Here is a 935299-nt window from a genome sequence, read left to right as displayed (position 1 = left end):
CCCGCCCCCAAACACACCATCCTTCTACCCTTGCACTAACACACACCTTGTTTAGCTTCATTCGTGACTTTTATAGGGGGGAGGGAGGGAGCATCCCATCTCTTCCATCACACTGAATGTACTCAAAACTACGGAAGACAGAGTGACCGGGATGGTATTTCATTTATCTTTTGGAAGGAAGAACAGATCTATTAAATGATCCACTAAAACCTTCCTTTGGCATCTCTGAGGCACTTCAAAGTAACAGGAAGAGGTTTTACTCCATCTTCGGGCCACGGGGTTTGGGCTTCGGGCTTAAAGTATAAAAAAATGAGCCTCTTCCTGCCTGTTGCTCTCTTTTCTTCTCTGTCATCTGCTAAGCTCTCTTCCCTTCCTCTCTGACTTTTTAATCTGTCAAGCTACCTCAAACTCTGTAAGGGACTCGGCATAACTTTTTAGCCTCGGAATCACTAGTAATGGTCAGAGGAAAATTAACTATGGTCAGGGGAAGATGAGAGTATGGCGGGGCACGTGGGTGGTTCAGTCGTTAAGCAGCTGCCTTCGGCTCAGGTCATGATCCCAGGGTCCCAGGATCGAAGCCCACATCAGGCTCTCTGCTCAGTGGGAAGCCTGCTTCTCCCTCTCCTGCTCCCCCTGCCTGTATTCCCTCTCTCGCTGTGTCTCCTCTCTCTGTCAAATAAATAAATAAAAATCTTAAAAAAAAAAAAAAAAAGAGAGAGAGAGAAATGATTAGAGTATGACTTTGGTGCCACTCAAAAACACATAGACCGTCCAAACAATAGGTCTGACTCCCAAAAGTATCACTTGGTATTCTTTTTGTTGTTGTTGTTTAATATAGTCAACAAGCAACGTTACGTCAGTTTCACGTGTATAACATAGTGATTCAACAGCTCTACGTTATGCTGTGTGGAGCTCCAGATGTGAGCATACGACAGTCCTCTAGTCCCATTGACTCTGTTCCCAAGGCTGTGCCTTCATTCCCCCTTCTTCACTTCTGTCCTCCCCGTCTGGCAACCCCCAGTTGGTACTTTGTATTTTCAGGTCTGATCTCTTGATATTCTTGGTGCAAGAAAAATGCTGCGCTGGCTGGGAAGGCAGCTCCACGTGTGAAGCTGCTCAGGAAGTTATGTGGTTTAGATTCGGGTCGAATGGAGAAGTTTCTGAAACCTGCTGCTCTGCCTACGTAGTCGTAATTTGGCTGAGGAGATAAATTTGATGGTGTTTGGAAAATGAATAACCGTTTAATTTGAGTGATCTGGAACCAGGGGAGTAAAGCCACGTTGGTGAAGGTGGCACCCAGGGTCAGGCACCTGGAGAGTGCCAGCTCTTGCCCCGTGAACCCATTCATCGCCGGGACCTCATCTGCTCATCCGTAGGCTTCATCCTGAGCCTGGCCTCTAAGGACGTGGCCACACCTCTGCTTTGCGTTGACTCCATGACCCGCCTTCTGGTCAGTTCACTCTCTTGGGCTCCCGCAGGCAAATTAGGGCCTTGGAAACTCAATCAGGAAAAGAAAAGCTGATGTATTAAGACATTCTACTTTCTACTTTTCTCCAACTGATTCCTACCTTTACTATGTTATTTTAGTAAAAGCGGGGAGTTGTATCTGTGGCTTAAAAGATGAGCCCGGGGCAAACTGCTTCTTTCACTCTATTCACAAAGGTCTGTTCTCTGGTTTGTGGCTTCAGCTGCTATTTTCAGAGCCCAGGTGCACTGATGTGTCGCCGGCTCTTTCCTACGCTTCTGAAGCTGGCGTGCAGGTTGATGTGGGGACCTTGGGGAGGTGGTAGAAGAAGCCCTGGCAGTAAGTTTCACGGGTAAAAACACTGCAGCGGTGCGCCGTGGCCAGCTCACGTCATTTCCATAAATTTCTAGGTCCAGGATTGGACATTGTCTCACCTGTAGTCAGTGGAACCCAGTGTGTGACCAAGTCACGGAACAAATAGCCACAGTCAGATCCCGGGCCCCAGCAGCGGGGACCTGAGACACAGAAGCCAGTAGCCTCAACGAAGGCTCGAACTCCGCAGCTTCACCCCAAGGTGAGCCTCCAAATTGCATTCAGCCCTTCATTCCCCACCTTCCTTCCTCGGAGTTTGGATTTCATCATTCAAACTTAAAACACCCGGGGGCACCTGGGTGGCCCAGTCGGTTAAAAGTCCAACTCTTGATTCTGGCTCAGGGCGTGATCTCAGGGTTGTGAGATCAAGCCCCCCATTGGACTCACACGCTGGGTGTGGAGCCTACTTAAGATTCTCTCTCCTTCTCCTTCTGCCCCTCGCCCACAAAATCATAATAAAAATAAAATAACTTACATTCTTGAATTTAAGTCAGATGCTTAAATCCCTGAGCCACCCAGGGTGGTATTTTTTTTTTAAATATTTTATTTATTTATTTGACACAGAGAGAGAAAGAGGGATCACAAGTAGGCAGAGAAGCAGGCAGAGAGAAAGAGGGAAGCAGGCTCCCCGCTGAGCAGAGAACCCGATGCGGGGCTCGATCCCAGGACCCCAGGATCATGACCTGAGCTGAAGGCAGAGGCTTTAACCCACTGAGCCATGCAGGTGCCCCCAGGGTGGTATTTTTTTAAATAAATATATTTCTATATTAATTATATTATATATACATATATATTACATATATAAGTATATATATATATATATAATGAGGGACAGTTGGATGGCACAGTGGGTTAAGCATCCAACTCTTGGTTTTGGCTCAGGTCTTGACCTCAGATTCATAAGGTCGAGCCCCATGTTGGGCTCTGCACTCAGTGCAGAGTCTGCTTGGATTCTCTCGCCGTCTCCATCCGCCTCTCCCCACCCTGTGCTGTCTCTCTCTTTCTCTAAAAAATGAATACATCTTTTAAATAAATAAATACAGTGAAAATGAAAGAATCTTATAAGTTCTAGCTGGATGCCATCACTGCCCAAAGGCTCTGAACCCTAAGAAACCTAGAAACACCACAGCAAACACAGCAGTCACAGCTGTCTTGGAGCTCACATTTGGTGGCAGAAACGCCAAAGAAGCCCATGATACAGGCGGGCAGGTGCCGGGCAGAAGTGGGCCAGGTAGACCGAGGGAGAGGCGGGGAGTGGAGCGGAAAGTGCCCTTGGAGATGGGGGTCTCCTGGAGAAGGGGACTTCCCTCCTGCCTGTCTGTCCTTCTAGGCAGAAGGACTAGCCACCGCACAGGCAGGAGGACTGCAGAGGCCTCCCACGTTCCTCACCCCACAGCATCCGGAGTTGCGTTGCTTGCTCTTGTAGTAAATGTATCTGCCTTCAAACACATTTTGATGAGACTATTACCCAAGTGCACTGTGAACTAAGAAATGAGTAAGAATGATTAACTGTCTCCTCCTGACCCTCATGTCCAGGGTCTGGATTCTTCTCGGTTCATCCAGGAGCTATTAAAATTATGAAGCTTGGGTGCCTGGGTGACTCAGTGGGTTCAGCCTCTGCCTTCGGCTAGGGTCATGATCTGAGGGTTCTGGGATCGAGTCCCACATTGGGCTCTCTGCTCGGTGGGGAGCCTGCTTCCCCCTCCCTCTCTCTGCCTGCCTCTCTGCCTATTTGTGATCTCTCTCCCTCTCTCTGTCAAATAAAAAATTACGAAGCCAGCCCGACTCACAAGAACCTGGCACATAAGCCAGGATTATTGATCTTGACCTTAAGCATGACTGAAAGGCGAGGGGACTCCCCCCAGGAAAGGAAGCTACTTGAGAAACTGAAGATCAGAAGTTCATGGTTAAGAATACACTAGAGCCCAGGAGTCAGGTGGCCTCAAGGTTCCCGGCAAACCGAGGTCCTACACGCGCCCCCCCTCCATGAGCTGCTGCTGAGCGGATCTGCGGGCACGTTAACAGGCATTTGTTTAGACCTTAATACTCTTTAAAAAGCTTTTCATATGATTTAATCCTCACAGCACCCCTGTGAAATCTAAGTGTAATTATCTCTATTTTACAGATGAGGAACTCCGATGTTCGGGGGGGGGGGGGGGGGGATACATGGTTTACCGAGGTCAGACGACAAGTGTTAATTGTAAGGTAATTAGCCTAAGATTAAGGAGGGGTGTTTTGATATAAATGGTATTTGACATAGTGCCTGGGTTTAAACATTCTTGGCTCCAGCCTACTGCGCCTGTGCGCCTGTCTGGAAAATGCTCCACCTGCTCAGAGGTCAGCCCCGCAGCCTGCCATGTGCGGGCAGAGGGAGGAGAAAGGGTACCGGGCCCCCTCTACCCACCCACCCCCAAGGAAAAATAAAACAGCGCAACTCTCAGAAGGGTCCCACGATTATGGAGGGGCCACGAAATCAGCTATGGTGATTGTGTTGGTTTGACAACATGGTACAATTTGCAACATTTTCATGAAAAGAGAGAAACGTAATCCGCCACCTTGACCCTGTGCTCGGGGCCTGTCTGTGAGCCCCCTGGGGCGCAGGGAGAACCTGCGCCTTATCTTCCCGGGAGGGGGCCGGCAGCCGAGGCCGGGTCCTGTTCTGTCTCGCCAGCCAAAATCAGAGGGGCCCAGTAAGGCTCACTGCTCTCGCTGTTGCCCTCTGGAAATTCTTGGTAAGTTTTAACAAAGGGCCCTGCAAATTGCTTAGCCAGTCTTGCTGTTGCTTCCTCCTTGCTCGTTCTTCCTCCCTCTCTCTCCTTTCGTAGGAAGGAGCGGTGTTCTCTTGACTTACTTGACCCTTCCCGCCTGTCTGCGGACCCTCGGCTGCTCTGGGTGGGGCCCTCTTGGCCGGGGCAGGACCCCTTGCCCGCCCTCTGCCCTTCCTGCCTTTCTAAGCTCCTTCTCCATTCTCCTGTCAAGCAGGCTTTCCAGACAGGCCATGCCCAGACCCCTCAGGACTTGCTGCTCCTGCCCTCAGGGCCCTGCGTTTTGTCCATGACTTGTGTCTTCTCCTCACCCAGATTTCAACTCGAATGTCCCCTGACTCGTGAGAGTCCTTCCCTGCTGACACCCTTTACCAGGGTCACTACCACCCCCTAGAGCCCTCTCTCCCGGCCCTCAATCCTACCGCATCATGTGGCTTTATCTTCCTCCTGACATACAGCATCGCTCTTAATGTTTTATTATCTGCCTCCTGCCTCTCTACTATGATACGACCTCTTTGGGGTCAGGATTTTGTCTACTTTGATCACAACTGTGTCCTCAGTACCTACAATGATGTCCAGTACATAGAATGTGCTCAGTGAATATTTCTCAGGTGGGTGGGAACATTGAATGTCACCCAGGAACTGGGTCCCTAGAGCATGTCACCAAAGTGAAGAAAAGTTCGATGCTGTCATTTCATCCAGCAAGGAGTAGTGTGTCTGGAGATGGAAGCCCCGAGGCTGTGGATGGAAGGAAGGTGCCCCCTAAACTTCTCTCAGAAACCAGCCATCCCTGCGAAAGAGTAGCGAGCAAGAGCCACTAAGGGAGCAAGGCTGCCCAGCTCCCAAGACAAGGACCAGTCAGAACGGTTTAAAGGTACAGAAACAGGCACCTGGGTGGCTCACTCGGTTAAGCATCCAACTCTTGGTTAGATGCTCACGGTCCTAAGATCAAGCCCCGCGTGGGGTCCCCTACTCAGCGAGGAGTCTGCCTTAAGATTTCTCTCCCTCTCCCTCTGCTCCTCTCCCCACGCATGTGCATTGTCTCTCCTCTAAAAAATAAATAAATCTGTTTAAAAAACATAAACAGCTGTAGGGAAACTGGCCAACTGGCCCCGTGACACAGAGAAACCAGCACAGCGAATGAACAAACGAGGTGGTCCGCTTTGAATCGCCAGAGGCCACCCATACTTGGATAATTCCCTAATCTGTGTCATAAGCTAAGGCTCTCACTTGAGCCTTGAATTAGTTTATCTAAAGGCCTCCTAGACCTCTCCACTGGAAGGCCTTTGGGCACCCCTAACTCCCAAGTGTCCAGAACAACTCATGAGAGTGCAGACAGAGGGTGAGATGCTGGAGTCACTGTTGGGTCAGTTTTCTGTGCCATCTTGGCCCAGTTACTGGATTCCCCTGACTCTATCTCCGCAACTGTGACTTGGATTTAAGTGAGAGAATACACATGATCTGGCAGCCCTGGTAGCCCCATCACACAAACCAACTCCTCGCAGGGAACAGCGTCAGACGCCAGCTTCAGTGGGCTGTTCTGCTCTTAAAGACTCCTTCGTGTAAGGTACGTGTCATTCTGTGCTGCTTATTTAGTAGTCGTATCAATGCTTTGTCCCTCGGCCTGGAGAGAATAAACGTGTTGTTGTGTGAGTGTGTATGAGATGGTGGCAGGAGCACTAATCTACGTTTCTTCCCTAAGGTCCCAAAGAGCTGTGACGAAGAAGAGGTAAGACCTTCAGGCTTTTAACAAATTTGGGGTATTTGCCCTTAGTCAAGGTCAGCTTCTCCATTAGGTACAGAGCACATTCTCTAAGGCACAGTGTCTCTGGCCTGTGATACCTCGGGGGCCCTGGGAAATGTTTATTTGTTTGTTTTAAAATATTTATTTATTTATCTATTTATGAGGGGAGCGTGCATGGGAGGGGCAGAGGGACAGGGGGAGGTCTCAATCAGACCCACTACGGGGCTCGATCTCACATCCCTGAGATCAGCACCTGAGCTGAACCAAGAGTTGGACCCTTAGCAGACTGTGCCCCTTCGTTTTCATTTATTTTAAAACCAGAAAATAAAAAATTTAACACTAATGGATATACGATTGTGAATGCAGCCTTATGTTTGTTTTTGTATCAACATGTATGTGTGATACAGTTCAGAAAGTTGTTTTTCCTTTCTTTCTTTCTTTTTTTTTTTTTTTTTGGAAGGGAGGAAAGGACCCACGAAAGCAGAAATGCTCAGGACCCATGTACGTCACAATGCAATCTCGCTGGCATCAGCCCCCCAGATGCTGGGGCAGAGCTGGTAGAGCTAAACGTGGGTGACCTCTCACTCCACCTTCCCTCTCTGTCCAACTCACACTGCCTCAGGGAAACATTTGTGGAGAGAAGTGTTGGGTGAAGTATTTAGCATTTATATATGCACATGGGGGGGGGGGTCTAACTGGGCGAGATATCTGTGGGGGAGGAGCTTGGCATGGCAGCGTCCAGGGCCTGAAGTAACAAAATCTAGCCTTTTGCATTTATTCTTACAGAAGTGGTTTCTATTTATATGTTTCTTGCTATAAATGCCATTTTCCCAGAGCACAGAAAAACAGGGCTTCTCAGGGTGGATGTCACAAGCAGGTAACCCTCAGGCAGGGTCTTGGAGAGTGAAGTGTTTTTGTTTTTTAAAGATTTATTTATTTTGGAGAGAGAAAGGGCTTGGGCAAGAGCTGGGGGGAGGGGCAGAGGGAGAGGGAGAATCTCAAGCAGACTCTCCACTGAGTGGGGAGCCCGATGCGGGGCACAGTCCCAAGACCCTGAGATCATGACCTGAGCCAAGATCAAGAGTCAGCCTCTTAACTGACTGAGCCACCCAAGTGCCCTGAAGGCGAAGTTTTTCCTGGTGGATGGGGATGAGGTAATAGTGTCTGATCAAAATAATGGAATTTCACAAAGACCCTTTTACACAAAGGAGCAGCAAGAGGACAACGTTGTGGATGTCCTGCATGGGGCAGGTCTTAGAGTGTTTCCTGAGAATTACAGATGTCTTCCAGTCAGTTCCTCCCAGACAGGTTGTGGGAGCCTCAGATGCCAGGCTGATGAGTTGGGCCTTAATCCTGTGGACAGCAGAGGGCCACTGCAGAAACTGAAAGGAAGACAAAAGAATAATTGCGTGGGCATTCAAGAAAATTACCTCTGGCCCCAAATCATGGAGATGATCACAGGGGATGAAAGGGTGTGTGTGTTTCGGGGGTGGGGGGAGCAGTGATGCAGGGGCAGGGGAGACCAGCGCCAGGGAGGTCAGAAAGAAGATTCCAATAGTTCCAATAAGAGGGAATGAACCAATGCTGTGGAAGTGAGGGCAGAAAGGTTGGAATGGGGCCAGCCACATTTAACCAGTACAAAGGATAGGATTGCCGATGGGTATGAGGTAAGGGAAGTAGGGAGTGAGAGAAACTGAGAATAACCTGGAAGTTTCTGGCTCTAACCATAGGGGGGATGTTGATGCTATAATTAGGGTTTCAATCAAGAGAAAGAGGAAGAGATTTGAGGATATGGAGGGAGAGTAACAAGCCTGTAGTTTGAGCCACCCACAGGCATCTCATGGACATGCCAGGTCCAACAGACAGCTAAAAATTTGTAACTAAGAAATAGGCAGGAGAGGATTTAATGAGGGAATCATCAGCACGAAGGTGGTGGTTGAAGTCACTGCAGGGAATGAGTGAGAATTAGAAAAAATGGGGTTAAGAATCAGAACTGGGGGCAGCTAAGATGGCTCAGTTGGTTAAGCATCTGACGCTTGATTTTCAGCTCAGGTCATCATATCAGGTTGTGAGATAAAACCATGGGCTCCAAGATAGCTATGGAGATCCTCTCTGCCCCTCCCTCTCCATTAAAAAAAAAAAAAAAAGAGGCAAACTAAAATAAAAATATATGCTCTTACAACCCTTTAAAAAAAAAAAAAAGAGGAATCAGAACTAAGGGTTGCCTGGTTGGTTCAGCTGTTTAAGATCTCTTGATCTTAAACAACTGTTTAAGTTGTTTAAGGCTCTTGACCTCAGCTCAGGTCTTGATCTTAGGGTGTTGAGGTCAGGCTTTGCATTGGGGGTGGAGCCTCCTTAAAAAAATAAATAAAGAGCGGCTCCTGGGTGGCTCAGTCGGTTAAGCGTCTGCCTTCAGCTCAGGTCATCATCCCAGGGACCTGGGATTGAGCCCCACCTCCAGCTCCCTGCTCAATGGGGAGCTTGCTTCTCTCTCTCTCTCTCTCTCTCCACCTCGCTTCGGGTGCCCACTCTGTCTCTCAAATAAATAAAATCTTTAAAGAAAAAAAAAAGGGGGGACTCATAATTGCACTCTGAGGAACCTGCCAGCAGACGGGCCCTTGAGGTTGTGATTGGAGCTTGTCCAGGGAGAGGACAGCACAGCCAGAGAAGGCTACCAGTGGTTGTCATCAGCTGGTAGAGATCTGGGGTCTCTTTCCCCACAATTTTCTATATTTTTGAATTCTTTTATCAGTAACTATATACTGGTTTAAAACAACTTTTCACTAACCAAATAAAAGAGGCAGTCCCCAGTAGGTTAAGCGCTGCTGACCAGCGCAGCGTACTGAACACTGAGCAGAGACAGAGACGGTAAACCCCAGGTCATCACACAAACCCCTTCGCCAGCAAAGGCTCCCACTCCCAACCCTCCAACCCCAGAGGACTAGGGCACCATGGCTGCCGCGTTTCCGCCCAGTGACCTCTCTGGCCACAGATGATTGGACGGGGTGTGCATGTGACACTGGCTAAGCCAATCAGAGCCCTTCGCAGGACATTGCCGAGAGACGTCCGCTGAGTATGGCGGCCGGATCCGGGTGGTGTGCGCTGCGGGGCATTCGGCTGCCAGGAAGGCGGAAGGCCAGGCAGCCATTGAGATCCTGGGTGAGCGTGGCCGGCAGAGGCCAAAGAGCCATACAAACAAGAGCCCCGAGGGAGGCCAGGGTTGGGTCACCAGGAACAATGGTAGAGGAGGGTCGGAAAGTGCCAGGGCTCGTAAGACCACCAAGCACCTCGTGAACCCTGCTGATATGGGACGTTCTCTCAATACATTGAGAAGTTGTAGAAGAGTTTTAAGAGAAGGAGTGGCCCCACCTGGATTATATTTGAAAAGATTAACAGACTCAATACAATGAGAAGTTGTAGAAGAGTTTTAAGAGAGGGAGTGGCCCGACCTGGATTATATTTTAAACGATTAACAGAGCTGGAAAATGCATTGTGGGGGTGGGGCAAGGGTAGAGAGCAGTTTGGAAGCCCCTGGGGTGTCCAGGCCACTAAGGGTGGAACCAGATTTTGTGGTAGCCGACAAGGTGGAGGGAGCGTGAATGGAGACAGGACCCTGCCGGGGGGGGGGGGGGGGGGAGGCAAGGAAGGAGAGAATCAGGACCAAAAGGTAAGTAGGTGATGGTGACGCTGTTAATGAGATGGCAAAGAAGGGAAACATCGGGGCTTCCATTTGGACATAATCAGGTTGAAGGCGCTGCTGGCATGTCCGAGGGGAGAGGCTGAGAAGAAGGCAGTGGGGTACATCGGTCTGGAGTTGGGGAGAGATGGGTTATAATGGGTTGGCCCCGGATGCTGGAAATGTGGGTGGCATCAGTCGGCCGCTCGTGCTAAAGCCAGGGGCGTAGATGAGACCACCTGGGAGCTGGGGACGAGGGCCCAACACAGAGGCCTGGGGAGGACAGACAGAGGACGGGGAGAGGGGAAGGAGCAGGAACGTGGGAGGAAAGGACTATGTGTGACCTGGAGTCCAGAGGAGACTGCCCTGGCTGAACCCCCATTGAGGCCAGAGAAAGAGCCTTTAGATTTGGTGATGAAGTTACCCTGACCTTGGACAGTCTGGGTGGAGGTTTAATCTGGATGTTAAATTGGGGCAGGCCTCATCCTTCTGGAATCTGGATTAAAAAATAATTATGAAGGACATTTTCAGTGCAAATGGAGAACTGTGAGAGCGGACCTTATGTTAAATAATATGGTATTAGCATTCAATTTCTTGTAATAACGGTGTGTGGTTAAGTAAGAGTATCCTAGCTCTTAGGAGACACACATTGTAGTATTTGTTGTAGTACTGAGGGGTGAAGAAGCAGGATGCCTGCAACTTCCCAGTGATTCAACAATAGCAATAAAACTAAACATGCCCACCTACATGTATTTATATACATAATTTGTATATACTCATTTATGCATCTATTACCTATGTATAAGTTATGTACTATATATAGGTATGTTATCTATTAGAGAAAAGAAAAGCAAATGTGGCTAGGCCAAGGGTATTTTAATACTTTTCAACATTGCTGCAGGCTTATGTTTTTCCTCGGAAAAAAAAAAAATTGGGAAAAAGGCAACTTAGAAAAAGTGAGCGGCAGGTGAGGAGGAAAGGGAAACCACAGAATTCTGAAGGAGAGAAATGGTATAGGAGCTGGAGCAGAACGTGACGTCAAGGCAGGATTTTAAACACAATTTTTAAAAATGAAAAAACGTTTTTTAAATGAGAACATGTGCATATGTATGTTGAGAGAAATGATCCTATGGGAAGATAAATTGGTGAGGTCAGAACTGGATCAGAGGTGCAGGACAAGGTCTTTGGTTAGGCAGGCGGTGGACAAGGGCCACCAACACACGGAGGGCGGCCTATGGCCCGAGGGGACACTGTTCCATGCTGGGCTGGGCCACGGGGGTCACTGATGGTAGATGTTCCTGTCTGATGCCTTCCATTTTCCTCACCCAAGTAAGATCTGGGGCTGGCAGCTGGCTGACAGGACCCCGAGGGCAAGTGGGAGGTTCAAGCAGATTGGGGCATGGGGCCAAGAAAAAATTGGCAAATGTGTGGTTTTGTGTTTAAGATCTGAATGAATGTTCTTCATTGGCTTAAGGAAGGAGCCAAGAGAGGAGAGATTTAAGTCCTTTCACCTCAGTTTTTCCATCTGTAACAGGAGGGAGTCATACTGGGAGATCTCAAAGGACCCTCCACACTCCAGTGCGCTCAGGGGCCCTTTGTGACAGGCACCTGCTGGGGAGTTTTACTGAAGAGCATGTGTTCACATTGTTTAAGAATTAGAGATAGCTAGTAAAAACTGGACGCTTGCCTAAGAGATTTCTAATTGAGAGTAAAAACTAACATATACAGAGAGACCCTTGAAAGGCAGGCTGTGTAAGGCTTCGGGGCACCCCTGGGGAGTGCGGGGGTGGCCCAGAGGTCCCTGGGGTTCTGAGATGCCTTGACAAGGCACCGTTTGGGTGAACGCAGCACGAAGCCCTTTGAGAGTAAATTCTGCCCTCTCCTGGCTCTCACTGAAGTTGGCATCGCACAGCGTGAAATGAAACAGCAGATTAATGTGATTAACACTGAATAAACCTCTGTGTGCGGGCAAATATAGCATGAAGTGGGTTCGGGAATTTTAAAATATCTATTATTAAAGACAGCCCGCGGGGCCGCGGTGGCCCTGAAGACAAAGCCAGAGGCTGCGCTGGAACTTGATATCCCTGCGGTCCTTTCCCCTACAAGGTGCAGCTGCCGGCTTCTCTGTGAATGCTCTTTCCGGGGCCTCTGGAGGGATCACCACCTGCACCCCATTTTAGAGATGAAGAAACTACGAGCAGTCAACAGTCGGCTTCCAGTATCATTGAGGGCAGAGACAGGGGATGTCCTCACTGGCTCCCTGTTACCAGCTGAGCCCCAGGGGGAGGGAAGGCACCTCTCAAACACCCCCCCCACCCCCCACCTAGAGCTGGCTGGCCAGCCAAGTGCACGGGGAAGTCCATTTCTGGCGGGCTTGCTGGGCGCCGTACTCTGTGCTGAATGCTTTGTGCAGATGGTCTCACTTAGTCTTGATGACAACCCTCGGCGGTTGGTATTATTAACCCCAAGAGGAAGCCAAGGGCAGAGAGGTTAAATAACTTGCCAAAGGCCACCCGGCAGAATCAGGATTCAAGTTCAGATGTGTCTGCCCCGGAGCTTGTGCTCTCAACTGTCCGTCGGCTGCTGTCTCCAGGAGAGCATGGTGCGGACCTTGGAACTCTATAGAGCCCTTCACTCGAAAGCCCTAGCACAGCGCAGAGCTTGACAAGTATCAGTCTGGTTGGGAGAGGGACTGACAGTCTGAACGTGTGAATGAATGAGTGGAGCTGTGAGTGCCTGTCTTGTGGGGCCTTTCTCTTCAAATTGAAGATTTCCCCATAGCTTATGAATGCTCGATCTAATTAAGGCAAAGAGGCATCAGAGAATTGCGGGGCCTTTCCTTTATTAACTGTCAAGCCCAATCTGTAGGCTGTTTATGTGCCAAGGTCAGAGATCAGCCTTTAGCTGCTCTCCTTTGATTCATTCTGCAAAGCCCCAAACATAAAGTTTATTGATGCAAAACTGATTGGCAGGCTGGGGTAACGAGGTGGCAGAGCAGAAGGAGTCCCAGCCACGCTCAGGTCAGTCCTGTTCCTTTGCCATGCGGACTGCCCTTGCTCCAGGTTACTGGGTCCTCGCCGTGTGCGCTACAGTCCAGAGGGGCAGCAAATGTTGTCTGGACCTTGGGCAGTGTTCAGGGAGCCCATCGAGGGGAAGGAGTCCTGACTCCCCGTTTTGTCTAATAATTTGGAAAGGAGAGAGTGAGAGACGGGACTTAGGTGGGGATGGTGGTAAAACTTCACAGACCAAAGGAAATCCTGTGTAAGCCTCCCTGAGACAGGCCTGGGAACCGGAGAGAGGGAGGTCAATTCACATCTGCAGTTTGCAGCCAGCCCATCACTGGGATTACCCCCGTTAGCCCGATGTTCAGCTCTGTCTCTGCGGAGCTCCTGCCAATGTGTCCTCCTCAAAGGAGGTGGGGGGAAGCACGTGCCACTCCACACCTGCCTCTTGCAGAGCGTCCCAGGAGTAAAAACCAAGAGGGAGGCAGTAAGTTCCAGGAGAAGGAGGCAGATCCATGAGTTGCTGAAGCTCCTGCCACTCAAAGCATAGCAAGTTCTCTACTATCATTCCTTTTTTTTTTTTTTTTAAAGATTTTATTTATTTATCTGACAGAGAGAAATCACAAGTAGGCAGAGAGAGAGAGAGGAGGAAGCAGGCTCCCTGCTGAGCAGAGAGCCCGATGCGGGACTCGATCCCAGGACCCCGAGATCATGACCTGAGCCGAAGGCAGCGGCCCAACCCACTGAGCCACCCAGGCGCCCCATATCATTCCTTTTTATCAAGACCAAACTGGATTCTGTCTGATCTGAGCAAAAGCCGTGGCTGCAGTTCATTTTATTTTTTTTTAATATTTTATTTATTTATTTGACAGAGATCACAAGTAGGCAGAGAGGGAGGCAGAGAAAGAGGGGGAAGCAGGCTCCTTGCCGAGCAGAGAGCCTGATGTGGGGCTCCATCCCAGGACCTTGAGATCATGACCTGAGCTGAAAGCAGAGGCTTTAACCCACTGAGTCACCCAGGTGGTCCTGCAGTTCATTTTATTTTATTTTTTAAGATTTTACTTCTTCATTTAACAGAGAGAGAGAGTATGAGCAGGGAGAGCAGCAGGCAGAGTGGGAGGGAGAGCATACTCCCTGCTGAGCCAGGAGCTGGGTGTGGGACTTGATCCCAGGACCCTGGGATCAGGACCTGAGCCAAAGGCAGCCACTTAAACCGAGCCATCCAGGCGTCCCCCTGCAGTTCATTTTAAATGCTCTCTTAGTGTAACTCAGAAATGGTGGTTTTCCACAGCAAACATGCATCTGGATGGAACCCTGGCCCCCTTACAAATTGAACAGTCCATTTAGAAGCAAAATAATGATGATGATGATGATAACGAAATCAAACAAACCAGCCCCCACCCTCTCTTGTTTTATTTCCTTAGGAAACAGTTCAGGTTCAAGGTCTAGTCTGAGGAGGGAATGTCTCCTTTCTTGGCCTGTTTCTGGATAGGCAGGGAGACAAAGTCCCTTTTCCTTTCTCTGTGACAGGGCTGGGCCTAGGCCGCACAGAGTTCCAGGCAGAAATGTCCGCCAGGGAGCAGGGAGGGACCTGGGGCTTCAATGGCTGTGACCCTCCCTCGAAGTCACTAAATGATGAGCAACTGTTACCGTCAGGCATTAGGATAGAAAGGTGATTAAGGAAGGATCCCAGAGTGGCACTGGGCTAGCTCGGTCAGTAATACTCTCATTCTCACGGTCATAAGTTCATGCCCCATGTTGGGTGTAAAGCTTACTTAAAAATTAAAAAAAAAAAAGATCCTGGAGACCCCCCACACTGACCACTAACTATATAGATATATACTATATCTATATAGTATATATCTAGATATATATCTAGTATATATTCTATAGATATATAGTATATATCTAGATCTATATCTATAGTATATATACTATATATAGTATCTATATAGATATCTAGATCTATATCTAGTATCTATATAGATCTATATAGATACAATATATAGTATATATACTATAGATATAGATCTAGATATATACTATAGATATAGATATATAGATATGTATCTAGATATATATCTATATATCTATAGCATATATCTAGATATATCTATATATATGACATAATAAATGCTATATTCACAGCAGGAATAAAGTGTTAGGTGCACAAAGAAGGGGAGTGGGAATGGCTGCGGTGGTTTCTCAGAGCGGTTCCCAGACCAGCAGCACCAGCCTCACCTGGGAAATTAGAAATGCAAATGACAGGCTCCACCACAGACCCACTGAATCAGAAGCTCTGGAGGGGGGGACAGAGTGGTAAGAAGCAGCCCCCAGGTGATTCTAACATAAGCCACAGTCTGGGAATCACGTTGCAGCCAGCCTCTTATTTTTGCAAACAGAGTTTCACTGGGAATAGCCATAGTCTTCACTTACATATCATCTGTGGCTATTTTCCTGCTAGCCCGTAGAGTTAAGTAGTTGCATCAGGGACAGTAGCCTGAAATAGTTCCTGTATCTGGCCTTTTTTCAGAAAAAGTTTGCTGCCTCCCGAGGAGTGGGGGTGAGGAGAGGCTGGTCCCCTGCTCCCTCACCCCTCTCCTGTGGCTGGTGCTGCTGGGGCCTCTGGCCATCACACTTCAGGCTGATGGTGCTGGGACTCAGCTCTAGTTTAGAGACCTCCTGAAAACTGTATAAACAAAGTCAATTTTATGTATCATAAATACATATTGGTCAACACAATTAGGAAGATGGTTTTTTAAAAGTCAAATGAGCAAAAAGAAGAAGTCCTCATTCCAGGAAGCCCCATGTTACTGTCTGACTGTCTGACATCAAGCACTGTGCTTGATGCTTTAGGTATACCCTTCTGGATGGGTATTGTGCCCCCATCTTACAGATGAGGAGGTTGAGGCTCAGAAGGAAAAGTCACCAGAGAGAGTTCAGCGGCATAGAGCTTGAACAGGATCCTGGGGTCAACCTTGCTCCTGGTCAGCTTCCAAAACAATGCCCCCAGTGTCCCTCAGTGGACTAAGGGACACTCCCCAAGAATCTGTTAATGTAACCTACTTTTCATACTTTCTCTAGTGGAAGAGATAAACGAGCAGGTGCTGGAAAACCAAACCCAGGCCTACTTCCTGGGGGTGTTCTTGGGGGTGGGGTGTGCTCCAGGGAGCACAATCAGGGGAGGGAGAGGAGACGGAGGGCCCACGAGGGCACAGAACCACCTCCCCCTGCACCAGCCCCACGGGGCAGCATGCAAATTCTGCATCAGTGCCAGGTGTGAGGCCGGCCTTCAGGCAGTGTGAACACCCGAGGCCTCCCAGGGCCCTTCCCTTTCCTCAAGTATCTGTACAGCAGGCGGCAGGGCCTCTGCCCAGCTCGTGGTTGTCAATGTGGGGGTATGTATAAGGGCACCCCAGGGAAGAAGAACCTCTTGGTCAGGCAAGTCTTGTGTCCATGTGTGAGGAAAGAAGAACCTACCAGGGTGTTTCTGGCTCTGATACAGGAGTGGAATAGATGGCTGGTGAGTAAGATGCCAAGTTTGCAGTCCGACTGGGAAATCTGTTACCATGTGATATCCTGGCAACACTGATGCTAGAGACTGAACATCAGAACAAAAGTAAAATCCTGCCACCCCTTAAGCAGCCTGGGAATTGATACACCATTGTCTTGGTGGCAAAAGCAGCAACTAAGGAAGTTTTTTTTTTTTTTTTTTTTTAAGATTTTATGTATTTATTCATGAGAGACAGAAGGAGAGAAAGAAGCAGAGGGAGAAACAGCCTCCCTGTGGAGCAGGCAGCCCGACTGCAGGACCCAATTCCAGGACTCTGGGTCATGACTGAGCTGAAGACAGACACTTAACCGACTGAGCCACCCAGGTGCCTGGAAATCCCCTCTCCTGTACACAGTTATCTGTTTAGGAAGATTTTAAAAAACATTATTTTTTGTGTTTTTTCAACAAAAAACATTCTTAAACAAAAGAGCCTGGGATGTCTGGGAAAAGCTTAGAAGTTAAAATCTCTGTTTTGAGGAGACTAAAGATAAACAGCTTTCTTTCATCAAACAAATTGGTAACTGTGACCAGACATTTTTATTGTTAATAAAGTATTAAAGAAGTATTTATTTATTTGAGAGAGAGAGAAAGAGGGAGTGCTGTTATGGGATAGGGGAGGACTTCTTCCCATAACCTCAAGATCATGACTTGAGCTGAAATCGAGTCAGATGCTTAATTGACTGAGCCACCCAGGTGCCCCTGACATGCCTTTTTTTTTTTTTTTTTTTAAGATTTTATTTATTTGACAGAGATCACAAGAAGGCAGAGGCAGGCAGAGAGAGAAGAAGGGAAGCAGGCTCCCTGCCAAGCAGAGAGCCCGATGCAGGGCTCAATCCTAGGACCCTGGGATCATGATCTGAGCTGAAAGCAGAGGCTTTAACCCACTGAGCCACCCAGGCGCCCCCTGACATGCCTATTTTAAACAAGCTTCTTTGAACAAAATTAATAAGCATCTAAGCATCTTCTGAGTGTCTTCTACATACTGGCTTTATGCTAGTCTCTCTAGGTTACCACATCCCAGCCTCCCAGCAACTCCGAGGGGCCCCTTTAACAGTTGGGTGGCCAGAGCTCAGTCAGGGGAATGACATTGGACTGGGCCGCACTGACAGGGAGGCAGAGTTTTGAACCAGGTCTTATAACTCTGATTCTTGTATTGCTTTCACAGCATCACATTTACTCTGCACCAAAATCTGGATTAGGGAAAGAACAATGGGAGACCAGGCAAACAATATCTCTATAGTCTGTGGATGGCTTCAAATCAAGAGGGGACCTGGATGGCTCCCTCAGTTAAGTGTCTGACTCTTGGTTTCAGCTCAGGTCATGATATCAGGGGCCCGGGGTGAAGCCCCACATTGGGCCCCATGTTCAGTAGAGCGTCTGCTTAACAATTCTCTCTCTCTTCCTCTGCTCCTCCCCCCACTCACATGTTCTCTCTTTCTCTAAAATAAATAAATCTTTAAAAAATACCAAGATACAAAAGTGTATTTTAGGGTGGCAGTTCTTGGACCAGATGGAACCACGCTGCCATCAGTAATGGACCCCGGGCTACTGGGAAGATTGTATAGGCTGTAGATTGTGTGCAGTTTTCTGGGCCCAGTTGTGATGTCAGCTTCTCTTTCCCTGTTGCAACTATTGTTTTAGGGAGATCTTGCCTTGAAAAATTATTTCATTTTTGCATTTACATGATTTTTTTTCTTCCAAATCTCAAAAAGCTTTATTGTGTTAACAGGTTTCATCCTTAGAGCAAGCTTGGGAGGAGGACAGGTGTTAGCTGTCAGCTTGATATATAACACTTTAGGAAAGTTACTTCAATTTCCTAAAGTCTCATGCTAGTAAATGTTAAAGCAGAACCTAAAACCCGAGGCCTCACCAAGATACCTGCAAAACCCCGAGAAGAAGACTTGGAAGACTCAACAAGTGTAGGCTGAGATCAGCCACCTACAAAGAAGCAGAGTTGGCTAAAAATGGGCGATCCAAATGTCTAAGAAAACGTAAGCCTCTACATTGCTTGTGGTTTCAGAAGAGCTGTGATCTGCCCACCCAGCACCCAAGAGAGAAGTCTAAAAAGCAGGGCTTTGGTGTCATTCTATACCAGGGACAGACCAACACCCTGGCTTTTTAGAAGACAGCGTCCTGTTTCGAGGAATTGGGAACAGCAGCTGAATGTAGCTTACCATGGTGGAGCCAGGAAGTTAGCCCAGTCATCCCCCTGTCTTGTGGAGGAACCTTGTGGTGTTGGTTTGCCTTCCTGAGTAGCTTTTCTGTGAGGAAAGTCAGCTGGTCAAATGTTGCTGCTTGGCGGTCATGTTAAAGTGAATCAACATCATGGGTGTGTACCATTCTCTCCATATTTTGATTACATTCTTCCTGAGTTAGATGAGCTCTGAAGCAAGGGACCTGAAGACCAAGAACCACATTCTAGGTGATGATGAATTTGATAAGAGTCTTACTTAAATAACTACCCAGCCGTCCATGGGTAAACCTTCACAGGAAGTGAAAACTAGCTGGCAGATGGGAAAGATGGGGGAAAATAAATATGGGATCATGAAACAAGACACCAGAACGAGGTGGAGTAAAGTTAGAGTTAATTGAACTAAAGTAAAAGTGTAGGTGGAATCTGGGACAGGCCAGGAGGGGCAGAACAGAGCACTTGGGCCACGTGAAACAGCCTAGACCTAGACCCAGTGGAGCAGGGGTGTAGGGGGTAGGGCGGGGGCACTCTGGACCCAGATGTTCTCTGGGAGAATTATGATTCAGCTGCCTATGAGCTGACTGGGGACCTCATACCTCTTCTCTACTCTCTCCTTCTCATCTGTATGGTGGGCCTTCCTCAAGGTTGAAAGGATTAAATGTGATAATGAACATGATCTCATTCTGGTGCCTGCCCTTAAATGCTCAGTAAGTGCTTTCTGTTATAATCCCTATCCTTTGGGATTAGACATTATACACAGGCTCAAAACTGTTGAAATGCACTACAGCATTAAGTACCCCATTACACCAGAACTTGGCTGCAGTTGTGGCCCACCTGTGTTCTCTGCTCTGTAGCATGTGTCTATCACGCACAGTTTGGAAAGCCCAGAAACACTTTTGATGACATTGGCCTGCAAGTTCAGGGCCCAGCGCATTTTCATTCACTGTTCTCTTTCCCTGGAAGGCTCTACCCCTAGACAGTGACAGGGTTTGCACCTTCATTTCCTTTTAGGCACGTGCTCAGATGGCACTTTATGGGAGGAAAAGCTCTGCTGGATCTACCTGCCTACAGAAAGTATCATCTTAAAAAAACAAAACAAACAAACCAACAAAAAGCATCTACACTACCCCCAGGGCCTAGGGTTCTATTCATGTTTCCTACTTGTTTTCTTCTCATACACTCATTACCCTTGACATACAGTCACATGTTTATTGCGTGTTTTTCCAAGTGGCGGGCACATAAGAGCAAGCATTTGATTTGGGACTGTGCTCTTTTTACTCCTCACTTACTTCAGAAGCCTAGAATGGCTGTCCCTTGAAAGTGGTGAGAGGCTCTTTTCTATCATAGAAGGGTAGCTATTTGCCAGTTGTATCCCATTATCATATATACACAGAAGATAGGATGCACTTCATGGGATGTAAAGACCTGTGGTCAACACCAGTGGGGGTATATGATGGAGTGCATTCCAGGTAGAGGGATAGTAAGTGCAAAGGCCCTGAGGTGGGAGCAGACAGGTTGAAGTGGAGGAGCTGGGGGTAAAGGTAGAAGAGGATAATTCCAAGGTTTCTGATTTAGATAATGAAAAAATGGAATTGACATTTGCTAAAATGAGTCCACTCAGGGGAGGAGCACGCTTGGGCTTGGGGTATGTGAAGTTTTGAGATGCTTGCAGGTTAGAAGCTCCTGCCACAAATCCAGTGGCTTTATATACTTTATCTCCACTGCACAGGTAGGAAAATGGAGGCACTGGAACTTGCGTGTCCTTAGGTTTTAGAACATGTTAGAAGGGCTAGGATTTGAACCTGGATGTTTCTCCAAGGGTCAGTTGCTCTGAGAAGTGTTGGTCCCTGAAGGAAAAGCTGAGAGAGGAGACTTGCCTCAAATTGGAAAAATCAAGAATAATTTGGATGGCTCAGTCAGTTAAGCAGCTGTCTTCAGCTCCTATCATGATCCCATGGTCCTAGGATCGAGTCCCACATTAGGCTCCCTGCTCAGTGGAGAGTCTGCTGCTTCTGCCTCCTCTTCTCCCTCGTCCTTATGTTCTTTCTCTCCCTCTCTCAAATAAAATCATTTTTTTTTTTCCTTTAAGAATAAGTTGGATAAGGAGGGCGCCTGGGTGGCTCAGTGGGTTAAGCCGCTGCCTTCGGCTCAGGTCATGATCTTGGGGTCCCTGGATTGAGCCCCGCATCGGGCTCTCTGCTCAGCAGGGAGCCTGCTTCCCTCTCTCTCTCTCTCTGCCTGCCTCTCTGCCTACTTGTGATCTCTCTCTGTCAAATAAATAAATAAAATCTTTAAAATAAAAAAAAAAGAATAAGTTGGTTAAGGTGAACTCAGAAGGGTCTTTCTGGAGCCAGAATGGTAAGTTTACGGCAAATACAAGGGAGCCTCACATCCCAGGAATGTTGGGGCTGCAATCCCTTTGGCCCTAGCAAGGTTGCCAGTAAGTCCATTTCCACGGCCATCAGGTCATCATTACATGATGCCAAAATAGGGATGAAACTTGGAAAATCTGTTTGAGGTTATTATCCTGGGTTACACTCCCAAAAGTTTTCATATTTTCTAAGATTGGCTTATGTAGAAATCATTCACAAAAATTAACATAAACGGACAAGACTTTCAAGGCCATGATATTCAATATGGTCTGCAGACTAGTAGCAAGAGCATCACCTGGGAGCTGCTGGATGTGCAGAGTCTCAGGCTCCATCCCAGACTTTTAAAGCCAGAACCTGCATTTAGCAAGATGCCCAGGGGTTATATATGTTCCTTACAATTTGAGAAGTCCTTGGCCCAGAGCCGAGGTGGACTGACTTTCTGTAAAGGACCAGATGGAAAGATTTCAGGTTTTACTGGCCTGTCACAATTATTGTTTTATATCTGTGGTGCAAAAGCAGCCACAGACATGTAAAGGATGAGTATGGCTGTGTTCTAATGGAACTTTATTTATGGATGTCAAAATTAGAATTTTATGTAATTTTCATGTGCCATCCTATTCCTCCTCCTATTTTCTTTCAACAGTTTAAAATTGTAAAGCTCATTCTTAGCTCAGAGGCTGTACAGAAAAGGGCTCATCTTCTGACTTGCCTTTAGGGGCTGGCCATTCCCAAGCCTCCTGCACCGCGCTGGGTGATCCTTGTTTCCTCTCGATGGGCCTGGGGCTCCGGCTCCCTTTCCCTCATGACCTGTGTCCCTGTGTCAGAAGGTTGATGACTTAAACCTAATATAAAAAGCCAACATTAGGCCACCTGGCTGGCTCAGTCAGGGGAGCACCTAACTCTTGATCTTGGGGTTGAGTTCCGGCCCCACATAGGGTACAGAGGTTACTAAAAAATTATAAACTTTGAAGACCTATTTTTTTTTAAAACCCAACAGAACTGAGACTTTAAAAATATACGTTTGCCACTTTCCACAAATACCATGTTTGCTGTTCTTTCCAACTTGAAGTTTTCTTCCTGAGCACCACCGATAGGGGGGTTTTAGTAGCTAAGGGAAGAAGGGTCTTGTTACATTGAAGTCCACTTACTCTCTTTTGTTCTATGTTGCATTTCAGCTGCTGAGAAGAAGGAACACACAATGCAGGGAAAAGACATTTATTAAAAAAATAACTTTCAGGGAGGGAGTTGGAAGAGGACATTAGAAATGGGAGGTACTCTCCAGGAGAAGAAGATTGCTCCCCGCTGCCCGTCAGCGCGCTGTGGGGAAGAATGCATGACTTGATAAATAAAGCAATCGGTGTCAAGGGCACTTGCTCAAGAGAAGTTTGTGAAGCAAGTTGGGCGGGAGGAGGCCACGACAAACACAGAGACAGGAGAATGACTGGCAGATTTTGACAAAGGCTGGGATCTGGATTTTAAAAACTTGTCGTGCAGGATCACGGATACCAACCACTTTCTCCTTTTGTTAGGAATGGGGAGAAGAGAGAAAACGTCGACTCAACGCCTACTGTAGGTCAGGCATGGCGACAAGCCATTTCCCATCACTGTTTTCGGTTTTCATTAAAGCAACTCATGGAATTAGGTGTGCTGGCGTTTTCAGACGGGGAACCTGAGAGGTGGAGTCAGGATTGGAAACTTAAGTCTGTCCAGTCACAAATACTTTAGGATTCTACACTGTCCCATCTAGTGCAATTTATAGTGGAAATATTGCCTTCAAGCAATTTCTTATTTATTCATATGATGAGAAACCCACAATTCTTGGGTGTGGGGGAAGAACAGCATAGAGACTGGGCAGGTGACCTGTTTTTCTCTACTCCCCACACCCATCACCCCCCCCCCCCCAACAAATGTAATGCTTTCATTAAGAAGATATCAAGTCATTTTCCTTTTATTTTATCCTGTTTCTGTTATGAGACAAAACATCTAAACAGCTCAGTACACTGGCAGCTGGGCTCCCAAAGTTAAACTGTGTGTCCTTAGACCAGTCTAATGACAAATGTACAGAAATCCTTTGCAGAAATGTGGAGTTTGGGGACCATTCGGGATCTCATTTAATCTGCCAACAGTCCTGGGAGATTTTAACACCATTTTGTGGATAAAGAAACTTGAGGCACAGAGAACTTAAATACCTTGCTTAAGGCTACACAGCTGATAAGGGGCAGAATGGATTAAAATCAAGGATGCTGCCTAGTTAGTTTGTCATCTTAAGCCACCACATTGCAGGCTCCTTTTAGAAAAGGTGCAGTCAGGGGCACCTGGGTGGCTCAGTGGGTTAAAGCCTCTGCCTTTGGCTCAGGTCATGATCCCAGGGTCCTGGGATCAAGCCCTGCATCGAGTACCGCATCAGGCTCTCTGCTCAGCGGGGAGCCTCCTTCTCCCTCTCCCTCTGCCTGCCCCTCTGCCTACTTGTGATCTGTCAAATAAATAAATAAAATCTTAAAAAAAGAAAAGAAAAAGAAAAGGTGCAATCACACTAAGACTGTCAACCTGCTCAGTATCACATGCCAGGATCTTTTTGCTTGCAGATGGTGGATATTATGAAACATTCAAGGAGATGCTGGACAATCATTAGTGTGGTACAGGTCAAAAAGCAAAAGGAGGTTAAACCAGTTTCCCCCAGTGTCTCAGAACACCTTTTCCATGACTACACTCAACCAACCAACCAACCAGCCAACCAATCAAAACCAGAGTGGTGGTTCCAAAATTAAATGGAAAAGTACTGAAAACCTCCATCACCCCTCCCCAACCCAACTGCCATATGCCTATTACATGTTTTGGGCAAGTAGTACTGAATAACAGATTCCACTTCACTTTAACCAAGAGTTTCCCAAGGACCAATGTGTGGCTACTCCCTTGAAAGCATATTAACCTATCAAAGCTTCCAGAGCACACCTTGGGGAACACCAGGACTAGACTAAGGCATGTCCAGCGAGCTCTCCATGGTCTTCCCTGTGACTATGAAAATGAACTTGGAGGAGCTGTCATACGTTCCCCTGGAGACAAGAAGGAGCAGATCATCAACATGCACAACTTCTAGTTGGATCTGTGTTTGAGCCTTCCACAGCTAATGGGAATTGGGGCCTTGCATGGGGCATGTCACCATTTGCCAGTCTATGACAAGCTGTGTCTGACGTAGTTGCCATGTGAGCAAACACATTTTAAACAAACTGATTCATGAACCCAAGGTTCAATCACATTGTGAGAGGAACCATCTGACAAGAGAATTTATTTTGAAATTACCCATCTTTCTCTGGGAAAGGGTAAGGTTCTTTTCCCTTGTTCCCGACACTTGATATCTTCATTTCTACAATGCATATAAATAGAAGCACCCAATCTTTGTGGTAAGCAAATTCATTAAATTCCTACAAGCAATTCCTACTAGGACGAGTGTTAAATCTAGAGTGGGGCTGTGAATAGACCTATGACAATGTAAGTTCTTTGACACAGAGAAAAAACACACTAGGAAAACTGAAACTAAAAATATAACTTTTCCCCGTATTCCACTGATTATTTGAGACAATTACCTCGTAAAATGGAATCATAACCTTTTAGACCTGGAAAGGACTTTGTAAATCTAGTCCAAACCCTTCCTTCGTAGATGAGGTTGGCAAAGCTTGAGAAGGTTGGGTAATAGGTCAATGCAGCTTGTCTGTGGAGCGGCTGGACTGGAACTCAGCTCTGACTCTCTGTCCAGTGCTCCTTCTCTTAAAGTCTTTTCCCTCGGCATTCTGGTGTCTCTTTAAGGGGTTGCTTTCTTTTCATTTCTTTTTTTTCCAAAGATTTTATTTTATTTATTTGACAGAGATCACAAGTAGGCAGAGAGGCAGGCAGAGAGAGGAGGAAGCAGGCTCCCCGCTTGAGCAGAGAGCCTGATTCGGGGCTGGAACCCAGGACCCTGAGACCATGACCTGAGCCCCAGGCAGAGGCTTAACCACTGAGCCACTCAGGTGCCCCAAGGAGTTGCTTTCTTGATCATTCACAGTAACCCAAGAGCTTGCCTCATTTGCTGGTCTTTTGTGTTGGAGGGGAAGGCAAGTCCTGTGTATTCTATCTGCTCCTCAGTTCTCTGGCTCTCCTGACAGCCCTCCACCTTGGCCTTTTTCCTTACTCTCTACCCCCAGTTGGCTCTTCCCCTCCCCCTTGAAACACTGTTATCTTTGGAAATATGTGTGTGCATTTTCCAACCTGGCTGGGATCTGGGGCAAGGTGACTCTTGGTTTAATGGATTTTTTTTTTTTTTTTTCCTACAGTGCCTGAATTGGTCCAAGGGTGTGGAAGGTCGAGTAATGAACAAAAAGTAAACTGCCATCCTCTGCCCTTTTGGCAAGTCTGTGTTCTGTTAATATAACATGAATTAAGAAAAAATAAGAGAAAAGGGCAGAAACTCCATTTGAAGTACTGGCCTACCTCCTGGAAAAGTTCAAGGCTGTTGTTCATTGTCTGAATTTTCCCCTTGTGAATTACTTGTATTCCTTAAATCATCTTCACACACCTGATCAAGGAAGAGATACAGCAAAATACAAAGTTGAGTATTTGCATTGAAGTCAAGTGTTCTGGCTCCTAGAGGTCGGTGGAGAATGTGCTTTTTTTCCTTTTTTTTTCCATTTGGTGCTGGGTGATCAGAGTGGGAGCTTCTCCTATGCAGGAGGCCCTCCTTGCTGCAGGGGTTACCGCGCACAAGAGCTCACCCCTTCCTATTTCTCATTCCTCAGCAGACATTCTGTGAAGGGCAGGCCCGTATTTTCCATTCTAGTACTTACCCGCAGGTCCCGCTAAGTACCCAAGAGGGCCGTGGTTTTGGTGTTTTTTTTTTTGTTTTGTTTTTTTTTTTTTCTTGTCAGAGGTTGAAATAGAACCTCCCCTTTGGGTGCCCGGGTGTCCCTTTGGGGTAGCGCCCCCCCCTTCCAGAGGGCAGCATCCCGGCGGGGGTGGGGGCTCAGCCTTGATCCCAGGGCACCTTTTGTCCCTAGAGGCGCCCTCTGCCAGCCAGGTATGTGGAGGGAAAGTGGCTGTCCGCTTTCCAGGGCGGCTGGTGTGGGTTTGGGGAGCCGGACGGTCCCTTTGGAGAGTGGCGGGGCGTGCGAGAAGCCAACGCGGTGGGCACAGCGAACTCACTAACTGGGCGTCTCCGAGGAAGTTCGGGCGGGGTCCGCCGGCTCACGGGCTTTCTTCCTCTAAGATCAATCCCCGGGTAGAGCGAGCCCCGTTCTCACCCAAACTCGTGGAGACGTGGGACTAGACGGGAGCGGGGTTCGGCGAGGCGGATCTGGGAGCGCCCGGCCCAGGCGGCGAGGCCCCTCCAGCCGGTCCGCGGCCCAGGACGCCGGCTCAACCGCCTCGGCCGGGCCGGTCCCGCGAGCGGGGGCCGGTAGCCCACGGAAGGCGGCGGGGGCTCCCGGACTCCGGCCCTGGTCGGGCTCCGAGCGGCCGGTCGCCGGCGCCGCCCGTGCGTCCGCCCTCAGCCGCCCGGCGAGGCGGCGGCCTCCTCCGCCGACGCGGGGTCCCCTGGTTAACCCCTGCCCGCCAGCCTGGCCGCTGATTGGAGGAGGCGGGGCGCCGGGGCAGCGGGGACCCCCCCACCTTCCTCGTCCCCTCCCCCTCCTCCCCCACTGTCGGCTCTTCCCCCACCCCCCCCAGGACCCCCCCCCCGCCTCCCAGCCGTGCAAATCTCGCGAGGAAACACGCGGTTTCACTAGTGTGTTTACACCGATCACTACTAATCCGGACCGAACCGATCCGGATTAAGGGGCCGGAGGCGGGTCCCGGGCACCAGCGGTTCTGACCCCCCCCCGCCCTCCGCGCCGCACCCGAGTGGCCCCCAGCCGAGCGGGCCCCCACCTCCCGGCCCGGCCTGGGCCCTCCTGCGCCTCCCTTGGCCTTTGTCCGGCGCCAGGAGGCCGGTCCCGCGCCCCCCGCGGCCGCCCGGGCCCGGGCCCGCGTCAGGCGCCTGGCTCTGTACGCGAGCCCGGGGATCTGCGGCCTCCGCGGCCCCCCTCCCCCGCCCGCCCTCTCGTGGAGCCCGGCGCCGGCGGCGGCTGCCCGGGCGGGGGGTTGCGGCGCTCAGGAGAGGCCCCGGCTCCGCCCCGGGCCTGCCCAGGGGGAGAGCAGAGCGGTCCGCGGCCGGGTCGGGTCGGGGCCCCTCCCAGGAGGAGCGTGGAGCGGCGGCGGCGGCAGGTGAGAGGCTGAGCCCCGGGCGGGGGTGGGCGCCGGGCCTGGGGCATTAACCGTCCGGGGGACCCCCTCAGCTGAGAAGGCTGCGGCCCGGGCCCACCCGGGGGCTGGCGCCGGGCCGCAGCTCCTCGGCGCTGAGGCGGGAGGGGCTCCCCGAGGGCTGCGGGTCGCCGAGGGGCCGGGCTGAAGATGGGGGAGGCCCAAGCGGCCCCGGCCTGGGAGTGGGGCCGGCGGCCGCCAGGGCGAAGGGGACGCCCCGGCAGCTGCAGGCCCCGGCAGCCTCCCGGGCGCCCCCGAGAGCCGGCCCGCCCTCCCTCCGTGACAGGTGGGCCTGGAGTTGGGGAAAGTTTGGAGCCGGCGGGAGGCGAGGGGCGCCGGGATCAGGCCCCATCGGTTCTGCTTCCCGGCTGTAGGGAGGGCTGCAGGGAGGATCCCAGTCCAAGGCCCCGCTGGAATGAGACAGAGTGGAGATTTCCTTAACATGAGTTGACATTAAATGGAATAACCGCTGGGGCGTCATTTTCCGGGCCAGGCCTGGGGATGGAGGTTTAGGAAATGTTCCGAGAGACCCTAGGGTTTGAGGGAAGCTGCAACCTCTGCCATTCCGGCCTTGATTAGGGCAGGGCCAGACGCGAGGAAGGCCACTTAGGGGGAAAAGACTCTCTCCCAATCCCCCTTTTCCTTTCTTTCTTTCTTTTTTTTTTTTTTTTAAAGATGCCTTTCTGCCTTTTTCGAGAATTTCTTTATTCCCTCGCTAACCTGCACTTGTTTGTGAGGGTGAAACTTTAATTTGTCACTCTTTCATTCCCCTTTGCCCCAGGCTCTCAATCCAGGAAGGGAAATGAAACTGGAGGACTGGTAGGGGTTGTTACAGTTAATGTGGAGTTGTTAGATTGCAGAGGGGAATGTTTAATTCAGGTTCCCAGTGAACTTTTAAATCATGCCAATCGTTCCGATCGCTGTTTAGTAATATGTTCAAAGGGGGTCTGTGTAATGGTGTATGCTCCTATTCCACTTTTAATACTAGAGAGGTTTCCAGTGGGTTCTGCAAGAGTTCATCTCTTGCAGTGGATGGACATATTTGCTGAAAGTAGCCTGTGCATTTATTGGTCGTGGAAGGAGTTTAAAAATGGTGTCCTTCTGCCCTTCCCTGCTTGGAAGGAGTGCTAAAAGCAGATGTCTGGGGAAACCTACTGCTCCAGGGAGTGGTCAGAAAAAGATTTTCTAAAGGGATGGTTATGGAGCTCTACTAATTTCCTGAGTGAATGCTGGTTGATGGTTTGACCATGGGTTCTCTATTAAATTTAAAATAATTAATTCCTTTTTTCATGAGCTCCTGTGAGCTCTTCAGAGAAAGGACCTATATAATATAATAGGGTTATTTGAAGTTATTTGTAGCTTCTGATTCATGCTACATTATTTTAAAATTATTATAGCGATTCATATTTTTAGTTTAAGAACTAGTTCCTTTGGGTTTGGGAAACAAATATCCAGAAGTACTTAGTTAAATTCAAAGCTTGGTAGGAGGAATTTTTTTTGTTGTTACTTTGCAAGTTAGTCCTTGCTCAACTTTTATGGAGAGTATATGAAGGGTTTGAGGTTTTTTTCTGTTAAAATCAGATCAGAACTAGACAAGGATAAGTAGCCCTTGGAAGAGGACTTCTGAGCCATTTTGAACTTTAAATGTATTGTTCTTTGTATTGCTGTATTTACTTGAGGCTTGCCTGTGTGTGAACATTCAGTGAAATAATTACTGCATTTTATTGTATTTAAAAATTGGTATCTCATGTTTTAGTGTTTATGGTCTTACAACTTACTTTGTCTTTTTCAGTAGAAATGATGGAAGAATTGCATAGCCTGGACCCTCGAAGGCAGGAATTATTAGAGGCCAGGTTTACAGGAGTTGGTGTTAGTAAGGTGAGTAAAATCTGATCATGAACACTGTTCATAGTCTAACTGAAACACATTTAGATATCAGTTAGAGATGAGTTTGGGTGGGCCATATGGATAGATTTGCAGGGGAGATCAGCTCATGGTTCCAGTGAACTTTTCTTAGATCCTACCAGTCATTCCACTAACCTAACAGTGTTGAAGGGATTTTAAGTGAGGGTATATGCTTCTCTTTCCCCTCTATTATGGGAGAGGTTTCCCATGGGTCTTGATATACAACTGATGGGGTTGTATATCTGGATTTTGTGCCATATTTTGCCAAAACTCAGTCATTCAAAAAAAAAAAAAAAAAAAAAGCTGTTAATGGAAAGAAACTGGCATAGATTCATTACAGGTTTTTGTTTTTGTTTTTGGATAGTTATATGCTAGAGTTTTGAAAAATCTGCTTCTGTTAAGTTTGTCAGTTCTCCCAATCTGCAGTTCAACAGACTCTTGGCTGCACCCGCTAGACTGCCTTCTCCTTCCTCCTATTTTTCCTTCTACTTGCTCATTTTTGTACTGGGAGCATAAAGTAAGATCAAGGCCCCATTAATGGGTGGTTAAATTAAGCAGCGTAATGGCTTCCTATGCGTCCTCATGTAGTTCACCCCTCTGCTTTCATAAGATGGTTTTAGTGCAATATATTTATGATTTTAATACAACATGTAACATATATTTGTTATGTTTTATTTAAAAGCTTCACCAGTCCGAGGTTGTTGCATTATTTGGCCTTGAGACTTGGGAATTTTTGATCTTTGCCTTAATGCGATAGATTTCTGTCTGTGCTTTGCAGCAAATCTTACTTCTTATGGGTGACCTAAATGTTAGTCTCAGGCTTTGGTGAGCAGCTTCTTAAAGGAGAAGGTGTTGGCAAGGTTTAGTTGGAAAAACTGGCTGCTTTGAGGGTCTCATAGTTTTAGTGAGCTGGAATAGCTTGGTAATTTTTTTATTCATTCAATAGCTATTGAGTGCCTGCTGTATACTAGGCATTGTGCAGGGTTTCAGAAACGATAGATAGCTCAGTGCCTCCAATCCTCTGATGTGGTGAAAGTGAGAGGGAAATGATACTTTGGTGAGATTTGTATTAGAGCTGTGATAAGGTGCTGTGGGAACACAGGATTTGTTACACATTTGTAGTTATTATTATTTTTAAAGATTTTATTCATCCATTTGATAGAGAGCGAGATCACAAGTAGGCAGAGAGGCAGGCAGAGAGAGGGGAAGCAGGTTCCCCGCTGAGCAGAGAGCCCGATGTGGGGCTCGATCCCAGCAACTTGAGATCATGACCCGAACCAAAGGCAGAGGCGTAACCCACTGAGCCACCCAGGCACCCCACATTTCGTAGTTCTTGGTTTCTTTGGCCACTTTTATTAAATAATTGACTTGTGGTACTTTGCAGTGGCTGTAGTGACTGTTGTTGTATATTAAAGATACATGTATAAACGTGAGTTCTCTGATCTAGGAGAAGTAGCTTTAGCTGGAAGTGAGCAGTATATTTGAGTATAAAATTGATCTCTGATTCAGTTGATTATCTAATAATGACTTTTGATGTGTCTTTTAATTTGGGAATTCAGCAGAAAGTTCATATCCAAATCTGTCTGTTCAAGTGATCACCTATGGAATAAAAGTAAGTTTGTATTCAAATTGTATGTTGTTTAAATTCATTGGGTTTTGTCATTAGTATGCCTTTCTTTTCTTCAGTTTTTAAGGTCATGATAGCTATATGTAGGTATACTTTTTGATGGAGTAGGGCATAAGTGATGGGGATAATGGACATTGTGAATCTTGCTGCCCAGGCCCACGTTAAAGTCATGTAATTAAGGTGTCAGGAAACTTAATCTGCCTGTTTAAAGGAAGTTTTTCCTCTTATAAAAGAAATTTATTTATATCCCACATGTTTTAATGCCCCTGATTGCATGTTATATCGATATTTTTAGTCATAGTAAGTATATTGATGACAGTAAATGTACAAGGACCAAGATTGATTTTTTTTTTTTTTTCCATAGCAAAGAATCTCCAGGGGGTGGGGGGAGCAAGTAAATTTTTCTGTAGCTTGAAGTTAAGAAGAAGAAAAAGAAATCTCCATTTTGTGAGACTTCCTTTGCCTATAAGACATGGTATCAGACCACTGATTTGAAATAGGACTGGGGAGGAGGAGGCCATGCTACTGGGAGAAAAGGTGCTTTGAGAGAAAACTCCTCCTAGTTTTGAATTCCTCATTATGGGTCATAATTTCCCAACGAGGATGTCATTGAATTAATAGTTTTCAGTTTCGCAAAGATCAAGAGAGCTTTTAGCCCTTGCTCTAAATGGGAGAACCGAGTGACTGTCCTGTGATAGTGCCATCTAGTGGGACTGCTGTAGCCCTCAGGGGCTGTCTCTTGAGTTTCTCCTAACTATTCAAACCATTTTCAGGACTTTTTGATGTCCATAGAAGGAAGAAAGTTAGTGCCACTGTGGATTCTTTCCTAATGGACAAGAGTGTTTTAAGTAGCTGTGGTGTTTGAACTTCTGGTTGCTAATAGATCTTCCATCATGTCGCTTCAAGTTTTTTTACACCTGCAAACTAGATCTGCATCACAAAACTCAGGTGAAAACAAAATGGTAAAGCCACCACATTTATCATTTATGTTGCAGTCGCTCTTCACTGATGTCTAGGATTTTAATCCACAAATTAAAAATTTTTTTTGCATATTGCATTTATATGCATTCAGTTTCTGTTAGCGTTTTTAATTCATAATCGGTAAACCAAAAGATTTGTTTTGTGCCTTGGGGTGCACTGCATGGATTTTTTTTTTAAGAGATTGGTGTTTTCTGTCATTAGTGGGAGGAAATTAGCCTAATTAATATCTCCTGAGAAAATACAGCTGGCTTTCCTTCTCTATCTAGTGCCACTTTTTAGGAGGACATGTAACCATCTTCTTAGCATTTTTGAGGTGATGAGGTTAAATTGGGCTGTGAACCTACTTTTTCATTTCTTATTGACCTGGTATATGAGCTAGCCTACTTCTTTCTTTAAGATCTCCTCCCTTAAGTACTGGATAATCCACGTGTAGTTATGTGAAACTGTCTGCCTTGTATTCATGTGTTTTCAGTGAGGACCTATTGCAGTTTCTCTTCCCTACTCTGCTGTTTCTCTCGCTTTTTTAACATTTTATTTTATTTTTTTAAAAGATTTTATTTATTTATTTGACAGAGAGAGATTGCAAATAGGCGGAGAGACAGGCAGAGAGAGGAGGAAGCAAGCTCCCCGCTGAGCAGAGAGCCCGAAGCGGGCCTCAATCCCAGGACCCTGAGACCATGACCCGAGCTGAAGGCAGAGGCTCAACCCACTGAGCCACCCAGGCGCCCTAACATTTTATTTTTTAAAGTAATCTCTCTAATCAACATGGGGCTCGAAGTCACAACCCCAGGATCAAGAGTCGCATGCTCCACTGACTGAGCCAGCCAGGAGCCCCATTTTGACAAAGTACAGGTCATCTCTGTGACTCCAGGGGCTGTGTAAAGTAGGTAGAATTACACCATTGCATGGACTTTGTAGCTAGTTTAGTTTAGTGGATTTTGTTGTTGTTGTTTTTAGGATTTATTTGTTTGTTTAAAGAGCATGTGAGAGTTGGGAATGGGTTGAGGGAGAGAATCTTCAAGCAGACTCCATGCTGTGCGTAGAAACTGATGCGGGTCTGGTTCTCAAGACCCTGAGATCATGACCTGAGCTGAAATCAAGAGTTGGACACTTACTGACAGCCATCCAGGCCCCTGTAGTTTGTTTGTTTAAGTTTGTTTGTTTATTTAAATCTCTACTCAATGTGGAGCTCAAACTCATGACCTTGAGATCAAGAGTCACATCTCTTCTATTGAGCCAGCCAGGCACCCCTGTAGCTAGTTAAGTTTTAATGCTAATATAGTAGCAAATACTTAAGTAGTACTTACTGTGTGCCAGGTATTGTTCCAAGTACAGTAAGAGCAATAAGAAGTGAATTTAAATCTTTTGTAACAGGGATGCTAGTCTTAATAAATTGTGTTGTCTTTTTGTAAGACATACCGATGCCCACTGGTTGAATTACAGACTTAGAAAGGGTTGCATTATGACAACTTGCACTTGCATTATAATTATATAATTTAATGTAAAATTTCCTAACCCTAAGAAATGTAACTGTAAAATATGAGAATTCTTAATTCTCTGAAAACTAAGTTAACTGCCTTGGAAAGACTGTAAGAGGTGAGCCAACAAGGAGATACCTTTAAATGTTTACATATATTTTTTTAATTTTGTAAGCTGGGAGAATTCTTCATTTAGATCCTTGACAAGCATCTTTTAAGTCTTGCTTCACTTTTAAAGAAATTGAAACTAGAAATTTGGACAATGCATTTTGGGTGTGGTTTGTGTGGGACTGGAGCTGTAGTCAGTGGATCTATAACTCAGAAGGCCTGCATCCAAAGACTGGCAACAGAATATACATTTATAGGTTTGAAGTTCAAAGAAAATGTTTAAGGTGTATTTTTTTAGATTCCCCATTGCAGTCTGCTGTTTCGATTGTTATTAGTTTCATTTGTATTGAATAAAAAAGATTAGGTAGTATGTGATGGTATTGAAAAGAACAAAATGAGAAGCCATGAAAGTGGGACAGTCTCTTTTGGCACAATAAAAATCTTCACTTTATAGAGCCTGAAGTAAGACCAAATACTTCTAGTATCACATAGTAGATTTTTGATGTCTTAAAGAAAAATGATCTATTTTTCTACCTTCTGCAAATTTGTGTTAAATGACCACTTTTTTTTTTTTTTTAAGATTTTATTTATTTATTTGACAGAGAGAGATCACAAGCAGGCAGAGAGGCAGGCAGAGAGAGAGGAGGAAGCAGGCTCCCTGCTGAGCAGAGAGCCCGATGCCGGGCTCGATCCCAGGACCCTGGGATCATGACCTGAGCCGAAGGCAGCGGCTTAACCCACTGAGCCACCCAGGCTCCCCCACTTTTTTTTTTTAAATAAAGATTTTCCCTATTTATTTTCAGAGAGAGTGTGCACATGTGAGCAGCGGGAGGGGCTGAGGCAGAGGGAGAGAATCTCAAGCAGAACCCACGCTGAGCAGAGAGCCCCAAATGGGGCTTAATCTCATGACCCCGAGATCGTGACCTGAGCTGAAATCATGCATCATATGTTTAACCAACTGGCCACCCAGGCACCTCATGATCACTTTATTTAAAATTTTTATTTTTATTTTTTCTGATACGTGATCATTTTAAACGATCAAATTTGACTTCTGAAAAGATGTTTAACCAACTTACACTTTTTCTCCTGTCCTTTAGTTAATTGGATCAATTATAAGGTATTATTTATAGGGGCTTCTGGGTGGCTCAGTTAAGTCCCTGATTCTTAATTTCAGCTGAGGTCATGATCTCAGGGTCATGAGATTGAACCCCACATTACGCTCTGCACTAGGTGTGGAGCCTGCTTAAGATTCTCCCTCTCAGGCACCTGGGTGGCTCAGTCAGCTAATAAGCATCTGCCTTCAGCTCAGGTCATGATCCCAGGGTCCTCTGCTAAGAGGGGAATCTGCTTCTCTCTCTCCATCTACCCTGCTCCAACCCCCCCCCCCCCCGCCATGTTTGTGGGCCCTCCTCTCTCTTTAAAAAAAAAAAAAGATTCTCCCTCTGCCCAACTCTTAAAAAAAACGGTGTTAGTTATGGATATCTAGTGTTAGCTATTATACATACCAATCCAGTAATTTAAAAAAATACACGTTTTGGTGTTTTATATTTAATTCATAGTTAGACAGTGCTCAATAAGCATAAATTCTAAGAGATAGTCTGCACTTAACACCATTGAATTTTAAGGCACTGTTAAATTTATTATTATGTTTGGCTTTATGTTGTCTTCACCCTTTCATTAACTTAGTATTTGTTTAATTTTCCTCTCATTTTCACATGTAGTCAAATATCAACTCATGTCTCTACTTTCTCTGAAATTTCTCAAGCAGTTGTCTGTCCTGACTGCTACTTTCTCAGTCCTTCCTCATTCACACTCCTATCCTATATATCTCTCTGTAAACTGTTCCCAGTTAGATTTCTAAAAATAGGGGTGCCTGGGTGGCTTAGTAGGTTAAGTTTCTAACTCTTGGTTTTGGCTCAGGTCATGGTCTCAGGGGTGGTGGGATTGAGCCTCCCCTGGAGCTCTGCACTCAGCTGGGAGTGTGCTTGAGGATTCTCTCCCTTTACGCCTCCCCCCACCCATTCATGCACTCTCTCTAAAATTAAAAAAAAAAAATTAAAAAAAAAAGATTTTTAAAAGTACCAGCATTATTGTTTTACTCTCTTGGTTTAAAGGCTCCCGTTGCCCTGTTGGATAGAACTAAAACTCCTACCCTAATTTTTCAACTTCATTGGTTGTCTTCTCTCCCTCTTCTGTGCTCTGTTCCCATAAACCGTGACTGATCTCCTAACCTGTAATGTTAGCAGACAGGCTCATACTTTCTCCTTTACCTTTCCTCTTTTATTTGCCTGATGAACTTTCAGCTTTTTCTTCAAAGCATAATCTAGATATGTCATCTTTATAGCTTTTCTAGATACCTGCACTATTCTAGTTGCATTATTTTATTGGTACTTGATAACCTCCTTTTATTGTAACATACTATTTGTTTCCCTTATTAGTCTCCTTGGGAACATGTATGATATCTTTATCTCTGTTGAAGTGCTTAACACGTTGTGTACATTGAATAAGTTTTTGTTGAATGGAAAAGAGTATTGAGAAGATGAAAGTAGAGTTAGTTGTCATCCATGTCGGCATGATCTGTTCTGGCTGCTCTAGCTTATCCTTTTACTCCAGTCTAAAAATTTTTGTCCTTCAGTTAGAAGGTTTGGTTCATTTACATTTAATGCAATGACATATTTAGGCTTAAATCTTACTGGTGTCTTTTTATAAGTCTTTCTGAAGCTTTTTTTGTTTTTATTTTGTTTTTGTTTTTTGACAGAGAGATCACAAGTAGGCAGAGAGGCAGGCAGAGAGAAAGGGGGAAGCAGGCTCCCCACCAAGCAGAGAGCCCAATGTGGGGCTCGATCCCAGGATCCTAAGATCATAACCTGAGCCGAAGGCAGAGGCTTATTAACCCACTGAGCCACCCAGGCACCTCTTTTTAAACCTTAAGCCTTTTTTACCTTCTTTTGAAATGATTTTTTTTTTCATTTTTTGATTAGCTTTCTACTGTGAGAGGTAAAGAAATAAGCCCTTAATACTTTTTCTTTCCCTGCTTTCAGATTTTTGTCAGTTATCCTATTATTTATTTTTAACATTCCATTTTTCCATCTTCTGCTTTGAAAGTTTTACTCTTTTACTGGTTACCACAGAAATTACAATATATTATCTGTTGTCAAAGATTAATGTTAATCAGCACCTTTGACCTATTCTTTTTTTTTTTTTTTTTAAAGATTTTATTTATTTATTTGACACAGAGAAAGATCACAAGTAGGCAGAGAGGCAGGCAGAGAGAAATGGAGGAAGCAGGCTCCCTGCTGCTTGGCTCGATCCCAGGACCCTGGGATCCCGAAGGCAGAGGCTTTAACCCACTGAACCACCCAGTCCTATTCTTTGTCAGTACAAGGGGCTTGAAGATTTAATTCCATTATTTCTCTTCCAACTCACATGCTATTGCATATTTAATGACACACATATTTTTAGTTAATAAACTTTATTTTTTAGAACAGTTTTAGGTTCATAGAAAATTGAGCAGATAGTACCAAGTTCTCATATACTTCCTCCCTGCCTCTCTAGATTCTGCCCACTATTTTATTTATTTATTTTTTAAAGTAATCCATACCCACCATGGGCTTGAACTCATAACCCAGAGATTGATTAAAAGTTAATGCTCTATGGCCTGAGCCAGACAGGCATCCCTACTTTTCCCCATTATTAAATCTTACATTAGTGTGGTAGATTTGTTACAACTGATGAACCAATATTGTTATGCTACTATTAACCAAAGTCTATAGTTTAACATTAGGGTTTATACTTTGTGTTGCACAATTCTATGGGTTTTGATAAATTCAAGAAATGTCATGTACCCACTCTTTGTATGTATATTTTTAAGATTCACATTATTATTGACTCTGTTTATGTACTCTGTTATTTTAACCTAATTTACATAGGTAAATCTGTGTTTACCATTTTGTTCTTCATTCCTTTTTGTGTCTCTGACCTTTAATCTGGAACCCTTTTTCTTCTAAGATATTATAAATATATTCCTAACGTATGTCCTTTGAAATTCCTCTAGTGTGGTTCTACCAATGATGTCTGCCCGTTTCATCTGCTTTAAAATAGCTGGTTTTTTTGCTTTATTCTTTTCTTTAAGGTGGGGAGGGGCAGAGGGAGAGGGAGGAAGAGAGAGAGGGCACCATAAGCAAGCTCCACTCTGAGCGGGAAGTACAACCTGGGGCTCCACCTCACAACGCTGAGTTCATGACCTGAGTTGAAATCAAGAGTAGGGCACTTAACCGCCCGAGCCACCCAGGTGCCTCTTTGCTTTATTCTTTAATGGTATTTTTGTTAAGTTGAAAATTTTGGGTTGGCTGTTAACTTTCTTTCAGTACACTGTTCACTGTTGTCTGCTGGCTTCCAGTATATCCTTTTTATTTTTAGTTCCATTGCCGTTCTGTTGAAGGTAATCTGTCTTTGCCCATTTTTGAGATTCTCTGTTTGTCTTTGAATTTTCTGTATTATAAAGTGGGAATGGGTGATATGTCTATGTTGGATTACTTTTTTGCCTTTATTACTTTTCTGTGCTTTATTTACATTTGAATATTATGGGGGGAACCTGAGCATTCACTTAAAAAAATAGATTTTAGGGCACCTGGGTGGCTCAGTGGGTTGAACCTCTGCCTTTGGCTCAGGTCATGATCTCAGGGTCCTGGGATCGATCGAGCCAAGCATCGGGTTCTGTGCTCAGCAGGGAGCCTGCTCCCCCCCCCCCCCCCGCCTGCTTCTCTGCCTACTTGTGATCTCTCTCTGTCAAATAAATAAATAAAATCTTTAAAAAAATAGATTTTAGTTTTTAGAGAGATTTTAGGCTCAGGACAAAATTGGGGGGAATGTGCCTAGATTTCCAATAAACTCTTTGACCCACATATGCATCACCTCCCACAGTGTCAACATCTCCCACGAGAGTGGTACATTTGTCAGAATTGATGAATCTGTTGACACGTCATTATCACTCAGAGTCCGTAGTTTACATTAGGATTCAGTCTTGGTGTGGTACATTCTATGGGTTTCGTCAAATAAGGATCTTACTCTATTAGAGTATCATATACAGTAGTTCTGTTGCCTTAGGAATCCTCTGTGCTCCAGCTGTTTTTTTTTTTTTAAAGATTTTATTTATTTATCAGAGGGGGGTGGGGAGAGCGAGCACAGGCAGACAGAATGGGCAGAGGCAGAGGGAGAAGCAGGCTCCCCGCCGAGCAAGGAGCCCGATGTGGGACTCGATCCCAGGACGCTGGGATCATGACCTGAGCCGAAGGTAGCTGCTCAACCAACTGAGCCACCCAGGCGTCCCTGTGCTCCAGCTGTTTATCCCTCCTTCCCCTAAGTCTTGCCAACTACTGATCTTTTTACTGTCACCACAGTTTTATGGTTTATGGAATGTCATATAGTCAGAATCACACAGTATGTAGCCTTGCAGACTGGCCTCTTTCACTTTGTAATATTTAAGTGTTCTCCATGGCTTTTCATAACTTGGTAGCCCATTTCTTTTTAGCACTGAATAATATTCCATTGTCCAGATGTACCACAGTTTATTATCCAGCCAGCTACTGAGGGATATCTTGGTTGTGTTTAAGTTTTAGCAGTTATGAAGAAACCTCTGTAAACATCCATGTGTAGATTTTTGTGAATGGTTGAAGTTTACTTATTCTGTTGGGATTCTTAAATCTGTGGGTTGCTGGTTTTATTCGGTTCTAGAATATTCTTAGCCATTGTCACCAGCCATTGCTTCTGCCTTATTCTGTCTTCTCCCTCTTGCACTCTGTCTAAACATACTAGACCTTCTTACTGTATTTTCTCTGCCTCCTACTCTGTTTTCTGGATTGCTGGTCTTTATTTCCCAAAGCTAATGCTGGGTAGTTTCTTCTGGCCTACCTTCCCCTTCTTTATTTTTTTTAAATTTGTCTAATCTGCGTAAACCTATCCATTGAGTTTCCATGAAGGCTGGTTTGTTTCTGGGTCACTCTTGTCCTGTAAAGGTAGCTGGACTCCCTTCTTTTAAAATATGGGGTGGATTTCCTAGATTCCGTTCATTGGGAAGGACCTGGGCTTTGACTTCATTCTCTTCCCATCCCTCTAGGCCTCCTACTAAAGTACAGCTCAGTTTTGCAGTTTTACTTTGGAATTAAATCAGCTAATGCCCTCAAATAGAAATAATTTTTTTTTTTTTTTTGAGTGCTGAGCTTACCTTTCTGAGTTTTGTCCTCATGGATTTTGGTACAGTAATTCCTCATTTCACTTTTTTATATGGTCAGTAAAACAAACCTGTTTAACACTTATAAAGTGTGCATTGAAAATGTATGTGCATATAAAGTGCCATAGCGGGTAAGAATCCATACCTAGATTTCTCCCTTGTGAGTTTACACCTCTCATCTGCTTCCTTACTTCCTGTATGTGGTGTTGTCATTGTCATCCCTCCTGGCTATTAGTCACTTGTGCTATTTCTTATTCTCTGTTTACTTTTAGTTAAAAATAAAGACTGAATTGAAATATTCCCTAAAGCTCTTTTTAAGGAGGTAAGGAAAAGGGGAATTTATATTATTAGTGATTTTGTATTTCAGCCCTGAGTCTAGGGATGATTTGGCTTGGTCAGTCTTGTTCTTGTCTACTTTGCCTGGTTCTCAAATTGCTAGGTCCTTCTTGGTGGTAGGTTTCACTTGGCCTTCACTACTACTAGATACGGTAAGGTTGGATAAGCGTAGAATCTGCTTCCTACTGCGTTAGCCATGTTAAATGCTTCTTGGGCTTTTCTCTTTGACTTTTTTTACAGTGCAATTGCCCAGTTTCCCTAACCTAGAAAGAAGCTTTACTTTTTCTAGTCCGAAATATTCCTTCCTTAGACTTTAGACGTACTAAAAATAAAAGCATTCCTGGGTGTTTGGTGACTTTGCCCTACCAGAGGGGTTCACCTTCCCATCTCTCTGTTCTCTTTGGTTCATTTAAGGGTAGTCTTTTGACTTAGTGTGGGGCCATAGAGTTTCTCTCATAGGGTTATTTGTCTTAGCGCCTGCCTGCTCCCCAGTCAGCTTTTTTGCCCTTAAGACTTTCATAAAAAATATTGTTTCATAATTTGGACTGTTCTCTTTTTTTAGTTTTTGGTTTGAGCATAGTTAATAGTGTTATATTAGTTTCAGGTGTATAATACTGCCATTCAACGATTCTCCACATTACTCAGTGCTCATCATGGTTAAGTGTACTTCTTTTTTTCTTTTTAAAGTAAACTCTGCCCCCAACGTAGGGCTCAGACTCCTGACCCCAAAGTCAAGAGTCCAGTGCTGTACCAACTGAGCGAGCCAGGTGGCCCATGATAAGTGTATTCTTCATGGTCTGTTCTTGCTTTCTACCCAAGGAACACTCCTCTGCAGATTAAAGCAGCCTAGAGGATCCGAGGTACCAGTGGGAGCTCTTCTCCCTTTGGTTTATGAGTTTTGCCTGTTTTCCAAGGTTCTTAGCCTTTTTGCTTTCCTAAATTTCTTGGTCATTAAAGTTTACTGTTTTTCTTATTGTGGTAAATGCACAGGGGATTTACCGTTCTCATTATTCTTGAACGTACAGTAAGCCAAGTCTGTGCCCTTTGCTGTGCAGCGCCATTGCCATCTCTCTCAGGAACCTTTCATCTTGCAAAAATGAAACTGTACTTATTGAATATTAACTCTCCAGTTAGCCCTCCCTTCAGTCCCTGGCAACTACTGTTCTGTTTTCTGTTTCTATGAATTTGACTATTTTTTTTTTCTTAAGATTTTATTTATTTATTTGCGATGGATATGGTAAGCATGAGGGGTGGCGGGCTGTGATGGGGGCAGGGGTAGATGGAGAGAGAGAAGAAGACTCCCCGCTGAGCAGAGAGCCTGACACTGGCTGGATCCCAGGACCCTGAAATCATGACCTGAGCCAAGGCAGGCACTTAACCCACTGAGCCACCCAGGCGCCCCTAAATTTAACTACTTCAGAAATCTCATCTAAACAGATTCATATAGTATTTGTGTTTTTGTGGTTGGCTTATTACACAATCACAAAAACATAATCAGCATCGTATCCTCAGGGCTCATCCACGTTGTAGCATATGTCAGAATTTCCTTTTTAAAGCTAAATAGTACTCCATTATATGTACCACATTTTATTTATCCATTTGTCTGTTTTTGGACACTTGGTTGCTTCTTCCTTTTGGCTGCTGTGAATACTTCTGCTGAGAACAAGGGTGCACAGATGTCTGACTGCCTGCTTTCATTTCTTCTGGGTACATAGGCAGAAGTGGAATGGCCGGATCATGTTAAACTTCATTATTTTGTCAGTAATGAGTTTGACCCCCTCAGTCCTTTTAATCAACAAAGAACAGCCAAAAATAGTGATTCTTTTTCTTTCAGTTCACATCCAGCAAAAGCCTTCAAAGTCTTAGCAATTTCATTAACATCTGTAGAAGAGCTAATAATAATACTCAAACTGCAGTTTGTGCAAATGGTACTATTAGTCTGGTAAGTGGAAGAACTAAGTCATGTCGTGTAATTTGGTGAGTTGTATAGGATAGCCTTTTATATTAACTAACTTTATTTTATTTAAAGATTTTATTTTATTTGTCAGCGAGATAGCACAAGCAGAGGGAGTGGCAGGCAGAGGGAGAGGGAGAAGCAGGCTCTCCGCTGAGCAGGGAGCCCGACGTGGGACTCGATCCCAGGACCCTGGGATCATGACCTGAGCCAAAGGCAAACACTTAACTGGCTGAGCCACCCAGGCATCGCTATTTTAACTATTTTAGAACAATAATAGCAAGCTGTCCAAATTTGGTGTCCTAGATTTTATTTTAACCAGTGTTGCTTTAAATATTAAGTCCTATGAAGACTGTTAATGTTGCCCCCGTAAAGATAACAAGATGTTGGTGTCTGTTCTAGTGGACACGACCCATATGCTGATAACTGCTTCTATGAAGAGTAAATATGTGACTTATCACCTAAACTGCTGCCAGAGTTGGTGTTAATTTAGTTCTGTTTTGCCTGACTTCAGAGGAATACTGCGGTTTAATTGTGGAATTAAAATGTAATTTGAAGGGCTGTTGATCTCGGGACATGGTGCCTCCAGTTCAGGATATCTTCTATTAATTAACTCTAATAGATTTAATGTTCAAATTTAGCAGAAGCTACTAGCATCAAACCAAAACTAACTTATCCAGTCTGCATTACATTACCAAGTGACCAGCTAGAACCAAGACACAAAATATTCCGTTAATATTATGGACTGTTTGACCTGCTTGTAGGCTAATCTGGATAAGATGAAGGAGAAGAGACATAATAGCTATATTGAAATTTTAATATTCAAATTTTTCAGCAATTGAGTTCAACCAATTTTTACTCAGTTTGTACTATGTCTAGGCGTTACTGAGGATTTAAAAAAAAAAAAAGTCAGCAAGATGCACTGTATACTCTGGAGGCACTTACAATCAGGCAGACATGAACCCAGATGTGTAGGATGGATATAGAGATGCGAAAGTACTGTGAGCCTAGAAGAAGGGAGTGTAATTTTCTTAGGAGTCAGATTGTGTTGGGAGAAGATGAGACTTTTTCTATGTTGCTCAGAAAGATCATGTAAGATACACTGTAAGCAAACGACTTAAGAAATGTTCTGATAAAATATTATTAGAGAATAAGTCACAGAATGATGATACAGAACTACTTGGTTTTGAAGTTTAACAGAACTGCTTAGGGTCTAGGATAGAGGTTCTTTTTTGAAGAATTAATTACGATTAGGCGATATATTTAATTAATACAAAATTGAAAAGATTTCAGAAATACACCGTGAAACATCTCTTTGACCATGTCCATCTTGTCTCCCTCCCTGAAGACAGCTATTACTAGCAGTTTCTTTTATTTAATATGATATATGTGATACAAATCATATATATTTGATGTATATGTGTGTGTGTGTATACGCACACAAATACTTTGCTATATTAGCCCCCTCCATTTTTAAAAAACACAGTGACAAGTGTATTATATATAGTATTGTATGTTTTGCTTTTTGTGCTTAAAATCTTAGAAATTGTCTTACAGTAAGATATAGAGAGCTTCCTTGTCCTTTTTTCCTAAGGCTGCTTAATATTCCGTTGTGCTGCTGAACCATAATTTAACCAGTTTCCTGTTGATGGACACCTAAATGGAAAACAGGATTTTGTTGATAGAGCAGTGATGTAGTGAATAACCTTATGCATAATGACATTTGAACATGTTCATATGTGTTTACAGGATAACATCCCTAGAAGTGGAATTGCTGGGTCAGAGGATATGAGCATTTGTAATTTTGGTAGTTATAAGCACATTACTCTCCACAGAGAAAAGGAATATATTTTTGTATCTATCCATCAGTCATCAATCCATGTATCAGTGAATGAAAACGTTGGTTTCTTAATGGTTAGTTATGATAAGGGAGTCCATGGACAGGTGTTAGGGTTCTTGATTCTCATAAAATGGTAGGTAAAATTTGTATATACTTATGGATGTATCATAGGTAAAATTTATGTGTATTTATGGGTGTATCTTTTTTGGGAGGTAGGAGTTTCCTGTGGTTTTCATACATACTTAAAAAGTTTTGTGACTCATGATAGGGTTAGAAAATACTATCTAGTAGTTAGTTACCTCCAATTAGAACACATAATTTGTCTTTTACAGAAAGTGTTTGAGCATGTGAGTAGTTATTAAGAGATGTTGTATGGGGAGGTTACTGTGCAGGAGACTTGCCTCTAATTCCCAACCTTTTATTATTCTTCTTCGCTTTACCCCCAGGGAGACCTTGTTTTAAAAGGTATTTTTTTTCCTTTTAAATTGAATTTATTAAGCAATACTTTGTTTCCTTAATTTTATTAATCAGTACTTTTGAAAAGTAAGAGTTTTACTGTAAGGATTTTTTTTTTTTTTTTAAAGATTTTATTTATCTATTTGACAGACAGAGATCACAAGCAGGCAGAGAGACAGGCAGAGAGAGAGGAGGAAGCAGGCTCCCTGCTGAGCAGAGAGCCCGATATGGGACTCGATCCCAAAACCCTGAGATCATGACCTGAGCCAAAGGCAGCAGCTTAACCCACTGAGCCACCCAGGCACCCCTACTGTAAGGATTTTAAGTTCATCTGTATGGAGTTGATAAAATTTTAGCTAATGTCGAGTCAATTTGACATTTCATTTATTTAATAGAGAGTATTTAGTAATGATTTTATTTATTTAACAGAGTGCACATGAGCATGAGGGGAGGGAGATGTGGATTCCCCCCGCCACCCCTAGTAAAGGGCCCCCCGATGCAGGTTGGTCCCAGGACCCTGAAATCATGACTTGAGCTGATGTCAGATGCTCAACTGATTGAGCCACCCAGGCGTCCCTCAGTTAGGCATTTTATTCTTTTATTATTTTTTTATTTAATTAAATTTATTTATGAGAGAGGGAGAGACAGCGAACATAAGTAGGGAGAGGGAGAAGGAGGCTCCCCGCTAAGCAGTGAGCCCGACAAGGGACTCGATCCCAGAACCCTGGGATCATGACCTGAGCCGAAGGCAAACGCTTAACCAGCTGAGCCACCCAGGTGCCCCAGTTTGGCATTTTAAATAAACTGTAGGTAGACAGTTTAGAGACCCTATTGTTTAAGACTTACTGGGGAATCTAAGAAACAGTCCTCTACCAGCTAACTTCCAAGGCTCTTTTGAGTTCTGTGTGTATATGTGTCAATAATATATATTGTGTGGTTTATTTTTATTTTTAAAGATTTTATTTATTTATCTGACAGAGAAGGCACAAGAAGAGGGAGAGGGAGTATGAGAAACAGGCTTCTTGTTCAGGGATCCCAGTGCAGGGCTCCATCCCAGGGTTCTAGGATCATAACCTGAGCAGAAGGCAGACACTTAACCAACTGAGCCACCCAGGCGCACCTGTTCTGTGGCTTAGATGAGGACCCATATTAATTTCTGCTAAAGGACTATTACATATAAACTCTCAGCCATAACAGATTCTGTAGTGCTTTCATGGGTTGGGATAATGGAATTAATTGGTATATACATAGTATTGCAAGTCATAATTCTGTACATCCTAGAGAGAAAACAGCAGCTCCACATAATGAATTAGAAAGTTAAGAGATTTATGGGGCACCTGGGTGGCTCAGTGGGTTAAGCCGCTGCCTTTGGCTCAGGTCATGATCTCAGGGTCCTGGGATTGAGTCCCACATCGGGCTCTCTGCTCAGCAGGGAGCCTGCTTCCCGCTCTCTCTCTCTCTCTCTCTGCCAGTCTCTCTACCTATCTGTGATCTCTCTCTGTCAAATAAATAAATAAAATCTTTAAAAAAAAAAAAAAAGAAAGAAAGTTAAGAGATTTTATTTATTTTTAAGTAGGCTCCATGCCCAATGTAGAATTTATTTATGTATTTACTTTAATGTGGGCTCCATACCCAGTAAGTAGGGCTAGAACTCATGACCCTGAGATCAAGAGTTGGATGCTTTACGAAGTGAGCCACCCATGTGCCCTGAGATTTAATTTATTTAGAGATAGTTGATGGTGTTGTATAAAACTCTCTTTCTTAATACTGTATTGTTATTTGGTGGCTTATTTTGAAAGAGGATTTTTCTTGAGATGATTTGGAATATTTTATGTGGGGAAAAATGAGGTAAACATGTATTTCGTGCTGGATACTGGAGCAAAAATAAAAGAACTTAGCTGTTAATAGAATTCAGGAAAATTTTTAAAAATTGTGACATGTTCTGAAACAGAACTGGTGGAGCATTTGTTATATGGAATTATTTGTGGTAAATAACTTATTTTTATTTTTTAAAAAGATTAATTTATTTGGGAGAGAGCAGGGTAGGAGTGGGGGTGGGGAGCGGAGGAAGGGGAACAAGCAGACTCTGTGCTGAGAACGGATCTGGAGCAGCTCTGGGGGCTTGAGCCGGTGACCCTGAGATCCTGGCCTGAGCTGAAACCAGAGTCAAGTGCTCAACCGACTGAACCACTCAGATGTGTGGTAGATAACTTATTTTAACTAGTTCTCCAAAGTTTTATTTATTTCTGAAACAGAAGCTTAGGAGAAAATTCCTATTATGGTATATATTTGTAGAACTTTTTTTTATTTATTTAAGTAATCTCTGCACCCAGCATAGGGCTCAGACTCACAACCCCGAGATCAAGAGTCACACACTTTTCCAACTGAGCCAGCCAAGTGCTCCCTAGAACTTTTTATAGTGACATTTGCTGTAATGGGATTCTGCTTTTACTACCAAACCTTCGATTGCAATGAGTTAGTTCCTTTTTTCCCTCCTCCTTCCTGCCTGCCTTCCTTTCTTTTTCTTAAACTTTTTATTTATTTGAGAGAGTGAGTGAATAAGAGAGAGAGCATGCGTGGAGGGAGAGGGAAAAGCTGACTCCCCTGCTGAGCAGGGAGCCCAACATGGGGCTGGATCCCAGGACCTTGAGATCATGACCAGAGCCTAAGGTAGATGTTTAGCCATCTGCCACCTACGTTCTCCTACACGTGCTCCTACAGTAATTTCTAAGATCTGGTCTATATGTTACTGATTTCAGATAGTCTTTCCGGTTATTTGAAGGTAGACTGTGATAAGTTAAATACTCCTAAAAAAAATAATGCAACAAAGAAGTAATAACTTATAATCCCTCAGTGGAGATAAAATTCAATATTTAAAGAAAAATACACATCAGTGTTAAGGAAGGTAGAAAGAGAAAAGAAATAAGATGTGACAAATAAGGAAAAAATGAGCAATATGGCAGATTTATATCCAAATATATTGATATTAAATAAACTGTTAATGGTCTAGCACTCCATTTAGAAGGGAGTGTCAGGTTAGGTCAGTGTTATATGACCCATCTGTATGCTGTCTACAAGAAACTCACTTTATTTTTAACCTCTTTGTAATCGAAAGGATGGAAAAAGTTACTATATAAACACTGAGAAGGCTGGAGGGACTATATGTTAGATAAAGGAGATTTCAGAACAAGGGAAATATTACAAGGGATAAGAAGGTATATTTTAATTATGAGAAAAGGATCAGTTCATTGGGAAGACCCAGCAGTCCTGAACGTGTGTGCATCCAGTGATAGAGCAAAGGAAAAACTGATAGCTGAATGGAGCAATAGGCCAATCCATAATTGTGGTTGGAAATTGCAGTGGTCCCTTTCAGTAACTGATTGAAGAAGCAGGCAGACCAATCAGCAAGGATATAAAAGAACTGGACACCACTATCAGTGGACTGTACCTAATTTACATTTATAGACTACTATGCCCACATTCTTTTCAACTGCACAAGTAACATTTATCAAAGTGGACTATATGCTGGACTATAAAATGTGTTTCAACAAATTTTATTTCATTTTACTTTAAGATTTTATTTATTTATTTGACAGACAGATCACGAGTAGGCAGAGAAGGCAGGTAGAGAGAGGCGGGGAGGAGGGCTCCTCACTGAGCAGAGAGCCCCATGGGGGCTCGATCCCAGGACCCTGAGATCATGACCTGAGCCGAAGACAGAGGCTTAACCCACTGAGTCATTCAGGCATCCCCCTTATTTTTGCTTGTTTGTTTCAACAAATTTTAAAGGATTTAACTTATAAGGAGTACTTTAACTACAACAGAATTAAATAATAAATCAAAAAGAAAAAGATATCTGGAAAATTGCTGAATATTTGAAAGTTAAATAACATACTTCTAAGTAAATGCAGATCAAAGAAGAATTCATAAGGGGGGGAAGAATTCACAAGGGAAATTAGAAAATGTTTTGAACTAAATGAAAATGAAAACAAATTTGAAAAACAAATTTTGATATTCAAAATTAGTGGGGTACAGCTAAAGCAGTGTTTTAGAGGGAAACTTAAAGCTTCAAAAGAAAGTTCTGGGGCATCTGCATGGCTCAGTTGGTTAAGCATCTTCTTTTGGCTCAGGTCATGGTCTCAGGGTCCTGGGATTGAGTCCCACATTGGGTTCTCTTTCTCAGTGGGAAGCCTACGCTCCCCTCCCCCGCCTGCCTCTCTGCCTACTTGTGATCTCTCTATCTCTCTGTCAAGTAAATAAATAAATAATATTTTTTTAAAGAGACACTAGGAAAAAATAAAAGTATGGCTCAATATTCCTCATGAATATATACTCAAATTCACTAAAAAGTATTAGCAAATTGAATCTGCAGACACACACATACACACACACACATGTATAAAGGATAATACATCATGACTAATTTGTTTAATCCCAATTGCAAAGGTTGATTTAACGTTAAAGGCAGAGTAATTCACCATATTAATAAAATAAAGCAGAAAAGCCAAATGACCTTGTAACAGATCCATGAAAAGCATTTATTATTATTATTTTTTTAAGATTTAATTTATGTATTTGACAGAGAGAGATCACAAGTAGGCAGAGAGGCAGGCAGTGTGGGTGGGTGGGTGGTGGTGCAGGCTCCCTGCTGAGCAGAGAGCCCGATGCAGGGCTCAATTCTAAAACCCTGAGACCATGACCTGAGCTAAAGGCAGAGGCTTAACCCACTGAGCCACCAGGTGGTGCCGTGAAAAGCATTTAAACAGAGTTTACTGATTTGTGATAAAAGCTGTCAGCTAACTAGGAATAGAAGGGAACTTCCTTAATCTGATAAAAGGCATCTGCGAAGAACCTAGGGTGAACCTCTTGCTTCATGGTAAAGATTGGATGCTTTCAGTCTAATGTCCAGAACAAGTCAAGAGTATTTATTTCACAACTGCTGTTTAACCTGTTCTGAAGATCCAAACTGAAGTATTAAGGCAGATAAAAGGAAAAGCTCACAGATTGGGAAGGAAAAGTAAACCTATGTTTATTTTTTTGTTGTCTTAGAAATGACATGATTGCACATGTAGGAATTTCTACTTCTTTTAAAACACTGTTTTAGCTGCATCCCACAAATTTTGATTAAAAAAGCTACCAGAGTTTAAGATTAGCTAGGCTAGAAGATCAATATATGAAAGTCCATTGTATTTCTGTATACTAGCAATGCACAGTTGGCAGTTGAAATTTGAAAAGCAATACCATTCATAGTAGCATCAAGTAATACAAATATAAAAACATTCCCCAAGAACAGAAGAGTGAGAATATTTGTTAAAATTCCTTGTGTTTTTCCCCCACTTGAATTTATTTAAAAATTTTTCAAATTTATATTCAGTTAATTACCATATACTGTATTATTTATTTGTTTCAGGGGTACAGTCTGTGATTCATCAGTCTTATGTGATAGCCAGGGCTCTTTACAACACATACCCTCCCTGATGTCCATCACCCAGTTACCTCATCTCTCTACCCTCCTCCCCTCCAGCAACCCTCAGTTTTTAAAAATATGAAACACTTCATGAATTTGTGTGTCATCTTTATGTGGGGCCGTGCCAGTCTTCTCTGTATCGTTCCAATTTTAGCATATGTGCTGCCGAAGCGCTAAAATTCCTTGTAATAGAAGTTACCTTGTATATTCTTATTTCATTGATGAGGGCTTTGAAGTACAAAGGATTATAGAACGATCCTTTGCTTAAGTGATCTTTACACCTTCTGTGCGGCTCAAACTCAGAACCCCAAGATCAGGAGTCACATGCCCCACTCACTGAGCCAGCCAGGGCCCCTGGGTTAGCATTTCTTTTCTTTTCTTTTTTAAAATTTTATTTTTATTTATTTGACACAGAGAGATCACAAGTAGGCCGAGGGGCAGACAGAGCGGGGGAAGCAGGCTTCCCACTGAGCAGAGAGCCCGATGCGGGGCTCTATCCCAGGACCCCAAGATCATGACCTGAGCCGAAGGCTTAACCCACTGAGCCACCCAGGCGCCTCTGGTTTAGCATTTCTTTATTTTTTTCTTTCTTTCTTTTTTTTTTTTTTTTATGATTTTATTTATTTATTTATTTGTCAGAGAGAGAGAGAGAATGCGCACAAGCAGGCAGAGGCCAAGAGAAGAGAAGCGGGCTCCCTGCTGAGCAAGGAGCCTGATGCTGGACTTGATCCCAGGACCCTGGGATCATGACCTGAGCAGAAGGCAGAGGCTTAACCCACTGAGCCACCCAGGCGTCCTTGGTTTAGCATTTCTAAATTAAACTCTACATCCAAAGTGGGGCTTGAACTCATGACCCCGAGATAAAGAATCATATGCTCTACCAACTGAGCCAGCCAGGTACCCTGCATTTTTAATTTAGGTAAATGGTTCAAACTCTTTACCTTTTGGTTTTATCTGATACACTGCAACTTGTTGAATAATCTGACCTTTTTGTGGGACAAACCATTTTACTGTAATATAGGCTTGACAGTCTAAAGGGTGATGAAACCGGTTGGCTTGGTCTCTTGAACTGTTGGTGGGAAAGCTAATTGGTGTAGCCATTGTGGAAAAGAGTATGGAGGTTCATCAAAAAATTAAAAATAGAACTACCTGGTGATCCAGGAATCGCACCGCTGGTTATTTATCTGAAAAATACAAAAACAGTAATTCAGAGGGATACATGCACCCCTGTGTTTATTGCAACATTATTTACAATAGCCAAACTATGGAAGCGCCCCAAGTGTCCATCAGTAGACAAATGCATGAGGAAGATGTGATGTCTAGATGTAATGGAATTCAGACATAAAAAAGAATGAAATCTTGCCATTTGCAGCAGCGTAGGTGGAGTTAGAGAATATAATGCTGAGTGAGTTAAGTCAGAGAAAGACAAATACCACATCATTTCACTCATGTGGAATTTAGGAAACAGAACAAATCAGCCAAGGGAAAAAAGAGAGAGAGACAAACCAAGAAACAGATTCTTAACTGGAGAACAAACTGATGGTTATCAGAGGGGAGGGTGGGTGAGGAGGTGGGGGAAATAGAAGATAGAGATTAAAGAGTAGACTTATCATGGGGCGCTTGAGTGGCTTGGTGGGTTAAAGCCTCTGCCTTCGGCTTGGGTCATCATCTCAGGGTCCTGGATGGAGCCCTGCATTGGGCGCTCTGCTCAGCAGGGAGCCTGCTTCCTCCTCTCTCTCTGCCTGCCTCTCTGCCTACTTGTGATCTCTTGTCAACAACAACAAAAAATCTTTAAAAAAAAAAAAAAAGTAGGCTTATCATGATTTTAAAAAGGAGGGGGGCACCTTTGATTGTCCTTCTAGTCATGAGTCCTTTTTACAGAGCTATTGGATAAACATTAAGTTGGGCAAAACTGATAGCAGTGTGGGGAAAAAAAAACAACTGGATGGTTTTGTTGGTTAAAGTTTCCTATTTAAGATGGACCTTGAATATCCTCCTGTACTCCCAGAAAGGGGGAAAGCGGCTAATCTTCATTGAGCACCACCTAATTTCAGGCATTGTTTTCCTCCCTCCCCAATATATGGTATTATTTTATTTAATCCTTGCACTATCTTTTTTATCACGGTTGAGAAGATCAGAGCTCATATATCATGTAGCTTAAGTGATTTGCCTAGTTTAATACACTGGCTCAGTGATTCAGTCCTATACCTGTCTGATTTTAAACCTTTGGTACCAGCTATTCTCAGTAATTTTTCTATTGGTCATACTACTGGCCCCTCCCATTCTTTCCATTCAGGAAATGCAAGTGAGTGAGATTAATTTTTACAGTGCTAACTTTGTTTTTTTTTTTTTTTTTTAAAGATTTTATTTATTTATTTGACACAGAGAGATCACAAGTAGGCAGAGAGGCAGGCAGAGAGAGAGAGGAGGAAGCAGGCTCCCTGCTGAGCAGAGAGCCCGATGCGGGACTCGATCCCAGGACCCTGAGATCATGACCTGAGCCGAAGGCAGAGGCTCAACCCACTGAGCCACCCAGGCGCCCTACAGTGCTAACTTTGAATCTTTTCCTTACTTTAACAGTAAATCGCTTAGGAAAAAATGTCAGGGATATAATTTGTGATACTCCGCACAGCTGTTACGTAGACATTAGTTTTTTTTGGTGTTGTGTTTTAAGTAAGCTCCACACTCAGTGTGGAGCCTAATAGGGAACTCCAATGCATGACCCTGAGATGGAGATCTGAGCTGAGACCAAGAGTTGGACGCTTAACCACCTGAGCCATCCAGATGCCCCAAGACACCAGTTTTAAAGTAGCTTTGATACACTTTAATCCAAGTCATTGTCTATATTTTTTACTTGCTGTGCTTAACTCCGAGCCATGAGCCATCATGTGCCTTAGGAAATAATGTGGTTTAGGGGTATAAGTAACAGTGCTCTAGCTAAGAGTATTTACATGGGTTATACCAAGTGTACCTACCATCTTGATGATAGGTTTGTAGTGTAATTTTTGGAATTGAAATTGGAGGGTGAGCAAATGAGATTGCCATGCCTTAGTGGAAAATCTCTGAACTACCTTTTCCCAGATCAGGTAGGTAGACACTGCAAACAGCTAAGATGTGTATGTAGGAGGTAGAGTCATGGATTGCATAAACTTTAAAATGACTGTGTTAAATTCTAGCTTTTGAAGGGTCAGAGAAGGCATTAGGGTTGTCTGCCTGGCTTTTTTTTTTTTTTTTTGTCTGCCTGGCGTTTTACAGATGAGTAAATTGAGGCTCCAAAAAGAGCAGTTGACTTGCTAAAAGTTGTGCCACAATCAATATAACAATATATTGGGCTCTGCAATAGAAATTTGTTATATTTCCCTATAGGAGATGGCAATAGGTGTGTTCCTTACGGATTAATGATCTCTTCAAAACAGTAAAAGCCAGGAACTTAAACTTAACTGATCCTTGAACAGGGTTATGTACTTCTTCGATATCTGAAATCTGGATTATATATAGTGATCTTTATATTTATGTTCATAAGACCATTTCTTTTCTGTTGTCTTTACTGTGAATGTGCCCCCAGGATTTTCTACAGAACTTCTCCTTTCTGTCTGTAAATACTGGATTTGTAGTTATTATTTTTTAATTTTTTAAAGATTTTATTTATTTATTTGAGAAAGAGAGAGCACAAGCAGGGCAGAGGGAGAGGGAAAGGCAGACTCCCTGCTGCACAGGGAGCCCAGTGTGGGACTTGATCCCAGAACCCTCGGCCGAAGGCAGATGCTTCACCAACTGAGCCACCGAGGTGCCCCTGAACTTGTAGTTTTTAATGTGTAAAGTTCTAAGCATAAGGAGAAAGGCTGAAGCTAAATTGCAAGCTTTACAATGAAATACATAGTAGTCCATATGGTTGTTGCTTCTACACATGTTGAAGCCAAACTCCTTTCCCTTGCATTTAGTTTTTTAATGATTAATTTTTAGTTACTTTTTTTTTTTTTTTTTTTTTGACAGACAGCACAAGTAGGCAGAGAGTCAGGCAGAGAGAGATGGGGAAGCAGGCTCCCCGACAAGCAGAGAGTCCGACGTGGGGCTCGATCCCAGGACCCTGGGACCACAACCTGAGCCGAAGGCAGAGGCTCCAACCCACTGAGCCACCCAGGCACCCCTAATTTTTAGTTACTTAAGGAATGCATGTGTACTTCTGTAATAATGAGAACTGTAATTGCTCTGAGAAGTTCGAGGTGTATCTATCTAGATTTTTTAAATATTGTACTTATCCACTTGCATACATATCTATGCATAGAAAACACATTACTGATTTTGGTGTGTAATTTTTATAGAAATTGAATCATACGGTTATTGTTCTTCAACTTGTTTTTCATGCAACAGGTGATTTTGAGATTACCATTTAGGTGTGGCTGCATGTTCTTTAAACAGTCATCCTATAAACACATCTGTTAAGATAGTGTTTTGTCTCTTATTTAAAGAAATATGAGGGGGTGTGCCCAGGGACTCTTGATCTTAGGGTCATGAGTTCAATGCCCACACTGGGCATGGAACCTACGGGGGTAAAAAAAAGGTGCCTGGGTGGCTCAGTGGGTTCAGTGTCTAGTGATGGTTTCTGCTCAGGTCAGATCATGATCTCACAGTCGTTAGATTGAAGAGTCTGCTTGAAGAGTCTCTCTTCCTCTGCACCTTCTTGCCTGTGCTCTCTCTCTGGAATAAATAAATCTCTTTAAAAATTAAAAAATATGTGAAATGATATAAAGGATTTGAAAATTAGAGGGAGAAAACCTAATCCTTTCAGTTGATGATCGCGAAGCTCCAGAGGGCATGGTTATTACGTATTCTGTCCATCATAGTCGCTTTCTTCTCATGGTTTTAAGTACTTTTGTATCTAGCAGAATTGCACTGGATCTTTTTTTTTTTTTAAGATTTTATTTATTTGACAGAGATCACAGGTAGGCAGAGAGACAGGCAGAGGGTGGGGGAAGCAGGCTCCCTGCTGAGCAGAGAGCCCCCATGTGGGGCTTGATCCCAGGACCCTGAGATCATAACCTGAGCCAAAGACAGAGACCTAATCCACTGAGACACCCAGGCACCCTGGATTTTTTTTCTTTACAGCTTTATGTTCACGCAACATACACTTCATCAATTAAAGTGTACAATTCAGTGGCTTATTGCATTTACAAAATTGTGCAACCATTACCACGATCAATTTGGGGATATTTTATCACCTCAAAGAGAAACATTTACACCTTAAATGTCACGCTCAAAACTCCCATTCCTCTCAGCTCTTGTCAACCAGTCCACTTTTTGTCTCTATAGATTTGCATATTCTGAACATTTCACGTAAATGGAATTACACAGTATGTGGCCTTTTGTGAGTGGCTTCTTTCTTTTAGCATCATTTTCTGTTTTCAAGATTTATTTTGTTATTGCATGTAATCAGTACTTTGTCTTTTCATTGCCGAATAATACTTCACTGTGGGTGTGGATTGCCGTATATTTTTTTTACCCATTCCTTTTTTTTTTAAATTTTTATTTTTTTAAAGATTTTATCTATTTGACAGAGAGATCACAAGGAGACAGGCAAGCAGAGAGAGGGGGAAGCAGGTGAGTCTTGATCCCAGGACCCTGAGATCATGACTTGAGCCGAAGGCAGAGGCTTAACCTGCTGAGCCACTCAGGTGCCCCTTTTTTACCCATTCTTAAGTTTGATTGTTTTTTTTTTTCCCCCATTTTTTGGCTATTATGAATAATGGTGCTGTAAATATTCATGTTTGTATTTCTGGGTGCACATATGTTTTTATTTCTCTTGGCTATATTCCTAGGGGTGGAATTGCTAGATCTTTTGGTGAAGAGGTACTCTGTTAAAGACTGGAGCATGTAAAAACCTAAGAATCTTTCTTTTCAGTCATTAGTTTAACCAGTTTAGGAGCTGCCAGACTTTGCCAGTGTGGCTGCAACATTTTCTATCCCACCAGCTGTGCATGAGAGATGAACTTTCTCCATATTCTTGCTAACATGTTGTTATGTTTTTTTTTTCTTTTTGTTATATGCATCAGATCTGGAGTGAATTATGTAGACTTTTATAAGCAGGTTTCCAGGTTTCTGCTCAGATAATTAAAGGAGTTCTTGTTTTTCTTATTGTTGAGCTTCCTAGTTTTCTGGAAATGGATATTATTAAATTATATGGTTAGGATTTGGCAGGACTAAAATATTACTAAAATCATTAATATTAACTAATTAATAATTCTTGACACTGTATTGTAATATTTTTGTTTCCTTACTACAACACAATTATTGGGATGCCTGGGTGGCTCAGTTGGTTAAGCCGCTGCCTTCGGCTCAGGTCATGATCCCAGCGTCCTGGGATCGAGTCCCACATTGGGCTCCTTGCTCCACAGGGAGCCTGCTTCTCCCTCTGACTCTACCTGCCACTCTGTTTGCCTGTGCTCGCTCTCGCTCCCTCTCTCTCTAACAAATAAATAAATAAAATCTTTAAAAAATAAAATAAAATAAAATAAAACACAATTATTTAAAATAACTTCATTTATTTATTTATTTATTTTTGGTTAAAGGCTGCTGTTGTTGTTTGGACCAGGTGTATTCACTATAGATGTCAGTTAATCTGATTTTTTGTTTGAGAGGTGTTTTTTTTTTTTTTTAATTAAGTTTCTAATTCTACAATATAGTTAATGTACAGTGTTCTATTAATTTCAGGTGTACAGTTAGTGATTCATTAGTTCTATATATTACTCAGTGCTCATCGTAAGTATACACTTAATGAAGATGTTTTATGAGGTGTAATTGACATACAACATTATATTAGTTTCAGATACACAATAGAATCACCCTGCTTTGGTCATAATTGAATGGAAGTAAAAAATGAACTTCATTATACTTATGCCACTCAAGTATGTTTGCTACAGTTATTATTAGAGTTAAGGCAGTTGATTCAATTGAGCAGTTTTTCTGGTTTTCTAGATTAGATAGCTTCACTTAGAATCAAGACTGATTATTACAGTAAAAAAACTACCTCAGTTACTTTGGCTTATAGTTATAAAAGTTGTATTGGAATAGATTGAAATGATGCCGCCAGTTTTTAAATAAATTGATTTTGTTCTTTAAAAATAATTTTCTTGAGAGTGTTGCTGAAGATGATTTTGTAAGTGGGAACGTTCTGGAAGTAATGGGGTTCTTTCAGTTGCTGAGTATGTTTATTCTGATTAAGCATTCTAAAACTGGGGAGATAACCACATCAATGTTCATGACCCACTGTTAGGTGGACCTGAGCTAAGATTCCACTGACCAGCTGACATCTGTAAGCCCCTTTTCCAACTGGTGGACCACAGTGATGATTTGGGTCTTCTGGAATTAGTGCCTGTTCAGAGCGAGAGCCAGTGTCTAGTAATCCTCAAGGAGTCTTTGATTATTTCATTTTCCCCCATGCAGAGTCACCTTGGTAAAAAGGCAGTGGTAGTCCTTTTGGGGAAAGCTTGCAGGGAGAAAGATTAATGGTGTAAATTTTTGGTGGTATAATAGGATCCTTCCTCAAGGAGACCCCTTCATTCACTGATTCTGGGTCTATAAAGTGACGCAAACTTTGGGATTGATTGAGGGCCCCTGGCTCTGTGTTTTTTAATGATTGAAGTTATGCTCTTGTTCACTTGACTTAGACTCTTCTGCTTATACAGATCAGGTAAGAATTTAGTATACTTTCCATCCATTTAACTGATGGGAACACTGACCAACTAGCCAGTGCCCAAGGTCTCTGGGAGTCTGACTCTTCTCATTGCTGCCTTCTATGGTGTGAAAAGGTGGTGTTACTAATGACTAAAAAAAAAAAAAGTATGGAGACCCTTAGTTTTAATTTTTTTTTTAATTTTTTCTTCTAAGTTTCTATTTAAATTCAAGTTAGTTAACGTATAGTGTGGTATTGGTTTCAGGAGTAGAACTTAGCAATTTGTCACTTACATCTAATACCCAGTGCTCATTCAAACAAGTAAACTCCTTAATACCCATCACCCATTTAGCGCATCCCCCACCCCACCCCCATCATCCTCCATTCACCCTCTGCTTGTTCTTTGTGGTTAAGAGTCTCTTGTTGGGAGCAAGAAAGAATGTCTAATGAAAAAAAGACAGTCTCTTCAACAAATGGTGTCAGGAAAATTGGACAGCCACATTCAGAAAAATGAAACTGGACCATTTCCTTAACACCACACACAAAAATATACTCAAAATGGATGAAAGACCTTAATGTGAGACAGGAATCCATCAAAATCCTAGAAGAGAACATAGGCAGCAACCTCTTCGACCTCAGCCGCAGCAACTGCTTCCTAGAACATTGCCAAAGGTAAGGGAAGCAAGGGCAAAAATGAACTATTGGGACTTCAAGATCAAAAGCTTTTGTACAAAAAAGGAAACAGTCGGCAAAACCAAAAGACAGCTGACAGAATGAGAGAAGATATTCACAAATGACATATCTGATAAAGGGCCAGTATCCAAAATCTATAAAGAACTTATCAGACTCAACACCCAAAGAGCAAGTAATCCAGTCAAAGAAATGGGCAGAAGACGTGAACAGACATTTCTGCAAAGAAGACATCCAAATGGCCAACAGACATATGAAAAAGTGCTCAACATCACTGGTATTAGGGAAATATAAATCAAAACCACATTGAGATACCACCTCACACCAGTCAGAATGGCTAAAATTAGCATGTCAGGAAACAACAGATGTTGGCAGGGATATGGAGAAAGAGGAACCCTCCTACACTGCTGGTGGGAATGCAAGCTGGTACAGCCACTCTGGAAAACAGTATGGAGGTTCCTCAAAAAGTTGAAAATAGAGCTGCCCTACGACCCAGCAATCTCACTACTGGGTATTGACCCTAAAGATAACAAATGTAGTGATCCAAAGGGGCACATGCACCCGAATGTTTATTGCAGCAGTGTGGAAACTATGGAAAGAACCTAGATGTCCATCAACAGATGAGTGGATAAAGAAGATGTGATATATTAAAAAAAAAAAAAAAAAAAAAGAAGATGTGATATATATATAAATATATATACATCATATATATATAGGAAGCTGCTAACAAGTGATGGAGCAAATGAGTCGTACTACTTTATCCCTCCCTGGGGGGCCACAGAGCAGACCATGGGCTGCTCAGGGGACATGGAATGGAGTAGGGGTGAAGCCTGTTGCTTGGGCAAGGGAGGGAAGGCAGGGAGGGGGTGGGGAGAGGAAGAAGCGAGAGGTTCTGGGTGAGGGAGGAGAGGGCAATGTGTGGAAAGGGAGTTAGTGAGAGCTGTGGAGAGAGATGGGAGATGCAGAGGGCAGAGAAATCGAGGGGAGCGGTGAACATGTATATATGTATGTATATGTATATGTGGGGGGGGAATACTATGCAGCTATCAAAAACCCAAAATCTTGCCATTTGCGACAATGTGGATGGAACTAGAGGGTATTATGCTGAGTGAAATAAGTCAATCAGAGAAAGACAATTATCATATGATCTCTCTGATATAAGGAATTTGAGAGGCAGGGCGGAGGGTTGTAGGGGATAGGGAGGGGGAAAAAATGAAACAAGATGGGATCAGGTGGGAGACAAACCATAAGAGACTCTTAATCTCATGAAACAAACTGAGGGTTGCTGGGGGGTGGAGGGGTAGGGATAGGGTGGCTGGATTATGGACATTGGGGAGGGTATGTGCTATGGTGAGTGCTTTGAAATGTGTAAGCCTGAAGTTTCACAGACCTGTACCCCTGGGGCAAATAATACATTTTATGTTAATTTAAAAAGAGAGTCTCTTGTGGGGACCCCCAGGTGGCTCAGTCAGTTAAGCATCTGCCTTCAGCTCAGGTCATGATCCTGGGGTCCTGGGATTGAGCCCCACATCTGGCTCCCTTCTCAGTGGGGAATCTGCTTCTCCCGTTTTCTTCTGCTCAGGTCTCATGGTTGCCTCCCTCTCTGTTACTATTTTTCTTTCCCTTCTCCTGTGTTCATCTGTTTTGTTTCTTAAATTCCACATGAGTGAAATCATACGGTATTTGTCTTTCTCTGATTTACTTCACTTAGGATAATACATAATACACTCTGGTTCCATCTACATAGTTGCAAATAGCAAGATTTTGTGTTTTTTTGAGGGCTGAGTAGTATTCGTGTGTGTGTGTGTGTGTGTGTGTGTGTGTGTGTGTACACGTGTATGTGTGTATACACACACCACATCATCTTTATCCATTCATCAGTTGGTGGACACTTGGGTTCTTCCCATAGTTTGGCAGTTGTTGATAATGCTGTTATAAACATTGGGGTGCATGTATCCCTTTGAATCTGTATTTTTGTATCCTTTGGGTAAATACCTAGTAGTGCAACTGCTAGGTGATAGGGTAGCTCTATTTCTGACTTTTTGAAGAACCTCCATACTGTTTTCCAGAGTGGCTGCACCATTTTGCATTCCCACTAACAGTGCAAGAAGGTTCCCCTTTGGTTACCCTTAGTTTTAATTTCCATTAGGTATATAGCCTTTAATGGAGTTTTTTCACCACCTCAGGCAGTTTGACCCTGTCATCAGCTGTGTTCCTCAAGTTTAATTTTTGTCTGCTGTTCTCAATCCTAATTCCTTTTAAGATGCCAATTTAGTCCAAGAAGGAAATGAAACCTTTAAAAACTCAACAAATGTTGACATTTTAAACTTTTACTGGAGGGAAGAGATTAACCTTTGGTCCCACTTCTACAAGTTTTTCTTAGTTTATATGGGCTTTACTCATGACTTAAAAGCTGATTGTCAACATTTGTATCTTAACCTCAATTTTCACGGTTTTATAACTTAAAAACAAAGTTTTTGTTTTTTGTTTTTTGTTTTTTTAGGCTTGTAATTGAAGTACTTTTTAAACCCCCCCCCCAAAAGTACATTTTAAGTTATTAGAAATGTGTTTTATTTTGTTTTTGGAAACTATACTTTTTTTAAAACAAGAAAATTGACTTGTCTGTTTTTTAAACTGTCCATTTGTTTTTTAATTATGAAAAAATGACTAATAGCAAGAGACAGCAAATTGTGGCATAGAAAATGGGGCTTTCACTATTTCGCTTATTACCATACATTGTTTTAAAAAAAAAAAGCTTCTCTTTGAGCTTGAGATGACTCTTTGAATGGACAGCTTCCCCTCCCCACTGACTGGATGTTAGTAAGTGTTCTTCTAAACAGCTATTGTATATCAAATCTCAAGTGACAGACTATCTTACTTAGAAAATAAGTGAAAAATACAGTGTAGTTATTAAACTTACCTAACATGGACAAAGATGTACTACTTAACATATAAGAGTATGAATTTACCATTAGAATTTAAGGTTTCAGAAAAATTTAAAAATACAAGAAGAAATAAATATACTCCAAAACAGAACACTAGGAATTAATCCAGATTTGGAAAATTGGGAAACAACAGGAAAAATTGAGGGAGTAAATTGGATATAACGAAAGATACGTACGAAGTAAGGACCTTCAAAGTGAAAAAACTGGAAATGGATGTGTTACATCCTCTTAATATGAAAGTCTCAGCAGAGTAAATAATTTCACTCAAAGTAGGAATTCATGTTGACAAAATAAGATGTAAAAGTCAGGATAGATTCCTCTAACCAAGGAAGAATCAAAATTATAAAATGATCTTTTCCTCCCTATTCTATTCTTTGAAGTAGGGCAAAAATCTACTCCCTAGTTACTGGTTTTCTATTCTAATCTTTCAAAGAATAGTTAGTTTTCATGTTAAATAATACAATAGAAATAATGAACTCCAGTAACAAAATGTAACAAATACGAGGAATTAAAAGTATAGTCTAATCTCATTTATGAATATATAGATGTTTAAATTCAAATAAAAATACTAGCACGTGGCTAGGAGACAATTCTTTTTTTTTTTTTTTTTTTTTGTATATTTCAGGTAGTTTATCCTAAAAATGCCAGACAAGTTCATCTTTTTTTTTAAGACTTTATTTATTTGACAGAGATTACAAGTAGGCAGAGAGGCAGGCAGAGAGAGGAGGAAGCAGGCTCCCCGCTGAGCAGAGAGCCAGATGCAGGGCTTGTTCCCAGGACCCCGAGACCATGACCTGAGCTGAAGGCAGAGGCTTTAACCTACTGAGCCACCCAGGTATCCCTGGAGATTTTTTTTTAAGATTTTATTTATTTATTTGAGAGAGGGAGCATGAGTAGGGGGAGGAAGAGGGAGAAGCACACTCCCCCGCTGAGCAGGGAGCCCAGTACAGGGCTGGATGTCAGAACCCTGGGACCATGTCCTGAGCAGACGGTAGATGCTTAACCAGCTAAGCCACCCAGGTGCCCCAGAGGGATTGGGCTTTTTTTACTTGGCATAGTTTTCTTGAAGTCCATCCAAGTTGTGTGTATAAATAGTTCATTCCTTTGTATTGCTGTGTAGTATTCCATGGTGTGCCTGTACCACAGTTTGTTTAACCATTTAACCATTGAAGGACCTTTGTTTTCTTTGCAGGTTTTGGCTGTTAGGATTTTGTAAGTTCTTTATAGATTTTGGTTACTAACCCTTTATCGGATATGTCATTTGCAAATATCTTCTCCCCTTCTGCCCATTTCTTAACTGGATTATTTATTTTTGGGGTGTTGAGTTTGATAAGTTCTTGACAGATTTTGAGGTTTTGGCTGTTATGAATAAAATCATTGTGAACATTTTGTGTACAATCTTTTACATGAACATTATTTCTCTGGAACAAGTGTCCAGTAGTATACAGTTCCTGGGATATAGTATGTGCTCAGTACATTTTTAGCTTTAAAAGAAACTGCCAAACTATTTTCCAGTTGGCTGTACCTTTTTTCCATTCTCACCATCAATGTATGAGTGATTCAGTTTTTCTAAGTACTTAGCAGCATTTAGTCTTGTTACTATATTTTATTTTAGTATTCTGATAGGTGTATAAAGGAAATTTAATTGTGGTTTGGATTTGTATTTCCCTGGTGGCTAATGATGTTGAACATCTTTCTCATGCTTATTAGCCTATCTTTATATGTTTGTCAGTGAAATGGCTGTTCATGTCTTTTGTCGGTTTTCTAATTGGATTAAAAATTCATTGAGTTTTGAGTTTTTTATATAGTCTAGTTTTAAGCCCTTTGCCTGATATGTGGTCAGGAAATATTTTCTTTTAGTCTGTGATTTTTCTCTTTGTCCTACAAGGTCTTTTACTGAGTAAAGGTTTTTAATTTTGAGTAGGCTCCATTTATTAACTTCTCCTTTTATAGATCAAGGTTTTAGTGCAAGTCAAAGACCTCTTCACCTAGTCCTGTATTTTGAAGGTTTTCTCCCATTTTTCCCCCTAAACATTTTATGATTTTGTTTTACATTTAAGTTCTTTTTCTTTTTAAGATTTTATTTATTTATCTGAGTAAGTGGGGGGGGCACCCTAGCACACCCGCACATAAGTGGGGGAGGGGCAGAGGACAAGGGAGAAGCAGGCTCCCTGCTGAGCAGGACTCAAACCCAGGGCCCTGGGATCCTGACCTGAGCTGAAGGCAGATGCTTAACTGACTAAGCCACTTTCATGCTTCTACATTTAAGTTCTTGATTCCATTTGAGTGAATTTTTTAAATAAGTTATGAGGTTGTTTTTTTTTTTAAAGATTTTATTTATTTATTTGACAGAAAGAGATCACAAGTAGGCAGGGAGGTAGGCAGAGAGAGAGAGAGGAGGAAACAGGCTCCCTGCTGAGCAGGGACTCCATCCCAGAACCCTGGGAACATGACTTGAGCCGAAGGTAGAGGCTTTAACATACTGAGCCACCCAGGCGCCCTGTAACTTACAAGGTTTAAGTTGAAGTTCATATTTTTGTCTGTGGATGTCTCATTGCTCCAGCACTAATTTGCTGAAAAGTTTATCAAATTGTTTTTGTGCTTTTCTCAAAAATTTGTTGAGCGTATTTGTGTGGGTCTGTTTTTATCAGTTTTGAGAATTAAATGTGCTAATATAGAATACCCAGCCTGTACAAATACTATGTGGGTGTTAAGTATTATTAATGGCAAATAAGTAATAACTCTTAAAAAAGCACTTGGATGAACTCAGTAACCATCTTAACTTTCTAATTTAAAAAATACAGTTTTTTTAAAAAGATTATTTATTAGTGAGAACATGAGAATACATGCACGTGAGCTGGGGGAGGGGCAGAGAGAGAGAGAATCTCATGCAGGCTCTGTACTCGATCCCACAGCCTGGAAATCACGAGCCGGGCCAAAACCAAGAGTCAGACACTTAACCAACTGAGCCACCCACGCGCCCCAGTACAGTTTTTAAAAAGTTTTAATTGTGGTAAAATGCATCTTAATATTTACCATTTTACATTCTAACTAACAGTGCACAAAGGTTCCAATTCGTCCACATCCTTGCTAGCACTCATTACTTTCTGGTTTTTTGTATAATAACCATCCTAATGGGTGCAAGGTGGTATGGTATTTCATTGTAATTTTGATTTGTATTTCCTTAATGACTAGTGATGTTGCATCTCCTCATGTGCTTGTTGCCCTTTTGTGTATCTTTGGAGAAGTGTCTATTTGAGTTCTTTGTCCTTTATTTTTTTTTTTTTAATTAAAAAAAATTTTTTTTTATTTTTAGGTAAATTCTATCCCCAACATGGGGCTAGAACTCATGACCCTAGGATCAAGAATAGCAAGCTCTGCCAGCTGAGCTAGCAGGTGCCCCTGCCCAGTTTTTAATCAGATTGTTTGCTGTGTTCTTACTGATTTATAGGAATTCTTTGTATAATATATTCTGGATATTAACCCCTTATCACAGGATATATGATTTGCAAATACTTTCTCCCATTCTGTGGGTTCCCTCTTTACTCTGTTGATCATGTTCCTTGATGCACAGAGATTTTTAATTTTTGGTGTAGTTCAATTTGTCTGTTTTTCATTGTTGCCTGTGCTGCTGGGGGTCCTCAGTTTTGAGTTAATTTCTGTATGTGGTGTAAGGTAAGGATCCAACTTCATTCATTTGCAACTGGATATCCAGTTTCCCTAATACCATTTGTTGAGAAAACTGTCCTTTTACCATTTAATGGTCTTGGTACCCTTGTTGAAAATCATCTTATGTCAAGTCATTATGCTATGCACCTTAAACTCACACGTAGCTGTGTATCAGTTACATTTCAGTAAAACTGAAAAAAAAAAAACTGCGAAGGAAAACATTGGGGGAGAACCCCATTTGACCATAGATGCAAGGGTTTATTTCTGGGCTTTCAGTCTTATTCCATTTGTCTGTATGTCTGTCTTTATGCCAGTGCCATCTTGTTTTGATTATTACAGTTTTGTAATAAGTTTTGAAATCAGAAAGTGGGAGACCTCCATCCTTGTTCTTTTACAGAATTGTTTTGTGTATCTGAGGTCTTGATACAGCTTTTATTGGCGTAAAGCACTAGCAGAGTTACCTTGAAAAAGAACAAAACAATATTCTTTATGCTGTGTCTGTTGTTTTATTCAGTGCAGTAAAATGTAAAACAAATAAGGTATCATTTGAGGAAAGAAGATACAAACTTGTTTACAAATGCTTTGATTTTGTATCTAGACAACTAAATCAAAAGGAACAAGCTAAAAGATTATTAGAAAGAATAATAAGTCAGTAAAGCGACTGATTTAATGAAATACCTGAAAATGGTATAATTCCTGAATGTCAGCAGTATAAGAAAAATCAGAAAAATTGAGTCCCAGTTATTATAGCTTCAAATATATGCCCTTGTTACAGGGATGAATGGGAGTTAAACTTGATGGTCCATAAGCTTTTTTGCCTTGGGGTTTAATTTACCCATGGGGACAATAATTGAGGCCAAAGGCCTGAACTGGGTCTGTATAAAGCTGGGAATTGGGAAGAGGCAAGCTTTGCCTGTGAACTGAGGACTGGTGAAACTGCCCACTGGTTCAGGACATAAGACAGAAGTGAGCCACTTATATTTGGGTTGTGTCTGTTTAAAGCTACCTGCAGGAAAATGGGGTCCTTGGCTGGCTCACTTGGTAGAACATGTGGCTCTTGATCTCAGGGTCATGAAGTCGAGTCCCATGTTTGGCGTAGAGATTACATTAAAAAGAAAGAAAGAAAAAATCTAAAAGCCACCTGCAAGAAATGGAAAACTTCAGCCTTGTGTGGAAATCTTGGGCAAGGCAACTAATGTATTAATGTGTTTGGAACTGATGAATGTTATAGGACACTTGCAGAGGCAGACATTAAACTGCCTTTGGGACTGCTCTGTAACCCCTGTAATGTGGAAGACTCTCCCAAAGCTGAGCATGAACTCACAAAAAACTTACAAAGCACCTTATTACAGAGATGCATCAAATGGGAACATTAGCAGTTGAGGAACTGATAATAATAGACCAGTTTGTAAAAGCATTTGATTATCTAATATCCAGTCTGTATTCAGTTTCTGCCTTTGTCCTACTAATGTCCTTTATAGCTGTTTGGTTTCGCCTTGTTTTGATACTCAGGGTCTAATCAAAGTTCATTCGTTTAATTTAGTCATACCTTTATCTTCTTTTAACTTAGTCGAGTTTCCCCTGCCATTTTTGTTTTTTAGTGAGAGTGACATTTTTGAAAGATAACTGTTCAGTTTGCCTAAAAACTTTTGGTTAGCTTTCTTTCTTACTAGACAGTAAGCTGTTTTAGAACAGGGAATATTTGTCATTTATCCCTGCTAATTAAATTTAATCTAATGATTTTATGATAATTTAGGATGCCATGCTTCAGAAAGGGACAGTAAAAGGGAGGACTCAGTAATTTTTTTTTTATGATTTTATTTATTTATTTGACAGAGAGATCACAAGTAGGCAGAGAGGCAGGCAGAGAGAGGAGGAAGCAGGCTCCCTGCTGAGCAGAGAGCCCGATGAGGGGCTCAATCCCAGGATCCTGAGATCATGACCTGAGCCAGAGGCAGAGGCCTAACCCACTAAGCCCCCCAGGAGCTCCGAAGACTCAGTAATTCTTAATCCTTTTTTCTTTCTGTTAGACAAACATACCCAAGGAACCCTAAGAATCCCTGGGCCTCTTGCATGACATTTTCAGGTACTTCAGTGTCCAGCACTGTTATGTACACTCTACAGTTTTTCATTATCAGTAATTGCAAGTAAAACACTAAGTTCTTTAGTTCTCTCTTGTCTGTATAGTTAAAATATAGTACATGGTCTTATTACTTTCCAAGGGGAAAAATGCTTTATAATGGTTATAGTAAAGGTAATTCATGAACAGAATATTTTAAAAATTTGGGCATAGAAATTTCAACTTGAACTATTGTAGAATTCTTATGGAAAAACATTCTTCTCTTTCAAAACATCGTAGAACTCTTTATCATTATAGGATTGATACTTTTGTTGAGTTTTACCAGTGGGAATACATGATTTCATTTGATTTCTTCTCCCTACTTTCACTTTATTATTTTTATTTCTTTTTTAAAGATTTTATTTGACAGAGTCCAAGCAGGGGGAATGGCAGAGGGAGAGGGAGAAGAGGGAGCCAGATGTGGGGCTTGATCCCAGGACCTTGAGATCATGACTTGAGTAGAAGGCAGATGCTTAACCAACTGAGCCCCCCAGGAGCCCCACACTTTATTATTTTTCTTTGCAGCTTCACAAGTATCTCACTATGAAGCCGTTACTGTGTGTTAATTATACTTTAAAAGTAGTGCTTTAAGAATATGGTGAAAGGAATACTTAATATACCCTAGTAGGAATTTAAATTGTTTCTGAACTAAACCTAGTAACTGTTGTTTTTTAACAGCTTTATTGAGATATAATTCGTTGACTGTGCCATTTATCCCTTTTAAAATGTGCAGTTCATTTTTTTTTTATTAGCATAGAATGTATTATTTGTTTCAGGGGTATAGTTCTGTGATTCATCAGTCTTACACAATTCACAGCACCCACTATAGCACATACCCTACCCCGTGTCCATCACCCCGCCACCGCATCCCTCTCACCCCCTTCCCCTCCAGCAACCCTCAGTTTATTTCCTGAGATTAAGAGTCTCTTATGGTTTGTCTCTCTCTCTGCTTTTGTCTTGTTTGATTTTTTTTTCCTTCTCTTCCCCTGTGTTCCTCTGCCCTGTTTCTCAAATTCTGCATATCAGTGACCATTGTTTTTTGAGTATATTCATGGATACATGCAACTATCAGCATAGTTTTATAACATTTTTATCATCTCAAAAAAAAAAGCCCACCCCATTTTTTTTTAAGATTTTATTTATTTATTTATTTATTTGACAGAGATTACAAGTAGGCAGAGAAGCAGGCAGAGAGAGAGGAAGGGAAGCAGACCCCCCGCTGAGCAGAGAGCCCGATGCGGGACTCGATCCCAGGACCCTGAGATCATGACCTGAGCCGAAGGCAGCGGCTTAACCCACTGAGCCACCCAGGTGCCCCCATTTTTTTTTTTTTTAAAGATTCTTATTTATTTATTTGACGGAGAGAGAGAGAGACAGTGAGAGAGGGAACACAAGCTAGGGAATGAGAGAGGGAGAAGCAGGCTTCCTGCTGAGCAGAGAGCCTGATGTGGGGCTCGATCCCAGGACCCTGAGATCATGACCCGAGCCGAAGGCAGAGGCTCAGCCCACTGAGCCACTGAGGTGCCCCCCAAACCTCATATTCTTTGCTGTCACCCACATTCCCCTCTCCTCATACCAGACCCTAAGCAATCATTAATTTTCTTTCTGACTTAGCTTTCTCTAGTCTAGATTTTCATAAGAATGGAATCATTAGATATGTGCTCTGTTGTGACTTTTTTTACTTAGCAAATGTTTTCATGGCTCATCTATACTGCAGCATGTATCAGTGTTTGATTTTTTATGGCCAAATAACATTCCATTGTATGAATCTACCACATTTTGTTTATCCATTTATCATTTGGTTATTTGGGTCGTTTCTAGCATTTTGGCTTTTGTGAATAATGCTGCTATACATTCATGTCCAAGTTTTTGTATGTATTCATTTCTCTTCATTGTATACCAAGGATTAGCATTCTGGGTCACACAGTTACTGTGTTTAACTGTTTGAGGAACTGCTTGTTTTTGAAAGCAGCTGCACCATTTTATGTTCCCACCAGCAATAGATGAGGTTCCAGTTTCTACACATTCTTGCCAGCACTTTTTAAAAAATCAAGTATAATTAGCACACTGTTATATTAGTGTATAAGGTAATGATTCAGCAAATCTGTACATTTCTTAGTGCACACTGCTAGCACTTTTTTTTTTTTTTAAGTTTTATTTATTTATTTATTTGACAGACAGAGATCACAAGTAGGCAGAGAGGCAGGCAGAGAGAGGAGGGAGCAGAGAGCCCGCTGTGGGGCTCGATCCCAGGACCATGGGATCATGACCGGCCGAAGGCAGAGGCTTTAACCCACTGAGCCACCCAGGCGCCCCTGCTAGCACTTTCTTACTGTCTTCGTTGATACAGCTATCCTCGTAGGTGTGAGTGATGTGTCTTTTTGGTTCTGATTTGTATTTCCCCATTAGCACATGATGTTGAACTTTTCATGTGGTTATTGACCATTTGTATATAGTTTTCAGAGAACTGTCTGTTCAGATCTTTTGCCCATTTTTAAATTGTTTTTGCTCAGAAGTCAACTGTTAATCTTACTGGGATTCCCTTGTGAATGATGCATTATATTTCTACTTTCAAGATTTCCTCCTGTCTTTGCCTTTGAGCAGTTTTTCTGTGATGTGTCTGTCTGTGGGTCTCTTTTTGTTTATCCTGCTTGGAATTCATTAAGCTGTCTGGATTGAGTAAGTTAATGCTTTTCAATAAATTTGAGAAGTTTTCAGCCATTATTTCTTTGAATTTTTTTTCTGCTCCTTTTCTGCTCTCCTCTCTCTCTGGTACCCCAGTTATGTGCATTTCTCCGAAGCTGTTAGTTTTTTTCTTCAATTTTCTCTCTCTTTTTCAGCTTGCATAATTTCCATTGATCTGTCTTCAGATTTGCTAATTATTTCTTCTGACACCTCATTTCTACTCTTGAGCCTCACTCGTGCATTTAAAAAAAATACAATTATTTATTTGAGAGAGCGAGCGAGCGAGCAAGCACCTGCATGTGCCCATGAGGAGCAGAAGGGGTAGAGGGAAAGGGAGAGAGAATCCCAAGTAGACTCTGTGCTGCGCGCAGAACCCAGTATGGGGCTTGATCTCAGGACCCTGAGATCACAACCTGAGCCAGAATCAAGAGTCCGGTGCCCAACTGGTTGCGCCACCCAGGCACCCCCGTTTTTTATTTCAGTTATTGTGGTTTTTCAACTCCAGAATTCCTTTTTTAAATTATATATAATTTCTGTGTTTTTGTTGATATTCTCTGTTTGATGCAACATTGTCTTTCACACCTTTCTTTACTACTTTAATTATGGTTTCCTTTGGCTCTGTGAACATATTTATAATGGCTGTTTTGAAATATTTTTCTGTTAGACTCCATTAACATCTGGCACCTCTCACGGGCAGTTTCTTTTGCCTGATTTTTTCTTTTCCCTGTTATGTGGGTCATATATTTCTATTTCTTTGCACACCTCGTGATTTTTTGTTGGAAACTGGTCATTTTGGATAATATATTGTACCAACTCCGGGTACTGATTTTTCTTAGCAGTCTTGGACTTGTTACTGCTATTTGCCTGTTTATATGCTTAGTGACTGGATTATTTTAGCATTCTTTTCTTTCTTCCCATCCCTCCAGCATCAACCGTCTGGTGGTGGCTTTAGGGAGACCCAACTTAAAGTTGGTAGTCACCCCGAGATGTCTGGTACTAGTAAGGCTTTCTTTCCCTGACCAGCCCAGCTGTTAGATTCCACTAATTGCCTGGATTGCTATATTGTTTTCAACAGTACCCTGAGGTTTAAATTCCTCTGCAGACTAATCAGATCAAATTGGGGCTCCTTGGAAGGAAGGGTTTCTGAGGTTAGTGTTTGCTATTTGTTCTGACCCCAGGAGGACGTCTCGCAAATGTCTTATTCTTGGGTTCTCTTCTGCAAACTCGCTGGCTTGAGGTCCCGGCTGTATGGTCAGTACCTCCACAGGTCCTCCACTTGCCTTTCACCACAACTTTCACTGTTCTTGAGAATACCCTTAGAGTTCAACTTATCCACGCTTATTTGGGGAATAAAGTCAAATCTTTTGGGAAGACATTTGGTAGCATGTGTTCTTGCCTTTTTTCCTGAGGCAAAATTATCTGAGTCAGGATTCTGGAGCCGGGGATCGGGACAATGGCCGTCTTTTCTGAGTGGCATTCTGGATCTGGGAGCCGAGTGGGTGAGGGGGTGAGGGGTAGGAAGAGGGTGCGAGTGGGGTGCATGCAGCGGCTTGCTTCTCTGGGGTGGAAATACCACCATCTCATGAGCTGGGCAGAATAGCTGTTCGGGCCCTGCTGCTCTTCTCAGTGTGCCACACCTTAGGTATAGCCTCTGTTCCACAAGTGGGGTTTGTTCATGGGAGCCTCTGCTTTTGATATATTTGTCTGGGACTTAGTAGCCGCACCGGGCTGGAGACAGTCCTGCTCCTTGCAGGAAGAAAGCTCTTGGACAGAGAGCTAGGGGAAGAGGGAGCCATGTGTTCTTGGCCACTGCAAGAACTGGAACCTTGCTGAGATGGGAGAGGGGAGAGGGGAGGAGTGAGACTGGTCTCGGTTCCCATACCACAGACTCTGACCTTTCAGTCTGAATTTTCGTAGATTTTATTGAGTGGTGGTTTTCTTCGTTTACTGTTTCCCCTCAGGGACCATTTCCAGAGCTTTGAATGGTTGTTTTTTTTAAATAATTTTTACCAGTTTCACTGAGGAGCAGGGCCAGAGAGGGCCTTGTACTGTGAGGCTAGGAGTCAGTCTCTTGTATTTTGTTTTTTTTTTTTGAACTAGTGGTCATGTCTCCTTGAAATATGACTCAGAAAAGCATTTCCTTCATTACGGTCCCTGACCACTCTTCATAAGAAACCCTTAACATGCTTCTTAACGTATCAACTTTCAGATGATGCCTGTATGATACAGGAGGCCAAGAGAATTGATTTTCCCTGCTTATTTTCCTTAAAAAATGAGTTCCCTGCATGTGGAAGTACTCTAGAAGGGAAAATTTGTGTATGACTATAGAGTTGGTGAAGGAAAATAGTAGTCACTAAAAGAATTTTCTTTTTAAAGATTTTATTCCTTTTTTTAACTTTTTTTTTAAAGATTTTCACCTATTTACTTGACACAGAGAGAACAAATGAACGGAGGAGGGGCAAAGGGGGGAGGAAGAAGCAGACTCAGTGCTGAGCAAGGGAGCCCAACTCTGGGCTTCATCCCGAGATCATAACCAACCTGAAGACAGCCGCTTAACCAACTAAACCACCCAGGGGCCCCTTCAAGATTTAATTCTTAAATAATCTCTACAGCCCTATGGGGCTTGAACCTACAACCCTAAGATCACTGTTGCATGCTCTACACACTGAGTCAAGGGAATTTTGACTTGAGGGCACCGTAGTATAGTTGTTTGAATCTTTTCAAGTTGGCTTGGAGGTGTTACCGTTAATTCTTGATTTCTTTGATCTGACTTACACATCAGAATCAACAGGCTTCTTCCTCAGTTTTGCTGTCATCTTAAATTAGTTTCTTTTGATTCCTTTTTTTTTTTTTTTTTTTTTCCCTTTCCAGGGGCCACTCAATAGTGAGTCTTCCAACCAGAGCTTGTGCAGCGTGGGGTCCTTGAGTGATAAAGAAGTAGAGGTAAGAGGCCACATCCACTGTGAGACTTTACATATTCCCACACTTTCAGTCTGGGTTGAAAGATGGCACTGCATAACTCCAGGACACTCCGATTTAGGACTTGTCTGTGCCTTTTATCTCATTATTTTGTACATACTCTCTGATTTTCATGATGTGAAAATTTTAATAAAATGCTAATTGTGATGTATATGGTATTTAACAGACTCCTGAGAAAAAACAGAATGACCAGCGAAACCGGAAAAGAAAAGCTGAACCATATGAAACTAGCCAAGGTAGTAATAATTTCACACCAATAAAAATACTAAATTCTTATGTACTTAGAATTTTCAGACTCACAGTAAATAATTAGTTCAGATACAGGGATTCCTAACAAAGGAGATTTGTGTACCTTAAGGAATACCAGGCTGTTTATTATAGACTTGCCATTTGATACACACCTGACAAAAGTGTCAGTTCCCTGGGGACTCCTGTTTTCCCTGTCGTAAGTTAACGATCTTCTCACCACAGCTTTTTCTTCAGACTAAGTATGTGTTATACAGAAAAGAGGTTACATTGGCATTTTAACCATATCTTGCATTAGCTCAGCGATTTGTTCATAGTAGGTAACCAGAAATAGTTTTATTTACATGACTGTCCTTTCTCCCTCCTCTTCTTCTCTGGCAATTATTTAGTTGAACGTTGGCACCCAGTGGGATAAATCTCTAAATATTGATGGTTATGATGCCAAATATCCTTATATCTTAAGGAGTGAGTAAATGGTTGCTTCGTCCACCTGCCCCCTCTGAGGAATGGAAGTCACAGTCTTTTTTGCATTTTTCTTGTTTTTTATCTACAGATTATTTTTTACTCTAGGGGAAAATTCTCCCAAAGTGACATGATCACAAAGTATTTTGTGATACAGAATAAACCCTCTAGTTCTTAGGAATTTGTTTTGAATTCTTTGTTCTCTTAATTGAAGGTATGGACGTAAATTAGTTCTGTTTTGATTCACAGTTGTGGCATAGGTTTTGTTAGTATATTATAAAAGAAAGATGAGCAAATCTTAAAGGAAAGCAATCTCAGAAAAAGTCTTCTTTTCTCTGCTTATTAAGTCTTTTCTTAGATGAGGAAACTGTCTCTGTTCTTACAGTACAGGTAATTTCGCTTGTCAAAAGTAAAGCCAACACTCGAACTGATGATAACGTATGCAGTTACTGAATACATAGTGCTTTTTAGTGAATGATGGTTTACGTGTGTTATTGGAAAAACTATACTTACTTTGGTTTCATTTTCAGGGAAAGGCACTCCTAGGGGACATAAAATTAGTGATTACTTTGAGGTAAGTTAAATTTTTGGAAAAAAAACTATAGTGATTTTTAAAAAACTAAATCCTTGCATTCATTTAAGGCTTTAGAAAGCAACATTTTGCCTTTACTGTGCTCTCCTCCCCTTCCTCCCCATCTTCATCAATCTGATGTTGCCCCATCTCTCTCTGTTAAGAGGAAACTACTACTGACTTCCTAAATTTAAATTTTTTTATGATGTGTCTTGTCTGTGATGATATAAAAATTCACAAATGAGGTGATTTTTCTCTTGGCCAGACTAGGTTTCGGGTCTTACAAAGATTGAAGTGGAGTGACTTGGACTCTTCTTTTGTCCTCTTCCCTTTAGTTCAGTGGGTCACGTAGCGAGCTTACCGACCCATCATCGTTAGTGGTTCCTAAAGAAGACACTAACATCCACTGTACCGCTGCATTCCTGCTTTCGGGTATTTTGAGACAAGAAGGGAAAACATTCTTCTCCAATGTCCTTTCAAAACCATGTGTACCTTCAGCTTTCTAGCCATGGTTTCTTTTATATCTTGTACATTTCTGCAGGAGCTCCTTCTTAAAACTTACTGAAAAGATAGCAAAATTTGACTTACATGGCATTTTCTCTTTAGCATAAGATGTATTGACTTATTAAAGGGGCCGTATAATTAAGACCTGTTTGTGTGTTAATCTTTAACTCTCCTTATCTGAAGCATAGTACTGTTTTGAATTATTCATATCCATTTCTCCCTGTTGGCCAGTTTGCTGGGGGAAGCGGGCCAGGAACCAGCCCTGGCAGAAGTGTTCCACCAGTTGCACGATCCTCACCGCAACATTCCTTATCCAATCCCTTACCGGTAAGCATTCACCTGGAGAAATGTGACACCTGTTGTAGGAGATGAGAAGCCCAGGAACACTCAAGCAGTTTCTCGTCCATTAATTACCCAAGGGGAATGAGGCATTAAGAAGAAACATTCATAGTATTACCTGTGAACCACTTAGATTCAAGTCTGTATCCATAAATTTATGTTTTATAAGAGCTAACCCTGTTTCTCAGTATAAGATACCTCTAAGCTTACAGCTCAGGGTCCTGTTGAGGAAATAATTGCCAGTTCAAATATTAGGTTTTTATCCTTGCCAAGCTTACATGTTCCTATAAATGAATTCTGTTTTTCTTTTAAAAAAAAAAAAAAATGGTCAGCTCCTGACATTTGATTGATTTTTCAAGGCTTTTGAGAAGCTAATGTTACACAAATTTGAGATAGGTTTGTTTCCTTTTTTTTTTTCTTTTTTTCTTTTTTTTTAAGATTTTTTATTTTTAAATAATCTCTGTACCCAGTGTGGGGCTTGAAGTCACAACCCTGAGATCAGGAGTCGCAGGCTCTACCACCTGAGCCAGCCAGGCCCCCACCCCACCCCATTTTCCTTCCACTAAGTGAGAATCGAAAGCCCTAAAAAACATTTTAGGCAACTTAGTGGTTCTCAGCTGGGGATTATTTTGCCTCTCAGGGGACATGGGGCAGTGTTGGAGTAATTTTTGATCACATCTAGAGGGTCAGAGGAGGGAACTGTGGGCATCTAGTAAGCAGAGGCCAGAAATGCTGGTCAGCATCTTACAAGGGACACAACAGGCCCCACAACACAGTTACCTGCTTCAGATGTCACTGGTCCCAAAATGGCGACTCCCTGAGCTAGCTAGTGAATATGGGATTTTGTGTCAATTTACTTGAGAGTCTTGGGATAATTTGTTGAGACAGTACAAGATCTTTGTACTCAAGAGTATGTTCTGGCTGCTGATGCCTCAGGTGTTGCTTTGGGATCTTAGGAAAGAGGGGTCTCCCTGAAAACAGTTTTTGTGCTAGGTGTCTCTTTTTAGGAACGTTGTTTGACTCTGCTGCCTCGGCAGAGCTGAGTCATAGTGCTCTTTCCCGTAAGTGATTGGGGCTGCTGCATTAAAGTGGTGAGAATGCATTTCTTCCCTTCTTCTGTCCCAGAAAGTCATGCATTCATTAGGGTGACTGCAGTTACTAAAGCACTTAGAAAAAGGTATTCACCTCAAGAATTTGGCTATTATTTTATCATCCTTGTCATATTTAAACATGTTAGAAATATTTGATGTGTAGAACTGTTTGGTTAGGTTGAGGGTTTTTAGATAACTGACGAGGAGGCTTGTGTCTTTATTTTTCCTTGATATTTATTTATTTATACAATTAAAAAAATATTTTCAGTGATCTGTACACCCAACGTGGGGCTCAAGCTTACAACCCCAGAGATCAAGAGTTGCATTCTCCACTGGCTGAGCCAGCCAGGTGCCCCTCTTTTTCTTAACTTTTAAACCAATGGAAGTGTTTAAAATATTTCAACACAAGAAAGAAATACTACCAACTCCCCACCCCTTATGCTCCCTGCCGGTTATTAGCCCCCTCCCTGCCATTGTGGACAGGCATTATCCTGACGTCTAACAGCATAGATTTTTTTTTTCTGTTTTCGTACTTTGTATGGAAGGAATCATACAGTATGTAATCTTACGTCTGGCTTTCATTCAGCATTCTTCTGTGAGATGCATCTGTATTGTTTTATGTTGTTGTAGACCATTCACTGTCATTGGTGTGTGGTATAATTTTTAATATTTTTATTTAATAACATTTTAATTTTTAGCTATATGGTTAATCTCTTCCCCATCTTCTTCCACTAATGTTAATCCCACGAGAGCAGGGACTTGGCTTTGTTGTTTATTGCTGTTTCCATTTCTCAGTACTTACTATATAAAGGTATAATTATCTTTTTTACTATTTCCTTGACTTGACAAGAAAAGATAATAATATCTTGTTCAATTTTCAATCTCTAACACCCAAAACATTGCTTGGCACAAACGGTAGATGTTCAGAACTGTTAAAAGGAAGATCAGTGGATAAAGAATTACTTTAGCTTCTTTTTTTACCCGAAGTGGTTCTTTTGTATTTTTTGTTGAAAACAAAGAAAGACCTAAAACGTAAGTCTTTTAATGCAGGAGTTTGGTAACCTATACCCTACAGCTCACAAGCTAAGAATGACTTTTAGATTTTTAAAGAGTTGTAGAGACAAAGAAGAATATATCACAGACATGATATTTGGCCTAAAAAGCCTGAGATATTTATCTGGCCCTTCACAAGAAGACATTTCCAGGAAATCATTATAAAGTTAACTCCATGTAATTGTTACTTCGGTCAAGAAGTAGAATATTTCCAGTACCCTAGAAACCTGTTTGCTCTTCTGTGATTACAACTCTCTCCCTCTCTATCCTAGAAACAACTGCTGTTCTAATTTTTGTGATTATAATGAACCATTTCTTAAAATTTGACCTTGTACGCATCCCTAAACAAAATAGTTTCATTTTGTCATTAAGTCAGTTTGTTAATTGTAGCATTTAATCACAGTGTTTACATTTTCTGTATTCTGATTTTGGGCTGTTTGCTCTAGCAATTACTAAGAGAAGCTTATTCATATCTCTCATGGTTGTGGGAGTTGTTTGTTTCTTCCTGTATTTATGTTTTTGTTTGGTGCATTATTAAGTGACTCTCTTTATCTCTTGCAATGCTTTTCACTCTAACTGCATTATATCTGATATTCAGTATATCCAAATTATTGTATGGTATACGTATTTCCATTTTTATACTATCAGCTTTTCATTATTATGTTTTCAATATACCTGAAAAATACATCCTTGAATTTTTTGTTTATTCAGTCTAAAGTAATTTTTTAACTTTCGTATTTATTTGCATTTAATTATCATTATATTGAGTTTAAATTTACCATCTTTTAATGTGTTCCCTACTTATCCTACATATTCTCTGTACCTTTTTCTTTTATTTCTTGCTTTTATTTGGGTTGGGTGATTGGGAGGAGTGGTGGAAATCATTTTGTATCTTCATCCTCCACTAGTAGCTAGGTTCTGTTCCCTGTTTCTTTTAGAAATTGCCACATGTGTCTTCAGTTTGCCCAGGTTTGATGTTAATAGTATCTTTATCCTCCTCTCAAAGGAAGGATGAGGTCAGAACATTAACTCCATTTACTTGCTACTAACTTGGTGTTGGGTGGTGTATATTTGCATTTTGTTTTGTTTTTGTTTTAGCCTCATACAACATTATTATTTCATGCTATCAGTGTTCATTTACCTCTTTCTTTGTATTTCTTTCCTTTTTGCATCTTACACACCTTCCACATAGGGTCACTTTCCCTCTACTTGAAATACTCCTTTAGTATTCTTTTATATGTATCGGCTGGGGACTTATCTCTCTAGGTTTTTCTTTGCTTAAATAACTTTATTTTGCTTTTATTCTTGAAAGATATTTTTGCTGTGTATATTAGTTTGACATTTTTTTTTTCCTCTTAACAACTGGATGTATTATTACCATCTTCTGGCTCCCATTGTTACTATCGAAAAACAATATTCCTTTACTTCTTATTTCTATGAAAGTATCTGGGTTTCTCCCTCCAGCTGCTTTAAAAGTCCCTCTCTGGGGTGCTCTGTAGTTCACTATGATGCGTCCTTTTACTTCTATTGCTTGTGATTTGTTGGGCTGCTTTGTTGGGTCTTATACCAGTTCTGGATAATTATTAGCCATTGTCTCTTCACATATTATTTCTGCCCTGTTCTCTTTTTCTTCTTCCTATAAAATTCCAATTAATTGTGTATTAGACCATCTCACCTCATCACCATGCCTTTTAACTTCTTTTTTCTATTTTCTTTTTATTTCCATATGCTCCATTTTGTATAGTTTCTTGCCTTTCAGTTCCCAGATCTCTGTTTTGTTGTATCTTGTTTGCTGTTAACTCCACTAAATTCTTAATTTTTGTTATTTGATGTTCCCTACTGATATTTTCAAGCTTGTCTTCTCTTACTACGTTTTTGTAATCTAGTAGACTTTGTTTTATAATCTGTTTGATATTTCTGGCACTCGAAGTTTTTATGAACCTGTTTGTTGTCTCTTTTATGGATCTATTTGTTTTTCCTAGCTGTTGCTCCTTGCTTTATTTCTTCTGTGCTTCTTATTTTTTTTTTGACCGTGTGCTGCTCGTTGTTCCTGAAAAATTGTTTGTGAAATTTCTTTGAGATCTAAGACAAAGATGTGTTCCTCCAGGGAAACTTTTTATTTGCTTCTTCCAAGTGCCTAGAGATCTCACCCGTCCAGGACTCCTTTCAACTACTGAATTCATGGCGTACATTTTGTTTGTTTGATTTTGTTTGCTTGTTTCATCCACCCATTCAGTATTGATCTGGATTGTGTTAACATTTCTCAAGGGAGGTCCTGCCTCCTGCATTGCCAAGGCGACTTCCTTGTAGTTCCCTAAGGGTAGGAGGAAGTTTTTCTTCTGGTTTGTATTTTCCCTGAGAGTCTAACCCTTGGGAAGCCCTGAAAGCTTGAAGTGCAAAGGGTTTCCTTTTGAACCCTCTGCCCCCAGTGGATTTTGTTTGGCCTGTGATTATCTGCTTGGCACCATGTGCCCTGGAAACAGAAATTTAAGATGTGCAAGTACCCTTAGGGCAGATCTGACTCTGGTGCTTCATTTATGTGCCTTGTGTTCCTAATTTTCCTTAGATTTTGCCCTAGCAGATCCCTACTATTTTATAACTCTTCAGTGCTCTTAGTATCTTTTTTTCTATTTTTATGATTATTTTCTAAGGGAAGTTTAGTTCAAATATCCTAGCCTGCTGTATTTCCAGAAATACTCAAAAATCTTTCAGCCCTTGGCAAATATTTACTGAGTATTTACATAACAGAATAACTAATTTTAGTATTGCAACTTCAGAGATAACAATCTCCCAAGTAGTGCAGATACTGTTGTGATTGGGTATCAGGAGCACTTTGGATCCTGAATTTAAATAATTGCATTTGATTTGGGTAGGAGTTTTGGTCTCAAGGAGGTGGATTCTGCTTACGGACTAAAAACCTAAATTCCTTTGTTGGGATCATTTTGGTTATTTTATTTTACTTTTCTTTTTTAAAAGATCTTATTTATTTATTTGACAGATCACAAGTAGGCAAAAAAAGAGAGGGGGAAGAAATGCTCTCTGCCTAGCAGAGAGCCCAATGTGGGGCTCGATCCCAAAAGCCTGAGATCATGACCTGAGCCGAAGGCAGAGATTTAACCCACTGAGCCACCCAGGCGCCCCTTTTATTTTCTAAAATGAAAATGTTAAGTGGTTTTTCCTGATGAAGGGATACATGCTGACTATGAATGAAAGTCCAACTCAAAAGTGTTAAAATAGAAAGTCTCCTCCAGAAAAACTATTACTAAGGAGTTTAGTGGGCATAGCATATCCATGTAAATATAATAGATTTCTTCATTTCTTTGTTTATTTAGCAATATCGCGTAAACATTTTTGTGTCCTATTAACAGTGCTGTAATGAATGTTCTTAAAGATTTTTTTTTATTTATTTACTTATTTGACAGAGATCACAAATAGGCAGAGAGGCAGGCAGAGAGAGGGAGTGGGAAGCAGGCTCCCTGCCGAGCAGAGAGCCCGATGTGGGACTCGATCCCAGGACCCTGAGATCATGACCTGAGCCAAAGGCATAGACCCAACCCACTGAGCCACCCAGGTGCCCCTTGTAATGAATGTTCTTCTATATATATCAGTGCTTAGACATTTCTTTTCCTTTGGATGAATTTCCAAACTATAATTCCCTAGTCAGAGTATAGGCTTACTTTAAAACATCATCGTGTAATTGCTAGTGGATTATCAGCAGTTGGTAGGTCCCAGTTTCTGCATACCCTCCTCTAGTATTAAAGTTTAACATTGTAGTCTTTGTCATTGAGACTACTGCCTTGTTTTACCTTTCATTTCTTCATTAGTGTTCTTGAACATCTTTTCTTAAGTTAGTGGCCTTTGGATTTCTCTTAATAATTATTATAGGCTCTTTGCCATTTATTTATTGGATTATTTGTTTTTTTCTTCCTAATGAGTAGGAACACATTATTTTTTAAGATTGTTAACTCATTGTTATTTATATGGTAAACATTTTTGCCTGTTTGTAATATTATCTCTTAATATTATGTTGACTTTTGCCATTTGGGTAAAAAAAATTGGAGTCAAATTTATCAGTGTTTTTCCTTTATGTCTTACTGGTTTTGTGTTATTCTAAGATGTTCCTATATGGTTTGTATTTTTAATGTCATGTTTAAAAAGTCCTTCACCATTAGAATGTCATAAAAGTATTCGTTTATATTTTCTTGTAATTTCTATGTATAAGGACACAATCTACTTTTCCCTTTCTTCTGATACTTAAATATCCTACCATCTTGTTAATAAGTTCCCACTAATCTGAAATACACTTTAATTGCAAATGGTATTTCCGTGTTGGAGGGGTCTGTTTCTGTGCCACTGATTAATTGGTCTGCTCATGTACTGGTATTATACCAATATAGTTGTTGTTTTGTAGTATGTTTTAATAACTGTAGTCAAGTTTCCCTGCTGTTCTTTATCCAAATTTATGTGGCTAATCTTGATTATTTCACCAAGTGAACCTCAGAATTAATGTGTGAAATTCCACAGAAACAATCTCCCAAAAGAAAGTAAGAGTTAACCTCTCTGTTCACTGTACCACCATTACACTCTCTCTTGCAGAAAAAAAGAAAAACAAAAGTAAACAAAAAGCCTTAAGCATTGGTTTTTAGAAAAATTTGACATCTGTAAAATTTGAATGCAGGAGCATAGTGTCACTGTGTAGGTCATGTTTTATGTCTGTCAGGGAAGCTATGGTTTTCCTTTATATGTAACCACCATATTTCTTAAATTTATTTCTAAACTTATTTCTTTTTTATAGATTTTTTAATAATTTGAACCTGTTTTTTCTTCCATTACGTACTCTGATAATAAGAAATTGTTTGTATATGGGGTAGCTATTGATTTTTGTATGTTTGTTTTATATTCAGTCATCTTGCCAAACTCTTATTTATTGATTTTCAGTTGATTTGCTTAGTTTCCTTTGTGAATAGTTATATCATCCAAAAATGACACTTTTCAATTTTTAATATTTTTCAGTATTTATTCCTCATTCCCCCCCCCCTTGTCACATTGGCTAGCACTTCTATAATAATGTTGAGATGATTGTGGTATTAATCCCCTAGTTTTCCTAACTTTGAATGTGTCTCTGGTATGGCACCATTAATTTATGTTGATTTCTGAAAAAATACTCTTATTGTATTAAAGATGGATACTTCTGTGGTTCTTGTTTTTGTTTTTGTTTTTTAAGAGTTGCACGGTAGTGTGCAAATCTTTTTTGGCATCTAAAGGGAAGAATCTTGATTCCCCTTCCCCCAACATTAATGTAATGAATTATATCAGTAGATTTGCTTATAATGAACCATTTTTGCATTTCTGGAATAAACCATACATAATTGTGTTATATTATTCTTTTAGTGTTCAGTGGAACTTGTTTTGCTTTTTTTTTTTTTTTTTTTTTTCATCTAAGTATAGTATGGTGAGGATAGAATTGAGAGTGAAATAAAAGCAGCCTGTAAGTTAGGGGACAAATGTCTTAATCTTCATTTACCTGCAGGATAGAAATAACATTTCTTTTGTAGGTTTGAGGCTATTTTGAAGTTGATTTGTTGAACTCTACAAAGTAAACTGCAAATGCAATTACACAAATATAGAAAAATTAAAATCAATTTTGCAGAATTCGAGTAAAATATTAATTCAGAGTTAGGTAGGTTATAATCCAATGATGCTGTCATTATGTTCTCCACATTTGTTTTCAGAAAAGGTGTTTTTCAAAAATACTCTTGTTTTCCATAACTGTGTTTTTATTTATTGTCTGTTTTGGCAGTTTCAGGTTTTCTTTTTCATGTAATTTGGGTGTTTTCTTTAATGTTTTCCAGCGGCGAGTAGAGCAGCCTCTCTACGGCTTAGATGGCAGTGCTGCGAAGGAAGTGTCGGAAGAGCAGTCCGCTCTGCCCACCCTGATGTCAGTGATGCTGGCAAAGCCTCGGCTTGACACGGAGCAGCTGGCACAGAGGGGAGCTGGCCTCTGCTTCACTTTCGTTTCAGTGAGTACCGGGGCTGCCTTGATGGCCCTGGATCCTTGTTGCCCTGGAGCTCTTCGGTGAAGTTTGAATAATTATTTTCTGACTGTGTGACTTCTAAAGGTAGTGTGATTGTACTCAGTCTCCCTTGGTACAAGGGACTAGGAGAGACTGCTTTCTTCAAGTTTGAGCACCTCGGGGGTACCTGGGTGGCTCAGTCAGTTGGGCATCTGACTCTCGGCTTTGGCTCAGGTCATGATCTCAGGGTGGTGAGATCGAGCCCCATGTTGGGCTTCGCACTCAGCACTGAGTCTGCTTGTCTCTCTTTCTCCCCTGCTTATGGGCTCCCACTCTCTCAGACAAATAAATAACAGTCTTTTTTTTTCTTTTTAAAGAAGCAAATAAGCCTTAAAAAAAGAAAGAAAGAAAGAAAAAAAGCCTGAGCACATTAAGGGAAAGAAAATATGGTTTTAGGTTGACAGGGAAGTAAAAAAGGTACCTATCAAATTCCATTATAGTCAAAGTATGTGTTTAATTACCAAAAAAAAATCTCTGGGGCACCTGGTGGCTCAGTTGGTTGGGCGACTGCCTTTGACTCAGGTCGTGATCCTGGAGTCCTGGGATCAAGTCCTGCAAGGGGCTCCCAGCTCTGCGGGAAGTCTGCTTCTTCCTCTGACCTCTCCTTCTTTTTTTTTTTTTTTTTTTTTTTTTTTAAAGATTTTATTTATTTATTTGACAGAGAGAGAGAGCAAGCACAGGCAGACAGAGTGGCAGGCAGAGTCAGAGGGAGAAGCAGGCTCCCTGCCAAGCAAGGAGCCCGATGCGGGACTCGATCCCAAGACGCTGGGATCATGACCTGAGCCGAAGGCAGCTGCTCAACCAACTGAGCCACCCAGGCGTCCCTGACCTCTCCTTCTCATGCTCTCTCTCTCTCTGTCTCTCGCTTTCTCTCAAATAAGTAAATAAAGTCTTGGGGAAAAAAATCTCCGAACTCTAGGCATCAGTTATTTGAAGCAGTCTTAAGGTCGGTAAAATCTGAGCACGGAAGCAGGCATTCTGTAGCGTTTTCGCCAGTCCCTTCCCCTCTGTGGTATTTGGGTGACCCTTTTGCTTGCCTCCCCTCGCCTCTTCACCGTTAATTTCTCCAGGAATATTTGCTTACCCGTTGGTTTGCTTTCATCTTGCTCCTTTCTCTCTTCTTGAAGAACCAAGAATTTCAGTATTATGAAAATTTGACCCCATCAGTATTTACCAAATTATAATGCAGTTTGACTCAAAAGCTGTAAATTTTATTTATTTATTTATTTATTTATTTATTTGCTTCTGTGTTGACCATGGATGGTATAAAGCAAAAGAAAGCCTCATTGCCCTATTCTTCCATTTTTAGGGGCCTCTTTCAGAGCTGACATCAGCACTGATCCAAACATCTTTCTCTTCTGCTGGTTCATTTTCTCCTCTTATAACCTAAATTTCCTCTTTATTTGCTTTTGTGGATTCTGAGTCATTAATCCACACACAGTTGTATATTCAAAAAGGCCATGAGAACGGTGGATGCCTTAAGGAAAGGAAATAAAAATTACGAAATAATTAGAGAGGGAATCATGTACTATTTGGAATACTTTCTTACAGTTATTACTTTTCCTCAAGAAAGAAATACTACAACTTTTAAACTTAAAGAATTTTTAATTTAATTTTCTTTATTATTATTATTATTATTTTTTAAGATTTTATTTATTTATTTGACAGAGATCAGAAGTAGGCAGAGAGAGAGAGGAGGAAGCAGGCTCCCCGCGGAGCAGACAGCCCGATGCGGGGCTCCATCCCAGGACCCGGGGATCATGACCCGAGCCGAAGGCAGAGGCTCTAACCCACTGAGCCACCCAGGCGCCCCTATTATTATTATTTTTTAAAGATTTTATTTTTCTGTCTGAGAGAGAGAGGGAGAGCAAGAAACAGAGCAGGGCCAGGCAGAGGGAGAAGTAGGCTCTCTGCTGAGCAGGGAGCCCAATGTGGAGCTTTATCCCAGGACCCTGAGTTCATGACCTGAGCTAAAGGCAGACGTTTAACCGAATGAGCCACCCAGGTGTCCCCAGAATTTTTTAATTCTCAAAAGAACACAGAGACTTCTTGTGTGAAGGCGGTATAATTTTATCTGTGGTTGGCAAAAGAAACAACATAAAATGGGAAAACTGACCATTATAATCCTATGCGTGGGCCTGACAGCATTATGCTGTAGTTTGTATGAGAATGTCATGGTTCTCTGTAGTATTGTTCTAGAGAATACGCCTGTCTGTGTGTGTGTTATATATAAATTACATTGTGTGTTTACTATTCACTATTAAATCTCCCTTTTAGATCTAACTTGCTCTGGAGGGGAGTTCCCTTTGTTCACTGCACAAATACGTACTGAATGCCCACTGTGTGACAGGCATATAGTTAAGTACACAGAAGGGGCGCCTGGGTGGCTCAGTCAGTTAAGTGTCTGCCTTCGGCTCAGGTCATGATCTTGGGATCCTGGGATTAAACCTCACGTGGGGTTCCCTGCCCAGCGAGGAGTCTGGTTCTGCTTCTGCCCTTTCCCACCACTTTTGTTCTCTCTCTTCCTCTCTCTCCAATAAATAAATAGCAAAAAAAAAAAAAAGTGCACATATTGATCAGCAAAACTCAGTCCTCTGATGTGAGCGAGCCTTCCATAAAAGGTACGGACGGGCATGCAGGCTCGGGATGGGTGCGCACAGATAACCACCTGCTCTGTCCTACCAGCTAGTACACTCAGACTGTCGGAGGAGGTGCAGATGCTCCACCCAGATTGTTCTCGTGGAGAAGAGAGATGGCAGAAAAGAGTAAGAAAATGATGGTGTCTAAAGAAGGAACAGGGAAGTGTATGAAAAGCAAAGACCTAAATGATTTGGTACCATTCCGAATCTCTCTGCTTCTCTGTAGTTCCAACCAGAATATAAGCTTAGTAATACAGAGAAAGAAGAAAGCAAAAGAGTTAACATTAATGTGTAAGAAATGCTTTGAATCAATAAAGATAAGCAGTTTCCAAATAAATAGGCAAAAGCTATGAGCGGACGGTTTCACAGAGGGGGAAAAAGACAGATGACTAATAACATGAAAAATGCTTAACTTCAACCATGAAGAAATGCAAAATATAACAAGGTAATTCTTTTGACCTGTCAGAGTGTCAGGTGTGGATAAGTTTGACAGTTCTCACTGTAGGGTATAGTTTAGCCATACATGGAAGTTTTACACTGACTCTGAGTTGGCAGTCACTTCAGACAAGTTGGTAATGTATCTGAGTGTTAAATTTACGTATCCTGAGGCCCAGAAACTGCATTCCCATAAAAATTTACAAAGATGTTTATTGTATTGTTTATAATTGCAAAAATTGGAAGCATTTTCCCTTTACCAGTGTTTCAGAGAAGCTTGGAACAAGGGTGTCTGTGACCTCCGCTAACCCGGGAGATCATTCTCAGAACTTAACTGTCCCGTGTGATTCAAAAGCCACAGTTGATGACTCCCTTCTCCAAGCACGTGCCTTTCTCTTGGCTTCCATTCTTTTGGTTCTTCCTCATTTCCCAGACCACTAAATAGTGGAGGGCCCCAGGGCTCAGCCTTCCGACTTTCATCTGCCTTTATTCTCTGTGTAATCTCACTTAGTTCCTTCGCTTTAGTTATCACTCCTATGCAGAACATCTCCCAAGTTTGTATCTCCAGCCCAGAGCCCTGCCCTGAATTCCAAACCTATGTAGTCAGTTGCCATTCGTCTCCTCTTCGTGTCTTTTTTTTCCCCCTAAGATTTTAGTTATTCATGTGGCAGAGAGAGCGGGCGCAAAAGCAAGGGCCTCAGCAGTCCAAGGGAGAGGGAAAGAGAGAGGCGGGCTCCCCGCTGGACAGAGAGCCCAACGTGGGGCTGGATCCCAGGGCCCTGTGATCATGACCTGAGCTGAAGGCAGCCGCTTAACTGATGACCCACCCAGCTGCCCTTCTTTATGTCTAATAAGCATATCAAATCTAATATGTCCAAAACTGAGTTCTTCATTTTGTCTCCCAGCTCCAAACCATTTCTTCCATATCCTACCACATCTCAGTGACTGTCAACTCTCCTTCTAGCTGTTTAAAAACTGTGGAGTCATTCTTGTCTCTTCTCTTTATTTTTTATCCCAATTACAAATCCATCAGCAAATCTTACTGTTAAGAATATGTTCAGAATCCTACCGCTTCTACCCCCTTCTCTACTACTTGAACTAAACCGTGTTCTCCCACTGAAATTATGGTACTAGCCTCCCAGCTGGATTCTTTTCTCCAACCTTAGTTTCCTTTTAATCTGTTCTCAGCAGATGAGAGTGATGCAGTCATGCCTGCTCAAAAGTGCTGAAAATGGCACATTAAAGCCTCGCGTGGGCTGTTCTCCCTGCTGTGCCGTCTCTTACCGCCCTCTCCCTTCCCTGCTGGATTCCATCTACACTGGCTGACTTGCCTCCTCAGATGCTACCTGGCATGTTCTCACCCCAGGGCCTTTGCACTTGGTGTTGTCTGTGCCTTAACATTCTTCTCCCACATAGTAAGTAACCATCTCCTGTGCCCTCAGGTCTCTAGTCTCTGCTTCAGTTTATCCTGTTAGAGAGGCGTACCCTAACTACACTGTAGGAAAGAGCAACTCCTCCCTGCCCACCCTGCATAGTGTCTAGGTTCTGTGTCCTACCTTTTCTCCTTAGTCTTCTCTCCAGCTGACCTGCTATAATTTACTTTTTCGTCTGACTCCTCTCCTCCTGCTGAAATGGAAACTCCATCAGATCAAGGACTTGGCTTTGTTCACTTTTGTATCTCCAGTGCCAGAACAGGATCTATTCTGACAGACACTGGAGGCAGTTCTGTTGCATGAATTGATAAAGGCATCCTTCATATAGGTCTAGTGGAATGCTACACGGTTGACAGAAGACATGAGATAGATCTATATAGTTGGTTTTTTTTTTTTTTTTTTAAAGGATTGTTTATTTATTTATTTATTTGACAGAGATCACAAGTAGGCAAAGAGAGAGGAGAGAGGAGGAAGCAAGTTCCTCACTGAGCAGAGAGCCCGATGCGGGCTTGATCCCAGGACCCTAGGATCATGACTTGAGCCAAAGGCAGAGGCTTTAACCCACTGAGCCACCCAGGCACCCCAGATCTATATAGTTTTTGTTTTTTTTAAGATTCTATTTATTTAAGAGAGAGTGTGTTCCCACAAGGTGGGGGTGGGGAGGGTGGGAGGGTAAGAGATTGATGGAGAAGCAGACTCCCCACTGAGTAGGAAGCCTGATATAGGGCTCAGTCCCAGAACCTGGAGACCATGACCTAAGTGGAGGCAGGTGCTTAACCAACTGAGTTACCCAGGTGCCTCTAGGTATATATAGCTGACCCTTGAACGGCATAGGGGTTGGGGCACCAACACCCCCCCATGCAGTCAAAAATCATGCGTTATAATTTTTGACTCCCTAAAACAACTGCTAATAGCCCGCTGTTGACCAGAAACCTTATTGATAACATAAACAGCTGGTTAGCACTTAATTTGTATGTTATTTGTTTTGTATATGGTATTCTTAAGGTAAGCTAGAGAAAAAAATGTTACTAAGAAAATCATAGGGGAGGGGCGCCTGGGTGGCTCAGTGGGTTAAAGCCTCTGCCTTCAGCTCAGGTCATGATCTCAGTGTCCTGGGATCGAGCCCCGCATCAGGCTCTCTGCTCAGCAGAGAGCCTGCTTCTCTCTCTCTGCCTGCCTGCCTCTCTGCCTACTTGTGATCTGTCTGTCAGATAAATAAATAAAATCTTTAAAAAAGAAAAAAGAAAGTCATAGGGGAGGTCACTTGGGTTGCTGAGCCGGTTAAGCGTCTTCCTTTGGCTCAGGTCATGATCCCAGGGTTCTAGGATTGAGTCCACTATCAGGATCCCTGCTCATCAGGGAGTCTGCTTCTCCCTCTCCCTCTCCCTCTGCCCCTTCCCCCAACTTGTGATCTCTCTCTCTCTTTATTTTTATTTTATAAAAATAAAATCTTAAAAAAAAAAAAAAAAGAAATGGGAGAGGGTTGCCTGGGTGGCTCAGTCAGTTAAGTGTCTGACTTCAGCTCAGGTCATGATCCCGGGGTCTTGGGAGTGAGCTCATCTTCAGGCTCTTCACTTAGCCGGGAATCTGCTCCTCCTCATCTCTCACTCTGCCCCTCCCACAATCCTACTCTGTCTCTCTCAAATAAGTAAAATCTTTAAAAGAAATAAAAAAAAGAAAGAAAGAAGAAAATCATAGGAGAAAATACATATACAGCCCTGTACTTACAAAAATTCCACATATCAGTGGGCCCGTGCAGTTCAAACCCCTGTTACTCCAGGGTCAGCTGTAATATGCTAACAGTGAAAGATGTCTCAGTAGGTATTTGTAAATAAAAATAGCACATGGCAGAATATCAAGAATCTTGAGCAGGCTCCATGCCCCTAACCAACTGAGCCACCCTAGGGCCCCATTTCTGTCTCTTTTAATATATAGGAAATTCTATGTCTTTTTCTTACTGACGTATAATTAACATACAGGAAGTTTGATTTTTTTTTAATTACAAGTTAATTTTCTGAATGATAAAAATAGTACACAAACATGGCCCACAAAAAGTCAATCGATGAGAAGCGTGAAAGGCTTTTCCTTTGCACCCATCAGAGATGTAACCACTGTCCACAGTTTCAGATTTTCTACTGATTTACCATTTTAACTTCAACTTCAAATGATATACCTCTTCCTTAATTAACTTTAAACAAGATCTCTCTGCTCCCCATTATAGGAGATGAGTTTAACATACTCAGATATCACCCAGCTGCTTTCTCATCTTTCAGGTTTTTTTAGTTATTGTCATGTTACATGTGTGTGATACTGGGTTTTTTTATTTTAAGTATATATTCTAACTAATTTTCTGTTTTATAAATTATTCTAGAACTTGGAAACATGTAAAGTGCATTTATAATATTATGGTGGTTTTATTATTAGTCAAAGCATCGGATTCACCAAAAAACCATCCTCATTGTTGATTAGTTTTGAGCCATTGAGACAGTTCCAGTTGTCAGGGTCTTCTGGATCTTCTTCTTCTTCTTCTTCTTCTTTTTTTTTTAATGTCAGGTTTATTCTTTCTCAGTTCTACTCTCAATCTATAAGCCTATGCTTACTTCATTATCACAGTGTTAATTATCGTAGCTTTGTAGTAAAGTTTTGAAATCACGAAGTGTGATTCCTTCAACTTTGTTCTTCAGGATTGTTTTGGCTGTGGGATACCTTGATTTCCATAAGAATTTTAGAATCCGGGCACCTGGACTCAGTGGGTTAAGCCTCTGCCTTTGGCTCAGGTCATGATCTCAGGATCCTGGGATCGAGCCCCACATGGGTCTCTCAGTCCAGTGGGGAGCCTGCTTTCCCTTCTCTCTGCGCCTGCCTCTCTGCCTACTTGTGATCTCTCTGTCAGATTTAAAAAAAAAAAAAGTTTAAGAAAAAAAAAGAATTTTAGGATCAGCTTTCCACTTTCTACAAACAAATCACCTAGGACTTACAGCAGTTATGCTCAATCTCTTGATCAATTTGGGGAGTATTGCCCTCTTAAGTCTTTCATTCCATGGACATGAGATAACTGTCTACTTCTTTAGGTTCCTTTATTTTCTTTTAATAATGTTTGTACTTTTCAGTGTATAGATCTTGCCCTTTTGTTAAAATTATTTCTGAGTATTTATTCTTTTGATACTCTTGCAAATGGAATTTTCTTAATTTTATTTTCAGATTGCCCATTGCTGGAGAATACAGTTAATTTTTATGTATTGGCCTTTTAAAAATTTTTATTTATTTATTTGACAGACAGAGATTACAAGTAGGCAGAGAGGCAGTCAGAGAGGAGGAAGCAGGCTCCCTGCTCAGCAGAGAGCCCGATGCGGGGCTCGATCCCAGGACCCTGGGATCATGACCAGAGCCGAAGTAAGAGGCTTTAACCCACTGAGCCACCCAGGCGCCCTGTATTGGCCTTTTAAAAAAGATTTTGTTTATTCGTTGGATAGAGTGACCACTAGAGAAGGAACACAAGCAGGAGGAGTGGGAGAGGGAAAGCAGGCTTCCGGTTGAGCAGGGAGCCCGATGGGGGACTCCATCCCAGGATCCTGGGATCATGGCCTGAGCTGAAGACAGGTGTTTAGCCACCTTAGCCACCCATGTGCTCCTATGTATTGATGTTACATCCTGCATTCTTGCTGAGTTTGTGTTTTAGTTTTAATAATCTTTTTTAAGGATTTTTATTTATTTATTTGACAGAGATCACAAGTAGGCAGAGAGGCAGACAGAGAGTGAGGAGGAAGCATGCTCCCTGCTAAGCAGAGAGCCTGATGCTGGACTCAATCACAGGACCCTGGGATCATGACCTGAGCCAAAGGCAGAGGCTTTAACCCACTGAGCCACCCAGGCGTCCCAGTTTTAATAATTTTTATATAGGATTTTCTGTATACAGTATCATGTCATTTGCGAGTATAGTTTTACTTCTTCTTTTACAATCTAAATGACTTTTATTTTCTTGATTAATTGCCCTCTAATACAATGTTGAATAGAAGTGGTTCAAGTGGACATCCTGTCTTGTCTTGTTCTTGATCATAGGAGGAAAGCATGTGATCTTTGACACTGTTATGTTAGCTGTATGTTTTTTTCAGAGATGCCTTTTTTGTGGTTGAAAAGGTTCCCTTCTATTCTGAGTTTATTGAGTGTCTTTATCATGAAAGAGTGCTGGATTGGGGAAATACAAATCAAAACCACAATGGGATACCACCTCACACCAGTCAGAACAGCTAAAATTAACAAGTCAGGAAATGACAGATGTTGGCAAGGATGCAGAGAAAGGGGAACCCTCCTACACTGTTGGTGGGAATGCAAGCTGGTGCAGTCACTCTGGAAAACAGTATGGGGAGGTTCCTCAAAGAGTTGAAAATAGAGCTGCCCTACAACCCAGCAGTTGTATTACTAGGGATTTACCCCAAAGACACAAATGTAGTGATCTGAAGGGGCACCTGTACCCCAATGTTTATAGCAGCAATGTCCACAGTAGCCAAACTATGGAAAGAGCCCAGATGTCCATCAATAGATGAATGGATAAAGATGTGACGTACGTGTGTGTGTGTGTGTGTGTGTGTGTGTGTGTGTAGATGTGGGGTTGTAAGTGTGTATGTACATACAAACAATGGAATATTACTCAGCCATCAAAAGAGAAATCTTGCCATTTGCAAGGACATGGTTGGAACTAGAGGGTGTTACGCTGAGCAGAATAAGTCAGAGAAAGACAATTACATGATTTCACTCATGTGGAATTTAAGAAACAAAACCGGGAAGCACAGGGGAAGGGAGGGGGAAAATAAAACAAGATGAAAAAACAAAAATAAAAAAATGAAATCACAGAGGAAGACAAACCATAAGAAAATCTAATCATAGGAATCAAAGTGAGGGTGGCTGGAGGGGAAGGGCGGGTAAGGGCAATGGGGTAACTGGGAGATGGACCTTAAAGAGGGCACATGGTGTCCTGAGCCCATAAGACTGATAAATCACTGAACTCTGCCTCTGAAACTAATAATATACTGTATGTTAATGGAATTAAATTTAAAAAATGGAAGAGTGCTGGATGCATTTTCTGTATCTGTTGAGATGATCATATGGTTATCTTTTTGTTCTTGAAGTCTGTCCACTATTTTTTTCTCCATTAATGCTGCTTGTCCTATAGTAGGCTTTTTGACTCTTAAAATGTGCCTTTTATCTCAGAGAAACTTTTATTTAATTCCTTTTATTTTATTCCTTGATTACTTTTTTCTCTTTGTTCTTTTCCTCTGGAAAGTCTGATAGACTGTTTTGGAGCCTCTGTGTTCATGTTTCTTAACTTTTCTTTCCTGTTTTGTTTGACTTTTTGTTTCATCTTCTGGGAGATTTTCTTGACATTGTCTTCCAGATGACTGATTCTGTTTTCAGCTAGTTCATTTTATTATTTAGCTAATCTGTTCAGTTTTCAATTTTTGATAATCTTATTTTGTTAAGTTTATTTTTCATGTTCTTTGCCATTTTTTCATTTTTATAGCTGTAGCATCCCTTGGCCCTCTTTGAGCGTACTTTTTATTTAAGAATTTTTTTTTTAATTACCTATTTTCTCTTGGATCTTTGTCTTTTCACGTTGGATTTTCCCTTTTGTGCTGTCGGTTTCTTGAAAATGTGTGTTTGGCTTTAGTTGAATGAATTAGGGTGGTTAATAGAGGTCGTTGGCATGGATTTTCCTGTGCAAGTAGGATTGTGCTGCTTCCCAAATGGTGGGCGGGCTGACTGTGAGCTCTGAGTGTCTGGTAAACTGGGCAGAAAGACCAGCTCCTGTACAAGCATCAAGATAAGGAATGGGTAAACTCTTACTCTTTGAAGTACATTCCATTTCTTTCTCCATTAATTCATTTGTAGAAGGCAGGGGTACTGTACTTTCTTTGCTTTTCCCCTCAAGCCACAATATTCACAACAGGAGTCATCCCTCTCCTGGACCCACTTATTTTTCATTTTTAAATATTTACTTTTTTTTTTTTTTCCAGTCTTGTTTAAGACATCTGTTTTTGTGCTTTGTCCTGGAGTCAGAAGTGGTAGTATCCAGGCCTTTCACTATGCAAGGAGGGCATCAAAGGGGACCTTTAGTGGACCTTATACATTTTAAATTTTGCGGTAATTGTCACATGGGTACTCCTGGTTTTTGCAAATGTCTCAGTGTAAAGCTTTTCAGAGCACCCTTGAAAAAACCCAGCCTGTTTCACTGGTGATGTTTTGAGCTATGAATTTCTTTATTTCACTTTTTCTGTCAGTTTGAACCCAGTAACTTCCGAATGTTTCTTAATATTTAAAATGTTTAAATATTTATGATCCATGACTCTCTCTTGTTTCTTAGAGCTATTATGATTTCATCTTTAAAATATCTTTGCATATCAGGGGCGTCTAAGTGGCCCAGTCGATTAAGCATCTCGCTCTTGGTTTCAGTCAGGTCATGATCCTCGGGGTTGTGAGATCCAGCACCACATCGGGCTTTATGCTGGGCTTGGGGCCTGCCTAAGATTCTCTATATGTCCCTCCAAATTCCCCCATCCCTTTCTCCCTCTGTATTTAAAAAAAAAAAAAAAAAATCTTTGCCCATCAGTAGTTCTTTGGGAGATCCAATTTACCATCATGAATTTGAAGCCATCGTAGTTACGTAATAGGAGTAAAGAATACAGACATCTGGGGAGAATGTTTTGCGAGGTAGGGATTGGGCTAAATTTACAGCAACAAGTGGCCTGTTTAGCAAGGCCAGCAACTTCTGTTCTGATTTGGCAGATTGGAAGTTGTCTTTGTTTTCCAGTTTTGCATTTCTAGAGTTTAACCAGGAGCAGGCACAGAGGCACACAGTTAATACTGAATGAGTGTCTCCTGTGGACTTGTCACAATAGTAGGCCCTTATATTACTGTAGTTCTTTTACCGTTTGAAGGCATTATTTTCATTTTTATTTATCATTGGGCTATTTGTACGTGTTTTTACAGAAAGCTTTCAATTGGAAACACCCCAGTGAATTATATTCTAGCACCCCGTTTGCTGGAAGAAAACTTAGAAATGAGCACTTGTAAAAAGGCATTTTAGCAAAGCTTGTGTACCAAAACCTACAAGTTGTAGAAGAGCCTTTTAGTCAGTCACATGATTTTTAAAATTTTTTTTATTTTTATTTTTTTTAAGGGGATGGGGAGAGGATGAGGTGGGGCTCAGTGTCTGGACCTTGAGACACTGATGTGAGCTGAAATCAAGAGTTGGCTGCTTAACCCCAGGTGTCCCAGTCATGTGCTTATTGGCTTTTATTATAATTACAGTTCTAACAATCATATTTATTTAGAAATACACTTTAAAAGGAGAGGATTATAATAGCAATCTAATGATTACTGAAGGAGATGATGCTCCTGTAGTTCAGTATAACACTTGAGGTTCATAATGATGACCCTTATTAACTAGTAAGTAAAAAAAAAAAAGATTTGCTGCATCATAGAGTAAAGGTTTTCAGTTATTTGGACTTAGCTGCACCTGGCTCTCATCACAGCTCTAGCATGTACGGGCTCTGGATACTGTTCAGCCTCTCTGAGACTGGTTTCTCGGTTTTGACATCTTTGATCCCCACATCAGTCTTCTCCCTTCCCCTTGTGTTCCTGTATATATTCTGTCCCAGGAATGATCTGACTGTCTACTCTCCTTGACTCCTTATTTCCTTCGGATCGTAACTCTGAAACTACTTCCCCCAGGAATTCATCCCTGACTCTGGATTAGATTATGTGTCCCGTTGTATACTCTTACAGCACTTATCCCAGTTGGGATTTTGTGTTTATTGTATGATTATTTCTTTCAACAAATTTTTACTGAGTGCTTAATAAATCCCTGGGATTGTGAGCTTTATTAAGCCAGGATGATGACTGGGCATGTGGGTTTTGTCTGTTTTACTTGGTCCTTGTATCCCTAATACCTAACATAGTGCTTAGACACAGGGAGTGAGCAGTTGCTGAATGAATAAATACAAATGGAGATAATACTGCCTACCCTCTTAACAAGGCTGTTGTGAGCCTTCAAAATGATTGTGTGTATGACATGCCTATTAGCTTGCTTGTGGCCTGCTTGGGACAGTATCCCTGATTGTTAATGAGAGCCAGTCAGTCTGCTGTGGCCCTTGAGAATGGTTCTTGGGCATAGAGGTAGCCCTTAATTCATGCTCTCCCATTTACTAGCTCTGTGACCCTGCAGAGGTGCTTAATGTCTCTGATTTGCATTTTCTTTATCTATAAATGGAAATAATAATAGCTACCATATAGGGTTTTGTAAGGATTGGCCTGTGACCATCACAGTGAAACAGCAGACAGTACTTACTCAGTAGGTAGTCCTATGTTAATGAATAAGAGAAATAGTTTAAGGAATATATAGACAGTATCAGAAAATTCACATGTGTGGAAACAATACATTCTCCGAGAGATGGTAGCAGTCATGTATTGCCATTAGCCCATAATCCTCAGAATATCCAATATTTCCCAATTATGTCTGTGATGGGTTGTATCGTGTTATGTTCAGTTTTGTTTTTAAGAGGATGGTGAGGGCAGTTGTGCCTGAGCAGCGCAGTCAAAGTGTTTGATTTCACCTCAGGTCACAATCTTGGGGTCCTGGGATCAAGCCCCACACCAGGTTCCGTGTTCAGCAGGGAGTCCGCTTGTCCCTCTCCCTCTGCCTCCATCCCCTACTCTTATCATTCTCTCTCTCTCAAATAAATAAAATCTTAAAAAAGTAGAAGGACTTTTGGGAGTATGATTATATATTCCTAAATAGTTGAATTATATTAAGACTTAAGGCTCCTTGGGGACCTGGGTTGCTCAGTTGGTTAAGCATTTGCCCTCGTCTCAGGTCATGATCTCAGGTCCAGGGATCAAGCCCCACGTTGGGCTCCCTGCTCAGTGGGAACCCTGCTTCTCCCTCTCCCTCTCCCTCAATTGCTCCCTCTGCTTGTGCTCTCTTGTTCTGTGTCAAATAAAATCTTAAAAAAAAAAAAAAAATTAAGTTTTCTGAATTTTAAAATGTCTTAGAATGCCCTGCCACTTGTGTATGAAAGTTACACTCAGCAAGTGACAGTATTGGAAATCATCCTGGATTTTTGGACCAGTGTGTGCTCATGGATAATGTCTGTGGATTTAGAAGATTATTCTGAAGAGTAGTTCGCAGCTCGTTCTTCCCAGAGTCCCAGGCATCCCCTGTGCATTGGATGCTTTGCCAGCCTTTTCTGACAAAAGCACATTGCCGTAGAAGTGAAAAGGACATGTTATTATGGGAATAACTTTTAATTTTCTCTAATTTACATATTTAAAAATTCACTTGGGAAATTTGATACTTCAGACTATCTACAGGGACATGATCCATGCTATCATGTTAAACCTTGCTTCTCATTTAAATTGTTTCACTTTCATCTTGGCTGCATGGCCCTGACTCCTGACTTCTATCAGAAGGAATTCGTTTTGTTTGCATTCCTACGCATGTTTGTGGAGGGGGATGCCTAGCTGGCTCAGTTGGTGGAACAAGTGCTTCTTGATCCCAGGTTTGTGAGTTCAAGCCCCGCATTGGATATAGAGAATATTTTTTTAAAAAAAAAATCTAAAAAAACGAAACAACAAATGTCTGTGGAGAAAGATGCAAAACTTTCTAGTGATTGGTTGATATACCTTTATTACAGGCTCAGCAAAATAGTCCCTCCTCTACAGGATCTGGCAACACAGAGCATTCCGGCAGCTCCCAAAAACAGATCTCCATCCAGCACAGACAGACCCAGGTAGGTCAGTGGTCAATACACAGAGGAAAAAATGTGCTTAGGAATAAATGCTAACCACATAATACAGTCTGTGAGTCCTCTCTTTGTCTTTCCTTGATTTCTCCGACTTTACCTCATTATTTTTGTGTATTATACTCAGAACTTGCCTTTTGAGTATTAAAGTCTTTTGGAAGGTGCTTTAACTTTTTGAGGTGTTTCTTTACCATTCTAATGTGTTGCAGAGAAATGCTTGTACTGTAGCATGGTATTGAGGAAAGAGCACTTGCTTTGGATACTATCCTATAGGCCTGAATTTGAATTCTGGCTCTGCAACTAACACTGTTTTTTGGGGCCTCAGTTCTTGAATACAAATCATCTGTAGAATGTGGTTGATTCTAGTTCTCTAAGACAATGTATACAAAATGCTTATAAGGGCAGTGCTTAGAATACAATTCAGTGAATGTTAATTCCCTACTTTATGAAAGTAGTTTATTGATTCCTTTTACCTGTTTATTTGACAGGACCTAGTTTGACTCCTTTAACATGTGGCACACCGACATAATTTCCTCCTTAAATAGTTTTCAGAAACTCTTTTTAATTTAGAGAATGTTGTGAACATTCAAAGTTAGTATCTGAAAAGCATAGTGGATACATCCTCCATTCTGTAGTATTGAGCTAGCCAAATAGAACACTGTGTTTGCTTGAAGCCTCCTGGCAGTGTGTTGCCTTCAAGACAAAATGCTTGGCAATCTACGAGAATTTCTTAAATCTTAAGAGCTATACAACCTTCAGGAGTAGATTTTAATTTTATTTGAATGATCAGCTTTTGGACAGTTGAACAGACCGGATTCAGAAAACTTCATTTCTCGCCGTCTGATTGTTCTTTGTTTCCACTAGGTGGCGTGTTAGTTCTTTAGAGATTTGGGTCCTTAACTCCTTTTCTATTCAAAGTTAGTTTCATTTCTAGAGTAGTTTGTTTCTGTACTGCTCAATGCAGTCATTTGAGAATTCGTATATTTGATACCAGAGTTGAAGTGCAGGTGTAGCAAAATGCAAGGTTTAAAGAATGGGTGAGGAAAGCAGATTTAATTTCTTTAGCCATGTGATTCCAGGCTATCTGTATTAGTAAGTGCTTTTTTTCCCCCGGAAGAGTAATGAGAAAAGTATGATGACATGTAATATTTTGAGACTAATCTTAATTTTTTTCTCTTTGTATAGTCTGACCTCACAATAGAAAAAATATCTGCACTAGAAAACAGTAAGAATTCTGACTTAGAAAAGAAGGAGGGAAGAATAGATGATTTGTTAAGAGTAAGTATTAAAATGTGGTAAGAGATTTGATAACAAGCCCTGATACTATGAATATTCGGATTATGCGCATACCGTAATTACTGTCAGCAAATAACAAAGTTAGTAGCATTTGGATATTTTCCTTTAATCTGAGGGAATCTGAGTAGGAAATAGGATCAAACCTGTATTCTAAGCTCTATCTTTAAATTGGAAATCTTATGTTGTAGGATTTTAATATTTAAATATATACTAGAGAAATAGATACATGGAGTAGTGTATTTCATCTGGAACAGTGGGAATCAACATAAAATATTGTTTTTCTGTTCAGAGAAGTTTTGGTAATATTCTTGAATTTTTAAAACTTATTTCACAGGTACTTTTCAGCCCTGCTTTTTGTATTTTAGGTCTTTTATGAATATTTGTCTAAAGGTTTTTGTGCTTACAAGAAAAACTTCAAAAATAACCTAATCTGGAATTTAAAAGATACTTCTAGGAAATACACGATGATATTTTAAAAATATACTTTTAATATGCAACTAGCATACTGACTGACCCATTCCTTAATAAAAACTTGGTTTTTTTATTTTAAAAGGAGTCTGTGCTCTTTATAATACATTTAGAGAGCACCGAGAAATACGACACCCATAATTCTGTTAACTGAGTAGAACATTTGGTACATTTCCTTCAGTAATTTTGAGTCATTGGTAGTATGTGTTGTATATATATACATACATATAAATGTGTATATAAATAAGTCTTACTGATTTATAAGTAAAATTGATTAACAAGTTTATCTTCTGCAGTGATTTACAAAGGTGTAGTTTTGATCATCATTTGTACTAACACAGTTTTCCAGCTGGCTCCATGGGGCCCTGAAGATGTTGTTGGAGGAGCTTCCAGGGCTCCCATGACACACCTGGGTGCAGATTTGCAGTCTTACTGGGCAAGACTGTTTGAAGAAAGTCATATTTATTAATAAAAATAATAAAAGTCACTGTATTTGTGATTATCTCTCTCCAGAAAATTTTACCTGTTTCTGTAATTACCAAATATAGTAAAAAGTACTGTGTTTGACTCGCACTCTATAAAACCTGGAATTGAGCACATATCTAAAACATAAGCCCAGTCTGAGTAACATCTGATGTTTTGATATTATTATTAAATTATTTTAATAGTTTAAATAAGAATAATTCCTATATTACAAGCAGTTTTATGACCTAATTTACAATAATTAGTTACACATGTAAAACTCACTGGCTTTTTTTTTAAATCACAGTTTTTGTCTTCTTACTTTTAGTTGACTAGCATACATTTTAAGTAATTATTTTTCAAGAAGGATATATCAGTGTTAAGTTTTTTATTTCCTTGTAGATCTGAGAATTCTTTCTCTTATCTTCCTGTGTAAAAAGTGTTCCTTTTGTGTCATAACCTGTTAGGCTTCTCCTCTTACCTACAAATTGTAACACACACATATATATATATAGGTATGTGCACCTTTTACTTTTTTTTTTTTTAGTATTTACTATTTCTTTCTGAGAAGACTGTGACCGAAGGAACAAACTGTAGTCTGTTTCTGTGATGATTATAGTACCGTCATCCCGTATTTTTGTATTTCAAAAAATTTCCCAGGGTACATCTACACATAGGTCTCTAAATTTTTATTCTGGAAATGTGCGGTTATGCTTAATTTTTGCCTCTTTCTGTCTTAAGTTGGCCTCTCTTGGTTTCTAGCTTGAATCCCGGATCTCTTCCCTTTATTTCTATCACTTCAAGTCTTACTTAATATGATTGATCTTTTCTGAATCTCATTAAACATTAGTTTATCTTCCTTACATTTTCTGCTGTTTACTCTCTCATGTCAATTTTGATTCTGTTATTTACATTTTTAGTTTACTTTTTCCCCCTATGTAATTCACTTATTCTATGTTGTGCATTCTTTATGGTTTTTGCCTGTGACTTCATAGACTCCACGTCTTTTTGTGTTTTATGGACTATGAGAAGCTGCATTCTAAAATGTTCCTTTGATTCTTCAGGGAGATCGTGTTCATGATTCTCAAGCTGATCACTTTCCTCACTCAGAAGTATCTGTACTTAGGTCTGTTCTTCTGGTTGTTTCCTTTGTTCTACCTTTCCATGAGGAGAGGCACTAAAGTTTAGACTCAGTACTTACCTTCCATCTTTCATTGTTAGCATCTGTGCTTGCTTGGGGTTGCTCTTATTCCTGTTTTTGTTCATTTCATATGGGTGCTGCTTGAATTGCCAAGATTTTAATTAGGTAGATTGTGGGTTTAAAGAGCTCGTAGCCCAATTTCAGTATTGACGGGTTTTTGTCCAGAGAAGCTGCGCTGGACTGAAAAAGGATCATGGGCTCATCTTTCTTCACCTGACTGTGAAGATGGATTATATGAACAACTTGAATCCTGACTTTGTACTGTTTTTGAATTTTAAAAAGACGTCTGCTTTCATTTTCTAGGAAACCGTATGTTCCCTTTACTCACCATTCCCTACCTTCTGCTCCCTTGTTTTCTGAAGGGTGTAGTCTTTGGCTGTAGAACAATACCAAAGGAATGGCGGTGTCAAAAAAGAGGACACTGAAGGCAGCTGCCTTATTTTTTAAGTTGATTAGAATTTGTGTTTCTGATCTGGAATGCAGGGAATGAGTGCTCCTTATGTCTCCTTTTAGGCAGGCATGGGTGGTTCATTGGGGTTTTCCATTTTGGTGAGATGTTGAATAAGGCTGCATCAGGAGGTAGGTAGGTGCTGTTTTAAATCTGAATACAGGGGCGCCTGGGTGGCTCAGTGGGTTAAGCCACTGCCTTCGGCTCAGGTCGTGATCTCAGGGTCCTGGGATCGAGTCCCACATCGGGCTCTCTGCTTAGCGGGGAGCCTGCTTTCTCCTCTCTCTCTCTGCCTGCCTCTCTGCCTACTTGTGATCTCTCTCTGTCAAATAAATAAATAAAATATTAAAAAAAAAAATAAATCTGAATACAAAGTTGGTAGTGCTAGAAAACCACAAAAATTTAGAGTTCTTAAAATTTTATTGTATTTTGGTACACCTGGATGGCTCAGTCGGTTAAGCGTCTGCCTTTGGCTGAGGTCATGATCTCAGGGTCCTGGGATCGAACCCCCCATTAGGCTCTCTGCTCGGTGGGGTTTCTGATTCTCCCTCTCACTTTCCCTCTGTGCTTTCCCTCTCTCTATCAAATAAATAAAATCTTTAAAAAAAATTTTTTTTTATTGTATTTATTTATTTATTTGAGAGAGTAAGTGTGTGCGCCCACGAACAGGGGTTGGGTTGGGGGAGGAAGGGAGGGGAGAAAGAGAATCTTAAGCAGCCTCCATGCCCAGTATGGAGCCTGACACGGGACTTGGTCTCGGGACTCTGCGATCATGACCTGAGCTGAAAGGAGTCAGCCCTCAACTGACTGAGCCACCCAGGTGCCCCTTAAAATTTAATTTAATTTATTTATTTATTTTAAAGTAAGCTCTACACTCAACGTGGGGCTTGAATTCATGGCCCCAAGATCAAGAGTTGTTACATGCTCTGTAGACAGAGCCAGCCAGAACTTAGAGTTCTGAAAAGTTTAAATAAGCTACCAGAGATTGATTCCATACATTTGATTATAGATTTTAAGGGAATCCTCGCCCTCCAAAAGGAGATTGAATTTTAGTGAATATTACATAGTCTTTGCCTTACAGATTCTTTTTCTTTCTTTCTTTTTTTTTTTTTTAAATTTTATTTTTAAGCGATCTCTATACCAACATGGGGCTCAAATTCACAACCCTGAGATGAGGCAGCTCAGGCTCTGCCAACTGAGCCAGCCAGGCACCCTGTGGATTCTTTATTGTGAATTAGTCACATTTATGCAAATGTACTTGTACTTTGCCTTTGATAGAGTGGTCCATAGAAGTTTATACAAAGAAGTGATAGAAATTATACATATGAGTAGAAATTGGAGATGGAAGCTGTTGTACAGTGATCACTTTAAAAATGAAGCTGTAATGTCTCAAAAATTGTGTGTGCTGTAGTAGCTTCCATTTGTGCTTTTTACTGTTTCAGAAACACATCATATGATTGGGAAATACCAGATCTTTTTTTTTTTTTTTTTCACAACTCAAGGACATTATTATAAAGTAGCATTTATTTGCTGAAAGAGCAGAGATCTTTTGTTAATATAAGAATAAGTTTAAAAAAAATTGCAAGTCAGGATTGAACTTGGGTTAGTGGTTCTTCCCTTCTCTGTTATTGCAGGAGGTTTGACTTTTTTCAAACTATTTAGCCCATCATTCTGACCACAGCTAAATTAACTGTGTATTTACATTCTTGCATTCTTGAGAACTAGGGCCTCGTTTTCATCTTGTTTGTTAGTTCTATCTTGTGCGGCCATGGGTGTGTCTGGCTTCTCTGGTAAGAAACATTTATGTAAATTCATGTCCCTTTTTCGTTGGAAACAAGAATAGAAAAACAAAGAATAATTGACCATAAGAACATTTTGTGGTTTTTTTTTTTAATTCTGTAATTTTTTTGTATTTAATTATCCTTTGTAAATATTCTGTGAGTGCTGCTAAAGTATTTCATCACCTTTGAATGTATTTTAAACATCTCAGTTGTAGGTTTCTTACTTTGCGACAGTTTAGGTATATGTGATGTACTGGATTTACTTATAACTGCCTTTTGAGAGGAGTAAAACATGATCAGTAGAAAAACATGCCCACTTGTAGTAACAATTCGTCTTACTTAAATAGGTAAGTTTAGGAAGAGAGACTAAAGGAATGAAGTATTTGTTTTTTAAATCTAATTACCCTTAGCTCTTTGAACGTTAATTTTGCTTTTGATTGAGCAACAAGAAATTATGTTTGGACTCCTTAAAAACTGCTTTTATATTCACCTATCTTCCTTGGAGCTAATTTTAAAAATGTTTCACCCTTGAAGGCCAATTGTGATTTGAGGCGACAAATTGACGAACAGCAAAAGATGCTAGAGAAGTATAAAGAACGATTAAATCGATGTGTGACGATGAGCAAGAAACTCCTTATAGAAAAGGTGAGTGTCATGGTGACCTGAACCCTGCGTCCCTGGGTGCTCAGGGGGTGGCATTGCTGGGGCTCCTTCTCACCTGAGGTGAAAATACTTTGAAGTACGGCTTTTTAGGAGAAGACGTCATACGATTTGACAGAATTCTTTCTTACATGAACATTGGCGCAAGCATCCAGAATGATAACTGGGGGGATTGTTTTTGGTTGTGCCTTGCTTGGCATGTGATGATTGAGCAGGGACCGGTTGGCCGAGTTGAATTAATTTGCAGTGTCGCTCTCCTGCGTTCTTCCGTTCATCCTGTCATTTGGATTGCATATCCTATTACTGTTGCAAATGCTTAGCAGTAGTTACATTTCCATTTTAGAGATGGTATTTGGAGTAACACGTATCTAGTAATGCGATAATTAAGTGCTTTTTTGTGCTTTAATACAAATTAAGTTGACATATACTTGAATGTGACTACTTTAATTGGCTGTTTTTTTTATTATAGTAATTGATTAGTTGTGACTGTAGTAGTTTTTAGTAACTATTTCTTACAAGTTTTTTTAAAAATTATATCTCTAGTACATATTTATTTTCTGTTGAAAAATAGCAGTACTGCTAATGAAATAAATTATTACAGGCTAAAGGTTTCCATCAGATTGTGATTAATCTTGAGAACGCTGTTAAAAAGGCAGGGAACACTGATAAAAGGGAGGTGGGTTATCTTATTGGTGTCAGAGATACTGAGGAGAACGTTGATTCAGCCTCTAATTCATTAATTTTATAGAAAGGAAACCTCTTTTCTTTATTAATACAGAGAATTTATTTAAAGTTTTAGGGTACTTCCTAAAGACCACATAGGGTCAGCCAGTTGTACTAAACTTTGATCACTATAGTGTGGAGTGTAAACACCGTGCCCTGAATTCTCATGGGAGAATACAGTTCTTTTCTATTTGTCCTTTCTCCAAGTCAAAACAAGAGAAGATGGCGTGTAGAGATAAAAGCATGCAAGACCGCTTGAGATTGGGACACTTTACCACCGTTCGACATGGGGCCTCTTTTACTGAACAATGGACAGATGGTTACGCTTTCCAGAACCTTATCAAGTAAGTGAACTGCAGTGATTAAGTTGAAAAGTTGAAGTTGAGGGCGCCTGGGTGGCTCAGTGGGTTAAGCTGCTGCCTTCGGCTCGGGTCATGATCTCAGGGTCCTGGGATCGAGTCCTGCATCGGGCTCTCTGCTCAGCAGGGAGCCTGCTTCCTTCTCTCTCTCTCTCTCTCTCTCTCTGCCTGCCTCTCAGTGTACTTGTAATTTCTCTCTGTCAAATAAATAAATAAAATCTTTAAAAAAAAAAAGAAAAGTTGAAGTTGAAAAGTTGCTTTAAGTTTTCTGTTATTGTAGTCAGTAAAAAGAATAGTTGTGGGGGCACCTGGGTAGCTCAGTCGGTTAAGCATCTGCATTTGGCTCAGGTCATGGTGCTGGAGTCCTGGGATGGAGCCCCACATCAGGCTCTCTGCTCAGCGGGGAGTCTGCTTCTCCCTGTCACTTAGCCTCTGTGCTTTCCCTCTCTCCCTCTCAAATAAATAGATAAATCTTAAAAAAAAAAAAAAAAATTCTAGTTGTGTTAGTCCTCTTTTCATTCAGCTTTAGTCCCTACATGTGTAAAGAAATGTAGGGAATGAGGGGAAGTCCTGGGAAAAAATGACATAAGTCATCAGAGAAATAGTAAATGCGTTCTACATTAAAGTCTACAAGAATCAGAATTGGGGGCGCCCGCGTGGCTTAGGGTGAAATGTCTGCCTTCTGCTTAGGTCATGACAGTAGAGTCCCAGGATTGAGCCCCGCATCAGGCTCCCTCCTCAGCAGGGAGTCTCCTCCTCTCCCTCTCTCTTTGTCTCTCTCTCTCTCTCAAAGTAATAACTAAAATTAAAAAAAAAAAATAGCAATTGCTGAAGTTAAGGAAGAAAAATGTAGAACTTGACTTTAAATTATGTAATGGATTTTCATGAGGAGTCAGTAAGCATATTGATTCTGGGCCCACAGATAAATGAAATGGGCAAGGACCTAAGGAAGAATGTCCTGAGTTAGGTATAAAACAAAATAAAACCCAAGAAGAACATTACAAGATATGCCCCTGAGGCCCTTTAAGGAGACCGTTTCCTGTCATTTGATAGTGGCTCCCTCAAAGGCAGGGGCTAAGCCAGTGGTCAGGCTGGGGGCCAGCCACAGTGTGCGACTGTCAACGATTTGGAATCTTTTTAAAGATTTTATTTATTTGGCACAGAGAGAGAACACAAGTAGGCAGAGAGGCTGGAAGGGTAGGGGGGCGGGGGAAGCAGGCTCCCTACCGAGCAGAGAGCCTGATGGGGGAGCTCGATCCCAGGACCGTGAGATCATGACCTGAGCCAAAGGCTGAGGCTTAACCCACTGAGCCACCCAGGCACCCCAGCAATTTGGAATCTTAAGCATTCTTTCACTTTATCATAACTTTCGTTTGAAACATTGAAGTATTTACTTCAAGGAGAGAATTGACATTTAAGATCCTAATATTTCAACTATGTAAATAGCAAATACTAGCTCTGGACTTAAAAAAATATGTATCTTTAGGTTATAATACCTTTTGGTGTATCTAACTTATTTACCTTTATTCGTTAGATTATTTTCATCTGAGACTAGGGGGAAGCGCATTGTGTTTTTAATCATGGGCTCTTAGACTTTTGATCTGGAGGTCACCGTGAATTGGAGGGTTCCATAGACTGCTTTTCCTTTTTTCCTTCTTGAAGTAACTTACTGAGCAGTGAGTGAGTGGAGAGTGTGGAACTCCTTTAATAGTAATGAAACTTAAAGAAATAACAAATTTGTATCTGAAATAAAGTACAGATATTGATCTTACTAATAATACCTCTGGATTGCACGTTAGCAGTCAGTGTTTTATATGTGCTGCATAACCTCCCTTTGGCTTAGGTATGTCTTTGCCTCACACGAGTACCTTGAGTATGTGTAATTTGGGTGTCGTAAGAGGCTGGCCCTTGAGTCAGAGATGTAGTACCCAGGAAGAAAAACAAAGCCTTTCAAGTTGGGCGAGTGCCAGAGGCTCAGCACGACATCTCTTCCAAGTGCTAAGCAAAGGTTGCTGGCGAGAGCAAAAAGGCACCAGGGTGGTGGAAATGGCTGCTGTACTGTGGCATGACCCCCTGACCAGGTCATGCAGATTGCCCTGAAAGTGGCACACCATCCAGTTTCATTAGAATGGGACCTGAAGATACATCCGCAGTACTGGCCAAAGCCACCTAGTGCTCAGACCAAGTCCCAGATGTGATGGTGCCTCCTGCCAGTCTTTAACAGTGGTTACTTTTTAATGGCGGTCTCTAAAATGTCAGAAGACTTGGACTGAAAATGATAGTGTGCTTGTATAGAGATATAAAATGTAATTACCTTTTTTTTTTTAAAGAAGTGCTCACAGTTTTAGCTGATAGCAGTATTTTATCTTTATACTCTAAGCAAGTCCCTGAGGCCCAGAAGGTTCTGGAAATTACACAGAGTATAAAATGGTGACTTTGCTATAGAGCCATGAGAGCAATTGGGACTGTCTAAATGAGATCCTTAACTAGGGATTGTTCCTCCCAAGTGGATAGCATTTTTTTGTTCATAGTTTTAGGTCCTGTAAATTAAAGAATACCCATCACTTTTCTTGTGAAACTGTTTCTGGCTAGTGTCTACTAATTAGAGGTATTTTATTTTCTAGAGTTTCACTTTAATAAATTAATTCCTTTTCAGTTTTAATGCAGAAGTTGAAATTCTTCCGTTGTAAAGGCTATATTTGATATCTTCATAAATGATTATTCTCTGTGTATAAGTAACTCCATGATAAATAGTTTGGTTAAAATGATGTCTAAAAATAATGTGCATTTGTTTTTTAATACCTCTCTCACTGGCTATGTACAGTATGGTTGGAGTCTGGAATTTAGTTTTCTGTTGAAGGTGCCTGTATTCACTTCTTAGAGTTACTGTAACAAAATACCATAAATTAGGCAGTTTGAAACAGTATAAACTTAATCTCTCACAGTTCAGGTGGGAAACCCAAACCTGAGGTGTTGAAAGACCGTACTTCCTCCAAAGCCTCTAGGGAGGATCATTCTTTGGCATTCTGTGGCTTGGGGGAGCATGGCTTTGATCTCTGCCTCCATCTTCGCACAGTGTTTCCCCTGTGTGTCTCTGTGTCTTCTCTCCCTTTGTATGGACACCAGTGATACTGAATTAAAGGACCTACCCCACTCGGGTCTGACCTCATTTTAACTAATAAGTTCTTCGATGACCCTACCTCCAAAGGTTATAATCTGAAGTCATGGGGATTAGAACTTTAACATGTCTTTTTAGGAGACCTATTTCAGCCTGTAGTGGTGCCTAAGGCTGATTGTCTTGTTTTCTCTTAGAAGTAATAATGGCTTTTTAAATAGGGTTATTTAGATTTGAGAGTGAGATGGGTTTATCAGCTCATCAACACCTCTGTAAAAGATAGAAGTAGTCTTTCCATACGTGGAGTCTAGGGAAGGCCAATAGGTGATGAGTGGCAGTCATTCTCTTAAATTGATGCAGTGCAAGAAATATTTAAGGATCATTCCTGAAAGGCACCGTCATAAGTATTGGAGGTATAAGGCTTGATAAGACATGTTTTTTTTCTAAGAGAAGTTACAGTTTACTGATACAATTCCCAACTTCACTCCCAAAATAAACCCTAAATGAAGTATCACTGATGGAACTATCTTTAGGTTTTTATTTGCAGGTGAAAGTAGCTAAATCCTTTCAGGAACATCAAGAATTAATGTAGGAATCATTTTTCTATATAATCGTGATCCCTGGCGCATCCATTTTCACATTACAGCAAGTGCTCTCGTTCTTAGAATATGTGGTTTATGATTTCCCCAAGTTTTAGCATCATTGTACCCTGTCTTTATGCTTTATATATATGATGGCTATGGGCCCCTTTCTTGGTGGGTCTCCGAAGATCAAATTTTTGGATTCTTGACTAGAACCAAGAGTAAATTAGTTTTATTTTATGCTTGATAAAGGTGACCGCTAAAAATCTCAATCTTCCAAAGCAGCTGGTCTTCAAAGACAAAAATATGTGGCTCTCCACTAGCCCACTGTAGTTTATAGTTTAAACTATGTGTTGTATGGTTATCTCCAGAGAGTTCACTGTGCCTCGCACTGATATCCGTGAAAAGACAGAAAAGGAGCTAAAGATACTGTACCAGTTTTTTGATTGGGAAACTCCTCTTGAGAGACTGTTCTGAGATCCTTGAAGACATTCACTGAGTCAGAGGATGATTTTGATTTTACCTGAGGATTCTAGTCTCAGTCCAGAATTCTTTCAAGCCATATACATGTATTTTGGTTGGGAGGCATATCTTTAGTGATAGTAAAAAGTTCTTTTTCAGACTAACAGAAAACTCTCTGATTTCCGTTCTGTTGTTAAATTGATGTTAGTGACCAGCTCATTCTGATCCCAATGGGATTGTATTATCAGATGAATGGATTTTTAATTTACAGTGCTTGGATTAGGTTAGTCTTGCTTACAGTATTGTTCTTACAGATAATGGGAGCATAAACTATGGGCATCCACCATGGAATATAGTCTTGTTCTTCTGGTTGCCATTCTTCCTAGAAAAATACGTGGAGTCTAGGGAAGGCCAAGAGACCCAGTACTACAGTGTTCAGGGAAGAGGGTTGAAGAGATTTCATTTGAAAATAGGTTAGAAACTTAGATTCCATTATTCTGCAGAAATGAAGGTAGGATCAAGGAAAGGAGGTAGGAGAAACATAGTAAAGAGAGAAGGAGAAGGGAGCTAGCATTTAATTCTCAACTAGGGTAGGTTATTTAAAGATTTTAGTCTTTTAAATGGTTAGTCCCAAATCTTGGTGTATTTTTAATATGTCAGGTCTCCAAATCTTAATATCTGTTAGGCATACATGAAAGAAAGTGGTTTTCTTGTATTGGTATTTTTACTGAGTTCCTGAGTCCTAATTTGCAAATGGGCTTATTATAGAAAATTCTGACTTCTTACTAGGAAATCTTCTAATGGTGGCGGTGGTAGATATCTGAAGAATCTTTATATGTTTTTTATGAATTCATTTTATGTCCCATTCCCTAGGTTTTTATGAGTTGCAAGGCCTCATTATGCTTTCTCTGAATGTATTTGTTTTTGAAAAACTTAGTTTAGGGGCTCCTGGGTGCTCAGTCGGTTAAGGGTCCTGGGATCAGGTCCCACATCAGGCTCCTGGCTCAGTGGGGAGCCTGCTTCTCCTTCCCCCTCTGCAGCTCCCTCTGCATGTACTCTCTTGTTCTCTCTTTCTCTCTCTCTCTCTCTCTGACAAATCAATAAATCTTTTTTAAAAAATGAAAGTAAATTCCACCTTGAGTCGGAAAATAAGGTCATAGTGGAAATTGGATATTGTTCCTACCTACTTTCCTGGTCTGAGAATAATCATGATTTCTGTCTTAAAGCACAGACTCCTACCCAAAAAAATCTTTCTGTCGTCAGTTGTTGCACTCTTCCAACCTAAAGTTAAAATCAATTCTCTACTTGTTTTAAAGTGACTTATTTCTTCTGAAGTCTGTCAGATCTATAGGTACCAAGATACTTGTTTTTTTTACTTTCTTCTGTGCAACATCTTTTGTATCTACAGGCAACAGGAAAGGATAAATTCACAAAGGGAAGAGATAGAAAGACAACGGAAAATGTTAGCAAAGCGGAAACCTCCTGCCATGGGACAGGCCCCTCCAGCAACCAACGAGCAGAAACAGAGGAAAAGCAAGACCAACGGAGCTGAAAATGAAACGTATGTTCTTTATTCACATGAGCTGTGAGATAACCACACTCTCCCCCAAAATACTGATGTCCCGCCCGTTGAGTGCCACTGGACAAAATGAAAAATTATGGGGATTTCTAGAGCATTAGCTTTCTTTTTAGTTACATTAATGGATTTACTCAACAATTTATATATAAAAACCATGGAAAATTAATTTATTTTCTTAGTTCTGATCTTACTTAGGTATTTTCGATTGAGGAGGAGAAATAATGTCACTTAACTTGTCATCATGGTCTTTGGCCACTCTTGTAACAAATGTGATGTCATCATGGTAGTCAAATGATAATAGTTGCTTATGTGCGATTTGGGTTTTCGTATACTAGTACCATCTTGTGGGGATTACCTGTATTATTACTTATTAATTAAACATTACTTATTTAAAATATGTCTTTTGCCTTTATGTTTTTATATCAGTTTTCAAAAACATATTAAGCCATAATCCACCTCAAGTATAATAATATTTGAATTACACCATTGTTAAAAGCCCATGATATCCCATTCCAGTGAGAAAGATGGCTTAACGCCTGTACTCACTTAGTACATATCTGATGTGTTGGGGAGCCTTTTCCTTGACATTCATTTAATAAATCTGTGTTAAGTGCTTACAGTCGGCCCCGTTCTGGAAACTGGGCATACAGAGCCAGAGGATACAGCCCTGGCCTTAGGAGCTTCATGGTTTATTTAGGGGAATTGAACAGATGAATAAACTAATAATTACATTGAGTATAGTGATAAGAATACAGTGAATAAACTTGGGAAACATCTTCATTCTTTAAATATTTTAAAACTAGATTCTAAAATTTAAAATACTTCCCTTCAGAAAGTCCAAGTAGGAGCCCAAATTTAAAAGTTTCTGGGCAAGTGTTGTACACATTAATCTGGTCATTGTCTTCCTTTGCTGTCATTCCTATATTTATTTTGTGGAGGGACTCCCCCTTCAGTATTACTTGAAAATTGTCAGATGCTTGTGCATAGGACCATTGGCTTAGAAGTAATAGAAGGCGTAGGCTGTTTCCTAGCCATAGAACAATAATTAGAATTCAGTCCAGGCCAGTAGTGTGTCAGTAAGCAGTTGCCATCTGGAGTCCTGTGTCAGATCCAAGCTGGAAAGCTTTCAGTCCAGTTTTTAATTAGAGTATCTGTGACTTGGCTCATTCCTTTGGCCAGAAGCCAAAAACATTCCTCTGGAGCCTGAGACTGAGTCACATTATCATTCCTGCTCAATAACCTATTTCAGGCGGGGATTTTTCATTGCTCCCTTCTTTACTGGTGGGATATGGATTAATGGATGTGTAAGTATGTCTGCCACCATGAAGAGATGGGTGTCACAGCCCTAGTGGATACACTTTTTTTTGTTATTCTTTATTGTTTTAGTGAGACCTCAAGACTGTTTTGTGGCCCTGACTGGTTAATAGCATAGCTGTGTCTTCTTTCTCCTGCAGTTTAGGATATATATAAATAGTGTTATCTGAAACTCTGAATATATGTATGTACTTCTAGAGCATGAAGAGAGTGAAGTTGAAGGAGTAAGCTGTCGCTTCTTAAGTGCTCATTCTTAAGATGTAAGGGTGCGATTGGGGTAAATGGAACACAGAATTAGTGCTCACCCATCATGTCAGCCCTTAGGGAGTTGTGTTTAAATACCTTTTCACAATCGATGGAGTATTTCACCTTCTCATTTAATAGGCACAGCAGCTTTGTTAGATAGGGATCATTGTTTGCTACATTTTTAAAAACTAAGTTGATTGTCCAGGGTCACATGGCCAGTGGCCTGAGTGGCACTTTGGACCCTAGACCTGGGACTCCAAATCCTGGACTCTTCCACTATGTCATTCTTCTTACTATTATAGTAGCACCATCTAAGAGTTATCAGAAATAATGAAATCCATTGGCTTATTATTTTCCCTCCAAAAAAAAAAAAAACTAAGCATATAATTTTTCGCAGCCTTTCCCAATGGATTTTCATGAGATTGTATGGACGAGACTCAATTCATAAATAACGTAAAAATATAGCTTATTTACTTATTCTCATTTTTTACAAATTAGTCTTCTGGATTTCTAGTCCTTCATGTCATATCTGATAAATCACAGTTTTCTCCTGTCAAGGGATTGCAAGATAATCTTCTAGTTATTTTAATAGACTGGATATACCTTACAAGATGCCTTGGTATCTCTAATAGGGCACATTATGATTTTAAATAATTTACTGGGATTTCTGCCATTATCTTCCAGGTTAACATTAGCAGAATACCATGAACAAGAAGAAATCTTCAAACTCAGATTAGGTCATCTTAAAAAGGTAAGTGTAATGAGAAAACTGTGTCTGGAGAAATAGTTTACATGTGGTACTGGGGCAGATGGTACGGTTTGACATACCTGCAGAAATCTTGCGTAGTTCTGCTCACTGTCACATCTTGTAATTTTTTTTAAGATTTTATTTATTGATTAGTTTTAATGAGAGAGAGAGGGAACCTCAAGCAGACTCCCTGCTGAACATAGAACCAGACTCCGGGCTCAATCTCAGGATCCTGGGACCATGACCTGAGCCAAAATCAAGAGGCGGAAGCTCAACAGGCTAAGCCCCTCTTGTATTTCTTTTTCTTTTTCTTTTCTTTTCTTTTCTCTTTTCTTTTCTTTCTTTCTTTTTTTAAGATTTTTATTTTTTTATTTGACAGAGAGCAAGAGATCACAAGTAGGCAGAACAGCTTGCAGAGAGAGAGGGGGAAGCAGGCTCCCCGCTGAGCAGAGAGCCTGATGTGGGGCTCGATCCCAGGACTCTGAGATGATGATGAACTGAAGGCAGAGGCTCAACCCACTGAGTCACCCAGGCACCCCTCCCCTCTTGTATTTCTAATGATGGAATGTCTTTCAATTTTTGGTCAACCCTAGCCACCCAATGGGAGCACTTTTTCTGCCAATGATGTACCAATAGATAATTCTGGATATGTCGTAAAACTTCATAAGTAGGGGTGCCTGGGTGATTCATTGGGTTAAGCCTCTGCCTTTGGCACAGGTCATGATCTCAGGGTCCTGGGATCAGTCCCATATCGGGCTCTCTGCTCCGCAGGGAGCATGCTTCCCCCTCTCTCTCTGCTTGCCTCTCTGCCTACTTGTGATTTCTCTGCCAAATAAATAAATAAATAAATAAATAAATGAAATCTTAAAAATAAATAAATAAATAAAACCGGGACACCTGGGTGGCTCAGTAGGTTAAAAAAAACCAGGGCGCCTGGGTGGCTCAGTGGGTTAAACCTCTGCCTTCAGCTCAGGTCATGATCTCAGGGTCCTGGGATCAAGTCCCAGATCGGGTTCTGTTTGGCTGGGAGCCTGCTTCCTCCTCTCTCTCTGCCCGCCTCTCTGCCTACTTGTGATCTCTCTCTCTCTCTCTCTCTCTCTCTCTCTGTGTTAAATAAATAAATAAATTCTTAAAAAAAAAAAGAAAGAAAGAAACAACTTAATAAGTAGTTCTCCTTATGGTAAAAGTTAAATGCATAATACAAGTGGTTCAGATTTGATACGAAAACTCTTAGAATACTTTATATTTTTATTTTAAAAATAATTTGAGAGAAAGAGTTCATGTGCGCATAGATGAGAGAGAGAGCACACGCACATGCATGTGGTGGGGGAGGGGAAAGGAGGGGGAGAAGCAGGATCCCCACTGAGTACGGAGCCTGATGAGGGACTCGATCCCAGGACCCTAGGATCATGTCCTGAGCTGAAGGCAGCCACTTAACCACCTGAGCCACCCAGGTACCCAGAAACTCCCAGGATATTTTAAATCACATGTTAGCTCTTATCTCTTGCCGAAACTGGCTAAGAAGAGAAGGTCTTATACAAGCTATATTGTAACACAATGGCACCCACATAAAAATTGTTATTGACAGTATTCATAGAAGCATCTTGGCTATAGATTGGGCATCTCCTAAGTTTAACAACCCATACATTTTTGGTAGATGCTGCTTACAGTGATGATGGTCAATAAGCATTTAATAAACTGCTGTTGGTGTGTATTTGCTTTTCTTACTGGGTTCTCAAAGATTATTAAATCAGTGGAACTTAAGGCACCAAGCATGATCCATACTTACAAAGCAGAACCAGATAGAGAATCTGATTTTTGTTTAAAAAAAAAATTATGTGCCTGTATATAAATGCAGAGAACATTTCTGGACATTTACACAAGACTTAAAACTGCAGTTACATCTAAGGAATGGGCGTGATTGAGAGGAGGGATCAGGGGAGCAGAAGGCTTTATTTCTTACTTGTACTCCTTTGTATGGTTTGAATTTTATCATTTGCTGTGGGCTTGTTTTTTATGATTAAATTTCTAGTTCTTAAAAAAATCTTTTTCAGTTCAAAACATTTTCCTTTCGTTTTTCAAAAGAGAAATGTCTGCTATTTTTTGAAATGAGATTCTGAAAATGTAGTGTGTCCTGTGTTCTGAGCTGTTTCTTTCCTTTTCACTTTAGGAAGAAGCAGAGATCCAGGCAGAGCTGGAAAGGCTAGAAAGGGTTAGAAATCTACATATCAGGGAACTAAAAAGGATACATAATGAAGATAATTCACAGTAAGCAACGTGGGGGTGTGTTGGGTTGGAGACTGCGGAACACTCTCTGACATGAATGGTCAAGAATGGTGTTTCTGTTTACTATAAATTGGGTGAATGATTCCATGGTGTAATTAGCTCTATTGCAAGATACAGTACAGGTTTGCGAACACAACTATGATTTGCTTTAATTTAAATATATGTAAATATATTAGATTTATATATTACTATCTGTACATGTATTACAGCGTTTTTACCCAAGTAGAGATCACTAAAACAGTACAGCTTCACGTTTATAAGTGGCTGGAATACACTGTGTGTTCAGAGTCTTGCAGAGCTTTGCTAAATGGAAGCATGGGTGACAGTGTGGTGTCATGGGATGGTACTGGGTTAAGATGGCACTGGTTTTGTTTGTTTGTTGGTTTTTAAGATTTTACTTATTTATTTGACAGAGAGATACAGCGAGAGAGGGAACACAAACGGGGAGTGGGAAAGGGAGAAACAGGCTTCCCGCCGAGCAGGGAGCCTGATGGGGGCTCGATCCCAGGAGCCTGGGATCATGATGTGAGCTGAAGGCATTCTTAATACCTGAGCCATCCAGGCACCCCAAGATGGCACTGGTTTTGGAATGACCTTTAGGGGCCACATTTGGGTGTTGGGATTTTAAACAAGACTCTCTCAAGTTCATCACATTAACCGTAGATGAATGCCCACCTTTGTTTATAGGTCATTTAAAGGATTGCAGCAGTAGATTAAAGTGGGAAGTAGCTTCGGTCCATAATCTGTTCCTTCCCATGTTTTTCTGACTCTGAAACATGATTTTTTTGGACGTAGCCGTAGCTTGTGTATTTTTGTTTGGCCAGTGTGTGCTGTGGACTTTTCTTTCTGTGAAAGTTCCCGTGACTGAGCTCTCTGTGTGTCAGGCCTGGTACCACGTGCCCGATGCTGTCAGCTCATCTTGGCAGTAGCGCGGTGCACGTCAGTCAGCCTGACCAGGGCCCTGTAACTGTTTGACTAAACAGCTTCAGAGCTGAGCACTGCACGATCGTATTGCCTTTTCTCTGCAGGCACGTCAGTGTCTCAAAATGAAAATAATTTCAGGATTAATAGTGGGGCTGTTTAAGATCCCGAATTAGGTAGAAATATTTGTGAAGTATTTTTTGCAACTGTCTCTCCTTTCTTTGTCTTACTGTTAGAAAACAGCACAAGGTGGAATCCTCGATGGGTGGGCGGATGGTGACGGTTCTATCATGAAACTGTCTTAAAGAGAGAACATGAGTGCATATAGAACATGGGACTTCCTTAATAATCAGATCCATTTTTAAGGCCATGGGAAATATCTTGGAACTTTTTTGTATAGTTTTGGAATGGTGGGAACAGGTGGCTCTTGAGTACTTTGGAGGAAGTGAGTAGCACGGTGCGAAAATCCCTGGTCTGGCGGAGTCTGCACCCCCTCACCGTACAGCAAGTGGTTAGCGATGGTAGTTGCATGGCTCCCTTTCAGAAAGGGAGGAAGGTCAGCAACGTTCACAGGTCCACTTGTGGCTACGCTGAGCCTAGCAGTTCTGCCTTATGGCTTTACAGCCAGCGCTGTCCATTGTCATTAGGCAGTCTCCTTGAACCGTATAGCTTCCTATTCACAACTCGCTGTATCGGTGTTAGCACCAAGCTATCAGCAGCAGCTGTAATCCTGTGTATAGCGTGTGAGAAATTCTGGGAATTCTGCTAGTATGGAAGGTTGTGGATTCCTTAATCTCAGGATGTTCTGTATTCTCTGTTCCCACAGATTTAAAGATCATCCAACGCTAAATGACAGATACTTGTTGTTACATCTTTTGGGTAGAGGAGGTTTCAGTGAAGTTTACAAGGTAAGTTTCAGGATTGAATTCTTGGTTATTACCAACTTGGAGAACATGAAGAATAGTGGTAATTGTGGGTTAATACTTACTTGTTCGAACTCAGAAACTTTAAGCACCTGTATCTTGAGAAGAACTGCTTTTAGTAAAATTAAGTAACTACGGCAGGATACAGTAGTTTTGCCCTGTTTTCCGGTTTAAAAAATAAAAAGGAAAGAAAAACACTCCTTTCTGGGTAGTGAAATTGTATTGATTTTTATTCTGGTTCTGTACTTCTGCCTCACGTTTGTTAGAAATAAGTATGTGTTACTTTTATTCTTTTTTTTTTTTTTTAAGATTTCATTTATTTATATGACTGAGAGACGGAACACAAGCGAGGGGAGTGGGAGAGAGAAAGCAGGCTTCCCGCCGACTAGGGAGCCCAGTGCGGGGCTTGATCCCAGGACCTTGGGATCATGACCTGAGCTGAAGGCAGATGCTTAATCATCTAAGCCACCCAGGCGCCCCTACTTTTATTCTTAAATTTTTTTTTTAACAAAATAGATGTGTTAAAGTTAATTCTTACTTGAAAACTAGCTTTTTGTTTTTTAACATGTTCTCATCTTCTACGTCCAAGTGTTTAGTAGCTCTGGTATTCAAAGGAGCATCCTGGTTTCAGCCAGGCCAGTGAAGTTCAGACTACCGTGCCTCCAGCTGGTTTGTACTAAGTGAGGAATTCAGCTGGTTTTCAGGATAGCTGCAGATCCAATAACATGTTCACGAGTCACCACCTCCTTTAGCTTCTAGGTGTTTCTGGCACCAGGCTTTTACGTGCAGAATCCGTTTATTAAATGGTCTTTACCGCATGGTCCTGCGAAGTCCCTCTTCATGCGGTTTGGCCTTCACTGTTGGGCTTTATGTTATGCCCTATAAATTTATATATGGGAATTCTTTTGGACAAAATAATTAGTTTTCATTTAAATAAAAACAGTAAAAACTAGTTCTATCTTCCACCTTTTTTTTTTTTTTTTTTAAAGATTGTATTTATTTATTTGAGAGAGCACAAGCAGGGACAGAGGCATTGGAACTCCCCGCTGTACAGGGAGCCCGAAGCAGGGCTTAATCCCATGCCCCCAGGATCATGACCTGAGCTGAAGGCAGACTCACTGAGCCACCCAGGCGCCCTTACCCCAACATTTTTGTTACAAAAAATAACTATATTTTCCAAAACCGTTAGTGCCTCATGTGGGGATGTATGTGTATATTTCTTTTTAATTGAAGTCTAGTTGGCACACGATGTTTTATTATTTTTAGGTGTACAATATAATGATTTGACGGTTTTCCTTTTTTTAATGTTAATTTTTTACTGTGGGGATATATCATAAAATTTGCCATTTTAGCCCTTTTAATTATACAGTTCATTTGCATTAAGTATATTCATAATGTGCAAGTACCTTCACTATCCACTTCCAGAACTAGAATATTATTCTTAATGTACTATTGGGCTTGATTTTCTAGTGTATCATTTTTTTTTTTTTAAAGATTTTATTTATTTATTTGACAGAAATCACAAGTAGATGGAGAGGCAGGCAGAGAGAGAGAGAGGGAAGCAGGCTCCCTGCTGAGCAGAGAGCCCGATGCGGGACTCGATCCCAGGACCCTGAGGTCATGACCTGAGCCGAAGGCAGCGGCTTAACCCACTGAGCCACCCAGGCGCCCTAGTGTATCATGTTTTGTTATCTATTTGTAAGTGGGACTGGCCCATAGTTGTCTTTCATGTATAAGCAGCATTTTCTAGCTTCTGTGCTCTAGTTTTCCAGAATAAGTTGTTCCTATGTATATAACCTCCCCACCACCCCCCACCCAGTGCCCTGGAACGCATGACATAGGATTTATTGGCCCCTTGAAAGTTAGAGCAGACTCAGTCCCATGGGTGCACGTCATTGTACAGGAAAACTTTTTGACCACCTTTTTAGTTCCTTCTGCAAATACTGATTTACGTATATTTTCTCCCCCTTCTCAAATCTTTTTTGATAATTTAATTTTTCTGCAACATCTTCTGCTTCACCTCAAATTTAAAAATATCATCCATACCTTAATGAAACGTTTATTTTTCTATCCCAACTAATAGGTCAGAGAGGTTAGTCAGTGTTTTTTTTCTTCCCTCTAAGAATAAACTTTTTATCTTGTTGATAAAGTCTACTGTGTAATTTGGGTTTTTCTTTTCATTAACTTTTACTTTTAGTCTTTCCTTCCTTTTGCTTCCTTTGTTTTCATTCTTGAATCATAGTTTATTTTTTTATTTTTGATAATTTTATTCAGTTGTAAAAAAAAAAATTTACCATCATTAACCATTTTTTTAAAACAGTTGAGTATTGTTAGGTATGTTTATGTTGTTGTGAAACAGATCTCCAGAACTTTCTCATCTTAGAAAACTGAAACTTAGCCTATTAATCAGTAGTTTGCTCTTGGCCTCCCCCAGTCTCTGCCAGCCACTGTTCTGCTTTCCATTTCTGTGAATTAGACTACTTTCAGATACCTCTATAAGTGAAATCACAGTATTTGTCTTCTTGTGGGTGCCTCAGTTCACGCAGCATAATGTTCTCAGAGTTCATCCATGTTGAAGCATGTGATAGGATTTCCTTCTTTTAAGGGTGAATAATATTCCATTGTATGCACATACTTCCTTTTCTTTATCCATTTATCTGGCAGTGGACATTGGGGTTGCTGCTGCTGCTTGTGTGTCGTAAATAGCGCTGCTTTGAACATGTGTGTGCAGATAGCTCTTGGAGATCTTGCTTTTAATTCTTCTGGCCGTAAACCCAGAAGTAAGACAACTCCATTTTTAAAGCATCAAAATTTATTGTTGGTGCTTCTCAGTTGCTCGTCAGTGATTTCTTCATCCTACTTTTCCCCTAGTGTGTTCCTTAAACCTTTTAACATTCCTGAAATTTAGATGGTTCCTCCAGTGTTGTGTACATTCCGTATAGTTCTTCTTTTGCTTTTCTCCACTCTTCCAGAAGCCCTTCTTAAAATCAGTGGTGGATCACAATGTCTTGGATTCAGATATATGGTGTGGTAGATGGAGAGAAAGACACTTGTAGTATCATTAGTGCTCTCATTAATTCGGTGCTATTTGATCTGGCTTTTGATGGCTTGAAATCATTCTCTGCTGTGAAGCCAAGATGGTGTACAAGCTTGCAGCCGGACTTCAGGGTCTGTAAGAATTTTCATTTCTGTGAAATAAGATAATTCTATTTGAACTGTATGGTTTTTGTATTTTAAAAACTACTAGTTTGAATTTAGTATAAATTGGAAGTTTCTTTTATGAGCAGCTCTCTCTTGCATTTAGTGCTTTCCTAGAGGTAGCATACATTTTAAAAGATCTGTTGAACAGTAATCATCACTATTCATGGACTCTGCCTCTGCCTCTTACCTTCATCTTTTCCTACAGTTGCGGAAACTGACAGATGGTGGTAATAGTGTTGGAACTGAAGTAGTAAGTTTTTCATCTGAACTTTAAAAACTAAGAAAAACTTCATTTCAAAGGAATTCCTCAGTGAATTCTTCTGTATAATAGAAATTTCCTATTGTATTAAAATACTACTCTATCAAATTGTGATTTACACCCAGCATCCTCAAAAACCCACCTGCTTCCCTTCTTCCCTCTATGATACAGAACTACTGCTGGAGGAGGACTTCCAGCAGTGGCGGTCTTTGGGGAAAGTCTGTCCCTTTCTTAGGACATTGCCAGAGGAGTTACCTGGTGTGACGAACTTCAGACATTGTTGGGATCAAAAACGGCTTTTTATTTACCCATCATATATGGGTAGGGCTGTTTTTTGTTTCTGTCCCTGTTTGTGTTTTAATAAACACAGTATAACAAATTATGAGGTTATTTTTCTAAACAAGCACAGTGAAAATGTGTATCTGGAAGGATTATTTCTCACGGAACAGGTAGTGTGTGTCCCAGCATTTCAGAAGTGGCAGGACTTGCTAGGGAAGCATGCCAAGTCCTGGTGTCAGCAGAGGGGTGAGGTACAGCCCCGGGGAGCAGGTCCCAGAGAGGGCAGATGGATGATGTCCACCGAGAAGACTGTTTGGAAGGGACTGGTAAGGCACGGGCTAACTTGCTTTGTGGTGTGTGCTCGGTTGTTTTCTAAGCCCCTTGGTGCCAGTGCGTCTGGAGACTTCTAAATTATCTGATCACAAGTTTTCAGAAGATGGTTGTAACTCTGAAACAAGTACGCGATAATGTTGTCATCCACGGCTGTTTGTATTTAATAATGCATTTTGGGTTTTGAGTACATCCATGTGTTAAATGGAAACCTCAAATCCGTTACTTGCCTATAATTCTTGTTAGCTTTTATCCAGAATATAACATATTCCTTTTCTTTGTAGGCATTTGATCTAACAGAACAAAGATATGTAGCTGTGAAAATTCACCAGTTAAATAAAAACTGGAGAGATGAGAAAAAGGAGAATTACCACAAGTAAGTGACGCTACAGTATCTGATTTGTCAGAATTCAGTAGTGTGGCGGCTGCAATGTGAGCCCCATGTTAACAGCAGTGTGTGCATTGCTGGGGTGGTGTCCTTAGGAGAGTGAGCAACTGTTCCATCTCACTGATGAGCAGACTGAAACTTAACGGAATGCAAGTAATAGTTAAGAAAAGGCTGAGCTGGTATTTAAATCTAGACTTCCCTCAATCCAAAACCCATGCTCTTCAACCTCCCTTTCCATTGTGTGTCTAACATTAGCTACAATAAACAAGCAAAGCCTCAGAAACCATCTTGCTTGTTTGTAGAGAACAGATGATAATGCTTTGGGGATCCTGGGGAGCTTTGGGCGGGACTTTTTCTGGCTGTTTCAATCATTTCATTATGGAGGAGACAGTGGGGGGCACCTGGGGTGCTTCAGCGGTACTTATTTGACTCCTTCAGCTCCTCGGTGCTGCGCTCACCTCCCCGTCAGCTTCCCCTCTCAGAATGCTCCGTGTTCAGCATCTTGCTTACTATACTTGCCTGGCTTCTGAAGGCCACTCGCCATATTTAGGGAGGGGCCGGGGAGAGTGACTGCTTACATGTACAGGTACTTTGCCTGGGCTCAGCGTGCAGGTTTTCGGCTGGCCGGAGAAGGAACTCTGGTGAGGAACAGGGCACTAACTGTAGGGGCTGCTGCCTGCCTTACGCTTCTGTGGCAGCGAGGGCTTGAAGCCAGGACCGTGTGCCTCCGCAGCGCATTTGGCAAGCTGCTCCAGGGGCTCCCGGCTAGGGATCGGGGCTCTGTCTCCCCTTCCTCTGCCGGGCGGAATCATAGAGCAAGAGGAGGGGGTGGTCTCATTTATCTGAGCTCTTGACTGCTCTAGCTCCAGGCTCGTTTCCTCACCAGAGATGGGAATCGTGGTACCCAGGCAACTTCTGGGGAGCCGTCTCTGAAGGGGCCATTTCTGAGCCGACAAACACATGGGGGAAGGGCGTGCGGGGTTCTGGTAACACTGGTGCCTGGGGAGAGATTCCTAAGCACCTCCGCCTTGCTGCGGAAGAGTTTGCTTGACATGAAATCATACTGGTGAATAGAGGCTGCATAGATAAGTGAATTAGCAAAATGTCATTAACTCCTTTGAACTTAAAGAAGGCTTCTATCAAGCACGTAACATTTTAGAGAGTGCTTTAAAAATTTAGTATTAAACTAAAAAGTGTACACTTTGGTGGTGTGATAACATTGTAACATAGGAAAATGCTGCTGTTCTTCTGCACAGTAATGCCTTTGATTGCTGTGTTATTGTGGGAGTGACTTCCAGTCCCATCTGGAATCAAGACATTTATTTGGGTAAAAAAAGAACGAAGAACTCTGAAAGATTGTTTTGCTTAATTTGGGGTTCTTTCCTGAACCTCCTTTCCTATCCTTCCCCGCAAACAAACAGCAAACTGGTTGTTTTACTTTTGCATTATTAAAGCTTTAGTATTACAAGATTTACCTCTCCCAAATAACATATTAAGAACTCCATAGGAAACATTTCCTATAAAGCTATCCACAGAAATAATTATATCTGAAATAGTTTATTTTTATGTATGATAGTCTTATAATTTTTAGGGTAAAATCATTTTGGAAGTCTAAATATATATCCACTTACAAGAGAGTAAAAAACTAACATGTTATTGGATATGTTTCCTCCAGTTTCTAATTAAAGTTTCTGTATTTGTATTGCATTAACCCCTCGGGTGCTAAATTCAAAGTTGAACATGTGAAGGACTTGGCAGGAGCCACTGGCTTACCTGATGAGGCCAGAGAAGCAGCTTAGAGCCTGACATAGTGACCAGAGATAATGCCTGGTTGATGAGGACTTTGAATGACCCTCCCTTTGGTTCTTAATTTTTATATCCTTTAGTTTCCTCTGTTTTCTGTACCTTGACAGAGAAATTGGTCTCTGCTCTGAAATATACAACAAAATCAAGAAGTTTAAACAGACTGGCAAAGAACTATACACTTTTAGCATGCTAGCGTGAGAAATGACTGAAATGGTTATCTGATTGGTCCCTAGCTTTCTAAACTTGGCTTTTGTGAGCAGCATTACCTTAATTTTACTGAATGTGAAATATCACATAGAATCTTGATATTTGAAAAGGACAGGTGTGACGCTGCTTAGGTGGGGTGGGGGTGGGGGTCACAGCTGCGTTTGCGCAGTGTCTGCACGGGGGCTTGGGAGGCCTGGATCTCCAGGATGCAGCCTTTGAAACCTCCAGTCGTGTGTAGCCCAGAGAAGCAACATCACAGAGCTGGGACTCGAGGCCAGATTTCCAGGTCTCAGCATAGTGGGTGTCCTAACAACTGCTCTGCCTAAATACTGGCAAGTCTTTTCTTTTCAGAAAGACATAAAGATGATGAAGTACCAGAAGAAGCAAAAAAAAAAAAAAAAAAAAAGTGGCAGCTTGAAAAATAAGCTTAGGTCAAATACAGTTTCCATCTGGGAAAAACCTGTTTATTACTTTTAGATTCCTTTTCCTCTCTCCTCCTTGCCCTGATTGTTTCCTCAGCTTTTCTTTAGTTGAGTACTTTTTATGTATCCTTGTCATATTGTAATACATGTTTCAGAAAACATCAACTTAGTTTTATTTTACCATACTCTGCAAAGTTTCTCTTTTCTGAGTCTTGCCTTATAAGAAAATGCCCCAAATTAAATGGTGCTAGCTTACTTAAAATTTAAAATTTTTCTGTCACTCTTTGTATATAAGAACGAAATGCTTTAAAAATTATTGGTACTTACACTGAATAAACTTATTCTGTAATTCTTTTAAAATTCAATGAATATGTGAGATTATATGGTTTGTTTTTGTTTCTAATCTTACTAAATGATTTTAAATTGGAAAAGCACTAAAAAAAAAGTTAATATGTTTATGTAAGCTCTCATCCCAAGAAAACTGGGGTTCAGTGATGTTCTTTTTTCTTTTTTTAAAGATTTGTTTATTTGAGGGAACCTGCAGGTGTGCACTCGCACACACCCAGATAGGCACATGCTGGGGGGGGGGGGTCAGAGAGGGAGAGAGAATCCCAAGCAGACTCCTCACTGTGCGTGGAGCCTAGTGTAGGGCTGGATCTCACTCTCCTGAGATCATGATCTGAGCTGAAATCAAGAGTTGGACACTTAACAGAATGAGTCACCCAAGCATCCCGGGTTCCATAATTTTTTATCAGTTTCACATTAGAAGAAGGTAAAGCTGATAGCCTTTTCATATTATAAGGAGAATTTTAAAACAAAAACAAAGCACTGCTAATACCGCCTTATATAATCGGTAATCCTTTCACCCAAGGAGTTTAAGTGCCAAAATTGATCTCCTTGTTGTATCCCCAGGATATAAACATTTATAGATGTGAATTATCAGCTTTTGAGGGAAAAGAAAAATCTCTCTTTATAATTTTTAAAGCTTTGGTATTTGGGTATAAATATTAAACAGGTGAGATAGTGATAGAATGAACTTGAAAGGGATAAAAGGTTGGTAAAAGTCATTCAACAAATATTTGAGCACCTGCTACTTTCTCAGCAGCTTGGTAGACGCCAGTAGTGAAAATAGGGTGAGGAAAGGTACAGGGGCCAGCCAGACCTGAATGCATAGGCAGAAACAAGGAGCAGTGAGAGAACATATAGGCGTATCCTTGAAGAGGTCTGAAAGTCCAAAATACAAAAATACAAAATGTTAATTTTCCACTTTGTTTGCAGGCATGCATGTAGGGAATACCGGATTCACAAAGAACTGGATCATCCCAGGATAGTTAAGCTGTATGATTACTTTTCACTGGACACTGACTCGTAAGTGCCGTGCCATTTTAGCTTAGCAGTTGATACTGGTTTCTTGCAGTGTGTTGACTACTCATGGAGTAGAGTTTCAGTCTGGGTCAAGGAAATGCCCTCCGAGGGAACCGGGTGCATTTATTCCTGGGCAGATGAACCTGCATGAATTCACATTTGGGCCAGCAGTACATCTCTTAGCCACAGGATCCGTGCAGTGGTGTGCTGGTAAATGGTTAACAACCAGCCGGGTGGGGAGGGGAGAGGACGCATTCATAGTATTGGACACGCTCTGTGATAAGGAATTTCCCAGCCAGTCTAGTTTCACACTGAAAAAAATCCAGCTTTATTGAGATATCATTTGAATACCGCATAGTTCACTCTTTTAAAAGTATACAATTCAAGGCTTGTAGTATAGTCACAGATCTGTGCAGTCATCGCCATAGTCATTTTTAGAACATGTTCACTACCTCAGAGAGAAACCCCATATTTTTTGCTGTCACTCCCCTAGTTCCCCCTCCCCCGACCTGGCCCCCAGGTCTAAGCAGCCACTAATCATTTTTTTTGTCTCTGTAGATTTCCTATTCTGGACTTTCATGTGAATGACTCATGGTATATAGACTTTTATGACTGGCTTCTTTCATTTAGCAAGACGTGTTTTCAAGGTTCATCCTTACGGTAGCATGTATCAGTACTTCATTCCGTTTTTGACCAAATATATCCCGTTGTATGAATGTACCACCTTTTGTTTGTCCATTCATCCCACCAGTGGTTTAATAACCAGCTCATGAAATGCCTGAAAATTTAACCATCAGCTCTGGGTAACTGTCACAAGTTGGTGCTAGCTACCTCTGACGCGCACCAGTGAGTGTGGCCTGTACAGGAGTCTGCCCCAGCTGGAGATTCTGGTGAACAGTGACGGGCCTTTCAAGGAAGGACCCGCAGTGTGATTTTATCATACAGCGGGAATGGACGTAGGCCTATGTAGGCAAATGAAGGCATAACCCAGTGCTGCATGGGAAGTAGAGCCTCAGAGGCGTGTAGGAGGTTGGAGGTGGAAAGGATCTCAGTTCAGCTCTCCACTGAATAGATGGAAATTTGTGGACCAGGGAAGTTAGAGGACTTGCCCGAGATCTTTAATACTCTTAGGCATTGTCGTATAATGTTACCTGATATAGGTAAGCTCTGTCACCTTTGGGTTTATCAAGGGGTTTAGAAATACTTGAGCATTTGGGAACGTTTTTCTGTAGGAGTCTGAACGGAGTGAGGAGAATGTACCTTAGAGTCTGGCCAGCAGGTGTTCCTTTTCGCCTTGCAGGGTGATTCTGGGCGTTTTGGCCTATTCCACACAGCAGCTGTCTCCCAGATTGTGTGCCGAGAACAGTCCCACATTTAGAAATGTTTCCAAAAGGGGAGAGACCTTAACTCCCTTTGGAAATGTGAATGACCCCTTCTTCCCACCTGGCCAGGGATGTTCCCTTTCCAGAAGGGTGACCCTTGAACCTGGCATAGTCAGTGTGTGGTTAGCATGGATGGAGTTTAGATGAGTATCTAGGTAGAGAACAGGTCTCCACAGGGTGGCCTTACCTTTTTGCTTTGAATAAATTTCCTGAATACTAGATAGATTGTCATTCCCCCCCACCCCACCGCCACTACCCCTCAAAATATAAGTACAAAAAACATCTCAAAAATAAGTATGACTTTGATTATTTGCAGTTTTGAATCATGTATACACTTTTAACTAATCTGAGGAATTGATTTGGTTGTCTGCTTTTTTGAATTTATTTTGGTCTTCCTATTGTGTGCATGGTGAATTTTCACCATCATTTTATAAAATCTTCTGAGAGTTGTTTGGGTGTTAAAGTGAGATTTTATTTTAAGCTTGCACTTGGGTGCAAGACATAGACCAAGCATGAGAGTCTATGTCTCAGATCAGAGAGTCTATAAATTTTTTATATTTATCCTTAAATGGTGTGCTAACATGCCATAGTGTGTTTCATAAGAAACATAAGCTGGTCAGTTCAGGATCTCATAGGACCATGTTTGTCCACCTTCCATTGCGGAGCTTTTTGAAGGCCTCAAATGGCCTGGGGGCCGTAGTGCTAGTCTCAGTGTGTTTGCTCTCGGCTCTGCTCCTCACCCTTCCCCTGCTCTGCATCTTAGCAGAGTTGACCCTTGTAGGCTTTTTTTCCCCAGGCTCCTGTGTCAGTTGTTGTTCAGCTGGCTTTAGCCACTGCAGAGACAGAGTTGGGGGTGGGGAGAGAGACACACACACAACACACACACACACCCCACCCCACCCCCCCGCTGTGATTCTAGTCTCTCTTGGTGACCCTCAGTTCTGGTTGCACCATCTCCGCCGTCTGGCCCTCTGGCCTTAGGGTGCTGGCGGCTTCCTGTCTAGATGATCTCTGGGTGCCTCACTGGCCAGTGTACCCTCTCAGCTCTTCCATCATCCATGTGATGGGTGCCCTGCATTAAAACCTCTCTGTTTTATTTCCTGACTAGAGCCTGAGTGTTAACACCCACATTGTCACAGCTTAGGATAATTTAAAAGGTCTTCATTGGGGCGCCTGGGTGGCTCAGTGGGTTGAGCCGCTGCCTTCGGCTCAGGTCGTGATCTCAGGGTCCTGGGATCGAGCCCCACGTCGGGCTCTTTGCTCAGCAGGGAGCCTGCTTCCTCCTCTCTCTCTCTCTCTGCCTGCCTCTCTGTCTACTTGTGATCTCTCTCTGTCAAATAAATAAATAAAAAAATCTTTAAAAAAAAAAAAAAAATAAAAATAAAAGGTCTTCATCTCTCAGGTTTACTCAAACAATTCAAGAAGCCTTACTCTGGTTTATAAAAGCCTTGGAAGATAGACACATGACCCTTAGTGCTACAAATGGTATATAGTTTTAGATTTGAGTCTGTATGATGCATTGATGTTAAGTGGAGGAAAAAACTCATACTATGTAATGACACATTTGTTAGAATCACAGATACCGTGCTTTAAAAGATTTTATTTATTTGACAGAGTGCACAAGCAGGGGGAGCAGCAGGCAGAGGGAAGGGGGGAAGCAGGCTCCCTGCAGGGGGGAAGCAGATGTGGGGCTCAATCCTAGGACCCTGGGATCATGACCTGAGCTGAAGGCAGACGCTTAACTGACTGAGCCACCCGGGCACCCCGATACTGTGCTTTTAAAAGTTCTCTTATACCTTGTGTTTAGCAAGGAGACGTTATAGTACAGTATTGTGCCAGACTGACATACGACATGACATGGAACCAATTCGTGGGACCTGGGCAAACCATTCCCTACTGTCAGCACTCGGGTCATATGAAATGTTTGCTTTGAGACTTGTGTACCTGATCACAGTCTGCTCACTTAGAATTGGAGCGCGGCAGGGACATGTGCAGGAGAGCCTTCTGAAAAGATACCTAGCTGCCGTACATTACAGTTCTTGTCAGTCTTCGTATAGTCTGGATGTAAAAGAGGAATGTCCTGGGTGAACTGAGGCACAGCAGATTGCCATATGGAGGCCGGGAAGGCTGTCCACCAGGGCTCTCCTTCCTGTCAGCCACTCAGTAGCTCCTACTGAATAAAGAACAGAACAGTACTTTAAGGAATGAACAACAGAGCAAGTAGCTAATTACCTGGTTTCCGCTGGGGCTGGCTGAAGAAGTCTTAATCTGCTTGTTCTTTCCCACCGTCAAATGTCGGTTTATTTGTCTTTAGGTTTTGTACAGTATTAGAGTACTGTGAGGGCAATGACCTGGACTTCTACCTGAAACAGCACAAATTAATGTCGGAGAAAGAGGCGCGATCCATTATTATGCAGATTGTGAATGCTTTAAAGTACTTAAATGAAATAAAACCTCCCATCATACACTATGACCTCAAACCAGGTATGTCTAACTTTTAGGCGACTGTATTGATGGTTTTTCTCTGGTCTTCGAAGTGACTTGAAATTTTACAAAGTCAGAGAATGTGAGGGAGGCTGGAAGCCTCGTCGCGTCTGGCCCTGCCCGGGCAGGTGTGGGACCAGAGTCCTGGCCCGGCAGTGCTGGGCTGGAGAGGGGGAGTGGGACTAAGGACTCAGGAGAAACAATGCCCTTGCCTTCAGGGCCAGGGCATTTCATGATGTCAGCCCGATTAAGAAAGAACTGCTCTGGCAAGCTCAGCTTTGTTTTTCCCATTACTCACACTATGTAGCCGTTCCTCTGCTCCAAGTCTCTTTGGTAAGTGCCCCCAAATGAACAGAGTTATTTTGCAAGTCCGTCTCCCATTTCATTAAATCCCAGCAGTTTTTCATCTTTTTGTATGGTTACTATGTAAACTTCAGTAAACCTCAGTGAACAGGGGAGGCCAGTTACTTACCCCTGGTTTTTTGTTGTTGTCCTCCTGAGCTGTTCTTCAGAGTCTGCGTATGTTCTCTGTAGACAGCTGGCACCACCAGTGTTCGGAAGATGGTTCCCATTTACTGCCTGGTGGGCACAGTTGTTAACTCTGCTTTCCTCCCCTGGTAGTTATGTATTAAATCTCAGTGTTCAATATTCTTCAATGTTCTAATACAGTTCAAATGACTAAAAAATTCATTACAACAAAGTGATTTTTAAAATGATGGCCATTGTGTGATTGGGTTTTCCATCACTGAATCCAATATGTTTTCCCGGCGTAGGAGCTGTAGGTGGCACTGTGGTACTAGCTTTGATTCCCTTGTATATTTTTGTGTTTTTAATTTTTGGGGTTTTTTTTGGGGGGGGGGGGTCCTGAAACGACTGTTCTAAAACAGGGTGGTTTAGAGATCGTTACTGAAAGTTCATATGAAACTTTCCCACCATTTTTGACCAACTGTCCAAGTGATATTTTACTTTGGCGAGTTACTCTTTTTTTCATCACTGCTCATAGTGGTGGTTTTGGCACATCTAGCAGGTGATTCTTGGAAAATGGAAGTTTGCAGCCAGACGCTGAGGAATCTCCTCCAGCATCCAGAGTCCAGATCATTTTATTCCAGGAATTTAGATGTTGCTAAAGAGTTTGACTTCAGTTGTCCCTTTCTTGTCTGTTATTACCTTGAACTTGTCTCTTCATTAGTCTCTTTTTATTCATGAAAGTTTTCATCTTTTTAGGTAATATTCTTTTAGTAAATGGTACAGCATGTGGAGAGATAAAAATCACAGATTTTGGTCTTTCCAAGATCATGGATGATGATAGCTACAATTCCGTGGACGGCATGGAGCTAACGTCACAGGGTGCTGGTACTTACTGGTAGGTATCTGGGAAATCTGCCAGGTTGGCTGGTGGAGATAAGGCTTTCCTATTCTGAAATACTGGTAATTGATGATTAATGTCTATGTCCATCCTTAGGCAAAAATGCTGTAAACCAAAGTAGACTTTCCTTCTCAGATATTACTGTCTTTCCAGCAGTTTGACTCTCTGTATTTAGTTCATTTTTCTTTCCTTTTTGGAAACCATTGAGAGAGGTTATGTGTAGCCAGGTGTTGGAGTTGTGTGTTTCTTCCTAGGGCTTGCCCCATGGAGTAGGAAGCGAATGAGATTGCTCATATGTATTTAAAGAATGGCCCCAAATTATTTTCAGTATGAGTGAAGCGTGCGTGCGCTCCGTCTCTCTTTTTTTTCCGAGAGAGGGAGAGAGAGAGAATCTGTGCAGAGCCTGAAGCGGGGCTCAGTACCACAACCCTGAGATCACGACCTGAGCTGAAATCAAGAGTTGGACACTTAACCGACTGAGCCACCCAGGCGCCCCATTGCAGGTCTCTTCTTGTGTGTTAACGGGCTAAGGGATCGTCTCTGGAGTTGCCTGAGGATGGTAGACTACCAAGAACTAAGGAGTTGTGAGAGATCAGTATGTAAAGTAACCGCAGAATCCCTTGAAATCTGAACAGGAAAAAAGTGCAGCTTGCCAAGAAATATATCCATCTCCTCACCCATGCTCTAAAAGGTTTTGGGCCACATATCTTCCATCTGTTGTCACTCATCTCCCTGGAGGCACCCCAGCTAGCTCTGTGACCTCCCCTACCTCTGCCTGGTATTCCTTCGGACAGCGAGAACCATAAAAGATAACTGCAGCCCAGGCATTTAACTGTATTGTAAAGCCGTGGCCACAGAGCTTCGTTTTCTCTTCTGAGTGGTAACAGAGCTCCATGTCGGGTATGTGATTCCAGCGTGGAGAAAGCCTCCAGCGGCACCACGGGAGGGGTTACATATACTGTTAAACCCCATGGTCTGTTGCTCAAATCTCTTATGTTTGCGACCGGAGGGCCCTGGGCTTACCAGAATAGTGACTGCCTGGGAATGAGGGTATGGATCGGAAGCAGACAGAGAAGGGGAGTTCGTTCACAACCCGCAAGATGGGCTCTGTCCTCATCAGTCTGATCATGTGTAAGTGACATATGTCAGAGAAACCATCAGATCCTGAGAAAAACATCATGTGCACAAAATTTCTATTTCCATTGCTCCTTATTTTTTGTGGAGATGGTACCTATAGTGAAAATCAGTACCTAAATTAAAACTTGGAGATTCTAGGTTTAAAATAGAAGCTACATTTACAGTGTTTATTTACTATGGTGGTTATTGTGGGTTAGTGTTCCTGTCGCTAAATGACACAAAAATATCTCTTTTTTTTTTTTTTTTTTTTTTTTTAAGATTTTATTTATTTATCAGAGAGAGAGAGGGTGAGAGCAAGCACAAGCAGACAGAATGGCAGGCAGAGGCAGAGGGAGAAGCAGGCTCCCTGCCGAGCAAGGAGCCCGATGCGGGACTTGATCCCAGGACGCTGGGATCATGACCTGAGCCGAAGGCAGCTGCTTAACCAACTGAGCCACCCAGGCGTCCCACAAAAATATCTCTTATTGGGGGTTCTGGAAACAGGTCTATACCTCTGCTATATAAATTCACTAGAACTTAGATTTTGGCTTTTTGTTTTGTAGCTTATTCTTTTTAAAAAGTGAAGCCTTTTAAACACTTAAATTAGTTTTCTCAGGGCGCCTGGGTGGCTCAGTGGGTTAAGCCGCTGCCTTCGGCTCAGGTTATGATCTCAGGGTCCTGGGATCGAGCCCCACATCAGGCTCTCTGCTCAGCAGGGAGCCTGTTTCCCTTCCTTCCTCTCTCTGCCTGCCCCTCTGCCTACTTGTGATCTCTCTCAGTCAAATAAATAAATAAATAAATCTTTTTAAAAAAAATAATTAGTTTTCTCATTGGTACCTATTGCTATATTGGCTAAGCTATTAAAAATTTAGTGGAGGGGACGCCTAGGTGATTCAGTGGGTTAAAGCCTCTGCCTTCGGCTCAGGTCATGCTCCCATGGTCCTGGGATCAAGCCCTCTGCTTGGCAGGGAGCCTGCCTCCCCCACCTCTCTCTGCCTGCCCCTCTGCCTACTTGTGATCTCTGTCAAGTAAATAAATAAAATCTTTAAAAAAAAAAAAAAAAAACTGTTAGAAAGCTCCATATGGAAACTTCTTGACATGGTATATAAAAGATCACCATTTGGTCCCTTCCAAACTAATATAAACTATATTGGGGGGCACCTGGGTGGCTCAGTGGGTTAAAGCCTCTGCCTTTGGCTCAGGTCATGATCCCAGGGTTCTGGGATCTAGCCTTCATCGGGCTCTCTGCTCAGCAGGGAGCCTGCTTCCTCCTCTCTCTACCTGCCTCTCTGCCTACTTGTGATCTGTGTCAAATAAATAAATAAAATCTTAAAAAAAAAATTTAGTGGTTGACCTGTACTCCTGAAACAAATAATACATTATATGTTAATTTTAAAAATGTAAAAAATAAAAAAAAATTAGTGGTTGAAATTTAAACAAAAATTATGTTTGGGAATTTGCTTCAAAGTAATGTTTTTGGTGGGGGGTATACAAACAAAGATTGGCCCCATGTTGATATTTATTACAACTGGGTGATGGTTACTTGGGGATTCATTTTACTGTTCTTTCTACTTTGGATTATATTTGAAGATTGGTTTCATAGTAAAAGGTGAGGTGAAGAGGGAGGCTACTGAGAAAATTTAATTCCGTGGGTTCCTGTGAAGGTTTACAAAGTCTACATGTTGATACAAGCATTGTCTTAATCACCTTCCTCATATGTTATCCCGTTGTGACGTCCGTAGAGATATAAACAGGACAGGAAGACATAACAAATTCTAGGTTGGTTGTTGTAGTATTTGGTAGAGTTCTTCTCCATTGAATCCTTCTTTTAAGATTTTTTTTTCAAGATTTTATTTATTTATTTGTCAGAGAAAGAGGGTGAGTACGCAGAAGCAGGCAGAGTGGCAGGCAGAGGCAGAGAGAGAAGCAAGGCTCCCTGCCAAGCAAGGAGCCCAATGCGGGACTGAATCCCAGGACCCTAGGATCATGACCTGAGCCGAAGACCGTGGCTTAACCCACTGAGCCATTCAGGCGTCCCTAAGATTTTATTTTTACGTAGTCTTGACACCCAGCGTGGGAATCAAATGCATGCCCCTGAGATCACGGGTCACGTGCTCTGTGACACCTGGGTGGCTCAGTTGGTTAAGGGGCCTACTCTTGATCTCAGCTGAGGTCTTGATCTCGAGGTTGTTAGTTCAAGCCCCACACCAGGCTCCACACTTAAACAAACAAACAAAAAAGAAGTCTCATGATCCACTGACTGAGCCAATCAGGCCCCCTGAATACTGCTAAATAAACGACCAGTAAACTAGACCTTGAGAATCTCCTCCATAACAATTTTATCATGATGGAACATGCAACTTGGTTTTTAAACACAGTTGAGGGCAGTAGAACTGTCCTCTCTCTCTTGAAGTCCTCAATAGGGAATTAGAGTACTTATTATTTTCGGTATTATTTGGGTAAAGAGCTAGTTTATTTCTCCATTTACACATGGGAAAACTGAGAGCTAGAAAGTGATTTTCCAGATTTGTACTATCCAATGGCAGTGTCTTTTTTTTTTTTTTTTTTTTTTTTTTTAATTAATGTCTTTTGTACTCTGAGTATTTGGCTAAGTTATTACTTGGTATTTGGGTGAGTTCAACAACTTCTGTCCTTCCCTGCCATCTCCATGAGAGATTAAATACATTAAAATGTATATTAAAATGATCATTTTGTAATCAAGTTTTGTTTGTTATTTACCAAGATCATCTTTAAGTTATGTATGTTGAAGAATCAAGCACCATGAAAAGTCAGGTTCAGGGAGGTTTGAGTGGCATTTGGGAGAGCTGGTTTTTTTATTCTTTTTCCAGCATTTTTTATTTCTTGGCATAACCTCTTCCTAAGTCAGTATGTGTTTTGGCTAACAGTTTTCATTGTGAAACAATAATATAGGTCAGTGGTCTTAATCATCCCAAAATGTCTGTTACAAGTAATAAATAAGAAACAAGAACATGACACTAAACTTCTTTTAAAAAAAACAAAAACAAAAACAAAAAAAAAGCAGAAAAGCCCATCATCAAATATTTTCTGCCTCTCAACTCTTGTGGCCCCCTTCAAGTTGTAAGTTCAGATTTTTATACCAGAATCACAGCAGGGTCTAAAATAAAGAATTTTTCACAGAATTGATTTTACCAGCATGAGATCTGCAGAAATTGATCTGTTATCTTCAGAATGCTGCCTTCCAGCTGCGCCGTGGCTAAGACCCCAGGCAGTGAGTGGAAGCATATTTGTTTGGTTTCCTAAATGCCAAGAGGCACTTACCTTCCACACCATACAATTTGGTGTGGTTGGCTGCCCAGCTAGTCTTTTTCAGAGGCCAGCGGTGGGTGGTAAGGGAAGGAATTCAGATGAGAATTGAGTTGTGCTAACTACTAGTTTGTTTGGCTTTTTCTGCCCTACATGTTAGACTTCCAGTAAGTCCCTGATCACCCTTGACGTGGGAAATGTAAAATACCTTTGTAATATCACCGTTTATTAGAGGTTGTAGTTATTCCCAGTCCAGATTTTGCAAAGAGCCTACTTTAAGAAGGCAGACAGCCAGTCCCCTTGGAGATTTCTTTGGGGTCCTGAATTCATTTGGGACTTTCAAGATAGTTATTTTAGAGACCGTCATCTTTCTTAGCCTACATGAAAGCAAACCCACACCACTTCGAGTTCTGTTTTGATGTGTGCTGCTGCTGCAGCTCTCATAAAAGGGAATGCACGTCTTCTGTGTTCTCTCTCCTTTTGAAACTTTTGACTGGCATGTATATTAGGGTACACCCCTGGAAAAGGGTGCTGGGTGAAGCAGGGACTAGGGGGAATGTTTTCGTCTCTCAGTGAGTTGGGAAGTGTATTTTAAGGCTTTTAGGATATGACTGCCTCCTTAAGTCAGAGTGTCTTCTTGCTGACTTTCCCCAGCTAGGCCCACGTTGCTTTTTTGGCAGAATTTCAGTTAAAATTCAGATATTTTTAATAGTTCGCACAAGGTTTTCTGCTTTGCCTTATTGTACATGTCCTGGATTTATACAGTCACTTTTCTAAGAATTTTTATTTTCCTTTTGTCCCAGGTATTTACCACCAGAGTGTTTTGTGGTTGGGAAAGAGCCACCAAAGATCTCAAATAAAGTTGACGTCTGGTCAGTGGGTGTGATCTTCTACCAGTGTCTTTATGGAAGGAAGGTAAGGAAGAAGCTCAGACGCGGTGGCTTGATGTCCGTCCTGGGATGCGCATGGGCCCTGGCATGGTGTCGGTTATTCTCTTGGAATTGGTAATACAGAATGGAATCCTGAAAGTTGTGGTTTGAAGAAAATACAGACACTAATAAAAGCTTTATGCATAAGCAGAACTTTTCAACCCTGAGTGCTTAATGAATTCCACTGGGCTACTGAAAACATGCATTTTTGCTGTTTTCAGTTAGATCCAGGATATGTTTTGTTTCTGATAATATGTACAAGGAATTGTATGAAATAGTTTATTTAAAGTATACCGTTGTCTCAGGAGCCATTCTTTAAGGTCTCAAGAACTGAAATTTGGTATCTCTACAGGGCTCTTTATTCTCAGCCACTCCATGAGTTAAAGCTATTATAAATAAAAGCCTGCTTTCTGTTTTCTATATTGAGGAAGTGTAGTGTTAGAAGGTGTTCACTGTCTTTTACCTCTAGATCAAGGTGATAGGTCATTTGGACACATAATGACCCATGGTGTAAACTATACCTAATGAATTTTCACATCTGTGTTTTCCTGTGTTTATAAGCCTGCTACTTATAAATAAACTTACGTACTAGGATCCAGTGCGTGTGTACTCACATATTTGCTGTCAGTATGTTATAAATAATTGAAGTTTTTCAGTGGTCCCGACAGTGTAGGTTGTGGGTATAAGCCATTTGGGAGTTTTGCAACTCCCTAGGACTCTTAATATTTTTATTACAGTCCCCAGACCAAGCTCTTCGTTCAGATTTCAGCTTCCTCTTTAACTTCTCCTTGGTCTCTGTTATCTTACCTCTCTAATATGAGGAAACTATTCAGAACCAGCCAGTAAGAGTTAATGAAATGACTGCTATTTTTAAGAAATCCCTACACTCAACATGGGGCTCGAACTCACAACCCTGCGATCAAGAGTTGCGTGCTCTACTGACTGAGTCAGCCAGGCTCCCCCAGAGGAGTTAATTATGACTTATACTCTCTGATAATGTGGAAATGCTGCTGAGAATGTAGGTAGAGGTTATGTACAAGCACGGTAGAGAGGACACTAGGCTTGAATTTCTATTTTAAGGTCTTCTTAGAAAATTGGGCTTCCTGAGTGGCGCAGGCAGTTAGGGGTCTGACTCTTGACTTCGGCTCAGGTCATGATCTCAGGGTCATGACATGGAGCTGCCCCATCAGGCTCCTCGCTCAGTGATTAATCTGCTGAAGAGTCTCCCGCTCTCCCCCACCCCCGCATGCTGGGGGAGGGGCAAAAACAAGGAAAGAAAATGGCACATTGGGGCACAGGTGAAGCAGTTAAGTACCCCCACTCTCCCCCCTCCGCTTTGTACTTACTCCTTCTCTTCTACTTCCTTTTCCGTCTCTCTTTACCTGTGTCTTGGGTCTGCCAGTGGCACAAGTATGTATTACTTAAGCCTACAGGTATCACTGAGGGTAGAAGAGGTTGCTCGCTCCTGCTGGAATGTTCTTTTTCTTGGCTGTAAGCAAACCTGAATAGAGGTGTTAATGATGTGACATGCTGTTTCCGGTCCCAACTCTGCCTTAACCTTGATGTTGCCTTGTGAGTGTGTTACTTAAGTTCTGAGCCTTTCCACGCCTCACCTATGAAAAGAGGGAGTTAGAGGAGACCATCTCCAAAGTTTTCTTTCCATCACCTCTCTCTGAAGCATGTCTTCATTACTTTCCTATGGTTTTGAATTGTGTTCTCTAATTTTAACCAGAGGCCCACCTTTGTTCGTTTTGTTTTGTGTGATAGCCTTTTGGCCACAACCAGTCCCAGCAAGATATTCTACAAGAAAATACTATTCTTAAAGCTACTGAAGTGCAGTTCCCGCCAAAGCCAGTAGTAACACCAGAAGCAAAGGTAAGTTGTGACCCAGTGGCAAGCAAAAAATGACTGCTTTGCTTTTTGTATTATTTCTCTCAGTAATAATGGATGGATTATCAGTATAAGAGTCAGGGGTCAGTCAAAACCTCTGCCTCCTTCTGAATGTGTATTTCTCCAACCCCTACCCTGTTCTCCCCTCTCCTACAACAAATACTGAGGGTGCCTGGGGAGTACTAAGAGTGGAGGGCATGGCGGGTGTGTAGCAGTGAACGACAGACAAGGTCCCTCCCTGTCAGGAGTTTCCATTCCAGCAGGTGGGACAAATAATAACTAGCAACAGATCCGGCTCAGATGGTGAAAAATAAATGAGTAAGAAGATCGAGGGGCGGGAACTCCTTTTTTGATGGCCTGGTCAGGGATGGCCTCAGAGGTGAAGTGACGTATTGAGCAGTCATGAATGATGTGGGGAGCCGCGTGTAGATTTGGGAGGACAGTACTCCGAGCAGAGCGGTGTGTGAAGCTGAGACGTAAGGGCAAGCTTAGCTGATCCACGGAGTGGAGAGGAGCGTGGTCAGTGGGAGAGGCAGCAGGACAGATGGGAAGCGCCCTTAGGTTTTACTCAGGGCCGCTGTGTTATCTGATTGAGATTTCAAAAGGCTGCCCTGGCGGCTGTGTAGACAGAAAATTCAAGGTGGAACGTTCCTCAGAATTGATGGACCTACATTGTGACACTGTCATCACCTGAATGTAAAGTACGGCCTGAGGGTCATAATGACATTTTAGATTTTTAAAAGTCAGTTCATTTATTTAATTAAATCACAAGAGTGATTAAAAAATAGAAAAAGATCACCTGTTTAAGGGCCTTTGTGATAAGAATGGTAGAAACTGAACCTATCTAACCCGTCATACCTAGCACAAAGGAAACTTCCATGTTGGTAGTAAATTAGGATTCTGAATGAAACCCCACTCACAGTATGATTCCATGCCTCAGTACCCTTGGGGAGACAAGTCCTGTTCAGGTTTTCCTTTACTGCTTAGGTGTGTGAGGCAGAATGAGATCCACAGGGGAAGCATTTACCAACCTGTGATGCACTGTAGTGTTGGTAAGGGTGGGTGTCCTAACCCTGCCTCGGGCGGTGGCTTGTTTCTCTTACTCAGGAAGTAGAAAGTTCCCATGAGGCCATGGTTTGTACACGCAGGACCGTGAAGGTAGATGTGCCCAGGGAAACCGGCCAAGGCGGAGAGAGTGGTTTTGTGTTCTGGGGGCAGAGGTATTAAGAAGTCGGGTCATGTCCCATTCCCCCTCAGGAACGGCTTGGCCGCCTCCTTCAGGGAAGTAGTCTATGGCCAGAGAGAGGCGCTGCTGCCCGTGCATCCCCTTGCTTGGCCGTGTCTAGGTGTGCCTGGTGATTTCTGGGAAGGGCCCTGAGCCCCTTCTCTGAGCTCCTGGCCTAGGTCCTGGCAGCCACTGCAGAGCCTCAGGCTTCCGTCTGGGGGCCCCAGGATGATCTCTGCCTCAGGCTTCTTCAAGAACCTTTCCTTTCAGGCGTTTATTCGACGATGCTTAGCCTATCGAAAAGAGGACCGCATCGATGTCCAGCAGCTGGCCTGTGACCCCTACTTGCTGCCTCACATCCGAAAGTCGGTCTCCACAAGTAGCCCCGCTGGAGCTGCTATCGCATCGACCTCGGGGGCGTCCAATAACAGTTCTTCGAATTGAGACCCACTCCTAGGCCGCGAACTGTTCAGCACACACCAAGTGGACAAGTGGCATTCAGCAGCGGGTTTGGGACATAGCGAATCCGAATGGATCTCATGAAACCTGTACCAGGTGCTTTTATTTTCTTGCTTTTTTCCCATCCATAGAGCATGACAGCATCGATTCTCATTGAGGAGAAACCTTGGGCAGCTCTGGCCAGGCCTTGTAGGAAAAGGCCCTGCCCGAGGTTCCGGCGTCAACGGCCACTGCGTGTGGCTGCTCTGAGTGAGGAAAAAATTAAAAAGAAAAACTGGTTCCATGTACTGTGAACTTGAAAACATGCAGACTCAGGGGGGTCCCTGATGCAGTGCTTCAGATGAAGAATGTGGACTTGAAAATACAGACTGGGCTAGTCCAGTGTCTATATTTAAACTTGTTCTTTTCTTTTAATAAAGTTTAGGTAACATCTCCTGAAAAGCTTGTAGCACAAAGGCTCAGCTGGGGATGGTGTTTGACTTCGGAGGAAAAAAGTTGCTATTGCCCGTTAAAGGCACTAGAGTTAGTGTTTTATCCCTAAATAATTTCAATTTTTAAAAACATGCAGCTTCCCTCCCCCCTTTTTTATTTTTGAAAGAATACATTTGGTCATAAAGTGAAACCCGTATTAGCAAGTACGTGGCAACGTTCATTCCAGTCAGATGCAGCTTTCTCCTCCGTCTGGTCTCCTGTGTGCAGGCGCTTCCTTCGTCTCAGGAGGGAAAGCGTCGAGTGGGAGGACTGAGGTGTGTGGGGCTTTGCCGTCGGACAAAGAACGAGGTTAGAAGCCCGCAGCTTGGAGTCTCTAGGTTTTCAACTCTTTCTTCACAATTTGAACACTTGACGGTTGTCCCTTTTAATTTATTTGAAGTGCTATTTTTTTAAATAAAGGTTCATCTGTCCATGCAGTCCTCTTGGATTCTCTGAATGTAGTAACTATCAAAAACTGCTCCAGAGGTAGGCAGAAAATGGGCCAGGGAGCCAGATCCTCCAGGGATCAGGAGGTCCTCCCCACGGTCTCTAAATGTGCTTGCTAAATGGTGTACCTTTCTTGTTAACCACGATATTAAAACTTGATCAGCTCATAAGCTTTCCTCTGTTAGATCTTTTGGCAGGAAACAGCCTCCAGCCCTGTAAACTTTGTGGGTGTGTGCTGGTGTGTGCGTCTGTGTGTGCATGTGCACACACGCTTTGTCTAACTCACTTTAATAGATTGAGCAAGTGGACTTAAAAAAGAATCGCAGAGAGATAGGTATTTTGAACATGAACATTCTTTTGGAACTTTCTTCCCCCCGACATTTGGTTGTTTCTGAGATGTGTGATGAACTGAAGACGGAGCTGAAATGGGAGATGCATGGCCCCACCGTGCCCTTGAAACAGCAGAGCACTCGACAGCAGAGAGGGGAGGAGGCCAGAGCGGAGCATGTGGTAGCCAGCTTGGAATGTTACTGACATATGTGGCAAGAGGGCTCAGCCAGAAATATTTAAAGATGCAGCATTCAGGCATGCGAGTTCCCTGGGCAGGGGGAGGGAAGTGGGAAAGGCTGGAGACGCTCGCTAACTCGAGTGTTTCTTCCGTGCCACTGGTGACACTTTTGCTGGCACCTGTGTTGGTTTTGTGCCCCTTCCCTGCCCCGCGCCCCTTGGTAACCCGGTGCTCTTAGGGGAGGATGGAGTGATGATCCCAGTCGGAGAGACGGTGGCGGGTAGGTACCGCCTTGTGGAGCTCTGAGTGGAAGGAAGGCAGCCCTGGAGCTCTTGGCGCCCCCAGCTTTCCAAGTTACCGCAGATAAAAATGTTTTTCCAGATTTCCATTTTATCACAAGTGCTTATACAAGCATTACACATGTGATGTACATGTCTGTGTATGTGTGTGGTACCTCTTTAACCGTGACTTTCGGCCTGTTAAGCAGAGAGTCCCTGTGAGTCTCAAAGGTTGAGCGCCCCGGAGGGATGGTATGTGCAGGTGTGAAGGATGATGAGTCGAGACGGACCCAGAATAGTAGGTTCTATTCCTTGTTTTCTCTTCTCATTCAGTGGTCTTGCAAGGCCTTTTTTTTTTTTTTTTTTTTTTTTTTTTTAACTTTTTTCAAGGTTGAAAGAATGCTGCATCTTTAAACCTTCTGTCTAACTTCCTGCCTCCTCCTCCCCATGGGCTTGTGAGTGGAGCTGCGGGACTTTATTTGTTCATCTCCCTTCTCTGCCCTTGTCCTGAAGAAGGTATGCCCTCTCTCCTGGCTCCCCTTGGTTTTTAGCCCTGGTTGGAGCTGACTGGGCTTGCTTGAGTCTGGGCAAGACCTTTCCACTACATGGACTAGCCCCAGAGAACATGCAGAATGCTGACTTTTTCTAGATTTTGAAGTAGCCAATGAAATCACTAAGTGGGGTTCTTCCGTGACATATTTTGTTAATATGGGTTTCACTTTTTCCAAGGATAATCCCTTATTGCCACAATTGATTTACTTTAAACAATGACAAAAAAATGTGTATTAATTTGTAATTAAACCCAGCCAGACTGTTTTCGACTTTCCCAACTTGGGGGGAACGGGGGAGGGTGGGGAGGATATTAAAATAAGTTTTGAGAAGTGAATCTCCCAGCCTCTTGATTTTACTCTAGTTCTTCAGGCAGGGCTCTGAGCATCTAGGGGGCGGGAAGGTAGGGAAATCTAGCAGCTGACTGCGTCCCCGCGGACACCGTGGGCATGTCGGCAACGTGTTGATTCATACATCTTCTGTACCTCCGATGTGCTGATCACTAACGCTTGGTGGTGGGAAGACAGCAGTGAGCGGGATAGGGAAGGCTCAGCCGTCGGCTTACAACCCAGGGGTGACGGCTCTGGGCCCCCAGAAGGGAAGGAATACAGGTCTTCGATGGGAAGGAGTTGGGCTCGGACTTCTCCATCTGAAGATGGGCAGCTTTACAGGGAGACTTGCTCTTGGGAGCCACGTGCACCCCACTTGCGTGGCTGACCCGGGCACACCTGCTCATTGCCTTAGAGGGTTTGCCGCCCTCCTTCCTCTAGTGCTAGGAGGACAGGTTCTCCTTGGCTGAGAAGATGAGCAGGCAAATAGCTCCTGTGTCTCTTAATTTAGAAAATAATTCTCTTTAAACATAGTCATCTCCTAGAATCCTAGAGCTAGAAGGTCCAGCTCCTCACTTGGAGAAGGCGAAGTTTACAGCTAGCTCCACCCACCTTGGTGAGTTTTGCTTTCTGAGAATCTCTGCCCCTCCCCCCTCCCACTTACTCATCATTCTACTTGCCCAGGCTCACTCTGTCTGTAATTAAAATCAGCCCCGGGGTAAGTGGGGGAGAGACATGGCACACACGCTAGTTGAGGTATGGGGAGTCTCTGCTTCCTAAAATTAGCTGTTCTGTTGTCATTTCTTAAGGCAGAATCACCTGGAGGTTAAGAGCCTGGGCTTCAGGAGTAGGTCTGGTTCAGATCCTACTTCTGCAGGCTTCAGGGATAGCTCCATGCGTGGTTGTAAGGAGTGGAAATAGTAGGTATAATAAAGTGCCTGGCACATGAGAAGGGAGTCCAAAAGTGTGCTTTACAGAAAGATCGCAAGATCCAGTAAGAAGGATTGCTGAGCCCCCGCCCCCAAGGTTGCTGATGGCGATTCAGAGCCCTTCTCCTTGCCAGACGGTCAGATCCTTTGGCCTGGGGGAGGTGAGGCGGGAGCCTTGCCCTTTGGCTTGCGATTCCCTATCGGCCTTTGTCCTATGAGGTCAGCAGTCTCCTCTTACCGGATCCACGACTGCCTCTGGCCGAATCAGGGAGGAGTATCTTACAGGCCAGCATGGCTTGAAGGCCAGGGGCATCAGCAGCACCTGGAGCCTGTTGGAAAGTCACGTTCTCAGCAACCCCTCCCCGAGTCCACCTCCCCAGTGGCTTGAGCACTGAGGGGCACAAGTCCTGCCAACCTTCTGTGTTAGGGATAAAAGTGTTAAGCTCTGGGCTGTGCTAGGCCCAGTGTCATGCGTGTGCTCCTATAATTATGGGGTGGCCTCAGGATGCACGTGTACGACACGTCCCTTACATCGGTGCCCTGGGACCTTACAATGCATTAAAGATCATTAACTCCTTTGGGCAGAGCTGCTTATCCTTGCCTTCTTTAAAATACTCACCGGTACCTTACTGTGAATTAACGTAGCACGTTTTTCTTTTACCTGAAGGGTCCGGGCCTGCGGGAGTGAGCTCGGACCTGGGTCGGACCTGGGTGGGCGTGTGAACACAGCCTGGCACTCTGAATCAGGGGTGAGGAGAGCCTGGGACTACAGATCTTTGGAAGGGGTGAGGATGGAGAGAGCAGAGAGGTTGCAGGGAAAAGAGGGTTAAGGAGGAAGTGGTGAGGAACTCTGGCTGCTGTGGAGCTCTGCGGGTGGGTTGGGGGAACCTGCCAGAAGCTGGGACCTGGTGGGGGTAGGGAATACAAGAGCCCTATTGTGCTGGGGTTGCTCCGCAGGGGCCCGAGACAGGCTGGAGTCAGCCAAAGGGTGTGAGTGTGTGTGTTTCTGTGTGTGTGTGGGGCACTGGGCAGGAGACCCCCATGGTGTGAAGGGGTCAGAGCACAGCCGGCTGGCTGGCTGTTCTAGAAGGAAGGGCATGGCCGAAGAACTTGGGTAACCTCAGGCCTCAGTCGCTTCCAGGCACCTGCAGTCGTGGGGGCACAGGACGCAGTGTCAGCAAAGAGAAGGGGCTCCTCAGCGCCGGTCACTTGTCGGGAAGTTCAGCTGTGTTGCCTCACAGCCTCGGTGTAGACAAGGTAGGAGTATCCCACTGATTTTACAGATGAGGACACTGAGGCCCAGAGAGATGTGGTAGCTGTAGTAGGCGGAGCAGGATTGAATGGGAAGGGACTACAAGCGTGAAAATGTGAGATGAGTCTCTGAGTGCCAGCCTTGGGTGCCTGCTGTGGGTGAGGACACGCCTTGGTTCCCTGTCGGCAGCTGTGTGGCCGTATTCTAGGGCTCTGCTCTCCTGGACTCCCTCATGGCTCGCCTTAGAAGTCTAGAGACCCAGCTGGCCTGGGCAGCAGCCTTGCCTCTGCAGTCCTGGACCGGGACTGAACTCAGGGAGGGAAGTGGGGGGCCTGGCTTCACAGAACATTCATTCTTCAACTCCCCTACACAATCTGATCATGCCATCCTCTTTACAAACAAGGAAATGAAAATCCTGCCCTCTCCCAGCCCAGGCCAGTTCTGTCTTCCTGTCCCTCAGTGCCCTAATGGACCAGGCAGGAATGGCCGCCTGTGCTTTGGCCGCCTCCAGTTGCTATAAGGCTCAGAAGGGGCGGGAGATGTGGAATTGTTTTTGGCAACTAAAAAAAGTAAAAAGGCAGAGAGTGTTGCTAGATGCTGCCTCCATGTCACAGGGTTCCCTGGAGAGAGGTTTGTAGGATATAGAAGGTCCCCCAGCGAGGGCCTTGACCTGTTCTAGAACCTGTTCTAGGCCAGACCTGAGCCCTTCAGCCTGGCTCTGTGCTCTGAGAGAAGGGCAAGCCACTGGGAGACATGAAGAAGTTCTTTCCCTACAAATTAATTCTTTATATCTACAGATTGTTTTCAGAGCCCCGTGCACAACGTTAACGCTAACCCTGCTCCTCATCCCACATTAAGTGGACGACAGTGTATCCAGAACAAGGTGACAGGAGAGCCCCTGGTGCGGACCGTGTTGAGGTCCTAACTGAACACACTGCATGGTCAGGCCGGCTGCTCCCCCCTGGAGCTGCATTTGCCGGTTCTGTAAGCGTCATGCAGCTGAGAGCCTTCTGTTTTGAATTTGCGGGGCTGGGTGCTGTGGGAGCTAAAAAGGTTCATCAGACCCAGCTCCTGCTTTAAGGAAGGTTATAATTGAGAAGCTAAATGTAATAAAGAAAAGCTGGGAGCTGGTAAATTCTGTGAGAGCAGGGTGGGGTCCCCGAGGAGTTGGGAAATGAAGCCAAGATGGGCTTTGGAAGCTGGCAGAATTAACGAGAATGAGAAGGGGTCGTTTGCTGCACAGGGTCTTTGACACTTTCTAGGCTCTTCCTATAGAGCATGTCTGCCCCTCGAGCATCTCTCCCCCTACCTACCCCCATACTCTTCCACACCTCCAGGCTTTTGCAAATGCTGTGCACTTGCCTTGGCCCTCTGACCATCTTTGAAAACTCAGCTCAGGTGTCCCCTACATCCTGTCTCTGGACTGTGTGCTCACTTGGCACAATGAGAACCAGCCCCTTGGTAAGCCTAGGGCCTGTTGAAAGAGCAAGCTGTGTGGTCTGTTGAACCATGGGGCGCAGGAGAGAAAGGGGTAGGGCTGCGCTGATGGTGGTGAGGGACCTCAGATGTGAGACCCAAAGAGGAAATGGGGGCCGGTCTGGGAGTGAGCAGATCAGAGCTGGGCAGGACCAGCCCAGGGAATCTACGTAGCTGATTCCCCGGTCTTCAATAGCAATATATATTTTTTAAAGATTTATTTGTTTGACAAATACAGATCACAGGTAGGCAGAGAGGCAGGCAGATAGAAAAGAGAGGAGGAAGCAGGCTCCCTGCTGAGCAGAGAGCCCGATGTGAGGCTCGATCCCAGGACCCTGGAATCATGACCCGAGCCAAAGGCAGAGACTTTAACCCACTGAGCCACCCAGGTGCCCCTCAATGGCAATATTTTTAAAAATAATAATTTTAAGGGGCTCTTGGGTGGCTCAGTCGGTTAAGTGGCTTGATGTCAGCTCAGGTCATGATCTCAGGGTCATGAGATCGAGCCCCTCGTTGGGCTGCGTGCTTCAGATTCTCTCTCCCTCTGCCCCCCATCCCAGCTGGTGCATGTTCTCTCTCTAAAAAAATAAAAAATAAAAAACTTGAAGTAATCTCTACACCCGATATGGAGCTTGAACTCAACAACCCCATGATCTAGAGTTTGCATGCTCTACTGACTGAGCCAGCCAGGCACCCCCAATATATATATATTTATATATATATAAATATATATATTTTTTATATATAAAAAATATATATTATTTTATATATAAAATATAAATATATATATAAAAATATATATATATACATATACATATATATATATATATATTTTTTTTTTTTTCTAATTTGTTTGATGGCAGCCCACAGTAGGAAACCCTTAACATCTCAACCCAATACGTGTTTCACAGAATAGAAGTTAGCTCATGTGTGAAATACTCTTGATATTTTCTGTTTAACTTCATTTTTTAAAATGCTGGTCACCATCCATTGGAGCCCCAGTCCCCTTATTGCTGTGTCACTTGGGGCTCTGGAAGTTCGAGCTGTCCTCTTGGAGCTGGGGTGGATGGTGGGCAAGCTGGATGCAGCCACTTGGCTTCTCTTCTGGTCAGGGGCTCTATTCCACCAGGGCCTCGGGTAGAAGGGATGGATCAGGGAGGTTCTTTGTCTGCAAAGCCGCCTCCCACCTGTTTTGCACTACAGAAGACTGTAGGCCCCTCTTGCCTTGGAGGGTCACTGAGACTAGAGAAAACCTGCCTGTCCATCCTGAGTTGGGGAGAGGGAGTTGGGGACCAGGGAACCACATCAGATGACATCCTGAAGGGGGAGATGCAGAGCCCAGAGCCCTGGGCTGTAGTGGGCCTCACTGGCTCAGCCCCACGCTTAGGGCGAGGATAGGCTCAAAGAAGCTGCAGCTTCAGGTTGGAAGAGGCCCCTGAGAGCAGACAGGAGGATGTGGCATCCTTCTCCCCACCCCCTGCCCTGGCACCAGCCGGGTAAGGCAGCAGAGGGTTCTGGAAACTACATCCCCTCAACTGTAGTCTGTTCTTCGGTGCTGGCCCCACTTCCCTGTGGTACATCAGGCCAACCTCTGCTCCTCTCCGGATCCCCCACTTTGGCCAGCTTGCTCCTGACCTGCTAAAGCTTCCCAAGTCAAGACCGGAGCCAGCGAGGATCTTGGAGATCTTGGGTTTGTGGCCCACGCGGCAGCCCCCAGCCTGGACTCGGCTCAGTCCTGTGCCTGCCTGCACTGAGCTTACTCCCGGGCTCTGCCGATGGCTGCCGGCCTTCCGTGGCACCTCCTCCACCCGGGGGGCTCCAGGGCTCCTGGCGAGGGAATCTGCACAGCCTGCTTCCCCGAGGAGTCATGAGGTGATCATCTCCGATTCCTCAAGAAAGGCAAGGCTGGGACTTGGAGTCCCCTTAAAGGAACGGTCTTCTGATACAGGTGTTGGCCTGAAATCAAGTGGATTCAAACTCAGTGGCCTTCCAGAGAGCAGAGGGGCCCTTCTCCGTGTTCTCCAACAGGAGCCAAACCTGAATCCCAGGCGTGCTGCCTTCTTTCCCTCTTCAGCCCATTCCTTTCTGAGATCTTCCATGCTGCGGACCAGCAGGTAGCTTGTCTCAAAGGACCCGAAGGTCCAATTGCCTGAATGGAGACCCCCGAGTTTGAGCTGCAGGAAGAGCCCGGGAAGAAAGGAGAGGTGGTGGGAACAACAGAGGTGAGCCCCTGGCCTGGAAAGGCTCAGGCTGAGGAAAATCTCAGAGGCCTCTCTGGGTTCACACACCCTTCTCTCGGTCAGAACTGACCACACCTTTCTGTCTTCCTATCCTAAGTGGCCCTCCAGTTGCATTCTTCTTGTCTTGTGTTCTTTTCTTTCGTAAGTTGTCGTTGTAGGCCTGGCCTGCCGGGGTTGTCCACAGGCTCCACCCCCACCCCGGGCACCCTCTGGCTGGAGAGGCTGCTGAGCCCCAGAACCAGGGATGAGGAGACCAAAGTGAGACGAGCCCGAAGCCAAAGCACAGTGAGTAGTAACACCAAAACTTGCACGTCCTAGGGCTCCAGGCTCTGAAGAGAAGTGACTTGCTCAGGCACGGGTGGTGAGAAATGGCTGGGGATTCCAGTTCAGCGGCAGCTCCCAGGCCCGGACTCTTCCCATCACTCCATGCTTATGGGCAGGCGTTGACGAGCCAGCCCCAGTGAGCACTGAGCTGCTGCTTACCTGGGTTGGTTACACTCCAGAATACCAGTTTTGTACATCATTTAGTATGAGATGTTCAGACAGGGAGGGAGGTTGTGTTGTCCTCTCCAGCGAAGAAAAGCACCCAGGGTTGCAGTCCTGATCCAACTGACGGGTGCAGGTCTCCTGGACAGCGGGGTGCTGGGCAGCAGAGGGGCCGGCAGGCTGGGGGATAAGGAATAAGGGAGACACCCTGCTGTTCGAGTGGCAAAGGAAGTTGGGAAACAGGGAGGGGATGAACATGACCTGAGCATCTTTATTCAGGGGCTGTGCTGTACCTTTATACACATTTAATTCCCAGGACAAGGTAGGAACTGTTGCCCCATTTACACAGAGGAATCGTGACTTCAGAACTTAAGTTCCTCACTGAACATCGCAAAGCTACTAAGTGCGCGAGGCAGGGTTCGAACTGGGGTCTTTCTGACTCCAGAGTCTGTGCTCTTTGCACTAAACTGGCTGTGATGAGCTCAGCAAACCCACAGTACCTCTCACTGGCTGACTGTCCTTAGGATCGGCTCCACCACAGCAGCTCCCAGACTGGTAAAAATCTCCTGGACCAGGTCATAGACTTCACCGGTCCCCAGCCCCTCGCCGGATGCCTGGCACATAGTAATGTGTGGCCGTTCAGCCGAGCCTTAACAGGAAGGAGCTGAAGAAGCTGTAGGTACAGAGGACACTGGCCCTTCTCTGGAAGTAGATGGAGGCCTGGTTGCTGGTGAAAGCCCCCGCCCTCAGGACACACACTGCTCCCACACACTGAGACGGTGTGCAGGGTCTTTGAGCAGTGGGGGTGACTGGCTTCTCCTGGGAGAGTGGCCCAGCTCTCTGCCCTGTGAGCTCAAGATCTAAGACAGATGGTGGCTGCAGATGTGGGCCCAGACATTCAGTAGAAGACAGCGCGTCACCCGCTGGAGCAGGAAGTCTCACGCTCGGCAGAGACGACAGTAGGGCCTCAGACACTTGGACAGACATCTGTCCCTGCGGGCGCAGTGCACTTGTGCTCCTCAGACCCTGAGAAGCCATGTTCTCCGCCTGGATATGGCAAAAGTTGGGTCAGATTTTCCCCACTACATGAAACTCTCCTACAGCCACGAGCGCTCATCTTTGCTGCCCCAGCAGCTAGCACCGAGCTAGCCATCAGCAGTTAGTGAGTGGGTGAACAAAGAAATTAGCGAGCATCTCCTGTGTACGTGGGGCTCTGTACTGTGCAGACCGCACGGTAGAGGACTCCGGACCCACGTGATTCACTGGTGATGTCGGGTATTTGGCTTCTGCCCTGCTGGTGGGAGGAAATGGTGGGGAAGGGAGATCCAGTCCTGTTCCGGAACCTGGAGGGCTCCTGGGGTGTCTTGCCGGAGTTCCCTTTTAGAGGAAAGGGGGCCCCTTGGTGAGAGGGAGAACTGTGGCCAGCACATCCAGAGATAAGTGAGCAGAGGGAAGCCTGTCAGACGACTTCAAGCAGAAGCATGCTGTGATTTGGGCTCTCAAGATGACAAAAGAGCACTGAGTGAAGCTGGCCAATACTAGAACCCCTAGGAGATAACAGGACTGTGAGAAAGGAGAGGCCAAGAGGATCATCTGGTGAGCTCACCCCAGCACGGCCAGTCACTCGCAGAGCGCTGGGATCCTGGGATCCTGGGACATGCCACAGCAAGGTGTGTCCCAAAGGGCGGTGAAGCCACAGTCACCAGAAGGGCCTTGGTTCTGTCAGAGATGCCCAAGCCTGCTGTGCAACACCAGCAACTTCCTTGGCCTGGCTGCTAACCATGTTCTAGGGCCCAAGTATGGATAGGAGGAATCTTTTCCAGGGGACTGTAGGAGACTTCTGGGTGCCCACTGCCACGCTCTGCAGCCTCTGGACTGACATTAGCCAAGAATGTCAGCCCAGTAAAGACAGAGCTAAAGGAGCATCTGGGGACCCCATACCCTCATTGCAGAGATGGGGAAAAGATTTATCCAAGGCCAGGGTGGTTTAAGAGGAGGAAAAAAAAATTGAGTTTGTTATTTCCAAAAATAACACTGAGGTGGACAGCACAGGAAACAATAAAAGTTATATTACCGTTTCATAGTGTTTTTATTTGATTACTTGTGGTGGGAGAACGTGAATCTCCTTTGTATTTAGGGTCTCTAAATGTCTCAGCCGGGCTCTGAGCCCAGAGATCTCAAGCGACTTTTCCAGAGCCACTCAGGGAATCAGAAGTAGAGCTGGGGCTAGATTCCAACATCCTGACTCGCAGACCAGTGCTCTGCACTGCGGTGACCTGTTGCATAATATGGAATAACTGTGGATTGTCTTCCCTTTTATGAAATTTCCGTTTGGTCCTTTGCGACCGGCCAGCAGCAGTAGTGTTGCTGGTGAGAGTGAGGAAGTCTGTCTGCTGGGGCGTTCGCTGCACAGATTTTCCCTTGGGTTCTGGATACAGCCCCAACTAGCAAAAGCACTGCACCCGTTTGCGCCAGGGACGCTGACCCCAGGGTCCCGCAAATGCTAAATAAAACAAGACGTGCCAGTGTTTGCGCTCGGCACATGGCAGGGGCCCTGCCTCCCCCTCCCCCAGTCTTCGCCTTGGTGGCCGAACCCTGGGCTCCGCCCCTTTCCCCCCAGACCGGGGGAGGGGTCCTCCTAGGCGTGGAGGTAGCGGATGCTCGCCGGCTGCAGACTTGCACAGAAAGGCGGGATAGAGGGGGCGCCCGCGGCCCGGGTCTGGCCGCCTGGGTCGGCCGCGCGCCCCAGCCCCACCGGCCCTCGCAGCCCAGGTCCCGCCACGCCGTGAAGTTTGCGGAAACTTTTGCCGTTGCTTCCCCGCCCGCGCCAGCCGGGGAGCTGTGACGCAGCGTCTGGGGCTTGAAGCCCGGACTGAGAATAGAGGGACGGCGAGGCGGGGAGAGGGAGGGGACGGAGAGCGAGAGAAAGAGCGCACGCCGGGGTCCTCCGCGACCGCGCGGATTCTCCTCTCCGCCTCCCCTTTCTTTCCCCCCTTGGCGCTCTCTCTGCCGCCCCGGGCCCGCGCCCGCCCGCGCCTCCTCCCCTTCCCCTCCCACGCTGCCCGCTTCCCTTCCCCTCTGCCCCTCAAACCCTCCTCCCGGGTTCTGCGCTCCTCCCTCCGCCCTCCCTCCGCCCGGCCAGCCTCCTTCCCTCCTCCTCTCCTCTCCTCCCCGGGAGGCATCACTTCGTCCCGACCGGAGGGAAGACGCGAGCCCCTCGCGGGCGATCATCACAGCCCTGCGCCCGCGCTGCCACCGCGCGCCGCGCCCGTGCGCCCTCGGTCCCTCCACCCCCCCGTCCCCCAGCGCCGCGCCGCGGGCATGGAGCCCCGCGGGCCGGCCCCCGCGCCCTGGCCTCGTCACCTGCTGCGCTGCGTCCTGCTCCTCGCGGGTCTGCACCTCGGCCGGCCCGGTGCGCCCGTGTACGCCGCCGCCGCCGCCGCCGCCGCCCTCCCGGGTAAGGCGCTGCCAACTTGGCCAACTTCGGGGGCCGGGCGGGGGAGGGGGACAGGAGTGGGCCGCTCTCGACTTTCCCTCTTTTTTTTCTTCCAGAAGCGCGTGTGCGTGTTCATGTGTGTGCGTGCGTGCGTGCGTGTGTGTGTTTGTGTGTGACTGGGTTTTTTTAAATCGTCTCCGCTTTTCTGGAAGCAGGGTTGGGGGGGGGGGAGAGGGGAGGAGGAGCGCGCCTGGAGGTGGGGGAAGACCTGAGTGGAACCAGATGTGGCAGGCGGCGGGGGAGGGGAGCCCGGGGGTCTCGAGCCGCCTCAGAGGAAGAGGGCGGGCTCCGGGGAGACCCCCGCGCCCACCCCCGCTCCTGGACCACCCGGCGCCGGCCCTGCGTTGGGCCGGGAGACGTGCGTCCGGGGAAACCAGAGGCTCCGTGCGTCCAGGATCTTCCTCCAGGCCAGTCTCACCCCTGCGTTATTACTGTTTTCGAATTATTCGTCAGGGCTTGTTTGCCCTTCCTGGCATCTGGGGGGTGGGGGTTATATTTTCCACACTCGGCCTTCAAGGACAGCTTGTGGCATGTGGCAGCCGTGCTGTTTGAAGGGATCTCTGTGGGGCAATAGCGTGTCCCCAGGATGCAGCGACAAGCGGGGTGCTGTGTGTGTGTGTGCGTGTGCGCGTGTGTGTGTGTGGCGTGGCGTGGGTGGCTCTGACCAAACTGGCGCCCCTCCAGAGTAGACAGACCTTGGGCCCCAAAAGAGCTGCTAAAGATGCAAAAATCCAAGCAACAAAACAAAAAACCCAAGTTGTGCCTTCTCTTTCTGCTGCTCTTTCAAAGGGTGACAGTGCTTGTAGGGACAGACCCCTCAGCAAGAATTTGAGAGCTAAAGGGAAAGATCCACTTCCAGAGTGGGGGGGTTGCGGGAGTCAAAGCTGGCACGGTGGGGGAGTGTGGTTATTACAGCCCCCGCGCTGGGCCCAACCTGGCTGGCTGGATGTTTAATTTGGGGCTGGGGGTGAGTGAAAGGGGACAGTCAGTGCAGTGTTTGCAGTTTGGTGCAAAACCCATCAGCCCCCTGGAGGCTCCAGGCCCTCTAGCCGAGGCCGATGCTTGCTCAGTTGGCCCGCCCGGTGTGACGTAGAGGACCAAGACACGTATTTGCCCGATGGAGCTGTCCTGATTGTGCAGATGGGAGTGGTGGGGTCTGGAGGGACCCATAGTCACATCGAGTAGAATCCCCTCCCCCGCCCGCTGAATTCCAGACCCACCTGGAGCTGAATGTTAGACACCAGCCAGGCCATCCGGCCCTACCCACCCCAGGTCAAGGCTCAGCCGATGTCCCCCTGCCTCCCAGCCCTCCCGCCTGTGTCTTCTCCTCCGTGAAGGAACTTGACAGGGCGGGAGGCCTGGAGGAGGGTGGCCATTCCAAGAGCCCCAGAGCACAGTTTAAAGCCAGGCCCTGGGAGAGTCATGGCTAGAGTGCTGACTCGGCCCTTTCCCCCACGGAGCTTTTGACGGAGCTGGAAATGGTGAGAGGCCCCATCTGGGAGGACGCCCGGAGTGCCCCCTCTACCTTCTGGTCTCCCCCTCTCTTGGCACCCTCCTCAGGCCATGTCTCAGGCGGGACTTGTAGCCCCCACAGCCTTGGAGGGGGCCCGTCCCAGTGGTATTGTTCCGATCACGCCCATCCGAAGCTTAGGTATGGGCAGGAAGGAAGCTAGGGGTGTGGCCCTGGAAGGATGAGTCCCCACAGCAGCTGTTGAGTAATAGAAAGTTGAACCACCGTGGTCCCCGCACATCATTGTTCCCTCTGCCCCGAATGCTCCTCCTTGAGGCCGAATTCCTCCCTCCATGCCCCCTGTACCTGATGAATTTGATAGTCCCCGGGAACCGTCTACTGGATCCGAACGGTTGGGGAAATGCGCTGCTGGGGCAGAACTACACCCCGAGTGTCTGCGGGTGGCTCTCTTTAAGCACCAGCAGGGGAGCCCCGGGGCAGCAGAGTAGGGGGCACCACCCCTTGGGGGCAGCGGTTGGCCATGCCTCGGTGTGTGATGGCAGCACGTGCGTCTTCTCCACCGCCATAGGGCGCCCCACAAGGTGTGGCTGGAAGACCTTTGTAAATTGCAGCATTGGTGTGTATTTGCGACACAGGAGAAACTGTGTGGGGGACGGAGGGCAAGGGTCGCCAGGGTTCTCTGGAGGGAAGCTGAGTGGGACCAGGCTTTGCAGAGGCAGGGACGGTGAGCAGAGAGGGAGACCTGGAAGTTGGGCTAGGCTTTCTGTCTGGGAACGATGTGGAAGCTTGCCGGGCTGGGGTAGAGAGTGGGATGGGGGGAAGCTGGCCAGGTGCCCGGGAGGCCAAAATTGGGGAGCCACTTGCTGGCTGGCTTGCTGGCTGATGGTGGGGAACCCCAGGGCTTACTGAACAGAGGACTGAGGTGCAGATTGGAAGGAGGGTTCCTGGGAACCCTGGGGGTTTTCGTGTACCCAGGCTGAGGAGTGAAAGGAGGTTAAGAGATTTTCCTTTGGGGACAGACCCTGCTGCCTAGGGGGCAGAGAAGGAGGTGTTCCTTTGAAAGGAGCAGGTACTCGCTGCCGCTGGGGGTCAGCCAGACACGTGGCCTGCACTTCCGGCCCAGCCCCTGGTGAGTCACGGAGCTCAGATCCTTCTTATTCCCCTACCCACAAAACCCAGTCTTCCTGGCTCCAACCTCTTGTCTTCTGTGGGCTGCCGGGGCTTGGGTGGCGGCTGGCTGAGCTTTGGTTGGTGCTGGGAGCCGGCTCACCTGGACGAGGTGAGGGTGCAGGCAGGGGAAGAGGAAGCCCGGGTCTTGGTCCCCATCTGTCGCACGAGAGACATCTTGCCTTTCGGGTGCTTGCACGGGTACAGTGATTTGGACCGATGAAATGATTTCAGAAATACCGTGAAAGTCTCAGAAGAGGATTCGTGTGGATTCACCACTAATTTAACTCCTGTTGCTCCCTGCGGAGGGTCGAAGTGGTAGCAGCAAGGGCCATCATTATTCTTGTGCCGGGTGTCGGGTGCCGTGCCCCGTGCTCCACAGTCAAGAGCCCTTGCACCGCACAACCCTGGAGGGGTGGGGGGCCTTACCATCCGTTTTGCACACTGGCACTCAGGAGACGCGAGTCGTCAAGTCACTTGCTCAAGACCACACTGCTCCACAGTAGCAAGTGATAAAAGTAAGATTTGAACTCAGGGGTGGCCACGGAGCCCAAACCCTTCAGGACCAGACCATGCTGCGTCTCTGTGAGTTAAACACTGCCGGGGTATGTGGTAGGAAAGGCTGAAAGATCCTGCTTGATGGGTATCTCTCCAATAGCTCTAAGCCCTCTAGAACATCCCCTCAATGTGTCCTCCAAGGAACCCTAGGAAGAGGGTAGAGTGGGCAACCCTCTGTTTATACCCGGCTGTCAGGGTGCTTGTCTCTCCCTCGGGCCCACTGGGCCCAAGACACAGGGACCAAGCCGGCCATAGCATCCTCAGGGTATCTCAGGTGCCTGCTCTGAGGGGGCATCCAGAAGCTCCTGACTGAAGTGGCCTAAGGGGGAGGAGCCAGCCCTCGCCCCGCCCCCCTTCCCCAAGGGCAGGGATATCTGGGTTCATTCATTTGCTTTGATGAGCCCACACCATGCCGACAGCTTGGATGATGGTGGCCTGTTCTTTTGAGCCCACCACCCTACACCTCCAGTGGGGCATCCTTGGACTCAGAGGGCCTAGGTATGGCTGACAGAAAGTGTCCCTTCCTGTTTGGTCCTTCGTGAGATGGGAGGGGCCACTCCCCATGACTGGATCCTATAAATCTGGGTGGGGTGGGCCATGGCAGCAGTGACGCAGCTCTTGGATCTCACCCTGGGCACTGCAGGTCCCGTCACTCCTCAGCCAGGAGTGGTGTCTGTAAACAGGCAGGCCGGATGAAGGCCGCGTCGTGGCATCTGTGACCCCGGGGACCTGCCAGCATCAGCCAGCTCCAGTCACTTAGAGGACAGATTGGGTGGACCCCCAAGCTTCACACGTGGCCTGATGAGGAACCCCAAGGGTTCTTTCCTTTCCTGCCCTTCCCTGTCCTCTCCTGGCCCCTTGACCATGCAGAGACCCCTCCCATGGTGCCTGGCTGGACCCATGCTCTCTGCTTCACCTCAGCCCTGCTGTTCCCCCCGCCATTTCAGTTCCTCTGGTTGGATTGCTAGATGATGGGTTTGAAACCTCAGCTGCTTCTCGCTTCCTTTAGCCCGCTCTGCCCCATCTCCCCACCGAACCTTCCTTGTCCACTCCTGCCCAGGCCTTTGCGCACAACTTCCTCTGCCTAGGATGCCCTTGTCTTTTTCCTCCGTGGCTGTCACTGCCCCTCCTTCCGAGACTCAGGATCCTGAGAAGGACACAGAGGAGTCTTGGTCACTGCTTTGGGCTCACTGGAGCTAAGGGGAGGCAAACACCCAGATGCCACTCTCCGGATAAACCCCAGCATGGGGGAGGGGCCTTCTCTTTATCCCTCTCTCTGGGATCACCTGTAGGAGGACAGTGACAAGCTTTTGCCCTGAGCTTGGACAAGCACCTTCCTGTAGGGAAAAACAAGAAGCCAGTTTCCCATCCTTTCCTGGCATCCTCAGAGAGTGTTTGGAAAGGGAAGCGGATGTGGTACTCCCCACTGTAGACTGAGGCAGGAGCGCGGTGTGGCCGGGAATGTTCCCGCCTCCCCTTTTCGGTCTTCCAGAAATGTAAATCAGGACTGAGGTAATGCCACTCATCAGCTGTGGGACCTCAGGCCAAGATTCAAGTGTCTTCATTTGCAAAATGGGAAAAATAAAGCAGTACCCCCTCCTTAGGGGTATTGTAAGAGTGACACGAAAATGAGATAATATGTGTATGAGATGCGTGCCTGGTACAGAGTCATTTCTGAGCAACTGATATTAAGTTGTTGTCATTTTTTATTATTATTAGGAAGAGAGAACATGAATATGAAGGGACTTAAATGTGAAAAAACACAGTCCTCAGCATACAAAACCCTAATTACAGCAGTTTTGTTGTTGTTTTTAAATCAAAGCAAGTCTAACCCCATTACTTCTTGGTGACACTTTGCGAACTACTCTAAGTGCCTAAAAGTAACCATAAGGCTTCCTTTTTCTGAACGTCAGTTTAAATCCTAGAGGGGGGGGGAACCCCTCTCCTCTGCTGTTCTGACTCCTAAACCCCCTCAACTCCCCACCCTCCCTCCTCACTTCCCCTCATGAAGCTTCTCTAGCTGACCCGCGGGCGAGAACTGAGGAATTTCCTCCCCTCTGGACTATCCTTGTGAAACCCCCAGACGGTTCCAGGCAAACAGGAGCTGAGCAGTGGTCACTATGGGGTGCTGCCTCCCCCCGGTCGCCAGGCTCCCTGATGACTGATTTCAGCGACCCTCCTCCCATCCCACCTTGTAGTCTGGCGGGTGCTGTTGATAACCTCAGTGAGAAGAAGGCTTGCTCAGCAGAACGCAGCCCATACAGAAGTCAAGTGTAAACAGTTTGAGGTCCTCCCTCCCCGCAGCCCATGGCTTGTAGTAACCCCTGTCAGTCATTCGTGACGTCATCTTCTGGTTTTTATAGTTTGCACACACACACACAAATATTTCTTTTACACAGAGGGGACCCCATTTTATTTATTGATTTTAAAAGATTTTATTTATTTATTTATCAGAGGGAGAGAGAATGAGAGAGCCCAGGCAGGCAGACCTGAGCCCTTCCAGTTGTTCTCAGCTGGAAGAAGCCTTTCTTTCCAGAACTCTTCTCCTCCAGGCCACCTGTTGGGTGGAGCCACTTCCTCCCTTCTTGGCCTCCTGGACAGGCATTTACAGCCCTGGCCCAGCACAGCACTCAGGACACAGTGGCATTTAGCAAGTCCTTATTGGGGGAAAAAAAAAAGGAAAGAAAGGAAAAGCAGACAAGTGTTCCAAAGAGGTCCCCCACTGCTGTTTTATTGCAGTATAATTGACATATACCCTTGGATTCGTTCACGTATACAATGTAATGATTTGAGATAACTTATACATTGTGAAATGATTGCCCCAGCAAGTTCAGTTAACATCCATCACCTCAGGTGGCTACAAATTTTTTTTTTCTTATGATGTGAAGTTTTTTTTGTAGTAAAAGGGCAATAAGGAGACTTACCCTTCCAGAGTTTAGATGATGTCACGATCATGAAAAACAGACACCACTGAGTTAAACAGAAAAAACATCTGATGAACTGGAATAAATTCCAGAAGTAGATTTAAACTCATCTTAAGAACTTAATGAGAGGGGTGCCTTGGTGGCTCAGTGGGTTAAAGCCTCTGCCTTCAGCTCAGGTCATGATCTCAGGGTCCTGGAATTGAGCCCCACGTTGGGCTTTCTGCTCAGCAGGGAGCCTGCTTCCTCCTGCCTCTCTGTCTACTTGTGATCTGTCAAATAAATAAATAAAATCTTTTTTTTTTTTAAGATTTATTTATTCACTTATTTGACAGAGGGAGATCACAAGTAGGCAGAGAGGCAGGCAGAGAGAGAGAGGAGGAAGCAGGCTCCTCGCCAAGCAGAGAGCTCGATGTGGGACTCGATCCCAGGACCCTGAGATCATGACCTCAGCCGAAGGCAGAGGCTTAACCCACTGAGCCACCCAGGCGCCCTAAATAAATAAAATCTTAAAAAAAAAAACCTTAATGGGAGACCTAACCAGAAGCAACACACTAATGGGGTAAAGAATCTTGACTTCTAAATGTCATTGAACAACGGGATTACAATGAAATATATAATTTGGATATGGATAAATATGGATATAAATAAATTTGTAACTGATCACACTGGGGGCAGTTCCGATGGCAAGTTGTCATGTGGAAAGTGCCAAGATCACGAGAAATTAAAGAAATCAACTTTCTTTCTTTAAATATGAAGTTAAACTAGCAAAACCAGAATACCTCCTCTTGGCGGAGCTATGAGAAAGCATATGTATGACTAGAGCACTATAAAATTATAAATGGGTTCAGTTTTTCAGGATTCAGGCTTTCAGACAATATGTAAGAAACTAGTTATGCAAGACTTCATGTCCTTTGACCTCATAATTCCACGTTGGGGGATTTATAAGGCATTAATCCCAAGGAGAAAAAAAATGCTCATAGTAGTGCTATTTAAAGTAGCAAAACAAAACAAAATCATTTTAATGCCAGATGATAAGATTATGGCTAAGCAAACTAAGATATCTTTAACACAACGGACAATTTATGTAACTCTATGTGACAGATACAGCTAATGTCAGTACACAGACGTAAGTCTAACTAGGCGAGTTCTCTTGAAAATAAGGCAATCTTACAAAACAATATACGCACGCCAATAACAAGCGGAGAGGCATGCCTGACATGAACATTCATCTCTTCACCCATTCATTTACCTGTTTTGGTTCTGTTTTCCTGAGCACGAGCAATGTGCCAGGCATACTGTAGTATTTGGTGCTGAGGACACTGGGTGAACGAGCTGGGCATGGTTTCTACCTTCCTGAAGCTTGTATTTTGAAAGTAGTCCCCCCAAAATATGAAGCAGCATAAATAGAGTCAAATGTTCACTGATGCCATTTTAGTTGCAATTTTTTTTTTCTTTTTTTTGACAGAGAGAAATCACAAGTAGACGGAGAGGCAGGCAGAGAGAGAGACAGGGAAGCAGGCTCCCTGCTGAGCAGAGAGCCTGACGCGGGACTCGATCCCACGACCCTGAGATCATGACCTGAGCCGAAGGCAGCGGCTTAACCCACTGAGCCACCCAGGCGCCCCTTAGTTGCAATTTTTAAGTTCATCAAAAGAAAGATGGAAGGGGCGCCTTGGTGGTTGTCATGAAGCGTCTCAGGTCCTGATCTCAGGGTCCTGGGATCGCGTCCTGCGTCAGGCTCCTTGCTCATTGGGGAGCCTGCTTCTCCTTGCCTGCTGCTCCCCCTGCTTGTGCACACACTCTCTCTCTCTTTCTCTCTCTGGTAAATAAATAAAATCTTAAAAAAACAAAACAAAAACCTCTCTACCTTTGCCTACCCCTCCCACATAAATAAACAAATCTTAAAAACAAAAAAATGGAGCAAGACACACCTCTGAAATCTCAGACTTGGGATCGGGAACCTGTCTGAGAGGAGTGAGAATAGCCCCGAGTGAGACCAGCCAGGGCAAGTAGGAATTCAACTGGAAATAGCCTTGTAGTCTGTCTGGGTCCCTGAGGAAGGATTTTCTGGTATAACCCTAGAGATCTTTAACCTCACTTCCGAAGGCTCTGAGGATATAAGAGCATTGGTGGTTTAGAAAGAACCTGGAAGCACTGTTTGTAACAGCCCAAACCAAAACAAAATGTGCATTGAAAGACATATGGGTAGAGGTACTTGGTGGCTCATTTGGATGAGCGTCTGACTCGATTTTGGCACAGGTCGTGATCTCAGGGTCATGGGATCGAGCCCTGTGTTGGGCTCTGTTGGGGAGTCCGCTTGAGATTCTTTCTCTCTGAAATAAATAAGTAAATCTTTAAAAAAAAAAAAAAGAAAGAAAGAAAGACTGGGACGCCTGGGTGGCTCAGTTGGTTGAACGACTGCCTTCGGCTCAGGTCATGATCGCGGAATCCCAGGATCGAGTCCCGCATCAGGCTCCCAGCTCCATGGGGAGTCTGCTTCTCCCTCTGACCTTCTCCTCGCTCATGTTCTCTCTCACTGTCTCTCTCTCAAATACATAAATAAAATCTTTTTTAAAAAAATAAATAAAGAAAGACAGACAGACATATGGATATATTACAGGGTATAGACACACAGTGGAATATAATGCAGTGGTGACACCAGTGAACCTTAGCTACATGTATTATCTGGGCAAATCTTAGAGATACATATTGAGTGGGAAAAAAACATTATCCTACTCTTTATCAAACCATTGGGAAAGCTGAAAAAACAGTGAGCACTCATCTACTGTTACCTAGAGGTGCCACCTGTTAACTGTTGCCACATTTGCTTTACCTCACTGTGTGTGTGTGTGTGTGTGTGGTGAAGCTTTGACGCAGTTGCAGGAGTGACATTTCACACCTAAATACTTCACCATGCATCAGCTAAAAATGAAGACATTCTCCTTTATAACCACAGTACCATAATGACATTCAAGAAGTATATCATACAGTTCCTTTTGCAATATGCAATTCATGTTTTGATTTCTCTAGTTGTCCCAATAATACCCCCTCTGTTTTGTTTTTGTTTTTTAAGGTCCAGGATCCAATTCATTGTCCTGTCTTGTCCAATCTCTCTCCTTTTTTTTTTTTTTAAGATTTTATTTATTCATTTGACAGACAGATATCACAAGTAAGCAGAAAGGCAGGCAGAGAGAGAGGAACCGTGGGATCATGACCTGAGCCGGAAGCAGAGGCTCTAACCCACTGAGCCACCCAGGAGCCCCTCAGTCTCTTTTATTTTAGAATAGTTACTTGGAGGGCGCCTGGGTGGCTCAGTGGGTTAAAGCCTCTGCCTTCGGCTTGGGTCATGGTTCCAGGATCCTGGGATTGAGCCCTGCATTGGGCTTTTCTGCTCAGCGGGGAGCCTGCTTCCTCCTCTTTCTCTCTGCCTGCCTCTGCCTACTTATGATCTCTCTCTGTCAAATAAATACATAAAATCTTCAGGAAAAAAAAAAGAATAGTTACTTGGTCTTTCTGTCTTTTACAGTATTGCATTTTTGATGACTTCAGGCTAGTTGTTTTGTAGAATGTCCACAGTCTATATTTGTCTGATGTTCACTCAATACATTCACATTAAACATTTTTGGAAAGATGTGTTACATGGGTGATGCCGTGTTATTTCCATTGTATCACATCAAGTAGGTTTGTTCCCCTGTTGCTAACTTTGGTAATGCTAACTTTGGTTACTTGGTTCAGATTGTTTACCAGATCTCTACGCTAAAAAGATAAAAGATGCCTTTTCCCCTTTGTATTTAGTAGGTAATCTAAGGAATTTCAACTAAACCAAGGAAAGAACACCTAAAAAAGCAAAGTTGTTCACAGCAGCACTATTCATAATGGCCCCATACTGAAATCCAGCCCCACTGAAAACTACCCAAATGCCCATCAATAGTAGAAGGGATACATTGTGGTAGCTCCACAAGTGAGTGGTATAAAGCAACAGGGGCACCTGGGTAGCTCAGTTGGTTAAGCATCTGCCTTCAGCTCAGGTCCTGATCTCAGGGTCCTGGGATTGAGCACCATGTCAGGCTTCCTGCTCAGTGGGGAGTCTGCTTCTCCCTCTCCCTTTGCCCCTCCCCCACTCCTTCATGTGCTCTCCCTCTCAAATAAATAAAAAATAAATAAATAAAACTTTTAAAGCAATAAGAATGAACAGTCCACAAGTCCATGAAACAGTGTGCATGAAGCTCTCAACACTGAACCAGATGCAAGGGGTCTCATGCCATATGATCCCATCAGTATAAAATATAAGAAAGAGGCAAAACGGATCTGTGCTGTTCTGAATCAAGGAGCGTGGTTAGCATTAGTGAGAGAAGTTTTGACAAGAAGGGGTCTTAAATGAAATTTTAAAAGAACAATGACCAGGGAAGAGAGATCTAGCCAATGAGGAAAAACACAAGAACTCCAGTAGTTTTCAGGCATCTAAAATCAGAATAGGTGAGACAGCATAGTCTGTGAACAGAGTTCACAGAGAAGACAAGTAGCAATATCTAATAAGCCTACAGAACATGTTTTAAAATTACTAACAAACAAGGTGCCATTTTCAGCCCTGACAGTAGTGCCAACAAAGACTGATGTAACAGTATATTCAATATACCATTATTTATCATTAGGAAAACCTCTTTATAAGTTGAAAACTATTTTTTTTAAAGATTTTATTTATTTGACAGAGTGAGAGATCACAAGTAGGCGGAGCAGCAGGCAGAGAGAGAGGTGGAAGCAGGCTCCCTGCTGAGCAGAAAGCCCGATGCGGGGCTGGATTCCAGAACCCTGAGATCATGACCCCAGCCAAAGGCAGAGGCTTAACCCACTGAGCCACCCAGGCACCACCAAATTGAAGACTATTAATAATGAACAAATGAAATGTGGTATATCACCTCGTGGAACATCATACAGCCATCAAAATGGTTTTTTACAAAAGTTTTTGGAGACAGAAAAATCCTTTTGCTGAAATATTAAGTACAAAAACAAGATGTAAAAAAGTGTATGGATATGTGATGTGTCTGCATATATATTGTATAGATGTATACCTATATTATAAATATACACATATTACATATATATGCATATTTATAATATATACATGAACATATGTCGTAGTTTGAGTATATAGACAAAATTGATAGAAAAGTGACATCAGGGGTGCCTGGGTGGCTCAGTGGGTTAAGCCGCTGCCTTCGGCTCGGGTCATGATCTCAGGGTCCTGGGATCGAGTCCCGCATCGGGCTCTCTGCTCGGCAGGGAGCCTGCTTCCTTCTCTCTCTCTCTCTGCCTGCCTCTCAGTGTACTTGTAATTTCTCTCTGTCAAATAAATAAATAAAATCTTTTAAAAAAAAAAAAAGTGACATCAAAACTTAAAGGAAGTCACAGGTCATATTCTACTGTACTACACTATATTGTGTTATATAGTATCTGACAGTGATGCTTACAGAGACGGCTTTTTTGTCTTTGAACTTGTCTACATTTTTGGCAATGGGGGCGCAAGGGCCAACTTTCACCTTGCCTAACCACGTGACTCCAGCCCCTCTCTCCAATTCCCATCACGCAACTGGTCCCAGAGCGCAGCATGTGACTCCGCGGAGCCAATCAGAGGCTCCCTGGGGGGGGGTCCATTCCCCCCGCGGCCCGGAAGCCTGGGTGCTCTCTGGGGCTGCGGTTCTGCATGCCGAGGCTGTTCGGCTGTGCCGGGCTGGAGGGCGGCTAGGGAACTGGGTGGGCGACCCCAGGGACGGAGGACCCCCCCCCTACAGTTTTCCCCACCGCTCCTCGCCTGCCCCTCCCGTCTTTTTTTTCAAACGAAGGTTTGGAATCTCAACCTTCACTTGCAGGCAGAGAGGCCCCGGCAGGAGGGGGGAAGCTCGTCGGCCTCAGGGCAGGTTTTCCAAAGACGCGGGCCGGTCCCCTAAACCAGAGCAGGGTCGCCCTGCGGCGGTGGACACTCGCCTCGACGCCCTTCCTGTTAGCGGCCCTCCAGACGCGAGCCTGCCCGTCTTGGCCTTGCACTTAGACCTCGAGTGTTGACAGAAGGAGCAGCGGGGCTGAGACCTTACGGAACAGCAGGACACAGAATTCTGCAGGCACCCGACAGCAGCAGCACGTTTGTCCCAGACTGGAGAGCAAATCAGAAAGGCGCCTAAGCTAGGGGACAGCTTTTGGGGAGCATTTCTGCTTTTTCGAAAGTTTCTGTGTGACTGCGCAACAAATGGAGACCACACTTTGCTAAGTGTGTAAAAGTCTGTCACAGTCAGTTGGGCAGTTCCATGAATACTCTATTTTAAGTCTCCCATTCTCCTTTTCACAGATGAGACTGAGCCAGACAAACTTAGAGCCAGGATTACATAGCTGGTGAGTGGCAAAGCCAGGGATGCCATGCAGGCCTGTTTGGGTCTTACTTTTATTTTATAAATAAATAAATATTGACTAAAATATAATGAATATTTGTGAACCCACCACCTAATCCAAGAAAGAACAGTCCAATTCTTCTGTCTAGCTATGTGCCTTCTCCTCTGACTTCCCCCTCCTTCCCACCAACCCAATTTCTGTCCTGAATCTTGTACTTATGAATCCCTTGGTTTTGTTTTTTTTTTTTTTTAAGATTTTATTTATTTATTTGACACAGAGAGAGATCACAAGTAGGCAGAGCAGCAGGCAGAGAGAGAGGGGGAAGCAGGCTCCCCACTGAGCAGAGAGCCCGAGGGAGGGCTCCATCCCAGGCCCCGAAGTTCATGACCTGAGCGGAAGGCAGTCGCTCAACGACTGAGCCACCCAGGCGCCCCTGAATCCCTTGTTTTTAAGTTTTTTAATTCTTTTTTTTTTGTTTTTAAGATTTTATTTGAGAGAGAGAAAGTGAGAGAACATGAGCAGAGGGGGAACAGAAGGGGGTGAGGGAGAAGCAGACCCCCTGCTGTGCAGGGTCCTGGGATCATGACCAGAGCCGAAGGCAGACAGACGCCCAACAAGCTGAGCAGGCCAGGCACCACTAAAAATTTTTAATTCTTTAAGTATAGTGTAAGTACAGGAAAATGAACACATGAATGTTCAGTTCAGTCAGTTTTCACAAACTGAACACACCCATGTAGCCGGGGCTCAGATCCAGCAAGTAAGAACATTACTAGTGTTCCAAGTGCTTGTAAAGATGTTCCATAGCCTAATTGAACATGGGTATTTTTTTTCTTTGTGTATGGTATTCATATCCTTGATCATCTTACTTCTTCAGATCTTAGTGGCTTAATATTATCGGGGTATCTGTGTTTTTCTCATGGATTTCTATAAGCTTCTGGCTGTTTTTGTTACAAATATCTTCCCATTTGATTTTCAGTTAAAATTTTTATTGGGGGGCACCTGGCTGGTTGGGTAGGTGGAGCCTGCGACTCTCAGAGTTGCGAGTCTGAGCCCCAGGTTGATGTAGAGATTACTTAGGAAAATCTTTAAAAAGGTTTTTTTATTTGGGAAACGTGTCTTTCATTTTCCCATCCTCCACCATCTTCATCTTTTTAGAAGATATAGAAAGCCCTTTGGGGTCAGACTGGGTTCTTCCCCGCATGGGAAGGCTCACAATGACCCCCGTGAGGTCCCCCATCTTTTCTGCTTGACTAACCCTCCTTCCTTCCCTAGGCCCTCAACAGCACATCTAAACATGTGTTCAGTTAGTGAACATAAATGAGGCTGTGAAAAGACAAGATTCCATATATATTTTTTCAAGGTAAGAATACATTTTCAGGGAGCCTGGGTGGTTCAGTCAGAAGAGCAGGTGACTCTCGATCTCTGGGTTATAAATTCGAGCCCCATACTGGGTGTAGAGATTACTTTAAAAAATACATTTTCATGATTGTAAAAACTTGCACTTACTTATAGAACACAATTCAAATAATGGGAAAAATTACCAAAAAAGAAAAAATACCTGAAATCTCATCACTAAGAAATTTTGGAGAATATGGGATGCCTGGGTGGCTCAGCTGGTTAAGCATCTGCCTTTGGCTCATCCTGGCTGATCCTGGAGTCCTGGCATCGAGTCCCACGTCAGGCACCCTGCTCAGCAGGGAGTCTGCTTCTCCCAGTGACCCTCCCCACTCTTGTGCTGTCTCTCATTCTCTCTCAAATAAATAAATAAGATCTTAAAAAAAGAAAAGAAAGAAAGAAAGAAAGAAAAAGAAATTTTGGAGAATATCCTTACAAAATTACTTCTCCTCAGGGGTGCCTCGGTGGCTCAGTCGGTTGAGGGTCTGACTTTTGGTTTCGGCTGTGGTCATGATCTCAGGGTTGTGAGATTGAGCCTCACATGGGGCTCTGAGCTCAGCAGCACAGAGTCCACTTGTCCCTCTCTGAGCTCAGCACAGAGTCCACTTGTCCCTCTCCCTGTACTCCTCCCCCTGCTGGCTTGCTCTCTCTCTCAAATAAACAAAATCTAAAAAAAAAAAAAAAATCTTCAAGTAACCTCTCCTTCCTCTCCCTCTTCCTTTACGAAACTTAACATAAATCTTTTCATGTTATTTTGTTGTTTTATAACATTCTTTTGTGTACCAATACGTCATCGATGTATTTCCACCCAGCCTTTCTATTGGTTGGGTAGCATTCCATTGTATGGATGTACCACAGCTTACCTCCTTGTTGGACGTTTGGGTCATTTCTCATTTCATTGTTACAGATAACCCTGTATGCATCTAGTGCATTTGACCTGCAAACTGATGGGGGATTCTGACACACGGTGGGAAGGTGGCTTGATTAACATCAGTTTAATGCCTTTGGACTCACCCATTCTCTGTTGTTAGGGGTGTGCCGTGTTCCTTGGCACATGACAAGGCGTGTACTTTTTTCCATCTATACATCTCTCAGGGACCATCTCTTCTGGTTCATTCCTTTAATTTTCCTTTCCAGGTGGACTGACTTTATTGTAGAACTCTGCACATATAAATTGAGGTCACTTCTGGTGAAGTTTGAAACAAAGGACATACACACACACTCCCTCTCTCTCTCTCAAATAAATAAATAAAATCTTTTAAAAATAAATAAATAAAAGAGAGAGAGATGGGGATCATGAGCAGGGGGGAGGGTTAGAGGGAGAAGCAGGCTCCCCGTAGAGCAAGGAGCCCAATGTGGGGCTCTATCCCAGGACCTCGGGATCATGACCTGAGCCGAAAGCAGATGCTTAACTGACTGAGTCACCGGGCGCCCTCTATCTTTTTTAAATTAGCAAATATGTTCATTGTAGAAAATGAAAAGAGAGAAAAAAAAAATCACCCCCTAGCCCATCAGTCAGTGATAAGCACTGTTCACACTTAGTGTATACAGTGTTTCTAGAACTCTGGTGTGCCTGGGACTCTCGTTTACAATCCAGATACTCCTTTACTTGGAGGTTCTAATCCAGTAGGTCTGCTGCTGGGCTGGGGCACATGCATTTGTCCCCAGGCCCCTTGGACACTCAAGTTTAAGAACAAGAAAGCAAAAATGTAGTTCCAGACTTTGCTTGATTTCAAATAAAATAGAAATGAGATCATATTATACATTCGGGTTTTTTAAAAAAACATTTACTCAAGTAATCTCTACACCCAACATGGGGTTTGAACTAACGACCCGGAGATCAAGAGTCACATGCTCTTCCGACTGAGCCAGCCGGACACCCCGCATTAGGTTTTGGTTTAATCAGAATGTGAACCTCTATCCATGTTCAAATACTCTTTTTAAAATGTATTTCTCTTGTCTGCGAAGTGTTCCATTGCATGAGGACATTTCAGGTTACCCGGAATCATATTATTGGACATTCCCTCCAATCACTGCTGTTGCAAATAACGCCGTGTGGTTAAATCTTTGCATAGATTCCTAATTATTTCCTTAAGTTAAGGGTTTTTTTTTTTTTCCTTAAGTTAAATTCCTATGAAGTGAGTTTTGGGGTCAAAGCCCTTGTGCTTTTGAGAGATTTTTGTTTTGTTTTTTAAGGTTTTATTTGAGAGAGAGAGGGTGCACGAGCGAGAGAGCACAAGCAGGGGGAGCAGCAGAGGGAGAGAGAGAGATGCAGGCTCCCCGCTGAGCAGGGAGCCCAACGCCGAACTTGATTCCAGGACCCTGAGTTCATGACCTGAGCCTAAGGCAGCTGCTTAACTGACTGAGCCACCCGGGCACCCCTGAGAGATTTTGATATATGTTGCCAAATTCTCCTCTGGAAAAGTTGCACTCCTATGACTATGTAGGTTGCTACTACTATCACAAGCTCATTTTTTGCCGGGCAGGCCAGTGAGGTCTTTCCATCCATGGTCTCCACCAGTCCTGCCAACTCTCTGGTAGGTAGCCCCCAGCGTGGCTCCCGGCACACGCTAACCATTTCTCCACTGAACAGCTGACAACACGGAGGGATGAAGAGGTCAGATGACTAGTCTGAGAGCAGGAATTCAACGCCGGTCTTGTATTTAGGACCTGAGATCTCTTAACCACACCATGGTTTTCAGTTAATATCAGAGAGTGATGGTTGGGGGAGCAGTACTTTTTTTTATATGGTTCTAAAAAATGTATGAAAGAAATCAGAAGACGGGAGTGAATGTGTGGGGAAAGAGAAGTAAATTGCAGGCACAGCACAGACATTCCTTTGTAGGTCAGGTCTAGTGCATTATTTTTGTGGGTCTGGGTGATGTCATAAATGGTGGTGGTGGTGGTGGTAGGGTGTTGTGTATGTGACCTTTTGTGTCTCTCCTGAGAAAAAGCAAGTTAAATTCACCAACATTGAGTACCGAATAGGGTTCTGTGGGAAATACAGAAAGATTTGGTTTCTTCAGCATTCTTCAGATCCCCTGTGTCTCCTTTCCCTCAGTTTCATTTGCCCTAGAAACATGATAATAATATAATCAAAAGTTACATATAATCTCAGCTTCCTAGCACAACAAATAATTGTGTGTTTCCTTTATTCCTTTATGTTCAGTAAAATGTCCATATGTAGATCTTTGGTTTGGTTTTTTTTTTTTAAGATTGTATCTACTTACTTTTTTTTTAAGTTTTATTTTTATTTTTTTTTAAGATTTTATTTATTTATTTGACAGAGAGAGATCACAAGTAGGCAGAGAGGCAGGCAGAGAGAGAGGGGAGAAGCAGGCTCGCCACGGAGCAGAGAGCCCGAAGTGGGACTCGATCCCAGGACCCTGCGATCATGACCTGAGCTGAAAGCAGCGGCCTAACCCACTGAGCCACCCAGGTGCCCCTGTATCTACTTACTTGATAGAGAGAGAGCACAAGCAAGAGGAGCGGCAAAGGGAGAGAGAGAAGCAGGGTCCCCGCTGATCAGGGAGCCCAATGTGGGTCTCCATCCCAGGACCCTGCGACCATGACCTGAGCCGAAGGCATACACATAACCGACTGAGCCATCCAGGCGCCCTGTAGATCTGTTTTCAAGGAGGGTATAATTTAGAGGATGTTAAACCCTTACCCGTAGGACACAGTGCAGCTTGCTTCCCCTTCCCCTGGTCCAGCTGAATTCAACAGACACATGGAACACGGTTTTTTTGCCCCTCACCAGGAAGACACATAGATCAGATACAGATAGCTCCTATTCTCCAGGAACTGGTTAATGGGGGAGACATACCCTAAAAGAATCATGTCAGTACTCCATAGACCTCTGCCCAGAGATCTCCCCAGGAGTCTGTGAAGAGGCAGAGAGGGTGTTTTATAATTCAGAAAACAGGGTTCCCTAAGGTAAGAAAACAGGGTTCCCTAAAGTCATTTAGATTGTAATGGCAGGGTCACAACCTGAACTCCCAGGCTAAATCTAAGATCTCCTGTCCTCCTCTCCTTCTTCTGGGTAAGGGGCCACAGAGCTGCACAACCGCCCGAGCCCCAGAGAGGGTCCCATGCAGACTCTGTCCTCCGGTCCCTGCATCTGCCAGGCCCAGCAGTGTGGACGCTACCCCACCTCCTTCCACACTCTCCCTTCTGGCTGCCTGTTCTGTGACCTCATCTTCCGCTCACAAGTGCCCTTGGAGTTGATTTCTGCAGAGCCAGAATGTGGCGGGGAGCAGAGCGACCCCCCAAACTGCCCTGGCCCTGCCCCCTAAGATCCCCCCACTTTGCCCTGTCACATTCTGGATGGCCTCTTTTACCTGCTTCTCCCTTCCGGCCGCACCTGGGGTGGGGCCCAGAAGTTCGGAGGCCAGAAGCAAATGGTGGTTGCCAGGGTACCCATGGGAACCGGGGTGGGGGAGGGATAGGATTCCACATCTGGACTGTGAATTTATTTTTCTTTTAATACTGTTGAAGACAGGCTTAAACACTCGAGTCCTTGGCCTTATTTCCTCTTATCGTTTCCTCTCATCCAGATAGCAGTGTCTGCTAAGCCTGGTTCCCAGGCTCTCTGCTGTGAAACAAACAGATTCTTGAGCTCCCAGCCCCAGTCAGGGCCGAAGCTCTCGCTTAAATATTAAAGAAGGAGTCATGATCTTCCTTCCTTCCGTTAAGGAGTGCTTACCAGGTACAGAGCATCTTCAAGCGTTTTCTTGCTGAATCCTCCCAGACACCCAGGAGATGAGTCTCATTCGTGTCCTCCCCAAAGCAAGGCCCGCAGAAGTGAAGCAGCCAGCCCCAGGGCCCACACAGGGACTTGAACCCGGGCGGGTACTGAGTCCAGAGCTCCCCTTCCAATCCTTCCACCGCAGTGCCTCCGGGACGCAGTGTGAGAAGGTCCTATTGGCCTGTCACTGCAGAAGTCAGCAAGGGCTGAATCTCCCAGGTAGGGAGATCCTGAAGGTTCCCAAGCAAAAGAGATTGTAAATTCAGTTAACTTTAAAGAGTGCCATGCTTTGCTTTTAGAACCCAACAAGTCATCCTTGAATGTTGCCACGTCAGAAGGTCAGGAAATTGCCAGTAAGTAGAGCAAAAGCTTGTTTTGAAGCGCGTCATGATTTTTTGTCATGTTGTGCTGTGTTTCATAAATGTCTCCTGAAAGGAATGTCATAGGGACATCGTGGTTGCTGTGGAGCCTCATTTAGAGGACCCGACCCCCTTTTTATTTTTGGTTCTGAACTAGGCACAGCTCTCTGGTCATTTCTTGACAGAGATCAGGATACTGAAGAATGTTTCTCCTCTCTGATAAAAACAGTTGTGCAAGCACAATAATATGTGGCCACTCTCATCCCACTTCATGTTGGGACAGCGGCCGAGGGGGATGGGTTGCAAGAGGGATGGGTGGAGACTGTGGCAAGCTAGCAAGCCCCTGCCCAGGGGGCAGCTCCACTCACTCACGGGGACTGGCTGCCCGTGGACACACTGGCTCAGTGCTGTCGCGCGTCCAGTGTTTCTAAGAGAAACTGGAAGTCTAGATTTTTGTGTGAAATCTCTTGATTTTTAAGGGTTGGCTCACTTTTCTTTCACACACCGTGAAGGGCAAATATAACCCGCCTACGGGTTACCAATTTAAAGGACCTGGATGGGGCACCTGGGTGGCTCAGCCATTATATGTCTGCTTTCGGCTCAGGTGATGATCCCAGGGTCCTGAGATTGAGACCCACGTCAGGCTCCCTGCTCAGCAGGAAACCTGCTTCTCCCTCTCCCTCTCCTACTCCCCCGCTTGTGTTTCCTTTCTCACTGTCTCTCTGTCAAATAAATAAATAAAATCTTAAAAAAAAAAAAAATAAAGCACCTGGAATAGTTGTTTGGCGCTCAGCTCTGCATCTGAGCTCTGCCCCTTATCAGCTGTGTTATCAAGATATCTCATTTCTCATTTAATACCTCATTTTCCTCCTCTGTCAAGTGGAGATGGGAATTTTACCTACTTCTGAGGGTCGCTATGAGGACTGACAAGAAAGCCTTGGAACCCAGCAGCCCAAGTGAACTTAGCAAGCCCATAGTGAACATTACCTTCGACCCTTTGATACATTTACCCATCATTATTTGTGTCTCTTTTTGTAAGTGTGGGGTGACCTTATATATGGTTTACCCAGGACTGGTCTGGTTCAAGCTTGTTGCACTGGTGTAATTATTACGAATTCCCCTTTCCATTCTCGATATGAAACATTAAATTACACGCTCATCCTATGTAAGCAAATACTGGCATTGTCCTGTTTAGCACCTGTAACAAGTAGTTCAAGAGGAAAGGTCGTGTTTCATTACATGAGGGTCCTTGAACTGAATCTTTCCATGTTTCTGTTTCCACATGCTTGTCAAAGGTTTAGAAAACAGCAGAAATAAAACCGATGAATCACTGAAGTATAATTAGTAAAAGTATCTTGTGCACACCCCATACAGACTGTAAATCAGGAGCACCCAAACCAAAACACAGAATGGCGCTCTGAGGTATATTGTTATAAAGCAGCTCGGATAGTGTGGAGGTGGTGACTGGTTATTCTTCACAGTGACTAATTATACTAGAATTTTCTTAAATGAAAGGACCTTGGTCCGTGTTTGCCTCAAAACAATTTTGGGGATCCATTTAAGATTTGCTTATGATTTTCAGAGGCATAAGTTAAGTATTGACCCCATTTCAGGTAGCTTTGTTTGTGTTGCCAAGTAAGCTAAATTATTTGCTTGGGTGACTAAACTGATTTTTGTCTGCATGGGGAGTTTTCAAGTCTGATCTTGGTTTGTGTTTGATTTTACTATTCCAGAGGATTGACAAGATGAATTCTAAGATCCCTCAGTTCACATTGATTTTGTCATTTGACAAACATTTAGTGTGAGACCAGACCACGCCAGCCAAATGCCCAGGATGTGGAGAAGCCAGAGACAGAGGACCTCTTCTTGCACAGGAGGGTGGGAATCCCTACCCTGTTTTTCAAGTGTCCTTTGGAAGACTGTTACATGGGAATTGTTCACAAAATGTTCCTAGTGAATCGAATGTTTATATCGGAAACCTCAATTTCTAGCAAACAAACCATTACATTCAGTATAATTCTCTACACATTTCTGTTTCGTGAGTGGGTGTCTACATTAAAAAAAAAAAATTATTTCAGTGTGGAAAATTGGAAAACACAGAAAGGCCCAAAGGAAATTCTTTCTTCTGTTGACTCTGCAGTGAGCATGGTGGGGGGGGCCTTCTAATATTTGGGCCTTACTCCCCCCACCCCCACACACCTCTGCAGCCACTTTGTCAGAACTAGATTTTAAGGATTTATTTATTTATTTGAGACAGAGCACGGGGGAGGGGGGAACAGGGAGGGAGAAGCAGACTCTCCGCTGAGTGGGGAGCCAGATATGGGGCTGGATCTCACCACCCTAAGATCATGACTTGAGCTAAAATCAAGAACGGGTGGCTCAGTGGGTTAAGCCTCTGCCTTCAGCTCAGGTCGTGATCTCAGGGTCTTGGGATCGAGCCCCACATCGAGCTCTCTGCTCAACAGGGAGCCTGCTTCCCCCTCTCTATGTGCCTGCCTCTCTGCCTACTTGTGACCTCTCTCTCTCTGTGTGTCAAATAAATAAGTAAAATCTTTAAAAACATAAATAAATAAATAGCCCACCCCAAATCTGCCTGAGTGCTTCCTAATAAATTAATTCTCTCCGTCGTTCATGTCTTCATCCTCAGTCAGGCAGGTATGGGGTCCCCAACACAGCGCTGTGGCTGGGGCCCCAGAGGGCTCTGCAGTCCGAGAGTTTCTGGACTTAATCAGTTCTCAGCTTCCTCCTCCAGATAAATAAACCCAGTGTGGCTCCGCCGAGGGCTCGAAGGGTGGGCGGGGCTGCGCAGGTGATTCCTGCGCGCCGCGGGCTCAGCCCGGCTCCAGACCGGATTCCGGAATTCGGCCCCCGGCGGGCAGGTCAGTGGGGTTGGCTGGTGCTGGCCCCGAAGGCCGCTTCCTGCTGCGACCGGAGCCGGCCGGCGCTGTGAAAGCGGCCCCCTGGGGAAGGAAGTGGCTTCGGGCTGTTTATTTTGGCTTCGGGCTCGCAGACGGCGCCGGGGGCTGCGGGCCGCGCGGACCCGCCGTGCGCAAACTGGGCTGCGGAGCCCGCTGGCCTCGCCGCCGGGACTGGGGAGGGAGGCCCCGCGCGGGAACGCTTTGGGGAGCGCCGCCGAGAGGGGGCGCCCGCAAGGGAGGGGCGGCCTCTCGCGGAGGGGGCGAGCGGCCAAGAAGGGGAGCGCATGGCGGAGGAGGGGGGGTGCACCGAGGAGGGGCGCACGGAGGAGGAGGGCGCACGGCCGAGGTTGGGGGGGCGCGCCGAGGAGGGATGCGCACGACCGTGGAGCGGGGCGCTACGGCGATGATCCAGAACTCCGAGGGCCCGCGGCTCTCGGCGCCTGCGGGCGGGGTGAGGAGGAAGGGGTCGTCCGCCCCGGGGATGCTCCCGTGAGGAGGAGAGCCTGGGAGCGGACGGTCGACCCGAGCTGGGAGGCGAGATGGTTTCTCTCGGGACCGGGCGGCACCCCCGTTTTATTCTGCAAGATGGGGCCTGGCAAAGGACAGGCCGCACAGATTGTGATGCTTTAGTTTGAGGAGGCAAAAGTGGGCAGAGGGTAAGATCAAAGACCACTAAATCGCGGGGAGGGGGGGCAGCCTGGGCCGGTGTTTTTGCGTTCCCAGAGTGCCCCAGGGGCCAGCCCTAGTCAGCTGGTAGCACCTGGGGGACCCGGGGGACCAGGCTGAGTTGCTGAGAGGGTGAAAATTGCCTTTCCGAATTTACTTACAATCCCGTTCCCCACCACCCAGTTCACACCGCCCCTTCTGCGTTTATCCAGTAGCGGTGACAAGCCCACCTTTTAACCCATTCCTTGCTCGGAGTTCACTTTAATGTCATCCTGAAACGGGCAGGGCATGTCACATTTTGCAAGGAGGAAGAAGAGCATCTCTAGAAATGAGTGATATAGAGGAAGCGCACCGTGGCTGGAGGGAGCAAGGAAGAAGGAAGAGAGGGAGACACACCGCGCCCACGTGTGACCGCAGCCCTTGGGGCCCTATGAGCCCCGCGGAGTCACATGCACTTTAAGCAACGGAGAGCAGGCAGTTTGGTCCGGCTGGAATGCAGGGGCCGCTGGGAGGAGCGAGGAGAGTGTGAAAAGCTTGGAGGGTAGACAGAAGCCCACGAGAGCACTGCCTTTGGGTGGGGGTATTGCAAAGTTAGACACGGCCTCGAGCCTCCATGTCATGTGACTGCTTGGCGCTCTGTGGAAGGGATGCGACCCGCCCCCCCCCCGCCCCCATCCAGGTCCAGTGCAAGTGGAAGGAGCCTTTAGCAGAAGGTGGGGCAGCCTCTGGTGCTGAGTCCCCAGGGGTGGCCCTTCAACAGGGTGGGGCTGGCAGCTTCTGCTGACTCAGGGACATTTCCAGGCCTGGCCTCAGGGCCAAATGGCTTATTGAAAACAGCTGCTCCTCTTGGCTGGTGGCCCTGCGGCCCCTGGCTCTCCCTGGGATGACCCTTTGCCTCTGCATGGCCTGAGGAGGCCTAAGGAGGGGGGCCCCCAAGTGCAGAGAGGCTCAGCATTGGACCTCACCCTGCCATGCCCTCAGGCACCCAGTTGGGTCAGCCCTCAGATTTGGTCCCTAGGAGCAGAGCCAGGCTGGTCGCTGGGTCCCCGGGCTCTGCTCCTGCCATTCCCCCACCTTGGCACACCCTCCTTTGTTCTTGTCCCTGCTGGTGCCTCTCCGGCTTTTGGTCAATTTGCCTCTCATTCAGATTTTAGTGAGAGTCTGCTCAGTGCCAGGCACTCTGCTAGAATTAACTTGCCCTGTGCTTCCTCGGGCACGGTGTCCTCCACTTGTAATGGAGAGCAGCCGTCTTATCCGAGGTCAGACCTCTGGCTGCCTTCGCTGCTGGCCTGAGTCCCGGGAAGCTGTTGGGACAGCTGAGAGACAGACAGCTCTGAGCCTCTGCCCTCGGCCTCAGGACTCCACCAAAGCATTGCGTGTACCTTACAGCAGATGGGAAAGGAGAAGAGGCCACGGTCAACAGGGAGCGAGGAGACAGGGGCTACTCAGTGTCCAGCATATAGCTTCCAAACCAGGCTGCTGCTTCTTTTTTTTTTTTTTTTTAAGATTTTATTTATTTATTTATTTATTTAAAGATTTTGTTTATTTATTTGACAGAGAGAGATCACAAGCAGACAGAGGCAGGCAGAGAGAGAGAGAGGGAAGCAGGCTCCCCGCTGAGCAGAGAGCCCAATGTGGGACTCGATCCCAGGACCTTGAGATCATGACCTGAGCCGAAGGCAGCAGCTCAACCCACTGAGCCACCCAGGCACCCCAAAAACCCGGCTGCTTCTGAGCACAGACATATGTGTCCAGGGGGATGACCCGGATGTCTGAGAAGCAAGGACCTAAGGACACCGCCACAGAATGATTCCTGTTCTATGTCAGTTACCTGGAAAATCCTTTCTAGCACCTTCACCCCCAGCCGCACAGTATGAATTGGACCTGGCGGGTTTGCACACTTGCTGACGTCTTGCTTGTGACTTTGTCATGGATTGCTTTGGCAGTTCTGCCCCTGCAGTCTCATCGAAAATGTCAGGAGACCAGAGGCTGGATTGTTTAATTCCCACATAGGACCAAGCACAGAGCTTCATAAACGCGAATCATCTGCCTGAGTGAGAAAGCCTCTGGGGGAGCAGCCAGAAGGGTGATTAGGAGGATGAGGTGGAAGTGTGGCCTCCCAGCACCTCCTTAGATAAGCCCCCGAGGCTCATTTGCTGGTCTGAGGGTCAGAGGGAATCCTGGAACACAGCCTCCTGGGAGTAAGGTGGCTGGGGGAAGGTCTCTGGTTCCAAGACATGGGGTTTGTCAAGATTCTTTTGGTTACAAGGACAGAAACCCAGGGCAGACAGGCTCAGCAGACCAGGGGGAATGTGGCTGCAGAGAAGCCCATGATTCACAGGCTGGAGGAAGAGCCACAGGAACTCGGGGTCTGATGAACGCCTAGCTGTGTCTCCGTTCTTGTCTGTAGCAGGAAGGTCTTTCCCTCGTGGCAGGAAACATGGCCATTGGCAGCCCCAATTTCAAGATCTCTGCAGAGAGAGAAAAGCACACATTCTAGGGGAGACCTCCCATCAGCCCTGAGTTTTGTGCCAGGGGAATGGACACGCTTCCTGGCCACGAGCGAGACTTCGAACCCTCTTGCGTAGCCAGATCACGGTGCAAGGAAATGATAAATAAGGAAGCGATGGGAAGTTTGTTGGGCCGACAGAAACAAAGGCCGGAGAGTAAGGGCAGTTCAGCGAGGTTCAGGGCTTCTGTTGCGGTCCCCAGATCTTCCATGGGGAGCCCAGTGCCTATCAGACCATATGGTGAAGGAGGCCAGAGCCTGTCTCTGTTGCTCACCGCCGTACTCTCGGCACCTGTGAAATTCTCAACACATAGTTGTTGAATGAATGAATGGATGAAGGTGCTCAACTCACAGTTCCCTGCCTGGTTTCATTCATTTATTGAATCGTCCATTGAATGAATACCAGCACCGTGCTGGGCGTGGTGTGGTTGCCATCCAAATGCAGGGTCCCTTTGTCCTCGGTGAGAGACATACCATATGCCTCGTGAGGGGGCATTTCCACTCCTGCAGTGACACCTGCTGCTCCGCAGGCCTGTGGGGTGAGGCTATGGGGTGGGTAAGGTGCCCACAATGGGGGCACCAGGCCTCTGGGCTTGAGCTCCCTTTGCTGCTGCTCGTGTGCTGGCTGAGTGCAGAGATGCAAAGAACACGGTCCATTCTCAAAACACCTTCGTGCCCTGCCCTCTCCCCCTTAGCATTTCCACCCCGGGCCAAGGCGGGGCTCCATCCCTTCGTGCACTGGGCCCTGGAGAAGGAGCCTCCTTTCTGTGAGGGCCCAGGCACATGTCTAAACTTGGGGTGGAAGGGGCACCTGGGTGGTTCAGTCGTTAAGCGTCTGCCTTCGGCTCAGGGCATGATCCCAGGGTTCTGGGATCGAGCCCCGCCTCGGGCTCCCTGCTTGGTGGGAAGCCTGCTTCTCCCTCTCCTACTCTCCCTGCTTGTGTTCCCTCTCTCGCTGTGTTGCTCTCTGTCAAATAAATAAATAAATAAATAAAATCTTAATAAATAAATAAATAAATAAATAAATAAACAAACTTGGGGTGGAAAATGCTCTCCCGAGAGCCCCCGGGCCCGCAGCTTGGCAGAGTCGCAGGGATCCATCTCCGAGAATCCTCCTCAGCCTCCCCTCTGCTCTGTAGCTCTCCTGCACTCCTCCCCTTGGCTCCCAAATGCCTTGTTCTTTTCTCATTTGCTGCCAAGGCAGTTCTTCGACTTGCCTTCTTCACCACTGCCTCTTCCAGACCCTCCGTGTCTTCAGAGAGTCTCCCCTCCCGCAGAAGGCACAGCTCCCTCCTACGCCCCCCAGACACCTGGATTTTAAGGGCTTGTTTGCCTCATGTCCTGCCATTTCCAAACCCACTGTTCTTCTCTAACTAGGACAGTGCTGGGTCTCCTCATGGCCCCAGTAGTGCCTGGGACATGCCATGCACATAGCAGGTGCCCCAGGACGATCAGGTGCCTTTGAACCTAGAACCCAGGATGTCAGCATGTGACAGAGGAGGAAACTGGCCTTGAACAGTATTGCGACTGGGCGTCCTAACCTCTTCCCCTCTCTGAGCCTCAGTTTCCCTATCTGTCAAGCGAGGGGCAGGTGGCCTGGTCCTGGGAATGTCTCTCCTGACTGACACGGACCTCTTTCAGACCTTTCAGTTGCCGTGTATTATGGTGGCCCAGCCTGGTTAGACTCTCTTCAGGCCATGTGTTCTTTTCTGGTTGGGGGGTGGGGAGCGAGGGTGCCACCCCCTGGGCTGCTGGGGACTCCTGTGACATTTTGGGGATGCATTGTCTATTCCCATCTCTGAGAAACATCTACAAAAGCAAGCACTGTTTTTTCCCTTTTCCGGTCCCAGGCCCTTTCCCTACCCCCTGCCAGGGGCCACTTTCTGTCACTACTGACTGTCCTCACTGCAAGGGAGTTTCTGAGAATCAAATACCCAGTCCTTAGAGGATCCAGGCCTGGATCAAGTCATGGGGCTGGTTTATGGTTCTAGAGGGCGGCTGGAAAGGAAGGAGCAGGTGGGGGGAGGGGACAGAGAGGACCCACATGCTGCTGGTGTTGATGAATGCAGAGGACCGATGTCCCCGCCCCACCAGCCTCCTAACCATGGTGTTGTAAGCACTCGGTGACAGGAGCTGCGGAGACTCTGTTTTATGGAAATTAATTTGGCAGCTGGAATAGGGAACAGAAAGGTTGACAAATTGGTTGTGATTGTTACCCAGACAGGAGATTGACTGATCGTTTCATTCATTCATTCACGTGTTCATCCAGTATTTGTAAGCACTACTGTGTGTCGGGCAGAGTTGTAGGTGCTTTGGAAACAGTGGTAGAAAAGACAGAGAGAGTCCTTGGAACTTATGAACAAGAGGAGAGACACGCAAAACAGAAGCATGTCAGGTAATGAGTTTTGCTTCTGGAAATGGCAGGGTAGCTTGCACCGATCTAACTCTCTGGCCAAGAGGACTTAGAGACAAAGGACAGAATATAGGGGTGCCTGGGTGGCTCAGTTGTTAAGTGTCTGCCTTCAGCTCGGGTCATGATCCCGGGGTCCTGGGATCGAGCCCTGCATTGGACTCCCTGCTTGGCACGAAGCCTGCTTCTCCCTCTTCCACACCCCCTACTTGTGTTTCCTCTCTCACTGTGTCTCTCTCTGTCAAATAAATAAAATAAAATAAAATAAAATAAAATAAAATAAGAGGGTAGAAAAAAAAATACCGTGGTTTGAGAGCTATCAAAAACAACCAGATGCTGGGGAGGAAGCCATCTCCTAAAGAAAAGAAGCAGATGGGGTGAGAGGTTCATTTACCTGGGAGCACTGCCCACCCCCCCTTGAGGGCCTCAAGCAGAAAGCAGTAGGTCTACTGGTCAGTGTTTGGGGCTACCAGAAAAGCTAAAATGCAAGAGGGAAAATCCTAGAAAGGAAGGAGCCATAATGGTGTTGTCTTACAGATTCTTCTCAAATCCTTGGCAATGAATAAACTGTTCCTGGAGGGGGTGGGGGGTGTAAAGCATTAAGAAACCCACCAAGAGGGGCGCTTGGGTGGCTCAGTGGCTTAAAGCCTCTGTCTTTGGCTCAGGTCATGATCCCAGGGTCCTGGGATTGAGCCCCGAATTGGGATCTCTGCTCAGCAGGAAGCCTGCTTTCTCCTCTCTCTGCCTACTTGTGATCTCTGTCAAATAAGTAAATAAAATCTTTAAAAAAAAAGAAAGAAAAGAAAAAAAAAAAAACCCACCAAGAGACAGCAGCAGAGAGAGAAGGTTTCAGATGCTGCCTGGTGCTGAGGGAACAGAGTTTGGAATTAAAGTTCCACCAAGTCAGAGGGGCTTGATAATTGCCTAAGGTTTTCCTTTGAAACTCCAGAAGGGTCTCACCTTATGATTAAACCCAAGGATAACAGCCGCACCCTAAGACTAAAGGCAAAACCAAAACAACCCCACCCTAGTAAAGCCTAAAACCAAGCCTCTACAGGATCAAGATGATCCACCAGTAATTTAACTGCCTGCCAGAACAAAACTCAACATTCTTTTTAGGAAGATTAAAAAAAAAAAAAAAAAGGATCCAGACTCCCTGGAACATGTCATCCACAACATCCTGTATACCATAAAAAAAGAAAGAAAGAAAGAAAAAAAATCCAAACTCTTCATAACATTACCCACAATGTCCAGTATGTAACAAAAATTACTAGACATGCAGGCAGCTGGGAAATGTGACCCATAATCAAGAGGAAAAAAATAACCAGTAGACAAAAGACTCACAGTTAACCCAGATGTTGAAAAAAAAAAAAATCAGATAATAAATATTGTGAAGAGAACTACAATCAAGCAATATGATAGAGAGTAACTGGGTGGCTACTTTAGATTAGGTCAGAAGGACCTCTTTAAAGATGGGACTTTTTTTTTTTTTTTAAAGATTTTATTTATTTATTTATTTGACAGAGAGAGATCACAAGTAGGCGGAGAGGCAGGCAGAGAGAGAAGGAAGCAGGCTCCCCACTGAGCAGAGAGCCCGACGCGGGACTCGATCCCAGGACCCTGAGATCACGACCCGAGCCGAAGGCAGCGGCTTAACCCACTGAGCCACCCAGGCGCCCTAAAGATGGGACTTTTGAGGGGCGCCTGGGTGGCTCAGTCATTAAGTGTCTACCTTCAGCTGAGGTCATGATCCTGGGGTCCTGGGATCGAGCCCCGCATCGGGCTCCCTGCTCAGCAGGAAGCCTGCTTTCCCTCTCCCCTGCTTGTCTATCTTGCTGTCTCTCTCTCTCGCTCTCTCTCTGTCAAATAAATAAAATCTTTAAAAAAAAAAAAAGAAAAAGATGCAACTTTTGGAGTGCCCAGGTGGGTCAGTCAATTAGGCATTATTCAGCTCTTGCTTTAGGCTCAGATCATGATCTAAGGGTCCTAAGATAGACCCCCATATTGGGCTTCACACTCAGTGGGGAGTCTGCTTGAGGATTCTCTCCTCCTCTCTCTGCCCCTCCCCCCTGCTCAAACACTCAAGCATGTGCACTTTCTCTCTCTCAAATTAATAAATAAATAAGTCTTTTTTAAAAATGTGACTTCTTGGGGGTGCCTAGGTGGCTCGGTGGGTTAAAACCTCTGCCTTCAGCTCAGGTCATGGTCTCAGGGTCCTGGGATCGAGCCCCACGTCGGGCTATCTGCTCTGCGGGGAGCCTGCTTCCCCCTTTCTCTCTGCCTGCCTCTCTGCCTGCTTGTGATCTCAGTCTATCAAATAAATAAATAACATCTTTAAAAAAAAAAAAAGTGACTTCTTAGAAAAGTGAAATACTAGGCAGAGGAAGCCCCACAAAAGCCTTAAGGCAAGAAAGCCCCAAGCCTGGGGCTCCTGGTTGGCTCAGTCGGTGGAGCTTGAGACTCTCAAACTTGTGAGCTGGACTTGTGAGTTGGAGCCCCATGTTGGGTGTAGAGATTACTTTTAAAAAATAAAATCTTGGGACGCCTGGGTGGCTCAGTTGGTTAAGCAGCTGCCTTCGGCTCGGGTCATGATCCCAGCGTCCTGGGATCGAGTCCCGCATCGGGCTCCTTGCTCGGCAGGGAGCCTGCTTCTCCCTCTGCCTCTGCCTGCCATTCTGTCTGCCTGTGCTTGCTCTCGCCCTCTCTCTCTCTGATAAATAAATAAAATCTTAAAAAAAAAATAAAATAAAATAAAAAAAAAAATAAAATCTTAAAAAAGAAAAGAAGGAAGTACTAAGTCTGTTCAAGGAAGGACAAGGAGGGCAGTGTGACTTGAGCATGTGTGATCCAGGGTCAGACCGGCAGACAGGACCAGACCATATAGGGTCTGTGGCTCATGGTAAGAAGTCTGATTTTTATTTGAAAAGTCATGAATTGCCTCTGAAGGATTTTAAGCAAGAGGGAGACTTATATTAGGGAATAAGCTATTTGCCACCTATAAATTGTATATGTTTTTGTCACTGGAATTCTGGCTTTGCTTGTGATATATTTTTGCTATTGAAGGGATTATGATGTCACAGAGTTCATCACTGTTTCCTTTATGACCTTCAACACTCCCAATACCATTTTTTTAAAATTGATTTGTTAGAATTTATTTTTTTTAAGATTTTATTTATTTGATAGAGAGAGAGAGAGAGAGACAGTGAGAGAGGGAACACAAGCAGGGGGAGTGGGAGAGGGAAAAGCAGGCACCCTGCTGAGCAGGACCCTGGAATCATGACCTGAGCCAAAGGCAGACACTTCATTTTGAAGCCAACCAAGTACCCCTCAAATATCATTCTTAAAAATTTCTGGAACTTTGGGGCACCTAGGTGAATCAGTTGGTTAGGTGACTGCCTTCGGCTCTGGTCATGGTCTCAGGATCCTGGGATCCAGCCCCGCATCGATTTCGCTGCTCAGTGGGGAGTCAGCTTCTCCCTCTCTCTGCCCTTTCCCCCTTCTCATGCTATCTCTTCTTTCTTTCAAATAAATAAATAAATAATATAATAATAAAATAAAATGTAATAAAAAATAAAATAATAAAATCTCTCCCCCCCCCACATATATAAATAATTTGGGGGAAATTTATTTATATCTCTTAAAAGTCATCCTGGCTGGCCATGGGAAATGGATTAAAGAAGGAGGTTAAGGCCATGGTGGAACAGAAAGAGCTTGGGGTTTAAACTCAGAAGACCAGGACCAAATTTCGGCTCCATCTCTAACCAACTTCGTGACTAGTTAAATCATTTCACTACCCTTCGTCAATTGCTCTGTGTGTAACACAAAAGAGGAACCATCATGATGTTAACAATAGTAATTTACAGTGCCCGTACCGTGTGCCAGACCCTGCTCCCAACCCTTGCCATGTAGTCTCTCATTTAACCTTCACAATAGTCTGATGAGGAAACTGAGTCAGAGAGAGGTAATGCAACTTGCCCAAGTCACAGGCCGGGGTTTGGGCCTTCGCGGTAAGATTCATGCCTTCAAGACACAGAAATTATCCTGAGGGGTTAGTGGCTAATGGATGCAAAAGTTCCCTGGGAACAGAGGTATGTGTGTGCTGGGTACTTCAGCAGCCGCCTGGAAACAAGGAGAAGGTGGTCAGACATGGGTGTCAGGCCTCGGGTTGCTTCCTGGCTGTGTGACATCGTGAGCAGGTCACTCCTCTAAACTTTTTTTTTCTCCTTTCCATCCTCCCTCTCTCTCGCTCAGCTTTAGTGAGATATAATTCACATATCAAAGAATTCATCCGTTTAAAACATACAATTAGTTGGGTTTTACTGATTCACAGAATTTGGCAGTTATCACAACAATCTAACTTCAGAACATTTTCATCACCCCAAAAGAAACCCTGTACCCCTTAGCAATCACTTCCCATTCCCATCACCCCCAGCCCAGCCTCAGGCAACCAGTATCTAATTTCTATACATTTGAGTCTCGGTTTCTTAACCTGTAAAGTCAGCGCGCTTGGGCACAGGTTGGATTCCTCGCTTAGCGCTGCTTACAAAATAAGGTGCGAAATGGTGATGGGGGGTGTGAACGGTTGGATATGGGGTTGGGGTGGGGCCTTGGGAAGATTCTAGAAGTCAGGAAAGGAAGGAGTCAGTGAAGCTGAGGGGCAAAGGGGAATAATAAGACAAATTACGGCAAACCACAGAGGAGCTTTGGTGGGAAAACCGCACTACGTCTCGGAGATTGGGATAAAGTTGCAACTTGCCCCTGTGATGTCCGTGCCTCCACTGCTCCTCATGAGATCTTTGGAAAAGCACACAGTACCCAGCCTGCCACGTGGGGCTGGGTCTGCCTTTGAAGGTGGGACGGAGGGCTGAGTCCTGCCTCGAGGGGGAGTGTGGGGCTGGCGCAGAGGCTGGCCATGCAGGCTGTGCCTCCTCTGGGCACACGAGGGTGGCGCTGCGTCTCACCCCATTCCTCAAAGTGTTGGGGGTGAGGACTGATTTACCGTATGAGGGAGGCTCACAAGCCAGCGCCAGGCTTGGGAGCAGCATCTGAAGGCAGCACCGGCCATCGGGAGCCAGCCCAGAGAGCCCCTGCAATGGCTTCATGTCCCGCTTTCCCTTGCAGAGCCCAATGTCTTCCTCATCTTCAGCCACGGACTGCAGGGCTGCCTGGAGGCCCAGGGGGGGCAAGTCAGAGTCTCCCCAGCCTGCAATGCCAGTCTCCCCGCCCAGCGCTGGAAGTGGGTCTCCCGAAACCGGCTGTTCAGCCTGGGTACCATGCAGTGTCTGGGCACAGGCTGGCCGGGCACCAACACCACAGCCTCCCTGGGCATGTACGAATGTGACCGGGAGGCACTGAATCTTCGCTGGCACTGTCGCACACTGGGTGACCAGCTGTCCCAGCTCCTGGGGGGTCGCACCGGCAACATGTCCAAGGCTGGTGGCCCCGAGCGCGGCGACCAGACCCGCAGCGGCCAGTGGCGCATCTATGGCAGCGATGAGGATCTGTGTGCGAGGCCCTACTATGGTGAGAGACGGCTTGCGGGGACGGGGTGGGGCCCTCCAGGGTCAGGAGGCCCAGAAGCCACGGAGTGATGGGGACTTTGGCCTCTGCAGACATTTTGGCGGCCCGATCTTTAATGGCAGTGGGAAGCATTTGGGGATAATTAAGAAAATTCAAAGCGTTTATTGTTAAGAAATTACAAAAGGACTACAACTTGTAAAGACCTCAAACAGTACAAAAGTGTGTAACATAAAATTAAATGACAATTCCCTTCCAGGCCCACGCTCCAGAGTAGACCCTAGAGTAACTCCCCTTAGTATCTTGATCCTCATTTTGCCGGGATTACCCTGGGGACTGGAGTCACCCAGTGCAGGGCCATTCATGGGAATAATGAAGAAAATTCCCAACAGCTCCGTCCTGGGGTTCCTTTTCCTGTAAGACAGCCTGAGTTCGGAGATGGAACTTTGGGGGGAGGGGCAGCTGGAGTTTGGACAGGCATCATGGGGAGCTCCCTCCCAGCCCACGGCAGCAGCAGCAGCGGCAGCAGGACCTCCCCCAGGCTCCTGCGCTCACCTCATGGCAGAGGGAGCTTTGAAGCCTGAAGCACCACCTGGAGCTGCCCCATCCCCAGCTCCTGGGATAGGGGATAGTCCCTGAGGGCTGAGGGAGGCAGACAGCCTCTGGGGTCCAGATGCCAAGGGACTGGCTCCCTTCCTGCAGAGGTCTACACCATCCAAGGGAACTCCCACGGGAAGCCATGCACCATCCCCTTCAAGTATGACAACCAGTGGTTCCACAGCTGCACCAGCACAGGCCGCGAGGACGGGCACCTGTGGTGCGCCACCACCCAGGACTACGGCAAGGATGAGCGCTGGGGCTTCTGCCCCATCAAGAGTGAGAGCTGGGTGGACGAGGCGGGCCAGGGCGGCTCCCGGAGGGAGGCTGAACTTCAGGGGCCTCAGGGTGGGTGGAAGAACTTTCCAGACTGGGGTGATAAGATGCCCCTGCTCATAGCGCAGAGCAGCATGTGGCAGGGATGGGGGTCTCTGTGAGGGGAGTCTCCTCACATCTTGAGGGACTGCTGTCGTGGTGGCAGGTAATGACTGTGAGACCTTCTGGGACAAGGACCAGCTGACTGACAGCTGCTACCAGTTTAACTTCCAGTCCACTCTGTCGTGGAGGGAGGCCTGGGCCAGTTGCGAGCAGCAGGGGGCAGACCTGCTGAGCATCACAGAGATCCACGAGCAGACCTACATCAATGGTGAGGTGGCAAGGCCCTGGGGTAGCAGGGGAGGTGCTGGGCCTGACAATTGGGGTCATGGCAGGGAGGGGGGCAGGAGCCGGAGACCCGTCCCCATCTTTGGAGGGCACTGAGCCCTTTCTGCTGGTGGGGCTGGGAGGCCCTTGGTGGGGGCACAGAGGGACAGGGCTGAGGGTGGGGCGATCCAGTTCTCACTGAGTCTGTCCTGTGCTCAGGGCTCCTCACTGGCTACAGCTCCACACTCTGGATTGGCCTGAATGACCTGGACACCAGTGGAGGCTGGCAGTGGTCCGACAACTCGCCCTTGAAGTACCTCAACTGGGAGAGTGGTGAGGCGTGGGGTTCGGGGCGCAGGGCATCCTGGGGACTGCAAAGGCCTTTGGCCTCTTTATTCCTCTCCTGGTACCCTGCTCCAGATGGTGTGGGGGCGGGGGGCCGGGGTGGTGGGACAACTTTCCCTCCCTCTGCCCCCAAGTTGGGCCCCACTAGAACCTGATGGGGCGGGCTTGGGGAACAGGCTGCATATCAGGCCTGGCCACGGAGGCGGCTGGGGCCAGTACCAGGGCTGGGTGGAGGGCGGCCCGGCGCCGGGGTGTGGGGTGTGGGGTGGAGACAGCGAGCAACCCCCCTAGGTCCCCCCAGGGAGCAGCCTTGGGCTGGGGTGTGAGTTTCTCTCTCCTGGGCTGCTGGCGCCCTGCCCTCCCCACAGATCAGCCAGACAACCCGAGCGAGGAGAACTGCGGGGTGATCCGCACGGAGTCCTCGGGCGGCTGGCAGAACCGCGACTGCAGCATCGCGCTGCCCTACGTGTGCAAGAAGAAGCCCAACGCCACCGCCGAGCGCCCGCCTCCGGGTGAGCCGATCGGATCCCCGCAACTCACATGGCGCGGGACGGGGTGGGGCGGGGCTTCCGGGGCCTCCTCCGCCCGAGGGGACTCTGATCCTCCCTAGTGGGGGACCTGTGGACCGCTCCATTAATCCCTCCGGAGAACATTCGTCCACAACTGTGTTAAATGCTGGCAATTCGCACTGTCCTTGCAGCGGTCACACTCCGCTGGAGGGTGACAGACATCTCAACACAGAGAATAGCCTGAGTCCTGTGCCATTATAAAAACATGTATAATAAATGTTAGAGGAGAAGAAATGCCTAGAGAAGAAGTTGCTTAAGCTCCTGGGAGTTAAGAAGGGTTTCGTGGGCGTGACATTTGATTGGAGCCTTTCAGGTAGACTGTAACTTTAAAAAGGCATGAGGAGTCTACGGCCATACCACCCTGAACGCGCCCGATCTCGTCTAAAAAGGCATGAGGAGTTGTGAGGGAAGGGCATTTCTGGCAGAGGGAACCGCATGTGCAAAGGTGTAGAGACATGGAAGTATACAGCAGCATCAAACAGTTTGGGGAGCATTACGGTCTGGTTGGAGTCTAGGCGCTAATCACTGCCAAGTGTGGGTTTTGGAGGAGTGGCATAGCCTCCCCTGAGAGCGGGTTATAAATGCAGAATCTCAGCCGCCCTTCCCCCACCGGCTCTCGAGGTCCTCAGGCAGTGCGTGCAGGTGCGAGAGTAGTTCAGAAAGGCAGGTGGCAGCCAGTCCCCAGCGGGTCTTGGCTGCGGGGCCCAGTTGGGGCCGAGCCAGATAGGCTGTGGGGAGCCTCTGCATGTTTTTAAGCCGGGGAATGTCTTGCTGACACTTATGATTCACAGAGATGGCTCTTGGGGGCGGTGGAGGAGGGTGGGGTAATAGGCACAGCGCGGCTTTGGGGACCATGCCCCTTCCTGGTGTGTGGCTTTGGGCAAGCTGCTCGATCTCTGAGTGCAAATTGGAGTAAACTCCGACCTCTTGGAGGGTTGTTGTCAGGCTGGAGACCTGCCCTGGTCCAGAGGGGCAAGCCCGAGGGGGCAGAAGAGGTGTTAACAGCGTGCAAAGGGCTACCCGGGCAGTCCAGTGGCCGTGGGAATGGTGAAGAGGGAATTATCATTTTTTTTGTAAAGAAAATCCATCAAACCCAGAAAAAAAGCACAAACTCACCAGAAAGTAAAGAGCTTACAGAGCAGGATTTCTACTCCTGACCATGGAAGTATTGCTGAAGATCAGTTCAGGGCCATGACCAGCCACTGCTTTCTGTCCTCCTCTCCTAAGGGGTCAGGAGCAAAGTCTTACTACAACACTGGCGCCCCGCACCCAGAGGACCTCAGTTCTAGGAGGGAGCAGGCAGCAGGCGCCAATTCTAGGTCTTCTCAGAAGCTGCTTTGTGAAGGAAGGAAGAAGGGTCCCCCTTCGGGCAGGCCCAGCCTATCCTTCAGGACTGGCCCCTCACCAACTCTTCTGTCCCTGGACCTCCCCAATGTCGCCACTGTTGGGGGACGTCTCCTGTGGGGCCTCATGGACCTGTAGATATGTCTGTGGCAGCGAATTTTCTCTTTCCACCCTGCTCTGAGCCGTTTCTTGGATGGGTTCTGCCTTCTGGGTCTCACCACACAAGGCATGTCATTCCAAAGGAGGTACCATGGTGCCCCCCAAAGCATCCACATTTCCTGAGTTTCTCTCCTCCCATCAGCCAAAGAAGGCCCCCTCAGGTCTGAGCTTGGGTTCTGTCTGGCTGCAGCCTTGGGTCTTAGCTGGCGAGGCTGAGGAGACGACTGACAAGCCTGAGTCCAAGGGCCAGTCTGCTCAGGCTTAGCCCTCCCCACTCTGCCCGGCCTCCAAGAAACAGTATGCTGGACCCTGGAGGGTCTCTTGGAATGGAGCGGATCCCAGAATCCCAGTCTAGTGTGATGCTTCGAGGGGGAGGGAAGCTCCTGGCCAGGCAGAATCCTGCCAGAGCCTGACAGTGTGAATGGTGCAGTGAAGTCTGGTTTTTTCTTGCTAAGTCCCAAGTGAGAGCTTGTTTGCTTTAGCTGCTCTGGGACCCCAGTCCTAGACAGGGAAGTTGAAATGCGTGAAAGCAGGGGTGAGGAAGAACCCGTTACCGGTGGGTTTCGCGGTCCTTGGGTGGAGCCTGGCACGTTGGGGAAGGAGCAAAGAGGAGAAATCCCTGCTAGGGGAGTCCTTCCAGGTGGCAGTGACTTCTTGGGCCGCCAGCCTCCCGGGCCCCGCTTCCCCATCCCTTCATTCTGGACTGCCACGGTCAGCACCAAGTCCACATCCAGTATAAGCTATTTGAGGTAGTGACAATGGTTTCCTTAATTAATCAAGGTGGACATAAGCTAAATTTGAATCTATAATAGGAAACCCCATTTATGGAGGAGGGCACTGAGGCTCCTGAGGCTGGCCTGACCTAGGTCTGCACCCATCTCTTTCTGAAAGATCCCCCACCCCGCGCCGTGGGAGGGGCTGTCCTGTCCTGGGTGAAATCTGCCACCAGCTCCTGGGGCTCTGCCTCTGGGCCTCCAGCCTCCCTGGAGGGCCTGGTCTTTTTCGCATCTGGTGGCCAGGGCTGATCTGAGGCAGGGGTGGGGAGGAGGGGACTCTGGGGCCCTGCCCGGGCTGACCCCCAGCAGGCTGGGGCACCAAGGCTGGGTGGCTTGGTCCCTGAACAGCACCTCGTGGGTCTCTGCAGATGTGTGGGCCAACGTGAAGGTGGAGTGCGAGCCCAGCTGGCAGGCCTTCCAGGGCCACTGCTACCGCCTGCAGGCGGAGAAGCGCAGCTGGCAGGAGTCCAAGAAGGCGTGTCTGCGGGCTGGTGGGGACCTGCTCAGCATCCACAGCATGGCCGAGCTGGAGTTCATCACCAAGCAGATCAAGCAAGGTGAGGGGCTGCTCGTCCACACTCCTCCGTGCCCAGCCTGTCCTGCCCAAGGGGTCCTGGGACCATCTCTCCGTCCGCTGCCAGAGGCCAAGGCTGACCTCTCCGTGCGCTCTCTCTCCCCTCTCTCCCACCGCACCGCAGAGGTGGAGGAGCTGTGGATCGGCCTCAACGACTTGAAACTGCAGATGAATTTTGAGTGGTCTGATGGGAGCCTTGTGAGCTTCACCCATTGGCACCCCTTTGAGCCCAACAACTTCCGGGACAGCCTGGAGGACTGTGTCACCATCTGGGGGCCGGTGAGAACCCCTTCTCCCCAGCCTCCTGGTTCCGCCCTGGTTTTAGGAGTGCTGTCAGCTCCTGTCTCCACACCACCCCCCCACTGTGTCTCAGAAGCCCCCACTTGTCTGCCAACCCCTTCCCTTCCATGTGGAGAGATGGGCAGGGTCTGAATCCTCCCCATCCGGACTAGCTGGGTCACTTTGGGCAAGTTACTTAACCTCTCTGGGCGTCAGTTTCCTCGTCTGTCAATGGAACACTAAAAGTACCGACCTCAGAGGGTCATTGGGTGGATTAAAGGGGCAGGCCCTGCCTGGCACCGTCTTGGTCCGCCAGCTGCTCTCCCCGCCAGCAGGTGGCATCGGAAGCCGCATTTTAAGGACCTGCTCCATTGGCAGGGTGGCTCTGCGCCAGCCCAACCCAGCCCAGGGTCCTGTCTCTTCCCAAAATGATGGGGCGGTGACTGTCTGCCAGGACTTTGGCTCGGATGCAGTGTGGGTAGATGAAGGAATCGATGGAGGGCTTCAAGCCGACATGAGACCCTTTAAAAAGACCAAAGTCAAAGGGACAGAGCACCAACTCCAGGGACAGAGAGGATGCTCTGCGGTGAGATCCTGCAAACAGTGCCAGGACGATGGAGACAGAGCCATCTGGCATAAGGGATGCTATTTAAAAATTTATAGACAGTTATTTGTTGAGTGTCTGCCACGTGCCAGGCGTTCTCCTGGGGGCTGGGACACAAACACCCTTGCCCTCTGGAAGGAGCCAAGGGCAGATAAACTGCTGGCTAGGAGAAGGGGGACACAGGCCAGCCTGGGACACACACACAGATCAAGTTGGAGGCAGGGGTGGGTCTAGAAAATCCGGTTCACCCAAGGCTTTGGGGGAGGGAGGCTGAGACGCTCTCTCATCCTGTGTCCCCAGGAGGGTCGTTGGAACGATAGTCCCTGCAACCAGTCCTTGCCCTCCATCTGCAAGAAGGCTGGCCAGCTGAGCCAGGGGGCGGCCGAGGAGGACCATGGCTGCCGAAAGGTGAGGGTGTTTCTGGAGCTGCCCCCTGGGCGGGGCCAACCGAGGGGCTCCCCCTGGGAGGAAGGGGGCAGCTAGAATTGTGCAGCCTCCCTTGCTGGGCACATCCCTTCCTCCTGCTCTCCAAACTGCTCTGTTCCAGAAGGGGTGACACCGGCTGAGGTGGGGTGGGGTAGGGTGGGGGCAGCTGGGAGGAAGCAGAGTTCCCCACCCCCACTCGGCATGAAGAAGCCACTTCCCAGAGGCAGCAGAGAGCCGGAGGTGGGTGTGAGCAGGCCCCCAGGTCATCCTGAGTGTGGCTGCTGGGCTATACCCCAGTCCTGCTTCGCTACCTCCGTCTTTGCCAGCACCCACCATGCCACCTGATGTCTCCCCTGGAGGAATGAGGCCATTCTGGGGTCCCCGCCTTCCGTTCCTAGCCCAAGGGGCTTCCAGACCGTCAGGGAGGGAGGAAGATCAGGAATGACTGGGCTAGTGGGGCAGAGCATGGATGAATGAGTGTGCAGGTGGGTAATGGACCCAGCCCCTCCCAGACGCCCCCAGCCTGGCCCTCAGCCAAGCAGCGGGGTCAGTGGTGGGGATGACTATAGAGAGGTTGTTCAAAAGAGACACTTGATGGTGTTTTTGGCCCCCTGATGGCTCCATTGGCCAAGGCCACGCCCTTGCTGCCAGTCTGGCATTCATTCTGTTTCCCTTCAGAGTAAGCCCCCTTCCTGCACCCCACCTCACAGGAACCCCGGGCTCTGCCCCCGGGGCAGGGGCCTGAGACAACAACAGGCATGAGCTTCAAGGGGGAGGAGAGGGGGCCGACGGGGCCCTGCTGAAGTGCCCGGGGGACCAGCGTGGTCCGGGACTGGCCCAGGCGCCCTGTCCTGCCCTGAGGGAAGTGGGAGTAGGGGAGTGAGGACAGTGACTAAGTGCCCAGGAACCAGGGCCACCTGGAATGTGTGTGCAGTGTTGGGCAGCCCCGGGTAATGCCCTGGGACAGCTGGGATCTTAGCACAGCCCCAGCACTCCCCATCCCAGTATCAGCCCCCCAGGGCCCCCAGCTTCACTTTTGCTCTGGCTCTTGCCCAAGGGGCTGTGTTTCTGTCCCTTGGATCTACCCTGAGGCTTCCCATTTCTTTCTTTCTTTCTTTTCTTTTCTTTTTTTTTTTTTTTTTTAGATTTTTTTAAAATTTATTTGTTTGACAGATAGAGATCACAGGTAGGCAGAGAGAGGGAGAGAGGAGGAAGCAGGCTCCCCGCCTAGCAGAGAGCCCAATGTGGGGCTTACTCCCAGGACCCTGGGACCATGACCCGAGCCGAAGGCATAACCCACTGAGCCACGCAGGCGCTCCTCCTTCTTTCTTTTGTTCTTTCCTTTTTTTCTTTCTTTTATTTTTAAAGATTTTATTTATTTATTTGACAGAGAGAGAGATCACAAGTAGGCAGAGAGGCAGGTGGGAAGCAGGCTCCCTGCTGAGCAGAGAGCCCAATGCGGGGCTCGATCCCAGGACCCTGAGATCATGACTTGAGCCCAAGGCAGAGGCTTAATCCACTGAGCCACCCAGGCACCCAGAGGCTTCCCATTTCAAGGGCTCCTGGAGGGGAAGGCCCAGCAGGCGTAGTGTCTCTTAGGAGGAGCTGTGATGAGGGATGTGATGAGGACAGGCGTAGCCTTTGTGCTACAGGTTCAAGTCCGTGCTCCCCCTTGTACTGTCTGTGCATAAAGACCAGTCACGGGCGCCTGGGTGGCTCAGTGGGTTAGGCCGCTGCCTTCGGCTCAGGTCATGATCTCGGGGTCCTGGGATCGAGTCCCGCATCGGGCTCTCTGCTCAGCGGGGAGTCTGCTTCCTCCTCTCTCTCTCTCTCTGCCTGCCTCTCTGCCTGCTTGTGGTCTCTGTCTGTCAAATAAATAAATAAATAAATAAATAAATAAATAAATAAAAAAGACCAGTCACTTAATTTCTCTGTGCCCCAGTTCCTCTTTTGAAAGGCAGGAGCAGAGAGCTCAGGGTGGCCCAAGGGAAGAGGTGGGGTCTGTTGCGGGAAACCTGGCCTGGTCTCGTGCCGGTCTGATGGTAGAGAGCCAGCCGCTCAGAGCAGTGGTCTCTTCCAAAGCTTTGCTGTTCCCCGCTGACGCTGAGGGTCTTTCTGTCCCCTGACCCAGGCTAGGTGCACCCTCCGCTCACTATGCCTTTTCCGGGACCTGAGGATTACCGGCTCCCTCCACAGCCCGCAGCTCTCCCAGAATTTCAGCTCTGGGTTCTCAGCCAGCTAGCAATTTTCCCACTGAGACCCTGGGTTTAAATGCCCCAGTCATCTTGCTTCGCCAGCCCACCAGCGGGTGCCTGGCTCCCCCCCGCCCTCGCCCAATCAGCCACCCCTGGGCCATGTGTCTACCCCCGGTCTGGCTGCTGTGGGCGATGCTAGGGAGGGGAGGTTGAGGCCATAATGTATAAAACAGAGCATGAGAAGGGCCGTCTCCGGTGTCAGACCAGTCCCCAGGCTTTCCGAGTGAGGGAGGAGAGGCCTCCCCACAGACATCCCTCTTCTGCCCACTGTCTCGAGCCAGGGTTGGACATGGCACAGCCCCTCTTGCTACTGGCTGGGAGAGGACCAAGTCACCTACAGTGAGGCCCGGCGCCTGTGCACCGACCACGGCTCTCAGCTGGTCACCATCACCAACAGGTACGGGACAGGGTGTGTACCCAGACCAGCCTTGCTGCCTGTCCTGGCCTAATGTGGCCTCCCCACCAAACGGGGAGGCCTTGTGCCATCACCACTCAGGAAACTGAGTCCTTGAAGCCTGGAATGGCTCGAGGGCCTTTTTCTACTATCGTCCCAAGAATGGTTCCCATTTACTAAGTGACCCCATTGTGGGGCAGGTGTCTGTTCCTCTCGACATTCTTCTCGGCCAGGCACGGAGGGGCAGGCAGGAGAGGGGGAGCTCGGTGGCTGTGTCTCTGCTGCAGGGTCCCCAGGGGCCCCCACTTCCCTCAGCAGGTTGCCAACTGGGTACAACACCCAGGCTCCCAGGATGGGAGCGTCTGGCCTGTGGCCCAAGGCATGGAGGGGATGCTGAGGGGGTGGAGTTTGGGCCTTGTCGAGCTCCCTGCCTGATCGGCTTCACTCTCACAGGTTTGAACAAGCCTTTGTCAGCAGCCTCATCTACAACTGGGATGGTGAATACTTCTGGACAGCCCTACAGGACCTCAACAGCACTGGCTCCTTCCGCTGGCTCAGTGGGGATGACGTCATGTATACCCACTGGAACCGGGACCAGCCCGGTGAGGCCCTCCTCCGCGGCACTCAGTCAGCCCCTCTCTGACGTTCCTCGGGGAAGCCAGGAGGTGCCCCCCCCCCCCCCCCCCGCCCCTGGCCAGGACCAAGTTCCCAGGGCCTCCCAGGAAACCGGTCATTGGTACAGTGCAGAAGAGTAGTTAGGAGCTCAGGGTCTGGACCCAAACCACTTGGCATCTCTTTGAGCCTCAGTTTCCCATCTGTCAGCTGAGGACTGATGTGACTCCTGGGACTGGTGTGAGGCTGAACGGGATGAAAAGATGTGAAGTGCTTAGCATACGGCAAGTGCTGGCAATCGGGGTCATGGCCATTACACCTTCAAGGTCTCCTTTAGCCTTTTCAATGACATGAGGCTAATGGTAAAACAGCCTCAGAGAGGTTAAGCCACTTGCCTAAATCTCACAGGAGTGAGCAGAGAGCTAGGACTTGGTCCATTCCCTTCGGGTCCCTGAGGAGCCGGCCATGCTCGTCCCCAGTGTGGGGGCCGAGGCCGGGGTGGTGTCCTGCGGGGATGTGGGGGAGGGCCAGACCCCGAGTCCTCAGCCAGTGGGTCTCCTGCTCTCTCCTCTAGGGTACAGCCGTGGGGGCTGTGTGGCCCTGGCCACAGGCAGCGCAATGGGGCTGTGGGAGGTGAAGAACTGCACCTCCTTCCGGGCTCGCTACATCTGTCGCCAGAGCCTGGGCACACCTGTGACGCCCGAAGTGCCAGGGCCCGACCCCACGCCCAGCCTCACGGGCTCCTGTCCCCAGGGCTGGGGGTCGGATCCCAAACTCCGGCACTGCTATAAGGTAGGCAGCCTGCTGGTGTGGGAGTGGGGAGAGGAACAAGAGCAGAGAAACAGTTTGCTGAGGTCAAGGGCAGCCCCAGCGGGGCCCAGCCATGACTGGGCAACTGGGCCCTAAGGACCCTGTTTCCCCACAGCAGACTGCAGACAGAGGGAACTTCCGATGACACTCTTGTCAGTGGAATCTCAGATCTGGTACATCATGGGTGCTGGATGAAAGGAAAGAATTGAAAAAAAGAAAAACAAAACATAGAGATAATCGGTTTCAGATGTTCCCAAACACTGGGGCTGGGCTGGCTGCTTTTCAAAATCACCTGGGCAGCTTGAGAAAAATAAATTCCAGGCTATCATTACGGGGACTGGGACTCACTAGGCTGAGGAAGGGCCCGGTCCTCTGATTTTTGAACTCTGCAGTGTTTGGGAGACACTAACATAGTCCAGGGTCTTTTATGACATGAGGAAACTGAGTCCAGGGAGGGGAAGGGACTTGCCTACAGCAAACTGTGGCTCCCCTGGGATGAGAGCCCAGGTCTTGGGCTGGTTCGGGGGTCTGGGCAGGGGGTGTCCTCTAGAACCTGGCTGTACTGGCTCCCCTCCCCTGGGGCTCGTTCTCTGATGAGCAGGATTGTCGTAGCTAGCCTGTACCCCCATTCCGTGAGGCCCCAGCCCCCCCTCCCTACTGCTGTCTTGGGAGGGCAGGTGGACCAGTAGGGACAACTTAGACACCTGGACTTTGTTCCTGTAGGTGTTCAGCTCAGAAAGGCTGCAAGACAAGAAGACCTGGCTGCAGGCCCAGGGGGCCTGCCGAGAGTTGGGGGCCCAGCTGCTGAGCCTGGCCAGCTATGAGGAGGAACACTTTGTGGCCAACATGCTCAACAAGATCTTTGGGTACTGAGCCTGGGACAGTGGCCTGCATGCACCTGTGTGGGCACAGGGTGGGGGGGCGAGGTGAATGCACCCCCAGGGAGGCCTGTCTGAGGGCTCCGAATGACCTGTGTATCTGCAGCAAATGCCAGGACCATCCTGCCCTCCCTCAGGGAGCCCCAGTCTCCCTGGTTGCTCCCCAGTGTCAGGAAAATATCATCAGGAAACCAGCAGCATCCCCCTTAGACTCACGGACTTCTACAAAAGTAACTGCCCTCCTCACTCCTCCTTCTCCATGGCAAAATCTAATCCAAGCCAAGCACACCCCACCCCCTCCCCCAACACCATCCCATAAGAGCCCACTGTCCTCAAACAACAGCCTTTCCTGAGAGACAGGAAAAGTTACAAAAGTGAGCATTTGCCCCTAGGGGTCCCTAAGGACCCCATGTCTGTCCTGTGGGTCTCCTATGACACACAGCACCTATACTCCCTTAGTGCTGGAAAAAATCTGAATGGATCCAGGCTTCCCAAAAGACACCTTAATTCCCAGGGACATGTCTTTCCAGCAAACATCCAGATTACCTTATTGGACTAGTCATTGTAACTCTCACTGAGGGCCTCTCACCATGTACTGCACTAAACACTGAATCCTCACTGGGTCTCCTTCAACCCTACAAAGTGGACATTATCAAGGACCCATGTGGGCTGCTACAGAGGTTAGGTTATTGGCCCCTGGGCCATTCGGCGCTGGAATCTGCTTTTATCTGATTCCAGAGCCCCAGGTCTATGCCCCATGCCCACCACTTGCTAAACTCCCCGAAGTGAAAGCCTACAGAGTCTTGCTGGCAGGGCAAACCCCACCCAAAGGGAAGCCAGGGAAGGGAGCCAGGCCACCCACCCCCAGTGAGCCGGGCACCTGGTCCAGCTAGGTCAGTTCTCCCTGGGGAGAGAACTTTCTAAAGGTGGCCCCAACAGCGTATTGCCAGCGAGTGTGAAGCCCAGATGGAGAGAGGCCCCAGGCCTTCGGGACAGCCCAGGTCACCTGCAAGGGGCTCCTGCTCCTCTCATCCCCATCTCTTCTGTCTCCACCCCCGGACCGTGCTGAAGTGAATCAGAGCCCGAGATCCACGAGCAGAACTGGTTCTGGATCGGCCTGAACCGTCGAGACCCTGGAGCCGGGCAGAGCTGGCGCTGGAGCGACGGCTTGGGGGTGAGCGGGCCTGGAGGGGGCGGGTCAGCAGGTGGGCGGGGCCCCGGAGGGAGCTGGTTGGGTGGGCGTGGTCTTTGAGGGCGGGACAGAGCCTGGCGGTGGGCGAGGTTTAAAATTAGGGCGCCTGGGTGGCTCAGTGGGTTAAAGCCTCTACCTTCTGCTTGGGTCATGATCCCAGAGTACTGGGATCGAGCCCCCACAGCGGGCTCTCTGCTCTGCAGGGAGTCTGCTTCCTCCCTCTCTCTCTCTGCCTGCATCTCTGCCTACTTGTGATCTCTATCAAATAAATAAATAAAATCTTTAAATAAAATAAAATAAAATTAGGGCCTTTGGCGGAAAGAATGGGGGGCGGGGTGTCCCCAGGGTTGGGGGTTCCCAGCTCAGGCTCGGCCATCTGTACGTCTGTTCTGGGGACGCCGAGAACTTGACAACCTTCTCCTACTCCGACCTCCAGTTCTCTTACCACAATTTCGACCGGAGCCGGCACGACGACGACGACATCAGGGGCTGTGCAGTGCTCGACCTGGCCTCCCTGCAGTGGGTGGCCATGCAGTGCGAGACGCAGCTGGACTGGATCTGCAAGATCCCTCGAGGTTGGGTGGGATGGTGCTGGGAACCCGGAAGGGGGCCAAGGGCGGCGTGGCGGGGAATCCGGGGGAGGGCCTTCTTTCCCTGCAGCGTCTGTGTCCCTGTTGTCCCCATAGGCACAGATGTGCGGGAGCCAGACGTCAGCCCACAAGGTAAGGCCCCCAGGCCACACACTCTCCGTGGGGGTCCGAAGAGGGTGAGGGGTGTCACCTCCAGGGACAGGCCTGCCCCGGGATGGAACGAAAGGAGTTAGGGATTTGAGCTGAGAGAAGGGGAATCGGGGCGCCTGGAGTCCTGTGGGCCTCCGTCTCCAAGCAGGGCAAGCTTGGGCCTGGAGTGGTGTCGGGCAGGGGGGTTTAGGGGTTCCTAACCCGCCTGCTGCCTGCCCTTGGACCTGCCTGGGCCTTGTCCCACCCTGTCTGCAGGGCTCGAGCAGGCAGCCCCAGCCTGGCCTCTGCTCCCGCACTCCCACTGTCCCTGCAGGCCGGCGAGAGTGGCTGCGTTTCCAGGAGGCTGAGTACAAGTTCTTCGAGCACCACTCCACGTGGGCTCAGGCGCAGCGCATCTGCACGTGGTTCCAGGCCGAGCTGGTCTCCGTGCACAGCCAGGCCGAGCTGGATTTCCTGGGGCACAACCTGCAGAAGGTGAGCACCCTGGGTGAGCCTGGGCCCTCGGGCAGTGGGAGGGCAGGCCCAGGGAGGAGAGGCCCTGCCAACCCTTATCTGCCTGATGGGTTTCCCCAGTTGTCCCCAGGCCAAGAGCAGCACTGGTGGATTGGCCTGCACACTGCAGAGAGTGATGGGCGTTTCAGGTAGGAGCCTTCCAGGGTCAGCAGCTGTGGGAGGGGGGCATGTGCCTGGATGTGAGGTGGGGGGTGCATGCCTAGATGGCCAGCCGGGACCCCAGATGGGAACTGGGGAGGCCGCCCACAGAGACAGACGTGGATTTGGCCTTGATCAAATGACTTAACCTTTGTGGGCCTGGATTTTCTTATCTAAAAATGGGCATAAGGAGGCCTGCCTGGTAGGATTAGAAATAAGGTGTGCGAAGTCCTTGGCACGGCATCGAGCACATAACTGGGCACCAAATAAGGCAGCTGCTATTATGCTGGGGCCACTCATGGATAAGTCCCCCTCAGGATATGGGGAAGAACAGATGGTGTCCTCTAGAGGGGCCTCTCTGTATGCAGTAGCCACCTACCATGCATGAGGGAGCTTGAGACTGGAAAGACGAGGAGTACAAGACTATCATCTGAGGGCACTGTTGCCTTTGGACCTTTGCTCTGGGCTTCTTGGGCTTCTCTAGTTAGTGAACGAGTTTCCAGGGAGGGCTGGGGCTTACCTGGACGCACCAGGTCTTTGGGTCCCCAATGGCCCAGAGCTCAGTGGCCTCACGCTTAGCCTGTAGCTACTGAGCCCCTGGGCTTGGGCCCTTCCCTGCCCCCCCATCTTGGTGGCCTTCGTTGCTCTATGCCACGGAGGTTGGGACCGGGGCAATTCATCTGTGTTCTGCGTCCTTACAGGTGGACCGATGGTTCCATTATAAACTTCATCTCCTGGGCACCGGGTAAACCTCGGCCCATCGGCAAGGATAAGAAGTGTGTGTACATGACCGCCAGCCGAGGTGAGGGTTGGGGCGGGGCAGAGAGGGTGCAGAAGCTGGGGAGAGGGGTTGATGTTGGGGTCATTGTGGTGAGCCTGGGGAGGCCTATAAGTCTCTTCTCATTCTCTTTGTTCCCACAACCCAAGAGGGGCTAGACCCAGAGTGGGGACCTGGCCCCATGATTCAGCAGCCACAGAGGACCGGAGTTCAGAGCTGGACACAGGCATCCGACCCCCATGTCCTCTTCACTGGGCATGAGGCCAGGGTGCTGCTGGCTCTGCCCTGTGCTAGAGTGACTGCCCTCCTCTTTCTGCAGAGGACTGGGGGGACCAGAGGTGCCTGACTGCCTTGCCCTACATCTGTAAACGCAGTAACAGCACAGGAGAGCCCCAGCCCCCGGACCTACCACCCACGGCCCTAGGGGGCTGCCCCTCCGGCTGGAACCAGTTCCTCAACAAGGTAGGAGGTGGGGAGGGGCCACCCAGTAGTATCAGGGGACAGGATGTGAACCTGGGAAGGCCGAGCTTCAGGAGGCCTGGCTCTTTGGCAACATCCAAGTCATGGCTTCTTGCCTATACCCAGGACCCCGGGGATCATGACCTGAGCTGAAGGCAGATGCTTAACCAACTGAGACACCCAGGCGCCCCTGAAAAACGAGTATTTTTAAGTTTAAAAAAAATTTTATTAGTGGTATGAGAAAAGTACTCAAAAATGACCAATTATAATAATTACTCACCTTTAAATAATTTTAGTAAGAGCAAGGTGACTGCATATATTTCATTCTTTTTATAAAATTTTGATCTGACACTTCGTGATTTGGGACTTCACAGGTATCATTTGAGGTCCGAATTACTTTAAAACATGGGTTTAGTGGTTATTGTAGATGAAAAAGTTGCCTCATAAAGGCAAATACATAAAAATGGAAAAGTCCGTCCATCCTTCTTTGTTTTTCAGTCCTTCTACCAATGAAACAAAGGTTTTTGTGTAAAAATTGGCCAGTTCATTGCTGTATTTTAAACTAATCTGCCTCATAAACTAATCAGAAGACCTGATTAAGATGGTTTAAGAGCAAGTCTTTGAAGGATTTTTTTTTTAAACAACATTTAGGAAATTCTTTTCCCAAGGGTTTAGAGCGTGCAGATGGGACAGTTGGGGGCAGTAACAGTAATCAGAAGGGACACGTTTCTAGACATGTCTGCTGCAGACTGTTCCTTCTAGCGGGCTTCTCTCCTATGTAGTTACTTTGGCACTCCTGGGCTGATTGATCAGACCTGATTAGATTGTCATTGTTTTTACCTGGTGGCGACAAGAGCTTGTCCCAGGAAGAGAGGCACACTATTTTCTCGTTCATGCTGGCATCACGAGTCTGAGCTCCCATCCGTGCTTTCTCTGCGATAAAACCACTTAGCCGGATTGTGAGGATTAGATTCGTTAACACCAGCTCCTATAATCCGTAAATCTTTGTCCTGCCTTGGAGCGTAGCCAGCCCCTTAGTGTCCTGGAGTGCTTAACTGTCTTCAAAATATTTAAGCACATATTATACCTTTTCGACCTTAAAAAAAGTAACACATGTATTATTACAAGTTGGGGAAAAAAAAGAAATAAAGAAAATACAACTCACTCATCCTTTCCAGAAATAAGCCCTATGAATATTTGTTACTCTGCTTCCTGCCTTTTTCACCTAAATGAGATCCTGCTACATCACAGGATTTTGTATCCACTTTCTCAGTGTTCTATTTTTTTTTTTTTTTAAGATTTTATTTATTTATTTGACAGAGAAAGATCACAAGTAGGCAGAGAGGCAGGCAGAGAGAGAGGGGAAGCAGGCTCCCCACCGAGCAGAGAGCCCGATGTGGGGCTCGATCCCAAGACCCTGGGATCATGACCTGAGCTGAAGGCATAGGCTTTAACCCACTGAGCCACTTAGGCGCCTTCAGTGTTCTATTTTGAACACTTTTCTCATGTCATTACATTTTCCCAAAAATTTATTCTCACGGCTTCTTCCACCGCATATAAAACAGAATATATGGTATTTATGCACTTGATCTCTTTCTTGATGTATCAGCATCATGGTAGGAATACCAGTTACTCCCCTGCCAGAAGCCTTTGAAGTACGCGAGGCTGTCTGCCCCTTCGCTGCCTGGCCCCAGACATTCTGCTTTCCTAGTTCTCTGCCCTTTGTTACAGCCCAGCAGCATCCAGGCGTAGGGAGACAAAGTGATCGCCGGCCTCTCCCCTGGCTTTAAGCTCCTGGAGGGCAGGGCCCCCGGCCCCGGACATACCACCTAGTACACTTGCATGGGGTAGGGAGACCCCACGGGTTGGCGGACGGAGCTGATTCTTCTCTTCCATTGCTGATATTGACGTGACCTCGCTGCTTCTCATTTTATGACTAAATTTAGTTGTTGTGTTTTTTTTAAAGATTTTATTTATTTATTTGACAGACAGAGATCACAAGCAGGCAGAGAGGCAGGCAGAGAAAGAGAGGAGGAAGCAGGCTCCCCGCCGAGCAGAGAGCCCGATGCGGGGCTCGATCCCAGGACCCTGGGATCATGACCTGAGCCAAAGGCAGAGGCTTTAACCCACTGAGCCACCCAGGCGCCCCTAAATTTAGTTATTTAAGGGAGGCCTCGGAGTATCTCTGAACTACTTCTCTGAAATGAAATGCAAGGTCTTGGTGATAAACCTCCCCCAAACTCTTGCATTATTTTTGGGTTTACCATTTTCCTACCCCAAATCTGACACTGGCATCAGTAAGCTGATGCTCCAACTCATCCCGACAGTAAGAGCGCCCCCTTGTTCAGCACTTAACTCTCTCGGTGGGCACTGTTCTCTTTGACGCTTAACGAGGCCCCAAAAGACAGATACTTTTGTTCCCATTTTACAGAAAGGTTAAGTCAGATCTGGAATCTGACCTGCCTGTGTCCTCTGGCCCTCTTTTTGACTCTGAAGCTTCCTTCTCCTCCTCCGACCCCCGCAACCGCCCCGATCACACTGAGGAGGGGAATCTTTCCTGTTCCATTTGAGAGATTTCCCGCCCAGCTGCTGCCAAACAAAGATCATTCAGAAGTGAAGATAAGAGTGTCCTACGGATGAACGTTAAGTTCACAGGACAAAATAAGAGAGTTCAGGCAACCCATGCGAAGGTTAGCTGAAATCCAGACCGACCTTGTCCCCATGCATGGCCCAGGTACTGTTGTCCTAGGTAGTAGAGCCTTTGGTGGCCCAAGGACCTCCTGCAGCTGACAGGGCCCCCTGAGCATGGGCCGGTGGACATGAACGCGCTGTGCCAGGCTGAGAGGGCACCAGAGCCTTGCTCGGGGGGCCCCAGATGTCCTGGTTCTGTTTATTGTCCTCAGCGCCAGCAGCCTCCCCAGGGCCTGCCGCTGAGGGCCACACGGCATGAGTTTCTGGGTTTGCGGGCCAGGGTGGTAGAACTGGACATCACGCCTCCCCCTCCGCCCCAGTGTTTCCGAATCCAGGGCCAGGACCCCCAGGACCGGGTGAAGTGGTCAGAGGCACAGTTCTCCTGTGAACAGCAAGAGGCCCAGCTGGTCACCATTGCAAACCCCTTAGAGCAAGGTAGGGCCAGCCCATGGGAAGTCCCCAGTATCCTCTGACAAGGCCCTCCCTCCCCTCCCCTCCCCCCCCCCAAATACATGGCTAGAGCAGAGCGGGCAAGGGGCTGTCCTGTTGCTCATAACTCTCTCTTCTGGGGGACTGTAGCTTTCATCACAGCCAGCCTGCCCAATGTGACCTTTGACCTTTGGATTGGCCTCCATGCCTCTCAGAGGGACTTCCGGTGGGTGGAGCAGGAGCCTCTGCTGTATACCAACTGGGCCCCTGGGGAGCCCTCTGGCCCCAGCCCTGCTCCCAGCGGCAACATCCCGGTGAGGAAGCCCCTCCCTCTGCTCCCCACCCCCCAAACCTGCACGGTGGTCCCCCTCTTCCAGACTCTTTCCTCCAAGGGCAGCCCTGTGGGGGCAGTGGCACAAGGGCAGAGCTGCCGGCGCTCCCCTGAGCGGCTCCCTCCCCCCAGACCAGCTGCGCGGTGGTCCTGCACAGCCCCTCCGCTCACCTCACTGGCCGCTGGGATGATCGGAGCTGCGCGGAGGAGACACACGGCTTCATCTGCCAGAAGGGCGCAGGTACACGTCACCCGTGAACTTGGGAAGGTCAGCACTGGGCCCGATGCTGTGGGCCATGCAGGGAGGAATGACGAAACATGATCCCTGACTCGGGGTCCTTGGGGTCACCCCCAGAGTCCAATAGCTGTTTGGGAAGCAGATCACAGAAAGACCGGGTACCAATCAGAGGGAAAGGCAGTGAGGACCGAGGGGTCTCAGGAAGAAGGTTCGGGGGTCTGGAGGGCTGACCAGGGGCAGCTAGACATCAGGCATGCTAGGTGTCAGGGAACCTGAAGTTGTGTGTCTGAGGCCCCCACAGCTCCATCCTGTTCTACAGGGGTTCCCGGGGTGGGAGTGGGTCAAGGCTCCCGCTTGCTCCTCTGTGGACCAGCAAGAAAGTGTTAGTAGGAACACTGGCTAATACTGTCTGTCCGTGCCAAGCCCTGGGCCCAGTGGAGACCTGTTCTCTCCCGGTGTCTGATGCTCCCCCAGCTTCAGGCTTGGGAATGGGGTGAGGGAGGCAGAGCCCAGCCTGAGCCCTGTCCCCTTCCCTGTAGACCCTTCCCTGAGCCCATCCCCAGCAGCGTCGCCCCCTGCCCCGGGCACTGAGCTCTCCTACCTCAACGGCACCTTCCGGCTGCTGCAGAAGCCTCTTCGCTGGCAGGATGCCCTCCTGCTGTGTGAGAGCCGCAACGCCAGCCTGGCGCATGTGCCTGACCCCTACACCCAGGCCTTCCTCACACAGGCTGCCCGAGGGCTGCGCACCCCACTCTGGATCGGGCTGGCCAGTGAGGAGGTGGGCCCCTGAACTTCATCCTTCCCGAGTGGCCGGGACCACTCCCTGATTAACAACCCCCCCCAACTCCTTGCCTTACCTTACCTGCCTCTGCTCCCCACCCACCCCCACCCCCGCCAGGCCCCTCCCTCCTTCCTCCCACCCTGACGGCCCCCTCCTGCCCAGGGCTCCCGACGGTACTCCTGGGTCTCGGAGGAGCCGCTGAGCTACGCAAGCTGGCAGGACGGGGAGCCCCAGCAGCCAGGGGGCTGCGCCTACGTGGATGTAGACGGCGCCTGGCGCACTGCCAGCTGCGACACCAAGTTGCAGGGGGCCGTCTGCAGCACGAGTGGCGGTAAGCGGCCAGCGGCTGGGGCTGAGGGGTGGGCCGGGTGCAGGCTGTCCCAGGGAGGACTCCGTGCCACTTCCTCAATCCTGCACCCCCCACAGGGCCCCCTCCTCCCCGAAGAATAAGCTACCATGGCAGCTGTCCCCAAGGGCTGACAGACTCTGCGTGGATTCCCTTCCGGGAGCACTGCTACTCCTTCCACATGGAGCTGCTGCTGGGCCACAAGGAGGCGCTGCAGCGCTGCCAGCGAGGTGGGCCAGTGCAGGCCAGAGCCCCCACAGGCCATTTCAGGTGGCGACCCCTGTCGTGGGCACTTAGAGGCTCCAGGAACACTGTCCCCCTGCTGCGCTCGGCCCGCAGGTGGCACTTACACAGAAGCGCCCCGTCAGTTTCCAATACACAGAGCCCACGCGTGGCACTACATGTTGGGGGCCCCGGGCACCCACACACAGAGGCACACTCCACACCGTCCTCCACTTGGGCCACGGGAGAAGAGGGCTGGTGCCTCTCTGAGGGTGGGTGGGTCTGCTACCCCAGGGGGACTACTGTCTGTCCTGATGTGGGCCTCCCTTGTGTCCAGCGGGTGGGGCGGTCCTGTCCATTCTGGATGAGATGGAGAACGTGTTTGTCTGGGAGCACATGCAGAGCTCTGAGGGCCAGAGTCGGGGTGCCTGGCTGGGCATGAACTTCAACCCCAAAGGTGGGTACCTTGTGCGCGGCATCCGGAGGGAGCGGGGGAAGCCTCCAGTTGTAGGGGGATGCCTCTCCAGGTGTAGGGGGAGCCTCAACGGGGCTCGGGGCTCGTTGAGGGGGAATGAGCATTGGTTCGAGAACAAGCCTGCTCTCTTCCACCCGCTGGTGCCCTCAGTGTCTTCCTCCCCGCAGGAGGCATCCTGGTCTGGCAGGACAACACAGCTGTGAACTACTCCAACTGGGGGCCCCCTGGCCTGGGCCCCAGCATGCTGAGCCACAACAGCTGCTACTGGATCCAGAGCAGCAGCGGCCTTTGGCGCCCGGGTGCCTGTACCAATGTTACCATGGGCGTCGTCTGCAAGCTCCCCCGAGGTGAGCACCCGCGGACTGGCCTCTTACCGCCCCCCACACGACCGGCCGGACGCTGCTGGGCCTGTGCCCTGGGCTCGAGTGGCCGGATGCTGCTGGGCCTGGGCCCTGGGCTCGAGTCCCACCCTGCCAGTGACACAGCGGATATAGGAGGGCCGGAAGAGACAGGCCCCGGGCCGGAACCCTCCCCCCAGGATAAATGGGTCGGTAGAAGGGACTGGCCCTTCCTACAGATTTCCAAACGAGACAGCAAACCTGTCATTTTGTAGCGGTTAAGGGCACATGAGCAGGGTTCAAGCCCCGGGCAAACCACTTACCAACTCTGTGACCTTGGGCAAGTTCCTTAAAGTCGATGGCCTCAGTTTCTTCAGATGCCAGATGAGGATAATAGCAGCCCCTACGAGATCAAGTGAGCTAATGGGGCGGCTGGCACTCAAGAAGTGCTCTCTGTTGGTTCATTATTACTGTCAGGACTTCAGTGATTAATGGGTCCCTCCCTCTTCCTTGCAGCTGAGGAGAGCAGCTTCTCACCATCAGGTAAGTTCCCAGGCAGGGCTGGGGTGAGCCCTCTCCCACCTTGGCCCCAATGCCAGGCAGCAGGGGGTGGTGGGGAGCTTCGGGGGGGCGGGAGCGTGGCCTGTCCACTGAGTATTGGGCTTGCTACAGCAGCGCTCCCCGAGAACCCGGCCGCCCTCGTGGTGGTGCTGATGGCTGTGCTGCTGCTCCTGGCCCTGCTGACTGCGGCCTTGATCCTCTACCGGCGGCGACAGAGTGCGGAGCGTGGGACCTTCGAGGGCGCCCGCTACAGCCGCAGCGCCTCTGGCCCTGGCGAGGCCACCGAGAAGAACATTCTGGTGTCTGACATGGAAATGAATGAGCAGCAGGAGTAGAGCCAAGGGCGGTGGGCAGGGTGGGCACAGGAGGATTGGGGAGGCCGGACCCTGGGTCAGCCAGGCCCCCCCACCAGCTGCCAGTCCAGTTGGCCTATGGAGGGTGACTTTGGGAGCCACTGTTGGGAGCTGGGGCTGATCAGGGCCTGGCTGGTGGGGTCCCTCCCTCCCATGAGGGCTGGGCTGAGACCTGGCTGAGTGCAACGTGGTGTTTCCCTCTGGGGGGAGACTAAGGTCTTGTCACCTGAGCCTGTGCCCCCACGGTGACCAGAAGCAGGACGGAAGCCTCTTTCTGCCCCTTTTTCCCCAGGCCCCCCTGCCCAGGCCTGCTGACCCCATGTCATGGGACCCCCTTCTCGTTGCAGAGCCTGAGGATCCTCCTGGGCCCTCAGCTAGCCTCTGTCGCTTCTCTCCTTCCTGGCAGCCTTGGCTCTGAACCCCCTCTGCCCTCCCCCGTCCCATTTTTCCTGTAGCCCTTCCTTCTGAGCCAGGGCCCCAGAGTTTGGGGAGCCCTGTTGCTCATGGTGGGTGTCAGCTAAGGGGGCCAAGCATCTGTCACTCCTGTGCCTGCTGGGGTGGCCCATGGGGCATGGAGGAGGGGCCTGGGTTAAGCCTGAGAACCAGGGCCCCACCGGCGTGTCAGCTGGGCTGGAAACAGGACTGGGAGAGACACCCTGACCCCCAGGGGGTGACCGGGCTGAGGTGTCATCTCCTGCTGGTTGGGGGAGGGCTCTATCCCTAAAGAGTCCCCTGTGGGGACCAAAGTAAGTTCCCTAACATTTCCAGCTCCTGGCTCTGGTTGGAAGAGAGACGGAGGGGGTTGCCAGAGCCCTGGGGCCTCAGAAGCAGGAGACCGCCCTCTAGTGGGGCCCAGAGGAACAGCGCCTCAGCTCCCGGAAGGGCCCAGTCCCAGGGCGCTGACTCAGTGCCTTTCCAAGAGGCCATCCCTGGACCGGGCTGGGGCGACCGCCAGTCCCTGTGCCATGGGGCGCGGGACAATGTGAACATGGACTCAAAGACATGGTCCTTTTTTGTAGTTCTTAATTTTTTTAATGTGCCATTATTGTGGAACAAGAAAAGAAAAGAAAAAAGAAAAGCAAACAAATAAAACACACCTTTAAGAGGCTTGAGAGAGTGGGTTTCGGCTTTGTTCTGTTGTCAGCCTTGTTCCTCGCACTGCCTCAGAGAAATGTCGTGTGTGGAGCTCGAGTCGTGTGTTCTTTCTGCAGTCTGCCATTTTGCTTCCATCTCTGGGCCGGCCCCACGGAGGCACCTGCGCTCTTGTTTTTTCCGGGCCCCTTCCTTTCTGGGCCTGCTCACCCTGTAGTCTGTGACGGGGGATGAGTGTGTCTCGGTGACAGTCAGGAGCCCCGGGACAGCTGTGTGAGCTCTGACAGCTTGGCTCACCTCTCACCATGTGTGAGATGGGGGGACTGGACGCACTTCCTGGGCCTATTTGAGGATTAAATGAGATCATCTGTGTCAGGCAGCGAGCCCAGAGGCTCCGAGCTCACACAGTAAGTGCCCTATAAGGCCCGCTGCTAATGTTATTTGGAGGCTGTGGTTCCCTGGGGGGAGTATTTGAGGTGCCCAAGCCAGCCCTGGGAGGTGGGGGGTGGGGGGCGGGGGGAGGGGGGTTGGCACACATTTGTCCTTGCGGAGTTTGGGCTCCAAAACCACCAGAGCCGAGGTAGGGGTTCTCAGGACCTCCCTCCTACCAGTATTCACTCAGGATACTAGAGTTGGTGACCGAGAGAGAAGGCTCTGCTAGGAGGTGATGGACAACTATGCCCATCCTGCGGGCTGAAACTGGCCGTGGGAGGGGGTGTGTGTGTTTGGGCTGGGTGGTGGGGTAGGGGCTCGTCAGAGGAAGGGAGATGAACCTGAAGGAGATGAGGGAATGAGCCATGAGAGCATCTAGGCAGGTGGAGGCATGGTGGTGGGAGGGCACCCCCCCATGGTGGCCCCTGCCCTGCAGAGGCCCAGCTAGGAGGCCAGGCTGGCTGGAAGGCGGGGAAGGGGAGTCGGGGGTAGGGGGAACAAGCCGGATTGCCCCAGGCCATGCAGGCCCTGGTGGAAAGGATGGATGTTGTTCCCAGTGTAGTAGGAAGCCCCAATCCCACCGTCCCCTGAGGACGGTGGTATGGATCACTGCCTTGGCCGTGGTCATGCTCTGGACGCGTGCGTGGGTTGCACACATGCTTTACCTCATTCGTGAGTTTTTAAAAGAAGTTTCTATTGTTCTGAGTGGTTGAACCAACACGTGGTTCAAGGCCTAAACCTAAACCATAGGAATAGATACACGCTGACAAGTCCCGGGCTTTTGGGCCTAGACAGCAGGGTAAATGGGGTGCCTGTTTTTGAGCTGGGGAGGCTGGGGGGGGCGGCTGCTGGAGAGTCCATGACTGAGGCAAGCTAGACGCCCTCCTGTTCTCTCCCGCCCCTGGAGCCCCAGCAGCGACTCTCCTGATGGGCAGCAGCAGGGCCCCACAGATGGATCTGGTCACTTTGGGGAGTGCGCCCCTATCCCATGGGGGGGGCCTTAATGATTAATCCACTTCACCCTGAAGTGATTTGCTCTCCCTATTGGTTAATGGCTCTCTCTGGGAGGTAAGTGCCCTGCCATTGTGTGCAGCTCAAAGACCAATGCACCAGGCAGGGAGCACCCCCTCCGCCCCCACCCCCCCGGGCCAGAGGCCCTCTGGGAAGCGGGCTGCTGACCCTTGCCCTAGGAGGGGGGGCGAAACTGAGGGGTGAAGGCAGGGTCACAGGATCCCAGGGGGTGGGAGGAGCAGCTGAGGCACCCAGGGCTGCCTGGGGGTAGTGTTGGTGAGTGCCGAGATGTTTAAATCATTCCAGAAATGCCTGTCCTGGCTCCCCTCTCCTTCCCTCGGGGGCTGTCGTCCTCACCAGAGCCCTGCTCCCCACCCAAAAGCATTTCAGACAGTTTCACAGGCACCCATAGACCTTGTTCTGAGCCTTTCTGCTTGGGGTCCACTCAAGGAGGGGAAGGGAATGCCCTGGCAGTTCTCCATCAGGGCAGGAAGAAGGCTCTGGGCCAGGGTGGTTGGGGGGGTGGCATCCTCTGGCTCCGGAATAGGGCTGGTTCTAGTGGGGTACACAGCCTCCTGCCTTCGTACTCATTTCAGTTCAGTAAGAAGTAAGCACTCCTGCACTCTCGGGGTGCCCTGAGACCCAGACCAGAGGGCACGCTACACCAAGCACCAAGGCCACCCTTCACTTGCAGAGCTAAGCTGGCTCAGCTCTGGCCCCCGGGGTGTCCCGTGACAGCTCACTGAATCCATGAATGGACCAGAGGACGGGGCCACTCTCCAGAGAACAGTGTCAGGCCGGCTCACCGCCTCTCCTTGTCAGGACAGAGATGACCTTCTCCCAGGTGTCCTGGCAGAGCCGGCCCGGCCCAGTGGGCAGCACTATGAGGCGGCAGGGGAGAGGAGCCAGCCAGCCACACCATATGGCTTTCCTGGAGCAGGGCCGCTGAGCCTGGCCAAGCTGCCTTGAGCACCTGCCGCGAGTGTGCCACAGGCACAAGGTAGAGCTTGGCGCCTAGAGGGCTGACCTGGAGGAAGGGGGGCAGGAGGAGGAAAGGGGAAAAGGAGAGGAAATCGGGAGGGGCCTCCAGGGGGGACAAGGAGATGAAAGTGCCCAGACGTTCTGGCCTTTATCTTAGGGGACAGGGCAGCCAAGGGGCCTCAGGAAAGGGCTGACTTCCGGCGTGATGTCACGACTCCCACCAGAGTCAGCATCGCCTGAGCGGTCGATAGCCATCCTCCCTTGTCCTGAGAAGCAGGCGGGCGGCCAGCTCTGGAGGGAGGGAGGGAGAAGAGCCAAGCAGAGAGCAGGTGTCCCCAAGCCCCGGAAATGGATCCGCCGCTGGCACCCTGTGCAAAAAAATGGCCTATCTTCTGATATCATCAGATGGCAGGAGTTTGGTTTTAGCCGTTTCCAGGAGATTCTGCTTTCTGTTCCCGTGGGTGTTCTCCTGGTTCTTCCCTGGGACCTCTAAGCTCTGTGGTCCTGCGGCATGTCCAGGGACCTGGTCCTTGGTCATTGCATGTCCCTGCTGGGTGGGGCAAAGATGCCCTTTGTTTGCCCTTTTGTGTCTCTTTCTGGGATGTGGGAAACTTTTGGATGGTGTCGTTCCCCACACTGGTGCTATAGGGGACTCAGGACAATTACTAGGCACAGCCCTATTCTTTCTTTCTTTCTTTCTTTCTTTCTATCTTTCTTTCTTTCTTTCTTTCTTTCTTTCTTCTTTCTTTCTTTCTCTCTCTCTCTTTCTTTCTTTCTTTCTTCCTTCTTTCTTTCTTAATAGGGGGCTGAGCAGAAGGAGAGGGAGAGAGAGAGAGAATCTTAAGTAGCTCCATGGCCAGCGCTGAGCCTGACGTGGGGCTTGATCTTACAACCCTGAGATTGTGACCTGAAATCAAGAGTCAGAACCAACTGAGCCACCCAGGCACCCCATACACACACACACACACACACACACACACACACACGAAGTAGGGGCTGTTGTCCCCCTTTACAAATGAGGAATGGAGGCACAAGAGGGGAAGGACTTACCATGCCACCTCTTCGCAGAGCCCCCCAACCCTCGGCTATAGAGATTGTGGTGGGACCAGCAAGGAGCCTGGAGAGCCCCTGGGATCTTGGCTCTGAGACTCGAGAATGTTGTCTCAAGCTATTATCTCTGCTGAGCATTTCAGAAGATTCTTGTGAGTTTCAGGGCTGAGAATGACCGCTTTCCTTTTGGTCTTGCATGGCTTCCACTCCAAAGCAGGGGAGGAGGGAGACCTGGGCAGCCTTGGCTGGGGTAGGACCATGGGCTACAATGCACAGGATGGCACTGAACGCAGAGAAATGAGGTGAGGGTTTGATTGATGCTTTAGGTGTTTCCAGGGCCCTGGACATTTTAAAGCTCCCATCCGCCCCCCCTCGAGAGGAGTTGACTCACCCAAGGCACTGTAGCCGAGGGTGCCCTACCCTCTTTCCTCCTGCCCCTGCTGTTCTAGCTCCCTCTCTCCACATCTCACACCAGCCTGAGCTGTGGCTACAGAAGCTCCCAGTTGCCTATGTGTGGACTCTCTGCTCCCAGTCTTGGCCCCCATGGCCCCTGGCTCCCCTGCCCGATGAACCTTTTCTAGCCACCTGCTCCCACCGCACCACTTATCTGTGTACACTCCCCCACTTGCCCTTCCCTCTCTGGTTGCCTGTCCCCCATCCTTCAAGGCCCTTTTCTCCTCCATAAGGGCTCCCTGCCCCCATCCCGCAGGCTCTGGTGACCACCTATTCCCAGCTTCTGGAGTTGGTTAAGGATGTTACCCTCTCTCTCAGGCAGGGCCAGGAGCTTGGCCTTGGCCACCAGACAGACTTCACCTTATAAACTTGGCCACAGCACATAACTCGCCTCAGGTCAGGTTTGTGATGGTTCAATTTTATGGGTCCATTTAAGATAAGCTGGAGAGCATTAAGATAAGCTGGAAAAGTATTATTTCTGGGTGTGTCCTGGCGGGTGTTTCCAGAAGGGATTAGTGTTTGAATGGGTAGACTGAGTAAAGAGTTTCTCCCTCTGGCAGGAGGGTAGGTGTTCTCCAGTCTGTTGACGGCCTGAGTGCAACAAAAAGGCAGAAGAAGGGTGAGTTCTTCTCTCTGCTGGAGCAGGGACTTCTATCCTCTCGTGGCCTGGAGAATCAGTTGTCCTGGTTCTTGGGCCTTCAGACTTGGGCTGGGACTCAGGAGTGTTGGCTCCCTGCTACTCAGGGCTGCAGGTCTGAAGCAGAAGGACCTCCCTGGTTTGCCTGGGACTTTAGCAGGCAGACGGCCAGGAGGTGGGACTTCTCAGCCTCCATAATGGTGTGAGCCAATCCCTCATAATAAATCTCTTTCTACGTATTTATAAATCTATCCTCCTGACTCGGTTTCTCTGGAGAACCCTAATACAGGTTTCCTCTCATGTCACACAGAGTTAAAATCTGCCTCACAGGGCTCAAGCCCAGGACCCTGGCATCATGACCTGAGCTGAAGGCAGAGGCTGTAACCCACTGAGCCACCCAGGCACCCCCACCAGGGTCTTTTAATAAATGCAACTTGATTCTTTGGGCACCTCTAGCTATGAGAAGCCCCATCAGCAGACCCCTGGGCCATCATGATGTGGAATTAATGGTGCGGGTAGACATCAGTTCTGTGGTGTGTCCAGTCACGTCTCCCCGCACCGCACCCCACCCAGGCCAACCTCTAAGGAAGCACTCCTGGTTTCCTGGGTCAGCCTTTGAAATCATTTTCAACAACCCAATATTAGCTGATGGGAACCTGGGCGGGTCTCAGGGTAGCTGCCCCAAACACTGTCACGTCTTACAGCAGACTTAGCCCATTAGAACATTTACATGGGGGCACCTGCGTGGCCTGGTCATTAAGCGTCTGCTTTCAGCTCAGGTCATGATCCCAGGGTCCTGGGACTGAACCCTGCACTGGGCTCCCTGCTCTGCGGGAAGCCTGTTCTCCCTCTCCTGCTCCCCCAACTTGTATTCCCTCTCTTGCTGTGTCTGTCAAAAATAAACAAAAGTCTTAAAAAAAAAAAAAAAAAGAACATTTATACCACCCCCCCAGATTCCATCAAGCTCTCTATGCAACTTTTTTTTTTTAAGATTTTATTTATTTGACAGACAGATCATGAGTAGGCAGAGGGGCAGGCGTTGGGGGGTGGTGCAGGCGGAGAGGCAGGCTCCCTGCTGAGCAGAGAGCCCAATGCGGGGCTCAATCCCAGGACCCTGAGATCATGACCTGAGCCAAAGGCAGAGGCTGTAACCCACTGAGCCACCCAGGCGCCCATACAACTTAGTTTTAAATATGCATTGTTCCTTCATAGATGTTTCTCAACGTTGATTCCTGGACAAATCTTTCATCTTCAGTCAACCTGGAAGTCCAGTTGAAAAATAAAGGCCCATTTTCTCGTAGAATGATTAGAGCTTAGAGCTGCGTTTGTGAATGGAAGAATTTGAGGTTTTAGGAGTTTTGTCTGTTTGTTTGACATCAGGGAGATGTTTTCAACTGGAATGGCTCTTAGGTTCTGTTAACACTCGAGGGTGTCCCTTTGCTTTGCTCTTGGATCTTGGCGCTAGGCTGCCTGGCTATATCCACCAGTTCTCAGGAAGAGAGTCAATGTGGAGTTAAATGTGGAGCATGTCAGGGACGGACAAGATTTAGAGGGAATTAAATCAAGTCCAGAATTCCTAAAACCCTGCTGGCAGCACTGTTCCTCTTGGGCAAAACCCTCTTTGCTGCAAAATCTACAATGGCTGCTTCTGGTATTGAAGGTGGGAGGGAGAAGCCTCTCTTTCTCTTCATTATCCCTCTCTGTCCCTCCTCTCTCTCTCTCTTTCTCTGTTCCTTCCTCCATTTTTAAAGAAAATGTATTGAAAGCCCATCTTACAGTTACGCCACAGGGCGTACACATTGCGAGCGCACAGGTCATTGAGCTTTAGTAAACTTATGACATCGGAGAATCCTCCCCAGGACCCAGTCCTGGAAGCAGCCTCATCCCCCAGATCCTCCGGAGCCCATCTGCAGGCGGTCTCTCCTAGTCCCAACCCTGCAACCACTGATCGGTCTCTACAGTTTTGCCTTTTCTAGAAATTACATGTAAATCGAAGCATACACCATGTCTATCTTTGTGTCTGGCTTCCTTCAGCATCATGTTTTTGCACCGATCCGTACTTTGTTCCCTCCATCTTTATTTTTTGACCTATCTTTGTCTCTCTCCTAAGCACGCACTCAGTTTTCTCACTAACCATCCTGACCTTTTTTTTTTTTTTTTTTTTTTTTCCAAGCCCAGCATGGAGCCCAATGCAGGGCTTGAACTCATGACCTTGAGATCAAGACCTGGGCTGAGATCAAGTGTAGGGGCACTTTACCCACTGAGCCACCGTGGAGCCCCTGACTTTTTTTTTTTTTTAACCTCACATGTTGATCTGGTCTTTGGGCTCTAAGGTGTAAATAGGGGAATGAAGTAGAGACCAAAAAAAAAAAAAAAAAAAAACCCCACAGAAGGAAGCTAGGTGAATAAAGTCATTTTATTGAAGACGTGGCCGGATTCCACTCAGGGTGGAGGGAGGCCTAAACAGGCGCCCTGTACAGAGGCTGCGGGGCTGCCAGGGCTGCCAGGTGCCTGGTGCTTCAGGCTCGGGGCAGGGTTGGGGGGGACAGCAGCAGGGCCACCGGTGGGGACTCAAGCAGCGCCGGCTTCCCGACTTGTGCTGTTGGGGACTGAGCGGGTCCCTGCTGCTGTCCTTAATGCTCAAGCCAGACCCCGAGGACAGAGGGACACAGGGTGAAAATGGTAACTGTAAACACTGTGGTTTCAGTTTCAGTAAAGAGGAGGCGGGAAGGAGGCACATGGGGACATAGAAAAAGCAGCTGTGAGGAGATGTCATCGCAGAGCTCCAGGAGGGCCAGCTCCCTTGCTAGACAATGTGGCTGCCGCTGTCATTTCTATCCCCCAGCTCAGAATCTGGAAAGCAAGAAGGTGTCTCAGGCTGGAGAGCCATGGTGGATGGTGAGCTCTGCCCCCACTCCAGCCCTGGATGTGCACACGCGCGTGCATGCGCACACACACACGCACACACACACACACACACACACACACACACACACACTTGCCACAATGCCTGAAACAGTGTGAGTAACAGAGGCCTGCTCTCTCTGAAATCCTCGAATGCCCCTTGGAGCTTCTAGCCCGACCAGTGCAGAGAGACCGCAAGCCCCCCAACAGAAGTATCTAGGGCCGCATCCTCACCTGACCAGCGCTGCAAGTGTTTGTGGGCAGAATCCCCTGGGGAGTCTTGCCTCCTCTCAGGGTAACACCCCCACATGAACGCCCCTTTCCTGAACTTCGCAGAGAATTGGGGGGAGGGCTGACTTAGGTCTTTAAGAAATCTTTCAGAGACCCAATGACTGGAGGTAGAGAGGGTCATGTGATGGGAGGAAGGGGAGCAGAGAGGCAGTGGGAATGCAGTGGGGTCCCAGTGGAGGAGATAGAGTTTGGGGGCCGGCGGTCTTTATTCCTGGGGGAAATTGTTTTCAATATATTTTTCCCACTGGCTTGAGTGAGTGCTCCCAGACTATCTGGAAACCACTCAAGGGCAAAGGGCAGGAGCAATTGACATCCCCCCATTCCTCCTAGGACCCTCTCAGCCTCTACCTCTGCTACAGGGAAGCCCCATGAGCTGTCCCTGAGCCCTCCCTTATCCTGTTCTACCTCCCAGTACTAGTTGCCTTGACCTGCATGTATGGGGGTGGGGGTAAGGTGGTCTGGCCGAGCCTTTGTCCTGAAGACCCGCAAGCCTGCCCCTGTCCACACCTGGATGGATGGCTGCAGGAGGCATTGTTCCCCCCCAGGCTTTGGACTTGGCTGTGTCACAGTCATCTGTGCCAGCTGGGAAGCGGCTGTTGGGGGGGCTGGGTCACAGAGCCATGTGGCAAGTTGTGGGGCTTGGGCACACACGCACCCAAGGGTTCCCTCTAGCTGCCTCTGCCTCGGTGCTTCCTGTGGCCTGTGTGTGTTCCAGATGTCCGGGAGGGGTTCCCCAGCAAGAAGGTTGGCAGGGTGACCACAGAGCCACAAAGAGGCTGGCATCTCCTGCTGCGACCTGGTGGGCCCTGATGTTTGGTCTTTTCCCCCCTTTTCACCTGAACCCAGCCTGGACAGCAGGTCACAGCTGTGACTCAGCTCCGCCAACCAGGTGAGTCAGGCCAGGCTGCCGGGGACCAGAGGAGAGTGTGGGCAGGGGGAGGCCTGGAGGCGGGGGCATCTGCCTCGGGCTGCCTTGGCTTGTCTGGATTGATCACAGCCCCGGCGGGAAGTAGGCAAGGGCTGCACCTGACCAGCGTGCCAGGACGGTCCCTCTGCGCGGGGCTCCCCTCTACCCCGGCGGCATCCGGGGTGGTCCGGGGCTGGCGGTAGGTAGAGAGAACGTAGACCTACCATTCCAGGGGAGATCTGACTGCTCCCACATTGGGGCGGATCCTACAGCTTCCCGAAGAGGGATGGCAGGCGACGATCAGTGGGACCACCTGCCTCTGAGCGACGCAGGAGGGCAGCAGCGCTGCGCCCGGCACTAGCAGGGAGGGCCCTCGGGTCTCCTCCGCGGTGACTGGTTTTTGTAAGCAGCGCCCCAGGGATGCTCTTCTCCAGCCCTCCAGAGAGGGGAGCCTTCCCGTGCGGCCGGGACTCGGAGGTCCTCCTCCGCCCCCGTCCCACACCAGACGCCCTGGGGAAGGCTGGGTCCCGGACACAGCAAGGCGACAGCGGCCCGCGCTGGGCACTAGGGGTCGCCCCCGCCCAGCCGAACCGCGGGGCGCGCGGGCCGCAGGTTTCCCGGGACCGGGAAGAGCCGCCGGCGCCGCCGGGGCTGGGCGGGGGGAGGGGCGCCGCCAAGACCCTGCCCCGAGCCGCGGGGGCCTCCCGCTGCTCCCCGAGGTCGGCTCGCGGCCGCACCCTTTCGGAGCTGGGGCTCCCGCCGAAGGCCGCCACTGGGACCCGCGAGCGAGGCGCAGACGCGCCTTCCCCGAGACACAAAGGTCTTTTCTAGATCTTCCCGCTCGCACCCTTCCCGGCTGCCGGAGGGGGAGCAGCATCCCCGGGTGCGCCCCGGGGCCCTCACCCGGCGTGGACGGACCCCGTGGTCGCGCCCAGGGCTGGCGCTCCGGGGTCCTTTTGTGAACGGAGGCAAGCGTCCCCTCCCCGCTTCTTCGAAAACCGTCAGCTGGGTTCTCAGCACTGCGTGCCCTGAATAATAAATTGGCTTCTCGAGGGTCGTAATCTGGGCCCCACCCTGTGGAGCTTTGAGCTGGCCCAGCTTCTCCGGGCCGGCCTATGGGGAGCGGGGGTGCCCCACAGCATCCCCGGGTCGGGCCGCGTGGGGATAACCAGGGGCCCACCGCGGGGTCTGAATCCGAATCTCTGCGGCGTGGGGTGGGGGTGGGGGGTGGGGCGGAATTCGAATTTTTCTGGCAAATTCCCCGGGTGATTCTGATGGCAAAGCCAGTGTGGGGATCACTCTCCTAAACCTTAAACCTGCCTTCGGACACGCAGTTGTTAAGATTCTTCCCCTGAAGAATTTCTGGAGATGGAATTGTCACCCCCGCCTTGGTCCACGGCGATGTTTATTCTCCCTGCTGCGGGAGAAACTCCTGAGCCTGGCCGCACGCTCTCCTGCTTTCATTAAGCGCATCCTCTTCAGCTGGGTTTTCTAATGGGATCACGAACCTGTTGGAAGACAGCTGTCCTGCCCTCCTTTGGGGGATCTTTCTCAGGAGACAGGTTTGCCTTGCTCAACCTGTGAATCCAGCGGACCTACGTGACCCGGCCGCAGGGGGAGAAGCTGGGTGGCCACTTGCTCCTGAGCTAGGAGCGGGGTCCCTTCCCGGAGTGGCTATATAGCAGCACCCTTCCAGGGTTTAGAAGATAACAAGAGGCTCCCCAAGGACTGGATGCTGGAAAAATCACCGCCAAGGAAAAGGGGAAGAAGCCTGCAGCAAGTCATGCCTGACAACACCATCTTGCCTTTCGCTGGCCCTCCTCCTCGCTTTCAGGATGAATTAAAATCCTTATCTGCTCCGTGTTCAGCGGACTTGGGACTCGCCTTCCTGACCTCAGCGGCTAGAGCTTCCCAAGCTTCTTGGGGTTATTTTTGCCTCTGGGTGGTGGTCATTACTTCCTTCCACAGTGTGAGGTTTGACACAGTGACAGAAAAAGAATCAATTAGCAAACACCCTCAAAATGGCAGAACTGACCCCCAAACCTACTTTCATTTTCTTCCGGTCTGGGTTGTGGGTAATTTCTTGACAACTGTGAGAAAAAAGACAATGAAAATTGAATTGTTTTTTCCAAAGCAATGGTGAACAGATGTCTAATTCCCCGCTCTCCGGAAAGTTCTGGGAATCCCTTACATCACCTTAAAGGGGCAGGGGTGCGGAGGGCTGTGTTGATATTCAGCACCTGGGGCGGGGGTAGGAGCTTAGCCTTGTCCTAAAGACCGGCAGAGAGAACACAGGTCGACTTGGCTGGTGATTCAGGGCTTCTAAATTTGGCCCTGGGAGCAGCCTTGCTTCCTTTCTGCAATTGATCTGAACTGCAGAAGCCCATTTTGAGGGTCCGAGAATCACATTTACAAACCGTGGGGGTGAAGGCCGTGCTAATTGGCCACTTGCCTCACCCCTGGCTTTTAAACAATCACTTGTATTCTCTGCCCGGCAGGAAGCAGCAGGCCCATCAAGGCTCTGGGCTCTGTCTTTGTTCTGACTTTATGGCATTTTATGCCACAATAAGAAACACTGTGTACTCCGTGGGAGCCCATTGTGCTGGGCTACAAGGATGTGGGCTCCCGTGCAGAGGGCTGGTGCTCTGCCCCGGGGAGAAGAGGGGCTTTGTGACAGGCCCGAGGGCAAAACAAGGGGTGCCGGACACTGTTACTGGGGCAACTGCTGGCCAGTGTGGAGGCCACCATGGCTCCTGGGTCCCTGTCAACAGCAGGCTAGGAGGAGGGCAGAAGAAGGATGGACATTGTTCTAAGAAGCAGTCCCAGTCACCGGATAAATTCTACATCAGGACTGTGCTAACCGCGGCCCCCAATCCTCTGGGCTGCTGAGCTGGCCTCATCCTGCTTCGAGACTCCGTGCCAGGTGACCGCCTCTGTCTGTAAGCCAGCTCTCATTCCTCGAAGACACGCCATCTGGGTGAGTAGGGAAGTTTTCCCAAATGAGGGCCAAGCCTGGGCCTCTAATATTTTGGGTAGATTTGGTTCTTTGAGGCAAGAGTTTTGGGGTTTCTAGAAATGGTGCAAACGGGACGGCCTGGAGAAAGTCTTACCCACAGATGGGCCAGTGGAGTTTCAGAGCTCCTTCAGGACTCTGCCTGCCTCCCAGGCCAGCCGCTGGCCCCTGCCCCTGCCCGGAGTGTTTTACAGGCAGAAGTTTCCCTATGGGCAAAATGTTAACCCAGTTCCTGGGGGAGGAGACCAAGGCAATGTTCGCTCCAGGAGATCACAGGCACTGTCATGATCTCTGAAGGCATGGGGTCCCTCTGCCCTTTGCCTTTTAGCTCACGGACACAGATTCTTTCTAGTGTTTTATCCAGTTTATGGAAGTAGGCCCTTAAGAGGTATGGGGCAGCTGCCATGGACAGGCAGGGATTCAGAGTACAGGTACATTTCACTGGGAAACAGCACAGTACAGACAAAACCCATAGCTAGGAGGAAGCCCAGGACAAGGGGCTTTGGGAGTGCAGACCCTGAATAGTGCAGTATCCCAGGAGAGAGGTGAGGGAAAGTGAGTTCTTTTAGCTTCACCACCCAGGACAGCCTGGTGGCCTTTCCCTTCCCATCTCAAGTGCCCCCACAGGGACCTCAGGTCGCAGCAGGGACCCCACTGGTTCTTTCCTCCAGACCATCCTACACGCAGCTGCTCCAGTTATGCTCAAAAATGCAAATCTCCTGGCCTGCCCGCCTGCCCGCCTGTCTCTGGCCAGAAACCCTTCCGTGGCCTTCCAGAGCGGCACACACCCTCTCCACAACCAACTGCCTCACCTCCACGCTACTTCCTGCCAGCTCCAACTCCCTGACTCTCCCAAACATATAGATCTTCTCACTTCTGTAAGTCTCTGCCTTTCCTTCTGCTTCAAATGCCCTTTCCTTCAAACACTGACCCTTGTCCACCGGCTAAACTCTCCAAGATTCGGTTCCAACATCACCTCCTCGGCAGATCAGGTGATGAGAACCGGAATGGAAGCAGCTTTCCCACCAGGCCCTCCAAGCAGTGAGAAGGCCGATGGCAAAGCGTACAACCCGACTGGATTGAAAGCAAGGCCTCTGAGAGGTTAGCTGGGGTCCCCGAAGACCCTGCCTGGACAGTCTGTCCTGCAAAAGGAGTGGAAGGAAGGAGTCACCTAACTGCTTTCTGCTCCTCCACATCTGGTTCCATCTTCTGTCATCACACAAGGCACATTTTTTTGGATACTCTTGGGTACGTGTTTATCTGTCTTCAGACTCTGAGCCCTTATAGGCAAGGAGTGTCTTAATCATCTTTGGAGTCCCAGAATCTAGCTGAGAACCCAGCACATAGTAGGCACGCAGAAAATCTTTGACTAACTAAATATGGACCTTGAACTTGAGAGTGTTCCTTTACCTCGCATATTGTTCTCTCCACAACTATGTAGTATCCCTTTCTCTAAAACCTAACTCAAGACTCACTTCCTAGAGAAGCAGGTTTTGGTTTATTAGTTCTTTGATTTGAGCATCAAAGGTTAATGAGCACCTACTGTGTACCAGGCATTTTTCTAAGCACTGAAGGGTGGTGGGGTACAAAGATAAGAGTTCCAAGCCCACCCCCAATCGCTAGCAGACCATGTCCTCATTTGCCAGCCATTTAGCTTTCTTGTAATCCCTCAGTGCGCCTGGCATCCACGGTGCCTGGGACGTGGTGATGCCCAGCATCATGGCCCGGAGGTAAAAGTCCCCGTTTTGCCTTCAGGTAGCTCACAACCTCACTAAGGAGACCAGTAGTTTGTTCATGGGATCACTGGACACTCTGGGAAGTCCCAGCCAGGGAAGATCTTTTTTGTTAATTCACAGCCTCTGGGAATTCACGGGGTCCACGGGTTCTCTTGACCAAGGGCTACTTTCCAGTTATTTCCTGTCTTTATAAAGATGTGAGTTTCATCTTCTAACTTGATTGAAAGCTCCTCAAGGAATGGGACAACATGGCCTCAGGTCCGGCGGCCACTTTCCCCATCTCAGCTCCTGATACAGACCAGGGTATGAATGAATGAGTGAATGAATGACAATCACCACGGACAAGCATTCATCACTGGGTGTCCCAATGAGATACAACCAAGGAGCCCAACGTGTTGTCACCCAATGGGAGAGTACACAACGGAACCCAATGGGTTCTCCAGTTCTGATAGGTAAAGGAGAGGGAAGGGGTTTGCCTCTTCTTTGCTAAATGTTACCCTCAGATTCTGAGTGTTTTCTACAAGACGATACCAAGGCTCAAATCCAGAAGACTGTGACTTTGACAAAAGCCATTTGGGTCCCTCTTCACTATTTGTACTAGTGTCGCCCTGTCCTTGCTTCCTCCCACCTTGGTTCCCAGATAGCTCCTGGTGTTACTGACTCCTTCTCTATGATAGTTTTACCAGAAACTTCTTTAGACTGTATGCTTCATGGCCTTGGTTCTCACCCATTGGGTTGTGCTCTGTGTTGTTTGCTCTGCCGTCCTGGAGGCCAGCATTGCTTACATTAGCTTGTTGATGTCATGGCCATCTGCAACCTATATCAAACCCTGGGTGCTTTGAAGTTCAATGTGCAATAAAAAGTTCATTAAAAAAAGATGGGGAATTATGAAAATAAGGTTATGGAAATGTTAACAAAGGATCATTTCCTGCTTCCTGTACATTTTTCCCTTTTTTTTTTTTTTAATGTATTTCTCCAAGGAATTTATGTCACTATTAAAACTACGGAAGAGTTAAAGGAAGGACACGCCTGGGTCAAAAAGAGGGTGAGATTCCTGAGGAGATATCTTGGCCAAGGCCCAGTCCGTTTTCTTAACTGAGAGCTTGGGGATCTGAGGGGAGAATTTACGACAGGAAAAAAAAAAAATAGGGACAAATCTAGAATTCTTAGGACTAACGGTTGGATCCCAGCATTTTTCACAGTGATGGCTCCAAATGGATTGCAGCAACCTCTTTCATTGTGTGAGGCCTCCGACAGTGTCGGGAACCCTTGGAATCAATGGGTTCTAGCCTCTGGGCAGGGACTGTCATTGGCACACACACACACACACACACACACACACCCGTTGAGGAAGAAGAGGAGAGAGGGATGGAGGGAGATGGGAAGCAGGGGACAGAGCAGAGGGATAGGGTGGGAGGGGTCATTAAAACTTGCCCGATGCCACACTGGCTTCCTTGCCAGTTATGACCTTCTGACATGAGCAGAGGTCAAGCTCCAAGCCTCATGGGGTGTTAAACACTAAAAACAGATCAGTCCCTGGTGTGGCCATAAGGGAGTGTTCTTTCCTGGCCTGGCCACAGCTGGGCATTTAGCCAAGAGAGAAGGCCCTTGGGGGCCCTGAGTTCTGACTTGACTGTGGCCAAATGGACATTTTGGGGGACTTTGCCGAGGCCAGACTCTGGTTAGTCTTAGAGCCAGGCTCCTCTTCCCAAACTACATGGCCTTCTGGAAGACTCCTGGTTCTTGTGTTAAAGGAAGGGCAGCCACAGATGACGATCCCTGGTAAATACACTGTCACTTCTCTAACAACAAATGGCACACCATCAACACCTTTATGTCTTGGCATTCACACACACAGAGATGCTAGAGTAACACATGCCGGGAACCAAAGCAAGAGAAACAGTTCTCCGTGGGCAAGGGTCCGCTGGTTTGCACAGACCCTACATGTTTGGGCAGGGGCATGCCCAGACCTAATGCACGCCCAGTCCTGGCAGCCTTGCTGACCTCTATTTTGGGGGGCAAATATCCCTAGAGACTCACTTGCTTCTATGAGCATTAATGACCATTTAATTACTACTCACGTTTAATAGTAGGCAATTATGCAACGATCGCTTAGTTTTCAGCCTGAAAGCGACTGTGCGTGCATTTCCACAGTATACAAGCTACATCTTTGTCCTGGCGATGACAGTGCCATAGCCTACCCAAGTGACCACGAAGACCTCAACAGATGGCACATGTGATCGCCAACCCTGCAAGGTTTGGGGAAGTGCAGCCGGATGGGCCCGCTCAGAGACTGACTCACCCTTCCTCTCGAAACTCGGCTGTAGTTGAGCCTCATGAGTTCTGCAAACCTCTGCTCATAGAGGTGAAGCAGCAGCACCAGGTACAAGCCTGAATTCATCAGCTCATTTTGTGCCTAAATATGGAAAAGAGACTTTTTAAGTTCATCTATAAAATATTCATGATCTAAATCACGGGGCGGAGGGAGGAAAAAAAAAATAGAGAAAAGAACCGACAACAAAAAAATAAAAAGAAATCACGGGGTGGAGGGAGGGAACAAGGCAGCAGGGCAAGGCCTGTCCTTGGGGATCAGAGAACGGAGCCGGGGTGGGGGGGTTCAGCATGGAGGCTGGGCTGTTGTTCTGGAATTCTCTGCTACTGAGTGGAGGATACCCTTGGAGAGCTCCACACTCCAGGCTCAATCCCATGCACATTAATTAATTAGTTAATTAATTAACCCCAGGGGCATTACATGCCAAAGACTTGAGCTGGGTGTTGTGGGGAACATGGGGCAAAAGGTCTCCATGGGAGAACCTTGTTCAGAAATCGTTCCAGTACCAACTGGACGGCTCAGCTACAATGAGTGTGTACTAGGACTTGGGGAAGGCCTCTTGGATGGTCCTTAAGCTTTGCGCAGTGGCGGTATGGTAGCCAATGAGGTTTATCCGAGGCGCGATTATTGCTAATTGGATGGTCCTTAAAGGGTGAGAGGGCCTTTGGTTGGCTCTGAGGGTTGATGAGGGCCTTCCAGACAGAGGCACTGAATGCCAGCAAAGGCCTGGGGGCTGGGAGAGCAGAGCATGTGTTGGGTAATATTCCCTACTCTTGAGTGTGGCTGGAGTATATGGGGAAGGTGTTTGTTCTGGATTGGAAACATTTTTTTGGCATCAGCTGCAGAGATGGGAAGGGGGGATCCCATCAGGCAGAACAGGGAGTTTGGGCGTCATGCCGTGTGTGTGTGTGTGTGTGTGTGTGTGTGTGTAGCTCCTGGGCTCTGAGCAGAGGACTAAACCCGATGGGATGAATGTCTTAGGAAGGCAAAAGTTTCTGTGGGAGAACTGGGGACACAAAGGCACATGAGTTCTGCAAACCACCTGCAAACTTAGGTTTATCTTCCTAGATCCCTCATTTGTCTGGAGAAAAGGCCCCAGGCCTTGGGTCTGTATGCTTCTCTCTCTATAACTGGGCTTAAGGATGGTCTCACCTACAGCTCCTGCCCCGGCTGGTCTATTATTTAACTCCCCGACAGTGAGTGTGCGCCCGGCACTCCCACGTGGACTGGGAACCGCAGGGCCTTGGCTTCTCCCTCCCTCGTGTGGTCATCTGGCTTGTTTTGTGCTTCTTTTCTGAACGTCTCCCTCCCACCATTCCCAGGCTGTGTCCATAGCTTTTCCAGCTGCCACAATGTCCCCACCCTGCAGAAGCCTTCCCGACGAATCTCCTTTGTTCCACTCATCCCTTCCTGCCCTGCTTCCTAACTCTTTTCTTTTGTACACTGCGTCTTGCCCTGGTTCGTGTTTTCACTTTTTCTCGGTGGGTGGGTTGTGTTTTCTTTTTCTTGCTGGTGCTTGGAACATAGGGAGGTGCCAGGGAGGATCTGGCTGATGAGAGCTCCTTGGTCCTCGGTTCCTTGGCAGCAGTCACCCTGGGGACCCATCCTAGACCGTCAATAAATGAGGGGCCATTAGTAATGACTCCTCCCCCTTAACCACCCACATGGCCTCCTGTCAAGTCCCCATGGATCGGGGGGGTGGGGATAGGCCAGCAGGGGCTCCCGAAGTTCTTGGGAGACTAACAGCCTCAGCAGGGGACATGGTCCTCTGCCTCACCCTGGGGAGAGGTCAGAAGTGTGACCTTTTTTCTAGGATAACGGAAGCTCAGACCTGACACAGGGACCACCTCAGTGCCTTTCCCTTCCTTCTGGGCCCATCTCCTTGTCCCGGTTCCATCCAGGACAGCTCAGGAAGCTGGCCCAGGACACGCCTCTTCCAGGATCAAACGGCCACCGGAAAAGGTGCCCCAATCGAGCAAGGATCAATGCATTCTTCCTTCTGAGTCCGGTCCAAGTCTGGATCTTGCCCACTGGCCTCAAGGTCATGGCTCAAGGCCCCGCTGCTCTCCTATAGACCTGCCTTGAAAGGCACTAGTCAATTGTCCTTAGCAGTTAGCCTCCTATTTTTAGACTTTGGTCACGTATTCTGTGCTCTTCTGACCTTGGCCTAGAGCAGGCAGAGAGGAAGATGCTTGTTTTCACTGTTTTCTCCTCGCCTCCTCCCACTTTCCCCGAGTCTGCGCCTCCTTCGCAGCCTTAGAAGCTACTGCCCTTGGGAAGCCTTCCTCACCCACCCGTCAGCTCCTCCCCGCACACCAAGCCTTGCCCCCTGTTTGCTTTCCTCGCTGGCGCTGGCCGTGGCCTCTCCACTGGTTTTCTCTCCGGCACTCTCTTCGCCAGGAAGCCTTTCTGCTCAGAGACCCTCTGATGCATAATGGCAAATCAATCAGCTAGAAAATGGCTTGGAACTATCAGGTTTGTCAAAGCATTCAGGGAAATCATTTACTTTTTATGACTCAATAAGGCCTGGAGGCATGCAGATGGGAAAATATCCACTAATGTTTTCTGCAGATAATTTGAAAAGTCACTTCTAGCAGATTGTGTCTCTTCTCAGGTCTGTGGGAGGGAACCTGTCACGCGGCGCCGTAAATCTCACCGGCCGGGCTCCTTGATGTGCAACCTTCACCGAGCTGGTGATGCCCCACGGAGGGGCTGGGCCGGCCAATCAGAGCAGGCATGTGCTGGGGAGCTGGGAGACATGCTCCTGCTCCGAGCCACAAGTGGGCGGGACTTGTTCTCAGAGAGAGTTCCAGGGCATTCGTTTGGCAAGGGCAAAATGAGCTAGCTTTTGGAGCATTCTTCTTTGGAGCTGCTCCCGACCTTTCCTCCTGACCTGGTCCCATGGGGCAGGGACACCCCCGTGCTGTGTCGACAGGGGTGGGGCGAGGAGCAGGCTTCAAAGGGAGGGGGCTTGTGAAGCGGCGGAGGAGAGCCCTGGAGCACTCGGGCTGCCTGCCAGATGTTTTCCTTTCTGTTCTCTTGCCCCACTCCCACCCCTTCATTTTGTTTAATATTCATTTTGGCCAAGAGATTTGCTACCTATGGCAATTCTCAATATAATCCACTCAAGAGAAGCAGACGGCTTGGCTGAATGTTCCATCAAGTCTCCAAACGTGTTCAAGAGATGCTCCCAGGTGTGAGGGTGATTAGGTGGCTGCGTGTGGCCAAGGACATCTGTCCGTGGCTGAGATGGAGCAAAGCCAGGTCTGTGCCTCAGAGCAATGACAGCCAGAGGCCCGCTGAGACCCTCCTCTGCTGACAGAAGTGCACCTTCATCACGCAGTGGGCGTGGACCCCCCCAGAATGGGCAGCCTGGGGCCGGCAAGAGCCAAGACTTTGGGCAGAGCTTTAACTGTGCAAGGCCAAAGTGACTCCATTTATAAAAGGGAAAAGTCACCTCCATCCTGCCTATGTCCCCAGGGTGTTAGAGCCAAATGAGCTAATTCAAGGGGACATGGTATTTTGCAAAACAAAAATATCCTGTAAGAGGCAAGAATGAAAACTAGGATTCAGGGCAAGGACCCCAAGGGCTTTGTGTGCGCCTGTGTTCCTCGTGCCTAGGAGCCTAGCCCAGCACCTGCGGTGTAGTATATGCTCAGTGAATGCAGGTACAGATGAAAGAATGACAAAAAATGTATAATTTGGGGCCAGACCGTGGCCAATTCAATTATGACTCTTGACACTAGTTGACTGCCAACTTGAATATGCATCAGAATTACAGAAAGGGCATTTTAACAGGTTTTTTTCTTTCTTTCTTTCTTTTTTTTTTTTTTTTTAAGATTTTATTTATTTGACAGAGAGAGAGAGATCACAAGTAGGCAGAGACGCACGCAGGGGGTGGGGGAGCAGACTCCCCGCTGAGCAGAGAGCCCGATGCGTGGCTCCATCCCAGGACCCTGGGATCCTGACCTGAGCTGAAGGCAGAGGCTTTAACCCACTGAGCCGCCCAGGCGCCCCAGAAAGGGCATTTTAAAATATAGCTGCTGGGTACCACCTCTCCCTCTCCCTCAGATTCTGATGCAGTGGGTCTGTGGTGGAGCCAGAGAATGTGGGTTTCTAACATGTCCCCAAGGGATGCTGACGGTACTAGGCTGGGGACCTCACATGGCTGAGAACCAGTGCTCTGAACCAAGAATCAACAGTTAGTCTGTAGCTGATCAGCTGAATCTGGCCAGAGGATGTGCTCTGACTGGCAGGCAGGAAGGAAAGGACAGATCAACACTTCTTCAGCTGGGGAGAATCCTTTCTGTTTTGCCTCCTTTCCAACCACCCTGTTGTGATGATACTTGTGGGATTCTGACCATTTGTGACCTGCCTGGCGTCTAAGGCATTTAAGTGTAGAATCTGTGTTCTCGACTGTTCCTCCACCTGCTTTCTCTTCCACTTCCCGGGTACAGAGCCAGCACCCAGGACTCCTCCTTCCTGGGCAGCACTCACAGGAGGAACGGATGCCTGTGGGGTTTAATTTTTAGGCATCTTGGAGGCAGGAGGCGGGTGGGTTTGAGAGGCCACAAGCCCCGATGGGCCGAGGATTGGGCCACCAGGTCTGGGGGCCCCGTGCTGCTTCTGCCTCATGGGACCACCCTGCACACAGCCTGTCCAAGCTCCTAATCCCGTCTCAGGAGGCCTATTTACAAGCTCTGACCCTGCAAGGCCTACAGAAACCAGCTAGCGTCTGAGTGACACAGGATAATCAAACTTCGAGGCCCTGTGAGGGCCCACGGGCAGCTGTCACCCTTCCTCTGCTCAGGTGCACTGAACCAAACCAGGGCAACACTCTGGTCTGAGCCCCTCCACACCCTCAAAGCCACTGACCTGCTACCAATCGTTGAGTTGTGGTTTAGAGCAGTGGTTCTCAAGGGTACACAAATAGAGGCTTCACTCCTCTTTTCCTTCTTGGTCTCAAATGTCTCTTCCTCAGGGAAGCCTTCTCTAGACCGGAGAGTGGGTCAGACCTCTTTGTGGCCACACATCCCTTGTTCTGTTCCTCCCACGCTGGGGGGTACCCTCACTCTGCTCCTCCCGTCAGAAGGAAGTGACTATGTTGGTCTTGGGCACTGAGGTATCTCCAGGATAGTATCTGATCAATAGCAGGCACTTTTATGTATATTTTGCCACACTTAAAAAAAAAAAATTGATACCTGGCCCCATCCCAGATCAATTCAGTCAGAATCTCTGGGGCCTGGCCTGGGCATGAGTATTTTAATAGAAGAAGAAGAAGAAAAAAAGACATGCAGCTCAATGTTAGTTTTAATTATAGTAGATCTTTGTGTGCTTGTGATTTTTATAATTGAAGAAAAGCAAAAAATCAGCCAACCAATCTAAATGAGAAAAATGCTTAAGAGAATAAGTTAGTGAGTTAGCAAGTGAGTTGAGGTTAAGTGAGACCCAGGACTGGCCTGGAGTCAGTTCCAGACTTCTTCTGGTTTTGCCCCTTTCTTTGAATATGTCTATTTTGGGCACCAGCTATCCAGCTTCTCAACCAAAGAATCTGTTTGCCAGGAGCGTTGGCTAAGATGGCACAAGGGACCAAGGTTTGGGAGTCGGGAAGGGCTTGGCCTCAAGGAGCCCAGGTAGACACATCAAGTCCAGGGCCAGGCCAACGGGCCTCCCCAGCAGGGGACAAGCCGAGGGTAGATAACCTGCTCCCTATCTTTGGGTTAGACAACAGTTCCTTCTGCGGAGGTCCGTGGAGAGTTTCTGAACTTGTCTAAGTCTTGCTTCCCTACTGTCTCAACTTGAACCCAGACTGTTAGCAAGTAGACTCTAGTAAATTCACAACAGGCCATCGGAGCAGGCTGACCCACTGTGAAAGGGTGAGCCCCACCTCACCCCACCCCCAGTTTTCCAGCCGCGCGGAAATAGTGCGCGTCGGTTCTTGGGACTGTTGTCCTTTCACCAGGCTGGGTCTGTCAATGTCCTTTCTACCTGTGATTACAATAAAGGGCATTTTCAAAAGGCTTTGATGGCCTGTCAGGTTCTTACTGAAACTAATTTAAACTCTTTTCTGCTTCCATGTAGAGTAATTACCGTGCTGGATATTTCCCACTTCCTCCTCCAGATCCACTTTCCACCCTGCGCTGTGGTCTCGAGGCTGATCTCAATGGATCTCATTAACTCGGCCCCCTTGTTCTCTGGCTTCCCATTGGGTTTGGCCAATGGGAGGCCCTGGCGGGAGACCAGAGGGCGGGAGGAGAGAGCAGCTGGGGTAATAACACTCCTTGTTCTCTCTCTGCTGGGCGGTGGCGTGGTAATGGCTGCTTTCCTCTCCTGAAGGTCAGAGGCTGTTGGTGACTCTCTCCTGTAACTATAGGTCTCCTGATCCTGGTGACTGCCCCCAGCCCTTGTCACTTCAGGCCTAGAATGGTCACAGCGCCAGTCCCAGGATGCTTCATCACACCTTGTTGGCTTCATTTCCCGCCCACTTCTGGCCTTTCTTCAGCTCTCCTCATTCACCCCTGCTGAGGGTCTCACCATGTCTCCTGCCTAGATTCTGGCTGACATGGTTCCTTTCACAGGTCTTGTTCAAATGTGTTCCTAGCCGCTTCTCTCAACTGCAGGGAGCAGTGACGCCAAGGTTATGGGTCCAACCCCTGCGTGGGTCGGTTGCCTTCCTTCAGTGGTGGACACTAGCCCAGTCCTGGTGCACTTAGCTTCCTCCTTCAAGGCTGGAGAGTTTGGGCATCTCTGGGGCCATCATGTGGCGTTCCCATTCCCTGAGCACCCTTCTCTCCACAGGCACTGGATTAGAGGATGTACTCAGGTTTTTTCCCCCGCATCCCACCTTGCGGGGGAGGAATGATCTCCTGCTTCCTGTGGACAAGAGAACGGAGGCCCAGAGAGTTTGTGTGGTTTCCCTGAGGTCACATAGCAACTTTGGCGAAGGGAACAAGACCTGGGTTCACCCTGTGGTCAAAGCTGGTGTGCTCTGCGGTGGGGCAGCAGAGCCTCTGGCTACAGGAGTGCAAATATTTTAGAACAACTGGAAAAATCTACCGTTAGTGAGTCTACAGACACCACCGGTAAACCCAGCAGGGCAGGGTGGTAGCAGCTTCACGGAGGGTGGTGGGCCATGCCAAGATGCTTGGAACCAGCAGGAATCTTCACTAGTGAAGGCGTTCGCCTGGGCTGGACCGTGTTCGTGAGGCCTGCAGATGTTCTGGTAGTATTCCACGGACCCTGGCCTTGTCCGGACGTGTCTTTCTCGGGAAGTCCTACAGCCTCCGTTTCCTGAAATAATCTCTGAGAGGACCACGTGGAAGCTGCCTGCGCCCCGGCTGGCACCCTGACCTCAGGCGCCCACACGGCCTACTTCCTGTCACCGGTGTGACCCCAGACGCACTTCTCTTTCTCCTTTCAGGGCATGGGGGTGGGGACCCAGAGGCTCAAGACCCTCGGGCCTCAAAATGGATGGACTCAAGATATAATTTATTTCTCAGGAATTTCTTTCTTCCTTTCTTTTCCCCTCCCTTGCTCCTTTCCACCTCCTGATGCCCCATCTCTTCAACGCTGGTGTGGCATTTTGTCCCTTGTATTATGCTTCTTGCTGGTGCTGTTCGGGTCTTTCATTCTTATCGAAAGTTTAATCTTCTGTCTAGCAGCCTTCAGATTTTTGAAAGGTTGTAAACAATTGCCCAGACTCACATGTGGCCTTTTGACTCAGCCACGCTTTAGGTCTGGACGCAGGCTAAGGATCTGAACGCTAAAATGATTCCTCTGAAGAGTGACATTTAATTGATTGATGGGTTCCACACCCAGCCTGAAGCCCAGTGTGGGGCTGAACTCACGACTCCAAGATCGAGACTTGAGCTGAGAGCAAGAGTTAGATGCCTAATGACGGAGCACCCCCCCCCCCCGGCGCCCCACATGCCACATCTCAAGTGGAAGTAACCACTGGTTCATTAGCCACTGGTGGCTTGTGGCTTCCATACTGGGCAGTGTAGTTCGAAATGTAGGATTGTTTCCCTGAGAACTGAACAATCAGCTATTATCCTGAGCGTGAATCACCTGCCCACCCACGGTAGACTAACTTTTTCACAGCATCAAAACTGCAATCCAGGGACGCCTGGGTGGCTCCCTTGGTTAAACATCTGCCTTCAGCTCGAGTCCTGGGATCAAACCCCATATAGGGCTCTCTGCACAGCATCGAGTTTGCTTGTCCCTCTCTCTCTCCCCCTGCTTGCTCTTTCTCTCTCTCTCAAATAAATAAGTCAAATTTAAAAAAAAAAAGAATTACAGTCCAAATCACCCAGGAGAGTTAATTCACTGGGTATTAAAAAGCACACACTAGGAGCTTATGACCTGTTTACTAACCTTGAGTAAAGCAGTTTCTTATTACCCAAGAGTTACTTGATATATAATTTGGGGACCATTTTCTTCAAGACCCTGATTTTTTTTTTCCTTGTTGCTATTAAACTTAAATCACTTCAGCAAATTTGGGTATGGAACTTGCCAGACTATTCCTGTTTCTGTGTCCAGTCAGCCTCTGTGGCTTCCTACTTTTGTCCCTGATCACAGTGGGACCTCGACCAGAGGTGGCGAAGACTTTTGAACTCCACCACCCCCACCACCGCCATGGTCTGACTTAGTACCACAACTTCTCGGAGAAGTGAGCGTAGGGGACATTCCCAGACTCATCCCATGCGAGGTTATCTACAGTCCTTTTATCAGGGAAAGCTGTTCTTCCTGCGTGTGTCTCTAACTGACTTTGCCGGGGAGGCGGAGTGGTGTGAGTGGCTCTTACCCGGGATTGCTGGTGCTTCCGGTAGAAGTCAGTCACGTTAAAATCATCCAGGTTGACCAGCAGGCCTTGCTTACACATCTCACAGGTCTTCACAGCACCTAGATCCGCTCCTTAAATTAAAGAATTGTTACATAAAACTTTGGGTCTTTACATGTTGACACTCTGGGTCTCTTTGTGTGGACATTTTGGGAGTGAACTCGTGTGTATGAGTGACTTTTTAAAAATTTTTTTAAGTCAGCCCTCTTCTGTAGAAAAGGGCCTTGAATCTGAGATCTGGAAAATTTCCTTTATAATAATTTTCATTATTATGCAAGCTTCATATAAGCGAAATCCCCGTGACTTTTAAATAACAGGTCTTGCTTTCTGTTTAAATATAAACATACTGGTTCATAAAATTGGAATTGCTACATGGAGGCTGAGAGTTGGTGACACAGGTGTTTGCCAAAAAGAGGGAATAGTGGCCTGTGTTGTTGTGACGGACGGAACACATATCCAAGCAAATAAGGAGGACCCAACTGATGGCAGAAGCTATTCTCAGTCTGTGGTTCCAAAAATCTGCCTTTAGGGGCGCCTGGGTGGCTCAGTGGGTTAAGCCTCTGCCTTCGGCTCAGGTCATGATCTCAGGATCCTGGGATCCAGCCCCACATCGGGCTCCCTGCTCAGCAGGTAGCCTACTTCCCCCTCTCTCTCTGCCTGCCTCTCTGCCTACTTGTGATCTTTGTCTGTCAAATAAATAAATAAAATCTTAAAAAAAAAAAAAATCTGCCTTTACACTCGCCCAGGTGACTTCCCACTCAAGAAACTGAGGGAGCCAGGAGCCATGGATGGGAACTAGCCCAGCAATATCTGTGGCCAGTACCTAAGACCAAGTTCAGCCTCATCTGGGAAAAGAAACTTGAGAAAACTTCCTTTGTTGCAGTGGGTTTTCTTTTTTTTTTTCTTTTCTTTCTTCTTCATTTTTTAATTTAATTTAATTTTTAAAGATTTTATTTATTTATCAGAGAGAGAGAGGGGGAGAGAGTGAGCACAGGCAGACAGAATGGCAGGCAGAGGGAGAAGCAGGCTCCCTGCTGAGCAAGGAGCCCCATGTGGGACTCGATCCCCGGACGCTGGGATCATGACCTGAGCCAAAGGCAGCTGCTTAACCAACTGAGCCACCCAGGCGTCCCCATTTTTTTTTTTTTTTTTAAACATGCATCCTAGATCAGCACTTTTTCTCTATTTATCCTAGTCCCCAAAGCAAAACTGGAAGATGGAAGAACTGTACTGTGTTGAAGCAAATAAGCGGTCTTTTCTCCTCGTCTGGAGGCTGCATTTTTGCTAATGATGTCCCGGTGTTTATATTTGCATTAGCAAAATAGAGGACGGATGAGTTTTCAGCATGTATTTGGTAAAGATAGGGCTTGTGCAGTTTTAGACCCCAGTTCTATCTTGCCTCACTGGGGACATAAAGAAATAGTAAATAATAGAGAACTTTAAAAGACAAGGATAAGCGGTAATCCCATGTCTGCATTTTGTTTGCTTTTTTTTCTTCTTCTTCTTTCTTAAAGTGCCATTCTCTAATACTTTAGGCTTCTGAGTGTCCCTTGGGTCTTCCGAGCTGAATCCCACTCAGCACACTCCTACTGACATTGGCGTTGACAAGCATTTAGCAGGGTTTCTGTCACATGTTTCACGAGTAATTTTTTCCCGCGCTAAATGTTTAATTGGCCCAAATTTGTAGTAAGATAAAAGATCGCATGGCAGAGTCATTAGCAGCCAAGAGCCCCTTGTTTCCTCCCCGTCTGAAGGAATGAGTACCCAGCTCACTATGGGGAGAGGACTTGAAGCAACTTGGGTGGTGGGTCTGGGTTGCTCCTGCCTGGGAAGGTGCTCAGGAGGGAAAAGGGATCAGGGAGGAGACAGTTAATCTGATCGTCCCACTGTTCATGCCGCTTTCTCTGGAGGGGGCATGGCCACAAGAGGATGAGACTCTTAGGGTCCCCCCCCCCGCCCCCCACACCGCTGGGTGCCTGGAAGAATGATAATCAAGGAGGAGAACACGGAAGAGGAGAAAAAGGATCCTGGCTACGGGGTAAAAGGTTTTCAGGGAGTTGTGTCTGAAAGACACAGTGGTTATTTGTCATTTGGTTCTTGAGTTGCTGTTTCCTGTATTTCTGTTCAAGTTGTCCTTCTCAAAACCAAATTTAATTTTATTTTTTTTAATTTTTAAATTTTTTAAAAAGATTTTATTTATTTATTTGACAGACAGAGATCACAAGTAGACAGAGAGGCAGGCAGAGACAAAGAGAGAGAGGGAAGCAGGCTCCCTGCCGAGCAGAGAGCCCGATGCGGGACTCGATCCCAGGACCCTGAGATCATGACCTGAGCCGAAGGCAGCGGCTTAACCCACTGAGCCACCCAGGCACCCTCAAAACCAAATTTTAAAGAAATCCCCTGTTCTCTGCCAAGAAAATGCCAGCTGACCTACCCATGTGGCTGTATTTAGGTTGTAACCTCCTCAGGGAGTTGAGAAGGGGCTTCACACCCAGTTACAAGATCTGCAAAAGCCAGAGCTGACAAAGCCAGCATGCAGAAATCTCTTTATCTAATACGGTTCTAGAAAATCCGATCAGTGCTCTTTTCCTGCCCCTACTGCAAAACTGCAGCTTTGCTCAGTTTCTTAGGTGACACCCTCCTTCCCCCACAAATAAAAGGAAGCGGAACTGTTTTTGCCAGGTGTCCATTAGCGGGCATGGCTTGCTGGGTGTTTGCTGAGGTTCAACTGCTGACCTGTTTTCGTTTCCTTCCTCCTGGGAAGAGATCTTAGCATCTCTGCTTGGGCGGGGTAGGATTCAAGCACAGATTCCAGGATTCTTCTCTCAGACTCATTTCTGTCCCATCATTTAAAGGCAACATTTAGTCCCACTGCTATCCATTGGGGCTGTGAACGGGAGCCCTGTGCTGGGGGTTGGGGGTGGGACATGGGTCTCCCGGCAACTGCTCCCGGAGCTGCCATCAAGGCTCGAGTCCCACACTGTGGTGTCTCGTTAATTATATGGCGAGCGCTCATGCCGCTCTTCCTTCCCCACCTACCTGATGTTATTTTCACTTTCAGCCACTTTTTCAGGCAATCCTGATGAACAAACTGCAGGCTTCCCACACAGCCGCAAGGCTCCAGGAGGGGGTTGGTTGGGGAACCCCCGGCTATCTGACAGATGCGACACAGGTCTCCCTCCTCCTCCTCCGAGTCCTCCTCCAGGAGACTAAATGGAAAACAAGCCCTGGTGACCGGGGGGTCTGCGCAGTTTCTACAAACTACAACTACTACTACTACTTCCCAGGATGTTAAAGGGAGAGGCCCCGCCAGGGCTGCCCGGGCTCCCCCACGGCTCTCTCTGACCCTACTGAAGATTCTTCCAGGTGACTTATAGTAGATTCACGGAGCCTTGTAGTGGACTCCTTGGCAGTTACTGACACGTGTGAGCCAACTGCCAGAAATCTAGAGGCGGTGGACAAGGCTACAGAGGAAGACCATGGAAGAGGCTGGGAGCTCCTCTCCAAGTCGTGGCCACTGTGGAAGTTGGTGGTACACCGTGTTGGTGAGTGTGTGGGATCTGTGGGCAGGAGGCCTGGGTTTGAGGCTTGCCTCTGAAACTTGGGAGTTTGATGACACTGGACAAGTTATTTAAGTTTCTCAGGTCTCTGTTCCCTCATGCATAAGGCCATGTGATGATAATGCCGCCACTGACTAGCTGACAGGGTCATGGGCAGACGGGATGTTGCCCATGATGGTGGTGTGCTGTTCTGCAGGCCACGAGTGCATCTAGTGTCTGGCGAAGCATTTGTAGACGGAGATCACTCAATAGATGTTGTTTGGGATGATGATGAATCAGTGAACCTGGACATGAACTCACTAATAGCACAACACTTGGCCAAGAAATTATACCGACATTCCAGAATGTAAGCTGCTGGAATCTGATGCAGATGGAATTGGGAAAATGGAAGCAAGTACGTTTTTGTCCAATAAATGATGAGTGAGACTAGCCAATTGATGTTCACGTAGGGAGGCTCTAAGAAGCCTAAGATTTGTTCTTTAGCATCCTCATGGACTAGGGGCTGTCTGGTCAAGGAAAGGAAACTGGCTAGAGACTGAAATCAAAGAAGAGGAAGAAATGGGCATTGTTCTGGAGACAGACATATGTGCTCAGTTTCTTCAGAGACTTTCCTCCCCACAGGAAAGGGAAGTCGCTAAAAAGAAACAGAATTATAGTTTTCCATTATGGGCACAAACAAAAGAAGAGCTATACCATACTTTTCAAAGACTCAATATCTCCAAGATGTCAGTTCTCCCCAGAATAATCTGTAGATTCAATGCAGTTTCAATGAAAATCCCAACAGGCTGACTTTGAAAGGTATATAGTCAAGGACTCTGAAGGAACAAAAAAATGGGGAGGGAGGCTTTGCACCACTGGTTACCAAAACTTATAAAAGTTACAGATATTGAGGGGAGGAGTCAAGATGGCGGAGAAGTAGCAAGCTGAGACTGCTTCAGCTAGCCGGAGATCAGCTAGATAGCTTATCTAAAGATTGCAAACACCTGAAAATCCATCGGCAGATCGAAGAGAAGAAGAACAGCAATTCTGGAAACAGAAAAACAACCACTTTCTGAAAGGTAGGACCGGCGGAGAAGTGAATCCAAAGCGACGGGAAGATAGACCCCGGGGGGAGGGGCCGGCTCCCGGCAAGCGGCGGAGCAACCGCGCACAAAATCAGGACTTTTAAAAGTCTGTTCCGCTGAGGGACATCGCTCCAGAGGCTAAACCGGGGCGAAGCCCACGCGGGGTCAGCGTGGCCTCAGGTCCCGCAGGGTCACAGAAGGATCGGGGGTGTCTGAGTGTCGCAGAGCTTGCGGGTATTGGAACGGGAAAGCCGGCTACAGAGACAGAGCCGACAGTAAGCTCGCAGCTCGGTGTTACCTTGAACCGGTCGCAGGCTCGGTGAGCTCGGAGCGCGGCCGGAGGTCAGGCAGACGGGAGTAACTGGGCGCTGTTCTCTGAGGGCGCACTGAGGAGTGGGGCCCTGGGCTCTCAGCTCCTCCGGGCCGGAGACCAGGAGGCCGCCATTTGTATTCCCGTCCTCTGGAACTCTACGGAAAGCGCTCAGGGAACAAAAGCTCCTGAAAGCAAACCCGAGCGGATTACTCACCCCGGCCCCGGGTAAGGGCGGTGCAATTCCGCCTGGGGCAAAGACACTTGAGAATCACTACACCAGGCCCCTCCCCCAGAAGATCAACAAGAAATCCAGCCGAGACCAAGTTCACCTACCAAGGAGTGCGGTTTCAATACCAAGGAGAGCAGCAGAATTCCAGAGGAGGAGAAAGCCAAGCACGGAACTCATGGCTTTTTTCCTGTGATTTTTTTTAGTCTTGCAGTTAATTTAATTTTTTCTTTTTCATTTTTTTTTTTTCTCGCCTTCAGGTAAAATTTTTTTTTTTTTAACTGTTACCTTTTTCTTTTTTAACGATTTTTTAATAGTTTATCTAATATATATATATATTTTTTTACATTTTTCTTAGGTGTTTTCTTTTTTTTTTTTTTAAATTTTTATTTATTCTTCAGAGAGAGAGGGAGAGAGAGCGAGCACAGGCAGACAGAATGGCAGGCAGAGGCTGAGGGAGAAGCAGGCTCCCTGCTGAGCAAGGAGCCCGATGTGGGACTCGATCCCAGGACGCTGGGATCATGACCTGAGCTGAAGGCAGCTGCTTAACCAACTGAGCCACCCAGGCGTCCCTTAAAGGTTTTTTTTTTTTTTTTTTTTTTAGGTGTTTTCTTTTTTAAAAAAAATTCTTTACTTTTCTTTTCTTTTTTTTTTTTTTTCTTTTTTATTTCTTCCTTTTTGAACCTCTTTTTATCCCCTTTCTCCCCACTCACGATTTTGGATCTCTTCTAATTTGGCTAAAGCATATTTTCCTGGGGTTGTTGCCACCCTTTTAGTATTTTACTTGCCCCTTCATTTACTCTTATCTGGACAAAATGACAAGACGTAAAAATTCACCACAAAAAAAAGAACAAGAGGCAGTACCGAAGGCTAGGGACCTAATCAATACAGACATCGGTAATATGTCAGATCTAGAGTTCAGAATGACAATTCTCAAGGTTCTAGCCGGGCTCGAAAAAGGCATGGAAGATATTAGAGAAACCCTCTCGAGAGATATAAAAGCCCTTTCTGGAGAAATAAAAGAACTAAAATCTAACCAAGTTGAAATCAAAAAAGCTATTAATGAGGTGCAATCAAAAATGGAGGCTCTCACTGCTAGGATAAATGAGGCAGAAGAAAGAATTAGTGATATAGAAGACCAAATGACAGAGAATAAAGAAGCTGATCAAAAGAGGGACAAACAGCTACTGGACCACGAGGGAAGAATTCGAGAAATAAGTGACACCATAAGACGAAACAACATTAGAATAATTGGGATTCCAGAAGAAGAAGAAAGTGAGAGGGGAGCAGAAGGTATACTGGAGAGAATTATTGGGGAGAATTTCCCCAATATGGCAAAGGGAACGAGCATCAAAATTCAGGAGGTTCAGAGAATGCCCCTCAAAATCAATAAGAATAGGCCCACACCCCGTCACCTAATAGTAAAATTTACAAGTCTCAATGACAAAGAGAAAATCCTGAAAGCAGCCCGGGAAAAGAAGTCTGTAACATACAATGGTAAAAATATTAGATTGGCAGCTGACTTATCCACAGAGACCTGGCAGGCCAGAAAGAGCTGGCATGATATTTTCAGAGCACTAAACGAGAAAAACATGCAGCCAAGAATACTATATCCAGCTAGGCTATCATTGAAAATAGAAGGAGAGATTAAAAGCTTCCAGGACAAACAACAACTGAAAGAATTTGCAAATACCAAACCAGCTCTACAGGAAATATTGAAAGGGGTCCTCTAAGCAAAGAGAGAGCCTACAAGTGGTAGATCAGAAAGGAACAGAGACCATATACAGTAACAGTCACCTTACAGGCAATACAATGGCACTAAATTCATATCTCTCAATAGTTACCCTGAATGTGAATGGGCTAAATGCCCCTGTCAAAAGACACAGGGTATCAGAATGGATAAAAAAACAAAACCCATCTATATGTTGCCTCCAAGAAACACATTTTAAGCCCGAAGACACCTCCAGATTTAAAGTGAGGGGGTGGAAAAGAATTTACCATGCTAATGGACATCAGAAGAAAGCAGGAGTGGCAATCCTTATATCAGATCAATTAGATTTTAAGCCAAAGACTGTAATAAGAGATGAGGAAGGACACTATATCATACTCAAAGGGTCTGTCCAACAAGAAGATTTAACAATTTTAAATATCTATGCCCCCAACGTGGGAGCAGCCAACTATATAAACCAATTAATAACAAAATCAAAGAAACACATCAACAACAATACAATAATAGTAGGGGACTTTAACACTCCCCTCACTGAAATGGACAGGTCATCCAAGCAAAAGATCAGCAAGGAAATAAAGGCCTTAAATGACACATTGGACCAGATGGACATCACAGATATATTCAGAATATTTCATCCCAAAGCAACAGAATACACATTCTTCTCTAGTGCACATGGAACATTCTCCAGAATAGATCACATCCTCGGTCCTAAATCAGGACTCAACCGGTATCAAAAGATTGGGATCATTCCCTGCATATTTTCAGACCACAATGCTCTAAAGCTAGAACTCAACCACAAAAGGAAGTTTGGAAAGAACCCAAATACATGGAGACTAAACAGTATCCTTCTAAAGAATGAATGGGTCAACCGGGAAATTAAAGAAGAATTGAAAAAAATCATGGAAACAAATGATAATGAAAATACAACGGTTCAAAATCTGTGGGACACAACAAAGGCAGTCCTGAGAGGAAAATATATAGCGGTACAAGCCTTTCTCAAGAAACAAGAAAGGTCTCAGGTACACAACCTAACCCTACACCTAAAGGAGCTGGAGAAAGAACAAGAAAGAAACCCTAAGCCCAGCAGGAGAAGAGAAATCATAAAGATCAGAGCAGAAATCAATGAAATAGAAACCAAAAAAACAATAGAACAAATCAACGAAACTAGGAGCTGGTTCTTTGAAAGAATTAATAAAATTGATAAACCCCTGGCCCGACTTATCAAAAAGAAAAGAGAAAGGACCCAAATAAATAAAATCATGAATGAAAGAGGAGAGATCACAACTAACACCAAGGAAATACAAACTATTATAAGAACATACTATGAGCAACTCTACGGCAATAAATTTGACAATCTGGAAGAAATGGATGCATTCCTAGAAACATATAAACTACCACAACTGAACCATGAAGAAATAGAAAGCCTGAACAGACCCATAACCAATAAGGAGATTGAAACAGTCATTAAAAATCTCCAAACAAACAAAAGCCCAGGGCCAGATGGCTTCCCGGGGGAATTCTACCAAACATTTAAAGAAGAACTAATTCCTATTCTCCTGAAACTGTTCCAAAAAATAGAAATGGAAGGAAAACTTCCAAACTCATTTTATGAGGCCAGCATCACCTTGATCCCAAAACCAGACAAGGATCCCACCAAAAAAGAGAGCTATAGACCGATATCCTTGATGAACACAGATGCGAAAATACTCAACAAAATACTAGCCAATCGGATTCAACAGTACATTAAAAAGATTATTCACCACGACCAAGTGGGATTTATTCCAGGGCTGCAAGGTTGGTTCAACATCCGCAAATCAGTCAATGTGATACAACACATCAATAAAAGTAAGAACAAGAACCATATGATACTCTCAATAGATGCTGAAAAAGCATTTGACAAAGTACAACATCCCTTCCTGATCAAAACTCTTCAAAGTGTAGGGATAGAGGGCACATACCTCAATATCATCAAAGCCATCTATGAAAAACCCACCGCAAATATCATTCTCAATGGAGAAAAACTGAAAGCTTTTCCGCTAAGGTCAGGAACACGGCAGGGATGTCCATTATCACCACTGCTATTCAACATCGTACTAGAGGTCCTAGCCTCAGCAATCAGACAACAAAAGGAAATTAAAGGCATCCAAATCGGCAAAGAAGAAGTCAAATTATCACTCTTCGCAGATGATATGATACTATATGTGGAAAACCCAAAAGACTCCACTCCAAAACTGCTAGAACTTATACAGGAATTCAGTAAAGTGTCAGGATATAAAATCAATGCACAGAAATCAGTTGCATTTCTCTACACCAACAGCAAGACAGAAGAAAGAGATATTAAGGAGTCAATCCCATTTACAATTGCATCCAAAACCATAAGATACCTAGGAATAAACCTAACCAAAGAGACACAGAATCTATACTCGGAAAACTATAAAGTACTCATGAAAGAAATTGAGGAAGACACAAAGAAATGGAAAAATGTTCCATGCTCCTGGATTGGAAGAATAAATATTGTGAAAATGTCTATGCTACCTAAAGCAATCTACACATTTAATGCAATTCCTATCAAAGTACCATCCATCTTTTTCAAAGAAATGGAACAAATAATTCTAAAATTTATATGGAACCAGAAAAGACCTCGAATAGCCAAAGGGATATTGAAAAAGAAAGCCAACGTTGGTGGCATCACAATTCCGGACTTCAAGCTCTATTACAAAGCTGTCATCATCAAGACAGCATGGTACTGGCACAAAAACAGACACATAGATCAATGGAACAGAATAGAGAGCCCAGAAATAGACCCTCAACTCTATGGTCAACTAATCTTCGACAAAGCAGGAAAGAATGTCCAATGGAAAAAAGACAGCCTTTTCAATAAATGGTGCTGGGAAAATTGGACAGCCACATGCAGAAAAATGAAATTGGACCATTTCCTTACACCACACACAAAAATAGACTCAAAATGGATGAAGGACCTCAATGTACGAAAGGAATCCATCAAAATCCTTGAGGAGAACACGGGCAGCAACCTCTTCGACCTCTGCCGCAGCAACATCTTCCTAGGAACAACGCAAAAGGCAAGGGAAGCAAGGGAAAAAATGAACTACTGGGATTTCATCAAGATCAAAAGCTTTTGCACAGCAAAGGAAACAGTTAACAAAATCAAAAGACAACTGACAGAATGGGAGAAGATATTTGCAAACGACATATCAGATAAAGGACTAGTGTCCAGAATCTATAAAGAACTTAGCAAACTCAACACCCAAAGAACAAATAATCCAATCAAGAAATGGGCAGAAGACATGAACAGACATTTCTGCAAAGAAGACATCCAGATGGCGAACAGACACATGAAAAAGTGCTCCATATCACTCGGCATCAGGGAAATACAAATCAAAACCACAATGAGATATCACCTCACACCAGTCAGAATGGCTAAAATCAACAAGTCAGGAAATGACAGATGCTGGCGAGGATGCGGAGAAAGGGGAACCCTCCTACACTGTTGGTGGGAATGCAAGCTAGTGTAGCCACTCTGGAAAACAGCATGGAGGTTCCTCAAAATGTTGAAAATAGAACTGCCCTATGACCCAGCAATTGCACTATTGGGTATTTACCCTAAAGATACAAATGTAGTGATCCAAAGGGACACATGCACCCGAATGTTTATAGCAGCAATGTCCACAATAGCCAAACTATGGAAAGAACCTAGATGTCCATCAACAGATGAATGGATCAAGAAGATGTGGTATATATACACAATGGAATACTATGCAGCCATCAAAAGAAATGAAATCTTGCCATTTGCAACAACGTGGATGGAACTAGAGCGTATCATGCTTAGCGAAATAAGTCAAGCAGAGAAAGACAACTATCATATGATCTCCCTGATATGAGGAAGTGGTGATGCAACATGGAGGCTTAAGTGGGTAGAAGAATAAATGAAACAAGATGGGATTGGGAGGGAGACAAACCATAAGTGACTCTTAATCTCACAAAACAAACTGAGGGTTGCTGGGGGGAAGGGGTTGGGGAGAAGGGGGTGGGATTATGGACATTGGGGAGGGTATGTGATTTGGTGAGTGCTGTGAAGTGTGTAAACCCGGTGATTCACAGACCTGGGGATAAAAATATATGTATATAAAAAATATATGTTTATAAAAAATAAAAAATTAAAAAAAAAATTAAAAAAAAAAAGTTACAGATATTAGGATGCTGTGGTATCGGATTAGGGGGGAAAAAAACCAGAATAGAGAGCTCTGAAACAGCCTCGGACATTCATAGTTCCGTTATATGACAGATGTGGCTCTTCAGTTTAGCCCGGAAAGATCCTGCAACAGCTGGACATTCATGAAGCATACCTCACACTGCATATTAAACCTCACTTCACATAGAAGTCCAAAATCCATTTCACACTAAGTGCTAAATGTGCAGCATTAAACTGTAGATATTTTATTTTTTTAAAAGATTTTATTTATTTATTTGACAGAGAGAGTTCACAAGTAGACGGAGAGGCAGGCAGAGAGAGAGAGAGAGAAGCAGGCTCCCTGCTGAGCAGAGAGCCCGATGCGGGACTCGATCCCAGGACCCTGAGATCATGACCTGAGCTGAAGGCAGCAGCTCAACCCACTGAGCCACACAGGCACCCCTATTTTTTTAAATTTTATTTATTTATTTGATATACAGAGAGAGACAGTGAGAGAGGGAATGCAAGCAAGGGGATTGGGAGAGGGAGAAGCAGGCTTCCCGCTGGGTAGAGAGCCCAATGCAGGGCTTGACCCCAGGACCCTAAGATCATGACCTGAGCTGAAGGCAGACACTTAATGACTGAGCCACCCAAGTATCCCAAAATTGCAGAGATTTTAGAAGAAAATAGGAAGCATCTCATAATGACCGCAGGTTGCAAAAGATTTCTTCATCAAGACCAGAAGTTACAAATCGCAATCCATAAAGAAGATGGGTCCATTTGCTTCATGAAAATTAAGAATTCATTGTCATTAAAAGATATCAAGAAAGAAAAGACAAGCTAAAAATTGGGAAAAGATATTTTCAACACATGACTGTTAAAGGATTAGAACAGTGGCCAGAACATAAAAGGGGTTCCTAAAATAAAAGAGAAATAGTCTAAAGGAAAAATGGGCACAAAATATAAGTATTTTGCAGAAGAGGAACACAAATGGTCATATGACATTTAAAAGAGCACATAAAATGCCTAACCTCATTAACAGTCAATGAGATTCAATGTAAATTAAAGCCACAATATCATTTTATTCCCATTAGTGAGGCAACATTTTGAAAAGCCAATCTATGTAAGGGCTGGCAAGGAAGCACAATGATAAGACATTACTAGTGAGACAGTAAGCGGCCATTTTTTTTTTTTTTTTAAAGATTTCATTTATTTTTTTGACAGATCACAAGTAGGCAGAGAGGCAGGTAGAGAGAGAGCCAGGGAAACAGGCTCCCTGCTGAGCGGAGAACCTGATGTGGGGCTCGATCCCAGGACTCTGGGATCATGACCTGAGCTGAAGGCAAAGGCTTCAACCCACTGAGCCACCCAGGTGCCCCACAGCCATTATTTACAATGGGGAAGGTGTGCTAACCTCTAGCTCAGCAGTTCCACCCCTAGATAAATATCCCAGAGAATTCTTCCCATGGGCACCAGGAGACATTTTGCAAGAACATTTATGTGGCCCTGTTTGCAGAACACAATAGAGAACCCCAATGCCCATCAACAGGAAAACAGCCAAATTGTGGTATATTCAGGTAACCCAATACCTTGTGTCGTGAACGCGAACAGAGTAAAGCCAAAAATATCAACAAGGATGCCCCTCGCTAACAGTGCTCCGGGAAATGCAAGTCACAGGGGAATAGATATTCCATTTCTATAGGGTTCAGAAGTAATGCATTTCTACAGAATTAAAAAATGTGCACAAAATATTGTTTAGGGTTGTGAGTTTGAATCCCGCATTGAATGTACAGATTACTTAAAATAAACAAATTAAAAATTTTTAAAAAATTGAAAGCAAAGGAATGATAAATGCAATGCAAGGATGGTTTCCTGGGGCGGGCAGAAGGGGTTGGGAGGGTGTAGAAGAGGGAGGAAGATGAGATAGGGTGGGTGAGGGGCTCAGGAGTTCAAGTAAATTTCTGTTAGCTGGAAGGCAGGCACCAGGATATTTGGGTTTTGTTTTATTTCGAATTCCTTAATTATTTGTATGCATTAAAGTAACTAACCAAGGGGAAATTTTTAGAGAGTATAAGTGGCATTGAGAAATGAGCTTGAAATATTAAAAATGAGGCATATTATAAAATATGAGCCAAAGTATACTAAGAATTGCATTTATATGCAAAGATAAGAGACAGGAAGCAAAGTTTTTTTGTAGTACTTATCTCTGGATTAGAGGATTACAGGTGATTTTTCTTTGAAGTTTTTATTTTCCTATTTCCTAAAATGAACATTTTGTGATAATAAGAAAAGCATAAGGTTTATGATATACAGGAAAAAAAAGAAGGTGTCTGATCAAGTACACAAGTCATAGCTGTTTAATACATTGCCACACCGAGACATGGATGCCATTTTCAAAGAAATCATTTTGAGCCCAAAGACATCACTTTGGGCTGGTAGAGCCTAGACTCCTCTGACAAGTGGGTCTGAAGGTGTATTTCTGGGGAGGTGTAGAAGGGTGTGTGTGAGGCTCTTTGGCCCTTAACCATGGGTCAGTGTGCTGGTGGCTTCCATAATACGGAAAAGCAAAGGTCCCGCCAACAGGAAAATTACTCATTTCTGTAGCTGGATAACAGACCTAGAGGAGTAGACGGGCTCCATCCTGTGACCTGTCTTATCCTCCTACACTCTCATTCACTGCCATGGAATTTTCCCACGTGCAAATGAGTATCAGTTGGATAATTAATGGCCCAAATGAGCTGTACTAACACACACAAAGAAGGCTTGCATTCAAAGAAGCCATTTCCAGATCAGTAAGCCAACATTAGGGTGTGGTCACACCTGTCATAAAGGAAACGGCCGAATCCTGACATGATATTTAATGATGGCTTTTAAAGGTATCAAATTTCGTAGCTGTGAAATATCCCCAATCATCTTACAAGACAGTGAAGATCAAAGATAAGAGTAATCCATAATAAAGACCTTCTGTCTCTCCCATGCATGAGAAAGAACACAGGAAATGGAAGCAGGGTTACCCCAGTGCAACCCTGCAGAGAACCCAGGTAACCATGGTAACTGGCTGGAACCAGACTTTTGGTTGGAAAGATTCAAATTCTAGAGCTGTTGGTTGGATTTGTGCAAAGTCCCATGAGAGAGAGCTGGTGAATTTCAAGTGCAGAGTGGTTCACTCTCTGGGGAGATAGCAACCTTTTTTAATAAAAAAATCCTGGTTCCTGAACTTACAGAACCGGAAATAACGTGTGGATCTCTATCCTCCTGCGGCCATTGCTGAAGCGCTTGGGGCCACAATGAAGTTTGATCATTGTGACTTCTGACTGGAGCAAGAACCGGAAATGGCATTTCGATGCAGCTTCCCACATTTGCAGGAAGATCATGTCTTCCCCTCTTTCCAAAGAGCTAAGACAAATACAGTGTTTGGTCCATGCCCATCCGAAAGGATGATGAAGTGCAGGTTGTGCGAGGACACTGCAAAGGTCAACAGATTGGCAAGGACCCCCAGGTTTACAGGAAGAAGTATGTCATCTACATTGCATGAGTGCAGCGAGAGAGAGCGAACAGCACAACTGTCCATGGGGCATTCCCCCTCACAAGGTGGTTATCCCTAGTCTGAAACTGGACAAAGCCCGCAAAAAGATCCTTGAACCAGGGGCGCCTGGGTGGCTCAGTGGGTTAAACCTCTGCCTTCGGCTCAGGTCATGACCCCGGGTCCCAGGATCGAGTCCTGCGTCAGGCTCTCTGCTCAGCAGGATGCCTGCTTCTCCCTCTCTCTCTCTGCCTCTCTGCCTACTTGTGATCTCTGTCAAAAAAAAAAAAAAAAAAAAAAAAAGGAAAAGAAAAAAGAAAAGATCCTTGAACAGAAAGCCAAATCTAGCCAAGTAGGAAAGGAAAAGGGCAAATACAAGGAAGAAACAATTGAGAAGATCCAAGAGTAAAGTAATCTTCTATGTGACTTGAAATAAAAACTGTTAAAATGAAAAAAAAAAAAAATCCTGGTTCCTAATGGCTGGTGAGAAACGCTAGCTCTACACAGCAGTTCAAAACCCCTTACGTCTAGCAAACTTGCCTTCCTTAAAGTTACAGTAACAGTATTCAAGGAAAAAACACTTCAGGAATACTGAAGAGATTGAGCTAGAAGACCAAACATTTCCTCATAGATACATGTATCTTAAGAGCAACAAAATAGACAATTTCCTCGATATAAGCAGCATTAAAATGCCAAAGAATGGCCTGTCTATGAGTTTAAAATTCCCATGATGCTCTAATGAAGGCACTGGTTATTTCTACCTGGGAAACACAAAATTTTTTTTTAAAAGTGTGTACATCCAATTATGAAAATTCCTCACCTTTCCTGTAATTTCTTGAGTTTCTCAGGGTCTGCCTTTATCGTAATGGCTTCCTTTTCATCTGTGAAAGCAGAGACTGCCAGTCCGTTTCCATTATCATTTTGATTTGGGGAATCAGAGACTGCAAAGAAAGTAAAGGGTATGTTTTCTTGCAGGGACCCAGGCACATGCAAATGGCCTTGTATGTTCATTCTTGATGGAGAGGAGCTGGAAGACTCCACCAAGGACAAGTTGCTTTCAGGATTTAGTGAGAGGTCTTCTGTGTATAATGGAGCCCCCTGCGATGGGCTTGTTAAAGTAACATCTTCTTCTCCCCTGACGTCAAATTCATGTGCACTGTTTACTGGAAAATAACTATGGTTTTCAGCACTGACAAATAGATTCCTATTTCTAATAGGGGACAGTGGTCGACGAACACTAAACCTTGAGTTTCCCTCTGAGTCTGCACTCTGAACTAAGGTAGATGACATTGACGAGTCTACTGGAGTATCTCCTCTCGCAGCAGAATGCATTAATGATCCAGGAGTGTTGTAAGATGAACTCGCTGGTGATCTTGGAGCTGTTGATCTACCAGAAAGAAAATAGTCAAGAGAATTACTAGAGCTGTTTAGATAGGCATGCCAATCTCTTTCATAATCATGGGTACCAGACCTGTCTTCCATTGAAATACAATCTCTAAATACATTTTCAGCACTGAGGTCACCATCCAGACTAGATTTGGTGTCCCATGAAGGAAAAGCGCTGTTCTCATGTTTACTGTCACCACTGTCATTCTCTTTAGGAGATCCTCCAGGAGGTAGCTTGGGGTCTTGAAACACCCTTGGCCCAAGAGGCGGAGGTTTGGTCACGGGCTCCATTGCATTGCTTATTCTTAAGGAGCCATAACTGGACTCATTTCTTCTCCAATTGGAATTAGCTCTCCAATTTTCAGGGTTTTCTTCAAAATTTTTATTTTTGGTCTGAGTGGCCGATATCCCAAGAAAGCGACTTCTCTTGTGATTGGAAGGAGAACGAGTTGGGTGCATACCAGCCAACAAAAGTTCTTCCTCGACAAGAGTCTCTTCCTCAGTGTCATCACCATCTCCGCCAGGGTTTAATGATAAAATGGAATAAAAATCTTCGTCTCTGAACCTAAATGGTGCCCTTCTTGGTCCTCCCGGGTTGGTGGTTATGAGTGGTGGCCCCAAGGACTCACTCAACATTTGAGGACTGTTTGTTCCTTGGAAGGCCTGACGTAGGCCTGGATATAGCTCATTCTGGGAAAGAGCACTTGGGTCTCCTTTTTTGGCTCTCTCAGGGGTATTCTCAGTCGTGGTCATTAACTGTGAGGATGAGACGAAGTTTCTTCTCTCTCGAGTTGGCCTCTTCAGCTTAGTGTCACTTGTCCACATTGGGCCCTCTTGTTGAACTACTGGATCTGCATGCAGAAAAGACAAGTTTGTTGTTTTACTATAGGTGCTCATGGATGAAAGACCCTTAACACCAACACTGAAAATCCCTCAAGTCAACAAAGAAGCCTAGAGAAGAAAATATGCTTGGTTAAGACGGCTGGATGTACAAAAGGACAACAGTAGAATTAGCTTTCTTTCACTGCTTCTTTTGTACATTTGTGGAGCTTAGGCTGGTTCTGGGGAGACGGGGTGACCCTGAGGATACAGATTGTTTCTGTGGAAGCTTTTGGGAAGACTGTCCAGTCCAGGTCAGCCAGGGCTGGTAATGGGGAAGTCTCTCGAATGACGGTTTTCATTCCAGTATTTATGGAGAAGGAAAACCAGCCCTCCATGAAAACCACCAGTGCCTCCTCATCTGGTTTCATTCAGCGTACATTTACGACACTCCTGCTTCACACACAGCTTTGCAAAATCTTAAGGAAAATATAATCTACCTTGGCAGATGGGGGGGGGGGAGGCTCTAGAAGCTGGTATCCAGTTACCCTGATGATTTTGGTTATATTTACTGCTTAGTGTGATAAAAATTATAACTCTCTCATGAGATCATTACCTTGTCTTTGTCATTCGCCTCCAGTCGATCTATAACCTCTTGGTATGAGAGAATTCTTCCCTCTACCCCCTGATTCTAAAGTATTAAGAGATGTACAGGAAGGAGGAGGCAAAGAGCCCAAATGAGTAGGAATTAATAGCGGTGAAGTCACGTGGTCAAAACCTGCCTTATAAAAATAATGATTAAGCACTACTTACTGAGGGTGTGTACAGAATGGGCCAGGCACTATACTAACTGCATTACATACACACATTTGGGCCTCACAACCCTATGAAACAGGTACCACAATCACACCACACTATAATCAAGGGCACCAAGGCTCCTGGAGATCGTATTTCTAGTAAATGATGGTGCGATCACTTGAACTCAAGCCTGCCTGACGCTATGGTGTTCTCAGTCCCTACCCTGAGTCCCCCTTAAGAAACTGGGTGGCCTTTCCATTTCCTCATGAAAATGAGAATCCATTTAATTCATTGTGATGCTGTGTGTGCTGTTCACGGTTTTTTACCCTCTCGATGTGGATAGGACACTAAGTACTTCTCTGATTCCATTTCTCTTTGTTTTTCTCTCTGTTCCCTCCTGGCGTTGGCCTTCCTGCCCGGGTCCCCTCATGGCGTCCTGCAGCATCTAACGAGGCACTGCTGTCCTTGTTGTTCAGCTTCTAAAGCCACTCACCCCACAGAGGGGACAGGACTCCACCAGCTTGGGAAGGCCTGTGCCGGTACTAGCTCAGGCAAGGATTTGATTTGCAAATCCTCAGAGCATCTGGCCGAGCCAAGGGCCAAGTCAATACTGACTCACTTTAATTGAGGGCCTCCCGGGGAGCACCAGCTTCTAACGTCCTAATACTCTGTAAGCCTCTTTTATTGTTAACTGCATGGGACACTCAGCGACACGGTGCGCGTTTTTACTCATCAGCTCTTCCAGAAATCAGTTAAGCTCTCCTATCGGGCCCCTCGTGGGTTTTCGAAACCCCAGTAAGAGATGAATCAGCAATTCCAGGGAGCTCTGAGCAGCTCGTACAGGAGTGGAGCTGGTTTGGATCGTGGTCTGAGGGACACATGCTTCTGTGTGACCCACTGAATTCTCTGGATAGTTTAGGGCGGGTGGAAAAAGTGATAACAGGAGATTTGGAAACACAGGCTCTGGTTGATTCCTTTTCATTTTGAATTTGATGAAGGGCCTTGGAGATCAGCTCAGTGCTGGGACCCAAATCTTCTGGTCTGTCCCTGAACAGGTAGCAGCCCCTCTGCCCTGAGCCAGTTTAATCTGGACTTCAGGAGACACCAACGCAAAATGAGCCATTAGGGCAGCTTCTGAAACGGGGAACTGGACACTCAGCGGGAACCACAATTTTTTCAAGGAAGCTATGGGGGTGCCACCCAGGGACACTGGCTTCAGAACACAGTAGGATGATGCCTGCGGGTCCCAGCACAGCCCAGGAACGCATCTTCACCCTCTTTGCCACCACCACCGCCTTCTCTTGAAAGGTCCAATCACCCTTTCCTGACGTGTTTCCCCTAAAGGTGGCAGGTGGCACCATTGTATATTTACTCTATTTTAATCTGATTTCTTATGTCTACCTGAGAGGGAGCAGATCTCATAGCTCTGGGGCGCGGATGAAACACCCCCTTCGGTATGCTGGGATGTACTATTCATAGACCAGACCCTACAGATTCTGCCGAATGCATCTGGGACCCCGTGTGGACTTTAACTTAGAAGTGGGGGCGCCTCCCACATCTGGGAGTTCAACGAGGTGCGACGGAATGTTCTAGAGGCAACAAGATGAAGCCAGAAAAGGCCCCTGTCTGCCCTCTGGCTCTGTCCGATCTAAACTTCTTTATGTGCTTGACCAGCCAGTAGTTTTCCTACATTCCAAGAGCCATAGGCTTTGAACTTTTTCCTCTGGTTATACAAGTAGTCGCTCTTCATTTGAAGAAATATTGGAACTTTCAGAAGATGAAGAAAACAAAATCACCCATAGTCCAAAACTCAGATAGCCATTGCTCCTGTTCAGGAACTCAGGGGTGGGTTGCCAACTCAAGACCCCCGGGTTATTTTCATCCTATGTAGGGCTTTGGTTCAACCTTTGAACACTGAGGCAACCACTTTCACGTGGAGGCTGTATGTTCTGGTTTACCTCAGGCTCCACAGCCCTGGTTATGTGTTTCTCCTGCCACATCTGTCTGTTCCCTGATGGCACTGGATTTACAACTCTGAGCTCTCTTACCTAGCCTTACCTCTTCAAAAAATCAAAATTGGAATATTTGGGTACATCCAACTTTATGTCCTGCTTTCTTTCCCTAAAACTTTTTATTGTGAGCATGATCTCCTGCCATTAAATTCAATTATTCTTTGAGAACAGGATATTAAGTACAGGTTAAGATACATTACATAAATGTATCATAATTTAACTCTTCTCCTATTCCTGGGTATGTAAGTTGTTTCATGGTTTTTGCCGTTACAAATTACCCCAAGATAAATGTCCTTGCTCATACAACTTCCACTGTGTGTCTCATTAGACCAGATTTGTAGGTGTGGAATTGCTACATCAAAGATTTGACCCTTCTAAAGACTTCACAGATGTTGCGTAATTCCAGTTTGTAATTATCCTACAGGTAGGATATGAACCTATCTCTCATAGCTGTGTCACCAGCAACTCATGCCGAGGGCTTGGCATAGCATCTGACACAACAGTGCCCAGGAAATGCTACTCATTTCACTACCAGTATTGAGTATTATTTTAAAAACCTTAGCCAGTTTGGGAGGCCAGATTGCTCTCGTGCAAATTCCCATGTATTACTTAGTGAGATTCAACTTGTTTTGGTTTTTGGTTTTTTTTTTTTTTTTGTCCAAATGTTTATTAGGTTATTATGAAATTATCTGCTATGCCTCTTCCCATTTTTCTATTAGGGACTCATGTTTTTTCTTATTGATTTGTAAGAGCTTTCTATATATTACCTCTTTGCCACATTTGCTTCAAATCTCTCCCCGATACAATTCAAACATCTGGCTCCTACTCCGATTTATGCAAACCACTTTAGCATGTGAGAGGAAAAATTAGAGACTAGCGAGGAAAAAATTGGGGGAAGACAAGGAGCCCTTATCCTTATGTAAGAGAAAACTGAATATATACCAGAAAATTGGGACAAATTCTCAGTGAATTTCAGGATAGCAGAAGATGTCTTCTGGGTACAGGCGGAAGACTGTATGGAAACCTCATGGGTTCAGAAATGTTCTATGCATGGGGAACCTCATCTTTCAGATAATATTCAGGGGTTTACTAAGGTCCCTGGGGAGATGGCAGGAGAGAAACTAATAATAATTTGTGCCCACTAGAGCTGATCAATACATTATTTCCTTTAGTTATTACAGCATTACAGTGAAGTAGATTTTATTATCTTGAATTTTAGACAAGGGAACTATAATCCAGAGTGTCTGCTTGATCAGCCCTTGGCTCCAAGGCTAGGAGAAAGATGACATTGGAGGAATTAGAAGACAGGTTTTCTCTTCTCAACAGGAGGTGTTAGATCACTAGGAGCCTGTGACATCCGGTTGCTATAGATTCACGTATGCTCTCATTGACCCTACTTCCAAGCCATCCAAGCCACTACGGTGTCCTATATTTACAGGTGTCCACCAAAGCATAGATCACATGTTAAAATATAGCCAACTGCATTCATTGCATGGTGAAGTGGGATGCTCAGTGGTTTCTCCAAGGGGAAGACTAGGTCCACGGCAAGGTTGGCTATCCAGTGTCACTTTCTTTGAGTGCCATGGAGACTCCTTGGGTCCTATGTCTTCTGCCACCACAGGGGAGGGGAATGTGGTCAGTGGAGCAGCATGGCTTAGGAAGCTCAGGCCTGAAAGAGGGGGGTATGCACCAGTGTTTGGAAATAAAGCATATATTTATTTCGATGTTTTTTCTTACACACTGAGATCCTGAAACCCTGGATCAGAAGTGAGAAGATCCCTGTGGGACGTGAGCAGCCTGCCACCCACAGACACCCATCCATCCCTCCTGGGCCAGGTGAGATATCCCCAGAGTTGCACACTGCTTCTCCACCCTCGTTCCCCACCCCAACCCCACCACCTGCCACCCAGATGCCCTTTCCAGAGGCCAAATGGCTGCCCTCCACTTAAAATGATGCACAATCACGCTTAATGGAATAAATTGGAGAAGGAATAAAATCAAACTACCTACCTTCTCTACCTTTTCCTGGCAGCCTTCTTCCTCTTGAAGAAGGAACTAGAACTAATGGTTTGCTTTCAAAACCTTTTAAGCATTTCATTTTAAGGTACACTGTCCTCCACATAAAAGCACACGTGTCTAAAAACCATACAGAATTCACCAGGTAACAGTTCAAGTCAATTCTCTCCAAGGACCAAGATGCATGAGCCACGAGTCCTTACCTGGTCCCCTGAGGGCCTGTGCCTTCAGTCTGCTTCTGTCCCCCGGCACTCTTGGGTTCTGCATTTCTGGGCTGACTGTCAGTCTCCCCAGGTTTGGCCTCCTCTTCCTTGATAAAATCTGTGATGCCAGGGTTGCTGAAAGGTGTAAAAGCTTTTCAATAATTAATTTTTTTTTTTTTAAACAGGAAAACAGCTTCTGCATAAAGAATGCTCAAAGGGCCCAGCAGTGGGGAACTGGGCCCAGGTGGTCAGAGAAGAACTGGATTTGGAACCTGGCTCTGGGACCTTGGAGCTGTGTGAGCTCGGGAAGATCACTTCACCTCTTGAAGCCTCAGTTTCCCCACCTAGTAAATGAAATAATAATACCTAATTTGCAAAGTCGTTATCACCATGAATGAGTACCTGTGACACCTGCAATGCAGAGTCTATAAGGGAGTGTGTCCTTTCGCTAAGAAGTGTCTAGTTTGCCGTTCATAGATGTTGGGTTGGGCATGTTGCTAACATTGTCAAGAACCATCTGCATTTGGGACACACAAAAGCCCTCTCCCCAACTGCACTTCCAAGATTGAATCACAGCCTATTTTGTTTCTGTATATCCTGAGGTGGTTTATTAGCAGCTCACATGGCCTTCCAAAAAGGTTCCAGGCATCCGGGCTCAGTATACCTGTTTTCTTTGCTGTGTGCTATGCACCACTGTGCTGGATGATAAACTCACAGGAAGATGGTAGCTGGAGTGCTAATATGGGTTGAGGTCCCAATGAGTATTTTTTAAAAATTCCCATTTTGAACCAGGTTGCTAATTGGTTTGAATAATCTCACATTCCTTCTGCGCATAAGAAGCATCAGCGCACGTGGAGTTTGGGGCAAGAGTTCCAGTATTTTCCATGCCCCTCTGCAAGTTCTTGGGTTTACAAGGCAGTTAGTCAAATTGTGACTATCTGAACTAAATCTTTTCAAGAGAATTTGCTTGGCTCATCCCCTCCTGGACAGTTCAGAAATTTCACAAATGACCATGGCCAGCAGGCAACGTGGGTAAAACTGAGAAGGCCCTTGAGTTGTGTGCGAGAGAGCAGCCGTTCTTGGCCCGTGAAGACAACTGGATTTATGTTCCCAAATATCAGTTGTGCTTGTGTGAATAGTTTTTGTCCAGATTCAGGAAATGAATGAAAGTTCTCCATGGTGGCCCATGAAGCTGAGTTTAATACAATGATTAGGTACACCCTGCTTCTCCTGATGGGCCCCAGAAGGGGAAGGCACTCGGTTCTGTGCCCCCAAGAGAGAGAGGACCATGTTCTATTGGGGACATGCTAGAAAGGAGGCTGCCAGTCGTGAAGGCTCATGTAGGGCAAGTTGGTGGAGCCTGGAGAGGTGACCAGAAGGGAGAGAAGAGAGTTCTCTAGAAACTGAGGATCTATTCTTCAGAGAGTGTAGGGTAGTGATGAGACACAGTTTCCCCAACCTTGAGGAGGGTGGGAGGGGCTTTAACAGTACAGAACCCTGCATGGAGGAGGAGAGGGAGACACTTCCTCAGTACCAAGGGTTTCTCCCTTGTCTCCTAGGACCTCATCCCTCCCAGTTCCCAGCCATTGACAACTGCCTCCCACCTTTATCTGATGACAGGGCAGGAGGTGACAGGATTCTGACTGAGCAGACAGGGGACCAGGGAAGGAGCAGGCTTAGGGCTCCAGCCCAAAGGTCCCAAGGCATAAGGATTGTGCTTTGATTTCCAGCAGGGATCCCATCAGAATATTCACATTTCCTTCACATCCCGTGCAGCAGAAGCTTGCACTGCCCACAGCCTCATGCCCCCAGCCCTCTCCACGCCCTCACACACGCTCACAGATCACAGGGGCGTGATCCTCCTCCCCAAGGACCTTTCTTCCCTAGCCTGAACTAACCAGCAGTTCTTCCTAGGTCTGTTTCCAGTTTTTTTCCCCCTTGACTCTGCTCTGACTCTGCTTTGACCAGAACTTTCAGGATTTCTAGGACCTTTAGCATTTACATATTCTAACATTGCCTGAGGTAGGCATCTTCTTTCTCCTACTGGTTGGTAAGCTCCTTAAGCATGAGGACCCTGTCTCAGCCAGCCTGTGTTGCCTTGTCTCCTGTAGGACAAACAGTCATTGCTTAGTGGAGTTTGTAGGGCTCCCGAAGATGCGTTCAGCTACCCAGCTACTATAGGGGATTCCAAAAGTAGAACAAACTTTTTCTCGTGCTAAACATCCAAGATGACTAGATAATAGGTTATTTTGTCTTCTTGTTTACAAAAAAAAAAAAAAATCTTTCTTCAAAGCACCAGATTTTTAAAATGATTTTCAAAAATTACCACCTTGTCTCTGAGTTTTCAGCAAACGATAGTCTTAAAGCTGAAAACCTGGAAATTGCTTTACTAGGTCTGGCGGTGAAGCTGGTAGTGTGGGCAGGAGCCTCTGACTCTGGGCAATTTGAACCTTAGTATTTACAACTGTGAAATGGGAATATTCCTACCTTGCTGAATTATTGCCAAGTTTAGCAGTAATGTACATAAATGGCCTCACTCAGCGTCTGGTGTTTATTAGTTGCTCTAAATGGTAGCTGTAGCTTCTGCCATAAGCAGTTTACTATTACTACTACTATTACTACGACTAATTGGGAATCTGAAGTCACTCCCATGAGAGAACTGGACTGGACCAGAAACTTGTTATGTAGGTTTCATCGGTTGAGAATCATCTATTCAGCAGCTTTCACTGCTGTGCACTTCTTGCTACTCCCTCCCTCAATCTTCTATAAAATCCAAAAGGCAAACAGCAACTCCCTTTCTATTATAATCTGTTCAACAAATACCCATGTGCCTTTGCTATGTAATAATTCACAAAGATGAGTAAGACATTTTGGTCATGACCTTAAAGATTGTAATCCAATTTAGCTGTACCGTTGACTTCTTCCTTGCGATGCCTTTAGAGTCTATGAAAAGCAAATTCTTAACAAAATATTCTTTTTTCACCACCTGAAATTGCAGTCACAAATGAGGCAACCTAAGCTGCATAGCTTGTATGGGCCCTGATTGCGGTTCCTAATCCCCTTACCGGTGACCAAATCGAACCAAACTTCAGACCTCTGGGGCTTTTCCAGGATGGTCCTCCCTGTGGCATGGGACATACATTAACCAGCAGAAAGACGCAAGTTATATTTACACTTTTACACTCTTCAGGGAGGAGGAGAGACAGACCCCTTGCTTTCCAGAGGAGGGAGAGAATTGTGTTCAGGAGTCTCATTACCGTGACTCAACACCCTGAAGTCTGCCAGTGAATTTGGGGGAGACTTTGGTTTGCTTTACACCATACCCTCTTGTAGTTATCTGAGCAAGGTGATGGCTCCGGTAGAAAAGAAACCCAATAGCTATTTAATCAAACGTGTCTGCCCTAGTTCTCTTGATGATGCTGGGACACGGTCATTGTTGACGGAGTAATTCTTTTTTTTTTTTTTTTTTTTTTTTTTTTTTTTTTAAAGATTTTATTTATTTATTTGACAGAGAGAGATTACAAGTAGGCAGAGAGAGAGAGAGAGAGAGAAGGAAGCAGGCTCCCTGCTGAGCAGAGAGCCCGATGCGGGACTCGATCCCAGGACCCTGAGATCATGACCTGAGCCGAAGGCAGCGGCTTAACCCACTGAGCCACCCAGGCGCCCGTTGACGGAGTAATTCTTAATTTGACCAGGAAAAAGGGGGGGAAAGGTAGTCATCTCATATTTATACAAGGCCCTGCTGACTGAGAACCAAGCCCACATAACGGTCCAGCTTCCTTCCAGGTGCCTGATCATCCGTCAGGTCTTGACGTTACTTGCCATACACAGACACGGTTCTTGAGAGACAACGTCGAAAAGAAAGAGGGAAATTTACAATTCCTAAACCTTGACATTCTCCCCCTCCCCACTGTGGACTAGGAGGTGCCAAGATTCTAAGAGCTGTCTTCTTTAAAAACAGTATTGCTTCCTTTAGACCGTGGGAAGCGTTCGTGGTGCTGCCTTGGTGTAACAGGCAGCTTTCCGAACAGTCACAAATAACAGGCCGCGCCTATTCGCCGCTTTGGGTGTGCTGGAAACGTGCGTCGTCTCACATACCCAGAGGAGATCTTAATTAAAGCTTAATTATGGACCATAAATATGTTTTATTTTGGAGCCCAGGAGGTGGGATTTTTGATTTGGGGAGATGTGGGGCCTAATAAGTAGGCAGGAAAGGGAATGTAAACAGTGACTGAGCCCTTTAATTTGTCCCCTCTCAGCGCAGTTCTCAAGGGGTTTCCAGTTCCAGCCTGAGCCCCGGGAAGCACCTGCCCCCTGCCCACCGCGCCCCACCGCAGGGACCTGCGCGTCGTCGCCTTGCGCCTGGTCACGTGGCCCCTGGCTTCCGGGGAACGCGGAAGGGCCCCACGCGGGAGTGAAGAAATCCAAGGAGTCTCGCGAGATGACGGGATTTTATTGGTCGCTCACTCCGGGGGCGCTATGAGGGAGGAGGTCGGGAGAAGGGGCAGCGGGTGTCTGGTCTTCCTGCTCCCCTGCACACCTCACCGCCCTGGGTTGGTCGTGTGACCTCGCCCTCCGGTCCCCCTGCCCTCCTCCCATCCACCTGGCTTCTGGAAGCTTCGCGTCTCCCTCTCCCTGCCGCTGCTGTGCTGTGTGCCTGGCCTAGGGCGACTTACCACACCAGGTAAATTTTACTGGGCCTCCTGGGGCCGGGCAGGCACAGCACAGGGATCTCCCCCGGGGTGGGGCTGGAGACGGGGAAGTAGCACAGGGTGGCGGGGGACTCGGGCACGGGCCCCGGGGACAAGGAGGGGGGGCTCATGAAAGAGGGAATGGGCCCCGGAGGCAGATGGGGGGAGGGGGCCTGGGCCGCCGGGGTGGCAGGTGGCACGAGTGGCAGGAGGAGGCAGCAGTAATTGGAATTGAGCGGCCGAACGGGGGACAAAGCAAAGACGGAGCAGTAAGGGGAATATTCAACACAGAACAGGGGGTGCTCGCTGCTGTCACCTGCACAAAAGAAAAAGAGCAGTCAGGAAGCAGCACTCACGGTGGGTAAGGACATAAAAAAAAAAAAAAAAAAAAGCCTGTGAATGAATCAGAACTCAAAAAGTGTTCTTCCGGCGGGCGTGTCCAGGTGTCCTAGCGGCAGCAGGCTTGGATCTCAGAGTCACTGAAGAGTTAACTGAGGGACATGGCCTCATCATCACACCCTGTTCCAGCCAATAGTCTCTGGCATCCCTGCCAGACGCAAGAAAGTTCTTTCCCCACCATGTTCCTGCGTGGAAGCGCTGGGTCCCTTCTCCTCTCCCACAGCCAGTCTAATTAGCTGTGCTGGCAGCAACATACGGTGGCTGGCAGGGTCTCACCTAGATAAGGCTCTCCCCCCACCAGTCCTCCAGCTGTCCACAGGAGGAGGTGGCGGTCATGCCCTAATCTGGCCTTTCTGCTGCAGAGAGGAGGCCTGGGAAAAGAGAAAGAAGCAGAGAGATCCTGGTGGGATCGTGGAAAGGGAGAGGGACCAAGGAGGAGAGAAGCAGTTGGGCGAGGGAGGCGTCCAAGTGAAGTTAATGATTTGCTCGCTAACCTCACACTTAATCTGCCAGCCTTGCTGGAGGCTGAGTGTGGGCACCTGATGGAGTCACGATCCAGAGGGACCCCCTTGTGCGTGACAGATTTCTCAGCTCTGCAATGAACCAGCTGGGTCACCTTGGATCAACTGCTTACCTTCTCGAAACCTGTTTCCTCATCTGCAAAATGAGACAGGTGTTTTCTCTAGCCTTGTTCCTCTAAGGGTGGTCCTTCGACCACCAGCATGGATGTCCCCTGCCAGCTCAGCTCCTTAGACATGCAGAATCTCGGCCCACCCAAACCTACCTAATCAGAACCTGAAGCTTCTCAGGGTCCCCAGATATCTTTCATCAACTTTAAAGTTCTAGAAGCAAGGCTCTGAGATGGGTATCCAAACCTCTGTGATGACAGTCACCTGTAGTGCTTGTTAAAGACGTGGTTTTGCAGGCGACTTTATTGGAGATTCTGAGATTCTGATGCTCTGGGTCAGGAATAGGAACCCGGAATGTGCGTTTCAATCATGTATTTCCCTGCTGATTCTTATCAGGGAAATTTGGGAAAGTGCAGCTGAAATCAGTTCCAATTCTAAAATGCCATCATTCCACGAACCATCCAGTTGAAAATCATTACCTCCAGTATAATGCAGGAGACGGTCCTTATTTACTTGTATCCTGTGTAGAATCTGATGCGATTATCTGTTCCTTCATTTCCAAATGCCTCCCTAGGCTCCTGGAGTGGCTCCTACTTTCCACATCGTTTCTCTGTGATTGTCTTGTCCTTCTGTCCTTTCTCTACATTATCTCTGCTTGCTCCATACACTCTCTCAGGAAAGACACTCTTCAGCCCCCTTGCACTCCAGGCCCTTGAATTCCTGCTGGCGGCCGGGAGCTCTCCGCTAAGCCACAGACCTGGATCATCAGGTGCTTCCTGGCGTTTCTTTCTGGCCAGCCTGCCTGCCCCTCAAACTCAACACTCACGGAAGGTGGTCCACTCTCTTTTTGCTTTCTTAGCCTCGGCAAAGGCGTCCTTCACTGGCCTAGTTTCCTAGGCCAGAACTCCAGCTTCTCTTTTGTTCCTCCTTTTTTCTTATCCTCACACCCAAGGGTCACCAAGTTCTGCCAGGTGTACTTCCTTGAACATTCTCAAGCCCAGTCCTTCTCTCCCCACCCCACCCCCCACCCCCTGACCCAAATCCCTCTGCTTTTAATCTAGGCTCAGCCCTTGTTTCTCTCTGGGTGTACTGTACCTACAGTTTGTCTGGTGCCTCAGCCTCTGTCAGACTGCCCTCACCCTCCAGCAGTCCCCTTTCCATGTTGGTCTGCTTTTAAAAATGCCAGTTGAATTGCATCACTTCCCACTTAGATCCCCTCTCTGGCTGATTCTGGGACATTCAAGGCCCTTGGGGACCTGGTCTTTGCCTACCTACAGGGTGTCTGCTTTATAGTCTACACTTCCTAAAGCAGAATTTCTCAAACTCAAATGTGCCTACAGACATTGCAGAGATCTTATTAAAGGGAAGTTCAGGTTCAGTAAATCTGGGCTGGGACCTGAGGTTCTGCATTCCTAACAAGCTCTCTGGTGATGCCTCTGCTATAGTCTGGGGATGCTTCAAGGCCCAAGGCCCTAGACTACTTGCCATTCTTCGACATGTGTCTGTCTTTCCCCCTCTTTTTTGTCTCTCTCTTCTATGCCTTTGCATACTCCATACCTCCTCTGGGGCACATCATTCTTGCCTTCCCCGCTGGCTACATCTCCTGTCCTTTAGGAATTACACCCCACTTGTCCCTGACCACAAGCTCGTGGAACTTACCTTTGTAGGGACATGTTGGTGTCCTGCCCTCCCACTAAGCTGTGAGTCCCTGGAGGACCGGTTCTGTTTGTTTTATTTTTTCTGTGGCCCCAGCACCCATGCAGCACCTGACAGGTAAGCATGCAGTGAGCAGAATGTTAAAGTGCAGGATGAATGGGTGATGGATGAGGAAATTAAAGCATCCTGGTATCTTTCTCCTTGGGACAGCAGGGCTGATTGGATGGATTTGTAACATCCCAGAGGTACTGGAGAAGTACATGACCTCACTGATAATCAAATAGTTTTGTTTTTTTTTTAGGATTATTTATTTACTTACTTATGTGATCTCTACATCCAGTGTGGAGCTTGAACTCATGACCCCAAGATCAAGAGTTGCATGCTCTTCTGATTGAACCAACCAGCCTAAAATTTTTTATAGTGAAGTTGTAACCTCTCTTACATTTCATACTAAAATGACTTTGGTTGTGCGGCTCATAAGAAGATGCCAACCCTGGAGCAGCAGGTGGTGGTGGGAGTAGGCTTGATAAGCAGAGGGAGGACTGGGGACTGACCTTTACCTAAGGCTTAGGCTCTCCCCAAGATTTTAATCTTCCTGTCTACCTGGTGAGGTAGGTAATAAACTTGATTTTACTGATGAGGAAACTGAGTTCAAAGAAGTTGCCAGCTCACATTCAGAGGGCTATAAAGTGGTAGGCCAGGAGGATTCTGAGCCAGCACTTCAAATTCTGGACTCTGTGACGTCCCTGAGCCCCACTGTCTCAGAAGCATTACCATAAATGACTGGGAATTGATTCTCTCTATAAAAGTGGGAGCACTCACTTATTTGCTTTTTTTCTAACTTGGGAAGATGGCCTGGAAAATTTTGGGGCACCAGTGGACCTGCCTGGAAATTCACTAATCTTGGCCTTTTGAGAAAATCTTCATCAGGATTTATTTGCAAGGTAAGTTATGAAGATTTGGGATTTGCCTCAAATTTCTCTTCCAGGCTGCCCCACAAATAAATATTTCACAACTCAAAAGAGACAAAAGTTATGTTAGATATTTATCTTTTTAAATCTAAATTCACTGCTCTTTCTCAGCTTTACAAGAACACATCTTCATGATAAGCCATTATTAAGCTGAATAGGTTTTGCTACTCCTACAAATTGTGAATCTGGTAATGACTAACATTGGACTCAGTAATAAGTGAGGATAATTTCAGAACTCTTGGCTTTGTTTTAAAGGGCAAGGTTTTGGAAGCAGGCTCCAGGACTCCATCCAGATCCGTTTTCCTGGCACATAACTAGGAGACGGTGCCCAAGCTCTAGGTGACAGGAGAGGGCACACTCATTTCCCGTGTGTCTGGAACTGAGGCAGAGAGGTCTGCAGGACTCCAGGCGCCAGAACCCCACAGCACAATGGCCTTTGGATGCCTCTATGCATCCTGGAAAGGAGAGGTGGCTCCTTTACAACTCAGGCTAGGGTTGGGTGGGGTCTAGGATGCAGGCAGGAGTCCAGGAGTTGGAGGCCACCGTAGCTCCCTGCACTTTTCTGTCCCCCAGCATTCGCTGGGCCTGCAGACTGCTCTGCTTCTCACAGACCCAAACAGAATTCTGAAGTAGAAATACGTAACACTGCTAGGCTTCTCTTCCACCTTGTATCAGTGTTCACCTTGCTCATGAAATAGGGTTTCTGAATCCACTGCACATCAGACACAGCTGGGTCTTGACTCACTGCCTGAATTTTCCATGTCTTTTTGGAGATAAAGCAAATCTCTGGCTTGGTGAATGCTTTCTGATTATTCATTTTTTCCCCTTTTGTGTTTTGCTTTGTAAATTCAGGGTGTAGCCAAAGTGTCTGTACCTACATTTATATCAGGATTTAAAGAATACAACTCTGATTTTTGGTAAAGGGAAATAAGATTGAGGGAAGGCGGGGGACAACATTAAGACAAAGAAAGCCAGGTTTTCTAGTTCATTCTCTAGTGAATACAACTCTCACATTCTAGAGATCATAATGCTATGATTTACCAAGTGCTTATGGTATCCGGAACCATTATAATGGTTGAGCATATGTTTTATCATTGAATCTTTACAGCAGTCCCAGCAGGTAGGACCTGTTTTCACCCCCTACTTTACAGATGAGGAAGCTGAGGCACAGAGAAGTCACTTGCCCAAAGGCCACACAACAAATAAGAAATGGGGCCCAGATGCATTTTGACTCTAAAGCACTTGCCAAACACTACATGGAGGGAGATAGTACGGAGAATCACAGGCCAACTCACTTAGCAACAGTTTTGTGGAAGACACAAACTTAATTTAAAATGCGTGAATTCTTTCTAATAGAGTGTGAAGACCAGTGAAAATCTGACACCTTCTCAGTTATAAATATATTTGTAGAGGGCACCATTGGTTCCTATATTTTAAGTAGCCTTCTTAGGGGTTCTAGATGGTAGTTCACATGGACATAAGAAAAATCTCCTTTATGTCATGAGTTACCATTACATAGATTTGCATGTAAGGCAGGCCACATTTCCCAGCTATATTATTGTATTCAGGATACAATAGCATAGCTCAGTGGGGGAAGGTTAGCCTATGACATAGATGTTGCGAAGGAATTTCTTTGGGTTTGATGCTTCAGTTCTGCACAGAACCCCAGTTCTGAAACGGGAAGAAGGTTTGGTGATTGACTGCTGACGTTGGATCACCCCCAGAAAGCTTTAGGAAAATATTTCTCTACAGAGGTGAAGGAAAGCAGGAACCTGACCTGTGAATTCACCCAGTGAACTGAATCAATGTGTCCAGATAATTCAGGCCCCAAATCATCTTTTTTCTCCAACAGCAGGGTATTCATTTGATTCCCCCCCCAAACCCCCGCCCTGAGTTGCTAGCGCCACTCAACTAGACTTTTCCTGAAAAGATTCTGCTTAAATTCTCACCATGTCTCTGGGCTCTCATTTCGCTGTGCTAATTAAGGAACTCTGAGGGTGCATCTACACATGTAAAATGAGTGGATCTGAACACACCAACGCTTTGCTTTTGGCCAGCTTCGCGAATGCTGTTAGTTTGCTGCGCGACTGCTTCGGCTTCTGTGGCAACTGGCATCAGTAACCAGGACTGGTAGCCTTACTGGACAGCCGGGGCCCAGTCCGGCTTCTGCCTGCGTGGGTCTTGGACATGGTCTAAGGTCCTAAGAGGATAATAAAGGCGCTGCTTTTTCAAAAGCTTTTCCTACAAGTAACATCCCTCATTTGATGAAATAGATATCTTTCTGCCAACTTGGCTTTCCTGCCTAAACCTTGGTGTTTTCCAGGCTAGTAATTCTTCAAACGTGATATATAGAATATAAAGTGAATTAATTCTTCCTTTTGTCAGTGTTGTAAGTTCCATATGGAGTTTGCTTAGTCAGAGAAGCATCTGTATTAATCACACAGACCAAAATCATCTTGTGGACCTCAACTGTATATCTTAATGACTTTTCTCCACAGATGAGAAAGCAGCCCCTGCGAATAGCTACCCTGTTTTGGTAAGAAGGCTAGAAATTACATTGAATGAATGAAATGGCATTATTCGAACTTAAATTCAATTTTTTTTCTATTAAAAACATCCCCAGTTCAATAAATTACAATGTGTATTTTGAAATATTTGGGGAATGATCTTATCTGCTCTATTCCATTCTTAAACAGCTGAATTAAAACCTTTCTTTCTACTAAAAATTTTCAAAATGAGAAGTTGTTAAGTATTGATGATACTTTCCCCTGATTAAATAAGGAAAAAGAATTCAGGCTTTGCTTGAAAGGACATCATTTCAGAAGTCAATTTGGTTTTGGGTTTTTTTTTAACTTCATTAAAGCAACAAAATGTGGGTGGTTAATCTGAGGGAAAGCTGCCATTTTCTAAAAATGCATTAAGACTTAACTGGACGGGTGGTTGCATGACAAGAGCTATTTAGGATTAGAAAGTAGTTGTGATTTGTATTTAAATGAATTGTATGCTATTTACAAATTCCTCAGCAGTTAATTTGGATCGTTTCCACTCTACTGTAAGCAGAAGGCAAACCTTTCTGCTTAGTTACCCCAACTTCGAAGTCTGTTCCCAGAGGAATCAAGTTTGTCCTCCATATGTTGGCTTTGATGGGGATGAGCCCGAGGGACTCTACGCTTTTAATTGAATTTATCCTCTTTTTGGATACTATTAAATCACTCCTGCCTCAAGCAGAGGACTGGTCTCCGCTTCAAAGGCAGCTAAAGAGTGAGTTATTTACCAAATCACACAAAAGGGAGGATTTATCAAGCCCCTTTTCTCCCAGAGAGGACAACCCCAGAACTGGAGGACTTTATTACTCTCTTTCTTGGCTATAAATTATGGCATTCAGATGCTTTTGAAAGCTTCTCTTCATGCTTTTGCTTGAGTCATAAAATTTGATACCTGGGGCCAAATGCCTTTTATTCACCCCCTCCCTCCCCAAGGGTGAAGAAGATGAAAAAGTGCCCGTTCCAGGCAAGTGCCACACAAAGCCAATGATTGGTCAGAAAATATGGGCAGTGAGAACAGTTACTCTACGTAATTCACACCTCCTTGACCTGCTATTCTATCCTGAAATGAATTTTACCATTTGCACAAGATCACTGGATCCTCCAAAGCCTGAAGTCCCCACTGGGAGAACACTAAGTGGAGCCAACAGCACCAATCTGATTGTTGTCATTACCTATAATACTGGGATTTTAGATTTTGTGAGTTTCAGTAACTCAGCCACTCACCTGAAGAGGGTTTGCTGGGGCTTGCTTTCTCCACTTTCCTTGGAGTCATAGTACTTTTATGTTTCTGTTTGACTGATGTTTGGTCAATTGCTGGAAGTTTGGAATCACACTTAACCGCAGAACTCTTGGTGGATGGTCTTGGTTCAGCCAGAGGATCCTCCTCACCAGAACTCTACCAAAAAGGAAAGGTGTCTGAGTATCATTGCCGAGTAGGTCATCTTTGCTATGCAGAGGAGAGACGAGCTGAATGCATGGACTCCTTCAGCACGAACACTGGAGCATCCTGCCATGCTTAATATGCCCTTTTACCGGGGAGATTTTGATGGACTGTATCCATTTAGAAGTATCAATTAGAAATAATAGCAAAGTTAATGAGTCTATTTTGCAGAACACTATAAAAAGAAGGCACTTCTGTGAGTTCATCTTTTAGAACATTATGAAAAGAATGCATTTCTGACCCTTGTGGAAACCCAACCAGCTCATGTTAAAGGCTACATATGAAAGCAGGAGAAGCAATCAATGCCCTTAAACTTCTTGCTTTTGTTATTTGAGCCACTTTGGGGGTGGGTAAGGAAAAATGTTCCTTCCGGTAATCATATACTTAATGATGAAAAGGAAATTTACATAGTGTGTTGGGACTGAAAAGATGGGACCTAGGTTTAATATTCTGAATTACTGTGTACAGTCTAAGACTAATCTTGAAAGTCCCTTACTTGTCAGTTCTCTATAAAGAAGTCAATATAAATTTATGCCCAGCCAAATCATGATTCCGGCAGTGTCAGAGCAGCTTGGCACAGCCTTCCCAACACAACAAAAATGATCCAGACGTTCATCGTTTTATCCTTTGCCACAACTACACCCACCAAAGAAATAATAAAAGCAGTGAAAATGGCTATGGGAAGCCTGGTCATGAGAGGGGGGTTAAGTCCTACATTATGATTTTTTTAAAAGATTTATTTATTTTGGGAGGGAGGGGTAGAAGAGGAAGGAGACAATAGCCCCAGGCAGGGTTTGCTGCCAGGTCCATGAGATCCGGACCTGAGCCCAAACCAAGAGCCAGACACTCAACCAACTGAACCACCGAGGCACCCCCCCCCCCCCCCCCCGCCTTGTGGTTATAGGTCCTGGTGGTATGATTTGTAAAACACTGCAACATACAAAACCCCAAGGTTCCCCCCCCTCGCCCCCCCCCCCCCCCCCGCTTAGTTCTCCCACAGGCACATTAGTCCAGTATTGGAAGGTCCTCTGTAGGCAAGAGTGCTGTATTAACGCCCCTTCTCCACTCCCCAGCTGTGGCGAGTGTGTATTGATCTCCCTCCCCGTTCTCGCTGACAGTAGTGGCATTTTCATTTCAAGGCTCCTGACTCAGGAAAATACTCTGAGTAGCTTTGAATCATTGGGCTCAACGTAAGACAAACTGAACTCTAAGAAAAGTCCCCTACTTGTCAGTCTTTTCCAAAGAACTGTATAAATCTACAGGTGGACAGATCATTATCCTCTAAGATTATAAGTCCTGTTTTGTAATTTAGAGTCTGGATACAGCCTTCAAACAAGTAATTATTGTTTCTCTCTGTCGCTTCAGAAAACAAATCAGATAAGGGACAGGGAAAAGAAAGGACTTAATGAATCGGTTCTCCATTTTCCTTTTTGATTTGAGAATTTAATAGAAATCCTTGAAAATGATTGTGACATGTCAAAGATGAAGCGTTATTTTGTACCTGAGCTTGAGACAGGCTGTTTTCAGAGTACGAAATGTGGGTAGGTTTTAATTATGATGCCTACGACAGTGAACTCGTGATGGAATTTCTTCCACAAACTGCCCAAAACAAACACCTGCCATTAGGGTGTGGATAATCCGGCTCATGCAAGGGTCTGTTCTTCAGCCTTCCCTCCCTCCTCTTTTAAAAGATTTTACTTATTTATTTCAGAGAGGGAGAAAGAGCACACGAGCACACAAACTGGGGAGACTGGCAGGGAGAGAGGGAGAAGCAGACTCCCTGCTGAGCAGGGAGTGCCCCCCCCCCCTTGCGGGGCTCAGCCCCTGGACCTTGAGATGAGGGCCTGAGCCAATGGCAGATGCTTCACCGACTGGCCCCCTCAACCCTTTATTTCTAACCAATGCAAAGACAGAAAAGATGCTCTGGGCTCAGACTACCAATACCCTCAGTTGACAGTATCAGGAACAGTAATGGTGTCCACCATTACTAGTGGGTTCATCACCCTCAGCCAGGGCAGGTTTCTTTGCTTGCCCTAGGCAGTGGTGAACTGGGAGGAGTGGGTTGGTGACAAGACTTTTTATTGGGTGGGTGTTAAGCCATATTTATTTTTCCTTCATCCACTCATACCTCAAGCCTTTAATAGCACCAAAGGTGAAAGAAAGTTTGGCCCCCTAGATAGTGCCTATTACAATGGAATTGTGTGCTTGCATTCTGAATACATCCTTTTCTGGTTCCTGGTTCCATAAAACTTACTTACTTCTGGTTGGTAATCATTCCAAAAAGTCCAGAAATGGCAGCTGAAAGAGGGTGTTTTGTCAGCAGGAAACTAAAGTCACAATGGCAGGAACTATAATACTTCTGAATGTGCTTGCTTCTCTGAGTCATCGTAAGTAAATCATTTCAACTTTCTGTGCCTTTATTCACGTCCTCTTATGATCTGCCATTTTCCTCTATCCTCTTCTATGGAAACTCATCATATTATCCAGGGAAGAGGATCCTTGATGGAACAAGTCATAGTAACTCAATTCTGGCACTAAAGCATAGTATTCAGGACTTCCTGGGAGTGAATCCTGGCCCTTTCATGGAGTTATTTTGTGATATAGGGTTAGTTTTAGTTCATCTCTCTGCTTCTCAGATTTTTTTCATCCATGAACAATAGTGGTCTACCTTTTGGTGGTTCTTTGAGGATTGAATGAGTTAAGAAGTGTTGATAGCACTTAGAACAGTGCCAAGCATCCAGTAAGTGCCATGCAAGTGTTGACTTTTGCAATTAGTTGTTCATTCATGTTCAGCCATTAAACTAGCTAACTACTGAATATTAACTACATATTGTTGAGAGCAAAACCAAATCCCCAATGAAACATTCTATTGGATTGTCACCTAATCCCAAGAAATGGGAGCAGAGAACGTGGATCAGTTCCTTCATTGGACTCTTGGTTTCTTTCAAAAGCTATATAATTTATGAACATCAGTAGTCAGTAGAAATGTACCGAGTCTTAAGAAAACACGGTACGATTTCTTTTTCACACAGTAAATGGAAAACATTTACAATGTTTAGAGATTATCAAACTAATAATTAAATTATTTTGATTTAAAGTTGATTTTATTTTATTTTTTTTTTTTTTTTTTTTTTTTAAAGATTTTATTTATTTATTTGTCAGAGAGAGAGTGAGCGAGAGCGAGTACAGGCAGACAGAGTGGAAGGCAGAGTCAGAGGGAGAAGCAGGCCCCCTGCGGAGCAAGGAGCCCGATGCGGGACTCGATCCCAGGACGCCGGGATCATGACCTGAGCCGAAGGCAGCTGCTCAACCAACTGAGCCACCCAGGCGTCCCCTTAAAGTTGATTTTAAAACAGTCTTTTCCTCTTGTAATTTTGAATAGTAATTACAATTTTCATTCCTTTCCCCATATGTTCCTAAGTTGAAATGTCACATGGAGGTGGAGGCAACAGCACACTGCTATTCCTTTGAGGGAAGAAAAGCAGCTCTGTCTTTCAAAATCCCAGTCTAAAATGTTTTTTAAAAAATGAACTAGAAAAAGCTTTAAAAAATCAAGCTATGTGATACATGTGAGGATTTTTTCTCTACTTGTAATTTGGTGAGAAAGTCCTAATGAAGCCATGTGACCTAAAAGAAATTATTGTCAAAATTAACATTTTCTAGAGCATTATTATATTTGTACTTAATGTTTTCCAAAAATCCCAACTTGCTCTTCTGGCCTAATAGAGATATTACCTTGCCCTGGGCTAGGCTCTCTCAAAAGACAGAATCTCTTTCTTTCTCTTTCTCTCTTCCAAAAAGGAAAAATCTCTTTCTCTCTCAGAGAAGGAATCACATGAGGAAGAGAAGGAACTTCTGTCAGAGAATGCAGTGGCACTGGGCACTGGAGTAATGGCTTAGTGATGCTATAATGATTCTAGTTAGGCCTGGGAGATGGAGACCCAAAGGTTGAGAGTGGAATGCATTTCCTCAGGGATGTAAGAATGACGAGATTTTTTATATGAGACCTAACAATGTCGAGTCTGGAAAGGCAAGGTGACAGTGAAAAGAGATGATTAGTAGAGCAAAGGAGACTGAAGTAGTCAGAGACAGAAAAGACCAACTTATCTTTCAGCTCTTGCCTGATGGCTCATTTCCAAGACCCAGGAAACTGGTCTCTACTGGTATGCCACCTCCTTCCCTCCCCCACTGTGTGCTGCTGAATTCTGATTGACGGAGACACTAAACCCATTTTGCCACATGTCATGTGATGGGAAGCTGGGCTGAGCAGATCTGACATGGTGTAGACCAGGGTACAACCTGCTGGGAATAAGAGGGAAGAGGAAAAGAGTAATGTCAAGCTAGTGCCAGAGAAAAGACCGTGTGTTTTTGACATTCAAAATGATTGTGTTTTCATGAGAGTATGAAGGACCGTGATCAAGATGGTGGTCCTCGACATTCAAACAGTATCAACATGGGAAGGATGACCAAGGGACTGTGGGTGCAAATGTGTACTTTCAAAGTCTCCAAACTCCACACCCATATTGTGCCTCAAACACAAAAACAGCCTTAGAAAATTGAGGGTAGCTCATATAAACCGCATTCTGGATAGGGAGGCCCCCTTTGTGTATTCAAGAACCATAAAGTTAGCATGTTCTACTCAGAATGCTGGCCATATCACAAAGCAGGCTAAACTTTCTCTTATCTAGAAAAACTCTAAGAGCAGCAAAGCCCTGCCCATGTTCAGGACAGTTTTGAGCTTACTAGAATTGTAAACTTCAACAACAGTAAAGAACAAGGATCAGTGACCCTTTTTGGGTTTGACGTTTTTTGTGCAGGGTTGTTTGTTTTTTGGACTCAGGTACCACTTGCCAGAATCAGATTGCTGCTTAACCCCATTTGTCTCTCCCTCCTGAAGATATGGCTGCCAGATGGGGCTGGGTAAGAGCAGGATCAACAATAAACCTTGGTCTCCATTTTTGCCACAAGATGCTTTTTGGTGGGGTGCCTGGGTGGCTCGGTGGGTTGGGCCGCTGCCTTCGGCTCAGGTCATGGTCTCAGGGTCCTGGGATCGAGTCCCACATCGGGCTCTCTGCTCAGCGGGGAGCCTGCTTCCTCCTCTCTCTCTGCCTGCCTCTCTGCCTGCTTGTGATCTCTGTCTGTCAAATAAATAAATAAAATCTTAAAAAAAAAAAAAAAAGATGCTTTTTGGAGTCAGATGGGCTGTCACATGTATAAATATCGTGCACACTGGTCTATACCATTGACTTTGGTAAAGAGATCCCCCCCCCACCCTCCCGCTGCCAACCTGCCGTTGTCTGTGATTCTCATGCTAGCAGGTTAGAATGACTCAGCCTGAGACACTGATCTGAAAGCAGTAGTGGCCTTGATGATTAATGTCTGATGACCACTGGGTCTGCTCACTGAAGGACGGGCATGTGGGACTCTTGAGTTGGCTTTGTGCTTACTGTCCATCTCACTATAGAATGGCCTCTGGGTGAAACTCAGAGCTGCAAGCTACTGAAATAGCAAACATGACAGATTTCCTGACACTTGCTAGGTATTCCTTGTAATGCAAATTGATCCCTTGTGTGTTGTAGACATACCTGGGTGGTGACACATTTTTATGCTTTTGGGGACAAGTATGTATGCTATTCTCTGGGATAGAGTTCTTTGTGGTGGGCAGTGGGTAAGGAAGTGGTATGTGGCCGGAAAATGAAATGTTGGATTTTTAAAATTTGAATGTTACAGTGTAGTGTTTATTTATTAAAAGGTTTATTTATTTATTAAAAGATTTATTTGATAGAGAAAACAAGCAGGGGGAGCAGCAGACAGAGGGAGAGGAAGAAGCAGATTCCTGCTGAGCAGGGAGTCCAACATGGGGCTCGATCCCAGGACCCTGAGATGATGACCTGAGCCGAAGGCAGACGCTTAATGAACTGAGCCACCCAGGCGCCCCCAATGTAGTGTTTAGTAGCACACTGAGACTGCCCTCAGTGGGGATTTCTCACGGGCAGTGTGGCTACAATGTATTTCTCCTCCATTCTTTATTTGAATTCACATTCCCCTTTTAGCTGAGAGGAGCATCTGAGGAACGTGAAAGATTTGGCCATCAAATGGAGATCACCTACAAGATTACCTCCTACTCAAAAGAATATATCTAAAATGTGGGAATTAACTGAGAAGTATCATTTGCAACTACTATGTCTTCAACCCCATGCTAGGCACCATGAAGGAACCTGAAGACAAAAAGCTTGCAGTGGGAGAGAGAAGATTATACCATACGAGCAAAATGCAAAACAACATTTAATTAAGCGATCAGTTGGGTGGCACCAATTCTGAATTCCAAAGGAACTCACAGAAAACGATGTGAAGTCAAGGCAGGGTTCACGAGGCAGGTGGTGGTTTCTGGAACCTGAAGGATGACTAGTAACTGAATCGATTAGAGGCAGCACAGGAGCCAAGGTATGGATGGAGTAAGAAGTCAGGCGTGATTCTCAGACAGCAGGGCAAGGGGCCAGAGCAGAGAGTGTGGGAGGAGCGGGAGAACAAAAGCTGGATAGCAAGGTAGGGTCAGTTGGTGGGGAAGCGGCTCTGAGACTCAAGCAAAGGATTGAGAGTCAATATAATAGAGGCTGGAGGTCTGAGTAGAAAAATGCTTAGCACGGTGTTAAGACTAGCATCTGTCTTTCAGAGCGGGACATGGGACATGCATCCCTTCCAGATTTGCCAGTGAAATAATCTTTTTGTAGTTTCAGTGGCCTATTTTTATAAAGTATAATTCTTCATTACAAAAGAAATGCATGCTCATAATGGAAAAATAAAAACAAGCCTAAGAAAATTTAAAACCTTCAAAACTGCATTAACCTTGAAATAAAAACTGCAAATAGCTTGGTCTGTATTCTTTAAGACTCCCTTTTCATGACTGTGATGGAGGCAACCAGCTTTCCACCGAGAAACACCTTCTCAAGTAATGAGTTGAAGCTAGATATGGCCGCCCACCTTGAACTGAACCCCTGCCACTGGATGTGAACTCAGGAGGGAAGTCTCACCAGCCGGTGGGAGTGGGAGTGATCTGTGCATTCTGCTTCAGTGTCTGGCTCAGCACTTCCCGTTGCAAGGTAACAACTTTGAAAGTCGGGTGTTGAAGACAATCGAACCATTATCAGCCTGTCTTGAAAGTCCTGGTGGAGGAAAGCTGCCTGCCTGCCGATCTGGTTCATCTAGCCTGAACTGTCACAGGCACAAGAACTTCCGTCTTGTAGGAGCTGCCATGCTTTGGGTCCTGTTGTCACAGCCACTGACCTTACTCTAACACACATCAGAGCATATATATGAATAGGATTAAAAAATAGAATTGTTCCGTATCTACTGTTTCACTTAATGATACAGTACATCAACAGATACCTGTTTAAAATTTTTTCAGTCTTAATTTGAAGATTTTCAGATCTACAGAGAAGTTGAAAGAATAGTACAAATGACACCCATTACTCTTGGGCACCTCTGTTGGTTAAGCAGCTGCTTTTGGCTCAGGTCATAATCCTGGAGTCCTGAGATGGAGTCCTGCATTGGGCTCCCAGCTCAGTAGGGAGTCTGCTTCTCCCTCTGACCCTCTCCCTTCTCATGCTTTCTCTCTCAAATTAAAAAAAAAAAAAAGGGGCGCCTGGGTGGCTCAGTGGGTTAAGGCCTCTGCCTTCGGTTCGGGTCATGGTCTCAGGGTCCTGGGATCGAGCCTCGCATCGGGCTCTCTGCTCGGCGGGGAGCCTGCTTCCCTGTCTCTCTCTCTCTGCCTGCCTCTCTGCCTACTTGTGATTTCTCTATTAAATAAATAAAAAGGAAAAAAATTTAAAAAAACAAAAGAATCTTAAACCCAAACACCCATTACTCTTTAGCTTGTCAGGTTACACGTGTGTGCTCTCATGCATGTGCTCTCTATGTATTCTTTTTCTGAAGAATTTCAAAGTAACTAGACTTCATGATACTTCACCCTAAATACTTAAACATGCATCTCCTATCAAAACATTCTCCTACAAAGCCACAATATCGTTTATCTTACCGAAGAAAATGTAACAGTTCCATGACATTGTCTAATATGTGGAGCATATTTAGATTGTCCAAAAATGTCTTTTTAACTGTTGGTTTTGATCTGTGATCCAATCAGAGTACATGCATTGCATGCAGTTTTATGTCCCTTTAGTCTTTGGTTTTCATTTTTGCTTTTTTCATTTTTTAAAAAAGATTTTATTTATTTGACAGAGATCACAAGTAGGCAGAGAGGCAGGCAGAGAGAGGGGGGGAAGGCAGGCTCCCTGCTGAGCAGAGAGCCTGATATGGGGCTCGATCCCAGGACCCTGAGATCACGACCTGAGCTGAAGGCAGGGGCTTAGCCCACTGAGCCACTCAGGTGCCCCTTTTTCCATGTTTTTTTTTTTTTTTTTTTTTTACTGTTTTGAAGAGTCCCAGCCTCATAGGTCTTAGGTTCCGAATTTGATTGTGTCCTCATAATAAAATTCACATTAACCATTTTCGGTACGCATATTCTATAGGTGGTGTGATATTCTTTATAACATCACATGTCAGCACCTCACAATGCTGTTTGATAATTCTGTTTGATCTCTAGGGAAAAGTGGTGACTACCAGATTTCTTCAATGTAAAGTTATATTCCCCCCCATTGCAATTAGTAGGTAATCTTTTTTTTTTTTTTTTTTTTTTTTTTTAAAGATTTTATTTCTGTACCTGACAGAGAGAAATCACAAGCAGGCAGAGAGGCAGGCAGAGAGAGAGAGAGAGAGGGAAGCAGGCTCCCTGCTGAGCAGAGAGTCCGACGTGGGACTCGATCTCAGGACCCTGAGATCACGACCTGAGCCGAAGGCAGTGGCTTAATCCACTGAGCCACCCAGGCGCCCCTTAGTAGGTAATCTTATAGAAGATTCTTTGACACTGACTAGCCTATTCATAAACAACATTTTACCCAATGATTTTAGCATCTTTGGATGTACTTTTCCCGATTTTATAATAACACAGAGATAGCAAAATGATGATTTTTCTAATTCTGTCATTTCTTCTATAAGTAATAGTTGGCATTCTTCTCTAAAGGAGAAATCCCCCCCTTCTCTTTTATTTATGTATGTAATTTATTTATTATCATTGTGGTCTCAAGGATATATTTTACTCAGTTACCTCATCACATTCTTTGATGCTCAAAATGTATCAAAAATGGTTCATTGAGTTTGACTTTTGACTTGTCTTTGAGCACTTCTTTGCTTTCTGGTATAATAAAATATCATAGTTTTGCCTTGTATTTTACCTGTCTCAGGCCTGGAACCCAAGAAGCTCTGGGTCCTTTTAGTTAAGACAGTACTTAGGAATTAATATTTGTGAGGTGCATTCATTGCTAGTGGCATAGCATTGTTCCTCAATCCTTTCAATAAAATTTATTAGAAATATGTATTTTAAAAATCATGAATTCACAGTGATATTTCTTATTAAAATGTAACACTGTAAGGAACTTTCCCTTCCTTTAATAATTTTATATTTGTATTTTATGTTTATGCCTTAATTATATTAATATTTTTTGTTTTAGTCTGTAATAAATGTGAAATAATGTGAAAATTACAATACAAATATTACTCTAAGACTAAACCCACTACATAAAGTTCATTTTTTCTTGGTAGTTCTCTTTATCTTCATAATATACTCCTCAATTACTGGATGGATCTATCATAATTCTTTCTGTTGATCATATTCTTTGCTTCCAGCTTTTTGCTATAATAAATAATTCTATGATGAATATTCTTACAGATTTATACACATCTTTAATTATCTCCTTAAGTTTCCCAAAGTGGGAATTTATATTAGTAGATTAAAATCATTACAAAGATTTAAAGTTTTTTGTTCCCAAATTATCTGCCAGAAATATTGGTGTCAATTTACATTTCTAGATGTGTATGAGAATGCCATTTTCTCTAGAACTTTTCCAGCTATTCTCTTTTTAAAAGTCTTGGTCGGGGTGCCTGGGTGGCTCAGTGAGTTAAGCCTCTGCCTTTGGCTCAGGTCATGATCTCAGGGTCCTAGGATCGAGCCCTGCATCAGGCTCTCTGCTTGGCGGGGAGCCTGCTTCCTCCTCTCTGCCTGCCTCTCTGCCTACTTGTGATCTCTGTCTGTCAAATAAATAAATAAAATCTTTTTTAAAAAAAAGTCTTTGTCATTTTGGAAGAAGATTATAATTTTGATTAGTTACTCATACGTAATTTTAATTTCTTTTTTTTTTTTTAAGATTTTATTTATTTGTCAGAGAGCGAGCGAGAGTGAGCACAGGCAGACAGAGTGGAAGGCAGAATCAGAGGGAGAAGCAGGCTCTCTGCGGAGCAAGGATCCCGATGTGGGACTCGATCCCAGGACGCTGGGATCATGACCTGAGCCGAAGGCAGCTGCTTAACCAACTGAGCCACCCAGGCGTCCCACATAATTTTAATTTCATTATTATACAGGTTCATTTATCTCACCAACTTAGTATATGCCACCTAGTTCTTTTTTTTTTTTTTCTTAAAGATTTTATTTATTTATTTGACAGAGAGGAATCACAAGTAGATGGAGAGGCAGGCAGAGAGAGAGAGAGAGAGAGAGAGAGGGAAGCAGGCTCCCTGCTGAGCAGAGAGCCCGACGAGGGACTCTATCCCAGGACCCTGAGATCATGACCTGAGCCGAAGGCAGTGGCTTAACCCACTGAACCACCCAGGCGCCCTATTCCACCTAGTTCTAAAAAGGGTCTGAGATGACTTAAAAGTTGAACTTAAAACCATTTTAGAATATAGAACAAGAGGGGTCCTGGATGGTGTAGTTTGTTAAGCATCCAACTCTTGGCTCAGGTCATAATCTCAAGGTCTTGAGATGAAGCCCCATGTTGGGTTCTGCAATCAGTGCAGTCTGCTTAAGACTCTCTCCCTCCCCCCACTGCTCTGTGTCTCTCTCTCTTTCTAAAATAAATAAAATCTTTTTTTTAAAAAATGGAACAAGAAAAGGCAAGACTAATTTATGGGGAAAGCAGAATAGCAGAGAGGGGACAGGCATAAGAAGTGGCTAAAAACGGCGCATAAGGAGTCTTCATGCGGTGATGAAAACTTGACGGGGGTTTGGGTTACATGGTTTTGTTGTTGTTTTTTTTTTTTTTGGAGGGGTTATATGGTTACATGCATTTGTCAAAACTCATTATTACTGTAAAAAATTGTCAAATTACTGTCAAAACTCATTACTACTGTTAAAATTTTCACAATTCATTACAGGTAATTCCTACCTCTAACCTGAAAAAACAAACAAACAAACATGAACAATCAAAACCACAAAAGCCATAACAAATATCCAATGCTAGTTAATGATGTACCTATTGAAGGGTTTTGGGGGGGGGGAGGGCAGATGTCTGCAACTGGCTTTGAAATGCACCAGAACACAAGGTGGATCAGTGGTTGGATAGATCGATACGTGATAAAGCAAATATAACAAAATGTCAACAATTGTAGACTGTGAGTGGTGGATATATGGATATTCACTACACAATTCTGTCAACTGTTCTATATGTTTTGAAGCTCTCAGAGTAAAATATTAAGAAATGGAGCAGTAGTATAGATATATAGATATCGCTGGGCTGCTGGGATAAACTAGGTACTTGGTGGGAACACTGCCAGTTTTCTTTTTATGGCTCATAATAAACATTTCATTAGATTTAAAATGTTTCCTTCATGTTATCATCTGGTAACAATGAGAGATCAATGATCAATATAGGAAAGTCAATGTGAGATAAATTTTATTTTTTTTTTTAAAGATTTTATTTATTTATTTGACAGACAGAGATCACAAGTAGGCAGAGAGGCAGGCAGAGAGAGAGGAGGAAGCAGGCTCCCTGCTGAACAGAGAACCCAATGCGGGGCTCAATCCCAGGACCCTGGGATCGTGACTTGAGCCGAAGGCAGAGGCTTTAACCCACTGAGCCACCCAGGCGGCCCTGTGAGATAAATTTTAAAAGATACCTCCCACACTTGGTGCTTTAGGAGGAACATAAATTCATACTAACCAGTGACTCTTCGTGGAAAAGGCAATATAGCCACATACATTGGGGTATGGGAATGATGAGTAAAACAAAGACTTGGTTCTTACAGAGCTTACAGTCTAGGTAGGAAGGTAGATCATTTAATCAAATAATCATTAAATGTAAAATTACATGTCCTAAATTTAAAAAAAGGGGGGGAAGCATATGGACAGCCTCAGAAGATAGGGTAGAAGGGCCCTAATCTAGTTGGGGGAGGGGCAGTTTGGGAAAACCTCTCTGAGGAAGAGACCTGGGCTGACATCGGAGGCATAGTGGGAAGGCAGGGTGTGTGTTGTTAGAAAAGGGAACAGCATGTACAAAGACTCCTTAGCAGAAGGTGGCCTGGCACATAGGAGGGCCCAAAGCCAGTGTGGATGGAGCAGTACAGCAGGCCAGATCTGACAGGGCCTTGTTGGCTCCATGATGGATTTTGGTTTCCATTCTGAAAGTACAGAAAGCCACAGAAGGGGTTGAAGTGGGCCAGGGTTCCACTCATCACTATCACTCTACTTGCAGTGGGGAAAGAGGGATTTAGGGGGAGGAGCAGAAGAGATGACTTGGCTAGGAGATCTCCTAACCTACTTAGGAAATGGAAGAGAAGCACACACAGATTAAAAAGCTATTGGGGAAGTAAAATGGCAAAGACTTGGTGACTGAATTGAATATGAGGGTAAGGAGGAGAGAAAGTGCCAGATTCTGATGATGCTGCACAAAAGCAAGCATGAAGGGCCAGGTTGGGGACTACAGTATTGCTTCTGTGGAGACTTCCAAGTAGAAGTAATAAGTAAACAGTTGAATATTCAGCCCTGGAGATTACAAGTGAGTTCTGGGTTGGATATAGAGATCTGGGAGTCATTGGCAGTTAGCATCTTGGCTTTGGCAGTTTTAATTTTGAGAAGGTGAGGGGCGCCTGGGTGGCTCAGCGGGTTAAAGCCTCTGCCTTCGGCTCAGGTCATGATCCCGGAGTTCTGGGTTTGAGCCCCGCATCGGGCTCTCTGCTCAGTGGGGAGCCTGCTTCCTGCTCTCTCTCTCTCTGCCTGCCTCTCTGTCTGCTTGTGATTTCTGTCAAATAAATAAAATCTTAAAAAATTTTGAGAAGGTGACCTATGGAGAATTTATAGAGCAGGACTTCCTGGAAGTGGGTCATGAACTTGGATGGGAAAATTACATGTTTATTTAGACTAACCTTCAATCGAAATCTAAATATGGCTTTCATTTCTGAACGCAAGCAACGAACCACCATAGTATCGGCAGTACTTGTGACTTTGTCACCAATAGCAATCATAGATATTTTCACATTTCACAGACGTTACTGAATCACAGATTTCTAAAAATATTTTGATGACTTTCGATGAAAGTGGTTTCCTTTGAAACCCTGTATATTATTATTTTATGTATCTGAAAATGGTCTGAGAAGATCTAGAGAGTTCACCCTACTGTCCCAGAGGTCTGTGACACAAAAATAGGATACCGCCCCCCCCACCCCTGAAGATACGGAGTGAGAAGAACACCAAGCCTTGAGGAACCCCGGGACTCAGCATGGGTGGAGGAGGAGGCAGGGAGGCACGCTGGAGGAGAAGATGGCTTTGTAGGAGCTCAGGGACCCAGTGTTTCAAGAGGGATGGAGTAAGGAGGCCGTCAACACTGCCCAGAGAGCAAGCGTGGCAAGGACTGCAAGACCTGCCGGGTTCAGAGACGTGGAAGTCATTTGACAAAGCGCCATTTCGGTGGAATGACGAGCATGGAAGCCAGATTGGAGTGGGTTGAGGAGTGAGTGGGAGGTGGGGAAATGGAGTCAGTGAGTGTAAATAATTCTTTGAGAAGTTTATGTGTAAAGGAGAAGAAACAAGTAGAAGGGATGTGGGATCAAGGAAGAACTGTTTTTTTTGTTTTTTTGTTTTTTTGTTTTTGATAGGAGACCTTGGATCGTGATTAGATGCTCTGGGGCAGCTGGGGATGCAGGCAGGGGAAGGGAGCCGGATGGATAAGGGGCCGGAGGACAGCAAGGAGCGGGGATCATGAGTCGGGATGGAGAGGCTTGTAACGGGTGGGACAGAGCGGACACAAGGAAGGGAATGAGTGGGCAGGGCAGCACTGAGCTGAAGAAGTTTCTGTCTGAGGACCACTAAGGGGTGGGGTGGAAGAGAGGAGGGACTAAACACTGCGCAAAGGGAAGAAGGTTCGAAGCGGGAGAGAGTTGAACAGGGAAAATGGGCAGCACTGAGGAATTCCAGGAGGCTGGTGGCTGTGACCTTTCAGTGGGTACTGCGTCTCACATTTCAGTGGTTTTTCTCCAGCAGTTGCCAGGGGCCTTGATAGAGACCCAGAGACCACCGATGGCCCAGATTTTTGCCAGAGAGATGAGAAAAAAGATAAAGGGCAAGGGAATTATTAAGAGGATTTTTTTTTTTTTTTTTTTTTTGGGCTCCATGCTGGGCATGGAGCCCAAAGTAGGGCTTGAACTCAACCACTATGAGAACAAGACCTGAGCTGAGATCAAGAGTTGCATGCTTAACCGACTGGGCCACCTGTGTGCCCCTTATTAAGAGGATTAGCACAGAATCTAGGCTGCTTAGGAAGGGAAAGTCAGTAAGGTGGCCCACGAGAGAGCAAAGGGCCAATGGACCAGAGGTTCCCAAGAGGTGGAAGAGATGTTATAGTAAAAAGGGATGAGCAGAAGAGCTGGAAGTCTGGTATGATCAGTGGATTTTGGTTGATGTTACAGTCCAGGATGTGCCGTTGGCGGGGGGAGGTGGTGGCACAGTGGCATGGAGGGGGACACTTAAGATGCATCTGGAACTGAGAAGCCAGGGTGTGTGTGGCCTGATTATCCAGGTGGGTGCTAAAGTCATCCAGGATTGTGGCAGGAGACCAGGAGACAGGTGAACAGAGAGCCAGCCACTGCCAGAGTCCTCACTGAAGGAGAATGGCCAAGAAATAATAGGGGTGGTGGGGGATGGGAGAGGGGATAGTGGAATAAAACATGGCAAGCCTTAGTGCACCTGTGTTTCCATCAGAGCCTGAGGAGCAGACCTGGGAGTGAGAAGGGTACCCTCCTGTCCCCTGATCCTAAGGAAAGGGTGCAGGAGGGATATGACTGGTGTCCCCCAGGGAGGGGAGCTCTGAAGAGAGGTCTGATAGACATGTCCCATGGTGCAGGAAGACCAGACAGCTCACCCTTGCCCAAGAGTGCCTGTATGTCTTTGACTTCGGCTCTTCCTTCCACCTGCCTAAGCTCCCCACCCCCACTTCCAGCTCCCCAAATCCTGTCGTGCCTTAAGATCCAGGGGAAAATCTGCATCCTCTGTGAAGCTTCTCCAGGGTTTCTTCTACCTTTTCTTACACTCTGTCTTGAACTGCAGGTGTTCATGCGACATCTTATTTCGCCAGCACTGTGAACTACCCAGGGGCGGGGCATGGTTTCATTAGTGGCCTGTCCCTATGGCACCTAACAACATGTCTTGGATGCAAGTGGTTCATAATTCCTTAATGAATAAAGCAATATAAAAGCAATACCAAAGAAAATTTTAGGATGAAATGCTGCATGTTATATATCGTGTTTAATGCAGGTCTGCACCCAAATAATATCTTGCAGTTGAAAAATTTTTATATTTTGATAGCTGGAATTTTAATTGGTTTTTAACAAGTTTTGGGGGTTTAAAAAATAATTAGGGCCATTTTTTTTAAAGGAGGGAATTTTAATAAAATATGGTAAACGTAAATACATAGCATTGCATAAAATGCGGGAAAAAGCTACTTTATTATGATCTTCTTCCATGCAATTTCAGAGATGCTGAGTCCAATTAACACAAGGAACTCTCTGGGTCAGAGGCCATTGATTCTCAGCATCAACAATTTCACTGAGCTGGGATAACAATTGGGATTTGTATCACCCGGCCACATGGCAGAATCACCCCAGTGGAAGGACTGACTTGAGGCTGTCTTGCTTATCTGTTAAAAAAGGCAGGACAACGTTCTGGAAGCAGCTGCAATGTGAACTGACAGTTGCCCCATTTTGCTGCCATGGCCTATTTTTAAATTACCTAGTGGAACTCAGACAAAGCACAGAAATGAAGGAGAAATGAAGCGTTTGCTGCTGGCTTTGCCCAGTATCAGGTTAGCATTTGTGTGCTCCATCAGTGCTGTTGAAGGCCTCCGGCGCCCTGGCTTGTCCACAGAGGGGCGTGCTCGCCAGGTATTCCAGTTAATCTATGACTAAATCACAAAATTAGTATCCAGTTTAATCTGGTGAGTCCCCTGGTGGAACATTAAGTCATGTTTTTATAGCAAGATTTCTCTTATAAAGTACAACTGAGTCCCAGGCCAACTTGGGGCCCTTCCGAGTTTCCTCAATCCACAGAGAGCCTCAGCCCAGGCTCTCTTATGTCCTTGTGTTCTTACTGATATGTGACAAAAGGAACTTAGCCAGGGCTTTGAAGAAGTCATATGTCCATTTGCAGAGAAGTATGCCTGGAAAAGGAGATTCTCTTTTGCTGGTCCCTCTTTGGTCAACACCAGTGTGGAAGTTTCCAAGTGGTTGGATATAACTGACTCATCTTCAAGCCCACACTGGCCATTGTACCTTGGCAGCCTTATAAACTCCTTGCCTCTCAGGCCATGTCAGGGACCATTCCCTACTCCACTCCCAAGTAACAGCATCTCCTGTTTTCTCTTGTTCATCATGAGGATTCGTGTTTTGGCTGTTAACAACTTTATCACTAGGACTTCAACAACATGTGCACATTCCAAAAATGTTCTTGTAACTGTCAGCCGTCACACATTCATGGAGCTCCTCTTAGGTGGGGGGCACTGGAAACAGGACAGTAAACAGCACCTGCTCCTGGGTAGCTTCCAGCTGGGGGGTGGGTTTGGCAAGACAGGAAGATGTATCCCAAGGTGGGCTCAAGCCCAGAGAGTGTTACGAGAATGCAGAGGAGGGACAATAACAAAGACACCTGACCCCTAACAGAAGCTTAGAAACTTCACAGAAGAGGTGCCCTCAGAGTTGAGGGTCAGGCTGTCAAGGACCTTGAGTACCTTGCTAACGTGTTTGGACTTGATGCCAAAGACAATGGGGATCCAGTAAAGAATTTTTAATGGAGGAGTGCCGCAATCCAGTTTGCTTCTGGAGGGATCACTCTTACTGCAATCTGGAAGACTGGCTGGAAGGGGTGAGGTGAAGGTACAAGGTCCAAGGAAATGACTCCTACCATTTCCAGGCCAAAAAAGATGACCCTGCAGTGGGGCGTGCTGATGGACAGATTCACAAGAGGAGGCCAGAAGGCCTGGCTTAGGTGTCTGATTGCTGTGAAGTGTGAGAAGGAGCAGGAGAAGGAATCCAAGATAATTTCTGGAATTGTGACTTGGGCAGAAATAAATTCAGGAAGAGGAACAGGCAGAAATAAATTCAGGAAGAGGAACCATTCGGAAGGAAACAGATGATGCAGTCAGCATCTTGAGTGTGAGGCACTTGTGGGACGCGCCATGGTGAACAGATCAACAGCTAAAACGGCACACAAATCAGATGAGAATTCCCACAGATCTGCACTTGTCAAACCGTGGGCTGAACATTCCCTCTCCGTGACGTACGCTGGAGCTGGGGATGTCGTGTGCAGAGCTGCAGTATTACTCAGGTGCACCTCGAGGGTGCAGAATCCCAACTACAGGCAAGAGGGTGGCTATGACAAACACCACACCAGGTGCTAACGATGACTCACAGCCTCCCAGGGTGGGGCCTCTCGGCAGTTAGAACCCGTGTGTGCGTGTGTGACCTGCCTCAGCCGTACATGGGCCTGGAGCCAGAGAGGAAGGAGGCCCGACCCTCAAGGAATCTGAGAATGGACAAGCAGAAGTTAGGGAAAATTATAAGCGTGAGTCATGGAACGCTTATGCACTGTGCTAAGCCCTGGCTGCTTTCATGACACCGGTAAGGGTGTTGGTAGGTTGACATTGACAGATTAATAGGAGAGCAACTCCCCGAGAGTTGTTTGAAAGGGGAGAAGCTGAAGGTTTCATAGACAGGATAGGCTGAACAAATAGGTCATGAAAGGAGGCATGCAAATATACTGAGGTCGCAGAAAACACATAATGCAAATTGAGCTAGCCTTTTTGGACAGCGGCGCCATCATCAGAGAGCCAACATTTGCAAAGGGGCTGCAGTATGCAAAAGCACTGTATTATGCATTATGCAGGGCCCGTTTCTGGGAAGCAAAACCCGCTCCCTGGCCCAGGGCCTCTTGTCTTGTTTTTTTGAACTTGACTGCAGTCTGGGGCAGCGCTGTCCCTTAGAATGTTCTGCAGTGGTGGAAATGTCCTACATCTGTGCGATCCAGTACGGCAGCCGTGGGACCCATGTGGCTACTGAGCATGTGAAATGTGGCTAGCGAGACCCAAGTAACTGGATTTAAAATTTTCTTTGAATTAATTTAAAAGTAAAGGTAAATAGGCACACAAGGCTAGTGGCCGCTTTATTGGACACCGCAGTTCTAGACTTTTGCTGCCCTCACATATGGATGGACAGTCTGACTTTTTAAGCCACTACGGGTTACTTGAAGCCACTAAGTCTGTTTTTTGTTTTTGTTTTTGTTTTTGTTTCAACCTCCAAAGTTTGTGTGGATCATCATGAACAAAACAATTAAAATGTTTATGTTGGGTAATAGCCTTCATAATAGCCTTAAGTTCGCCATGCTTTCTGGGAAATTCAGGTGATCTCACTGGTCAACATCCCACTGAGCCAGGCCTGGGCATGGGCCAGTTGCTGCTGGTGTCAGGTTTACTGCTGCCTTCCCATGTCATGTTGGCTCCTTGTGACCTGGAATCTAGTTATTCGGTTGCTGGCTGCTGATGGTGAAGGACAGTAATCCTGTTCCTATCAGCAGGGCAGACCGTACTCTTGGTTTCCACCTTCTTTGCTGACGAAGAAGTAAATGCAGTGACAACATGCCCTGAGTCCTTGAGGTTTGTGCATTTGGAACAGCATCCCTTCCAGCAAGGACAGAAGAGCTTATGACGTGCCTCTTCATAGAAGTTTGCTGCTCCCTCCACCCCAAGTCCTGGGCTAATCATTTTCATCATTTTCTATGGGGAAATCAGAGCTCCTGTTTCTTCTCTGTGAAGGTTTGGGAGGGTGAAATATCCTGTTACAGCAGGCTCCTATAAGCCAGCAACCGTGTCCTGGGGACACGGTTTCCTGCTTGTGCTGAGAGACTGCTTTCTAGTCTACTACTCCTCCAACTCCTAGTTGACTAGACGGAGGTGCTGTGTATTTCCCTACTTATTCTACTCTGGTTAAATGGTTAATATGGCTGCATGTCACTTTGAAAAGAGTCCAAAATTAAGTTGCCTTTTAAAATTGAGTTGGTGTTTAGAAATGTGTCCCGGGATAGGGCTGAGGCAAAAGAAGGTATTCTAGAAGCCTCAGGACCTGCTCTGCCACTGATACCTATGAGAGCACCATTTGTGGCTAGTCGGACACCAAAGTAATTTATAATGTAATCTAATGTTATGTATGAACACAAGAGTCTCACTTGTTCTCCCACCGATCCCACGAGATAAGCATTAATAAGTATCTCCTTGATGGGAAACTGAAGTGCTTAGAAGTGGTTTGTCTGAATTCACACTATAATGAGGGACAGAGATGGCCCTTGATGATAAGCGTTCTTTCTACTTTGCCGCACCACTAATTTTTTTTTTTTTTAAGATTTTATTTATTTATTTATTTGACAGACAAAGATCACAAGTAGGCCGAGAGGCAGGCAGAGAGAGAGGGGAGGAAGCAGGCTCCCTGCGGAGCAAAGAGCCAGATGTGGGGCTCGATCCCAGGACCCTGGGATCATGACCTGAGCCAAAGGCAAAGGCTTTTAACCCACTGAGCCATCCAGGCGCCCCTGCCGCACCACTAGTTTTTTTTTTTTTTTAAAAGATTTATTTATATATTTGACAGAAAGAGATCACAAGCAGGCAGAGAGGCAGGCAGAGAGAGAGGAGGAAGCAGGATCCCTGCTGAGCAGAGAGCCTGATATGGGGCTTGATCCCAGGACCCTGGGATCATGACCTGAGCCGAAAGCAGAGGCTTTAACCCACTGAGCCACCCAGGCGCCCCCTGCACCACTAATTTAAATGTGTTTAGGAGGTAACTCTTTAAAGAACATTGCAGCATGAGCTTGGTGGTTATTGCTCTGTCTTGGATTTAGGTGTAACACATCCTCGGCCTAAGGCGCTGTTGAAGCCACTGGTGGCGAGGAAGCCATGGTGCACAATGGAGTGGCCGCCGCATTAACTGTGCATTTGGGGATCTGCCCCCTCTAGACAGGTGTCTGGAAATGATGGCTTGATACTGGATCCCATACTTGATGGTGAATGTCTCACTAATACCAGGTCCGTCAGCATTGTGATCATCTGAGACGGGGTCAAGAGGACTGGGTCAAGGAAGGAGCAAGTGGCAGAAACTGCAGTACAAGTGTCAGAATTTGGTGGTGGCGCCTCATGCAGTGAGAGAATTAAGCAACCCACTTCCGTACTACCCACTCAGTCGGAAGGAACTTTACTTTACAAATCAGAGGCAATGCTTTCCTTGGTGTTTTCAGCCACAGGAGTCTCTCTAGAAGGGAATTACTTGGGGGGATGTTCACCTGAGGAGGAGGGCTTTGGTTAGGTTTACCCCTACACATGGAACTGGATCTCCTGCTGCTCTTTTCCCATGGCCAATGATGGGCCGGCACCTGCAGTGCCCGACATGGCGTTCAACCCACTGAGCTCTGCAAATCGGGACTGGTCTGGCCTGTGCTCTCCTTGGGCAGGTACCAGCTTCTTGCTGCTTCCCCTGGGAGGCTGACTCCAGGCACTGAGGAGCCTCTAAAAAGAGGTTTGATAAGTTCCGTATTCCCTTAGGATTCGAAATATAGCAGGGCAGGCCCAGACCGTGAAGGTTTACTAACAACCAGATTTTCAGAGACTTTTGGGCAGGGGTCCAAACCTGGGAGGAGAATGCTCCCACTTGACCCATGACCCTGGGGGCTGAAGAGTTCCCTATCTGGTTTATCTCATGAGAGAGCTCTAGCTTCATTCATATCAAACAGAAGTTGAAGGACTAAGCAGGCTAGGGTGGTGGGGAGGGGGGCAGAAATCACCATTACAAGCGCACAAGTCATACGGCTGATGAGTGACGCATTCAGTGACCTTTTCACTCCCCCTGCCCTTCCTGTGCTTTGTATCCAGAGGCAAATCCTCCAGTATCCCCCAAAGAATTATCAGTAATACAGAGAGCAAAGCAGAGGTGAATTGCACTGTGGAAAATTCTGGTTTTGTCACTCTTCTTGATAGAGAAGATGTGACCTTGAAGGCACTTGTATAATCGAGGCCCCAAACCCTTGGGATATCATTACCTGGAAAAAAATTGAGATTATGTAAATCATGTTGTTTTGGTTTCTCTGGCAGACTGAGGTACAGAGACAGTACAAACATGAAAAATCCTGTTCTTATACTTTGGAAATGGCCAGTTTTGTGCATCTGACCACATATTTTTGTCCTTATTTCATCATTACTATTACAACCAGATACTTTTTAAGATATGGTCTGAGTGGGGCGCCTGGGTGGCTCAGTGGGTTAAGCCGCTGCCTTCGGCTCAGGTCATGATCTCAGGGTCCTGGGATCAAGTCCCGCATCGGGCTCTCTGCTCGGCAGGGAGCCTGCTTCCCTCTCTCTCTCTCTCTCTCTCTGCCTGCCTCTCCATCTACTTGTGATTTCTCTCTGTCAAATAAATAAATAAATAATCTTTAAAAAAAAAAAAAAAAGATATGGTCTGAGTGTTTTGCAATGATGATTTAAAGAATGATTAATTTCTATAGCATAGAGAAGAAAACTACAGAAATCTGTCAATAGCCTGTCCTTCAAACAAAGTTTATGGAGAGGAGCATGAAACTTCCAGTCCTAGAATACCCCGAATGTGCAAGCATCACCATGCAAAGTGGCCATGGCCATCCATATCAGTCTTTGCATGAAAATACAAGAACCCAGCTGCCCATTTGTTTACCAGTCTAGGAAGTGTGCTCCGTGTTACTGTTCGACTTACGTCACATTTTTTTTATCTGTCCTTGAGTTTTGTTCTATGTGCAGAAAATGTGAGAATTTATCTTAATGCTAAAAATGTGCTGTTCTAGCCAAACTAGATTTAATTTTTGGATTACTCTCATTCCCTAAGTTTAATCAGCAGCAGGCGTTCTATTTCGTCTTTGACTAACAGGGAACGACCGAGGTGATATGTTCTTCTCGATGGTGCCAATATTTTAAGAGTCTCTTTCCCCTTCAGACTCTAGGTGGAATATTTTATCGTGTGATTTCATGTTTCTTAATAGGGAGTATAGATCTCACCCAGGGATACATCTACATCCATAAACATCAATCATCAATGTTTTTAAGGTATCCTTTGAGCATTAAATAACCACAGTGCGAGCATCCCAGATTAAAGAAGAAATTCCAATGAGAACTTGATTGATACTAGGTATCTAGGATCTATCTCTGGGATCCACACTGCTGCCAGAGAGAGTCCATCCTCTAGAGTATATCATAGGCATAAAATATTAAATAAGAATTCATAAAAGGCATATTACTCATCTTAAATCAATTCACCATGCCAGCAAACAGTGTTGAATGCAGCTTGTGGTATTTAGTACTTACATAGGATAAGTAAAATTCGTACTCAGATAAGATCTTAAACATGAAATATGATCATATAGTTCAGTGGTTCAGAGCACCCTCCCTCGGTTAGACGGACTGCAAAGGACCCCTGACTCCACCACTCACTGCCTTAAAGTCTTGGGTCAAGTTTCTTATCTCTTCTAAGGCTCAGGTTCTCATCATTAGATAAGGTAAATGCATAGAGATATATGAGAATTAAATAAGCTAATATTTATAAAATGCTTGGCACGGTGCTGGAACACTGTAAGCTCTCAGATAATGGTAACTACAATTATTATCATCATCATATCACAATGATACTGATTTACTATTTTTTGTTGTTATCATCCAGACAAAAATACCTGAACAATTCCTACTTATTACAGGGTGCAGTTATTACTACATTTTACTCTATTTAAAAACAAGATTAAGAAATGCAGTGAGTTAGACTAGAAGCCCATACACACATTTATCTTTATATCTGTATCCCTCGTGTGGATGGCCATGGTTATATGGGCAGAGCAGATAGACACTGATGTAGGTGTAGAGATAGGGAGGTGGTGATGTGTTTTAGAAGGCCCAGTGCCTCAACTTTTTTTTTTCCATTTTTTAAAATTTAAATTCAATTAGCCGACATATAATAATACATCATTAGTTTTTGATGTAAAGTTCAATGATTCATTAGTTACATATAATGCCCAGTGTCCATCACAGTATGTGATGTCCATCACCCAGTTACCCCATCCCTCCACCCACCCCCCTTTTCTGCAGCCCTCAGATTGTTTTCTGGAGTCCAGAGTCTCTCATGGTTTTCCTCCCTGTCTGATTTTTCCCATTCCATTTTCTTTCCCTGTCCTATGATCCTCTGTGCTATTCCTTATATTCCACACATGAGTGAGACCGTATGATAATTGTCTTTCTCTGATGGATTTATTCATCTTAGCCTCAGCTCTTGAGGCTTGAGTTGCATTTTTGACTTGGATGGTGCCTCAGAGATTATCTCTATCAGGCCCATCAGGAAAGAAGATCGAGGCCCAACTGGAGTGAAGGGGGACGGACAGTTGGACCACAAAGGAGCCTCCTGGATGGTACCCAGGATGGGAGCTCTTGCTCCTGTGTCTCCCCATCCTGACCTTTAGGACTCTCCAACACCTCCTTTTTGAGTTGGCTTTTTCCTAAGTGACGTGTACACGTGCGTGCACACACACACACACACAGCAGCAACAGAAGCAGGAGGAGTAGATCTCCCAGAGTTCTAAGTACCTGTTTGGAAGATGACCCACTTGAAAACCGGGATCTCTCCAAATTTGTCTCTGGCCCCCCAAATTGATCTCTTTTCTTCTCATTTGGGTCTCTTCTATATTCCTGTCGTCTCAGACAAGCCTGCAGAATGAAAAACGTTTCCTTGGCTTAGGTCTTTGACAAGCTTTATAACTTTTTGCTTAATTCCTATCACCAGGAGCATGAAATACATAACGTCCATCTCTAAGGGCTCAACAACACCTTTACCAAGTGTGAAGACACTCAGCTGGGCATCATTCTCTCTTCCTTTTGCCCAAAATACCAGGTCAGTGGGGTGCCTGGGTGGCTTAGTGGATTAAAGCCTCTGCCTTTGGCTCAGGTCATGATCCCAGGGTTCTGGGATCGAGCCCCACATAGGGCTCTCTGCTCAGCGGGGAACCTGCTTCCTCCTCTCTCTGTCTCTGCCTGCCTCTCTGCCTACTTGTGGTCTCTGTCAAGTAAATAAATAAAATCTTAAAAAAAAAAAAAGTACAAATGAAAACCAGGCATTTATTAAAAAAAAAAAAGCCACTGTTTTAATCAATTAAAATCAACACACCAAGAGGTGTTTTGACAAGTATTTCCCCAACAACTGCCTTCTTAAGGCAGAAAGTACCAGATACACAGTATCAGCTTCCCTTCAGCCTTGCTCTTCTGAGTCCCCTCATTCTGTCGCTGCTTGACTCTGACCTCTTGGATCACACCTGGTTCCAGGGTAAGACTTTTCCTACATGAGAGCTTTAGCACGTGAGCTTCCTTTCACTCGGAATGCCCTTCATGGGATGTTCACAGGCTCGCAAACCCTGCAGATCTATTCAGATCCAGCTCACGTGGCATCTCTTGCCTTGCCTTGCTCCTCTTCCCCAGGCCAAAGTAATTGCTCCTTTATACAGACACAGCTTGAATTGTGCAATTTTTTTTTTTAACTGTTGTATTTAGTTGTTTTGAGCCTGTGTCTCCTGCTGATCAGTGAGAACCCTCAGGGTAAGGACCACCTCTTATCTTTTGAATCCCCCAGCATCTAGCATTTAATGTTCACTGAATTGCATTATTGTTTCAGAGGGAAATATCAATTCCCAAATGCAAAACAATAACAAAATAAAAATAAAGTAACCAACAAAAAAAATTGTCCGTCTCTTAAAAAAAACCAGCAAAATTAAGAGAAAATGTAGTACCACTATATTTCTTCTCCAGGATCAGGACAGGAAAAAACCCCAAGGATATCAGGTGCTGTGGGGGTTTCAATTGATATTTTAAATAGTTTAAAATAGTAAAACTTGGAGCATTTCTATAGGTTCAGTGCCCGAATTCACCTTTGCGCTGCTAGAGCCAAATTATCTGCTGTCATGGTAAAGAAGGGCAGTTAAAGACCAACAATACTGTTACTAAACCGGGCCTGACATCTCCCCTTCCCGGCTGGGTTGAGAAAGGAAAGATTCCTCCTGCATTTTCCCCCTTTGTTAGAAAATGCATCTCCTTCCTTGATGTGGAAGGACTTGCCAGAATTTCACGCCTCTGGGAAAGCCTAATATTATGCTACGTGGTTAAAAATAGAAATGACCTGATATTAACAAAACATTTACTGCCTGGAATTGGGAACAGCGAGCGAGCCCGTGACACTGCTTCACAACCACGTTGCTGGTGAAGCCCTGGCCTCAGGGCTCATACACAGCAGCCAGATGGTACCTGCTGCAAGTGGAATCCTGTAGGAAAGGACGGTTCCAGCCTGCCTTGTTCGGAAAGGGAGAGCAGTCTGAAATGGTTGCCCCCCTCCCCTTTCCCCGTTTCTCTGTTAATCCAGTTTTCAGAAACTATGCTATCTAGATAGTAAGCCATTTTAATAAATCCTAGGCAATGTTTTTTTTTCCTAAATTAATTATTTTGGGGGGGTGTGCAGAAGGAGAGAGAATCTCAAGCAGACTCCTTGCTGAGCATGGAGCCTGACACGCGACTCGATCCCAAGACCCTGAGGTCACGACCTGTGCCAAAATCAAGAGTTGGACTCTCAACTCTTGAGACTCTCAAATCCCACTGAGCCATCCAGGTGCCCAGGCAGTATCTGTTTTAATAAATAATTTGAGCAAGAAAACCCCTAAAAGTACTGGACAGTAACTATGAGAAGTTAAACACCAAGTAAGAAAGTACACCAAAGTAAAACTGGAGAGAGTTAGCCGGAGAGTTTAATGACGTTTAAGTGAAGATGGGCCTCTTTTCCATTCCCTTTCCAGTAACTTCAGATTGGAGCCTGTTTGGGAGGAGCCCTGGCTGGGAGTGTTGTTTCCTGGAGCGGCAGATGTCTGTGTTATCCTAACCGACTGGGATTACAGGCGCAAGCAGCAAATGCTGATAGGCTCAAAGTGGAGGACAGTGTTAGCAAATGCACGTAGGACCAAGGCAGATTTTGTGGGATGAACAGAATTCTTGTGGGTTGAGTGTTTTTTGAAAATTCTCTCCAAGAATGCATGCAACTTAAATATTTCTTTACCGAAAGGGGAGGAGGAGTAGAATGGTTTGCAGTGTCAAAAAAAAATTTTTCCCCCTCTGGTTCCTTATGCCTCCTCCTCTCAGAGGAGCCTGAGAACAAACCGGTGTGAGGGTGGGTAATTTTTATCTTGATACAGTCAAGCAATCTTTCTGTGTAAATCAAACATCCGTCCTCTTGAAGTGATAGCTTTGCCCAGTTGAAGGAACACAGGGACAGAGGCAAGTCCAGACTTCCAGTCCTAGAAATAGCAGGACCTGAGCCATAACTGCTGCTTGTCCCCCAGGGGCTAGTTTTCTTGTTATTTGTAAAAGTGAATGATTTTTGTTTTTGTTGTTGTGTGTTTTTTTGTTTGTTTGGGTTTTTTGTTTTGTTTTTTGCCATTTTTGATGCTGATGTTTCCACATTGGGGGTCCTGGAGTGACAGGGCAGAGTGTGAAATCCATAGGATGGGGAGGAGGAACTGATGTCTAACTCGTGATCATCAGGGGCTCCCCTTCCGCTGGAACTTTAAGAATATTCCCCTTTCAATTCCACATGTCTGGAGCTAGAGTGCTATAAATAAGTTTCTGTTCATGTGACGGAACTGGCTGAGGGCAGTCTTAAAATTGAAGGCTTCAGGTAACTCCTTATTTCCTCCTTGAGCTGGGGGCCGGAGGGGGGGTTCCTCTTTCACTCCTCCTCCGACTCTGCCTCCCCTCACCCCCCAGCCCATCCCTCTGACCACGGAGCGCAGGCAGGCTGCCTCCAGAGCACAGGTTCCCACTGCGGGGGCAGAACACAGAGTGTGCATATATGCCTGTGGGAGATGACGTGGGTTTCGTGACTCACTGTAACTCAATACGGGTAAACACGACAAACCCCAGCTCTGCCACTTTCTTGCAACGTGCCCTTGGACAGGCTGACTAACGCCATTGATTCTTGCTTCCCTCATCTGTAAGAGGGAGATGCCTGGTGCCGCCAGATTGCCGGGGAGCCTGGGGCCCTGTTGGCAGGACGCTTGGCAGAGTGGCTCCTGGCGAGTGTTCAGTGAGAGGCGCTCATCACCGCCAGCACCACCATCATCACCGTCATTATCATCATTAGGCATTAATTGTTGTTTCTGATCCCACTGCCTGGTTTACTTCTGTTTCCAAAGCCAGCCTTTGCCAAATCACGTGACTCTGATCCTGGTCAGGGAAGAAGAAAGAATCTTTCTGTCTGGGCCTGAGCTTCCTCCTTGTTTTTGTGCCCTGGAGGCAGAGGACTGTTTCCTAGGCCCGAAGTTCCCTGGCCAGACAACTGAGGTGATCCTGCCCTCAGTTAGTCAGGGTACCTTGTAAAGCGCTTTTTCTTCAGTGTTGCAGCTTTCTGACTTTGGGGGCGGGTGGTGTGTGTGCTCAGTTTCATGAGCTTATTTGATTATCAGTCCTGCCTTCAAGTCCTCATCTGGGCTCCTGGGCCTTAAGAAGCCACTGGGCCTTAGGAACACTTTCCCAGGCTCAGGGTTCCAGTCTGAAAAACCCCGAGACCATGACACATCTGTACCTCTAGAGCACGGTGGCCTCCACCAAGGTTATCATTACTCTGAGCATCCAAGCATTTGGAGAAGTGGGACTTGCCATGGCTTCGGTTGGTACTTTTTTGTTGTTCTTTTGATCTAACACTCATAACCCGGAATTGGGGGGTTTAATTATCATTGCTGGCATTATTCAAGCTCATTAGTTTTAAGAGGTTAAGGAATCAGAGGTGTAAAAACAATCTGACACTCTATTTCCCTCACATGAGTTTCTTTTCCTGTTCTGTCTGTGGAGAGGACAGAAGCACATGCCTCAGAGGTGAGCAGAACAGAGACTCCTCCCGTTGGCTCCCATGGGAGGGGAAGCTGAATTTACTCCCTCAACCTCCTGAATGGACGGTACCCAAGCCCCTGCCACCTGGCATTGTCACCTCTCATGTCCTTGAACAAGTTTACAGCGTCACGTTAAGTTGTTTGCTCAATCCTTGAAAGATCAGGATGAATAAATGACAGGAAATGAAACCCATCTGAACACATTTGATAGATCACGGAATATCATTCTGAAATGCCAAGTGTAATCTTTCTCTCCAGCTTTCAGTAGACATTAATGGCTAAATTCTGCCTCAAGTTACATAAACACGTTTGACCAAAAGGAAGGAAGGAAAAAAAAAATCCATGCAGCGTGAATACCCTTGAAGAAACAGAGCCAAATCCTGAGATGGCATGTAATTATGTACTAGCTACCAGATTCTGAAATAGCATGTAATATGCCAAATAGATGTTTATTTCCTCTTGTTTTTTTCAAAAGGGTCCCACCCAACCACTGAAAGCAGCATCAAAATAACTCAGGGTGGGTTTAAGCCACCTCTCTTGGTGCCAGCACACAAACCTGTAAAGGCACTGCTAATCCAGTGCACACCAACCCTTGGCATATTCTAGGATGTTGCAGGAATAGTGTACACAGGAGGTTTGCAAGGGCTTCAATTTGAGCCAGTTCATTAAAGGCAAGTGAAGCACAGGAAGGAATCTGCAGCAAATGTGTATAATTTAGGAGTCCTGTCTGGCTATTAGGTCTTAAAATATTTGTACACCCTGAAATGGGGAATCCCTAGTGTCCAAGCAGTTTGCTGCCCTAGGAGTGAAAGCTGGGATTCCTTGGGCCAAACTCATTGAAGAGCCAGTGTTTTAATATCGACCCATTGCAAAGTCTATCTTAGTAAATTATCTACATATATTCAGGTCATACATGGACCAAGTTATTGAGGGGTTATTAAGGTCATGCGATTGATTCTTACTAAAACCCCTTTAAACCCCTACTTTAAATCCTTTCTGGAACAAGACAAGGGAGAGACTAAATCATACAAATAGCTCACCACTGTTTCTCTCAAAGTCTTTTCTGTGGGTTGCTATATATTTAATTCAACAATACTCAGAACATATTAAAGACAACCGTATTTATTTTTTGCAGACTTTGTGGTGAGTGGTTTTGAAAATGCTCAATGAGGGTGGACTTGACCTTGAGAAATAGTTACAAGTCAGCTGAATCTAAGACTGATAAACAGAGTTGGTGGTCAAGTTAGGTAATGCTGGCTCACATCAATGGCAGGGCGTTCAGTTCAACACAGAAGAGTAAGACTCCATCCCTGCCTTTAGGAAGCTGTGGTCCAGATTGAGGGGAAGTCATCCGGAAGACAATTTCAGTACAATTTCATAAGCAACATGAAGGAGGTATGAAAGGACGCTTTGGTATTGGAGTGATGGAAATGTTGTAAAGCTGGATGGTGGTGATGGCTGCAGATTTGGTAAATTTACTGCAAGTCATTAAATTATACACTTAAAACAGGTGAATTTTATGATATGTGAATTATACCTCAATAAAGAGGACTTTAAAAGAAGGTTGTGGTGGGAGTACAGAGGTTCCATTTAGTTCTAAATTCAAATTGCAGTCTTTACCACCCTTGTCAAGAGAGTAAAGAAGGGGGAAGGGGAGGTCAGAGAAGCAGTGAAGATTTAGGCTGCTCTGTGTATGGTTCTTAGGTCTTGGACCTGCCTTTCAAAAAAGCAGTCTGAAGGACGCCAAGGTTGGAGGCAAGGAGACCGGTAATAAGGAGATCGTAATGATCTTGGAGAGAAACTGTGGAGACGGGAACCAGGGTGTGGGATGAAAAGGGAAGCACAAGTTCATGAGTTGATAGGCGACAGTGGCAGGACTTGGTAACAGGTGGGATATGGTGGTGAGGGAGAGAAAGAAGTTGGGGAAGGCTTAAATACGGAGGAGGATGGCAGAGGGTGGACATGCTGAGATGCCTGTGTGACATCCAGATGGAAATGTCCCAACAGGCAGGTGTGCATGTGATGGTGACCCTTTGGGGGAGACTCAGGATTACAGGTCATTAGTCTATGAGTGATAGTTAAAAACATGGGAGGGAAGAGATGGGTCACAGAGACCTTGTGAGTTGGAAGAAAGCTAGGCTGTTGGAAACCAGGGGAATTAACATTTGTGGGGCAGGGAGAGGAATGTGAGAGAAACAGAAGGAAAATCAGCAGAATGTGCTGTCAAAAAGCCAAAGGAGTAATGTTTTGGGAAGGGAGGAGTGATAGTGTCAAATGTAGATAAAGCTTCAGAAAACAAAGACTAAAAAGATGTCCCTTGAATTTGGCTACTGATCTTAGAACAACTTCAGGAGAGGGGAGGGGAGGGGACAGCCAGGTTGCAGCAAGTTAGGAGCGAATGGGGGGAGTGGAGATAGAAATGTAGCAGGTTGGGGACAGTGCCAAGTCTGTGGCTAGAGAAGGACTGTGTGTCCTGTAGCTTTGTTCTTTTGTACTCAGTATAGGAGGGACTTGAGCATGTTAGTAGGCTGAGCCAATTAGAAGGAAGGAGGGGTGCCTGGGTGGCTCAGCGGGCTAAAGCCTCTGCTTTCGGCTCAGGACATGATCCCAGAGTCCTGGGATCGAGCCCCACATCGGGCTCTCTGCTCCGTGGAGAGCCTGCTTCCTCCTCTCTCTTCCTGCCTGCCTCTCTGCCTACTTGTAATCTCTGTCTGTCAAATAAATAAATAAAACCTTTAAAAAAAAAAAATTAGAAGGAAGGAAATGTCAAAGATACAGACAACTAGTTCCTGGACGGAGAAGAACTGGACACAGCGGGGTGTGGGCCAAGAGCTTGGGCCAGGCCAGGTGCTGGCCCAGAGAGTGTCACTTTCCCCTGGGGACTTGAGGTCTGAGGGGGTGTGTAGCCTGGAATGGAAGGGGAGGAGTGGCGAGGCTTCCTACCTGATGGACTTGGGTCCTTTGCTTTGTTTCCTGTGTGTATAAAACAGGAAGAGAAGTTCTTTGTTGAAAGTGTGGGGATTGCAGGTCTGAAAAAGGTAGGAAGGTTGAAAACCGATGATGACAGAGGGAGCTGATGGACGAGTAAGCATGCTGACGTCAGTCGACCTTCTCCCCATTATCTCCCTCACTCCACCTCTCCGTATATGGGCATGATGGGAGTTCTGCTCCTGTTCCCTGGGTTAAGCCACTTCTCACCACCTCCACTCCTACCCCTGGGTCTGAGCCACCATCATTTCTCCCCCAGGTTTCTATCGGAGTTCCTTACCAAGTTTTTCTGCTGCTTCCCTAGCAAGAGCTATCTTTAAACACTGTAAATCAGATCATGCCGCTTCCCTGCTTAAAATCATCCCAATAATTCTTCCTAAGAGTAAACTCCAGACACCAAATTTTGTCCTGAGAGATTCAACATGATCTGGCCCCATTTACTTCTCCTATCTTGTTACATGCCACATTCTCCCTTGATCAATGTGGTTCAGCCACTCTGGCCTTCTTTTGTTTCTTCCAGAGCTCCAAGTTAGTTCCTGCCTCAGGGCCTTTGCACTTGCTTCCCATCTGCTCAGGATGCTCTGGCCAGCTCTTTCCCATCTTTTTACCTCTACAACCAAATGTTACTCCCCCAAAGAGGCTTCCCTACCTGTGTAAGGGAGCATCACCCCCCAGCCGGTTACCTCTTTTTGCCTCCTTATATTTAGCATTAATCAAAACTATCTCATGTATTTATTTACTTGTGTGTTTTGTTTGTTTCTCAATTCCAGAATAAGAATTCTGGGAGAGAAGGGACTTCGTTTAGGACGTTGTAGGCACTTGATAAGTATTGTTATTTTTAAGGGCAGTGTTGAAAGTATCCTTATTAATAAGGACATGAATGTCCTATGAAATTAGACAAATAAAGCCCCAGTGACTTCAGGCCACACAGTTGTGTGATTTTCTTCAGCAGAGACCATCAGATAATAAGATTGATCTTCTTACATGTTTGTTCTGGAGACAATTTCAAACAAGCATTTCCAAATGAGGGTCAGGTGGCAGAGGGATCTAGGTGAAAAGCACTGGATTCCCAGTGTGACCAGTTCAGCTATTTATGTTCTTATTCATTTTACAGAAATTCCCTCACTTTTACAGTCTTGTACGTGGGTTGGCAAGTTGTGGGAGGAAATTGCTGACTCTGCTTCCAGCCCCACAGCTAAGCTGCATTGTACAGGTGAAATCAGGTTACTGAGCTCGGTCTGGTTTCCTTGGTGACCCAGGAGGTTTGGTTATATTTGAAATTGCTAAGGAGAAAAATTCAATAGCAACATTTCTGTGTTTTCCTTAGGGAAGGTGCACTTTTCAATCCTCAGCTGAAGCCGAGGACAAGCCTCCTGGATTGGCGAGGGTTGACCTCTGGCCAACAGGCTGAACGACACTTTCTCAGTGCTCCCAGAATCTCACACCCAGTCTGGCAAGTTTGTCCTATGCCAGCTCTGGGTAATTACATCATGACTCCTCGGGCTCTCTGACTGTTTTGTTTTTGCATGTAAACACTGTAACTAGGGTGACGAATAGTTAGGTTATTGGAGAATGTGTTAACCACCTTTCTTCTGGTGGGATGACAGTGGAAAGGCATATTATTTTATAAATGGTAGGTCAACCCCCCATTAACTCTTTAATGGTTTTTTTTCTGGATATCCTGGTTTATCAAATTTAAGCTTTCATGTCATTCGTTGACAAGCTTTGTGTGCCAAGCTCTGTGCTAAGTACTTTTCAAGTGCTATTTTGTTTTCATGACACTATTATGAAGTGGGTACTATTATAATTTTTATTAATTTTTTTTATAGAGAGGGTGGGAGGGGCAGAGAGAGAGAGAGAGAGAGAATCCTAGGCAGACTTCACAGCACAGAGCCCAAAGCAGGGCTTGATCTCATAACCCTGAGATGACCTGAGCTGAAATTAGGAGTCAGATGCTTAACCTGAGCCACCAAGGCACCCCAAAGTGGGTCCTGTTACTAACTTCGTTTTATTTTTTTTTTTAAAGATTTTATTTATTTATTTGACAGAGAGAGATCACAAGTAGGCAGAAAGGCAGGCAGAGAGAGAGGAGGAAGCAGGCTCCCTGCTGAGCAGAGAGCCCAATTCGGGGCTCGATCCCAGGACCCTGAGATCATGACCTGAGCCGAAGGCAGCGGCTTAACCCGCTGAGCCACCCAGGCGCCCCACTAACTTCGTTTTATTTTTTTATTTTTTTTTTTTTAAAGGTTTTTTTTTTTATTTATTTATTTGACAGAGAGAAATCACAAGTAGACGGAGAGGCAGGCAGAGAGAGAGAGAGAGTGGGAAGCGGGCTCCCTGCTGAGCAGAGAGCCCGATGCGGGACTCGATCCCAGGACCCTGAGATCATGACCTGAGCCGAAGGCAGCGGCTTAACCCACTGAGCCACCCAGGCGCCCCTAACTTCGTTTTAAAGATGTGGAAACACAGAGAGGTAAAGTGACTTTCCATGGTCACACAACTAGGAAGTGATGGGTTTGGGATTTTGGGAAGTGATGACTGTTTATCATGCACTCCGACTGTATCCTGAATTCTCACACAGAACTCTAATGGAGGTGGAGGATAATTTTAGTTTCTTGCAGTTACCTGATATTCAGAGTCCATCTTATGCTGCATGTCCCGCAGATACTGAACATTACTCACGAACTTCTGCCTGTCCTTTGCTTCATGCAACATGATTCTTAATCCCCAACCTGCGTATAAGAGATAAATACATGTGCTGTGACATACTCCTTCGTTGCTGTGCCAGATTTGGATTTATCTTAGTATAATTGCTTTTGTTCATCTAATTTCCATTGTTTGAAAAGCACAGATGCTCCTTTCAGCCAGCAGGGACTCTTTGTGTTGGTGTGGATGCCCTTACAGCCCTCCTGTTCTGGGCATAAATAACACGGCCACATTCATCAGCTGGCTTCAGTGATCTCGTCCTGGTTATTCATAGGGGGTTAGGTTGACAGACACCTGATTCAGAAGCAGTTCTACAACTTGACAGAAAGAAAGAAGAGAAAACTTAAGAACCTAGCGAAATTAGTAATGAGTAAAGTTATGAACACCTGGTCACTTAAATTCACTTATTTAACAGTCGTGCTCCTATTTCAACTGAGACACTATGCTGTGTGCTAGGTAGGATACGAACATGCCCCTGCCTTGGTTGTTGCTTACAGTCAGGTGGGCGGAGGACTGACATTGAACCTCACTGCACCCCAGCCACTTCAAACTCCGTGAGGTTTTCTCATGAACCTACCCTTCCTTCAGAATTGTCGGAGGGGAATGTTCACACTGCCCAGTGAGCTCCTCCACCACCCCTCTCCCCTGCCATTCAGATCCTCACCCAGCCCTGATGGTTTTCTCCCCTGAAGTAGCCCCTAAATCCGTCATGGGGAGAGTGTGGGCCCTGCTGTGAGACTCTGTAGGTTCAAATCCCAATTCTTTGAGTACTGACAAAGGAACCCTAATTGTGATAAGTGCTATAGAGTAGAAATGTGGGCTTCTTTGAGAGGTGGTTATTATGGAAGGGCATGACATGGTCTGGGGGCAAGGTTTTCTTTAGGAAATGACACTGGGCTTCCTAAGGAGTGAGCCAGGCAAGAAGTGGGGCGGAGAGCATCTCAGGCAGAAAGGACAGCAGGTGCGGGAGCTTCAGGGTAGCAGGGGGCTGGTGCGGTTGAGGACCAGGAGGGCCAGAGCAGTTGGAGCAGAGAGAGGAGAGAACAGCAATGGAGGGGCTGTAGGGGAGACAGCCTGGAAGGTTATGATTGCCAAGAGCCATTTAACTGCCACTGGAAAGTTCCAGCCTGGGGAGTGAATGGTTAGACTTGCATTTTATTTTATGTTTTATTTTTTAAAGATTTTATTTTTAAGTAATCTCAACACCCAACCTGGGGCTCAAACTCACAACCCCAAGATCAAGAGTCCTACATGCCTGCCAGGTGGCCCTAGATTTGCATTTTCAAAGGCCCCTCCAGCTCTGGCTCTGGTGTAGAGAATGAATGGGGGGGAGGGGCTGGATCGAAAAAGGAAAGTAGAAAGACCACTGGGAACCTATGATGATGATCCAGATAAGATGGTGACCACACTTGAGGGGCAAGAGTGGAGAGGAGGCAGGCGTCCGAGCTACTGTTGACTGGCCTCCGGAAGGGCTGGGCACTCTTGTCAACATTTACACATAGTAACTCGTTCCATCTTCAGGAAGGCATTGAGGCAAGCACTCGATTTCCATTTTGCTGGTAAGGAGACTGGGGCACAAAGGGGCACAGAGTAGCTTGTTTAAGGTTACAGAGCTGCTAACTGGAAGAGCCGGGGTTTGAACCCACAGAGTCTCACAGCAGGGCCCACACTCTCCCCATGATGGATTCCAGGGCGGGTGGGGGGGGCTACTAGGGGGAGAAAATCATCAGGGCCCGGTGATGGCACAGATGGCGCGGGAAGGCGAATGTGGAGGAAGCCGGCCAGGTTACGGGCTCGAGCAGCTGGCTGGGCGCTGGTGGCTGGTCAGCTGGTCGGTGGGCGATTCTGGAGACATTTCTCTTTGTGAGAAAACCATGTGGCATTTGAAGGGGAGGGGGGTGGGGGAGCAGCAGATGGAGAGGTCACGCCAGCACCTAGAGGCGGGGCTCTGGAGCTGACCAGAGAAGTGAGGATTTGGGCACCCCGGCATTGGGTGACAGCTGACGTGGAAGGCAGTGTGCGTACTGGAAAGAGGAGAACCCGGGGCAGAAAGCGGAGGAGCAAGCACTCCAACTCGAGAACCCCGAGCGGAAAAGAAGGCTGCAAGGCCGCCAGAGAGGCAGGAGGCAAACCAGGTGGGCGCGGTTGCATAGACGCTGAGAGGAGCGGGTTTCAAGGAGCAGGCTATTTATAACCTCGGTGAGAGCACTGAAGACCGATTGCAGTGCATTGCGCAAATGAGAGGTAAGGAAGTAGAGACAGTGCTTTCAAGAGCTCTGGCTCTGACTGGTGTGGCCCAAGTTTATTACCAAAACATTTAAAGTCACACAGTTACTAAACAGTGCTGTCCATGAGGAGTCTGCTAGACCTCCTCAGTCAGGGTCATCTGAGGTCCTACACATCCTGCTTTTTTGGCCAGTGAAGTCTCTTCGGTGATTTCTACAGATACATTTTTTTTTAATTGACATAGAACATGACATTCGTTTCATGGGTACCACAGAATGATTCGATCTGTATTTGTTGCAAATGATCACAGTAAGTCTAGTTAGCATCTATCACCCACATAGTCATAATTTTTTTCCTCTTGTGATGAGAACTTAATAGAATTAGATCTATTCTCTTACCAACCTTCAAATATACAGTATTTTCTCGTTTATTTATTTAATTTATTAATCTCTATACCCAGCATGGGGCTCAAACTCGTGACCCTGAAATCAAGAGTCACACACTCTTCTGACTGAGCCAGCCAGGCGCCCCTTAGATATGCAGTATCAACCATAGTCACCACGCTATGCGTCACATTCTCAGTATTTACTTATTTTATTACTGGAAGTTTGTGCTTTTTGACTTCCTTCACCCATATTGCTGTGCCCCTGCCCCAGCCCCATGCCTTTGACAACTGCCAGTTTGTTCTCTGAATGTTCTCTGTGTCTGTGAGCTTTGGTATTTTTTTTTTTTTAGATCCAAATATGAATGAGATTATATAATATTTCTTTCTCTGTGTGTATATATCTTACATTTTATCTGTTCATCCATCAGTAGACACTGAATTTGCCTCTGTGTCTTAGCTATTGCAAACAATGCTGCAGTGAGTTAGTGTTTTGGATAAATTCATATGGGAGTTCTATTTTTAATTTTTTGAGGGGCTTCCATATTTTCCATAGTGGCTGCACCAATTTATATTTCCACCAGCAGTGCACAGGGATTCCCTTTTCTTCACATCCTGATCAGTACTTACTTGTTATCTTTTAGATACTAGGCCCTCTACAAGGGTGAGGTGGCATCTCATTGTCAGGGTGATGTGTATTCCCCTGTGATGAGTGATACTGAACACCTTTTCATGTACCTGTTGGTCATATGTATGTCTTTTTGGGGAAAAAAAAAGTCTATCCAAATCTCATTTTTAAATCGGGTTTTGGGTTTTTTTTTTTTCTTCTACTGAGATGTATGTGCTTTTTATATGATTTGGATATTAACCTTTTATCAGATATGTGATTTGCAAATATTTTCTCTCATTCAGTAGATTGCCTTTTCATTTTGATGATGCTTTCCTCTGCTGTGCATAAGTTTTTTGGTCTGGTGTGGTCCTACTTGTTGGTTTTGCTTTCGTTGCCTTTTTTTTTTTTTTTTTTAAGTTTGTTTATTTAAGTAATCGCTACACCCAACATGGGGCTCAAACTCATGACCTTGACATCAAGAGGCCCCTGCTCTTCCAACTGAGCCAGGCAGGCACCCTGCTTTTGTTGCCTTTGATGCCTTTGATATCAAATCCAAAAAAGCATTGCCAAGACCGAGGTCAAGGCACTTACCACCTACAGAGTATTATGGTTTCAGGTCTTACGGTCAAGTCTTTAATCCAGTTTGAGTTAATTTTTGTGTATAGTGTAATCTCACCCAGTTTCATTCTTTTCTGTGTATCTTCCAGTTTTCCCTGCACCATTTATTGAAGGGACTCTCCTGTCCCCATTGAAAATTCTTGGCTCCTTTGTCATAAATTAATTGACTACATATGCAGGAGTTTTCCAAGCCACTCTATTCTGTCCCATTGATCTATGTGTGCTTTTGTGCCAATATCATACGACTTTATTATTATAGCTCCGTAATATTGTTTGAAATCAGGAAACATGGTGCCTCCAGCCTTGTTCTTCTTTCTGAAACACATATTTAAGTGACTTCCGTGTAACAGATGCTGCTCTAGACTGTGGAGAGACAGCAGGGTAAGATAGACAACATCCCTACCCTTGGGTGTTTGCACTCTGAAGCTTTCCTTCCTCTCTCCATTTTTTTCAGTTGTGTAGATATTAGCAAAATCAGGTTGCCCCTGACTCATGGTGACTCAGTGTCTGGCCTGGTCATTGTGAAATCTCACCAGGTTTCCCACCTAGCCCTGAGCAAATTTGTGCTGCTGTCTCTGAAGTACAGAAAGCTGGTCTTTGAGAGTCCCAAGTCTAAAACTACAATCCAACAGATAGTTCCACAGACTGCATGCAAAGCCTAGATTTTGCCTCTGAGGATTTTTAATGGTAATTTATAGAACTACACATTAAAAGATCATTTGGGGGGCCCTGGGTGGCTCAGTTGGTTAAGCATCTGACTCTTGATTTTAGCTCGTCGTGATCTCAGTGTCATGAGATCAAATTCCAGTTTGGGCTCTGTACTGGGCATGGAGCCTGCTTGAGATTCTTTCTCTCCCTCTCCTTCTGCTCCTCCCCCCTTCTCTCAAATAATCACTTCCAACTTTTCGTATGAATTTGTACCTGCAACAGAATCAAGTTTTTTAGGAAAACAATGGTGTTAAAACAGGGAGAAAGATGAACCCCTGCTGCTACTGTTGGAAAGAACAGTCTGTCTGAATATTAATCAGGCAGAGAACATAAGATTTCGTAATGAAAATGTGTTAATGGTCACTAAAGGGGCATATCCCAGAGTCCACTTGGATGATATATCTTGGTTCCAAAATTAACATAGAAAAATCAGCTCATATATCCTGGTTTTCATGCCTTGTTATTTTAAAGAGGCTTCTAAGTCAAGAGGCATGAAAAAACTGTGTCTAACTAGGTAGGAAATAACACTATTTGAACTACTTGCTAGGTTACCTCTGACTTCACAATCATCTACCAAATAAAGGACTTTCAAATTACCTACAAAAGTCTCTTTACCCTCCCATAAACTGTTACTGCACTTCACTATAAAATGCATATTTATAAGCATCATGGTGCCACGTGTAATTTATTTAAATACCTCCATACTCTGTGAGAGTAAACAAAAACTACAGGCACTGGGGAAAGAGATCGTTAGGAGATCACCACCGTTTAGGAAAAGGTTCTCCAACTTTCTGAAGTACCACTTGAACTTCATACTGTACTTCAGGTTTGAAAACTGACCAGGACAAACAAGAAACAGAAATAACTGGAAGTAAATTCACATGAAATAATGCTTAATTTGCAGATCTCAGTTTAGTGGGCCCACTCAACCAGATGGCCATTTGAAGCCCAAACATTTTTTCTCAGCAAATACAGACAGGTGGGGGAGGGGATGGTAATAAAATGTGGGCAAGGAGCATGTTTCTAAAATAGCGTTCTGTATTCTCTTCCATTTCTCACCTTTGAACTGCTTCTCAATTTAAAATCCACTCATGGTCATGCATGCTTCTGTTTTAAGTCTCTGTTGACAATATATTGGGCCAAATATGTGCTTTAAAAAATCAACGTAAGAAGCCATATTAAATCAGGAGAAGGAGAAGGAGAGGAGAAGGGAGTAGGAGGGATGTGGGCAAGGGAGAAAGGAGTCCTGCTTTGCTGACAGCAAGAGCGAGTGATTCTTCTTGGCCTCAAAATTCTACAGATCTGTGAAATTTCAATGAGGAATATTCTAAGAACTTTGTGACATATGTATTCCTCTCTAGTGTAAGTTTGCAATGAATTCAAACCAAGTTTCCCTGACTAAGGAGAACAGAATCTGATTGCAGAATAGGTTTCTTTCAGTTCTCTAAAATATCATGTATGCCATCCTTCTGCTCTATGACCACATTTGTCAAAAGACTTGAAGGAGCTCTTTTTAATAACATCAAGCTATTTCACTGTTTTCTTATTAAAATTTCTAATATGTTCTCATATCAGAAGTATTAAAGTGAATATTTTATTGGCTTAGCAATAAAGAAAAATGTAATGTAAAAATGTAAATGTAAGCCTCTCTTTAGGCTGCACGTTCCCATGGACCACAATCTAAATGGCTATATTAATACCTGACAGTCTGGTTTATAAGTATTTCCCCTTTTCCACAACTGGGTGCTTGGAAGAAGGAGATCAGAACTTATTTCTCCTTTTACACAATTAATTAATTTGTAATGACAAAGGTTATAGGATTTCTTTAAGTCTTAGCTTAAAAAAAATCTTAAGAGTTTTAAAATCTTATAAAAATAATGAATATAAGCAACAAAGATGAGTGATTTGGGGCCAATTTTCCTAACACCCCACTACTGAGAGAATGCTGTGACCCAACGTAAAGAGGAGAAATTGACATGGATGCGGGGAGATAATTGGACTCTCCTCCAGTTTGGTTTAGGAAATCGAGGGGTGGGGGTGTAAGGGGCTTGTGAGAAAAGCTCTTTGGCAGTGACTTATTTATTGTGAAACTGACAGAGATGGGCGGTCACACACTGACTTTCAAGCCTAGAAGAGAGAGACTCCATGTATAACTGGGAAACTTCGGGATGTGGGATTGATGTCACAGGCTTGACAAGCAGTTTGATGCTCCCAACGACGACAATATCAACAATTTCCCTCTCAGAAGCCAGAGGGGCCGTACGGTGTGGACTTGCAGACCCAAGAAGCCTGCAGGGAAGTTACGCAGCTGCGGGGCGGCCGCCAGGGTGCAAATAAGTGATCCCCGGGTCCCCCACACCTGTTCCTTGAGGCAGGTAAACACGGGTCCCCTAGGGAGAGGGAGAGGCCTGGCCGACAGGCTTCGGCCCTATTTACCCCCAGAATGGCAGAAGCAGAAAGGAGAGGGTGTCCTCCTTCTCCCCACACTTCCTCGGAGGACTGCGGGCCGCAAGGGTCGCGCGCGGCTGGGGCCGGCGGGCCGTTACCTGGCGGGTCCGTCCTTCCCCACCTGCGCGGGCTGAAGGGGCCAAGGGGCGGGACAGGCGGGCTGGTCCAGGGCGGAGGGGCCGCCCATCAATCGCGCAGGGCAGTCTCTGTGTTCCTCTTCCTCCTCCTGTCTCGTCTCCCCTCCCGCTACCGGCCCCTCTTCCTCCTCCTCCCCGGAGGCAGCTTTCAGCTGCGGCGGCGGCAGGGCTTTCTAGGGGTGGAGGCGGTGGGGGCGGCTGCCCGGCGTCCTCCCGTTTCCCTGGCAACGCGGCCTCCTCACCCAGCGCGCGGGAGCTGGGGGCTGCGAGCGTTGGCGCGGGGGTGGGGCCGGGGCCGGGAGGTCCTGAGCCCAGACGCGGGCGCCCAGCGGTTGCCGTGGGAACGGGATGCAGTCGGGGAGGCAGAGCGGTGATGGCGGTGGGCAGAGAAGACACGGGGAAGGAGCACGCCCAATTGGCTTTGTCTTGATGCCCAAGCCCAGACCCAGATATTGAGGCCATCACCCCTGCTCCGAATCGGTGCTGTGCTTTATAAAGAACGTGATTAGAAAACAAGAGGGTGAAATAGTTTTAGCTGAATAAAGTAATATTAAATAGATAGGTAGAGGAAAGACAGTGCAGCCCTGGAGTTTGAGCTATTCGGAGAATCTCAGAAGTACTTGCTCCCAAATAAGAAGGAAGAAATAAATGATCAAGGGAGGCACTCTGTCTATTGCAGAACTGAGACCAGATCCCAGTTATCTCCTGGTTATAATTAATCTTGGCTGCCTTTCCCAAGGAAGGAGGTTCTTGGAGGTTTACACTAGTGCCCACAGATTTGGAAAAGACCAGAACCTCACCTTCTCTCTGCCAGACTTATTTCTGTGTGTGGTTTTTGGTAGGCCAGGATGACTCTTCCATTCATTTTGCACATGTAGGCACTCAATAACTTGCCAACTGATGTCAAGTTAGGGCACTTTTGATTGGGTAGAGAATAGAGGGAAAAGAGAATAGAAATTCTTGGACTTTCCATCCGTGCCCAGCATCCCTAGGTGTCTCTGATTTGGGTGTTCTCTAAGCAATCCCCCAAATCCAGCTGGCATCCATAGCTCTGCATCACTGCCCCCTTCCTTCTGTTCTTATCACCACCACCCTAGTTTGGGGCTCCGGGACCTCATGTCTGGATTATCATAAGGACCGCCCAACCACATCTTGAGCTCCTGTCTCCCATACCCTAGCCGCACCATTTCCCTGATTCTATAAGCAGCTCGGGTCTCATGCTGTGGCTCTGCTGAGAAGTTCTCAAAGATTCCTCGCTGACTGCGAACTAAAATCCAAACTCTTGACTGCGGTGGCTTTCTCTATACCTTCCTCCAGGCTTGCTTTTTTTTGGTTTTCCTCTGTCAGGGCTTCTTCATTCATACTTCAGCTAGACCAGACTGCATATGATACTCTGAATGTCACCCCCTGCTTTCACATCGAATCCCGAGGCACATCCTGATCCAGGCAGAGTCCAGATAATGTGTACTTAGGAGAAAGCTTTGTTTTGGGCGCTTTGTCATCCACCCTCCTTTGGTCCTTCAGCAGTCACTGGTACCTTTCCATCCACCCACGTTCTGTTCTTGTTCTCAACCAGCTATCAAGTAATCCTTATCAAAGCATTAATTGATAATCAAAGCATTAACTGTAAGTATTAACCTAAGACCCCTCCCCATGGTCTTTACCTTTCCATCTTTTTAAAATTATTTTTTGAAATTCAAGTGTAGTTGACACACCATGTTACATTAGTTTCAAGTGTACAGCATAGTGATTCAACAGGTTTATACATAATGCTATGCTCACAAGTATAGCCACCATCTGTCCCCATACAATGCTCTTACTGTATCATTGACGACATTCCTTATGCTGTGCCTTTTATTTCCATGTCTTATTCATTCCATAACTGAAAGTCTGTAGCTCCCACTCCCCTGCACCCATGTTGCCCCTCCCCCAACCCCCTCTTCTCTGGCAACCTGTTTGTTCTCTGTATATATAGGTCCAACTCTGCTGTTTGTTTGGATTCCACATATGAGTGCAATCATATGACATTTGTCTTTCTCAGTCTGACTGACTTCACGTAGCATAATGCCCTCTAGGTCCAACCCTGTTGTTCCAATTCGCCTTTCAATCTTGATCAGACACACTGATTGAAATTATAATAGTGAAATGATAGATGGAGAGCATGTTCTGTTCAAGTTAAATAAAAATTATCATAACAGTTAATGATAATCAGGAATTATTAATAATAGAGGAGAAAGTGGAAGCCCAGGTGAGATTGAAGAGAAGGGACCTGCCCAAGGACACAGATAAGCAGCAGATCAGGGCTCCAAAGCAGGGCTCCCCATTCTCAGCTCCCCATGTTGCCTACTAGTAAGAAAAGTCCCTTGGCACTTGTTAGATCCAGGTTTTTCTCCTTCCACTTCAACATCCATGTAAAATACTACTATCTACCTCAAAGCATCACTGTGGAGATGAACAAGAGAGGGCAAATAATAGAGCATCGTACTTGGTCTGCTAGCACTCAATAATTTACTTTCTGAGGCACATTTTAAGATTTTATTTAATGCCCATGAGGGAAACCATAAATATTTTCGGATTTTTTTTTCTAATTTATTTTTATTTAATTATTTTTTTTTAATTTTTTAATTTTTTATAAACATATATTTTTATCCCCAGGGGTACAGGTCTGTGAATCACCAGGTTTACACACTTCACAGCACTCACCAAAGCACATACCCTCCCCAATGTCCATAATCCCACCCCCTTCTCCCAAACCCCCTCCCCCCAGCAACCCTCAGTTTGTTTTGTGAGATTAAGAGTCACTTATGGTTTGTCTCCCTCCCAATCCCATCTTGTTTCATTCATTCTTCTCCTACCCACTTAAGCCCCCATGTTGCATCACCACTTCCTCATATCAGGGAGATCATATGACAGTTGTCTTTCTCTGCTTGACTTATTTCGCTAAGCATGATACGCTCTAGTTCCATCCATGTTGTTGCAAATGGCAAGATTTCATTTCTTTTGATGGCTGCATAGTATTCCATTGTGTATATATACCACATCTTCTTTTTTTTTTTTTTAAGATTTTATTTATTTATTTGACAGAGAGAGATCACAAGTAGGCAGAGAAATAGAGAGAGGAGGAAGCAGGCTCCCCGCTGAGCAGAGAGCCCGATACGGGACTCGATCTCAGGACCCTGAGATCATGACTTGAGCCGAAGGCAGCGGCTTAACCCACTGAGCCACCCAGGCGCCCCTATACCACATCTTCTTGATCCATTCATCTGTTGATGGACATCTAGGTTCTTTCCATAGTTTGGCTATTGTGGACATTGCTGCTATAAACATTCGGGTGCATGTGCCCCTTTGGATCACTACGTTTGTATCTTTAGGGTAAATACCCAATAGTGCAATTGCTGGGTCATAGGGCAGTTATATTTTCAACATTTTGAGGAACCTCCATGCTGTTTTCCAGAGTGGCTGCACCAGCTTGCATTCCCACCAACAGTGTGGGAGGGTTCCCCTTTCTCCGCATCCTCGCCAGCATCTGTCATTTCCTGACTTGTTGATTTTAGCCATTCTGACTGGTGTGAGGTGATATCTCATTGTGGTTTTGATTTGTATTTCCCTGATGCCGAGTGACATGGAGCACTTTTTCATGTGTCTGTTGGCCATCTGGATATCTTCTTTGCAGAAATGTCTGTTCATGTCCTCTGCCCATTTCTTGATTGGATTATTTGTTCTTTGGGTGTTGAGTTTGCTAAGTTCTTTATAGATTCTGGACACTAGTCCTTTATCTGATATGTCGTTTGCAAATATCTTCTCCCATTCTGTCAGTTGTCTTTTGATTTTGTTAACTGTTTCCTTTGCTGTGCAAAAGCTTTTGATCTTGATGAAATCCCAATAGTTCATTTTTGCCCTTGCTTCCCTTGCCTTTGGTGCTGTTCCTAGGAAGATGTTGCTGCGGCTGAGGTAGAAGAGGTTGCTGCCTGAGTTCTCCTCAAGGATTTTGATGGATTCCTTTTGCACATTGAGGTCCTTCATCCATTTTGAGTCTATTTTTGTGTGTGGTGTAAGGAAATGGTCCAATTTCATTTTTCTGCATGTGGCTGTCCAATTTTCCCAGCACCATTTATTGAAGAGGCTCTTTTTTCCATTGGACATTCTTTCCTGCTTTGTCGAAGATTAGTTGACTGTAGAGTTGAGGGTCTATTTCTGGGCTCTCTATTCTGTTCCATTGATCTATGTGTCTGTTTTTGTGCCAGTACCATGCTGTCTTGATGACAGCTTTGTAATAGAGCTTGAAGTCCGGAATTGTGATGCCACCAACGTTGGCTTTCTTTTTCAATATCCCTTTGGCTATTTGAGGTCTTTTCTGGTTCCATATAAATTTTAGAATTATTTGTTCCATTTCTTTGAAAAAGATGGATGGTACTTTGATAGGAATTGCATTAAATGTGTAGATTGCTTTAGGTAGCATAGGCATTTTCACAATATTTATTCTTCCAATCCAGGAGCATGGAACATTTTTCCATTTCTTTGTGTCTTCCTCAATTTCTTTCATGAGTACTTTATAGTTTTCTGAGTATAGATCCTGTGCCTCTTTGGTTAGGTTTATTCCTAGGTATCTTATGGTTTTGGGTGCAATTGTAAATGGGATTGACTCCTTAATTTCTCTTTCTTCTGTCTTGCTGTTGGTGTAGAGAAATGCAACTGATTTTCTGTGCATTGATTTTATATCCTGACACTTTACTGAATTCCTGTATAAGTTCTAGCAGTTTTGGAGTGGAGTCTTTTGGGGTTTCCACATATAGTATCATATCATCTGCGAAGAGTGATAATTTGACTTCTTCTTTGCCGATTTGGATGCCTTTAATTTCCTTTTGTTATCTGATTGCTGAGGCTAGGACACAGATAAGCAGTGGTGATAATGGACATCCCTGCCATGTTCCTGACCTTAGTGGAAAAGCTTTCAGTTTTTCTCCATTGAGAATGATATTTGCGGTGGGTTTTTCATAGATGGCTTTGATGATATTGAGGTATGTGCCCTCTATCCCTACACTTTGAAGAGTTTTAATCAGGAAGGGATGCTGTACTTTGTCAAATGCTTTTTCAGCATCTATTGAGAGTGTCATATGGTTCTTGTTCTTTCTTTTATTGATGTGTTTTATCACATTGACTGATTTGCGGATGTTGAACCAACCTTGCAGCCCTGGAATAAATCCCACTTGGTCGTGGTGAATAATCCTTTTAATGTACTGTTGAATCCTATTGGCTAGTATTTTGTTGAGTATTTTCGCATCTGTGTTCATCAAGGATATTGGTCTATAGCTCTCTTTTTTGATGGGATCCTTGTCTGGTTTTGGGATCAAGGTGATGCTGGCCTCATAAAATGAGTTTGGAAGTTTTCCTTCCATTTCTATTTTTTGGAACAGTTTCAGGAGAATAGGAATTAGTTCTTCTTTAAATGTTTGGTAGAATTCTCCCGGGAAGCCGTCTGGCCCTGGGCTTTTGTTTGTTTGGAGATTTTTAATGACTGTTTCAATCTCTTTACTGGTTATGGGTCTGTTCAGGCTTTCTATTTCTTCCTGGTTCAGTTGCGGTAGTTTATATGTTTCTAGGAATGCATCCATTTCTTCCAGATTGTCAAATTTGTTGGCGTAGAGTTGCTCATAGTATGTTCTTATAATAGTTTGTATTTCTTTGGTGTTAGTTGTGATCTCTCCTCTTTCATTCATGATTTTATTTATTTGGGTCCTTTCTCTTTTCTTTTTGATAAGTCGGGCCAGGGGTTTATCAATTTTATTAATTCTTTCAAAGAACCAGCTCCTAGTTTCGTTGATTTGTTCTATTGTTTTTTTAGTTTCTATTTCATTGATTTCTGCTCTGATCTTTATGATTTCTCTTCTCCTGCTGGGCTTAGGGTTTCTTTCTTGTTCTTTCTCCAGCTCCTTTAGGTGTAGGGTTAGGTTGTGTACCTGAGACCTTTCTTGTTTCTTGAGAAAGGCTTGTACCGCTATATATTTTCCTCTCAGGACTGCCTTTGTTGTGTCCCACACATTTTGAACCATTGTATTTTCATTATCATTTGTTTCCATGATTTTTTTCAATTCTTCTTTAATTTCCCGGTTGACCCATTCATTCTTTAGAAGGATGCTCTTTAGTCTCCATGTATTTGGGTTCTTTTCAAACTTCCTTTTGTGGTTGAGTTCTAGCTTTAGAGCATTGTGGTCTGAAAATATGCAGGGAATGATCCCAATCTTTTGATACCGGTTGAGTCCTGATTTAGGACCGAGAATGTGATCTATTCTGGAGAATGTTCCATGTGCACTATAGAAGAATGTGTATTCTGTTGCTTTGGGATGAAATGTTCTGAATATATCTGTGATGTCCATCTGGTCCAGTGTGTCGTTTAAGGCCTTTATTTCCTTGCTGATCTTTTGCTTGGATGATCTGTCCATTTCAGTGAGGGGAGTGTTAAAGTCCCCTACTGTTATTGTATTATTGTTGATGTGTTTCTTTGATTTTGTTATTAATTGGTTTATATAGTTGGCTGCTCCCACGTTGGGGGCATAGATATTTAAAATTGTTAAATCTTCTTGTTGTACAGACCCTTTGAGTATGATATAGTGTCCTTCCTCATCTCTTATTATAGTCTTTGGCTTAAAATCTAATTGATCTGATATAAGGATTGCCACTCCTGCTTTCTTCTGATGTCCATTAGCATGGTAAATTCTTTTCCACCCCCTCACTTTAATTTTTTTTTTAAGATTTTTTTTTTTTAATTCATTTAGTCAGAGAGAGCGAGAGCGAGCACAGGCAGACAGAGTGGCAGGCAGAGTCAGAGGGAGAAGCAGGCTCCCCATGGAGCAAGGAGCCCGATGTGGGACTCGATCCCAAGACGCCGGGATCATGACCTGAGCCGAAGGCAGCTGCTTAACCAACTGAGCCACCCAGGCGTCCCCCCCTCACTTTAAATCTGGAGGTGTCTTCGGGCTTAAAATGAGTTTCTTGGAGGCAACATATAGATGGGTTTTGTTTTTTTATCCATTCTGATACCCTGTGTCTTTTGACAGGGGCATTTAGCCCATTAACATTCAGGGTAACTATTGAGAGATATGAATTTAGGGCCATTGTATTGCCTGTAAGGTGACTGTTACTGTATATGGTCTCTGTTCCTTTCTGATTTACCACTTGTAGGCTCTCTCTTTGCTTAGAGGACCCCTTTCAATATATCCTGTAGAGCTGGTTTAGTGTTTGCAAATTCTTTCAGTTTTTGTTTGTCCTGGAAGCTTTTAATCTCTCCTTCTATTTTCAATGATAGCCTAGCTGGATATAGTATTCTTGGCTGCATGTTTTTCTCGTTTAGTGCTCTGAAAATATCATGCCAGCTCTTTCTGGCCTGCCAGGTCTCTGTGGATAAGTCAGCTGCCAATCTAATATTTTTACCATTGTATGTTACAGACTTCTTTTCCCGGGCTGCTTTCAGGATTTTCTCTTTGTCACTGAGACTTGTAAATTTTACTATTAGGTGACGGGGTGTGGGCCTATTCTTATTGATTTTGAGGGGCGTTCTCTGAACCTCCTGAATTTTGATGCTCGTTCCCTTTGCCATATTGGGGAAATTCTCCCCAATAATTCTCTCCAGTATACCTTCTGCTCCCCTCTCTCTTTCTTCTTCTTCTGGAATCCCAATTGTTCTAATGTTGTTTCGTCTTACGGTGTCACTTATCTCTCGAATTCTTCCCTCGTGGCCCAGTAGCTGTTTGTCCCTCTTTTGCTCAGCTTCTTTATTCTCTGTCATTTGGTCTTCTATATCACTAATTCTTTCTTCTGCCTCATTTATCCTAGCAGTGAGAGCCTCCATTTTTGATTGCACCTCATTAATAGCTTTTTTGATTTCAACTTGGTTAGATTTTAGTTCTTTTATTTCTCCAGAAAGGGCTTTTATATCTCTTGAGAGGGTTTCTCTAATATCTTCCATGCCTTTTTCGAGCCCGGCTAGAACCTTGAGAATTGTCATTCTGAAGTCTAGATCTGACATATTACCAATGTCTGTATTGATTAGGTCCCTAGCCTTCAGTACTGACTCTTGTTCTTTTTTTTTGTTTTGAATTTTTCCGTCTTGTCATTTTGTCCAGATAAGAGTATATGAAGGAGCAAGTAAAATACTAAAAGGGTGGCAACAACCTCAGGAAAATATGCTTTAACCAAACTAGAAGAGATCCCAAATCGTGAGGGTGTAGAAAGGGGATAAAAAGAGGTTCAAAAAGGAAGAAAGAAAAAAAAAAAAGAAAAGAAAAGAATTTAAAAAAAGAAAACAAATAAGAAAAATATAAAAAAGAAAATATATATATATTGGATAAACTAGTTAAAAAACGTTAAAAAAGAAAAAGATAAAAGTTAAAAAAAAAATTACCAGAAGGCGAGAAAAAAAACAAAAAATGAAAAAGAAAAAAATTAAATTAACTGCAAGACTAAAAATAAATCACAGGGAAAAAGCCATGAGTTCTGTGCTTTGCTTTCTCCTCCTCTGGAATTCTGCTGCTCTCCTTGGTATTGAAACCGCACTCCTTGGTAGGTGAACTTGGTCTCGGCTGGATTTTGTTGATCTTCTGGGGGAGGAGCCTGTTGTAGTGATTCTCAAGTGTCTTTGCCCCAGGCGGAATTGCACCGCCCTTACCAGGGGCCAGGGTGAGTAATCTGCTGGGGTTTGCTTTCAGGAGCTTTTGTTCCCTGAACGCTTTCCATAGAGTTCCGGAGGACGGGGAATACAAATGGCGGCCTCCTTGTCTCCGGCCCGGAGGAGCCGAGAGCCCGAGGCCCCACTCCTCAGTGCGCCCTCAGAGAACAGCGCCCATTTACTCCCGTCTGCCTGACCTCCGGCCGCGCTCCGAGCTCACCGAGCCTGTGACCGGTTCAAGGTAACACCGAGCTGCGAGCTTACTGTCGGCTCTGTCTCTGTAGCCGGCTTTCCTGTTCCAATACCCGCAAGCTCTGCGACACTCAGACACCCCCGATCCTTCTGTGACCCTGCGGGACCTGAGGCCACCCTGACCCCGCGTGGGCTTCGCCCCGGTTTAGCCTCTGGAGCGATGTCCCTCAGCGGAACAGACTTTTAAAAGTCCTGATTTTGTGTGGGGTTGCTCCGCCGCTTGCCGGGAGCCGGCCCCTCCCCCCAGGGTCTATCTTCCCATTGCTTTGGATTCACTTCTCCGCCGGTCCTACCTTTCAGAAAGTGGTTGTTTTTCTGTTTCCAGAATTGCTCTTCTTCTCTTCGATCTGCCGATGGATTTTCAGGTGTTTGCAATCTTTAGATAAGCTATCTAGCTGATCTCCGGCTAGCTGAAGCAGTCTCAGCTTGCTACTTCTCCGCCATCTTGACTCCTCCTCCCTATTTAATTATTTTTTAATTTAAGATTTTATTCATTTACTTGACAGAGACCGAGAGAACAGGAGCGAGGAGAGGGGCAGATGGAGAGGGAGAAGCAGGCTCCTGGCTGAGCAGGGAGCCCTGATGCAGGACTCCATCCCAGGACTCTGGGTTATGACCTGAGCTGAAGGCAGTTGCTTAACCACTGAGCTACCCAATTCCCCTATTTTTTATTTCTTAAGTAATCTCTAAACCCAACATGGGGCTCTCCACTCACCATCCTAAGATCAAGAGTCACATGTTCCACCAACAGCCAGCCAGGTGCCCTGGTATTTTCAGATTTTTCAATAACAAGGTTTGGAGATGTTACTTCATAGAGAGATGTCACTCTTTTATGTTTCAAAGTGTTTCTGAAAATTAAGCTCTATGAAAAGAATCCCTGGTGCTCTTGGAGGAAGGGGGCAGTGCCAGGGGCTGGCCTGTAAACAGTTACCAGCAACTCCAACTTTAGTGTTTCATGAGTAAACTTAAGCTTGGCATGTCAATAAAATAAGATTGATTCTAGCATTAAGAAGCAAAGTGCCAAGGAAGAGAAATAGTAATTAGAGGGAAAACAACAACAACAACAACACATGATTCCTGATTGGGGAAAGGATCTTCCTTTTTGCAAAATTCTTTGCAAAATGTCCCTGACGGATGACGAGTGAGTGAAGAAAACAAGACCTAGACTTAAGTAAATAATGGATTCTAATGATGGAGGTATTTGGTGTTTGCAAATAAGCATCAGGAAGTTCTTTAGCTTAATCCAAGAGTTCTGCAAAGGGCAGCTTCAAGTATAAAATTTCAGAAGTGTTTTATGTATTAAGTTTCCAAAATAACATTTTCGAGGGAATTATTGAATTCAGTGCAAAGACTAAGCTGTCCAGAGTGGGTAGTTAAGCATTCTAAGCCTCCCAAGACTGGGACTAACCCCCTCAAGCTTGGGATATCCAGGAACCTCAAGGAGACCTGGCTGAGCTACTCGCCTGATCTGGAACAACATGAGCTCTTTGTCCACCTAATATTTTCTCTTTCTTTCTTTTTTTTTTTTTTTTTAAAGATTTTTTTTATTTATTTATTTGACAGAGAGAAATCACAAGTAGGCAGAGAGGCAGGCAGAGAGAGAGAGGAGGAAGCAGGCTCCCTGCTGAGCAGAGAGCCCGATGCGGGACTCGATCCCAGGACCCTGAGATCATGACCTGAGCCGAAGGCAGCGGCTTAACCACTGAGCCACCCAGGCACCCATATTTTCTCTTTCTAAGAGAGGATTCTAACTAGGTCACTTTTTTACCGTCTAATCAGGAGCTCTCCTGCCAAGTGGCCTCAGAAGTTGCTGGCCTCCCTTATTATATACACCACGGTCAGTTTAACCTTGGGCCTCGCCATGACTGATGGTTTCTGTTCTCATCAGTGAAGTCCAATATGGGGACGTTGCTTTCATTCAGTGCACAAGGCATGAGCCAGCAGATTGTTTATGGAAAGAATCTAGGAGTGGCTTTCTTGAGAAGGGGCCTCTGGGCATGGTGGTCTTCTTAAAGCTTTAGGGGGTCTCCTCCAGAACCTCTCTATATAGGGGGGTCCATCTGATTAATTTTAAAAACTGACTAATGGCTTATTGAATATGCCACGGGCTGTTTTGACATTCTGCATTCATCCCATAGCTATATTTGGCCAAAGCATACCCTGTGACAGTCTCTTAATGTCACTTATGAAAAGTGGCCTGTGGAGCTGGCATTAAGGTGGCTGGATTCCTAGGTAGGCGGTTTCAAGGGGACCCCTCTGGACATTTTGAGGGAGGTCACTGAAGACCCAGAAACAGGTTCTTGATTCTGTAAGATCAGATATGCCATCTCAGTTCATTCAGAGCCGATCTTTTTCGGAACTGATTCCCAATGATTCCACTCAGCAGAGACGAAGTGCTCTCCACATGACCAAGTTATTATTTCATCTCAGAGAATTGAACTGGTAGCTGACCAGCCCTGATCCTGTGCGTAAGAGACTCCCCACCAGGGAAAAGGCATCCCCAGGAGATCAAATTAAAGATTAGAAGGCTTGGTGAATATTGAATTAGATCAAAGGGACTTGACTATTCTTAAGGGATTTCTCTAGCAGGCTGAGGAGGCCTTAAGGAATCACATCCCTTCCCTCTAGAGTTGTTTCAGTCTGGATAACTGATTTGGATTATTCACCTCAAAGCGTCTTCTTACATCTTGGTTTCAGTTAACTTACTGTCTGCTTCCCTTCATGGGACCATTTCTCTTCCACTGCCATTAACAGTGTAGTTTGGAGTTAAGAGCAGGGTTGGAATCCCAGCAGTAACACTCACTGTGTGACAGTGAACAAGCAAACAACTTTCAGCCCCCTCAGACTTCAAAATCCTCATAGTTAAAAATGGGAAACATCAGAGCCTCCTTGCCAGCTCGTTGGGAGGATTAATGAAATAAGTTTCTGGCACTGCATCTGCCACATCATAGCTGCTCAGTGAATGGTAGCTAGCATGATTATTTACATTATGTAGAGTTATTTCTTCTTGATGAGACATACCAGGACCCATCACCTACAAACTGACAAAACTGCTCCAAAGGCTTGTTATTTCTTTAACATGTTAATCCTATGTTACTGACATCGTAGTGGTTAATTTTATACTGATTTTTTTTTAATCCTGAATTTCAGAGACTGACATTTTATGACCTCATCCCTAATTGTGAGGAGGGTGTATCCAATTTGGGACTTGCAGCCATCCATGAGCTATATGAAATTTAGTAATGCCTGTTGGGCTTTCATAGGTCAAATATCTGAGATCTGATTCTCTCGTGGAACAAAGCACACTCTAGTAAAGTTTGGCAAACTCCCTACAATTAATAAAAAAAAGAAAAGAAATTTAAAAAACATGTCCTTTAGGGAAACCCTTGGAATTTTCCTCATTTGGAGTTGTAGCTGGCCTGTTGTGCTGTTTTACAAAGAGAGGGCAAACTCATTAATGTTTTTGGATCCTACAGTGTTGAGATATTTCTCAAAAGTTCAAACAGGCTTTGATTTCTTTATCCATTTTGGAAGCCTCAGACTTTTCAGAGCCCTTCATTATGGCAATTGATGCATTTTAGACAAGATTGGATGTGATTATAAGAACTCTGAGGATAGGGGCGCCTGGGTGGCTCAGTGGGTTAGGCCGCTGCCTTCGGCTCAGGTCATGATCTCAGGGTCCTGGGATCGAGTCCCGCATCGGGCTCTCTGCTGAGCGGAGAGCCTGCTTCTCTCTCTCTCTCTGCCTGCCTCTCCATCTACTTGTGATTTCTCTCTGTCAAATAAATAAATAAAATCTTTAAAAAAAAAAAAAAAAAAAAAAAAAAAGAACTCTGAGGATATAAAACATAACTGCTTTTCTAAATTTCTGAGCAGTTGTTACCAAAGGAAAGAATTTGACTTCTGTCCAGAGGAGTATCTGATTTGTTTGGACTTTGGATAAACTCGAGCCATACATGTTTGGCCAAGAGTTTAATTTGTGGACTGATCCTCAAGCTCTGAGCAAGACCCCGGCTGCAGAAAGCCATGACACTTCAGGATCTCACATGATCTTAAACATGTTTTTGGACAGATAAATAGGCCAAAAAAAAAGGTCCTTCTCATCAAGAGGTCAGAGGAGCCTGAACGTTAAGCACTTCCTGGAGCTTCATGAAGTGGGTGTCACCCTGGGATATTTTGTTTGGATGAAAGCACAGAGCCAGTGAGGGAGAGAGCAGAATGACACTCCAGAGGCAGCTTGATAGAGGAGCAGGGGCAGGGCTGGTTTGGGGGGGATGGCGGCCTTCTTTCTCATCGCCCTTTTCCTGATGGTAGCAGTCCAAGAGAGCTTTTGCTGGGAGTAGTGCCCTCTGCACGCATAGGGAAGGAGTGGGGATCCCTCAGAGGACTGTACCACCCAGCAGAACATTCATCCCCAAACATAGAACATTTCTAACCTCTGTGCTCTTTGCTCTTCAGGACTCTTTCTTCAGGGATGCTCCTTCTGTTTTCCTAATTATACACAAGGAGCATCAGATCAGTCGCTAGCTCTAATTTCCTTCTTTAACACTTTGAGGCTTGTGATTGCATCTGCCTTGCCTGAGGACAGCTGCTTGCCACCCCTTTAACTAGAGGGTGGCCAGAAACAGCTTCAAGGCCAAGGTGGGAATGCGGTGTGGGGCAGCAGGGAGGAGGAAGAGATACGTAGTAAAGAGGGTGACTGGGGATTGCTACCAGTCCCCAAATCTGGGCATCCCAAATCAGTGAATCTGGAACATTCCATTTGTGCATTTAACCAACAAATATTTGGGGCGCCTGGGTGGCTTAGTCAGTTAAGCGCCTGTCTTCGGCTCAGGTCATCATCTTAGGGACCTAGGATGGAGCCCCAGAGAGTCTGCTTCTCCCTCTCTCTCTGCCTCTCCCTCCCACTCATGCTCGTTCTCTCTCAAGTAAATAAATAAAATGTTTTTTAAAAAATCAACAAATATTTGGTAGATGTCAAGGACAATTTACAGAACACTAATAGTGTGTAGGGAGGGATTACTGGGGGTGGTGATGGGGGTGGTGATGGCAACTGTGGGAACCTACTGAGGCAAAGTGGTTGAAGATGGCCTCTCTGGGTGAGGTGTAGAGGATGAAGAGGTACCAGTTCTCTAAGGGTGAAGAAGAAGCACAGGTAGAGGAAACAGCGCTGGGAAAGTCATTCATTCATTCAGAACAGGGGCAGGAGTAGAGCACGAGGGAGAGAGAGAGGGTCTCAAGCAGACTCCACACTGAGCCCAGAGCCTTAGGCAGGACTCACGACCCTGAGCTTGTGACCTGAGCTGAAACCAAGCAATGGGGACTTAACCGACTCTGCCCCCTCAGGCACCCCAACGTTGGGAAAGTCTTGAGGTGAGAGAGAGCTCAGGGGATTCAGGAAACTGCAAAGCAGCCGGTAATGGCCACAAGGCTGCTGTGAGGGAAAGCTGGTGAGGCTGTAGGAGTTGAGGCCGGGTTTTATTCTAAGTACAATGGAAAGACATGGAATGGTTTTTAAGTGAGCATGTATGCCTCTGTGTGTGTGTATGTGTGTGTGTGTGTGAGAGAGAGAGAGAGAGAGCTGTCTCATGTGGGCACCTGTGAGGAGATTCCTTACCCAAATTGCTAATGATGACCTCATGATCCCTATCCCACCCTTTGAGGAAACTTTAATCATTCAAGCACTTGCTTGTCCATTGGCACGAGACACACTGATGAAAGGAGTTACCGAAGAAACCTCTCCCAGTTCCAGGACACTGAGAGGACCAGCGAGGCCTTCTTGGTGGCCCTCCTGATTCTTCACTTCCTAGGCTCTCATCACAGTGCATTTCCTCATGATGTCCCTTACTGACGCACTGGCGGCCTACACGGAGTCTTGCTGCTTTTACTCCCCAGCCTGTCCTCCCTTCTCACTCCCCTCCACCTCTCCTTCCTCTTCTCTCCTTTCCTTCGTGCTCTTCCGCTCTGTTTCCTCTTCCTTCTCTCCACCTTTCCCATTAACGGTCAGAGTTACTTGCCAAACCACAGCTCTTAGATTTCTATTTTCCCAAATTTCGTGGCTTGTGATTTGTGTTATTGCTTTTCTCCTCTCATTCCATGTAAGGCCCTCCTCTGGCTCCTTTCACCTCTCCTAGAGGGACTTCTCCCCCATTCTCCGCTCCCTCAACAGGCCTAACCCCCAGGTCAGTCAGTTTAACGAATGTCATCAGGAAAAAGTGCTCTTGCTCTAGCCCTGTAAAAAGACGTGAAGGGACGAATCTCCATGACCTCCGTCTATGGCCATCAATACAGCAGAAGGCATTTCCTGAAAACCAGACAAAACAGAAGGTATCACTGAGCCACCTCCTTTCTGTGGCTCACTGCACCCTCTGAGTCAGGATAATGAGAGAACATTCTTAAAACATGACCTAACCACGCTCTGTTCTCAAACAAATTCCTGGATGTGTGTGGAAGACACTCCACCAGCAAGCCCGAGCACAAACGTGCGGGCGGGCTTGTTAGCACTCCTCAGAGTTGCTACCTGCACAAAGCCACCTTCTGAACCAGTTAGTTTATTCAAACAAAACAAAACAACCTAACACCAGCCAGTTACTAGCAGACACACTTATGTGTGTCTCATGGCTGCGTTTCATGGTTTTGTGTTGATGGGGGCCTTTAGGTATTTGGGGCCCCTTGACAACATCACTCTTTAGCAAGAAGTTATGGAAAATTCTTGTCAGATACAGGAAAAAAGAAACAGGATATTGTCCATTCCCAGAATAAAGTGCAGGTAGAAAGTCACAGTGTGTCATTTGTCCCCCATCTCACCTATACCTGGAAGGGTGTGTGTGTGTGTGTGTGTGTGTGTGTGTGTGTGTTTAACATAGGCGGCTTATCTGAGTGGATTTTAAGAAATTAATTTAACTGAAAAATGATTAAATTACAAAGAGGTAAAAGCATTCAGTTGGCATCATGCGGGGTCAGAGGCCATTGCTAATGCAATATTCCATCAATTGACTCATTGCTATTCTTTCATGGATGTGATTTAGTTTCTCAAATAGCTCTTATCGTGGCAGGCTTGCATGGGAGACATGGTGCAGATGCCTTATAATCATTGCAGTGTGTTTACTTAACATTTTTAAAAGCAATGAAGCGATTTAAAATGTATTCGTGTATGTGTGTGTCTACACAGCCGCAGAGAGATTTTGTGAATGTCGGGCAAGGTTCTCAGTGAACACTAGGGCAAGTGTTGAATTTATCCACTGTAGGGCCCTTCATGCATTTCAAAGAGCTTCATGCAGACGGATGTTAAGCTTTCTTCATACCCATAGAATATACCACTATCTCTTTTAATACACGGAAGAAGCCAGAAGACAAAGAGTCTCTCTGTGTTCCTTATCCAAGGCCACACAACGCTTGCTGGAAACTTGGGCTTCCTGAGTGCTGGCCACTTATTTGCAGCATATCCTAAGTGCTGGAAAATGGGGCGGGTCAGTGTGTTAGAAAGTACAGTAATCTACAGCTAGGGGGGTGAGGTTTTGATAGACACTGCTTTTTTTGATTTGGGTAGAAAATAGAGCAAGACAAGTCATAAGAATGGTTTTTCTCATAGAAACCTACTGCGGTCGGGGGTAGAATAGTCCCACAAGGCCATGGGAAAGGGCAGAGAGAAGGTTCTGGCAGGACGTGAGTGGGAATGTGTGCACATGGGTGGCGGGAGCTGCATGTCCAGACCTGTCCTCTGCCTCTTCTCCTTCATCTTTGTCTCAGACTTTGTCCAGAGTTCAGAGCTGCGGGCAGAGCTGCTGCAGAGGAAGCCACGGCCACGGGCAGGAAGACAGACGCTCCTGGTGCCCCCAGTGAGGCAGGCAGGAGCAGTCGTGTGTTCACTCAGCAAACGCTGATGAAGCACTTCAAAGTGCCAAGTGTTGTGCCAGGTTCTGAGGACTCCCAGAGGAATAAGGCCTGGGCCTTTGTGCTTGTGGGGGAGGAAGGAAAATAAACAAGACCGTGAGTAAGTTCTACAGTAGAGGTAGGTGTGGGCCTGGGAGTGGGAGAGGGGGAGATGACGCAGTGAAAAGAACTGTTCTCACGGTGCCTCCACTGTTGGTGCAGGCCCACCTCAGTGTGACCTGCCTGCCCCAGCCCACGTTCCTTCCGAGGGAAGCATTTCTCACGGCGGCCGAGACGCTGGCTGGTTGGAGAGCTCCATGACGTCTGCCTGTCGTCAGTGTTCTCAGCCTTCCGGTCTCTGGTCTCTGCCCTCTTCCTCCCTTTCCTCTCCCCATCTGGACGGGGGCGGGGATCCTAACAATCCTAGAGGGATCTCCTTAGGGTGGCCACACTGAGTCTGGCTGATCTGAAAGGTATTCACTTGAAGCTGTTTGTGAGTCACGTGGAGATGTACCTGGGCCTCAAAAGCCTTGTGCAGACAGCTTCGGCCAGCTGAGGAGAACAGCATTTGCTTGGCATGCTGGAGTGCTCCTCGTACCCCTGAATGCCCGTCTTCCGTCTTCCGGACAGTTGCCTGCTCCGTCTGCCCTTCAAGCTGGCTGGGTTTCCGAACACCCAGGCGTGCGTGTTTCCCCTCCGGGCTCTCTATTGTGGCTGCACGATAAGGCAAGGGTAGGGGCTGATACCTGATCCCAGACCCCTGGGCTGGAAATCCTGGAAGAATGAAGTCACAACTGTTTGAGGCATTTGAGACACTACTGTTGAAAAACAAAGGTGGGGAGCGAGCGCACACTTAGATATTTGATGTCCCCCCTAAATGCACTCATTCACTGAGTTCTTTCTTTACCATGTCTGTTTCACGCGCAGAGCGGGGGCGGGGTGCTTGAACGGGCACACGTGTTGAAGTTGCAATTCCTCACGTGAGAGGCGGGAGGAGAGGGAAATGACCAGAAACCTCTCCCCACAGTGTTCCACTAGGGTTCTCCCAAGGGCCATATCTGGGTGCTCAAAAGTTGGTGTAAAATACTGCTTTTGATTTGGGCATCCCCGTCCAGCTGAGGTTGGGTAGTTCCGGTCACGTCTATCAAGAATGGTCTCCTTGTAGGAGCCTGTGTGGTAAAGACTAGTAATTAAATGGAGCTTTTAAAATATTTCTTTATTTTTCATTTGAGAAAGAGAGTGAGCATGAATGAAGGGAGGGCCAGAGGGAGAGAGAATCCCAAATATACGCCATGCTGAACCCCATGCAGGGCTCGATCCCGAGATCATGACCTGAGCCGAAACAAAGAGTCAGAAGCTTAACTGTGCCATCCAGGCACTCCTGGAGCCGTCTTTTTTTTTTTTTTTTAACACTATGAATTTTAGTTAAAGTCTCAGGAAGAGGACATCTCTTAGCACTGTCCAATACAAATATAATGGGACCACCTAATTGAAACTTTTCTAGTAATCATATTTAGAAAAGCAAAAAAAACCAGGCAAAATTAATGTAAATATTTTATGAAACCCACTCTATTAAAACACTGTCATTTCAACATGTGGTTCATATGAAAATTATTGATGAAGTATTCTATTTTTCATACTAACTCTGCATAGCTGAGTGTATATTTTTCACTTGCAGTGCATCTCAGTTGGGACTAGTGACATTTCAGGTGTTCAGTGCAATGTGTGGCTGGTGGTTACCTCATCCTGGGAAGGTCTTGGTATCTTTCAAACGGCAACAATATAGGTAACTTCTCCAGATAAAGATTTTTAAATCAGCATGCTTTGGACAAGTGATACCTGAATGTGGTTGTAGAGAATGAATTTAAGGGAATGGGTGCTCGAATTTGGGTTTAGTGGCTTAATGAAAATAACAGCATCTCCTCCTCCTCCTCCTTCTCCTACTTTTGGTGTGAAATGGATAGTTTTGACTGTAATCTGACATAAACAAGAAATGAATAGGACAATAGCTATTCTCCTGGCTCCTGCTACCAAGCCTTGAGACCACAAAATGGGAGAATGAGAAGGAACCTTGGTGATCATGTCAGATCACATCTCTCCTTGGAGATCATAGTCAACTGTCTCCCTCTTTGTGCCTCAGAATCAGAGAAGAACATCAGAAAATCACGGATTCCTGGGACCTCATCTCAGAGAATCAAATTCGGCTGGTCTGGGGTGGGGCCTAGGCATCAATATTTAAAAAATAAAATCCAGGTGATTCTAATGTATGGCCTGGGCTCTGAATGCAGACACATCCCCTTCCTTTTATAGGTGAAGAAACAGAGGCCGAGTTAAGTGGCACACCTAAGGTCCCACAGCTAGAGAGAGGCAGTGTGGGCCCCGGAACCCAGCTGTTCTTCTCCACCTCATCTCATCTACAGAGAGACTTCTTTTTTTTTTTTTTTTTTTTTTTTTTTTTTTTTTTTAAAGTAGACTCCACACTCGCAGTCACAACCGCGAGATCAGGAGTGGCATGTTTGGGACACCTGGGTGGCTCAGTCGTTAACGTCTGCCTTCCACTCAGGGCACGATTCCAGGTTCCTGCTCAGTGGGAAGCCTGCTTCTCCCTCTCCCACTCCCCCTGCTGTGTTCCCTCTCTGTGTGTCTCTCTGTGTCAAATAAATAAAAAAAAAGAGAGTGGCATGCTTTCCCACTGAGCCAGCCCAGTGCCCACCCCCCCCCCCCCAGAGATATTTCAATAAAACCTCCATCATGGGCCTTTTTCCTGTTTGATCTCAGAATTATTCTCATTCTGAATTAAGATACATTACCCAGCTCAACCTAGAACCTTCAAGAAAAGACTCTGAACCCTTATTTCCCAGAAAATCTCCAGATCACTGGTAACTCCGAAGTGATTCTGATCTGGGGCGAGGCCCTAAAGCCTCCCTAAAATGGTCCTTTTGGGTTCTGCAACTGTATACATGATACAGAGTTTTATTGGAAGAGCTAGAGAGGAACCCCAAAGGAGTGGACACCTGAACCTGATCAGTCTTGTCTTCTTTGACTCTCAGCTGAAGCCGGAGCAACTGGCTGACAAGCGCCTTCCACATAAAGATACCCATGCACCATGCAGGAAATGTGCGTGTGTACGGTGGGCTGAGAGATTCTGGAACGGGAACGAACCTTGCCTAGCCTTCCTCCTTTGATGCCTCGGCACAATGACTCGGGAGCTCCGGTGCCAGACCTTCCAGTTAGATAGAAATGCAGGTTTGTGTTTGTTTTCATGAAATAACCCCACCTGTGATGTTGACATCACAGGTGGAATTCAGTTTTTAGAAAAACACTCTCAGGGTCAAATAAAGCCCACACTTTCATAAACTCTATTCCACCTGTAAGCCTTCGGAATGAACCTTTTAGATAAGCCTAAGATTTCTTTGTATTCAGTATTGAGTTGTCTTGGTTTACAAAATGCTGGTCTAATATCCTCATGCTTACGTTTGCTCTAAGACCCGGTGAAACTGGTGTATGTGAGCATCAGTTCCAGAAGGGAAAACAGTACCTCAGTTCTTTTTTAAATTTTATTCATTTTCTCACTGACCACATTATTTTTGGGGAGAGGTAGGAGTGGCACCTGTGACATGTCATGAATTTCCACAATGAAATTGAAAGTAAAGATCATGGTAGTTCTTAAGATCTGATATCATTTATTTTTAAATTCTTTTGGAACATAGAATGAGTCAGGCAATTACTAGCCTTGCCATGGGATAGACTGGTTCTGCGGCACACGTCTGTAGAAGGAAAATGTTTTCCTTCACTGTAGAACAAAATGGAAGGTTCCATTGTAGCACTAGGGCAACGTCTTAGCCAGTGAAATGAGAATCCAAATCCCAATCAAAATTACTCATAACCACATCTTTCAAGGAAAAAAAAAACTCTGGTTAAGTACACAGCATTTACGTGGAGGGCCCTTGATTTCAAATAATCCAAGGTGTTTATAACAGGTGAAGGCTTTTAACAATTTAAGAGTTGATGCTAAATTACCCTTTGATCCAAAGTATTCATACAGCAAAATAAATGTAAGCTATTCATGAAGCATATTAGAGATTAACGGTAAAATACGCATGTCTTTTCTGTCTTGATTCTTCTCCCTACAAGTAACCTTGAATTTTGTCGCAGTTCTTTTTTTAAATGTAAAAACCTTAGAATATGGACTTGTAAGAATCTGTTTCAGGTATATTTCTGTGAGCAGTACCACTGTCCTCAGATAACCGGGGGTGGGTAACAGTTTCTAACAAAAGCTGAAGGGAACAGGATTAAACAAGAATTAGAGCGATTATATTTTCTTTATCTAAAACCTTCACGTCTTTGGAAAGCTGCTTGGTTTCTATTTTGAGCCATGCTGCCCACATATCTTAACGACAGAAATGTTGCATAATTTTGCTTTTCCTCTTTTTATCTCTGTTTGGGTGTATTTATTATTTCATACGTGATGATGCAAAGCTCATTAAAAGGTCCATTTATATTCTTGTTATCTGTGTGAGGATCTAGCTGTTTTTCCCTTACTGTTTATAGAACCTCACTGTAATATTCAGATTTGCTGGCAATGGGCCCTTCCTAACACGGTATACATTCCATTCCCCTCTGTGACTCTGCTGATGGGAGTCTATGTGATTTACTCAAGGTTAATAAAGACCATGTAAAAGGATGGGTCATGGATTTATCCATCCATGGAATTTTAGCACTTTCAGATGGAGGTTTATCTTACATTCTTTTTCCCCCTCAATTTAATTAAAATAACAATAAAAAAGCGTTAGTCCAGATGAGTGACAGTTGGCAGATCTGCCTTATTCAACTGGAGGGACTCCAGAGCTTCTGATGCTTGGAGATGGACAAGTAATTACCTCCTGTCTGTGACTGTTTTCTACCAGGCTAAGCCCCATGTTTATTGTAAACTAGCTACCATTAAAAGCTGTAAGAGCAACCCTTATGTTCCTGCACCATAAATTGGACTTGCACTGTTTTTTTATTTACCTTCATGTTTTATTATATTCTTTGAAATGTTACGTTTTAAAGGAAGATAACAGAAAAATGAAAATTGAACAAATTCCAAATTCACGCTTGAGAAAAGATATGCTAAGCACACATATTTCCTGTATCCGCCTGGACAGCCTGATGGCCACTTTCTGGAGACTGGCAGCTTCTGTGTAGTTAACTATGAGATACAGTTTCTATTAGTACATCACTTGCCAAATGGGCCAGAAAATAGTCTACAAATTAAAGTTTAAGCCACATAGGCCCAGGGCAGCGGTTCTCAAACTTTTTTGGTTTTTAGACCCCTTGATACTCTTGAAAGAGCTTTTGAGGGGTGTGGATTTTTATCTGTCAATATTTCCTGTATAAGAAAGGAGAACCGAGACACTTAAAAAATTTCCATTTACTTAAAAATTATGTTAAAAACCTGTTACGTGTTGACATAAATAGCCTTGCAAAAGAAAAACAACTATTTAAAAAAAAAGTTTTGTGAGAAAGGGATTGTTTTAGATTGGGTGACTTAATAGAGGACAGGTGCGTTCTCATCTGCTTTTCCCTTCAATCTGTCGTGATCTGTTGGTTTAGTAGAAGTCTAGGAAGCAAATCTGGCCCCACAGAGATATGTAGCTGGAAAAGGAAGCATTTTAACAGTTTTTTAAAATAATTATGGGTATTATTCTTGGATTGCAAACCTAAATTTGACAAGTGGTAGTTTCTTAAAGGTTAGTTACAATGAAGGATCTGAAAACCTATCAGTGGACTTTTTTTTTTTTTTTTTTAAGATTTTATTTATTTCTTTGAAAGAGAGAGATCACAAGTAGGCAGAGAGACAGGCAGAGAGGGGAAGTAAGCTCCCTCCTGAGCAGAGAGCCTGATGTGGGGCTGGATCCCAGGACCCTGAGATCATGACCTGAGCCGGAGGCAGAGGCTTAACCCACTGAGCCACCCAGGTGCCCCCCCTTTTTTTTAACAGACTTTATTAGCTTTGGTTTATTTTTAAGTAAACTATATACCCAATGTGGGGCTAGAGCCCACACTGGTGGGTTCTTCTTTACCATACTTGGTGACTCTGAGACAGAGAGTCATGTGCTCAACAGACTTTATTTTTTAGGGCAGTTTTTTTTTTTTTAAAAGATTTTATTTATTTATTTGACAGAGATCACAAGTAGGCAGAGAGGCAGGCAGAGAGAAAGGAGGGGAAGCAGGCTCCCCGCTGAGCAGAGAGCCCAATGTGGGGCTTGATCCCAGGACCCTGGGATCATGACCTGAGCCAAAGAAAGAGGCTTTAACACCCTGAGCCACCCAGGCACCCCAGGGCAATTTTAGGTTAACAGAAAATGGAGCAGATAGTACAGGTTCCCATTTTACCCACCCCCAAACACATGCATATAGTTTCCTCTATGACCAATGATTGCATTAGTGTGGTCTAACATGTGTTGCAGTTGATGAATCTATACTGATACCATATTAACCAAAGCACACATTTAAATTAGGGTTCACTCTTTGTGGTGTGTAGTTCTATGGGTTCTGACAAATGCATGTCCTGTATCTACCATTACAGTACCATCCAGAATAGTTTCGCTGCCCTAAAAATCATTGTCCTCCACCTATTCATCCCTGCTCCTTTCCCCTGAACCTCTGGTAACCACTGATCTTTTTACTACCTTTGTAGTTTTGTCTTTTTCCAGACTATCTTATTGTTGGAATCCTACTTTTCAGACTGGCGTCTTTAAGCAATATGCATTTAATACTCCTTCATGTCCTTTTGTGGCTTAATAGCTCATTTCTTTTTATAGTCAAATAATATTCCACTGGGTATATAACAATGTATCCACCTTCCGAGGATATCTTGGTTGCTTTCAGTTTTCAGAAATTATGAATAAAGCTGCTATAAACACTTGTGTGCAGGTTTGTGGGTGGACACACGTTTTCAACTCATTTGGGTACATACCAAAGAGTGTGATTACTGGATCCTCTAGAGTAAGACTATATTTCACTTTATAAGAGACTGCCAGACTATCTTCCAAGCGGCTTTACCATTTTACAGCAACACCAGTAGTAACTTTCCTGCTATTGTACCTCTTCACCAGCATTTGGTATCAAGTGTTTTTTTTTTTTTTTTATTTTAGCCATTTTAATAGGTATCTACTAGTACCTGATCATTGTTTTAATTTGTGATTCCCTAATGACATATGATGTTGAGCATCTTTACAATTCCTTTTAAAATTTTTTTTAAAGTTTTATTTAAGTAATTCCTACACCCAATACGGGGCTTGAACTCATGACTCTGAGATCAACAGTTATATGAGCCAGGCAGGCACCCTTCTAATGCTTATTTTCTGTCTGTGTATCTTCTTTGCTGAGGTGTCTGTTGAGGTCTTTTGCCCATTTTTATTTATTTATTTTTTTTTTTAAAGATTTTATTTATTTATTTGACAGAGAGAGATCCCAAGTAGGCAGAGAGGCAGGCAGAGAGAGAGAGGAGGAAGCAGGCTCCCTGCTGAGCAGAGAGCCCGATGCGGGACTCGATCCCGGGACCCTGAGATCATGACCTGAGCAGAAGGCAGCGGCTTAACCCACTGAGCCACCCAGGCGCCCTTTTGCCCATTTTTAAATTGTGTTATTTATTATTGTTGAGTTTAAGTTCTTTGTATATTTTAGATACTAGTTCTTTGTCAGGTGCTGTATAAATATTTTCCTCCAGTCTGTGGCCTGTCTTTCCATTCTCTTAAATCAATGGGCCTTTCATACTAGTAGAGTTTGGTGCCACTGCCCTGATTTATGCCATAGCACCAGCCCTTTTACCCAGAAGTGTTGTGTAATGGCTGTGCAGATTTCAACACCGAGAAAGGGCAAAGAACATTTTAGTAGTATTGTAAAGATAGTCTTGTGGATGCCCCCAGAAAGGCCTCTGAGATCCCCAGAGCCCACAGACCACACTTTGAGAACCATTGCCCTAGAGCAAACAAGTACAAGTCCTACAATTTAGTTCAAGCCTCAGAAAGATCAAATGGAATTGGAAATCATGAGTTTTCCAAATGTGAAATGTTAACTTAGTTTTCTGCAAAAAGGATTTAGAAGGCACTGAAGAAATATTATGCACTGAAGTTAGTGTTCTAATTCATTGGGCAGAGTCAAAACCAATTTTGTTTAGACATTTTTTTCCAATGATTCTTGGCAGAGTATTTTCCAAGAAATACATTACGTGTGTGTGTGTGTGTGTGTGTGTGTGTGTAAAAACATCAGCTGAAGTTTATGAGCCAATGTCACCTAATAGCCAAAAAGTGGCAGATGCCCAATAATGGTTTTATAGTATATATAGACAATCTATGGAACCCCCAACTTTTTATTCCTCCAACAATGTTCAACCAGCACAGAAATGGGGAAAGAACTCTAGTTTTGTAAACCAGACAGTTCTGGATTTGAATCTTGGCTATATAGCTTTAGTAATTTCTCTGAGCCTTGTATTCTGTATGTAAAAGGAATATGTAAAAGGAAACTAAAATCATGGCCTATACTGTGAAGATTATATATACAAGATAATGTGTGAAGGGTCTGGAATTTCATGTATATCACTCACATAACCAACATCATCACCAAAAGTCACCCCCTCCATTTTAAAAAAATATTTATTTATTATTAGACGTGGAGGAGGGTGGGGCAAGAGGAAGAGAGAAACTCAACCAGACTCCATGCTGAGCATGGAGCCTGACATGGGGCTTGATCTCATGACCTTGAGATCACCACCTGAGCCAAAACCAAGAGTCTGATGCCTAACCCACTGTGCCACCCAGATGCCTCATTCCCCTCCATTTTTAATAGTTTCATAGTCTATTCTTATTTTCTGGCTCAGGAAATCATGCCTTTAAGTGCATCCATTGGAGAAAATACTAATCAGCCTTAATGTGCCTCTATAGAAATAGTAAGTTTTGACAGGGGCCAAGAGCAGGGAGGGAAATCTTTAGTATTGTCAGTCCCCAGCATAGGGACTAAAGATCTAAATGAACATGAGAAGCAACTGGAACAGAACCTAAGGATAGGACTGTAAAAGGTATTGAACTGATGAAGTGGCCAGGACCTATTCTAAAGGCAAAGGTCTTGAAATGGTCAAAAGTTCAAGATGAGGGGCGCCTGGCTGGTTCAGTCAAGAGCATGAGACTCTTGGGCTTGGGGTTGTGAGTTCAAGCCCATTTTGGGTGTAGAGATTACTTAAAAAAAAAATTTTTTTTTTAATTCAAAATGAGCGCAAATCATGACGTGTGTCCCAGAGGTAGTGGAGTGAAAAATCAATGGCAAGCCAACAGGGAAATATCCCAGGGATGTACTTACCCACCCCTAAATCCCATGGAGATTAGTTACATCTTCTGTTCGTACAGAAACACCTCAAGGCAACTTTTGGCAAGCATGACTTATCAAGAAACAGCTAGAAGATTTTTAGGGTAGAGGAGTCCTTTTTGACATCCTCGAAATTAAAATTTGGGTTCTGGAGCCACACTTTTTGTGCATTAAGTCCTAGCGACTTTGCTTGCGACTGTGTGCCTGAGGGGAATCACACGAGGCTGTTCTCTGTCTTCTAGTTTGTAAAAGCGTTGGGAGGCCAGTGCTGCATGGAAAGCATCCACAACAGTACCTTCCGTGAAGCATGGGCTTAGTAAATGTCAGATTCTGTTATCATTAGCCTGCCACCCGTGTAGCTCGCTCATCCAACCAATGCTGAGTGCAGCTCACCCACAGGCCTCTCACCCCTAGACGCCACAATGTTTTTGTGAAGCAACACATCTCATTTAGACTTTCACTTCTATTTCCAAATTAATGCAGGGACAGGATTACCAGTTAATTGACAGGCAACATGATTTCTTTGTTTTTGTTTTTGTTTTGTTTTGTTTTTTAAAGATTTTATCCATTTGACAGAGAGAAATCACAAGTAGATGGAGAGGCAGGCAGAGAGAGAGGAAGGGAAGCAGGCTCCCTGCTGAGCAGAGAGCCCGATTCGGGACTTGATCCCAGGATCCTGAGATTATGACCTGAGCCGAAGGCAGTGGCTTAACCCACTGAGCCACCCAGGTGCCCCTTTGTTTTTTTTTTTAATGGAGACTCTAGACACCCCCTCCCTACCAGTGACCACAGCTTTAGGTCACTGAGTGTTAAAAAACTCTAATGTCTACCCTTAGAATGATTTTTGTTTGGTTCTTTTCAGATAGAATATGTGATCTTTGTAGAAAACTTAGGACACTAAGAAGTTTTGGTTTGGTTTTTTTTGAAGATTTCATTTTATTTATTTGAGTGAGCATGAGCAGGGGAGGGGCAGAGGAAGATGGAGAAGTAGACTCCCTGCTGAGCAGGGAGCCTGACATGGGACTCAATCCCAAGGACCCTGGGATCACAACCTGAGCCAAAGGCAGATGTTTAACCAACTGAGCCACTCAGGTAACCAACATTAAGAAATTTTAAACCACCTACAATCTGAGTTAACCCTAGGATTTTGATAAATTTGTTCTAATCCTATTTGTACCCATACCTGGAAAGCTAAGTTCTTTCCACTATAATGTAAATACCAATGGGGAAGTCATAACTCAGGTCTTTATCACTTAATAAGCTAATTTTTAGTTAGTATCAGTTCTAACTGTTGAGGTTTTAAGTCTGCTCTTGATGTGGTAAGAGTCTTTGGAGCAATTAAGTGCATACTAGGTAAAGACATTAGTCATAATGTATTTACTCATTCAGTAAATGTTTATTAGCTTGGCACTGCTGAGCCCTGGTGATACAGAAATGAAAAACAAGCAAATGCCCAAACAATTGACTCCCTTGTTTATTGTAGCATTGTTTTTAGTATGAAAAAAAATTATACTTATTAGCAATCTAGATGTTCACTGGTAATTTATGGCACAGCCCTCCAACAGAGTCCTTTAAAAATTAAGTAGCAGGAGGGTAGAACAGATACATTTTCCCCTATTCTTTCCACTAAGTACAACTAAAAACCCTAGGGTTTTTAAAGTGGGTTCTAGGTAGTTTCACTGCAAACATTTTCACTGCTTAACTAATTCGCCACAAGGCAATTTTGCCATAAGAGAGAAAAATCACGAGAAATAAGAAGGGCATCCATTAAAAAGGACCTAATGAAACATGAGAAACGAGAAACAAGATTAAAAAGACTTTACTGGGAGATACAGAATATGTGAATACATTTGCAGAGTATGTAGATCCATGGCAATACTATGCAAATAACGGACTTAATTTTGTGGATTGTACCTAAGCACATTCAGGGTATTATGATGCTGGTTTTCCCCTTTTGTTGACTTATATCCTCATTTGGCATTGCATACTTTTTTTTTTTTTTTTTTTTTTAAGGATTTTATTTGAGAGAGAGTGAGAACGAAAGAGAGCATGAACACAAATAAGGGGAGGCAGGAGAAGCAGACTCCTCACTGAGCAGGGAGCCAATGCAGCGCTACAACCCAGGGCCCTGGGATCAGGATCTAAGCCAAAAATCGATGTTCAACTGACTGAGCCACCCAGGCACCCCATGTTTTCCTTTTTAGGGGAGTATCCATTTCCAAATACGAGCATGCACATTTCTAGCTGAGCTTTCTGTTGCACTATGAAAGCCGTCCACACAGTTGTGTGTTCTCAGCATACTTTCACATGTGTGTCGATAGCTGTTTCAAAGTTCTATGGGAAGCATGGGTCAATCCTCCGCACTACTGTATAGACCATTATGAGGGCTAAGATTTATATAATATAAAAATGGGAGTACTGCATCAATGGAGAAAGGAAATGAAACCGTCAACCAGTTGAAACTAAACTGCCAAACCAAACCATCAACTGGTTATTTTTTTTTCTTTTATGACAAAGTTGTCTTACACTTAATTAATTACATGGCAAAACTTGTGGCAAAGATGCTTACAGTGGAAATGCCAGACATGACAGAAAACCTAAAAAGACCTTGAAAGGTGGAGAAAAGCCAGGATGGCTAGGGACTTCAGGACCTGAGGAACAAAATGGCAGCAAGTTTCCTGAGTTGTGTTTTTGCCTCTTATATCCCACACTTGGAGCTGAAGAAGCCAGCAACCTAGAAGTGCCAACAGGAGTAGACAAGGAAACCCTAACAAAAGTCAGCTGTCTCTAGCCAAAGGATTGGGAAAGAAACAGCTTAGCAAGACGGAAAACGTCTAGACAATGCTATGGACTGAGCTGTGCGCCCCCAAAATTCATATATCGAAGCTCTAACCACCAGTGTGATACAATTTGGAGACGAGGCCTTTGGGAGGCCATTTGAGTTAGATGAGGTCATCAAAGTGAGGCTCTCATGTGATTTGTGGCTTATAAGAAGAAAAAGTGAGATTGCGCTCTCTGTGTTGATGACACAGCTAGAGAGGTAGCCATCAGCAACCCAAGGAGAGAGCCCTCACTCGGCATGGACCCTGTTACATGCTGACCTTGCACTTTCAGTCTCAAGAACTGTGTGAAAAACTATGAGGAAAAACGGGGGGGGGGGGGAGGGGAGTAGTCTGTGCTATGCATTTTGCTATAGTCACCCAAGCAGACTAAGACAGATTTTGGTATTAAGAAGTGGGATGCTGTTGTAATAATTACTTAAACCTGTAGAAGTGACTTTGGGTAATGAGTAGAAGCTAGAAGAGTTTTGAGGTACATGCTAGAAATATAGATGTTAAATGATCCTGGTGAGATCTCAGACAACAATGAGGAACAGGTATCTTGACACTAAAGGGAAGATGTTTCTTGTTATAACATAGCAAAGAACTTGACTGAACTATGTTCTACTGTTTTGTGAAAGGTAAAACTTGTGAGAGATACAATCAGATATTTAGCTGAGGACATTTTGTACAAAAATGTCAAAGGAGAAACTTGGTTTCTGAATACTTACAGTAAAATGTGAAAGAGGAAAGATGAACTAAAAGATTTATTAAGCAAAAAGCAACCATAACTTGAAGATCTGGAAAGTCATCAGCTTATCTGTATTGCAAAAAATGAGAAAGGTTATTCCAAAGAGAACACCAGGAGTGTAGTTGAACAACCATTTGATAAAGAGATCATGGGTATGATTTGTGGAATTAATCCTCCATTTCAACAGAGTAGGAAAAGAGATGGGATTATATCTGCAAAGACACTGCCAATGTGAACATTTAAAAATGAGGGGAAATGAAGGAAGGCTACCAGATTTCTTAGTTCCTATAGGTCTGGACCCGAGAGCTATTCAGCTGCAAACGGGTGCTTTTCAAAAAAAAAAAAAAAAAAAAAAAAAATTAGGAGAAAGAACAACAATCTTGAAGGCAATTTAGACATCGAGGCTACTGTCTGGGTTTCAACAGGCCACATGGCCTGACTAAAGTCTGGGGGATAGGACCTCTGAATTCTTAGGGGGCATGATTCCTGCCTGATGGAGCCACGGAGGTAGGACTGCTGTCCCAGTGGGTCCAGAAGGCACAGCATCACACCAAAGAGGATTAATCATTCTCAGACCTTAAGATCTAGTGGAATTTGCCTTGGTACGTTTGAGATTTGTTTGAGACCCACCTTTCTATCCTTTCCTCTTTCTCCCTTTGGGAATGGGAATGTCTATCCTGTGCCTCTCAGAGTCTACCAAAAAAAAAAAAAAAAAAAATCCACTACAGCTAACATTCTCATTAATGGCGAGACTGACACTTCCCCTTAAGATCGGGGACAGGGTGCCTGGCTGGCTGAACTGGTAGAGCATCTGACTCTTAATCTGACTCTTGATCTCCGGGTCACGAGTTCAGGCCCCATGTTTGGTGTAGAGATTACTTAAAAAAATAATGTTTAAAAAGGGAACAAGGCAAGGATGTCTACTCTTACCATTCCTAATGAACATAGTGGTGGAAGTTCTAGCAGCACAATAAGGAAAGAAAAGGCATGGAAATTGGGAAGGAAGAAATAAAAATCCTTATTTGCAGATGACCGATTGTCCACATAGAAAATCTCAAAGAACTTGCAAGAGAAGAAAGTAAATAACAAAAAGCCGTATGAAACTAGTAAGTGAGTTCAACAGAGTATGTGATGTAGTAGATTTTTGCATGTAGATCTTCTGTATCTATATGCTAGCAATGAACACATGGATACCAAAATTTAAAATACAAGGTATTAACAAATGTTTAGGTATAAATCTAGCAAAATGAGTATGGGACTTGTATGTTGTAAGCCATACAACGTGATGAAAGATAACAAAGAAGATCCAAATAAATGGAGAGATAGTCCATGTTCATGGATTGAAGTCTCACCATAGTAAAAATGTCAGTTTCCCCCAAATGAATATAAAGACTTAATGTAATTCCTACAAAAATCCCAGGAAGATTTTTTAATAGATATAGTCAAGGCTATTCTAAAATGTATATGGAAAATCAAAACAAAAAGTTAAAACAATTTTGAAAAATAAGTTGGGAGTCATCAGTCTACCTGATTTCAAGACTTACCATAAAGCTATGGTAATTAAGATTGCATTGTATTGTCAAAGATACACATTAGACACATAGCAAGGGAATAGAAAAAAATCTAGAAATGGACCCACACCAATGTGCCTAAATGATTTTTGACAAGGATGTAAATACAGTTCAGTGGAGGAAAGCCTTTCTAAGAAATGGCATTGGAGTAATTGGATATCCATAGGTGGGGAAAACACTAACTCTTAACCTAAATCTCACACTTTATACAAAAATTAACTGAGTCACAAACTTATATATGAAATGTAAAACTGTGTTTTAGAAAAAATAGAATCTTTGAGATAAAGGGCTAGGCAGGGTTCATAAAAGGAAAAATTGATAAATTAGACTTCATCAGATTTTGTTCTGTGAAAGAACTAAGTGGATTAAAAAAAAAAAAACAGCTGTGGATAGCTTTCTTTGGTAAGCCACCTATCTGACAAAGGACTAGTATCTAGAATATATAACTCTCAAAACTCAACAGTAAAATTGGCAAAATCCAATTAGGGGATGGCCAAAAGACATGAAGAAGACCTTAAAGAGGGCAAATAACATGGAAGGATGTTCAAAAGCATTAGCCATTAGGGAAATCAAAACCATGAGATACCACTACTTCCCTGTCAAAATAGTGTCCATATCAGACAGGGATACAGAGAACTGAATCATTTATATATTGCTTGTGTGAATAAAATGGTACACCTTCTCTGGAAAACGGCTTGGCAATTTCTTAAGCCTGAAACAACCATACAACCAGCCATTGCGCTCTTTTTATTTTAGAAAAATGAATTTATTTCAGAAAAATGACATTTATTTCAGAAAAATGAAAATGGATGTTCAGTTCACACAAAACCCTGTACACAAATGTTAATTGCAGTTCTATAGCTGAAAATTGGAAACAACCCAAATGTCTTTCAACGTGTGAATGGTTAAATGAAGTGTGGTACATTCAAAATACTATTGAAAAACATGAAGAAATGAACTATTGATAGATACAACCCCCGTATGACTCTCCAGAGGATTAGGCCTGAGTGAATAAAGCCAGTCCCCAAAGGTTATATGCCACATGATGCCATTTATAGGAGATTCTTGCAATGATAATATTATAGAAATGGATTAGTGGTTGCCAGGGGTTAAGGAGGGGAGAGGGGTAAGAGAGAAGCAGATGCAGTAATAAAATGGCTAACGTGGGAGATCCTTGTGGTAAAGGAAATGTTCTGCATCTTGGCGATATCAATGTCAATATCCTGGTTGTGACAGTGGGCTACATATAGTTTTATAAGTTACTATTGGAGGGGCACCTCAGTGGCGCAGTCAGTTGAGTGTCCGACTTTTGCTTTTGGCTCAGGTCATGAACTCAGGGTTGTGAGATCGAGCCCTGCATCCTGCTCTGCACTGAGTGCAGAGTCTGCTTACATTTCACTCTCCCTCTGCCCCCTCCCACCTCGCTTGCACTCTTTAATAAGAAAATCTTCAAAAAAAAAAAAAAAAAGTTACTATTGGATAAAGAGTTTATGAGATTTCTCTGTATTACTTCTTATAACTGTACATGAATCTACAATGATCACAAAATAAAATGTTTAATTAAAAGAGTCAGGTGTGGGTGCCTGGGTGGCCAGTCAGTTAAGTGTCTGCCTTTGATTCAGATCATGCTCTCCGGAGTCTGCTTTTCCCTCTGCAACCCCTCATCATGTTCTCTCTCACAAAGTCTTTTTTTTTTTTTTTTAAAGATTTTATTTATTTCTTTGACAGACAGATCACAAGTAGCCAGAGAGGCAGGCAGAGAGTGGTGGGGAAGCAGACTCACCACCAAGCAGAGAGCCTGATGTGGGACTCGATCCCAGGACTTTGGGATCATGACCCAAGCCGAAGGCAGAGGCTTTAACCCCCTGAGCCACCCAGGCGCCCCTCTCTTAAAGTCTTAAAAAAATTTTTAAAAAGTCAGATAATATTTTTGCTGCTTGGGATATAACAGATGTCTTAAAGTCCTCCAGCCCACCTCACAATGACTATTCAATGGCTCACCATCAGTGGTTCCCTGTTGACTCTATCCAGAATATTCCATGTAAGGGTACTGGAATCCTATGAAGTACCATTATTCCTAGTTCTCTGACAAGGAACCTGAAGTCAGTGAGGTCCACTGACCTGCCCCGGGCCACACAGGTGCAAAGCCCAGTGTTCTCAAACCCTGGAGACCATGTTCTAAACCACCCTCAAGAAGCAGAAGATCAGGGGTGCCTGGGTGGCTCAGTGTGTTAAAGCCTCTGCCTTTAGCTCAGGTCATGATCCCAGGGTCCTGGGATTGAGCCCCGCATTGGGCTCTCTGCTCAGCAGGGAGCCTGCTTCCTCCTTTCTCTCTCTCTGCCTGCCTCTCTGCCTACTTGTGATCTCTGTCAAATAAATAAATAAAAATCTTAAAAAAAAAAAAGGCAGAAGATCACAAAGTAGGGTAAGAGGTGAAGAAGCGAAATGAAACAACTTTAATGTTCAGATGACTCAAAGTAGGTAGTTACAAGCCCAATTATAGGTCTCCACCCATTCCATGCTGCTTTGATGGTCCTTCCCAAAGACTACTCCCTCCAAGTGGCTTTTCTAGAATTTTCAACCCAGTGACGTCTTGCCCCTTTCTCCCAGACTTGAGAGCCTCGGTTCAGTGCAGTCTACACTGCTTGTTGGTCAACCTCGAGGAGATGATATGCCTACTGAAGACAGTAGACCTGTATCCATGACAGACCTCCTGTGTGGCAATGTCAGAGCCCTCCAGAAGCCCAGAGGAGCCAGGTGCCAGCCCAGGGGAGAGGGTAGAATAGGACAAAGCCTCCATGGGCTGCGGATCAAGACTGTGGGTCCCTAGAACTACAGTTTGTCGTCACACAGAGCTTAAAGGTAGAGGATAGGAGAATGAAGAGGTTAGCAGGAGCCAGCTGCACATTTTAATCACCTGGAGGAAGGGTTAAAAATAGTACCACCTTCAGAGATCCAGAAGACAGCTCATCTGCAACAAGGGCACCCTGGTGGTTCTGATGTCCTGGTTGGCAGGGGCTGGAACACAGGCTCTATTTGAGTTTCCTATGGCTTCCACATCCAGCGCACTATGAAATTATGGCTATGCAAACAAATCATGGTTTAGAGATACAGAAGTATTTACAAAGGAGACAGCTTATGAGGAGTGAATTTCATGCTGAGGAGTTGGCTTGTATTTTTTGAGAAAGATTTTATTTATTTAAAGAGGGCATGAGCCGGGGAAGGGCAGAGGGAGAGAGAGACAGAATCTCAAGCAGACACCCTGCTGAGCCTAGAGCCCAACGTGGGGCTTGATCCCAGGACCCTGAGATCCTGATCTGAACCCAAACCAAGAGTCAGATGCTTAACCAACTGAGCCACCCAGATGCCCTGGTTTGTATTTTGAAGGCAAAGGGGTGTCTTTTGAAGAATTTTAGGGAGAAATGGTTGTAAGATCAGATTTGTAATTTTTGAAGGTTATTGGTTATTCCAATAACTTGCTTTCTAGCAAAAGCAAGCCCCAAATCACTGGTTTCATTCTGCAGTCACATCTCTGCAGTTACCTTTAATCAGAAAAGCCTCCTTGCTGCTTTCATTGTCTTTTGTGAACTTAACATTTTTGAAGTCTGGCCAGTTACTTGGTCTTGATTTGGGTTTGTCTTATGTTCTCTCTTGATTATATTCAGGTTATGCATTTTGACAGAAATACCCTAGAACTAATGTGGGTCCTCCTTAGTCCATCACATCAGATGGTATCAACAGGTCGCATTAATTGTGGTGTTAATTTAGCTCCTTGGTTAACGTGGTGCCTATCCAGTGTTTTCTTTGGAAAGTTACTTTTCCCTTTGTAGCTTACAAGATCATTCTCTCTTGAGGAAACAGATTTTAAGAGGACTGTAAATATGCTTTTACTCTTCAAATTTTTACCATTTAGTTTTAGTAAAAATGAATGATTCTTGCTGGAGTCTATTATTACCATGATGGTTGCCATACGACAATTTTCTACTTTCATCATTCCTTCCATATTTATCAGTTGGCTTTGCTCTGTAAGGCAAAAATTTCCCTTTTCTTCCATTTATTTATTTACACAACACACAGACTCATGTTCTTATTTTATTCAGCAAATTTCTTGACTTTTAATCTTTCTGCGTCATGTTTTGGGTGTTTCCCTTGTAATCAGCATACACCTAGGCCTTTTCTTCCTCTACCCTCAACTGTCTCACCTTTAAATTGGTAGGTTTTATTTAGATGAATTGCAAAAAGAGTATCATGGATTTATTTCTACAAAAGGAGAGATGGATATCTACATGTAGTGATATAGAAAAATGTCTAGGATGTAGTCTAATGTAAAAAACAAATTATAGGCAAGTATGCATCATAGGAGCCTATCTGTTGGATGAAACAGTGCATGTACACCTATTTCCATAGTCCTGAAAGTCTGGAAGGTTACACAGGAAGTAGGTTAACACTGATGGTGTCTAAGGTGCTGGGGAGAGGGTCTACTCATAGTTTGATATTTTATTTGAATTTTTTTAAGATTTTTTTTTTTTAATTTGACTGACAGATCACAAGTAGGCAGAGAGGCAGGCAGAGGGAGATAGGGATACAGGCTCCCCGCTGAGCAGAGAGCCCACTGCGGGGCTCAATCCCAGGACCCTGGGATCATGACCTGAGCCAAAGGCAGAGGCTTAACCCACTGAGCCACCCAGGTGCCCCTTTTATTTGAATTTTAACATCTGTAAACCGCTTTGGGTGTTCGTTTTTGTTTCTTAATAATGAAAAGGCCCTACATCTGCCTGCTAGCAACCCACAGCACAGGACAGAAACTGATGATCACTTGTACCGCACATTACCTGAGGCCAGTAGAGAGAGGCCTAGGCAGGGTGCTGTAAGAGCCAGCAACATGAGAAGTCAGGGGAGGCCCTCCGGAGAAGACATTTGAATGTAGTTTTAAAGGGAGGCATCTTCACTTCATGGAAAGAATGTAGGCACTGGAATCAGGCAGGCTTGGATCAAAGTCTCTCTTTACCTACTCATCAGCTGTGTGACCTTCAGCAAAGCCTGCAAGTCCCATAGGGTTGTTGGGAGGATTAGAAATTATATGTGTCTGACACCAAAATAGTGCCAGTGTAAACAGTCCACGTATTTTTGAAGAATGAGCGTGTGTTAAGTAAGGGAAGAAAGGGGGCCAAGAGGTTGTTCAGAGAAGTGGCAGGTGGTTGACTGGGCCCGAGTGGGGGAGTGGAGGGCACGCCAAGGACAGCTTATGGAGAGGACAGAGTTCTAGGCTAGAGTTTGGTTTGCATTCTGAAGGCATGGGGCATTTCTTAAAGGATTTTAAGTAGAAATGGCTACAAAATCAGATCTGTATGTTGGAAAGGTCATTGGCAACCAACCGAAGGGAGGGCTAAAAGTAGAATTGGGAAGGCCACTTTGAGTGTTGGAGTAACCCGTTCTGGGTTACTTTTGTTATCTTTGTATTAACTATCGTTAAGTATGGTCATGCGTGCAGGTAGACAGAGGAGCAGATGTGGAGGAAAGGAGTGGAGTTTGGCTTGTTGAGTTTAAGGTGCCTTTGGGACATTCAACTGGTGATTTAGTAAGCCCCAGGGAACGCAAGGCTGGAGCTTAGAATGCAGTCTGTGCATGAGTTAAATTCTATTTCGTTCAGTGCAAGAGAGGATGGATGGCCCAAAAGACAATGATAATTTTGGGTAATGATCAAGCACGATGGGGCATGGACTTGGTGGGTTACTTAGTCTTCAGATTCTAAATAAAAGGCTGATGAGAAGTTTCAGTATCAATAACAAGACTTAAAGGAGTAGAAGTTTAAGGATGACACCAGGAGGTCATTCCTGTGAAAATAACCAAACAATTCTGGACGTCAGCACAGACTTCAACTCTCTGTACTTGCAAGGGGAGCCAGTAACGTGACAACTGTTGAAACACATGTGGCAAGTGGTAAACCTGAAGCTGACAAGGACCGTATTTGTTCCAATGAGAGATGTAAACCTATAGTTGGAAGAGTCTCTGAGAAAGGCTATTAAATCAGACAATAATCCTGAGTGGAATACTTGAAAGCCCACGCTGAAGCTTTGGGTGTGGTTCACTGTCGCATCCTTGTGAGAATTAGGCGAAATGATCAGAGCAGCATTAAAGAAAAGTTAAGAATCCTGATTTTTGCTTACACAAAGAGCCCTATAGGACTGATAGGGAAACTCCAGGTCTTTGCTGATGCCTCCCCATGGAGGTTTTCACTTGGGTCCCTAGGAGAGGGAATTCAGAGTCTGTGTTTTAGAGAGAGTGTAAGCAGGGGGAGGAGCAGAAAGGGGAGAATGAGCGAGAGGAGGAAAGAATCTGAAGCAGACTCCCCGCTGGGCTCCGTCTCACCACCCTGAAACCACCACCTGAGCCAAAGTAAGAGTTGGAGGCTCAACCAGCTGAGCCGCCCAGGCATCCCCCAGTTGATTTTTTTCTTCCTCTGACTTCCCCCTACCTTCTCCTTTTAGCTATTTCCTATGTGTTTATTTCTTTCTTTGTCTCTTGACTATGCCTTGGGCTTACCAGGCCACGAAGGAATTTGCTTACCCCATGTCTAGCCCTGTTCATTCCACATACAGTGCAAATGGCTGCTGACCCTTGGTCTAGAGAAGTGATTTCAAGCACCCCCGCCTCCCTATCAAAAATAAATAATAGAACCTCCTCCAATCTTTCTGTTTTGTCAAAGGAAATCTTGCATGGAGGCCAGTTTAGCAAACTGATTTAAAATACAAAGAGCAGGGGTGCCTGGGTGGCTCAGTGGGTTAAGCCTCTGCCTTCGGCTCAGGTCATGATCCCAGGGTCCTGAGATCTATCTAGCCCCACGTTGGGCTCTCTGCTCAGTAGGGAGCCTGCTTCCCATCGCCCGCCCTCCTGCCCCTCTGCCTACTTGTGATCTCTGTCAAATAAATAGTCTTTAAAAAAAAAAATCAAAGGGCGTTTTGTGTATGTACCTACCAAAGTGGGGCAGCCTGGTCCCCACCCACCAGGCCAGCTACAGTTGGGTATTAAGGCACGTTGAGATGGAGATCAGTGGACAACTCCACGACAGTCCCTGTAGGGGAGCTGTAGTGCCCATGGTGCCAAGGGGTGCAAGATACAGAGATCTCTGATCTGCTGGGCTTAAAAGCTTATCCAGATGGGATAGCCCTTGAGGAGGGAAAGGAGGCACAGACTGGCTCTCCTGGTGGTTGAGCTGTAGAATATGATGTGAGCAAAATGGATGGTTCAGGCCGGATTTCTTCCTCAGTCTGAGCAGCTCCAGGTTGCCCGCCTGACTTTTCTCCAGAGTGAGCTCCTTCTGAGAGCTGTGGAGGAAAGCCGCATAAACCCACCTGTAATGCAGGGGAAGAAAAAGACCAACCCTGCAGAACACCGCGTATGATTTGTCAATTACAAAAAAAAAAAAGGATCCTTTTGAGTAAGTGTGTCTTCTGATGGCTTTCCTAAATCAGGAGGAAATAATGTCAAAGTCCTTAGTCCCTCTTCCAACTTACCCCTTTATTGACTGTTTAGAAATGAGTACAGTCATCCTATGCTCCTTCATCATCATCTTGGGACAAAGGAAGGGCCAACCAGGTGATCTTGACGGTTTTAAAGTCATCGTGGCTGATCTTACCAGTAGAAGCTCCAGATACCTCCAGATACTGGGAAGCATGTCATCTGGCCACTTTCTTGTCCAGCCCTAGGGGAGGCCGGATTACCTGTCCAGCTGCTAGTGGTCGGTCTGTCTTGGGTAACCTGGATATTTCTACTCCCCTGGGCTTTGGCGCCCAGGTTACTGACCTAGTTCTGGTGCTTCTACAACCTGTTTTGGATGAATTCTCTTCCTTGACCAAGTTTCTCCAGCCATCAGAGTTCAACTCTCTGAAGCGGGCTTCATGTGAAGCTTCTCTCCCTCATGCTCCACTCGCTCCTCTGTCCAGGGATTTTATCACCTGCCTGGCCTTCCTCCACCTAGTTTCCTGCTGTGTCCTCTCCCCTGCCTCTTTCCTGCCACCTTGCTGCTGTCCCGGGGTAGATGTCCCGACTCCCTTGTAGAGCATGAACCACAGAGTCACTTGGAGAGACCAAGCCTTGATTCTAGCCATGAGGGCATCGCCCTTCAAGCCTGTCTCACATTATTTTGAGTATCTTCAGCGACTCTACTTTAGGGATTGATGTTTTTTCAAATGGCCAGCCATTATTCAGGGCCACGCACAGGAACGAAGACTGTGATCAAACCCAACGCTGTCACTTGTGTCACTAAAGTACTAAGATTGATTTTCCATGGCGATTTGCCATCTGGGCTCCAAAAGAAATTCCACTAGGATTGTAAGCGTGAGGGCAGGCACTACATTTGCTCTGCTCACCACTCGGCGCTCAGCTTGGAAAACTAGGTGCTCTATAAATATGCGGAGTGAGTGAGTAGGAGGACTTCCAAGAATGTCTGGAGAGGAAACTGCAGCATTCAAACAGGAAGGTGACCTCTCAAGGTGATGGCTATGAGAGGACCCCCACTGGCTTAGCGCAGAAATCCTGACGTGTGTGCGTTCTCTCCTTTATTCCTTTCTGGGCATGTGGAAATACACTTCTGACGAGTTTCAAGTCCAGAGAGTTAGGAACAATTAAACCAGGAATGTAAACCTTAGGATCATCTCCATGTTGAAGCCATGTGTGCAGACGTTCCCACGTGAACTGTGGCCAGGGCAGACGGTCACTGCCATGTGTCGAAGTCTTTCCATTATAAATCATTATTTCCAGAAAATTTTTAAAAATGTTTTCAAGTATAGCTCAGTGCTTTAGATAGATTTGTTTTTCCCTTCATGTGGTAGACTCACATCTGGACATTAGTTAGATATATTTCATCTAAAAATAGCATTTATCCAATTTACTGTCACTTGAGGAGAGAAAATCTTTTTTTTTTTTTTTTTCCTTTGAGGCAGGCTCCACTTCTTATTCTCTGCAGTCTTTCCTGGCTCACTGACATTTAATATTTAAAAAAAAAAAAAAGGTATCAGGTCGTGTGTGTGAGAGTGTGTGTGTGTGTGTGTGTGTGTGGAAGTACAATGAAACAGTTATTTTTAGAGACTGCAGAATTATGACAACTGCATTTTCATTCTTTGTCTTCCTTTTTTCTTTAAAGTTGTCGCTGATGCTGATCTTTGCGGCTACGTTCTTAAGCCCTAAACTCCACATTGGTAAGAATGCCATCAGACTTCCCTTAGTCATTATTTGGGGGCGATGGCACATGAATTTGGGGATTCTTATCTGTTTTCTTTCAGACCGTCTCCTTTTTACTCTCCTTGGTTGCGTCCTCTCCTCGGTCCGTGGTTTGGAGGTTAGAAAGAAAGGAGGAGAGAAGTGAGAGCGGAGTCAGGAGAAGAGATGAAGCAGTGGTTAAGGCACTAGGCCTGCGGAGCCCTCTGGAGAAATCTGCACACAGTTAAGCCAGTAACCAGAATTAAATCTGACTAAGGAAAAATCAGCACTCTACTGCTTCGTCTGCTGGCACTGACATTAAGTAAGAGCTGGCTTGGGAGGGACTGGTTGTAAATAAGGGGGCACTTGCTAGTCAACCCGATTTTATGTTTGTCAGAGTCCTTGGTTGGTCTGGAAAGATTTCTCTTTGGCCATAGGACTCAGACCTTTTCTTGCTTTGTGATACTTGTCCTGCCTCCCTAAAGAGAACTCTGGCTTTTGCCCTTTTTCTCTGAAGGCACAGCCCTCTCCCTAGCGCTCTACTCGCCAACTGGGATCATCATATTTACATTACATTGCATTACAAGACATTACATTATATTATATTACATTATGAATGGGGGAGGGGCAGAGGGAGAGAATCTCAAGCAGACTCTATGGTGAGTGGGGAGCAGGGCTCGATCCCACAACCCTGAGATCATGACCTGAGCTGAAATCATGATTCGGACGCTTAACCGACTGAGCCACTCAGGTGCCCCAACCGGGATCACTACTGTCATCATTGTATCATCATTTTCTTTTTTCTCTTCCCACCTTCCAGAGTTATTTGGTCAGACCTGCTATTGTTAAAATGTGTTCTCCCTTGTGTGTTAAAGTGGCTTCCCTGGCCCTCAGTGAGTACAGCCTGTGCTTGGCGATCCTCTCCATGCTGCGGGGAAGGGTCCACCTAACATCATCCACACCCTCTGTCCTCGTCTGTGTCCTCCCATAGAGCAGTGTGAAATGTAAAATGGTGAAGAGGTGTTAGGGCTTCAGCCTGACCTATTGAACTGAGCAACACCGGGTGAGCCAAATGGCCATTCAGTCCAGGCTCTTGGTCTCATCAATACCATGTTCAAGCAAGCATGCTAAGAGCCAACACGTCCAACCAGATAAGTTGAAACACATATGAAACACGTATCAGATTCTCTTCTGATCCACCAACACAGGGGTCTCCCAGGTCCTGAGCATGTTCCGTCTGTACAAACATTTGCAGCATCAGCCCTGAGAATGGACCTGCTGAACCATTTGCATTTCGTGAAGTATTTTTATAGATTTTTCTTTGGGTATGTCTTGGCATAAATGAAACAACAGACTTAACATTTTAAGAGAAATTCTCATTCTACTGCAGTTATTTGCAGCCTTCATTTCTCGTCTATAAAAATTTAGCAGATACGTGAAGATCATGGGTAGAATGAAATTAAGTTTTACCACCCACAATAATTCATTAGCGAACTAGTGTATTTAATGGGTCTTTGCTTGGTGTGTCTAAAATTATTTCATCATAACAAAAGGTCTTGAAAGACTAAGAAAAAGTATGAGGACAATTAAGTTGCCTATCTGAACAGTATTACTGTATGAAAGGAAAACAGTCTTAAAAATAGCTCATTGTAGAGTTGAAAGAGATGGAGAAATTCATAAAGGAAGCACAAAGGTGTTGGAAATGGAATGAAAACCTTTTAAAAAATACCACCAGGGCACTTGTTCTTTGCCAAATCAGAGTCCCTGATTTTTACAATCTCTCATGCTTCCATTTCATCTGTTGTGGGGAAGGGGTCTGTGTGTGTGTGTGTGTGTGTGTGTGAGACTTGCTTCAGATAGAAGCCTAAGCAAACTTATTTCCCTGCTCTAAAAGGCAACCCTTTGTCCCTCCCAAATCTATAGGAAAGCTTTGTATTCTTCACATTTGAAACCTACTAATTAAGAATCTGACACTGTCTATGAAAAAAAGCCAACAGGACAGGGAGACAGGAGGGACGATTTAACAGACTTTGCTCCGTCCTCTCATAGCGCCCCCTACATAACGTTGGCCTTAGGGGGGTTTTAGCAGCCACTAGTGGAGACCCTCTTTTCCAGATAGAGACTATGGAGCCAGGAGACGGTGGGTGATTTGCTCCAGGCCAGGCAACCAGGGAGTGGCCCAGAAGGAGAGCGCAGCCTGGTGCCCTCCCTCACTGTAGCTCCTGGACACCCGCGTTCACTTCAGCACAAATCCATTTGTACAGCTATTTGTCTTTATTAATGCATCAAATTGAAAGAAATAACATTCCTTCAAAATGTCCTCTAATGCAGAATTTGCAGAGAGAACATTTCAACGCGGCGTCCTTCGTGCTCCATCCTGAGCCCAGGTGAGTGTGGTTCAAAGATGTTTTTCTATAGATGTTCCTGTGAGGAGGTGAGTAAGTGGCAGCTTTGGTTTCTTAGGTCAGAGAATGGGGACCCTGCTCAGAATGAGGAGGTCTGGAATCCTCTTGGTCCCATGAGGGCTTCCTAGTCTTCCTTCCCCTCTGCTCCTCTGGACTCTCCAAGGCAAAAACGGGGAATGAACCCCACGTTTCTTTTTCATGATCTGGTAACATTGGCTATTTTACTTTTCTGGTTTTTTCTAGCTGCTTGTGTTGTTATTTTCTGGACTTCAGAAATTTTTTAAGTGATAAATAATCATCTTGTGAAAGGTCAAGAGAAAGGAGGGCGTGAAATCTGGATTTCGTACGTGTTCCGCTATGTCGTTACAGTCATTCAGCACTTATCTCTGTGCTTGGCATTTGGTATGTGGTGGGATGGATTAAAAAAACCAAACCAACAACAACCAAAAACCAGACCAGAAGGACCCCGTAATCAATTTTTAGGCTGAAGGAAACAAAACAAACAAAAAAACCCCTAGAAATTAGAGGTGAGTTACTAATAATACAGTAACCATGCAGCTGTCTCTGGGGACTTTGTAATGTGGGTCGCATGTCATCTTTTTTCCTCATGACGCAGATCACCCAGATGCAGAGAAGGACTAAACGGACTGGAACCAGAGGGAGGCAAGTGAATCACTTACCCCGGGTGTACAACTTAAGGGGGCTCCAGAAACTCAGTAATCAAGATGAATACTTTACAAATCCATGATGAATGGATTCATCCACTCAATCCATAATGAATTCAATCCATAATGAATCCATGATGAACAAGGTATCAACATTTTAAATAAAGAGAAGACCAGTATTAATGATTTTTCTTTCTTCTGTTGCCTCAGGCTCTAATGTGGCTCGGCACAGCATTTGAGTTAATATCCAGAGATAAAGCAGAATAAGTGTGCGTACATGTGCGTGTTTCAGACAGGCTCTCTCCAAGGACAGGCTGATGGAGATATGTGAGTGTGTGAGAGACAGACGGAGGAATCCTAAAGCTGGAGGAAATCTTAATCCCAAAAGGTTAGTCCAGTCAATTTTACAGGTGAGGAAATGGGGAAATGATTTACCTTGAACCAGTCATACATTTTGAAAAATCCTAAAGCCTAGGTCTCTTGACACGAGTCCTGTGGATAGTTGCATGGGGCGGCTTTCAAGGTGGGGGAAACTCACCTCTCCCATGAGGCGGCGAGCTCAGTGAACTGGTCGAATTAGAGCATTTTAATGGGCCACATACGTAGTTCTAGAACTTTTAAAATAGAGGTTCAGAGCACACATGTAGTCTGTTTGGACTCTGTACCAAGGTACACATTGGCTAGAAGACCCGCCTGGCTGGAGCCATTGGGGCAAACTCGTCCTTGCTTTCTACCCCTCCCTTGTTCTTCGGCTCTGGTCCCCAGTGACTCTCCTGGCTTGGCTTTTCCTCACATCACAGGGGTTTGAGCTCAGATCTGAATTTTGTGCTTTGGTTCTGATTCAGCCAGAGGAAGCCTTTCTCTGGAGTTTGACAGTAGGGTTTGGGGCCAAAACCCCAGCTAGAATAAGTGCCTCTTTGCCCTCAGGGAGTCTAGAGTCCCCCGTGACCCTGTAAGGAGTGTAGGTGACAGAGGAAGGACAGTCTGGGTGTGGCAGGTCCCTGGCCCAACTCTCAGCAGTCCAGTATTTCTCAATGTACAAGTAACTGTCAACAACCGAGGTTGACAAAACAAGAGTGTATTTCAGGGATGGCGTGATGGTGAAAAATCTCTGTTCCGCCTTGCTCCTTCCCTATCCAGATCTAAGGGGACAAAGCCTAACTTGGGCTCTGAACACAGCAAGAATTCTGAATAAGGCAAAGGACAGGCTGCAGCCTGCAGTTCCAGACCTAGCTCTTTGCCCCCGTGGGATCTGGTGACACTGCGTGCAGGTCCCACGGATGCTGGGCAACTGGTCTGAGAGGATCTGTTCTCGGTGAATTGATCAGCCTGTACCAGGTTGCTCGGGACTCTGCTGCTTTTAGCCCTGAACCCGGCAAACTGGGACAACTGGCCAGCAGCCAGTAGTCCCCAGGCCACACAGTGATCTTTAGTTAGCATGGAGTGGGAGGCTTTGCCTTTTTCTTAAGAACAGGAGGGAAGCCCCAGTGTGTAGAGTAAAGGGGCAGATGAACTCGCTTTTCAAGTTTGGGGAGAGGAGCTCTGGTAAAACCTGTCCTTTAGCCTCTGGTTTGGGTAGATAAGAATCTTAATAATTATCTTAACCTTACTTATCTTAATTATCTTATTTAATTAATTATTTTTTAATTTTTGTTTTTTAATTTTATTTTTAAGATATTTATATTTATTTATCTTAAGATAATCTTTATCTACTTGTCTTAACTATCTTAATAATAAGATAAGAAGGAATAAGAATCAGATGCTTTTGGCCGGGGTCTGTTCTAAAGGCTGCCCTTTGAAAGCACTAAGAGTCTCCGACTACCCCCACGGTGCTTAGGCCCCAGGCTGGGGGCGTCTGGGGAGGACCCTTGGGTCTTAGGCAACCAATGATGCTGGCAGCAAGCGGACTAGAAAATCCTGGGCGTCTGATTCCTTCCCCCATTAGAATCAGGGCAGAGGGAAGGCAGGAAGGATCTGCACCCACCCTCCAGGGACAGGGATTCCAGGGTGATATTTTGTGGCTGGCTTTGTAACAACTCTGTCTTCACAACCACTAACCCAAACTTGCCCTTGGTACTCAGGCTCCTCCAAGGATGGGCTGACCGAGACGTGTGGTTGGGAGTACTCACCTGGATGTTGAGAGGCAGCTGTGGACAGGGAGGCAAGAAGAGAGCATGTGGGCTGGCAAACCCTTCAGCTCTCTCCCACTCCAGGAGGCACACACACATACTCCAGTCTGAGCAAAGCATAAAGAACTCTCAGGAGAGAGAAATGGAACTCTCAGGAGAGAAATGAGAACTGAGAAGTCCTGAGTGAAGTCGGAACTGAGAGTCCCAAAAGTGAGTAGCCAAGGGGATCGAGTTACCCTGCAGCTTGGACAGATGTTCACGGTGCGGTGCTCAGGGCCTCCCCGAGATCTGCGTAGTCCCAGTGGATTCAGGCTGTCCGAAAGGCCCCACTGAGCCTCCGGAGAGAGCTGTGACTCCCGTGGTCCTGGGATGAACCTCCATGCTGTGGAGGTCACGGGGAGACCACATGCAATGGAAGGCCTGCCAAGCCTGGCTACGGTATGAGTAGGATGGAGAGGGGTGGGCTTTAGACAGAGACTGGGGGGTGGGGTATGCGAGATGGAGGGGTGGTCCTAGGCTCCAGACACAGAGCTGGGGGTGGGGCTTAAAGAAGAGTCTGATACTGATCTCTCCTGCCTTCCAGTTGCTGGTATATACCACTAATTTTGCCTAATTCTCCTTCCACATAGCCCCTCCACTTTCAAACTGTAAGACCCCTAAACACAGGGGTAGGCCTTGCTATACCCGTATCAGTGTTTATCACAGTGCCTTTAACATCACAGATAGCTGGAGGCATTCCTGGTAAAAATGGAAACGGAATTTAAGCACGGATTTATTGAAGTTTCAGGCATATATTTTGGGACAAAGAAGGGCCGCCACAGATGTGGAAATAAACCTAGAAGCCAACTGAAGTCCATGTCAGTTGTGGCCCACATCAGAGTAGCCCCAATGCCAAGTACAGATCATTTCTAGCACATGTGGAAACCAAATTATTCAAGCTATAAAACTAAAGTATAAAAAGTACATGGCAGGCTGCCTGGCTGGTTCAGTTGGTGGAGCATGTAACTCTTGATCTCAGGGTTGTAAGTTCGAGCCCCATGTAGGGTGTAGAAATTAAATATTTCAAAAAGTACATGGACTTCATCAAAATCGTGTACATCATTTCAATAAATGTAACTTCAACAATTTAAAAATGCCCATAAAACTAGAACAGAGATCTGAATGACCCAATTCCATGTAAATCAGAATGACCAATTTGGTAACTTGGAAGGGCTTTGTGTTTGCAACCTCTCGTGTTCTGTAGGCCGGCTCCTCATTAGGGACGGCCCACCTTCAGCGACAGGGGGTGGCTATGAGCCAAAGCACGTGGGGAGGGTGTTCCTTGACTTCTCAGGTTATGCAGTCTTTCCTCTCTTCAGTTCCTGTACTTCTTTCCCCACCTTCGCTTCCTTGCTGTCTTCCTACTTTCAGAGACTATGCCCACTCCCTTGTAGGGGCACCTGCCTGCCCTTCATCTGTCCCCCCACTCCCCTGAGCCACTCTTCCTGAGCTGATCTCTCAGCTTTCCTTGGGGTCCATGAGCTCTTACAACCATCGCTCTCTTACAGGAGCTTGTCTAAGGAGATTTCTGTTCTTAACAACCGGGAGTGTCTTAAACCCTTTCCTCCGTTGTAGGCAGACTCTGCTGTAGTCGCACTGTGTGGAACTGCTCAGCCCTTGCAGGGTCACCCAGGACCTCAGAGGGACACCACCCAACCTGGATGCTAGGAAGGGTCAGTATTTGGAAAGGGGTAGACCACTGAATTTTCTTTTCACTGAAATGTTTTAGATCTTGACAAGTCTCGTGGGCTACATTTAAGCATCTTGCAGAGACCATCAAATGAATCTTGTGCAAAACAAGGAGAACTGATGCCGATGTTGCCAATGAGCCCTGACTACGTGGTAGGCTTAGCTGCCCAGAGGTGGTCAGGGATTTCGGTTATTTATTTATTTTTGAGAACGACAAACGTTTAAAATTGGGAAATAAAGTGGACTTTCTCTCTGTAAAAGGAAGGGCTGTATTCTATCTCCAGAAGGGAATTGTGGCAAGAGAACAGAAGCTTTATAGGGAATTACTGGTATTATCAAAGGCTTTTCAAAATAGACTTGAAATGAATAGTTGTGTGCTGGTTTTATTACTGCTTTGCGAGTTTACATTTTGTTTTTGTATGGTATTTCCCCCTCCCCCCAGGAGATGGTTGCTAGGGCATGAGAGCAAATAACCTTTATTGTGTTAAATTTGGGACTGAATACAATTATCTTATAATTTGGGTTCACAGTGCCATTTTTGACAAGTTATATTACGAGCTTTTTGCGGAAAACTGAGCCCACATGCCATAAGCTGCTTCCTACTCGGTAACTCTCCAAGTTATGGTGTTGCTGCTCTCCCCTCCCCCTTCCTCGGCACAGGGGCAGCCTTGGGACCAGATGCTGCTGGAGGCAAACCAGATGACCCCATGTAGTTCCCGCCCAGCTCCAGTACCGTGTCTTCTCATGATTCCCCAGACCTGAGTCTCCAGGGTGCCATGCTTGGTTATCGATACAAGCATGCTGCATCTTTCCAGAAGAAAATCGTGAGTAAACCAATTTTGCAAATCATGACCACGTTTCTAGGAACCTCCAGGACCAGTTCAGAGAGGCTTCATCTCCCATTTCTGACTGGTCTGTAGTCAGCAACACTTCGGACCACGGCATTTCTGTAAAGGTAGGTAATGAGCTGTAAGGAAATGCTTACATGCACCGTGGGGGCACACACTTCCAGAAATGCTTCTGAAAAACTGTCATCTTTCTCTGTTCCTTCCTATGGCCCTGGCAGAAATTGGGGTTCCCCTAGCAGCAGGCCTTCAGATAAGGGTTTACGTGCAAATGGCTTACTAGGGAGATAAGACAGGGAAGGGAAGGAAGTCAATTCAAGCAAAGACATGGAGGGCACGAGGGTGGGCTGGTGGTGCCCAGTCCTGCTGGGAAACTCTGGGAGGCAGTGGAGAGGGCCTGTCTTGGCTTCAAAACCACCTGAAGGAGTGGGAGCCTGGGCTTTTTATCCATGGGCTCCCGTGGTCTAAATTAGGTGAGGGCTGCATTAGGGGAAGGAGGTGTTAATTTCCCAGCACTTCTGCCTTCTACAGGGGCAGAGGCTATTGCAATCCAAGAAAGCTCTTGGAGAGTAAGTGCTGGCAGCTGGCGGCCAAGCCAAATGTAAATGGCTGAAATGCAAATGGCTCTGGGCAGGACACCAGCAGTCTGCTACGCTTAGCTTCTCGAGCATGTGTGAGGAAGTGGGACTCTCCGTAGTCCCTGAGCGTCCCTAAAATGACCGTTCCATACTGGTGTCTTCTACATGAATTATCTGCCAATCAAAAAAGATTCATGGGGTGTTGGCTGGCTCAGTCGGTAGAGCATGGGACTCTGGATGTTGGGGTCATGAGTTCAAGCCCCACCTTGGGTGTAGAGTGTGTGTGTTTAAGGCTTTTAAAAATTGTTAGGAAAGTGAAGTTAGGAAATGCCTTCTTTATGCAGAAGTACCAGGAGATGTAACCAGTGGCCACAATCAATGGATTAATCTCAACCCTTTTCAAAATGCTCCCATCCATCCTCGTCAGTGGGCGGAAGATCTAGAAGTGAATAGATACAGCCTTTATTCTCAAGATGATCTTTGATCCACCATCAGTGGATTTCCAGGAATAGCATATGCTTACCCCTTAGATGCTTTTCAAAAGTGCTCACCTATCCCTGGGTACCTTGTGGACCCTGGTGTGGGAGGCAGACCAGCTCTAACTTGCCCAGGCAGGCGGAGGCCAATCAGAGGTATGTGACACCGTCCTTTATTTAGGTACCAGCTCTGAACACTAACAACTGAAAAGTGTGATTGAACCCAGGCATCCTAATTCCTATGACATTCTCCTGGCGACCTTGAGCCTCTGTTTCTCCCTGATGTCAGTCTGGCAGGTGCCCCAGGTGGCGTCTTATTTTGAGAGTTGATGAGTCTGAGTTCCTCACACAGCATGAGCGCGAGAACCTGGTGAGGAGGAGAATTAAGCTCCTGGAGTCAGGACAACACACAGATGCCACAACTGAGTGGAGATGAGCTTCCCTTGAGAAGCCTACTGATGGACTGGCATCTTGGCCAAATGGAATTCAGAACACTTCTCCATCAAGTCCACCTAAGTGGCAGCCTGTGTCGGTATCAGATCCATTGACCATTTCCACTTGGACTCCTAATTCCAGTCCCTGGTATGTAATTTGTGAGATTTCAGAGCTAGAAAAAGATTTTAAAGATCACTTAGCCTGGGGCGCCTGGGTGGCTCAGTGGGTTAAGCCACTGCCTTCGGCTCAGGTCATGATCTCAGGGTCCTGGGATCGAGTCCCGCATCAGGCTCTCTGCTCAGCAGGGAGCCTGCTTCCTCCTCTCTCTCTCTCTCTCTCTCTGCCTGCCTCTCAGTGTACTTGTAATTTCTCTCTGTCAAATAAATAAATAAAATCTTTAAAAAAAAAAAAAAAAAAAAGATCACTTAGCCAACCTGTCTGTTTAACTGATAAGAGTACTGCATTCCAGTGTGGTTAAGTAATCTGCCCAAAATCAAACAGCTAGTGGGGAGCTGGCCCGAAGGAAAAGAGCACGTCTTCTCTCTCTTTGCTATGAAGCTAATAAGGCAGACTTTCTCAGTGGATTCAGTAGAAGGAAATGTTTGATTCCGCAAATTTTTTTTGGATTTTCCTCAAGACCGTACAAGTCACGGTGGGAAGACTTGAAGAACCAGACATGGTGTCCTCATGGCTCTTAGTCATGTAGGTGTAGAGAACTAACTGTACAGTGTAGCAGAGGAGTTTTAATATGTGGGTCCCTATGATCAAATGAGGGACTTGCTTTGCACCCCATGTTTGATGAGGCTCCTGTTACTGGCAAGGAATTCAGCCTTCCAAATCTGTGCTGGGACATGGGGCTCCAGGGACCTGGCAGCAGACACAGGAGAAGACACATGTGTAGAGGTAGGCCAGTAGACTCCCTGTCCCTCACCCCCCTTTGACAGAGATGACTGAGGTCTGAGGTCTGCTGCCTGCCACCACCCACCCGCAGCTACTTCCTGACTCTGCAGCCTTGGGCAGGTACGTGATCCTAAAATCAAATTTCCCCATTTCTAAAATCCTGTAGATCGCATCTACATTGGTGGCTGGGAGGAAGGCTTAGGCAGGTAATACACGGCAAATTCTCAGTCCTTGATAAATACTCCCCAGTTGCCACCTCTGCCCACAGTACCTCCCCCTTTGTCTACCTCTTCCCACCCTTCCCTTCTCCCCCTGCTCTGCTGCACCATGTGCTTAAGCTCTTGGCCTCCTAGCTCTCTTACCCTATTTCTCCTCCCCTCTCCCTGGTCTTCATTCCCTCTTACTCTTCCAGTTCTTTTGCCTTCCTGCTTTCTTCTAAATGTCTTTCATGTCAATTCCCTTCTCCCACCCCTTCTCTGGCCCCATTCCCGGGTTCTCTTTTCCCCGGGTTCTCTTGCCTTTCTTGGCTGTTACTCTCCTCCTGTTTGCCTGTAGTCCACTCCCTTTAGATTCCCCTAGACAGCCTTGCTCTGCCATCTCCCGTGTTCCAGGCCTAATTAGGAGCCTGATCTCCACCCCCCGTCTCTCTCAGAGTCTCCCAGTTTGGATCCAGGAAGCATACCAGATGATGGTGGTAGGCAGCCTCTGCGATGGCCCCCCCAAAGTCCCCACCTCCTCGGATCCATGCTGTCATGGAATCCTCTCCCTTTCAGGATGTGCTGGACCTAGTGACTGGATTCTCACGAACAGGATAAAAATGAGGGGACAGTACTTCTGAGCTTAGGTTAAGAAAGCACTTCCATCTTCGGTGCTCTCTGGCTCTGAGGAAGCTGGCTGCTAGGCTGTGAACTGCCCTGTGAGAGGCACACGTACCAAGGAGCTGAAGTCTCCTGCCAGGGAGGTCTACCAACAACCATGTCCGTGCCCCTCAAGCCCCAAGATCACTGCTGCCCATCCGCCGTCCTGACGCAGTCTGTGAAGGATCCCTGAAATCCGAGGTACCCAGCAAGGAGGTTCTGGATTCCAACCCACAGAAACTGTAAGACAATAAACGTTCGTTGTTTAAATATGTTCAATTTTAGGGTAACTTGTTAGGCTGCAATATTAAAAATGTGGAGTTGTCCTTCCTGGATCACCCTTCAGCAAGGTTTGTCTCCTGTTGACCTTGAGCAAATCACTGCTGTTCTCTGGGTCCATCTCCTCCTCTACCTCCGGGGTTCATGGCCAGTGTCCCAGGTCTCTGGTCCGTGAGGATGTGGTCGAGGATGTTACAAGAGGCCTATGTGTTCTGCTGTGACGCAGACGGAGCCCAGCTAACTCAAGCTCCACATCTCTGTATGTGCCTCACATTTTTCATTCCTATTATCTGAAGTCTGTTTCTAATTTCTGACAGAACCACCATGGCCTATTGTGGGCCGCACTCTGCGTGACATGCCAGTTTCATTTTGGAGTCACTGCTATTGTCTTTTGCCCTGCTAATCTCTCTTGTTTTGCAAAAATGCCAATAGAATGCATGAACCCAGAGAGCTGCCCTTGTGCCCGATCTTGGCGCTGTGTGGTCCCCACACAGGGGTGGATGATAGACAGACAGACCGTCTGCCACCCGAGGCATCTTTTCTTGCTTAAAAATTTGCCTTCCAGATTGCAGACTCCCTTCCAACTTGAGCAAAGACGAACATACTAAATAAAAGCAGAGCTGAAATTGGACAGAATGTCTCAGCCCCTTCGATTCAGACCTCGCTTGCAGGGGAAAGCGTGGGGAAGCGGAGGGGGCTCCGATGGATGTGCCTGCATGGGGAACGCAGGGGAGGAAGGCGTCCATACCTTTCTCCTACCATTCGTGCCTGCAGCGGGGCCTGTCACCCAGGACCCATCACTTATGTATGGTGTCCATGGCAACCAGGCAATGGTATGGGACCCCTTCTCACTGGGGAATTCCTTTTATGGCTCATTTCCGAAACCAGCATGGCCAGTACACGAGTCGGCAGTTTCCCAGTTGCTTAGCAACCAGCTCCAATGCTCTAGTCACTAGGAAAAGCAGACAGTCTTTTTTTTTTTTTTTTTTTAAAAACTGTTTGTCGTCAGAATCATATGTTACATTCTCTCTACTTTGTCTCTTTAGAATAAAATAATTAGTGTGTGATAAGGATGCAGGAAAGGGCGACCGCTCCCGTCATTAATGCCTTCCCTGCTCCTGGAGGGCCGTGGCAGGCAGGGGGAGGGAGGAAAATGTTAGCATGCATTCGGCTGGTAATTAAGCAGCGCGAGCCATCTGCACGTTGAAAGCTCTACATTTTTCACGTCTCGTGGGGGCATCGAGTAAGTAGAGGGCCAGCAATCTGTGCAGCGTTCCCTCCCCCAAACCAGAGCAGCCCAGCCCCACCCACAGGTGTCACTGGGCCACGGCTCCTTGGCTTACGCTGGGGAGGGGGCTCCGAGGGGAGGATTGTTGGGTTTTGGGCAGCAAGCTAAGGATACCATCCAGCTCCGTTGACTTACAGTCGTGGTTTCCAGAAAGGGGTGATCCCAGGCAACTGTTGGGTAAGGTCTGCAGACATTTCTGGTTGTCGCAATTGCTGGGGGAGGGGGAGGTTACTGAGATGCTGTGGATGATACTGCTGAGGGCTAGAGAGCAGGAGTGTTGCTCGACATCCTACGATGCAAAGGACAACCCCCAAAACAAAGAAGTATCCTGCCCACATACCCATACGCTCAGGCTGAAAAACCCTGAGTTCGAGCAATCAGAATTCCCATCTGTCTTGTTAAAAACCAGCCCTAGAGCTGACTAGGAAAAATGTTGACAAGGTAAAAGGACTGATCACAGTCTGTTCGACACAATTCCAACCTGAATTTCTGTATGGCCCAGAACTCCACCCCTACCAGCAGTGGACTTGGCCAAGGTGTGGAAAAGAGAGTCCTTGGTGGTTAGTGGTAATGGACATGAGCCTTGAGGTTGTAGAAGAACAGAGATGGAATGGTCTCTCCTTCCAGGGAGGCAACTTTGGTGCCAGGAAGATTTAGTTTCACAGACGGGGTCTACTGCCTACACACCATGGGCATGTAGGCACGTTATGTAATCGGAGACCCAGTCTCCCGGGTCCAAATGAGCCAAAATGGAAATTCAAATGGATGTTGTGAGAATGACAGGTTAGAACACTCAAAACACCTGCCCCCTAGTAGGTCCTCCCCTTCCCCTTCTTGTCTCCGTCCCAGGACCCTAACTGTCCCCCTCCCTCCAGCTTTGAACCATAGATTTATAGAACAAATATGCTAGTCCTAGAATGACTAAGGTCCTTTTTCTCCAGCAGTGAGCAGAGGACAAAACCACCATTTCTGGAATTTAGGGTGGTAGTCTTAGACTAAATTTAAGCATGAACTACAGAAAACCATACACATGAGAGAGGAGAATCAGTACTACCATTAAGAATATGCCTAGAGGGTGCCTGGGTAGCTCAGTGGGTTAAGCCTCTGCCTTCGGCTCAGGTCATGATCTCAGGGCCCTGGGATCAAGTCCCACATCGGGCTCTCTGCTCAGCAGGGAGCCTGCCCTCCCACCCCCGCCCCACCTGCCTCTCTGCCTACCCGTGATCTCTATCAAATAAAATCTTAATATATATATATATATATGCTTGGGCTTCCAAGTCCCACCCCCTCCAATTACTGGGTGTGTGATCCTGAGTAGTTACTTAACCTGAGTGATTTCTCTTCTATGAAATGGGGTGACTATTATCTCTTGCAGTATTATTTTAAGCATTAAAGATAAGGTACAGACTAGCACCTCTCATGCCACCTAACAGTAGGTAGGCACCTGAGCAGAGGACAATACTTAAAAAAAAAAAGACTGGCGGGTGTGGTCCAGCCATGGATGCTGAGGATGAGGATAAGGGCTGTCTTGAGGAAGACACACAGGGCCTCCCTATTATCTCCAACAATCAGATTTCCCTCGGGAACCTAGGACAGCTCCAGCTGCCACAATGTGTGTAAGCAGCTTTGAAGCCAATTCTATTTTCAGCCTGTGCTACCTCGGAGTGGGGGTGGGGGGTCATGAGTTCCATACATTTAGTAACCTTTTCTTCCTTGAAGACTATCTCAGAATACTTCCTAGTTCGAATAAGTGGGTTTGGGTTTACGTTCACTTTCTCCATGCCTTTCAGAATTTTCCAGACTGGATCATATCCCCTGTCAGCCTCCACCCTGGCTTGCTATGGAAGCCCCTCCAGCCCCCTGACCCCAATCACTTAAAATGCCTTGTGAACTCCGTTATTCCTTTCTTGAAATGCGTCAACCAGAACTGCACATTCTTTGCAAAGGTAAGGTAATATCTTCTTTATATTTCTGTTCGTCATTCTTCCTACCAGGTTCCAAAAATTGGGAGGCCTTTTGGGGCTGGAGTCTTGGCTGCACCCTGTCGCCATGCATCCTGAGGCCTTTTCTGGGGTTACAACAGTTGGTTTATAGAGGCAGCATCTCATCACCTACAGTTTATACTTGCCTTGCTGGTCATGCTTAGCCCCAGCCAGGTTTTGGTCACTCACCCAGCTTCATCTAATCTCAGCTGGGTTGGCTTCTTGCTGAATACCTAATACAGCCCAGCGATCTCTAAACAGAGATTTCACTCCCCCTTCTCGAGTGTTGTGTGATCCCACCTGATTTTGCCCAATCAACAGAAGCTTGGGAGTGCAGCTCTAAACATGTCACCGCTATGATTTTTTTTTCCCGTCCACCTGGGATAATTAAATGATGTTAAATTTAAAGGCTGCTTGTTCATCCCTCCCAAGCAGAATTATGGAATCTCACCTAGAAGCCACCATAACTGGGAAAAGCGGCAGAAGGGTGTTTACTGGGCATGCACAAGCCCAGCCCCCCTGCAAGAATGTAGCACACAGGTGTCTTGTGGGAGCCAGGCACCCCAGAGCAGTGGTAAGTGGCTAAACATGGGACAGCTCAAGGTTTACCAGAAGGACCAGAAGCACTCAAAGTATGTAGAGGTCAGGGCAGCAGTAAAGAAAGCGTACAGGCAGGCTGGGGAGGGGTCAAGGGGCATCAAGCAGCCGAGGAAAGGACAGGCAACATGTCTGGGATCCAGGATGACAGATGGGAGATTCAAAACAGGGCACCATTAGAGCCCTGAGACAAGGCAAAATTTTATGAAGGGAGGAACAACACAGCTCCAGGAACGAGAGCAGGGGTCCTGGCTAAAGTGGGGGGCACAGGGGCAGCAGCTGAACACAGATTCTTGTAACAGTAAAACTGCAGGGGAATCAGGGTGGGAGGGGATTGATGCTGCTTTGGGGGCAAATTTTCTCCCTATTCATGCAACAGTAGCGGTTCCTAAAACATCAGTCGGTCAACTGGCAGGGAACGCTGAAGTGTGCTCTGGGTATCACACACCATATATGGCCACTACGTTCACAGAACCAAAGACAGGGCTATGCTCACTAAGTCTGGGATTTCTGCATAGTACAAGTCCCTCTTGGAAATCCATACTGTACATCAGTGTTTTAAAAGCTCTAAAAACCCCTGCATAGAAACGTGTTTGTTTTTAATTCAATGTTTCTCCAACATAGTTCACAGCAGGATCCTTTAGTTACGTAAAAAAGTATGAATATCCTGTGGACACACCTTGAGAGACATTGTTCTAGAACATTCCTAATCTGGTGTTCCCAGGCCCTTTCCAACCTGGGCCTGCCCATGTTCCCCAACTTGACCTTCCTTTATTTTCCTACATTCCAACTACACTGAACTCTTCCCTTGCACATGCTTCCTTCTTCATCATAGCAGGTGATTCATCATCTGCCCCAAAATGGAAAAAAAGTTAAGCCTCCCTCACTTCACCCCTGCCCCCCATTTCTATATATTCTTTAAGGCCTATCTCAGAAAGGATACTTGATCCATCTCTGCCCCAGCCCCCCAGTTACTATAAATAATCTGTTCTCTCCTCCAATCCTTTATTTCATACTATCTATTACATTTAGAGCATTTAGCACTTTTAAATTCCTGTAGGGCCATTTATGCATTTCTTTTTAGAAGACAGAATCCACATCTGATTCTTTTTCATATCTCCACCCCGGAATACAGCACATCTGTAGGACTGTTAAGGGATGCAGAAACGATCCTATGACCCCTAAGAAATAAACTTGAAATAAACTTCTCAACACACAGGCCAGAGATGGCCAAAATTCTGGCTTACCTGCTGCCAACTCACACTCCCTGTGACGCAGAGGCCCATCCATCACCACATGCTTTTGCCCTGGGGCCCAGACACCCCCCCCCCCCCAGAACACTTCTCAACACAGTGCTTTCAATAGTCACAATCACCGGGTTGGGCCTGGCATGACAGAGAAAATCTAACTGTCATCCCTGATTTGGACTTTTCCGTGAAGTGAAGAGAGAATTTAGCAAGCTGAATATCGGAGCTGTTAATACTTCAGATCAGGGACTGTCCATAACAGAAAAGAGCAATTAGCAAAACTATTCATTATACTTTCATGTTCATGTCTAGTCTCACGGCTAATTATTTGTATAATTAACATGTTACCAAATGCAAATAATTGATGAGCCTGATTTCTTGGAATGAAATACGAGTCTTGTGAAATGTAAATAGCTGTGAATTACCAACAGCTTTCCTTTACTTGGGCTTCCTAATAGGGCAACGCCTGTAAATTAAAGAAACAATGTAAGTGTAATGCTCATTTATGTTTAAAAAAACCCCATGACATCAATAGAAACAATACAATGTGTTTAAATGCATAGAAAAAACAGGCTTTAATTCTTTACCACGTTCCAGCTGGGTGACCTGGGCAAGTCACTTAACCTCTGATTGATTACTCATGTTCCTTGTAAGCCTTAGTTTCTGCAGTCAGAGAAGGTCCTAGGGAACCCGTAGTTCACAGGGCTGCTGTGAGAATTAAGGAAGCTAATCGCCTGTAGAGCACACACAGTAAATATGAGCCATTGTTTTCACTAGTATACTTAAATTGCCTTTTTTTTTTTTTAACAGTAAGTGCCTAAGAAATATTGGAGGGAACAGGATACAGATGTCTCTGCTGTCATAGCATATACTTGTTCCTGAGAAGCTCCCATGGTCTAGGGCATGGACTGGTGGGGACAAAACTGGGTTGGGACAGACCACACTTAAAGCCCTACAACTCTGTAACCAAAGCACTCTCAAAAACTTTGTCAAAGCTAACAAAAATGGGGGCGCCTGGGTGGCTCAGTCTATTAAGTGTCTGTCTTCCGCTCAGGTCATGATCTCTGGTCCTGGGATGGAGCCTGCACTGGCTCCCTGCTCTGCCTGCTTCTCCCCCCTACCCACTCTGCTGCTCCCCCACTGCCTGTGCTCAAGCTTGCTCTCTCTCAAATAAAATCTTTTAAAAAAGTAAAAACTAAAATAATGGGAGCCCCACTAAACCCCAATGTGCACAAACATCTACACATGGCATCCTGGCCTTGAGCTGGGGGCTGCTCACGACTTGAACGTGGTGCTTTAGAAATAAAAGTCCTGGAGGACATTAGTTCTCTTTCTTTCTTTTTTTTGGTTAAGATTTTATTTATTTATTTGAGAGAGCACATGAAAGAGGAGGGTCAGAGGATCAGAAGGAGAAGTAGATTCCCTGCTGAGCAGGGAGCCCCCAATGTGGGACTCGATCCCAGGACTCCAGGATCATGACCTGAGCTGAAGGCACTTGCTTAACTGACTGAGCCACCCAGGTGCCCCAAGAACATTAGTTCCTAATGGGGACCAGTTGCATCACAATTCAATACTGGATTTTTAAGGAGTGGCATTTACTTATCTCTCCTGGTTTAAAGGGAAATGTCTTCATAGCTTCATCTGCATCTTCATTTGTCCTGAAAGCTTGCCAGAGATTCTTAAAATCCCTATATCAGTCCTTTTCTGTTGGTAAAGAGGGCAGCTCTGTGTATTCTCAGCTTTTCCTAAAGGCTTTCACAGAATGCAGAATTTCCTCTTGTTAAAGAGGCAGTTACCATAAGGTGGCTTACCTCTGGCTGCTTCAAATATGAAGATACTAGAAAAAAGTTATACAGGAACCAACATGACTTCATGTTATACCAATTCCCTATTTACCTATGGCATGTAAGGTCATTCCCATTTAAGGGATACATGTAGCAAAATAGTATATACTGAATATCTCCTATCCCTTGCTGTGGTAGGAGCTAAATATAAACCATGTGATTTACTCTGCACATTAGCCTAATGGGGTAGGTGACCTTATCTCTGAGACCCAGGGACATTAACTTGCCTGAGATCACAAGTTTTTAAGTAGCAAAGCCAGGGTTCCTCACTAGTCCAACTGACACCAGAACTCATGCTGTTTGAGACCACACTACGCCCTTAAGAGTGGCGGGAGGCAGGGAAGAAAACAGTCCCCCCACCCCCACTGCTGACCCGTGCCCTATTCCTAACCACAAGTCACTAACTTTTAATCTTTTTTTAAAGATTTATTTGAGAGGCACCTGGGTGGCTCAGTGGGTTAAAGCCTCTGCCTTCGGCTCAGGTCATGATTCCAGGGTCCTGGGATCAAGCCCCACATTGGCAGCGGAGAGCCTATTTACCCTTCTCTCTCTCTGCCTGCCTCTCTGCCTACTTGTGATTTCTGTCAAATTAAAAAAAAAAAAAAATCTTAAAAAAAAGATTTGGGGCACCTGGGTGGCTCAGTGGGTTAAGCCACTGCCTTCGGCTCAGGTCATGATCCCAGGGTCCTGGGATCGAGTCCCACATCAGGCTCCCTGCTCAGCAGGGAGCCTGCTTCCTCCTTTCTCTCTCTGACTGCCTCTCTGCCTACTTGTGATCTCTCTCTGTCAAATTAAAAAAAAAAAAAATTTATTTGAGAGCAAGCAGTGAGGAGGGACAGAGGGAGATGGAGCAGATGCCCTGCTGACTACAGAGCCCGATGTGGGGCTCAATCCCAGTACTCTGAGATCTTTTTTATTTTTTTAAATATTTTATTTATTTATCTGACAGAGACACAGTGAGAGAGGGAACGCAAGCAGGGGCAGAGAGAGAGGGAAAAGCGGGCTTCTCAATGATCAGGGAGCCTGATGTGGGTCTCGATCCCAGGACCCTGGGATCATGACCTGAGCTGAAGGCAGATGCTTAACGACTGAGCCACCCAAGCGCCCCAACATTCTGAGGTCTTGACCTGAGCCAAAATCAAGAGTCAGACGCTCAAATGACCGAGCCTCTCAGGTGCCCCTAATCTGATTTTTACTTTTCTTGTTGTTGTTTTAAAAGATTTGAGAGAGCAAGAGAGAACACAAGCAGGGGGAATGGGAGAGGGAGAAGCAGACTCCCAGCTGAGTGGGGAGCCCCACGCAAAGCTCAATCCGAGGACCCCAGGAACAAGACCTAAGCCGAATGCAGATGCTTAACTGACTGAGCCATCCAGGTACCCCCTTAATCTCATTTTTTAAAAAGATTTTCTTTTTTTAAGTAATCTGTACCCACTGTGGGGCTCAAACTTACAACCCTGAGATCAAGAGTTGCATGAGCCAGCCAGGCACCCACATTTAATCTCATTTAATCCTCACAACAACCTTGCAACTTAGGTATTTGTTCTACAACTTTTATAATGAGGAAAGTGAAGCTCAGAGGAGTTAGAGCTGTCTGGTAGTGGAGCCAGGATTCAGACCTACACCAGCTGTTTCCTAAACTGGAGTCTTTCTCCCTTCTTCCTATTTATGTTTATGTCTTCATATGTAAAGACACCATTTCCTGAACATCCTGGTGAGTCTGCTAGTTTTCAAAAAGCTATTTGAGTTGGACATCTCCATTCCCTCATGTGGCAAATTTCACTGTGTAAGTGTGTACGTTCCTACAACTGGCAATTCTCAGGGGTAGAGCTTATCAAGCATGTTTCATACCAAAGCCATAGAGTCAGAGCCTCTTTTTCAGTTTCTGAATATTTTCTCTTTGCTATTTAAGCTTGCCTTTTAAGCCTCCCAGAAAAGAATTCATAGCTAGAAAAGTGCTACCTACTTAGAATCCAAAAGAAGGAATTTATCAGGTGGAATATAATTTATTGATTCTGTTAATATATTTTCCCCTCCAGTTTATTTTTAAAGTGACAGTGCATTTGATTTTTACCAAGTTATAAAATTTTGTTTCAATAATGCATTTCATGTGGAAAAGTGTTATCTACTGATCAGACTAAACAAAATTAGAAAAATGATGTGTGAGGAAAGAGTTTAAAGAAATAAAAACTATTTAAAAAACCCAAATAGATATTCTAGAGCTGAAAAATACAATGACTGAAGAATTCAACAGAGTTCTTTAAATGCAGACTCAACAATGCAAAAGAAAATCAGTGACTTAGAACAAAGAAAATTTGATATTATCCAGTCAGAGGAGCAAAAAGAAAGGGAAAAAGAATGAAGAAAACCTACAGGAATTGTGGGACACAAAAGAAGTAATATGCACAATATGGGAATGCCAGGAAGGGAAGAGAAAGAAAAAGGGGCAAAGTGTATTGGCTAAATAATGGCTAAAAACTTCCCAAATCTGGAGAGAGAAATGGCCTTCAAGATTCATGATGGCCAAAGGACCCAAAGTAGATTGAGCCTAAGCACCAAGATACATTGAATTGTCAAGAGGCAAAAACAGAGAAAGAGAAAAGCAGCAAGAGAAAAGAAAAGTAATATGCAAGTGTATCACCATTAAGTCTCTTGGCAGATTTCTCAACAGAAACATTTTAGGCCAGAGGAAAATGGGATGGTATATTCAAAATATTGAAAGGAAAAAAACCCTGTCAACCAAGAATTCTATAACCAGCAACAATGTCCTTTGGAAATGAAGGAGAAAGAAAGACTTTCTCAGAAAAACAAAAGCTGAGGGAGTTCATAGACACTAGAACAGCCTGACAAGAAATGCTAAAGGGAGTTCTTTGAGCGGAAGTAAAAGGATGCCAGTTAACATTATAAAAACAAGGTAGTTTAAACTCATTGGTAATGGTATATATATATATATATTTTTTTTTTTTAGTCAAAGTTAGATTCTATAATTGATAATGGTGTGTAATTAGCTTGAAACTCTGGTTTAAAAGTTAAAAAACAAATATACTAAAAATAACCATAACTACAATAATCTGTTACTGTACTGTTTATACACAGTATAAAAAAATATGTAAATCGTAACATCAACAAACTGAAATGTGAGGAGGAGAAGTGAAAGTATAAAGTTTAGGCATGCTATTGAAATTATCACTTTAAAATAAGATATTTTATGTAAGCCTCAAGGTAACAAAAGAAAAACCTGTAGAAATTATACAAAAGAACATGATGAAAGAGGTCAAAACTTACTGATATGGAATGTATGTGAAACAAACAAACAATAGAGCTATAAAACCAGAAAACAACAAATTGGTAATAAGTCCTGACCTGTCAGTAATTACTTTAAATGTAAACAGATTAAATTCTCCAACCAAAAAATACAGAATTGCTGAATGGATTAAAAAACAACAAGGAGCACCTGGGTGGCTCATTGTCCTTATAAGTATCCTTATATAATGATAAAATGATAAATTTATCAAGATGATGTAACAATTGTACATCTTTATGCAGTCAACACCAGAGTACCTATGTGTATAAACCAAAATCTCACAGAGCTAGAAAGAGAAATAAACAGCAATACAAGAATAGCTAGGGACTTCAGCATTTCATTCTTAACAATGGAGCTACCACACAGAGAACAAGGGAACAGCGTATTTGAACACCACAGACCAAATGGACCTAACAAAAAAATATACAGACTGTTAATATCTGTGCATTAGCAGAATATACATTCTTCATTGTTAGGCCAGAAGCATTTTCTACAATAGACCCTATGTTAAGCCACAAAACCAGTCTTAGCACATTCAGTAAGACTGAAATCATACCAACTATCTTCTCTGACCATATGGTGTACTATTAGAAATCAGTAACAGGGGACGCCTGGGTGGATCAGTTGGTTGGGCAGCTGCCTTCGGCTCAGGTCATGATCCCAGCGTCCTGGGATCGAGTCCCACATCGGGCTCCTTGCTCAGCGGGGAGCCTGCTTCTCCCTCTGTCTCTGCCTGCCATTCTGTCTGCCTGTGCTCGCTCGCTCTCCCTCTCTCTCCCTCTCTCTCTCTGACAAATAAATAAAATCTTAAAAAAAAAAAAAAAGAATCAGTAACAGGAGGAAAACTGGAAAATTCAAATACATGGAAGCTGACACTCTCCTGAGCAACCAATGGATCAAAGAAATTAAAAGGAAAAAGAATCTTGAGACAAATGAAAATGGAAACAACCAAAACTTACAGGATATAGCACAAGCAGTTCTAAGAGGGACTTTCACAGCAGTAAACACCTACATAAAGAAACAAGAAAGACGGGTGCCTGGGTGGCTCAGTGGGTTAAGCCTCTGCTTTCAGCTCAGGTCATGATCTCAGGGTCCTGAGATCAAGTTCCCCCATCAGGCTCTCTGCTCAGCAGGGAGCCTGCTTCCTCTTCTCTCTGCCTGCCTCTCTGCCTACTTATGATCTCTCTCTCTGTCAAATAAATAAAATCTTAAAAAAAACAAAACAAAACAAGAAAGAGTTCAACCTAACTATGCCTTTAGGAACTACAAAAAGAACAGGGTCCTTGGGTGGACCAGCTGATTAAGTGTCTGACTCTTGATTTTGACTCAGGTCATGATTTCAGGGTCATGAGATCCAGCCCCATACCAGGCTCCACACTCAGCACAGAGTCAGCTTGTCCCTCTCCTTACCCCCCACTTGCCCTTGTGTTCTCTCTAAAAATCTTAAAAAAAAAAAAAGAATGATCCTAAACTCCACAAAAAACTATTAGAATAAGTGAATTCTGCAAACTTACAAGATAAAAATCAACATACAGAAATCTGTTGTTACATCTATACAGAAATAATGAAGTAACAGAAAAAGAAATAAAGAAAATATTCCAATTTACTATTACACCAAAAAGAATACCTATGAATAAACTTAACCATGGTAGTGAAAGACCTGTACTCTGAAAAGCATAAAACACTGATGAAAGAAATTGAAAATAACACAAACAAATGGAAAGACATACCATGCTCATGGATTAAAAAATATTGTTTAAAATGTCCAGACTATCCGAAGCAAGCTACAGATTAAATGTAAGCCCTATCAAAATATCAATAATATTTTTCACGGAACTAGAACAAATAATCCTAAAACTTGTACAGAACCACAGATAACCCTGGAATAGCCAAAAACAATCTTAAGAAAGAAGAACAAAGCTAGAGATATCATAATCCCAGATTTCAAAATATACTACACATGCCTATGAAAGAATATGGTGTTGGGGACCCTGGATGGCTCAATCAGTTAAGTGTCTGACTCTTGATTTTGGCTCAGGTCATGACCTCAGGGTCATGAGATCTCAGGGTTGGCCCTGATCTCTGGGTTGTGGGATTGAGGCCTGCATCGTGCTTCATGCTTGGCATGGAGTCTGCTTGAGATTCTCTCTCCCTCTCCCCCAACTTGTGCACTCTCTACATGAATAAATAAAATCTTTTCTAAAAAAGCAAGTATGGTAATGGCACAGAAACATAGGTCCAAGGAACAGAACAGAGAGCCCAGAGATATGCCCATATTTGTATGGTCACTCTATTACAAAGAGGCAAGAATATACAATGAGGGATAACAGCCTCCTCAATAAATGATGATAGAAAAAACTATATAGCTGCATGCATAAGAGTTAAAACTGGACACTTTCTTACACCTTACCCAAAAATAAACTCAAAATGGATTAAAGACCTAAATGTGAGACCTGAAACCATAAAACTCCTAGAAGAAAACATAGGCAGTAATTTCTTTGACATCAGCCTTAGCAACATTCTCCTAGATATGTCTCCTAAGGCAAAGAAAACAAAAGCAAAAATAAATTATTGGAACTATATCAAAATAAAAAGCTTTTGTACAGTCAAGGAAACCATTAGCAAACAAAAACAAAGACAGCCTTCTGAATGGTAGAAGATATTTGCAAATGATGGATCCAAAACAGTGTTACTATCTAAAATTAAAGAACACACCAAAAAAAGAAAAAAAAAAAAGAAAGAAAAGAAAAAAAGTTCAAATAATAGATTTAAAAAATGGGCAGAGGATCTAAATAGATATTTTCCCAAAGACAACATGCAGAGGGCCAAGAGACATGTGAAAAGATGCTCAACATCACTAGCCACGAGGGAAATGCAAATCGAACCCACAAGGAGCTATCCCCTTACAGCCCTCAGAATGGCTAATATCAAAGGCAAGTTAACAAGTGTTGGAGAGGATGTAGAGAAAAAGGAACCGTTATGCACTGTTAGTGGGAATGTAATTGGTGTAGCCACTGTGGAAAACAGTATGGAGGTTTCTAAAAAATAATTAAAAACAAATCTCAGATGAACCAGTAATTCCACCACTGGTTATCTACCCCCAAAACAAAAACACCAATTCAAAAACACACACCCCCTCCTATGTACATCACAGCATTATTTACAACAGCCAAGATACACAGGGAACCCAAGTGTCCATCAAGAGATGAATGGAATATATTACTCAGCCATGTAAAAGAATGAAGTCTTGCCATTTGTTAACAATATGGATGGACCTGGAGGGTATTATGCTAAGTGAAATAAGTAAGACAAAGACAAATAACATTGCACTTATATGTGGAATCTGAAAAAGCAAACAAACAAACAGAAACAGACCCATAATAAGAGAATAAAGTGGTGGCTACCAGAGGGAAGGGGAAGGAATATGGTGCAAAAGCAGTCAAACGGAACTGGAAATGCAGGCTTCCAGTTATTGAATAAATACCTCACCACGGTGAAAGGTAGCACAGGGAATATTGTCAGTGGTATTGGCAACAGCACTGTATAGTGACAGATGGTAGCTATACTTGTGAGCTTAGCAAAATGTACAAAGCTGTCAAGTCACTATGTTGTACACCTGAAACCATTTAACACTGAGTCAACTGTACTTCAATTTTAAAAAATGTTATATTGGGGCACCTGGGTGACTCAGTGGGTTAAGCCTCTGCCTTTGGCTCAGGTCATAGTCTCAGGGTTCTGGGATCGAGCCCCACATCGGGCTCTCTGCTCAGCAGGGAGTCTGCACTACCCCACCTACCCCTCTGTCTATTTGTGATCTCTGTCAAATAAATAAATAAAAATCTTTAAGATTTAAAAAAAAAAGTCACTATTGATATAAGATTTGAATGGATACCTTCCAAAGGACAGCTAAAGTTGTGAACACTGATGACATAAAACTTTGGCAAGAATTTGGAGCAACTGGAACACTCATACATTGTTGACAGAAGCATAAAATTGTAAGACCATCCTGGAAAACAGCCTGTAGTTTCCCACAAATTTGAACTAACACCTATCCTATGATTTTAAGCATGCCACACCTAGGTATTTACCCAAGAGATAGGAAACTATAGGTCCATAAAAAGTCTTGAACAATAATATTCATAGCAGCTTTATCCATAATAGAAAACTAACGAGTACAAATATGCATCAATTGGACGATAGACTTTTTTTTAAGATTTTATTTGAGAGGGTGGGTGAGTAAGCAAGCATGAACGGGGGAGGAGCAGAGGAAAAGGGAGAATGCTAAATGAAGAGGTCGATACAGGGCTCCATCCCAGGATACCAAGATTATGTATGACCTGAGCTGAAGTCAGATGCGGTAACCAGCTGAGCCACCCGGGCACCCCTGGACAATGGGTTTTTAGAACTTGGGTATATTTGTGCAATAGGAGAGTATTCAGCAGTAAAATGGAACTACTGATGATATGTGAAAACATGGATGAGTCTTTTAGACATTATGCTGGGCACGATAAGCCTGACACAAGAGTACACACCATCTGGTTCTATTTATATGAAACTCTAGAGCAGGCACAAGTAATCAATGGTGGGGAAACAAACAAACAAACCCAGAAAGTAGTAGCCTGAAAGGTGTAGGATGGACTGAGAACAATGGAACGTCCAAGGTGACAGAAATATTCTAGATCTTATCGAAGTAGGTATTTGTCAAATTCACAGAATTGTGTACTTAAGATCTGTGCATTTCATTTTATGTAAATTTGACCTTACAAGACAAACAAACAATTTTGAACTCTAGTAGATCTGCTTTTCACAGTGGTGTAGGTTAGCAATTCTGAACATTTTTTCTGTTTATTGCAAATGAGTAAAAATATTCAGGATAATGAGAGCCAGGCTTCTCACTATAAAGAACAGTTAGTATGGAAAGGATGTGGGGAAAAAAAATACCTCTCAGATATAGAGAACACATTGGTGGTTGCAGAGGCAGCAGGGTTGGGGGTGAAAGGGACCAACAGGTTATAAGACAGAAGTTCTAAGTTATTCCAGGTGTTAAGTCAGTGCTGGGGATGTGAGGTACAGCATGGTGACTGTGGTTAAAACTGTACTGTATATTTGAAAGTTGCTAAGAGATCTTAAAAGTTACAAGAAAAAACACCTTGTAACTATGTGGTGATGGAAGTTAACCACATTCACTGTAGTAATCATTTCTTGAAATAAAATTATTCTGTACATAAAAGGAATACAATGTTACATGTCAATTATATCTTAAAGAAAAAAAAATGATGTATTCAACACTGTATCCAAACCAGCACTGTCTTGGAACTAGACATCAATATGAACTCATGGAGTGTGTGTGTGTGTGTGCCTGCTTCCTGTCAGTGCCTAGAAACAATATCATACCAGTAGAAATGAACACATTAAGACCAAAGATCTTGGTTTCAAAATGTTTCCCCCCAAAAGGAACCACTGGGGTTGAGGAAAGGAACCACTAATTCCAGGCTGAAACAGGGAAAGTACAAGATGAACCTAGGTCTTGTTGCTCTAGTGCCCGAAAGAGGTCCTACTGGGCAAATCAGAGAGGTCTGGGGCATCATAGTAAATAATGGCAGGGAAACATAACTTGTTCAATAAAGAAGAATTCTATGGGGGCGCCTGGGTGGCTCAGTGGGTTAACCCTCTGCCTTTGGCTCAGGTCATGATCTCAGGGTCCTGGGATCGAGCCCCACATGGGGCTCTCTGCTCAGCAAGGAGCCTGTTTCCCCCCTCTCTCTCTCTGCCTGCCTCTCTGCCTACTTGTGATCTCTCTCTCTGTGTCAAATAAATAAATAAATAAATAAATAAATAGAATTCTATGAGTCCATATTGATGTAAATTTTAAAAAGAACTTCTTTATTTAAGATTTTATTTATTTTTTCGGCGGGCTTGCTTCTGCAGCACATATACTAAAATTTTGTTTTTTTTAAGAGACAGAGAACACAAGCTTGGAACAGGGAAAAGCAGGCTCCCCTTTGAGCTCAATCCCAGGACCACGACCTGAGCCAAAGACAGGATGCTTAACTGACGTAGCCCCCCAGGCACCCCAAAGAAATTTCTTCACAGTAGCAAGGCAACTGATGAACATAGAAGAAATGATGGTGTTATGGAGTCATCAGTGGGTATTAAAACCAGTGGGTCAATTTTTTATGGAAAACAGCATATTGACATAGTCTCAAAGTATTTCCCAAAAAACTACTACTCACAAAGGGAAAGAAACTTTACAGTAGAGAAACTGAGCAAAGACCATCTGATTTATTTATCAGAGCATGAGCAGAAGGGGGAGAGGGAGAGGGAGGGAGAGCATCTCAAGCAGACTCTCCACTGAGTGTGGAGCATGATGAGGGGGGTGGGGGAGCTCGACCCCATGACCTGGAGCCAAAACCAAGAGTTGGATGCTTAACTGACTACGCCGCCCAGGTGCCCCCAAGTGATCCTATGTATATCATCAACACTGGGACCAACTTCCATCATGGGACATTTCCAACTTATTCTCAAGTGGCTCTGAAAATTGAATACATACAGTAACGAAAGGAAGGGAGGAAAAAAGGAAAGAAAAGGAAGGAAGAGGGAAAAAAGAAAAAGAGGCAAAAGGGGTGTAAGCGAGTTCCTTGCACTATTCTTGGAACTTCTCTGTAAGTTTTCAATTGTACCAAAATAAAATGTTACCCCCAAATGTTGGAAAAGATGCTGGGGGACAATTCTCCATAAGCTCTCATGTTTCTCCCTGTTGTGTGATCAGACACACCAACAGCTTTTGCCTCAGACTAGTTTTTCAAGGATATTTATACAGTGAAAGAGCCTTAGAAAATAAAGATTGTATCCCCTTATAGAGCCAAGGGCAGGTTTGTTTCCTGTCGAGTAGAGTAATATAATGTCTCCCACCAGGGCAAAGGTGGGTAGGTGCACTCGTAGCCCATTTCAAAAGATTCAGATTATCCCTAAACTCCGTGTCCTCAGCCTTGAAGCAAATCTCTGCACAACCTCTACCTGGGCCCCTGTGTGTCACTCTTTAAGACTTGACCGTAGGAGAGAGGGACAGATGGAATTATGGAGCTCACGCCGCCTGATCTGCCATGAGTAATAAAGTTTTTCTGTCTCTAACCCACTGGTTTTATGCCTTCTGTCAGCATCCATGCAACAGTGATAGGCTAACTTTTAATTTCCAAATAAGAGGAAATCTTAGACCCTTCACCATTCTTGACAAAAGGAAATACAAAAGCAAGCACTGTCATTCAATTTGATTACTGTGGGTATGTGTTATTTTACATTACTGGACAGCTAACAGAAGTCACGGGGCGCTACATACTTGGGAACAAGGGGGGCCAGGGAGGAATCTGGAGAGAACAGGTGTCAATAGGAAGGAGAAGTGAACAAAGGTAGCAGAACAGTCATGGGGGAGCAGTGATGATCAGAATTCTGAGATTTACATTACAGAAACAAGTGTCCCCACAGCAGTGTCTCTGATAAATAAACAAACAGTGGTGAAAAGATTCATTCACTGTGTTGGGGGGGTTATTTAGTTCTCTTCATTTATATACTCATAAAACAGACTCAGGAGAAATTCTTCATTGGAGTTTTAGGCTAAGTGGGGTCAGAGAGACTGTGACTTATGTTTCTTTATTTTGCCCCTACTAACCTGTAACTGAGGGGCCCACCCAATAATTTTTTTTTAAGGGTTACTTATTTGAGATAGAAAGCACAAGCAGGAGGAGCAGCAGAGGGAGAGGGAGAAGCTGAGCAGGGAGCCTGGTAGCAGACTCTATCCCAGGATCATGACCTGAGCCAAAGCCAGACACTTAACCAACAGAGCCCAGAAGCCCCCAGTAAATACTATTTTGTAAAAGTTTTTATTTAAATTCTAGTTAGTGAACATAGTCTAACGGTTTCAGGTGTACAATCTAGTGAATCAACACAACACAAGGGGCTCATCACAAGCGCCCTCCTTAATCCCCATCACCTGTTTAACGACCCCCCACCCATGACCATCAGATTGTTCTCCATAGTTAAGAGTCTGTTTCTTGGTTAAGTTCTCTCTTCCCGGGACGCCTGGGTGGCTCAGTTGGTTAAGTAGCTGCCTTGGGCTCAGGTCATGATCCCAGCGTCCTGGGATGGAGTCCCACATCGGGCTCCTTGCTCAGCAGGGAGCCTGCTTCTCCCTCTGCCTCTGCCTGCCATTCTGTCTGCCTGTGCTCGCTCCCTCTCTCTCTCTGATAAATAAATAAAGTCTTAAAAAAAAAAAAGTTCTCTCTTCCCTTTGTCTTCCCTTTGCTCATTTGTCTCTTAAATTCCACATGAGTGAGCTCATATGGTATTTGCCTTTGTCTGACTTACTTTGCTTAGCATAATACCCTCTAGTTGATCCACGTGGTTGCACATGGCAAGATTTCGTTCTTTTTTATTGCTGAGTCATATTCCATGTGTGTATACACACACACAGCCCACATCATTTTTGTTTGTTTATATTTAATCTGTACACACAACATGGGGCTTGAACTCACGACCCCAAGGACAAGAGTCATATGCTCCTCCAGCTAAGCCAGCCAGGGGCCCTATATCACATCCTCTTTACCTATTCATCAGTCCATGAACATCTGGACTCTTTGCATATTTGGCTTTTTTTTTTTTAAGATTTGTATTTTTGTCAGAGAGAGAGCGAGTGAGCACAATCAGGAGGGAGCAGCTGGCAGAGGGAGAAGCAGGCTCCCCACCAAGTGGGAGAGGACCCTGGGATCATGACCCAGGCAGACACTTAACTGACTGAGCCACCCACACGTCCCCAGACTCTGGCTATTGTTGACAATAAATGCCCTTTAAACAATCAATTCTATGAGAAATAGCCCTACGTTTGTGCTGGTAGTAGTGAAGAAAGAAAACAAGTTTTCATAAATTCTCCTCACACTATTTCACTAAAAAAAATGCCTTTATAGCCTCATTATAAGACTAATAAATGTTTATTAAAATAAACTCAGAAAATTAAAAGAAAAAACTAGTCACCTTCATTCTTCTGGAGAAAGATCACTGTTAATATTTTTGCTTGTTTTCACTTTCCACAAAATCAAAATTCTATTGTATGTAATTTTGTATCTTGCTTTTTAGCCTAATGTTGCACTGAAAAAATGTTTACATCTTGAATTTTTTTTTTTAAAAAAGCATGACTTTCATGGCTACGTATCATACCTAATGAACCTCCTATCATGCATTTTAATTATTTTTCTGGTCTGGGTCATTTTCACGTTGTTTCTAATTTTTTGCTTTTGCATGATAAACATTATTTGTTTAGGATTAACTTCCATGGGTGGGATTACTGAAGTCATTGTCAAGCAGCTTTCTAGAAAAGTTCTGCAACTTTGCCATTTCATATAAAAACACAGGTATAATGTATTGCCTGACAAAACCTTAACCACATAATTTAAGAACATGTGTTTTAAGTTGGGATTATTAATTATTACTGAAGTTTATACTTTAAAATTATTATTAATAGGGCGCCTGGGTGGCTCAGTGGGTTAAGCCGCTGCCTTCGGCTCAGGTCATGATCTCAGGGTCCTGGGATCGAGTCCCGCATCGGGCTCTCTGCTCAGCAGGGAGCCTGCTTCCTCCTCTCTCTCTCTCTCTCTGCCTGCCTCTCTGCCTACTTGTGATCTCTCTCTCTGTCAAATAAATAAATAAAATCTTAAAAAAAATAAAAATAAATAATAAAATTATTATTAATAAACAGTATGTGGTACGGATAAAGACAGGCACACAGATCAGTGGAACAGAGAGCCCAAGAATAAACCGGTGCATATATGTTCGATTCATTTATGACAAAGGAGCCGAGAACAGACAGTGGGGAAGAGAGTCCCTTCAACAAATGGGCAGGGAAAGCTGGACAGCCACATGGGAAAGAATGAAACTGGACTGCTGTCTTACACCACACACAAAAATTAACTCAAAATGGACTGAGGATTCGAACGTTAAGACCTGAAAACCATAAAACTCCTAGAACAAAAAACCTAGTCAGTTACCTCCTTGACACTGGTCTCAGCAATGAAAATGGTTTTGGATTTGGTATCAGAAGCAAAGGCAACAAAAGCAAAAATCAAACAGGCCAACCTTCAGCTAAGAACCTGCATCGCAAAGGAAACCATCAACAAAGTGAAATCTTAAAGAAAAATGGAATGGGAGAAAACGTTGGCAGATCATTTATATGTTAAGGGGTGAATATTCAAAACATATAAAGAACTCAATAGAGCTCAATAGCAAAAACGCAATCTGATGTTTAAAATGGGGAGATCTAATAGACATTTTCCCAAAAAAGACATACAGATGACCAAGAGGCCAAAGGCTCTAAAGAGGTGTAAAGGCTCAACATCACTTGTCACCAGGGAAATGCAAATCAAAACCACAATGAAATAGCACCTCACACTTGTTAAAATGGCTTCTATCAAGAAGAGAAGAACTAAGTGTGAGGAGAGTGTGGAGAAAGGGAACCCTTGTGCACTGCTGGTGGGAATGCAAACTGGTGCAGCCCCTATGGAAAACAGGACAGAGCTTCCTCAAAAAATTAAAAATAGAACTACCATATGATCCAGCAATTAGACTTTCAAGTATTTATCCAAAGAAAATGAAAATGCTAACTCAAGAAGGTATATGCACCATGTCCATTGGAATACTATGTACAATAGCTAAGACACTGAGGCAACCTACATGTCCACTGATGGAGGAATGAATAAAGAAAATGTGTATATACACAATGGCATGTTATTCAGCTATTAAAAAAAAAAAAAAAGACATCTTCCCATTTATGACAACCTGGATGGATCTTGGGGGCATTATGCTAAAGAAAAATAAGTCAGAGAAAGATAAATACTATATGATCTTAATTATATGTAGAACCTTAAAAAAAAGCCCAAACACACAAAAACCAACAAAAGCAAGATAAAACCCAAACTCCGAGATAACAGAGAACAAGCTGGTGGTTGCCAGAGGTCAGGGGTGGGAAGTGAGTGAAACAGGTGAAGGGAGTCAAAAGGTACAAACTTCCAGTGACAAAATACGTAAGTCATGGGAACATCATGTATGGCATGGTGATTATAGTTAATACTGTATTTCACATTTGAAAACTCAGGGAATAATCTTGAAAAGTTGTCACAGGAAAAAAAAATTTTTGTTAACTATGTACAGTGGCAGATGTGAACTAGACTGTGCTTACAATGGAATACAGAGGGAGGAGCTCAGGCTTAGGAACCAGAAACCCTGGGGTTTAATCATTCTTCGGTGCTGTGGAAATTGAATTAGATAACATTTGTGACATAAATACTATATACAAATTACCTAACCTAATGTCTGACACTCAGAAAATGTTGGGTTTTCTTCTCCTATCTGGTTTTTTGGGACTGCAAAAAGGAAATTCTTTGATAGCAAACATGGATAGGAACATTTTATTTATTATTTTTTTTAACTTCAGACAGGCAAAGGAATGAAAGAAATGTGCCTGTCTGTTGATAGACTGACTGCCCAGATCCCAACATAACTAGAATTTCCAAAAGGTAAACCTGATCTTATAACATTTTTCATCCAAATTTCTATGTACTTCATGAGAACTGTTTCCTTGCTGCCTATATACCTTTATTGTCAAGCTGTCAAAATAGTCGCTTCCTACCAAAGTTCTATTTATACAAGCATATAAAGTGCTTTTTATTAAATTTACTTGTGGTTGAATTAGATGGAATCTTCTGGAGGAAATAAATCATTCTTACGGCAGTAAGGAGGTTGACCTTAAGGGCACCTTCCCGAGAATGATGTCTCATTAGCATCACCAGGAAGTGCTGGATCAGCTTCTGGAAGGTACAAGACTTTCTGAGGTCTGGAGACATGGGGCAGTACCTCTCATATCCGTACTTTATCAGGCTTTCTGCCCGGGTCCTACCCACTCTGAGGGTGGTTTTCTTTGTTTTCACTCTTTGTACCTGTTACACAGACTGATGCATTTGAGACAAAACCACTAAGGAGGCAAGAAGCAGGAGCTCCCTTCAGTCTAAGCATCCCCCAGAAGCCAAGCCTTGGAAGATGGAAATGATAAAGAAGCTGTTTACGAGGGTCCGTTGTGCAAGAGGTCATTTGGCACACAAATGGAGAATAAAAAAGGGGTGGGGGCAAGGCGGAGAGGGGGAATGTTCATCTGTACAATGAGCATTGAGGCCCTTGGCTTCTCAGCCTATAAATCTTGGCTCTGGTCAGATTTGGATACATGAACTTTCCAGAGATTGCTGCGGAAGAAATCACCTGCTGGCTGTGTTCTGCTGGCTGGATTGCGAGGGGAAAGGTTTAGGCAAGAACTCCATTTTTCCTGCAGTTACATACGCCAGCACCAGGGAAAACGGCTGGTCACCAGTTGTCTGTATGCTCCTTTCTGCTGGGCTGGGCTGCATCCTTACCAGAGAGCCCCGAGAATGCTTACTGTCCTGTGGATTAGCTTCACATCCTATCCATTTAGCAAAAAGATGTGAAAATGGATCTGTTTTCTGCAGGCTACAAACGCCTTGGAAATGAGTATGTGTCCCTCATTGTTTTCACGAGATGTTGCTGTAGACCATCGTCCAGGAAAATGGATTCTGGACGGGTTATCTTTCTGTAGAAGTTCAGCTGTGTTCCCAATCTGGTTAGGTCGGCTGTCAGTTTCATTTATTGTTAAATTTTTTGTAGTGGTTGTCAAGTAAGGGGTTGGCAGTCCTCAAGAACACAGTTCTCGGTTTCATCCCCAGACAGGAGACAATGTAACTTGACACTTAACTGCCAAGGAGGAACCTGTCCTTCCAATTCAGCTTATTGTTTTGGTTTTTTTTTTCTTATGGGCTCTGTATGATTTCAAAAGTCTCTTCAAAAGGGCAGCAAAATTAGCCTTAAATAGCATTTCTTGGATTGCTTCTAACAATGGCAGTAAGGCCAAAGCTTCTAGTCTTGTTAGAAGCGGTTTCTTTACAACTTGTTTTTATCCTGCCAGAATAAGCCAACAAAACTTGAAAATGTGTTTTCATTAAGGCTAAAGACCATGTTTTAGCTGATATCTCCCGCAAGGGGAGAACAATCTGCAAATTTGTTTCTTACATCTCTCTTTAGCTTTCTGCTCCTAAGGCAAAAAACAAGGGGGTTTTGTTTGTATTTATCCAGGACCTTGTGCCTTCACTTAGCACAAGGAACCTATCAACAAAAATGTGTGTTTCCTAAGTTCTGCCTTTCACTGCAAACAATCAAACTTTTAAAGAGACGTTCATTTACCAAGAGCCATAATCAAGATTTAAAAAAAAAAAAAAAAAAAACAACTTTGAAATTGAACAAGCAGAAATATCAACTCTTTTGCACATCTTCTTCCCTGGCAGGTGACATTCACCTAACTTTGATCCAGACATGATATCATCTCCAGGGTGTACCCTGTGCCAAACGACTGCATGCTTTTGCCCCAAACGGTGGTTTTGTGCAGACTTACAAATACGACCCGAATAGCTGTGAGCCGGCCTGCACATCCACAAACAGGTCAGAGCAGATTTGAGTTACACAACTCCCCGGCCGAGGGAGCCTGGTCCCCCGTGGCCAGCTGGAGAGTTTACATTTGTCAATTACTTCCTTCAGGGCCTGGCTCAAGATTCATTTCCTCCAAGACTCCCTCTTCTACAAACTCACTTCGCTCAGCCATTCCCTCCTCCCACATCTGCTTATTACTCATCTCATACTCTTTGTTCTGCTCTGCCACGTACTGTTGTGTTTTACCTCGTGATCATTCTCTGAATTTTTACTTTATCCTTCAGCTAAATTAAAACTGCCTTGCAAGTAGGGCCTGTCTGCTCCTTGTGTATGCTCCCGTGGCACTTAAGTACAGTGCTACACGTGTAATGGTTTCCTAATAAAAGAGGAATGTTTTGTGGTTGTCGGGTTGGGCTTGGGATCCTGTCTTTGCCTTCTGTTCCTGAAACCCACAGTCAGTGCTCTGACATTCACAGGTTTTCCCAGGTCTGCTCTAGTGACAGGATGTCACTTTGGCCTATTCCTCTCTGACCCCAGAAATTTCTCTCCTGACTTCTCGTGGATTCGATCGTCCAGAGGTTAGATGGTCCACAATCGGGAAGGCAGGGGTGAGGAGGCCGGGAGAAACCAAGTCTGTGCAGAGGGATATTAAGTGGACAGCACAGGATCCAAGAGGGGAGGGCAGGACACCTGTAAGTGGCAGAGGGGACAGTGTTAGCAGGGGCTGGGGGGCGGGGCTGGAGAGGTAGTTGGGATAGGACACAGCAAAGAGCTTCAGATCTTTGGAGAAGGCTCAGGCTGGGGACGAGCTGGGGACAGTCTAGAGCCAAAGTGTTCAGAATCGATATGGATTTGAAGAAGAGGCAGAGGTACAGTCTAGCATGTCTGAAATAAAGATGCAAGGTCTCATACATTCCTAGGGGATACATGACAACATACTGGGGCAAATATGAACCCACAGGAGAGACCAGGCACTTTTTCTGGGATGTCTATTTTACTATACAATTTAGGAATCTTCTAGTTGCAAACGAACTAGCCTAATAAGCAAACCCACCCTGCCCTTTGTTGGAGCGGTGCACTTAACCCCAAGGTCTATGAAGCTTCAGGTACGGCTGGATACGGCGCTCCAGTTACATTGCCAGAGCTCTAGCTTTCTCTCTTTCTGCCCTGCTTGGCTTTCTTCGTGTGTAGGCTTTCTCCAAGTTGCATTTGTTTGCTGGCAACTCCACATCCTTATATACCTTGCTGAGCCACCCAGAAAAGGAAAAAGAACTTCTCTGGGGTTCCTGCCTGGCTCAGTGGTAGAGCATGTGACTGTTGATCTGGGGGTTGTGAGTTCAAGCCCCATGTTGGGTACAGATTACTTAAAAATAAATTTTTTAAGAAAGGAAAAAAAAAAAGGCACTTCTATCCATACACCTATTAAAGAAAGAGGTTGCTGTTGGACCTTGATGGAGATACGTGCCAATGGACTACGAAGGTGAGCCCTACCTGGGTCAGCAGCCTGTGAACAGGGATCAATGCCATGGTCAAGAATGCTGACTCCACAGCCTTGGTGCAGCAGGGGACTGGGATTTCTCCCAAGGACAGGATGCTAGAAGACAAAAACCTCATGTCCACGACATATCCATATTCTGTAGTCAAACACGTGTATATTCAAATAAACCCACTGTGGGCCGCCCGCAGGGGCGGGGGACATGGTTTACTTTATTTCTGTTGATTAACAGAACTTTGATGAAAAGGTCTGAGGAACACTGATCAACATATAAGCCTTTTCAAACCCACAGCTACTGGGTGGAATCAGGTGTGATTGTACTTACCGCACTGGCTGGGCCTTTCAGAGAGAGGCCAGACAGTGTTTGTGGACATTGTAAAATTAGAGAGTGTTACAAACAAAACAGATGAATATAGGGGAACAGAAGGAAAAATAAAATAAGGTGAAGTCAGGGATGGAGACAAACCACAAGAGATTCTTAACTACAGGAAACAAACTGAAGATTGCTGGAGGGGAGGCGGGTTGGGGGTCGGGGTAACTGGGTGACGGGCATTCCAGGGCACCGGATGGAAAGAGCACTGGGCGTTCTGTGCAACTGACAAATCCCTAAACTCCACCTCTGAAACTAATAATAAAGTGTGTGTTAATTAAATTGATTTTAAATTAAAAAAAAATTAAAGGGTGTTTTTTCAATTTCATGGACAGCATCAATCTCCCTGCTCCTTGTATCAGACAGACCTGAATGGTTGACTTGTAGGCAGTTGTGGTAAGAGCCAATCACGGGTGTTGCTACCATTTCACTCCAGTGGAATGGACACCTTAGAAAATGACAGGTGACAGGACTGGAGAAGCACCTGGAGAATTGGGCAGGAGCAGGAAGAACTGGCATGGGGAAACACGTTGCTCTGGTCAGCACAGGACGTATCCTACTGCTCTGATCTGCACATGCGTGGCCTGCTAAGCACCTACTCCACCAGGGGTTTCATGCTCCCCAAGTAAAGGGAAAACCAGAAGGAAGGAGTAGCAGATGCGGTCAGTGCCCCACGTTTATCCCTTTACCTACCACTTCTAACAGGAGACCACCAGACTTCCGGCTTCCACCACCTCCACTTCTTGCCCAACCGTGGGCCTCCTGGCTGTGCTAGCGTGGCTGGCTGGAAGTGCTGGTATCATTTCTCTTACTGCAGCCCTTAGCCAGTGCCTGCCTGGCAGGAGCTGAAGAAATACCCCATCTCCTCATCTCATCTTTCAGATGATGTTCCTCTGAGGTATGTTCTACACGGGCTCTCAGAACGTGCCCCATGGGACTAAGTTCCAGTTGTTCACAGTAGCAGCTGATCTGGAAACACATCGTTTGTGGTCTGGCACCTCTTCCTTGCATCACTCCCTCCCATACTTCTATCACTTAAATGAATTATTTGTACTTGAACCTTTATCTCACAGTCAACTTGAGCGGTGGAGGGGGGGCACACCACACCCAAGTCAAGATTGAGCTTTCTGGTAAAGGCTTGGAATCTTTCCTTAGATGAGTGAAGGCTTTCTGTCAATTTGGACAGGAATGGTGGGCCCATTATGCAAATATTCGCTATGTCTCTGTAGATTCACTTGGTTATTAACCCTTAGGAGTTAGGGCTATTCTGAGGTTATGGAACCACGGAGAGCCGATATGACCCTATAATACCTATTGGTTAGTTATTGTTAATAACAGTAGTGATCCACCATAATAATAATCCCTTGTTATTACAGTTCATGCATCCAGGAATTGGTTGGGGCTGGCTGATCCAGACTGGACTTGCTCATGCAGACACAGTCAGTTGGGGGCTCTTACAGGCAGAGCCTAGCAGGGGTCTTTCCTCACAGCCTGGGGCCAGTCAGCCAGCCTGGGCACATTCTCTTCTTGGCAGTGGCAGAGGTAGTACCATGTCCAACTGAGCAAGGGCATTTCTGAGCCTCTGTCTGCATCCTGAATGTGAGCGTCCTTTGGCAGATGTAAATCAAATGGTCAAACTCAGAGTCAAAGGGCAGAAAAATCTATTCTTCCCCCCTTGGTGGGGGGTAGGAAATCTGCAGGGTCACATGGCAAAGGACAGGAGAGAGGGAAGAATGAGGAACTGAGGCCAAATCTACTCAGCACCTAAACATTTGTCCTTCTAAGAACACTTTTCTATTTGTCCCCAGGAAAAGTTCTGCAGAAAACACTTGGCTCTCATCAATTAAAAAAAAAAAAAAAAAAAAAAAGATTTGAGAGAGAGCAAGCTTGCATGCACAAGTGTGAGTTGGGAGGGGGGCAGAGAGAGAAGCAGGCACACCGCCCCCCCAGCAGGGAGCCCGATGCAGGGCTCCATCCCAGGACCCCAGGATCATGAATGGAGTCAAAGGCAGACGCTTAACCCACTGAGCCACCCGGATGCCCTCTCATTAATTTTTATAACATGTAAATTACATATTACATTCTGACTTGGCCTCTTTTTCTTTTTTTTTTTTTTTTAAGATTTAATTTATTTATTTGACAGAGAGAGATCACAAGTAGGAAGAGAGGCAGGCAGAGAGAGAGGGGGGAAGCAGGCTCCCTGCTGAGCAGAGAGCTCAATGTGGGGCTTAATCCCAGGACCCCGGGATCATGACCCAAGCCATAACCCACTGAGGCTTTAACCCACTGAGCCACCCAGGTGCCCCTTGGCCTCTTTTTCTTAAGGATTTTCTATGCTTTTTAAAAATCTCTTATACAGTAAACCTGTTCTTATTAATTTAAAATGAATCTAATGAAGGTGTCCATCTGAACTTGCTTTCATACCGAACTAATGAATCTGCAGTGAAGTGTGTATTTCAGTAGCGGAAGCATAAAAGGAATAAGAAATTAGCAAGCAGGAGCACTGCTTCAAGACAACACATACACTGCCGGAAGTGTGTAATCGGAGGATTTCTTTTCATGATGAATCAGACAGCCTTACTTCTGAAACCTGACACGGACCATCTTTAGGCCTTCCCCAGACATGCTGAAATGGCAGGAAAATGGAAAAACCCATCATCAGTATTCATGCTCGTCCTTTTTTGTACGCTCTGTCCATCAGAGGAAGAGAAAAAAAAGTTTTATGACTCATTGTTTTTCAAGGATGCTGCTTCCTCTACAGTTTTACAGGTGGTTTTTGGATAAGATCTTCTCCTTGTTTATATATACTGCCCACTGGAGTTCTTTTTATATCCCAGGTCTGTACGTTTAAGGGCCCATCAGCAAACTTTGTAGGACTATTTTTCTGCCCCTCAATTACGTTTGGTGCTTTGAAACTGACCTGATATGCAAAAGAGGAAGAAAATGTATCTAGATTCAGCTGATGCCATTAAAAACGATCCTACTGTTTGACCTATCCCTCTGATAACCTTTCAGGATAGTTCGGTGTCCCCAGATTTGCTCTTTGGGATGGCCTTTGGCCATTTCTGAAGGGGTAGGCTTCTGGGGTTCTCTAGGGAATTGTCCCATAATCTGTGGGAGCCCAGGAAGGAATCTTACAGTAATTTTGCTACAGTGAAACATTTGCCTTGAGGCCAGAATCAAAAATAGCAGTTGGAAGGACATCTGGAAAGGGGGGCACGGTGTGGGAGTGCAAGAGAGCTGGAGAAGGAGAGCTTTTCACATTTGGATAAAAATACTAGCTCTAAGGCAAAACTGAGACAGGGCTGGCATCTCCGACCCTTGAAACGATCCCATATCCTCAGACTTGGCTCTCCAAGCCGTGATTTCAGTGCTCAGAGCACTGACCGGGGTCAGCGCACCACACTTGGCAACACACAGCGAGCACCAAGATTCCTGGATGGTGACCAACAGCCCTGGCTTCTCTTCCCACCACCCCGAGAAGCCCAGAGAGGCGGCTGCTCCTCCCGCAGCCGGTTAGCCTCCAACATGCAGACCAGTTTGCTGGAGTAACTTGAAACTGAAGGACTCCTCTGAGCCCTCTGAAAACTTCGGGGAAGAGATGCTCCAACTGTAACCAACAAGTGTCACTGCAACCCAGGACTCGGATTACAGGAGGTCTGAGCTGGAGCCCAAGAGAAACACATCATCAGGACAGAAGACATGGAGACGGTCCATCTGCAAAGACGGCCTCGGGCAAGCCATACCGCTGAGCCCTAGTCCTAGCGCCCTTGAGAAATTTCCTTCCTTGTGAGTTGTGACTCTCAGAACAGGGCTTAAATGACACTGTGGGACTTCTCAGTCTAGGTCATAAGCAGACTTGCAGCTTCTGCCTGGGCAAAGGGAGATACTCCTCTGGGACAACTCCCCCCCCCCCCCCCAACTCAGCCACCAGTCCATGGTGAACTCAAGCTGCATGGAGAGTCCACGAGCAGGGATTCTAGCGGGCAGCCCAGCTGTATTCCCCCATTGACGGCCAACATCAACTCTCACTTCAGAGAACTCCAGCTGCCACTCGACGGCAACCACATGAACTGTCCCAAGAAAAACCGCTCAGCTGAGAGCACGGAACACCCAACAGGAGATCATGGGATAATAATGTTATTATTAAGCCATTCAATTCGATGGTGTATATAACCCAGCAATAGGTAACTGGAAGTTATACACGTATATGCATGGCCATACACCCTGACGGATGGACATAGCCACGGATGGATTAGTTGAATGTTTTTTTATTTACTCACTTGTTCATTGATGCAGTAAGTATCAAGGGGCATACACGGGCCAGGCACTGTGCTAGTCTCTGGGAACAGAGTGGTGAACAAATTAATTATGGTCGCTGCCTCCAAAGAGTTGATGGGCAGGGGGGACAGATAATGAACAAGCACATGCACAATCGTAGGACTGTAAGTTATGTCAAATTTTAGGCTAAAAAAAAAAAAAAAAAAAAGACCTTGGTGCTGTGCCTGAACGAGAGAGGGAGACCCACCCTAGCCTGGGTGATCAGGAAAAGTTGCTGTGAGGTGATGGTTTTGAAGTGGACAGCTGATCTATAAGAAGGAGCTAGCCCTGGTGGGGTGGGGAGCACAAAGAGCTTTCTAGAATAAGGGAATACGGCAGAACCTAAAGGAGGAAGGAGCCTGGGGTATAGGGAGGAACAAGAGAAAGCAAGCATGGTCGGGCTGGAGTTATTCTCAGGGAGAGAGGCTGGCGCGGGAGACCTGGGCGTGGTGAGCAGGCTTGCAGGCTGTTGGGCAGGCTTGTAGGCTGTCCGGGAGGAGTTTGGAGTTTCTCCTAAATGCAATGGGAAACCATTAAAGGCTTTTAAACAGGAGTGTCAAGATCCAATTTACATGTTAAAAAGGTCACCCAGGCAGTCTGGTGGCTAAGGATTAGAAGGGGGCAGGAGGTACAGGGAGGCCCTCATCAGGGTTAGAAGACAGAGGCCTGGGACACTCCAGTCAGAGCCCTCAGAGGCACCACATGGCACCTGCTTCCCGCCCTGTCGCTGGGGCCACCACTCCTCAAACAGCCCCAGCTACAGCCGTCCTAAGGCCAGTTGCTCCACGGAGTGCACTTCTGATTGATGACAACCGCCACAAGCCCATCAGTTCTCATTCAGAGGATCTAAATCGTTTTCAGCAATGCAAACAGGACCCTTGTTCCCGCTTGACACGCCAACAGCACTTAGCGCCGACCCAGCCCAGCGAGGCGGTGTGTTAAGCAGCGCTCCCCAAGCCCGCCCAGCTCATCCACCTCTCTCTAGCGCGCCCCGTCATTTGACAGAGGCCCCCATGCCATTGGTGGTGGTGGTGGTGGGGTGCATAGAAACATCACCACCCGCCACAGCAAATCCTGTATCTTGGGACTCCTGAGGACTGAGGTGCCAATCCAGGGGGTTGACCAGATTTCCCGCCCGCCTGGATGAGGCAGTGTTTCCTGACCAAGGTGCCTGCTAGAACCAGTCCCGACGGGGTCCTTGTGCTGTTACCTGTGCTGTGAATAAAAGGGAACCCCAGTAACGAAAGCCCCCAGTTCCCAGATCCTAGAGAAAACCTGCCAATAGTTTTTATTCCCCAAAATTGTCCTTACAAAGACATCTAGCTCTGCATGTTCCGTTTCCCTCTGACTTTCTCAGGATTTACAGACTGTACTTTCACAGAAACCGCCAGCCACATCTGACCAAAAAACCTTGCCTATGTATAACCAAGCGTGCAAGGCAGGCACTGAACAGAGCCTTCTGGGGAGCGGATCCTACGCCCATGCCCAATCCCCCCCCCCCCCCCCGGCTTCCCGCAGGTCTCCCACCTCCCCCAGCACCATCTGCCCACTGTCTGCTGGAAGTCTGGGAGTCAACCTTGACCTTCTCCTCCCCTCTTCCTCCCTACCACCCCTCACAGAATACCCTTCCAAACCGCTCACTTGGTTCCTTTTGCTCAGGGAGTTCAGGACGTTGCCAACAGCTGTCTCTCCAGTCTCTGCATCCAGGCTCCTGCCGCCTCCTCACCACCTCCCCTGCCTCCTCACCACCTCCCCTCTGCAGCTGCCGTACGGGATCCACTGTATCCCTCAACCCTGCTTTCTCCCAATGCCAGGCCTTGTCCCACGGAGTCAGCGAACAAGGTTCCACGGGCCTGGTGCCTGTTTGGTAAATAGAGTGCTTCTGGCACACATCCCCACCCGATCGTTTGTGTTGTCCACAATACAACATGGAACGTATAACACTCAACAGCGGCGCAGAGGCAACAGACTCCACGGCTCACAAAGCCTCAAATATTTACTATGTGGTTCTGTATAGAAGAGCTTTGCTGTCCCTGCTATGTACCATTCCTTTGGCCGGAACGTTCCCCTCCTCTGTCCTTTTGCTACATCCACTCCTTCCCTCCCTTTATTTGCTAACACCTACTTAGCCTTCAGCTCTTAGCCTAGTGATAACTTCCTCCAGGAAGTCCTCCCTGACCACACCTCATCCCCTCTACAGGTTTTTCTAACACTCCAGTTGTGTGTCACAACAATAACTACATCTGCCCAGCGGTGTCTCCCACTAGACTGTGGGCCCCTTGAGGAGCTGGAGGCTGGGTCTGCCTTGGCCTGCGAGCCCTGGGGCAAGAATATAAATAAAGTCCCATATTCTATTTGTTCAAATATTTAAACATCAGACACTACATTGCTAATGACAAGCTAACACAGTTAAAGAATATGTCTTTATATTCTTACCCTGACAAGTATTCCTTCATATGTGGTGAAAAATACATGTAAAGCTAGGATTCTGAGGGGATTAAAAGTTGGCAAAATAGTAAAGACAATTATTATGAATGAGTGTTCCACTAATAGACCAGTCATATTTAGATGAGTCATGAAAATGGCACACAATTTAAGAACTAGCGTATATTTTACCAGATTTATTTTTCTTGTCTTTGTTTCAGCTTAACCACTAATTATGTCACTATAATCTGATTTTTACACAATGTGTGTTAGGTTGCTCATAATCTAAAGGATTAAAAATAAAATTAATTGTATTGAAAGTACAAACTTTGGGTTATTTTCATCAAAAGTAAATTGAAATAGGGGCACCTGGCTGGCTCAGTCAGGGGGGTGTGCGACTCCTGATCTTGGGAGCAGAGATTACTTAAAAATAAAATCTTGGGGAAAAAAAAAAAGCAAATTGAAGTAAAAATAAGCAAATCACAATTATATATGCTGTTCTTCTAAATTATTAAAGACTAGAGCTTAAAAGGCTATAAATATAATTAATAAATTAAAACTATCCAAAGCTATATTTTCATTTCATAAGAATGAAATCTTAGTAAATATATACAGATAAAAGGATTGCAATTCTAGCATGCAATGTCTACCAGAGGACGATGGAGAGTTGGTATCATTCTTCATGTGCTATTTCTAGACCTACACAGGCACAAACAGGAACTGTTTAATACAGTTAATATCATATTATTTCATAAGTACCTTTAGAACTAGGAATTAAAAGAATCCAACGAGAAGCAAGGAAAAGGAACTTCAGCCCCACTGGAAAACCATCCTTTGTTGTTGTTTTTTTTTTTTAAAGATTTTATTTATTTATTTGACAGAGAGAAATCACAAGTGGACGGAGAGGCAGGCAGAGAGAGAGAGGGAAGCAGGCTCCCTGCCAAGCAGAGAGCCGGATGCGGGCCTCGATCCCAGGACCCTGAGATCATGACCTGAGCCGAAGGCAGTGGCTTAACCCACTGAGCCACCCAGGCGCCCCAAAACCATCCTTTGTTTTGCAACAATTTATTGCCTTCGTGCAGAAAGAAATTTTGACAATTTACTTGCCTTTTCTCTTACCTGAGCCCTTCCACTGCTCACAGGTTCCCTACCCGCCAAAGAAGTATCCCTCTCCGGTATCAGCAGTGGCACAACCCACATTTTTGTGGCACTGACACCTCGTCTTTAGTCTTTCCAACCTTAAGGACACATTGCCAGGAGGGAGCAAAGAGCTTTCCTGGGGCCCACATGGCATGGGCTCCAAGGAGAGCTGCTCCAAGTTCTAGGCCACGCTGAGCCAAAGCCGAGCCCAGGGGCCCACACAGTCTTTCTTCGAGTCTGTTTCTCTATGTGTTTGTAACCTGCACCGCCATCTCAAGTGAGCTCTTTCTCACCTGAGCTCTTACCCACGGTCATTTCCCTACTTCTTAACCACTGAGCCTGGCACAGACCAGTCAGGCACTAATATAAAATGACTCCTCTCTGGCCTGACCACCATTCGTGTAGCTGACTACTGGGTGGGTGAGGTGGGGGGGGTCAGCAAACCTTTTCTGGAAAAGGGCCAGATGGTGAATAGTTTGGCCCCTTGGCCAGGTCACCTTGTTGCAAACATTCAACTCTGCTGTTGTCCTACAAAAGCAGCTGTAGACAGTAATCTGCCAGTGTGACCATGCTCCAAGAGGACTTTATAGAAACAGGAGGTGGGCCAGATTGGACCAGTGGGTGGCAGTTTGCCAACCCCTCCACTAGAGTACAGGAGAACAGGGATAGTGCGGAAGGAGAGGAGGGACAGGTGGACACTATCTAGGAGGCGTCATTGCTAGGAGCTGGTCACCCCTAAGGACATGGCCAGCCTACTCTGATGGCATTCGTGACTATGGTACTGGGAGTCTCAGCTGAAACTGCCAAGGGGTGCTGAAGGCATCCTCCCGCTGGCTCTCCTTCCTCTGGGCTGTTTCTGCTTCCCGGCTTTGTCACCTTGACTGCCGGTCTTTCTACAGGCATCTGCTTTCCCGTCTAGCTCAGCGCTTCTCCAGCCTGGCCGTGCATTAGAATCGCCCAGGGTCTTGACGAGAAAGACCAGTCTGGACTCTCCCAGGTGTGTTAGTCTGCTTGGGCTGCTGCAACAAAATACTGCAGACTGCGTGGCTTAAACAACAAATGTATATTCTCACAGTCCTGGAGGCTAGGAGTCCAAGATCAAGGTACTGTCAGGGTTGGCGTCTGACACGGCCTTTCTCCATGGTTTGCAAATGGCCACCTTCTTGCTATGTCCTCACATGGCCTTTTCCCTGTGCGAACACTGGCAGAGAAAACAGGAGCTGGTGTCTATTTCTTTAAAGAATACCAGTCCTATCAGATTAGGGCCCCTCTCTTGTGACCTCGTTTAACTTTAATTACCTCCTTAAAGGCCTTATCTCCAAATATAGTCCCATTCCCATGTAAAGCTTCAATGTAGGAATTGGGCTGGGGGCACCTTTGGGTCCTGGGATGTTGTGATTTATAAAAAAAATATATATTTGGCCCACTGTTCCTGGTACAAGGCTCCTAAAACCCTTGCAAAGAGCCCTTTTGTAAAGGGGTACCTTTTGTTACAATATTTAGTTTTTCCTCAGATCCTGAAATAGCTTCAGAGCCTAAAGTGAGTGTCTTTTGTTATTCATAACAAGCCCCTTTCAACCACACTGAGTTTATGTTAATGAGGTGACTTTTGGAAAGCCCCTAAGGATGGGGGCTGGTTGCCAGGGGAACCAACCAAGATGAGTGGGCTGGCACTTTCAGCCTCCCATTTCCACCCCCCACACTATCTCTGGGTAGGGGAGAGGGGCTAGAGACTGATTAAATCACTGGCCATTGGTGATTTAACACAACCATGTCTATGTAGTGAACCCTCCATAAAAATCCAAAAGGATGGGCTTCGGAGAGCTCCTGGGTTAGCAAATAAGCATGCATCCGTGTGCTGGAAAGGGAAACTCCAAACTCCCCTGGGACAGAAGCTCTCGTGCTCAGGACCCTTCCAGACCTTGTCCCATGTATCATTTCATTTGGCTGTTCTCATTTGTGTCCTTGAATGTTCTTTGTAATAAACCAGTCATGTAGTAAGCAAGCTGGTTTCCCGGGTTCCGCGAGCCGCCCTCCCCAATGAATCAAACCTGAAGAGGGGAGTCTGGGAAGTTTAGATTTGTAATTGATCTGTCAGAAGCACAGGGGACAGTCCGGACTTGCAACTGACATCTGAAATTGTGGTGGGGGGTGGGGGGAGGCGGTCCTATAAACCTGACATTTTCTCCGGTGTCAGAATTAAGCCATAGGACATGCAGCAGGTATTACAGAATTGCTTGATGTATGAAAACCCCACACATCTGGTGTCCAAAGTAGTGTAGTATTGAGAATAGAGACTCCAGAGATGTATTTTTCCTTTCTAAGTCCATCATACCAGGTTTGGGGATTAACTGGTTTCAGATGGGGTCCACATACACATATACACTGCTCTGTGCAGCTGAGAAGCCACTCAGATCTGATATTCTTCTGGTTCTGATCTTATTATCAGCCCAGCTCGGAAAGAGAACTGGATGGGATGGGAAAGGTGGCAGAAGCAGGCTCATTCGGTTGGCGGGAACTCCATGGAGGAAGAGGTCGACAGGGAAAGGGGCTGCGTGTGGCTTGGTCATGTCGACCTTCAGAGATGCCAGTGAGAGTCACACGCCATCAGCAGGTTTGGGATTGAGAGGTCTCAGCTACAAATAAAGATTTTTTTAAGTCTTCAGAGAAAGAGAGTGAGCACAGGGGGGAACTGAGTACCTGGGAGTGAAGGAATGGGAGAGGAGGGTCAGAAATGGAAACCTGGAGAATTTTAGCTCTTGAGACAGGGAGAAACAGTTTCCAGCGAACAAGACTAGCCAGGAGCCATCGGAGTTAGTTGAAAAACTAGAAGAGGCACTAAAAGGGAGGAGAAAATTATAAAATGTAACCAAGGAGCTAGGTTTAAAAGCTTAAGCATCTCCTGGATTTGACAGTTAGGAGGCATGGGCAACCTTTGTGCGATGTCTGGGACCTGCCAATACCCTCGCTTTGTCCCTGCTCTCAGCCCTGGGAGTTTGACCTGTATGGGCAGCATCAGCGGATTTTCTGGGCTTCTGGCTTGGCCAGTGGGGAATAGTAACAGGAAATCAGAGGGAGAAAGGAGAGAAGGGTCGAGGTATGGATCTCATCTGGCTCCCTTGACGTAGGTCAACATGGCCGGCCTGCATTCCTCCTGAAGGCCACCACGATTGAAGGGTGGTCCTGTCCCTGCAGTACGCTCTCAGCCTGTGCTCCCAGAAAGCCTCCCTCCCCTTCCCCTGCAGGCCTAGGATAATGACAGCTTCCCTGCTGTTACCAGCCCTTGGGGTGCCACACTATTCTTTTGGCTTCAGTATCCTGTCAGCATCTCTGTAAACAGTCCCTATATTAAACCCTCCTCAAATTACTCTATTTGTGCCCTTTGTTTCCTGCTAGGATCTTGACTGATGTAAGACACAATCCAAATGGCAGTGGGTTGGGGAGTGAGTGGGAGTATAGAATATGCATTATTTTGAAAAGTACCATAGAAAAGTAAGATGATATAAAACTATGTGCTACTAGAATGAAAGAAAAATTATTTTACTTCAGATTAAAAAAAAAAAAAAAATAGAGTAATAGGGACACCCAGGTGGCTCAGTCAGTTAAGCAGCTGACTCTTGGTTTCAGTTCCGGTCATGATCTCAGGGTCCTGGGATTGAGCCCCAAAGTGGGGCTCTGTGCTCAGCACGAGGTCTGCTTGTCCTCCCCTGTGCTCCCCCCACCCGACCTTGCTCTCGTGCGACCTCTCTCTCATAAATAAGTCTTTTTCTTTATTTTAAAGATTTTTATTTCTTTATTTAACAGAGAGAGAGAGACATCACAAGTATACAGAGAGGCAGGCAGAGAGAGGGGGAAGCAGGCTCCCTGCTGAGCAGAGAGCCCGATGTGGGGCTCGATCCCAGGACCCTGAGATCATGACCTGAGCCGAAGGCAGAGGCTTTAACCCACTGAGCCACCCAGGCGCCCCTCTCATAAATAAACCTTAACGAAGCAGAAGATGAAATGTCTTTGGTTTTCCATCCCAATCCCTCTTTTTTCTTCATAGAGGCCACTGCTCTTATGAATCAGGTATGAAACCTTCTAACCCTTTAAAATATATATACTTTATGGGACGCCTGGGTGGCTCAGTGGGTTAAGCAGCTGCCTTCGGCTCAGGTCATGATCCCAGCGTCCTGGGATCGAGTCCCACATCGGGCTCCTTGCTCCGCAGAGAGCCTGCTTCTTCCTCTGACTCTGCCTGCCACTCTGTCTGCCTGTGCTCACTCTCTTTCTCTGAAAAATAAATAAATAAAATCTTAAAATATATATATATATATACTTTACTATTAGTATGTGTATTTTAGAATTTACCTAAAGGCTGCCATACTAGATCACTCAGCAGATCCTTTCTTTCCCCCATATACATTGTTGAGAACAAGCCATGTTGATATTTACAGAGCCCCGTTACTCATTTCAAGTGTTGCCCAGTATCTCATTTTTAAAATCTATTTATTCTGTTAATGGACATTTTTAGGAATCCAGTTTTCCTACTACAAAACAATACTGTAATGAATATCTTTGTACCTTTCTCCTGATAGGAGGGTTTGTCCAGAGTATATAGATAGGAGGGAAATTACTGATCATGGGGTTTATATATTTTTAACTTTACTAGGCGTTACAAATTGACAACCTCTCCAAGTAGTTCTCCAAACTCCTATAAGCAGTGGGTTCAAGTTCTTGTTTCTTCATTTCATGGTCAACATTTTACATTATCAGAGTCTATAATTTTTAAAAATCTGTTGATTGCAAAATCAGTATCAAAAACCAGTATCCAACTGTTGCTATTAAATATAAATGTACTGGAGCACCTGGGTGGCTCAGCCAATTAAGCATCTGTCTTTGGTTCAGGTCATGATCCCGGGGTCCTGGGATCAAGCGCCGTGTGTCAAGCTCCCTACTCAGCAGGAAGTCTGCTTCTCCCTCTGCCCCTGTTCTTTCTCATACACTTTCTCACTCAAATAAATAAATAAAATCTTAACATCACATATATAAATACATATATGTATATGTGTATATATACATATATGTATTTTCAGAGTGACTAACACGCACACGGTATGACATTCAGAAGGTACGAGAGCATATGCAGTGGAAAGTGACTCCTCCCCATTCTGTCCCTTAGCCACCAAAGCTCTGCCTGGTTATTGGTTTCTTCTGTTCTTCAGATACATTCTGTAGTTAAATCTGTGCAACACTACACTAAAATAATTGTTGGGGGTCACCTGGGTGGCTCAGTGGGTTAAAACCTCTGCCTTCGGCTTAGGTCATGATCCCAGGGTCCTGGGATTGAGCCCTGCATTGGGCTCTCTGCTTGGCGGGGAGCCTGCTTCCTCCTCTCTCTCTGCCTGCCTCTCTGCCTACTTGTGATCTCTGTCAAATAAATAAATAAAAATCTTAAAAAAAAATAATTGTTGGTATCTCACTTCCTTTGCTGCAGTAGATTCTACACAGTTTTATAGATTCAACATTGTGTTCATTTCACCATAAACCCTGTTTCCTCAGATTGTATAATCCCAGGTTTGAGTGACAACTTGAAAAGCTCCCAATCCTGGACTTCTCACCTCCCAAGATCCCATCACAACTGTCATCAGGAGCTTTGAGAACCTCTACATTAAGTTCTACTGTCCTAGGGTTTCCAATGAAGCTTGTGGACTAGGTTCTTTTATCCATCATGGTACAGTCCAGAAAAATAGTCCCTGCTGTATGTACTTCAAGAGGAAGGGGTTTAACACAGGGAATCAGAGGCTTTCCCAACTCTAAGTTGCAGGAGGGATGGAGGTTAGGAACCTTTCAGAGAAGCTGGAGGTGCAGCTTCTTCCTTCCACAAGGAAGCCACTGCCATTGATCTCAGCTGCCTGTAGAGCAGATTCCTGGAGGCAAAAATCCCACATCAGCCATTCCTCCTGCGGCTGCCCATGATACCCCCAGAAAACAATGGCTTCTCCTTTCTTCTCTACCAAGTATCATGCAAGTGCCTCTCATCAGTGGAGTCTCAATAGGCCATATTCTCTTGTGGAAAAAGAGCCAGTGCCCAGAAAGGCAGACAGGGTACCAAGGATCCACAAAAGGCAACTTGCAGGGGTCCCAGTAAAATCCTCTCCTTCTATACCAGATTACAACCAACTCTGTAATATTACATTCTGTTCCTGGTAGGGGCAGACACCATGAGAATTTGTGGGACAGCTATAATTTATGTCACAGATTTTATATAGGCCAACAACAACTAAGCACCTTTTTTTACCTTCCAAATGGCCCAGTAGGGGAGAAAAGATTTTGGGGAAAGTAACAGAAAAGGAAAGACAGGACCCAGTTCCCATCCTCAAGGAAGCATCATTCATTCAACAAACTTTGAGAACCTACAGTGTGTTTGTATCAGAAACCCTAGGAAAGGAGAACTTGAGAGGGACACATAAATATGCAGCCAAAGGATAAAGATCTGCACAGGATGATGAACCTGAGAGACATAGAGATTGTTTATGGGTGGGAGAGAACACAGCTACAACTGTGCAAGTAATTTTTTTTTTTAAAGATTTTATTTATTTATTTGACAGAGAGAGATCACAAGTAGGCAGAGAGGCAGGCAGAGAGAGAGAGGAGGAAGCAGGTTCCCTGCTGAGCAGAGAGCCCGACTTGGGACTCGATCCCAGGACCCTGAGATCATGACCTGAGCTGAAGGCAGCGGCTTAACCCACTGAGCCACCCAGGTGCCCCTGCAAGTAATATTTTAAACTAGATGGCGGATATACATTTGTGTATTTATTTTTACCTCCAGTTTTTCCTGTGGCTGAAATATTTCATTAAAAAAAAAAAAGAAGAAAGAAAAGAACCAGGCAGGGTCTCTGTCCTTGACCTTACATTTTAATGGGAAAGGTCCCTCTTTCTCGTATAAACACACACACACACACACACACACACGTTGGAATAACAATGTCAAAAATTGACATGGGAGGGCACCTAGATGGCTCAGTCAGTTAAGCCTCTGTCTCAGGTCCTGACACCCTACGCCCCCCTCCCCCCATTGAGTCCCACAAGTCCCATGGCGCTACCTGCTCAGTGGGGAGTCTACCCCTTCTCTGACCCCCTCCTCCTGTTCATGCTTTTTCTTGCTCACACTCTCTCTCAAATAAACTCTTTTTTTTTTTTTTTTTAAGATTTTATTTATTTGACAGAGATCACAAGTAGGTAGAGAGGCAGATGGGGCAGGGTGGGCGGGGGGGGGGAGCAGGCTCCCTGCTGAGCAGAGAGCCCAATGTGGGGCTTGATCCCAGAACCCTGGGTTCATGACCTGAGCCAAAAGCAGAGGCTTTAACCCACTGAGCCACCGAGGCGCCCCTCAGATCAACAAAATCTTAAACAAAAATTGATGTGGGGCTGAGCAGCTTTCTTGGGTAGAAAAGCTTTCTGAAAGCCAACCTTTGTGGAGTTAATCAACTATATGAAGTCGAGAAATTACATGTGAACTCTGCAACAAAGGGTCAATTTAGGGTTGGCATAAACTTTTTTTTTTTTAAATCAAGGCGATCATACTTAAAAATCTTTCTTGCTTTGGAGGTAAGACAGGAAGAAGCCAAAGTGGTCTCTCGCACGGATTTCTATGAACCGACATCAAATAGAACATTCTACAGACCAAACACGTAAGTGCGGAGGCAAAGTAAGCAGCAAGAGGTGAAGGGCAGCTGAGTTCTGAGCCGGGCTTTGGTGGGCCAGAAGATGATAAGGAGATGGAGGGTGACGCACGGCAGTGAGAAAGAGAAGGAAAGGGAGAAGGCGGCAAACAGGAGAAATTCACTTGCAGCTGGGACTTATTTTAGAGGTCACAGAAAGTTAAAATAAGACACGTTCCCTGGCCTCAAAAAACTTATTTAAGTCTCAAGACCTGAACAGCCTTGAATGATGCTAAATGCACTCTGTGCTTTACAAGGATGGTCTCGGTTAATCCACCCCCGGACCCCATGACGTGAGCACGTCTAAGCTCATATTCCGGTGAGGAAACTGAGGCACAGAGCAGTTCCACAACTTGCTCCCCTCCATCCAGAAGCAGAGCCCGGAGTTTGCTGGACCCATTCTTAACTGCTGCCCCTTCCAGGCAAGAAAGACTTGGTGGATGATGGAGCTCATGAGGGTCTGGAAAGATTTGTCTCTAGAAGATAGGAACCTAAGTTGTTCATTCCTTAGCCTCCACCCCAGGACCGATGAATTTATTTTCTGGCTCACGCACATATTCCCTATTCTCCTGCCCCTTCGAATCCCCTTTTCTCCACACTAATTTTCTCTCTCTGTCCAACTCCTCTCCCAAAGCCTCTCCAAGGCAGTATATACACACCAAGCAGCTCTGCTTTTAAGTTCTCCAAATGGTCTTCATTCTTTGGGTGTATGTTTGGATGAGATCCAATAGGTAATCCCTGAAGAGCCTTTCAGACTATAACTTTCCCTCTGTCCTGCATCATTCCCATCAGCTTAGAAACATAGTTTAGCTCTCCTATCTTAAAAAAAAAAAATTAACTATTTTTTTTGAAAACCTATCCTTGACCCCATATACTCTTGCAACTGTTTCTGTATTCCTCACTCACAGCGTCTTAGAAAAAAGTTGTCTGCAGCCACTGTCTTCATTTCTTACCTCTCTTCAACCCACTTCATTGGCTCCTGTCCCACTCTCTATGCTGATAACTCCCAAATTTATATTTCCAGCCCAAACCTTCCTTCTTAACCAGCTGCCTACTTCACATCTAATTTGGATGTTTAATTTCCAAATTAACATGCCCCAAGGCAAACTCCTGTTTTCCTAGCCTGATCTACTCTTCTCCCAACTTCCCTTATCTGGCAAATAACTTGCACGGGAGCCCAAACCAGGAATGTGGGGCTCCCTCATTCCGCGCCCCCCCCCCATTAAATCCACCACTGAAGGCTAGCTACTCTCTCTACCTCCAGAATATCCCAAAACTGTCCGTTTCTCTCCATCTTTATCCTCATCCAAGCCAGCATCATCTCTCACCAGAGATCCTGTTAGATCCACTTTATATAATCCACTCCCCACATGGTAGCCAGAGAAATGCTTTAAAATGCAAGTCAGATAATGTCATCCCTCTGCTTAAAACCCTTCAAGGTCTTTCCATTACCTTTAGCATAAAATCTGGCCTTCAAGGCTTTACATGATCAGGTTCTGGTCCCCTGCCCTCTAAGCCCCCAGCCATACTTGCTTGTCTTTCTGTTTGTTGAGCCTATCAAGTTTTGGAGCTTCTGTGCTATTTTCTCCCTCTTCCTAGATTATGAATTCCCTTGATCTTCCATTACTGGCTTCCTTCCACTATCTGGGTCCCAAGTCAATGTCACTTTCTTGGAGTGGCCTTTCCTCGTGACCCAATTTAAAACACTCATTTACTGTCACCCTGTCCTATTTTCATATTCACACTTGTTCCTCCCTAATGTTCCATTTCTGTGCGGGTCTAGTCACATTAGAACGCAAGCTCTGCGGGAACTTGGATTTGTATCTTGCCATGTGCACAGCATCTGGAATGGTGCCTAGCACTGTAGGCACTCAAGTATTAGTTGCATAAATTAGTGAAACAGAAGATCCTCGAGGGGCACCTGGGTGGCTCAGTTGGTTAAGTGTCTGCCTTCTTGGGCTCAGGTCATGATCCCCGATGGGATCAAAGCCCTGCGATGGGCTCCCTGCTCAGCCAAGACTGCTGCTTCTCCCTCTCCCTCTGCTCCTTCTTCCACGCATGTGCACCCATGTGCTCACTCAAGTTCTCGCTCAAATATATAAAACCTTTAAAAGATCTTTGAAATCTGGGACTACAATAGCTCAATTTTTAAAAAGGATTGTTTAGAGAGCGAGCGAGCAAGAGAGTGGGTGGGGTAGGGAGAGGCAGGTGGACGGAGAGAATTTCAAGCAGACTCACCACTGAGCATGAAGCACCATGAGGGGCTCCATCCTAAGACCCTGAGATCATGACCGGAGATTACATGACTTAATGAAATTAAGAGTCAGATGTTTAACTGACGGAGCCACCCAGGTGCCCCATGACGCATAAACTTCTGTACAACTTTTCCCAACTGCCTAATGATGTGACGGCACCTCTAGTTAAGATCTCAGAATTGGATGATGAAAATATGCAACACATCTACCGTAAAAATTCTAGCAGCAAAGGGAAAGTGAAAACCTTAATGTAGGTTTCATTTTAACAAAATATTTCTGATGAAAACTTGTTGTGATAAATCAAAGTTATACCAATTACAATCCCTGAACATGGGCATTTTTTTCTAGGTTTGGGGTTCAAGTCTTAGAACCAATAACTGGACGATAAGTCCCAAAGGCAAAGCATTCCCTGACTACCTTCATCTGTCACCCTTGGCCTCCTGTCTTCCTCTACCCTGTGAACTACAGGAACAATCTGTACTGAAGAAGTCTTCTCTTCCATCAAGAAAGTGTCAGGAACTCCATGCCCTGGAGAATTTCAGGTCTACATTATGAAACACTTTTTTAAAAAGTGGGTTATAGGTACTTTTCTATCCACACTGTATAACTCTCATAGATTGTGTAATGCCTTAGGAAGGGCCTAGATGCTCACCACCCACATCTCCAGTTGAAAACTAGGTTAGGAGTAAAATGAAAACTCTGCAAAAAAAAAATAATAATAATAATTTCCTCTGCTTCTCATAAAGTCCTCAGTTCAATTCATATCTTAGAGCCATGGAAATTCAGAGCATGCAAAGAGGTCAAGAATCTAAGTAATTAGGGGCGCCTGCGTGGCTCAGTGGGTTAAGCCTCTGCCTTCAGCTCAGGTCATGATCTCAGGGTCCTGGGATCGAGCCCCGCATGGGGCTCTCTGCTCAGTAGGGAGCCTGCTTCTCTCTCTCTCTCTCTCTGCCTGCCTCTCTGCCTATTTGTGATCTCTGCCAAATAAATAAATAAAATATTAAAAAAAAAAAAAAGAACCTAAGCAATTATTCAGCTAGTAATAAACAGGAGCAGACACTCCCTTTGAAATTGTGGGAATTCTCATTTCCACGCTGAAGTCCAGAAACATAGCCCTGATCAGCGGGCAGGACGACTGGAGAGGTACTTTCCTTATCTACCTGATAGCTCTGGCCCTACTTCATCCAGAACAAAGCCAGTCTGCCACACCTACGGTTCAGGAAATTTTCGGGAGGAGGAGGGGTAGGGTGGAAGGGAGAGGCTTTATCCAGCTGAACCACGCATAGTCTGGGAAAGTACCCAAGTGAGAACAATTGAACACCCAATCATTTTCCCACAAGGCAATGTGGGAAGGTGAGGTTTCCACAGACCGTTAAGCTTCAACCACTCTGTGTAAACTGTATGGGGATCTCTTTAAGGTCCTACTTTCTTCCCCCTCTGGTGAGAGGTCTTCACTCTGCTCCAGGATGGTAGCCTGGGGAGATGCGGTTATCTTCAAACCACCCCTCGTCCTCCTACAGTTCCTGTGCTCCGCCCTAATTGACTTTAGGAAACTGAAAGGGCAGCTGTGGAAATAGAGTAAAACATTCTCTTCCCTTCGAGGCAGCTGGCGCCGTTTGCACGTTTCCAAAAAAGGGGCCAGGAGGTAGTTATTTTCCATTTTTTATTTTTTATTTTTTAAAGATTTTATTTATTTATTTGACAGAGAGAGATCACAAGTAGGCAGAGAGGCAGACAGAGAGAGAGAGGAGGAAGCAGGCTCCCTGCAGAGCAGAGAGCCCGATGCGGGACTCGATCCCAGGACCCCGAGATTATGACCTGAGCCGAAGGCAGCGGCTTAACCCACTGAGCCACCCAGGCGCCCCTATTTTCCATTTTTTAAAATGGTTATGGACCCAAGCGCAACTAAGCAACCACACCAGCACGGCAGGGTCAATCCGTCCACAGTTCACAGGTAGCTCGTAAGTACACAGATACTCACTCAGAACTTTGTATTGTATTTTAAAATGTCCACAGCGGTGGAGAACAGTTCACCAAACCCCAGTGCCTGATAACCCAGCTTCAGTGATTATCCATGTAAATCCACTCCCTCTTTAATGTTCTTACAACAAACCACAATTTTATTGTGAGAATGAGCCCCTGTGTCCTATGGGCTGTAACATTTAATTTGTTATGATACATAATAACTTCTTCAGAGTTTTGGGGCAGAAGAGTAAAACTTCACAAGTTCTGACTAATTGGCTCAAAGTCTACCCAAACGATTGAAAAAGCCACATTATGCAAATTTTTAAAGGCAGCTTTATCACTTCCAAGTTAAAGAGGACCATAAAAGCACTGCCAAGGAGAAGGCCTATCGGTTTTGCTTTAATGAACACACACGAAAGCAATAACTGTAAAATTATTATCTTTGCAGGCAAATAGGTGTTTCAAAGCTAACCTAAGATGGGTTCACCAGCGCACACTGTCACTGCAAAACAACACATCCCGGGAGACTTACACAACATAAATTAATTTTCTCACCATTCTGGAGGCTGGAAGTCCAAATCTGGAGCCGTCACAGCCGGCGTTCGGAGGGAGTTCAAGTTCTCATCTCGCTGCGGCCTCACACTGCAGAAAAACCTTGTGAGTTCCTGGGTAAACCTTCTTATCAGGGCACTAATCCTATCAGGAGGGCTCCATCCATCCGCAGGACCTCCTCTAAACCTAATTGCCTCCCGAAGACCCCACCTCCAAATACTGTCACCCTGCAGACTCGGGCTTCCACGTAGGAATCTGCTGCAGCAGGAGGACGGACCACAGCAAAAGACAAGGTTTGTTTATTCATTTATTTTATTAAAAAAAAAATCTTTTGGGGTACCTGGGTGGCCCAGTGGGTTAAGCCTCTGCCTTCAGCTCAGGTCATGATCTCAGGGTCCTTGGATCAAGCCCTGCATCAGGGCGAGCCTGCCCCCCCCCACCTCTCTGCTTGCCGCTCTGCCTACTTGTGATCTCTCTCTATCAAATAAAATCTTTTTTAAAAAGATTTTTAAAAAAGATTTTATTTATTTATTTGACAGAGATCACAAGTAGGCAGAGAGACAGGCAGAGAGAGAGGGAGAAGCAGACTCCCCACTGAACAGAGAGCCCAATGTGGGGCTCGATCCCACGATCCTGGGACCATGACCTGAGCCAAAGGCAGAGGCTTTAACCCACTGAGCCATCCAGGTGCACCAAAAGACGAGTTTTATTCCTTCATGTTGAACGTCCTCTTTTTTGCAAATTATAATTATGGAGACATTACGTATTTGCCGAGCACGCCCTTTTTATTCATGGTGCAAATACAAACTTCAGACCAATTCACACACCACAAATTCTGTATTAGGTAAATTTTATTGAATAGGTTTCACAGTATATTAAATAACTAGTCAGTATCTGCCAAGCTGTTCCTCTTGGCCCAGACATTTCCCCCTAAATAAACTGATAAGGGACAAAAAGTGATAAGGAGTGGGTAGGCTTTCTGAGTCTGCCCCTGGGTCTGAAGGTGGAGGCAGCATTGTGAAGGCTGGTTTTGGGTTTATAAAGTTAATTTTCAAATCTTACCTAGTAATATTCAAATGGATACTAAGATCTTCTAAAGTAACCGAGATTTAAATCTTGCTTGTGTTTTTCTAAAGATCAGTCTTTTTTTTTTTTTTTTTTTTTTTTTTTTTAATTGACAGAAGTTAGGATGCTTACCAGGAGACCTGGTAAAAATCCCGGCCCTCAGAATTCCCCTTGCATTTTCAGGTGGGTCATTCATTATTCTGCTCCTGTCCTGTGGATGCCCAGCTCTTGGTGGCTGAACTCTCCTGCAAAGGTGACCCTGCTGGAGAGGTGAGGTCATGGTCACAGAGTGCTGTTGAGAGCTCGCCTTGGAATGAAATGGGGCATACATTCTTGTCCTAAGGCTTTTCTGAGTGGAGATGAAAGGGCTTTGGGGCCCAACCTCGTGAATTAAGAGCAGGGGAAAAAAAGGGTACTTTGTGACAGGTGTCTGAGTTCTCAACACCTGGAGAACTTAAGAATGATCTGTAACCAACCATAGTGAAACTTTGTCTTGACATTTTCCCCAGAAGCTGGGAGTAAATATTGAAAATAAGAATGCTTAGTTTGAGGAGTAGCAACAAAGTAACTGGAAGATAGCTCATTGTAACATATACTGCTTCTGAGGCTTGGGAGTTTGGAAGTTCTGAGTTCAAATTCTGCCTCCAACATGGAGTAACTGTGTGACCTCAGGCTAATTTCTGGGCCTCCTGATTTTGTTTTTGTTTTTTAAATCTGGAAGACAGAGATATCAGCACATACCTTCAGGAAGTGGTTGTAAGGAATAAAAAATATATGTAAATAGCTTGGCATATTATCTAGTACAGAGTAAGAGCCAAATAAATGGTGGCTCCTATTATTAGCTTAGCATCACTGAACGTCAACAATTATAATTAACTACACCTGCAAAATTTGAGTAAAGAGTCCTTTCCTTACTTATCTCAACATTCAGAAACACCTTCTCAAGGGAAGGAAGGTAGATTTTTTAAACTCCCCTCAGCGTTTAGGTTGTACATCTTCGGAGTATTTTAAAAGATGGCAAGCAGGGTTTTTTTGTTTGTTTGTTTGTTTTTGTTTTGTTTTAGCATTTTAGAGTATCCTTCTGGCTCATAGGATATTGGTAGCTTATTTGCCACTTATATGAGAAGCTGTGTTTTCAGTCCTACTTTGCGGGAAATAGTGGGAATATTCACCAAGCACTTTTCAGAAATAAGAGGTAAAACATTCAACCAGGGTTCTGGTATCTATATGGTTCAACAAGATAAATACGGGGTCTCAATGTAATATACGATCCTGCTGAAAGTAAGTGTGAGTTTACTCCCCCAGGGATATAGGAGTTGCCCAAGTGGACCACTCTAGGACTCCTGCAATCACAGTGAAAGACCAGCACGAGTTGACTGTAGCTTTGAGATACACTGAATGAGATAGCCCAGCCTCGATAGGCCTCTGTGTCTCATTTATGGTGAGGAAAGCAGCATCTGCCTCCGAGAGTGTGAAATTCATCTGCAGATTTCAAGGGGGAAAGTTGGAGGCTGAAGACTACATGAGAAAACACGAAGTCTTTCAGGAAAACATTGTGAAGTGGTAACAGGAAAATGATGCTCTTGAGTCCTATTTCCCCATAAGTAAAATGCTTGAGAAGAGCTGGTCTGATTAAGACAGAGAAAAAAAATATCCATGTGCCAGAAAATGAAAAGTGGGTCTTGCCTTGTGGTCTCCTTGCTCACTACCAACATTTTTTTCCTATTAAAAGCTAGGAAGGGGTAGTGCAAAATTCTGCATTTATGAATAGTGTAAATCAAGTTTTACTAATTGAATTCTAAAATGGGGGGGGGGGGTTAGTGATTAGAACATTGTGGAGTAAAATGTTTCATCAGTGTGAAGTCTTGCCAGCTGCTGCAGTTGGTATAATATAATATATCCCTGGGTACAGTTCTGACAAACGAGTGTGAGGAGCGCTGTAGTTAATCTGGATGCGAGAGAGTACTGACAATCACCCGTTCTCAGTGGGTCTGGGACTGTGTGTTATAGGTGATATGTTCAAGTTCCTTCATCCTGAAGGCGTTCTTTCTTTTTTAAGACTTTATTTGTTTGACAGAGAGAGAGATCACAAGTAGGCAGAGCAGCAGGCAGAGACAGAGGGGAAGCAGGCTCCCCGCTGAGCAGAGAGCCTGCTCCTGAGCCGAAGGCAGAGGCTTTAACTCACTGAGCCAACCAGGTGCCCCCATCCTGAAGGCTTTCACAGTGCTTCTCAATCTTGGGTAAAGTAGTGACCTCTTCTAAAGAGAAATGAAAATGCTCCACTGATCCTTACGTTTCCTTTAAATCACCCCTAACGTATTACGTACGTACCGTAATGTAACAAAATAAAACGAGGTGCAAACTCCTAATATTTATAGTTCTTATGAACCAAAGGCTTTTATTTTTCAGGTTAAATGTAAATCACACTGTTAAGCCGATGATATTTAAACTGACAATACTAATTTAATGAGATGGATGATATTATTTTGCTGAAAGTATGTAACCGATTATAAAGTAAACATGTTACTGATTGCCACAGGGTACGTTCTTCTGATTTCAGTGCATTTAAAATGGTAATTTTTCTTTATTTGAACTATTAGATTACCTTCCTTAATATAGTGGTAATGTATCATTCACATGCTAAGGCCAACAACTGTTCTTTTCTCATTTGCCTAGGATAACTGGAGAATGCTACATTGTGTCAATTTGATCACAAACACAAAGCAAGCAGGATTGAAATTGAGGCAGTACTCAGTTATAAAGCGGTCATTTTATTTTTAATGAAACTGTTCTGTCTCTGCATTCTCCAAAGCCACATGTGGCTATTGAGCACTTGAAGTAGACAAGAGTAACCCAGGGACAGGATTTCTAATTAATTTTCATTCAAACAGTCACACGAGGCTAGTGGCTACTGTTGGCCGGTGCAGAATCCTTGTTCATGCATTTACTCGATAGTTTTTTAGGTTATCATTAAAATGAAATCACTAGCTGTGTAAGCAGGGCAATGTATTTAACCTTTCTAAACTCCATTGCCTCATCTATAAATTGGGGATGAGCTATAACGCATTTAATCACTCAGCGAAGTGCTAAGTGAAAAGAAACAACATTTAACCCCTAGGGATGCGAATGGGCGATAGGCTGGGAGGAAGTCTACCCTTGCTCGCAGTCTCCATGGTTGCCCTCTCAAGTCACCCCTGGCTGCACTTCTTTGAAATATACATTAACATTTTCTCCATTTCATGTTAAGTACCAGTGGAGGCAACTTCAGACAACATTGTTATTTTTATTAACCTCTAACAGTCAAACTAAGTAAAAACAGTGTGTTTACCAGGCAAATGTGGCTTTGATTAGTCACCTGCCTTTCACTCGGATTGTCCCCCTAACGCCTGGGTGGCTCACTTGGTTAAGTGTTCAACCGTTGATTTCAGCTCAGGTCCTGATCTCAGGGTTGTGAGATGGAGCCCCCCCATGGGGCTCCCCGCTCAGCAGGGAGTCTGCTTAAGATTCTTTCTCTCCCTCTGCCCCTCCTGCCTCTAAAAAAGTAGATGGTCTCCCTGAACCCCTCCCATATTGAAATTCTGCAGCTGCCGGTGATCTTGAATAACTGTCACAGGTGCATCAAATAGCCAAGGTGTTCAGACCTCATTTTTACTTCTCTGGAAAACAGGAAGCCTAAGCCTCCTTAGGGGTATAGTGGACCGTTATGAAATTGCTTCTGTCACACTACATACAGCCTCTGTTGCTACTCCTGCAGGGGCTATCCTTCCATTCTCCAGGTCCCATATACCCCATTTGGACCTGGCAAACATTTGGCATGATTTTCCAGAATCTTCTCAAGCTTCCCCTCATCTATGGAACCTTTCCCGACCCTTCCAGGCAAAACTTATCTCCCTTATTGCTGCCCTCACCCTGTCCTTTGACAGAGACTGCATCATAGCACCCATAGGCCTCACATTTATTTTACATTTATTCTTAACCTTATGCTATTTTTTAAAAGTTTTATTTATTTATTTGACAGACAGAGATCACAAATAGGCAGAGAGGCAGGTAGAGAGAGAGGGGGAAGCAGGCTCCCTGCTGAGCAGAGAGCCCGATGTGGGGCTCGGTCCCAGGACCCTGAAATCATGACCTGAGCCGTAAGCAGAGGCTTTAACCCACTGAGCCACCCAGGTACCCCTTAACCTTATGTTATTGACTGGACTGTTTCCCCTCCAAAAATAGGTTGAAGTCCTAACTTCCAGTACCTCAGATTATGTCATTATTTTGAAAATAGGGGCATTGCAGGTGGAATCGGTCTGGTGAAGATGAGATCCTCCAGGAGTGGGCGGGCCCTGGATTTATTACGACCGGTATCCCTGTAAGAAGAAGAAAAGAGAGACACACAAGGGGGAGAAGGCAGAAATTTCAGTGTTGCAGCTCTAAGCCAAGGAATGCCACTGAGTGCAAGGAAGGATTCTCCTCTCCAGGCTTCAGAGGGAGTACAGCCCTGCTGAAGACACCTTGCTCTCAGACCTCTAGCTTCCAGAACTGTGAGACAGTAAGTTTGGTTTTGCAAGCCACCCAGTTTGTTTGTTTGTTGTTGTTTGTTACAGCAACCCTAGGAAGCTAACAAGCTAACATAACATCATAAGCTCCTTCAGGGCAGGGACTTTGCTTAATTTATCCCTGTGTCCTTAAAGCTGTCAGTGTTTGAACCAATATGCTGGATGGATAAATTGGAACTGCAGAAAAATCACTTTAAATAAATTCGGTGCTGCTGCCTATGGCCACACAGGCTAGGTGGGCACTGTATGATTCCAGAGTTGTGTGATGTGGTGACCATTGATTATTTATTACTGAATAACTATATCTACATAAGGAAAGTCAGAACAGTGAAGCCCACCCCCTGCCCCATACCATCTTGTTAGAAGAACCGCCGCCGCTATCATAAGGTTCAGCTCTTACTTTGCCCAACAACAGAAAACCATAAGTAATTATCCTCTAGATTGAGGGATTGGTAACCTACAGCCTTGAGCCAAGTCCAGCCTGCTTTTATAAATAAAGTTTTACTGGAACACAGTTACACTCACTGATTGACATATTGTTTATGGCTGCTTAAATCCTATAGTGAGAGTGATGAGTGGCTGTGATGTAGCCCACAGAGCCTAAAACGGTTACTGTCTGGCCCTTTACAGAAAAAAATCTGCAAAGCCCTGCTCTAGATAATATAAATTGGTAGACATTGCCAGAATGTTTTATATTAAGTGGTAAAAATCCCACCTTGAAACTGAAGCAATTCATTTTATCACGGTTTGGAAGATTCTATACAACTACTGTTAACGTCGGCACGCCAGAAAGAAAATTATGTGTAGAAAGTAATTTATTTCTTCCTCGAAATGGGAGCCAAGGATTAAGAAGAAAAGAATGTATGAGCTTAGTTATGTGTGTATGTGAATAGGGGGTGTGGGCAGTATAAGTTCCAAGCAAATATAACATATGTAACTTATACAATTAGGTGCTCTATATAGGGAATTTTTTGAACTGTGTCCAGCTCCCCAACCTGGAGAGGTGAGAAGTGGAGAAATGGATGGAGATCTATTACAAAGTCCAGGAGGAGAAATGCTGCTCCAATGTTTACGAGAACAGTTTTGCCTGCAGTTTTATTCTTTCTGGAAAGTATTGTGGAAAGTCTTAGACCGTTCTGAGAGGCCCCTTATGCATCAAGCCTGCCATGTGACCCCATCACCCTGGCCTCAGATGATTGGACCCATGCTGGATGCCTAATCCAAAGGTCAAAGGCCTAGGCGATGGCCTAGTACAAGGACTCTGCCTAGTAGGGGTGAATACTGGCCACACCAACCACGTGCTCTCTTTGGGGGAGTTTAGAGACTTAATGGAGACAGTGAATCTATTTATCAAGATTAGCAAAGCAGAAACAGAGCATACTTGTTACCACAATGACAGGGCAATTGTTACCTAAAAAGAAAATCTGCTCACAAGTAACACTGCCTCCTGAGGGATGTTGACATTTCCGGAGGCTGACTATGCCATTGGCATGGACCAGCATGCACCATTTTTGTGAGGGGATGGGTTTAGTTCATGGTCAGCTCAGTTTCTTGATCTCCTCACCTCATCCACTCCCTCCCCATCCTCCGCTCCCTTGTCTGATTGCCTTGCAAACTCTGACTCTCCACCAACCCAAACAATTACTTTTCTGTTCTTCCACATGGGCATTTGGGGCTCCCCCAACCCTAAATAGAGTCCCAGCCACTGTGTTGGTGGGGTTACAAATGCGTGGTTTCCAGCCTCAGCTTGACTCTCCGGATGCTCCTTTATGAGTCTGTATTTGACTCCCCCACTGATTCCTCTCAGCTGAGAGCACAAACCTTCAGTTCCCAGGCGTCCATCTCCACCGCTCACCTTGCATCCTACATCGAGAAAACTGAGCTATCTAGCTTCAATTTCCAGACGCTCTCCAACAACTTTATAAACCTGCACCCTTTCTTTCCTGCTTTCCTGTTTCCAAGAGGTGAAACTCTCCTGTTAAAGCTAATCCTTCACGTAGGTTCCAAATCCCCAAATCTTCCATTCTTGATTCCAGCCTTGCTCCCGTAAGATCGACTATTCCCTCTCATTCCCGTATCTTCCATTTCTCCCTTGGTTTTTTCCTCCCTTGCCATTTCTTTATGGTTTCTTTCCTTGAGCACGTGTAAATGCTCATGTATCCTATCTTTAAAGCCCTTTCCTCGGGGCGCCTGGGTGGCTCAGTGGGTTAAGCCACTGCCTTCGGCTCAGGTCATGATCTCAGGGTCCTGGGATCGAGCCCCACATCGGGTTCTCTGCTCAGCAGGGAGCCTGCCTCCCCCTCTCTCTCTGCCTGCCTCTCTGCCTACTTGTGATCTATCGAATAAATAAAATCTTTAAAAAAAAAAAAAAGTCCTTTCCTGACACTTCATAACCTACTAGCTATCATCTTATTGAACTCATTCATTTTAAGGTTATTCACCTTAAAAAGGACAGGCAATGGTGAATATGGAGAATTGGGGTAACTTAAAAGAACCCCATTCCCCGGTCTAAGTACATAGAAATGTTTAAAAGACAATAAGGTATTTGCTTCTCAAACTTTGTTCTGAAGCATCACATAGCCCATCCTGACTGATATCAAGAAAATAGCAAGCAGAGGCAAAAGACACCACTTTAAAGTGTTAATGAATGAGATTTTTCTAGAATTGAAAAAAGATACGAGCGTTCACATTAAGTGAGAATATTGAGTTCTGAGGAGGACAAATAAAAACAAAACCACAATCACACACATAATAATAAAACTGCAGAACATAAAAGCATTCTTCATCTCATTAAATCCTCATAGCAATCCTATTATATAATATCATTATTCCTATTTTATATATGAGGAAGTCAAACCTCAGTAGACCGCTATAAGGTAAGCAAGGTACAGAACCCGAATTCAAACACAAATCCATCTTCCAAAACCCACCCTTTTTCAAACCTCATTTGAAACCTCACTTTGACTTTACAACACTCTTATTTTTCTACTTTGTAGACAAGAAAGCTGAGGCTGACAAATGCTAGATGACTTGGCTGAGAACAGAAAGCTGGTACGTGGCAGGGCTCAGGTTTGAACTCAGGGCTTGTTGGCTTTCAAGCCTAGACAATGTTTCCCATATCATACTGCCTCCCATACTTTCTATGGAATTTGGCTTACATATTGTTATTATTAAACTTTTTTGCATTTACTCTCCAGTCACAGTGGCCTTCCTCCTGCTCCCTGAATACGCAAAGTATGTTGCACCCTTGGGGTCTTCCCATTGAAGGTTCCCTCTGTCTGGAATGCTCTTTCCTTGGGCAGTACGATGACCCTGATTCCAGTTCGAATTTTATAATTAGTGGCTTCCCTTTACCACTCTCATCCTCATGTTCTTTCCCCTTAGTCTGTTTCATTTTCTTCGTAGTGTGTACAGTTTTCCAGCATTAGAAATCAACTTGTTCAGGGGCACCTGGGTGGCTCAGTCATTTAGCACCCGACTATTGATCTCAGCTCAGGTCTTGATCTCTGGGTCATGAGTTCAAACCTTGTATTGGGTTCCGTGCTGGGTGTGGAGCCTACTTAAGAAAAAAAAAAAAAAAGAAAAGAAAAAAAAATCAACTGGCTTATTGTCTTTCTCCCCAATTCTAACAAAAGCTCTGTGAGAGTAGGTTCCTTGTTCTACTTCCTCAGTGTCTAGAACAGTGCCAGGCACATACAAGTTGCTCAGTAAATATTATTGAGTGAACAAATGAACCACAGAGTGTCTACACTTAGCAGCACTGACCCTCATGAGAATAACGTGAAGTGCCGTATTATAGGTCAAAATGTATCCTCCAGAAAAGGTATGTTGAAGGGCTTCGCTCTTTAGTTTTTATAATCCAATATGATGCGTTTCCTTATAAAAACAATGCAATGTGAAGAGACAGAGGGAGAACTCCGTGTGGTCATGCAGGACTGGAATGATGTGTCTACAGGCCATGGAAAACCAAGGGTTGTAGGCGAGGCACCAGAAGCTAGGACCAGGCAAGGAAGGATTCACTGACAGGTTTCAGAGGAAGTGTGGTTTCAGGCTTAGGCCTCCAGAACTGTAAGACAATAACTTTCTCTTGTTCTAAGCCACCCGATTTGTGGTTCTTTGCCACAGCAACTAACTAACGAGGAAACTAACACAGCATCTCCTCTGTGCCATACCATCTTGGATATTTAGGGCAGGGTTGACTTGTGAGGAATGAGCGGAGAAAGAATGCATGCTTAAAGAGTCTAGAGATTTCATTTTGGCTGAGACCCCAAAAATAGAACCAGGAAACACCTAATGATTTATTTATTCACATTATAATTTCTACAAATGTGCAGAAGTGGGTCCTTCAGTTGACCAAGTACAAGGTCGTTCACTAGAAAGAGTACACCAGGAAAAAATGAGATGTTGCCCTGGGCAACCTCCCCCACATGTCTTTGTCATCGCTACTTCCTCACCCCCAAATTCAGAATGATACGTACGGATTTCTCTAATTACATCCAAGATGCTTTCCTCTTCTTTCTTCTTCTCCCGGCTCCCTAACCTCAACAACCACTGTTTTTTTTTTTTTATTCAGCTTACCCTGGTTTTGTTTTAAATCTGGCAGTGACATCGTAAAGCAGTTCTTTAATCCCACTGGAAGGAAACAGAGTACCAAAAGATCCAATCCCAGCTCTACCACTTCAATCCACATATATTCCTTTGAACAATGTGATAACTCTCCCTGGTGCTGCCGTCAAGACACGGAGCTGGGGGCGGGGAAGACAGAGAGAGAGAGAGAGAAAGAGAGAGAGAGGCGTGGACTCTGTGTAGTCCCCAGCGGAACAGAGAGGGTGACAAGGAACATGAAAGTTAGACATGAAGGTGGGTGACTAAGGGTCCCCCACGTTTCCTCCTGGAGTGGATGTTCTGAAGCTTGTTGACCCTTGGGAAATAAACATTTTCCAGTGTTTCCTTGCCTTCTGCTCTGAATTTCTTATTCTGATTTTTAGAAGTGAAAAAAATATTTTGATTTAAGCCATATGGCCTTTTTCTCCTTACGCTGGAGCTGTGGAAAACTCCGAGGGGCAGGTGTGGAAAGCAGTGGCAGCAGGGTGGGTGGGTACATAGGGTCTGTGTGTCTATAGCTTGTGCCATTCTGTAGCTATGGCAACCATGAGCAATGTCACTTGTGTAGCATCATAACATGGCCCTAGAGTTACCCCTGGCTCCTCAACTATTCCTCTTCAATGCACTCTCCATGCTGCTGTTTCCTAGCTACCATAGCTGTTGTATTTTTTTTGAAGTCGTGCTTAAGTATTGTTTCTGTCAGCTGTGCTACTTGTCACCACACTTTAGTTCAGCTGGTAACAAAACCAAAAACCCATTTCTCATGAATACTGTTAATTGTTAAAAAGTGTCAGTACCTAAATACATTGAGTTATAAAGATTCTTGCGCCTGTGCTCTGGACAAGATGATCACTTGAGACTTTTTCTGGTTCTAAAGGCCCATGTTGGATTCTATTAGAGCTCATGATAGCATCAATCAACTGAAAATTATTATTTTTTCTTTCCTTTTTTTTTTTTTTTGCCAGTTGTTGTAATTTCCCAACTATAAAAGTGGTAAAATTAAAATTTACAACAGTATATGCAAATATATCCTATGGAGCTTGTACACAAGAAAATATGTGTATATGTAGCCCATAAATGAAAACTTCCATTGTGTTAATTCTGAGAATATATACATGAATAATTTCTTTTATTTATTGTTAAGAACAATCCCCAAATCCTCAGAAATATTTCTGCTGTAATTAAATTTAAATGCTTTTTAAAAAATTCATGTGAGTTGGTAATTTACTATGTTCGTATTTTAGCTTCCTTATGTTTGGTCATTAATTGTGGTATCATAAACAGTATAAGATTTACAGCCCTTAACCTTCCCAGGCCCAAGCAGAAGCAAGATGTCAACACCCATAAGTTATGAGCAGGCTCCCAAAGGGACTGTAATACAAAATACACTTATAATTGAATTAACTCAGGAGAGGATTCTGGGAAGATGACAGCATCAGTAATATTTCATTCTCTCTGAATCCTTACATAAAGATAGAGAGAAAAACTGGATAGCAAGCCCCCCAAACCTGTGAACAATATTTACAACAGACCTAGGTGACAAGGGACGCCCACAAACTCCAAAATACAAATGGATGGGTACAAACCACCATGAGCCACCAGACCTTCATGGTATCAGTGTCTTTGTGGGAGAAGGGATAAGGAAGATGCATCCGAAGGACCTGAGAACAGGAAGACCCCCAAATAGCCAATGGGCATTGGCTGGGAAAGAGGACAGGCCAATTGGAGAAGAGCAGCTCGAACTGGGAGGGGTTTTGGCCAATATCAATATCAAGTCCATGAGAAAAGGTCTGATGGAGCTCCTATGAATTCTCAAAATCAACCCCTTTGTAGGACAGTGACTCAAAGCAAAGAGAAACTACTTAGGGTGGAACAACAATTTAGCAGGACATGGACAACAGAGATGAGAAAGAAAAGCCCCGACCAAAGTGGTATAATATTATAAAGCAGACTGCCTTATTTAAAAAAATTTTTTTAATTATTTTTATTAACATATAATATATTATTTGCTTCAGGTCTGTGATTCATCAGTCTTACACGATTCATAGCACTCACCATAACACATAACTTTCCCCAGTGTCCATCACCCAGCCACCCTACCCCACCCTCACAACCCCCCAGCAACCCTCAGTTTGTTTCCTGAGATTAAGAGTCTCTTACTTACGGTTTGTCTCTCTCTCTGTTTCATTTTTCCCTCCCTTCCCCTATGATCCTGTGTCTTGTTTCTCAAATTCCTCATATCAGTGAGATCATGTGATAATTGTCTTTTTCTGATTGACTTATTTCACTTAGCATAATACCCTCTAGTTCTATTCACATTGTTGCAAAGCTGCCTTATTTTTTTAAAACTTCCCAAAACCAACAGAGGAAGTTCTGTGAAGTGAGGAACACTTTCGTGAATGCCACCTTCCCAAAAGAGTTCAGGAAAACTGATTTCATATTATAAGGAGCAACAGAAAATATAAAGGTAACATAGTTTATATAAGAAAAAAAAAAAGAGGGGGACAAGAAGCTGAGTAACATCCCTTCAGACAATGAGAGTGTTCTGGAAAGGCATACTCACAAAACAGAGCAAAACTGAAACCTGCTATTGCCAAATGAGCTAAAAGAAACTAAGAAAATAATTTAAGACATGAAATAACAGAAAAATTTTTTTTCTTTTTAATTTCTTCAGAAATGAAGTGATAGGACTCAAAAATAATTAGAAATAAGTAAACAGGGGTGCCTGGCTGGTTCAGTCAGAGGAGTATGTGACTCTTACTGGGGTTGTGAGTTTGGGTCCCATGGTGGGTGTACAGATTACTTAAGAATAAAATCTTAAAAAAAAGAGAGAAATAAAATTTAAGAAATGATGAGTATTTGAGAAAGGAAGTGAGAGAAAATAAATTCAACAGTAGTGCCCAAAGAGAAATCAAAGAAATAAAAGAAAATATTTAATTTTTTTAATGAAGAAAGAGACAAAAACGGATTTGAGAGAAAGTGACAGATATGAAGGAGTGACAACGAGGATCCAAAACACAGATAAAAGAAATTTGTAAAGAAGAAAACAAAAAAAAATATGAGAATAGAACAAATACTAAAACTATGTCCAAGAAAATCTTTCTGGGGAAAAAAAGTGTGAAATGGGTCACTGACAGAGTACACCACCATATTCAGAGTACAGAATAAAATTCTAATAAGATTATTGGATTTTAAAGAAAAAGAAAAGAATATTTTGGGCCCCTAGAAAAGAGGAATGTATGACTTGAAAGGGAAAGGAAATGAGATTATTATCAGACTTACTTTTTAAAATTATTATCAGGAAAAAAGAGTTATATCTTTAAGACAATTAAGAAAAGAATGGTGACTCAAGTAAGAACAAGGTCAGACTGTTAACAACCTCTAAGAACTCAAGGAATATTGTTTCCATGAGCCCTTTCCAAGGAATTTACTAGTAAATGAGCTTCAGACAAACAGCACGACTGGAGAGACAACATATGAAATGGTGGTGAGCATAAGAATTACTGGTATAACTAAGACTAAGTGGGGGCCAAAAGAGATAATTATATAAAAAATGGCTGTATGCTCTGATGGTATAGATGTAGCCCAACTATAAAATGTGAGAGGAGAGCATATGGGAAAAAAATGGTGGTGGTATTAGCATTTTTTTTAAAAATTTTATTTATTTATTTGAGAGAGAAACTGTGAGAGAGAGCATGAGAGAGGGGAAGGTCAGAGGGAGAAGCAGACTCCCTGGGGAGCTGGGAGCCTGATGCGGGACTAGATCCTGGGATTCCAGGATCATGGCTCTCAATTGCTTAATCAACTGAGCCACCCAGTCTCTCCTGGTATTCGTATTATCATCTTAAGACCATCCGGGAGACAAAAGTTGGACTTCAAAGTCTGTATTACTCAGGATACCCCAGAGAATCAGAATCAGTGGGAAATATAGAGAGAGCTATATAAGAGGAGATTTATTATAGGAATTAGCTCAAGCAGTTAGAGAGGCCCAGAAATCCCATGATCTGCCATCTGTAGGCTGGAGAACTGAGAAAGCTCATAGAATAATTTAATTCAAGTCTGAAGGCTGAGAACCAGAAGAACTGATAGTGTAACTCCCAGCCCAAGGACAAAAGTCTGAGAATGGGGGCCTACTTGTGTAAGTATCGGAGTCAAAAGGCCTGAGAACCTCCAGTGCTGATGTCCAAGGATGGGAGAGGATGGACATCCTAGCTCAAGAAGAGAGGGAGAGAGAGAGAGAGAGAGAGAATTCACCCTTCCTCTGCCATTTTGTTCCATTCCAGCCCTCAACAGATTGAATGATGCCTGCCCACACTGGTGAAGGGCACTCTTCCTTATTCAGTCCACTGAGTCAAATGCTAATCTCTTTTGGAAACACTCTCACAAACACTCCCAGAAATAATGATTTACCAGCTATCTGGTCATCCATTAGCCCAGTCAAGTTTGCACATAAAATTAACCATTCCAGGGTCCATCAAGGAGAAGGAATTTTGATAACAAACAAGGATTTTAATGAAGAGTGCTGAAAAGGCTATGCCCTAGAATTAGGGCAACTTAGTCTTACCTGGATCAGGGTGATGTGCCTGAAGTCTGTCTCACAACCAGAAGAAAATGAACTCTTCTGTAGAGAATAATATCATTATTCAGAGCCTTACCATTTTTCATACACAAAGCCTAGCATTCAATTTAAAAAAAAACAGTAATGCTGGGAAGTGGGACTAAATGACTGAAAATCAAGAGACAAAACAGATCATGGAAAAAAACCTCAGGAGACGATCATACTTGTCTTATTTATTTAGTCACAATTAAAAAAAATATGATTAGTATGTTTAAGGAACTAGATGAAAAGATGGAGAAATTCACCAGAGAATTAGTATTAATAAAAACATAAATCATTATAGGGGTGCCTGGGTGGCTCAGTGGGTTAAAGCCTCTGCCTTCGGCTCAGGTCATGATCTCAGGGTCCTGGGATCGAGCCCCACATGGTGCTCTCTGCTCAGCAGGAAGCCTGCTTCCCTTCCTCTCTGCCTGCCTCTCTGCCTGCTTGTGATCTCTCTCTCTCTCTGTCAAATAAATAAATAAAATATTTAAAAAAGCATAAATCATTATAAATCCTAGAAGTGAAAAATGTAATAAATGAAAATCAGAATCCAATAGATGGGTACTTGTGCACTGTTGAGGGGAATGTAAATTGGTGAAACCATTGTGGAAAACAGTATGAAGGTTCCTCAAAAAAAAAAAAAAATAGAAATACTTTGTGGTACAGTAATTCACTACTGGGGATATACCCAAAGAAAATTAAAACACCAATTTGGTAAGATATATGCACACTTATGTTTATTGCAGCATTATTTACAATAACCAAGCTAGAGATGTAAATCAAGTGTCCACTGATAGAAGAATGGATAAAGAAGATGTGGTTCACATGTGTGAACACACACAGACTGGAATATTACTTAGCCATTAAAAGAACAAGATATTGCCAATTGTGACAATATGGATGGACCGAGAGGGTATTACGCTAAGTGAAATAAGACAAAGACAAATACCATATGATTTCACTTAATGCGGAATCTAAACAAACAAAAAGCAGAATCAGATCCATACACATAGAGAACAAACAAATGGTTGTTGGAGGGGAGGAGGGTCAAGGAGATGGGCAAAATGGTTAAATGGGAGTGGGAGATACAGCCGCTAGTTGGAAAAAATAAGTCATGAGGATAAAAGGTACAGCACAGGAAATATAGTCAATGGTATTGTAACAGTGTTGTATGGTGACAGATGGTAGCTACACTTGTAGTGAGCATAGCACAATGTACAGACTTGTCAAATCATTATGTTTTATACCTAAAACTAATGTAACATTGTGTGTCAACTATACTTCAATTAAAAAAAAACCAAAACCCTGCAGAAGAGATTAGTGAACTAGAAGATTGGTTGATAGAAAATACCCAGATTGAAGCATAGAGAAAAAACTAGGGAATATAGAGAAAAGAATATAAGAAACATATGGGACATGATGGGAGATTTTGTTACGATTGTCAAAGGAGTCCCAGAAAGAGGAGAGACAAGAAATGTGTCAGGAGACATATTTGAAGAGACACTAGCCAGGAATTTCCCCTGTCGGAAGACATTAAGTCACAGAATCAAGAAGCTCTATAAATCTGAAGCAAGATAAATACAAGGAAAACTGTACCTAGCCAAGCCACTGAAAACTAAATGCTAATATTAAAATGCTAAAATCAGCTGGCGGGAGGAGGGGGGAAGGCATATTATCTTCAAATGAGCAACAATAAAACTGACAGCTAACTTTTCCAGCAGAAGTGATGGAAACAGGAAGACAATGGAGTGACATCCAGAGAATGGAGTGCCCAGAAGACAATGGAGTGGGGAAAAATTATAGCAAACTTAGAATTCTATAGCTTGCAAAAATATTCTCCAAAAATTAAGGTAAAACAGACATTTTCATAAAAATAAGGACTAGAGAGTCTAATGTCAGCAGATGTGCACTAAGAGAAATAATAAAAAGAATTTTTCAGTAGAAGTCAAAAGAATCAGCAAGGAGCCCAGAAATTCAAGAAAGGAAAAACAGCTCCAGGTAGAGGACATCTAAATTTGTATTGATAGTTTAAAACAACAATAACAATGTCTTGTGGTATTTAAAAACTTTTCTGGTAACTTTCATACCGATGGATGGAACACCGTTGTCATTCAAACCCAGCATGTATATTCTTGCCTTTGTGCCTCTGGTCTCTCCCTTGTCCATTCTTCAAGGCCAGATGTACATCATCTCATCTTTAGGAAGAAATCACTGGCCACTCCTTCATTTATGTCTTCTCCTCAACCTTCTAACTCAGTAGAGTTAGAGTTGTGTGTGGTTGTGTGGTTGTGTGTGGGTCCCTTATTCAACCTAAAATGGAGACAAACTTTGGCTTTTTCTTTTTGGTTTTTATTTCATTTTGTTTCTTGGTTACTCAAATAGAATGTAAATTTAATGTCCTTTCAAAGTGTCCACTCTACATTATCTATACAGTATGTGTTGAACAGGTGTTTGCTGAATAATGAAATCTGTTGAAGAATAAATTGGTAGTAAGTGGACTGACCTTGCTGTTTTCTAGGATAGAATTTTCCATCCATTACTTAGTTATTTTTCTAGAATTTGGTAAGGCACCTGCTGTAAACATATTCAAAAAAAGTTTTAGTAACTTCTTAGATGATGGATCCATGAAGAATAGATTGGATATTCACACTATGTACATAATTTTTTGAAACTGATTTTATGCCTGTTTTTTCTTTTTGCCCCCTTCCCTCCAATTTCATACCTGTTTAATATAATCTTTCTTGGTATTATTGTCCAATGTATAAGGCTAGTTGCAGTATGTCACAGGTATGGCATTTATTTATTTTAAAATTTTATTTATTTTGGAGAGAGAGCACATGTGCATGGCTGGGGGTGGATGGGTAGAGGGAGAGGGAGAATCTAAAGCAGACCATTCACTGAGCATGGAGCCCAATGTGGGGCTCGATCCCACAATGTCAAGATCATGACCTGAGCTGAAATCAAGAGTTGGAGGCTTAATTGACTAAGCCACCCAGGCACCCCTTAATGTGAGTCATTCATACCATTCCTGGATGCTAAAGAAATGTAAGTCACAACTCTTGAGTTCCCCAGACTATGTAAAATCTATTTGGAGGCTAAAACATATATATATATACAAAACAAGTTGAGATGAAATCTAAAGAAATATTTCAGTAACTGCAAGAAAATAAGGTATCATGTAGACCAAAGCTACAAGAGATAAGAAAGCTAAAAATAGTAAGTGATCACACTCAAGATGTGTGATTACTAGGGAAGGCATGTGGAAAGAGGTATGTTCTGGTTTTGAGGGTTAGATGGAAATATATAGAAGAGAAGAGGCATAGATTTTTTTTTTTTTTTCCTAAGCAGGGAGAAGAACTTGCAAAGCACGGAGGCAAAATAGTAAGCCATGTTCTGGCAACTGGATTACAGACGAGCTTGAGGAATGGAGGGGACAGCGCAGCTATAGAGAGGCAGAGGGGCGGTTGACAGAAGACATCAAAAATGTTTATTTTTTGAAATAGTGTGGAATTTTAGTTCTCTTTTCAGTAGAAATAACCTTTATGTCAACAGCCCATTCAGAGCCCTTAGCTGATATAATGACGATCCCAGCCTTCTAGGCTAATATTTGCAATAATCTTAGCCATATGAGTGTAATGGGAAAAACATACCGCAAATGAATTATTTTTGAAATGTATTGCATGTTGACATTTGGGAAATTAGATCCTGAACGAAATGCCTCCTGATTATTTGAGGTGCCTTCCCATCATGAAAAGATAAATTCAGTCCAACAATTAACAAAAGAAAATCTGCATGTTAGATTAATTTAAAGTTCTGTTCTTGGGCAGGGTTCTTCTTTGAACTTTTGGTTACCATTCAGATGAATAACCGTGGGTAGAGATTATTCCTTGCCTAAACAATCTGGTCTGAGGAGTCCAGATGCCCTCATTCAAACATATTTTAGACCAGCCCCTGGCAGTCACTGCCAGCCTAGCCCCTTCTTGTGAAGAATTCTGTTGTGCCCATCCTCTATGTACCCCAAAGTGTCAGTGCTAGAGATGACCTTGCTCAGCTGGTTTCCTTTTCATTTTCTGGAAAAAGCACAGCCCTACTCTCTTATGAAAAACAAATGAGTCTTCACTTCTCCATTCCCACTCAGCAAATTCCTCTGGCACCACTGGCCCATCTCATCATGAATATACATTTGCTTTAGCCCTTCCTCCTCCTCCAGTAAGTTTTTGTGTTGATGGGCTTCTGGGATCAGCCACAGTCAGTTCGGCAGCCCTAAATCCAGAAGCACAGACAAGGAATGAATTTGACAAAGAGCCTTCTGAGAGATACCATAAATGCTACTTCAAGGGGAAAGCCTTCCTTGTTTACTGAATGCATCCAGTTGTGTGCTGAATAGAGCAATGTGATGAGAGCATGGGAAGATGGACAGGGAGAAAATGGGACCTCACATGAAGAGTAGAGCATGAATCTGGAAATTAACGGGGAATGCTAAAGAGGAACAAGGATATAAATGGAATAGGGAAGGGTCGATAGTTTCTACATTCTTCGGTCATTGAACTAAGCATGCTTATAACCATGGCTTTCCATATAAAATAATAGCTCTTGGCCATGAACCTGTCCTTTGGAGTCAGAGAGACCTGGGTTTGTATCCTGGCTTACTGCACATCAGATTAATGACTTTGATTCTATTCCTTAACCTTTCTAAGTCCTTGTTTCTTTATTTATAAAACGTGAATGCTAATGGTATCTCCCTCAATGGGATTATTGTGCGGATAAAAAAGACAGTACTGGCAAAAGCTTAGCACTTTGCCTAACATGCAGTAAGCACAAAATAAATGTTAATTTTTTTTTTTTTTGGTAATTTTTATTAGTCTAGTTTCTCTAAGGCAAACTGGTTTATACTCATGAGGAAGAATGCATAATGAAAAGAATCTTCTGCTGAGTCTTTGGGGGCAGCAAATCATTACCTTCTGACTGACCATTTTTGGTGCAGCTGTATTTTCATTGAGTTGGCTTAAATCAAGTTGCACCTGTGAATATAAGTACGCCTATGTTGTCACTGAGCAAGTTTTCTTGTCGAAAGCTAAGCATATGTTTAATAAATAGTGAACAGAATTTGTAATTTCCACAAAGCAGATTTGGTGACTACCTCTAACACTCAAATTCTGTTGTGAATATATATATATATATATATATATATATATATATATATATATATATACATGTAAATTATAAATATAAAATATATAATAAATATTAAATATTTATGAGTTATTATAATAAATATGTATAAAATACATATACTTTATAGATCAGGAAACTGCATCAGAAAGAGATTAAAGTCACAGTGCTTGCTGGATACATCTGCTTGATCATTTTCCAGGTGTCTTATACTTAAATATTGTCCAAAACTGAACTCATTATTTCGGCCCACAAACTTCCTCTTCTTGTATTCCTTTTCTCAGTTAATGGTACTACCATCTACCCAGCGACCCAAGCCAGAAATCTGTGAATCCTCTCAACATCTCCCTCTCCCTCACTTAGCAACACCAGATTCCATAAAGTTTAACTATTTAGTATTTTTTGAGTTTGACCTCCTCTTCTCCATTCTTACCACCACTGTTTTTATTCTAGCCTCCACCATTTCTTACTCAAACTACGGCAGTTGCCTCCAAACTGGCCTGATAGTAGCCATGCTGCTTTCATATCAGTCTCCTATACAATGGCCAAGATGTTAGGTCTAAACACACTAATCATGTCAACCCCCATCTTAAAAACTCAATGGTTCCCTTCTTCCTCTAAATGAAGCCCAGGTTTCTTATGGCCTTCATAATCCCAAAGCACACCTCTTGGTCCCAACCAAGGTAATTTAAAATGTAATGTGTATGTGATTGTCTCCCTTTTTCGACTCTGGGCTCTTTAAAGGTAGAGGCAAAGTCTTTTCAGTCTTTGTATCTCGGCATCTGGGTGTGTCAGTAAAAAATTGTTAAATTCAAACAAAATGGTTGACAATCAGGTTTGAAGTCAGGGGGTTCAGATAACACTTTTTAACATGGTCATTATTCTTTAAAAAAACTGAGATTAAATCCACCATTTTAGGATATTCAGTGGTTTTTGGCATATTCACAGTTGTGCAAACATCACCACTATCTAATTCCAGAATATTTCTGTCACCTATAAAAGTGCTTACATGGGGTACCAGGGTGGCTCAGTTGGTTAAGCATCTGCCTTCAGCTCAGGTCATGATCACAGGGTCCTGGGATCGAGACCCAAGTTGGGCCCCCTGCTTGGTGGGGAGCCTGCTTCTCCCTTTCCCTCTCCCTCTGCCTGCCAATCCCCTTGCTTGTAATCTCTCTCAAATAAATGAATAAAATCTTAAAAAAAAAAAAAAAAGAAACTGCTTACCCATTAACAGTCATTCTCTATTATTCCCTCTTCCTCTTCACCATCAAGAAAGTGAAAAGGTAGTTCACAGAACAGGAGGCAATATCTGCAAATCATATATCTGATATGGGACTAGTATCCAGAATATATAAAGACCTCTTGAAACTCAGCAATAAAAAGACAGCCCAATTAAAGAATGGGCAAAGGATTTTAATAGTTAATTCTCCAAAAGAAGCATGCAAATGGCCAATAAGCCAATGAAAATATGTTCGTCATTTGTCATTAGGGAAATGCAAATCAAAACCACGATGAAATACCACTTTACACCCAATAGGATAGGTATAGTGAAAAGGACATAACAACATGAAGAGTTGGCAAGGATGTGGAGAAATGTAACATGGTACAGCTGCTCTGGAAAATAATTTGGCAGTTTCTCAAAAAGTTAAATGTAGAGTTACCATATGACCCAGTAATTCTACACTTAGTATATATCCAAGAAAACTGAAAACGTATATGCACACAAAAATATGTACATGAATGTTCATAGTGGCACTATTCATAATAATGCTGAAGAGGAGTACAACTCAAACACCCATAAACTGATGAATGGATAAATAGAGTGTGATAAAAGCCAAACAATGGAATATTACTGAGCTTTAAAAAAGAGTAGCAGCAGCATGTCTGAACTTCAGAAACATTACGCTAAGTGAAAGGAACCACACGCAGAAGACCACACGCTGAATAATTTCACTTATATGAAATGTCCACAATAAGCAAATCTGTAGAGACAGAAAGTAGATTAGTGGTTGCTGAGGGCTGGAAGCGTTGAGAGGAAATGAGGAATGACTTCTAATGGGTAAAGGGTTCCTTTTGGGGGTGATGAAATGTTCTAAAATCTATTGTGGTGATGGCTTCACAGTTCTGTGAATATACTAAAAAACCACCGAATTATATACTTTAAATGATGAATTTGATGGTATGGGAATTAAAACTCAAAATATTATAAAAGAAAAAAGGCAAAAAAAAAAAAAGCAATGCATAAATATAAAACTGGCCATTTACACCTAAAAAAGGAAAAACCAGAAAGAAAAAGATGGTTAGCCTGCCTTTCCTCTGTAAAGTGGGGCTCAACTGAGGATTGGATCAGGTTAGCAGGAGTTTTCTCTAGGATAAATTGCCTGAAGCAAGAGAAAGGAAGGGGAATTAAAATATGCTTCGGATGAGAGAAAATAGGGATTAAGGAAGAGAAGGTTCAGGTTCACCCCAAAACTCTGGTTTGAACAATTGTTTCCAATTTGGGCTGCTAAGCCACTCCTGGAAACAGATATCTAGTCCTGCTTATTCTGATCGAGATCTTGAAAGCATAACTGAAAAGCCCTGGCACAGTTTATCCCAGGCAGGACCTGACATCTATGCCAAATTTAGCCTTTGGCAACTTCTTTCTGTTGAGAGTCCCTGGGGACTTGTTTGACCTCTTTTTGGAGTGCTGCAAGGGAATTCACTTCTGGACGGTGGCCCAGCAAGCAGGGAGTGGCTCAGCGGGCTCCCTAATCCTCTATTACATTAATGATAAAGTGTACCTGGGCACCGGCACTGTCCACTTAAAGGCCAATTCACTATATGTGGGGTTTGGACCAGGAATTTTCCAGATAACCAAAGGTAATCCCAGCATTTAATATTATAATTATCTTGAGAGGAGATCTTTCAGAATGCATTGTTTACACTCCTGCCTTTTTGTACTTACGATTTTTTCAACTGATAATGAAAGTATGACGTGGCCACCCAAAACTTGGAAAATACAGTGTCATTTTCCTTCCCTGGGGTTAACCACTGCCAATAGTTTGGTGTGTATCCTTTCAGGCCTTTTTAAACTTTTTTCTTTTAATTTTTAAAAGATTTTTATTTATCTGACAGACAGAGATCCTAAGTAGGCAGAGAGGCAGGCAGAGACAGAGAGAGAGGAGGAAGCAGGCTCCTCACTGAGCAGAGAGCCCGACGCGGGCCTCGATTCCAGGACCCTGGGATCATGACCCGAGCTGAAGGCAGAGGCTTTAACCCACTGAGCCACCCAGACGCCCCTTTTCAGGCCTTTAAAAAAATCTGTTTATAAGCATAGATACACACACACATATGCACACACACTTACACCTGTAGCAGGGTTTTTTTTAAACTTTTTTTTTTTTAAACATAAATAGAATCATACTCTACCTCCTGGTCTATCACTTGCTTTTCTATTTAACAATACATGTGGGAGATCTTTCCACATCAGTACATATAAATTTAACTTGCTCTTTCTTAGGCCTGTATATCCTTCTATGGTATGGATATATGTAATCACTCCCTAATTATGTGTATTTCCTATATTTCTAATTTTTCTTTGTGACCACGAATGATGAAATAACAACTCTTATACAACATCTTTCTGTGTGTTTACATACAAGAGTATTTTGGGGGAAGAAGAAGTATGATTATTTATTTACATTTTTGATACATCTGGAAATTATCTTTTTTTTTTAAAGATTAAAAAAAAATTATTTATTTGACAGAGATCACAAGTAGGCAGAGAGGCAGGCAAAGAGAGAGAGAGAAAGAGAGGAGGAAGCAGGCTCCCCACTGAGCAGAGAGCCCGATATGGGACTCGATCCCACGACTCTGGGATCATGACCTGAGCTGAAGGCAGAGGCTTTAACCCACTGAGCCACCCAGGAGCCCCTGGAAGTTATCTTTAAAAGCTTTAATTTTTTAAAGATATTTTATTTATTTATTTGACAGACAGAGATTACAAGTAGGCAGAGAGAAGGGGGGAAGCAGGCTCCCCCCTGAGCAGAGAGCCCAATGTGGGGCTTGATCCCAGGACCCTGGGATCATGACCTGAGTGGAAGGCAGAGGGTTTAAACCACTGAGCCACCCAGGCTCCCCTAAAAGCTTTGTATTTTGAAATAATTCCAAACACACAGCAAAGCCCCAAGAGTAGCATAATGAATGGCCGTATCCTCTTCAGCTCAATCCCCCAGTTGTTATCATATATGTACGATTGGTTTTTCTGATCCATTTGAGACAGCTGGTCCATTGTGGGCATAAAGCCCTTCCTTGTAAACACTTCAGTGTGTAGTTCCTAAACACAAGCACATGCTCTCATGTAACTTTAGCACAGGCATCCAAATCAGGACATAGAAATACAACTTTGAGGTCACATCAGTTTCTCCGGTCCATCAGAGAGTTCATTTTAGGCTTCTCACTTTCCACATTCATAACACCCCTCTCCAACAGAAAACTGCTTTCACCATGTATTTCCTCATCTGTCCAACACTCCTGAATATGACAGTTCTCCCTGCCATGCCTGTTGTCTCCTCTGTCCTACCCATACTGCCTGCTGTTTGCTTGGCTCCAGCTAGCCCAGTCCTAGCCATGCCGGCTTCCACCATGCTGGCTGCTGCCTGTCCAGGCCTTGGCCCTGACCTTGCCAAATGCCAGGTAGGAAAGTTAATTATTTTTGAATGATGTGATGTAAGAGATACACTTTTTTCCCCCCTTTGAGTGCATAACCGGTATTCTCAATTATTTGAAATTCTTTCACATATGTTTGTGTCAGTAGCGGAGGGTCTATCCTCTTTCACTAACTTATTCTTCTATTGATGAGCCAATATGATACTTTAATTACTGTGATTGTATAACATGTTCTGATATCTGGTAAGAAGACCCTCAGGGGTGCCTGGGTGGCTCAGTGGGTTGAACCTCTGCCTTCGGCTCAGGTCATGATCTCGGGGTCCTGGGATTGAGCCTTGCATCAGGCTCGGTGGGGAGCCTGCTCGGCGGGGAGCCTGCTTACCCCCCCTCCACCCCCCAGCTCTGCCTGTCTCTCTGTCTGCTTGTGATCTCTCTCTGTCAAATAAATAAATAAAAATCTTAAAAAAAAAAAAAAAAGGAGACGACCCTCATGATACTTAACAAAAGTCTAGCTTTTTTTTTTTTTTTTTAAAGATTTCATTTATTTATTTGTCAGAGAGAGAGAGAGAGAGAGAGAGAGCGAGAGAGCAGGCACAGGCAGACAGAGTGGCAGCAGAGGCAGAGGGAGAAGCAGGCTCTCTGCAGAGCAAGGAGCCCGATATGGGACTCGATCCCAGGACGCTGGGATCATGACCTGAGCTGAAGGCAGCCGTTTTACCAACTGAGCCACCCAGGCGTCCCCAAAGTCTAGCTATTCTTAAGTATTTATTCTTCCAGATGGATTTTAGAATTAGCCTGTCAGGGGCACCTGGGTGGTTTAGTCGGTTAAGCAACTGCCTTTGGTTCGGGTCATCATCTCAGGGTCCCGGGACTGAGTCTTGTATTGGACTCCCTACTCAGCAGGGGAGTCTGCTTGTCCCTCTGCTTCCTCTCCCTGCTTGTTCTCTCTCTCTTACTCCCTGTCCCTTTCTCAAATGAATAAATAAATAAATAATCTTTAAAAAATTATCCTGTCAATTTTGTTAAAATTCCTATTGTAATTTTGATTGGAATTACACTGAATTTGTAAATTATTTGGGTAAAATGGCATCTTTACAATAATAAGTCTTCCCATGGGGGAGAATGGTATGCCTCTTCATTTCTGCAGTTTTGTACTTCCCTTCAGCGAATACTTAAGAGTTTTCTTTGTGTGAGTATTGAACATAGAGTTTGTTCCTAGGTTTGAAAAAACTTGGGGAGGGGGTGGGCATTATTAATGAGATCTTTCCATTTCATTTTCTTTCCATATATGTTGTATGTTGTTGAGATTAGGCTGCATAGACAGTTCTGTATCCTCTTTTTTAGTTTAATGTTTTGCCATATAAGTTTCCTAATAAAAATATAGTTTTTCCTGTTGCATATTTGTCCAACAAATATGTATTTGTCATAATTTACTTAACCATTCTTTAGGGTTGGTAGATTGCTTCTGATTTTTAAAATGCTAAATACTACTGTGATGGACATCTTTGTGCATAAATCTTTGTTCTATTTTGGATTATTCCTTAAAATGTACTCCTTTAAGTGATATTTCTTTATCTTCTGTATTATATAGCTATTCCTTGAGAAAGTCTTGGATAACACAAAATCAGGATAAGTTGAAATTATCTTCTTTTTAAAAGTTTTAATATTTTGCTCTTATTCAATTACTTATTTTACAAAATAGACCTACATTCTTCCTAACTCTTTGTCACTTTTTGGACATGATTAAGAGTAACAAAACGGGGCAGAAAAGCAAACAGCAGTTTCATAACCCAAACTGATGTATGAGAGTCTATCTGGGACCAAAAGCCATGCAAGACTGACCACAGAGGTCCATTATCTCCTTGTACCTGCAAACTCTGCCCTTACATTCTTTCTTTGCGTTACTCATTTGTATACTTGACTTCTTCAGATTTCTCTGTGTGATATAAAATCTCTCACATCTTCAAAATTTTATTATGTGTCTTATGGAACTATTTACATAAAGCTGAGTGCTGCATAACTCAGGGAATGTCTTTATACTGAATGTAATTTAATTTTCTTGACTTTTCAGGGTTAATATAGAATCAATTTAAAAAATTTCTTCCCTAAGGCCCATGGAGGTATGTAGGATTGTTTTTCTCCTGTGCTAAAGGCACTAAATCACTGTGTTTTTTGATCATTAAGTAAATTTCTATGCCTTTTCTCATCTCAACACTGTTTAAGACTTCCAGCGTTTTCTTCTCACTGCTATCTGCATGCCTGCATGCAATAGTTTCTCATCCCTCTTCCAGTTTGCTGTTTTTAATTTTTTATGAGTTTGGAAACCAGATTGCCAGGTCTTTTAAAATTGAATCCAAGTAAAAATTAATAGCCTCTGAGAAAGGACTTCGATGAATCGAAGCTCTAGCAGTAATGGGCATAATCTTTAGGCCACGGACTTTGGTGATTTTTGCTTTGTTTTTGCAGAGGTCTTTTTCCATCTCCTTTATTTCCCTGGGTCTTTGTGGTGTTCCAGATAGATGAGATCATTGGATAACCAAGTTCCATATAATGAAGCTCCATGACAATTATTATATTGGTAACATGAAGATGCCTCTTTTTCTTTTCCTCTACTGAATTTTGATTCTTTATTTTCTTTTGTTCTTTTCATATTGTGTGTCAGGCTGGTTGACTAAAGCTAGAGAAAATGTTAATTGGGCTTCAGATGTGTGAGATAAGGTCCGATGTAAAACTTTACTTCCCCTAGATTTTCTTCCTTGCACTTCTTTTTAATAACTATAACTTCTCTATATTTCCCATCAATAAAGCTACAATTCTCTCGTATTTAAAGTAATTCATTTCTTATCTAAAGATTCTTTTGATTAAAAAGAAGTGAAATGTATTCCATTATATGTAAGAAAGAAAAGACAATTTACACAACTCTACTGTATTCTTTCCTTTCACTCATGGCTAATTGATAAGGGCTGTGGTACTAAACCAAGATTGTGTGCTCATTCTCTGCAGAGGCCAATCATTCCCCCTTTGCTTCTTAGCACCTCTCCTAATACTTCCAAACTACCGTGTAACTACTTAGGTGCTCTGAGTGAGGGGATATAGCAGGTTCATTAAAACCCATGCAATATAGGAGAATCAGCTCAATTTAATACTTATTAATGCAGAATCCAAGGATAGAAATGGGACGGATCCATGGACTCAAATGCCACTAAGGTAGGTTCTCTAACTTCCGACCTATGTTTTTCTTTATGAGACTCTCTCTGTTTTCCTCTCTCCTCTCATTCTGCATTTAAGCATTTTCTCTTCCTCAGGCTCACATTAGGAAACAGATCAGTTAACAGCATCCATAGTTTCAGCTACTATGGTGAGACGGATTTGAACTTCTGGATATAAAGCACAAAAATTCCAGACAGGGCTCTGATGGGCCAAGTTTGCCTGTGTCAAGAGCTTTCTGGCAGTTAATTCCAAGGGTATCCATTACCAAATGTGTAACCTGTACAAATATGAATAATCTTTTTTTTCCTAAAAGGGAAGATCCATTGGTTCTATTAGATTCTTAATTGATTTGTAATTCAAAAGCAATAAAAAACTACTACAAACACAAAATATGCTAACACCATCCCTTTCTGTCTTCTCTTTCAAACCAATCCCGCTGACTCCCCTGCTTCTGTCATAGGTACCACGGTCTTCTAGAGTCTTGTCACCTTGCTGTATTTTGATTTCTCACTCTTCTTTACCTTCAGAAAGTTCTGTTAATTCTTCCCATGCAATGGCTGTTGTAACTATCCCTTTCTATTCCCACTGCCACAATTCTTTTTTTTTTTTTTTTTTAAAGATTTTATTTATTTATTTGTCAGGGACAGAGGGAGGGAGAGCGAGCGAGCACAGGCAGACAGAGAGGCAGGCAGAGGCAGAGGGAGAAGCAGGCTCCCTGCTGAGCAAGGAGCCCGATGTGGAACTTGATCCCAGGAAGCTGGGATCATGACCTGAGCCGAAGGCAGCCACTCAACCAACTGAGCCACCCAGGCGTCCCCACTGCCACAATTCTTGACTATCAGCGGTCACCTTCTTTAGCTCATAAAATACTAGTATCTTCTTAACCATGTCCTTATCATTTGTCCTCCCATGCTGAAATCCACCCTACTAGAGAAAGTTTTAAACATTGTCTTCTTGTCATCCTTCTGCTCAGAGACTTCATGGTGTCTTCCTTTCCTGGGCACCACACTCTGCAGTTTGGTCCTGGCCCTTTTTCCCAACCTCTTACCAATCAAATGTTACCAGATGTTTTATATCTTGATTAGTAAGTAGTCTTCTATTCATCCACTCTTAATTGCTCATTGGTCTGTTTTTTAGATTTGTACCCTATTTGTAGTTAACACCAAGGCTTGTCTTTGTTAAGGAGGCAACTCCCCTCCAAAAGGCACTTATTCTTTGATTTAAGAGTTGTTATGCTGGGGCACCTGGGTGGCTCAGTGGGTTAAAGCCTCTGCCTTTGGCTCAGGTCATGATCCCAGAGTCCTGGGATCAAGCCCTGCATTGGGTTCTCTGCTCTGCGTGGAGCCTGTTTACTCCTCTCTCTCTGCCTGCCTCTCTGCCTACTTGTGATCTCTGTCAAATAAATTAAAAAATCTTAAAAAAAAAAAAAGAGTTGTTATGCTAAGGGAGCCTGGGTGGCTCAGTTGTTAAGCATCTGCCTTCTGCTCTGGTCATGATCCCAGGGTCCTGGGATTCAGCGCCAGGGTCCTGGGATCCAGCCCTGTGTCAGGCTCCCTGCTCAATGGGAAGCCTGCTTCTCCCTCTCCCACTCCCCCTGCTTGTGTTCCCTCTCTTGCTGTGTCTCTGTCAAATAAATAAATAAAATCTAAAAAAAAAAGAAAAAAAAGAGTTATGCTTATTCCTTGCTTTAAACTTTTATTGATTCTCTAGGGCCCTCCCTGGAATAGTTCTTCCTTCTTTCCAATTGTATTTTTTCTGGGGGTATAGCTCAGTGGTAGAGCATTTGACTGCATTTGTATTTTTTCCTATTCTACTTTGCTCAAGCAGCAGTACCATACCATTCCAGTCAAACTTACCTCTCTTCCTTTTATGAATTATCACAGAATCTGCTATTTTACTCATGTCTTAACACTTAATTCTATAATATGCTGTATTAATATTTAAGTGTTTAAAGTACTTTGTTTCCTATAGTAAGCAAGACATCCCTCAAACTGTTAAATATGCACTGTGGTACTTACTATAGTTATAAGCATTCAGTAGGCACAAATACTTGTCAAGCATTTATAAATGTCAATTAAAAATATATGGAGTTTTGCTTGTTCATATTGTACATGACATTTTCACTTTCCAAAAAAAAAAAAAAAAGTGATTTACCAGAAACTTCTTTTAAGTAATAGCTCCTCTATCTGGAAATGCTATTATGTGTTAGTCTTAAAATTATTAAATATTCATCCAAAGACCGAGGTGGGAGTTGGTGGGGAAAATGTCGAAGCTATTGAGTTTAGAATTATTAATTGAAGTTAAGAAGAAATGAGATTATGAAAAACAATCAATGGGAAAAATATCTCTTACATCAACTATTGAGAGAGACTTTCATTGTGTCATATGGTTCACATTTTTCAAATGATGTATTCTGTGTTCTCATTTATATTTCATAGACCATTATCTTGAGGATAACTGATAGAGGATAAAGTTTGTTTGGGTTTACACTGTGATCTTGACTTGGTCATTTAACCTCTCAAAGCACCTCCCCCACCACCAATTTAGAAACCTGAGACAATATTGATGGGATATTGTGAGAATTAAATGCAATAGAATATATAAGGCATTTAGTAAAGTATTTGCAGCCAGTAGGCAAACAGTGAATGCTGGATGTCATTATTCTTTATTCAATAGGGAGAGAATTGAAAAAAAGGGGTAGGCAAAGTGAGCCTGATGGTTTGCTTAAGAGACTTAGAGGTGCCGGGGAAGATGTGCAGGGGTGAGTATGAGTGTGCAGAGTTGACAGATCAAGACAGGACACTTTGACTGGTATAGATGGAACTGATAAGTTGGTAGGTATAAGGTAAGGTTGGGTTAATTTATGCAAATTTGCATATTCCCCTTAATGGCATATGTTATGTTTCCAAACTTAAGTTATAGACTAAATGATCATTTTGACTAGAATGGATTTTTAGTAGGTTAAAAAAATTAGCATTCTCAGGCTTTCAGGTATCTTTGACAGAAAAGCAAATCAGGGAGAAGAGCTGAGAACAGAGGTGACTTCTCTCTCTAATGTTGCTCACCATCTCTACTATACCCCACCCTTACCTCTGTCAAGGACAGAGGGTTTCCTTCACAAAGTTAGAGTGTGGCAGCAAATTGCAAGACTTAACAGCAGTATTATGTGGAAGAGAATGGGCTGAATAGAATCATGCTGGATGATCAAAACAGCAAGGCAGTGAGTTCATTCAGTGGGTACTCAGTGTGAGCATGGTATCTGGGAAAGGTCAGCCAAAAGAAATGGAGACTGGGAGTATGATGAGGACAGTGAGTCAGAGTTACTCACTTCATCAGAGCAAGAGACCCGGTGGGTCACAGCTATTAGATCTTACTGTGGGAAAATCCAATAAAGAGAGATTTGCTGCTAAAACTGAACAATTATAGTGTTTTTCTAATTTCCAGGAAAAATGGACTTCAGGGCTTTCATTTTGGGAATTTTTATTAAACTTTTGGTACTTTCTACTTTGTGAAAAGTTGCAAACAAATTTTAAAGGAAAAACATGGACCTATTATTTCTTAAAACTACATTTTTTAAAATATGTGAGAGATCTGCATAAACATCATATAGCCAGATTTAGCGCTGGTAAAATTGTCATGTCCATATGGCAGAATTAAATCTATCAATATTTCATGGTGTTCCACAATGAGCACAATAATTTCTAAGTACTGCCACCTGAACTAGTTTGAAAACTAACACATTAGACCCCTGACTGCCTTTTGTTATTTCTTGTGGGAAGGAATGTTATTAGCCTCACTGAAACTCACAAAGGTTGAGATACAAAGTAATCTTTAAAATAAACAAATAAAAAACCCAAAGGAAAACTGAATAGGGCAAATCTGAGTGCAAAAAGAACAAGATAACAATAGCTACTGCTTCCTGAGCACTTACTATATACCAGGTCTGGGCTAACTATTTTTCAAAGATAATTTCATTTAATTTTTACAATTACCCTGTGAGGTATCATCATCCACATTAGACAAATGAAGAAAAGAAGGCTCAGAGACTTGCTTAAGGTCACATAGCTGGTAAGTCATATGTGACACTGCGATTTAAACCCAGGTTTCCAGACTCCAATCATGACGATGTTGTAGTGCCTCTTTACGTGTATGAATAAACCTTTTTGCATATGTATTAACCCTTGCAGTCATTAGCTAGATCAAGATATTGAACATTTCCAGCAACCCAGAAGGCTCCCTCCTGCACTGTCAAATCCCCCATAAATAATCACTATCATACGACTATCACCATAGATAGGTTATAGTTAGAGTTAATCTAAGTTTTTGGAGTTATCACCAAAAGATTCCATATATCAATCCTTCGCCTTGCCATTTTAGCTGTAGTATTCAAAGCTGCTCCAACTTTTCAAGCATTCATTATAGAAAATAGCTGTTGAAAATGGCGTCGTATTCCATTTCTTCTATTATTCTGAAGTTAATACCAATTTTTAAAAAGCCAAAGAGACTCCTGGATGAAGTAGGTTCAAAGAACTGTTCGCAAACAAACAAAATTATCTTGAGAACACCACGGAACACGTTCCTTGACTGAGGTAGTTTGGGGGGCATCTATTTCCAATCATTTCGTCTCATTAGGAAACAGATGACCAGGAAAGGTCGTCTCAGTTTATGAACAGTAAGATTAGCCAGGAAGAGTATGTAATAGTGATTGCTTTGCATCATCTCACAGAACGCGAAAAAATTTATGTCCAGATATCTTCCACAGTTGGCTTGGTGTTTTATGATGCAAGGGAAAGGAAAAGGGGAAGAAGCTCTAGGTGGGGGGTAATGGGGAAGTCAGACCTCGGAGGAGGCTTTAATGCGGTGGCTTTCCGTGCCTTGCCCACTAGCTCTGAAAACCACATTACTTCTGTCCCAGCTGGCAGCGACAGAAACAGCGTCACAACTTCACCTCTGGTTCTCAAGCTGTGGTTGGTGAATTTTCGGCAATTATTCTAGATAACATAGTCTCCCTTCTCTCTCCTCCCTCCCCACCCACCTCCCCACCCATGGCTGGTTTTGCACCTCATTCTGATTCCCACCACAGCCAACTGTGGCATTTGGAGCAGTTTACATATTACAGTTGAGCATCAGGCAAAGGATAACCGACGTATGTAGGGTTTGACGATTCTGGGAGTGATGCGTACGTAAGGTGACTGAAGTGGGGGGAAATCTAGAGGAACGTTCTGCCCATTAAAGCAGGAGGACAGGCCCAGAAGTGGGCGCACGTGACAGCAGCAGCACCTCGAGAGTGACATCACCCCTCCGGGGGCGGAGCCGAACTATTTAGGGCCTTGTCTGCTACTGAGCTTCTACCCCTCTTCCGCACCAAACCCCTCGACCCCACTAGTCAGAGCCCCCTGAGGAAACGAGAAATGCCCAGACCTCACAGAGCGGCAGAGTCAGGGCCCAACCTCTTCGCGCAGGGAAGGGTTCGGTCTTCGCTCTCTCTCCCAGCCACTCCCCACCCCCAAACTGTGGAGGGGGCGGGGGCGCGCGCACTCCACCACGCACGCGCCCCCACGCACGCGCTCTCCCTCCGCGCTCGCGCTCCTCCCCACCCCGGCCCGGAGGGGGCGGGGCTGCGGGCGGCCTGAGAGGGTGCGACGCCCCCGGCGCGGCGGCGGCGCTAGCGAGCGGCCGGCCGGGCGCGGGTTGCTGGGCGCGCTGTTCCGGCGGGGCCCGCTGGCACAGCCGCCTCACGCGAGCCGCCCGCCGGGCGGGGGAAGCTGTGAGCACTCCGAGCGCCGGGCTCGGGGCTGCCGGCGCTGCCCTCCCGCCGCCGCCCTCCGCGCCTCCTCCGGGCGGCCCCGCCCCCGTTCCCATCCCCCTCGCGCTCACCTCCCGGCTGTGCCGCGCGCGAGGCGGAGCAAGGCGCCCGCCGCAGCTGCCGCCGCTGCCGCCGCCACCGCCGCCGTCGCGCTGAGGGGCGAGAGCCTGCACCCGCGTCGCCGCTGACAAGAGGACCGCCGCGGGCTGCGCTTGCCCGCCGCGAGGCCCCGCCGCGCCTTTCCCGGGCGCAGACCCACCGCGGACGTTGGAGCGCAGCGAGGTGCTCTGGGAATCCCGGGCGGCGCCGGTGGGCGGCGCGGTCCTCACTGGGGATCCCGGGGGCTGGGGCTTGACCCCGAGGTGCAGCGAGCCCCTGAGAGCCGCAGGTAAGAGACCCGGGGAGCGGCGGAAGGAGGGGTCGCCTCAGTGACAGGGGCGTTCGCTTCCAGTGTCTTGGCTCCTGGGAGAGGGGCGGGGGCGAGCAGGGAAGCAGCGAAACGGGCTGCGAGCGAAGTGCCTCCGGTGTCCAAGGTGTGGGGAACGTTGGCTCTAAATGTGGCACTCAGGGTGGCTTCAGGTGGGGCCAGGGACGGTCACTTCGGTGTCACCGAAGGTGTCATGGAATTTGGTACCGAGAGAGTCTCTAGATGACGGGGACCCAGGATGAGATTCGAGGCAGATTGCTAAACGTGGCAGGCAGTGTGGTGCAGAACGAGTTGCAAAATGTGCCCCCAGAATGCAGCATAAAAAAGTAGTTGTGAAATGTGCCAGGTAAGGCGCAGGGTGGGTTGGCCTGTGTGGCATCGAAATTGATGGTAGAAGTGTTGTGAGCGATATTAACAATCCCTCTGGGAAAGGAGATGTAGTCTAAGAAAAGATTAATAAGGCTCATTGCTAGATATTTTATCACAGGAAATCGAGAGGAGCTATGATATGCTATTTTTTTGAGATAGAGATAGTACGTACCCACGTGAAAGAAAAAAAGCATATTGTGTCTGGTTGTGAGATGGGAAAGAAAAAATAAGGCTAAAATAATTCTAGGATTTGCTGTCAGCTTGTTGAGAGCACTGATAGAATTGTATCCTGGCTTTTATTTCAGTTGTGGAATGTTTAAAATGGGTTTCACAAAACATAAACAATGATCATTAACATTAGGAAGATTTGGTGTTTTGGGTGTCTTTCACGCTGTTCTCTCCTCCTCTCCAGGAAAAGAAACACAATAAACAAAAAACCGCCACATTTTGATCATAATTTTGAGTTCAAGATCATTAGGCAAAGGGATTTTTTAACCCTATGTGCTGCTGTCTTCATTTTCACACAGGTGAAAATATCTGGAATGAAGAAAACAAAACAATATGGTGAACAAAAGGGATAAATTTTCAGGCATTTTGAGGGGTTGGAGCCAAAAGCTATTGCAGTGGTTAATTACAGTGAATGACAGTAGTGATATATTCTTGCGTGTTCTTCACGTTGGGGTGGCAAAATAGGGGAAAAAATTGAATACAGTAAATGTAGCATAAAAAGCAGCAACATGGATACTGTCAGTGGAGCACTTCTTACAGCGTTTCCCAGGTACATCATCTTAGGAATGTGAGCACAAGAATAAAATAGTATTCTCTCTCCATCTCTGTTTGTCTTTATGTATGAAATTACCCACATGCTGCAAAACATTGTGACTTCCATTTAAGAAGGACATCTGTGGTTTGAGAGGATTGTCAGAAAATAGCTGGAATTTCAGAAGTAACAAAAGATAGTTCAATGAGCTTTGCAATAGAACTTACATATGTGTGTTCAATGAGTGTCTATATGGTATGAAACAAACAGAAATAATCTGGATGCATTCATTAGGATGTAGTTAATGACTGAGAATTTAGTGGTTTGTGTTGTGATGATTGTATAGAGAAAGTGAATTACTTGCCTGAAGAATGTTGTTTTTATAATAACAGTAAGTAATTTGCTAGATAATATGAAAATTCATACTGATTGGCTTCTTCCTGCATCCGCATTCAGACACTGAGGGATCATTTGCTTCAAAGAGAAAACTGGATTTTACTTGGTGATTAATAATGGGTTTTAGCTCTAGTGTTCTATAGGTATGTCCCTCACCTTGAGTCTATGTTGGGGCTAAAGCAGAGAGGAGAGGGCAAAGGAGAATAAAGAGCAGTTCTGTTGGGTCTTCCTGTTTTGTTCTGACTGTAAGCCATATGTACTGCCACCCCCTACTGTCTGCAGAAAGAGGTGTTTCAGAGCCCCATTCTTTTCTTGTTATCACTGCCCCCTTGTGTAAGGGAAGAAATTGATAGTTGCACTTGGGAAAACCGCTCTCAGATTGTTCTTGACAGGGTTGTTATGTGGTTCTATTAATAATCTATTCTTTTCAGAGTTGCAGGGCTTCTAACTTACTGTTTATCAGGCTTCAGATTTAATGTCTGTTTTTAATAGTATCCAGTTTTAGTCAGTAATTCAAATTGCAGAGAATGTTTTTAATATTTTTGGGAAGATGGGAGTCCTGTTACTAGTAGAAGTAGTAGAAGTACTAGTTGTAATAACTTACCCTCTTATGGCTCTTATTCTGTGCCATTTCCGTTATACATGTTTTAATCAATTTCAATACCCTATGAAGTGTGTAATGCTATTTACGTCTTACTGATGAGAAACTGAAACACAGAGATGTTCAATAACTTGCATAGGACAGTCAAGAAACAGATTTACCTGGCAAGTGGAAGAGTTGAGTTTCAGTAAGACACATACATGTTAAACCTACAAATATACCAAAAATAGAGTTATTTTTGGTAAGAACATATCTCTTACGGGATTTATTTTTGTAATTTATCTCTGGAATTTTGAGTAGAGGTGTATCAGTTCTTTTTATGTAGTTAAGGAGATATAGTGATGGAAGTTGGTTTTAGGGGGACTTTAAAGATAGTTACTTTCAGGTGGCTTGGGGTGTGTGTGTGTGTGTGTGTGTGTGTATACACAGTTTGCTGTAAAGGTTTACTGGTGCTTTTAAAGAGGTAGTACACCACACACACAGAGATCTATACATTCTCTCTTTAAAAGCACCAGTAAATCAGGGTGCCTGGGTGGCTCAGTGGGTTAAAGCCTCTGCCTTCAGCTCAGGTCATAATCTCAGGGTTCTGGGATTGAGCCCCGCATCAGGCTCTCTGCTCAGCGGGGAGCCTGCTTCCCCCTCTCTCTCTGCCTGCCTCTCTGCCTACTTGTGATCTCTATCAAATAAATAAATAAAATCTAAAAAAAATAAAAAAATAAAAGCACCAGTAAATCTTTCCTGCTAACTTTCTCAATGAAAATTGAGGAGAAATTATCTATTTTCCTACCTATTCATATTTTTATGATTTATTTTATTTTAAAAAGTAACAAATATGGATTGGATGAATGTGTATATTTTACCGCTTCCATCAATAACTGGTGGCTCAGATTTTTGTCACACTTACACATTCATATATATAACATATGAAATCATATTTATAAAAAATATGTAAAGTATAAAGAATAGTGGGGGCACTTGGGTGGCTCGGTTCAGTTCATTATCTCAGGGTTGTCAGATTGAGCCCTGTGTTGGGCTTCTGTGCTGGGTGTGGAGCCTGCTTAAGATTTTCTCTTTCCTTGTCCCCCTCCCCCACTCCCTAATAAAAAGAAGAAAAAAGAAAAAAGAATAAATCAAATCACCTCTTATATGTGTAACAATTATTTTCTTCTGTAAGCCAAACTTTCTGCCATTCTGTAAATCATATACCTCATGTAATCAAACATTTCTTTCATTTTTATGTATGTTTGTTGATAAGGGAATTCAAGATAATCTACTGATTATGGCTAAGTTTTATTTAGGATGTACACTTATGTACTCTAGTATATTTAGTAAATTGTCATAGACTTAGATCATGCTCTGTATTTTGGATTGGGTGGTAGTTCCTTTTAGCATACTTCATTTATGAAACCTAATTTGATGTTTGCATCTTTATCGTAAAGTTTTACTAAATTTGTTAAACATGCGATAATTTCCCTCTTCCATGTTTGATTTTTGGATGTCCCATGCTGGCACTCTAGCTTTCCCCCATACTTCCCCATAAATGCCTTCTCTCTCTTCACGTTTTTTGAAAGATTTTGCATGCATTATTTTGAATGGAGAAGAAAGTAAGCCTGGAAGGAAGTATAATAATCCCCTCTTATCTGTGGGGGATACATTGCAAGACCCTCAGTGGGATGCCTGAAACCATGGATAGTACTGAACCCTATATATACTGTTTTTTTCTATGAGTATATACACACAATAAAGTATAATTTATAAATTATGCATAGTAAGAGATTAACAATAGTAAGATAGAACAATTATAACAGTATATTATAATAAAGTTATGAGAATGTGGTCTCTCCTCTCTAATTATCTTACTGTATTGAATTCATTTTTCTTGTGATGACCCAAGATGATAAAATGCCTATGTGATGAGATGAAATGAAGTGAATGGTGTAGGCGATGTGATGTAGCCTTGTGTCACTATTGACCTTCTGACTATACATCAGAACGAGGATCATCTGCTTCTGGACTGTGGGTGGATTAGCAGGGGACTAACATATACTAAGCCAGTACTAGTTCCAAAGAGGGAATATTAGGGTAGTTGTTTTTTTTTTTTAAATTTGAGTGAAAGACAGAGCGGAGGGGGTAAGGGCGGAGGGAGTGTGAGAAGCCAGACTTGTGGCTGACATGGAGCCCTACACTCCATCCCAGGACCCTGCGATCACGATCCAAGCCGAAGGCAAATACTTAACAACTGAGCCACCCAGGCACCCCCGCCTAACATGATCATCTGATATGTCATTCTTTTCTTCAGAATCTTATTGTAGCACTTCATCACTTAATGTATAAAACCGAAACTCCTTCCCAAACCGTGTAGAGTCCTTCGTGATGGTCTGATCTTCTTCAAAGTTCTAGGCATCAGGAGATAGGTATAGAGAAATATATATACATACACCCACCCATCTAGAGTATTATTCAGAGTAACTCCTGGACTATAGTGAAAACAGACTCTAAAGATAAACTAATTTTTATTTCTTTTTTATTTTCTGGGTTGGGGAGAGGAAGATTAGAAGTTTCCCTGTGTGATGTTTAGCTGAATTTTTTTCATTGTATATTACAGAGGTTGGCAGGCTACAGTGCATGGGCAAAATGTAGCCCAGTGTCTGTTTTTGTATGACCTGCAAGCTAAAATTGTTTTTTATATTTTTAAATGATTGAAAGATATGAAAAAAAGAATAATGCATTGTGATATGTGAAAATTATAGGAAATTCAAATTCACTGGCCATGAAGAAAGTTTTATTGGCATATGACCATGCTCATTCATTTACATGTTGGTTATGGCAGTTCTTTGTGTACAGCCACAGAGTTAGGTAGTTTCTATAGAAACCTAAGAATACACAAAACCTAAATATTTACTATCTAGACCTTTACAGATGATGTTTCCAAGTCTTAGGTTATTATATAAATGGTCATTGAATGTCAGGTATGTCTGTTGAAGGCTCTTGCAGGGCATAATTTCTTCGATCTATTGAGAAAAGATTGGCTACTTTGCCTTAGTAGGGATTGATCTGACAGTCTCCATGTGACAGCCATATTGTGTCTAACTCTGAAGAAGTTTCTGACAAAGTATATTCTTTTTCTTAGATGAGGTATCCCACCTGAGAGTTTTGGAGCACAGTATATGAGAACATTTTTCTTTGTTTGCCCAAGTCTCAGTCTCTCTTTTGCATATTTTATGTTAAAAAAGATTGTCGTTACATTAAAAAAAAAAAAGAAAACCCTTGATTTTTTTGTATTAGTTTGTTATACAGATATCTTGTGTTTAAAAGTATATGAGTTGAGTTAGATTAGTTATATTGGAAAAATTGAGTGATTTTTATGTAGTATATCAATGCATTAAATCATACACTTAAATATTTGGTGACTGTATACTGTGTATAATTAGTTTTACTACTGTAGTCTTTCAGTTGAAGGTGGACATTTCATATTCTTCCTTAAATCAAAACTAATAGTGTAATTCAGAATTCTGTGTCCAAATATTCATTCTATTCTGAGAAAAATATAAGTAAAAAAATCCCATGTATCAAAGTTTGTCACTTCCCTAAAGTTTTACTGGTCAATGTTGATAAGTTTTACTGTTTTCATTAGGTGGCAAAGGTATCATGAAAAGGAAAACAGTAGGCACCTGGGTGGCTCAGATGGTTAAGCATCTGCCTTTGGCTCAGGTCACAATCTCAGGGTCCTGGGGATGGAGTCTCTCATTAGGTTTCCTGCTCAGTGGTGAGTCTGCTTCTCCCTCTGCTCCTGTGCCCAGCTCACGCAGGCATGCTTGCGCTCTCTCTCTTTCTCTCACAAAAATAGATAAATAAAATCTTTAAAATCAAAACAAAACAAAAGAAATTAAAGGAAAACAGTGATTCAAACATTCCTTTTTATAAATATCGAAGTATTACTGACCTAAAATTCACAAAGCAATATATATAAGCAATAATAATGGAAAACTTATTTACATGAAACAGGTATCTTTGGACTAGGTAGCCATGCTTTATTTCCTTGTTTGTAATACTGTACTTGCACTATCATATCTGATTATATCAGATGACGACGGATTATAGAAATTGATAACATGAAGAAATATGGCAACAGTTTTTTATTGCCATGATCTAGCCTTATAAGTAGATTAGTTAGTTCTTAAACTTGGAAATGGGACTAGGTGTGTAGATACTGTGATTTTAGTCATTTTAGTCATGGAGATTTTAGTCATTTTGGTCATGAAGAATCTGCCTCAGAACTCAGTAAATTCCTTCTGTCTAAATGAAGGAAGTCTTTTCTTAGCCCTTTGTAATCTTGGGTTGTGGGGTCCCACAATTTCTAGCTCTAGTTGCTGAAATTTGGTAGGGCAAAGCTAGTCAGGTTATAGAAGCTTGCTGGGTATGTGTTGTTACTCTAGAATTCTGTTTTTGTTCTAATTCCAAGGGATTCTCTTGGGTTCCTTTGGATTGGGAATTAGGGTGAAAGTAATTAGTTTTATTAGACATGTGGGATGAAGATTTACTACATACCCAAACCCTGTTTTAGCATCAGAGAATCTTAGCTCACTCTTTTTAGGGTTTTGAAGAGGAAGAAAGACTTCCTTTGGAAGTTATCAGACATTCCTTTCCTTTATTTTATTTTCTTTTTAGAGAGGAGAGTGACAGAGGGAGAGAGAGACTCTTAAGCAGGTTCCATGCTTCTTGTGGATCCTGAGGTGGTGATGTATCTCATGACCTTGAGATCATGACCTGAGTGGAAATCAAGAGTCAGATGCTTAACTGACTGAGCTGCCCAGGCTCCCCGCACATTTCATTATGATAGAATGACAATACTGTTGTTCAGTTGTAAGAAGCTTTTGAAATTCTACAACCACGAGACCCATTTTATAGTAGAAAGAACACGAATTTGTGAGTTTTTGAATCACGAAAACAGGTTCGAATTATTGCGCTGTCACTTAATAAATGTACGAGGGGCTAAAATCTATCTTGCAGGTTTTCAATGATGGCAAAGTGAAATAATATCAGTGAAAATCCTTAGGACAATGTCTGGTACTTAAGGAATGGCAATTTTTATTAGGCTTTGGAAATCATCCTGGATTTCTCTTCATTGATGCATGCTTCACCCAACTCCTCTGCACAGTTTTCTACTAGCCTGTCAGTCCAGCTTTTCCTTGTTATCTTGGTAATTAAGCTACTGATTTATTTTGTATCCTGAAATTTTCTTTTATGAAAGATTTGATGAGAGCTGAGAAGGAGAGTTCTTAAATAACTGCATATTTAAAAACAAAGAGTCTTAGAAGTGAGATGCTCTTGGGCAGACTTCTGGTGTGCATACCTTTTTGGGCTATTTCCCTTTAAGTACCACAGACTCGACAAAAAAATTAGTTTTTAATCTTCCTTATAAAATAGCAAACCATGCCATTTCTTGAGACTCTGAGCCCTTTGACATTTCATTTTTCAACTCGGTCATGTAAATGTCAGTTTTTAATAAACATTTCTCCCTTTTGTGAATAACTGGAATTTTCTATGATAACTTTATCCCCTATCACCCATGCTACATGTTGATAGCTTTTTGTAATTTTTCTTTTTTAAAATTGGGTATGTGATAATCAGTTAAAGTGGTTGCTTTTCTTTTGTGATTTACTTCATAAAAAAGCCTTGTCTAGTTACAGTGTAAAATAATACATCTAGAAAAAATCACCCCTGTTTCTTTAGTATAAATATTCAAAATCTCATTTTTTCTTGAGTTTCCATTATTTCTGTAACATTTTGCCCATTTTTGCTAATCAGTGTATCATGTATACAGTTATTCATTGAATATTTTTCTTTGACTCACTTTCTCTTAGTTTTATTCGTAGTTGTCAAAATATCCATGAGTGGATAAGTTTGTGCTGGTTATAAAAGAAAAACTGGTTCATCCTAAAGACATTTTGCTTAATGCACTTCAGAAAGACTACTTATATGCAACTTTGGGTCCAGATTGGATTGTTTTGTATTTTTATTTTTTTTTTAATTTTTATTTATTTATTTATTTATTTTTAAAGATTTTATTTATTTATCAGAGAGAGAGGGGGAGAGATCAAGCACAGGCAGACAGAATGGCAGGCAGAGGCAGAGGGAGAAGCAGGCTCCCTGCTGAGCAAGGAGCCCGATGTGGGACTCGATCCCAGGACGCTGGGATCATGACCTGAGCTGAAGGCAGCTGCTTAACCAACTGAGCCACCCAGGCGTCCCTGTATTTTTATTTTTTATTTTTATTTATTTTTATTTTTTTATTTTTTAAAATATTTTATTTATTTGGCAGAGCGAGAGAAATCACAAGTAGGCAGAGAGGCAGGCAGAGAGAGAGAGGGGAGGAACCAGGCTCCCTGCGAAGCAGAGAGCCCGATGTGGGGCTCGATTCCAGGACCCTGAGATCATGACCCGAGCCGAAGGCAAAGGCTTTAATCCATTGAGCCACCCAGGCACCCCTGTTTTGTATTTTTAAATAAATTAATTTCATAATAATTCCTCTCCTTGCTTTATATAATTTAACTCTAATTTTGTCTTTGGATGCATTAAAATTAGTCATTTACTGGTTGTCAACTAATGTTAATTATCATTACTTTTAATAGGTAACTGTTCTCTCCCCCCCATTCTACATTTATTAAAAACTTATAAAAGTCAGACTCTGCTTGCAACCACGAAAATAAACAAGTAAGAGTGAATAAAGGAAAAGTTAGTATTTTCCTCTCCCCTCAGGTCTCTCCCTTCTCCAGTTTTCCTCCGTGGAGTAGCCAGCATTAACCAACACTGAGTATTTTTCAACATCTTTTTCTCACTCAAAATCATATACATACATACACACACATACAGGTTTTTGTAACTTGCTTTATTCTTTTAAGAATGTATCATGGCATCTCTCCAGTTTAGTAAATGGGACTCTAATTTTAAAAAGCTAAATAACATTCCAAGGGAAATTACACCATAATTTATGCTGTTGTTCCCCAACTGATGGGCATTAAGATTGTTTTCTTTCTTTCTTTTTTTTTTTGCCATCATAAACATTAGTCCACTCTTACTCATGGCCAGAGAAGGAAACATTCTTCTTCTTCTTTTTTTTTTTTTAAATATTTATTTATTTATTTTAGCAAGAGGGCATGTGTGAGTGTGGAGAAGGGCTCAGGTGAAGGGAGAGAGAGAGAATCTCCAGCAGTCTCCTCCTGAGCACGGAGCCCACTGCAGTGCTGGATCTCACAACCCTGAGATCACCACCTGAGCTGAAATCAAGAGTTGGACATTCAACCAACTGAGCCACCCAGTCAGAGAAGCAAACATTCTAAAATATTAGCAAGATTAAACTAGTAGTATATTTAAGAAATAATATATCAGAGTTTATTCCAGGAAGGAATAAACAAAATTTACTATATAAAAAAATTATAAGATCAAAACTATATGATTACCTCTCTCTTTTGGTATGAATTGGAAGACTTTGTATTGTATTTATACAAAATAACATAGGGAGATGCCGCCTGCCTATGTGGACAGTGGTCTAAGTTTTGTACAATTCTTTGACCCTCAAAGTTGATAGAAGCCTTTTTTTTTTTTTTTTTTTTTAAAGATTTTATTTATTTATTTGACAGAGAGAAATTACAAGTACACTGAGAGGCAGGCAGAGAGAGAGAGAGAGAGAAGGAAGCAGGCTCCCTGCTGAGCAGAGAGCCCGATGCGGGACTCGATCCCAGGACCCTGAGATCATGACCTGAGCCGAAGGCAGCGGCTTAACCCACTGAGCCACCCAGGCGCCCCGATAGAAGCCTTTTTTCCAGAGTCTTTGGGGGACGTTGTGGGGCCTGGGCCTCAACTTAGACTTTGGCCTGACTCCTGGAATTTGGTTACTAAAGCCTGGTACCTTTGACACTGTGGAAATGAGTATACTTCCTGAGACTGGGATGGATGGTAAGAGTGAGCCTATCCAACTTAGGGTTGGCGTCTTTTAAGATCTTGTGTTTGATTACTCTGGGCTTAATGAGCACCTTGTGGCCTCTGTACCGGTGCTCATTGTTTGGAAATATTGGCCTGAATCTTTTTCAGGCCTTTTTTGTGCTTGTTGGCAAAATATGCATTCCTTAGGATCTAATTTTCTTGAAGCTTTCTAGGGCTGGTTGTATATGATGTTCTTGGATTTGGCCATTCTGTACTGCCAGCCACAACTCTGGGAGTGGTAGAGACTGGAAGAAAAGAAACCCATGGCTATCTTGGGACGCCTGGTTGGCTTAGTTGGTTAAGCAGCTGCCTTCGACTCAGGTCGATCCCAGCGTCCTAGGATGGAGTCCCACATCGGGCTCCTTGCTTGGCAGGGAGCCTGCTTCTCCCTCTGCCTCTGCCTGCCATTCTGTCTGCCTGTGCTCTCTCTCTCTCTCTCTCTCTCTGATAAATAAATAAAATCTTAAAAAAAAAAAAAAAAAAAGAAAAAAGAAAAGAAACCCATAGCTATCTTAATGGATGCCAAAAAAGCATTTGGAGTAATTTCCTCAGTGGATGTAGCACAATTTCTGAATCCTTGTTTGACGGAAAATGCCTGTCTTATCTTGGCTGAATAGTGTTCTTGGCTCATCACCCCCCTCTTATTTTTCCTGCTATATAACATATACACCACCGTTTTCAGGCTGGTGCAATAGATAAGTCTGATGCCAGTCTGATTCTCCTTTCTTTATGAGTAACTGGTTCTTCATTTCCTACACAGTGTTGCCACCCTTATGTACCCTGAGATTTTTAGATCTAATCTCATTCCGCACTTTAACCCTTTTATAGCCTAGGAAACCCAGTGCTGCTCATTCATCTCTCATTTTCTGGACTCCTTTCTGTAGTTCTGTATGTCCCCCCTTTCTGAACCCAGTCCCCCACCCGTTTTTTCCTTAATGTTTAGTAATAGTGTAGTAAAATAATTTTGGTTGTTCTGAGTTTATATTCTCAGGTACACATTGCGCTCTTTTTAAAAATGTAGTTTAAAATCTTTCTTTATTTCAGGGAACTTTAAAAAAATTATTATTTTTACTACTCTGTTCTTTGCTTGGATTTCCTTCTTCCAGAGTTCCTATCACTGTATATTCAATCTTCGTTGCCTGTTTTCAATATTTGTCAGTTTTTCTCAAATCTTTTTGATTTCTTTGAGTTTTAAAATTTTCTTCTTTTTTGCTTTGTATTTTTCTTAAGGGGTTATCTGTTTTTATTTACTCTTTATTTCTGGAATGATTCTTTCCATTTGTTTTTAATTATTTTGAGTTTTGTCATTTTGAGTTTTTATAATTCTTACATCTGTTATTTCATGTTTTGTGCCATTCTGTTAAGGTCTTTTAGTTTATTTTGAAATAGCATGTTACAGGTTTTTTTTTTTTTTTTTAAGATTTTATTTATTTGAGAGATAGAGAACAAGAGCAAGAAAGAGCTCAAGAGTTGGGTATGGGGAAGGAGAAGCAGATTCCCTGCTGAGCAAGGAGCTCAATGTGGGGCTCAATCCCAGGATGCTGGGGTCATGACCTGAGCCAAAGGCAACTGCTTAACCCACTGAGCCATCCAGGCGCCCCTAGCATTTCACAGCTTTGATCTGAGGGCATGTCTTTCTGGCGTGCTTTCATCATTTGTAGGGATGTTATTCTGCCCCTTAATCTCTCTTCTTGTAACTTAGTAGATGGAATTGACCTGATATTTTCTGTGACTCATTTTTATTTGAAATTAATTTCAAAAAATCTTTTAGAAAGTGGCTGGATTCAGGAAAACTTTTTCTAATTTCCTAGAGCTTTTTCTGTGGTTGTTTTTGTGAAGTGTTAAAAAATATGGTGCATGTGTTCTGAGATTTCCTGGCCTTATTCTCCTCCAGTAGTTTTGTCTGGACCTTTTCTTTCCTTCATCTCTCTTGTCTGATCCCAATTTTCACCCCTCTATGATCACTGAACCCTTTTCTCTGTGTCTTCTGGAGTTCACTGTCAGTCATCTGCAAAACTCCCTTTATTTTTAACCTCTTCTCTAAACATGAATATCTTCTTGCTTTCAGTAAACTTACCTTTCCCCTGGGGGTGCTACTTCCCCATGGAGTTCTTAAGTGGTGGCTCCTCCTAGTGGCATGGGTTAAGTGTTCTCTTTGCTTTCTTTTAGCTTGTGGGGGCGGGGTAAGGGGAGTGGTTTACTGGAACTCTCCTACTACTCCAGTTGTGATTTTTGGTGATTACAGTATCTACACAGATGAGCCTTCTGGTGTTCTGGCCTCGTGACTTCGTCTCCTCTACTGCTCTTGCCCTTTGCTTCAGCCATTCACTTTTATGGCATATCTGGTGCAGATGTTTTTAAACCCTCAGTGTATCTGCATTAACTGGGGAGCTTTGAGAAACTACAGGGATCACTCCCAGAGAGTCTGATTTGGTTAATCTGAGGTGTGGCTTGGTATGCTAGTTTTAAGTGTTCTGGGGTGACTTTAATGTGCAGCCAGGATTGAAAGTCATTGTCCCACAATGACTACAACTTTCTGTAATGTAATTTCTGGCATTTTACTCTCCAACTACCACTTCCAGTTTTTCTGGCTCACTTCTAAGTACCCAACAACCTTAAATCTTTGACCTCAATTGGGACCTTTTAATTTACCACCTTTTCACTTTTCCTCCATATATACTTGTTCTCGATTCCTTTTGTGACTTCCTATTTCAGTATTCCTCTATGCATACATGTTCTCAGTTCCTTTTTTGACTTGCTGAATTCTCATTGTAATTGCTCTTCTGCATCTATACTCAACCCCCTTTACCTCTCTCCCTTGGTTGTTCTTGCCTGGCAAAACCCAATTCTATTTGAAACCAACTCTACTTTTTTACACCTGTGTACTTGTAGCTGTGTATGTCTGGAGCAACACAACTATGCTGACTTTAAATTCTTAGTTAATACCCAGTGACTTTAAATTCATTGCTTAATGCTGCCAAGCTATCCTACTTTATTATTTTAGTTCTGCCATGCTCCCATTTGCTTAGGTGATTATATCTTTTCCTTGCATGCAAATCTTCAATATTTCCCTTTGCATCCTCCCTTTCAGCTGGTGACCTTCCTATTTCATTAAGAAAATAGAAACAATCTTCCTAACACCTGTGTCTTTACCAGTTATTGTGAATTAACTGTCTTTTCCTCCTTTGAAGGTCATTCCCACCAATTGTTCCTTTGAGCCCATCCCTTCTTGACTTCTCAAGGACATTCTTCCTGCAGTTCTTCCTGTTTTTCCTTTTCTGGATCACTGTCAGTAGCATAAGAGCATATTGTAATTTCTTTCATCTGAAAGAAACAGTCTCTTGACCTTACTAACCCTTGTAGCTACTACCTCATTTCTTTTATCATTTATGCTAGACTCTGTAAAACAGTTATCTGTGTTTACCTTATCCAACTCTCTCCTTTTTTTAATAGCTTTATTGAGGTAGATTTTTCATATTTCAGATTTTGTAACAGTACAATTGGATGATTGTGGGTAAATTTATAGAACTGTGCAGTCATCACCACAGTCCAGTTTTACAATATTTTCATCATTCCCCAAAATTCTTTGAGCTCATTTGCATTCAGTCTCCATTCCTACCCCTTCCTACCCTTAGGCAACCACTCATCTGCCTTTCTTTCTATAAATTGGCCTTTGGACATTCATACAAAAGGGATCATAAGTATGTAGTTTTGTTTTATAATAGTCTTGCTTCTGTCTTCTTTCACTTAGCCTAATTTTTTGAGGTTAATATTTCATTCCTTTTTATTACTGAATGTAATTTCATTTTATGGACATACAAATCCATACATTTCGATTTTTTCCAGTTTTTGGCTTTTATGAATAATGCTGCTATAATCATTCATTTACAAGCCTTGGTGTGACTATATGGTTTCATTTCTCCTGGATAGATCCCTAGGAGTGGAATTGCTGGGTTTGTGATCCACTTCGAGTAAATTTTTGGATATGGTATGAGGTAAGGATCTAGGTTTGTTTTTTCTCCATATAGGTATCCAGTTGCCCCAACACCATTTGTTGAAAAGACTATCCTTTCTTTTTTTTTTTTTTTTTTTTTTTTTTTAAAGATTTTATTTATTTATTTTACAGAGAGAAATCACAAGTAGATGGAGAGGCAGGCAGAGAGAGAGAGAGAGGGAAGCAGGCTCCATGCTGAGCAGAGAGCCCGATGCGGGGCTCGATCCCAGGACCCTGAGATCACGACCCGAGCCGAAGGCAGCGGCTTAACCCACTGAGCCACCCAGGCGTCCCAAAAGACTATCCTTTCTTGCAGTGAATTGTCTTAATACAATTTTTTAAAAAAATCGATACTTGGGGCCTGAGAAGGGGTTATCATCCATGATATACTGGCTGTATCACTATTTGGTACTTTGCGTTAAATCCTCAGTCCATTAGTTTATTGGTTGCTTAGAACAGGAGTAGAGCCTCAGGCTAGGAGCTCTGACACTGCCTCTGGTCACTTGCCAGTGAGATGGCTACTTTAATTGGTAGTGCTATTAATTGAGTCCTGTTAGGCAGCAGCAGTAGCAGTGCTCCTGGTTTTCATGGCCTGGTCCATCATGCTTGAGCCACTACTTGTAGGAGCCCCACTGGGGAGAATGAGAGTAGCCCCAGGCAAAAATGCCACAGGCTTCCATCATTCTTCCCCAATGTTGCCTAGTTTGCTTGAATCATCATTTCTTAGTTTGTTGTACGTCTTTAGTTAATTTCCAGAGTGTTGTTTAAGTCAGATCTCTATTCTCTTTGAACCCATTTAGCCAGGTTTCCTCTCCCACCATTTTACTGCAGCTTCTTCTTGTGGTCATCAGTGACTTTCTTATTGCTTAATCCAGTGGTAGTTTCTTAGTCTCTCTTGCTTGATCTATCAGTACTGTTTGATATAATTGATTAGACTCTCCTTGAAGTCTTTGACTTCCAAGGTAGCACTGTCTCTTGGATGCTCCCGTTTTTGTGAATTTCTTTCACTTAGTCCTCCTCATTCTAATAAGCCTATAAAACTTGTAGGGCCTTAGGAATTTTATCTCTCCTGAGGACATAATTTCTCCTACTGCCATCTCAAGAGATGCCCTTCCCTTTTTTTTCTTCTCATAACCCTCATGGCACTGGATAGGAAAATAGATACTCTCTTCATTTACCCCTTTCAAGATTTAAATCTTTCTTCTCTCTTCCCTAAAATTGTCTAGCTTTGAAGTCTATGCCATCACATATTATTTACTACACAACCCCTGTTGCTGTTGACTATTTCCCGGTTCATCCCCTGTAATGAATTCTGATGATTACCATCTGGGATTAGACCAAACTTCACATGTTAAGGACACAGTTGTCCACAGGACAACTTTCACTTCAGACACCAGCTGCAGGCTTGGGGGTTCCCAGAATCATCCTCATTTCTAACCAACTGGCTGCAAATGTGGGAGTTCCTGCTACTCCCTCAGGTTTGATAATTTACTAGAATAGCTATAGAACTCAGGAAAGTGCTAAACTTACACAGTTTTACTGTGGCAAAAAGGATACAAAACAGAACCAGCCAAAAGAAGGGACACATAGAGTAAGGCTTAGGAAGCTCTCAAATGTGCAGCTTCTGGTGTCCTCCCTGTTTGGAATCAGGACACATCATCCTCCTAGAATTTTTTCCTTCTGGCACGTCAGTGTATTTACAGTACACAGAGTATTGCAAACCCTGAAGTTCACCCAGACTTTGGTGTCCAGAGTTTTTATTGGGGTTTTGGTATGTAGGCATGTTTGATTGAATCATTGACCATTGGTTAAACTCAGTCTCTAGCCCCTGTCCCCTCACTGGAAGGCAGGCTGTGATAATCCTGTCTCAAAGCCCTAACCCTCTGATTACATGGATGGTCTTTTAGGTAAAGCTAGCCCTCATTGAGTCATTTTATTAGCATGAACTATTTAGGGGCCCACCATGAATCATCGCCTTAGCATAGGCTATCAGGGTCCACCGTGAATAACAATGACACTCCTGTTGCTCAGGAAATTCCTAGGATTTGGAGACTACCTCCCAGTTACCAGGAATGAAAGCCAGCCAAATTCTTGATTTTACAGGATTCCTTCCTTCTTCTTACTTTTTTGTTTGTTTGTTTATACTCTTCTCTCACCAGTACTATGTCTGATCTCAATTCTTGGTGATTTCAACCATATAGGTATTTTTTCAACGTTCAGATCTTTCAGTTCTTTGAATCTCCATCAGTGATCTTGTCTTCCACCCTACGTAAATCATTCGTTACCAAAGTTATACCTAGATTGTGCTAATTATTGCAGCTTCTCCGTAATTTCAATTTTATGTTTCCTACTCTTTGATCACCATTTGCTCTTTTTTTTTTTTTTAAAGATTTTATTTATTTATTTGACAGAGAGAAATCACAAGTAGTCGGAGAGGCAGGCAGAGAGAGAGAGAGAGGAGGAAGCAGGCTCCCTGCTGAGCAGAGAGCCCCATGCAGGACTCGATCCCAGGACCCTGAGATCATGACCTGAGCCGAAGGCAGCAGCTTAACCCACTGAGCCACCCAGGCGCCCAGCCATTTGCTCTTTTTTTAAAATTTTATTTTATTTTTAAAATTTATTTGACAGGCAGAGATCACAAGTAGGCAGAGAGGCAGGCAAAGAGAGAGAGAGGGAGAAGCAGGCTCCCCATGGAGCACAGAGCCTGATGTGGGGCTTGATCCCAGGACCTTGAGATCATGACCTGAGCCAAAGGCAGAGGCTTTAACCCACTGAGCCACCCAGGCATTCCCCATGTGCTCTTTCTAAATCTTTTTCCCTTTAGTACCCTGACTCCAGTAATTCTTTAACCCCACTAGGACCTCTAATCTACTGATTTTACCATCATTTCATTGTCTCACTCTTGATCACTCTTTCCTTTCTGAACTCAGATCACACATAACTATAGTTATCCCTTGCACATACACCTTTGATATTTCTTCTTTCTTGATTTGTTGTCCTTGCTGTGCCAAAACCACATTCCTCATTAAATCTACTAACTACCTGTTCTATGCCTGCCCACATGACGCTGAATGTAGTTAGTGAAAACCATACAACCAGCTGATTGGTTTCATTTTAAATTCATGGCCATAAACCTGAAGCGGAGCCCTAATGCTTCCAGGTAATCATGATATATATCCTTAGTCTAGTAGTTGGGAGAATGAATGGATGATTATTTTATACCTTTTCTCTTTTTTCCCCTCTCATCTCACTTCTAATACTTCCATTCTTTTTCTCAGCTAAGGACTTTTCTTCCTACTTTATTGAAAAGGTTGAGGAGAACTTCTGTATTCCACAGTCATATTTACTTCTTTATCAGCATTTGCATTCACATATTCTGACAGTTACTATGAAACTATGCCTACTTCTGCCCGAGGCAGTTCCTCTATTAGTGCACCAGATCATATCCACTCTTGCCTAATCAAGAACATTGCCTGAATTATTTTCTCCTCCTTCAATTTTTTTCTTCTCTGACTCATTTCCATCAGCACAAACATGTTATTTCTCTCATGTTAAAAAAAAAGATTTTTTTTGACCTTACTTTTCCCTCCAACTATCACCTAATTTCTTTGTTCCCTCTTGTAGCAAGCCTTCCAAGAGTTGTCTCTATAATGCTCTTCCATTTTTCTCTTCCCATTCTTTTTTCAAATTTTGAATTTTTTACTTTGGAATTAAAACATACAGTAGTGCCAGCTCTCACAGGTAAGGGCTCATTTTTACCAGACTGCTCCCTCTTATCCCAACTTCAGATGCTAATCTCAAGTTCAGGTTGTCATCTGTGCTTTTGATCAACTGGCTGTAAATTAGAGCTTCCAGTGCCCCTCTCCTCAGGTTTAATTCATTTGCTAGAGCGGTTCATAGAACTCAAGGAGACATATTTACCAGTTTATTAAAGGTCATGGTAAAGGATACAGATGAATAGCCAGATGAAGAGATATATAGAGTGAGGTGTGGGAGGGTCCCAAGTGCAGGAGCTTCTGGCCCAGTGGAATTGAGGTATGTCACCCTCCCTGTGTGCTGTGTTCGGCAGCCTAGAATTTCCTTGAACCCCACGCTATTGGGATTTTATAGAGGCTTCCTCATGTACGTATGATCAGTTATTTACGTTTCTAGTCCCCCCCCCCCCCCGTTGTCTTTGGAGGATATGGAATAAAGCTAAAAATTCCAAGCTTCAAAGCATGGTTTGGTCTTACTGGTGACCAACCCCCATCTTAGAGTCATCCAGGAGCCCACCCAGAGTCACCTCATTAGAACAGAAGATGCACCCCTTGTGCTGTAATTATTTAGGAATTTACAAGGGTTTTAGGAGCCCTGTGTTAGTGAGAGATCTAAGACAAATATTAGAACAAGAGATGTGCCCAGTGTTTGTATCACTTAGGAAATTACAATGGTTTTAGGAACTCTGTGCCAGAAACTGGGGGCAGAGATCAATATGTATGTTTTCTGTGATTTCACAGTATTCTACTATGGAAAAGCCAGCCAAGCCTTTGTCTTCCATTCCTTAATTAATAATATGAACTCACAGGTTCCTACTTTATTTGGTGGGCTATGATCTATTTCTATTATTTGTTCATGCTTAGATTGTTCCTGGTTTTCCCAATGGGAGCAGCTTCAGACCGATTCCTTGCTACATGCACTGGTCATTATTTTGAGCACTTCTTTACATTTTGGAGCAACATGATATTCTAGGCTCAAGTTTTGCTTTCCTATCCCAGCAGTAGGATCAGGCATTTCTCCATGGAGCCTTTTATTCCTTTTTATCTTCCTTTTAATTGAGGTATGATTTATAGAGAATCATATGCAAAGATATTAATGTTTAGTTTAATGAGTATTAGCAGCTGTATACATCTGTGTGATTATTACTACAAACGTGATATAGAACATATCTATCATTTAAAAAAGTTTACTCATGCATCTTTCTATCCAGTCCTTCTCCCTTCCCCCAAATAAGAGGCAACTTTTTTTTTTTTTTTTTTAAACTTCTGCTACCATGGATTAGTTTTGTCTGTTGTTTTACTTCATATACATGGAATCATACACTAAGGATTTTTTTTGTTGTTGTTTGGTTTCTGTATCAGTCTGAGTCTAGTATAAAGAGCTACTAATTATGGGAAAATGGAGTAATGAGGCTAGTAAGAAACAGGGAAAAATTAGGAATAGGAGATATATAGGGAAGTCACTACTCGAGCGAGTGAAATAGAGTGTCCGAGGAAGAGTGCTGCCCTCAACCCACAGCTGACATCCAGGCTTTGTTGGGAAGGGCATGGCCCTAACTCACTTGAATTGCTATGATGCTGCACTGAAAGAACTTTCTGGAATTCTCTCCTGCCAAGGAAAACGATACAAAGGGAAGCGTCTCACTAAAGGTACTTTACTATAAAACCATCAGAGGGAGAGTGTTTGGTGAAGGTGCTGGTTGCTGGGTCTTCTTGGCTATCCTGTGGCCCAGAGGCAGGACATTGGATAAGCTGCATCTAACTTGATGTTGGAGAAGCTGCCTTTGCTACAGGAACCAGGTGCTGAGAGATCATGTGCACTGTAGGAATCTGCTGAGCAAGCACAGTGGAATACAGAAACAGAGTTTCTCCAGTGAATTTTGATAAAGCTTAATATGGTGGCACCTGGCAAAGGAAAAAAAAATATTTAAAGGTCTCAGATCCATTTTCACAGAGCAGGCAAAAAGGATGAATTTGGAGCTGAGAGTCAAAAAGTTATTAGTGCTGGTCACATTTTCTTTGGAATCTTCTAATTTTTGTTTGTATGCTAGGCATTTTGTATAAAAGAATAGTAGAGACTTAAATAAATAATATTCATCTCCAGAGAGGGGCATGCTACTACTTCTGCCTCATAACTAGAATAGGAGGCTCAGTCAGTCTGATTTACCTTTGACCTGTGACTGGGCTTTGTTGTTTAGTTAATTTCATTTCACCAGTGGCTTCTAATGTATTGAGGGTGGTGTCAGGACTTTTTTGTCAGGAGGGCTTAGTATCTGTATACTGGCAAGTTTTCAGAGGCCTCTTTGTGATTTACAGCTTAGCCATCAGCTTCTGAATGCAGAAGATTTTTTTCTGTTTTATGTCCTGGCTGCCAAGTGTTTTTGGCTTATCCTTTCTGTGTTTTTTCTTCTAAAAAATTAGCATATATGTGCATATAAATTTTAATTTTCTCTTTCTTATAGAAAAGGTAGCATAATATAGTACTCTTTTGCATTTTGCTTTTTTAACTTAACAATATACCTCAAATAATTTTGTATGTTTTATAGAGACATTTATTCCTTTTTTTTTTTTAACAGTTCTGTATAATATTTCATAGTGTATATGGGCCATTGGTTATTTCCTTGACTTCCTATGTTTGAGCATTTACATAGTTTCCAGTATATTGCAGTAAAAAAAAAAATCCATAATAAGTAATCTTTTCTGTAAGTATTAATGGAGTACATCCTGTTTCCAAGTCTTTCTAAACAGAATCTTGCTTTTACTATTCCAGTAAAACTTCTCTTATCAAAGACCTCAGTGTCCTCTATGTTGCTTAATACAATAGTACTATCTAAGATGAAGATTTCATGTGATCTCAGTCTGTACTCGTTCCCTATGTCTGTATTTACTGCCTATATGCTGGTAACTGCCACGTCTAGGTATCCAGTCGAGATTGCTTTTCCAAATTCCAAACTCCTATATCCAGCTGCTTACTTGACATTTCTCCTTGCATGTTTAATAGACATTTTAAACACATTTGCCCCAAATTAAACTTCTCACTATTCATTTCTCCCTTCCCCCCCCAACTATTCTACCTGCAGTCTTTTCCGTCATGTTGTAGAAGCCTCTTCCTTCTACTTGTTCAGAATGTTGGAGTCATCCTTGATTTGTTGTTTACTTGCCATATCTAATCTATCAGATCTATTGGCTACCTTCAAAACCTACTTAGAATCTGACCACTACTGACTATTTCCACCCAGGTCTGATCTGAGCTACTGGTATCACTTACCTGAATTACAGTAGCTACCTAATAACTGGTTTGCTTCCGTAGTTTCTTTAAAAAAACAAAACAAAAACAAAAACAACAGCCAGAGAGCCTGGGTGGCTCAGTGTTTTAAAGCCTCTGCTTTCAGTTCAGGTCATGATCCCAGGGTCCTGGGATTGAGCCCGACATTGGACTCTCTGCTTAGCAAGGAGCCTGCTTCCTCCTCTATCTCTCTCTGCCTGCCTCTCTGCCTACTTGTGATCTCTGTCAAATAAATAAATCTTAAAAAAAACCCAAAACAGCCAGAGTGATCTTTTAAAAAATATGTTGGATTATGTTTTTACTCTTCTTAGTATCTGTCCTGTAAATTTTTATCTTATTCAGAATAAAAGCTAAAGTTCTTACAAGAGCCAATAAGGACTTACATATTGTGGCTCAAGTCAGTTCTCTGATCTTACTTACCTCTTTAACACCTCCCTCCTGCCCCTGATGCCTTGGGCTTTAGTTACACAGGCCTTCTTCCTGCACCTTGAATAAGCTGAGCATGGTTCTGGCTTATGACCTTTGCTTTTACTGTTTCTTCTGTCTAGAATTTTCTTTCCCCAGATATCTGCATAGTTTATTTCATCATCCTCTTCAGGTGTTGCTTATCTGGTTTACAGTTGCAACCTTCTAGTCTTCCTTTTTCTCAGCCTTCAGTATTCTGGTCCCCTTTCCTTGCCCCCCCCCCCCTTTTAGGGTTTATTATTTTCTCACATACTGTGCTTTACTTATTTATATAGATTTTTTAAAAAAAATTTTATTAATTTGACAGATCACAAGTAGGCAGAGAGGCAAGTGGGGTGGGGGGGGTGGTCAGGCTCTCCCGCTGAGCAGAGAGCCCAATGTGGGGCTCTATCCCAGAATCCTGAGATCATGACCTGAGCTGAAGGCAGAGGCTTAACCCACTGAGCCACCCAGGTGCCCTATTTATATGGATTTTTATATAGACTCTGAGCAAAGATTGCTGCCTGGTTCCTTGCTATATTTGTATAGAATAGTGTTTGACACATAGTAAATAATCCGTAATGACTTGTTGAATGAGTTGAATTAATCAATCCTATATGGAACTCAGAGCTCTTTAAATCTTAAAGCTTAAATCTGTTTTTCATCTTAGAGCATTAGTTCTCAAACTTTAACATGACTCATGCCTTTTGATTAGAAGGGAAAACTAACATTTCATTTACTATAAAAGTACATTCAGAACAATTGTTTTAAATGTTATGAATGTATGTGAAGATTATAAAAAATTGGTAGGAAGAATAGGATTTCAGTAGATCTTGTAAGGCTCACAAGGAGAAGGAAGGAGGTAATACAAAGAGGGAGGGTGGGGTAAGTTGTAGAGAAAAAGATTTAAAAATGATAATAAATAAGTTTGCTTAGCTGGTAGGTCGGGATCTGGCAGAGTGTGGGTGAGTGAGGTTTGAATTTGTAAATGGATTAACTTAAACTTTGTCCTTAAAACTTCACCTCTCTTTTTTATCCCCAGTGGTTTTTTTTTTTTTTTTTCCTTTAAAGATTTCTTTTATTTATTTGATAGAGAGCACAAGCTGGGGGAGGTGGTGGGCACCACCAAAGGGAGAAGCAGACCTCCCCACTGAGCAAGGAGCCTGATGTGGGACTCGATCCTAGGCCCCTGAGATTGTGACCTGAGCTGAACGCAGGCATATAAACCAACTGAGCCATCCAGACATCACTTTTATTCCCAGTTTTACTTTCTGATTCTCTCTTGCTCTGTCTTAGCCTTCTCTCTGCCCCTTTCTCTGATTATTATATTACCTATTTATTGTGTCTACTTGGCTTCATATCACATTCTGTGCCCTTCCACATTCTGATCCAGAAAATTAGCTTGGTAGTATTCTCTTTCTGCTCTTGTTTTGTAACGTATTTCATTATTTTAAGGGAAGAGTGCTTACTGGCTATTATTTTAAAAAGTAACTAAACTTTTTCTTAATCTTTATCTGTCATTAACTCTCCACTTAACATTTTACTTGATCTGAAACAGAATTCTTAGTTTTAGTTGTGTGCCCCCTCCCTAATAGCAGTCTCAAATTCATGTACTTCATTCCATAGCATTTAGCGCTTGCACATTGTGGTGTGGGTATGCTGTATTAGTGAATGAACTTAAAAGCTATAATAACAGAATTTTCATCCAAATGCATTGTTTTCTTCTTTGTACCTCACCAAGGATACCTTTCTTGATTAAAACTGTTCATCCTTTGATTCTTTGTGTTAGAATATATATCTTAGTGAATACATTATAATACCTCAGGTTTTAATAATTGGGGTGTGTGTGCACATGTATGTGTGTTAGTTGGCATCCCACTGTTTCATTGCTTTACTGATGAATAATTCAACATTACTTTATTGTTGAATAATTTAACACGTCCTGTTAAATGAGAAGTTTTGTGAGATAATTGCCTTTACTGGTCTTCTGGTTGTTGGATTTTTTTCCTAGGTGCTTTTACACACTCTGTTAGGAATGTGTTCAGCTGCATGTAACAGAAACTCAAGTGCAATGGCTTAATCAAATTGGGCTTTTTCTTCAGGTGACAAAGAAACGTGGATGTAGGCAGTCCGGGGTTTACGGCAGTTACACAATGCCATCATGCTCCTTCTTTGTTTCTTCTCTCTTATCTTTGAAGGGTGGCTTTTGCTCAATGGATTGTAGGATGGCTACTTTCTCCCCATTTTAGCTTTTTCTTAGCAAAACAGTAGCTTTCCTTTAATCCTTGCTCATAAGCCTTATGCTTTCATCTCATTGGTTACAAATGGGTCACGTGGCTACTGCGGGCTGCAGGAGAGTGTGGAAAGTTGATATTTCAGGTACATTACTTGCTTTCTCCAAAATTAGTGTTCTGATAACAGGGAAGAGAGTGAGAATTTGGGGTAGGTAACTTTAGCAGTTGGTAGGTGGTATCAAATAATGCATTTTTATTCCTTACAACAGCCTTGCAAGTTTAGATGGTGTCATTTTCATCACAGAGGTGAAACTGGGGGGTCATAGAAGCTAAATAACTTGTATAGATAAAGTAATTGTTAAAGCCAAGATATGAATGTAAGTAAATCTCTGTCCAAAGATCATATTCTTTCCATTATGTTGCATGATCTCTTTATATTGTCCACTTAGCAGTCTGATTTAAGTAAAGATTTTGTATAAATAGTATTTAAGATGTTTTTTAGAATGTGATGCTCTTTTAGAACACTTTATTGGTTTTTAAAAAATATAGTGAGTACAAGAGGGTTCCTGCTATTTGATCTTTTGAATATATAAAAATGATGAAATTCTTGTATCAGAATCAAGATAAACTGTGAATGCTGTAACTTTATTGAGATCTGCTCAGATAGAGGATTATTATAACATCTTATAAGGACCGTAGCTGGCTTTTCAAATTAAACTAGATACAGTAGTATTTAATAATCTGGGAATTGTCATAAAGCAGATCCTTTCTGTTTCTTTAACCAAGTTCATCAGTGTTCTGTGATTTATAATCACCACCTACCTAAATACTAATATTCCTTAACATATCTGACTAGAAAATCTAATGTAACAACTCATAAAGTGTCACCAATTTGATATTTTGATAAATGGCTTTTATTAAGAATAAACTTGTTCTCATTGGCAAAATGTTCCCTATTTTGCTTTGTATCTTTTTCATTTCTTATTTGCAAATTCTGGTACTTCAGATACTTGTTTGGACCACGTTTTTCTTCTTTGTCATCTTACGGATAATTGCTCATTAAAGTGTATTCTTATAAATGTGTAGCTTTCTTATAAATGTGTCGAAGGGCTTATAATGAGATATGGATAGGTAGAGATATTAAAACAAATAGAAATTATTATTTACACTGAAAGAAAAACGTAAGTTCTATTCTTCCCCTCTGCCTTCTTCCTCACTGCCAGGGTTCAAATTCCATGGATCTCAGTGATCATAATTTGGTTGGGGAAGGTGGTGGTTTGCATTAAGGAATAATGGAAATTTCCTCATCTCTCCCAGTGGGGGACTTTGAATGTAAGAATAATACAACTTACCATTCTTAACGAAAATATTTATTGAACATTAACATGGCAGACAATGAGTGACTTGCTAAAGATAAAGGATGAATTTAGGGAAAACATTATTTCATAGTATATGAGATAAGTGATTATGAGCACAGGTTTTGGAGTCTGACAGACCTGAGTTCACATTCTGACTCACTTGCCAGGTATATGATTTGTGAGTAGTTATTTGACTCCTCGAAGCCTCAGGGTTCTCATCTGTAAAAGACTCATGTCATAGTGTTTTTGGGTTAAATGAATGAATGCATCTAAAGTGCTTAGCACAGTTTTGGCATATGGTAAGCATCTCAAAAACTATTATCTACTGCTATGATGATAATGAAGGTATAGTAGGGTGTAAACATGCAACCCAGTGGAGAGCAAGTGTTTTTATTGTTGTTGTTTTTTAGGAGGGGTGAGAGGAGGAGAATAGAAAGTATTAATAAAAGAAGTCACTTGTCACATAATATGGCTATCCTCCATAGTTGTGACAGTGCATGTAGTAAGTCTCCACTAAGCATAGTCTTTTGATTCACTTGTAATATTTTTCCTTGGTGAGAGTAATAATTTTTCTTGCAAGATAAGGGATAAATACATGGGAAATCAGATTACTTCAATCTCAGGATGTCTTAGATGGGACCTGCTTCCTGCTTTAAATACTTTATTGTGGATTTTCTTCAGCACTTAAGCTTTGCTCATACTATAGTGACGTTCTCTGGTTGCATGTTGAGAATAGCAATGGTGTTCATGTGTAATAATGATTTTTGAAGTTTAAATGCAGTTGATGTTTAGTGAGAACATGTATTGAGGTGTAGAATTGCTTTGGATTATAGGCCAAAATAGGCAAATCAGGAATTTAGAGGAAAATAGATAAGGAAAAAAAATTTTTTTTTAAATGGTATACAATTAGGTCTACATAATTAGGGCAAAAATAATGAAATGATTCTCACTGAGTATGGTCTAGATAGATATCCTGGATTTACAAATCCAGCACTCAGGCACAGCTCTGAAGTTTCTCAGAAGACCAAATCAGCACTGGCTCTAGTTGGGCAATATGCCCCAGAACTGAGCTTAGAGACAGAAGGAGATGGAGAAAAGGAGCCATGGTTTATGTGAAACTTTCCCTTGAATTTTATTTCCCGGAAGCTAGGAGAAATTATTTTACTTATGCTAAAGGCTACTTCTAGGAAGATGACATTTAAAAAAAGAAATAGGCAGCCAGTGTAAAACACATGTTATAAATAAACAACTAAGGAATTTAGAAAAGTGATGGTGGTTTGTATCCCCAGTGAATACTGATTTTCAGATAACACTTTTTTCTTTTTAAAGATTTTGTTTGTTTGTTTATTTATTTGTCAGAGAGGGGGGAGAGAGAGAAAGAGAGAACAGGCAGGGGGAGCAGCAGGCAGAGGCAGAGGGAGAAGCAGTCTCCCCCTGAACAGAGAGCCCTATGTGGGGCTCGATCCCAGGACACGGGGATCATGACCCGAGCCGAAGGCGATGCTTAACCAACTGAGCCACCCAGGCTTCTCAGCAGTTAACATTTTCATGTTTATCAATTGGTTAGTAGATGTCAGATGGTATGAAGTCCTTTATTTGCTTTAGTTCCCTTAATTTTTAAAAAAATTTTTTAAAAAAATTTTATTTATTTATTTGGTGGAGAGAGAGAGCACAAGCAGGGGAAAGGCCAAGGGAGAGGGAGAAGCAGGCTCCCTGCAGAGCAGGGGAAGCCCCATATGGGACTCCATTTCAGGACTCTGGGATCAGGACCCAAGCCGAAGGCTGTGGCCTAACTAACTGAGCCACCCAGGCGCCCTCCCTTAATTTTTAAAATACAGGAATGGAAAGCCACTTTAATATTATTAGCCTCAATTTATAGATGAGGAAACTGAGTCTTTGAAAGGCTAGTTTGCTCATAGTCAGAAAACTAGTAAGCAGCAATGGAGAATATCCCTAGAGCCCCAGTTCTTACCATTACACTAATACAGTTAACTGGAGTTTTTTGTTTTTGTTTTTGGTTTGGTATGAAGAGAGAATCTAATATGACAGTGATGATTAAAGACAGATATTGGGAAACCTGATTTCTAATGTTAGTTCTGATTTGGTAAAAATTCTGGGGTAGTTAAATAATCTGCCTTGCATCGACTCCTGAGTCATCATCTTACCAAGCCTGGCTTGTCTTCTGATGTCTTTTGCTTCCTATGTCTGTCAGCTTTAGAAATTGGAGGCTGATCCTGGCATTATCTTTAAATGGCCAAAGTAAATAACTGGGAGTAGCATGGAAGCCAAGTAAAGGTTGTAAGTAGCATTTTCAAAAATTTGAAAATGGTTCAGATTTGGAGGATTAATGGATTTAACTTGTGTCCATATTTCATGATGAAATCATAAAAAATTGCTTTGGAGGACAGATATTCTGATATGAATAGTTGATTTCTTACTATAACTAATAATTATGGTTTTCCCTGGCATTAACTATTTTGGTCAAAAAAAATTAAAGTGTTCTAGTGGGTAACTTATTTTGACCTCCTTAATGACAATGTATTATTCTGCTAACTGCTTATAAAATAGAGTTTATTGACAATCTTTGTTTGGTTTTAGGTTATTGCAATGTCCAAGAATATCTAGTCATTGCTTTCTAAGAATATTTATTAGGAAACAGCAAATTATTTCCCATCCTCAATATCAATACTCTAAGAATTGAGATTAAGTATTTTGGTGGATATAAGCACTAATATACTCAGTTCTGTTCTATCACTTATTTTGAAAATGTGCATTTATTTTAATGTGATTGATATATCAAGGAACGATTTGAGCATAATGGGAAGTTCATGTGGTTATGCACAATTACCTCTGTGAGAAATACTAGGGAAATGGAGAAAACTGTACCCAACCCCAAGATCAAGAGCCTCATGCTCCGCTGACTGAGCCAGTCAGGCCCCCTACACTGTGAAATTTCTTTCTTTCTTTTTTTTTTTTAAATAAAAAAAATTTTTTTTAAAGATTTTATTTATTTGACAGATTGACAGAGAGCACAAGCAGGAGGAGCTGGAGAGGGAGAAGCAGGCTTCACGCTGAGCAGGGAGCCTGATGTGGGGCTTGATCCTAGGGTCCTGGGATCATGAACTGAGCCAAAGGCAGATCCTTAACTGATTGAGCCCCCCAGGAGCACTAGACTGTCAGATTTCTTGAGGGCTGTGCATTGTTTGCTATCCTTAGCACCCAGCATGACACTGGGCATCTTACTAAACACTGAGGAACAGTTTGTTTACATAAACCCTCTTACAAACTCCCATCACACTTTGTATTTCTCTTGTGCTACCCAGCACCTTCTATTTTGAATTGTATTTTGCTTCTGTTTTCCTTAACTCTAATTACCAGACTGGATGCTCCTTTTAGGCAGGAACTATTATTAACTTAAAATTTTTTTTTCCAGTACCTTCTCAAGGCCTTATATTTAGTTTGTTCATAATGAACATTGAATAACTAGAAGATCAGAAGGCAGAATTTTATTTATAGGTTAATACTAGAAACAGATTTGAGGCAGCCTTTCCCATCTGTATTTCACATGTTTTAGAAGTAGAGAAGCATTCCTAAGCCCAAGAATATAATTTGTAAAGAATTTTAGCGAGCATATGTTACTAAAATAAAGTTTTTACTGTGTAGATGTGTTTTGGTTGTTTCTTGATGTTATTTATAAGAATGCTTAGTGCCTGGACTTAGTCCTCTAAAATAGCAGGTTAATTTTAACTTCACAGTCCTGCTGGACTGCTTCATTACATGGTTTGGAGAAACCAAGGAAAAGCAAATGATGGAGGAAGTGGTAGTGGTAGTTCTGTAAATACTCTTGATTTGACCTTTTGCTGAACTGGTGACAAAACAGTTCTATAGTGTAACTTTAAAATATTTTATTAGAAATGCATATATTAAGAAGGATCTAAAATTTTAAACTTCATCTCCATGATTTTGGATTTTTTTGTTTTTTATATAGAAATGCATTGAGACATTGTAGATTGGTGGGATAACTCTTTTGAGAAGCCAGTCAACTTAAAAGACCAAGATTTTCTAGAATGCTCATCCCCCCTTGAGATCTAGTCTTCTATGTGGGGATTCATAGAAAATTTATACTGAGTTAGTGAATAATTAAAAAGTTATACTGACATTAATAATAAATACTTTTGAGGTGATGAAAATGTTTTGGAACTAGACAACAATGGTGAATGTAGTATATGCCACACTGAATTTCTTTTTTTATTTTTAAAGTTTAAGTATATTTATAAAAATTGCTCCTTTATCGCCCTTTTTATACTGTACTCATTTTCTGTGGGAAGGTTTATAAAGGTTTGTGTGTATTTTATTACACTTCTAAATACATACATAGGTCTATAAACATATAGTTTTAAAAATTATAACAAGGCCATATTTTACATACTGCTCTGTGATTTCCTTGTTTTTACTTAAGTATAAAACTTGGAGAATTTTTCATCTTACAATAGATACACTGTACACTGTTTAAAATCTACATAACTTTCCATGGTTCATAGTATCTCATATGCCAAAAATTTGATCATTTTCCTATTAATTGTTCTTCCCTTTCCTCATCTTTCTCTCATTTTTTTCTTTCCTTTTTAAAAAAGCAGTTAATAAACTTTATTTTTTAGAGCAGTTTCGAGTTCACGGTACAGTTGATCAGAAAGTACAGAAGTTCTCATGTCTCCCTCCATCCTTATGTGCAGCCCTGTCCCACTCAGCATCCCACACCATGACTGTCTACATTCGTTAAAATTGATGAACCTACATTAACACATCAGTATTATCCAAAGTCTGTAGTTTACATTAGGGTTCACTCTTGGCTTACTGAATATTTCACTGAGTTACAAAGTGGAAATGGCTGAAGAAAGAATTAATGATTTGCAGATAGGTGTGAAGAAATTGCCAGAGTGCAATGTAAAGAGATGGAAAATAGGAGAGTGGTTAAGAGAGAAAGGGCCTTTTCCTTCTATAGTAAACACTATTGGTTCCTGCTCAAATTTCCTTAAGCCCACTTGAATACTTAGGTGAAATGAGTGGCTTAAAAAATACTTTTTTAAAAACTGACTCAAGAAACAGAAAACCTGAATATGCCAGTAATCATTAAATGACTTGCATCAGTGGAGATGGGTAGATAGGCATAGATGGGAAGACTCAGTCCTGTTACTCTCTTCCCTTAGTTGAATTCTGTGATTCACTGTAAAAGGGACTACTTCTCCCTCCCCCTTTAGTCAGTAGAGTGTATACCCTATTATCTGTTGTTATCAGGCCACATAGAAAGCATTCTTTCTGGGCATCCTCAATTCATAGATCAGAATTTTGGTTGAATCTCTGGTCCAGAGAAGGTGTTGCCATTCTACTAATGAACTGCAATTTCTTCCCAGCCCTTTCTATTCTGAGTCTTCCCTGTCCTTTTCCTGTCCTTCTGCAGTACTGATACCATTCTCAAATTCTTGCCCTAGATATATCCCAGGCACAATCCACAATCTGAGGTTTGTGCTTTAGAATCTGTGAAAGGGGGAACTCATTGCTTCCATGTGTGGTGGAGGAAGGTGTCTTCCTTTTCTTTGAGAAGTAACTAAGGACTCCTCCCTAAGGCATTAAGTATCCTCTCCTTCTCTTTATGATTACTGTGTCCTGCTCACTTGTGGGTTGGTGATATGTGTTGTTAATCTGGTCAGTGAATGAATCTCTTCTTAGCTTCCACTTGGAGCACTACTGGCTAATCTTTGCTTATTAGTGTCATTTGGCAGGCAGGGGTGACTCCCTTCTTCTCCCTGCCAGTTCTGGCTCTGGTTTGGTTGTACTATGTTAAGCTGGCAGGTATTCCTCTGAATTATTAGATACTACTTCTGAGACTGTATATAGTTGCTTTCAAAACCCATTTTACTTGAGGGCTGTAGTTACCTATTAGTTAGTGATAATTTTTGACATTCCTGGAAGAGAAAACATTTTTACCTTTAGTCTTCCCTATGAGGAGTGTTCATTGTTTCCGTTCTCCCCTTTACTGCTATAGGATGTTACAAATCTTCCCATTTCATTTGGGAAATGGCTCATTTGGGAACTGTGGCTCAAGTTTTAAGGGTGTGTAAATCAAGGCTGCTCCAGATATATATACAGAACTCAGATGACCTCCACTCCTTCTAGATACTATCTCAATGGTTTAGGGGTGGAAGCAGTTGATTTTGCACTGCTAATAATACTGTGATCATAGTGTAAGGGTCATTCTTGTTGCCCTGTGATATTCAATTTAATGCTGGTAAGGACATGTATGAAGTTTTTATCAATCTGTATTTATGAATGTACCTCTATATATTCTCCTTATATTTTTGCATTATTATTTACTTCAGTGATAAAACTCAAACTTATTAATGGTATATTAGTCTCTTGGGTGGTTTCTGAATAGGGAATGCCATATGTTTATTTTCTCTGAATCATCTTGATACAGAATTGATCCCTCAGTCATTTAAAGTGGGTGTATAAAAGGTTATTGTGCAAAGGCTTATGGGGGTTGTAAAGTGTCATTACAGGGACATTGATTTTCTACCATAGTTTAACATTGCTGCTTGCATTGCTTTCCCATCTCTCTCCAAAACTAGGCCATAGATTGAGTACCTGCCTTAAAGTACACACAGTTGCCCCTGCTATTTTTTTGCTGATGTAAGATGCTAAGACCTGCCAGGCTATCTAGTCAACTTGGCAAGGGGCTTAGTGAGAGCCATGTAATCTGTCTGTTATATCTGCTTAGTCTCTCAAATATCATTTCTCTAAAGATAGTGCAGTTAGGCATTTGAGCAGTTCTTCTCTCTGTCCTTGTTTGAGAAATTATGGCTCTGCCTCATAGCTTCCCTCCCTGAGGTATGGTAGAAATGACACTCATCCAAGTGATGGTTTTAACTGTCTCCTATAGGCAATATAGCACCATGGGGGACATTATTGCGTCTCTTAACTTCTACTTTGAGTTCTACTGAACTTTGGTTCAGTAGCTTTAATTTTAGTGTGAAATGCTGTTTCTCAATATCCATTCACTTGGCCTGAGAGGGGCAAGAGGAGGAGGACATAACATAGTCCTTAACTGATCAGTATGTCACTTTGGTTTGGTTCAGTAGTACACACATGACCTAAACCAGCAAGTCAGAGTAAATCTCAGAACAAAGACCTTGCTCTCTACTGTTGGACTGGATATGCTGATGATGTGAGTGTTAAGTTGTTGGGGACTACAATGTGGGTACTGAGACTAGATCCAGTCTAGGTGAAAGAGAGCCAGGAGTTGGATCCTTGGGACACCTGAGGGCTCAGTCAGTCAAGCATCTGCTTTTGGCTCAGGTCATGATCCCAGGGTCCTGGGTCTTCCTCTGCCAGCTGCTCCCCCTACTTGTGTGCACTCTCTCTCTCTGACAAATAAATAAATGAAATCTTTAAAAAGAAAAAGAAGAGTTGGATCTTTGTCATCCTCAAGCCTTGGTTGCAACAGAGGTCAACTTACTCCTGGTTATTCTCTTAAAATAAATAGCAGATTCTCTGTTCTGCTTACACCAGTGAGGAGTGAGTTTGTTTCCTTGTTACAGAAAGTCTTAATGGCTGAGGATACCTTAAGGAAATGCTTCTCCTATTCTTTGTAAGTCCTTCCAGATAGTTATGTCTCTACTAGATGTTGGGATATTTGCAAAGACTCAGACTTGGTTGTCATGCCAATTTTTTTTTTTTTTTTTTTTTAAAGATTTTATTTATTTATTTGACAGAGAGAAATCACAAGTAGATGGAGAGGCAGGCAGAGAGAGAGAGAGAGGGAAGCAGGCTCCCTGCTGAGCAGAGAGCCCGACGCGGGACTCGATCTCAGGACCCCGAGATCATGACCTGAGCCGAAGGCAGCGGCTTAACCCACTGAGCCACCCAGGCGCCCTTGTCATGCCAATTTTTAAAACAAACTTAATATCCCTTAAATAATTGACTTTTGATCAAGCGGTCTTTTGAAAATGTGCTCTGGAATTCCTGGGACTTCTGTAACTCTGTTTTTTTTTTTTTTTTTTTTTTTTTTTTTTTTTTTTTTTAAAGATTTTTATTTATTTGACAGAGAGAGAGAAATCACAAGTAGGCAGAGAGAGAGAGGGGAGGAAGCAGGCTCCCTGCAGAGCAGAGAGCCCAATGCGGGGCTCAATCCCAGGACCCTGGGATCATGACCTGAGCCAAAGGCAGAGGCTTTAACCCACTGAGCCACCCAGGCGCCCCAGAATATGCTGTATTAGACAGCAGGGTAATAGAAACTAGGTTACCCTTACCAAGGAGGCTTCTGAGTGCTTCCCACTTTCCAGAAGATAAGGCTTAGAATAATTTTTCACTGTGTTTATTATAGCTGTTAGCACAGTAATGTGTTTCTCTGAAGCCACATCTGTCTATTTCCCTGAAAAGGGTGTTTTTGTCAAGATGGCAGTAGGGGTTGTTCAAGTCCTGCAAATAGCTAGTTCAGTCTCAGAATGATATATTGACAAGTTAAACCAATCTTTATCTTGCTAATATTGATTGCCTCTTAGAACAAAACTCTGGTGAATTATTATTGTACTCATTATCTGTATATCCTGGCTCTGTATGGATCAGGGTCCTGGTGTGATGATGATGATGATGTTGGTTTGATGATGATGGAGATGGTGTGTGTGTGTGTGTGTGTGTGTTTCGCTAATTGTCCTGGGAAGGGGTGGACTAGGGAAACGTCATTGCAACTTACTCCTCTTGTAATCTAGTTATTACTGTATTAGTTTATGCCTTCATTCTGCAAATACTTATTGAGCACTTTAAAAAAGATTTATTTATTATTTTAGAGAGACCATGAGCAGGGGGAGGGGCAGAGAAGGAGAGAGAGTCTTTTGTTTTTTTTTTAAGATTTTATTTATTTATTTGAGAGAAAGAGAGAGAGTGAGAGAGAACAAGTGAAGGAGCTACAGAGGGAGAGGGAGAATCAGACTCTCCATTGAGTGGGGAGCCAGATGTGGGACTCGAACTCAAGACCCTGGGATCATGACCTGAGCTCTAGGCAGACGCTTAACCGACTGAGCCACCCAGCCATCCCAAGGAGAGAGAGTCTTAAGCAGACTCCCTACAGGGTGTGGAGCCTGATGTGGGGCTTAATCCCACGACCCTGAAATCATGACCTGAGCCAGAACGAAGAGTTGGATGTTCAACCAACTGAGCCACCTATGCACCCCAATTGTGCACCTTTTATGTGTGGGACACAGAAGGTGCAAAGATATAAAGTTTAATTTTTCTATTCATAGAGCTGATAGGCTAGAGTAGGGGAAATAGTTAAAAAAGCAATTATGATAGAATATAAGTTGATAGAATTGTAAATGCTTATTATAAGGGAAGGACAAAGGAGGGACAGGCAACCAGAACTTGACAGGGTAGTCAGGGAGTCTAAGCTAAAATTTCAAGAATGAGTGGAAGTTAGACAAACTGAGATGGAAGTATGTTTGACTATCTAACTTATTTATTTTGTTAAATCTTAATAAAATAGTTATATAATTATTTCAGTCTCCTGAAATAATAATGACCAATATTTAATGGGCTTTTAATATAAAAAATAATATATAATGGTCTTTTTCATTAACCAGCCAGTGTGTTAAGTTTTTACATGAATTACTTAATTTCTGTAAGGTACAGAAAATTTAAGTAACTTGCCCAATATAACATAAATAGGAAGTGGTAGGACCGCAAGATTTTACTTTTGATCATTGTGGTACACTGCTTTTTTTCATAATAGTCATCTAGTGAGTTTTTTCCTACACATTTTTAAAAAAAGATTTTATTTGTTTATTTGACAGAAGGAAAGCATAAGGAAGGGGAGTGGCAGACAGAGGGAAAGGGATAAGCAGAGAGCTAAGCAGAGAGCCTTACTTGGGACTTGGTCCCAGGACCATGGGATCATGACCTGAAGGCAGACACTTAACCTGGCTAAGCCACCCAGGCATCCTGAAATAGAACTTTTTAAGGTGGACTTAACAAATACACCCCAAATCTGGTTCTTTGAAAAGAACAATAGGTAAATTGCTGACCGAGAAAAAGGAAGACATGTTTATAAATAATGTTAATCTCATTTCCTCACGCCTCACTGATATCACCATTTCAGCAAATCATGTAAATTGTACCTTTAAAATATATATGGTTAAGTATTATAAGAATAAAAGGGGGGATTCTAAAATGGTAGAGGAGTAGGAGATCTTAGTTTCATCTGGTCGCAGGAATTCAGCTAGATAGCTGTCAAATCATTCTGAAAATCCGCAAACTCCAGCAGATCTAAGAAAAGAATAGCTGCAACTCTACAAATAGAAAAGTGATCACTTTCTGCAAGAATGACAAGATGGAAAAACTCAATTCAAATAAAGAGAACAAGAGGCAGTATGGATTGCCATGGACTTAATCAGAGTATGGATGTCAGAACCAGAGTTTAGAAGAATGGTTATAAAGATAGTAGCTGGGCTTGAAAAAAAGCATAGAAGACACTAGAGAATCCCTTTCTGGAGAAATAAAAGAACTAAAATCTAATCAAGTTGAAATAAAAAAGGGTACTAATGAGATGCAATAAAAAATGGAGGGTAGAACTGCTGGAATAAATGATGCAGAAGAGAGATTTAGTGATATAGAAGACCAAATGATGGAGAAGAAAGAAGATGAAAAAAGGATAAGCAAATACTGGATCATGGGGGGAGAATTTGAGAGAGTTGTGATACCATAAAACAAAACAATATTAGAATAACTGGGATCCCAGAAGAAGAGGAAAGAGAGAGAGAGGCAGAAAGTATATTGGAGCAAATTATATTGGTGAGAACTTCCCTAATCTGGGGAAAGAAGCAGGTATTCAAGTCCAGGAGACACAAAGAATTCCCCTCAAAATCAATAAAAATAGGCCAATACCTCGACATATTATAGTGAAACTTCCAAATCTCTGAGACAAAGAGAAAATCCTGAAAGCATCTTAGGACAAGAGATCCTTAACCTACAAGGGTAGAAACATTAGGTGGGCAACAAACCTATACACAGAGACCTGACAGGCCAGAAAGGACTAGAATGATATATCAGGTTGCTAAGTGAGAAAAATATGCAGCCAAGAATACTTTATCTAGCAGGGATGGCATTCAAAATAGGAGAGATTAAAAGCCTCCAGGACAAACAGAAACTAAAAGAATTTGTGATCATCTAAACCAGCCCTGCAAAAAATATTAAAGGAGATCTTTTAAGTGAAGAGAGAGCCCAAAAGTAACATAGACCAGAAAGGAACAGAGACCATCTACAGAAACAGTGACTTTATAGGTAATACAGTGGCACTAAATTTATATCTTTCAGTATTTACTCTGAATGTAAATGGACTAAATGCCCCAGTCAAAAGATGCAAGGTATTATGTTGGATAAAAAAGCAAGACCTGTCAATAGAACAAACACAAAAATCACATTGATAATAATACAATAATAGTAGGGGACTTACTTTAACACCTTACTCACTACAGTGGACGTATCATCTATGCAGGAGATCAACAAGGAAACAAGGGCTCTGAATGACACACTGGACCAGATGGACTTCACAGATGTTTTCAGAGCATTCCATCCTAAAGCAACAGAATACACATTCTCCTTGAGTGCAAATGGAACATTCTCTAGAATAGATCACATACTGCGTCACAAATCAGGTCTCAGCTGGTATTAGAGATATACCCTGTATATTTTTGGACCACAGTACTTTGAAACTTGAATTCAATCATGAAAAGAAATTTGAAAAGAACTCAAAACATGTAGGTTAAAGAGCATCCTATCAAAGAATGAATGGTCAACCAGAAAATTAAAGAAGAATTTAAAAAATTCATGGAAGCAAATGAAAATGAAAGCACAGCTTTGGGAGGCGCAAGGCAGTCCCAAGAGGGAAATACATAGCAATACAAGCCTTTCTCAAGAAACAAGAAAGGTCTCAAATACACAGCCTAACCTAAATGAGCTGGAGAAAGAACAACAAATAAAGCCTAAACCCAGCAGGAGGAGAGAAATATAGAAGAATTAGAGCAGAAATTAATGAAATGAAGCCAAAAGAACAGGAGAACAAATCAAGGAGACTAGATGCTGGTTTTTTGAAAGAATTAATAAGATTGATAAACCCCTGGCCAGACTTATCAAAAAGAAAAGAGAAAGGACCCAAATAAATAAAATTGTAAATAAAAGAGGAGATATCGTAACCAGCACTGAAGAAATGCAAAAATTATAACGTATTATGAGCAACTATATGCCAACGAATTAGGCAATCTAGAAGAAATGGATACATCCCTAGAGACATATAAACTACGAAAACTGAACTAGGAAGAAATAGAAAACCTGAACAGACCCATAACCAGCAAGGAAATTGAAGCAGTAGTAAAAAAAATCTCCCCCAAAACAGGAATCCTGGGCTGGATGGCTTCTCAGGGGAATTCTGCCAAACATTTAAAGAAGAATTAATACCTGTTCTTCTGAAGCTGTTTCAAAAAATAGAAATGGGAGGAAAACTTCCAAACTCTTTCTGTGAGGCCAACATTACTTTGATCCCCAAGTTAGACAAAGACCCCACCAAAAATGAGAATTACAGACCAATATCCCTGATGAACACAGATGCAAAAATTCTCATCAAGATAATAGCCAAGAGGATCCAACAGTATGTTGAAAAGATTACTCACTGAGACCAAGTGGGATTTATTCCCGAGCTCCAACGGTGGTTCAATATCTGCAAATCAGTCAGTAGATGCAGAAAAAGCATTTGACAAAGTACAGCAGCCTTTCTTGATTATGCCTCTTCACAGTGTAGGGATAGAGGGAACATACCTCAATATCATAAAAGCCACATATGAAAAGCCCACAGTGAATAGCATTCTCAGTGAGGAAAAAACTTGAGAGCTTTTACCCTAAGATCAGGAACATGACAGGGATGTCTCCTGTCACCACTGATCAACATAGTACCAGAAGTTCTAGCCTCAGTAGTCAGGCAACAAAAAGAAATAAAAGACATCCAGATCAGCAAAGAAAAGTCAAACTTTCACTCTTTGCAGATGCCGTGACTATTCTCTGAAAATCCCAAAGACTCCACCTCAAAATTGCTAGTATTCATACAGGAATTTAGCAAAGTGCTGGTTATAAAATCAACGCACAAAAATCAGTTGCTTTTCTTTCCAATATCAATGAGACAGAAGAAAGAGAAATTAAGGAGTCGATCCATTTACAATTGGACCTCAAACCATAAGATAACTAGGAATAAATCTAACCAAAGAGGCAAAGGATCTGTACTCAGAAAACTACAGAATAGTAATTGAAAGAAATGGAAGAAGACACAAAGAAACAGAATGTTCCATGCTCATAGATTGGAAGAACAAATATTATTAAAATGTCTATGCTACCAACAACAATCTATACATTCAATGCAGTCCTGATGAAAATACCATCAACTTTTCACAGGGCTGGAAAAAATAATCCTAAAATTTGTATGAAACCAGAAAAGATCGCAAATAGCTAAAGGAATGTTGAAAAAGGGAACAAGCTGGTGGTATCATTATTCTGGACTTAAAGCTCAATGATAAAGCTGTAATCATCAAGACAGTATGCTTTTGGCACAAAAACAGACACATAGATCAATGGAGAATTGAGAATAGAGAATAGAGAACCCAATAATGGACCCTCAACTCTGTGGTCTACTAGTCTTCGACAAAGCAGAAGAGAACATCTAATGGAAAAAAAAGACAGTCACTTCAACAAATGGTGTTGGGAAAATTGGACAGCCACATGCAGAAGAATGAAACTGGACCATTTCCTTATACCATAAATAGACTCAAAATGGGTGAAAGACCTAAATGTGGGATATGAATCCATCCAAATCCTAGAAGAGAACACAGGCAGCAAACTCTGTGACCTCAGCCCTGCAGCAACTTACTGCTAGACACGTCTCCAAAGGCAAGGGAAAACGAAGGCAAAAATGAACTGTTGGGAGTTCATCAAGATAAAAAGCTTTTGCACAGCAAAGGAAACAGTCAACAAAACCAAAGACAATTGACATAATGGGAGAAGATAATTGCAAATGTCTTGTCAGGTAAAGGGGTGGTATCCAAAATCTATAAACTTTTCAAATTCAACACCCAAAGAATAAATAATCCAATCAAGAAATGGGCAGAAGACATGAACATTTCTCCAAAGAAGACATCCAAATGGCAAACAGACACATGAAAAAATGCTCCATATCACTTGGCGTCAGGGAAATATAAATCAAAACCACAATAAGGTATCACCTCACACCAGTCAGAATGGCTAAAATTATCAAGGCAGGAAATTGCAGATATTGGTGAGGATGCAGAGAAAGGGGAACCCTCTTACATTGTGGTGTAGCCACTCTGGAAAAGAGTATGGAGGTGCCTCACAAAGTTGAAAATAGAACTACCCTATGACCCAACAGTTGCATTATTGGGTGATTTACCCCCAAAATATAAATGTAGTGATCCGAAGGGGCACATGCACCCCACTGTTTATAGCAGCAATGTCCACAATAGCCGAACTATGGAAAGAGCCCAGGTGTCCATCGACAAATGAATGGATGAACAAGATGTGGTATATATATATATATCAAAATATATACATGTTGTATACATAAAAACTATATGTATGTGTATGTATGTGTGTGTGTGTGTATATATATATTTATATATATTGTGTGTGTGTGTATATATATATTATATATAAATATAATGGACTACTACTCAACCATCAAGAAAAATGAGACCTTGCTATTTGCAACGATGTGGATGGAACTAGAGGGTATTATGCTAAGTGAAATAAGTCAATCAAAGAAAGACATTGTATGATCTCACTGATATGTGGAATTTAAGAAACAAAACAGAATCATGGGAAAGAGAGGAAAAAATAAGAAAATAAGATGAAATCAGGGAGGGAGACAAAGTGTAAGTGACTCTTAATTATAGGAAACAAACTGAGGGTTGCTGGAGGGGAAGGGGGGCAGTGGGATGGGAGAGCTGGGCGATAGGCATTAAGGTGGGCACGTGATGTAATGAGCCCAGGGTATTATATAAGACTGATGAATCACTGACCTCTGCCTCTGAAAAAATAATATATCATATGTTAATTAACTAGATTTAAATTAAAAAAACATATATAGCAGTTCTTTAAACAAAGAAGTAATAAAACACATATAGCAATTTTTTATGTATTTGGCAGAGAGAGAGAGAGCAACAGAGAGCACAAGCAGGGGAGGGACAGGCAGAGGGAGATGGAGAAGCAGGCTCCCCCCCTGAGCAGAGAGCCCTATGTGGGACTCGATTCTAGGACCCTGAGAACCTGACCTGAGCCCATGGCAGATGCTTAACTCCCCGAGGCACCTAGGTGCCCCCTCTAGCAATTTTGACCAGTTAGCACATCATTTCTGTCATGATGGTGGTAGTCCTCATAATCTCTTACTTGGGCTACTCCAGAAGGATTCTAAGATTGCAGGTCTGCTTGCAATCTTTTGTTTGTGGAGCAGTGTTTCGTGAAAATTCTCTACTGATTTCCCATCATACTGTGAATAAAATTCAGTCTTTACCAGGATCTACAGTACCTTTATAATCTGAACCGTGGCTACCTCTGTGACCTCATCTACCATTTCTCTTCTCCAGTCACATTGGCCTTCATTCTTGTTCCTTCAACATTCCAAGCTCATTCCTGCCTCAGTATTTTTGTAATTGCTTTTTCTCTGACCTAGATCTTCATATAAATTCTGAAGGATTGCTTCATTTCATTCAGATCTCTGCAAATGTCATCCTCTCAGACAAAGTTTCCCTGATCTTATTTGTATAAAATAGCACCTTATCTCCCTTTCTAAACATTGCCCTTTTTTATTTGTCTTCATAGTGTTTTTCACTACTTGAAATTAGATCATTTATTCATTTGTTTACTTATTGTATCTTTTCCCTTCTAAATTAGCAAAAATCTTTTATGGCTTTTTTTTTTTTTTTAAATAAGGCTTTATATTTACCTGCCTAGAAGGTCCCGTGATATATAGTAGAAAATGAGAACTCTTAGTTGAAGGTGGGAGAGAAAAAGAGATCTAACTACAGATATACCAGAGATTAAGGATGAGAGAATATTGCCTATAAGTTTTGGTTAACAATTTGAAAAATTAGAAGAAATGAGTTTTTCAAGAAAAATATAGACTATGATATTTAAAAATAAATGGAAACCTAAATTATTTATGTAAAATATCTGGAATAGGTGACTGCATAAGAACAGAAAGCAGATTAGTGTTTATCAGGGCTGGTTTCTGAATTCTGGTATATTAAGTATGTAAGTATCAAGTATATCAAACTATGCCCCTGCACTGCTGAATTGGTTGATTTGTCACAGTATTAGCTTTTTCTTATATATCAACTGTGTGTGTGTGTGTGTGTGTGTGTGTGTGTGTGTGTGTTATCTTTTAGGTAAACCTTCCTTATGTCAGTTATCTCACTTTTTGTCTTTTAATTTCATTCTTTTTTAAAAAAATTTATCTGAGGAGAGAGCAAGAGAGCAGGAGAGAGAGCACAAGCTGGGGAGAGGGGCAGAGACAAAGGGGAAAGTAGGCTCCCTGCTAAGCAGGGAGCCTGACCTGAGGCTCAATTCCAGGACCCTGGGATCATGACCTGAGCTAAAGGCAGATGTTTGACCAGCTGAGGCACCCAGCTCGTTCTTTTTTTTTTTTTTTTAGGATTGATTTCTGTCCCTGTTTTATGAAAGCCATGTCTTATTGTATTGTCTTTTGGATTTGAATTAGATTCTTTTAAAGGACATCCCTTTCCTTTAGTTAGCTGGATCATTAACTCCACTAGGAAAGGAACTATTGTTTTGTTCATTGCTGTATCATTAGCAGCTAGGACAGTACTGGTGCTTGGTAAGCATGAAAGTAATTGTTTGATGAATGAATGAGAGGATACATGCTCCCTTTATTCTGCAGCATTTTATAAAATGTACCTCATATTGACTTATGATATTTATCTATGTTTATCACCAGATGTGGGGTATGGCTTGGCCTTGGTTTTGCCATTTATTTATTCATTATTTGCTGAGGCTCTAGTATATGTCAGTCAGTGTGTAGGTACTGGGATGACAACATGACAAACATGGTCTGTCGCCTCGTGGGATATACATACGTTTAGTGTGAAAGTCAAACTCTGTAAGTTATTAGTGTTATAAAAGATCAAGAACAAGGTGTCTAAGTATTGGGAGTTATAATTGCTGGAGGTAATCTAGTTTGGGGCATGAGTGAAGGTATGTGTTTATTGGTTAGAAAAGTAGGTGGGTGAGAATGAATAGAGGATGAGATTTGATTATCCAGATAATAGGTGGCAGAGTAATGGCAGTGGATGAACTAGAGAAGGAGGACACTGAGAAAGGATTTTTATGTTTTTAAGATGGGAGGATCTTGAGCATAGGGAGATGCTGATGGAAGGAGCAATTAAAGGAAGAAGTTCAAAATCTAAAAGACAAAATATAAAAGGTCCCAGGAAGAAGGAAGGGAGTGGGATACAGAGCAAAGGTAGAGAATTTGACGGTAATGCATTTATCTGTCCAATTGTCTGTTTTTAGTTAGTGACAGAGATACATTTATTTTTTTCCTATTTAGATTGATAACACCACTTCCTTCTGCAGTGAATTTGTATGATTTTCTTTTTTGAAAATTTTAATTACAGTATAGTTAACATACAATGTTATTATTAGTTTCAGGTGTACAATATAGTGAGTCAGCAATTCTATGCATTAATCAGTGCTCATCAAGATAAGCGTACTTTTAATTCTCTTCACCTAAGTAATACATTTATTTTAATAGGAGATGAAGGTGTGTGTTGATGGGCTCAAATTTGTATGTTTGTTGGTAGATAAAGGAATTCTTTCTGATAATTTTTCTTTGTGTTATGGGAGCCAAAACCATTGGCTGAGAGTGTTGGGGTGAAATGGAGTCAGAGTTCAGAAGGAATTAACTAGAGAAAAACAGTAGATTGCTGAACAATGAAAACGGTCAGTTGAAATTTGCAACCATGGATTTCTAGTGTATGAGTCTAGTCTGGCTAGTAACATGACTTTCTGCAGTAGTGCTTAGTGGGCTTGATAGAGTAGAATCAGCTTGAATTTTGATTTTTGTCTGGTTGTGGAACCAGAGCAAAGAGGCTGAGGAGTTTGGAATTTTGGTGGGAGAGTGATTGAAGTGATAGATCCAGTATTCTCATTGGGCGATATAGAACTAAAGACCACAGGGGACTGATTCCTCGGACTCAAAAGTCTTCATTTAATATTGCCATATTTGTTGAAATGACTTCCTGAAATCTGGGGGGGAAAGTTCTACGCTTATTTTCTTGTGCTCTTGCATGCCACATTTTCATTTATGTTCCCATCTTTTTCTTTGGTAATCTAACTAGAAAACTTTAACATTGTGTAGGTTGACAGAAAGATTTGAGGCTAAGTTTTAGATTTCTGTACACCTTACACATCTAAGGCACACCCCAGTGCTGTTCTTAGGTGATGTTATGAGAACTCTTTAGATATAGTATAAATTTTTTTTTAGGATTTTATTTATTTGAGAGAAAGAGCAAGCACAAGTGGGGATGAGGGTGTGTGCAGAAGGACAAGCAGACTCCCTGCTGAGCATGGGGCCCATCATATATTTAGTGGCGTAAAACAACACACAGCTGTATTATATTTCTTACAGTTCTGGAGATCAGAAAGTTGAAATGGATCAGTTATGGGCTAAAACCAAGGTTTCAGCATATTTGTGCTCCTTCTGGAGGCACTACCAGAGACTCTTTTCCTTATCTTTTCCAGTGTCTGGTAGCCACCTAAATTTTTTGGCTTAGGGCTATACCACTTTGACCTCTCTTCTGTAATAATGTTTTCTGAGATGTTTCTGCAGTCTTTTCCTGTTTTAAGGACTTGTGTGATTACATTGGGCTCATCTAGGTAAAATCTAGGATAATCTCCCTTTATTAAATTCTTTAACTTAAGCACATCTACAGAGTCCCTTTTGCCATGTAAGGTAGTAAGTCCTAGAGATTAGAATTTGGATACCTTGGGGGGGGTGCTTTATTGACTTTGTTCTTTTTTGAGAATGTTTTCCCTCTTCTGGCTCCTTTGCGTTTGCGTATGAATTCTAGGATTGACTTCTCAATTTCTGCAAAAAGGTACCTGCGATTTTCTGAGGTTACTGCATTGAATCTATAGATCAGTTTGAGGAATATTGCTGTCTTAACAATATAAGGCTTTCTAATCCATGAACAGGGGGTGTCTTTCCATTTATATAATTAGATTTTTAAAAGTTTTTTCAGTGATGCTTGGTAGTTTTCAGTGTATAAATCTTGTGCCTTTTTTTTTTTTTTTTGCTTACTTTATTCCTAAATTTTTAAGTGTTCTATTTGATGCTATCACAAATGGAACTGTTTTCTTGATTTCATTTTTGGATTGTTCATTACTATAGTATAGAAATACAACTGATTTTTTTTTATTAGCTCTGCTAGTTTTTAGTGGATTCTTGAGACATATATAAGGTCAAGTATATCTGTGAATATAGACAGATTTACTTCTTCCTTTCCAGTTTAGGTATTTCTCTTTCTTTTTCTTGCCTAATTGCCCTGGTTAGAACTTTTCTAACAATGTTGAATGGAAGTAATAAGAGCAGACATCCTCTTTGTCTTAGGGGACAGTAGTGTCTTTGAGCTTTAAGGTTGATGTTAGCTGTAGGTTTTTCATAGATGCCCTTTATCAAATTGAGGAAGTTTCCTTCTGTTCCAAGTGTTGGGTGGTTTTGTCATGGAAGAGTGTAGTTTCTGTCAAATGCCTTTTCTTTTTATGTTGAGGTGATTATTAGGGTTTTGCCCTTTATTAGTATGGTGAATTACATTGATTGGTTTTTCAGTAGATTGATGGTTCATTTCTATGAATGAAATTTATGAATTAATAAATTTCTAAAATTTACTTATCGATTATTGAGTGTGAAAAAATTCATCTGTGATGTGGTGATCTGAAGACTCATAGTCCAAGATTTACATTACACGATCAGTTTCACCTTCATCAGTGTTTAGAGTGCTTTCGTCTATCTTTTTTGCATTCATCTTCTCATCTAAGAATTGTAAAACATCTTCCTTTGATAATATTCTTTTTGACATTTTTGGCAGAAAACGAAAGTTTCTGTATTCTCAAATATGTTCTCTGAGAGCTTTAAAAAAAAAAAAAAGAAAGAAAAGTCTACAAAACTGGTGTTGCCAAACTTGTTGAAAGTTGATGCAACACTTTTCAGCAAAGTGATAAGAAAACCAAAGGAGGATGTAATAGTGATAATTTATTTCATTGTTGAGTCATTCTTTTAGAAAATTCCAGCATGGGGATGCCTGGGTGGCTCAATTGGTTAAGTGTCTGCCTTTGGCCCAGAGTCCTTCAGTGGTTTAGACTAGGTATCACAAACATGAAAGCTTAGGGGCCATGTAGAAAACAAAGCGTTTGGATCAGTTAATTATAAGACAATTAGAAATGACTGGGGCCCTGTGAATGGCTTGTTTGTTATCCTTCTGCCAGAGATTTTTTACTTGCTAGGAATTTATTTGATGATTTCTCCTGAGAGAGATACCATTTTAAAATTTGGACATATAATTTGGAAAAGTAAGATGAAATTTAGCCATATATTACTATCATAAATCCAATTAGATGGAGCTGCCATTTCCCACTTAGCTTCAATTTTGTGGAGTTTCTGTACTAATATTTTATTACAATAAATTTTGGGGTGATGTGTTAACTTGAATAAGAAAGTCATTTTATCAAAGTGTAATATGAGACGGATAATTAGTTTTAAATAAGTATTTTATGTTTCATTTCATTCTTCATATACTTCAGTCAATTTTTATAAAATATTTTAGGACTAGCAAAGAAAAACCTCTATACTTCAAAAGGTGATCATTGTAATAGTTATTCATTCACTTTCAAGAAAATAAAAATTGAAGAGTTATAAGATTTATTGTTTAAATGTTATGGTTTATTTCAAAACATGGAATATATTTCATATATATCATTGCATATGACACAATTTTTTCAAGTTTTCAAATATTAGTGAAGTAAATACCAGACATAGATTTTCTACTTCTCAGGCAGCCTCTTAAAGTAAATAGGGGCTAAAAGAAACTAAGAATAGCTCTCAAGATGAATATATTTCTTAAATGTTTGAAATACTCTTTTTAGGATTCATCACCTTATTTATCTTCACTGATTAAAAGGGTAAGTTATTTGTTGGTGTTCACCTATTTCTTTATCTTTTACACTGTATTAGTGACTTTACTAAGCTGACTTATTCTAATAGTTTATAAATTCCTTTAGGTTTTCTAAGTATATAATTATATTGTCTGTGAAAGTAGCATTTTTATTTCTTCTTTTCCATTCTTTATATTCCATCTTCTTACCTTTTTGTAAAAGGCGTAGTCCTCCAGGTTCATACTGAGTGTAAGCGGTGATAAGAAGTGGTCACATCATTCATTTCATGTAGAATATTTTTATTCATTTACCATTAAGTATGATGTTTACTATGAGTTTTAAAAAGGGTATGTTTCTATAGTATTAAGGAACTTATCTTATTTCTAGTTTTATAGAAGGTTTTTAGATCATGGATAAGTAAGTGTTGAATTTCATCAATTACTTTTGCTTCATCTATTGATAATATTTCTTTCTCTTGTTAATGTGGTTTAAGTTGTATTGATTTCTGTATGTTCAATCATTTTTGTATTTCTGGATTAAACCCACAGTGGGTCCTGATCAGTGTATTGGTAGATTTTATTTTCCCAATATTTTGTTTAGGGTTTTTGCATCTGTGTCAAAAGAGAGGCTTATAATTTCTTTCTTGTAAATTATTTCTTATAATAACCATATAATTTTTGTTATCAAGCTTATGTTATCTTTGGAAAACACGTTTGGAAGTAATCCCTATTTTTACTATCTGGAACTATTTGTGTGATATTGGTATTATTTCTTATTAAATGCTGGTAGAATGCGTTGTTGAATGATCTAGACTTAGAGTTTCCTTTGTGGGAGTGTGTTTTTAACGTACATAAAAACTTTCAAATATATAGAAAATTTAACATGATTTTACAGTTAACACATGTATACCCACTACCTAGAATCTGCTGTTAACATTTTGCTATATTTGCTGTATTACATTATCTGCCTTACCATTCATCATTTCATCTTATTTTTTGATGCATTTCAAAGGAATTGGAGACATATGAGGCTTTCTTCTGAATATTTAAGCATGAATGTAATTAAGTAGAGTTCAATGTTTACTCTTTTCTTTTGAGGTAAAATATATATGCAGTATGATTCATAAGTCTGATGTGAACATTTGCTAAATTTTGACAAATGCCTACATCTGTGTGTTCGAGACTTCTTCAAGATACAGAATTTACCATCATCTTAGAAAGTTTCCTTGAGCCTTTTCTCAGTTAATCCTCAAATTTACCCTCAAGAGACAACCATTATTCTGATATTTTTTCTACCATTGATTACTGCATACACTTTTATGTCAAGTTCTTTTATTCAGCATATTTTAATTTTGAGATTTATCTATGTTATATATGAATATATGAATAGTTCATAGCTTTTTATTTATTTATTTATTTTTATTTATTTATTTATTTAAAGATTTTATTTATTTATTTGTAAGAGAGAGAGAGAGCGAGCACAGGCAGACAGAGTGGAAGGCAGAGTCAGAGGGAGAAGTAGGCTCCCTGCAGAGCAAGGAGCCCAATGTGGAACTTGATCCCAGGACGCTGGGATCATGACCTGAGCCGAAGGCAGCTGCTTAACCAACTGAGCCACCCAGGCGTCCCAGTTCATAGCTTTTTAATGCTGAGTAGTATCCTGCTGTATGAAAATCCCAAAGACCCCCATTTTCCTCTTGATGAACACCTGGGCCTCTTTTGGACTGTTATGAATAAAGCTGATATGAAAATTGTTATAATAGTCTTTTTATGCACATGTTTTAATTCCTCCTGAGTATATATGTAATGTATGGAGTTGTATGTTAGGAATATGCTTAGTTTTGTAATAAACTGCTAGACTTCTGCCTAAGCAATTGTACTGTTCAACTCCTGAAACAGTATATTAAGAGTTTCGGTTGCTTTTCATCCTTGTCAATATTTGATATTATCAGTCTTTCAAAAGTTTGCTTTTCTGATGGATCATAGTGGTAGCTCATTGTTATTTGTATTTTCCCAGTGACAGATTTTGTTAATCTCTTTCAATATGTGTGTTGGCCACTTATATACTTTTATAAAAAGTGTCTGTTTAAATCTTTAACCCATTAAAAGATGTGATTGTCTCTTTGTTGGGTTGTAGGTGTTCTTTATATATCTTGGATATCAGTTCTGTTAGATACATGTTTTGTGAATAATTTCTCCCAGTTTGTGACTTGCCTATTCATTTTGGTGATGTTATTTTTTTATGAGCAGATTTTTTTTTTTTTAAGATTTTATTTATTTATTTGACAGAGATCACAAGCAGGCAGAGAGGCAGGCAGAGAGAGGAGGGGGAAGCAGGCTCCCTGCTGAGTGGAAAGCCCGATTTGAGGCTCGATTCCAGGACCCTGAGATCATGACCTGAGCAGAAGGCAGAGGCTTTAACACACTGAGCCACCCAGGCACCCCTATGAGCAGATCTTTTTAAAATTTTTAATAAATGCCAAATACATACTTTTTTTCTTTTATGGTTATTACTTTCTGCATTCTAAGAAACCTTTGCCTATCACTGAATAATAAGGATATTCTTTTGTGTTTTCTTCTAAAAGCTTTATGATTTTAGCATTCATGTGTTTGATGCTTGATTTATTTTGAATTAATTTTCATGTATAGTGTGAAGCATAGATCAAGGATAATTTTTTTAAAAAGTGGATATCTATTTGTTCCACCACCACTTGTTGAAAAGACTTCTTTTTACTCATTAATGATTTCATCCAAAAAAATGGCCATATAAGTGTAGGTCTTTTTCTGGACTGCCTATTCAGTGTTGTTGATCCACTTGATGATACTTAATGAGAGTACCATACTACCATACTGTCATGATTTCTGGAGCTGTAGAGTTAAGTCTTGAATTCAGGTCATTTATAAATGCTACAGCTTTGTTGTTAGTTTCCAAGATTGCTTTGGTTGTTCTTGGCTCTTTATATTACCATGGGCATTTAAGAGTGAGCTGCTCAATTTCTTTCTTTCTTTCTTTTTTTAAAAGATTTTATTTATTTATTTGACAGACAGAGATCACAAGTAGGCAGAGAGGCAGGCAGGGGGAGGGGGAAGCAGGCTCCCTGCAGAGCAGCAGAGCAGAGAGCCTGATGTGGGGCTCCATTCCAGGACTCTGGTATCATGACCTGAGCTGAAGCCAGAGTCTTTAAGCTGCTGAGCCACACAGATGCCCTGAGGTGCTCGATTTCTTTCTTTCTTTCTTTCTTTTTTTATAAGATTTTATTTATTTATTTGACAGCGAGCGCGAGAGAGAGATCACAAGTAGGCAGAGGGGGGGGAAGCAGGCTCATTGTTGAGCAGAGAGCCCGATGCGGGGCTCCATCCCAGACCCTGAGATCATGACCTGAGCCGAAGGCAGAGGTTTAACCCACTGAACCACCCAGGTGCCCCAAGGTGCTCAATTTCTTAAAACAAACAAACAAACAACAACAACAACAACAACAACAACAAAACCCAAAGCCTGTTGGAATTTGAGGTTTTGTTGTCTCTTTAGGACATTATAGGGAGAATCAACATTTTGGCAATATTGAACTTTCTACTCTATGAACGTGGGTCTATCTCTACTTAAATATTTATTTATTTAAAAAGGTTTTATTTATTTGGCAGAGAGAGAGAGAGAGAGAGAGATCACAAGTAGGCAGAGAGGCAGGCAGAGAGAGACGAGAAGCAGGCCCTGCTGAACAGAGAGCCTGACACGGGGCTCAATCCCAGGACCCTGAGATCATGACCTGGGTTGAAGGCAGAGGCCTAACCCACTGAGCCACCCAGGGCTCTCACTATAGCAATTTTTATTTTATCATGACCTGAGGCTTTAACCCACTGAGCCACCCAGGTGCCCCTTTAGTGTCTTTTATTAAGGATTTTTGAATCTATGTTCATGAGGTTTGTGGTCTGTAGTTTTCTTATAATTTCTGTTGGGTTTTGGAATTAAGATCATGCTGCTTTCATAATATATGTTTCGAAGTATTCCTTCTATTTTCTTAAGGAAATTGTATAAAATTGGTATTGTTTGTACCTTAAATGTTTGGTAGACTTCACCAGTGAAATAATCTGGCCCTGTAGTTTTCTTTCTGGGAGGAGTTTTGATAAGTTCAATTTCTTTAATAGAAATAGGGCTTTTTCACATTTTCTGCTCAATTTTGTGTCAGTTTTGGAAGTTGTATTTTTTAAAGTTTGTTTTATGTAAAACAGTAAATTTTGTGTAAAGTTGTTACAGTATCTTCTTATTTAAAACAGCCTTTAATATGTGAAATGGTGTCCCCTATTCCTTTCTGATATTGACAATATCTCTCTTTTTTTTTTTTTATTAGCTTTGCTAGGGATTTATTAACTTTACTACTTTTCAGAAATCCAGTGTTGTTTTTTTTTAATTGATTTTATTTGTTTGGGATTTGTTTTCTATTTCATTTAAATAATGTTTTCTATATTATTTCAGTATTTCAATAGAATGTTTTCTATTTCATTTCTTTTTCTTTCCTTTTGCTTTCTTTGATTTGCTGTTTGTTTTTGAACTATATGAAATAGAAGCTTAGATACTGATTCATCCTTCTCTTCTGATGCATTCCATCTTCTGTATATTTATTTATAAACATTGTTTTAGTTTCATTCTCTATGTTTCCATCATATATATTTTCATTATAGTTTATTGCAGATATATTAAAATTTCCATTGTGATATGTACTTTTATTTTTTGACTCATAAGTTATTTAGAAGTATGTCACTTAATTTCCAAGTAGTAGGGAAGTTTCTCAATTTTTAAAAATTGTTCATTTGGAGAATATGCTCTCAAAGACTTAAGTCCTTTGAAATTTATTGGAACTTGCTTTATGATGCAGACTGTGGTTCATTTTGGCATGTATTTTGTGTACAGGTTGTATATTCTTTTTATTTGGAAGAATGTTCTGTGTATATTAAGTCTAGTTGGTTAATCGGGTAGTTCAAATCTGTATCTTAGTAAAAAATTTTTTTCATCTGTTTGATCTTGTAGCTATTGTCAAGGGTGTGTTTGTCTCCCATGTGATTATGGGTTTTCCATATCCTCTATTAGTTTTGTATATTTTTAAGCTTTGTTATTGGGTCCATTCATACTTAGAAGTATGATATCTTTTTGTTGGTTTGACTTTTTAATTATTAGGAAATGTCTCTCTTTATCTTTAGTAGTGTAAACACTTAAATTGCTTTAAGTTGACTTTGATATTGGCATAGCTCTGACAGCTTTCTTTTAATTGTTTTTTGGATGATATGATTTTTCTCATCATCTTCTATTTAATCTTTCTTTGAATATAAGTAGTATTATAGTATAGTTAAAATTTAACATGGTAGCTATAATTTGAGTTTAAAGTTAACATCTTATTATTTGTTTTATTTTATTGATGTGCACTATGCTTTTTTCTCTCACTTTTTACCTTCTTTTTTTTTTTTTAAAAGATTTTATTTATTTATTTGATAGAGAGAAATCACAAGCAGGCAGAGAGGCAGGCAGAGAGAGAGAGAGAGAGAGAGGAGGAAGCAGGCTCCCTGCTGAGCAGAGAGTCTGATGCGGGGCTCGATCCCAGGATCCTGAGATCATGACCTGAGCCGAAGGCAGCGGCTTAACCCACTGAGCCACCCAGGCGTCCCTCACTTTTTACCTTCTTTGGTCTGATGAAATATTTTATTTTTTTTCTCACTTCAGTTAGCCTTTAATGGCTATTCTAGAAATTACTACATTAATTTTGAGTCACTGCAGTCTGATGGAGATTATTACTTCTGCCATTTCCTGCATAATATAGGTATCTCATTTTTAACTCCATTTATCCCAGTCCTGGTTTTTTTTTTTTGGTTATTGTCACACATTTTAAATCTACATATATTTTAAACTTAACAAGTTAGTAATGTAATTATTTTTATGGTCATTGTTCATGTTTGCAAACATTTACCTTTTTTATGGCTCTTTCTTTTTGCATTTCCATGCTTTTTTTCTAGTTTATTTTCCTTCTATTGGAAGAAATCTGTTTTAGTATTTCTTTTACTGATATATTCTTTTTTTTTTTTTTTTTTTTTTTTTTAAGATTTTATTTATTTGTCAGAGAGAGCGAGCGAGAGCAAGCACAGGTAGACAGAGTGGAAGGCAGAGTCAGACGGAGAAGCAGGCTCCCTGCGGAGCAAGGAGCCCGATGTGGGACTCGATCCCAGGACGCTGGGATCATGACCTGAGCCGAAGGCAGCTGCTTAACCAACTGAGCCACCCAGGCGTCCCTTTTTTTTTTTTTATTTTTTTTTACTGATATATTCTTGTTATTTTTCTGAAATCACCTTTATTTCATTTTCATTTTCAAACATTTTAAAATTGTGAATAGATTTGATTGGCTTCTTTTTTCTTTCAGAATTTTCAGGAAGTCATTCCATTCTCTTCATCCATTCGTAATTTCTGTTGAAAGTTATTTCTGTCTGTTGATTGTTGCTTATTTAAATTTTTCATTTTTCTCTCTAGCTCTCTAAAGATGTGACTTTATGTTAGGAAATTCTTCTTTGTTATTATTTCAAATATTGGTTCTTTCTTGTTTTCTCTTTCCTTTCTTCTGGGATTTCGACAATGTGTATGGTAGAACCTTTCAGTGGATTCCATCATATGCCTCTTATTTTCGTATGTTTTTCAACCTTATTTCTTAGTGCTTTGATTTGGATATTTTTTGTTAACCTCCATTTTAGTTTATGTTTATTCTGTTCCATCTGCTGGAGGCACCAAGTATTGACAACACTTTTCAGAAATTTTGCTACGGAGAGTAACAATATTGGCAGTAATTGGACCATGTGGGAACAAAGAGAGGGACTTGCTTATTTGTTTTTTGTTAAGAGATACTAGCATGTTTGTGTTATGATGGAATGATTCAGTAGTGTGAAAAAAATTAAAGCTGTGTGAGAAGGAAAAAGTAGATGTTTTTTGGCAAAAAGTCCTTGAAGAGGTGAGAGAGGACATGATCCAAAGCACAACTGGAAGAATTTTCCTTTGATAGAAGTGAGACATAAAGAGGATAGGCACTCGTTCACATATATCAGTGGTCTTTGAGGTGGAATTCTGGCTCGGTCAATGGAAAATATGCACCTGGTCTAAGTTTCTAGACTCTTATTAAATTTTGGATACGTGTGTGTGTGTGTGTGTTTATGGGAAAATTACCCAAGAGAAGGAGAGTCAAATGAAAGGGTAAGCTATATTTATAACTACCTAATTCTTTATTTTATTTCTTTGTACCCTTCATGATATCTATCTTTATCTCTTAGGGCACTCAAAGTATTATAGTATATTTTTAAAGAAACACTAAAAGGTTTAATTAAGTTAATTTAATTAAATGTTTTTGTCATATTGTTAAAATTTCTGTACTATATATTTAAACATAATTTAATTCCAGATAGTGCATTTAAAATTAATTATTAATAATATTTTGAGTAGAAAATCAAGTTTTCTAATGTATTTTCCCATATTTTCTTTTACAGTCTTGTGAGTACTAGAATAGCACAACCATGTTTCGGAATAGTCTCAAGATGCTTCTTACTGGAGGGAAATCAAGTCGTAAAAACAGATCAAGTGGTAAGTGACTATATTACACTTATTTTGTATGATATTTTAGAAAGGGAAGTTCTTTTAGGGATCTGAATTGATGCTACAGCTTTATATTTATTAAATGGTTTGTTTAATTTAGAAAAAAAGGAAGTTTATATTCCTCTAGGCTGCCATAATCTTAATTAAGATGTTGGAACACTTGAATACTTACCAGGAGCAGTCAGATAAAAGAAAGCTTGTGGAGGAAACATATTTATTTAAAATATATGACAGAATAATTCTTCTGTGTACTACTTATTAAAAACTTTCTAGACCAAAATTTACTTTATGAATTAACATGTGATATTATTTCAGTCCTAGGCACTCTTTGGCGCAAGAGACTATATAAATAGAAACTGTCTTCAGAGGGTTGTACAGAAAGTAAAATACAATGCAACTGAAATAGAATTCTGCAGTCATTAAAGTTTATTAAGGTTGATTTAAGAATAAGAAGTAATTCTTAGCTTTTAAAGTAAAAACAAACAGAAATTATATATATACTTTTTGGAGAAATGTTGATGAGAGATGTACTAAATATTTATTTTTTGCTAATGGGTTATAGATATATATTATATTCTTTTAATCTTTCCAATTTCCCAGTTTTTCTGCATTTTACAAGTTAATTTTCTGTTTTGACAGTTTTTGAGATTTGCCTTATTTGGTGTATGTTTTGGATTTACCTGAAGATAATGTAGATTCTGCAGTTATTGGGCACAGTGTAGTTAATGATGGTATTCATGTATTTTAGGTCTTTATTTATTTTAAAGAAATTATTTACTGAGATATGATTAAATCTTATACTGTGATTATTGAATCGTCTGTTTGTCTTTCTTGTTCCTAATGGTCTTTGCTTTAAATATTTGGAAGCTATTTTATTAGATACATTGTCATTTCGAATTGCTCTGTCTTCCTGGTGAATTTGACTGTTTCACCGTAATGAAATGTCCTCTTTATTTCTAATAATGTCTTTTGTTTGAAAGCTGACTTTGTCTAATATTACTGTAGCTATCCTAACTTTCTCTTGATTAGTGTTTGCATAGTATGATTTGTTTTATTCTTTTACTTTTAGCATTTCTATATGGTTTTAATGTTAATAGGATATAGTTGAACTTTATTCTTTCAGACAAGTTTTTTCTCTTAAGGGAGATGTTGGTTAATCTGCATTAATTCAGCCAATGATCTCTTTGGGTTTAAATATTACATATTTCAGTGTACTTTCTACTTGTTCTGACTGATGTTCTTTCTCTTTTCTTGGTTTATTTTATATTGATCAAAACCATTTTTTAATTATTCCGTATCTCTTCCTTTTGACTTGGAAGTTACATATTCTTGCAATTCTTTGTGTGATTACCTTAAAGATTCAAGTATCCAAGTTTAATGTCAATTGGTACTTTCACTTTCTTCTTAGACAATACAAGACCATTAGGTTCTTTTTACCTGTGTATGTTTTTTAAACTCCACAAGACATTATATTGTTGTTTTATATAGTCAACCATTATTTTGGTTTACCTACATATTTGATCGTTATATTGATTTTCATTCCTTCCTTCATTCCTTACTTTCTTCTAGATGGGATAACCTTTTTATCTGGAGAAGATTTTCTATCATTTCCTTTCTGTGGTAAATTTACTTTTCTTTATGTGAAAACGTCCTTATTTTGTCTTTATTTTTTGTAGGATATTTTTGCTGGGAGTAGAATTCTAGGTTGGCAGTTATCTTCCTTCAGCACTTTCAGGTATAGTTCATTGTCTTCACCACTTGAGTTATTTTTGGTGAGAAGTCAGTTATTAGTCTAATTGCTGCCTCTTTAAAGGTGATCTGTCTTTTTTCTCCCTTTTTTTAGTTTTCTAGATTTACACTGATGTGCCTAGGAATAGTTTTCTTTTTTCTTTTCTCCTTTTTTTTAAAACTATTATTAAAGTATGGTTGGCATACAGTGTTATATTAGTTTCAGGTATACAACATACTCAATGCTTACCATGATAATTATAGTTACCATCTGTTGCCATACAACATTATTACAGTGTTACTGACTATATGCACTATACTGTACTTTCCATCTCTGTGACTTATTTTATAACTGAAAGTATGTACCTCTTGATCTCCATTATCTTTTTTGCCCATCCCCCCCAAACCTCTCCCTTTTGGCATCTACCAGTTGGTTCTCTGTATTTATGAATTTGTTTCTGTTTATTTGGTTGATTTTTTTTTTTTCTTTTAGATTCCACATATCAGTGAAAACAAATGTTATTTTTCTTTGTCTGATTCATTTCACTTATACCCTGTTCTGTCTTTTTTTTTTTTTTTTTTAAGATTTTTATTTATTTATTTGACACAGAGAGAGAACACACAAGCAGGGGTAGTGGCAGAGGAAGAGGCTCCCCACTGAGCAGGGAGCCTGATGTGGAGCTCCATCCTGGGACCCCTGGATCATGACCTGAGCAGAAGGCAGACGCTTAACAGCTGCACCACCCAGGCGATCCTTTTAGTGTGTATTTCTTAAGGACAGGGAAATTCTTTTGCATAATCACAGTATAGTTATCAATTTCAAACAGTTTAACATTGATAGAATGCTTTTATCTAATCTACCATTTTCCAAATTTTGCCCGTTTACCCAGTAATTTCCTTTGTAGAATTTTCCCCCTTATTTCCAAGATCTAATCAGGATAAGGCACTGCATGACTTGTTGTGTCTTTTTTACTCTCATTCAATTTGAAATAGTTTCTCTGCCTTTTTGGACAGTTTTGAAGAATAAAAGCTCTCTGTCTTTTTGAAAATAAGCAGAATGCCCCTAATTTTGTGTTTGTTTGTTTCTTTCTTTTTCTTTTTTTTTTTTTTTTTAAATGATTAGATGCAGGGTATGTATCTCTGGTCTGAGTGTTACTTAAATGTATTTTTTTCCCCCCTTGGAGCATCATAGCCAGAAACATACAATGACTCTGTTTCATTAGTGATTTTGATGACCAAATCAAGGTATTCTCCATGTTTTTCTATTATATAGATACTGATTTTCCCCTTTCAACTGAAAACAATTGACAGATGGACACCATTTTATTTATGGTTTCCTATTTGTCAGTATTCTCAATCTTGTCTCTTGCCAAGCAAGGAGGCCGATGTGGCCCTTGATCCCAGGACTCTAGGATCATGACCTGAGCCAAAGGCAGATGCTTAGCCTACTGAACCACTCAGGTACCTGTGGATTAAATTTAGATTTAAAGAAAAGTTGCAAAGGTAGTACAGACAATTCTCATATACCTCTTATCAACCTTTATCCGTTGTTACATCTTATTTTTTATGGTCCATTTGTCTAAACTAAGAAACCAGTGTTGGTACACTACTGTTTACTAAACTCCAGATTTTTATTTGGATTTCATTAGTTTTTCCATTCATGTCCTCATTCTGCTTCAGAATCCAATTCAGAGAACTATATTGCATTTAGTTATTTTGTCTCCCCAGATAGACTGAGTTTGGCAGAAGACAATAATTGACATCATTCCACTGGTCACTTTTTGATTACATACACACACACTAATATATGTCAGATATCCAAACGGCCTCCACATTTGACATTTAAAGAAATGGTTTGTCCAAAATTTGTTTTGTGGCCTAGAACCATGGTTTTCTTAGACACCTTTAGCTGTTCACTTTTGGCAGCAGCACCAGCATATTCTCTCACTTCACAACTTGATATAATTAATAGAAATCAATTAAGCCATAATAGGGTACAGTTGTGGATAGTCTTTGCCCTGAGTACTGGATAAATAACTTATGCGTACATACTATCCTTATTAAAGGTAGGCATTATATTTTCACTTCAGCAAAATTGCAAATTATTATATGCGAGACTTCTGAGTAGTACTGCTCTAGTAAAGATATTGTTAAATTCATACATGTCAAGGTTCTACTGTATTATTAAAGCTAATTCCTTTGATTTACTAGGTATTTAATTATGTCAATAATGATTTTAGGGGTTTTATTTTAGTATTCTTCTCCATGGTTTTTCATGTAAAATGTTTATAATGTAGAGTAGTTATGTTAGAGTAGTTATAAAAATAGTGCTTTGTATTCTGTATGAAAAGAACCCTATTTGTAGAGAAGCAGTACTTTTCTTCAAATGTACTCCAAGGCAGGAAATTCTAGAGCAAGAATAAATTTTATAATTAAAAAAAAAGTATGCTTATGGAATGACTTCATTAGTGTTTTCATCATTACTTTTTTTCTTTAGTTGTTAATGAATAATTGGGTGGACTTTATTCTTTATATTAACTTTTGTTCATAGCTTATATTTAGGATTAATAAGGTGAGATTTCTTATAGGCATAATTATTTGGGTATTAGGAAACCAACTTAGTATTAGTTTAAAAAAATTTGTAATAAAGAGAAGTTGTTATAATTTGTCTTTTTTTTTTTTTTTTTAAGATTTTATTTATTTGACAGAAAGAGACCTAGCAAGAGAAGGAACACAAGCACAGGGAGTGGGTGAGGGAGAAGCAGGCTCCTTGCTGAGCAGGGAGTCTGATGCGGGACTTGATCCCAGGACCCTGTGATCACGACCAGAGCCAAAGGCAGATGCTTAATGACTGAGCCACCCAGGCACCCCATAACTGTCTTTTAAATAGTTGATTTTGTGTAGGTCACTAGATAAATATTTCACAGAAATAGATTTTATATCATATAATAACATGAATTTTCTCAGGCAGTGTTTTCCCCCTAAGGACATGTGAATATCAGCTTTGAATTTTATAACTTAATTCATATTTTCCGTGTAAAATTGTTCTTTATGAATATAGGACTAGGTGCTCCTAAGTTTTTATGAAAAAAAAAATTCAAGTATAAGCAGGAAAAATAATGGCTAATTTCAGATATTCAAGGGCTCAGAAAGTATAGTACCCCAAGTATAACAAAGCTATTGGGAGAAAAAAACTTGAGGGTGTCTCCCAGCAAAGTAAAAAAAAAAAAAAAGAGGGCAGGGGTTTAGAAAGAAGAGTAAGACAAAGTGAGTAAAGCTTATAGTTAAATACAAATAATCACCAGGGGTGTCTGGGTGGCTCAGTTGGTTAGAGTTTGCCTTTGGCTCAGGTCATGATCTCTGGGTCCTGGGATGGAGTCCCACATTGGGCTCCCTGCTTAGCAGGGAGTCTGCTTTTCCCTCTCTGCCCCCCAGCTCCGGCTCGTGCGTGCTCTCTCTCTCTCTGAAATAAATAAATAAAATATTTAACTATATTAAGTAAACTAATTTTATAACTGCTAATTTTTAAACTACTAATTTCGTAACTCATATATATTAATTTCTTTTTCTTTTTTCCCTTCCTTCCTTTTATTTTTTATTTTTTATTTTTTTTGCCTATTCGAGTGTCCAGTACTTTTTTGCCTTAAATCTATCTGTATTTTTGTATTTAAGGTGTATCTCTTGTAAATGTCATGTATTTTTATCTTGTTGTTAAGTCCAATTTGATTTTCTATTTCTAAATGGTATAATTAGTCCATTTACATTGATTGTGTAACTTGATATGATTTGGTTTAAGTCTCTTATCTTTGTTTTACATTCCATATGTTCCTTGTTCTTTTTTTCCCTGCTTCCTGTCTTTTAAAAATTTATCAAAAATTTTTTTATATTCTATCCATTTTCTTAGCCTTTTAGCTATACTTTCTTGGAATTTTGTTAGAGATTACACAGGGATTACAGCCTACATTTTTAACTTTTAATGAATTAACTTGAATTTTTATTTTACTACTTTCTTAGCACTGTAATGACCTTATGATATTTAATTCTACTTATATCCTACTCTGTTGTCTTATATCTAATTTCTTTTTTTTATTTTTAAAAGATTTTTATTTATTTGATAGAGACACAGAGAGAGGAAGGAACACAAGCAGGGGGAGTGGGAGACGGAGAAGCAGACTCCTTGCTGAGCAAGGAGCTCGATGCGGGGCTCAATCCCAGGACCCTGAGATCATGACCTGAACTGAAAGCAGACACTTAATGACTGAGTCACCCAGGCACCGCTTATATTTTACTTCTATGGCATATATTTCATATATGTTATACTACTGTTGCTTTAAGCAGTTAATATCTTCAAGATTTTTTTTTAAAATGTCTTTTATATTAACCCATATATTTACCTCTTCTAGTATACTTTCTTCCTTCTTATAAAATGACATTTTAGGGGTGCCTGGGTGACTCATCCGGTTAAGTGTCTGCCTTTGGCTCAGGTCATGATCCCAGGGTTCTGGGATCAAGCCCCACATGGGGCTCTCTGCTCCATGGGGAGTCTGCTTCTTCTTCTCCCTCTCTGCCTGCTGTTCCCGCTGCTTGTGCTCGCTTGCTCTCTCTCTTTCTGTCAGATAAATAAATAAAATCTTAAAGAAAGAAAAATGGTGTTCTATGTGGGATTCTTCTTCACCCTGAAGAATTTCCTTTGCTTTTCATTAAGTGCAGGTCTGCTAGCAGTGAATTATCTCAGTTCTTGTTTTCCCATGATGTTTTTACTTTACCTTCATTTTTGAAGGATATTTTCCTTAGGTGTGAAATTTTAGATTGGCAATTTTTTTCTTTCAAAACTTTAAAGATGTTTTCTATTGTCTTTTGTCTTTTGTCTTCCATCTGTTTCTGATGGAAGGTTAGCCATCATTTATGTTGTTTCTCTACCCCCCACCATTGGCATGTAATTGATCTAATTTGGTCTGTTTGCTTTAAGTTTTTTTTTTCTTCATTTTGGCTTTTATCACTTGGATATGATATTGCCTAGGCATATGACTTTCATTCTGTTACCTTTTTTAGGTTTTGGAGAGCCTTAGTTTATGTGTTGATGTCTCATCAATTGTGGAAAACCTTAGCCATTATTTCTTAAAGTATTTCTTCTATTTTTTTTCATCTGTGTTTTGGAACTTTAGTTTGTATATATTAGGTTCTTTGATATTATGTATATGGGTCTGTGTTATTTTTGTTTTTGTTCTTTTTTTTCTTGTTGTTTATGTTCGTCTGTCTTCATGTTTACTGATACTTTCTTCTGCTCTGTCCAGTCAGTTGTTAAGCTCAGTTAGTTAATTCTAACTTAGCATTTTTCAGTTATAGAATGTTCCTATGGTTTTTTAATTTTTTTTATTTTTATTTTTAAAATATTTTATTTATTTTTGTGACAAGGAGAGAGAGAGAGAGCACAAGCAGAGGCAGAGGGAGAAGCAGACTCTGCCGAGCTGGGAGCCTGATGTGGGGCTTGGTCCTGGGACCCTGGGATCATCACCTGAGCCGAAGTCAGAGGCCTAACTGACTGAGCCACCCAGGTGCCCCCATATGTTCTTTTAAAGATAATTACATTTCTCTATTGAAATTTTCAACCCATTTTTTTTGTTTTTATTTTTAACATCTTTTTTCTTAGCATACATAAAAGCTAAAAATAATAGCTTAATAGCTGACATCTTTGCTAAGACATATAGGTCATATGTGCATTGGCTTCTATTAATTATTTTGCCAGTTGATTATGGATCATATTTTCCCGCTTCTTCACATATCTCAACATTTTTCTTTTGTTTATCAGACATTGTGTTTACAAGAACGGTAGTGTCTGGAGTAAATAATTTTCTCGAGAGAGGGAAAGCCTTTGCTTATGTAAGGCATCTGTGATGAGAGTCTGACCTTTTGGATTTCATGGACTTTTGAAGTGGATAAGGACTAGGTTAAAATTCAGTTTGTTTCAGTTCACATGTATTCCATATGTCTAGGGTCAGATCTCTTTGTCTATGTCAATACTTACCCTTTAGCAGGACTCTGGCTAATTCCATCTGATCATGAGATTGTCATCAACTTTATTGTCAGGCTTCTAGTTCTCTGTATTGTTGTCATCATGAACTTAGTAGAAATCCTGTGTGGAGAATCAGTGAGCATGGAGACCTAGTTTTGAGTATAGGATCCCTCCATCTTCTATATTAGGAGCTGGTAAACTGTGGCCTACAGGCTAAGTTTGGCCTACCACCTGTTTTTGTAAATAAAATTTTATTGGGACATAGCCATACTCACTTGTTTATGTTTTGTCTATTTCTGCTTTTATGTTATAAGAACAGAATTCTGTAGTTATAACAGTGACTAATAAGTTTAATATGGGGGGGGGGGGTACCTGGGTGGCTCAGTTGTTAAGCTTTGGCCCAGGTCATGATCCCCGGGTCCTGGGATCGAGCCCTGCATCGGGGTTCCTGCTCTGTGGGAAGCCTGCTTCTCCCTCTCCTACTCCCCCTGCTTGTATTCCCTCCCTCACTCTCTCTCTGTCAAATAAATAAATAAATAAAATCTTTAAAATAAACAAATAAATAAAATGTTTAATAATGGGGTGCCTGTGTGGTTCAGTCAGTTTGGCATCTGACTCTTGATTTTGGCTCAGATCATGAACTCAGGGTTGTGAGATTGAGCCCTGTGCGGGGTTACTTGCTCAGGGCAGCATAGAGTCTGCTTGGGGTTGTCTTTTTCCCCTCTCCCTCAATTCCTCCCCCTGCTTATGCATGTGTGCTCTCTATCTAAATGAATACGTAAATGTCTGCTTGATTTTCTCTTTCCATCTGCTCCTCCTGCTCATGCTCTCTCTCTTTCTCTAAAATAAATAAATAAATCTTTAAAACAATAAAATAGACTTTATTTTTTAGATCACTGTTAGGTTCATGGCAAAATGAGGGGAAAATACAGAGATTTCACATATACCTCTGCCACCACGTATGCATGTAGTACTCACTTGCCTTTCCTCACAGTCTCCTCAGTGGTCTTCCTTTTCATCCCCTACCATGTTCATACTCCATCCAATTATCGTTTCTGTCCTGAGAATAGATAACATTTTTTGAGATATTTTACTTTGCTTGGTTTGGGTTGTTGTCAGTCTTTCTTGATAAGTATAAGCCCTACAGGTTTACTGACTGATTTCCAGCATCTAGAATATGCCTAGAAATTAGTAGATCTATAAATATTTGTTGACTGAATGAACAAATATACTGTTTTCTGTGATTCACCATCATCTGCCCTCACTCTCATCCTACTGCCATGTCAGTTTTCTTAGCTAAAAAATTATTAGCTTGGCAGTACCTGACCTCACCTAACTTCTCAAGCCTTATTCCCTGTAATTCTTATTAAGAAACTTTCTACTTTATCTAAATCATACTTCTTAATCCTTTATATTATTCATTTTTTGCCCCTTTGATCATGACATTCACTCTATCTGGAATAAACTTGCCACTTGCTTTCGAGTTACCTCTTTAATCCTATCTAATCAGTCATTAACGTCCAGCTTTTATCTCATTTTGGTTCATAATTATCAGCCTTTTGCCTCATGTGCTTATTGCCTGTGTTCCTAATATGTAACTTCTGTTGTTTAAGAACTTTATAGAAATGTTTTCCTAATATAGATCGGTTAACTATCATAATTATGGGTAAGGGATGGACACTTTTTTCTGTCCTCCCATCAGTTCATACTGTCACTGTATTTACATTTTATATATTCGTATTTCGTAGAAAGTGAGTATAAGAGGTCAAGTAAAGTTACTGGCTTTGTTGACTAACTCTTATCTTACATTTATTTGCTTATGTTCTGTTTCACAAAGATGTCTTTAACATATATTACCTCATTTAATCTGTATAGCAAATACCATGTCATTTTACAGATGAGAGAAAAAAGACTTGCTCAAGATAAAAAGACTTGCTCAAGTTTCTACAGCTAGTAGACAGCCATAGTAGAAACTTGAATTTTCACTTTTATATATTGCTGTCACTGAATAAATGAGACAGTTAGTAATGGAATTAAGTCTAAACTGAGATCTGAAAACTATCTTTTCTTTGAAGTAACAAGTTGGATGTTAAGAGATTTTAAATTGCTAAGGATTATGTCACAGCAACAAGTAGGCCAGAGTTTAGTGGCTTCTTGTGGTATTTGAGATATATATATTTTTTAAGTTGTGTGCATTTTTGCTCTTTGATTTTTTTCCCCTTATTTTTCATAGAAATGTTAGAAATGGGTACCAATTATTTGCTGTGAGTTGACTTGTCAGTTTCTTATATATTTATTATTTGAAAAATTACCTAAAATGTAAACTAATATTAACATCTCTCCATGGCTTTCCTGATTATTTTATTATTATTATTTTTTTAGAGAGAGAGAGAGTGAGTAGGGGTTGAAGGGTTAGGGGGAGAGGGGGAGAGAATCTTGAGCTAGTTCCATGCTCAGCATGTCACAACCCTGACATCATGACCTGAGCTGAAATCAGTTGTTAAATGCTTAACCAGATGAGCCACCTAGGGTACCCCTGTCTTTCCTGATTATTAATTGTGGTAATACAGTTGAGGTTAATTAAAAACAATTTTTTCATGCAGCAGAATATTGATCTCGATAATTTTTCTGCCCATATACTCCTGCAATATTTACTAAAAATATTAGGGATTCTCAACTAGAGTGGCAAATATAAAGATGAGAATTGGGCAAGTTAAGTTAGATAATGCTTTCCTTCCAGTTGTGGATATTTTCTCCTCTGTTCTTACTGGCTTAAGGTAGAGTATTTGGGTATAGTCAAGTGGGGAGAGAGAACTAACAGAATGGAATGACAAATAGTGAAGGCCATAGTGAGAAATTACAGCAGGGAGGTGCCCCCTATGCCTTTTTACATCCCTCTTATTATTTTGCATGTACAGCCCTTTTATATTCTGTTTCTATTGTAATTATCACTATTTATCTTATTGTATATCTTGTTACCCTGTTTTATTATCTCTCTTTCCTACTGGAAAGCAAGTTTTATGACAAGTTCATTCTCTTTTCCACTGTTGTATCCTTAACACAGCCCCAGTACCTAGTAAGCACTTAGTGGTACTTGTTTTATGTGTGAATTACATTTGTAGGAAAATATCTCTGGGATCAGTGCATAAAATGGACTGTAGTGAGGAGATACTAGTTAAGAGATGATGAAAAGAATAAACAAGTGACAGTATGACCAATGAGGTTACATAGACATTTTTGAGGTAAAATAGAAAGGACTTGGTTACTAGAATATCTGGGAAAGGAAAAGAATGAGCAGAAATAGTTTGTTCTGAAATTTCTGGCGAGAGAGACTAGCTAACTAGTGACATTGCGTGATTTTGGGCCCGTATTATGTGTACAGTGATCATATATTAAATGAATAACTATCCAGAGAGAAGCTTTTACCTTTGCATAGAATTTTTTTCAATTTTAATAAATAAATAAATTATTTATTTATTTATTTAAATTTCTTTTCAGTGTAACAGAATTCATTGTTTATGCATCACACCCAGTGCTCCATGCAATATGTGCCCTCCATAATACCTACCACCAGGCTCACCCAACCCCCCTTCGAAACCCTCAGATTGTTTTTCAGAGTCCATAGTCTCTCACGGTTCATCTCCCCCTCCAGTTTCCCTCAACTAATAGAATTTTGCTTTTAAATATAATTTATTTAACTCTATGATTTATTTCCATTCTTCTGGGTTCTTTTGTAGTCTACCCTTATTTGAGCTTTGGAATTATGCTTCCCCTGGGCTTTAGGACAAATTAATGTTATAAGCCCTTTTAGCCCTGCATTACAATTACATAGGCCAAAAATTCGTTTCCAAGGTTGTCTATTTTCACGGTTTTCTGTTTCCATTCTTGTTGCTGAAGAAGGAAGCCAGAGAAATCTGTGTAGGGTTTTTGCTATCAGCAGAAGTCCTTTTGTGACTCATTCTTTCCAATTTAAGGGATATTGTTTTCATTCTTGTAATTAGTTTGTTCCTATCCTCCAGGTGCCCATTCTTTGACTATTGCACAAGGTGCTTAAAATTTAAAATACTGATTGAAGTTCCTCTGAAAGCTGTCTTCAGTTATTAATCCAGTCATATATTTTATTTTATTTATTTATTTATTTATTTATTTTTAAAAGGATTTTATTTATTTATTTGACAGAGAGAAATCACAAGTAGATGGAGAGGCAGGCAGAGAGAGAGAGAGAGGGAAGCAGGCTCCCTGCTGAGCAGAGAGCCGGATGCGGGCCTCGATCCCAGGACCCTGAGATCATGACCTGATCCGAAGGCAGCGGCTTAACCCACTGAGCCACCCAGGCGCCCACCAGTCATACATTTTAAACAACAATTTTTTAAAAGATTAAATCATTTAAACTGGCTTAATTTGGACACTGTTCCTGCATATCAGTTACTTTAAAAAGCCAAGTATATTTCAGATATGCCACTTATAATCCTACATTCACAAATCAGAATGTGCCATGAAGAAAAATAAATATTAGGACATAGATTCTAATTTTTGATTTAAAAAGATACTTAAGTAGTGTTAAAACATAAAATTTTCTTTTTATTGCTTTTTTTCATGTAGCATAGTTTGATATTTGGAAATGCTTTCACCAAGTTAAAATGGTAAATTATTTTAACACTGTCAGATTTTTCATCTAAATAGATCTAGTTTTTTGTTTTCTTAGAAAACTTAAATGCTCTAGATTATAGATGTGTGCTTTTGCAAGTTTGTGATATTTAGTACTACCTCATGGTTTCCTCATATGTAATATAATCATGCTTATTTGTGATATGTGGCAGATTTGGCGGGGAGGGCTGGAGGGGCAGACAGAGAGGGTAAGAGGGCCTGTTAAGCAGGCTCCACACCCAGCACACAGCCAGCCGCATGGCTCAATCCCACAATCCCCAATATCATGACCTGAGCTGAAACAAAGATTCTAATGCTTAACTGACTGAACCACCCAGGTACTCCTATATGGCAGTTTTAATAAAAATACATACATGTACTCATGATAGTAAAATGTTAATAATAGATCCATGAAATGAGTGAGGTGCTAAAAAGAGAAACTATCTTTTAAAAGTTGCTTTGGGGTGGCTTTCATAAACTCTTGTTCTCAAGGATCTTTGGAGTACGGTTCTGTGAATGGGGAACATCTTTATTACAAGTTGTATGTCTTTAAAGAAACTCAGTTTCTGTGCCTGGGTCGCTTAGTCAGGTAAGTGTCGAACTCTTGGTTTTGGCTCAGGTTGTGATCTGGGGGTCATGGGATTGAGCCCAGTGTTGGGCTCCACGCTCAGTGCAGAGTCTGCTTGAGATTCTTTCCCTCTTTCTCTTTCCCTCAACCCCTCCTCCCACTTGTGTGTGGGTGCACTTGCATGTGTCTCTTTCTCTCTCAAATAAATAAGTGAATAATAAAAGAAACCCAGTAACCAAAAATTTAACATTATAAATATGTTCTGCAACCTCCCCTACCCATTTTCATAAATTTCTTGTAGTCAGGTTTTATTTGACTTCCTGGAGAAAATAGGTTAACTTAATTTTTTCCAGATTCAGAGTGTTCTAAGAGTCATGATTTTCTTTCTTCTTCTTCTTCTTCTTTTTTTTTTTTTTTTAAAGGAGTTTATTTATTTATGAGAGAGAGAGAGAAAGATGGCGAGAGTGATAGTATGGGGGAGCAGGAGCAGAGCGAGAAGGAGAACCTGACTCCCTACTGAGCAGGGGGCCCATCACGGAGCTTCATCCCAGGACCCTGAGTTCATGACCTCAGCCTAAGGCAGACATGCTTAACTGACTTAGCCTCCCCCCAAGAGCCATGATTTTCTTTCATTCATCCCTAAGTATCTTCCACAAAAGAACTGGTTCTTTAAAAAAGTTTCATAAGGATCTTTTATGTCTCACCAGGATATAAAGTAAGCTAGTCATGTTTTTAAACTAAAGATTAACAAGCTGGGTTTGATTTTGTTTTGTTTCTTCCTACACCACCCTTAATCTTTTAATAAGTTGAAGGAATAAGTAACAATTGAAAATGTTATCTTTACTATTAGAATGACTGAAATTCTTGCATGGTAGCTCCATGGTTCAGCAATTTTCAGATGCAATGTCTTTCGTAAAATTATTTCTTATAATTAATAGGATGTATCAGTAATTAATAGGATATGGCAGATATGATAAAGATATCGCTATAACACTGATTCTATTTCTATAACAAAAGGGTTTTACTATCCTCAGATAGTATACCTATGTCTATGGTGTTGAAATGTCCTTTCTGTATGTATTGTCAGGGAACAAAAATTCCTGTTTCCATCAAGATCCTTCTTCTAGACTAAAAATCAAATTGACATGAGACAGATTAACAGGAGAAAATCAAATTTAGTAAACTAAGTATTAAAAATCCATATAGACATGGAGATTCCAAAGAGAGGCATCATAAGGTATATATGTTTTTCTGAACTAAGGAGGAGGGGAAAGGGTCCTGGGCTTCAAGGGAAAGGAATACCCTTCACAGGAAGATGAAAAAGAGTAAATGTTTAGTAAACAGTTGTTTGCTGGGCCACTCAGACAAAATGGGACATGGAGGACTTGGATCAAACAGGTCTTGTCAGGTTCCTCCCGGTATACCATACTTAGTTTATACAATAATGTAGTTATCTATGAGGATAACTCTGTTCCTATAGTAGATTCTCTAAATTCTTTTTAGGCAGTTGAGGTGAGATAAAGCACTTTCCCAGAATTTGCTGGGTTTTGATTGCTTTCTAACTCAAAATGGTCTTTATGCTAAGGTGGCTCATTTTGAGGCAGCCTGCCCTTAGCTATTACAGAATATAAAGATATAAAACTTGGGAAAAAACTTTGTTCATCTGCATTACAATAGACTCAGATTCAGCCTATATTTATTGAATATTTATTATGTGCCTTGCACTACATTAAATACTTTAACCAAAATTATACTCATGTATTAGTCTACATTAACTTGAATTACATGTAAAAATTTGAAAATTGTGGGATTATTAGCTCACTAAAGATTTTATTTTAAGGGGGTGCCTGGGTGGCTCAGTGGGTTAAGCCTCTGTCTTTGGCTCAGGTCATGATCTCAGGGTCCTGGGATCGAGCCCTGCATCAGGCTCTCAGCTCAGTGGAGAGCTCACTTCCTCCTCTTTCTACCTGCCTCTCTGCCTACTTGTGATCTCTCTCTCTGTCAAATGAATAGATAAAATCTTAAAAAAAAAAAAAAAAGATTTTTATTTTAGGAAACTTACCATTTTGGTTAGGAAAGAACTTGGTGTAAATCATTTATGGTTATTGTAAAGCATTTAGGTAGTAGTCTGGGTTCAGACCAAGAAGGTTACTGGGAACAGAGCTATCTCTTAGACATTTTATGTTCTGGGTCCCGTTTGTCACGTGGCATGAATTTTCTGAAAAAAGCCGTATTATTTCATCTTATATTTTGTAACTTAGTGACCCTTTAGAGTAATGCTATTCAGTAGAACTTTCTGTAATGATGGATATATTTTATAAGTCTGCATCCAGAATTGTAATGGAAAGAACTTAGGACTGCCCCCCAAGTATGGTTAATTAAATCACAAAGGGTTTTTTTTTTTTAGTGCTTATTCTGTATCAAGCATTGTGATACATGCTAGGGATAGTTCCTGTTCTCTGAGAGCTTAAAGTTTAATATAGGAGAGCGATTCCTAGCCCAACAGTGATAATACAGTTGGGGGATAGGAAGGAGAGGAGAATGCAAGTTGAACACTGAAAGATAAGTATGAGTGAGGGCACACTGGGAAGATAACATTTGCCAGTAGATGAAGATAGGAGACCATATGGTACATTCTGGCATGTGTAAGAATTCTCTATTCCTGGAACCTAGGGTGAGTTAGAAAGTTGCTAAAAAGAATGGACAGTTAATCACTCATCAGTCAGTGAAGCATCTTGTGTGCCATGCTGAAGTTTGGATTATAGCTTTAAAGCCACAGGGCAGCCATTGCAAGGTTTTAAGTAACTGATGAGTAAAAAAAGATTTTAGCATCTAAACTCAGTACCTCTGCCCCCCATTTTTTTTAAAAAAGATTTTATTTATTTGTTTATTTATTTGACAGAGAGAGAGAGATCACAAGTGGGCAGAAAGGCAGGCAGAAAGAGAAGGGGAAGCAAGCTCCCCACTGAGCAGAGAGCCTGATGCAGGGCTCCATCCCAGGACCCTGAGATCATGACCTTCATGAACCAAAGGCAGAGGCTTAACCCACTGAGCCATCCAGGTGCCCCCCTCTGCCCCAAACTTTATAAGTTTGAAATTTCTAGAGGAAATGAGAATTTTCTGTTAAAATTTAGTTTTGATTAGGTCCTGTGTAATCTTTTCCCTTGTCAGTTTTATTTGCTGTTGTAGGAGTTTGAATAGTTAGAATTACCAAAGATCCAATTTAGAATGACTGAGATATGAAAGGAATTTATAATTTCATATAATAGAGAATTCTGGAGGTAAGATGATTATAGAGAAGTTAATTCTGAGGCTCAGCAGCATCACCAAGGACTCCATTTCTTTCCATCTCTCTGCTCTGCCATTTTCAGCGTACTGGTCATTATTTTCCAGCTTGTCTGTACATAGCTGCAAGAGAATTACCACACCTTCAACGTGTACGTGCACACAACGTGCACACATCATTGTCAGAGGCTGGTAGAACAGCTGGCCTTCTTGGGTCCATTTTTAAGATTGAGGAAAGGTTTCTTGAAATCCGTCTCTCTCCTACCCCCATTTGCTTCACATCCTGCTGACCAAAGAAAAGCATGTAACTTTCTTAAACCAATTAATGAAATTGCAATTGTTGTAACTAAGATTCATTTACTAATTAAGGTTCACTCCTGAAGGCTAGGGAAGAGAACCAACCTAAAAAACCTAAAATAAAATCAGCGTTCTGTTAGTGTGAAAGAAGGGATTGGATGGGCAACCAGTGGAACCTGCCACTTTGGTTTACCAATCTAACTGTGGGGTTTTTTGGTTTATTTTTAAAATTAGTAGTTTTTTCCTTATCAAGAATTACAACAGCCTGTGTTTGCCCCTAAATAGGAAAGACAGGAGGACCTCCTTATTGTTAGGGTCCATGATCAAAGGAGCGAGACTGATAGAAAGTGAAGGTCAAGCAAAGCTTTATTTCAGGCCAGCACAGAGAATCAAACTGACTGGTTGGGGCCGCCTCTTGGAGAAAGAGTGACCCCTCCTCAGTCTTATAGACGAACTTTTATAGGGCAAAGGCCATGTGGTAGAGCCTGGCCACACACAGGTGGCCAATGAAATTGTAATACACAGAGAAAGTTGCATAAGTCATGCTATAGGTCACACACGGGTGACCAATTGAATTACAATTTACCCTATAGTAGATATTTGAACAAGCCTATCACCTTGGTCAGAATTGGTGCCCAAAAGGCTCGGCCCACATTCTTTGGTAGTTAGGGAGATAGTATGTGCTCTTTACTGATTGGACACCTCCACCTGGCCTGACATGTCCTGGTGTCTGGGCACTGTTATCAGGAGCCGGTCGGCCATATTTTACTGGTTTCCCAGACTTGTTTCTAAGTAAGTTCCTTGGGGGGGGGGGGGGCAGGGTCAATCTAAGTTCACTGAATAAACAACAAAATGGCTGTTCTACTGAAATGGGGTTGCTCTGGCTAAGTAGGCCCTTACACTTATGTTTGTCAATAATGTGTATACTTTGCTATGAAGTTTGCAGGTGAGAAATAGAGCTATAGTGGCATAAGTCAGTCTCTTTGAGTCTTACCTACTTTGAAGACCTATCTTCTTTAAAGACTTGATTTCTGACCTGCGAAGCTAAAGACTGGGCTCTGAACCATAGGATTTTTCTGTATGCGAGGCCTTGCCTGGGAAACAAACCAGATGATCATGCTAGAAGATAGATTTCTATATTGTTCTGATCAGTGTAATTCTTTTCTAGTTTATAGAATATGAGTACATGGAAGATTAGATCTTACTAATTCTTTTCTCCTGAATATATATTTTTAATTATATGAATCCTTTCTGTGTTTTTTGTTAAGGAGCCAGATTTTTCAACTCAAATATTTGGAACATATTTGTCTGCTTTTTTGCCTTTACTTCCTATCCTAACCACAAAAGACTTGGCTGCTTTTGAATATTTGGTGGGAGAAAAACAATATTGCAGAAAAATTTATTTTTTCAAAATAATGCCTAGCTGTACTTTTTTGCCCTAAAATTTTACTTCATGCCTTGTTCTGTTATCTCTGATATTATTCACGCGCTAGTTAGTGCAGTCATTTCTTTACTCAGAATATTGTGTTACATTGTGGCTATTCTTTGTTCCCATCTTAAAGAATGATGGCCAGACTAGTAATAAATCTCTTTTCTGTTAACCTTCCAATTACTTTATATTCTGAGGCTGAAGTACTGTTAGATACTCCTTAGATACTTCTCTATTCACCTCCTCTCTCTGTTCTATCTTTTCATCCCTGATTATATTGTGAGCACCTGCTATGGGTCCTGTGAAAAACTGAGGGATCTAGTTTACTTAGGGATATAAGACATAGTCTCTACCAGATTATACTCTATGGTATACATAAACCATTAGTATTAAAATATAGTGTGAACAGTTATTATAATAAAGTTCTGCCAGGATACTATTGGAGTACAGAGGAAGAAGTGCATCTCAGACTTGAGGATGGAACAATTCGTGGAGGAGGTAGTGACTATCATCATTTCAGGCAGAGGATACAGAAATGATAAAGGCTGAAGTTATGAGGGAGCTTGATAAATTTAGAAAATTACATAGGTAGTTTGGTACTTTGGTTGGCTTTCATTTCTTATATCTGCTTCTTTCTGCATGTCTATTTCATTTTTTTTCTGATCTAAAACATTAGTTTCCTCTACTATTTGGTTCAAATAGTAGAACACAGCTACTAACAACATTTGAGTTATATATCTTATAGTTCAGGTGCCAGAGACAGATACCAGCTCAATCAGTTTGTTTTCAAATCTGTATGCCCATGGGTAGGTTAACTCTGGCCTAATTTAGTTCTGGTATCCACCCCTGGACAAATCAGTTTGCACTCTGGAGTAGGGTTTGGGTAGGGTTTGTGATCATGTCAGCTTGGGTTAGGTAACTTACCTTAGTGGAAATCAACTACAGCAGAGAGAGAAAGTAGTAGATGAAATGAAGATTAATAAAGGGCAGTTCCCAGAAAGAGGTGGGTGTATGAAGGTGGGTGGGGCAGAACACATGTCATTTTTAGAAGCAGTCGCAGCATTGTCCAGGTGAGTGGTTGTGAGGGCCTGAAATAAGAGGGTGGCAGTGGAGATGAGTAGATATAATGGAAGAGTCAACTGATATTGACTGAGTCTTGGCTTAAGTGAAGGAGATACCGTCATTTAAAAATTTTTTTATTTTATTTATTTGCTCAACAAAAATATTTGATGAGTGCTTGCTCCAGTTAGAGGTACTAGAGATATAGCAGTGCTGTAGATCAAGTTTGGTCCTAGTTATATAGGAACTGCAAAACTTACGGACATTAAGGAGGGTATAAGATGTAACGAGCACTAGGTGTTATACGTAACTAATGAATCCTTGAACACTACATCAAAAACTAATAATGTATTATATGTTGGCTAATTGAATTTAAATAAAAATACTTATTCAAGGTTCACACTCATGTTTCTGGCTTAGATGATTGGGTGAATGATGGGTTCGTTCACTTGAAGTTTGAGGGCGTATGTAATGAATTCATTTTGCAGATATTAAATTTGGACCGATAATGGTATATTTAAGAGAAGTTAGATATATGGGTTAGGGGTTTAGGATAGGGCAGAGTAAGAGGTCTAGAATTGGAAGTCACAATCACATGGTAGTGGCTGAAGTTTTAAAAACTAACCAAAAGGTAATATTTACTTAGCGTGTATCTATAGTTCTGGGAATTTTTTAAAAATTTATTTGAGAGAGAGAGAGAGAGCACAAGCAGGGAGAGAGGCCGAGGAAGAGGGAGAATGAAAGAGAAAATCTCAAGTAGACTGCAGTGAGTGCAAGCCTGACACAAGCCTCGGTCTCAAGACCCTGAGACCATGATCTCAGCGGAAACCAAGAGTCAGAGACCCAACTGACTGAGCCACCCAGGTGTCCCTGTACAGTTCAGTGATTTTTAACATGCATATGAATGTATGTAGTGGCCACCACGATTAGTATACATCATGGTACCAGTTACATTATGATACCCTTTTCTAGTTACACCCTTACCCCACGCCTCATCCTGAAAAGCAATGAACTATTTTTCTCTGTCTCCATAGGTTCTGCTTGTTTTAAGAATGTGATATAAATGGAGGATGGAATAATACAGCTTTTAAGACTGGCTTCAGCATAATGTCTTTGAGGTTCATTCAAGTTGTTGTGTCCAGCAGTAATTGTTTTTTATTGCTCAGTGGTATGCTATTGTATGAACATACCATAGTTTCTTTATTCATTCACCTACTGAAGAACATTTGAGTTGTTTCCATTTTGGTGCAGTTATGAATAAAGCCACTTATAAACATTCATATACAGGTTTTAGTTTGATTCTGAGCTTTCATTTCTCCAGGGTCAGTGTCTGGGAGAGAGATTTATAGATTATATGGGAAGTGTATGTTTAGCTATAAGAAACTACCAGACTACTTTCCAGAGCAAATTTCATTCCCACCAGCAAAGTATGAGACTTCCAATTGTTTTGCATCCTTGCTGGCACTTGATACTATCAAGATATTATATCTTTTAATTTTAGTCATCCTGTTAAATGAGTAGTGGTGTCTCACTGTGTTTTTAAGATTTTATTAATTTATTTGACAGAGAGAAAGATCACAAGTAGGCGGAGAGTCAGGCAGAGAGAGAGGAGGAAGCAGGCTCCCGCCGAGCAAAGAGCCCGATGCGGGGCTCGATCCCAGGACACTGAGATCATGACCTGAGCCGAAGGCAGCGGCTTAATCCACTGAGCCACCCAGGCGCCCCCTCACTGTGTTTTTAATTTGCATTACTCTAATGGCTGATGATGCTAAACATATATTCATGTGCTTGTTTGCCCTTTGTATATCCTGTATGGTCAAGTGTCTCTCTAGATTTTTTTGTCCATTTTTAAATTTGGTTGTTTGTTTTCTTGCTGTTGACTTTTGAGAGTTCATTATATATTCTAGATATAAGCCCTTTGTTGGTTGCTTTTTTATTGTTCTCCTAACAGTGATTTTTTTCAGAGCAAAAATTTTAAATTTTGATGATGAAGTCCAGTTATCTTTTTTTAATGGGTCATGGAGTGCCTGGGTGGCTCATTGGGTTAAGATGCTGCCTTCAGTTCAGGTCATGATCTCAGGGTCCTGGGATCAAGTCCTTCATTGCGCTCTGCTCAGCAGGGGGCCTGCTCCCCACCTCCCCTAGCCCGCTGGCCTCTCTGCCTACTTGTGATCTCTGTCAAATGAATAAATAAAATCTTTAAAAAAAGGGTCATGCTTTTGGTATCATATCTTAAATCTGTGTCTTACCCAGGTCATAAAGATTTCTATTTTTTCCTTAAAGTTTTACAGTTTATATTTAAGTTTGTGGTCTGTTTTGAGCTATTTTTCATATAATAAATGAGGTTAAGGTTGATGTATGTGTTTTTTGTGTATGGATATACAGTTGTTCTAACACTAGTGTTGAAAAGACCATCCTTTCTCCTTTGAATTGCTATTGCATCATTGTAAAAAATTAGTTGGCCATATTTGTTTTGGTCTATTTCTTTCTCTTTCCTTATTCTTTTTTTTTTTTTTTTTTTTTTTTTTTTTGAGAGAGAGAGAGAGAGAGAGAGCGCACAAGCAGGGCTAAGGGAGAGGGACAATAGGGCTCCCTGCGTGGGGCTCAATCCCAGTATCCTGAGATCATGACCTGAGCCAAAGGCAGAAACTTAACTGACTGAGCCTCTCAGTCGCCCCTGTTTGGGTCTATTTATGCACCATCTATTATTTTCCATGGTCTGTTTATGTATAATACTGTCTTGATTACTGTAGCTTTGTAGGAGGTCAGGGTAGTATGGTTCCTGTAACTTTGTTTTTCTTTTGCAAACTTGTTTTAGATAGGTTAGATCCTTTGCCTTTCCATATACATTTTAGATATGTATATGTATAAAAAAATTTATACATATGTCTATGTATAAAATAAATACTTTTGGGATATTAGTTCGAATTTTATTACATCGATAGATCATTTGGAGTAGAATTGAAATCTTTACCATGTGGGGTCTTCCAGTCCATGAACATGATACTTTTTCCATTTATTTGGGTCTTACCTGATGTCTTTCATCAGCATTTTATAGTTTCTAACATACAGATCCTATATTTATTTTGTCAGATTTATACCTAAGTGTTTTCTTTTTTTAGCCATTGTTAATGGTATTCCTTTAAAATCTTGAGATTATATATAATATTGATTGATTTTTGTTTTTTGAGATTGTACTGTGACCTTGCTAAACTCAGCTCTTAGTACTAAGAGGTGTTTTGGGGGGTTTTATTTGTTTTGTTTATTCATGTATAAATTCATTTATACATGAATTTTTAAGTGGAAAATAATGCCTTCTGAGAATAACAGTAGTTTTATTTTTTCCTTTCCAGTCTGTATGCAATGACTAGTGTATGATGGTAGCCCAGAGTGGTGAGAATGTGTGCTCTTGCCTTGTTCCTGATCTTAAGTGGGAAGTATTTAGTCTTTGCCACTAAGTATGATGTTGGCTGTTGGTTTTTTGTAGATGTTCTTTATCAAGTTGAGGAAATTCCCCTCTATTCCTAATTTTCTAATTTTTTCATGAATGGATGTTGGATTTTGTTAATTAGTCTTCTGCATCAAGTGATATCATCATACGGTTTTTCTTTAAATAATTAGTTTAATGGATTACATTGAATGATTTCCAAATATTAAACAAGTTGAACATGCCAGTATCAGCCTCTCTTGGTCATTGTGTGCGTGTGTTTATACACTACTGGATTTGATTTGCTAATATTTGTTGAGGATTTTTGTTTTTTTGTTCAAGAGGGATACCAGAGTAGTAGTTTCCTTATTTTGTAATGTTTTTTATCTGCTTTGATATCAGATTAACTTTATCTTCAAAAAAATGAGTTTGGAGTATTTCCTTATCTTCTGTTTCCTGGAAGAGACAATGTAGAATTCTAGTGTTCTTTATTTAAATGTTTGGTAGAATTCACCTGTGAAACCATCTGGGCCTGGAGATTTCTTTTTTGTAGAATTTTTTTTCTTTTTTTTTTTAATTTTTACTTATTTATTTGTCAGAGAGAGAGAGTACAAACAGGGGGAGCAGCAGGCAGAGGGAGAGGCAGGTCCTTTCTGAGCAAGGAGCCTGATGTGGGACTCCATCACAGGACCTTGGGATCATGTCTGAGCCAAAAGCAAGCACTTAACTGAGCCACTTAGGTGTCCCTGCTTTGTTTGTTTGTTTTTAACTACAAAATTTATTTAATAGTTACAGGAATATTCAAATTACTATTCAATTTTGGGTGAGTTTCAGGAGTTAATTACTTATTATAAGATATTTTTGAAGACCAAGATTTGCTGCTGACTGGCTATGTAACTTTGGGAGAGGTACCTTAGTATTAACCTCTCTAGTCCTTAATCTGTTCATCTGAAAAATTAAAAAGATTTGATTTCTTTAAGGTTTCACCCAGTTTTTAAATACTATAATTTGGAGGTGCCTGGGTGGCTCAGTCATTAAGCATCTGCCTTCAGCTCCGGCTTGGGTCTTGATCCTGATTTCCAGGGATCCTGCCCCATATTGGGCTCCTTGCTCAGTGGGGAGCTTGCTTCTCCCTCTCTAGCTCCCTTGTGCTTTCTCTCACTTTCTCTCTGTCATAAATAAATAAAATCTTTTTAAAAAATTCTATAATTTGGTTAAGATAAGAGTGTATGTGTTTGAAATTTATGTGAAAGGATTGTGAGCCTCTGTTTCTTGTTTAATCTGTTAGTGTTTGAATGTTGGTTTACCTTGATTCACTTAGCCTTTAACAGATAAGTTCTGTATTTTCTTCTTATCAGTGGATTATTTGGTGATGACAAGGTATGGTTAGAGGCAGACCTTTTTATGCATTTATACATGATCTTATTATGGAATATGAAAAATTACTTTCATAAGATAATTATGTAGGAAGATGTAAGGTACATCGTATGCTAGTTTTTAATGTTATATTTTTTGAGAATTAAATTACCAGTTTAGAATTTATAGAGTGTTAGAAATACATTTCTCTTTTGGTGATTATCCTTCTGATTTGAAATGTCACTCATTTTTTAGATACTTAATGGAGACAGTGTATGTTTAAGTATTTTATGTAAAATTCATTTTTAAAAGATGCACACTGTTGTGCATCCTGTCCATTTATTGGGTTAAAGCAAAGTGAAAATAGCATACAGATCTGCTGCCGAGGGAAACATTAAGTTGCAGGCTGCAGCTGGAGGATTTTACGTAGGCACCTGTGGGTTTGAGTGCGTTCAATATACAGACTGCAGTAGGAGGCTGGCACTGCCTCTGCTGACTCCAGTACACTCCTTCACTGCTGTCTGCCGATTTCTCCACTGTCCAGAAGACAAACAAAATGGTGCAGCACGTAGAGGGCATGGGAAAAAAATAACCGTCACTATGATTCAAAGGTGGGTTTGCTGCATTGAATAGCAGAGAAAATTGTTTAACAAGATTAGAAGCTTGGATATAGTTCAGTATGTCAGAAATCCTTAGCTCTTTTAATGTTTGATTGTGGCCATTTAAGAATGAAAATGTATAGTTTTGAAATCTGCATGCCCCTTAAATAGGGAGATTTCAGGTATATTGCATGTGTGACATTAATAAATGTATGCATGGAAGATTATAAACAGGTTTATATTTGTACTAAGTGTGTGTGTGTGTGTGTGTATCCACATACATACACATATGCATGAAGGGTTTTTTACTATTAATACTGGATTGTTAAAAAAGTAAGCACTTACAGGTTTTATATTTTCTCTGTTGCTTATTTGTCGCAGCTCCTACCAATGTCTTTTTCCTTATATTGCTCATTTTATAATAGTAGAGAGCATTAGTAGAGCATTCTCTGGTGAGATGGAAAATAAGTAGAATGAACACTGGAGTTGGCACTTCATATTTTATTGATGGCTGTAATGCAGTGTGAGTTCGCATTGCACATAGTCATCATTTAAATGATTACCTCTTTTATGAAAGCAAAATGTTTGTAAGAACGGCCATGTTGTAGACAGTGAGTATAAAATAAGGAGAGGAAGTAGGACAAGTAAAATTTCTGTCCTTGGTTTCTTGAGCAATGTTCAGCATTGACTCAGGCACTGTCATTTTAGAAGTACAGTACAGAAACAACTGAACATCAGACATTAAAAAAAAAAAAAAAACATGGAGGTTTAGTTTCCCACCCCCTCCCGGAAGCACTTTACTTATGTACTCATATATTTTGGGTTTCAGTGGCGGCATGTTACTGGGGAGCTGTCCAGTTGAGACAAGATCTATTTACTTAAGCCACACCCAACAGATTGAGCTTTTTATGCATTCAGGCACTATTTTAATCCTGTGCTGATTCGTAACCATCATATGTGGGATATCTTTGAGTTGTAAAAAAAATAAAAAAAGAAAGAAAAAAGAAAAGAAAGAAAGAAAATACTAGATTCACAGGTTCCAGCTTAATGTGTTCTTGAATATCTGAGTTGTTATATTAATAGCACAGAAGAGAAGTGTTGAAGTTATGCATTTATCTCTAGCAGAGAGAGAGATTGAGAGAGGAAATATTTGTATGGTGCCAGTACAAGTGTATGGCAAGTATTCTGGTCATATAGGTAACAGGGCTGCTGGTATACTATTTTTTGGTTAGTATCGTAGGTGTTAAATTGGGGTTTGGCACTTAGAGTGCAGATTTTCTTGGAGCAAATATTGGTCCAAGTGTTTTAAATATTTAACTTAATTTTTCCGTGCTTTAAAAATTGGAAAAGATTAAGCCTGAGTTTAAAATCTATTTATAAAATTTTTTTTCTATACTAATGACATGCTGTATGTGATAAGAATTAACAACTGTATGGCTGTTTGCCACTGTTGGATTACCTCACCCACTTTACTATAAACAGAAATAATAAGGATCAGCATTCATCTTAGTAGACTGCAGAGTGCCCACATTCTGTATTTTCACAAACTCTTTCTTGTAGACAAAGCAGATTCACTCTATCATCTTCTCAAAAAGAAAAATAACCCTCTCGTCTGTACTATTATTCCTTTGATTTTATTGAATAACACAGAAGAATAATACAGGATTTTTATATGCCAAATTTAGTGACAATAAATAGCTAACTACAAATTGAAATATACTATTTTATTAGAATGTTTCATGTATCTAAAATGTTATATAACCCTGATGGAATGTTGCGGATGAAACAAAGAAATCTGATTGGTTCCTCACAAGACACAGCAGCCTTGAAATCTGTTCTAACCAGAGGCTTCTACAGCAGACTGGATGGCTAGTTAGCATCACTGTAAAACACAAAAAATACTGTGGAGACAGGGAGGGGTTTGGAGGAGAAAATGAAGTCGTTAAAGCACTTCGGTAATTTCTATCTTTTGAGCATTTTGTTTCCTTGCAGATGCCTCCCTCACCTCCGCCCCCCCCCCTTTGCTTATAGTTACTTCAGGAGTGTTATATTCTATTAAGTTAGCAAACTTTCTAAATAGTGTTATTTAATTAAATAGAAGAGCTTCTTTAAAAAGAGTTTTACGTTAAGTAATAGGGTAGGTTAATGAATAATAGAATTTCAGAATATTTATTAAATAAAGACGAGTGGGACTTTTTGGGGGAGGAGGGAGGTTCTGATGGAAAAGAGTCCTGAAGAACAGGACATTAAGAGGAACTCTTTGGCCCTACCCATCCTATTAAATTTGTATTAGCTTTGTCATCTAAGACTTCAGTGATGCTGGGTGAGGGCACATTGTTATTGACATTCAAGCAGCAGCCTATTGCAAGTCAAAACAGGTGGAGAATTGTTTGCTGTCTGCTGGCTATTAGAAACATCCTTGAAATGTGAGAACAATATATGTTAGCTATTATGTATTTATTATTCTTGGCTAGGTGGTCTGCTGGAATATAGTTATAAATTATAGTGCTGAATATCCAACCCTTTTGTCCTTTTACAGAAAATATTCTGTGTAGTTTATTTTATTAAAATTTGAAATTCTTATCTTTAAACAGTTGTAGGTCAGCCTCATTTATAGGATTTGGGGGAGGGAAAATTACTGTGAGCAGGAAATGAGCATTTAAATTAAGAAAATTAATTATATTGAAAGGAAGGAGAGAAGTATAAGGCATAAAGAGTAATATCTAATACATAGATATATTCTGATAAAAACTAACTATATTTTTTGTGTTCCATTTCTGTGCTCATTTTCTAAATTATCCGATATGCTAATAGAGTCAGGCTGAAGGCAGCTGGCTGCTCGTGTTACAAGCTGAAAACAAAATGGCTGGCAAGGATTAGTACTGTAAATTTGTGATAGAGAGCTGGGTGCAATTAAGCTATCTTTTGTTGAAGTAGACTGTTACAAAGTAAGTTGATGAGGGGATGATGGTTGTAGTAGATATTTTAGACAATAAAGAAACATCTTTTTATTAAAAAACGTAAAAATACTCTTACAGCATAAAAACAAAAGATTTTATGCTATAGAGAACAATTCATTTTTGACTAAGCCATAAAAACTCTTGTTAATATTCATTTAATCATCGTCTTTGTCATTCTAGGACCTAGGTATTTTCTGAGTGTATTATTTATGAATCTTTCAGATTCACAGTATGGTTAAATGAATACATACTTTGAGTAGGGGAGAAAATCAGAGACAAGTTTCTGGAAGTTTTATACATTAAGGACTCTTTTAGATTACATTAGATTTATTTATTTAGGAATCTTTTAGAAGGATAAAAGAAATAGAGTAACAGGAAGCTTTAGAGACAATGAAAGTAGGGTTTAGAAAATGACTTCATCCCTAGGTTTGTATATTAGTAAGGGTTTTTCTCTGTACAACTCTAAGCCTTTTCTGATGATGTTTAGCAATTGTCAGAAGATTAAATACATTGAAATGGTTGATAGGCTCAGAAAGACTGAGAGATAACTTCAGGAATTCCTAGTTACTTAACTGGAAGACTCTACATTAGCTCACATGTCTGTCTCTCACAGTGTTATGGCTATGTACTGTGAGAGGACAGACAATATAAATTTGTCATCTCTGCTTTTCCAACACCTACTGCTATGCCCAGCACTTACTGGGTACCTAGTAACTGATGAAGAAGAATAACAGCACTTTGTGTGTGCATATAAGGACATGCATGCATACGTAAATACATACATAATTTTACCCATTTAATCTTCAGAACCTTATGGATTAAATTCTATTACAGTTGACCCTTGAACAACTCAAGGGTTAGGGACGCTGACTCCCATGTATTTGAAAATCCACAAATAACTTTGGACTCCCCTAAAACTTTAATAGCCGACTGTTGCCCGGAAGCCTTACAGATAGCACAGTTAATTAACACATAGTTTGTATGAAACACACAGTTTGTATGTGTTATAGACTGTATTCTAGCAGTGAAGTAAGCTTGCAAAAAGAAAATGCTAAGAAAATCACAAGAAGAGAATATATATAGTACTATACCCTATTAATAAAAAAATCCTGTATAAGTGGGTTTGCACAGTACACATCCACATTGTCAAGATCAGCTGTACTTTATTTTACACATTTAGCAGATGAAGAAACAGGCAGAGAAAAAGAAGTTCGGTGAGTTGGCCAAAGCTGTACAGTAAGTGTTGGAGCCAGGATTTGTATTTAATGTGGTCCCTTTCTCGTCTCTTCCTCCAGTAACTGAAGATTGAGGTGTTAGTATTCAACAGGATCCTTAACCCTCAGGAGGACATGCTGTGCATGTAATCTGGCAGAAACTGCAGAGCAGGGAAAGAAAACCTTTCTGCTACCTCTCTTTCAAAATTGCTTTAACTGATATTTTGTTTTCTAAAAACCTTTTCTATCACTTAACTATGGTTGATGGCCCATTATCATCATCAGCTAATGTAGATGTCATTTCTAAAATCTACTTAAAAGCCCACAGCAGGTGTATTTAGGAAGCAGTTAGAAAACACACAAAGCTTTCTGCACTCCCAAAATGGCTGCCAACATCTAACCCATCCAGTCGATTAGAACTTCTGAATGCTTCATAACTTGGTTTTCTCTTGTCCTCTTCCATTCTCATGTCCTAATTTAGGATTTCCTCTTTTTCCACTTAAATTATTACATTTCCAGTCTCAGTACCCTTTAGTCCATTCTCTGTTTTGCTGCAGTTGTGTGTTTTCATAAATGTAAATTCCTATAACTTTCAAAATAAAATATGGCATGTCTTTTCACTAGTTCTCATTGCTATAACCATATCCTAACAGATGGACACATAATGTAGGTAATACGCAGACTCATACATACAGATAAAGAATTTGGTTAAAAAAAAAAGAAGTTGATGTTTGAATCTCCTTTATCAAAGATGAGAAATCTTAATATAGTTGTAACCATGAATAATTTTTAGTATTGTATGGTATTCTAAAATTTACTAAGTGGTATCATCCTCTCTGTGGAATTCTTCATCTTGCTTGTTTTGCTCTTGTTGGTGTATATGGGTTTGGTTTATTTCTCGTATGTGTTGCGTAGTATTCAATTTCATTAGCACATTTCTCTTATTCATTTCTCTCCTAATAGAATTCTGAGTTTATTTCAGTGTTTGTTTTGTTCTGTGTTATTACAAATCATGCTGCAATGAATATCCTTACACACGTATCAGAGTTTTTCTAGGGGCTATACCTGAAAGTGGAATTGCCGGGATGTAGATCATTTGCATTTCACTTTTACTGGGTAATTTCTTTGCTTTGTCACTGTACTAGTGTATAGTCTTTTCAGCAGTGTTTGAGAGTTTCTGTTTTGTAGTATGCTTGCCAGCATTCATCTGATCAGACTTCATCATTTTCCCTAATATGGTACATGAAAGGTAGTATCCTAATGATTTAATTTCTGTTTCTTAATTTCTAGTGAAGCCAAATATCCTTTGATGTGTTTGGCCCTTCAGATGACCTTTTTTGTTAATAGCTTCCTTATATTCTTTGTGCGTTTTTTTCCTTGGATTTATTTATCTTTATCTATTGATTTATGGATATTCTTTATATATTCTAGACAGGGTTCAGCAAACTATAGCTCCTGGGTCAAATCCAGTCTACTATCTGTTCTTGTGCAACCTGTGAGTGAAGGGTACTTTTTACAATTATTTTATGGTTCAGAAAAAAAAAAGAGTGTTACAATATGTGAAATTATATGAAATTCAAATTTCTATGTCCATAAAGAAAATTTTACTGGAATACAGCCACATTTGTTCATTACATATTGTCTGTGGCTGCTTTTGTGCTACAGTGGTAGAGTAAAAGTAGTTGCAAAAGAGAACATATGGTCTGCAAAGCCTAAAATATTTACTCTCTTTACAGAAGTTCATAGATCCCTGTTGTAGATCGATCCTTAGTCTTTGATATTTATTGTGGATATCTGTTCTTAGTCTGTTCTGTCTTAAGACTTTGCTTTTGGTTATAAGTCTAAAACTCTAAACCTCTGTTGAATATAAGTTGAAAGTTTTAGTTTATTCATTTTTATCATTCTTTATTACCCCTGTGTTTTTTCAGAAAATTTCTTTTAATGATTGAAGTTTTGATTTTTCACTTTCAGATGTTTTAGTACATTTTTACTACATTTACCCCCTTAATTTTTTAGTAATGAGATTGAGGTATGATAAGGGGAGATAGTTGTTTTTTCTCATATGGAAAAAGTTAGTTTTTGTACCCTATTTGTTGTTGAATAGCCTTTTCTTTCTCCAGTGCTATCTAATGCTATTTTCTCATATATGAAGTTACTTTATTTAAATGTGAGTCTGTTTTCTTGATTCCTTATTCAGTTAATCCTTATTTTTTAATTAAATATTTCTTTAAATTATTATTATTTTTTTATTTTAGAGAGAGAACACCTGCAACTGGGGGAAGGGACTTAGGGAGAGGGAGAAAGAATCATAAACAGACTCCCCTCGATCTCAGGACCCTGAGATCCAGACCTGAGCCGAAGTCAAGAGTCAGACACTTAGTCGATCAAGTCCACCCATCTGCCCTGATTAAATATGTCTATATTCTACAAGATCCTAATGATTCCTGTTATTCAACCACTTAATCATTGTTGTATTTATGTTTCCTAGTTACATAGGAGAAAAATACAAAGTAGTAACGCTCTAGTAAGGACCTTACTAATGACAAGTTTAGAGAAGGGAATATTGTTTTGAATTTTGTATATGACATACACCAAGGTTTTACCTTTAAAAAAAATTTCCTTAAAACATTTTGGTCTTAATTTTTTATATTCATTGCCATCATTATTTTCAAATAATATAGGTCTATGGAATTAATTAATAAAGTATAATTTATTTGTGAAAAAAATGAAGGTATAATTAGATAATATATATTCTAGCTTTTTGTTATTTTGGGTTTTCACTGAGTATCAAGTACATTTAAATATACTTATTAGTCAAAACAGAAAGATGTGCCCTTTTGGGGGGTGTGGTGGGAGAGGGGGAGATTTGATTTTTAATCTGTCAGTAGCTATCATTCTATTTTTTTAAGGTATAAGAGGAATAAATTTAAGGGTTTATTTTATTATGAATGTATGACATAAATTAAAATTTTCTATTATTAGTGCTTTTGAAACTTACTTATCCTCATATATGAAGGCAGGAATTTGGGATCAAAATCACTTTATCCTGACTTCCCAAGAATACAGTAGTTGTTTCTCAGGTTTCTACTTTAGATCTTGAAGGTAGAGATCAGAAACTGAATGAAAGCCAATATTAGGAAAACAAAGGGAGCTCTAATTAGAAATGAAGCTGGAAAAGTCGAATCTTATAGACCATGTTAAGAATTTATATCTGTTCAAATGGGGATCACTTCAACATTTTAAACATTAAATGGGGAAACTATTACAGCTGCATTTCTAAATGATTATTTGGCCATTTTGTGGATAAACATTTAGAAGGGAATGGGTATAGGAATTGGAAACAGGTTAGGTATGGATTCAAGGGACATTAGGAAGGAAAATCAACAAAATTTGGTGATGAATTCATTGAGATGGGGAGCTCTGATAGTATCAGATTTGAAGGGGAAAGGTGAAGGTGAGAATTTCCTGTTTGGATATTTTGAGTTTGAGGTATATATGAGACATTCAAGTAGAAATTTCAAAAAGGCAATTAATTAGTAGATGGTGGGATCAAAATTAGAGATGGTCCTCTCTAATTTTTACACAAATACATGAATAAAGGGACCTCCTTTTACATTAGAATACATTAGAATAATGTATTTAAAAGTTAAACATAAACATTTGTGTTGAGAATTGAGAATCATTACAGAGCTCCTGTTTGAGAATTACCTGTTTGGTTTAAAACAAACAAACAAACAAACAAATAAATAATTTCATTTCTGGCTGTTCATGTTTCCCTCCTTCCAGTCCTAGAACTTGAATCGATGAGGCACTAAATAGAGGTTAAGATTAAGTTAGGTTGTAAATTAAATCTTTAGTTAAAGTGACTTATTATTTCTTCTTCCCAGTCTCCCATCTTCTATGCTTTATCTTGGTTAATGGAATTATAACAAGTCCAGTGAAATTCCCGAATTTGGGAAATTTCTAAGGCATCCAGAATTCCCTTCCTTCACTCATTTCACTCACACAAATTAATTCAGACATCAGCTGTTGTGTAGGCATGGGGGATAGAATAGTAAATACAAAATTATTTGTCCTCATAGAACTTACATTCTAGTAGAGGAAATGGCTAAAATTAAAGTAAATAAGTAAAACATAGAATCTGTTAGTGGTAACTGCTAAGGAGAAGCAAGAAGCAGGGAAGGGAGAAAAAAGTATGTCTTTGTAAATCTGGTGTCTGGGGGCTACGATTTTAGATAGGGTGCTGAGGGAAGATAGTTGTTGAGGGGACACTTAGATGGCATCTGAAGGAAATGAAAGAACAGGCCATACTGATACCTGAGAGAGAAATATTCTAGGCAGATACCTTGATATGGGTACATCTTTTTTGTGCATATTTTTAATTTTAATTTTTAAAAGATTTTACTTATTTGAGAGTGAGTGAGCGAGAAAGAGCAGGGACATGGGGAGGGGCAAAGGGAGAGAGAGAAGTAGACCCCCATTGAGCAGGGAGCCCTGCCATAGAGCTCGATCCCAGGACTCTGGGATTATGACCTTAGTAGAAGGCAGGTACTTAGCTGACTGAGCCACCCAGGCACCCCTCTTTGGCATGTTTAAAGTATGAAGGGAACCAGTATGCTTCAGTGAAGTCAGAGGCGCAAGAGTAGTAGGAGATGAAGTCAGAGAGGTAATGAGGGCCATATTGTGTAGCACCTTGATCTAAGTACTTTGACTTCTACTCTTACTAAGATGGGGAATCCTTGAGGAGAGGAGTGTCATGATGTGATTTGTGTTTTCACAGAATCATTCTGATTGCTGTGTGGAGAAAAAACTGAAGCCGGCTCGGGCAGAAGCAGAGAAACCAGGTCATAGACAAAGTTGGCTGGGACCAGGGGGTCAGGAGTAAAGGGTGAGAAGTAGTTTGGATATACTATGAAGGTACAGCTGACAGAGATTATTGTTGGAATGCATTTGCAGTATGAGACAAAGATAGGGAGCGGTTAAGGATAACTCCCAGGTTTTTGACTGGAGCAACTAAAAGAATGGAGTTGCAGTTCACAGAGATAAGCAATGGGGGAATAAGAGGGGAAATGAGTGAGAGGAGGAATGAGAGGCTGTGTCAAGTTTTGAGATGCCTGCTTAATTTCAAAGTAGAGATCTGGGGTGGGCAATTTGGAAGTGCTGAGCTCATTCACAAACAAGTTTCAGGCTGGACATACAGATTTGGGAACCATTAGCATCTAGATGAAACATAAAGCCATGAGTCTGTTTGAGATAAACAAAGGAGTGTACATAGGAGAGAGTACCTATTAGAAAAGTGAGCCCTGGGGCACTGGGCCATGTAGGGACTGGGGAGGAGAGACAAAACAAGCCAGGAAGACTAAGAGGGAACCACAGAGATTGGAAAGGGTTAAGTGAAGTGAAGTGAAGTTAAGTGAAGTTAAGTGAAGAGAAAGCTTCAAGGAAAAGAGACTGGTGAACTGCATCAAATGTTGTTATAATAAGGCAAAAAGTAAGAAAACAGAACTGAGTACTGGAATTAGCAGTAGACTTTATAGGAGATCTTGGGAAGTGTGAATTTGCTGGAGCAGCATGGGCGAAAGCCTGATGAGAATAGATTCAAGGAAGAAAGGGGAAAGAAAACTGATTGACAATGATTAGAACACCTCTTTCAAAAGGATACAAAATCTTTGGGGTTCTTAATCCTAAATATGCCACGAACCTACCCTTTCTTCTGTATTCGCAGTGTTAATGTATTTCTTCAGGCTTTCCTTTCCTCTGGGCTTATTTGCAGTGATCTCTTTGCCTCTTTGACCCCATAGTGCCATCTATAAATGCTCAACAAATTTATCTTTCAAAAACACCATTCAGATCATGTTACTCTCCTGCTCACTGTCCTTCATTTTCTTCCCCACACTTAGAGGATGAAGTCTAATCATGAATAATGATTATGCCTTTTGTGATGATGCTTTTGCCAACTTTTCTACTTTGATATCCTGCCTTTTCCCCATACTTTCTGTGCTCTAGTATACCAGGCTTTTTGGATTTTCCTAAGTGCACCACGTTCTTTTATTCCTGTCTGTTTTTATAAATTAAATCTGATACAGTTCCTGAACGTCCCTTCTCATGCTTTAGGAGCTGGGACTTAATTCTTGAGACTAGGTTGATGTGAAGAAGCAGAGGCTATTCTAGTTTCCAGAATCTTAGGAAGCTTTACATCTAGGTGACAAAATCATCTTGGTAGTATAACTTCACAAACCCATCTCAAAAAATTAAATTTAGTCTAGTTAACTGTATGTTAGAACCTTCTCAAATTATGAAACATTATCCTGGTTTACTCCATAAACTCCCCAACCTACCAAAATCAGTAATAAACAGGGAGTGAACATACGAGTGTAACCTTCCTCAATTTAGGGATCAGACCCTTTAGTACAATTAGTATTTCTTACCTGTAGTATCTGTTAGCCCTGGAAACTTGCAGATGGATCCAGTTCGTTTCTGTATCCAAGCACCACTTCAACTCTGTGAATATTTCTCAACTTTGGCCGCATGCTCAATCATCCAGGGAGTTTTAAAGAACTAGTCATGCTTGGGTCTCCCTCCCAATTCTTATTTTATTGATCCGGGGGGGGGGGGTGTAGCTTGAGCATGAGGATTTTTTTAAATCCCTGGATTTTTAGATCAATCTGGTATGTGGCCAAGATTGAGACTCACATGTATCCTTCTCAGCATCCAGTTTCAACAGATAAAAACACCAAAGATAAACAAAGTATGTGTATGTGTGTATATACACTTATTGTTGACGTTCAGTTATATTTTTAACTGTTTTTAAGTTGTTCTGCTGGACTGCTTTTTGCTAAGCTTTACCCTCACGAATTGTTTAAAAAGCATAAATTGACAAAAATAAACTTAAAATTCCTTCTTAGCACTATCCTTCTGGGACTTTAAGAAGTGTTTGTCTGTAGAGCAATCTATGCTTCTTAACAACTCCAAGCAAACTGTTAAACTCAAGAATTCAGGTGAGCCATACTGAGTACCCAATTTGAGGGGAAGAAGTTTGAAATCAGAGATTATTTCACATTCACCTTGGAAGTTTTTCATCTTTTTTTTTTGGTCTTCTATCAACTGTATTGTTGAGCTCTCTTAACCTGTCGTGCTGTGTTTGTGTATAGACAGAGAATGGTGGAGAAGAGAACAGGCTTTAGAATGATTCAGATTCTGGATCCTGCACTTAAAAACTACAGCTGTGGCCATGTTTGCCTGAAATTTCGATTCCTGTCTCCTGATCTAGCAGAAAGAAAAATGGTATTTATATCATAAGGTTTTATTGAGGATTGAATGACCTAAATCTGTATGACATTTTACATAGTGTCTTACACATAGTAAGAAACAAATAGGTAATGTCTGTTTTCATTAACAGCACAGCTGAAGAAGCTAGAGCTTCAGTTTTCTTTTTAGTTACATAGGGCATGTAAAACACGTAGACCTATTTATTTAGTTTCTGTATATTGATAGAATGCATTCTTGAAATTAAATGATGGAGAGAGCAATTTGCTTCTATGGTCTTCTTCCTCTCACCTGTAACTCGAGTCTAATCAGGAGAAAAACATCAGACAAACCGCAAAGGAGGTCGTTCTATAGAATTCCTTACTAGTACTCCTCAGAACTGTCAAAGTCACCAAAAACAACAAAAGTTCCTGAGAAACTAGTCTAAGGAGTCTAAGAATACATGATGATGATGATGATGATGACTAAATGTAATATGGCATCATGGAATGGAGAACAAACATTAAATAAAAACTAAGGAAATCTAAGTAAAGTGTAGACTTTAGTTAATAATACTGTATCAATATTGATTCATTAGTTTTGGCAAATGACTAATCTAAGTGGGAAACCAGGTGTAGGGTTTATGGGATCTCCCTGTACTATCTCAGCAACTCTTCTGTAAATCTGGAACTATTCTAAAATAAAAACTTTATTAATAAAAAACAAGAAAAATATATAATTGCAGATAACCTTTATTTTTTACAGTTCTATTTAATTCTGTGTTAGGCTTGACATTTTATATATTCATTGTGCACCTTGAAAGCATAGTCATCAAGTTTTAAAATACTGACATTATTACTGGTGATTACTCCATTTACATTTAGCAAGTCTACTTTGTTTTCCTTTTATTACTCATCATCATTGATGCATAGCTCCATCATGAGAATCAAACCATTCTGTGTTTGGAACTTCTCTTAAGCTACAGATCAGACTTTCAGGGACACCTTAGGCAATTTTGGATACCTTAGGCAAAAGTAAATTAATAAGTCATCATAGGGAAGTCATTTGTCGTATTGAGATTTGGAGTATAGAAGCTAGATCTATGAAAATCTGTGAGAAGTATTAACTATAGTATTGATGGCATTATGTGAAATACTTTTTATTTGGAATAGAATGCTTCTTTTAGTACAGATGTTTTCTTAAGAACTAAATCACTTTTAGGGGGTCTGGCTTACCTGTGAAAATTCTTGTTGATAATTAAGATCTTTGAGAATGATGTGGAGGACAAGGTCTTTGTGCTTTAGAATAATGCCACTCTTCTTTTCACAGTAATAGTTTGGATAAGAAAAAGACAACATTGAACTACTTAAACTGTGTCTCAAAACCACATCTGTACCACTTGTTTTTTCCTTGAGCTTGGTTTGGTTTTATGAATGCACTAATTTTAGAGGTGGCCCTTGACAAAATTAATTCAACAATTTTTTTTTGGGGGGGGGAATACACATGCCATACCAGATTCTAAGTTGGCACTGAAAATATCAAGATGAAAAAAGCTTTCAAAGGCACACTTTGAACTTTAGCCCAAAGATAGTCATGTAAATAATTAATCATGCAATGTGTCCGTGCTATAAAATAGATATGTATAGTGTGCTAGAGAAGAACAGAAGAGAAAACAATTCTTACTGGGATTCTCCCAAAAATCTTTTTTTTTTTTTAAAGATTTTATTTATTTGAGAGAGAGACAGTGAGAGAGAACATGAGAGGCGAGAAGGTCAGAGGGAGAAGCAGACTCCCCATGGAGCTGGGAGCCCGATGCGGGACTCGATCCCAGGACTCCAGGACTGTGACCTGAGCCGAAGGCAGTTGCTCAACCAACTGAGCCACCCAGGCGCCCCTCTCCCGAAAATCTTACAGAGAAGATAAGAAATGATATTTAAACCATCTTTTGGTGAAACGATATTGTTATTGATCATAATGATGATCGCTTAAGATTCCAGTTATTTAAGAAGTGTTTACTTAGGGCCAGATGGCATTTGTTTTTCACCACAACTTCACAGATAGCAGCTTCACAGATAAATTGAGGTTCAGAGGATTTCATTAAATTTCCTAAGGTCATGTAAATAATAGTAGTTCAAAGGGGCGCCTGGGTGGCTCAGTGGGTTAAGCCGCTGCCTTCGGCTCAGGTCATGATCTCAGGATCCTGGGATTGAGTCCCACATCGGGCTCTCTGCTCAGCAGGGAGCCTGCTTCCCTCTGTCTCTCTCTCTGCCTGCCTCTCCATCTACTTGTGATTTCTCTCTGTAAAATAAATAAATAAAATCTTAAAAAAAAAAATAGTAGTTCAAAGATGAGTCTAGCTTAGTTGTACTAGACACTAAGCCCTGTTAATATGTGTTAGGTACAATTTCCTTACATTGTTAAGTAGAGGCAGCTGCATTTTAGGTAGAGGAAAAAGTGTGAATAAGTTGATGGAGGCCTTATAATGCATTTCCTCTTTGAATATCATCAAGTAGTTTTGTGCTGCCAGAGTCTAGCAAAATGGGGTTGCAGGGAATAGAATATTTGCCTCAGAATTGCTTATACTAGGGTTTAGCAAACTTTTTCTGTAAAGGGCTACATAGTAAATATGTTAGGTGTTGTAGGCTATACAGTTTGCAACTACTGAACTCTGTCACTGTAGTGGAAAAGCAGCCATCCACTGTTTATAAATGAGTGATCATGACTGTGTGCTAATAAAACTTTATGGACACTCAGGTTTGAATTTTATATACTTTTTATGCCATAAAATATTACTCTTTTAATTTTCAATTGTTTAAAAATTTAAAAACTATTCTTACTTAGCTCACTGGTTTCCAAAAATAGGTGGCAGGCCAGATTTGGCTTATGGGCTCGTTTACTCACCTCTGGTTTATATGATGAGAGGGATTTGTTGGTTTATATAACTGTAGACCAAAAATAGGGGTAGTTTTCTTCAGTAATCAGTGTTAATAAGGATCTTGGTGTCTTGCATCCAAGGTCTCCATGGGTTGTCTAACAGGTCTAGGGAGAGATAAGACCTTTTCCAGAAACTCTTTCTAATCAGTCTTGAGCTTAATCCCATCAGGTTTCTTCCTTACCACTCCACAGGAATCAAGTTAAAGTTTATCTACATCGACTAAATTTAATGGTCAGTTCTCAGTCTTCATGTTACTTGACCTATCAACATTTAACCTTTTCCCTTTCATGAAAGGCTGCTGCTGCTGCTTCTGCTTCTCCTCCTCTTTGTCCCTCTCCTTCTTCTTCTTTTTTTAAAGTAGACTCCATGCCTAGCCTGGAGCCCAATAACAGGGCTTGAACTCATGACCTGCTATCCAGAGTCTTAACTGACTGAGCCACCCAGGTACCCCCATGCAACTCCTTCTTTACTTGACTTCTGTAGTCTTCTAGTTTTGTTCCTGTTCTCTGGTTGCTACTTCTTACTGTTTGCCATTATTTCTCATATCACTGGCTTCTGCATTTTGAATTCAGCCCCAAGATTTAGTCTTTTGACTTAACTCTTTCTGTCTCCCCCAACCCCTCAATTATAGTCCTTCCAAGGGGATGTCATACAGTTTATTAAAAGTGGTTTCTGGGGGTGCCTGGGTGGCTCAATGGGTTAAAACCCCTGCCTTTGGCTCAGGTCATGATCCCAGGGTCCTGGGATAGGGCCCTGCGCGGGCTCTCTGCTCATTGGGGAGCCTGCTTCCTCTCCTCCCTCTGCCTGCTGCTCTGCCTACTTGTGATCTCTCTCTGTGTCAAATAAATAAATAAAATCTTAAAAAAAAAAAAGTGGTTTATCTACTGATGGCATATTTATGTTCATGTCTGCTTCTTTGTGTAACGGGTACCTCAGGTTTTGTGTGTGCAGAACTGAGCTCCAAATACTCTCCTGATCCTCAGCCTATTCTTTACCAGTTTTTTCTGTCTCAGTAAATTGCAGATCCATTGTTTGGGCCCCAAATACTGGTATTATCCTTGATTATTTCTTTGTTTTTCTCTTCTGACAGGTGATTCTTTCTGCTCTACCTATAGAATATATCCAGAATCTGACCCCTTCTCACCACCTCCACTGCTCCCTTAGTCCAAATGTTTATTTTCTTCTGAATTTTTGCAGTAGCCTCTGATTTGATTTCTGTCCCCTTTTGCTCTCTTTCCCCTTCCTGACCCTGTACCACCCCCTTCTTTGGGGTGACTTCTTTGTTATATGACTTCTTTGTTATAGAAGAGAGCAGCGGAGAGTTTTGAAACCAGACAATTTGAATTTTAGGATTATAGTGTGATTTGGGGAAAGTCACTTTACTTCCCTGAATCTCAGTCTTATATTTTATTATTTTTAAAAATTTTTTAAATTTGTATTTTTTTTAAAATTTTTAATTTATTTAAGATTTTATGTATTTACTTGACAGACAGAGATCACAAGCAGGCAGAGAGGCAGGCAGAAAGGGAGAGAGGAGGAAGCAGGCTCACCGCTGAGCAGAGACCCCGATGTGGGGCTGAATCCTGAGATCATGACCTGAGCTGAAAGCAGAGTCTTTAACCCACTGAGCCATCCAGGCACCCCTCAGTCTTACCTTTTAAATGGGCATAATATTTGTTTCATAGAATTGTTATTAGTAATGAATGAGATAATGTTGTAAAGATTTTTCTGGCATTATACCCAGTAGAGAATAGATAATGGATAAATAAATTTCTTTTCTCTTTTCTACCCCAAACAAATGAACTGCTTTTCTTCCTTTTTTTTTTTTTTTTTTGTTTGTTATTAAAGTGCCTGCTTATGTAGCCAGGGAGCATCTTATCTGTGTACCCATTCATAAGTGACCTTTGGCTAATAAATAAATCTAGCTTATGTTCCTAGTCCTTTCTTTTGCACTTAAAAAAAATTCCATTCGTATCTTCCAATTCATGTCTGCCTTGTTGGCCTTAAGTGTATATAGTTCTTACAAATTCATGCTTGATTAGTAAAAAGCACCAGACTTTATACTTGAATAGTAAAACTTTAATCTCTTTGTATTGTATTCTATTCAGTTTTAATACCCCTTCCATGCCTTCTATTAGGGTTTTATATTTAAGTTACCAAAGAAAGGTTGAAAGCAACAAACTCAAAATTTTTATTCATAAAACTAATCTGTTATTCTAGCACAGTATTTAGCTGAAAACACTAAAGATGAGCTTGGCTTACCAAATTCAAGGTTACTTAAATTGCTAATTTTTCAACTCTAATATTTTGATCCTGGGCTGAAAAGAAGAATCATTTAAAGTATCCCCTTCTTAAAGGAAAGAAAATATTTTTCTTGGAATTGTTCAGGCACTTTCTTATTAGACTTTCTCTAACTTAAGTACCTTCATAGAGATCAGTGCATACTAAATATCCCGATATGGTTGGTATTTTTTTACCAGGTGTATTTCAGTGCTTTAATACACTTCAGTTGAAAGCTGTCTACCCTGTGAGGTAAATTCTCCAGTGACATTTTCCCCTTTGAAATAATGGGGAATAGGAAATCTATTCATGTTTCTCAGTATTAAAAGTACATTGTTTTATATTACTTGCTGGATTTAACTCAGTATTCAGTTAAAAAAAAAAATAAATGTTCTCTGCTGATTATCTTAAATCCTGGAAACTTAAGGTCTGGTTTTGAAAGCTAGCACTTTAGTTGGACAGTCAGGTCTTTTCTTTTTTTATCTGTATCTGTTACAACAGAGGGTTTTCCTCTGGGAAGTTCACAGCATATCTGAAGTAAGTCTTTAACTCAAGTTTGATGAGTAAATTCTTACTTCATAGACGCAGCCCAGTCCTACCTTCTACACCCTGGGGTGAGGTAATCAGTCTTATGCAAATAACTTGACTTGCTGGATGACTGAAGGTCTTCTGTTTTGTCCATAAATGTAGATGTAAGTGTCCTGCGTGGGAGGTCTTATCTGTACTGAAGGAATTGTGTGTTAAGCAAAGCAAAAACATTTGAAGTACTGTATGTCATTATAGTCTTGCTATTTTGGATAATGGATTCATTGGTTCCGTAAGCATACCACAAACACTTTTAAAGAGGTTGAAATTTTTTTTCCTACATCATCTTGGGAAAGTGGTGAGTTTATTCTTCTTAAAAAATCTTTAACTGTTTACTTTTACCTGAGAGTTAATCTCAACTCTTAGGCTCAGTCTTCACTGGAGTAAGACATGGATAGTTACAGGGTTTCAGTCTTAAAGGAGTGAATTGCTCAAATTGACTGCAATGTATTTCTGATTTAATTTTGAAAATTTAGGCAGTTAAAATATTTTAGATTATGATGGTATCAAAATTGTGATTTGTTTTTTGTCTTGGAATTCACTGCCTGGCTAACTCAAAACTGTCTTAAGCCATTTCTTGCCTGTATTTTTCCTGTGGATTGTTTTATTGATACCCTGACATTCCACAAATCATGCAAAAATACTGTTTGAAGCCTAGGTTTTGTTTTGTTTGTTTCATTTTGTTTTGCCTCTTACTGTTTAGGAAGACAGTCCTGATAAGGGGACATATCAATGTTTTATTCATATTACTTCTCACATACTTTAAGAGCATGTTTTGATGTTAAAACAGATTATATATGTAATTTTATCTTCATAAAAAAATTAGAAAAATGAAAATTTAAGACCTGCCTGGATATTAATGTTGCTCATTGTAATTGATTTCCAAGGAAGATACTTGCATACAAAGTTAGTTACTAGGAAGAAAAGTTGACTAATACTATATTTACACATCCTGATTTAAGGTGCCATAGATTCCTGATATAGTTTTGTATTTTGATAAAATGAATGTTGGGTCTTCTGTGTGGTTCAGTCAGTTAAGCATCTGCCTTAAGCTCGGGTCATGATCCCAGGGTTCTGGAATGGATCCCACATCAGGCTCCTTGCTCAGCGGGAAGCCTGCTTCTCCCTCTCCCTCTGCCTCCCACTCCCCCTGCTTGTGCTTTCTCTCCCTGTCAATAATAAAATAAATAAATAAATAAAATATTTAAAGAGAAAAAAAGAATGTTTATTCCACAATGATTTAGGACTGCATAGTACTTCATCTTTTTCTTTTGTTTAATTATTTGTCCTGTAAAATTTCCCACAATCTGAATTTTGTTGTGTGCTCAGGAACAATTCAACATTTTCTTCTGTCTTTTGCTTTTCCTGAAAACTGATAGATTCAGGGGTTTGACCGAAAACTGTAGCTGTTGTGCTCCTATCATCAAGGGGCATATAATATCTGGTTTTTACTCCTTTTTAATGTTATTAATCACTGATGCTCAGTGCCTCTGGAGCTATTAGTTCATTATGAAATGGTGATATTATGATTTTTTCTTTTGGTTCCCATTTATTATCTGGAATGATTTTATAGAAGATCTCACTTATGTACTCTTTGGGTACCAGTACAATTTATATAGGAAATACAGGATAAATTGCTTGGTTCTTTCCTTTTTCCCAGATTTCAAGATAATGAACTGGATTCCTGTCTTCCTCAGAAGGTGACCAGTTAGTTTAGTGTTGCTTTTAAAACATCATTGTGATCTCAAGACCAGAGAGAGCAGATTCCCCACTGAGCTTGATCCCAGGACCCTGAGATCATGACCTGAGCTGAAATCAAGAGTCATTGGATGGGTTCAGCCAACTGAGCCACCCAGGGACCCCAACTCTTTCTTTTTCTTTTAAGTTCTTTTGTTATGTTTATTTGTTTATTTTCTTATAGTTCAGTCTTTAGTACTGGAAGGATTTTTGTTTTATTTCTAGTTCTTTTTTGGTTTCTGTCTCTTCATTTCTGAGTTTTTCTGTTACTGATTTACATTGTTCTTTCATGTATTATATAATTTTCTTATTATAACTTATGAGACATATAAATGTAATTTTTATTAGTAAAACATAGAGCCCAAGGAATTGTTTGACATACTTCAAACAGGCAGCTGTGATTAATTTAGACGTTGCTTTAAATCTTTAAACCAAGGTTTCAATACTGGAATCTGTGAGTGAATTTCGAGCTTGATAACATTATTCATTTCATGCAAAGTAGAGTGTATGTGTATGGGAATAGGGAAAGAACACCTTGACTTTCTTTACATTTCCAGAGGGGAGTGTAAACTGTCCTCACAAAAATATGGGTAAGAACATTTGGTTTATATAGGAAAAAGTCTTCTCAAATATTTTAATAATTGAGATTGTAAGAAATGAGAGCAAATGCTAGATATTATAGTTTTGTTTTTTTTTAAAAGATTTATTTATTTGAGAGAGAGAGAGAGAGAGAGAGAGAGTATGTGTGGGGTTGGAGGGTTGGAGGGAGAAGGAGAGAGAGGATCTAGGCAGACTCCCTGCTGAGTGCAGAACCCAGTGCTGAATTTGATCTCACAACTCTGCAACCCTGAGATCATGACCTGACCTGAAATCAGGAGTTGGACACAAAACCAACTGAGCCACCCAAGTGCCCCCAGATGTTGTAGTTTTAAGATACAAATGGTACCGTAGAAGATACTACATCATTTCCATTATCTATTTGCTTATGCCCTTTCTACTTGTATATAGATGGAGGGAGCGAAGAACCACCGGATCGAAGACAGTCAAGTGTAGACTCTCGGCAAAGCCGCTCTGGCCAAGGTAAGCTTTCATTAAATTTATTATTAAATTAAAAAGAAAAGATGTCAGTTCCTTTCTAGTACTTTATCTGAGGTTTGGGGTTTTCCCTGGGTCTAGTTTAGGTATTCTGGTTTCTCCTTTAGGGCTTTAAATGTTGCAGTCTAAAAGTTCTGTGATATCATTTATTCAAGGTAAAATGAAACATGTTCTCATATAATTTTTTAAATGGTAAAACCATAATAAGATTTTAAGTAGTTTAGGAACATTGTGATATATATCTGGATATCACTTTTGGAATATAACCAAAAGTAAATTTTAACAGTAGCATTTGTATCAGCACGCTGGCTTTTTAAGGTTTCGTCAGCACAATATTTGTTGTTTTAGCTCTCTCAGAAGAAATGGTTTTTGTTTATAATTGCTATTTTAAATTAGGACCTTACTAATTATTTTCCTTTTCTGTTTAAAATTTATTATATGCCGTAGACTGGTTTTTGAAGTGACAACTTCCAAACTAGGTAAAAACATCCTGTATCAGTGAAATCTTCATATAGGCCTTTCCTAATTAACTTGTTTAAAATTGTATGACTAGTGCCCCCACATTCTTTTTCTTCATAGTACTTATCACCTCTGTATTTATTTTATTTTCTCTATCCAAAACTAGAATGAATGTTTCATGATTGTAGAGATTTTTGTCTTTTTTTTCATTATTGTATTTCCAGTACCAGGAATAAGTACCAGGCATGTAGTAGTTACTAAATAAATGTTGCTGAATGAATGAAATGACCACTAAGAGAATGGAGTTGAGAACCCAAATTGATGAATATATTATAAAACTTAAGGCAGTCATATATGATTCTTAGAGAATCTTTACTTACAAAGAAAATAAAGCTTTGATTTACAAATGTATGGTGTTTTTATCCTGTAAAAGTTCCTGGTTCTTTTGTTCCATAATCTTCTTACCTTTTTTCTCCAAGTTTGCTCTACCCAAGTTTTAAAGTTGTGTTTTTATTTACTTTATTTTTATCTTTTAAAGATTTTATTTATTTATATGAGAGAGAGAAAGAAAGCACAAGCGGTGGGGGAAGGGTTAGAGGGAGAGGGAGAAGCAGGCTCCCTGCTGAGCAAGGGGCCCAACATGGGGCTCTATCCCAGGACCCTGAGATCACCACCTGAGCCAAACAAAGGCAGGCACTTAACTAACTGAGCCACCCAGGTTCCCCGAGTTGTGCTGTTTTAAAAAAATTCTTTGTTGCAGAATAAAAAGAGGAATAATATACGCAGGTTGATTTGGAAATTTTAACTTGTACTAGTACTTATTCATTTTTAAATAATATGCGTAGTATTTTATCAGGAATTTGTCTCCCTTTTTCCCCTTAAACATATTTTTATATGAAATAAGAAGTTAAAATGAATTATAGTATATAAGCATATCAAATCAACACATTGTACACCTTAAATTTTCATAATGTTATATATGTCAGTGATATCTCAATAAACCTGGGTTGGGGGAAAAGAAAGAAGATGAGTACATGTATGAAAGACCCTAAAAATAAAATTAGTAGAAATTAATAGAAAAAAATTATACTAATTTTATTAAATATCATAATTTGTATTAAATGTCACAGATGCAGATACGGGAATTATTCATTTATCTTAGACCTTTAGGCTGTGTCAGTTAAAATATTTTTCAAATCAATGAGTGTAGTTAAGTTTTAATAACAAAAGCAGAGGGGCACCTGGGTGACTCAGTCAATTAAGTGCCTGCCTTTGGCTCAGGTCATAAACCTGAGGTCTTGGGATTGAGCCCTGCATCCTGCTTCCTGCTCAGCGTTGGGGGAGGGGGAGAGTCTCCCCCTCTCGCTGCCCTTCCCCCATTTGTTCCCTCTCCCTCCCTCTCTCTCTCTCTCTCTCTCAAATAAAATCTTCAAGAAAACAGCAGAAACAAAAGCTGAACCTAATAACAGCAAAATCCGTGATCTCTGTGACCTTGAGCACACTACCTGATCTCAATCAGAAATTACCAGGAATTGTGTCATCATCAGAGTTAACTAATAGTTAAATGTTTCAGAGTTACTGTTTTAGAGTTACAGAGTTACATCATCAGAGTTAACTAATAGTTAAATGTTAAATAGTTAAATGTTTCTTACCTTCTTGGAAATTTTGTTTGTAGTATCTCTTTATTTAGACAGCAGACATAAAAATACATGTATAATGAGCTGAATGTATTTCAGCAGTAAAGAGATGGAATAAACACATTTCTACATTTGCTCCTTGCAGAAACCTGCTAAACGATCAGTAAAGGGGGACTGGAGAAAAGCCAACATCAACACAATTTTAGAAACTGGAGAGTATATGAATAATTAAAAACTGAACCCTAAGCTCAATAGCAGAGAAAATCAGGAAAACAACCTCCAGAAGGCTCAAAACACTCGAGAATGGTAGCATGTCGAGATGGAGGTGAAAGGAAGATTAGCTGAAAGTCAGTTGAAGAAGCATTTAATTCCTGAGACCTCTTCCTCAAAATTAGCTAACCAGTTAGCTGGGCAGGTGCCCAAGTCCCTACTCTTAACCTTGGCAAAACTCAGAAACGTATTCTTTGGAACAAAATAGAGATTCTCTGGGAGACATCTACCAGGCACAGTTGAGGACAGTTCTCTACTGAAAATAGGACAATTGCTTTCCAGCTGTCTTTATTCTACTGGCACTAGGATACTGGCAGTTGGGCTTTCGTATTTCAGGCAGGAGGTTGGCATAGTCTTTTCTGAAGACTCTGACTAAAGAGAAAGCCATAAAATGTAGCCATCAGAGATTACTTAAAAAACAAAACAAAACAAACAAAAAAAACAGCCCAGCCAGTTCACTCTGTGTATCAAAGCTCTCAGTTAGCCTTTTAGTCCTGTTATCTTAAATATTAGCAACTAGCCAAGGGTTACTTTAGATATTTGAGGAAACCTAATGTATGAAAGATAGAGATTAAAATAAATAGAATAAAGCAATTTAGAGAAATTTTGCAGAGAGAAGTAATAGAACCATTATTAATATTCTTACAGAAATAAACTAATAGTCTTTTAAGACATGTAGGTTTTTTGGTTTGTTGTTGCTTTGCCTGCCTTATACCCTTTCTTAGGACTCTTTAGGATAAGATCCATCAAAATGAGAAAGTCGGACAAATAAACGAAAGAGATGGGTTATAGGAAATAGGAAATTCAACCAAGGAAAAAGGTAGAGAAGTCTTTAGAATGATAGTGAGAGAACAGGGAGAGAGGACAACCAAACCAAATTGGAGTATGTTAGAAGTCTCCAGAAGAGTTATCTTGCGAAAATGAGATTGGTAGAAACTTGCGGCATTAATTATCTTCAGAAAATTTTTAAACAATTAGCAAAAGGTTTAGGGTTGATTGGTGATAAATACATAAAATAGTAAGTTAGAAAAAGAAGTCCTAAATTGAAGGGAAAACAAATAATGTGTGGGAAAGAAGATATTCTTCAGAGTAAGTCCTTAGTCCTTGGGGCAAGGTCTGGGGTAGCTGATGTCTATGCCCGTCTAATCACTTTACTCCAGTGTGGTACAAATATTTCCATTATTTGATTTGGACCAGTGAACAAATATGGTGTATGTGGCTTTTATTTGTACAGTTGATTTGATTTGCTAAAACAATTTTTATTATTTTTGCCTCTATGTTCAAGTGGGATATTGACCTTTAGTTTTCTTTCCTTACGATGCCTTTATCTGATTTTGGTAACCGAGTAATGCTGGCCTCCTAGAATAAGTAGAAAGTTGAGAAGTATTTCCTCCACTTCAATTTTCCTAGAATATTTTGTATAGAACTAGTATTATTTCATCCTTAAATGTTTGACAGACTTTTTCAGAGAAACCATCTGGGCCTGGAATTTTCTTTATGGAAAGTTTTAAGATACAAATTAAATTTCTTGAATAAAGTATGACTATTTGAATTATCTTTTCTTGAGTAACCTTTTAAAATCTGTGGATCTTCAGTGATGTCACCTCTTTCATTCCTGATATTGGTAATTTGGGTATTCTTTCTCTTTGAACTGATCATTCTGGGAAGAGATTTATCAGTTTTATTGATCTCAGAGAATCAGTTTCAGTTTTCATTTATTTTCTCTGCTGCTTTCCTCTTCTGTATTTCATTGATTTCTGCTTTACTCTGTATTCCTTTTTTCTTGCTGCTTTGGGTTTAATTTTTTTTTTTCATTCTCTAGTTTTTTAGAGTGGAAGCTAAGGTGGTTGTTTGGAACTTTCTCTTTAGTATAGGAATTTTAGTGCTATAAAATTTCCCACAATGGGGATGTCTGGGTGGCTCAAGTCCTGATCTGGGATCGAGTCCCGCATCAGCCTCCTTGCTCAACTGGGAGCCTGCTTCTCTCTCTGCCTCTGCCTGCCATTCTGCCTGCTTGTACTCTCTCTCCCTCTCTCTTTGACAAATAAATAAATAAAATCTTTAAAATACTGCTTTATGTTCTACCTTTGCTGCATTTCACAGAATTTGATGAGTATGATTTCATTTAGTTTGAAATACTGTCTGATTTCCCTTGTGATTTCTTCTTTAACTTGTGTTATTTAGAAGTGTGTTGATGTAGTTTCCAAATATTTGTGGATTTTTCCATATCTTTCTTATATTGGTTTCCAATTTAATTTCATTATCATCAAAGAACCCTTTCTTTGAGCTAAATCACTTTTCACTGAAACTTGTTTTAAGCTCCAGGAAATGATCTTATGTTCAGTATGCACTTAAAAAGAATGCATATTTTACTCTTCTGCGATGGAAGGTCCCATAAATATTAATCTGATCAAGTTGATTGATAGTGTTGTTCATGTCTTCTCTACCTGTGATGATTTTCTGTCTGCCCATCCTTTCAGGTAGTAGGAGAGGAATATTGAAATCTCAGTTTTTAAGTATGGATTGATTTATTTCTTTCAGTTATATCATACTCCTTAGGCTTGTGTTCTTCTGGTCAAAAGGATTCCGCTCCCTCAGAGACTTAAGTCTCTCCTCAGTGAAAGCTGCCACTAGTGAAATAAGTTTGTCTGGGGGGGTGGAGCTGGAAGAAAATGATAAAAAGAAAAAAAAAAAAGCCGGGGGATTTTCCCTTAGTTCCCTGAGTTGCTGCCCTCACCCCCTCATTGATACTGCCTAATCAGGTAGAGAAGACTTGTTCTTGCATCTTTCTTTTCATCCATGCTCTGCTATTCCAGGATTTGGATTTCCTTTGAGTTCAGAGTTTGGGGGCATTAAAAACAGTAGAAAATGTGCAACTAAATTGGTTGTCCTTCAATTTCTCCTTTCCTTCCACAGTGTGCCTGCTACTGTTTATTTTTCAGAGTCTTCAGATTGCTGTTCTACTTTCCAGGGTTTTCATTTACATTCACCAGTTTTAGTTACATTCAGTTAAGGTGGAGTGTGCTTATTCCATCTTAACCCAGGACTAGAGCTCTTCGGTTTTATTTTATTTTGTGTTTGCCTCTCTGAAGGGGTGATGTTCAAATTACTTCCAAGTTAATATGCCATAAATATCAACTTACCAAAACAGATGGCAGTCTTTTGGGAACAAATACTAGTTTTAAACAGCTGATAGGCATCTGTAGTTGCATAATGCTTGGTGACCTGCCCTGCCTGATCGTGAATTCAGTTTCCATTTAGTGTCTCTTCTCCCATGATAACAGCAGACGGTAAGGTAAAGGGTCTGGTGAGATGTCTTATCTAGGGGCGTGATAGCTCTTTCCCATGTGCTGACTGACTAGCTTGGCCTCTGATCTGTTTCTCAGGTATAGTGGATTCTGACTCAGACATGACCACACTCCCTGCTCTAGCTTGGGGCAGAGACCTGTGATGTCTTCTGCTTATAAAATGTAGGAGATGGGAGATGCCTGACTCCTTGCAGTGAGTCCAGTCCTGCTCCTCTCATTCAGACTGCTGCCCGTGGGCACTTCTGCTCCTTGAATCTACTGCTTCTGTGCTTAAAACAGACCTGGAAACACTCATCTTTCACAGTTACCCTCCTACACATGCTCTGGGCTATAATTTCCTCACTCCAAATGCATCTAGTTTCTGTCTTCCATGGATTTCTTAACATTTATCTTCTATTATTGGCTTTTTGTTTTATTTTATTATGCTTTAAGAATTTTTCTTTTTAAAATACTCCTTTGTCATTCCACCCTACCTCTGTTGCCATTTTAGTCTCAGCTACCCTCATTTCTTTCCTAATAGTCTGTAATAGTTTGTTGTCTTTGTGATAGCTAGAGTGTTCTTCTTAATACAGATCAAATCATATATTTCCCCAGACTTGAAGTAAAACTCCTCAGTAGCCTTCTATCACGTTCAGAATAAACTCCAGCCTTTATCACTCCCTGTAGAATCCTATCCGAATTGCCCTTTTCCTAGTACTCTAAATCTGTGCCCTCCCACTCCCTCCATTTTCTACTTTGTTTCCTTTCTGCTGGACTTTTTGTTTAAACATGTTAAGAGTGTTTTCTTTTTAAGGCCTTTATACTTGTTCTTTCTTGAATAAAGGGCTGTAGATTTCTGCTTAAGTCAAAGAGGCCTTCTGTGACCATCATACCAAATACCCTAGACCCTAACCTTCATAGTGTTTATCACTACCTGAAAATAATTATTTATTCATTTACTTGTTTTGTTGTTGTCTCAATTACTAGAAAGTAAGTTTCATTTGAGCATACTTCATCTTCTTCACTACACTTGCCCTAGAACACTTGCATATATGAATTTGTCAGTATTTGTTGAATGAAAGATTGAAGAAGTAGCACTTAGGGTGCTTGGTAAGATATATGGATGTTCCCAGGCTACATAATGGATCCAGTATTCACTTCTGTTACTTAACATAACTAAACAAGTAAAGTAGCGAAGAAATTCTGTTGAGGGACACTGAGTGGCTCATTCAGTAAATTGCCTGCCTTTGGCTCAGGTCAGTCCTGGGATTGAGCCCGGAGCTGGACTCCCTCCTCAGCAGGGGAGTCTGCTTTTCCCTCTGCCACTGCTCCTGTGCTCTCTTGCTCACTCTCTCTCAAATCAATAAATACATTAATAAATCTTAAAAAATTTTTGTTGTTGTTGAGTGTAGGAGGTTTATCAGACTATCAGCTAACATTAATTTGTGAAATGAGGCTCTTGGAGTATGATTGTGCCTGTTAAACTTCTGAGGTTGGGTGGATATTTTCTGCTTTCCAGTATAACATATTGTATGTAATTGGGATATATTAATTATTTATTATTTAATTATTAATTATTATTTATATTATTTATTATTTTTATATATACAATATGTATATATTATATATATTATTTAGTCTTATCTGTTGAATCTCTTTTTTTTCCATGTAATTTAGGAGTCCATTATCTAGTAGGATCTTTGCATCTAGCACAGTGCTACTGTCTTGCAGTTAGGTCATCAATTTGACCATCAGTTCTAGGAATTCTAGTTCTGTATTTCATGTGTTACTTATCAGTATTGGTTTTGGTGTACTAGCTCCATTTTCTGCAGCAGATGAGTTTTTCATAAGAGGTCATATATAAACAGAACTTACTTCGTTCTGGACATTAAATAAATGCATGAACCAATGTGATGTGAGTGAAACCCAATTTTTATTTACTTTTACAAGAATAGCATTAAGCTGATATTAGGCTCTGATACACAAAATGTGTATTGATGTAGTAATGCTTATGACCAGCTCATGCTGGAAGACTGGGAAACTGTACAGGGCTTAACTTTGCATGATTCTCATTATCTCATTATCAGTTTTATTTGATTAGTACATGTTGATGCATTTATAGTAATAATACAGTAAATGGTCAAATCTGATGTGTTCTGATTATTTTTCTTTCCTTGCTAATATGTAAAATATATAGAAGAAATGAGATGTTCATGCTCTTAAAACATACACAGATTATTTTTCAAGCTGGTAAGTTAAAGATTTCTTTATTAAGCCAACTGTTTAATTATATAAATTGATAAGGAAAATTATTTCAGCACTTAATGTGTCGTTTTTATATCATTGTAAGTGTCACTATAGTGGATCACTAATGAACAAAATTTTTTATTGTTTTAGTGGTTTATCATTGTGATAAAAAAATCACTTAGTTTTCAACATAGGTTGTAAATTAATTATACATATGTGCCAGGCTCTGGGCAAGGTGCTTTTACTTAATCCTCATTTAATTCTCAGAATAATGCTGTGAAGTAGGTATTATTTTCAGTAGGAAAATATTTCAAGCTTTATACTAATCTACACCAGAAGTTTCAAATCAGCTTTGTTGGTAGCATGTACTTAGAACCCTTCTGTTCTGATATTTAAAATTAAATTTGTTGGTGGTTGGATAAGACCTAGAATGAAAGATCTGACCTTAAATGATAAATCCCTCTAAAGTGCCTTTATTGCTAGTCCTGCAATTCTGAAATTTAACTTCATGTTGATTATTCTTTGTATAACATTCATTTTTCATAGACTTAAACTTGAAATTGGCCTTTTAGTAAACAATTTCTTATTATCTTGGGCCTCTAGGGATGTGTCAGAATGTATTTACATATATTAGTCTTGCTTTTTTTAATATGAGTTATAATAATTTTACTAATTAAAAGATTACTTTTTACCAACAATTTAGATATTTAAAAAGAACATGTTAAGGCTTCTTTTCCTTCTACTACCCTAAAGTAACTAATATTAACTACATTCAGTCTGTATCCTTTCATGTTTTTTCCCTGAGTTCTTATTGGCAAATGTAGAGGTGTGTCTGTATGGATGGGTGTGTGTATTAGTTTGAAGATTTTTAAAAATAAAATGCAATTTTAGTTCATTATCCCCCAGTTAGCATGACCATCGCTCAGGAGCATACTTAAGTTCTAATTGTAAAAAATCGGTATAATGGTTCATAGCATAAGCAACCCATAATTTATTTCACCATTTCCTCATATATGAGTGTTCAGACTTTCAGAGTGATTCATAATCATTTGTCTAATAACACCTTAAACTCTTGGAATTTGCAACCCCAAGCACATTTTGTGTCAGAACATACTAAGTATCCTACTTACATTATGAAAATTGGCCTAGTTAACACTAGAAACATTGTAGAAGCCTCTCCTTGCTTATCCATGTTCATGAAAGAAAAGGAATAAAAGCATGACAACTAAAAAAGTTGGAAAAGGTATCTTTCCAAACATCTTTTTTGGCAAGAGATAAAAATCATAAAACCTCTTTGGAAAACTTCATAATCTTTAATTAAAGGCCATACAAAGTCGAATAACAAAAGGTAAACAAGAGACCTGTTAGTAAAGCCTGGGATAAAGTTATTATTGAGCAAATATATTCTTTGTTTTGTTTTATTTGAGATGCAGTTTGGATTTATTAGTAAGTCTTATTCCTAGTGAAAGTTTAAAGAGCTGGTTCCCACAAGGGGGCAGACTAAGAATACCTGAAAACCTTCATTCTATTAAAGAATATTTATTTTAAATTCATAGTTGATTTGTTAAGAAAGAGGAAATTACCTGGAGCTAGAAATGAGTAGGAAGATAACTGGCTGATCATCCCGTGAATGGTACCATATATTGGGGGGCATACACCTATCTCATCCCCAGTGTAAGCATGGACTGTTGGCATGTTGGATACTCAGCTGTGGCTATGGTCAGGTTAGCCTGGGTGAGTGGAAGTCCATATTGCTGAGCCCATGTATAAATTCCATCCCTGCTAGCATGGCCACTTTGTTAATGGGCCCTTTGTGCAAGGTTAGTGTGACTGAGTAGGAAGACTGACTGTCTCCCCCAAATAGGTCATCTAATCTGCTGTGTTAAGCACCTTCTCTGCTGTTTGCTTTTTGTAAGCATTCACATGGGACATAAATTGCTCCATATTCTGTGCTCTTTCAAAGGGTCTATTATATACCTCATCTCCAGATTTCCTTGTCACTAGTTTTCCAGTTATTCCTTTCAAATCTCTGAATATCCATTAAACACTCTCCATGAGTCAGTTCCTCTGTCATCTCTTCTCCAAGGCAAAGTAAACAACTAGGTACCATGTTCCAATTTCTGCCCCTGGAAGGGTTTCCCTTCACTAATGTCCTTTAAGACTACCACAAAGTGGGGTTGTAGTGTTGTCATCTCTGGTGTGCTATTATCTTGCAGAACTATCAGTTAACAGGCCTGATTTTTTTTTTTTCTTCAGTGAGATGGTTATAGAGAATTTACCAGATTAAGTGAAAAGAAGCTATAGCAAGAGTAGGAACCTTGGGCATCTGGGCCACTTGCTTATGCAAATTATTTGTGCCTTCAGGACCGCTCAAGCCTAATCTCATGTATACTTCTTCCTTTTGCTGGTGAAGTGCTGTAGTATACACCCAAGCATATTGATTTCTTGTTTCAACAATACTTAGTTCATGATGGGCTGCCGAGGTCACATGCATTCATTCTGAGGTCCTATGGTAAGGCAAAAGCTAATTTTCAAGAAAGGATAGTCATTGTTTACACAGATAGGATGGCATAGGGTTTTTTTTTTGTTTGTTTGTTTTTTTTTTCTTTTACAAAGTACTGGAGGTCTTCCCTGAGGTTGACCTAAAGTTCTGCAATAACAATGCAAGAGCTCTGTCTACCACAGAAACTTCAAACATCAGAACTGGTTGGTTATACAACCCGAGGGACAAAGTAGCCCATATTTATTGCAAAGCCTTCTATTGTTCTGGTCCTCTCTCACATCCAGCAGTGTTGGTTAATGGTTCGCAGTTGCATAACCCAGTGAGGTACAGGGTGCTTAAAAAAAATCAAGGTGGTCTACTAGGCATTGTACTTCTTTCTCAGTAGTAAGGGAGAGTAGATGCAGCAACTTCTTCACCTTGGAAGGGGTGTTTTGAATTGCTTAAGACCATAGGGCTCACAGAAATTTCACAGTGTGGAAGATCTCTTGACTTTTGGTAAGATTTATTTCCCACTCTCTGGCAAGCATGTTTTACCACAGTATCTAGTAGTTGCTGCTTCTTATTCCCCAAGTTTAATCATCATGAAATTATCAGTATAGTAGTACAGCAATAGTATCCTATGAAATTGAGGGACAGTTAAGATTATTACCTAGAGCAGGAGAATTAATGGAAGGTAGGACAGTGAAAATATATAGCTGACCCTGAATGCATACTGCATCTGATGATCTCATTCTCAGGTCAATAACTGCAAACCAGGTGTTAGGGATATGCTGATTTGTTTTAGCAAGAACCCATATCTAAAATAGTAGCAGCAGTGGGAGTCACAACCTGAATAAGTTACAGAAATACACTGTCTTCAAGATTTGTCTATCCTCGAGCGCCTGGGTGGCTCAGTGCGTTAAGCTGCTGCCTTCGGCTCAGGTCATGATCTCAGGGTCCTGGGATCGAGGCCCGCATCTGGCTCTCTGCTCAGCAGGGAGCCTGCTTCCCTCTCTCTCTCTCTGCCTGCCTCTCCATCTACTTGTGATTTCTCTCTGTCAAATAAATAAATAAAATCTTAAAAAAAAAAAAAAAAGATTTGTCTATCCTCTGCACTGGGCAAATAGATGAGTTGAATGGCAATGTGATAAGAGTCATCAATCACCCTAGGATCTTTCCAGCGTTTAGTGATTGGATCCACTTTTACCTTATACCTTAGAGACTAATTGAACTTAGTTCTGGATGTAGGTCTTGAACTTCACTGGGCAGTACAGTAGTCATTGGCCACATGTGGCTGTTAAACACTTGAAATGTGGCTGGTCTGAAGCAAGATGTGTTGTATATGTAAAATACACACTGGATTTGAGACTTCCTATTTTTCTGTTTCAAATATTTCAAGAATATTTGCCTTTACTTACTGAAGCATTTTTTTTTTTATAGTTGCTTTAAGGTCTTTGATTTTAATTCTAACATCTTTGTAATCTCAGGAATGCTGTTTATGGATTTTTTTCCCCTTATGTTGAGATTTTCTTATTCCTTCATATGTCATAATTTTGGATTATGTTCTGAACATTTTAAATATTATCTATGAGACTGTGGTTTTTATTTAAATCCTATGGAGAATGTTGTTTTTTGTGTGGTTAGTGGCCAGTCAAGCAGAATTTGTTCAGAACACAGTTCCTGTGGGGGCTGTGTTTCCAGTGTCAGTTCTGTTTTCTAAGCATTTGGAGTACTACTGAGATGGGTCCCATGTGTGTGACCAGTGTCCATTCTTGGATCAGAGTAGTGGTACATCTTGTTGTTCTGTTCTCAAAGCCCGTGTGTGCTATTTAGGGTCAGATCCATGCACACAGAGAGAGCCCTTAGATAAACCCAGAAGTTCATATACAGCTTTATGGGATTGTTTTCTTGATATCCCTTCTTACACCAGTTTTATGAACAATTTCCAGCTCCCTCCTTTCCCAGCACTCTTGCTAAAAAAACAGACTCTGGTTTTCCCATTCTGGTGTTCAATGACTGTAATGGTTTGTATCTAGATCGAGATAAAAGGACATAGAGAGGGAAGAAAGCAGTGAGGATTTACCACAAACTAGTGGGCTCACAATTCTTGGAGTTAGAGAAAAGGGTTTCTTTTCGCAGAGTGTTAGGTGCCTGCTCAGTCACCTGTACCATCTCTGTGTAGCTGCTGACAAAGATTTGTCTGGACATTGATATAGAAGATAAGGAGGAAAAGAGGGCTTTCCCTAGTCTCTCAGACCAGTTTGGGCCCACTAGGGAGAAATTTTATTGGAGCCCTTTCTTACCTGGTATACAGTTCTGAGTTTTAAGTGTCCTGGTCAGGTAGTACCTGAGGAAGAAACATGGTAAATTCATCACCACTTCAGTGGAACTGCATACTCTGTGCTCCTTTCCCAGTCCTACCACTGCTATTTTCTTTTTCAGTCCTCAGATAGCTACTCTGTGCATTCTTTTGTTTTGTTTTGTTTGTACATTTAAAATTTCTAAAAATAAATTGTATATTTTAGAGTAGTTTTAGGTTTATAGCAAAACTGAGTGGAAGGTACAAAGAGTTCCCCGATGGCTCTTGGACGCACATGTGTAGAGCCTCCCCCATTATCTGTATCCCTCACCAAACTGTTACATTGTTTATAATAGATGACCCTACCTGAACATATCATTATCACCCAAAGTCCATAGTTTACAGTAGAGTTCACTCTTGTTGAACTTTTTATGGGTTTTGACAAATGTATACTGACATGTGTCTACCATTATAATATCATAGTTTCACTGCCCTAAAAATCTTCTATGCTCTGGCAATTCATCCCTCCCTCCCCCAATCCCTGGGAACCACTAATCTTTTTACTGTTTCCATAGTTTTGCCTTTTCCAGAATGTCATTCTATTGGAATCATGTAGTATGTCCCCTTTCCCAGTTAGCTGCTTTCACTTAGTGTTGTGCATGTTAGGTTCTGCAATCTCATGGCTTGATAGCTCTTTTTTTTTTTTTTTAACTGCTGAATAATACTCTGTTTCCTGGATCTGCCATAGTTTATTTACCATTCATCTCCTGAAGGACATCTTGGTTGTTTCCAAGTTTTGACAATTATGAATAAAGCTGCAATAAACATGCATGTGCAGGTTTTAGTGTGAATATATTTTCAACTCATTTGGGTATATACCAAGGAGCACAATTGCTGAATTGTAAGATCATGTTTAGTTTTGTAAGAAACTGCCACACTGTCTTCCAAAGTGGCTATACCATTTTGCATTCCCACCAGCAATGAATGAGAGTTCCTATTGCTCTGTATCCATGTCAGCATTTGGTGTTGTCAGTGTTTGGGATTTTGACTGTTTTAGTAAGTATGTAGTGGTTATCTTATTGTTGTTTTAATTTGTAATTCTCTGGTAACATATAATGTTTTCATGTGCTTATTTGCCATCTAAATGTCTTCTTTAGTGAGGTATCTGTTCAGCTCTTTTATCCTTTTTTACCTGTGCTTTTCGTCTTATTGAGTTTGTATATTTTGGATAATGGCCTTTTATTATATGTCTTTTGCAGAGCTGAAGTTTTAAATGTTGAAAATTTAAATTAATGAAGTCTAACTTATTATGTCTTTCTTTCATGGATTATGCTTTTGAGGTTGTATGTGAAAAAGTCACTGTCGGGGCACCTGGGTTAAGCCTCTGCCTTTGGCTCAGGTCGTGATCTCAGGGCCCTGGGATCAAGCCCTGCATTGAGCTCCCTGCTAAGCAGAGAGCCTGCTTCCCCCTTTCTCTCTGCCTGCCTCTGCCTACTTGTGATCTTTCTCTGTCAAATAAATAAATAAAGTCTTAAGAAAAAAAGGCACTGCCATACCCAAGGTCATCTAGTTTTTCTCCTGTGTTACCTTCTAGGAGTTTTATAGTTTTACATGCTACATTTAGGTGTATAATCTAATTTTTTGTGAAGGGTGTAACTTCTGTGTCTAGATTCATTTTTTTTGAATGTAGAGGTCTAGTTTTCTCAGCACTCTTTGTTGAAAAGACTGTCTTTTCTCCAGTGTATTGCCTTTGCTCCTTTGTCAAAGAGCAGTTGACGTAGTTTTGAGGGTCTATTTATGGGCTCTCCATTTTCTTTTCTTTTCTTTCTTTCTTTTTTTTTTTAAGATTTTATTTATTTATTTATTTATTTATTTGTCAGAGAGAGAGAGAGAGAGAACCCACACAAGCAGGCAGAAGGGCAGGCCCACAAGCAGTCAGAGTGGAAGGCAGAGGCCGAGAGAAGCAGGCTCCCTGCTAAGCAAGGAGCCTGAATCGGGACTAGATCCCAGGACGCTGGGATCATGACCTGAGCGGAAGGCAGCGACTTAACTACTGAGCCACCCAGGCATCCCTGGACTCTCCATTTTCTTATATCAATCTATTTGTCTGTTCTTTCACCACTATGACACTGCCTTAGTTACTGTGGCTTTGCAGTAAGTTTTGAAGTTCAGTAATGTCTGTTCCCTGACTTTTTATCCTTCTTCAAATATTGAGTTTACTTTTGGGGTCTTTTGCCTCTGCATATAAACTTTAGGATCAGTTTGTCAATATTAACAAAATAATTTCCTGGGAGATCTGACATTTTGACAATATTAATTCTTTCCATGAACATGAAATATCTTTCCATGTATTTAGATCTTTTAAAATTCCTTTATCAGAGTTTTGTAGTTTTCCTCATATAGTTCTTAAACATATTTTGTTAGAATCATGTCTAAGTATTACATTTTTAAAACTCACAGTTTGGTAATTCTGACATCCCTGCCATATCTGTTTCTGGTTTGACACATATTCTTTCTCTTCAAATTGTATTTTTTGCCTTTTAGTATGGCGTTTAAGTTTCTGCTGAAAGGTAGACATGGCATTCTTGGTAAAATGAGTTGTGCTAAGTAGTAATGTAATGGTAAAGTGTGGGACAGGGGAAGTGCTCTGTAGTCCTATAAGGAAGCTGGAAGTGAGCTCTCTGCTTTCTTTCAAGGGTTTAAGTTGCATTCATGGGAGAGTAAATGTGGAATATGTTTATTCCATCTTTCCTAGAACAGGAACCTAATCATGTTTTTCCAAAGATATAACTTTACTGATACTTATAAAACACTCATATGACTTGTTTCTTTGTATTAATTCTCTTATGTAGAACAAAGGAAGATTTGGGGTTGAAGGCTCTCCCACATGGTATATATTCATAGATCTCTTTCCAGTGTGAGTTCTCATGTAAAGGCAAGAGGGATCATTGAAACCTTTCCCACATTCTATATATATGTATAAAGCTTCTCTTCAGTTTGTGTGCTCACATTTTTCCTGTGGGATGAGTGACTTCTAAAAACTTTTTCACAATCATTGCATTCATAGACTTTCTTCCCAGGATGTACTTGCATATGTTTGGTAAGTTTAAGGTTTCCATAGAAGGCTTTTCTGAATTCATCACAGTCATGGTGTTTCTCCTCTGTGTGTATTCACATAGGCCTGTGAGCTTACTTTCCTACTGAAGGCTTTTTCTCAGTCATTTGTGGTTGTAGAATTTTCTCCCCATTGTGGATGCCCTGGTAAGAAGTAAAATGAATGATCCTGCTGAAGGCTTTCTTTTAGTCTTTTTGTTCATAGTTTCTGCCCAGTGTGTATTCTCTTGTGTACCACAAGACCAGACATTAATAAAGTTTGTCTCCAGTGTGAAATCTCTTGTATATTTTGGGGATGACTATAGACCAGATGTTTGTCTGCTCTGAAATTATTTGAAGAACCCTTCGTTTTAATTCTCCTTTTTCTTTGAAGAAAATAATGGTTACTTAAGGCTTTCTTAGAATTCTTATATTCGTGATTTGTTTCTCTTAATAATTCCTCTTGCAAAATAAGATTAGTGCTTCTTCTGAAGGCTTTTCCACATAGATTATATTGATAGAGTTTATCTCATTAAGATTCCCTTCTATTTGCATCTGATTTATGCAGACACTGTAGTGAAAAGCTGAAAGCATTCCCTCTCTGATATCTGCTCTCACTACTTTTCTTCATCTGTGTCTGGAGATCTTAGCCAGTGCAGTAAAGCCTCTGTATGGAGAGATGTTCTTTCTGTACTAAGATCAGGATGGTAAGAAGAAACACTGAAAAGAGACCTTAGGACAGAGCATCCAGGCAGATGGAAGGGTCAGAGCTGGGCCCCCACAGAAGCTGGGGAGCCTGAGTCAGCTATGCCACCCCTCTACCCAAGGGCAACTCCAGTTACCCAGCTCTCAATCAGGCCAAAGGACAGGAGCAATAAACAAGCCAAATATTTCTACTATTATAATGCTTTCATTCTAGAGGAGTGAGACATAAAAGAACCAGGTAATTTCAGGTCATGATAAGTGCTATCAAGAAAACAAAATAGGGGGACACCTGGGTGGCTCAGTCAGTTAAGCCACTGCCTTCGGCTCAGGTCTTGATCGCAGGGTGCTGGGACCGAGTCCTGCATTGGGCTCCTTTTTTGGTCTCTCTCTAGCAAATAAATAAATAAAATCTTTTTTAAAAAAAAGAGAGAGAGGTGGGGAAAAGAGTGAATGTTAACTTTAGGTTAATCCTGGTAGCATTAGGCATTAGGTTAACACTGGTCAGCATTTTGTTTTTTAATTTTAGCCATTTCACTAGATAGACAGTGACATCTCCTAATTTGTATTTCCCAAATGATTAGTGATTGTTTTTTCACGTGTTTATCAGACATCCATATCTCTTATTTAATGAAATGTCAGTTCAGATCTTCTGCCAACTTTTAAAATTGGAGTAGTGAGTAGTTTCTTGTTACTGAGTTAAGAGTTTTACTTATATTCTAAATACCAGTCCTTTAACATGTATGTGTTTTGCATATGTATTCTTTCAGTTGATACTGGTTTTATTTTCATTTTGTAACAGTGTCTTTTTGAAGAGTTGATTTTTAAAATATATAAATATTGGGGCGCCTGGGTGGCTCAGTGGGTTAAGCCGCTGCCTTCGGCTCAGGTCATGATCTCAGGGTCCTGGGATCGAGTCCCACATCGGGCTCTCTGCTCGGCAGGGAGCCTGCTTCCTTCTCTCTCTCTCTGCCTGCCTCTCAGTGTACTTGTAATTTCTCTCTGTCAAATAAATAAATAAAATCTTTAAAAAAAAATAAATAAAATAAAATAAAATATATAAATATTTATGAATCCCAAAACTTACCAATTTTTCTTGAATAGCTCATCTTTTTTGGGTTCATTGTAATAAATCTTTGCCTGACACAAGTTCATCTGGATTTTCTCCTGTGTATTCTTCTAGAAGTTTTATAGTTTTAAATTTTACAGTAAGGTCTATGATCCATTTCAGCATGATTTTTGTATGTGATAAAGATTTAGGTAAAGGTTTGTTTTTTCTGTATGGATATCCAGTTGTTCCAAAGCTATTTGTTGAAAAGATTATCCTTTGAACATTAGGTTGTCCATACACTTGTGTCAAAAATTAGTGGACTAGGGTGCCTGAATGGCTCAGTCAATCACCCAACTCTTGATTTGGGCTCAGGTTGTGATCTCAGAGTTGTGAGATTGAGGCCTGTGTTGGGCTCTATGCCCAGTGCGGAGCTGAGATTCCCTCTCTCTCCCTCTACTCTTCTCTCCTTCCTCTTTCTTTCTAAAAATAAAAAAAAAGAAAAGGAAAAGGAAAAAAATTAGTTGACTATATTTGTATGAGTCTTTTTCTGAACTCTGTAGTCTGTTCCATTGATTTCATGTCCATTCTTTTGCCAGTACTGCATACTGTCTGGATTACTATGACTTTATAGTTAGTCTTGAAATTAGGTCCTGTGAGACTTCAAAGTTTGCTTTTCCTTGCTCAAAATTGTTTTGTCTGTGTTTTTGAAATTTTTATGTATAAAGTTTAAAACCAGAGGTGCATGGCTGGCTCAGTTAGTAAAGTATGAGACTCTTGATCTTGGGGTTGTTTCAAAAAAATGAAATCAGCTTGTTGATTTTTACCAAAATACTGCCTGCTGGATTTTCACTGGAATTGCTTCAAATCTATAGATCATTTTGAGAATAGGCATCATAAAGATAGCCATCTTCAGATCCATGAACAAATTCTATCTCTCCATTTAGATTTTTGATATTTTTCATCAGTGTTTTATAGTTCTTAGCATACAAATATTGTACTATTGTATTTATTTTGTCAGGTTTATTCCTGATTAATTTCATTGTTTCTAATGATGCTATTTTGATGGTGTGCTTTTTTTTTTTTTTTAAGATTTTATTTATTAATTTGACAGAGAGAAATCACAAGTAGACAGAGAGGCAGCCAGAGAGAGAGAGAGAGGGAAGCAGGCTCTCTGCTGAGCAGAGAGCCCGATGCGGGACTTGATCCCAGGACTCTGAGATCATGATCTGAGCCGAAGACAGCGGCTTAACCCACTGAGCCACCCAGGCGCCCCTTGATGGTGTGCTTTTAAAAGTTTTCATTTTCCAAGTGTTATTGCTAGTATGTACAAAGACACTTGACTTCTGCACTTTGACTCTAACCTTTGAATTTACCTAACCCACTTATTTTATTCTAGTAGCTTTTTTTTTTAAGATTTTATTTATTTATTTGACAGACAGAGATCACAAGTAGGCATAGAGGCAGGCAAAGAGAGAGAGAGGGGGAAGCAAGCTCCTTGCTGAGCAGAGAGCCTGATACAGGGCTCGATCCCAGGACCCTGGGATTATGACCTGAACTGAAGGCAGAGGCTTAACACACTGAGCCACCCAGGTGCCCCTCTAGTAGCTTCTTTGTAGATTCTTGAGAGTTTTCTATAGAAGCAGTCATGGTGTCTGATTACATGATCCTGTCTGAGTTATTATATTTCTCAATGCCTGTTGCCTGCCTCATACATGGATCTGTTACAAGAATATCGCCAAACTACAAAGTGATATAAGCCATGAGTTAAAAGGATGTTTGGAGTAATTTAGGCGAGCACTCTTTGTTTTTGAAATAATGTAAAAGTCCTTTGACTTTAGGGGCTATTTTTTTTTTACCAGGCTTTTAGAAAATAAACTTTTATTAAATTATAATATATAAATGGAAAAATTCACGAATCGTATGTGTAGTTAGTGAAGTATCATGCGGGAGGTTTTGATTTGTAAGTTTTATTTGTGGTTAGTCATGTAATATGAAAAATTAGAAGACTGTTCTATAGAATAAGTATTGCCTTTGACTAAAGGATTTATTAACTTGAGCTTTAATATCTAATAATCTTCTATATTAGACTTAGTGATGACTGAAATTTTCATTGAATTATAATTACTCCTGATGCTTCTTTAGTGTCCATCTACTTGATGTCCTTGTGCTTTCTTAGTTCAGCTTTGAATATTTAATCACCAGGTGTCCAACATAACAATTTTTTAAGCAGGTTATTTTATTCTGCCATATTTTTATCACATTATTACAGTAACTTTTATTTGGTTGATTGAAACAGGAAAAGTGGTAGAAAAAAAAAGATGGAAGATGAAGATGAGTAATTTGGAATACCAGTAAATATCATCCTACATGCTTGGTAAATTGAATTCCCAATTTCATTTCCCTCTGTTATAAAATAAACGATCCCTTCATCCCTTTGCAGTCTCTTTCTCCCCTTTTACTGCCCTGTTTCTTTCTGTAGCAGAGCTTCTGTAAATGTCAAAAGAGTCCATAGTTTAGGCTTTGTGGGCTCTGTGGTCTCCCTTGCAACTACTTAATTATGTCATTATGGCACATAGACAATATGCACATAAATATGTGTTGTGATCCAGTAAAACTTACTTACAAAAATACGTGGAGGCCAGATTTTACCAGCAACCATTGTATGCTGGGCCCTGCTCTAGAGCTAGCACTTTGCACCCCTGGAAAAATGTTACTTATTATCTTTCACCAGAATATGGGTACTCAATAAATATGCTGAACATATGAGGAATGAATGAGGAGCATTGCTTAAACATTGAAAAAAAAAATAATCATCTGTTCTTTTTGCCATGCAACTTTGCTGTAGTTCCCACTGAAATGGGCCAAGTGAAATGTCAGTGAACAGAGGTCTTAAATATGCTCCACTGGTTTGACTTGGCCTCCTACACGCTTGTGATCTACCTTGAGAGAAGCAGCCCCACATATTCACCACCTCTTCAGTGATTAGGCCCAGTATTGCAGACCCACTGGAATAGTTCTGAACCTGATAGCTCAGCCTTCTTCAGCTGATCCACAGTGAGACTCACAGTCTCATGAGTCTGTAGACTCATGAGAAAAGTAAATGTTATAGACTACTGAGATTTTGAGGTTGCTAGTTACTCAAGAAAAACTGGCTAATGTAGCTGAATTCTGTTAATGTTTACCAGTACTTTACTTGAAACATAGTTTTTTTTCCTCTTTAGCTACAATGAGTTCAAGCACAATTTATAGGACAAAGAATATGGAGGAAAATATTTTTAAGTAGAAAAGTGAACTAGGACATCCAGACTGGACTAATTGCAGTATTATTCCTTAAGGAGTATTATTAGATCCTAAAATTATCAACCAAGTTCTCATATTGGAACATTTCACATGAAGAGGGATGCTTTACTAAATCAAATGCATTCTTCTAGATACATTGCTTTTAAAAAACATAATGCTGATTTTTCTCAACAAAAGGATTCCTCAGTTAGGGAATTATATTAGTAGCATGACTCTGTGTGTAAACATAAAATATTGTAATTCAATATAATTCAGTCTCAAGTCTATTCATGAATGCCCAAAGATTAGAAATCTATTATGAGAGAAAGAGAGACTTGAAAAATATGTCTAGGAGATACTATATCCATCTGATCATTGTTCAGAGAGAGAAAAAGAATAGTTGGAAGAGAAGAATTAGTCAACATAATCAAAGAAAGGACCCAGAGACTAACGAGCAGAAAAAAGTTAAGTCGAATCTCAGTAAAATGTCTAAGCTCCAAGGATAAGGAATAAACTCTGTATTTCTGCCAACAGAATCTTGGAGGAAAATAATAGTGGTCTGGACTGTGGTAATGCTAGGAAAAATGGAGAGAGTATAGCTGATTTGAAATTTATACTGATAATCTGTAGAACTTCTAATGCATTTGTTGCAAAGGGATGTGTCAGGAAGAAATTAATAACAATTTACTAGGTTTCTCGGTTTGAATCAATATGTGAGTAGGTGGTAAGTATCTACATAAAATTTTTTTATTGAAGTAAAATTCACCGTTTAAAAATGTATTATTTTTATTCAGTGGCTTTTAACACATTTATAATGTTTTGCAAACATTATTGCATTCATCACTCCAAAAGGAAATTCTGTACCTCATAAGCAGTCATTCTCCATTCCTTCCTCCTTGTAGTCCCTGGCAATCATAGTCTACTTTTTTTCTAGATTTGCCTATTCTGAACATTTCATATAAATGGAATCTTACAACGTGTGACCTTTTGTGTTTTTTTTTTTTTTCACTTAAACATAATATTTTCAAGGTTTATCAATACTGTAGCGTGATTCGGGCTAGCTTCTTTTTATTGCCAAGAATATTCAATTATATAAATATACCACATTTTGTTTATCCATTCACCAGTTCATGACATTTAGTTGTTTCCACTTTTGAATATTGTGACTAATGCTGCTATGAACATTCACTTTCAGGTTTTTGCTTGAAAACTTGTTTTCATTGCTTTTGGATGTATATACAGAAGTGGGATGGCTGGGTTATTCTGTGTTTAACTTTCTGAGGAACAGCACTCTGTTTTACACAGCAGTCATACCATCTATATTCCTACCAGCAATGTATTAGGGTACTAACTGACTTCTCTACATCCTCAACAAAACTTTTTTGTTGTCTGTTTTTGTTTTGTTTTAATCGCTATCCTACTGGGTATAAAGCGATATCTCACTGTGACTCCTGATTTACATTCCATAATGATTAATGATGCCGAGTACCTTTTCATGTGCTTTTTGTCCATTTGTATCTCTTCTTCAGAGAGCTGTCTATTCAGATCTTTTTCCTGTTTTTAAATTGCATTATCACTTTGTTCTTGAGTTGTAGAAGTTCTTTATATAGTCTGGATTCTAGACTCTTTTTAGATACATGATTTGCACATATTTTCTGCCATTCTAGGGGTTGTCTTTTCACACCTTTTTTTTTTTTGAGAGAGAGAGCATGCATGTGCATGGGGCGGGGAGTAGAAGGTGGTGGCAGAGGAGGGGCAGAGGAAGCAGACTCCCCGCTGAGCAGGGAGCCCAAGGACCCAGGGCTTGATTCCAGAACACTGAGACCATAACCTGAGCAAAGAGCAGATGCTTAACAAACTGAGCCATCCAGGTGCCCCCATTCACACTCTTGTTATAGTGTCTTTTGATGTATAAACCTTTTGTCTTCCAGTTTACTAATTATCTCTTCATCTCTGTCTAATCTGTTTTTCAATTCATCTGTTGAGTTTTTATTTTTATAATTTTAATTCTTAGTTTTATTTTCTCCAAATATTTACGCATACTACTACCCCCCCCTTTTTTACATGCAACATGACACAGACTTTTTTTTAAAGATTCATTTATTTATTTGAGAGAGGGCACAAGAGAGATAAAGCGAGTGGGGGTGGGACAGAGGGAGAGAAATTTCAAGCACACTCCCCACTGAGCACGGAGGCCAACATGGGCCTGATCTCTTAAGACTCATGAGATCATGATCTGACCCAAAACCAAGAGTAGAATATTCAACCAACTGAGCCATCCAGGCTCTCCTACACAGACTTGATACAGCATTTAGTCAGTATTTCTCGGTGGAAACTCTCAGCACTTTGATCCAGTAATACTATATGTATTATCTATAGAAATACTATGGAAAGAGTTGTGTAAGTGGCCCTTAATTAGAGATTGGTTATGTTATAATGCATGATATATCACAATCGTTTTTGGTGGTTTTTTTTTTTTTAAGATTTTACTTATTCATTTGAAATAGATACAGAGAGAGAACATGAGCAGGGGGAGAAGCAAAGGGAGAGGGAGCTTCCCAATGAGCAAGGAGTCTGACATGGGGCTCAATCCCAGAAACCAGAGATCATGACCTGAGCTCAAGGCAGATGCTTAACCATCTCGGCTCCCCATGGTAGGTTTTTTAAATGAGTTAGAATTGCATATGATGAAATTACAACTATAACACAATTGGGAACCTAAGTGAGACACTTGCTTTAATTTTTTAAAAAATATTTTATTTATTTATTTGTCAGAGAGAGAGAGCGAGCGAGCATGCACTAGTGGGGAACAGCGGTAGAGAGAGAGGGAGAAGCAGAGTCCCCACGGAGCAGGGAGGCTGATGTGGGACTCGATCCCAAGACCCCTGGGATCATGACCTGAGTTGAAGGTAGCAGCTTAACCAACTGAGTCACCCAGGCATCCCCACTTGATTTAATTTTACTTCTCAGTATAAACCACATTACCATCATTTCATGTAAGACCATGTGCTTGTTTTTTAAAAATTTCCACTCTTTTACCCCAGGTTTATTGAGGTATGATTGAGAAATACAAATCGCATATATTTAAGGTATATAACATGTTATTTTGATAAATGTATACATTGTGAAATAATTACATTACACTAATTCAGTATCCATTACTTCATAAAATTATCCTTCCTGTGCATATGTGAGAATACCTGAGATCTACTCACTTAGGAAATTTCAAGTATACAGTGTATTATTATTATCACTGCTAGTCATCATGCTGTCCATTAGATCTCCAGAATTTACTTAACTAATTACTGAACAACATCTCTCTTTTCCCCTCATCTCCTTAGCCCAGGTAGTCACCATTCATCTCTCTTTACTATGAGTTTGGCTTTATTTTTTAGATTACACATATAAATGAAATTATGCAGTATTTATCTTTCTGTGTCTGGCTTATTTGACTTAGCATAATATTTTCTAGATTCATCCATGTTGTTATAAGCAGCAGGATTTCCTTCTCTTTTATGGATGAGTAATATTCATTTGTGTGTGTGTGTGTGTGTGTGTGTGTGTGTGTGTAAATCACATTTTCTTCATCTGTCATTTGACAAACACTGAGGTTGTTCCAGATTGTGTCTACTATGAATAATAATCCCTCTTTGGAATGATAGTTTTATTTCCTTTAGTATATACTCAGAAGTAGGACTGCTTGGTCATGTGGTAGTTATATTTTTAATTTTTTGAGGATCCCGTGTTGTTTTACTTAATGGTTATACCAATTTACATTGCCATCAACAGTGTACAAGGGATCCCTTTTCTCCACATCAGTGCCAATACTTGTTAGCTTTTGACTTGACTTTTTGACTTTTTGATAATAGCTGTCTTAACAGGTGTGAGGTGGTATCTTACAGTGGTTTTGATTTGCATTTTCCTGATGGTTAGTGATATTGAACATCTTTTTATGTGCCTGTTGGCTATTTGTGTGTCTGCTTTGGAAAAATGTTTATTCTCGTCTCTTGCCCATTTTATAATATAGGTTGTTTGTGTTTTTGCTATTGTATGAGTTTCTTTCTTTTTTTTTTTTTAAGATTTTATTTTTATTTATTTGACAGAGAGGGAGAGATCACAAGTAGGCAGAGAGGCAGGTGGTGGGAGGGTGGGGGAAGCAGGCTCCCTGCTGAGCAGAGAGCCTGATGTGGGGCTTGATCCCAGGACTCATGGGATCCATGATTCCAGGATCATGACCTGAACCGAAGGTAGAGAGGCTTTAACCCACTGAGCCACCCAGGCGCCCCGAGTATGAGTTTCTTATGTATTTTGGATATTAACCCTAAGGATGTATGGTTTGCAAATATTTTGTCTGGTTCCACAGGTTGCTTTTTCATTTTATTGTTTACTTTGCTCTGCAGAAACTTTTCATTCGATGTAGTCTCACCTGCTTACTTTTGCTTTTGTTGCCTGTGCTTTTGGTGTCAAATCCAAAAAACCATTGCCAAGACCAATTTCAAGGAGTTTTTCTCCTGTGTTTTTGTTTAGGAGTGTTATGGCATCAGGTCTTATGTTTGTCTTTAACCCATTTTTCAGTTGATTTTTGTATATAGTATAAGATAAGGATCCAATTTCATTCTTTTCACGTGGCTTTTCAGTTTTCCCAGCGCTGTTTATTCAAAAGACTTTCATTTCCCCATTGTATATCCTTGGTGCCCTTGTCAAAGATTAGTTGACCATACACATAAGAGTTTATTTGTAGGCTTTCTATTCTTTTCTTTTTGGTCTGTGTTCCTTTGGTCTTCTGCTCTGTTTTTATGCTGGTTACTATAGCTTTGTAATATACTTTGAAATTAGGAAGTGTGATAGCTCCCACTTTGTTTTTCTCTCTCTGAGAATTGCTGTAGTTACTTAACGTCTTTTGTGATTTCATAAAAATTTTAGAATTTCTTTTTTCTACTTCTATAAAAAATGCTATTGGAAACTTAATAGGGGTTCCACTGAACCTCTAGATGACTTTGGGTTATATGGATATTTTATTTTATTTATTTTTTTAAAGGTTTTATTTACTCATTTGACAGAGATCACAAGCAGGCAGAGAAGCAGGCTCCCAGCTGAGCAGAGAGCCTGACGTGGGGCTCGATCCCAGGACTCTGGGATCATGACCTGAGCTGAAGGCAGAGGCTTTAACCTACTGAGCCACCCAGGCGTATGGATATTTTAACAGTACTAATTCTTCTGGTCCATGAACTTGGGATATCTTTCCACTTATTCTTCAGTTTCTTTCATCAAAGTCTTACAGTTTTCAGTGTGTGGATCTTTCACATCCTTGGTTAAATTTATTTCAAATTATTTAAATCTTTCAGATGTTAATTAAGTATACTACTTTAAATTCTGTGCCTCATTGCTCCATAATCTCTATCCCTTGTGAGACTATCTCTTTTGAATGGTCTTTCTGATTTACTTTTTTTGTATTGTTTTACCTCTTTGTGTTTGTTAATTAAGGGCCAGATACTGTGTATGAAAAATTATAGCAGTAATTTGAGACCTATGACAATGTTGTCTCCCTCTAAGAAGATTTGTATTAGTTTTTGGCAGGCATTAGCAATCCAAGATTGCCTTAATTTAATTTTGTGGTAGACATTTCGAGCTGAGCTTTTCTTCCTGTTAAAGGCCAGACTAGCTTTGGTTCATACTTACTCCTAGAGTGTAGCCCTTTGGGCTTCCAAACAAAAGTGTTGGAATTTTACCAGCTTTCCTTTCTGTATATTGGTTTTCTCTGCATTTCAATATTTGCCCTTCCAGCTCTAAAACTGTCAATAGCTTCTTAGCCTCTTAGATGCCACTAAGTAAAAAGTAGCCACAAATACCAGGCTTCAGTCCTCCCCCCCCCCCACCAATTTTTTTTTCTTTTTGTAATCCTTCATCATGCTATTAACTCTTCAGTGCCCAGGAGGATTTTAAAATATATGTATAGTTCTAGTTTTTCTTAGAGAAAAGTTGGTCTGAAGTATATACTCTGCCATTATTAGAAGTAGAAGTCAACAGGATATAGGTAGAAATACATAATTTTTTTAAAAAAATCAAAGCAGATTCAAAAATCACCGTATAATAGTGTCAGTCTTTCCTACTTGTATTTTCACTACTTTCTTTAAGAAAAGAGTGAGAAATAGAGTTACATTGGTCCTACTAGCAATTATACATATTGGATTATCAAGCAGGTGAATATCTTCTTTTATGGTTTTTATCAGGGGGAAAATATCAAAGACCAGTGCTCTAATTGTAACACTTACTGCGTTGTACCATAATTATTTCTTTATGGGACTGTATCATTCATGGGGCAGTGAGCCCTTATAAGGAGGAGCCTTATTTTATCCATGTTTAATTTCCTAGTGCTAAACCTGGTGTTAAGTGTCCATTTAGTAAGTATAGAAAAGAATTTGGGTGTTGAAAATAACCTTATTTGGCTTTTCACCGTGAAAATCAACGTGGGTATATGATGTTCTGAATTATCTTAAAAGGTAGATTTTAACAGAGAAGAATCTTTTCTTATCAGCTCTCTTGTTCGATCCTTTCCTGTCCTAACAGGTGGCATCTCCACAGAAAGCGACTGTGCTTTTGAGCCAGACTACGCCGTTCCGCCACTTCCAGTGAGTGAAGGTATGCAGCACATTCGGATTATGGAGGGCATGTCTCGCTCTCTTCCATCCTCCCCCTTACTCACACATCAGTCTATCAGTGTTCGGCTCCAACCTGTGAAGAAGTTAACTGGTAAGGACTTTACCTAAATTTAGTATGTTTAACAGGAAACCTAACAGTATGGCACTTGAGGTCATAACAGATATATTTATGTGAATCTTTAGGTTTTTCCTTTTTGGCCTTCCTAATGTCACAGACATTGGAAAGTGGAACTCCTACTGATTTTAATTTAGGGAATTAGAATAATATGCAGTTTGACAGATTGATGTATTTATTTTCTAAGTGATCCATCTGTTGTGGACATATTTTTCTAGGCTTTCAGGAAACTTCTGGTTTTGCCAGAATACACTGTTGTTCTGATTTCATTTATCAGCTTGTTTGTGTCAGATTAACAGATGGAGATGTTGTAATTTTAGGGTAGTAAGAGCTTCATAGTTCAGCAAAGGTACATCAGTCATGTTTTGTTTTTAATCCTAATCTGTATATTTCACTTCCATTTCTAAAAGCTGATTTAGATATTTTTTCCTCTCCCATTGTACATTCTTTCAGCTTCTTAGGGTATTAACTGTAATTCATAAGTTGTGGATTGTACTGACTTTTTAATATGATCTCAGTATATATTACCCATTCAGTTCCAGTGATTAGGTATGAAACTGTGTGTCTTAATTATTGAATGGCCTTTTGTCTTTTTAAACTTTTTCAGAGAAGAAATTTTAATATGTTGAATGATACTTACATGTGAAAATATGTAAGCCTAGGTCAGTGTCTTAGGTTTCTTTTAACATTATCAATATATATCTGGTATCATTAAGTTGACTGGTATTGGTGGGTTATGAGTGATTGGGGCAAGAAATTAAGTCATTCCCAAAGGATACATTAACTACTTCCTATATGTCTGGCACTGAGCTAGGCAGTGGGGAGGTTTGATTATCATATGACAGTTCAAAAGAAAACAGAAAGAGAGAAAGGAAAATGGAATCTTTAGACTCTTCATCTATTTTGAATAAAAATTTTATAATGTGTATAATTTTCATGAAAATAATAGTATTTCTTTATTCTTTAGTTCTGCAAGGCATAAATCATGCCTCTTATATTGTTTTTAGACTTCTTCAGATAACTGAGTCAAAGTCTACTTTGATTCTTGGGTCATTAAATAAAAATCAGTAAAATAGCCTAGTAACATTTTACTGAAATATTTATTCCCTCTGTTATCTAAAAATAGGATAAATTCTATGTGGTTGAGCTTAATAAAATTTCTTTGCTTAGAAATCTCCCCTTTTTCTTGTAGTTTAAGATATTACTGTTACTGAAATACAGTCAAGCAAATATAATATGGCTACCAAGTGATGTTTGTCATTTACCACACATTGGAAGAGTTAGCAAGAAAAGTTGTTTCTTGCAGAAATGAAACTGGATTGCCTGAGGTTCCTATCCCATCTGCCTATCCCAGTTTAAGTTTCAGCTTAAATAAGGAACTTTATTAAAAGATAAGTACATTTAATAACAAAGTCATTTACATGCCTGATATCACAAGATGAGACAGGGAAGTAGTAATAAGAGACACACTTGATTATTGACATGTGTGAACTATTCGGTTTTAATTTTTTGATGTTTGAAGTATTTGAATGCTATCAAATAGTTTCATTTGTTGAAGAGATAGCCAAAGGCCTAAGAATTTAAAGATTGAGGATGTATTTTAAAATTTCTGAATGAGAAAAATCTGTCTCCTGCAAAAGGATGCCATGAATATTTTCCTGTGGCCAATTTTCTGCCAAGTGAAGCAGATGATAAGAACTTTTTGATTTAACCTAGAATTAAATTACTTTGAAATTTAAATTTAAAACCTTAGTTAGTAGAGTTATCTTTCCTAATTATATTTTGTTATGAATAATTAAAAAGAAAGCCAAATAGAGAAATATTTTCTCACCATAAGTAAATGTCCTCCAGAGAATGGTTTTTAACAAAATGCATTAATTTAATCCAGCCATTAGGGCTTCACTTAACTGATTTATCCATTTCCATGCATTTAAATTTCCAATTACCTATATTTCTTGTATTCATATTACCAACCAAACTGAATAAGTAGGGCCTGAATAGTCATCTTACTCTGTTTTCTTTCTGACTTTCTAATGTTTAGTTCCTGTCTTTGCTATAGTCAAAGTGGTTTATTATTTTTCTGTGCTTTTCACCTAATTGTTCAGCAAATATTTGTTTAGAACCAGTAATATGCCAAGCACTGCTCTAGACCCACTTAATAGAGTGGTGAAAAATTTAGATGGTGACAAGTAATATGAGGGAAATAAAATAAGGAATGGAATGGAGGGAGAGTGGAGTGGAGGTAAGATTTCTTTCTTTGGAGTCATCAGGGAAATTCAGAAGAGGGGCTGTTTGAAAAGAATTGTGAATAACAAAAGGAAGCCAGGCGTGGGAAGATACGGGATCAGAGCCTTATAGACAGAGGGAAGAGTCAGAACTAAAGTCCTAAAGCAGAAAGCAGCATGTTCAGGGAATGATGAAAAGATGGCAAATGTGGTTTCAGCAGAGTAAGTCAGAGGGGAGGGTAGTAGAAAATAGTTGAGGAGGTAGGTGGAAACCAGGGTTTTTAGGTCATGGTAAGGAACCTAACTTTGTAGGATTCTAAGCAGAGCCAGAATGGCAAGTAATGTGATCCGATTTACCTTTTTATCAGATCTTGTTGGCAAATGTGTAAAGAATGGCATATGAGGGAATAAAGTTTGCTATATTCATTAACCTCGCGTGTTTTCCTAATCTTTAAATCTTGTCTTTAACTTCTAATAAGTTAATAGAATGGTGAAAAGAAATCTTTTTTTCTTTTATCTTGTGAGATATAGTGAAGAAATAGCTAACCTTTTCCTGTCATTTTTATTATAGAACCTTTGTACTCCTAACATATTTAGCCTAGTCCTTCACACAGGTGTAGATGATGACCCATTTGGTATATCAATTAAGAATTTTATGCCAAGGGACAGAAGATACAGCCAAATGGTATAAGCATTAAAGGAAAACCAGAAGACCTAAGGTTGGGTCTCAAGTTTCATTTGACTTAGTTGGATATCACTGTGCACTGGGGAGGTATAGATGAAAGTGTGCAGAGACAATGTTGGCCCCTGTTACTGTGGTAATGGCATTGCCCCAGTTCTCCAGATTCTTGTTCAGTGCTCTTTCCAAGATGTTCTTGTTCATAATATCCCAAAGCCCCTCAAGCATACTTCTTAAAATATAGATAATTAGGAGTGCCAATAGTTAATTCATTCAACACTTTTAACTGTTTGCCTATTAGATACACTGTAAATTTAGTAAAAGTTATATTTTGAGTATTCACATTTTTGGTAGGGTTATAAATCATTGCAACCTTTTTGTAGGGTAGTTTGATAGTGTGTATCAAAATTGTAATGCACAAGGGCATCCAGGTAGCTCAGTTGGTTAAGTTTCCAACTCAACAGCTTCAGCTCGGATTGCACGTGCACTTTCAAACAAATAAGATCTTTTAAAAAATTTTAATGCACATAATCCTTGATATAGTAATTTTATCGCACAGAGTTTATTTTATAAATAAATTTGAACAAGTTTGAAATATGTATATATCTATACATATGTATAATAAAAACTAAAATCTAAATATTTATCACTAATCTATTTATGTCACACACACACACACACACACACACACACACACACACGCATGCATTTGGTGGTGGTATGGAGAAACAGTAACTCTAACCCAAAAGTGGGAGAGGGATGACAGATTCTGTTGTGTACCTTTCTGTAGTGTTTGTATTTTTTTTACCATGTGTAAAATCTGAAGTCTTGCAAAATGGACTCTGACTGCCATTTCTTAACTGTATAAATTTAAGCAAATTTGCTAAAAGTCTTTGTACTTCACTTTCCTTTTTTCTAAAGTAGGGATAATAGGACTTTACAAGAATTGCACGAGTTGGTACATATAAAGCTCATGAGACAGTATCTGACAAAGAATAAGTAGTCAATAAATGTTAGCCATATTTATTGTAATTCTAGAAGAGATTTGGTTGACTTGCCATCAGCTCTGTTGAGTTCTGAGCCTTTGAGAGGTGATCTTCAAGTAATTTATTTAATCACCTTAAGTAAGCCCTTTTTCTTTTCTGAGGTGTAACCTTCAAATATTGATATCCAGTGGATTATTATCTGGTCATTGGGAAATTTTATTTGGCCTGATTTGAAAAGTATTTGCTGCATAGATTAGAATGACTGTGTGGTAGTCCAATTTAGATGGTAAGTAAGTCAAAATAGCCTACATGATCATGCTACAGCCTACTTACTTTGATGCTAGCTATGGCCAAAATATTATTTCCATAATATTTGGAATATATGGATAAAATATATATGAAATATATATTACATATAAATATATATATATAATATATATATGAAAATATATGGATAGAAAGGAGTCATTGACTTGTTTATGATACATTCTGGGGGAAAGATTTCAAGCTATTTTGACATTGAAAACAGCCTATGTGTAATATTAGTCTACATATTCTGATGTATTTTAGTGAACTTAAGATACATTTTTCACATGATAGTCTTGTAATTTTTGGAAGCACTGGAATTCAAGATGTACTTTAGTGAATTTTTAGTGTTAGAGAAAATATAGGGTTCCTGTGAAGATTGAATAAGATTTCTTAAACTTAAAACCTAATACATAATAAACATTAAGTGTTACTTTTCTTTTCATTTATTATCTTGGATAAAATGTAAACATAATCTTGAGAAAATTATTGAAAAGCCAACTTGAAAATATAAAGAGCATAATGATATTGTGTCTTTATAGTTGGATTTATTGCAGTATACTTATGATTCTGTAGGATGAGTAAATATCTTGCAATTTTAGGAAAAATGTTAGAATTCAAGATCTAGTGAATTTTATTAGATTAAAAATATAGTGTGTGTGTGTGTTTGTATTTATTATATATATGGTAGTCTAAGCTTCATCATTGCTGATGTTAAATATTTATTTATTATTTATTTTTTAAAAGATTTTATTTATTTGACAGAGAGGGACACAGCAGGAGAGGGAACACAAGCAGGAGGAGTGGGACAAGGAGAAGCAGGCTTCCCGCCAAGCAGGGAGCCCGATATGGGGCTCGATCCCAGGACCCCGGGATCATGACCTGAGCTGAAGGCAGATGCTTAACGATTGAGCCACCCAGGTGCCCCTGATGTTAAATATTTCTATTTTAATTCCCATATGGATAAAGTATCTTACCAAATATCTCACTGTGGTTCCTAGAACCACTCACATTAGAAATACTGGGAATACTTCTTTGGAAAAAGCAGATCCCTGAGTATCCAGATTTACCTAATCAACCTCACTTCAGAGATTCTGTCTCATTAAATCTGGAGCCCCAGAATCTGTTTTTTTAAGGTTAAATGAGAAAATGTATATGAAGAATTTTAAGCTCTTTGGAATGATAGTACTAATTAAACTAGGTCTGGACCTCATTACTGTTTCTAATTCAGATTCTCTAGTTTTATGGGTTAAAGATTATGCTGTTGTCCAAGTTTTACTCAGTGGCAGGAGTAGAGAAAAGGGGACTCTTCCACTGCTGTCCCTGTAGTCTTCCAGACCAGAAGTATAGAATGTTAAGGGGTTGTTACTTAATTCAATTTAAGTAATTTCAGTTCATCAGTCAGTATTGTTAAAACCAGAGCTGGACAGTATGTAGTATTCAGGAACTATTGCAAAGGAGAAAAGAGACCTTCGTGCAGAAGTGCGCTCAAGTCTAAATTCAGTAAAGAAAGCTAAGGATTTATAGCCAAGGAGCTAGGTGAGGAGGGCAGCAAAGTGGGTGGAAAATTACAAAGAGGGAGACATCGGGTAGAGGGATTCTTGCTAAAACCAGTTTAACATGACTCTTGCTGGATTGGCTAGGGTGATCTGAAGAGGGTGGTAGGATTCTCTCTAGTAGCCGGATCCCTGAGGCTACTGAACTAGACTGCAGACTTGAGGATGAGGCTCAAGGAGGAGGCACAGTAGAAAGCAGCTCAGAGGAGCCTGACAAAGTTTAGTTAAGGACAGAGTGTTTGTCAGTATATATATTTTGAGCAACTAAAAGTCAACATGTATTACCAAATAAAGAATCCTTTTGCGATGTTTACACATGCTGGATTTGCAACATAATTCTCTTTTTTAGATTTTGTAAGAACCGAGCCTAAGAATTTGTATGTAAGAAAATAACTCTCTTCTACTAATTTTTCATAATTGAATGGAAGTCACTCAGAGTGGAACTATTGTTCATAGTATTGTAGTATTTATTTATAGTAAGATTATTTATTGCAGCTGTAGTATCATTGTATATATTTCATTGAAATATGAGAGTCCTGTCTTCCTGCCCCTCTTCAACCATTACTAGGGAAAGTTTGCAAAAATGCCACAATGTTCCTTAATGGAGAAGGGACCAAAATAATAAATTGCTTACATTTTTCTTATGAACTGGTTTTGTTTCTGTCAGGTTAAAGTGGAGACTTTATCACACAGAAAACCTTACACCTTTTTATAAAAAAGCAAATGAGAGGTGACTGGGTGGCTCAGTTAGTTAAGCACCTGGCTCTTGGTTTCAGTGTGGGTTGTGCTCACTGTCAGGGGATCGAGCCCTGCTGGCTTTGTGCTCAGCTTGGAGTCTGTTTGACCCTCTCCTCTGCTCCGTCCCCTGTTCCTGTTCTCTCCATCTATCTTTAGAGTAAATAAATGAAATCCTTAAAAAAAAAAAAAAGGAAAAGCAAATGAATTTGATGCTTAGAAACACAGCGTATTCAAATGTTTGGCTTCAAATAACAAAATGCATGGGCAGTGGTGTTTTTGTAGGATTGAAACAAGTGTGAAGAGCCCATAGGTCCACTTTTAAAGCCTCCTCATGCATTCTTCAAGTTTAAGAACCTCAAGTATGATGGAAACAAATGGGCTTTGCTCTTAAAGTAAGCTAAATCCCAGCCTTGCCTCTTTCTGGCTGTGTTATACAAAGTATGTTAGTTAATTTATGCTTGCTTTGGTTTTCTCCAATACAAAAATGGGATAATTTACCTCCACCCAGATGCTGTTAAAATGAAGTGAGATACCTATACACACAGCCTGGCACATAGACATTGAGTAATTGATACTTTTCTTCTAATTTTCTGCACCTTCTCCAACACACATTTACACATGAAAAAAAGAAAAAGAAAAAAGAGGGAGGTCAAATTTAAGACTCCAGTACTATGGGAAATTTTTACCTATGTAAAATGCTTATGGACAGTGTCTCTCAGTGTGTGGCTCCTAGAGCACTTGCATTAGAAATACTGGGAGTACTTGGAAAAATTCAAATTCCTGAGTATCCAAATTTACCTAATCAATCTCACTTCACAGATTCTGTCTCTAATTGTGTTATTTACTTATATGCTCAATTTAACTTTTTCTTGATGACTTGGAGTTGTTACTATGAAGATGAAAAACTGAACTAGACTCTGGTATATCTTTTACTGACCTACTAGTGATGTAGCAGTTTGCTTCTACCTCATGTGCCCAAATCATTATACTTTGTCTGTTCTCTCCTTTAAGCATAGACTCTTCGGTCAGTTTTCACAACTCTATTTTTACCTATTACAGTTCTTCATCTCCTTCTAGTTTGAACCTAATGAACTTAGAAATCACATCACTAAACCTGCTGCGTGGTATATGGCATTCTTTTACTTCGTCACTGAAGGCATGGGAGGGTAGGTACTTCATATTGGTAAAATCCTAGGCTACATATCCATATGTTAACTCAAGGAAATCTGAGAAACACAGATTTTTGGCTTTCTAGCCATATTAGTGTGGAAACACAAGTTGGAAGAGGTTGAATAAACCACCTTATAGTGTTTGCCACCGAAGTCCTCACATTGCTTTTGAACTTAATAGTTTCATACTTTATCCTCTGTTAATGAATGACACATCCAAAAAAAAAAAAAAAAGAATGACACATCTAATCAGAGTGATATTCAGGGGAAAAAATCCAACTTAGTGAGTCTCTGTAAGCTGTATGAATATATCGGTGGTGACTTAATCTATTTAAATAGAAAGTCTTTTAATATTTCTGTAGATCTCAGTGATGTGAGTGGTGTTAACTAATAACTGATAATATATTCTTTTGTATTCTTTATGTACTTCTTACTGCTCTTCTGATTAATAATTGGTCTCTTGGTGATATGAATATTTCATAGTTTAAAAGTTGATGCAGGGACGCCTGGGTGGCTCAGTTGGTTAAGCAGCTGCCTTCGGCTCAGGTCATGATCCCAGCGTCCTGGGATCGAGTCCCACATCGGGCTCCTTGCTCGGCAGGGAGCCTGCTTCTCCCTCTGCCTCTAGCCTGCCACTCTGTCTGCCTGTGCTTGCACTCTGTATCTCTCTCTCTCTCTAACAAATAAATAAAAAAAAAAAAAATCTTTAAAAAAAAAAAATAAAATAAAAGTTGATGCAATTTTTGTCTAACTAATTAGCATAAATATAGTCTTATAGATGGTTTTATCTTATAATTCAAGTAGCTTTAAACTAGCACAGTACAGATTCTTTTTAGCAATTTTATTATAATGATTTATTATTAGGATAGTGGTAATGTAAGTGCTGAAAAGAATTTCCTTAAAAGTAGCACTTTTGAGGGCGCCTGGGTGGCTCAGTGGGTTAAGCCACTGCCTTCGGCTCAGGTCATGATCTCAGGGTCCTGGGATCTAGTCCCGCACCGGGCTCTCTGCTCAGCAGGGAGCCTGCTTCCCTCTCTCTCTCTGCCTGCCTCTCCATCTACTTGTGATTTCTCTCTGTCAAATAAATAAATAAAATCTTAAAAAAAAAAAAAAAAAAAAAGTAGCACTTTTGATATCATCCCAAAGGTAGTATTAACGTTTTTCTACGTTTACATTTGCCTTAGTTCATAAATGGCAGATATTGACATGCTGTTTTTTTCTATTAAATATTTAATATTATTTTATTAAATTTTTGGAAATTCATATTTTTGATGTATTTAATTATCAGATTGTTCTAATTATTATCATTGATTTTTTAAAATTGTTGTATAGCTGACACACAGTGTTACATTAGCTTCAGGTGTACAACATGGTGATTTGATGAGTCTGTACATTATGCTGCGCTCACCACAAGTGTGGCCACCATCTGTCACCATAATTGTTAATATGGTACCATTGACTGTATTCCCTTGCTGTACCTTTTATCCCCGTGACTTACTTATTCCGTAACTGGAAGCCTGTATCTCTCACTCTCCCTCACCTACTTTACTCACACTTTCACTGCCCCTTTACTCCTGCCCACCATCAGTTTGTTTGCTGTATTTATGGGTCTGTATCTGTTTTTCATTTGTTTATTTATTTATTTTGTGTTCCAGAGTCTACATATCAATGAAATAATATGATACTGTCTTTCTCTGACATATTTCACTTAGCATAATACTGTGGGTCTATCCATGTTGTTGCAACTGGCAAGATCTCTCTCTTTTTTTTTAATGGTTGTCTGTGATATCAATGGACACTTGAGCTGCTTCTATATCTTAGCTATTATAAATAATGCTGCAGTAAACATAGGGGTACATATATCTTTTTGAATTAGTGTTTTCGTTTTCCTTGGGTAAATACCCACTAGTGAAATTAATGGATCATGTGATATTTCTATTTAGTTATTATAGTTGAAATAAGACATGGTTTATGTCTTCAGAAAGTTTTACACATCACACATATAATTGATTTATTTTTTCTTTATTCCAGTGTGCATTTATGTGTATTTATATATGCTTGAATGCTATGATTTGAAAAGAAATACTGAAAGTAATTTTATTAATCGTTTAACTCAAGGAGACAGAAAAAGTAAATATAAAAGAAATAACCAAAATTAAAAACATAAATGAATAAAATTAAAAACAAAAAAACCTCTTGATGAGTGAAGACACAAGCAAGTTTATTGGAAAGACTAAGAAAATAGAAAAATCTTTGTCAGGAATGATCAAAGTGAAAAAGAGAGGAGAGAGGGAAGATAAATAATATATGTAACTCATAGAATAAGAAGTGAAATAGTCACTGATCATGTTTTCTTATTAAAAGAGAATATAGTTAATACAACTTTATAGCAAAATAACATAAAAAAACTAGAGGAGATAGTGGTACCTAGCTGGCTCAGTCAGTAGAGCATATGACTCTTTTTTTTTTTTTTTTTTAAGATTTTATTTATTTATTTGACAGAGAGAAATCACAAGTAGATGGAGAGGCAGGCAGAGAGAGAGAGGGAAGCAAGCTCTCTGCTGAGCAGAGAGCCCGATGCGGGACTCGATCCCAGGACTCTGAGATCATGACCTGAGCCGAAGGCAGCGGCTTAACCCACTGAGCCACCCAGGCACCCAGCATATGACTCTTGATCTTGGGGCCCACACTGGGTACAGAGATTACTTAATCATAAATACATCCATATATACAGACATGGACGAAAACAAATTGTAATTGACATAAAAATATGTCTAGCCTATTACCATAGAAATCAGAGATCCCTAAGAATCAGCAGGCACAGGTGATTTTATAGGAATTTTTACTAAACATTTAAGTAATAGTATCTGTAATAATAGATAATGTGTATTGAGCTGTTTGTATGTCCCAGACGATATGATGTGCTTTACATATGGAAGCAAATTTAGTTTTCAGAGCAAAAATCCCAAGTGGAGTCAACAGCTTCTGTGTGAAAACTTTCAATGAGGGCAAACTTTCTACTTTGTAGCATAGCTTATTCCTTTGTTGAATAGTTTTAACTGTCAATATTCTGATTTACACAGACGGAAATCTGTGCCTCTTTTGCTCCTTCCCTTTAGTCCTAGTACTGCCTGCTAAGCTGTATGACAGAAGTAAACCTCCTCTTTCCCATGGCAGTCCTTAATATACTGGGAAGCTACTATCAGATCTGCTTTTCTCTAGCTTACCTGTCCAGTGTCAAGATGGCACTACATCTGTGTTATTTTCCTCATGTTCTGTATCAAAATGAACATGAGGTTATTTTGGAATTACTTTTCCTTCTGATCCCTTATTGACTCTTAGTGTTTCTCCCTTTGTAAAGATTTTATATAAACTTTTTTATACCCATATTTTGCTGCTATCTAGTCTTGCAGCCCTCCTGGTTTTCTGTATGGTTTTGCAAAGACTGCTGTTAGTATTTTCATGTTCTTATCCTCATGTTCTTTTAGAACTCGAACGTCAATTGTGTGGGCCTAAATTTTGAGTATATGTTTTTTATAACCTGTCTTCATAGTCCTAACTTACACTTCAGTGATTCTTAACAATGTTTATTCACCCTTTTTAGTTTAAATATGTTTTCCTTGATGGAGAAGATTAAGGGAAACCAAGGTGGAATAATTGTTCTATGTCTCTTGTTTGGAGGCAGGTTGTTATTAAACAGGGCAAACTTTGGAGTCAGTCATACTTGAGTTCAAGCCCTGATTCTGCCATACATTAGCTCTGTGACTTAGTCAAGTCACGTATCTACTCTGAGCAAGTTTGCTTATCTGTATTATTATTTTCGTTTTTATTATTTCTGCCTCACAGGGCACTGTATGGATTGAGTAAGATATTATGTATGTCAAGAACATAGAGTTTAACTCATAGCAGCTGATTCATAAATGAAAGCTTATAACAGAGTCATTTTTTTTGTTCTCTCTCTCATGCACTGGATCTGGCCTTCCCTTGTCCATTTTTTTATTCTAAGAATATCCCAACAATCCTTAATGCTGTCTTAGAAACACAGCGCTTCTCAGCTTAGGCTCTGTTCTTTCTTGACAATATAATTAGAGAGTTTAACACTGTTCATTTTTTATTATCTCATTCTCTCTTTGTATATTTCTTTTTTTGGACACAGATCTGTCTTTATCAGAAAATTTCTGGTATGGCCATATTTATTTCTTTGTATTTTTTCATATATTAGTGATTGTATAAATTACTTATTAATTTTTAGCCTGTATTCTCAAGCTATATTCCTTCTTAGAATTACTGACCATTGGCTCATAGCTTCTTTTCTCTGCATTTTTTTTTAAAAGAAATCTGTTTGCCTAAAATATGAAGTGTAGATTTGACTTTATCCAGGATTTCTATTAGAGTGGTGGCCCCCTAAAGGGACACCTAGGATTTGAGATGGAGAAGGCAATTTAGTAAGATGCAGTCTGATAGCAATCACTAAGTGGAGACCTAAATAGACCCTAAATATTAGGGTGATCAGCAATAAGTAATTGTTGTCATAGGAGCAGGGGAATTCCCTTCCCTTTTAATCCAAGGGAAGGGAATATAGGAGCAGATGACGGGCAGAGTTCTAGGAGGGTAGGTAGTCAACATTGAGAAAGATGTTTAACAAGGAGAATACATCATAAAACAATGTTCTTGGCAGATCTTTATGGGATAAAGTTATAGCTATATCTATAATGTGGCTGAATTAAGGCTCAGAACTCTAAGCCTAAAAGAACTGATAATGCCAAACTGGTCAAGAGCCAGGCTCTCTTGGACAAAAAACCGGTTTGAAATTCTGTACTCACTAATTTGTAAGCTGTATATCTGAACAGATTAACTCTTTTTGAGCTTCTATTTCCTCAGATGTATGGTAAGAATAATAATACCGTAGGGCTGAAAGGAACACAGAAATGTTTGTAGAGTTTCTCTATGTGCCTAGCACTTACTGTTATAAAATGTAAGTATAATTCGATAGTTACTTTTTATTTTTTAAAGATTTTATTTATATACTTATTTAATTTGTTTATTGAGCACGAGTTGGGAAAGGGCAGAGGGAAAGAGAGAATCCACAGCAGACTCCCTGCTCAGTGTGGAGCTCAAGGGGATGCTTGATCCCAGGACCCAGAGATCATAACCTGAGCTAAAATCAAGAGTTGGGCGCTGAACTGACTGAGACACCCAGGTACCCAGTTATTTACTTTTAAAATATCATTATTGTTACCACAATTAAGCTCTGTAATATTCAGTATCATATCCTGGATATAATCCTCAGTATTTAAAAAAGCCTCAAGGAAAATACACGTTAACTAGTCATAAAATAACATGGGCCAGCTTACTTTGCTTTGGATGAAATTATATCATCTTACTGTGATCAATTCACATTTATTTGAAACTGTAGTAAATAGTTATTATATCTTGTTTAAATTAATAAATAAAATTTTTGATACATAAAATATTTCAAAATGCTAAGTATGTATAAATGGAAAAAATAATAAAAGGAATCCTAACAGAAGAGTTGTCAGTCACTTTATTAATAATCTCTGATATCATTTTTTTGCAGCTGTATGGTGGTTCTAAGAGTTGGGTATCACTTTCATTTATTTTTAAGATTTTATCTTTAAGTAATCTCTATACCCAACATGGGGCTCAAACTTAAAACCCCGAGAGCAAGAGTTGCACACTGTACCAACTGAGCCAGGCGCCCCGGATATCACTTTTAAACGTGGCAAATACCATGGAGGTTACAGGAAAAAAAAACTTTCATTGTTCATGCCTTCTGTGATCTTCCCCAGAAAACTCACCACTGTTTTATGCCACAGTTCCTAGAAAGTCCGTGTTTATGCTTAACTGACCTTATCTCCTTACTTGCTTATCTGCCTACCCACTGTGGAATGTAAGCAATTCAAAAAGGGTCAGACGTTGAAAGTAAAGACTAGTATTGGTCATCAAGAATACTTCTCAGTCACAAAGCATTGTGAGAGAGGCAAATGAGTCAAATATCCATGATTCAACAGAAATTCTCTTAGTGATTCTCCCAACAAGAAATAATTATAGTATGGGATAATACAAAGCTTAGCACAGAATATATATTATTGCCGTTATAGTAACAGAACTTATTATAATGTTCAACCATGTTTTTTTTCTCATTGTAGAAAATTATATGCCCAAATTGACGTATCAGCCCGCAGAAGTAATAAACCTGTGGTGTGACACAATGCTCCCTCTCTGATGAACATTTTAAACACCAGAGGGCAGAATGTTCCAGAGGACATTTTCTTTATTCTAAATACATCATCTTATTGTCATTTATACTTTCGTGTCACTGGCTACATTAAAAATAAGAGATATGACCATTTTGGAATTGTGTGTATTTGAGTGGTCTGTTTTGTTTAGACAACGTAATGAACAGTTTTCTGATATATAGTGGAGTTTATTAAACATCTGTGTTTTCCCTACTTTCTGGTTAAAGTCAATATTTCTGGCTTCTAAAGTGATTACATTTTTAAAAAGATTATATATACATCTGTATCATTTAGTGAATTTCATAAATTCAGATTCACTTAATAAATTAAGTGAGAGGAAGGAGATTTGATGTGAATATCTTGTAGCTCAATACGCTCTTTTGCATTCTATTAATCAGTAAAAAAAATTCTGAAAGAGCCACCTGCCATCAGATGATCTTTTTCAAATGTTGAGATTATAATTTAGAAGTAACATCACACATTTGTGGAATTTTATTCAGGGGTTAGGTAAGAGAGTCTACATCTCAAATGAAAGCTATATACAATGAAAATTACCATCAGAGGTCCTGTAACTGTCATTCATGGCATTCATTAAACACCGCTTTTCTTTCTTTCTTTCTTTCTTTTTTTTTTAAAGATTTTATTTATTTATTTGAGAGAGAAAGAGTGAGAGAGAGCATGAGAGGGGAGAAATTCAGAGGGAGAAGCAGGCTCCCTGAGGAGCTGGAAGCCCGATGCAGGACTCGATCCCGGGACTCAGGATCATGACCTGAGCCAAAGGCAGACAGTCAACTGACTGAGCCAACCAGGTGCCCTAAACACTGCTTTTCATTATGTCCAACCTTCCAGTTTATCTTACTCTTTTACTGACCACCAGATGAATAGTTATCGTATATGTAGAGGCTACATTATATGGTGTTTAGGTATTTTATAGTATTTCTTTCTCTTCTCTTAGTCACCATTGTACTGTTGCAAGTTGACATTCTAATCTGGAGCAGTAGCCATTCCTAAGAAAGGAAAAACCTAACATTAGAAATCTGGCCAAAGCTTGAAGGGGTGCCTGGGTAGCTCAGTTGGTTAAGCATCCAACTCTTGATCTCATTTCAGGGTCATGAGTTCAAGCCCTGTATTGGGCTCCATGCTGGGCATGGAACCTACTTTAAAAAAAGAAAGAAAGAAAGGAAGGAAGAAAAAGAGAGAGGGAGGGAGGGAGGAAGGAAGGAAGGAAGGAAGAAAGGAATGAATCTGACCAAAGCTTGAATTGCTATAACAAGTAGGATGGATACTTTCTGACTTCTGGGGGGGGGGGGGGTGATTTCATATATTCACCTCTTCACAAGTATTTAGACACTGCAGAGTTCAGCACTGATGATTACTCCTTAGAGGAAGCTTATAAAGGGGGAAGATTGAAAAAAGAATAAAAATAATATAAAACTCTGTGTAAGTTTTAGAATGATTTACCTAAATTAAGCATAAGGGAGTTAAAAATTAGTAGCCAAGGAAATAGTTTAGCACCTTAAATCTCTCTCTACTCTTACCCTAATTAAACCCATTTTTACAAAAAAACCCCACAAAAACCTAGTGTTTTGTCTTTTAAAGTACCTCAACCATGGCCATTTCCCAGTCAGCTCCTATAGAGCATAAACAAAGTTAAATGTCAGTAGAAAGTAATTATTTGTCAAAGTTAGTATTTTTTTATAAAATTATTCTAGAATCCTTCTAATACATGGATCAGCTCAACTTGATTTGGGATAGACACGGACTTGCCCTCTTTTTCCTAAAGGTATTGAGTTCTTGGTATTCTAAAAGTAACAACTAAAGAGAATTTCCCACAAAAATAACCAGTGTGACAAGAAAATATTTGATTTTAAAGCTTCACTAGAGAGAAGAGGTTAGATTACCAAGGAGAGAGAATTTGAGGTATGTTTGTGGAATTTTAAAATCTAACATAAATGCCTGTTTTTAGGTTTACCCTGTAGTGTTCTAGTTAGTAGAGTTGAGAAGTATTGAAAGTAATTTGAAGCAAGTTTCTTACTTTGCACGTTGTTTAGTATTATCATTCTATCAAAATTGCTTATTCTCTATCTCCAAGTTATAATTTTCTAAAGACATGAAGAAGTCATATTGGGGTAATGGGGTTACTTTTACATTATTATCTTAAATAATCCTTTAGCATTAGTCCACAACATCTCTGTTTACTGTAATTTTAAAATGAAAGGGTTCATTGCAGCAAGTATGTGCAGTGTGATGAGACCATACATTCAATCAAACAAAAACTAGCCTGAAATATATTTTCTCTTATGGGCCATTTCCTGTCTGTTGAGTTCTATTGAAATCTTTTTTCCCTTTTTATCTTTACTGTTTTGCTTAATTAGGTATTTTTAAATATAATAACATAGATTTTTAGAATTTCAGGGCTTTACATTATTTTATTTTATTTCTGTAGTTGCTTTAGGAAGAAGTAGAAAATACGTTATTACTCAGACTTGACTTCTGATGAGCTTGAGTATTGGAATTAAATGATTTACCAGGGTTTTGTCTCATAAGCAACTAAGCCATTACTGCAACCACAATCAGAAGACAAGTCAAGGATATGTCCTTTATTTTTGTTTTTTTTTTTCTTTGTTAAGATTTTATTTATTTATTTGTCAGAAAGAGAGCCTGAGCGCGGGCAGGGAGAAGCAGGCTCCCCACTGAGCAAGGGTCCCGATGCTGGATTCAGTTCCAGGACCCCGAGATCATGACTTGAGCTAAAGGCAGATGCTTAACTGACTGAGCCACCCAGGTGTCCCAGGTGTGTCCTTTTTATTAAATTGCAGTCCTTTTCATTCACATTGTACTAGGGTTATTATCATTTATGGAGATTAAATATCATAAATTCATAATGAAAAAATATGTAATTATACCAGAATTATTGTACTGGTAATGCTGCCCACATAAGAGAACCTTGTAATGAATGTTTTACCTAATTGTTTTGCTTTATTTTGCATCTTAACATTTCATTAAATACACTGTGCTAGGAAGGAAGCATGTATCCATATGATACAGAACAATTTCATGTAGAATTGCCCTATCTAAATAGATGGATAGCACCAGCGGATCATGATCTAGAAGCCTAAGGAAACTTGGCTCAGAGCTACATCTAGAGTACTGCAGGGAGAGTACTGTAACCACTGCTCAGTTCACGCATGGACACTTTCCCCAGTTTTCTCCTTCCATGATTGTTTTTTGACACTCCTTCTGTCCCCTGGAAGGGAAGGGGCTCTTCTGGATTCCTAGATTCTCACAGGAGAAACTGTCAGGAGAAAGGTTCCCAGAAGCGTGGGGTGGAACATTAACCCTGTCCCACCATTGATTGACAAAAGGAATTTCCTTGATCGTAAGTTAAGGCTATTGGCATTTTCAGGGAAGTTAGTGTCTTTTCAATCTTTCTGCTTCTAGAAGGAATATAGGAGGTAGTTTGCCGGTCTTTAAAATTAATATCTTTGCTACTGTATCAGTCTGTTGATTGTTCTCTAGTGTTGGTGTCTTTGAAGCTACCATCTGAATGAAAGACATTTAGTCAGGTTTTTAGTATCTCTAAGGGTTTAAAAATAAATTTTCTGCTCTCACATTCTAGACAGTTCTTTACTTATCACTGTCTAATTTTACCATTTAACCCAGTAAATTATGGAGATATCACAGGCACATGTTAGCTTGCTAAAGTGTTATTAATCGTTTTAGTTACCTCAGTGTGGGGGGTTTTTTTGTTAGTGTCTACTTAGTTTACTGTATTTTGCAATATTTATTCACACACTTCTGATTTGGGAATTCAGAACAGAAAAATCTGAGGAGGAATTAGTAAGAGGAGTTTATAGCTTTAAGGCATGAGGAGCTTACAGCTTTTTAATATAAATTGTTCCCAGAATCCATGTCACAGCTCCTTATATGGTGCTGCTTTTTTCCCTCTCGGTTGCTATGACAACAGCAGCACTGCACCATTCATCAGCTCTGGACCTGGGCTGCATAGCTAGCCTTCCGTGTTACTCCTGAATGTTAACAACATCCGTGAATCATTCACTATGTTAATGCTGCGCCATTAGAAACCTAAGAACCAGTTTTTCCAGCAGTTTGCTCTAACGGAAGGGTAAACTAAACTGCGCCACAGAGAAAAATTATATAAAAACATTTCTTTCTTTTCCTAAGGGACTCATACAATCTATATTTGCTGCAGTAGTCTGAAAGGATAAGCTGCTGTCAGGCAATCTCACGAAAAGAGCTCGTCTGTGTAATCTTTCTTGAAATCATTAGCTGTTCAAAACAAATATCACATTGCATCTCTGGATATAAAAAGAAGCAGGTGATGTTGTTAGGGGTTCTAAGCTCCTGTGGGAGCATCCCTAGTGCTTTGGGACCACAATCAACATCTGCTGTAAGAAGTATCACCTGTAACGCACAGTAAGTTCTGGGCAGTGTGAAGAGCTGGCTGGAGAAGATTAAAGTGTGGATCATTACTGACGTGTCAGATCTGATAACAACGTGACCAGTGAGTAAGAAGAAGCCTTTCAGGTTTTCAGGATGAAAGACTATATAGTATTGACTAATGAGGAAGAAAAACTAAAGCCTGTGAGTATGATGAGTAGAGTATTTGTGTGTTACATGGATTTTTGAGATCTAAGGCCTACTTTGAGCTTTGTAAAAAACGAAACTCAAGCTAAGAGAATTTGACACTTAGTTTTTTAGGGAAGCCATTAAGAAATGTCATTAGGCACATTTATTTAATTTTTAGTTGTGTGTTCTTTTACTGTGTGTGTGTGTGTACGAATCTTTTAAAGTAGTTTTATATTTTAAAAAACAATTCATTGTGAAGAAAGATAGTAATATTTTAATGTAAAAGTGACAGGTTGCCTTTTTTGTTAGGTTATGATTCTAGAATAGATTTCTACTTCTTAATGCAATATCCTTATGAGTAAAATATATTAAAAAAGAAAGTAATGGTATGGGAACCTAAAATTGTTTAAGCCTGCTTTCTTAATACATCAGATCTTTCTTATCTCATCAACGAAGTGCTTTACAAATGGATGTTCTTGCAGTTTAAGGATTTTTTTTTGAAAACTTGACATTATTGGCTAGTTTGATTTATATTGTCTGTTTTCCCAGTTGAGAAAGGTAAATTATTTACCATTCTTGTATTTTTAGGCCATTTAGTAATTATAAATTTAAGGCAAATTGAATTTATAGATTGGATATTCTCACAAGATTTGGTCTCTTTCCTGGCTCTTAATTCTTTTCCCTTTTTAGTTCTTCAGCTAACCATGGTAACTTAGAAATGTACTAAAAGTAGGAACTTTGGTTTTTCAAAATTAGAATATTCAGACTGGTGTTCAGCTACCTCACAAAAGAAAAAGGCATTTCATCTGGGTTTATACTTTCAGTTAGTTATCTTCCTGAATTATTATTCTTAAATGCATGTTATTCAGAGAAGATACATTATAGGGAAATAACTGTTCCTTTAATCTGCACGAATAGAGGGGGAAAAAAAGATTTTCTTTCTTTGTTGTTACTTCATTTTGATTTCTGTTCTTTCTTCCATTTTTGAGATTTTTGCCTACAGGTCTATACATATGACTTTGCCCAATGTTTAAGAAGCCTTTAAATAGGGAGAATTAATATATTAAAGAATAATGAAAGTACTAATCACTTATATTTACTGTCATATTTGTCTTTAATAAAAGGATTTTACTTTTATTTGAAAGCCTATAATTAATAGTTTAAGTAAATTGACTATTCATACTTTAACCATTGCTGTATAAGAAAATGGGAATTTTGAATTGTATGTATATTTAGTAACTGTGTACCTTGTCAGTTGACACTCCTTTATGACTCCACACAGACATATATAACTAAAGGATTTTGTATTCCATTATCTCTGAAACCATAATTCTTATTAAAAATAACAGACTAATTTGGACTCTTCTAATAAGAATAGTATTTTAATAACATATTTATTTATTTTTAAAGTAATCTTTATATCCTATAATATTTTTTTCTGTTTGGAGCCTTACCCAATGGGTTATTCCAGAAAAAGGTTGTATATAAGCATATTTGTTTGTTTGTAAAGTGTCTAAATTAAAATCTACCCATGAAGCTATTTTGAGAGATTCTGCAGTAAGGTAATTTGGTGAATCTATGTATCATGTACTATGTTTTCTTAAGTGAGAGCATCTGGTTTTTGTTTTTTTTTTTTTTCCAGAATATAAAGATTCAAATTACAGATTTAAGTGGCAACATGCTATGAAAAATTAAGCCTCATGCTTTGGATTTGTAGTTTAACCCCTCAGTCTCAAAATCTTCAGGTTTACTTTCTGAAAACCTTTGAAGTCCTTTCAGTATTATTCATATAAAAGGTAACTGCCTAAATCATAAATTGATAGTAGGGATTGCTTTTATTTGGGAGGAAATGTGCTAGTAAAGAAATAGTGTATAAAATTTATAAATATAAAAGGTATAAGTTTCTTCACTAGTTTCCATTAGCTAAAACTTAAACAGTCATTCTAATAATAACTTCTGAATATCTAAAACTTATTAGTACCACTAAACAGGTTTTACAAGGAAATAGGTGCTTCATTTATGTCAAGATCTACATTAAAATTTAAAATTTCACACTGGTGATAAATTATTTTAGAAGCGTGATTCCTAGTTATTTATTATTATTATTATTATTATTATTATTATTTTGCTCAGGGGAATCTGCAGTCATAATGTTTCTGTGATAAACGTGTCTTCTTGATCACTCCAACATTATGTAGTAAAACCTTTTAACCACTGTCCCTTGTTGCAGCTTAGGACATATTAACCTCTCTGAAGTCTCCCTTCTATACAGTAAATGAACTAATGCCTTTTTGCAGTGTCATTGCAGACATTGAGAAAGATACTGTAATTAAAGGATTTGGTATAGGACTGAGCACAAAGGAAACATTTTCTAAGTAATTTTCTTCTGTACTCTTCCTCTCCACCAACCTATTTCATTGGTTCTTGGGCTTTACCTTGGCAGTACCTTTAGGACAGAGGAATCTGAATGCATACCAGTAGGGGGTGGGATGTAGCCTAACAGGGCTTCCTAAAGCAAATGTGGAGGCGCCCAGGTGATGCAGTCCTTTGATCCTCTGACTCTTGCTTTTAGCTTCAGTTGTGATCTGAGGTCCTGAGGTGGGGTTTTGAGATCCTCCTGCATTGGCTCTGTGCTCAGGGTGGAGTTAGCTTGGGATTCTCTCTCCCTCAGCCCCTTCCGCTTGTTCTCTCTCTTTCTCTTTCTCTCTCTCTAAAAATAAATGGATAAATCTTTAAAAACAAACAAAAGCAAATGTGGAAATTTCCTGGACCTCATATTTCTTTTCTTTTAAAAGAGTCTGCATTCTACATTTTTCATCATAGAAAATGTTTTATAAAAAAATATTTGAGTAAAACTCACTCTTCAGGAAAACATGCCACATTTCTTCCTATTAACATGCATGCCCCCAACACATTACTACCTATGTCTATGAATTTCTAAACGTAAAACATACTACTTAGATCTCTTGGCATGGGTATCATTTTTAGGAAATAAAGATTGTGAAATAAAAGACGTATGTATTTCTCTGAAGAAACAGATTGAGAATCAACAGTCTGGGACAAAAAATGAATCTGATTAAAGCTGAAAATGTACTCAGTCAAAAGAGTGAATAGTGCTATGGAGCTAGGTCAAGCTGTAGTGAGATGAGAGAGGAATACCTTCAAGTCAGAAATAAAAATGATAATGAGGAAACTAATAAGCATTTTCAAAGCTGTGAGAAGTCCTACAATAAAGGAACCTATTTGCCTGTTTAATCTCACACGTCTAAAACTCAATTTGACAACAGACCCCCTTTTTTTCTTACACAACTCCAGCAAAATCATGACAGGTAAGCATTTCAAGGAGCATACTTAGGGAAATAAATGACTGAAGGGAGTTATTATGTCATTTAGAGGGAAAGAAGAATGGGTAACTGTACAAAACGAAGTTTGGCAGCAATCATTTCGGCACTGCAGAAGATTATGTAAAAGTTAAATTTTACTTAAATTCCTCCCCAAAATTGTGCTTTAATATTTTGAAGAACAGTATTTTTTTTTTATTTTTTAAGCTGGAGGAAAGATGATCATGTAGATTAACAAGTGAAATGAGAAAGTGACTTGAGTAAGTACTTGGAGCAAGAGTGTACAGGAGACATGCAAATTGTAGACACTTCAGTTTGTCTGGAACAGGGGTTTCGTGAAGGATGATGTAGAAGAGGATAGCAGGACCAGACTGAGGAGGCCTTTGGGAAAGTGGTAGACTAAGATGGTAGCAGTGGAAAAGGTTCAAGGAAAGAAAGGTTTTGAGAAATAAGATAATTGGTGATTGATCAGTTCTAGGATCCGGGAATGTGGGATATCTGTCAAAGATGATGCCAAGACTTGAAGAGGGGACTTGATGGCCTCACCAATAGGAATAGAAGGACTGAGACAACTGGTTTTAGAAAAATTGGGCACATTGAGTGAGTTCATGGTGGCTGCAGGATATTATAGTAGAAATCATGTCTGCAACATTTTAAAAAGAAGTAAAACTTTAACATCTAAATTTGTAAGTTATACGCATAGAGAGTAGTGAAAACTTGAAAAGTAGGTAAGAAAAAAAAAATGTCTTGAAAATGAGAGTAGAGGGGCACCTGAGTGGTGGCTCAGTCGGTTAAGTCTGCCTTTGGCTCAGGTCATGATCTCAGGGTCCTGGGATCAAGCCCCACATTGGGCTCCATGCTCAATGGGCAGTCTGCTTCTTCTCTTTCTCTCCCTCTGCCCCCTATTCATGTTCTCTCTTACTTTTTCTATCTTAAATAAATAAATAAAATCTTTAAATTAAAAAAAAAAAAGAAAATGAGAGGAGGACATATAAACAGAAAAAGTGAGAAATTAGTATTTCATGAGCATATATCCGGCATTTTTACTTTAACTCGTGATGTTTTTTCAAAAGCAGTTTGAATTATTATGGCCCTGATCTTACAGATTAAGAAAACAAGACCTAAGCAGGTTAACCATTAAGCAATTTAAGCATAAGAGATCAGGATTCCAACTTAGGTCTTTTTCTAACTTGAGTACCTACGCTCAGGGGTCAAGAAGTAAATCTTAAGGAATATCCACTTATTGGACCAAAAGGGGAAAACCTGTGTTAAAAACCGATGAGATAAATAAGGAGCAGTCTGAAAGACCCTGGAAGGACCAAGGTAGTAAAACTATTAGGGAAGCTGAAGTTTGAGAGGGGTTTTAAAGTACATTTAATCACCATTTTCAAATTTAGAAGTCAGGAATATAAATTCATATGGGAACATGAATCTATTTCTTAAGTGATTCTGCTTTTTATTTTCTGAACTGTAGATGAAACTCTTAGCTGCAGTCATCTGCATTAGACAAATAAATAATTGCATTCTGTTTCTTGGAAGAGGAGAAGGGAGAGAGGCTGCCTAAAACAGGTGTGAGTGGAGATGGAATAAGGAAGCATCTAGCAAGAAATCCACAGCCAAATACGCTTCTTGGAGTTGTAGTTGTTTTTTGGTATCTATAATATACAGTCACAAATAGGACCCTTTAGGACTTTTGAAGATAGTTTAAAACTAAGCTTCTCTTCATTTAACATCATCCCAGTAAATTTCTCGTTTTTAACATAATTGAAGTTATCCCTAAAGAAAGATGATTATTTTACATTAATTTCTGTGATATGATGTAGTAGTTAACATTCTGCCACTTCCTAGCTTTGTGATATTTGATATGTTCTATAACATCTCTATTTCATTTCCTTCATCTGTGAAGTCAATATAACAGTTCCCATATAGTTTGTAAGGGTTAGATGTGTTTTTACAGGCAAAGTGCTTTGAACAGCTTTTAGTACATAGTAAGTTACTCAGTAATAATAACTGATGATGATAGTACTTATTGGCAATTCCAACACTTCATTAATCTCTTCCTGTACATTTCTTTACTTTTCCATTTTTTCCTTTGGTGATAAGGGGAACTGTTTTTACTCTCTCTTGTTATTAAAGTGAGCAGAGAATAGTTAAAGCTCTGATCAGAAGATTTAAAGCATGCTTGGATTTAGAAAACATCTTTCTGTCCCTAGTGGTGGGTACTAGTGTGGCCTTTTCTCTGGAGCACTGTTAACAGAGTATTTCAGTGTTCAAAGTATTTCAGGGTGAATTTATATTACTTCCAGGAAAAATTGGTTTCATACTCAGACCAAAATAATTGGTAAGTGTACAATTTCCTCTTCCTTGTTTGAAAGAACCTCCTTCCCTGAAAGTATGAACAGACAAGTGTATTGTCATATTAATATGATATAATGAGAAGCTTAGAATTGTGGTAAAATTGTATATTCAGTACAGAGTGGGCTTTTCATGTTAGTATTTATGAGAAATACATGTTTTAAGTTATTTCGCAGTATAGTTTGGCATAAAAGGCTGTATAACATGGATTGTAGACTCTGGAACCAGACTGCCTATGTTTAAATCCTGACTGACACTCGCTAGCTCTGTGTCTTTGGGCAAGTAATCGAACCTCTCTGTGCCTCAATTTCCTCATCCATAAAAAACAGGTCATAGTAGTATCTACTTCGTACTGTTGTTGTGAGGATTAAATGAGTAAAATACTTTGAACAGTTTCAGATCAGAATTGGCCAATTGTTAACTTTACGTGTGATTTCATATATAATTTAGGTCTTGTCTCCTTATGAGGCAGAACCAGTATTTATCCTCTTTATTACTATATTCCAATTCTTTAGGACAATGCCTAGAATACAGCAGATATTCATAGTAGATGTTCAATACACATTTGTTCAATAAATCAGTGAAACATTCTGAGCTTACCTAGGGCTTCAATAATATTCTTGCTTGAATACCTTCAGCAGGCAGGCCAAGGCAGATTAACCTTTGTATAATGTGAAATGCTTTCTCACTATGGTTTTACGTAAAGTCTTGAAGATGCTCAACTAACCATTTTACTTATTGATCAGATTTGTGATGGTAAACACTTTTAAACTGAGGTTCAAAGTCAGTATGACAAATCGGTCTGGCTCTTCCTCTCCTCCCTGATTCTCAGGATTCTCTGAAGGTATTATTATAGAACTTAGAAAAGGAAAAAATAACTTTCTTCATGCCAATTTTGACCTGGTTTAAGAACTTCCTCTGGAAAACTTGCTCTGATGTATGAGGTCAGCTTACCTAAGTTCAAGGCTGGGGTATACTGTATACTATGGTTCTAAGTCTCTCACTTTTAAGTACCAGAAAAGGTCAGGTTTAGTTTGGCAAAGCTGAGATTAAGAATTAAGAATTTTTTTCTTTTTCTTTTTCTCACCACTGGATCTTCTCTATTGTGTTGTGGAATTCTCTTTATTATACTAGTATTTTCTGCTTGTCCTCTTTCTGGGGATAAATCATTGCTTTAATGAACAATCTTTGTAGCCATGTTAGTATCTTGAGTGTTTAGTTTTGATCATTGCAAACTGTGAGCTACCTCTTCTACTTCTAACTTAATTTTATTTTGATTTTAATTATGTCATTTTTCCTAGGTTATACTTTGGATTTTAAAAAGACATTTTTTTGCTTACTGTTAATCTGTCTGAAGCGATTCTGTGTATATTTCTAGTATTGCTTTTGATACTTTACTTCTCAAGTAGTTTATTGTTAAGAATATGGCTAGTAGACCACCAGATACTGTTTGGACTTGAATCACTAAGTTGTACATATGAAACTAATATTGAACTATATGTTAACTAACTGGAATTTAAGTAAAAACTTAAAAAAAAAAAAGAATATACTCAGAAGAATGTCAGATTTCCAGAATAGATAGAAATCTATTCAGCTTTATTCATTATTTAGGTCATCTCTGTCTTTTTAATTATGGACGTTGGCTCTCATCAGTCACCACAGTGGATTGGCAAGATTTTATACTCTGTATTTTACTTTCAAATCTAAATCTTGGTGATTAGTCCCTTGCAGACATCTTGTTATCTGGACAATGTTCAAGTTAAGTTTCTGAGTCCAGTCTTAACATTCTCATCTGCATTCTACATGTAAGTATACCTTAGGCAGGATGTGTTAGTTCTGCTAGTAATAGGAGAAACTATCTTAATAGACCTTCGTTTAACCACTTGCACAATTGAGTAATGTTCTCCATTCCCTTTTTGACACCCCCTGACTGTTTTTAGGATAAGATGGATATCGTAGGCCAGTTGGCCACCTTCTGACTTACCCTGGTGCTTCTGTTATCCTGTGGCGGCATGTGCTTACTGAGAGGCAATTAAGTTACTGCTCACTGTAGTTCTTATTAGGATCATATAACTAAAATTTTTATATATAAACTAATGAAATATAGACGCAACAAGGATGGCATTTATAAAGGTACCATTTCTAAGAAAACTCTTTGAAAAGTCTCGGAAAAAATCAATTAAAATGTCAGCAAAGATAATTTGCTAAAAAAAAATGCTATGATGAATTAGGATGAACACTGAGGTGGATAAGATTGATCGTGCTTAAGGGTACAAACTTGTAACGAGTAGTAAATAAGCTATAGAGATCTAATGTACAATATAATGAATATCAACAATTATATATACTTGCGTATGTGACAAATATTGCTACATCACCAGTCATATTACATATCTAAAGTATCAGTAACACGCTATACACTTTATACAATGTTACATGTCAAATTTATTCAATTAAAAAACACTTAAAAATCCATCTGTATGCTGGGGAGGATGCGGAGAAAGGGGAACCCTCCTACACAGTTGGTGGGTATGCAAGCTGGTGCAATCACTCTGGAAAACAGCATGGAGGTTCCTCAAAAAGTTGAAAATAGAGCTACCCTATGACCCAGCAATTGCACTACTGTGTATACCCTAAAGATAGAGATGTAGTGATCTGAAGGGGCACGTGCACCCAAATGTTTATAGCAGCAATGTCCACAATAGCCAAACTATGGAAAGAACCTAGATGTCCATCAGGGAGGGTATGTGCTATCGTGAGTGCTGTGAAGTGTGTAAACCTGGCGATTCATAGACCTCTACCCCTGGGGATAAAAATGCATTATATGCTTATAAAAAAATAAAAAATTTAAATAAAAAAATCCATCTGTACTTAGGGTATCTAAATTTGTTTTACTTTAAAGAAAATGAATGCACTGTATATTTTAGCATAGTTTATATCAGAAAGAAAAACTGGAATTCATGTTCAAACAGAAAGGCCTTTCAGAAGTTTGGTGAATAATGTGCATTTATATTTTAAGTTTTAAGAGTTTCATATGTATACCATTTTTGTCTTTCCCCACTTCTATCAAATTTTTAAAAATCTGGTAGTTCCTATGAGTGTAGCATATGAGGACTTCTAGAATGTACATTACCATCATTTTTTTTGAAAGCCCTGAATGCATTTGGGAGAATCATGAGAAGAGTCATAGTTTGTGTGGAATAGATCTGTGAATTCTGGTCTCATCTGTATAGGACTAGGGCCCAGGTTTAATTGTAAGTAGGGATTTGTGTTTAGTAACATGTCACTCCTGTCCATTAAGTTTAAATGCCATCTGTCAAACTAGGGAGCCATGTAAGAAGAATATTCTGTTCCTTTGGGTAGAAGCGCATACTTCAAGGTAGTGTGCAGAAGTAGTTAAGTTACTGGACTTTGTAGTCAGACATACAAAGTTCAGTTTCCAGCATTACCACTGTAAAAAGTGGGACTTTTTACAAGTTATTCCTACTCTCCCAGTTTCAATTTCACTGTTTATAAAATGTGCATAATAGGAGTTACTGCCTTGTAAGAATGTTACGAGGGTAAGCAAACAATGTATGTCAAGTACCTAGCTTTGTATATAATGAATCATATATTACGTATGCTTATACCATTAGAACATGCTTACAGTTAAACATACAAACTGTTAGGTGATCTTTATTAATAATAGTATAAATAATATTGAAGCCTCATAAAAATATGTAATAGAGCTAGTAAACTGATATAGACATATGTATGTACAGAAACATAGCAGGGGCGCCTGGGTGGCTCAGTGGGTTAAAGCCTCTGCCTTCGGCTCAGGTCATGATCCCAGGGTCCTGGAATCGAGCCCCGCAGTGGGCTCTCTGCTCAGCAGGGAACCTGCTTTCCCCTCTCTTTCTGCCTGCCTCTCTGTCTACTTGTGATCTCTGTCAAATAAATAAATAAAATGAGAAAAAAAAAAACCACATAGCAACAACTAAGAACAAGAGAGTTAGCATTGTCACTACCTGTTGGTATAAGTCCAATTAAAATGAAAAAATAAATTATAGTCACCACCTTCTATTTCCCTTATGACAACCCTGTTATGTCTACATAATTATAAAGTAGGAAGTAAAATCTGGCTATTTATAGTTCTCCTTCAGTATTTGAGTTAATTCTTTCTTTCCTCTTAGCCAAAATTTTTTCCCATTAGGTAGCACCATAAAAGATGTATTCTCTTCTGTTAGCTGTTTGTTAATTCCTTTCTTAAAAGGAGTCAGGACTGACAAATCTGTTAATTTACTGTTTACATGTCAGGGGACATGGCCTAGCCTAACACATAATTGAATCTGTACAATGATAAAGCATTTTATTTTGGGTATTATTACCAAACAATTCTACATATCTTTTTAAGAGCAAAATAGTTTTTTTCTGCCAGGAGGCGAGAATTTGAAGCTCTAATTTAGTATAGTTGAAATTATATTAAAACACTAAATTCAGAACTCCTTGTGATATACATACTTCTCTGCAGCTTACATGGATATGCACAAACACCACTAAAATCTAGAAATAATTACTAAATCAGTTTATTTTTTAGGAATCTAAAAATATTAACTTTTTATTCCTTCAAAGTAGTGGGAAAATGAATGTAGCAAGTTTTTAAAGATTCAGACACTATCAATGAAGATTAAGCTTCAGGAGGTTAAAACTGAGGAACATTGAATAGATCAGAAGACACATTCTACTGACTAGAATTTTAAAACCCAGGAAAGGTTTTTCAAGAATTGTGGCTAAATAGAACTTATTTAAAAGACAAAGCTCTACTCAAACTGCTTTGAAATATGTTGTGTGATAACAGTAGGAATAGAAGACTGATTCTCCACTGTGCTTTTTTTTTAGTGGAAAGTCTGTGGCTATAATGGTGGAGGATACATAACATAAAAGCTGTCGGAGAAAAGGAAAATACCAGGATCATTTGTTGACTGGTTATATATTTTGGTTTTTCTTGCTGACCACCCCCTTCTCCACCCCCATGAAAAAAGGGAAGGGGGGGATTAAATGTATATCTCTTACCAAATATCACATCATCGTTACTGTTTCAAGCAAAATTTCTTTTCTTTTTCTGTTTGCATCAGTTGTGTGGATTTGTATGTGAATTGGTTTTCATCACATGACTGATACAAATACCTAGTATTAATGGATGTTCAAATCAAGTGTAAACCACTTACTTTCAAGACTTTTTGTATGACATTAGTTCATAGCTTTTAAATTGGAGATCATCTAGATTGGTGAGTTTAGAGTGTGGTCTATGAACTGGCATCACCAGCATCACCAGGAAACTTTTTGTAAGCGTAGATTCTCGGCCCCCACACCAAACTACTGCATCAGAAACTCTGAGGATGGAGTCCACCAATCCAAGTGATTCTGATGCATGCTAAAGTTTGCAGTTTACTTATCGAGATGATGTAGCTTCTTAGGAAGGTATTTTTCACCAGACTGTTTCAAATAGAATTACACACTACTTGCTTTTGAGATCAATTGGAAGGGGAACTCTCCTTTGCAGGCAATAGGTACCTTTGTATTATATCTAGAACAAAATGCCTATTCTACATGTGTTAAGCTGCCTGGCTGTTCTCTTTGTAGTTGAACAGCCTGAAGATAAAATTTTGGGGACAACAAACTACTCTTTGGCTAGGATTACACATCAAGTTGGCTATAAGGTGGACTTGCCTTGTAAGGAAGAACTGCGAAGCTCTTAATTACTTGAGCCTGCTTTACTTTAGAATTGGTGGGGAATAAGTGGATTGGCCAGATTTCCCAGAGAAAAGAAACAGAGACATACCAGTTTTTCCACAGGAGTAGTAGAGACTTAGGCGACATGACCACTGCCATTTATTAGACTCCAGTAAGCCTCTTAAAGCTGAAGGTTTGGCGTTTCTTTCTTGGTGAATGCCTCAGGATGGCCTGTTAGCACTGTAGCTGATTTTATTCTTTCTTGTGTCAGAGAAAGGAAGGGAACCAAATATTAGAAGCTTAAAAAAGTCAAAGGTGTTGGAAAAGTGACATTGTTTATATTTCTATCTTTTCCATTCTTTCTGTACCCTACATATTTTTCTCAGAGTTATCCAGAGATTAACATACTTTTTAAGTGGATACTTACCCTATTTTAGTACTCTTGGTAATACAGATGGTGCTATGTAAATGTTACTATAACTTGCTCTTTAAAAGTTCTGTTACCTGGGGGCGCCTGGGTGGCTCAGTGGGTTAAAGCCGCTGCCTTTGGCTGGGTTCATGATCTCTGGATCCTGGGATTCAACCCGCCTCTAGTTGAGCTCTGCTCAGCAGGGAGCCTGCTTCCCTTCCTGTCTCTCTGCATGCCTCTCTGCCTACTTGTGATCTCTGTCTGTCAAATGAATAAATAAAATCTTTAAAAAACATAAAAATAAAAAAATAAAAGTTCTATTACCTGTTTGAGACTAAGATAAAAGTGACTTAACTTTCTGGTAATGCTTTTTGTTAACAGTTATACTCAAACTACGCTATTACAGAGATTGCAAACTTTTTCTTAAACAGATAATTTAGGCTTTGTTGGCTAACAGGTAAAATCAAGAATATTGTATGGGTATTTATATAATCACGTAAAATGTAACTGTTTAAAAATTTAAAAGCCATTCTTAGCTCATGGGTCATAAAAAGGTGGATGGCCAGATTTGGTTCACAAGCCACATGACTTATGGTATAGAAAGGATCCCTAGATATGTATCCTTCAAATTTTGGGGTGGTATACAGCAGTGACTATGTTATATATTAATTATGTAATTCCACATAATATGGTTACATAATAAACTTGGTCAGTAAATTTTTTTTCACCAGAATATCTTAGAAATAAACATTTGTCCCTCTTTAAATAAATTATCAAGCATTCCAAATTATAGATTTAATTTCATATTTTACATTAATGGGAAATAAGGGAAATGGGTTCTTGGAGGCCCTTTAAGATAACTTTTGAATGCTGTGAAAGTATTATAGAAATATATGTAAGTTTACATCAATTCATAAATAAGAAACTTCAGAAGTTTGCTAGTCAGAGGAAAGGAAAAAAATAAAATACAAGATAATTTGAAGAGAAACTAGTTGTGTTGTACTGAATATATATAAAATACAGCTGTTTGAAATCATTCAGAATGTCAAAATCTAAGTTACAATATCTTATTGCATAGGAGGGAGATTTGGGAGACTGTTCTTTGTAGTAGTTCGGAAAAATAACCCATCATGAACCATTCTCTTCAGCCAAATAGGATAGGGACAAAATATGCATGAATGACTCTGGGGCTAGACCTAACCATAAGTCATGAAAAGTCTAGTTACTTGAAAAGAATGTGCTGTTAGGAGACCTGCCTACCATTGCTTTTTCTAGGTGATCTAATACATTCCTACGACTTGAAAATATCTATATGCTGATGTCAGGAACTCAGAACTCTCTTATGAGCTCCCAGTTATTAACCAGTAAATCCGGCTGTCCTGTTGATAGTTCTGTACAGATCCTGTAGAAGACTAGGTATTGAGGAAGAGAAAAATTTTGATGCCATTATAATGTTTTGCATATTAAAGTTACCTAATAAATACTTAATGTTTTCAATTTTTTTAAAGGGAGAAACATTTGTTTTCTACAGTTTTATGTGTGTATGTTTTAATGAAAGTGTAATATACATGAATTTTTTTTTTTTTTTTTTAAATCAAAGTGGGAGCGCCTGGGTGGCACAGTTGGTTAAGTGTTCAACTTGGTTTCAGCTCAGGTCATGATCTCAGGGTCCTGAGATCCAGCCCCACATTGGGTTAAAGTGTACAGAAAGGCTTAAAATGAAAAACTACTGTCCCTAGCCTTATGTTTTCTCATTCCTAATTCTACTCCCCAAGGGGACAATCACTTAAAGGCTTTGGCTATTTCAATTGGTAGTTATGTCCACATCTTTAATTAACATGCTTCTGCTGGCATTTCTTGATCAATCGGTTTTAAAACATCTAATGAAACAGTAAGCTTATTTGCAATGCTTGCAGCTTTCCTCCCAACATAATTATGTCACTGGTTTTTGTTTTATTGGTTATGGCTGTAAATGATTTATATTTTATTTCTATATTTCTTGTACCATTAGGTATAAGACACTATTTCTTGATTTCCACTTTGTAAGAAGATGTTAGCACCCCTGCCCTTCCCTTCCCTCTTCCTACTTCCTAAATTCTGTCATCTGTAATTTATGGTTCAAAGGCTGATCATGTTTACATTCTGCTCTATAATCATAATTAAGTCATTTGTGCTTTATCTCTAAATTAATTTTAGAACTTGAAAATCAGTATAAATGTTGTTCTGATCATGTAAATATTGTTACCTGCAGGGACAGGTCATATACTATGACTACATCTTTCCTATATCATTATTTGTTTTTTTCCTGTGGTTTCTAATTATATTTCTTTATTGTACTGCCAATATTTTTCAAACTCTTCACCATATAAGATAACAGATCTTTTTTTACTTTTCACCAAAAACCTTCTGAATATCTTCCAAACTCCTCTACCCAACTGGACTGGTTACTGTCTAGACTTAAAGTTCTGCTATACTCCTGTATCTCAGCTGTTTGCTTTCTTTTTTTTTTTAAGATTTTATGTATTTATTTGACAGAGAGAGACACAACGAGAGAGGGAACACAAGCAGGGGGAATGGAAGAGGGAGAAGTAGGCTTCCTGCTGAGAAGGGAGTCCAAAGTGGGACTCGATCCCAGAAATCTGAGATCATGACCTGAGCTGAAGGCAGACGCTTAACGCTTAATGACTAAGCCACCCAGGCTTTCCCACTGTTTTTGCTTTCTTGATTGATTATCTCATCTTCTGGATCCCAAATATTTCTCTTTCTTGGTTTATTCACTCTTTTGCTGCACCATTCCTTCAAGCAACCTCTCAAGAAGTGATGTGTAAGAATTCAGTTTATGAGTTCTTATACATCTGAAAATATTTTTATTTTGCTACCACACTTGATGTAAAATGTAGAACATTTGGAACTGTACAGATCTATTTGTACCTTCTGTCACCCTTCATGCTATTGCTGTCATGTGTCTCACGTCTGTGTACATTTTAAATCCCATGAGAATGTGTGAAATGTATTGGAAAGAAATTAAGGGTAAAAGAACAGTCTTTTGCATTTACTCAGATTTTTATCATTTCTAATGCTCTTTATTATTTTCTGAACACTTAAATTTCCATGTGGTATCATTTTTCTTCACTCAGTAACCTTTAACATTTCACAGTATGCATCTGCTCTTGACATATTCTCTAAGTTTTTTGTTGTCTAAAAATGTCCTATTTTGGGATGCCTGTGTGGCTCAGTTGGTTGAATGTCTGCCTTTAGCTCAGGTCTTGATTGCAGGGTCCTGGGATCAAGCCCCATATCGGGCTCCTTGCTCAGAAGAGAGCCTGCTTCTCCTTCTCCCTCTGCCCCTGCCCCTAACTCCCGCTCACATGCTTGCTCTCTCTTCCCACCCCCATAAATAAATAAATTAAATGTCTTATTTTGCCTCCGTTTTGATGTATATTTTCACTGGATATAGACTAATGTGTTGATTTTTTTCCAAACCCCCTCACTCTCAGCTCTTTAGGGATGTTACTTTATTTTGTTTTGGCTGCCATAGTTAGTATGAGAAACTAAATGAGAAGTTAGATGTCATTCAGATTGTTGTATTGACCCTTGTATGTAATAATCTTGTTTTTCTCTGGCTGCTTTCAAAATTCTCTCTCTCTCTCTCTCTCTTTTTTTTTTTTTAGCCATTTGACTATCATGAGCCTAGTGTGTTTCTGTTCATATTTATCCTGGACTCCTTGATTATGAAAATTTATGTCTTTTACAGACAGGAGATATTTAGCCAATATTTCCTGAAATAGTTTATCTGCCTCGTTTTCTCTTCTTCTCAGGGTCTAATTACATACATGTTAGACCTTGGGATATCATCTCACAGGTCCTGAGGTATTTTTTTGTTTTGAATCCTTGTTCTCTGTAGTCTTCAAATTGTGTAATTTTCATTCTTTTGTCTTCAAATTCACTGACTCCTCTGTCATTTTAAACTTTTCAATTTACTATATATTATGTGTGTATGTGTGTACATACATATATATAACATACTATATAGTATCATTTAAATTGTGATATTAAACCCATCCAGTGACTTTTTATCTTAGCTATTACGTTTTTCAGTTCTAGAATTTGCATTTGGTTCTTTTTTAGTTTCTCTTTCTCTGATGAGATTTTCTTGCCTTTTTTTTTAATTAAGAAAGTGTATTTCTTTACCTCGCTGAAAATAGTTATAATAGCTGCTTTAAATTTCTTATGTGCTGATTATAACATCTAGAGTGTTACAGTGTTGGCTCCATCTTTTCTCTTGATGATGGGGTCATATTTTTCTGGTTCTTCATGTGATGAGTAATTTTGTATCCTAAACATTTCATTTTGTAGATACTCTGTATTTTGTTATATTCTTTCAAAGCGCATTACCAGTTTTCTTTTAGCAAGCAATTAACTTGGTTTGATTTAATGGAAGACTCTGTGTTTAGAGCATCAATTTAATTCAGTTCAGCTGTATTAGACGTAGCCCGTCTGCTGTGTGCACTGCATGGTTCAGCAATCAGCCAGAGGTCTGAGCAGAGTTTATACACAGAATTTTGGCTACCTACTATAGCTCTCTCTCTCTTTTCTGGAAATCCTCTTCCCTATAACTTTTCAGTGACTTATAGCTGTAAGCTCTGTCTTTTGATACTTCAGAGTAGAAGAACTATAGGTTTTGTCTTGGAGTTTCGGTGATCCTATGCTGTAGTGTAGTTTGTTTTTAGTTCAGAAGTCAAAAAATAAAAATAAATTTAAAAAAGAGAAACGCCTAATGATCTGTCTCCCTCCCCCCCAATTGTTAGCTCTCTTCCAGAATCTATTATGTTTAGTCTCCAGGGTCGAGAGTTTAAAGTTAATCTGTAAGGGGCTTCATCTAGTAGAAACTTACTTGGCTGTAGAGAAGCAGAACACTTTTGATAGGATTTTAAGATTTTTGCCTTTCATAATATTGAAAGTTTCTCAGGTTGTTTCTAATTATAGAAATATTTATGTGTTGGGGGGCTGACATTTAGCTTTAGGACCCAGTTTTATATCAAATGACTTTAGTGTTCTTTTCCTTACCACTTATTGTTCCATACTCGGATGTATATCTGTTTTCTCTTTTCTATACATCCAGTAAGGTACATTATTAAAATGAGAGAAATCCTATGGAAAATTTATGAACTCTTCAATTTGAGATTTACTTTTTGGCTCCTGTTCCTCTTTCCTGTAATAAGCACCACTGCTTCTGCCTCCCTCTAGCTGTCAGATTTTTTTTTTTTTTTTTAATCTCAAAGAAGTAATGCGGTGAATAGAACAATATGTTTTATTAGTTTAAAAACCAGGAGTGGGAGGAGACTTATAAAAACCCTAAGGAAAAAAAAAAGACTTCTAAGCTTAAGTCAGTGTCTACTTATGCATATTTATAGACCACCCTTTTATTAACATACAACCAAGGAAAGCAAGCAAACCATTTGTTTCTTTTGTGTACATAAGGAACGTCAGAATAAAAATTTCTGCTTTTATCTCTAACTCAAAGACTTGCCTGGTAGAACAATAATTCTGTTCCTCCCATTAGCCCTCTTTTTTCATGATTTACTTTACTTGTGAGTAGGCAACTCATCTTTCCATAACATGTTCTTGTCAGGAGTTAATCATCATCTTATATTCATCCCTATTCCTGTCCAGTCAGATGATCCCAAGGTTTCTGAGAGATGAAAATCAACTTATCCTGTTAGAAACTGGGAATTGCTGAGAGGTATTCTAAGGTTAGAGGAATGCTGGTGATTCTTTACCCGTGGTTAGTGGGCAGGGAAGTGTTCTCTATTGTGTGTTCTTTATTATAAGATTAGTAGCAACTGCACATTCCAAAAACAAGCCAAAAGTTATTGGTCCTTCACACTTAATCTCTGAAAATGTCTCAGTAATCATTTTTGCTCATGGGACAAAGACTTAATTTGTTTTAAATCTACCCTTGTAGAATTTCATTACTGTCTGGCACAATGTTAATGTTCATGCAGATTTTAGCAGTTTTCTGCCTCCCACATTGACTGCCCTGGATCTTTTTCAGTATACTTTTTTAAAGTTTTGAAAAAGAAAAAAAAAAGGGTTTTGATTTCCTTCCCTAATTGTTAACTTTTTCTTTGTTAGCCCTAGCCTTTTGGGTCTGCCTTGGAAAAATCCATTTGGAATTATCATTAAGTGACAGCTAACCATTATTTACATGCTTACTGTCCCAAGTTTATTTTTCCTATCAATTCTTAAGTATATGTAAAACTATTTTTTTCCAAGGAATTTTATGTTATTGTACATAGTCAGCATGTTTTCAGCCATTATTGAGAACTGGTACAAAATGGAAAACAGCATTATATATCATTCTTAAAACACTATTCTTAAAACACTAGTCCTTGCCCTCAAAGAGTTTATAAACTGGTAGGCTTTGATGATTTAGACAAAAATAATCGGGGATAATGGAACTTATACTTAAAATTTATAATGCCAGAATCCCATATCTAATTACTTATAACATACATACATACATTGGTTGGTTGATTGATTTAATGTAAGCTGCACATTCAACGTGGAACCCAGTGCAAGACTTAAACTCATGACCTTAAGATTGAGACCTCAGCTGAAATCTAGAGTCAGATGCTTAACTGACTGAGCCACCCAGGTGCCCCTCTATAGCATACTTTTAAATAATAGTTTGTAAAGCATTCAGAAAGAAACTATCACTAGTTTTCTCATATTATAAAACCTCTTCTCCAAATTATGTTACCTTTCCTCACCATATATACAAGAGGAGCTGTACTAGTTCTCATGGTATAATACATATTCCACTAAAAAGAGAAACTTCATCCATTAAACAACAGCTATCCTTTTGGGTGCAAAGAGGTAGGGAGACAGAACTGAAGAAGGAAGTGTGAGTAGATTGCTTCTTGCAATCTGACATCATAAATCATCCCCTCTAGATTTCCATTTGTCCTTGCGTTACCTATCACATCATCACCATCATCATTATCATATGCTAATAATGACAACAACATCTAGTAGCGAGCACATTTTATGTACAAAGCACTATGCTAATTGCTTTACAAAGATGAGTTCATTTAAATCTTTATAATATCCTTGAGAGGTTAAGTAGTATATTATTGTGATTACTTAGGCCACTTAGTTTAGAGATATACAAAGTGTCTATTGTGTGCACTGTGGTTGATCCACGAATCTAAGATCCATATTTTAGTTCCGTTCCAGGGATAGTTCAGTCTCTGGCCTTGAGTAGCACATTATGCTTCAGCTGACTATTTCCAAGGGATAATAAATGTTAATACCTTCTTTTTTAGCCTTACCTGTATTGCTCCTAAAATGTAATCCTCATAACAATTCTGAGAGAGAGAGATTGTGGCCCACATTTTAAAGATGCAGACTCCAGGGTTGGAAAAGTTGGATAATTTGTTGAAGACCACATAACGAACAGGCAGTATGATGCAAGTCTCATTTGAAAGCCCTTTCTTTCAATCACTGTGTTCTTTATCCTACTGTTTCTTTCCCCCTACTTTCTCATAAATGTAGATGAGAGGATATGAATTATAGATGTAATATTTCTGTCTTAAAGGTGCTAGAGAAGATACATTTTTTCCCTCTAATTTAGAAGTGGTAGCATATTCATGAATTTTTAGAACATTTACAAGTACATCTCACCTCATGCCTTACAGTCATACCACATGTCTACTCTGTGTTATGGCATAAATTATATATATAAATATGTTATATTTTAAGTTACATTTTACATTTTGAGGAGGTGAGAGTCATTTAACAAAGAGAAAACTGTGACTAATATTCAAGTTCATATTAGCGGAACAACTGTTCTACGGCATCACACATCTCCTTTCATGTAAAATGTTGCTCAGTGAGTTCACTTGCCACTTTTAGGGTCTAAGTATTTAAAAGAGAAGTCAGTGCACCTGTGTAGTTCAGTCAGTTGCGGATCCAGCTTTTGATTTTTTGCTTAGATCGTGACCTCAGGGTCCTGAGATGGAGTCCTGCGTCAGGCTCCCTGCTCAGTGAGGGAGTCTGCTTGAGATTCTCTCTCTTCCTCTCCCACTGCCTCTCCACCTGCTTGAGCACTGTCTCCCTCTCTCTCAAATAAATAAATTTTTTTTTTTTTTAAAAGCAAAGGGAGAAGTCATTAGTCATTTTTAGCTGCTTTTGTTGGCATTAATATTTTATATAAAATAAAATGATCGGAAGGGTCATAATGCTTTGGAATTTTAACAAAGGCAGGACTCTGATCATTTTTAGTTGCATTATTTACTTCTTATATTTTCCAATCTTCCTATGATGAAACATGTTTCTATAATATTTTAAATTTAAATATAGTTATATTTCATTGCTAAAATTCAGAAGTTAACCTGACACATATGTAGAATTTCGTATGTCAGTATACCAATAATCACACATAAACCAACATAACTAAAATTATCAGAAACTTAATGCTTCTTCAGATGTATGGAAATTAAATCTAATATCATTGACTTTTGAGTATTGTGTTGGCTTATTTAAAAGTCTGTTGTATATGCAAAGCTATTAAAATAGGTAATCGACATATACACTGCCTTATTTTATCTCCTATACCGTGACTTTTGCCATACACTGAAATAGATAACATTTTCAACAATGAGTTGTAAGCTATAATAATTTGCCTTTTTATTTGTAATAACATGTAAACAAAGATTTAAATCCCAATTTCTTTTTGAATTAAAAATTTCTATTTAAATTATTCAAAATTGTATTGACGTAATGTCTTGTAGGAATGTCCTAAAAGCTGTTGGCAATCATTTTTGGAGTAACTTTCTTTGGAGCATTATGTTGTCTCTATTTATTGCTCGTATGGTCTATCTGTATTTCAAAGTGTCTAGTATACCCTTTTGTATAAGACAACATAATTGTATGAACATAGAAATTAGGATCAGATTTACTCTTGATTACCTTGGATACAGCTTAGAATCACCTGTTTTCTTAGACCTTAAGCACAAAATGGATGAAGGACAAATAGAGAATATATACCTCCAAAAATATATGGATAAACAGAAAGAGTTCATTTAACGTCCCACTCTGATGCTGAGAAACCAGTACTGGACTTGCCCTCCCACTAAAAACCACTGTTTTTAGACATTGGACAGTTAACAGCATGGTAATGTGATCCCTGAGAGAGAGGATGGGGGAGGAAACTAGGCGAACCCTGGCTTTTTGCCTAAGGGTCTCTTGATGGTGGAGAACTCAAAGATAATCTTACTGAATTGAGGAAATAGATAAAAAATTGGGGAAGTCAAGGCAACTTACAGAGTACTGAGGAATAGGAGGCTTTCAGAAACAGAACTACAGAATTCTGCAGAAGGGTCCTTTTGAATCTTTAACTTAATACTAAGTTGCATATAGATGAGGTGAGACCCCATGAGGCTGGAGAAAGAATACCAGGGAGCTATAAACAATTCCTAGAGTTCCCATAGGAATGGGAAATTTTTTTTTTTTCATTCTGAGCAGCCAGAATGTAGAGAAATCTTGTTTTAAGCCTGCAGCTTTCTGTAGAGATCCAAGAAAGGACACACTTTGGTAGTGAGGCTAAACTAGCCTTAGAGTAAAAAGTTACTCCAGACCTGCCTAAACAAAGCTTTTAAGGCTCAAAAGGATCAGACTGATCCACCAGTGACTTATATGCCTTGGGTCAGAAAGCAGCTGCTTAGCCTTCCTGTTGAAAGTTAAGAATAAAAAGGATGTTGAGTTCCTTTGTTAATACATCCTTCAAATATCCCTGAGTGTGGAAGAGCTTGGGCACAGCCGCAGACTTTATAGCCAAAGTCTTCTAGTCTTTCCCTTCTAACTCAGCTATACTCTCAGCATATTTTGTTGGATGTTGCTTATGGAAAATAATCCAGTCATTAAAGCCAGAAATTAAATGATTATAGTCTGATTATAATGATGATGATTAATACAATGTTTGTTTTATGAAAGTCTGAGTCTCTCAGGTGATTTATACTGTGATTAACATTTATAATATCCATGAGTGCTTTTTAAAGCTCACTTTTAAAAATCATTTGTTTTATTGGAATCATTTGTTTTATTTGTAATGCTTGTCTTTGCTTTGATTTTCTACTGCACACTATTCATTTAGCAGTTATTAACCAGCTGCCATATGCCAGGCAGTATTATAGGCACTGTAATCCAAAGCATTATATTTGAATGAAAAAATACAGATTAAGGTAATTTTTGATGATATATGTTCAGCCCATTTAAAAGAAATAGAGCTAAATTTATACAGAATTTTCTACTTGGTTCATTAGTTCTGCATCTTTTGTGAATTGTCAAGCTATTATGTAAGATATAGTAAAGAATGCTATGTGTTCACCAAAATTTATTCCCTTTCCTCCTTGGGATTGGGACTTAGGCAAACTATATATTCCAGCCTTTTGTGGAGATAAGTGTGTCACGTGACTGAATTTTGAACAATACGAATAGAAATCATGTATACAGATTCCAGCTAGGCTATGAAGAGGTCACATATGCATCTTCCCTAACCCCTCCGCCTCTCCCCGCTCCCAGGTCTTTAGCATGATGTGGAGAACCCACAAGAGAACAACTCTAAGGCTTATTTTAGGATGAGAAGCTGCCTGCTGAACACCCATACTGAGCGAGAACTCTGTTCTGTCGTGTTCAGCCTCTGAGATTTTAGGGTTGTTTTATTTCTTGGCCTACCCTAGTCCAAGGAAGAAACATGATTGTGCTGTAACTGCAGTGATGTATCTGTGGAAGAGGACAATGATTTTTTACAAACGCCTAAGTGAGTTGAGAGACTTCAGTCTTTCTCATTGTGTCTGTTGTGTACACCAGTTTGTTCAGGTGCAAACACTGCTCTCTTCCTTTGGGCTCGGGGGTGGGCCCTGGTTCCACTTGAGCTGCTGGAAGAGCTGCTTTAACCTCCTACTCCCATACCTCCCCCATACCCTGTCTCCATCTCCCTGTCAGTCAGCATCCGTTCTTCACTTCCCTGAACTCAACTACTTCCTCCTCTTCTCCATCTTACCTACCTTTCCTTTTCTCTTTCTTAATAATCAGGGGCAATTTTTTCAAAGATTTTTCTTTCAGTGCCAAGTTTAGTGCGTGAGCACGATGAGACCCCCTTTACCTTTTTCTAAGTGTGGTAGCACAATGTCGAAACTGTGAGTGTTACAACGCACCGATCGCCCATCACGTCTAAGAATGACCTCATGGTTTACTCTCAATAGAGCAACAAAAACTTTTCTGTGTTGACACACTGCACCTGTTTAAGAATGCCACAATACCCTACATGTCGTTTCCTCAGAGGTGGGTGCTGTATGATAACCGATTCACTCTGTGCTCCTTGCCCCATGTTTTTTTCTTTTTTGAATTCAGCTTTTTATTGAATATGTTACCAAAAAAGTTTAGTCAGAAAGACCAAAGCCCACGTCATCATCACACTCCTCAGATTCTTGTTTCTTTGCTTCCGCTTCTCCTCTTCTCAGCTGGGGAGCAGTGGTGGAGGGGACAGGACCTCCTGTTGGTGCAGGTGAGGCTCCTAATGTTGATGTCGGCTACAGACTTGGTAAATTAACCTGGACAGAAAGTTCAACTGGCTGCTTTTTTTTTTTTTTTTTAAGATTTTATTTATTTATTTGACAGACAAGAGATCACAAGTAGGCAGAGAGACAGGGCAGATGTGGGGGGTGGGAAGCAGGCTCCCTGCTGAGCAGAGAGCCCGCTCCGGGACTCCATCCTAGGACCCTGGGATCATGACCTGAGCTCAAGTCAGAGGCTTAACCCACTGAGCCACCCAGGTGCACCTACACTGGCTGCTTTAATGAAGGCATTGATCTTATTACTGTCTCTCGCCCTAACCTTATTGTCTTGCAGGGGGAGGGCCACATAGATGCAGGTGAGCTCCAAGACAGAGGCCATGGTATGGGCAAACGATGGACTGGGCACTGCTGGGCCTGTGCTAGTTGACAAAGTGAGGGCCTTACCGCAGCTCAGCCTAGCTTCCTCAGCCCACTTTTTTTTTTTTTTTAAAGATTTTATTTATTTATTCGACAGAGAGAGATCACAAGTAGGCAGAGAGGAAGGCAGAGAGAGGAAGAAGCAGGCTCCCTGCTGAGCAGAGAGCCCGATGCCGGACTCGATCCCAAGACCCTGAGATCATGACCTGAGCCGAGGGAGCGGCTTAACCCACTGAGCCACCCAGGCGCCCCCTCAGCCCACTTTTGACCTCAGACTATGCATCAGTGGCTCTTACAAGTGTATAGAAATGGATTGGTCCTCCTGAAAAGATGTCCAAAAAAAAAAAAGTGTTAGGAGGAGACTGCTCTGATTACTTAATCAAATGACGAGATTGCCCAAATGACCTTAAGTCTGTTTATATGAGAAGTCTTTTATTTTTAAGCTTAATTTATTTTCACCATTTATACCTGTTACCTCCTGAGTCTCAATTATTATCTTTAGTGCTAACCAATATCTCAGTTATGACTAGAGTAGATTGTTTTTATTATCTCAAAGTATTTAATCAGTTCTATTCCATCACACTGGATACCAGTCCTAATGCAGTTGCCTAATATTTTGCTCCCATCTTAACTTGGAATGGACAAAAAATAGAAAATAAAATTAAGTCACCCATTTGAGATACAGTTTAGTACAGTGCACGTTTCTCAAATTTCCTTCATTGGCATAGTTCCTTCATGATTTTTGCCATTCCTGCTTATAACCATACTTTTTTAACCTACTATTTTCTTTGAATTTCATGCTTTTATTTAAATAAATTTACTTTAAAAGAAATTATATATTACTAATCAAACTGGAAAGTCAGTATCACATGTAATTGTATAATTATCCAGAACGTTAATTCTAGCTAAATACTTTACTTTCCAATGGCACTGACATCAAAATCTTTTCCCTCCTTTTAAAAAGGAGGATTAGCTAGTATTAGCACATTAAAATTTTCTTCTAGACCTATTCTGAAAGATGGAAACATAATTGAAAAAAGAATAACATTGTAGCCATTTCATTTAGAATAAGCTAGACAATGCTGTCACAACAACAACTTGACAAATCTCAGTGGTTTAACACAAAGAAGGTCTATTTCTAGTTTACCCAACAAGCCTGGGCAACTCTCCAGGGCAGCTGTTATTTGTACAGTAGCAAAGCAATTCAGGCTGTTTCAGTCTTGTATCTGTACCATCTCAACATGAGACTTCTCTGATTTTTGTGGCATAGGAGACAGACAGACTATAAAATCATTCAGGGCCTATGTCACCTGTGTTCGCATTTCATAAGTCCGAACCAGTCACATAATCCTTCCTAAATTTCATGGGAGCTGGCAGTTGTAGTCACCCTTGTGCCTAGAAAGGAATGGAGGCTAGGATGTTGGTAGGCATTAGTACAGCCCACCATATTATGTAATTCAGTGCTATTTACTGCCAGTTTTATAAATCATTTAAAATCATCTCTTGTTTTTTTTTTTTTTTAAGATTTTATTTATCTATTTGACAGAGATCACAAGTAGGCAGAGAGGCAGACAGAGAGGGGGGGGGAAGCAGACTCCCTACTGAGCAGAGAACCCTCTGCGGGGCTCGATCCCAGGACCCTGAGATCATGACCTGAGCCGAAGGCAGAGGCTTAACCCGCTGAGCCACCCAGGTGCCCCTCTTGTTCTTTTTTTATTATTATGTTATGTTAGTCACCATATAGTACATTATTAGTTTTTTATGTAGTTTTCTTGATTCATTGTTTGTGTGTAACACCCAGTGCTCCATGCAGTACATGCCCTCTTTAATACCCATCACTGGGCTCACCCATCCCCCCTTCCCTCTCCTCTCGAAAACCCTCAGTTTGTTTCTCGGAGTCCATTGTTTTTCATGGTTCCTCTCCCCCTCCAATTTCCTCCCTTTCATTTTCCCTTCTTTCTCCTAATGTCCTCCGTGCTATTCCTTATGTTCCACAAATAAGTGAAACTATATGATAATTGACTTTCTCTGCTTAACTTACTTTACTTAGCATAATCTCCTCCAGTCCCATCCATGTTGATGCAAAAGTTGGGTATTCATCTTTTCTGATGGCTGAGTAATATTCTGCTGTATATGTGGACCACATCTTTATCCATTTGTCTATTGAAGGACATCTTTGCTCTTTCCACAGTTTGGCTATTGTGGACATTGCTGCTATAAACATTGGGGTACATGTGCCCCTTCTTTTAATTACATCTGTATCTTTGAGGTAAATATCCAGTAGTGCAATTGCTGGGTCACAGGATAGCTCTATTTTTAATTTTTTAAGGAACCTTCGCACTGTTTTCTAAAGTGGCTGCACCAACTTGCATTCCTACCAACGGTGTAAGAGGGTTCCCCTTTCTCCACAACCTCTCCAATACTTGTTGTTTTTAGCCTTGTCAATTTTTGCCACTCTAACTGGTGTAAGATGGTATTTCAGTGTGGTTTTGATTTGAATTTCCCTGATGGCTAACAATGATGAACTCGACATCGGCTAATGATGATGAACTCTTCAACATCAGCCACAGCAACGTCTTTCAAAACACGTCTCCAAAGTCATCTCTTGTTAAATGAGTTCCATACCTTGAAGAACAGTATTGTTGATCAAACAATATAGTATTCTAAATTGAAAGCCCTGGATATGGTTTTATAATCTACCATTTAAATACTGTGATCTTTGGTAAGAGATCTTGTGATTCTCTTTTCCCTTCTGCAACAAGGTTAATGTGTTCCTCATGGAAAAATTATGAAGTGTAAATAAAAGTATAAAATAAACTGTTATACAGATGTGAACAAGGCACCTGGGTGGGTCAGTTGGTTAAGTGACTGACTTTTGATTTTGGCTCAGGTCGTGATCTCAGTCAGGATCCTGAGATCAAGTTCCATGTTGGCTTTGCACTCAATGCAGAGTTGGCCGAAGAGTCTCCCTCTCCTTCTGCCCCGCATGTGCATGCGCATGAGCATGCCCCATCATGTGCATGCTCTCTCTCTCTCAAAAAAAAAAAAAAGTTAGCTGTTATTGGTTGTAGGGTAGCTTTTTTGAGAGTAAGATATGTTTTTAGAGCTATATACCTAGCATTAGAATCTAGCTTTGACAAGAAGTTAGTTTCACTAACTTTAATTTCACAAAAGAGACTAAGCTTTCTAAAACAAAGCTTAAGTATATTTCTCTACAATGAAAATGCTCTTCCATAAAAAGTTTTTGTGTACTTCATTCTGTTTTGAATTACCATATAAGATCAGACCAAACTTAAGAGTTTTTTAAAGAAAACTATCATCAATTAATGTAATGTTAGGAAACTTGGTTTTTAAACTTTTTTATTTGATAAAATTTACAATAGTGTATTTTTAAAACAAAGCAGAGTGATACTTAAATGATAAAACTAAGAATAAATTCACAAATCAAATAAATACTACATATTTCTTATAGACCACTGATACAAAATCTAGTCACATGTACCCAAAGTAATCTGTTTTTCTAGGTCACTTGTTCCTGTCCTACCTTCTTCCCTAATTTCTGATAGAGTTTATAGAGGAGTTCTATTTCTTCTTAAATAGTTGGTAACATTCACTAGTGATACCATCTGGGACATGGCTTTTCTTTATGGGAAGACATTAGTTGTTTCCTTATGTGTTACCTATCTATTCAGATTTTCTATTTCTTAATGAGTCAGTTTTGATCATTTGTGTCTTTCCAGGAATTTGTTTATCGAAGCTGTCTAATTTGTTGACATAAAGTTGTTCATAACATTCCCTTACAATCCTTTTCATTTCTGTTGCGTTGATGGTGATATCCCTTCTTTCATTCCTAATTTTGATAATTTGTTTCTTTGCTATTTTCCTTGATCAGTTTAATTTAATGTGTTTTCAGTTTTGTTCATCTTTTCAAAGATTTTTGATTACAATATTATTCTCTATTTTAATTACTGTTTTCTTTCTTTCTGCTATAATCTTTATTGTTTCCTTTTCCTGCTTGCTTTTAATTTTAGTTTGCTCTTTTTCAACTTTTTAAAAACATACACTATTTCTCCAGTAGCATTTTAGATGTGATAACCATAAAACTCTGCTTTAAAACTTTATTTTTTTTAAAAGATTTTTAAAAATTATTTAACAGAGAGAGACACAGCGAGAAAGAGAACACAAGCAGGGGTAGTGGGAGAGGGAGAAGCAGGCTTCCCACCAAGCAGGGAGCTAGCTCCATGCGGGGCTCAATCCCAAGACACCGGGAACATGACCCAAGCTGAAGGCAGACGCTTAACGACTGAGCCACCCATGCACCCCTGCTTTGAAACTTAAAAAAAAAAAAGTAAACTAGAAAAACTTAGTAATTCTCTCCAATTAGCTTTCAGAAATAACCTTGTAATTTTGATTTTAATAGAAACTGAATGGTTATTAAACTTTTTACTGAGTTGGGAGGTACTCTGAAGTAGATTTTTCTCTTCATTACATCCTGTGACTTCGTATCGTTTTGTGGCACTTAGCTTTCTCTGCTTTATATCATGGCTGTTCTTACTCTGGCTCATCTTCATCCCTGAGTTCCATCAGGCCACAAACTGTCCTAATTCTGTTTGAATCCCGTGAAATATCTAACCCTTAGCGCTGCACATGGCAGAACACAGTAACATTTTGAATTGAGTGGAACAGCTCTCTCATGTATCTTTTGGTTGGTTTACAAATAGTTGCATTCAGTTTTCTAACAAAACAATTCTCATTTTTTTTTTTTTAAGATTTTATTTATTTATTTGACAGGCAGAGATCACAAGTAGGCAGAGAGGCAGGTAGAAAGGAGGAAGCAGACTCCCTATGGAGCAGAAAGCCCAATGTGGGGCTCGATCCCAGGACTCTGGGATCATGACCTGAGCTGAAGGCAGAGGCTTTAACCCGCTGAGCCATCCAGGTGCCCCAACAATTCTCATTTTAAAAGTAGCACTCTTTATGTGTGAAAATTTCATTTAGCATCAAATCTACATTTTCAGGAAATTTTAATACTACTCAAATGATTATGATAATCCCTATAATGTATCCTGATGACTCTGTTTTTGTTTACATAGAAAGTAATTAGATTATAATTATATTAGTTTTCAGTAATATGTTGTCTACATATAAACTTTCCACCTCACATCTAGAACTTCTAGTAAGAAAGTACAAGTAAAGCATTTAGCCCTGAGATCTTAACCTAACTTTATGAATATATTTGTGATAATCCATTATTCTTGAAGTTATTAGTTGTGAATGAGTAAAGACACTAATGTGTATTCTCAAATTCCGTTTCTTTTGGTTATCTCTGTGTAGCAGTGTGCTTTGTCACTGATAATAAGTAGTTCTCTCCTTTATTGAATTATATACAAATTTAAAATTATTAATGGCATTTCAGTTATTTGGATGTTGTTACTTTAGAGTTTTTTGTTTTGTTTTCATTGTTAGGATGTTAGTATTAAACTCTTTATGTGGTAGATAGTTTCTTAAAAAACTTATTTTCTTCCAAATTGCTAAATTTTTAACATATTGAAAGTCAGAAAGAATATTTTCCCCACATTTGGCTAGCTTCTCTAGTCTTTGTGATGTTCAAGTGAGCCCCTTCCTTTCACTGGGACCATAATGCCGTAAGTTGATACTGAATAACTAACTTTCTTTTCTTTCTTTTTTGTTAAATGGATATAGTTGGTGTTATTCTTGGATAAGTTGGATAAATGGTGAAATTATGTAAGGTTGCTTTTTTTTACTCAAGTAAAATGAATCCTATTTTGGCTGTTCATTATAATCAGTCAAGATAGAGATATGTGAGCCTGTCATGGACATCTAGAGGCCATACACTAACTGATATTTATATTTGTAAGCAAAATTAACTTTACTTGGCCACACTGCACACATTTTGTATTTCACTTGTATTTGCACAGCTTTCAGAGAAATCAGATGTCTGTTATAGTTGTCAAGAATATGTGCATTGTATCTCTAGCTACACTAATATATCTTTATTCAGATTTAAAATAAATATGTTCCAATTACTTGATACTTCATGGCATAATATGGATGTAAAACAACATGGAACAATTTTTATTTGTAAAGTAGAGTCAGAGAGTGGGGAGACTAAAGAGGATAGTGCATGGTATTTGAGGAAAATGCAGGAAAAAGAAAAGTGTATAAAACATATTTCATTTATTATACTTTCATGGACAGAAGAAGAGAAAGCTGGAATAATACTCTCCAGCTATGTATTAATTTTATAGTTGGTTTTAGATCAGTAAAGTTTTGTTTTTCATTATAAAGAGTCAGATTATTTCTACAGTAGATTTGCTTTTATTTGATATAGATTATCATGTCAAGTTCTAATTTCCTCTTTCTGCATTGTATCTGGGGGTTTTATTTTTTTCTTTTATTAAGATACATTTTCCTTGCAAAAAACCCAAGGAACTATGTGAATTATAGTTCTTTTTCTTCATCTACTTTTCACTTACATCTAGTCTATTCCAAGTTGTCAGATTCTATTTTTTCTTTATCTGTCACTTTTTTTTTTTTAAACTTTGTTGTTTTTCATCCTCTGTTTTGGGGAAGGTGCAGTACCAAACAGTGACAGCTCCTTGGCATTCCCCTTCCTTCAGGGTATTGCTTATATCATTTAAGCACAATCATGAACAGTAGTTAATTAGGAATTTGGATAGGTTAGAATTTCTAGATTTTAAACCCATCATAGACTGGGTGTTAAGGAGGACGAAATAGAGAATGTCATAAATATCTCTCCTCTACACTTTCCCCCACTCTTCCACTCCAGGAAATTCATGGTACACAAAGGTTTATTTTTTAATAAATGTTTAGGAGCAAAAATGTTATAAATATTCATGTAAGATTCTGCCTAATAAGCTCAGTTAAAAACTTTTTAAAATACAGTTGTCTCTTTCCACCAATTTTCTCCAACTTCTTTTAATAGTTCTCCAGTTAATATCTTTTTCTCCTGTGTTTTCCTCTCAGGGTTTTAGAATTTTAATTCTTACATATAGAACTTTGATCCATTTTGAGTTAATTTTTATATATATGGTATAAGATAGGTATCCAGCTTCTCCTTTTGCATATAGATATCCAGTTTCCCCAGAACCATTTGTTGAAAAGATTGGCCTTTTCCCATAAAATGGTCTTGGTACCTTCGTAAAACCCTTAAACCATGGGGTTTATTTCTGGAATCTCTGTTCAGCTGGTCTATATATCTGTCTTTATGACAGAGTACCATACTGTTTTGATTACTTTGTAGAAAGCTTTATGGTAAGTTTTTAAAATCATGAAGTGTAAGACCTCCAACTTCGTTCTTTCTGTGATTGGTTTGGCTCTTCAGGGTTCCTTGAGATTCTATATGAATTTTAGGATGGATTTTTCTATTTCTGTAAAAAAAATGTCATTGGGATTTTTATTAAGATTGCATTGAATCCATAGGTCACTTTGGGAAGTATTGCCATTTTGACAATATTAAGTCTTCAAATCTGTGAACAAGGAATATCTTTCATTTATATGTGTCTTTAATTTCAGCAACGGTTTGTAGTTTTTCAGTGTACAAGTTTTTCGCCTCCTTAATGAAGTTTACTCCTAAGTATTCTTTTTGTTGCTGGGTTTTTTAAAAAAATTTTATTTATTTATTTTGACAGAGAGAGATCACAAGTAGGCAGAGAGGCAGGCAGAGAGAAAAGGGGAAGGAGGCTCCCCGTTGAGCAGAGAGCCTGGTGTGGGACTCGATCCCAGGGCCTTGAGACGACAACCCAAGCCGGAGGCAGAGATTTTAACCTGCTGAGCCACCCAGGCACCCCTGTTGCTATTTTAAATTGAACTGTTTTCTTTATTTCATTCTGGGATAGCTCATCATTAGTAACCTTTTGTGTATGGATTTTATATCTTGTACCTTTCCTCAGTTTGTTTATTCTAACAGTTTTATTATAGAATCTTCACTTTCATTTAAGGTTTTCTACATTTACAGAACGTCATCTATAAACGGAGATAATTTTACTTACTCCGCTCTGACTTGGATGCCTTATATTTCTTATTCTCACCTATAGCTAAAATCATTTTGTTTGACAATGACTTTGTCTTAGATTAATCTTACTGAATAAGCTTTTTATCATAAAACCAACTCTGTGAAGAGAGTTTCTTGGTACTTTATGGTGTTCTCATCTTAAATGTATCCTTCAGTTCTCTTTTTCTGATTCTTGCTTTGGTTTGGTCTGCCCTCATACCTGTCTCCCATAATTATCTGGGTCCCATGGCAGTTCTCTCCTAAAAATTCCCACGTGCTCTGAAACCTTTATCAAAGACAGATACCTTAGTAGTTATTTAAAATCCTTATTTTAGTGCCTTGATTCTTGCTTGGATTAGGTGTGCTTCAGCGTTATCTCTAAGATTCCAGTTTGCAGAGGCAGATTTTCTCATTCACCATTCATGTTGCTGTGTGATGGATCTGATTGTTCTTATTTCCTCCCCAAGGAAATTTATTTAGTCTCCTCCCCAAGTGAGTACAGAGAATATTGCTCTCTCTTCAAAATAGGCCCCAAATGATGGATAGTTATAACTCAGGACTCTTTTTAAAAAAACACAACATGGGCACCTGAGTGGCTCAGTTGGTTAAGCATCTTCCTTCAGGTCAGGTCTTGTGGGATCGAGTCCCACATTGGGCTCCCTGTTCCACTGGGAGCCTTCTCCCTCCGCCTCTGCTTCTTTCTTTCTCTCTTTCATGAATAAATAATAAAATCTTTAAAAAAAAGGGACGCCTGGGTGGCTCAGTTGGTTGAGCAGCTGCCTTCGGCTCAGGTCATGATCCCAGCGTCCTGGGATCGAGTCCCGCATCGGGCTCCTTGCTCGGCAGGGAGCCTGCTTCTCCTTCTGCCTCGGCCTGCCATTCTGTCTGCCTGTACTCGCTCTCTCTCCCTCTCTCTCTGACAAATAAATAAATAAAATCTTAAAAAAAAATAACACAACAGTTATATTGCTTTCTTAGGAAAGTCCCCTTCCTGATCTGTTATGATGACGTATTTACAGATATCTTTTTCTAATCCAGTATTCACAAACTTTAGCATGCATAGAATCATTGGAGGGCTTGCTACATGAGGATTGCTGGGCTCTACCTCCCACAGTTTCTGATTCAGCTGATCTGAGGAGTCCGAACATTTCCATTTTTAACAAATTCCTGGATAATGCTGTGCTGCAGGTCCAGGCACCACATTTTGAGAACCAGGGGTCGAATCAATTATTTAATTTTCAACTATTTAATTTTCTTTCTTTACAATATTTGACAATGACAGTATTTCTCCTTGTCTAGACCATTTTGATTTGGGTAACCTACTACCTTCTAAGTTATAACATGTTTTCCTCAATATTTCCTTCTAAATTAAAAATAAAAATTGGTGATATCACTTTTCTTGTCATTCTCCCGTGACATCTTAGACATCCTTGTTTTCTTCCTTCCAACCATACACAATTCAGACTCTACAGATCACGCTGCATCTGTTGTAGTAGTGATGAGATCAAAACAGTGAGAAAAACAGCTAGTATTTATGGAGGACTTATTATGTGCTAGACACGGTTCGGAGCATTTTATTTTAATCAGTGTAATCCTTACAGTTCCCCCCATGGAATGGGTAATGTTATTAAGTCCGAATAACTGATCAGAAACTTAGAGAAATATTCTCAGCTTGGGAAAAGTGGAAGAGATGGAATCTAACTTAAGCTTTCTGGTTTCAGGGCCCAGACTTTCATTCCTCGGCTGTCCAACCTTTCACTACTCTACTACTATGTTATATCACAGTAAAATACGTGGTTTGGTGTTAGAATCCTCCTGCCCATCTCACTTTATCCACTTGCTAAAAAACGGTCTGTTAAACCCTTTTGACACAGAATTCTTGTACCCAGCTGAATCATCTTCTGTGGCCTTTTTCTTTTCTTTTTTTTTTTTTTTTTTTTTTTTAAACAATGAAGTATATTAGTATTCTAGGCTTCCAAGCAAAATATCATGTCCTAGCTTCCAAAATGACCTCTTATGTTCTCCACCAAGCAGTATTAAGACTATCAGACAACCTTTCATACCTGCGATTTTACCCCCTGTTTGGACTTAGAGACAGCACTAGTTTTCTGTAATTTGTATGAGAGGAACATTATAATCTGCCTTAAAAGATAAAGTCGTTATTAGACATGTACAGTATCCCATGAATGAGGTTAGAGATGAAGGTAGAAAAAAAAGAATCAAACGTCCACTGTGAGCTGGAAAGATAACCTCAGTTGGAATTCCTGAGAAGGGAAAATCGAGATGTGTGCGTGGCATTGAGTTTACAGATCTCCGGGATCCTGAGTTATCCCCTTGACCCCATCTCACAAGTCTTATACACTCCGCATACCGCCCCCCTCAGTTTCTCCCGCCATCCTTCAATTTCTTCCTTACGTATCTACCCTAAGTTGCTGATTTCTGACTACTAGCCCATTAGTGTAGCTTTCATTATAAAAATTGTTATTAAGATTTTTAGATGTATGGAATCCCTTGAACAGGGACCAGTGCCGTCTTTGTCAGAACTCAGGAGGTAAAATAGTTTTTCTCTGCCATGATAAAGAAAATTTAAAAATTCTAGTAAAGGACTTAATAGCTTTAAGAATTAAATTATAATCATTTCTATACAGAGCAATACTGGATAAATAAAATGTTTCATTATTTTAGAATTGGTTGGTGAGGTTATAATGAAAGAGACTCTAATATTGGTTATTAGTAGCCTGCAGATCTGCATATAAATCACTTGAGATCTTTATGATAGTGACTTTTAAAAATAGGCTCAATTATTACAGTTTTAGCAGAGGTGAGAGTTCTGCTATTCCAAAGCTTACTTTTGGCGGAGAACCATACTGTTAGCACCTTTGTTGCTATGGAGACAGAAACAGGATTTATTTTGTTTTTTAACATACACTTAAAATATACATACTTATCTTAAGATTTAAAATGTGATTTAGTTGCCTGTAGGCTTTGAGTACTGGCACGTTTCAAAAGTACTTCTATATTTTTTAATACTTTATTATTTTTATCCTCCAGAGAAAATCGAGATTTCTGGCCATTATAATGACCACGTTTTATATTACTTTTTACAGGGTCTTTTAGGAATAACTTAGAATCCCCTGTGGATCAGTAATAGATGAGGATTTTGAAGAACATGGAGAAATTTTGAAAAAAGCAATGTGATCTTAAACACTCCCATGTCTTGGACACCTATAGTTATGACACAAATATATAATGCATACAACTCAATTTCAGATTCAAACGATACTTTTGAACCAGTGTTATGCTAAGCAGTTTCACCCTGTTGTCATTTATTTAATGAAACTCAATTTGAAAGTACGAAAGTGATCTTCCTAATGTTGATTTTTAATGTATTACATGGATTACTTAAATGTTTATCAATAGTGTTCCTTAACTCTTCTCCCTAAAAATCAATACATAGAATTTATACAAGCCTTTGATAAATAGAACTTTAAATTCATGAATTATACTATTTCATTCCTTACAAGAATGAATGGATTCCATGGCATGGGATATGACTAATCCATAGAACTCCTGAATATATGTGCAACTAAATCACCTCTCTTTACCTTTAGCATCCTGTGTCAGACTGGCATCTTAGTCCACTAGCAGTTTTGACTTCTTACCTTAAAAGCTGAGCCGTCAGGTGATTGATTTCCTTATAAGCTAGGTAGATTAATCCTAGTTATGGTATTTATCACAACTGAGTGTTATAGCAGTTATTTCTGGTTAAAGAAAACCTTTGATTACAGTTGTTATAAACAGAATTTTAAAACTTAGCCGTATACTTTCTTCAGTCCATACCTTTATTTACTGGCAAAGGAAGACAAAATAGCTCATTACTTTCTAAAGAGAGAAAGTAGCGAAAGGTGATAGACAGTTGCAACTCAGGCTCATAGTTTTGAATATTAGATTTTAGCTTTTCCAGTTTGCAGTGACTTTTTAACAAGACCCATCTCCTCTATGAAGAATGCAGTTCATTTTTTTTCTGGCACAAAAAAATAGGGTAACCTGATCTGAGTCTGACAGAGTGTGTCGTTCATTTAAGTGCTTCCATCTGTTGCCTGCTGTTCCCCTTACTCATGACCCCTCTATGTTTCTCTCTTTCCCTTCTTCTTCCCCGTTTCTCTTTCCTTTTTCTTTCTTCCCTCCTTTCTGTTTTCTTCTCTCTCTGTCTTTATCTGTTTTTCTCTCTCTCCTTTTTCCCTCTCCCTCTCTCTCTGTCTCTTTTTTTTGTCCTTAGCCCCTCTGAGGAAGGCAAAGTTTGTTGAGAGCCCACGAATTCCAGAATCCGAGCTTGGCTCACCAACCCTCGCTTCAGCTCAGAAACTGGATGTGGATACGTACTGCCCTGGTAAGCGTGCATGCAAAGTGTCTGCTTTGACAGAGGGAGGTTTGGATCAGGCCTATCCAGAAGGCAGTGTTTTGCATGTATCCTGTTCATAAAAGCATACCCATAATCCCTTTTGCAACTGATGGCATATTTTCCTTATTAGAGCATAGTTTTTTACTGAATATCCTTTTTGACTATTGATGTAATAATGAGTAAGTATTGAAAACCATTTCCAGGATAATCTTCAAAAGAATTAAAATTATTTTGGTAGATCAGTATTTTTCAGGGTGATTTTTGTTATTTGAGATAGTTGAAGAAATTTTGCTTTAGCCATGTGCAAATAAGAATATTAAAGATATGAATAAAAATGTTTATTCAACACTAGCCCTTTATATATGACCTACTTTTTCTAACTCCCATTGGATTTCTGGACAGTTATAGAAAATAGTTGTGATGTTGGAAACATTAAACTTAAATTACTAGAAAAGAAGCCTTATAGGTTCCCAATTTGGGCTCCTGGACATTCACTTTTAGAAATACCTCTTCTTCATGAATGGCCTGTGAGGACATGTGGGAGTTCACTAAAACCCTTCTCTTGTGGGAGCCAAGCTGAGACAGAATCATTATCAATGCTTAGATTCTTGCGAACTGAGATGAGTTGCCTGGCAACATCCTTTACACTCATTCTACAGTGAGTCTATAGAGCTGTGTCAGAAATGTTCAAAGATCTACTTGAGTATACAGATCAGAGCTTTAGCAGAGGGCCTTAGAAGGCTTGGTTTTAGGTCTTTTGTTTTTATTTCTGCTCATTAAAATTGATGTCAAACCATAGAATGAAACTACTACATATTTACAGCATTAGGGGTCAGCAGAATAAAATGATTTTTAGTTCTAGGGAAGATATCAGTAATCTGAAACATCAGGATAATGTGGCTCTGAAACCAAATAATACATATTTAAGCGGGGGGAAGGTTAATAGGCGAAAACTTGGACTAAACCTAATCAGAGACATTGATTGGATGGATCAGTTTTAAATATTGAAGGACCTTGGGGATTTTACTTCCAGGATGCAGAATCCCAGGTTTCATCCACCGTCGGGAGATGACTGTTTTAAGTCAGTCACAATTATGTATCAGGAACCAGCTTTCTGTGTCTGAAAGGAACAAAATAACTCTTTAAACGGCACCATAGCACATGGTTAGAGGAATCTTTTTCATGTTTTGAGGTACTGTCACACTTCTTGGGCAGTGGCATAGTGTGCTTTGCATTTCTTCATAAAAATTTTGGTATAATTAAGTAAAACAAATAAATGCCCTAATTACTGCATTAAGTTTTGGGAAAGAAACTTGTGTTGGAGGGCTTTTCTCTTCCAGATTTGCAAGTCAGAATGGCTCTCAGGAAGACAATCTTTCACTTCCTGATTGTCCATCTGACATCTTTAATATAATCTAGCCATTGTTATCTTCAAGAACCGAGGTAGCTGCTGTTTGTTGGAATGCCAGTGCTGAATCCCTCTGAAAAATCTTATCCACGTTATTTTTTATGTATATTTCCCACAAATATGAATCTTTGCTGAATTGTAATCGAACCAAACTAAACGTCAGTTGAAACTTCTAGAAAGCCAGGAAAAAACTAAAATATGTTGCCAGAATGTTAATTGCCATGCTCCTCAGTCTCTCCTTTTCTTATCTGAACAGACTTAATGCACAGAAACTTAGTGTTTTACTCGTTTATAATGAAGTTATTAAACTCTCCAAAAATAAGTTTCTACTGAGATAAGATTAGTGACCTGAAGGTTGAAGCTGTTATCTTCTACATAGTACCAAAACTTAATAAACAGATGAACTCAGTGTACTCAGAAAGCAAACAAATCATCCGTTCCTTTTGAATTTCGCTTACATAGGATATACTAAAAGAACAGAGATCGTGTTTTATCATATGCTTATATATGATAACTCAGTTCAGGCTGTTTCTCTTCTTGTCCACCTGCTTTATTCATTATCACATACGAATTTAGGAAAATAGTATGTGTATCTCACAGAGAAAACAGGCATAAACCAAAGATTCGAGCAGTGGCTTTCAGATTTTGGCATGCTTCAGAATTACCAGAAAGACTTGTTGCAGATTGCGGGGCCCACCCTCAGAATTTCTGATTCAGTAAACCTGGGTTAGGTTGAGAATTTGTTTTTCTGACGAAGTCAGAACAGCGGGGTTACAGGACTGCTGCAGGCTGCTTACAAGCAGTCCAGTGAACAATTCCGGAAAGTTATTCTGCTCTTCTGCGGATGTTGTTTCTGTATTGTCTGAACTTAAACCTTTTGATGCCTGTAACCTTAGGCTGGAAGAATAAAGCTTTTGTGTCTAAGAAACAGACAAATCCTTTTTTTGGTTGGTCCTTTTGTTCCTGGTATCTGTGTACCTATGTCTAGTTTTCAGTATTGTCCTACGTGTAAAAGGAAATTGTAGATCAAATCAGAGCAAGTCACTGATATCTGGTCTGCAAAGTCTGTGGAAAGCTATAATGAGATACTGATCCAGAATATTTGTCAACAAATTACGGGATGCAGTCTACATAGCATTAGATTCTAAAATACCTAACTTACATTTAACCATTCCTCAAATCAGATTTGTTGTATGCAGAAAATGTAAGAAAAACATAAGTGAACAGTGTGTTTGGGTTCTGTGCTTAAAACCATCGGACATGATTGATGATGTTGCATAACTGACCTACCAGAGCGTAGGGGATGTTAAGTGAATTGTGTTTGATAATTGTCTTACAGTGGGGAAATTAAGACCTAGAGAATTTAAGTGATTTGTATAAATCACAAGCAGAATTTATTGTTGAACTCCTGAGGTAGACACAGTGTAATCCAGGAATTCTGGTACTGTTTAAATTCCATAAACACCCCTTAACTCTCCTTTAATTAAGAAGCAGAAAATTCAGTTTTTACTTATGAGACTGGGCTGTAATCTGTATTTTGGGTAACCAACTGATATCAGGGATTTCAATAAAAGCAATCCCAAGGTAAGAGAACAGATTCATCCTACACTCTGACTTTCCTGCTTACGGCATTTTTTATTAGCTGTGTGGTTTTAGGCAAGTCACTTAACCTTTCTGAGCTTCAGTTTCCTCATCTGTAAAAATGGGAATAATCTTAAATCAAATTAATATAAAGCACTTAGCAGAAACTTGATTCAGAGTAAATACTTATAAATGTTAGCTGATTTTGTTACTATAATTGTTACTATTATAGTTACTATTAGATATAACACTATTATATTATACTATTATATTGTTACTACTATTATACAAGGTATATATTATACTATATACCTTGAAGTATACTGCAGGGTGTTAAAGCATCTTCTTAATTATCAGGGAGTGGGAAGATGTAAAGGTTTAGGGTCATTTTTATTTTACTTGTTTTACTTTTTAATTATTTATTTATTTTAGAGCGGGAGGGGGAGAAGCTTAAGCAGGCCCCACAGCCAGCACAGAGTCCAGCTCAAGGTTCAGTCTTGCAACCCTGAGATCATGATCTGAGCCAAAAATCAAGAGTCAGACACTTAACTGAGCCATCCACATTCCCCGAGAGTCATTTTTACTTAAATATTCTGTGTTTCAGTTCTGATTTTCCCCCTACTAGTCTTATGATCCTAAACGTGTGATATAATGTCTCTGGTGTGCCTCAGTTTCCTGTCACAGCAACATGGCATATACCATGATCTTATTTCTGTAATTTAGCATATATATAAATATATAATTAATTTAACATTATATAACATATATGTAAATATATAGATTCTCAGGGAAAACATTGGTTGCCTAAAGAGAAAGAGAGTTGGGATTGGTTAAGTCAAGAGAGAGTGGGATTAGTGTTAGCAGTGGTTGTGGATGATTGGTGGGGTTACAGGTGGTTTTTTTTTTTTTTTTAAAGATTTTCCATTTATTTATTTGACAGAGAGAAATCACAAGTAGGCAGAGAGGCAGGCAGAGAGAGAGGGAAGCAGGCTCCCTGCTGAGCAGAGAGCCCGATGCGGGACTTGATCCCATGACCTGAGCCGAAGGCAGCGGCTTAACCCACTGAGTCACCCAGGCGCCCCTACAGGTGGTTTTAATTTCATTCTTTGGCAGTATATATTAGTGAATGAGAGCTCAAGTTCTAGAGTTAGAGCTGGGTTTAATTTCTGACTCTGTCACCTACTAGTTGTAACAATGTGTTAACTTTCATAACCTTGAATTATTTGCAAGCTTTGATTAAAATGGGTCTTTTTTGATAGGTTTATCTCATAGGGTTGTTAAGATTAAGTAAAATAACATAAATGCCATGTGTTTTTATATATATACTACATAATACATACACATAAACTGCAAAAAAAGTAGTAACATATATGCCAAATGCTTACTTCAGGCAAAATAATAAGAGCACCTTTCCTGTTACTGTTGTTCATCATCACCATTACATTTTGTTCCTTTTCTAAAATTTCTACAATGACTGTTTACTGAAATCTTGTAGTCATCAGATGTCACTAAAGGATGATGATATTCTTTATTTAAATACCTTTGTTTCTTCAGTTTTTGTATTGGATGTTGTAATTATCATCTCAACTGTAGAAATGAATCTTGACACAAGCCAACTGAACAGTTTTTTTTTTTTTTTTAATTTTTTATTTTTTATAAACAGTTTTATAGGACTTTTGACTACACATGCAAGGTTAAGGGCCAAAGTCCAGACAGGTATTCTGAAAATAGTCAGGCTTTTATCCACACCGATTATTTTCAGAGAAATTTGAGATTAATCTTTTTATAATAGATCTTTTAAATCTCTTTTAAAATGGCACTGTCCTTTAAAGGACAGTGTTATTTAAGATGACAACAAGATTAGGATGTATTTGAAACTCAAGAATGGAAGAGAGTTTTATGATAGTTATTTGGTACATATTCATATTTATATATGTTTTTTTGAGTTCATAAAGGATTTTTCCTCTGGACTTCTTATCAGCATTGTACATTCTGTGGACAAACACAAGCCACTGTAGATAAATGTTTTATAAAAAGTAATTTTTTGAACCTCTTTTCCCAACTCCTGTATAGTTGTGGTCATTCTACTTAAAAGAAAAGGATAATTTGTCTTCTCATCTTTTTCTTTATATTTTTTTTCCCTGAAAACATTATCAAATGTTATCTTCATTATTTAGACGTGCTTCATTTGTTCTGCCGTGAGTTTTATACTTAAAATTATATTTTAAAACCCTCTATATAATTTTTGATTGGCATGTAGATCCCAGGAGCCTTTTCTTGTAATTCACATCTTCTGCTATGTTGTGTTTGTATGCCCTATGTCTACTGTGTTGTAAACACAAGTGTAAAGCAGGGTTTTTAACCCGACTTAAATTGGTGGGCTTTAAGGGTGCTCTAAACTCCTTATTATACACAAACATTCTGTAATGTGCATGTGTCCTTCTTCCTTTTTTTAAGATTTTATTTATTTTTGCAAGAGAGCGCGTGTGTGTGAGCACAAGGGAGGGGAGGGGCAGAGGGAGAATCAGGCTCCCCACTGAGCAGGGAGCCCAATGCAGGACTTGATCCCAGGATCCAGGGATCATAACCTGAGCCAAGGCAGACACTTCACTGAGTGCCTCCCAGGTGCCCAATGTGTGCTGCTTTCTATAAGAGGCTCCCAGAGCAGTCTGTGACACATATTTAACCACCCCAAATAAAGGAGAAAAGAAATACTCTTGTAAAGATTGAAATGAAACAAAGGCTGTTAGTAGTATAGCTATTAGAACAACAACAACAACAAAATACACACACACATATATATGGACACTGGACAGACTTGTAAATGGATTGAAGGGAATAGCTGAAAAACAGTGCTGCTGTAATCACAATGTGAAAGTCAGTTTAAAAAGGAGAGCTCAGAAGCAGAGAGATAAACTGAACATATTTCAGTGTATTTTAAGTAATGAGAGACACAGCCTGGTTACTGGTAATGAAAAAAAGCATGCCAAAGAACTAGAATATGAATATGAATAACTTTTCTTGCCCATACTTCCTTAGCCACTGGTAAATTCTTCAACATGTCAGAAAGTTATTTTAGTGAACAGATGCTTTGTTGAATAAAATGTTTCATTTTGATAATTTTTAGTTGTTTTCCTGATTTACATCTTACCATTATTTAAAAGATAAATAGTCTCATCCCACAAACTCTTAGATTAACTTTTCTCAGATGTCTTGCATCACAAATTCTAAAAACTTGGCCTACGCATGTGGCGCCTAGATCCATAAATTATATATCCAAAAGAACAGTTTTTCCATTAACTGAGAAACGTTTTAACTTACAATTTTTGAGGCAGGAAAATGCACTGATTTAGAGTAAAATGCACTGGTGTAGACAACAGATCTTGAAGCCAGAGTGCCTATGTTCAAACATTTGTTCTGTCACTACTTGTGTGATCTTGAGCAAAGAGCAACCATAAGAAATTTCCTTATCTGTAAAATGGAGATTATAATATTACCTACACCACAGGAATGCTGCAAAGATTTGTTAAACTATGTGAAATAATCAAAACAGTTATGTATGCGGCCTATAGTGCTGTGTAAATCTTAGCTACAATTATTATTATGTTTTAGAACCTTTAGTGCCTTTTATTTAAGAATACTGTGGATAAGGCTATCATCCTTTTTAGAGTACTTTGCAGAAGATAAAATTGCACCTATATCCTGTAGTCATTGGTTGTTTTTACAGGCAATGTATGTATATGTATGATGCTAAGTTGTGTGTGTTCTAGGTTTTGGTTTTTTTAGTGGAAGCAGTTTTTCACAGCGGTAAATAGCTCAGGCCCTGGGATCAGACAAGCTTGGATTCAACTCTAGCTGTGCCACATATTAGCTGTAACTTTTATTACTTTATGTTTCTAATCCTCTGGTTCCTCGTTTGTAAAATGAAGATAGTCATATCACCTACTCCATAGGGTGTTTGTGATGATTAAATAAGATATAATACATAATTTACTTCACTCCGCATATGGAATATCAGTTATTATGACTTATAACTTGTGTTTCACAAGTCTGTATTATTGTAAATTTATTTCTGAAAATAAATGTAGTTTTATCTTTTTCCTTTCCTAAACAGTATATAAGTTCCTGCAGCCTAATATCCATGAAAAATTCTGTGGGTGGAAGGAAGGGACAGAGAGGTATTCTTGACCTGTGTTTTGACACCCAGCAAACTCGAGACTTACAAATTCTGTATGAAGTCGCCAGTGCCATCCTTTATTTTTAAGTCCCTCAATATCCTCCTTGTCTTTTTGTTTGTGTTTTTCCTTACCTAGAAGTTCTGCATTGTAACATTAACGCTTATAAGACTTGGGGAAAGTGTTGGTTAAATTCTATTTATTTTCACTGAGTTCACTCGAAAATAGATCCTGTATTAGTGATCTATTGCTATATAACAAATTAACATAAAACTTAGTAGCTTTAACAGTAGCCCTTAACTATCTCACAGTTTCTGTCACAGGTTGACAGCCTGGGTTGTAATCATCTCAAGACTCAACTAGGGAAGGATCCTCTTTCAAGTTTATATATGTGGTTGTTGGAAGGATTTGGTTCCCTGTGGGTTGTTGAACTTAGGGTCTTAGTTCCTTACTAGCTTTTTAGCCGGAGGCCACCTTTAGTTCCTTTCCATGTGTATTTCTCCATAGGCACCTCACAACATGGAAACTTGCTTCATGAGAGCAAGCAAGCAGAGGCAAAGTGAGTCCAAGCAAAATGAAAGTGACGATCTTTTGTAGTATAATCTCAATAGTAACCGGGCATCTGGCTGGTTCAGTCAGAAGAGCATGCGACTCTTGATCTTGGGGTCGTGAGTTTGAACCCCACATGGGGTATAACGATTACTTAAATAAATAGAACTTTTTAAAAAAGTGGAATCCTCTAGTTTTTGCCATATTCTGTTTGTTAGAAGGAAGTCACTACATCCAATACACACTCAAGGGAGTAAATTGGAATTTTGAGGAAAGTTGTTTAAATGAAGCAACAAATTTTTCTTGTTTTTTTTCCTACGTATTTTTGATATATGCCATCCCATAGTCTGGAAGCATGTATCTTTCTCATCCTTACATTCCGATAGAAAAAAAATCTATATATTCCTAGTGTCCGTCCTTTTTATATTCAGAAACTTCTGCTGTCCTTCTTATAACTATCTATAGGTCTTTCCCTGATTTATCTGTACAGAGTACTTACAGATTACAAATTAATAACCTGTACTGCTAAGCAATTATAATCAATGCTACTATACCTTTAAGTTTACTGTAATGTGTTTTGACTTTATAGAAAAATATATTCAGTGAAAATAACTAAGTAATATAAAGTGGTTTATACCACTTGCATGAGGTTTTGGCTTGGAAAAATCTGTCTCATGATGCCATATTAAGATTCTGATGTTGCAGCTAGCATTTCCGGATTTGTTTTTCGTGGTCAACATAGAAAGGAAGAATAAAGAACAAAGATAACTTATCACCCCTTTGTATTATACCCTTCTTTCCTACTACTATTCAAAAATCTTTTTTCAGGGGTGCCTTGGTGGCTTAGTTGTTAAGCATCTGCCTTTGGCTCAGGGCATGATCCCAGGGTCCAGGGATTGAGCCCAGCATTGGGCTCCCTGCTCAGTGGGAAGCCTGCTTCTCCCTCTGCCACTCCCCCTGTTTGTGTTCCCTCTCTCGCTGCCTCTCTGTCAAATAAATAAATAAAATCTTTAAAAAAATTTTTTTTTCAAAGTATAACATTATTCCTTACCAAGAGGGGGCCAGTATTTAAATGTATTTATGCCAAAAGACATGCACAAACCACATTATGGAAGATTACTATGTCCTGTTACCATCTTAGATTGTATTTACTATATTAGAACAGATATCCTTACTTAGAACAGGATTTCCTAAACTGTGATCCAGGGAAGTGAGATGTCAGTTTATGCCACATGAGCTACGCTAAACTACAAGATCTATGAATGTGGAACGTGTCCGGTAATCCTAGCACTCAGACCAGTGACTGCTGTATATTACTCAACAAATACTAGACAGGTAAATGGTCAACTATAAAACAGTAGCAACAACTAAAAATTGGAATATTTTGCAAACAAGGAAAATACCATCTCTATCATCTAGAGATGATGGCAGATACTAAGGAGTATGTGAAACAAAATCTCCTAAGAGCTGCTGTGTCAGATACCATGGACACACATTCAGCAGATTATTTGGAAATGATCTGAGGAACAGCTTGTGTTACAAGCATATCTTTTGGCATTAGATAAGCCAGTCCTTGAAGAAAAGGCAGCTACTGCAAATACATAGATTCTCCTGGATTCCCACTCCTCATCTTTCAATTTACTCAGGGAGATTAAAAGAAAGTGCCACATTTAAACAACTGAAGGAACCCCTGGGTGGCACAGTCAGTTAAGCATCTAGATCAGTTTCCACTCAGGAGATGTTCTCAGGATCATGACATCAAGCCCTGTGGAGGGCTCCATGCTCAGTGAGGAGTCTGCTTAGGACTCTCTCCCTCTCCCTTTGCCCATCACCCCCACGCTCATGCTCATGCTCTTTCTCTCAAATAAATAAATCTTTAAAAATGTACCCCTGGGGATAAAAATATATGTTTATAAAAAATAAAAAATTTTAAAAAAAAGTAAATAAAACAACCGAAGGGAGTATTAAATTCTTGTATACACTAAAAAAAAAATTCCGTAAGAGCTGAGTAGGAGAGTCCATTCTAGACCAATCCCCTACTTTCTTCCTTAATACTTCAGCTTTCCATTTCATATCATCAAACTGTAATAATCACTACTTTTCCTTGTTGAAGTCTCTCTAGACTCTGAGGCCATACCACTAATTCTTTAAAGGTTTTAGCTGCTGGTTCACCAGAATTCCTGCTATCCTACCCATTTTGTTTTCAAAACACCCCTGCCACTTAAAAAAAAAAAATTAAGTAATCTCAACCCCCCAGTGTGAGGCTTGAACTCACAACCCAGAGATCAAGAGTCACATGCTCCACCAACTGAGCCAGCCAGTCGGTGCTCCACTGACTGAGCAGCCCCTCCCCTGCTGTTTTTCATATAATTACCTGTAGGTCTTTCCCATTCTGTACTGACTATTACAGTACAGTGAAATAATTCTTCCTAGAATGGTGCTTTTCTCTTTAAGCCTGCGTGATTATATCATGTTATTTTAGTGTGCAGTTTCTAGAATAGATTCCAGATTTGGACGTCAACAGAGAGTAAATTTGTTATTTAGACAAACGTGAGTTTTGAGGATAATACTTTCCTTACTGTAACCAGTATATATATACCTAGCTTTCTACATTAGAATAAATTGTGAATGGATAAGGAAATCCAGGCCAAGCGGGAAATAAAATGGAGAATACTGCATTACAGAAGTAACGCTTCTTTACCATCACTTGTATCTCAAACATATGTCTATTCAAAGCAGACGTCAGAAACCTCAGTTTAAAGCCCAAAGGAACACTCAGTGAGAAACATCAGTCTTAGAAATTTCAGTGAAGCATTTCGGGTTCTTGAGCTTGTCAAATACTGCTTTTTATCCCAGCCAAATAGTCATCACCATCCATCATTGTGCACATACTACTTTTTGTACACTGGGGGCAATTATGTAGGCAAGGAAACACTTCTCTAAGTGTTGCCAGCAGTGAGTACTTCCTATATATCCTGTCTTTGCAGTGATTCCTACTTCAGTGGGAGAGAATCAGAAGTAGGGTGCTGTGATAGAAGATAATTTAACATTTTAAAACCTGTTTTCTTTTTTTTTTTTAATTTATCTCAATGGCAAAAAAAAATGTCATAGAAGTTACTGAATATAGATGCACCGAATAGATTTTTATCCTCTAATTCACAAAGTCAGTGGCTGTTTCCTTCCTTCCTCTCTCCTCCCTCCCTCCCTCCCTTCCTTCCTTTTTTCCATCTCTTACTCCTTCCCTTACTCCCTTCCTGCTTGCCTTCCCTCCCCTTTTCCTCCCTCTTCCTTCTTTTCCTTCCAGGATTTTTGTAATTGCATACCTATTGAAACCTAGAAGAATTTAATGAGTACACCCATAACCTCACCTCCCAGAGACAATGACAGCAATATTTTTACATAACGACATCCCAAATTTTGTGTATATATTAAAAGCTTGGTCAGTATAGAATGAAAGCCTGTTTTCTTAGCTAAGTGCCAAACTAATGAGATAAAAAAATGCAGAGTCCCAGGAAACCTGGTGGCTAGGTCAGTTGGGTGTCTGACTCTTCATCTTAGCTCAGGTCTTGATCTTCAGGTTGTAAGTTTAGGCCCCATGTTGGCACTTCTAAAACAAAACAAAACAAAACAAAAAGTAGAGTCCCTAATCTTTTAAACATTTAATTTCTAAATAGCAAAAGGACTGACAGCTCTGTGTTTATATGTGTGGGTGACTTTTTTTCCACTTACTTATGTCTAAGTTATTAGTTAAAAGACTATAAGACTACTAAAGATTAGATAAATTTATTAAATTTACTTATTGTTCTTTAGGGAACATATTTTTTTTTAAATTTTTCCAGCTTTTATGAGATACAGTTGCTGTATGACATTGTGTAAGCTTAAGGGCTGCAATATGTGTGATATGTATATCTTGCAAAATGATTGCTGATGAAATTTATGGACAATCTCTCCAGAAAATTGAACCTACATACAAAATTTTGCATATTGTCTGGAGTTTCAAAAAAATAATGAAACATTAATATTTATTGCATTATGTAAATAGTTTTATGTGAAAGCTAGTCTGAACAAACCAAAGTTAATAAGAAAGACTAACCTGGAGTACTCTAACAAATTTGCATTTTCTAACTCCCATCCCATACCCTAAAGCAAGGCATCTAAATACTCCTCTCTGTAACTGGAGAGATTCCCTAAAAGTTTATTGTTTAGCTTAGGCTCTAGGTAAGTTAATTTAAAGAAGGCAGTAATTTGGAAGAGAGGGAAGGGTAAGTTGGAGAGGCTCAGACATTCCCTTTTCAAGAGATGGGGTCCTATAATTAAAGATCCTTAGACTTTTATGTACCTGCCCCAACTTAGGCAATTTTTTCCTCAGTTGAGGATGGACAGTGACCTGTCACTGATAGCCTAACATGGACCTAGTTTTCCCATCTATCTCCAGGAACCATTCTTCTCTACTTTTCTATCCTCTGGACCAAATTGAGAGGTAGTTCTCAGAACTATGGAAAACTAAGACCACCATCTTAACCTCCAAACTTATATAATGTCCAAACTTATAGACTACCATCTTAACCTCCAAACTAGTAAAATAGTAGACAAATTTTTCTAGACAGTTAATCAAAATCCTGTTTGACAAGCACATTTTTTAAAATTCGGATTAGAATGCCCTCTTGCTGGCTCTACACTTCATAGTTCAGTATACATTTTACCATTTCCTACTACCATTAACCCAGCCATGACAGGTATATTAAAACTGCTTGTATCCTGAAGGTATTTGGGTTTGCAGTCTCTGCTATGGGTTACTGCGAATTGTTATTTTCTTTTTCTAGGAGATGCAAAGAAGCAGTGGATGATAGAAGAATGCAGATCTCCTTTATTCTTTCCCTATTAAACAATTTCAGCGGATTCACAAACTTCCAAAAGAGCAGGTAGCAGAGGGCCTCAGATCAAGAGTTCCTGATTGAGATCCTCTGTTAGCTTCCATGCGCTACGGTTTAGAGGATCATTTGTTATTAGCTACCGTGGTTAGCTGTACCAGGAGAAAATATGCGTGACTGAACAATTGAAATGTGAAGTTACTTTGAAAAGAAAAGTACTAAGGAGACTTTCCTCAACCAATAACTTCTAGTGGTGTTAGGGAAATATTTGCCATCTTCAGTGCTATGATCATCAGATAACTCATTCTTGTAGCTCTTCTACAATTCACTCCTTCCTCCATCTCTACTCGTCATCATGCCATAGACACTAGTTCTTTTCTACTGCAGTTTTACAAGATTATATTAAGAACTACCTTAAGAGATCAACCATAATACCATAACCCCATCACATTTACCATTATTACTTTTGCTTATTATTTCTTCTAGTTCTTTTGTCTTTGTATACCCCTAATTATTTTTGTGTGCTGGATTTAATATTTGAGAATATTCATAGAAATAACCTGAAAATAGGATGGGTTTTTCCCCCCTCCAGAGAATATTTTATTTGCTTCTGCCACCTGAGACCAGTTTGATCCAAGTTCAGTTTGTGGTTTCCCAGGCTAATCAGATGACGTAAGTCAAAATTGCAAGGCTTAGTTTACTTCTGGTTTATCTTTACCCCCCGAGTACAATTAAGGGTCTCAGCCCAAAGTGTAGGTTGCTTTACTAGATTTCCCTCTCTTGGCAGATCCTAGACTCCACAGTTCTGTTCCCCTGACCTTGTGAGACAGACAGAAGCATAGCTCAGCCATGCAATCATTTCTTCCCTGTTAACAAATGCCCCTGTTTAAAGTGGCCATTGGTAGTGGGTGAGATCTCCATTCTGGATTTTCCTCTTCCTGTTCTTTTGATTTATCACCATCTCGTTAGGTTTTTAATGCTTTTTAAAAAGATATTTAAGGTATGTTTTGTCCAGTTTGTATTAGTTGTCATCAGCTAGAAGGTCTCCAGTTACTGGAAGGTCCCTGCCACCACCATTTCCTTTGGGGGCAGCAGGGGAAATTCTAGCATTTATATGTTTAGATTGCATACACATTCTAAAGTGTATAAAAAGAACATTTTAATTTTTCATTCTGTGCTCTCCATGAAGCTAAATGGAAACAGACTGGATACTAAAATAGTCTTAGAACACTACCTCTTTGAATAAACCAGTCAACCTAAGTTCTGGGAGCTATATAATAAGAAATTGAAATGGTATTGTTAGCCAGGTGATTACTTGAAATATAAAGAAGTTCCCCTTTCAAACAGGCTTTTATGGTTGATTCATGGTCTGTCTCTTTGAGCAAGTTGTCTCCTATTCGGACTTGGAAACTAAATCTCAAATTTGTATTTTGCATAAAAGTTTTGCCTATTGTGGCTATAAGGCCCTTGATACTAAATTGTTGAAAAATCTGTCTTTCTGCTTCTGATCTCCATCTGGCCTCATTTGACCTGTTACCATTAGCTTGGAGTGAAAAATGTCTACTTTATCCAGCCACAAATCTCAAATGTATCTCATAGATCATTGAGATTAAGTTCAACATTATTTTGTTTTCTAGTTTTATCTTAACTTCTACAGTAGCCATGAAAGCTCAGTTATAAATATGAGTAGATGAAACTGATGTTTCTTTTGTTGCCAGGAAAAAAATACTAAATAGGAAATAGGAGTAATCATGCAAAATGAGTAGAGAGTTTCTTTTCGTGTTTGAAGAGGATCATGCATGAGACATAAGCTTACTACAGTCTGGGTTTGTACTGCTTGGCTCTGTTGCAAACCAGTTTAAAAGGAATGTTCTTATCTGCTGGTCAATGTTTTATTAAAACATTGAATTTCAAAAGCCACACAATACATTTTTATATTTACCACAAAATGACTAGTGTATATTGAAGACTTACCCTTCTATTAATCCATGTAAATCATCTTTGGCTACTCTAGAACAGAAGGCTACCCTTAAAATCTAAAGGTATTATTTGTTTTATATAAGTAATTTTTCTATTTATAAGTCTTTAAAAAATTGGTTAGAATTCATATATGTACAAGTAAAACTTCCATTTCATTCAGGGGCATAAAATATGGATGCTGTTTTCTGGCATCTTGACAAAACAATGATGCTGATTTTCTTCATTAAAATGAGTTTATAAAAAATAAAAAATTAAAATGAGTTCTCGGGGCGCCTGGGTGGCTCAGTGGGTTAAAGCCTCTGCCTTCAGCTCAGGTCATGATCTCAGGGTCCTGGGATCGAGCCCCGCATCGGGCTCTCTGCTCAGCAGGGAGCCTGCTTCCTCCTCTCTCTGACTCCCTCTCTGCCTACTTGTAATCTCTGTCTGTCAAATAAATAAATAAAATTTTAAAAAAAACGAGTTCTCTACTACAACAAATGCCTTAGCTGGTCCCTAACCAAGTAACATTTTTGATAATGACAGAGAAGTTCTGCTATTTGCCCTAGAGAAAAGAAAGCGTTAAACTGTAGGTGAATCATCATGGCCTTTTTTCAGTGTAAGCTTTTAAATAACTATTCTTTAATCATTTCTTCTCAAGTGCCCAATCAAGAAAAAATAAACACTAAAATTATCAAAAACACCCATCTGGAGAATTTAATAGATTTTCTCCCTTATGCTTACAGTTGTATTCACAGTGCTTCCTGTAGTGCCTGGTGCATAGTAGACTTTCATTCAGTGTGTGTTGAATGAATGAAATGAACCCAAAAAGTCAGATGAAGGCAAAATGAAACAATTTAATATGTTATAAATGTATGTAAATGACAGAGATTTCTCTCTACTAAGAATATATCTTTTCACTGTCTCATTTGCTACAAAGGGGTTCATAAGCTTGAAGAACTGAAGCCGTATAACAAGCTGGAGCCCAGTTTGGGGAGAATGTGGCAGAGCCCGTGTGCCGGCTTCAGCACTTACTGTGATTAATAACAGCCCTGGTTTTAACAGCCACCCATTTCGCAATATTCTTTAGAAAGTGAAAAAGTTTAGGTAATCATTTAAGAACTGAGAAATGAAAATGTTACCAGGTTTGCTTTGGGCCAAGTTAATCATAGGTTTTATAACTCTGAGAGAGAATGAATGGGTTTCTTTATTTGATTAAATGTGGTACAAATTTCTGAGTTTTGCAATAGATGAGAACAAGTGGTTTATAATTAGCAAATCATAAAGGAAAAATGTAAACAGCCTGATGTGAAAATGCTAAGAGAATGCGGAGAATTAAGAGAGTCTATACACTGAGACTCTGTGTAGCCTGCCATGTTGTGGATGTAGATTAGGGGTTTGGATGCATTAGCTATTAGACAGTCATTTCTTTTTTTTTTTCCTTCATGTTCAGTTAGCCAGCATATAGTATATCATAAGTTTTTGTTGTAGTGTGCTGTGATTTACTAGTTGTATATAACACCCAGTGCTCATCACGTGCCCTTCTCAGTACCCATCACCCGGTCACCCCATACACAGTCGTTTCTTTACACAGTTTTAGTCATTGTCTAATCCCTCTGTGGTTGGGCTACAGAAATAGCCAAATAGAAGACACTTTTTTTTTTTTTTTTTGCAAATATAAAGTATAAACCATCTCTGAAAGGAGAATTGGTATCATCAAGGAAAACAAGGACCAAAATGTTCAGCGCTTGCTTTTTTACAGCATCCTCTTTCTTGCTTGCATTGCATTTCTCACATAGTTTAATTTACTGTGATTTAATTAACAGACTGATTGATTTTCTTTTTTCCCCCAAGAGACTGTAACCTCCTTAAGAATAGAGGCTATGCCCGTTGTTCATAAATGTGTAGGTAACACCTGACACAGTGCTGGGGACACACAGAAAGTACTCAGTAAATATTTATTGAGTTAATGAATGCTTTCCTATATTGTCTATCATCAGGATACTGTTAAAGATAAACGCAGGGGCTCCTGGGTAGCTCATTTGATTCAGCGTCAGCCTTTGGCTCAGGTCTTGATCCTGGGGTCCTCGGATGGAGCCCTGCATCGGGCTTCCTGCTCAGTGGAGAGTCTGCTTCTCCCTCTACCGCTTGTTCCTGCTCATGCACTCACACACTCTCTCTGTCAAATAAATAAATAAATAAAATCTTTTTAAAAAGGTAAAAGTAAACAAAGTAACCATATAAACAGTTCATACACAGCAATCACCTATTTCCTGGCAAAATACTAAGGTGGTTGAGAACACGGGCTCAGGAGCCTGACAACCTGGACTTCAGCATTAACTCTGTCACTGATCTAACTCTGTAACCACGGCAGGCAAGAACTGTCTCCATGTACCTCCCTTTTCCTGTCTGTAGGGTAGGGAACCTTGTGAAGATTAAGTGATTTAATACATGTAAAGCACTTAGGAAAGTACTAGACACTAATAGCCCAGTAAGTAATAGTTATCATTGTTATTACTACTAGTCTACTATCAATATTATTATTCTAGAAATAAATTTAAAACACTCTTGTAGAACAACATTAAATATGCTGCATTTAATCCATCTTGAAATTAGAGCTCTATGTTTGTGTTGAACTGGTAAGTCATAGAATGTGAATCTGAAGATCATTCCGTCAGCTCCCTCAGAGTTCCCTAGCTCTACTATTACAAAACCAGCCTCATCCATTATAAGACTTCTGAATATAGCCTCATTGAAGAGCCCTCTTCCCTCCTTTTCCTGCTTCCACCCTTCCAAGACAAGTTTGTTTTCTCTGTGGTCTCCAGCACTTCCTTTATTTATAAAACATTTCTTGTATTCATTGGCTTCTCTCTCTCTGTACGTCATTGCTCTACTTTAAGTTGTTAACTGGTACCAGAGGAGTAGCCAAGTACTTTTTAATTTTATACTAAATTTTGAAATACATACAGCATTACTTCTTTTTTCATAATTCTGACTTCTTTCTTGGAGGAAAAACAGATATCAATAATTGTTTCATTCTTAAAACCAGTGTCCTTAGTACATTTTCTGTTAAGTTTTAAAATTGAACTATAGGGGTGCCTATGTGGCTCAGTGGGTTAAGCCTCTGCGTTTGGCTCAGGTCATGATCTCGGGGTCCTGGGATTGAGCCCCGCATCGGGCTCCCTGCTCACTGGGGAGCCTGCTTCCTCCTCTCTCTCTGCCTGCCTCTCTGCCTACTTGTGATCTCTCTTTCGTTAAATAAATAAATAAAATATTTTTAAAAATTAAACTATAAATACAGAAGGGCATACCAATCATAATTATGTAGTCTTGATGAAATTCTCTGAAGCAAACACCCCCACCTAACCACTACCTAGGTCAAGATAATAGAATATTACCAAGCACTTTAGAAGTTTTCCTCATGCGTCCCCCACATCATTATCTACTCTGTGAGTATAACCACTATATGGCTGCCATTCTGTTATTTCCTTTCCCCATTTTCACTCTTTGTACAAATGAAATCACTTAGTATGTATTCTTTTGAATCTCTCTTCTTTTGTTCAATAGGATATTTGTTAGATTCTCTCTTATTGCTGGCGTATTTCATTGTGTCTGTACTGTTAATGGACATTGTCAATTTTGGCTATTATGAACAACTCAGTGAGTATTTGTTACATATATTTTGATGCACCTATGTATACTTTTCCTTTTGGTAGATACCCAGCAGTGGACATGCTACGATTTTCAGTACATTCGACTAATATTTTTCCCAAATCTAATGCTACCAATTTGCAATCCCACCAGCACAGCAGTATTTAAGTATTTTTTTACACTGTATTGCCAGGGTTGTTTGTTTATTCGTTTTGTATGCTATTCTGCACTGTACATGTGCAGTGGTATCTTACTGTGATTTTTATTTCATCTCCCAGTAATGTTTTGGGGTTTGGGAGGGCGGTGTTGTTTTTGTTTTTAGCAGGATTCTTTTCTTTTCATTTTATTTTATTTTACTTTATTTTATTTTATTATGTTGTGTTAATCATGATACATCATTAGTTTTTGATGTAGTGTTCCATGATTCATTGTTTGCATATAACACCCAGTGTTCCATGCAGTACATTCCTTACTTAATACCCATCACTGGGCTAACCCATCTCCCAACCAGCCTCCCTTCTGAAACCCTCAATTTGTTTCTTGTAGTCCATAGTATCTCCCGATAATGTTGAACAGCTTTTCATATGCCTGTTGATCATTTGGGTGTATTCTCTTGTAAATTCTTGTATAAATTTTTTGGTTCATCTTTTGGTAAGATTGTCTTTATTTTTCTTATTGATTTGTATGGATTCTCTGTATATTCTAGAATAAGCCCTTTGTTGGATATTTGAATTAGAGATACCTTTTCCTACCATATGGCTTGCCTTCTTACCATCTTAATGGTGTCTTTGGTGAACAGAAGTTTTTCCTATCAATAAACTTCACAAAGAACCAGTCTTCTTTTGTGGTTAAGTGCCTTTTTTGTCCTGTTTAAAATGTCTTTGCCCAGTCCTAGGTCATGCAGATATTCTGTTAGTTTATCTTCCAGAAAATGTATTGTTTTACCTTTCATATTTGGGTCTGTATTCCTTATGGAATTGAGCTTTGTATACGGTGTGATGTAGGAACAAGTTTTATTTTTATTCATATCATATTGATCCATCATCAATTACTGAAAATACCGTCCTGTTACTAAAATATGGCAGTGGCTTACCCTTTTCCTAAATGAGGTGAATTACACATGTATAGATATGCTTCTTGATTCTTTATTCTCTTCCACTGGTCTTTTTATCTATGCTTGTGTCAGTCACATTCTATCTTAAGTGCTTTAGCATTATGTTACATCTTGATATTAAGTAATGGAAGTCCTTCTTCTTCAAGTTTTCTTTACTATTCCTGGACCTTTCCATTTCCGTGTAAATTTTAGAATCCTTTATCTCTTATGGTGCTATATTCTTTATTCAGTGTTCTGGGAGCAAAGCCTAATGCATGAATACACTCGTCCTAAAGAGCTAAAATAAAATAAGGCTGTAAATTTAAATAGTTTTGATCAGCAGAGAATGTATGAAAGTTATATGATTTATTTCGTGTAAAATAGTCTTACAGTGATCACTTGTTTTGTTTATCATATTCCAAATTCATCATTATACAAAATCACAAATTCATGTGTTTGGTTATAAAAATGCCTAGATGGTCATGGACAAGTCAAAAAGGTGGGTAAAACATTTGGTATGAAGAAGAAGATTTTTTTAAAAGATTTTATTTATCTATTTGAGACAGAGCGAGTGAGCATGGGCAGGGGCAATGGGGAGGGGCAGAGGAATAAGGGAGAGGGAGAAGTAGACTCCTCACTGAGCGCGGAGCCCACCACATGACTTGATTCCAAGACCCCAAGATCACCACCAGAGCTGAAGTCAGACACTTACCCAACTGAGCCACCTAGGTGTCCCATGAGGAATTTTGACAGCAAATATTTGGTAGGAGGGTTGAAGAGGAATTTTGAGAGTTATGATAGCAGGTACCCTGAGTAGAGAGATGGTAGGGGGTGATGCCAGCAACATGGTAAGAGACTGGAATCAAGGATTACAGTATAACCTGGGGTTAAGAGCTTGAGTTCTAGATCCAAATTGCCTGGACAACCACTCATTACCCATATGAATTTGGGTAAGTTACTTACTCTTTCTGTGCCTACTTCCCTTATCTGTAAAATAAGGTTAAGAGTACCTACCCTTGTAAGGCAGTTAGGATAATTAAATGGGTTAGTATGTATAATACAATACTTAGAAACAGTACATGGCATATAGTTAATCTTCATATGTGCTAGCTATTGTTTTAGTTAATAAAGGATCATCTGTGTTATCATCTGAGATGTATTATATTTTTATTTAAGTTGTTCTGTGCCTTATTATGTTTCTCCACCCTTGACATACACAGTTCATTCCCAATAAGTCCTATGTAAGACCAAAGTATGTTGAAGACTGAAAAGATTATTAGAACCTAGTAGTACAGAAAACAAACCCCACACTCAGGAAAGAAACAATCTGAAGACTAAAACTTCATTGTAAGCCAGAAATTGAAGTAATTCTGGGAATTCTCAGAAATAACAGATTGGGGGCACCTGGGTGGCTCAGTCAGTTGAGTGTCTACCTTCGGCTCAAGCCATGATCCCAGGGTCCTGGGATCCAGCCCTGCATCTATAGGGCTCCCTGCTCAGCAGGGAGTCTCCTTCTACCCCTGAGTCTGTCCCTCCCCCTGCTCATGCTCTCTCTCTCTTTCTCTCTTCCTTACTCTTGTGCTCTCTCTCTCTCTCTCTTTCAATTTAAAAAAAGAAAAAGAAAGAAAGAAAGAAAGAAAATATCCGATTGGACACTCTGTGTTGAGAGTACATCCAGTTTGACAAATTTTGAAGGGGAGGGTGTTTCAGAGTTTCTCAGCCTCAGTACTGTTAACTGTTGAGACTAGAGAATCCATCATTATGGGGAGCTCTCTTGTAAAATGTTTATATTTAGCAGAATTCCTGATCTCTGTCTACTAGAGCTTATATCCACTCAAAACCTTGTACATGAATGTTTGTAGTAGCTTTATTCAGAATATACAGAAATTGGAAACCCAAACGTCCTTCAGTAGGTAAATGGTTAAACAAAATGTGGGTACATCTATGCAATGTATTACTGCTACTCAGAAATAAAAAAGGAACAAACTATTGAAACAGGCAACAATTTGAATGGATCTTAAAAGCATTATGCTGAATTTTTAAAAAGCCAATCTCAGGTATGATTTCTTCTATATGATAGTCTCAGAATCACAAAATGAATCACAGAGCTCAGGAAAACACTTGAATATTACCAGTTTATCATAGGGATTTATTTTATTTTATTTTATTTTTATTTATTTATTTTTTAAGTAAGCTCCATGCCCGACACAGGTATTGAACTCATGACCCTGAAATCAAGACCCGAGCTGAGATCAAGAGTCAGATGCTTGGGCGCCTGGGTGGCTCAGTCAGTTGGCGTCTGCCTTCGGCTCAGGTCATGATCCTGGGGTCCTGGGATCAAGCCCACTTTGGGCTCCCTGCTCAGCGGGGTGCCTGCTTTTCCCTCTCTTCCCCACTTATGCTCTCTCACTATCTCTGTTGCTCTCTGAAATAAATAAATAAAATATATTTTTTAAAAAGTTAAAAAAAAAAGTCAGGTGCTTAACCAACTGAGCCACCAGATATCTCTCATAAGGGATATCTTTACTGATATAAATGAACAATCAGATGAAGAGGTACATAAGAGGAGGTCCAGAAAAGTCCTGAGCACAGGAGCTTCAGTCTTTGTGGAGTTTAGGTGTACCATCCTCCCAATATGTGGATGTGTTTATCAACCTCGAAGCTCTCCAAACCTCATTGTTTAATATTTTCATGGAAGTCCCATTATGTAGGCCCTGATTGATTAATCATTGACAATAGCTGATTAACTCAATCGTCAGCCCCCTTTCCCCTCCCTGTATGTTGGGGAGTGGGAGTGAAAGTTCCAACCTTCTAAATGGTTGATTCTCTGGTAACTGTTATTCTCTGATTCTCTGGTAGCTCCCACAGCTGTTTAGAGTCACCTCAAAAGGGCTTCTGAAAAATAAAACATGTTTCTCCCACTGTTGTAACTCACGAAATTCCAGGAGTTCAGGAGCTCTGTTCCAACAACTAGGAACAAGAACCAGATATACATTTTTTTTTTTTTTTAATTTGACAGAGAGAAAGATCACAAGTAGACAGAGAGGTAGGCAAAGAGAGAGGGGGAAGCAGGCTCCCTGCTGAGCAGACAGCCTGATGCGAGGCTCTATCCCAGGACCCTGAGATCATGACCTGAGCCGAAGGCAGAGGCTTAACCCACTGAGCCACCCAGGCGCCCCCAGATATACATTTCTTATATCACAATATCACATATAAGCAATATGGCTATTAATAAGCTGTCTCTCATTTAGACATTCTCATTATTTGTAATATTACTTTCCATTGAGAGAGCTGTAAAACTTACTAGCTGGGAACATTGATTCTGGAGTCAGGGAGCCTGGGTTCTAAACCTGGCTCTACCATTTATTGCTTGTCCCTAAGTTTTCTCATCTGTAAAATGAGGGTGATAATACCTATTTCATAAAGTTGTTATAAAGATGAATTAATATTTGTAAATTGTTCAGTGACTTGTACATAATAAGCACTATGTGTTAAATAAATGAATCATATAATTTAATGTCTTATTTTCCACAGAGTATAAACTTTTTAAAATCAGTGACTGTACCTCCTCCACATTATATAAGTCCTCATAGTACCTGGTGTTAACATGTACATAGAAAATACTTGATAATTACCACAATAAGTCCTAGAAGAAAATGAAGTGGAGCCCCCAAATGTCTATAGGTCAGGAATCTATGCTAAGAAGAATTTGGAAAAGCTTAGCTAGTTTAATCAATAGAAGGGGAAAAGGGTAATTCATCCATTTGAATATAGCAGTTACCTTTTTTTTTAAATTTTATTTATTTATTTGACAGAGAGAGATCACAAGTAGGCAGAGGGGCAGTCGGGGCGGGAGGGGGAGAAGCAGACTCCCTGCCGAGCAGAGAGCCCGATGTGGGGCTCGATCGCAGGATCCTGAGATCATGACCCGAGCCCAAGGCAGAGGCTCAACCCACTGAGCCACCCAGGCGCCCCAGCCGTTACCTTTTTATGAAGGAATAAAAAGCTTTCATTCTTGAGGTGAGTCGGGGGGGCAGCAAGAACAGTGTAAACTTAAATATTTGTAAATAAAAATAACCTCATTGATTCTATTATATCTGTTCTGTGGCAGAGAATCTATTTTTGTTGACTCTTGGAAAGGAAGTAAGGAAGAGAAAATAGAGCCCGTTTTTCTATTCTGACATTAATTCAGTTAACGTTCTGTATAGATTTTCCACAGATGCACCACTTGAATTCAGCAGTAGTATGCAAAAATATACAAATAGTCCCTTCCTCTGACCCCCAGCTTATAACTTTAGTAGAGAAGTTAAGATAAATGTAAACTGAATAATAACAACCACATTTTCTTGCCATATGGAATGGTTTAATGTGTAAGACTGAATATTAAGAAAAAATTAAGAAGCTATTTTGGCATCAAACCATATGACATTATAACTGATGCTGCTTGTGTTAAAAGGACATGTCTCTCTCTAAAAAAGATTTTTGTAATGTCCTGTAGGATCTGTGCTTCTGTGGATTATTATAAAGTTAGACTAAATGATCTAAATGACAACAAAATCTGAAAAAATGTTAACCATGAGTCAAGTTAGTATAAACAGGTTGTTTAAATAAATTATTTCTACATCACATTTAGAGTAGATCATATTGCATTCCTTGGCTCCTTTTTGTGTGATTTCTATAAATTCTCTTATTTTCACTTGATCTTAGCCAAAAGACTGAGAAACGATGATAAATTCTCGATTTGAAAGTAAGTTTATCTTGATGGTGAGTCCAAGGAAAAACCTCATATTGACTTTGTTTAGCATCCCTCAGTGAAAAGGTTTGAAAAAGAATAATTCCTATAGTTGGTGACCACTGAAAAATAGCCTAAATAGAAAAAGAACCTAAAAAAGCAAATTGTATGAAAAGAATGTAGCAGTCTGGAGGTAGAGGATTAAAATGAATACCAACGATCAGGAATTTGGGAGGGGGGGTTCTATAAATTTCAGGGCAAAAATGAACTTTAATGGGGTTTCTTTGGGGAGTGATTAAAATATTCTGGTATTTGAAAGTGATGGTGGTTGCATAACCTTATGAATATACTAAAAACCACTGAACTGTACAATTCAAGAGGATAGAGTTGATGGTATGTGAATTATATATCAAATTTTTAAAAATTACCCTGGGGGCACCTGGGTGGCTCCTTTAAGCATCAGACTTGTGATTTTTGGCTCAGATCATGATCTCATGGCTTGTGGGATCGATCAAGCCCTGCATAAGGCTGTGTGCTCAGTAGGGAGTCTGCTTGAGATTCTCTCTCCCTCCGCCTCTAGCCTCCACTCTCTTGTGCATGTGTTATGCTCTCTCTCACTCTCTCTTTAAAAAAAAAAAAAAAAAAAAAAGACTCTGACTGTGGGGGACATGCTAGTCAGCCTCCTGTGGCATGGGGTAGGACCCCAAGCTGGGGGAGTAGAGCACTTGCGTGCAGGATGGCAGTGAGCAGCAGTGACATATGTATTTAAAGGGGGAACAGATGAAGTAAGGATAGTGAGAGTCAGATTTCTCACAATTGAAGAACTATGGGAAAAAAGCTTTGGGGAAAAATAAAACCTAAATTAACCTTATGGGATTGAATTGAAATTAGAACATCACCGGGAACTTTTGGGGTGTATGTTTATGTACAGAATTACAAACGAAAATGAATATAAGGATGTGTGAATGTGTATGTATATATACATGTGTGTATGTACATGATTATACTGCCTAACTCTGTCCCTGTGGACCTGGAGGTCAATGGCATCCTAACAGCCATAAGCATACCTGATATTCTAAATGCCTTTTTCCACTAAAAATAACCAGGGCTTCTTGGAAAAACATCTGATTCTAGGGCTAGGGCAGGGAAAGTAAAAGATGATCCTGGAACATCTTATTGTACCAGAAAGAAAGGAAGTACTCAGAAAATGACACAAGTATGTCCAAATGTTGCAAGAGCCACATTGAAACGGCTTACCCTGGCCAAATCTGGGACAACTGGAACAACAAAATAAATAATGATAGTAACAGGTTGTAAGTCAGTGAATATATAGGAATCATTAAGTTCTGATAAATAAGTAAGGAAAAGAAACTAAGCTGTAGAAAAAGTGATGGGTTTAGAAAAATTACTACTTGGCATGATAGTAATGAATTCAATCAAGAAGCATTAGTGAATGCTAAAAAAGTAGTGGGCAAAAGGTCACTGAGGAGAGTTCAATCGATACTTTCACACCAGTGTCTATACTATCATTATTCTTATATATAACATATATAGAAATATATATATGATACATTCTAATATCTAACAGATTAAAAACAACCCCAAGGTCCAATATCAGTTGAATAAACTATGGTAATGTACATACAATGGAATATTAATTGTTCATAAAAAGGAATGAAATTCTGATACATGCTACAACATGAATGACCCTTGAAAACATGCAAAGTCAGTTAGGCAGGATGTCAAAGGACAAATATTGTCTGGTTCCACTTGCATGGTACCAAGAAAAGGCAAATTTGTAGAGATAGAGAGCAGAATAGAGACTAGTTGGGGCTAGTAAGAGGGGGGAATGGGAAATTTTTATTTAATGGGTACAGGGTTTCTTTGGGGGAAGATGAAAAAGTTCTGGAAGTGGACAGTGGCAGTGGCTATACAAGACTATGGATGAACTTAATGCCACTGACTTGTACTTGTTAAAATGGTTAAAATGAAAAATCTTGGTATACATTTTTATCACAAAAAATTTTTTTAATTTAAAAACTTGTTGATACATTTATGTAGACTCAAAGTAACCCCCCCCATAGAGTACTTATTAATTACAAAGAGAAAAGAATAGTTTTAGAATGGCAGAATATAGCAAACACTACTATAACCAAGCGATCAAAGTTAACAGAGCATCACTTTTGTGATAGTTCTGCCCAAAATGTGTAACCTGAGTCAAAGTACAAGGTAATAGGAGATAAGTTCGAATTGAGGGACATTGTACAAAACAACTGGCCTATAATTTTCAGAAGTGTCAAGGTCATGAAAGTTAAGAAGACTGGATGACTGTTCCAAATTAAAAGAGTTACAAGAGAACTGAGAATGAAATGTACTGAATAACACTGAAATGGATCCTTTTGCTAGAAAGGACGTTGCTAGGACAAAACTTGAATGGGATCTGTGGTTGAGATCATAATAATGCCAAATGTTAGTTTCCTGACGTCTGTGCTGGTGCTGTGACCGTGTAAAGAGAATGTCCTTGTTTATAGGACACACTAACTGGGGATGATGGGACATCATGTCAATACTTCCAAATGGTTAAGGGAAACAATGTTCTTTTTACTATTCTTGAAACTTTTTTAAAAGTGTAAACTTATTTCAAAATCTTTTGAAAAAAATATTTACATAAACTGTAAGAGAAAAGAAAAAGAAGATAAAAGAACTTGAATGAAGGTGGGGATTGTGGCTGGAGCTAGGTCTAAGACTAGAACTGAATTGGAACCCTAACTGCCAAAGAAATAGGAAACTTCTTCTAGTTAGTAAATTACAAACATTCTCTTAAGTCCAGGTTTCAAGTAGATATATTGAGGATAATCCGAGGAAATAATATATCAATTGTGTGGAAGTGGGAAAATTGGCTTCTAGGCAGGGACCTGGTAATTTTGGATTTAGAACTAAAACAAAGGGAATGACCAAATTAATTGTAAGAATAGCTGTGGGACGAGGCCATTTTATTTTGAAAGACTCAATGTCTGTCTGTTGTAGGTGATGCTGAACAGGAACTTGGTCCTCCTCCATCTGTAGATGAGGCAGCAAACACACTCATGACTCGTCTGGGTTTCCTCCTTGGAGAGAAAGTCACGGAAGTTCAGCCGGGTGACCAATACAACATGGAGGTACAGGATGAAAATCAGGTAAACTGCTTGCTGTCACCTGCAAAATGTGGAATAAATCAGCCGGTTATATCAGGAACAATGTTGCAGGGTGTGTGTATGTGTGCATCCCAATGGTTGAATGACTTTTGAGGCCTGAAGATGTAGCTCAACTTTCTATCATCGCTGTATTACTTTAGTTTGTGAAACACCTTTTAGTTTCATTCTTAGGTCTAAAAAGTCACTTTAAAGTTTTGATTCATTATGGAATGAATGAAGAAATTATTAAGTGCATAAGCCAAGAAACAGAATTGACATTTATGTGAGCACTGCACCTGGAAATTACAGAATATACATTGTTTTCAGGTACATATGGGTTATTTATCAAATTGACAATATGCTGACCAGGTCTTGATAAATTTTGGATTACAATTACTGTGATCATAGTAGAATTAATCAATTACAAAGTGATAACCTTAATAATAGCTAGAAGATAATTTAGAAAATCCCCCAAATATTTGGCTGTTAATAAACTTCTAAATAGCCTTTCAGCCAAAGAAGAAATCATAAGAAATTAGAAAATATTTTAAACTGAAATAATAACAAAATATTACAAAACTTATAGTGTGTATTGATAATATATAAAACTTACAATTAAGAGGTGCTCAAAAAATTTAAATTTGAATACATAATTAGAAAAGTGAAAATCTGAAAAATTAATGATCTAAATATTCATGTCAGAAAGTTTAAAAATACCAGCAATGTGAACATTTATTCCATAGATTTTTTTTCTTCTAGCTATTTTTTAATTTAAATGTAGCAAAGGAAGTAGACTCAGATTTATTTGTGTGCTCATTTTTAAAATGTATGTCCTGTAGTGACTCCTTTATTCTAGAAGATGACAATTTGAGTTCATCTTGTATATTCTTCGCAAATACTTGTGAAGATTCTGTGTCCTATGTTAGCTTTGTCACAAAATAATATAGTCTTTAAGGATTATATTTATAGATCATGTGGATAATATTCAGGTGTTCCAGAGCTCTCTCCTCTGACTTCTCTATGCTCATTCCCTTGGTCATTGGTTTTGCTGGCTGCACATTACAATCACCTGGGCATTTTTTATAAAATTCCAATGCCTGGAGATTCTAATCATATTGAAACTCCTCCATTCCTTTTTTTTTTTTTTTTTTTTAAATACTCTCTTAACTTCTGAATTGCCTCTGGCCCTGCCTTTCCCCTTAACTCCAGTGTATTTCCAGCTACCTGTACTCCCTTTTCTACCTGTTGTGTCCAAGACACAGCTCAAACCTAACATGTCAAAACCTGAACCCTTACATTTTTTCCCAGAACCTGCTCCTTCTGCAGTGTTTTCCTTCTGAGTAGTTTGTACCACTTTCATGCTTCGGACAAAAACATCGGAGCCTTTCTTGAGCTTTCACTATCAGATTATTCATTCACTCTTTTGGCAAATCATGTAGGCTTTGTCTGCAAAATATATGTTGAATCTGCTCCCTTCTCTTTATTTCCACTGCTACACCTGAGTCCAGGTCATTGTCCTCTTGCCTGGGCTACTGTGATGGTTACTGGACTGTAAGGCCTGGAACTTTTTTTTTTTTTTTTTTTTTTAAGATTTTACTTATCTATTTGAGAGAGAGAGAGACAAAGATAGTGAGAGATAAAAAGAGCATGAATAGGGAGGAGAGGGAGAAGCAGGCTCCTCACCAAGCAAGGAGCCCAACTCAGGGCCTATCCCAGGACCCTGGGATCATGACCCTAGCCAAAGGCAGATGCTTAACCGACCAAGCCACACAGGCGCCCCTGGAACTTCCGCCTGTCCTATTTACTGCTGTATCCTCTACATCTAGAATAGGGTCTAGCATTGGCAGGTGCTCAGTAAATATTTACTGAATGAATAAATAGCCTCCTAATAGCCCTCTGCTTCCATTCTTGCTCCTTTGTAATCTGTTCACACAATAACCAGAGCGATCCTTGTAAAACGTCAGTCTGATCCTTTTGCTTCTGTGCTCTCAATCCTCCACTGTTTTCCCATCACATTTAGAGTTGAATCTAAAATATTCAGCGTGATCAGAAAGGCACTGCCTCGGGACGCCTGGGTGGCTCAGTTGGTTAAGCAGCTGCCTTCGGCTCGGGTCATGATCCCAGCGTTCTGGGATCGAGTCCCATATCGGGCTCCTTGCTCCGCAGGGAGCCTGCTTCTCCGTCTGACTCTGCCTTCCACTCTGTCTGCCTGTGCTCGCTCTCGCTCACTCTCTCTGACAAATAAATAAAAACTTTAAAAAAAAAAAAGAAAGGCACTGCCTCATCTGACCCCTTGCTACTACCTCTCCTACACTGCCAACCCTTCTCCCTTTGACCTGCAGCCCTCCAGCATCACTGGCCTTCCTGTCATTCCTCTGACACAGAACATTCCTTTAATACTGGAAAGCGCTCCCCCCAAAACTCACTTGCTCACTTCATTTGGTGCTCTGTTCAAGTGTTACCTCTTCAGGGACGCCTTCCTTACCTGCTGTCTCTAATAGCACCTGCCCATGGTTATCACCCCTTATCCTGCTGCTTTTTTTTTTTTATAGCTCTTAATCATTAATTTATTACACTCCATATTTAGTTGTGGATTTTTGTTTTTCTTTCCTTGTGTGTATCTCATACAAGGGTGTAAGCTTCACAATGGCAGGGATTGATTGTCTTTTTTTAAATCAGTTTATATTTTAACTGTATTGGTATGCTATGCACCGTGAATAAAAAATAGGAAAGATATATGTTGAGGGCCTTTCTGATACTGGTTTAAGTAAAACATCCTTTTTTTTTACTTTTTATTTCTTGATGTTTGTGTCCAGTTAAAAACGTGACTGTGTTCTAATAATGACCAAGGAACATGATGTTACAGTAGGAGTATTTGCCAAGGATCATGTTGTTGGTTTTTTTTTTTTTTTTAAGATTTTATTTATTTATTTGACAGGGATCACAAGTAGGCAGAGAGGCAGGCAGAGAGAGAGGAGAAAGCAGGCTCTCTGCTCCAGAGAGCCTGATGCGGGGCTTGATCCCAGGACCCTGGGATCATGACCTGAGCCAAAGGCAGAGGCTCTAACTCACTGAGCCACCCAGGCACCCCGATCATGTTGTTTCTAATAATAGAATAGTCATTTAAATTTGTGGTGAGCACAGCATAACATAAACTTGTAAGAATCACTGTTATTCATCTGAAGCTGAAGTAACATTGGGTATCAACTATACTTCAGTTTACAAAGAAAAGAAAACAGAAAAGTCCCTGAACGAAGAAGTAAAAAATCTGTGCCCTGCTTCCAACTCTGCCACCTATGACTTTGTGAATTCGAACATGTCACTTAACCTCCCTGAGCTTTAGGTTTTTCATAGGTAATAACAGCTGACATTTATGAAGTGCTTGCTACATGCTAATCATTGTACTAATTGCTTTATTTGTACTATTTTATCTAAGCTTCCGACAACCCAATGTGATAGGGTCCTTGGATATTCCAGATTTCAGATAAAAAAGTGGAAGCACGGTGCCACAAAGTTATAGAATAGTATTCAAATCCAGACAGTCACTTTTACAAATTTCTGTTCTTAACAGCTGCACCATACTGTTTCAGTGTAATATAAAATAATAACACCTGACAGGATTGTTGTGAGGATCAAGGTAAATCGTGAATATGAAATTACTTTGTAAGCTGTGAAATGCCATATAAATAGAAGGTATAAAATACTATGCAGTATAATTAGTATATAAATATATGGCAAGAACTATGATTTGGGGAAGTTAAAGCTTTCATTCTTGAGGGCAGTTTCTTATTCACATTTCTTAATGGGAAAATTAATACTCATTTTGCCTTATTTGGTTGGTAAGGGGTAAATGAAATAATGCTAAAATTTTTTAAACTGTAAGCTTTGAACAAATGTAAAATATCAATAATTATGACTGTCTTGGAATATAATATACCATGAAACTATCTTGGAGCTACTGAAGGAAATGACTAAATTGATCACTGGAATTGGAATTTTTAGTCTTAGGAAGGTTATTAAGGTTATCATCTTCATTTGGTGACTTTCTTCCAAGCTAATCAGCATGCTAACAAAGATAAATTGCTTTGTTCGGGAGGGCCTGAGGGTAATGGCATCCTCAAAGTTACACTAGAAAGGACAGAATCCAGCACAGGAAAATCAGCGTGTATCGTTTTTCTACAAAAGACAAAGTACTGAAGTGATATTCAACCAACCATTATATTTTCTTCACTCAATTTCTGGAGTAGTAGGATGTACTTTAGGCATTCCATCATCAGGTTCTTACCTTGTGTAAATTTTAGAACCTTTAAGAGATCAGACTGGGAGTTTGGGATACTTCCAGAGAACACAATTGAAAAACGACTGAAAGGTTTTGAAAGTGGGGTGGTTTAATTAGATGTCCATTTTAGCTTAAAGTATGGAGAACTGTTAATGTTGTCTTTCTCTACCTAGAGGAGATTTCTGTATCTCATTAACTGGCCTTCTTAGATAAAGAGGAGGCCTGCTTTTTAATTCATAAGCCATGAGCAAATTTCTGCTTTCTAAACAGCTTGATCTTTAAGCTTTGCCTTTATAGTTAAAGCTTTTAAAGCATACATTCTGTGTTACAAGTTTTATTTTGTAGAGAACAACTTGTAGTAAAAATAGTGTCATTTGGGCTTAACCTCCACATTGGCTGTATTATGCGTGTAATATAGTTTCCTTTCTCAAAGAACAGATTGAGAATCTTGTCTAAAAATGGAAATGAGTTGCTATGGAGGTAATAGATTCATACCAAAATAGAACTTTTTCAATATGGAATGACTATAGATATATTTAATGTAAAAAAAAAAAAAATCCTAGTATAGTTCATTTCATCTACCCACATATTTTTTTAAACTGAGAGTGAGGAGGTTAAAAATTGCCATGTTAGATTCTAACTAGGGAGGATTCTGATTCAGTAAGTCTGGGGTGTGGGGTTCTACATCTGTCAATTTCATTGGGGAGCTTGCTTTTTTACATTCCATAGGTGATTCTCCTGCATACCTAGTTAAAACTCATTGCTGTGGTAGGCCAGCCTCGTTTTATAAAAATAGAGGAGATTACAAAGAAATTGAAACCCCTCCATCCTCTGGAGAAAAAAATGACATAGAGAAAAGAGAAATGGCATAGATTGTGGTATGACTAACAAAAATCAGCTCCTAATATTATTAATACGGTTGAAAAGATTTGCTTCATTGCAAGGTTCTGAGAATGTCACTTGTGCTTTAAGTTGACTGTATCCTTTATGACCTAGCTATAGCATTTAAATTAAAGTCAAAACCTGGATTCAACACATATGATTAAATACAAGGGATTGTATCTGAAACTTATTTCAGGATGAGTGAAAGAGCCTTAATTTTCTCGTATTTAGTGATTAACACATTTTCAAGTCAAGTTGTTAAATGTAAGTCTTCAATTTTAGTGGGGAGAATGTGAATAGTGACTCTATAGGTAAAGAAGTCAAAAGATTTCTTTCAGATTTGACATTTAAAGATGTCGAACAGTATCATTAGTGTTCCTTCAGTAATTTTGTCACTGATAGCTTACCATTTTAAAAAGGATAAAATTTTTTTAGTGTTTGAAAAAATATATACTTTTATTCATTATTTTGGCAATTTATTTGGGTAGAAAGAGCTAAGGAAAAGTGGATTTTTGTTAAATTAGGTGAGCCAAGATATATTGTCACCAATCTTTTTGGTGATTATTCATTCCTTCCCATCAAAAACTTTAAACTGAGGTGACCTCAGATATAAAAGTCATTCAAGATACAAAGCAATCTCAGTCTATAATCAGTTTCTACAGAGAAATTATTTAGTTTTGCTTTAAATGAACATTGTTTTTTATCTATTTTTTAGTTAGACTTTAAAGATAGGGCATATTCTCTGCATTCATTTACTGTCTTAAAGTAGCCACCTATGTATTAAAAAAAAATGTTTATTCGCATTGAGAGCCTTATTTTTATTTCTCCTTGGCTGCAGATACTTTTTTTAAAATCTGAAGAAAATATTAACAAGACTAACTTCTAAGCTTTCAGAATAGTTTTGTTGATAGGAAAAAGCAAGGACATCTTGTAGTTCCTGAAAAATCCCTCTGTGAATTCATGGCAGTGATAAAGGATATTTGTCACTAGGAATTTCTTAGGCAGAAAAACTGACCACGGTCTCTGCTTGTGTTAAATTTATCAAGTTGCACCTTAACTGTGTGATGCAGACTCTCTTACCCTAGAAGGCAGAAAGCAACTAGTACCTAGTTGATGTAAAAGCTATGTATGTAGATTTTGTTCTTTCTCTCATCAAAGCGTATGTTTTGCCATAAGATACATTTTACTTTAACAGCGATCAGTTGATCTTGTTTTTCATTCCAATTTTTCAGACCTCAGCAATCACTCAGCGGATAAGTCCCTGTTCCACCTTGACTAGTAGCACTGCCTCTCCACCAGCCAGTAGCCCCTGCTCCACCCTCCCGCCAGTCAGTACAAATGCCGCTGCCAAAGACTGCAGCTATGGGGCTGTTACTAGTCCAACCTCTACCCTTGAAAGCAGAGATAGCGGCATTATTGGTGAGTTGATTTTTAAATTAATCATTTTGTGGGTTTTTTCCCCCCTCTTTAAAATAATTACACAAACTTAAGGTTTTAAAAAATTATGTGTGTGAATTGTTGAAATATGTATACAGAATGTCCTTTTTAATGGTACTGGAGAGAGAAATAAAGGTAAACAAAATGAAAACTATCCCTCCCTCTTTAACTACTCCTTTAAAGATATTACCTGATAAAAGACAGGGTGGATAGAAAAAGTTTTGTCTACTCTTCCCTGTAAATTCATCTCTCTGCCAACAGAAGTGGTTCAGAAAAGGTTCATTCCTCACTGAGCTGAGGTTCTCAGTTCTTCATATATATCTTGTTACTGTATGCTTATTAAGGGGAGTCAGTCAAATGGAAATGAGTGGAAGTTCTGGGAAACGAGGAATCTGAAGAAAGGGAATCCACAGAGAAGGAAACAGGAATGAGCACCAAATCTTAGGCCATGTTCAAATTGAGCAGGAACTTAGAGGTAGGAGAATGAGCCTGTGGACAGAAGTAGTGAGACAAATAGAAGAATTGGAGGAAGGCCAAAGAAAATAAAAGTTTCAGGGAAGGGATGAGGAAAGGTTGGTCAACAAATGACAAAAGCTGAAAAGACCAGGCATAAAGAAAATACTTCTTCCTCATTTGGCTTCCTTCTAAAAGTTATCAAATCAAACTATTTATTTAATTAGATGGTGAGGCAGATACTAATGCCATGCAACTAAATATATATCTACTACCTAAAGCCATATATATTAACATGTGAATTTATTCATTTAAAATAAATATTAAGTAAGTGAAAAGAATTTTTTTTCTTAAGATTTTATTTATCTGAGAGAGAGAGCGAGCGAGCACAGGTGAGCACAAATGAGGAGGAGGGGCAGAGGGAGAGAGATAAACAGACTTCCTGCTGAACAGGAAGCCTGATGTGGGGCTCAGTCCCAAGACCCTGAGATCATGACTTGAACTGGAGGCAGATGCCCAACCCAGTGAGCCACCCAGGTGCCCCGATGAAAAGAATATTTTAACAGCAAAGTTATGGGATACAAAATGAGCACACAAGAACCAGTTGCATTTCATACATGCTAACCATGAACATTTCAAAAAGAAAATTATGAAAACAATTCCATTATTATAGCATCAAAAAGAACAAAAATACTTAGGAGTAAATTTAACCGAGGTAAAAGACTTCTACACTAAACAGTACACTAACTAAGACCAGCACACGAAACACAAAATATTGCTTAAGGAGTTTTTTGGGTTTTTAAATTTTTTTTTAATGATTTTATTTATTTATTTGAGAGAGTGAGAGAGAAAGCATGAGAGGACAGAGGTCAGCAGGAGAAGCAGACTCCCAAGCAGGGAGCCCGAGGTGGGACTCAATCCCAAGACTCCAGGATCATGACCTGAGCGAAAGGCAGTCACCCAACCAACTGAGCTACCCAGGCGCCCCTGCTTAAGGAGTTTTAAAAGAGTTAAATAAATGAAGATATATTCTGTGTTCATGGATTAGAAGACAATATTGTTAAAGTGATAATATTTCTCAAAGCAGCATTATTACACATTCAGTGAAATTACTATCATAATCCCAACAAAGTTCTTTGCACAAATAGAAACACGTGGTGTTTCTGTCCTAAAATTTAGTGGAATCTGAGAGAATCCTGAGTAGCCAAAACAATCTTGAAAAAGGAGAACAAAGTTCTAAGTTATTTCACAACTTATTACAAAGCTTCTTAAAGGCAGGATTCATGTCTTACAGTTTTTATACATCCTCAGGATTTAGCATAATAATTTCTAACTTGTGATTTATTTATATGAGAAGTCTTTATGAAGATATAGTCATTAAGGACTAAATGTTTTAACAAAATAGAGAAATAAACCGTAGAAGAGTATCCTCTTTTTCTAACCTCTGGAATAATTTATGGAAGATTGGAATTATCAGTTCCTTGACTATTTAGTAGGACTTTCCATTAAAATAATCTGGAGCTGATACTCATGAGGGTTTTTTAAAATTACTACTTTTTTTTAAAAGATTTATTTAATTTTTGAGAGAGAGAAAGAACAAGTGGGGAGGGGGAATAAGTCAAGGGAGAGAGAGAGAGACAATCCCAAGCAGACTCCCCTCTGAGCAGAGATCCTGGCACAGAGCTTGATCCCAGAATGCTGAGATCATGTCCGGAGCTGAAACCAAGAGTTAGAAGCCCAACTGACTGTGCCACCCAGAAGCCCTTAACTACTGATTCATATGGTATTTAATACTATAGGACTTTCTAAGTTTTCTCTTTCTTTTTGAATCAGTTTTCCTTCATTATGGTTTTTATCTTTTTCAAATTTACTGGTATAAAGTTGTCCAGAATAGTCACTACCTACACAGGAACCTGAGCTAAGAGTTGAGAGGAGACCTTCCCTCCCCCCACTCTAAATTTCTGATCCCTAGATTTTATTTTCATCTTTCTTAGTATTGTCTGGGCAGTCCTCATTATCTTAGACATAGATTAATACAAATGTAACTGTTATTTCTGCTTTTCATCTTGTCCCTTCCAAGTCTATTTTTCACACAACCACCAAAGTGAATTAACTGAAAACCAATTATTCTTTTGATTCTGTTATCTATAAGGTAGATAGTGAACTACCTGAAAATCAAGTCTGATCATAACACTCCTTTGACTCCCATTTACTTATAAAATAAAGCCCAGGCCCTCCTGACCTGACCATGGCCAGTTTCTCCAGCCATCTGTCCCACTATTTCTAGCTTCGTATATATTGTCCTAGCAATATTAGACTTTATTGTTACCTGATGCATTCTAGTTTTTTTTCCTCTCTGTGCTGCTGCTGGTATTGACCATGCTGCCTGTAATCTCTCTCACACATATGAATGACTCCTATGGATTTTTTATGACTTTGTTAAGTACTCTGCCGCTTACCGCAACCACCACCTCCCTTCAATTTTCCACTCCATCTCCTATCCAGTATATATTATTACTCCATGTTCCCAGTAACACCTGAGCATATAGATGTCATGGCATTTAATGTGTGGTGTAATAATTACTTTTTGAACCTGCTTTCTAACATTCAACTGTTAATCTCTTATTGGCAGAAACATTGCCTTACTCATAGGTATCTGCAGCATCTGGCCCAGTAACTGGTATGTGGTAGTACAGTCAGTGTTTAAGGAAATGTTTACAAATGGAAGGAGAGCAAAAGGGGAGAAGGAGAAGGGCCCAAGGACTGACCTGGTATTTTGCATTATTTTTTGATAGTGCTTAGAGTGACTGTTAAGTATAAGATAGGTATTGGATTTCTTCGATTTTGAAAAGAGTAGAGATTAGAGTTATCCATTGACTAGTTTTGTTCTCTTACATTCTCTTTATGATTAATTTTAGCAAAATGACTTTTATAATCCCAGCCACGTTTCTTCTTGGGTTCTTCTGTTGATATTGTTAGTGTCTATCATTGCATATCCCCTATGTTGCATATAGAAATGTGTTCATCCAAGTGGAAGGGATGGTGCTGATGGATCAGACAAAATATGTTTACAAGTAGTTACCTGTCAAAGGGAAAACCTAACACGTCAGTGGATGTTCAGAGTAAATGTTCGTATGTTCTGAAAATTAAAAATGGGATCCTGCTTTGACTTATAGCTGGCAGTGTTTCTCTATTTTTTTTTTCTGATAAGTTTCCAAAATTGTGTTCCTGGTACTGTAAGTGCCTTTGTTCGTAATAGATGTAATTTAAAGAATGATGAACTCCCATTCTTTAATGTGTATGAATAAACATTTGCTTACAAAATTATGAGAGAAGACTGAGAATAATATCTGGTCATCAAATTACTTCAACTGTAGAACGGTTATCAAATTATATATGAGCAGTTAACTTAAGAAATGTTTTGTTTCTCTCTTTTTTTTTTAATGCAATTTGAGTTGGATGAAAACAGAATGTGACATAAGTAATAATAGTCAAGATTGTTATTACCTTGAAAATCTCATGACTGACCTACCTTAACTGTTAAATATACTTTAAGTATTTTCCTCTCTGATTATACAAACACCTGCTTTTCCAAATTTCATATTGCTTGCATTATTTCAAACAAAACTTCCAAGATGGTCTGTTGTTTATTAGTGCTCTGTATTTAAATCCTGCCCTATTAGCAAAAACACACAAAAGTTATTAAATGTTTTAATTTGTACATTTTAAATTCCTGTGTAGGTCAACTCATTGTGATCCTTTGTGATGCACTGCATTTTCCACTTATAGCTATCAGAATTTTAGCCATTCATGTGCTTGACTGTATCACTCGCATAGTTGACCAAAATTTGTAGAATCCTAGCTACAAGATTTGGAATACTAGAAATATAGACTTCCTAAATTTTTAAGTATTCTGAATGTAAAATAGGGTTCTAGAAGATTTTAAATAACTGTGACTTATTTGATTCTGTGTAGTCCATTCAGCCCAGATATGAGTTAATTTCTACCACAGAAAGCATTCTCTGCTCCAATCATAGCATCCCTCCCCAAATTCATAACTCTTTTTAAATATGTGGTGAAATGTCACCAACACAGTAGTCAGATATTTGCATGTTAATTTTATATCTGTGACTCTTTTTAAATTTTATTGGTATAATTCTAGTAGTATAATGGTCTTATGTATATGCCTAGTAGATGATACCACTAATGGCATATAATCTCCTTTCAGCTATATCTCTATTTAATCTGTATATGTATCTATATATCCACATATGTAGATACATATACACATAACTTCAAGCAAAAATCTTGACAGTTGTAACCTCCATAAGATATCATTTTTCTATCCTATTCCTTTTTCATGTTAAGTTTTAATAATGGTCCTTTTTGGTATGGCTCTACAGCAAAATGAATTTAAGCATGGATCCATTTTGCTTTTCCTCTTGTTTATTTGGAGGTCACAGTTCTTTCCAGAATGGTATAATTCTTGAATTATTTCTTTTAATCAAATCTTGGAATGTTTTAAGTCCTGATTTTGTTGCCAAATTTGGTCTTCTATCCTATAGCCTTATATCACTTAACACCTACAAAGATGTAGTATCTGTGACTTTGCCCATTTTTTGTGATTATGTTTTCCTAATGTTTCACATTAGTAAGTAAAAAGAATCTGTATTAGACTCTGGCAACCCCAGAGATGAGCATAGTGTTGGCCCAGTCTAGTTGTAAAATAACTCTGCCTATCTAATAATGTAATAATCTTCCTTAGAATTAAAAAACTGAGATTCAAAAATAATTAGTCTCAGTTCACAAAGACTGTAAGAGGCAAAGCTAAGATTCAGATTCAGGTCTGTATGACTTTAGACCAGTGGGATGTTGTGTATTCTTTATTTGATTCAGATTGTCACATCTTGAAAGTCATATCTCCCAGAGGGAAGGGATTATGGGGATGGGCAACATCGGTAAAAGCGAGTGGGAGATACAGTCTTCCAGCTACAAAGTGAGTAGGCTGTGGGGATAAAAGGCACAGCACAGGAAATACAGTCGGTGATATTGTAATAGCATTATAGGGTGATGGCTGGTAGCTTACACTTGCAGTGAGCATAGCATAACCTTGCAGTGAGCATAGCATAACCTATAGAGGTGTTGAGTCACTGTGTTATATGCCTGAAACTAATGTAATACTGTGTGTGAACTAAACTCAAAAAAATTAAAATAAAAAAGTTACCACTCTGGGTCATAAACTGAACATTAGATCATTTGAATTACTTTTTCATGTTTTCCCCAACCTGTTTTCTGAAAAGTGCAGGTTTATTTTTACTACTGAGTTTTTCTACTCATTGTTCTATGACTCCATCACTTTTCCCACCTCTCTAATCACTTAGCCCTAAGTAAAATGTCAATAGCCATAATATGACATGTTTGTTAAAGAAATCAGGACACTGCTTATTAGAATGATCAAGGAGACCTAACAAAGCATTTTTTCTTGTATATTGACCTAATAGTAACAATCAGCATATATTGAGTACAAACATTGAGCCAAGTACCATTATTTAATTGTTACAATGATCTTTTTTTTTTTTTTTTGACAGACAGATCACAAGTAGGCAGAGAGGCAGGCAGAGAGAGAGGAGGAAGCAGGCTCCCTGCTGAGCAGGGAGCCCTATGTGGGGCTTGATCCCAGGACCCTGGGATCATGACCCCAGTCGAAGGCAGAGGCTTAACCCACTGAGCCACCCAGGCGCCCCTGTTACAATGATCTTATAAGAAAATAGTTGTAAAGATTTCACAGGGTCATGTCATTGAAATGATGCATAAGACTTGACAGAGAATGCTTATAAAGTCTTTTAATAAAGATACAGAATAGCAGGTAAAGGAGAATGCAAACAAGCAGAGGACCCTAGACACTTCCAAGTACAGCTCTCCAAGTTCTTTCTTAAACAGAATGTGCTCTATCTCCAGAATATAAATGACCAAATTTGTATGAGGAATCTTGGTTTAAGGAGAGCTCCCCAGAAGTTTATAGCGAAAATTTTTATGCCCCTCTCATCCCATAGCCAAGTCAGGTTGTCTAAGTCTTCCAGTGTAAATTGTCAATAAACTGCTAGGTTTGGGAGCTGCAAGAGGAGTTTAAAACTTTAAAGAGCAAATTACAGATCTTTAGTTATCTTGGTGAAGAATCAGTAATAGACTCCTAGGCAACCCCAGAAATAAGCATGGGAATGGCCCAGTCTAGTTGTAAAGTAACTCTGTCATATATAATAGTGTAAGAATCTTTCTTAGAGTTAGAAAACTGAAATTTGAAAATAATTGGTCTCAGGTCATATTATAGACTGTAAGAGGCAAAGCTGGGATTCAAGTTCAGGTCTGTATGACTTCAAAACCCCTGGTCCTAATTATTACAGAACAGTGCATAGTTCTGAAATAATTCTGTCTCAGAATAGATGACCTAGAACTATTATATGGCATTAAAAATATAGTCTCTATCAACAGAAGTAGAGTAATGAGTCAAGCAAGATAAAAAAAATTAGTTTTGTTAGTTTTAAAATATTATAGAAGACAGATGAACCAATTTAATTTTATATATATGTGTGTGTATATATAAATCTATGTATTTTTTTTTTTTATTTTAGTATAGCTGACACACAATGTTACATTAGTTTCAGGTGAACAATGTCATGATTGTTGAATGACATACCTTATACTGTGTTTACCACAGTGTACCAACCATCTGTCACCATACAGTGCTTTCACAATATCATTGACTGTTATTTCCTAAACTGTGCCTTTCATCCCCATGACTTATTAAATCCATAACTGGAAGCCTGGATCCCCTTCTCCCCTTCTCCTATTTTTCTATCCCCCACTCCTTCTCTCTGGTTACCATTAGTTTGTTCTCTGTATCTCCAGGTCTGATTCTGCTATTTATTTGCAAACAATCCAACTTTAAAATGTACAAAAGACATTGGATAGACATTTCACCAAACCACTAAGCACAGAAAAAAAATGCTCATTATCATCAGTCATTAGAGAAGTGCAATTAAAACCACAGTGGGACACTAACTGTTCACCTACTAGAATGGCTGTTACCAAAAAAAAAAAAAAGTACCAAGTATTGGCAAAGATGTGGAAAAACTAGAACCTTCATGTATTGCCCTCATGTATTACTTTATGTTTATGAAGTAAACATAAACTTACCAAATGACCTAGCAGTTCTACTCTTTGGAATAAGTCCAAAAGAAATGAAAACAGGTCTCAGAAAGAAGCATTATTCATAATAGCCAAAAACTGGGAACAGTCCAGATATCCATCACTTGGTGAATGGATGTACAAAATGTAGACTGTCCATACAGTGGAGTACTTTTTTGGCAATAAAGAGGGAAGAGGTTATTAATAAATGCTACAGAATGAATTGACCTCAAACATAAGGACTCTGTCTTCTGTGATTCTGTTTATATGAAATTCCAAAAAAGGCATGTTTATAGAGACAGAAAGCAAATCAGTAGTTGCCTGGTACTGGGATGAGAACAGAAATTAACTGCAAACAGGCACAAAGGAACTTCTAGGGGTTATGGAAACATTCTAGAACTGAATCATAGTGATGATTGCACTGATCTATAAATTTGCTAAAAATCATTGAATCGTACGTTTACATGGGTATATTTTACAGTATGTAAATTGTACCTCAATAAAACTGATTTAAAAGCAAAGAGAGTTAATTTTATTCACAACAAGCCTGTTTTATGTGCCTGTGATTCCTTCTTCCTCACACTATCTCTTTTCTGGCCTCTATGACAATACAAACAGACATGTCACATAAATAATTCTTTATACTGAGGTAGCAATTTTTTTCTGTATCAGAGAAGGAAAATGGAGATCTCAGAAAAATCTCTTCAGTTACTTGAGACTCAGTATTTTCTTCCTATCCTTTGTTCTACCTGGTCGTTATTAGAAATAATGATAGATTAGGGAAACAAATATTTATATTTTCAATGAGGAGCCATGTCTTCCTTTCCAACTCCATTCATAGAAACTTTACACATACGAGTGCTTAATGCATCTAGGCCCATCTAATCTGGCACAAAGACTGCTTGCATGGGCTTTGGGCTTTTGAAACTTATAGCATGCATGAAAATATTACTGCATTCTCTGATGCTTTAGTTACCCTGATGACCCTAAATTATATGAGGTCTCACCATAGAGGAATGGTTGAATAAAATAGGATGTATCCATAAAGGCGGATAATATACAGACATTAGCCTATTGTTATGAAAAATAGCATTTCATTTTATGATTCATTTTTCTGTGTATGACCTCTTTTGTCACAGAATTGTCCTTCTATGATTAAGGATTTAGGACCTATCTTATTTATATATTAGTTGCTCAGTAAAAATTTATTGGATCGGTAGGTGAATGGAATTAACCAAAAGTCACCAAGTCCAGTGAAAAGCATCAATGAAGCAAATATGCACAAAATCCCTAAGTAGAAGTAGTTACCTAGAGAATTTCACTACTAGTATTTTGTGTCCATTGTCTGTTTTTAGTTTCTGTGCCCCTAAGATCCTAGACCATTGTGCATCAAATAAAACTAAAGTAGGGCCCTTAGGCCACTGAATAATTCCATCTCTGTGTACCGCAAATTAACTCACAGTTTCTCTAATCTTTCCACCATTGATCAGTGCTTTCATAATTTTTGTTGCTAGATTCCATAGTTTTGAAAAATTTTTCAAAACTCTATTTTTTATCACTATATTTGTTATTTAGCAGTTTCTCATGTTTAATTTATCAAACATGTATTTCTGCCAAAGCTTCTGTTTAAATGAGATAACTGCTGTTGTCACCTTTGATATAATTCTAGCTATGTTGGCAGAAGTTTGATGTTTTAACTAGCTACCAGTTTTAACTAGCTATATATCATTTATAAATTACTTGAAATACTGAAAATAGCGAACTCCATTGCTACTTTCTCAGACCTGTAAAGGTATAGTAGTCCAATGTACTGAATATTTTCATGGTTTATGTGGGGAAAAGGGGTATATTTCTGGGATATATACCAGGCTAAGACCACACAGATACAGGTAGGTCTTAGTCAAATCTGATTAGGGACTTAAAAATAAAAACTTCTTTTGGACACAACACAAAAAAACATAAAAGGTAACGGGTTAAATAGCAGACACTTTACATTTAGACAAGTTCTCTGGGAAACAAGAGTTTTCCTTCTCTGGCTTGATTCAGCATACTGATCCTAGCAGCTATATGAACTCTGAGCTTCCTGCAAAGAATTACAAAGCCAGCTGAATCACTACATCTTTATACCAAATGAAATATTATTTTCCAATTTTTACTGAATATTTAGCAAATTTTACTAAAAAAAAGTTCAAGTATATTCTAAATTAATGAGATAATTTTCAGAAATTAAGAAGAGAACACACTATCCCAGATTCATCACTTAACAACTGATTGATCTTAAGAACATCACTTACCCTCTCAGAGTATTATCTTTCTCATCTAGAAAATGGATTAATGCAACTCTCCTTATACATATATAGAGTTTCAAATGAGATAATACAAGCAAGATATTTGGTGATAAATTAATAGTTGTAACATTCTCACACAAAATATATATATATATATATAAACACACAGGTACATACATGATATAAATATGCTATCACTGAACACATTTAGAAATTACAAAATAATGCTGTGGAATCCATGATAACCTCATGGTGAAAGGTGTAGCATTATGTTTAGCAACAAAAAGTTAGGAACTATTGGGCTATTCATGACTGAAAGTCTGAATATATGAAAGGAATTTTTAATTAAAGTGAGTAGTTTTGACTGTATACCGAAACTGACTTGAATATTTGGATCAGCTATAAGAGTATCCCATGGTTCTCAACATTTTCATCAACAAGACTTCCTGAGCATAGAGTCCTTAGAAAAATAGAGCCTGAGACAAAAAAACTATGTGCTCATACTATATTAAGGGAGTATAAATGAAGAAAACAAGAGTGAATGAAAGAGAAGTAATGCAGAAAAAGAGGAGAAACAGTTATAAGGAAAGGAATGACAGAGCTGGCAGAGGTGATTACTTGATTCTACTGAAAGTCAGAGAGACCATGCATTTCTTAACTCTGGAAGGGGGAATTACAAGGTGATACTACTGCTAGTTCCCTTCTCACATTGTATGTTAGCCTTAACAGGATACTATTTCCCTGACTCTTACTATTGCATAAATCCAGTAGCCCTACTGCATCTCATGTCTCCATGGCAACTAGGAAGTCTAGAGACAGATAAAAGGCTATATTGCAGTATGTAAGACAGTGCTTGACTTCTGCCCATGATTATTACAAAGGACCAAGAATAGCCACTATAGCCAGTTCTTCAGTATGGAGCAGGATGTTAATAACAAGGACCCAGCTCCAATCATGGGAATAATCTACACCACTGGTAGAGTCTACGTAGCCAGACAAGAGGCAGGTAAGTACATTTAGAGTGGCAAATCCAGTTCAACTCTTATACTACATAGATCAATTATTAGTACTCTCTTTTAGCATCTAGTCTCACCTGGGAACATGATACTGTGATACTCAGTTCTTTTCTGAGAGGAGAGATCCAAATCCAGTTCTTCAAGATGACCAGTAACAGTCTCCCAAAAAGACATAGAAATGGTTGGTAAATGAATATTAAGTCCCTGTTGCTCCTGCTGGTTCTAGAGTCTATACTGTATGCTCATTCTCTCCCTCATTCACCTGTTTCAGAACAAAGAGTATCAAGATAGATTTCAGAATAAACAGTGATAACCTTTCAATAAAGGTCATTTCATAATGGTAAATGGGTCATTTCATCAATAGGAAATAACAATCCAAAATATTCATGCGTGGGATAACAAAGCTTCAAAATGGCAGAAATCCACAGAGATTTTTTTTTACCTCTCATCTCTCAGTGGTTTAAAGACCAAGTAGGAAATCAATTAGCATGTAAAAGACCTAAACAATTCCATTAGCCAACTTGACCTAATTATTTTTTATAGGATAGTCCACCTAACAATAGCATAGTTCAGATTCTTTTTAGGTATACACAGAAGATGCACCAAGAGACCATATTCTGTTTCATAAAACAGGTCGCAATAAAGGTAAATGGACCAAACCATTTCAAACTGTGTTCTCTAACCACAGTGTTTAAACTAGAAACCAATAATAGAAAAATACCAGGAAATTTCACAAATGCTTAGAAATTAAACACATTTCTAAGTAGCATGGTCAAAAAATAAATCACAGTGGAAATTTTAAAATCTTTTTAATTGAATGATAAAATGAAACATCAAAATTTTTAGAATACAGCTGAAGAAATGCTTAGAGGAAAATCTATAGCAGATGCTTATTTTAGGAAAGAAAGGTTTTTAATTAGTGAACTAAATTTCTACTTAAACAAGAAAAAGAAGAAATTCAAATCAGATCAAAGTAGGAAATAATAAAAGGCAAACATCAGTGAAATAGGAACAGAGAAAATCAGTGAAACTGTGAAAGCTTGTTCTCAGAGAAAATCATATTGATATACCCCGCTAGTCATATTAACCAGGAAAAAAAGAAGATAAAAATTACCAATATCAGGAACAAAAGAGGGACATCATTACAGACCCCACAAACATTAAAAGGGTAAGTAAATGTCATGAACAACTTTATGCCAATAAATTTGACAATTTAGATGAACAAATTCCTGGAAATAATACATGACCAAAGATCATTTGAGAAAAAAAAAGATAACCTGAATAATTTTATAGCTGTTGAATATAAATTGAATTTGTTATTTAAAACTCTCCCACAAGGGAAGCTCTTAGTCCAGATGCCTCGACAGGTAAATTCTACCAAACATTTGAGGAAGACATAATACCATTTATTTTTTTCTTCTTTTTTATTATTATTTTTTTATTATGTTCAGTTGGCCACTGTATGGTACATAATTAGTTTTTAATGTAGTAGTTCAACAATTCATTAGTTAAGTATAACACCCAGTGCTCATCACAGCACATGCTTTCCTCTCTACCCATCACCATTACCCCCTTCCCCAACCTCCTCCACTCTGAAACCCCCAGATTGTTTCTCAGGGTCCACAGTCTCTCATGATTCATCTCCCTCTATGATTTCTCCCCCCTTTAGATTTCCCTCCCTTCCCCGATTATCCTTGTGCTATTGCTTATGTTCCATATATGAGTAAAACCATATGATAATTGTCTTTCTCTGCTTGACTTACTTCACTTAACATAATCCCCTCCAGTTCCACCCATGTTGATGTAAATGGTGGATATTCATCATTTTTGGTGGCTGAGTAATATTCCATTGTGTATATGGACCACATTTTCTTTATCCATTCATCTGTTGAAGGACATCTCGGCTCTTTCTATAGTTGGCTGTTGTGGACATTGCTGCTATGAACATTGGGGTATATGTGCTTCTTCTTTTCCCTGTGTCTGTATCTTTGGGGTAAACACCAAGTAGTGCAATTGCTGCATCATAGGGTAGCTCTATTCTTAACATCTTGAGGAACCTACACACTGTTTTCCAGAGTGACTGCACCAGCTTGCATTCCCACCAATGGTGTAAGAGGGTTTCTCTTTCTCTACATCCTCACAAACATTTGTTGTTTCCTATTTTGTTAATTTTTGCCATTCTAACTGGTATACGGTAATATCTCATTGTGGTTTTGATTTGTATTTCTCTGATGGCTAGTGATATTGAGCATTTTTTCATGTGTTTCTTAGCCATTTGTATATCCTTTTTAGAGGAGTGTCTGTTCATGTCTTCTGCCCATTTTTTGCCGTGATTTATCTGTTTTTTGAGTGTTGAGTTTGAGGAGTTCTTTATAGATCTTGGTTATCAACCCTTTGTCTGTAATGTCATTTGCACATATCTTCTCCCATCTCTACAGAAACTGCTCCAGGAAGTTGAAGTGAAAGGAATACTTTATGAAGCCAACATTATCTTAAGATCAGACCAGACAAAGACATTATATAAAAAGTAAACTACAGGGGCGCCTGGGTGGCTCAGTGGGTTAGAGCCTCTGCCTTTAGCTTAGGTCATGATCCCAGGGTCCTGGGTTTGAGCTCCACATTGGGCTCTCTGCTTAGCAGGGAGCCTGCTTCCCTCTTTCTCTCTCTGCCTGCCTCTCTGCCTACTTGTGATCTCTGTGATCTCTAAATAAAATCTTAAAAAGAAAAGTAAACTATAGGCCAGTATCTCTCATGAACATAGACATAAAAGTCCTTAACAGAATTCCAGCATTGAGCCCAGCAATATATAAAAAAGATAATAGGGGCAATATACAAAAAGGTTGTGTCAGGGCACCTGAGTGGCTCAGTTGGTTGAGCATCAACTCTTGATTTCAACTCACATCATGATCTCAGGGTTTTGGGATCAAGCCCCATGTTGGGCTCTGCACTCAGTAGGGATTCTGCTTGAGGATTCTTCTTGTCCTCTGCCCCTCCCCCTGCACACACACACACACACACACACCCATACACACACACACTCTATCTCTTTCTCAAATAAATGAATAAATCTTTAAAAAAAAAAAAAAAAAGAGGGGAGAATGTGTCAAGAGTAGGTAGGAGTAGGGAGCGTTGGCATCTTTGAGAAGCCTAATGGTGACTGCCCACTCCGATGCAATCAACAAGTAGATGTTACCTTGGAACTAGACTCCCTTAGTATCAGTGAGGATACAGAGAACAGTTGGCAGCACTTAATTCTCAGATGCAAGGAGGACTTATTATTGTAAAGAGCAGAAAGGCTCAAAGCAACAGGGGTGTCTTCCTTTATAACTCATCTTTTCCTCTGTTACTATAAAGTCCAGAACTAAATTTTCATTTCCAAAGAGAAAACCCTCACTAAAAGGGATTATGGAAATTACCTAATAAATTTAGGTCTCTTTTAACAACAAGTATATTGAAGATGTAAGAAGAGAATATGAACTAACCTATTAAAAATTCTCCTGGGATGACCTCTTTTATTCTTATAATTATTTCTAAGATATTTATAATCTTGATTTTAATATTTTTAATCCTTGCATTCCTAGCATTGATGAAAATTATTTAAAATCTTCAGATTTTGTTTGATTTCATGCAGGAACATCTAGGGTTAGCGGTACAGAGGGTAGCTGTACAAGAAGGCTCTGTACTGCCTCCTAATTTGGACAGATTATTTTTCCTGTATATCCTAGGTATCTACTTAAGGACCTTTTGTTTTTTTCTAATTCTTAACTATACAGAAGGGGCCAGGAAATAAATTTAACTGAGGGAAAATATGGGATAAAAAGAACATAAAGATCTTTTTGAGATTTGGAGGATTCTCCAGCAATCCATGAAAATTATATAAATTCCCTTTTTGATGAAATTCTGAAATATTTAGCATTGATAGGTTCTAGTTGTAGATCTTTAAGCACTGATGTATGAATGTGTTTAGTTCCATTTAAATAGAGTTGTTAAAGTAAATACATAACAGATGTGAGAGAAAATATGTAAGAATTATATTTTGCTTTCAATTATTTAAAGTTCATGGTGGAGATGAAACGATCATCTGTAACTTCTTAAAAATAATATCGTTAATACTCTTAATGAATTTGCATAGTAGTAAACAGCTTACTCTCTAAGTTTGTGAGGATTTTTTAAAACTTGTTCTACTCTCTTTTTCAGCTACGTTGACAAGCTATTCTGAAAATGTAGAACGCACAAAATATGTTGGGGAAAGCAGTAAAGAATTAGGATCTGGAGGAAACCTAAAACCTTGGCAGTCTCAAAAATCCAGCATGGATTCCTGTTTGTATCGAGTCGATGAAAATATGACGGCTTCTACGTATAGTCTGAATAAGATCCCAGAGAGGAATTTGGAAACAGTTTTATCACAATCCGTACAATCTATTCCTCTGTATCTTATGCCACGGCCAAATTCAGTAGCAGGTAAGATTTTTTTTTTTTAATTGACCATTTTACCGGCGTGTATACTGGAATGAAAGCAAATTCTGCTTTAACAGAATTTTCCATTCATCTTCTTTGACTAAGCTATTCTTGTGTTTGGGTAATATGCACGTGTATATCTTTTTGAACCTGGCTTTGAATATGAATGTCATCATATTCAAGTGGTTATTTAGTTCTGCTCCCAAAGTGTGTAACAGCATGCATAAAATCAGAAGTAAAACCAATAAAGTTTATTATTGAATTTCTAACTGTATTGTTTTCATATCCAAAGTCTTTGAAAATATTTCAGTTTGAGGTTTTTAAAAACAGTAGTGTTAAAAAACGTTTTAAAATTAATGTGTATTTCAGTAGAAGTTGTGTTATCAGAAATCATCATCCATAGTTTGAGGGAGTGACAGGCAGGCAAGGCAGAGCTCAGTATTTTCACAATACCCTAGTCGTCCTATCATAGGAAAATCACCAGGTACCTACACTGTGAAAGAATAACTCAAACACTCCTAGCAGTCTTAGTCATAAACTCATAGAGGAAGTATGGAGCCATTATCCTTTAGCAGCTGTTCAGAATTGATGTCAAAGGATATTTTTATACAGCTAAGTTGCTACTTAATAATTCAGACCAGGAGCTTTTGCAGAATAGTTGGACATTCTGGCATTTTCAAAATGCAACATCATCTAGATTTTGTCCCTACTAAAATATCATAGTTGTGTTTGTCTTTCTTACTGGCCTGATGAATGCCTGAAAGGTTTGTCTCTCTGACACAAGATAATAAAACACTTATTGTAGTTGGGAGCTCTTTTTTCCCAGATATAACGATTTATGTTATACAGATGATAATGTGATGCTTCTTGCCTTTTTGTACCTTTTCTAAAACATTGCTCTTTGTTCCATTGTCTGGGAGAACATCAACCTCAGTCATCACATGTGATTATGTGGTAACTGTAGGGATTTTAATATTAATTTTTCAAGATTATTTTCTTTAAATAGTGACGGGGCACCTGGGTGGCTCAGTGGGTTAAAGCCTCTGCCTTCGACTCAGGTCATGGTCTCAGGGTCCTGGGATCGAGCCCCACATTGGGCTCTCTGCTCAGCAGGGAGCCTGCTTCTCCCTCTCTCTTTCTGCCTGCCTCTCTGCCTACTTGTGATCTTGTCTGTCAAAAAAAAATAAATAAAATCTTTTTTAGATAGATAAATAAATAAATAAATAAATAGTGATAGAAACTTTTCTCTCTTAGGTTGTTTGGAATATATTGATCCCTACTAATGACGTCATATTAGAATCCTAGAATGCTGTAACTTAAACAGTGCTAAGCAAATTCAGTCTTTCCAGAAAAGAAACGTTTAAGTCCTTGCCTGCATAACATTGAGGAAATATAGCTACCAGTCTTAATGGTACATCCCACCTTCTTAACTAAGCTGCAGCAATTTATAAGAAAATTCCGTCTCTGCTATTAGAGAAGGGCACCGAGCACTTGGTAGAAGTCAAAGTATAAGCTTCTCTTGTCCTCTTTTTAGTTTACTGGAGAGATTATAAAGTACTTTGCCCTTCTTAAGAACAAATATCTGTATTCATTATTTACCCTATTCAGATGCTAACCTTAGGTCGTACAAAGAATTGTCCAGGACGAACTGGCCAGATATTATCCTTCTCTCTCTCTAAAGTTTTCTAACACTCTTGTTCTCTAGAAATTAGCACAAGGCAACTGTCGTAAGTATCAGTGAGTTACCATTTCCTTCTCTAATACATATAGAAGAAATTGACTATATAGCTCTATCACAGAGAACAGAACTTAGCTTTTTTACAGAGAACACAGAACAGAGAACAGAACTTTAGCTTTTTTTAGAACTTAGTATTTTAATAACCAGGTAAAAAATGCCATTTAAAATATTTTCTTAAAAACTTTACAAAGCAAGCAACATTTTATCAGATGAAGAGTACCTTTTTTCTTTTACATGGATTGTAAGATTTTCATTTATTTAGAATTTTATCTTGCAAGAGCTGATATTCTAGTTACTTAATAAAATCTTTTAAATTGTGGTCAACTTTCAGGGAATTGCCATCCAATCTGTGAATTTGGAGGGCTTCTAAATGACCTCTCATGGTATATTTTTTGCCAACTGCCATTTAGCAACTCTACCCCTTATAGGCATCAATATATTTGTGGCTACACTTCAACTTCAGTAAGTCTTTGCATATTCTTTGGGACACTGACTTCAGCAAATATGAGGATAAGAATTTTACATGGGCGCCTGGGTGGCTCAGTGGGTTAAGCATCTGCCTTTAGCTCTGGTCATGATCCCAGGGTCCTGGGATCGAGCCCCATGTTGGGCTCCCTGCTCTTCAGAGACCCTGCTTCTCCTTCTCCCCTCTGCTTGTGCTCTCTCTCTCAAATAAATAAAGGATAATTTTACAGAGAATTACAGGATGGAATTCTAATTGACATCCATTGCTGTTTTTGTAAAATACTCAGCCTCAGTGGGATAACTGCTATAATACAGTAATTTATAAAGTACCATAAGAACACAGAGGAGGGAAGCATCTGAACGCAAAGGAGGAAGGTAGAGGCACCTGGGTGGCTCAGTCAGTCGAGCATCTGCCATCTGCTCAGGTCATGATCTCACAGTCCTGGGATTTAGCCCCACGTCAGGCACCCTGCTCATCGGGGAGTCTGCTTCTCCCTCTCCCTCTGCCCCTCCCCCTAGCTCTTGCTCTATTTCTCTCTCAAAATAATTAATCTTTTAAAAAGGAGGGGGAGAGGGTAGAGAGGAATAGAAGACATCACAGAAAGGGATGAGCGAGAAGTCGCAACAAGGTCAGAAAAAAAAGGAAGGAAGCCCCAAGAAGTGAAGGAACTTGGCATGTTACTGTGTTATTGGCATTGCAGCATGACCAGAACCTGTGGTACAGTGACGGCATAGTGGAAAGTGATGTTGCAGGTGATACCGAGGAGCTTCTGTGCTCTGATGGTATTAGGTTTATTTTGTTGCTAGTCAGTCTAAGCAGGAGCTGTATAACCAGATTTTCAGGTTAGAAAAATGGCTATATACTCATCCATATAGGATGAACTGAAGGAGGAGAGCCTGGAGTTAGAGAAAATAGTTCATCGAAAGCTTGTGGTATTATGCAGAATTATAGGGAGCGAATCACCAGGTATCGGGAGAGTTGAGAAATGGCTTGGGAGATTTTCTTCTTTTATTGCCTTAAAAAGTAACATTTATTAGATTTTTTTTTTTAATACAGAGAAATACAAAGAAGAAAACAAAAATGAGCCGTAATTTCCTTGCCCAGTAGTTCCTGCTGACATATTCTAGAAATTAAAGATTCATATGTGTGGGGCGCCTGGGTGGCTCAGTGGGTTAAGGCCTCTGCCTTTGGCTTGGGTCATGATCCCAGGGTCCTAGGATCGAGCCCCGCATCGGGCTCTCTGCTCAGCAGGGAGCCTGCTTCCCCCTCTCTGTCTCTCTGCCTACTTGTAATCTCTGTCTCTGCCAAAATAAATAAATAAATAAAATCTTTTTTAAAAATAAAAAAATAAAGATTCATATGTGTTACATAATATATATATAAATCAAACAAAAGTTCAAATTGGACCAAAAAAATACAAGAGAAAAAGCCACTCCTCTCTCCATCTAGTACCCCTCTCCAAAGGTTAATATTACTTATGAGTCTTTAAAGTATATGTTTATACATATAATATCCAGATTATATATGTAATACATAATATATACCTATATATGATTATAATATCTGTAAGAGACATGTGAGGTCAAAAAATCAGTAGGATTTATAGAGGGAGAAGTGGAAACACATGTTCTTACAAAGATATACACCTTTATTTGTTAATAGCCAAAAATTGTGAACATCCAGATGGCCCCCAGCAGTTGAATGGATAAATAAATTAGAACATATCCTTATGATGGGTACTACCTAGCAGTAAAAAGAAATGAACTATTGATACTGCAGCAATGCACACAAGTTTCAAAATGGTTACAATGAGTGAAAGAAGCCAGACAAAAAGGAGAATATACTATATGATACCACTTACAAATTCCTAGAAAACACAAATTAATTCATAGGCACAGTGCACCTCTTCTCACAGCACACCCATCTGCATGTGCTGGTGTCACCCAGCTCTTGGTGTTGCCTGTGGGAATTCCGCCTCAGAGAGCAACTCCAGTGTTGATACTCTGGCTTTTGCTTTTCTTCTGAGTAATGAAATGTCTTTCATCTCTGACCTAGATGTCTGATGTCTTCCGCCATCCCAGTTTGTTAGAAGTAGAGTAAGACATCAGATCCTTCCTACGTCCTGGCAGTGAGAAACGACTGTGGGCATTGTCACAAAATTAAAAGGAATGACAATACCATGTGTTAGTGTGGATGTGATGCCGTTGAAATTGTCATACATTGCTAATGGGAGTATAATAATAAACTGGAACTAGTACTTTGTAAAGGTGCTTGGCAAGGTCTATTAAAGGTGTCTAAAGCTGTTTATGCATGTTACCTAAAACTATCAGTTCCACTTCTGCATAGAATGGCCATCAAAAATAAATCCCCAGGTGCCCGGCTGGCTCAGCTGGTAGAGCACATGACTTTTGGTCTCTGGGTCGGGCCCCGTGTTGGGCATGGAGCCTACTAGGAAAAAATAGTCTTTATATTCACCAAAAAATAACTAAAATAAATATAAATAAATGTAAGAATGTTCATATCTATTTTATTCATAATACCCAAAAGCTTGAAATCATCCAAATGTCTGTCAACAGTAGACTGGTTTAATAAATTTTATACAACAATGAAAAAGAATGTTGTAGCCAAGATAACATCATGGAGAGGGCATATTATATGAAATATGTATATTTTTATGAAGTGTAGAAAAATAGACAAAACTCTGTCATTTCTATGGTGATAGAACTAAGATAGTGGGTACCTTTGGTGGGAATGTCAAGGGAGCCTTCTATATCTTGATTGAATAGTGGTTGCATGGGTGTGTAAACATATAATCATTTATTGAGCTATGCACTTAAGGTTTATATAGTTAACATATATAAGCCATACCTCAATTAAAAAATATTTATGAAGTATTTAGGCTTCTGTCTTTTTAGAAGAATTATCCCTTTGGTTTAGAAATAGTGGTTCTTGGTGACATAACTAGGTCTTTGAAGAAATACCTATTTTTAGTGTTGATTAAAAATCACCTGGGGGGGGGGCGCCTGGGTGGCTCAGTGGATTAAATCCGCTGCCTTCGGCTCAGGTCATGATCTCAGTGTCCTGGGATCGAGCCCCGCATCGGGCCCTCTGCTCAGCAGGGAGCCTGCTTCCCCCTCTGTCTCTGCCTGCCTCTCTGCCTACTTGTGATCTCTCTCTCTGTCAAATAAAATAAATAAAATCTTTTAAAAAAAAGAAAGAAAAAAAAAATCACCTAGGGGGCGCCTGGGTGGCTCAGGCTGTTAAGTGTCAGACTGTTGATTTTGGTTCAAGTCATGATCTCAGGATGCTGAGATCAATCCTCTTGTCTGGCTCTGCACTGGGGGTGGCCTCTACTTGGGATTCTCTCTTCCTCTACCCTCCACCCCTCTCTCTCAGAATAAATGAATGAATGAATGAATATATACGTGCGCGCGCGTGTGTGTGTATAAAATAACCTAGTAACTTCAACAAATGGATAATTTACTTAAAGTGTTCCACGTGTTCCGACCATAAACCTAGGATCAGTACCCAAACTGGCCAGAAATGATTTTAATTGCCACCTTAGTTCAGTGTTACCCTAGATAAAGTCCTGAAGCAGTAGTCTCTATGTGAATTTATCCTTTTTTAAAAAACAATTATTTTGAGTTATGTTTTACATATTGTAAAATTTACCCATTTTGAATAATCTACCCAATTTAGCATATTTACTAAGTTATGCAACCTTTACCATAAATCAATTTTAGAACATTTCATCATCCCAATAATATGTCGTGATGACATGGTCCTCACATCTATTTAATATTAATTTTATTCCCATCCCCTGCCCCAGGCAGCCACTAATCTATTTTCTATCTCTGTAGACTTCACTTTTCTGGACCTTTCTTATAAATGTGGTCTCTTTTGTCTGGCTTCTTAGCATCATGTTTTTGAGGTTCATCTGTCATATAGCATGTATCAAAAGTTTGTTCCTTCTTATTGCAAATAGTATTCCTTTGTGTGCCTGTACCACATTTTATTGATTGACCAGTTGACAGGCATTTAGGTTTTTATCAGTTTTTGACTATTTTGAATAGTGCTGCTATGAACATTCATGTGCAAGTCTTGGGATGGACATATGGTTTCATTTCTCTTGGATAGATACCTAGGAGTGGAAATGCTGTATCATAGGGTAAATATATGTTTAACTTTTTAAGAAATTGCCAAAATGTTTTCTAAAGTAGCTGTACCATTTTACATTCCACTCATAAGGTATATGTGGATTCCTCTTTCTCCACATTCTCTCTACCATTTGTTATTGTCTTATCTCTTACTATCATTACTTGGGTGGGTGTGAAGTACTATCTTGTTATATTTTTAATTTGTATTTTCTTAATGACTGATGGTGTTGAGCTTATTTTGTGTGCTCATTAGTTATTCGTATATTTTCTTTGGTAAAATATCTTTTCAGACCCTTTTGCACATTTTTTTGTTGGATTTTTGTCTTACTGAGTTGTAAGTATTTGTTGTATATGCTGGATACAATGCTTTATCAAACGACAAGTTTGCAAAATATTTTCTCCAAGTCTGTTGCTTATCTTTTAATTTTTTCATTGATGTATTTTGAAGCTCAAACACTTTGATCACATCAGTTTATCAAATTTTTCTTTTTGTGGATCATGCTTTTGGTGTCATTTTTTATCTTTTTAACAGAAGGTACCCTGTTTATATCAAATACCACAAAATAATGATTTTTCTTTGTTATTGGAATTTGTTTTAAATTCAAGTATTGGAAAATATTTTCTGTACTCACTTAAATTCTTTCTACCCTCTTCTTTTCCTTCTCCTGCCGCTCCCCCATGCTCAAAAAAATAAAAGGGATAACATTAGCCTATTTTGCTATGCCCATAGACCGTAACTGTTGATTATTTTTCCGTTTATCACAGTGCTCATACCATAATTAGAGCCTTTCTGGCTAGCACAGATTTTCAGATTCTTAAGTAGTACTGATCATATTTGCTCAAAAAAGAAAAGGATAAAAGGTAAATGTACCATCAGAAGCCAGATAAATCAGGGGTTCCTGGGTGGCTTGGTTAAGCGTCTGCCTTTGTCTGAGGTTATGATCCCAGGGTCACTGCTCAGTGGGGAGTTGGCATCTCCTTCTCCCCCTTGCTCCCCCAACTTGTGTGCTCCCTTGCTCTTTCTGTCCTCTCATATAAACAAATAAAATCTTTTTTAAAAAAAAAGTTTAAAAAGAAAGAGAAAAAAAGAAGCCAGACGGATCTGTCTTGGAGAATAGGATTTTATACTCTCTGAGTAGTACAAATTGAATGTATTGGAGTATGAGCATACTTAATCAGAAAATTATTTTTTGTCATTGTTGAATGTAATACAAACAAATCTAGTGTTGCCTACAGTGCAAGTCATAGGTCAGAGAATAGTTTGTATTGGATTGTTTTCTGTATCTGGAAACCATGGTTTCAGTATCCTCACAAAGAGGCAGGAAAGTGAACTATAAACCAGAGGACTCCGTTATCTTCAAAATTTAATAGGTTATAGGTTGAAAATGTTTCCAGAATGTAGAGAAATAAAGTTACTTTTACAGAGAATTACCCTGCTAACTGTGTAATGTTGTATAAATGTTTGGTAAGACCACAACCTCTGATAGTTAAAATGATTAGGTATCTAAATCATTTTTTAAAACCATTTCTTAGCTGTGGCGGGTCAGCGCTCAATATAGCTCTAGATATACTTATTTTCCTTTACTTTCTAATGTGCACATAGGAGTGCTTCCCCAAAGTGTGGGAAGATCAAATACTCAAATCTCCTTGGTGAACAGGAGTAACTGAGGATTTCAAATACGAGATATTTATTTATACTTATTAAATTATTCTAAGCATATGAACAGTTGAGGGAAAAAATAATGCCAGTTATAAAAGGCCTCATTCAAATCCCGCTCTTAAATTTGCCTTCTTTTTAAAACTTTATTTCAGTATGAATAATATAATTACTTTAGAGACAAAATAACATTGAATAATGATGTGAAAATACCATTCACATCACTTCAGAAAATCTAGGGGAATAATTGTTATTGGTCCTTGCTATGTTATAGACTTTTTCCTACTTGGGGAAGAGAGTCACCGTCTTTGCTTGAGCTCGCTGGCATCTTTATGGGGCCACATCTTCTGGCAGGACCAGGAAATTGTCAAGGAATTATTTAAATTAATTTGCTGCATTGAATTCTAAAGAATAAAATTGACTTTGTTATTCCATATAACCCTTGATTTTAAAAAGAATGGGAGGGACACTTTGGTAACACTTTACTTAGAAATAGGGTTAGTACATATTCAGATGTTTATGGTGATTTTTAAAATTTTTTTCTGAGCTTTGAACTCACCTGCAACATACATGGAAAATATATATGTAAGGAAAATTTTAAAACAACCCTGTACTGGGGTACCTGGGTAGCTCAGTCTGTTAAGCATCTGCCTTTGGCTCAGGTCATGATCCCGGGGTCTGGGATTGAGTCCTGCGTCAGGCCCCCTGCTCAGCGGGGAGACTGCTTCTCCCTCTCACGCTGCCTGCTCCTCCCCCTGCTTGTGCTCTCTCTTTCTGTCAAATAAGTAAATAAAATCTGTTAAAAAAAAAAAATAGAAGAAGAAGAAAGAAAAAACAACCATGTACTCATTATCAACTATTAAAATAGAAGTCTGATTATTCTAAGTATAAATATATTGATCCATTAATTTGGTCCAAAAGCTGTATACTTTTAGAAACATAAAGATTCAAACAAGTGAAGTCTGTTCTTACATGTATCATTTAAAAGTTCCACAATATACCATATATGAAGGTAGTGCTATTTACTGAAAATAAAAACTTTTAACTTGAATGGCAAAGTGATTAAAGCTGAGTTTTGGCAATCTCTACTTTCAAGGCTTGAGTTTTTCCTAGAGTAGTTTGGTTTTCTGAATATAAATTCAGATGTATAGACTCTACCTTTAAATTAAAATTCTAAGATACATAAAATTGAAACTATTTTTTATTGTTTTCAAAATGTAAATCACTACTGCATGTTTATTTTTTAAGCCTGTTGTGCTGAAAGGAATTAGAGAATTTGTGGACTTGCGGTTGCATGGCAGAAATTATTGGAGAGTAGGATGTCTGTGATCTCTTAAAATGAGATTGGCTGGGAATTGGAGGGATGTGGACAGCAGGAGTAGTCACTTACAGCAGCTGTCCTCATTGCTTTGTGTGAAAATGAGGAGTCTGTCAAGGAAACATATAAGCAGTGAAAGTCAGTGAAAATACAAACTCTCACCATCTACTTGCTAACGTTTGGAGCTGCACATTTTCCTAAGAAAAAGATCTTAAGAATCAGGTAAATGCAAAATGGGGATCTTGGGGGATTTAGGTGAATCCAATCAGAAGCTGTAGTGAGGATCTTATGAAGAAGAAAATACGGGCTTTTCAGCAGTCAGAATGTTGACTTTATGAATCAAGGGTATAAGGACAGCAGTGGCTTCTTGCCCAGACTGTAGCAAACATAATGTCATTCCAAGCTCCCTGCTCAGGTCAGCCAGAAGGACAGTCGTGCTACTAAAATCTGTTTGTACTGTGACAACTGATATAAGAAGAAACAATTGAGACTGGTTTCATACTCAATATAGAGTTGCCTCTGGAATGTTTTGTACCAAATGCTGTCTGCTGGATTTTTTTCTGCCCACTTATTTGTTAAGTTATTTTGACTTCAGAAAGTATGTCAGTTAAATGTTCTATAAATGAATTAGCTGTTCAATCCTAGGAGATCTCAAAAAATACATAGATGCTCCCTTTTTCCACTTCCCTCTTCCTTCTCTGAAAACAAGGATTTTTAATGACATAGATTTTACTTTTTTATAGATTTTACATGGAAGTTTACTTTTTAAAGCATTTTCTTTTCATGTAATTTTTTAAATTGTATATTTGTTTTTCTTCTTTCTTTTGTTCAGTCCGACTTACCTAATTATCTCCTATGCTAAAAATGTTCATTAAATATTATAGTATTAATTTTTGATGGAACTCTCTCAGATAAAACATGCTAGGACAGTTTTCACAGTGAGAGTACCACTGTGACGTGGAAACATGTATGTCCCTGTAGGTCGGCCATTGGTGTTTGTATGTGATGAAGATATTCAAGACATTGTTGCTATAGCCGCCTCCTTCATCCTTAGCTTTCAAAACAACCCCAGAAGACAAAACCTAATTTGTCATTCATTGATCATTTAAATGTGGCCAGAACACAGAGTGTATGTCAAATACAGTTATTCAGTTATTAGACAAGTGTTTACTGAATATTTACTGTATATATGACAGGCACTGCTCAAAACACTTGAGAAACATCAGTAAATAAAACAGAAATCCCTGCCCCGCCCCATGAAGTTTACATTCTAGCCAGAGAAAATAAAATAAATGTAATAGGTAATCTATATAGTATGAAAGGAAGTGTATCTGCTATAGAAAAAAGTAGAAGAGGGACTTCAAGACAAGTACTTCAGTGGTACTTGAAGGAAGTTTATATAAACATTGGAGCTGAGCATATTATCATAGTGATGTCTGGTAAACATTAAACAGAGCGATGAGGAGGATGAAGCTAGAGCCAGACATGTATCTAAATCTAGGTAGGACTAGCTGGAATTCAGTTCTGTATTAAGCATAGGTGCAGAGTACTTTGATTTACTCTGAGGGGACAGGGTTATCAAAGATGAACCAGGCATTGCTTTCTTGCCTTCCAGAACCTATTATAACAAGGGAAGACAGCAATGTGGGCAAGTAGCTGCATCACACAGATTTAATTAATATATGTATGTGCTTGCTAAAGGGGAGAAGCAGTTAATTTTGACTGGAGGATCAGTCAGGGAAGCAGAGAAAATGTAACTTGAGAAAATTTGACAGTGAGATGTTTGACAAACTACAACAGACTTCTCTGAAAGTGGCTTACAAATGGAAAACATTCAAGTGATCATGAGGGAGAGTGCACCTATACAACTAGTGGAACAAAGGGCCACAGCTAACAGAATTTCAGGTCTCCTGGCTCATCTTTCCAATATTTGTCTCATATTCCTTTAAATAATGGGCAAAGAATTTTGAAAATGACAAGGCAGTGAGAAGCAAAGTAAGACTAAGGAGAATAGTGATTTAATAAGGGATACAGGCAGTGAAAAAAACATTTTGGATTATTTGATAAAGCTGTGATAAATTCAGAGATCAACAAAAAGAAGATACTGGTTGCTAAAATAAGAAAAAGAACAAATGTCTTAGTAGACTTAACTAGCGCTAAACATAATTTATTTGCAATCCGGATTAAAACAGTAGTTCCCCACCGGCTGATTTGAGGTCTGTCTGTGCCTGAATCAGGCTTCAGAGCTCTTGCACTTGACACCGAAGATCACTGTTCTTCTTTAGTTCACTGTTTGCCTATGAGTATTTGGATTTGTAGAGGAATGAACCGTTCATTCAGCTCGATAATTAGGGTATTTGCCTTTTTCTCCTAATGTCATCTGACTGAAATGGAGACATGTGCTCGTTATAAAATATCTTTACTACATTTCTTGGTTTTGTGAAGTAAAACAATAAAACAACTGATGTCCATTTTCCAAGGAATTAAGATGGTAAAGATTTGTTTAACAAAGCTTGTTAAGTTTACAGTAAGCGTTTAGATTGAACAAATGCTGCCAACAGCTCTTTTGGAATAGGAAACTGAGGCTGTGAAACTGAGGCTGGGGCTGGTAGTACCTGCCAGAAGGTCTTCTCAGTAAAGAGAAATTAAAATGGATTATCTGTTATTCAGATCTCTACTCAAAGTACAGATCTCGCTCATCTATAAATCTTTAAAAGATATTCTCATTGTTATTGATACTCTTTTCATATTACTCCTCAGTTTATCAGCTTTAGAAAGTACCTTATCTGTATTTTTTGTTTTTAAAAAAAATAACAAATTTGGGGGCTTTTGTTTGTTCTCTTGTTTCTTACTGTGGAAAAAATATTTGAAGGGTGAAGATTATTAGTCCAGGCTACACCAGTACCTTCACTTGCATTCTAAGGTCTCTGTTGCCCAGGTTTGATTACTGCTCTTTGAAGCCATAAAAAAACTAGGAGTTGAGAGGAAGTGACAAAGATAAAGAAGGGATTTTTAAAAATAAGCCTTTTAAGGAAGAATTAAATCTGTTTAAGCTTTAAAGACGGGGGAGGTGGAGGGGCCCACAATGCAGAGAGCACTCACTGGACTGATGATCAGATAGCTGGTTTTGAGGCCTGGCTCTACCATAAAAGAGTGATTCACTGTAGACAGGTCACTCTACAGTACTAATCTGTAAAATGAAGCGATTTGACTGGTTTGGGATCAACAGACATTCTTTTAAAAGGCCAGCTAGTAAGTATTTTAGGCTTTGCAGGCTAATATGGCCTCTCTCGCAACTGTTGTAAATGAATACTTAAGGAACAGGCAAGGCTGTGTTTCAGTAAAACTTTATTTACAAAAATGGGCAGCAGGCCAGATTTCATCTACAGGCCTGAATGTGCTGACCTCTGGACTAGATGACTGTTAAGATTCCTTCCACATCTTCATTCTGTGGTATGGCTTTATTACCAACATCACATATATGAAAAGATAGCTGCTCCACTACATTCTGTGGTGTATGGGTCAGGGGCTAGCCAGGATACAGAAACCATATTTACCAGAAAATTCGATATGTAAAAAATGGTTGACTATGTTTAAATGAACTAAAAAGGTAAAAAGGAAACACTGAGGTATCATGGACTTACCAGCTGCAGGAAACAGCTAGCATCTCTGAGCCTGCGGGCACAAGAAGAGGCTAGGGTTATTAACCCATAGAAACTTGGAGGAAAGGCCCTACAAAGCTGAAACTCTGATCTCTGTGTAAGGGGCCCTGCTCAGCCGATGCTAATATTTCTCTGTTCCTACAAGGGCTCTGTAGAAATGGGAATTCTGAGGGCTCTTTTTTTCCCCTCTCCCTTTCTTCTTCTTCTCCTTCTTCTTCTCCTTCTTCTTCTTCTTCCTCTTCCTCTTCCTCTTCCTCTTCCTCTTCCTCTTCCTCTTCTTCTTCTTCTTCTTCTTCTTCTTCTTCTCCTTTCTCTTTTCTTTTTTTGGGTGGGGGGTGGGTAGCTACACACCTATAGACAAAGAACCATACAAAGGAAAACAGACTTAGATTAAAACAGGAAAGACTAATAAACATAAGAAAGAACTAATTCATGGAACCACATTAGAGTACCAGTGGGAATAGTGTAAGTCATTGTCCCCAGTGTTTTTAAATGAAAAATTCTGTAGTTATTTTTTCTGGATAGTTTCAGTTTCCGAATGCAAAGATCAAGATCATCTCTTGTTCCTCTGTTACTCTCCCAGTGGGAATGATGTAAGAGTCATATCTCCAGTGTTTTTAAATAAAAGATTAAATAGTAATCTCTTCTGCATCGTTTTAATTTCAGAATGCGGAGATCAAGATTATCTCCTACTCCTCTGAGACTCTCACCCACTGATGTGTAATGTGACATTTGACTTTCTTTTCTTGGTTTACTTCCCAAGATGAGCTTTCAGAGACTTTTATTTCCCCACAGAAACTATATCTATAAATTTGGAGAAGTTCCTTTTGTCTAGGTTTCTAGCAGACCTAAGTAACTGAGGTTATTGCAGTAGTTGAAGGACGAAGGGAATATAGATCTCTTGAACATGTTCTCTCTTGCTCTTTTCTGTCTTTCTCTACTTCTGTTCTGTTTTTCTCTGTCTTCCCTGTCCCCCCATTTCAGCTCAGAGAGCACTTTGTGACTTTCTTTGTGCCACTTAGTCATAATCCACCTTAGATCGTTGTTTGTGTCTTACCTCAACTGGGGATATGGACAGTACTTCAATAGAGCTCTGTAGCCAAGAGTGATCTCATTTTGCTTCCTCTCACCCACTCAAAACAGTCACCAGAGGTAAACTGGCAGCCACGCCAGGGAGGGCCTCAAGAACAGGGCCTGGCACACAGTAAACTCTTGGTAAATAATTGCCATCAAAGAACTGAATAACCCCTGGCACAGAGTTGTACATAATTAGCAACAAACTGAACCAGCAGTTTAATTAATAATTTATAAGCTCTAAATGATTGTATTCTGACAGAAGTTTGGGCGTGTTGTTGTTAAAAATTGTTTTGTCTTTAGTGCTGATCCTTAGTTTCCTCACTTTTTGGTTCATTGTGAATGTTCCCAACAGCTCTCAATATATAGGCTTGCCAGTACCCATGCATTTTCCTTCTCTCTCCTGTGGCTGGATTAAAGGGTTTGTACATGCAATGGGGGGCCTTAATACCTGACTATGTTTGGAGGGCAATTAAGTGTTTCTTGGAATTCGTGGACATTGGCAGTTCCCTAAAGGCTCTTTAGCAGTTCTCTGTCTGTTGTCCTAGTTCCTATCTTTCCAAAAGATACACACACATGAAAATTGTTTTCAGAATGTTTTCATATTTCATTCTTTAGCATGAAGGGAAAATGTCGGAAACAGAGCTTCATGTTTTTCTTACAGCTCAATATAAATTGGAACATGGTTCTCCACTGATGATGTTTATGCCTTGTTCTACAAGTGGTAGTTGTGACCCCAAAGAAGCAAAAACTAATAATTTTTGTTGTCAGGTACAAGTGTGTTTGCCAGCTTGTTGCTAGTACTCTTCATAACCTCAGGCAGTTGATAGTGATGAAGGAGCTGAAGACAACTCTTGACATTTTCTCTCCGCACATGTTCGGGACACTGACGAGGACCGTGAGTTCTGCAAACTCTTGGTAAATGTATATGCTGGAATAAGCTCTGATTCCCAAGTTTGGGAGATAGAGACTAACTGAAAGAGTTCTGATCTTATATATTCTGACTAAACTTTTCTGTCTTGTCAGCCACAAGCTCTGCCCACTTGGAGGACCTTGCTTACCTGGATGAGCAGAGACATACGCCTTTGAGAACTTCTCTTCGAATGCCGAGACAGAGCATGGGCGGTGCTCGCACACAACAGGATTTAAGAGGTTAGAACTACAGAAGGGCTTTGCCTGGTGATGCCCAGGCAAAAGTGGACACGGACAGTAAGCAAAAAGCTTGCTTCCTATTTCCACTGTTACTGAAGCCTCGCTTAAGAAATGAGCATGTTACCATAGAAGAGAAAGATAAACACCAATACATTATACTCATCATAGACATTGTAATTTTGAACAGTTAGAAACATTGGCCCTTGAAATTCTCCATAGAAATAAGAGTAAAGGTGGTGATGGAGGAAACAACCTAGATTTCAGAAGTAGGTTTTGGTTCACTTCAGCGCTAGTGCCCCTGGTGAGCTTGGTGCTAATGGTCATATGTTTCTTGGAGAATTCATTTTGTTTTCATCCTAGGCCATTTCCAGTGACATACAGTAAGTTTATTTACTTGGAGTTTTACACAGTGCTTCTAATTCTCCCCTGGCAACATTTAAACCACTTATCCTTTTCCCACTCAGGCAATAGTTTCTTTACATTTTTTATGCATATTGCTTGTTTCTACCATCAGGAATCCAGTCTTTTCAAAGATTTTTCATTTTGTTGATCCTTTCCAAAGATAGTTTAGCTGAGAGACCTGTTAGTGGTATCACTGCTTGTGCTTCTAGCTTGTTCAAAATGAACCAGAACATTTCTGATCACCTTAACAGAAAGTGGTCTGCTTTCTCTAGTATGTCATAATCCAGAGTTCTAATATCCCAAGTGCCTTTTTAAAAATTATATCTCCTAGATTATTTTCATCTTCCTCCGCTCTCCTCCTCACCGCTTGTCCAGTGCTAATCTGTATAGGCCAACATGTGTAACTCACGCAGGAAGGGTTATATTCATGCCTGCTGTCCATTCTGGAAGTCATGGTACTGATAGTTTACCAGTGATGACCGGGCATCTAGGAGCATAAAATAATTGGGTGTATTGCTGTAGTTACCAAACCTCCCATCGACTATAGTGAGTTGACGCCTGTCAGTTTTAGTTCCCAGTCCTATTCATTCTCCTCACCATTTCTTCAGCTAAGCCACGTGCTAGTTGCTTAGTGTATACAGTTGTGTATTTCCAGCCTCAGAAGTGGAATTCTATTTAGCACTACTTAGTGCTCATTGATTGGTTATATCCAAAGCCTGAATAAATCTAATCAAAAGACCGAATAAGTGATTTGTGCCAAAACCAGTATGCATAGCCATAATAAAGAAGTTTGGACACCTGATTTCACTCATATGTGGAATTTAAGAACCAAAGGAATGATTATTGGGGAAAAAAGAGAGAGGCAAACCAAGAAACAGACTCTTAGCTGTAGAGAACAAACTGATGGTCATCAGAGGGGAGGGACAGGATGGGTTAAATTGAGGGTGAGGATTAAAGAGTGCACTTGTCTTGATGAGCACCAGGTGTTTTGTGTAAGTGTTGAATCACTAAATTGTACACTATACATTAACTGGAATTCAAATTTAAAAAAAAAAGATTGGATACAGCTATTGATCTGTATAGACCTTCAGATTTGGCTGAAAATCTGCTGCATTGACATCACCTTGTTATTCATGGCTGGAAGACATACACTGTTTATCCTGTTTTGTGCTCTGCTAGTCATTGAATGATGGATTTCATACTACAGGCATACTTCAGAGATCTTGCGGGTTCGGTTTCAAACCACTGCAGTTTTAAAGTAAATATCACAATAAAGCAAGTCAAATGGATTTTTACCTATAAAAGTTATCTTTACACTATATTGTAGTTTATTAAGTATATAAAAGTATTGTCTAAAAAAAATGTGCATACCTTAATTTTAAAATTCCTTATTACTTAGGGGCCCCTGGGTGGCTCAGTTAGTTAAGCATCTGCCTTCGGCTCAGGTCATAATCCCAGGGTTCTGGGATCGAGCCCCACGTTAGATTCCGTGCTCGAAAGGGAGTCTGCTTCTCCCTCTCCCTCTGCCCCTTCTCCTGCTCATGCTCTCACTCTCTCTCAAATAAATAATTTTTTTTTAAATCTCTAAAATACTTTATTACTTAAAAAATGGCAACATCATCTGAGCTTTCAGTGAGTCATAATCACTGATCACAGATCACCATAACAAATATAATAATGATGAAAAAGTTCAAAACAGTGCACACATTCCCAAAATGGAACACAGAGACAAAGATTAAGCATATGCTCTTGGAAAATGGCACTAGTAGACTTGCTCAATGCAGGGTTGCGACAGACCTTCAAATTGTTTAAAAAAAAAAAAAAAAGGAATTATCCACATGTGAAACAAGAAAACAAGGTATGCCTGAAAGTAGAAAATAGCATCTGTTGACAGATTGCTGCTATATATTGTTGAGAACCCTTCTCAAAGGGTTGGGTTTTCTTAATACTTGATGGTGTGTATCTGCTCTGGTAGGTAAAGATGTAGTAAGATCTTTGACAGATGCATTCTAGTGAGCTTGATACTTAGATCCAGATAGCACTTATATCCAGAAAACAACAAAAAGCTTTGCTATTGCCCTAAGCTTCAGCCTCAGCGTTCAGTAAAACCAAAGCGCATTCAAAGATTTTCAAAGCATGCCTAAATCTTCAGAGAGCTCTCTGCCTGAATAATGCATTCCTACCAAAACGAATTTTATATTCTTGCAGATAGTGTCTCAATTTACTGTTTACACTACTACTTGAAGATGCAGCTTTTCCATTGATAAAGGTGCTGTGATAGGAGTGTTTTAGTTTCTTAAAGTTGTTCTTTCAAGAGATTTTTGTTCAGCAGTCCAAAGGGTTAGAACATGCCATTCCGTTGAGTACTTTAATCCGTAAGAGACTGGGTATTTACTAAGAAATATTTTGCCTTCTAAATTAGCATACTAATCTTCCCTCAAAAAGCAACATGTTATCTTAATTACTATTTACAGATGAACTCTTTGTCTCCTGATATGACTTAAAACACATTAACAAAAAAGGAAAGCAAACTTAGATTGACTTCCATTGTGTTTCTATAGACCTGCTTGGCAAGCCTTTATAATTTGTGCTTGTTATACCCAAACATTGTACTTCATCGTAGAAACAGTATCATATTGTTTTCCTGGCATAATTTTAGAAAACATGTCACATCATGGTTTCTGTTTTATTTAAAGAGACATACAAATTTCAGTCATATTTTGGTCTTACATATTTTTCTTCTGGCTGTGGTTGAAATAAGACAACTTTACCCCAGAAAAATAATAATGTGATTGAAACCTTTTGTGGTATCTAAGATAAATCTTCTACACTAGAGATAGATCTTTCTATACTTTAAAATATTACTCAAACAAGTCCTATGAAATAGTGAAATAGTTTTTCTATCACAATTATCACAAGTGATGGGTTTTAAATGACCCCGGATCTTCAGAGAAGGTAGTTAATGGTCAGATATACTGTAGTGTATCTGCTGGCTATTGAATTTACTTGACTGATTCCCAGCATGGAGATTATCTAAAATAATATCTTTTGAGGATATGTCTAAACAGATAGGTAGCAAACACTTTTTGGGCACTTCACACAGACATTCTTGCATTATTCTGTTTAGAGTGGTGGTTCTCAAACTTTTTGGTATCAGCACCCTTTTATACACTTAAAAAAATTACTGAGGACCTTAAAAGCTTGTGTTTATGTGAGTTATATTTATTGATATTTGCCATATTAGAAGTTAAAACTGAGAAAGTGTTAAAGTATCTGTTCATTTCTCAAAAACAATAGTAGACCCATTATTTGTTAATATCACATAAGCTCTGGAAAATTCTGCCATACATTTGTGAGAGAATGAACATGGAAAAAGACAAGTAACCTCTGAATATTAAATAATTATGATTTTGTGGACCCCCTGAAAGTGTCTTAAAAAATCCCTGGGCCCTCCAGATCACACTTTAAGAACCATTGGTTTAGCAATTGGAGATAAGTGCCTTTACATCTTTAAGGACCATAAAGTCTATTTACAGAAATACGAAAAAAGTATAGTTTTAGAATTGGTTAAAAGTCATCGTGGCTCAGTGGATTAAAGCCCCTGTCTTCAGCTCAGGTCATGATCCCAGGATCCTGGGATCAAGCCCAGCATCGGGTTCTCTGCTCAGCAGGGAGCCTACCTCCCCCTCTCTCTCTGCTTGCCTCTCTGCCTACTTGTGATCTCTGTCAAATAAATAAATAAAATCTTAAAAAAAAAAAGTCATTCATAAACATTGTTTAAGAGTACAAGAATAGAGCTGTAATGCTCATCTCCTTGACTTACTTATTTTATGACTATCCCCTCTGGCAGCCACCAGTTTGTAATCTGTATTTAAGAGTCTGTTTTGTTCATTTGTTTTTTAGATTCTCTATATAAGTGAAATCATGTGGTATCTGTCTTTGTCTACCTAAGGTTTTCACATCTTTTCATATTTCCACACTAGCAGGACCTCTTATAGCTGATAGGCTCTACTCTTCTTTGAACTCTGTGTAGAAGTATTTTTTGAATATTTGTCCTGAGTTCACTTAGGTTAGATACCTTCATTCTGGAATTCTAAGCTATCTGTAATTCTTTAATCATTTTATCACTAGCATTTATTATGCTAACTTTGTGTTAAAAGAGCCAGCCTTTAATTGTGTTCTTTAGTTGTGTTATTTAAATACAGTGACTGAAACCTTACAGATAAGAGTTGATGCAGAATGGCTCTTTCATTGAGTGCTGACCATTCTGCCTGAAATCTAACACTTAAAACAGTTGCCAGAGTACCTGTGCAATAAATGTTTATTTGAATTGATTAAAAAAAAAAAAAAAAGACTGCAGGCATAGTTCACTTAATAGTCGCCTTTATAGTAATTAGAGTTGTTTGATCATAAAGGTAGTGTTTTAACCACTGAAGCAGAAGTTGCTGGGTAACATCTGAGCCAGAATTTGGCTCTTAAGTGGGGTAGTAACACTAACATTTGCAAAGGGAAAAAAAAGAGCACAGATAAAATACAGAATAAAGAAAAGCAATAGAAAGAATTTTTTTAAAAATCCACATTTGCTTCATTAGTAAAAAATCTTTTTTTTTTTTTTAAACTTCTCAAGGCAGCTGTTTTGAACAACTGTTCTACCAAAATTGATGTTTCCAGAGAGCCAGCCCAACAATGGGGAGGAGGTCACATAAGTGCACTGTCCGGGATCCCACTGCAGCAAGTTAGTAGATTCCTAGCTGTCAGCCATCCAAGAGCCTGAGCTCTCGTGGTAAAACAGTTACAGAAGATTGTGTACTAGGAGTGCAGAGTAGATAGCTGGCTAACCAACCGTGAATGCCTTTTCTAATCTCAAAGCCTGAAGTCTTTGATAGATATTAATTTGAAACATTATTAAAGTTTTTAATTTAAGTTTTAAACATTATTTTGGAGTCCATTTTTAATCACCATTGTGTTAATGTGAAGTTAGGCTAAGAATAACCTACCTAAAAACTCTCATTCTTTCTGACCATCTTAATGGACTCTCTTCTTCCACAAAGAAAGACAGAAACCAAGTTTGCTGTCTAGCCAAAGGAAGGCAGAGGTTGTTGGTTTTTTATGGATAAAGGTAATAAATCTTATGATGGAAGACATAAAGGGAACAAGGGGGAATTAAAATACACAAAACAAATCACAGCATACTGATTTCCCAGAGTAGCTACTTGGGGTAAATAACAATAAATTATTGATGATAATATTCTAACACTGTTCTGATTGAAGAGATTATAAACCTAATTAAAATTTATTTCCCAATATATGTTGGTTTCCCTAGGACTTTTACTAAACCCCATTACTCAGTGACCATTCACAGGCATTGGCTTTAGTTCACAGCTACCTTAGTAGATACTAGGTGGGAGGGCATATGTGCAAATGATAATCTGACTCACTGGTAGAATTTATATGAAATTGACCCTGCCATGGTTAATGTCACTTTGTCAAAGCAAAATGTTGAATTTTCATTAAATAAAATCAGTGCATCACAATATTTGTGAGTCCCTTTTCCAAAACAATGAATTCATTATGAAGATGACTAAGATGCATGTCATGAAGCTAATACTCTTGCATTAGCCCACTGAGTCACACACCCCTGAGGTTCTTAGTCATCTTGATCATGACCTGGCTGGCTCTTACAGTTACAGGAGAATATTTCCATCATTGTCTTCTGTCTTACTGTTCACTGTTCTATTTTTACAACATTAGGTTTCTTTTAAAATTCAGAAGTAAGATTGCATGTACATACTGCCTATAGATAAATAGATAGTAATATATTATATATATAGATATATATCTATATATATAATCTGTATAGTTAAATAGATTGTAATCTTTAATTGTATGAAGTTGATCCTTGCACCCAAGTCAGCTCTTTTGGAAAGTACCTTAAAATCTGAAAATGCAGTATTCAAACTGGATGTCTTTGAATGTCTGCTAGAAACTAATTTATGCTTTTTGTAGTAGTCTGGATATGATTTTTTAAAGCAGATCATTACTTGTTAAAGAAGCTCAGACTGATCTGGTTTTTATGTAACCCAGCCTTGTATACTAAATTTTCTCTTAAAGTTTAAGAATCCAAACAGTAGCTAATATACAACAGAGTTTCACATGACCCACAAGGGAGAAATAACCTTTGAGAAAGAGAAGAGACTATAAAACACATCTATAAACACAGGGTCTTCTAATAGGCACATATTGACCCCTTGTGTTAAATAACACACTGCTTAAAGAAAGCCATGGAGTAACATGAAAGAGATTCTAATCATGATATCTAATTCTGCAAGAATAAATCACTGAAAATACTTTTAAATGCCTTAAGTGCAATAAAGGAAAAATAAGTAACCATTAGGACATTTTGATGTTTTGATCTAAATGAGATTTAAAGAATCAGCTTCCCAGTTAATCTATCATTTTCTCCCAAAAGTGACTAAATCTCGTTAAGTAATCATATTGCCAGTAAATTTACTTAGGTAACCCTTTGCAAAACATTTTTTGGTTCTGTAAAATGATTTACCCTTTCCACTCTTGTATATAGAAGTTCTTTTATGTTGCGGTGCCTGGGTGGCTCAGTTGACCAAGTGTCTGCTTTTGGCTCAGGTCATGATCCCAGGTCATGATCTCAGGGTCCTGGGATTGAGCCCCACGTCTGGCTCCCTGCTCAGTTGGGAGCCTGCTTGTCCCTCTGACTCCACCCTTCTCCCTGCTCACACTGTCTCTCTTGCTCACTCACTCCCTCTCTCTCTAATGAATTTTTTTTTAAGTTTTTTAATGGAATTACTCCGCAAGTATAACAAAATATAAAAATGGAAAATTTCCTTTGTAAAACTATAGCTATTTCATCACTGAAAGTTCACTTAAAAATGTTTAATCTTAGGGGTGTCTGGATTGAATGTCTCATCTGAGGGTCTCAGTCATTTGAGTGTCTAACTCTTCATTTTGGCTCAGATCTTGATCCCAGAGGTGTGAGTTCAAACCCCCCATTGGGGCTCATGGAGCCTACGTTTTAAAAAAAAAAAATTAATCTTAAATTTCAAGTAATTAACCAGTTTTGATGCTCCAGTAAAAATATGTCTCCTATCTCACATTCAAGGCCAACAATTTAGTAACATAAAACTGTTAACATAGTTATATAATTATTTTATCAAACATTTCACATTTTTTTTTAAGATTTTCTTTATTTATTTGACAGACAGAGGTCACAAGTAGGCAGAGAGGCAGGCAGAGAGAGAGGAACGGAAGCAGACTCCCTGCTGATCAGAGAGCCAGATGTGGGGCTCGATCCCAGGACCCTGGGATCATGACCTGGGCCGAAGGCAGAGGCTTTAACCCACTGAGCCACCCAGGTGCCCCAAACATTTCACATTTTAGAAGCTTTACTGTTTTTATATTTTCCCTACATTTTGAGATATTTAACATGAGGAAACGTAAAAATTGACAACATTTGAGAGAGTTTAGCTTTCCTTATTTCCCTTACTATTTTCCAAAGAGAAAATCCCTTTGGAAAATTCCTGAAAATTCCACTCAGCAATGACTCCAGATTTTTCTCAACAAATGTTTTCCTATAAGACCAATGTCAGAAAGCTGAAATTTAATATACAGTTATTTGAGGATTCAAAGTATAATTTTTCAGAGTAAAATAAGCCTCTTCCCTTTGTTACCCACACATTAATAGAATACAATAGACTTTTTAAAACAGTAAGACAAATGTTGAGTATGGGACACTTTTAGACAGATATAAAAATGATAGCTTGCTTTTATTGGAGTTCTTATTCTTTGTAGTCACAGTGCTAAGAGCTTTAAATGTGTTCTTTTTTAATCCTCACAACTCTTTGATCTAAGCAGTGGTAATTAGGAAACTGGGATTTGGAGAGGTTAAATTACTTGCTTAAAGTTACATATCTAGTCATTGGCAGTGCCAGGATTCACTTCGTATCTGGCCAACTCCAGAGCCTGTGCTCTTAACCACCATATTATACAATGTTATAGACAGTATAATACAAAAAGCAGTGAGGAATGTAATAATGTACCAATACAGTGGCTAATTATAGATATTCAGGACTCTAGGGCTTTAGGTATGGGAAAGAGAGCTGCATATCATCACTAACTGCCGATGACTTTCCTTTTGGCAACTCTGATCAAACAGGGCACTGCTGTGATTATTTAGCCCGAACTAGCTCCTACTTCCCTATTTCTATTAATAGTGCCCCAATTTTTCTGTCACCTCAGTTTTAACTCTTGAAGTCAGCTTTGAATCACTCTCTTCTTTATCTCCCACATCCACTTAGGACACCCTGAGGATTCGACTCTCCCAGTTTCTTCCATGTTCTCCCTTGTCAATACTGCTAATTAGTTTGTCTCCCTCCTCTGGTCTTTCCAAGTTTGAATCAAGCTAATGCCTGGCTTGCCAGATTAGTCCTTCTAAAATGCAGCTCAGATAATGTCATTTCTCTGTCTTATAGTTATCATTGCTATCATCCTTCTTTGGTCCAGAAATCAGAAAAATAAAAAAGTGGTTTTGGAGAAGACAGGTTATGGTTTGTTAATACCTTTAAAAATTAACTTTGTTGATACTTAAGCTAAATAATATTCTTTAAATGGATACTGCCATCTGGACCATGAAACAGAACCTGTGGTGGACAGGAACTAAAGAAACAGATAAACTAGATAATGTCTGAGAAACCTGCCTAGGCCATGCTTAATGAATTTTATTCATTCATTCAAAAACAAAGTCTTAAATGCTAGTTGAGTAAGCACTTCCATGCTAGTTGAGTAAGACCCTTATCCACTGATAAGTCACTGATAGCAACTCAGTTGTTTTTATCTTTTTCATTTTTCTAAAATTTTATTTATGTATTTTAAAGAGAGAGTGCAAGCGGGGGAGGGGGGGAGGAGCAGAGGGAGAGGGACAAGCTTGACTCCATACTGAGCAAGAAGCTTGACATGGGACTCTATACCACAACCCCTGAGATCATGACCTGAGCCAAAACCAAGAGTGAGATGCTAAAGTGACTCAGTTGTTTTTAACTGAGTTACTGAACCATAACAAGGGAGACAAGTAGAATAGTTAAGAAAGAAGAAATAGATGAATAAACATGTATTAAATTAAAGATAAGGGAGGAAAAGTTAAATTGCAATGTGAAACATATCTAGAACTCTTAAAGGAATTACAATGGAAAGAAATTACTTATGCATTTATATTTTAAAGTACTAAAAAAGAGAGTAAAAAGGTAGCCTGTGCACTAAGAGAAAGTACTTGCAAACCATATAATTGATAAGGTATTAATAACCAAAATACATAAGGAAGTCCTATAACTCAATAGCAAAAAACTTAATAACCCAGTTTTAAAAACAGGCAAAGTGCCTGGGTAGCTCAGTCAGTTAAGCATTTGATTCTTGATCTCAGCTCAGATCTTGACCTCAGGATATGAATTCAAGCCCTGCATTGAGCTCCATGCCCAACATAGAGCCTACTTAAAAATAAAATAAAATAAATAAAAATGGGCAAAGGACTTGAGTAAACATTTCTCCAAAGCAAACAGAGATGGCCAACAGGTATTTGAAAAGATGCTCAACATCACTAATCATCAGGGAAATGCAAATGAAAACCACAGTGACCTCACAGCTGTAAGAATGGCCATTAGAAAACACACACATACACAAAGAAAATAACAAGGACATAGAGAAATTGAAATCTTTGTGCACTGTTGTTAGGAATGCAAAATAGTGCAGCCACTGTGGAAGACAGCATGGTGGTTCCTCAAAAAATTAAAAATAAAACTACCATATGATCCAGCAATCCCACTTCTGGGGTGTATATCCAAAAGAATTGAAATTGAGATCTCAAAGAGATATTCCCCCACCTTTTTTTCATTGCAGCATTATTCACAGTAGTGAAGAGGTGGAAGGAACCTAAATATCCATTGATGGATGAATGGATAAAGAAAATGTGCCATGTACATACAATAGAATGTTATTCAGCCCTAAAAAAAGAAGAAAATTGTGTTATATGATAAAAGATGGATTATCTTTGATGATAATTGTGCTAAATTAAATAAACCAGTTACAGAAGGACAAATACCACAGGATTTCACTCACAGAAGGTATCTGAAGTAGTCAGGCTCCTCAAAGCACAGAGTAGAATGGTGTATGCTAGGCCCTGGAGGGAAGGGAAAATGAGTTGCTGTTCAATGGGTGAAGTTGCAGGCCTACAAGATGAAAAAGCTCTAGATATCTGTACAACATTGTGCTTATCTGATGATCTTGTATGCTGATTTGCTGTAGAATATTTTCTTTGGTGAAGAAGCAGTTTTTATTGGGTTGTTTCTTGTTACTGAGTTCTGAGATTTTGTCATATAGTTTGGTTACAAGTTCTTTATCAGATATATGCTTTGCAAATATTTTTTCCTATATTATGGCTTGTATTTTAATTCCCTTAATAGTATCTTTTGAAGAACCGAAGTTTTTAGAAATCCAATTTTTGAATTTTTGCCTTGTTGGATCATTCCTTTGGTGTTGTGTCTAAGATTTTTTTGACTAACCGAAGGTCACAAATATCTTCTATATATTTTTCCAGAAGTTTTACAGTTTCAGATTTACATTTAGGTCTATGATCGATTTTAATTTTTATGATATGTATGAAAGTAGTTTTGGGGGGTTTTGTTGGGGTTTTTTTTTTTAATACACTTATCCACTTTTTCCAACACCATTTGTTGTAAAGTCAACAAAAATCTTACATATTAACCTATATAGTTCTCGTTTCTGGTGTTCTTCATTTCTTTGTGTTAATTCATATTTTCTACATTTTTCTTCTGCCTGGAGTTTTTTGTTTTTTTTTTTTTTTACTTTTTTTTTTTTGTATTGTGGATCTGCTGGTGATTAATTTTTTCAGTTCTTAAATGTCTAAAAAAGTCTTTATTTCACCATTACTTTTGAAAGATAAATTTAAACTTTAACTGGGTTTATAATTTTAGGTTGACAGGTGTTTTTCTTTCCGCTAATATAAAGCTGTAGGTACACTGTCTTTTCAGTTCCATTGTTTCTGACAAGAAATCTGCTGTCATCTTTATCTTTGTTCCTCTGTACTTCATATCCATTTTTTTTTTTTTAAATCTGTAGCCGCTTTTAAGATTTTCTATTTATCTCTGGTTTTGAACAGTTTGGTTAAGATGTGCCTTGGTTGGTTTTCTTCATATTTCTTGTACTTGGGGCTCATTGAGCTCCTTGGATCTGTGAATTTATAGTTTCTGTCAAATTTAAGAAATTTTATAGCTATTATTTTTTAAGATTTTTTATTTATTTGTTTGACAAAGAGAGAAGGAACACAAGCAGGGGGAGCAGCAGGCAGAGGGAGAGGGAAAAGCGGGCTCCCCACAGAGTAGGGAGCCTGACATGGGGCTCTGTCCCAGGACCCTGAGATCATGACCTGAGCTAAGCATATGTGAGGTTTTCTTTCCTGGCTACTGGTAATAGGCACTATTCAGGCCTTCCTCCTTCTAATCATCTTGGATAGGTCATCTCCTGGTCTTGCACAGCTTGTTTACATACATGTGCCAATCAGTACTCTACTTTCCACAGATCTTAAGATTTATTTCTGTTCAGTGTTCATCTTCTCAGACTCTGTCCTTTGAACAGTTGCTGCCTTAGTCTCCCTGGATTCTCAGTTCCATCTCCTCAATTCAGGGAGTCTTCCAGAATCTGCTGGGTTTTCCCTCCTAAATTATGGCCTGAAAAATCTCTGAAGGCAGTAAATGGGCATAGGATATGCCTGTTGTTTTCCTCTCTTGGGGATCATTATTTTTCATTGCTTATGTCTAATTTCTTGAAAACCATTGTTTTATATACTTAGTCTAGAGGTTTGTTTGTTTGGGGAATCTCTTAGGTAGGAGGGTCCTTGTTATTCCATCTTGGACAAAAGTAGAAATTCATGTCATATTTTTAAAAAGAAAATTACACATAAGTAGAACAGAGCATAAACCCATCTCTCATTAGAAAATGACTGGCTTAAGGGCACCTTGGGTGCTCAGTCAGTTAAGTGTCTGACTCTTGATTTCAACTCAGGTCATGATCTCAGAGTCATGAGATCAAGCCCTGTGTGGGGTTCCACACCGAGTATGGAACCCGCTTAAGATTCTCTCTCTCTCTCCATCTGCCCCTCTCCTCCTGCTTGCGTGCTCTCTCTCTCTCTCTCGCTCTCTCTCTCAAAAAAAAAAAAAAAAATAGAATTAAACTTGTGTTCTCTGTGAACTAAACTACATATTGTACATATAATGATGAAAAATTAAATATGGTCATTTGTTGCACAAGAATAAATCTCACATGTAGGATTAGCAAGACCTCAGTTACTAAATGGATTCGTGTGGATCCAGCCTTTTCAGTAACTTTTCTAAAAGAAAACAAGAACTGTCTTTAGAAATATTTATCCTGTCCTCTGTGGACACTAGCTCTAAGACACCATTTTCTTCCTTTCCCTATCTTCCTGTAGCAATAGTATTCTTTGATTGTTGGTACTTAGGTAACATCTAGGCCTTGCTTGTGATATGCACAGAGCTTGGAAAATAACATTTTTTTCTATCTTGTTATTTAATGGCCCACTTGTTTCTGACAGTTGCCTTTATATAGGAATGTATCCCTGAAAGGTGCCAAACAAATGAATTCATTTCTTTTTATTATTACAGTAAGAGCAGTGATTTTTCAAAGACCTGAATTTGCATCCTTTAACTGTCTTCCTTGAGCTTTCCTGCTCTACCAAAGTGAAGTGTGTAGTACTATATTTCCCTGTAGCTGGGGAAGAAAAATCCATATTAACTGTTTCCATTCATGAATACATTTATGAAATGTTATTGAATATACCTACCCTATGACAAGAACTGTGGTAGTTAGTAAGTTAATTAAGTTAATAACTTAATAGGTTAGATGACTGTGGTAGGGCAATTTGATGACATGTGAGGGTAGAGTGTAGAGGTTGACGTGATCATGATAGATAGATGGATGGATAGATAGATTGATTTGGTAGCTGTATACAAAAGGAACAAGAACCTATTTAAGTACATAGTAAAAGCAAGAGATGTTGAGAACCTAAACTATATGGCTGCCTTTCATTGAGGATTAAGGGTCTGGGATAAGAACTTTAATATACATTTTCTCAGCCTAAGGCAGTAGATACTTCTAGTACCCCAATTTACAGATGATAAAATTGAGACTTAGAATGATCAGTAGCTCCCCCAAGGTTATACCACTAGTAGCAGTGGAGTAGGAAAGAAAAAAGGAATTATATCTTAGAGATAGTCCTCACGAATAATTTTTTTAAAGATTTACTCACTTATTTTAGAGAGAGAGAGAATGAGCAGGGGGAGGTACAGACGGAGAGGGAGAGAATCTCAGGCAGACTCCCTGCTGAGCATGGAGTCTGACATGGGACTCCATCTCACGACTCTGAGATCATGACCTGAGCAGGCACCCCTTTTCTCAAGAATTATTAATAGGACTTGTGACAGATTAGATACAAATATTAAGGAAAAAGAAATCCTGATTTCTGTCTGGAAAGACCAGGCAGATTGGTGATATTACATTAACTGAGATAATAAATGGAAGAGAAAGAATAGATTAAGGTGAGTGAGTCAGTAACTTTACTTTTAAACAAGTTTGAGGTTTTTATTGGAAATCTAAGCAGATAACTCTTGAGTTGGAGATACTGTATAGGAGTTTGATAATGAGGAATAGAAATACAAACCATCACCACTTAGATAGTTGTGAATGCTGTTAGTCTATTCCTTTGAGATTATCCAGGGAGCTCATGAAGAAGAAAAAAATGAAGTTTAGAACCAAGTATTGGCAGTATCTTAGGGATGGGCAGAAGAGGAGGAATCATTAAAGACACATCAGGAGGAAAGGATAAAAAAAGAACTAGAAGAAAGTGTTACCATGTGAAGCCCAAGAAGGGAATGTATTTCCAAAAGTGGGGGTTAGTTAAAAGTGTTAAATACTGAGGCGTGGTTAAAAAGCATAAAGACTGGGGAGGAAAAAAAAAAAAGAAGCATAAAGACTGGAAAAAGAAATCATCACACTTAACCATTAGAAAGTTTGTAGTGACTTTAAGCAAATAGTTTGAGCAGCTATGCTGTTGAATAATACAGGAGGAGGCCAGGCTAGAGTGCATGATGGCTGCGGAAGTGAAGAGAGCAAGCAGGGCTCTTTCAAAATGTTGGGTAGGGAAAAGAAGGGAGATAAGTCAGAAGCCTCAGAGGGACGAGAGCTTGAAGAGACTCATTATGTTCTCAATATCCCTTTTGCTAAGTTTTGTTTTAAATAAGTGTATGTGGGAGGAGGGTGATTACAGTTACTCTGGATTCTTTTTGGCTTGATGATGTCGCTAGTGCGACACGTAACCACCAGACACTGTCCTAGGCCCATCACATCTTTTAACTCATCTAATCCTCAGGTGTCTTTGTTATCCCTATTTTTAAAATGAGGAAGACGAGATATTCTGAACCTTAGTAATTATCCTGAGGCCACTCCACCAGTAAGTAACAGAGACAGGATACAAGCTAAGGGATCCTGGCTCTGAGTCCATAGTTTTCCTACTCTGCTGTGTTTCCTTATTGACCCCAAAAGTGATTCCACTTTATTAACAGGTTTTTTTTTTCTTTTTTTAAACAGAAGTTTTCTGGAATGAACATTTCTCAGACTGTTATCTTTAGATTGTCTTTTAAGACCTGCTTCAAATTGCTTTACATTCTTCAGAAACTCATTTCCGGGTATAGAAATAGCTGCCTACTGTAGTCCTCTCCAGAGCAGCAGGAATAAACAACAGACCCTAAAGAGATTTTATTCCTGTAAACGGGAGAGTGAACCTTCTAGAAACTCAGTAGACAAATCAACTCCTGCCCTGGTTTAAACATTTCTTAAGAAAAAAATAAGTGTGTTTTTTGACAGAGGTTTGGTGCTGATGTGATATCAGGCTGTGTCTGCAGCACGTGTGTTTTTTCTCTGCTTTGGCATGCACTCCATGAGCCCTGAGAATGAGCCTGAAATTATCTTTTGTTCTGAGCAATAGAGGTACTTCCAGGCTAGACTTTACAGTCATTGTAGAAGAATGTGAGGAAACACATCTCTGCTCCTGTTTGCACCAGACCTTGGCTGTATTACACACACCCTTTCTTCTGCCTGTGACTGACTGCTTTCAAGATGATTCATGATTGTTTTCCATGAGTAAATATGCTTTAGTCTAAATCCACTTAGAGCTCCTTTGCCTCCACTTCCCCTTCCCCTTTTTTCCCCTTACTGCAGCTGTTTATATTTGCATTGGGGCAGGCTGATCTCTTAGCCTTAATGCACGTTAGTGTTGTTGTTTTTTAATGTTTATGCTTTGCCTTAGTTAAAGAAAGGTCTGTTTTCTCCGTAAGCCTAGGTATATAATTACACTTATTGATGGTCTCACAGAGGCTGTTTCCTAGAGAGAACTCATTCGTCTTCTCCAAGCTTCATTTACATTGAGGAGATGCCCACACCGATCTGAGTCTGGAGTGGTTATTAAATCCTTTTTAAAACTACTTTCCTTAAGCTTATCTTATTTGTGTGCCCTATTGAAATGTGATTCTTTTCCATGGTGGGTTTTTTTTCCCCTCTAACATTTTATTAGGAAATTTTTCAGATATACCAGAAAGGAAAGAATCAAACAGTTAACACTTACATACCCACCACTTGGACTATATCATGAACATTTGCTGTTTTGTTTTATCACCTGTTTATCCATCTGTCCATCTCTTTACCCACCCATCATTTTTTTATGAATTTTGAAGTAAATTACAGGTTTCTGTATTTTTTTTTAAAAAAGAAAGATTTATTTTTTAAAAAAGAAAGATTTATTTATTTATTTAAGAGAGAAGGAGAGAGAGCTTGCCCTCAAGTCAGGGTGGAGGCAGAGAGAGAGCATCTTTAAGCAGACTCCCCTCTGAGCACGGAGCCTGATGTGAGGCTCAATCTCGTAACCCACAAGATCAAGACCTGAGCCAGAAACCAAGAGTCTGATGCTTAACCAACTGAGCCACACAGACACCCCAGTATACTTTATCAGAAAGCTTTGAGACAGGTGGGATTGTCTTTGCTGAGCTGAGACTGCCAACTCTTGAGTGCCAGGGGTAAGAAAGCCACATCTGCTCCTAAATGGTGGATTAACTCATCTTTTTTCCCTTAGCTCAGCTGTAGTTGAAGTAGTAATTTCTCATGGATTATTTCAGTGTTTCTGCCTTAGAAAATCTCTCGGAAGCCAGCTGATATCCCAAACAAACATTTATTTAGGAATATGAACTCCACAGAGAACATCCATTACCTCCCATGTCCCACAATACAGGCCAAAGTGCTTTCTTGTTCCTATGCCCTAAATTTATTGTTGGTACATAGGAAGCAGGGCTTTCTTTTATCATACTGAGCTGACAAAAGCCTTAGGTTCTGAAGTACAGAAATTGTTTCTAGGCTGTTCTTGGCGTCTACAGTTGTTTTACCATATGGTACTAGGCTAATTTTGTCTGTTCTTCCCTTGAGGCTTTTGTGAATTGATTACATTTTTAGAAAAATTTTTAAATAACTTTTTAAAATGTCAGAGCTTTCTCAGTAGAATAAAATATGATGGGAGATGACGTCAACATGAGAACAAGTTCAGAAATTTTTCTCAAAAACTTAAGCATTTAAATTGAGTCTATACTTAATTCCATATTATAAATTAGGATTGGTCATATTCACGAAAGCCCCTTTGATACAAAATGTAAAGTAACCTTGGACCTGAAGAAATAAGTCAGTTAGTGTAGAAATCATATGAGAGTTTCTGTAGCTCTTACCTCTATGGAAAGGTCATTTCTGGCCAAGCATGCAGTTCCTAAAGGGAAACACAAGAGAAGTGAAGGAGGAAGACCATGTAGCCCATCAGCTAAGCCTAATCAGTCCTGGTCATCAGTGGGATCATTCATGTCACTTTCAGATTTGAAAGTCACGTCCTATAGAACAGTTGCAACATAATATAGTAGGGGTGGAAACCTGGATTTTTGAGTCGGAGTTAGGTTTTGTTTCTAGTTCTGAAACCGGCTATGTAACTTTAGGTCTCACTAGGCCTCATTAGACTCATCACAAGCCAACTGATCTATTTTCTCCTTCCTCCCGAGGAGTCCTATCACTGCTCATCCTGATCTCATTATGTCTGTCTGGGTACCCACCAAACAAACTCAGGTACCCAGCAAGCCCCAGGTGGATAGCAGTCACCTACTATCAAGTGACATGGAAAATGGTAGAGTAAGGAGCTCCAAGAATCAGTCCTACCACTGAAGCAGCCATTAGGCAAGTCTGACAGAATCAACTTTTTCAGAATTCTGGAATTGCTAAGTGAAAATTTTAAAAAGGAGATTATAAAACAGTATGATCCCATTTTGGGTTTTTAGATTATTTATAGTACAGAAAAAAATTCAGAGTATATGTGAGTAGTGTTTCTCTCTGGCTACTGGGAGTACAATTATTATCTTGTTTATCTACTTTTCCTAAGTTTTCTATAGTGAATATGTATTACTTCTCTAAAAAATAGCAAAAAGGAAAATAGAACAGTTTGGCAGTTTCTCAAAAAGTTAAACATAGAGTTTCCAGATGACTCAGCAATACCACTCCTAGATATATACCCAAGATAACTGAAAACATATGTACACAAAAACTTGTACATGAATGTTTATACCAGTGTAATTCATAATAGCCAAAAAGTGGGAATGAATCAGATGTTTATCAGATAAATTGATAAACAAAATGTGATATATCCATATAATGGAATACTACTCAACCATAAAAAGAGTGAAGTGCTGATACATGCTTCAATATGAATGAACCTTAAAAACGTGCTAAATGAGCCAGACACAAAAGACCACATATTACCTGATAGCATTTATCATGTATGTCCAGAATAGGTAAATCTGTAAAGATGGAAAGTCTTGTTATCAATGTCTAGAGGAAGGGGAACTGAGGAGTAACAACTAATGGGTGTACAGTTTTCTCTGGGGGATGATAAAAATGTTCAGGAATTGGAATAGTGATGGTTGCACTACTTCGTGAATATATAGTTGAGCCTCAACCAACATAGATTTGAACTGTGCTGGTTGACTCATATGTGGATTTTTTACAGACTACCTTATAGGTATTTTCTCTTACGATTTTCTTGCTAACATTTTCTTTTCTCTAGCTTCCTGTATTGTAAGAATATAGTGTATAGCATGTATGACATACAAAATATGCGTTAGTTGACTAAGACTAAGGGTTTCAGTCAGATAGGCTATTAGTAAAGTTTTGGGGGAGTCAGGTGTTACACACGGATTTTCAACTCCATGAGGCATCACCTCCTCCATTTCCCGTGTAGTTCAGGGGTCACATGTACTGAAAACCCCTGAACTGTATACTTTAAAGGGGTGAATTTAATGATCTGTAAAGTATAACTCAATAAAGTAATGTTTAAGAAAGGTAAAATAGAGTATGAGCTACAAGCCAGTAGCATTAAAAAGAATATATTTAGCAAGTTATAGTCAAATTTTTCACTGAATTCTGTAATTATGATTATGGATTTTTTAAATTTTTATTTTTATTTTTATTTTTTTTTAAAGATTTTATTTATTTATTTGACAGAGAGATCACAAGTAGGCAGAGAGGCAGGCAGAGAGAGAGAGAGGAGGAAGCAGGCTCCCTGCTGAGCAGAGAGCCCGATGCGGGACTCGATCCCAGGACCCTGAGATCATGACCTGAGCCGAAGGCAGCGGCTTAACCCACTGAGCCACCCAGGCGCCCCTTTAAATTTTTATTTTAAGTCCAGTTAACATATAGTGTTATATTAGCCTATTGTTATAGATTTTATTATTTTATGTTTTTAGTTAGGGATTTTAGAAAAGTAAGTTTTGTTAAAGAAACAAGAATCAGGAAATTATAAGCAAATATATAGCTGAATCTCCACAGCCTTTTTTTTTCTTTTTAGTGAAAATTTGGAACATTTAAAAATTGTTAGAGGAAATTATTTTCTTCTCACTTTAGAGTTTGGCTTTATATTTTTAATTATTTGCACTGTTTTTGGAGTTGTTGCCATTTTTTTAATGCTCAGTTATTCTAGTAGCTTTCAGAGAGTTTTTAATGAGTATGTACATGATGCTTGCTTATGAGTAGATTTTCTCAAGCTGCCATCTCTAGATTCCATTTAATGATATATAGGTGGCTTAAGTATGTTCTAGAATAACATAAGCAATAAAAATAGATTCATTTCCCTCTTTCTCCTGTCCTCATTCCCTTCCCTTGGGCTTTATCCTCCAAAATATAAAAATGGGCTTAGAATATAATACCTTATTATTCATTAATTATTTCAGTAAGCATTTATTGAGTACCTGCTTTTTGTCAAAGTACTGTGCTACGGTGTTAAAGGTACGAACATAAAATACCTGCTTCCTGGAGCACCTAGCTGGCTAAGTCCATAGAGCATGTGACTCTTGATTTCGGGGTTATGAGTTCAAGCCCCACACTGGGCGTAGAGCTTACTGAAAATGACAGCAGCAACAACCTGGTTCCAGACAGATAAAATGATACATCTTAGGGCTACTATCTGAATAGTTAGGAAGGCATTTAACCCAGGTAAGAGAGGTTATAGACAAGACTTCTTTCCACCATCAATAAAATTAAAAGGTTAATCTTTGAAAGCAGGTCACATCTATTATGCATTATTAGAAAGCTACTGAAAATAGAGCCTATGCTTGGCTCTTAGCACATGCCACAACTTCAGAAGCACAGAAATGAGAAAAGCAGTACCAGGTCTCCATGGTATATATAAGCCAAAACTTTTTGTTGGTTTGTTTTGTTTTGTTTTGTTTTGATTGGCATGAATACAAGCAGTAGAGGAGCAAAGACCTAAGGTCACAGTTTCATTTCTGCTTCCTTGACTGCTTAACATGTTGAAGACTTTTTAAACTAGCAGAGCTTTTAGAGGTAAAGAGCTGATGCTGTAAGACATCTGGATGCTCTGCCATAGCCTGGACTCTCCCCCAGGAGCTCCCACCCCGTATCTCCCCACAATCCAACAGCTAAAAGGTTATCGCCAGGCAGAGAAGGAAGCCTGGACGCTGCTTCTGTAATACTTCGGCGTCCATTCTGAGTGCTGGTGCTGGGCCCTCCCCACTATTTAATAATTTTGAATATCACCCTGTCTTTCTGACTGTTCGGTAAATCGTTGGCATTTTAATTGTGTTTGTTTTGTACCAACTAGAGTATCAAATGACCCTAGTTCACCTGCTGCTGCTCGTCTGCATAGAAGCGAAGTTGAGTTGTATTATTTGCTGAATAACCCAGGATGCCATTGTACTGGAACTGATAGTCTCCTAAACCAAGCGGCTCTGCTTCTGTATTTCTTTCAATGATGACAGTTTGGCCTAAGTTGTGTGTTCTCTTATTGTTCCTTCCAGTTCACTTTGCACCTTATAGGCCTCCAGATATCTCCCTGAAGCCTCTGCTCTTTGAAGTGCCCAGCATCACTACAGAGTCAGTGTTTGTTGGCCGGGATTGGGTTTTCCACGAAATAGATGCTCAACTTCAAAGCTCAAATGCCAGCGTCAACCAAGGAGTAGTGATTGTGGGAAACATTGGGTTCGGCAAAACTGCCATCATCTCCCGACTGGTGGCCCTCAGCTGCCATGGAACACGGATGAGACAGATTGCCTCAGACAGCCCACATGCCTCCCCCAAACGTACGTATTTCTTTTTAAAGAACTCCCTGCTTCGTTGCTGAAAGTTTCTGACGTATTAAGCCTTACACCCTTTTATTTTCTGATCTGCAAAACCTGACTTGCTCAAGAGGACCATTAATTCAGAGTTGAGAGAAAGAACGTAATGCTCGGTTTATATTTAACCCACATATCTAGCAGTCCCCTAAGTGTGACTGAGAAAACCTTTCTCTGGGAATAAATTTATGACTCTTCCCTTCTGGCATTCTGGCTAGCCTGTCCTTTGGACACCGACTCCAGCCTTGCCTGTAAGAGCCGCTCACACCTATCACCGTCAGCTGCTGCTCTGCCGGGACCCAGGTCTTTGCATTCCGAGCGGGCACAGTCTGTCTGCACCCTCCGTTTCCTTGCTCTTGATGTCAGTACTGCGCTGCTTGGGCTTGAACTTCATTGTGTCCTTGAAGGATTTCTCCTGCTTCCTTGTGAAAAGATGCTGAGATCTCATGTATATTCGCACTTCTTTCATCACAGAGAGGGCACAGTTCAACGATCACCACCAGGATCTTGTTTATTTTTAAAATACTCATGTGGTCCTTAGTAGCAGGCACTCTCTAAGATCTTAACCAATATTAATTCACCCAATCCTCTTATCAACTCAGTAAGGTAGTTCTGTTATCTTCATGTCACAGAGCAGTGATCTGAGGCTCAAAGAGGTTAAGTAGACCTCAAAAGTTTCAAAGCCAATAAATGGTGAAACAAGAATTTGAGCCTAAGCAGTCTGTGTCAGAGCCCAGTTTCTTATCTGCTTTGCTATCCTGCCTCTCCTTATTGGAGGAACTCATCTGCAGAAAGGAAATAAATAGATGTTCTTCCTATATAACCTGTATGTATAACCAGTCTACCTGGTTTTTATTAGTTATAAGAGAATAAAACCAGAAACTATTGCTCTGCTATTCCAAATCAATAATCTAGCTCACCACAAATTTTCAGACAGCAGCCAGGAGAAATGGTTTGAGATCATAGTAGTTACAGAGTCTAGCGCATGCTGGAAACTTAATAGGAACTCACTTTACATCTTCCAGACATTCTGGTTTCCTAATGAAATTAATTAGCAGGCCCTTTCATTCAGTAGGCAGATTACCTCTGGCTAACTTAATGGATATCTCACATGGAGAAGAACTAGTGTCTACAGAGAAAACTCATTGAATTAAGAGTCCCTGTTTACCAGGGTATGATAAAAATTGGTATGGAAGAATTCCTTTCTCACAAGCAGTAGCATGCTTTATTTCTCTAGGAAGCTTTTCTTAGGTAGATTGGCATTGTGTCATGGGAGCCAAGAGCCCAGAGTTTGAGCCCAACACTCAAGTGACTACACATACTTTGTAACTTGAGAATTCTAATTGAGTCTTTTAAACCTGTTTTCTCATCTGTAAAATGAGGAAGTGACTTTTAAGATTTGTTCCTGTGTTAAAATTCTGTGATTCTAAAAACATATCTTCTTGAAAAGTAGTTGAAATTAACTTTCCAACCTATTCCAGTATTTTCCTTTGAATACTTAAATATCACACCAGACTACATCTTATCTGAGTAATCCAAGAGGTTAACTCTTTGAGTGTGTTAGGAAGAAAACCAGATAGCTAATAGTCTCTCTGACTCCTCGGTGTGTGAGTGTTGCAGATAACAGAAAGGTAGGATCCTGTAGAACAGAATAAATCCCAAGGGCAAAAGAGCTGCTTTCTGAGAAGGGTACCTGGGAGAACAAGGATTAACAGAACATAGCCCATGTGCTCCCCAAAGGAGAGCTTCTTTAGATGTGGTTCATTAAGTTATTCTCTGACATCCATTGCCTTTTATCTGCAGAGATACTCTAAAAATAGCAGGATGCTGCCATTCTTGAGATAAATGTCCATATGTTGTGACTGTAGATTTGCCCTGATAGTTAATTTTCAAAACTTGAAGATGGTGTCAGAGGAGATAGAATATATGTTATATATTTATCAGAATCACACAGAACCAGCAGTTGCCTTGTACAAAATAACTTCTGTTGTAATCTGCCCAAGTCCAAACTACATCCTACCTCTGCCGCCTTCCCAGAGCCACTAGCCCTTAAGAAGGTCAAGAAAAAAAAAAAAAAGAAGGGTCAAGAATAAGTGACTGATAAAGTGTGCGAGCTATTTTTTCACATTAATCTGTTATTATGTAAGCTGGCGCTGGGAGCTTTACTGGCAACAGCGGAATTTCTTTCATTAATGAATGAGAATGATGTCTGTATGGAGAAATGGCTTAATTTTTCCACAGAGTTTAATTTACATCAAGCTTGAATAGGTTTATTTGAATTCCCGATGGCTTTCCTAACCCCCCATCAGTGATACCAATGATAGAGTTGTAGAAATAACGAAAACACGGTAGAAAATCGTTGGAGCTCCCAGCTCCCATCTCTGCATCATCTGCCTCCTTCCTTCTGCCCCTGCCTCCTCCACGCTGCACAGCATCGCTGTGAAAGATGGGAGCCGCTCGGCCTGCAGCCCTGCACTGCTCGCTCCGTCCTTCCCCCACAGACACTCAGCCCCCAGCCCGCCCCCTCCTTGTCATTTTCCTGGGAAGGTACAGAAAAACTGTCAAGGCAGGCACTAGCCTGTCATCCTGCTTTCCACCCACACCCCTTCCCAAACCTGACTCCCCCGTCAGTCTCCACCACCACCGTCATCACCCACCCCACTCCCCAGCACAGACACACAAAGCACAAAAACATTTTGTAAAAATAGAGCCGTTGTGTAATTTAGGCTCTATTACATTAACTACAAGTATACTCAGTACAGTAGTTAGGGAAGCTCTAATACAAGACTTTCCCATCACTAAAAGTCTCAGTGTAGGTATTGTTTGGATTTGACATTTGCCAACAGCTGCCGGGCCCCCAGCGTGCTGTTAAGTAAGTGACCCCTACCCTCCATGGTCTGTTCACTTAGGAAACAATGACTGTTTTGCCTGTTTCCTGTGCTCATTGGCTGCCTACCTCTGAACTTATTCTCCTGTTCTCTGAGTACCAGGCAGAGAGTAAAGCCACTCCTGACAAAAAGGAAAGCATCTCCCAAAAGCAGTAGGTAGAAGACAGGGTATTCAGGCCACAGGGTAATCGCCCACAAAATCAAATACCGGATAAAGGGGAATGGGGTCGGGAGGAGTGAACAACAGAAATGATACAGTGACAGGCACAGAGCTTTACCTCAGTTCACACATTTTCAGTCTTTTTCCACTGCTGCCTCCCACTCCTGTCCTACAGTTATTCTGAGCTCAGCTCCAGTGACCAGAGATTTTACTCTCCCAACTGGGTGGAAGAAGTCTTAATTCAGTCCTGCTGGTGGGGAGTTAAATGAGGACTGCATTCCCCTATTCCTCCTCCTTTTCCATGGCTAGTAACCATCAACAGTCTCCTGATCTGGGTACCCATTTTTATACTGTGAACTGTATCCAAATAAATATATAGTCTATAATTCCTAATAGGAGATAAGACATTTTCTAAATAACATGAACAAGTGAGATTTTTTAAAAACAGCTTTATTAAGCCACAATTCACATACCACACAATTCACCCATTTAAATTGTTCAATTCAGTGCTTTTTGGTATATTCACAGAATTGTACAGCAATCAGCATCATCGAATATCAGAACATTCTTGTCTCCCCCTAAAAGAAATGCCTATTAGTGGTCAATCTCCATTCTCCCCCTAACTCCCTGCCTTCACCTCTATATAACCACCAGTTTACTTTTTGTCTATGTGGATTTCTCTACTCTGAATTTCATGTAGAGAGAATCATACAGTAGATGGCCTTTTGTAACTAACTGGCTTCTTCGAGTGAGCGTAATATTCCATTGTATAGATATTCCATATTCCATATTTTAACTGTTCGTCAGTTGGTGGACATTTGGTTGTTTTCACTTTTGTGTTGTTATGAATCTTGCTTCTTTCAACACTTGTGTACAAGTTTTTCTGTGGACCTAAGTTTTTATTTCTCTTGGAGTAGAATTGCTGGATCATAGAACAAATGGAATTTAACCAGTCTTCCTTTAACTCGGGGTTTTATGAATATCTCATGCAAACATCTCATCTTTTTAATCCAGATGTGGATGCCAACAGAGAGCTGCCACTCACACAGCCACCTTCAGCCCACTCATCCATCCCCAGTGGAAGCTGCCCAGGAACCCCAGAGATGCGCAGGCGGCAGGAGGAGGCTATGCGGAGACTAGCTTCACAGGTACAATAGGGTTTTCAGGGTGCGGGTGTCCCAGTTCCATTTTGACCTCAAGGGGCAAAGGTAGGGGGACCTTTGGGAAAGTGGACAGAAATGTGTACAGCTGTACCATGAGACCATGGAGAAGAGTTTCTCTTTCTATGCTGTCCCTAGAAAAATATGTTGTCATTATAGAATGAAAGCCTTATTGTTTGAAAGGCCCTCAGAAATAACCAGAGTCCCATAATGAATAGATAAGGAAGTTGAGACTCAAAGAAGTTATAGGATTTAGGGACTCAAAGAAGTTATATGATTTACCCAAATCACAGTATAAGCACTCAGTAGTTTATTTTCATTCCTATTTCAAAACTCTTCCTGCTATACTATGCCGTTCATAATATTTTTTTATATGTTTGGGTTTTAAACTTCTATTTTTTATCTAAGTAATGTCTGCTTGATTTTCAAAAATCAGTTAATGCTCAAAGACTTACAATAAAAACCAGCAATTCTTTTCCCCTCCTTACCCCAAAGGTAACCACTTTCAACCCCTGAGACCGTTCTTCTGATCTTTACCTCCACTGTTTCTAAATAATATTCTTATACTGCTGTAATTTTTTCATCTGTTTTATGCGTTATCTCTTGCTGCTTCTTATGGATGATGAGAATTTTAGATCTTTAACTTTCCTTCCTCCCTCAATCATCTCTGTACCATTACATCATGATTTTTGTCTGAATCCACCTTATAGTATTTTCAGTATTAGTACTGTGCACATATGTTTCATTGTGGAACCAAGGGTAACATTTCCTTCTTGAGCAATTTTGCTTTTCCTAGGGTTATGAAATGCCTCTTTTTAAATTTTGCTTATTCTTGGCAGGGGACACCTGGCTGGCTCGGTTGGTAGAGCGTGGGACCATGTGACTCTTGATCTCAGGGGTGTGACTTCAAGCCCCATGTTGGGTGTGTAGCTTATTTTACAAAAATTTAAAAATAAAGTAAAATTTGCTTTCTTTTTCAAATCTATAGCTATAATCCATAATCCTTAATAACTTTGTAAAATGCCTCTCTCAGTACAATTTTCCACATCAGTTACATTTCCCCTGAGAGCTTAGAGCCTTCCATCAAACTCAGCCTGGACCTAGGATGCTCTTAAGGCTTATCTCCTAGCTCTTATCCTGGAAATTCCCATTACTTTTCTTCTGTGTTTGATCCCATGTCATCATCTTCTTTCTTGATTTTATTTCTCATTTTGGTGGAGCACATCCGCCAGTAGCCACTGCACTATGAAATAGTGCATGGGAGGTAAGTTTTTAAAATTTAATGTTTCTAAAAACATCATTATTCCATTCTCATACATTACTGTTTATTTGACATAATGTAATTCTAGGTTAAAAATTATTTCCCGTCAGAATTTTGAAGACATTGCTCCATTGACTTGAGCTTCTAATAATTTTGTTATTTTTTTTAAGCAGTAGCCTTTTTCTTTTTTAAAAATTTGTTTATTTATTTATTTGACAGAAAGGGACATTACAAGTAGGCAGAGAGGCAGGCAGAGAGAGGGGGAATCAGGCTCCCTGCTAAGCAGAGAGCCCCATGCGGGGCTAGATCCCAGGACCCTGAGACCATGACCTAAGCCAAAGGGAGAGGCTTAACCTACTGAGCCACCCAGGAGCCCCAATAATTTTGTTATGAAATGATATTTTTATTCCTAATTCTTTTTTTTATTAAAGATATTTATTTATTTATTAGAGACAGCAAGCAAGCATAAGTAGGGGGAGTAGCAGGCAAAAGGAGAAACAGATTCCCTGCTGAGCAAGGAGCCCGATGCTAGACTCAATCCCAGGACTCTGAGACCATGACCTGAGCCACAGGCAGAAACTTTAGTGACTGAGCCACCCAGGTGTCCCTTATACTTTATACCATTTTTTCTCTCCAAAAACTTTTAGGATCTTATTTTTTATCACCATTGTTCTTAGGCCTTTTTTCCATTTATTCTGTTGGTACCTCGTAAGCCCTGGAGATGTTCTTTGATTCTGGGAAGTGTTTTTGTACTACTTGTTGATAATTTTATCACACCATCTGCTCTGTTTTCTCTTTCTACAACTCTTTTTAATCAAAAATTATATTCCTTGGGGGCGCCTGAGTGGCTCAGTGGGTTAATCCTCTGCCTTTGGCTCAGGTCCTGATCCCAGGGTCCTGGGATCGAGCCCCAAATCAGGCTCTCTGCTCAGCGGGGAGCCTACTTCCCCCTCTCTCTCTGCCTGCCTACTTGTGATCTTTCTCTCTGTGTGTCAAATAAATAAATAAAAAATCTTAAAAAAAATTAAGCTTTCTTTCCTGTATTCTACTTTTATTTTTCTATTTTGTTTTTTGGTTTAAGAGATTTTCACAACACTACCTTCTAATCCTTCCACAAGGATTGGCTATCATAGTTTTAATTTCCAATAACTCTTTCTTTGACCCTAGTTGTTCCCTTCTTTTTCACAGCATTCTGTTCTTGTTTTATAGATGCAGTATTTTCTCTTATCTCTTCCTTAGTACTTAAGCACTAGAAAACTGATGGGAAGCTTATGTGTATAGAGAGCTAACTATACAGCAGTAAGACAGCCCACCAGCCTTTATTGGAAACACCCAAAAGTCAGTGTTCATAGAATTTTTTCCTTGTGCTATTCTTCTTTAGCAAAAATTCCACCAGTCTCTTTCCTGGAGGAATACATCCTGGGTATATATCTACAGTTGGCAAGAGAAGAGTCAGAGTTTCACCATTCAGTATGCAGACTTACTTAAGTCCCTACATCATTTTTATTCCTACCCTTGACCCTTACCTTTTCTATGTCTACCAGCCCTAAGTCTATTTGCCCTGGTTTTGCTTCTCTAATGAATATAATTCTCTTTCCTGTGGCTGTTGGGGAAGGTAGTCACCTGGCTAAGCAAGGTAGGTGTGGCTATCTGGAGATCTAACTGCCCCTTATATACACTTCAAATAATTTCTGTATTTTCAGTTCCTTTCCTCACCCTCATCTTCCACAGTACCTGGTGCTTCTAACTCCTGTGCTTTTTTGAGGTTTTACAGATAATCTGGCCTAGTCCTGTTGTCATTACCTCCAGCAAGCATTTGTTTCACCTTCTTCTATCTGTTGAGTCATTTATGAATTGTGCATCTACTTTCCAACCTTATATATTATAATCTGAGGTTATAGATAGAGAACCCTATAGGTAGAGTTTTATTTTTGAGGATTTTCTAGAGATGAACAAGAGTTTTAAAGTGTCTGTTTCCCATATTCAGAGAAATCTCTTTTCATAGTTAATTAGTAAGGAGGAACAGGGAGTCATCTGTAATATCATAAGGTTCTAATTTCTTCATAGAAATCCAGTCCAGCCCAGAACTCAAAGCAGCGTATTTCCCCCAAGTACATTTTTAACCATCCCTACTTATCAGTGGGCTTCTGGAAACAGTCTCAGATTCCCCTCATATTCATTCCCTCAACTCTGCAACTTTAAAAGACATATGCTTTTTTCTAAATATTTTGTATAAACAAGCTCCCACTTCCTTAGAAGAATCAGAATAAAAACCACTTTGGAAATACATTAAATGCTGAAGAGCTTCCATCATCATCGTCATCAGCTTACTCATTTAGAATGGATGTTTTGAATGCATGGAATGCAAGACTAAAGTTAAGGCAGTGAACAAAACAGACACAGTCCCTGCTGTTTTGTAGCCCACGTTCTTGTGGTGGGAGCAAGCCAATAAACAAACGTAATATGTCAGATCGTGATGAGTACTGAAAAGAGCTCCAGGAATTACATCTCCCCACATTGTCACTTCTTAGTCTCTCTTTCATCAAGTTTATGTTCAATATTTGGAAAATGTTACATATTGTTAGTAGGAAATTAGTGACTACACTTAAGAAGTAATCTCATTTTCAAGTCCATGATTTCGTGTCTATCTTAAGCAAAATGTAAATAAATTTTTTTTGTGCCTAAAGATGGGATATCTTCAAATTTATATTAAACCTTATAGAAGAAATGGCCCTTTAAATTAAAATTGATGTTGATGTTCAAGATTTGGAAAATGTTTAATATTGTGAGTAGAAAATAAGTGATTATTTACACTTACTCAAGGAATATATTTTAAATTTCATGATTACTTTTTCCGTAAGCAAAATAGAAATGCACATGTTTGTGCTAGAGATAGGATAGTTTTAAGTTTATAGTGAATGTTGTATAAGAAATGGCACCTAAATATCCCAGTAATTATGCCATGTGTTACATTTTAAGTATATAAGTTTGTTCTTGGAAGCATAGAGCAGAAGCCAGCAATCTTACTTCTCACTATAACAGGCCAGTAAGCAGAAGCCTTTTCAGTAAGATTTTCAAATCAATTAGTATTTTGATGAAGTAAGCTAATATATGTGAATTAAAAGTGTCTGTGAAAAACCTCTTGATTTGATAGACAAAGTTCTTAGTGCCAGTTCTTGTACATCAGTAATTATCATTGGTATTTTCAGGACGTAATGTTAGGTGGGGAGGAGAGTGCAAAGGAGCAACTACGGGATGCTAACTTTCATGTAAGAAAGAAAGAGATATATGAAAATACATATGTATCTGCTTATTTGTACAAAAGAAATGCAGGAAGGATTAACCAGAAGAAAAAGATACTGGTTACCTAAAGCAGATTGGTGGGATGGAGAATAGAACGAAATGGGTTATGGAAATGGGGTGCCCATTAAGATGAAGAGAGATGTGGTGCTCCTTTGCATGTACCTATGTGTATAGCTGTGACTCCTAGAAACATAGTGATGTTTCACATACCCAGAGCATGATTAAAACCAACAAGTATGTTGGGGTTAGGGAAACCCAAAGTGGAATCCAAACATTTACAAATAAATCTCACTGTATTTCAAGATTTTATCCATTTTATTTAGAGTGAGAGAGAGTGCACACATGTGAGCAGGGAGGGAGTAGAGGGAGAGAGAGAATCCCATGCAGACTCCATGTTAAGTCTTGCTGAGTGTGGAGCCCAGTGCAAGGCTCTACCTCACAACGCTGAGGTCATGATCAAGATTTGGAGCCCAAATCAAGAGTTGGACGCTTAACCAGCTGAGCCACCCGGGTGCCCCAAACCTAACAGTATATCAAATGGGTAACATGACCATACCAAAGAACGCAGTTTAGAAGACAACATCTTGACTGTATACTGTAAGGCTAGACAAAAAGAGGTGTGCATAATGCTATATTCTGATGAATAAGTGTGTTTCTCACAGGAGCATGGTTAGCAATTCTGAAAATTCTTCGTGTATATATTAGAGAATGGATCGAGTAAATAAAAATATTGTAAATAGCAACCCCAGGTTTCTCATTGTTAGAGAAGGAAGTTAGCAAATGAGGAAAGGGGGGCGCCTGGGTGGCTCAGTGGATTAAGCCGCTGCCTTCAGCTCAGATCATGATCTCAGTGTCCTGGGATCGAGCCCCGCATCGGGCTCTTTGCTCAGCGGGAGCCTGCTTCTCTCTCTCTCTCTGCCTGACTCTCCGCCTACTTGTGATTTCTCTCTCTGTCAAATAAATAAATAAAATATTTAAAAAATAAAAAATAAAAATAAAAAAAACAAATGAGGAAAGGGAATCCAAAGTGAGCCAGGTGGCACTGGATTGAAATCTAAGGTATCAGTGTATATTCACAATTTTTAATATGTATATCTGTATCTATAGCTACTTCTATAGATATATTTAGAGAGAGATACAGAAATATAGATGAATCTTTGTGTGTGAATTAGTGTATGTATGTGTATTTCCTAGCTCTCTCCACCAAGAGGGCCCCAAATCAAAGGCACTTCAATAGCACTAAGCACACCTACTGTTCAGATCTTGTTTTATAAACACCAATCTCCAGTAAAAGAAAGCAGGGCTCTGAAGAAGTTAAATGATGCCAGGTCGGGGGTAGAGTAAATTTAAGTTGAGCCTGGAGCATGTTATGGTGCCAGAAAATAAGAAAGTGCTTTTAAAAAGATCGGGGGTGGGGAGGTTGGGGGACTTCTTGAAAGAACACAGATACCAACCTGGAAGGATTTCTAGGATTTCCAAGAAGAAAATCCTAATGGCTGAAGCTGGAGCAAAGTGACAACAAAATAAATATAGTACTGGATATAACTAATGGAATAAAATAATTCCATACTTAAAATCACTCAAGTAAACAAATGAGGCAGGAGGAAGGACAGCTCACTCTTCCAGTAGAATTCCAATAGTAAATGTAGAAGGAAAAAGGGAGGAAATAGAGCATCACTCTCAGGCAAACACCTCATGGTAGTTGTTGCAGACAAGATCCACTGATAGATAATAAAATCATTGGGCAGAAATGTGAGGAGAAACGGGATTTGCATTGTCTCCAAGTGTCTTCCCCAAGATATTTATTAACTACTAAGAGAAAGAGAGTAACTTTATAGTAAACAAATCTGGCAGAAACCTTTACCTTAACCAAGGCGATCAAGGTCAGCATCACCAGTAACAAAACATGTCAACATCGCAGGCCCCATGATGGGATCCACTGAGAAGGATACAACACTGTTTTGGTGGTATTCTTGCCCAGAAATCTCAGTTGGATTATGAGGAAAACATTAGACAAACCCAAACTGACATTCACCAGACAAACCCAAACTGACATTCACCAGAATAACTGATCAGAACTCTTACAGACTTACACTCACAGGAGTGTGAGGAGAAATAACAACTAAATGTGATAACGGGACCGAAAGAATCTTGGGACAGAAAAAGGACATTAGTGGAAAACTGGTAAAATTTGAATAATGCCTTTAGTTAGTAATGTTGTGCCAGTGTTATTTCCTAGGTTTGATAATTATGCTATGATTATATAATATATTAATAAAAAGAGAAGCTGGGTGAGGAATATACAGAAACTGTGTACTACTTTTGCAACATTTCTGTAAGTCTAAAATTAGTTCAAAATAAAAAGTTAAAAAATAAATAAAAGTCCTACTGCCAAAAAAACAAAAAAAAAGTAGATCTCCAAGCTGGAAAATTACTGAGGCAGAACCCAAGTCTGGAGGCTCTTCTTAGCCTCCAGCCCCAGGATAAGCATTAGAGTTAGAGTTGAGGGACTAGGAAAGGCAAGCAAAGGTCCTTACTCATACTAAACCTCCAGGTCCCTGGAAATATTAGAAGACACACTAAAGTGTTGGAAGGAATGTGCTGAGCTAGGAATCATTCAGGTGGGGATGAGGGACTTCAAGGAGTGATGAAAATGAGATCTGGAGTAAGAATATGAGAGCAGACCTGAAGGGAAAATTTAAATAGCACAAGTACCAGTCATTATGTAAATCAAGTTTTTATTTCCAGCAGAATTCCTGATAGTCAAAGCTGTCCTTTTCTTTATGTGAGATTAGCTTAATCCTGTCACAGATTATTCATTTCAAGTAGAAAACAGTCTTCGGAGAGTGAAGGTCTGGGATTTTTAACCGGAGCCTGACAGGTTTGCAGCCACTCAGTCATTTGATTTTGATGAGGATTATACTTCATCTTATTTCTTATATATAACACTAAATCAAAGCTTTTTAAATTTTTTTCTTTAAGATTTTATTTTTTAAGTAATCTCTACACCCAGTGTATGACTTAAACCCACATCCCCAAGCTCTAGTTTCATGTTCCACAGAATGAGCCAGCCAGGGGCCCCATATCAAAGTTTCTTTTTTTAAAAGATTTTATTTATTTAACAGAGAGAGAGAGAGATCACAAATTGGCAGAGGCAGGCCGAGAGAGAGGGGAGAAGCAGGCTCCCTGCTGAGCAGAGAGCCCGATGCAGGGCTCCATCCCAGGACCCTGAGATCATGACCTGAGCTGAAGGCAGAGGCTTAACCCACTGAGCCACCCAGGTTCCCCTTAAAGTTTCTCATACCCAAAGCTAGTCTTTTTTCTTTTGTCTATATAGCCTACAAACCTGCCTTTTTCTTTTTTCCCTCATAGGAGTAATCTAAAATTTACTTACTACTGGGGTGTCTGGGAGGCTGTGTCAGTTAAGTGTCCTACTCTTGATTTTGGCTCAGGTCATGATCTCACGGTCATGAGGTCAGGCCCTGCATCAGGCTCCGTGCCCAGTGTGGAACCTGTTTAAGATTCTCCTTTCCCTCTGCCCCTCCCTTCCTCTGCCTCTCTAAAAAAAATAAATAAGTAATATTTACTCTCTATCTTTCCCAAAGAATTAATATAATTCTGGTCATATCTGACATATTTTGACTAGAATTATTTTAATAAAAAGTCTAGGGATTTAACATTAGAAAAACTTTTCATGGAGAGAAATTAATAATAAAAGAGGCATAGCTGAAAATGAAATTTCAACAAATCATCATGAGAGACAAGAATTCAAGGAAAAAGATTCTGCCTGCTAATTTATTGGGGGTAGACTAATTCTGAATCATTTCCAAGAAGTTGACATGATAGTGATTGAACACAAGTGGCCATGGTAACTTTCTCAAAGCTGCAGGAAAAAATCGAATACCATTGAACACTGGTGCAATGAGAGACTGAAGAAAAAAACTACATTAGCAGACTTGTTTCATATTTGTATATACAGGAAAAGTCATAGATGATATCAACACACAATTTGGAGGAAGCACCAGCTAGGTTTGACAGATGAACCTGTGTTTGTTGGTTACTATGTGTACATGTTCTATGTACGTATACTACCAAACTGCTTTGAAATGTCTAGTAAATAACCTGTTTTGAGCCACAGTGCAAATTTCGTGAAAATGTTGAATGGTCTTTCTACCTGAATTCTCCAAAGCAGTCGAGACTTTATATTTGGAATGCTGAAGAAATATTTCAAACTAAAAGAAAGAAAGGTAGCCCCAGAAGGGGTAGCTTTAGCAGTGTCCTTTGTTAGATAAAATCTCATTCAGCCTAGAGCACAGATGATTTTTAATAAAATCAATAAGAGAAACCTCTTTCTAAATTTCATAATTTTTAATCTTAAAACTTCTATCCCATTACTTTAGGTAAATGGTAAGTTCAGCTGATTTGCTCAGCTTTGCTTCACCTCAACATGTGGAAGCTATCAAGGTAAAATATGATGAAAGTTCGTATTGATTCAGAGGTTTGCTATTTGCTCTTTATGAAGTGGATATTTGTATCCACGTGGATATAACCACCGACATTTCACTGTTCATTGAGAGGAGAGATCAGCTGCTGCTAGGTTTTCTCTTTGGCTCTTTACATTGTGCTTAAGAAAGGTCTAATAAAACAGTGACCAGTCTATCTAAAGGAAAGAGTGGAGATTTTTTTAAATGTAACTTCTCACTTCCAATTCCAAATTATGATCACATCTCATTGCTTCACTCACAAACAATTTCTATCCTCAGCTGTCTATGGATAGTAACATTTCCCATATTAAATTTTTCTCTGTGTGCCCAATGAGAAAGATTTCCGGTGTTTAAAGAAAAAAAGTAACATTTCTGGTATTTGTTAAAGAGCAAGAATGACCTGTAGATCAGGAGTCTTTTCAAAATGGAACACTTTAGGGGTACCTGGGTGGCTCAGTCCTTAAGTGCCTGCCATCAGCTCGGGTCATGATCCCAGAGTCCTGGGATCGAGCCCCGCATCGGGCTCCCTGCATCTCCCTCCCTCTCCCACTCCCCCTGCTTGTGTTCCCTCTCTTGCTGTGTCTCTCTCTGTCAAATAAGTAATAAAATCTTTAAAAAAAAAAACAAAACACAGAACACTTTGGTGGATGACTGCTCCCAGGGCAGTTTTCATCTGCCTAAAGGCACAAAGCCAGCAGCCAGAAAAGAAAGAGTCTACAGAACTTGGATGATGTTGATGACGATGGAGAGGGTGGGTAGGGCAATGATGGTGATGGCGGCAGCAGCCCACATCGCTGTGCATCTTCTTTGTGCTGAGCACCATTCCACGTGGTTTCCATACGTTCAGGCTGACTCTCCCCTGCCAGTTTCATGTTACCTCTTCAGTATTGTCACATCCGTGGGTAGTACTGAGCCAACAGAGTGCTGTAGATTAAAATCACCCTCTGCACTTAGTTTGAGGCAAAGAGAACAGCCAGAAGGTATGGAGTGAGCTCTGTGCAAGTTCAAACAAATCAACAAAAAACCCAGAGGTTAAAACCAGGCTCCAGCCAGACAGCCCAGATGGATGGATGAGATTAAGACTCACGCATTTTCTGAGTTCTTTGAATGTAAGACCTGCAGCTAACAAAAATCTCAGTCATTTCCTTTTTCCTGTCATCTAATTCTGGTTGTCTCTGGGCACTAGAAAATACTAATGATAATTCCTAAATCTGAATTATTTTTTATAAAGCTATTTACAACATTAATTTTAAAAAGTAAGGACTTAATAAGTTATATGTGTTTATTGAGATTAACAAGGGTTTTCTGGGATCATTTTAGTCCTAACGCTTTGATACAAGATCAGACTTTCTCCTGTATGGTTCCATGCTGAATAAATATTAGATAAATGTACATCTTTATTCTCTCAGGCTTGTTTCCCATTTCTTAAAATCTAAAACCCAGATTCTGCAAAGGAATCTTATCATCCAAAATTCAGCTTGCATTTATAAATTTTAATGGTAAATTATATGTGTATACAGTAGAAATACTGTACCAAATTTCTGTCTCAGGTAAAACAGGCCGTTTCTGAGATAGCAGCTTTTGTTTTTACTTGAAAAAGTTGTGGAATGGGGAGACGGAAGACCGAGTTAGAGAACGATCCTACGGTAACCGTGGCCACTGCTCTTGTTCCTGACAAACCTGTTGGCCCTTTCGTCTCTCTGCTCTAGGTGGTTGCCTATCACTATTGCCAAGCAGATAACGCCTACACCTGCCTGGTCCCAGAATTCGTCCACAATGTCGCTGCCCTGCTCTGCCGCTCACCTCAGCTGACGGCCTACCGGGAGCAGCTGCTTCGGGAGCCTCACTTACAAAGCATGCTGAGCCTTCGGTCCTGTGTCCAAGACCCCATGGCCTCCTTCCGGAGGGGAGTCCTGGAGCCCCTGGAGAATCTCCACAAAGGTACAGATGGGGAGCTCAGAAGGCGAAAGATGGAAGCTTGGAGCCCAAGTTTACCTAGAGCGTGTCCTAGAAATGATGATTTTTATCACATTGCCAAAACCCAGTGTACCATAACTGATGTCCCACAGGATACAGTTAACAGAGAAAAGATTTTACTTGAAAAAATGAAAATTCCTACAGGAACTGCTACTTCTTTCCTCCTTTCCTCTAAAAATTCTCATTCTTGCTTCCAAGTAGAATACATTTTTCTTGTACTCAAGGTAGTAGAGCTTCTAGTCCTCTCTGTAGAGTTCAAAAAAACCAGTACAGCCATGGCCCCCCACTCCATGTTGTAGAGTTCGTGTGGTTAGAAACCTCCTCATCATAATGTTTGGGTTTTTTTTTTTTTTTTTTCACTCCATAGTCAGGTAAAATGAAATAGCGTCTATGGCTACACAACTCTGTGTATGTCCTAAACCTCAGCTTTCCACAAAAAACTATGTAAAGGGTATTTAAGATATGTTTAAGAAATGGGGGGGATAAAATGGAATCCCATCTCCCTCATATTCATGCCCTTCTTCCCTCTTCCCTCTGCAACTCTGGTGTCAGCTGTGGCCTATGCCCAAGCATCCCCTCCTTCACCCGTGTCTACCCCATCCCCATAACAGTGTTTTATCAGTGCTGGAGGCCAGAGAGAAGGACTCGAGCGAGCATGAGGTTCCTGAGCAGTCGTGTTTATTCCTAAGAGATGTACATCTTTCTTGAAGGTTTTGGAGGTGCTCAGTAAGAAAAAATGATTATAACTGCCTTTCTCCTGGCCACCATCTTTAGTTATTTCAACCTCCATACTAGTTACTTGGATATCAGAGTTTCTCTTCTCAACTTTCCATACCTCCACTACCTACCTATTAACTTCTCTGTACCCTAAACCTTGGAATTTCTCCACAGATGTTTTAAAGCCTATTTTCTGTACGGTCAATCTACATCCTGCTAATTCTGCCTTCATGATGTTTCTCCCATCCATTAGTCTCATATTCATTCCTGCCATTGTCACTCAAAGGCCATTCAGTTGCTCATGGCATCATGTCTGTACTACTACCCTTGCTGGTCCCTTCCTGGTCTTCTCTGGTTTGGGGGTTTAGTGCTGCTTTCACATCATAGCACACTTAGAAAATGATAAAAATTTGTATAGCATACCGAGATTAAAAAAATCACAACTCCTTATAGCTAGACATGACTGGCCTTGAGGTTACAGCTGTGCTAAACCCCAGAGCCCTGGGGGCTAAAGAGATTCATTTTTAAGTACACCTCTAACCCGTTCTTGACATAACCTGGTAGGGAGGCTCTGCCCTAGCCTCTGCATCCTGTAGACTTTCTGTGCTGCTTCCAAATAAAGCTTCATAAAGTATCACTCTCATCACTTAATTTCTCTGTTCAGAAACCTAACTATTGCTTACTGAATTAACTTCCAGCTTCTTAGTCTAGTGTGTAAGGTTCTTGATAGCCTGGGTCCAACCCGCTTTCCAGCCTTACTGTATACTTTTACCTGTATGAATCCTGTGTTCACATGCGAAATACTCATTAGTTCTTAAACACTCACGTACATATTCCTACCTCCATACATTTGCTCATTGTTCCATTTCTTGTTATGCCTTCTGCTTAATCTCTATTAGAATTCTACCCATCTTTCAACAACCAGCTTAAATGCCACCTTGTTCATAAGAGGCCTAATGATCCCCCTGCCAGCCTCTAGTCAGATACAGTATTCTTCCACATTGATATCAGGGTGTTTTTTTTTTGTATTTTTATTTAGAGTATACTTAACATATTATTATATGCATAGTAAGGATTTAAAATTTTATTACTAACATTTATTGAACTATATGTCAGATACTATACTTTGTGCTTTGTAAGAATTCGTTATTTCTATACCTGTCCTATCCCTTCGATTAATTATCTGCTACTGAAGTTAGGAACCTTTTCTCATTCATCTTATATACTTCAATGTGGTTACGTCACCTTGAACACAGTGGGCATTTCAGGAAATAAAGTTTGAACAAATGAGTGAACATAGAAATTACTCACATACTGAGTACCTTGAAGGAAGGACAGTGATACAAAGATCTACATCTTATAGCTCATTCAAGGAGAATATCCAAATGCTTGCAGGTTCAGCTCTAGATTGTTAGCCATGACGCACGTGTTTCAGTTTTGCTTCTCATGTAGGTCTCCACAAACAGCTTTATAGCCTTATTGATGAATATTGTTCTAAATGAATTTAATTATTCCATCTGATTCCCATGTTCTTACTTTTAAGACAAAATCCTTGTCATGAGCAATAGCTGTAAACAGAATTTATAAAGTAAATGAAATACTAAAAATTATTTTATCAGCCAGTAAGAGGGCAGGAAAGAAAAACAAAATAAAGATTGTTTTCAGGCAGCTCTTTCTGCCTAAAAAGGTCCCTTTCACATGCTTTAATAGAACCACCTTGTTTTTGCGCTTGCACGCGCGCGCACACACACGCGCACACAATTTTAAATTGAACAAGTGGAAATCAAAGGCACAGCTTAAAGAATATAGTCAGCGATATCATAGAAGTGTATGGTGACAGATGGTAGCTCCACTGGTGGTAAGCGTAGCATAACATATAGAGAAGTTGAACTACATCATAAGCCTGAAACTAATGTAACATTGTGTGTCAACTATTTTAAATTTTAATTAAAATTTTTAAAAAACAAATATAAGAAAATAAAATGGTATTGTGTTAGGCTGCTAAAAGAAGCAGTAAGTCAAGCAGAGAAAGAAAAATACTGTATGATCTCACTTATATGTGGAATCTAAAAAAAAACAAAACCAAAACCAAAATAAAACAAACAAACAAACAAAAAAAGCCAATCTCATAGATCCAGAGAGGGGATTGATGGTTGCCAGAGGTGGGGTATGGGGAAGGGGGTCAAAAAAACTTCCAGTTATAAAATTTATAAGTCATGGAAAAATACAGCTTGTGACTATATTTAATAATAATGTATTGCACATTTTTAACTTGCTGAGAGAGTAAATCTTTAAAGTTCTCATTACAAGAAAAGAAAGTTTGTAATTGTGTAAGGTGATAGATGTTAACAGACTTGTGGTTTTCATTTTATAATGTATGCAAATATCGAATCATTATGCTATAGAACTGAACCAAAAACACAAAATCAAATTAAACTTTTTTAAAAAGCAAAATGCTATACTTAAAGTCAATCATATCAATAATTACATTACATTTAAATGGACTAAGCATTTCTGTTAAAAGGCAGAAACCCCTTTTTTTGAATAAAAAGCAAGACCCAACAATATGCTATCTATAAGAGAGGTCATCTGACTACAAAGACACAGATTGGAAGTGAAAGGATAGAGAATATATATAATCACGGAGCATAAGAAGGCTGGAGTGGATGTATTAATGTGAGACTTCAAGACAAGAAGTGTAACCAGAGGGCCATTTGATAAACATGAAAGGACCAATTTCTGGAAAGATAAAATAATCCTAATGTATATATACCTAATAACAGAGGCTCAAATTACATGAATCATTGTCAAATCACTGTATTGTACACCTAAAATGAATATAACATTGTATGTCAACTGTACTTTACTAATACATATTTTTCAGAAGAATGAAGAAATTATTTCAAATAAGTTTTTTTTTATTTTTTTTTATAAACATATAATATATTTTTATCCCCAGGGGTACAGGTCTGTGAATCGCCAGGTTTACACACTTCACAACACTCACCATAGTCAAATAAGTTTTTTAAGTAAAAAAAAAATACATGAGTCAAAAACTAACAGAACTAAAGAGATAAACAGGAAAATAATCATAGCTGGTGATTTTAACACCTCTCAATAAGTGTAAGAACAAGCAGATAAAAACCAAGTGTGTAGAAGATTTCAATGACACTGTCAACCAGCCTGATCCACTTACCATTTATAGACTACTACCCAATAACTGAAGAATATATATTCTTTTCTTGAGTGCATGAGGACCATATTCTGGGCCATAAAACCAAGTTGGAAGGTTTCTTTGCTTTTCTTTCTTTATTTTTTTTTAAGACTTATTATTTATTTGACAGAGAATGAGAGAAAGTACAAGCAGGGGAAGCAGCAAGTAGAGGGTGAAGCAGACTCCCCACTGAGCAGGGAGCTGGTGCAGTGCTCAATCCCAGGGCCCTGGACCATGACCTGAGCTGAAGGCAGACACTCAACTGACTGAGCCACCCAGGTGCCCCTAGTCTAAAGGTTTCAAAAAATTAAAATCTTATAGAAAATGTTATCTGACATAATGAAATTAAATGAGAAATCAATACAAATAAAATCCCCAAATATTTAGAAATTTAACAACATGCTTCTAAATAACCTATAAGACAAAGAAGAAATCACAGAGGAAATGATAAAAGTATCTCAAAATGAGTAGTGTAAAATCAAAATCTAAGTTTCTGACTTCATAAACTAGAAAAAAATGAGGAAAATAAACCCAGAGTAAGCAGAAAGAAAATAACAGTTAAAACAAGGACATCAATAAATGGAAAAAAATTAATATTTAAAATGAATAAACTTCTAGCAAGACTGATCAAGAAAATGAGGGGAAAAAACTCAAATTAACATCATATATAAAAGGGAGATAGCTTTATAGTTCCTGTAGACATTAAAAGAAAAATAAGGGATTTTTATAAACATGTTTTTTTTTTTTTTCCCATGGGGCTCAATCCCAGGACCTTGGGATCATGATCTGAGCTGAAAGCAGATGCTTAACCATCTGAGCCACTCAGGTATCTCTATAAACATCTTCATAACATAAATTCAACAACATAAACTGGACAAATCCTCTAAAAAATACAGTTTACTGGGGCACCTGGGTGGCTCAGTGGGTTAAGCCTCTGCCTTCAGCTCAGATCATGATCTCAGGATCCTGGGATCAAGCCCCTCATCGGGCTCTCTGCTCAGTGGGGACCCTGCTTCCCCCTCTGTCTGTCTGCCTCTCTGCCTATTTATGATCTCTCTCTCTCAAATAAATAAATTTTAAAAAAAATACAGCTTACTGAAAGTGACTCAAGGGGAAATAGACAATCTGAATAGCCCTTATCTATTTAATTTAATTTGTAATTTAAAAGGAAAAAAAATCTTCAAAAAACTCCAGGCTCACATGGTTTCACTGACGAATTGTTTTCAACATTTAAAGAAGAAATAATATTTCTGCAAAACTAATAAAATTCAAAAAGATAAAGAAATATATCATACATATGTCTTCAGAAAACTAGAGGAGACAAACATTTCTAAACCTGTTTTATTAGGTAAGTGTTACACTGAAACCAAAATACAGTAAGGATCTCATAATAAAAGAAAATTATAGGTCAGTATTCCTCATGACTGTAAGAACAAAGTCCTGAAAAAACTGATAGCAAATCAATTAGTCTTACTTGATCAAGAATGAAATGTTAGTTTAACATTTGAAAATTTAGGGCTCTCTGCTCAACAGGGAGCCTGCTTCCCCCCACCCCCCGCACCTGCCTCTCTGCCTACTTAAAAGCTCTCTGTCAAATAAATTTAAAAAAAAAAAATCTTAAAAAAAAATTGAAAATTCATCAGTGTAATTCATCATATTAACAATAAATGAGAAAATTTATATGTCTTTATATAAATATATATTTATATAAAATATATGCATACATAATCTTTTCAATAAATGCAATAAAGCATTTGACCAAATATTATAATTAATAAAACTTTCTACAAACTAAGAATAGGAGAAAACTTAATCTAATAAAGGAAAACTCCAAAAAACCTACAGCTAACAATGAAATGTTAAGTATTTTCCCCCTAATAGCGAGGAACAAGACAAGAATATTCCTTCACTCACACCATTTACCTTATACTCAACATTCCACTGGTAGTCCAAGCTAGCACAAGAAGAAAACAAACAAGCAAATAGTAAAGATTGGAAAGGAAGAAATAAAACTGTCTTTATTTGTAGATTGTTTACCTAAAATACTCTCAGGAATCCACAAAAGAAAAAATAAACCTACTAGAACTAATAATAAATATAGAACTCCAGGCTGTAAGGCCAATATGCATATATCTATTGTATTTTTATACTGGCAGAAAACAGTTGAAAATTAAATCTTAAAAAATAGTGTGGCAGGGTACCTGGGTGGCTCAGTTGGTTAAGTGACTGCCTTCGGCTCAAGTCATGATTCTGGAGTCCTGGGATTAAGTCCCACATTGGGCTCCCTGCTCCACGGGGAGTCTACTTCTCCCTCTGGCCCTCTAATGTTCTCTCTCACTCTCTCTGTAAAATAAATAGATAAAATCTTTTTTAAAAAAGTAGTTTTGGGGTTGGTTTTTTTTAAGCTTCTTTATGTAAGTAATCTTTACACCCAACATGAGGCTTGAACTCATAACCCTGAGATCAAGAATCACACGCTTCTCCAACTGAGCCAGCCAGTTCCCTGGTAGTGTGGCAGTTTTAAAAGATGGCTGTAAATTCTTTGGCATTCCTCCTAACCAGAGTTGGGGGTCTTTGTCTCCTCCTCTTGAATTTTTTTTAGCAGGCTTGTGACTGCTTCAACCAATAGAATACTACAAGCAGATGTTAGGTGACATCTTGAGGGTAGGTCATAAATGTCCACACAGCTTTCATCTTGTTCACTGAAACACTTGTTTTTGGAGGATTGCATTGTCATGTAAGAAGTAAAGAAGTACCAACACTTAAGTGTTCTGGTTGACTAGCCCTGACGTGGGAGTTTTTGTTCCAGGTGATTTCAGCCCACAGCCATTTGAGTAACCCCTACAGGTCTGATGCAGCAGTAGTTAACTATAACAAACAATATTTTTATTTTATTTTATTTTTTCAGTGTTGCAAGTTTCATTGTTTATGCACCATACCCAGTGCTCCATCCAATACATGCCCTCCACAGTACCCACCACCAGGCTCACCCATCCCCCCACCCCCACCCCTCCAAAACCTTACTTGGTTTCTCAGAGTCCATAGTCTCTCATGCTTCCTCTCCTCCTCCAATTCATCCCAATTCACTTTTCCTTTCCTTCTGCTAATGTCCTCCGTGCTATTCGTTATGCTTCACAAGTAAGTGAAACCATATGATAATTGACTTTCTCTGTTTGGCTTATTTCACTCAAGATAATCTCTTCTAGTCCCGTCCATGTTGATACAAAAGTTGGGTATTCATCCTTTCTGATGGCTACCCAATATTCCATTGTATATATGGACCGTATCTTCTTTATCCATTCGTCTATTGAAGGGTATCTTGGCTCTTTCCACAGTGGTAATTGTGGCCATTGCTGCTATGAACATTGGGGTAAAGATGGCCCTTCTTTTCACTACATCTATATCTTTGCGGTAAATACGCAGTAGTGCAATTGCAGGGTAATAGGGTAGCTGTATTTTTAATTTTTGAGGGATCTCCACACTGTTTTCCAAGGTAGCTGCACCACTGGAACAGAGTAGAGAGTCCAGATATGGACCCTCAACTCTATGGTCAAATAATCTTTGACAAAGAGGAAAAGATATCCAGGGGAAAAGACAGTCCCTTTCAATAAATACTGGGAAGATTGGACAGCTATGTATAGAGGAATGAAACTTAACCATTCTTTTACACCCTACACAAAGATAAACTCGAAATGAATGAAAGACCTCAACGTGAGGCAGAAATCTATCAAAATCCTAGAGGAGAATACAGGCAGTATCTTCTTAGACATCAGCCATAGCAACTTCTTTCAAGACATGTCTCCAAAGGCAAAGGAAACAAAAGCGAAAATGAACTTTTGAGACTTATCAAGATAAAAAGCTTCTGCACAGCAAAGGAAACAGTCAACAAAACAAAGAGGCAACCCACGGAATGGGAAAAGATATTCTCAAATGACACTATAGACAATATTTTATGTAGTGTCAAAGTAATTAAGAAAAAACTTAAGATGATAAGGCCTCCTCAGTGAAAGCTACAAAACATTTTAGAGTGAAATTACAGAACTTAGTAAATGGAAATATACCTAGTTTGTAGATTAGAATTTTTCCCCCACTCTGGTCTATAGAGTCAACATAATCTAAAGACACTTCACAAAAGAAGATACCAAGTGCGCCTACAAGCACAAGAAAAGATGTTTAACATCATTAGTCATCAGGAAAATGCAAATTAAAAACACAGTGAGACCCCACTTTACTCCCACTAGAATAGGTTAAAATGTTTTAAGTCAAGCATCAAATGTTGGTGATGGTGATGAGCAGCTGGAACTCTCACATGATGCTGGTGGGAGTGTAAGATGGTACAACTACTTTGGAAATCTGGCAGTTCTTTATAAAGTTAAATATAAATCTGCTTTATGACCAAGAAATTCTATGCCTATGTATTTACCCAAAAGAAATGAAAACATATGTCTACAAAAAGACTTGTACAACAATGTTCATAGCAGCTTTATTCATAGTAGTTAGAAACTGGATACAACCCAAATGTCCTTCAACAGAATGGATAAACAAGTTGTTGTATAGTCACTCAATGGAATACTTCATAATATTAAAAAGAAACAAACTAATTATATAATAATAATGTGTATATAATAATATGCTCAACATTTATAGAGGAATCTCAATATCATGTTAAGCAAAAGAAACAAGTGTATATAGTCTATGGTGATAGAAGAGTGATTGCCTATTAAAGACTGACTGGGAGGGAATCTAAGAAATTTCTGGAATGATGAAAATGTTTTATATTTTGATTGGCATGTTAGTTACATGATTTACATATATTTATCAAAACTGATCAAAGTGTGCAGTTAAGATCTTCCCAATTAACTCTAAGTAAATTTTATCACAATAATTTTAAGATAGATTATTTTTTTTATGAATAGACATTCACAACTTTATTAAGGATTCTGAGAAGTTGGACATTTCTAAGTTCATGAGAATCACACATACACATATATATACACACACATATATGAAGATATGTGTAATACACATATATAACTTTCATTTTGGGTTGAGAGAAAGCAGCGTATTAAAATTAGCTACTGTTAATGATTCATTAAGATATTTTATTTATAATTTATGATGACTGCTTCTTTTTTTTTTTTTTTTTTTTTTTTTTTTTTTTTTTTTAAGATTTTATTTATTTATTTGACAGAGAGAAATCACAAGTAGATGGAGAGGCAGGCAGAGAGAGAGAGAGAGGGAAACAGGCTCCCTGCTGAGCAGAGAGCCCGATGTGGGACTCGATCCCAGGACCCTGAGATCATGACCTGAGCCGAAGGCAGCGGCTTAACCCACTGAGCCACCCAGGCGCCCATGATGACTGCTTCTAAAGATTATCAGGACCACTGTCTTTAGAGACAGAAGGGATAAAAGATTTGCTGCCCATTATTTTGAAATTTGTCTAACTAGGTTCTCTCTCATATACCCTCTAACATGATTATATCAGATATACTTAGTTCTCATTTCTAAGACCAGTTTAGTAGGATTTCATGAAACATAATGCTTTTTCTTCTATTTTTTTTTTCTGAATAAGAAAGGTGCATTTGATTGTATTCTGTAATTGATTGTATTGTTCCTAAGTCTCTATCATTTGGTTAGATTATAAGGTCATCTCTTTGCATTTAAACTACTTGTTATAGCCATTTAATAAAGAAATCCCAGGACAGAATCTGTGGTGATACTTAGGGAAAGATGTCCAACAGAATCACCAACACGGCCAATGATTCTAGGCACAGAGACATGAAGAATTAAGATAGATTATTTTTAAAGGTAGCTGAAGCTTTCTTTCCGGGGAAGTTCAGTGGAAAACATTTTCAGTTTAGATTCAGAAGCTAGATTTCAAATTGTACATTTTTCTTTTAAAAAATGAAGTCATGGGGCTCCTGGGTTGCTCAGTCAGTTAGACTTTGGTTGAGGTTGTGATCCCAGAGTCCTGGGATCGAGTACTGCATTGGGTTCCCTGCTCAATAGGTAGTCTGCTTCTCCCTTGCCCCATTAGTATGCGCTGTCGCACGCTCTCTCTCGCTTGCTCACTCTCTCAAATAAACAAATAAAATCTTTTTTTTTAAATAGAAGTATTTTCTTTTTTTTCTTTCTTTCTTTTTTTTTTTTTTTAAGATTTTACTTAATTATTTGACAGAGAGAGATCACAAGTAGGCAGAGAGGCAGTCAGAGCGGGGGAAGCAGGCTCCCTGCTGAGCAGAGAGCCCAATGTGGGTCTTGATCCCAGGACCCTGAGATCATGACCTGAGCCAAAGGCAGCAGCTTAACCCACTGAGCCACCCAGGCGCCCAGTCTCTGTCCTTCTTATTTCTCTCAAATTCCTAGGTACAGAGTCTCAGAATAGGGGTGCTAAGCACATGAGTTCCAGCATTTGTTAAGTGTACGTATAAGCAAGGGCAGTAGGGAATCCCTGGTGAATACAGTTTTACAAGGAAATAAAAACAAAGGTTAAAGGGCTTAGAAGCTTTTCCAGGGACTTGTCAGCTAGAACAGTGGCTTCTAAGCACCAGTCCCTTCAAAGTTTTCATTAGTCCATTAACAAAATAAGAAAACAAACAGCCTAGAATTTGTGTGAATATAGTTTGGTATATACATGTATGTAAAGGAGAGATTACATCTTTCCTTTTTTTTTTAATATTAAAGTATTTTTATACTATGAACTAATGGTGATAGTAGATGGTAATTGCACTTTAAATGTTCTTACTGGTAGGATGCGTGGCTGGCTTAGTAGGTAGAGCACAGCACATGACTCTTGAACCTTGGGGTCGTTAGTTCAAGCATCATGTTGAGTATAGGGTGTCCTTTAAAAATAATAATAATAAATAAATAAATAAGAAACAGCAATCCTTTGTTGGTCCCCAATTTTTTTTTTAATTTTTGTCTGTAAAACCTTTTAAAGCTACTGATTATAGAGTATGTATTTAAAGAACCTGCAGAAATTTGGAAATGAGCATGCAGAAGCATTCTGTAAGGCTAGTTGCATTTGAGAGGTGAAAGCTAAATATCATTAAGTCCTCATCTCTTAAATTTACAACTGAGATACCTTATTTAGCAGAGGAAAAGGAAATTTTTTAGGAATACTTCTCATTGTTTTACAGTATTAGTACCATTTGGAAATCTTTTGCATTTATTCTTAACCCTAAAAAAAAGTAATCTTAGATAAACATGATATCCTTATTTCTTAACAGATGAAATATTTTGATACTTCCTTTATATCACCTGTATTAATAGGTGACTTCTAAGTAACCTCTTCAAGGAAGCAAATCTCCAAAAAAGGGAAAAAATAGCCAAGACTGAGAACAATATAATTATCATAAGTGGAACATACTTCCTTTTTAAAAAAATAAAAAAGAAAGAAATGATACATTGTCTACTTTACTCTTGGCATGAGTAACGTAATCTACTGGGAATTTATGCAAATAAAAATATGATTTTTATCAGCTATGGAATTATCTCATTCATTAAAATGTCCAGATCACATTTTAGAGCGTGTTCTTGATCTTTATGCTTAAGAATGTGTTTGAAATGTTTTTCCCAAAGAAAATCCCAGCAAATGCATTATCACCAGACTTTTTCTTCACTGGAAGATCGTGGCTTTTTGACAAAGTAGTCTGGTGAAGTTAAGGGAGATGTAGTTGAAGTTGGGAGGCAGTGATGTGCTGATAAAATTTTAACAGCCAGCTGGAGAGGGAGGATTTGTAATATTTGCCCATTTCCACTGTGTAAGTAAATATTCCCACCTTGGCCAGTTTTAGGCTACCAGCTGTTTAACAACCAGCTCATTAAAAGACTGCAGTGGGTTTTCCTGGATCAGTACAGGGTGGCTTCAGCCCACCTCTTCGTGGGGCAAGGTGATGGTGCCCAGTAAGGAAGAGATCTATTATAGCTGCTAAGCCGAATGTAATTAGAAAATTCCTCTATGGACATTAAAGGCACAATTATAATTATGGGTGCCAGGGTCATCGAAATCAAGAACATAAGAGCCCCTGCTTTTGTGGGTCAGTCCATTAGTTCCAAACAACTTTTTTGTCTTTCTTAATTCTTTGGACTCCCTATAGGAATGTTTTTTCTTAGTACTATGTCATTAAGGATGTCATTTCATTAATAATCATTGTTAGCAGAGCTGGAATCCATAGTTCATTTCAGAGTCACCAGATGAAAGTAATAGTTAAAATTCTTCATAATTTGAGAACTGACTTACAGTCCTTAGGATATTAAAATTAAATTGCTATAACATAAAGCTTGTACTTTAGGGGAGAAATAGAAAGTTTTATTAATCATGAAAAAAATCTGCATATTTTCAAGTAGGAAACCAAAATATGTGTTTTCAATTGGTCTTGACTCTTAAAAGAGCTAGTCTTGTACAGAAGTCCATGGACTTTTCCTTCTGTCCCCAACTTCCTCTTTTCCTCCTCAGACTCAGATATAACCTGTGTTCCATTTCAGTGACTTCTTTCTTCCCCCTGCTTTCCTCCTTGCAGAACCTGTTAAGTCCTACTATCCATAGTTGATCCTTAAACGACCCAGAGGTTAGGGTCACTGACACCTACAAAAACAAAAACCTGCATACAACTTGTGACTCCCCACAAAATTAACTATTTATAGCCTACTGTTGACCTGAAGCCTTACCAATAACATGAACAGTCAATTAACACATATTCTGTATGATGTATATATTATGTAATGTATTCTCACAATGAAGTAAGCTAGAGAAAAAAGTTATTTCAGAAAGTCATAAGGAAGAGAAAACACATTTACAGTACTATACTGTATTTATCTTAAAAAAATCCACATGTAAGTGGACCCATGCAATTCAAAGCCATGTTGTTTAAGGGTCAAATGTAGTAATTTTTACTTACTACTTGCAATTCATTTGTACTAAAGTGTACATTTTAATCTCTATAATTTGTTCACTGTGGTTCAAGAATCACTAAGCATTTAATGAGAGTGGAAGCCTGAAAACCCTCCAACCCTTTTTCTACAGCCTAGCCCTGAAGATAAACTGATTTTGTCAAGCTGGGAGAATATAGAGTTCAGGAGGGAACTAAACATGAAAGTGGCACATATTTGTCTTTCCCATTGACTCCTTCTTCCTGGGAAGATCACACAAGGGTCTGGCCCCACTGAAGCTGCATTAGGTGCAGTGTAGGAAGCTGCTAGTCTGTAAGATCTTGGGATCCAACCTTCCTTATTGCGATCTCTCTTTTGGCTCGGATTTTTTCTCTTTGTTCCACCCCCTCTTCCCCACTACACATTCACATGAAGGCATATATACTGCTTTGGATTTCACATTAAACCTTTTTCATAGGGGCAGGTGGGGGGTATGAGAAGGAATTCCCAAAGGAACATGTGACTCTGTTCTCTTTAATGCTATCAGATAGAAAAAAACAACACATTATTTTCAGTATTTTCAAGATTGGGAGAAAAATGAATTTCCATGTGCATATTTTCACAAATGTCTTGTTCAGTCTGTCACACAACTGATAACATAGGGGAGATGATGATCATACAGACACTTCATATGTTATATATATTATAAAACTTTCACCTCTGGTAAAAACAAAATGAATTCACTAAATAAATTATTCTTTGTCTTTATAATAAATTATATACCCTGAACATTTAGTAAACACACAAGAGATCTTTTTCTAATTTTTTTTTCCCCAAACAGATACTTGGTCAAAGACCCAAAAAGAACTCAGTTATCCACTTGGTAACTATTAAGTAATCTGTTTCTTTCTGCCTCAGAGAGAAAAATCCCAGATGAAGATTTCATCATCCTAATTGATGGATTAAATGAAGCAGAATTTCACAAACCGGATTATGGGGATACAATTGTTTCATTTCTGAGTAAAATGATTGGAAAATTTCCTTCTTGGCTCAAGCTAATTGTAACAGTTAGGACCAGTTTACAGGTATGTGTTTGTTTGCTTTGGGACCATATTTCTCTTGCAGAGTGCTTAAACAAACAAAGTTCTAGATCTGTGTTCCTTTAGTGGTAAGTTGTTTTTTGTGTTTGCGTTTTTGTTTTGTTTTTTTTTTAACACCTCTACCATGTCCTGGAGCACTAGCAAGAATAATTCCCTAAGAGTATATTTTGAGAGTAAGAGATCAGATGATCTAGAGAGAGCGGTCTCTGTATATGTTTGCCTCTCTTACATAGTGGGCTAGGTGGGATAGCATTCCCATTGCTTTGGATAAGTTTTGATAAAGTATCCCTCAATTAAATGAAAAGAAAGTCCATTTTTCTAGACTTTTTCCTTAACATAGCAATACAAATTCAGTCCCTAACACTCTAATTTGCTGTTTGACTTTGGTTTGACTTTTTTTTTTTTTTTAATCATTTAATGCCATGTAAAGCCCAGTTCTGTCTGCCATTTAGAGTCAGATTTTATCCTTCCCCTCTGCTTCAACTTGAACAACTTTTCTATAACAGGACAGTGTACACCTTCCTCTAAGAAATATTGGCAGTATTAAGGCTTTAGATTAAATGTACGACAACTGGGAGATAAGATTTTTTTTTTAATCTTTTTTACCTTCCATCCTCTCCCAATGATCACTTAATGGCCTGGAAGAAGGACTAGAAATGTAGGACTAAGCCTGCAAAGACATATGGGCTAAGGATAAATGACTCCACCTAATCTCTCACAAGATTACATAAAACCTTGTTCTCACTGTAGCTGAGTTGGTGTCCCCTATTCCTTACATACTCATACTTGGTTTGGAACAGAATTTCTTCTACCTTTTTTTTTTGCCTAACCATTGCCTTGTTTGTTAAGCATCAAAGTCTCACATATAATACACCTATCCCACTATCTTGATATAGCCCATGTGTAATAATTACTAGTGTGCAGAAAACAGCTTCTCCTTCCTTTTCCCCTCTCCCAGGGACTTAGTGGTACTCCTGCATGTGGACCAATTAGCTTTGTTCCCTTCTTTGATCAGAAACCGTACTTACAATGCTGGCCACCACCTTACAGATGTGCGTTATTAATCCCAAAGTAATTTAAATTAAAGGATGTGGATAAATCAATGTAAATGCATCTTTATAACTAAAAATTGTGTAATCTGTTGTTACTGGTCAGTAACTTGATTGTTAAAGAAGAAGGATGAAAAAAAGAAACTTCCAGGAACACAATCTCTGACTAGTTTTACTAAATGTATGCTTAGGAGATGTTCTTCTCATTTGTATTTTTACATAAGACCATGTGCAATCTCAAAAGACATTTTAAGTATGACTTGACAAATGACTTTAACTTTTCAGCTATGCCAAAGGACAGGAAAAGTACTACTATGCATACTAATCTACAAAGTCAAAATTTCAGTGTCCTCATAATTCAAGACCTATAATAACTTCCCAGATACTTCATTCACTTCGACCAAGAATTTTCTTATTTTCATTCAGCTCTGACAGTGAAATAATTCATAGGTCTTTAAAAAAAAAAAAAAACTCATATTTGATCATTCATTATTTCCACAGACATTTCTTCAGTACTTCACATGTGTCAGGCACTTCCTAGGAGCTGAAGATCGAGCAGTAAACAAGACAAATTCTGTCGCTGCCCTCATAAAGCTTATATTCCAGTGAGGAACACAAATGAAAACTAAGTGAAAAATTAAATGTATATTAAAATTTTAGATAGTATTGGTTTTATGAAGACAAATAGGATAAAGAGATAGTTATTTTAGACAGGGGATTGGGAAAGCCCTCTCCCAGGAGCCTGGCAAAATAATGAGATCTGATTTGCCTTTTTAAAAGATTTCTTTGGCTCCTGGCCACAAAGATAATAAAATGAAGGGGATCAAGAATAGGAACAGTATAGGCGAAAGGTGATGGTGGCTTAGACTAGAGTGGTCATAGGGACCCTGTGAAGTGGTCATACTTGGATTATACTTTGAAGGAGAATCAAAAGGACTTAATGATGGGCTGAATGTAGGGTGAGCAAGAAAGAAGATTCAAAACATGGGATTTTGGTGAACAGTTGGGCAAATGCCAGCATGAGGAAAAGAGAAAGATCACAGACACCTATAATTTGGTGGTAGGCTTGGTAGTGATGCTGTTTGTTGAAATGGGGAGGTTTCTGTGGCAGGGGGCAAAATTCATTAGTTCTGATTTAGCCATGTTAAGTTTGTCTATACAACATCCTGATGATGTAAATGTCGAGTAGACCAAGGTATACGATAAGAGCTCAGGGGAGAGGACTAAGTCGGAAACACAGGTTAGGCCTCATCCAGGCGAGGCGAAAATTACATAAAACCTTAGCAAGAACCATTTCAGTGAAATGATGCGGTTGAAGTCTGATTGCAGCAAATAGAGGACAGAATGGGAAGGAGGAACAAGAGATAGGAAATAAGGAAACTCTTCTGTGAAGTTTTGCTAAAAATGGAGACAGAGATATAAGATAGTATTTGGGGGGAGGGATTGCGGTGCCATTCGTCTGTGTGATCCAGTAGAGAAAAAGAAACTGATGCAGAAGAAAATAGATACTTAGAGGACCAAAGTCTGTATGCAGATAAAATATAATCCAGAGCATAGGTAACCACAAAGTCCTATCACCTTTCCCCAGTCTACTTTCCAGCACATCACCAAGGTACCAAACATATTAGAAGTATTCCTTTGGGCTAAGGCCTCTGCAAAAAGTCTCCATTAAAATGTAGTCATCCTATTAGGAAGGTTGGAAAAGCACATTTTTATATGGTGTTCTTTGAGTCCTCATGCATTTCTCTTACTGAATTGTACTTTGACATTATGCCATGGTTTACACTGAGAAAAACTACAACAAAAGAGTTATATGGCGCTCCATTTTCCCTTCACCTTAGGAGTGTTATTTAGAATATTGATCGTTAAATCACTCCGAAGGTAGCCTTTATGAAGACCCATAAAAATTTATCTCAAGTCTCAACATTAGAAAAAATGGTGTCCCCTCTGTGCAACAGATGTGTTTTAACCTATGGATACTGATACTTGATCCTGTTTCCCTCTTCGGCCACTCGGAAGTTTAGTATCAATGTGTGGACCTCAGAGTGTATCACAAGAGTTAGGGGAAACTGAAGGTCTTTCTGTCTCTCTCTCTCTCTCCATCTGTTTTAGGAAATTACCAAGCTGCTGCCTTTCCATAGGATTTTTTTGGATCGACTAGAAGAGAACGAAGCCATAGACCAGGATCTGCAGGCTTACATCCTGCACCGGATACACAGCAGCTCAGAGATCCAGAATAACATTTCACTTAATGGCAAAATGGACAATACTACATTTGGCAAACTCAGTTCTCACCTCAAGACCCTCAGTCAAGGGTCCTATTTATACCTGAAACTCACATTTGACCTCATAGAGAAAGGCTATCTAGTGTTAAAGAGCTCTAGCTACAAAGTAGTTCCTGTTTCGCTCTCGGAGGTTTATTTGCTCCAGTGTAATATGAAGTTCCCCACCCAGTCTTCCTTTGACCGGGTGATGCCTCTCCTGAATGTGGCAGTGGCCTCTCTGCACCCACTGACTGACGAACATATCTTCCAGGCCATCAATGCTGGTAGCATTGAAGGCACCCTAGAATGGGAGGATTTTCAGCAGAGAATGGAGAACCTCTCCATGTTCCTAATCAAACGCAGAGACATGACTCGTATGTTTGTACATCCTTCTTTTCGAGAGTGGCTTATCTGGAGAGAAGAAGGAGAGAAAACCAAATTTCTCTGTGATCCCAGGTAAGCCATCACCTGTAATAAGCAATTCTGAGCCTATTTTGTATTGATTGCATGGAGCATGGGTATTGAAAGCAATGAGAAGTGTTCTTCATTGAACATTTCACGCAAAGGCAACATCATCTCTGTTTCTTCCCCAGTCAAGGCTGTAATGAGGTTTATTTTTTCACAATGTTATTTCCGTAAGACTCAAACTCTGCATAGATATTTAAAATACCCTCCTACCGTACTATATATTCCTAAATAATTTTCTTTGTGCTACTGAACCCAGGTTATAACTAATTTAGCCATTTCATAAACTTCTTCAGTGTTCTTCCAATATGAAGAAAGAATTCATATATTGTTCATCTCTTTGACTTAGACCAAAATTGCTTTAAAATTGCAATTGCCCTTTTAAAAGCCATACCACTTTTAAAGCCACCAGTGACTAAGCCCATTAGAGCCCATCCAGTGCTGAGGTTTATGCTGGAAAATGGACTCTTAAACCTCATAGCTAAACAGACCTGAAGAGGTCAGCTGGCCTAGCTGCTCTCCTTATAGATAAATAAGTTACCATTGTCCCTATTTTACAATGGTCCCCTTTTAAAAAGGCCTTAAAATGTTGAATCAGTGCTGGAAGTCACCAAGTTAATAGGTGGGGGAAAGGAAGAAGGATTAGAAAAAGAATGGCAGGTATGTAGTACATACCACCTCTCCCTTGCCCTGCAGCTGCGCACACCCAGCGCTCTCACCTCATCAACTTGACCTTGACTTAACACTCTTTCTCAGTGCAATATGCCAGACTAGGTGTGAAACTGTTTCCCATTCTCTTGGGTAGAACCTAGATCTCTAGCATCCTAGTGAGGTTTGCTTTCTACTCCACACTACCTTTTTATAAAAGAATTATTCCTTTAACAGAGTTGGTATTTCCCAAAGCAGACCTATCCCTGCCTTCCTGGAAACAAAGAAGACACCAACGACATAGCTGGCAAAAGCAGAACTTGCTTTGGCCCAGAAAGAAGAGAGGCCACATTTGACTGTGCCTCCATCCGTGGCTCATCAGAGAGACTAAACCTCTCTGACCATGCTGGGGTTTTATTTCTCTCCTGGCGTCTTCTTTACCCAACCTTACTGGACACAACTGTGCTTGTGGCCATGCCGTCCAGCCTACTTCATGCCAGTTTGTTAGAAAATTAGTTCCAGATTCTGATGAAGATATTAAGCCAGGCAGGAGATTCTGTGGTATTTTGGTATTTTCCCTGAGACAGGAACTTTTAAAGAAACAAGCTCTAGTGGAAAGAACATGGATTTTTGAGTCATTACCTGCATGTAAATCGTATTTCTTCCTGGAACTGTGACCTTTGGAGAGTTTTATGTTTCTGGGACCATTTTCTTACCTATGTAAAAGAGATAATTCCTAGAGTTGTTGAGAACTAAAGAGGTCATGTAGTATAATACCTAAAATAGTACAGAGTACAAAGAAAGTGTTCAAGGAATGTTCTTCTCTCTACTCCTGCCTTTGCAGTAATAGACCCTTTAGATATACCTTAACTAAATCCTGTGGCTAATTCGATAGGCAGCAGTAGTCTTCTGCTATTAGTATTCAGGAGTACAAGATTTAAAAAAAAAAAAAAAAAAAAAAACTGAGTCTGAGTTTCTTCTATAAATTGTATGACATTCCCAAGAGTATTTTATTATAAATCCCACAGTACTGCTATAATCCTTAGTACACAGAGTTGGCAGCCACATATTTAATAAAAAGAGACCAATCTAGAATTGCCTCATGAAAACTTAGAAATCTATTTCCAGAGAAACTTTGCTAGTTGATCCGCTCTCTCTTTTTCTGGAACATCTCAGAGAATTGAATGCCGAGGTCCAAGGCAACCAGGCTACCACTGAATTAACAGTATCTTTACAACAGATAAAACCCTCAGGGGCTCCAAAAGGAGAAAATATGATATTTTGTAGCCATATCATGACTTTACAGGCTTACCTTCTCAACATGATTTATTAACCAGAAACATCTTGGCAACCAGCTGATACACGGGGACAAGCAAACACTTCTAACTTCTATGCTTTGTAGTCTGTTCCCTGGTGATTGAATAACATGCAGAGCTGCTGAGGGATCATCATATATCACTTAATGGCAGAGAGAATAAAATAGTAGGACCAGGAGTTATCAAAAAAGCTTCCTCACATTTCATTTCAGTTGGAATTCAGCCTTCTGCCCAGCACTGTCTGGCACCAGCTTTGTTACTGAAGTATTGATCTCAGAGTTTGAGGCCCCCTGGGTCAATGAGATGGAAATTCACTAAGAGTTTAATGCTATTGGCAAAGCCCAAGCTGGCCTTTCAGAGAAACTGGCTGTAATTGCTTTCCATTTCAGGCAGTCTGATTAGCGGGACTCTTTCAAAGCAGGGTTTGGCTTTGTGGCCTTCAGCCTCTACTTCCTGTACATTCCCCGTCTGCTCTTCTGTTCTTCTGTTTCTCCCTGGTTTCTCTCCAGAGCATTGCACGTATTTCAGTAGACCAGAGAGAGCAATTCAGTGCCTCCAAAATCACACCACGTAAGCCCATGCTGAAGGCCTGTCTCCGTGTTCAGGAGAACTCTCAGAGGCAACAGAACGTCTCTGGCTCTTCGAGTCCATCTTCCCAGGCTTTCAACACTCACTCGTTCACCCTGAACTTGCTGACCTTACTAGGGAAGTAGACACAGAGGAGAATATTCTGTACTGAAGCCAAAAAGTAGTTGATCTTCCTCAGAAATAGGCCACCCACATAAGCTGAAGGGAGTCTATAATCTGAGGATGGTGCAGAAAAGAGGAAATAGCAGAGCCAGAGGTCAGTGCTACAGCTGAGATAGAGTTTTCCTTATTTTAACTATCAGATGGCCTGTTGTCCCAGGATGTCAGCTCCGACATCCCAGAGAGAATGACCTAATGTTGCATGAACATATAACTGTCACAGAAAGAGATGAGTTATAGATGTCTTTTCTTAGCTTGGTAACAGGATGGGGGTGTGTGTGTGTTGAACTGTAAGCAGAGCATCACTGAAATTTTTTTTTTTATCACATCAGAACTTCTAAAACTTTGGATTTACATTCTGGATAAAAATATGCCTCTTGAAGCCCTGACAAACCTTAGACTTCACCATCTTATTCTGCTCTCTGTTTCCCACTATTCATCACTGTCATATCCTGTCATACTCTGAGATTAATCCATCTTATATTTTATTCCCTCAGGCACTGAGATATCAGATTAACTCACTAATCTTATAAACTAATCTCTGCTATTATGTTAATAAGAGGAAGAGAGCAAACCCATTTGAACCAACTTGTGCATTTCAAGTAAGGTGTTTGAGAAGAGCCATCAGTCTTTGTTATCTAACCTATTGATAACTTTGATCATTGAAATTTGAGGCTGGGAGAGTAAACAGTTGGGGGCTGCTGGCCCTTGCTGCTTAATATTTCTGCAGGGCGTTAGGCGTAATATTTCTGCATGAACCCCCACCCACTTTTGGTTTCCATTCTTCACTATCTTTGTCTTCACGGTCTCTAGCCTCCCTTTCCATAGGAACAGCTCACAGATCAGTGTTTGTATATATACATATATATATATAGGAAGATACATGTAAGATCTTTATAAAAAGATCAGAAGACTCAGTTATCTTATTTTTAACTGTTTGAATAAAACGCATGAGGTTTGTGAACTTTCTTTGAGTAACTGAATCACTATGACCTAATGAAGTAATGATTTGGGAGCCTCATCTGGGTCGACCTGGTTTCCTCAAACTAAGAGAAGCAAACTTTATGGCAGGCGAAGAGGGGGAAGGGCTGCACAAATCCTGTGAGGATAGTTGAGTACTTACTTGACTCTCTCTGACTAGAATTGGTGTCTTATAATACATGGTCTGTTGAGGTTTTTCCTAACTATTTGGGTCAATGTTAGCCCGTGAGTTACATATTGAACCCCTGATGCTCCAGAATCCATGCCACAAAGCATACCATCAGAGGAGAAGCAGTTTGCCTAAGGCAAAAAGAAGGCATTCCCCCTAAAAGGGAAAACGAACTCTGTGCAGAGGACCTGCACGGCCGGCCTTCTTAAAGAATACATGGGTCTGAAGTAACCACAGAATGGGGAGCTGCAGGGCCAAGGTGATCTGACTGTTCTAATCCAGACATGAGCCTCCGGGCAAGATGACATTTAACCTTGCCCTCACTGAAGCATGAACTCTGGGTTACTGCTGATAGCCATTGCAGGCTCCTACAACGAACTCTTACATTGGAAATAGGTTCTGCTTTCTAAAAGCAGTAGGAAAGAATTCAGCAAAGTAACAGATCATGGGAAGGAAAAAAGGGTCTGGAACCACATCAGCCCTTAGGAGGTCTGGAAGAGTTACAGCAAGGCAAAAGGTGGTATATATCCTTTACTAGCTTTTGACTATTAGTAGATGATCTTACCTGCCTGGAAATATTAACTCTCTAATCTCTGTGCCAGGTCTACATCTGCTACACTTCGAATTCCTTTCTATCACTGGGGGGAACTTAGTCTTCTGATGTCACAATCTGAGTGTGTACTTCCAAGGAGAGATTTCATTCGTGTGTAATATTATTAGAGATTTGTCTAATTTGCCAATAAATTTTCCCTTATTATCTTATCCAGTTTCTAACTCCCTATTGGCATCAAGAATAAATGTGAGACTCGGGCGCCTGGGTGGCTCAGTGGGTTAAGCTGCTGCCTTCGGCTCAGGTCATGATCTCAGGGTCCTGGGATCGAGTCCCGCATCAGGCTCTCTGCTCAGCGGGGAGCCTGCTTCCTCCTCTCTCTCTGCCTGCCTCTCTGCCTACTTGTAATCTCTCTCTGTCAAATAAATAAATAAAATCTTTAAAAAAAAAAAAAAAAGAATAAATGTGAGACTCATATCTGAAGTATTATTCTAGTCACCTAAGGTCATGGTTGTGATTTAATGCAAGGGAGATATTAGATAAAATCTAATTATATCTTGGACTATGTCCAGTTTGCCAATTGCATGAATGTCCTTCAACTTTAAAAATTTGTTTTCTCTCAGTAGAAATCGTGGGACCCACGTCTATTAGTTGAATAGACAAACCATTCCCATCTTTAAAGCTCTTATACCTTCAAAGATGGGCAATGGTAATTCTTTTTTTTCCCCTTTTCCAAATCCAAAATTAAGTTTGGAGAAAGCTAGTAATCATTCTTACTGTCATAAAAACTCATGTGAAGTTTCCTAAGTTAATAAATATACAGAGACATAGTTATTATAAGATGGAGAGAGAGCATTCTTTTATGATTTGGAAAGCATGCAGAAGAGTCAACCGAAGAAAATACAAAAAGGGCTTGTATTGTCCTATATTTGATTTTGCTACAAGAAAGTAATATTGCTTTATATGTTTAAAATTATATATGTATTTATATGTATTTTTTTAAGTGGTTATGCCCTGAATAGCAAATGCTGATTAAAACAATTTCACTAAAAAAAAACAAAAATAGGAAGAAGTAGAGCAGGCAGTTAAGGAAAAGTTTTGGTACCAAAACTAGCATAGGAGATAGAGGCCTATTGGTCCTATTAATGAGTACTGAAGCAACACTGGCTGCATGAAAAGATGGCAATTCCACAGGCTTTCCTAGGTTGTCAAACCAAGATTAATGGCCCAGCAATCAGAAGTAGTTCTCACCAGCTTAGGGGGACATGACAGTGCATTTTCTTTTTTGTGACTGCAGCAACTTACTCAACTGTCTCTAGAGACTTTTGAAAGCAGCTAGATCTCCACATTTGGTAGAATCAGCACTAAAAGCCTGTCCTCTCAACCGTAAGAACCCACAGCTGTGAGACATGTATTCACGCAGCCACCATGAGCATATCCAGTTGGTTTGGCCCTTCCAATTTTTTTTTTTTTAAGATTTTATTTATTCATTTGACAGACAGAGATCACAAGTAGGCAGAGAGGCAGGCAGAGAGAGAGAGAGAGAGAGAGAGAGAGAGGGAAGCAGGCTTCCTGTGGAGCAGGGAGCCTGATGCGGGGCTCCATCCCAGGACCCTGAGATCATGACCCGAGCCGAAGGCAGCAGCCCAAACCACTGAGCCACCCAGGCGCCCCGGCCCTTCCAATTTTATCATAAGTGTTCCCTGACTTGTTTCCACCTCTGCAGATCACACCCTCGGTTCTCACATGAACTGCTTTAACCTCCTCACTAGGGAGAGCCTCCCCTCTATCCATTTTTCACCAGCAGCGACAATCATTTTTTTTTTTTTGAAAGCATAAATCCAACCATGTAACTTCCTCATGAAAATCCTTTAATATCTACTTCAAAGCCTTCTATAACAAAGGTATCTTCCGCCCACCTTTTTAAATTGAGCTCCTTCATTTTCCCTCTTATTCTCCCTGATATTCTGGTCATAACTGATCGCCTGCTAATTCCCAGAACTTGCTAAGCTCTCTCCCACCTCTGGGCCTTCGCACTTAACAATTCCCGCCATCTGGACCTCACTTTCCCTGGCTCTTCACATGGCAAGATCTCTCAGTCCTCCTCAGATCTCAGCTTAAAACTGCCATCTCCTCAGACTTCCATTTGTCACCTTATATAAGGAAGTCCTTCCTTGTTTTCTTCATCATAGCAACCTATATACTTCCTTCCTAACAGTTGTCACAATCTACTATTAATTTGTTGTATGTGAATACTTGTTTCTATGATCCATTTTCCCCTATAGAATATGAGCGCACTCATGAGGACAGGAACCCTTTCTGTCATGCTCACCTTGGGCTTCCTAGTGATTAATACGGTACCTGGCACACAGCACTCAGTAAATACTTTTTAAAATAATGAATTAAGTAAACAAAGGAATGATAAGTGATAACTAATTCTAAGCTTGCAACTAAAAATATTTGTGAAACTCTTCCGACAGCTCAATAGTGTCTTTTGTTCACTCTGTCACCATGTGTCAGGAATGAGTGAAGACACGCATTTCCACAAGGGTCCAATGAACAGTTATTAAGTAATATTTTCAAGACTGTGTTAAGCACTGACGAGATGTAAGTTAGATAGATCTGTCTACTAGGACTTACTGGTTAGTGGTTTTAACAGACACATTTACAACTCGCTATAAACCAAGGCAGAGTGCTAGGCTAGAGGTATAAACAATGAGCGAGCAGCATGGGGGAGGAAGAGCGACGTGATAAATCTTCAGTGCCTGCTGCTATTGTTCTAAATTGTGACAAGTCAGTGGAGCCATAGCTCTTCTGCTTCACAGATCCCTGCCAACTGCCCAAAGACTTCATTGTCAGAGGACGAGTATCCATTTTCCCCAGGCCAGTGATGCCTTAACAGAACAGAAGGGCTATAGGAAACTGTGGGGTGAAGTGGGAGAAAGCAGGAGATCTCTATCCAGATTCCGTATTTTAAAAGATGGAACGCTGCTCCACCCACTTCTACGAAGGCAGATCCTGGGCACAGTCTACTTTTACAGTCTGCGACTTGGGGTTGACTTCATCCAGGTCTTTGATTTCACTTCCACGTTGAATCTGAAACAGTAGGACAAGCTGACTAGCAATGTATTTGGTATCCAGGTGCCATGAGAAAACCATGACGAGAACATGCCAAAGCAGTTACCAACTGATAAGCTAAAGATGGAAGAAATTTTTGCAAAGATGTGTGGGTGTCATTTGCTGAGAATTGATAGCAACAAGCAGACTGTAAGGCAGCAACCACCAAAGTGTGGCTGCAGGCAGAGATTTTAAGATGAGAGGTGAGAAGGATCAGGAATGTCAGTCTCTTGTCAATATTTGAGTTATAGTTCTACTCCTTCACAGTGAAATAGTGGCAACAGAGATGCCTGCAAATTCAAGGCCAAAGTAGGTTAGTGAGTTAGAAAGCAGACCTGCAAGTCCTTGTGTTTCTTTTTCTTGACCCCATCTGCTTAGCATGGATTCATTCATGAAACATTTATTGAACTTCTACTCTACACCGAGGACTGTGCTATCCACTAGAGAAACTTAGACAAATGAGACACCTCCTGACACTAAAGCCATTACCTTCTAAAGGGGAACCAGACCCCAAGCAACCAACAATAGTGCCATAGTACGGAATACCCTAGGAACCTAGACAAAGAGGAAATGCTTTGCAGAAGAGGTGACATTCCCACTGGAATATCTTGAAGGATGAGTTGATTCCATGAAGCAGCTCTGCAGTGGGAGAGCACTATAGGCAGGGAAGACAAGGTCAGGGCAGGAGCAAAAGCAGGTGTGAAGATAGGAAATGCCTTTGCTGAGTTGTGAGAAGATGTGATTAGAGAGTCAGACACGAGATCAGAAAGAATGAATGGAAGGAAGTGTCACTAGGAAGAAAGCCTTGACTGCCATGTTTAAGACTTCACAATTTATCCTGTAAGTAACAGGGAGTCTCTATAACCTTTTAAGGACAAGGAGACAATGATTAAGTAACTCTGATGATGTAAAAAATAGTTCTAATGAGTGGTGTATGGAAGATGAGTTGAAGAAGAGAGAGTGCAGGTAGGAATACTAGTTATGAGGTTTATAGCAATAGCGTAGGTAAGAAATGCCAAGACCTGCAATGTGAGAATAGAGAGCAAGGTATACATGAGAGAGACATTTTGGAGATACTCAAAAGCACTGGGTCTTTTTTTGTGTACAGCCATTGAGGGTGGAGGGCTTAAAAATTACTGTGAAACTTACCTTGAATGGTGGCGGGAAGTGAAACTACTGACCAATATAGAACATTCTGAGGGAGGAGGGCTCCTAGCATGAGCAACGGCAGGAGGATGAATAATAGGATTCGTGGGAGGAGATGAGTCCTGTTTTGGACATGTTGTTAATGAATTACCTCCAAGGAAGGTGCACAAGTATATTTAGAATGTGACTTTGGAAAATAGAGGAAGAGAAGAGTCAAAGCATGGGGTAATGGATTTTGAAGTCATCAGCAAGTACCTGACAGCAGAAGTTGTAGGACTAAACAAGGTAACCCAAGTTAAGAGTATAGAACAGGAAGTTTAGAAGCATGTGAACAGAATAGTTATATTTGAACGCTAGGGGAAATGATGGACTAACTAATAATTTACAAGGGAAATATTAAAAGAAGACACAAGAGAAAGTAAGGTCACGCAAGTCAAAGGAAAAAACTTCTGGGCCAGGTCTGAAGTGATGAATATAATTTCTGCCTATATGCCATTAGCCAGAACTCCATCCGCATCCCCACTTGAATAAGTGAGTGCGAGGTTCCTGGCCAAGTCGCCACCTCCTAGCAACAAGTGTTGACTGCGGAAGGGAGCGCAGATCTTTTGTAGACAGCTGCCCTTCTTTGCCAGGTAATTCTGATCTTACTAGGTCTCCTAAATAATTCCCCACATCTACCTCTATGCTAGAAAGTCATTCCACAGCAGCCTCGCACATTACTTCTGCCCAAATTATAAGATAGTTCAGCTAAGCTTGTAAGCAACACCTTAGCAGCGTTCTGTAACTATACTACTTTATCATGTCTGAGCCCTGCACAGAAGAATATCAAAACACCTAAGTGGTGTTTCTCTGAAACACTAACGTGTTGTATATCGACTTTCGACATAACAGCTAATGAAATGTTGTGACTACACATCAGTGACTGTGACTAGAACAATGGAGAAAACATCCATGTCGGAAATATTTAAGTTAAACATTTGTTAGCATGTTTCCCTACTATAAATAGAAACTTTAAGTCTAGCTGTCTCCCTGGGGTGCTAAGCAAAAATTTATTAGAAAAACAATATATATTTTATGCTATTATATATTTTGCATAAAACAACTATTCTTCAGTTTCCAAACTGTTAAAACAGGTGGAGGGAAAGGAGGGTGATTCTTGCTTATAAAGGGTTTTTTTCTCTAAAAGTCTCCCTACTTCTGAAGTCTTGAGGTACAGGGAAACAGGGTTATCATGTAAGAGATAATCATGTTATCTCTTTTTTTTTTTTTTAAAGATTTTATTTATTTATTTGACAGAGAGAGATTACAAGTAGGCAGAGAGGCAGGCAGAGAGAGAGAGAGATGGGGAAGCAGGCTCCCTGCTGAGCAGAGAGCCCGATGCGGGACTCGATCCCAGGACCCTGAGATCATGACCTGAGCCGAAGGCAGCGGTTTAACCCACTGAGCCACCCAGGCGCCCCTAATCATGTTATCTCTTGATAACATCTTATCAATGATAATATCTTGATAATATCTTAAGAGCTCTTCCCTGCCTTGTAATCTGTCAGTGTCCAAGGAGGAGCATCACTTGTGTCCAATAATCCATCTCAAGGGGCTGTTGATGCCTGCAAAAAAGGAATGGAGATAGGATTGACCCTTCGCTCTTCTGGACACTACCTGCTCTACCTTTTATCAGAACTTACACATCTAGGACAAGGGAGAGGGGACAGGGCCAGGGGAGGAATCTGCAACTCTGACCTGTGATTGGTTCTTCCCTAAAATACCTCAAAAGCAAATCCATCTTGAATATAAAATTCAGTATCCTCTTGAAAAAAACCTCTGGTCTCCTTGAGAAATTTATATTCCTCCTATTAGCTTAAATGTTACATTATTTCTTAGGGACCAGTTCGCTGTCTTCGTCTCCCCTCTCTGCCTGAAATTACGCTACCAAGTTTTCCTGCATTGACTAACAGGGAATGGCACCCATACACAGTAACTGTTCCCTGAAAGAGAAATATGTGGATTTCTCTTTTGGTCCTGAAGGCAGTGGGGTCAAGGTGTGAAAGGATAAAGATTGGGCTTAAGGATGAGGTATCACATTTAAAAGTGAAAGTTCTGTTTGTACACACAGTTACCTGCCAATATGTATAAAGTCACATGGTTAATATTCATTCCTTAAGCATAGCACTATCCTAGTTCTTACAGAGAATATACATCTCACTTAATATAGCTCACTTAACTCTCACCACAGTCGTGAGAGGTGGTTATCACTATTCCTGTCTTGCAGAGAGGTTAAGTAGCTTTTCCAAGGTTACAGAGCTTCTAAGGGACAGAAGCAGGATTTGAACATGGGTCTATTTTGATTTTGCTTCAGAGATGAAGAGGCAGCACTGTGAATGCAGACAGGGAAATTTGCTATGTAGCTTTGAATCACAAGGTGATCTCATTATATATAAGCTGTGTGGAAATAATTCTGCCTTCGCTGCTACCCCCCACCCCCATTTGGTCTTTATTATCACATACGAACCCACACCAAAGTTGACTTCGATTACCATCATCTTTAATTATAGAAGGAAGACATAGTTGTGTTCAGTCATGCCTAAAATCATGTCACACTGATGAGGGCGCCCTCTGTTTTCTAACTAGTCTCTCCCAAAATGCCAATCAAAAAATGTCAAAATTAATTGCTGATTTTAATTATGTTAAGAATTCAGGGTTTATACCATACAAAGGAATACACTGTTCTTAATATTGGTTGACTTTTCACACAAAAATGCCCATTTTTCACAGAAATGAAAACCAAGTGGCTAATCTTGTCAGTGTGCTAACAGAACTAGGTTTCAGAAAACCCTGGGTTCTCATCCCATCTCTCTTTGATCCCAGCCGCGTGAGTTGGGGGCTGTCCTTCAGTCTTGCCAAGTCTCTGTCTTCCATGATAATATCAGGAGTAATATTTAGTCCTATGTCTATAGTATAGGTGTTTGTGAGAATCTAAAAAAGTATTTTTAAAATGATAAGGTCATGTGCAACTTTACCGTATTATTAATTTAGTCATTCTACAAATATGCGTTCCTGTTGCCTGGGAGTACATATGTGAAAAAAACATGGCTTCCAGCCTCCATAGTCTTGTGGGAAGGCTGACATGCAGGCAGGTAGTGTGCTGTGGTCGGTGTGATAGGGGTGTGTACCTACTACAAGGATCCGAGGGAAAGAGCCCCTGAGTCTGTCTGGTGGGACCAGGGAGGACTTCATGGAGGAGATGGTGTGAACTGAGACTTCAGGAATGAGGAAGTTTGCCTTGTGAACTAAATGGGGAAGAGAATTACAGGCAGAGGGAATGTGTGTTTGAGACCTAGAATGATTTACCCTATCTGAAAATACAAGCACCAGGTAAAAGGGTAAAGAGAGACAAATAGACAAGGGACAAATTACGGAGAGCCTTTGAATACCATGCTACAGAGCTTAGATTATATATGGGAGGAAGTATAAGCCATTGAAGAATTTTGAGCAGACTTTTTATCAGGTTTCTACACTGTAGATTATTGACATGGGCCAGGGAGCAGGCAGAGGAGAGAACGAGGCTCTTGCAATTATCCAAGAGAGAAAGTATATAAAGGGAGGAGAAAAACAAGTGCTAGATTTTATGCCTGAGTGACTGGCAGTATATTAAAAAATAAAGAAATCCTAAACAGATTTGGTTTTTGTTTTTTATTTGACAGACACAGTGAGAGAAGGAACACACACAGGGGAGCAACAGAGGGAGAGGGAGAAGCAGGCTTCCCGCCGAGCAAGGAGCCCAATGGGGGGCTCCATCCCAGGACCCTGGGATCATGACCTGAGACGAAGGCAGACGCTTAACAACTGAGCCATCCAGGCGCCCCATAAATACATTTGGTTTTGAGGGAAAGCTTCAACTTCAGATAGTGTCATATGACAGGTCATTTGAAGGACGAGAGATCCAGCAGGCAATTAGAGAAGCAAGACAATATGTCTGTGCTAGAGATGTCGCTACTGTGAGAGCTGAAGCCAGGAGACTTATGAAATAAGAGGAAATGGGAAATAAAGCCGAGAAGTTACATCACTGAAGGAAATGGGAGAAAAAGCATCAGGGCAATGTCACAGATACCGAGAGAAGAGATTTCAGAGGAGGGAGTCAATAGGACCTAGTGCTGGAGGAAGAAAAGAAAAAGATAAAGCTCAAAGGCTCAAAGACAACCAATTTTTTTTTTTTTTTAAAGATTTTATTTATTTATTTGACAGAGAGAGATCACAAGTAGGCAGAGAGGCAGGCAGAGAGAGAGAGGAGGAAGCAGGCTCCCCGCTGAGCAGAGAGCCCGATGCGGGACTCGATCCCAGGACCCTGAGATCATGACCCGAGCCGAAGGCAGCGGCTTAACCCACTGAGCCACCCAGGCGCCCCATCAAAGACAACCAATTAAGAGGCTTCTGGTAATCTCAGAGAATGGCGAGGCTAAGAGTCAAAAGAAGTGAGGTTGGAAGTGAGCAAATAATTAGAAAACAGAAATAAACACAGACAAGTGTAGTGTAACACATTCAGATGGTAGGTTAGCCAGTGGCCCCATATCTTATCAAAACAGTAAGGGACAGATGGAAATGCCAGCATATAATATAAATTGCTGTTTTCCTTTGTGTCCTGAACACCATAAACTCTGAGTCCAGTGAACTGATCAGAACCATTCTTTCATGAATAATGTGATATGCTTGTGTCCAAAAGGAAATGAACTATAGTTGTCACCTTCATCTTTTCTTTGATTCGTATTGCTTGCTGTTCTCCTTAGTGCGAGATCAACAACAGCAAAAGCAAGCACTGTCCTCTCGAGCTAGCTGAAGTGCATACTAAAGAAATGCACACATCGTACCAGGATTTCTTACTTATGGTAGTAAAACGAAAGCACTAGGGTGATGTCAGTTCTGTGTCTAATTCATTTCCTTGTCAGACCTGAGTTTTTTATCTTAACCCTGTTGGGAATGTCCTGAAGCGTGGTTAGGTAGTGGGTCAGAGCCTTGTATTCAGGGGTTCTGGTAGTATGTAGCTGAGTCAATGGATGAGTCACTTAAAGCAGTAATTCTTACAGCAGGGAGGTTACAGTAATTTCAATGTTAATAACTGGGTAGGACTTTGAGAATTTGAGATAGGGCCTTTCCTAAATGTTGCATGTCACCTTCTAATATGCTCTGTTGAAATAACCTACCAACTAAATTGGACTTTCAAAGGATAAATGAAAGTTCAGGGGCACGTGGGTGGCTCAGTGGGTCAAGCCTCTGCCTGCGGCTCAGGTCATGGTCTCAGGGTCCTGGGATTGAGCCCCACATCGGGCTCTCTACTCGGCGGGAACCTGCTTCCTCCTCTCTCTCAGTCTGTCTCTCTGCCTATTTGTGATCTCTCTCTCCATCAAATAAATAAATGAAATCTTAAAAAAAAAAAAAAAAGTTCATTAGAAATTTCCAGATTTTGTGAATGTGGAGCAATCTGGGCTCATACCCTCCGATGATACTGATGATTCCATGCAGGCTACACTTCCCTGAGATAGTCTCTCAATTAAATAACTTCCTTCCCATTATGGTTAATCTTATCCAGTGAAATAAGTTGGTATGTTATCCACTAGAATTCAGCAATTCTTGAAACTCAAGGTTAGAACCTTGGTCAATTTGGAGACAACCTCACATTTGTCTGCAAAACAAATACATTTTTAATTATCTTTGATTTTTTTTTTTTTTAAGCTGCAGTAAAGAATCTGAAAACGAGGGGATGGGACTACTTACCCAGGAATCATTATAACAAAATTTCTCTTTAAAGAGAGAAATTTTGTCTGTTTTGCAGACAAATGTGAGGTTGTCTCCAAATTTGTTTAAACCCGGCAGAGTAGCCAGTGTTCGATAGGAGAGAAAATCATCCAGTAGATATTTGGGCGTCTTTTTGGGGAAATATCATCAACGAAAGTTACTTGCTATTTTTTTACTGTCTTTTTGATTAATTCATTAGACTTGAAACTGAGACAGTGGTTTCATTTCCCTTTTCTATGGCACTCCAAGTGAAAGGAATAGAAGAGTTTTGTTACCAGTGGCATAAAGAACTCTGCTGACCACTAATCTGGCAGGCAGTAGAGAGAGAGTTCTAAGTGTCTGCAGTTCCTACAACCTAGAGCAAATGTGGCAAGAGAGCACATCCCAAAGGTGATCCAGCATCCTTTCTTTAATACCTAATTTTCTCTTGCTTCCAAAAAATGTTACTGAGAATGTTTATATACAGTACTCTGTGTTAGGCACTCCAGGAAATATAAATAACTCAGAATTTCTGTCCTAATGTAAACAGAAATACACACACATCTTTTATACATACGTACATACATACATTCACACTTAAAGGAATATATCAGGGGCACCTGGGTGCATAGTTGGTTGGGCATCAGACTCTTGGTTTTGGCTCAGGTCTGATCTCAAGGTCATGAGATTGAGCCCTGCGTGAGGCTCCACACTGAGCATGAAGTCTGTTTGGTTTTCTCTCTCCCTCTCCCTCTGCACCTCCCCCCACCCCCTTCAAATAAATAAAATCTTCTTTAAAGGAAGAATACGTACCATTAAGATGCTTTGAGCTAGAAGAATGAGAATACTCCTAACTCAAATGGAGTATAAATGTATTTTATACATAAAATAAAATATAAAGTAATGTATAAAGTATAAATGGGTTATTTCATATAACAAGTCCAAACTTCGGGGAGCTTCTGATGCCATATAGTCAGGGCCTACGCTCTATTTTTCTGCAGTCCTCTTAGCTTAGCCCTTCTGTTAGCTTTGTCTTCAGACCAGGTGACCACATGATTACGAGAACCATGGCAGTTCTGAGTATCATGGGCTGATAAGACAACATGGGGAGGCAGAAAAGAGAGTTTTCTCTTAAGAGATTAAGGGTCCATTATCAAGGAGATGGAGTGGATGCCATCTGGAAACCTGCAGTCGCACAGAGGAGAGGCATGAAATCGCGGCTGTATACCATACGAGAGATAACAATCTGTAATGCTTGTACCAAAAAGAAAATACTCCCTGTTTCTCAGCTGCAGGGAAGGTAGAGGGGATCAAAGCAAACTTCCCTTGGGGAAGAGGTGGTAAATCCATCTGGGGACCTGTTGAGCTTGAGGTACTGCGAGACCTCCAGGCAGAGAAATCCAACAAACCATTGGATATATATTGGTGGAAGTCTCGGAAGTCTAGATCAAGAATAAGACTCAGGTGGTGGTGAAGGCTTTCGGGATGGATGAGCTACTGGAGAGAGGACAGACGGGGACCAAAACGGAGATCCTGAGGAGCACTGACATTTAAAGTATGGGTAGAATAAGTGGAGAGTTCACAGAGACAGAATATAAAAATGAATCTTTTAATGCCATCTGTGTGTGGGATGGTGTAAGCCTACTAGAAATGACATTTTGTGATATTCACACATGTGATCTGGGTAAAGGACTGGTAAAAGTTAGAGACCTTTCAGTACCCATTATTTGCCCAGCAGCAGGTGCCCTTCTCTTAGAAACTGGTTGAATGAGACAGAGTTTCGGTGGACGTCTGGATGGACCTGAACAGTCCCCCACCCAATGCAGAACACGGGACCATTAACATTCTAAAATGAGTCTCTTTTTCTTTGCAGGAGTGGTCACACATTACTTGCTTTCTGGTTTTCCCGCCAAGAGGGAAAACTAAACCGACAGCAGACTATTGAACTGGGACATCACATCCTCAAAGCACACATTTTTAAGGTAATTAGAGAAGTTGAAGGCTTTTTTCTTTCAATCTCCAGCAGGCTTTCCTTAACACTGTGGATGAAGCTACTCATTTCAATGTAGTCCCTGCTTTTTGTTATAGAGTTGATCCACCTCCTCAAATTTGTAGCCTGTTCCTCTCTAGGTCTTTGGAAAGGGAACCACATTTGTCATCTCCCAGTTTAGCAGATTGCTAGGCTTTTCAGGAAATGTGCATGTATAATCATTTAGGTAAGAAGCGTATACACATACGTATGTGTACTCCGTATATGACCTACCATCTCCTGAAGACAGTCATGCTCTAGCAAGTCGTCGCAGATGTTCACAATGTCTAAAAAGAATCACTGAGAGCAGTTACTCTTTCAATTTTCTTATAATTGTGTTATGAAGATTTTAATATTCCTGGTACTATGATTTTCCAACTATCTGGAACCAACACTAACCTCTCTTTGAGCTGCTTCCCCCATTCTCCATTCCAATTGTAATCCCGGTTTTTCTCCCAGTAGTTTCAAAACTTCTAAGAACTCTAGGGCATCAGTGTCCCTCTCTCGGTACTCGCAAGGCTGGAGCGGACACACAAGGGCAGAGGAGACTGCACGTAATTCATCTGTCTGCGCCTGTACGGGCGTTCATTTGTTTATTCAGCACTTAATGTAGACATTGTCCTAGGGATACAGAAACAAAAAAGATAATGTCCCTAATCTCAAGGAATTTAAAGTCTAAGTAAGAGTTGTTGGATAAAGCACAAAAGTCAGGAAAGAAATTTGTTCTCATGGTCTTCCTAGCCCACAGTTTGCTATTGCATCTGCCTGCTCCAGTCCCTGCAGTCACATCAGAGTGCTTTTCCTTCCTCAGGATGGAGAAATACAAGCATCTTAAATAGTTCTCTGTGTTGGACCCCCCCCCTCCGAGAGATACTGCTAAAGATAAAACGGTTCTCTTCAGAGAGAAAGATGGCATTAAGGGCAACTCTGAGAGCCTAGCAAATTCTTCCCAGTATATAAGCGCACAGCCGGAGAGGCCTGTTCAGCAGACATACAGAAGTGGAACCCACAGTGACAAGTCCTTTATTTGAATCATAATTGCCTTATCTAACAAATCACTGTACCAAAAATGACTCTACCCAGTGACCTTACTTAGCGGGAGCAGAATGAGACTAAAATAACAGGCCAGGTGTCTCATTCCAACTTCAAGTGGACCAAAAAGTGTCTGCTACTTCTACAAACTCTGAGATCATTGTCCTTCAGTCAGCTAGGAAAGTAACATAAGTATTAAGCATTACCACTTTAAACACTTAAGCTTTTAGCCTCACCATCTGCCTAAGATCAGATACAAAGAAGTTAATTCCTGTCTTTTCTATACCATAAAATAAACAAATACCACATTAACAGATAAATGATACAAAGTTTCTTTGACCCAGGGTGATTATATCCAGTATGTGAAAACCTACATTCAAACCACACGCTCCTATGGTTGACACAGTTTTATCTGAAGTTGCTGCAGACAGCATGGTTGCCTGAGATCAGACTGGCTCCGTGTGTGATTCTGGCCGTAAATACTCGGGTGTGCAGCATATGGTGATGACGTGACTGTGGGCTGAAAAATGTAGACTTGGACTATGACTTTCCTCATGCTACACTTTTCAGGGTCCTTTAAATGCCCAGTGCTCCCTGTCGATTCACGTTAGCTTCTCCCAGACTGCTAGAATTTTCAGTCCCCCTCAGTTGAGGGTCATGAAAAGGCAAAGACAGACTAGTTATAACCAGGACCATTTAGAACTCCCAATTAGCAGTGACATATAATCCAATTTATATTTCTTTCTAATTAATTTTAAATCCCCTCTGTTTTATCTTTGTTCATGAAAAATTGTGTACAGTATCATTAACTACCTTTAAAGTACACGGTTATAGGCCTGATTCTGGATATTTGGCTGGCTAAGAAGCCCTTTTCATTCTTTTTGCTTTTAACAGCTTTATTGAGGTATCATTTATATTCCATAAAAGTAACCCATTTAGAATGTACAGATCAGTGACTTTTAGTATATCTATAGAGTTGTGTAACTGTCACCACTATTTGTACATTTCCATCACCCTAAAAATCCTCATGCCCACTTGAAGGTACTCCCCATACTTCCCTGGCAACCACCAGTCCGCTTTCTGTCTCTGTAGATTTGACTTTTCTTCACATTGTATATTAACAGAATCATACAGTATGTGACCTTCTGTGTCTGGCTTCTTTCACTTAGCATGTTTTCAGGGTTCATCTGTGTTACGGCATGTATCAGCACTTGATTCCTTTTTCTTTCCCTAAGATTTTTAAAACTTATTTATTTTAGAGGGAGAGAGAGAGCGCGCACCTGCTCAGAGAGGAGGAGCAGAGGGAGAGGGACAAGCAGACTCCACGCTGAGCACAGAGCCCAGTGCAGGGCTCAGCTCATGACCCTGAGATTGTGACCTGAGCCGAAATCAAGAGTTGGATACTTAGCCAACTGAGCCACCCAGACACCCCAGTTTATTCCTTTTTATTGCCAAATAATATTCTGTTTTGTAGATGCACCATAGTTTGTTTATCCATTCACCAGTTGGACATTTGGGTTGTTTCTGCTTTTTAGCTATTATGACTATCGTTGCTATGAATATTAGCTTGCAGATTTTTCCCTTTCTTGATTTTTTTTAAATAAAATTATCCATTTTAAAGTGAACAACTAAGTGGCATTTAGTATATTTACAGTGTTAATGTTCAGGTTTTTATGTGAACATGTCTTCACTTCTCTTGGATATATACCAGGATGGAATTACTAGGTCATATAGTAACTCTGTGTTTAACATTTTGGGGAACTGCAAATCTGTTTTCCAAAGGAGCTGCATCATTTTACATTCCCACCAGCAATGTATGAGGGTTCCAGTTTTTTTTCAAGCCCTTGCCTAACACTTGTTAGGTATTGTCAGTCTTATGGGAGCCATTTTAGTGTGATGTGGTAACTCACTGTAGTGTTAATTTGCACTTCCCTAATGACCACCAGTGTTGAGCACTAAATAGTTCTGTTGTGATCCTTTAATTGCCATTTTGATTTTTTTTAATCTATGAAAAGAAAGCAGGCTGTTTGTGAATTGTGGCCAGAGATATTTCAATCTACCTTGTAATGCAAGGTGTTTTGTTGGATTGAGTCTGGCCACCAAAAGGGTTTCAGAGTGCTCTTGCAATTCACTGCCTAAATGCTGCACTCTGAAATGTTTCTTTGGTCAGTTCTATAACATTTCTTACCAGAATAGAACTGTTGGCCAAGGGGGAAAGGTGCTATACGCAGGCATCTGGTAGGAAGAAGAAAGATCCTTGAACATCAGTCAAAAGGCATGGGTTTCAGTACAGACTCTACCTTTTAAGCAATCTGTTTTCTCATCTGTAAAATGGTAATAGTATCTAACTCTCAGAATTGTTATCAGGATCATAGAAGATATACAAAAGAGGTCCATTATAAGATGCAAAGTCCTAGACATATATCTAAGGTTTTATGATCAAACTTACTAGTAATAATCTCTTGCCTGATAGTAAGAATTAATAATGAGCATAAATTCCAGATGGTGAAATAATGTTGTCAGAGGTTACCTAGCATCCCCTACAGCAGTGATCAGCAAATATGGCTTTGTAGTCCATATAAACTGTGTTGAAACCATTTAACTCTGCCATTGTAATTCAAAAACAGCTAAAGGTGATACAGAAATAAATGGATATGGTCATATTCCAGTAAAAAATGATTTATAAAAGTTCATGAAAGGCTGGATTTAGCTCCAGGCTATATAGTTTGCCAACCCCTTTTTTTTACCAGGATCTTTTCATTATAACCAAGCATGGCCACACGGTTAGTCAGATAAGAATGGTAATGATTTATTTCAGATGCTTGGATAACTATAGGTTATATCACTGTAGTCACTAATGACATATTTGTAAATAATTTTTCTTAACCTCACCTAGGGGCACCTGGGTGGCTCAGTGGGTTAAAGCCTCTGCCTTTGGCCTAGGTCATGATCTCAGGGTCCTGGGGTCGAGCCCCACATCGGGCTCTCTGCTCAGCAGGGAGCCTGTTTCTTCCTCTCGCTCTGCCTGCCTCTCTGCCTACTTGTGATCTCTGTCTGTTAAATAAATAAATAAAATCTTTTTTTAAAAAAAGAACCTCACCGGATGAGCCCCCTAGGTTATTTTTTGCCATGATCTTATGATACCTGACCCAGAGCTCAGATCCTTAAGATGAGATTGCTGTCATCTCTGTATGCGTTCCCTGTTTGTAGTCTAAACTACTGAGGAAGCTTTCTCCCAGCTGATAAACAATGTTGTAAATTTAGACTCTAACGAATATTTAAGGAAGGGACCCCATTACCATCCATCTCTGGCAGAGATCTCTTGTTGCCTGAGCAGTAGTTAGATACTGAAGAAGTACTTTTTCTAGTTATTTGAACTTAAAGCTCTCTTTAAGAATCCATCAGCTCACAATTTAATTACAGGTTATTTTTGGCTACATCCTGCCTGATAATGGGATCCTGCCTGTCATGTCTGTTGAGATGAATTTAACTAAACTGAAGCTCTTTCCTCTTATACCACATAGAAGCAAAGAGTCAACCCCACCAAGCAGAAGAAATCAGCAGAGCAAGTCCATGGCACAAGTCAAGTTCATCCTCCAGATCCTAGAGTATAGCTCTGAATTTCAGCCTTCTTTCCTGTGTATCTACTTCAACCTCATTGGGACCCTCAGTGCTGCTCTGTAGTCCATTTACTGGACCGTTTGATTGAAATTCATTTGCCAAGGTCTATTCTTACTCAGTTCATTTTCCCATTTCTTTTTCATCTGGCTCTTAACCAAGTCAACTAACTGCACAAACAGCCTGACTTATGAGTCACTGAAGAAATCAAAGCCATTGAGTGTGACTTCCCTTAACAACTTTTCTCCTCTCACCAAAAAAATCAATCTACAGTATCATCAGTTCTTACCTCAACTTTCTCTTGTCTCAGAGGAGGAAATATCCCTCTGTCCCCCTTTTTAAAAATTGTATTATATTTCAAACATACCAGAAATCAGAGATAACCAAATAATCAAATACTCGCTATCGGATTTAAGACATTAAAATTTTTCCATATTTGCTCCAAATCTTTTTATTTTGAAGAAATGAAAATATAATACTTAGAGTAGAAGCCCTCTGTAACTCGATTTCTCTCCCCTTTTCAGAGATGATTTCTAGCCTAAAGTTCATATGTGTTCTTCTTATCCATATTTTGCATTTTCCAACATAGAAATGCATTCATAAACAATATATAGACTTACTTTGCTAACTTTTAAATTTGACATAAACAGAATCATACTCTTCATGAAATTCTCTTTTTTCACCCAATTTTATATATTCAAGATTTATCTGTGGGTGGAGATCAATGGCCAGTGGCTTTTGGTTTGGCTATACATTAGATTCTCCTGGAGAACTTAAATAACTTTTATTTATTTATATGACAGAGAGAGCACAAGCAGGCAGAGTAGCAGGGAGTGGGAGAGAGAGAAGCAGGCTCCCCACTGAGCAAGGAGCCCGATGTAGGGCTTGATCTCAGGACTCTGGGATCATGACCTGAACTGAAAGCAGTTGTTTAACCAACTGAGCCACCCAGGTGCTCTTCTCCCAGAGCACTTTAAGCACACGCATGTGCATGCATGCACACACACACACACACACACACACACACACACACACCTCTGAGCCTTACTCCCAGAGATTATCAATCATTGCTCTGGAGTAGAACCCAGGTTTTGTCTGTCTATTTGCTCTTAATAGACTTTCTTTCTTAGAGCCGTTTTAGGTTTACATAAAATACAGAGAATCTCCATATACTCACTGTCCCACCAGTTTCCCCTATTATTAACTTCTTGCACTGGTGCAGTACACTGTTAAAATTGATGAACCTATATCAATACATCATTATTAACTGAAGTCCACAGTTTATATTAGGTCTTAACTGTGTCGTATGTTTCTGTGGATTTTGCCAAATGCCTAATATGTATCCACCATTAGAGTATCTTACAGAAGATTTCACTGCCCTAAAAATCCCAAAGCTATTAAAAGTACTCCTAGCTAATTCTGTAGAATTGGCAAACACATTGCGGAGAAAAGTAGCTCTAAGCTGCTCTCCTGGGCTCCATCCTATCCTTACTTGGGCTAGTAATTCTTCTCCAACCTGTTATTCCTCCCATGTCTTTGATGAGGACAATTTTTAAATCTTGTACCATTTTTCCTAGCTATCCTTAGCAGGATCAAGTTTAGATCCACCATTACCCGAAGTAGAAGTATACCCAGGTCCCCTTGAGGAAAAATTATGACTTGGTATTCTGGGAACATTCAGCTTTTCTCTAACCATCTTAGGCTTTCTCGTTTAAAATTCCTTTGGTATCTTAAATGACCAAAACTGTCCTCAGTATCACACAGAAAAGAGAAGCAATTTATATTCAGGAAAACTAAACCCAAATTTATAGGCCCTGAGCAAAGGAGTGAGTTGCTATATCTTTCCAAGCTCCCTCTGATGCTGGAGACCTTGAGTAAAAGTAGAATTGCTTATGTGACTTTAATAAGCACTGGTTCAGCATTATTTCTCTGTAGGATAATCTTCATAATATTCTAATGGATTAAATGAACGTATCTAAGGAATTTTATGTAAGTCGGTGTTTAAGAGAAAGTTGACTATTATAGATCATAGTCATAGTTTTGCTTTAAATATCATAGTTATAAAAGAGATAATGCTTAGCTGAAATCATAAAAGTAAAGCCATAGGAATAGATCAGATTGTCTAGGATAAAAAAGGACAGTTTTAAAGAAGACACTCAAGGGTGGAGAATGGGTCAGAATTAAATGGAGAAGCCAGCAATCAGCTACTTTATTTTAGTTGCTACTTTCCCAGCTAAGAATTCAGAATTGAAGTCCTGGCCCAGGTTTAACTTGGTCTAATGGAAGGAACATGAACTTTAGAGTTAAAAGGACTTGGCTTCTAACTCCAGCTCCACTTTTTAATGGGCAAATTACTTAGTCCTCTCTGGGTTGTTTCCTCCTAATAAAAATAGTAATAAATTCAACTTCATAGGACTGTCATGGAGATTAAAGGAGCTAATGTATGAAAAGGCCCTACCATAGAACCTGACACATAGGTACTGAATAAATGTTGGATTCCCTTCCTTTTTTCCCCTTCAACCACAATTTATAGAGCTTGTCTTCCAATACCAAAAGCTCCCTCTATTGGACACAAATATTAATTTCTATTGATTTTTCTGTATAATTGGTTAATACAGTTTACAGTTCCTCAAAAGATCTTGGTGAGGCTCACACATAGTCTAGATTAGGAGACTGAGACCCAAAGAGGGAGTCAGAGGTAGGTTTCCTGGTTTTCCAGGAGGTAAGCTCTAGACCCTAACTTACCTTTAAGTAAATTATGATACATCCATATAATGGACTACTATGTCTCTCTTGAAATGAGGCAAAAATGTGTACATGTATGGAATATGTGCATAATATTTTGTTTAAAAATTAATAGAGGGGCACTTGGGTGGCTCAGTCAGTTAAGCAGTTGCCTTCAGCTCAGGTTATGATCCTAGGGTCCTGGGATGGAGCCCCACATCAGGTTCCCTGCTCAGGGGGAAGTCTGCTTCTCCTTCTCCCTCTGCCTGCTGCTCTGTGTACTTGTGTTCTCTCTGTATCTCTCTATCAAATAAATAAATAAAAATCTTTATAAAAAATTAATAGGAAAAAAATCTCATTTTTTCCCTCTACATTTTTTAAGTGTTTTAAAATTGGTTGTAGTATATGGCTCTTTCTGGATCACAATTTAGAAAAAAATTATTTTTTTTCCTGAAACAGTCAAGGAAATTTGGATACTGGATATCTCATATTATGGAATCCTTGTTAATTTTAGGTATCATAACGATGTTGGGCTTTTAGAGGCATTTACTGAAATATTTGGATATTGACTGATAAGAGGTCTGGGATTTGCTTCCAAATAATTCAGTCATGGGGAAAGGGGGTGGGGAGGTAGGGTCAGGAGTATAAATAAAACAAAGTTGGCCATGAATTGCTGGTTTGGACATAATTAGGTATTCTAGGCAAGAACAACCTGCTTTTCAAGAACACAGCAGGCAGGAGTAGCTTAAATTTTTTAAGAGATACCTCCCCAGATTCACTCATTAGGTGCCAGCTTCATTGTTAGTATCTTCCTTCCCTCAGGATTTCCCACTTGAACTCACTTCACCCAGATATAGGCAGAATAGTAAAACAACTACCAGAGAATATCTGACTATCCAGAAATTTTGAAAAGTATTCTGACTTCCTTCTGGAGAAGCCACAGTGAAAGGAGCAAACATTAGTGCATGCAGTGGGACCTATGCTGGTCATACCAGAGAAAATGTGTTGCTCGTGATGATCCAACCTATGTTGTTGTTTTCCAAAGATAAACAGATATGATCACTCTAGGGTGCATTAGGCAGGGCGAGGAGTGCTAACTGCTCTAACAAACCCGTAAGATCTCAGGGACTTGACAGAGGTTCATTTCTCTCTCCTCTTACAGTCCAGGGCAAATCAACAGGCAGGCTTCCTCCATAGAGTAATACTGAAATAGTCTGGGGCCTTGGAATCCTCCACTGGATCTTCCAGCCTACAGTCCAGAGGAGCAGTAGAAAGTGCGAGGGGTTGGTGGCGGTGGCGGGGGGTGGCGGGGTTGGGGCTAAGCCTAGACACAAGATACTGTTTCTGCCCATACTTAACTAACTAGAAGTCAGTCACATGGGCCATCAAACTGTAAAGGAGGCTGGGAAACATCATTTTCCCAAACGTCCAGGGAGAAAATGAGATGGAGATCGGTGACCACATTGCATTATCTTTGCCACAGTGTGTATTTCAGTAACTTGAATTTGAGAGATTGATTCTAGAAGGCTAATAGAAAAGGTATGGGGAAGGAATTACATCCAGACATAGCAGAAAAAGAAGGGTATTAAGTAGATTTGTGGCCAGAGACTGCTAATATAGAAACAATTTAAATCCACTTGTTCCTACAGGACTAGTCTTTGTCTCCATGAGTGGCCTGGCTTTGCTGGGCATGGACATAGTTAGGGCAAGACTCTATTCTCATTTCTTAGTACAACAAACCTAGAAGCCACTATTTACTCATGGTACTCTTCAGCTGGGCTACTAATTTAACTGTCTCTATTTCTTTTTCAGGGTTTGAGTAAAAAAGTTGGTGTATCCTCTTCCATCCTCCAAGGCCTCTGGATCTCCTACAGCACAGAAGGTCTTTCCATGGCATTGGCATCTTTACGAAATCTCTATACTCCAAATATAAAGGTAGATGCTTGTAGACCACAGACAGGTTAAAGAATTAGCTGTGCAAAAATAAAGTGAAGACATTTAAGTGGCAGTTGAACTGATCTTTGACTTAACCTTAGACTGTTTCCCGTAATCAGACTTTTATTGATAGTCTAATCTATTTTAAATGGTTGCATTTTATTCTGTGAATTGAAGACCAGACCTGTTGAGCTACTACCTTCTATAAGCTGGCTCTGATTTATAGGGTCAGGTCCTCGGGCCTCTAGCAGTAAATTAATCTCAGGTAAGCTTTGTTTCGGTAGGAGCTTTTCCAGCCAGCAGTTCACCCAGTAGAGGCTGTGTTCAGCCCTGTGGTGTGGGTGGCAGTTGGCTCTCACAACTGAGCAGTTCATGGAAAGGAGACATGTCACATCCTCTTCTAAAGGCAAGATATCAAAAAAGGAGCAAGTAGAGACTGATAAAGCAGTTACTAAATGCTCCTGGGGTGCTGTTGTGGGGTCCCAGATGACTTCATCAAAGATGACTGAAAGGGGGTGCCTGGGTGGTTCAGTGGGTTAAGCCTCTGCCTTCAGCTCAGGTCATGATCTCAGGGTCCTGGGATCGAGCCCCGCATCGGACTCTCTGCTTGGCGGGAAGCCTGCTTCCCCCTCTCTCTCTGCCTGCCTCTCTGCCTATTTATGATCTTTCTCTCTGTCAAATAAATAAATAAAATCTTTAAAGATGACTGAAAGGATGCAACTGAAATTTGCCTGAGTGTGATTTCTGTTTACTTATTTCCAGGTCAGCCGACTGCTGATTTTGGGAGGTGCCAACATTAATTACCGGACAGAGGTTTTAAATAACGCTCCAATTCTGTGTGTCCAGTCTCATCTTGGTTACACAGAAATGGTGGCCCTACTGTTGGAGTTTGGGGCCAATGTGGATGCCTCATCTGAGAGCGGCCTGACCCCTCTGGGCTACGCAGCCGCAGCCGGCTACCTGAGCATCGTGGTGCTGCTGTGCAAGAAGCGAGCCAAGGTAACGGCTGCCCCGCCCGCTGCATCTCTGCAGCCCTGTGCAGTCTCCCTCATGGGAGTCTAGGCAGAGCACACCACGCCCAGCAGGGTACAGAGCACAGGGAGCCCTGGCCCATTGTTGGCCCACTTGCCGCTGCCCCTTCTGCAGCGCATCAGGACATGGTTCTAGAACCCCCTGGGGGGCACTTAGGAAACTGCCTTTATCAGCAGCCACAAAAAGTCCCCACCTAGCAACCAGGGACTTCTCTGCTGAGCACAGAGGGAGGAAGGAGAAGGGAAGGAGCAAAGAGACTGCACTGGGAAGGGGGAACCGAACCATGCCCACAGCCTTTCATGTGTAGAGAAGAGAAGTTTGCCGTGGAGGTAAGAACAGACTCCCTTGGCCTAGCCTTGAAGACCAGTGTCTTCAAGGTATGAGAACATGACTCTGGGTTGATCCTCAAACCGACCAGAGGCACTCAGCAGTGTTTCTGCTAGTGTACTTTAATTCCTTGAAGACCTTTCTGAAAACATGTTTGCTTTATAGTATCTCAAGAGCTGTTGATACAAAAAAAAACTCAATTTCAAAATTTTGGTGAAAGGAAAAATGCTGATCTCAACAGTGCAAGCCTTTGGGGAAAATTGTAGCCTTGTGGCATTTTGTTTCAGTCTTGAAAACAGACTGAGGATTTCAGTGGTTTTGCACTGAAATATAAGTAGTATGTGTGACCTCATTCTGAGGTGTCCAGGATTCTTACCAAGGAAGAAAGGAGGACTCTTGAGACTTTTGAGACCTGGGACCTGAGACTCTTCAGTGAAATCCCAGACCCTTGAGTGTCTTCTGTGACACAGACCTATATTGTCCACCTCTAATGTCCTATTCATCTGAATGAACATCTCTTAAAAAAGAACAACTGGGCCTTATTACTACTGCTGTCATTTCCTATTCTCATCTCACTGAGCCTTTCCTACTGCCCAGTTACCAGTCTAACCATCTGTCATTTTCCTCAGAGCAGACATGGAAATCATTTGCATTCATCTCCACACCCTGTCACACCTCCTGGCCTCCTGCATTACCAAGATTGAATTCATCTCCATGTGCCTCTGTCTCAAAACTCTGTTAATCCTTACCGACACTCACTTCACATCTGCCTCAGAGGAAGTGTTTACCTTCCTTTCCAAAGCACTTGCCTCCACCTGTATTTTTTTCACTCTTTTTCTAAATTCGCAACAATTTGGGTTGCCTGGGTGGCTTAGTTGGTTGAGCGTCTGCCTGCAGCTTGGGTCATGATCCCCTGGGGTCCTGGGACGGAGTCCCGCGTCAGCCTCCCTGCTCAGCGGGAAACCTGCTTCTCCCTCTGCCTGCTGCTCCCCCTGCTTGTGCTCATGCTCTCTCGCTTTCTATCTCTCTGACAAATAAATAAGTAAATCTTTAAAAATAAAAATAAAAAATAAATTCTCAACAAACCTATGAATGTCACCTATACCCCAAAAGACCGCTTCCCTCTCTGCTGCTAACCAGAAGCTACCATCCCATCTCTTCCCTGTGTGTCCACCAGTCCTGGCCCAAGAGTCATCTCTACGTGCCACCTCTGCTTCCTTACTGCCCCTTAACCACTTTTAGTCTGGCTTCCATGAAAGAAAGAGGAGTTAAATCATTAAAATTATAAACTTTGGTATCAAACACAACTTGGTCAAAGCCTCCATTTTTCTCCAAGGGCATGGACAAGTCATTTAAACTCTCAGTCTCACTATTTTCATCCATTAAAAGGATTAATGGGGGTCACCATGGGAAAAGTGAGAAAGTCTTTTTAAAAAGAGATAAAGTCTTGAGGCACCTGGGTGGCTTAGTTAAACCTCCGACTCTTGATTTTGGCTCAGGTCATGATCTCAAGGTCGTGAGACTGAGTCCTGTGTTGCCTCAGTGGGGAGTCTGCTTCCTCCTTCTCCCTTTCCCTCTCCTTTTGCCCCTCCCCCTGCTCTCTCTTGCTTTTTCTCTCAAATAAATAAATCCTTTAAAAAAGAGAGTGAGAGAGATGAAGTCTCTTTTCATCTCTTGCAGGGCCTAATACATAATATTCTTTAAGAAAAATGGGGGGTGGGCACATCCAGCTGTCTTAGTCGGTAGAGCATGTGATGCTTGATGTCGGGGTTATAAGTTCAAGCCCCATGTTCAGTGTGGAGAGCACTTAAAAATAAAATCTCTAGGGGTACCAGGGTGGCTCAGTCATTAAGCATCTGCCTTCGGCTTAGGTCATGATCCCAGGGTCCTGGAATCGAGCCCCGTATCGGGCTCCCCGCTCGGCGGGAAGCCTGCTTCTCCCACTCCCCCTGCTTCTGTCCCCTCTCTCACTGTATCTGTCTCTGTCAGATAAATAAATAAAATCTTTTTAAAATAATAATAAATAAAATGTTCAAAGAAAGAAAACCCCTAACCTCTTGGCATTCAACTGAAGCTACTTTCTCAAAAGCCACAAACAACTGCCAACCACCAAATAAAATAACTTTTTCTCCTTTCTCACCCCTCCAAACCTCTCCATAGTGTTGGCAGTATTGACACAACACTTCCTAGAGCTTGCAGTGTGGCCCTGGTTCTCTCCCTGCCTGTCTGGTTGCTTTTTTCTCTTCCTTCTCCTAATATCACTATTCCCTGAGATTCTGTCCTCTGGTCTTCTCCATCCTCACACTCTCTCCCATGGCATCAGCACCAAAATACCGAAGAATATTAACTAGTTACTTGTAGGATGTTCTCCAGTTTTACTTTGAGATTTTCTCACTGTTAGATTGCGTTTATATATTCTCAGCAAGACTCCCACAGAAGTGCTGCTGGGCCCCTTCCTCCTGCAGCATGGGGGAGGGGTGGGTGAAGTTGCGAGGTCTGTTGCCATGGGGGGGGGAGATGCTGACCTCGGCCACCTGCGTCACACTGTGTCTGCCTGGTTTGTCAGGTCTCAAGTTACTATTTTTCCCTTTGTAACCAAGAAGTATCTTTGAGGGAGATGCTTTGAGGCTAGGCCAATAGCTTGTTTCTCATGCTTTTGTTCACTGCTTTTAGGATCCATTGGAGATTCTTGCTGCAATGATGATTGCTATGCTATTTTTGCACTTTACTGCTTCCCTCATTCCTTCAACATTTATTAATTAGAATTCTAATGTAAGGAAGAGCAGACCCTTCTCCCCTACATATGTATTTGTTTATTCGTTTATAGCTTTATGGATTCCTGTATTTACCTTATAGTAGGACCTATAACCCATTGCCATTATTATTTGTTGCTCAAATTGCCCAAGATTTGGCCTTTAGGAACTCCTGCAAGTTGGCTCCTGTGTCCTCCCAGTCTCCGCTAAGTATTTTTTGAGCTTTTCAGGATTTTCTGGCACTACCAGATTTTCCACACTCATCATTTACTATTAGTGCCCCAGCCCAGGAATTAATCATTTCCAAGGAGCCAAAGCACCTTTTATTCATTCCCTTAGTTTTTGAAAATGTAGTATGAGCATGAAAATTCGCAATGACTCTCCATTACCCCTGATTAAAATTCAGACCACTTAGCCTGGCATTCAGACCCTCTCAACTTTGTAACTGTAAGCTTTCCCTCCATGTACCTTACCTTTACAAAAACTAGAATTAATCATTTCCTATCTCAGCCAAGTGAGATGGATCTTTTCTTAATCTGTTTGGGCTGCTATAACAAAATACCATAGACAGAGTGGTCAGTAGACAGCACTTACCTCCCACAGTTTTGAGGCTACATCTCAAGAGTATGGTGCCAGAAGATTGGGCATCTGGTGAGAGCCTCCTGGTGCATAGTCACACCTTCTTGCTATGTTCTCCCGTGATGGAGGAGGGAAAGCAAGCTCTCCCGGGGCATGATAGTAGGATACTCAGCACTTCCCAAACATCCTGTCTCCTTGGAATATCATTACACTGGGGATGAGAATTCCAACAAATAATTTCAACGGCACAAAAACATTTAGACTCTAGCACCTTTCCTTCAGAATCTGTTCCTGATTCTAGTTAGGAATTCTCTCCAGTTTCATTGTACTTTTACTTTCCTTACGACATTCTTCATCCTTTGTTGGATAGATTTCTGTTGTATTGGTCGCATCTCCCCTACCTTATTTGAAAGTCCTTGAGAACAGAATCTATATTTTACTACCCTATTTACCTTTTCATCCTATGTGGTGCCTTGCACAAAGTAGGCATTCAGTAAACATTCGTTAAATAGATTGCTGGGTGAACCAGATGCAGCACTTAGGTTTCCAGTGCTCTAACTACCCCGGGAAGTCTACCCGCCAGAAAAGGCCACTCTTCTGTTGAAACTTGTGGCTGCCTTAACCAGCCTCTTCTTTCAACCTGAACGAGCAACCAACACTGCAACCATAAAAGCCACTACTGGAACATAGTCTAGCATTAGACTCCAAGGATCTTTAGCCATTTTGGCCAGATCTGAGATTCTTCCCTCCCGTTGGAGGAAAAAAGTAGCCTCCGCCAAAGCTTAGTGGTCAAAAGTATGATTCATGATATGAGGTATTTTGCTTCTTTGGAAGACCAAAAAATTTGAGCTTCAAAATGTTTTTCTTCTCTTTCATGATTTCAAAGACAGGTTTTTGGGTTTTTTGGGTTTTGTTTTTTTTTGTTGTTGTTTTTTTTTTTTTTTTTTGGTGCCAGCAGAGCTGCGAGTCTTTCATGATAGATCTTGGTCTGAAAAGAACTATTCGAGGACAAAGGAGAATGTGCCTCGGGAAAACAAAGCTGGAGCTGGCAGTTTTGTTTTTTTGGTTCCTTTTTCTGTGAAAACAAAAGCCTGACCTTACGAAAAGAGGTTCTCCCCTGAGGGACATCTATCATAGTTCTAGCTCAGCAGTGATCTAGCCTGAGTAGGAGAGAACTTTCTAGATTTTCTCAGAGATGGATTCAGTGTTTGGGAAGGGATGAGTCTTGCTAGTCTAGTCATGTGCAGTGGACCAATGTAACTGAATTAGGAGTGTGGCCACAAATCTTTGTTCACATCCATTTCTCTGTTTTTCCTCTGAGGTGGATCATTTGGACAAGAATGGACAGTGTGCTTTGGTCCATGCTGCACTCCGAGGTCACCTGGAGGTTGTCAAGTTTTTGATTCAGTGTGACTGGACAATGGCCGGCCAGCAGCAAGGAGTATTTAAGAAGAGCCACGCCATCCAGCAGGCCCTCATTGCTGCAGCCAGCATGGGGTACACGGAGGTAAGAAAGCAGGTGCTAAGGGTTAGGGGTTTTAGACTATGTATTAAAGGACCTAGGAAACGGGGTAAGGGGTTGCATTATTACAAAATTACCTGCATGATTAATGTGAATTAGCATTTTGGTCACTGATTTTGAGGAATTGAGACTGAATTCCATGAAACACTTGAATTCTCAAATACCAGCATATCTAAAATTATGAACACAACACGAGACTGGAAAAGCACTTTGGAAATCATCGAGTCCAACTCCTTCCCCGTTTTGCCACCCTTATTTAACAGGCAGTGACACTAGGCTCGTAGGGATTATTTAGTGAGCTGTACTCACATGAGTAGATGGTGTGGAATGGGAGGAGTACAATATTTGAAATCTCAGAAGGACCAGGTTTGAGACCCAGTTTGCTACTCATTTGCTCTAGACCTTACCTAATCTCTGAGAACCTTTGTTTCCCATCAGTAAAATTAGTCTAATATATTCTTTTTTACTCAGCTGGTATGAAAGTGGTTTGTAAGCTGTGAAACACTGTACAAATGGTATTTTTGCCCATTTTTTTACTAATCATAGTAATAATACAGTAACGAATGTATGGAATTGATAATTGCTGGGAAATGTTGAACATCCAGTTCTGGGAGGGTTGTGTAGTTTAACAGAAGTATGTGTGTGTGTGCATACATACTTAAAATTGGTATAAATGTTACTGATATGAGGGTACCTAGGTGGCTCAGTCGGTTATGCATCTGTCCTTGGCTTGGGTCGTCATCCTGGGGTCCTGGGATCAACCTGCATGTTGGGCTTCCTGCTTGGCAGGGAGTCTGCTTCTCCCTCTCTCTCGGCCACTCCCTTGCTTGGGCTCTATCTCAAATAAATAAATAAAATCTTCTTTAAAAAACTTTACTTATAATGAAGTATATGTAGCATACAGTTTACAAATATAAAATATACATTGTAGAATGCTTGATTTTTGTGAAATTCACATCTGAAGCCAACCTGTGGTTGCAATCAGCAATCATTTATAGATGATCTCTTTTGCTCTTTTCCCAATAATTTTCTTGTCATTAAATCTGCTATGTGATCTATGTTAAACTACTTCTCACCCTCATACAAAAACTGGAGTCTTTTTGGGCGTAAGCACTAAATCAAATCTTGATTTATAATGTTTGCCAATTGCCAAGGTGTAAATGCTCCCCCGACACTTGCCACAGAGTTGCCATTGTGACATCACTCAACGCAGAGTTGCGAAGAGAGGCACAGGAACACACACCGTAGTGTGGATTTCCACCACACGATACAATACTCATAAATCACCTCAAGAGCACAGATAATGTCAAATGTAGTAAATAAGAAGGCATGAGATTTTATACTTTTAAACTTTGTTTTTCATATAATTTATTTTTATTTAATTTTTAATAAACATCTTCGTCGAAGAACCAGCTTACAGAATCTCTGCCCATGTAATACTCTGCTTTCGTGGTCCAGAACACACTGGCTCACCACTGCATGGGAATGCCTTAGTGTCCAGCTGCCCTGCCAGGTGACCCAATACGTCACCAATGGAATATTAAGTAAAACTAGAATTTTTAGTATCTGTAGGTTGTTAAACTCTCTCTACAGGCAAATTCCCAGAAACAGAGCTGTTACTTTTCTTTTTTGTTAGTAGTCGTTCTCCCTTTATTATCCCCAAAATAGTCCTTGTACTTGCAAGCAGAAAAGAGATCATTGCTCTACTCTGATGAAATACAGGTCCTACATTTTCTTCATATTTGTTTTCTGGTTTTTATTGATTGCTTATCTTTTTTCTCTTTATTTTATTTTCTTTTAAAGATTTTTATTTATTTATTTGAGAGAGAGATCAGGAGTAGGAGGAGGAGCAGAGGGATAAGCAGACTCCCTGCTGAGCAGGGAGCCCGATATGGGGCTCGATCCCATGTGTAAGTGAGTTATGTTCAAGAGAAACATATAAACTCTACCTGATTAAAGAAATGTCCATTGTGGCTGCTTTGGGTTTCTTTGCTGGGATAGTCGGTTCTGGTTTCTTCTATACGCGAGAGCTTGCATCATGCTTGGGTCATCCAGGCATCTTTCAGACCTCACAGGCTAGAGCCTGTAGCATGGTTTCCCACCTGAAGTTTGAACTGACACAACTTCTCATTTCAGATTGTCTCCTACCTACTTGATCTTCCAGAAAAAGATGAAGAAGAAGTAGAGCGAGCACAGATCAACAGTTTTGACAGTCTCTGGGGAGAGACAGGTACTTCTCATGGACATTACCCCCTTTTCTCAGTAATGTGTTGTGTTTGTGTGAAGATATTCGGCATCTCACACCCTGATTTTTCCTCTGCAAACCTTTGGCATTCTCCGCTATATGGCTTTTGTACTGGAGATTGATTCAGCCAAAGTAAAAAGTCAAGCAGTGTCCTTCTTCCAGTCCTCTTTCCCATTGGACTCTCCAAATCATTAGCACCAGTGTCGTCTTTCAACCAAAACTTTAGTCTGCTCTTGTTTCCAAATATTTTTAGAAGACTGAAAGTTTCCTTACCATGTGCCAAACCAGAGCAGAAAATAGTTGTGGCCTCTCTCTTCTTTTATGGGATTCTTGTAGCAGTTAGGATAAATTTTTCTCCCATCAAAAGAACTCCACCTGCAGTTGTAATCCAGGAGGTTAAATTTGTATCCACACCTCTGGCTTAACCAGGTGTTACCATGACAGAGTGGTATCTGACATGGCTAAACTATACATTCGGAGTAAAGTTGCTCTCTGAATGCAAAATGGAGGTACCGGCCTCTAAGGCACAGTCCCATGCAGTCCCTCTTGATCTCTGGCCAAGAGATGTCTGTATTGCTTGGTACTTACTACACAAACAGAAGCTTCTTCCTTGTGGCCTTTGCAGGAAATGGTTGTTGTCTTTCCCCCAGGTCTAAACTGGAACATCTGGAGAAACATTAATAACCTTTTATGAGTTGTTATGAAACCAGGACACTGAAAGATGTGGAGGCACCACAGATATGTGTCAGATTTGCCAGGAGAAGAAGACCAATACTGAGATGGCCAATGTAGGGGGAATATTTTCTTAAACAAAGAGAGTGTGTGTTTTAGTTAGAGTGTTATTAAAGATAAAGGAGGCACTTGAATTCATTTAAAATTTATCACGACCTATCAAATTGTGATGTCTCCATTCATGGCAAATATCATAGGTAGGTTTCATGGCTTCTTTAACATCATGTAGAATGGTCCAAAGCTCGGGAATTTGCTTCCCCAACAATCCCTCCCTCTGCAAGAGCCAAAAGAGAACAGATGCCAGGCAGCTGCAGCTTAAGAGCCCATGACAGATTAAAGGAAAATGTGCAGCTGGAAACAGCTGCCGTCTCTGGGACTCTAACCCGCAGGAAGCCAGAGGATGGCCTGAGGGGAAGGGATTGACCCGGGCGCCGGCCGTCCTGGAGCATGTATACTGTGACTGAGAGCTGCCGAAGGGACATGGTGCTTTACTGTTCCCATCAGCACAGCCTTGCCCAGCACAGTGTTGCTGAACCTCCCAACTGGCTCCTGATGTCAGCCGTACACGTGGAGCCCCGGGGGAAGCCCAGGGGAGGGTAGGAAAAAAACTACAGCCTGATAAGGATAATAGATGGGAATTATAAGGTTAACAATCATAGTGATGAATATCAAACACATTCTAGTGCTGTACTTGAACGAATTTCTTAAAAATGTTCAAGAAGGGAGTGAACTAAGTGGAAGACTTATTCTTATTGATATGAATTTCTTATTAGAATAAAACTTTATGGGGGCACCTGGGTGGTTGAATCAGTTAGACATTGGACTTTTGATTTCAGCTCAGGTCATGATCTCAGGGTTGTGAGATTGAGCCCCGTGTCAGCTGTGCGCTGAGCATGGAGCCCGCTTGGGGTTCTCTCCCTCTTCCTCTGCACTTCTCTCTCTTTCTCTCTTCATCTGCCTCTGAAAAAAAAAGAAAAGGATAAAATTTTATTGCCTCAGGACCTTTTTAAATATCTCCCTTTAACATGCACAACAAAGTTTGTTACATGTATTTATTTAAATATGTACCATATCTCAAGATTGTAAAAAAAAAAAAAAAAGATCAAAGCGTCATGTGAGTTAGCTTATAATCACAATTAGATTGTGTTTAACTTGATACATACATGAAATAATTTCAGGATTAAAAACATAAAATGCTGTCTAAATAGTGCTAGAATGAAATGCATCTCTAATACAATTTATAGATCTGTAAATAGTTATATGGCTTCAGGAAAATTTCTAGGAAATAATGTCTGTGCTATGCAAGACATTATCCCTCCTCACTAATATAGAAAAGCAGCTCATAGTTGCTTTTATAGCAACTATGTTGCTATATAGAAGATATCTATATATCTTCTCCTACATACATCTTCTTCTAATATATATAGAAGATATCTATATAGCAACCCATAGTTGCTTTTCTGTCTATAGTGATAGATTTCATAAATATACATGTTCCTTTCTACCTTATAGCACATAATCATTTAAAATGTATAATGACCCAGTGAATTGTAATGTTTTCTCCAATGGCAAAATCTTAAACATGTCCTTACGTAGAGAATGAAGGTCTGTGACCTGCAGCCTGCTGGTTGGGTCTCATACCTACAGCCCCGGTCTAAACAACATAATTTTTACCTAAGGAAAATCAAATGACTATGATGGTCCCAACAATCTGCATCCCTTACTATATCAAATCTAAGACACTTCTAACTATAGGAAACTATAAAGTCATTAATGTATGTACCACTACAAAAAAAAAAAAAAAAGGAAGCCTTCACCTATTAAACTGACACAGTTCTTTATTATCACAGAAATCACAAGATGCATCCCAGTTTTAGAGATGTTAAAATGTGAAGGGTATTAAAGAGGGCACAGACTGCATGGAGCACTGGGTATTATATGCAAATGATCATGGAACACTACATCAAAAACTGGTACTGTGTGGTGACTAACATAACACAATTTGAAAAATGTGAAGGGAAAAAAGTGCATCTTAGAATCAATGACATTTATCTTAGCATATAATGAAAGAATAATCAAAATAGAATTTTTACAGAGCAGATTTTCTAAAAGCAGGTCACTAGAATATCCTGGTTGCTTTTGTCCTCCTTTTGCAGCCTCCTTATTCTTCCAGAGTATCTGCCTACAACCAGCCTCCCCCATCTGGCTGGCCCCCTCCCATCCCATAGGGTTTTCATAGACGTCTTATGGAATAGTACAGAAGAAAAGCAATTAAGGTGACAAGATTGTTCGCTACTCCCTCTTCTTCCCTGTCTTACGAGCTTAGACCAGGACCAGCATTAAAAATCTTCTAAAATCTCTGGAGCGCCTGAACTGTCCTATGACCCAAAAGAAGCAAGAGTTCACAAAATAAACAAGATACCCATAACTCATGCTTATTATCCTTTGCCTAATTTATTGCAACCACCTCCTCACTGATCTTCTTGTCACCCTTTCATGATTCATCTCCCTTGTGACTTCTGCCAGAGTGATCTTTGTGAGCCACAATCTGTTGATGTCACTTAACCTGCTTACCACCATTTACTGACCCCCTGTACCATTAATGAAGTTATTTAGTGGAGCCCAAGAAGACCAGTCATGATCTCTAGCCTTATCTATTGCCTGGCTTCACTGGTAACTCCAATAACAATAAACTTGTTGTCTCCCACCTCAGGGCCTTTGTACCTGCTCTCCCTGTGCCTGGCATGCCTCTCGGTTTTCTGTTTCTCTTTAAACATCTAGCTCAGATGAACATCTCTTCTGGAAGACCTTCTCAGATGCTTCTTCCTCTGTGTTACCTCCATACAACTTATACACTGGATAGTAATGTTATTTTTATTTGTCTGTTATCCTTACCCAACCTTGAGTTCCTTGAGAGCAGAGACAGTGTCTGACAAATAGTTCAAAAAATATTTAGTTAATGTTTTAGATAGTAGTGATTAGTTTATGTCTCCCCAACCACCTCTCTCACTGGTCTTGCATGACCTGTCTATGCTCTACTCTCTCACAGTTGAAAATAGATCAACAGAACCATTTGCTTTGCTGCATTCTGTTTAGTGTCCCCATCCCATCCAAGCAGACTTTGGCTGTTGCCCCAACTCTGAGCTGCATCCTGTCTGCCTCTTCAGACTCCTTAGATATTTTGCTTTGAAAAGGGGCCTTTTATGTCAGATAATCTCATCAGCTGCTGACAAGTTAGGGAACAAATTCTGTTACTGGTCTCTTAGGAAAAGATTTCCTCCAAACTGCTCTGTTTGCTCTAAGAATTGGTTGGTTGTTTTACAGAACCGACTTTACCTTAATCTTCTTTCTTTCAAAAAGTTTTAACAGTTTTTGATAAGACTTACATAAAATTCAGCCAAAGCAGTTTTTTGCTCTTGGATTTTGAAAAGTACAAATCCCATTATGCATAGCATGTTGTTCTGAGATGAAATTGGCCAGCTGTGTTAATGACCGTGTCCAGCTATCAGCTGGAGATTCCTACCAAATTACATCATGACCTAAGCAACAGAGATGATACAACAAAGAAAACAGCCAAATGGAACATTCCCTCTCATATACATGTGTTATCCAGCAAGTTGAAATGCGCCAGGCAGAGCAATGTAACTCCAGGTTAGAGTGAACAGTAGAAGTTTCAGCTTTCAAGATGGGAACTGGTTGTAAGTTTTCAGCAGTGTTCTGTGAACTGGCATCATTGGTGAAAGGTTTGATTCTGAAATACTGCCTATATTTTCTCCAGCAGGCTACAATTCTTTTGTGAAAGGAATTTTCACAAATTCCCCTACCCCCACCCGCCATTCTCAGGGCATTAAAAGGGAGGTTTGGGCATAGCTACTTTAAATGGAATTGGAAAGTAAGAGTTAGAAATTCTATAAATCCTTTGTTTCACGTACCAACAAGATGATTCTTATGGTTCCTAATGAGTGTCTACCCCAGTCAAGTTATTTCTGTTCCAGCTTTACTGAGAGCTCGTTTATATATGCATGTGTAAACTAAGATGTACGACATGATTTCCAGTCAAGTTCCTAAGCTACTCTTGTGTTTTGACCCAAGAATTAAAGTTGTTTTCTGAACTATTAGAATGGTGAAGTTGGGTTCTTGGGGTGCCTGGATGGCTCGGTAGTTAAGCGTCTGCCTTTGGCTCGGGTCATGATCCCAGGGTCCTGGGATGAAGCCTCATATGGGGCTCCCTGCTCAGTGGGGAGTCTCCTTCTCCCTCTGTCCCTTCCCCCTCCCCCCAACTTGTGTTCTGTCTCTCTCAGATAAATAAATAAAATCTTAAAAATAAAAAAAGGAATATAACCCCTGAAACAAATAATACATTATATGTTAATTTTTAAAAAAGAAATGGAACGTTGCCAAAGATCTCTTGACGTAAAACTTCTTTATCAAGTAAACAGTCATACCCGTCAGTACCTGTACTCATTCATTGAGGGCTTGGAAATGACCCTCACCTCAGATAAACCTCTGCCCTCCTGTGAGGAATGGGACAGAAACACCAATGTTAAGAATTCCAAAATAAAACTGAAAATACCCCTAAGACAAGACAGATACATCTAGTTTGAGTAATTAATCTTCTAAAACTGTCACATTTGCCTTCATGAATTCTTCTTATACTTGAGGAAAGAAAAGATTACTTGGAGGCTTAGCTTAGTGGAAATTACAGGTAGTTTGACTTTGCATATGAATCAGTTATGTTTGACAAAGCCCAAAGACAAAATGCCGCCAGTTGCACTTGGATGAAAAAAATGTCAAGTGACCATTTGATTTGAATTTCAGTTGTCTTCCTGATGAGATACCAACATTTGCAAACTGGAATATTATCTGCGCTTGCGAAATACTATCTTTTTTTAGTTGCCAGTGGAGTAGGAGGCCATGATCAAGAAAGGACTCCCTGGCTACCACATCGGGTGTCCAAGTCAGTTTGAGAATAAGTTCTCTATCCTCTTTCTTTAAAAAACATAATTCCTGCCACCTCCTGATAGTGTTTACCATCCCCTCCACCTCCTCCATTCTTTAAAACCCTGAGCCTATACATTTGAGACGCCATGGTCAAATGAAATATATATATATATATATATATATATATATTTGTTCAAATATGGACTCAATAGGAAAATCTATCTCCAAATCCCTCTTGCTGCTATTGACACAGTGCTCAGAGAATGAAAGTGGCATTCATGAATCTCCACTCCCTCAGAGATCATAAACGGACAGTAACACAAAAAGAAGAATGTTTAAGTTTCTCCCTGTTATGTCCCTTGTTATGTCCCTTGTAGTCACTATAGCAGTTTTTTTTTTTTAAGATTTTATTTATTTATTTGACAGAGATCACAAGTAGGCAGAGAAGGCAGGCAGAGAGAGAGAGGGAAGCAGGCTCCCTGCTGGGATGCGGGTCTCAATTAAAAAAAACTGGGATGGTGACCTGAGCTAAAGGCAGAGTCTTTAACCCACTGAGCCACCCAGCATCCCCACTATAGCAATTTTTATTACCAGTGACTCCATTATTTCATATTCAGAAGAGTCTTTGTCACACCTCTTCTCTCATCTTTAAGGCTATTACCTTGAACAGTTCTGACCCCTACATGCAAGTGGTTACAAATGTTGCAAAAGTTCTGTCTCTAATGAAGAAAAAAAGAAAAGAAAAGAAAACTGGCCCAGGACCCTGAGACTGCCATTCCTGACTTTGGTTCTTTAGGCTTAAGGACCCAGGAGTAGAGGCTGGCAGAAATGGTTCCTAGCTAATTCTAAAAATGACCTTACTTGGGGCACCTGGGTGGCCCTGTCAGTTAAATGTAGGTTCAGGTCATGATCCCAGGGGCCTGTGTCAGGTTCCCTGCTCCCAAGAAAGCCTGCTTTTCCCTCTTCCTCTGCAGCTCCCCCTGCTTGTGCTCTCTCATTCTCTCTTTGTCAAATAAGTGTACAGAATCTTAAATAAATAAATACATAAATAAATAGATAGATAAATAAATAAATAAATAGGGACCCTGGGTTGGCTCAGTCATTAAGCGTCTAACTTCGGCTCAGATCATGATCACAGGGTCGGGAGATCGAGCCCCGCATCAGGCTCCCTGCTCAGCGGGAAGCCTGCTTCTGCCTCTCCCATTCCCCCTGCTTGTGTTCCCTCTCTTGCAGTCTCTCTCTGTCAAGTAAATAAATCCTTAAAAATAATAATAAATAAATATCTTAAAAATAAAATTAAAAGGCCTTACTCTGCAGAGACCCTCTCTCTACATTCCACCCATGCATACACACCCATGAAAAGTTCCTAGCTAGGAAGAGATCCCCAAAAAAGAGGTAAGTCAAAAGTAGGGAAGACAGTCTAGGTAGGAAAAATTAAACCAAGTCAGTTTAATCAAAGGTGATTTTCAAATAGATTTTTTTACTGCAGTTGTCTCCATACATGGTAAGCCCACTTAAATGTAGTTTTATTCATGATTTTTTTTTTAAATATCCTTCATGGCAAAAGTAACCACTCCCATGCTTGGAGGTCAAGTAGCACTCACACAGAGGGCGGGGGAGCGCAAGACCCGCCTGTTCTCAGTCTGTGTTTTCTGCTCTTAGCACTGACAGCTGCCGCCGGGAGGGGCAAACTGGAGGTGTGCCGTCTCCTCTTGGAACAGGGGGCAGCAGTGGCCCAGCCAAACCGCCGAGGGGCAGTGCCTCTGTTCAGCACTGTTCGCCAGGGCCACTGGCAGGTAAGCAGGCTAGCTACTTCCAGCCCCTCAGGGAGGGGTGAGTTCTAGACAGGAACTTCTGAAGCAGAAAGAAAAAAAAAGTCACATTTGGGTTACTCACCAGTCATTGGGTTTGAGGACTTGGGCCTTGGTTATTAGTATTCTGGTTCATTGAGAAGATGTCAGAAACCTAACGTTCAAAATCATCATCATTTTTTTAAAAAGTCATCATCATGATCTAGATTGCATAGAGGGACTAGCTCCTTCTGGCCTGGTCATGGAGTGACCAGGACCTGCTTTTCCCACAGGTCCTCTAGAAGATTCATATCCCAACAGATCCCTGCTAACAGGTGTCTTGCAGGTGTCTCAGACTTGCTAAAAGAAAACGTGGTGTACATAAATTCTAGCTATGCAGTCATTCCAGATGTTTGAATTCCAGATAAATGCTAATTTATACACTTACAATGGAGAAGACCATATATTGGTAATAATCTTTGGAAGTATTTGTGTAGAAAAATAGCTCTAGAAGCCAAACGGTATAGAAGAGTTATTAGAGGCACTTTGCTGTATTCATTTCAGTCATAAATCCTCACTACAGGGAAGCTAGCAGCCCCTAGAGGTCAATAAAACGGCACTCACAAAGGCAGTGACTAGTGTCGGAACTTCCACTGTGGGATGGTTTAGTCTACATTTTGACCTTTTGTATCTTAAATTCTTTTTCACTTCAGGGGTAAGTCAGACATTCAGAGTTGAATTCTCATTTGGCTTTCCTTAAGAGAGTCAGATCAAATCACACGGTAGTAAGACTCTGCAAGAATTAGAGAGACCCTTGCAGTAGAAAGTTACATGAAGAAGTGACTCGCCTATGCAACAGGAGGAGATCCCCCCAGTGTAGGGAACAGCATGCACATGTCTACTCAGCAGCTCTTCCTGGCTCATTGGTCCCTGTTTCTCTGCACTTACAGATTGTTGATCTTTTACTCACCCATGGAGCTGATGTCAACATGGCAGACAAGCAGGGTCGTACTCCGCTGATGATGGCTGCCTCCGAAGGCCATCTAGGAACTGTGGACTTTCTGCTTGCACAAGGTCAGTCTTGGAGTGCCAGAGCTGCATGGGCAATTCCTTGGATTCAAGGAACTAGTGATGGATTCTAAGAGATGTTAAGAATAGATATTATTGAGGCACCTGGGTGGCCCAATCATTTGAGCATCCAGACTCTTGGTTTAGGCTTGGAGCAGGATCTCAGGGTCCTGGGATCAAGCCCCGCATTGGGCTCATGCTTAGCAGGGAGTCTACTTAACTTTCTCTCCCTCTCCTTCCCTCCATGCATGTGCACACATGCTCTCTCTCTCTCTCTCTCTCTCTCTCTCTAAATCTTTAAAAAATATATATGTATTATGAATCTAGTTGGTTAAGATGTGAAAGTTCATCTCCTCTCTTACATACAGTGGGACCCTTTAACTCTGATATTCTTTGTTTCCTTATGAATTAAGGGAGTTTTGGTATTCTAATCGGATTAATGTGTTCTAAATTCTCTAATTCAAATCTGTAATCTCCAAACTTTGATTTTTTTAATATACACTCAATAGTTATTCATCTTCCAAGGATTGTGTTTTTTCTTTAATTTTATCAATTCTTTTGTAAGCCTGTACAACTAATATTTTTCTTGTATCCGGAGGAGACAAAGATTAAGATAATTGCTGACAGTGGGACCCTATTGGAGAAATCAGGATATTCTCTTCTGTTGTAATAAATTCCTTTTGACATTAACATTCACATGCTCCTGGTGAATGGGAAATAAAGAGATTGTGGTCACACCGCCTTCAAAAGCATTTCAGGCGCCTTTTGATTGCTCTGACCTCAGTCACCTATGCAAAACGGGTGAATGAGCATGACCTTTTGTAGAAGGAAAACTCAAGTCACTGTTGACTCTACAGTACCATCTAGTGGACTTTGAGCATTTACATGAAGCAGGAGATAGTGTGATTGTGCCCAGGCTAATGACTTTATTCCAGTTAGCCTTCCCCATTAGTAAAAAGGACCTACACATTTAAAATTATTTCTTTGGGCACATTCACTTCAAGGAATCCAAGCTCCTGAAGGAAGAACCCTAACCAGGCCGGCACAACTGAGGGTAGTCAAATTAAGAAGACGACGAGGTTTCTTCTAAGATTTCAAACTGAAACTCAGAGATTTACTAGGCCTTCAGACGTATCCTCCAAAGAAGAGGTATTTGTTTCCACAGCCTCAGACTCGCAATGCTGGGGCAGAACCAGAGAACCACTCTCCCAGTATGCAAAGTGGTTCTTGCTTCCGTAATACAAGCCAACAAACAAGACTGGTTTCATGATATCTATCCTTACTTCTGCCAAGAGAGGGTTGGAGGAGCATAGAGGGTGTACCTAGATTCCCAGGATAAGATGCAGCAGGAACAAAAGTCCCAGAACAACCCAAGTCTACTGGAAAAGGCAAGACCTCTTCAGGCGCTGATAACTTTTAGATCACTGCACAGTGTCTGCCACACACCAGTGGAAGCTTATCAGACAGAGTGCAGAGATGTGTTCTCCCTTACCCTTGCAGACATGCTGGTCTTTGTACTACCAATCTTCCTAAACTTAGGATGGGCTTAGGTCCTGATAAACCCAAGTTGAAAATACCCTAAGTTGAAAATATCTGAAGTTGAAGATGCATTTAATACACCTAGCTTATGGAATGTGATAGCTTAGCCTACTGTATAATAGTGCTGAGTATCTCATGTAGTTTATTGAATACTATACTGAAAGTGAAAAACAGAATGGTTGTAAGCGTATCTGTTGTTTACATTCGTGATGGTGTGGCTGCTGGCTTTCTGGGGCTCCCTGCTGCTGGCCAGCATCACAAGATAGCACATCGCTATCCTGGAAAAAGGTCCAGATTCAAGATTCACAGTACATTCTCTACTGAATGCATATCCCTTTCGCGCCATCGTAAAGTTGAAAAATTGTAAGTCAAACCATCAAGAGTCAGAGAGCCTCCGTTTTTCCTTTTTTTTACACTTAAATCAGAGACTCAACGAAATCAGCAAATTCTGCCAACATTTATTTACCCAGCTTCACGTGCAGAACACTGTACCAGTGCTGTACCAGCAAGTGATTTTCTTTTAATGGATTCTCTGTAATCTGTGCCCTCCAAGACTCTGTAATCCAGCAAGGAAGGGATGAAACGAAGATAAAATGCTCTGTTTAAGGTATTTGCGTTAGAAAAGGACAGACTTTGAAAGGTGAATAGGAAAAAAGTTGTCCTGTTCAGGGAGGGAAAGTGTCTGAAAATCAGTGAGGAGATCCAGCACACAAGAGGTTTGGGGAAATAATGCAGGTTGTCCAGTGAAGTATGTGAGGGCTCTTGGGAAGTAAAATTGGAAATGTATGTGGAAAGAAAGTGAAAAGGAACAGACCAAAAGAGGTTTTGGACTTAATTTTGAAGGCAATGGGGAGCCTTTCAAGACTTTTTAAAAAAGGAATTGATGCCAGAGTTGTGCTTTAAAAGAAAAATTCCTCTGGCAGTAGTACAATTTGATGGAGGAATTATAGTGGGCCGGGGGAGCCATTACGAAGCATTGTAATAGATGAGAAGTAATGAGGCTCTAATCCAGGTGCGGTAGCTATCTATTAGAAGAGAGCAGAAGGGCCAAGTACAAAAACGATTTTGGATATAGAGTAATTACATGTAGGAAATAATGACAATTGAGTTAAAGATAACTCCAAAGTTTTAAAATGGATGTTTGGAAAAAATGTGATTCCATTAACTGCAAGGGGAAGAAAAGAGTGAAGGGAAAGATTACGTATTGAATTTTGGACGTCTGTTGAATAAATGGGTTCATTTCATATGTATCTCCTATTAATTTCTTAAATTCCAGCTTTCCTTATTTTTGGAAAATCAACTTATCTGTAATAGACATCCAGAACCTTTTTATCTTGCTTCTTCTACATTGGAGGCTCCATCCAGGGAGTTTCTAGACATCCCATCTGAGAAAACTCCTTAGATTTTCTCCCACATTCAAATTCATTCTGTGTTAGAATCGATGATTTCTTTGCAAACTACACCATTACGAAAAGAGAACCCAGTACGTTAGTGGCTATCAGCAGGGTGAGAGGTAGCTTCCAGCCCTTCATCCTGCTGCAGGAAGCCACAAAGTCTGATTGTCTGACCCACACCGAGCCTGCTGTGGTACATCCTAAGCTTGATCTCACCTCTGAGTCCTGTCTAGCTGAGGCAGCGGCCTGGAAAATGTTCTGTACGCAGTAAGCTGATCCCAATTTAGTTAGTGCGCCACGTCCACTGTGTGAAAAGAATTGTCTTAGGTACTCTTCAAAACCAGCAAGGAAGTGATAAGCCCTTTGCCATCCAAGAGTTTACAGTCTAGGCTAAGAACAAAATAAGTATTGAACTTTAGACTAATTACAAAACAGTGTATCGAGTATGCTTGATCCTTATGGAAGAAGATAGAAATGCTAAAGAGAAACAGATGTAGAATACCAACAAGGCTAAGAGAGTGGGGATTGGATCATCGAAGGCTGACAAGTTTAATTAAACTCTGAATTTCCTTGTGGCTTGGGCTCAGTCTCTTCCCACGAGTTCATCTCTCCCACGTTCTAGAGAGAAAGAACGTGATCTGGTGCTATTGCCAGTGATCAGCGCGGACTGAGCTCCTCCTGCTTTAGGAGAATCTCTCCAGGAGTTTATACTGTTCCAAAGGGAAGACTTTTGCTGCTTCCTGAAAACATTCACTGAGGATTTATTACATGCAAGTAGGATACATTAAAAAAAAAAAAAAAAAAGATGAAGAACAGAATAAGGTGACATGTGTTAAGCACATTCAAGACGAGGTGAACAGTGAACCAGGAAAATCTTCCTGGAAACGGGGGGATTTGAAATGGTCCCTAGAGAATGAGTAGAAGTGAGGCAGGAATGACAAGACTCCCCACATGGGAGCAAACATGACCAGAAGTGAGACTCTGGGAATATTGTGGGAGAGTCAGGAGGCCATGAGCACATCCACGTGGCCCAAGTAGAGCATTCTCTGCGGGGCGTGCTGGAACTTCCGTACAAAGAGGAAGCCTTGTGGGAGGCCCAGGATACCCAGTAAAAACAGCTGGACTCTCTTCTACTGAGAGCTTATAGGACCAGGGTTTTTTGTTTTTGTTTTTGTTTTTTTTTTAGCAGTATTAGTGCGAGAGAACTTCCCCCCCTGAAACAACAGCTGTGCTTTGGCCGAGCGTTCAGCTTTGGGACCTGCTTTCCCGCCTGCTCTGGGCAGCCCCGTGTTTCCTATTTCCTCAGCCCTGTGTTACACTCGCTCTTGTAGGTGCCTCCATTGCTCTAATGGACAAAGAAGGACTGACAGCCCTCAGCTGGGCTTGTCTGAAGGGTCATCTCCCAGTAGTTCGTTCTCTGGTGGATAACGGAGCTGCCACAGACCATGCTGACAAGAACGGCCGCACCCCCCTGGATCTGGCAGCTTTCTACGGTGATGCCGAGGTGGTGAGTGCCTTTACATGCGCCTTTGGGTAGTAGGGATAGGGATGGTTCTCCATCCGGAATGTTATTGGGTTAAGAGTGGAGTAACATGTTGATGATTCCTGATAGAAAGTTCTTGGAGGGCACCTCAATGGCTCCGTCAAAAGTGTCTGCCTTTAGCTCAGGTCATGATCTCAGGGTCCTGGGATCGAACCCCATGTTAGGTTCCTTGCTCAGAGGGGAGTCTGCTTCCCTCTCTCTCAAATAGATAAATGTTATATATATATAAAGAAAGTTCTTGGACCTGTACTTGCTAGAGGACAAGCATATTCAAAACACCATTAAAGATCAAGAATACAGTAAGGCCGGAAGTCCCGTGGCTACGCAGCCTGGTTCACACCAGAGGTTGAATAAAGTCCAGGCAACAGCCAGAGCCCTCAGTGGGGCGGCACTGAGCCATTGCACTTGTGCTAACTGTTCCCCTTGATCCCCATCCTAGGTCCAGTTCCTGGTGGATCACGGGGCCATGATCGAGCATGTCGACTACAGCGGAATGCGCCCTCTGGATAGAGCAGTGGGGTGCCGGAACACATCTGTTGTTGTCACTCTTCTGAAGAAAGGAGCCAAGATAGGTAGGAGAAAGGAAGAAGGTGCTGGCCATCTGTGCCCGGGGGCCAGACTGGTCCAGTGGCCTGGCTGCCCTGGGTGTTCGGTGTGAGTGTGTATAGTCTCCCCTCTGCCCTGCCCCAGTTGTTGTCCAAGTGAACAGAAAGGCTCTGGGCCCAGAGAAAGCACCCTCGGAGCCCTGGTCGACACTACTCCGTGTCCACAATCACCTGGTTATCTGCCGTGCCCCTCGTCGCCTTCACCAGGAGGCTGCTCTAACCTTAAGCACATCTTCGTGCTAACGCCTCTTTACCAGCACCCCCCGCCCCCCACCAGCACCCTGGATCCCCGCACCGCCGTGAGCCTCTGCTTTCCCTGCTCTGTATGTGCTTCAGACTCTCCAGTCCCTGCTGCTGCTGTCCCATCTGCTCCCCATCCCACGGACCTGTAGGCGAGGGTTGGCTGATATGCTGGCTTTTTTGCTGCCTGCCTCTCACTGCTGCTTTTTCCTTCCTTTTTTTTTTTTTTTTTTTTTTTTTTTTTTTCACCTTCATCCATTTTTTTTTCCTCTCCTACAACTTTTTGTTTTCTCCTTTCTTTGAAGGTTGTCAGACGTTACCGAGTCGCCCACGAGGTATATTTCACCGCTGTCAGCATCAGGCGTGGTCTGATGGCTTGGTCAGCTTTGCCTTCTCCTCTTTGATTTAGCCTGCATGAGTTCCCTACACCTCTAATCTTTTAATTTACTTCACCTTAAAAGAAGATTTTTTTTTAACGACTGTTGTAGAGAATAACTTGAACTTTTGATAACTAACCCTGAAAAGCTTAGTTGGTAAATAATTCAGGCGTCTATAAACTAATCAGTTTAACCTCTTCTTTCTCTGTGTGGGTAAAGTAGTTCTCAGTCATGTTGACTTGTTTCACGTCTTTTGACATTAGAACTGTGCTCCTGATTCAAAGTAAATCCCAGGGAGGCCTTCAGTACTTAAAAATTAAGGGAGCCTTTAGAATCTTTAATGGTTCCCCTTTCTACAAAGTACATATTTTTAAATTAAGAGACTAAACAGCTAGGGATTTTGAGTCCCGGGTTCTAAAATAAACTGCCCTTTTTGGATTTTCTAAATCTCTTGGTGACATTTGATGTAAACTCTTTCTCCGAATGACCTCGTTTAAAACAGCGCCAGGCTAAGCCATGGCCTGCTCAAATCCAGCGCGTTGGCAGGCTTTGCTGCCCTCCTGTGGTGCCGGCTCAGACAGGTCAGGTGCTCTTATTTTAAGGTGAATACCAGTCCAGCGCAGCTTCTTGGCAATGGGAGTCCCTAAGACACTCCCAGGTCTAAATGATGAGGAAGTTGTTGTGGAGCAAGTTGTTCTCTCAGCAGAAATCCCCCAGGATGTTTTTTTCACCTAGCTTCCTGCCACCCTTACATTGTCTGAGTTTTTTACCCATCATGCATCCTGTACACTACAGGTCCAGCCACGTGGGCGATGGCCACCTCCAAACCAGACATCATGATCATCCTGTTGAGCAAGCTGATGGAAGAGGGGGACATGTTTTATAAGGTGAGGAGGGGAGGAACAGTTTCCTCAAAGTGCCCACTGACTGTTCGTTCTCTCCCTGTAGAATCTACTAAAGTCTTGACAGTCTCATCCTCGGTTCTAGAGGCCAAGGGAGAATGCCCTCCCTCAATGATGGGCTCTTAGGTTGACCATCCTGAGTTTCTATTTTCCCAGCAGGAGAGCAAGCGTGGCCTACATAAGCCTGCAGCTGATCAACTTGCAGACCTAATTTTATCTGGTCACTAATAGGCAGTTACCTAGTTTCCGCGTGGAATCTGCTAAGTGGGACCTGGAAACTCATGGCACAAGTAAAGTAAAATTATGTAGTACAGATATTTCTAGTCTGTGGGAAAAGGCATTGGTCTTCACTTTCATATTTAATATATATATGTAGACTTAAAAGTCTGTAGTAGTAATAGCTTGTCAACATCCCTGAGTAAGATAAGGAAAGCAAGACAAATAGCAATTATAAAATTTTCTTTAAGTCCCTCACCAAATGATAACAAAAAATATATGGAGTCTTTTTGTAGTCACAATTCAAGCCGAAGTCTCCAGTACCCTAACACAGACTGTCTCCCACAGCCTGTAGGAAATCCTAAAAGAACATTACATGACAGGACACCTGGCTGGTTCAGTCAGAAGAGCATGCAACTCTTGATCTCAGGGTTGTGAGTTCAAGCCCCACATTGGGTGCAGAGATTACTTAAAAAGAAAAAAAAAGCAAAGCACATTACATTTCATGGTTACCTGGTTATATTAAGATTAGCGGCATCTTCTTCTCCTAAAGGTAAACATAAATCCAGCCTCACTGAGCTCTCAGGCCCAGAGGTGGGAGATGATTATGAAGTGCATTATTTCCACCTCTCACCCACCTCTATGTAAGGAATGTTTTGAGTTCCTGGGAGAAGAGTTGTATTTCCTGAGGACCCTCCGTGTGAAAGTCATGACAATCTAGGAATCTTGGTCTTCTAGGAAACTTGAGTCCTGACCCTCCCAGGATTTCACATGACTTCCAAGAAGGGCTTCATTACTCCAGGTGTCATATTTATGGACTGGGGGATAACATTGGTCTCAAGAATCTAAGCCCTGACTATAATAGAACTTCTCATATTCCAACAAAAGAGTCCTATCTCCTGTTGAGGAAAGGCAGAGTTCTCACCTTGGTAGACTCCAGATCTCTCCGTGAGGAAAGATGCTAAAGAGAAGATGAGACCGATCAGGCTCCCTGGATGGAGTTGCAGCCGCACAGAAGGAATGGAATAGATTAAGATTGGCTAAATGAAGGGGAGCTGCCTCCTGCCTCATTCTGAGCTCAGCTGATAGATTTTCATTTGTTTTCTTTTTATTTATTCATGTGTATATGTGTATAGGTATTTATTTATTATTTGATAGATTTTCAGATACAGAATGTAAGGAAAATTCAAGGCCCCTGCTACCAGGTCCCTAAGTTGGTCCTAGACTTACTTCATCTTGGAAAATCCCTCCTACGCAGATGGAACACAAATTCTAAACTTCTCTACTAGTTTCACCCTACCCCAAGCCTTTTCTAAAAATGGGAACACTGGCAACTGTTTTATGCATTGAGACTAGGGAAGCAACAGCTAGACTGTTTTGGCTCCCACCTCCTTTGTGAGGAAGGGCATGACCTCTTCTAGAGGACTGGCAAGGAGGAGCATCAAACAGGAAGAGTTTTCCAGGCAAACCAAAAGTGAAGAAGGAGTAATAACTCTGGCGTAGTTGGGGCTAGAAAATAATAGGCGTCCCAGGGAAATCAGGTCAAGATAAAGCTCCTTTGAAATGAGCAAGATCAGTCTCTTGGGGATCCCGGTCAGGAAGCTGGGGATCCCAGGGGTTGGTTCTTTGGCCTGTGTCTTGGGCATCCCCTTCAACCTTGCCCTTCCTGCCAGTTGAGTTTCCTCTTGAAAAGACTGGACCCTCTTCTCTCACCAGCAGGGCCAGAGCTACTCCCCAGGCTGGTGTTTGGGGGGGCTAACTTAGCCATCACTGCCGAGAGGAGGAAGGGAGCGGGCCAGACCTCCTCGCTGCTCAGCAAACCAACTCTGTGTTTTGCCATCTTCTACTCCCATTAGAAAGGGAAAGTAAAGGAGGCTGCCCAGCGCTACCAGTACGCCCTGAAGAAATTCCCGCGAGAAGGGTTTGGTGAGGACTTGAAAACTTTCCGGGAACTAAAGGTGTCTCTCCTCCTCAACCTCTCTCGATGTCGCAGGAAAATGAACGTAAGTCCCTCTCCCCCCCAGCTGCTTCCTTCAACCCTGGAAGCTGACCGTCCATGTCACTTACTGGCTCTTAACCAGGCCCCTGAAATCGTTCTCGGCCCCATTTGGAACTTGGTTGTCCTTCACAGAGCACTGACATTTGCAATTTGAAAGAAATCAAGTCTAAGTACAATCCGTATCTTAAACTGTAAAAAAGTTAATGCTGTGGGCACTTTTGGAGCTTTCTGAATTTTTAGTTCCCACTGAAAGTGATTGGAATGCCATCATCATCATCTCCTACCCCCAAGGCAGTTTTCTGGTCTTTGGGAAAATGTGAGAGAGGTGGTCACTAGAATTCCAGCTGCAATTCGGTATGAACTGTAGTCACTCCCTTCCTTGCTAGTAGACCCCTAGTCTCTTAAGGAAGGGCTGGAAAGAGGACTCGGGACCATGGACTTCAAGGTTTATTTCAAAGGCTGATCCTGAACTTTTCACTTTCTTTCCTCATCTTTTTACTCCAGCATGCCATGTCCCTTCCTGTCACAGAGGGAATCTTAGAACTCTTTCTGGTCCTCTGTTACCTCCCACATAGTCCTTGGTCCTTCTCACCTGCCAAGCAGAAACGGCGTGTGATGCCTTCAGCCACTGCTCCCATGATTCGCAGACATGCAGATGCTCCCAGGCCAAGAATCCTGTCTCGGAGGCTGGGAATAGATGAGATCGTGTCAGGAACCTCCGATCATCCCCCGCCTGAGGTCTCACAGTACCTCAGGAGCTGAAAACAATCCACCCCCAAAAAGGATGCTGATGAGTAGAGAGCGCAGCTGTGCAGAAGCAAGATTTCAGCTGCAGGGACGAGAGGCCTGCTTCAGTTCCAGAGAGGCTGTTTGTGTGTACGACCTTCGTAGCCTCCGTCTAAACTCTGGCAGTGAGAAGAGCCCTGAAGGCCCAGAGAACACAGTTGCGGCCCGAAGAGGCGGAATTGCCCCATGGTGCCGAGGAGACTGTAGACAGGGTAGCGGTTCCTGTGGGAAGGGGACGCCCCAGGGGAAGGCAGTGAGGCTGTTCTGTGAAACAGAACCAGACCTGTAGCTCCCAGGGTCCCCCAGGGCTCCAGCCAGTGCGAATGAGGTAACGCTCAGGAGCCGCTCCCACCTTCTCTTGGGCCTGAACTAATAATTTTCTTAAAAGCATTCTGATCTTGCCAGAAACGATGATTGTTGAAAAGAGAAAGAAAAAGATAAGATTGGAAAGAGAGTAGCGATAGAAGACGATTCCCATCAAATGAACGCTCCCTCTCGGTCTCCACTTGCTCCGAAAGAGGCGGCAGTCAGCTCCCGCGGCCGGCACTGGACGGCGCTCCCGGGGCCTGTCTCCTTCCGTCCAAGAGGGCTCATTACTTCTCCTACTTAGTTTCCACCCATGCTCCAGGCCTGTGTTCTGCCTCTGGAATCATGCGTGTCACCAGGGGTCACTGTGCTGTCCTAAGGCTCAGACACCGAATGAAAGGAGAGAAAAACACTCCTGTTAGCTTAGTATGGAAGGATATCTTTAAAACTTGGGCTTTATGTCGCAGGTCCCTGTCCCCAGGGTTCTCAGATGAGGACAGATGAGACCATGCACCTCTCGAGAGCCTCAGCGATTAAGAGATGATCTGTCACAAACCCCAGTTACAGCCACGGCCCTCTCTTACTTTATTTTTGTTGTTGTTTTCAATGTTTTCTGAGTAAGGACCCAGTTAGGAGAAGGGAGAGGCCGTTTACTGAGCAGCTGCTCTGTGCCGGAAATGGGGTTGGGGCTTTCAAATGTGTGCTCACACTCCATCCCACCTGTGCAGTAGGTGTGGATGAGAAGACACACCACCACCCCCTCCGAGGGGCTATGGGGTTGGCTGGAGGACTGAACCCGAGTCTGTCGGGTGCCCTGACCCCAGATCTTTGGCCGGGGGGAGGATATGGTCCTAAAAAACCAAACCCAGGTTAAGTCTAGTGATGACAGGGGTGATAACATTAATCTTAGCTAGCTGGGGTAAGAAAGTCCTTACGGAAGCTTAACTGTCAGATTCTCTTTATCCCCAGAGAATCCCTTCCCAACGAGGCCAGTCCTTGCGGTCCATGGTCCATGCAGCTCTCCTCTCCACAGACCTCATCCCACTGGCCCTCCCTCGCCCCTTAGGAAGCGGAGGAATAGCGGGTGCGACAGGGAGCTGGGGAGTAGGGCGAGGCCCCGTGCGAGGCACATGTCTGTTTGCCTTGTACACACACGTGTGACAACGGGTCAGGTTTCCAACTTCAGGAGCTTCATTGGGTTCACATTTGGCTGCTGTCCTAGAAAAGCCAGCATTCATTAGAAAAGCAGAAGGAAGGTACATTAGAGTATTTTAATGCTCCTGGGCAGAAATTCCCAGGACCTACTGCAGGGCCACTCAGGGCAAAGGCAGAAGCAACTCCCGGTCTGGGCCACATGGCTCGAGCCGTGCCAGGCATGTCGAGAATCCCAGGTGTTCCATCCATAAATGTCAAAGAAATGTACATATAATCTGTTTTATTCCCAAGTTGTCTATCTTTCCTGTCTCTTCAATGACTCATTTGCACACCTATTGTAATGACAGGATTTTGGAATGGCGGAGGAATTTGCTACTAAGGCCCTGGAGCTGAAACCGAAATCTTATGAAGCTTACTATGCGAGAGCAAGGGCAAAGCGCAGCAGCAGGTGAGGAGAGAGAGAGAGGGTGACGAGCAAGAGGTCTCTTTTCTGAAAATCTGGCGGAGCCAATGTAGGCCATCCTGGGGCATACGTACCAAAATGTGTCTCTCCCTGAGGACGTTTAGGGACATGCTTTGGTGATGGCTTCCATAGCACAGAACTCCACTTGAGACTGGCAAATCTTCAGGGCTCCAGAGATCTAGAGCATTTTACTTTGGGAGGAAAATGCCGTCGTATTGCTGGAGAATGGTACCTTCTTCCAAGAAGCCTCTGCCACCTCTCAATCACTTTTTAACCCCTGGAGCAGATAACATAGACACCAGTGACTTAAGAGGAGGTCACTTAAGCAAAACATCCTCCTGGCCCTTTTAGAAGGACAGTAGGATGGGTCACTTATACCACAGGCTCCCCTTTTCTGGTAGACATTTGAGGAGTCCCTGGATTATTTAGTCTTCCTTCTGGAGTTCTCCTCAGGTCTGGTGGCATCAGATCTCCTCCTCACCCAAGTCCCCACCACCAGCACCACCACAACCTCAGGGAGATAGGAGGTCCCTGCTGCCAGGGTCAAGGGGGCTCAAGAGAAACTCCATCCCTCGTGTCCATCTGCTGTGGCTTGGCCAAATGGGCAGTAAAGTCTCCAGAAAGACCTAGAACCTGCCATCACTGATCTTTGATAACTTGTCGCCGTCCTTGGTGCCTCCTGCCCAGTGTCCCACCCTTCTCCCAAACTCCTGCCTGGGAAAGAACTGCTTCACATTCACTGTTGTGGCCGGGAGGGATATGGTCCTAAAAAACCAAACCCAGGTTAAGTCTAGTGATGACAGGGGTGATAACATTAATCTTAGCTAGCTGGGGTAAGAAAGTCCTTACGGAAGCTTAACTGTCAGATTCTCTTTATCCCCAGAGAATCCCTTCCCAACGAGGCCAGTCGCCCCTTTCCTGTGATTATTAATAGAGTGCTTATTAATTAATAGAGTGATTATTATTAATAGAGTGATTAATAGGAGGATTATTAATAGAGAAGACGGGACTGTCTCTGAGAGTTCGTGTCCTCATCTGCAAATTAAGATCTGAGTTGCTTAGTCAGTGAGCCTAAGACCTGCCCAGCTCTGATGTAGCCGAACGGAGGAGCGACAGTGCTATGGGGCGAAGGGGAGAAAAGGGCAGAAGTCGGGCTTCTTGCCTAGGAGGGAACAGGCCTGAAATTTGGGGCCAAAATATTGAGAATAATAAAGAAAAAATTATGCTGAATCAGCAAGATTTTTAAATATGTAGTTACTGTTTTGTTCCTAAGCTAATTGACAGTGACCCTGTAAATGACAACCCCACCCAACCCACATACCGCCTGGTGTGCCTCTGGGCACTGAGAGAGTCTTCCTGAAGGGCCTGGCTGGACTGACAAAATGGGGCCACTTCTCTGCTAATCCCAGAGAGGCCAGAAGGAAGACGGAGGCCAAACAGGCTAAGGAAGCATTCTGGACTCTTCCAGAATGACAGCCTACCTGTTTCCTCCCTTAAAAATCAAACGAAACCAACCCCCACCCCAGACTCCCACAGACGCTACCCCTCAGTTCTCTGCGGCAGTGACCGCGTTCTCGGCTCTTGGTGGTTCCTGTTGGTTCAGAATAACTCCAGTTCCTGTGTTTACATTTTGTCGAGCAGACAGTTTGCAGCAGCCTTAGAGGATCTGAACGAGGCCATCAAGCTCTGTCCAAACAACCGTGAGATCCAGAGACTCCTGCTGCGGGTGGAGGAGGAGTGCCGCCAGGGGCAGCCGCCGCCCCAGCAGCCGCCGCTGCCGGAGGAGACGGAGCCCGAACCGCAGCACGAAGATCTCTACTCCGTCCAGGATATATTCGAGGAGGAGTACCTGGAACAGGATGTTGAGAACGTTTCCATTGGCCTCCAGACCGAGGCTCGGCCCAGTCAGGGGCTCCCGATAATCCAGAGCCCGCCGGCCTCCCCAGCCCATCGGGACTCGGCCTACATCTCCAGCTCACCGCTCGGCTCGCATCAGGTCTTCGACTTCCGCTCCAGCAGTTCCGTAGGTTCTCCCACCAGACAGGGCTATCAGTCCACCTCCCCCGCTCTTTCTCCCACTCACCAGAACTCCCACTACAGGCCCAGCCCACCACACACCTCCCCGGCGCACCAGAGCGGGTCTTACCGCTTCAGCCCCCCGCCCGTGGGAGGACAGGGCAAGGAATACCCGAGCCCTCCCCCTTCCCCGCTCCGTAGAGGCCCTCAGTATCGGGCCAGCCCTCCAGCTGAAAGCATGAGTGTCTACAGAGCCCAGTCGGGCTCCCCCGTGCGCTATCAGCAAGACACGAGTGTGAGTCAGCTTCCTGGCAGACCAAAATCTCCATTATCCAAAATGACCCAGCGGCCCTACCAGATGCCTCAACTGCCTGTGGCAGTTCCCCAGCAAGGGCTCAGGCTACAGCCTGCCAAGGCCCAGATTGTGAGAAGCAACCAGCCCAGCGCCGCAGTCCATTCCAGCTCCGTCGTCTCCACAGGGGCCTATGGCCAAGTCGCCCACTCGATGGCTAGTAAGTACCAGTCTTCCCAAGGAGACATGGGAGTAAGTCAGAGCCGCTTGGTTTATCAAGGGTCAATTGGGGGGATCGTAGGAGACGGGAGACCCGTGCAGCATGTCCAGGCCAGCCTGAGTGCGGGCGCCATCTGTCAGCATGGAGGGTTGACCAAAGAGGACCTTCCACAGCGACCTTCCTCGGCGTACCGAGGTGGTATGAGATACAGCCAGACGCCACAGATTGGACGTAGCCAGTCCGCATCCTACTACCCAGTCTGTCACTCAAAACTAGATCTGGAGCGTTCCTCTAGCCAGCTAGGTTCCCCTGATGTGTCGCATTTAATCAGAAGACCTGTTAGCGTCAACCCCAACGAAATCAAGCCTCACCCACCAACTCCCAGGCCGCTGCTGCACTCCCAGAGCGTAGGCCTCCGCTTCTCTCCATCCAGCAATAGTATCTCATCAGCCTCCAACCTCACTCCAACCTTCCGGCCGTCTTCCTCGATTCAGCAAATGGAGATCCCACTGAAACCGGCATATGATAGGTCATGTGACGAGCTGTCACCAGTGTCTCCCACTCAGGGAGGTTATCCCAGTGAGCCCACCCGATCCAGGACCACACCATTCATGGGGATCATAGATAAAACAGCCCGGACTCAACAGTACCCCCACCTTCACCAGCAGAATCGGACCTGGGCCGTGTCATCCGTGGATACCGTTCTCAGTCCCACGTCTCCAGGCAACCTGCCTCAGCCTGAGTCCTTCAGTCCACCATCATCCATCAGCAACATTGCCTTTTATAACAAAACCAACAATGCACAGAATGGCCATTTGCTGGAGGACGATTATTACAGCCCCCATGGGATGCTGGCCAACGGGTCCCGCGGAGACCTCTTGGAGAGAGTCGGCCAGGCCTCCTCGTACCCGGATGTGAAGGTGGCTCGGACCCTCCCTGTGGCTCAGGCATACCAGGACAACCTGTACAGGCAGTTGTCCCGGGACTCTCGACAAGGGCAGACATCCCCTATCAAACCAAAGAGACCATTTGTGGAGTCTAATGTTTAAAAGACGTGTGTTGGAGTGAGACCCATATGTTTTCACTGCACATTTTCAGGCTTGGTTTCCACATTTGAGGTAGTTCTCTGGCTTAATTTCTCATGTAGTTTCTGTGTGGTGTTCAGAGGTGGCAGCCCACGTGCTGGAGTTCTTTGCATGCAGCCGACCGGGAAGCTGGCCTCCAGCGAGCCAGGACTTGAGTTCCTCCCCTCCGAGCCCCAGCCACAAGCTCTCTCCCTCTCTTCCGACGCCAACGAGGAGATTGTTGTGCCGTGTGCTTTAACCCAGGGAGATCAGACACACTGGTCAGCTTTTTCCAGGAGACAATCGCTTTCACTGATGTTCTTGTTGTGTGAATGTCTTTCTCCTTTTTTACAAAAATAAGGTGTTCTCGTTTGTTTTCTTCTAGGAACTTTAGAAAGAGTATGACGCCCCTTTGCCTTCGCATTCTTATCCAGTGTTATCCAAATAGCCAACCCCAGTGCATTCTCGTGCCATGGTCTCCTCCCCCGGACTGCCAGCTCCCTGCAGTCATCAGGTCTAGAATGTTCATTTAGGTTATTGCTGGTCTTCCTATGGGGGCTAAAGGATCCAGGAGAAAGAGGAAACAGGTCTATTATATTGGAAGGGGGGAAAAAAACAGTATAATTATTTGAAACATTTTATGAATATTTAGAAAACAACCAGCCCTTTAAATATTTCACTCAGCCAAGGAAATCAGATGAGAATCATGGATATTATTAAATAATCTACTGAGAGGCATTCTCCAGGTTTTTAGCCAACCAGTAACTATTAAAAATCGACTGATTTTCCAGGGGTGGTAGCAGGGGGGCATCTACGTAAATATATAGAAAAGAGAGGAAGAAAGACTGTTCTGGACGCTCAGTGAAAGGCTAGAGAAAATCTTTGTCTTGGAGAAGTCTGCATTTTAGCTCCTAAGAGATCACTGACCATCATACTCTACAAAAGCAAACTCTTGCTGAGGTGTGAGTGGTACCCTAATCCTGTTAGTGGGTCTTCGCTCGGAACCAGACTGTGTTCCACTGGCGCTCCTATTTCAGCCCACACGGTGTAGTGAAGAAATTGGTTATCTGGGAAGCAGATTGAATTCTCTCGGGACCATAACCTTATTCCTGAAGTTTGCACCAAGGGTCATTGCACCCTGCGCCAGACGCCGTCTGATTCCATTTTGAGATCTATAGTCCCATTATGTTACTTTAGGAATCGTTTTCTTCTTTTTTTTTTCAAGGTAGGAGTGTTTGGGGAGCAATCTTTGAAAACCAGAAACTGCAACATGTTTCAGGGAGAACACAGACCCCTTTCAGCCCTGGGTGGGGGCGCGTGAGACAGACAGCAGGTCTTCTGACCCGGGTAGCCTGCACCCTTCTTCCGTGTCTTGAGGTCACTTGCTGACCTCTCCTTTGCGTGATTGAGGCCAGCATGAGGTGGACAGCAGGAACACCGAAACCAAAGCCTTAGCACGGGCCTGGTGCTGACGGCACGTCAACTCTGAAAACTTAAGAAACTGAAGCAAAAGCGAATTCATTCTCTGTTACTAAGAATCATTCTGCTCTTGTTAGTAAAGGGCTATTGGAAGGGCAGTTTCCTGAACAAAAATCCAGATATGACCAGACCTGTTTGTAAGTGTCCTCTGAAAGTATCACTAAGACATGGGGAGCATGAAGTTGAGATCAGAAACATTTCTCTACTAATTTAGATTCTGCCAAAGAGATGGGCCCCTCTGCCCCCAGGCCTGAAACAGGCCAGGACGTGTCTCTGGGCTAGAAGCAGACAGCTGGGCCATCTCAAGACCCAGACTCTTTCCCCTCTCTCTAATGCCCCGGGACTGCGTCCTACTCAGCTAGCCCAGGGTGGGCCCCGGCGTCTTGGCCCTTCCCTTCTCCCTCTCTCTCACTGAGAAGATGAAATGTCCAGCTGTGGCACCAGCCTATAGCCCGGAGCCCAGCTCCCGCTTTGTCCAGGTCTCAGCCCTGGGGGCTCTTGGCATCTCCTCCCTTCCTAAGCACCTCTCACCGAGGAGCTGCCGCGACATTCTGAACAATGTCTGCATCTGTCAGAAAAGTGCCCCTGCTTATTTGGAACACCACACATGCGACCTGCACTCAGCAGGTTCTGCATTTCACCAACACGCCCCTGATGTTGCTTGTCCCCAGGGTCTCTTGGTTTTCTTGGACAAACCGGAGATTTAGGGTCTATGCCTTATTGGGCAAAATACTTAAAACAGTCAAAATGCAGGCTCTTTGTTAGCCATTGTAAGAGGGAGTGAATATCACTGCTGGGTGCCAGTTGAGTTTGACTAGAAAATGCCAACTGGACCTTCCTGGGGGCAGGAGACCGGTTCTCCTTGCAGGCGGACTGCCCGTGCCCTGTTGTGCTACTTCACTGCCATGGGCCGGTCTTAGTACCGTGTATCCGAGATGGCCTCTCCCCGGCAACACTTGCTGAATCAATGTCTGGCTTCCGGTGGGGGGAGCTTTTCAGATGGGCCTGGTAAGTTCCACTCACCCAATTCACATCACCCTGCAATGGAGACAGTGGTAACAGACCTCAGCCTCTAGGTTTCTCACCAAATTGTACGTTTCATTCACCCAGAATTCTTGCACTAATGGGTTCCCATCACATCATGTCTATAAATGGGTGCACTTTACTGTTTGAATTTGTAATTCTGATAAATACTGGATATTTAAGTGTGCGTAATGTCTTCATTAGAAAATAGCAAAACCGCTCTTGTCTTTTAGTGTATCTTTCAAGGGAAAAAGAAAAAAAGGAAAGAAATCAAGCAGTGGATCACAACATTTATAGCACAAGAAATAACTGTTGTATATAAGCATCAAAAAGATTAAGAATTTTTAAATACAAAAAAAAATTGCAGTGATTTTAAAGTGCTTTTCCAGCAATTTTCTTAGGGACTCCTGAGACGTGGTTACTTTATTTACTGGATCAGTAAGGCACACAATTAACAATTAAAAATTAATGTTTATTTACAAAGTAAAGGGAAAACCTGTGTAACATGAGAATTTGGCATGGACAAAGACCATTTTGTATCTGCTGTTGTATCTCGTCTGGGTTGCAGATGTGCACTATTAAAGCCCCAAGTTAATAGAGCACAAACCCTTCTTGTTCCTCTCCCATGTGCCCCTCTTTCTAGATGTGTTTAACTTAAACTCGAAGGCTCAGGAAAATTCCACTAATTAGAATCATGTACAGTACCCCAGATCGTGGTCCAGAGACACAAGTTTGCTAATTTAGTTAAGCCTGGATTATTAAAACACTTTTCCTAAATTATTGTAAACAGAACAGCCTAGAGAAAGGTATCCTCGCTCCTTATATTGTATAGTAGTTTATGAACCCCTCTCTAAATATTGGTATTTTTATATTCCAGAGATGTACCCAATAGAAAAATTAACCAGTATCTAATTTAATATCCATAAGTATTTTCCTTAGATTTTAGTCCTATACAGTGGGTTATGTGGACGTCACCTTGCTTCAATCATACTCTACCACTAGGTGTCACTGTGGCTCTGCACCAGGCTTGTCTGGTGGCAAAGAATGGCAGGCAGCAGGTTCCCCTGGAGGAGCCGCTCCCCGGGGCAGCAGGCAGGCCCAGAGGGTTCAGGAAGGAGGGAACAGGCCTGCAGAGGGGTCTTCATGTATCTGTGCCCATTGTGGCGAGACAAGCTCTTTGAACACTACCCGCTTTGGACCTTCAGCCAGGCAGAGGACAGGAGAATTGACTAGAACTCCCTTGCTCTGGTGGGTGGGTGGGTATGAGGAAGTCTTCTTCACTTCCCGTGAGCATCCCTCTCAGTTCCTCTTGGCCTCCAACTTTTATAACTCCAGAGATGTCACAGTTGGCTGGTTTGATTCAAAAATTGTTATTTTTCTACTGCAGAAATGCCTTGGACAAAACCAGTTGCTCACTGAATCTTTGCCACAAAATGGAACAGGCTCCCCCGGGGGGCGGAGAGGGGGGACAGGATGTTCCCCCCTCCCTGTCCCGGCCTCTCCCACCCTGTCTGTCCTTGGGCTGCCCACTTCTCAAGAAGCCAACTTGCAGAGACAGCCTGCTGCTGCTTCCACACCGAGGCCCGTGCTGCCCGGGGCACGCACGTCGGGAGGTGTGGCTTTTTCTCCTTTTCCTCTAGGAATTCCAGACTGACCATCTACCATGACTAACAACAACGAACAAAGGGCTTAGGGGTAAGAGCTACCTACAAAGACGTGTCATGGAAACCTTCACCATGCAATGCCTTGAACTCCGCTCTGGCTGCTCCCCAGAAAAGGCGGCTGGCTGGGGGCCTGGACACAAGCACAACGGGAACGGTAGAGCCACTGTGCAGAGCTACTTGAATAATCACTGGGTCTTCATCAACTCCGTTTATAACACAGACCACTGAAGGGCTGAAGTGTTGGTAACCTGCGTTTGGTGTCCAATGCCTCACAGCTGCTGAGCCGCCCTGAGATGCTTGTGGCCATGCGGTGGCCACGGTCAGAGCTTTGAAAGTCAGTACCAAATGAATGCGTAATTGGACACCAAAAATCAAGTGTTACTTTCATGTTTCCTCACCCATTTCATCTCACTTCTTCCTGCCGACTCTGATACTCTCCACGAAGCTGACCTGCCAGGTTTTAGCTGAACGCGTCTAGATGCAGGCCAGCGTCTCTCGTTTTTCCGACAGACCTACTCCGTGGAAAGGAAGGAGCCTAGCTGCTTTGTTTTTGTAGCACTTACTGGCTGGATTTTTCTTTTGCCTAATCACTAACCAGAACCAGAACCACTAACCTGGTTAGGGGGACTCCATTCCATCCCTTGGGTCCCCAGGACCAGACAGACTGTAAATTCTGGAAATTCAGTACTTGAATGTACCTGCCTTATTGTGTACCAGCTGACTGGAAAGAAAAAAAAAAAAAAAAGTTAGAAATGCCGGCTCCAGATCTCTCCTTCATTCACAGGTTATTTTGGAAATCTTGTAAGTTACACTTCCTGTTCCAGTTTGTTTTTGTTTTTGTTTTTTCCTTTGGCTGATTCCTGCTGAGTGGGGCCAGTTCCTCATTGGGCTCAGGGCAGGTGCCATCCTCAGGCATGGCCTCCTTTCCATTTAGTGCAGCATATCCGTCTCTGTTCTGTCTCCTCCAAATCCAAGATGATTTTAATTAGTACAGACATGTACAGTCTACAATTAAAGAGTGATTTGTACTAATATGATTTTGATTCCTCCTCCTCTTTGCTGTCCTTTCAAGACACTTGCTGGAAAAAGCTTTAATGCACTTAGTTTTCCTTTAGGTTTTCTATGACTCAGATGTAAAGGACTTTCTCTGTACAGTATATTATCCAATGCATGTTTGTTCTCTCTCCTGATATATTGAACACCACACAGTTGTGAACTCGTGCAGTGGGGATGTCCCACACCCAACAGAGGCATCTAGCCCCCTGTGTATAAGGAAAGACCTTTTCCTTTGCTGTACTTGCTTGAGCAGTTGTATTGTCTGTACATGTGAGCTGTGTGAGATAGATGTGAAAAGTTAAATGAATGCATTTTCTGCCCATGTGTACAGATCGCCATCCGTACAATGAACTGTATGTATGAAAGCAAATGTACTTATTTATAAAGGGTAACACTTGGAAAAACACGGTGTTGTGGTGCTTTCTCCTTGCAGTACTGTGTGCCTCCCGAGAGCTGCCTGGAGCTCGCCCTCCCCTCACGGTCCCACAGTGCTGAGGAGGGACCTCGCTGAGCCTCCCCCAGGGAACAACCTCCCCTAAGGTGAAGGCAGAGGCCAGATTCCTGATGATCCGATTGGTCTCCCATGGGACATGCACAGTCACCCCTCCAGGCTCGTATTCATTCAGCGAGGTGACTGGGCACCCCCGGCTTCGAAGCTGGGGGAGTGCAGTAGGCATGTGGCAGGCACTCAAGAGCTGTGGCTGAGGAAAGACAGTTCCATGGGCCTGTCGGCGAAGGCTTGCCAGACCTGCTGGGAGAGGGAGGCTTTTTCCTCAGTGGGTTCCTCTCCCGACAAACCAAGGGAGCACTGAGATGTCTTGTTTGATTTTAGTAGCTGAGGCCGCAGGCCCGAGGGGAGGGGAGGGAACAGCCCTAGCTAGAGTTCCCCGAGCGAACTTGGTCAGAGCTGGAAGCTCTTCAGCTCTCTTCAGCAATCTGGCCAGAATTTCCCATCCTTACCAGCTAAGAGCTAGGCGGCTGCATCCTAAGTGGAGAAGCTGCAGGTTTCCTGAAACCGGCTGGAGACTCTCGAGACTTTCTAAAAAGCGGCCAGCCCGGAGTCCTGCAGCCTTTCCTCCTCGCTGGTACCGCTCTGTCTACTGCAGGGAAGAGCAAGGAAGGAGACCGCTTCCTCCAGACACCACATTGTGCTCAACAAACACCCCTGTTGTGCAACTACGTCCATTTCCCCAAAACAGCTAGAGCCAGGGAAGCAGGAAAACTCCAGGCACGCAGTTACCCCAGCCTGGATGCCACAGTTACTTCAAAGAGGACAGGAGAGGACTCTGGAAGGAACCTCCTGCTTGGTCTGAAAACTTTGAGACCTCAAGGGGTTCCAAACCCTGTCAGGTGAGGGACACACTGAGCCGGTGAAGGAGAGGGGAGGCGTCTCCTTCAAGTCTGGGATCAGTCGAATATTTCCAAACACGGAGACCCTGGATCCAGAGGCGAGCACAGAAGTCGGAGGTGACATGGGCCACTCACGGGGTCCAGGGGCTTCCGCCCTTACACTGAGAGCCAGCTATGATCTTGACCGAGCCATTAGCTCGTGACATGTATCAAGCCATGTGCTTTGCATGCTTTTAAGCAAATGAAGCTTCGCACAGAAGCCCTGATTCAGGAGACAGACTCCATAGACGCAGAAACCAAAGACCTCTCAAGAATATAGAGAATAAAGTCAGTATCAGGAAGGATTCATGTAACCCAAGGATCACGCATCAGAGGATTTGCCGTAGGGCCCTGTTAGTGTTCTCAGCGACGTGCCCATCTGGAGCACCCAGGGCAGCCCCATGTGAGACCCTGCCTGACTTCACCATAAACGCACCTCCTGCCTGGGCCACGGGAATGGCTCTCAAGTAAAATCTCCACTTGTTCCCCAAGTTTTGCTCCTCCTCTGAAGGAATAAAGAGACATATTTTTAAAAGGCAGAAAGTTACTGGGGGCGAACTTCTTGCCAAGGCTCTTAGCAGGCTCCACCCTCCAGGCCACTCTCTCCGGGTTGAGAAAAACAGTTTCTCCCCCACTGGGTCCACAGACCGAGCGAACCCCGGGCCATCTCCAAGCCTGTGTCCTGACAGCACGCATCACTGTACGTTCTGTGCCCTGCAGGGGGATGATCCGTTGTCAAGCCCGGTAGAACTAACCTTGGTATCTGACTGTTCTGGAAGCACCTTTTTGTCGCCACAGTAACTGAAGCTGGCAGGCCAGAGATCTGCTATAGACATTTATTGAATCGTCCGTTGCACCGACTCTACACTGCACTTCAAAGAAGACTGGCCACAGGCAAAGTGAAATAAACCAGGTGGGGTGCTTTCAGGGGGCCTCCAGAATCATCCAACAGACACTCAGGCCAACAGACCATTTTACAGGTTTTTACCAGAAATCTAAGGTTCCGTCTCTCTCTGGGGTGTCCTGGCAAGGGAGAGTCACAATTGCACTTGGGTTTGTCCGAGGGGGCATTTCTCCATGTGACAATGTCTGGCTCTACGGCGCGTGCCAGGCGGGGGGAGAACAGACGGCCCTGGTGCGGGCAGAGCGCGCCGTGTCACCGGCGAACACCCCGGCCAGCCGGGCCAGCTGCAGCAGGGAAGGGGGTTCGGAGGGGACTGGGCCGCCCTGCTGGGGAAGGCTCGGGACCACAGCCACCTGCTCGCTGAAGTGGCATCACTGGAGGCAGGGCTCAAGGCCAGAATGGAGTGTTCGCAACTGGAGCACGAGAGGAGGCTGGCCCCTCTCTCGAAGGCAGCGCTGGGGTGAGAAAAAGGCAACCATCGAAGGAACAGCGGTCAGGTTTGGAAAGTTCTTTGCATTTCTTCATTTACGTAACCGGTGTCTGTCTCAAACTGTGTCATGCTCCTCAAAGCCCAGAACAGGAGGAAAACAAGGAGAGAGCATTCACCGAGTCCAAGAAGCACAAGGTCAATGCTCTAATCATGTTCCTTCTAGGCTGAAGCCAAAGAGTGACTCGGTGGCACAGAGCACGTCAGGCAGCTGGGAGCACGCTCCGGGGCCACTCAGCCCCGACTGCCCGCAGAGACGGGCGCAGCGGGGTTCTAGAAGGGCGCTTTCCTCCCCACAGGAGCGGGTGGCCCTGCCTTCCCTGGGAACAGGGCAGCAGCAGCAGCAGCAGCTTTCTGCTTAAAAAAAAAAAAAAAAAGATAGAAGCCCCGGGGCTGAGGTCAGAGCGAGAGCAGTGCCTAAACCGGCTGCTGAGGGCGGGGAGCCTGGTGGCGGCCAGTAGGCCCCAGCCCCGCGGAGCAGAGCCCCAGCGCCAGCAGCCCAGCGTGCCTGCCCGGGGGCCATCTCGGCCTCCTCTCTCGGTGGCCCTCAGCCGCCAAGGACAGTTTGTCTCCAGCCTGGGCCCCTGCCCTCTCCCGGCAGAGCCGTCCTGAGGCCGAGGCCTGGAGAGAAAGCAGCCGAGAGTGCAGCTGGGCCGAAGCCACATCTCCACAGCTTCCCAGAGGCGTGCCCCTCCCCTCTCCAGGGGACTCTTGCTCTGGACACCAGCATAGTTTATACATAATATCACCTGCTCCACTGCCAAAGTCGGGGCCATTCTCACCACGTGTCATTCAGACGGACGGGACTCTGGTCTGAATTCAGCGTTACACAAAGCAAGCCTCGGCCTTGCCAGGCCTGTCACTAAGGCCCAGTTTCTCCCACAGCTTTGTGCTCTTGGCAGCCCCTGGACTCGGCCCAGCATCCGCTCCTCAAGAGGAGAGCCACCCTGCGTCTTCTTGAAGGATCTGTGCTTCTGTAGCCCGGACTGACCACCCAAAACCCTGCCCGAAGCGGCTTGAGTGGAGGGGGTGACGGTGACAACAGGGCCGGGGTCTGTGCATGACTAACGGACTCTAAAGCAACAACAAGGAGGGAAAGCAGAGGAAGCCAAGCCTTACAGCCCACAATGGGGCGCTGCCCCCGCGCGCCCGCCGCGCTGGCCAGCCCTCCCCGGGAGCCACCCAGCCAGCAGAGCCGCGACAGAGCGTGGGAAAGTCGCCTACCCAACGCCCCCACCCCGAGCTGCAGCGGCCAGCCACAGCCAGGCCCTCCGCGCGGGACAAGGACACGCCATCACTGGGAGCCGGGGCTGTCGCCTTCTGTCAGCGTCTTGAAGTCCATGGAGAGGGCCTGTTCCTCCGCCTGGGGTGGCCGCTTCCAGTCAGAGCGAGTCAAGATGTAGAGCACGGTCACCCCGAAGCCGACCAGCAGCAAGCCCAGCACGTTGGCCAGGACACCCTCAGCCTCAAACGTGCTGTACTTGGCCCTGCGGGGTGAGGCGGGAGGGAGAAGCCCCCCAAGGGGTCACGGTCGGGCCAAATGCCCTCCGCACCCAGAAACAGCAGAAAGATGGCCTGGTGTCCCCTCCCCAGCCCCGCCCGCGTCCCCCGCCGCCCCCCCCCCCCCCAGGAAAACCTTCGCTAAGCCTGGGGAAAGCAGAGGGGAGGAGGCTCACCCAAGTTTGAACAGCAGCGCCTCCTTCAGGCCCAGCAGGGCGGTGCCCACGGACAGGAGGAAGATGGTGGCGCCGAAGAAGACGTGCTGTGGGCGGTAGCGGCTCCGCAGGGAAAACGAAGCTCCGGGGAACAGGAAGAAGCTCAAGCCCACGAGCCACTGCAAGGAAAGGGGGGGCTGCCAGACACCCAGCTGGCCATCCGTCTGACGGAGCCCAGGACACGCCGACAGGCAAGGAAGCAGGAGCCCTGCGCCCACCCGCCGGGCTCCCTCCACCCTATAGAGCCTGGGTGCGGCCCCACAAATCGCCGGGGCGGCGGAGGTCCCGGCCATGGCGTCCCAGGCCTTGGCCACACAGACTTGCTCTGAGGCACCCTCGCCTGGGAAATCCTGGCTTTTGCACCCATTTCAGAGTCCCCAGGCAGCACCTCTTTCACTTTCAGGCACACGGCCTGGAAATGGGCCCTGATGGGACACCCGTGTGGTCACCCCCTCCCTCCGCCCCCGCCCCAGCCCCCATCGCCGTGGGCTGAAGCCTCACCTGCACGAAGTAGAGAACCAACACGAGGAGGCCACACCAGCTGTGCAGGCTGTACAGGTCCGCGTAGCCCTTCTTCCGGTGGTAGTCGAACACGGCCACCACGCCTGGGCCGGAGAGAGGGGCCGCGTGAGGACAGGGCTGCCGGGGAGGTGACCCAAGGGAAACCCGACTCGCTGGCACTTCTGGGATCTGGTCCCAGCTCGGTGGCTGCCAGCACCCAGTGTCCCAGCCGGGGATGCCCGGACGGAGGTGGAGGGGCTGGGGAGGGGACCGTAACAGAACTGGAGTGGAGACAGACGGATCAAGCAGCTACTTCCCCAAGTCCGAAGCAGAAGCGGGGAGAGGGGGTGCCTGTGCCAGGAACTCACCCACCAGGGCGATGACGAGCGCGAAGACGTGCAGCAGCCCGTGCAGGACCTTGGTTGTGCGTTTGGTCTCATTCCTGAAGACCCGGTAAACCAGCAAGGCTTATGGGGAGCGAGAAAGGGACCGTGAGGCCGGCCTGCCACCAGCACCAAGGAGACACCCCTTGGCTGGGGGAGGCCATCAGAATGAAGGGCTTGTCAAGGTCCTCCAGCCACAGCCAAGGGGAGAGAAATCAAGGCTCCGTGGGGCCCAGCAGGGGTCCCCGGATGTGTGTCCCCTAGCACCCCCACCACCATCACTTCCTTGTCAAGTGTGCTGTGTGCTCCAGGCTATGTGGTCAAGGTGATCACAGTGATGCCGAGGTGTCACCAAGCTTCTGCGTTCACCTCTTAGCTCTGATGAATAGTCCAGGATGGAAGCCTGAGCAGACACTCACTACCTTTACCAAGCAGGCTCCCTAGACAGGGAGACAGGGAGCCCCCAGGTCCGAAGCTAACTCCCCACCCCGTCACTGTGCTGAGCCAGACAGACCCAGGCGGCACAGAGAATGCCTCTGCGGAGCGGCTGCTGCTGGAGGAGTGGCTGTCGCCGGGACCACCTCTAGGAAGAATGGGTCAAACAGATCCAGACTTCTCCTTAGCAGAGGAGGAGGCCACAGAAAAAAGTGGGGGCCAAGCACAGCCTCACTCCTTCAGAAAGGAACTTCAGCTCTGCCAAGTCCAACACCCACTCCCGACACACACACACACACACACACACACACACAAATCCACCCTCTTTCTCCCGATATCAAGCCGTCCCCACAGAAGCTGGCCTCAGCTCACAGCCCAAACCCTAGGCTTCCTCCTCTAAGCAGCACACACACCACTAGATGCTCCTGTGGAAAGACCAGGACATTTAGGAAAGGAGTTGCCACCCCCACACCTCAGGCCTGGATTTGGATGCCTGGTGTCCCCAGGATCCAAGCCAGCTTCCTTCCTGTCTTTTGTGGAACAACCTCAGGACAAGAGTGTTTGTGCAAACAGCCTCTCTCAGGAGCAGCTCCGGGCGCACAGGCGGGACTCACCGTCTCCCTGCAGGAAGATCAGGCCTATGACCATGGAGAGCGGGTGCACGTTAAACTGCAGGGCGCCCTCCCAGGCGATGCCGCCCCTGTACAGACCGAGCCAAGCCCCCGTCATGGCCACCACAGTCAGGCCCAGCAGCTGGGAGAAAGCCACGTAGTAAGGCAGCGCTCCGGGCGTGGCTGCCAGGCCGGCCCGACTGTCCATGCTGCGGCCGCTGCTGGAGGAGAGACAGACAGCTCAGAGCACCACACGCCACACCCCGGCCGAGCCCAACGCCCCACACCCCCTCCCCCCTCCCCCAGGCTCCTGTGCTGAAGCCGGCCACCCCAAGTCTCTAGGGCACCAGCAGAGGTGCTCCACTTCCCCGGAGACAGACCAGACACCGGCTGAGAGAGGCCATGAGGGTGCAAGTGAAGGTCCCCCAAATTCGGGTGGGAGCAGGTGTAAAGCCTGCACCTGGCTTTACATTCGGTTTCACGAGGCCCCGGGTGTTCTTAGGGGGCTTCACAGACGAGGGACAGAGAAGTGAGGAAATCTCTCGAAGGAACAGGGTTCCTCACTGTTTGTCCCCCAGGTGTGTCCTAAGGACATCGGGTGCATCCCCCGCCCCAGTGTGCAAGCCTGTCGCCCGAGATGAAGAGGAGTCCTGCCCTTCCCACAGCAGGGATGTGCTCGGACCCTGCTTCGCCCGACACACGTGGGTAACAGGAGCAGCCAAGCAGCCTGCTCCCCCTGCGGCTGCCTCTTCCCCCCACCAGCCCTGCTCAGGGCAGGCCAATCTGCACTCCCGCTCACCTGACGCCTCCAAAACTAAAGTCACCAGAAGTGAGCCCTACAGGGAACAGCACCTCGCATTCAGGGCTTCTGCTGTGTTTCATACACGTCACTCCGCTCCCGCTGAGCCTGTGTGAGGCCTGTGTAAGCAGGGAGTTACTGGACCCATGCTACAGATGAGAAAATGGCAGTTCCAGGAGGGGTGTGTGTGTGTGTGTGTGTGTGCGTGTGTGTGTGTGTGTAGCGCATTTCCTGGCTCCTCTGCCCAGTCCACCCCTCTGGTAGTCTCCTCCCTACCCCGCCCCCCCAACCCCCAACCAGTTAGGACGGCATTCGGCCTCATGCCCGCTTTTCACCCTGAATCAGTTGGTTCTCCTGACCCAGAGCCCAGCCCTGGCCCAGACACCCAGGAGGGAGAGGCAGCCTGGGCACGAACAAAGATAGCCTCCATCCGCCTTGCCTTGCTGCTGGGGTGTCTGTCCTGTGCCCACAGAAAGGTGCTCTCCCCCTCCCCAGTCCTGGCCTCGCCTAGCACTGCTGGAAACATCCCAGAGAAAGACAGCCCAGCAGACACATGCCTAACAGGCTTATGGTCCCCTGCTCACAGCCAGCGTGTGCTCTTTCTCTACCATGTCCTGCACAAGAACTTGTGTCCAGCCAGCCTGGTCTTCTACGACTACCGGGGAGGTTACCCCCCAGTTCTCTCTGCCATATCCGACAAATGTTGGCAACTTCACCATCGAAAAAAGTCAGTGGCAGTGGGGAGTGTTACTAATACACTTCTTTCAGTAAAATACAGATTAGCAAAAAAAAGGAAAAAATTACCAGTAATCAGCATTTTCATGTGTGTCCTTACATCACTTTTTTCTAGAAATATATATTATTTTATAGAAACAGAATCCTACTGATTTCTAACCTGTTTTAACTTCATAGTAGGTCATACTCATCTCTTCATGTCAAAGAAAATCCATCTACTTTACGCCATCATTTCAATGACGTCACAGGATTACAGAATATGGCTGTTCCGTGCTTTCACCAACCTGTTGAACCTGTTATTCAACATTTAGCTAGCTCCCAGTTTTTCACTAAATAAACCATGCTATGTGATCATCTTTGCACATGTGTCTTAATTCCTCACTGGAGAACAGAGGTTTTTGACATTTGATCAAATCATCTTCCAAACACACTCCCCCAGCAGGTAGCAACACCTGTTTCCAGAAGGCCTGGTGACAACAACCCTCTGCTTCTGAAACTCTTGTCTCTGTATCTGTCACCTCTACACAAGTAACTCCTAAATGGAAGGAGCTCTCCCCCAAATACGAACCCCATTTCTAGCCACCCACCATTCGCCTCTGCCGACAACCCACACACACTCCAAACGCAGCGCGTCCAAAGTCAACTCATCTGCCCGTGACAACCAAGCCCGCTCCTGACCGCGCACCTGCAGACATGGCCACCGAATGCTAGAGGATCTCCCCTGGGCTCCCCCCACCCCACCCCACCGCCATCACTTCCCTCCTGGCCATCTTCCTTGCCACCACCCCAGCCGGGGTGGGGCTTCTGCTCCAATCTCTACACCCCCCTGTCGCCCCAGCCCGCACCAACAGCGTCCCTGCCTGCTGGTGAAATGCCACCTCTGTGACACCATCCGAACTCCCAAATCTGTTTCCATGTGCGCCCAGGGTTTTCTTACCAAATCCACTCAGAGGAGACTCCCGCTTCCCCTACCACCCTCTGCCTCACACTTCTGGGCCTCACTCCCTGCTCCCCGCCACTCGCACACCACCCCCCCACCTCCTCCATTCACCCTCTCCCCCATCCCTAGGCCCACAACCTGAACCCGGCATTTCATTCATCTCTGGCGGGTCCTCTGCACCGCCAACCCCGGCGGGGGGGCTCAGTTACCCGGCGGCGGCCTGCCTCCCGGGAAGCTCGCCTGCACCCCTCTGCTCACCTGCCCAGGGAGCTCGCTCGAGGCAGGCCTGGAGTCCCGCTCTTCCTTGGATCAACTCCGGGATCTGTTGCCTTGCACTGACTGGAACAGGAAAGATCAACCAAACAGCTGCTGTCCCGGGGTCACCTGTTCTCAGTCCTCCTCCCCTTTATTAGATTCATCCCCAGAACGCCCGGGGCACAGTCAGAACCTGATTAGCTCTGAAGGAGAAAGAACACAGGGAACGTGCTCTGCGGCTGGCAGACCTGCCACAGCTTCCGCAGCCCCAGCTCAATGACCGACGACAGCGGTGGGAGCTCAGGGCAGCAAAGGAACTGTCGCTCCCAGACCTCGGAGCTACTCCGTGGCCAGGCCAGCCAGCCTCCCACTGAGACAGGTAGAAATCAAAGCGAGGGTCTCTGCAGAGCTGTGAGGTTGTGACTTAGAAGAAGGAGTATATAGGGTGGAGCTCCTAAAACCCTTGGAGTTTCCCAACCACGCCAGAAACCTGCCTTGTTAACGAGCCCTTAGATAACCTGTGGGCGAGGGCTGGTTGCCAGGGAAACCAACCACGTGATTGACGCCTGGAACCTTCCGTTCCACCCTCTCAACCTCTAGGGAGCGGAGAGGGGCTGGAGATTTGAGTTCCATCACCAATGGCCAATGAACTAATCGAGCCTGTCCAAGTAATGAAGCCTCAGTAAAATCCAAAAGGAGCTTCCCAGAGGACGGCTACCCTAGTTCCCCAGGGATAGAAGCTCCTACGTTCAGGACCTTCGGGACCTTGCCCTAATGTTCCTCTTCCATCTGGCAGTTCCCGAGTCATAGCCTTTTAAAACAAATCTACTAAGTAAAATGTTTCGCTGAGTTTTGTGAGCTGCTCTAGCAAATTACTTGAACCCGGGGAGAAGGCCAGGAGAACTTTGCATCAACAGCAAATCCAGCGACCCTGGATTTGCGACTGGCATCCAAAGTGGGGGGCAGTCTTGCGGGACTGAGCCCTTAACCTGTGGGCTCTGACCCGATCTCCAGGTAAACAGTGTCAGGACTGAGTTAACTTGCACGGCACGCAGTCTTTGTCCACTGAGAACTGGAGAAGTGGCTGGTAGTGCTGAAAAGGAAAAGCACTTTGGAATAGCCGAAACCACCGAATGGGGGGCTTGAACATTCTGCACTGTAACTTCCCATCCTGGATTCCCCAGGAAGTCCGAACCCTAATACTGTTTGGAGCAGAGCACAGAGTGGAGAGGCCTGCCTGTGTGGCCGGGAGGATGGCTCCCAGCGGACTGCAAGCCCCCTCCTCTGTGCTCAGCCTTCTCTTGCTTAACCTCCGCAATACCACTAGGATAACAGGAGTGTTGTCCCACTTTAATGGGTGAGGACACTGGGACTCAAAGAGGATACATGACATGCCCCAAATTATCAGCCGCGAATACTCAACGCATTTGTTCATTGAGCACCTGCTGTATGCTGGCGGGACTACCAGATGATGGAGCTATACAGGTAAGACATGATCCCTGCCTTCGAGAAGCTTGCAGACGAGCTGCTAAGCAGATGTGGCATTTTTTAGTAAAGGGTGGTAAGAATTCAGGCTGCAAGCTCAACTCAGGCCTCCAAGGGCACTTGCCACTATCCACCTGCTTTAACGCAGGGAGGTGACTCGCCCCAGCAGCTGGTCATCCGGCAGAGGCGTGGCTTTGCCCAGCATGGAGGGTGGATCTGAAAGCAATCAAAGATCTGAACGCGCGCTTGCCAAAGAAGTCACCCTGAACCACAGCAGCAAGGAGACTCTGTCTGTCCCACGCCAGTCCTCCTGGGTCCCTCACCTCTCAGGAAACCAGGCTCCTAAGGGAGGCCCATCACCGCATCTAGCACTGGTGTCCCCTGCGGGCTCTCCTGGGAGAGAAGGAGGCAGGATGGGAACAGGCAGTTAAGAGCGAAGGGCTGGCAGGAGGGCAAACCAGCCGATCCGTGAGATTTTCACATCAGCTGCTCCAAAGGCAGCTCCCCTGCCCCATCTGTGCAGGGAACTTGGCATCTGGGTGATGAGGCGTCCAAGAGGAAACCATCAATAAAGAATGACCTTTGGAACTACGAAAGCCCAAGCTGCCTCCTCCACTCTTCCTTTCAGTGTGAAGGTGATTTAAGTCCAAGCATGAGGGATGCAAGAAAACTCACACCAAGCAAGACCATCCTGCCTCAGGCAGGCCTGTGTCCTGCCTCCAGGTGGTCTCACAGTCAGTAAGCTCCATGGGTGAAAAATCCAGATTCACAAAAACGACAAAGCAGTGAGTGGTTCTGTGCTTCACAGCACATGACCTGAACGATTCCTTCAAAAACAGCTTATTTGGTTCAACATCACGGAAAACCCATCTTTGGCCAAGGAGGGCCTGCTTCCAATGCTGGAGAGAGAACACATTTCATGAACTCCGGTTGGAAACTGACCCACCCACAAACACATCTTGCATGTGCAAACTTGGAAATCAGTTGAACTTGGAAATCAGCCGCAAGTCACTCCCTAGTAAGCAGTTGCCTTTGAATCATGTGCCTTCGGTTCCTAATCCAAACAGTGACAACACTCTCTCTCTCCCTTCCCAATCGGGCTGCCCCCCGCTCCACCCCAGAATGCTGGTGGTTCCTGGGCCTTTGTTCCCGGAGCAGAAGCAGCAGCACCAAGGGCCTGGAAGCTGCCATTCTCCACCCCAAAGCTCTCCTCTGCCGGGCAGACCGGAGTCTTAAAAGCAGAGGAAGTTCTTACAGCCCTTTCCACGGCCACTCTCTTTTCTATCAGAGCACAGGATGGGGGTGACAGTTTTGGCAGCTTCTGGAACCCTGGGCTGAGACAGTCACACACCACCCCCACCCCACGCCGCCCCTCCCACACACACTTGCAGGCCGGATCCACTTAATGCAATCAAACAGGCACAGGAGCTACCCGCAGGGCTTGACTGTGCTCAGAATCACTCTCTCTCCCTGTGTCCACAGTTTCATTTAAAGGCCACCAGGCCTAATCTCATTATGGGGACCAGACACTGCGCCTGTCCTAGAGCCTGGAAGCAGACAGCCTGGCCTGGCCACAGCCCTCCTTGTCCACAGCGGGGTTTTAAAATTGGGTTAGAGAAGATTATACTGGGGACAGAAGTTAGAGCTTTTCTTGATGGGTGAGGGTCGGGAAGAGGGGACAACTCAATTGCCTGAGAATATCCTAGAAAGTGATGGAATAGAAGGCAAAATGAAGGTTGAGGTGTCAGCCAGGGCCCCAAGTAGCCTGCGGGAAGAAAGCAAAGCTTGAAGTCAAACACTGAGCCTGGTTCTCCATTAGGTACAGTGGGCTTGGGCCCAGGGTTCCCAATATTTGTAGGGTCCCACAAAAACTGTTAAGATTTCTGCTATATCAGGAGGAAAACCAAATTCAGTGTTGAAGAAAATGCTTTAATGTTTAATCCAGCCTGGATTATATCTGCTTTATACCAACACAGTTGTAAAATATAGGGTTGGTTTATTTTTAATTGTTATTATTTTTGGTGGAAGAAGGGTCCCACCAAGGCAAAAGTGCCTGGGACCCATGAATGCAGCTCTGGTCAAACACACGTGATTTTACAGCCAGCCCTACTGTTTATGTGCTCCTGCACAAACCAAGTCCCCTCTCTAGACCTGCTTCCTCAACAGCGAGATAGGGGACATCGGGTCCCACCTTCCTACTCACTGGCCTAGCAAAAATTAAGAGGGATAACTATATATGAGAGCCTAGCAAAGTGCCTGCCACATGGTAGGCATTCAGATAACAATCTAATAAGAATAAATCTGATCCTAATAGCAGCTTGGGAAGAGTCACACATCAGAAGTTGTTGACATAGAGGTCTGGGACCAAACAGAGCCAGAAGGCAGCAGACAGCACTACCCCTCTCAAAAGTCCAGATGCCAATTCTGTCTACTCTCTGGCCGGTGCCCCGCGGCGCAGAAACCCCTGGATCTGGGGCCGATTCCTCCACCAGTGCCTCCTGGTGCTGCTGCCCCACCCCATACTGGAACAAGGAAAGCGGCCAGGGCTGGGACGTTGTGGGGCAGGCAGAGGTGGTTCCCCCTCCCAGTATGGCAGGCTTCTGCTGCATAGGGGGTGGACCACGGTGGTGGCAGGTTGCAGCACCCTTTCTCTATGTGGGTCTCACCTTGGCATTTACAAGTTTTCTTTCTGTACCTTCTGCCTCACATCCAATGTCACAAGAGAAATCAAGAGATCTGTGAGAAGGTGGCAAAAGCTTTGGCATTTCTTCATTTGCTATGAAAACAACGGAATCGAATCCAGAAGTCCTGAGATGGAGCTTCATTTAATGAGACTTAGCGACTCCTCAAAGACTGTATGAGTGTATGTGAGGGGAGGGGCAACCTCAAGGAGAAAGGCTTGGGGGGGGGGGGTCCAGCGGGTAAGAGCAGGTGGAGACGGGAGGTGGCTCTGTCTTAACCCAGGCGTCAAAGGCAGCAGCGGACCCCCACCCTCGGCTCCGTTCTGTGCCCGCAGCTCTGGGCCCACCAGGGCCAACCCCATGAGCCAGGGTTTTCCAAATGAGGAACTCCTTGCCTAGGTACTTCTCAGCAGGAGGAGAGAGGCAGGCTCAGGGAGGCCCCGCCACCGGCAAAGCAGTTCGGCCAGTCTCGGTTTCAGGTTTCCAAAGAACAGTCGTAGCAGATGTTGGCTGATCCACGTCTACGTTGTTTCTAGAATATGGCCAACTATCAGGCGTGAGCCCCTAGATAAACGTGAGGTCACCTGGCGCTCCGGTCTAACTTCCGCGGACTGGCGCGGAGGCTGACCCAGGGCCCGAGGCCGACAGCCCAGGCCCGGCGCACGGCCTGCTCTCTCACCCCCCGCCCTGCTCCGCGGGTTCGGCAGCGGGTGAGGCGAGGGCCCGGGGTGCTGGCGGGTGAAGGGTTGGAGAAAGACCCGCGGCGGCTCGGGGGGGCGGGGGGGGGGTGGCGGGCGCGTTCCGCTGCGGGCACACCTGGGCCCCCGCCCCGACTCCGCGCGGGGGCTCGGCTCGCTCCCACCCGCCCCGGCCGCCTACCTGGCCGGGCGCCGGGCCCGGAGCTCGTCCCCGCCGTGCAGCGCCTCACCGCGCACGGGCAGGCGAGCTCCCCGCGCCGCGCCCCTGCCGCTCGGCGGGTTCCGCCCGCCGCGCCCCGCGCAGAGCTACGGCGTCGCCATGACGACAGGGCGGTGGCTGCGGGTGCGGCGCGAGGTGGGAGGTGCGGCGCGGGTTACTGGGGGCAGGGGGCGCCGGAAGTGCCCCCGCGCGTCCCGGCACGCGGGGCAGGGCCCGGCGCCCACTAGTGCCCCGCTCTCGGGACCGGCCCCCGCCGGATCCCGGGGCCAGACCTTGACGCCGCGCAAAGGGAGATGCGGCGCGGCGCGCTGAGGGGCGACAGCCGCGGCCACCGCGACCCCGGCCTTCTGGACCCGAGCTCGGGTAACCTTCGAAATCCGGGCCTCGCGACCCGGGGCGCGTTCAGGGGCGGAAGGAGGTCTGCGACCCGGTGGGTGTGAGGGCCTCCCGCCCAGGTCTGACGCGGAGGCCGCGGGCGCTGCTCGGGGGGATGGGCTGCGGGACGGGCACCGGGACCGGGACCCAGGACGGGCACGGGGACAGGCCCGGGCGCCGTGGGGAGGGGCTACCGGCCGGAAGAGCTGTCGCCGGGCCTGGTCCCGGGCGTGGGCTCCGCGCTTCCTGATTCCCTCCACGCCCTCCCTCCTCTTCCCTCCCACCTTCTTCCCCCTTCCCCTCGCCCCGCCCCGGCTCAGGTGGCCACTAGGTGTCAGACACGGCCCGGGCCTGGGCCCACGCTGACGCTCCCGCAGCCCTGGGGGACACACCCCTCCCTCCTGGCCCGGAGGGAGATGTCACTGGTGGGCAAGGCTGGACTCATCCCTTCCCCAACACACACACACACACACACACACACACACACACACACACACACGGTGGCTTTTTTCGCACCCCTTCCTTAAGGGACTTTGTCTGAGACTGACTACCCACCCTTCAGACAAACCAGCCTAAGGATAGATACCAGTTCTCACCAGCCCTCCTGAAGGCCTAGATCTTGCCAGCGGCAGCCTCCCCTGTCCTAACAGCTGAGAGAAGGATGCCAAGGCCAAGGCTGGGGGCCAGCCCCTCCCGCAGCCCCCTATCCAGGAAATGCTGTGGGTAGATAACAAGTCCAGCTCAGACTTCTCACAAGCTCAGAACAAAAGGTTCTTTCCTGTCAGTTGCCTGGCAAGACTCACCAAGAGCCCGAGGGTAGGAGGGAAATGGGGTTTCCTCCCCTGGAGTTGTAAAAGAGACACCCCTCCCCCAGGGTGTCCCTCCCCCTCCCCCCCCTACCTCCCACACTGTGGGCTTCCCATGGGCAGTGGCCAAGGGCTCCTGAAGGACCCTGGCCAAAGGGGGCTTGGGGATCTAATTCCCCCTTACAGAGAGAACATACTCAAGCCCATGGCAAGACACCCAAGGGTGCCCACTCTCGTGGGCACATCTTCTAAGGGGGCAGACAGAGCAGGGCCCACCCCTCAGAGTAACCAAGCTTAAACCTGCCACCGCATAAATTTGTTGGAGTAGCTTTCCAGTTGGAGGGAGTTAATGGACATTTTAAATTAAGAAACAGCTCCCTTAGCGTGCCAGCAGGCAAACAGCAGGCAACAAATGCTCTGTGTGTTAAATGTGGAACTGAGCCATTTCCCATTGTTTGGCCTGTATATTTGGGCCTAGAGGAGGAGGACTGGAGTGGGCAGGGTGGCACAGGAGCGGAGCCTGCTGGGAACTCTGTGATTTGAGTGCCGAGCTTCCCTGTGTAGAGCTTTCAGCCCCTTCCAAAGCTGGGAGAGAGACGCCTGCTGAGGCAGGATGGGGCCCCTGAGTCCTTCTTCCACCTGCCCCCATGGTCCTATGGCCTTGGGCAGCAGCGTTTTCCTCTCAGAAGGGAGTGAACACCCTGCCAGCTTACAGTGGGGAGGGGAGAGCCGTGGTGCTCTGATGGAGGTAAGGTGCCTCCCTGAGGACCGGCCACACAGAGACTCAGCACTAAGGACTCAGGGCTCCACTCAACCATTTTAAAGAGCAGGTGATCCCACTAAAAGGCCACCAAGCTCCAGAACCCCCAACCCAGGATGGCAAACACTCCCATTCTCCCGCCACTGCCTGCTGCTGAGACTTCTGCCGCAGAAGCTACTGAAGCTTCCACCCTCGGCTGGCGGCAGAGAGGTAGGTAAGAGCAAGCTAGTGGAGCAGCACCAAGGCACCTTCTGGAGGACGGAGATTGTGGTCCAGGGCATTTTCCATGCAACAACCCCCACCCCCTTTCCGCACTCATAAAGCCAAACTAGACTCACCAAATTCACTCCTGCCTCTCCTTCCGAATGCCCTGGTTATCACTTGGCTTATTCCTTCACATATCAGCTCCTGAGAGAGGCCTTCCCTAACCGTCCAGTCCAGTGGGGCTGAGATTGAGTTGTAGGGAGGGACTTTGCATTAACTGTGCTCGTGAGAGCACTGGGAAACCACAGCTGGCGCTCACCCTCTTCTTTGGCCAAAAGCATTTATTTAACGAATAGGAGGAACCAAGAGAGCAGAATGTACTTCATGAGTAGGGTCTCAGATGCCCCTGGGGAACCAGGCTGTTCAGCGCTGCCCTTACTAGGGTTCCCAGACTGAGAAAGAAGGATTCCCAGTTAAATTCTAATTTAGCATGGTTTTTGGCATCATCGTGCTCCACTGATGTGTAATACCCCGAAAATGTATTTGTCATTTATTTGGTATTCCGATGTAGCTGGATATCCTGTATTACCTGGCAAGCCTATCTCGCTCCTGTGTGGGAAGGACAGGAGAGGAGCCTCCTAGCCATTCCAACCACCCCCCACCCCGCCCCGCAGAGCTCCCACACCTCCAACAGGCTGAAACACCCAGTTCACTCCTGTTCAGAGTCAGGTCAAGGTGCATCTCATGCACATTCCTCTTCAGCGCGGGATGTAGACAGAGGCCTTTACCTTGGGATACAGAGAATGCGAAAGGCATAGGAGACGGGGTTCCCCGGACCAAAGGCTCTGTAAGACACGCACACACAGAATTCACTCACGCTTTACAGCGGCAATTTATCGAGTCCCTTCTGTGTGCCAGGTGCTGGGCAACCCTGGGACAATATCAGTGGACACGACAGGCACAGCCCTTTTCTTTCAGGCCTCAGCTCATAGAAAGGCAACCCAGATGTGAGAGTCAGGGAAGGCTTCTGGAACCCTGACATAGACTCAGAGAGCTGCAGGACAAGCAGGGGTTCTGCTGGCAGAGGGACCATGGGGAGAGGGCAGGAGTATCCCAGCCGAAGACACAGCTAGAGCGGCTAGAGCATTGTGCAGGAAGGTGAGCATAGCCTAACATGGTACACCCTCCAGGCTCCCGGGTCACCACCGCCAGAGTCCACAAGCTTGCCCCAAAGCCTGCGCAGGCGCGGGTTGCTGAGCCTTGCCTTGGGATGGCAGATCACTGAAAGACGCTTACTCTGGCCCGTCTGCGGAGGCAGGAGCCGCCCAGGGCATGGGGTGGCCCCATCAGGCCCCATCCCAGAGGAACTTGTTCCAGCTTCCTCCAAAAGAATACGAGTCTTATTCTGAAAGTACCCAGCCACTTTGATGAGCTGCAGATGAGACGAATCCCTCAGGGAGAAACCCCCCCTCTTTCAGTTTTGGGGGGGGCACGGGCCCCAGCAGGAGCAGCAGGAGCTGCAGTGATGGGGAAGGTGTGGCAGGGAGTCGGGGTGGGGGGGCAAGGGGGGTGCTGGCTCCTGATGAAGACAGTCAGTCACCTGGGACCTCTGGAATTCCGGGACACTGGGCTGAGGGCTGTCACAGGCTGTGGGTCCCAGGCTGATGGCAAAGCTAGTCCGGTCTGGGAAGACAAGACTCAGACAAACCCACTGATTTAGCCCTGCGGGACAGCTGGAGAAGCCATGAGAATCAGCGGAGTCAGGCCAGCTTTTCCCTCTGCCCGCTCTGAGAGAACCGGGCGGGGTTAGATAAACAGTGAGGACCAGCCTGGGGCAAGAGGGGGCTTGAGGGCCCTGGGTGCGCGAGGTGGGGGGCCACAAAAGGGGCGGGCTTTCCTACCTCCCAGGGTGTTTCTAGTGACACACACGCACAGACATGTATGCGTGCACCCACACACAGAAACCTAGTTGCGCTTAACAGCAAGTGTTACAAAGTAGATTAAGCAGGAGAAGGGCTGGAGTGTCGCAGGAGGAAGGCTTTCTGAGGAGAGAGGGATGCAGGCCCTGTGGAGATGGAGGGGAGGTTAAGTCCAGCACAGGGAAGAGGGAGGAAGGGCAAAGGCCCTGAGGCAGGAATGTGCCTGGTCAGCTCCATCCCATCCTGCCCTCTAACCCTCCCCCCCCCCCCCCGGCAGAGGAGATGCTGTATGCAGAAGGTGGCAAGAATGCAAACAGGTCCTCGCAGAGGGCAGAGGTTGAAGATGTGAGGTATGTTGAAGGGACTTAGCAGTAGTTGCCGGGGCATCTAAGAGGTGTCTGCAGGTCCATAGTTGGATCTGATTACGGAGCACATCCCTCACACAGTGGGGAATCTGGATGGAGGATCACAGTTGCTAGGGCACCGCCAAGCTCCCCTTGTCCAGCGTGGCCTGCACAGGAGGCATTGGAGCCCAGCTCCAGGACCTCACTCCCCTGGGCCAGCTCTCCCCTCCAGGAAGAAAACTCGAAGAGGCTTGTATCCCAGTGGTGTCCTCCATCCCGACCTTCTGGCTTTTCTCCTTGGGGAGATCAGTCGGTCGGTCAGTCAACAAACATTGAAGGCGTGCTAGGGGCATTCATTGTGGAGAGCAAAGGTGTGAGGCGTAGGGTAAAGGGTGGCCCGAGCCCTGCGAGCCGTCAGCAGGGATATGGGAAGGGAGAGGAGATCCTGCTGATAATGACAGCGCCTAATTAACTCCGCAAGCCGGCTATAAACTGCAGGGCCAGGACTCTTGCACTTTGTTCAAAGCCTGTGACAGCTCTGCGTTCTCATCTTGACTCTGAGAGCTACGCCAACTCGAGCTCCATACCCCCTGGTTCTTGGCCAACCTTCTCATGACAGAAGCGCAGCAAGGGCGTGGTGACCATGCTGAGCTAAAAGTGAGTGGGGCCCAAGCCATGGCCCAGAGGGTGCCCGCAGAGGCTTAGGCATCATTCCCCAGGGGTGGCTTTATGGCATCCCTCTCCAAGTCAGACCTCAGCTGAAACCAGAAGAGCAGAAAAAAAGGGGCACTCCTAAAAGACACTGTCTCTGATGAGTACGCTAAGGCTGGCGACTCTTCCAAGGTCATCAAAGTTAGCAGCATACGCATCCTGAGTCTGAGTTTCACTTAACCCAGCTCCCCCTCCCACCTCCGCTCTTCACACTCTCCTGACCTTGGTCATCCCCACCCACCTTGAGTGCTCCTATCAGGCCGCTCGCTGGTCCTTCTTGAGAGCAGATTAGATTTGAAGTCACCTTGACCTTAGCACAGAATCTCCCTTACCTGAGAAGCCATGCTCCTTGGATCCCTCCCAGCTAGTCACTGGGATATGCTAACCAGTGTGCTACAACCAGGGAGAATCCCACCCCTGTCAGCTGGGCCCCAGTTCAGATGGATCCTTGTCTCTTGCATTGTCACATACTGTGAGCCCGTCATGCCTCCCGCTCCAGCACGGATCCGAGGAGCCAGTTCTGGAGCAGGGCTGAACTGGGGCCTCGTTCTCTGGCAGCTCAGGCCTCCTGGGTAGGGCTGCTTCAAAGTCTCCCCCTAAAGCTTCGGGACCCACGAATGTTGCCCAAGGGCTGACTCTTAGGTTCTAGAACATAAGACTGTATCTTTGGAAGGCAAAGATACTACTTGGAGGCTTGAATAAGTCATCCATCCCAACATCCCTTTCTCCCCCGCGAAGTGACAGCCCTTTACAGCTGGAAGGGCAGTCCCAGCCAGTGACACTGATGGGACTTGGAGCACATTCATCTATCTTGCGTGTTTCTCCCTTTCCAGGGGCCACTCTGCATTCTATAAATTCAAGCACCCCCAGGGCTTGTTTTGGCCGAGGGTTCAGTCCTGGCTTCACTTCACCATGAAATCAAGAGCCAGCTGCACCTGCTTGCCCGGGCAGTTGTACACAGGCACATGGGGCAGACTTGCTTCATCAAGCCAGCTCCTGAGCTCTGTGGTGGCCCAGCGTTCTGCTTATCACCCCCAGGGTGTCCCCAGTGCTCAGCTGTCCCCTAGATTGGTCAGGCCACTGCAGAGCCAGGCCCCATGCAGGCTCCCCCACCGAGAGGTTTCTCCCCAGAAACCCTAGCGCCCGTCTTGCCAGCTGACATCAGAGGAAGTCTGCTAAGATAGGAGGGTCTCAGCTCACATTCTTTCCACCTCTGCCTCCTCCTTGTTGGTCAACCACTCTCGGGGTAGGGGGGGGGGGGTATGGGACATGAGCTGGCTTCTGTCTAACCACAGAAGTCCACTGCCACCTCCCCTTCAACATGGGACTTTCTGTCTGACAGCTGTTTAAAATGCCCTCTCAAGAGGTTCTGCCTAAAACAAATGACTACAAAGTAATGAAAAATGTCATGTCATTTTCTTCCCTATGAGTCCCTCTTCTGACCCATCTTTGATGCCTTCAGGGAGTTTATCTAGAAGCCCTCAGGGAACAGGTAAGGGGGCCAGGCAGAGTCAGGGTGCTGCCTGGGTTGACAGCAGGACTAGAGGGCCCTCAGGGGTCCTAGGCATTCATAGGACTTTGCCAGGGCCCTGGACATCGACTGGTGGAAGGTAGACCCCGAGGCGAATTTGCCTCCTGTGTCCTAGGTCCCATAATGGAGTCTGTGTTAGAGCCAACAGGCAGGTGCCTCTCCTCCAGCCCAGCGGGAGGCTGGCCAAACCTCCAGCTCCAGGATGCAGTGGCCCCTCCCCACTTCTCTGTGGGTCCCCCAGGTTTCTGTCTCTGCTGCCAGCCTTGGCCTGGCTTCACTCCTGTCCACCTGTCTTTCTCAGCTTCTCTCTCTAGGCGCTCTCCCTTCCCTCCCTCCGTGGCTTCACTGTGTGACCTGAGCTTCCCTGGGCCACCAGGAAGCAGATGATAATCTCCAGCCCCTCAGAGTGTGGCCAGTTTCCCAGCCCCCTCTGGGAGCCCTGTGCAAGCTACAGACAGTCACAGGAAGGCCCACGCGGCCCCAGCCCCCGTCATGCTTTGGGACAGTTAGACGCCTGAGCCCCCAAGCCCCTGAACTCCCCTCGGGACCTCTCTGGGGCTGCGGAGGGGTTGCTCCAGAGCCCTCTTCAGGGCCCTCGGAGCAAGAGAGCCCACCCGCTGCAGCCAGGGAGGCCTGGGCAGCCCCATCGCCCCTCACCACCGCCAAAGCCATGCCTGCTGCAAGGGGGGTTGGAACTGACTTGTTCCAGGCCGGGTCTCAGCAAATCTGCCATGTGCTGGGATGGCCACAGGTGCACCAGGCTCTGGAAGTGTGACTATGAGCACAGCCGGTTTCTACGACCCGGAGGCCTGCGGGGAGACAGATGTGCCAGGGCCTGCAGCCTTACTCACTGAACGCTATGCTGGACGCTGATGCCTTGCTTTGGGAAAGAAAGGGCAGGGCAGGCCTAGAGGGACGACTAGGCAGGAGGAGGGCACATTCCAGGCAGAAGGAGCGAGAGAGGCACGAAAGACCCAGAGCTCAGGGTCTGCCTGACACGCCGCTGGGGCAGCTTCCGCAGACCACTGAGTCATCAGGGAAAAGATGGAGTCTGACCGGAGTCGCAAACACTTTTCACTTTGCCAAGTAAGACATTTAAAAGAAAAATACGTCATTTTTTCACGCCACCATTTTATCAAAGAAGTAATATTTTAACTGCAAAAATAAAAAAAGAAAAAGAAAGAAAGAAAGAAAGAAAGGATATTTGGGATAAAAGATATTGTGACCAAGAAAGGACAACTGGCCACTTGGCTGATACATGCTGATTGATTTTTATATCTGATTATTCTTGTTTTGCTCCCTTTCTTGCTGACTCTCGAACACTTTATCAAGGCCAGAGTCTCCAGCGATGGGCCTCCAGGAGCACTGACACAGGGACCTGAGGAGGGAGGGCCAGGACTGGGGCTGTGGAGGAGGCAGGGGCCACACCAGGGAGGACTTTGGACTTGACGCTGAGGAGTGTGGATTTTATCCCTCAGAGGACGAGGGGAGCGATTTGCCACCAGATGCTGCTTTCAGGTTTGTGCTTTAGGACACGCGTCCATTCCCAGGCTGCCCGTGAGAAAGGCCTTCAGGGGGAGACACGGAGGAGGAGAGCAGAGGTGGGGCCTGTGAGAGATGATGAGGGTCCATCGGTGGGGATAGTGGCAGTGGGACTGGGAGGGGGGCTGGGCGCTGCTGTGAGCAGGTGAGGTGAGAGGAGCCACACAGAACCAGGAAGAGGAAGGTGTCACGTCTAAATTCATGCACGGATTGCAGCAGAGATCACCTCACCAGGAGCAAAACCAGGAGATGGGGGTTTAAGATTTGGGATTAAAAATAAGAACTTCCTGACTCTAAGGAGGAGGGCATTTGACATATCCCGTGACAGTGAATGGACACAGCATTCTGGAGGAGAGAGTAGGTGGGGACAGTGCAGTGGCTCGCAGTGGGGGTGTTTATCTGACTTTGCATTTGGGCTCCCCCACTTGGGTGACCTTAGTCACCTTATTAACCTTTTTGTGCCTCAGTTTCCTCATCTGTAAAATGGGAATCAGATGGTAGCTAACTCGTAGGGTTGCTAGGAGATTGAAAAGAATGAAGATATATAAAGCTCTTAGTTGCCTGGATCAGTGGATGTGGCCTGATATTAACGTCCACCCCTGTATCTCCAGCACCCACAGCATAGGACAGACCATTAATGTTGGTGAAATGGACAAGGAGGTATGATCAGGGCAAATGCAAGGCTGGCTTTATGGAAGGACAAGGGTCTAGGACAGGACTTCAGATGTTCCTCAGTCCTCTGCAGGCAGCCCTCGCGTGCCTCTTCACATTCACTGAGCGGGGATTTAGACGGAAAATATGGTGGGCTTGGGGAGGAGGAGGGACACGACCCGGAGGTTCTCTGAGATGGATGTTCTCTGGGGTCCAGCAGCATCTCAACAGGCAGGAGGCAGGCAGAGAAAAGGCACAAAGGACCCCGGGGAGGCCAAGTGGACCAGAGGCCCCATAGCAGCTGTGACGGGGTGGTGAGAAGGGTTGGCTTCTTAGTCACCCACCTCCTCACCCCAAAGGACTAGCACCCTCCAACACCGAGTCTTCATCTCCTTTCCCTCCCACCACTCAAACCTGCTTCTAGAATGTTCCTCTCCTAGGAACATGTCTTTCAAAGCATTGTCACCCCCCTCAACTCCTCCACCCTTCCCCTCCAACCGGCCAGCTCCTGCCTCCTTTCCGTCCCACCTCCCTTGGCACATCCCTCAATCTACCGCTTCCCTGAGACTCTGGGGGACCCTGGCCCACTGCCTTCTCCCGCCACCTCCAGGCCCTCTCGGTTTGCTAATCGCATCTTCCCTGATGGCCCTAAAATATACGTGTGGCCAGGGCACTGCCCAAGCCGAAGCCTTCCTTAGGACGAAGTCTGACCACCCACCTCGGCTTTGGCAGCCTCAGCCTGCTTTTCCAGCCTCTACTCACAACCTAGTGCCGGGCAGTATAAATTTCTCTTTCCTTTGTTCAAAATGTGTCGTTCAACAGCTGGCCTGATCGGATTAACTCCTACCCCTTCTACCCCAAGCACACCCCAAGTGGGGGCTCAAGGGCCTTCACATCTTCGGGAATTGCTTGTTAAACATCCGGGTAGTTGATGTCGGTGAGACCATCTCTGGCATAAGCACAGTGGTCTCGGGAGAGATGTGCCGAGGAACCAGTGAGAGAGAGGAAAGCAGGGAGTCAAGTTTAATGAAGACTTGGCAAAATTAGGCAATAGGAGACAGGACAGCTATGAGTCAAAGATTACTCAGAGGTGTCAAGGCCAGTGTAGGCATCACTCGTAAGAGTTCCCAACCATTTTTCTCCTCCCAAACATTCCCTGGTTAAGGAATCCCATGTTTTGAAATACTGAATCAATTTCACAAGCTGTACTTATTCAAAGGAAAAGTATCCCATTTTAAGAGCCAAACACCTGTCTCCTGTCAGTCATCGGACACTTAGGCAGGCTAAGCCTACTGACTAGAAGAAGTGATTTAGCCTGGGGGGGCTGGAAGTGCTTCTAAGAAGAGGTGTGCCTTTCGGCCAGAATCCCCTCTTCCAACAAGGTGCCAAAATGTCCGGCTCAAAGGGAAAGAAGAGAGGCAGCACTGTGCATTCTAGGCCTGCCTTTTAGAAAACACAGCCGCTCCTTTGGCCACATACATGCGAATCTTCAAGAAAGGTGAAATTGTCGACATCAAGGGAATGGGCACCGTTCAAAAAGGACTGCCCCACAAATGTTACCATGGCAAAATTGGAAGAGCCCTCCGTGTTACCCAGCATGCTGTTGGCATCATTGTAAACAAACAAGTTAAGGGCAAGTTTCTTGCCAAGAGAATTAACGTACGTCCTGAGCATATTAAGCGCTCCGAGAGCCAAGATAGTTCCTGAAACGTGGGAAGGAAAATGATGAGAACAAGAAAGAAGCTGAAGGGAAGATTACCTGGGCTCCACAGAAGCACCAACCTACTCTGCCCAGAGACCCACACGTGGGGAGAACGGGTCGCAGAAGCCTGAGCCGCTGGAACCTGTTGCCTAAGAATTCATGGTTTAATAAGTGTAAAAATAGGTTAGTGAGTGAACAAATAAATACATAAAAGACCTCTGGACTGGTTTTTCTAAAGGAGCTGTGCCAAAGCTGAGATTTAACTTGGGGTTCTGGTCCAAGGGACAGAGAAAGACTCGGGTGGGGAGGAAAGTTCCAGAGTAAACACCTGAGTATGCAGTGAGGCTGGGGGAGGAGGGGGAGGGTACAGATTCAAAGGGGCTGTCCGTGCTCTGCTTTGGAACCTATCGAATCAGTCGGGGCTTTGGCCATGATCTCCAGGGGGCAAGAGCTACAGGGAGTGAAGAGAAGCCCCCCCCCCCCAAAGATAAAAGCCAACAACTTTAAAAGCAAGACCTTCTATGATTGAGACACCCCAAGGAAATGCAAACAAGTCACGAGCTGGGAATTCTGTCTGCAGCACACTGAAATGACAAAGGACTATTAGCCAGGATATTTGAAGAACTGTGTGAGTCAAGAAGAAGAAGGAAATCCTGGGCAAAGGAAACAAACTGGAGCAGCACAGAAGAGGAAGCATAAACACTCCCTAGACACTGAGAAGGTAATCCAGCCGCGGCAGCGGCAAGGAACGGAAAACGTGTCCTGCGCACAGAATTGGTACAAACTTAAAAACTGGACAAGAATAAGTGTTGGTGAAGATGGGGAACGGCACAGGAGTTCTCACCCATGGCTGGTGGGAGTGCAGATCAGTAGGAGTATTTTGTTTTGTTTTGTCTTTTATTTTTATCTTAAGTAGGCTCCACGCCCAACGTGGGAACCCACAACCCTGAGATCAAGAGCCCCACTTTCTGCCGACTGAGCCAGCCAGGCGCCCCCAGTATACGTATTTTAGAAAGCAGTTTGACATTTGGACACCCTTGAACTTTTGCATGTCTTTGAACATCTGCATACCCTTGACTCAGCAATTTTACTCCCAGTATATTCCCCAGAGCAATATTTCTCAATGAGGACCAGTTTTTATTTTATTTTACTTTTCAATATGTTGGGGAAGCAGTCCTTTTGTAAATTACAATAAAAATGAATTTCTGAAAAATGAAGTGAAAAAAAAAAAAAAAAAAAGACATGCAATCTACAAGCCCTGATATTTTATTATTCAATTCAACATCCCTGCCGGTTATGTTTACCGAGGAGACATGTCCGAGCGTGTTAAGGCACACTGTTTTGCAATAGCAAAAAAACAAGCGGTAACTCACGTATCCAGTGACAGAATTAGAGACTGCAGGAATAAATTGTGGTATCATCTGGGTGATGGGCTGTCACACAGTTGGGAAAATAAATGAACTATAACTTTAAGTAACAGCACCAAGTAAGTCTCAGAAACATCACTGTGAGAGAAAAAGCAAGCCTCAAACTGGCGGACATCTGGCTTGTTTGCACTTTTTGGCTGCTTTGACTAACAGTGCTTTGCACACAAGTCTTTGCACGACCATGTATCTTCATTTCTCTTAGGTACATTCCTAGGTGACCCTGTTTTCACAAAATTCTTAAACAAACAAAGTGAAATAGTGTTATGTTTAGAAATACGAAGAACTGAAACTATTCTTTAAAAGTGAAGAGAGGGACGCCTGCGTGGCTCAGTGGGTGAAGCCTCTGCTTTCGGCTCAGGTCACGATCCCCGGGTCCTGGAATCGGGCCCCGCATCGGGCTCTCTGCTCCACAGGGAGTCTGCTTCTCTCTCTCTCTGCCTGCCTCTCTGCCTACTTGTGATCTCTCTCTGTCAACTAAATAAATAAAATCTTTTAAAAAAATAAATAAAATGAAGAGAGTTGGGGCGCCTGGATGGTGCGTAGTCAGTTGAGTGACGGACTCTTGGTTTCCGCTCAGGCCATGATCTTGGGGTCCAGGATCACGTCCTGGCATGGAGCTCTGTGCTCACTGCAGAGTCGGCCTGGGACTCCCTCTCCCTCTGCCCCTTTGGCTGGTGCTCTCGCTCTCTCTCTCAAATAAAATTTTAAAAATGAAGAGAGTAATAAACACAACATTTAGGGGAGTTAGTCGGGGGTGTATGGAGGAGCAGAAGACGGGAAAGGGAAAGCCGGGTCCCAGCTAGATGAGAATAATGAGGCAGAGGGAGTTTATAGTGTTCCTTTTATTATGCTTCATAACATACATTAGCTATCATGCCTACACACGTATTTATATTATTTATACTGTATATATATTACATTAAAAACATTTTTTAAAAACAGAAGGCTGCCTCCAATACCCTAATTCCATTGGGTTCTCACGTCACAATAACCAGGTCCCCCCTCCAGCGGACAAGCTTAGCCACCCTCTGGCCACCTGTGTGCACTCAGCTCTTCACGGCTCCCTGGGCGCCAGCTACACAGGCCCTCTCGCTGGCTGTTTCTTAGAGGTGGGGCGCAGTCCCTGCAGGCCCACAGGAGCCCCTCCCCGGATGTCCAGGCTGCTGGTTGGGTCCCTTCAGGGTCTTTCTTCCCCCTTTAGTCTTGGGTTGGACAGCATGTCTGCCTGTCTGCTTCTCTGTACCCCAACCCCGGCCTCATCATTTGCTTTGCAACATAGCGTTGTCATTTCCCTGCCACCGACACATGGGCAGCTGGGCTCTGCCTCACTTTCTGCTGCGACCCCAGCACGCAGAGGTGCCTGGCTCTAACAAGGTCTCAGTAAATACTTACAGAGTGAAATAAAGCATGCAAGCTTGTGAACAGATGGAGACTGTTGGAGTTATCCAACTGAGCTGCTCTGTGTCCACTAAAGGCACAAAATGGTGTGCTGTAAGTAACCTGGCAACAGGTGCACATCAGGGAAATGTAGGATTCCAGTTGGAAGTGCTCATCTGACCCTCATGAGCACCTTCAAGGACCCCTGCGGGTCTAGGGTTCCATTTGGAGGCAGCCGGGGTAGATGAGCCTTAAAGTACTCTGCAAAGCTAGGATTCCATGTGTCCGTGGTGGGATGGCCTCTGGGGGAAAGGGTCATACAGTCATCACGATCATAACCCAGACCCTACACAGATAATTCTGGAAAGTAGTGGAGCACGAGCCTAGAGCCCAGGGAGGCCTGGGCTGGAGGTGTGGATTCAGAAGCTGTCTTCAATCCCACAATCTACCCTCAAAATCTTAACTCTAGGGCTGCACTGCCCAACCAAAAACCATTTGCCCCATGTAGCTATTGAACATCTGAAATGTGGCCAGTGTAACTGGATTTTAATTTTCTTTGATTAATTTTTTTTAAGATTTTATTTATTTATTTGACAGACAGAGATCACAAGTAGGCAGAGAGGCAGGCAGAGAGAGAGAGAGAGGAGGAAGCAGGCTCCCCACTGAGCAGAGAGCCTGATGTGGGGCTCGATCCCAGGACCCTGGGATCATGACCTGAGCCGAAGGCAGAGGCTTTAACCCACTGAGCCACCCAGGCGCCCCTGATTAATTTTAATTTAAAAACAGAAGCATGGGACGCCTGGGTGGCTCAGTTGGTTAAGCAGCTGCCTTCGGCTCAGGTCATGATCCCAGCGTCCTGGGATCGAGTCCCACATCAGGCTCCTTGCTCTGCGGGGAGCCTGCTTCTCCCTCTGACTCTGCCTTCTACTCTGTCTGCCTGTGCTCGCTCTCGCTTGCTCTCTCTCTGACAAATAAATAAATAAAATCTTTAAAAAAAAAAAATAAAATAAATAAAAATAAAAATAAAAACAGAAGCAGTACACCATGTTTTTCCATTGAACAAAACTCCATTGCTGTGGTAAGATTACATTTCACTGTAACTTGACAGTTTAGCATCCAAATTGTGATGTGTAAAACGCACACCAGATTTTTAAGACTTAGCACACACACACATAAAATATCTCATTATTTTTCTAATGATTGCATGTTGAAATACTATTTTGGATATATGTTTTAAATAAGAAATTATTGTTATATCAATGTTACTAAAATTAATGTTACCTCTTTCTTTTTACGTTTTATTTTTTTTTAAGATTTTATTTATTTATTTGACAGAGATCACAAGTAGGCAGAGAGGCAGGCAGAGAGAGTGAGAGGGAAGCAGACTCCCTGCTCAGCAGAGAGCCTGATGCGGGACTCCATCCCAGGACCCTGAGACCATGACCCGAGCCGAAGGGAGCGGCCCAACCCACTGAGCCACCCAGGTGCCCCTTTTTACGTTTTTAAGTGTGGTTCCAGAAATTATATAATTCTGTATGCAGCTCTCATTGTATTTCTGTTGGACAGACATTTCCACCAGTCCAAGAAAGTCCCACTGGACAGTGCTAGTTGAATCTAAATAAACTGTGCTTACCCTGACCCTCCAGCATCTTTGGTTTTTTCTTTTTTTTTTTTTTAAAGATTTTATTTATTTATTTGACAGAGAGAGATTACAAGTAGGCAGAGAGGCAGGCAGAGAGAGAGAGGGAAGCAGACTTCCTGCTGAGCAGAGAGCCCGATGCGGGACTCGATCCCAGGACCCTGAGATCATGACCTGAGCCGAAGGCAGCGGCTTAACCCACTGAGCCACCCAGGCGCCCGCCCCAGCATCTTTGTTACCTCCCTCCCATACCCGGCTCCCCTACTGGGCTCCTGGGGGCCTCCCTCTCTCAGATTCTGCCTTCCTCCCAAGGAATCTGTCTTGTTTGTCCTCTCCAGCCTGCTGGAGCCTTCTTCCTCCCAGCTCCTCAGCACCTTCTACTGATACTGCATGTGGCCTCATGGACCTAATCTTCTCTTTACCCTGCTTTTTTACATTAAAGGCAACACTCTTGTATTTCTCTTTCGGCCCAGTGCCCTGCACGTAACGAACAGGAGTGGATGGTTTTTAAAATATTAATACCATCTTGTTTTTGTGTGACAACTGACAAGGAATCTGTCTTCATTTTCTCACAACCCCTCGAGGGAGGATGGGTAGAGCGTCTACAGCCATTTTACCCAGGATGAAACTGAGGCTCAGAGAGGTTATTTTGCTCAGGTCATAAGACTTTAAGTGTGGCCCCAATTTTTCTGGCTCCTAATCCATCCCCTACACTGTGCTTTGGGGGCCTGTATGCATTAATGCTGAATAAATATGGAAAAGAGAGATTAGCAGGGATTAAGGAAACTAGAGCTATTTTGGGGCTGGGCTCTAAGAGATGGGTGGGTTTTATTTATTTTTTTTAATTCACTTGTTTTTAAAGATTTTTATTTATTTATTTGACACACACCACAGAGAGAGAGAGAGAGAGAGAGAGCTCACAAACGGGCAAAGCAGCAGGCAGAGGGAGAGGGAGAAGCAGGCTCCTCACTGAGCAGGCAGCCCTACATGGGGCTCTATCCCAGCACCCTGAGATCATGCCCTGAGCTGAAGGCAGACACTTAACCATCTGAGCTACCCAGGAGCCCCAGGGGTTTTAGCTGAGCATGAGTAAGTGGGTATTTGGTAAGAGACCCACAGTTTCTCTAAAAACCTGTCAATAATCAGGAGATTTCTTGATGAACATAGAATGATAGAAATAAACCCTTGGGCATGTTTTTTTTAATAAATCCAATTCCTATAGTATAAAATCCCCCCCTTTCTCGAAATGTACAGTTGAGTGGTTTTCAGTATGCTCACAGTTACGCCAGCATCCCTGCTAATTTCAGAACATATTCATCATCCCATGAAGAAACCATACCGTTGGCACTCACTCCCAAGTCCCCTCCCCACATCCCTGGCACCCACTAATCCTTTTTCTGTCTCTATGGATTTACCTATCCTAGAAATTTCACATGAATGGATTTATAAAATATGTGGCTTTTCGTGACCAGCTGCTTTCACTTAGCATAATGTTTTCAAGGTTCATCTGTGTTGTAGCCTGAACAGCACCAATATTCGTAGTGTATAATCAATTCTTCATTTCATTTTATGGCAGAATAATATTCCGTTGTATGAATATACTACCTTTTGTTTATCCATCCATCAGTTGATGGACATTTGGGTCATTTTCCATTTTTGGCTATTGCAAACAATAACATGCTGCTTTGAGCATTTGTGTAAAAGTATTTTGTGCGGACACTTCTTCAGTTCCTGGTTATGTACCACGGAATGGGGTTGCAGGGTCACATGGTAACTTTATGGTCAACAATTTGAGGAATTGCCAATCTGTTTTCCCAAAGTGGCTGCACCATTTTACAATCCCACTAGCAATGTAGAAGGATTCCAGTTTCTCCACATCCTCAACAACATTTGTTATTGTCTTTTTAAAAAAAAAATTTTTTTTTTAAAGCAATCTCTCCACCCAACATGGGGTGTGAACTCACAACCCAGAGATCAAGAGTCACGTGCTCTTCTGAATCAGCAAGTCAGGTGCCCTGTCTTACTTATTTTAGGCATCTTGGTGGGTGTAAAGTGGTAGCTCATTCTGTGGTTTGACTTGCATTTCCCTGATTAATGAAGTTGAGCATCTTTTCATGTGCTTTTTGGTCATTGTGTATCTCTTTGGAGAATATCTATTCAAATCCTCTGCCCATTTTTACATTGAGTTATTTGTCTTTTTGTTAAGTTGGAAGAGTTCTTTATATATTCTGGACACAAGTCCCTTATAGGCATGCTTTGCGAATATTTTCTCCCATTTCATGGCTTGTCTGTTCATTTTCTTGGTGGTGTCCTTTGAAGCCCAAAAGGTTTTAATTTTGACAAAGTCTAATTTATCTAATTTTTCTTTTGTCACTTGTGCTTTTGGTGTCACATCTAAGAAACTATTGCCTAATTCAAGGTCAGAAAGATTTATATCTATGTTTCTTCTAAGCTTTTTATGATTTTACCCCTTACATTGTCTATGATCTTTTTGGGTTAATTTTTATAAACAGTATGAGGTGGGCGTCCAACTTTATTCTCTGGCAGGTAGAAATCCAGTGTCCCAGAAGCATTTGTCAAAAAAGAATTTCTTCCCTTTCCCTCTACCCCGTTTAATTGTCTGGGTATCCTTATCAAAAACTCAACTGAACATAATTTAAGGATTTATTTATAGACTCTAAAATTTTATTCCATTTTGGGGCATATTTTCTAAGGGTTTTTCCCCCCTCAAACTGTGATAGCTGGTGATCCCTCCTTCCCTGGAAGAGAGGAGGAGATAGGGAGTGATCTCCCAAGCAGACTGCATTTCCTTTGTTGGTTCGGTCATCCATAGCTCTTTGCACTGGCCTAACCATAATGACCTCCTCCTATAGGAATCAGAACAACCTCCATTGATTTGATGGCGTCTGGGAAGTAACTGACTGTATCTCTTTCCTACCTCTCAAGGTTATTACCATTATCAAATTAGATAATTCCCACAAAAGAATTTAGGAGGTCTAAAGTGCTATCCAAATGTAATTGTATTCTTATTATACCTCTCCCTCATGAATAGAACCCTAAAGAGAGAGAGGGGGGGGTTATTTTTAACTTTTACTCATTGAGATCAAGGTTGTAACATCAATATTATTGCAAATTCCAAATTAGTGAGCTTTGGTCCTTCCTGTTATTCCTGCAAGAGGCTGGGAGCCTGCCACCTGGCAAGCGAGTATGAATGATGTTTATTCCTTTTATCCACAAAGTGAGCCCTTCCTTGAATGAGGGCTTACTTTGTGCCAGGCGCTGTGCTGAGCTCTGGGAAAACCAGAGACTAAGGCAGACCCAGTCTCTGTCTTCTGGCACTGATGGTATAGTGGGGAAGCAGGCTCCCAGAGTGAACCATCCTTAGGGAGGTGCAGGTGATGCCTTCAACAGCCCTCGTATCTGTTTGCTCCACATAAACCATGGAGATGAGATTATCTTCCAACCCATTTACCTTGGCTTCTTTTTTCAATGAGGCAGAAGCTGTCCCATGCTGAACTCAGTCCCTAACCCAGATGTTCCATAGACATCATCACAGTGCCACATAGACCTGAATGGACCAGCCTGCTCTGCTGCCCTCCTAGATCCGGTTCTCAGAGGGAAGCTCTTCCGAGGGCAGACCCGGCTGAAACCTACCTCCATCCTGCTTTCCTTGGGTTTCTTTTCTGACTACAGAGAAAGGCTCCCTAGTTACAAGCTAAGCCTTCCACTCTGCCCCTCCTCCCCCACCCTGACCCTTCCTTCAGGGCCTGAAGGGGTGTTAGACTCCACATGGCACCCCCCAACCACTGCCAGCCGCCAATGGAGACTCCTCCCTCCCGGAAGACAGCAGCTCACCTGGACCACCCGAGAGCCCGCATGGCTCTGGGAGGGAGAGCCCAGGCCCACTGCTGCACCCTCAGCCTGGGCACTCCCCCTTGCTAGGGCAGTCACAGGGGTCCACCTAGCCAGCCCTGAGATGCACCAGTGTCCCTTGGTATGAGGGAAAGCCAGAGGGCCCCTAGTTATCTACCCTCTTCCCCTCCCTGTCCCCCGTCCACCCCATCCTCCTGCACACACCTCTCCCTGCCATCCTGTCATCTGATTAGTCATCTCGGGCATTTCGGTCACAGCCTCCTGTGCACACTCCATATGACAAGGGGAGCCCATGTGTCCCTCGGAGCCTCAGGTACCGGGCACTGTCCACACCCAGGCACCCAGACACAGGGATTCCCAACTGCTTGGAGCAGCTGAATGGGTTGGGGAACCACCCACCGTGGTCTCTTTCCTGCTTCTTCTGCTCTGCCTCTGGCTCCTTCCACCACCCCTCCCACTCGCTTGTCCGCTTCTAGGGACAGACACAGTAGTGCTGAGGAGTTAGGGGAGGACCTTCCGCTGCCACAACCACCTCAGGCAGATGCCACTCTCTTCCTTCCCTGTGCTTGTCCCCCGGAGACGTGGATGACACAGGAAAAGAATGATGGGGAGTGTGGGGACCTGAGGTGACTTGGAGCAAGCCCCTCAAACCGCATTCTTCATTTCTTCATCTGTCACAGTGAGGGGATAAATTCTCATCTGAAGGCTCCTCTCGTCGTTCGCAAAGGCTGCGAGTCTGTCTGTGTGGTTGCTTCTGCGTAAGACACAAGGGCTCGCGTCCCCAGAGGGAAGGGGCATGCGTGCCAGCGCTCTTGTGCCTCTAGACAAACCCTCCCAGCACAGCCCCTCCGTTCTCCTCCCTTTCCTGGTAGTCCCCCAGCCAGTCCCCAGGTGAACCTCGCGGCAGCACCTCCCCCAGGCGCCTCCAAAGCGGAAACTTTCCCCCGGGGCCGGTGCAGGTCACACCCCCTCCCCCCAAGGCCTGGTGGAGAAGCTGGACCCGGTGACTGATCATTAACCCCATCTCTGCTGCGCTGGCGGCGCCGCGGACGGCTCCCCCACTTTGTCACTCCGGAGACGCCTGGGGCGGTTCGGCCGGGAGACGGAGCCCCGGAGATCGCGGGGCTCCCGGGTGCCTGCGCCGAGGCTGGGCGATGGGAAGGAGAGGGCACCGAGTGCAGACTGGGCTATTCCGGCGAACTGCTGGCTCGCTCAGCCTCGGAGGTCTGTGTGTGTCGGGACGGTCCCCCCTTCCAGCCTCCTCTGTGAGAGCCTGACCTGAGCCCCATCCGCCACCCCCCGGGCGACAGCTCGCGGGGGGCCGCCTTGGCCCCTCCCCGGGCCGGCGCCCCTGCCCAGGCTGGCCAGGAAGCGTCGGTCCCCGCCCCGCTCGCTTAGGCCCGCAGCCGGGGGACTTTGGAGTCGGGGAGGAAGCTAGCGGGGCGGGGAGGTGGGGGTGTGTCGGAAGGCGGCGGCGGGGTTTTATAATCCGCAGGCCGGGCGCGGCGCGGGAGAAGGGGCAGCGCCGCGCCGTGCACCGCGCACCGCGCACCGCGTACCGCGCCATGGGGGCCGCGTCGGGCCGTGCGGGGCGGGGGCCGCCGCCGCCGCTGCCGCTGCTGCTCCTGCCGCTGCTGCTCCTGCCGCCGCGGCCGCCCGCAGCCCTGGCGCTCCACCCCGACCTGGAGCCCGGAAACTTTTCCGCCGACGAGGCCGGGGCGCAGCTCTTCGTGCAGAGCTTCAACTCGAGCGCCGAGCTGGTGATGTACCAGAGCACGGTCGCCAGCTGGGCGTACGACACCAACATCACCGAGGAGAACGCGCGGCGCCAGGTGGGCGCGCGGGCCCGGGGCGGGGGCGGGGCCCGGACGCCCAATCACAGGCCTGCGGCTGGGCGCTGGGGGGCGGGGAGTCACGGCCGGGCGCGCGCCCCCGGCCCCTGAGCCTCGGGGACCCGGTGGGACCCGCGGACGCCGCCGACCCCGCTGCGCCCCATCAGACCGGCGATGGATGTCCCAGCACGGTGCTGGGCGCATGGTCCGTCCCCAAGAACCAAAATGGATAAGGCTGGCTCGCCTGACCTCGAGTCACCCCAGGTTGCAGCGCCCTGGGATGACATCGGGCTGGGTCAGAGGCAGTCTTCTCCGAGGGTGCCCTCTCTGCTCTGGGCCCTCATCCTCGGTAGCCGCTACCTACCCCTCTCTCACTGTTCTGTCACTGCTCATCACTCTCTACCCTCCCCTCCGCCCGCCTCTCTTCTGGTCCCAGTTTCTGCTCCGCCGCCCACCTGAGGCAGATTCCCCCAGCTCCTGACCCCCAAGAAGAGGGAGCAGTGCTTCCCCAAGCCCCAGTGTCCAGGAGACCCTGGCCTTCCTCCCCTTGCCCAGCACTATGGCCTCTGCTGTGTCCCCTCCGGTGCCCACAGGAGGAAGCAGCCTTACTCAACCAGGAGTTTGCTGAGGTCTGGGGCCAGAAGGCCAAGGATCTGTACGACCCAATCTGGCAGAACTTCAGCGACCCCATCCTGCGAAGGGTCATCAGCGGTGTTCGCACCCTGGGTCCTGCCAACCTGCCTGTGGAAAAGCGGCAGCAGGTGGGCCTGGTGGGCCAGAGGGTGGATGCAGATGTATCAAGCATGCCTCCTAGGGCTGCCCTGGGCCGACTGGGGAAGCCTGGCAGGAGGGGTCTCCGGAGTCTGTACACGTCCTGACTGGGAAGCCTCTGTGAGCACAGGACGGCTCCCTGAAACATTGATTTCTCCTGGAGTTGGGGTATAGAAAGTGAAATTCAAGAAAACAGATGAAAAGGGGGTTTTCAAAATGTTGCCATAGTCTGGTGTGGTTTATGGGCTTCTGAACGATGAGGAGGACTGAGAGGGCATTGAGGCCAGAGGGAAAGAGATTTGCCCTCACTGCGAGGTGGTGACCGAGCTGGGACTTGAAGCCCATCCCAAATTCTAAGGACACTTGTTTCCATGTCTGCAGGCTGCCTCCCTGGGAAGGGGAATCAGTATATTAGTGATCAGAGTGTCCTGAGTGCCACGAGGGGCGTTGCCCAAGCCACCTGCCCTCTCCGGGCCTCCTTTTCATCCCAGCAAAAAGAGGAGGGGGCAGCCCAGTGGTATCTGGGGGCTGCTTGATGCTAACATTTTCCACACTCTAACTCCCCAGTACAACTCTCTGCTAAGCAACATGAACAGGATCTACTCCACAGCCAGGGTCTGCTTCTATCCCAACAAGACTGCCATCTGCTGGTCCCTGGACCCAGGTATGGCTCTGTCTCTAATTGTCTCTGCTGGGGCTTCCCAGCCCTCCCCCACAGCCCTGCTGCACCCAGGAAGAGGGTGTGCTTAACAGGAGGCCCATGGAGGGAGTGGGTAAACCAAAGGCATTGACCTCCAATTGGGACTGGACTGTCAGTTGCCCCCACCCCTGCTTCTGGCACACTGATTTCTCATACCTCCAGCCTCCAGCTCCCACCCCACCCAACGGCCACCCCCATGGGTGCTTTGGCCTCTCCTATCCCCATTAACCTTCCTACTGGCTGCCTGGTTTTGCCCTTTCATGAGTCCTCAGAGTCTCCCAAGAGCCGGGGGAGAACATAGACCCCTTGTCACTTCTGCCTAAACCTCCCCGTCTCCCCCAACACCGACACCCCCGTCCACGAGGCAGCCTGAGGTTAGCTGCTCCAACCCATGAGGCATGAAAGGTCTGTCTGGGTTTTGGCCTCTGGATGGCCCCTTTGTGTGCACCGCCTTAGCGCCTCACTTCCCTAGGGACTAGGACCCCTCTTGTATAGGTCCCAGCCCCAGCCCACCCTGGCTGCAGGTGGCCTTTGGCTTGGGGGGCATCATGATGTTGAGGAACCAGGTAGAGATGGTGAGGACTGGCGTGGGAGCGCTCCTGAAGATGGCTGCTGCCTTCAGTGGAAACAACTGACCCTGCTCCCCCATGTCCCAGAGCTCACCCACATCATGGCCATCTCAAGAAACTACGCCCTGCTACTCTACGCCTGGGAGGGCTGGCACAATGCCGTGGGCACCCCGCTGAAGCCGCTGTACCAGAACTTCACCACCCTCAGCAATGAGGCTTACCAGAAGGATGGTGAGTTGACCCACCCCACCCCTGGTGTGAGCGAGCGCTGCCCTTCCCAGCTTGCCAGCAGCTCAATCCACAGTCCATCCACAGTCCCCTCGGAGCCCGACCCCTGAGGCAGACAGAGCAGCTGTTGCCATATTCCGACTCAAGGTCGTGCAGCTAGTGGATGGTGGCGCTGGCTCGAGCCGCACCCGCATCTGCCTCCCTCCAGGCTGCCGCGCGGCCCTCGTGCTGCCCCTCCCGGCACACATCGGAGCCCCAGCACTCATCTTTACCATGCCAGGATCTGTTTAGCTGGAGTTGGAACAACCCTAGTTGGAAGATCCTAGAGCGGCGGTCCCTCAGCCATTTTTCCCAGCTAGCTGGCAGATTAGGCAGGCTCTGAGCCCGGAGGATGGGGAAGCAGGTCCACGAAGGTGCCAGAACCTTGGGTCTGAGCTGCACCCCGAAGGTGCCAGAACCTTGGGTCTGAGCTGCACCCCAACAACCCCCTCAGGCTTCGCAGACACAGGGGCCTACTGGCGCTCCTGGTATGAGTCACCCACCTTCGTGGAAGATCTGGAGCACCTCTACCATCAAGTGGAGCCCCTCTACCTGAACCTCCACGCTTACGTCCGCCGCGCACTGCACCGCCGATATGGAGACAGATACGTCAACCTCAGGGGCCCCATTCCTGCACACCTGCTGGGTGAGGACCTTGCCTCGCCTCCACACGTGTCCCATGGACTCTCCTCGTGTCTCTGGTTGTCCGGCCCCATCCTGTGTGCTCCCCCACGGACAACCCCCGTGGCTCACTCCACAACCCTATGAAGCAGGTGGCCCTTCTCAATCACCACGGCTGTTCCTGCTTTTCAGACAGGGACCCGGAGGCGTGAGGCGCGTAGACTTGGCAGAGGGCAGAGGACAGAGAACTGGTAAAAGGTGGAGCTAGGAGTTACACTACAGACTTTTGACTCAAGGTCCACTGGGGGAGCAGTAATCATCTTAGATTTATCCTAGGAAGCAAGCCTGGGCTTGGCAGTGTGAGCCCAAGTGATACTGCTGGGGTCCTTCCGGCTGTTGCCAGGGCCCTTGCCAACCCCGGGGGATCTGGAGCATTCGGGAGTGTGAGTGGGCCTGAGGGGGTGAGCAGTCTACTACCCTTGAGTGCCCCGGGTTCAGGTGCCAGGGACCCAGAGGGCTGTTCGGGGACACATGTGGGGAAGCAGGCAGGAAGGAAGCCAGCCAAGCAGGGAGCTAAGCTGACTGGCTCCCCTCCTCTGTCTAGGGGACATGTGGGCCCAGAGCTGGGACAACCTCTATGACATGATGGTGCCTTTCCCTGACAAGCCAAGTCTCGATGTTACCAGCACTATGGTGCGGAAGGTAAGCTCGGGGTTGGGCTGGAGTGGGGGGCAGCATGAAGGCATCAGATGGGGGGGAGGGGCAGGAAGAAGATACAGGAGGGAGATGGGTCCCCCGCTTTCTAGAGAGCACTAGCCCGGAGTGTGCATGCCAGCAGTGAGCTGGGGTTTGTGTCGGGAGCGAGATGCTGGCCCCTCCCTCCAGGACCCCACAGGTGGGGTGTGGGCAGCCGTCTGCTTTTACTGACCCACTGTGGTTAGTGGGGACCCTGCCTCTGGGAAGGGAGGCCACCAGAGCAGGGCCTGGGCAAGGAGCCGAGCTAGGTGGGAGCCACAGTGAGCTCCCACAGCTGGTCCCTGACTTGTACCTGCTCCCCCCGCCCCTCCCCCAGGGTTGGAACACTACGCACATGTTCCGGGTGGCGGAGGAGTTCTTCACCTCCCTAGGGCTGTCGCCCATGCCCCCTGAGTTTTGGGCAGGGTCCATGCTGGAGAAACCAACCGATGGGCGTGAGGTGGTGTGCCACGCCTCTGCCTGGGACTTCTACAACAGGAGAGACTTCAGGTCTAGACGTGGGAGGGGAAAGGGGGGTCTGGAGCTCCAGGAAGGGTGGGCAGACTGGGCACAGAGAAGCCAGTTCCCCAAACCACCTCTTCCCTGAGCCCTGACACTATCTGGTGGGGCTGGGTCTATTCCAAGGCTATTGGGCATATGAGACACCTTAGGCCGCCTTCCTTTGGCAGCTTTGGCAGGCAGCAGCTCTTGACATTGGAATGGAGGAAGAAGGCCCTGCGTGTGGGCTGGGGCAGGGCAAAGGATTCGTATGTTTCCACCAGCTCCTTCGAGGCCCAGGGCAGTGCCCAGCTGGCTCCTTTCCCTTAGGTGCCGGCCTCCCCATGCTCTGGCCCTTGCCCTGCCCTGTCCTTCACCCTCACCCTCGCCATCTCCCTGCCCCAGGATCAAGCAGTGCACGCGGGTCACTATGGACCAGCTGTCCACGGTGCACCATGAGATGGGCCACGTGCAGTACTATCTGCAGTACAAGGAGCAGCCCGTCTCCCTGCGCCAAGGGGCCAACCCTGGCTTCCACGAGGCCATCGGGGATGTCCTGGCGCTCTCCGTCTCCACTCCTGCACATCTGTACAAAATTGGCCTGCTGGACAATGTCAGCAATGACATGGGTATGGGGGGTGGAGAGGACCCAGCCCGGCCCCCGCCCCGGACCCCATTCCAGCCCACGCCCCCTCCTGCCCTTCCTGACTCTGCCTCTCCGCCCCAGCTCAGGCAGGTTTGGGGATCCACCTGGAGCCTCACAGCTCACCCCAGGTTCCAACTGGACACTGCCCAAGGACCCTCTTCCAAGCAGGGCTCCATGGCTGTGAAGGCCGGCCTTCCCTTCTCTGCATCGGCCACCCCCACCTCCTGCCGGCTCCGGCCCGGGCCCACCTCTTCTCGCTGGACCCCCATCTCCCTCTGACCTCCCTCTTCTCGTCTCCTCTTCCAACAGAAAGTGACATCAACTTCTTGTTGAAGATGGCACTGGAAAAAATTGCCTTCCTTCCCTTTGGCTACTTGGTAGACCAGTGGCGTTGGGGGGTCTTTAGTGGGCGTACCCCCCCTTCCCGCTACAACTTTGACTGGTGGTATCTTCGGTGAGTAAAGAGGGAGCAGGAAGGGCCTAACCCCAAGTTTTCCCTCCTCCCTCTCCTGGGCCCCCAGGAGCCTCCTGCCTCCATCGGTCCGGTCGCATCCTCTCTCATGTTGTCTCTACCCTTTTCCCTACCCATTCTTTTCTACCCCAAACTCCCTCCTCCGGGAAGTCTTCCACAGTTCACCAGAGGGGGACAGGATGGCCCGGTGGGAATACCTGCTTCACAGCATTTTCTGCAAAGGCTAAGTCAGACTGTGTGCAACTCTTATGTCCTGAGGCAATTTAACCATCCTCTTCTAGAACCAAGTATCAGGGGATCTGTCCTCCAGTGGCCCGAAACGAAACCCACTTTGATGCTGGAGCTAAGTTTCATGTCCCAAATGTGACACCATACATCAGGTACCAGTGCCCCTCCCCCCACCCAGTTCCGTCCCACTGTTCGTCCCCCTCCCCCTTCTCAGGGCTGATCCCCACACTCTTCTGGGCACCCCCCCAAGGGCCTGGGATCTCAGTGGGCCTCTTTCTTGAGCTAGGGTGGGTTCTCCCTTCTCCCCCAAGGCGGCCCATGTGGTCTGGCCTCTGCCGGGTCCGGGGCTGAATGGTGCCTGGGCGAAGGCTTCCCCACCACTCGCCCTAACGCCTGCCCTGTACCTGCAGGTACTTCGTGAGTTTTGTCCTGCAGTTCCAGTTCCATCAGGCCCTGTGCAAGGAGGCAGGCCAACAGTACCCACTGCACAAGTGTGACATCTACCAGTCCACCCAGGCGGGGGCCAAGCTCCGGTGTGTAGGGGGAGCAGCAGGGCCAGTGGGAGGGGAGGGGAGGGGAGAGGTGGGGAGAAGACGTATCTGGAGGGCAACTGGCTGCCCATGGGAAAACCACAAGGCCCTACTGAGGGAAGGCACCTTCCCTCCCTCCCAGCCCCTTCTTTCTGTCCTCAAGGATTTACGGAGTAGGCCTCTGGCGGGTACAACACAGGATGATGTCCCGGGCCCCTCTCTAGAGCTCCTAGTCCCCAGAGTCTTAATGTTGCTGCTCTGACAGGCCAGCGGGCACGGAGGTGGGGGGGTGGTGTCGTACGCTGGTCTGAGTGCCCTGTGCCCACCAACAGGGAGGCGCTGCGGGCAGGCTCCTCGCGGCCCTGGCAGGAGGTGCTGAAGGAGGCGATCGGCACAGACACCCTGGACGCCCAGCCGCTGCTTGATTACTTCCAGCCGGTCTACCGGTGGCTACAGGAGCAGAACGAGCGCAACGGGGAGGTGCTGGGGTGGCCCGAATACCAGTGGCGGCCTCCGATGCCCAACAATTACCCAGAGGACATCGGTAAAGCCCGGAGTGAGGGTGGGGCTGGCTAACGTAAGTTTTTGGTTCTGGGCTCTGGACTCAGGACCCCTGGTTCCTGGTTCCTGGACAGCCGCTCCCAGCTGGGCCCCGGCACCCTGCCCTTAAGGCCCCCCTGGGCCCCGGCACCCTGCCCTTAAGCTAAGACAGCCCAGCGCCCTTAGCTCATCACGGGGCCTTGGGGTGGGAGTGAGCATGCCTTTTCCCCAGCATTCTAGGGAGGGGGTGCCCAGATCTGAGGCCCCCCCAGGGGCAAGCTGGCGGACACACTGCTCTATGAGGTCACATTGCAGGCTCCGCTCTTATTGGCCGGGGGACTGTGGCTACAGGGCTCTGCTCTCCTGCGGCCATGGGCCAAGGTTGGGCTGCTCCAGGACTGCCCAGCCTCTTCTTCCTCCTACTCTGCTGTGGGCACCCCATGCTGGTCCCCAGCCAGGAAACCACCCACCAGGTGACAACCAACCAGGCAACAACCAACCAGACAGCAACAACCAACCAGGCAACAACCAGCAGCCAGAGAACAACCAGCCAGGCAACAACCAGCAGCCAGACACCCCAGAGCCCAAGTGGGACCAGCTGGGGGGTGGGGCGGGGCCTGGGAGGTACGGGGGGGTAGGAGCAGGAGGCTGGGGCAGGGGCAGGCTCAGGCCAACCCGCAGCAGAAGGCAAGGGGAGGCCTCGTCTGTTTCCCTCCACTTTGTTCCACAGGCATGGTGACCGACGAGGTTGAGGCCAGAAGGTTTGTGGAGGAGTATGACCGGAGGTCCCTGGTGATATGGAACGAGTATGCCGAGGCTAACTGGAACTATAACACCAACATCACCACAGAGGCCAGCAAGATCCTGGTAGGGGCCCTGCCCCCGCCCCATGCTCGCGCACACGCGCACACACTCACGCACACGGGCGGCCCACATGTGAACTCCTGCCCCCCGGGACCGAGCCTCAAAACCCAAGATAGCACAGAGCAGGCTGCCCCCTCCCTCCCTTAGGGCAGGGGGCATGGGGGGAGGCTATCAGAATTTGTGAAAAATCCAGATGTGATATTTAAAATAATACTCAACTTCAGATTTGGGTGGGCATATACTCAACGCCTAAAAATGTTGTCTTTCTTTACCAAGCAACCTATTGTTCATAGTAGAATGATTTGCACAGACACAGGGGAGACTAGAGCTGGGTTTTTAGGTTGAAAGCCCCTGTTTGCCACCACAGTAAGGACCCGCGGCCCCTCACCCCTTCCCGGCCTGTGTAGTGCACGCAGGTGTATGCGAGGAGAGCCCTGGAGAACCGTTTCTTGAGGACCGCTGTGAACGTTACGGCTGTTGCCTTTAGTCCTCATCTGCCTTTGCAAAACCAGCGATCTTGTTCCCATTTTACAGATGGGACCCTGAGGCTCGGAGAGGCCACAGAACTAACAGCAACCTGTCCCCATCCTAACAAGATACACGGGGCGCGTCCCCTTCTGTCTACCAGGAATGTCCTGTGTGACACTGGGCTTCTGTTGAGGGGCACACACTACATCCAAGACCCCATAGACGGTCCAGGTTGAAGAGCAAAGGCAACAACTTGACAAAACTGCCCCGTCCCGCGGCAACACCGAGTCCCTTCCACTCTCCCCGTGGCCCCTCCACCATAGAAGCCTCTCCAAAGCTCCCAGATGGCCTGGCATGGTTCCCCCTTTGCCCTCAGCTGCAGAAGAACATACAGATGGCAAACCACACCTTAAAGTTCGGCACCTGGGCCAGGCAGTTCGATGTGACTAACTTCCAGAATGCCAGCATCAAGCGGATGATAAAGAAGATTCAGGACCTAGAGCGGGCAGCGCTGCCTGCCAACGAGCTGGAGGAGGTATGTGGCTTTTGGGGAGCAGGGAATGGAAGGTCCAAGGTCAAGACCAGGTCCCAGCTCGGGGGACGAAGCCCAGTACAGGGTCTGGCCTTCCTGCTGCTTCCTCTTCCTCTATCTGCCGTGACATCTCCCCAGTTGGCATCACCTGTAGAACTCCTGAGAAGGCAGCACCTTTGGGAACACACTCCCCCAGCTCCATAGGTCCCCCTCTGCACTTGATGGTGCCTGGGGCAGAACAGGTAGCAAAGGGGGGCAGCTTGCTGTCTGTCTCCTTCCTCCTGCAGTACAACCAGATCCTGCTGGACATGGAAACCACCTACAGCGTTGCCTCTGTGTGCCACGCCAATGGCACTTGTCTGCAGCTGGACCCTGGTGAGCGCGCGTGGGGAACGAGAGGGCAGGTGGGGAAGGCTGGCGTGGGCAGTGTTAGGGGTACTGGCCCATTGAGGGGGTCAGGGTCTCCTGACCCGGTAAAGGGCACCCACTTTACCTCTGCTCTGACCGTGGCTCTCCATGGGTCCATGCTGCTGCTTCCTCTGGGTCCCCCCTGGACTCCCTCTTTTCCTCTCTGCACTCTGCACCCATCAGAGTAGAGGGTACCTCAGACTTGTCAGCTGAGTGCTTATACCCGCAACTAAGGAGAGTAACTCTCGGTTTCTTCCTTCCTCCACCCAGCCCATGTCTTTCCTACCTTCTCTCGCCGCCTCCTTGCCTCTCTCCCCCGCACTGAGGCCACGGCTCATGGAACCCACCTCCCGCTCGAAGGAATGCCCCGGGCCTTCCTCATCCCCTTCTCCCTCCACACTGGCTGGTTCTTCTTGGCTTCTCCCCTTTGGAAGAGCTCCCCCCGGACCCTCGAGTACCTGCGCACAGATACGCTCTGTCCTCCCTCCCAAGGGTTGGGGAGCTAGAGCCATAAACATTCTTCCTGAGGAATCACTACCCAGAAACCATCTCTTCCTGGCCCTCTGCCCAAGTCCCTCATTAGAACAATGACAAATAGAAGGGGAAATGGAAAATAAACAGGAGAGAGAGACAGTTTTCCTGAGACAGGGTTTGACCTACGGTTTGTATACACGGGGAGGCACGCACAGAGTTGCGGGGGGCGTATGCGCGCCTGTGTGCGTGTGTGTACACATGTATGTGGAAGAGTGTAGCCTTCAGCCTCTCCCCCCTCTACCCCACCCCCCGTCAGTTAACCTCTTAATCCAGGCCCAGGCCATCAGATCAGTGCCATTAGTAAAATGAGGAAGCACCCTCAAAAAACAATACTCACATCAGCAGAGGGCAGAAGTGAAATTCTCACAATACATTTTTTCCCCAAACAATGCATTTGAATATACTTTCTCAGGAGAAGTAGATATCATGAAGCATATTCTGAAATAGGGTGAGAGCACAAGTCAGATAGTAAGGTACAGGTGGTCCCAAAGGGTATCTACTGTCTTCCGGCTCAGGCCGGGGAGGCCAAGAACAGGCACCACCCTTGAGGGGGGTGGGGGGCTCCAAAGTGCCACGTGAGCTCAGGCCCTCCTTGTCCCAGCTCTGCCAGGTGTGTGTCAGCTCCGTGCAAGCCATATGGAGAAGGCTGCACGCAGTGTGGCTCTGACCAGACCCAGACCTAGGACTCCGGCCTTCCTGACGGCACTGGGATGGCTCTCTGTACTTTGTCTCCACGGGCATCCTTGATTCCGTCCAGTTTGCCAGCAATTGGTGCTAGATGGCGTGGGCCCCATGAATACTCAGAGATCGATGGGGAGTGTGCCCACTCAGGGCCCTTGTGCCCCCCATTTGATTTTTACATCACCCCCCGTGAGTGCTGGCATCTCCCCATTTGAAAGATAGGGGAAGTAGGGTCCCATGACTCGTGAGGTTATTTTGGGGTCAGTGGGAGACTAGACAGGAACTCAGGTCTTGTGCCCTCTAAGCCATTTGTCCCTCCCATGGAGGGGGTGAGCAGGAAATCCGTGGTGACCAGCAGCTCTGGAGTCCGGGCCTTTGGTTTGTGCCTGACTGGGCCACTTCCTGGCTGGGGGAAACTGCCGTGTTGCCAAAACGCTCATGTGAAAGCCAGTGCACCCCTCACAGGGCTGTTGCAAACTTGAAGTGGTGTGCAGGTCCCCTGAGCCCAGGGACGGCCACCAGGAAGCCTCTGTAGAAAGTGCAGGAGCCTTTCTCCCATGTCCCTGGACAGGCTGCCTGGATAGCCCTCTTCATGGGACTTCCCAGCTGGACCCCAGCCTCAAACTCCTATGACCGAGTCCACTTTATAGGAGGTGGGAGTTGAGCCGAGAGCTCGAAGTTCCAGCCCTTCAACTCCTTCCAACTCCTTCCCGCAGATCTGACGAACTTCATGGCCACATCCCGGAAGTATGAAGATCTGTTGTGGGCTTGGAAGAGCTGGCGGGACAAGGTGGGGACAGCCATCCTCCCTTTCTTTCCCAAGTATGTGGAACTCGCCAACAAGGCTGCCCGGCTCAACGGTGAGTCCCTCCCGCCATTATGGCCGGCTCTAGGGTCCCAGCCCCGCTGGGGCCCTCAGGAGGGTCCTCGGAGCCTCCTACACTTGGTGAGAGGGAGGTCCCTAGAGGAGGGGGAGGGCGGGGGTGCTCAGGGACTGGTCGGGTGTCCCCTCTGCAGGCTACGAAGATGCAGGGGACTCCTGGAGAGCCATGTATGAGATGCCGTCCCTGGAGCAAGACCTGGAGCAGCTCTACCAGGAGCTGCAGCCGCTGTACTTGAACCTGCACGCCTACGTGCGCCGGGCCCTGCACCGCCACTACGGGTCGCAGCACATCAACCTGGAGGGCCCAATTCCCGCTCACCTGCTGGGTGAGGACAAGTACCGGGGCGGGGGCGGGACCGGGACGGGGGAGGGGCAGGGGCGGGGCTGGGGCGGGGCCGGGACCAGAGCCCGGATGAGGGAGGGTGGGACCAGTGCTGTACAAAGGGCGAGGTGAGGCTGGGAGGGACTGTCAGGTGACGCCTTGGGCGGAGAGAGCGAAGATTTGAGGCTGAGGGAATGTTGCCAGGGCTGGGGTGGGGTGGCAGCTAGGTGTGCGGGCATGAACCCCCTCCTTGTCTTGAACACCCCATTTGCTACGGAGCCCCATGGTACAGAGCACCCGGATGGAGCAGCGGGAGGATTCATAATTTTCCGGGAGACCCTATCACCCATCCCCGCTCAAGGCAGCACAACGCTGGGGGTGCGAGCTGGGAGTGAGAAGCTGGGCCTCCCCGAGAGGCGGCACGTGAGCAGAGCCTTCAAAGATGAGAGAGGATCCCACAGATGGAAAAAGTAGCGGTAGAGAGAAGGGCAGACACGATGCTCAGGCCAGGGCAGAGGGAGTTAGGAGCACAGAGGACCACATGGAGAGTGTAGAGCCATTGCAACCTCTGGACCCTCGTGTTTTCAGAGCTTGTAAGCTCAGATGCCCAGAAGGCAGGAAGTAGGCAGTGGAAGACAGTGACGGATGGTGGGCAGGGAGGCAAAACAGAGGCTCCCGGGTTCCTGTCCGTCCCTGCTGGGCCACTGAGGACACAGCCCTAGGGGGCTTATTGCTATGAGCAGAGAGGCCAGACAGGGCCACAGATCACTTGCCAACCACGAGGGAGACCCCAAGAAGCTTGACCAGGTTTGGGGACCTCGTAGCCCAGGACCCCAGCCATCCTTGACCCACACTGGTGAGACCAAGAATATCTGAGGAGACATCAGCTTGATGACTGTGAAACACAGACCCCCACAGGGGAGGCACCAGGCCCAAGTGGCCCCAGGAGCGGGAGGCCGAGCTGAGGCTTTGAACTAAGACCTTAGCACTCAGAGCAGATAATGACTTCGTGCACTGGATATACAGGCTGAAGACCATGTGTATCAAATGCCAGATACCATTTGCAAACAGCAGGTGCTCAAGAGAAGCTGTTAAGATCCTAAGACGGGGGTCTGGTTCCCTTTCCATGGGTGATGATGCTGAGTCTGAGAAGTAACATCGGTCTCTCCTCTCTCTCTGCCTTCTCTTCCCCTACCTGCCTCCAGGGAACATGTGGGCTCAGACCTGGTCCAACATCTATGACTTAGTGGTGCCCTTCCCTTCAGCCCCCAAGATAGATGCCACAGAGGCCATGATAAAGCAGGTGCACACTGGGCCCCTCGTCATACTTCTGCCCCTCCAGGGCAACCCCCGGGCACAGGGGAGGGGAGACCTCTGCCTCAGTGGGAGATGGCCCTCTGATTTAGGAATTCCCTCTGGCTTGGCCTTCTCACAACCCCCACCCCAACCGTAGCACATAGTCTAGCCCCTTAGTCCCCAGTTTGGACAGAGCTCCCTCTGCTTGCAGGGCTGGACTCCCAAAAGGATGTTTGAAGAAGCAGACAAGTTCTTCACCTCCCTGGGGCTATTGCCTGTGCCCTTTGAGTTCTGGAACAAGTCAATGCTGGAGAAGCCAACTGATGGGCGGGAAGTTGTGTGCCATGCCTCTGCCTGGGACTTCTACAATGGCAAGGACTTCAGGTGTGTCCAGGTAGCAGTCAGGGGACTATATCCTGAACCCAGTGGGCAAGGAGATGAGCCAAGTAAAGGTTCTCCTATTGTCCCCTCAGCCAAAGTGAGCAGAAAAAAGCACAGGGACCAGAGATTAGGATGAGGGTCAAGAGCCTTGGGCCTGACCCCAGCTTGGCCATTGGCTTCCAGCGGGAAAACATTGTCTACCAGGCGAGGGTCTTCTCAGGCACTGGCCAGTCCTGGGTGTGAGCACTGTGGGAGGTGCCCAGGCTTCCCTCAGTCTGCAGCAGCCCCTGCTTATAGCAGGCCGTCTTCCTGGCAACATGTGCCTTGACACAGAGAGGTACCTGAGGACACTGGGGGCTTCACACAGGCCCACCATTAGCAGAGGCTCAGAATCTGTCTTCATCGGAGGATCGTTATCTATTGCTGCCTAACAAACCACCTTAGTCTTAGTTCTTAGTAGAACTTAGTGGTAGAAAACAATCATTTGTTTAGTTCATGATTTTATTGGTCAGGAGCGCAGGCAACATGCAATGGACATGGCGCTCTTATGTACAATGATAGAGACCTCAGCTGCAGTGGCTCCGGTGGCTGGAGAGCATGGGGTGGGGACTTGGTTCTGGCTCTTGGTTGGGTTCCTCAGTTTTTCTCCATGTGGCATGTGCTAGGGCAGGAAGGTTCAAGCTGGCTTCTTTACTCACATGGTGGGTCCTTGGGCTGGGATGACTGGAGCAGCTGGGGGTTGATGGGACATAGGTCTGTTCAGGCTAGCTTGGGCTTTGGCCCAGTATGAGAGATAGGCAGTCAGATTTCCTATCTGGCGGTTGGCATCCTCCAGAAAGAGCAAAAACAGCCAAGTCTCTTAAAGGCTAAATCCAAAACTGGCCAAGTCACTTCTGCCACACTTCATTGGCTAAAGCAAATCACAAGGACAACCCAGAGTCAAAGAAGGGAAAGACGACTTGGGAGACGTGGCAAGGATGACCTGCCATTATGGGTGAAGTGTCTTCTTATGAGAGTGGACACAGAGAGGCTAGAACAAAGCAGCCAGGATTCACTGGACTGCCCGTTCTTAATTCCCTCTTTCAAAGGCATGAGGACTGCAACTGTAGGGCTGGATGGAGACAGAATCAAGACGGTGAGAGCCCCTCTGGGGGGGGGGGGGGTCTTTCCTTGTATGGGGAGTCATATGACAGTACAATGACAGTACAATGACAAAAATATGGGGTCAACTGAACTGAAGGGCTCTGGTTAGATCCAAGGGAGAATTTCTTTGGTTCACAAAAGAGACTGAAGAAAGATGAAAAAGGAGGCAGGACCTCTGGCGTGGACAGCTCTCCAGATGACATTTCAGCCTGAGCCAGAGACCTCCTGGGGTGAAGATGTTTGCTGGTGTTGGGCACATGGGATGTAGAATGGCTCAGAATAACTGTTGTTTCCTTCAGGAAGCCTGAGTCTTGGAAGAGAAAAAAAAAAAAAAATGTGTGCATGAAAAATCACAGTACCAAAAAAGAAAAAAAAAAAATCATAGCACCCACATTCTCGAAAGTCCTACACAATCATAGCCAAGTGTCCCAATGCCTCTGGAGCAAGTACTTCGCACAGTTAGAAAGCAACATAGCAGTGAGGGCTGGAGTTATTCAGGGAAGTTGGAGGCAGAGAGATGGCCTGAATGACCATACCTTAAGGACTTCCAACCCTCAGATTGCCTCTTTCTCGAGCTTACTTCATGCCTCCTTTGGTTTTCCTTCCCATAATGCGGTGTTCCCTGCATAGAGCATTGATGGGCATGCGGTTCGTATACAGGGAGGACAGCAGGTCCCTTTGTCCCACTCCTTGTGTTCCAGGATCAAGCAGTGCACCACGGTGAACATGGAGGACCTGGTGGTGGCCCATCACGAAATGGGCCACATACAGTATTTCATGCAGTACAAGGACTTGCCTGTGACCTTCCGGGAGGGTGCCAACCCTGGCTTTCACGAGGCCATCGGAGATGTGCTGGCGCTCTCTGTGTCTACCCCCAAGCACCTACACAGTATTAACCTACTGAGTAGCGAGAGCGGCGGCTATGGTGAGAGAGGAATGGGAGGTCCTGCTGGACAGAGGGACTGAGAAGGGCCAGTGAGCTTGGGAGGCTGTAGGAGGGCCCTTGATGGCTCACAGGCAGCAGCTGGGACAGAACAATGGGAAACAAGGAGGCCACCAGCTTGGTGAGCCGGAAGGACAGAACCCGTCATACCAACCCAAGAGGCAGGTCGCTGTGCCCAGAGAGGCACAGCCCACTCCTCCCCTCTTTAGCCGCTGCACACCCATCCAGGCTGAGCTGCTGGGATGTGGCAGGAGGCAGGTGGAGACCTGACGACCAGGGTCCCTTCCCTTGGCAGAGCAAGACATCAATTTTCTGATGAAGATGGCACTCGACAAGATCGCCTTTATCCCCTTCAGCTACCTCGTTGACCAGTGGCGCTGGAGGGTATTCGATGGAAGCATCACCAAGGAGAACTACAACCAGGAGTGGTGGAACCTCAGGTTCTAGAATGTTCCCGTGAGGCTGTGGGTTGTGGGAGGGTCTCCATCAGTATCTGTGTGTCTGCATGTGGGGTGTGTGTATGGTGTTTAGAGAGGGGATGTGTCTATGAACAACACATGAGTGTGAGTGTGTGTAAGTGATGAGGGGCACAGGGGCTGATTGTGCATGAGGTACAGCACACCAGAATCTGGAGTATCCAGAGTAGCTCCAGGGGCAAGTAGCTCTTTATTTCAAAAACGCCAACTCTTCCTGACTTGATTCTTTCCAAATCCTCCCTCCAACATACCTTTCCCCTTGACAGGCTGAAGTACCAGGGCCTCTGCCCCCCAGTGGCCCGGTCTCAAGGTGACTTTGACCCAGGGGCCAAGTTCCACGTTCCTTCAAGTGTGCCTTATATCAGGTAAAGGGGAGGGAAAGAGGCCATTCAGTCTTTGAAGGGCCGTCGCTGCCCTGTGGGGAGCTACCTGTCTGGGTGACCTGGAGGGCCTGGCTGCATGACACACAGTGCCTCGGTCTCTCACCTGAAACCAAGGCTCCCTGTTGCTTCACACTTTTGACGTGATGAGAGTCTCTCCCCTCCAGGCAGTTGAAAACAGAAACCCTACTATAATTGGCTAATGGTTACAAGACCTTGGTTGGATAGTTAACATTATTAACCGTGACCCATGACCCTTGGCTAGATCGTGACCTAAGAACTTTCTGGTTTTTATTTATTTATTTATTAGGGGGTTTTGTTTTGTTTTGTTTTGTTTTTATTGGACACAGAGAGAGAAAGACCACAAGTAGGCAGAGAGGCAGGCACAGAGAGAGGAGGGGGAAGCACGCTCCCTGCTGAGCAGAGAGCCCAATGTGGGGCTCAATCCCAGGACCCTGAGATCATGACCTGAGTCTAAGGCAGAGGCTTAAACCACTGAGCCACGCAGGCGTCCCGAACTTTCTGTTTTTAAAACAAGATTGTGATTCCTTTACTATACATTCACCATATTGCCTGTGATAAAAGTTGTGCCTGGAAGAACTTCTATACACTAAATCCAGGGTTAGAGACCCAGCTGGATCTGGGGCCCAGGAAGGGTCTAGAGAGACCTAAAGAGGGAAGGGCCCAGATGTCTCTGAGCTGCAGGGAGCTCAGACCACCCATGAGGCAAGGCGGGGGGCAGGGGTGGAGGGGGTGAGGGCTGTCCCAGGAGGGCTGTGGCTACCTCTAGCCCTTGCCACCTTCAGTCCCAGGAAGGCCAGTGAGGGAGGATTCGTGCTCACAATGCCCATCTTTCCACCCTAGCACCTGGCATGATATTGCATATAGTCAAGACCTAATACATAAGTGTGGGTTGGGTGAATTGTTTCCAGAATCCAGGAAGGGAGAGAAAGCCTGCTCAGATGTTCCAGAGAGCAACCTTGGGCAGGGGACCAAGGGGACTGAAAGGTGCCTCAGAACAGCCAACCTGAACAGTACACGAGGTTGACCTGTAAGAAGGGCCCCTACCTGCTTTCTGCACTGGTTTCCTTCTTCCAGGCTGGCACTAGCTTTCCCATGGAAGCCAGGCCCAAGTGATGGTTAGCTTCTGAGCTTAGTGTAGATAATTCTCCAGGCAGGGGTGGATGAAGGAGACACATTCCGAATTCTGACCAGCAACCTTGGCAAAGCACTTTTAAGAAATGCCAGGAAAGTCAGTGGTACATGGCTTGTGCCCAGCATTCAAAGTGGGAGGCCTGCACTGCTAGTTTGGGACATTCTGAACCAAGTGCAGAGAATTTGCTGTGGCCTTGACCGGCAGATTTCTACCAGGGAATCCCTGCTGTTTGGGATAAAGGAGATCATTTGCGCTGGCTTCCTTGCCCAGACCACCCTGCCAGGTGCACGTGACCCTGGAGCCAACACCTGGCCTCTGCCTGTATCTAACCCAGACCTCACTGCTTTGGAAGCAACCTGCCAAAACTTTGAAGGGCTCTGCTCTGACCCTCCTCACTCATGAATGATCACCAGACCTCCTCAGAACAGCCCTCCTGAGATGCAGCGGGAGACTCTCCTGTGGGAGGCATGGAACTAGGGAGCCTTGCTGACCCTGCAGACCAGAGGGTGTCCTCACCCTGATTGTCTGGCTGCAGAGGAAGGTGAGGGGCATTGGGGCTCGGTGGCACAGGTCCCCAGCCACCCCACCCCAAGGCCGTGCTTCCCTCCACGCCAGGTACTTCGTGGGCTTTGTCATTCAGTTCCAGTTCCACGAGGCTCTGTGTCAGGCAGCTGGCCACAAGGGCCCCTTGCACACGTGTGACATCTACCAATCGAAGGAGGCAGGGAAGCGCCTGGCGTGAGTGTTCTCCAGCTTTCTTTTGACCATTTTCTACCCTCTAACCCTTCAGCTTTGAAGAGCCCCGTGGGGCTCTTCTGGGAACACCTGCTGTCCGGGTGCCTCTGCTGGAGATTCCAGGTGGAGCCCGTGCCAGGGCCTTAATGTGCCATCCCAGTAGGGACCTACACCCCTCTGGGCCCGGGTCATCCCTCCCCTACTCCCACTCCCACTCCCCCAGGCCTGCCCAGGCCTTCCCAATCCCGAAGGAGGTTGATGCTCGTGGGGGGACGGGGGTGGGGTGGGGAGTGAGAATTAGGTTGGGGGGCTGGAGCAGGGAGCCTCCCCTCCTGTCCTTCTGACTCAGTTTCCCTTCTGCGGTGCTCCCCCCCAGGGATGCCATGAAACTGGGCTTCAGTAAGCCGTGGCCGGAAGCCATGAAGCTGATCACAGGCCAGTCCAACATGTCGGCGTCCGCCATGATGAACTACTTCAAGCCGCTGCTGGACTGGCTGCTCACCGAGAACGGGCGGCACGGGGAGAAGCTGGGCTGGCCTCAGTACAACTGGACGCCGAACTCCGGTACCGCTCCCCGTCCCCCTCCGCCCCGGGCGCGCCCCCAGAGCCCGCGCTGGCCCGGGCCCCTCGGCGGCACGTGACGCGTCGGCCCGCCCACCGCGCGCTCTCCTTGCCTCCCCCGCCCAGCTCGCTCCGAAGGCCCCTTCCCGGGCAGCGGCCGCGTCAGCTTCCTGGGCCTGCAGCTGGACGAGCAGCAGGCCCGCGTGGGCCAGTGGGCGCTGCTCTTCCTGGGCGTCGCCCTGCTGGTGGCCACGCTGGGCCTCACCCAGCGCCTCTTCAGCATCCGCCAGCACAGCCTCCGCCGGCCTCACCGCGGGCCCCAGTTCGGCTCCGAGGTGGAGCTGAGACACTCCTGAGAGGACCCCGGGCGGCCTGGGCCTGCCGGGGAGCGTCCGCCACCGACACACCAGACCCGGGGCGCGGCGGGGGGGGGGGGGGGGGGTCGTGCGCCGAGGCCCCACCGCCCCCCCTCACGGCTCACCCCGGCCCGCCCTCCTCCTCCCACCCGGCGTCCCCCCCACCTCACCGTGCCTCGAACCCCGAACCCCGAGCTGACAGTCCGCCCTCCAGACCGCGAGCCCCCGCGGCCCCTGCCCCCAGATCCCAGGGCAGCCGTCCGCCTAACATGGAGCCCCGTCCTCCCTCTCTGAATACAATTAAAGGACCTGCCTCCCCCATCTGAGTCTGTGTCCCTCGTGGGGAAGCCAGGGACAGGCACAGGGAGGCTCTCCCGCCTCCTGGCAGTCAAGTGGGTCACTTCGCTGGGCGTCTTCCACCTCCTCCAAGAAGAGCCTGGGAAAATGCCCTGGAGCTCTGGCCCCAGCGCCCACCTCTAGCCCAGGCAGTCGGCCAATGTCCTGCACGGCAGGCGGCCCCTGCCAGCCCCGGCACCAACCCAAGGGGACCCTGGGAAGCAAAGAGGGAGCAGACATTCTGGGCTTCCGGCCTTGCCCTTCCACTTGCCTCAGGAGCCCTGCCCCAACTGTTCCCTTAAAATGGCAGGTCTTTAAAATGGAAGGCTCCCAGCTGTCCTCTGGTTCCTTGGCGAGAAGCCTTGCATGTGTCTGACTCCCTGAGGGCACAGCACTGTTCCCCCATGGTCGCCTCGGGCTCCACGTCTGCTTGTGTGTCTAGACGGAGCTCCCTGAGTATCCTCCGTGGGGTCCCGGGCCAGATCCCTTCTCCTCAGCGGGAGAGGGGCCCTAAATGCTGGAGCTTGGCAGGAGCTAGTGCTGGAGCAGGGATTCACTGCCAGAGGTCGCCCCTGCCCTCCCCTGAGCTCACACTCTCACCCTGAGCCTGCCCTCAGGAAGCCAAGGTGGGCTTGAGGGAGTAGAATTCTGAGGGACACTTTAATGACTTTATCATAGACAATTCGGAAAACAGAGAAAACCAAAGAAGAGTAAAGCCCTTTATATGAACACCAAGAGACAAGCAGTGTTGACAGTTGATTGTCCACTGTTTTTCTCAGCACATATTTTAAATGAGATCATCGTATGTGACGGTTGTGTATCCTTTTCCCAGTTAACATACAATCTGTTTTTCAGATATTTAAATGCCAGGTCTAGAACCTGGCCAAAGGGAAGTTGGCAGTTTTCCAGGGCCAGAGGCTCCCATTGTAAGCCTGGTTCCCTCCCTCAGGACGCTGGGCCCAGAGCCTTTCCCAGCTTTGGGGATGTCTTGACCCCAGCCAGGCTGAGCCCCCAATAACTGTCCCCCAATATCCTTTAGTCCACAGGTTTTTTTTTTTTTTTTTTACTCCCAATCTCCAGCTGCCGTGTGTGTGTGTGTGTGTGTGTGTTGTGCACAGACTAGGTCCTAGGGGCCTGTTCCACGGAGCAGGATGTGGAGTTGAGGTATTTTGGATATGCAAGAGGGTAGAAGTTTATGATTACTTAGGACAATGGAATTTATAAACACATCCTCTAAATAGTTCCAAGCCTTCTACCACCAATGACTTTTTAATTACTCTCCTCCCCAGCCTGGTGTTTCAAAAGCTGCCCCTCTGCCAGACAAAGATCATCGTCACAACACCCAGTTTCCTATCTTTGTGAAAGCGGGGAGTTCCTTTGCCTGTGGCAGCTGGTAAAACAGCCTGAGGGCACCAGCACTCAACACCCGGAGTTCTGAGCCACAGACTGAGGACAAAGAAACTTAACTTTGGGGTCAGCCTGACCAGCTTAATCCCCTGCACCTTTAAAAATACTAAAATTGCTTAGATTCCTGTTGCTTCCTCCTTGGGTCTACCTGGAAGAAGGCAGAGGAAGGGTAGGGGGTGACAGCAGAAAGAGAGGTCATTCTGGCATTTTCTACCAGTGGTCCTGAAGTCTGAGCCCTTCTCTGTGTTGCACCTGCTAATGTCTGATGGCTGATCACTCCTCTGTGACCAGCTCTTACCTATGAGGGCCAAAGATGAGCATAGTTGCTGGACAGTTTCTCTGATCTCTCAAAGCCTCTCTTGTCCCACGTTGGCTCTAATATAAGTGAATCCAGTGGCTTTGGATTATGCCCAAGTCAAATCCTGCCTCTGTAATTACCACCTATGTAACCTGGAGAATTCTATTTTCTGAGCCTATGAAACGGTTCTTGCAAATCCTCCTATTTGCTGCAAAATAGCAGAAACATGGTTGCTGCGAAGATTAGGTGAGATAATATGCAACTTTCTGTATAGAGTTCCCTCTCTTGATAATGAATACATCACCTCCCCCAGTCACGGACTGTGAGAGCAGGAAAGTCAAGCAGACATCAGCCTCTCACTAGACAGGTGGAGGGAAAGGTCCAGAGCAGCGTGTTGGAGACTGCTGAGTGCACACATTTCCCTCCGGTGCCTTCCAGGAACTTTCTGTGGTTTCTGCGCCATCGACTTCCCTAGAGTGCAATGAGCTTGTTCACTTGGGGACTCCGCTTCCTACAGTTCTGGAAATGAGGGCATCATCTCTTTGAATGTCACTCTTCTCCTCCTAGCCAGGGTCCTCTCCGGGGACTCCTAGCAGATGCTGCTCAGAGCTTTCTCTGTTGCCCTCTGTGTCCCCCAAATCCTTGCTCGTAGTTCTCATCTCTTTCTCTGTCCTGCATTCCAGGGGATTCCCCAGTCATGTCTTCGAAGGCTCCGGTTCTGCATTTCGATCTGCGGCTTCTCCTGCCCGTAGGGATTTATGTGGTTCCGATGTCATAACTCTTTTTTTCATTTTTGCATCTCTCCTTCAAATCTCCTGTGTGTTCACAAAAGCCCATTATTTTTTTTTAAGATTTATTTATTTGACAGAGAGAGATCACAAGTAGGCAGAGAGGCAGGCAGAGAGAGAGAGAGGAGGAAGCAGGCTCCCTGCTGAGCAGAGAGCCCGATGCGGGACTCCATCCCAGGACCCTGAGATCAAGACCTGAGCCGAAGGCAGCGGCTTAACCCACTGAGCCACCCAGGCGCCCCACAAAAGCCCATTCTTGCTTCATGGATTCTATGCCTTCTTTTATCACTTTAAGATCTGTACTTTTTTAAAGTCATGGTAAAATGTACTTATCATACACTATACCATTATGTCTTTAAGCGCAAGTTCAGGGGCACTGAGGACATTCATACTGTCCTGCAACCATCACCACCACATTTTTCAAGTCTCTGCTTCCAATTCTTTTGAATGTGGGCCCCATATTGGGTTTGCTTGATCATATGGTAATCCTATAATTTTTTAAGGAGCCACCACACTACTTTTCACGGTGGCTGCACTATTTTATATTCCCAGAGGCAATGCACAAGGCTTCCAGTTTTTCCATGTGTTGGCCAACAGATGAGGTTTCCTGGGTGGTTTGGTAATAATCATCCTAGCAGTATCTTCTGGTTTTGATTTGTATTTCTCTAATAATTAATAATAGTATCTTTTCAAGTGCTTATTTTCTGTTTATACCTCCTCTTTAGAGAGATGTCTATTCAAGTCCTTTGCCCCCTGCTGAATTGAGTTGTTGTTGTTGTTTTTTATAATTGTCCAGTTTGGGAGTTCTTTATATATTCCAGATCTGAATCACTTACCAGATGTATGATTTATGAACACTTTCTCCCTTTCTGTGGGTTGTCTTTGTGCTCTGTTGTTAACATCCTTTGATGTGCAAAGGTTTTTTAAATTGATGAAGTCCAGTTTGGTTTTCATTGTCATTGTCGTCTGTGTTTTTGGTGTCCTAGCCAAGATAGCACTGACAAATCGAATGTCAGAAAGCCTTTCCCGGGTGATTTCTTGAAAGAGTTTCATGATCTTAGCTCTTATGTTTAGGTCTTTAATCCAGTTTCATTTACTTATTCCACATGGTGTAAAGATCTGTATTTTAAGTCCTTTCCGGATTGCTCCAAGACCTGTCCTTCCTCATGTGTGTCTGTCATTTAGCAAAGGCTCTGGAGCCAGAGCATGGGGATTTGAGTCCCACCTCCACTTTTTGCCAGCTGTGTGACTGTGAGCAAGTTCCTCAACCTCTCTGTGCCTCCGTTTCCTCATCTGTAAAGTAGAAGTGTTGATCACAGTACATACCTCATGTGTTTTTTACAAGGATGCCTATACTAAAAGCTCTCAAAGGGTCTCAGAGGGGACTGGTGAGCACCACTGACCCTCAAGACACTGCCCTTTCTCTTGGTCATTTGACCTATGAGCCGGTTTCAGTGGGAACATTCTTCTTCAGGGTCACATGCACACAGCATGTGCATGTGTTGTGAAGCTGTCCCCAGGGTCAGGTTCATGGTTGCTTCTTGTAGGACCCCTTTAGAAAGGAAGCCATCGGCCAGCTCTCAGCTCAACGGAGGATCAGCTCTCCCCCTGCAGGCCGCCATGCTGCAGCACTTTGAACATGGACGTACTCCCATATGGCCCCCACTCACTGTGGCATGAACCCTCTTTGTCTCCCCAGCATCTGAACAGTTCCCTTTCTTGCTTCCCATCTCAGCTCTGTATTTTGCATTTTAAAAAGCACTATGTTGGGGGCACGTGGGTGGCTCAGTGAGTTAGGCTTCTGCCCTCAAGCTCAGGTTGTGAACTCGGGGTCTTAGGACTGAGACCCACATGGGGCTCTCTGCTCAGTGGGGAGTCTACTTCTCCATCTCATTCTCCCTCTGTGCTCACACTCTCTCTCTCAAATAAGTGAATATATTTTTTAAAGCACTATTTTTTTTTTTTAAAGATTTTGTTTATTTATTTGACAGAGAGAGATCACAAGTAGGCAGAGAGGCAGGCAGAGAGAGAGAGGAGGAAGCAGGCTCCCCACTGAGCAGAGAGTCCGATGCGGGACTCGATCCCAGGACCCTGAGATCATGACCTGAGCCGAAGGCAGCGGCTTAACCCACTGAGCCACCCAGGCGCCCCTAAAGCACTATTTTTAAGCCCAAATAGCCAAAGCAATCTTGAGAAAGAAGAATAAAGCTGGAGGCATCACACTCCCTATCTTCAAACTATGTCATTGTATTCAAAACAGTATGGAACTAACATAAAAACAGACATGTAGATCAATGGAACAGAATAGAGAGCCCCCAAATAAACCCATCCATATATGGTCAGCATATTTATGACAAAACAACCAGGAATATGCAATGGGGAAAGGATAGTTTCTTCAATAAATGGTGTTGGGGAAGCTGGACAGCCACATGCAAAAGAATGAAACTGGGGTCCTGTCTTACAGCATGCGAAAAAATCAACTGAAAATGGATTAAAGACATAAGCATGAGGCCAGAAGGCATAGAACTCTTATGAAAACATAGGTGGTGAGCTCCTAGACATTGGTCTTGCCAAGGACATTTTTTGGATTTGACACCAAAAACAAAGACAACAAAAGTAAAAATCCATAGGTGGGATGACATCAGACTAAAAAGCTCTTACACAACAAAGTCAATCAGCAAAATGAAAAGGCAGCCTACAGAAGTGGGAGCAAATACTTGCAAATTACATATCTGGTAAGGGATTAATAGCTGAAATATATAAAGAACTCTTACAACTCAAAACACACACTCCAATTAAAAAGTGAGCAGAGGACTGGATAGACATTTTTCCAAAGACGACATACAGATGGCCAACAGGTGCAAGAAATGGTGGCCAACATCACTAAACATCAGGGAAATGCAGATCAGAACCACAATTAGATAGCACCTCATGCCTGGTAGAAGGGCTGTTATCAAAAAGAAATAACAGGTGCTGACAAGGATGGGGAGAAAAGGGAACTCTTGTGTGCTGTTGGTGGGAATGCGAATTGGCAGCCACTAGAGACAACGGTATAGAGCTTCCTCAAAAAGTCAAAAATAGAACACTATATGACCCAACAATTTCACTTCTGGGTATTTATACAAAGAAAATGAAATTGCAGTCTTGAAAAGTTATCTGCACTCCTGTGTTCGTTGCAAAGCAACTTACAATAACCAAGACACGGAAACAACCTACATGTCTCATGACAGGTGAATGGATAATGAAAAAGTGGTAAAAAACTGAACCCACAGACACAGAGAACAGATTTGTGGTTGCCAGAAGTGGGGGTGGGAGAAACGGGTGAAGGTGGGCAAAAGGCCTCAGCTGCTGGTGATGATATAAATAAGTCCCGGGAAACGTAAGGTACAGCATGATGACTATCGTTAACGACAACAAAATTCTGTATTTTATCAAGCATGTCTATATGCTTGAAGCAGAACTCGGTCAGCCAGCTTATCCAAAACTGTCACTGATTTTTTTTTTCCTGGTGTTTTAAATAATTTTGATCATAGCATCATATTTGGAGAATTATTTGGTCAGTTTCTCTGGGGGACGTTGGCTCAGGCGAAGAGGTGAAGAGTCTGGGAGATTGTGGGTACACCTGGGCTGAGAAGGGGGAGTGAAAGGAACATAGGGTCGAGGGCATGTGAGTGTGGAGGAAAGCAAATCTGAGCAAAAAATCTTGAAGGGAGATAGATGGGCTCATCTCCCACACGCTAAGTGTGTCAGGCTAGTGGGGAGTCACCAGGCCAGCAGAGAGCTGGGGTCCTGCCAGCTGGTGTTCCAAGCAAGCTCAGGTACTCAGGGACATGCATCTTGAGTGGAAGGTGCCAACCACTCATTCCCCAGAGCCCTCACAGCCCTCTGCCCTCTGTGCTTCCTCCTGACTGCAAACTCCTAGCATGAGACTATCTCTGGGGAAACAGATTTAAGGACAAGGGGAAGGGAGGAAGGGTCCTGCGTCGCCCGAGGGATGATCACACATCCCATAAGAGAGAAGGAGGCCAATAATGAGAGCATAAGAGGTTAGGTCAAAAGAACAGGGAGAGACAACTGGGCTTCCAGATTCCAGAGACCCAGAGACATCACTTCCATACTTCTATCCATTCACTCACCCATTCATCCTTCTATCCACCTTCTTAGAGGTATTGCCAGCCTGCGGAGGGCAGGGGGTCTCACCAATCCCTGGCCAAGGTCCAAGGGTGGTTCCAATGCCAAAGAAAAGTGACCAAGTGGACCAAAATAAGCTTTGGCCTAAAAATCAAGAGCTCTGGTTCTCTTCTTGGCTCTGCCACTCACTAGCTGTGTGAACCAGGTCATGTGGCTTGACCTCAGTCTCCTCACCTGTAAAATGGGAATGGTTGGACCAGAAGGTGGGTGGAGGTTTTCCAGTTCTGACATTCCATGGCTAACCCTTCAGCTCCTGATGTCACAATATGGAGCTGGACTGCGATTGGCCCACAGCCTCACCCAGCTCTGCTGTTCTCTTGGCCATGGGCACAAGATGGACTTGCCATGGACCTTCCCTATTCGTGCTCTTCTGTTATGGGCAGCTTTTGCCTTGGCTCAGGACCGAGGATGATCAGAGCTTAGGTGGGGCTGGGACCTGAAGGAACTGGGGACCAGACAAGGGGACCAGTCAGGGGCAGGCCCCTCCCAGGACATCATGATGCCCACCTCCTTCTCCGCAGACAAGTTCTACAATGAGACCGTGGCAAAGGCGTTCCTGCAGTTTTATGAACATACCGCCCAGGTTGTGTGGAACCAGTTCATGGAGGCCACGTGGAACTATGTCACCAACATCACCAAGAAAAATCGGGAGGAGATGGTGTGGTACCACCTCAACTCCAGCCCCTTCTCCCCTTGCTCTCCTCAGGGATCTGGGGGGATTGGGGGAACCATACCTTCTGTCCCCTGTCCAGAGCTAGAGGAAGGAGGGAATCCCCAAAGTACATGTCAAAGCAGGCTGCAAGCTCTGGGCCTCTTGCTGGTCCCAGAAGCTCCCTGGGCCAGAATCTCTGGTTTCTTTCCCCTTGTAAATATCACCTCCTTGCTTTTAAGGACCCAGGCTCCTCCCCTTCTCCCTCTTAGCAAATTTCCAGTGATTGTGACCCCTTAAAGTAGGCTTTGGGAGGAGGTTGGGAGGACTGTGACCCTGGAGTTCCATGTGGGGCCCTTCCTCCCTCCCCCAACTTCCCATGGTAAATATGGTGACCCTCATTCCAGCTGCACAAGGACTCAGAGAGGTCCCGGCACATGCTGTACTTTGGCACCCGGGCCCGCCTGTTTAAGACCTCCAGGTTCCAGGACCCGGCTGTGAAGCGCATGCTGAGTAAGCTGCAGACCATAGACAAGGCGGCCCTGCCCCAGGACGAGCTCCGGGAGGTGATGGACGGAGCCCCCAGGTCTCCAGGCACATGCTCCCCACCCCAGGGGTGGGTGGGCTGGCCGGGAGGGAAGCCAGACTGCCTGGGCAGGGGGGGGGGGGAGGGGGGATGGGCAGGGCTAGAGCTTCCTGGGTGGTGGGGAGTGGGCGGAGAGAAACAGAGGCTGGCAGAAGATGCCTCAGACAGGCCTGCCCCTCCCAGCTGGTGGGGCTAGTGCTGCGGGTGGGCCCACGGGTACAGGCCTGCTCTAGGTGACACCTGCCCCACCCCAGTACAACCAGCTTCTGACCTACATGGAGACGACATACAGCATGGCCCAGGTGTGCCTGAATGAGGGACCCTGCCTGCCCCTGGAGCCTGGTGAGCCCCCAAGTCTCGTCCCAGTCCAACCCCAGAGTCTCCAGCATGGGCCCCTTCCACAAGCGTAGCCCTGACCCCTCATCGACCCCTCACCGTCCTCCTTGCCTCAGTGGCACTCACTTGTTGGAGGGTGTGGCCGGGGGGGGGGAAGTAGGGGTCTGCCTGAGGCAGGAGAGGGCAGGAGGCAGGCAGGAGTGGGCGGGTCCCACCTTGGCTCCTTTTCCCCCTGGCATAGACCTCCAAGAAATCATGGCCACCTCCCGGGACCAGAAGGAGCTGCTGTGGGCCTGGCAGGGCTGGCGGGATGCTGTGGGTCGTCAGCTCCGCATGACCTTTGAGCGCTACGTGCAGCTCAGCAACAAGGCTGCAAAGCTCAACGGTGAGGCCCCCCACCCCCCCCCCCACCCCGGCCAGCCCAGTCTGCGCAGATGGCACAGGGCGCAGGCCTCAGTGGGAAGGGCAAAGCCGACTCTGCAGGGGATAAGGGCAATAGTAGGACCTGGAGATGGGGACCCTGAGCCCTGCAGCTGGGGGAAGCAAAGGGGTTTCATTTACCACCATTGGTCTACAGATATTGCTTGAGCACCTACTGTGTGCCAGGCCCTGGAGAGGTTCTAAAGATTTGTGGGTGAAAAGACAGAAGATGCCCATCCTCCTAGGCAGGGCCTACGGTCTGGGGGACAGACAAGATTTGTGCAAATGCACATCTCTGGACGAGTGCCCAGAGAGAAGGGGAAGGGAAAGGCCTCGAGACACTTTCCCAAGGCCTGAAAGAAGGCAAACAGAAGTGGAAGAGCCGCCCAGGCCCCACGATGGGAGGATCTGAGAGGAGCCAGGTGGTCTTAGGGCTTGGACAGGTGGGGTTCGAGGGGGGGCGTGAGGACCAGGGCCTCATTGGGTCCTATCCAACCAGGCACGGTAGGAGCCCGCAGTGTGTACTTTGCCAAGAGCTTTTCCACCCCTGATCTCATCCAGTCTGAACTTGACCTTGGGAGGCACATTTCCCATTTGGCAGATGAAGAGCCTGAGGAAGAGGGCTTCCCCAGAAAGTGCCCGGGTCTCCTGCCTGCCAGGCCGGCGCTGCAGGAAGGGTGGGTGGTGAGTGCTTCTGAGCTCCCCCTCCCCTGTCCTAGGTTACACAGACATGGGGGCCTTGTGGCGGTCCAAGTATGAGTCCAACACGCTGGAGCAGGACCTGGAGCAGCTCTACGAGGAGCTGCAGCCGCTGTACTTGAACCTGCACGCCTACGTGCGCCGGGCCCTGCACCGCTACTACGGGCCCGAGCTTATTGACCCGAGGGGGCCCATCCCTGCTCACCTGCTGGGTAAAGCCCTTGCTGGTTGCAGAGTGGGGTGGCCAGAGCGGGCCTCCAGGCTGGCCCCCAGCAAAGGCAGGGGCGCTCCCCAGACTCCTCTGAGCTCCTGCACGCCCCTTCCAGGGAACATGTGGGCTCAGTCCTGGGTCAACATCTTAGACCTGGTCCTGCCCTTCCCGAAGAAGCCCCCCGAGGATATCACGAAGAACATGAAAAGCCAGGTTAGTACTGCAGGGGATCCCTCTGCCCCTGCTGGCGCTGCCCCACCCTCCCATCCCCCACATCCCCCCCCCCCACTCCCCGGGCAGGGCCCCACGCAGCTCCTCTTCCCCACAGCACTGGAAGCCCTCCAAAATGTTCGAAGAGGCGGAGAAGTTCTTCATCTCCCTGGGGCTGCTTTCCACCCCTCCCAGCTTCTGGAAAAAATCAATGATGGAAAGGCCGACTGACGGACGGGAGGTGGAGTGCCACGCCTCCGCCTGGGACTTTTACAACGGCAAGGACTTCAGGTCTCACCCTGCGCCAGCACCACCCTCCTGCCCCTCTCTTACCCTTCTTCCCCTCCGCTGGCTCCTCCTCCTTCGTCCACTGGTCTGAGGAGGTGCGTCAGGAGGTGTGTGAGCAGGGCTGAAGCCCCGGGGGGGGGGGGGATGTGAGCTGGTAACGTGGGTGAGGGGTACCCAGAGTGAGAAGCGACAGCACCCAAGGCCCTGATGGTCTCCAGCCCAACTGCCCCAGTCCCTCCGTGGAGTCTGAATCCAGAGATCTCCCCTTGTCCCAGGGCCTCCCCGTGCTCCTTGACCCCTGCCCTTTAACCCTAGGATAAAGAAGTGCACCGAGGTGACCATAGAAGACCTGCTCTCCATCTTCCACCAGATGGGCCATATCCAGTACTTCCTGCAGTACAAGAACCTCTCTATGATCTTCCGCGCAGGCGCCAACCCAGCCTTTGAAGAGGCCGTGGGGTCCATGATCACCCTCTCGGCCTCTTCCCACAAGCACCTGCTCAACAGAGGCCTGCTCAGCCACCAGCACCAGGACTCAGGTGATGGGGACCAAGAGAACCGTAGCAGGGCCGCCAAGCCTGAGGCTACCCCCTGGGCTCTCTGGGAAAAGCTGAAGGGAAGGTGAGCCAGGGGCCACCTCCTGACTGTGCCCTCTTCCCCAGAGGAGGAGGTCAATTTCCTGATGGGCATTGCCCTGGAGAAGATTGCTTTAATCCCTTTCGCCTACCTGATGGACCTGTTCCGCTGGAAGGTCTTTGATGGCACCATCCGGAAGGACGTCTACAACCAGGAGTGGTGGAACCTCAGGTGGGAAGAGTATGGCCGCCCTGGGCTCTCCACCCCCTCTGCCCCCTGGTGGGCCGGGCTTCCGGGTCAGCCTCATGGACACTGCCCATGCCGTGTCCTCTCTATGATCTTCCGCGCAGGGCTCAACCCAGCCACTGCACACACACACACACACACACACACACACACACACACCTGCCTCTGGTTTAGCATCCTTAGGCATGTTCAGGGTCAGAACTGGCTGCTGAAACAGCCCGCAGGCAGTCAGGCAGCACCCCGCTTGAGCAAGGGGCATCCACGGTACATCTTCTCACCTGACCACTGGCTGTTTGATGGGCTAATGGATGGCCAGGGCACCCCATCTCCACCAGGCCTCAGTATGACCTGCTCAAGTCTGCCAGGCACAGCGTGGTTTGGGGTGACCATGAAGGGGCTGCCCGCTCTGCAGGAGGCCCTTCTGTTTCTTTGATCCTGTGCAACGTCCCAGGGTCATTCGCAGGAGCAGAATGCGTGAGCAGCCCACGGTCCCACGGCACCCCAGCCTGGCAAAGCTGGGTGCTCCTCTCTTTGTCCACTCTCCCTCCTAGCCCTCCCCCCCGCCTCCCGCCGAATTCAGGCCCCAGGCTCGCTAGTGAGGTTGGCAGAGTCTTGACCTTGTTCTCCTCCAAGGGCAAACCCCACTAGCCATCTGGGCTTATCCATAGGGGCCCTTTCCCTTCCTGGGTCAGCTGCACCTACCACCACCAATATAGGGGAATCCAGGGGCACAGGGAGAGAGGTGGCAAGTTCCTGGGCCGGAAGGCTCTGTCAACCGGGAGAGATACCGCCCCACTGTCTGTCGACCGCAGAGCATGCCTCAGAGGCGACCAGTGAGCCAATAATCAAACAATGAGAACTTTTCATAGACTTTGTCTCATCCCAGGGATGGATCATTTTACCCCCATCTTAGACAACATTTTGCAACAAGGCTCAGTGACAGTAACTTTCCCACAGTCACACAGCCCAGAGGGTTAATGGGATCTGCCAGTGACTAGTTCTATGACCTCCCACCAGTTCCTTGACCTCTAAACTTTGGTCTCATCTGTAAACTGGGAATGATAACAGCTCTATGCCACAGAGATGCTGTTCCGTTTTCTTCTTGGCTGTTCTTGCCAGATGAGACGACCTTGTTGATTGGTCTCTAACCGTCTTCATCATTAGGATTATAAGCAAGATCTTGTGAAGCCCATTCCCTCCCAAGTCCCCAGAACCATGCTAGTGTTGAGTGAGTCTGTGTGAAGAGCTTAGCATGGTTCCTCCGCAGAGGAAGTCAGTGTTACCCACTATTACCATTTGACGCTGATTCCCAATCCCCTGTGTTTTCAATTCATTTATTTCACCTATAAAAGTGCATGAAATGTCCTGCGTCAGCCAAGTCCACTTTTGGTAGCTGTGCAAATACTTCTAAGGGAAAAGGCTCTGAGAACCCAGCTGGGTGGTACCGGCCCCCCATTCTCCCTGGCAGGTTGAAGTACCAGGGCCTGTGCCCCCCCATCCCTCGGACAGAGGAAGACTTTGATCCCGGTGCCAAGTTCCACATCTCTGCCAGCATGCCCTACATACGGTAACATCTGGGCCTGCCAGCAGAGGCAGCTCTGGGAGTTGGGGGTTGGGAGTGGTGCTTGGGAACTGGGCTGAGGATTCCCAGGAAGGCCCTGGATCCGAATGTCCCCCCACAAACCCACCTATCTGTTGGGTTGCACAGCCCACCCTGGGACAATTGGGGCTTTTAGATCAGCTCCTGCACGGAGGACAGAGCTGTTGGGAAGGTTCTAAACCATTTCTACTGTCCCCAAGAGGAGGGCAGGGAAGGAGGAGGCAAGGGCTGGTTCAGAAGGCTAAGGAGGGGAGCCTCTGGCTGAGGTGGGACCTTGCCGAAGGAGCCTCCGTCCAGAAAGACTGGCCCTGGCAGAGCCCTCGGGCCCCTGCCCATCAGAGCGGCCAGCCTCCAAATGGCTCTGGGCTTCCCACCCCTGCCACCAGCTCCCCAGCCTGCCCTCCCGTTCCTCTACCCAGGTACTTCCTCAGCCTCGTGCTCCAGTTCCAGTTCCATGAAGCGCTGTGCAAGGCCTCGGGTCACGTGGGGCCCCTGCACCGCTGTGACATCTCTAACTCCAAGATGGCTGGGAAGCTCCTGGAGTGAGTGCTCTCTTCTCTCGTTTGTTCTCAGCTCCCCCTGCCCCTGCCTGGATGCTTAGCCCCTGGCCCCTTGTCCTCACCAGGCCACCCTGGGTACCCCAGCCAGGCCTCATGGACCTTAGAGCGTAGGGGAAGTTCTTCCTTGTGTCAGACTGCAGTCTCTCCGACAATAATCAAAGCCCATTTCCTTGTGTGTAGCCCCTCATGCTCAGATGCACTCTCTGGCCTCTGCAGCACGCACACACACTCATATTCACAGTCATTCTCACATTCTCATACCCACACACTCGCACCTTCTCACACACAAGTTTGCACACACTCACTACTTACACACTCCCTCACTCACCTGTGCTCATGGTTCCCCACACGCGCATGCGCACACACACACACACACGCCAATAAATCAAACTGTCCCCAATGGGAAGTCACATTGGAGTCTGTCCTCGGCATCCAGACTTCCATCCGACCCCCTTCATCCTTTCCTACTCTCGGCAGCATTGAGGCACCTTCAGGTGCACACGGCTCTTCCCACCTCCTCCTGGAGGTGCCCGGATGCAGCTCCCAGGCTGACACAGATCGCTTTCACACCAGCCTTTGGGATGCGCTGGTCAGCGTGTGGTCCACTTTGACTCCCTACCCACAATCTTTTCTTCCTGCAGTTGGGATCCAGCCATCCTTTCTATTCCTGCCTCTGCAGAGGTGGTTTTAGCCCTGAAAGCAAACCTGGAGGGCGGTGGGGGGGCCAACCCGATGGCGGGGAACATTTGCTGGTAGAGGCTGGGCTCTTTGAGGAGGTCTCACATGAGCAGGTCGGAACCTGCAGAGTGGATATGATTAGCCACATTTCATAAATAATGAAACAAAGCTAAGAGAGAAAATATGTTTGCCCATCACTCACCTAGCAAGTGGCAAAAATCAGACTTTGAGTCCCGAACTGACTCCAGAACGCATTCTCATTCACACGGTTGCTTCCACCAATCAAGGGGTCCAGGTCTGGTGAGGTTAGACTTTGGTCCACTGGCTCCAAGGTCCGTGCTCCCACCACCGGAGATGCAGAGCCCACCCACTGACATGGTCTTCTCCCCACCAATTTTCAACCTTTTTCAGGGGGTCCATTTCCCTGATTGGTCAAGGTGATCTTGAGTTTTATTCCTGTCTCCCAGAGGATTAACATAGCCACGTAATTTAGTATCCTTCAGAAATGTAAGGAGCATATTTTGATTCCACCCTGGGGTTTGTCAGGAACCACTAGGACGGTTGGAGCTGTGGGACTGTTCCCCTGGCTTTGCTCCCAGAGGGGGCTGCACCTTGCAGGCCGAGTGTCAACCTAGTCTGCTTGCTTTTCCTTCTTTCCACACTGCAGGGGTTTATGATAGCCGATGGCCCGTGTTGGAGTTTTTCTGACCGTGTGGAACATAAGGGGCCTCTCTGCTCTCTGCATTCATGTCTCTGGCTTCCCATCATTTATTCATTCAGCAAACATTTAGTTGTGCACCTGCCAATCAGCCTGCCCTGTGTCCAGCAGGGGGCAATGGGCCACAGGATAATGACCACACTACAAGAAAGGAGCTGGTGTGGTAGGAAAGGGCTTTGGTGAACATGCAGAGAGGGTGAGGAGGTCCCGCGGGGGGACAAGGAAGGGATCTCTGTCCCCAAAAGCAGAAGTGCAAGAAATAGCAACATCTGTTTTCTATACATCAACTCACGTTTAACTCTGAGCCTTCACCACGTGATGGGTGGGACATCTGACCTCAGTCATTCCCACCACACCCTCTCCTGCCACCACCCTCAGGGCACATGAGGCTCCCCCCATCTGACATGGCACCAAAGCACCTGCCAGTCAACACTGGTCATTGCTCTCGCATCCTCACACATGGCTATCCAGACCCCTGGATGCCAGGGAAGACCCCAAGTTCCAGGTTTAGGACTTTGAATGCTGTCTTCTGGGCAGAGGTCAGAGGAGAGGGCTCTGGGAAAGGAGGATGTCTTGAGCTTTGGAGAAATGACACAGAGCAGAGTGGAATATAGGTTGGGTGTGGGGGGGTGAGTGCTTGCAGAGGAGAAGAGGGAGGGCAAGATTCTTGGCTGCTTTTTTTTTTTTTTTTCCCCCTTGGCTGCTTTTTTAATATATCTTAGAATTTGACTCATCTTCCTATATGTGATTGCTCTGGGTTGGTTCTGCTGGGAATGGAGAGTTGAAGTGGATTTGATCCAAGTTCCCAAAGCCCTTGGCTCATCTGGCTGCTGTGGTAGGCCCGACCTTGTCCATGGGACACCTTGTAGCCACCTTGGAGTTGAGGGTTCCAGTTACAACCTTTGCAAGTCTCAGGTGCCGGCCACACTGGCTGTGAGCCGGACTTGGGTCAAACCTCTTGTTCCACTGTTTCTAAGTGGGCAGACTTTCAGTGGTCAAAATTTTTCTCTCATCAGGTCCTTCCTTTTTCCCAGGACCCGCATCTGATAAAATCCTCTTACCTAAATTTAGTTGTGGGGTTTTGTTTTGTTTTTCTTTTAATCTTGCTGACTTTTTCCCTGCATGTCTCTCAGATCTTAACTACATTTTCCCCTGGTGGTTTCTGTCGAGGATCCATTAACTTTTAGTTTCCCTCTGATTCTTTCTCTGCTGTTTATGAAGCAATGCATACAAGTATGTGCATGCTACAAAGCCTTCTCTCACCACCATGATGTGGTAAGCCACGGTGAAAGGTGGGTATCAACGGGACCCATTTTCCTGACGGAGAAACTGAGGCTAAGAGGAGCTAAGTTGATTGCCTGAAGTTATACGGCCCATGAGTAGCACTGCTGAGCCTTGAACGTGGGTCCCGTTAGTCTAGACTCCACAGTCTTGACTTGTGGGCCTCTAGAGCCCCTCTCTCTCCTGGTCAGAACTCGGACACAGATTAAGAAGGATCAACCTATGCCCCCCACTGCCTCTGCAGGGGGCCCTAGTGGGAACAGCCCAGAACCCTGGCTTCTGCAAAACACTGTGCCCCCACCAAGCCACAGGCTGGTCCCCCTGCCACCACCAAACACCAGGTGTGCTGGGTGATAGCTGACATTAAGGCAGTGCCTCAGGCAATGCACAGAGCGCATCCCATGCTGGCCATCTCCCTAGTCCTCCTAAACACTCCCTGCGACTAGAAAGGCCCCTACCCCACTGACATAGAGCACCTCATGGTAAACAGTGTCTCAAGACTATATGCCTCTCTGAGTCCAGGAGAAGAATGTTCATCACATAATAATAAGAAGCCCCTAACATTTATCGCCTGCCTACTATGGTTTAATCATCGGGCCAACCCTAGGAGGTAGTACTGTTATCTCCATTTTGTGAATATGGACTGTGAGACTCAGGGAGGTTAAGTCACTGGCCCGAAGCCCCACAGAGTTCAAACGCAGGTCAGTCTTATTTCAGAGCTTGTGATTCTATCCCTGGCGCTGAGCACTGTGGGAAGAGCCTGGCTGGCAAAGCCGTGACGCCAGAGTGGGGCACAAGAAAGGGTCCCAGCAGCACCGGCTGATACTCCCACACAGTCTCACAGCTGTGTCCAATCTTCCAGAGACACCCTAAAGCTAGGCTCCAGCAGGCCCTGGCCAGAAGTTCTGCAGAAGATAACCGGCCAGCCCGACGTGTCCGTAAGAGCCCTCATGACCTACTTCAAGCCCCTGCTAAACTGGCTGGTCACCGAGAATGTGCGCCATGGGGAGATCCTGGGCTGGCCAGACTTCAGCTGTACCTTTGAAGGTTTGATCATGACCTTAGTGCTAGCTCTGGTACAGCCCCAAGCCCTACCCCAGACTGCCCTGGGCCAGGTGCCACCCCAACCCAGCTTTAACCCCTAACCTATCTACGACCTGGCTTGAACAAGTAACAGCCCTGTTGCTACATGGCCCAGTCTGCACCTGAGGCAGCCTTGACCAAGACCGCAGCCCACAGCCCAGCCACTGGCTCAGTTGCTTTCTTGCACACCATTCAGTTAGAAGGCCCGGTTGAGCATAGGGTGGGCTTCTTTCCTCCTGACCCTTGCACAGAGCCACCACTGGGCACCATAGGGATGTAGCCCTATCTATGCCCGTCTCCTCCTCCTCTCCCTCCTATTCCTCTTTCTCCCCCTCCTTCCAGGGCAGTGCCCTCACGTGTGGCTTGGAAGGTAGGTACCTGAGGCTGAGGGAGGAGGCCAGTGGCAGGCAGGTCTCTGATTTCCTTGGGGCACCCCAGGGCTCTTTCCCTCCTCCTGCCGGCTCTACAAGACTCCCATGTCTTCCACAGAAAAAGACACAGACAAGGTGACGTTTCTGAGTCTGGAGCTGAACCCTGACCAGGCCAAATTTGGGCAGTGGGTGTTGCTGGCCCTCAGCTTGGCCATGTTCCTGCTGGCCCTACTGCTGGCCTGCAGGTTGTACTCCCGGGAAAAAGGGTCACTGTCCCAGGACACCAACGCCCAGGACACTGGTTCACGGGACTCCGGTGCCCCCGAGAAACAGCCCAAGGCCTACTTCCTGGGTGTAGCCATGGCGCCCCGCCTAGCTGCCAGAAGACAGTGGATCCTGCTGGGCATCTGCCTGGCCCTGACGCTGTGCTCAATCTGCCTGATCATTCGGATTTTCACACAGCACTACAGGAAGCCTCCGTGGATGAGAGCTGAATGGTGGAGCTGGGACTAGACACCAGTACGACTGGTGAGGCTGGAGGGCAAGAGGAGGGCAGGCAAGGCAGAGAGGGCTGAGGGGCTGGGGAGGAGACCACTTGCATGCATAGTGTCCAGCTGCAGTTGGGTGCAGCTGTGGCCGATCTGGGTACATGGGGGTTCGTAACTGTGTGTGTGGAACTCATGTATGTACGCAGGCTGCTGACTCTTGTGTGATTTCAGGTATGCTCTGGCTTCCAGACCAACCTCTATCCCCTAGAGAGGCCTCAGGAACCATGGTTTTAGCGACCCAGTGACTATGTCATTCCAATCCAGTCCTCACCCCAGTTCATACCCCAAACTGTTCTTTCTACAGCCTGTGAGGCTGAGCCAGGACATGCCCAAGGACTGTCCTCTCTGGCTAGAAACAGGACACTGCTTCAATCCCCTTATAAAACATAGTCAAGGAGAACCGGACATTCTGTACAAATCACTAGTGCCCGTTCATGAACACTGTGCTCTGTGGGCTACCTCGCACATTTTTCTGCTTATCCCCTGGCCTACCCTGTGTTGGGCTCCATAATCCAGCCCCAAAAGCTGCTTGCCAGCTGTGTGAGATGCAACATGGCCCTCCCTGGCCCAGTCCCGGCTCCCAAATGGAGACAGTGGGGAGCTGGGCACCAAGCCAGGCTTGATTAATGATTGACTTCTTTAATATTTAAACAAAGCTCATCTCCAGCCACTCCGCTCCAGAGATGGCCTTGTTCAACACACACACACCTGCTGCCTGGCCTGTTGCCCTGGGGACGGAGCACAGGGCAAACAGCACCTTTCCAGGCTCAGTGGGGGAGGGGAAAATGGGATGAAGAGAGCTGTAGGAGGGCATTTGGGAAATGAGTAGTCTGGGACAAGCTTGAAAAAAGAGAGAGAGAGAGAGCCTCTGCTCCTTCCTCTTCTAGCCCTTTCTTTCTCGCCTGGGTCTGCCCACCATGGGGATGCCACATCCAATATATGTAGGCTCACTAAGTTGGGAATGAGGCCCCAAGGGTGAAAATCAGTGCCTGTCTGGAAGCCAGAGCATACCTGAGGCAAGTAGCCTCATAACCAGTAACCGCAGAGACAGGCAGTAGGGCCACGGCTGAGTTGGTGGGAGTGCAGTGAAAAGATGGGACTGGCTCTGTCTAGGCTAAGGATCTGAACCCAGATGTCAAGGGTTCAGGGAACAAGAGGGACTTGGCTGAGGTCTCCATGGACCCTACCTCTGCCCCAGGTTTCAAGAAGTCTTCCTGAGTTCTAGCTAAACCCAAGAATTCCCTGCTCTGCCTGCAGGCTCCACAGCACTCTTATTTGATGTTTCTGTCACTGCTTTTACTTTGCTGTGCTGTGATGTCCTTATTTGTCCCCATTACTAGCTGGTAGCTCTGTAAGGACAGGACACCCATCAGGAGTGTGCCCCTGCATAATATCTTTAGCCAGCACAGGCCATAGAACATGGTGGAGACTTGGAAAATGTCTGAAAGTGAATGAATGAGTATCCCACTGCCCAAGTCCCCCTTCAGAGCTCAGCATCCTGCTCTGAGTCCACGAGAAACAGCCCCACTTTTCCTCCACAGCCAGCCTGCACCCCCAAAATAAGGGGCAGCCAGGACAACTCTGCCCCCCCTAGGAGGCCACACTTGCAGCCTTCCCATTCCCCAGCCACAGTGGCCAGCCAGGCCCCCATCCGGCATTGTGGCTCTGCGTGGCAAAGGCACACCCAGCCCAGGACTCCAAGCCTCTCATCTGGACTCCAGCAGAAACCTCACTGAGCCTCCTTGTCCATCCTCTCTCCCCAACCCGCCATTGTAAAGTTTCTTTCACTGGAATATTTCCTTCGTGTCTAACTGCCTAAGAACTTGCTTGTCCATCAATTAAATCTAGATGTTCAAAATGGCATCCGAGGGTCTTTATCAATTCCCCTTTTGTCCAAACCTCACCTCTCCCATGCCCCAGCTGAGCCCCTTGGCACTGCTTCCACCATTGGCCTTTGCCTAAGGTGCATGCCCCATCTGAATGCTTGCCTTCCAAGGCCTGACTCAAAACTGTTCATTGGACCCTCTGCAAAGCTCCGAGACCAGCCACTGACGTGCTCAGTGAACAGTGATCTTCTCTCCCTTCTCTCCAAGAAGCCTCTTTCAATAAACCTCACCCCATCCCCATCTGCTCTGCTAGTGTATTATTTTCAGTCAGTACTCAGACACTTTTATCAGTGGTCACTTGCTAATAGGTGGCTTTAAATCTGCCCCCCCCCCAACCCAAGCAGTGCCTGTAGGCTAAGAGCTCTCAGGCCTCTGAAGAAGATACCTTATTGTATATTTCTTGTACACCTCCATATGTACTCCTGCCCATGTTCCCAGGGCCAGGGCCATGTTGAGCTTGCCACTTAGGAGCTCTGCATGTTGCACTGGGATTCAGCTGGAGGGCAAGCACGGCAAGGGCGGATTGAGGGTTGTTTAACCGTGAAAGAAACAGTCAGCAAAAGCCCACCTGAGGCCTCTAACAACTGCTCCCCTTCTCCTCACCCTCCACCTAAAAGACCCGGCCCGGCAAGGTATGGACTGCCCTACGATAGCGGGAAAGGGTCCGATAGGGGCTGAGGCCACTGGCCAGTGGGACAGGAGCAGAAAGAAGCTCGGGAGAGGAGCCCCGACCCATTCCCTGATGCAGCACTTCTGCCCAGCTCCGCCCCCTAGGAGTCAGGGCCCCGCCCCTGCCCGGTCGGGTCGGGGAGAAGTTGCCCCCGCCCAGCGAACCCCGCCCCGCAGCCTCGCGGCTTCTTTCAGCACCGCCGCGCGGACAGCTCCGGGGCTGGAGCCCGGGGAGTGAGGCGCGGGAGCCGCGGGCCTGGGAGGGCGGAGCAGGGAGGGCAGCAGAGGGTAGGCGCAGGCGGGCAGGCGGGGCACGTAGCCCCGCGGCCCACTCCGGGGGCAGCGCCCACCCGGAACCGGACGCCGCTGAGCCCGAGGACAGGTGGAGACGCAGGGAGTCGGGCGGCTGGTGGCTCCGGGCGGAGGTTGCAGCCGAAAGATGCCTGTCCGCAGGGGCCACGTCGCGCCCCAGAACACGTACCTGGACACCATCATCCGCAAGTTCGAGGGCCAGAGTGAGTGTACGCGTTAAGGTGGGGGCGGATCTGAACTCCTGGTTCGGTGGCAGGAGTGGTGGGACTCCTTTACTTACTTCGAATGGAGCAGAGTGGGGGGATATTGACGCTGAATGCAAAATCTTTCGTTTTATTGTCCCCAAACATCTTCTGTTCCAGCAAGTCCCACTTAACTCAAATGCCACACTCTACTCTGGAGCAAGAGAGGCAGGCTGCAATGCCCCCTTCCCTGAGCTGATTTCTCGGTATCCCGGTCGCTGACCTTCCCTTCTGTCCAGCTTCCTCCTCCTGACACCAACCCCCTCCCTTCCTCCAGAGGTTTCCTTGATCCCTCCTTTTCACCTCCTGACCCTGGCCACTCTAATTTTTATAGGAGCTCTCACCAGGCCTGAGTCCCATCTGTTCACATCCTTGCTCCCTCTTCCTGACTCCTTGCACTGCCTCCAGGAAGCCTTGGGCCTCTTTTCCACTTCACTGACCCTATTACTGCCCTGGTCTTCCCACTACCCCCAGGCCTAACTCCCCTTCCCCAGCACTTCTCTGATCACCGTTCTGATCCCCCCCACTCCTTACCATCACTCTCATTACTTTCAAGAGTCCCATGGCCATCCCCCATGACTCTGGCCTCCGAGGTCTTCCCACCCTTACCAGACCTGACTTCTCTCCCTCATTCTGGTTACTGCTCTGCTCTCCCATCTAGACACCCCCTCCCTGCTGCCGAGAATCCCTATGATCTTTCTGCCCTCTGTTGCCCAGTCTTGGTCGCCATGGGCTTCCCACATCCCACCCCCAGGTCGGAAGTTCCTGATAGCCAATGCACAGATGGAGAACTGCGCCATCATTTACTGCAACGATGGCTTCTGTGAACTCTTTGGCTATTCCCGAGTGGAGGTGATGCAGCGACCCTGCACCTGCGACTTCCTCACAGGACCCAATACGCCGCGCAGTGCCATGTCCCGCCTAGCGCAGGCCCTGCTGGGGACGGAGGAGTGCAAGGTGGACATTCTCTACTACCGCAAGGATGGTGAGCTTCCCTTGGGCCACAGGTTCTGCAGGGCTGACTCGGCCCCTCTCTTGTCCAGCCACAGTGGCCATCGGGAGGGCACTGACCCAGGGACCAGAGGCCGCAACAAATCCTGCTCCTCTCTGCTCCTCAGTTTCCTTATCTGCACGGGGTGGGGTGGGGGGAGGAGCAATAGGCATTGGAATCAATGCCTTCTGAGGTCCTTTCCCAAAGCTGGGGACCAGGGTGACTCACCGACTGATCCTCACTCCAGGCAGGGCCCCCGGCTCCACCATCCCTCCCCCACATCCCCAGTCTCCTGGCTGCCCACTCTGTCACTGTCAGCCCCAGCTGTCAGGCAGCTGGAAAGAAAATGAACCTTTCCTCATCTCCGTCTGCTCTGGAGATTAGGGAAGGAGTCACCCCCTCAATGCCTCTGTGGGCAAGCAAGGCTTGGGGGCTGCTTGCTGGGAAACAGGAGTGGACCTGGCTCACCCAGCTCCAGATCGTCGGGGAGATAGAGTCTGGAGTTTGCCCCTACCCAGAGGCTCATCCAGTTTGGGATGTTACTGCCAGCCCACGTTTATTGCAAGCAGGACAAAAGCATGGGGTAGAAGCTGAGGACAGAGCTCTGTGGCCCTTTAAGACTCTCCCCCTAGGACCTCAGAGTCTCAGACAGTGGGTGGGAAGAAGGGGAGAGATGAGTGGGAACTAGGATCCTAAAAGTCCCTTTGAAATCACTTAATGGCCCCCCACCCTGGTTCTGCATCAGAATTACCTGGGACGTGTTTTCCAAAACACACTTTCCCTAGAGAGAGGCTGACTGAGAGGTGTGAGTTGAAACCAAAGCAGGTGCATTTGGAGAAATCTCCCCGGTGGTTCTGATGTTCTGTCAAGTTAAGGAACCACTGGCTTAGATAAATCCCTTCATTTCATGGATGAAGAAACCAAGGCCCGAGACAACGGAGGGACTTGCCCAATATCCTACTGCTGGGGTCCAACTTGGGGCAGAACCCACGTCTCCAGATTTTTGCCTTGATCTATTTGTTCTGAGTAATCCCAAGAGGGGAGAAAGGCCCCCCAGCTGCCTCTGCTAAGAAGCCGGACTTCTGGAGAAGGCAGGCACGAGGGCCCTCTGAGTATAAAGACCAGGTTCCTTTGGATTGGGGCCAAGGGGTACTGAGAACCGGGGCCCTAGGGGCCTGGGGTGTGTACGGAGCATGAATGTAAGTGGACATAAGCATGTATGTGTGTGCATGTTTGTGTTCAAGGGCTTCTAGGATGCTTCATGGCTGGGTCCTGGATGTCCCCCTGACTGTCTCCTGCTGTTGCCAACTAAGCAGAGGCAGGGGTAGTGATTAGGGGAGTAGGAAGAATCTGGTTTAGTTTGGCAGCCCTTGCAGGGTTAATGAAGTCAGAATATTTTTAAAAGCTGTGACCTCACCTCCTCACATCATTGCAGGGAGGAGGTGACAGTCAGGGGAGTGAGAAGGGTCCCCTTGAGATAGGATGGGACAGCAGGAAATGGGGGTGATAACAGGTCCTTAACCCCAGAGCTCTAGCTGGGCCCTAGAGGAGTATGGGCTGGTCTCAGACTCCTAGGGATGTCAGATCAGCTTTCTTAGGGTCTCTCCTCAGCACCCTGTATGTACCCGGGCAGGGGGAAGAGATCAAGACCAGGCTTTGGCCCTCTCAGATCAGGATTCAGATCTTCACAACCCTGCTGGGGTCTTCCAGATATCAGAAGAGATCCCAGGACTTAGTCTTGGGGGCGTGCCCTGGGTGAAAATGGAAAATTACCACATATCTGGTGCCTGCACACCCCTGCCTATGCCACTAAGCCCTTCTCTGCCCTGTTACCCAAGACTTAGACCACTTGGACGTACCTGAGATTGGCCCCAAATCCAGAAACAAGAGCTTCTTGGCCTGTTTTACCCTAAGGAAAGGATGTGGTACTCAGATAACTTATATTCACCTTATTGTCCACTCTGACTACATGATTCTTCTTTTATAATGTTCCCATATACCTTTAGTCCTACTGACAGGGCTCCTAATGGTGATTTCTTCCCTCTTCCAGTCAATACCTCCTCTCTTCCCCTCCCCCTGACTCTAGGGAGGTGGAAAAGGGTCCTGAATAGAACTCTAGCTGGTTTATTTATAATCCTCTTTTCCTCTAAAAGGGTAATCCACTGACAGTTCTCCAAGTCAAAATGAAAGTGTTCATTTATCTCCACATTATACAGCTGCACAAAGTTGGATTCAAAGAAGCCACAGCACTTGGCAAAAATTGCCCCATGAGATAGGGCTCAGAGACCCCTAAGAACCTGGCTCTTCCACCACCTGCCTTTACTGAGGAAAGTAAGAATCTAACAGATAAGGAGGGCTGGGGACAGTCAGGACAGACTAAAACTAATGAGAGTTTGGAGGGAGGAATAGAGATGCTCAGATTTCTCCCACCTTTATACAGGCCCCCGCTGGACCCTTGGCAGAGGAGCCTAGACCTGCCTGCGCTGGTCGGGCCCTCTTCTCTAATGACCCCAAACCAGAGAGTCTCCTCATCTCCAAGTCACACTAGAGGATACCTGGGCTCCTCCAGACCTCAGCTCTGGATGAGGAGGACAGGGTAAGGGCCAAGGTCAGAGGCCCCAGTGTTTTCCACATACTCACCCGTGAATGCCCGAAGCTCCAAGCAGGAGGCCACTCTCCCCTGTTGCGCTCTCAGTGGCAGCTTTCTACAGCACCAGCTTCTCCCTGAGGGTTCCCTGCAAACCTGGATGGACATAAAGAGGTGGGGGTGATAGACATGGAGGCTGTGTGGAGGAGGGGCAAGGGCCAGGGGGTGAGGGGTGGGGACAAAGGGAAACTGAAAGAAGGTGCACATCCAGGGGGCAGAGCAGAGCAGAGAGAAGGGCTGCGTCCCAGGGGGCAGACAAGTCTGCTGCCCTTGGTCAGAGGTGAGGTGGGCCCTGGCAGGAGCGCCTGGAAGGGGTAAAAGGTAGCTCCCCCTCCAGCAGTGGGACAAGAGCACAGGGACACCGCCTCTCCTGGGCACAGCCTGGGGCGACACACGCCCCTGCTTCTGGTCACCCAGACACAGTCACTTGTGAGCAAGGGTAGCCTAGGGCTGTGGAAAAAGAACGCTCCAAACTCATCTAAATCCTCACAGACTCCTCTCTCTGCCCACCCTAGAGACAGCAAGAATGAAGGTTGGGCACGGGATGCACGACTTCCTCCAGCCCTCACTATTATGATGGGTCTTTGGTTCACTCCCATCCTCAGTTTTCTCGGAAGAGCATCAGTGGGCAGGTCCTACCCCTTGAAGACTGGGCCTTGACAGTGCCCAACAGCATAGAGAGCCTGGAGACTCTGCCCCTCTGTCCAGCTTTGCCCTCTCCCTGCCCTATCCCAGGCCAGATCTCTGGAGTGACAGAGAGGAGTGCCAGTGAGGTGACAGTCTGGCCTTGGCGGGGGGGGGGGGGGTGTCAGACCACTGGCCAGCAAGGCTTCCTGGGTAGGTCCCGGTGTCCCAGGCTAAGAGTTTGGGCTGTGGTTCGGGAGGCTGAGCCCATAGCCCTCTGAGCCCCGGAGCGGTCACAGAGGCAGGTGGGTGGCCTCTCCTCAGTGTGGATGTCTCCCCCGGGGCCCAGGGCAGCAGCTGGCAGATGGCTGCCTGGTGCCTGGGAGTCGGGGAATCTGATCCAGGAGATCCCTGCTCCCAGGGAAGAAGGTGGGAGGGAGGATGCAGGCCGCTTAGCTGCACCCCAGCGCTGACGGTGTGAGGAGGCAGTTTGGGGGAAGGGAGATCCTAATGGACCCCAAAGTAGCAATGCTCCTGTCAACCGGCCTCCTGCGTACCTACAGTTACACGTTCTTTCATTCACTCAACCAACACACAACACCCAGGACAGGTACTGACCCCTCAAACATGAGACAGACCCAAATCTGCCCTCAACCATATTTCCTTGAGGCCCTGGCTCTTAGCATCCTGCCCTTTGGGCCTGATACCCACCAACAGTTTCAGCTGAGGGACATGGGACCACTGGGTATCATGGAAAGGGGGTTTATAGAGCATCTACCCACCAACTCAGCCCATAGTCTGGGCTCTGGGAGTATGTGGCTGTCTTAGCTCTGATTGCCCCCACACACACACACACATAGGGGAGACCCTGAAGCCAAGAAAGAAGAACAGAGGGCCAACAGCTAGGTCTAAGCTGCCTAAGAGGATGTGAGAGGGTCAGAAGGGGAGGGGCCTGTCCCCAAACTGCCATCTCTCTCCTTCTCCAGACCCCAGGCCACTGCCCTGCCTGCCCTCCAGTCCCAGTACGTCTGCCTTGGGACCCCTGGGGCGGCAGCCTGGTCTTTACTCCAGTGTCTTCATCCTGGACCTGTCCCTTCTCCCCAAGCTGTTATGTGCTGAGAACTCAGCGAGACCAGCCCCCCCCCCACCTCCCCTTCCAGCCCTCGCCAGTCCGTTTCTCAGAACCCCAGGCTCTGCAGAATGGAGCGGGGAGGGCTATGTCTGCCCCTCCCCTGAGGCACCACCATGGATCTTGAGGCCTAAAGTGCCCACTGTCTCCAGGTACAGTACTTAGTGTGTTTTCCGAGTTCCTTCCAGCATCGAGGGAGCGGGGCATCTTTGCCGAGTAAGAATATGGCAGCTGAACCCAGGGCTAGCCAGAGCTACATGGGGGTAGAACGCCCGACATCCCCTCACCACTTAATCCACCCCATCTGCTCAGCTTTAATTACAGCAGAAGCAAACCTCAAGGTTAAGCCCTGAGCAGAGGGCTGAGTGTGGACTTGGGCTCGATGCTACATTATCTCCTAATGAGCAGCTAAGCTGCTCTCCCCACCTCTGCCCTGTGGGTGGGGCACCTGCTGGGCAGCATCACCAACCCTCTACCCAATAGTCCCATGGCTGCCCTTCACTTGACCTCCATCCAGCTCCCTCCCTGGCTTCCCCTGGCCATATTACTGCAGGAGAGGATCCCTTCTGTGACCCCTCCCAATGGTGTCTGCAGCCTCCAGCTTCCGCTGCCTGGTGGACGTGGTACCCGTGAAGAATGAGGATGGGGCCGTCATCATGTTCATCCTCAACTTCGAGGACCTGGCCCAGCTCCTGGCCAAAAGCGAACGTCGCAGCCTGTCCCAGTGCCTGCTGTCCCAGAGCTTCCTGGGCTCCGGTGAGGTGGGGGTACGGGGTGGTGGGAGGGATGCGTGGGGGTACCAGATGGGACAGCTGGTCCCCAGGGCCTGGCTGCTCTGACCCTGGGCCTGCTTTCAGAGAGCTCTCATGGCAGGCCGGGGGCACAGGGGCCTGGCACAGGCAGGGTCAAGTACAGAACCATTGGCCAGATCCCACAGTTCACGCTCAACTTCGTGGAGTTCAACCTCGAGAAGCACCGCTCGGGCTCGACCACGGAGATTGAGATCATCGCACCGCACAAGGTGGTGGAGCGAACCCAGAACGTCACTGAGAAGGTCACCCAGGTGCGGGCTGCAGGGCAGGGTGGCGGGGCTGTGCTGGGCCTCGTGGGTCCCTTCTCAGGCCTGGGGCTGGGGGTGGTGGAGGTAGTCAGCTTGTCCAGCCCCCTGGGGTGTGGTCTGAGCCCCAGGCCCCCTGTCCTGCCGTAGTCTGATTCTTTAGTCCTGAAGGCCTACCTAGAGCCCACCATCCTGATGGAAGCGGCGGGGGAGGTCGGTATCAGCAGAGCCTGGGAATAGTGCCACGCCCTAGCTCTGGAGGAACCTGGGAGGGGGGATCACCCAGGCCACCATGGGGGCCTGTTCAAGTCTCTGCCAGTCACAGAAAAGGAGAAGCAGAGAGAAGTGTCAGGGCCGTCCTAGGAAGAGAAGAGGAGGAAGGATGGAGGCCTGTCCCTGTCCCTGTCCCTGTTCCCCACCTCCACGCCCCAGCCCGCAACAGGATCCTCCCCCAGCCAGGCAGAGGGGAGTTGGCCCTGGCATCTTAAGTTCTCTTTGAGCATCTTCCTGGGGATTCATGCCCTGAAGCAGGCCCAGAGTCAGAGGAGCCAGGGCCAGGGGACCAGCTGTCCCATCTGGAATGCCTCCCTCCCCTTAAGCCCCTCCTTGGCCAGCCCCAGGCAAACCTTCCTGGGTTTTCTGTTTCAGCTGACCCCTGTGTGCCCTCGCAAAGGGCCCGATGTCCCAGTCCCCACCACCATTCTAGAGGGAAATGCAAGAACCCTGTCTGAGGTTCAGATGACCGGAGTCCTGCCCCTGACATGTTGTATGACCTTGGACAAGTAACCTTACCCCTTTCTGGGCCCCAGAGCTCTCCTGTAGAGAGAGTTGGACTCCAAGGTCTCTAAGGATCCTTTCGACCTTGAGTAACGGAGACGCCAAAGGGGCCTAGGCCAGGGCTGAGGGAGGAAGTACAGATCGTGGGGGTGGGGGCCTCGGGGGCCTCCACTCAGCTTTCTCTGAGGCTTTGCCTTCATGGGGGATGGGTCCGTTCTTTTTCCTCCCTGGCTCCTTTCACTTGTTACCGAACAGGTGGGGTGGAAACTCTCTGTCACCCAGCCCCTCCCCAAAGGCGAAGGAAGGAGGACCCCAGGCTGCAGGGCTGGGGCCTCAGAGGTCAGGCAGGGTGGCCCTAGGGACCTGACCATGGGAGTCCTGCCAAGGCCACTCACCCCAGGCCCTCAGGTTGGCACAGCGGTGATGGGGGGTGTTAGACTGGAAATTTGCCCATGAAGGACTGACAGGCCGGACTGGGGCCCATGGTCCCTGCTCCACCAGCCCCCCTGCTCCTATCCTGCCCTCCAACCCCAGCGCCCCAGCCTGCCTTGGCTTTCCCAGCCCACCCCGAAAGGGCCCTAAGGTAGGAGAGGCGCCTGACAGACCTCAGGGGAGGGAGCTGGCAGGGGCCCCGAGTAGGGAAGTTCCCCCACCTCAACCAAGGCTCAGAGGGCTGGGTCTTCACACCTGAGCTCCTACCTCCAAAGGACCTAAGCCCTTTGATGGATCCTCCTTATGTGACCTCATCTGTTAACGGATCTGATTTGCAAAGGTTAGAATGTAACACTGCAGATTTTCTCAAACCAGGACCATCCGCCAGGGCCTATCCAGTGGTGGTGGTGGGGTCAGTGGGCCAGTCCTCAGGCTCCATCAGGAATGATTGTAGAGCGGCACGTGCCACTGGGATACACGATCATGTCTGGAGTTGGTTGTGCTTTGTTATCCACTCTGTGGACGGAGGAACTGAGGCCCATAGAGCTCATAAAATTCACCCCAAGACAGACATATAGCAATGTCAGAACTGGGATCAGCCTGGAAGGTCTGGCTGGCTTCAAAACACATGCTCTTCCTGATGCCCCAGCTGCCTCTAGTGTTGGGTAGCTGGCAAGAGCCTGGGCATGCCGGGCTGGGCCTGGTGACCCTGGTGACCCTGGAGACTATTGGCCATAGTCTCCGAGGCAGGGCGGGAGGGGCAGAACAGAGGGGGCTCAGCTGAAAGTAATGAGCAAAGCCCCCTTTGCACGCATGCAAAATAGTCGGGGCTCCTTGGTGCCTAGGACCTGTCAAGGGCTCAGAGTAGCTACATCACCCCAAGTTTGACTCTTCCCATGGAAGGCTCTGTGAGTTGGCCCCAGGGAGGCCCCTCATTGGTCTAGGCTCCCCAGGACCTTCAGGACTGAAGAGGTTCTTCTGGGAGTGATTTGGTCCCATCAGGAATCCTGACCTCTGGGAACCTCCCAAACCCACCAGAGAGGATCGAACCCCCAGCTACACCCTTCGATCTAAGTTCTCTGGAACATGCCCACGGATGACTCCGAGCCTGGTTCTCCTCCGACCACCCCCCGCCCCACCCCAGTGCTCTCTCCACCCCAGGCTGGTCTGTTTGTGAGGGAGCTGGGAACTTCCGGCCCGGGTTCCCTATGCAACAGAGCTGTGTCCTTCCTCATGTAACCCCTCTCCTCTGTACTTCCTCCCAATACACCTGTCGCCTTGTGAATTTGCCTCACACTTGCTCTCCCCATCTTTGCTTCATCCCCTCTACCCGCCACAGCCCTCATCACCCACCCTCTCCCACCCCCCCTTCTCCGAGAAGCCTTCATCCCTCCCAGCCCTGTCTCCCTAGCAACGGACGCCCTATGTGTCCTCACCCCCAGGTTCTGTCCCTGGGCGCCGACGTGCTGCCGGAGTACAAGCTGCAGGCTCCACGCATCCACCGGGGGACGCTGCTGCACTACAGCCCCTTCAAGGCCGTGTGGGACTGGCTCATCCTGCTGCTGGTCATCTACACGGCCATCTTCACACCCTACTCAGCCGCCTTCCTGCTCAGCGACCAGGACGAGTCGCAACGCGTGGACTGTGGCTACACCTGTAGTCCGCTCACCGTGGTGGACCTCATCGTAGACATCATGTTTGTTGTGGACATTGTCATCAACTTCCGCACCACTTATGTCAACACCAACGACGAGGTGGTCAGCCACCCTCGCCGCATTGCCATCCACTACTTCAAGGGCTGGTTCCTCATTGACATGGTGGCCGCCATCCCCTTCGACCTGCTCATCTTCCGCACTGGCTCTGATGAGGTGAGCAAACCCCGTTCAGGCCAGCGGCTGTGGCCACTCCCTGTGCCCCAGCCCTGGGGCTTCCCAGCCCCACGGTCCTGGGTGCAGGGAGCTCTTGGTGTTGAGTACCTTTGCCAAAGCAGGTGGGGATAGAGAGGGGGCCTCAAACATGTGTCATCTCCCAGCCCCTGTGCTGGCTTCTAAAGCACGCTTACCCTGGAGTTGGAAAGGGAATCCACAGGCTGCTTCCGCAAGGCAGCCTGAACCCCCGGTCACCCCCAGACCCGCTACTATGCCCACTCACTTCCTACAGCTGACATGAAGGCATTTGCAGGCTCTTCTCATAGCTTCTAGACCCACCATATCCTTCTGCCCCCATCCTTGGGATCAGCTTTCCATTCTGATCAGCTCTGCTTTCTGTGTACGAGCCACCCCCACCACAGCCCGTCCAGCAGGGGGCTGGTGGGGAGGGAAGTCCATCATCACTCCCTGCTCCCGTGCCCACCCACTTCTAGCCAATCTCTTCCCCTCCTATCCACCCCAGCCGCCCCTGCCAGAACACGGAGCGGCCGTCTTACCCACCTCTGCCCCAGCGCTGCACCTGCCAGCCTCACTCCTCCACACAGAAACCGGGACCAGTTTCAAATCATTTATCTGACCCTGTAGAACCTTCATTGGTTTCTCAGTGGCTTGAAGTAAAAGCCAAGCTCTTTTTGGACCTTGAGGTCCACAGGAGCAGCCCCCAGTCACCCATCCTCCAGGCTCATTTCTCACCATTCCACCATCTACCCTGCACTCCAGGTGGCAACACCACACTTGATTTCCCATGCGGGCTGTGCCGTTTCACACCTCCATGCCTTGCTTGCCTCATTCTACTCCCTGTGCCTAGAATGCCTTTCCCTCTCCCTCTGTCTGCCTGCAGACTCAGCCTCAACTCTCAAGATTCAGCTCACGAGTGAAGCCTCCCCTGTCCTGTATTGATCACCCTTTTCTCTGCACTCCCCTGGACTTCTGTCCTCACAACCATAACAATGTTTTGAGATTTAGGCTGAGATCTCCTTAAGATCCTCTGCTGTGCTGTGCCTTGCTGCCACCGGCCAAGAGCCCAATGTTTGTTGAATGACTGTGTGACCACATGCACAAGCAATCAAAGGTGATCCTAAGTGCAGCCTTTCCAGGGCTGACCCTCGGTTCCATGGCCCCCTCCCTGCCCCTCCAGACCACAACCCTGATCGGGCTGCTGAAAACGGCGAGGCTGCTGCGGCTGGTGCGCGTGGCACGGAAGCTGGACCGCTACTCCGAGTACGGGGCAGCTGTTCTTTTCCTGCTCATGTGCACTTTTGCGCTCATTGCACACTGGCTAGCCTGCATCTGGTACGCCATCGGCAATGTGGAGCGGCCCTACCTGGAGCCCAAGATTGGCTGGCTGGACAGCCTGGGCGCGCAGCTCGGCAAACGCTACAATGGCAGTGACCCAGCCTCCGGCCCCTCGGTGCAGGACAAGTATGTCACCGCCCTCTACTTCACCTTCAGCAGTCTCACCAGTGTGGGCTTCGGCAACGTCTCCCCCAACACCAACTCTGAGAAGGTCTTCTCTATCTGCGTCATGCTCATCGGCTGTGAGTGCCACCCCATGCCCTGGCCTTACCTGTGCCATTCAGGTTTTAGTTGGGTAACGAGACAGAACACAGTAAAGCTGTGGGGGATGGGCAAATACGAAGCATGCAGCACAAGGAAATTTTGCACTTGTTCACCTACTACACACAGAATTTAACACACGTACAACATTTTGTTCTGTGCCAGGCAACAGGACCAGCTATATTACTTGTAGGGCCCAGTACAAGATGAAAAGGTGGGCACTATTTATTTAAAAAGTCTTAAGGATTTCCAGAATGGTGATAGCAGAGCCAGCAACCAGACTCTTCTTAGCACAGCTCGCACACCCATGAAGCTGGCCCCTCAGGCATTTTTGTAAGTGCTTGTCAAAGGTGCATGCCCTGTGGGGGCTGTATTACAAGCCCAGTTTACAGACCAAGGAGACTGAGGGTCCTAACTATCCCTTGCCAGGGATACACAGAGACCCAGTTTTATCCCAGGGGCCAGTTCCTCTGGCTATGTGTGCTCCGGGCCCTGCACTGCGCTGCCTGCTCCCCAAGACACCTTGTCTAGCAACACAAGAGTCAGATGGAATTTTACACGTAGAAGAAGTTGTCATGTTCAGAGTATTTAGAGATGTGAAAGCCCAGAAACAAAAACAAGAAAAAAAAAAATGGGTGAAAACAGAGACCAAGAGTTTTCCCTTTATTATACTTTTTTTTTTTTTTTAAACAACTTGAAGGAGGAAAACAAATCTGTACTAAAAAAATCATTGCCCTAGTTCTCAGGAGTCTGGCCTCTGGGTCCAGGAAGGTGCCAAGAGACACAGCACAGAGAGAGGAGGGAGGCGGGCAGGAAGCCCAGGGGCTTTTGTCCCTCTGTGTGCCCTGGCACCGTTCTGGGCACTCTGACTTGGCTCTGGACGGAGGGGCCCCTGATTAGAGGGTTCCTAGGGAGAAGGAGGTCTGGAGCAGGCCTTGGGGTGCTATGGCCTGGTGGGGCTGCGAAGGAGCTCACTCCCCACGCCCTTGCTTCTTCACCCCAGCCCTCATGTACGCCAGCATCTTTGGAAACGTGTCAGCCATCATCCAGCGCCTGTACTCGGGCACTGCGCGCTACCACACGCAGATGTTACGCGTCAAGGAGTTCATCCGCTTCCACCAGATCCCAAACCCGCTGCGGCAGCGCCTGGAAGAGTACTTCCAGCATGCCTGGTCCTACACCAACGGCATTGACATGAACGCGGTGAGCCCCGCGGCCTGACCTCGGGTGGGACAGGTGATCCAGCTCATGTCCCAGCTCTGGCTGAATGTCCCCGGGGGAGGCCGAGGTCTTGTTGCACAGGGCACCCCCAGCTCCCTACCCGCTTCCACTCTACCGCCCTCCCCCACCCCCGCTCCGGTTCCGCTAGCCCCAGGCCCAGCTGCATCCTGCTGGATGGGGCCGCCCCCCTCACAGGTGCTGAAGGGCTTCCCTGAGTGCCTACAGGCCGACATCTGCCTGCACCTGCACCGTGCGCTGCTGCAGCACTGCCCTGCCTTCCGTGGAGCCAGCAAGGGCTGCTTGCGAGCGCTGGCGGTCAAGTTCAAGACGACTCACGCACCGCCGGGGGACACGCTGGTGCACCTGGGCGACGTGCTCTCCACGCTCTACTTCATCTCTCGTGGCTCCATTGAGATCTTGCGCGACGACGTGGTGGTGGCCATCCTCGGTGGGTCGGGCAGGGAGGGCAAGACCGGTATGGGTGGGTGGGGTGCAAATAGAGATGTCCTGCCTGGACTACTCCATTCCTAACGAGGATGGCACATTTCACTGGCCTGCCATGTGCGCATGCTCGGTGCTCAGTGGAGAGCTTTTTTTTTTTTTTTTTTTTTTTTCCTTTAAATACCTTGCTCACTGAACCCTTAAAACAAATCTCTACCATGGGTTCCATTTTCCTGATAGGGAAGTAGAGGCTCAGAGAGGTCATGCTGACAGGTAGCCAGACCCGGATTCCAGGGCTATGTGTCTGACTCCAAAGTCCAAGAAGGCGCCTACCTTCTTCCACTCTTGGGGAGCTCAATGTGAGAGGGCGAAGCTTTGTCTTGGTTGGAGGGAGGACCCCAGTCTCATTCACTGCTGCTATACGGACAGCTGGACACTTTGGAAGAAGGATATGAGCACTGGACAGGGGACAGAGTTGGGGGCACACAAGGCCCTGCTCCTTACCAACCATGTGACCTCGTGCAAGTCACTTCACCTCTCTGAGACGATTCTCATCTTCCTTGCCTTCTCCTTGACTTCAGCCCACCCCAAGATTCTGATCAGGATGCCAGCCTCTCCTTCCTTTGGTCTCCATGGCTGGGCTCTCCTCCAGCCCCACTGAACAGGCCGCCTCCAGTTCCTTTGCTCAGTCCTCTCCCTTTGGTCGCTCCCCAGCTGGTGTTCACCAAGTGTGGGCTCTGCTTTCTTTTCCTCACTCAGAACCCTCACCTGAGCTACTGCCTTGCTCCCACGTTCTCAGCCGTCCTGGCCGCAATATCTCCTTAGGCCAGAATATTCCATTCCTTCCCGGGTATGGCCACCCTATATTCCATAGGCAGACCAAACAATGTGTCTGTGTCTAAAATCATCATCTTTCCTCAAATCTGCTCCTTCAGAATCCCCATCACTGTGAACCATCCATTGCTGGGGCCAGAGATCTGGAAATCAACCAAGGGAGCACGCTTCTCCTTTCCTGTCTCATTCCCACCATCCAGGCAGCCACAGACTCCCGTCTGTTACCCTCCTTAATACCTCTCTATCCCACACCTGTCTCCTTGTCCCTGCCTGGCTCCAGCCCTCATCACGTCCTTCCTGGGCACATGTCAAGTGCTCCTTTCCTGTGTCCGTACATCTGGTCTACCCCCATGCTCCATTTTCCACCTTCTGCCAGTGACCTGAAATTCACATCTGCATATTCCTCTTCTGTTCAAAATCTTTCCATGGTTCCCCATGACCCAAGACATATGTAAACCCCTGATCACAGCATGCACAGCCCTCTCTGATCTGGCCTCCCTAACTCCTGCCACCCTCCCCCCAACACTTCATGCTGCTGCCAGACTTCCCTACCCTGCAGTATCTGTTACACCTCCCTGCCTTTGCACGTGCTGCCACTCCACTTGGAGCATTTTTCTGGCAGATCCTGGTCATCCTTCAAGGCTGAGCTCAAGCCGCGGGCTCTGCTATGAGACCTTCCCTCACTCCTAGCCTACCTTAGAAGTGCCATCCACGTGGGAAGGATAATAATTCTATTGAATAATTAAGAAGCTAGTCCAATGTAAGTTTCAGTTAGAGACTTGAAATCCTCTCATTTTGCCTTGAGTGGAAATGTACATTAGATCATAATCTTTCATCTACTGGATAACCATCATTTTATGATGTTGCTCAGTTTTCGAGCTTATGAATTTCATATGTGAGTCCATTCCCTCTCTGGACCTTAGTCCTCTCCTCTTGAGTGATCTTTGATCCTGTTCTCTTGGGCTTGGCTTCCATCCATCATTGTCCATGTAAGCCATTAGGGCTCCAGGTCGTACTGCCAGGCTGAGGGGCTGGACTTCCCTGTGGGGAGTGGATGTCAAGCAATCATGGTCCCTGGCACCCCAGCCCTGGGCTCTCTGTCTGCCCTCACTGGGCAGATGGTTTTCCTACTCCTATTGCCTTTCTCCTGCGGGCCCAGCCCTCATTGTCACAACCCAGCTCCCACATCACATCTTCGGTAAGCCCTTCATCCTGGCCTCCACCAACCCTGGTCGATTGAGCCCCTCCCCTTCCTTGGCCCCTGAGCTTTTTGTTCTCCCCATCCTAAGACTCTACACATGACGTGTAAACTAGTTGGTGGCTTAGGTGCCTGTCTTGTGGGACTTTGGGGGCTCTTTGGGGAGGGGTGTAGGATCTGATTCACATTTACATCCTGTGGCCAGCACAGGGGGCCTGGCACCAGGAGGAACCCTACCCTCACCACATGCCTCAAGTGTCATCAGCCTACATCCACCCTGGGACATCCGTCGCCCCCGGTGCCTGGCACCAACCTGTCTGGTGCTTCTTGCTATTTGAGGCAGGTTCTCAAGCATCACATCTGTTCCTCTGGAGCTATAGTTAAACCCATTTTAAAGAGGAGAATGGTGGGGTCCAGAGAGGGGAAGTGACTTCCCCAGGCTTCCTCTGCCAGGGCCATGCTGGTTACCTGGGCCCACAACAGGGAGTGGGAATACAAAGAGATAGAAGCCTCAGACCTCACTGTGGAGGCAGTGGGGGCTCCTAGCCCTGGTTCCCTGCATTCACAGCACCACCAGACTGAGGGGCAAGGAAGAGATTGAACAGGAAACCTTTAATGTCCTTTCCTGCCCACTTTTCCCTGGAGTGGAGGGGTGGATAGGGGCAGTGCCAGAGAACAAAGAAAATAGAAGGGGGAGGATTTTGATGCGGGTGGTCCTGAGGGGCCTGCAGACTAGTGTTGGGGGAGACCTACATGCCGGGATGGTATATATCCTCTTCAGAGTTCAGAGAACAAAGAAAAAGGCAGGTTTCACGTCCAATCCCTCCCCACCCCCAGCCAGCACACCCAGGCTTGTCTCTAGCCCCAGCCTGGCAGGATCCCTGGACGGGGGAGAGTTCATGATCAAGGGGCCCTCAGGGAGGCTTTCCAAGGAGAGCTTGGAGCCAGACCCTGGACAGACCCCTGTCCCTCTGGCTGGCAGGAAAGAACGACATCTTTGGGGAACCCATTAGCCTTCACGCCCGGCCGGGCAAGTCCAGTGCAGATGTGCGGGCCCTGACCTACTGTGACCTGCACAAGATCCAGCGGACAGACCTGCTGGAGGTGCTGGACATGTACCCCGCGTTTGCAGACAGCTTCTGGAGTAAGCTGGAAGTCACCTTCAACCTGCGGGACGTGAGTCTGGCCTGGGTGGGCCAGGGTGGGGAGTGGCCCTCAGCCAGCTGGTAACGGGCCATGGAGGCTGCTGAGCCCTTGGCCTGCCTGGCCTCAGGGGACCCATCTGACCACCTCCCTTCCTTTCCACCCCATCCTGCGTCCTTCACCGTAATTTCTTCTACGTCTACTGTGGCCAACATAATGCCAAATGTGATGAGAGCTACTAGTTATTGAGCACCAACCCAGCTTCATTTACACGATCTCATTTAGTCTTCTCGTTGCACAGAGTGTAATTTCCCCCACTTTCTAGATGAAGAGACTGAGGGTCAGAGAGGATGAGTACATCAGCTAAAGCCATACCGCATTCAGTAAGCCATACAGTCAAAGGCAGAGCCAAAGAGTGGACTCAAGTTTGTGCAAATCTACAGCTGAGGTTTTTCCCACCTCACAGCACCAGGCTGGAAGGGGGCATCTGTCATCCAGGGGCTCACAGTGCCAGGTCCCAGGGGTGTAGATGAGTGATAGAGCAGACTCTCCTCTCAAGCTTATTACTCAGTGGAAGAGATTATAACAACTCAATGAAAATAAAAAGCCTCGTAGTTAAATAACCAAGGAAGTCATGAGGATGTGTGGGGAGACCAAATTTCTACGGAGCTCAGGGTTACCAAGGAGTGCCCAGAAGGGACTGTATGGAGAAGGGGTGTCTGGAATCAGTTAGTGTGAAGGAGGGGCCAGGCATGCCTGACAGAGAAAACAGTGGCTGAGGTCCTGGCACTGAACCTGCCACCCCCCAGCCTCAGGAGGATGGGTTCTGCTGGCTCAAGCTCCATGCCCACCTTCTAGAAGATGGTGCTGAGGCAGGTTTTCTTGCTACGGACAGCTATTCCAACCCTGTCTGTTCTGCTCTTCTACCCCCAGCCAGTATCTCTTCTTCCCATGTGATCTGTCTAGGAGATGTTTTATAAGGAATCTGCCTTGGGGCCCCTAACCTCTAGGAGCCATCAGATGGCCCAAGTGCTCAGTGGCTGGACCCTAGGGCAAGAGGGATGTGGTCCTGTGGCCTGGGGCATCTGTAGCCCCTCAGTATCCCCAAGTTACATGGTGCCAAGAGGGTGGTTGCCCAGCTGTACAGGAGAGAACCTTCAGGAAGCTTTCTGGAGCATCAGGGGAAGCCTGGCCTCCTGTTACTACTTTCTCACCTAGCTGTCTCAAAGGCCACAGGAGGGGGGTTGCAAGGGAAAAAAAAGCTGTCCCAGCTTTGGTACCTGTCACTTGATGCTCTTGTTCCCCACAAGGCAGGCGGGGGTTTCCAGTCATCACCCCAGCCAGCTCCAGGCAGCCAGGACCACCAAGCCTTCTTCCTTGGTGACAACCAGTCAGGTAAGCAAAGCCAGCCTCCACTAGTGTTGGCCCCAGCATCGCCTAAAGCTCCTGCCCAGCCTCCTACCCCTTTCAGGTCCTTCCCCATCTTCCTCAGCCTGGGACGGAGGGCAGCTCCCTCTCTGAGGCTCAAGAATAGACACCCTGTCTCCTTCCTGCCCCTGTGTGCTCAGAACTCGAGCAAGGGCTGTTTCACATCAAGGCACAAGGGGAGTGGCTGGGCTGCAGCTCCCTGGACAGTGAGGCCAGGGCTGGACTGTCCCCACGCAGCCAGCAACCCCCCCAGCCAAGCTGAGGCCCTAGCCCCCTTTTCGGGGTTAGAGTTTTCTGGGCTCTAGAAGCCAGACCTCTATGGGGGCAGGATCTTGTACTCCAGGGCACCCAGGTAAAGAGAGCCACTTCTCCCAACCTGTGTTACCATGGCAGGTGGGGGAAGGGGATGGCCTCGGCTTCAGTTCATGCCTGTGGAACCAGCCACACCGAAGCTCAGGCTTCCCTTTCCCTCCTGCAGCCGCAGCCCCTTCCCTGAGCATCTCAGATGCATCTGGCCTCTGGCCTGAGTTGCTGCAGCAAGTGCCCCCAAAGCCAAGGCACAGCCCCCCCAACCCTCAGGGAGACCCAGACTGCTGGCCTCGGGAGCTAGGTTCCAGGCTAGAACAGCTCCAGGCCCAGATGAACAGGTGAGTGTCCTGTGGGCCAGGAATGGGGGTGGCTGCAGAGAGCAGGCCCAGCAGTGGGCTAGGCACGGGTGCCCCCTCTTGGTGGCTCAGGGACATCACTGTGTACTCTGTGGGTTTTAGAATGGCTAGCCCCATTTAGCTGCAAGTCTCCCCTTCCCTAGGTCACTAAGCCCACTTCCTTGGGCGGCTTGTCCTAGCGAACCCCCAAACACATCAAGGAAGACTTTCTGGAAGAGGGGCATAACCTCATGCAGAAACAAATTCCATAGGCCCTTGGAAAGAGTGTGTGGCCTGTGGATGGCAGGGCTGTGGTGGTAGAGGGAGTGCTTGGGGCAGTAGAGTCTTGGGCTCCTAACCTGGCTCTGCAACTGACCAGCAAGAATGTGGACAAGTTACTTAACTATTCTGAGCCTCTGTTTGCCCTTTCATGAAATGAGGACAACCAGAACACCCATACCAAAGCTCCCTTAAGAGGGCTAAATGAGGTGTGCATAATGCCTGGTCACTGTTGTTATTGAAGTCAGGGATGGACTGTAGCGGGGAAGTAGCGTCAGGTAGGTCCCAGACTGCCATTGCATGCAGCAGGAATGGCATGTCGGCTGCAAAATTGAGAGCTGCCTCAGGACCTGAACTGCTCTCCCTTACCCTGATGCTGACTCTGACCCTGACCTTGACTGTGGGGTTCTGTCTGGCAGGCTGGAGTCCCGCATGTCCTCAGACCTCAGCCGTATCCTACAGCTCCTTCAGCATCCCCCGCCCCAGGGTCACGCTGGCTGCATTCTGGGAGCCCCTATGTCCGATGACCTGGCCTTGTTTCCTGCAGCCTCAGCCACTCAGAGTCCAGGAACTAGGCTGCCCCCGGGCGGTCTGACCCCTGAACAGGTGAGCAGATGAAGGGATCCCCAAGGGCTTTCCTGGAGGCAGCTGCATGTCTGCCCCACCCGGAACTTAGTCTCAATGTGGCATCAAGCCCAGAGCCTTTGCAGTCAGAGAGCAGCTGTGGCTTCTGTTTTCCTTCTTTACGTCATGACAAGCAGCCTGGACAGGTGGTGGCAAAGCCCAGATTGTAACCATAGATCCCACAGCTGGGGCAAGGGCAACAGGACACAGCTCCTGCCAGTTCCCATCCCTGACGGTGGTGGCCTCCCCCTTTCTTGTCCCCTACCCCCAGGTCCCAAGCTGTGGCGACTTGAACAAGTATAGGCTGACGCGAAGGAACTCCTCCTCCAGGGGGCCTCCCCTGGCTCCCCTGGCTGCAACAGACAAAATTCTCACCGTTTCCTCAGAACAGGAGCAGCCTGAGGGGCTCCTGTCGCCCTTGGCCTCACCTCTTCATCCCCTGGAGGTACAGGGACTCATCTGTGGTCCCCGTTTTCCCTCCCTCCCTGAACACCTCAGCTCCATCCCCAAGCAGCTGGAGTTCCAGAGACATGGCTCAGATCCTGGATTGGCAGGAAGTTGGAGCCCCTGAACCGCAAGATAAGATACCATGAGGGGATTGAAAGTGGGTGAGAGTGAAGGATTTGGGGGAGGCAGACAGCTGCCCAATGGACCTCTGAAAACCATTCTCCTACCGTAGCTACCAACTGCCAACCCAAGTGACCCACAATGGCGAATGGTAAAGAGGCTCGGGAATTTCCCAGACTCCTCTAGGGCTTTGTTTAAAGGGTGTTTGAGGCTCAGGTGTAGAAGTAGCTTACAGGATGGAGGAGTCACTGAAGAAAGAAGTTTTTGATCCATGTGAGAACCTTGCTTTTGGCTGGTTACTGCCACCTGTGGCTCAGAATGATCCACCACCACTTCATGGCTCAGCACCCAAGGTTAGTGAGAGCTCCTGCCAAGAGCCTTTGAACCGGCTGAGGACGAAAGTGTCCTCTGTAGTGGACAAATCAGGGCACAGAGCTCCAGCCCCCAGCTACTCCACCCCTCATGGTTCTGTGATGACCTTTGGGACTCTACCAGGCAGTGGAATGTCTCACGGCTAATAAAGTCAGCACATTTCATGTTGGGCTGGGTGTGTTACTTACCTGAGAGTTATCAGGTCCTTGATTGTGCTGTGACTCCTCCAACAGCTGTGGTCTTTTTCGAGTCCCTCCCACAAGGATTTGTGTGTTGGGGACCTGAAGGTGCTCTGCTGGACCCAGGAACCCACAGGAGCATGGGGCTTTTAGCTAAGCTAGGGTAAAGGGAAACAGAGAGGGTCTGGCTTGGCCAACACATCTGTAGTGCTCACCTTGTGCCAGGCCCCCTGCTGACAGTTCTGTAGATACTGGTTCCCTAAGCCTCACTACAATCTAATGGGGTCAGTATTATTGGCCCCGTTTAAGAGATGAGGGATCAGAAGCAGTGAGAGGCTACAAAATTTACGCAAGCATGAAGGGGACCTCTGGGATGCTAGTACCTTCCTGCTTCCTGATCCAGGAGCTGTGATATAAGTGTATTTCAGATGGTGAAAATATATGTACTTCTATGTGTAAATTATACTTCAATTTTAAAAAAAAAGGAATAAAGGGGCGCCTGGGTGGCTCAGTGGGTTAAAGCCTCTGCCTTCAGCTCAGGTCATGATCCCAGGGTCCTGTGATCGAGCCCTGAGTCGGGCTCTCTGCTCAGCAGGGAGCCTGCTTCCCTTTCTCTCTCTCTCTCTCCGCCTGCCTCTCTGTCTACTTGCGATCTCTGCCTGTCAAATAAATAAATAAAATCTTAAAAAAAAAAAAAAAAAGGAATCTTGGGACACGTGGGTAGCTCAGTTGGTTAAGAATCTGTCTTCAGCTCAGGTCATGATCTTGGGGTCCTGGGATCGAGACCCGTGTCAGGCTCTCTGCTCAGCGCAGAGTCTGCTTCTCCCTCTCCCTCTGCCTCTCCTGCTGCCCCTTCCTCTGCTTGTGCTCTCTCTCTCTCTCTCAAATAAATAGATAAAATCTTAAAAAAAAAAAAAAAAAGGAATCTTCCCTAACATTACAGGAAAAGGATGACATGATTTCAATCCAGGTCTGGGCTGAGAACATTGCAGTTAATCACTCCAGTGAAATGGAATTTTGTCCAAAAAGTACCTGGTTGCTAGCCCTCAGTCCTTTTTCAGAACTCCTTGAAAAAATTTTGAAAATGAATCTCTCCTACCACATACACATTTTTAATTTAACATTCATTTGAAGTATTTCACTGATGAGCTTAAATAATTGCAAGCATGTAATTTCCAGTGTATTGTGAATATTGATACTTTATAAATTGCCTCATTTACATCAATCCATTTAGACCCAAGTAGCATAGTGATTTCAAAACCAACAGAATTCTTTTTTTTTTTTTTTTTTTTTTTAAGTAGCATCCATGCCCAATGTGGGGCTTCAATTCATAACCCTAAGATCAAGAGTCACATGTCTGCCAACTGTGACAGCCAGGAACCCCTAACATAATTTATTTTCTTTTTTTAAACTTATTTTAAATTCGGTTAGTTAACATATAGTGTAACATTAGGTTCAGATATAGAGTTCATTGATTCATCAGTTGCATATAACACCTGGTGTCTATTACATCACGTGCCCTCCTTAATGCCCATTACCGGATTACCCCACCCCCCACTCTTCTCCCTTGCAGTAACCTTCAGTTTGTTTCCTTTAGTTAAGAGTCTCTTATGGTTTGTCTCCCTCTCTGATTTCATCTTATTTTATTTTCACCTCCTTTCCCCTATGATCTTCTGTTATGTTTCTTAAATTCCACATATGAGTGAAACCGTATAATTATCTTTCTCTGATTGACTTATTTTGCTTACCATAATACCCTCCAGTTACATCCATGTCATTGTAAATGGTAAGATATCATCCTTTTTCATCTCTGATTAATACTACATTGTGTGTATGTATGTGTATGTGTACATATATATATATATATATATGTCACATCTTTTCTATAGCATTCATTTTATTTATTTTTTTTTAAGATTTTATTTATTTATTTGACAGAGAGAAATCACAAGTAGATGGAGAGGCAGGCAGAGAGAGAGAGGGAAGCTGGCTCCCTGCTGAGCAGAGAGCCCGATGCGGGACTCGATCCCAGGACCCTGAGATCATGACCTGAGCTGAAGGCAGAGGCTTAACCCACTGAGCCACCCAGGCGTCCCTATAGCATTCATTTTAAAAAAACAAAAATAGGGGCACCTGGGTGACTCAGTTAGTTAGTGACTGCCTTTGGCTCAGGTCATGGTCTCAGGGTCCTGGGATCTAGCCCTATGTTGGGCTACCTGCTCAGCAGGTAATCTGTTTCTCCCTCTCCCTCTGCCCTTTCCCCCACTCACCCTCTCTTTCTTTCAAATAAATGAAGTCTTTTTAAAAATAAAAAATAAAAACACGAGAATAAGTTCTTCTTTAACATCATTCTTTTGTCTCTTTTCATAATTCCATTCTATTCCCACCACAGTTTATGCTACATGTAATTTATTTCCAGATTTAAGATCTAGTATTGATAACCTGATCATAACTGTTTGCAACAAATATATATATATATATATATATATATATATATATACATTTTAAAAAAAGATTTTATTTATTTGACAGATCACAAGTAGGCAGGCAGGGGGTGGGGAGCAGGCTCCCTGTAAGCAGAGGAGCTGCAGGGCACCATCCCAGGACCCTGAGATCATGACCTGAGCTGAAGGCAGAGGCTTAATCCACTGAGCCACGCAGGTGCCCCTATATATATAAATGTTAAAATTAAATTTTTGTTACCTTACCAAGCTTTAAGGATTATACTTATTAGTACAGAGTTGTTCAAAACAACAGAAATCTATTTCAAATTTTTAAAAAATTATTTTTTAAAGTTTAAAAAAATTTTTATTTAAGTAATCTCTACACCCAAGGTGGGGCTTGAACTCAATGACCCCAACATCAAGAGATGGATGCTCTACCAACTGAGCCAGCCAGGAGCCCCAAATATATTTCAGAATTTTTTTTATAGAAATTACAATTTTATTGCAAATGCATGTATAAAGGAGGGTATTTTCCTCTCATAGCTCACGTGCAGATGAATATCACTTTTTTTTTTTATCAGTGGCAAGGTTCAACTTTTATATCTATTTTTCTTTATTTTTTAGAAAACTTGTTAAAATAAGTAAGCAGATAGAACACTAAGGGGTTTGTTATACCCAGCAGTGACTTAACTCTTTTTGAGTTGCTCAAAGATCCACTATCTTTAAAACGATAATGATATCATCTAGCAATCCCATACGATTCTCCTTTAATTGTGCTGAAAGCAAAGCATAAGAAATCATTCAAATTATCAAGAGGTATTACCTAGATTCAGACCCTTCTCCATTTCAAACTGACGACACAGATAGGTTTAGGACTTGATTAGCTTTTGCCTTGGCCTCGTGAGCGCTGGAGGGGAAAGGATGGAATGAATGGGAACCGACAAAAATTTAGGGGCAAGCAAGTAGGGTCGCCCGCCGATTTAACTGAAAACCAATCCTGAAATTCCGAGCATTTCTAGAAATGCTGGAAGTGCGGGAAGTCCTGACTACAGGTGGGTCGGTCTGCAAAGGCGCGTCCATCGCCAGCCCTTGGGGGTTACTGGGAGACCAGCTCCCGGGTGTGCAGGGCTGTGAGCACCCGGAGGAAATTAAGGTGATTCCCACTTGGCTAGGGTCAGGCTGCCAAGCCGCAGGCCCCTGGGTAAGGCAGAATGTAAATTTCTACTGGAAAGCGTGGAGAAGCCTCTCAGAATGGCAGCTGCCGAGAAGTCAGAGCAGGTCACGTAGGCGCTTTCACTGTCAGAGACTTGGCCTAGAACTTAGAGGCCTGACGTGCTGCAGCTAGCTAACTAGCCTCTAGGCCACCCACGCCCCCATTCACCCGCACTGCGCCGTTATCTCTCTGACTGACATCTATGCTAGCCAATCACCTTTGCGGCTGAGAGAGCGCCTGCCCCCCCTGAAGTTGGGCCGGGCAAGTCATTGGAATGACAAACATTTACGCCAATAGCGAAGGGCTTCAGAAGCTATGGGCGTACTAGCCAATGAGAAGAAGGAACCTTTCAAAACGACATGTCAGGCAGCCAACGGCCGGCGCCGCTACGGGGGGTCGCGTGGCTTCCGTTTCAAGAGGGCGGGGCGGGGCTTCAAACGGAAGGTGGCTGTTGTCCGAGCCGAAGCAGGTTTGAAACTGGGGGTCGGGCCCGGCAGTCGTTGTCTGTCGCCGCGGCCCCGCTTCCGGGCTAGGCCGTTCCTGCCCGCCCCCGCCCCGCCTCCCTTCGGACCCCTCAGTCTCAGGCCCCGGCTCCCCGCCTGACTCACGCCCGGCCTGCAGCAGCTCGCTGTCGTCCCGGCCCGCACTGCGGCCCCGCCGCCACCACCATGTCCCTGCACGGCAAACGGAAGGAGATCTACAAGTATGAAGCGCCTTGGACGGTCTACGCCATGAACTGGAGCGTGCGGCCCGACAAGCGCTTTCGCCTGGCTCTGGGCAGCTTCGTGGAAGAATACAACAACAAGGTGGGCCGGGCAGGGGCTCGGAACCCAGCTGGCGGCGAGCGGGCCCCGGGAGCATCCTTTCTCGGCCGGAGCCCAGACCCCAGCACCCTGCTGCGGACTTGTCTTAGCGCTCCCGGAGCGGTTCCTCTGTGTCTGGCCCTGTGCAGAAGCTTTCGCACTCGTTGTCTCATTTAATCTTGGCAGCACTTCTGTGTAGTCAGGAGCGTAATTACCCCCATTTTACTTGTGGGGGAACTGAGGCTCCCTGTGTGACTTGCCCGGGTCAGACAGCTATTTAGTGGGGGGAGATGGCTCTCAAACTTGGCTTTTCACCCCAAAGCTACGCAGTTTATCACGCCAGTCGTCTCCCTTCCCGCCGCATTGCTTCAGCTGGGGGGCGGCCTGGGGAAGAGAGAGGGATGGCTATGAAGATGCTGGTGCCTCGGTGGTCATACACTTGTGGCTACACTAGGTTTCTGTTAGGGCTGTTCACTGTGCAGGCCTCCCCGCTTCCTCCCACCCCCGGGTACCCTTCATGGATCCCCCAGCCTGTCTGCCGGGAGTGTCACTGCTGTTGCTGCCTCACATCTGTCCTCTTAAAAGTGATCTCTTTTTGGAAATGTTGGTCTGTGACCGTGATCCTGCCACTGTTTCCTGAATAGAGAAGGATGACGCTTTCCTTATGTCTTCTTGGCTTCTTTCATGGTGCTACAGAAGTGTAACCTTAAGTAGTAAGTTCTTCTGGACATTGACAATTTGAGGATCTTTCATAGAAGCACAGGCAGTAGGAAGCTTATAAGCTGACCTTGCAACATGAATTTACTTTTGAAAGTTGTTAAATATGTCAGTGGGAAGAATTTTCTTTTCTTTTATCCCTTAATCTCTTGCACTTACTGTACTAAGCACTGTGAGAATGATCAGAGCAACCTAGAGCCTTGGCTAGTGGTGTTTAAAGCCTTATACTCCTGCTTGACACCACGAACACCATGACCTAAGAAGAATGAAACTTTGGGGCCAGTGATAGGCATGGTGTGGGGGGAAGGGGTGGGGGCGTCGTGGGGGGTGGCCCGGCAGGAGGTGGGTGGAGTTTGGTTCTGTTTAGTCCCGCTGAATAACAGGTTAATCTTATTTCTGACTCACAGTTTCTTGTAGGAAAAGAGTTCTTTTTTACACCTAAAGGTCCTGTCAAAAAACATTTGTACATTGTGAGTTTGTTTACAGTGTTCCAGAAGCATTAGAGTCTAGGACTCAACTTTTCTGGAACCTCCCCGCCTTTTTTAAGATTTTATTTATTTATTTGAGAGAGAGTGAGAGAGAACCTATGTGCACGAGGTGGGGTGGAGGAGGGAGAGAGACAACCAGACTCCCTGCTCACCAGGGAGCTGGACACTGGCCTCCATCCCAGGACCCAGGGCTCATGACCTGAGCTGAGGGCAGAAGCTTAACTGACTGAGCCCCCCCAGGCGCCCCTCTGAAATTCCCTTTGAGAAATTGATGGAAGCGACGGACTCTGATTGCCCAGATATAACACACACAGTTTACACACAAATCCCAGGGACTACTTGATGATATTGAAGTCCACCCATTGTCCACAAAAAGAGTCCTGAGAGAGACATAGTTTTATTTTCTGTAATGGCTTCCTCTTCCGTACCTCTCATGGTAGTCTTCAGAATGGAATGGAATTCAAGGTCCTGATGTGGAAACTGTGTCTGTGTTAGTAAAATTGAGACTACTAGAACTATTATTTGAGAATATATGTTCTTTTTAAAAAGTAAAATATATTTTTCAAAGGGCTTGAGATTTTTTATGCAAATTGATGGACTTTTTGGGGGGGGGTGGCAAGGTCTTCCAGAGTCAGTTTGGGTAAGCACTAGCAGCCCCATTTCTAAGAAAGGAAACTAAGCCAAAGTTAGGCTACTAGTGGAATCAGTGAAGTAACTGGGGTCAAACCTCACTTACAGGAACTCTACCCCAAAGTGTGTCCTTTCTCTTTTTTTTAATAAAGATTTTATTAGTCAGAGAGAGAGAGAGCACAAGTAGGCAGAGCGGCAGGTAGATGAGAGGGAGCTGGATATGGGGCTCAATCCCAGGATCCTGGGATCATGACCTGAGCCGAAGGCAGCCGCTTAACTGACTGAGCCACCCAGGCGCCCCAAAGTTTGTCCTTTCTTTTAGCAAGCTAATGGAACTCGTGTCAGGCACACAGGAAGTGTGGGTCTTAGTAGTGAAATGTAGATTAATAATCCTAGTAGTCAAACCATAAGCAGTTACTTCTATCTTAACTCACTTGCGTGATGTAGGCAACGCAGTATCTTAAAACTGTTTTTGTGCACCAACCTGTCTAGGTCAGAGTTCTTAGTGTGTGTGTGTGTGTGTGTGTGTATGCATGCCATGGACACCTTTGGCAAGCTGAAGCCAATAGACCTCTTTTCATAATGACATTTTCTATTTTTTTTTTTTTTTTAGATTTTTATTTATTTATTTGACAGAGATCACAAGTAGGCAGAGAGGCAGGCAGAGAGAGAGGGAGGAAGCAGGCTCCCCGCTGAGCAGAGAGCCCGATGAGGGGCTCCATCCCAGGACCCTGAGATCATGACCTGAGCCGAAGGCAGAGGCTTTAACCCACTGAGCCACCCAGGTGCCCCTATAATTACGTTTTCAAATGTGTAAAATACATAAGAATATGAAGGAAATCTATTATATTGAATTACAGTTATCAAAAACATTTTTTTAAAAGTGGACCTATAGTTATATATAAATTTTTTAGAGGGTGAGGGAAGGGCAGAGGGAGAGAGAATCTCAAGCAGACTCCCTGCTGAGCTCAGAGCCCATCATGGGGTTCAAGCTCAGGATTCTGAGATCATGACCTGAGCTCAAACCAAGAGTTGGACACTTAACTGACTGAACCACCCAGGTGCCCCTATACTTTTAAATTAATTCATTAAGTTATACCATCCAGTGTAATTATTACTATAATTTTAAAGTAGTGATGAGGGTAAATAGCATTTTAAGATGGTTCGTTATAGTAATGTAATATGATAAAAATCTGATTTCTGTCAGTGACAGTCAAATATTGACATGGCTATAAGTAGCTGCCTTCCTTCTTAATGGAAGGAAGTGCTAAATTTCAGTCAAATGTTAGTGAAAATATGAATGTGCTTTTCCAATTCAAACTCATGGACCTCAAGTTAAGAAACTTTTATGTAAAGAATCTGTGCCTAGGGGGCTGATGAGCAGTAAATACCTCTTTAACACAGGGCCTTTTAGGCTCAGTTTTGGAAAAGACTTTTACCAAAGAGGTGCCAGACTTCACAGTTAAGAGGAATTTAAAAGTTACTGGTTTTTTTGGTTCTTTGTTTTCTGCTTGCTGTCGACAATAATTGCCAGCAGAGGGCAAAATAAATGGATGCAGCTTTTAACATTGGTGAAAAAGTCCAGAAGTGTTCATCTTTCTTACCCTGGAGACACCGACGTAAGAATACATGATAATAATTCCTAAAAGTTTCTATAGTAATGTAATCATGTTTTTCCTATAGTAAAATTACTTGTATTTGGAGAACAGAATTAAATTTATTTACAATTCAAGAACAACTTGACTTTCAAGTGTTCCACTTTCTGAATAAATTTGGGAATTGTTTCAGAGTAAAGAACTGGATTCCATCAACTACACCTAGAATAGTAAGTCCCATGATCGCTAATTGTGTTTCATCTTTTCTCCTTATGGTCTCCACTGGGGGAATAGCAGCAGTGGTGTTGAATGGTGGTTCTCTAAATCGTAGTGTGTATCTGACACTCCCCTGAGGGATTTGCACATTCCTGGGCTCCACCCCTGAAGTTAACAGATGCTCAACTGATTAAGAAACAGGTGGTGCAGATGGTACTCTAAGAACATTACCCTGGGATTACCTTGACATCTGCTGACCAGAGGCAGAAATCCTATCTTTTTTTGCATTCGCATGCACCTGAGCATTGATTCTTCTCTTCCGTCCCATGCAAAAAGCTCTGTTACCAGATGCCCCTTTGACGTACTTTGTGTTAGTCCTGCCTCTTCCCGGTTTGTGCGGCCTTGTGCAAGTTAATGTCTGTGCCTCAGTTTCCTCATCTATAAAATGAGGGCAATAAGTAAGATTAAATGAGCTAATGTATATGTAATGGGTTTAGGAACTCTGCTCCAGACATACATGGTAAGCAGTTCAGAAATGTGGGCTATTATTATTTAATCATCTTTACTGTATCTGGATAATTGAAATATCATCAAGGAGAATTATATAGGTGTTATGTAAATGTGATTTGTATTTTCCAGAGAGGAATCATGACCCCAGGCCAGAAAGCTACCTCAAAATGTCATTGTGTTCATTTCTCTGCCTTTTAAAGACCCAGAGGAAAAAAAAAAATCCCTTGATTCCTTTCAAGTAAACATTTTTGTGGTCTAGAAGGTTCTTGTAGTCAGACTCCAACTACTGTAATGTACTAGTTTAAGGCCGTTTGCTCTTGTTCTACCTGACTCAGACACAGTAGCTGATACAAGAATGCTGGTATGTCTCCTGAGTTTGCAGGTGTTATTTGCCCTGTTTTAGGGCAAAAGATGAATAGCAGTTCCTGGGCTTCTGTTTCATTTAGTTGCATGTTTCAGAGTTGGTTTTGAATAGAATTGGCAGAGTCATAGGGATTTATTTTGCCCTAATATTTATCTAGCTGACCATCTTGCTTTAAGATTTAGCATCTAGAGGGCGCCTGGGTGGCTCAGTGGGTTAAGCCGCTGCCTTCGGCTCAGGTCATGATCTCAGGGTCCTGGGATCGAGTCCCGCATCAGGCTCTCTGCTCAGCGGGGAGCCTGCTTCCTCCTCTCTCTCTCTGCCTGCCTCTCTGCCTACTTGTGATTTCTCTCTGTCAAATAAATAAATAAAATCTTTTAAAAAAAATAATAAAATTAAAAAAAAAAAAAGATTTAGCATCTAGAAAACACTACAAGGAGCTGAGGAGAGAAATATAGGTATACCTGATGCTTTTTGAAGAATATGGATAGTGAATCTGGGTAAGACCACCTTGTACTTGAAATATAAATGGGATGAATGCTTGCCTTTTCAGCCTGTGTTGATTTCTCTGAGATTTTAAAGCAGTTTATCTGTTTGGCACATCATGATTTTTGACTCTGGCATATAAATTTTGGCTTCTTAGTATTTGTGGCAGCCATTTAGGAATCCCTTCATTTAATTCAACAGATACATATGGACACATATTTATGTTTTTGGGGCACGATGATGATACTTAGTAGCCTTCTGTAGCCTTTGTTAGCAGATGTGAAATTGACAACAGAAAAGACTAAGTGTTTTAGTACACCTAAGGGTTTGTGAGACTTGAAATTTTGCAGTGCTCCGTCAGTCCCTGGCAAGATTGTCAGCAGGAGAATTTAAAATATAAAACTCTTCTGGTTTTAACTTCCTCCTTTCTTTCTTCTAGACAGTGAGAGTACTAATTCCTCCATGGGACCACTGGATAAAAGTGCTGCTGCTTTATTATTTTTTTTCCTAACCTGGTTCATACAGACTTACCGGAGGTGCTGTGATTTGAACAAGGACTGAGTCTCTCTTCTGTAGGTAGTCTGGCTTGCCTGAGGCCAGAATGGTTGATTGGTTAGTCTCTGAGCCAGGAGCTGATTGGTTAGTCTCTGAGCCAGGAGCCAAAGGGTAGTATGCCAGAATTCATCTCAAAATTTGACAAGGCAGGACTTTTCTCTGCAGACATTGATCAACAATAATCAGTCAGGAACAGGCTTGAAGGAAGGACAAATGGAAAATATTAAGGAAAGCTGGTTTATTCTCTCAGGATTTTGCTTAGCTTATTTTGGTTATATTAACAGTCATAGAAAGTGTTCCACTGACTGGAGTGGTATATTGCTTTGCATAACTTGGGGGCTTTAAAAAAAAATTAAATATATACAGGGATGTCTGGGTGGTTCTGTTAATTGGTTGAGCATCTGCCTCTTGATATCAGCTCAGGTCTTGACCTGAGGGTTTTGAGATCTAGCCCCACATTGGGCTCCATGCTGCGTGTGGAGCCTACTTTAAAAAAAAAAAAAAAAAAAAAACCAGAAAAGAAAAGAAGAAAGAATTTTATATGTACATACACATGTGCTTTCATGTTCTGGTACTAGCAGTGTGTGTTATAAAGTAGAATACACAGGTTCCTCCCTCAAAGAGTGTCTAATAACAAGATAAATTTTAAATTTTTTTGAACGTAAGATGTGTGTAATTTAGATAGTAACTTGTGTTGTTATTCATGAAAGCATTTGAAAGTGAAGATGTGGTCGTGTCTTAATAAATATTTTATATCGCATATAGCTTCTTTAAAGATTTATTAGAGAGAGAGAGTGCGCGTGCGTGCATGTGTGGGGGCAGGGGCATAGAGAGAGAGAGAATCTCAAACAGACTCCACATGAAGCGTTGAGCCCGACACGAGGCTCTATCATGTGTATATCCCATGACCCTGAGACCATGACCTGAGCCGAAACCAAAATTGGATGCTCAACTGGCTGCATCACCCAGGCATCCTGCATATATGCATCCTAAGGCACATCTGACATAGTAATACCCACAGTTTTAAAAGAAGTAAAAATAATTTTTACAGCCTTTTCTTTTTAGGGGCATTTTTTTTTCACATATTGGGGTAAAGCATTGTGATGCAGTAGGTGCAGAAAGGCGGTGGAAGTGGGAGATAAAAGTTTGATAGGACAGGGAAGACATAGCGAAAAAGGGACAAGGGCATCCTAAATGTTGACAATAAGATGATGTTTAAAGTCGGATAGTTTTTCTTATGCTCCCAATGGGAACTGAGGAAGGACAGAAGGATAATGAAGATCCCATGCATATAGAAAAATGCTAAGAAAGGAGATCTTTGGCTTCAGATTTTAAACTCATACGGTTCTCCAGAATAGGATTTTGACAGGCAAAATCAGCAATTCTTTGTATGAGACAGTGAGAAGAGGGTGCACAGTCTGGCGGCAGGCACTTCTGCATTTGACACCTCGGATAAGAGGGGTGCTGAGCTATACTAGGAGACACATAGATGTGCCATCTTCTCTAGAAGCAGCAGATAAGGCAGGTTAGATGAGAAGTTGAATTGTAAGCAGTTTGACAGTTTATCATCCCGACTGGCTGGGGAAATGCAAAAGCTTTGTGTGGTTCTGTTAACTGGGAACATGGCACTGGCTTCTCCCACAGGGGCTTCCTAAAGAGCACATAGGAAGAACTTGCCCAAGCAGAAGGAACCAGCACAACAGCTATAGAAAGATACTATATAAAAGAGGAATATATGGGAAACAAGTGGCAGGTAAAGTACCCACACTAGAAAAATGTTTGTTTGTTTGTTTGTTTTTTTACCTTATATGAAAATTAATGGCCAGTTCTGCCACCATAAATTCAAAGAACTTAAGGAAATAACTCAAAGCAGAGATACAGAAGATCAGGTAAAATAAGGCACAGTGGCAGGAGGAAATGGAGCAGCAGCAGGTAGAGCCCAGGAAAATAGTGGATGAGAAAACAAAAGTTACCACAGAATTAAAAGCCACATTGGAAAGAGAATAAAAACAAATACAAACTGCTGAAAACTTAGTGAAGGATAAAAAAGACAGGTTGAGAAAATGAAATGAAAATAAACAACTGACTGTAGTAGATGCAGAAAACGAAGAAGATATAACTTAGGTATAATTGGTGTCCCTGGAAAAAGAAGACCAAAGAAACGAAACACAAAAGCTCAATTACGTAATTAAAGACTTTATGGAAATAAAGGTTTGAAGAAATGAGCTTAAGCCATCTTTCAAGAAAAATGGACACAAAACCATTGACACTGAAAACTTTCCTAGGAAAATTACTCTATTTTAATCGTGAAGAAAGAATCTTGGGCAGCCAGGCAAAACAGTTGAGTCCTCCTGAAGAGAAATTAGGCATACCACATTTGATGACAGCAGGTAATGGCGCAGTGTCTGCAAATGTGCAATTATTATAGATTGTGCCCCCTTAAATACCTGAGAATATGCTTAAGAATATATAAGATCTATGTTGAAAAAATAATGCACTTTTTAAAAAGATAACTCAATTTATAAAAATGGATCTCTATTAAGAAGACATTTTTTAAGGGAAGTCAGTTGATTAGGAAAAATTATTATATATCAAAACTTAAGGGAAAATGAGAAAACTGAGGCCCAGATATGATAAATGACTTGTCCAGAGTGATATAGATGGTAAAGGCAGGGCCAGAATTGGAATACTGATTATTGCCAGAGCCTTAAAAATAAATGTATACAAATGTAAAAAAAAAAAAAATTTTTTTATGAGGAAAAAGGATGTGTTGAAAAACAGAGGGGAACAGTTGCCCTACCAGAATAGAATAAATATACTGGAATTGGTATAGTTATACCCAGAGAGATTAGTGGAACCAATCTCTCTGCTTTGGAATGTTCCAAAGCAGATCTGAGTGTATATGGAAATGTAGTATGTGGTAAGATAGAACCTTACTTAATTCACTAGGAAAAAAGATAATAAATTTATGGCATAATTAGCTGTCCATTTGGCAGAAAAATTTAGAGCCTATTCATTCACTTTGTATATGAAAATCAATTCTAGATAAAATATTTAAGTGTTAAGTCTCACAAGCAATAATAAGAGAAAATGGACTAGGAAATTTGCGCTGAAGCAGTGGGGGTAAGCATAGGAGAAGGCAGTCTTAAAACCAGTCATTCAATCCAGAGTCAAACAAGGAAGAGATTGACAGAATATACTCCATACAAATAAAACATTTCTTTGTGAAAAAATAATGCTGTGGACAAAGTCAAAAGACAAATGATAGGCCAGGGGAAATATTTTCAAAACATGACAGGTGAGTGTACTTAGTGTGATAGAAAAATGGACAGAGTGGGATGCCTGGGTGGCTCATTTGGTTAAGTGTCTACGTTTGGCTCAGGTCATGATCCCATGGTTCTGGGATCAAGCCCCACATCAGGCTCTCTGCTTAGTGGGACGCCTGCTTCTCCTCCCTCTGCCTGCCTCTGCCTACTTGTGCACACTTTCTCTCTGTCAAATAAATAAATAAAATCTTAAAAAAAAAAAAAAAATGGACAGGGGCGCCTGGGTGGCTCAGTGGGTTAAAGCTTCTGCCTTCGGCTCTGGTCATGAACCCAGAGTCCTGGAATCGAACCCCACATCAGGCTCTCTGCTCAGCAGGGAGCCTGCTTCCTCCTCTCTCTCTGCCTGCCTCTCTGCCTACTTGTGCTCTCTGTCAAATAAATAAATAAAATCTTAAAAAAAAAAATCCTTTAAAAAAAAATGGACAGAGTATAAATAGCCTTTCAAAGTAATGAATGCAAACAAGTGCTCAATAAATAGGAAAAGTTGCTCAACCTCACAGGTAGTTAAGGGAAATGAGAATTGACCTTGTGACTTTTTTTCCTTTCAAATTTATAAAAATTAAGTTAACTGCTTCTAGTGTCGTTGGTAGTATGAGGAAATGAACACTTACATATGCCGGTAGGAGTCTGAATTACTACAGCCTATTTGGAAAGTAAATCAGCATCCCTTAAAATAAAAAATGCACATATTTTGGGGTGCCTGGCTGGCTCAGTTGGTAGAGTGTGTGACTCTTGATCTCAGTGTCATGAGTTCAGGTTCCACATTGGGCTTGGGTGTGGAGCCTACTTCAAATAAAAAAAAATAAAACAGGGCACCTGGATGGCTCAGTCATTAAGCATTTGCCTTTGGCTCAAGCCATGATCCTAGGGTTCTGGGATTGAGTTCCACATCAGGCTCTCTTTGGGAAGCCTGCTTCTTCCTCTCCTGCTCTCTCTGCCTGTGTTCCCTCTCTTGCTGTGTCTCTCTCTGTCAAATAAATAAAATAAAAAATAAGTTAATTAAAGCAAGTATTACTGCATTAAAATTAAAATATGCATACCTTCAAATACAGCAGTCTCATTCTTAAGATTGGCCTCCAGAAGTAAATAAAGATAGTACATAAGCACATATGTACAAGTCATGCAAGTAGTGGCAAAAAAAAGGGAAACAAGGGGCGCCTGGGTGGCTCAGTGGGTTAAGCCGCTGCCTTCGGCTCAGGTCGTGATCTCAGGGTCCTGGGATCGAGTCCCACATCGGGCTCTCTGCTTAGCAGGGAACCTGCTTCCTCCTCTCTCCCTCTGCCTGCCTCTCTGCCTACTTGTGATCTCTCTCTGTCAAATAAATAAAATCTTAAAAAAAAAAAAAAAAAAAAGGGAAACAACATACATCATTAGGGGAGTTGTGGAGCCACATAATATGGCATATTTATTCTATGAAATATGCATCAATTAAAGAATGGTTTGGATCTATGTATTCACTTGAGGGATGTCCTTATTTTGTCAAATTAATGAAAAGATTCGTAACATTGGATATAGTATTCCATTTTTCTGAAAGTTAAGGGAAAACCCTATCCTCGTGTGTGTGTGTGTGTGTATATAATATATATACATTATATTAATATATGTTATATATATTTGAGCATAAAGAAGCAACATAGCCTAAGTAATTGTGATATATTGGAGATGGGGTGGGAGAGAAATTTTGCACTTTTTTTTGTATACCTATACTTTGGTTTTATACACTGGCTATACATTTTATAATTCTTTTACAATCTAAAAAAGTTCATTTAAAGAATAAAATAAACCCAATTGACAGATCATTAAAAATAAATAAAAAAGAAAAATCGTTTAGTTAGAACTTGTAAGTCTGAGCAAGAAAATAATAGAAGATAATAATGGTAGGGGGTTTGGGTAGAATTTTGGTGCTTTCCCCTTGGGACCGTCATATATAATAATAATAATAGCCAAGGGAGAAATCTATCCCCACTCTACTAATGAGTGAAAGGGCACCTCCAGTCTGATGCTACTCCCTGGTAAACTAAATTGGAGAAATGCAGATTAGCCTTAAAGCCTAAGTGAGACTTTCTGCTTTTCCATCTAATTTATGGGCAGACCCAGCCTGACCTCACCTATTCAGCTGAAGGTGGAGAGAAGCTGGGGCAAAGGATGCTCAGACCCATAGTGAGCAGGCTGGTTTGCCTCTCTAGGTAGGAGCAGGATGGGAAGGAGCAAGAGTGCAGGTGAGCCTGCCTATCGGAGCAGCAGTCCCCCTGGTGAGGCATGTCCATGTGCCTGGCTCAGGGCTTTGGTCATTTTAACAGTTGGAGCTAGTCAAGGGTAGGGATGCAAGAACAGAACTCCTCACCCTTGGTATTTCTTCCCATGGGGGACAGGACAGGAACAGAACCCCCTCTTTTAAGATTGATTATTTATGTGAGAGGAGAGAGCGCAAGCAGGGACTGTGGAGGAGGGAAGGGGAGAAACAGACTCCCCACTGAGCAGGGAGCCCAATGTAGGGCTTGATCCCAGGACCCCAGGATCATGACCTGATCAGTTGGTTAAGCAGGCTTAACCAACTGAGTCACCCAGGTGCCCTAGAAACTCCCTTTCTTATGGGCATAAGTGGACATATGGGGTAGGAAGTGAGGTGTAAAGATCAAGAGTGCTACTTAAGGCAAAACAAAGTGTCAAATTTTAATAGGAAATCTGAATAATTAAATTCCTAAAGGTTTGGGGCGCCTGGGTGGCTCAGTGGGTTAAGCCGCTGCCTTCGGCTCAGGTCGTGATCTCGGGGTCCTGAGATCAAGTCCCGCATCGGGCTCTCTGCTCAGCAGGGAGCCTGCTTCCCCCCCCCCCTCTCTGCCTACTTGTGATTTCTCTCTGTCAAATAAATAAATAAAATCTTTACAAAAAAAAAAATTCCTAAAGGTTTTTTGAAGAATTTGAAAATGTAACCAAGGATCTACTCCAAAAAAGGCATCACCTCAAGAGTCTTATGGGCAAATTTATCAAAGGCACAGTAACCATCTATAAATCCAATAAATCTGCCTTTACCATCTATATCAGTCTGGACAAGTCATTTATTATATCAGGGCCTCAGTTTTCTCATCTTCCCTTAAGCTTTGATATATAATAATTTTTCCTAATCAACTGACTTCCCTTAAAAAAATGTTTTCTTATAATTCCTATAAATCAAGAAGAAAAAGATGGACACGACTCAGTAGAATAAACTGGGCAAATGTTTTAAGTTAGTGTTTTTTAGCATAGTGGTGAAGAGCTTGGGCTATGGGATAGGATTATCTGTATTTAAAAGGCAGCTTCAGGGGAAACCTCAGTGGCTCAGTCGGTTGGGTACCCTACTTTTGATTTCGGTCAGGTCGTGGTCTCAGGATTCTGAGATTGATCCCCGAGTGGGGCTCTGCCCTCAGCTTGGAATCTGCTGGAGATTTTCTCTCTCCCTCTCCCTCTGCCTCTCCCCGAGTACGCACACACGCTCCCTCTGTCTCTCAAATAAAAAAATAAAATCTTTAAAAGGCAGCTTCATGATTGTGGACAGGTTACTTACTGTCTCTTTTATTCAATATCTTAGGAAAGTGGGAAGAAGAATAACACCTGGGTTGCTGCGAAGATGTTGAGAGGGTTAGAGGTAGTGCATGTACAGCAGTAAGCCCAGTGCTTGTCCTTGACCCGTCGTAAGCACCCACACAGTCAACTTGTTACTGTTAATCAGAAGCAGAAATAATAAACATGCTGAGCTTCAAGAGCAAAATTGTGAAATACCCTTTTTATCCATCAGATTAGCAAAAATGTAAAAGTTGTTTTTAGGTGTTTTTTTGGGGGGGGGTTGTTTGGTTGTTTTAGATCTTATTTCTTTGACAGAGACACAGTGAGAGAGGGAACACAAACAGGGGGAATGGGAAAGGGGGAAGCAGGCCTCCTACAGAGCAGGGAGCCCGAAGTGGGGCTCAATCCCGGCTCCCCAGGACCTAAGCCAAAGGCAGCACTTAATGACTGAGACACCCAGGCGCCCGCCCTATGTTCAGTGTTTTAAAAGTTATGGTGAAATTGGCACTCACACACTGTTCAAGAAAATGTAAATGGAAGCAACCTTTCAAAGGCCTTTGGGTCAAATCTATTAACTTTTTTTAAAGCATAAAACAGCACATATTATCTCATAGTTTTATGGAACATTTAAAATGTGATGCAACAGTTACACATCTAGCAATTTATCCAATAAAGCATTTGCATATGTGTACGCAGTATTGTTTATAATAGCAAAACAATGGGTTATAACCACAATAACTATGAATGGCTAATAAATTATGGTGTGCTTAACATGGCCTGCTGTGGAAGAATAAGGTAAACCTGAGAAGATCTTCCAGGATAAATTGTTAAGAGCAAGTTGCAGAATACATTTTGTGGTCCAAGCCTCTTTATGTTTTTTAAAACATCCCATCACATACATATGCATACAGATGCACAGAAGGCCATTTGGAAAGATACACATCCAGCTGGTTTGAAAATAAGTTGAATTGGGGGTGGAGTTAGTGGGAGACTTTATTCTCTGCTCTCTATTATGCAAATATTCACAGATAACTTCCATTCTCTTTCATCATCACATTTTAAACATGTGAGTATCTGAACAAAAAATTGAATAACTGAGTTATAACAGAATAACAGTTGTTATTCCTCTGAATACTAGGTTGGCAACTTAGAGCAGAAGAGCTAAAGTCAGGTTAAGGATAAAACACAGGTCTGGGGGCGCCTGGGTGGCTCAGTGAGTTAAAGCCTCTGCCTTCAGCTCAGATCACGATCCCGGGGTCCTGGGGTCGAGCCCCGCATCGGGCTCTCTGCTCAGTGCAGAGCCTGCTTTTCTCTCTCTCTCTGCCTGCCTCTCTGCCTACTTGTGTTCTCTGTCTGTCAAATAAATAAATAAAATCTTTAAAAAAAAAAAAAAAGGATAAAACATAGTCTGTGCAAACACATGAAGTCTTTGGGAAGATTTGGGAAAGATGAAATCCCAGGCATTACCTACTTCTTCCCTGGGTTCGGTATTGTTGGTGCAGGAGGTTATCAGAAATATCTGGCTCAAAATCAGACCTTGCTGAATCAGGCATCCAGGGAGGTTCTTAAGAATATATTCCTCGGCCCTACTTGACACTTGTTGAGTCAGAATCTTGGGCTAGAGTTGGGGGCCCCAGCTCCAGGTAAATTTGATGGCCAAATTTGGAGACTACCAGTGGTCTCTGTAGTATAAGCAGAAGTAAGACAGGTCCTGTTTTTAAGGCATTTCCCAAGTGAAATAGCAGAAGACAGCAATCTAAGTACTTTGATTTGGCAGTATGGGGTTACTCACCAAATGGATGGTACAGATCAGTGGGAAAGAGCACTGTACCAGGAAGACTGCAAGTAGTTTATGAAGGAGGTGAGACATAGTAGTAATATTAAAGCTCATACTCTGGGTATGAGTATATACTAGCCTAAGCAAAGAGTGTTGCCAAGAACTCTTAGGTAACTGTGAATGTCTTCACTTTACAGATGGGAAAACCAATTTAGCAAAGTTAAGTAACATTCCTACAGCTAGCAAGTGGTAAGGAAAGGGCCCTGGTTTCTGATGCCACTGTGCTGTATTAAAATCGGGTGGGATTTAGGTCTATGGAAAGGAAGTAGGAGGGTTTTGCAAGCATAGAGGGCCGTGTAAGGAAAGGAACCTGAAAAAGATGAGAAGCAGTGACTAGATAAATAAGATGGAGATAGAAGAGGCTAGGGCTGGGGGTGGAGAGCCTTGAATATCTGCTTAAGAGGATCCAAGTGGCAAATGCTTGCGGGATCTGACATTTCAAGATTGAGGGGAGATCTCTGATGACTTGAAAGGTAGTAGAAGGAAGTGTAGTCTCACGGTATTCTCTGCATGGTTAGGGAGATTTTGCCTCTTGCACTCGGTGCCATATCCCCAGCACTTAGAACAGTGTTTGGCACCTAGTAGCTACTCATTAAGATTCATCGAATAAGTACATGTATGAAATATCTGGCTCAAAATCTATATGAGAGACTTATTCTTTACTCTGCCCAAAGAGCCCACAAATTTAACTTCTCATCTGTTTTCTCCTTCCTCCCCCAGGAGGGTTGAGGCAAATTTTTACAGTTTTTCTTGAATCTTCCTTCTTTATGCATTATTTTCTGGAAAATTCTGAATTCTCAAAGAACTGTTCATTTGGTCAAAAATTCCTCTTTTGGCCACCTGTGCTTGTCCCTTGCCATTCTCACTATCACCATAGGCCCTTAACCTTTTCCAGTTCTCCTGTGGGTCTCTGGGCTGAGCCTCTTGCCTGGCAGACAGTCCTGCCCAGCATTACCAGGCCTCATAGTCTTACTTCCAAGGCCTCATAGCCCTCCTGCCACCTTCTCAGGCACCTTCACAGGGGAAAGCCCACCTAGGTTCTCAGTTTGCTTTCAGGACTCTGCAGCCTGCCCCAGGCACACCTCCCAGCCCTGTTTGCACTGTTCTCTCAGATAGTTCCTCTCAAACAGGTTTTCATGCTGCCACCAGCTAGGTCATTTAGTTTGTCGCCTTAGTACATTGATTTGTTCCTTCTCTCCCATCTGCCTGGGGTGCCGTCTCTTTCTTCTCTGCCTCCCCAGAACCTTTCCATGCACTTTTGAAGACTGCTCAAGTCCTACCTACTTTTCCTTTGAATTATTGCTTTCTTCTAAACTATTACCAGTTATCTATGTTATAAATAAGCAGCTTATCATGTATTACCTGTGATATCACTTTTATTGCTATCTTAGGGCATTGTTACTGTGTTTTAGGACAGTGGGTTTTTTTCTCCTTTGACATCTTCATACATCACCTCCCCTAACACATTATATTTTTTGATCTTTGAAAGCCTGTAGATGTTCCATAAAAATGAATATTTAGACTTAGTCATTATGAAGTTTTTAAAAAGAAATGGATGGCAAGATCTATAAATGTACATAGAAAAATCCCTAGGAATCTACCCAAAAAAAGGCTATTAAAACTAATAATAGCCTGATTTGCCAAAGATACAGGATTCAAGATTAATGTACAAAAGTCAGTTCCATATAGTGCCAATAAACAATTGGAAATAGCATTTTTAAAACAATTTCATTTATAATAACATAAAAAGCACTTAGGAATAAAGTTAATAAAAAAAATGGAAGACTGGTACATTAAGAACTCCAAAACACTGCTGAAAGAAACTAAAACCTAAATAAATGTAGAAATAGGCTATTTTGGGGCTAGACAACTCATTATTATTAAGAGATCAGTTTTCCAAACTGATTTATAGGTGCAACACAATCCCAAGCCAAATCTTAGCAGGCTTTTTGTAGAATTTAGCAATCTGGTTCTAAAATGTACACAGAAAAGCAAATGTATGGAATAGCTAAATCAGTCTGAAAACAAAACAGTTGAAGAACTTACACCATCTGATTTCAGGACTTCACTGGAAAGCTGCTATAATCAAGACAGTGTGGTGCTGGTAAATAAATAGGCTTATGGATCAATAGGTCAGAATAGAGAGTTCAGAAATAGATGCACAAATACGTGGTCAATTGATTTTCAACAAAGTGGCCAAAGTAATTCAAAGGAGAAAGGATAGTTTTTAATCAAACGGTGCTGGGACAGTCAGACATTCATATATTTAAAAAGCGAAACTTAATTCATACTTCACAGCGTACAAAACAATTAACGTGAAATGTAAGTGTAAAGCCTAAAGCTATAAAACTTTTAGAAGAAAACATAAAAAATGTTTGGCCTGCAGTAGGGCAAAGATTTCCTAGCAAGGACACAAAAACCTTTAGTTTAAAAAAAAAAGAAAAGAAAAGAAAAGAAAAAGCAATGCTAAACAGACATCCTCAAAATTTATAATTTCTGTTCTTTGGGGCATCTGGCTGGCTCAGGCTGTAGAGCATACATGACTCTTAATCTCTGGCTTGTGAATTTGAGCCCCACATTGGGTGTAGAGATTACTTAAATAAACTTTTAAAAATAAATAAAATTTCTGTTCTTCAAAAAACACTGAAAGAAAATGGTGGAACAGTTGTAGACTCTGGAAACATAGTTGCAAAACACAACTGGGGATTATATCCAGAATATGCAAAGAACTCTCAGAAGTCAGTAAATAAGGAAAAAAACCTGGTAAATGATGAAGTGAAACTATTCTGTGTGATTCTGTAATGGTGGATACATGTCGTAATCTACAGATCATACAACACCAAGGGCGAACTCTATAAACTATAGACTTTGGGTGATTATCAATGTAGGTTCATCAGTTGAACAAATTTACCATTTTGGTGCAGGTGCTTTGATAGTGGATGTGGTGGGTAAGTGTAGGGGCAGGAGGTACATGGGAACACTACTCTCTGCCCAATTTTTCTGAGTCTAAAAAAGCCAAGTCTTTTTTTTTTTTTTCTAAAGGACAAAATACCTGAACAGGCTTCAGTGGAGAATAAGCATATGAAAAGATACACAGTATCATTAGTGAGAAAATGCAATTTAATATATTGCTATACACCTGTTAGAATGATTTTTTTTCTTTTCTTTTCTTTTTTTTTAAAGCTGGCAACACCAAGCATTGACCAGGGATGTGGAGGGTGTGGACCTCTCCTATGGTAGAGGAGTGGAATATAGTGGGAATGCAGGACACAGCCACTTCAAAAAACAGTTGGCCATTTGTCTTTTAATCAAGTTAAACCTACTTTTACAACATGCCCCAGCAGTTCTACTCTCAGTTGTCTACCCAAGAGAAATGAAAGCTTGTCCAAGAAAAACTTAATGCATAAGCATTCATAGCAATATCTATAATGGTCCCAAACTAGAAATAACCTAAAAATTCACCAGCTGGTAAATGGATACATAAATTATAGTGTTTCTGCATAATGCAGTGTTTTCAGCAATGAAAGGGAAGGTGCTACTGATACACCCAGGAATGTGGATGAATCTCAGGAGCTTTGTGCTGGAAGTAGCTGTCCCAGGACTCATGACCATATGATTTCCTTTGTATGGTGTTACAGAAAGGCTGGAACTACAGATCAGTGGTTGCTTGGGGCTACGGGTAAGGGGTTAACTGCACAGGAACCCAAGAGAACTTTTGGGGGTAATAGAAATGTTCGGTATCTTAATTACCATGGGGGGTTTCCCAAGTGTATACCTTTGTGCATGTACACATTCTGTGTCATTGAACTGTACACTTAAATGACTTCTACTGCATGCAGCTGTACCTAAATAAAATTGTTTAAAAAAAAAAAAAAAGAAGAAGCAGGAAGACAGTGGTATCTGAGACTGAAGTTAGGCAGCAGTACTAGGAATTCTGTTTTTCTGCGGTCCAGTTGGTACTTGTCCACTTACTATGGGTCTTTACCAAAAATTCCCCATTCCATCTTCCAGTCAGTGGACATCAATAAACAACTGTATACCGAGTGGCATTTCTCACTGAGCCGGACTGAGTTTGACAAAAAAGAATAGAAGTTAATATTGGTCCAAATCAACTCTTAAGAGAACGTGGCTGGAAACCAGGGAACTTTGCCGTCAGTGGCAACCACTTTTTTTTTTTAATATTTTATTTATTTATTTGAGAGAGAGAGAGATAACAAGTAGGCAGAGAGGCAGGCAGGGGCGGGGAGCAGGCTCCCCACTGAACAGAGAGCCCAACGTGGGGCTCGATCCCAGGACCATGACCTGAGCCAAAGGTGGAGGCTTAACCCACTGAGCCACCCAGGCACCCCAGTGGCAACCACTTTTTTGCCACTTACAGTGGGTTTGGGTTCTTTCTGGGGAGGAAGGTGGAGGGAGGGGCAGAAGGACAGGAAGAGAGAATCTTAAGTGGGCTCCAGGTCCAGCTCAGAGCCTGATGCAGGGACTCAGTCTCATAACCCTGACCAAGATTATGACCTGAGCCGAAATCCAGAGTTGGACCCTTAACCAGCTGAGCCACCCAGGTGCCCCAGTGGTTTGCCTTCTTGAAGGCTCCTTTGACACATGCTTTTGTGTTAAGTACAGGACTAGGTGAGGCGTTGGGAAGTAGGGGGAAGGATCTGAGGTATTCGATACTGCTCCGGAAACACAAATGTTTCTCCATGGCTCACTTTGGTTGTGTTACAGGTCCAGCTTGTTGGTTTAGATGAAGAGAGTTCGGAGTTTATTTGCAGAAACACTTTTGACCATCCGTACCCCACGACAAAGCTCATGTGGATCCCTGACACAAAAGGCGTCTATCCAGACCTACTGGCAACAAGTGGCGACTATCTTCGTGTGTGGAGGGTGAGCAGGTGTTCAGTCAGCAGCCAGACTGATGGACTTTCTCCATGTTAGCTGTCACTAAGCAGCGTGGAGTCGCAGAACTGACTGGGGTTGGAGGCAGCAAGTGTCCCTGTAGCCCAGGAGAAGCAAATGGGAGTGATTCTGGAATGACCTTTATTGGTTCAGCAGATTCCCCAATAAATCTAGCCGGGATTCCTTGAAGTCCTGCTGTGGTCAGGCTACAGTCAGCCCTGGAAATTTGAGAGGCTCAGCGAACCTGGTGAAATGAAGAGAACCTTCTGCGGGTGGGGTGGCGGGGGGGAATGCTTGTTACTCTGTCTATAGCCAAGATATTTTTGAGTAATTTAAAAACAAAATACCAGGCCATTGATTCTAGTTGAGTGTGTGAGTGGAACGTGGAGCCTCACCTCCTCTCTCGGCTGAGTGCGTCTGCAGCAGTGTCTCTTCTGGCCCGGAGTAGTGCCAGGCAGGGAGCAGAGGTTCCAGGTCAGGCAAGGTGAGGAGACCGCTCCTCTAGGAATGTCTCGGGGTGAGAATTGGGAAAAACAAAGCGGGACAGAGGAGAAAGCTTGGAAAGAAGTAGCATTTGGAGGAGTTCTTCTGGATTTTATTACTCTAGGATAATAATGTTTTTCTCCTGTGTCTTCTGTTTAATAATATATATTCTTTTAAAGGTTTTCTGTGAAAATAAAAGACTGGCTGATTTTTAAAAATTGTTGTTCCTGCAGGTTGGTGAAACAGAAACCCGGCTGGAATGTTTGCTAAACAATAACAAGAACTCAGATTTCTGTGCTCCTCTAACTTCCTTTGACTGGAATGAGGTGGATCCCTATCTGTTAGGTAAGGGGGCAAGGGGGTGCGTAGTCCTTTTTGAAGAAGCAGAGATGCATTTCCTCAGATAAAACGCTGGGCCTGTGGTCCATAGATCAGCCTAAAACGGGCCAGGGGGACAGAGGCCAAATATGGAATGTAGTAATTAATTCCTCATATGGATCTGAGCTTCCCTATGTGTATATCTTGTCTCTGCAGTTAGTGGAGTCTGAGGTCCTGGGGTAGGGATTGAATACTTGACTCTTGTTGCCTAGTAAGTATCTGAGGCATGTCGTCTCCTGGGTTACACAGAGCAGTAGACACAAGGAGGGAAGCCTCACTCCTGTCAGCCACTGACTTGCACTGGTTGTTTTCAGGTACCTCCAGCATTGATACGACTTGTACCATCTGGGGGCTGGAGACAGGGCAGGTGTTGGGGCGAGTGAATCTTGTGTCTGGTCATGTGAAGACCCAACTGATCGCGCATGACAAGGAGGTAATGATGCTGTTCCTCTGCTTTCCTCAGCTGTTTTCTGTGCCTTCAGTTCGAGGTCAGACCACCCTCTCACTGTTGTGCAAAGTATGTGGAAAATCATAATGCCAATGTCTTGTTGAAATTGAAAATGGTAATATGTCAAAATAGCGAAAAACAACAATGTTGTAAACTAACGTGGTTTTTTGGCTGATACAAGCAACCTAATCTACATATATAGTTTTTGTGCCAGAGATTGCTGTTTTGTAATAATGAACTCTCTTAGTGGACCTGATGGGATTGAAAAACAACACTTGCCTTGAAATATATTTACTTTTTGGAGGGGAGGGAAGTGGGGGAAACCAGGAAGAGGGAAAATTTTTTGGCAGACAAATCTAAATCATCATTTCTTCTCTCAACTTGTTTTATGAAATTCTAGTATGTTCCTTAATACTTTCAATACAATCTGGAATGGAATATGGTTTATTTTCATGGTGGTAGTTCTCCTGTGTTTGTTGGAAAAGCCGAGGAGAGCTATTTGTGATTGTGTTTTGATCAAAGCATTCTTCTGAGGAGAGCTTTTGGAAACTGGTCATAAATTTTTTTTTCTCCCAGAGCCACTTCATGTTTCTTGTACTCTGATTTCCTGTGGGTCATGTTTCTTTTTCTTTTCTCCCTTACCCTGCTCGGCGAGGAGTATTAGTACAGATAAAAGGAACGCCTTGACCTCAGGTCAGACACTTGAGGTCCTCAGAATGGGAAAATGGTGACCAGGTTATCACTCTCAGAAAGGGATTGGTCTTTGGCTTTCTGTGCTCCTCAGGGTATGCTCTGTTACAAGTTGGCTCAACTTAGCTGCTGCTAAGCCAAGGGGCAAAGGAAGAGTTTGTCTGACAGAGAGGACCAATAAGGAACTTCTGGAAACCCTCTTGACATCAAGTGGAACAGGTTGCTACATTTTAGTTCTGTGACAACCTCGTCTGCTCTTCTCTGTTGTCAGGGTCCAACCCAGAAGACTGCAACTACTCTAAATATTTAAACTTGGGATTTAACCTAGGGCATTGCTCACACAGATGATGGTGAAGCTGGGAAGCCACACTGGCAACGGTGAGGTCATGTGGAGAGTAGGAGCAGGAAGCTGCTGCTGCCTGTAGGCCAGAGGGGCAAAGGGAGGAGACAGGGTTCCAGGAGCCCAGGGGCTGGGTCTCCCCAGCAAAAGCTACAACCACAGAGGGGACACAGCCATTGGCAAAGACACTTGAGGGTACAGAGAGAGGGAATGAGAAATACCTTAGCTTCTCCCTAGGGCAAGGGCCAGGGATGGATCTTAATGGCAGATGGGCCCTGGGCCAGCACCCTGGCCTTGAAGCAATAGCCCTGGGAGGGTGGCTCTCAGAGACACAGTGACACCTGCTAGACCTTTGCTCTTCCTCAGTCCATGTCTCTGGCAAAGTGGAGACTTGTTTGGAGGCTCTTCCTTGTTGCTGCCTGCCAGAGGGCTGCGTGTGGAGGAGGGAAATGTATACCCAGGAGTTGTCACCTTCCCTTGGTTTAGGAGGAAATGCCCAGATGGAGCACAGAGGAAGGGGCTGAGAGAGCTTGACAAACTCAGCCACATTGCCTGTGGCATCTAAGCACTTAGCAGTGCAGCCATGGTGTCCCTGTCCCTGGGAGTTCTTGGCAGCCAGCCCATGGGCAACACATCTTGTAAATATACCCACGCCCTACCATGGCTGGACGGTGCTGGACGGAGCTGTGATCTGTCAGGCCTCTTTGTGATGACTGGCCCAGTTCGCTTTTGAACCACTCTTAGTTCCAACCATAGAAAGAGAAGCGTGATTTCATAGTCAGCCAGAGGAAAAGGAATTTATGAGGTCACATAAAAATAGATGTTCCTTTGGCAATGTCCCTTAGTAGGCAGAACCTCAAGAAGGCTAGAGTCCCAGTATTTAGTGAGAGATGCCACTTGTGTCTCCTCAGAAGTCAGCTGTCGCTATGTTTGACCCCAGGAGATCCTTGGCACTAGTTTTTCAGTTTTTCTCTCTCTTGCTCTGGCTCTGGCTTTGTCTGTCTCTCTTCATCCCTTTCTTTCTCTGAAGCTCTTTGTTGCCCTCTGCCTCTGTTTTCTCATAGATATTAGTGTGCAGTGTTTGCAGGAGGTAATAAATGCAGAAAACAATGATTCAAAACCTAAATTGACTTACTTCTGAATACAAACCAACTGGGAGAAGAAATAAAGCATGTCCTAGGACAAGAGAGTGATCCCGAACCTCCCTGTGAAGACAGGAACCCCTGAGTGTCCCATGATTTGAAACTGCTCTTCATTCATGAAAATGAGTCTCAGGTCCAGGTTTCACAGCAGAGCCCGAGTGGCTGTTAGTAAGCACCACAGGAGGGCTGCCTCCACCTCTTAAATCAGTGGCCTTAATGTGGGCATGGGTCTGTCTCTGATCACACACAAATGAAAGCCATCACGGCCCAGGAAACAAACATCTGGATTTTGTAGTGTGGCGGAGGACAGCCACTGGCTGACCCCATATGGAACACTTGCTCCGCCCTGTGCTCTACGGCTCAGCAGGGTTTCTGCTCTTTGTCTTATCATGAAAGGTTGGAGGAAACAGACTCAGAAAGCAGGAATGCAGGAGGAAGCCAGCCAGTTTGCATAGCAGAAAGTCACGGAGGTTAGAGGTCTCAGGCGCCAGTACTCACAGATACTGTTTGGCTGTCTTGACCTTCTTCTGTGTCACGAGGGGGGTAGAGGGGAAGTAGGGATGATAGAGTTCCCTGGTACAGGAAAAGAAGGTCCCGGATCTGAATCTGACTGAAGCTTCTTATTCACCAACAGGTCTATGATATTGCATTTAGTCGGGCTGGGGGTGGCCGGGACATGTTTGCCTCTGTGGGCGCTGATGGCTCGGTGCGGATGTTTGACCTTCGTCATCTAGAACACAGCACCATCATTTACGAAGACCCACAGCATCACCCACTGCTTCGCCTCTGCTGGAACAAGCAGGACCCTAACTACCTGGCCACCATGGCCATGGATGGAATGGAGGTGAGTACCCTGCTCCGGGCTGCCCACAGCATGGCCTCCTGTCTGTGGCACTAGTGAGGGCAGCTAGAAGAGTGGTTCTCGGCCGGTGGCAGTTTCCTCTCCAGTGGAGTTTTAAAAATGTCAAGACATTTTGGATTTCTGCAACTCGGGGGCGGGTGGCAGTGCTGCTGGTATCTGGTGGGCGAATGCCAGGGGTCGTACTAAACATCCCGCGTACAAGAGTACCCCCCACCCTGCTCAAGAATGATCAGACCCAAAAGGTCAGCAGCGCTGGGACTGAGTCAGCCTGGTCTAAAACAAGGACTGCGTGTTAAGAACTTTTTAAAACTTGGAGCATTGGTGTTGGAGCCAAGAAAAGCAGTGTCTAAAAAGCAGACCAGATCATACATGCTTACGGTGCTGACACAGGAACTTTTCCTCTTCAGTGGTCTGGACAGATTCTTCCAGCTTTAGCAAACAGACATAGAAATGACAACTCTTCATGGCCTGTTTCTTAATAAAAGCAATGAAGTGTGGGTGGAGATGAAGCAGTGATTAACTTTTGGGAAAGCTGGTACCTCAGACTTCTTACATTTCAAATTCTGCTTTGGGGGTTGTGGGGAGAGGCCTCTCATTCTGTCCACTGAGCATGCGCGGAATTCTTAGTATAAGCACCAAACAGGACCTGGTCCTATTATCCAAACTCATGTTACCTACTCCTTCTTCTCCCTTTCCTTATCAGTTGAAATGCCCTACATTGCTTAAGACATAGACTACAAACTGCCTGTGTCTTTGCTTTTAGTCTTGTCTTTTTCCTCAATCCTATAGCTGCTTTTGGCCCCAGACCGTCTGCCTCTCTTAAATCCACAAATGAACATGTTATGCTTTAGAATTATGTTTTCCTTGTGTAATGTCTTGTTTTTTCCTGTTACACCCTGAAGTTCCTGAGCCATTCACTTGTTATTTCTGCAGGTAGTGATTCTGGATGTCCGAGTCCCCTGCACACCTGTTGCCAGATTGAACAACCACCGAGCATGTGTCAATGGCATCGCTTGGGCCCCACACTCATCCTGCCACATCTGTACCGCAGGTAATCATGGTGGGGGTGTGGGGACAAGCCACGGGAGGGCAAGGGGAGGAGGTCTCCCTCTATCCTTAGAACTGTAATCATTGCTATTTCCAAAGGGTGGTTTGAGAGATTTAGCAAAGTAGCTCAGCAGAGAGCGTCCCTCCACTTGTGAAATTGGAGAAGTACATGTATCCAGAAGATCCTGTACCCTCAGTGGTAGCAGAACTTCTGCCCTATACTGTTTACAACATGTATCAGTTGTAGGCTGTGCCTCCCTGAAATCCAGGTTGGCCCAGAGGACTCAGATCCAGGACTGTGGAGAAGGGAGGCAGTGTCTCTTATATGGAACAGAATGTTTGGGAATGGCCAAGGTTGGCACTCCTGGGGAGACAGAGCTGCCTTGCAGTAGTCTTTGGAGGTGTTGAAGGCCCTGCGTGGCTTGATAGTGGGGTGAGACTTTTAGTCCCCACCTTACCATTTGCCAGACCAAAAAGAGTACCCCTTAAAAATATCCTGTTAGTGTGCTTTTATTCTAGGAATAATGTAAGTCTGTTATTAAAAATTAAAATAGTCTGGGTGGTTCAGTGGGTTAAGCCTCTGCCTTCGGCTCAGGTCATGATACCAGGGTCCTGGGATCGAGCCCCACATTGGGCTCCTTGCTCAGCAGGAAGCCTGCTTCCCCCACTATCTCTGCCTGCTGCTCCGCCTACTTGTGATCTCTCTCTCTGTCAAATAAATAAATAAAATCTTTAAAAAATTTAAAATAATACTGAGGTATATAAAATAGGAAGGTGAAAGTCATCTTTTCTCCTTCCTGTCCTGTGTCCACCTCAGTCCCACTCTCCAGTGGTGACCTCTGACAAGTGTATCTCCTTCGAGACCTTTTTGTGTGGGTACATGCCTCCACATACCCCCCCCCCCCCCCGTACGAATGTCTGCCCCTTTATTTTATACAGACAGAATTCCACTCTCATCCCATGATGTTTTGCTTCTTATCTATTTCATTTTTGGTGCCTTGGGTTTCTTTCTAACATACTTTCTCCTTTCCTCACTCATAAGTAACATCCTCATTTCGTTGCTCATTATGAAGCCAGAGGAGCAGAGTAGTTTGGTGGGTTTGCACTATTTTAGTATTCATTTGAAAGGCATGAACCTTTTCCTGTATTTGGCCCTCTCCCCATGCCTGTATGGCACTGAGGAGCAGTTAGGGGCCTTCTGCCTTCTTCTGCACCTCAGGCTGTGGGCTGACTCCTTCATGATTGCCTTTTTTTCCCAGGGGTGTGGCTAGGGAAGGGTGGGAGAAGGAAGAAAAAACCGGTGTGGTCCTTGTTCCTGAAGAATGGCACGAGTGCCCCCCAAGTTTGTCTTCCGCTCCTGGTGGCTTCCTTTGCCCTGCTCGCTGCTGTGTGTGTTTTTCCTGTCCAGAGTCCCTTCAGCTGAAGGAGCTGTGGCTGGAGAATGTGCTTGGTTGAGAGGGGCTCTGAGGAGAAAGAACTTAGTGCTGTAGATGTGCTGAGCATTGCAAACAGCTCCCCAGAGCCCCTGACAGAGATTGTCCCTAGGACGGGCATCTTGTACCTTGCCTGGGTTATATGGCCATGGCACGAGTCTAGTGTTGCCCACGTGAGCATGGCCTGTTAGGCTCCTCAGATCTCCTGTGTATCAGAGACAGGTTTTCACATGGGATCAGGGGACACTGTGATATTGAAGGTCGTTGCCTTTTTATTTTTATTCTCTTAAGTCTAAGGACTTATGTTTTGATTATAAAAGTGAATGATCACATTACAGACCACTCACCGACTGGTAAAAAGTAAACATAGCTCATAACTCTGCCAGCCTCATAGTACCACTGTTCTCATTTGGATATATTTTCTTCCAGTCCTTTTTCATGTGCTTAAGTATTTTTTTGAGGTGGTTACCTTCTTTCTGGTGTTTCCCAGGGCGAAGAAGGTAGCTTTTCTAGGGAAAATTGTTTTTTAAGAGCACATGTCCACTCAGCTTTTCACCTCATCTATGTAACACCTCATCAAAGTATAGAAGTTCATGATATGGGGTAAAATCCCATTAAGCTGAATCATCAGAGAGGGATTTTTAATCACTCAGGTACTTTAAGTGGCTGCAGATGACATGTTTGGGGATAATTTTTATATCCCCTGGTCCTTTCTTGATGCTTGTCCCAGATGAGAGGTGCCTGTCTGGGTCCCATTCTGCCATCCTCACTCTGCTGCAGTGACTGGGGCCCTGGGACACATCAGAGGCCTTGCTCTGAATACTGGCTCCGCTGTGTACTGGCTGCATAGCTCTATGGCTTGGGCAAGTGCCTGAACATTTCTGGGTCTCGGTTTCTTCATCTATAAAACAGGGGCTTGAAATAAAACCTCCCTCGCTGGGATCTTGGTGAACAAGTGCTTTGTAAACTGTGATCCCTCCACCCACCCTGAATGCGGGGACCGATTTCCTCCTTGCCTGAGTTGTGACCTTGCTGCTGGCTTTCTCTGTCACTAGCGGATGATCACCAGGCTCTCATCTGGGACATCCAGCAAATGCCCCGGGCCATCGAGGACCCGATCCTGGCCTACACAGCTGAAGGAGAGATCAACAACGTGCAGTGGGCATCGACTCAGCCCGACTGGATTGCCATCTGCTACAACAACTGCCTGGAGATACTCAGAGTGTAGCGTTGGCAGCGCCTTGCCCACGAGGCGGGGGCTTATGTGTTTCCTGCCTCTGCCCCATCCCCAAAGTAAGAAGAAATGTGTTTCTGGTGGCCAGTATGTCTCTCATTGCTTTGCACCACTGTTACCAGAAGCTGCTCTAGGAGTTCCTGGCCGGTCGTCCCATCGCTGTCTGTGCCAGACTCAGTGCTGTGTGGCGCCTCCTCAGCCCAGGGCTGAGTTTTAAGATTTTTCTCTCCTTTTCTCTTCTCCTTTGGTTCCTCCATTAAAATTTTCTGTGTATTTGTTTGTCAGCTGTTGTGTTAATGAGCATCACAGGCCCTGGCTGTGTTGGTATTCATCTGCCCCAGATGTCTCTTATCTGTCTGCTGCCCAAGGCGGCGCTCTGTGTCTGTGTCATGTTAGCACTTAAGTGGGAACAGATACCGGTTTGGAGTTGTCTTTCTTCCTGTTATCAGTGTCTTTAACAAATTTAAACTTTGTATATTTTTTAACCTATCAGGCTAATTTTTTTACAAAAAGGATTTTACTCTTCCTGGTTTCTTCCTTTGTTTCATAGTCCACCCCATGAGCACTTCCTCTCTTCCCTCAGTGCCTGGATCTAGCACTGGGCCCTTGACCCCATGAACAGTTTGCCTTCTTGAATCACTGCCTGAGTGCAACATACCTGAGCAGGAGTCCCAAACCGCCTCGGTGCTCTGAAGTCGGCCAGTTCTCTCACTTTTTCTGAGCCCGGCTCTTCTCAAGGGCATTCTGGGCTCCCAAACAGACATGTGAAGCCTTTTCTTCCTCAAGTACCTCTGTCTGACAACCCCCCCCCCCCCCCCCAGGACCTGCTGGCAAAGTGTTCAAGCTGAGAGAGACAGCGTGTCTGACTTGAAGGGAATGGTTTCAGAAAAGCTGAGCTTAGAATGCATTTCCAGGACATAGTTTCCAAGCCTGTATTTCCCTCCTGATGTAAGTCCCAGGCCAATTTTCTTTCATGTCTTGAGTGATAGGCAAGCACAGTCTATAAGCTGAACTTTGGTATCTCTGGTTGGTTGGTTTACTGTGATTGATGGTTGGCCGCTCTCTGAGTGAGAGGGTCCTACTTCAGAGGCACATAGTCTGTGCCTCTAATCCTGAACAAGATCTCCTTTAGAGCGTGGGGGACTGCCACCTCCTGGAAGGAGTGGACTAATGGGCTGTGATAATCCCAGACCATCGAGTAAATAGGTAGCTGTGGTGCCAGCCAGTTAAAATGCGTCTGTCAACCCTCCCGCACCCACCCCCAGCCGCCCCATCCCCCCTCCATTAGGTGCTGAGCAGTATTGGACTTGCAGGCTGCAGTGTCTGTTTCCGTTGTGTGTATGAGTTCCATGGAGGGGGCTTGTGTGTGCTTCGGGTGCTGGATGAGTCTTTGGGCAGGCAGGGTTTGGGACATGCTCAGTCTTGGGGGCCTTTGGTCTAATGTGTTCTGCCATAGGTTTTTTAGCCCCTGAGTTGTGCAGTGTTGAGTAGGGGAGTAGCAGACCTTAAAGCCACTTTAAGGTTTTGTCCACTTGTGTTCTCACCTGCTCTTGAGAAACAAAACAGTTTTGTTCTTCTGGGCCCTTAAACTCTTCTGGTTGAGTCTCCTTTTCCAGGGCAGATGTATTTTTGTCTCCAAAGTCCCAGCTCTTTGCTTTACTACACAGGCACTTGTCCAAAGAAAAAGACTCTTTCTTAGTGTCTTCCCCCTTCTACTTTTTTACTTTCTTATTCCAATTTTGAGGCTCTTTAGCTGGCCCTCCACTTGAGGTTGACTTTGCTGCATTTACTACCAGATTTGCACTGTGTCATTCAGAGGTGTAAAGTGAGCAGTTCTTGGTTAGAGCCCTCCTTTGCTTGTAATTGTATTTGCTGGTTCCAGGGTCCCTCTCCTAAGGGTAGCAAGTCTAAGTTGATGGTAGCTTGCTCTAGGAGGCCATCGGGTCCTTCCCCTGGAAAAGGGTCTGAGATGGAGGTCAGACTGGTAGGAGGGGCTGGTCCTCCTGGGGCAACATTTAACCGCACTGAGTTCTATGTTCAGATTTCTTTCCTGATCTGCACTTAAGCATGGTCTGCATGGTGAGATTTGTCAACTGGAACTGGAAAACAATCAGGGGAAATAATTAGTCTGTAATAATTAGAATATATTTGCATAAAGTTGCTATCATTCTGGAAACCAACAACTTTTGGTGGGCTTTTTCCCTTGTCCTGTGGCTCCCAAGCCTTTCTTCCCTCCCTAGGTCCTGTAGTGTGCTCCTCCTCCCCCTGGCATCCCCCTGGCATCCACCTGGGGCCAGATGAGACTCCCCAGTCTCCCTGCACAAACACACACACACTCACAGTTGCAGAAATGCCGGTGTTTTGAAGTCCCAGCTCTCTTACCCTCCGTTTACACCATAGGCCAGGTGGCCTCATGGCTAAGGAGAGGATTTCTATAGTCTCAAGACTGAGAAAGCCTCTTAGCCAGGGATGCTCCGGGAAGCAAAGATCTGTTGTTGTAACAAAAGCAAGTGTCTATTGGTGGCCCTTCCATGTGCTCCTGTGGCCCCCTCTACCCACTGCCTCCATGGGGCCAAAGCTGCCTCTGTTTTCCTTGTCCGCTCTGAGGGGACCGAGAGGTGCTGAATAAATTTGGCTTCAGGTTCCACATCAGGGAGTTGGTGAATGGATACAAGTCATTCAGGGGCTTGAGTATTTATACCCAGAAGAGTTGGAACCCTCTCCTTCTAGGGAGGAATGGAGCTGTCAGTCAAGGGCTTGAAGAGGGAAGATACTTGATCACTTGGTGAGAATTTCTTACCAGAATCAGGATCACCTCTCAACCAGTTAAGATTGAGGGTGGGAGAGTACAGAAAAAGTTGAGGGTCCTACAAGGTTTTAATGATGGTTTTGGCTGAAATTTTCGGAGGAGATTTAAGATATGGGAGAAAATCTGTGGTAAGTGTTTCTTTAGATCAAGGGAAAAGATATTAGAGGACATGAAAGGTCTGGGGTGGCCATGGAATGAAGCTGTGCCCTCAGCCCATGTCAGCCTTTTTGGAACTTTTGTCAGATAATCTGTGGCACTGTCTAATTGTGGGGACAGGATGCCAGCTCGGGCAGAGGAGCCCCTTCCTGCAGCACTGAGCCATGGGTGATGTTGATGGCAACAGTCCACAGGTGTTGGCAGTCCCATGGCCATTCGTGATCATGGCTGTCCTTGGTTGTAGGCTTGTACAGAGCAGAGGAAGCAGAGGTGGTACACGGTCCTGCCGATTTTCCTCCCTTCCCTTTTCTTTTTCTTCCTCTGTCCTTGCCGCCATAGAACTTTCTCCCTGCTGCAGGCTGGGCCTCAAGTCTGAGGTGGTAAGAACAGTTGGGAGCTTACAGGGTTTACCACATGGCAGGGGCCTCCCCTGGTTTGAGAATGTGGCAGCTTCTTTGCCTGCCTGGGTTGGAGTAAGGGAGACTATTCAAGTAGACCCCTCTCTCAAAGCAGATGCTTCCCTTTACTCCCTGCACTCCAGGATGAGGAAAGAAGGTCATGCCTGGCACTTAAGTTGAAATTTCCCAGGGAGAAGAGCTGAGCTGAGCGTCACTGTGAGCCCTGGAGAAGGCTCTTTGTACTGGCTGGGCCAGCTGCCCACAGTGTCTCCTGTTGCAGAGCTTTGCCTGCCTTTCTCACCTGTACCCTCTTCTTCTCCCACCATTGTCATTGCCACTGGCTCTCAGAATCAAAGGTGTGACTATACAGTGTCGGCCTGGTCCTCCCAGGCTACTTTGTGGATATTGTTTTTTAAGTCTGGAAACATGCGGGTGCCTTCCCCAAGAGGCTTGGACTGGTATAAAACCAGAAACAAATAAGCTAGTGAAAGTATGAACTCAAGAAGAAGGATGTTGGCAGTCTGTGTAACAGCTAGAAAACTTACGAGGACCCACCTTTAGGACAACCCATTGGCTATGGACTCGTGGTGTCTGCTGTTGAAGAGAAATGCTCTTGCCTGGGGTTGGTTGTGGTAACCTGGTGTGCAACGAGACTTGTTGAGCTAAAGCTTTGACTTGGCTTGAGTTGAGTGTGGATCACTTGCTTTGGTTCCCGTGTATTTTATGACCCTGTCAGTGACCTCCCCCCTTCCTCCCCCGAGTGTGAACTTGTAGCATGATTGTACAAACCTCTATGTAGGAAATGGAGATTCCTTGTTCTCCAAGATGTTAAACTCTAGCCAATCAATTTCTGTCTCCTCTAGCCTAGTACGTCTGAACTTCATTTCTTGTTATATATTTAAACTTTTCCTCTATACTCTAGCTTTTGTGACCTCCCATGGTCAGGTGGAGAGGAAGCTGTCCCCTTGCAGAACTGTACTATCCCATTTTTCTTTTTTAAAATATTATTATCACAGGACTGATTGTACACAGGGCTCGTAATAAAATGTTAACACTGTGCTGTGAGACCACAATGGTAAATCTCCATTGAAGGCAACTCCAAAGGCACCTGAAAGTGGAATGTTACATCTCTGACTTTATTTCTTGCTTCCTGAGTATATTAAACCTAATTTTCACCCTTTCATTCTGTTTCAGCCTCCTGTATAAGAAGTACCGTATTTTCTGCCCATCACACTTTGTAATAAAACTTGAACATGTATAGATTGACTGAATTTCTTCTTGTGATGAATTCAGTTCTTCCCATTCTGCCACTGTGGTCATGTTCCAGAGACGCTGGCTGGGTGACGAGAGTCCTCCCCAGCCCATCATACTATCTGACAGCCTGAGTCATTCCGTTTACTAAAACACAGAGCACCTACTCTGTGCCAGGGGCTGTGAACCTCAAGTTGCTTCCTGATAAACAGTTCCTGGCAGTGTTGAAACTATGGGAGTGTTTAAGCTTACTGGTTGTCCTGAGGAGGAGGTGATCCCCTATGTCTGTGTAGGAGCTAGAAGAGGTCAGGGAAAACTTCACAAGACAAGGGATGGTGAAACTGAGTTTTGAAGGCTCAGTAGGAGTTCTCTAGGAATAGGGAAAGATATTTAAAGCAGAAGGAACATCCATGTACAGTGTATAGAGGCAAGAAAGAATATGGCCATATTCAGAGAATTATAAGTTGATGTGGGGTTTTGAATGGGGACTGTCGCTGGAGAAGTAAGTAGAAGCCAGATCAGGCAGAGTCTTTTGGGCATTGCAGGAAGTTCAGGAACTTGAGGCCTTACACCTGTATGAGATTTTGGAAAACTCACGTAGAGGCAAGTCATGCTCAGAACTGTGCTTTAGGAGGTAGTGAAGAAAATGTCCATGTAGGGGATGCGACAGGGAGTCCATTCCCTACTGTAATAGGATGAGAGAAAGCAAAAGCCTGAACTAAAACAGGAGCAGCCGGGGAGGAAAGGACAGGACATAAATGAAGAGATTTATGAGGTGGAGTCATCGGGATGCTGTAAACTGCTGGTTCCGAAGGATGACAAATGATAATTCCCAGACCCTGTGGGTTTGGACACCAGGTTCTGATGCCGGCTAAGGTTTCCAAGTTCAAGCCAGTTTCCTCAGCCTACATCCCAACGTGGTAAGATGGAGGAGTGCCTGTCCCCACTGCTGTTCAGATGCTCTAAGTCCTGGTTGAATACTCCTGTTTATTTTTATTTTCATTCTGGGCTCCCATTAAATCATTTCAAGGGAAGAGTAGTAGGGTAGATTGTGATTGATTCCATGACCCAGTGTTCGGCAAGTATCTGCCATTGTGACAGAAGCATTGAGCTGGGGGCAGCAGTGGGTCTGGGGAAAAGAAGTACGTACTCTAAGAGTTTATGGGGCTCCTGGCTGGCTCAGTCAGTAGAGCACGTGACCCTAAATCTCGGGGCTGTGAGTTCAAGCCCCATGTTGGGTGTGGAGCCTACTTAAAAAACAAAAAACCACTTTAAGAGTTTAGACTCCTTGGGACAAAATGAGCACCTGCTGGCTCTGTTAGAACTGTACTGTACAGTCTGATGACACAGATGGGAAATAGGAGATTCTCGCTCTTTAGTTTTTTCTTTTTTTTAATATTTTATTTATTTATTTGACAGGGAGATCACAAGTAGGCAGAGAGGCAGGCAGAGAGAGAGAGAGGGAAGCAGGCCCCCCACCAAGCAGAGAGCCCAATGTGGGGCTCAATCCCAGGATCCTAGGATCATGACCTGAGCCGAAGGCAGAGGATTTAACCCACTAAGCCACCCAGGCGCCCCTCCTGCTCTTTAGTTTTTAAGGGGCACTCTGGGAGAGTGGTGCTGCCTGGGCTAAGCTGCAGTAACAAACCGCCACACCTCAGAGGCTGAACACAAAATGTTACTTTTTGCTTATGTGAAGTCCTTTGGGGGTTGGTCAGCTACATCATCCAGAACTTGTGGCCTCCTAGGTTGCTTGGAAGGGGAAAATATGTTAGGAAGAGTTCTGCCCATATCTGCCAAATTTAGCCACATGATTCCAACCTAACTGCAAGGATGTTTAAGAAAGGTGGCCTGCCTGTACGCCTAGGAAGAGGAAGTAAGGTGATGCGTAAATAGTTCTGTTTCTGCCCCACCAACAAATGAGCGGCCAAGGCTCATTGTAAATGATTTCAGTGATTCTGAAAACCAGGCTCTAGCGACGGTTCAGTCATCTGTGCATTTATCTTGAGACAGTATTAGCTCAAACTGAGAAAGTAAAATTCTTCCCTGCTATTCATCACAGATAGACACATAAAACGAGCTGCAAAGTTAACAGGAAACAATATTTCTCACAAGCACACCTGCAACTTAAAATGTCATAGAAGTTCCCTTCTCTGAGTAACTGTTTGTTTGTTTGTTTTTTATATATATTTTTTATATATAATTCGCTGAGAAACTGTTCTCTAAAATCAGAGACTATCAGAAAAGTTTGCTGTTTGAAATC

General features: G+C 43.2%; 9 protein-coding genes, 7 long non-coding RNA genes, 1 other non-coding gene and 2 pseudogenes across 56 annotated transcripts; 13 read left to right on the top strand and 6 right to left on the bottom strand.

Moving 5' to 3' along the window:
• Positions 1-22339: 22339 nt before the first annotated feature.
• On the bottom strand, positions 22340-26792 carry LOC131816822 (uncharacterized). 2 transcript variants are annotated; one of them, XR_009348196.1, is made up of 3 exons: positions 26316-26792; positions 25608-25692; positions 22340-22809 (listed from the first exon to the last, which is right to left on the bottom strand). It is a non-coding gene; the product is annotated as an uncharacterized LOC131816822 (long non-coding RNA). The 2 variants fall into 2 exon arrangements; XR_009348197.1 differs by having other exon boundaries at positions 26414-26789.
• Positions 26793-26876: 84 nt separating this feature from the next.
• On the top strand, positions 26877-140065 carry TLK2 (tousled like kinase 2). Of its 7 annotated transcripts, none has more exons than XM_059149842.1 (22): positions 26877-27374; positions 29206-29288; positions 72440-72511; positions 72714-72783; positions 73786-73829; positions 74562-74657; positions 82666-82833; positions 97084-97179; positions 98377-98469; positions 103382-103492; positions 104438-104574; positions 110156-110308; positions 112571-112637; positions 114805-114902; positions 116668-116749; positions 121118-121209; positions 124935-125024; positions 128718-128887; positions 130112-130250; positions 135458-135569; positions 137351-137458; positions 138969-140065. In XM_059149842.1, exons 2-22 carry the CDS (start codon positions 29208-29210, stop codon positions 139140-139142), a joined length of 2253 nt encoding a protein of 750 aa, XP_059005825.1. In that variant the 5' UTR covers positions 26877-27374; positions 29206-29207; the 3' UTR covers positions 139143-140065. The 7 variants fall into 7 exon arrangements, with proteins under 7 accessions (XP_059005825.1, XP_059005824.1, XP_059005829.1 ...); XM_059149841.1 differs by having other exon boundaries at positions 29203-29288; XM_059149839.1 differs by lacking the exon at positions 26877-27374 and adding an exon at positions 27546-27696.
• On the bottom strand, positions 49864-49965 carry LOC131817155 (U6 spliceosomal RNA). The gene has a single exon (XR_009348364.1). It is a non-coding gene; the product is annotated as a U6 spliceosomal RNA (small nuclear RNA).
• Positions 140066-150837: 10772 nt separating the features above from the next.
• On the top strand, positions 150838-207601 carry MRC2 (mannose receptor C type 2). Of its 2 annotated transcripts, none has more exons than XM_059147358.1 (30): positions 150838-151579; positions 184245-184646; positions 185343-185516; positions 185719-185883; positions 186099-186212; positions 186593-186736; positions 189441-189629; positions 189771-189925; positions 190830-190937; positions 193492-193607; positions 194058-194206; positions 194791-195008; positions 195750-195892; positions 196976-197078; positions 197533-197671; positions 197783-197818; positions 198150-198310; positions 198410-198477; positions 199189-199289; positions 199585-199727; positions 202736-202850; positions 202995-203158; positions 203308-203416; positions 203953-204191; positions 204357-204525; positions 204621-204770; positions 205100-205219; positions 205405-205584; positions 206092-206118; positions 206251-207601. In XM_059147358.1, the coding sequence occupies exons 1-30, from the start codon at positions 151444-151446 to the stop codon at positions 206469-206471; spliced, it is 4458 nt and encodes a 1485-aa protein (XP_059003341.1). In that variant the 5' UTR covers positions 150838-151443; the 3' UTR covers positions 206472-207601. The 2 variants fall into 2 exon arrangements, with proteins under 2 accessions (XP_059003341.1, XP_059003340.1); XM_059147357.1 differs by having other exon boundaries at positions 150839-151579; positions 206248-207601.
• A 6947-nt stretch (positions 207602-214548) lies between these two features.
• MARCHF10 (membrane associated ring-CH-type finger 10) lies at positions 214549-307809 on the bottom strand. 2 transcript variants are annotated; one of them, XM_059147248.1, is made up of 11 exons: positions 307453-307809; positions 300282-300388; positions 290338-290457; positions 266122-266293; positions 254006-254140; positions 247592-249008; positions 235207-235376; positions 232132-232241; positions 223299-223412; positions 218295-218337; positions 214549-214998 (listed from the first exon to the last, which is right to left on the bottom strand). In XM_059147248.1, the coding sequence occupies exons 2-11, from the start codon at positions 300369-300371 to the stop codon at positions 214952-214954; spliced, it is 2418 nt and encodes an 805-aa protein (XP_059003231.1). In that variant the 5' UTR covers positions 300372-300388; positions 307453-307809; the 3' UTR covers positions 214549-214951. The 2 variants fall into 2 exon arrangements, with proteins under 2 accessions (XP_059003231.1, XP_059003232.1); XM_059147249.1 differs by lacking the exon at positions 307453-307809 and adding an exon at positions 305966-306171.
• Positions 223902-223968, top strand: LOC131817133 (U4 spliceosomal RNA; annotated as a pseudogene).
• Positions 302369-351031, top strand: LOC131815536 (uncharacterized). Of its 3 annotated transcripts, none has more exons than XR_009347784.1 (8): positions 302369-302606; positions 324155-324398; positions 325956-326063; positions 327328-327523; positions 348045-348283; positions 350293-350348; positions 350610-350893; positions 350983-351031. It is a non-coding gene; the product is annotated as an uncharacterized LOC131815536 (long non-coding RNA). The 3 variants fall into 3 exon arrangements; XR_009347783.1 differs by adding an exon at positions 347906-347960 and having other exon boundaries at positions 348045-350348; XR_009347782.1 differs by having other exon boundaries at positions 348045-350348.
• A 213-nt stretch (positions 351032-351244) lies between these two features.
• LOC131815533 (uncharacterized) lies at positions 351245-355685 on the top strand. The gene is made up of 4 exons (XR_009347779.1): positions 351245-351419; positions 353113-353370; positions 354775-354872; positions 355549-355685. It is a non-coding gene; the product is annotated as an uncharacterized LOC131815533 (long non-coding RNA).
• Positions 355686-355730: 45 nt separating this feature from the next.
• Positions 355731-438624, bottom strand: LOC131815537 (uncharacterized). 2 transcript variants are annotated; one of them, XR_009347785.1, is made up of 4 exons: positions 438539-438624; positions 420050-420106; positions 359056-359219; positions 355731-355835 (listed from the first exon to the last, which is right to left on the bottom strand). It is a non-coding gene; the product is annotated as an uncharacterized LOC131815537 (long non-coding RNA). The 2 variants fall into 2 exon arrangements; XR_009347786.1 differs by lacking the exon at positions 355731-355835 and adding an exon at positions 356747-357154.
• LOC131815532 (uncharacterized) lies at positions 357653-365696 on the top strand. Of its 2 annotated transcripts, none has more exons than XR_009347778.1 (5): positions 357653-358242; positions 358896-360091; positions 360305-360501; positions 362337-362492; positions 365183-365696. It is a non-coding gene; the product is annotated as an uncharacterized LOC131815532 (long non-coding RNA). The 2 variants fall into 2 exon arrangements; XR_009347777.1 differs by having other exon boundaries at positions 358775-360091.
• On the top strand, positions 367311-383356 carry LOC131815535 (uncharacterized). 2 transcript variants are annotated; one of them, XR_009347781.1, is made up of 3 exons: positions 367311-367589; positions 381507-381625; positions 382906-383356. It is a non-coding gene; the product is annotated as an uncharacterized LOC131815535 (long non-coding RNA). The 2 variants fall into 2 exon arrangements; XR_009347780.1 differs by lacking the exon at positions 381507-381625.
• A 131-nt stretch (positions 438625-438755) lies between the features above and the next one.
• TANC2 (tetratricopeptide repeat, ankyrin repeat and coiled-coil containing 2) lies at positions 438756-802263 on the top strand. Of its 12 annotated transcripts, XM_059147241.1 has the most exons (29): positions 438756-439311; positions 493309-493402; positions 495091-495149; positions 537787-537858; positions 565247-565429; positions 620090-620200; positions 647256-647404; positions 653795-653981; positions 669139-669402; positions 684498-684623; positions 705527-705808; positions 709904-710037; positions 720807-721038; positions 734795-734961; positions 738138-738745; positions 755065-755173; positions 764407-764529; positions 765292-765528; positions 770542-770727; positions 772879-772972; positions 780323-780456; positions 781401-781524; positions 785783-785958; positions 786434-786566; positions 787145-787174; positions 788012-788103; positions 790191-790337; positions 792928-793028; positions 794685-802263. In XM_059147241.1, the coding sequence occupies exons 5-29, from the start codon at positions 565321-565323 to the stop codon at positions 796618-796620; spliced, it is 5991 nt and encodes a 1996-aa protein (XP_059003224.1). In that variant the 5' UTR covers positions 438756-439311; positions 493309-493402; positions 495091-495149; positions 537787-537858; positions 565247-565320; the 3' UTR covers positions 796621-802263. The 12 variants fall into 12 exon arrangements, with proteins under 12 accessions (XP_059003224.1, XP_059003222.1, XP_059003217.1 ...); XM_059147239.1 differs by lacking the exon at positions 495091-495149 and having other exon boundaries at positions 565247-565318; XM_059147234.1 differs by lacking the exon at positions 495091-495149 and having other exon boundaries at positions 438757-439311.
• Positions 754286-795154, bottom strand: LOC131815531 (uncharacterized). 3 transcript variants are annotated; one of them, XR_009347776.1, is made up of 10 exons: positions 794587-794724; positions 793118-793320; positions 790926-791020; positions 789260-789325; positions 781421-781588; positions 780265-780514; positions 774514-774679; positions 772692-773653; positions 769236-769431; positions 754288-755841 (listed from the first exon to the last, which is right to left on the bottom strand). It is a non-coding gene; the product is annotated as an uncharacterized LOC131815531 (long non-coding RNA). The 3 variants fall into 3 exon arrangements; XR_009347775.1 differs by adding an exon at positions 795023-795154 and having other exon boundaries at positions 754289-755841; positions 772692-774679; positions 794587-794892; XR_009347774.1 differs by lacking the exon at positions 789260-789325 and having other exon boundaries at positions 754286-755841; positions 772692-774679.
• Positions 802264-804068: 1805 nt separating the features above from the next.
• Positions 804069-817081, bottom strand: LOC131815530 (transmembrane ascorbate-dependent reductase CYB561). 9 transcript variants are annotated; one of them, XM_059147251.1, is made up of 9 exons: positions 816057-816162; positions 815573-815741; positions 815163-815272; positions 809082-809200; positions 808286-808503; positions 807222-807320; positions 806854-806957; positions 806314-806471; positions 804069-806124 (listed from the first exon to the last, which is right to left on the bottom strand). In XM_059147251.1, exons 3-9 carry the CDS (start codon positions 815259-815261, stop codon positions 805932-805934), a joined length of 990 nt encoding a protein of 329 aa, XP_059003234.1. In that variant the 5' UTR covers positions 815262-815272; positions 815573-815741; positions 816057-816162; the 3' UTR covers positions 804069-805931. The 9 variants fall into 9 exon arrangements, with proteins under 9 accessions (XP_059003234.1, XP_059003233.1, XP_059003235.1 ...); XM_059147250.1 differs by having other exon boundaries at positions 815573-815709; positions 816057-816161; XM_059147252.1 differs by having other exon boundaries at positions 808286-808500; positions 815573-815709; positions 816057-816161.
• On the top strand, positions 816335-826808 carry LOC131816699 (large ribosomal subunit protein eL21-like; annotated as a pseudogene).
• A 9667-nt stretch (positions 826809-836475) lies between these two features.
• LOC131815943 (angiotensin-converting enzyme) lies at positions 836476-855805 on the top strand. Of its 3 annotated transcripts, XM_059148124.1 has the most exons (25): positions 836476-836788; positions 837382-837549; positions 838127-838223; positions 838916-839059; positions 839550-839741; positions 840321-840418; positions 840789-840961; positions 841355-841578; positions 841905-842049; positions 842349-842447; positions 842706-842828; positions 843158-843369; positions 844096-844232; positions 845074-845232; positions 845517-845604; positions 847569-847712; positions 847870-848061; positions 849263-849360; positions 849565-849737; positions 851579-851802; positions 852116-852260; positions 852563-852661; positions 854448-854570; positions 854944-855131; positions 855255-855805. In XM_059148124.1, the coding sequence occupies exons 1-25, from the start codon at positions 836522-836524 to the stop codon at positions 855482-855484; spliced, it is 3942 nt and encodes a 1313-aa protein (XP_059004107.1). In that variant the 5' UTR covers positions 836476-836521; the 3' UTR covers positions 855485-855805. The 3 variants fall into 3 exon arrangements, with proteins under 3 accessions (XP_059004107.1, XP_059004109.1, XP_059004110.1); XM_059148126.1 differs by lacking the exons at positions 836476-836788; positions 837382-837549; positions 838127-838223; ... (1 more) ...; positions 839550-839741; positions 841355-841578; XM_059148127.1 differs by lacking the exons at positions 836476-836788; positions 837382-837549; positions 838127-838223; ... (7 more) ...; positions 842706-842828; positions 843158-843369 and adding an exon at positions 843385-843953.
• Positions 855806-862596: 6791 nt separating this feature from the next.
• On the top strand, positions 862597-875427 carry LOC131816578 (angiotensin-converting enzyme-like protein Ace3). Of its 2 annotated transcripts, XM_059149444.1 has the most exons (15): positions 862597-862927; positions 863026-863162; positions 863561-863719; positions 863994-864081; positions 864317-864460; positions 865215-865406; positions 865521-865618; positions 865734-865906; positions 866219-866442; positions 866566-866710; positions 868194-868292; positions 868745-868867; positions 872425-872609; positions 873135-873544; positions 875106-875427. In XM_059149444.1, exons 1-14 carry the CDS (start codon positions 862771-862773, stop codon positions 873527-873529), a joined length of 2319 nt encoding a protein of 772 aa, XP_059005427.1. In that variant the 5' UTR covers positions 862597-862770; the 3' UTR covers positions 873530-873544; positions 875106-875427. The 2 variants fall into 2 exon arrangements, with proteins under 2 accessions (XP_059005427.1, XP_059005428.1); XM_059149445.1 differs by lacking the exons at positions 862597-862927; positions 863026-863162 and having other exon boundaries at positions 863616-863739.
• A 927-nt stretch (positions 875428-876354) lies between these two features.
• On the top strand, positions 876355-896730 carry KCNH6 (potassium voltage-gated channel subfamily H member 6). The gene is made up of 13 exons (XM_059149685.1): positions 876355-876634; positions 877428-877658; positions 882659-882820; positions 882922-883127; positions 885773-886198; positions 887397-887796; positions 888819-889018; positions 889232-889484; positions 892492-892685; positions 893963-894047; positions 894559-894727; positions 895423-895609; positions 895899-896730. Exons 1-13 carry the CDS (start codon positions 876559-876561, stop codon positions 896196-896198), a joined length of 2889 nt encoding a protein of 962 aa, XP_059005668.1. The 5' UTR covers positions 876355-876558; the 3' UTR covers positions 896199-896730.
• Positions 896731-900828: 4098 nt separating this feature from the next.
• DCAF7 (DDB1 and CUL4 associated factor 7) lies at positions 900829-933056 on the top strand. Of its 2 annotated transcripts, XR_009347788.1 has the most exons (8): positions 900829-901208; positions 920195-920353; positions 921082-921193; positions 921541-921659; positions 924481-924690; positions 925642-925759; positions 928244-928481; positions 932980-933056. XR_009347788.1 is itself a non-coding variant. In XM_059147277.1 (7 exons), the coding sequence occupies exons 1-7, from the start codon at positions 901071-901073 to the stop codon at positions 928414-928416; spliced, it is 1029 nt and encodes a 342-aa protein (XP_059003260.1). In that variant the 5' UTR covers positions 900829-901070; the 3' UTR covers positions 928417-933056. The 2 variants fall into 2 exon arrangements, 1 of the variants encoding a protein (XP_059003260.1); XM_059147277.1 differs by having other exon boundaries at positions 928244-933056.
• The last annotated feature ends 2243 nt before the right edge of the window (positions 933057-935299 follow it).

The sequence above is a fragment of the Mustela lutreola genome, chromosome 15 (assembly GCF_030435805.1).
Source record: "Mustela lutreola isolate mMusLut2 chromosome 15, mMusLut2.pri, whole genome shotgun sequence".
NCBI lineage: Eukaryota > Metazoa > Chordata > Mammalia > Carnivora > Mustelidae > Mustela > Mustela lutreola.
Note: the sequence above shows the minus strand (reverse complement) of the source record. Positions and strands in the feature narration are given on the sequence as shown.

Excerpts from the sequence above, each read along its gene's own strand:
- TLK2 (XM_059149839.1), top strand. The coding sequence starts at position 27,561 with ATGGGGGAGGCCCAAGCGGCCCCGGCCTGGGAGTGGGGCCGGCGGCCG. Across the intron at positions 98,470-103,381 it reads GAATAGATGATTTGTTAAGA|GCCAATTGTGATTTGAGGCG; the intron begins GTAAGTATTAAA and ends TCACCCTTGAAG. Across the intron at positions 137,459-138,968 it reads TAGTAACACCAGAAGCAAAG|GCGTTTATTCGACGATGCTT; the intron begins GTAAGTTGTGAC and ends CTTTCCTTTCAG.
- MRC2 (XM_059147357.1), top strand. The coding sequence starts at position 151,444 with ATGGAGCCCCGCGGGCCGGCCCCCGCGCCCTGGCCTCGTCACCTGCTG. Across the intron at positions 186,213-186,592 it reads GTACCTCAACTGGGAGAGTG|ATCAGCCAGACAACCCGAGC; the intron begins GTGAGGCGTGGG and ends CCCTCCCCACAG. Across the intron at positions 205,220-205,404 it reads CATGAACTTCAACCCCAAAG|GAGGCATCCTGGTCTGGCAG; the intron begins GTGGGTACCTTG and ends TCCTCCCCGCAG.
- MARCHF10 (XM_059147248.1), bottom strand. The coding sequence starts at position 300,371 with ATGTTGCATGAAGCAAAGGACAGGCAGAAGTTCGTGAGTAATGTTCAG. Across the intron at positions 235,377-247,591 it reads CTCAAGAAATTACAGGAAAG|TCTCCTGGAGGAGGACTCGG; the intron begins GTGAGGAATTTT and ends TTTTCCATTTAG. Across the intron at positions 214,999-218,294 it reads CAGACCGGAAGAAAATGAAA|ATTCTGAGCTGGGGGATAGA; the intron begins GTAGGTTTGGGG and ends CTTGCTTTCCAG.
- TANC2 (XM_059147234.1), top strand. The coding sequence starts at position 493,336 with ATGTTTCGGAATAGTCTCAAGATGCTTCTTACTGGAGGGAAATCAAGT. Across the intron at positions 786,567-787,144 it reads GAAGAAAGGAGCCAAGATAG|GTTGTCAGACGTTACCGAGT; the intron begins GTAGGAGAAAGG and ends CTTTCTTTGAAG. Across the intron at positions 788,104-790,190 it reads AGGGGGACATGTTTTATAAG|AAAGGGAAAGTAAAGGAGGC; the intron begins GTGAGGAGGGGA and ends TACTCCCATTAG.
- LOC131815530 (XM_059147251.1), bottom strand. The coding sequence starts at position 815,261 with ATGCCAAAGCTTTTGCCACCTTCTCACAGATCTCTTGATTTCTCTTGT. Across the intron at positions 809,201-815,162 it reads GAAAACTTGTAAATGCCAAG|GCCTCACACAGGCTCAGCGG; the intron begins GTGAGACCCACA and ends CTGCTTACACAG. Across the intron at positions 806,958-807,221 it reads GCTCGTCATCGCCCTGGTGG|GCGTGGTGGCCGTGTTCGAC; the intron begins GTGAGTTCCTGG and ends TCTCCGGCCCAG.
- LOC131815943 (XM_059148124.1), top strand. The coding sequence starts at position 836,522 with ATGGGGGCCGCGTCGGGCCGTGCGGGGCGGGGGCCGCCGCCGCCGCTG. Across the intron at positions 838,224-838,915 it reads CTGCTGGTCCCTGGACCCAG|AGCTCACCCACATCATGGCC; the intron begins GTATGGCTCTGT and ends CCCATGTCCCAG. Across the intron at positions 852,662-854,447 it reads TCAAGTGTGCCTTATATCAG|GTACTTCGTGGGCTTTGTCA; the intron begins GTAAAGGGGAGG and ends CCTCCACGCCAG.
- LOC131816578 (XM_059149444.1), top strand. The coding sequence starts at position 862,771 with ATGGAGCTGGACTGCGATTGGCCCACAGCCTCACCCAGCTCTGCTGTT. Across the intron at positions 866,443-866,565 it reads CCACCAGCACCAGGACTCAG|AGGAGGAGGTCAATTTCCTG; the intron begins GTGATGGGGACC and ends CCTCTTCCCCAG. Across the intron at positions 872,610-873,134 it reads CTTCAGCTGTACCTTTGAAG|AAAAAGACACAGACAAGGTG; the intron begins GTTTGATCATGA and ends TGTCTTCCACAG.
- KCNH6 (XM_059149685.1), top strand. The coding sequence starts at position 876,559 with ATGCCTGTCCGCAGGGGCCACGTCGCGCCCCAGAACACGTACCTGGAC. Across the intron at positions 877,659-882,658 it reads TCTCTACTACCGCAAGGATG|CCTCCAGCTTCCGCTGCCTG; the intron begins GTGAGCTTCCCT and ends TGGTGTCTGCAG. Across the intron at positions 894,048-894,558 it reads CCTTGGTGACAACCAGTCAG|CCGCAGCCCCTTCCCTGAGC; the intron begins GTAAGCAAAGCC and ends TCCCTCCTGCAG.
- DCAF7 (XM_059147277.1), top strand. The coding sequence starts at position 901,071 with ATGTCCCTGCACGGCAAACGGAAGGAGATCTACAAGTATGAAGCGCCT. Across the intron at positions 901,209-920,194 it reads TGGAAGAATACAACAACAAG|GTCCAGCTTGTTGGTTTAGA; the intron begins GTGGGCCGGGCA and ends GTTGTGTTACAG. Across the intron at positions 924,691-925,641 it reads TGGCCATGGATGGAATGGAG|GTAGTGATTCTGGATGTCCG; the intron begins GTGAGTACCCTG and ends TTATTTCTGCAG.